General features: G+C 44.7%; 1 protein-coding gene across 9 annotated transcripts; it reads right to left on the bottom strand.

Annotated features, from left to right (window-relative positions):
* Positions 1–467,061: 467,061 nt before the first annotated feature.
* Positions 467,062–1,013,909, bottom strand: SASH1 (SAM and SH3 domain containing 1). 9 transcript variants are annotated; one of them, XM_085611634.1, is made up of 21 exons: positions 1,013,496–1,013,627; positions 753,772–753,900; positions 675,556–675,606; positions 675,271–675,320; positions 653,447–653,487; positions 651,657–651,743; positions 648,453–648,565; positions 638,172–638,246; positions 634,046–634,147; positions 557,458–557,590; positions 548,416–548,762; positions 538,211–538,285; positions 526,168–526,311; positions 507,827–507,962; positions 506,960–507,129; positions 506,231–506,440; positions 500,951–501,101; positions 496,817–496,936; positions 492,058–493,058; positions 486,085–486,216; positions 467,062–468,933 (listed from the first exon to the last, which is right to left on the bottom strand). In XM_085611634.1, the coding sequence occupies exons 2-21, from the start codon at positions 753,814–753,816 to the stop codon at positions 468,673–468,675; spliced, it is 3,444 nt and encodes a 1,147-aa protein (XP_085467760.1). In that variant the 5' UTR covers positions 753,817–753,900; positions 1,013,496–1,013,627; the 3' UTR covers positions 467,062–468,672. The 9 variants fall into 9 exon arrangements, with proteins under 9 accessions (XP_085467760.1, XP_085467755.1, XP_085467756.1 ...); XM_085611629.1 differs by lacking the exon at positions 1,013,496–1,013,627 and adding an exon at positions 794,191–794,891; XM_085611630.1 differs by lacking the exon at positions 1,013,496–1,013,627 and adding an exon at positions 794,191–794,891 and having other exon boundaries at positions 496,823–496,936.
* Positions 1,013,910–1,153,433: the final 139,524 nt, after the last annotated feature.

Raw genomic sequence — 1,153,433 nt, 5'->3', positions numbered from 1 at the left:
AAATCAGGGCATGAGAGCAGTTAATGGGCGAACAAAATCTGATAGGATGGGGAAGATGACATTTGACAATGGCAGATCAGGGAGCCGAATTGACTACATATTAGTCAATTTGGAATTGTGGCCGCTCATAGACGACATGGTGGTAGTAAGTAGAGTCGAGAGCGACCACAATCCCCTTGCATTGTGTATTAAGGATAATAGTTTTGCTGTCTCCCCCACTTTTTCCGATGGCCGTTCCCCTATGGATGTTATCCTTACAAATGATCTTAGAAGGGTGAGATGGCCGCAAATCGCCACTTGTGAAACTTCACGGGCAGCCATCAGAAAATTAATTAATAATACCATGGCCTCACTTAATCAGATGAAGTCTCAAAACCTGATCAAGGACAATATTCGGGATACCCACAATAAGCTCTTCGCCGAACTTAAATCTTTTTTTGTGAAAACTCTTCCTGCCACTGGTAAAGGCAAAGAGTTGAGACCTTGCACGTGGTACAACAAGGACTGTAGATTGGCCCAAAGTGCTCTGAAAGAGTCCATCAAATCTGGCTCTCCTTCTACCATTCAAAAATGTAGACTTGTATACAAAACTGCCCAATCTAAGGCCAAGCAAAACTGGGATGAGGATCGCTGGAGGGATTTATATAAGGCCTGCCACGACCGTAATATGGTCCAATTCTGGCATCTCCTTAAATGGGGCAACTCCCCCTCGGATATACGCCCCTCTAATCAAGTTGAACCACAACAGTGGGTAGCGTATTTCGAGGAACAGTTTAAGGTTGGTGATATGATGGATAAGCACATCTTTCGTCCTTCAGGTGTTGAAAATTTTATAGAATTTTCCCCCTGTGAAGTCAAGTTAGTGTTAAGATCGATTAAGAGTGGTAAAGCCCCGGGATCAGACTGTATCCCTGCTGATTTATTCATTCAGGAGCAAGATGTATGGATCCCGTACCTGACCTTGCTGGCTAACGCCCTTGCGGGTGGTGCTGCTGTCCCTGACTCGTGGCAGAGATATTGCCGATCTATAAGAAAGGCGATCGCTCTGCCCCGGGCAATTATAGACCTATTAGTCTTATTGACGCAGTACAGAAAATTATAGCCCGCCTCGTTCTGGGTCGTATCCAAATCTGGATGACCGATTTTGATGTGTTGTCCCCACTTCAGGCAGGGTTTCGATCACATACTGGGACCCTGGACCAAGTATTCAGGGTAGTACTTCTTTATTGGAAGGTTGTTTTTCTGGGGGGTGGCAAGTTGTATGCGGCATTTGTGGACCTAAGGTCTGCGTTTGACCTTGTGCCGAGGGACAAGTTATGGAAAGTACTCTTGGATATGGGCATGCCAAAAGAATTGGTATCTTTTTTGGTTACCATCCATGAAAATACGTATGCCCGTGTCCGTTGGGGTAAACCTGGGGAGCTGACGGATAGATTTAAAGTGTCTAAAGGTGTTCGACAAGGGTGTGTGCTCGCTCCCACTTTGTTTTCATTATTCATCAATGGGGTCATAAATTATTTTTCAAACAACCCTACTGATGCACCTACCTTGGCTGGAATGAAGATTCCCCTACTCATGTTCGCGGATGACACCCTTTTGATCTCGAAGACGAGACAGGGTTTGCAGCTAGCCCTGTCTCGCTTCGAGACCTTTTGCCGCGAGCATGAGTTGGAGATAAATGTTGGGAAGACCAAGTTTATGGTTTTTCGTGGTCCCCGGCGCATTAAGGCGGAGGTGTGTCTAGGTGGTGTCAACTTATCCCAAACGGCAGTGTTTACTTATCTTGGGGTCACCTTTAGCGAGACTTGCAGCTGGTCTCACCAACTGGATCTTCTCGCTCTCAAACATGCTCAATTGGGAGGAGCTTTGCTGAAAGAGCATAAACACTCCTTAACAAAACCAATAGCTCCACTCATGAAGATCTACGGCTCCAAGATTCTACCTGCCATTTTATATGGTGCTGAGATCTGGGGTTTTAACAACTTGTCTAAGTTGATGACCGCCCAGAATAAATTCCTCCGGGCAGCTATTGGGCTCCCTCAATCCACTCCGCGCATCCCCTTATTGTACGATCTGGGAATCCAGCCTATAGAGGACTGGGCAGGGTATAGACCTTTGGCGTTTTGGCGTCGCCTGTGGACTACTCCTGAACTAACGATCTACGCAAAAGCCCTTTTGGAGATCAAAGGGTTGGAGGGGTCGCACAGGATACCCTGGCTGTCTAGTATCAAAACCCTGTTGATTGATCTCGGGATGCGTGACCTATGGGCTAACTCAGATACAGAGGTCTTCCCGTCAAAAAAGGTCCTCAAGGATGCATACTGGAGTTTTATTAAGAACAGGAGATGTGCTTCCCTCATAGGCACCACGATGACTGTCACCTTCCTAGTTTTTAAGGACGAGTCTACTGGGATACTATTCTGAAGTATTTTGATCGTAAACTGTATCACCAGTTTAGAGTGGGCGCCCTACCACTGCGAGGACTCACCAAAAGTTGGAGTCCTCTTGGTAGTGATAAATGCCCCTTTTGTGCAGACAAGATTGAAACCATTTCCTTTTTTGTTGCCCAATCTACCAACTCCCTCGACGTGTTTGGCTTCCACCGGTCTGCAGACTAATGAGCACCCGTTCTGCACAGGTTGCTAGCAGAATATTGAAAACAGATACATCAAAACCTGTAGTAATAGGTTTTGCCAAATGTATTAGTTGGGCATGGATCCTTAGGGCTAGGAAACTTAAGTTGTGATTTTTGTTGTTAGTTGCTATTAATTAGCATCATATTATGGACTTTGGGTTAACTGGCGTGTCCCTAATTGTATTTTATTGTATTTTTTATCATGTTGCGATTATTTTTAATCCACTGTTTTATGTAATATTTTAAAGGTTTATGAGTCTTATCTTGTATTGTAAAATGAATTGCATTGTATATGAATTGTTTTAATATGTGTAGAATGTCTTTTATGATGTGAATCGAATAAAGACCTATTGACTGACTGACTGATATCCTTTTGCCCCAAAGTCCAGCACTTGTCCCAGTATGGTTAAGTTTGAAGTGGGAATAGTAAACCTGCCCCCCCCAAGACCAACACTTTCCCTAATGAGGTTATGTTTGAAGTGGGAATAGTAACTATGACCCTGCAAAGTCCAAAAATTCCCTCAATGTGGCTAATTTTGGAATGGGAATAGTAAATCTCACTCCCTCAAAGTCCAACTTTTTTTTCCCAATGAGGGTATGTTTGGAGTGGGAATAATACATTTGGCCAACTCCTCCATAACACCAACACTTTTTTAAATGTGGTTAGGTTTGGAAAGGCATTAGAAAATGTGATATTCGCAAATAGTTATAATTTATTTGTATTTTTTTCTTTGTACCTTAAAAAGTTCTAGAAATTTATATTATGAATTATTTGTTATTTACTTATATATTTTTTGCTTAGTATAATTATTAACATTTTATTTTTCCATCAATTTTCTAGACATCTTTTTTTAATATATAGCACTTTTAGTGTATATAATATTACAATATTATACCACGTTTTATGTAATGTCTTATTATACAACAAAAAAATCTTCAAAATATTTAAAAATTACACATATAATATATTTCTGGTGTACATACAATTTTCTTTGTAGGTATACAACTTTTTAAAAACGTATATTCATATTTAACAAATAAATATTTTTTCCACTTATTTATGTTTTTAAACATTAAAAAAAATTAAAATAACTAAGTAAATGTATAAATTGTATAAGTATTTTTTGCATGCAGATTATCTTTTTGAATATTTATTAAACATAAAATTTGTTCTAACATTTTTAACATGTTATCATGTATTTCATAAACATTAATACATATTATACATTTTCTAACTACATTGATTGCTATGGGATGTAAGTTTTTCTTTTGTTTCACTTTTCTGTCTTATTTCAATGTTTTTTAAATATTTAATTCTTTGTCATTTTGAGCTGTTTGTGGAGTTTGCGCTTGTGGTTTCCGGATGCATGTTTGTGTTTCAGGTTAAACTATTTCACACTTATTTTCTGAGGGTTTGGCAGTGAGGGGAAGTATTAATAGTTAGTCCACCTTGCCTTTGTTAGTGAATGATATTTCACTGTGTCATTTGTTAGTGTACTATATGTTAGTCAGTTGAGGGTAATGCGGTAGGCCTAAATGAAAATAAAATATTCATATGTATTTTATATGTGATTTCTATGCATTTATCATTGTTTTAATGATTTTCCATTGTGGTGTGTTTTACACAAGTGTTGTAAATATGTTGTTCTTGAGTATGCTTTTCTTGACAAGTTTTTTTCAGATGTTGAACTTTATTTGTAATATGAATGCATTTTGTTCAAGGAAAAATACTTGGTTATTTTTAAACACAATTATTACTAAATCATTTTTTTCCTGGAGCTTTTATTGTGTTGAATGCAGAATCTGGATTATTAAGGTCGCAATTTGATGTTCTATTGTTGTCTGGATTATTTAGCATTCTATTTTAGGGTCTTTTTATCAATAATGTTTTGGGAATGTATTTTTTGGATCATCCTTTCACTTACCAGGACTTGAGCTATGAAATCGCAAGTGTTATTTTATTTATTTATTGGGTGGGCAATTTTAATTTGTGGATGTTATGTATATTGATTTATTACGTATATCAATTGCTTTTTATTGTTTTGGAATATGTGTATAGGTGAAAGAAAAGTGTCTGGTCATTTCAAATAAGGTAGATTGTTTTAGTTTGCCTATTTATTCATTTTAAAATATTTATTACAGAATATTTTTAAATATCAATCTGATTATTTGTCTGTTGCACTATTTGTTTATTCTGATTGGTATTTTAAAGTTGTTTTGATAATACTTCAAAATAAATATTATTTAAGTGTGTGTTTGGTTTTAAGGAAGGTGAAAAGGTGTTTTTGATTATTAATTTTAAAGTAGGGCTCTTGCTATTGAGTCTAGATATGGAGCCACACCCTCGTTGTTCTGTTCCTTACACAGCTTCCAGTCTTCAGCTGCAGCCATCACCCCAGGTCCTCTGCAGCCAGTGATGGTCCCCTCACAGTGGATCCATTTTCCAGCCCAGAGTCGACTTTGTGCATGCCCAAGAAAACTACGGCAGGCTCCGATTCTGTTTTCAAGTCTGCGCGGTCCCCAGCATACTTGTTTTTGGTTCAGCCAGCGCTATACTCTATACTTTCCACTGAATTCCATCAGGGCCGTCAGCCGCTCCCACTGGACTCAGAAAATATCGATGTTCTGTCAGTGTGGCACGGGATCCCAAGTCGACACAACTAGTCAGTCATGTTATTCAAGCCATGCTCCCGAAATTCTTTAGCTTAATTATGCTTGACATGTTATTAAATCAGCATTATTAGACTTTCAGTCCTCCAAAATCTTCTTATCATTTAGGTGATAAAGCAACGTGGTCCAATCAGCTGGACTCTGCCAGGTCACTTAATTTAACTAAAGCTCCTACGCAACATGCTGTACAATTCCCAAATTCTTGTTTGTATGGCATAATGGAACAGTTACCATTGATTTTCCTATGGCAATATAGTTTTCCTGTTAAGCTTTTGTTTATACAATGATTCAGGTTGTCTCACTTATTGAAGAGATACCTACTCTCTACTAAACCTTTAATTTAAAAAAATATTCTAAGTCATTGGATCTTACTGAAAGATTTATATCTGACCCACTTCAGTTGCCACACAGAATACTTTGTGTTTTTAGATACAGAATTTGCGTGTCATAAATGATTTACACTACTGTTTCTAAGCATGGGTATTCCTCTCTCCCACAGTGAACAACAATTCCCTTATAGTGTTTACTCCCCCTTCAGAAAGAGATTCTTCTCTGGCGAGCACCCCACACTAATGAAGTCTGTGAAATGTGTGGAATTCAAGCATGACGTTTTGATTTTGTGAGTAAGAGTCACAGGTGAATAGATGGTGAGATTAGGAAAGCTACATTGAGAAAGAGTTATACTCTGACCACTATTCAAAAAACACTCAGCCGACCCCAGCTAATTCAAAAATTACCAGCCAATCTACCTGCTCCCATTCCCAGAAAAGGTCCTGGAAAAGAGCATCAACAAGCAACTTATGACACACCTGGAGCAGAACCACCTACTTGATGCCACCCAATCCGGCTTCTGCAGCAATCACAGAACCAAAACTGCCCTGTTTGCAGTCACCGACGACATATGAACCCTCCTTGTCCGAGGACATACAGCAGCTGTGATCCTCCTCAACCTCTTGGCAGCCTTTGACACCATATTCCACCACATGCTGATTGAAAGACTCCACCACATCAGCATTCAAGATGAACAACTGCCTACAGCTGAACAAAGACAAAAAGGAAGTACTGATCTTCAGCAACAGCAGCAACACATGGAATGACTCCTGGTGGCAATTAGACCTAGAACCCGCACCCAATCCCTTCGGCCATGTCAGAAACCTCGGAATCATCATTGACAACAAGATCACCGTTAAATCACAGATCAAAGCTGTCTCCTCCACCTGCTTCCTCACTTTCTGCATGCTATGTAAGATCTTCAAGTGGCTACCCCTGCACATGAGAAGCACTGTGACACAAGCCCTTATCACCAATCGACTGGACTATAGCAACACCCTCCACGTAGGAATCACTGCCCACTTCCTACAGAGACTTCTGACCATGGAGAACACCACAGCCAGACTCGTCCTTGACCTTCTCCAATAAACGGACATCACACCCCACCTCAGGCCATTCCACTGGCTCCCCATAGAGAAGAAATGCCAATTCAAGCTGATGACCCACACGCACAAGGCTCTACACAACTAAGGGCCCGCCGACATTAACCACCGTCTGAACTTTCACCAACCGTCGAGAAGTCTGCACTTTGCCTTCATTTCACTTCCCCATAGTCTCTGCATCTACGGAAGCAAAAGTGGAGGACCCTCCTTCTTCCACATTGCAGCAAAGACCTGGAATAGCCTCCCCACACATGTCAAGACCATTACCTCACTTTCAGAATTCCGAAGGGCCCTCAGGACCTGGCTGTTCAAATGAGCCTCTGTGACCTGCAAGCACCTGGATACCCTATCGTGTTATTAGGCGCGCTTTAAAAATCCTGATTAATTGATTTGTTGACCTCATTCTTTTTAATAAATGAGTGGAAGGAGTGAGTGTGGTAGGACATGCAGTTAAGCCTGTACCTAAAACTTACTTGAGCGTTCTTTGAAAGTTGTGTGAATATAGCTTCTCCTCCATCGTGGAATTGAAATAGATTGATACTGCAATTCTACTTAGCAAACTGTTTTCTTATCTGAGCACTTTGTCAAACCCTGTTTGGCACAGGAGTGATATAGTGTTTAGGACAGTGGGGGCTACTTTGTGCCTTTTGCTCACACTCTAGCGTTATGCCTGCAAGCAGCCTGTATTCAGCCAGGGTGCTGCAGAGGAAATTTGGTGCAATTTTCTGCTAGAGATACCAGCTGTCTGCTATCAGTTGTAACTCTTCCTCCATCTTTGTTTTGGCCAGATAGTGGAAAAATGTGGTTTAGGTAATAAGAAAATCTCAAAGGTAAGCAAATGTGTCCAAGTTCTATTGACAATTGGTGAACCTGGTGTGTCTCCCTTTAATAAAATCTGCTTGGCCTGGTTTCAGCTGTAATGGGAAACAATGTTAAATGCTTCAAACTAAGATTTTATCATTCTGGTTACAATTGACATTGCTTAAAGAAGTCAGGCTGTAATTTATGTGGGATATCTTTCCACATTGATGAGGGCAATCAATGACTAAAATGTCTTCTGTGTGGTTTATTTTATATGTAAAATAAAACATAGAGGGTGGGTTTTCCCTGGATAATGACACCCAGTGGTAAATCATATTATAAAGGTCATCATGGCCCATTTCTTTACCTTTCTTCAAGACAGTTAGATTGAATTGGACTTCATATTCAATACTGTAATTCAATAGATTAGTGCAGTCTGACTTTTGTCTTCTTCTGTGAGGGATGTAGTGAATTAGTTATTAATTATGATATCTTCAGTATGGTAGTCACTCATGAAGAGTTTTTCATTCTGTAAAGTCTCTGGATAACCCTGCTCTCTGACCTGGGGAACATCATTTTTGGTTTTGATTAATGTTATTCTAAATTTCTTCTTCATAACCTTCAGATAACTTGCAAAATAGTTAAGTGATCTCTTACATCAACCTTCATAGTTGCCTTTTATCTACATAGTAACAATGTCACCAGTGAGGGTGCACCTTCTAGTAAAATTAATGTTGAACTTTATCAGTTTGCTGAAGTCCTCATGTTTGATTTCTAGTTCTTCAATCTTAGTAAGAAGGATTTAGTGGTAGCTCAGAAATTCCCTTTATTGGGATATGTTTATCTCTTCACCAAAGAGATCAGGTTTTTAGGTATACTAGATCATTTTTGAGGGAATGTCAGTTCTTGTAAGGTTAGTGAAGAACTCTTTGGAAAATGAGTAATCTGAAGTCTATGCTGTAGAGGGAAGGATCATTCTAGCACCATTGTGAAGATTTGTAACCAACTTGGTTGAGATCAAGTACAATACAAACTGAAGTGCTGTCTGGCAGAAGATCAAATTGTTTTCTGCTGAGACCAGCTTGTCTTCACACATGAACCAATGGTAAATTCTGAAATATGACTGATGAGGAATGAATAAAAAAATATACTTTAGGTTGTCATGGTTGACTGCTTGCAAGAAAAACTCTCTTTTTTAATATTCAGCTGATTGTCGTCATGGCTTTGGATGATACATAGTGAGAGTTGAACGTCTGATCAACAACAGGGTTGAAGTAAGTGTTACACTTCTGATGTAGTTTTTAGGTTTCTTGAGGACTTCCATCAGCACTTTAAATTTGCATCTGAATCAAGACCTTACAAAAGATTAGAGTGCAAGGTTTAGGCTGATGGACATTATAGTCAATCCTCCAGCCTCATCTTTTTTGTGGAGTTGCCCTTAAACCTTTTTTGACATGACCTTGGGGAATTCTGTATCATATGGCAGGCAACATGATATGTAACCATGCAATTCAGGGCGAGCCTCACCTTTTAATCATTCTTCAAGAAACAAAGCTGCCTGATTGGACTGCAGCAGTGTGTGCATAGAAGGTGAAGCTCACTAACATATAATGAATGAAAGCACCATTGTTTCTACAGTGACCTCATGCGGTCTTTGGAGCTCAGAGGTCTTGGTTATTGATGGGCTTTGGGTAAGCACATGTGATTTCCTGTAGTTACTGAAATCACTTGATGATTCAAAATCATGTTGCCCATTTTGGCAAAAACAGTATTAAAAGGAATGTTTTTTATTGAAGTTTATTGAACAAGAAAAAATAAATTTACATCTTAACCAGCAATTACAATTGCATGCTACATCTTTTAATGTATTGGCTAGCTAGACGTTAAAGTAGATAGATTCCCATCTGGCACATTTTTTTTTTATATTTTGGTACTTAGTGGCAGACACTATTACGCTCAGGTTCAACAATAACAGTCTTTCTCCAGCATACCCCCTTCCAGTGTCATTGCGTGGTGAACTTGTCCTTTTGTACTTGGTTGACCATCTACTTGCGCCCTCTGTGTCACTTGATTCTGCTCCTGTTTCCTTACTAGTATTAAAGGGAATTTAATACATCTTGATAGATTTAATAGACAACTAGTACTACCTGTAACATGAATACAAAACCTGTGATCTCTGACTAAGTCATTAAACAAGCATAAGGAACTCTGCCACCCGTAATGCTGCAAACACAAGGAGATGATGGACGGAGCACTGAAACCTTTCAAACACTCAGCCCTCAGTCACATATCTGGTTTTACTCCACCATCATTCTTTAGCTCATTTTGCCACCCCAGTGCAGACCCAGCCATATGCAAATCAGTCTTGACCTTGTTCCTTATGGGACTTACAATCATGGTACCTTCAGAAATAAAAGAATCCCCAACATATGTGCCTGGTGTGACTAGAGATGAGTTTCTGATTGGAGAGCCAGACGTTTTAGTAGCAAACTCAGGAAGCATTAAAACATGCTCTACTCTCATATCCCCCTGGTAAGCCATATTGTCTGATGCTGTATGCTCTGTTTCTATTATCCAAAAGTGCATTAGGCTTCTGAAAGAGAGACATTGATATTCTATCTCTTGCATTGTTGGTGAGATGTGTTCCAATCTTTTGATCTTCTGATTATTGCTGCTTCTTTTATTATTGATGGAAGAAAATCTTTCTCAGCCTTTGCAGTTTCAGCATGGTGGTGGCTATGAAAGGACTTGGGGCTCTAAGCTCCACAATATTGGAGCTTATTTTCTGAGAATCCTGCTGCTTTTTTGACAGTGTATATTTTTTGGACTATCTGAAAATGACGTTTCATTTAGGAGCTAGATATTTTAGCTGACTGCTTGGGACTGCTCTCAATGTTTCATAACTATGCTAGCCAGCCAAAGACCCCAAAGGTGCCAAAGTCAACAATTTCTTCAGACATCAGCGGATTAACAGGGATAAGGGAAAGAAATTTGCCTGAATTGAAGGTTTGTTCATCAATCACTGCAATATAATTATCAATATTGAACCTGTTGCCTTAGAGGCCGTGCAGATGTATAATTATCACTGCTTGCTATTGTCAGATGCACAAATAGTATTTTATTCACAATAAGTTGGGGTTAGTTAATTCTCTACTCTGAAGTACCCACTGAGAGACAGATGTATGACAGTCAGTCATTTGTGGTAAATGGACCCTGTTGCTGATGTAAAGGCACTGTGCAGTCCTAGTAGGTGGAAGCTATTGACTATGAACATAGGGGCATATTATCAAGCACGGCGTTAAAGTTATCGCCGCTTTAGCGGCAGTGGCGATAATGGGCTTGATAATATGCCTTTTAGAATTCCCATAGAAGCCCATGTTAACACCAGAACATGGGCTTCTATTGGAATTCTCAAAGGCATATTATCAAGCCCATTATCGCCGCTTTAGCAGCAGTTTTCTGCCGCTAAAACGGCGATAATTTTAACGCCGTTTCTTGATAATATGCCCCATATTGATTACATATATTTGGTGGGAGCACTGGAGGAGCTTTGACCATCCCGGCATAAATGCGATTGCTGAGGACTGACTGAGAAACTGCCATTGACATGCAAGTTAGTAGTGGAGAGAGTGTAGGTAGGCGACAGTAATGCCAGAACACTTATTTTCCAATTTCATTTAGTGCCCAATGAAGAGTCTTAGAGTATCCATACTGGAGTGCTCAGGAAAAGGCGAGGAGCAGCCACTTAAATCAGTTTGGGAAGAGCAGTCCCAAATTACATCTGCGATCACAGTTTTGGTTTGGAGAAAGAGCTGGAAGTTTTTGATATTTACCGGGGCGAGGCCTTGCTTATCTCCTCTGATTCACCTAAAAAATATAGTGACTGTTCTGCTTATCATGCATATTTAGGTGTCTTGTACCATGGAACAACGGAGCGCAACACCCTACATGCACCCACTGTGTATATGTTAGCATTTCATCAGGACCTAGGTGAATCTGCCCATAAACGCTCAAGTGTCCTGAGCTGCGCATATAGGGCCTCATTTATAAGCCCATTACGCCCGGGTGCATCACCTTTTTTGATGCACTGGTGCCGCAATGGGCTTGCCCATATTTACAAGGCCGCGTAAATTCACCCTGCGTGACTTTAGAAGGCCTTGTAAATATGGGCCCCTTTCACGCATTACTCTGCGTGAAAGGGGCATTCCATGGGTGTTGCTGTGGGTGTTCCCATGCAAAATCCTTGGAACGTAGCACATTTCTAGATTTACAACATTTTGTAAAGCTGGGAATCCGTGAGAATCCTATGCAGCAAGGTGCAACGAGGAGAAATACTTTTATTTCTCCTCGTTTTTTGTCCCTTCCTGCACAAAAACAATCATCCCCGCAACTCAGGCACCCTTGCAAAATGACGCAATGGTGCCTCCGCTGGTGCATGGCAGTCAATTGTGTGCCAGTGCATGGGAAGCACACAGATGCTTCGTATTGTTGTTAATACGACGCATCTGTGTGCTTTGAAAATGGCACAGCAAAATGGCTTGCAGCGCCACACTCCTTCATTTTCTTGTAAATGAGGCCCATAGAACCTTAACCTCTCATGGGGCCATATTATCAAGGACGGCGTTAAAATTATCGCCGCTTTAGCGGCAGGAAAATTGCTGCTAAAGCGGCGATAATGGGCTTGAAAATATGCCCTTGTGAATTCCCATAGAAGCCCATGTTCACACCGGAACGATGGGAGTTCACAAGGGCATATTATCAAGCCCATTATCGCCGCTTTAGCGGCAATTTCCTGCCGCTAAAGCGGCGATAATTTTAACGCCGTCCTTGCTAATATGGCCCATGGTACCTTAATTTGGTGCTTCATGCTGTTTCAAAAAATATGTTTCCAGGAGCCTCGGAGATCACAACGCAGTAAAAATGGCAGGCTCCACTTCAAAATGATGTCCATTAGCTCATCAGCATTGCCTGCTGTTCACACCCATCGGGCGAGTACCTGCAGTCATTTGTGTTTTTCAGCATTGTCCGTTCATTAAGATACTAAACAGTACCCAGCCTGCTTGGAGGTTCGAACCTCGTCCACTGTGTTGCTGTGGTTACAAAATGGCAGACGCGGGCGGGGTAGTCGTGAATGAAAGGCACAGGTAGCATGACAGCATAGCTCTTTTTCAGATCAGGGGGAGGGCAGCATTCTGTAGCTGATGAAATCTGTAATTCAATTGTCTGAGGAGCACGTGCGACTCATGCAGACCTCAGCATTATTGTGGCTTTACTTTGGGCCATGGTAGGGACTTGAGATAGACGCCATCATCTTAGCATGCAATTCATACCTCCTACAGTACACATTTTGTAGAGAGCCATCCGGGCTCTCTCTTACAATGTTGCACTACTCACGCATTCATACACCCCTCGGGCGGGCTCGTCCCGAGGGTATAAATAAATGGGGTCGAAGACCGCTCGGGGTCTTCCGGCCACGAGGCGTGAATGGTGGTCCTGTGTCCGTTATTGCGCGCTGCTGCTGTGAACTGCGACACAGGCCCTGCCGCGCTACATTGGCGACGAGGCCGGTCGCACCCCACGCGTGCCTTCTGGTCCCGAGAGTGTGCGGAGCCCACCCGCTTTGCCTGCTCTCCTGCTACTTGCCTGCTCTTTCATCACCGGAGCTCGCAGAGCCCACCGGCATCGCTCCACCTGGCCACCTGGACTGAGCATCGGACCCGTCTGTCACCTCCAGTGTTTCTGGCCCAATCGTGCTGCACCCTCCCATGCGTCTCCCCTGCCTATGGGAGCGCGTTCAGCTGGCGGCGCATCTGCGCGCGCTGGGTGAAGTGAGTGGAGTGTCCTCACCGGCACTGCAGCGGCTCTGCGAGGGAAGTCCCCGCTCCTGCTCTGCCTGACGCCGGCTCCCCACCTGCATCGACCAGCGTGCTGTGGGGCATCAAACACAACGGCTGCCCCCTCTGCTGCCTGAGTGAATTTAACTCCAAAAAAAGGAAGAAGGTTAACCCAAGGAAAATAAGCATTGGCAGCAGCAAACAGACACTGCATTAAGCATTGGCAGCAGCAAACAGACACTGCATGCCAACAAGCATTGGTAGCCCCAATCCAAAGGGCAGTGTGGTTCATTCGTGGGCAGCAGGCATCACCTACAGGAGTACGCCACGTGGGCATCTCTGACGAGGCGGAAGGACAGGGCACCAACGTAGAGGACTGTGGCATTTAGGCTCTGCTGGCGCACACTCCCCCCCCCACGCGCAGGACTGCGCTGCAACGTCAGCCACGCCCCCGCCTGCAGTCACATGGACCCTGGCACCGTCAGCCCAACAAGGATACAGGCGAGAGCACACGCCCCAGAGCTACACGTTGACGCGCAAGCCACGCCCCTATACTGCCGCGCCCCTGCCTGGCCGCGATGAACACCGCACCTGCCGCAGGCGTGGCTGCCCAGCAAGGCGGAGGGCAAATTCCAGCTGCTGGTGCCCACCCACCACCACCGGTGGTCACCCACACTGCAGTCGCACCGCTACCCCCGTTCAGCAAGGTTTCGGATCCCGCCACTGCTGCGCCAAGATGGAAGGCCTGGGTAGGACGGCTAAATCATTATTTCAAGGGGAGACGTGAAACCGATGGAACCGTAAAACGATCACTTCTTATCTACTATGGAGGAGCAGAGATTTACGACCTGTTTGAGATGCTCCCCAACACAGGGAATGATGACGACTACGATGCGGCAGTCGCCGCGCTCAACAGACACTTCGATCCACAGCTCAACCCCGACTTCGAAAAAGTCAAGTTCCGGAGGGTGTGGCAGACTGAGACCGAATCGGTCGACATGTTCTATGCGCGGCTACGCCGGCTGGCTAGCACGTGCCCCTTCACAGACCAGAGGGAGGAAATCCGGGACCAGATCATCTTAGGCTGCCACTCAAAGCTCCTGTGAAAGCTGATCCTCCGACAGCCCGGAATCTCGCTGGACGAGATCCTGGTCCTGGCTCGTTTTCATGAACTATCGGACGCCCGGGCAGAAGAGATGGAAGCAGCCTTACACACTCCGGTTGCCACGGGGTTGGTTCCTAGGACCCCCCACATCAAAGAAGAAAAGGTGGAGGCTATCCAGAGGCGTCCCGCTGTGACTCGTCAGGCATCCAAACCACCACCAGGTGGGTCGTGTGGGTACTGTGGCGAAGATCCCCCGGCAATAGCTGTCTGCGGGGCGAAAGGAAAAACGTGCTCCCGCTGTGGAAGGCTAAACCACTACGCCAGAGTGTGCCGTGGCGGGCGGTTCCGGCAGCCATCGTCAAGACCAAGGTTCGGGACACAGCAGGTTTGCCAGGTTTCTCTCGTTGATGCGCCGCCAATCTCGGAAGACCAGCCACAGGCACGACACCCGGTATACGAGGACGAAGACGATGATGTGTTCGTGGTGTCGTACGTCAGCCGGACAAGCTCCTGGCGAAGACCACCTCCCATGTGACCGGTTTCAGTCGAGGGCACGCAGGTACAGGCCCTCATAGACACCGGCGCATCTGTCAATGTGATGGACTCTGATCAGTGTGACCGCCTGTCACCGCGGCCCCCCCTTGCACCGTCCACGGCGCGAATATACACATACGGAGGCACTGATACTCTCTCTCTCCGTGGCGTCATTCGTGCCACCATCGCTAGTGGGAGCTACTCTACCGAGGCACAGTTCCACGTCACCGAAGGCAAGAAAGGAACTCTCCTCAGCTGCCACACAGCAGAGGATTTAGGACTTGTCTTTTTCGCCAACCAGGTCCACGACTCACATGTGGAAGCAATACTCCAGGAATTCCCAGCACTCTTCAACGGCCTGGGGAAACTCAAGGGCAAGAGGTTCAAGCTCCACATAGACCCTTCGGTACGGCCGGTAGCTCTCAGACACCGGAGGGTGCCCTTCAACCTACGCCCGCAAGTGGAGGAGGAGCAGCGAAAGCTCGAGGAGCTGGACGTAATTGAGAAGGTCTCGGGCCCCACTCCCTGGGTGTCCCCGCTGGTCGTGGCACCCAAGCCCAAACAACCGGGGGACATTAGATTCTGTGTCAACATGCGACTGCCCAACACCGCGGTGAAGAGGGAACGTCACATCACCCCCACGATGGACGACATCGTGGTGGACCTTAATGGGGCAAAGTGGTTCTCAAAGCTGGACCTGAATGCCGGCTACCACCAGCTGGAACTGGACCCGGGAAGCCAGTACATCACCACTTTTTCAACCCATGTTGGCCTCCGGAGGTACAAAAGGCTCAGCTTCGGAGTATCGTCAGCCGCTGAGGTCTTCCAAAATGCTATCCGCGAAGTACTGTCAGGGCTGCAAGGGGTGATTAACCTTAGTGACGATATCCTTGTGTTCTCCACAACGCTCGAGGAACATCACTCCCACCTCCGGGCCACGCTCAAGAGGCTGGCGGATTGTGGTCTGACTCTACACAAATCCAAGTGCTCCTTTTATCAAGAAAGTGTAGACTTCTTTGGGTACACATTCACTCGTGAAGGACTCATGGTAGACCCGAAGAAGGCTGAAGCGATCAGGGCGGCCAGCACACCTCAAAGTCCCACCGAAGTGAGGAGTTTCCTCGGCATGGCCACTTAATGTGGACGGTTCATCCCCAACCTCGCAGCCATGTCTGACCCGTTACGCGCCCTCACGCGTCACGACCACAAGTGAGAATGGATGCCAGCTGCCAAAAAGGCATTCCAAGACATCAAAACAGGGCTGCTAGACAAGACGGTCATGGCTTATTTCCACCTCAGACGGCGAACAGAACTAGTCGTTGATGCCAGCCCGGTGGGCCTGGGAGCAGTCCTCCTGCAGGAACATGGCCCAAAGTGTGGAAGCCCGTCGCATATGCCAGCAAAGCTCTCACGGATACCGAGACAAGGTATGCCCAAATCGAAAAAAGGGAGGTGCTAGCCATCAAATGGGCCTGCCAACATTTCCACCTGTATCTGTGTGGACAAGAGTTTCATGTCGTGACTGACCACAAACCGTTGCTCCCGCTGTTTGCTAGCTCATCTAGGCTAGCGCCCCTGAGGATCGAAAGATGGGCAGTGCAGTTGCAGGCCTACAACTTCAAAGTAATCTACTGTCCAGGGGCCTAATACGATGGGGCACTGCAGAGAGTGCAGCATTGCGCAGGGGAGAGCTCAAAGGGCTGCGGAAAGTACCAATAGCATTAGAGTGGGATGCCCTATTAGAAGCGTTAAAGTCCGAAGCGGCAGCCAAAAATAACCCGTAGAAGTCATAGCATAATAGGCACCAAGAACTGTGCTCTGAAGACAAGGTATATACAGGAGATATCAAGCTACACAAATACGACTGGGCAGCCAGCGCAGGTCGAAGTCCACACCCACATGATTGTAAGGAAAGTTAGATAGGAGACCGGGGAGGGTGGGGAAAAGGGGAGTTATAGGTAATTAGTATTAAATATTGCAGTGAAATTTTAGCCAACAATGTTGACTTGTTTCTTTTCTGCTTAACTCATTGTTAAACAAATGCACCAGCTGTATTGTGATGTTGCACATACCTGGATGGTGGAGGAGAGCTGCAAAGGATAAATGTATACGGGATTGGATATATTATATGCAACAGATTATGTATATTGTAATGATGCACATAAAACTAAAAAACGCAATAAACTATGTTTAAAAAAATAATAATAATAATCTACTGTTTTGGGGGCCACAACCCGACGGACTATCTGTCCCATCACCCGGGGTTAGCGGTGCCATCTACCCCGTCGGGGGACACCTGCAGCAATGAAGCGTTCGTCAACATGGTGTCGCAAAGGGCGTGTCCCAAAGCCATGACGCTGGCAGAGATTGGCCGAGCAACTCGAGAAGACCCCACTCTCTCTCGCGTTCAAAGAGCACTGGAGAATAATGGATGGGCCCATTTCATGGATGGAGCCCGCGCTCTGCGGCAAGAGGTCAGCCATGCTCGCCAACAATTGTGGCATGTCCGGAGTGAACTCAGCGTGAGGGACGAAGGAGTCATCATGAGGGGACACCTCATAGTGGTTCCGGAAAGCCTGCAGAGAAGAATCCTTGCGCTGGCACACGTGGGCCATCAAGGGATGGCCAAAACCAAAGACAGGCTGCGTGACAAAGTCTGTACCATCACCGGAGGGGACCCTGCGCCAGCCCCAGTAATCACCGAAGAACCGTGCAGGACTCCGTGGACGCATCTCAGCGTGGACTTTGGGAGCTTTCCAGACGGTCGTCACATGCTGGTCATGGTCGACTCGTTCTCGAAGTTCCCTGTCGTGGAAGTGATAGCGTCAACAGTGTTCACTCATGTGAAAAAGGTCCTGGACCGAGTGTTCGCAATGATGGGGCTGCCTGAAGAGGTCAGGTCGGACAATGGACCCCCTTTTCAGGGGCGAGAGTTCCAGGAATACCTTAAATGTCTAGCGGTACGCCACCGGAAGATTACCCCACTATGGCCCCAAGCAAACGGGGAAGTGGAACGGCTAATGAGAACGATTAACCGAGCCCTGCGCATTGCTGTGGAGAACGGAGAAGACCCTGAAGCAGCTCTGGACCAGTTCCTAGGTGCATACCGCCAGACACCTCACAGCACCACCAAGTGTGCTCTGGCTCACCTTCTATTCAAGAGAGCTCCATGAGATAGCATTACGTCAGATCCGATGTGGGTACCTGTTGAGCGGGATGACCCCGCCATCCAAGAAAGGAGGAAAACAACCAATAGGAAGGCCAGCGAGGCCCGCAGGGCCCAAGAGCCGCGGCTGAGAGTGGGAGACCGCGTGGTGATCAAAGGCCGACACCCAGGATGGAAGTTCCGGACTCCCTATGAGCCTGAGGTGTGGGTAGTGGTCAGTGTTCCAGGGACCATGGTCACGGCTAAAAGGGGACAGCAATCCATCACGAGGAACGTATCTAGCTTCAAGAAGATCTCGGAGGCGGATACGAATCGAGATATGTCTGGTTATCAAGAATCACCTTTGAACCTCCCTACCCCTGCGTCGCCCAGAGAGAGGATCACCTCACCGCTCACCCCTTCGCCAGTCAGTCAGGACCATGCTGACAATGTCCGGCCAACCAGCCCGGACACCGCCGCTGAGGTGGACGGGAGTGTCCCGTTGGGCACCTCCCCGGAGCCCTGTGTTCGGAGCCAGAAGTATGGTCTCTGGCCGAATCCAGTCCCGAGTCAGAGGCTGAAGGATTTTGTATATAAGTCTCCATGACTGGGGAGAACTTGATAGTCATGAACTGAAAGAAAGGAGGGATGTAGAGAGCCATCCGGGCTCTCTCTTACAATGTTGCACTACTCACGCATTCATATACCCCTCGGGGCGGGCTCGTATCGAGGGTATAAATAAATGGGGTCGTAGACCGCTCGTGGTCTTCCGGCCACGAGGCGTGAATGGTGGTCCTGTGTCCGTTATTGCGCGCTGCTGCTGTGAACTGCGACACAGGCCCCGCCGCGCTACAACATTGTCAATGAATGATTTTATGACTGAAGCCTTATTCTTGATCGCAGTGCACAAGAAATAGTGCAATAAGATAATAAACACTGCCAAAGGTGTCATCAAAGGGACTAGCGCAAATAATCCTCTTTCCTCCGATAAATGGCATTTGCTCCGAGAAGCAGAACAGTTATTGTGGAACTTGGGACATCTGGCACTTCATTTTAATATTTTCATTAGAAAGTGGGATATTTAAATGGTATTCCCAGTATGTGGTTAGCCCAAAGTGTGCAGTCCCGACCCACACAGCATAACGGGTTTAACAAAATGTTTTGGACAACTGTTTTACTGTGTAATGGTTTTAAGGTCAGCCGCATACTGTGATGTGTTTTTAACACTGCCACAAAAGAAAGGCCAGCTACTGTTATTGAAACCGCCAAGTACAGCGTGCATTTTGACGTCCATTCCATAACATGCATCTTTGTTTTATCCCCTACGCTTTTAGAATCAGCACACCCAGCTTTGATTTCAGTTATTGTTCCCAACAGGATAAGGTCGTTTCACAACGAGGTCTTAGTGTTGCACTGCTCTCAGACCACGCCTCTGCTTTTCCATGCACCAGATGTCTGGAACCAGCACAGGCAAATGAGCTGTGCATAGTGACGTGCACTGCACCCATCTCATAAACATGGTCGAGGTGCTTAGTGTGTGCCTGACTCACCGTGAATCACATAGAAAGGATGAAAATGGGCCTGCAGTGGGCAGCAGAGCTTTTTGTATGTTTCCAGAGTTTTATATAGCGCGAACTTGACCCGAATCCAATCAGGTATCAGAGCGCTTTACATAGCACCAGTTACGTTACATGAGGACACACATTCATTCTTTGTTAGGCACGGGGAGATAGAGGGGCATATTAACAAGGGCTTTATCTCCGCTTCTTTGGCTTTAAAAGCCAAAGAAGCGGGGATAAATAATATCGCCCTAGCAACAACAGGGTGCTAACATGCAAAATTGCATGTTAGCACCCTTTTTCACTACGCTTCCCTTTGCATCTCTAATGAGATGCAAAGTGGGCGTTCCAGAGCAAAATAATAGGAAAAATGTCGCTAAGCGTCATTTCTCCTATTATCAAGCTTCACGCTAACCCTGTTAGAGACAAAAAAAGCAACGCTAACCACAGTTAACGCTGCTTTTTTACGTCTGCTAATTTTCAGATTTAGCCATGTAATCCAATGGGAGGTGGATTACATAGCTAAATCCACCATGGGCTAGAAACAAGGATATCCCTATCCTTGTAGTTTTATCGCTGCATTACCAGCAATAACCTCCCAAAATGCCGCTATCGCTGGATTTTTTATCGCCTAGACAGTTAGCGTTGTTAATAACGCGATAACCAGGCGATATTATCCAGCGATAGCTGGCATTAAAAAAATTAACGGTAAGCGTCCTTAGCGTTAATTTTCCCTGTTCCTTGTTAATATGCCCCTAAGTGATTTGCCCAGAATCACAGGATGTTCAGCGTCAATACCGAGACTCGAACCCAGTTCCCCAGGTCCGAGGTCGAGCGCCCTAGCTGTTTTGCCATGCACCACCTCTGTGGCTGTACCGTTAAAGGATTGGCTTGATAGTGGAGCAGCGCAATCTTAGCTTCACCCTGACACGTCACCGAAACATGATATACTTATGTGCATTTATAATTTATTATGTTCAGTATGTCCTAACGACACTCATGAAAGTGGAGTATTCAACTGTACTTTGGAAATGCTTCATTGTAGAGTGTTTGAGATTTCCAAACATGTGCATATTAATGTTTAGGTTTACAAGGAAAATGTAGTTCTCATATATAGTTTCATCACATATGTAATCATATTTCCTTACTTAAGTTACCTTTATATGATTTCATTGATTCGTGACTGTTTGTGCATACATATATCTAAATGTCGGGTGCACATTTTGTTTTACTAAAGTTAGCTAGACCAAAGGCCTTAAGCTTTTGGGCTTCATTGTTGAAACGTCAATGTAAAAATGTTGCTGCTTTGCATGTTCTGTCCTCTGCAGGTGCAGTTTCAAGGCTTCATTAGTTAGTGAAAGGCATATTGTGCGTTGTAGAGATAGTGAGGTACGGGAGGAAACTTTTGGCAAGAGGAAGGTGTGTTAACGAAGTAGGAGATCGACTCCCATGGCTGAAAGGGACGATCAAGTTAACCCTGATGTTCCAACTAGGTACTGGGAGAAATGAAGGAGGTAGTCAATTTCTACCATGAGAAAGTGAAATTGTACCAGAGACAATTATGTAGATTTTGTTTGTTCATTGGTGTTCGCATTGTTAATTAGGCAGCAGATACCATTTAGACTCTGAGAGGTGCAGACCTCTTACCATATTTCCGATTGTGTGGCTTTATGCTACATTTTTCCTCAAATTGGAGAGTTTTACTGAAGTCTCCACTATGCTGACACCTTTCTTGCTCCCCTAATTTAATTGGGGTTTTCCCAGTCCCTAGTTTAGGATACGATAAATTAGTTAACTTTTAGATATCCTCATGTACCAACAGGTGAATCGAAACCTGCAATCTATTCATCAGATTCTCTTTCTTATCTTTTGTATTGCTGCTACTGAATTTCTTGTATGCTTCATATTATTGAGGCTTAATGTAATCTGACAATTCGGATTTTCATTGATGATTCTGTATTTCTACAATATGTTTCTGAGACTCATTTATATCAGTCTGGCTTTGAGTTTGTAATAAACTCTTTTAATCCTGATTACTAATTTGGACTCTCATTGTGTAGCTGAAAGATTACACTGTAAACCAGAAATTTGATATGATGTTAACTCCCTTTTACCTCTTGGGCAAATACAAAGGTCTCTCAACCAAAGAGTGATGGCAAGAACAGCCCAATCCCTTTTCAGATGGTGAGTGAGGATGGTTAGTTGCTGAAGTAGAGGGAGTTAGAAAATCCTATTCTAGATTAGCCCAGACCCAATCTCAGTCCCTAGTGCCCATGCCTCAACTTGGAGCATTGGCTCAGTTCCAGCAGTTCAGGAGAGTGTTGTAACAGCATAGGATTGAGTTTTAATAAGGCAGTGTGTTGCAGTGGCTTGCATTTAGATTGCTGTGCTTTGCTAAAATGTTTTAGGTTTTGCGCGAATGTGGCACTTAATGCAGAGAAGTTGAACTTGTTGTCGAGTCCAACATGGTCTAAAATCTCAGGATAATTCTGCCTAATTTGATGCCAATTATACTATCGACCTTTGAAGAATTACAGTCTAGGTTGGCTTCACTAGGATTTTACATTATCACTTGTAGACTACAAATGTATGTCTGCAACAATGTTCACAATGCAAAACCACAGACAAACTTAACACCCAGAGCCCTATAACGTGCTGTTCATGGCCTCACACAGAACATCAGCAATGACAATACAAATGTCATTGGCAGTATGATCAGTAACATGCAATAGACATACATCCCTTTACACAAAGATGAAAACTGTAGTTCTGTTTATAGCTAACAGATGTCCTTGTAGCAATTATGCTAAAATAAAACTACAGTTCCAAAGGTATCCAACAGATTTCCTCACAGACATTTAGGTAAAAACCCAGACTGTAATACCGACATGCACCCTCAAAGCACTTGAAAGGTAACACAGGGATCAAAAGGACATCCTCAACAAGATTGTAACGCTACAAAAGGAAATGTTATGCCCCAAAACTACTTTTTCATGCTTTTTCCCAAGAAAGATCATCATATTCCCTGCGAATGGCATCATATACCAACAAAGCAAAGGCATAAACTTGGAGTATACTATTATATGCAGAACAGTGCAACTCAATGTTGCAGCAGTGATGTCACATGTGGTGACTAGTGACTACATTGATAATGTTTAATGTCCCCCCGGGGGGGGGGGGACATTCTGGATGAACACTTGGGGGTCTGTTAGGATGGCGGGAGGACTTTCGTCCGCCCACTACCCTAGTGGTGCTGGGTCCGGCCGCCAGTGGTGCGGCGGTCCCGCACCAGCAATTAGGATGCCACCGTCACGGTGGTGGTGGCATCCCCCATCCACAACATTGTGGTGGGCGGTGCTCACAGCACCGCCCGCCACAATGCTGTGGATGCACCTTGTGCATTTGCATACACAACGTGGCAGGCACCGTGAGGTGCCTGCCACGTTGTGCATGCAAATGCAGGGGGGTACCATAGGTACCCCCCATGTGCACACCCCACCCCCCAACACCCTGGGGGCCCGCAACATGCCCCCACATTCAGGAACCGAATGCCTTTTCATGGCGACTCCGCCTGTATTGTAATATGGATGGCGGTGTCTTGCAGACACCGCCACCATATTCAGCTCCTTTTCCGCCCGGTCGACTCGTCGACTGGCGGAAAACCGGTGGGCGGTCTTTCCGTCTGCCGGGGTCCCCCCGCCATCGTAATATGGTGGGTGGAAAATGTGAGGCAGACGGCAGGGAATGGCAGGCGGATCGCCACCGCCATACGGGCGGTGGCGATCTGCCCGCTATTATAATAGACCCCTTAATCTTAAATGAAGAATTGTTTTCAGATCTCATCTATAATGTATCTTCTACAGAAGTTGTGTGAGGAAATTTCATTTTTTGTTATTTTTATGGGATCTTAAAAGAACCAGAATACCTGTACGCTTTTTCAGTGACTATATGCACACGCATGAACAACCTACACCATTTCCACTCCTATGCCTCACATCCCCCGTCACTTCCCTGCACCCTTACCTCGGTTTGGATATCACAAGCATTTATGACAACCAGACACATCTAGATTACCTAATCTACTACCTGATTAAAATCTCAGAATCTGTTTTATTAATGGTACAATAACATCACTTATTTTATTGATGTAGCCCAAATAATAGGATTTTGATCTGTAATGCTTTATAGAGCAACAAAAGAGGGATAGGAAAAAATGTGGACCAGGGTAGATACATTTAAAGGTTACAGTGAGAAATGATTGGTTTTATGAGACATGAAAAAGCCACAATTTGCACCTAAATTATTACACATTTACAAGGAAAGAGGGGAACATAATTACTAGGACAGAGAGGAATACACTGGATGTGCAATAGACTTGATGGTTTATGTTTACAAGCCATTTTAGATTTAAACGCAGGAAGAGGTGAAGGTATTCCTAGTTGTGGGAGTGAGGTCCAGTGGAGAGGAATGAGTACATTTAAGGATCTGAAATGGGATGAGGTACTTAGCAGGTTAATGTCTATAGAATGAAGAACTTGTAAAGGACATTAACAGACTTGGTCTCAATAGAATGAAGTGAGCGGATGGGTAGAGTAATTGAAGGGATTTCCTGTGGCAACATGGTTTCATTGCTCAATTTTAGATTGGGGTTTCCGGTGAGGGCCACTGGCACTCATGTTTTGGGACTGACCTTTATTTTTCTGCATCAGACATTTACTGAGAGAAAGAAAGAAAAAACACACAAAGCCAGAAAGAAGGACAGAGGGAGTAAGACAGAAGCTGCAAGAGTTAGATGAAGGGGCAGGGAGTGTCTGGTAGTGGAATAAAGAAGCAGAGGGTGGATTTAAGGGAATGCGCTGATCCTTTGTCCACGGCGAGAGAAATGGGAAACAGTAGTGTGAGAAATAATCTGGTCTTATTGGTAATAAAAAGTGATTTGACTAGGCTGCAAACTGAAACACAAAATCGACTAACTGTGTGGTGAATAAATGCAGTCATTAGGGGCTCACATTTGAGAAAAAGATGATAAAATATATATATATGTACATTGCTAACGCTGTCTTTCTATTTAATTTCACTGTATCATGATAAGCAGGCCAGTGCAAGGGAAATGCAATTTTTGAGTTCACTCATGGACACTAAAAATATATAAAAATCAGAGCTATTTTTTAAAATTGGTGTCAGATTTCTGTTGAGCCGTGTCAAGAACTTATCGTCCATGTGTGATGTGAAATGCTTAACATGTGTTCCACTAAATAGCCTGTCTACTCTTTGCCCCTCTACCCGTACTGAGAGAAGGTGTACTGAAAGAGTACCCGGGGTCGATCTTTGTGCATGGTGCTAGTATTACATGGTAAGGCACCCCTGCCTACCACATAATAGCTTCACCTTGCAACACCAAGCCACTGGAATTATGTGATTTTGGGACCTCAATATTTTCTGTATAATTATGGAATTGCTGCATTTCCATTGTAATCAATCATCTGCTGCATAATCTGCAGATGATAAAAATATTGTTTATAGCTGAAATGGATAAAAAATGTGTAAATATTCATTGACATGGCTTGCCGTGCAGTAAAAGGCCCTTCACAATGTTGACTGGTCACAGTCACCTTTGTGTTGCTTATTGATGTATTTGGGTGTTAAACTGGTACCAATGAGTGGGTGACTTTGAAGGAAGTGAGATTACCACAAGATCTAAAAAATCTCAGAGAGATGGTTCGTCAAGGCCGCCTACTGCAATCAATAACAAGCCACCAGCTAAACAGAGTCGAGGAGGTACTCTACAAAAGCATAAAGCCAGGTTGAAGCAGCCAACCTTCAATCTGTGACCACCGGTCTTACGGTTACAGAAAAAGACCGAGGTCCGCTTCCTGCAATCAAGCCCAGTGGTAACTCCTGTATCACAGTGGGCCCTGAAAGTGACACTGACCAACGGAAAAGGCTAGAAACTCTGGTTACAGTTCTGCTGAATCTATTCCTAAGTAAACTATCAATAATTGAGGAACGGTTGTCTTTGATAGAAAGGCCAGGGGCTTGCCATTGTAATTGTAATTGTGAAAATGTAGACCCCAGCCCTGAAGCGGTCTCTGAGAGCTCCGTACCATCAGCAATTAGAGGGCCCCAGTTAGTACAAATTGCAGATGGCCTGAATCTACCGGGGGATGCTTCAGTTGTATCGTCAACCCATGGGAGTAAGGGAGGTAATAATAGCATTAATAGAAGTCATAAACCAAACCCTGGGACAGAGCCCCCAGTCATCTCTGCAGCAGGTATGGTTACGGATATTAGCCATCCTAAGACGGTGTTGGGAATAGAGCCGGGAGCCCTACAGCTAGGTGTGGGCCGACAGCAATCTTACCCCATGGGCTGGTTGTGACATCTACCGGAGGCTTCCTCCCCACTTGTATTGATCTTGGGAAATGTCCCACCTTTGAGGGAGGGGCAGTTGGAGTCTACAACACAGCTAATTAATAAATCCCTACACTGGCTAACTCATCAAGTAAACATAAGAGGGTTTCGGGGGGACACACTGAGCAACCAAATTATAATGGCTAGAAGAGTGGAATGGTTAGGACCAGCCCAAAAATCATTGAGGGGAGATTGTGTGATTCTAAATTTTAATAATCGGGTATCGCCACACTTTCTCATAGATCAATTGTGCTGGATCCCACGTGATTGCAAGATGCTTCATTCGTTGTTGGAGATTAACTCTCGCCCGTAGTTTGATTTGTTGTGCTGACTACCCGTTTCATGATCGGCATTTTGTGCCGCTCGCCTTTTCATGAACTGTTGAACCATTCTTCCCCTTCCGTTTGGGTTCATAATCCCCCTTTTTACAAAGGAACCGTCCATGCCTGCGCCTCGGCAATCATTAATGTCCAGGTCCAAGGCACATTGTGATTTGAATTTGCTTACCCCTCTGCTATAATAAAAGGTCCAAATTGGTTTATCCCTTCACCATAACAAAAGCAGTTTCCAAAGTGGTTTCTATTGACCGTATTCTTGAACAGTGTCTCTTACAGTCTGCGTTACCAGCACTACTTAAGAAAAGTGTAATAAAAGTCCTAATGATGACCATTACTTAGACAAGTCGAAACGCCGTCGACTTAACAGCGTTAATTGTGGCCTTCATAGGGTCATTTGTAACTAATATTGAAATTGTATTTATATTTATTTGAATTGTACATAATTTTGACCCCTTATAGTTTTTTTGTACTTTATTGTTGTTCGCCGTCTCACGCTGTCCACATCACTTGTGTCACTGTGCCGTTCACTGTCACTAACACGACCAGTGCACATTTGGTTATCTTTGGTTACTTCAATATATTTGTAATGTAGTGCTGTTTAACAAACTGCAAATAATATACTGCCTTTTCTAATTTCTCTAGTCTCCCTTGTTTTATTCCTTCCGTGGATTTGATTAAAGCATACTGTTTCATGGTCCTTACAAATGATTACCGGTTGAGACATTGTTGTTCTGATACATTACCTACCCGGTCTCTACTGGGTTAGCAGGTTTACTCCTGTATTTTTGTTTCATGCTCTGAAATCAGAGCATTGCCTTATGCGTTCTTTTTTAAGCCACCACACAGCCAGGGTAGTGGTACTGGTGGGTTAGGCATGCCCATGGGGTGGAATGGACACAAATTTGGTGCTCAAGAAAACTTGGGCGGTATGGGAGTAAGTACAGAAAATAGATTCAAACCCCTCAGTAGGTTGGATTGCTGCGATTGACTAATGTCAGAATCACATGTCAGCACTCGAAAGGATAAAGGGTTAGCAGAACATCAAACCTCACACCCAGATAAGGGGTGCATGATCGATCCAGTATGTACCTAATCTAGTAGCTTGGAACTGTCGTTACCATTATGTCCCGCACTATTATCCTACATTTCCTGGAACATTTCGGGCCTGCAGTCTAAGGTAGAGTCACAAGACTGGCAGGACTTAATAGAGCAGTACGATATCTGCATATTCCAGGAGACGTGGTCAACCAAACCATTACATCGGTTGGGATTCTTAAACATTTTTAAACCGGCTCTCTGGGGAAGAAGGGTAGACCCACAGGTGGACTAACTATTTGGGTAAAGCAGAATCTGGGTTTTATCACAAGTATAGTCCCTATTGATAGTCCTGACATTTTGGCTATACGCTTACAGGCTAACTCAAATATGGAAATACTGATTGTAAATATCTACGCAAGGGGTCTTACTGGGGGAAGACAATCAAGTACAGTTGGCTGCCTAGAAGATTTTCTGGGTGGATTGGCAGGCACCCCCAACATAGTTAAATGCAGGGGATTTTAATACCACCTTCGAACCTCTTGGTAGTGAGGACTCAAAACTGACAGAAGAAGAGGATGCATTATGGAGTGTCCCTAGTTTAGAGATACCCCCCATCAAGAGATGGTCAGAAGCAGCCCTCCAACTTTAGGCATTGTTTTTGGAGGGGGGCTTAGAGCAGTTAATGGTCGCTCATCCTCCGATAAGCATGGAGCCGCCACATTTTATAATGGTGTGAGTACGAGTCGGATCGATCATATACTTTTAAATCTAGATTACTGGTCCGAATTTTGTGATATGGAGGTTTTGGAGCGAGTGGAAAGTGACCATAATCCTCTATCTTTAAAGATGGAACATAAGGGTATTTTACAACCTTCAAATCCACTGTCATAACCTTTTACTAGTGAAGTCCAGCTTTGCAGTAATATGAGGAGGGTAAAATGGGATAAGGTAGTGTCTAGAGAAACAACACTTACTGATATAAGGGCAGCAGACTCAGAGACTCTCGAAGAGATACGAGTAATTACAACACAGTCTGAGATAAATGAGAGAATAACGAAGCTCCATGAGGATCTGTTCAGTAAAATAAGTATCTTCTTTGTAAAACCTGCTAGTAGCTCAACTAAGCGGAAAAGCAAATACATTAGTTGGTACAATAAGGACTGTAGGGTAGCCTATGAGTCATTGGCGGCAGCCATTAAACTGAAGGATTACACTGCAGTCAAGCGTACTCGGCACGAATATAAATCTGCGTTAAATAAAACCAAAAAGGATTGGGATGAACAGAGGTGGGTAGATCTCTACCTGGCTAGCAAGAATAGTAACTCCCAGTCTTTCTGGCATCAGGTAAAATAGGGGAGAGGGGAACAGGCTCCCATGCCCCATAATCATGTAGACCCGGTGAAGTGGGTTTCCCATTTTACAACGCAATTTGCCTCGGAGACAGGAAGCGAAACCGAGGTTGCCCATACCATCTCGTTTTCTGGCACTGCATTAGAATTTGATATAGGGGAAGTCGAAATAGCTTTGAATTCAGTTGCTAATGACAGAGCACCCGGTCCTGATGGCATACCGGACGATTTTTTCAAGAAAGATAAAGTAATCTGGCAACAATATATACTTCTGTTAGTGAATGCTATAGCTAGTGGGGCGGCCATTCCAGATCCATGGAAGGGTGCAGAGATTCTGCCAATATACAAAAAAGGAGATCGCTCGTGCCCAGGCAATTATAGACCAATAAGTCTCATAGATGCCATTCAAAAGATCATGGGTAGAATGGTACTAAACAGAATGCAAGACTGGATTGAAGACAAAAATATATTAACTCCACTACAGGCAGGATTTCGCACTAACATGAGCACAATAGATCAGGTCTTTCGGTTTGTTCTGATTTATTGGCGTGTTGTTGTGCTGGCTTTGTGGACTTAAAATCCGCCTTTGACCTGGTTTTGCAGAGTAAACTTTGGAGGGTATGCAAAGATTTGGGCAACTGCACGTAGGAAATTTTGCCCAAGTACGCTGGAGCACCCAGGGTAATAAAACTGGCCCATTCCCAGTATTGAAAGGAGTGCATCAAGGGTGCGTTCTGGCGCCGACCCTATTTTCATTGTTTATTAATGGTGTTGTAGACTATTTCTCTGCATTTCCAACAGATGCACCATCCCTTGCAGGGGTCGAAATCCCCATACTTATGTTTGCAGACAATACTCTGATTATTTCTAAGACCCAGAGTGGTCTGCAGAGGGCCTTATTAAGATTTGAGGAGTTCTGTAGAGATCGTGGGTTGGTGATCAATGCAGATAAAACAAAGTTTATGGTCCTGCATAAGCACAGAGCAATTAAGGGCTGGGTGCTTCTTAATGGAGAATTATTGGAGCAGACTGATGTTTTTAACTATCTGGGGATCACGTTGGGGAATAGACTCAATTGGAACCCCCAGATAAACACCTTGGCCCTAAAGCATAGTCAGTTAGCTGGTGCTTTGCTGAAGGAATTTAAGACTTCTTATACCCAACCCATGCACCCTCTACTTAAGATATACAACACCAAAGTATTAGCTTCTGTCACCTAGGGTGCAGAACTATGGGGTTTTAGTGATATAAAGCCATTAGTCGTAGCACAGAATACATTTGTGAGATGTGTTAATTGTCTGCCACAGAGCACTGCTTTAAAATCAGTCTTCTACGACCTAGGCTGTAGCAGACTGGAAGAGGTTGATAAGTTTCGTCCAATAGTGTACTAACAGGGACTATAGACAACCCCAGAGTTGTTTCAGTACGCAGCTGCTCTTCAAGATGTATGGGTCCTAGATACTTCATGTAAGATCAAGTGGCTGCAAACCTTAAAAACTACATTGGTCAGTATGAGTCTGTGACACCTGTGGGAAGAGCCACAGAGCCATCAATTACCCCCAAAGATGAGAAGACTATACTGGTCTATGGTGGCAAATAATAATATCACTACTTTAGAGTCCACATCATTGACGGGTAAATATTTAGAGTTTAAGTCCCGCCCACAATATGAGCAGTATTGGGATGTCATCACAAAACCCATGGATAGACGTTTATATTTCCAATTCCGGGTAGGCCCACTACCCCTAAATGTATTTATATGTAAGTGGCACAGCGACAATGACAGTTTGTGTGAGTTGTGTCTGGAACATGACGAAAATTATTCACACATTCTATTTGTCTGTCCGGCATATCAGGTCCCACGGAACAAATGGTTGCGTCCACAATGCAAAAACATGGCGTGAGGAGCAGTGCTATTGCGTAGAGAATATTGCAGACTGACACTGGCGCCCAGTGTGTAGTAGCTGTTGCCAAATTTTTAAGTTGGACATGGTCAATACGGTAAAGAAAAATGGCAAAAATTGGCATGACCACCCCAGTTTATCTAAATCAGAATTTGTAAAGAAAAACGATGCATCAATGGATACGCGGGTATTGTACCGAAAAGTGGTTGTCATAATGATATTAGGTGGCATTCCCACTCATACTGCATCAACACTCTCTTTGTTTCTGATAAACATCATAGCCTTTTTCTAGTGTATCTGCCACTAGTGTCACACAAAGTTATGGGCCCCAAGATTATTTGCCTTGCTTCAAAATGCCTATTGTATTATTGAATCATTTACGTCCTTTTAATACTAATATGAATTTTAGAATAATCTATTTAAACAATTGAAATTTTTAATGTTTGGATTTTTAATATGATTGAACTTTTTATAGCATTTATTATATTTAGATTAGTAGCATTTTATGGACGGTTAAGTGCTTTTTTTACTGTACATTGTCTTTTATGATCTTAATTGATCGAAATAAAGATTGATTGATTAAAGGTGCAAAGGGGAATCCTGCACCTACCCTCAATCCGCAGTAAATGAAGGAGGATCTTTACAACCACCAGATATGCCAGAGAGGTCACGGCGTTGGATGTCTGTCTGCAATTTAAATAGAATTTGCAGTGCAAATGCGTGTAATTAACTCTCAGTAGGAAGTTGGCCGATACATGCTGGGAGTGAAGGCAAATAAGGTGGCAATCTTAAGTAATGGCAAGACAGATTGGAAAGTAAAGCAGTTAATTTCAGAAATCAAGACTTACAGGGGCAAAGTGAGGGGTCAGCTCTATAAAAAAATATACAATTTTTATTATTATTATTATTAATCTTTTAAGGCGCATAGCTACCAAAAAGGTTTCCCAGCGCCTCCATACAGGACAAGTGTGAATACTTTAGTTGTCGTGGACCTACTGATTGAACAGCCAAGCCTTTAGGTGTTTTCGAAAGTAACTGAGAACAGTTTCTTTCCTAAGGAATAAAGGAAGGGATTTCCACAGGAGAGGACCTAGGTAAGCAAAAGACCGACCACCTAGCCGAGAACGTGAGATCCTAGGTACTACAAACTTTGCTTGAGTAGCGGAACGGAGGGACCGCGAAGGAAGATACGGGTGAATGATGGCCTGTAAATATTGAGGGGCACTACCAGATTTCACCTTAAACATATAGTTCAGGGTCTTGAACTTTATGCTGCTCGCGACCCTGAGCCAGTGAAGTTCATGAAGGAAGCTGGAGACAGGAGTCGTGCGTGGAATCTGACATAGCAACCTAGCAGCTGCATTCTGTACAAGTTGAAGCTTACGCTTCACCTCCTTATTGGCTCCCAAGTATAGGATGTTGCCATAGTCCAATCCAGATGTTATAAGTGCTTGGATTACTGTTTTTTGCGTGGGACTAGGCAGCATCCAAAGGATCTTCCTGAGCCATTTCAGGATAGTGAAGCAAACTGAAGCTACTTTTACAACTTGCTGCTTCATTGAAAGCTGGTTATCAATAGTCACACCTAGGTTGCGAACTTGGGTAGCAGGTGTAGGGAGAGTCCCCATTTCAAGAGGCCAATGCTGGGGGCCCCAGAAATCTACATTCTTACCCAGAATGAGAACCTCGGTCTTCTCCCCATTAAGCTTCAATGAATTAGTCGCCATCCACTCTGCAATTTTCCTAAGCCCTGTCTGAAGAAAGGATGAGTCCGAAGATCTGTTTGCCGACAGAGAGAAAATTATTTGATTATCGTCGGCATAGGAAAAAATAGACAACCCTGCTTCTTCTGCAATCACAGCTAGCGGCTTAACATACATATTAAATAATAGCGGACTCAGGATAGAGCTCTGAGGAACACCATAGGGGGATAAATGAGTTTTTGATGCTGCCTCAGATGAAAAAACTTGAAAAGTTCGATTATTCAAAAAATTACTAAGCCATCTGAGTGCTGGGCCAGCTATTCCTAACGAACGTAACGCCATCAGTAACACTGGGTGAGACACCGTGTCAATAGCAACGCTTAAATCAAGTAGAATCAGCGCCACACACTCCCCAGCTTCCAGATGTTCCCGCAATTTCTCTGTAACCCCCAAAAGTGCTGTTTCGATAGAAAAACCTTCCCGAAAACCTGACTGTGAGGGGTGTACGAAATTTTGAGTGGCAACAAATTCCGTTAACTGAATATTAATGTGTTTTTCCAAAATTTTGGAATACACTGGAAGCAGGGAGATAGGGCGGAAGTTGGAGAGCTGCTCTGGATCAGCATTGGCTTTGTTTAAAAGAGGAAGAACCATGGCATGCTTCCACTCAGCAGGTATAATGGACTCGCGAATGGAAGCATTCAGTAGCTCCATGATCACGTTTAAGGCACGGGCATCCAGTTTTTGCATCACTGGAACAGGAAGTGAGTCATTTGGTGAGCCCGATCTAAGACTATTTAGGATCTGCTTAAATGTAATAACATCTAGAAGCGCCCAGTTTTCAAATAAAGATCTAGCATATCCTTGGTTCTCCTTCAACTGTTCCATAAAAGCAGAATCAGATGTCAGAGCGACATTGTTATCAGGCACTAAAGAGGTGACTTGTTTCGTTTTAAAAGTCTCATAAATGTTTTCAATTTTAGTGAGGAAAAAACCAGCCAAGTTCTCACATTGAATTGCAGTGAGAATAGGGGGGGCTGGGAAGATTATCGGTACCAGACAGATTTCTGACAACTCTAAATAAAGTTTTGGAATTGTTCTGTACATTTATTATAGTGTTGTTCACAAATTCCGCTCTGGCAGTGTTACACAGAGAATGATAGGCTCGAATTGCTGTTTTATAGGCAATCTTGGAGTTGTCAGTATAGTCCTTCCTCCAATGCCTTTCAAGGACTTTACATTTACTTTTTTCTAGTTTTAATTTCTCCGTGAACCAGGGGGCAGGAGGACGATGCTTGTTTAACTTTTTTACGGACAGAGGAAGACATGCCTCAATAGATTTCTCAAACCAGTGACGGATATTTTGTGAATCAGGCAAAGATATCTGACTAATATCAGGCATATTTTCCGTCAAAACCTTATTAAGATCCACCTGATTCAGCTTCCCCCAATTTCTACCTTTAGTTTTACCATTTGAGCCAGAGGTCGGTTAATGAAGCAAAGTTTGCTTAAATCTAAAGCCTATTAAATAATGATCTGACCATGTTAGCAGAAGAGCTGGGGTACACTCAATATTTAGGAGATTTGAAAAAATAGGGTCAAGTAAATGTCCTGCTCGGTGTGTAGCACCTGAATTATGAAGTAATACATTCATTGCCATTAAATCTGAAATAAGGTGGAACTAACCCCGCAAGTGGGGTCATCCAAATGCAGATTTAAGTCCCCCAAGATCGAAAAATTTGCAGAATTTAAAAGATAAGGGGTCGTTAAGTCAGGAAGAGCAGCAGCCCATGAACCAGCTGGCCCTGGAGGACGATAAATTAAAAATACCGAAAAACTAAATTGGGGATTAAGATTCAATCTGAATAGCGCGGCTTCACAGCCTGAAAAGGTTAGGTCTTCGAAGTTACAGGTATAAATATTTTAATAAATAATGGCAATGCCACCGCCTAGATTCAATTTCCTATGCTTTCTCATTATTGTATAATTAGCTGGAAGAGCAGTAGCTATGTCGGGTCCGGAGCTATCCTTTAGCCAGGTTTCCGTAAGAAACATGGCGTCTGGCTGCTCATTAAGCAGTAAATCAAAAATCTCCTCTTTATGCTTAGGTAGTGAGCGGCAGAAAAAAATGAAAGGCGGAAGCCCCTACTTTTTCAGAAGTACTCAAACAACTTCATTGTGATATTGATAGTAAGGTAAGAGAGATTAAAAAGTAAAGCAATTACATAAAAAAATCAAGACTTACTGGGGCAAAGTGAGGGGTTACTCCATAAAAAACATATAAAATTGCATTAGTGCTCAAAAGACTTCCTTGTAATATTGATTGGACATAGTGTTCACGAGTATCATGCAGCTAGGGAAAACAATGTTCTAAGTAAATCAGGACATACACATGGGTCCTAGCAATTGGCATCTGTTCAATAAGGCTAAGGGGATCAGTACGGTGGCAGCCATTATCGATTCATTAAGTAGTGGAACTAAATTACCTCAGTTGAAATGTGATGGAAAAGTAATGTATCAACCATCCATATAACACTCCAGTACTCCATATGGGGGTAGTGCATACATTGAGGGCAATGGGTGAAAACAAGGTGGTCAATCTGTTGACATTGTGAACCAACCAATGGGTACATGTTATCATGTAGGACCAGAGTAAAGTCTGTTCACAGTATACAGACGTAAAGTAGCTATCAAGTATTTGTTATAGAAGAGTAGTCCAGTCCTCTGCTCTGTTCAGGCCAGTGTGTAAGCTGTTAATTTGTAGTATCCACTTCAGCTCTTCTTCATTCAATAATGAATTCAGGTCTGCGCCTCTGGGTGGGGGTTTGATCACTGTAATCACTTGCAACCTCAAGTCATTTTCTGTATGGCCTTCAGGTTCGAAGTGTTCCACTAGTGGTACATTGCTCACTTTGCAACGTATGCAGCTCTTGTATTGACAGATTCAAATACACACATTTTATGTTGTTTGCCCTATATAGATCAATTCACTAGTGAAATGGCAGATAATGGCATATATAACATTCATGGTATTGCAGTTAGAAAATTGATTGAATCAATGTTAACATGAATGTGCAAAACGTTTTGTGTTTCAATGGTGAACTGGCAGATGATTCCGTTTCCACATTTGAAATGACCCACCCAGGGGGCCATCCAGCAAATATCTGGTAAGATTGGGGTAAGTTTATTAGTGGGGAGACTCGCCCTGACCAAGTGATCTTTGATACTTCTGTACTTACGGAATGCAAACAATGGTCTGTCCAACTTTAATTCGCCTGCATTCAGCACTGGCCAGTGTTTCAGTATGCAATTCTTTTCCTGAGTGGCAAAGGTGGAGAAAGTGGTTACGCAAACCATGCAGTCATTGTTTTTTATTAGGATTAGATGTTAAAAGTGCTTCCCTATGGTAATACTAAGCCCTTTTCATTGACTTCCTATCCTGTCTGCGTGGATAGACCCTCGATAGTAGTTTGATGCATAGGATTTTGGCTTCTGAGAAGAAATCCGGTTTATAGGAACAATTTCGTCGAAGTTGAAGGAATTTTGAAAAAGGTATAAAATATTCCTAAGGGCCCGGGTGTCATGACTCGTGTAAGCAAGAAGGGTGTTTCTTTCTGTGGGTTTGCAGAACAGTGATTTAAAAAGACCCTCTGGGGATGATCGGAGAAGTAGGTCAAGGAAACCAATTTCTGACTTATTGTGAGAAAGTGAGAATTTAAATCCACAACAATACATATTGAACCAATTGACAAAATCTGAAAGGGTGTTCTCACAGCCATGCCAAATCATAAAGATGTTGCCAATGTAACGGCTAACCCTGGACGTAGTTCGCGAAGTAGCGCTACACGTAGCTACGCAAAGTGCACTTCACACTACGCGAGATACACGTAGCACTTCGCGAACTGCGTAGTACCCTGTTTGCACTGTGCAAGATGCCGTTTCCAATGATTGCACAGTGCGTACAAGCATCCGGCACTGTGCAATCATTGAAAACTGCATCTTGCACAGTGCGAGCTGTAGTTTTCTGCCGCTCGAGTAGATTTTTACTTGAGCGACAGCTTTCTCAACGCAGACTGGTAGTTTGTCATCGCGAGCGGTCGCGAGCATACGCGGCCACTCGCAATGAGAAACCTGACCTCCCCGCGTTGAGAATCACGCCGGGTGGTTTATTTTCCACACTCGTGATCGGCAACTTGATGTTGCTGATCGCAAACGAGGAAAAAGTCTCGCCGGGACGTCATTTTGCTTGCTCGCGGTGCCAACTTGACGTTGCGCTACTTCGCACTACGCGAATTGCACATAGCACAGTGCAAACACGCGTAGTGCAGCGGTCATTTTTTGCTTGCTCGCAGTCCTCAACGTCAAGTTGGCGACCGCGAGCAAGCAAAATGACATCCCAGCGAGACTTTTTCCTCATTCGCGATCAGCAACATCAAGTTGCCGATCGCGAGCGTGGAAAATAAACCACCCGGCGAGATTCTCAACGCGGGGAGGTCAGGTTTCTCATTGCGAGTGGTCGCGTATGCATAGTGCTTTGCCCAGGGTTAGTAAAGACCACAGTGGCTAATTTGTGGGTGATACGGATTGCAATGGGACATAATAACCCCAATTTCTAAGTGGTCCATGAAAAGAATAGTGAAGTAGAGAGCAAAAACTGCTCCCATGGAAGTACTTTTGATCTGTTGGAAAAAGTCCCCATCAAATTGAAAAAAGTTGCTAGTTAAGCAAAGCTCCAAAAGTGTAAGAATAAACCTTGTTGGAATTGCATGTGGGCGTGTCCTTGACTCGAAGATTCTGTCAATGATCCTCAAGCTCACTCCTTGTGGGATATTGGTGTACAAGGACTCAACGTCCAATGTACATAAGATACTTGAATGGGAATCAAAGGGAGAATGTTGTACCTAGTTAATCATGTCCATAGTGTGTTTGATATAGTAGAGTGTTTCATGTACAAACAAACCAACATATCGAAGACTCTACTGAGGTGTCAGAGAATGTCAGAGAATGTGACTAAATTGTTTTGTTTATTATGTCTCCTCAAGTGCGACCATAAGCTAGAGTCTAACTTATTTCAGTTTGCTCAATCGCTGGATGGCAAGTGATTAAATACCACCTTCTACTTTCAACCCCCCACCTAGCTGTATTCCTCCAGAAATATACACCTTTGACAGATTAGTTCTTAATGAGATCTCTAGTTTAGAGAAGAATCACAAATTCATTCTATACAACTTACCCATTACGGAAAAGAATGCATTAACCAGTCTTAAACAGGATAACGCATTAGCCATTAAACCTGCTGACAATGGTGGAGGAGTGGTAATACAGAGCACAGACTCTAATAAAGCAGAGGTTGTTAGAAAACTGTCTAACACAGACCACTATCTCAAAACTTAACATGGATCCCACTAAGGACATACAAAGACTGATTCTGGACATCACACAAAATGGTAAGTCAGAAGGCTTCCTGACTCAGAACGAGTTCACATTTCTGAACAAACAATTCCCAATAACACCAGTCATTTATACGCTTCTCAAAATACATAAAGATATGAATGCACCCATAGGACGCCCCATTAGGTCAGTGTGTGGCTTAATACTACAGCCCCTTGGCCAATACGTTGATTTCTGTATGAACGACTTCGTACCAGAAGCACTCTACCATATCAAAGACACTATGGACATGATTAACAAAGTAGAACATTTGCCCTTTGATTCCCATTCGAGTATCTTATTAAATTGGACATGGGGTTCTTGTACACCAATATCTCACAAGGAGGGGGCTTAAGGATCATTGAGAGAATCCTCGAGTCAAGGAGACGCCCATATACAGTTCCAACAAGGTTTATTCTTACACCGTTGGAGCTTTGCTTAACTCGCAACTTTTTTCAATGTGATGGGGAATTTTTCCAACAGATCAAAGGCACTTCCATCGGAGCAGTTTTTGCCCCAACTTCGCTATACTTTTCATGGACCACTTAGAAACTGAGGTTATTATGTCACATTGCAAACCGTATCACCCACAGATTAGAAACTAAAGTCATTACATTGACGACACCCTCATGATTTGACATGCCTGTGAGAACGCCCTTACAAATTTTGTCAATTGACTCAATTCGCATTGTTGTGGATTGAAATTCTCCCTTTCTCACAGTAGGTTAGAAATTGCTTTCCTTGACCTACTTACCTGATCATCCCCAGAGGGTCTTTATACATCTCTGTTCAGCAAACCCACAGAAAGAAACACCCTTCATGCTTAAACAAGTCATCACCTCCAGGCCCTTAGGGATTATTTACCCTTTTCACAATTCCTCCTACTTTGACGAAATTGTTCACATAAACAGGATTTCTTAGCAGAAGCCAAAATCATATGCACCAAACTACAATCTATGGGCTGTCCATGCAGACTTTTTCGACAGTCAATAAAGAGGGCTTAGTATTGCCCTAGGGAAGCACTCTTGACACCTAAAACTAAGAAAAACAATGACCGGATGGTTTGCGTAACCACCTTCTCCCCCGTTGCCAATCAGGTAAGAAGTGCATGCTGAAACACTGTCCAGTGCTAAACGCAGGTGAATTAAACTTGGACAAACCATTGTTTGCATTCCCAACATTACCAACCTTACCAGAAATTTTGTGGATGACCCACCCCCCCGGGTGGGTCATTTCAAATGTGGGATCTGCATTGTCTGCCCTTAACCATTGAGACAAAAACTTTTCACACAGTGTTAACATTGTATTGAATCAATTTTCTAACTGCAATATCATTAATGTTATATGTTCCATTATCTGCCCTTGTGAATGGATCTATATAGGGCAAACAAATTAAAAAGTGCACATTCAAATCTGTCAACACTGGAGCCGCATCCGTTGTAAAGTGAGAAATGCACCACTGGTGGAGCACTTCGAACTTAAAGGCCATCCGAAAGATTACTTGAGGTTGCAAGTGATTACAGTGATCAGACCCCCACCCAGGGGCACTGACCTGAATTTATTACTGACTAAAGAAGAGATGAAGTGGATACTGCAAATTATCAGCTTACACACTGGCCTGAGCAGAGCAGAGGACTGGACTACTCTTCTTTAACTATACTTGATAGCTACTTTACGTCTGTATAGTGTGAACCGACTTTACTACGGTCCTACATGATAATATGCTCCCATTGGTCGGTTCACAATGTCAACAGATTGACCCAACTTGTTTCTACCCATTGCCCTCAATGTATGTACTACCCCCATATCGCTATGACTGGTGTGTATGTCTTAATTTACTTTGCACATTGGTTTCCCTAGCTGCACGATACTTGTGCACACTATGTGCAATCAATATTACAATGAAGTCGTTTGAGTACTGAGGCAATTGTATATTTTGTATGGAGATAACCCCTCATTTTGCCCCTGTAAGTCTTGATTTCTGAATTTAATTGCTTTACTTTTCAATCTCTCTTGCCTTAAAATCAATATTACAATGATGTTGTTTGAGATCTTATGCAATCGTATGTCTGTTTTTGAGCTAAACCCTCACTTTGTTCCTGTAAGTCTTAATTTTTTAAATTACCTGCTATACTTTCCGATCTCTCTTGCCAATACTAAGATGGCCGCCTTATTTTCCTTCACTCCCAGCATGTATCAGCCAACTTTCAACTGAGAGTTAATTACACGTATGCACACTGCAAACTCTATTTGAACCACAGACGGACATCCAACGCGGTCACCTCATTCGCACATACGGCAGTTGTGAAGATTCTCCTTCATTCACTGTGGATTGAGGGTAGGTGCAGGTTTCCCTCACTCCTTTATTTTCAGAATCACCCCCATTAGGTTTTTTCTTATGTTACATCAATTTCTTTTTTGCAGTTACGTGGTTCTTCCTCCCTAATGGGAACAACACACTCGCGTCTTGGCTCTGTTCCCTATTGGGGATACCATACAAGCTACGGGGCAAATATGCAAAGCCCCCTTTTTGGCAGCCCTTGTTAAAACAATCGATTCCGTAGGTAAGCAGCGAATCAAGCATCACCACCGGGGGCCACATTTTTATGCGCAATTGCACCTTCATGCTCTATTCACCTCCTCTCGTTCAAGATCCGCAGCTGACCGTATTCTCCTGTTTTTTTTAACTTAATCTGAAGTGCCCTAACTTCACCTTGCAGCAGTAAGTTAATGGCAGATTATTACACAAATTCTACTGCCTTGTCTTTTGTAAGTGCTCATTCTTATTGACATTCCATTCTCCTTAGTTTCCTGCGATTGCCTCGGAAACTCATCACCTCAACTTTGGTTGTAAGGTCAGTTTAATTTTTGCTTAAATTATTCCTTGCTATTCACCATTAAGCAATTTTTTCCCCTTTCTAGAACCACTTAGTTCTCACACCCATCACCAGTGCAATGATTTTTCAACACAATTGTAATACAATTCTCGCTAGTATGATGCACGACATCAAAGCATGTACATGCATGGTATGAGAGATCTTTATTTTCCATTTCATTGATCATTATTAAAAGCCTTTATTTTCGACTTCCTTCCCCCATGTTTTCCCTGTCTTCTGGTCACCTGTGCATATTTTCTTTCCCTTTTCCTACATGCATGTTTTAGTCTCAGGCACAAAATTAAGTCCTGATGATGATCCCCATATCTCTAAGTGTGAAATGTCGTTGACGTACAGTACCATAACTATCACAAATGTCTTGGTTCTATAAATTGATAGTATTTGTACTTTTAGCAATTGTGACATAATTATTTTCACAGTCACTACAAAAATGTCTGAGCTGTAAAATAACTTTTCAGTTTTCCTTGTTGTTCCCCACTCACTTCTTTGTTTTTTTGTGTTATATGATTGAATAAATACTTTTCATTTTGAAATTGTGTTGACATAGAACTTATCTTCTATGTTTAATATTTAGTTCTGAAATTATTTGAAGGGACCACTTGTTCCTTTACAATTTCTTGTTATTGCATGGCAGCTCCTGCTCCTACATGTTTCAACTTCAGATGAGATCTCAAGTGTCCACTGCTATCTTTAATTGGCTCCAATATCGAAAACAACTTGAGATTGATGACTAACATCATGCCTCAAACTCAAGCGTGATCTAAAAATGTGCTTCCTAACATTGGTTGTTTATGCAGTTTCCTTTCCTTGGAAACTGCCCTTCCCCCCTCCCCAGGGAATATTTTTTGATTGCATTAAATAGGTTACAATCCCACGTTTGGACCATGACATTTCTTTCCCTTAGTTTGCATCAAGGGTAACTTATAACAAGGTATAACCCCTTGGTAAATAGCACCTCCTCAAAAGGGAGAGGGTTGTACTGCGCCCCCCTAAAAAGGGGGAGTGTTGTGCTGCACCCACCATATTTCAAACGCTGACAGGATAGGTCAGGTGGTTGCAGAGTGGTGTAGAAATGGGGCGTGGCCTCCGATTACCTCTCAGCAATCCCACTGTGTGCGGCATACTGGAGGTAACATGAGGTCTTGTTGGCCCCTAAGGATCCTCAGCAGCCAAGGGAACTTCATCCCCCAACCAGGAGTGTCAACTCGGCAGGACAAAAGCTGAATCTACACTGCTAGGGTTCAGACTAAATGGGTTTAAGCTGAAAATGAACTGAATCCTTAGATCAACACGTCTGCATAGCAAACGTTCAACAATGAGCCATGCTTTCAGCAGCAAAGCTGCCAATAGTGCACCAAGTGCAGCGGCGCCAAGACACAGGGTTATTAGGAGCCCACTGAAGCTACATTACTGCTGTACTTGTATACCCCAGGAATCAGGAGAACTATTTTACTTGGTTTCTTTAGGACCCATGCGACTACCATCTCTTCAGAACATCATGCATCTCAAAGCCAGGTGTGCCAGTACCCTTTGGCATAAGAAGAATGAAATGAGATGAGTTACTGTTACCCAGAAAATTTGATTTTAGTTCAGCATCCAGTTTGACTGCTTCCTTGGAGTTTTGTACACAAAAAAAGATGATAGGCTTCCCTAAATGGCATACGACTTAACTTGGCTGCATTAATGTATCCAACAGACAATAAACCATAAAAAAATGGGTAAAGCCCTAGCAAATGTTAATTTTCAAAGTTGCCTGACCAACCTCCAGGGATTAGCCCATTTGGACACACAAAAGGCTGTGCATAGAATCATGTGTGATGGCTCAGCAGCATAGACTGTTTTCTGTTTGTCTTGATTCCTTGGTCTACCTGACCCTGTAAGGACAGATGCTTGGTAGAGCCAAAATCACCACCGCTATTTCCTTACCGAGATTCATACCAATAATGTCCCAGGCAAAATACAGCTCTAGGAAACTATTCAAGTCATTTCCCACTAGTTTTCCCCAGACTGTATACAAGCCTTCACAACTGCCGTAGGTGATGTGCCTAGATTAACATACTATGGGTATCACTTAGACATCAAAAGATGGAACCCTGTTGACTTGTCAGCATTTGCTCACCAGCTATCAAGGAATAAATACATCGAGCGCTGGATTAGCAGTACTGCCGTGGCTTCGGGAGAGTGAAATATGTTGGCCTCCATCGAAGATCTTCCCCAAACGCACAGATATGCTCATTCCTGTCCTCGCAGTTATGTGTATGCACCATCGGATCCTATTCAGCCCCTCAGTGTTTCCTCTCCACCCACAGAAGTCATACATGAAAGAAAAGAGGAGACAGTCATATACCTATTTTGCAGGAGTGATGCAGCACACCCTCCCCAAACAACTCATCGGCTTAACTAATGCTAATAAGCAACTTGCTAGAGTCCCAAACCATGAATTGCTGGCAAATAGGACAGTAGGGACACGCTTAATTCAGCACATTGCATAATGGTCGGCTTCCTCCAATGGTGCACCCCTTCTCCTTAAGAAGGCTCGATCATCCAAGTGAGGACAAATGTTTATTTCTCGTTAACATCTCTAGGATGGCTTGTGGACATGTGATTGGTTTAAATTGACAATACTAATAGAGTAATAGGAAATGACTCCATGGAGTTATAAGCAGCAAAGAAGTCCAGCAAATATATCACGTAAACCTCCTTAAATCACTCTGAGGTCACTGTAACATGAAACATCATCAAAAGTCTTACTTAATTTGTCACAACTGCAAGTCAATGTGATATTCACAAATGGCAATGCATTCAGCTGTACAATGAAACATGCCTCCCTAATTTATAAAGACGTTTTGCTGCAGAGAATGGTGGGAATGAAAGTATACCTTGCTACTGATAGATTACCTTGAAATGTTCCATGGTACTTCTAAGCACATTGAAATACAGATATCGTATTTAATGCTCTTAGAGATACCTTGAGATGCCCAGTAAACCCAGCATTATATAGGGAACTCATACTGAGTCCCAGACTGCTGTTAAACCTGATATTTTATGCACAGCACCACACATTCCACAATAGAGTGACCTTGAGGCCAAACTGCCAAGTTGACATTGTCTCCTGCAAGCTTTTGATGTGTGAGTTATAATAAAGTAGAAACATATGCTACAGCAATCGGCATGTATAAATCAAGTTTTATATAGTCAAATCAATTTAAATGACTAAGGGTCAGTTTTTGGGCCAAAAAGTTGATGCTTGCACAGTCAATTCTTGAGTCAATTCCCTGTTCATTTGTGGAAAGAGGGGTGTGATAATGCCATTAAGGAATGCACATATATCTTTGTCCCATATGTTGGGCGTTTATATGTAATCTCGGGGGGTACCCAAACCACTTAAAAACGAATGACTCCTCTGACTGATTTCCCACATATACCGCTTTGGAGTGTAGCTGATTTTATTATGCGAAACAAAAATACAAATCACAGTGCAAAAGACTTGGACTCAAGCAAGTGCATTTCTTAGCAATATTGCCATCTATCAAACAATGTACAAAGAGGACCACTGCTTGCACAGACTGGGAAGACAGACAGACAGCATTGCCAAGTCCCAAATTTAAAAGACTAAGAACCAAAAGACTGAGGTTGGCTAAGATGGTGAATTACCTACAACATTTCTTAATGGTAGCTGTTTAAAAAGCCCATTGTACAGCAAGCATGTGATTTAACCAAAGATTGCTGGCCTGAAAATTTGAGCTTGATAGCTTCACAGTCTGGTCATGGAATGTAAGAGCTCAAATGAAGTTGCAAATTTACTTATATTCACTGTCTATTTCTGCACTCTATACATGTATGTTAATTGTATATATTTGTGATGTTCCTTTGTAGACAGTATGTTATATTGTTGTTGTCAAGTTGTATATGTCTTTTTTAACCCCTTCGGTGCTCATGACGGAACGGTTCCGTCATGAGCCACGGTTGAGCTGTGCTCATGACGGAACCGTTCCGTCATGACCACGCCCGCGCAAGAAACCGTCAGCACAGCGGCGGAATTTGCGCAGCATGGAAGGGGTTAAGATTATTAGATGAAAATATATTAATAAAATGAAGTTTTTCACATGAATTCTGTGTACACTGAGTTTGTGATATCATAAGTATGTTGGAATAGGTCTTGGTATTTACTTGTCCAACTGTTGCCCAGGGATGTTATTTTTCAGAATCATAAGGCCATAGAAACCATGTGCTCCCCTTGAAGAACGCAAAAACAACAATTGATGGACAGAATGCAGAACAATGTCATACATTCACCCCAGTACAGAGATCTGGGCCTAAATCCATCGTTTTTTTGCTCACCATGCCATTCCAGTTTGAACCCAGCCATATGCAAATCAGTCTTGACCCTGTGCCCCATGGGAACAGTCCAGCCCGAACTGCCAAGCCAGGTCCTCCCTGGACTGGAAACAAGCATCCTAGGACCGGTTTCAGGCTTTCAGCCCTCGTCAGCCAGGATAGCCTGATTCCAGTGGCATGGAGAGCAAGGGACTCACGTCTGAGCATACCCTTCCCACTCGGGGTGACAAATGCAAAAACAACAATTGATGGACAGAATGCAGAACAATGTCATACATTCACCCCAGTACAGAGATCTGGGCCTAAATCCATCGTTTTTTTGCTCACCATGCCATTCCAGTTTGAACCCAGCCATATGCAAATCAGTCTTGACCCTGTGCCCCATGGGAACAGTCCAGCCCGAACTGCCAAGCCAGGTCCTCCCTGGACTGGAAACAAGCATCCTAGGACCGGTTTCAGGCTTTCAGCCCTCGTCAGCCAGGATAGCCTGATTCCAGTGGCATGGAGAGCAAGGGACTCACGTCTGAGCATACCCTTCCCACTCGGGGTGACAAATGCAAAAACAACAATTGATGGACAGAATGCAGAACAATGTCATACATTCACCCCAGTACAGAGATCTGGGCCTAAATCCATCGTTTTTTTGCTCACCATGCCATTCCAGTTTGAACCCAGCCATATGCAAATCAGTCTTGACCCTGTGCCCCATGGGAACAGTCCAGCCCGAACTGCCAAGCCAGGTCCTCCCTGGACTGGAAACAAGCATCCTAGGACCGGTTTCAGGCTTTCAGCCCTCGTCAGCCAGGATAGCCTGATTCCAGTGGCATGGAGAGCAAGGGACTCACGTCTGAGCATACCCTTCCCACTCGGGGTGACAAATGCAAAAACAACAATTGATGGACAGAATGCAGAACAATGTCATACATTCACCCCAGTACAGAGATCTGGGCCTAAATCCATCGTTTTTTTGCTCACCATGCCATTCCAGTTTGAACCCAGCCATATGCAAATCAGTCTTGACCCTGTGCCCCATGGGAACAGTCCAGCCCGAACTGCCAAGCCAGGTCCTCCCTGGACTGGAAACAAGCATCCTAGGACCGGTTTCAGGCTTTCAGCCCTCGTCAGCCAGGATAGCCTGATTCCAGTGGCATGGAGAGCAAGGGACTCACGTCTGAGCATACCCTTCCCACTCGGGGTGACAAATGCAAAAACAACAATTGATGGACAGAATGCAGAACAATGTCATACATTCACCCCAGTACAGAGATCTGGGCCTAAATCCATCGTTTTTTTGCTCACCATGCCATTCCAGTTTGAACCCAGCCATATGCAAATCAGTCTTGACCCTGTGCCCCATGGGAACAGTCCAGCCCGAACTGCCAAGCCAGGTCCTCCCTGGACTGGAAACAAGCATCCTAGGACCGGTTTCAGGCTTTCAGCCCTCGTCAGCCAGGATAGCCTGATTCCAGTGGCATGGAGAGCAAGGGACTCACGTCTGAGCATACCCTTCCCACTCGGGGTGACAAATGCAAAAACAACAATTGATGGACAGAATGCAGAACAATGTCATACATTCACCCCAGTACAGAGATCTGGGCCTAAATCCATCGTTTTTTTGCTCACCATGCCATTCCAGTTTGAACCCAGCCATATGCAAATCAGTCTTGACCCTGTGCCCCATGGGAACAGTCCAGCCCGAACTGCCAAGCCAGGTCCTCCCTGGACTGGAAACAAGCATCCTAGGACCGGTTTCAGGCTTTCAGCCCTCGTCAGCCAGGATAGCCTGATTCCAGTGGCATGGAGAGCAAGGGACTCACGTCTGAGCATACCCTTCCCACTCGGGGTGACAAATGCAAAAACAACAATTGATGGACAGAATGCAGAACAATGTCATACATTCACCCCAGTACAGAGATCTGGGCCTAAATCCATCGTTTTTTTGCTCACCATGCCATTCCAGTTTGAACCCAGCCATATGCAAATCAGTCTTGACCCTGTGCCCCATGGGAACAGTCCAGCCCGAACTGCCAAGCCAGGTCCTCCCTGGACTGGAAACAAGCATCCTAGGACCGGTTTCAGGCTTTCAGCCCTCGTCAGCCAGGATAGCCTGATTCCAGTGGCATGGAGAGCAAGGGACTCACGTCTGAGCATACCCTTCCCACTCGGGGTGACAAATGCAAAAACAACAATTGATGGACAGAATGCAGAACAATGTCATACATTCACCCCAGTACAGAGATCTGGGCCTAAATCCATCGTTTTTTTGCTCACCATGCCATTCCAGTTTGAACCCAGCCATATGCAAATCAGTCTTGACCCTGTGCCCCATGGGAACAGTCCAGCCCGAACTGCCAAGCCAGGTCCTCCCTGGACTGGAAACAAGCATCCTAGGACCGGTTTCAGGCTTTCAGCCCTCGTCAGCCAGGATAGCCTGATTCCAGTGGCATGGAGAGCAAGGGACTCACGTCTGAGCATACCCTTCCCACTCGGGGTGACAAATGCAAAAACAACAATTGATGGACAGAATGCAGAACAATGTCATACATTCACCCCAGTACAGAGATCTGGGCCTAAATCCATCGTTTTTTTGCTCACCATGCCATTCCAGTTTGAACCCAGCCATATGCAAATCAGTCTTGACCCTGTGCCCCATGGGAACAGTCCAGCCCGAACTGCCAAGCCAGGTCCTCCCTGGACTGGAAACAAGCATCCTAGGACCGGTTTCAGGCTTTCAGCCCTCGTCAGCCAGGATAGCCTGATTCCAGTGGCATGGAGAGCAAGGGACTCACGTCTGAGCATACCCTTCCCACTCGGGGTGACAAATGCAAAAACAACAATTGATGGACAGAATGCAGAACAATGTCATACATTCACCCCAGTACAGAGATCTGGGCCTAAATCCATCGTTTTTTTGCTCACCATGCCATTCCAGTTTGAACCCAGCCATATGCAAATCAGTCTTGACCCTGTGCCCCATGGGAACAGTCCAGCCCGAACTGCCAAGCCAGGTCCTCCCTGGACTGGAAACAAGCATCCTAGGACCGGTTTCAGGCTTTCAGCCCTCGTCAGCCAGGATAGCCTGATTCCAGTGGCATGGAGAGCAAGGGACTCACGTCTGAGCATACCCTTCCCACTCGGGGTGACAAATGCAAAAACAACAATTGATGGACAGAATGCAGAACAATGTCATACATTCACCCCAGTACAGAGATCTGGGCCTAAATCCATCGTTTTTTTGCTCACCATGCCATTCCAGTTTGAACCCAGCCATATGCAAATCAGTCTTGACCCTGTGCCCCATGGGAACAGTCCAGCCCGAACTGCCAAGCCAGGTCCTCCCTGGACTGGAAACAAGCATCCTAGGACCGGTTTCAGGCTTTCAGCCCTCGTCAGCCAGGATAGCCTGATTCCAGTGGCATGGAGAGCAAGGGACTCACGTCTGAGCATACCCTTCCCACTCGGGGTGACAAATGCAAAAACAACAATTGATGGACAGAATGCAGAACAATGTCATACATTCACCCCAGTACAGAGATCTGGGCCTAAATCCATCGTTTTTTTGCTCACCATGCCATTCCAGTTTGAACCCAGCCATATGCAAATCAGTCTTGACCCTGTGCCCCATGGGAACAGTCCAGCCCGAACTGCCAAGCCAGGTCCTCCCTGGACTGGAAACAAGCATCCTAGGACCGGTTTCAGGCTTTCAGCCCTCGTCAGCCAGGATAGCCTGATTCCAGTGGCATGGAGAGCAAGGGACTCACGTCTGAGCATACCCTTCCCACTCGGGGTGACAAATGCAAAAACAACAATTGATGGACAGAATGCAGAACAATGTCATACATTCACCCCAGTACAGAGATCTGGGCCTAAATCCATCGTTTTTTTGCTCACCATGCCATTCCAGTTTGAACCCAGCCATATGCAAATCAGTCTTGACCCTGTGCCCCATGGGAACAGTCCAGCCCGAACTGCCAAGCCAGGTCCTCCCTGGACTGGAAACAAGCATCCTAGGACCGGTTTCAGGCTTTCAGCCCTCGTCAGCCAGGATAGCCTGATTCCAGTGGCATGGAGAGCAAGGGACTCACGTCTGAGCATACCCTTCCCACTCGGGGTGACAAATGCAAAAACAACAATTGATGGACAGAATGCAGAACAATGTCATACATTCACCCCCATCACCACCCTCTTTTGTACTTCCTTGAAGAACAGCATCAATAATGGCAGTGTCAATATCCACCAAGAGCATAACCCATTTTATCAATTGTGCTAAAGTAGGGATAGAAACACATTTTAAGTGTTTTCTGAATTAAACTGGAAGTTGTGAAACAGAGGACCTTCTCAAATGACAAATTTTCTATTAATAAACCTTAAAATGGTTGCCCACATACAGCTTTGGTTGTATACGAAAATCAGGATTAGAAAAATTTACAAAATGTCTTTACATTCTTTCACATATGTTAAAATAAATGTCTACATGAGTACATAGTCTAGTTTAGACAGCAAGTGTTCTTACATCAAGCAAACACATCTTAATTATCTAGACAGGAAATAAACATATTAGAAACTAGCATTAGCATCCCACAATTGACTGTGCTTGGGATTAGGAAGTTTACAAAAACATACACCATTCAATAGATGACGAATCAATGGATTTTCACTAATTAGCTTACCTGTTACAGGTAAATGGTGCATAGAAATCACTGAATTATATGTATTAACCAAATTATAAGTTCTATACATTTTACCTTAACTGTCCAGAGAAGGTAAAACAAATCAAAATCAAGGGCACCTCTTCTAAAATGGGACCGGCAAACTTTCCCAGGCACCAGCTTGACCAAACGGTCCTGGCTGAGTAAAAGGCATTAAAGGTTCCTGGGGCCCAACATTTTCATATGTATTCTGCAGCCTCTGCCAAATTTTCTGGGGGTCTGCATTTGTCCTTGTGAATTGAGGAGAAGATTGGGAAAGGACAGTATGAGGAATGGCCAATCCACTGCTAGCTCTGGTAGGATTGAATATCAATCTTGGGATTCCGAAAAGGTGGCAATAAATATGATTGGTTTCTGGAGTCTGATCTGGGCTAACATCATACTTGTGAGAAATTGGGTTATTGGTTGAGGGGAGTAAAACCCTACTCAAGCAACAACCACAATCCCAGTCAGGGTGAGCCACAAAACCTGTGCTTATCCCTCTGGTAGATTGGCACACAAGCAGTCAGGCTAAACGTAGCGGTGATGTGCAAAGTATTTACGCTGCATACAGACAGTAACAAATTGAAAGCACAACACAAGAAAAATCGCACAACTTAGAAACATAGAGTAAAATATTATGAATTATTTGACATTAAAAGAACAAAAATCCAATCAGTAGAACCAGAGATATGCAATTTTAAAGATGTTAGGTATGTGTAGCGCCTAAAAGCAGAAAGCGCCACTCGTGGTTATCTGGCTGTGCTAGATCCTGTGAAAGTCACAATTTCAGGCCATCTGTGATGGAGTGTGGGCCCAATACAATGACCTGGCTAGTCCAGCTGAAAAAGTTACCTTCTCATGTCCGGCACGAAGAGGCAATTTCGCGGTGGTGGGCATCGTGGATGGTCGTTTGCTGGAGCTTTGAGTTGTATGTCACCGTGAGCTGTCAATGCTGTAGCACGAAAGGAAGATCTCACAAAGCATTTGCTGTAGTGCGAGTAGTCAAATCCCTGACCTTCCCACTGGTGGTCATCGCAAGCAGCAAGATCTTGGCGCAAACAAGCCGGTTCGCAGTCGCGAAGAGCTAACAACCTTCAGGCTTTCTCCTTCTTTGAGGAGGAGTGCACTCTGATGCCAACCAAGGGTCCATGAGCTGGGGTGGTGCCTCTTGGGGATAAGGGACTCACTCTTGCAGAGGCCAGCAGGCAGGTTCTGTTGCAGGTCCAGGCAGGGCTGGCATCAACAGGTCAGCTGGGCAGTTGCGGGCAGCCTCTGGAGCTTGTTGGGTCCCTGTAGCCCAGATAGGACGTCATTCAGCTCACCCTTGGTGTCACTCAGGTAGCCTGGGATGTAGGTAGCAGGCCCAGTCATCCTCTCAGACAGCTGGGCAGGCTATGAGCAGCAGGACAGTCATCCAGCAGAAGGGCAGCTATTCTTCTGCAGTATCCACAGGTCCAAGAGTGTTCTGAGGGTCCAATATTTAAACATGGTGCCAGTTCTCTGAGGTGGGAGAAACTACTAGACTTCCTCCACACAACTGGTTCTGGAATTTTCCTCCTCCCTACCCTGGCTCCAAGGCACCTGGAGTCACATAAGGCTAAAAAGAAGTTTTTGTGTGTGTACTAAGGCGGCTTATTTGCGGGGCAAGTATAGTTGATGACAGCTCCACCCCTGCCATCAGGACAGGTGCCCATCCTTCCAACACCCAGTTCCCCTTTGTGATACTGTAAGGGAGGAGTTGCCGGAGTGCTGGAGATACCTGGAATGCCAATCTACAACCAAATTGAGATTGTCATTGAGTTATTCTGCTAACACTGATAAATTCAGTTGAAGACAAAACTCCCAAAAACTCATTGCTAGTCATGCCAATGGTCTGGACTTTGCAACTCCCCGCACCAATGGTTTATATCTGACCACTCTCAAATAGTATGTGTGGAACAGGGAACAGAATCAAACAACTTACTTTGTCTTTTTCAAAGATTCAATTGGCAAAGAGACAACAAGTATTTCTAGATAATATATGTGCTTGTAAGACTCCTCTATTGGCCATGTGCTCCCAGTTGAGAATTGACCACACTGGATGCCCCATCTTAGATCTGAAGCTAATACTAGATCAAAGGTGGAAGCAAAAATGGCCCATCGGGGAGTCTAGATGGTCTAGCCACAATTGGAGTTCTAATCTAGAGTCTGCATCTACAGCAATTACATTTGAATAAAAAAAAACTTCCAGAGTTGGAAAAATGTTAACCTCTGCAGAGCTTGATAATGCAGAAGTCCTGGAAAAACTCTTTCTGTCGGAGAGGACAAAATTCCCACTGTTCTGGCTGACATGATGAGGGAGGTTAAAGACTTGTGAACAATTGGAGATATCTTGGAATTTAATGCATTGACTTTGATTTGGGAAGTTTATGAATGGACTCATCTGAATTTATCAGGATCCAGAGCAACTCAATCTGTCTCCACCGAGTTAAGTTTCCATTTTCAAAACAAAGTCTAAATCCCGAAGGAGATTGGTTGTATCATTTATCTGTTGACAAATAACAAAATGTGTCTGTGCTTAATCAATGTGATGTCTGTCTAACTGATTAATCATATCTCTTGGGATTTCAGTGATAAAAACACTGGCTTCATAATCTCTATAAAGCCCCAATGACAGACTGAAAGATAGATGGGTGAGCTGATAAGTTTGGTTGCTTCATTGAAACTTTGGAAATTTCCTGCACTTCAGGTAAATTGGGACCATAAGGTAATCATCTTCGAGATCTAGATGAAGAATCCAGTTTCATTGGGATAGGGAATCCCCTAGATGAATGACAGTCCAAGCTTTCAAATGGTGGTAAACGGTGAATTGGTTGGAATGTTTGAGCTTTATCATTAGGTACATTTTGTTCTGAGCAAAACAATTATGCTTGGAAATCCAAAAGGATATATAAAACCTTCCTGAATTGCCCCTTTTTGTAAAAGAGACTGTATTCCTTGAGACCTTAGGCCCGCTAAAATTTGAGGTAAAACTACAGTTTGAAGCAGACATCTTTGAAAAATAGCTGCATAAATCTCTATGAAATAACCCTGGACTGAAGCTTAAACCCAAGGATCCACTGTGATACTTCACCACAATGGAAGGAAGTTTGCTATCCGACCTCTGATGAAGTGATGGCCAGAAATTAAATGTATTGTTCCCTTTATTTTCTCTTTGCACGTGGGCACCATACTGTCTGAACTTCCGGCTTCTTTGATGGAAAAACTGGGGATTTTAATTCTTGGTTGAGGAGTTGCAACATCAGAATGGTTGAGAACTTGAGAATAGGCCAGAAAAGTGGCTCCTACCTATGCCTGCACTGACATAATCACCCTTGCCAAAGACTCTTGTTAAAGACTATTGAGCCTAGTTCAGCAAGAGAAATGTGGTTACATATTTAAATCATTGATGAGTATTAACACAGTGCATTTGCCTCTATACCTGAATCCACAACTGCCATATTTCCCAAACTAGAATCAATTTTCGACAGGAGGGATTTTCAGAGATCGTGTGGCATGACTGGGCTGGCATTTCTTAGTAGGCAAATCGCACTTTGAGCCCATGTAGTTTAACCTCTTTGGTGATGTCCAAAATCTGAATTAGGAGTTTCTGAAAATATTTCTCATTTGGGACAGGGATGACCTGTTATACTAAAGTATATAGAAAAGGCACTTAAATTGTCTTTAAATAATAGATGTGATAGGGTTCAATAGATTTGTCAATAGATTTGTCTACATATACCCATTACCACTAAGCGTTAAACACTGCAGGGAAGAGGAGGTTGCCACCTCCAAGAAAGACAGAATATACTTCCCAAAAGAGCTTGGTGGAGTTTCCTGGTTGTGCTACTCTCAAGTGATGTGCTCATTAAGAGACTGCCAGACAGAAGAGGACTCATTGAGCGCAGCATCAGCAAGAAGGTCTTCACTTTTTTACTGGAGCCGTGCCTTCTAATTGGTTGTGCAGATCAGAAGGCTCAGTATGACTGCCACAAAGGTGATGTAGTGTACAAAAACAATGGGGCGACCCTGTGTCCCTCAGAACCTGGGTATGTATAAAGAGAACTACAAATGGTTCTGTTGGGTAAGAGAATTGCTTTCAAAGATACGAGAATTTAATCATGAAAAGACATTATGAAAACATGAAATAACTTTCTTTACACATTAATTAGGAACACAGAAGACAAACGATTTTGTCAGAGATGTAAATTTCTACTTTTTCTCTAGATCATATATTCAACATAAGGCTGTCAAAGGTTGAGGGACATAAGTGACATGAAATCAAGTGAATAAAGTGACTGAGGGACATAGGTAAATCAACAATACACAAAGATATATACATATATCACTAGGGGGACCCGTCCAATTCCATTATTAATTTAGTGTCTCTGGAGCAAGCAGAACACTTTAATAAATATTCGGACCAGTAGACCTAATGTACTTTGACTAGTGAGGACGTCAATATTTTGACCCTGATGTATGCGTGATTAGAAAAGCGTAATGGTGGGTCTTCTTCAGGACAAGGAAAATAGATGATAGCCACCTTTAACTGGTATTTGAGGATGCCTCTGAGTACTGAATTAATTAACCTGAGGACCAGGGTTGCAAGATCTCATCATCCTTGCAACAGAAAAAGAAGCACACCAGAAAGGTTGCGATCTTGGAAACGACGAATCGAGGTCTGTTTAAGGGGCTGGTTTCAAAGACCATTTTACCATCGGGTAGTGAGGGAGGGCTTTTCACTGATTGCAGCACTCCACAATTATCCCAAGGTCTGCAGTCTCACCGAAGTTTCATCTCAAGATCCTTTCAATATGAGCTGCCAGTTTGCATTGCAGAGTCTCCGCAAGGTGAGGCAAAAAGTTGTGGGAAAACTAAGTATTACTCCCCCCAGCATCAAAGAGGGGACAAAGGAAATGGCGCTGAGCAATGCCCCGACTGTGAAAGACCAACTGCCGGTCACGGGACTGCACCATGCAACCAAAAAGAAAGCAGTTGCCCACTGACAGAAATGATAAGTGTAAGAAATAACAGTCTTTCACAAAGTCAATTACAATCAGTAAGTGCACAAAAAGAAACTAAACGGTAAGAACACTAATCATGCCAAAATGATTACAATACTTATCTTGACTGCAAGAAGCAAGAAAAGAGGAATGCCTGCTGTCAGTCAAGAGTATGTACAGTGTATGTCTTATTAGTTCACTGCATTTTCTTTCTTATTGGCCCATTTCATGTTTGGCGTTAGAGAAGCTGTAGTGTTTTCAGTTTTTCATGACTGCTGATGTGTAATTAAAGCAAAGGACATAAAATCGAATGCGACAACAAATTTATTGCTGCGCTTTGGGTCTTTACAAATACACATAGGTTTGGTTGCATGAAGCCCAAACAGACAAGCAATGAAGGAGCAAGAGATAGCTTGATACTCTGCTTTGGACTGTGATCTCTAAGACTCTGCCCTTTAAGACAATGGCATGCACTCATGCATCAAAGTACAAAAAGGCTATTCTTGCCTGCACATTTTCACCACTTGGGTTGTCTGCAGAAGCGCACACATTAGAATAACACACAGAGTTGAAAGAGACCACTACCATAAGACATTCAAAATAAATATTAAGATTTTTAAAAACCAGCACCATGTAAATCTCCAGGAAGAGGTCAATCTAGTAAAAATGCAGCCACACCAACCAACATGTGTAATCATTATAAAAATGGAGCTGCGTGATTGAAACATTAGCACTGACCCAGATAATTCCAAAATGCAGAACAAACTGATTATTTTAAAAACTAAGAAATTATGGTATACGTCCCTACCTAGATCCTGAAAAAGAGAACCGAGTAAATGAAAGAGAAACCCAATATAGCAACACAAGTATCTGTGGAAAAAGGAAGAAATAATCACATTAAAGAGAAATTATAATCACATGATCATAAAGGCGAAAAGTGGCATAAAGAATCACCAAAGTATCCAGTATTTGGTCCTAACAGTTCCTGCCAATTATTGAACTGTATTAATAATTTGTATACTACAAAAAAGTTCAATAAGGCAGGGAATCATAATCCGCTTAACAGTTGGGAAAAGTACATTATACAATTCTCTGGGACCTATTCACAAAGATAAATTTACACATGATCAAATCTAAAAATGAAAATGTGCGTGTACATATTATAGTAAATGTACTACTTTTGGCTATTTACCAAGTCTTCACCCCCTGAAACAGTGAGTGGAGCCAAATTTACGAGTGTGAAGTTACTACTAGTAAGGTTTTACACATAGGTGGAAGTCTCCAACACCGGGACCGAGCACTCTCTACAGTCAAGTATAGGGATTTTTTTTTTAAAGTTTATTAAACTTCCAAAAAAATAGTACAAGTATTTTGATGGTAAATAATATTGTAAAATGATTTCATATATTTATTTTAAATGTAGACCAAAATGCTAAATAAAATAAAATATTGTTTTAAATATTTAGTTTTGAACAAATCCCACCTTATATATATTTATATCTATTTATGATGCATTACAAATTACTAAAAGGTGTGTAGAGAATTAATTAAATTATTTAAACAGCTACATTTATTTTTAAGTTTAAAAATGTATTATGAATATATAATTTTTAACATTCAATTAAATGATTGTATATTTTAAAAGGTTGAAAGAAATTAATATATTCCAACATTATTCCATTTGGGGATCAATTTTAAGTCCTTGCCTACATTATGTTTTATGAGAGGGTATTGCAGTACCTGTGAGATGCCATGTGTGTTTCCAAATTTACTCCATAGAAGGGCTGAAGTACATTTGCAACTTTTTTGTGGCATTTTGTGCTAAAGACACTTTCGAAGTGTAGTTTGTGAATAGCAATAGACTTATCCTTTTGTGGGTGGCTGTTTGTCTTTGCAAGTCCCTCCCTAAGCCCCTCCTTTCCCCTCTCTAAACTACTCCTTACTCTTCACTAAACTCCTCCCATTTTGTGATAAATAATGCCCATTTTCCCATCACTCCACCTGGTGCGTTTCACATTTACTAATAAGCAGTAGTAGTAATTCATGCGTGGAGATTTCAAAAGATAGAAAACATAGGATAGATAAAAGCCGATATTTACACCTGTATGATTTTGAATAACATTTTATAGTATATGAGTTGTACTACTCACGGATTACAAAGTGCAGTTTGAGACTAGGCCCCTATGTCTCTTTACAACCCCATCCTTTCAATTAATTGAAAACAGACTATTGGGATTGTAGTCCACTGTTTAGAAATTGTCAAGTAATAAATCTATCAAAAGGCAGAAGACTCAACCGCACTCCAGAACTCAAGGGGACTTACAGCCCTATTAAGAGAGAATGTTGAATAATGGGCAAGAGATCTTACTGCATTACTTGATTATTACTTTACCTCTACTGGCATTCCATCTTTCTGGCAGCACTCCATACTGCACCCCATGGAAAGTTTCTCACTATAGACCTCAAGATATCGGTCAATTTCCCTTTTGGATATTGAAGCTTTATATTATGCTTGAGATCGCATTCATTTGGAAAAACTGGGAATTTGGGTGAATCCTCCTTTGATACTGCGAGGCATCCAAACTCTCTAATCCAATTTATAGGTACATATAAGCCTACTTCCAGAGGATTTCCACAAGATTGAGGAGGGATGCGTCCTTCGACCCTCCTTTTCAACCTATATGTGTAAGAGAGGGGTAATGTCCTGCACAGTGTCAACTCTCACCTAACCAGGTTGGTGGGGGGCTGTCAATTTTGCAATATGCTGATGACATCATTATGTTTTGTAGGAAATATATAGGCATCCAAAGAGAGCTGCAAGACTTGGAGGATTAATATAAAGGCAACAAATTAGAGATGGATACAAACAAAACTAGAATTTTCAATGATTGACCACAAGTTAAAAACTCCAGTCATGGAAATATCTCAAACTATGGGTTCCTGAAAGAGGAGGACATCACCGTTGTCTTGTAGCCTTGAAATCTCAAAGTTTATTCCTTAAGACTGCCATCCTTACCCTGGATAAAGAGCTAAGAGGTACTGCGCTGTGACATTTTCTAAAAGTGATTAAAGCCAAATCAATGCTCATTCTATTGGTCCAGCGCTGGACCAACCTCTTACCACTGATTATCCAATAGGTCTTTTATTTATCGATGGAGAGATTAAGGGATTTAGCATTAGCCGAAACACATCTAATTAACAGTGAAACCCAACAGGCTACACAATAAGAACTAGGAATCAGAGAATAAAGTTTAAAGGTTTAATTACAAGTTAACAGTCAGGATAATGTAAATGAATCTCAATACCATGCTGTAGAGATACAGGAGAACAACAGGATAGCAAACCTCCAAAAGAAGTTCAGGCGCATCAGCATGAGGCAAACAAGAAGTTAAGCAACAGCAATACAGAAAATTGACAGTAGAATCCGGTGCTCAAGGAAGAGTCTCCGATCCTCTCTCTTAAACATGAGTGATGTCTAAAGCATTTGATGTGGAGTCTAAACCATCATGGGTAATTAAATCTAAAGGGGTCTCAAAACGTTGGGAAAATGCAGAACAACAGAAGGTATCAATATTGCAGAAACTTGTTCAAGAGTCTTCTAGGGATAAGGAAATAAGTGTTAGCCTAAGCCACACACAGCAATGAATCATTGGAACATTCATAGAGGTCTGTACATCTCAAAGTCCAAAGAAAATTGGCCAACATCAACCTGGGAGAACACCAGTTAATACCACGCAATTCTTCTGGGCAACACTCTTTGTTCACACCATCAGGGGCTCCATTGTTCTTTCCATTCTCCCATTGTGAGCTGCAACATTAGCAGATGCTCCCAGACCAGTCCTGTGAACGATATCTACCTTGATACCTGCAACTGTCAATTAATGCTCTGGCTCTCCATGTTCTTTGTCAACGTTCTCTTCTCTGGCTCTCTATCACTAGTACAGTGTTACATCTATTCTCAACCTAACAAACCATGTGAACGTACCTGCAAGGAAAAAGACACACAATCAGAAATGGAAAAACAGTATTTTATGCAGAAAGAAACACAGGTCTACTCATGTAAAGCTTAAACGTATTATTCAATGGTGCACATTAATATGTGTCATCTGTGCACATGTAACTACAAATAAATGAAAAATGGTAGTACACAAATTCAGAACTAGATTCATGTTGCAGTTTAAGAAAATGTGATGTAACTTTGAATACGAGTAGAAATGTGACTCAGAATTACATATTGCAAGTTCAAATATGAAAACATTAGGGCACACGTCTGCATAAATCGTTCTCGTTTCTGAAGTCAATTCATTTTAGTAGTGTGAGGATGGTTTTATTCAATCTCTAAAGACTACATTTCATTTTAATAAGGTTAAGGCACACAATATATATGATTTTTTAGTTCTACAGTGAATGCACTTCAGTACTGAATTTAAGTGCAACTCTTTACATTACAAACTTTGGGACACACAAAATAAGTAGTGGTAAGTGTGCATATATATTTGGTATTTGTGATGTGTAAGGGTGGAATTCAAATAAACTGCTCCACTATCATTTAATAATCACGTCTACCACAGGAAGCTATCGGAGTGAATAAACACAGAACAGTGCAGTGTTCATAGGAGACTCTTCCAGTTTTCAAATAAAACAATACAAGCAGAAATTAGCTTTTAATTCCAGCGTATTAAACAAATTTACGGCAAGCAGGCAAGTTTTGCAGAAGCTTGGCATTGTATACAGCAGCACTTTAAGTGGTGTCAGATTATTACTGTGGGACAAGTTGCACGCGCCAAACAGTTCACAGGAACACCCCTGAAAAGGCTACCTTTGAAAAGAAATAATCTCACATGCATCGGTTTTAACCAGGATTCGGCCTCGCCTCTAACCACAATCAAAGCTGTGATCAGTGAAAACATTTACATTATTTTTACAATGAATATGAGGCTTGTGCATCAAGGAACATGCATGGTTACTGCTAAGTTCTTATTCATTTGATCATACGAAACAGTACATTGGCATTCGTAGCAGTTTAGCTCAAAGAATACAATTAATTAGAATGCGTATTTCTGTTGGACAAATTTCAATGTAAGAAAATGCCTAATAAATCTATCCTCCAGTGTCGGAACTGTAATGCATACAAAAGACACTATGTCGCATGCTGTGCTGTTGCTTTTCTTTCTAAACGGTTTCCATAATCATGTAATTAGGATAAAATCATATATCAGAACGACCACCCTAAATAGGGCAGATATTCTGACATATATTGACCGATGGCCAGTGGCAGCTCCTCCACTAAGGCGGAGGAAAACCGCCCCACTGAGCAATTCAAAGCGGAAATATAAAATGATAACGCAACGTTACTATCATTTTATTTACCCTTACTGGCTCAGTTGGTTGGGGGAGGTAGGGTGGGGCTGGGCTGTTTAGAGCTGGGAGAGGAGTGGTAGGCACTTCCCAAGTGTGCATGACATTTTTTGGCCAGGCCTCTCAGGCTGGCTAAACAGTCATGCACACCTTGCATGTTCTCCACCCAGGCTGCACTACAGCCTGGGTGGAGAACATGCACAGCTTCACAGCACCTGCCGGAGCGCTGAACTACGGTGTTCAGACCAAGCCCAACGCTGTTGTAAGACAGCATTGTGATGTGACAGGGGAGTCTGGGAGGCTGTGTGGTTCCTGGTTCCTGCTGCCCAGGAAAGAGGACAGAGGAAAGGCGGAGGCTGGCTGTATCCAGCTAAGTGTTTTTTTTTATTCCCTATGCTCCACCCCCGCGTCCCCTGCCCCCTACCCCATTTGGTAGTAGCCTCTACTGCTGATGGCCCTCTTGCAGATAGGCTGTCAGTAAAAGGCTTCCACCATCTTAGCAAGCGGAGGTTCTGCATTTAAAACCCTTGCACTTCCCAGACATACAATATAGCAGGTGAACTGCGAATTTGATAGGGGAGCGCGTTATTTTGACACTGACACTTGGACTTTGGCAGCTTCACCGGCATTACCGGCACCTTAGGGGCATCAGCAGGAGGCACCTGCGTTTTACTGGCAGCAACTTGGGGACTTCAACAACCATCGTCCCTTGCGCTGTGAGAGCGCCAACGCATGCAGCCAGCGCCAGGCGGCACATAAGAGCTGCTGCGGGCTCCTGCGGGGCGGGAGCGCGTTATTTTGACACTGACACTTGGACTTTGGCAGCTTCACTGGCATTACCGGCATCTTTGGGGCATCAGCAGGAGGCACCTGCGGTTCACCGGCGGCGGCTTGGGGACTTCAACAACCATCATCCCTTGCGCTGTGAGAGCGCCAACGCATGCAGCCAACGCCCGGCGGTGCATAAAAGCTGCTGCGGGCTCCCGCAGTGCGGTACGAGCGCGGGCGTGCCCGGGCCGTGCCCGGACAAAGCCTGAGGCAAGGGCGGGCCCATCAGAACCCGAAGGAGGCCGGGCTGGGCCACACCATTTGGTTCGTGTACTGGGCAGGATTCATCCATTACGCGATATTGGCCGTTGCTGTGGAAACCAACATTTTGGCTGAAACTTGCCATATAAGGTATAGGACGATCATAGAATTGTTTTGTGTGTAAAATCAGAAAAAGTAATACCACCTACATTATTATGGCGCAAAAAGATTTAACCAAGAAGAAATCGCTAGTAGGCCAAGGGATGGTAGGCACACTTGATGCTTTTCTTCAGAGGGCTGAATCAGTCCTCATCCATTTTTTTTTTTTAAGTTTAAAGAGGATTTTATTGAAGAATGAAAAAAGTTGCAGTACAATAATAATATACATATATGATAAAAAATACATTATAAATCGGATCAGAGCAATGGAAGAGGTAGAGATAGAAAGAGAAAGAAGAAAAGAGGGAAAGAAAAAGGGATATCATCAAAAACATATTACAGCAATATATTAAATAAGTGGTAGTATAAGGAGCAAATATGATTTCATAATACAGGAATTATTATGTAACAAGAAATAGAGCAAATTGGTAAAGTTACCTATAATAGTACTATCAGAATTATTAACAAGAACAAAAGCATCAAGGGGGTTTAGATACTTCTTCTCTGCAGGGGTTGTGTAAGGGAATGGATTGGGCAGACACACTTAGAAAAGAGGTAACGGGTAGCCATAATAGGTCTCTTTTAATCGCAAGGGAGATAGGATAGACATATGCTCTATCTAGCCTATGGTTATAACAAACCCCATACCACCATGCTTGATAGGAAATAAGGGAAGTATCTTTCCAAGCTTTCGTGATTTGTTGAAATGCCACAGCAAGAAGGAGGTCAACAATGGAGGTATCAGTGTTGGAGGGGGACCATATTTGTGAGAGACTCCCAAGAAAAATATGAGAAAAAGAAAAGGGGAAATTGGTAGAAAAAAATGGAATTAATTTGTCGCCAAACTTTGCCCCAAAAAAGTTGAACAGCAGGGCAAGTAAACAACATGTGGTTAAGATCAGCCACTAAAGCCGAACAGGACCAACAGCTGGACGGGATAGAGGGGTCAATGAGGTGCAGTTTGGATGGGGTAATTAAAAGTCGATTGTATATAAAAAATAGCGTTTGGGTTGTGTTCGCCGCTCTAGATGACTTCCTTATTTTGATCCAAATGTTATCCCAAGTAGTAAGAGGAAAACAATCCCCTAAATCTGATTCCCAGGCACATTCCACAGAAGATTTCGTTCGATTAGCAGACGTATCTCGTAATTTTTTATAGATTTGAGAAGCCGACGGAGAAGAGTGCAAAGATGGTAAGGAAATGAGAGAGGAATTGTGTTGAATGGAAGTATCCGTAAGGGCATCCAAAGTAGCCTGAGCCGCCGATTTTAATAGAATATAATCAGTCCTCATCCATGAGATCGCCCTTACAGAGTGCAGACTCTCTCTCGAGCCACATCAAGTCCAACCGCAACCACCACACTTACAACCCGATATTTCTGGCTGCTTAACTATGGGTGTCCATCTCAATCCCGAACCCTCTGTCAAGCCCCCATCACCCCTATCAACCCTTATTCCGCCCCTTCAGGTTCCTGTGCCAAGTGCTGCCCCTCCCCCTCTCACAAGTGAAATGGTTGTTAGATCTAAAGTACATACCAGAAGCCAAATAGCTAAATCTATACAATGAGGCAGCAGTCTACCTCAGTCCAAAAAACGGAAAGGGCCAGGTCCTAGCAAACAACCATACCCACTACCTAAAAGAGGGCGCAGAGGTGCAGCTAGGGAAGCTGCTGATGAGTCGGAGGACACAGCAGGTTCGACCGCGGCTAACACTCTCTTTCCTCCATCACTCTTACCCTCGCTGTTACCTATTGATGGTGAAGGGTTCTGGGCCAAATTGGGTGATGTTATATCAGTTTTATTGAATCCTCTGATACAGAAGCTGCCTAAATTGGAACAGGAAATCGACAAACTAATTAGTGTTGTTTCCTTAGACACACAGAAACAGTCATACCCTAAGAACACTCATTCTTTACAGTTCACTCAGGATAGATCTATCTACCCTAAGCCTGTTCAACACACTGGGCCCACCCGTAGTTCCAAAAGTGACTCAACTTCTGTTGGGTCAGGCCTAGGTACAGCTATCCGAATGACCGCTCCTAAAAGTAAAGATAACATTAGCGCGGGGGCACCGCAGTCGAGGGTCACAGACTTAACCAAACGCCCAAGCACACAAGAACAGTGCCAAAATACTCCAAATACAACTCTCCCTAACATGCTTAAACATGCCCGTACTGAGGAAACACAGTCTCAAAGGAACTTAGGTACTCTTAAAAAACCAGGAAGAGAACACATAGCATGTGATGTACTTGATCTACCTCCGGAACCTACTCCGTATACGATAATATTAGCCAATGTTCCTAAATTGTCTCCGGGAACATCGGAACACTGGTTTAATTTGAAAAATAAATCCTTATTTGAGCTAAACAGGAGGACAGGGTTAGGTAATCCTCTTGATTCTAACTTCAAAATGGTGAGACGGGTTGGTTGGGTGGGGAACTCCAACAAGTCTAGAGAAGGCGACTGCGTTGTAGTCTCCTTTGGTTCACCTGACCTAGTCCATGCAATTTTAGAAAGGGCAGGTAATTGGTCATTGGCACATTCAGGGATTAGTGTTTTACCCCTTCGATATTTCTACAAGCAGCATTGTGTGACACGGGTACCTTTTGGGGAGCCTTTAATGGGTGGGCGGAGGCAAGTTAGATACAGAATCCCAGTCAATAATCAGTTTGATATTTTTAACCCTTTGGACGAGAACGATTGACTGATTCCTCTGATCCCATCAGATAGTGGTAGATTAGACAATTTAGCCATGGCAAGCGGTAATCTGCCCGTAGTCCATCACAATATCAGTGTAGAATATTCGAGGTTCATTGATTCTGGAGAACCAACAGCGGCCTCAAATGCTAAATCTATAATTGGCAGCCCACACCTGGAGCTTGTATATATCTCTGATCTACACTCTGCAGTGTTAGCCGCAGTCTCTCTGAGTACTGACAGTGTTGTACCTCATGAGTCACAGGATGGTAACTCCTATATTGGACAGGGAGCTAGAAACTTGCCAATTATGACCGTTGATGACGGAATTGTACACACAGCCGATGGTGCAGCAGATGTTGTTCAGGGTGTTCCTGTTGGTGGAAACAGGACAAACAATAGCCTGACCTTATTATCATGGAACTTAGCAGGGTTTCACTCAAAGCTCCTTGACCCCGAATGGTTCATTGGCCTAGGAAATGCTGATATTTATGTTTTCCAAGAAACCTGGGCAGTTGACAAGGTGCATATCAATGGCTACACCTCATACTGTGTGGACGCCCTACCACCGATCATGTCAGGTAGGGCCAGCGGCGGCCTGTTAATTTTGGTTGGAAATACTTTAGCCTGCAGACACAAGCAACTTTTGATAAACTCACTTGACATTACGGGTATCAAGCTTACATTTCCGTCTAGCTTAGTCCTGACTGTGCTAAATGTTTATGCTAGGACAGAACCTTCTAATAACTAATCCATAGTAGTCTCTTTACTAGACGATCTAGTAGAGGCTTTTCAAGTGAATTCCAAAATTATAGTTGCTGGGGATTTCAACGCTGTGTTCGAGCCTTCCGCTCTATTAAATGCTTCTCTCGAAGAGGAGGACGAGTTATGGGGCATCCCTAATGTGGTAGCTGGTAAACATTGTAAACGCTACTCAAATGTTGCATTACAGATTGCTTCCCTAACTGCTCGTAGGAATCTGAGGGCTTGCAATGAAAGAACTCTATCAGACATAGGAAGGAAGGCTACCTTTAAGAGGGGTGCCTATGCAAGTACAATAGATTATATTTTTATTGATGTTCGAATCTGGCCACTAATAGAGGACATGATCATTGAATCAAGGTCAGATAGCGACCATAACTCTTTACTTTTAAAATTAAAGGGCAAGGCTCTGGATCGGGATGTTCATCGCCATATTTCCAAATTAACAGAGCCAACCCCAACTAATAATTGTAGAAGAGTTTCATGGCCAAAAATCCAAGCTGACCAGGACCTTTACGCTAGGATAAACGAGTTCCTAGTGGCCTCTTTAGTTAACTTGTGTGGCCACAGGGATAGCTTTGATCTAATTGACGCTCCGTGTGTTATTTCAGTACACAATTAACTTTTTAAGTTCCTAGAATCAGTTTTCTTAAAACAGAGTTGCATTGGAAGAACTGCCAGTGCAAGGGACTGTAGTTGGTATAACAATGATTGTAAGGAAGCCAAAAAGGTACTACTAAAAGCAATTAGAGAGTGTTCTAGAATGGATATAATTTCAGCTCGTAATAATTATAGATTAGCACTTGGCAAAGCAAAGCGCGAACATGCTGATTCAAACTGGAATTATCTGGTTTTAGCAGCCCAAGCCAGAGATAGCCGCATGTTTTGGCTTATTGTGTCTAAGGGCAATGTGGAAAACCCTATTTCCAATAACCATCACATACAACAGGAAGTTTGGGTGGAACATTTCTCGCGCCTATATTCCGATGATTTGGCCATTCCGGACTTAGACACCGATCAGGTTGCCCCAATTGTAGGCAACTCTGTTTCCGACAAGACTGTTAATAACCCTTTACTAGTTTTTAGCTTAGAGTACACTATGGGGCCGATTCCGATCCGGGTCAGAAGGGCACCGAACGCGATCCGGCCGGAAAAACTACGAGCCGTACACGTGTTTTCCGGCCAACTCGTACAGCTGTACAAGCGAGCAAGTACGATGCGAGCTACATGAAATTCACCGACTGAGTCGTTACCGTGTCCGAACCGCTCCGTACGTCTCGGTCGTAAGCTAACCGTGGCGTGCAATGGATGCGATTCACGACCGAGCCAGTACGATGCAAGCGTCGGACAGCCTGTGCGAGCCGGAGTGTCTGGCTCGCAAATCATCTGGGTGGTTGCCTTTGGGGGTCCGCGTCTGACCCCATGTCACCCACTGCCCTACGACTTGGACACAGGGGGAGACCCATGTGTCTCCCCAACACAGGCATGTACGGTGCAAATGGCACCGACGTGTACCCACTGTAGGGGGTGCACTTGTCCGTGACGTACCCATTCAGTCAATGGGAGCCCATGTACGCGTCATACGCCCGGCTCCTATTGACTTCTGTGGGAGTCCGACCTAACCAAGTCCGGCAGCATACGGCCGCATCGTACTTGCTCGGTCGGACTGCAGGACTCCGGCTCGGTCGGAAAACACTCCGGATCCGGCTCGGTCGGAGTGCTTTCCGACCCAGATCGGAATCGCCCCCTATGTCTGCAATCAGTAAATTAAAAGCAGGTAAAACCCCAGGACCCGACCTGATATCAGGGGATCTTTACAAATTAGAACCAATGATATGGGGACCATACATAAATCTTCTGTCTAACAGTATATTGGCTGGTGGGGATATCCTGGAAACATGGAGGGGAGCAGAGGTAATAACTATCTTTAAAAAGGGCGATCTTGCTATCCCCTCCAATTATAGACCCATCAGTCTAATTGACAATCTTCAGAAGATATTTGCCAGGCAAGTTTTAGATAAACTCCAAGAATGGATGGATGCCAATAAGGTGTTGTCCCCTGTCCAGACGGGCTTCCGTGCTAAAATTAGCACGTGTGACCAAACCTTCAGGTTTTCCCTGTTGGCATGGAAATACGTGCTACTCAGGAAACAGCGGCTCTACGTAGCATTTGTGGACCTGCGAGACGCTTTTGATTTGGTTCTGCGTAATCTATTGTGGAAGACCATGCTTGAACAAGGAGCCCCAGAAAATCTGGTGTCTATAATTGCCAGATTGCACAAGGACAATTATGCCCAGATCAGGTGAGGGAAAAACAGGGAATTGACAGAGAGGATTCGGATCCAACGGGGGGTGCGTCAAGGGTGTGTTCTCGCCCCCACACTGTTTTCCCTGTTTATCAATGATGTGGTTAGTTGTCTAATGGGTTGTAAGAACGATGCTCCTTCAATGAACGATACAAAAGTCCCCATCCTGCTCTTTGCAGATGACTCTTTATTAATATCTACAACTGCCATGGGTCTACAGGCACTACTGGATACATGTCTGAGCTTTTGCAAAGAGAGGAAATTGGAATTGAACACCACTAAAACTAAATTTATGGTGTTCGGAAAAGTACGGGGAGGCATAAGAGAGTTTAAGATTTTACAAGAATCATTGGAGCAGGTAAAAAGTTTTGATTACTTATGCATAGGTTTAAATGAGACACTTAGCTGGGAATATCAGCTGAGGAAGAGTTCACTGATACTATGCCAAAGATCTAAATCAGTACTAAGATTCTTAAAACAATCATATACCCAACCTCTTTCACCGTCCCTTGAAATTTATCGCGCAAAAGCCCAAAGTGGTGCCTTATATGGAGCAGAGTTATGGGGATTTAACTCAGTAAATAAACTAACGATTTGCAAGAACAATTTCGCAAGGGCTCTTATCTCGCTACCTATCACAACACCACTCACCCCACTCTTTTGTGATCTTGGGATAAAAAGAATAGGCGATTTAGCCGCCCTGAGACCATTAACTTATTGGCTGCGCCTTTGGACCACCCCGCAACTAATTGACTACCGTAATTCCTTACGGGAGGCCCTAGCATTAAATGGGGCAAAACAAGTACCGTGGATCAGACATATTGCCCAATGGTGTAAATTACTGAACCTGATGGCCTTCTTGGAGCACCCAGAAACAGCCATCAAACGCGATATTCTGACTCTCAAAGCTACGTACTGGAGTGTAGTAGGGGGGCTATATACTAATAACCAAATTAGTGGACAGTTAACATCTAACTTTTTAAATGTTAAATCAAGTTTCCTGTTTGAACCCTTCCTTGATTTGATTTCACCCCCTCTTGCCAAGAGCCTGTATATTAGATTTAGATATGGCAACCTGCTACTGAAATTTCCGGGGAAAGAGGCGACTGGCCTGGTTTTAGATCTTTGTCCTGCTTGCCGTGAAACCCACGAATCTGAAGAACACATCTTGTTTTTTTGTGTAAAGTATAGGCAGTTGCTCAGGAAATGGGTTAGACCTCTATGTCTCAATCTGGGAGCTAGCAGCACCAGATTGCATTCAGGATCTTAAAATCTGATACATCAGGGCCAATAGTTTTTGCTCTAAGTCGTTTTCTATTTTCCTTCTGGCTGATTCGAAAAAAGTTTTTATTATAATAACAAAGTCATTTTGAATTCTTTTTTCCCTATGTTGTACATGTATCTTAAAAATCAAGTTGGTATACATGGTCCAGTATTCTAAATGATCGGAAGACTGTACAGCACTCTCTTTTTTAGCTTGACTAAGTAGAATGAATTTTTATATGTTGTTTTATCCTGTTTTGGGATGTCATCAGTACTTGTGATACAAACGGTTTAATACTATTTTAATTGTTCATATATTTGTGTTTTATCTTTTGCATACTTTGATGGTGTTTTGTACAAATGACCGAATAAAGTAATATGATGATGATGATAGACATGCCATCCACAGCATCCCGGTGGATTCCCTGCAGCTGCAAAACTGTAAATTAACCCCTATGTTTCCACCTATCTGATTAGTGGGCGCAACTGGGTGCCTCAACCTCCAGGTCTGCTCACTGTAATGACAGTAAATGACAAAAAATGCTCTTATTGGGGGTATATTTATCTTATACATTACTCAATATATTTCTTAAGGTTAACACATTTCTTAATAATCATCCCATTCTGTAACATAATTGCAAATAACTCCACTTTGAATGTGCTACAAGGATTATTATATGATTTAATTATGGGAATAAAAATAGTGAAAGCCTACATTGTCAGACACTTTATTTGCAAGCAACAGTATCCGTTTCTTAGATGAGAATGGCTGACGATAGAGTATTTATAGAAAGTCACCTATTCAAAATGAATATTTACTACATTAAAGAATATTAGTGCACTATGTTTGCAACCCAAAGGTAATGTTCCGCATTAAACTCTCTGAGACCTATTGAGTGTTACTGTGTTGTACATAAGGTACTAATTCTTTATAATACCCGGAAATTCATTTCACAAACCTTCCGCCAATGATCTCGACCTCTGCCGGTCCTAGCTTTTCATATGGCGATTTCCACCCAATGGTGAACATCTTCACACAAGGAGTATAGGATTTAGTGTTATATAAGTGAAGGACAAGAGGTAATAGTAGAAACTGGGGAACAATTTCCACATAGTTGGTATAGTCAAAGGAAACTGAAGAAGAGATTTAGGGAGAGGCATGCTAATAAAAGACACATGCCCACATAGTAGGGGTAGGTGGAACTCATGGAGTTTTACTCCGTGGAGTTCCGCGAAGTTACCCAAAAGCTCTGTGAGACTCTGCGGTTTTCTGCAAGCGACAAAGTTGCGGTACCTTGCACTGCTTATGTATTTTAGCACAAGGAGCATGTCTTGTGGTATAAAATCACTGTGAATGGCACTTTGCAGTGTGCCAGAGAGCGCTGCTTCTTTGTGACACTCAAGTAGATTTTCTACTTGAATGGAGCTTTCTCTATGCGGGCTGTCACGACCTGCTGCGACCACCCACATTGAGAAAACTCACCGTTAGGTGGTCTAGCGCTTGATTTTCTTGCTCGCCAATTTACCATTAGTAGGCTGCATGCTAGAGAAAACTCGGCCACGCAGCAGTTGACAGAGTTTTTCTGAAACTCAACACTCTAAGTGGAGCGGGGAGTGGGCAAAACTCAGCAAGCTCCACCAGAGGAGCAGAGTTTACCACCCAACCCAACCACATATGAGTAAGCCAATTGTGAATCACAAATAAACACACTACTTCAGTGGTGCTACTGCCAAAACAACTCAAAAGTTCTCCAGACCCGCCTTGCAGCAAGTCAAGACCTAGAAATGGCAAAACCACTGGCACAGCAACACACTCATAGAAATTAATGGAGTCAGGCAATAAAACTGGTACATGGAGAAACATAATTAATACATTAAGTTAAATACCTCTTTAAATTAAACGTTATTAAAATTATTTTTAACTTTATTATTAAATATCAAATGAGATATAATACAATTTTAAAAGTTTATATTGTAAATTATTTTTGTTTTAAATCATAAATAAAATAATACATCGTTTTTATCCATAATTGTGACACATTTAACACAAATGATAATGCAAGGGGTGGGGAGGGAAAATCAATGCTTAATTTTATTGAATAAATTATGTAAAAATGCAACAATGTATTATGTTTTAATGCAGATATGTTATTTCTTTATTACTTTGGTACTTTAAGGTGAATAGGAGTTAGGGAAATGTTTTCCTAATTTAAAAAAAAAAAATATTCGGGATGAGATATGCTCATTGAGGTGGAAAGTTACCAAATGAACTTTTGTACTTGCAGGAGTCCCAGGGATGGAGACTAATACATCTATATCTAAGTGTATATCTACATATGGAAATGGCTAATTTCATCTATGAGGAGATTTACACCTACGGGCCAGATTTTCAAAGACTGTGCTTTGGGTTTGCAGTGCAGATGTGACACAAAGTCTACTGGTGGGATTTACAATACACTGCAAATCATGATTTATGTTGGATTGCAACCCAAAGCAATGCATGGCATTTCCATCCAACCACCCATAGGTTTTGATGCAAATCCTTATCCACAAAGTTTTGTAAACAGAGATTTGCGTGAAAATCCTGCACCTCCTGAGATAGGCATAATGAGGAGACATACAAAGAAAATAATGCCTTAAAGCATAGCTTTTGTACAGGAAGGCAACCCTTCCAGTCACAAAAAAATATACAGACCACAACACAGACACCCTTGCACTATGGAGTAAGGGTGCCTGCATTGGAGCATGGCTGTCAAAAGTGCTCTACCGCAGGCAGAGAGAAGAACTATGCCACTACTTACTAGACAAGGTGCAGTTTTGCTCTATCCCCTTCACGCAATGCACCACAACAGCTTTACTTGCTGCGCTGCGTTCTGTCAACTCTTTCTAAATCTGGCCCTAAGTTTATCTGTAGATCAACATGTGAGGAGATCTACATATTCATACATACACATGCAAATTTACCTTTGTGAATATGTGAATATGGCCCAGAGTTTTAGCAATTTCTCCAATCTCACTCCACACCACTATATATAGATCAATAGATGGGTACCTATGAAGGGTTGTTTTTTTAGGTCTCGCGCCTGCGTTGCAGTGCGTAGCACTGCTCACGCAGTGCGAGACCTTTAGTAGTTGAAAAACGGGGTTTTAGCACTGACCTAGGAATCGCACACGCTCGTGCATGTGCTTTTCCTTTTGTGCTACCCCATTGGCCTTTGCGTGCGTCTTTTTATAAAAGACTGCACGCAATTGGCCAAAGGCGGGCGCATTGCTCCGCCCATGGCCTATTGGTGTCTATTACGCGCTAGGTGCGCGTAATAGACACCAATAGGCCATGTGGTTTCAATTATCGTTCCCAGACTCGGGCGCGGTAATTGAAAGCAGGCTCGCAGTGGCGCGCGCACCACTCGCGGGCGTGTTTGTTTTTCAAGCGGAAATGAAAGCGAACGCTTTCCCTGCCGCTTGTTGACTTCGTTACAGAAATTTAAGCAAAGAGATTTTGCCTACATACTTGGACCTATGTTTCACATATGTATTTCCTCATTCCATATAATTTCAACATAGCAAAAAACAATCGGGAAATCAGTTTGATCCGTTTTTGGCCTTATAAAATCATAATGCAACATGGTCCAAGTTCAATTTGGAGCAAAACCTGTTTGTTCCATTCATTACCATGTAAGCGGTAACAATTGTGCAAAATGGATTTTCTCCGTCTCTTCGCACAAATACAACATGTTATATAATATCGGCATGGGAAATGTTGGCCTGCGTAAATGGAGCAAAAGTTGGGCAATGTAACTGTGCACCAACTTTGACACCAAACAACAATTAAAAAGTGAAAACTGGCCCAATCACCTTGTGCAAAAACAATGCTTTGACCGAAGACTCTCGGCAAAAGGGATGTGTTGCTCCAAGTAAGTTGGTGCAAATCTATTTACACTACTCTGCTGCACCGATTTAGTGTTTTCTAATGGGACTCCTGTATGCAGTGCAGCCCCGTCCAGTCTGTCAATGTCTGTGTTCCACCAAACCCCCTGACCTTGAATGGTCTGCAGCTTCCCACGTTATTTTGCCTAAGTATAACCGTGTGTACATCCCTGTTTAAAGCTTCGGCCTTGTTCTTTTTTTTTTTTTATTGCAGCTTTCTACCCCCGCGTGCTTTTCCACCTGTTGTTGCTTTTATTTCTTCTTTAACCAGTAGTTTTCACGAGTGCTGCTCAGGCTCTTCCCAGACTGCAATGCTAACTCCCCCACTTGCTGATGGCCCCGCTTATTTCGTAGTTGGTCTCGCAGGCACGACACACTGTCCCGCTGTGTGCTTATAGTTTCCTCATGACACTGCGCTCTCTTGTAGATTAAAGCTTAATTAATTACATGGTTTTGCAGCCCACATATCTCAGCGCTGTGCATCACTTTTTTTTGTTTCTATTAACTATCCTGTTTTCGAAATGTCAGCTTTTTCCTCTAAGCGTTTACACATTCCTACTGCTAATACACTTGCAGCGTCTGCAGTTGCCTTTCGATTTGTCTTTTTTTTTTTAACTCGTAATTATGAGACTGTGTTTGTTTTTTATTAGGAATGTATGTACGCAAGCAAGACTCGAACACTGTTCCCCTGTTCTACAGGCAGCAGCTTTAATATGTACGCCACTACCTTGCTCTAAATATTCCTGGGCATAGATCAGTGTGTTTGGGTGGGAGTGGCAGTGTTTACCTTATATTTTTAGTTTGTTTCAAATTAAACAAACGATCCGGTCAACAATGTCTGTCCAAAGACAAGATTTGTATCTCCTTTCCAAAGCTCGTACTCTCCCGGACACATCTCTACGTTCTTTGGGTTCCAGCAAGTTCGTAGGAATGACTCCAAGCTCCACACTGCTTCAGCGAGCGCTCCCAATTCATGTTTCTAGCTTCCTGATGATTTGCAGCTCTCCAGATCTTTCAGGTTCTGCTTTCACAGGCTTCCAATGTGCTTCCAAATTCTTCTAATTACATTTCCCATGAACTGTCCTGTCCACTCCCAAGGTCAAGTGTTTACAGTTCACCAATATGTCACCACTTCCGGTTTACACTGTTCAGCTACCTTGCAGCCTTAACAATCCGGATCCTTAGTTCTTAGCTGATTAATTTAGAAAACCTCCATATCTACAGATCTATTTTAGTGCTTGAAGTGATGAGGGCAGACAGTAGCTTGCAAGTACATGTTTATTAGTTATAATGATATCCCCAGCGGAAACGCGTTCTGTAAATTTTTTGTTAAAAATGGTAACCATCGCCTGCATTTGATAACAAGCTCATTGATTCCATAAAATAAATTACTTACGTACATGTTTTTGCATGCTGTTATGAGGCACTGGTCCAGCAGCAGTCAAAACGTGTTTCATTTGAACTGTTATGGGGCTTTTCCATGTTTCCACTTATGCATAATGTTTCTTTACTATTGCCAGATACTTAAACATGGCACACTTCTCAGTGATATTGCTGTGTGTGCAGTCTTTTGGCTTTTAACGCTGTAGTGGCGTATTCTGCTTTTAGCAGATGTTTTGCAATGAATTCATCAAATTTAGATACTTGTAAAGTGATGTGTTCTTTCTTAATTAAGTTGTGTAAAGTTTTTCTCGGATTACTGCATAGCAGTGAACAAATGCATTTGACAGTCTACAAAATGACAGACAAATGTATCGCACCATGTGGCATAATTCCAATCAGCATAATTGCACTCAACGCCACACAATTCCATGCCACATAATTCAACTCCACACATTTCCATTCCATACCACATAATTCCAGACCAAACCACATCATTCAACTTCACAACACAATTCCACAACACATCACACAACCAATCCACACCACACAACCAATCCACCCCACATACCCAATCCACACCACAGAATTCCACATCATGTCGCAAGAGCTGACAGCACACCACATTATTCAACTCCACTACATACCACTCCACAATACCATTCTACATAATTAACTCAAAGACAAACAATTACACTCTACATAATTCCAGTGCACTCAATGCCATATAATCACTGTCCACATAATTCCACTGCACAATCATGCCACATTATTTCACCACACACATTCGCTCTACACCATACATTTACAAACCACACAATTCCACAACTGACAATTCTAATCCAACCCACATAATTCCATTCCACATATGCCCACTCCACCCAATAGCACACCAGTAAAAGACATTGTCATGTACAACACCAATAGCTCTTCTTGCAAATGTGAGACCTATAGGCATTGTACAAAATGAATTCAACTTCGCACATCCCACATAATTCCCCTCACTATATTCCACACAACACCACACAATTTAATGCCACAAAATTCTAGACAATGCAACATAATTATATTCCACATATTACCACTCAGTACTCTATATTTACACTCCACATAATTACACTCTACTCAACACAATATAAATACACCCCACATAAATGCAATCTATGCCAAATACCAGCAGTCAATATAAATGCACTCCACAGTATGAGACTTAATTCCAATAAGCATAATTTCACTCAACGCTACACAGTTCCAGGCCACACAATTCAACTCCACATATTTCCAATACTCACAACATAATTCCACACCAAACAACATATTTCAAATACACAACACAATTCCACAACACATCATATGCCTCCCATTCACACCACAGATCTCCACATCATGCCACAAAATGTAACAGCACACCACATAATTCAACTCCACAACATGCTACTCCGCAACACTAATACCATTCCGCATAAAAAACTCCATAACACATAATCTCACTCTACATAATTCCAGTACTACGTAATCCCATTTAATTACTATTCACATAATTTCACAGCACACCATGCCATATATTTCCACTGCACAACTCCACATCACACCACACAAATCCATGCCACACTGTTCCACAATAAACAATTCCAATACAACCCATCTTCCCCTCGCACTTGTACCAATCAGGTCATCTCTCCCCTACACCCCACCCCTCTAATCTCCCGCTCCCAATGCCACTACCCCTCTCATCTCACAATCTCACTGCCCCCTCTCATCCCTCCCTCTCTCCTCTCTATATTGCCTGCTCACACATGCTACCTTGTTGGGCCTCTCCTGCTGTGCACTGGTCCACCTCTCGCCTCCCCCACCTCTTGCCTACCCCACTCGTCCCTCTCTCTCTCACCCCTCGCTCTCTCACACACTCTTCCCGCCTCTCTCATATGGTTGACTGCAGGTCTTCGAGCATCATTTTTCCATGCCTTTTCAATGTTTGTCCCTCAAACCCACGCTCTCCTCCACTTCATGGGGTGTTTTCTGTGTACCCAGGCGCTCCCTCCCATCTGTTGCCTGCTCTCCCCTTCTTTCTCTTTTTCTCTCACACTCTCTGCTCCTCTTTATGGAGTTTGTCCACCTCTTCATGCACCGTCATTTTCAACGCCAAGAGCTCTAACTCGTGCAAATGCGAGACCTATTGCATTGTAAATGCTTGTCTTTGAGGGGTTCTGAGTGACTTCAAATAGACTTCTGAAAAGGAAGCCTTTGTTATCTTTCATGTCACTCAGAATCTCAGAATCCCATTCATAAAGGTTACCCATGTATAATGTGATGTTATATTTGTCTACACACACCATCTTCACCTCGTGAGATTAACTGCAATGGGGTAAAAGACCCATTGGAAGCAATTAGCAACATGGTTCACCTCCCACAGCCAGGCTATTGAACATTTATATTGAAGATATTGAAAGGTAAAAAATTATCTCTGCCATACGTCCATCACCACCCCCTTTTGTACCGCTTAGACACAATTATATTATCTCAGCCTCACCCACCCAAATAAAAAAAAAAATCATCTTGCAGGCCTGGTCACAAAATGTGTTTTGTCGTATGTTTAGTAGTACTACAATAGTACTAAGTACATACCAGAAAATGCTAATCACAAACCTACATACAAGGTCTCTTCCTCTGCCTTTCCTGTATTTTATGTGCAGAGATCTCTGCCCTGACTGCAGAGTTCTCTGCACATGTACTGTGTTTCAGTAGTAAATGTGAGCAGGGCTGGAATTAGTGGCTTGAAAACGGACGAGATTTATGAGGGCTAAGGAGTGATTAAGGGACAATTAAGGAGGGGTTTAGGGAGACACATGCATTCACCTACTAAGTCTATTGCTACTCTCAAACTGCACTTCTATTGATACTATAGCCAAGAAAGACACATAACAGTCTTAAATGTACAGTCAAGCCCTACAAATTGCCACCCACTGGTACTGCATCCCAATCTAATAGAAAATAACAGAGACACAGACTTAAAATAGAACATGTAGGAAATAATATTAAAATAAAGTAATTTATTTTTACTTTTTAAAAATATATACATTTAATTTAATGTTAAAATAAACTAGAAATTGGAATGTTGGGAGCTCCATTGTAGACAATGGAGTAGATCGAGGCTGGTATAAACCTTCTGCTCCAACTTTCAAATGTTTGTCTTCCTGTTTCTCCCTTTTTAATTTAGAGCATTCCACCCTCAGTGAGCTGACTATTCTAAAAGCCGTATAGCCCTTGGACCTTAGGCTATACTGGTTATTAACGGCCCTCATCTCGTTATAGGGCCTTGTAGTTCTGCTTTCTTCTTTAACTACCAAAAATATTTAAATACCAGGGGGCATATGTACAAGAACCTATCGCCACCACAACGTCACTTTCAGTGATGTTGTGGTGGCGATAGGGGCTGTGCCTTATGTACAAGGCAGCGTTAAGCCACTTAACATGGATTAACGCTGCCTTGTACCTAAGGCCCCTTTCACGCTATGGTTAGCATGAAATCATAGCGTGAAAGGGGTGGGCAGTGGGTGTTGCGGTGGGAGTTCCACCGCAACACCTATTCATTTTGACGCTGCTCCCTATGTACAAGGGTGGCATACACAGGAGGCAGCGCCAAAATTAAGAGCAGATAAATCCTGGTCTCAAGTTGGCGAAACAAGGAGAAATGCATTTTTGCATTTTCTATGTTTGCTCTCTTGTGCAGCACACATGGAAAAAGCAAAATGCCATTGTTTGTTTATGTACAGGAAGGTGCCCCATCCTGTACATAAAGAAACCTTTAACAAAAATGCCATTTTGTCACGTTCATGTGTGCTGCATGAAGCAGCACACATAAAAGTGACAAAGTGGCATTTTAGGATTGTTTATGTGCAGGAAGGGACACTTTCCTACACATAAACATTCCTCCCCTGCACGCAGATACCATTGCACCATGGTGCAAGATTGCCTGCGTTGGCGCTAAGTTGCTAAACTTAGCGCCATCGCAGGGGGAAACGCAAGGTTGCACCACATTCTTGTAAATATGGTGCAGACTTGCGTTTCAGAAGTGGCAGAGCACAACTCCGTCACTTCCTTGTACATATTCCCCCTGGTGTCCTTTCAGGCACTCCCAAGAAAATCAGTATTAGACTCCCCTTCCCAATTCAACTAAAAAAAAAAACATACCTACCACTTGCCACCACTGCCATTGACATCTGCCAGCCCTCATCCAAATATTATTTTTAACAAGCATTGGCATAGCCAATAGGTCTCGCTTTTGGGACCTTATAAGTATTTAGTTATGCAGCACAATATCCTTAGTGCAACAACAAATGTTGCACGGCAAAACACTTATAAGGTCCCAAAGGCAAGACCTATTGGCTATGCCAATGCTTGTTTCTTCAGAGGGCGCCATCAAACACCCTGGCTGCTTTCACGCTTCTGTGCTAAAGCACCAGTAATGGGGATGAAAAGCTCTTGAGCAAGTTGCCAGGAACCTGTTAAAATATCATAGCCAGCCTTGAAAAGCAGGGCTTTTAGTAACACATTTCAAAAATTCTGTCAGTGTTTTGAACTGTTTGCCAAAACAGACTTGCCAGCATCATTCAGGAAGCCTTACAGGTTTTTTTTATTTTAAATGGTTGTCTTGCAACTTATGCGTGAGTAAGGGATATATTGCACTTTACTTAGTTAAAAATAGGGCTTCATAATAGCTATAAAATAATGTGGTTATGGCTTTACTTGGTGTCATTCCTAAGAACCTCATTCATTATAGTTTGTGATTCCAGTGATTAGCATAGCTGCCAAGTGCATCGTGTCACGAGAGAAACCTTCGGCCAGCCCTGGCTTTCAACCAACACCCCGCTGCATTCTGGGACTTATAGTTTTCCTTTTAGACTTTTAAGTATGTGATTGAACTCTTGCTATGCGAAGCACTGTTGGCAACACAACGGGCGTCGCTCCTTGCTGATGATTTGCTGAGGAATAAAGTACACAGATATTCTAAATAAACAGTTTTCCCTTTTTAAAAAGACGTGCTATCTTTTTACCTGAACTGCAATTAGCATAATTTAAAGCCTGTGAGTTACAAAATGTGTAGTTTTCAAGATTCGCAAGACCATTCTTTCGGTTCTGTTTTCGGTTTCGTAATAAAATGTATTTTTAAAAACACTCCGTTTAAGATACTTTGAGTACATCTAATTTTCTTATTAAAAAGATGCACAACTGATAACACAAAATATTACATATCATAACAGCACAACCAAGCAGCTCGCATGAAGTAGAAAGCCCAATATAAAATAGTATCTTGTACAATATGTTTCCACAAAGCATGACATAAACATATTTGAACACAGGGCTAGTAAAAGCTATATAAAGGCAATTACAACACATTACAAGCATTGGCATAGCCAATAGGTCTCGCCTTTGGGACCTTATCAGTGTTTAGTCAAGCAACAGTTGCATAACTAAATACTTATAAGGTCCCAAAAGCGAGACCTATTGGCTATGCCTCGCGGCCGTGGGGCCCCGAAAGTGAAACTGATCGCGATCAAACATCAAAGCGGCCGCAAAAGTGAAAGTAATTGTGGTTAAGCGCGGCGCCTGCGCACATGCACTGTAGCTCTAGGCTGGCCTGGTTGCACTTTTTGGAGCCCTCTACAAAAGTCTCGCCAGACCAGCGCATGCGCTGGGTCAGGCGAGACCTAAAAATCCAATACCTCAAGTCCAGCACCACACATAAACCACCCTCTGAGCATCCCCCTCGATCTCAATCTAAAGCCCAGCTGTCCACTCTGACATCTGGAGAGCAGGGCAAGCACCACCCAAACATAGCTCTGTGAGGACCACTCATCTGAGCAACCTGCATCTCCCCGTAAGTGCAGGCCTACTTAGACCAGTTCTGTTAGGGAAGGCGGTGGCTGGTGGTGCAAGAGAACCTCCACCCTTCCTCCGCATCCCTTGGTCTCTCCAGACGAGGAGGTGCCAGCGGCCTCCTCTGCCTCCCTTGAGACTCTGCCGATCGATTGGAGGCACTGGATGACGTGTAAAACCTACAATGTTTCCTACCCTTTATTCCTGTCCTTGGTTCCTTGAAGCTGCCACTGAACCCTTGTTGAACTAATGAGAAACACATTAAAGCCCAGAGCTCGCGGCACCTTCTTATTCCCAGCAGGAAGTATAAAAGCGAAGAGAGAGACCACAAACGAAATTCCCTATAATTGTAAATGACCAGTGTGTCTCTTCACCACTGCTTCTTTTAAACAAACAAACAGCTGGGGTCATAATGATAAAAGCGTAACCTTAACCCCAGCCGCAGCGGGGCGTATCCAGCAAAGAAAAGCAACTCAAGCACCACTGACGTCACATCGTGCGGGCTGTGTTTGTTCTCAAATGTTTCCACGTGTTTAGCGTCGCTATAAATACCTGCAGATTTTTACCATAACCTTCATTTAGTAAACCCTCTGTGTAGAAACCAAGCCCAAACTTTGACCAGGACGCAGAGCAATGACACCCCACATCTCATCCAGCCCACATACACGACATCTAAGAACGAGACCAGCATGGGCTGCGGGGCGCAGAAGTTTTCCTTTGGAACCTGACAGGAAGTGAAATGCCAGAGACCGGGTGGGCGGGCATTTAGGCGGGGTTTTACCACAAGAAAATTGCAACCATTTGGATCCCGAATTAAACTACAAAAAAAATACAGCTTAACGTATTATGTACATCTGGCCTCATTTTAAAGATTCTCATTTTGTGTGGTGACCCCCATGGAGAACAACATTTGGGGGCATATTATCAAGAAACAGCGTTAAAATTATCGCCGCTTAGCAGCAGAAAACTGCCGCTAAAGCGGCAATAATGGGCTTGATAATGCCCTTGAGAATTCCCATAGAAGCCCATGTTCTGGTGTCAACATGGGCTTCTATTGGAATTCTCTGCGGCATAATTTCAAGCCCATTATCGCCGCTTTAGCAGCAGTTTTCTGCTGCTAAAGCGGCGATAATTTTAACGCCGTGCTTGATAATATGCCCCATAGTGAGGCATATTATCAAGACAGGCGATAAAATTATCGCCGCTTTAGCGGCAGAAAACTGCCGCTAAAACGGCGATAATGGGCTTGATAATATGCTCAATGGAATTCCAATTGAAGCTCAGGTTAGATGTCCTTCACATCTAACATGGCCTTCAATTGGATTTCCATAGAGCATATTATCAAGCCCATTATCGCCGTTTTAGCTGCAGTTTTCTGCCGCTGAAGCGGCGATAATTTTATCGCCTGTCTTGATAATATGCCCCTTAGTTTATAAAGTATATTTTTATTCTCACTTCCAGTGTTCCTCCTTTCCTTTCTGCTCTTCGAAAACCTGATAGGGTTGGGCGTAACTCGTGTAATTCAGTGTAGCATAATCATCTAAGATTACGCATAATTATACCAGAAGAGTAATTCTGCATTTTGTGGTATTTTTTAGTGCAAAAATGCCTTCTCGCCCCAAAGTAGGCGTGAGAATGGATATCACTAAATGCAGCAGAGCACCAGTAGCAAGTTCGAGCAACTGCTCGTAGTCGCTAAATGTACTCTTGTGGTGGGATTTTTTTGTCCCCCAAATTACTCTTAATTGCAGAAGTACTTATGTTGTCAGTAGTTTCACGTCAAAGAGTAACGTGAAATTACTGAATGTATTCTGATTACTCAGACGTAATTGAAATTCTGCCCTGGCGAACTTCTGAGCTGAGAACAGACAAAAGAATTGAACAAGCATTGGCAAAGTCTATCAGTCTTGAGTCTGTCAGTAATTAATTACTGCTCATTCGTAGACAACCTATCAGTGCAACGAGTACACTTGCACATCTGTCATACCCACTCAATTTCTCAGTGCATGCGTCCGAATCCTGGGTTTCCTGATCAGAATATAAAATTGCGCAGGTTTGTTACTCACGCGGCACATCAGAGCACACTTTCATTCCATCGGAGACTGCCAGTGCCCACCTCCTATTCCTTGGATATCTGACAAGAGTGCATTTACACAGCTCTCTTATCAAAGCCTCCTGTTGGTATGCAGCTCTTGTACCCTCACAAGGGGTACGAATATACCTGTGTATATACTAGAACAAAGCAATGCACTACCCAGACAACCTGCCGGCGCCCGAAAGCAGAAAGTGACGGTGCTCAGGCGCCCAGCTCTCCTTTCCAAGCACCATTTGTGTGCCGGTACACATCTTCACAGCTGCTTTACTCGGACAGCCTGTCCCTTTCACACCCTGGTCCCTGACCTGGCAAGAGAGAGCTCATTCACAATGGCATTAAAAGAACGGAAGCGCTGATGGTAAGTAGGCTGGGGGCAGCATAAACGTTATAGTTGGCAGACAATGTGCAATTCACCACAACTTCACACTCCTCCCCACCTCTGCAGTGTGGGTTACAGCTAGTAAGACATCTCAGACTGTAGTTGGTCTTCACAGTGTAGTCTTTATTAATTTTAACATGATACCGCCAATTTCAATATTGGCTCACTCACTGTTAATCTCTTGACCAACTTTATTATTACTTTATTTAATACACCACAGCACGCCAAGAAGATATCAAGGTTATATATTTTACATCTCTACATTTGTATTTACATTTGACTCCCACAGGCCCTTTGCCGGGGGTTGTGCCAGCAGGCCACAACCAAGATACCCTGCTCTCTTTTGTGCTGACCGCCCACTGGCCAACAGAGCCGCAGGTAGTTTCATCACTGCTGATAACTAGTGCCGGCTTCCTGGGTAGGGCCAGAGAGTCCAGGGCCACCAGCAGGTCAGCCACCTCTCCCGCCAGCCCGGAGCACACAATAGACTGCGCACCCTGTTCTGTTGCCAAGCAGCCGCCGCCAACCGGAGTCCCTGTCATGTCTCTTGACCAGGACCCCGCCTAACAAAACTCTGAGCTTAGGGATGGGTGGGTGGGTAACTTCGCGATGCTCCGATGTTGCCGTCCACGCAGCAAGAGGACAAAGAGGGGGTTCTACCTTCCCCCTGGGCTTTTAAACCCTCCGCCAATTTCCTGTTTCCGTGACACATTTCCAGGGGTCCCTGCAGCTCAAACTCTTCCGGGTAACTTGACCCGGAAGAATTCCTAACCGGTTCTGCCCCTTGTTGCCACTAAAGGCACCACGCCCCCTAGGTGGGGTGGTGCTCATCAAAATCAGGTCTCCACCTCGACGCTTGCTGCTTTCAGCTGCGCAGCTCAGTGGAGTCTCTAGAAGTACGTTTTGGGGAGCGGGGGCACACATTGGATCGCAGATAAAAACTGGTGAGGCGCCCCACAAAGGTCATTCGTGAAGACTGCAGGTGTTTTCATTTATGTATCTATATATATGCCTTTGGAGATTCAGATCATAATGGGGGACATTCAACTCCTCATCTTTAAATAGAAATGTTCCTGCCGCACCTCCAGGCGGTTCGCTTGGTTCATGGGATTGCAATAGGGGATGCCAATAGAAAGTTTGGATTCAGTTTTGGTGGGGAACTATAATTGAGGCCCTCAATAGGGAGAGGATGTGGCCTAACGCTAGAGTGGTCGACCTCGAAGCTGAGGAGCCAGGTTCGCATCTCGGCAGAGACATCCTGTGATTCTGGGCAAATCACTTAATCTCCCCATGCCTACCAAACATGAATGTGTCCATCTGTAACGTAACTGGTGATCATATAAAGCGCTCTGATACCTTCGGTCAAGTTCGCTCTATATAAAACTTTAAAAAAAAATACTGATGTGAGGGCAGGTAATGACATAGAGCCAACCCCGTTTCCTCTTAGACTACTCTTGTGGGACATTCAGGGATTAAACAACTGCCGGAAAATAAGGTAAATCTTTGCCGTCACCAGATCACTATATTATATTTGTAGGAAACTCATTTGCACAACAGTGGTACAGCTACAACAGTACTTAAATGGAGGGCGCGCAGATACTTTTCTACATATTCAAAATATGACAGTGGAGTCACTATATTCAGAAAGAAGTGGGTGCCCTTCAAGCATATTCGTACAGAAGCAGATCCAGAGGGCAGATTCTTAATGATACAAAGGCTTTCACGATCTATACAAAATAACATCAATAAATACTTACGGATCGAATCATGACAATCAGACTTTTTCTACCATGTTCTAGCTAGCCCACAGCGGAAAACAACTCTGCGAGCGAATTGGCGAAATTTCCTGACACTGCGTTACCCTGCAAGTGGATGTGAGTGAGATTTGACATCCCCTAGCGCGATTTCCAGTCTTTCTATATGGTCTGTAGTCGCCAGAGGAGGTAAGGTGCGATTCCTGTGTAGAGATAGTTGCCGTAGTACAGTAGGCTCGAGATGAGGGCCTGGATGATGGTGCTTTTTTGAGCTTTTGGGTAGCCATTTGAGTATCTTATGAAGTATGAGGAGGATTGTAGGAAAGTGCCTATTTTTGACATGATCAGAACCACGTTTTGCCTGGTATCTGATGCAATTTTGATTGAAGTGCACTAGGTTCCTGCCAACCAGCCCCAAGTGCAAATTTTCTTTCCCTAAAACAAGGTAACAGTGCAATTGTTCAGTTCTCTAATTGGCAAGACCCAACACACCCCTGTAAGTCCCTAGTATATGGTACCCCTGGTACCTAGGGCATGGGTACTAAAAAGGGTCCCTAAGGGCTGCAGCATGCATTGTGCCACCGTAAGAGACCCGCCACCAAACTTGTGCAAACTCATATTGCAGGCAGTGGGAAATGGTGCAGACAAAACTGAAAACACGACATGGCACACACCCTGTGTGCCACACCCACAGAGACTGCATTCAATATATGTAAGTTACCCCATACAGCAGACCTTCTAGCTCTAAAATGGGGTGCATTATAGTACATGTGAGGACATATCTGCATCATCTATCTAGTTCAATTGCTTGATAGTACAAGAGTACAAGTGAGCAGGAAAGCCATAATAAGTATATGTACTTGGCACTGGTCATTACTACTTTCCCACCTACATGATGGCTTCACTGAAACCCATGGTATTTGGTATCAAACACCTTGTGTTAATAAATCCATGCTAATTCCAGTAGTGGATTTTTTTTAATGTGCACCTAGAGGGCAATTTAGAGTTGCCCCTGAAAACCTACCAGCCTCTTAGTGTGCTGGCTGACAGATATCATCCAGCATGCCACTACAGACAGTTTTCTGATCAACCGGCAGGTGGGAGCCCGTGCTTTCTGAGGCCAGAAACGATGCCTGCTCAGAAGGAAGGTGTTCATACCTCCTCCAGCAGGATGGCTAGTGAATCTGCATATCAAGACCAGGGACTTCAAAGCCTCTACCACCTTTGATATGCAACCTCTGCTTCCCCTAGTCCTGGGAAATACTACCTCCTGCCCTGAGACCCATTTGGCACTAGGACCGGAGGGAAATTAGCTATGCCTGGAGGCGTGGTGCACTACCAGGCCAGTCACACCCCTAAGATGGCTGCCTGATGTGCCTCACGAAAGAAGGGTTCTACCATTTTGATTTTGGCGGAATTAAGGATTATGGGACAGGAATATGCCCACTCCTCAAACGAAGTGGTCATACAGAGGGTGTGGTGACCTCAAGGGTAAGTAGTCCATTGACTACTTCCCTTTAATCCCTTTAACACCCCAAAGTGGAGTATGTAGGTGGTTCACTGGCACTAGGAACCTAGATTTGACTGACTGAAGAAAGAAGAGGACAAAGAAGAGCCAAAGAAGCAAGAACTGCGGCCTGCTGTTGGACTTTGACGCCAGGCCGTGCCTGCCTACCTTCTCCTGTCCCGACATTTGTGAAAACCTGACTCGTCCTGCAGCTCTGTATCCTCCAAAAGCCTTGGAGAGCCTCCAGCACTTGGCCAAGCTGTCAGCATCTCTCTTGAAGTGGAGGAGCCACTTACCTACAGCCTGCAGGTACAAACCGCAATGTCAGGTTTACCGTTCTGCTGTTTACTGGGTCCATCTATGTAGCAGCCACCGAGCAAGAGGTCTCTGCGCTCCAAGGGGTCATATCAATCTCTCCATCTAGTGAGAAGATGCCAAGACCAACTGGATCCTCCCTGCACCAATACTGGTGTACCGTACCCTTTAAAGCTACCAAAGCTTGTTTGAGTCCAGTTCAGTCTTCAACACTGAAAAGACTGAGAAGCCCATGAAGGGAGTCATAAACACAAAGGCCAGCACAGAGAGTGGCCCAGCTGTTTTGTTTTTGTCCTCCTTTACAGGTCTTACAGAGGCCCATTGGTGCCTTTGATGCATGGGCACCAGCCAAATAGTACCCTCTGCACCCAAGCTCCCCGGCCCAGTTCCACAGCACCTGTCAGTGCTCCCCTGCTCCCAGGATCCCCACAAACTGAGCCTCCCATTGGAAGCACTCAGACTTGTCCTCAAGTCACCCTCTGCAGGCTGTTTCTAGGTGTCCCCCTCTTTTCCTACAGTGTAGCGCGCAAGGCTACCATCCCGTCCAGCACCTCTGCAACCGGTCAGTCCAGGGCAGGTAAACTCAAACTGCTAGTGGTACTTTGGACCCTGGCCCCCTAGCACCTTAAGTCCTAAAGGGGACCCCTGAGATCTGTTTGATGTATATGCCTTTTTCTCCATATGAAAGCATTACTGCTTAAAAACGCATTCAAGTGACATTTTTACTTACCTGACAAAATTACTTTTACGAAAAGTGCTCACACATTTACAAAGTTCTTGGTGTTAAAACAAATATAAAGATACTTGTTATTATTCTAAATTGGTCTTGAGTTTCTTCCTGCATGTGTGTTTCATTCACTGTGTGTTATCAATAAATACATTAACCCTACCCTCTGATAAACCTAAACTGTTTTCCCACACTACCATAAAAGACAGCATTTGGGATTATTAATTTAAGCCCTAAAAGTCAATAAGGGTCGTCTGAGCTTTCTACATAGTATACCTTAGCTAATAACGCATTTACCAAGTGAACTGCGATTACCGTGAAGATTCTAGCCAGACATTCTCCTGAATACTGTTTTTAGGTCTCTCCTAGCGACGCAGCGCATGCGCACTGCCCGCCTTGGCGAGATCTATTGTCGTCGGTTTCTTGGCCGAAGGGGGACAAGACATGTGCGCGCCTGGACAGGCGATGTGCACGTGCACGGCTCACGTCGTTTGAGCACAACCCTCCTGCCCCGCGCTTTCACGGCGACAGCTTGTTTGTTTGTGGTCGGGTCGTTAAAAAAATCTTCTTAATGAACTTAACGGTACAAGGTTATTTTACGCATGAATTTTAAATACTGTTAAAAAAATAAATAGTGCATTAAATAACAATCGGAAAAAGTATTCATCTTGTTTCTTTCAATGTGCCTACAAGGCTAAAAGCATGCCCAATCGTGGACTATCTTGTATGATCTATGCCTTGTAAAGGGCGCCCTCTACTGGTAAACATTAAACAACCACAGTTTGCTCAGTAGCTTTGCTTCAAGAATCAAGATCGCTGTAGATTTAAGCTAGGCTGGTATTAGCCAGTAGCGGCCCGTGGTGGGAGTGCTGCTGGGCGCTGACGTGGGGTGGGGGTAGTAAACTACGGATTATGGCTGATTAGAGGTAAGTAAGCATATAAATAAATTAAACAAATTTCGTTGCGCGCGCTGCATCGCCAAATGCGATGCAGCGCACACAACGAACTTCGTTTTATTTATTTATATGTTTACTTACCTCTAATCAGCCATAATCCGTAGTTTACTACCCCCCACCCTGCCCCGCCCCACGTCTTTGCCCAGCAGCACTCCCACCACGGGCCGCTACTGGTATTAGCATTTGGAGCTAGGCTTCCTGACAGTGCGTCAGGTAGTGGACTCTCAAGCCCTTCTAACAGGTGACGGAGTGCTATTGGAGTTATTTTTGTATGCGGGGAAGCTACATGATATGAGCTAGTGCTAGAAAAATGCTGCATTGAGTGTAAGTCCTAAATTCGCTTTTTTCAAGACAAGCAATCCCAGAGATTTTCAGGATCTGCACAGCATCAGTTGCAGCAGAGAAGCTTGCCAGCAGGTCAGTGGTAAAAGAATTGCTAAGGACAAACTGGCTAAAGAGGAAAGAGATAGGTAAGTTACATTTAGGATCCTTTCGCGGTAAGTGATATGCATCTTCATTTACCTTATAAGAGCCTGCACTCCCAGTACAAAGTTGTCGATGATGACTCTGTATATGTGGATGTGGTGCACTAACATTGGAGACACATTTTTTACTTCCTTTAATTTGGTTCAGTGTGACGAATCTGCACAAAAAAAACGCTGCATTTTTTTGACAAGTTTTGTAAAGATTATTGCAGAACAACTGCAAAGCAATCACACCAAGCTTGTCAGAAAGACAGTCTTAAAGTATTTTAAATTGTGTTTTGGGATAAATAATTGTAGTAGTCTGCTATACTCTTGAAGCAAAAATTCCTATGGGATTTTGAATTTAGAAACCACTTTGGGGACCACTGCCCATAACGTCCGCCCTGACCAGTTTTTTTTACTACTTTATATTTCGCAGGCAACATCGTCATGCATGTGAGATTCAACACTTGTATTTTTTTTAATGCATTAAAGCTCCTTCTCTTTTGCTGCACCACCTGTGTAAAATGTCCGGGTTCATCAGTATAGTACAGTTATAATACAAGATCAGTCCTATTCGTCTAGTGTGTTGCAGGAGGGTGTCACTATCACGGTCATTCAGAATTTTGCAATCATTACTCTTGGCAGAGCTCCGGAAGGTGCCGGAAACTCTGTGTGGCCTTTCCATAGAGAATAAGGCAGACAATAATTCTTTACCAGGGCCCTCTATACAGTACAACAGTCCCACAAACTAGAACGTTATTGTAGGAGAAGTGCACCTTTGTGTCTTCACCACTTTGTTGAAGGTGGTGTGTCTCCCCGGCCATTGTGTTCCATTTTGTTCTTCTTATGTTCCACCTCAGTGGTCTCTTTCCTCAGACTGTGCTCTGGTGGCAGACACTCTCCCAGATTTTCCTCAGAACTCTGACCGGAAGACTAAAGTCGATATTTATGGAGTTCATTTTGTGCACTAATGTTGCTCTGGTGCTGTGGATGACTGTCAGAACATCCATGGGGTGGGCTCAGGCTCCACCAACTCCTTTGTCTGGTTGTCCAATTCTGGAACTTTAGAGCCATAAACAAAGCAACCTGATCCCCGGAAGTTAATGTCACCAATTATCAGACATGACACTGGAACCCTTTTGTCATCTATGGGACTGTTACCACGCTATGCCTTTACAAGTGTGCCCCTCTCACCAGATGCTTCCATCATATAGATAGAAATCTATGGTGTCTGCCCCTTCTGTCAGAAAAGGGACCGTTTGTCTTCTTTGTGTCCACCTACCCCTATTGAGCCACAAATCCTGGAGAGACTAATGGGGTGGGGGACTGTCCTCCTATTTTCCCTGGCTGGGCACCGAGTGTGCTGCTAATAGCCTCGGTCGTCATGACGTGCTGGGTGCCATCTTGCAGTAGACACCATCAGGTGTCTGGCTCACCCACCAGCCTCTGTTGACAGTACCAGCTAAGCTTCACCATGGTACTTAAGATGCCAGTCTGTCATAGTTATCAGGTCCATGCCATGTCAGTCTTCATCCACTTCCTCACTGACCCTCTTGAGCGAAGTCCACGTTTGTAATTCCAACGTGGTCGCAGGATGTTGTGTGTGTGTGTGGGAAGATAGGGGTCCGCGGGTATGACAGAAGGAGGAAGAGGTTAAGACCTCTTCCAAATCGAGTCTCTTGTAGAATTGCAGATTTTGCCACTCTTCAGCCAATACTATTCCCGATGTTGCCCTGTCTCAGTTTTACAAGGCACCATCTTGCTGCACGTCCAGTCATGCCTCCTCCCTTTCATGGTTGTCTAAACCTAATGCTTTCCTTACAACCCAGAACGGTTAAAGAGTGAACCCCATCCAGGAAGACTAGTGTAGCTTGTGTATGTTGATAGTCGTAAACATGCTAAATGCATAACTTTTTCTGCCAATCTGTTGTGCCATTCAGAAAAAAAACAAGCATTTGCAATGCAATAGGTCTCACATTTACGCGAGTTTAAGCTATTGGCATTATAAATGACAATGCCTTTTCTTTGTTTTAGAAACAAAACCAAAAATAAAAGGCATAGTTAATTGCAATGTCAATAGCTCAAAACCGCGTAAATGCGAGACCTATTGCATTGTAAATGCTTGTTGGGATGAGATATGGCAGTCCATACAGATATACCTTTACAATAACCCGGTTTCTGTGGACATGTTTCCACACTCTAGGAAGCATTTAAAGTTGTTGTGCAGTGAGAGTGTATTACTAAAGGTGATGGCATATTGAAGTCTATCCCTAGTAGGCTCACCATGCTGGAGACAGAAATACAAACACTCAAAATAAAATAGACAAATATCCATGACCCGAAACTGAGCAAAACTAGATACCTATGCAAATATGTACAATGTAGAAGATATGGGGAGGGAGACTGACTAGAGATATTGGTTGTTCTTGTTCATCCGCAGTCGTTGGCAAATGACATTTTATAGACAGAGGAGGAGGATGGTACGGTAGTACAATAACATAAGGCATTTTGGCAGCATTTATTAACTAGTACACCTCCCTATACTCATCCACAAACCAACCAGACACTACAATGCTCAGCATCTACCTAGATGCAGCCCTGCTGGAATGGCGTGAGGAAGAGAAACAAAGGCCACTCTGTGAATCAATCACACCGAAGAAGTTAAAAGAGGCCATTAGTAATATGCAACAGAGCCCTTCCCCTTTGCAAGTTAGTTACGTTCCTAACTAGAGGGTAGTTAGCTCATCAGTGGTTTGTGAGAGCAAATGCAGTCATAAACTGTGAATAAATTCCTTTCTGAAATGGAAAGGGGAGGTGGGAAATATCTTGCATATTCCTTCCTATTTGCAATTTAGAAATAATTGCAAAAGTACCTTTTACAATCTTAAACAATTTTACAACTCATAAAATATTTTTTAGAAGGTGATAAGCACTTTTGTAGTCACAAACTCTGTAATTAGCAACATGAGGTCCTTAGTACTAAAACTGACTTTGCACCAGCTCATAAGTAGGCCTGGACGAAATTATAATTATGCCAAAGTAATCAGAGTAATCTAGGTAATTCCGCATTACTCTTGTGATATGAAATTACTGAAAATTGCGTGATTATGCCTTTGCGCGTAATGAAGAGTAATTTGGGGAAAAAATTCTACTATGCAAGCATAGGAACAACAAATTTAGGGGCATATCAGTAAGGCGATGCGATAAAATTATCGCCGCTTTAGCGTCCATTTTCGGACAAAAAGCGGCGATAATTTTATCGCCCTATCAGCATGGACACGCTAACGCGTGAATACATGCCTTAGCGCCTGTTTCCTGAACGCCCAGCTGTGCATCTCTAATGAGATGCAAAGTGGGCGTTCCTCCCCAGAATAACTGGAGAAATGTCGCTAACCGACATTTCTCCAATTATCAAGGTGTACGCTAACATGCAGAGCGATAAGAGAAGAAGCGCTAACCGCGGTTATTGCTGCTTTCCTTATGCCTGCTTTTATTCTGACAGCCATGTAATCCAATGGGAGGTGGATTACATGGCTAAATCCACCCTGCCCTATCAGCAAGGTATCGCCGGTCGCAGTGCGATTATCGCTGGATTTCCAGCGATAATCGCACTGTTTTGTGGCTAACGCATGGATTTCTATCGCTTGGGAGATAAGCGTTGCTGATAGCACGCTATCTCTGCGATAGAATCGAGCGTTAGTCTGCGATAATTATCCTTGCACTAAGAGCGCTGAGCGATAATTATCGCAGGCCCTTGTTGATATGCCCCTTAGTGAGTGCAAACAGCTACTGTCTGCTAATGTTCTTGTTCTGTTGGATTTTCTTAGCTCAAAATACATACTTGGGTCCATTTCTGATGCAAGGGTGGATTTTTAGCTTAGAAAATACTGCTAAACTCTGGGTTACACCATTCATAACGCCACATAATTCTGCTGTAATTCTGTGTAATAACACTACAGACAATTATGAAAGTTATGCCCACCCCTACTTCTAGGTCTAAAGGTCCCAAAGTTTGTTATGTTTCCATTTTATTTTTTCTGGTTTGAATCATCCCGATCGTTCTAGTCCTGCCTCTTGTCCTCATGAACCTTTTGGCACTGCACCCAAAGATCTGGTCCTGGTTCTCTTTGTCTGGGTCCTTCTGAGCCTTGTCATTTTGGTTCTGGTCCTCCTGGACATCCAGGTCCAGCCCCCTTAGTCTTCCTAGCTCTGGTCATCCTGATCTTCCTCACTGTTGGAATTGGGTTTCTGGTTGGCAGAGGTATGCGCCCTGTCCAAGCAGGAACCCAGTGACAGTCAAGGTAAGTCACAACACACCCTAAATTATCCTGTGGTCATCCTCTGACAGCTTGGCACAGTGCAGTCACGCTTAACTTAAAAGGCAATGTGTAAAGCATTGGCACAACATTTCAAACAGTAAGACAGTGAAAACACCACAAACAGACCAAAACTACAAACATCCAACAAGTTGAAGTTGAGCTAGGAATTTTTAAAGAATAAATATAAAACAGCGCTTGGAAGCAATAAACTCTTAAATGGGATAACTGGTTGCACCAGACCGGGGTAAAAGCAAAGGTTCAGGCCAACCTTGATGGAGCTCAGGTCGAATACAAGGGCCCACTTAAGCCCACTGAACAACAATACCTCGATCCGGGCGTGTATCGACATTGAAGAAGATGTGAGGTGCAGCGAAAGCAATGTGTCGGTGTCGAGCCATGCAGTGGGTGAGATGTGTCAAGATTCTGAGTGTAAGGCATTGGTTCTGAAGGTTATGCACGGCCACTGCTCGCGCAGCAGGCGATGCATCAATTCTGAAGACAATGTTCTGGTTCCGAGTGTGATGCGCCGGCTCCGTTCCACACTTCGACAAGGTTGCACCGGTTCTGACCCATGCAAAGGAGAAGAAGCATTGGTTCTGATGAGGATTCACTGTTCTGGTTGTAGCAGCGCTTTATGCCCACTTCCAAGGACCCAGGACTGGGTTGACACCACTTGGCTGGGCAATACTTGCAGAAACCAAAGTCCTGGTGACAGTGACGGCCCGTGTAGGGCGTTTTACCTGGGCGGTGATGTGGCGCAGAGGAGGGGCAGGGTGGGGGGTTGCAAAATGAGGCAAACGGCCGATTTCAGGTAAGTTACGAAAAAAATTTACCTGAAATCGGCCGTTTGCCGCATTTTGCAACCCCCCACCCTGCCCCTCCTCTGCGCCACGTCACCGCCCCGGTAAAACGCCCTACACGGGCCGTCACTGCCTGGTGATATACCAGGATGAAGTGAAGCCTTTGATGTCTCTGAGACTTAGAACAGGGGGCCCTTGGAGACACTCTGGGTTCAAGTGCAGCAGGTCCAGTTCTTCTCACCTAGGCAGAAGAACAGCAGGCAGCAGGGTGGCTCAGCAGTTGTAGGCAGCAGGTTTGATAAGATGAATTACGGAGGAGGATTGAAGGCTATAGCCTCCATTATAATTGGAAAGGGTGGAACATTTGACAACTGGTCCGGTCTTTTCCATAGTGTATACTGTAATATAGCGTGTGGGATGGTACCTGCCGGAATCTCCCTGAGTTGGAGACAGTGAATAAACATTGTTTAGCATGTGTGGTTCTGCTAGGTGTCTCAGACCAGTATGCATGCACAGAAAGAAGTGGAGTAGACTCTTCACAGTTCTACCCTGATTTAGAAACCATCAAAAGGTTTTGGGCAGGAGCAGAGCAGGCCTGCAGTGTTTCTTCTACATGGGGCATCCACTTGCTACCAGTTACAAGCCACCACCAAACCCATCCCACCCCAATGAAAATCTGATGCTATCCGTAATGAGTGTCTGATTTAAGGCCTGCCGAGCTTGTACCTGGTAGCCTGGGCCAGTTGTGACAGTATTCACCAATATTACATATGTTTTGTTGTAACTTGCTTTCAACAGATGCCCTGGTTGATACACTACTAGCCTCCTTGCAGCTTCCTCCTTTGAACAAAAGGAGCCAGGGAAACCAATACCGCACCACCTGGAGTAATCACTGTAACAGTGCTCCCACGTTGACCACCTCTAATGGACAGCTGCTCATTGACTATAAAATCCAAAGTTTTTTGCATAAACAAGAGAGGCAACAAACACATCTGAATGTAAATTAACAATCAACATAAATCATAACTCGTAGGTCTTTGGTCAAAGTGGTAGTTTTTTCTTTCTTTATTCATTAAGTTTCTTCCTCCACACTACAAACATGCAAACATGCAACCAATGCGTTTCACCTTACAAAAGCTTCCTCAGGGCAATATTGTAATCCACCGGTTCTCCAAACACTCGTAAACTGCAAAAATCAATGTTGCAGTATAAGTAACTGTAATCCCTTGTTGCAGATTATGAGTATGTTTCAGCCAAAATGTTACTACATGACAACCTGAAATGTCTTGGTGCCGCGAGTCTGCGGTCAGTCCTCGCATTCAGTAACAATTTCACAGATCCCTTGCGTTTCGGATCAAAGTGCCCTTGATTGCCATTACGCACTTTTGAAAACCCGCTTGCAGACATGATATTATGAGTGAATGTGAGGACTGACTTTGGGGAAGCCTTTCTAAGGTGAAACACATTGGCTGCATGTTTATAGTGTGGATGAAGAAACTTAATGAATACAAAAAAGACAAAACTACCAGTTTAACAAGTACCTGCAAGTTAAAATTCATGTTGATTGTTTAATTAATAATCAGCTGTGTTCGTTGCCTCTCTTATTCATTTATAAAGCTTCCTCTTTTGCTGAGGGGGTTGTAAATCTGGTCTTCTCTATTTTTTACTTATAAACCAGCCGCCTACAAACTCTTTGGTTAGCTGCAAGTACTGCTCTAAGGACACTCAGAATCATGCAGTGTATACCACCTGTCCCACTAGCCTAAGCCACACAGGTTTTCCCTGTCTAGGATGGACTCTTTGTCAATTATTGGAATATTGTCCTCCCCATCATCTATTTCTGTCACGCATCCGCAGATGTACAGCAGAGTTACTGTGCTTGTGAATACTACATACATTAATTAGTTCAGCAATTCATCTACTTCCTGTTCCTCTTGAATATGCTTCTTGCCTTCCTCTTTTAACCTTAGAGACTAACCCTGGCATTCCCACCTATCATTGATGCCCTAAAATATGTTTTTTTCTTTTTGCTTCTTGGTTGACTGAAAGTGTTTGTCTTTTGTCTGGCATCTTGCTCATCTAGAGGATTATTACCCCACCTTCGTGCGTCTCCCAGTCATTATACCTTTGGCTCTGCTGATTTGCCTCCATAAATAGACATACTCTGCTTGAAAGCGGTGGTACAATCTGCTTAGTTGCAGTGAGACTTATAAATGAACGGAACTGCATTCGGCTCACCCAAACGCCATACTGGAAACATTGCTTCTCTATTTAATTGAGGGGTTGTGCCAACATTATGTAAGGAGAATGACTTCATTTATTGGGTCACTGTGCTGTCTCCTTGTTGAATCTTGATTGGGTTGGTATAATTGAGCAAATTTACCTTTTGCAGCAACACTGGCAGACCAGGTCAAACGTGCACACCCCACACCTTAGAGTCACTCTGGGTTCTTGTGATGCAGGTCCAGTCCTTCTCACCCAGGCAGAAGAACAGCAGGTAGCAGGGTGGCTCAGAAAGGAAAGACTCTAGCAAAGCAGCAGTCCAGCAGAGAGACAGTCGTTTCAGAAGCACAGCAGTTCTTCTTCCTGGCAGAGTCTTCACAGGTCTAGAAGTGTACTGAAGTTATGGTGTCAGAGGTCCGGTACTTATAACCAGTTGTGCCTTTGAAGTGGGGGAGACTTCAAATGAAGCTTTGAAGTGCATAGAGTTTCTCCTTTCCTGCCCTGGCTCCAGACTCACTACAGTGGGGGTATGCAGCCCTTTGTGTGTGGACAGCACACAACCTATTCAGGTGTAAGTGTGAGGCTGTACTCAGCTCATCTCTTACATCTTCCAGGAAGGCCCTGGGACCACTGTCGGCCCTTAAAAAATATTTGCGCATGCATTCACAAAGGGCAAGGGATCTCCTAGGGACCCCTTCCTGTTTGCGAGTGCTTTACCATCCTTCTGAGAAGGGTGGTAAGCTGCGAGTGTTTTGCAACCGCAATTGCGGTCTCAAAACATTCTTACATAGCTTAAGGAGTCGCTATTAGGAAGGGACGCCCTTGGAACGCCCCTTCCTAATAGCGATTCGCTAATCCTATTTTGCGAGTCGTAAATTGATTTATGACTCGCAAAATAGGATTAGTACATGGGCCACTGTTTTTTTGCTGGCGCAAATGGATCTAAAACCCATTTGCCCCATTAAAAAACCTTTGTACATCTGGCCCTTAGTCCTTTGCCTCAAGGGTCTCCTGTTTCACAGGCTCCAGGTCCAAGACCTTTTCACCTCCCTCACTCTAATTCTCATCCTTCAGTCTCCCTAGTCCTGTTCCCCTAGTATATCTAAGATCCTGGTTTGCCTGTTCCTAATCCTTCTGCTCCTGGTTAGCCTGGTCCGTGTGGTCCTGATCTTAGTTCTGGTTCTCCTTTTTCTCATGTAGCTGGTCTTCTAGAGGTGGTCCCACTGGCTTTGGGTTCCCTAGCTCTCTGGTCCCTCAGCCCGCCTGCTCCATCGCAGTCCTACTAGTCGTTCTGTTATCCTGGTTTTCTTGTTCCACCTTGTTGTTGTCCTTCTGACCCTGATCCCCTCCGTCATGGTCCTCCTAGTGATGATCCTCCTGGGTGTTGTCTTCCTCATCCCTCTGCCACTAGTCCTCTTATGTCCCATGTTGTGGTTCACTCTGGTTCATGTAGTCCTTGTCACTCTGGTTTAGGAGCCCCCTGAGTGTGACCCTCATGGACATTCTGATCCTGGTCCGACTGGGTGTGGACGTCCGGGTCCTTTATATCCCTCCTGGTCATTCTAATCTAGGGTCTCCAGGTCCTGCTACTGCTGGTCATTTCTAGTCGTAGTGTATCCAGGCCTGGTCCATTCGCTTCTGGCTCCTTGGTCCTCCTTGAGCTGATCTCTGTGGTCTTGGCCCACCTTGTCTTTGATCTGTTTTTCCATTTGTCTCCTTGTACTGGTCCTCTTTGGACTGTTTACCTTGGTTTGCATTGCCTCGCCCTAGTCATCCTCATCCCTCTGTCCTGGTCGGTGCACTCAGGACTTCCTAGTCGTTATGGTCCAGAGTCTTCTGTTCCTTCTACCCCTGGTCCTTCTGTTTATTTGGGCTCTTGTCCACTGGGTCCAGATCTCCTGTTCCATATCCTCCTTCTTCTCATTCGGGTCTTGGTATCCCCTAGTCTGCTCCACAATTAATTTAGTCAGGCACAGTCTCCAAGCCTTTCACTCAGATTTTGATTGGCTCCTTGATTTATTTTGCTGAGACAGCACTGTCAAGGTGACAACGTCAAACATCGCTGAATGGGCCACTCATGACATGGGATCAATAAGCATCTATGTCTGAAACCCACCCAGGTATGAAAAAGTGCATTTATTCACAGACAGCTGAGTGAACACCACCTGTAACTTCGCCAGATGCATTACTTCCTTATCTCCTGCTTTCACTCCCCCATGCCACAGCAGCTCTATGACTGAGTCTCACTCAGTTTACCTAAAATATCCCAAAGAACTGTGCCCCAATAACCAATTGTCTACTGTACATGTCCCTTCCTCTGGGGCCCAGTTACCATCTATCTCTCTGCATTCCCAGCTTGCTGCTACTTGTCAACTGCTGCGGTGTTACCAGGCCTGAATTACTAAGCAAGTAAAATCCTCCTTTAAAAGAGGCCTACAGCAAGCTCAAGGCCTTCCACAAGAAGCTCAAAAAGAGCTTAACCCTGAAAAATTATCAAAAAGAGAATTATGAATATAAAAAAACTAAATAATGTGTGCTCATGAGTGAATGAAAAATTAATGGAACATGCTTAAAAACCATATTCATTATTCTTTGCAGATGCTCCTAGACTGCAGTGAAAAGTATCTGTCTGCCATTTCCTTAATCTCCTGAAACAGAACCTTGATTCCAACATTTAATATAACATAAATGTTTAATTCAGAATTGATTTTACTGTTTTTTCATGTGCAAACAGCTTAACTTAATTCATGTACATACCTTTGTACAAACCATTGAACATTTGTATATGCACTTACTTTCAAATGCTTCAGACATGCTGCTTCTCCATTGCTGAAGGCCACCACCCGATCAGAGCTTGGAGTCCCTTTTATCTTCATGACTGGCTATATAAATTTCTCCTTCACACTATTTAGTTGCCCGCTGGTTAAATTGTATATCATCTCTACTATTTAGCCTGTGCCCGGCTAAACTTCAGATATTACATACTATTTTGCCAGCTGCTGGGCAAATAGCCAGCGGAGGCTCCTACTCAATGGCGGAGGAGCAGTGCCCCACTGGCTCAGAGCCAGCAGCTGAAAAAGAAAATTATATTTTCATATTGTTTTATTTTTCAGCTGCTGGCTGAGCCAGCGTGTGTATGGCGGGGCGGGGCTGGGGTCACAGGGAGGAGAGGCTGTGCACTTCTAAGTGTGCATGTATGTCCGGCCAAACAGACATGCGCATTTAGGTTTCTCTAACCCTGCTCTATTCTACAGCCGGGTGGAGAAACGTGCCAGACTCCCTGTGTCTGAGCAGAGAGTCTAAGCAGCCCACTCAGGCCAATCCGGGGCCTACTCTCACAGTATTAGAGCAGTGTCTGGATTGATTGTGCAATCTGTTCTAAGGACTGTCGGGAGCAGCAGGAGAAGTGTGAGGCGGCGCAGGATCCAGCAAGTTTTTATTATATTTTATTCAACCCTTCCCCTAACGTCGCCACTGCTGCTGCCCTGCCGTGCACCTCCGCTGCATATTGGCAACAGCTTTGACTGTAAATAGCAGAGATTATGTACTTTTTGGCCAGCAGCTGGTTAAATAGCCATCTCCTCTGGCTTTAAGCAATACTGCGCTGCTTTTCAGTGAAAGGTAGATGGACAAATGCACGTGGGGCAAAGGTGCAGTGTCTTCTGTTTTGCCTCATGGCGCATTCAACTGCTGAAGTCAGGGCCGTACTGGGAACTGCAATCAGCCCAGGCAAAATTTGGCAGACCAGCCCCCGTCAAATTTAGCAGACCAGCCCCCGTCCAGCGCGTAGCGGGCGAGCGCAGTGAGCCATCCCGACCGCTATTAGGGCGGTTTGGGGGGGTTCTCCCCCCCAAAAATTTTTGAAAAACAACCGACCAAAATTGGGAATTTTACAGCACATTTTTCATTACATATTCAATTGTATCAACTTTCAAACCACAGTAAATAGTAGATGATGACCTTCAAGAGCACCAGGTTACCCACCCAGTCATATGTACCCATAGACATTCTTTCAGAGAGCACCAAAAATAGGCACAAGTAGTAAATCAGAGAGAAGTAAAAGTGAGACCAGCCCCCACATGGTGTGTATCGAGCAAGCGCAGTGAGCAACCATTACTAGGGGTACTATGGTGTATATGGACCTGCTCCTAAAGGGCAAAATGGATCCTTTATCAAGCTTATGAGTGAACAGGACGTCTTTCTTGTTATTTCCTCCAAGTTTCTCCCCCAAATTTCCATTATTTCCCCCTTTCCTTTCCTCCTCTCCAGCATTTCCTGGCTTTAATTGCGTCACTGGGGGATTTCAACATATGACACTGGCCTTGTAACCATGACATACAATTATCTCCTTTATCAGTACAATTTAGTGATCTTGTGCCATGGGGGGGGGGGGGGGTCACAGTGGTGGACATTTAGTGTGGTATGGTAAATCTTGTCCCATTCTCAACAGATCAGTATTACAATTATTCAGAGATAGCAACGAGATTGTTGAGCAGGCAATGCAGTGCAAACTGTAATGGGAATGTTTTGAAAAGTTAGGTAGAAACTTCAATGCGGAAGGCCGGTGTTATTTCTACGAGACTGCTTGATTTCTGCTACTGTACGGTACCTGTGCCAATCAATGCCTCTTAAGTGATGAATGTGATCTGGCCTCAGGCTCTCCTCCTTACTGCAGCATGATGTTCTATTTATATCATTTTGTAGTGGCAGGCCACATGAAGTGAATCAGTGTAAAATTGCTATAGATTTCGCATATTTGTGTGATTACATATTTGATTGCCGGCCTCAGCGAGGTAGCAGTACTTGCGAGATAAAGAACACAGCGCGGAAATAGAAGCCACTGTTTTGGGGGAGGTCGCAGATTATCTTGTTGAATCAATGCGCTGCTTCAGAATGTACAACCGCATAAAAAGCTGCACCGTATAGAAGTGCGCGATCCCGGCTACTTGGAGAAGTGTCCAATAGTAATTGGTTTCATCATGACAAAGAAGTAATACCTTTCCTGGAAAGGTATTACTTCTTTCCTCCCCTTCAACACTGAAGCGACCAATTTCAGCTTTAACTTGCTGGTACAGTCACGCCCCCCCCCCCGCCAAGTGCTAACTCGCTAGCCAGGCGGAACTGATTGGGGCCGTTTCGGTTTCCTCACACAGCAAAAGAGCAGGCCCTAGCAGCAGGAGGCGACTTTCAAAAGAGACACTAGCACTGAACACGCAAGTGCGCATTTTACCAGCGCAAACTCCTTTCTTGTGAAATCCGGCCTGAAATCCGGAAAATTAAACAAAATATAGGTCATGATTCATGAAGCAACTGAGCCAGCGCATAGGGCACGCACCGAGGGCGACCTTCAACAGATGGAACTGATACAAGGGTACAAAGACCCATTAGAGGTCAAAAGTTACATTGAAGAAGATGGTAGCAGCGCTAAGCCCTTTACTCTATAACCTGCACCATAAGATGTTAAATTAGAATCCTATATCAGAATTGCGAATGATCCTGGAGCCCATAAGACACTTCTTGTAGGCTAGCTTCAAATTCTGTTCGCATTAGTTGGTGAAAACTTTATTAATAAGAACGTGCACGAGGGGCACACTTTGGAGTGCTTTAATAAAATGCTGCTCTCCCGAGAGATGTGATTTGTCTAGTACTGTTTTTATTTAATGTATCCCCATAATGGTAGCGAGAGGAGAATGTTGCTGCAAGGGTGTGGCCCTAAAATAAACACCATCTTTAAAGAAAAGCAGCTGCCACCTTTGACTTGCCTATGTCTGTGTTTCAATGCAATGCCCTCTTCTATGTGAGGTCACTCGCCGATATTGTCGATGCGATGCTGAAATTACTGAGATAAGTAAAGGCATGTAAATATTGTGCGCAGCTCATCATCTTGTCGCTGTGTGCCTTGAATACGAAGCACACTTCCTACAGCGAATACAAAATCAGGCACCGTGTTAGCAGCCGGTTAAGATGTGCTGTCTCTCAGCACACTACATCGGTTATTTAGCGTGAATACTGACTGCACAATCACAAAGACATCTAGATACAAGAAAAATCCATGTGCACCACACAATAATTTGACACCGAATTGAAACATCTAACCTAATTCAGGAAACAATGCGGACTACACTACAACAACCACCCTGATGTAAGGATTGAACGCGGCGCCGACCAGGCTGACTGCCACGTGTTGGCAGTATGTTCTGTTAAACTCGGTAATCCACATGGCTCGGACTCCTTCCCAAAAAACAGACTTATCTTTCATGTTCAGGACAAAGCCTTTGTCCTGAACATGAGCTAAAAAAGGCCCCCCACGTTAGCCTAAGCGGCGCAAGTGCCAGAGCCCAGTGGCAACACCAGGCAGTGGCCAGTGGAAAACAAAACAAAAGGACTCAGTCGTGTTAAAAAAAATAATTACATAAATAAACTCTAGAAAGCCCTGTTGTCTGCTTCAAATATATTTTTCAGCACAAGCCCCAAGTTGGGGCTTGTGCTGAAAAATATATTTTAAGCAGACTTGCTGACCCCAACCTTCGCCCCAGTTACAGCCCCCCAAGAGTCAAGCAGCACAACAGTGCCACCATTGGGAGCACAGTCACACATATCCACAGTGCTGCACTAGCATAGCCAGACTCTCGCAGGCACAGGCAGGCACAGGCAGGCAGCCACCCACCCACCACCACCACCTCGCTCCGGCAGCAGTGGACTCCGCCGGTGGAAGGAGGAACCAAAGGGTTGCCTGCAAAAGGGGGGTGTAGGTAGCAGGCCCGGCTCCAGGGATTTTTGTTTGGGTGGGCCAAACGTACATTCGGGTGGGCCACTGCTGGCCCGATTTATCGCTTATATATCTAGCCAGGCCTGCTTCTGGGCCCTACTTTTATCTCTCCTTAGTCTTACAAGGTACAGTAAAACACACTCTTTCTAAATGTTATCACTCTAAAAAAGTGCTTTTCTTCCATGTAATGTCCCTTTGATGGGAAGAGGAGGTTTCTAAGGTGGGAATATCTAGCAAGAGACTCTACTCGGGCTGTAGTGCTGGGGCACAAGGGGGGGGGGGGGTCAGGATAAACAGACCTGGGGCACGAGCCCAATCTGCCCCCCCCCCTCCCGTGACCCCAGTGGCCTCGTTGTTTCACATTGCTGTGCAGAAATGGCTGAACTGGACACGAATGAATCTCAAATTAAGGTGTACTATTCTGCCAGTGATGGCGGTATCAGGCTCATTGACTTGAGCTATGATTTGAAGCCAGTTCTTGAAGGGTTTGTGATTGTTCAAGAGGAGAATGCATACCCTGAAGAATTAGGGAGAGAAAGAATACTCTTCCACGAGAGCAAATCATTTGATTAATCTGCGTTTGCATCGCAGTTGTTTTTCGGGGGACAAGTTAATTGGAATTGCTCCAGTAAAGAGAAAGTACTCTGGTGTCACACACCATACATTTGGGGTCATCTGCAAGTAGAAGGATGGCTTTTGCTAACAAGACATTTTATTCAGTTGGAAGTACTATTTGACCCGTTACAAATAAATTCTAGCTTGAGAAACTGTTTTTGTTTTTTGTTTTTGTTTTTGAACCTGCTAATGTCATGCAATGTGAGTTGCATGACAGTAGTAGTTTCAAAGTGCTGCCAATGAATAATCCTACAGAAAAAGCAGAAATGCAAAGCTCAGTGGGTCAACATATTTTAACTTGAAACCACAAAACATAATAAGATTTTTATTTATTAGGAAGTTAACCCCTTCGCTGCGGCGCGAATTCCGCCCCAGCACTGGGGGGGTGAGGGGCGAGCGCGGCGCCGCCATGCTCATGACGGAACCACGCCGTCATGTGTCACGGGCGAGCTGTGCTCATGACGGCGTGGTTCCATCACGACTCCGCCCACTCTCTAATTCGCCCGCACAGGCGGGGAATTAGAGCCGCGTGGGAGGAGCGGCCGCCAACGGCCGCAGCATGACGGAACCACGCCGTCATGAGCACACGCCGCCCGTGGCTCATGACGGCGTGGTTCCGTCACGAGCGCACAAGGGGTTAATAAGAAATGAGTGTTTACCTTGAAGGCGTTACTGCATTTTAAGTTTGAATCTAGGGATTTCCTCACAGGCACACATGATCTAGCTCTAGTTTCTAGTGAAATGTCTGCTTTTTTAGGTGTTGCGGTACCACGGTACCTAGAAATGGTACAGCGGTACCTGTTACTCACAGTGACATTACCTTTCATTGGCTGGTATGATTGATGTATTTTGAAGGAATTCCCGCCCTCATACTGTTATCAGGAAGCAGCACTTGAGGATATTCTCTGCTCCCTGTCCTCAGTTTTTGCTGTAGATTTAGAATTTTTGTGGCGATTCAAGTAAAGAAGCAGAGAAAATGGCACCTGAAGAAGAGCACAGAGATAATGAAGCACACCAGGAAGATCAGGAGGAGACTAGGATCACTTCCCACTCCATTGTTTGGGAATTATTTCTCATCCCTCTAGAAGGGAAGAAAGTGTCAGTAAAAGTAGTAACATGCAAACTCTGCCATTGAGAATTTTCCAGGGTAAGAAGCTGCCTTTCAGAGCGTATGGAATGAGAAAATACCATAATGTTTGGCACATCACTCAGTACAATGCTGCCAAGAGAAGATGTAACGAAGATGAGGGAGCCTCGGCATCATGTGCTTCACTCCTGACTCTTCAGCCATTTGAATCTCTTCCGGAGGAAAAAGTGCTTAATTTGAGCCGGAGCTTTCCGGTGCTGAGCACCAGCACCTAATTTGTTTCTGGAGCTCGGCACCGGCACCTAATTGTAAACACCACACTTAGGGCAGTCTGCCACAAGGTGGTGCTGCTCATGTAATTTAGAGAGGAGCAGTATTACAAAAATGTACTAATACCTGCCTCCCCAGCCATTCCTTTAGCTTTGGGGACTTGGAATAATCTTTACTGTCGCATTTACATGCGAGAGAGCTGGTTAGTAGTTGTTTTGGCAGCGATGACAAGGGCGATCGGTTGTGCAAGCTGCAGTGGCCACCAGGTCAGAGCTCTGGCACTTAATATTTTACAAATTAAGCTGTTCACACCCTCGCCCAAAACACAAACCCATTATATACTAATATTGCTTTGCATTGCACAAAATTTGCTAAAATAGGCTCCATTGGAGAACAGAGTACAGAAGCTCGAGACTAACTGTTGGATGCTCACAAAGCAAACTGCAAAAAATATATTTTAATTTTTTTATTTTCTGACGATCCACCTTTAGATTTCATGGTTTCTAGTCATTTTTTATTTAATCCCTAAAAAAAGGGCCTTTTTTAGAACCACGTGCTTTGCCTGGAAAATAAAGAATAATTACATGAATATATTTTAATCTGCATATTAAATTTTTTTGGGCACAATACTGTGCAGTGTACAAACATGGCACAGTTTTATCAACACTTTGCGTAGGCTATGAGTTACTATTGTAACACAAACCCAGTGCAATATGTTGCTGTCATTATTATTTTCCAATATACATCACGGTTTAGTTTGGAAAGCTGACCACAGTAATGCAAAGCATCAGTATGTGTAACTTTGTGCAACATTTCTTGAAGGGGGAGTCAATGGGTTGTACATAAGTATTTCTAAGCAATGCCTCAAGCCAGCCTATGTTCCCAACCATTGCAGGCACCCAACCCCGCCACAGGTGCCCAAACCCTATTGCTACAGGCTGTGGCCTTCTGTGGTGCTCAAAGGGAACTTGGCAGCAGGGCCTTGCTTCTGACCACGCCCTATACACAATGCCACCACAGATGCCAAACCCCTCATTGCACGCAGCTTTTAACTCTCTTCAGAAGGAATTGGCCACAGGGCCTGGCCTCTGGCCAACCCTGCATCGAACCCAAAATACAGGCTCCCTCCACCATGCACAGTGGGGGATTAGCTGCAGTGCCTGGCCAAGCACCCAACAACCCTGAAGGTGCCCAACCCCCCCCAACCCCCTCACCCCACCCACTGTGCATGGATTTTGGCTGTGTTCAGCTGGGGTTGGCCCAGGACTTTACCTATGGCGGAGCCCAACACTCTACCCCCAAGGGCACTCTACCCACACTTTTCTTTTTTATATTTTCAAGTACTGTCTTCCTGCTGTAACTTCCTTGCAAGCTTCCATCCCAAGGTACCACAATACAATGGGCGTGAAACCTGAGTGGCAGCTCCCAGAGAGGTATCACAGTACCCCATGGGATGGCCACACAGGGTCCCACTGGAGTACTGTGTTTCCTGTGGCCCATATAAGTTTTACAATTTGGTCTCTTGCGGTGTCCAATGGGTCCCCCCACCCCCACAAGTGCCTGGGGGTCGGATTGTCACTACCCTGACCCCTTATACTCTATGTCAAAAATTATTTCAGGACACAGAAACCTAGTCCCTGATACCTATTATGATAGCTGCAACATTTTCTTCTAAGTTGCAGCCAACAAATCATATCACTCAGTTCTGTGGGACTGGAATCAGCTCCAAGGTACCAAAACTGTCCAATTGAATAAAATGGTCCCTTGTCCAATCAGAGCACCCAATTATTTAAAATGTTCAGTACGGCAAGTCTTCCGTGGGATCAACTGTCAAAATATACATTTTTGCGAGTGTTAACCCCTTTACCCAACTCAAGCTTGTATGTAAATACTAAGGGGCTCATTACGATGGCATAACGATCGCCACCGCCAAGCCGGCGGTGGCGACCGTTACGGCATCGTAACGTGAAAAACCCCGCCATATTACGATGGCGGTGGGTATCGCGGCAGACTGAAAGTCTGTCCGCAGCTTTTCCGCCGGCAGGCAATCGTTACGATTGCCTGCCGGGCGGAGCAGGGACTCCACTATGGTGGAGGTGCCGGATGTTTAAAGGCTTTTCGATGGCGGCACCATGGAAAGGCTGGCGGAGATTGGTTGGGTCCCCGGAGGGGTGCGGGGGTGCACTTGGATGTGCACCGTGTGGTGTCTGCCATGTGGTGCAGTGACATGCCAGGCATGCGATTTTGACATCGCAGCGGGTGATGCTGTAAGCAGCACCCGCCGCAATGTTAAAATGCGGAATGCGACCGCCATGGTGGCAGTCGCATCCTAATTCGCGGTGCGGGACAGCCGCATGTCTGGCGGGCGATCCCAACACCGCGGGGATGGCGGGCTGACTCAAGTCCGCCCGCCATCCTAATAGGCCCCTAATTTCTCAAAAACAGCTAAATGGATTTACACCAAATCACAAAAAGTAAGCTTTATCTGTGAGGTTCTTGTTTTCTGCCAAATTTGGTGTAATTCTGTAGAACTGTTTTTTCTGTATAGGATGGCAAATATTCTTATGGGATTTGAAAGGAGAAAATGTACTTTTTGTACTTTTTTTGGTTTGCATCAGTTCAAACCTTTCCCTAAAGGATCTGAAGTGGATGAACTTTCCTTTTATAGTTTCCTGCAGATTTGTCAAGTGGGCAAAATTATTAAGAAAAAGAAAAGCGCCTCACTTGTGAAAACTCTGACCATACTAAAACTACACAGTAGTGACCGCCATTGTGAAGGGTTTCACACTGGGCTGGCTGAAACAAGGGTCTGCGTTCAGCCATGCTGCACACGGCCAAGTGAGCAGTGGGGGCAGGCAGACTGAGGTAGTTGGGCCTCCCTCTTAAATACTGTATGCTGCTGTGGATGACCGCCCACATGGGATGGGAGTAGGGAACTCTTGGATGTAGTACATGAGTAAAAAATACATTCACTGGAAAAAAAGTTAAAGTGAAGTTAAAGTTAATGCTGGTTACAGCACCACAAGGTATGTTTAAAACAAATCTGAGAAATGTACCTAAATACCCACAGTTAAAGTACAGTTATGCTTACAAATTAAAAATGAAAAACCACTGAAATTCGCAAGTTGTGGTTAGAAGTACAGCTCATAACTCACACAACAGCATACAAACCATATCTCACACACCAAATGCAATGCTTATGCTCGCACAGTATTTATATCTATGTAATTGAACAATAACACATCCTCAAACAAGTTAAGGCTACCTCACTCCTAGCAATACCTGGCAACATGGTAAAGGAAATGCGATATGTATTCTCACCTGTAAGATGACTTACAACTTACATTTGTAATTGCATCTGTTTCATTATGGGTGAGGTCATGAGAATTGCATGTGGTGTGTGATTTATGGTTTGCACGGCTGTCGTGCGATTAACAGATTGTGCTACCATCCTTTTATTGTGAATTTCAGTGTTATTTACCTCTTTTAAGAAACTCTAAGGGGCATATCTACTAAAGAAGTAGCAGAGTATGGTGTTTAGCATCCTTGGCTTAAAGACACGCTCCGCCAATTCGGAAATGAAGGACTGCACCATATTTAACACAATATGGTGCAGCCCTGCGTTTCCACTAGCCCTGACACTAAATTTAGCAACCTAGCGCCAACGCAGGCCCCCTTGCACCATAGTGCAAGGGTGTCTGCGTTGAGGGAAAGATTGTTTATGTGTTTATGTGCAGGAAGTTTCCCTTCCTGCACATAGACAATCTTTAAATGGCATTTTGTAACTTCTATGTGTGCTGCTTAATGCAGCACACATAGAAGTTTACAAAACAACATTTTTTTATTGATTGTGTATGTGCAGGATGGGAGACCTTCCTGCAAATAAAAAATCAATGGCCTTTTGCTGTTTCTATGTATGCTGCACAACGCAGCGCTGCCCCATATTTATGCTGCCCTTATAAATATGGGGCAGCGTCAAAATCAATGGGAGTTGCAGTGGAACGCCAAACGTAACGTCCATTGCCCACCCCTTGCACGCTATGTATAGCATGCAAGGGGGCCTTATTTACAAGTTAGCATTAAGCCACGTTAAGTGGTTAACGCTGCCTTGTAAAAAGGCGAAGCACATATCGCCACAGGAACGTCTCTAAAAGTGACGTTCTTGTGGCGGTAGGGGCTTGTAAATGTGCCCTTAAATGTTCCCAACTGTTTCGATCTTTAAATACCAGCAATCTTGCCAAGATCTTAAGTAGCCTACTCATTAATTTTCACCAAAGTATAAACCTAATCGGTAATTTGGCAATTGTTTGACTGGTAGCGCAACCCGAAATGTCTGACAATCCAACCACAAAATGGAAAGCACATTTTTGCCTTTCTTGAAACTTTCCCCTCTAAAATTATGTTCTGCAAGGGTTGGGATGTATGCCACAACACTAGCTTAGACACATCATCTCATTACTGATTTTTCTCATTTTTAGCCTTCTTTAAATTGCATAATGTTTTCCTTCTCTTAGAGAAGCAAAACAACAAATCTATTTTCTTTAGTTTTAAGTGCATTTGATTGACTGAACGCAAAAATAACCCATTATCGGACAAAAATGAATTTAATTTCCATAGAAATGATTGCAATACTTACTACACGGCTGAAGAAGATTTCTGCCTTCGGTCATTAGAAGGCAGTCACTTAAGGATTTCAGGGCCTCATGTAGGTAGCATACAAGTTACCACTTCTTAAATACCGAACGTTACCGAATCGGTATTTAAGAAGTGGTAACTTGTATGTAGGTAATCATTTGGGAAATATTACCGAATCGGTAAAATTCGGTAATTATCGAATCGGTATTTACCGATTCGGTAATGAGGCATACCTTCCCATTGATGGGAAGGTATGCCTCATTACCGAATCGGTATTTACCGATTCGGTAATGGGGGGAACACATGCAAGGGTGGCAGGGTGTCACATTGACACCCTGTTGCACCCCTGATTCGGCCATGTGTGCACATGTGGCACACATACATGCCCTAAGGGCATGTATGTCTGCCACATTGCACACGTCTAAGCGCTTTAAAATGCTTAAACACATCCATTCATTATTTACCACCAACTATTAGTTGGTGGTAAATACCGACTCATAAAAACACCCACACACTCCCCCTACATCTCATTTCTGTATTCGGAATTTACCGAATCGGTAAAATTACCGATTCGGTAATTTTACCGATTCGGTAAATTACCGAATACAGAAATGAGCCCCCTACATCTCAAAAGCCAAAATAACGGTCGGTAACGGTATAATTACCGAAAATCGGCCGTTACCGACCGGTATTTGGCTTCCTACATGAGGCCCTCAGTGTGAAAAGCATTTAGCAATAGAGGATAAGTGATCATAATAAAATGCATGTGTCATGGTGTAAAACAAGCAGAAAAGGATAATATACCTGGTTCCCTCGCTTGATGATACTGGTCATTGTTTATGGGCAGTGCCTAGTTATGGTTGCCACTGCACATTATTAGCATCAGCCAAACCCCACAGTATTGAGGACACCTCAGCCTTATGCACAAACTGATGTCAGCCAGTGCCATGGACGTGTATTCAGTTAAATGACCGGGGCATCAGTAGTAATGTCCTACACACTTTGACCCCCATCGATATTCACAATCTGACCCCTTGTTCCACCTTCTGCTCCCACCAGGCTCCTAATTGCTACTGAAGGGCCAAGCTGGGTTTGAACATCCTAATTATTGTAAAGTAGTTTTCAGAAACAATGAGTCGCAGTTACATAGTGAACATGCCTTAAATCAATCAGTCTAATTTCCATCACAGATTGAAATATAGGTGCTTATCGCCAACACGTGTTGCACCCAATAAAGAATTATGCTGCAGGCTTTATCAAGGCTACAAGTAAACATATACTTATACATATAGACAGCCAATTGTAAAAAGTTAGAATTATGCTCTTTTGTGAATTACTGCACATCTGAGAATTCAATTTACCCATTAAATAACAATTACAAAAATCACAAAAAGTCATGCACAATACCTTTATAAAGTCTAAAGAAATAATGGCATTGTCTCATGGCTGGCATTTCGATGACTGGCTAACACAACCAGCAACCCTCTCTTCATCCCGCTGAAAATACATATGAGTCCTTATTCATTTATGTGTATTTTGGGTCACTGTTTGAGTTATCGGGCCTGCATTTGGAGGATATGGCAATAGTTAGGAGAGAGACTGATCTTGGTGTGCATGGGGATGTCTTACTGTCAGTAAGTAGATTTTCACAGTTCAAATCATATTGCAATCTACTACTGTTGACACTAATATGCACACTATTTAATCAATTGTACTTTTTATACTATGGGCCTTATTATGAGTTTAATGGTCCGTGGACCACCATACCGGCAGTGGTGGTCCGACCGCTGCGAGCTCGGCGGTCCGACCGTCTTATTACGAGTTGTGTGGATTGAGTTTGCGAAGACCGCTGCCGAACTGCTGACACTGCCGGCCACACCCGACCACCGCGGAGGGAGCCTATGAGGCTGTGGGAGGCTCTGACCACCAGTGAATCCCCCTACCAATTGCGAGTTGCTTTACAGCTGGCATGACTGTGGGTGTCCAACCACCACATCTAAGACGACCAAAAGGTAGAGATCTAAGGCTGAAACTCACCTCTACTTGTTTTCTACCGTCATGGAGCTCATCAGTCACATCCTGCTTCTGTTCTACCTGCTCGATCATGTTCAAAACCCAGTCCATCAAGGATAGAATCGGCGGTATGTCATACAACTACCTGTTGCCATAGACTTCTCTGCAAAACGATGCCCTGCCATGGACCAGGCAAGGGATTTGGGGTCCCTAAGTAATTTGCATGTATACAGGGATCCTGTCTGGTATTGTTTCATAACTATACATCTGTAGGAAGCACTCCAGGTACATTGGTACTGCACAGGCACACTGTACACAAATGGAGATGTGTTTGCAAATTATGTACAGTGATAGTAATGTGTGCTTTTTTTGTGTTCCACAACACCACCTCCTCAAAAATGTCACACCTATTAATCTCTGACACCCATCTTTTGTCCATTCTCACTTGTCTCCCATGTTACTACTGATCTTCACCAGTCATGCAGCTTGCCATTTCTCAAGTTTTGGGAAAGTGACATTGAAGTAAGTACAACTACTGTGAGGCCTTGTCATTCCAACTCTAACCAAGCTGCTAGACTCTTTTTGCACCTTCTCCCTTGTCTGCCATGTCACCACTGAAGTTCACTCATCATGCAGGTTACCATTTGTCAAGAGTTGCTAAAGTGAGATTGAAATGATTAAATATAATATCTGCATGGATGTGTCAGCAAAGTCAAACACACCTTCTCTGCCACAACTCTGCATTGGACTCACACATCACTCACATGAAAATGCAATGTCATTCAATGAAATTACGTAGAATCAGTGTGATAACCATTCTAGGGGCACAATGGAAACACTCTAAACAGGATAGCTATGCCTCTATCAGGGGGAACCTTGAAAGTCTGGGGCACTGGGGCACAGTATATTTTGCACATGTCTGACAAACTCCATGTGCACTGGTCCTGGGAACTGAAGCATATCAGTGGCAACCAATAGTAGAACCAAGTGCCATGTATATGTCGGCAATGGGTAAATGAAAATTATGAAAGCAAACACAGCACTATCAGGATGTGCCACGCATCTAGATGAAGTAGCTGTAAGGTACACACAGCAAAATGGACACATGTCCATGCAGAACTCCACAAAGGTATGACAACTTGACACCCTCCATGTGTGTTTTACACAAATATCTAACTTCAACATCAAAAATATATCCAACCTAAAGGATGTTGACAGTGGCCAGGTCAAGCTGAAATACATACCACATAACATGTCACCCAATCCAATGTCTGCCCCATTTACATGCCATCCCACATAGACATCCATCCAATGTTTCTCCTTGTCCTCTGTAACTCCAGTGTTGGCTCCAAGGGCACATCATACTAACCACTTCAACTGGATCAGAAGTCAGGGCTGAAAAAAACACAACTGTACTCACACATCACTAACTACACAATAACATCGAATAGTTAGAAAAGTAACAGCAGGACCAATGTCTTTCAAATTAGGAAAGTTTTATTCCATGGATGAAAAACAAAGGCCAATGGCCTGTCCAGTTTGTTATTCATGCCACAGCCAGCACAAGGCTGTGACACCAAATTTGACCTTACTGACACTGGTAGGGAACCTCCTCACAAAGGGGCATCCACTGGGTATAGCAGGCACCTCGAAGATGGTACTTGGAAAGGGGGCTTTTGGTTTCGGATTGGGAGGAAGAGGGACTGGAAGTGTGAGATTTGTCTGCTGTCTGTGCTGTGTGCTGTGTTGGTATCTGTTGTGTGTGTGACTGTGAGAGTTTGCATTATTTGGTGGGACTGATGTGGATGCTCTGGGTGTAGTGGAAGGGTATGTAGCTGTTGCTGTGATGTCTGTGGGCATGACTGTGTCTGAGGAGGAGTCAGTGTGTGTTTCTGTGATGTCTGCTGGTATGGTTGTGTCTGTGGAGGGGTCTGTGTGTGTTGCTGTGATATCTGCTGTATGGTTGTGTCTGTAGGGGGCTCTAAATGTGTTGATGTGGTACCTGGGGGTATGCTTGGGGTGGTGAGGGAGGTGACGGTCTGCTGTGTGCATGTATGTTTGAGTTTTTGTGAAGTCTTGCGTTTGTGGGGGGTGCTTGTGTCTGATGTAGTGTGTGCATGTTTAGGTGTGCGTGTGCTTGGAATAGGAATGTGAAATGCGAATGTGGTACTGGGAAGGGGCATGTGGGGAATGGAAGGTTGGGATGGGTGGAGGGCTGCCATGAGGCAGGAGGCCGAAGCCTGAAAAGATCTCTGTAGGGCAGACATGGCAGTGTGAATGCATTCCAGGTAGGCAACCATCAGGGTCAACTGGGTGTTTTGCCCGTGGATGGCATTCAGCCCTGCAGTCTGACACCACAGAGATGCTCTTCAGGATGTCAATAGCCTTCCCAATCAGGGAGCCGGGCTAACAGTGGTAGGGGCTGAGGTGCCTGGAGTGAAGGAGACTGCGAAGAAGGGAGCGGGAACATCCAACTTGTCGGGGGACAAAAGGAAGGGTGGCAATAGAACTGCAGGTGACAGACAAGAAGAAAGCTGGAACTGATCTAGTTGGGTCCGTCACCACTTGGGAGTGTCCACCAGAGGATGACTGAAATGATGATGAGCTTTTGCTGATGCCCTCGGGGCACTCCCCACACCTCCTGGTCACTAGGTCCCTCCATGTCTGATGTCTAGCGTCTAGAACAGCCGTGACAAGCTGTGTCTTCACCGACGTTGGCCCCTTCTCCTCCGCTTGCCCTGGATGTATCAGAAACCACGTTTCAAGTTGAACACCAATGTAGCATCACTAACTGTTGTGGCAGACATCATATCACATTCAAATGCTCATTGCACACTGATGACACTTTGCACTCCAAACTACATCATATGTACACTACCTAAAAAGTCAAATGAAAGCTGGACACATTTAGTTTAGCTATGATTCACATTTAATGAGATAATGTTCCATGAAAATATTGAGGTCCAAAACATTTGGGAGATAGATACTCTGAATTCACACAGCACAACACTCCATATACCAATATGACCATTCCCGATCTTGCTTGGTGCTGGTGATGACACCAGTCAAAGTTTGTATATCCACAAGCCAATACAACTTTGAAGGTTTTAGGTGTCCCTGAACATCTATGACATGAAGATGTGGGATCACTAGAATCCCATTTGGCTGGCACATCACACCACTATGGTATTGTATACTCAGATTGCCTTTCAAGTGTCAGTATAGACACTCACATAGGATCCCCCCAGTTCTACATCTCACTCCCTCATGCATGTCACCAGTCAGTGAATGAGTGTATTGAAACACTATTGCAGATGAACCATCAATCGGCAAATGCACACTGGCTAGCATGTCGGCTCTAATGCTGATGCCTCCAGTGATGTTTGCAATCTCATTTCGCTGAATGACCAGTACTTACAAATGGGAACTGCTGTACAGTTACTGCAAGTAATGTGGACTCTATGTCATGTCACATTCAATAGGGCCACGATCACATGAGAGACAGTAGTCAGGGTACATCACCGCTCACACAAACAATACCAGTTGTGTGTGTGGTACACTTGTCACCAAGATTTACTGAGAACATGAGATGATTACTCACTTCCCTCAACCAGGTGTCTACTCAAAAGGAGAGAATTGGATGAGAACAGGACTCTGCTGTCTTCCAGGTCAGAAAGACAATAGACACAGCAGAGCAGCATGCACCTGCTACCATACTTACACTAACAATGATTCATCTTGTTTGTGGCACATGGGCCACCACCAATATGGTTGGTGAAATGCCTGTCTGTAACACTCAAAGTTGGCAAAAAATGACATGTATGACTCTAGCCAGAACTCACCCCCTTGTTGCTGCTTTTGGACCCTCAACTGCCCATCAAGGTCTGAGTAGGCCACCGCCAGTATGCAGGCCATCACGGGGGTCAGGGCCTGGTGCGTGCTTCTTCTCCCTAGCTGGACCTCCAAGATATTCCAGGTCCAGCACCACAGATCCTCTCACCTCTTCCTGCAGTGGGCACTACGCCGGTTGTAGAGTTCAGGGTCCGCACCTTCCAGGCGACGTATCTCCAAATGGTCTTCTTCTGATGGGCATTGATCTGTATGGATGCAAAAGATGTAGAAACATATTGTAACTGGAAGTTTGACTGTGCCAGCCCACTAGCATCATGTAGGCCATGCGCAACCTACGTAGAATGTGATGTGAGGTACCATGAAACACAACACACCATTTTGACCTGCTGAAGAGTAAGCTACCTGTTCATGACTGTCCAGACACCTTTCCGGCTATGCCCATTGCATTGATGCATATGGTCCATAGAGGTAATTACCACAGTATACACAACATCCTAGGACTAAAGTCACATGTTAAGTGCTAGTATGTGTGACACGGAGAGCTATCTCTATGGGGGCTGTATAGGCAGGTGGACTATTTATCTGAGTATCCTAGTAAGTCAACATAAGTTTGTGTTGTTTGTACAGCTATCACAGGACACCCCTTTTGCCATATGAGGCACTGTAACAGGGATGACAGTCAACATGTATGTGTTGTGTGATAGGGAACATGGTAGCCAAGCAGCCAAGCAGCCAAATCAGTGCTGGCTCCTCCGCTAAGGTGGAGAAGCGTCCCCCCACTGCTTTTTAGCAGTGTAAAAAAGAAAAAAGAAAATGATAATAACACACTGTTATTATCATTTTATTTTAACCTGCTGAAGCAGTTTTGCAGGGCGGGTCTGGGCTGCTCTGCTCACATACCAGGGGAGGAGTGGTGAGTGCACTCTCTCAGTGCGCGTGACAGTTTGCCTGGCCATTTTGGGCCCGCGAAACAGTCATGCGCACTTTGCATGTTCTCGACCGGCTGTAATGCACAGCCTAGGTGGAGAACATGCACAGGCTCCCACTGTCTGTCTGAGCACTGAACCATGGCGCTCAGACTAATCATGACGCTCCGGACAGCAGCATTGTGATTGGCTTAGGGGGAGCCTGTGTGCTTCCTGCTTCTGGTCCGACCAGAAGAGATGCGGAGAGATGACGGAGGAGAGATGCAGTGAAAAGGTAAGTGTATTTTTATTTTTTATTTCTCCCCCGTGCTGACACCCCCATCCGTGCCAGCCACCACTGTACACTGTTCATGTCTCAGATATGCAATAGGCCTGTACAATGGAAGTAACACAATTAGAAAAGTATCAACAGACCTATGTGAGTAAGGGGACAGTTATCAGTGACAGAAACACATTGACACTGTGGGTCAATAGAAAGAAGTATCACGTCAGGAGGTCACCTCAGTCACCATGCCTCATATTAGGCATTTAACAGCTATCAGGGCTACTAGTGGTGCAGATAACTCTTTTTGGGAACATCCATGGATCAGCAGGTCTACAGGAACATTACTCAGTTTTGCAGCCACAGTAGCTCTGGCCCAGGCTGAAATATGGATATTTTGCCCAAATACATAATGGGAGGTCTTTAAATTGATTTTACACAGAAAATTATATCTCTCTCTGTGAAATTCATCAGATGAAAACAAATATAATCTTCATCTGTTTTACAAGCTTCCAAAATATTGGTAGATGTCACTATGGGGAGTCAATACTCCTGATAGCTAGAGATTTACTGAGATGCTGCTGAAGAAGCTCTGAAATATAAATAGCTGAACTGGGGACTATAAACTGCCAGGCATTGTAACAAGAAAATTATTGGGAAAGTATAAAATCAGTAGATACCTTGCACTGAAACCACATACAAATTGTTTTATGGGAATCTCTGCATTGGAGAATTCCATTTTTTTTCAAATGGTATACCATCAAAATCCGGATAACATTATTCGCTGTTCTAGAAAGAAGATACTTTTGTATCTGGAGACAAGTGGGTGCTTATTTAGCACAGATGGATATTACAGCTTCATTGAGATCAGGAAATAGTTAAGGCTGTTAACTATTGTCGGGCTCGGAGAAGCTATTTCTCAGTTAACAAACAAGAAATAGTCCATTGTGCTTAATTTGACCGCAGAAAGATGGAAGCGCTCTACAGTAATTTTTGTAAATGATATAATACTCTAAAACGAAACATGTCGCTTGGATAGAAGAGTGATTTGGCCAATTAAATTATTCAACAAAAACTTTCTAAAGACAATGGCAACTGATATATGATATACAAATAATAATAGTGGCTTCATTTTCAATATTCAGTTTGTATTTACTATTACCATCTTACTATGAATATTTTGCATGAATTAACATTTTAAATCTATTCATTGGGAATCATATCATCAAGATATCATTGTTGCCAGCCTTAATTAGCTCCAAAGAAGAAAAAGACAAATTGCTAATTTTTAGTCTTCCACATATTTTGACCCCATCAGATTATGCACAGCAGACCCAACTAATTTCTAAAGAGGGAAAATGTCTTGACTCTACAAATGAGTCAAAGTATGTGAGTATCCTAGGAGTAAGAACAATGGAAAAAAACATGAAAAGATTGAAACTAGGGACTTGAAGGATGCGGAAGACTGGACAGTGGTGGCAGGAGCTGAAATACAGGAACCACGTCTTCCTGGAAGTCTGAAAGAAGGACCAATTAGAACACCAAATGGACTGTGATAGAGCGCAATGGTGCTCTTTCATTTGTAGGGGTGCATTATAATCATGAGTAGTTCGCACCTACATTTATTCTTTTGTCGTATTAACCTATGATAGTACAATGTGTACAGTAATAATATGAAATGTGAAGTGCTCGGTGTATTTTTCACATAAACATGAAGGAATTAGTCTTGCAGTATATGTGAGTTTAGTTGAAAACTTTAACGTGCAAAATTGTGCTAGATGCTTGCACTTATTAACGCATATGATGTGCACATGTAACGTGTTGATTTAAAAATGCTCAGTAAAAGAGTTGATTTATATGCAAATTCATGAGACCTATGTGCTCTTCTCTTAAGATGGACGATATCTGTAGGCCTGAAATGTATTCTCCCTAACGCTCTCACATTTTCGATTTAATAGTTGAATTTTATGTGCATGTTGGACTTGTTCTTTTCTCACGTTTCTGTTGCAGGTGGAGAAACCCATCTTTGTTAGCTAGAATAACGCCTTTTGTTTTAGGAGTTAGGCTCAGGGGAGGATAAGATACATTCACATAAGAAGTGCGACGGTGTTCTTTCTCACTGGAGAAGGCATGGAAATGAAGGTCAATGAGCCAGGAGCTGGGAGTATTGAAAGTCCATGGAAAATCCCCTATGAGGAGTGCCCAGCTGGATGAGGTGATCAGAAGACGAGCAGTGGGCGTGATTGGAGATATTGGTGTTTGAGTTAGGGACAGTGCCCTTGGGGTTGAGTCAGGAGAGGAGATCGATGAAGAGGAAGGAGCATCTTAGAACGAGCTCCGTAGCCTTTGGCTACTTGACCCATACAATGTGAGTGTACCTCTTAGGAAGTCTTCACACGCTGACACCTTTTCCTTACTTGCCTGGGGAATACTAAGTAGGGATGTCACGTTAGTGGTAGTGTAGGGATAGACTAATGTTTTTTACTTACGAACATTCAATAAAGTCTGATCTGGACGAGGGGGCACTTATTGCCTGTGTCCTGGTCTTGAAATTTGTCATCCTTTTCATGATCCAAAGATTGAGAGTTGCCCGTAGGTTTGGCTTTGTATTAGTCCTGATGTTTTTTTACAACCTCATCTTGAGGTGCTTGTATGTCTAGTTTTTATTGGCTTTGTAATAAATCCACTAAACTTAGACCCTGGAGTCTATGATTCTTCAGAGTCATAAATCATTGTGCTTCCAGGTTTGATGTGAAAAGTTATTTCTAGCCTCTACACTTCCAGGCAGACACCAATGGTCCATCAGCCGAGGGTTCTAGAGTAAGTAGAGAAAGAGAAGCCGGCCCCATTAACTGCATAAAGGACTATTTAAATAGCAAGGTAGCTGGAACAGGTTGCCTCACAACTGTTTGGATGTATGGCTCCTATACTCTCAGTTACACAGTATTTGAGTGCACTGACTTTTGTTTGGAATGAGGGCCTGGTTATGAGTTTGGCAGTCCTCCTTTCGGCCCGCCACCGCCTCTTCACCAGGAGGACCACCAAGCCCGTAGTGCACTACCCTGTCAGATTGTGAGTCTAAACCAAGGCGGGCTGGCGGTGCTGCGGCGGCCTCACAGCAGTGGTCTGCTTGGCTCATAGAAGAGCCTACCATGCAGACCGCCGCTGTGAGAGCGCTGACTACACATTCCTGCATGGTGTGGCATGCGCAGTGTTGTGCATGCACAACGTGTAGGAACAGGGGAGCAATTCCAGGGGGACACAACATATGCCCCCTGCATGTACCCCAGTCCCAGTAGTGGCAGGGGTTCCTGTTAGGGTCCCCTGAGTTGCCTCTCTGCTACCCTTTTCATGGGCTCACCACCATGAAATGGGTAGTGGACAGGCAACTTGTAATATGCTTGGCGGTGCCGTAGCGGCACCACCAGCATTTTACTGCTCCTGATCGCTGTGCTACTGCCATGGGATTCTGAATCCCGGCAGACATGGCTGTCCTATAGCAATCCTACTGCCACACTCAAAATACTGCAGGCAGACCCGCAGTGGTGGTGGTGGTGGTTGGACCACCACCACAAGTACGGTGTTCGACAGAACCACCGTACTCGTAATACGGCTCTAACTCTCCCTCCTGTTTCCTTATTCTTACTTGCTTTGTATTTGCTCCACATTGAATCTTTAACACCTGAACTCAATCCAACATCATACTTTCTCCGACAGCATCTTCTGGTGCAAGATCAGTGAAGATCTCCAAGTACTATATGAGTTTGTTAACAGCTATACCTTTTGGAGGATCAGGTAAGTCGTATAGGGATTGGGCCACTACTTTGTTATCATACGCACCCGTTTATATTCTTAATTGTGCATGTTTTTCATTGTCGCCAGATTCACTGATCCATAGGTGTGTGTGTCACTTCCGCCATTCTGTCATCTATGAGAGAGAGAGAGAGAGTGAGAAAGAGTCTTATACAATACGGAAACTCTGGGAGACAAACCACCAACATCCATTCTGTTTCTCTTTTCCTCCCTATACCAATTTCTACCTCACAAGCACATGTAGACTTGAATTAAATCCCAACTCAGTCCAGTAGTTTTTATTTGGTAGAGAGTGGTAGACATGCTTTGGGGTCCATTATTGTATTTTTTCTACACAACCCTCCCAGGGCATACCAGAAAAGAGGGATCAAAGAGACAAAGCAAGAAAAAATGGATCATATCAAATAAAACCCCACAATCTCCAAAACCACTCAAAGTGTCACAAGCTGAACCTGAGTGAGCATAGATTTCTACAGTCATAAAGATTGTGCATTCAGATTTTCTAGAAAGGCATTGAAAGACTCTAATTGTGAAAAAAATATCATTCTCCTTGTTGTGCCACCCTCAACCTCACCAAGAATCCAACTGATGCTGTCCGCCGTTTGGCTGATATGTCTTTTTAATGGTCAGCAGTATACCATTTTCCTGACACAGGAGCCTGTTCTGTTGAGTTGCACCACTGTCTCATTTAATACTCAAAGTCCACTTCTTCCATTTAACCGACTGTAAGGCAATCCTCACATTGGCATGGTTTTTACCCGTATTTGTACTGTTGCTGCAGTTTTTAGGTGAAGACCTCAACAGTGTTGCTCCCAGACGATCCATCATCACTTGAATCATCTCTGCAGCCAGTGATTCAGTTGTGAACTGTGGCAGTACCCCTAAAACCCTGAGCCCTGAGTTGCATCTCCTCTGCAAAATCTCAAGAAGTTCAAGCTTCACCTCTAGTGACACCATCGATCATCCAGATTTTCTTACAGGTGCTGTCAATCTCTTGATCAGTTTCTGATTTGGGCCCCCAAACGTTTTTGGTCCTGCCCCATAAAATGTACAATGCCAGTAAATCCATCCAAATTATAATCCCCACCATTCACCTATTTTTCTATTTTGTTGGGCTTCAACACCACCTCTTCATGTAGTGTGTTTGGAGCTCGTCGGAGCTTAAGTCATACGTTCATGCAAAATCCACTGAAGCATCTCGCTGTATCTTGTTATGAGTACCACTATGCAATTTAAAAGAGTGTTTCTCAATTTTTCTTCCAATCAGCCATTGTGGGGGTCTGCTAAAGGTTGTGTGAAACAGAATTTAAAAGAAAATCCAACTGACCTTTAAGGCATTGACCTAAAGTCTGGGTCTCTCACACAATATTTTACGCTAACGGGTTCCATGGGATGGGCAGTATTGGACGCCAGTTTGGGACTGCATGACCACTGATGGCATCTCATGTATACCAGTCTTTGTCATTGATGGATCAAACAGGTATCACATTTGGAGACAGATCCTACCTGCTCATCTCCCGGCCACTGTATTGTCCATGCCTCCTCCACCTGAGTCCCCTGAGTTCCAAGCACACTGGTGTTGGCCAAGTCTCTTCACAATAGTGTCTCCACCATTGACACCATGTCCCTCCATGAACTGCATGCACCACACCACACCAAGCAAGGAAGAGGAATGGGGCTACAAATGGTATCCCGTTGGAGAGAATGCCTAAATGCCAGTTGTAGCATCAAGTGGCTGCTGTGTAGGACCAGTTAACGCTAAGCTCCTTGCTGGAGTCGTAGTGAAAAGAGGACTCAAACACCATTTAGGAGCTGCAAGGATGCAAGGCCATCTTGGATTCCGGCCGGTCCAGGCCCCCACTCCCATCGCATGAAATTGATTAGTTACTTCTTGCCTCATCGTAAATGAAAAAAGTGTTTGCTTGCCTGGACTTACAAACCTATAGAACACTCCTCCACTTACATTCCATTACTCATTATCATGGTGGTGAGAACCCCAACGCCGAAATGTTTGTGTCCTGCTAACTTACCTTCTGCTAACTTTCAATTGCTTCCTTTTAATTGATGTGACCTAGCACATATATGTTTTTTAATATGGGTCAAACAAATCACTCTGGGTGTAGATTGTAATTTCGTGTGTATTTTATGGTCTTTATTATTGCTAGAAGAGTACTAGGCATGGCTTGGCGAGATTCCAATACACATACATTCTGATTTGTCATGCACCATGGGGTGCCTCCGGTGTTTCATTTACTAGACCAAATTTACAATTTACATTGCCAATGTATCAACATCTGGAATCAATGTTAGATAATGAGGAGCACCTGAAATGAAAAGCCATGAAAAAAGAAAGTAGAACACAGGAGAAGTAAGGAGAAAATGCACGCAAAATGAGAACAAGCCAACTTCCTAAATGAAAAAATAAAATCTAATTTATTTTTAAAGTAAAAATGCTTCCCAGAACGATGGACTGTACTGAACAATCGCTGCAAATGAATGCGGAATAAGCTAACTATGGGGCATATCAACAACAACCGGCGATAATTATCGCTCAGCGCTCTTAGCGTGAGGATAATTATCGCCGGCTAGCGTGAATTTTTATCGCTGAGATAGCGTGCTATTAGCAACGCTTATCTCAATAGCGATAAAAATCTACACGCTAACAGGCTAACGTGAGATTATCGCTGGAAACCCAGCGATAATCACACGTTACCTTGTTGATAGGGACAGGCAAACTTAGCCATGATATCCTCCTTCCATAGGATATCATGGCTAAGTCTGAAAATTAGCAGACGTAAAAAAGCAGCGTTAACCGCGGTTAGCGCTGCTTTTTTTGTCTCTAACAGGGTTAGCGACATTCTTGATAATAGGAGAAATGTCGCTTAGCGACATTTCTCCTATTATTTTACTCTGGAACGCCCCCTTTGCATCTCATTAGAGATGCAAGGGGAAGCGTAGAGTAAAAGGGTGCTAACATGCAAATTTGCGTGTTAGCACCCTGTTGTTGATAGGGCGCTAGTTTTATCTCTGCTTTTTTGGCTTTTAAAGCCAAAAAAGCAGAGATAAAGCCCTTGTTGATATGCCCCTATATTGTTAAAGCAGTAAATCGGTACTTAATAGCTGTAGAAACAGATGGAATTAGAACATAGGAGTTCTCACTTTGTCTACCTGAGAAGGTTGAAATGGCATTCTAGCCCTACTCAGGGCATGAACCTCATTGTTACAGAATGTTCACTGCAATAGCCCCCCTCAATATCACTTCGACAACACCGTACAGTCTCCCACTCTCCCCTAAACACTGCGTGACCCCCGCTCTAAAAAATATCATGAAACAGCCTTTCTTTCACTGCCACCTCGACGTCCTGGTACAACCGAAGTGGTGCGCAGCCTTTCAACCTAACTACAGAGCAATGCGACCTCCCACAGCTCGCAGAATGACATATTTAACCCACTCATATCTGTCTTGAAGTGCCTCTTGCAAAGCGCTGAAACGTTTACTCCCCTGGGAGCAGATTTACAAACCCCTTGCGCCATTTGTGCGTCACTTGTAACATGGGAAAAGTGACGCAAAAGTGGCGCAAGGGGCTTGTAAATCTGCCCCCTGATGTCCTCAGTACAAAAACGTATACATCCGTGCACACAGGTCTGTACCTGTGATATGAGCAGCACCAGGGATGGACTGTGACCACAATTAGGCCCGAGCAGCCACAAAAAGTGGCCCATATTAGCAGAGCACTACTTGGAAAGCACTGCTTGGTTAGGATCATGGAGCTGATCAGGGAATCAGGGACGGACTGGAAAAAGCAACCATCCCTGGCAAGTCGCTGCTCCACCGGCCCTTGGAGATGAAGGGGGTGTGTGAGCAAGAAGCACCTCTCCCGCTTTTCTTTCAGGGGGCCGAGATTGCAGCACAGCTGCAAAACCGGCTCCCAGTAAGAAAAGCGGCCCCTGTGGGCACAAAACCGGCCCCCACCACTCAGGCCCACCGGGGAAAAGCCTGGTACCCGCTAAGGCCAGTCCAGCCCTGGATCTAACATTGGCAAACATCTGTGGTAAAAAAAATTATATTAAAGCTTATAGGGGCAGTAACTTTCGTCAAGATTGGAAACAAAATTATTCCACTGCAGCACAACCACGGGTTTCCTATTGCTCATCACCAGGGCTATAAATCTTGTTCTCACCCTGAGGTCCATGGATTTGATGCTCAGAGTTGGGCCCTGTAATCTGTGCTCAATTTGTGATTCCTGAAAGTCTTGTCTGCAGGGGCGGCTGGCACAGGTAAGCGCGGTGTGGCTTTGCAGGGCACGGCGCGGGGGGGGGGGGGGCAGTTAGGGAGCCGACAGACGATGGAAAAAAGGTATTATTTATTTATTTAATCATGCCTATTCCGTCGTCTGTCGACTTACTATTCCCATACCCCGCCCGCCCCGCCCTGCTCCACCGCGTTAACCGGTGCCGGCCGCCGCTGCTTGTCTCCCACCAGCCTCTAAGGTTTCTGTTTATCCTTAAATATCCTTACCTCCCAGTGACCAGCAGGTCTCCAGAGGATCATACTCACCCTTTCGTCTTGAAACTTCTGTGCGCCCACAGAGACCAGTGGCCCCTGCCTGTACTAAATCAGCACCAAGAGACCCTTTGGGGTAGTGCGTGAAATCTAAATGCTGTCACTGACTGACGCCTCAAGGCTCTAACTCATCCTCAGTTAGTTCACAAAGCATGCAGTTACACTCAGAACCCTTAAGCTTATTTCCACTGGTGGGTCCAGTTAGTTACTTACTCACACTCGGATCCATGAGGCTCCTGCTCACAGAGAGGTCCCAAGAGCTTACTGCTCTCTTGGGTGCTCTTGGAATACTTCTCACTCTAAGGTCCCCTGATTGCCCTGTTCATCCTTAGGCCTTGTAGATGCTGCTTACTCTGACCTAGACTATTATGGGCCACGTGGTTCCATGAGTCTTTTATTTACCTTCAGCTCTGCTGGTGCTCTGGTCACTCCAATACTCTCAGGAAGCCACTCACCTCTAGATCTTCTAACTTCTGGGTAAACTCCAGGTCCCATGGGCTCCTGCTCCAGCACAAGGTCCCCAGCTAGGGCCATGCTCAATTTAAGTCCTCAAGGCTCTGCTCAAATTCAATTCCTTGAGGCTCATGCTCACCCTCAGTTTCTAGTTTTTCCTGCTCACTCTTAGGCCCCCAGAGCTCGTACTCATATAAGGCCAGAGTTGTGTTTTCAAGACTGAATATCAAGGGTAAAGCTGCCTCTACATCTTAAATTAACCAGATGACTGAGGTGCACTGGTAAGGTTGTGTGTGAACAGAGTACTGCAGGTTAGGAGTGAGGTACATTAGTAGTGCGAGATGTATAGTTTGGGATCGGGTACATTGACTGAGATGAGTGCACATGGGGTACGAGCATGTCATGACTGATTTGTGCTAGTAAAACTGTGTGTACTTGCAGGGCACATTTGAGGTGCAGTAATAGAGCTTTGTGGTGTGCAAATGGTATTTGGAGGTCAGGGTTGAGGCCCATAGGCAGAGCGGTGTGTGCATGATGTACAAGTATGTCAAGGTTAAGTTGCATAGGCAGGGCTGGATGAACACAGGGAATGTGAAAGTCAATGACCACAAGCAGTCATGCCAGAACCTGCCAAGAATGAAGTGGCTGGATAGGGCCATCAATTTGACACAGCATTTTAAGTCATAAAGAAGAGTTGTAGGGGCATATTCTCAAGGATCTATCGCTGAGTTATTGGCACTTTAGTGCAGCCAAAGTTGCCATAAATTTATGGCTCCATTCACAAGCTGGTGCTAACAGCCGATATCACCAGTTTTCCGGCGACCCGCATCCTCAAAAAACATCGCCACGGATGACCTCGGCAACTATCGCTAATGAGATGCAGAGTTGGCGTTCCCTAGCAAAAAGCTGTGACAACACCACTCCACAACATTCTCAACGACCAGCCAGATCAGCGATAAGATCCCAAAACAGGCGATAAGGTGGGTTAGCAGCAGGAAAATAACACCTGCTCTGACCTGGTGTAAAGTCGGACAACAACCAGCAGCATCCAAAGGAGCACAGCCCATAGCCAAACATGAAGAACAACAGATGCCCCCGAGCAACTGAACATGCAGCCCGGAGCCCCAATAGGGCAACAACACCCACCGCCACCACCCCCAGGACCCCACCAACCCCCCCCCCTCCCTTTGGACAAAGAGAATGCACATCAACACCACGAAACCATGAACCAAACAAATCGCCTGAAGTCGCATAATCACAACACCTAACATACAGGTGCGGCCAGAAAAATGGAAATCATACATTCAAATCATATAATCCAAATAATTTTTTTATTACAGAATAAACAAAAAACAACAATCTTAAAGAGGCACGGCGGGTCTTCTCTGGGCATTCTGTAAGTCACAGCCTGCAAGACACAAATACAGATAATAAGGTGTGTCATGCGCCCATTAAAGTACAGAGAGAGACAGAGATAGAGCGAAAGAGAATGAGAGAGAGAGGGAGAGAGAAAGAGAGGGAGAGAGAGAGAGAGAGAAAGAGAGGGAGACAGAGAAACAGAGAGAAAGAGAGTGTGTGTGAGAGAGCGAGAGAGAGAGAGAGAGAGAGAGAGAGAAAGAGAAAAAGAAAGAGGGGGAGAGTGAAAGAGAAAGAGAGGGAGAGGGAGAGTGAGAGGGGGAGGGAGAGAGAGAAAGAGAGGGAGAGAGAAAGAGAGAGAAAGAGAGGGAGCGAGAGAGAGAGAGAGAGAAAGAGAGAGAAAGAGAGGGAGAGAGAGAAAAAGAGAGAAAGAGAGTGTGTGAGAGAGAGAGAGAGAGAAAGAGTGAAAGAGAAAAAGAAAGAGAGGGCGAGAGAAAGAGAAAGAGAAAGAGGGAGAGTGGGAGGGGGGAGAGAGAAAGAGAGGGGGAGAGAGAGAGAGGCCTCACTGCTCACCTGCAGCCACCGGTGTGTCTCCAACCATGTGCCGGTACACACTGCAGTCCCCTAGGTCCCTCATCTGAAACATTTGCCAGAGACATGAATGGTAGAGTCCATACAGTAGCACACGCCATCCGCCCCCGCGCACAGAGGCTGCTGCACCCCAGCCCCTCCCGCCACCCAGCCGAGAGTGCCCGCCCCTGCACAACCAGGCCTCCCTGCTCACTTTCCGCCACCGGCGTGTCTCCAAGAGGGCTCACCACGTGCCAGTGAGAGCCCCAAGCCCAGAGCCCATGACCATGGCACCCTCCATATCATGCAGCCCCGCACCGCGGACCACCAGGTCACACACTTAATTCTGGGTCTTGATTTCGCTATGGCAGAGAACATATCAGTGCACCCGGCCTCATCGCAGGCTGCACTCCCGCTCAGCCCTATAGTTGCAACTAACTCTGTGAAGGCGAGGCGACGCCATGTGGCGGTAGACCCGCACTGCCCGCTGGCTCAGACCTACACTGCGGTCCAGCAGGGCTCACACTAATGCCACCATTCCGGACCGCCTGTATGGCGCATCCTCGCAGGCTGCACACCCGCTCAGCACTTAAGGTGCCCCTACCTCAGTGCACCGAAAGACACTGTCCCGTGGCAGTGTGCCTGTGCCTGCCGCAGTGTATCCGGTGCCACCAAGTCTGTGCACCGCAAGCCATGGACCCTTTATGATTGAGTCCCGTGGTGCGGACGCCATCAGGTTACCCCCGGCACTGGGCAATGTGCTGTGCCCGGGCCCTAGGCCCTCAGGTAGAAATGCTAACCACACGGAGACTCCCAGTTACAGAGTGGAAATGGTGTCTAGCACGTGCGCCAGACCCTTTTTATCGGCAGGGTCACATGTCCTGTGACGCCTGTGACGGATGGGTGTGGTGTGGGTATAAACCAGCCATGAGGGAGTGCTGACAACTAGACCTGTGAGCCGCAGATCCCTACAGGGAAGAGGACCTGAGACATGTAGCGTTGTCGCCCCCCACTGAGAGAGTAAGTGGAGTGGGCTGGCCTGGCGTATGCCAGTCCAGCGTAAGGGTGTGAACAATGACCCCAGGGCTCCGGGCATGGTTCCGTCCATGGCTGGACAAGGAAGTGACTAGTGAGCGTGTCTCCGTTCTAGTGTTGGCGCCACCCGGCACGCAATCGGCAATGTGTCACCCTGTGACCCAAGTCTCACAACTTGAGCAACAAGGACGTGAGGTGATATCATTGACACTACATGCATCCATACCTCCACACTTGCAAGATCATCGACATGACACATCGGTGTGAAAATGAATGTTTAATGCACATTCTGTGGAGTGTTGCAGCTGGAGCACTACAGGGCCATGCAAACCCCACTTAACATTGTTAGCCCATGGAGGGCCAGCCAGAGTCCTTCAGGGAATGACAAGTACACCAGTAGAGGAGGAATTCACTCCGCAGTCTCATAGCTGTTGCATTGGTGACCAAACAGAATATGGCAGTCCATTTCGAGGTCCAAGGTGAGTGTCGCAGAGTGCATCGGGGGACAGGGGTTGGTGATGATGCAGAGAGCAGAACCAAGCAGAAACTGGCCATATGGTAGAGATGAATGCTACTTCGTCCTTCTGACCACGGAGGCAGATTCATCTGCATCTTAGTCCTCTGCTGTTGCATGTGCCTCACATGTGGCTGGTGGTGTTCTGTCTCCAGTACTGTGTGACATTGACACCTCAGGGGCCGAAGGTGGAATGTCCGCCGCACTGTGTGGCACTGACACATCAGGGGCTGAAGATGTGGATGGAGTGGTAGCAGCAGCATGCATCAGCACCAGGCCTTGTGGCAGCAATACCATGAGGAGGGACTTAATGGCATTGAGGGACCCAGCTACCTCTCGCCTGTGTACAGCCGTGTCTGACGCTCTTTCCACCCGCGTCTGCTCCATGTTCTCCATGAGCCTCCGCATGAATCCCAACTCCCGGGCGAGCTCGCTGGAGCCACTCTGACTAGACAGTCGTTCTTGTCGCAGAGTCAGGACTCTGGCAATGTCAGCCATGGTTCGTTGCAGGGCATGGAGTGGACTGTTGGTGCCCGTTATGGGGGCCGTGAGTGGTCCCTGATGGGACTTAGACACCCACGTATTGCGTTTAGTTTGTCTGCCATGCAGTCGAACCCCTCGTGCACCTGTTCAGCCAGCTTCTCCTGGCACCCCAACACACGGCATTGGAAGGCGATGTGTTCATCGTGGGGGTCCTGGGAGGCAGCCGTGGTGGTGGGTGCTGCCTGCTGTGTGTTCTGTGCAGGGAGTGGGTTCTCCTTGTAGCCGCTGGGCTGCCCTGCTCCTGGAAGTGGGCTGCGGAGGCTGTCCACGAGCTGTTGGAGGGCATCGGAGTCGAAGGTGTGGTGGTCCTCTTCGTCATCAGAGAAGAGAGGTTGGGACTGTTCTGCAGGAGGTGTTGAATTTCCCTCTGCAATGTGAAGGGGAGATGCAGTTTAACATTGTGTTCACATGTATTTTGACGCATTGTACATGTTTACATTCAGACTGCATGACAATGTACATTGTGACTGTGGGGAGCTGCCTATTTGATGCGGGACGGTAGACATTTCGACAACATCACGGATGTGTGTTTGTATTTGTACATTGTCAACTCACATTTCCCTGCGATGCCATATGTGATTGGCCAGTTTCTGCCCACAAGCGGCACCAGTTGTGTCCTCTGTTCTGTTATGTACGTGTTGCAGATTGTGCCACATCGTTGTCAATGTTGATCTACTCTGCATGTGATGTGTGAGTGCCGCATTTTGGGGGAGTCGCCCCTGCAGCTCTTTTTTGGCTGCCCCTTATCCCTTACATGCGGTGTGCCACTGACTTCTGGGCTTATACAGTGCTGTGATGTTGCATACTTGGGTGCATTGGTTTCTTGGTGGGAGTTGGGGATCTGGGGCATGGTTTGTCCACAGAAGTGCTATGCTTCCTTATGCATGTGTGCCATTGTGCCCAACTCCCCCCGTCCCCCAGTCCCTGTTCGGTACTCACCCTGTTGCTGTTGTGTCCGGTCATGTTGAGCAGTGTCCGGGCCCCCAACTTCTGCCACCGTCTCCCCACTGATGACTGTGGACAAAATTTCCTCCATCTCGTCCAGCTCCTCCTGTGGCGCTGGGCTCCCACCTCCAGTCTGCATTGCTGCCTTCCGGTTGTTTGGGAGTTTCTGCTTGGTTTTGCGCTTGACATCATTCCAGCACGTCTTGACCTCTTCCATTGTCCTCTTCAGCACTACGACTGCATTCACCTTGTCCATGATGGTCTGCCATATTCCATTTTCAGTTGCCAGTGACACAGTGGAAGTGATGAACAGTAGTTGATGGTTTTCTATCACCTCCGTTATCAGGATCCTGTTTTCCTGCGGACTGAACCTTTTCTTCCTACTCTTCTTGTCCTTGCCCTTCCCTGACCCCGAAGTCGTAGGCTGGTCCTCCGGGGGCTTGTGGGGTTCTGGTTATCCTCTGCACTTGCTCCAGCTGACTCCATTGTGCTTCACTTTTGTATGTGTTTTTTCCCCCAACTTTTAAAGTGCATTTTTCCGTATGTCGCTGTCAAGAATTCCTGTCATGCGAGGGGAGGAAAACGGTAACCAGCGAAAACGGACTACATCTCCCAGGATGCTTAGCGGTTGAGAGGTTATGTAAACAGGAGAGCTGTTACATAACTCAAGGAAAACACGCCCTTATGTAAACAGGAGAGCTGTTACATAACTCAAGGAAAACACGCCCTTATGTAAACAGGAGAGCTGTTACATAACTCAAGGAAAACACGCCCTTATGTAAACAGGAGAGCTGTTACATAACTCAAGGAAAACACGCCCTATAAAGGGAGGAACAGGGAGGTACAACGCTGTCGGATATTGTGTTTACACCGACGTACCTGCTTAGTGAAGAGCAGTGTTCCGGAGTGGTGCTCCAGTAAGGCAAGAACGGAGGTAGGTCGAGTCGTTACTCCCTGGGCCGTGTCTTGCCCCATCGTCACCTGTGAAGGACCCGGAAGCTCTACCGGATAACCATTGAGCTTCGCTTTTTGACTCGGCTGAGTCAAAGCGCAGTGGCGCTTTTGCTGGTTGGAGTCGTAACTCCCAGCCGACCAGAGATACAGGGACTGCCAGCTGTAACGCACACCAGGAGGTGTTTGCCGCGTTACAGACTCGGAAGTCCACAGGATCGATCGAGCGGCTGCTCTCGGTTCAGTCTTCTTTGCTTGTGATTGGGGTATCGGTGACGCATCACCAGGAGGTGACTCCGCGTCCCGGTGCAGTCTGAGGAAGAGGTTGAGCGGCTGCTCCCTTCAGGTAGAGACCCCGGCTGGGTGTTTCCCTGACTCCTCGATTCTCCCCAACACTCTTCGTGCCCCTCACAGCCGATTGGCATTGTCGGCCATTTCATTTCTGCCCTCTGTTGGCATACGCCGGGATCGGCGGATATGCAGAGGACGGTTAGGACCATCCGTGCTGTGGGCTGGTAACGTACTTAGCCTGGAGGATTCCAGTGACTATAACCTTTGTTTATTCCTTGTATTATTTTTGCCTTCATTAAAATAACTAAACCTTCACAAGTGTTTGCGTTCTCATTATCGTGTCTGTTAAACGATCCTGAGACGTTCAGGGCGTTACAGTCGCGTGGAGATGGCAGGCCTGTGGCTGGTTTTTGCTGATTTTTGTATCGCGATTTGCGTCATCGCCACTTTTTTCACGTTGGTGTTTCACATTTTTGCGGCATCGAGTTGATTTTAATGCATTCATTTGACGCGTTGTGGTGGGTCTATCGCATGGTGCCGCCGTGTTGTGAATACCACGTTAACACAGTGTTATTTTACCTCGATAGACTGTGATGTGAAGAGTTGCGGTAAGCTACTTTTGAGGTAGTTATCACACGTTCTTGAGAATATCCCCCGTAGTTTTGCTAAGGACGATTACAAAATACATTGACTTTCTGATTAAATCCTTTTTATTATTGTAACACCCTATATACCTAAACTAAGGGCTCCAAGAATGTACAGAGAGCTAAACATAACCCAATACAATATGCATTATCACCGAGTTCTCCCACTGTATTCCCACTGTGACCCACCTCCAATGGGAAGTGAGTTAAATGAGTGTTGGAAGCGCACGGGAGAGGTTGGGCAGGAAAAAGAAAGCAGACCCTCATCATAACCAGGGATCACACTCAGTCTCAAACTGAAAGCATTCCCTCAACCTCTGCCCCACAGGCATGATACAATTATGCCAATGCCAGTGGCAGATTAGGTATAGTCCAATGTAACAGCACCTGGCTCATATACCTACCAAAGTTATTCATGTTCCTTTTCCTTTTCCTTCGCTTGTGGGAAGGTCTCTGTTGCTTTAATCTGTTTGAAAACTCGGGATTTACCCTCAAGCATTACATCTATTTTGGCAGGGTGCCAAAGAGACGTCTGCAGGCCTAACATACGCAGTTCCTTCTTGATGACCATCAATCTCTGTCTGCTGCTCTCTGTCATCTACCTGTCAATTGTAATCCAGAAAAATCAAAATTGGCTCACCATCTCCTGTGGTTGTATTGCAACTTGATTGCCCTTCTAAAAAAAATGGGACTTTCCATTATAACAGTTCCATTGGATTCCTTGGTACCTCCTTTTTGTGGAGATATGGTATGCCTTCCTTACTATAACTCTAGAGCCCTCCTTTGCAGAATTCAAAATCCTCTTGAATCTAGTATTTATGGCTTCCTCACCTGATGTCTGGCAACTCCCATAAGGTAGACGTTTGATGCACAGACCTGGCTTTCCAGGCATGCACTCTGGGCCTCCATGCAAATTAGAACCGGAAGGGTGCATTCCTTGAATCCCCTGAGCTTCTTGTTGTCATCCTGTAGCACTGCCATGGAGGCGTCCAGCTTCCCAATCCTTATATCTGGTACTGTACCCTCTGTTTAGCACAGCTGCTGGTCAATGAGGCCACTGTTGTTTCTATAGTGGTTGCCTTCTAGATAGCTGATGTGGTTCACTGCAGGTCTCTTAAGGGTGACGGGGTTAGATTCCCATCAGCCTTAATGACCGTGCTGATCATGTCCCTTTCACTGTCCCTCTGCCCCAAAGGCATTGTGGGAGAGAAAAAGTCAAATGAATCTTTCTTGCTTTTAATTTTGTTTCTTTGGGAGGCATGGTAAGTGCAGTTCTACATGCCTCTCTAAGATCAGTTTTCGTCTTGCCAAGCCCTCAGGCCTCCAGGAACAGCTGCCATTCATTCACTCTACCCTGGGATGCCGCTGTCTCTTTTTTCTTTTTTTATTGACACATTTTTTATTGATTTTTCAAGTAAATCTGATGAGCGACATCAAAACAGTACAACAGAAGTGATATATTTTCCCCGACCTCCTTCCCGCCTCCCCTCCCCCAGGCATTACATATAAATGTAAGCACCAGTCATACATTGAAGCGCTGGGCCCATTTATGTTCACGCTTTTTTGTCTATGTAGTGTGAGAGCTTCTCTTTGTGATGCTAATGTTTCTATGATCTGCCCGTGCTCTTCAAACCTTTTCGTATTTCCTGGGGCACCCTCTAGCCTCATAGACTGGTTGTTCTCTGGTCTTTCACTAGTCCCTTCCCTTCTTCCAATACAAGAGCGAGGGTGGGGACTCTGCCTTCCACTGGTGTGTGACATCACACTTCACCACACTGAGACCTGGCCTAAGCAGCGTCAGCTTGTAGTGCTCGATATCAAGATCAATCAGTTTGGAGTTGCGCCGTGTGGGTTGTCCCAGTACCTGATCTAGTCAGGAAAGGACTCACTCCAAGTATATGTGTAGTTTTGTGCACTGCCAGGTGGTGTGTAGGAAGCCCCCCTTTTGTGTCTTGCATCGCAGGCAGAAGGAGGCGATCACCCCATCTGCCTAAGTCGGTGCCTCCTAAGGTAACTTCTGGGACATGTTTTAACTGTAGGAAGTGAAGCTGTTTTGCATCATATCTCAGGGATGCCTTGGCCTCAGCCCAGTCTTTGTCAGCCAGGGTGCCTAGGTCTCATTCTCAGGCACCTCGTAATGCTGGGAAGGTATCTGGCAGAATATGGATCAAGGAATGCTAGATTTGCAATCTCTTGAGGTCTCCTAATTCCCCTACGACCAGTTTGGACTCCAAGAGTATAAACTCTAGAAGATTTTCCAACCCTGCGATGTGTGCAGTGAGAGTGTATTGTAGCTGCAGATATTGGTAGAATTGAGTGTGGTGTAAAGAGTATTCACCCTGTAAAGTCTGGTATGCTTTAAGTGTTTTGCCTGCCATCAGGTCCCCTAAGGTGGAGATGCCAATGGTATCCCATTTGTGAAAACCCTCCAGTGCTACCACCTGGTGTAGGATAGTTTATTCCCATAGTGGTGTCTGTCATGAGAGTCTTCTGTTCCGTTCTATGGCTTTCAGGGCAGTTCTGCATGCCCAGATCACTACCAGTGTGGTCGGGGGAAGGGGGTCTGGAATCGTTCCTTTCCCATAATAATGGTATAGATGTGTCCCTGAGGGCATGGGCTGGGTTTAACCACCCCTCGCTAAAAAAAAACAATTGGGAGGCCCAAAATATTTGTTTAAATGTCAGGGCAATGTGGGGGAGACACAAATTCCATAAAAAGCTATGGCACATGTAGTGGACTTTCTGGAAGAAGGATTTAGGTAGTGTGTGTGGGTAGTTTTTTAACTGATACAGGATGCAGGGGAGTGAGACCATATTAAAGATGTCAAAGCACCCCGTGAGAGAAAGCAGAAGCCTGGACCAGGCTCAATGTCATCCACTAATCTGTCTAGTAGGGGATTTGATGTTCAATGTCCAAGCAAATAAAGCATGTTACAACGCATGCTATAACATCACGTACTATTATAGCGCAGTCGTTACAATGACCTCGTTGTTAGTACGCGAGGCATTAGTTACAACGACTTGCACTAGAGCTGGACTTAGGAATAGTATTAATTACTATTCCTACTCCAGTTTGCGCAACAGTAGCAAAGGTGTTGGAATTTATTTCCAATACCTGAGCGCCCCCTAGTGCAAGTCACTGTAATGACTTGCAATGTAATTGCATCGTGTACTAACAACGCAGTCGTTGTAATGACCGCATTGTAATGGTAGCGCGATGCAATGACAGCGTTGTAAATGCTGTTTCCCGTCCAAGCAGATGTGGTGTCAATTGTAATGTACATCCCTAGTTATGGAAAACATTGTGAAGCTACGGGTATGCCAGATGCCCATTGTGGGATTTGCATGTTGGTAGGGATTGGAAAAATTAAGGATTTGGTCAAATTAACGGATATACCAGATGTGTCTTCAAATAGTCGAAGTATCTAGAGCACCTGAGGACCCGAGGTTTCAGGGTTAGTAAAAAAAGAATGCGTCATCCACATAGCGGGCGATTCTCTCGGAGAGTTCTGGTCCTCATTTAATCCCACCATTTGCGTTCCAATTAGGAGCCATTCTGCCAAGGGTTCTATGGCAATGGCAAACAGCAAGGAGGACAACGGGCACCCCTGCTGTGTGCACCTCTCTATGCAGAATGGGTCAGATGTCACAATGTTTACCCTAACATGTGCTGTCAGGTCGGTGTATAGGAGTTTGACATAAGTAATTAATTTAAGGCCAAAGTTGAGGCTTAGACGGAGGGTAAGTAGGTATGTCCAGCTAACAGAGTCAAAATTAATTTTATGTATGTTAGCAATATTGTCACTTGTCAAATTAGTCTGTCCGCTAGGGCTAAGGCATTGTGTAGTTGTCTAATGTTATGTCGAGTGGCCTGTTTGGGCATGAAGCCTGGTTGATCTAGGTGGATTAGTGAGGGGATAACTCTGCACAATTGATCAGCTAGTGCCTTGGCAATTATCTTGACTTCTGTGTTCAGGAGGGAGCTAGGGCAATTTGAGGAAAATATGTCAGGGGATTTCCCCTAGTATGGGGATCACCACAACTTCTGCCCTCCAGAAGTAATTGGTTATTTTTGACGTCTACTTTAGGACATCACATAGGGGTTCACCTAATTTGTGCAAAAATTCCCCAGGGAACCAGTTGGAGCCTTGCGTTTTGCTGCATTGGAGCAGACCCAAGGCCACCATAGGCTGTCTGCTTGAGAGCTCTGCCTCCAGCGACTGCCTCGTGGAGTCAGAGAGGGTTCAGAGGGGGCGAGTCTGAGGTAAAGCTGTAAATCAATGTCTTTAGTGGAGTGTCACTATGGGCGTATGCACCTGCACAGTATTGTACAAATTTACAGGCGATAGATTTAACCCCAGTAATCATCTGTCCCACTGGATCAAGAAGGTATGGGACTGGGCCGTGGTGGAGCAGAGATAGTGTAGCAGTGTACTGGCTTTGTCCCCCTAGTGATAGATATGTGATTGTGAGGCCAGCCGGACAACTTTGGCTTCCTCAAGTAGTGTGTGTTGTAACTGCATTTGGGCTAGGTTAATGTCATTGTGCAGCCTTTGTTCTGGAGTGTCAATATATTGTATTTCCAAATGCTGAGAAGACAACCCTATTTACAAAGTGACACATCTAGGCAGATGCATCACTTTGTAAAGCCCTACGCTTCATTGTAATAGAGTCAGGTATAATGAATGCAGGGTGTCCGTTCCCCGTAAAAAAAGCCTTGCAGTAGTGGCGCAGTGAAATCTATGAGATTTCACTGTGCCACCCCTACGGCTTGACTCCATCATAATCCTTATGCCTACTTCAAGCAGGCATATGGAGTGATGCAGGGCCTTTTACATTGGACTCGCCCCATGAGTAAAGACACATTACTGGAGTTACGTCAGTTTACCGACACACTCCAGCAATGCGTCATTACTGATCCACCAGATAAGTCAGGATTCCTGATGTATCTGTGCAATTCTTGTGACATGGACCACCTTAGTGTAAATATGGTGCATCCATGGTGTCACAAGGATGGCGCTATGAAAAGTGTTGCAACGTTGTTTTTCCTGTGATGCGATACTTTGCATAAATGAGGCCCTGAGTTACCAGTTGACTGGGGATCGAGCTGTGGTCAAGGCAGAAACCACAGTCCTAGTCAGGGAAAGGAAAAAGCAAACCCCAATTTAGCATGTGCCCAACACCCTCGTAGCTCGGCACAGAGCGTCAGGCCTAACCTAGAGGCAATGTGTGAAATATTTGTGCAACACTTCAAAAAGTAAACACAGTGAAAACACCAGAAAAAAAGATCACATACCAGGTAAGAAAAATAGAGATCTGTTTAATAAATAAAACAAGACCGAAGCCACAAAAATCCAATCAGTAGAACAGAAGTTATGAATTTTCAAATAATAAACTGTATAATGGCACGTAGAAATAAAAAGCGCCAGCTGCAGCAATTTGGTTGCGCTAGACTGGGTCAAAGTCAAAAGTTCACGTCATTCTCGATGGAGCGTGGGTCAGATACAGTCCCAGATCAGTCCCACTGAAGTTTAACTTCTCAAGTTTTTTTGCAAGAGTCCTGTTCACATTAGAAAGGGTTGCCAGGAGCAAGGATTGTGTCATGGGCGTCAATCAGCATGGCGCGAAGAGCAAGCCAGGCTTCGCCGACGGGCAGGCTGTATCTTCGCATTGGCAGTCTCCCGTGGACTGACGATGCTGCTCTGCAAAGAGACGGGCTTGCGGTGGTTCGATCTGATTTTCCATGAGAGCAGTGCTGTTCTAGTGTGAACAGGCCTGTTCATAGTCGCAAAGAGCCAAAAAGCTTGAATTTAAGCCACACCAAGAGTCCAGGACCTGATGGGCACATTTTGGGGGTCAGGAACTCATTGAAGATAGGTCCAGGAGCTGTTGGGCAGCGGGTTATGTCCCTGTGGCTCAGATCAGGAGGCCAGCAGGCTAGCCCTTTGAGTTACTCTGGGGTCCTTGTTCAAGATGAAGTTGCAGGTCCAGTTCTTCTTTCCACCAGGCAAGAGGGCAACTGGCAGCATGGCAGCACAGCAGGGCAGCAGTTACTATAGAGCAGCAGTTCAGCAGAGTGGCAATCCTTGTAGTAACCCAGCAGTCCTTCTTCCTGGCAGAGCATCTACAGGGAGTTCCAGCTGGACTCATCCAATTGGGTACAGAGTGAAGACTGATTTGCATATGGCTGGGTTCAAACTGGAATGGCATGGGTAGCAAAAAAACTATAGATTTAGGCCCAGATCTCTGTACTGGGGTGAATGTATGACATTGTTCTGCATTCTGTCTATCAATTGTTCTTTTTGCAACTTTCTAATAGCGACATTTTCAGAATTGTAATTTAAAATCTAACTTCACCATGAGTTTGGATTTTAAATTAGGATTCCAGATATCCCGCACATGAAACAGTTATCTTTTCTGTAGGTAAGTGTCCCTTCTTGCATGGTTATTCCCTACTTTTTTTCAAGATACCTCATGCCAACTTGACTCAGTGTGTACTGGGAACCTGCTAACCAGGCCCTGGCACCTGTGTTCTTTCCTAAAACTGTGCATTTGTACCCACAATTGGCACGACTCATGGCCACATGTAAGGTCCCTTGAAAAAGGTACCGCTGGTGCCAAGGGCCTTGTGACCAGAGAGGGCCTCTGAGGTCACATGTATTATGCCACCCTCAGAGACCCCTCACCTTAACACCCCCACCCTGCAATGCAGACTGGGTGTTTTGGTGCAGACCAAACTAAAGAGCCGACATGGCATACATCCATGTATGCCATGCCCACCAACACTGCCTGTGGCATGGGCAAGTCACCCCTCTAGCTGGCCTTACAGCCCTAAGAGCAGGGTGCACCATACTCAGGTGAGGGCATAGCTACAGGAGCAATATGCCCCTACAGTGTCTGTGCCATTTACCGACATTGTACGTGCAGTGAAGCCATTCTTGAATTCATGGGCTGGGAGTTTGTCAACACAAAATCCACAGCACCCTGATGGCTTTACTGAAGTCTGGGAAGTTTGGTATCAAACTTCCCCAGCACATTAAACCCACACTAATGCCAGTGTTGGATTAAATGAAAACTACACACTGAGGGCATCTTGAAGATGCCCCATGAAAAAATATCCACTCTGGTGTGGTTTCTGACTGACTCCCAGCCATCTGTCACCACCCAACAGGTTTCGGGACGCATGGGTAGAGAGCCCTCTGCTCTCTGGGTCTGTAAACAAAGCACATCATGGGCAATGTGTCATGCCTCCTCCCCCAGGAGGGGCAGGGTCTTTGAAGAGGGAGCTTCAAAGGTCTGCTACCTTTGTTAGCTGCCCAAGCCTTTTGCTGCTATCAGCAACTGCCTCCCACTGCTTCTGGCCCCCATTATTGTGTGAGAACTGGTGGGAAACCCTAGCCAGGAAGAGAGGTGTGCCCACCTTTGCCAACCCCACCCCTCAGGAGGGGGAGGTGAAGTGAAGGCCAACTCTCTGTCCCAGCCATCTTGAGGATAGGGACCCCGCTAATCAAGAAGAGTGATATGTCCCCTCCCACAGGAGGGTGGCATACTAGGGAGTGTAGACACCCCAGGGGAGGGACCCATTGGTCCCAACCTGTACATCCCTGTAACACCCCTAAATCTAGGGGGCCGCCCTGAACCTTGCCTGTCCTGATTCGACATGACACAAAGAAGGACCAAAGAGCAGTGCTGCAAATGAGTAGGAGGATAACAACTGCTTTGGCCCTAGCCCTCTCGGCCCGTCTCCTGCTCTGAATCCCTGTGAGCTGAAGCCGGTGTGTCCTGCAGCCAGCAGCCTCCAAGAACCCCGGTGACCAGCCCTGCTTTCCTAAAGAACTCTTATCTCCAGTGGTCTCTGGTTTTGTCCAATACCAGCACAAACCAGGACTCGAGATTCGCTAGTCCTCACCACGCTGAACCTGATGCCCACAGCCCGAGATTGAGTGGCCCAACACCCCAGTGAGGTCCCCCCGACGATTCTGACCTGTGTTCCAGCATTGGATGACCTCCACCAACCTTCTTCACGATGCCTGCAGCCTCTTCCTGAAGGTTTCCCCCAACTGCAACTGGAAACAGTGAAAAGAACCCAACATGAAAAGATAACCCTGAACCCGCAACTCCTGAGACCTGAGGTGCCTGACCGATGGTGTCCTGGTAGCCAGCAACTCTTCATCCTCCAGTTCTTGGCTCCTTTCATCCAGTCGTCTGGCTCCAGCCTGTAGTCCTTTTCCACGACTGACATCCTCCCTTGAAAAGCATTGGGCTCCCAACACCTCCTGAGCACCCTGCACCCAGCAGGCCGTGCGCCGCTGGTGGTGTGGACTTGCTGCCAACCTGGGATCCCCTTTGCCCTAACCTTAACCCTAGAAGCTTGGCTCCCGAGACCGACTGGCCTGCCCGTGAGCAGCCCCCAACCGAGGTGCCCCTTGAGAGCCAACATGAACGTTGGGCAACCTTGGTAGTGCCCTCCAAAACTCCAACTCAGAAACTGTTTACTTACCTGAAAACCTAACACCTCATTTTTTCCAATAGGACTGAAAGGGGGGTTTTATCTGACACTTTTTCTGTTTTGTATTGCGACAAAAGTAACACAGTGTCTTCTCCACAGTTAACCAGTTTACCAATGTCCTTTGTTGCACCAATCATGTTAGGAGTGTGTTTCATGCTAAACTAGGAAAGTAATCTTGAAGTAATCTAAAAGTAACCTACCAGTAATCTCAAGAGCTTTTGAAGTGTTTTCTTAACTGCAAAAGAAATTTAAATATTCCCACAAATCCAGTGTTTTCTGTATTTCTAAAAAGTCACATAGTATGAAGAGTTTAACTTACCTGCTACTAAGTAAACCTTGGTTCTAGAAATAAAACAACAAAATAATTATTCAAGCAATTTGTCTGGATTCAGTCTTTGAGTGTGTGACATAATTTCTTGCCTGAGTGAGTACAACAAATGCTTTACACTACCCTCCTGATAAGCCTGACTGTTCAAATACACTACCACAAAAAGGTATTATTTACTTTAACCTCTGCTATACATTTGGGGATCCACTGGACTGTGGGCACACTATACCTCGCTTTGGTATAATATATACAGAGCCAGCTTCCTACACCTGCCCATTTGAAAAATCACAAGTCATAAAATGTAATAAGGCAACTCCACAGTTATCCTATAGGAGAGATAGGCCTTGCAGTAGTGAAAAACAAATTTCAGAGCTAATCACTACCAGGGCATCCAAGACTTAAAAGTACATGTCCAATATTTTAAATACACTCCATCCTGCCACCTGGGCTGTCCAGGGCCTACCCTAGGGGTCACTTATTTCTAATAGAAAGAAGGATTTTGGCCTGGTGGTGAAAGATTTATTTTTGTCAGCTTGAAATGGCACTTTAAAACTGCACACTCAGGCTCTGCAATGGCAGACCTGAGACATGTTTTAATGGATACTGAAGTGGGTGGAACAATCAGTGCTGCGGGCACACAGGTCACATTTAATTTACAGGCCCTGGGTACATGCAGTACTACTTTACTAGGGTCGCATGAGTAAATTAAATTTGCCAATTGGGGATAAACCAATATTACTATCTTTTAAGGAGTGAGCACAAGCACTTTAGCACTGGTTCGCCGTGGTAAAGTGCACAGATTCCTAAAGCCAGCAAAAATGACGTCAGCAAAACAGGAGGGTTGAAGGCAAAAGATTACAGGAGAACCATGCCAAGGATACCAGTTCTAACAGTCACCTATCTCAGAATGACTGAAAAACATTCCAAGGTGGAGACTGTGTGTGTGCATGCATGTGCACGAATTGCACTGCATGGGTTCTTGGGGTGGATATCTTGGAATGGATAAAAACCATTCCAAGAAGCCAACTTGTGCACGAATGCGTGTGCATGCTTCATGAGGAATGCATACAGCTCTGTGACGTCCAGTGGACATTATAGTTTTTTTTCTTTATTACTTTAATATAGCAGATGGCCATTTCACAAAGGTGTAGTAAAAATAAGCACTGGCAAAGTCAAAAGGTCGGCACTTGCTTTTTAAAAATGAGACCTTGTGGCTTTGCCAAAGCTTGTTTGCTTTACATTGCTTTTGTTCACTGCAGCTTCTCTTTGCACTGTCATATGTGACTTTGTAACAGCTAACAAATGTGCAAATGCTTTGCGCATCAGGCTCGATATATGGACCAGGTGAAATTATGTATGTCAATGACAAAACAGTTGTGGTGGATCACAAAACATTTCTGACTGGGGCTATTTCACATCAAAGGTAGTACATTAAGTCATTGCTTGGTGAAAACATCTTTTACCATTCAATGACCTGTAGAATGAAAGCAGGTTTCTGGAGCTGGTAATGTGTGACAAAAATGTGTGTGATATTTGTTGTGTAGCATTTTGTTGTGGTGGTTATCTGTTCTGATGTTATTTGTGCTGTTCTGTTTTTGTACTACATTAGTGCAAAAATATACTGTTGTTTTTTTGAGGTTGTTTGTTATGTTCTGTTTCAATTGTTTTGTTTTGTCCTGTTAAGTTTTAACTCTATTATTGTGTTGCTTTGTTATGTTATTGTAGCGTGTTCTTTTGTTTACTTTAGAGATGTCAGCAAATGCTGCTACCTGTGCATCCAAAAGCAGCACTTACCTTTAAAGGTCTAGTGGCAAGCTGCTATTTACCAATCTCAAAGGTATAAAATAGTGCTGCTGCAGTACTACAACTATTTAAGACACCAATCACAACAGTGCAAAACCAAAGGGGATGATGGACGGAGTGTTGAACATTGCAAGCACTCACCCCCAGTCAACTGATCCAATCACAACAGTGGCAGAGACCACATCCTAAATTAGCACTTGCATTCCTCACTTTGCTTGATATGTCCCAAGGAATCCAATTTATAAGTAGTAATGGAAACAAGCTATTTGAGCTTCTCTAGTTCCAGAGTTAGTTGATCAATGGCACCCAACGTTTTCTAAAGCCCCCACTGGGCCCCTTTGTAAGAATATTTCCATAATCCAGAAAGAGTGGTTCACAAGCTCCTGGACACGATTCGAGACAGGGTGGGTTAGGATCAATCAATTCTCACAACAGAATTAATTGAGTACTGACATGCAAAATAAAAAGAAAGGCAGATTATTTGGCTGCTAGACAACTGATGCAAGTAACATTTTCCAAGGGGTGTTTTTTCCTGACAGATGCCTTCCCAATAACTGAATACCCTTACTGGAAAAGTTTGCAAGGAAGAACAAGCAAATAAGGTATGTTCCAGGTCAGCCTTTTTTATCCATTATGTGAGGCTTCACAAATCTTTCTTGGATCCAGGGTCTTAGCTGTCAAAAGTGTAGCAGGCCGAGGGCTCTTATGGACCGATGCAACCCCACTTTTAGCTGTGTTTTCCTCACAAATGTGACTAAGAGGGCCCATTTTTCACATGTTCATCAGGTGGCGTGCCACTGATATGCCATTGTGCCATTGCTTGGATCCTTTACTTTTGAAGTTTATGAGAGCTAGTTTTTACTCTAAATTGAGGGAAAACATTGCTACAGATATTGCCAGTTTTAAATCTCCAGGAGCATATTTGCAAGAAAATGTCAGAGCGCGGAGCTGCGTCAAATTTGGCAGCACCACACAGGGACATTTTCAAAACGCAGGGATGCGCCTTCACAAGAATACCTTGAACCCCTGTGTTTTCCCTCGAATTTGGCTGTCTATTGCCAATGCAGGCTCCTGCAAGGGTGCCTGTGTTGCAGGGAATGATTGTTTATGTGAAGGAAGGTGTCACTAATCCCTAATGGAGATTTGTTACTTCTATGTGTGCTGTAGCAAATCGTCATTATTTAATGATTGTTTAAAGGCAAGAAGAGCACCTTCCTGCCCATACACAATCATTAATGGCATTTTGCTCTTTCAGCAGCACACATAGAAAATGCAAAGAAACAAGGAGAAATAAAAGTATTTCGCCTTGTTGCGCCATTTTAAAGCCTGCTTTTGCATGGCGATAGTTTTTGGCACTGCCTCAGATTTACACTTCCTTGTGAATCTGGAGCTGCATCAAAAGCAATGGGTGTTGCGGTGGAATGCCCACAGCAACACCTGTTGCACGGCCCTTTCACGCAAAGTGGCTTAACTCTGTTTTGTAAATACGAAGAAGGGCATATCCCCACCAGAACGTTGCCAAAAGTGACTTTCTGGTGGTGATTTCCCCATGTAAAAATGCCCCCAAGCCCTAAGATCTTTTTGTTATGTAAACCCACAGTCATTACTGTGTTGTCCATAACGGTGTTTAAATTTATCCAATACGATAGGACTGTCTGTGGTGCTGATGATTGGCTAGTTTGTTTTTGGGAGCACAGATTTTCCACTATTTGAACTCGAAATACAACTCTTGTATGGACAAGAATCCAATTACCATTTTTAATTAGCAAATATAATGAAATCTCAACACAATTGTTTCCAAGGATGCCATTGGGAAAATGTACACCAATCCACTGCTAGAAGGCATCATAATATAAAAGTGGATGAACACATGAGAACTGCGTCTTCTATAGGTAGAAGCACAAATGCTCAATAAAGAGCAAAAGGATGTCAGGGGAAAAGGGGTGCACAAATTATGTCGATGACAAAAAGCGAAGGTGGTCGCAGTTCCAATGTTTTTTGCAAGATAATTTCGCTGAAAAATAATAAGGAAGGTTGTTGTCTGGTAGAAATATTTTGGGTTTGATTACAAGGATGAGTGGAATAATAAAAAGAGAATAAATAAAGGAGTAATACTAACATGAGTACCATTCACACAAAAGCATAAGATCCTACAGTGATCAACCTGTCAATTAGTATACAATCATCGCACTAACAGGGAATTTGCAGACTAATATCAAAATGTTATCAGGTAAAAAGATTAGTGTAGTGCTTCCCAAACGTTTTAGAACCACAACCTACTTTTTAGTACGACAAACGTTTGCGGCCCATCTACCTTTAGCGGAAATGAGGCGGGTCATTTTTTTATGCAACTAAAGCATCTTGTGGTAGCGCATTGCCATTTACAGATAGCACATTTTCCAATCGGAACGGTCATTAAATTTGCACAGACATACAGTTTTATTGATACAAATATATTGCACGCAGATGATAATGTGTGGAAATTGCGTTTCAGTGATATTTATTATTTGTGCATCACCAAGTAAAGTATCTTGATTTGGTCTGATCCTATTAAAACCTTTGTTTCCATCACACTTCAGAATTATAAAAAGAAATGTGCTTCATTTTTTCTTCCCCAATTGCTGAATGTGTACAGTTCATTTAAAGGTATTTACATTTTGTTGCGAGTTGAGAAAAAAGTTGCACCCTACAGCTTTTCCTTTCACCCTTCATGTATTTCAGCAAGGCCGTCACATATTTACTTTCATTTTTTTGTCTCACTGAAAGTGAGAGGAGTTTGTAAACACCAGTCAGAAGACATGGCCTGAAATGTGGCCTCTGTGTTTGAAGAGCAGCAAGATAACCAGAGAATGTAAAGGCATTTTTATTTATTGTTTTGACTTTCACGAACCACCAGTAGGTCGCACCCACAGTTTGGAAAACACTGGTTCAGTGTAATAGTTGTAGTAATGGCTTTTCTCTGAAGAGGGGAGCCTCAGAAATAAGAGGAATACTTAGTATTTTACAAAACAATTATAGGTAAAGTCTTTGTGAATTGATCTTACAAACACTTTTATTATTCAATTGGTCACATCCCCCTTCTTATCAATGGAGCTGCAGCTGTGCCTTGTATTATGTCTATACAGTGCAATTAAAGAAGGCATAACATGAAATGATTTACAGTACTGCTTTTCCCTACTGAATGTAGAACTGTAGTGTAGACCTGTAGTTGTTTCATATTAGGCAAAGAAGGGCATGGGACAACTATGTCTTGTCAGTTTATAGATTTAAATAATTCAGATATTAGGATATTCATAATATCTTATTGGGAAAAGTTACTAAACCTTTTGATATTAAATGTTCATGGAATATAACTTTGGAGCATTCTTTTGATGCTTCAGATAGTTAGGAACATCTTCCTTACATTCCCAACTGGGTACATTTACAGTAACCAGGCCATTCTTTCTCTATTATTGTCACAGTCAGGAATGACCCCCTTGCACTCCCAGTGGGGTATCTTCCTGGAACAAAGCTGCTAGACTTCATGAATAAAATGTGCTACACTGGAAGCATGCAGAAATTCAAACATTCACAGGTGCATCATTACTTCCTGGTGGAATTATGCTACAGTTCTATGGGTAACACTGTCTATTGGTTTTTAACCTGCTTAGGTTTTAATTATGTTAAAAAGACATTATCCGATTGAGCTGGAAAATTGTCCTTGACTTTGGCTATATCAAAATTTCCTAATATGTGGGTTAATATCCTCTAGGAATCAACAGTTCTCTTAAAAGTCATTTCCAGATTAATGAATCAACACAATAATTATTTTAGGGATAACCTGGCTCCCAAAGATATTTAATCATTTAACTGCTAGACTGTTTTTAGATTCTAAGATTAAATGTTTTAGGACTAATTAAACGAACTGTGCAAGCCCTGCATCAACCCCCTTCATTTGGGGAAACAAAACCTGGAAAGCAGGATCTATGTGGTTATAGGTTTTAGCCTAGTGCCTGTCCTCTAGAAAAAGCAATCCACGAGCCCTCTGTTTTTATCAATAGAACATGGGGGTTATTTATGAGCTCTTGCATCACTTTTGCGCCGCCGGTGCATCACTTTTTGTGACGCACCAGCAGTGTAAAAAATGCTCCATGTTGCGTCATATTCACAAAGTGACACATCTAGGTAGATGTGTCACTATGTAAACCCCTGCGGCATATTATAGCTGCACCAGGGATAATGTATGCATGGTGGGCGTTCCGACACAAGTAAGCCACGTAGAAGTGATGCAGTGAAATCTATAAGATTTCACTGCGCCACTTCTAGGGCGCAAATGCGTCAATATCATACGCCTGCCTCACAGCAGGCATAAGACTGATGCAGGCACATTTGAAATGGGACTTGCCCATGTGAAATGACCAATTGCTGAAGTTGCGTCACTTTTGTGACACACTCCAGCAATGTGTCATTTTTGTGCCCACAGATACATTAGAAATACTGACGTATCTGTAACTCCTTGCGACATTATGCGTCAAACTCTAAATATGACGCATCCAGCATGTCGCAAGGAGGGCGCAATGAAAAGTGACGCATCGCTGTTTTGACGCAGCGATGCGTCACTTCTCATAAATGAGGCCCTATGTTTCTGCAGGGTGAATTTAATCCAGTAAGACTGCCATCTAATTTAATTATATAGTGCCACTGTGCTTCTGTTATATTATAGTCAACAAGCAGGGTCCCTCCTGGACCCACAAATAAGTACCTTTGAGCCACTATTCACATACACCAAAATGTTAATTTTAATATAAATAACCAACAAAACCTCTAAGAGGGGAAAATGTAATTGCTGCCCATTGTCTTTGGAATCTCGGTAACCAAAAACTCTGTTGATGCTATTTCCAGAGATGAACCTTATACTTTTCTTGCTAGCAAAAAATATATTCTTATGTGCCATTTTACGATGCGTTGCCTCTGTAAAAAATGCTTAGATGGCCTTCTAAAACCATTAAGGAAGCACATGTAATTTCTAAAGTTCTTTGATCTCAAATATAAGCACATTTTAATATATCTGTGCTTTTTGTAGCGATTCAAGTTGAATAATATGAGTTCATTTATTTTATTGTAGAATTTCTTGTGTTTACTTTTATGGCAAATGTTCTTTCAAAAGAGAGTCCCTTAAACAATTATGAACATATAGCAATACATATTTGAGCATAATTTAAGTAGGTTGATGTTCCATACTGTAATGCATTAGATAATATTGCACTATTGAATATTGGATTTCATTTTTTACAGTAGCAATAGTTTCCATGCAGTATTTTTATATTTCATTGGTAAGGTGATGGAATGAAAAGAGTTCCTTTTGAATATTGTCAATCACTGCATTGAGTAAGGCCTTCGTTTGATTTGCAAATATACCGTAAAATATTCAGTTTAATATATTAAGGGCCCTGGTGCCATGATCACTGTTTGGTGGTGGATAACCTCTGGACTCTGATCTTTGGGTTGCAGATGCCTATCTGCATTATAGAAGTGTGACAGCGAGGAAGGAAACTGCAATGGCCTAATATGAAGGTTTAGAAAAACAAAACAGAATTTCTACTTGACTTGGAAACAGAGGGGCAGATTTACGTTCCCTGGCGCATCCCTGCAAATCAGCAGGGATGCGCCAGGGAAGATGCGTCACACAAGTTTGCCCTTGCGCCACTGCAGATGCACCGCATTTACAATGCGGTGCATCGTGGCGCAAGGACAAGCAGATGCGTGACGCATTTGCTGGCGTAAGGTTGGCGCAGTGCTGAAGTTGTGTCACAAGCGCGACGCAACTCCAACACTGTTCCAACCTGCCCTATCCCTAACATGGTGAGTCACGCCTTACGTCTGCTTGAAGCAGGCGTAAGGATTTGACGCACCAGCGTCGGAAAAGTGACTGCGTGAAATCTCGTAGATTTCACTGCGTCACTTTCCGAGGCTTTTTCCGCCATAACGCCCATCCTGCATACATTAAACCTGAAGCAGGTTTAATGTGGCGCAGGGCTTTACAACGTGACGCATCTCCCTAGATGCGTCACGTTGTAAATAAGGCGCAGCATGGCGCTAGCTTTGCGCCGCCGCTGCGTCACAAAAGTGATGCAACGGCGGCGCAAATGTGGCGCACAGGGCTTGTAAATCTGCCCCAGAAATTTTTATCAACAATAAGAATCAAGCCCCTGATTCTCTTCATATCTGATATACAATTAGAGAGTTTACGTGGTTAAATGACCTCAGCGCAAAGCTTGACAAGAAAAACAGAAACTAAAAAATAAGTTGAGCGATTTTTAAAAAATTTTTTTTATCAATCTGTTTATTCAACATAAAAGGAAATTGGTCATGTTATACAGGTCCGATTGGTTACCTCACAAGGTATACGTGCATCAGTGTGAACATACATGCATGCGAATCCTGGAAATATGCGCCCACTTCCTCAGATTATTAATTTTGAGGGGTTGAGTTTGCATTCTCTAGCAAGTCAGATGGCCTTGATTTTCCTTTTCACCTAATTAATCAAAATTGCAATCAGAAATCAGGAAATCAGAAATTGCACCTGTAGGAGAATATTGCCTCATTCATACCGTTAGGGTTGGCGTGGAAATCTGGACATTCTTGGCAGGGTCAGCCTGAAAAATTAAATGTACAGCCACACCACATGGGTTTGAGAGTATTCACATATTCTCTTTCAAGTATTTTTCAATTAGGAAACATTTGTAAATATGATGGTCTTGACAAAGACACAAATAAGGGCTTTTTTCTTGAAACGAAATGATGAAAAAAACTGACGACGTACTGAGGGTGTGGGAATGGATGTTTTATAGGGGATATTTTTCCCAGTGGAGAAAGAAAATAGTTAAATGTGCAAATTAATTTCTTGTCAAATGCACGTCTGCCAAATTTGTCACTTTGACTAAATTCCACATGAGTACATTTTGCATGTGCAATGTCTGAAAATCTACAATTGTCATAAATTTCTGCGAGTACTCCTAGTAATGTTTGTAAAATCCATAAATATTGGAAATATGGGAGGAGGAGCCTAGCGCGCAACCAAGATGGCCGCGTAGGTGCGAGGCTCCCGAGGACCTCCGCAACCTCCTACGATTATCCTGAAATTATCCTGCCCTGGATGAGGGGACTATGTTGGTGAACCTGAGCTGAGGTGGCACCCGTTTCCCGCTTCCGAATCGGACCTCGGACACCGGAGTGAGCACCGATTGAGGTTTGCGGCCTTCCCCTCGCCGGACCCCGGATTTGCGCTGTGGGGTGATCCAGTGACAAAGTGAACAACAGCGGCAGGCAGGGCCTGGCGACTCGCGTACCCCGCACTTTCGCTTTCGCTTTCACACCCCCTTGCCGTCTCTGCGAGGTTGGGTCGCGGAGCCCTTGGTGTTGGTGTGGCCTTGCTGGGAGACCCTGCCTGCCTGCAGGCTGTGATCCACCCCGCTGCTCTGAGGTGGCCCCCCCCGGAGCTCGTGGCCCTGCTTTCCTGCCCTACACGACGTGGCTGGTGCGACTGGGAGACTGGTGGCCATGGCCACGAACCAAGATGGAGACCGGGCAAAGACCAAATCGACCCGGCGTGGCGCCGTCCATCAGGCCAACAGTATGGACCGCTATACCCTCCAGAAGGGATCTCCCGATGGACCGCGCAAGTCCCCTGAGAGCCCTCCTGATGCCCCAGACCTGCCCGCAGATCTGACTCTGCGAGATGTCATGGGCGCCATTGCCGAGATGAAGGCCTCGGTGGGCCAGCGGTTCGATACACTGGCGCAGAAGATCGACTCGGTCCTCGTGGATGTTGGCCTGGTGAGGGCCGATCTTTCCAAAACCAACGACCGAGTAGACGGCACGCTGGATCGGAACTGAGGGTTTAATATTGGGCCTCACTCTGGACGAAAATGATGCCACTTTCGATTCTGCGTCAGTCTTTGTAAGTTCCCCTCCTATGGAGGTTGTGTTGGGTCTATTGGGGGTTCTCCCTCCTCCTCTAGGGGGTCTAGTTAGTTTAACTATATATGGGGCGACAGGCACACTGCACGTTGGGGGGGCTGTTCGGGCTCATGCAGGGGTGCAGGGAGGGGGGAGTTCTGTTGGGGTGGGTGGGTAGGGATGGGGTGTTGTTCGTTTTTATCACAAGGCAAACGTATTTTTGTGTTAGTTCTAAAGTGCTCTCCGGGGGACGAATGATGGCTTCTGTGTATGATGGGGGGTAGGAAATTAACTTTGTTGTCTTGGAATGTGAATGGACTGGGGGACAGGATCAAACGAGGTGTGGTCCTGCAGTTTTTGAAGCGAATCTCGCCCGATGTAGTCTTTCTGCAGGAGACACACCTCATTGGCAACTCCTTCTGCGCCATGAATCGGCGTGGCTATCGCCTAGTGGCTCACTCGGGCTTCACGTCTGGCTCAAGGGGTGTGGGCATCATGGTGAAGAACTCGCTCCCATTGGAGATTGATGAGGTGCTCCACGATGACAGGGGACGTTACACGGTCTTGGTGGGAAGACTGGAGGGCAAAGTGGTTGTCTTTGTGTCAGTATACATCCCACCGGGGCTGCAGTCGACCACCTTTGCAGACCTGGGGCGCCTTCTCCTTGGCCTTCCGGGGGGGCTTTTAGTTGTGGGGGGGGATTTCAATGCGGTGGTATCTGGGACTGTGGATCGTCACCCCCCTAGGGACCTCCCCCGGGCACAGGCGTGGCTACCCGGCCTCTTGGATACATTTGGATTAGTGGACTGCTGGCGTTTAAAACACCCCACGCAGCTGCAGTACACTTTCCACTCGGGAGCCCATGAGAGTCTCTCACGACTAGACTATGTCCTTGTCCCGGCGGCCTATGTTGGGAGGGTGGGAGAGGTGCGCCATTTGCCACGGGGTATTTCGGACCACTCCCCGCTCCTACTGCACTTTGATGTCTTTCCGAGGGGTGAGGGTAGGGTGGTCCCAATCAATCCTTGGTACCTGCGCGATCCCACCATTCGCGCTGAATTGATTAAATCCCTTCAGCGATATTTTGATGAGAATGTGGGGTCCGTGCCTTCGGCTGTACCGCTGTGGGAGGCCTTCAAGACAGTACTCCGAGGGGAGGCCCTATCCCTTATTTCCCACGCCCGGAGGCGCGAGCGGGAGGAGGTGACCCGGATGGAGGCTGAAATAGCCGAGTTGGAGGGTAATCTAGAAGGTGGGGTGACGGATGCCGCATTACATGTCCTCCAACTCAAGCAAGCGGCCTATAGGGCCCTCGTCACGGAGGCGGCCAGGGGCCTCAGTAGAGAGCAACAGGGGCGACTGTATGATGTGGGTGATAAGGCTGGTAAACTTATAGCGTGGTTGGACAAAAAAGAGAGAGCGAATCGTGTGGTCCCGCTGATTGAGAAAACGGATGGTGTGTGTGTAACTGAGCCAGAAGAAATCGTCTCCTGTTTCGCGGATTATTTCCGTGGGGTGTATTCCCCGGTGTCTCCCTGCTCGGAAGAGGATTCCCGTGCCCTGCTCAGGGATATCGCGCTGCCGTCCCTTTCCGCGGATGACAGGGTGTCGCTGGACGCCGCTCCCACCTCCGACGAAATCGCCCTCGCCATACGCTCGGTCGCTTCCGGCAAGGCCATGGGTCCGAATGGTCTCCCTATCGAGTTGTACAAGTTGCGACCGGATACGCTGGCACCCCACCTCCGGGCTATGTTCCTGGCGACACACTCGGTGGGCTCCCTCCCGCTGGACCAGCGTCTGGCTACAATCGTGGTCATCCACAAGGAGGGGAGACCTCGGGACGGGTTACATCCTATCGGCCCGTTTCGCTACTGAATGCGAAGCCCAAGATTCTCGCCAAGGTACTGGCCAATCGGCTGGTCGGCGTGGTGGGCGATTTGGTTCATCAGGACCAGTCCGGCTTTATTCCCCATCGCAACACAGCCCTTAATCTGCGGCGTTTGCACGGTGTGCTCGCACGTGTCCCGTTCATACGGGAGCCGGCCATTTTGGCGTCCTTAGACGCCACCATGGCGTTTGACACGCTTGAATGGCCATACATCTGGGCGATGCTTGCGAAGTTTGGATTAGGCCCAGGGTTCATCAGTTGGGTCAAATTGCTGTATTCGGGCCCATTGGCGCAGGTGGTGGTGAACGGAAGAGTATCGGCTCCGTTCGAGCTGGGCCGGGGCACACGGCAGGGCTGCCCCTTATCGCCGCTCCTCTTTGCACTTGCCTTGGAGCCCCTGGCGGAGTGGCTGTGGTGGGAGCCTTCCATCCGTGGTCTCCGCTGGACCCCCGAGTATGAGGACCGCGTATCCCTATACGCTGATGACATCCTCTTGTACCTAGCTTCCCCACGTAAATCACTCATAGTACTGGTTGATGTTTTGCATTCATTCGGTCGTAACTCCGATCTTGTCATCAACTGGGCTAAATCGTGTGTGTATGTTCTCTCCGGGGAGGCTCCTATCCTCCCGCGGGGCTGTCCGATCCAGGTCGCCACGCAGGGATTTAGGTACCTGGGTGTCTTCATTACTCTGGACCCGGAGGCTCGGTATGATCGGAACTTGCTTCCCCCCCTCCAGCGTCTGAAAGAGGATGTCGCGCGCTGGCGGCGTTTGCCGCTTTCGTCGCTCGGCCGGGCGGCATTGTTTAAAATGATGTCGCTGCCACGTTTCCTGTACGCGTTGCAGAACACTATGGACCTCGTCCCAGCGCGCTACTTCCGCGAAGTGGAGAGTTTGCAGCGCCGCCTGTTCTGGGACGGGAGGCCACGTATTGCCCTGGCGAAGCTGACGCTCCCATGGTATGACGGGGGGATTGCCCTCCCGGATATTAAACGGTACTATTGGGCCTCCCAGCTAGCTGCGATTAATCAGGGCCTATATGGGCCCGCCTTAAACCCGGCGTTTGAAATGGATAGGATGCTACTTCCAGGTGGTGACCATAATCAAGCGCTCTACTCTAGCGCGCCCGACGCTCGCCTAACGGGCCCCACGCGTGTCATGGTGCGAGTGTGGCACGCGGCCAATGCAGCTATGGGGTGGAAGGACCGTTTGACCCGGGCGTCACCACTATACGCGTCTGAGCGGTTGGGCTCCTTGTGGACCTCGAAGGGCTTTGAGAAGTGGGACATAATAGGCATTAGCAAAGTGGGGGATCTCTGGACGAGGGGAGGATTTAAAACGTTCGAGATGCTGCAGACGGAATTTCAGTTGCAGGGCAGCGAGTACTTTCGGTATTTGCAGGTCCGTCATGCGCTGGGCTCCGTCTTTCCGGACGTTGCCTCCATCCCTGAGTGTTCCCCCCTGGAGGATAGAGTGCTGGATGGACACGTCCCTGACAGCACGATCTCACTGATCTACAAAAAACTGATCAACGACCGCTCAGACTTGTTGACTGCCCTTCGTGAGGCTTGGGTAGCCGATGGGCTGGAGCTGGACGACGAGGACTGGATCTCCGCGGTGGCCTCCCCGAAAGAGGTGGCCATACCGGCTCGCCTTCGTTTCGTCCAGCTCAAGATACTCCACAGGGTCTACATGACGGGGCCAAAGCTCCTGCGTATGGGCTATGCTGAGGACGGTTTGTGTAAGCGTGGGTGTGGTGCGTTGGGGACTTTTCTGCATATCTTGTGGGAGTGCCCGGAGGTGGAGGGGTTCTGGCGTGGTGTGCATGAGGTGCTGCGAGTGGTTACGCATGTGGCGCTGTTGCCCGAAGCGAGGAGATGCCTGTTGAATGTGTGGGAGCCTACCGATTACTCGGTGCCGCAGACGTGGTGGGTGACTCTGGGGTATATGGTTGCCAAGCGTGATATTGCCCAACTGTGGGGATCCCAGAGGCCCCCGACTGTCTCGGCCTGGAAGGAACATATGGATTGGTGCATGTTTCGGGAAAAGGTGGTGTATGTGGCGAGAGGTAAGCCTGGGACATGGGTGAAAGTATGGGGCCCCTGGAACGCCTACCGCGGGGGAATCTGTGCTCCACCGTTATTGCCTGATCCGTCGCTGGCCCCGTCCCCTTAGCCAACTCATCCCCCCGGTACCTGGGCATTGGGTTTACCCAGCCCTAGTTCTGATCTCTCCCCCCTCTTGAGATTCCTATGGATGGCTAGGATCCCCCCTCTAGGGGAGCACGTGTTGCTATTTCCGATTGAGGATTGCCTTGTGGGTTTGTTTGTATTTGTTGTTCTTTAAGTTTAAAATGGAACCGTATAGTGGGGTCTGGATGGTGTGGCTCGCAACGATGTTAACTCCTGTGCATGCTCAGCCGCAGCACCATGTGTTTTATAAATGTATATCGTATGCTCCTTTCATTGCTAGCGGCCGGCCGGAAGGTTGTAGGCCCATATTTGTATATTTTTGAGTCTTGTAATAAACGGTTTCAGAAAAAAAAAATATATATATTGGAAATATGATCAAACACTTTACAAGCTCCTGTATCTTTGCAAATCTTTCCTTTGGAGTGCTGGAGATGCATCTCAGGTTTAAGCAAAAGGAACGTAAAGTGCATAATGTGCATTACAAAAAGTCTTGGGGGCATATTAGCAAGGGCTTTATCTCCGCTTTTTTGGCTTTAAAAGCCAAAGAAGCGGAGATAAAAATATCGCCCTATCAACAACAGGGTGCTAACATGAAAAATTGCATGTTAGCACCCTTTTTCACTACGCTTCCCTTTGCATCTCTAATGAGATGCAAAGTGGGCGTTCCAGAGCAAAATAATAGGAGAAATGTCGCTAAGCGACAATTCTATTATCAAACTTCACGCTAACCCTGTTAGAGACAAAAAAAGCAGCGCTAACCACGGTTAACGCTGCTTTTTTACGTCTGCTAATTTTTTAGATTTAGCCATGTAATCCAATGGGAGGTGGATTACATGGCTAAATCCACCATGGGCTAGCAACAAGGATAGCCCTATCCTTGTAGTTTTATTGCTGCATTACTAGCGATAACCTCCCAAAATGCCGTTATCGCTGGATTTTTTTATCGCCTAGGCGGTTAGTGTTGTTAATAACGCGATAACCAGGCGATATTATCCAACGATAGCGGGTGTTAAAAAAATTAACACTAAGCATCCTTAGCGCTAACTTTCCCTGTTCCTTGTTAATATGCCCCTTGGTGTGGCACAATACTCAAAACACATTTTCAGATACAGACACATTCACTCAAATTCTAGCATCACACTCATAGTGGATTAGAAATGATACATATCAATTTATTGAGGACCCATTCGAGCCCTGTTTCTATTGTGGCTGGCCTTTAAGAAGGGGGTCTATGAATGCACAGACTTGGTGTGCTCCATTTTGTTCCTCTCTCCTAATGAGAGTGCGGCTTACAGAAAACATTGAGGGCCATATTTAGGACCCCAGTTGCGTCACACTTGCACCACACAATGGGGTACGTGTGCGATGCAACTGAAAAATGAGGTTCATGAAGCCATGCTTGGCCACCTTGTGTGGCACTGAGTGGCTTCATAAATCTTGAGGAAAGCAACGCAGTGCAAATTGCTGCATTGCCTTACTCTGCGCTAGGGAGGCGTTCCATAGGCGTTGCATGGGTGTCCCCATGCAACTCCCATCATTTTTGATGCATTCGTAGATTTATCAGAACTGGTAAACCTGCAAATGTGATAAAAAGATTCTCCTTCCCAGGAGAGGAGTAAAGAGGAGAAATGTTTTTATTTATCCTTGCTACTTGCTCTTTCTATGCGTGCTGCATTCTGCAGCACACATAGATAGAGGAATGTGCCTCTCAGGATTGTGTTTGTGCAGGAAGGTGCCCCTTCCTGCATAACACAATCCTGCATGCTACACAGACACTCTTGCCCCATGGTACAAGTGTACCTGTGTGTGCACTAGGCAGCCAAAATTGCACCTGCACAGGGGAAAAAAGGCAGGGATGCACCTTATTCTTTTAAATATTGCACATTCCTGTCCTTTACCTGTCACATCGTGCACTGCAGCAAGGTGACTTACCGTGCTGCACTGCATGACAATGTCATAAATATGTCCCTGAATGCATATACTTGGAGCAGAGGTGTGGCAAGAGTAAATGCAAGTGGAAATCAGGCAGTCCTCCCCCATGTAAGCAACATTAGTTTACAGTCACAATGAGTTTCCATTGCGTCACAATTTATTACACCATTTCTTTTTGACTTGAAACACACTGAACCAGTTCCTCTTTTTAAAAAATACTATGTATTTATTTGGAAACAAATGAAACCTCTTACTTTATGTTGAATAAATATATAAAAAACTATTAAGTATGAAACATGGATATTTTGTAGTCCTGGAAAGGTGCCAAGGGAGTGGTCGGACTATCTTCTAGTCATCGCTCCTGCCGGCTTGATTTATAAGGTTAGTTTTGTAGATAGAACCTATCTGTTTGTACTGACCGTTCTAACACAGCATGGCTGCAGTGCCGTTAATGGACGCTGCCACTGCATCCCCAGGGGTCTTCTCAGTGTCTAAGGGCGAGTGTTGGCGTCTCATGCTCATAGACTGCTAAAACATAAGGGGCATATTATCAAGAACGGCCGCAGAGAATTCCAATGGAAGCCCATGTTGACGCCAGAACATGGGCTTCTATGGGAATTCTCAAGGGCATATTATCAAGCCCAATATCGCCGCTTTAGCGGCAGTGAACTGCCGCTAAAGCGGCGATTATTTTGACGCTGTTTCTTGATAATATGCCCCTAAGTTTTTTCTGCTTTGGGTCGTGCCCCAATCTGAAGTCAGGAGAGGCCAGGGGGCCTGGGAGGGACACAACCCAGGCGTCGCAACAGTTTTTTTAATGGACTCGGTGAGGAGCCATAGGCCTCAGTAGAGCGTCGATGGGCACCCACTCAATCCTGATAATATGGACAAGTCCAATATTAAGCATATGTTGGCAGTATTCCAGTAAGTTTGGGTCGCAGCCCTGGCACTGCTCCACGTGGCCCCCGAGTGTGGCAGTGAGGATTTGGAGTTGGTGTAACAAAGGGGGCCTCAAACTCATATCTCTACCTTGTCCACTACTACGCTACGGGTCTGTGATGCAGGGGAGGGTAGCTGGAGATAAGTGCTTTATCCTGGCAGTGCACACCCGCTGTAGGCCTCTGGTCGCCGCTCCATGTCTCAGTAGGTCAAACCTCCACAGACAAGCAATCTTGCAACCGGTGGGTGGGGTGGAAAAGCAGGCCCAGCATCCCAGTGGGGATCAGTAGCCCCGTTCTCAGGCTCGCCTGTGGCCCATGTCGCCCGTGCTCTCCATGCCACTGGAGCTAGCCTGGCTGATGAGGGGTGATACCCCGAAACTAGTCCTAGGATGCTTGTTTCCAGTCCAGGGAGGACGTGGCCTGGCAGTTCCGGCTGGACTGGTCCCATGGGGAGCAGGGTCAAGACTTATTTGCATATGGCTGGGTTTAAACTGGAATGGCATTGGGAGCAAAACAACGATGGATTTAAGCCCAGATCTCTGTACTAGGGTGAATTATTTACATTGTTCAGGATTCTATCCATCAATTGTTTGAATGATAAACGGCACCAACGAATTTAGGGACTAAGGGCCTCATGTAGGTAGCCAAATACCGGTCGGTAACGGCCGAAATTCGGTAAAATCCCAGTTACCGACCGGTATTTAGTCAAGTGAGATGTAGGAGGCCAAAAACCTAAAATCGGTAAATATGAAGCGGTAAATACCGATTCATGTTTACCGAGTTCTAAAATACCGATTCATATTTACCGAATACATGTTTACCGATTCGGTAAATATGAAGTGGTAAATATGAAGTGGTAAAACGGAAAAAGAGATGTAGGTAAATTCGGTATTTAAGAAATCGATGAAATTCGGTAAATAAGAGTCGGTAATTAACACAGATTGAAAGCAGGTGGTAATCATAAACAGTGCATAAAAGAAATCCCAAAATGCATCAGCGTGGACAACATGGCCGCTCTGTATGTCATTGCAAGGCGGCTACGTCTACAGGCAGCAGGACTGAGGTTTTGGAGAAGGGAGGAACGAATTTACAGACAGCGCATCACACTTTTCCAACTGACTGAGGATGAGATACATGAAAGGTACAGGCTACACCCCCAAACCATCATGGACCTAATAAGGGACCTGCACCCACTCCTGGAGCAGCCAACACCAAGGGCGCATGCCATACCACCACATGTGCAGGTACTCTGCAGCCTACATCTCCTCGCATCTGGCAGTTACCAGGTGGTGATAGCTGCGGTGGGCGGTGTATCCCAGAGTTGCCTGTCCCGTTTCTTCAGGAAGTTCCTGGATGCCATGATGCAGAGAATGCACCACTACATCAGCTTTCCAAATACACAGGCTGACCTGCAGAAAACTAAAACTGACTTTTATCGCATGGCACAGTTCCCCCATGTAATTGGCTGTATTGATGGCACACACATCCCAATCTGCCCACCAGCTGCCACTGAGCACATCTACAGAAACAGAAAGTCCACCCACTCCATCAATGTGCAGGTCACCTGCGATGCAGGGAACATCATCACTGACATTTGTGCCAAGTTTGCTGGAAGCACCCACGACTCATACATCTTCCAGAACAGTGGGATCTACACACGACTGCTTGCTGGAGAATTTGGAGAGGGATACCTGCTAGGTAAGTAACAGTGACGCACCATGAAACTAGCAAATGTAAGTGAATTGAGGCATGTGACTGATGGTTCCCTTTCACTCACCCAGGCGACAGTGCATATGCCGTGCGCTCATTCATCCTCACTCCCTACCTACACCCATCAACCCAGAGTGAGAGACGATACAACGTGGCACACAAATCAACTCGCAACGTGGTGGAGCGCACGTTTGGACTACTGAAAAGCAGGTTCCGCTGCCTCCACAAGAGCGGAGGCGCACGCCAGTACACACCCATCATCTGTTGCAAGATCATCGCCACTTGTGCAATGCTGCACAACCTTGCCACAAAGAGAGGTACAGCGGTGGAACTCACAGATTTCGAGGACAATGAGGATGATTCAGGACAGCCAGAGCCCAACGCAGATGGAGTGCCAACAGCAACAGATGGGAGAGTGAGACGGGCAGAGATCACATGCAACTATTTCTGAGTAAGTAAGGGGACACAGGCAGGTGTTGGTTGTCATGTAGTAGTTTAATTATGCGCCACTACGCCACGAAACCAAGATAATGCAAATCAGGTAACATTGCCAATTAACAAGTGTGAAGACCAGGGTTAAGTCACCCAATAGTCTATTGCTACGCGGTGCAGCATCAAAGTTTGCGGCCACGCGCAACATTGTGAGATGGCACGGATTCAGCCTCCTCACTGGTGCCAGCCCCATGCCGCCTGCTGCTCCTGCGTGTTTCTGGGACGGGGGGTGTGATGCTGCTCCTGCTGCTGGTGTCAATGCTTTCAGCAGCATCCCCTGCACCACTTGTGGCCGCCTGACTGGTCAAGAGGACCTCCAGGGCACTGGTGACCTGCACCATCCCCCTAGTGACATCGCTGCTGCAGTGGGTCAGGCCCTCCTGCATGTTCACAGAGCGCCGGCAGAGCAGTGATGTTGCATTCGCAATGCGGTTGAGTGCCCTGGTGTGCCTGTCTCCCCTCTGCCGTTCCCGGCGCCTTGCAGCTCTCTCTGCGTCCAACTTGCTGCACAACAGCTGCATGGACTGTGAGACGTCCCGCAGGCCCACTGCCATGTCAGAAATCCCCGCCGCCATAGCGCCAATGTTCCTGTCCATGTGTCTGAATGTTGTTCTGAGTCCCCGCACATGCCGCTGTACTGAAATTACTGCCTTCGTTTGCAGGCGCTGTTGTTTTAACATGCCGGCCTCAAGGCCCCCAAAGACCCCATGGCCGAGATGGATTGGTGGTGGAGTTGTCTCACGCGACCTGCGGCGCTGTCCTGCACCCGTGTCGGCTCCCTGTGAGGTGGAGGGACCAGTGGTATGTCTCCCATCCTGGGGCATAGGATTTGGCTCCGGGCCCCTGCTGTCATCGGAAGATGTGTGCAACACGCGCAGCCTGGCAGCAGCACGCCTCCTCGACCTCACTATTGTGGATGGTGATGTGGCCGGTGACTCCAGCAGGAGTGGTGATGCTGGCTCAGGTACTGGGGATGCAGGCTCAGGTGGTGGGGATGCTGGCTCATGTACTGGGGATGGTGGCAGTGGCAACGCTCTCTGGCCAGAACTTGTGCTGGCCGTAGCTGAACTGGATTGACGGTGTGCCCCCTCTCCCGTGCCATCTGGAGTCCTGCGCGATGTTACGTCTGTGGACAGAAATGCAACATCAGCTCAGTGTATCTGAAGGCATGCATTGCAAGCATGACAATAAATTGTGCTAAGACTCTCACATTGTCCTCTGTGTGCTTTAGGCTAATGTCTGTACCATGCATCATTGTTCTGTGCTATTCTGTTCATGGTGGGGGATCCCTGACTACATCTCCCATAATGCATTGCCTGTCTGCAGTAACACATGGACTGGAGTGGGATACTCATTTCACATTGGGGGATGTGGGATAGGGGTAGGGGGGGCTACATTGCTGTGCATTCCTCTTACCTTGTTGGGTGGCGGCTCTGGCAGAGCTGTCGGCATCCCCAAGGCCCACGACACTCTCAGGCTCGATTGTCGACTGCACCAGCTCCTCCAGTTCAGTGAGGGCAGGTGCCCTGTTAGTTCCACCTCCTGTCCGGCTGGCCTCCTTCTGGATGTCCCCCATCTTCCTCTTAGTCACGATGCGCAGGTCGTACCATCGTTTTTTTAGAACGTCTATGTCCCTGTGGGTCACTCCCACGGCATTTACCTGCGCCTGGATTGCCAGCCAAATGGTGCGCTTCTCACACTCTGCCACTTGCAGGGATTGCCTCCCAAATAGCTTCTGGTGCTGCCTCACCACCTCCTCCACTAGCACCTGGAGTTCCTTGGGGCTAAATTTCACCTTGCGCCTCCTTTCCCCTCCTGTCCTCTGGCTGGACATGGTGTAGTTTGGTCTCAAGATTCAGCCACTGGCTCCCTGCCTCTCCTCTGCACTTCAAGCCTCTCCTGAGTCAGTTGATTGTGTGCACCTGCCTGGGTGTGGCCACTTCCTACTTGGGTGGGGTTTGGTTGCACAGGATTGGCTGTTTCAAACAGTCATGTGATATTTTTTCCGAATCGGTACTTTCCGATTCGGAATTTACCGATTCGGTAAATACCACCTCGGAATATACCGATTCGGTAAATACCACCGCGGTATTTACCGATTCGGTAATTACCAAATCGGAAAATACCGAATGTTACCGAATCGGTAAATTTTACCGACTTGTTACCTACATATAACTTACCGATTCTTAAATACCGATTCGGTACTGTTCGGTATTTAAGAATCGGTAAATATTTTTTACCTACATGAGGCCCATAGTAACTAAGAGAGTCATGTAATGCAACGTTAGGTGAAAATCACCTTAATTGCACAGGACAAAGCATTGCATTGCAATCGATGACATCATTGACCATCAATCTCGAACAATACAATGGTTCTGGATTCTAAATGCAATTTAGCTTTACAGCTATGTTCAATTAAGAGGTGTTGTGGGAATAACTACTCTTTAACGCAATTGTCTTAATGCAAGGGAAAATAGTTACTAACACAGATACATGGCTATTTTATAAACCACTTTCCTTTTAAATAGTACTTGCCTGCTGACATGATAGGAACATTGCACATGTCTCTTTTTTTATATTATGATAAATTATGTGTTTGTAGGAAGAGGAGACTTTAGAGCAACACAACACAAAACGAAGCAGGGAAGCCACATTATTTGTACCACAAACTACCCTGGTTTAATTGTTTCCCTAGTGCATACCCCAAGCATGAAACGTACTGGTAAATTACAGTACGATGAACCAAAAGGTTCAAAAAACAAAAGTTGTTTTGCCCAACTGTATTACTTTTGTAGACCATATATTGAATGTGAACTATGTTATTTTTTTTTTTTTTTTTTTTTTTTTAAACCGTTTATTACAGAATCCAAAAAATATACAAAGATGGGCCTACAACCTTCAGGCCGGCCGCTAGCAAGCAGAAGGAGCATGTGATACAGACAATAGCACGCATGCCGCGGCAGAGGGAAAGTCACAGGAGTTGGAAGAAGCGTTGGCAGCCACACCATCCGGACCCCACATAACGGTTTCTTTTTAATATAAATAACAACAAAAAACAAATCCACAAGTCAACCCACAATCGGAAACAGCAGCATGTGCTCCCCGAGGAGGGGGACCCCACTAGTCCATAGGAGTATCGAGGGGGGGAAAAGGTCAGGACGGGGACTAAGTAGACTCATTGCCCAGAACCGGGAAGACAAACTGGCTAAGGAGACGGGGCCGGTGACGGATCGGGCAATAACGGCGGGGTACAGATTCCCCCACGGTAGGCGTTCCAGGGGCCCCATACTTTCACCCATGTCCCAGGCTTACCTCTCGCAACATACACCACCTTTTCCCGAAACATGCACCAATCCATGTTATCCTTCCACGCCGAGACAGTCGGCGACCTCTGGGAACCCCACAGTTGAGCAATGTCACGTTTGGCCACCATATATCCCAGAGTCACCCACCACGTCTGCGGCACCGAGTAGTCGGTTGGCTCCCACACATTCAGAAGACATCTCCTCGCCTCGGGCAGCAGCGGCACACGCGTAACTACCCGCAAAACCTCATGCACACCACGCCAGAATCGCGCCACATCCGGGCATTCCCACAAAATATGGAGAAAGGTCCCCAAAGAGCCACACCCACGCTTACACAACCCGTCCACAGCATAGCCCATACGCATCAGCCTCGGCCCCGTAACATAGACCCTATGGAGTATCTTGAGCTGGACGAAGCGAAGGCGGGCCGGTATGGCCACCTCTTTCGGGAAGGCCACCGCAGACACCCAGTCCTCGTCATCCAGCTCCAGTCCATCGGCAACCCATGCCTCACGAAGGCTAGTCAGCAGTCCCGAACGGTCATTGATAAGTTTTTTATAAATTAATGAAATCGTGCCGTCCGGTACATGCCCATCCAGCACTCTATCTTCCAGCGGGGAGTACTCCGGGATGGAGGCGACGTCCGGAAAGACGGAGCACAACGCATGACGAATCTGCAGATATCGAAAATACTCCCTGTCCTGCAGCTGGAATTCTGTCTGCAGCACATCGAACGTCTTGAATCCCCCCCTCGTCCAGAGATCGCCCACCCTGCTGATGCCTATCATGTCCCACTTCTCCAAGCCCTTCGAGGTCCACAGGGAGTCCAGCCGCTCAGATGCGTATAGTGGCGTCGCCCGGGTCAAGCGGTCCCTCCACCCCATCGCCACGTTAGCCGCGTGCCACACTCGTACCATGACCCGCGTGGGGCCCTTCAGACGTGTGTCGAGCGAGCTAGAGTAAAGCGCCCGATTATAATCACCACCCGGCAGTAACATCTTATCCATTTCAAAGGCAGGGTTTAGAGTGGGCCCGTACAGGCCGTGATTGATCGCAGCCAGCTGGGAGGCCCAATAATATCGCTTGATATCCGGGAAGGCGACCCCCCCGTCGTACCACGGGAGCGTCAGCTTCGCCAGGGCGATACGCGGTCTACCCTCCCAAAACAGTCGGCGCTGCAGACTCTCCACCTCGCGAAAGTAGCGCGCCGGGACGACGTCCATTGTGTTCTGTAAAGCGTACAGGAAATGTGGCAGCGACATCATCTTAAACAATGCCGCCCGGCCGAGCGGCGAGAGTGGCAAGCGCCTCCAACGCGCGACGTCCTCCTTCAGGCGCTGGAGGGGGGGAAGCAAATTCTGACTATATCGGGCCTCCGCGTCCAGGGTAATGAAGACACCCAGGTACCTAAATCCCCGCGGGGCGATCTGGATAGGACAACCCCGCGGAAGGATAGGATCCTCCCCAGAGAGAACATACACACACGATTTAGCCCAGTTGATGACAAGGCCGGAGTTGAGGCCAAATGAGCGCAATACATCAACCAGTACTATCAGTGATTTACGTGGGGAAGCCAGGTACAGAAGAATATCATCAGCGTATAGAGATACGCGGTCCTCATACTCAGGGGTCCAACGGAGACCACGGATAGAAGGATGCCACCGCAGCCACTCCGCCAGGGGCTCCAAGGCAAGCGCGAAAAGGAGCGGTGATAACGGGCAGCCCTGCCGCGTGCCCCTGCCCAGCTCGAACGGAGCCGACACTCTACCGTTCACAACCACCTGTGCCAGCGGTCCCGAGTACAACAATTTTACCCAACCGATGAATCCTGGGCCAAACCCAAACTTCGCGAGTGTCGCCCAAATATATGGCCACTCAAGTGTGTCAAACGCCATAGTGGCGTCCAAGGACGCCAAAATGGCCGGCTCCCGTATGAACGGGACACGTGCGAGCACCCCATGCAAGCGCCGCAGGTTAAGCGCAGTGTTGCGATGAGGGATAAAGCCGGACTGATCCTGGTGAATCAAGTCGCACACCACGCCAACCAGCCGAGTAGCCAACACCTTGGCGAGAATTTTGGGCTCCCCATTCAACAGCGAGATAGGCCTATAGGATGTGACCCGGTCCCGCGGCCTCCCCTCCTTATGAATAACCACAATAGTAGCCAGACGCTGGTCTAGCGGGAGGGAACCCGCCGAGTGGGCCGCGAGGAACATAGCACGGAGATGCGGCGCCAGCGTATCCGGTCGCAGCTTGTACAACTCGATGGGAAGACCATTAGGACCCATGGCCTTGCCGGAAGCGACCGAACGTATGGCGAGGGCAATTTCCTCAGATGTTGGGGCGGCGTCCAACGACACTCTGTCCTCCTCCGAAAGGGAAGGCAGCGCGATATCTCTGAGCAGGGCATGGGAATCCTCTTCCGAGCGGGAGGACACCGGGGAATACACCCCACGGAAATATTCTGCAAAGCAGTCAACAATTTCTTCCGGTTCAGTGACACACACACCATCCTGTTTCTCAATCGTTGGGACAACTCGACTCGCTCTCTCCTTTTTGTCCAGCCACGCAATCAATTTACCAGCCTTATCACCCACATCATACAGTCTCCCCTGTTGCTCTCTACTGAGGCCCCTGGCCGCCTCCGTGACGAGGGCCTTATAGGCCGCTTGCTTGAGTCGGAGAACATGTAATTTGTCATCCGTCACCCCACATTCTAGATCACCCTCCAACTCCGTTATCTCAGTTTCAATACGGGTCACCTCCTCCCGCTCGCGCCTCCGGGAATGGGAACTAAGGGACAGGGCCTCCCCCCGGAGTACCGTCTTGAACGCCTCCCACAGAGAGACCGCCGATGACACAGACCCCACATTGTCGTCAAAGTATCGCTTAAGGGATTTAACCAACTCTGCGCGAATGGTGGGGTCACGCAGGTACCAAGGATTAATCGGGACCACCCTACCCTCTCCCCTCGGGAGAATATCAAAGTGCAACAAGAGCGGGGAGTGGTCCGAAATACCCCGCGCCAAATGGCACACCTCCCCTATCCTCCCGGCATGCGCCGCCGGCACCAGGACATAATCCAGCCTTGAGAGACTACCATGGGCCCCAGAATGAAAGGTGTACTGTAGCTGCGTGGGATGTTTCAAACGCCAACAATCCACCAGCCCCAAGGTATCCAAGAGGCCAGACAACCACGCTTGGGCACGGGGGAGATCCCTAGGGGGGTGACGATCCTCCGTTCCGGAAACCACAGCGTTAAAATCCCCCCCAACCACTAGAATCCCCTCCGGAAGGCCAAGGAGGAGGCGTCCCACATCCGCAAAGGTGGTCGTCTGCAACCCTGGCGGGACATAGACCGACACAAAAACAACCACTCTGCCCTCCATTCTACCCACCAGAACCGTGTAACGTCCCCTGTCATCATGGAGCACCTCATCAATTTCCAACGGGAGCGAGTTCTTGACCATGATGCCCACACCCCTTGAACCAGACGTGAAGCCCGAATGGGCCACAAGGCGGTAGCCCCGTCGATTCATAGCACGAAAGGAGTTGCCAATGAGGTGTGTCTCCTGCAGAAAAACTTTATCGGGTGAAATTCGTTTCAGGAACTGCAGGACCACACCTCGTTTTATCCTGTCCCCCAGTCCATTAACATTCCAGGACAAAAGACTCAGTCCCCTACCCCCCATCATAAACGAAAGCAATCACTCGTCCCCCAGAGAGCACTTTAGAAATAGCACACCGATACTTTTGCCTTGTGGTGTAAACGAACAACACCCCACCCCAACCCAACCGGCACCAACAAAACTCCCCCCTCCCTGCACCCCTGCATGAGCCCAGACAGCCCCCCCAACTTGCAGTGTGCCTGTCGGCCCTATATAATGAAACTAGCTAGACCCCCTAGAGGAGGAAAGAGTACCCCTTCTAGACCCCGCACCACCTCCAAAGGAGGGAAAAACGAATACAGAAGAACGAAAAACCCTAAGCTTGGCCGAAAGTGGCATCATATCCGTCCAGAGTGAGGCCCAGTATCAACACCTCAGTCCCGGTCCAGTGGGCCGTCTCCTCCCGCCGCCCCCCCCCCACCATCCCGATCACGACCCCCAGACAGAGTATCCAGCCAGTCCCCGGCCACTTCAGGACGATCAAAAAAGTGCGTGCGACCATCCACCTCTATCCGCAGCCTGGCCGGGAAGAGCATGGCGTATTTTAAGTTCATGTCCCGAAGCCGCCGCTTGATGCCCAGGAAACTCAGTCTCTGCTTCTGGACCGCTTGGGTGAAGTCAGGATAAAAGTTCACCTCCATGTTCTCCAGCTTAATCGGCCCTTGCAGTCTGGAGGCTTGCAGAATCGCGTCTCTGTCCCGAAAGTTAAAAATACGGGCAATGAGAGGCCGCGGAGGGGCTCCGACCTTCGGCTTTCCCCCGGGAACTCTATGAGCCCTCTCCACGGCAAAGAATTTACTCAGTCCCCGAAGCTGGAGATGGGTAGTGATCAGGTCCTCCACAAAGAGATCCGCCGCCGTCTCCTCCCGTCCCTCGGGTACTCCGATGATGCGGATGTTATTCCTCCGGGCCCGACTCTCGGAGTCCTCCAGGCGCCGATCCATGAGCGCACTCGCCTGACGAAGTCGGTGCACCTCCGTTTGGAGGGCCGCCACCTCAGTCGTGAGGCCCGACGCGGTGTGGGCCAAAGAATCGACCCGGTCGTTGGTCTTGGAGAGATCAGCCCTCACCAGGTTGACATCAACTAGGACCGCGTCGATTTTATGGGCTAAGGTGTCAAACCGCTGGCCCACCGAGGCCTTCATCTCAGCAATGGCGCCCATGACGTCTTGCAGAGTCAGCTCTGTGGGCAAATCCGGGGCATCCGGGGGGCACTCAGGGGACTTGTGCGGTCCACCGGGAGATCCTTTCGGGAGGGTGTAGCGGTCCATGATGTTGGCCTGATGTGCGGCGCCACGCCGGGTCGACTTGGCCTTTAACCGATCACCATCTTGTTTCGTGGCCATCGTCGCGGGTCTCACACCCTCACCAGCCACGCAGTAAAAGGCAAGCAATCAAGGCCACGGGCTCCGGGGGGTCACCCCAGGACGGCGGAGCGGGCCACAGCAGGCAGGCAGGCTGGGTCAGCCAGCGAGGCCACCCCAACACAAAGAGCGCCGCGATCCCACTTGCAAAGACGGCAAGGGGGCGCGAAAGTGAAAGTGAAAGTGCGGGGTACGCGACTCGCCAGGCCCAGCCCGCCGTTGTTGTTCACTTTGCCACCGGGTCGCCCCCAAACACGAGTCCGGGGTCAGGAGCGAAGCAGGCCGCAAACTTCAATCGGTGCTCACTCCGGCACCCGAGGTCCGATTCGAAAACGGGAAACGGGTACCACCTCGGCTCAGGCTCACCGACACAGTCCCCTCAACCGATGCAGGATGAAGACAGGATAAACGTATGAGGTCGCGGAGGTCCTCGGGAGCCTCGCACCTACGCGGCCATCTTGGTTGCGCGCTAGGCTCCTCCCCCCGTGAACTATGTTATTGACTTGTATCTATGTATGTGTTTATTTATGTGGTAGTGTTATAGTGTAAATCTAGCCAAAAGGCAGTTGAGTGCTGTACAGGGTCAAAGGCAAGCATAAGGACAAGTGATGGGAGAGGTAGCTGGTGTGTAGACTGGTAATGCTCTGTGATGTGCTGTTCTTAAGTTATTCCTTAGCATTAATACATTTATTATCATTACTTGTAAGGCATTATTACTTTAATGAATCATATCATTTTCCATGTGTTAACATTCTGCAATATCTTGTTTACAAATATTTACTAATGTTTATTTTTTATCTCTTTTTTTAAGTTAAACTGGAATAATATATTTCACTGCTGAATTTAGAGGTTTATTGGCCCAGGTCACAGTGAGAGCTGCAGAAAGTAAACAGTGCAAATCCGTGTACTGTTTACCTTCTGTTCTTGGCACTGCCTTTACCATCAATGAGGCGAGGGGTCGCAAATGTAGTGCCAGGGGGCGCACTAAGGAAGCCAAGGGTCACAGATGCCACCCCCGGCGACCCCCAAATGACGTCCATGACGAGACAGTGCCATTTAGCTTTGCACTCACACAGGGTTTCTTCAGTGTGTAAAGGTTGATTTTGTGTTGCGTGTGCGCATGCGTAAATCTTTAGGAAGCCTGGGCCTAAATGCTTGGTGGTCTCAGTGTTTTTGAAGGTAGTCCAATTGAATCTGGTCATTGGGTCCTTTCTTCCTTAGAAACGCAGGTGTTAATCAGAATTTCTGTACAGAAATCGCAACTTTATGTTCACCCAAAACATGCATTTCCGTGAAAAATAAAAAAAACAGGCTTTTATATGTGAAAATTAGGCGTTACATAAGCACACACATAAATTTAATTTCAACAAAACAGCTTCTGGAAACCATTTTTTCTGTGGGTAGTAGGAAAAAAGCGGATGCCTCAATGAGCAGATGTCTCTGATGGTTTTTTAATGTTTTGTTTAATAACGCCAACATAAAAAATATTCTTCCAGCTTCAGAAGGATATTTTCAATGGCAATTTAATTAGAAAGTAAGTTGATGAAGATGCAGCCCACGAATCTGCAAGACTTCAGTACCTGAAATAAATCCCAAAACAATAATACAATTTAAAACAGATCAGTGTTTTTTTTACAAATACCAATGCCATCATTTTTGAAGGAAATATGAGTGATGATACATTAATGACACAGAAATCGACCAAATAATTCAGAAAGTGTATTTATGGATGCAATCAAGTTCTTTCAAAGAAGATGAAAACAGAGGGGGATATTCTCAAGAACGTGTGATAACTATCGCAAAATTTGCTTGACGCAACTTTCCACATCGCAGTCTATTGCGGGAAAATAACGCCAAGTAACGTTGTATTCTCAACCCGGTGGCACCATACGATAGTCTCACCATAACGTGCAAAATGACCGCATTAAAACTAATGCGATGCCGAAAAAACGCAAAACACGAACGCGAAAAAAGTTGAGATGTGGCCAATCACATTACAAAAATCAGCGATAACCAGCGACAGGCCTGCAATTCCCACACGTCATGCGGGAAAATGCAATATAAAAACACCGAAAAACACAAACAAAATAATTCAAACTGCGTTGCACCATGGAGGAAGCTGGAGCAAGTACAGAGGACGACCAGAATCCCACAAGCCCCCAGGAGGACCTGCCTGGGACCTCAGGTTCACAGAAGGGCAAGGAGAAGACGAGGAAGATGAGGTTCAGTCCGCAGGAAAACAGGATCATCATCACAGAGGTGATACAACACCACCAACAACTGTTCGGCACCTACAACGTGCCATTGCAAATAAAAATACAATATGGCATGCCATCCTGGACAAGGTGAATGCAGTCGGAGTGAGGAGGAGGACAATTGGAGAGGTCAAGAGGAGCTGGAATGATGCGAAGTGCAAAACCAAGAAGAAACTCGCTGACAACCATCAGGCAGCAATGCAGACTGGAGGTGGCAGTCCAGCGGAACACCAGGAGCTGGATGAGATGGAGGAAATACTGTCCACTGTCATCAGTGGGGAGATGGTGGCAGGAGTTGGGGGTCCGGACACTGCTTGACATGACCTGACACAACAGCACCAGGGTGAGTACCGAACAGGGACTGGGGGACGGGGTGGAGATGGGCACAAAGGCACACATGCATAATTAAGTAGAGCACACTGCACACCCACAATGACTCTGGAGCATGTCCCTGATCCCCTTGGCACACTGCAGCACACATACAAACAGCAAGTAGGCCCCGTACACTATGGGCATAAAGGTCCCCCCCACAGCACCAATCTCACAACCAACCCATGCACACATGTGAAAACCAGGTAAGCGGCGTGTCTGTGAGCCACACTGACAATGCAATAGACACTGCATGACGAATAGCATGGCTGCAGTCCAATTATCATGATATGCTGCACGCCACAACACAGAGGTTGCTGAGTGTGGAACACATCCGGAAAGGAGCAGGTCACACCCTGATACATCCACGTGCACACACAACCCCTGACGGCAACAACACTTCTGCAGATAAATCATGCCCAAGAGCCAAAATCAGCCAAGTCTGCAACATCTCAGCACTGTAGAAGCACAGAAGTCAAAAGCACAATACCTCAGAGGGTTAAGGGGCAGAAAAATCACAGCTGCAGGGGTGACTCATCCACAATGCAGCACACACACATAGCAACAAAGAGCACATCAACATTGATGACAATGTGGTACGAAGTGCAACACTTTCACTACAGAACAGAGGACAAATCTTGTTCCGCCTGTGCATAGGAACTGGTCAATCACATCTAGCAAAGCAGGAAACTGTGAGATGAGAGTGTACGTGTACAACATCACATCCCTGATGTAGTCCAAATGTCCACTGTCCAGCATGAAATAGTCAGCTCCTCCCAAACAGTCACAATGTACATTGTCATGCAGTGTGTATGTAAACATGTATAATGCGTCAACATACATGTAACACACTGTCAACCAGCTTCTCCCCTTTACATTGCAGAGGGACAATCAACACCTCCTGCAGAGCAGACCAGACATCTCTTCAGTGATGATGAAGAAGACCCCCTGGACATTTGCCCCGACACCCTCCAATGGCTCGTGGACAGTCTCCGTACCCCACCCCCAGGAGCAGTGCAGGCCAGCTGCATCAAGGTGACCCCACCCCCTGCACAGACTACACAGCAGAAGCACCCACTACCACAGCTGGCTCCCAGCACCTCACCCAAGAACACATGGCATTCCAAGGCCAGGTGTTAGACTGCCAGAAGGAGATGGCTGAACATGTGTGGGTGGGGTTCAACAACATGGCAGCCAAACAGGATGACATAAGTGGGTGTCTGAGTGACATCAGGAACCACTTACACTCAGTAATGGATACACACAGTTCGCTCCATGATGTCCAACAATTCATGCCCGACACTGCTGGAGTCATACCTCTGAGAGGAGAACAACTGTCTACTCAGAGTGGCCTCAGCGATGTCAGCCGAGAGTTGGCACAGATGATGAGGATAATGGAGAACATGGAGCATATGCATGCAGAAAGAATGGCTGCCATCGATGCACACCAGCGAAAAGTTGTTGGTATCTTCCATGCCCTGCAGATCCTCATCATGGCATTGCTGCCACTGAGGCAGTCGCATATGAATGCTGCTGGTACTTCCACACAAACATCTCCGGCCCCTTATGTGTCAGTGGCACACAGGACGAGGATGCGGGTGCTTCCACCTGTGTAGTAAGAAGGAGACAGTCGCAATCCTCTCCGCCATATACCCTGTTTCATCTTGGTGCTGCCCTCTGCATCATACCCTGTAACAACACCTCCACTGTCTCCCAAAACACTCCGCGACACTCACCTTGGACCTCAACTTGAACTGCCATATTCTGTTTGCTCAACAATGACACAGCAATCACACTGCGGACTGTCCTTGTAAAAACCCCTAATGTAAGCTCCAAAACGAAGCACAAGGAATTAAGTTCTATGGGCGCTTCAGTCTTGAATAGATTTCAATGGTTGAGTTTGTGGCATGCCCGCATTTCCAAGATGGCCGCGCAGACGCTGGGGTCGGCGGTCTAGTTGCTAACAGATCTAGAGGTTGACAATGTGACGCGCGCACGCCTGAGGTAGTACGCACTTCACCAAGACTTTTCCTCAGAGAAGACGTGTTCGAGAGAGTTCCCAGTTCTGAAGAGAATACCCTGTCAAGAAGTTTTCCAGAGTGACACAAGAGAGTTGTGTCAATACTTACAGAAGAGAACAGGAAAAGCCGCAGAGTCTGTAGAGGCAACTTACTGAGAGAGTTCGGAGTTTTTCCTCGTCGCTCCAGGAGACAAGATACGACTTCTACAGCACCTGAAGAGAAGACAGTAGAAAGCTAAGTGAATTACTGACAGTTTATTTAAGGTCACATTAAAATGATAAGTAGTGTTGGGTAACGCAATAAGTAAAGACTTACCAGAGACAGCAGAGATCTGCATACCGAGTCCTGAAAAGAAAAGAAGTATATTGTAGTTGATACTGAAGAGGTTACTAAGGGAAAAACAAAAAATATAAAAGACAATAAGAACAGTCAACTAGGGAAGTAAGGAAAAACACTTACCAGAGCTATACAGATCGCAGTAACCATAGGAGAGGAAGCAACTGGAGAAGTTAAAGCACAAAAGACTCATCTAGAAGACAACAGTTATTAGTATAGCTAGAAGCAAGAAAAGAAAGAAGAGAAACCACAAGAAGAAAGATTTATGGTAGGTCAAAAGAGAAAGAGTTAAAAGATATTAAGACTACAAGATAAATAGGTTTAATAAAGACGAATATATGTTTTACAGATAATTAGTGACATCAATAACCAGAAAGAAGAAAAGGCAGAGTTGAACAAGAAGAGAGGCACAGAGTTCAGGATACTGGGTAGGTAGAAAACACCATTAGAGAAGAGAATAAAAGAGATAGAATAGAGTAGAGGAGGAATAATAATAATAATGTTGTGTGCTTAGTTACCTCAGGAATCTTCAGTAGCAGAGTGATAGCTGAAGAAGAATTCCAGATAGGAAAACCAGAAGGTCCAGAACCAGTCTCTTCTCTCGTTTGTTATTTTATCCAATTTCCCCCTTCCCCCTTGCTGATCAGTTAGAGCCAAAGACATTTCTTGGGGCTGAGTGATTAGTAGTGGGAGTCGGGAAGCTAGCAGCTTCTGTTCCTGTGCAAGACAACAACAACCAGCGGGAAGCTGAAGGTGAGCCCTGACAGAGTGAAGTGCCTACGTATTAATCTTGCACCCGAACAGAAAAGAAAATGGTTGAGGGAATAAATTTACAGACCTTAGGGTCAGTCCTAGAGGCGATACAAAAGGAATTGGTAGGAGTTAAGGAAGAGAATCAAAGTCTAAGGCAGGAGGTCATGAATTCTAGGAAAGAGACGGCAGAATTAGCACAGAGGATGAGACAACCGTATTCAACTGGAAGGGAGGGTCCCACCACTTCAATGGAAGACACAAATAAGCTAACAACGCAAGTAATACATTCTTTGTCGCCAGTAATACCGTTGGCAGCGCCAGAGAGATTTAGTGGGGACCCACAAAAAGCGCAGGTGTTTATTACACAATGTTCACTTCATTTCTTGTGTCGCCCTTCTATCTTTCCTGATGCGCAGTCGAAAGTAGCCTATTGTCATATTTAAGTGGAGATGCAGCAGCATGGTCGATGCCGATAGTGTCAAGAGATGATCCATTATTGCAGAATTTTGATGAGTTCAAGAAAGAATTTTTGAGAATCTTTGACCGAAGACGGATCTCTCATGCAGTAGATAATGAGCTCTTGGAATTGAAGCAGGGAAATAGAGACTTAGTGGCTTATCTAGCTCAATTCAACAAACTTGTAATGGAAACAGATTGGCCGGAGAACAAGAGGACAGCAATATTTTATCGAGGTCTGCGAGATGAATTGAAAGATGGCTTGGCTCAAATACCAAATCGTCCTACTGAAATTTCTGCCCTGATAGACCTAGTGCTAGAACTGGATTTCCGGCAGGGAGAGAGAAGAGGAGAGAGAAGACGAGAGTACAGAAGTACGGTTCCGCGATTCGACCGAGCTAAGGCTGAAACAGGAAGAAGTACAGAAGGAACCTCAGGATCTGAACCTATGCAAATAGGAACGATTCGAGGACCGCTCACAAAGGAGGAGAAGGAGAAAAGACGAGCCAACAACTTATGTATGTATTGTGGATCTAGTGGACATTTTGTGCGAAATTGTCCAAAAAAGCCAAAGGGTTCATTTAAGCCGAAGGAAAACTCACAGCACCACCTGTAGAAGAAGTTGTGCAGGTGGATGCGAATCAGAAATCAACTCCTCAGGAACATCGGCTGGCGAATACATTACAGTCGTATTCGCCTCATTTGATTTTATCTTTGACAATCCGTTTTCGTGAAAAAATAATGAAAGGAGTGACTGTGATGGTGGACTCAGGAGCCACAGGTAATTTCTGCGATCAGAAATTCGCGACTAAGATTGGGCTGCAAGCAATTGCCAAGGCTGAAAGTGAACCAGTTCGAGCAATCGATGGTACCAATCTATCCTCAGGGCCAATCACGAGTCACACAGAGTTGATAGAGCTGATTCAAGAAGATGGGCATAGAGAAGCTATGCACTTTAACTTAATTGATGCCCCCCAATTTCAACTTATATTGTGGCTTCCTTGGCTCACTGAGCACAATCCTTCAATCAATTGGAGCAACAGAACAATTGAAATGAACTCGGCATATTGTAGAGAGAACTGTTTTGGGGCCCACGAGGCAACGAGTAAACAGAACCCGGCTCATGCCTTATGTTCAGCGGAAGTCTCTGTGTGCGTAATAAATACGCAAACAATTCCACAAGAATATAAAGATTTCGAGGACGTTTTCAACGAACAGGAAGCCGAGCAACTGCCGCCTCATCGTGTTTACGACTGCAAAATAGACTTGGAGCCAGGGGCAAATTTGCCTTGCAGTCGAGTGTACGCCTTGACGGAACAAGAGAATCATCACCTAAAGGAGTATATCGACAAGTATCTGGCCAATGGATTTATACGTCCATCCCAATCGCCGGTGTCCTCGCCACTATTTTTTGTGCCTAAGAAGGAGCAGGGCGAGTTGAGAACGAGCATTGATTATAGAGCCATAAATCGGATAACAAAGAAGAACAGGTATCCTCTTCCCCTTATCTCCGTCTTGTTGGACCAGATCAAAGGAGCACAGATGTTCACGAAGTTGGATTTAAGGGGAGCTTATCACCTTATTCGAGTTAGAGAGGGAGACGAGTGGAAGACAGCCTTCAGAACACGCTTGGGGCTATTTGAATACCAGGTGATGCCCTATCGGTTGTGTAATGCGCCTGCAGCGTTCCAACACTTCATAAATGATGTGCTCAGTGAATTCATTGATCAATACGTAATTGTGTATATTGACGATATACTAATCTACTCAACGAATACGCAGGAGCATCAAACACAGGTTCGAGGAGTTTTGCAGAAACTACGAGAGAACAAACTATTTGTCAAGTTCGAGAAATGTGCTTTTGGAGTTCCACAAGTAGAGTTCTTGGGCTTTGTAATCTCGCCAGCAGGCATTCATATGGACAAACGAAAAATTCAGGCCGTACAAGAATGGAAGTCGCCCACTTGTGTGAAAGAAGTCCAAGCGTTTATTGGGTTCGCAAATTTCTATCGGAGATTTATTGGAGAATTTTCTCGACGAATACTACCTTTGACGCGACTACTGAAGAAGGGAACACGATTCGAATGGTCGGAGGAAGCAGAGCAAGCCTTTAAAGATTTGAAGATAGAGTTCACCACTGCGCCTATCCTCCTTCATGCCGATCCGATGGAGCCCTTTTACGTCGAGACAGATGCTTCGGACCTTGCGATTGGTGGAGTTCTATCTCAAAGGAATAAGGAAACGGGCCAGTTACACCCGGTGGCTTATCGGTCCAGGAAGTTGACACCAGCAGAAATCAATTATACGATTACGGAAAAAGAGTTGGTGGCGATAAAAGACGCCTTCAAGGAGTGAAGACATTATCTAATGGGGGCCCACCACGTGGTAACAGTCTACACGCACCATCGGAACTTAAAATTCCTGAAGTCAGCCAGAACCTTGACACCTCGCCAACTCCGTTGGTCTCTGTATTTTGCCGATTACGATTTTGTGATAACCTATCGGCCGGGGGCACAGAATGGAAAGGTGGATGCTTTGTCTAGGTTGGGAACCGGAGAAGAAAAAAGTCCACTAAGCGCTCAAGTGATCATACCAGATACCAAGATTATAGGCGCCACTGATATATTGAACTTTAAGGAAAAGGTAATCCAGGCTCTAACCCCAGAAGAAATGCAGAGATGGGCGCAACTAGAACCTGGAAGAGAAGTTCGCGATGAATTACCATTTAAGGAAGGTGCATTGTATTTGCCGACTACAGCATTGCAGAAGCAAGCCTTGCAGGAATGCCATGGTCATCTGTTGGCTGGCCACAAGGGAGAGTTCAAGACAGCCGATCTAATTAAAAGAAAATATTGGTGGCCACAGATGAGTAAAGACATTGAACAATATGTAAAGACTTGTGAGATATGCGCTCAGGGAAAATCAGAACGGCACGCTCCACAAGGGCTGTTGCAACCCCTTCCCATTCCTTCTCATCCTTGGCATACAATCACCCTAGACTTAATTACAGACTTACCATCCTGTCAAGGGACAAATACCATACTAGTAATAGTAGATGCATACACAAAAATGACACACTTCTTGGCCTTAAAGGGAATCCCTACAGCAAAACAGTTAGCAAGACACTTTAGTACACAGATTGTCAGATTACATGGAATACCCAAGATCGTAATATCAGACCGGGGAACCCAATTTGTTTCACATTTCTGGAAGGCTTTTATGAAAGGGTTAGGAGTAGAAACTCGTTTTTCCACCAGTTTCCATCCGGAGACGGATGGACAAACGGAAAGGGTGAACCAGGAATTGGAGCAATATTTACGATTGTTCTTGCTGAAACAGGAGGGAGAATGGCCATACTACTTGTGGACAGCAGAATTCGCTCATAATAACGCGAAGAATGTGTCCACTGGATATTCCCCGTTCTACTTAAACTATGGTAGACATCCAAATTCCTCAGTACAAGATGTGGAGCTCACAGTCCCAGCAGCCAAGGATTTGGTAGCTCATTTAAAGTCAGTGCATGAAGAAGCATCAAAGAATCTAGTACAGGCTAAGGAAAAGTATAAGAAATACGCAGATAAGAAAAGAAAGAAACCCCCTCCACTAGAAATAGGAGATAAAGTCTGGTTGAATACAAAAAATTTAAGGCTAAAAGGGAACCGAAAATTTCAGCCACGATTTATCGGCCCTTACCCAATTGCTGAGCAGATCGGTCCAGTGACCTATAAATTGACCTTACCCTCCCAATTCAAAATTCACCCAGTATTTCATGTTTCCCTTTTGAAGAAGGCAGTTTCTGATTTGAGAAAAGAACCAATTCCAAAACCAATTCAGCTAGATACAGGAGTAGAGTTTGAGGTGAAGGAAATTCTGGACTCAAAATTAGTCAGAGGTAAACTGTACTATTTGGTAGATTGGAAAGGCTACGGTCCAGAGGAGCGGTCTTGGGAATCAGATTCAGATGTTCATGCTCCTAGGCTAATAAAACTTTTTTATCAGCGCAATCCAACCAAGCCCAGAGTGGAAGGACCATCCTTGGTGGGGGGTACTGTCAGAACCCCTAATGTAAGCTCCAAAACGAAGCACAAGGAATTAAGTTCTATGGGCGCTTCAGTCTTGAATAGATTTCAATGGTCGAGTTTGTGGCATGCCCGCATTTCCAAGATGGCCGCGCAGACGCTGGGGTCGGCGGTCTAGTTGCTAACAGATCTAGAGGGAGACGATGTGACGCGCACGCGCCTGAGGTAGTGCGCACTTCACCAAGACTTTTCCTCAGAGAAGACGTGTTCGAGAGAGTTCCCAGTTCTGAAGAGAATACCCTGTCAAGAAGTTTTCCAGAGTGACACAAGAGAGTTGTGTCAATACTTACCGAAGAGAACAGGAAAAGCCGCAGAGTCCGTAGAGGCAACTTACTGAGAGAGTTCGGAGTTTTTCCTCGTCGCTCCAGGAGACAAGATACGACTTCTACAGCACCTGAAGAGAAGACAGTAGAAAGCTAAGTGAATTACTGACAGTTTATTTAAGGTCACATTAAAACGATAAGTAGTGTTGGGTGACGCAATAAGTAAAGACTTACCAGAGACAGCAGAGATCTGCATACCGAGTCCTGAAAAGAAAAGAAGTATATTGTAGTTGATACTGAAGAGGTTACTAAGGGAAAAAAAAATATAAAAGACAATAAGAACAGTCAACTAGGGAAGTAAGGAGAAACACTTACCAGAGCTATACAGATCGCAGTAACCATAGGAGAGGAAGCAACTGGAGAAGTTAAAGCACAAAAGACTCATCTAGAAGACAACAGTTATTAGTATAGCTAGAAGCAAGAAAAGAAAGAAGAGAAACCACGAGAAGAAAGATTTATGGTAGGTCAAAAGAGAAAGAGTTAAAAGATATTAAGACTACAAGATAAATAGGTTTAATAAAGACGAATATATGTTTTACAGATAATTAGTGACATCAATAACCAGAAAGAAGAAAAGGCAGAGTTGAACAAGAAGAGAGGCACAGAGTTCAGGATACTGGGTAGGTAGAAAACACCATTAGAGAAGAGAAGAAAAGAGATAGAATAGAGTAGAGGAGGAATAATAATAATAATGTTGTGTGCTTAGTTACCTCAGGAATCTTCAGTAGCAGAGTGATAGCTGAAGAATAATTCCAGATAGGAAAACCAGAAGGTCCAGAACCAGTCTCTTCTCTCGTTTGTTATGTTATCCAATTTCCCCCTTCCCCCTTGCTGATCAGTTAGAGCCAAAGACATTGCTTGGGGCTGAGTGATTAGTAGTGGGAGTCGGGAAGCTAGCAGCTTCTGTTCCTGTGCAAGACAACAGCAACTAGCGGGAAGCTGAAGGTGAGCCCTGACAGTCCTCTACCTCTGCGATGTACTTGTCAACCCCTAAATGACTCTGGTTGGCCCTACCCTGGTCTACAATGTAATGTGGTGTTTGCTTGGCCATGTACTGCTCCAGCTCCGACAACCCCAACGAATGTGATTAAAGAATTCAAATTGACACGGATGGGTCATGTCCATAATCGATCAAGTTTGAAAGTATGGATGAATGTAAGGACATTGATTGAACAAAAAGGTACACCCTGTGAAATGAAAGCAATGCGCATGTGTGACCATGACAAACATAGGCAGTGAGATGACTAGGAATGTGTGCACTAGTTGTGGTCTCAAATCACAGAAACAACACTTGCGCACTTTCACAACTTTGCCCCACGCAATGTTAGGAATAGGGCTGTGTATGTAATGTCTAAGTCGTTGGCAGGCCTAAAGTAGTGTCCCCCATCACATTTGACAACAGAACATCTCTTCCCATACCTACTCACACTCAACTGGGTGGACACAGCCTGTAGTGATGGATCACATTGATACACATAGCAAGAAGTTGGACACCATACTCACATTGCTGAAGACACGTAGGAGCACAGGTCTATCAGCATCTATCCCAACCACAATGTCTGGCTCACAGAGGTGGAGCTGGCAATAAGGACTCACCCCTCAGTGAAATGCTTCCGTAAGTCCCTCACTGTGTACGGACAATGCTCATTGAGGCACACGATTTGTCATTCTAATCAACACTCATCACAATTGAACACTAGTGAAGTTGCGTATACTTAATTTGCATGTGCGTGTCAGTAGGGGCAAGACAAGGGCCACAACATGCAGAACAATGCATCAGACACTAACAGGCAGCACTCGGTCACGGTACAATTCCACGTGATGGCCATTGTGCATGTGCCCGGGATGTTAGGACATTGCGTTGTTGGCTCTCGTATAACCGGCACTCCTCAGGCCTGCAGCAGTTATGTGGATAATATGCCACAGCTCAGAGCAATGAGTCGTATGTGTGTGCAACGTTTGGACGTATGGGTAGTTGTGTACGTAAGGGTCAAGGGCATTACATGCAAGAGTACCTCGAGCCAGGACTGCTGTGTGTGTGGTGTGGATATGTTGCTCTTTCACTTGCACTGTGCATAGTGTGGGAGTTGTCATCATCCGCTATGGTATCCCTCTCAGGGGGTGCCGGCAGCATGCAAGACCAAGGTCGTAGGTGCTGATGTCCTTCCGCATTTTGTATTGGAACAAAGGTGCTTTCATCCCTAATGTTAGTCTGTCAACTACTTGCGTTCCGGAAATGTGATGTGGCTTTCGCGCTGCAAATGAGGCTAGGCCATAGGCTTATGGTGCCCCAATGGTGAAACACACACAACAGTTGGCATGTATGATCCAAGAGCTCGAGCAGTCTAGCGCTCCTTGTACAATCCCTTCGTACGCGGCCGCCCTCTGGGTGCATGCAAAATTGCAACATTGTCAGTTGCGGGCCCTGTGGCGCCGACACTGTGACAGAGACACATGCATCAGTTGGTTTCCTGTCCATCCTAGAAATGAACCATGGCGAGAGCCCAGGGATAATTATTCACACCCCTACGCTGGCCTGGCTTATGCCAACCCAGCCCACTCGGCTTACGTACAAAGGGGGGACGACGTCGCTATGTGTCCCAGTACTTCCCCACTGCCGGAGGTGACATGGCTGCGTCCGCTTGGCATATCATGGGACTCAATCATAAAGGGTTCATGACTTCCGTTGCACAGAGTTGGTGGCACCGGATACACAGCGGCAGGCATGGGCCTACCGCCACGGGACGGTGACATTCGGTGTACTGAGGTAGGGGCACAGTAAGAGCTGAGCCGGTGTGCAGCCTGCGATGATGCGCCATCCTGGCGCTCCGGACTGGTAAGGATATGTGTGAGCCCTGCTGGACCTCAGTGTAGGCCTGAGCCAGGGGGCAGCGCGGGTCTACCGCCACGTGGCATTGCCTCGCAGTTCACAGAGTTAGTGGCACCTAAAGAGCTGGGCGGGTGTGCAGCCTGCGATGATGCCCTTTGCACTGATATGATCTCTGCCATTGTGTAATCAAGATCCAGAATCAGGTGTGTGACCTTGTGGCCCGCGGTGCAGGGCTGCATGATGTGGCGGCTGCCAAGGTGGTGGGACCCGGGCTTGGAGCTTGCACCAGCACATGGTGGGTCCTCTTGGAGACACGCCGGTGGCAGAAGGTGAGCAGTGAGGCCTGGTTGCACAGGGGCGGCCAATCACCACTGGGCGGCAGGAGGGGATGGTGTGCAGCAGACTGTGTGTGCAGGTGCGGGCAGACGCTGATGGCGTGTGCAATGATGTAGACTCTGCCATTCTTGATTCCGAAATCTGTTTCAGATAAGGGACCTGGTGGACTGCGGTGTGTACTGGCACGTGGTTGAAGACACACCGGTGGCAGCAGGTGAACAGTGAGGCCTGGGTCCGCAGTGTCGGTCTCCCTCTCCCCCGTTCGCTGTCTCGCTCTTTCTCTCTCTCTTTCTCGCTCACTTTCTCGCTCTTTCTCTTTCCCGCTGTTTCCTTCTCTCTTTCTCTTTCTCTCGCTCTCTCTTTCTCTCTCTCTTTCATCTTCTCTCTCTCTCTCTCTCTCTCTCTCTCTCACTCTCTCTCTCTCTCTCTCGCCCTCTCTTCCTTTAACTCTATCTTTTCCTTTTATGCTCTCTCTCTTTCTCTCTCTGTCCTTGGATGAGCGCTTGACACGCCTTCTTATCTTTAAATTTTGTCTTTCAGGATGTGACTTACAGATTGTCCAGAGAAGACACGCCATGACTCTTCCACATTGTTGTATTTAGTTTAATTTGAATACATTGTTTTGTTTTGAAATTCAAAGATGAATGACTGATTCTCCTTTTTCTGACCACACATGATTATTGATTGTTGTGATTGTGCGACATCAGGTGAATTGTTTTGTTCAGGATTTCGGACAGTTGATGTGATATCTCCTTGCCCGGGGGTGGGGAGGGGAGGGGTGCCCAGAGGGGGACCGGGGGAAAGGGGGGGGGGGGGGGTCCTGGGCTTGGTTGCGGTGGGTGTAGTGGCCCTCTTGGGGCTCCGAGCTGCATGATCAGTGGCTCCATGGCATCTGTCGTTCTGCAGGTGTGGCTCTGGGCTGGGCTCCCTTTCATGGTGCAGGTCGTTGTCCGACTTAACACCAGGTAAGAGCAGGTGTTAAATCCCTGCTGTTAACGCGCCTTATTGCATGTTTTGTGAACTTATCGCCGATCTGGCTGGTCGTTGAGAATGTTGCGAAGTGGTGTTGTCGTGGATTTTTACACAGGAACGCCTACTCTGCATCTCATTAGCGTTAGTTGCCGGTGTCATCGGTGGTGATGGTTTTTGCGGCTGCTATCGCAGGAAAACTGGTGATATCGGCTGTTAGCACCAGCTTGTGAATGGTGTGATTAATTTATCGCCACTTTGGCAGCGATAAAGTGCCGCTAACTCGCGATAGGTCCTTGAGAATATCCCCCAGAGAGTGTGAGAAAGAGACAGAAAGAACAAGAAAGAGAGCAAGAGAGTGTGTGTGTGTAACAGAGGCAGTTATTTTATTAGTTAAAATATTTCATATTGCAAATATTTTGTAAGAGTGAAATCAATGCTATTCATACCATTTAACATAACATTAATATCAAAGTTTTATAGTATTAGTCTCGCTAAAAACTAAAGGAGAACATTTGGACATGTTTTTGGAATATGAGAACGAATTAAATCGCACCTATTTGTTACATTGTTGGATGACTTTTTAATTAACCTTCCAGCATTTTGATGAAGTCCAAGAAGCTTGAGTCCACTTCCTACACAGTACAAGATGGACTTATTATCCTTTAACCCTCTCACAATACCTTCATGCTCCGTGAGCTCATAGTAATGAAATTCAGTCAGAAATTCCTGGTCCACCTCCTTCTCGGTTATTATGGACGTTATTTCTTTTGCACCCTGGGTTTCGGCTCAGAACATGAGCTTCCCGTCCGTGGCTGGGGGACGCGACTACTGCGACCCCCAGAGGTGAGTGCGCCCTAAACAGCTCTAGTCCCCGCAGGGACGATAGCACACTTTCTATGTGTTCTGAATTATGCAGAACACATAGAAAGAGCAAATCGCCTTTATTGATTGTTTATGTGCAGTAAGATGTCCCTTCCTGCACATAAAAAATTGCTGCTGCAGCACATGCACCCTTCACAACATGGCGGCAGGGTGCCTGCACTGGTGCTAGGCAGCTCTTTTGCGCCAATGGAAACACAGGGGTGTGACTTATTCTTGTGAATAAGGGGCATCCTACATTTAAAAAAATGTCAAAGCGTGGCATTGCCAAATTTGGCGTAGCACAGTGGTCCAACATTGTTTTGTAAACATGTCCCCCAGTCTATACATTGACATCAGTGCCTGACAAGCAATGACCCACATGTTAGAAATGCCAGTAATCTTGTCCAATGGACTTTTCAGGACAGCCACCATGTGTCCTTTGCTGGTCACAACAGGAAATGGCTCAGCGTTGAAGGGAGCATCAGATTTCCATCTTTTAGACTGACAGAAAATCACTTGATCACCTCTAGTAAAAGAAATGTCTTTTGCATGTTGCCACTTGTCTACATAGGCCTTCATTTTCCTTTTATGATCCAAGTCTTTTATATGGGGCTTCTTCGTCAGCACTTGATCTTCTGTTGGACCATTGGAGTAACTTGGTCATCATGGCTCTCCCGAACATCAAGTTGCAGGGCTTTCACCTGTGGTCGAGTGAGGGGGTCAAACGGTAAGCTCAAAGTGTAGAGGCCAAGACAGTTTTAAGGTTGAACTTTTCAATACAGCAGTTCGAACAGCTTTCTTAAGAGTACTCATGAAACGTTCAACAAGGTAATTGGCCTGTGGTCAAAGAGAGGTGCTCTTCTGATTCTTCACATTAAGATGACTGAGAAAGTCTCTGAATTCTCGACTGTTGAAAGGTGAGCCATTGTAAGACTGTAAGATCACAGGAACACCCCACCCAAAGATGCTGTCTAATCTCTCGATGCCTCTTTCTTGAGTGTTAGATGTGAGATCTTCTATCAATGGAAAATGGGAGTATTCATCAATAGTCATCATCAAGTGATGTCCATTGTCAAGAGGACCACAGAGGTCAACTGCAATTATTTCCCATACATGTTTTGGCAACTCTGACATGTTTAAGGTGTGTTGAGTGGTTTTCGGTGAAAGGCAGTTACAGAGATGACAGGCCTCCAATTCTCTTTCAACTCTCTCATCGAGATGAGGTAACCAGACTCAATTTCGGAGTGCTCGTTTTGTGACAAAGATTGCACAATGTCCTTCATAAGCCCCTTCAAGTATCTGGTGTCGCAGACTCTCTGGAATAGCAATTCTTGAATCTCTCAGGATAATGCTTTCATGAGTAATGAACAGTTTATCTTTGACATTTTTAAAGTATTAGTACTCGATGCCAATGGTAAGAGGTCGAGTGTGCTGGTTCCAAGACTGATGCACAATAATGTCTATTAGCTTTAACATGGCACTATCTTGACTCGTGGCAGTGGCAATCTGTTTCAGCGAAGTGGAATCTGGAGTGCTTGATCTTAAAATGAGATTTATGTAGGCTTCAGCCGTCTCTGAAGGGATACCATGGTGCTGTAAAGGCACTCATGAGAAGTAGTCGGCAGGGTTTTGATCTTTTCCTGGAAGGTGTACGCTTGTGTAGTTGAATTCTTGTAATCGTAGATTCAATGCAAGGAGGCATCTTTGCATTTGGAATACCAAAGATGGTCAACAATGCTTGATGAGCTGTCACAAGCGTGAAAGGCTTTCCATATAAAAATATGTGAAAATATTCACAAGCCTACATCAGTGCTTGACTTTCTTTCTCAGGTTGTGAATAAGCACATTCAGTTTGGAACACAATTCTGTTTGCATATGCCACAATATGTCTTTGAGCATTTGGGTGTCAGCTGTGCTGTGCAAGGATAGTGCCTAACCCAATGGGGCTAGTGTCAACAACAATCTCTATATGAAGTTTGAATCAAAGTATGCCATTTCAGTAGCATTCTCAATAGCTTGTTTGACACTCTTGAAGGTTTTCCCACATGCATGTGACCAATGAAACCAAAAATTATTTTTTGTCAAGTCTGGTAATGGCGCACTCACAGCGGCAAAGTCTTGTATATGTCTAAAATATTAGCTGGCCATGCCAAGGAATGAACATAAAATGGAAACATCTCGTGGGGGACTAGCAGTTGGTAGCACTTGCACTTTAGCCGGATAGGGTGTCATGCCCCCATCAGAAAAGATATGGACAAATAATTTTAGCTTTGCCTTATGGAACTCACACTTCTCAGCATTCAAAATTAAACCTGCATCTGCAAGCATACGACACACTTGTGTGAGAGCGTTATCATGCTTCCTCCCTGTAGCTCCAAAAAACATTATGTCATCATTACCCTGAAACTGGTGCCAGGATGCTTGTTTCCGGTCCAGGGAAGACCTGTCTTGGTACTTTGGTCTGGACTGTTCCAAGGAGGAACAGGGTCAAGACTGATTTGCATATGACTGGGTCTGAACTGGGGTGGTGAAGAGAGCTAAAGAACGATGATGGATTCAATCCACATCTGTGACTGGGAGTGAGGGTCTGAAAAGTTTCAGCACTCTGTTCATCATGTCCTTGTGTTTGTTCTGTTCGCTCTAAGTGGAGAGGGTATGCCCAGGGGTCAAGGAAAGGTCAGAAGTTCTCTTTGAGGCTCAGGAAGCATGCTTTTGCAAAACCGATAGGTCTCACCGTAGAAACCCATTGGCACTGCCTGTGTCAATTCTTTGGGCTGTAAAGCATGAAAGCTGGGTGAGAGGCAGCAAAGCTAATGATTATGAAGGGTTGTACAACTTGTTTTTGAAGAAGTACATTCTTGATACCTGTTTTCCAGAGCTGCCCGAACACCTGGTTAATAGCAAGCTTACTGATGACAGGAGGTTTGCTGAGGAGGCAAACCCCTAAGACAGCACTAGAGTGTCCAAAAAGGTATCTGGGGGACTCCCGAAAAAGGTGGTCAAGGTCCCAAACAGAAGAAGGAGGGGGGAGATAAAAATACAGTTCTCTACAGGCCCCAAAACAACTCACAGGGGAAAGGGTATCGTTCACATTCCCAATCTGGCCACCAGAAGAAAACTAACCATGACAAAGGTTAGCATCCCAAACCCATCAAGTACTATGAGTGATACGAGTATGGACACTACAAAGGGGATCCCAAGTATCCAAAGAGGGTACCTCCTCTCACTGGAGGAAAGGTTCCGGCGATGGCAATTATAGTGTTTGGGGAGGGGGTTTGTCCCAGTTAATGATGGGGAGATTTCGGGGGTTACCCTAGAGTTCCTGGGTGACAGTGAGACGGTTCCTAAGATCCATGTGCCATCAAATACTACAATAGGAAATGGATCACCATCAATGAGCAAGGTGTGGAGGATCTAAGGGATGCACGAGCCAGTATGACTATGGTAAGGAGTCAGCTAGTTTCCCTAGCACAGGTCATTCCTAATGCATTCCACAGGGTTGTGTTGGCTGACAACAGAGAGGGTCACTATGCGGTGGCCCTGGTTCTAGTTGAGTGGAGAGGGGTTTCAGGCCTTCTTAAAGTTGCAGTGAGCCCTGCCATGCCTGTGGACTGTTTGTTAGGTAATGAACTGGAGCACACTACCTGGAAGGAAATGGAGCTCACGGCTCATGTGGAGATTGTAGGGTTATGTGAGTAAATCTGTGCCATGACAAGGTCCATGGCTGCCTGAGAAGAGAGTCAAGAAGGGTTGGAGCCTGGAATAATGACTCAGCTAGCCGCTAAGAAGGGGCAAGGCAGAGGACGCGGTAATCCAGCCTCTGAATGTACCTCCAGTGAAATGGATGTGTTATCTGTGGTGGCCACCTCGGAGTCGACTGAGGAGAACATTGCTTCCCTTTGTGACCTGCCTGAGCTTGCTGGATGGCATGTAGAAGGAGGGCCTACCAAGGAGGAGTTCTGTAGGGTATACAGGGAATGCGAAACCCCAGTGGGCATGAGGCAAAAGGTTGAAGCCCAAGCTACAGGTAATGCCTCTGGTAGTCACCACATTTACTGGGAGGACAACCTCCTGTACAGTGATTTTAAGGATCCTGGGCATGGGACATCAAGGGCCCTGGGAGTCCCCACAATGCTACAGGACCTTTCTACTGGAGCTGGTGCCAGAGATTTCTCTGACGGGACACCCATGCCAAGACAAGACCTATGCAAGGCTTGTCCCCCACATCTATTGGCCTAGGATCAAGAATTCCCCAAATGCGTTCTGCAAGACTTGCGTGACCTGCCAGGCCAGCAGGAAGACATGACAGCAGATGTAAGCCCCCTTCATTCCTTGCCTGTCGTTAGTACCCCCTTTGAGAGGGTGGGCATTGACATTGTAGGGCCTATGGATCCCCAGACTGCATCAGGCAACAGGTTCATCCGTGTTCTGGTGGATCATGCCGCTAGGTACCCAGAGGCAATCCCTCTAAGGTCTACTACTGCACCCACAGTGGCAAAGGCCCTGATGGGGATATTTACCAGTGTGGGTTTCCACAAGATAGTTGTGTCTATCTTGCGGCACAAAAATCATGTCTGCTTATATGCAGCCAATGTGAAAGGTTCTCCACCCCTTACTATCCAAAAATCAATGGGCTTGTTGAGAGGTTCAACAAGACTCTGAAAGGCATGATCTGAGCTTGCCTGAGGCCCTGAGGAACAAATGGGATATCTTCTTACCATGCCTGTTGTATGCTTATCGTGAGGTGCCACAGAGAGCAGTGGGTTTTTGCCTCTTTGAGCTGTTGTATGAGGACCTCTGAGTCTGGTGAAAGAAGGGTGGGAGAAAGTTCCCAGGATGGTGCTCCAGGATGTAGTGACCTGCAAGCTTCCGATAACCTTGAAGCCAGCCAGGAAGTCATGTTGGAGTGGTATGACAAAAATTCTACCACTGTAGAATTTCAACCTGGTCAAAAAGTGTGGGTGATGGTGCCGGTAGAGCCCAGGGCCCTCCAGGACCACTGGAATTGGTCATATAAGGTGATTGAAAGGAAGCGTAAGGCCAAATATCAGCTTAACCTCAAAATCCCAAGGCAACCCCACATAGTGAAGTATGTATATTGCCTCAAAACATACTTTGAGAGGTCTGAGCTCACTGTGCTGTTGGTGACTGATGAAGATGAGGAAGAGGAGAGTGAACCTTTCCCTGACCAAGGAAAATCCCAGACAGTATGCCCAGATGACCCCTGAGCATTGACTGATTGGTAGGCACCAAATACAGATTATTAGAGTCTCCCTGGGCATACTATGGAACGAAAAATGAGGGGGGCTCTGGCAGAATGTGAAGAGGGGTCCAAGAGCATACCATGTTTCACAGATGTTGATTGACCTTAACATGAATGGGATCCCACTGAAGGGATGAGGGGGCCCCTGAATAGTGACCCCCATACCACAGGGGCTACAGGGGCTTGCTGAGTTTTGAAGTGCTCTGTTTTGCGTGACAAAATGGTCCAGTGGGTGGGAGCAGGAACGATTTACGATTTATCTTAGTCTAAAATGTGATGCCTGGCCCTTAGCAGGCCATGCCTTACTGGCTCCTTGTCACCAGCCAACCTATTGCCCAGAGACATCATCATGCCTCATGCATGACCTGGTGGAAGCAACACACTGTAGTCCTCAAACCTCCAGTGTTGTCTCACTTCTGGGAATAATGGGATCAAAGTTTGACCTGTTTCTGTATAGTTTTTTGTGGTAGGGCTGCTGGAGGGATTACATGACATGGTTACACCTCATGACTTTGCCCTTTGTGAGAAAAAGGGCGTTTTACCCTTTCATAGGAAAAACAGATTACATCGTACTAGTACCTCATGGTGACAGCATCACATTGCCTCAGCTAATTATGCAGCATAATGGGGCACATCTATGTGATAGTATTACTGCAATATTTTGCCATGTTTACATGTTAACACCAGTGGCAGCTGGCAGGGAAGGGGGTGGCGGGGAGGGGGAATAAAAAAACAAACAACAACAAAAAAAACACTTACCTCTTTGGCCTGCCACGTCTCTCCTCTGCTTCCCTGCCAACGTCCCAGAACGGAAGCAGGAACTGAAAGCATACACAGGCTCCCTCCCCTAAGCCAATCACAATGCTGTAATGCAGCATTGTGATTGGTCTGATCTCCATGGTTCGGCACTCAGACAGGGAATGGGAGCCTGGGCATGTTCCTCACCAGGCTGTGTAATACAGCCTGCAGGGTAAACATACAAAGTGTGCATAACTGTTTGGCTGGCCCAAGATGGCCGGCCAAACAGTCATGCACACTTAGAGTGTGCCCACCAATCCTCCCCCTGTGACACCAGCCCGGTCCCGCCCTAACCCAGCCCGCACTTACCAAAAATAAAATGATAATAACAAAGTTATTATAATTTTATTTTTTATTATAATTTTATTTTTATTTTTTTCACTGCATTGATAGCAGTAGGGCGATGCTCCTCTGCCTTAGCAGAGGAGCCGCCCCTGGTTAACACTTTCTGGAAAAGGGTTTTACCTTGTTGGTGCCGGATTGACCTTTATGTGCGACAATGAGCAATAGAAAGGTGACCAGTCAACCTTTGCCAAGGGACTACCGCTGCGCAGTAGTATGTCGCCATGTTTTTGGTAGCCTTTGATCCATTTGAGCTCAAATTTTTTTTTGTGAAGTTCTACAGATCAAGAGGCTGATGGATTATGTGTCAAATGATGCAAGTCATTAATTGTGTGGAAAACACGGTGGCCTCAAAATCGCATAATATCAGTGGGCCTGAACACAGGTACTAAATAAGCACCTCTCCCTTGCATGAATGCAAACCTTAGAATGTGCTCACCACCCCCCTCCATACTGGAGGCTCCACAATGAGAACTGGTGCAGATCAGGGCTGTAACATCGCAGCCCCCGCTGTGTAGGCCCCCCAGTCTTCTATACATTTAGCCCCCCCCCCCTCGAGAGGGTATTGTCTGGGGCCTCTTCACCATCCCTTGCAGGGGGGTACCATAAGGTTTACTTAAGCCGCTGGTGCAGATACGGAAAGAATGGATGGAGTACAATGGAAACGGTGCAGATTTGGAAGCAGTGGATAGAGTGCCAATAAACCGGTGCAGAGTCAGAAGAAGTGGAGAGTGCAATAGAACCAGTGCAGATCTGGAAGGAGCGGATAAAGTGCAATGGAATCAGGGCAGCTCTGGAAGAAGTGGATAGAGTGCAACATAACCGTTGTCAATCTGGAAGAAGTGACTAGAGTGCAATGGAACCAGTGCTAATCCAGAAGGAGTGGATAAAGTGCAATGGAACCAGTGCAGATCTGGAAGCAGTGGATAGAGTGCAATCAAACTGGTGCAGATTCTGAAGGAGTGTATAGAGCGCAATGAGAACTAGTGCTGATCCGGAAGGAGTGGATAGAGTGCAGCAGAACCAGTGAAGATCCAGAAAGAATAGGTAGAGTGAAATGGAACCTGTGGTGATCTGGAAAGAGTATGTAGGGTGCAATAGAACCAGTGAAGATCTAGAAGAAGTGGATAGAGTGCAAACAAACCAGTTCAGATTCAGAAGGAGTGGATAGAGTACCAGGAAAACCAGCTCAGATCCGGAAGGAGTGGATAGAGTTCAATGGAACCAGTGCTGATTCGGAAGGAGTGGCTAGAGTGCAATGGAACCGGCTCACATCTGGAAGGAGTGGATAGAGTGCAATCAAACTGGTTCAGATTCAGAAGACGTGGATAGAGTTTAATCAAACAGGTTGTGATTCAGGAGTGGATACAGTGCAATGGGAACTGGTGCTGATCCGGATGGAGTGGATAGAGTGCAACAGAACCAGTGCAGATCCAAAAGGTGTGCTAGAGTGCAATGGAACAAGTGCTGATCTGGAAGGAGTGGGTAGAGTTCAATGGAACCAGTGCACGTCTGGAAGAAGTGGATAGAGTTAAATGGAACTGGTGCTGATCTGGAAGAAGTGGATAGAGTGCAATTGAACCGGTTCAGATTCAAAAGGAGTGGATAGATTACCATGAAAACCAGTGAAGACCCGGAAGCAGTAGATAGAGTGGAATAGGACCAGTGCTGATCCAGAAGGAGTGGCTAGAGTGCAGTGGTACAAGTGCAGATCCGGAAGCAGTGGATAGAGTGCAATTGATCTGGTTCAGATTTGAAAGAAGTGGATGGAGTGCTTTTGAACTGGTGTAGATTCAGAAGGAGTAGATAGAATGCAATACAGAACTGGTGCTAATCTGTAAAGAGTGGGTAGAGGGCAATGGAACCAGTGCTAATCTGGAAAGAGTGGAAAGAGTTTAAGGCGACTAGTGCAGATATGTAAGAAGTGGATAGAGTGCAATCAAATGGGTTCAGATGCAGAAGTGGATAGAGTACCATGAAAACCAGTGAGATCCGGAAGCAGTGGATAGAGTGCAATGGAACCAGTACTGATCTGGATTGAATGGCTAGAATGCAGTGGAACCGGTGCAGAACTGGAAGAAGTAGATAGAGTGCAATCAAACTGGTGCAGATTTAGGAGCGAACAGAGTGCAATGAGAACAGGTACTAGTCCAGAAGGAGCGAATAGAATGCAACAGAACCAGTGCAGATCCAGAAGATATGGTAGTGTGCATTGGAACCAGTACAGATCTGGAAGGAGTTGGTATGGTTCTCATTGCAGAGCCTACAACTGGAGGACACACAGACATTGGATAAAGAGGATTGCACCATGTCACCCACTCAACTGGTGCTGAGCTGGGATTAGATATCCTTATCCCCTGTTTTCATTCACAAACAGGACCTCCTCCCTAACCCAGATCAGGCCGGGAAGGAAGCCAAACCTGATAATGCAGATATGTTTTTTCAATGTGGATCTATTGTGTTTGCTCTTATTGAGAATTTACAACAGACCCCAAGCTGCAGAACCAATGTCTCAGGAAAGTAACCCTTTTTGTTTGATGCCAAACGCATGGACTGCTTGACACCCAGTACTACTAGGAATCTCGGAACGGCAGGGCCAGGTCACCACTAGTCACCTGTATGTTCATTCATAATGTTGGGTTTACAAAGGTGTGAAAAACTCACCCATGGAGCATCACACTTCAATAAGTATTTGTGCAAATTAACTAGCAGTGTTCAAGAATTCAATCCCATGGTACCGGGTTCACTGGCAACATTGACAAAAAATTGTCTAAATCATATACAAGTCCCAATTGAATTATGCCAAAATTCAATTAATTTGAATTGAATTCAAGGTGATCAGGCGCGGAAAATGGGGCACATAAAAATATATTGTTTTGCCTAGGATCACATAGTTTGCTCTAGGGATAGCTAGGCATTTACCAGGTTACCTGGTGACAAACTGAATTGTACAACTCAACCACTAGATAGATACCTTCTTCTTTCTCAAATTTAATACCAAAAAAGATTTGTGTTAAATTTCATCTGGAGATTTGCTGTGTTCAATAGAGGAGACTTGCAAACAAGCCTGTCACGTTAAATCAAGTTTACCCTATGCCAGAAGTCTTTCCAGGGGAAGAAAGGTGGTAATCAAGCTCTACTTCATGCAAAAAGTATGTGATTCATTCTCCATACTACAAGTGCAGGTGTAGGTAGGACGCTTTAGTGTGCTGGTAAATATTGTCTTCCCTGATCAAAAGCTAGCACCCAAAACAGAGGCTGTTAATAGCAATACAAAGGCCACTGAGAGCCCCCAGAGTCTGATCTTGGGTTACGTGGTTTGAGAGACACATGAGATGCATGCAGGTCGGCTACAGAGAGACAACTTTTAACTCTGCATTTCCCACATGTAGCTTAATTCCCAGTTATCCCATGGGACAAGAGTCAACCTAGCCTGTCTCACCCACCCAAAAAATGCTCTATGCAAATCCCATTTAAGAATAAAGTACTATTTTATATCAGGAACTAATCCCAAAACAAAAGGATTTCATAAGGCCAGGAGTCTAGCAGACAGCTATCTGGCCAAAGACCTATCAATGCACTCAGTCCATCTCCAGTCTTCCTGGGTCCATATTACAGAAGTGCCCCGGGGGCGCAACGGGCGTTTGCTGCTGCTTTGCACGCCCCCGGGGGACTTTGGTATTACAGAAAGGGCCGCAGACGCTTGTGCATCCCCTTCTTTAATACTGACAGTGCTGGCGGACATAAAACGACAGCGCTATCATCAGAGAGCATTCCCTCATTTGCATGGGGCACGGCCCCATGCCAATAAGGTAATCCCTTTGCGCCTTTGCCATATTACCGTAGCGGGCATCGAGGCAAAGATGCTGTCAGGTGGTGCACTGTCAGTGCGCCCCATTATGGCAGCCATCTGGAGGAGGAATAGGGGGTCCCATGGACCCCCAGACATCCCCTTGCAGGAGGGTGCAGTTGCTCATTGCATCTGCCTGCAAGGAGATCTCTAATCTGCCTTAAAAGTGCAGACGGGTTGCTGTCTGCACTGTGAACCACAGAACGGCTTCAAAGCAGTCACTCCGTATTTCACATGAATGCGTTTGCGTTTGCCCTGTGGGTAGCGCATTCATCCTAATACGGCGCATTTTCATTGTTCACACTGGGCACACCTTTTAAAAAGTGTGTGTGACGCAAACAAGAAAAATGTATTGTGTGTATGATACAGCCACAGGAATGTTGTGTACATGCTGGATTCTCTCCCAGACTGTTCCTGTCATGTACCAGTGACAAACAATACTTGAGTATATTGTGTGGGCAAAGGATTAAACTATGTGAACCATTCGTAGTGTTGAAACGAACAGGAAGCATACTCCAATTTAGGTGACATATAGAACGGAACAATACGTATGAAAGTAAATAAACCAAAAGTACTGTGCGTAAAAGGCTCATGCGGTTTAGAAACTTATAGGTGAGTTTTACATTCTGTAGCTCTTGCAGCTTCTTGCAGGGGTCTGTACGGTGGTTAAAGATTTCCTCTCTCTTGTTTATCCAGTGAAGTTTCTAGACTTAAACTGTTTGTAGATCGGAACTCTCCTCACTGACTCTCAGTTCCACCTTTCTGTGCTAACTAATCTTTCTCGTGCTACTATGGAATACACTTCCTCATTCATTGTGAGTCACAACAGTATGAAACTCATCATAATTTGCTTAAACATGAAAAAATCCAACTGCCCTCTATTTGTGAATGCAGTATTTTGTTTGAATCCATTTTACAAAATGTGTGATATAAAAACACAGAGCTAGGGACTCATGCTGTGGACCAGGGTGCAGTTCAACAGTAACGCGCTCTCCCCTCAACTAGGAAGCATTCCCTCTTTGAGTAAGCTCTGTCTGTGAGGTGGAACACGTTGCTGTTGTTTCGGCCAAGTGCATCTCTGGCATAGTGGCCTTTTGTTTTTTTAAGTGGATTGTACCAAATAGCACATTTACTCAGTGCTTAATTTGTAAAATATGAAGTGCCAGGGCTCTGACCAGGAGGCCACTGCAGCTTGCACCACCCATCGCCCTTGTCATCGCTGCCAAAACAACTAATAACCATCTCTCTCGCATGTAAATGCGACAGTTCAGATTATTCCAGGTCGCCAAAGCAAAAGGAATGGCTGGGGAGGCAGGTCATAAGCAATTTAATGTAGATTGTATTCCTAAACAACCGTTGTTCTGCTCATCTCTAAATTAGATGAGTTGCGCCACCATGTGGTAGACTGTTCTAAGCATGGTGTTGCCAATTAGGTGCCAGTGTCGAGCACTGGAAACCAATTAAGTGCCGGTGCTGAGCACCAGAAAGCACCAGCTCAAATTAAGCACTGCATTGACTATTGTTGCTCTGGCCTCTGTGGGCCCCGGGTCTTCCGCCTACGTGACAGATACACTTTGGGGGATATTCTCAAGAATGTGTGATAACTACCGTAAAAGTAGCTAAACGCAACTCTTCACATCGCAGACTATCGCGGGAAAATAACACTGTGGTAACGTGGTATTCCGAAGACAGCGGAAACATGCGATAGGCCCACGATAACACATCAAATGTCTGCGATAAAGTCAACGCGATACCACAAAACTGTGAAACACGAGCGCCAAAAATGTTGCCATGAGGCCAATCATGATACAAAAACCAGCGAAAACCAGCCACAGGCCTGCAAATCCCAAGCATCATGCTGGAAAATGCACTTTCAAAGCAATGAAAAAAAAAAAGCGGAAAAAAAATGCTTAGCACCATGGATTCACCCGGACCGAGTGCAGAGGCCAACGCAACCCCCACAAGCCCCACAGACCACCAGCAAGGAACAAAGAGGTCGGGGAAGGCCAAGGAGAAGAGTGAGAGGAAGACGGTTGCAGTCTGCAGGAAAACCAGATCAGTATCAATGAGGTGACAAAACGCTACCATCAACAATTAGACCAACGTGAATGCAGTCGGAGTGTCGAGGAAGGCAATGGAGGAGGCCACGAGACGCTGGCATGATGTGAAAAGCCAAACCAAGCACAAACCCGCTGCCAACAGGAAGGCAGCGGTGGCGACATGAGCGTGGGAGTCCTGCGCCACAGGAGGAGCAGGAGGAAACGGGGGCCACAGTCATCAGTGTGGAGACGCTGCAAGGAGGTGGGAGTCCAGACACAGCTCAAGAGGACCTGACACAACATCAACAGGGTGAATAACGACCAGGGACTAGGGGGACAGGGGGAGCTAGGCACAATGGCACACATACACAACAATGTGTAGCACACTGCACACCCACAATAACCCTGGATCAAGTCCCTGATCCCCGTGGCACACTGCAGCACACACACATAGCAATCACAGCACATCCACATTGACGACAATGTTGTACAACATGCAGACCTGACACCGCCAAACAGAGGACACAACTGGCTGCGCTCATGCGCTGTAACAGGCCAACCACATCTAACAGAGCAGGAAACTGTGAGAAGGAAATGTATGCGTACAACCACACATCCGTCATGTAGTCCAAATGTCCAATGTCCTGCATCAAAATCCAGCACCTCCCAAACAGTCACAATGTACATCGTCATACAGTCTGCATGTAAACAAGAACAATGCACCAACATACATGTTAACACAATGTCAACATGCATCTCCCCAGCTCATTGCAGAGGGACAAATAAAACCTCCAGCAGAGCAGACCAGACTACTCATCAGCGATGCCGGAGAGTACCACCACACCACCGACGGCCCACAACAGCTCATTCACATCCCAGGCAACCCACCACCAGGACCAGGGCAGCCAAGCTACATAGAGGAGAACCCAGCCCATGCACAGACCACACAGCAGGAAGCTCCCGCCAGCACGGCTTGCTCCCAACATCTTACCGAGCCACACATGGCATTCCAATGCCAGATGTCAGGATGCCAAACGGAGGTGGCTGAATAGGTGCGGGTGGGGTCCGAACCCATGGATTATGAACTAGATAACATGCGTGGGTGTCTAATTCCCCTCAGGGACCACCTACACCACACAAAGAGACCCACACTTTGACAGAGACACATGTATTTGCACATTTCCAGTACTGAACCATGCCCAGAGGCACGCAATTATCATTCATAAACCTTCGCTGGACCTGCGTACGATGGCCCAGTCCACCCCTCTTATGTATTGAGTGGGTGACGCTAAAGATACATGTCCAAGGTCTAACACGCTGCCTGTGGTGACATGTTGGCGTCCGCTGTACACAACAAAATGTAATGTTGTTGGGCCCCGGGCCCTCATTCATATATTATGACCACACAGACACACTCAGATAGTTCGTGGAACTGGCCACGGGCACGTGCACCCGGCCCCTTTATAAGCAGGGCCACATGTACAGTGACGCCTGTGCTGGATGTGTGTGAGGTGAGTGTAAAACAGCTCCCATGGAGTGGTTGGTGCTGGCAACTAGGCCTGGGCAGTAAATTCCGTTCCGCTCGCGGAATTTGAGTAATTTCGCGTTCTGCGGAGGACGCAGAATTGTCAAAAATGTTGTGATCCGCGGCTTTGTGGCATTTTTTGTTTGTTCGTGCTTTCAAAATGCATGTTCGCGAGATATTTCGCCCCGAGCACGCAAAACAGCATTCGCGAACAGGAAAAAAGCATCGCGAACGGACGGAACAAGCCATTCCGCATGTTCACGGAACTCTGCATGCTCGGAGATTTTTACCGTTTCGCAGAGCTTTGCGTAGTGCGACTACGCAAATTCTGCCCACACCTACTGGCAACAACTTGAACAGTGAACACCATTAAAACGGAAACTGCAAACATCAGCATAACAGAGACAAATGCGGAGCATCATGGAGGTAGCCAGAGCAAGTACAGGGGTCACACAATATGCAAACAGATGTGTCCGTGAGTTGCAGTGCACCGATGTTGGGGCACCTGGAGTGCCGAGCAGGGTATCAGGCTGATGATGGCATCCACCACAGGTGTGAGCAACTCCATTAGCCTGCCAGTCCGACTGTTTCGATTCTTGCAGTTGACGGTTGGAGGTGGCCCTGGCGGCGTGTGCCTCCTGCAGTGATGCGTCGTCCGGGCCGGTCAGGACTCTATTTGATGTGTGAGCCCTGGTGCAACGCAGTTGAGGCCGGAGGCAGTGGACACCGCAGGGCCACATACACATGGCGCTGATGACCCCAAGGCCATCGTCTCAGAGGCCATCCAATATCTCACAAGCCAGGGTCCCTGACTTGAGCTGTACAGAGTTAGTGGCCCTGAATGCACTGCGGCTGGCACAGGCACACTGCCACAGGACGGTGACTTGCGGTGCAGTGAGATGGGCCACTCAAGCTGAGCGGGTCCTCATCGATGTCCGAGGTGAATGTGGCAGAGAGTTACGGGGGACAGTGTAAGGTGTCCTCCAGGGCAAGATGCAGAGGATAGAAGCCGTCCGGAAGCAGCAAATGGAGGAGTGGAATGCTACTGCCTCGTTTTTGCCACCAAGTCAGTATCACCGACATGATGGTGACGACAACCTCCGGTCCATGGACTCAGTCGCCACCAAAGTTCAACCAGAAAGTGTCCATGGATCTCGGGGAACAGACTTAGTGACATAGGAGCTGAAAGGGTATGCAGTCTGCGATGAGGCCAGTACAATGATACCAAGTCTGCCAGAAACAAATCAAGACTGATTTCCAAATGTGTGACCTACTCGACTGCAGTGTAGGCCCGAGGCAGCGGTCAGCACGGGCCAAACGCGGTTCAGCAAGCTCCTCCTGGAACTCTAACACACGACATTGATATGGCATTTGGGTGTTACTTGTGGTTGATGGAGGTAAAAGCACCATAGCTGAGCTGGTGTTCAGTCAGCGATGATGACATGTCCTGCCTGGTACGGACTGGATTGGATTGGCGTGAGGCCCGCTGGACCACAGTGTAGCCTGACGGCGAAGTCATCAGGGGCCCACAGACACATGTGGTTGGGATGCCATGCACAGACTTGGTGTCACCACATCGAAGGGAGTACAGTGATGTGAACGCTGCATTAATGTGTGTACTCGGACAATGTATGATCAAGACTCAGTCCCATAAGTGTGACCTACTCACTCGCAGTGTAGGCCGAAGGCAGCGGTCAGCAGGGGCCCACAGCCTCGTGTCATTGTCTTGCGATGCAGAGAGTTAGTGACACTATGGCAGTTGTCGGTAGGGTTCGATCACCTCCGTAACGATGATCCTTTTTTCCTGCTGACTGACACGCATCATCCTCTAACACCTCTCCTTGCGTGCAATGATATGTACTCTGCCATTGACAAATCAAGACTCAGTCCCACATGTGCGACCGACTTGAGCGCAGCGTGGCCCGAGGGCAGTAGTCCGCTTGGGCCCACGGACACGTGTGGATGGAATGCTATGCACAGACTTGGTGTCACCACATCGAAGGGAGTATAGTGAGATTAAATCAGCCATAATTGATGTTCTCTGCCATAGTGTAATCAAGACTCAGTTCCAAATGTGTGACCTACTTGTCCGCTGTGTATGCCGGTAGAGTACGTCAACGAGAAGGGAGTACTGCGGGCCTGTGTCGCGGAGGCCGTGATGGTCTGAGGAGGCTGCCAGGTTTGCGGCACTTGGGCTTGGGCCCTCTTCGACACACGCCGGTGTCGGCAGGTGTGCATTGAGGCCTGGGTGCGCAGTGCCTGGCAGGACTGATACGGGGACCTGCTGCCTGGGATGCGGCAGGCGCACAGGATCGCAGGCAACACCGCTCATGGCGATGGCGTTTGCCTCATGGCGAGGTGAGGGGCACCACCCTGGCAGAAATATTGGGCATTCCGGAAGGGAACAACGCCCAGGGCCACGTGCATTTTATTCACACCCCTACACTGGCCTGGCCTACGCTGGGCCAGCCCTCTCCGCTCACACTTGCATGGGGGGAAGTAACAAGTTACATTTCCGGGATCTTCCCCACTGGCTGGAGTGACATGGTTGCGTCCACTGTCCACTACACTCCAAACACCAGCGGTGTATGTCGACATGGATATGTGTGTGGTCTGCATACTGCAGTCTGGCCATTGCATCCACGCCACACTTGGCATTGTGACAATCTCATTGATCAGTCACTTGCCTCCTTTGCACATGCCTGGTCCCCACCTCTTCCCACAATCTGCTATCGTGTGGCTGAGGTGCCATGCTGTTGATGGCCTATGTGCATGGCTAGCCCAGGAGGCCACAGTAAGTTGTGCTGTTGTGTCTGGTGGGTGGGCAGGTTGTTTTGCATGTTGTATGTGAGTTTGTGACGTGTGCATTCCCAGTGTTGTGAGTTGCATGATTGTGGAGTTGAGGTGTGTGGTGTGTTAATTTGGTACTTGCCAACGAGCAGTGCATTTCTGTAGGTGCCAGCCTGGAAGCGCTGGTTGATGATGGACTGTCGGAAGATGTAGGACTCATGCAGTCTGCCTGGGTGGTTGGCGTCGAGGTTGGTGTAGATTACCCGGTGGTCCACTATTGCCTGCAAATTGATAGAATACGTGTGCTTTCGGTAGCGGATATTGTGTGCAGTGTTGTCAGGGGGCACAAGTAGGACATGTGTGCAGTCAATTGCCCCCTGACACATGCGGGAATCCAGCTATGGTGTAGACGCCTTGCTTGGTCTCCAGCTGTTCCTGCGCAGTGTGGGTGGAGGATAGGTAGAGTGGTACCAAGCTGATGATGGCATCCAAGACAGTTGTGGGGAACTTGGATTGTGCTGGCTGTGAGACTCCTCCGACTCTGGCAGTTGTTGTTTCGAAGGTATGAGAGGCCAACAAATGCAGACCAACCAGCATCTTGGTCTGAGGTGGAATGTTGGTTGTCTGCTGTGTTGGTACCAAGCCGTACAAAAGGGGGTGGTGATGGACGGAGCATCAGAACCAATCAAACACTCACACCCAGTCAACAGATCTGGGTTTGATCCATCACCGTTCTTTTGCCCAACATTCCACCTCAGACCTAGATGCTGGTTGCTCTGCATTTGTTGGCCTCTGATACCTTCCAAACAACAACTGCCAGAGTCGGAGGAGTCTCACAGCCAGCACAATCCAAGTTCCCCACAACTGTCTTGGATGCCATCATCAGCTTGGTACCACCCTGTGAGTGTTTGATTGGTTCTGATGCTCCGTCCATCACCACCCCCTTTTGTACCGCTTTGTTCGCCATAAGTTGGCAGGGTATGCTCAGACGTGAGTCCCTAGCTCACTTTGCCACTGGATTCAAGCAAGCCTGGCTGAAGACGGCTGAAATGCCAGAAACCGGTCCTAGGAAGCTTGTTTCCGCTCCAGGGAAGGCATGGCTTGGCAGTTCGGGCTGGACTGTTCCCATGAGGCACAGGGTCAGACTGATTTGCATATGGCCATGACTGAACTGGGGTGGCAGAGTGGGCTAAAGAACGGTGATGGATCAAACCCGGATCTGTTGACTGGGTGTGAGTGTTTGATTGGTTCTGATGCTCCGTCCACCACCACCCCCTTTTGTACTGCTGTGTTGGTCTGGATGCGTGGGATGGTTGTCCTTTGGAGCCTGTGGTGGGCACTGACATTCCCTGGTGTTGGGTCTGTGAGGTTGGTGCGTTTTCATGAGGTCGCTGTCTTTGTCTGCGCTGCCTCAGTGTTTGTCCGGGAGGGGGGAGTCCGGGGGGGGGTCCTAGGGGTGGTTATCGAGGGTATAGTGGCCTTGTTGGGGGTCCAAGCTGCTTGATCAGTGGATCCATGGCATCTGTTGTTCTTCAGGTGTGGCTGTGGTCTGGGCTCACTTTTCTGGTGCGGGTTATAGTCCGACTTTGCACCAGGTCAGAGCAGGTGTTAATTTCCTGCTGCTAACGTGCCTTATCACCTGTTTTGTGGTATTATCGCAGATCAGGCTGGTTGTTTAAAATGTTGAGGTGTGGTGTTGTCGCGGCTTTTTGTTCGGGAACACCTACTCTGCATCTCATTAGCAATAGTTGCCCGGATCATCCGTGGCGATGTTTTTTGAGGATGCTATCGCCGGAAAACTGGTGGTAACGGCTGTTAGCACCAGCTTGTGAATGGGGTGGTATTTTTATCGCGACTTTGGCTGCGATAAAGTGCTGATAAGTCGGCAATAGCTCCTTGAGAATATGCCCCTTTGTGGTTTAATGTTTTAGTTGATTATCTCTTCAAGAAGAGAGAGTGACTGGTGGCAATAAACGAAAAGGTGTGAGGGCTTGAGAGGTGCTTTTGGAAGGAGAATCTGAGAATAAAGATTTTAATATTAGCAATATTGAAAGAAGTGACCGAGAGTCATGTCAAGCTACCTTCTGTCCCTCCTCGGAACTCTTTCATCCCCCACCTCAAGTCCTGTGAGGACATCGCTCTCTCTTTCACATTTAGTATTTGGGAATACGTTATGGAGAGTGTGGATGTAGGCGGCTGCCTGGGATCTCTTCTCATTTCTCAAATGGCTGGCAGGGGTGGTCTGGATGCAGTAGGGATTTGGGGTTTGAGACAAAGCTCTGGTATGCTCAAGTGCTGGGATTTTCCCCTCTGTTTTGAGATACAGTGGGAAATTGTGCACATAGACCCTTCATCCTCTCTCTCCTTTTCTTGGTCCTTAACCTACCTGATACACTAGACTTTGTGCATCATCCCTTTTAGTGGCTGGTTCAGAAATGTGAACACAAAACAAAAGGGGGGGTGGCTGGGAGCCAATAAAGGTCCAGTACCCAGGCTCTGAAGGCAATTGTAATGTCAACCACGAAAGTACTCTTCCTAAAGAAAGGTTAAAGAAAGAGCGAGATAGATGTCCGATATCGCAAAATGATAGCTCAATGAGCATGAGGGGGAATCCCTCAGATTATTTCTTTTTGCCCTCACACACCCCTAGTGATGTCATGCTTCATCATTGGGCATTGCTCCTCATCGGACCGGTGCTGCAATGCCCTATGGGCCACACGAAGGGTCACTTTGGTGGAGATCTTTTTTAAATTTTTTCCGTATGATGTAATGGATGATGTGCGAGGGTATAATGGGTGTATAGGGTGGTCAAAGGTGGTAAAAATAAAGAATAAAACTGTCTAGGAGATGCTAAAAAACTGTTTCAATGTGGAGGTTCTCCTGGCAGGATTTATGGGAGCAGTAGTAAAAATACCTGAAGTTAAAGAAAAGAGGTTATGAACGTTCACCCTATGCGAAAATCATCAATATCCCCATTTGTTGATGCAGAGGTCAGTGCACTGCTGCCGATTATGGCGGTGCGTGGAAAGCCCTCAATCCACCCTCCTCCACTCGCCAGGATAGAGGCGAGTGGAGGAGGTTAGGTTGCAGGCTTTCCACGCTCTGACCTCTGCATCGACTATTGCTGAATACCTACATCACATCATAGGTGTGGGGTAGGCTTATCACTCACCTTTGTTCTGACAAAGCACCGTGGATCCATTGGGGGCCAAAAAGGCACGCAACATGTTGACCTAATCACATTTTTTCGCACTTAGAGCTACTAGGTAACATTACACTAGCCAGTAGCTTTAACCATTTTTTTGTTCTTTTAATCCTGTCAAGAGAACCTCCACATTAAAAAAAGTTTTGGGACATCTCCTAGACAGTTTTATTCTTTATTGTTCCTACCTTTGACCACCCTACACACCCTTTACTTCCTGACACATAAGCCCTTCCATCATAAGGCAGAAAAAAAAGATCTCTCCCAATGTGACCATTCGTGAGGCCTGTCGGACATTGCAGCACTGGCCCGACAAGGAACAATGCCCAATGATGAAGCATGACATCCCCAGAGGCAAGAAGAAATAATCTGTAGGATTCCCCTCATGCTCATTGAGCATTCATTTTTGCAATCTCATCCATCTATCTCACTTTTTCTTTAACCTTTCCTTTCTTTAGGAACAGTACCTTCGTGGTTGACATCAGAAATGTGAAGACCAGATGGCCAGCGAGCCTGATGGTTCTGATTCAGAGATCTGTGAATGTTGTTATTGTAGCATTTCTGTACTCATTTCTTACCCTTGATGGGGCTCCAAAGTGCTTTATGTATGGGTAAGTAACTAATTAATTTGCTGTATATGCTTGGAAGCAGTACTTAATTTGTAAAATAAATAAGTGTTGGGGCCCAAGGTTTGTTCAGAAGCCTGCAGTCAGTGCTATCAAAAGTAGAGGTGCCAATACCCCTGCCTCTTTTTCTCGCTTTTCAGGTTCTTTTTCATCCCTGCTTGTTTCCTTGGACACAGTTTTTCAATTTTCCTCTTCCTTCTTATTGTCCCATTAAGTGCTGGTCCCCAAAAAAGAGTGCCTGCGGGAACCATCTGCAACTACTGGCTCAAATTAAGCACAGCTTGGAACAAGGTGTTTGTTGAGGAGTCACCCATGAGTGGAGTCTTCTGATGTCATGCATGAGGCCTGGAGATATGCTCCAGTTATGATGCAGCAACATCTGTCGCCACCTTAAATATGGAGCAGCATGCCAAAAGGGAGTGAGGGATAGTTTTGCATGCTGTGTATACAAACTATCTGCTTTGTAGTCTCTAATATTGTTGAATCAAGATTTAGAACAGCCAGGTTGTTAATGACTTTTTGAATTCGTGGTGGCTGCAGATGGTCATTGTCTTTTTAGGAGCTTTAGCCAGAGCTTGCACGTCTGAAGAGAGAAGGTACTTCTTTTAGTGCTTGCTTTTTCAAAGGGGAGAAAGATCAAGAGTGAAGTCATTTTGGAACTGAGGTTTCTGCTTTGCCAGTACGATTTGAGTTTCGACTGTGAGAAGATTGATTCTGCCTCATCGATTGGCTGGTCTGCAAAGGGCGTTGTAGAAGAATCTTCTTGCTAATAATAACCAGTGTATGGATTCGAAGAAGGTAGGAGTAATGTGTCCCACCAGCTCAAGTTTAGGAGGTGTTTAACTGCCACGGTCTAAATTAATTGCAGCATTCAATTTATTGTAAGCATGATATATAGTTCATTCTCCTTATCACAATAGCATTTGATGCTCCAAACCTGTGTGATAGGGCGAAGTAAAGGAAGATATGCCAGGGCATTCTCATTGTTAAGAAAGCACTCCTGTGTACTGTGTTAACCAGTTTCGAGTGAGAGTTTGGAGTGCTTGCTCACACCAGTGTTTTGAATCTTCTTTGACGTGGTGGTGGTAGTCCAGGTTCTGATGACTGTGCAGAGAGAGGGTTGTAATGCTACTGTGACCTTCACATGAGATTTTTATCATCTATTAGTTTACTGCCAGAAATGTAATCCCCTAGGCCAGAGGTCTGATTGTTTTTCAAGTTTTAAGATGATCTGAGTCTCATTGACATAGTTAAAGCAGGTGCAATTGAAGGAGTTGATTAGGACAGGGAGTGGTGACAGGAAAATATTAACGAGGACGAAGGAGTTATTGACTCCTGAGCATCACCAATATTAGATGTGAATGATGCTGAGCAGAAAGGTGTAAATGTGAGATATCACTTTTTTTTTTTTTAGTTCAGAAAAGTTTTATTAATAGAAACAGGGGTGTCAATACAAAGTTCACAATATTAAGTGCATATCACATAAGAGAAAGCACTTAAGAAAATTACTTCAATAAAATTGTATGAATCAGGCACAAAAGTCAAAATAAAAATAGTAAATGTTATATACAATCATGGAAAATAATGGGATACCAAATATTTGAAGAATTTTTAGAGGGTTCAAGGGGGTTTTGAGACTTCTTGTTGAGTTGGCTGCAAATGAAAAGATCGAAAGGCACTTATGTCAAGATACATTGTAACAGGTAGCCATAAATCCAGTTGTTTCGGTGCCATGTGTATAAGGTGTACAAAAGAGGTGTTCAACCTGTGATTATGACAAACATTGTACCAACATGCTCTATAAGAGATTTTAGAAAAGTCTTTCCAATTAGCTGTAATTTGCTGAAACGCGACTGCTAATAACAAATCAATCATTTTAAGATTAAGCATAACATTTTCCCAACAAGATCAGAGACTTCCTAAAAAAACATGAGTATAAGAGAAAAAAAGTTTAGTTCCAAAAATTGAATTGATTTGGGACCATACTTGTTTCCAGAAATTATGTACAGTAGGACAAGCAAATAACATATGAAATAAATCTGCATTTGGAGAGGAACATGTCCAACAAGCATCTGGTACTGTCCCGAATGTTGCTTAAATGGCTCGGTGTCAAAAAAAGGTCTGTTATAAACAAAAAACAGGGTCTGCGTTATATTAGCTGCTCTGGACAACTTGCGAATTTTAATCCATATGTTATTCCATAAGGACACTGGCCAGGATAATGCAAAGTCCCTTTCCCACGTCTCTTCTATTTTGGATTTCTGCCTAATAGTACCAGTACTATGTAGAAAACTGTCAGTGGTAGAAGCTTTGGGTGTAGTTTTTAAGGTGAGAAGTTGTGAAGCGGATGTAGGAACAGTGGAAGAAGTAGGTGTGGCAGACAACTGGGTGTATGTATCCATCACAGCCTTCTTAACCCCTTCAGTGCCCATGACGAGATAGTCTCGTCATGGAGCGCGGTTGCGCTGTGCCCATGACGAGACTATCTCGTCATGAATCCCGCCCGCTAATGAAACGCCCGGCACAGGGCGTGGAAAGGGCAGGGCACTGAAGAGGTTAAACAGAAGGTATTTGTGAGTGAATGAAGTAGGTAAACTGAATGATTGACTGAGTAAGGAGAAAGGCATAAAATCCGACTGTGAGAATAACTGATGTATCCAAATTAATCCTCTCTGACGCCACGTCTTCCAATAGAATGGTTTATTTCTAATAAGTAGGTTTTTGTTGGGCCAAATTGTAGAGTTAAGGAAGGAATCTACGGTGCTATGAGGAAAGGGGTAGAAGATAGCAGGAGTTTAGATGTTAGTTTGATTATGGGAGTGGATAAAGCTTGTGGTTTACGTGAAAAGGAAAGGTATTTATCAAGGGAAAAGGGGGACAGAAAAAGACGTTCAATTGTGGTCCATAAAGGACAATCATCCTTGGGATCATGCAACCAAAGGGAGGCTTGACGTAAAAGGAATGCTTTCTGATACGCCGGAAAATCGGGGGTAGTTAACTCCACCTTCTGTCTTGGGGCGTATTAATTTGAGTAGAGACATTCAAGATTTTTTGTTATTCCATAACAAAGAGTTAACTCAGTTTCAATCGTGGTCCAATAACTCTCCAGGCGGGAACAAGACCATACCATGTGGAAGAAGTCTGCCGGATCTACCCCACAGTGAGCACATGAGGCGTCCAGGCGGAGGCCTGCATGATATAAGCGGTCCGGAGTCAGATAAGCGGCGTGGAGGTAGTAAAGTTGGATGAGCCGCAGCCTAGCCTAGCGGAAGTGGTAAGCGATCTGGGTGCCATAAGGGCGTCCCTCCAGTCAGCATCATCCAGGGAACCCACCCAGGTCTCCCATCGCTGTTTTAGTCCACTCCAATCTACCGGGGTATTGTTGATCAGGGATTTATAGATGCAGGATATTCCCCCCTTCCCCAGACACCCCAACATCACCTGAGCCTCGGGCGGGCTATGGGCAGGCAATCCAGAGGGACATGGGCTTGGACCGCATGACGCAGCTGAAGATACTTATAAAATTGCGAAGACTGTAAAGAGAAGCGGGTCTGAAGCTCCTGGAAGGAACACATGTGGCTCCCCCGCCAGACATCACCCAAGCTGGAGATCCCAAGAAGATCCCACTGTCGAAATCCTTCGAGTCCCGCCACCTCCCGCAGCCAGGTCCCGTTCCAAAGTGGTGTGAGCAATGTCTTCGTTCCCGACCAGCGGGTATGCCGCAAGGCGGCGCACCACGCCAGAAAGGGGGCCCGCACAACATCTGGGAGCGACCGCAAAACCGTCGCCCCATATAGCATGTTCTGGATAGAGGAGAACCCGGTAAGTTGCACCTCGAGTCTATATGCCGGATCGTCCCACCCGGTCGAGAACCAGTCATGAATCACCAACAGCTGGGTGGCCAAATAATACAGATAAAGATCAGTCATGCTCAGGCCTCCGTCGTATGAAGGGACCCGGCAGCGATCTAAGGCCAACCGGGGCCTGCCGCCGCCCCAAAGAAATTTAGTCGCCATCTTATCCAGTTCCCGGAACCACGGGCGTGGGAAGGGGCACGGAGTATTTTGTAACATGAATAGGAACTTGGGGAGGATCATCATCTTATAGAGGGCGACCCTCCCCAACGGGTTCAACGGGAGCGACTGCCATCTAATCATATCTGATCTGGTCTTGTTGACCACAGGGGCCACGTTGAGGGCCCAACAGAGTTCCGGCAGGAGGGTGACCCAGATCTCCAGGTATTTAAATGAGAGCCTCCGGAGGGGAATGTCAGATTGCCAGTCGAAACACTCCCTCGACGGGTGCAGCGGGACCAGCACGGATTTCTTAGGGTTCAGATGAAGACCCAACGCTTGGCCAAACCGGCGGAGAATCCGGCGGACCCGGGGCCCCGAGATCGCCGGATCAGAAAGATAGAGAAGGACGTCGTCCGCGTATAGGGCAATTTTGTCAGGGATCATACCTGGCCAATCCCACCCGCGGAGAGTGGGATCCGACCGGATCAGCACAGCCAGGGGCTCCATGGCCAGAGCGAACAGGAGGGGCGAGAGCGGACAGCCCTGTCGCGTCCCCCGACCTATGGGAAACGGGTGGGATAGAGCCCCATTGACCAACACACGGGCACGTGGGCTCGCATACAGGACACCGACCATAGCGCGGACCATGGACCGAAGCCCATTCGCTCCAAGATATCACCCAAGTAGGCCCACCCCACTGAGTCGAAAGCTTTTTCAAAGTCGACCAGCAGAAGGGCCAGATAGGGGGAAAGGCGCCCTCGGTGTGCCAGGGCAAGGTGCAAGCGCCACAGGCAGTGTCTGGTCCCCCGGTCCGGCATAAATCCATCTTGGTCCGGGTGGACCAGGGAGGTAAGAGACGGGCGTAACCGCTGCATGAGAACCGTGGCATAGATCTTGAGCTCGGTATTAATAAGGGATATCGGCCGGTAGTCGGAGCAGGACTGTGATGGGGGTTGCGTCTTGGGAAGGACAACTATGGTAGCTGTGTCTGTTTCAGGCAGGAACGAGCCCCTCTCCACCACTTCTGCAAACAGGTCCCGAAGCCTCGGGCCAGGGTTTCACGATAGTGAGCATAGTATTCCTGTGGGAACCCATTTGGTCCCGGGGTCTTCCCGGGCGCCAGGCGGCTAATCGCCTCCTCAATTTCCTGCAGCGTAATGGGCAAGTCGAGGCTCTCACATACGTCCTGTCCCAGCCGCCCGAGCACCACCCCATTCGCCCCCAGCAACTCGGCGAGGGAGATCTCGGACGCCTGGGTTTGGTATAACTGGGAATAATAATCAGCAAAAGTTTGGGCCATTGCCACCGAGGCCATATGGGTCCCGCCTGCGGAATCTTTGATGGCAGGAATGATCCTGCCCGCTCGGGGGTAAGTGGCCAGCCGGTGGAGGAGTGTACCATTCTTATCTCCCCATCCGTAGACCCGAGCCACCGAGGAGCGCCACAGAGTCTTCGCCGCCTCCAGAGAGTGTAGGCGGATCTCTTCCCGTAGAAAGGCCAGGCGGCGCGCCCGCGTGGTGTCTCCCAACGCCCCCTGGTTTCGCTCTAGCTCCAAAGCTTGAGCTTCGCAAGCCGCGAGTTGCTGGGTTTGTCTACGTGTCTGCTGTTGCACATGCCCCTTTGCAGCCCCCCTAATAGTCACCTTGCCGGCCTCCGAAAGGATGGCAGAGGAGGAGACGGAGCCCGCATTGTGAGAATAATAATCAGCTATCTCGCCACCGACCACTTTCCGAAAAGCTTTGTCGTGAAGGAACCAAGCGTTCAGACGCCACATCGGGCGGCCAGAAAGGGGAGGTGGGCCAAGAGCAAGGAGTACCGGGGAGTGGTCCTAGAGGCCTCTCGGGAGGATGTGTGCATCCTGCACCCCCGCGCATTCGGTAGACGGAACGAAGATGAGATCGATCTGGGCGTGGGAGTGGTGCGCCGCCGACGTGTGGGTGTACTGGCGAGCCTGTGGGTGCCAAATCCTCCAGACATCACACAGGCCTTGTGATGCAGCCCAGTTCGACAGCTGCTTCGCGCGAGCGGCTCGGGCAAGGGAGATCGGTCCTGTCGAGTCCAGATGGGGCGCGTAAACAGCATTAAAGTCTCCTCCTAGAACGAGTGAGCCCACCGGAAGCGTCGGGAGGAGCCCGCGGTGTAAGAAAGGGCCGACGGTAAGAGGGATGGTGCCGCCTAAAGGGACAGACGAAGGGAAAGGACCTGCGGAGCAAGATAGCCACCCCCCGGGATACCCTCGCAAAACCTGAGTGCCACACCCTATCATAGACGTAACGGGTGAGAAAGGGACATTTATTGCCAAGAAGATGGGTCTCCTGGAGGAGGAGCACATCAATCTCCGCACGTTTTGCATATTTAAGGACCGCCATGCGTTTAAAGCGATCTAAAAGACCATTAACATTCCAACACAATACGCGCATGGCGGCCTTAGGAACGGGCGGGTCAGCCATGGTCATGGACAGAAGAAGGGGTCAATGGAGGTGCGGCTGCGCGAGCTCCCAGAGAGGAAGGACAGCGGGACAGCGAGCAGGAGAGCAGGTCAAAGGTTACATGATGCCTTGGAACAACAACAAAGAGGGAGTCACCCCCCACCAACAAAACCCTCCCTAGGAGGAATAAACAACCCCAAACCAACCCCAATCCCCCACCCTATACTTCGAAAACAGAAGCATCTGTCGCCCTAACGAAATGGAACAACCACCAAGCTAAAACGCTCGGGCTTGAGCACTAGTGGACCCCTGATACAGCAGAAAACAAGCCTGATTCACCTGCCCTGGCCGAGAGCAACAAACACAGTGGAGCACTCCGGCCCAGTCCCGAGTACCAGCAATCTGGCGGGGAGACCCCCCCCCTCCTCCCGACTAAACACAGACAGCAGAAGAATGTCAAATGGTAGGGCTGCGAGAAAGGTCCGAGGTGTCCATAGGCACGGCAGGCCGGGCCGTGGAATCCGCCAGCCGGGGTGACACGGCCCGCCGCCCGACAGACGCGAGACTGGCGGGTGCAGCCGAGGAGGCAGAAGAGGTCCTCGACCCCCAGCGCGGCCGCCCCTGGAGCGTGTGATGACCGCCTCTCCCGCTGTGCGCTCCCGGTGCAGCGTGCGGTGCCGCCGGCGGGGCATCGATGACCGGGGCATCCCCCGCCCCCCCGCCCGCCCACAGGTGATCCGTGTCCAGAGCGGTGCAGGGAGTGCTCTTCCGTTAACCAGGACCAGGCCGCTCATGGCGTGTCAAAAAATAGTGTCTTGTGCTGGAAGATGAGCCGAAGGCGGGCCGGGAACTGAAGCTGGTATTGAAGGCCCAGGGAGCGCATCTTCTGTTTCACCTCAGTATAGGATCGTCGCAGTTCCTGGACTTCTCGAGTGTAGTCCGGGAACACCATGATCGTGTGATTTTGGTATTTGAGGGTGTCCGTGCGCCGGGCCTCGCGAAGAATGGCATCCCTGTCCCGGAAATTAAGGATCTTGAGGATGAAGGGCCGGGGGGGCGCTCCGGGGGGCCTGGGGGCCAGGGAGCGATGGGCCCTCTCCACCACGAACGAGGCAGACAGGCTGTCCGCCGGCATCCAGGATTTGAACCAGCGCTCCATAAAGTCATCCGCACGGCCCGATTCGACCCCCTCTGGGAATCCCACCAGGTGCAGGTTACTGCGCCGTGCTCGGTTTTCTGCATCTTCGACCCGGTGGTGTAGTTCCTTGGAGTGGGTGGTCAGTTCTCGGACTTGGTCCTGCAGGTGACTGATATCATCCTCAGCGGTGGATATTCTGGATTCGGCTTCCGAGATGCGGGCGGTAGCCTTCCGCAAGTCCTGCCGGAGAAGAGCGACATCTACCTTGACCTCTCCCACCATGCCCTCCAGGGAGGCGCGAGACGAATTTATGGAATGCAGGATCGCAGCAAGGTCTGTGGCGGGGTCCAGGGCGGCTCGCCGGTAGGGCCTGACCCCCTCTCGGAGGTTGTGAATTGCTCCATCCTGGTTTGGGTGGCCACAGGCGTCTGCTTGGCTGTCTTGTCTTTACCCATGGTGAGGACACCCTGGGCGTGGAGGTCGGCGAGGCCGGACAACGGGCGGGGGATGCACCTCTAGGACGTCCACGGATGCCGACGAGGCGAAGTGTAGGCAGAAGGAGGCACGGTCCGGGCACCCCGCGTAGGGAAAAGGCCAGGCACCGCCAGACCCACAGTTCGATCCCCGGCGAGCCTCCCAGCAGGACAGCCGGTCACCTCCTGGAGCTCGTCGCCACGGCAGCGCCCGCAATCTTCCACGGGCAAGGCGAGGCTCCGCAACTCAGTTCAGGGCCCCGGGCCGATACAACACCCACCGACTCCCTCGCAGGCGACAGGCCTCCAAGGCACCGACGAATGCGTGTCCGCGCGCAAATGACCCCTCTCAGGGAGCCTCTCACCAGCACGGTCATCGTCCAACTCCAAAGGGGGGCGTCGACACAGTTCGGACCTCTCCCCCAGGGGTCCCGAGCACTGCGCCCCCAGCAAGGCCAACCTCGGAGCAGTGGGAGGGAGGGGGGGAGGCCACACACCCCCTGACTGCCGGTCCGCGGCCCGAACCCAGAAGGGGACCCCATGTTGCCCGGATCACCCCAGGTAGCCTCAGCAAGACGGGTCCAGCGCCAGCACCGCAGACCGGAGGAGGAGTGGGGGGGGACCCGGCCCCCGGACGCCGACACCCGGCCCGATGGGGGGTCTCCCCACCGCACCCGGCCCCCACAGCAGCTCCGGCAGGCTCCGGCGATGTCTCCCCTGCAGCCGCACTCACCACCTGCTCCACCGTACCATCCTGCCTCCGGGGGTCAGCCGCACGTCTCCTGGGCCCCCACGGGCTGCCACCAGACGGGAGCCCTGCTTCTCCGTCCGTGTCGGGGCCCGCGGTGGCCGCGCGTCCGTCTTCTCCCTTCCGCCGGCAGGATCGGGCCAACACCCCTCGTGGGCGCCGCGGGCTCAGGTTGTAGCCTGCCCGCGCCGCAGCTCCAAGGACGCTGCCGTCCACCGACGGTCCGGTTCCGAGGCTTCTAGACAGGCCCCGCAGGGACAACGGCACTCCAGGTCCGGGCCCGGGACAGCTCCGCACGTCGCAGCGCCCGGAGCGGGCCGGCCAGGGCAGTCCAGAGCGGAGCCAGAAGGACTTGTGGGGTCCGGCGCCGGGAGCCTCACTGAAAGGCGGCCATGCCGGTCAGGCGCCACCTAGCGCTCAGGCCTATAATTTTTACAGTGTTTAGAGTCTTTACCTTCTTTTGGTATAAGGCATATATGTGCTTCTGAGAAGGAACCCGAGGAACCGCCTAATGTATTAAAAGAATCTATGAGGGAGTGCAATTTGGGCAATACAAGTTTAGAAAAATGAAGATAAAATTTGATTGTAAAACCATCAGGTCCTGGTGCTTTGTTCTTTTTAAGGTGTTGGAGGGCTTTGAACAATTCTAACTGTGTTAAGTCTAATTCCAGGGAAGAAAGGTCTGGAGGAGAATGTTGGGGTTTTTGGATACTAGAGAAAAAGTGCAATAGGAGGTGATCAGTAGGTTGTGTTTCAGAAGCATATAATGTGTTGTAAAAAAGAGAAAATTCATTCAAAATATCAGCATCCTTGTATTTTAAATCTGAGTTTGTATCATAAATAGATTCAATATTTAGTTTATTCTGTCTAACTTTTAAGTAATTGGCCAGAATTTTCCCAGCTTTATTTTTAACCCCATAACATTTTGCGCTAGATTTTAACAAATATAAAGAGGCATCTTCTGTGGATTTCTTGTTAGATTGCATCTTGGCATTAATGAGGGCTGTTAAACAGTCTTTCGAATGCAAGGTGTAGTTAGAGTGCTCCAGTCTCTTAATATCTTGAAGGAGATCCTTAGTCAATTTACGGGCATTTTTTCATTTTTTTGCAACAAATCCAATGAGAAATCTCTAGCAGAGGCTTTGAATGTGTCCCATAAAGTGGAAAAGGGCATGGATTGAGTTTGATTCATCTCAAAGAACTCATCAAAAAAGGTAGTAAAAGAAGCAGTAAACTTTTGATCTAAAAGAAGAGCATTATTAAAATGTCGTCTTCTAGGACCTGTAACTTTAGGTAAGATGTCAATGCTCATTGAGACAGGGACCTGATCTGACAATAAAATGGGACCAATCTCTGCATTAGTAAGAGTTTGCGCAACATTATGAGAGACAAATATATAATCAATCCTTGATTGAGAATGATGAGATGGAGAGTAAAAAGTAAATTCTCTAGTGGTCGGATTGCAAAGACGCCAGGCGTCAAGGAGTTTGTGCTGTGTGATAGGTTGAACAAAAGACTTATGGGGTTTTTTAGGAACTTAGGTGACTTTAGAGTTCCTATCGATGAATGGATCGAAAGTCTGATTGCAATCACCCGCTAGGATGAAGTTATCGTCTATATAATGAGTGATTTGATTGGCCAACGTGGGCCAAAAGGAGGGTACGTCACATGTAGGGGCATAAACATTTAAAAAAGAGACTGGAACACCCTTTAGAGACAGCTTAATGTTTAACCATCTACCATTAGTATCCGATTCTTGAGCCAGAAATGAGTACAAGAGGGATTTACGACACAGTATCATTACTCCGTTACGTTTGCCATCTCCTGGGGAAAAGAAAACTTCACCTACCCAACCTATTTTTAGTTTTAATGATTCAGTATCCGAAAGGTGAGTTTCTTGCAGGAATGCGATATCAGCATCTAATTTGGCTAGGTGAGACAGGATTCTTTGTTTCTTAATGGGGGAATTCAAACCCTTAACGTTCCAAGTAATACATTTTAATGACATAAGTTATTAGAAGTAAATTGATCTAGAAATATGAAATAAAAACCCAATTCAATATAACAATGGTGAAAAATGTGAGGTAAGAAGAGAAGAGAAGTAGTAATAAAATCAATGTCACAATAAAGAAAAGTGTGGAAATTAGATAAAATAACAAAGTAAAAGAGACCATAGGAGAGTAGGAAGAGAACGACACCCAGAGAAAAAATAAGAAGAGTGTTTAGGGGAGGGAATAGGACACCATTTAGGAACAAAAATAGGATGAAAATACAAAAAGAAAACATACCTACATAAAGAAAGGTCAGGGGAACACATGCAGGAAAAACACGAGGAGGAGGGTGGAACCACATGAAGTAGACAACACATCCAGGGTCAGCCAAACGGCAGCATTTTTTTTTTTACATAACTTTCAGCCATTTGCAACATAGCTAAAAAACACTAGCAAACCCAGTAAATCGCACATAGGCAAGCCCTAATGGCTTTGCCAATGTTTGTTTTTAGGATGGGTTTAATGCAAGGCTACTGGAATTGTGCAGTTCTGCAGCTGCTCCGTTTTCTGTACAGTTGTGGATTTCATGCACTGGCCACTTAAGCCATTGTCTTCTGCATAATTTGTAGATTTTTTAAAGGAAGGTTTCTGGCCAGGAAACATCAAAGGTTGCTGGAGCTCTGCCATTTGTGCTTCTGTGCGGTGGCAGACCTTTCTTTTACAGTGGCAGGTCACCTTTTAGTTGCTGGTTGATGTGTTTAGGTGATAAGGTGACACCGGTGAGGAGAATCCTTTGCCTATTCAGTTTTTACATGTATAGGCAAGCATGGGCAAAGCCAATAGGTCTCACCTATGGAAGAGATATTGGCTTTGCCAATGTGTTTGAACCATGTTGTACACCACTGTAGCTGCTGTTCAGCATGGCTAAAGGTTAGTGGCATAGAGGAAAATCGTGTGGGTTGGAGTTTCTTACAGTGGAATGGCGTTGAGAGTTGTGGAGTGGTGTAGAGCAGAGTGTAGGGTTGTGGAGTGTCATAGAGTGTAGTGCTGTGGAGTACAGTGTAGTATTGTGGATTGGAGTGTCATAGAGTGGAGTGCCATAAAGTGGAGTAGAGTGGAGTGCTATAGAGTTGAGTGGAGAGGTGTAGAGTGTCGCAGACTGGAGAAACTCCATTTCACCACACATATTACCTCTTGCCAGTATCCAATCTAACACAAACACTTATAACTCTTGTACAACCCCTCTCACACACCACTTACAGTCTTGTCCAACACACATTACATCACCACCCTTTTTACCATTCAACTCCCACACGCTAACAGCACTTTTCATCAAAATCCTTCACAGAAACCCACTACATCAACATCTTATCTCACTACTCCACAAAAAGAACGCATACCACACACCAGCACATCAAAATCTCTCACACACACAGTTTCATACTAAATTCAACAAAACAAAATTAAAACCAAACACCCCCTCCCACCATCATGACTACACAACACATACATATCCTAAACCATCTTTACTCTAACATTTCCTATCTTCACCATCACCTACCACAAAAACCCCAACACAGCAATTCTTATTCCCCCTTTTTCTCATCCATAGCATAATTTAGAGCCTTAAAACATAAACCACATATTGCACCACCACCCCTAACCCATACACCTTCCACCCTAAAAAGATGCAAACAAAATAAAGAATGCGCCACTCTTCACAACTTTGCATCTCCTTGTCTATTACACAACAAAACGACTCTACAGAATCAACACAGCTAATCAATTCCCTCTCAACAACCATCTCCACCACCTGCACACGCAGGCCCAACAAATCCCTTCTAAGCATGCTGCACGAGGTTTACAAAATAGACAAATAACACTCTTGCTGTCCTCAAACACTTAATGCCCGCACAAATAACACACCTGCTACAAGTTCAAAGAATACTACTCACTTTTCTAAAAAATCAAAGCCACACCTTCACCAAAACACAATCTCTAGACTACCTACTAACAAGTGCTCTAAACCTCTCTAAAAGCAAGTGCCACATCTATGACCTACTCACTGACACACAACCCGACTTACTCTTCATAATGAAATCATGGTTGGGAGATGAAATGGCTCCAGTTTTGCTTGAAGCCGTTCCTCCAGGATATCAAACTGTCAATCAAAATCATATAGGCAAAACTAGCTGTTATATTCAAGGAAACAATAAATCTCACCAAAGCTGGAGACAATTCCATACAAGATTATGAGGCCCTTGCCACTGTTCATTGAAGATAACTTCATACTTTCCAACTCCCAAACAGGAATCCATCTAGGAAGAGGCATAGAATCTACCCTCATCCCCATCTGGGGTAACCTTAAAAACACAGTATACTGGAACTGAGTCGCTGCACTACTTTTCTTGGACCTCTCAGCTTCTTTTGACACAGTTGACCATAATACTTTAATCGAAAGACTCTACAAACTGGGTCACATCCTACCTTCAAAACAGAACAAATGTCATCCATACTCCGCCTTTCTCATCTCAATCGTACTTCACAACTGCAGGGGTCCCTCAAGGCACTAGCAATTCAACCATGCTTTTCAACATCTACATGAAGTCATTACCGGCAATGTTCAATGAATTTTCAGCTCACATGCTACAACCATGCAGATGACACACAAATACTTCTTAAACAGGAAAGCCTCGAAGACCCTGGGACATCAAAAATCTTCAGTTGCCTCACAGCCGTTGATTAGTGGATGACATCTCAAACTGAATGCTTCCAAAACTGAAGAATTCACTTGTGGAAATTAGAAAAATTATGAGCCACTCTGCACCAGGCCTGACGATCTGGGGCCACATCCTAAAGCATCAAAGGAAGTAAGAAACAATGGAATTACAATGGACTCCCAGCTATCAAGGAATGCCCAAGTGGAAACATTTGCAAGATCAAGCTTCATTACTATGAAACCTCCAAGACACATCTTACCCCACCTAGAATTTCCACACAAGTTTCAGGCTACTATCTCTCTTGTTCTGTCTAAACTTGATAACGCCAGTGACCTCTACCATGGATAATCTTTATCAACTATGGAAAGCCTTTCATCTGCCCTGCCTTGAGGGCCCTATATTGGTTACAGGTTGCTGTAAATTTTACCTTCAAACTGCTGTGTAATACCTTCAAAGCAATACATCGAACAGGGCCACTTTTCATCAGGAATAAAATCACCAAATACATACTGCTAAGGAACCTCCAGTCCAGATTGGCACTGTGTCTCAAAACCCCAGCATACAAGAATAAAACATGGGTGGGACATCTTTCACTGTTCAAGCAGCCAAACTATGGAATTCCTTACCCCCCAAACATAGGATCCATGGATAAATATCCCAGCTTCAGAAGACTACTCAAGAGTTGGTTCTTTCCTACATAACCAACATACTCAAAAACATATGTACAGCATTTGCGCGTGTATGTAAACATTTATAATTTGATTATATGTATGCATTTAGATATGTGCATTGATTTGTACAACTATAAAACATGCCTATATAGGTCATGCCATAATTTCCATATAAGTTATTTGATTGGATGCTTATGGATCTATGTTTTAATTTATTTGATCTATTACAATATGTAAATATGATCATAACAATTGTATCTATAAGCACATCACCATAGAATTATTGAGGAAAATATAAAACTAAAATAAATTCAAAAATATATATATTAAAAAAATACACAAATAATTTAGTTTCATGTACAACAGCACTTGAAAGTGTGAGTTTCTAACTATCTATTCACTTATGCTCATGTGGGACAATACAAATTTATATATCGATATATTATTTTCCTTATACATGTATACCCTTTCTCGGTAGTTATCTATCGATATATTTATTGTTTGTACTTCTACTGTAGAAAAATAATAAAAAATGCCTTTGACTTGCTTCAATGCAGTACTCTATTTCTCATCCTATGTCTCTCTCAATATATCCTCTACCTTCAATATTTGACTCATGCCAGTCATCATTCTACTACTATTATCTCCGAAATAACGCTTTCTAGACTCTTCCCTCCTTGGCTCAACCCAAACCTAATTTTACTACTATGAGCTTTCAAATAACGCTTTTTAGACTTGTCTCTCATGTATCCCTCCTTTGACTCATCCTAAAACACATGGTACGACTATGATCTCTCCAATCCATTTATAGACTCTTCCCTCCTCTGTCCCTCCTTTGATTCATACCAAACCTCATCTTACTACTATGATCTCCCAAATAACACTTTCTAGACTCTTCCTTCCTCTATCCCTCCATTATCCTATTCAATCAAACTAACAGAATCACATGTTCACCACTCAAATTACCACTTATATCTCCTTATATTAATCCACCACTAATCCTTTTTGGGTTCCGGAGTGGTGTGCTGCTGGCCGAAAAAGCGCTGAAACGCCTCATCAGAGGCAGTAGCGCTATATAAATACAATTTAAATTACACAGTTACAATTTCCATTCTCTAACTTTCATGTGATCAGCTGGGGCTGTATTAGACAAGGTGCCCCGGGGGTGCAACAGCTTTGCGCGCCCGCAGGGCACTTTGGTATTACAGAAGGGGCTGCAGACACTTGTGCGGCCCCTTCTGTAATACTGAAAGTAATGGCGCACATACAACACTAGCGCTTTCTCCAGAGGGTGTTCCCTCACTTGTAAGGGGGCATGGCCCCATGCAAATGAGCAAATCCCTTGGCCTCTGCGGCTGCGCCATAATATAGAAGCAGGAGCTGAGGCAAAGACGTTTTCAGGGGGCGCATTGACAGTGCGCCACCTCAAAGGTGGCGCGCTGTCAGAGCGTCCATGATGGCAGTTCTCTAGAGGGGGTAAAGTGGGTTCTATTGACCCCCCCCAGACATCCCCTTGCAGGTGGGTGCCGTCACTCACCATAACCGCCTGCAAGGTGATCTATAATCCCCCTTAAAAGTGCAGGCGGGTTGCCGCCTGCACAGAGAAACCAGAGCGGCTGCTTCAAAACCACTTTTTACCTGAATGAAGACTTTGCAGCTGCCCTGGGGGCAGCGCATTCTACGTAATAGGGCACAGGTTCCCTGTTTACGCCAGGCATTCCTGTTTTAATTATACATAATAGGGCCCCAAAGGATTCTGGATGACGTACTCTTGTGTTGATTTCATTGAAATAACTGGACAAATATATTCCTGAAAATTATCATTTGTATGTGGAAAGGTTTGAACTGGAGACATGGCACGCAAAGATATGGAGTAAAGTGGTCACTCTAATCAAAAAATGGAATTCAATACAAGTCTTCACGTGTGACCTTTTGCTATCACCTATTCATTGTGCAAATATTTGTTAGAGCAAGGGAAAGTAGTTCATTTTGCACTTGGAAATTTTTATTTTTAATTATTTACTACGCAATAACTTTTACAACGCAGGGCTTTACACCGCAAAAATGTTACAACGCATTCCTCAAATTAACACCCCTCTGGAGTTAGATTCAGTGGCGGCTGGTGACTTTTGAAAGTGGTGAGGCGTAAAAGTTAGTGATGAGTGGGATTCTCCCCCTGAGAAAAGAATGGGTAAATTATGCATTTTCACGCATATTTGAGAAAGCAAGAAGGTTAATTAAGCAATTATGAAAGTGTGATTATGACATCAATAATGCTCACTAACATTACTGCAAATAATCTGTGATGCCCTGCCATTTCTCATACGTGAAATCCTGTTTTGATCTAAAAGAACACTTTTTTATGGTTTTTACATGAAACAAACACAACATTTCTCTGCAACATATCTAGAATAGACTCTCACACATCACCTACATTAAAAATAAATTAAAGGAAAACGTATTTAAATCAATTTGTTTAAGAAGAATTCAATGTCACCAGGGCAAGAATCTCTGCAGAAAAGAGCTGGCTCTATAAGGAGGCCCCTGAAATTCTGGGGTGCTGGGCCAGAGCTGAGCCCACTTTGTTCATGCCTTAAAACGTCTCTGAGTCCAGGCCCTGTGATTTTGTTTGTCCGGACAATTGCATTTGGAAGCCCGAGCTTTCATCAAACCACTTTATATACGCTGCAAGCCATTTGTTAGGCCATAAACGAACACTGCACACATGCATTAATATGTGTCGTCATCACACTCACAGAGCTGAAGTGGGACAGCCACAGAAGAGAATCCTAAGCATGGGAGCTACAGTTCGTGTCGTTTTCAGAGTGTAACACAGTAATAGCATTACCAATGGCCTGTGTTCTCAGGCATTAATTATTAATCAACACATAATTAGCCTTAATGACGTCCATTCTGAGTTCATGTGCTTGAAGGTGGCATATAATCTGTACGGATGGGATTTGTTTGCGCACTTTACCGGCCCTTGACGTGTGAAGCACGGCAGGACTTCACCAGGCACCTGCACAATGCATAGATTGAAAAAAGGCCGTTCGATCGTAGTACAGTTTACCAGTTTGTGACATTTTTTTGGCAGCTGTGTTACAGATAATTTAACAAAAGTAAGCACTAATTTGAATGAATGCAAAACGTTTGTTCAATTTTCTCAGTTGCACACAACTTCATGAAAAGCAGATTATTTCATTAAAAAAAATTAATGTGTACATTTGTGCTATTGGGAAGGTGGGCATGTGACCAAACAGATGACCCGGAGTCAGCGTAGTACACAGGAACTGCCAGTTGTGTGTGCCTGGAAGACAGGAGGAACGGGAACTGTGTTCATTTACAGGGGGTGGGTAGCGGAGTAGTGTGAAGGAACAGGGGACTATGTAGGTGTTGTTGTACAGCTTCGGCTTATAGCACAGAAGGTGAGAGCACAGATATGTGTGAGGCCGCATGTCCCTTTCTGACAACTAACAAAGGCCATTTGTGCATTCTTAGCTGTGTGTTCCAGGCAGGTTGAAAGTGCTCTGCAGGAGAACAGGTAAGTGTGTGGGGGTGTTTGTTGAGTGAGCAGCAGGCATTGTAATGTAGGGACCGGGAGCAGGGAAGGACAATGTGGAAGAAACACTAAGGGAAAACATGGCGAGAACTGGCACTGAAAGGGCAATTTTTTCATGTAATTCCACGAAAACATGGAAAACCCGGTAACCCCCCAGGAAACACTGAGGCCTCCTCTATCAGTAATTCCTGGGGATGCGAAACCTTTAACTTTCCAATCGCCGTGAGGGGAACGGCTGCTTACCTCCATTTGCCGCCTGCATTGCATTTTCATTTGCCTGCCGTGAGGGGAACGGCATTGAAACTTCCGCAATTCCGCTGGCCCGGACTCCAAATCCCAGACGCCATCAGAGGGCGCAGGAAGCCCTCATAAGCTGCGAGCGCCTCCCGCAGCCTGGGACGCGTGCGGGCTCGCCCGGGCCAAGGGCGGGCCCGTCCTTGCCCGTCACTGACAGGAACAGGCAGGGCTGGGCCACCCCCTCAACGCTGACATTCAGCTTGTGCTTATAAGGTACTGTTGTGCTCTCTAGCTCCTAGGGCCAATGTAACTGTGTACTACCTGTGTCGTATTGATACTGGGTCTTCCCTCCTGACGATAGAGCAGGATATTGTGTAGCTCGCTTTGTATCCCTGTTTCCCTGCATCTTTGCTATCGCCTGGTGTGCTTTCTACGAGATGACAGGGAAAGGGAAGCGCACAGGAGGGGGAGGGACAGTATCTGGTACCTTGGACCAATTCATAACCAGAGCCGTTTCGGTTTTAGACCACGAAATTGCTATTACTGAGAGGCGTCTTTCTACTGAACCTATGTATGCTAGACGCTCATCTATTGGGTCACTGGCATTAGTAAAATCCCCTATTAGGTTTAGTAGGGCAGGGTACTAGTGATTTGGCTCAGCAGGGGGACGTTGTGGGTAGCCCTATTGCTATACAGGACAGTGGTAAGATCATGGAGGCCCTCGGTGAAGTTGTCTCTATAACTGACGGTTCTCCAAAGCCTGATGCAGCCTAGCCCCAGACAAGGGCCAGTAAAAAAGTTATAAGATCTTCCAACTTGAAGAGGAAAAGAGACGGGGTTGCTCAAGGGGGGGAGGCAGTCCAAAATTCCCAATGTTTCGAAAAATGTATCCAGCATGTTGGGTGATATACCGGTTGATGATCGTTTGTTTCTGGGCGAGACAAACAAACGCCCCTTTGACCAGTACCAAATAGGAGAAGTGATCCCCCAAATAGAGCAAGTGGTGCGATCATTAATACTCCCCCTTTTAGGAAGGGTAAAACTGGTTAATGAAAGGGTCGAACGCCTTGAACAAACGATCCTTGATAATTTTTGCTCATTAAAAAACGTGATCAAACTAGCCACCAAAGACAGAGCAAAGCCTAACCCCATGCCCTCTGGTGCACCCATCATTCCTATATCTATCCCTTCTGTTGATCCTGTTGTGATAACCAAGGTGATTTCAGGAACTGTCCCTCACAAGGCTCCGGTCAATGATAATTACAACAATCTAGGGGCAGTTCAGAAAAGCAACGATTCTGGGGGCAACATTAACACTAACAACGTAAGTAAGGGTGTGAGTAAAGGCGAAAACCAAGAGACTAGTGACAAATCTATTAAATCTCCTATGGCTCACATCCATCTCCCACCGGACTCCATTCCTTATGTTGTCGTATTGACTGGTGTCCCCGAACTAAAAGGTGGTAAACCCGAATCTTACCAAGAACTAAAAAACAAAGTAACATTCTGGTTAGAACAGACCCATCCCTAATTACATGAATGGGAAGATCCTCTTTGCCAGAAGGGTTAGCTGGGTGGGACCTAGATTAAAAGACGTCCCGGGTGACTCCATCATCGTTAATTTTGAAGACAGGCGCATAGTGCACTTCATCTGTGATCATCCATCCCTTGGGGACTGGTCGGGGATTGGGGTGCACGACCTAAGGTATTTCTATAACCCAGCACCTAATCCAGCTGGAAGTACTAGACAGGATTGGGTAAGAAGTGGAACAAAACCTGGGTTTATCATTCCCCCCTTTGATTACTACAATGGTATGTGTAATTCAGTAGATCTGGCCTGACCGGTGACAGAGGGGTCGATCCTAATAGTGTCTAGTAATGGAATTACCGCTGGAGATGCGCCCATGGGTGGAGTAGATGTAGTCCATTATGTATCTCCCAGGACGCCTAACTTAAAAGGGGCACAAAACTTAAGTCCGGGCAGGGAGTACCTGAGGGAATATGAAACTAGTCCTGATATTTCCCTAAAAGGTTCGGATCGGGAGCGGGTTCAATGATTTCTTGGAATGTTGCTGGCCTGAAGGCAAAAATGGATTCTCCTGAATGGGTCGAATTCATTGGTAGTTTTGATGTATGAATTTTTCAGGAGACTTGGTCCTGCGAGCCCCAGCTTATGCAGGGATATCTGAATTTCTATGATCCAGCAATCAAGGGACCCAAAGGGCACCCTATAGGTGGCCTGACAATTTGGGTCCGTCAAGATTTTTTTCTGACGGTTATCGAAGTACCAACTGGGTCCCTTGATATCCAACTAGTTAGGCTATCATTGGGCCCCCTGGGTGATTTGGACATTTATAACCTGTATATGAGAGGGACCAATGGGTCTGGATCACGGGTCCTGGTTAGTTTGGATTCCCTTATAGACCAGCACTCGAGTGAGAGGGGAGTGCTTGTCGCTGGGGACTTGAATGTTACTTTTGAACCTCTCCTGGATCCAGACCTTGGGTGGGGTGTTGATTCTTAGGAAGACCAATTTTGGGGAAAACCTGAGCTTGACCTCAAACCAATTAAAAGGTGGACTGAGGCCGTAGTCCAGGTCACTGCTCTTTGTTACAAGCAAGGACTGAAGGCGTTGAATGGTAGGACGCCAGGTGATAAATCAGGGGCCAATACATTTCACAATGGTCGTCATTCAAGTAGGATTGATTATGTCCTTTGTAGTTTGAAGCTATGGCGATCCATAAAGGACATGGTGGTCGAATGAAGAGTTGAGAGCGACCACAATCCTATTTGCGTAACTCACTGGTGGTGGAAGAGTAGCCATTCAGCAGTTGAGGTGATGGAACCTAAGCCACCTGAAGTTGTCCCCTCAAATGACATGCGCAGACTTAAGTGGCGCGAGGTCAAGATCAACGACAAGGCCATTGCTGATATTGATAATAAATTAGCTAGTGCTACACTGGATCTTGAGGGTGCCTCGGCAATCAAGACAGGTAGTGCTCTAGTTACTGGATTCCATGAAACATTGTTTGAGGGAATAAGTTTATACTTTATGAAACCAGTAAGAAAATCCAATAAGGCCCTACCCAAGCGGCTACAATGGTATGATGGTGATTGTAGGAGATCCAGGGCTGATCTGGCTGCAGCCCTTTTTAGTGGACATAATGATCGTGTCCGAAAGGCCAGACAAATATATACAAAATCTGTAAGACAGGCCAAAAAGAATTGGGACGAGCTCCACTTGCTTGATTTGAAGGGAATGTGCAATGCTAGGGACACCCGACTATTTTGGAACATTATTAAGTGGGATAGAGGAGGGCTGCCTGATAGACCCTCAAACCATGTCTCTCAAGAGGAATGGTTAAAATATTTAAAACCACTATATGCTTGCAATCCTAAATTCAATTTCATTTGGGCTACAACCTATGTTTTTTATTCCCCAGGCCCTTTCAGCAGGAAAGATGCTCTAATGGCCCTGGGATCTGTTGCAAGCGGGCGCACTCCGGGACCAGATGGGGTTCCACCTGACGTCTTTCTCCACAATAAAGTTTGTTGGAGCAAGTACATTACTTTATTGGCAAATGCTGTGGCTGAAGGTGTGCCAGTCCCTAAGTCATGGGTGGGGGGGCAGTTATAATCCCCATGTTCAAGAAGGGAGACAAGGCACTCCCAGGTAACTCCATCCAGAAAGTTATAGGGAGGATGGTTTTGAACCAGATATTGGAGTGGATTGAAGACAACAAGATTCTGTCCCCCTTTCAAGCGTGTTTCCGTAAGCTAACCAGTACAGTGGACCAGGTTTTTCGTTTTGTCCAGCTCCACTGGAAGGTAGTTACTGTGGGAAAAGGCAGCCTCTATGCCGCTTTCGTGTATTTGAGAGCTGCCTTCGATCTTGTGCCTCGCCTACGGTTGTGGGCAGTACTAGAAAAACTAGGTCTCCCCATAGAAATTTTGACCCTGGTAATGAGGTTACACAAGTCTAATTTTGCTAGGATCCAGTGGGGTGGGCCTGGTGATGTCACTCCTGAGTTTTCGGTAGAGCGTGGTGTGCGCCAAGGTTGCACCATGGCACCCACGCTCTTTTCACTGTATATTAACGGGATAGTTGACCATATGCTCTGTGCTAGCACTGACGCTCCAAGGTTGGCTGGAGTCACGATCCCAATACTGATGTTTGCGGATGACACGCTTATTGTATCCAAAACCCCGAGTGGCTTGCAAAGAGCTTTGCTTGTGTTTGACGATTTTTGTCTTGGCCATGGTCTAGAGGTAAATGTGGCTAAAACGAAATTCATGGTTTTTAATCCACATCCAAGTTATGGAGGGAAAAAGCTATTTATGAATGGACAACCATTAGAGATGGTTAACAACTTTATGTACCTAAGCATTCACATAGCAAATGATAATAAATGGAGTAAGCACATAGAGATGGCCGCCCTGAAACTTAGGCAACTATTGGGAGCCCTAAGCAGGGAGCACAAAAAATCTTTTACAAAACCAATAAATCCTGTGCTCAAAGTTTATAAGTTCTGCGCTTTACGGGGCAGAGCTATGGGGGTTCGACCAGCTGGCTTCTTTAACCAGAGTTGAAAATAGATTTTTTCTAAATATAACCGGCCTTCCCCAGAACACTCCTTTGGTACCTGTAAGATATGAATTAGGTAGGAAGGCCATTTCGGATATAGCAAAACTTCGGCCGGTTTTATACTGGCGCAGACTTTGGACCACTCCTGAGCTTTCCCATTATGCTAAAGGTCTCATGGACATCATTAAATTAGATGTGTTTCACAAGATCGGATGGCTGAAGAACCTTCATGAGACCCTGAATGATATGGGTATGGAGGGGTTATGGAGTGACCCGGTGGCTGTTCTGTTCCCCTCAAAGAGATCCCTTAAAATGGCATACTGGGAAAGAGTTGAATATCAGGTATGGAGTAGAGCAAACCCTTTGGGGATGTCTGGCCGTTATCTGGAGGCAAAAACTATACCTGCTCTAGAACCGTATTGGGACTTGGTTGCCAAACCTGGAGACAGGAAACTTTATTTCCAGTTTAGAGCTGGTTCTTTACCACTCAGGTCTCTGACAGGAAGGTGGTCCAGTGCATGTGAGGAAACATGTCCTGCCTGTGGGTTGCAAGTAGAAACAATCGCCCACTTCCTGTTTGTCTGCCCTGCATTTGCTACTTCAAGACGAGTTTGGTTGTCCCCAATGTGCAAGACTTTAGGTACCAGGAGTAGTGTTGTGGCATTAAGAAGTTTGCGTACAAGTACCTTTCCAATCATTTCTATAGCATTAGCCAAATTTTTACGGAACAAAGCCATCAAGCAAACCCTTGAAGTCCTCTAACAAAAAACTGGGGCTCGGGTTTCTCCTCTTGCATTATGATATGTTGTTTTAATTAATGCAGTAATTTATACATTGCAGTAGATTCTGTTGTAATTTTTAACTATGTATTTCTACTGTCCAGTCTTCTGACTTGTTTAATGCTTTTTTAAACTTTTCTAAGTATTTATTGATGTTTTTTTTTTATATAACTTTTTTTGGGCACAAGATGTAAAGTTTTGCTTTATGTTTGTGTCTTTTATGATCTTTTTAAAATCGAATAAAGACTGATGATTATGATGATTAGTAATTCCTGGTCGACTTACCAGGTGACCTTTCGTGCCACTCCTGAGAGTGTTTTTGAAAATACAAATAATGGTTTCGCTGCCTTTCCAACATCACTGGGTGTAAGTGGTTTCAATAATTGCTGGTCATCGTGTTTCATTGACTTGTTGCAGGTGTGCCAAACAGGTACCCAGAAATAGTACCTAGTAATCCCTTTGCTTGTAGAAGGTGTGCCAACATTGCAGCCGATGCAATAGCAGGATAAATTATTCACACAGCTTGCTAAGTATGACAAAGCATTTATTTTACAGACCCGCCGCATCCATTATGACAAAGCATCTTTCTGTGCATTAGGAAGTATAAAGAGTTCATGTAATGAGAATTGTGGAACGTTAATAATATACATCAAGGAGGAAGTTGAGCTTGGAAATGTTTCTGCAGACTGTAAACAATATCGTTTTGTTTATGACATGATTATGAACATTACTAAATTGGTTTTCTTGATTTTTTTTATGATTATGATTGCAAGACGGTTTCAAACTATTAGCAGGTATGAAATGTCTACATAACTGATGTTGGAACAAAAAAAAACAAAAAAATGTATACAAACATAATAAAAACAATTCGTAATCTTTTCTTATGACAAAAATAATAATTTTAAACATTTTATATTTGACTGCGTGCCTAAAAAAGACAACACTTTATAAATAATACAATACCGATGTGGTATTTAAGGGCTTGTATAGTACGACACATGCACGTTGAGAAACCAGTGTTTAACGTGCACTCGTCTGAAATGTACTCTGGTTGAAAAGACTAACAGCACGGACATGTTTCTTTAAACATTTTACATACGTGTTGGAGAAAGGGCTGCTGTTTATCTGGAACGTTCTACAAAGCCAAACCTATGCCATAAAATGAACACACAATGTAAGTCCTGCCGCACCAAGCAGTCGCGGCTCGCGGGGGTGGGGGGGGGGGGGGGGTCGCGCGGAGATTTAAATATTAAAGAAAAGCCGGTCCCGGGTCCACGCCACCTCTCAGACCTCTGCTCCCGTGGGCGCGTTCACGAACGGCACTGGAGGGGCCTGCCAACCCCTCTCAGCCAATCCTGGCGCTGCCATTCAGCGCCAGGATTGGCTGAGGGCACAGCTTACGCTACGCCCGCCGCCTGCCCATTAGGAGACCGAGGGGCTCCTAATGGGCATGCGCAAGCCAGTGCGAACACAAGTGCGCATGACTGGGCACGGGTGAAAATTCGCTCACCTTCCCAACTCATGCGCACTTGTGCTGCTGCCTGTTGCCCCTGGTCTGACAATCATGTCAGTCAACATGACGCCGGACTGCCCACCCCCTTCAGACTCTGAAGGGGGTGGGCGGTCCGACGTCATGCTGACTGACATGGTTGTCAGTTGGTTCTCCCTCGGTGTCTTTGAACTTAAGTAAACTGATTCAGTTTACTTACGTTTAGAGACGCCGAGGGAGCTGCGGGGGGGCTACTCCCCAACGCCCCCAATGGATGCACTGCCACTGGTTAGATTAGTAATTGCGTTGGAATGGGGAATGCGTTGCAACAAATTGCGTTGTAAAGCCCTGTGTTGTAAAAGTTATTGCGGAGTAAAAAATGTGGGGTAAAGCCATGCAAAGTAAAAAATGCGGGGTAAAGTGTCCTATTCGTGGTCAGGTAGCCTGGTGTAAAAATGTAGGTGAAGTTTTAAGTATGATAGAGACTTGAAAGCAGCTTCACAATCCTTTGTGTTTCTTCATTCCTCTGTTCTCTGGGCTTTGGGACAATCCTTTATAATCGTCTGCCCCAATGAGCAGACCTTGACTGCAGGAGAGGTAAATAGTTGCTCCCTAGTTTTTCCCCACTCGTGATATATGTGAATGAAACTATGACCAGGGCCAATGAACCTATACTATAATTCAGCGGTGGCTTTCTTCTAATAATTATCACTTTGCCGCATTTGCTACATAATCCATCACCTGCTGCATAATCTGCAGATTGAACAAAAAAAATCTTTTTAGCTCAAACTGATCAAACATTACTAAAAGCATAACGACCCACACAGTGTAAAGCCCTTCGCAACTTTAAACTGCTTATTACTGTCTGTTAAATCGGTAGTAACAAGGTGAAACCTTTGCTCCGAAACTGTTACCATGTGTAGAAATGACGAAATATTGAAGTAATGCTACCACAAAATGTGCTGCATTATGCAAAATAAACTGCCTTTTTTTGCAGCATAATTTAGTCAATCCTGGCACATACTTTTGTCCTTCCATGCTGCATAGTTTGAGTAGCCCAGATTAGGACCCTTAGAACAAATGTAAAAGAGGAAAAGGTTAGAGGATCATGAACGGTTAGTGGTGATTGAATACCTTCAGATGCCATCCCCTCTAAATACTGGCTACAGAAACTCTTGTCTAGTTGCTCTATGTAGACTACTGTGTTAAGTTCTAGAGTTCTTGTTTTGATTTTGATGTCTAGATCTGAAGGCCTCCGCTAAATTATTTTGTCAGCTTCATAAGGATATATTTAGAATACCTTGGGACCTACATATTGTCACAAAATTGAATTGCACCATGGTGTTAGTTAATGTGTAGCATGTTGCATGATTTAAGCATGCAGGTGGTTTGACATAACTTCACCATGCACAAAATTAAGCAGTGCCAAGAGCCAAATTGAACTACACCAATGATAACAGATAACACTGCCTTGTGAGTATAGCTGATCTCCAGTACCATTAACCAGCATTTGAGCCGGAAAGGAGCATCTTTTAGGGATAAATGGCGACTACCCACATATTACTGCCATTTTCCCTAAGCCGGTGCGGAGTTTGCGGAATTCAGCTACGCGGAGCTCTGCGAGCAGCGGAGTGTGTTAGATAAATGTTGTTCGCTGTGATTTTCAGTGCCAGGTGCTTGTCCGCACTGTGTAATCATCGCAAATGGCACCATGCAAAGCGCAAGCGGGCGCTGCTTCCTTTCTGCCACTCGAGCAGATTGTTACTCGAGCGACAGCTTTTCCAACGTGAATGGAAAGTTTTTCAACGTGGGCGGTCACGAACATACGCGAACACTCGTAATGAGAAATCTGACCGTCTGCGTTGAGAAGTCTCGCAGGGAGGTTGATTTTCTATGCTCACGCTCGCCAACTTGATGTTGATGATTGCGAACAAGGAAAAATCTAGCCAGAAGGTGGAGTTTCCTCACCAGCGCTCACCAACTTGACGTTGACAAGCACGAGTAACTCCGCTACGCAAAGCAGTTTTTCAGGACTCTGCGTGCTCCGCATAACACAGAGTGCAGTAAACTCCGCAAACTCCATGAGCGGAGCAGAGCTCACCACCCAGACTTACATTCTACTTTATTTGCACTCTATATGGCGGCTGCATCCTAGTTTAGTGTGACAGCAGTCAGGTGTTTTATTTTCTGGCAAAGAAATTCTGGTGGGAGTTTGATTGACAATGGAAGAGGAATGGGCTAAAAGACTTCGTCAAATTGAAAAATGTGTGGTTTGTCTAGTATACGATTCCCGAAGAGCACATTTTATTTAGAAACAGTGTATCCAGCATGAATTTTACCGTAGCATAAACTCCCATTTGCCATGAATCCAGTGTTTGTTCTGAACACAAATTCCATCATGGGCCCTAAATATATTTGCTGCTGCAAAGGAAGGACTAATGGAAACCTTTGATGTGAGTGACCTTCAAGTGTTGGATTACTTTAAAGGGTCTCCTGCAAAAGCAGTGGTGGCTCCTCTGCTAAGGCGGAGGAGCGATGCCCCACTGCCTCGCAACAGTGAAGTAGAGGTAACACAAAATGGTAATAACTCTTGCTATTATCATTTTATGTTTCCTTCTGCTGCAGCTTTGCGTTTGGGGCAGGGCTGCTCTGATGACAGGGGAGCAGGGGAGGAGTGGTTTGCCCACTTCTAAGTGCACATGACTGTCTGGCCGGCCCTCTTGGGACGGCCAAACATTCATGCACACTTCGCATCTTCTCTATGCAGGTTGCATTACAGCCTGTGTTGAGAACAATCCCAGGCCGGTCCATGGCGCTCATACCATTCACAACGCTGCAGTGCAGCGTTGTGATTGACTATCGGGAGGCTGGGAACCGGGTGCTTCCTGCTGCTTCCTGCATCCTGCTGCGGGACCGGAGTCAGAAAGAAGAGGACAGGAGAGGCAGCAGCCATCCAGCTGTCATAGTTAAGTTGGGTTTTTTTCTACTTTTTTTTGCCCCCGCCTCACTCCCGGTGTTGGGTAGCAGCCGCTACTGTGTAAAACCAAGTCTAAAACCATTCTTTTTTCAATAATTATAGTTTGAAATATATGTTCTGAAATGCAGTGCAAACCATTAAAAAAAATATCTTGTAGAAAATGACTCCCAATTACCCTCAGTAACTCCTTGCAATACATGGCTGTTTTTAATTATGTTTTTCCCAGGAATGCTTTTGGCTCCCCCTCTGGATCTATATAAAACCACCCACTCAACGTCTCAGACTATATTTCCTTATACATTCTTGAGTGTGAATACAATGAAAATATAAGAAAAACCCCACAAGTGACAGCATTGAAGACAAGTGGCCTGATTTATTTGTTGGGGGAAGGGTAACCATCATAATGCCTCATTTACAGTCGGGTGGACCTTCAGTGTGTAGATGACAGAAGCTGCCTTCACAGACCTCCGATGGTTCGACGGAGTAAGGCCCATCAGAGGTTTCGCCATGTGTCCTCCTGCTCTATTTAGAGTCTGCAGCCACAGCACCAGTTTTCACTGCCCATCACCGCCAGGAAAAATATGGTGGTAAGGGGCAATGAAAACCTTTAAATGAACCACCCCACGCCATGGAAAAATGCTATCGTACTGAGGGTATCATTGTTATATTCATTTTCAAAAAGAAAATCCTGCTTTGTGGGGGAAGGGGGGTTGAAAGAAAAAATTGTAAGTATGTTGGATGGCTCCCTCATGTTGGCAGAGCCATCCATCAAACTTATAATGCATTTCAAGGAGCTGCCATGACAATGCTTCCTGGAAATGCAAGAGATGTCCACAGGGGCAGCAGACATCCCTAAATACATGGGCAGAGTACCCTCGCCAAAGTACTCTGCCATGGTGATGGTAGTTACTCGTCTGCAAAAGTTCAAAGCAGACCTAAAATGAGTTAGGCTTTCATGAGAAATGTTTCGTTTTGGAGCAGTTAGAGTCTTATTTTGACAGGAAAACTGTAACATTGTTTCTCCAGCCAAACTGCATAGAAGCATGGGTGATATAGAGGGGATAAGAGGATAGAAATATACAAGAATCGTAGAAAGAAAAAAATGGTCTTTGGGAGGAGAGTAAATGCAAATAACATTGCTCTATTTATCGGTTGTTTTGGTCGTGTTTATTGATTACTATTGCCTCTGTTTTTTGCATAAACCCTTGCTTTGTGACATCATTGCTTTCTGTTTTGGTTTATCAGATGAATGGTCATACATAGGGCAATTTTTAACTTGAAAATATCAAATGGTTTGTTTTTATGTATCTGTATGTGTTAAATATGTTATATAATAAGTGATTGTGTTGTCCTTATGCATTTAACCATGTTGCATATGTTCGCTTAAATGTGGTATGTATGTATGTTTGTACTTATATATGTTTTTACATGTAGTTTTTTATATGTGTTTTAATTTTACAGCCCTGAAGAAGTTCTGTTTACAGAAAAAAACGCGTTGGCTGTGGTTCATTTAAAAAGAAGAATAAAAAAACAATAAAGAAGGAAATTTAATCATCAGATGCACTTTATATGGACTAATTGATTATATGCAATTGCAAAGTGGTGCAACTTTAATATAATTGATACATAACATTGCTCTAGTTCACAAAGGTTTTGCTGAAATACACTAACACATAAATATGCGACATTCCTCATACACAAGATGTGCATCATGCTTAAAGCCAGATATGTCAGATGTAATCAAACATACCTGATTACCACACTTGCATTTTGGTATTTAATGTTCTCCTAATATACACCACACCGTGGTGTACATCAGTATGCATGTATCACTGTGTAAGACACACTATTGTAGATTGTGCAAAAGTGGGTGCTGCCATTTGTGTAGCCCAGATGAAAAAGTGTTTGTTGAAGAAGGTTTACTAAAGACTATCAATGCCAATTAGTGTCAACCCCAGCAAAAACATTAATTTAAAGAGATTCACACATATTTATGAATTCCTGTGCTACACCTGGAGTCACTAAGGGGCATATTTACAAGACCCTATCGCCACAGGAATGTCACTTTTTCCAACATTCCTGTGGCGATACAGGCTTCGCTTATTTACGAAGCATTGTGTGGCTGAAGGCAGTCTTGTAAATAAGGCCCCCTTTCATGCTATACTTAGCGTGAAAGAAGTGGGCAATAGGTGTTGTGATGGTCGTTCTGCCACACACCTATTGGTTTTAACACTACCCCATATTTACAAGGGTGGCGTAAATATGGCAACGCCAAAATTAAGACCAAAAAAAACCTGATCTTAACATGGCGCAACAAGGAGAAATGCTTTATTTCTAGTCATCTTTGCTGTTTCTATGTGTGCTGCATTGTTTAGCACAAATAAAAATAGCAAAACGCCATGCATGATTGTTTCATTTTAAAAATTATGATTTGCAACTTCTATGTGTGCTGCATAAAGCAGCGAACAAAGAAGTTACAAATTGTCATTTAAGATTGTTTTTGTGCAGGAAGTGACACCTTTCTGCACATAAACAATCATTTCCACAATGCACGCAGTCTTGCACTATGGTGTAAGGGTGCCTGCATTGGCGCTAGGGGGAAACTCAAGGCTGCACCGTATTGTTGTAAATTTGGTGCAGCCCTTCGTTTCAAAAGTGGCAGAGCGCGGCTTTAAGCCAAGAAGGCTAACGCCGCGCTCCGTCACTTTTCTTGTAAATATGCCCATAAGAGCTCAATATCCCTGGATAAATAGTGCAAAAAGATGGTAAAATCATCAATATAGCTAGCAGTTTTTGTAATTTGTGTTGCATGGAAGGCCATGTATGGTGAAATATGGTTTCAGAGCAAAAAATATGAAACTGTATTCAATGTTGGTTTTTATAATGTTCTAATGCTTGGTAGACACATTATGTATGGCTAGGGTAGGGAAATAGGTATGTATGCATATTACCTATGAATGCAATGAATTTATGCATGTACATGTTTCATGATGTGGGTAGAAATGTATGTGAATGAGAAAAAAACTGAAATTACATATATGTGGAATTGAAATGTGCATTACCTAACTTACAACTTGTTTTTCCAAAATCTTTGTCACATGTCACCATTAATCTGTGGAATCAGGGAGTAGAAAACCCAAAAGAACAGAGAACTTCAGAGGACTTTCATTACATTCAGATTTGTACGTTCTTTATTATTCTTCACATGATTAAAACTACTAACAGTACTTCATTTGCCCAGCAGACATTGGCCAACATCATATACGTTTCTACACCTTGATGTCCAATTCCGCCATGTCATCAGGAGACATATTTACAAAGGGTTATTGCCACCAGAACATCACTTTGTTTGGCGTTCTGGTGGCTATAATCCCTTGGCCTTATTTACAAGGCGGCATACCGGCTTGTAAATACTGCCCCTATTCACGCAGCACTTAGCGTGAAAGGGGCGGGCAATGGGTGTTGCAGTGGGCGTTCCACCGCAACACCCATTGCTTTTTGATCCTGCCCCCTATTTACAACGATGGATTTAGGCCCAGATCTCTGTACTGTGGTGAATGTATGACATTGTTCTGCATTCTGTCCATCGACTGTTGTTTTTGCATTTGTCTCCCCTATTTACAAGGCTGGCGTAAATATGGGGCAGCACCAAAAATAAGGCCAGGGAAAACCTGGTCTTAAACTGGCACAACATGGATAAATTATTAATTTCTCCTTGTTTTTCCTGTTTCTATGTGTGCGGCATTCTGCAGCACACATAGGAAGAGCACATCGCCATTAGCGATTGTTTATGTGTAGGAAGGTGTCCCTTCCAGCACATACAATCATGAAATAAGCAGAAGTTGCATCTTCCATATGTGCTGCATTCTACAGCACACATAGAAGTTACAAATCGCCATTAGTGATTGTTCATGTGCAGGAAGGAACACCGTCCTGCACATCAGGGCTGTTTCTAGGTGTTTTGCCGCCCTAGGCGAGAATTGAAAAATGCCGCCCCCTCCCTATTACTACCATCACTTTCTCCCCCTGTCATCCAGGCTAGAAGAATTAATGCATTAGATATTCCCAAACTTATGTTTTATGCCGCCCTCCCCCTTTTGTCGCCCTAGGCGGCCGCCTAGTCTTGCCTAATGGTAGAAACGGCCCTGCTGCACATGAACAATCATTCCCTGCAACGCAGGCCCTCTTGCACTGTGGTGCAAGGGGGCCTGCGTTGCCGCTAGGCAGCGAAATTTAGCACCAGCTTTAGGGGAAACGCAGGGGTGTACTGTATCATTGTACATATGGAGCATCCCTGCGTTTGCAAAATGTCAGAGTGCAGCTTTACCAATTTCGGTGGAACACCGCACTCCCCTGTTCTGTTGTGAATATGACCCTGGGATTGTTGCATTTCTGAGCAACAAGAAAGCACAGTAAGAACCTTTTTGAGTATAACATAACACAAAACAATAATTCACAGAATTAAAGGAATTAAAATAGGAAGTCGATGTTCCTTTGTGCTTCAGCAGAAAATCACGTGCGACTAGGTTACTCTTTGTTTTGATCTGTAATATGTCAGGAAATATTGTCAGTGAGTTCATTTTCCAACTGAATCTATCCCCCATGTTTGGAATAAATATGAAATCTATCTTTGTCAAATTAGGACATTGGCATTTTCCTATGCAAGTGCCTAGATCTGTACTGAAATTGTAATTACTCTATTTGTATTCTATTCCTGCTTTTAGTTCTCTGTACGACCACTAGGGGGCTGGAATTGACTGCTTGAGTGAGTATGGCTATCTAGAAGTGAAATACATCTTTGAATTAAAAAGCTCCACAGGGTAAAAACGCAGAAATGAGGTTGATGGGCCTGTTGCTGATCTATTTTCATATTCTTTCCATTTTCAGCTTGGCTGCCTCAGTGGGAACAAATGCATCTCACTGCAGATGGAAGCAATATCTGTATCAATTGAGCTTTCAGCCAGGAAGCATAACACTGTCTGGTTCTGACCTCTTCCAAGTAGCGCTCGTTTGTTTTTTCTCATTTCTGAGAGTCACGCAGGCAGAACCGCTCTTTTACTCTTGCATTCAGGGAGAAGCGCAGTTAACAGTTTTATGTCTTAACACTTAGCTTGTTGTACCAGCACAGAAAAGAACAGGGCCCTATATTTCCAGACATTCATTTCAAAGCAAATACTTTCAGTGCATTTTAATGTGAGGCTGGAGGCATTACTGCTTGTCAGACTTTAGCTCTCAGTCCAAGCGTTTGAAGTCTCTGGGGCCAATCTTGATATAATGCAGACTATTATGCATATTTATTACTAATTCAGAGCAGAGTTAAACTGTGTTTCATTAGCAGCTATTTTGTGCAACAAAAAAACACTCATTACCAGTGATTAGCGTAAAAGACCATTTATTAGGACATGGTTGCACATATTAACTTTATTAAACAATCAAATTTGTAACTATCCCCCATACATCACACAGCCACTCACATCTCACACCAGCTTCCATTCCCCCAAACGTCATACCTCATTCCATCCTTCCCCGATCCAATCCTTATGTTCTTGCCATCGCCCCAGGCTCTCTTTCTTTTACCTCCCAAACACTCTCTCCTCACTCGACAAGGTACCGCACAGTGAATTTTCACCTGTGCTCCATTCTTCCTCCCCCAAGGTTGTGGAAGAGCCCGCATGTGACTCTCCACTGCCCAAGACTCCCTCCTACGACCCCTGCAACCTGTCTTAAATTTGGCAAACAACGCTGTTACACCAGAACAAGCCCTTTGGTCCCGGAACCCACCTCAGATTGTAGGGTGGGTGGGTGAACAACATTTTATTAAGCTCTACCACTGCCGCCGGTGATGCGTAGAGTTCAGAAGAGGCAGATCACGCCTCTTCGGACCCTTATATGCTCCCCTTGAACCCGCCCTTTACCCCCCCAACTACCTATCCCCACCCATGTCCTTTTTTGTGCACAAACTCCACCGGGGAAAGACCAGTCTGCGGCGTGTTTTTCCCTGGGGCCATCATCGTGCAACAACAAAACACTCATGAGCCGTGATTAGCGCAAAAGGCAATTTATTAGGACATGGTTGCACATATTAGCTTTATTAAACAATACCATCACATTTGTAACTAAGGCATGATCCCCATTCTTCAGGCAGCCACTCACATCTCACACCAACTTCCATTCCTCCATACATGAAACCTTGTTTCATCCCTCCCTGATCCAATCCTTACGTTCTTGCCGTCTCCCCAGCCTCTCTTTTTTTATCTTCCAAACACTCTCCCCTGAACTCTCTCCTCACTCGACAAAGTACCTCACAGTGAGTTTTCACCTGTGCTCTGTTCTCCTTCCCCCAAGACTCCCACCACTCAGAATAAACCCCTACGCGCAACCAGCGCACCACTCAAAGGTGATCTCTACTGCACCATATGTTCCCAAGCCACAAGCGACTCACTGTTTCAAGCAGCTCCATCATGTAGTAAGCATTCCCCATGCATGACAAGTGCACACCATCGTCCCGAAACAGACATGCTTCCTTCTCCCGAATGCCCCCATGAGTGTTCACCGTAATTCCCCTCCCCATGCAGAAAACTCTCATCGCTCTGTTAAGCTTATGATGAGCTTTGTCGATCCTGCATGCCATACCACCCCCGCCAGCTACATTGCTGTACAAATTCAGTCCACACAATGCAAGTCCTAGCGAAATTCAAGATTGCTTCAAGATCCTGTTGCACATGTTATAAGAGTGCCAAACCAGATAACTGTACCAGATAATTTTCCACTAAATGAATCAAAAGGATGTCCGGACAACCCCTCTGCGGAGCCAGCTTTGTTAACCAGGGCATCAAATTTCCCCATCACATTACACTTTTTCCTCACCTTATCACTTCATTCCAGATGTTGTGTAAGACCAAGTTCCTGCCACATATTTGTTGGTCTGCATACTTGGCTGCCTAATGTGCAAAGGAATGTCCCATAATCCAGGTCATCATCTTGGACCCTGAACCATTCACACAGCCTGCATTGAAAGAGAAAAAACATTAGATCTGGCATCCGCACAGACCCCCTGCAATAACTCCCATTCCCCTCCTGACAGGTCGCTTCGCAAGCGCATTTATTTTCTGACATAGCACTCAAAACAACACGACCTCCACCTGCGGATCCTACATATACTATCCCAGTCCCACTCCAAATTTGCAGCTGCCCTCACTGCCCCTATCTGAAAAGAGTGCGACTCAACCCCATACACTGTGCCACCAAGAGTTGAGAAGCAGACATCGGTCTACCACCGTGATGACAGAAAACTGCCTCGTAACGCCACCCTGGCCAGGCCTGAAAACGCTGCCACTCTTGCTTTGGGCACACAACTTCACACTTCACTCCCCTTCACACAACTAAACCCATCTTTCCCTACCTTGCTGATCGTTTCTTGATCAGCGCAACCATATTCCCAGCGACCCTGGATCAGCGCGCACTTCCGCATGCAATAAACCCCCTAACCTAGTTGAGCCGAACAACTCTGAAAGGCCCCAAAAAACATCCACATCATACAAAGCCGAAAAAGTGCTTGGACTCATTGTAACAACAGGCAGGTAGAACCGCCAACAGTTCCTCCAACAATTCGAATGTGATGCCTTCCCTTGGTTCCACCCTCCCCCATCCCTTTGTCTGCCCCAACCTTTCAACATTCGGCCTAAAATCTCATCCCCGGCAGGATCAAAACCCCAATGCAGCTTGCCGTAGAATGAAACCCCAGCCAACTTGCCCCCAATGGAGGTAGGCGATAAATCCTTGACAATACAAAAAGGACAAAACGTAACACACTCCTTTTGACCTCATCCTGATCCTGGTCTCGGCCCTGAGGCACATTTCCTAAAAGTGCGGCGTGCGTGTGAGACTTGGGTCAGGTGTGGCACATCCGATCCCAGGACCCAGCCACGGACGCTACTATGCTGAGAAGGACCATCCTGTCCCGACCATAATAATAATTTTAAATTATTACTAGCCCCTGGCCTGCCTGGCTAGCCTTGCCCTCCTGCCAGTGCCTTCTCTGCTGCTGTGCCCGGCCCGCTCTGAAGAGTGAAGCTGCAGCCTGCAGGCCAGACCCGCCCAGCCCTCAGGTCAGGAGGCCTGCTGTCCTCAAAGATGCTGAAAAGTTTACTGTTCTGGTGAAAAATAACATCTGGTATCCCAAGTCTGATTTTACCAAGACACTCCACCATGTGTGTCCTTGATCAGCCGGCAACTGTTGAGACATAACCCTTTAATGACTAGATTGTCCTCTATACCGGTGGGTAAATGTTTTTTCCCGAGGTCTCTTCATGTGATAGGTAGGTGATGCCACCTGATCACAATGTGTAGATAGTATTCACTATGCTCCTGAAGAATTGCCACTGATCCCCCTGACAATTAGGCATGAAACATGTTGACCTTGATAGTAAGAGTAGGGCGCTAATATATTTTTTGATCCACTATGGTCACATAGCTGCCACACACTCTCTATTTTTAATCAGGCAGGGAGCCCAATACAAAAAACTGGTTCACACTGGACTTCCTGACCTGTTTTAAACTTTGCACTCACTAACACATCACATCTACACGTTATAGGTCCCTCACCCCCACGACACCATACGGCATGGAACAAAAGATCTCCGCCAAAGAGCCCCTCATTGGGTGCCCGTCGGGTATTGCAGCGCCGACCCGACGAGGAGCAGGCCCAATGATGAAGCATGACACCTGCCGGCTGGGTGTGTGAGGGCCTTAGTTCCAAAGGAAACAATTTTCCTGCATTATTAAATCAGCAGGATTACCTGTATTTATAGTGGGCCTTGTACATAGCACTCTGTTCCCCATCTGTTCTATGACCCTGTTTAGGAACAACGTACCTTCTTTTGTAACAGACCATTTGGGGCACGTACGTTGGACCTATCAAGCCCTGTGAACTCTCCCCCCCCCTTTTTTGATATAGCACATTTCCTTTGAACACCCAGAACTCACTCCATGTCAGCCTTTAGCTCTTCGTGATGGATGTGGCCAATGATCCCTCAACCAGACTGACGACCCTCATTCGCCCATCTCCCAAACATCTTTTGTTAGTGGTGTTGCGACAGCATCCACCCCAGGTGCCAGTGTTCAGAAGCGCTGCCACTGCAAACAAGATAAAGCCTCTGCAATGTCATTCTGCATTCCAGGTACATGGGAAGCTTTGAAAACAATGTTCAAACGCAGGCACATTAGCATAAAACGTCTCAACAACCGCAACACCCACAGGTCCCTGGCCATCTGTCTGCCAACTAACTCCACCACTGTCATGTTGTCAACATAGAAAAGCACTGTTGTGTTCGCCATCTCTCTGCCCCACACTTGCAGCGCAACCAGCAAAGGAAACAATTCTGAAAAGGCAACCCTTCGCCCCTGAGGCATCCAATGTTCTGACCAGCACTCAGAACACCAACAACCATCCAAAAAAAGCTCGAAACTGTGTGCCCCAGCGGCATCAGAAAATATCTGAATTCGCCAGACTTAGTTCTCATCCCAAAAATTCGGACCTCGTTGGCAAGGGACTACTGCAAGAAACAGGGGGACACTACACGACCAGGTGCTCGAGAAGGTCTGTAGATTAGTCGGTATTAACAGATGCCGGTCATGAACTGTTGCTTGTCCAGTTCTTTCCGGAATACGGAACAAAAGAAAAATAGGGGAGAGCAAACAAAAAAAGGGGGACCTGCTCTGTATTTATTGATATAGTAGAGGAATTCATCGACTGTTGAATTAACAGGAGAATCTCATGAGGTTGTAATTTAACATTAAAGGTCCATTCTTGGAATCACAAAAATTGATTGCACACAGGATTTCCCACAAGTTGGATTAGTGCCCTGAAGAAGTCCCATGAGAACAGGGACGAAACGTGTAGGCTGTTCCCAATGTGCAGTTGTCTTTTTGTATTATTATACATTTTGAGAAAATAAAGAAGATGAAATACAATCAGATTTTTGGAGTATTATGAAATTTGAACATATTTTCCTGCTGTCATTTAACTGAGTGAAAAGTAAGGCACTTGCTGTCATTGTGCTTGCATGCAAGCATCACACAATTTTGGATGTATCTTTGATTTACTCTGGACTCTTGGTGGAATGTAAAATTTGTATACAGTGCTCCTCTAAATTGTGGATTTACACCATTGAATTCCTCTGAAAATGTCAATCACACCCCCAAGTCAGCCCTGACTGTCATGGAGATCCTGTGGTGCAGCAAAGTCGCTCCGGACATGGCCATGCCCAGCCGCCTACAAAAGGATTGCATTGTTCGCACCAGGTGACATGCAAGGTTCAAAAACCCAAGCAGCTCCTGTACTTTCCGGAGCTTAAACCTGCGGTCACCCATCACTTCCATCAAGAGACCTGGATCCCCCTCACCTTGGCCTGTGGCAACATTGCCGCCATCAAAACAGTGTCCAACTCAATGAACAGGAATGTCAACACCACCAGTAGACCCTCCGTGTTCTCAGGTGCCAGAGGAACCCCAGAAGCCTTCAGGAATGTTGCAATGCCCTCTGGCACTTGCCCGAATCCTTTCGTCGCAGAAACAAAAAATCATCTAGGTAGTGAGACACCTCCCTAGGGTCACTATATTTTGTGAAAAGGTACTAAAGTCTTCAAACAGTGCACAAGAGATAGCACAACCCATTGTCAAAACCTTGTCCACATAGAGAAACCCTCTAAACTGCATGCCCAGCAATTGAAAATCCTCAGGGTGTATGAAGATTAAATGAAATGCCAACTTGATGTCACACGTCTCCAACTCAGCCCCATGACCACAGGTCCACTTTATCATCTACTGACGCGTACAGCACCCTGGAATCCTCCTCGGCGATGTAGTCATTCACTGATGCTCCTTCCGGCCATTACAAATGATGAATGAGTCGGAATTCCCCGTCCTCTTTCTTCGGCACCACCCCCAGGGGAGGCACAATCAAGTCCGCCATGTGCAGCTTAGTATAAGGTCCTGCTATTCTGCATTCTGCTACCTTCTTTGCCAGTTTAGTTGCCACAATCCATGGACAATCCTTGGCTAACCGCAAATTGTCAGCCCACCTGCGTCTCCTAGGACCTTGATACCCAATCTGAAAACCCTAAGTGAAATCCCATTCAAGCGGCAAAGCTTCCCCCCTCGCTCGGATAAATCACCAGCCAAGGCCGCATGGCTTCGACTTTAATGGGAGTAATTGCCTTTTGTTCCAGGGTGCCCCTGCTGGCCCCTCCTCTGGGACCCCTTCCATTGTTTGGCTTGCATGGCCAGGGTAAAACATTGGGTAATGGGGTGTCTGCCCCTACATTTGGAACTCTCATGTTTAAACTTGCATGGGAGATGCGAATAGGAACCCTTGTTATAATTCCATCACGCCCCAACATTGGTTCCTGTTGGTTTTCGGAATGTAACTCAAGGCGGGCTTGGGCTGAAAAGGCTGATATGTGATAGGCAATCTGCTAGCAGTGTGTGTGGAAGCGGCTGACTGAGTGAACGACATCCACTGCATCCAGAATTCAAATCAAACCCTCCCCAGGGCTTGTCCGGGTTCAGGCTCACCCTTGCCCAGAACTCTTCATCATAGATAAGCCATGCAAAACCCTCAAAATGCATTTGGGCCTTCCTTATTAAGTCCATATATTTGAACAATGCGATTGCTTTGTTCCCATGCTTCTCACAATAAATACTTTCCTAAATCAGAAAAGAAGATGTCCAATTTTCCATGTTAATCGGCACTCTGGGCCACCTCATGAGCTCCCATTACTCTTCTTTAGAACCCTCCTGTGCCTGGATATCCCTGTGCAGGAGTTTACAAACGTCTACATATGCGTGCTTCCATATTCTGTTCTTAGTCGTGTCAGACATGTGAGCCCAAAGCAGCCTTGCCAGCCCCACATAAGGGAGTTTCTTCTTATATTTCCCATCCTCCCTTCTGCGACTCCCCAGAGCACCACACGGACCACCAGTCCCTGTGCCTGAAGGCAATGGTTCCACTCTTCATCCTTCCTTCCATCGGTCACCCTTGCTGCTCTTCACCTTGTCCTTGATGGCTCTCTGGTCCGCACTTGACTGCTGTAAGACATAAATTGAGGTACAGGTAGCCCGCCCTTCACTGGCTCCGAAAGTCACCGGCAGGACCACATCCTTGTCCTCACGCAACTCCCTTCCTCCCACTCATCACTCTCATATTCCAAAACCAGAGTATCCTCACTTTCACTCACATCATGCATGCCTATCTTGATCTTTTTGCTCTGGCTTGCTCACATACATCCATCAATGAAAAACCCTTGGCCTGACTAAGTGGAGGTGTGCGATCCCTCGGAGTAGGGTTGGCCGCTGCAGACCCCCCACATCTTCTGGCCAATGTCTTGAGGCCCTTGTGTGCCCCCCTGGCATTGCACCCCTCTGTCAGCCTCAGTTGCTGACCTTGTTACTACCCCCCACCCAGCTGCAGCAACCAAGAGGGTCGTTTGAATCACCGGGCCCCAGAGCCATAAAAACTGGCTGCCCGTCCTCCCTCGGGCCCCTTCTGCCGGAACCCATATCCAGTGCCCGCCCCAACACCTCTGGCACCGGTCACATCAGCACCCCCCCTCACCAGGCTTGCCCACCTGTGCCCGCTCCATGGCCAAATCTTCATCTTTGTGCGCCCTACACATCTCTGCCCAGCTTGCCTCGGTCTCCTGGACCAAGTGGCGCTGTTCCCTAATCTGTGCCTCTATGTCTACTGATGCCCATCTGTTGTTCTGAGCCCTTGACCCCACAGGCACCTTGTCCCCTTGGGCTAATACATCCCAGGTGTTGGCTGCCTCTGCCTTGCTCCCTTCCCTTTCCTGTGTGGCACCCCCAGTGATCTTCAATTTCTTACGGGTGGGGCCCTTGGCCCTGTGTCACCCCCATTGTCTCAAAAGTGGTAGAGAGGCAGGGAGTGGCATCATACTCTGACCCCTCCCTTCTGTCACACCTTCATTGGAGGCCCGGCCGGCTCACAGCCTCGCTGTGCCAGGCCTCCGAGGCGTCCCTGAAGCCTTCCATGTACTGAGGCCCCACCCCGCTCGAGGCGTCCTCAGCAACCTCAGGGCCGGCTGTGCTGAATCCTGCAGCCCTGTGAGGCTACCGTGCCTCCCACCCATGCTCAGTTCTGTGCTCTTGCACCTCCCCCTCCTCCCCTGCCCCCGCTGGCTGGCTTTGCTTTTGCCTCACCCAGAATCTGGGAGGCATGCCGCCAGCCGCAGACCGTCTGGGACAGGCTAGGTCTACCCACACTTCCTCCAGGACAACCACCTGCAGCGCAGCCCCCAACTCTTGAGCGGAGGTTAACAAAATGTCCCCCACGCCTCAGATGCTGAATGGATTGGCCTGAACCACAGGCCCCTACCTGCTGCCCCTGCTCTGAATGGAGCCGAACGGATCGCCCCATGTCACAGTCAGGTAACGACAGGCACTAACAACATTTTATAATACTCTACCACTCCCCCCTAGTGATGCACAGAGTCCAGAAGAGGCAGATCATGCATCTCAGGACCCTTATATGCATTCCTTGAGCCCGCCCATTTCCCCCTAACTACCTATCCTCATCCATGTCCTGTCTTGTGCACAAACTCCCTCGGGGAGAGACTAGTCTGTGACATGCTTTTCCCCAGGGGGCATCATTTTCACCAAATGAATGATTTATACAGTGGGAACCCTGCTACAAACAGAGGAGCACTGTGGACCTCCATCCACATAGTATTGTATGTGGAGGTCCTCGTTGTCAATTTACTGTAACAAATTCTTTAACTGAAAAATGTGGAAATTGAAAACAATAAAGCTGTTCTCTTCTTCATTTGGAGTACTAGAGAAGCGTTGCAACACAATGGTGAGTTTGGATACGTCTTTGACATGCATGCTTTGTACGTGGTACGTCCATGTAACGATTAATGCTGGTGGCCATTTTGGGTGTGGATGCATATTGGAATGAAAATGCCATCATGCTTATGCACCTGGTGGGGAAAGCCCAGCACTGGAAAATCCCAGCCTGTCTTCTCTCGCTGGACGCGGAGAAGGCGTTCGATCAAGTGGACTGGGGCTTCATTCGAGCGGTACTCCAGAAGATCGGAATGGGTGGGAATATGATCTCTATGATCATGGCACCTTACCTTTCCACGCAAGCTCGAGTTCGAGTCAATGGGCAGCTTACAGATCCCTTCTCGATCTCTAGAGGTACACGACAGGGCTGTCCCTTGTCACCTCTGCTGTTTGCCCTGGTGGTAGAGCCCTTAGCGGAGATGATTCGACAGCACCCGGACATACATGGGATGTCCCTTGGGGGCCGGCAAAATAAGGTGGCACTCTTCGCAGATGATCTTATCCTTACTTTGCCGCGCCCGCACACGTCTCTCCAGACGCTCCATACCCTGCTGCAGTCCTTTGAGCGCGTCTAGGGCCTCAAAATAAACCATGGCAAGTCCTGGGCTCTGAATCTCACGATTCCGCCAGAAGAAGTGCCGGTCCTGAAAACGCTTGCTCCCTAGCAATGGGCCACGGAGCATATTCGATATCTTGGCCTCCAACTGACCCCCACCCTAGACACGTGGACCCAGGTAAACTGGCGGGAGTGCAGGAGGACTGTTCTGGAAGATATGCAGGGGTGGAAAAACCTCACGATCTCTTGGTTGGGTAGGCTTAATGCCGTAAAAATGTCAATACTCCCTAAAATCTTATACTTATTTCAATGCCTCCCCACCCCCATACCGCAGCGTCAAATCCAGGGCCTCCAACGTGATATCACTTGCCTTATCTGGGGTGGCCGCAGGCCGCGATTCTCCCACAGGACCCTCATGTCGCCGCGCGACAGAGAGGGTCTTGAGTGCCCTAACCTCTTGGACTATTATTGGGCCTCACACCTTCGCTTTGTGTCGGAATGGATAGCGGACGAGAGCGAGAAGGTGTGGTTTCATATGGATAGGACGGTAACCGGGCGTTCCATTTGGGACCTCACCTGGCATTCTCGCACGGCGCGCTCGCGGAGCGCCTATATGGCAGTCCCTACCAAAACGGTATTGGATATATGGGACGTGGTTGCAGTACGTAAGGGTTTAACGACATTTCCCTCCCCTCATACACCTATCTCGGGCAACCCAGCCTTCCCACCGGCCCTTCATTCGCCAGCCTTTGTGGATTGGTTGCAGGGGGGATGTAGGGTGATTGGTGATCTGTACGAGGGGGGAATACTTAAGACGTTTGCCAGGTGTCGGGAGGACTTTGATCTCCTGGTGACTGCGGGTTTACAGTATGCGCAGCTGCAGCACTGGGTGTCCTCCCCAGAAATGCATAGGGCCGCTACCCGTCCATTCACCCCGTTTGAATGGCTGGTCCTTTCCTTTGATGAGTCAAAGGGCCTGATCTCTCGCACATATCAGATTTTACAACATCCCCCGGTCCTATCTCTGCATCTCAACCAGCGCCAGTGGCAGGCGCTTTCTCCCACGGAAATCACCTCAGCGCAGTGGCATCGTGCCTGGCGGGATATCTCTGGGGTTTATCGCAGTGTTCCGCAGAAGGAAAACGCGTATAAAATCATGACGCAGGTATTATACGCCTACTCGCCTGCACAAATTGTTCCCCAACGCGTCTTCATTGTGTTGGAAATGCCTGAAGACTCCTGGAGATTTCATGCACATCTGGTGGGCGTGCCCACTCCTGACCCTATTCTGGAAAGAAGTACTTAGCCAGATCAAGGGGGTGTTGGGGTTTCCACTGCCTGACTCCGTCACAGTAGTTCTCTTGGGCCTTAAGCCTGTCAGTCTGAAAGCCCTTACCCGCAGCGATTGGACAATAGCACTCCATATGCTAGGGGCAGCCAGACAGGCTATAGCATTGTACTGGAAAAAATGGACACTCTCCCAATAGCGGCTTGGTATATGCGTTTATAGCATGTGCTAACTATGGAATTGCTTACAGCGAGATTACCATCGCGTGACACACGCTTCACTGCTGTCTGGCGGCCCCTAGTCCAGTACCTTTGTAAAACAGAACATGCACATGACATTACCTACCCTCCAAGCTCAGAGCGCTGCACCTTTTTGACGATGCCCTTCTACCGTCAGATCCCAGTAGACTCCTCGTATGAACAGGTCGGTCATCAGGGACACCCCCTATGATTCGCCTCAAAGCAAACACGTCTAATGCTATGCGCTGTTGCGTACACATTCCCGTCCGTCTGCCTGGCCACTATGGCTGCTGTCCTGCTCTTCTCTTCTTTCTCTTCTTTCCGTCTGGCTTTCCTCTACCTAGTTTCCTCTATCAGCTTTTGATGGGCCCCTTGCCCGTGTTTTTGTTGTTTTTGCACTGCAAAGGTCCCCGACGCTACATATAACGCCCCTACCTCGCCATGTGTTTTGATACGCGGCCGGCCCCACAGCGGTTGTAGGCGACATGCTGTGTTTAAATTGTTTTATACTGCCTCCATAGAATCCTTCTGAGGAGCTTTGACTGAAACGCGGCCGGCCCGAACTGGGTTGTAGGCTTAACGCAGTGTCATTGGGGACCTTAGTTAAGTAAAAGGAAAATAAAAACACAAGTTTAAAATACAAACTACTGAAATTCACTGAAAACAAACATATGTAACGTGAAGTCATGGTTACTAAACAAAACCACTGAAAATAATTAGTTATAATTAGCCAGTGTGAAAATAACTTCCCTCTGTCACCTGCTGCTCATGACATCAATGATTACTTCTCAAATTACATCACTGATTATATCACCCAAGGGTATTACTTTGTTCACTTTGCATTAGGAAATATGTTAAGTAAATATTTGACATGTATGTTACCTTTGTGTAACCACTACTGCGGAAATGCATCTCTGCTTCATACATTAATGCACCTACAATCATACCAAAAACAAACTTCATACTAAAAGACCTGCTGCTTTATTCAATCACACAACGGTTATAAAAGACTAATCAATGCAGTTAAATGCAGGAAATTTAAAATTAAACTTCCATAGCATATTCCTAAAGGAAGTTCAAAATTCACTGAAGCACAGTAGCGTCCCGTGGAGGGAGTGCCGCGGGGCGGTGGGGCGGGCGGGGGAGGGTTTGGGTGTGAGGTAGTAAACTCCGGCTCACAGGAGACCGGAGTAAATAATAAAACGAATATCATTGCGCGCGCTTAAACGCATTTGGCATTTCAGCACGCGCAATTAAATTCGTTTTATTTATTTATTTACTTACATTACTTCAGTCGGCAGTGAGACGGAGTTTACTACGCCCACCCCACACCGCGGCACTCTCTCCACGGGCCGCTACTGCTAAAGCAGGAAAGGTTATGAAAGTTGAAAAGACTTCAGTGTTACCAATAATGGTTGAGGTGGAGTTGTTCCAAATTGGCAAGAGACAATATTGATTTGTTTTCCAGTATGGATGATTTAAGAAGTCATTTGAGTAGAATGTTGTTCCTTCTGGTTCTAGCACAGTAATTCATCTTAACATTTCAAATGGCAATTTGACAGTTTTGTCTGGTTTAAGTTTTTGATTGACACCCTCATTGAACTCTTCCCAAATGAAGCAAGAACAAAAACAAAAAGTTCAAGGAGTGTTAAAATGCCAAAAAATTATGATTTCATAATGTACTATTATTGTTTTTGTATTGATGGTACCAATTGTGTTTTTTGTTTCTGACATGTTGTTTTGTTATGTATAAGGAAGAAAGTGTGTACAAATGTACAAGTAAGCCTTTTCTTAGTTAAAGTACCTGTATAGCATAGTTGTATCCTGTCAGGATTTGTTTTTTATGCATTTGTTATTTAAACAGCATCCTATGTTTTAACTATGTGAGGAGCAGTTGCCAGCTTTGCTCGGTAGTGTGTGGGTGCTTTTAATTATAGCCCTTCTAATTACTTACAACATGATTTTTTTTTACCAAACACAGATGCTGAGTGTATGTTTTTTCTGTGCACTGCATTCCTTTCCCTTGCCACCAGGCCCACTGTGTAACACTCATTATTACATGGTCTGTAAATGGTTTGCAAACTCCATTGATCAAGAACATTATTTGTGGCACTGTGGTGCAATCAAGCTAGTATGTTAGTCCTAGGAGGGATGAAGCTACACTCAAAGATAGAAAATGTTAACATTCCCCTTATAAACTGCACTAGAAATCACTACTGTTGTGTAGTTCCTATAAATCTATAAATCTATACAGGATCTGCATGTTTTAGTCAACATAAAATGTGGGATTAGTGTCCAGACTGATTCCAGACACCCCCACTGGATATGTTCGCCAGTATACCAGCTAGCTCACAGTGCCACTATAAACTTATCTTACTAAGGAGAGAAGAGTTCTTGGCAACTATCGAACATGACAACTCTGTCCCATCAGGGATCATGGAAACAGTACAGTACTTTGTACTTAGTTTGTCTCATAGAGATACACATAATAAACAGTGGGGATGTTTTCAATAAGCCTTTATTGAACCAGCGTCATTCTAGTGAAAAATAGGTCTGCTGAAACAACCATAAGACAGAAACAGCTATAAAGGATATTAAGCACTAACAGAGTAAATGGATGGTAGATTTCTAACATAGTGCTAAAACAATGAAATATATGCAAGCATATAAGTACATGACAGTAATAATGCGTACTCCTACGATGCAACCCAATCTAGATGTACCTAAGTGTACCTAGCATGTATGTAGCTGTATAGCCAAGAATCCGCCTTGGATGAGGCCAGCCCCATTACCTGGTGCATCAGAACACTGCGTGATGGAGTGTCTGCGTACAGGAACCTCAGTGTCTCAAGTCAGTGTGTCAGCATGGAAGTCTTTCTCCTCTGCCTGCCCCTGCCAAGATGTGGTGTATATATACCCAAAAAGTACCTTCAGGGGATTCAACCTTGCTGTGTCATGTCAGCCGAGGATTATGGAAGGGATAACCCTTAAACATAGGTATTATGCAGAAGATGGGGATCCTGCTGTGATTCTGAGAATCCTCATGCATAATTAATGAGGCTAATGTTCGGGGGAAACCACACGAAATTTATGCAGCGCTTAACTAGATAAAAGGTCAATACCAAAACCCGTTATGTAGTGTAATGGTACGGTAAATGCAGGTGAAGGGTTAGGTGACTACTAAAGCCTATATTGGGGTACCCTTGGGGTACCCAACAAAACATAACTCTACTTGCCCTACAGACTGTTTATTTAAAAATTAATGATTGTAATCACTAGACCTGGGTAAAATTCCTCATAATCCCCTCTTGTCTGTGGACCACAAATTGGGTCGATAGACCTACGACAAAATTAGATTAATTTCTATTATCAATAATTCATGAAACACATAATATGTTTTTCAGACCTTTTGGAATAATGCGGTGGGCATTGTATATTCAAGAATTTTCAAGAAATGTAAAACACTAAAATAATTGGGAAAAAACCACACACATACATTAACCCCTTCCCTGCTCATGACGGAACCGTTCCGTCATGAGCCACGGTTGGCGTGTGCTCATGACGGAACGGTTCCGTCATGACAATCCTGTTGGCGGCCGCTCCGCCTGCGCGGCGCTGTTTCCCCGCCTGTGCGAGGGGACAACGCAAATGGGCGGAGTCATGACGGAACCGTTCCGTCATGAGCACAGCTCAACTGTGGCTCATGACGGAGCGGCTCCGTCATGAGCACAGGCCCGCCGCGCTGCCCCCCTGCCCCCCCCAGCGCTGCAGCGGAATGTCCGCAGCAGCGAAGGGGTTAAGGGACGTTATATTGGATACATAAAAATTCAATGGAAATGACTATGTAATGTTTAGCAACAATATCATTACTTTACCCCAAATGGAATGTTTATGACCTCATACATAATGAAATTGATGAAAGTACATATGACATCACATGTCACTTTCATGTCACTTTCCCTTTGGTAAGGCTCTGCACCCAGCCCCCCAGTGTGCATAATGCATATCATAAGGGTGTGCTCATTGGGGGCTCAGCGCAGGGCATGGCCTTTAGTCACGTCCTGCGCCTAGTCACAGTGTGGATATACTGTATTGAGCCTTTAGCTGTGCACAGCAATGGTAGGGCTCCGGGTTTGACCATCATTGAGGTATTGTGCCCACCCCAGGTATAGATCTAACCCACTAGACACAGCTCTCATCAGTGCTCAGCAGGGGTTGAGCAAAGGGCCTGGCCTTTGTTGAGGCCCTACAGCCAGCCATTGGATCGAACCATGCCCCCAGTCAGATATTAGCAAAATAGCCTTTTTTTTTTAAAAAAAAACAGATTTTTATTGTCAGTTGCACAATATACGCAGGGCTCTGTACCCCAGAGGCCACTGCTGCATCAAGTTATACATTGGCATGACCGCAATTGACTTTTTTATAAACAAAACAAACACAATCTTTGACCTTGAAGGTCGTCCCGGATATCTACCCCACTCACCCCAACTCCACCCCCACGAGTTGCGCAATTCCCACTGATGACCGCCCACCCGCCAATAACCTAGGACCAAAAAAGGAAAGAAACAGACAAACTACCCGAACTGATGAAAGACCATCCCACTCTGAGCACACACACACCCCAGGCAAACCCCCACCCCCCAGGTATCAGACCCAACCACCCTATCTCTACCCTCATCCCACTAGGAGATCCTCTGTTGCAGTCGGAGGCTCCAGCCACAGGCCTCTATAGTCCGCCCACCGCTTCCATATTTTATAATGCTTACACGGACAGCCCGGGCCACAAAGATGGGCTGTACCAGCCCCATGCAGAAGTCCAGGCCATTTTTCCAAGCGGCCACCGAGGGAGCCCGCGTGTCCTTCCACATCTGGCAACATCACGGTTCATGAACGTAAGGCCCAGCTGCATAAGATGCCGTTTATAGATATTGACCCCGATACCATCCATTACATACAGCAGGGCGAGCTGTGACGTGCGTGGGAGCAACCACCCCAGGACCTCAGACAGGCAAGAGAAGACTCCCCTCCAGAAACAATCCAGCGACGAGCATTGCCAGACCGTATGTAGGAATGTGCCCTCCGCCCCACCACACCTGAGGCATTCCGGGGAGGCAACCAGGCCCGCCCGATACAGTCGAACCCGAGTATAGTAAACCCGGTGGAGGTCCTTGAATTGGATGAGGCGGAGGCACATTGCTATGGCCACTCCCCGAGGGGCTGCCAGGGCCTCCCTCCAATCTTCTTCCTCCAACGTACCCACGTCCTCCTCTCACACCTTCCGTAACTGTCCAATGTAGGCACACTGTGGGTGACCAGGGACTGATATATCCGCGAGATCTTTTTGGTTACAAGATCACCCATGAAGACCTTTGCCTCCAACGGGCTAAACTCGGGGATGGAGGCAAGACCCTCCAGGCTGGGGGAAAGCGCATGACGGAGCTGGAGGTACCGGTAGAACTGTGTCCGAGGCATGCAAAATTCTTCCTGCAGATCGCGGAACGATTTAAGGGACCCAGTCCGCACAACGTCACCCAGGGTGGAAATGCCGATGGCGTCTCATCCGCTAAAACCTTGTAGGGCCGCCAGATCTGGCAGGCGTCCGTTGTGCCACAGAGGAGTTTCCCCCGTTAGTGTATTCCACCACCCCATTCTTCTTTGAGGCTGCTGCCAAATCTGGAAGACTACCTTTGACACCGGCGGCAGCGCACTCCGCAGCGTCGCCGAGTAGAGGATTGTGTGGAGAGTGTAACGCCCCATTAGGTGCCGCTCCAACACATAAGCCGGGTCCCCCTGGTCCCCATACCACCACTCATTGAGGACTAACAGGTGTGAGGCCTGGTAGTATGAAAGCATATCTGAGGTCGCCAGACCTCCACAGTAGGTGGAGAGAAAGCACGTGCGCAACGCCACGCGCACCACCCCTTGGCCCCAAAGGAACCTGCCTAGCACCGAATTCACCAGTCGGAACGTCGGAGAGTCAAAGAAGTGGGTGCGGGATTGAAAGACCACTCGCAAGCGGGTAGGGAATAGGAGAGCATACGGGATATTAAGGTCTCTCAGTCTGGGCTTCGCCGCCATGAACGATTGGCGTTGCTGCTGCACGAGTCGTGTATAATCCGGGAACACAAGGATAAATTGATTGTTATAGAGCAAAGGTTCTTTGGCGTGGGCCTGCTTCAGCACAGTGTCTCGGTCAAGGTAATTCAACAGTCTCGCAATCACCGGTCTTGGACGAGCCCCCACCGGGGGTTTCTGTAGAAGCGCTCTGTGAGCCTGCTCCACGACGAAGCACCGGGACAGCGCATCAGGCGGAAGCCAACTCTCCAACTACTGCGTAAGGAAACGCTCCATGTTGCCATTCTCACACCCCTCCGGGAAGCCAACAAAACACAGGTTGTTCCTCCGGGCCCGCCCCTCCGCATCCTCGACCCGGTGCAACAAACCCTTCTGGATGCTCTCCAATCCCGCCACCTTCTGCTTGAGAACGCCGACGTCATCTTCCACCCCTGAAATGCGGGTTTCTGCCTCCGTGATGCGGGACACCGCGTTCCAAAGATCTTGGCGCAGTAACATAACGTCCGCTCCCACTGCACCAATTTTTGCATCAAGCATATCCCGGGATTGGGTGATCGCCGCCAACAGGGCCGCGTTGTCTGGTACGGCATCTTGAGAAGCCCCGGCGGCCCCACCCGTCGCCCCCAGGCCAGTGAACTTGTCTATAGGCCCATGCTTCATGGATCCACCACCACCCTTATCTCTCGTCATGACAGCTTTCAGCGGACTCTCCGCACCTTCAGGCCAAGGTGGACAGGACGCCGGCACCAGAGCCTCCCCTGTGCAGGCACACCGCAGGTAGATACGTCGCCCGGCCCGCGCCCAAGGAAAGGAAGGAAGGAAGGGAGAGAGGTGGGAAAGCACCCCCGGCCCGGGGCCCGCAATCTACCGGTGTGAGCCTCAGTCCACAAACTGACTCCGCACCAACCTGCCCGTTGAAGTCGGTCCCAAGGAGTGCGACCCGGCGCAAATCCCGATCACAGGCCCCGCCGCCACAGTCAAGGCAGATGAACTTACACCAATGCAGGCCAACCAACCTGCATTCACGCCCAGGGCTCACACATCAGCGAAGTTCCGTCAATATCCGCCGTCCTCTCCCTGCGACCGCGCTGTCCCTCCTGGTCTTGCTCTTGCCACTGGCCTGTCACGGGGCGCCCCCGATGGAACACACTCCCGGCCCGGCAAATCTCTGCAGCAGCCCAGGGCTCCCCCAAGGCCGAGGTACCACAGGGCCTGATCACCGACCTCACCCCGAGACCCCGAGGAGCAAGGAGCGACCAGGTAGCTCCCGTGGGGCCTCCCTAGCCCTGCCGCCGTGGCCCGATGCAGCCACTGATCCCCCAGCACAAGTCTCAGTCCGAGAGGGGGGGAGGGCACCCACTGGGCCGTCTGAACCGCAAGCTGCCGCCGCAGACTCACAGGGGCCGCCTCGCGGCTCGCGTTGCCTCCAGAGTGCACCAGAATCGACTCCCCGGCTCTGCCTCCAAACACCAGGCCGCACCTCGCGAGTGCGTCGGCTTCAGCGCTCCGCCACCCCGGTCACCGCCGCCGCTCACCAACTGCCCTCTCCGGTGACTGGTGCCGCAATGCTCCCTCCAGGACTTATCGAGGGTCCGAGGGAGCCAGGATGAACGTCGGATTTACGTTGGGCTGGACGGAGCTAGCTAGCACACTTTACATTCCTCCTTCCCCAATAGCAAGTTGAAAAACACATTTTGCATTCTTTGTCTATTGGTTGTCTAAATAATGATTTTTAGTTTCATAACTGTTCCACTTTCAGTGTCGAGCCAGCTTATATTCAAATTAGCCATGCTCAAAGATGTGTTTAATATCAAAGTTTTGTTTTGTTGGTCAGGAGTTACACTGTCCTTGACATCCATAATGATATTGTTAATATTGGAAATGGTGAGGTGACATTCTGTAAATAATTATGTGATTTGTCATGTCACCTACGGCATCATGTGTGCAGTCATAAACAGTGCATTGGGGGGACAGAACATGGTTGTCATACTCATATCCTGTAAACTTCAGTGTTCTTTAGGGTTTAAGCCATTAAATAAATGTTCCTTCAAGTGACATTTTAAACGCATTTTTAAAAAATATATATTTTGCCTTTTTCTTGGGGGAGAGCACACTACCAGACTACTTTGCCCTGCCTTGCCTCGCCTGGGAGCAGGAACTACAGCTCCCAGGCTCCTTAGCGGCGAGGACGCTGCCACCGACGGCCTCACTTAGCGCCAGGAGACACTTTTAAGCAATACAGGGCTCACGCAGTACAAAGCCCGGGCCAAGGGCAGGCCCATCTGCTCCTGTCAGAGGCCGAAGGAGGCCGGGCAGGGCCACGTTATTAATATTTATTGCTTCCGGACACAACCAGTCATGACTCTCAAAGGTACTGTGATATTAATATAGTTGATATTGCGCTTAGGGGGCACAAAAATGAGCAGGCCTAAATCTGGAAATGAGCAGGGAGTAGTGGGGATATTGGACGCATTTTTGGGCTGAGTCGGCCCTCATTCATGAAATCGAACTCACACAGCGCAGACTGTCCCTGGAGCCCCAAAACTTCCACAACAGATCTGCCCCTATTGTCCCTGTGTTACAATCGAACCCGGAAGTCAATTCATCGCAAATTAGCATATTGCATTCTACGGCCTCGGGCCCTGAACTTATCAATGCCTCTGATATAATTGATAAATCTGATAAATCAATCAGGCCAAATGTATTTACACTGGGTCAAAAAGCAAAAGGTAATCACAGGAATAGCCTTGCACCACCATCAAGGAAAAGGAAGGGGCAGGCCCCAAATAAACAAATTACCTTTTGCCTAAACCTTTAGGACGTAGGAGTAAACCAGTTGATAAAGAGTATAATCAGTGGCCTACTCAAGCTTTAAGTGATGTGGTATTAATGGGATCACTGCCAATTCAGGAGAGGGAAGATTTCTGGAAAAAACTGGAGTTAACGGTTTCAGTTCTTTTAGACCATACCAATTTGCATTTACCATCAGAAGCAACCCCATATACTGGGGTGCTGGCCAATGTTTCTCCATTGTTGCCCGGTGACTCGGAGCACTGGTCAACACTGAGGTACAAATCATTACAATTTCTGAGTGCAAGGACAGGGATTAATAATTTGGTGTTCTCAGAATTTAAGATGGCGCGCCGGATTGGTTTCGGTGGGAAAATCCACCAAGTCATTTACTGGAGACTGCTTGGTATTAACATTTAGCTCCCCAGGCTTGGTTAAGACAATATTAGATAGGATGGACAGCTGGCCCGCAAGTATGAGGGAGATAACCATCTTGCCCTTGGGATTCTTTATCAGCCACCTAGACCTCCATGGCATATTGTAGAGGAGGAGAGATTCACACGGGCAAATCAGCACTTCCTGCATCCACCTTTGTTTCATTCAAATCACTTTGAGGTATTAAGTGGTCTTGCAGGCATAGACTGACTAGCCCCAACCTCTAGAAACTCAGGGAAAATGGACACCTTAAATAGATCCAGAGAAAGTCCCGAATATAGTAGATAGTATAGCTGCCTCTTTTCATATACATGATCATGAGAATAGCCCACACCTCTCTTCACTCTCGCATATAGGATGTGTAGGGCTGGTTGTAAATACCCCGCCTGCAGTACCGGCGGCTATTAATATTGGCGGAGAAGTCACGGTGGCATACGATCATAACACCCGCCCTCTTAGACTTATCTCCTGGAACATTGCGGGCATTTGCAAAAAACTATCAGATGAGGCCTGGTTACAATATGTCAAGACATTTGACATTATATGATATTGACGTGGACGAATACTGTTCATTCAACGTCCAGGCAACACCATCGCCTGCAGGGAGGGCAAAGGGGGGATTGGTGACATTGATTTCTGTTAAAAGGGGGTCAATAGAGATAGAGAATATAATTGATTCCCCCTGGTACCAGCTCATTTTGATCTCTAACTTGATTGATGCAACAATATTACTGATCCACTGGTACTATAACATTTTCGATCAATTTAACTGTGGGCTTATTAACACCCTATAAGAGGAAATTGAAAAGGTTGCAGGGAAATATTATCCTTTGTGTATAATTTGGATGGGTGATTTTAATTGTACCTTATGCCAGCATAGTTTGCACAAAGCATGTGGGGTCTTGGACACTGAGAACCAACTCTTGTCACATTTTAAGCATACTCCACAGGGTGAAGCATTAAATGCCATTGTTGTCGTAAATGATCTATGTTTCATTGATACCTTGGTTAGTACTCCACCCATACAGTATCCAACCTATTTGGGTGGAGGCAGGGCAAGCACAATTGATTGTATGCTGATATCTAGAAAATATGCATGCCTTGTAGATAGCTTTGCGGTTGAACCCAACTTCGCTAGTGACCACAACCCCCTTACTGTTTCCTTGCACGTAATGGCACAGGTGGGTAAGGGTGACACCAACTTAAGTATAATCACAATCAGGGGGTGGGATTAAAATGGAGTGAAATTAAACCCTCACAATTTGAGGAGAACATTGTTAAAGCTAATCTAAGCCAAGATATGACATGCTTATCCCATGACTCTCCCCCAAATGTGGTCATACAGGGCTTTGAATTAATTTGTAAAGATGTTGCCAAAAACCTGTCAAAATCAGTGAGAAGAGAACCATACGAAATAACATGGTCTAATGCTGAGCTGTCCGGGGAACAAAAAGTTCTTAAGAAAGCTTTGCATGCAATCCTCCGTGACAAACTTTTAATTAAAAGTGCGCGACAGACATACAAACGTGTAATTGGGCACAGGAAGGAAGAACTGAGAAGACTAGCCTGGGAAGATCTCGAAAGAGCTAGTATTCTTAAGGACTCCAAGAGTTTTTGGGAAGTCATAAATCGCCCCCTTTTCTCAAATGATGTAAGGAGTATGGATTCGACAATACAGGGGGAAGTTTGGGAATCCCATTTCTTAAACATATTCAGCCCAAATGGTGTCTTACCAAAAGAGCAGTGAGATAAAATAGTAATTAACTTACAAACTGCATTCCGACTTGGCTCTTCTCTGACTTTATGTGAGGTTGAGGATGCTTTGGTAAAGGGTATTTCTGCGAAAGCCCCAGGCCCTGATGGGGTGCCCTTGGACTTATTTAAAAACAATCCTCAATTATGAGCACCCATGATGATTAATGTTTTTATAGCAGTAATAGTGGGTTGTATTCCTTCATCATGGAAAGAGGCAGCAGTGGTACCGATATACAAAAAAGGCAACAGGAATGACCCTGTATGCTACAGGCCTATTTCTTTAATCGACGCCACATGCAAAGTCCTAGGGAGGGTAATTCTTGTACGCCTGGAGTCATGGGCTAATGCCGCTGGACTCATATATAATACACAATATGGCTTCAGGAGGGGGGTGGGAACAAATGAACAGTGCCTCAACTTGTCCCTGATTATGGGTAAGTACATATAGGCCGGGGGGTCAATCCACCTGGCCTACATGGACTTATCCAGTGCTTTTGATACAGTAAATCAGGGAAAGTTGTGGACACTAATGGAAAAAATGGGCTTTGAGGAAGCTCTTATTACATTGCTGTGCAGTTTGCATGCGTCACCACTGTTGCCATCCCCTACGGCCCTGGGGGAGAGAGACTAGGCCCATTGTTTCTACAGAGGGGGTGCGCCAGGGCTATATCCTGGACCCTTTTTTATTCCTCTTATATACAAATGGTTTGGAGTCATTTTTGTTAGAGCAGCAATTAGATTTTCCAATCATAGGAGGAAAACCAGTTCCCTTGTTGTCACATGCTGATGACACTGTCTTGATGGCTTTAACGGCCAATAGCCTCCAAAAAGCCCTGAAAGCTTTTACTTACTTTATGATGACATTGGACCTAAAAGTAAATTTTAGTAAATCTTTTATCATGGTATGTGGTCCTAACCAAACAAAAACAAGAACATTTGTTGTGAAGGAAAAGATCATTGATAAGTTGCCCAATTTTACTTATTTAGTGAATGTTTTTAATAACAAACTGAATTGGGACCATCTGATTGTGGCTATGATCCAACACACTAGTAAATTGAGAGGGGCTGTTCTGCTTCGCTTGCAAGCTGGGACATAAGCCGGTAGCGGAAATGTTAACCCTATATAAATCAAAATGCCTGTCAGTAGCTAGCTATGGGGCTGGAGCATGGGGACATCATAAAAGTAGTCAAATACAAATTCTGGAAAATAAATTTTTAAAAAGATTTTTGATGATTCCCATCGGTTCTCCTACACATTTTTGGCACTCGGAAGTGGGGCTGAATTTTGTGGAAGATAGAATAAATATCTTTATATTTGGACCTCAGAGGACTTACTATTCTCTAGGAGTATTCTCAGAGACTGTATGCACCTTGAAAAGGCTCTGGCTATCCCCTGGCTTTGTTACGTTAAAGATACTTTCAACAAGATTGGCTTGGGGCACTATTATGATAAGCCCGATTGTATTCAACCGAACATGAAATTGATTATAAAAAATGCATATTATGTTGAATTTATTACGTCTTATCAGGATCGTGGAATACTAAATAGTGTAGATGCATCTCCAAGCCATCAGCAATTTTACCTGTCTTTTACTATGCAAGTACAATCGCGTTTCCTCATGACAAGATTTCGCCTTTGCACGTTTCACTTTCTTGTGGCTTTTCCCAAACAGGCAAGTTGGTGTGAGAGACTGACTCCCTGTCCTTGTAATAATTCAGTCCAACAAAGCACTATGCACTTTATGTTGTTTTCTACACTTTACGAAGATCAGAGGGCACGTTTTATTAAGCCTGTTTTGAAGGAAGTCCGTCCCTGTTCCTACCAGGATGGATTTAGTTACTTACAATCATTATTATCTGCTGCTGTTTGCAGTGCTGTGCTTAACTTCATTAGAGCTGCTTTATCAATTAGGAAACGGTATGAATTGTAAAAGAAAATCAAGTTTTAAGTGATTTTCCAACATATTTGATATTATTATGCTGGAGAATGATAGGATGGTCTTAAACAAAAAATTACATTTTTAACATAGAACTTGTGCTGGGGGAGCAAGAGCCATGGAGGAGGAGGTGCTTTTTTAAGTTAGGCAAATTGTACCTTGTTTTAAAATGTTAAACCTTGAGTCAAGATATGTATTCTGTGTTTAATCTTTGCACAAGTCGTCTTATGAATGCTTAATTTTTATATGTATGTATGTTAAACTTTTATGATCCGAATGAATAGAATAAAGTTATTTGACTTGACTTTGAATGCCAGTGTATTAAAAACCAGCAGGGCATACTAGAGAGATACATAGTATATATCTGTTTTAACCCAGAGTTTGCAAAGAATGCTGGTTATCCAAGACCTCTGCTCTTACTTTGAACAATCATGTCCCTTCCCTCAATGAACGGATGTCAACACCATTATCATCCAGAGACTCACTTCAACCAAATGTCATTCCACCTAGTCCAATTCCTAACAGGTCACAAGTAAAGATGTGGACCTCACTCCACGTACGAAGAACTGGACATCTTCTATGAGGCGTAACTCTTTTGCAAATATTCCCATAGCTTCAAAACAACCAACATGCACCAAAAATTGTAATTGCCTCTCAGCACAAATTTCTCTCAAATTTCCAAATAAAACTTAATTGGGACCCAAAAGAACATCAAAACCTAAGACAAGCACTTGTCAAAAACTGGATGCTGTCAAGGTCTCTCAGGTTCTCCTCTTTACTATACAAGGAAGGGTGGCTCCTCTCGGTAGTCATGGTGCCATTGTGCACTTAATATACAAGTTGAAAGTACTACACGTCCCCTTCAGAGGTTCCCAGTTAGAAAAAAAAAGTCACAAAGAGTGAAAAACCTACATGGCAGTTTGGATAATTCTTGATTGAAGAAGATGAATTATACAGCAGTTGAAAGGTGAGGCGTCCATTCCTCCTTTGATTAAGGTTTGATGAAGAGTCTAAAATAAACCTGGCAAAAATAGATTTTCCAGGCAGAAATCCAGCTAAAAAGTAAAGCAAGAATTAGGGACAGAGAAATGAACAAGTGAGTGATGAACGTAACAAAAATATGCATTGACAAGCCAATAGGTCTCGCCTAGGAGAGCTATTTGCTTTGGCAATGCTTTGTAGCCATGCTGTACAGCAGTGTGCATGCCCTGCAGTGTGGCTAACACTAATTTAAAAAGGGTTATGATGCAGTCAGGGCTAATGTGCTGTTTATCTTAAAACTACATTAGCGCTGGATGCACCACAGCAAGCAATTTTTGAAATTATTATTTGTAGCTATGCTGCACAACAGCCATGCTGCTACACAGTATGGCTACAAATCATAGCTAATAGTCTCAAAGGACATACTTTGTTAGGTCTCAGCACAACAAGCATGTGATTCTGAGGAAATCAGTTAATCTCCCCATGCGTGAAAAAGAAAAAATATGGCATTTGGCAATAAATCTTATCATATAAAGAAAGTAAGTGTGCCCATGTGCACGTCATAGAGAAAATACATTTGGAAGCAGATAACATCTGTTGTCACAATAAACATCTATTTCAAAGGAGAAAATGGCTTCTTTGAAGTGCATGTGGCATAGTAAAACATAGCTACAAATGGCTAGAGGTTCAACAAGGATGAGAGGGAAGAAAAAAATAAAAGTAGTCCCTTAATCACAGCTCGATTATCGGAAGGACAATCGAGCTGAAGTAATCAGTCCTTCATCCATGCTCCAGCCTAAAGAACAATAAATGAAGCCAGTATTAGCTAGCCAATTGGAAGGCAGCAAATAAGACTGACAATGAAGCCAAGGGATATTAAACAATGGGCGGGCTCATAGCCACATGTTGTATACAAAATCTTTCACAAGCAAGAGCGCATGCAGTGCTTTCGCAGTTGAGACCTAAAAATGGAAAAGGAAACATATGTTTTTTGATGACATTACAGGAAAAAGGTTAGCAGCATCTTAGTTTGGGAACTTTAGACCACAAACACTTGGAAGGCAACTATCCTGGACCGAAGTAAACCCGAGCCTTGCAATTTCTACCACTGAGGAATGGTGTCTTTCAAGCATATGAAAAAAGACCTATGTTTGAAAACCTTCTTATCCTTCTTTGCTTCAATGCACTGCCTGCAGGCCTCTTAGGGCCAAAACTCCTAGGAAATCGCAGACCACCTCTCTCAGACAACATACCACTCTGTTAAATTGGCATTTCCACATAAATGTCAAATCAACAGCAGTGTCACACAGGAAGACATCTCATCGCACTCTGAGTGTGAAAACCAGCACATTCTTTCTGTTCCAGCGACATAAAGCCCAGCAAATACCTTACTACTTCCAGAAAGTTTTCTTTCCAGATGTAACTATCTAAATTCCTTACCTGAGTGAGATTATAAAAGAAAGGATACTGACTAGGGGTGTGCAAAGTTGCCTAATTGTGTGATTTTGAGCAAATATTACTTGCGATTACACATAATAGTGCAAAATGCAAATCAGTCATTTTTTGCTACATTTTAGCACAAAATGTGTCCCTGTGTTAATTTTTTGACTTAAAGATGCATTTCATGCAAAAAATCGAATGCCCCACGAACATCCACTCGAGGTCTGTTATTCCTGTGTTCCCTGTGTGTTTGTGGTATATTTGTACCATTAATCACATTATTTGCATTAGATGTATACCCATAAATGGTGCGTTATTAGTTGAAGGTGGCATGTTGGCAGAATTTCTAGAATTTCGCTTAACAAGTATATTGTGAAATTACCGAAATTACGCTGGCATAATTACAATTTTACCAAGGCCTAATACTAACACAACTTCTTGATTACATCTTTACAAATAACGTACTCTGCTTGTACAAGGTCTTTTCACCACAGATCAGCCATGACATTGTAGTTCTTCAAATCTGGGGTAAAGCATTGCTTTTACTAGATAAGGGTGGTTACGAACTAGTAATATTATTGCTTTTGATACCTTTGAACATAGGGTAGTACCAGGCTCTCTGTCATATGGAAACAAATGGCATTGTATTGAATTTGGTTGCCTCGCTTCTACCAATTAGAAGGCTGATTGTGCATATTAGCTCCCCAGATGCCTTATTTTGCTCAGGATTTGTGGAGTGCCTCAGTTCCTAGCACTATCATTGTTGGACCTGGCCCTTCTTGCAGGGTTATCCCCAAACTTTTTGCCTTTCTCTTCCTATTTTTCTGGCCCTCTTTCTGTTGGCTTTAGGACTCTGGGCACTTTACAAATGCTAATCAGTGGTAAGGTGCATGTGCTCTCTCCTTTAAACATGATATGATTGGTTTACACCTGTTTGGCATATACCTTGTAAAGTGGTATCCCATATACTCAGGGCCTGTAAATGAAATACTACTAGTGGGTCTGCAGCACTGCTTGTGCCATTCACAGAAGTATCCTTTCAAACCTGTCTCAGAGCTGCCACTGCAGGGCCTGCGTGTGCAGTTTACAGCCATATTGACTTGCATTTAATACTACTTGCCAAGCATTAAACTCCCCTTTTACTACATATAGGCTACCCCTAAGGCAGACCCTAGGTAGCCCTATGGGCAGGATGCTGTGTTAGCCACACAATAAAAAAAATGTGCCTTTATTGTGTGGCTTGTCCTGATAGTGACAAACAGCCTATTTGGTGTCTCACTGCTGTGAGGCCTGCTCCTTTTATAGGTTTGCATTGGGAATTCTCTGATTCATTTTTTCAGTGGTAATTTCTGATCGAAAAGGAGTAGTGTTGCCATGTTTGATATGTTTAGAATGGTAGTAAAAAATCATGATTACTGTGAAGGTGGATTTTTTATTCCTATTTTAGAAATCCCACTTTTTAGAAAGTGTGCATTGCTGTGTGCTTATAACTCTTTGTGCTTTACAGCCTGACTCTAATCCATGTCTAGGGTAGAGTGACAGCTGGGCTTGTGCATACTTTCCAGACAGCCATCACACAGGAGGGGCTGGGTGCATCGGTATACTGATGGTCTTCCTGGTCTGGGAGAGAGGGAGAAAAGGGCGCAATTACACTTGTATAGTCTGTGTCCTGCCCTGACACAAAGAGCATGTTTACCCCCTACTGATGTTTGGATCCAAAGCAGGGGAGGAGGGAAACTCCTGGAATTTCACAGGCCTTGCTAGAAACTTCTCCTACCTTCTAGAAGCAAGGCACCAGGTTATAAGCACAGGGGCTCTGACTCCACATTTGTAGAGCACTTTTGGAACTGGGACTGAACCTTTGTCAAAAGGATCGCTGCCCTCACGATGGACTCATCTGGACTGTTCTGTTGTTGCCTTGCCGCCTGCTAATAGTTGGGTGCCCAAAGGACTCACTGGATTGCTTTTCTGCTTGTTGACCTGCTGCCAACTACTGTGGTGCTGAAAGGAGAGATCACCCTGTTTTTTGTTGTGCTGGCCTGCCTGCCCCACTGTCTGCTTGAGTGCCCCATGATTCCTTCTCTCCAGCATCTGAGGAGCTCTGCCCACCCCTTCTCGTGAAGCCACTAGAGTATGGGAAGCACCGTTATTTGTCCCCTCATTGGTTCAGCTGAGTGCATGGTGAGCACTTTGGGCTCGCTGTGAGTGCCTCAACCGTGATGCTGATAACAGCAGAGGTGTGAGTGCTTTTATATTTCATCCCAGGGTGACCGCTTTATTGTGTTCTGCCTGCCCTGAGGAAAAGTCTGTCTTCAGAATCCCACAGGCCCAGGTCCTGAGGCCCGCCAACATTGTGGGTGGTCAGAGAAGCCAAGAGGCACTTCACAAGCGATCCTTGGGGCAGAGTCACCCGCTGTGACAAGAGGCGGCCTTGGAAGAAGGAGTCTGCTGCCTGAGGGGGTAGCAGAATCCTGTATAACCACCTGCTCCGACCAGGGAGGTCTATCACCACTTCTCTTGCCAGAAGGAAGTCCCCAGAGAGATGAGTTCCAGCTGACACGAAAGATATTGCTCCCCTGCAGCTGTGCCGCAAACTTGCGGGCAGCTGAGTCCGAGCACCAGGATTCTTACAGACACCCTATGTGTCTACAGCGCTTTGAGTATCTATGGCAGTTCAGACATCCCATGCTGCAGAGAGGACATGGGTGGTTTAATTTCTGGGCAACTCATCTCCTTTGCCACATTCAGACCTGCTTGTGCAGGTCATTTTGAGCTACCTTATAACGTCTAGCAGGTGCACAGGCCCTCCTGTGCCAGGGCTTGATTTGAGCCATCAGGGCCCCTCAAAATGTACCGTCATCCCGCAGATAGGTGTGCAGGGGCCGGTACCTAAGTACACTAAGGGGCATATTTACAAGGAGTTAACGCCACAGGAACGTCACTTTTTCCAAGGTTCTGTGGCATTAAGTCCTTCGCCTTATTTACAAGGTGGCGGTAAGCCATTTAATGTGGCTTAAATCCACCTTGTAAATAATGCCCCTATTCATGCGCACTTACCGTGAAAGGAATGTGCAATGGGTGTTGCTGTGGGCATTCCATCGCAGCACCCCTTGCTGTTTGATGCCTCCCCATATTTACAAGGTATGGGGCAGCCCCAAAAATAAGACCAGAAATAACTGGTCTTAAACAGACAGTACGAGGAGAAATGTTTTATTTCTCCTCGTATATTGCTCTTTCCACATGTGCTGCATTCTACAGCACACATGGATTGAGCAAATTGCCTGTTAAGATTGTTTATGTGCAGGAAGGTGTTCCTTAGCTCACATTTTTAAGCTAACATAATTCTTCACTAAACTGAAATTGTCGATGTCCATCATCTATCTGAAGTGCAATCTGACCAACTTGCTGGGAACAAAACCCTCTAACATACCATCTTAGATGGATCCGTTTAAGAGTGGAAATATTTCTAGTGTGGTCCCCGCAATTAGATCCTTGACTTTTATTATAGACTCTTGTATCAGTCTACAAAATGATATGTCAAACCTTCTGAACAGTAGAACAAATACAGAAACATTGTTACTATCATACCTAGACAGAGGAATAGAATTCTGGTACCCTTATGCAAACAAGCACTAGCTTTACTTTATTCCTTATTACATAGAGCAGCTTGACTTGTCATCGGAGCTAAGAAATATACAAATATCCCTTCTCACTTGATGAACTTGCACTAGCTCCCTTTATGAGTCAGATTTGTAACCTCAGAATCTGATGTATCAATGACAAAGCAGAAATTCTTACTAAACTGCTTTTTTCTTTGAAAAACTAGGGTTGACAAGCCTAACAGCAGAATCAAATTAACAAAACTCTTGGAAATGGCAAAAGTGAAAGAAATGTCAACAGCAGAAAGCCACAGCTTCTCTTATTTTACCAGAAAACTTGGAGTTCTTCACTGGAACCTATGAGGATCTCCCAAATAAACCCTCCGTTCCCCAGAACATGCTATACCCTGTTTTGAGAAGACCTTCCTCAGACAGAAATAACAGATTAACTTCATCGCATTGAAGACTCAGTCCAGTGTCTGGCCATGTTGTATGCTGTATCAAACATGCTTTCGTTGTGTAAATACTCTGATGCCTCTTGGCCAAGTTCACACGGGTAACAAAAAATAAATAAAAATGAATAAATATGTTTGTTCATATTTAAATCATCCCTATCTTATCAGACTATTTTATACATGTGCCTTTACTCACACAGTAACACAGACATGAAAAAACAAGGTAAGCATAGAGTCCAGTGGTTTCATTTCCTTTCCTACCACAGTCTCACCCCTCTATGGGTCTCATTAGGAGTTCTCATTGTTTATCCCAATATATTCACCCTCCAGATTTACCAACACCAGGGTCAATAGAACTCCAACAATGATTATGAGATGTACCCTGAGGGCATGCTCGGAAAAGAGCAGCAGTGTTGGAAATACTGCACCTCACGCCCTCATTAATACCTCATTTCCCCTCTGGGCTTCACCCAGATCTTTTGGTTGCTTTCAGCAGCTCAAATGTCCAGATCTTCCGTGTTCCTGTGTCCCACATAATTCGCCACGGCCAAGTAGTTTATCTTCCTGAACCTATTTGAATTACATGGGTACACATACTGAGACGCTAACAACCAGATATGCTAATCTTTCACACGACAATGCAAGGGAACTTGCTGCGCTACATTGCCTGAAAGGGAGAGAGCAGAAAATGCCATATTTATTAGGATATGGCATATTTCTGGTCTCTCCTTGCATTGCCACACATGTGACAGCCTAGCATTCATCGTAGGCACTCTTGCACCATGGTGCAAAGCGGCTTGCATTGTGGTGGGATTCTTTTTGCACAAAAACAATCTTTAGAGGCATATTCCTCTGTACAATGCGCAACACACACGCCGCACTGAGAACAAGGAGAAGCCAGCCCGCACTCGGGAGGTACAAGTCAGACATGACTATAACCGAAAAAGCTTAGAAGATGCCACGATAGGGAGAGGTTGGTTAAAGCTCTAATAAGCGACTATTTGTTGTATAGGAGATAGAGACATACTGCATAAGAACGAAGATTTTGGCAGACAGCCCTGAGGAAGTCGTAGGCTGACCCACCCAAGGACGAAACACGTGTTGGATGGTGCAGGTTGGAGACAACCAATCAAAGACAAGACTGGTTGAACTTGAAGACCACTGGAGTACTTTTTTTCGGACTATAAATACGCATGTGCTCGGAGTTTTGTTTTAATGCATATTCCTCTTTGTGCTGTGCTGAGGAATGGGAAGATGGGAAGATGGGAAGCTGAGAAAGGAAAAAATCCTGAAAACGCTGGCCAGACATCTCACACCTACATCCAAGGTCAACAGTGCTATGATTCGTGATGCTTCATACCATTAGGTATTATTTGGCTCCATGTCCAGCTCTACAATAAATCCTGTAAAATGGCATCTGCCATATAAATTGCACGAGCCATAAAAACACACCAGCACACTAATGTATTGCATTATTCCCAGGGACTCTAGTTAAGAAAATACTGTATGACAATTATTGAGATTTTTTAAACACTTTTGTTTTACTTTGATATCTTCAACACTTCTATTTCCATTACTTTAACTGTAATGCGTTCATCGGTGAGCCTAGACAGATGTAACTGAAAGCACAACTCCACTGCACGTAGGAAACCGACCAGCCATCTCCTAGCTGCATGTGATCACTCATGAGTTGTTCTGGATTGGAAATGACAGAACTAAGACGAAAATGTGTTCTTTTGCAGTCATCATATAGGTATTAGGGTTGTGTAGTATGTTCTGTGATATTTGTTATGCTAAGTTATGTTCAAGACGAAGCGAAGCACTCGTGATTTAACCTCAGGTATGTTGAGATAAAATGTTTATATTTGTTTTTGCTTTAAATTCCACGTGTCATTATTAATGGGACAGCCTTGGTGCAGTGTCCAAGCCCTTTTAAGTCAATTGCCCTTCTGGTGGGTACGATTACCTTGATTCCCCTGAATTGAAACAAGACTAGCAAATCTAAAGATGTGTGCAATATTTGTGGACAAAATGTAAGGGTGACTCGTGGATCCTACCTGTTGCCTCTTTTATTCACTGTTCATTCGTGCTCTCTATTCGAGTCCGTCTGCTCTTTCACTTCCGGGTGTATGTAGATGCTAACACCCTATAGGATGAAGGTGAAGATGGAAATCAAGTAAATATCACAGACTGTGTGGAAAAGGTACAGTCCCTGTGAAGCAGACTTTCCATTTCCTTACACTAGACAGAAATTCTTATTCTTCTCATCGTGAGCGAACCATGCAATGCCATACTCTTGACATGGACATCATAAAAGTGACATTAACCAGCACTAAATATTTTTACCTAATTCACTATCCAGTGCAAAACTTTTTTTGCGCTGGAAAGTACCCTGAAAGTAACGCAAAGCAGCACGAAGCACTGATTTGTGTCACTGGGCTCCCAAGGGGGCGTGACATGGGTGGTACAAGGGAGTTGCCATGCTTCCACCCATCCCTTTAAATGCAAAACCCTATCTACAAACAATAGTAGGCAGGATTTAGCGCCAATAGTTAATGCTATTTCAAAGGAGGCGTTGAGAGGAAAACATTTTTATTTCTCCTTTCTTTTCCAACTTCGCCATGGGTCCTGCACTGAGCAGCATATATGCACAGAAGGAAACATTTTAATGTTTGTCTATGTATAGTCTTTTGTACAGGAAAAATCTATGCTAGACTCAGGCACGCACCTTACCACTATGGCGCTAAGGTGTGTGCCTGGCGCACGCAGCTGTAATCAGCACTGGTTAGTAGTGGCTGCTATCGGGCAGAAGTGGGAGGGTGGGAGGCTTAAAAAAAAAAAGATAAAAAATCACTTACCTCACCAACGGCCGCCTATCCTCTGTCCTCATCCTCTTCGGTCCACGAAACAGGAAGTACCCAGGCTCCCAACTGCCCGACCAATCACAATGCTGCCTTACAGCAGCATTGTGATATGTCTGACCGCCGTGGTTCGGTACTCAGAGAGGGACTGGGAGGCTGCGGATGTTTTCCACTGGGCTGTACATCACAGCCCGGTGGAGAACATGCCAAGTGCGCACTTAGGAGGGTGCCACCACTCCCCTTCCTGCTCTGCGTGCAGCGCAGCCCCACCCCACCTGTACCTTTACATAGACAATAATGAAAAATAAAATAATAAATCATTGTTATTATCATTTCATTTTTCTTGTGGGGCGATGCTCCTCCAGTTTTAGCGGAGGAGCCGTCTCTTGAACTGGTGCTGGGGAGAGGGGAAGAGAGAGCCATATCTTTGTAGATATGGCGCTGCCCTGCTCCTCAATGTCACGCAATGCAGTCTGGCATTTTTGGCTGCTGCGCTGCGTTTTGTGACTTTTTCGTAAGTCTGGGCCTGTGTATCTTTCTGTCACTCTGTCTGTCCTTCTGTCCATCCATCAAATCCAAAAACTAGAGAGATTGTAGGATGCGATGGCCCAGATGCATTTGGTCTTGAAAAGCATGCCATGACTTTCAGGGTTCAAAGTATAAAGGCCCGTGCCCTTTGCACAATGTCGTCTATGCTGGAGTCTTAGGTCATATCCAGAAAGTTGAGCCAGGCCATGCAGAAACCAGAACCTGAGATTAGGCACATCATATATTCAGTCGAGAATTACATGATGGGGGTGACCCTAAATTTTCAAGAGCTGCTGCTTTGGAGCAACTTTGACCAGTGTATGTGACAACAACCACTGTTGCTCTGGGAAAAGTTCAAAACTGCCCTATGCAAACAATCTTTTGGTTGCTGTATTGCAACAATCGCCATCCAAGCACTGCCAGCTACAGGGTTTATTAGGAATTTCCACCCACTTCAGCAGGTGTGCCTGCTTTGCTGCCTTTCTTGCCATTAGGTGGGACCCTTTCCACTGCCAGATAACTTGTTCAACCTAAAAATGGATGCATCTTTTGAGGGTAACCATTATCATCCAACAAATGCCTAAGTTTGCTTTTTCTCTCAAGTGACCCCGCAAGGACCATTTTAACGAAGCAAAAAAGACTCATTAAAAAAATAAAGCCAGTAGTGAGTGTCAACACGTTGAAACCGACTGCAATTTGGAAATCCTAGCGAATACCAAGGTAGGGATTTGAGAGATGTTGCTTTGCTTTACTCACATGCTCTGTGCATCACATTTTTGGAACATGTGAGACCTTGCATTTCGTGCTGAATGAAAATTCCTGAAGAAAATTGGCACTCTGAAGCTTCTCTATGGGTCTTGGGTCCCGAAGTCGCTCCCCTGTGAAGTCGGATTGGAATAAAATGTAGGCAGAGAGCTAGTCGTTGGATACGATGGGGTGGTGTGCTCAAGCAACAGACACCACCCTGGCACAAACATACTTGGCACGCACAGCACAATTAGCAGGTTTTAGGTCACAGAACCATATTTGGACTTCGCAGGCAAATTAAGGGCGGGAAACTGGACGAGGCCTTTTGCAGCCCTATTAAAGGAACACAATCTTCACAAATCACAATTCCAACTGAGACACGCATTAGAAGCTCACCAACCCCAGTTGTCACAACATCTGGAATTATGTCGTCTTGATGTACATTTAACCATGGAAAAGATTAATGAGGTGGAATCTCGAAATTTTAATATTTCCTTACTGCTAGCTCACCAACCGTTCTGTTGGCCCCGAGATCACATTGGAAGGACTATATGGGCTAGCTAGATCTGTCAGAAGACGCATTACACGCCCCTGAGAGTTGGCAATATCAGGTGGGTTGAGACTGGTACATTGACATTTTTACATTAGGTTTATTTCACCTTCAAGCTGGTCTGGAAAATGGGACAGGTACAATTCTTGAATTTCACAAAATGCCACGAGGCAATGGGTGACTTTTTTCATATGAAATGGACATATCCACTAATCAAAGCTTACTGGCAAAAAAATATATTCATATATTGTCCACTGTGCTGATGAGACCAATTGATTTTTCACCTAAAGATGATTGTGTTGGGAATCATGGAGAAGATTGGTGCCCAGAGGAGAAAAAAGACTTTGGTGGGGCAGGCACATTGCTTGAAAAGCGATATATACCAGATACTGGAAGTCCGAGACAGACCTTATGCCTGTGACGTAGGTAATGTGCATGGACTGGTGCTCGGAAATTGAGGAGCCTGGGACTTATTTATGAGGCCTTGCAACACCTTTGCACCGCCATAGCATCACTTTTTCTGACGCATTGACAGCGTAAAAAATGCACCATGTTGCGCCCTATGTACAAAGTGACTCATCCATGCATCATTTTGCAAACCCCTGCGCCACATTATACCTCTGCCAGGTATAATGTATGCAGAGTGGGCGTTACCCCGCAAAAAGCCTCATAGAAGTGGCGCATTGAAATCCATAAGATTTCAGCACGCCACTTCTAGGACGCTACTGCATCAATATCTTACGCCTGCCTCACAGCAGGCGTAAGACTGATGCAGGCCCTTTCACATGGGGCTTTCCCCATGGAAAAGGACACATTGCTGGAGTTGCGTCTGTTTTCAGACACACCCCAGCAATGCACCACTTTTGCGCCTACAGATACGTCAGTAAAACTGACGTATCTGTAACTCCTTGCGAAATGGAACACCGTTAGTTAAATACAGAGCATCCATCCTGTCGCAAGGACGCAGTGAAAACTGTTGCATCGCTGCGACAGTTTTCAGAAATGAGGCCCCCTGTTTCTTGTTCTAAGGATGATCGGATAAACACGAAAACTATTGGGCCTTGTAGACCATTTTCAACAGAAATTATTATGAGAGATGGCTAAGTATGTTGCAGTTCCTTTAAATGACAATGCTACATGAACGGAAAGACAATAGTAGTATTGTATTTGAGAAACCTATGCCAATCATATCTGTCACAGGGGAAGCTTTCTGTTTCTGTTTATTTCTTTTCTTGTTACTGTACAAAAGTCATTTTAAAAACCCTCATAAAAACACATCTTTATTTAATTAATCCGCTGCAAATTCTTAAAGTGAGTGCTTAATTTGAGGCCAAACGCCAACATAATTCCATGTGGAGTCATGCAATGTTAGTCTTGTAGATATCCTTCATCAACTTTGGCATACGAACACCTAAATATTTATCTCACTGGCAACAGTTTATCCATCAGAATTAGTACTAATTCAAGACATTGCCTCTGTTTAGCCCATGTTAAAGAGATAGCAAAAATCTACACTGATTCTTGGAAAATATTTGAAGTCTCTGGAGTAGCTAGTTGCAGAGAGTATATTTAGAAAATAGGACAACTACCTTTATAGCAGTGGTCTTCAAACTTTTTAAGGACCCCCCCTCCTGCTTGGGAAAAATAAAATAATTCGGGCCCTCCCTAAAAAAAAATCTGAATTATTCTATTAAACTGGCAATGTTTAAATATGCCTAGACTTATTTAAATATTGCATTTAAGTTTTGTACTGTTTTAAAAATGCAATCAAATACATGATTTCCAAACAAACTATTCTGTCAGGCAGGTTAAAGTGTAAACATATCCACAGTGTGATTATTTTAAAATGGGGGTGGGGGTTTGAAGAATATTTGGAGTCCCTTCCCTTTTGACACCTTCTCCCAGCCAGGATATAAATGACAAAAGATGTTAGTGATGGCCCATTACAGAGCAGCGAATGTTTTCCCCACTGAAAACAAAGCACTGTTATCAGCATAATGCTGCTTTTGGCCAGAGCCTGGCTCCCACCCTGGGATCACTTGAGGTCCCCCTTGCGGGCCTGCTCCCGCCAGTTTGAAGACCACTGCTACAACCCTCATAACGTCGTTTTTTGCGACCGCTGTTCCTAAAATACAATATTGTTACACATGAGGAGGCCCGAAATTGTCTTTTTGCCCTCCCCCCCCCACCCCGGAACCAGTTTGCTTAAAAAAAAATTGTCTTTTGAAACAATTTTTCAATATATTTTAGAGAAGGATTATGTTGTTCTGCTTAGCTGTAGTTGGTTGAACAGGGCTCCCTCTGGGTAAAATCCAATGCATTTTATAAGTAGAATTTTTTGTTATTTTATCATACAGCTGAGATTGTGAGAGTATTTAATGGTATGATATGTTTTGTACTGACTAATTTATGAGTGGTGCCTTAAAGGGTTTATAAAATTGGTACTGTAATTACACTCTTGCACTTTCAACACCTTGTATGCTGCTATGAATTCTGTCACGTACAATCGAATATGTATTAGTCAAGGAAATATGTATCTTTTAGGCCTTTTTTATGTAATCTGAAAAATGATCATTTAGGGCCAAATGTACTCCTCGCTATTATTAGAATTTCTTAAGCATTTTTGAATATGTTATCATGCTTGAGCACTTGCACTTTCGTCATCTTTTATGCTGCTATTTACCATGTACTGTACAACGAAAAATAGAATTGTTAAACCTCTTTGTAACTTAACCATCGTTGAGCAAAATGCGTCAAAGAATCTAATGGCACAACTCGTTTTGCACTGGCCTAGTTAGTTTTGTACTCTAAAGGACCTATGAAATTGATTTTGCGATCACAATCTGGATTTTCTACTCTCTTATGCAACTATGAATTCTGTATTGTCATATGAAAACTGTAATTGTGATGTCTTTTGTCTTATTTTAGCTTATTTTAAAGTGCTAGTCGATTTGGTATAATGGAGTTGTCCGTGTATATTTTTATGTGGAACTCATTGGAGCTCCCAAATCATAATAAATACATTAAAATTGAATTGAAGACACCTGCTTTATAGAGACTGTAAAAGCAGAAGGACACACCTTTTGATCAATAGATCCTAGACGTCACTCTTTCTAAAGTGACTGAGTGATTTTCAAAAAGCAACCTCTAAAGGCTACGAGCCAAACGACACCCTGAGAAAGTCATTGCTGAGAGGGCCAGTAGTTCTAACTAGATCAGAGGGCAATATTCAAAGCAGAAATTACTTCATTTTGGTTTAGCACGTAAGATAAAAACAGCTTCATAAAATCTGCTGATCAGAGTTTTTCAGCTACAAAAGACGTGCGTTCATCCTGTTTGCTAATTCATTCAAAAGATTTATTTAGTAGGGAATTAAAAAGAGTGAGATGCCAGAAATAAGTACAAAGTAAAATTGGGTCACTGATTGAGGGTGGTGAAAGCCTACTCAAGCAGAAACCATAATCTTTGTCAAGGTGAAGTCACAAGCAAACCCCAAATTAACCTGTGCTCAACCTTCTGGCAGCTTGACACAGAGCAGTCAGACTTAATTTAGAGGCAATGTGTAAAGTATTTGCGCAATTCTTCAAACAGTAATACTGTGAAACCCAAACAGAAGAATCCCACACCACATTAGAAAAACAGTGTGAGTTCTAATAAATAATTCAAGACCAAGCAAAAAAAATCCAAACAGTAGAACTGGAAAAATGCAAGTTTAGAGATTTCAATAAAAATAGCACCAAAAACACAAAAACGCCAACTGTAATATTCTGGTCGTACTAGACTGGGACAAAGTCACATGTTCAGGCTGAACACAATGGAGCATGGGCTGCCTACAGGTACCCACTTAGACTCGCTGAACACAGTACCTTAATCTTGGTTGCGGAGAGATGCGAAGTTCTGCGTTGAGGATGCATTGTACAGCAGAGGTGATGTGAGATCTGGGCAAGGAGAAGAGTCACGCAGCGGTGGGTCCGGGGAGCTGCACAGTGTGATGTCCTTGACTGGAGCTGCGTCGTGCAGCAGCAGTTCTGATGGGCTGAGTTGAGCTAGGCGATGTCCTTGCGTGGAAATAGATAGAAATTGCACAGCAGTGGTTCCAATGGGCAGAGCTGAGCAATGCGAAGTCCTTGCATTGAGGACGTCTGCACAGCAGGGGTGATGTGTTGAGCCTGAGGACGATTTGTGAGCAGCAGAGGAGATGTGCCGGTTCTTCAGGAGATGCGCCGAGCTGTGGAGGAGATGCGTCGGCTATGCTAAATCCACAGATGGGCTTTCAGAGCACCTTCAGGCCCACTTCCAATGGTCCAGGACTAGGATGGCACCACTTGGGACGGCAGAGTCCAGGTGCTGGGCTCAAGGTTGTTGGAAGCATGTTCTGTCTCTGATGCTTCTGATCAGGAGGCCAGCCAACTCGCCCTTTCAGTCACTCTGGGTCCCTGGGTTTAGAGATGAAGGTCCAGTCCTTCTCGCCCAGGAAAAAGGGCAGCAGAGCAGCAGGTTAGCACAGCAGGGCAGTAGTCCTTTAGGGCAGCAGTCATACAGAGTGGCAGTTCTTTCAGCAGTATATCTTAATCAATGTGGAGGGAAAGAGAAGCTCTGATCCATTCGGCTTCCAATGGTTAGTACAAAATCAGAGAGGGGGGGAAATGGATCACTTGTCCTGTGTAACCAGGGTCTTTGCTCATCTGGGAACCTTCGTAAAAAACCCTCATATACGTACACAGGCGTTGGGCGGTATATCTTGGTTCTCCACCTCAGTGTACTGTAGCAGCATTATCATCGGGTCTTTGTTTTCGAAAATATGCTGTACGTTCGCCTGGAGGAAGACCAGCTGGCTTGCCAGTAGTGTCCAGAAATGAAAAAACAAGAGGACGTATGCGTGCTCTAGTGCAGTGAGTTAAAATTCCCTACATCACTTTATGGCTAGTATTTATTGAAAAGAATCGTGATGTGGGAAATTAAAAAAGAGAGGTGGTGCGCGTGTGGATCAAGCTACTAATCCACCGCACTGGTGTTGGTCAACATGTTTCAGCCTCGTGCTTAATTCTAGAGGCTTTCGTCAGGACTGGGGTGTATGTAGGAGCACCTTGTGGCCCCTTATTAAGTGGTAAACTTACCACTCATGCGTGGAGAGGTCAGACCAGTTGTATCTGTACCTATGGACAGGGAGAGAAATATACAGTGGTATGTTTTCTTCATCGTTACCCATTCCTGCTTTTTTGTGCATGGGAAATGCTGGAACAGTAATGTTTAACTCAATTCTCCAATTTGGCATGATTTTATAATGCATCGTGTTCGCATAATAGGTGAATACACAGCAATTAGACTAGATAAGATTAAAATAGGTGCTTCAGGTGACCAAAGGAATAACATTGGAATAAGGTGCTCAGGTTCTATCTTATCAGGTCAATCAATGTCAATAAATATATTAGTACACTCGTGTTTTAATGTCTGCGCTCCGGTGTTAATAAGCGCTAGCTGTTAATGTGCTTAAAGTCATGTGGTAGATATTTGATCAGAAGTGACAGAATGCTGTTTCTAGCATGCGTTTCATGTGGCTATGAATGAGGATGTATGAATAAGTACTAATCGTTACTGTGCTCGATTTTCAGGTATTTACCATCAAAGGCGGCAACACGTAAAGTAAAGGCGGCAAAGCGTAAAACACATCATGCGTAGATTGTGGCCCTGAAAGAAATGCGATAGTAGTGAATAATATCATTACCTCTTATTAGTTGTAATGGGCTTCCTCAGGATGCCGTGGAGCAAATAGAAACCACATTCTGTGGAAATAATCAAAGGTTAGTTACATCTTACTTGCGGTGTGTTCTGCATATGTCAGCGATCCTCGTGGCCGCTCACCGGTTTCATCAAGTCACTTGCTTGTTCTAGCTCTGCATACGGTCTCCTGGGTGACGCGGGCCCGTATTGAGCTTCTATATACCTACGAAGGTTGATGAAAATGGAAGAAGGACTGTCCCATGTGTGTTGGTTGGCAGCAATGGTTGGCATTTAACGGAAAGTCAAACATTAGAAAGACTTCCATTGCAAAGTGCCGGTTATATTAGTTTAGCATTTATGTTGCTATGTGGTGTTTTACGGTTAACTCAGGGGATGGTTCTATAAGTGATGTTAAAAGTAGTTCACTATAGGGAAAGCCTCTTAAGTGTTTATGGTTGGCACTGATGGTTGGCATCGGTGGTGATTAATATAGTGGAAAGACTTCCACAAGAGTGTGCTGTTTTTGTTAGTTTAATATCCTTGTTGTTATCAACATAATGGATTTGTATCATGCTGTAGGGGGGGTCTTTCTCAAACCCAAAGAGGTGTTAGTGGGTATCCATTTGGATGTTGAGCAAAGTTGTGGGAGCTGGTGAGTTGAATGCATGATACCACCTCCAGACGAGATGATTGGTATTAAATCTTATTTAGTACTGTTCCAGCATTTCCGATGCACAAAGAAAAGCAGGAATGGGTAACGATGAAGAAAACATACCACTGTATATTTCTCTCCCTGTCCATAGGTACAGATACAACTGGTCTGACCTCTCCACGCATGAGTGGTAAGTTTACCATTTAATAAGGTGCCACAAGGCGCTCCTACATACACCCCAGTCCTGACAAAAGCCTCTAGAATTAAGCACGAGGCTGAAACATGTTGACCAACACCAGTGCGGTGGATTAGCAGCTGGATCCACACACGCACCACCTCTCTTTTTTAATTTCCCACATCACGATTCTTTTCAATAAATACTAGCCATAAAGTGATGTAGGGAATTTTAACTCACTGCACTAGAGCACACATACGTCCTCTTGTTTTTTCATTTCTGGACACTACTGGCAAGCCATCCGGTCTTCCTCTAGGCGGAGGTACAGCATATTTATGAAAACAAAGACCCGATGATAATGCTGCTACAGTACACTGAGGCGGAGAACCAAGATATACCGCCCAACACCTGTGTACGTATATGAGGGTTTTTTACAAAGGTTCCCAGATTAGCAAAGACCCTGGTTACACAGGACAAGGGATCCATCCCCCCCCTCTCTGATTTTGTACTAGTTATTTCAGCAGCACAGCAGTCCTTCTTCCTTGAAGAGTACACAGGTTCATAAGTGTACTTAAGATTTGGGTCTAATGGACCAATATTTATGCCTGGTGCCCACTTTGAAGTAGAGGAAGCTTCTAGAAGTTTTCAACCCCCTGAGGTGTCAGGCAGCTCCTTTCTCCCTATTTTGCCCCCAGCTTGTCAGGGGTCACAAAAGACCAGTGTCAAACCCGTTGTGAGAGTTCTAAGGCAGATCCTGTGCTATGTGCAAGTGTGGCAGGTGACAGCTCCTCCCCCTTGATAACTTAGAGTAACTCATCCTGCCAATACCTAGCTTCACTTTGTCTCACTGTCTAGGTGCAATCTACAATGACCAGCTGCCAAGTACACATAGTCATGTGACCCAGGATCAGGCTCCAGGTACCAAATGGTTAAGACAAGAAAATGCCAACTTTCTAAAAGTAACATTTTCAGAATTGTGCCTAAAATCTGAATTTACCATTAAAGAGGATTTTTAATACAATTTTATAGACGCTAAACTCAACTTCTCTACCTGCTCCCAATTGGAAGTTACACTTCAGTAAATGTAATAAGGTAACTCAAATGTTGTCCTATTTGAGAGGTAGGCCTTGCAGTAGTGAAAAATGAAATTAAGAGTTTCTATCTATCAAAACATGTAAAACGTAAACGTTTTTAAATACACGGCAACCTGCGCTCTAGGTTGTTCAGGGCCTACCCTAAGGGTGACAAGTATTAAAAATGAAGGCTTGGGCCTGGGAAAACTTCTATTTTGCCAGGTCAAGATGGCAGTTTAAAAGCTACACACACAGGGTGCAATAGCAGACCTGAGGCAAGTTTAAAGGGCTACTTAATTGGGTTCCACCATCAGTGCTGCAGGCCCAATAGTAGCATTTAATTTACAAACCCTGGGTACATGTAGTACCACTTTGCTAGGGACTTACAAGTAAATTAAATCAACATGTCTCCTTATAACGCATGTGAAAAACATCATATGCCATTACAACGCGGTTGTTACAACGACCGCATTGTTACAATGCAAACCAGTACATCGCAAGTCATTACAACGACTTGCTGTAGGGGGCGCACTGGACTTAGGAATAGTATTATTTACTATTCCTACTCCAGTTTGTGCAAGAGCAGGGAAGGTGTTGGATTGTAAGTCCAACACCAGCACGCCCCGACAGCAATTCGTTAAAACGACTTGCGATGTAATGGTATGCCTGGTAACAACACGGTGGTTGTAACGACCGCGTTGTAAAGGTACCGCGTTATGGAGACAGCGTTGTAAAATGCTGTTTCCCAAATTAAATATGCCAATTTGGTGTAAGCCATTTATACCATGTTTACAGAAGAGAGCACAAGCACTGTAGCACTGGTTAACATTGTTAAAGTGCGCAGTCTTAAAGCCAGCAAAAACCGTCAGCAAAACCGGCTTTGTACATGCCATTACATATTATCAAATAACTAAATCAAAAAAAATAATTTAAAATGCACTCTCAAATTCAAAGCCTTAGGAAAAGGTACTTAGCAATTCAGTGTGTTTTCAACATTACCCTGTTCCTATATTTCATAGGATGCTGGCATCTACTGTTAAGTGTCATAAAGTCTCATAAGCTTCCACTAGTAGTTGAAGAAATGAACGTCTTCATATGACAGAATGTTGATTGAGTGAGTACTCACCTTCCAAGTGAGTGTTATAAACACCATCTGAATGCTCAAAATGAGTGGTGGTGCTTATCTGCAGCAGTAACTCTTGTTCCTTAGCATTTTAGCTCAGAGGGCACAGAGGAAAACTGATAGTTTAGATGATGTATCATGATTAGGCTGTCCTGTTTTTGTTTAAACCTATACTAACTGATAAAACCCCACCAGAAAGGAAATAACCCTCACCAGTGTAAACATATAAACACTGAAGAAACCCCAGCACAACTGCAAACGAAAAGCCATTCAAAGAAAGGTACCGGAGAGTGACAGAGTCATTTTTATTTCTTCCTGAAGGGGCCAATACAATGTAACTTTGTTATATAAGGTAGAAGTAAGAAAGACTGGGCTAACATTATCCTGCTTCAGTTTTGTTGTTTAGGGATGTCACTAAAATATTGTTTCTTCTTCCTTTTGCTTTTTTCAGTTTTGTGGCCTTTGGGCTAAAGATACAAGCGTTAGAAGCATGTTTTAGGTCTTGTTTAATTATTTTGTAAACTGTAGAGAATCAGGAAATATCACAATCTGATTTTTTTGGCTACGTTTGAGTCTTTCACTGATAGGAAAAATGGCTGGTTTCATAAGAATGTTTATCAATATGTACCATCACATTTACCCACAGTGAATGGGTACAAACTCTTGATACATCAGCCCCCTTTTCTAGTGAGTCAGTATTGATAATAGGTGAATTGCCAAACACCCCAGGCTTTAAACATTCAATGCAAGGTTTAGTGACAGGTATATGTGAAAAGAGTGCTGTCATTAAGCATCTGGGATACTGGTGAAAACATGACACCAGACTTTTGGTAAACATGGAATGCAGTGTCACTTGCAATGCTGCTGAAAAACGCTCTTACAAAGTTCAACAAAAATTGGAGTGATATTGTTTGCATTTGCAGTGATTCAGCTACGTATATGAAAAAGTTGTGTGATGACCTGTCAAAATCGATACCTGAGCTGAAGTGCTTCCCTGTAAGAGATCCTTGCCACTTGCTTGATGGTATGCTGAAAGCATGTTTACAATCTTCAGAGTTACTGAAGAATGCTATTGACGTTTTAGTCCATTCTGGTGCACTGTTTTGTTATGCACAGCAACTAAAACGCAAATGTTTCTCATTTTGTGCTTTGTGTGGCATCAAAGAAAGAGTCATCCCAACTGGGTCACTTAGCTGGTGGTTCTCAGTCCAACAGGCCATGAATGCTATATTATCCATGTGGCAACCGTTTACAGAATTTAAGCCGAGTGATGATGCAAAAGGCAAGAAATGTGAGGATCTTTGGTCGCATATTGATAGTGATTTGAAATAAATTACACTCTACTGCATTCTTAGATTTTTACTGGAAAATATGACTGCTGTAGTGGGCAGAACAAAAAAATAGAGTCTGAAAACACCCTTGTCTACCAAATGTTAAGCATAATTGGTGTAGATTTGAAACATCTCCTTGAGAGTAGACTGGGAGACACTTTTAGTGACTTTGGCACTGCAACATGTTCCATGTTAGAGTGCTTGCCACATGGTAAGCAAATAAATGTTGAGGCGCAATTCAGGAACTTTCATTTTGCAATGTATGAGAAATAGCCCTTCATCAACCATGGCATTTGAAGTCAATGAAGCCTCACTGTGTTACTCTGCACAAGTTATAGATCCCTTCCGTAAAGGGACGTTTTCTCCGTAGTTTCAAAAGTGATGCTTCATTTTTGACCACTTCAATAACTCTGAGGGCATATGCATCCACTTCAACACATATGTTGAAGAACCTCTCGCAGACAATCGCAATCTTCGGGTGCACCAGTATTGGCATGGAAAGCTATGTCAGTGGCCAGAGTTAGCAAATTGTGTACTGGCTTTTTAAGCCTTTCCCGTCTCAAGTGTCAATGATGAGAGGGCCTTTTCACAGGATAAAAGTTTATATGGAAAGGAAAGAGTGAGCATGCATGACCAAAGACTCAATGAAGAAATATTTGATGGTGTACTACAATAAGTTTGATTTGTACAAATGTATTTAGACCTCATACACACTCTATGTACACTGTCTAAATACCATGCACTATAAGTGTAGAGAGCAAGCAATAATAAAAGCAAAACATTCCATAAACATCGGAAAAACACTGTTTCTGTTGTTTTTAATGGTGTAAAAATGTGTAATTACTGACAACCACTGTTTTTTAAGGTATTGAACTCACTTGAAAACACTGAACTTACCAAAAATAGAAATTGAAAACAGGAAAGCCTAGTCCTGATATAGGACTTCTGTGAGCAAAATTTGTTTCTGGTTCAATAATCAATTGTTCATGTGATTGGTGCTTCACGGTGAATGATCTGTATGTTACAATCTTTTTAACTCCTTGGTTGCTGGGGCTCTTCCCATTGGCCCCAGTGTAAAGCATTTTTTTATGTTTGAGGTGCTTCGTGTTTAAGCCTTCATTACTTTTTTTCACAAAAGGAATACAGCCCAAATGTATCTCCTTTTTACCACATCTTGAGAATTCTGAAAGGTACCCAGCTTTTATGGATTTCCCTGGAGAGAAACAAGAAAAGAGCCAAAATATAGCAAACGTGTTGGGAGATTTAAAAAAATAGTATCAACAGAAGGTTTGCTATGCTAAGATTACGGTCTATCCAGATTTCCGGAAAAGGCAGAGATGAAAAAAACTTTGGGGCATATTATCAAGCACGGCGTTAAAATTATCGCAGTTTTAGCGGCAGAAAACTGCCGCTAAAGCGGCAATAATGGGCTTGAGAATATGCCGCAGAGAATTCCAATAGAAGCCCATGCTGAAACCAGAACATGGGCTTCTATGGGAATTCTCAAGGGCATATTATCAAGCCCATTATCGCCGCTTTAGCGGCAGTTTTCTGCCGCTAAAGCGGCGATAATTTTAACGCAGTTTCTTGATAATATACCCCTTTATTTTTTACCAGAGTGGTAGTATTTTTTTCCTATTTTTGTGATTTCTACCTACTTGCAGTTTGTGGTTGAAACAGGTGTGAAACCCCCATGGGTGAATCCAGAAAGCAATACATTTCTGAAAAGTTCACCGAATTCCAAATTCATCCAGGGGTCATTTATGGAGATTGCTCATGACTTTCCAAAGAAACTGAGAAATTTAAAAAATGTCCTATAAAAATTAGTCACTACTAATGATGATCTGCCTTGGGCTTCAAACATAAAACATGCAATTTAAAATGACACGCAGATATTTGGTGTTGAAAACACAAGGCTTTCATATTCAATGTCAGGTATAACTAGACATTTTCCCTTTAATGAATAAATGCTTTAGGAAATACTGATTCATGCACAAATATATTAAATGTGACTGCCTTAAGAATTTGTCCTACTTGCAGAAATGTGCTTTTTATTAAACTTAAAAGTAAAACATGTATGCAGAATTAATGTATAGATTGTATTAAATTAACACAACATTTAGAAGTGCAGAATACACAATGACAGCTTACTAAAATAATGGCTAGAGAAAATGCAAGGACTTGCGCGTTTCAAAAAGCTGACCACAGCTTAATCTTCAAGATAACATAGGAATGTGGCCTTTCGTTTGCTGACACAGAGCACAATTCACAATTGACTACTTGCTGAGAAAACACACATATTAAACAAACTGCATCTTTTAACAATTTATATATAAAATGAATGAATTTCCTGCTTATTAATCTTTTTTGCAGCTAGTGCAATGTTTTTACACAGATTAATTGTTTAGTTAAAATTATTTTTTGCTTTATTAGAACGTTAGAGAAGTGAAGCCATTTTAAATAAAGACTCAAGTTAAGGAAAGAACCATGGTGATTTATTGTTGCAACAAAGAAGATAGTCAGCTTGGATGACGTATGATGTGTGGAAACTGAGGAGAGAAATTTGCCTTTGGAGAATGGTGAATCCTCTTCCGATGGAGACGAGAACAGGCCACAGGTTTTTGCAACATAAAATACTGTCCTTAAAAGCCAGTTTAGGAGTTCAGATTCAGAGGAGTCAAGATTAGATGGGCTCACAGAGCAGAGACCAGCTGGGATGAGATCAGATGGGTTCGCAGAGCATAGGAATAGCTGGGCAGCAGAGGAGACGGGAGGCAGATAGAGACAGGCTGAGTACTTTTGTAATTGCCCAAGCCTTATGCTTACCTAACTAATTGGCATTTGCCAAAGCTTATTTGTTTTATGCTTTATTTCTCTTTATGGGAAATTGTGCAATTATTAATTATTGATTTTTAGCTTCATGCTAATATCACTCTTGCCTTTACTTTTGAACTTTTCATGGGTTCTGACTGACATTATTTGTGCCTCCTTTCTTAGAATAGGGTATTCATTCCTTTATGGAACACGCTGAATGCATTATTATAAAAATTATTTCTTCTAACCATAATTTTCTATTATCAATTCTGTAACCTGATTGATATTTGACTATTGAATAAATACTCAGAATTCCTAAACTTCAATTAGAAAATAACACCCTCTAAACAACTCAGAACTCTCATTATTGACTGAAATGTAGAATTGCATTTAAAATTGCTTTTGATGAAGAAGTAGCCCTTTTGATCAAAATACAGTGGCAAAGATTCACCACCTAGGAGAGTGGATGTTGGCATGGAAAAGGGTCCTGATCCTTTGAGTGATGGTAATTGAAAGATTGTCCCACATTTATAAATTGTTTTGAGATTTCCACGCTAGCGAAACAATTTGTTGAAATAATTTTTTTTTAAAAATAAGTAGAAAAAAAGAATTGGTGATAATATTTGCATCTATCAATTTTTTACTTGATACCCCGTTTCCAAAAGTAATGTACCAGTATGTCTATTAAACTCTTCTTTTTACAGGCATATTAAGGCCAAGATTACACCGTTGCGAACGGGAACCGACCGACCTCAGGTTGGCGGTTCCGACCGTATCATTTGGAGGCGACCACTCACATTGCAGTCTTAAACATCCATTTTTCTATGGGAGCTTGATCTTGTAGGGTGGATGGAAAACGCCCACAGCATAAGCTCTCATTTAAACATGTATGTTTCTAAACATCCCTGTACCGCGTGGCAGGCACCGTGAGGTGAAGATATGTATAGGGGGGTACCATATGAGGCCTTTCTGACTGGCATGCGACAAAGGAATAAAAATCCCTTTGTTAATGTATATATAGCATCCTGCATGCAAAAGATAGGTTGTACCCAGCAATTTGAAAATCCCACGGGCCCCCCTTCCATTAACAAAAAACAATTGCAGGCCCGTTGGTATAAATTTGTGCAGGCAGAGAGAATGATAAGGGAACTCAAAAAACCTACAGCTATAGACTACCTGGGTCTCAACCAAGAATGGAATGTCTCTCCCCAAAGTTATTTGATTAATTCTACGCACCATTAGGAATGAAGCTTGTTGTTCCGCTTCCCGGAAGGATCAATCAAATTTTTATTAAACATCCCATTAGGCTTTCAAGCTAATCTAGACACCTGCCCCTGTCCATGTAACGCAAACACAGGACAATTCTTATTTCTTATTGACTTCTACTTAAAATATACTAAATGTATCTTGGTACCATCAATTAAGAAATTGCATATCAGCAACTATAGAGAAGCCTACAAGACATTATTTCAACTGAATAATGAGGACATTTCAAACTGTGTTGGGTTGTTCCTGAAAGTTGCTGTGCATGCACGGAAGTCCATGTCTGTTTTAGAATTTTTACATATTTTTAATTATACTTGCTTCTTTTTGTAGTACTTTTTATGCTGTGGATTAATATTTATGATGAGATATTTACAACCAATACTCGCATGATCCACCGCGCTGTTTCTTATTATGTACTTTTATTGTTTAAATATATGTACCGAATAAAGAATTAAGTAGTAAGTAAGACTGGCTGACCATATTGGATTTCCCGGCCGGTTTAAACTGCAACCACCATCATCATAATACGGTGGTCAGACTTTAAACCTACAATGTAGGTCAGAAAGCCTCCGACCAGATGTTGGAGGTTTTCCGACTGACACTGTAATTGGGCCCTTAGCGTTTGTGATGCGCAAAGTCAACCAATGAGTTTTAGCTTATAATGGTTTCTCATTGTGTGTAAACCAGGCAGAAATCGATCCGATAGAAGCTAATGAATGAAAGACAGGTATGAAGAAAACCTATACATTTGTAAATGTGCCCAAGTTACTGAGTTTAGAAACAGTGGTTCTTTGTACAAATATGTATTTTTGGCTACCCATACAAACCTAGATGTTTTGAAATCTAGACACACAGAGGAGTGCAGTGTTTTGTGGCTTGTGTGGATCAGGGTACATTTTTAAAACCTCAAACGTTGGCTACAATCTCACATTTTCCTCTCATTTCTGTGAGGACAAGATTGGAGAATGTGGGGTTCTGCAAACTTTTTACCTCCTGGCATTCCCACACATTTGCCATTGAAAAGGGCACCCCAATTGTGTGACTGGGACTATCACCCGCAACAGGAAAGACCCTAAATGCAATAAGGAGACATTAAATTGTCACCATGAGAAACGAAAAATGACTAATTTTGGCAATGTGGGAAGCTGTGGAATTTGGGCCTGGGCTGGGCCTCCACCCAGGGAATCATACCAAACCAAAAATAATTCTTAAAACAAGATAGCAAGGGAAGTTCAGGTAGTGTGACTTGTGTTGATCCCACAAACTTTTCTGCCCCATATTGCCCAACAAGCCTCAAACTTTGGCTAAAATCACTAATTTTCCTCACGTTTCTGTCAGGGAAAGTTCTGTACCTGTGGGGATCTACAAACTTCATACCACCTAGTATTACCAATCGTCTTCCAATAAATATATTACCCTACTTGTGTGGCAATTTGGAAGGTTCATGCAGCTAGTAAAGTAATTTTTCCACTCAGAGGCCTTTAAAATCATATAAGATGATTCTGACTGCTTATCTTCAGTCTTATTCCCAGAAATTCACTTTCGTATGGTACAAAGTGAAGCAAGTTGGAAACACACAAGCCTGGCTGAGATGGACAGTGGGGGTGGTAGACAGATTCTCCCCTCTCTATCCTTGCCAATTTCAAATTATCTTGACGATAAGGCTGACATCTTTCTCTGCTGCAGGAATGCATTTGTCAAAGTGCCAGTCCTGCAGCCTTCCATCATCCTCCACAATAGATTACTTTCGCCTGGGAACAGTGAGGGTTGGCCACAGGCCCGACTCCCAACCCACTGTAGGTGGCCAATACCTGCTGGCCACAGCTTTTAGAAGTGTGCAACAGAGGTTGGGAGCAGAGCATGCCATTTTGCTAGGAACTCTACCTAGCCCACCATGGATTCCCAATCCCTGCTGCACAAGACCTTTGACTGTGCATAGAAGGAGCAGATAGCAGGGCCTAGTGTTCTGCCAGTCTATACACTTAACCCATCACAGGTGCCCAAACCCACTGCGCATGGACTATGACTGTGCTGAGCAGGAGTTGGCCTCCCAGGCTGGCTTATTGTCCGGCCTAGCACCCAACCCACCCAGATAAGCCAACGCATGCTGCAACCTGCTGAAGGCCAAGGGCAATGGAGGTTTTCGAAGCACAGACGTAGTGCAGCAAACTCTTTTTTTTTCAAATGTATTTTTCTGGATTGGTGAATCATGTGTTGGATTTTGCAAATCCTGAGACCCCAGGAAGGTGTTCAGGGCGTAGAGAAGGATAAAAGTTTGAAGATATGGCACAAGATTCACGAATCCTGAGATAAAAATATTGGGGCAGATGTACAAAAGAATGACGGAGCCTGGCGTTAAGCTAAACTTGCTGTAACACCATGCTCCGCCATTCTGAAAACGCAGGGATGCACCGTATTTACAAAGATATGGTGCCTCCCTGTGTTTCCCCTAGCGCTGGCGCTAAATTAAGCTGCCTAGCTCCAACGCAGGCACCCTTGCACCATAGTGGGGGGAATGATTGTTTATGTGCAAGAAGGTGTCCCTTCCTGCACATAAACAATCACAAGTGGAGATTTGTAACTCCCATCTGTGCTGGATTGTGCAAATTGTCCTTTTTGTAATGATTGTTTATGTGCAGGATGAGACACATTCCTGCAAATAAACAATTGTTCATGGCATTTTGCTGTTTCTATGTATGCTGCTCTATGTATGCTGCACAATGCAGCACACATTGACACAGCAAAACAAAGAGAAATTAAGCATACCCCCTCGTTTCGCCCTGTTGAGACCAGGTTTTCCCTGGTCTTAATTTTGGCACTGCCCCATATTTATGACACCCTTGTAAATATGGGACAACGTCAAAATCAATGGGTGATGAAATGGAGCGCCCACCACAACACCGATTGCCTACCCCTTTCACGCTAAGTATAGTGTGAAAGGGTGCCTTATTTACAAGGCGGCGTTAAGCCACGTTAAGTGGCTGAACTCTGCCTTGTAAATAAGGTGAAGCCCCTATCACCACAGGAACATCGTAAAAAGTGACACTCTTGTGGCGATAGGGGCTTGTGAATATGCTGCATAGTTTTCTTGTTAGTTTAATGCCATGGTATTATTTCACACACACACACATCCCCATCCCAACATGAGCCTGGAGTTCAGGTTAAGCTCACTGTTCCCTCTTATGCCCTTTTTTCTTGTCCCAACATGGTGCTGAGTTGGATAACGGCAAAATTTTTCTGTTGGCCAGCCAATCAGAGCACAGTGGATTTGTGAAGCCACACAAATTTCATGTGGGTGACTGGAAAATAAAGATCCATAGTCCAATGATGAGCTTTTATTTTTTAATTGAATTTGTGCATCCTCTGTGGATCTGTGGATCCACGGAGGTGTAGCCTCCTCCCAAACGCATGTAAATAAACTATGCCACATAGGTAACTCGATATTACACCTCTTTATTCTCTAAAGTATAACTATTAACTGACATTAACTGCATCATGAATTTATTAACCACACCCAATCACTTACATCACTAGATTACAGAGTCTATTAGGGACTCTGGGGGTCCCACACTCTATAATTCACAGGACATTACATCTCCCCATTTGTCAAACAAATAGTGCAAACAAATAAAAAATAATCTATACATCATTGTTCCTCAATGAATCGTCAAGGTGCTCGAACCACTCTTCCAGATCTCGTGATGTGAGGCTGAGGAAAGACAAGAGAAACAACCACAGCAGGCACTGGTGATATCAACACTGATGCAGCTCTGAGGCTCTCCTGGCCCTCTGATGACAAAGTCTCACTCCGGATGTCTGGAGCCGACAGACTACAAGACAGGTGCTTGAAATTTGAGGAATCCCTCATATTGGACTTTCCAGGATGGTGAGCCGTCACTGTATGTCCTTTACTAGTCACAACTTGAGATGGATCAGCCTCAAATGGAGTATCAGATTTGCATTCCCACCTCTGTTTGACAAGGACATGGTCTCCTTTCTGAAACGTAATGTCCCAACCACATCAGCACTTGTCTACATAAGTCTTCATTCTAGACTTGTGAGATGAATCAGTGAGTTGAACTTTCTGAGCATAAATTGTTCTTTCAGTGGTCCACTGGAGCAGCTTGGTACCATGGCTCACCCGAACATCAGGGTGGCCGGGCTTTTGTCATTGTCGAATGAAGGTTAGATCTGTGGACATGAAGAGTAGAAAGAAGAACTGACTTGAGCTCAAGTGCTTCTAGCACAGCTTGCTGGACAGCCTTCTATAGAGTGCTCATAAAACGTTCAACATCGCCATTAGCCTGTGTCCATAGAGGTGTACTTTTCTGAGGCTTGGTATTCAAGAGAGTAAGAAAGTCTTTGAATTCCCAGCGATTGAATGGTGGGCCATTGTCAGATTTTAGAACTGAAGGAAAACCCATAGTTGCAAATATGCCTTCTGGTCTTTCAATTACTCGATCATGAGTGATTGAGAGAGGTCTTCCACCAGAGGTAACCAGCACTACTCATCTACAATTAGCATGAGGTAATAGTCATTTTCAAGGGGCCCTAAGAGGTCAATTGCAATGTTATCCAAGACGTGTCTTGGAAGATCCAACTTGTCAAAGGATGCTGTGTTGTTTTTGAGGGATAAAAAGTTGCACAAATGACGAGGCTGGAGCTCTCTCTCAATTCGCTCAACAAGATGAGGGAACTAAAGAAAGTCTTGGATGGCTCGATTTGTTGTATAATAATGTCTTTGAGAATGAGCATATTCCTGTCTGCATAGGTAGCAGCACTTATTTGTTCCATGTACACAGCTGCAGGAGTGCTAGATCTCACAATAAAATTAAGGCAGGCCTCGGCCATTTTGGAAGGGGTACCCTGGCAACAGCAAGGGCACTCGAGAAAAATAGTCGGCAGGGTTTTGATCTTTTCCCTGCCATTGCACAATGGTGTAGTCATACTCTTACAGTCTCAGCTCCCACCTCTCAATGCAAGGAGTCATATTGGTGTTCAGATTGCTAAAGATAGCAAGCACTGCTTGATCAGTAACAAAAGACACACAGATATTGGACAGAATGCAAAACAAATCAAACATTCTCTCCCAGTCAATAGATCCTGGTTAAATCCATTGTTCTTTTGTTCACCATGCCACCCCAGTTTAGATCCAGCCATATGTAAATCAGTCTTGACCCTGTGCCACAACAATCTCTGTACGCAATTTTGGATCAAAGTAAGCCATCACAGTAGCATGTTCAACTGTATGCTTAATCGTCTTGAAACTTTGATCACACTCCCGTGACCACTGAAATGAACCATTCTGTTTCGATAACTCTCTCAATGAGGCACTCACAGTGGCAAATCATGGATGTACCTGGAAAAGTAGCTGGCCATGCCAAGAAAAAAATGCAGTATGGTTCAATCTTGTGGAGGAGAGGTGGGTGACAAACCCTGAACCTTGGCTGGAACTGGAGTCATCCCTCCTTTTGAGAAAATTTGGCCAAAGAAGTTTTGCTTTGTTTTGTGAAATTTTCAATTTTCATAATTGAAGGTAAGACCTGCATCAGCAAGTAACTGGCACACTGGCACACTTGTGTAAGAGCTCTATCATGTTCCTTTTGTGTGGCCCCCAATATTAGTATATCATCACTGTAATTGAAAGCATGCATGACAGGCTGTATAATGCATCAAATGATATTTTGGAAAATGTCAGCAGCTAAAGACACTCCAAAACCCAATCTTTCGTATCTGAAAAAAACCAACATGAGTTCAAAAGGTAGTAATGTACCTGCAATTGTCTTCCAATTGGAGCTGATGATGTCCTTTTTTCAGATCAAGGTGCGAAAAGACTTTGGCACCATTCAACCGGGTAATCATATCAGCAATCTGCAACCCTGGGTGTCGTTCTCTTTTTTAACTTCTTTTCCAACAGCCTCTTGTAGAAGAAAGGCAATTCGATGATGTCATTGAGCAACAGGATGAATGTACTCATTAATGTGGAGCTGCACTTTCATTCTCTAAAGTTTTCTTAATCCATGAAACAATGACGCAAACTGATTCACTAAGTGGTGATGAACATTGACATTGTAATTGACAGAATTTAGTCCCACGTCTGCAGCACTGCTGAAGCTGAGCAAATATGCACTCAAGTGAGTGCTCTGAAGGACATGGATTGGGGCTTGTGCCTTCATCTATTTATGTTTCATAGTCACCATAAACGGACCTTGACTTTGAGGTGGTGTTAAGGCTGCCCATGTGTATACTTTGTTTTCGATAGTGTGAGACCGGGAACTGGAGACAGTTCATGGTACTTTTCAGCTGGCATGATATTTATCGACGCACCACTGTCTATGATAAAGGGTATGTAAAAACCATTAACCTCCGATTTGGTTTTGGGACAATGTCCAAATGAATGTCGTGATTTCACTAGTTTATTATTATCTGACTTGTATTCTTTATTGCAAGAAACCAGACATACATGCGCACCTCTTTCTGTAGTCAGCATCGACATCGCACACCCCTCTTCTTCACTGTCGCTCGACAGTGATCTCCAAGAACCTTTCAACGAGGAATTAGATGACAATAGGTCTCTTTACATTTCTAATTGCCTCAACTGATGTTTCCGTTTACTTTGGTGGGCATGACTGGAATTCCTCTGGAACTTTGTGGCAGCCAATTTATATTTCGACGTGACGAACTGGCAGCAATTTTGTCTTCGCAACGGGACTCACTCACTTTTTCTCTTACTTTGTAAGCTGTAACAAAATGATTCTTGTTACCACAGCCTTTACATATCTGCCCAATGGCAGGACATTTACCTTCATGTGGAAAAGAAAATCCACATCTGAAACACAGCTTCTTCTTCTTCAGTGATATCACTCTGTGGCATTCTACCCTATGTTTTTTCTTGCTTTTCATACTCAATGCTGATTCCCTCTGGGCTCCTCTGTCCTCCATGTCAGAGGCTTGTTTGTAGGCACGTTCTTCAGCTCTGGCAAGCATGAGCACATGCTCGAAACTTAGTGTTTAACCCCTTGAGTGCCCCGCCCTTTCCACGCCCTGTGCCGGGCGTTTCATTAGCGGGCGGGACTCATGACGAGATAGTCTCGTCATGGGCACAGCGCAACCGCGGCCCATGACGAGACCATCTCGTCATGGGCATTCAAGAGGTTAACTGAGCATTTAGCATCTGAAGGAATCAGACAGGCAACGATCTATGACTCTTAGACGAATAGCTTCTTCGTCATTTAATTAATTGAACTTACAGTGTTTGATAAGCATTTCAAATATTTCAACAAATTCATCCATTGTTTCACCATCTCTCTGTTTCTCCTGACTGAATACGTACCTTTCATAGTCAATGTTTGGCATCGGATTGAACTTGACGTTCAGTACCACCATGCTATCCTGGTAAGATAGTCTGTCCATCTGTGGTATCTTCTTTATCACTTCCTTTACTCCTTCTCCTCCTAAGTTCTTAAGACATTTTATAATCTTTTTTGTCATTGGTTATTTTTAGCGCATCAATGAAATCAACAAAGGTTTCGATCCAAGCATTCCATCAGGTGCGAAGACTGCTTTCTGGCGGTATCAAATGAAGACGGCGACTTTAAAAAAACTTCGGCATCACACTTTGTGCTGGTTCTTTCAGCTGCTGCCAGGATTATATGCTGTTCTGGCCGCACTTGACCTACAGTGTCTTCGGGTCCGGTGTAATCTCTGCAAGCATCAGCCCACTGACTAGTGCCCATCCGGAGCTGGTGAGGCACCATCTTCTTCTTTGAAGGTGAGTAGTGGTTTTGTCTCTTGCTTTTGGTATTCACTACTCTCAACCTTCTGCATTGTAGCTAGTTTTCTCTGACTTTAGCCTTCCTTTACGTTAATAAACTTTCCCTCACAGTGTTCTCATGCATTTGACTGCCAACACTTGTTGCACTTTCTGTACCTGGTTGATACTGCCTTTGATGTTTTCTAGCTGTATGAATGATGATTCTGTGTTATGTTGTGGCTTCGCTCTTTTTGTTTCAGTCATATTAGCAATTTCTTACTGACAATAAAGGAAACTTTCTGTGAGGCCTACACTTTCTTTAAAGGTCTTGTACTGGCTAGAGTTGTGCTTGAACTCCACATATGCCAATTATCGATTCTTCACTGCAACTGAGGCACACGTGGCACACACAAGCAGTTTGCTGGACCTCAGCAAACTCTCTGGGAGAGCACACTCAACTCTTCGGGTTCCGGGGTTTATGTATCCACTATCTCGTCACCAGACGTAGTGTACTCCCCAGCCTGGTAGCATGTAACTTAATTTCTCCAGACACAGAGCTTGGTATTACACCTCTTGATTCTCTAGAGTGTAACTGTTATCTGACACGAACTGCACCATTAATTTATTAACCACACTCAATTACTTACGCCACTAGAATATGGAGTCTGTTAGGGACCATAGGGGTGCCACGCTCTATAATACATAAGACACTGCAGGATGGATCTGCAGATTTACAGTTCAGAATAAAATGTAAACTCTTAATGCCAAGACGGGAACACTTTTTAAACATTAATTTCTCATAAACTACTAAACAGATTTACATCAAGGTACTTCCCAGAATAAAGTTGTACTTACTTATACTTTGGTCTATTGCATTGAGCTGTTTCTTTCTGTATCAAGGGGGAAAGAATTATATGGGAGTTACAATGTTGAATGTCACCCCCGATTGATGAATCTGTCTGAATCTTGCCATGTAAAACCCATTGTAGATTGTATGGTCAAATGTTTTATACGAATTTGGTGAACAGAGATAAAGTAATTAGCAAAAAACGTTTTTCCAGTGGAAAGTCTTTCCTATCCATAACAAGAATTACACAGGTGCTATTACTATCTGTCTATATATACGTTATGGTTAGGGTCTGCTTTCACGTGTTCACTTGTACAAAAACAGTGAAATTTGGCACTTATAGTTACCTAAGCTAACTATAACTTACGACCCTACAATGCACTGCTTATGACCTCATATTTTACATCACTCATTACATGGTCAATGATATCACTGATGACATCACTGATGACGCCTTCCAGTGAGTGTAGGAATGTTGTAAGAGTTTTTGATTGTTAAAAATATATCCTAATGTACTGTAAAACTTAAAGTGATGTACTAGGTGTACTACTAATGAGTGATACTACTTTTAATATATATCATGTGAGTGGCTGTGTGACTGTATGTATTCTTGAATAAATGGGTGTGTGAGTGTCTGTATAAGTGGTTGTGTAAGTAGCTGAAGGTGAGGGAGATGCTTTGTGAGTGGCTGTATTGGTGAGTGAGTAGGTGTCAGTGTCTCTATCAGTGTGTAAGTGGGTGTGTAGTGACTGTATGGGTGAGTGAGTGGATGTCTGAATGGCTGTATGAGTAGGTGACTGGGTGTGTAAGTGGCTGTTTGAGTAGGTATTTCATTTATTGACCTTGTGTGTGAGTGACAGTATTGGACAGTGAGCATCTGGGTGAATGGCTATATTTGTGAGTACAGGAATGTGTGAGTGCTTGTATGGATGTGTCAATGGGAATGTAAGTGGTTGCGTGAGTGATTGTATGAGTGCTCCTATGAGTGAGTGAGTGAGTGGCTGTGTTGAGAGACCGATTAGGTGAGTGAGTGGGTGTGTGAGTCTGTAGGCAAATATGTGGGTGTGTGAGTATCTCTATAGGTGAGTGAGTAGTTATGTGGCTGGCTGTATAGGTGAGTAACTGGTTGTATGAGTGGCTGTATGGGTGAGTGAATGGTTGTATGAGTGGTTGTACGAGTGAGTGAGTGGGTGTGTGAGTGGCTCTATGGAGGAGTGAGTGGGTGTGTAAGTACTGGTATAGGTCTGTGAATGGGTATGTCAGTTGTTGTATGGGTGTGTGAGTGGGCATAAAAGAGGTTGTATGGGGGTGTGAGTAGGTGTGGGAGTGGATCTGTAGATGATGAAATCAGTGATGTCATTTGAGATGTCATCAGTGATGTCACTGACCATGTCATGAGCGATGTAATATGCGAGGTCATAAGCAGTGCATTACAGCGGCGTATGTTACAGTTAGCTTAAGTAACTATAACTGCCAAATTTCACTGGTTTTGTACAAGCGAAATCTGACCCTAACTATAACGTCCTGTAACCTTTGGTTTTTACAGAAAATTTCAAGGTTTTTTTAAATTCTATTTCGTTACTATAACTTCCCTAAAACCTTTGTTTTTTTCAGTGAATATATATATGCGCTGTGAATCCTGTAGCCAATATCGAATCCGATGCCAGTTCCCTCACCTCACTCCAAAACCCAATCTTTTGTATCTGAAAAAACCAACATGAGTTGAAAAGGTGGTAATGTACCTGCAATTGTCTTCCAATTGGAGCTGATGATGTCCTTTTTTCAGATCAAGGTGCGAAAAGACTTTGGCACCATTCAACTGGGTAATCATATCAGCAATCTGCAACCCTGGGTGTCGTTCTCTTTTTTGACTTCTTTTTCAACAGCCTCTTGTAGAAGAAAGGCAATTCGATGATGTCATTGAGCAACAGGATGAATGTACTCATTAATGTGGAGCTGCACTTTCATTCTCTTAAGTTTTCTTAATCCATGAAACAATGACACAAACTGATTCACTAAGTGGTGATGAACATTGACATTGTAATTGACAGAATTTAGTCCCACGTCTGCAGCACTGCTGAAGCTGAGCGAATATGCACTCAACCAAGTGCTCTGAAGGACATGGATTGGGGCTTGTGCCTTCGTCTATTTATGTTTCATAGTCACCATAAATGGACCTTAACTTTGAGGTGGTGTTGAGGCTGCCCATGTGTATGCTGTGTTTTCGATAGTGTGAGACCGGGAACTGGAGACAGTTCATGGTACTTTTCAGCTGGCATGATATTTATCGACGCACCACTGTCTATGATAAAGAGTATATAAAAACCATTAACCTCCGATTTGGTTTTGGGACAATGTCCAAATGAATGTCGTGATTTCACTAGTTTATTATTATCTGACTTGTATTCTTTATTGCAAGAAACCAGACATGCATGCGCACATCTTTCTGTAGTCAGCATCAACATCGCACACCCCTCTTCTTCACTGTCGCTCGACAGTGATCTCCAAGAACCTTTCAACGAGGAATTAGATGACAATAGGTCTCTTTCCATTTCTAATTGCCTCAACTGATGTTTCCGTTTACTTTGGTGGGCATGACTGGAATTCCTCTGGAACTTTGTGGCCGCCAATTTACATTTCGACGTGACGAACTGGCAGCAATTTTGTCTTCGCAAAGTGACTCACTTACTTTTTCTCTTACTTTGTAAGCTGTAACAAAATGATTCTTGTTACCACAGCCTTTACATATCTGCCCAATGGCAGGACATTTACCTTCATGTGGAAAAGAAAATCCACATCTGAAACACAGCTTCTTCTTCTTCAGAGATATCACTCTGTGGCCTTCTACCCTATGTTTTTTCTTGCTTTTCATACTCAATGCTGATTCCCTCTGGGCTCCTCTGTCCTCCATGTCAGAGACTTGTTTGTAAGCACGTTCTTCAGCTCTGGCAACCATGAGCACATGCTCTAAACTGAGTGTTTAACTGAGCATTTAGCATCTGAAGGAATCAGACAGGCAACGATCTATGACTCTTAGAGGAATAGCTTCTTCATCATTTAATTAATTGAACTTACAGTGTTTGATAAGCATTTCAAATATTTCAACAAATTCATCCATTGTTTCACCATCTCTCTGTTTCTCCTGACTGAATGTGTACCTTTCATAGTCAATGTTTGGCATCGGATTGAACTTGACGTTCAGTACCACCATGCCATCCTGGTAAGATAGTCTGTCCATCTGTGGCATCTTCTTTATCACATCCTTTACTCCTTCTCCTCCTAAGTTCTTAAGACATTTTATGATCTTTTTTGTCATTGGTTATTTTTAGCGCATCAATGAAATCAACAAAAGTTTCGATCCAAGCATTCCATCAGGTGCCAAGACTCTGCTTTCTGGCGGTATCAAATGAAGACGGCGACTTTAAAAAAACTTCGGCATCACACTTTGTGCTGGTTCTTTCAGCTGCTGCCAGGATTATATGCTGTTCTGGCCGCACTTGACCTACAGTGTCTTTGGGTCCGGTGTAATCTCTGCAAGCATCAGCCCACTGACTAGTGCCCATCCGGAGGTGGTGAGGCGCCATCTTCTTCTTTGAAGGTGAGTAGTGGTTTTGTCTCTTGCTTTTGGTATTCACTACTGTCAATCTTCTGCATTGTAGCTAGTTTTCTCTGACTTTAGCCTTCCTTTACGTTTATAAACTTTCCCTCACAGTGTTCTCATGCATTTGACTGCCAACACTTGTTGCACTTTCTGTACCTGGTTGATACTGCCTTTGACGTTTTCTAGCTGTATGAATGATGATTCTGTGTTATGTTGTGGCTTCGCTCTTTTTGTTTCAGTCATGGTAGCAATTTCTGACTGACAATAAATGAAACTTTCTGTGAGGCCTACACTTTCTTTAAAGGTCTTGTACTGGCTAGAGTTGTGCTTGAACTCCACATATGTCGATTCTTCACTGCAACTGAGGCACACGTGGCACACACAAGCAGTTTGCTGGACCTCAGCAAACTCTCTGGGAGAGCACACTCAACTCTTCGGGTTCCGGGGTTTATGTATCCACTATCTCGTCACCAGACGTAGTGTCCTCCCCAGCCTGGTAGCATGTAACTTAATTCCTTCAGACACAGAGCTTGGTATTACACCTCTTGATTCTCTAGAGTGTAAGTGTTAACTGACACGAACTGCACCATTAATTTATTAACCACACTCAATTACTTACGCCACTAGAATATGGAGTCCGTTAGGGACCATAGGGGTGCCACGCTCTATAATACATAAGACACTGCAGGATGGATCTGCAGATTTACAGTTCAGAATAAAATGTAAACTCTTAATGCCAAGACGGGAACACTTTTTAAACATTAATTTCTCATAAACTACTAAACAGATTTACATCAAGGTACTTCCCAGAATAAAGTTGTACTTACTTATACTTTGGTCTATTGCATAGAGCTGTTTTTTTCTGTATCAAGGGGGAAAGAATTATACGGGAGTTGCAATGTTGAATGTCACCCCCGATTGATGAATCTGTCTGAATCTTGCCATGTAAAACCCATTGTAGATTGTTTGGTCAAATGTTTTAAACGAATTTGGTGAACAGAGATAAAGTCATTAGCAAAAAACGTTTTTCCAGTGGAAAGTCTTTCCTATCCATAACAAGAATTACACAGGTGCTATTACTATCTGTCTATATATACGTTATGGTTAGGGTCTGCTTTCACTTGTTCACTTGTACAAAAACAGTGAAATTTGGCACTTATAGTTACCTAAGCTAACTATAACTTACGACCCTACAATGCACTGCTTATGACCTCACATTTTACATCACTCATTACATGGTCAATGATATCACTGATGACGCCTTCCAGTGAGTGTAGGAATGTTGTAAGAGTTTTTAATTGTTAAACATATATCCTAATGTACTGTAAAACTTAAAGTGGTGTACTAGGTGTACTACTAATGAGTGATACTACTTTTAATATATATCATGTGAGTGGCTGTGTGACTGTATGTATTCTTGAATAAATGGGTGTGTGAGTGTCTGTATAAGTGGTTGTGTAAGTAGATGAAGGTGAGGGAGATGCTTTGTGAGTAGCTGTATTGGTGAGTGAGTAGGTGTCAGTGTCTCTATCAGTGTGTAAGTGGGTGTGTAGTGACTGTATGGGTGAGTGAGTGGATGTCTGAATGGCTGTATGAGTAGGTGACTGGGTGTGTAAGTGGCTGTTTGAGTAGGTATTTCATTTATTGACCTTGTGTGTGAGTGACAGTATTGGACAGTGAGCATCTGGGTGAATGGCTATATTTGTGAGTACAGGAATGTGTGAGTGCTTGTATGGATGTGTCAATGGGAATGTAAGTGGTTGCGTGAGTGATTGTATGAGTGCTCCTATGAGTGAGTGAGTGAGTGGCTGTGTTGAGAGACCGATTAGGTGAGTGAGTGGGTGTGTGAGTCTGTAGGCAAATATGTGGGTGTGTGAGTATCTCTATAGGTGAGTGAGTGGTTATGTGGCTGGCTGTATAGGTGAGTAACTGGTTGTATGAGTGGCTGTATGGATGAGTGAATGGTTGTATGAGTGGTTGTACGAGTGAGTGAGTGGGTGTGTGAGTGGCTCTATGGAGGAGTGAGTGGGTGTGTAAGTACTGGTATAGGTCTGTGAATGGGTATGTCAGTTGGTGTATGGGTGTGTGAGTGGGCAATAAAGAGGTTGTATGGGGGTGTGAGTAGGTGTGGGAGTGGTTCTGTAGATGATGACATCAGTGATGTCATTTGAGATGTCATCAGTGATGTCACTGACCATGTCATGAGCGATGTAATATGTGAGGTCATAAGCAGTGCATTGCAGGGGCGTATGTTACAGTTAGCTTAAGTAACTATAACTGCCAAATTTCACTGGTTTTGTACAAGCGAAATCTGACCCTAACTAGAACGTCCCTGTAACCTTTGGTTTTTACAGTAAATTTCAAGGTTTTTTAAATTCTATTTTGTTACTATAACTTCCCTAAAACCTTTGTTTTTTTCAGTGAATACATATATGCGCTGTGAATCCTGTAGCCAATATTGAATCCGATGCCAGTTCCCTCACCTCGAATAGGCAGTCTGATGACGGTGGACCAAGTACATCAGGAGTACCAACAACAGGTGATACAAATCTTACTCCAGCAGAGGAACTGAATTTTCTTCGGCAGGACAGGAGGCAGACCTTGCGCCCCCGCAATCTTCCAAGGAGAAGTAGCAATCAACGCAGGAGGGAGAGGAGGTGCAGGCATCAGCACCAATACCAACAGAGGGAATGCAAACAAAAAATGGAGACGGTAGTCCAAACAGTCCTTAATACAGTCATCAATCTCACAGAGTCAGTACTCACTTTAGCCGAAACACAACTTTTATCTTAAGGCTTAACATACTTTCCTGTGAGTAATTTTTCATATAATCAATCAGGAATTGATGTTTTTAAGTTTATTAGAAAATTGAAGTTAATCAAATATTTTCAATTGAATACATTTTCAACTACCTCCAGTGATACCTCCTCGGCAAATAATTCAGATACCAACTTACAAGTCAAGGTCATTCCAACTTTACAGTTGTTGCAATCCATGTCCAATGAGAATAGCACCCCACGTAAATCAACATAGCAAGTGATGTCTATAATGGGCATTAATACCAGTACACCAGCAACTAGCCCCTTTCGCCCACCATCAACATTTTTACCACTCATGCCGAAAGATGCTGTTGACGCTTTTAGTGACCGAGTAGCGGAGGAATTAAAACATCTTAATTGTACAATGAATCGAGAGCAACAACATAGAAAATTCAAACAAGTTCAGTGCCATGCCTTAATCCAGAAATTAAAAAACAATCACAACATCATTGTGAATAAATCTGATAATGGCGGAAACATCGTTTTATGATCAAAGAATCAGTACCTGTAAGAGGCTAACAGACACCTATCAGATCCTTTGTGTTATAGAAAAGCCTCCAAACAAGAGATACGTACTATCCAGGACAAAGTGTCACAACCTTTATCCCAATGGAAGAGGCAGGGACTGTTAACTAAGGAGGAATTGAATTTTCTAGAAGTTGAATATTCTGTTACACCCGTCCTCTATTTCATTCCGAAAGTACATCAAAAAGTGGTCCCAATTCCAGGAAGACCAATCATTTCAGCCAGGAAGAGCATGATGGAAATGATATCCAAATATGTAGACTACTTTCTACAGCCTCGTGTCATCGGGTTGCCATCATTTGTGAAAGACACATCAGACTTCCTCAGAAAAATCAAGAACGTTAAATGGCAATCCAACTTTTTGCTTGTAGTAATGGATATTGAATCCTAATATATATGAGTATTCATCATTCAGATGGATTATCTGCAGTAAAGCATTATTTGGACAATAGACCTATCCATTTACAGGAGCATAAATGCATGTTAATCAAAATGATTGAGCTATGCCTGTTTAACAATTACTTCTTGTTCAATAAGTAGGCATAGCAACAGCTGAGAGGTGCCGCTATGCTTCTCCCCCAGCTATTCATGTCTTCATATTGGCTGGTGGGAGGAGCATGTCCTCAGAATACAACATTTGACACATTGGGAGACTCATGTAAAACACTATTGGCAGTACATTGATGACAGTTGTATGATTTGCGAAGGTAGTAGAAAGGAGGCTATGAAATTTGTAACAGCGATCAATATCAACTCGCAAAATCTAAGATTCACTGCTTCTGCAAGTGACACGAGTGTAGAATTCTTGGACGTGCTCATATACATCAATGAGGGGCAGATTCAGACTAAGTTGCACTGCAAAAAAAACGTGGGTAACTCCATTTTGCATCCGGAGAGTTCACATCCCCGTCACTTAATACAGAGCATACCATACGGGGAGTTCTTACAAATTCGCCGTATTTGTAGCTTGAATACCGACTTAAATGAGTGTCAGCAGGATGCTTTTGAACGTTTTTTAAGTCGAGGGTACAAAAGGTCTATGTTAGTTCGAGCCCTGAGCAAAGCAAATGAAAATTCCAGGGAAGAAATACTAATACCCAAAATTGAACGCCAGGCAGCTGAAGTTCCCTCAATTGATGACACTACATTTAGCAAGCAAGAACGTAAAATCCGTCCGATGATCTATTCCCAATGGCCCATAGTATTAACTGATTTGACCCTCAAACCAATCTTGCCACCCTTACCGGCCATTACATTCAGGAGGGCTCCCTCAATGAGGGATGCCTTAGTTAAGAGTAGCCCTGAATTGACATCTAAGACTACTTGGCTAGCTAACAATGAAAAGAAACTCCCTTTGTGACCTATATTTTTTTCAAAGATCAAAAATCACATACAACATGGGCTAACCAACTATATCATACCACCAGTGTGCTTCAAAAAGAGGAAACACTTGTATAATTTAACACTATAGTCATTGTTTATTTGACCTCATTTTTATATTTTACAAATATATACATTTTTCTTAGCTTATTTTCTCCTTTTTTTTAGTACAAAAATATTATTTGCAACATGTACATACAGATAAACACAATTTTAATATACAAAATAGAATACAATACAATCTACCAAAATAATCCCCTGAGTGAAAGATCATATACAGAATTCATACATACTGCAACATAAGCATGCACTCTCATATCAAGTCATACAACATACACTAATACGGTTATCTGGGAAGTAGGAGACCAAGATTACACTATCTCCACTACCAGTTATAATGACTGCATACAGCAGGATCTGAACATTATTGGTTGGCGTGCGTTTCGGTGGTAAAAAGGATGATCACACCACTTTCCTCAGGACCTTAGCCAGATGCCAAAACCCCAAAACACCCTGGGTATACTTATATTCTAAATAAAACATAGGCTCAGCAAAGAAGGACAATGCCTATTAAAGTCTGCTTGTGCAGTGTCTAGTAGCTGATAATTCACATTCTAAATGACCTCGCGTATGGTGTGCAATTGATTAAAAAAACATCTATGGTGTATGTCCGCCGTGAAGGTTCCCTCATAGTGTAGCCAAATGCCAATCAAAATCGATCATGCGATAATTTGATGATATACTGCACCGTTTTGTATATGTTCCAAATTTTATTTATGAATTCATCATGGCCAGTTCTGATAAGGTTCAAGATAAGGGGCAACACAGGTGTAGGTTGGTTAATAGTGAAGGGGCCCAAAAGTGGCCCTGCGAGATGGGTCCGGCCATTACATTCAGGAGAGCTCCCTCAATGAGCGATGCCTTAGTTAAGAGTAGCCCTGTATTGACATCTAAGACTACTTGGCTAGCTAAACCAGAGTTTTACAAGTGGAACTCGTGCCGTGCGTGTACGTTTGGCACAAATTTAACAGATTATCTGACAGCGTTCAGTACGAAATCGATCCCTATAAAGAATTATTTGACCTGTCGTACTGCCATATACGTATTACGTTGCACCTGTGTGCTTCAGTACATAGGGAGCACTGAGCTCCCTGTGCATAAACGGATTTTACAACACATAAGGGCAATTGTAATTTCGGACCCCAATTACCATGTTGCCAGACATTTCAAGCTGGTGCACCAGAATAAGCTCAAGTATTTGGAATATTCTGTGTTAGGGGCTGTACCCATACCCGGACGGGGTGGGAATCGTGAAAAGAGCCTTCGCCAACTTAAAACTCATTTTATTCTGGCACTTGATACTAAGATGCCAAATGGCTTAAATACAAGTAAGGATATGCACAACTTCCTCTAGGCCATTCGAGCACATAAGCATCTCAGTCGGGATGTCATTATTTTACATCATGATATGCTATGAGGACAACAACATTCTTGATGTTTTTAGTCCCAAGATGAATTTCTCAATAATCATAGTTATTCAGTCTAAGTTTTGTACAAAATTAGGGAGAGAATATATCTGTTCCCATGTATATCAAGGTTCACTTTGTTATAGGTATTTATGAAAGTAGCACTTGCCCTTTATTAATGTTTAGCTTTAGATTGCAATTCATGGCTTGGCCGCTAAGTTATATTCATAGTATTTGCACAGTATGTTTGCACTAGGCAGTTGGCCTTTTTTGCACATGAGCACAGCACTTTAAGTATAGAACAGACGGTATATACATAAGATTGGTTGGCCGACAAACTTTCAACGTGCCTGTTCACTGAAGTAGTTACTAATCGAAGTTCAATTTTGTTGAGTGTAATGGGACTGACTATTTCCTATTTCTCTTCTTTTTTATCTCTATTTTGTATATTTTTTATAACAAATAATGTTCTAGTCAGATGGAAGGATTGAGGCAGGCTGCGAGCACTAGCACTTTAACATTACTATTGAACCTGGAAAAAGCAACTATAGAATGTCCTAGTATTTTAGAAATATTGAGGCTTTATATCAGCGCTAGCACCTCAAACCTATCATTGAACTCCAAAAATAATAGTTATAATATATGTAGAGATACTGTAAGATTCAGTTTATAACTACGAGTATGTTTTGCACGTTTAGTTTAAGGCTTGAAATTTGCAACCTGAATATGGTCTTTTATATGTCGTTTTATAATATAGTTTTTGCTTGATCTATTTATTGTATGTATACACAGATATAGACATGGAAAAGATTACGATATTTGGGAGTAAAGTAACAGTCTGTTATCTTTTTTCACTAACTTGGCTTAAATGTTTAATAGTCAATAGTGCACATATTCTATTTATTTTGTTCCCTGTCATGTGGTGGTTCATGTGATCAAGATCGCGTTACAAGATCGAAACACGTGATGGCAGGCACCATGCCTGAGCATCATTGGAGTTTCTAATCTAAGCAAACTAAAGCAAAGCACTGCGGAAAGGAATTGTTGGAGTCGTGCATTACTTCACCGTGAAAGACGGGCCGGGAGTTGTCGTTACATTTGATATATATATATATCCTTTCACTTCTTCAGAAACGCTGGGACACATAAAGCGTCGGTGCATCATAGGGACCGAGGTTGCCCAATAATTCACATCATTCTCACCATGCTCTGCTGCACGTGTGGACTCCATCCAGAATTAATCACCAACTTCATGATCAATCGAAGGAGATTTATTTAAATAGCATAAAGCCAGAAAGATCAACCTACGCGCTTCGGTAATTAGTTGTAGAAACAAAAATACATATAAACAAACATCAAAAGTAACGTGCATAAACACAGACAGTAGACTTAAGCTTCAAAGTGAAAACGGCGGCCATCTTATAATGGTTACCTACAACAAATAAAGTTTCATTGTCCTTGTGCCCCAAAAGATCATATAAGATTACAGTTAAAACGTGCAGCCATGGCCCAATTAATTCAGACACGTTGTTGTAATCACAACGAAATAAGTTCCAATCATTCGGCTTTATCTTTGTTTCGTCAGTGTTATAATTATTTAGTCAATGTTGGAATTTATTAACTTAATCAGTCCGCCCCTCAATAAGGCTGAACCTTCAATGCCATGCACAATAACTCAATAGCTTAATAATTTCTGCCCCCTTCACCAGAATGGTTCCATAATATCTCGTACTTGCATAATTAGGAAAAAATTGGTGAAAAGGCCTATGACTGAGCATATTAAATCTTGTGCTTTCATCGGGAATTACTACATTGTATATTCTTCACAATGCATATATAGCTACATGTATACAGTCCCCAGTGGGTTGATACACCATTGAATCTATGTAAAATATATCATGCTATACAAAATAGACATACAATACTCATTATTAATACAGGAGACTGTAGTAAATGAGGAAATTAGGAAACTTCATAACAAATAAGTCTCCCAAGATGGCCACCAGAGAGAAAAGAGCCCAAATGTAGCACAAATATTACCCAGATGTAGCCCAAGTATAGCCCAATGACAGAATGTCCCAGAGTGTTCTAAAGAACAACTAGAGCGCTAACAGTCTTACTTATGACAAAAGGATGGCACACCTGAAGCCATCTTGATTGGAATAAAGTGTTAACACTTAAAACATTTAATTTGAAAAGGAACAAAATGAGGGGGTTTATTTTCGCATAGAAATTATGATTAGTGCTGCAGAAAAAAAAATTAGGGCACATTTTGACTTCTCAAATCCTCTTCTATTTCATTAAAAGATTCTGACATGCAGACTGAAACATGCACTTTGAATACCAGCAGCAGACTTCCCTGGTGAGCAGTAGCTTTATTACAGTGATCTAATGAGCAACTAGAGTGCTACCATTCAGAATTTATGGCAAATGTGTGACACATCTGAATGCCTTCTTGATGGAACCAAAGTAAACAAGCATTGAAAATACAATAGGTCTCGCCCTCGTTTAATTTACAGCAATTCTGTTTGTAATTAGGTGGCTTTTTAGCTTTGCTTGTATTAGTGTTTTTCAAACTTTCATGTACATTACATGCATATGTATGCATATATGTATATGTATGCATGCATTTATATTTTTATTTATATAGATATGCAGATTATATATCTGTTTATATATGTATGTGAATATATATATGTACATACATATATATAAATGCATGTGCATATGTGTGTGTGTAGAGAGAGGTAGAGAGGTAGATGGGTAGAGGTAGAGTTGTAGAGGTAGAGGTGTAGAGGTAGAGTAGTAGTGAGTGAGTAGTAGAGAGTATTAGAGAGTGAGTATTAGAGAGTGAGTAGTAGAGAGTGAATAGTAGAGAGCAGTAGAGAGTAGTAGAGAGTGAGTAGTAGAGAGTAGTAGAGAGTGAGTAGTAGAGAGTGAGTAGTAGAGACTAGTAGAGAGTGAGTAGCAGAGAGAGAGTATTAAAGAGTAGTAGAGAGTGAGAAGTAGAGAGTAGTAGAGAGTGAGTAGTAGAGAGTGAGTAGTAGAGTGAGTAGTAGAGTGAGTAGTAGAGAGTGAGTAGTAGAGAGAGAGTAGTTGGGAGTGAGGAGTAGAGAGTAGTAGAGAGTAGTAGAGAGTGAGTAGTAGAGAGTGAGTAGTAGTTAGAGAGTAGTAGAGAGTGAGTAGTACAGAGTAGTAGAGAGTGAGTAGTAGAGAGTGAGTTGTAGAGAGAGAGTAGTAGAGAGTAGTAGAGTAGTAGAGAGTGAGTAGTAGAGAGTAGTGGAGTAGTAGAGAGTGAGTAGTAGAGAGTAGTAGAGAGTGAGTAGTAGAGTGAGTACTAGAGAGTAGTAGAGAGTGAGTAGTAGAGAACAAGTAGTAGAGTGTCTAGTAGAGAGTGAGTAGTAGAGATTAGTAGAGAGTGAGTAGTAGAGAGAGTAGTAGAGAGTGAGAAGCAGAGAGAGTAAAAGAGAGTAGTAGAGAGTGAGTAGTAGAGTGAGTAGTAGAGAGTAGTTGAGAGCGAGTAGTAGAGAGTAGTAGAGTGAGTAGTAGAGAGTTAGTATTAGAAGTATTAGAGAGAGAGTAGTAGAGAGTGAGTAGTAGACTAGTAGAGAGTGAGTGGTAGAGAGTAGTAGAGTGAGTAGTAGAGAATAGTAGAGAGTGAGTAGTAGAGCGAGTAGTAGAGAGTAGTAGAGTAGTAGAGAGTGAGTAGTAGAGAGTGAGTAGTAGAGAGTAGTAGAGTAGTAGAGAGTGAGTAGTAGAGAGTGAGTATTAGAGAGAGAGTAGTAGAGAGTGAGTAGTAGAGAGTGAGTAGTGGAGAGTGAGTAGTAGAGAGTGAGTAGTAGAGAGAGAGTACTAGAGAGTGAGTAGTAGAGTAGTAGAGAGTGAGTGGTAGAGAGTAGTAGAGAGTAGTAGAGAGAGTAGTAGAGAGTAGTAGAGTAGTAGAGAGTGAGTAGTAAAGAGTGAGTAGTAGAGAGAGTAGTAGAGATTAATAGAGTAGTAGAGAGTGAGTAGTAGAGAGTGAGTAGTAGAGAGCGAGAAGTAGAGAGTGAGTAGTGGAGAGTGAGTAGTAGAGAGCGAGTAGTAGAGAGTGAGTAGTGGAGAGTGAGTAGTAGAGAGTGAATAGTAGAGAGTGAGTAGTAGAGTGAGAGTAGTAAAGAGTGAGTAGTAGAGAGTAGTAGAGTAGGTAGTAGATGTCCTTCACATCTAACATGGGCTTCAATTAGAATTCCATAGAGCATATTATCAAGCCCATTATCTCCGTTTTAGCGGCAGTTTTCTGCCGCTAAAGCGGCGATAATTTTATCGCCTGGCTTGATAATAAGCCCCCTGGTTCACTGGCTCTAGAGCAGTTCTGCTGACCTAGTTCTTAGGCTCTAGAGCAGCTCTGCTGACCTGGTTCTCTGCCTCTACAACAGCTCTGCTGACCTGGTTCTCTGGCTCTAAAGCAGCTCTGCTGACCCGGTTTTATGGCGCTAAAGCAGTTCTGCTGACCTGGTTCTCTGGCTCTAGAGCAGCTCTGCTGTCCTTGTCCCTTGGCTCTAAAGCAGCTCTACTGACCTGGTTTCTCTGGCTCTACAGCAGCTCTGCTGACCTGGTTCTCTGGCTCTAGAGCAGCTCTGCTGACCAGGTTCTTAGGCTCTAGAGTAGCTCTGCTGACCTGGTTCTCTGGCTCTAAAGCAGCTCTGCTGACCTGGTTCTATGGCTCTAAAGCAGCTCTGCTGACCTGGTTCTCTGGCTCTAAAGCAGCTCTGCAGACCTGGTTCTCTGGCTCTAGAGCAGCTCTGCTGACCTGGTTCTCTGGCTCTAAAGCAGCTCTGCTGACCTGGTTCTCTCCCTCTAAAGAGCTCTGCTGACCTGGTTCTCTGGCTCTAAAGCAGTTCTGCTGACCTGGTTCTCTGCCTCTAGAGCATCTCTGCTGACCTGGTTTCTCTGGCTCTACAGCAGCTCTGCTGACCCAGTTCTCGGCCTCTAGAGCAGCTCTGCTGACCTGGGTCTCTGGCTCTAGAGCACCCCTGCTGACCTGGTCTCTGGTTCTAGAGCAGCTCTGCTGACCTGCTTCTTAGGCTCTAGAGCAGCTCTGCTGACCTGGTTCTCTGGCTCTACAACAGCTCTGGTGACCTGGTTTCTCTGGCTCTACAGCAGCTCTGCTGACCTGGTTCTCTGCACTCACAATGCACGCACCCGACTTTGCGAAAATATATTTAAAAATAATATACGTTTATTATAAGTACAAATATATTATTTTTATGAATATCTTAGATAATCTCTTGCCCTAATATGTATATTAAAGACACATACATATCATTTTGGAACATCAATTTTATTTGTGGGAGTCGTGCACCCAGCGCGCCCCAGCATGTATATAACGTCACGCGGGACCCGCAACCACGCAAGCATCTCATACCATAATGCGCATGTGTTGCGAATGCGCGGGAGCAGGAGTGGCGGACTGGTCGCATACCAATCGCGCACATCACGTAATATTAAATGTATATGATGTAACTGAAAAACACGCAGCCGTCGCACACCGTATGCGGATCCTTCACGACTTTTCTAAAATGGCGGCAAGAATGCACGCACCCACCGTGATGTGTACGCTTTAAATGCGCGATTGGAATTTTATTTTTTTAAAGAAAATTATATAAATATATTAAAATAAAAAATGAAAACAAGAAAATTAATCAATATTTCTGTTTGAATTTTTTTGTACATTTTGTTTGCAATTTTCAGAAAAATAGATAATTTTATTTAATGAATAAAATATTTATAAATAAGCAGTTAAAAAACAGTAGAAAATCAGTACAAAAAATAGGTATTACTACTATCACACTTAAAAATTAGCATTTAAAAAACCTTTGAAATTCACTGAAAAAAACATAGGTTTCAGAGACGTTATAGTTAGAAATTAGCATTTAAAAAAGCTTTGAAATTCACTGAAAAAACCATAGGTTTCAGAGACGTTATAGTTAGATATTAGCATTTAAAAAACCTTAGAAATTCACAGAAAAAACCATAAGTTTCAGGGGTGTTATAGTTAGCTGGCTATTTCCCTCGTACAAAACCATAGAAATTCCTCAGTTATAGTTAGTTCTGCTAACTATAACTCACGTGCCCGCAATGCACTGCTGATGATGTCACATATTCCACGTGACAATCTGATACACCTCATCATACACTAGTATAACCTTTCATCACTCACTGTAAAATACAGAGTACCATATTTGAAACCATTGACACACCAATACCAGTTACTACATACCAACTCACTGATTCCTAAGTCTACACACACAACTACCCATTCAACAACAGAATAATTTATACATGCAGTCACTAATTAATAGAACACTATCAAATGCACTTATACACATATATAGACATTGACACATCAGCAGTCATCTTAGTCGGTTATGCAGTCATCCTACTCACTCATGAAAAAAATTAATCAGACTTACATTTACTTACTTACACAATTATCCAACAACACCTCATTTATTCAAACACATAGTAGCTCATAGTTAATATGTTAAAAAATCACCATTACAATTATACACTCATTCATATAGTTACTCTCACAATCACTGGCTCTTACACATACTTATTTATATACACCAACTCTCACATACAATGCCTTTTATTTTTTTACTTTGTTGAAGATGTACAACTAAAACATATATTCGCTCACCAACACACAAATAAATACACTCAGTCACCCAAACAACTGTTTCCACATGCACTCTTAAACCTATACACCTAGTCAATCAACCATTCACACATCTATGCATAGAGTTACACACACCCCATCCAACCACACACAAACTCAGTGTCCCATACAAATACTCACCCAACTAATCAATAACTAATATACACACTAATGTAGTTAGTGACCAATAGATGCAGCATGTTATACAACAACAGACAGTGCTGCACACATTCACATAGTTTAGTTACTAATCCATGTATTAAGTGAGACACTTTTAATTACTCACTTAAACAGACAGTCAGACAGCTATTAAATCCTCCATCCAGGCAGTTATATATCCACTCAATCTTCAATACAGATTGGTATATATATAATGCATATTTAAATTTCAAACTAAACCACATTCACTGGATGATGTCATCAGTGATGTCATCAGGGATGTCATTTGAGATGTCATCAGTGATGGCATCAGTGATGTCACTGACCATGTCATGAATGATGCAATATGTGACATCATCAGCAGTGCATTGCGGGCACGCAAGTTATAGTTAGCAGAACTAACTATAACAGAGGAATTTCTATGGTTTTGTACTAGTGAAATGGCCAGCTAACTATAACACCCCTGAAACCTATGTTTTTTTCTGTGAAAATATATAGATAGATAGATAGATAGATAGATAGATAGATAGATAGATAGATAGATAGATAGATAGATAGATAGATAGATAGATAGATAGATTCACTGAAAAATCCATAGGTTTTACAGACGTTATAGTTAGGAATTAGCATTTAAAAAAACCTTTGAAATTCACTAAAAAACCATAGGTTTCAGGAACGTGATAGTTAGTTGGACATTTTACTCATATAAAACCAGAGAAATTTGCCTGTTATAGTTAGTTGAGCTAACTATAACTCGCGCGCCCGCAATGCACTGGTGATGACATCTCATATTACAGCACTCATGACATGGTCAGTGACATCACTGATGACATCTCAAATGACATCACTGATGACATCATCCACGTGATAATCTGATGCACATACTGATGCCCTAATATAAACTTTGATACACTCACTCTAAAATACAGACTACTATTTTTGAAACCATATGCACAACAATGCCAGACACTACATACCACCAACAGTTTCCTAGGTCTACACACACATCCAGTCACTTATACATGCAGTTACTCATCAATACAGTACTATAATATGCACTCATACACCTATACATACAGCCAGACTCCGCCACTCATCCATAGAGTTGCTCGCACATGTAGTCAGTCATGCAAAGAATCAATCACATATCCATTTACTCATGTATATAGTTATACACATCAACTCCGTTATTTATACAAATACCACATCACTTATTTATGAAGATACTAACACATACTTACTTTGTTATACAATAACTGATACAAGAAGACACTCATTTATATACCCACTCTTCAAATAACTTACTCTCACGTATAGTCATTCATATACTCCAACACTCACATATACTGCCTTAAAACATATGTAGTTACTCATACATATACCACCGAGACATTCATTCACTCACCAACACACCCATACACACATTAACTCACCCATACAGCCCTTCCCAGATGCACTTTTGAATCCATACAACCAGTGAATCACCCACTCAGACATCTATGCACAGAGTCACACACACCCCCACCCACCCACACAGACACTCAGGTGGCCATACAGATACTCAGACAATAAATCAATAACCCATATAGACACTCATGTAGCTACTCACCAACCCATGCAGCCGCTTACACACCAACTGAGAGACTAATACAGACTTTCACATAGTTTAGTCACTAACTCATGCATTCAGTAAGATACGTTCAATCACTCACTTTTACAGTCAGTCATGCACCTATTAAATAATCCATTCAGGCACTTGTAAATCCACTCATTCTTCAATACACCTTGGCATAGGTATATATGAAAAATATTTAAACTTTACAGAAACACACATTCACTGGATGATGTAATTTGAGATGTCATCAGTGATGTCACTGACCATATCATGAGTGATGTAATATGTGACGTCATCACCAGTGCATTGCGGGCGCACGAGTTATAGTTAGCTGCACTAACTATAACAGTCAAATGTCCAACTAACTATAACTTCCCTGAAACTTATGGTTTTTTAGTGAAAAAAACCCAAATTATATATATATATATATATATATATATATATACATATATATATATATATATATATGTATATGTGTGTTAAACAATTTATCCCCAGTTCGAAGAGCACTCTAGAACCTAGAACAGACGAATTCCATTAATTCAAATGCAGGCAAACAGCATTCTTTAATCAGAAAAATTGCAAGCCTTACGCATTTTGGAGTAAGAACGCCTTGTTCACAGGCATTTCATGAGGCTGCGCAGTGTTAATGAAAAAGGTATTTTCCCTGCATGTCTTTTTTTTCAGGGACCCTCCAAAGGGCCTCGCCGGTGAGTATAACATACATTGCATGCTGGGATGTGTAGTACATTCTTCTTTTTCTCCAGTGGAATCAGTAATGCCTTTTTACATTGTTCCCTTTCATGGCGTCTGCTCTTCCACAAGCAAACAATTTATATTTTCATTGCCCTTCGGTGGGCCGCTGAAAGAAGAAATGTTGGTAATTATGCCTTTCTGTTCTCCCACAAACAGACTCGAGACGGTTCTGTGTCCTTGTGAGCCCTGCTTCATTTTCAAGGGTGGTGCAGTCTTCACGGCTGGACTGCCGTAAGTTCAATATTAAACAATTTATCTCCAGTTCGAAGAGCACTCTAGAGCAGACGAATTCCATGAATTCAAGTATAGGCAACCAGCATTCTTTAATCAGAAAAATTGCAAGCCTTACACGTTTCGGAGTAGGAACTCCTTGTTCACAGGCATTTCATGAGGCTGTGCAGTGTTAATGAAAAAGGCATTTTCCCTGCATGTCTTTTATGTCAGTTACCCCCAGTGGGCCTTGCAGGTGAGTGTAACATACATTGCATGCTGGAATGTGTAGTACATTTTTCTCCAGTGAAATCAGAAATGCCTTTTTAAATTGTTCCCCTTCGTGGTTTCTGTGCTTCCACAATCAATTTATTTTTTCCTTGTCCTCAAGATGGTGGACCAAGGACAAGAGTGACAACAGGAGACGGTCCCAAAATTGCGGAGCGCACACAGTCGAAAAGTTAGGAGGGCCAAGTCCGAAGAAAACCAGGGAGCCGACCCAACGGAGGAGGAACAAGAAGGGGAAAGGAGCCAGACAGTCAAAATGGGGGGGGGGGTCAGGCGGTCTCCGAAGCACAGCCGTGCCATTCATGTGCACAGGACCCGGGTAGTGGGGGCAACAATGGTTGACAACTATATTCCAAACAGCATCACATGAGAGAATAATGTATAATCTTCAAAATCAAACTGGCATATTTCTTCGTGTTTAGTGACCTTTACTGAACCTGAATAGTGGCATGGATATTGATGATAACACTCCAGGAGTGGATACTAAGATCATTTCTAGCGAACAGAGAACAAACTGTAGTGATGGGAACACATAAATCACATCCTTACACCCTACCATGCGGAGTACCCCAGGGATCTTTGATATCCCCAAACTTGTTTATTGTCTACGTCACCGCACTGGCTAAACTCATCCGCTCTCATGGCTTTACTGCTATCTGTTATGGGGACGACACGCAAAATAGTGGTATCTTTAACATCAAAGCTGGATGACGTGGCAATAAAATGTAGCAACTGTTGAGCCACATTATCAGGTGGATGCGAGACAACTGTTTAAAGTGGAATACCGACAAAACTGAGGTGCTACTATTCGGTAAAACACTACATTCTGGAACACAGCTTGGTGGCCAGAAGTGGCCGGATCCTGCCCAACTCCAGTAAGGAAGGTAAAAAGTCTGGGTGTCACTCTAGACGATTAATTATCCTTATCAGACCAGGTCAATCTTATCACATCGTCCTATTTTACACCTTGAAGACCTTGAAAAAAATTGTACCTTTGATTCCGATGGATCTAAGGAAAACAGTAATTGCAGCCCTGGTGTTGTCAAAGATTGATTACTGTAGCACCCTTTATCTGGGTGCAAACAAGAGGACCATATGTAACTTCAATCACTTCAAAATGCGGCAGCATGATTACTAACTAAGATGCAAACATTTTGTCAGGTGTTCTAGGGGATTCGTGATCTGCATTGGCTGCCGGTCCAGGCGAGGGTCCAATTCAAGTCCTTGTGCATTGTTCACAAGACCCTTAATGGGGCAGGACCAGCATATTTCTGTAATCATATTAGCTGGCACATCCCACAACGCAATCCCAGGTCATCGACTGCCTCTTTGCTGTTCGTTCCCAGCGTGAAGATCGTAAAATGGGGCGGCAGAAGCTTCCTTTATCTGGCCCCTACACTTAGGAACACTCTGCCTTTTACAGTGGGCCAATAGACGCTCCACCTCAGGCCACAACCAGGGGTTAACGCCTCACGTGCTACCCTCAAGCGTTATTCTCAAGTGCTAGCTCCCTCCTGCCTCCAACACCAAATAAGCCCTTAACCTCCCAGATAAAATGCCTGGAGACGCGCACACACAGCTTGCTGTGCATCTATCTTTCCCAGCTACCTGTGAAGGCTGGACACAGTGGTGGCATGCTGCACTCCTAGAGGAGGGGCAGAAAAGAAACGGGCAAAAGCAGAAGCAGGACACAGGAGTGGAAGGGTGGGGGGCCTTGTTCAGGGTCCCAGGCCTGGGAGCTATGTAAACCCTGCTCCCAGCTCTCTTCCAGCACTGCAAACTGCAGGGGCAGGCACGAGCATGACAGACAGCGTCTGGCATCAGCGTCGGCATCAGGAGAGGGGGAATGTTCGAGTCGGGTCTCCGGATTCAATGGGCCCCGTTGCTACTGCACCAGCTACACTAATGGTAGCTACGCTCCAGGTTCTGCCCCCTCTCTCCAGAGGCGTTCAACCCTATTCACCTGCTTTACCTTCTTCTGTCCCCTAGTCCCTCCTCCCCTATATGAGTGTTCATTGCTCCGCATAAAAAAGCGAGCAATGACCGGATCTGAGAACTACAAGCCTAGGCAGAGATGCCTTGACTTGTGTATATAGTATTAGCATGAGCAAGTACACATGCCTTGAGCATTATCCTTCCAAGGCTGAAACAAAGCATGCAATTTAGTTGGGCAATAAAAACACCTAGGGGTCATTTCACAAAAGCATTTCCGAGTGTGGGAAGTAGTACTGCAGGAGTACTCTTCTCTTTTGTGCCTTTTTTTTTTAAATTTCCAAAAACGTCTAAGTCCCTCTTAGTAAATGGTGCAAATAGTCGCTAAGCAACATTTCTCCAATTATCAATGGGCACGCTAACCTGCAGAGCGACAAGCAAAGTAGCGATAACCTCTGTTATCGCTACTTTCCTTATGCCTGCTTCACGACTGACTGAGCCATGATATCCTATGTAAGGTGGATATCGTGGCTAAGTATGCCTTGCCCTATCATCAAGCTATCGCCAAACTTTGTGAGACTATCACTGGATTTCCAGCGATAATCTCACATTTGGCAGTTAGCGCTTGGAATTGTATCGCTTTTGAGATAAGCGTTGCTAATAGCACGCTATCTCAGCGATAAAATTCCACGTTACCCGGCGATAATTATCCTAGCGCTAAGTGCGGTAAGTTCACTTAGCGATAATTATCGCCGGTCCTTGATGATATGCTTCTGTGTCCTTTGAAATGTGAGTGATAATAGAGAGTTCATTCTGTAGTGTGCATTACAATAATGATCGCTATGGGGCTTATTTACAAGCCCCTTGAGCTGCTGGTACGTCACTTTTTCCCATATTAAAAGTGATGCAGCCGTGACACAATGAGCTCATAAATAAGCCCCTATAGGTTTAGAACAGCCATTTCCTGACTACCTTCAGAAAATCTTTTTGCAACTTTGCCCACCAATCCTTCCTCCATCCAGTTCCCTGAACTCCCATCACAAACGTATCCTGGGATCTGTACCCATAATGATGTATGAGTACCCTCCAGTTTATGTCCATGGAAATTCTTTTCTAATGTGCTTCATGAGGGCTCCATGGGCATGTGTGGAACAAAACAAATAAGCAACTGAGTGGTTGGATGCAGCTGCTGTAGACACACATGTGCACCTTGTAGTGTCATACCCTGAGTCAGATAGAACTACCAAGTTGGTATTATTCATTATAAGATGCGGCAGACATGTTTTCAAACAGCATTAGGGTTCCAACAGCATTGGCGTCCTTCCACCTTTTCTTGATATTATAGTCATTCATGATAAAACATACAATTTAAATAATGCTCATACTGTGTTTTTAAAGTAATGCTTGCAAAATCAGTATTTGTAATTTAATAGCGCCATTAAAAAAATTCAGGCAGTCACGTAGGATATTTAAAAGCAGTGCTTTAAGTGAGCAGGGGCCGTTGGGTACTGAGTACCTGCACTTCCTTATTTGGAAAGGGAGAGCACAACCACGTCTCCATACTGATAGAATTCTTTTAACGGCAGAATATTGGTACTTCTCTGGTGCAAACAGGTACTTTTGAATACTTTTGAATAGGGAGTACTTGCACCTCTATATTTTGATGTAAAGCACTCAATATAAGCCCTAACTTACTGCATGTTTGAAATGGAATTATGCATTTATCTGATATCAACTGCAATCTCCAATATAAGGTTATTCATAGTTCCGCTGAACAAATCGTTCTCATAAAATCGGTTCTGTGCATGGAACCAGAAGCCTCTACTTGCAGTTCACCAAACTTCACAAACATACTAGACAGGCACAAGAAGAGCAGTATCTGCCGGGTTTGAAAAACGTTATTGTTGGGGAAAGCTGCCACAGTCCTCATCAATAATATTGAAATAAACACTGTCTAAAAGCAAAAATATTTTTGTCTCAAAAAGCCCACATTGCCATTGTAGTCCCTGGGACTCAAAGGAAGTACTTTGGGCCACATTCTCAAGGAGCTATCGCCGAGGTAACGGCACTTTATCACAGCCAAAGTTGCGATAAATGTAGCTCCCCTCTTACAAGCTGGTGTTAACAGCTGATACTACCAGTTTTCCTGCGAAAGCATCCGCAAAAAACATCGTCACAGATGACCCTGGCAACTATCGCTAATGAGATGCAGAGTAGGCATTCCCGAGCAAAAAGCCACGACAACACCACTCCACAACATTCTCAACGACCAGCCACATCATTAATAAGAACACAAAACATGCGATAAGGCGCGTTAGCACCAGGAAACTAACCCCTGCTCTGACCTGGTGCAAAGTCAGACTACAACCTGCACCACAAAAGGGAGCCCAGCCCAGAGCCACACCTGAAGAACAACAGATGACATGGAGCCACTGAAAATTCAGCTTGGAGCCCCAAGAGGGCCACAACACCCACCGCCACCACCCCCAGGACCACACCCCCTCGCTCGGACCTAGACACTGCACATCAACGGCACGAAAACATGAACAAAAGCACCCGCCTGATGTCGCACAATTGCAACAATCAACCTACATGTGAGTACTGAAATCCTGATTCATACATTCACCATTGAAAGACCAAACCAAATGTCACATCCTAATTTGTCACTAAACAACTATTTTGAAGAGTCATGGCGGGGCATCCCTGTACAATCTGTGACTCACAGCCTGTAAGACAATATCCAAGATAAGAAGGTGTGTCGGGCACTCATCAAAGGACAGGGAGAGACAGAAAGAGAGCGAGAGAGAGAGAAAGAAAGTGAGAGAAAGTGAGAGACTGAATAAGGAGCGCAAGGCCAATCGGGCCATTGGCTCATGCAAACATGCCAACAGCTGCGTGTGTCTCGAAATCTGTGCACCCCAAATCACAGGCTTGGCATCAAAGTCAGCGTGAAGTCCACATTACATTCTAGAAATGCATGCAGTAGTCAGACTGATATCAGGAATGAAAGCCCCTTTGTCTTAACACACAAGGCTGAAGGCCAACCCAACCCCCGACCTTGGTCCTGTATGCGGCTAGCACACTCTGCGTGAGATACCATACCAGCCTCCGACGACTCCCACACCACGAACTGTGCTAATGAAACACCAACGTGCCCACACCCCACACACATTTGTCCCTGCACAACCTACACCTGCAAGGGATGCCCTTGACGCATAAGTCAAAAATTACCCATATGTCCAAACGTCGCACACACATATGACTCATTGCCCAGAGCTGTGGCATATTGTCCACTGAACTTCCGGCGGTCTGAGGAGTGCCGGTGCCACGAGCCCAACAAACGCAATGGCAGGCATTCCCGGGCACATGCACAACCCCTGTCACGTAGAATTGTACCTTGCACGAATGCTGCATCTGTTGGGATCCCTGCCAATGGCAGTGTTGCGAATCAGTTACCGTCTGAGTTTCCGTCTTGCCTACGTCACCTGCGTCCAGCCCTGGTTCCACTGTCGATCATGCACATTCAAGTGGCCCATGGAGATCTGCCTATCCAACGCAACGGTAGCTGAATTGGATTATGACCTGACAGCGCCTCCTGTTGGCCCACGAACAGAAGTGTCACTGGGATAGCCGTGCATGGGATGCACTGATCTTTGGCGTTTGTGCTGGCAGTTGCACATGAGAGATTGCACAACTCCTCGTGTGCAGTGACCACATCGAGACACTCCCCTATTGGGCAGTGTTACGGATTGGGGAAACAGCATGGACTGAGCACCTCTGCCCGGACCAGTTAATGCATTGGCTCACACTGGTGTTCCTTGAACCCGACAACGATGTACTATTGGAACACATTGCACATGAAGCTGCGCTGGCATTCATGGACGAGTAACAACGTCCCTGCAGCCACATCGGATTGTCACCCACAGCACAGGTCCCAACACCTTGTTGCATCATGGGGAATGCTCACATATCCCACCACAACAGAGGACATGTCTGACTTTGTCTGGACTCTGAATGTATGTGCGTGGAACTATGCGTGTATACACACACCTGTGCAAGGTGATGCAGTTCCATGGTCGGGGTAGCACAGCGTTGTTTGGCAACATTGCCAATTCGAACACACTGCTGGGGGGAGGGTACACACATGGCAATGCAGCACGACAGGTGACCTTGTTGGACCCTTTCACCTGATCACTGACAGCAGAGCAGACAGTCGGCGCAGTCCGGTGGCAGAGCACTATGCAGACCCCATGGGGCAATGGGCAGACGCCAAACAACACATGACTGCCCAGCAAGGCAAGGTAGGCTGAGACTGTTGCCATCTGTAATGCCTCTCCATTTCCTGCACCTCGAAAGGTTTCCATGCTGCGTGCAAGTGTCTGAAGCATTTCCCTGCGATTGTGGCCCTTGCCTTGTCCGTACTGACACGCACATGCCAATAAAGTCTACGCAATTTCACTGGTGTCTCACCATGATGAGTGTTGATTAGATTCACCACTCGTGTGCCACAATGAGCATCGTAGGGAGGGTCTGACTGACGCATGTATAATGGGGGTGGGTACCTTTTGACAGCTCCACCTCTGTGAGCCAGACATTGTTTTGGGATAGTTGCTGGCAGACCTGTGCACTAATGTGTCTTCAGCAATGTGAGTATGGTGTCCAACCTCTTACCATGTGGAGCAATGTCATAAATCATAACAAAATGTGTCCACACAGATGTGTGTGAGTAGGTATGCGACTTGAAGTTCTTTTGGCACATGTGATGTAGGACACCACTCCTGACCTGCTACCGATATGGTCATTCCTACACGCAGCCCTATTCAATACATGGACATGTGCCTACATTGGGGGGTTGTGAGATTGCTGTTAATGTGCAATGGGGGCACAGCTAGTACTCACCTTCACAGTCATCCAATTGGCCATGTGGCTCAGGGATGACCATGCACATTGATGTCATTCACCAGAGTGTACATTCTTGTGCAATCATTGTCCCTACATCCAGCCATACTATCATACATGAGTGAACATATTCATGACACATCTGTGTGATTTCAAATGCTTTATTCACATTCTGGTGAATGACGGAGCTGAAGCTGTACTTGACCATCCAAGCACACATAACATGGAAGCCCAGTGGTGGGCCAACCAGAGTCCTTTGTGGATTGAAAAGTGATTGGGAAGAGGGAGAGTGCAGTCCAAATCAGGATTGCTGTGTAATTGTCAAGCAGTGAAGATGTGGCGGTCCATGTCAGGGTCCGGGTGGATGTCGCAGAGTATTCCGGGGGACAGTGGGAGGTGTTGTCCCAGGGCATGATGCATAGTGCTGAACCAGGCAGGAACAGGCCATCTGGCGGTGATGGATGCTACTACCTCCTTCCTCACACAGTAATTACCATCCACATCTTACTCCTCTGATACTTCTTCTGTGTCCGGTGTGTCCGGGGTGTGTGGCGGTGTAATGACTGCATCACTGGGTGCCACTGACACATCAGGGTGCGAAGGTGATAGGGCTGCATCACTAGGTGCCACTGACACATCAGGGTGCGAAAGGTGATGGGGCTGCATCTCTCTGTGCCACTGACACATCAGGGGTCAGAGATGTGTGTGTCGAAGTTCCCGCTGCAGTTATCTGGGACTGGCTCAGTGGCAGCAATGGCAAGATGATGAACTGCCGGGCATGGAAGATCCCAGATACATCTCACTGGTGTTCAGCCGTGGCAGCCCTCCTTCCAACCTGCATCTGCTCCATGGTCTCAATTGCCCTCCGCATCTGTGCCAACTCTGTGCTGTCATCGCTGGTGCCTGTCTGACTGGACAGTTCCTGCATCCGAGTAATGGCCCTAGCGAGGTCAGCCAAGGATTGTCGGTGAGCATGGTGTGGACAGGGGGTGTCCGTAAGGGACTATCCGTGGTCCCTGATGGGACTCAGACACCCACGTATTGCCTCGAGTTTGGCTGCCATGAGCTCAATACCCACCCACAGCTGATCCGCCAACTCCACCTGGCAACCCAACAGACGGCGTTGAAATTCCATGTATTGTTCGTGGGGGTCCTGGGAGACAGCTGTGGTGGTGTGTGTTTCCTGCTGTGAGTAAGTAAGTAAATATTTATTTGTACATGATTAATTAAAATCTTTACAAGTCGAATAAAAAACATTAAAAGGACAATTAAAAGTTGCAAAGACAATTAACCAAAGGATATTTAAAAGTTCTCTCTGTCCTGTGAGTTTGCCAAGTTGATTCAGATTAAAGTGTTGCATTGTTAAAATCAACAGTCCTCAAGCTCTCATGTATCTGACTCCGGCCAGTTCAAAGAATTTTATGACCTGACAGTTTAGTTTTGTTTTGCTGGGATTGAAGCAAAGTTTGACTGCCTGTCTGCATGTCCGTATACCATAAGATTTGAAGGAGTCTCGCAGGAATTTGCATCTCAGATCTTTCAGTTTGGGGCAGATGCACACTGCGTGGACAAGGTCTTCCTTTCCTGCTTTACACAGACGGCATTGTGGATCAAGATTTTTCCTTATCCAGGGCGGTAGGTGAGGATATACCGGGATTACGCCCAGACGCATTTTTAAAAATTTCTCTTTCATTGTTAAGTTCATGCCCACGTTGAGGTAAGCCTGTGGTTGCATTGGACCATAATCATTAAGGATTACCCAACCGTGTGCTTTTTTTGTCAGGGCCTCCTTGTCTTCAGTTGTAGAGATAAGTCTAACTACTTTTTTGGCTGTTTTTTTAAACGTCACGTGGTCTGTTGGAATGTCCCATAAGTTGTATAGGCCCAGCACTTCAAGAGAGTCAATTAAATACTTCCTCGCTGATGATTTTTGATGCTGAAGAGTCTCATCCCAGATGTTAGAATTTAGGGATTCATTGTTGGCGTTACGTATCTTGTGCCAGGCAGTGACGTATGCACACCGTCTTTCTAAGGTTTGTTTCGCGATGCCAAATTCCAGTCGTATTTGTGCTGAGGAGACTTGTTTTGGCAAGTTAAAGATGAGCCTGTAAGAGTTTGATATGATTGTGTCCAGAAGAGTGGCGTCTTTTCCTTGAAGGGGTTCGCTCCCGTAGGTGAGTGTTGGTTGCAGTTTTGCGTGAAGTACTTGGAGAAGTGGATAGAAGGTCAGATCTGGGAGTTTAGTTTTTAAGGATTTTAGGGCAAGGGAGGTTGCCATTCCCTTGCCTCGCAGGGAGTCCAGCTGGGGTTTAAAAGTGATCTTCGAGTCCAGTATTATGCCCAAGTATTTGTAGGTTGTTACGTTTTCCAATCGTTCTCCATTTATGTGCCAATTATATTCCCTTTTCTTTTTGTAGTTTACTGCCATAACCTTAGATTTATTGAAATTTATCTGCAGTGCATTTTTATTTGAAAAATCGTAGGTGGTGTTTAGTAGGTGCTGAAGACCAATGGGTGTCTGGCTGAGGAGCACCAGGTCGTCTGCATACAGCAGGTTGGATAGTGTGGTCTTCCCTAGCTTTGGTGCGTGGCAGAATTTTTTTTTGTCTAGTTCGCCGGGCAGGTCGGCTAGGAAGAGGTTGAATAGCATTGGAGCTAGGACACAGCCTTGTTTGAGGCCCTTTGTTGTTTTTATTGGTTTTGAAAGATGTGTGCCTGCACCAAGTTTCACTTTAATCCAGGTGTCAGAGTGTAGTGCTATCAGTACGTTTAAGAGATGAACAGGTATGCCCCATTTGGTCAGTTTTTGCCATAACATGTTGCGGTCTACATGATCGAACGCTGCAGTATAGTCGATGAAGGAGAGATATAAAGATTTATTGTTATCTCTTGCTGATTCCATCAGTAGAGTCAGGGCCGTGATGTTTGTAATTGTTCCTTGGCCCTGACGGAATCCGGTTTGGGTGTTCGGGATTACCGAGTTTGCGGCGGCCCATGAGGTTAATTCCTCTAGTATGTTCCCTGCGAAGTATTTAGCTTCTACGTCAATTAGCGCTATCAGACGGTAATTTTTTGGGTCTTTTTTGCTCGAATGTTTATGGATTGGACTGATTATTGAACCATGCCATGACTCTGGTAGTGTCTGAGTAATTTTTGCGTAGTTGAATAAAGATGTTAACGCGGCGCTCCAGAACTCTAAGTCGTTTTTGTAAAGCATTGATGGTAAGCCATTGGGTCCAGGGGCTCCTGTTGGTCTTCCTTTCGCTATTTGTCTTCTGATGTCTTCAGTCCCAATCGTCGATGGCTGTGGATCTGAGACTGTTGAGGTGTCAGCGTCATTCTTTGAATCGTTCGCTTTCAAGATGAAAGTGCTGCGTTTGTTGTTTGCTTCTCTTTGGTGGTATCCTGGTACTACCTCCACGTCATCCGTGCTCAACCTCTTTAGCAGTTCCTCTTTAGTTGTAGCCTCGCTATTAAAGTGACTGGCTAGATGGTTTGTCCATGCTTCTTCTGTGATGTTTGAATCTATGCCACCATGGTCAGGATTTTTTATTTCCTTAATCATTCTCCAGAATTTAGAGCTGTTTTTTTGTTTCGCTTCGTGGAATAGTTTTGCCCACAGTTGATCGTTTTTATTTTTCTGTTTCTCCCATTTCTTCTATTTTAGTGTTTTTTTAGCTTCCCTCAAGGTTGCCTGCATATCTTTATTGTCCGGGTCTTGCCGTATCTTTCTCAGGGTGTGGTTTATTATTCGTTTTTGGATCTTCATGCCTGGAGAGAGTGATGTTTTATTTAGGTGTCCCTTACCGTTTGGAGGCTTCTTTAATGGACCCTTAGATAATTTGTCTGCAACTTTTTGGGTGAAGTTTTGCCATTCTTTTGATGGTGTGTTCAGGCACTTTACTGTTTGAATGTATAAAGATTTTACGTCGAGACTTATTGTAGTGATGTTGTTGGAATTACATCGGAGTCGCCTTAGGTTTGATGTTGTGTCTATCTTTGGGCCGGTATATGGTTCTACGTTTAGTAGTGCTCTTGCTTTTATACAGATTTCCTGGGGGAGGTGGTCACTAAGGTCGTTGACCCCTATCCTAAATGTTGTTATCATTGGGAACATATTTAAGGATGTAAAGGTGTAGTCGAGATGGGAGGTGTGATTATTAGAATGAAATGTTGGGGCCGGTGGATTGTCGCCAGCAAATTGCCCGTTCAGTGCCCTTAGGTTGAGGTCTTCTAGCTGTCTCAATAGTTTTTTTGAGTTGGTTGTTGATTTATCTGTTTTAGCCATGCTTTGTCTTGGTACGCCCCACGCGGAGCTGAGTTCTTGCTGAATGTTTTTATCGTGGTCTGTGTTGATAAGGAACATGTTGAAGTCACCACCGACTATGATCTGGTCGGACTGGTCTCCTTCGGAGATTTTTTGCAATACTTTTATCAGTTCATTTGCTGCTTTTCGTTTTTGTGTTGGATGAATATAAGTATTTATTATTATAACCTCTTGAGTATGTTGTTGTAGTGTTAGCTGGATTTTTACCGTCAAGATTCCGCTTGGGGGGGATATATAAAACTCTGTGGGTCTTATTGTTCCTATTGTGGCTATGGATGCCAAGATGGCAAGACCTCCTGATCTGCGTCCAAAGATAGAATTTTTGCTGGCAGGGAGAAAGCATGATGTAAACCCTTGAATTTCGAATGGTTCTTCCTCCCAAGTTTCTTGGAGAAGCAGGAGGTCGAATTGGTTTAGGTACTGCAGGAATTCAGGGTCGTGTCTTTTGCTTGCCAGACCGTTGATATTCCAAATACAAATTTTTATTTGTTTGACTTTTTCTGTAGCGCTCTCAGTGTTCAGACCCCTTTGTCAGTTTGGAATAGCTGTATTAATAGTTCGCTGGATCAATGGCAGCTTTTGGGTGAAGATTGGTAGGTTTTGGTCATTTTGTATGAGTTCCTGACCATTAACCGTTGTTGCCCCAGGTTTGGAATGTGCTGTCGGCGAGAAACTCCTTGCTCCTTTTAGCACTGAATTGGTCTTTTTTCGCGCCGGTGATCTGGGCGGAAGTAAAAAAGGTGCCGGGTATCGAGGTTGTTCTACAAGTCGTAAGTCGATCCCCCAATTTTTAAAGATTATTTTTTTTTCCATTATCTTTTTCGCTGTCTCGGGAGTATTCCACGTTGTTTTTGTCATTTCTTGGTGGATGATGTCGTTACTGGGGATGAATTCAATTTGGAGCAGGTCTGAAGAGTAAATGTTCTCTAGGGTTGTTATTGAGTGAAGGAGTTTAAGAATGTTACCCCTGTTTAATATGTCGTGCCTGCCAAGAGACGTGTATTCTGGTGCAAAGAGAATGACAGTAGAATTTGCTTGGTTGGTGATGTTTTTAGAGTTTGGTTGGAGACTCGCGTGGCTGTTTTGACTGGAGTGGGGTTGCCGGCTTAGGCTGCTCACAGTTGGGCTGTTTATTTGGGTTCTTAATGTGTACTCGACTCTTGTTTCGGTTATATTGCTGTTAGTTGTGCTGTTTGATGGTTGAGTGAATTCTGTATTATTAATGAGCTTTGTTATAGACGTGGTTTTTTGTGTTGAATTAAACTTGACTGTGGGGTCGTCGATCTTTCTTGGTTCACAATTTTTTTGGTCAAGTAATTGGTTGTTTGTTTCCAGATGAAATTTCTTGGCTGGGCTTCTAGTTGTCTTTTGGGCTGTGGCGTGAGGAGAGTTAATTAACTGCTCTTGTATTTTATCTTGATCCTCTTGTTGTGGTGTATGTGGGCATGGCTCCGTGTCCGTTGCGTCTGAAGAGCTTTTGCTGTCTTCTTGCTGTGGGTTGGACTGTTTTTTGGTGAAAAAGTTGACGTTTGATATGAGCTTTTTCCTCCCTTTCCTTTTTTTCCTTCGAATTTTGTTCTGTGCTTTGTTGTTCTTTGGTGTCGGATTAGTGGGGGTTGCTATTTGGATTACTGGTTCGACGCCTGGGACCTTTAGCTGGGTAGAAGTCGATTCCCTGCTCTCTGCAGTTGGATTGGTGGCTGCTCCCGGGACCACTGTTGGCTTGGGGTCCTGCGGTTTTTGTTTTGGAATTGATGCTGCACTACAATCTTGCGTTAGAGGAATTAATGATTTTATTTCTCGCATCAGGTCCCCTAGCATTGATGGCATTGTGGCTAGTTTGTCTAATATCAATTCACAGGAGCATGGTTGGGAGGGTGACTTGATCGTGTAGGTCGCTTCTTGGCCCCTTTTTATGAGACCGTTTAGTTCAGATATCTTCCCCTCAATGCCTAGTATAGAAGTAGCTATTGATTGTAAGACAGTTAGCTGGGTGTCCATTTTTAGCGCTTGGAACTCTAGTGCTTTGGCTGTTGTTTGCAAAGTATTTATGATTATAGGCCATGGGCTTTCAGCTAGTGGATTTAACGTGCTATTGCTGTTCCCCTGGCTTAATAAGGTGTTTGGTTCTTCGAATAAAGTATTGGACTCTGGCCTCAGGTTGTAAGAGGCGATAAGATCTTCCCATTCCTGCGTGGCCATGAATGTCATATCATTTTCCGCGGAGCAGGTCGTGGAGTTGAGGTCGCTGTAATGAGATAGAGAGCGACGCGTTTTTGAATTGGACTCGATTGTCCCGCTCTGGGCGCTTGTATGCCCCCCATGGTCTATTTTTGTTCTTATTGGGGACTCTGTTTGCGTAGTGGTTATGTTAATCAGTTGGAGTTGTTGGTATTGTTCTTTTAGTAATGTTTCTTGCTTGGTGCTCAGGCTGTCCCGGTTTGTAAAGTTGGTTTGTTGCTCCGTTGGGGAATTTCTGTTTGTTTGTCGGGGTAACGCGTCTTGGATGTTCCAACTGTTTCCGTCCTTGCTGTCTACTGTCATAGATGGGCTTTGCAGTTTCTTGTCCTGGTTCTCCTGGCTGTCCCAACTTTCCTGATGCGGTTTGTTGGTTTCAGTTGAGTGGAGTTCCTCCCTTGAGATGGTATTTGGGGAGTTGGCTGTCACGGCGGGTCCGCCCGTTTCTGGTGTGGTCTCTCTTGTGCGGTCGTCCGTGTCCTTGTCACGTGTGTTAGCCAAGCGTTGGTAGTTTCTTCTGATTGCTCCTTGGTCTACCTTTGGCGGTGACGTTGTCGGACTCCTCAGAACTGGCGATGTTTTTGAGACTGGTGGATCGTCTAGTATGGTGCTACTGCTCCCCTCTGTAGGCAGTAGGGCGTCGTTTGTGTGACTATCAGAACAAGTATAAGTGACTGCCTCGGGTAGGAGAGGAGTTTGCAGACCCTCTATGCATCCAGTCTTAGAGTAGATTGCTAAACCTGGATCTTTCAAGAAGGAAAATTTTGTGTATATCTTGGGTTGTTTAGTACATTTTCTTTTTGTTTCTGGTGTTTCTAGTGGTCTCTCTATAGAAATGAGCTCCTTTGATTCGCTAAGAGTTTTTAAAAATGACTTAGTCCTGATGATTGGGGGTTGCGATGTTGAGAGTGATGGGCCTAGTGCGGCGGCTGTTGGTAGTTCCGGGTCCGATTGTTGTTGGTGGGCCGTGACAGAACTCAGGTTGATGAAGCTGGCCTTTAATGATATGTTGTCCTGTTCTGTCCTTTTGCCGTCTCCATTTGTGGATGAGGCTGGGGTTGGTGAGGCCGTTAGAACGCTCCTATCTGTCTTGACTGAGGTGTTTTGGGTGACCTCTTCAAACCCTTGAAGACCTTCTTGAAGCGGTTTGATGTGCAGATCAAGTGCTCTCTTTATCTTCTTGGACTTTGAGGGAGGATTCAGGTGGGGGTTGGGTAGCAATTCCCTGACTCTGCCAGATCTCATCTTTGTTGTCTTGAAGGCCTGTTATCTCGGAGGCCTAGTTTAGAGTAGTTAAGTAGATTGGAATGAAATGGATAAAGCTGGGTGGATGTGTAGATAGTTATATGGTTATATTGAATCGTTTGAGGTTTAGTGCTGAAGTAAGTATTTTTTTGTTTGTTTTTTTTTCGGTCTAATTGAGCAGTTGGAGCCTTTTTCCCGCCCCCTGCCGCTCTATGCAATGGGGGGGACGATGCAAGATGGGGCGTGCTGAGGAAGGCGAAGGGCGGAAGGCAGAAAATGTGCAGAAGGGGTGCACACGATCAGACCCTCAAACCCCAGACCCCCAGGTACGTGTCCAGGGTTTTTGCTGCTTCCGGAAAGCAAGGTCATATGTGCTCTTGGACAGATTTTGTGGCCTTGTGCATTGTTCGTCTGCTGCGTGTATTGGAAGGCATGGGTTGTGGGTGCATATGGATATGTTAGAGAGTGACCTGCTCCTTTATGGATGTGATCCGCACTGGGCCACCTCCATGTTGAAACGTGCACCATGTCATGTATTTTGGCTGCTGCCATGCTATCGGTCATGCAGTGGGTGAGCAGTCAAAATATCGAAAATTAAATATCGACCTACACTAATATCGAGTTGACAATATCGAAGGGACAGAATATCGATGTTAAGAATATCTATGGACAGAATATCAACCCTAAGGTAAGTAATATCGTTTTTTTTTATATCGATGTTAGTAATATCGAGGTTAGTAATATCGAAATCAAATATATTGATGTTACTAATATCGATATTTATATTATTGTTATGTATTTTAATATGTATTTAATATGTATGTGTTATATGTTGTTTGTTGTGTTCTACTGGTTTTAAAATATATGTATGCAATTTTTATAAGTTAATAATGGTTTTTTAAGTCAATTTTGTGTTTTAGTACTGTAGCGGGTTGTGGATTTATAGGGGAATAGGGTGGGAAGTATTTTAATTATATGGAATTAATTACAAATTTTTAGGAATTATTAAATAATTTTAATTAATTTTTACGTTTAAGTTCTGTAGCGGGTTGTGGGTTTATAGGGGAATAGGGTGGGAAGTAATTTAATTGTAATTAAGTAATAATTTATTTTCATTTATTGGTATTGATAATTATGTTATTGTTAATTAATTATTAATTGGTAATTAATTTGTATTAATTGGTGATTAGTTTTTATTAATTGATTAATTGGTAATTATGTTAAGTGTATTATTTTATTATTGGAGTGTGTCGTGCATTTATAGGGGAATAGTGTTGGAAGTAATTGAAATCTAATTAAGTAATTATTAAATTTGTTGTTGGGTATTGATAATTAATTTATTGGACATTAATTATTAATTGGTAAATATTTTAAATTATAATATGTTGGTTATGAAAAATAATGTATTGCTTATTCATCATTAATTGGTAATTAAATATGATTAAATATGATTTATTGAAATGTCTAATTAATATATTAATAAGTAATTATTAATGGGTAATTAATGTTTAATAATTAATGTTTTTGGGTATAAAAATATTTATTTGTTCAATACTTTTTAATTGGTAATTAATGTTTAATAATTATTATTTTCGGGTATAACAAATATTTAATTGTTCAATATATTTTAATTGGTAATTACTTTTTAATAATTAATATGTTTTTTTATGAAAAATATTTTATTGTTCAATATTTATGTTGTAGTTAATGTTTATTAATGATTATTTATTGGTATTTATTATTAATGTATTGCTAATTAATTATTCATTGGTAGTTGTGTTTGTAAGAATTATTTATTGTTATTTGTAAATAATTTAGAGTTATTCAATCATTAAATCAATAATTATTTTAAATAATTATTTTATTTATAAGTATGTTATTTTTAACTTCTACGCTATCCAACACTTTCCCTACTGTTGCACTCGCTGGAGTTGGAATATAATTTTTACCCCTACGCTATCCAACACTTTCCCTACTGTTGCACTCTCTGGAGTTGGAATAGTAATTTTGACCCTTACGCTATCCAACACTTTCCCTACTGTTGCTCTCTCTGGAGTTGGAATAGTAATTTTTACCCCTACGCTATCCAACACTTTCCCTACTGTTGCACTCTCTTGCGTGGGAATAGTAATTTTTATCCCTACGCTATCCAACACTTTCCCTACTGTTGCACTCTCTGGAGTTGGAATGGTAATTTTTACCCCTACGCTATCCAACACTTTCCCTACTGTTGCACTCTCTGGAGTGGGAATAGTAATTTTTACCCCTACGCTATCCAACACGTTCTCTACTGTTGCACTCTCTGGAGTTGGAATAGTAATTTTTACCCCTACGCTATCCAACAGTTTCCCTACTGTTGCACTGTCTGGAGTGGGAATAGTCATTTTTACCCCTACGCTATCCAACACTTTCCCTACTGTTGCACACTCTGGAGTGGGAATAGTAATGTTTACCCTTACGCTATCCAACACTTTCCCTACTGTTGCACTCTCTGGAGTTGGAATAGTAATTTTTACCCCTACGTATCCAACACTTTCCCTACTGTTGCACTCTCTGGAGTTGGAATAGTCATTTTTACCCCTACGCTATCCAACACTTTCCCTACTGTTGCACTTATTGGAGTTGGAATAGTCATTTATACCCCTACGCTATCCAACACTTTCCCTACTGTTACACTCCTTGGAGTGGAAATAGTAATTTTTAGCCCTACACTATCCAACATTTTCCTTACTGTTGTTTTTGTTGGAATTGGAGTATTAGTTTTATTCTCTCTGATATTTAATATTTTTTGTATTATTTTAGCTAATGTAATATATAATTAATAATTAAAAATATTCAAATTAAATGTAATGTTTTTAATTTGTTATACGTAATTATTTAATTTTTATTCATGTTATTGTTTTATGTGTATAGATGTATTGGTAATTTATAATATTTTTTAATAATTTATAAGTTATTAAAATAATTATTAAAACTAATTATTGAGGGGCCCATTCTAATCCTGGACTTTTATTTTACATACAAATCGGATCCGTATTTTTTTCCATACAAATCGTACAAGTCCCTTCCAACCCGTGTAGTACGATTCGTACGGGAAAAATACATACAGATCGGCCCGATCCTTACAAATCGGATCGCGAAAAGCTGTACGACACGGACTTGTCAAAAAGACCATACAATTTGTAAAAAGGCTGTACAACCCATCAAGTACGATTCGTACCGGGTTGTCAGCATGAGATTTGTATGGAAATGGCCTGTATACGGGGAACGACTCGTACCGGGCTACGAAGCGAACCCCTATACGCCTCGTACCCTGGTATGACTCATTCTGGGGGTACGACTCGTACCGGGGTACAGGTCGTATAGGGGTATGAGGCGTACAGGGGTCCCCCCACATGCGAGGCGTGTGTATGGAGCGTACCCCAACATCGAGCATGTACGCACGATTTCGGGGTCCGCACCGCACATACGCACTTTTGGGGTACGGTGCGTACACAAGCAATTTTGGGGTACGGTGCTTGTACGGTGCGTACACGACCAGTACCCCTTCAGCGCGTATATAGGCACCGTACCCCACTTTCCGTGTCATCGGTACGCACCGTACATACGCACCGTACCCCTGTATTCATGGGGTGTACGACGCGTACATGGGGGGGTCCGTCTCGTACTGTTTTCGGGGCGTACAATGTTTTCCCGGCACTTTTTGGCTCCTGTAAAAAAAGAGCCGTACGGAGTGCCGTTTGTACGAATCGTACTTGCCGGGTTGTAAACTGCTGCCGGGAACACATGTGAACGTCGCGTACAGGGCAATCCAAATCGGAATCGCTTGTATATACGAGTTGTATGGTCTTTTTTACAATTTGTATGGAGAGCTTTTATTTTCTCGGATCGTACTTCCTAGGTTGTAGGGGAATCCTTACAAGTACGAGTTGTATGGGGAAAACGCTCCATACCACAATTTGTACAGCGGAGAAGTGTGGCTCAATGATTAGAGCGGCAGACCCTGATGCAGAGGTCTAGCCCGGGACCAGGGTTCAATTCCCCGCCTCGGCGGGTCTTGGGCTCAAAAATTCCACAGACCTGATAATTCTCGCCTCGGTGCCTATTCCAATCATGGAGTCCCACTCTGCAACTCTGGGCAATAGCTTGCTTAATCTCTGCAACGGCCCCCACAACGCTAAGGATGCCTGGCCTCCACCTTGGGGGTGCCCAGGAGTGGACGCCTCACAGGGAAAGCCAGGATGGGTTCCACAGCGTTATTCGTACAAGCGCCTTGAGACCCTTGCGGGTGAGTAATGCACTATACAAGTATCAAATTTACATTTACAGCGTTTTTCCAGGATCGGAATCGGCCCCAAGTATAAATATTATATATTATATGTATATGTTTAATTAATGTTTTATTAAATTATATATATTAATTATCAATTTTAAACATTATAAAGGTGCCGATTCCGATCCTGTAAAACCCGGGTACAAATGGTCGTACGGAGCGTTTTCTCCGTCCGACTCGTACCCGGGAAAAACACCTTACAAACTCGCAAGTACAATTCGCACAGAAATACCATTTCCGTACGAGTTGTACAAAACACCGTCCGGCAAAAAAATACATACAAATCTGATTCGGGACAGCGCATACGCGACGTCCGGATGGAGTCAGGCAGCATTTTACGGACCAACAAGTACGATTCGTACCTACGTCACTCCGCACGTAACATTTTTTACGGGAGCCAAAAACTGCCGGGAAATTGAGGACGAAGCGAACAAGGAGCACCGGTACGCGACGGACAGCGATGGACCCCAACCTACGCGTCATCCCTGCCCTCATAGCCTACGACCTCGTGTTCAGAAACCGACGCAGACGCCGCAGAAGGTCAGAACAACCCACAGGGGCAAAGTGGGGGTGGAGGGTGCAAGGGGCATGAAACATAACCCACACCCCACAAAAAACAAATATATCCTGCACATAAATTACCTCCATGGTCTGGTCACTTCGGGGGGGCGTGTCCACCAATCCCACGTTCCGCCACAACGGAAGTGGACGTGGACGCGTACCCGTCACCACCACAATGGTGGTACGGGACGTACCCACGCCCCTCAGAGCGTGGGTACGGTCCGTACCACCATTGCAGTGGTGATGTAGGGGTACGCGTGTACGGACCGTACCCACGCCCCCAGAGCGTGGGTACGGTCCGTACACGCGTACCCCTACATCACCACTACAATGGTGGTACGGACCGTACCCACGCCCCCCCCAGAGCGTGGGTACAGGCCGTACCACGTGTACCCCTACGTCACCGCCACAATGGTGGTACGGACCATACCCAGGCCCCCTTAGAGCATGGGTACGGGCCGTACCACGCGTACCCCTACGTCACCGCCACAATGGTGGTATGGCCCGTACCCACGCCCCCCAGAGCGTGGGTACGGGCCATACCACGCGTACCCCTACGTCACCGCCACAATGGTGGTACGGCCCATACCCACGCTCCCCAGAGCTTGGGTACGGGCCGTACCACGCGTACCCCTACGTCACCGCCACAATGGTGGTACGGCCTGTACCCACGCTCTGGGGGGCGTGGGTACGGCCCGTACCCACGCTCCCCAGAGCGTGGGTAGGGGCCGTACCACGCGTACCCCTACATCACCGCCACAATGGTGGTACGGCCCGTACCCATGCTCCCCAGAGCGTGGGTACGGGCCGTACCACGCGTACCCCTACGTCAGCGCCACAATGATGGTACGGCCCGTACCCACGCTCTGGGGGGCGTGGGTACGGCCCGTACCACGCGTACCCCTACGTCACCGCCACAATGGTTGTACGGCCCGTACCCACGCCCCCAGAGCATGGGTACGGGCCGTACCACGCGTACCCCTACAGCCCCATTACATGATGGATACAAGGTGTTCCCCCCCCCACGGATGTAGGTGTACGGCTTGGTGAAGCACATCAGCTGTAAATTGGGGGTGGTGTATGCCCAGGACAGCAGTATACCACACCAAGGGCGCAAGTGGGTGGGTGGGTGGGTGCAGAGGACTCCCAGCAGTGGACAGAGACATGGGGGTGGGTGCAGAGGACTCCCAGCAGTGGACAGAGACATGGGGGTGGGTGCAGAGGAATACCAGCAGTGGACAGGGACATGTGAGGGGTGGGTTCCCATCACTCCCAGCAGTGGACAGAGACATGGGGGGGGGTGCAGAGGACTCCCATCAGTGGACAGAGACATGGGGGTGGGTGCAGAGGAATACCAGCAGTGGACAGGGACATGTGAGGGGTGGGTGCCCATCACTCCCAGCAGTGGACAGAGACATGGGGGTGGGTGCAGAGGAATACCAGCTGTGGACAGAGACATGGGGGTGGGTGCAGAGGACTCCCAGCAGTGGACAGGGACATATGAGGGGTGGGTGCCCATCACTCCCAGCAGTGGACAGAGACATGGGGGTGGGTGCAGAGGACTCCCAGCAGTGGACAGAGACATGGGGGTGGGTGCAGAGGAATACCAGCAGTGGACAGGGACATGTGAGGGGTGGGTGCCCATCACTCCCAGCAGTGGACAGAGACATGGGGGTGGGTGCAGAGGACTCCCAGCAGTGGACAGAGACATGGGGGTGGGTGCAGAGGAATACCAGCAGTGGAGAGGGACATGTGAGGGGTGGGTGCCCATCACTCCCAGCAGTGGACAGAGATATGGGGGTGGGTGCAGAGGACTCCCAGCAGTGGACAGAGACATGCGAAATACCTCTTTTCCATGTGGGTAACAAGAAAACATTTAGTACTGTAATGCCTTTTCTTCTTACATTTTAAGTCGTGTTCACTTTTACTTGTGCTAAACATCTTATATTTTTTTTACGAATACTTAATGAACTTAATTACTGTTTTATGAGAGGTTTTAAAGATTATTGAGTGTATATGTAGAATTTTTTTTTAAATGTGATGTCTGCACTTTTATGGTATTTTTACCGAAATAAAGTTTTCTGACTGACTGACTGACAGAGACTTGGGGGTGGGTGCAGAGGAATACCAGCAGTGGACAAAGACATGGGGGGTGTACATCATTATCAAATGACCACAACTCCATGGGCGTATGTACGTATCCCTAACTTTGGACAATGATGATAGTGCCATAACAACACATCACTGACAGCAGTGTCCCACTCCCAGGAGGATGGATGTCTTTCCCCCACTGCATGACACACCACATGTGGGTGTGAGGACAAATAACACATGCATACCCACCCCTGGCAGATGCAGCACAATACACACACTGAGATCATGCCACAAGACTGTATAGTCATGTCACTGCCTAATAAACTAAGAGAGCCAACGAGAACACACACTGTCACGCACATCCCAGGACTGATAGGAATGTTCAGGTGCTGGGCCAGCCACCAAGATGTTGTCTGTCATGGAAGGAATAGGGTGGAGTTCCCACAGATACAATGGCCACAAATTGTGAGTCAGGTGTTCAAATACCCAGCAGAACAAGTACCATATGTGTACTAGGGTGGGATTACACACATGCATTGTGCGGAAAAGGGACAATTTCTCCATGAAGGCATGGCAAAAGACTCTATACACAGACATTGCTGAGCAGGCATGGCCAGAGTTGAAGGGATCCATCACCAACAAAGGAAATGTAGACACAGGGCAACACAACAATTGTGCAACTCTCTGCAAGGGAGATGTCAGGTGCCACAGAGGTAGGAACACTCCTTGGGACAATGTCTCCAAACACAATGAGCATACACGACAAAGAATCTTCGCAGAGACCTTGTGATGGCACGCAGATACCAGGTTCCACCCCATGAGCAGCAGACTACAACATTTCCCTGTAACATAACTGTAACGCCCTGAACGTCTCAGGATCGTTTAACAGACACGACAATGAGGACGCAACCACTAGTGAAGGGTTAGTTGTTTTAATGAAGGCAAATATAATACAAAGAATAAACAAAAGTTATAGTCACTGGAATCCTCCAGGCTAAGTACGTTACCAGCCCACAGCACGGATGGTCCTAACCGTCCTCTGCATATACGCCGGTCCCGGCGTATGCCAACAGAGGGTAGAAATGAAATGGCCGACAATGCCAATCGGTAGGCTGTGAGGGGCACGAAGAGTGTTGGGGAGAATCGAGGAGTCAGGGAAACACCCAGCCGGGGTCTCTACCTGAAGGGAGCAGCCGCTCAACCTCTTCCTCAGACTGCACCGGGACGCGGAGTCACCTCCTGGTGATGCGTCACCGATACCCCAATCACAAGCAAGAAGACTGAACCGAGAGCAGCCGCTCGATCGATCCTGTGGACTTCCGAGTCTGTAACGCGGCAAACACCTCCTGGTGTGCGTTACAGCTGGCAGTCCCTGTGTCTCTGGTCGGGCTGGGAGTTACGACTCCAACCAGCAAAAGCGCCACTGCGCTTGGACTCAGCCGAGTCAAAAAGCGAAGCTCAATGGTTGACCGGTAGAGCTTCCGGGTCCTTCACAGGTGACGATGGGGCAAGACACGGCCCAGGGAGTAACGACTCGACCTACCTCCGTTCTTGCCTTACTGGAGCACCACTCCGGAACACTGCTCTTCACGAAGCAGGTACGTCGGTGTGAACACAATATCCGACAGCGTTGTACCTCCCGGTTCCTCCCTTTATAGGGCGTGTTTTCCTTGAGTTATGTAACAGCTCTCCTGTTTACATAAGGGCGTGTTTCCTTGAGTTATGTAACAGCTCTCCTGTTTACATAAGGGCGTGTTTCCCTTGAGTTATGTAACAGCTCTCCTGTTTACATAAGGGCGTGTTTCCTTGAGTTATGTAACAGCTCTCCTGTTTACATAAGGGCGTGTTTTCCTTGAGTTATGTAACAGCTCACCTGTTTACATAACCTCTCAACCGCTAAGCATCCTGGGAGATGTAGTCCGTTTTCGCTGGTTACCGTTTTCCTCCCCTCGTATGACAGGAATTCTTGACAGTACATCCTCCCTCTCAGCGGCTCCCCACGGGTCCAGCGCTGGCAGGAAAACGCCGATGGAACAAGGAGACCAAGCGCGGAGCATGAACCCCTTCAGCCGGTTCCCATGAATGCTCCTCCGGGCCATAGCCTTTCCACGCAACCAGGTACCACAGCTTCCCCCTGCGCCATTTGGACGCCCGTATGCCCGACACTTCATACTCCACCTCCGACTCCACGCATACCGGCCGAGGTGTCCCAGACGGCTTGGAGGGTGCTGGTTTGAGCAATGATACATGAAAGACAGGGTGTATCCGCAATGACTGGGGCAAGCACACCTTCACGTTCACGGGACCCATACACTTGGTAATTCGATAGGGGCCCATGTACTTGGGATGGAACACACTGTTCTTTCGAAACCTCATGTTTCTTGTGGATATCCAGACGTAGTCTCCAGTGCGGTACAGTGGCCCGGGCCTTCTCTTCCTATCTGCCGCAGCCTTGTATCTTCTCTTGGCCTCTATTAGGACAGCCCTTGAGCGCATCAATGTGTCTTTTATGTGTGCCACCCTGTCCGCTGTGGCGGGAATCCTGTCCTCTCTGAACGGATGTAGAAATGGCAAGAACCTGGGATGTTGGCCATAGTTGCTATAGAACGGAGATGACTGTGTGGAGCTGTGAGTGGCGTTGTTATAGGCTATCTCTGCAACCCATAGCAAGTCGACCCATTCTTCCCTGCCCTGGTCCACAAAACATCGCAGATACTGTTTGAGCGTTTGGTTCAGGCGCTCGGTTTGGCCGTCCGTTTGAGGGTGGTAGCTGGTGGACAGGGCGGTCTTAACATGCAGCGCAGTGCACCAAGTCTTCCAGAATTGCGCAGTAAACTGCGACCCCCGGTCCGACACGATCACCCCAGGTAATCCATGCAGTCGTACCACATTCTTTAGGAGTAGTGACGCCAATTCCCCGGCCGTAGGGACTCTCTTGCAGGGGATGAAGTGCCCCATTTTCGTCAAGTAATCCACCACCACCAGTATTGCCGTCATCCCCTGGTCTACCGGTAGGCCCACCACGAAGTCCAGTGATATGCTATCCCATGGTCTATCCGGGGTCGGAAGTGGATGTAAGAGCCCTTGGGTTCGGCCATGGTCGGCCTTCATGGTAGCACACGTAGGACACTCCTGTCCCCACCTCCTGACATCCACTCTCATGGTTGGCCACCAGAAATGCCGTCCCATGCTAGCCACCGTTTTTTCAAAGCCCAAATGACCTGCGCATGGAGAGTCATGGCACCAGATGAATGCTTGTTTCCTTAGCCTAGGCGTGGGTATCAATAGGCACCTGCCCTTCAGGGGTATCCCGTCCTTCAGCTGCCATTCTCTGTGACTGAGGAGCCACCTCCGCCATGCGAATGACCTGATCCCTCTCTTTATTCCCCTCAGGAAAGTATCCGGTTGGATAACCCCCAATACCATCCTCGGGGAAATGATGGAACGCTCGGTCGCAGGCAATGGTTCCTTAACTGCAGATTGACGGGACAGGGCGTCCGCCTTTCGGTTTTCCGTCCCCGGCCGATATGTGATGCGGAAGTTGAACCCCGCAAAGAAGATCATCCACCGCAGCTGCCTGGGAGAAAGGTGTCTAGTGGCCGTCATGAACTGTAGGTTCCGATGGTCCGTGTACACCGATACCACATGTCTTGCCCCCATCAACCAATGCCTCCATTCGGTGAAGGCGTCCTTGATTGCGAGAAGCTCCTTCTCCGCAATATGGTAGTTGCGTTCGGCGTCGTTGAGTTTGCGGGACATGTACGCAACGGGATGAAGCACCCCTGTGTCGTGGTTGCGTTGGGACAAGATAGCCCCCAGCGCCACATCCGACGCGTCCGCTTCCACCACGTAGGGGAGATCCGGATCGGGGTGAGCCAACACCGGCGCCTTACCAAAGGCGCTTTTCAGGGCCTCAAAGGCTTTGTTCGCTTCAGGGGACCAGACAAACTCCTTGGACTTCCTCAGTAGCTGTGTGATTGGGGCCACCACTCCTGAAAATCCATCTATGAACCGCCTGTAAAAGTTGGCGAAGCCAATGAAGCTTTGGACGTCCTTCACGCTTTGGGGCACCGGCCATTCTTTCACCGCCTTGATCTTTCGTTCTGCCATCTCCTGTCCCTCTGGACTCAGCATCACTCCGAGGAATTCCACAGATGTGACGTGGAAGTCACACTTGCTGAGTTTACAAAACAGCATGTTTTCCCTCAGCTTTTGGAGCACAGCTTTGACGTGGTGTACGTGCTCCTCCACACTGGACGAATAGATGAGGATGTCGTCGATATATACGACCACGTAGATATCCAACTCCTCTCTGAATACCTCATTCAAAAAGTACTGAAAGGCTGCCGGGGCGTTGCACAGACCGAACGGCATGACGAGGTACTCAAAAAGGCCGAACCTGGTCTTAAAGGCGGTCTTCCACTCGTCTCCGTCCCTCATGCGCACCAGATGGTATGCCCCTTTCAAATCCAACTTGGTGTAGATACGAGCTTTCTTGACCTGTTCCAGAAGTACACTGATGAGAGGCAAGGGGTACCGATTTTTTATGGTTATCGCATTCAATGCCCTAAAGTCCACACAGGCTCTCAGCTCCCCATTAGCCTTCGGGATGAAGAAGAGTGGCGAGGCGGCCGGAGACTTGGACGGGCGGATGAATCCTAGCTTGAGGAGTTTATCCAGGTACCCCCGGAGATGCACGTTTTCAGGCTCCGTCAGGGCATACAGCCTGCCGCTGGGAACGCTGGCCCCTGGCACCAGGTCGATCTGGCAGTCAAACTGTCTATGTGGTGGTAGCACTTCCGCCTTCACCTCATCAAATACATCCTCAAAACTGTGATAAGCCTGGGGGAGAGCCACATCTTTTTCTGCCGCTGTAGCCACCGTCTGACTCCCGCTCTCATCTGCGTCAAGGGATTCCGTTCTTATTCCACAATGCAGGATGCAATACGGTGACGTCATTTCGATGCGATGTGTTGGCCAATCCACAAAGGGGTTGTGTTTCTGTAGCCACGGCAATCCCAATATGACGCCATATTGGGGCGCTCGGATGATGTTAAAATCGATTTGTTCCAAATGGTTCCACCCATATCTCATCGGAAGGACCCCCGTGTGCTGCCCGATGGGCCCCGTCACCAATCGCCTTCCGTCTACAGCATAGACGTCTTCGGGTACAGCTTTGGGAAGAAGCACTAGCCCTAGCCTGCATGCCTCGTTGTGGTCCATAAACATGCCAGTGGCTCCTGAATCCACCATGGCCACAACGGGTATCCACTGGTCATGCACTCCCACGTGCACCGTGATAAACAGGTGTCGTTGTCCCTTAGTGACCGAGTTGGAAAGTGAAGGGATGGATGAGTGACTCCGAGATGCCCCTTCTCTGGTCATGGAGTCCTCTAGTTTTCCGCCGGTATGTCCACCACGGCTGTTACCGACCGGTTGGCCCGATAACGTGACGTCTTCGGTTTGGCAGGGCATTCACGTACGTAGTGGCCTTTTTTGCCACAATATAGGCACAATCCTTGTTTACGGCGTGACTCTTTCTCCGTGGCTGTGAGGCTCGCTCGTATTGCGCCGATGTCCATGGGTTCTCCCTTGGATGCGGTGGAAGTTTCAGGACTTCCCACCGTCCCATAGGATGGAAGGGATTTTCCTTTTCTCCCATGATCCCCCTTTCTTTCACTTAGCCTATGTTCCAGCCGTAATACCAGGTTGATAAGGCCCTCACATGTCTTGGGTTGAGGGTCAATATGAGCCACGGCGTCCTTGAGCTCATCGCACAGCCCTTGATGGAAGAGCGCCGTCTGTTTAGCAACAGGCCACTTGGTTTCCGCAACCAGCCTTCGGAACGCGTTGAGATACTGCACCAGGTCGTTGGATCCCTGTCTCAACTCAAGCATTTCACGGTCCGCCGTGTACGAGTCAGCCCTTCTGTCGAATACCTTCAGGAATTCCTCGCGAAAAGCACCCCAATCACATAAGAGGGGGTCGTCCCTGCTCACCAGAGGTACGGCCCATTGTGCCGCGTTTCCCGCCAAATAGGATATAAGGAAAGCCACACGAGCCTGACTCGTGGGGAACGCCTTTGGTTTGCACGATAAATGTAGCGCCACTTGTGTGAGGAATACCTGCACTGTGTTAGGATCCCCACTGTACCTCTCTGGTGTCGCCAAGGGGATGGCTACCGGCAATTCCACTACTACCGCAGGGGTCTGATTCGTGAGGGAGGTGCTGGGCGTGAGCGGGTCCAATTGGATAGCATCCAGTCTGGCTTTTACATCGGCTGTTTCTTGCCTAGAGGCAGCCACTTCAACTTGCATGGCCGCTAAAGCAGCCAGCACATCATCAAGTGTTGCCATGTCTGTTATCGACCGGGAGACAGTTAGTGTTATTAAGGTCGGATATTTTGTAACGCCCTGAACGTCTCAGGATCGTTTAACAGACACGACAATGAGGACGCAACCACTAGTGAAGGGTTAGTTGTTTTAATGAAGGCAAATATAATACAAAGAATAAACAAAAGTTATAGTCACTGGAATCCTCCAGGCTAAGTACGTTACCAGCCCACAGCACGGATGGTCCTAACCGTCCTCTGCATATACGCCGGTCCCGGCGTATGCCAACAGAGGGCAGAAATGAAATGGCCGACAATGCCAATCGGTAGGCTGTGAGGGGCACGAAGAGTGTTGGGGAGAATCGAGGAGTCAGGGAAACACCCAGCCGGGGTCTCTACCTGAAGGGAGCAGCCGCTCAACCTCTTCCTCAGACTGCACCGGGACGCGGAGTCACCTCCTGGTGATGCGTCACCGATACCCCAATCACAAGCAAGAAGACTGAACCGAGAGCAGCCGCTCGATCGATCCTGTGGACTTCCGAGTCTGTAACGCGGCAAACACCTCCTGGTGTGCGTTACAGCTGGCAGTCCCTGTGTCTCCGGTCGGGCTGGGAGTTACGACTCCAACCAGCAAAAGCGCCACTGCGCTTGGACTCAGCCGAGTCAAAAAGCGAAGCTCAATGGTTGACCGGTAGAGCTTCCGGGTCCTTCACAGGTGACGATGGGGCAAGACACGGCCCAGGGAGTAACGACTCAACCTACCTCCGTTCTTGCCTTACTGGAGCACCACTCCGGAACACTGCTCTTCACGAAGCAGGTACGTCGGTGTGAACACAATATCCGACAGCGTTGTACCTCCCGGTTCCTCCCTTTATAGGGCGTGTTTTCCTTGAGTTATGTAACAGCTCTCCTGTTTACATAAGGGCGTGTTTCCTTGAGTTATGTAACAGCTCTCCTGTTTACATAAGGGCGTGTTTCCCTTGAGTTATGTAACAGCTCTCCTGTTTACATAAGGGCGTGTTTCCTTGAGTTATGTAACAGCTCTCCTGTTTACATAAGGGGGTGTTTTCCTTGAGTTATGTAACAGCTCACCTGTTTACATAACCTCTCAACCGCTAAGCATCCTGGGAGATGTAGTCCGTTTTCGCTGGTTACCGTTTTCCTCCCCTCGTATGACAGGAATTCTTGACAATAACACATGCCAACAACCCCAACTCCTGTAGCATCAGCATCAACATCAATACCTGAAATGCAAGAATTTTCAAACGAAAAAGAAAATGCTTTATTCAGCATGAAAATAATAATGTGTAAATGAGACTATTCACAAAGGCCAATGGCCAGTCCATATCATCAGTCCTTGGAGGGGGGACACATGGCCATGCGTCTCCCCTAGCTTGCCTGCACATCACCAGACTGTGTCCTCGACTGGGGGGGGGGGGCATCATGTGGGGAAGGACCAGGCACCGCAGGGACAGGAGGGGGAAGGGTAGGTGTGGTGGGTGCAGGGACGGACGACTCCACCACAGGGGGTGGGGCAGCGCCAAAGGTGGAGGTGAGCTCAGCGCTGCACACTTCTGCCAGTTCTTCAAGCGTCTCCCCTGCACCCGGAGAAACAACAGGCCCCAAGGAGGGGGGGGGGGTCGGCGGGATGGGTTGCAACGCTACTGGGGGAGGTGGTGGACAGGCTGGGGGACTTAACTCCCCTACCCGTGGAGTGCCTTGACCGTTTCCGGCCAGGTGAACTAGTGGGGCTGGGTCCAGCCCAGCAAAGTAGGCCTCCTTTTCCGAATCTGGGGCAGGGGAGCCAAGGGGAGTGACATCGGACGGACTGGGGAGTGAGTCATGTGGACGAGGACTGTGGCTGCGTGCCTGCCTGTGTGCCCCAGACGGTGTACCTGCTTCCCCCTGAGTGTGCGTGTCAGGAGGTGTGCGCTTGCCCTTACGTGGTGGTGTGCTGCTTGTGTCTTGTGGGGTGCGTGTGTGTGGATGTCTTGGTGTGCTTGGGACAGGCATGGGTGTGGGACTTGTGGATGGGGCAGGGGTGGGGGGGGAGGCAGCGCTGCAGGTGACTCACTACTGCCGTCAGTGGCGGGTCCAGGGACCTCAGCAACATCCGTTGGTTAGACATCGCTGATGACATGCCCTCCATGTACGACACCATCTGGGTCAGCAGTCTGGTGTGGCCATGGAGGACAGTCAGGATCGATATCTGCCCAACTTGCAACTGCCGCTGAATGTCCACAGACTCGGCAGTGAGGGCAGCAGGGGGGACAGGGGCAGGGGGTGCGGTGCCTGGCACGAAGGAGACACGGTGTGGCCTAGCACGGACAGAAGGGACCCGAGCAAGTGGGAGGGCAGTGATGGGAATGGAGGGGGCGGCGAGAGATGTACTGCTGCTTTCAGCTGTGGGAGCAGCCTCCGCCCCCTCTGGGAGCTCAGCCTCGGACCCGTCTGCCTCGTAGTCAGTGTTGGTACTGGGCAGGTCCTCCGCCTCACTCTCCTCGCCCTCCGTGCCACTAGATTCCACCGACTCCTCAGCAGTGGTGGCACCACTGCTCGATCCCTCCTCCACGTCCGTGCCAGTGTCTCCCTCGGTGTCCTCCGATGATGCTGTGGGCAAGGTGAAGAGACAGGAAAAAATCAGTCACCTGTATACATCTGACACGAGTCCAAACAAAATAGGCAACAGTGCATATCAGGAAAGGCATCATGAGTAACATCTAGGATACTCCCCACATATGTAAGCCCTGCACTCCCCAGTTGGTTGACCCACCATGCCACTTGGAAACAATGAAAATTAGGACACAACAGCAAATAACTTGAAATCACAAGATCATGAGAAGCTAGTGTCTGGGATCAGTTGAGCACAGCAAGACTATGAAGGCATGCCACCTCTTGTTCACTGTGAACCAAACAGTATTGTCGCACCCAAGGCCATATACCACATGCCAATGCAGAAGGTGTCCCCACACTCAGAGACCTGTGAGTACTTTTGACACCCCAAAGAAATACATTGTGACTCCTGGAGAATCACAACCCTTTACATAATGGACATGTCTAGCATGTGTGAATGTGGCACTCTGTGAACACAACACACATGTGTCTGTATAGCAGAAGTCACACAAGGAGGTGCACACCAAACTACATGTACACAGTCATTGTCTGAGCTGCCAGACTCATTCAAATCAGCCACTGATAGGCAGAAATGGCGTATCAGTAAGTACATATACATGGCACCACGGTGGTCTGGATGACTTGACACTCGTAAGTTGGTATCAGCAACAACCAAGGACTAACCCAAATGCTACCGCACTGTGGGAACATGTATATGTATGAACTCCAAACAAGTTTTGTTCAAACTGTGCCTTACTTTAAAATGTGCCAGCGTGTCCCTGGAAAGTGTAAAGGTGGTGTCTTGTGCACTTCCTTGGGGGACATCTGTCATGCAGGCACATCATTGTCCTTCACAACAAAACAAGAAGGTCAAGCATATGAAACATTGAGACATGTTGACAGGTGTAGTGTGTGCCAATGGACATTTTCTCTGAGTAACAACTTGAATAATGTAATTTGTCACATGGCTATCCGTCACCTCATCACACAGTTGGCTACACATATGACCTACTGACTGTCATCTGGAGTGGCACACATGTCCACACCCAGGACAATGCATAAGCTAATGGGCCTGCGATTGTTTAGCAAAAAAGCCTAGCTGTACTGTGGGTTCCCCCTCATGGCATGCCAGAATGTACCCACAGATGTCAGCACACAAAGTCACAACTGTGTAGCATCTGAACCACACACAGGTGCCACAAATGTACAAGCAGGATACATGATTGTCAAAAACTGACACAGGCAATGAAGCACGAACATTAAGCACTGGCCTACATCACGGGGGCACTGCACGATGACTTTCTGTACTGCGAATCATCACACACAAGTCAAAACTGGCAATAAAACATCAGGGTTGAACATGTACGCCCCTCCCGCACACACCCACCCATACCTGAGTCAATGTGACTAATACCGATCAAGAAGTGACACCTCTTATTCAGGGTTACAATAACTGTGCTTGAAAACTAGCTTCATTAACACGAAATCACCTTGTAGGGCTGCCAAAACATATTGGTCATAAACAAACATCAACAGATTGTTGTGAATAGCCACACAGGCACTTCCCAGTGTGAGTATGCACAAGCAAACTGGTGTATCCCTGTCCAGTGGGCAAATATATCACACATGTGAAAACTACTACCTAGGCCAGGGAACAATGCCACAGAGGCAGAGCCATGCTGAAACCACAGTGTTGGATGACACACATGAGTAGGAGGGCAGGCTGTGTCAGGGGACTGTAGTGGGCACACTGCTCCATGGTCCTGGAATGAGCTGACTGTTACAGGAGCAACCGTCCCGGCACTATGCATAAATCCCACTCATGCACATCATGTCTGAGGCCACAACATTGTTAATGCATGCTGCAAGTCTGTTCATTTGAACCCTCACACACCTATGTTGGGACTCAGCATCAGTGCCAACAATTATACACCCCCAAATGACTGAACAGGACAGGGCACAGGCAGACCACCCCCACACATGATGCTGAAAGCAGTGTGCACCTTGATAAACTGGCAGCCTAGATGACCATGTGCAATAGTGATAACACACAGACCAGGTAACACATGTCAAGGAGGGGAAGGGAGGAAGAACAGCACAGGTTTACTTGGGGGAACAGGATATGCACTGCACATATATAGCCTGGCAGTGTATCCAGGCGACTGAGCAGCTACAAAAGCTGGTGACACACAACAAACACACATGTACCTACCCCCTTCCTGCTGCTGTAACTCCTGTATCCGCCTATCCAGGTCAGGGAAGACCACCGCCAGGACACGCTTCATCTGGTGGGTCAGGCGCCGGCACCCGCCATGCTTGCGAGGAGCCTCCTCCTTCAGCATGACCCGGGCGATCCTCCGGGTCCAGCACCGGATGTCCTGCCATCTCTTCCTCACTTGTGGCAGGCGCCGACTGCGACCCTCCACCGATTGCACGGCCTTGACGGCATCCTTCCAGATCTTCCCCTTCTGGTAGGCGGTTACCTGTGTGGATGACAAAGTGGGACAACATCACTACACCTGCACCATGTCTTAGAGACACACATTTGAACATCTTAGATGTGTTGAACAGGGCATAGTATGCTGGCAAGTAATAGCACCGTAGTCATAGGGACCTTTTCCACTGGGGACGCACCAATGCACTACATGGCATAGTAAGTACACAGGTGGCTAGAGGGGTGCGAAACAATCCCTGATCATAGCACACACTGTGCATCCCAAGCATCACAAGGCTGATGGACAGCACCGCAAAGCAGTCACATGCTCCAGGCCACTGACGAAACCTCAGCAGAGTACACAGACACACACAGGCACACATCAATCACCTGCCATTGGCAACAGCGGATGCAAACCTCACTCTGCACATGTGCCACTTGCCAGGGGGAGGGGTCACAGGTGTGGGGCTAGCTCAGCAAGTCAGACACACAGCACGGCTTACTTCACACATCAGATGGATTGAGCAGTTGCCTCCTCCATGCAGCTGTGGTGCAACACTCCACATAGACACTCACCCACATGACAAGAAACATTCACACACATCAATGTCCAGGGGGCGTACACATCATTTGGACACTCTCACCACTCTCACCACAGCTCCACTCAACTCTCACACACATCTGTGGGTGCAGTCACCTGTCACACCGGGGTGACCACTGACTCACCGCAGGACAATAGAACAAGAATGCCCGAGAGGATTAGGCTGGCTGAATGTGCCATGCACTATGCAGTGAATGTCACAGTAAGCACAATGCAAGTGAGGAGTGCACACATGAACTACATCAAGCCCTGCAAGAGAGACATAAGCCATCCACCCCCCCCCCCCCTGGGACCCACTCCAACCAAAATTGCATGTCTGGCACACCTGGACACAATGCCAGAAGTGACAGACAGAATAAAGGTGCACAGGCAAAGGTAGTGGAGTCAGCACTCACCTGCTCCCCTGGTCGACCATACAGCATGGGGTACCGTGGAAGGATCACATCCAGCAGGGCCTCGTTCTCCTCCTGAGTGAAAGGCTGGGCCCTCTCCACAGTCCTTGACATGGTGCCAGAGGGAGACAATACAGCAGCAGTGGTATCGACTGACATGTTGTGCAGGCAAGTGCCCTCTCATGGGTTCTGCCTGCCTTATATCTGCCTTGCTGGCCTATTTCATTTACAGGAGTACAGAGTGATTGGTCAGACTCATTTGCATCCTACATTTCCTCCAATCCCTTTAAACATACACCAGTGACAGCCTTCGCATCTTTCGATTTTGCAGCATCATGTCAAGTCAACAACCACTTTGCAACAATGTATAATGTGGCCAACTGCTTTTTCCAGACCACATGATGTTAAATTTTGAACTTGAAACTCGGTATCCATGACAACCAGCATGCATTTAGGCCCTAATACTTGTCCCTCATGTGTCCCCATTGTAATTCTTAAATCCCCACACAGGTACGGCGTGTTTCACACGTACCCCTAGGGCACCATCACTACAGTGATACGGGCCGTACTCACGCGTGTACGGCCCGTACACGCGTGAGTACGTGCCTATCACTATAGTTGTGTTACCGTAGGTCCTAGTGATACGGGCCGTACACGCGTGAGTACGTGCCGATCACTATAGTTGGGGGTACCGTAGGGCCTAGTGATACGGCACGTACTCACGCGTGTACGGGCCGTACACGTGTGAGTACGTGCCGATCACTATAGTTGTGTTACCGTAGGCCCTAGTGATACGGCACGTACTCACGTGTGTACGGGCCGTACACGCGTGAGTACGTGCCGATCACTATAGTTGGGGGTACCGTAGGGCCTAGTGATATGGCACGTACTCACGCATGTACGGCCCGTACACGCGTGAGTATGTGCCGATCACTATAGTTGGGGGTACCGTAGGGCCTAGTGATACAGCACGTACTCACGCGTGTACGGGCCGTACACGCGTGAGTACGTGCCGATCACTATAGTTGTGTTACCGTAGGCCCTAGTGATACGGCACGTACTCATGCATGTACGGGCCGTACACGCGTGAGTACGTGCAGTGTCACTCGGGCCTACAGTAACACAACTATAGTGATAGGCACATACTCACGCGTGTACGGCTGGTACTCACGCGTGAGTACGGGCCGTACACACGCCCTCAGAGCGTGTGTACTGCGTTTCACAGCTTACACTGGTGATAGGAGGCGCACACGAAAGGAATGGAGGTGTCAGACTCGCGCAAGGCTGTGCATCAAGTCATTGTCAGTGCAGTCCTTCATGTGCAGGGCCTAGGTGTGTCAGGCAGTGATGTGGCACATGTCTCCTCATGTTGTGGCACAATAGATGTGCGATGAGCTGTTTACACATGTCATGTGTGATGGGGCACTACGTGGCACACTTCCCCTTCACACTTTGCACATGTGTGCATGTACGACACACGTGTCAAGCACTGCATCACTGGTATGGCACAGTCAGCAACACCCGCAACTGTCCCCTGATGCCAGGTACACGGATAATTACACCTGACATGTGACTACCAGCGTGCCACGATGTGACTATGTCATGTGTGTGTCATGTGTTCCCATGAGCTTTCCGTTGTTGTTCCGTCAACTCCATCTGCTGTTGCAGCATCCAACATGTGTCGGTGTGCATATGTGCATGACACACATATACGCACATAATGCCACATGTGGACTCACACGTTACATGTGTCATGATGGTCCGAAGATGAATTCCTGACATGAGGCAACATCTGCGTTCTCTCAATGTCTGTGTCATCAGTTTTTGACATGTACCCCTTCATGGAAATGTGTGTTATCTGTCCTTTTTCTGATGACATGTGACCTGTGCGTCTAGATTCCCGCCAGCTGTCTGTATGAGATGACATCCTTCAAATGTTGATATGTGGATGTTTGTCACTCATGTAATGTGTCTGGCTTGTCACTTACACTGGCCCACAGCTATATTAATGGCATGTCACGTCAACATTGCCATGCAACTATTGTGGCTGGCTCTTCGTAGGAGTATCACCTGGCTGGCCTACATGTCCTGGATGTATTGCACAGCACAGACTCTGTATTAAGCAGATGTGTATTAGCTGTTGAACATGTGCTCACCTCAGTGACATTGGTGTGGTAATGTACTCACTCTTCGTTATTCCTTCCAAATCTCTGCAGGGCACCGCCTCTCCCCAGATGAATGCCAGACCTGGATGCCATGCGTGAACATGACTGCATATGCAGATACCGCTTCTCGCAAGAGTTGATAGAGGACTTGACCCGCCGGCTTGCACCACACCTCCAACCACAACACAGGTATCCTACAGCTCTGACCCCCAAGATGAAGGTGATGGCAGCCCTACATTTTTTTGCCACCGGCACGTTTCATTTGACCATAGCTGATGTCGGTGGCATGTCCCAGACTATGTTCAGCCGTGTCCTGCATGATGTTTTAGAAGCCATGTTGGTGCACCTGGATGAATTCATCCATTTTCCCACTCGTGAGCAGTTGACAGGTGTCAAGGGTGAGTTCTATGCCCTGGGAGGGATGCCTCATGTAATTGGGGCCATTGATGGGACACATGTGGCTTTGGTACCACCACAGGCACAGGAGGTAGCCTATAGAAACAGAAAACATTACCACTCCATTAATGCCCTTGTGGTGTGTCTTGCTAACATGCTGATTTCCCATGTCTGTTCCCATTTTCCAGGGTCCGCACATGATGCATACATCATGAGGCGTAGCAGGGTGCCAGAAATGATGCTGCAGCTGCACGTGGAACGAGCATGTCTTGTTGGTGGGTATACTCTGTTAGTCCTGTGTTTAGCGCTATCTTTGTATCTTACGGCATCTCCTGACCCACTTCTTCACATTATGTTTCCATGTAGGGGACTCTGGCTATCCCAACATGCCATGGCTGATGACGCCTCTCCGCAACCCCAGAACAGCCGCAGAACACCGGTACAACGACACACATGAGCAGACGAGGCGCGTGATTGAGAGGACGTTTGGACTCCTGAAGAGCAGATTCCGGTGCCTCCACAAGACCGGCGGCGCCCTCCCATATGCCCCGGTGAAGGTCTGCAAAATCTTCATTGTGTGCTGCATGCTGCACAACATGGCAGTGGAGAAGGCCGTGCCACTCATCCTTGATCCGGATGAGCAGGATCATCCACCCATGGAGGATGAAGGGCTCGGGCACGGAGCAAGTGAGGATGAGGATGAGGATGAGGACATCCGGAGTCAGCTTATCCGCAACTTCTTCTCATGATGGTCCCTGTGTCTGAGTGTGCACGCTTTGAGCCTTGTGTGGCATGTGTTGCAAGGTGTGTGTCGAGCTGACTTGGAGGTGTGTTCTGATGTGTCATTCAAGTGATGATGTCATTCCACAATTTTTAGCTGGGACAAAAAATGTATTAAGGGCATGGTGACAACATCATTCCTGTAGAGTACATGTACATGTCTGCGGATTACTAGCTCTTCGCTGACTTGTTGTGTGTCTGTCCTCCCCAGGTTCTTGCGGCTGTCGTCTGCTCATGTCATCATTGCCCTCCTGCTATTCCTCATGAGTATTGCAACGTGTGCTGGATCAGAGTTACATGCACAGACATGGTGAAAAGTCATTTGGGGTAAGGAGTGCAGCAAGGCATTTTGTGGGTGGTACGTGTTTGTGATATGTGGGGACTGCTCCTGTGCATGTTGTGTTACCATGCATACATGTCGACTCACCATGGGGCACATGACGTGTTGCATGGCTCCCATGAATTGATAGTCACCCTTCCTGACAGTCATCTGTAATGGTTTGTGGATTCTGATGAAGGCATCAATGTGTGTATAACGTTCCTCCGGAACATACGGGATGCTAATGGTGGACATAGTGTGGGACATCCCCATATGAGGCTCAATGGGGAATTGCAGACTCTCCGTGTGCAGCAAGGGGTGTTAGGCTCAACCCCTTCACTTGTGTGCCAGCTCAGTAGGATTTACCACATCTGTGTGTTGAAGGGGGTGTCCAGTGTAGGTCACACATGGTCAATCAAATGACCTGTGAGTCTGTTGCAATTGATGCATTTCCCTTAGTGTGAGGCTGAGTAATAAAGGTGTTGGTAACACTCCAAGGTGCCTCATCTCTGTCAATGCAGGTCTCTTGCCACTTTGCATGCGGCATATCTGGCATAGTTGTGGAAGATTATGCATAGGAGTCCATGTGTCGTTTAGCAACATGCATGCAGTTGCTCATGGATTAGGCTCCCTTTTGGGCATGAAGTACATGGTCGTGTATATTTTTGGGCATGTTGGTCCACACAATGGGCCATCAACAGCTGCTGAGGGTGTGTCTCCTGTGCGCAGGTCGGCCTTCAGTTTCCTGATCCGGTGTCATGCTTCTTTGGTGATTGTGCATGCATTGTCTCTGGGTGTGCCATGTGACACTGGACACTCCTTACTTTACACATGCGCCTGTTGCAGTTGTCCTTTTGATATCCTAGTCTTTGTGTGCCAATTCTGGCATTTTGAAAGGAGATGCCGCCTGCTGCTGCGGCCCCTGCAGCAAGGGCCCACAGAGTATCCAGATTTGGCTACACACACGCCTCCAAGATGCTCCTCACTTCCTCCCTCCACCCATTCATTTGGCTGTCCTCAGCTTGTCTATGCCACTGTTGCCGCCACGCGGTGCCAAAGGCTGGACCATCAGCACATGCAAGGTGCACATTGCACCACCATCCTGTCCTTGCATAACCCACATCACACTACAGTCTGTTGTAGCAGCCACACTCGGAGCTATGTCCATCCGCACATCTAACGCCTGCTGTCAGACATACCCTGGGCACACACACAACACCTTTGCATGCTGAGTGTGCAACTCCAACTGCCTACACTGCGCTGCCCCACCTTCCAGGCCCTGTCACACCAACCAGGTCACGTCCCTAATACTCCCCACCGGCTCTGTAGCCCAGCAAGGGCATGGGAGTGGGACTCAAGGCTTCAGCATGTAGCATGGTGTCATCGTCTGGGACATGGCACAGGTATCATCTCTCAGCATGTCAATCTACAGAGTGTCCAGGACCCCCCTCTCCACCATCACATGCGCACAGCACCTCATCATCAGCTCGTATGCCATTGACAGCCAGGTGCTCCTCACCCTCAACAAAGACACAGACATTGGCAGTTCCATCATTCAAGTATGCATGAGATCCATTGATGAATGGCTGAACACGAGCCACCTGAGGCTGGACTTGTACAGGACTGATGTGATCATCTGAGGATTGTCCCCTTCCAGCTGGGTCAAGTGCTTGTGTCCCACCCGCAAGAGCCCTGCACAAGCACCCTGTGGCCACACACACAAGATGGTGTGCATCATGTTTGGCTCGATCACATTTGCCATGCTAGTCCACAGCATCTGTACCTCATGCTGCAACGCCCTCTGCATTATGCACATGATCCACAGATAGATCCACTCCAAGAAAAGACAGACCATCCCCCAGGTCCATGACAACATCCGTGTCAAATACTGCCCTGCCCTCTACGGAGCAAGTACATCCAAACTCCCAGGAAACTTGTCCACATCCAGGGTGCATCTGCACACCTCAGCTTCAATACCCTGCGCCCCAGCCACCTCACCGTCCACCATAGATAGCTGCAATAGAACACTGTCTGCTGCAGGATGACCTCCACACTCCCCACCCACACTCAGGAGGCAGTCCACCACCCCGACCCCAAACCAACCTTGTACGTCTGTCATCCTAGATCCCGTTGGGCCATCTCCGTGCATCCAACCTTGCCCTGGCCACCGTACTTCACATCCACCGTACTCCAGCATACAGGACATTGTTCTCCCACCTGGCCACACATACCTGGGACTCCCTCCCCGGGAACCTCCACATGAGCCATGTCCTCTACGCCTTGATGATAATCTCCCAAATAGGTCTGTCCGCACAGTTTAGCAAGCACCCCCTCAGCAGCCGGAGGCCATCACAGGTGAGTGTTGTGCTCCATGCCTACATTGAATGATACCTTGTAACCCATGTGTGTCCTGTACCAGATTCTGATCCCAGGGTATGGATCGTTGGAGTTAGTTCAACACTCAGGCATATTTTGACATTTCCACACACATATGTGGTTGAATAATGCAAAATGACAGGAACGTCTCATGACCAAAGTAATATATTTATTTGTGGTGGGGTACGTGTATTGGTAGATGAAATTAGGTGCTCTACCGGGGAAATAGAATCCAAAGTTCACAGGGGGAGTTGGTATCCTTGCCATTGGAAGTCATCAGAGTCCAGGGCACAGTGTTGGTCATCAATGGTCAGACTGTGACCAGCAAGTCCATGTGGCAGAGAATGTCATTGGATGAGGTGCTGCTGTTGCGCCAGAGGGCCAGGTGCCAGGCCAGGTGACCTGGGAGATGTTGATGGTCCGCTGACTCGCACGTTCTTTTCCGTGGACGACCCACCTTCCTCCGGGGACCCTCAGATGCAGGCCTTGACGATGTTTGGGACGCTCCGTCAGACGAATCCTCCTCCTCCCTCCCTGTGTCTGGTGCTGGTCTACGCCTGGTGGCACAGGGAGGGTTGCCCATGCTTTGGGCGATCTAACGGAGTGATTGGCTCATGTCCCTGTGCACCGCCAGGAGCTCAGCCAGTCTTGCCTCCATCCGTCCTTGGTGTTGTTGATGACTGGCATGATGCTCGACCTGCAGGTTCTTTATCTTATCGAGGGTCCCCTGCATCTCTGAGAGTCTTGACATGACCTGGTTGATGCTTCTGGTGTCACGCCGGTATGAGTCCAGGATGTTGCGTATGTGTGACATACCAGTGTGCTGAGCTGGCTGGTCAGGTTCACGCCTCCGCCTGCATCCACTCCCACCACCCCTGCCCACTTGAGCCTGGCCTGCCCTTGTGGGCACATCGGGTCTACGGGACCCCTGAGGGATGGCATTTGCAGAGTTGCCTGCCTCCTCCTGGGTGCCCGGAGAACCTTGTCCCTCCTGGTCAGACTGGCTCTGTTGTTCAGCGCGAGCAGGGCTCCTGGGTGTGTCCTGGGATGTGGCAGGAATGGGGGTGGTGGTTGGCACAGATGTACCTAATGCAGGTGCTGCAGGGGCTTGGGCACCAGAGGGTCCAGGTTGGTCGGGGTCATCCACGGAGTGGTGAGAGTCGTCGCTGCCGGTGGGATCATCTTCACGCGGAGCCTCGGACTGTGATTCTTCCCCCTCAGTGTTGGGGGGAGATCGTCGACGATGCCCTGTGTGTGAGAGAGAGACAATATTAATGGTGTTTCATGCGACATCTATGTTTCATACATATTCAAGTTGACACAGTTCCTCCAGGTAGTTGGATGTGCCTAGCATTCCTCTCAATGTCCACTTGGGGATGGGTATGTTGCGGGGGACAGATTGGGATGTTCTCCTGAGTGTTTGACCTGTAGATTGTTGGCTCTGATGCTTATTTGGCTATGGATTGGTCTTGTTGTGTCACATGTCCATTGTGGGAGTGTGTAAATCCGTTGCCTGCCCCAGGGGTGTGTGCTTGTGTTGGGGGGGGGGGTTGTGACCGGGCCTGCTGTTGTGTGTAGTGTGAGTTGTCATTGGGTCTCCCAGGTGATGTGTCTGTCCCCTCATGGTGCATGCTGGCATGACAGTGAGTGTGAGTTCCTGTGCTAGATACCTGTGCTTGTGGAGTTGGTGTTTGAGTGTACAGTGGTCCCAGGAGTTCCTTGTGCTGCATACAGCAGGGCCAAGTGTCAGCTACCTTGTCAATACTTTGCCAGTCCCTGTGCATTGTGCATGGGTATGTACCTATGCCATATGGGCTGAGGGCATTGGTGTCTGCGTCTCATTTTCACAATGTGTTGTGTGGGGCCCACCCTCCCAGCCTCCCGGACATCCAGTCTTGTCTTTGTGGTTGTCGTAGCCTTGGACATGGCCTTGCCTTGATTTGTGAAGTGTGCATGGAGACGTTAGTGGCATGAGCGTGATTTTTGAGTGTGGTTGTGTGCGGTGCTTGGGGTAAGTTGCGTGCATTTGGTGTATATGTGGGGTGGACCCCATTGCCCCCATGTTCCGTAAGTTGTTTGTGTACTAACCAGGCTCTGCGACTCCTTCGACTCCGTGTACTCCCACCGGTAGTAGCAGGGCCATCACCTTCTCCTCCCAGGGATGGTAGTGTACGGGTCTGCGGGGCAGCCCACCTCCAGTGATGTTACTCTGGGCATATTCTTCGTTCATTTTCCTCTTGACCGCCCTGCGCAGATCGTACCACCTGGCTTGGCATTCATGCCTGGTCCTTCGGATGGGCGCAACAGCATTCACCTTATCGACAATCCTCTGCCACATGGCAGATTTTTCAGCTATGCTGGTCTGTCTGACCAATGTTCCAAACAGCTGTGGCTCGACTCTGATGACTTCGTTGACAAGGAGGTCCAGCTCCGCCGTTGTGAACTTTGGATTCTTGTCTGTGGGCATGGTGTGGGGTGTGGGTGTGGATGGTTGTGGGTGTGTGGGTGTGAATGTGACGGTGTGTGTGTGAATGTGAAGAGGGGGATGTTTGTGGAGGGGGTTGTGTGAAGGTGTGTGAGTGAAGGTGTAGTGAAGGTATGAGTAATGTGGAGTTGTTTCTCTGTGGGGTCTGGCAGCAGTGGGTCTGTTGCAAAGGCTCATGGGTTGTGTGTGTGGGCCCTTTTTATTGGTCCATTTTTGGGTGTGGCTGTGTTTGAATTTTGGTGGGTGTGTTATAAGAGGTGGTTGTGATTTGGGGCCTCTGTTTGCCTGTTTGGATGTGCCAGGTCAGTCATTGAGATGTATTTTGTCATGTTGACGTGTATTGTGGTGTTGTGCGAGTCGAATTGCCCCATCCTTGTGCTGTTTTACAGTGTCCAGGTTCTGTAAGAGTCTTTTTCGCGTAGGTACTGTCCGTACATACGCGATGCTGGGTGAGGGTGCTGGGGTACGGTGTTGGAGTGCGGCGCGTACATGCGGTGGGGGTACGGTGCGTACACGTGCGGCCCTGGGGTACGGCGCGTACATGCGGAGGTACGGCACGTACATGGGGGGTTTAGGCGCGTACATGCAGTGGGGGTACGGTGCGTACACGTGCGGGCCTGGGGTACGGCGCGTACATGCGGAGGTACGGCGCGTACATGGGGGGGTAAGACGCGTACATGGGGGGGAGGGCGCATACATGCGGTGGGGGTACGGTGCGTACACGTGCAGCCCTGGGGTACGGCGCATACATGCGGAGGTACAGCGCGTACATGCGGGGGTATGGCGCGTACATGGGGGGAATGCGCGTACATGGGGGGACGGCGCGTACAGGTGCGGGGCTGGGGTACAGTGCGGTTAGGGGGGTAAGACGCGTACATGGGGGGTACGGCGCGTACAGGGGGGGTACGGCGCGTACAGTTGCGGGTCTGGGGTACAGTGCGGACAGGGTGGTGTACGGTGCTGACATATTTGGGGGTGGGGGGCTGTACGGCTCGTACACGGGCATGAGTTTACCCGTGTACATGTGTGCTACTGCGTTGGCTCCGTACGGGCCTTTTTACGTGCGATTGTGTATTCGGACGGACGGTCGGGATCGTACTTGCGTGCTCGGACTTGTGTTTTACGGTTTGCACGTAAAAATGTCCGGCTCACTCTCGTACACTTTTCCCGACGATATTCGGATGTAAAAACTTTCCGACGCACTCTCGTAGACTTTTCCCGATGCTATTCGTAGTTATTTTTCACGTACGAATCGTACTTGGCCGTTTGTGCGGTACTTGTAAAAAAATACGGATACGGGTCGTATGCAAATTATTTTTAACGGATCGGAATCGGCACCAAAATATATTTAATTATGTTTATTTTATTTATAAGTATTATTTAGTTTATTTTACATATTTTTTTAAACTAAAGAAAAAACGATATTTGTTAATAACGATATTTTTGACATCGATATTTTATTTTCGATATTTTTGTACTTATCATGTTGTAGATAGGATGTCGATATTCTTGACATCGATATTTTTGCTCCGATATTTTTGTAGGTCGATTTTTTGACCTTCGATATTTTGTCAGTGATCCATGCAGTGTCACTTGCATAGTCAGTGTGGCTCACACAGCTGCTGCTTTTCTGCATTCATCACATGTGCATGGCTTGATTGTGTCGTTGGTGATTTGGAGGGGGCCCATATGTGCACATAGTGGGGATGGGCATACTTGGTGTTCCTATGTGTGCTGCAGTGTGCCAAGGGTGTCAGAGACATGTTCCACAATTGTTGTGTGTTTGCAGTGTGCTACACATAATTGTGCATGTGTGTCATTGTGCCCATCTCCCCCTGTCCCCGCAGTCCCTGGTGGTTACTCACCCTGTTGCTGTTGGGTCAGGTAATTTCGAGCTGTGTCCAGACCCCCAATTCCATGCACCGTCTCAGCAGTGATGACTGTGGCCACCATTTGCTCCAGCACATCCAGTTCCTCCTGTGGCACAGGAGGCCCACCTCCAGTCACCCTCGCTGCCTTTCTGTTGGCGGAGAGTTTCTCCTTGGTTCGGCTGTGCACTTCATGCCAGCGCCTCTTGACCTCCTCGACACTCCGACTGCATTGACTTTGGTGTCGATGGACTGCCATATTTCCGTTTGGAGGTGACGAACAGTTGGTGGTGGTGTTCTGTCACCTCCGTGATGATGATCCGGTCTTCCTGGGCATTGAACCCCGTCTTCCTCTTCCTCGTCTCCTTGCCCTTCCCTGAAGATGGGGTTCCTGGCTGGTCTTCCGTGGGGCTTCTGGAGTTCGGCTTGTCCTCTGCACTCGGTCCGGGTGCATCCATGGTGCTATGCAGTTTGAATAGGTTTTGGTGGGGTTTATTTTGCTTTATAGTGCATTTTCCCACATGACGCGTGGGAATTGCAGGCCTGTCGCTGGTTTTCGCTGATTTTGGTATCGCGCTTTGTGTCATCGCAGCTTTTTGGGCGTTCGTGTTTTACAGTTTTTGTTTGTCGCGTTGGTTTTTACGCGGTCATTTGGCACGTTATCCTGCTGCTATCACATGGTGCCGCCGGGTTGGGAATTGGACGTTAAAAAGGTGTTATTTTCTCGCGATGGACTACGATATGCAAAGTTGCGTTAAGCTAAATTTGCGATGGTTATCACACGTTCCTGAGAATATGCCCCTTTGTGTGTGAATGTACTCCTTGTAAAAAGGCAGAATGCCATTATTCACAGTGAAGGTGGCTGACACTTTGCCCCATGCTCTATGCTGTAGAGGGCGGAAGAAAAAATGTGAATGGCATAATAACATACTAGTGGATGAAGGGGGCTGGATAGAAACCAGGGCTGGACTGGCCGTAGCGGGTACCAGGCGTTTCCCCGGTGGCCCGCCAGGGTGGGGGCCGTTTTTGTTACTGGGCCGTTTTTGCAGCATAGCTGCAATTTCGCCCCCTGTAACAAAAATGGCAGAAACCGGCCCTGGCAAACAGCTCAGTCACATACCCAAACCCCCGGGAGGCTGGCCTAGCACTTTGGCAGGGCTGGTTTTGATTCCCAGTCCGGCCTAGATGGAAACCCTATTACTAAGTAAACTGTAGAAATAATTTTAGTAAAATCAAAGGGTCTTGGCAAACACTACACCTAAAAATCACCAAGGTCTGTGTAAAGTACTCTTCTTTTAATGAAGCACCAGCCCAGGTAAGGTTAATCATAATTTTATTGGCAACGCATCTATAGAGAGCCATCAACACCGCTCCTCCACCTCGAAGCCTCCTTCCTGGAATCTTCCCTACATTCCATGACATGGATGTATTCCATAGCACACAACACATCTCCCACTTTATCAAACAATTGAAAGGTGATAACCACCCACAATAAATACATTCATATCTATAACAGAATTCAAGCATCTTAAAATTTGAACACATTTGGTCAGGAATGCACCTTTCAGTACATCACATAATTGTTGACCCACTTAGGCGCTTTTCCAGAACTTCCTCAACTTAGTTCACTTGGGGAAGAAAGAGAACTTTTCACAACCCTTCAAGAATTCTGGACGAGCTCATTGGTGAGACACTGTGCCATCTTAACAACCTTCTTAAGGTTCCACACATTTCCGTCACTCAGCAGCACAGTGTATGGGTTAGCCTTCTTCACCAGCAAAGCATCAGAGAACTTCAACAGCCCCTTCCTTCCCTTGTGTCCACTTCATACCAACACCCAATCACCAACTGCTATTTCCAACGCACCTGCATCTTCCATCTCACCCATCCAAACATCACCTCTGCACCAGTTTAGATAATAACATCTGGATGTCATCTTGGAAGTAAGCCACATTAGGCATATTATGGAACAGATGATGCACTACCCTCTGGAAAACTGATGACGTCGATGAAAAACCATAAGTGAAAATATCTGGGGCGAGTGTGGCTATGGGGAACTAGATGCAGACATCTCCTAAAGTGGTTTTAGCATGTCACTCAGAGTATCTCCTCAGCAAAATATGAGTCACACTGGAAACATTAGATGCAAGTCAACGATATCTGAAGCGAAACTGTGTGCATAACGCACTGTGGGCCATATTATCAAGGAATGGAAATAACATTATCGCCGCTAAAGCGGCGATAATGGGCTTGATAATATGCCCTTGTGAATTCCCATAGAAGCCCAGGTTCTGGTGTCAACCAACTCACTAAAAGTCCCATTGTTTTATTTATTCATCACGTCAGCTTCCACCCAGGAAATATAATTCAAGCCACTATCAAAATGTTCTCTTCCTTCATGTCGGTTATGCAGCAAACTTTGTATCATTTGTGCCACTCGTGCCTTTCCAGAGAAAGCGTTTCCTCTGCTTGATGAATCAAATAGGCTTTTCATGCAAACTTCTTGGCAGGCACTCAGGATTCTTGAAGGACAAATCCTTGTCCACCCTCCTCTTTGCTTTCAAACTTTTCATTTCAAATATTTATTCTTCTATTCTATTAACTCCATAACTTCATGCAGAGTAGAAAACCATGCTTCTATGGAAAACAAACACAGGCATTATTATTAACTTTTAATGCTTTTTCACTACGCACCAACCCCATTCTTCATCTATCCATGTGCAACTCATGTTAAATATTATTTTCCTAGCAAACATTAATAACGTGCATAAAAACAGCATTAGTCTTTTTATTTTTGTTTTGTCAAAAAGCATTTGCGGTCTACTTCAGTACTTTAGTAGTCGCTTGCGCAGTAGCATCTTCCCTCACGTTAGTCTCTTTTACTGCATAATTTTCACTGCACACCGTTAGTAAATGTTACTGAGGGTTCAATCCGAGAAGGTTTTATTTCACGAAAACCCTGCTCCATCACTGCCAAATGTCAATATCAACGGAATGGACTCACTACTATGACTTTTTTAGTGCAAGTTGTGAAATTACTAAACTGAGGTTTTCTGCTGAAAATAGGCAGACAGTGCCACCATGTGGTAGGCTGTCTTTAAAAGAAGTGTGTTGAGAATTAAATGCTGGTATTGAGCAGCGGCAAACATCGGTACAAAGTAAGCAATGCTTCTGTCTTAACCTGCACTTGTCTGTGGGTTGCTCACTTTTTCTGTCCTGGTCATTTATTTTGATATTCATGTGCGTTTTGGAAGGTGAGCTCCTGCTGCCAAGGCTTGGCACCTCACTGATAAAGAAAGTAAATTGAAGCTCCCCCAGAAATAATAAAACCGTAAATGCAAGTGGTCCTTGAAGCTGAGAGTTCCTGCCACTCCAAAGTCAACATCATAAACAAAATACAAGCACAATCTGGTCTGACCCACAGTCAGCAACATATGTGGCTCTGTAAGCTGAGTCCCTACTGCTCCAAAGTTAACTCTGCATCTCAAATTCAAGGAGTTGCAAACTACTTTGGATTGCCCTGCTACTTCAACCTGAAACAAAAATGATTGCTGCACTTGGCCCTCTCTGAAGGGTCATCCCCAAATGTTTTGCCTTAACCCTCCTGTGTTCTGAACCTGCTTATTTTGGCCTTAGAACACTGCACACTTTAGCACTGCTGACCAGTGTTAAAGTGCTTGTATTCCCTCCTTTAAACATGGTGAATTTGGCTTACATCCATTTGGAATATTTAATGTACTAGTAAATCTCTGGTAAAAGGGTATTACAGGTACCCATGGCCTACAAATTAAATGCTACTAGTAGGACCGGAGAACTGATTGTGCCACCCTCTTAAGTAGCCTTTTAAAACATGCCCCAGGCCTGCCATTGTAGAATGTGTGTGCAGTTTTAAACTCCTATTTTATTCTGGCAAAATAACATTTTTGCCAGGTCTAAACCTCCCGTTTTAATACATATAAAGTCACTCGCAGGGTAGGCCCTAAACAGCTTATAGGGCAGGGTTTACTGTTCTTAAAAGGTTGGGCATGTAATTATAAGTTTTACATGTCCTGGTAGTGAAAAACGCCTATATTCTTTTTTTCACTACTGTGAGGCTATCCATTTCCATAGGATAACATTGGTTTACCTCATTAGATTTAATATGTGCTAACATATGATTAGGAGCAGGTAGGAAAGTCATGTTTGGTGTCTGAGGAATTGTAATTTGAAACACTCTTTAATGCTAAAGTCAGATTTTAAGTCACAATTTTGAAAGTGCCACTTTTAGAAAATTGGCATGTTCTTGTCTTAACCATTTGGAGCCTGAAGCCTGTTCCTAGGTCATATGACTAGCTGCAGTTGGCCCTAGACAGTATCACAAAGGAATGTCTGGATATTAGCAGGATGGGCCATTTCTGACTTGTTAGGGAGGTGGAGCTGTCAACTACCATACTTGCACTTCAAAGGCACTGGTCAGCTCACACACAAAGGACTTCACACTAGCCTATTATACCCCCAAACATACTAGGACCAAGGCAGAGAGGCAGGAAATTTCAGGCACCTCTGTATGGGGAACTCAAGAAGCTTCTCTCACCTCTAAGTGTGCAACCGGGCTAAAAAGGAGACCCTCAATCTACTCTTCAATAAACTCCTGGACTTGTGGATACTACAGGACACCCTGCTACACTGCTGTTTGAGGCCTGTTCTGCTTGCTTAGAAGGAAGTCTGACCTGTGCTCTTTGTCCCAGGCTGAAGTGACTCCAAGGGTCAGCTGACTGACCTCTGTTCTGAGCCACAAGGACTTAACAAGCTCCTGAGGCCTTCCTAGCATCTGCCCAGCTGACCTGCTCCCTGGACCTACAACTGCGACTGGCTGAGCCCTGCTGGCCTTTGCTAAAGTGAGTTCATGATTCCCAAGATATGCCTCCAGGTCCTGGACCCCTGGGTTTAGCATTAGTTAAGAATCTCCTTTAAGAAAGCAAGAAATCCAGAAGTTTTGGGCTCTTTGTAACCGCAAATGGACCCGTTCACACCAAGATTTTGCTGCCCACGCTTACTGCTAACACAAAGCTGTGGTGAATCTGACTCTCTGTGCTACAGCGGCCAGTGACGAACAGCAACGCAAGATGTTCACTTGGCACTACTGCATTGGCAGCCCGCAGTGACTGCTAATGCAAATCTCAAGCAACATCTGTTTGTGGCACCAAACAGGATTTTCACGCTATAGCGAAGACTGTCCACAATACCCAGCATGTTCTTTGCACTACAGCAACGACGATCCTCTCCCTGCTTCTCACAGACTCCTCCACCACAAACTGGACTCTTTGTGCTAGACTTTAGAACGCAATTCTTTCAGCAGGACTAACATGGTCCCTATTTCCATGTCACACTCTATCACCACTGGCAGGCAATTGTGAGTTTCACCCGGTCTCACATTACCAGATAACCATGAGTGGTGTTTTGTGGCGCTATGCTTGTGCCATACTTATCTTCAATGTAAAAATTTGCATAGCTCCGGTTCTACTGATTGGATTTTGGTTATTTTGAACTAAACTAATTTATATAATTTTACTCACTTTTTCTAAATTGGTGAGGGATTTTCTTGTGTTATGTTTTTGCTTTATTGTTACTTTTGTACTGCAGAAGCATTTTGCACATTGCCTCTGGGTTAAGCCTAACTGCTTTTGTGCCAATCAACCAAAGGGTTAGGCACAGGTTTATATAGTGACTTTTTGTGCTTCACCCAGACAAGGATTGCAGTTGTTGTTTGAGTAAGGTTCCCCCCTCACTCTACCACCAACCCAATTTCTGACACTGACAAACTAGCAACTAAATCCAGGGCTCTATCCCCCTTCTATCCCCCTTCATTCTCCTCAGCACCACCCAATACGCTTAAGACCTTCAACGAAAGTTTAACTTCAGTAACAAACTATAAACTTTGAATCATGTCATGATCCAAGCAAAATATATCTGGATTGAGATTGAGTGACAGTTTTAAAAAGAGCATTGCTACTCCAGTCAGAGTGACCTGGTACTGTGTTCAAAAATCTCAATTTTCATGGATCCTACTCCGCTTCAATGAGAAACTATTTCCCACCTACTTTGTCTTGTATTTCTTGCCTTAATATCCTTCTCCACGTCTTACCCTATCTAAACCTACCTCCTATTTCCCTCATCTACTCTTTCTGTCTTTGCTTCACCACTAACTCCTCTCCATCCACACCCGTACTATACTCCAAACTCTTCTACATCTTTCCCTTTACACACCACTCATTGTGTTTTTCTGAAACCTCTCATCTTCCAATATTCTGCTTTCTCACCAGCCGGCATCCCACTGACCACGTCCCCTTTTTATGAGGTCGAGCCTGGGTAGCGCATGCGCTGCTCTGCGAGGCATGCTGTATTGAAGTAGGGACTTGAAGCTCCGCCCACATTTTTCATTGGCTTGTGTCATTGTCCACTGTAAACTGTGGCTGTTCATTGGTCAAAAGGCTTAGTAGTCCCTCCTTAGTACCGCCTTGTCTCATTTTGTAACCTCCGATAGCGACACCCTCTGTCACGTGTTTTGTTGCTCAATAGGCTTTAATTACAGCCTCTGAGCACTATTTTCTCAAAGCGCTTTGTCCTGCCTGCTGATGTAGGCAGGACACATTCTCTCATAACGCTTTTGTAAAAAAATGTATAGAATGTATTTGCAATGAAATAGGTCTCACATTTGCGAGAGTTTAAGCTATTGGCATTGTAAATGGCAATGCCTTTTATTTATCTGTTTTAAAAACAACACATAAATAAAAGGCATTGTCATTTACAATGCCAATAGCTCCAACTCTCAAAAATGCAAGACCTAATGCAATGCAAATGCTGGTTACTATCTTCTTATCCTTACCACATTCACTACATTCTTGCCTGAAGATCCGCCTTTCCTTCTTGATTTCATGCTTCCTAATGATGGCATGGTGTGACTGTGACATATTGTGTGCATTCTTGGTGTACTCCTGTTAATCCTTCGGTATAATACTGGTCTTGTTGAACGATTGCATTTCTTGGCATAATGTGAGCATCCACGGCACAATGAAACCACTCTTGATATTGTGTGACCAGAGAATATTTGTGATAATTCTTGGCAGGTTGGGCACTTCTTGGGCATGAAGGTGTCAACCCATATTATAATGCTGGCCAAAGCATAATAGCAGTAACTCTTGGAATGATGGTGCCCGCCCTTGGTATATTGCTCACCCTGGCATAATTGTTGTAGTTCTCGTGGTAATCCACTTGGGATTGTGAGGTTCAAAACACTTTGCATTTTTCCAACCTGTCCCCTCTCATGAGATTGTCAGTAAGAGACTGGGAACCTTCTAGAAATTGATTTTATCAATGAAAGTAAGTGAAATGATGAAGCTGAATATTTGTTTAGTAAAAGATACAAAGGTACTTGAATAAAAAAAACATGGGCAAATTAACATACCACATTTAAATTGAGTGTCAGTAGACAGATTTAATTTTTTTAAAACACAAAAACTGGCAAAATAGGCCAATGATGTTAATTTTTCTCACACACAGTTTTCCATGTCACTGACAACTGAGTCTTTCTCTGAATTTATTTTCTTTTTGCCGCATTTCTGCTGTAATAATTTAGTTTATTTAATATAAGTTTTTCAAGGCTAAGGACAAGCGAAATAAATTGTACACCATTAAAATAAACAATTTACAGTTTGAAAAAAAACAGCAGTGTGCATTAGTACATCTAAAATTATTGATTTACATTTAGAATTCACTTTTGAAAAAACAGAAGTACTTGCAGAAACTAGGTCAGACTATGGGGCCGATTACGATGCTACCCATTACGGCTCTGACCGTCGGTTTACTTTCCCACCGCCTCATTATGATGGAGGTGGTCAGAAAGTAAAAACAGCCGGTCATCCCTGCTGGCTTCCGACAGGCTCGGTGACCGGCCAGTAATCTCAAGGGCGGGCCTTTACGCACTTTAGATTACAATGCACGGTTTCTAACATGGTTTCCATGCCGGCCGGTCCGACATGTAAACCATGTCGGACAGCGTGTTTGGGGGCCAGCTGGGCCCCCTGTGTGTGACTGGCCTCCAGTTCGAGTCTGATGGAGCACCTATGGTGCTCCCTGTTGATCCCTGCACCCCCTGGCGGGCACTTTGAGTTGACTGCCACGGGGTGCTGGGATGAACGTGGGGCACACCACACCCCCTATTTCTCTATGGGAGCATGCATTATGGACGGTTTACGGCAGTAATGCATGCTCCTATAGTGCAATATAGTAATGCGACTGAACAGTTTTCGATCGCATCCTAATTAGGCGGTCGGTATCGCCAACTGGAGGTTGGTCGGTCCCAGGATCGAGACGACATCGTAATAAGGCCCAAAGTGTCCACCACAATGTCATGAGTGTTTGTAAGGTACTATAAACAAGCAATTTATGGTTCAAATTATCAATTTGAGGAATTACACAGCCTGCAGGTCCTGTGGTCATATGAGACATGGGGGCATATTATCAAGCACGGCGTTAAAATTATCGCCGATTTACCGGCAGAAAACTGCCGCTAAAGTGGCGATAATGGGTTTGATAATAAGCCCTGGAGAGAATTCCAATAGAAGCCCATGTTGACACCAGAACATGGGCTTCTATGGGAATTCTCTGCGGCATATTATCAAGCCCATTATCGCCGCTTTAGCGGCAGTTTTCTGCCGCTAAAGCGGCGATAATCTTAACGCCGTTTCTTGATAATATGCCCCTGTGTCACTGGATCAAAATAATGGAAGAGCCAAAAGAGACATCTGTGTGACAGAGACTCCAACCACTTACAAATGCCCCTGTTCGGTTTATTCAGGTAACGCTCGTAATACATTGCACGTATAGGTTTAGTACATGCTAATACCATATTTACCTACTTATCTTTAGTATTGCTTGTTTTTTTTCAGAAGATGTTTAGATGTCTTAACTTAATATTTCTTATTTCTAGATCAGCCAACGCTGTATCTAGCTGTGGGTGGCTTAACCATTCCCACCAGAATTTTATATCATTTTGATATCTGCTGTCCTTAATGTTCTGTAATCTCACCCATATACAAAAAGACACAATAAGTATAGAAAATCAAGTAATGAGAAGAGTTGAAATCCGGACCCAGCTTGAAGGAATATGCAGAACTATTCTAAATAAACTGAGCTCGATTAGTTCACATTGCAGTCACCTTTTGCCATTTTTGGTAATTATCAAATCTGTCAGCAGCCCAGAAAGTGATGTTAGATATTGAAGCCGTGCACTTCTGAGAAATTGTGAAGCTTTACCCAGCCTGAACTTTTGATATTTTCTTGCCGTTTATACAAAACTATAGGCCCTGTGAACTTGCATTTGCTAGTACACTGATGGCTTTTCATGAATGTTTTTGCGGACAGTCAGGTTCTAAAAATGTCAGATTTGCCAATATGTTCTTGGATCCTTGGGCTTGGTTTGGCTTGTTTAGTGCACCATTAAAGTACTGAATGAGACATTTTATGAGTGTTTCTCCGGACTAGTGGCTTTCAGCAATTTTATGCTAAATTTTGCTGTAAAATGCACTGTTTTAACCCACTGTTTCCCATACGTTCCTCACAAGGGGCTCTTAATCTCACAATCTCATAAAGAGGAAGTCAGAGAGTCTCACCTTTCTCCTTTTGTGCAATTTACGGTGAATACTTAAACTACATCACTTTTGTCAGTCACAAAAAAACATATGTCAGCACTCGAATAAATACCAAAGTGCTTGTCAAGTATTCAGTTTGAGATAGATTTGAATAATAGTTTTTATAAGTACAAGGACTAGTACCTAAACAATATGAAAAAAATACTTTCATAAACATATGTTCAATATGTTGTTATTTTATTTTCTCTGGCACATCTTCTCTAATAGAAACATGAAAACAACAAAGAGGGACAACGTAGTGTCACATCTTAAAATGCAGTTTGCTGAACTACAGTGATTTTTTGGCTGCATCAGAATTCATTTGAACTATTCCTCTTCCTCTAGTCAATATTTGAATTTAGTCAAATATCTCAATTCGTACTTGAACCTGAACTTCGGTTCAAGACTTCAGAAGAAAAGAAGAGCATTTCTCCCTTTGTAATTTGCTGCCACCTAATGTTTAACTAAGGGAATGTCACTTACACACAATTTATTCATAGACGTGTGAAGGACATGTAGCCCGGGCATTTATTTCTCTATCTTTTTTGCATAAGGATCCAGCTGTTTCTTGATTAGAACTAAAAATCAATGTAACATCTGAAGCAGATTTATTCAATTATAGTGCAACGTAGCGCAGCAACAAAAGTTGCTGTGCTGGTTACGCTACTGGGAAAAAGCAGCCCAAAGCCGTACTACCTTCATGTGGCCTGTTGCTCCCCCTTTCCCCTGTGCTGACGCACAAACAGGTTGCCAAATAGCATACACACAATTCTGCACCACAGTGCAAAGGTGTGTGATGTCTAGCATTCATTTTATACTGGATGCATATTCTTACGATACAAAATGCTTTGCAATAATTTACTATTTTTCACGCAATTCAGCACAGCAACCAAAGTTACTATACTGCATTGTGCGAAAGGGAGACAGAAAGACAGCGCCGTATCTACTAGGATGTGGGTCTACTGCAGTCATCTCCTGTGCTGGCTCACTCCACACTACTATGCACCATGCAATCACAAGGGTCTCAGCGTGATGACTACCATAGGTTTAGTACTGGAAAGTTACCATTCCAGTGTAAAGAACTATGCTTGGACATAGTTTAATACTTTTGTATCTTTGCATGTGGATTGTACACATAGACCTCCACGAGGTAAGCATAGTGTTTTAGAAAAGATTTATTTTCCTATCAGTTTTGAGAAAACAAATCTTTTCTTAAACATTATGCCTGCATCGAGGAGGTATACATTTTTGGCGTGAAGCAACATCTACCTTTATTTAACTAGATTTCAGTAGATAGGGCTTTGCATCAAAGTCCATGGGGAAGCTCATTGGAACATTCATGTACTACCCATAAGACACCAGTTTGACACAAAGCAAGGGGCATATTATCAAGCCAGGCGATAAAATTATCGCCGCTTTAGCGGCAGAAAACTGCCGCTAAAACGGCGATAATGGGCTTGATAATAAGCTCTATGGAATTCCAATAGAAGCCCATGTTAAATGTGAAGGACATCTAAGATGGGCTTCATTTGGAATTCCATAGAGCATATTATCAAGCCTATTATCGCCGTTTTAGCGGCAGTTTTCTGCCGCTAAAGCAGCGATAATTTTATCGCCTGGCTTGATAATATGCCCCTAAGTTTCTACTTTGCATTACTTTAAGGCACCTTTCTCGCTCAAATCAAGATTTGTGCTATAATGTGATCTCATTTAAAAACTTTTGCGAGACACTGCAAAGCCTTGATAAATCTGCCCTCCCAATACATAGCCAAGTTTTTTAAACTTTAGCAGATTTACACATTTTTGGCACAAAGCAGTGCAGCAACAAAGTTGATGTGATGCATCGCATGATTTTGAAAGACAAAAACAGCACCATATCATCCCTTACAGATTAAAGTGTTGCAGGGTACATGTTGCGAAGTGATGCCTGATAACCAAATTGTGCATGTACTTTCCAGTAGTTTCACTATGTACTTATCAGTCCAAACTTTGCGTTCTATTTCAGCTGCTTTGCCTAAAAAGGTACAATATGTGATACAAATGAGAACAGTCCAGCCCGAACTCCCAAGCCAGGTCTTCCCTGGACCGGAAACAAGCAGGAACAGGATCAAGACTGATTTACATATGGATGGGTCTGAATTGGGGTGGCAAAGTGAGCTAAAGAATGATAATGTATTCAACCCAGGTCTGTGACTGGGGGTGAGTGTCTGAAATGTTTCAGCGCTCTGACAATCATCTCCTTGTGTTTGATTTGTTCACACTAAGTTGGCAGGATGTGCCCAGACGTGGATCCCTTGCTCGCTTTGCCACTGCATCAAACTAGCCTGTCTGATGAGGGGTGTTACCCTGAAACCAATCCTAGGATGCTTGTTTCCAGCCCAGGGAAGGTCTGACTTGGCAGTTTGGGCTGGACTGTTCCCATAAGGAACACAGTCAAGACTGATTTGCATTTGGCTGGGTCTGAAGTGGGGTGGGAACTGTGACTGGGGGTAAGCATCTTATAAGTTTCAGTGCTCTGTCCATCATATCCCTGTGATTGCTTTGTTTGCCCTAAGTTGGCAGGGTATGCCCAGATGTGGGTCCCTTCTCACTTTGCCACTGGATTCAAGCTAGACTGGCTGATGAGGGGTGTTACCCCTAAACCGGTCCCAGGATGCTTGTTTCCGGTTCAGGGAAGACCTGGCTTGGCAGGTCGGGCTGGACTGTTCCCATACAGAACAGGGTCAAGACTGATTTGTATATGGCTGGGTCTGAACTGGGGTGGCAAAGTGAGCTAAAGAACGATGATGGACTCAACCCAGATCTGTGACTGGGGGAGAGTGTCTGAAAAGTTTCAGCCCTCCGTCCATCATCTCCTTGTGTTTGCTAGGAATAACATGTCAATGTTTTTGAATTGATAGCATTTTAAACCTAATTGAGAGACACTTAGTTCGTCAAGTGGAAGCTCTAAACAGAAGTTATTGCACTAGTCAAGGCAAAGAGACTTACAATGTTGAAGTAATACACGAATTTCAGAAAGGGAAGAAACTGTGCTGGGTTTCTAAACTAAAGGCGGTGGTATTGGCATCTCTGCAGCAATTTGCGCCCTTTGCCCTCTAGCACCAAAGTTAAAATACAGAGCAAGTGTAGTGTTAGGGACCAGGTGAGACCAGGTCACAGAAATCAGGATGTGGTGGGCAGGACATGGAAACATGTTACTGAGATAGAACTAGACAAAAGTACATTAGACATATTTGCATTACATATATTTACAATTTTAATCAACCAGAGATAACTTGATTTGTCCACAATCACTCATTTCGGAAATATGCTGAAGCAGTTAATACGGGCCCCAGCATTTGAAGTTTAGGCACAGAAACAAGGAGAAGGCAGCATGTAATCAATACATCATCTCATCAAGGGTCAGATTTGTGAATGTTGAAGAATGAATTTTGTATTCATAAGCATTGGTTCCATGGTACCACTTCTTACTCCTAAAAATGTTTCTGAAACTATTCATGTTTTAAGCACATTCTGTTTCCCTTTAAGGAAAAAGAGCTGCATTTAAAACAAAATGATGATTGCATTATTTAAAAGCAATCACAGACATGGTGGTCTGCTGGTCCCAGCAGGTTACCATATCTGTGATGGCAACAAATCATAGTGGGTCCCATTTTGCGACCTATCTCATTAATATTAATGAGGTAGGTCAAATAGTGACCCACTATGATGTGGTATTTTGTGAACCGATCTTTTATCACATGAATTGGTTTGCAAAATACCAAAGCATTTGGTGCATACTTTGCAACCACATCAACAGAATACATTACATTAGGTAAAAAAAGAACTCAGAAATAATTCACAGAAAAAACGCACCAAATGCAATAATCATGCCCTCATCCTGGATGTGGTATATGGAAATACAAATGTTATAAATAATCTTACAGATTAAATTAAATGTCATACTACTCTTAACACTGCAGAGCAGACAACTATGAATGTATTATTTATTGGTTTGAGAAAGTGATATTAATTAGTTTTGTTTTTACTTATTGGAATATATGAATATATGATATATGATATATATATATATATATATATATATATATATATATATATATATATATATATATATATATATATATATTACCTACTGGCGGTCGCCAGAAGGTAGTTATAGTTAGGACCCCTTTTCCATAGGAAATTCGCAACATTCTATTTTGAATAACTTTGGCGCCGGTCGACGAATCCTCGCGAATTTCTCAAAATAGGTGGGGCGCTACGCTCCGCTCCTACCCTGAAAGTCTCGGGGGGATTCGTCAAGCGGGGGCTGAGATAAAAGGGGGGTCCCAAAACGCGTTTTTCCCATGCATTTTTCCATAGGACCTTTAGACAGGGCTACAGCCCGAACGGCTGAACAGAATTACTAGAAATTTGGCAGAGAGGTAGTCCCTAGGTCAAGGAAGTGCCTTTTGTAGGTTTGGTGTAAATCTGTTCAGTAGATTCTGAGAAAATAGCCTTTAAATCAATATATATATCTGAGCCAGCTTACGGTACGCTTACCGTAAGCTTACCGTACGCGTACGGTGGCGTGCGCGAGCGCGATTCTGATTGGCTGTTAGATCTTAGTAAACATTCGAATCGGCCGAAACCAGGAAGCGGCGGCCGCCATTTTGTGTGTTTCACTCAGAAAAAAAGAGTGAAAACAAGAAAAGGGGGCAAGGAGGAGAGTTACAGACCCCCTTACATTTGTGAGGGGGTCAAAGAAGGACATAAAAGTACAAAGAAAACATTTATTGATTTTTAAAAAAAATCACGGGGTACGCGTACGGTAAGCTTACGGTAAGCGTACGGAAGAAAAAAAAAATTAAAAAAGAAATGAAATGCAGATTTAAGAGTTTAGATATTAGGGGGCTCTAAAAAGAGCCGTTGTGTTTATGAAGTGATTTTTTAAGTGGTACCTACAAGTAAGTACCGATGCAGAGTCTAAGGTTCAAGAGGAAGACTCTGTTCCCTTCATCATTGAAGTGCACACCATCTCCTCTATAAATGTCTTGCATGTCATAACGCAAGTTGTTGTGGTAAATGGCACCCATACCATAGTCACGGAGGAAAGCAGAAACAGATTTGTTGACGTGCTTTCTTGCTTTGTCAATTTGCGGACAGAAATGATTGGACCAGTTCCATTTTTGCCTTTGGCATATGTTGGAAAACACAAAGGCAGTTTTAGGGAAAAGTGAAAACAGTTGTGCAAAGGTGTCCTTCATAAGCATTTCCAGACCTACCCCAGTCAAAGTGCCTAGGTCATTGCCACCACAGTGCACTATTATGAGGTCAGGGTGTTGGATTTGCATGAAGGATTTCACCAATGGCATCAATTGGTGCCACTTTAACCCTCTCTGACCAATCCATTTAATGTCTACATTTGGCAAAGCAAGGTCTCTCACCATACCTGTTTTCTCTGCAAACTTTTCACTCCTGAAGACATAGCTGTGCCCTACAATCCACACTGTGAACATCTTCAAAGGAGAACTGGATGCACTCAGGAGGTGTCTTTCAGTAGAATGGCAATATGAAAAGAAAGACAGTTTGGAAATGGAGGCATAAATATTTTTTTCAAAACAAAAAGAACTGATTGGCTGTTTCATACCATTCTAGAATAAAAACTAGGCTGTATGTGTAAATTAATAGAAGCATGTTTTGTATTGGTACAAAAAAATGTGTTACCAAAGAACAGTACTATGGATTTGCTGTTAGGTTTGAAAAGTCAAGCACTCTTGCTCTGTGGAATTGAAACATTGCGTGGCGAACTTCTGACCTAACTCCACACAGCAGTGTTCCATGAGCTGTTGCTATGGTAGCAGGCAGAAGTCAAGTTGGGGGAAGGGTACTAGGCAGAAGTCAAGTTGGGGGCAGGGTACTTTTGGAAAAGGGTTGGTTTTCAACCAATAGAAATGTGTGATTACATTTGAAAAAAAGGGGGAAGCACTGAGATTTGAAACTTACATGTATATGTGTGGAAAAATAGAGGGAAAGTTTGCCATTATCTGGTTCTGCTGAGAGGAGAGAGGTGTAGAGAACAGAGATCCTGGCACTGATAATCTGCTGTTTGAGTGCCACATTTCTTTCACAACTAACTAATTTTAAAGGTGAGTTTAGAGTTTGAGAGGGGATGTATATGGTAAATTAAGAAATGAATAATAGAATTGGAATTCCTTTTGTAGAAGTTGTGTTTATTATTTTCTGTTTTGGGAGAAATTTAAATGTGAGGAACATGTAAAATAATATGGACTATTTTTTCATGATAAATTAAGGTGTACTGGTAAAAATAAGGAATACTTTAAGGGTTTGAGGTTGCAGTCAGTAATGCAAATACATTCAGCATCACTAAGGCTGGTTGCCCTTGCTGGAGTGTAGGCAGTCACTGAGGATACACATGGTGGTGGTCTGAAAAAGCAGTTTGGACATGGGCTTTTTAAAAAAATCTAAAAAGTGGATTCATAATGTGTCAGTCTGTAAAAGTGATTTTCACTTGCCAAAAAAAAAGAGCAGTAAGTGTGCATTTAAATTGGCAAAGAAATTTCGTTTTGTGACTAATGTGAAAACATGACTCTGTGTGCAAATAGGAATTACAGGCAGAGATTTATTGCGTTTTGCTCTGGTGATTTCACAGTTGCATTAGTAGGAAAAAGGGGGAGCGATTTTTTGGGGGAAGAAGCAGACTCTTAGCACACACCCAGCTCCTTTCCATGTATAATCATGCACAGTATTTAGAAGCGAGTGGGGTTTTGAGGTTTCAGTCAGTAATGCAAATACATTCAGCATCACTAAGGCTGGTTGCCCTTGCTGGAGTGTAGGCAGTCACCGAGGATACACATGGTGGTGGTCTGAAAAAGCAGTTTGGACATGGGCTTTTTAAAAAAATCTAAAAAGTGGATTTATAATGTGTCAGTCTGTAAAAGTGATTTTCACTTGCCAAAAAAAAAGTGCAGTAAGTGTGCATTTAAATTGGCAAAGAAATTTCGTTTTGTGACTAATGTGAAAACATGACTCTGTGTGCAAATAGGAATTACAGGCAGAGATTTATTGCGTTTTGCTCTGGTGATTTCACAGTTGCATTAGTAGGAAAAAGGGGGAGCGATTTTTTTGGGGAAGAAGCAGACTCTTAGCACACACCCAGCTCCTTTCCATGTATAATCATGCACAGTATTTAGAAGCGAGTGGGGTTTTGAGGTTTCAGTCTGTAATGCAAATACATTCAGCATCACTAAGGCTGGTTGCCCTTGCTGGAGTGTAGGCAGTCACCGAGGATACACATGGTGGTGGTCTGCAAAAGCAGTCTGGACATGTGCAATTAAAAAAATCTAAAAAGTGGATTCATAATGTGTCAGTCTGTAAAAGTGATTTTCACTTGCCAAAAAAAAAGAGCAGTAAGTGTGCATTTAAATTGGCAAAGAAATTTCGTTTTGGGACTAATGTGAAAACATGACTCTGTGTGCAAATAGGAATTACAGGCAGAGATTTATTGCGTTTTGCTCTGGTGATTTCACAGTTGCATTAGTAGGAAAAAGGGGGAGCGATTTTTTGGGGGAAGAAGCAGACTCTTAGCACACACCCAGCTCCTTTCCATGTATAATCATGCACAGTATTTACAAGCGAGTGGGGTTTTGAGGTTTCAGTCTGTAATGCAAATACATTCAGCATCACTAAGGCTGGTTGCCCTTGCTGGAGTGTAGGCAGTCACCGAGGATACACATGGTGGTGGTCTGAAAAAGCAGTCTGGACATGTGCAATTTAAAAAATCTAAAAAGTGGATTCATAATGTGTCAGTCTGTAAAAGTGATTTTCACTTGCCAAAAAAAAAGAGCAGTAAGTGTGCATTTAAATTGGCAAAGAAATTTCGTTTTGGGACTAATGTGAAAACATGACTCTGTGTGCAAATAGGAATTACAGGCAGAGATTTATTGCGTTTTGCTCTGGTGATTTCACAGTTGCATTAGTAGGAAAAAGGGGGAGCGATTTTTTGGGGGAAGAAGCAGACTCTTAGCACACACCCAGCTGCTTGCCATGTGGAATCATGCACAGTATTTAGAAGCGAGTGGGGTTTTGAGGTTTCAGTCTGTAATGCAAATACATTCAGCATCACTAAGGCTGGTTGCCCTTGCTGGAGTGAAGGCAGTCACCGAGGATACACATGGTGGTGGTCTGAAAAAGCAGTCTGGACATGGGCTTTTTTAAAAAAATCTGAAAAGTGGTTTCATAATGTGTCAGTCTGTAAAAGTGATTTTCACTTGCCAAAAAAAAAAGAGCAGTAAGTGTGCATTCAAATTGGCAAAGAAATTTCGTTTTGGGACTAATGTGAAAACATGACTCTGTGTGCAAATAGGAATTACAGGCAGAGATTTATTGCGTTTTGCTCTGGTGATTTCACAGTTGCATTAGTGGGAAAAAGGGGGAGCGATTTTTTGGGGGAAGAAGCAGACTCTTAGCACACACCCAGCTGCTTGCCATGTGGAATCATGCACAGTATTTAGAAGCGAGTGGGGTTTTGAGGTTTCAGTCTGTAATGCAAATACATTCAGCATCACTAAGGCTGGTTGCCCTTGCTGGAGTGAAGGCAGTCACCGAGGATACACATGGTGGTGGTCTGAAAAAGCAGTCTGGACATGGGCTTTTTTTAAAAAATCTGAAAAGTGGTTTCATAATGTGTCAGTCTGTAAAAGTGATTTTCACTTGCCAAAAAAAAAGAGCAGTAAGTGTGCATTTAAATTGGCAAAGAAATTTCGTTTTGGGACTAATGTGAAAACATGACTCTGTGTGCAAAAAGGAATTATAGGCAGAGATTTATTGCGTTTTGCTCTGGTGATTTCACAGTTGCATTAGTAGGAAAAAGGGGGAGCGATTTTTTGGGGGAAGAAGCAGACTCTTAGCACACACTCAGCTGCTTACCATGTGGAATCATGCACAGTATTTAGAAGCGAGTGGGGTTTTGAGGTTTCAGTCTGTAATGCAAATACATTCAGCATCACTAAGGCTGGTTGCCCTTGCTGGAGTGTAGGCAGTCACCGAGGATACACATGGTGGTGGTCTGAAAAAGCAGTCTGGACATGGGCTTTTTAAAAAAATATAAAAAGTGGATTCATAATGTGTCAGTCTGTAAAAGTGATTTTCACTTGCCAAAAAAAAAGAGCAGTAAGTGTGCATTCAAATTGGCAAAGAAATTTCGTTTTGTGACTAATGTGAAAACATGACTCTGTGTGCAAATAGGAATTACAGGCAGAGATTTATTGCGTTTTGCTCTGGTGATTTCACAGTTGCATTAGTAGGAAAAAGGGGGAACGATTTTTTGGGGGAAGAAGCAGACTCTTAGCACACACCCAGCTCCTTTCCATGTATAATCATGCACAGTATTTACAAGCGAGTGGGGTTTTCAGGTTTCAGTCTGTAATGCAAATACATTCAGCATCACTAAGGCTGGTTGCCCTTGCTGGAGTGTAGGCAGTCACCGAGGATACACATGGTGGTGGTCTGAAAAAGCAGTCTGGACATGGGCTTTTTAAAAAAAATCTGAAAAGTGGTTTCATAATGTGTCAGTCTGTAAAAGTGATTTTCACTTGCCAAAAAAAAAGAGCAGTAAGTGTGCATTCAAATTGGCAAAGAAATTTCGTTTTGGGACTAATGTGAAAACATGACTCTGTGTGGAAATAGGAATTACAGGCAGAGATTTATTGCGTTTTGCTCTGGTGATTTCACAGTTGCATTAGTAGGAAAAAGGGGGAGCGATTTTTTGGGGGAAGAAGCAGACTCTTAGCACACACCCAGCTCCTTTCCATGTATAATCATGCACAGTATTTACAAGCGAGTGGGGTTTTGAGGTTTCAGTCTGTAATGCAAATACATTCAGCATCACTAAGGCTGGTTGCCCTTGCTGGAGTGTAGGCAGTCACCGAGGATACACATGGTGGTGGTCTGAAAAAGCAGTCTGGACATGGGCTTTTTAAAAAAACTGAAAAGTGGTTTCATAATGTGTCAGTCTGTAAAAGTGATTTTAACTTGCCAAAAAAAAAGAGCAGTAAGTGTGCATTCAAATTGGCAAAGAAATTAAGTTTTGTGACTATTGTGAAAAGAAATGTAGTAATATATTTAAATAAAATAAAGGATTTTTTTTTTAGTTTTTTTCAGGTATTGCTGAAGAGCAGTGGACAAAATTTAAGATGCCTACAAAATCCAGAGTTCAAAAAACGCACAAAAAAAACCTATATTTGAAGACAACTAGAGGACCAAAGTTAGTAGAAGATGCTCATGTTGGGAAAAAGAAAAAATCTTCTGGTAAGCAAAAAAAACAATTTCTAAAAAATATATTCAAAAGAATGAAAAATGTACAAAATTTCTGTACTCGAAAGGATGTTTTCAAAAAAAAAGGAGAGGAAAAAATTGACAATTTAGTTAATGCAAATATACCTTCAGCAACTGAAAAGATTTATATAAATAGAAAAACAGCGTTTAAAGAGATACGTAGAAAAATGTTTCAGAGAAGAGTTATGTCCAATTTGATGAAGGATGTGAAGAAATATAAGAAAAAGACAAAGTTTTATAAAAGAAAAAAAGAAATAGAAGCCATTGCAGCAAAGGCATTAGAATTAAAAAGGAAACTATTCATATTAATTTTGAATAGGATGCGTACATTAGACAAAATGGTTAATGTACTGAAATCACATAGCAAAAGGAAAAGAGTAGTGAACAGAACAAACTTTTGTAAAGTGTTTTTAGGAAAGTGGATGCATAGTTCAAGTAGTGAACCTTTTTTTAATGAAGAGAGCTATTTTCAAAGTAATAGTTTGCTGCATGCAGTTGACACCAGAGGTCGTTCTTACGAAGTAAAAAATGGTTGCATAATGGAGAAGGAGATAATGGTTCCAAGAGATGAGGTACAAGTGATGGCAGATGAGGCTATGGGGAGACGTCCTAAAGCCCCAGTGTACACTTGGAATTGTAGTAGTATTTGCACTGTGCGTCAGGAATCTATTGACAAATTTCGAGAGTTTCTAAGAGAATATAGTAAAAAAAGTATAAAACAGAAGATTAAGGTGCTTCAAAGTCTGGATCCATGCAGAGTGAGAGAGAATACTGGTTTGCAGGGTCATTCTCTGGCTTGTCTATCTAGAAAAGTGTGCAATAGTGTTTTCCATCATTTTAGGATGCTGGCTGTTCATCATACTGAAATGAGAAAGTTTGTGAGACGGTTGAATTTTGCCAAAAGTCCAGCAATAAAGTTAAATGAATTGAATAGGGCTCTGTTCCGAGGAACGGTATCAGATGTAGAGAAGGTTGTTGATGAAATTCAGTTTTGTTACTTTGGTCCTGAACAAAACAGTGCAGAGAAGGACACAGTAAATGAGGAAGAAGTGGAAGAGAATGTAGAACCCTCTGTAAGTAACACATTTAATGATCACATAACAAAATTTGCAATAGTCCCTAATGAAAGACCAAATTTTACTTGTATTTGTTGCCGCAGAACTCATTATAGAAAACAAACTAGGAATGTTGATCTCTACAGAAAGAGTGAAAATGAAGATAATTATAAGTGGAAGGATTTTGCCACATATATATTTCTAGAAAATTGTTTTGATTTGGGTGAAGATCAGCGTATTTGTAAATACTGTTACAACAAGTTAGAGGAAAATAGAATGCCGACCAGAGCTGTACATAATAATTTAGAATTGGATGCTATTCCTGCTGAACTTTCTGAATTAAATACATATGAGTCTATACTCATTCAATGTGTTCATCCGTTCCAGACCATAGTACGTATGGAGCCCAAAACTGGTAAATTACCTCCTTCTGATTTACTGAGAGGTTTAAAAGGAAGAGTGGTGTATTTGCCCTTGGATTTGAAAAAAAATATGGAAACTATTGATGCGGATACTTTGGAATCTGAACCATTAGTTATTCTGGTTAATGGTGTACCTACAAAGAATAAGAAGATTTGGCAGGAGCTGGTAGATGTGCGGAAAGTACAAAGAGCAAATTTGTATTTGAAAAGGAATAACAAATGGTATGAATCAATTTATATAGAAGAAGAAGAAGAAGAAGATTTACAAGAAGACACAGAAACACCAACTGGACAAATAGAAAAAGTGGACAAGTCAAAGGAAGAAGAAATTTATGAACATTTTAGCATACATCCTCTTCATTCAAAAGAAGTTATGGGAGATAATATTGATCTCTTTCAGATGAAGAAAGCAAAAGGAACTCCCGTGAGTGTATGGGAGGAGAGCTTGGAAGCTCGATGTTTTCCCCAGCTGTTTCCTAAAGGAAAAGGAGGACGATACGATGAACGTCCAGAACAGATTCCAGCTTCTGAGTATCGGACTACAAGACTATATGCTGAAGATCCCAGATTTCGACAAAGTATTCCTTATTTGTTCCATCTTTTATTTGAAAGCGACTTGTCTGCACTGTCTTATGCAGTAAATCACATTTTAAAAAGTGGAATACATTTACAAAATGTGTCTGCTAAGGATTTTATGGAGAAAGTGCAGCACCGAGATGATCATTTGGAAACACAACTGATCAATCTGATGGCTTGTCAGCGTGGGACAAATGAATATTGGTACCAACGCCATGGTGAATTAAAATGCATGTTACGGAATTTAGGAACACCAACATGGTTCGTTACCCTAAGCTGTGCGGAGTACGCTTGGGATGATTTACTGGATTTTCTACGAGAGGCAAATTCAAACATTAAAAACATCGAATACAAGACAGCAGGAGAACTGTGCTCATTGGATCCGGTTAATGTTTGCAGATATTTCAATCATAGATTTGAGGCTATGATGTCCTTCATCTGCAATAAAAAAAATCCACCTCTAGGAGAAGTAGTGGATTTCTTTTGGAGAAAAGAGTACCAGGCAAGAGGTGCTCCTCATATTCATATGCTGTTGTGGATCAAGGATGCCCCAAAGTTTGGAACAGATACTGATGAAGCAGTGTTATCTTTCATTGAAGAATATGCAACATGTGCTATACCAAAAAGCACAGAAGAGAAAAAGTTAAAGGAGCAAGTTTTACGTTTCCAAAGTCATCGGTGTGGAAAATACTGTCGACGGAAATACAAGAGCAAAGATAAATACTACACTAAATGTCGATTTGGATTTCCTAGACCTGTTCTTTCAAATGGAAGAGTCAACAGTTTTATGTCAGCTGTGAGACACACTATCACAAGAAAATCACCTAAGAATACCTACAACCTAAAAAGAAAAGAAGAATCAAAAAATATAAATGACTACAACCCAGTCATTTTATCCATGTGGAACGCTAACATGGATATACAGTATGTAGCTGACAATTCCATTGCTGTTGCTCGATATGTAACGTCTTACATTACGAAATCAGAAAAAACAGAATTGAAGGAAATGTGGGAAGAGATTTCTCACGAGAAGACTGTCAGTAAGAAGCTGTACAGTTTCAGTTTGAAGATGTTATCGCATCGAGAAATTGGATCCTACGAATGTTCAGATAGGTTATCTTCTGCAAGTCTCTACTCGAAGTCAAGAAGAATAATTTGGGCAAGTTTAGGCCTTGCAGCAATGAGAAATCGGGTACTGAAATCTGTTGGAGAAATTGAATATTTGGCCGAGAATGACCCAGAAAGTACAGATATTTTGAAATCAAACATGTTGGACACATATTATCCCAAGAGAAGTCAACATCTGGAGAACATGTGTCTCTATGAAGTGCTGCAGAACTACATTTATTCACGGAAAGCCGCAGAAGACATCAACAATGGAAAATATAAAGTCGTTGGTGAGGAAGGATGTTTGGTGAAGCAAACAAAAGGAAGTTTGATAAATCACAGGAAGCTGAGTTGCGACACTACTGACAAGAAGGAATTTTACTACTTGGCTCTTTTACAGTTGTTTAAACCATGGCGTACAGAGGATGAACTACTGGGAGAATTTCAAAGCTATGAAGATTCTTTTAATGCTTGCAAAGACAGCATACAATGCAGTACATTCTCAAGTTATCTGCAAATGTTAAATGAAGAAATTGAACAGGAAACTACAATTGCAGCAGAAATAGCTAGAGACAGTTCTCAGGACAGCCAAAGTTCAGGAACACTCAGTCAAGATCCCCTAGGACAACCAATCGTTGAAAATGAAGCATCAATAGCCATGAATGAAGTGGAAACGGCTATGAATCAAGCTCAAGAAGAATTTATAGACTTAGAAAATTTGGAAAGACAACTGAATCAAGAGCAGCAACAAATTTATGAAGAGATCAGAAACAAAATTGATCACGGATTTCTACATGAAAAAAAAGAGTGCTCATGCACATCATTTCATCCAATCAGGATGTATGTAAGCGGACAAGCTGGAACTGGAAAAAGTTTCCTTATAAAAGTCATCAGAAGCTACCTACAGCAAAAAACAGATTCTACTTTGTCTTGTGTGGTTACTGCTCCAACTGGGTTAGCAGCATATAACATAAAAGGAATCACTTTACATCGTTTGCTAATGTTACCAGTGGAGCATGAGAACAAAATACAATACAACAAGCTAACTGGAGAAGCATCCTTGGAAGTTTCAAGAGTATTGAAGAAGATGCAAGTTCTCATTATTGATGAGGTGAGCATGGTATCAAACTTAATGCTTGCCTTTGTGCATTTAAGAATGCAGCAAATTTTGAAGACAGACTATGACATGTTATTTGGTGGAAAACACGTCATAGTTTTTGGAGATCTTTTGCAACTTACTCCTGTTAAAGGACAACCAGTGTTTAATACTGTCACACATGAAGACACGAAGAAGTCATTGGGAAGCATCGGAAATACAAATATTTGGTCCTTCTTTGAGTACAAGGAACTTACTACTAATATGAGGCAAGCAAGCGATGAAGAATATGGAAGTATTCTGAAAGATATCAGAATTGGACTACTCACAGAAGTTGGCAAAAAAGCATTACAGAGTCGGCTGCTACATAATTTATTTCCAAAGGAAGAAATAGTTGCAGAGAAAATATACAAGAACATTGCAGAAAACAAAAGTGTCATCTGCTTAATGCCAACTCTACGTGACTGCTCAATATTTAATGAGGAGCTTTTGAAATTGGAAAAGGAAGAGATCAGGAAATTGGAAGCAGTGGACAAAATTGAGGATGGAAGAATTACTGTCACAGTGTGGAAATATGAATTTTTATGGTCAATTGTGTCCCCTATCTTGGACCCCAACGGCTCCATGTACATGCTATAAGTACATGTATGTTCCCTCTAGTTCCAGCTATAAAGACGCAAATACATGTGCGTCCAACGTCAACATGCCCTCTTTCAGATCCGCCATGAATGGGTCGAATATTCCATTCCTAAGTATGAAAGGCCACCGACTTTATGTGGTTCACTTTTCTAGTTTTATAGTTCAGGCGAGTAGGCCCTGAATTCTGCCATCAAGCCTTTTTCTCATCTGCCTCTGAAATGCTCCAGCTTGGACCTGCATCCGTGTCCATGAACTTTGTCTTACTCCCTGCGCGGCTAACGGTGCCTGACGCGGCCTGTTGCCTGCCAAAAACTGTATTCAGCCTTCAAGTTATCTGCTCCGCTCCTCATCCAATGCATTCCTGTCTAGTAGTTTAGGTAAACATTCTTCCAGCTACCGAGCAAAGGGCCAGGCCTCACTGTCCTCATGCAAGTAATTCATAGCCCCTGTTACCATGGAAGATTCCTGCCCCCTCGCATCTCATGTAGACACTTAGACGCTTGTACACGCACTAACAGTCAGTATAGAATAGATTCCGTCCAAGAGACCTTTCCTTCTGGATAATACAGTTCTTTAAACATAAGACATTAGATATGATTTGGGATTAGGTTGACCTGACCCCCCAGACTTCTGTCTCCACATGTAGAGCTAAATGTCAATTCCCCTTCACCCTCTAGTTGCACGTCAATCACACGTCATGCGGCTGCGCGCGCATCTCTGCCAAATATTTCTACTGACACTGCAGGATTCTCTTATGGATCCACCCACTTGTGACATCATTTTAAATGTCGTTTCTAGTATACGCCTGTATTACGCCTATTTTTCATTACGTATGTGTATTCTTATCTGTATTATCAGCTGTTACGCCTCCTGCATCTGTCTTAATGCAATGCTTTTCATATAAATGTTGTTACTTGTCAATAATGTATAGCTGATCCCTTCCTGAACCTTCGGGGTGATGGAATAAGATTGCCTAGTTCGAACTATAATTCCTTTGTAAGGAATAAAGCCCTTTTCAGAACCTCTAATACCACGAATTCTGCCTCTTATTTTGACTGAGTTATTCTTACTAGACTTTACCGCATAAAAAATAGTACAGGTAATTTAAATATTTACCACATAAATTGGCGCCCGAACAGGGACACTTTCTCATCTCACGCGCCGGAGGTGCGTTGCAGGCCCGGTCCCCTGCCACAGCTGAACGGACAAAAACGCGTACCCGCAGGATTTCCTGTATCTCCCTCCGGCCAAGCGGGGGTGACTGAGGCTGCGATCAACACCCAGACGAGGCGGTGAGAAGTGCGAAGTATCCCGACCAGAGCCTAGCTGAGAGAGCAAGATCCAAGGTATACAGAGGCCCACCAGGTTCCGAAGTTCCGAGTCCAGTCGAGTCCAGTCCGGTCCAGTTCAGTTCAGTTCCGAGGCCTTCCGTTCCGTGCTACCCGGTGAGTACCGTTGCTGGGGAGGCAGTTAGACGTGCACATTAATTTGTGCCGGTCCTGACGGGTTTGGGTACACAGATCCGGTCTGCACTGTTTTAGCAGTGTATCTGTACTGTTTAGCAGTATATCCAGTATGTTCATGTATATAATTCAATATTATCCAGTATTAGTATTATGTCAGTAACTAGTTTTCTTCTAAATTATCATTGTTCGTTAAATAGTTAAATGTTAAATGTTAAATGTTTACTGTGTTCAAAAATTGTGGTATGAATGAGTGTTCATTATTGTGTTTATCGTATTAATTGTGTTCAAGTCCAGTTCGAGTAAGAACCAAGTAACAAGGTTTAAAGATGCCGTTCTTTTCAAAATTAAGACAGATCAAAACTAGAAAAGGAGTACTCGAAGAAGCCGTTCCCATTCCACCTAGGGACACTCCAGGGTATTTTATGTATCATAAACATGGTCTAGATGCCGTATTATATCTTGACTTATGGGTGGACTACACCAAGGATCTGGCAGAAAGTCAGAGGTGGCCCGCAGCTGGGACATGGGATGCAGACTGCATCATGAGAGTAGAAGAAGAATTATGGAAAAAGAAAGCCAGACAGTCACAGAAAGATGCCATTGAGTTATCGCGTAAAGAATCGCATAGGCGCACAGAGAAAGCGCTCAGACTGGAAGAGAAAAGTAGGGAGAACTCAAATAGAGCCCGAGAAAACGTATTAGTTGAGGAAGGTATTCGAGTAAAAACAGAACAAGTAGACAGACAACGAAACACTCTTATGAATGGTATGTATCCTCTTTTGGCCGAAGGTTTACCTAAGGCCACCCCGGAAATACCGAAAGATTTGCCACCCCCATTACTCCCGACTAAAGCACATCCCAAGACCGCAAAAGATATTTTCCTTTCCTCCTATTTAGACGATGTAGCTCCCGAATATGTTAATGATCCACCACACACGCCACCTGTCGATGGTGCTCAACCTCGAGATCATCTACCCCCACCTCCGCAACCACAAACTCCTCCGCACAATCCAACAGGTTCATCTGTTTCCACCGCTTTTCCTGCATCCACAGTCTCTACCTTACATCCCACGAATCCTTTCATGCCTAGCACCTCAGAAGGTGCGACAGCAATTTTTGCCACACCACCATCAAGAAGCAAATCGTCTCTTAGAGATTTAGCCAACCAACGTACACCCCAAATAGCAACGTCCGACATGTTTAAGGAACATCTTGTAGATTGTAGATATGATCCAGTGCCCGGTAAAAATGATAGAATGCTGCTATCATCACTACGTATACGACGAGCTTCACTATATTTAACGACGCTACCAGGAGTGATTAAATATTTAGACAATATATATCGCTTTGTCCAAACAGGGCAAGGCCCTGAAAGTATTGACGAAGCCATGGAATACCAGAAAGCGGATATACAGAGACAACTGTTACGTTTCTTCATAAACTGCTTGATCAGAGACAGAGATAGGTCCGAGGTAGACCAGGATGAAATGCAAGTACTTACCCGATGGGGTCAGAATATATCAGAGGGAAAACATGATAAACAGACATGTATAGTAGTTATGTGCCGAAAGATCCGCAAGGAAGTAGAACGAATACATAAGGCCAGATTAGAGGCAGACAAAACTGAATCAGAGGGAGAGGAGGAGGAAGAATCAGAAATGCCCACAGGACAATTAGAAACGATAGCTTATGTAGGTAGGGGAAGACCTTGTAACAATACCAGATACTTTAATGACCCGATACGCCCGATACGTCCAGAATATAACAGACATTTTCAAGCCCCTATGTTAAATCCGAAGTCCCCTGAACACTTATTCCAGGCCGCTGATAAATTACTCCGAGACCGAAGGGGGTATCATATGCTCGATTCTATGGATGAACAAGAATTAGCCAGGTCAGCAGTACAATGGGCTGACAGTTCTGAAAAATACAGTGATGATGCGTTGGCACACACGTTTTTGAATCTTACCCCAGACGAACAGCGTTTAGCTGGTATATACATGATACAACACCTCGTTATATTATATAGAAGCCAACACTCCGATCCTGGTCCCCTGCCTGATATATTGATAGAATTACTCACGAATAAATGGAGAGGTTCAGGTACTGATTTAATTAAAGAAATTCTGGAATATCGACACCAGTACATTGTCTTCATATGCCCAGAACATGTTTCAGTTCCCCCCAAGGAAAGAAAAACGTATCACATAGACAGACAGAATCCCTTACGCGAAGTGCACCCAGTCAGAGGTGAGGACAATATTTTTAAACGCGTGTTTGTGTACGCGCCCATAACTAAAATTGAATTATTAGAGATGAAGAAAGTAGTACCTAGCCATGACAAAGACCCAGCAGGTTTCCACCGTGAGATAAAAGACATGTTACTCATGGGAGAGTATACTTACCCGGACATTATGAAAATATTAAAAGTCCTATTACCCGCCGGTATTTACGAGAAACTCAAAGAAAAGGAATGGGAGGTGGGAGACCAAAAGATAGATTGGACAGTATTAGAAAACGAAGAAAAGGCCCGAGCTGCAGGTTCAGGGCTTGGGGAAAGGACTACAGCATTACCAGGATTATTAGTGCAGGTACTACCACGTTTATTAACTACGAAAAAGGAAGACTGGGGTGCAATCTCAGCCTGTAAACAAAAACAAGATGAAGACACTAGTGATTTCTATTCCCGATTTGAAAAATGTTTTGGTATTAATAGTGGCATAAAAGCAAGTAGTGAATCGTATCCACATCTGTTTGTGACAAAATTAGTTGAGAATTCCCTGCCCCAAGTTAAGAGTAGAGTATTAAAATTCGAGAGTACTTGGCAAGGTAACACACCGTCACAGATGTTACAAATGTTACAATATCATCACAATACAATCAGAGAAGAACAAGAACATGAACAAAGACGTATGAAAGACACGAAAATGAAAATGCTAGTGGCTCAGTCAGTTCCAGCTGACGGTCATAAAAAGGGTACGACACAATCCAATGATTCAACGGGTCCCGTTAGAGGGACATGCAACTATTGTAAACAGCCAGGTCATTATATACACGATTGCGCAGTTCTAAAACATAATATCTCTACGGGTATAACGAAAGAGAGACCACGTCCGCCTAGACAGGATCAGATCCAACAACAAGTACCTCAGAATATACAGCCTATGCCAGCTGTACAACAGACCGCACCACAACCACAACAACAACAACAACAACAGCCACAGCCTATTGCTGCAACACAAAACACGACACAACAGATGTACCAGTATGCACAAGATGACTACCCAGAGTATCAGCGCTACACATGAAATAGCCTAGAGAGGGAAGTTGGCTTACCCCTTATTGAGGTTCCAGTAGATCAAGAAGGTCCTTATGTACAGACTCAGTTATTAGGGAAAGACAGAAAGTTTCTACTCGATACAGGGGCAAGCAGAACCACTATCCGTCACAGCGAAGTCCCAGGGGTACCCCTCTCAGGCTCACAAAATATTTCCCTTGGTTTTTCAGGAAAACCCACTATTAACGAAGTATCACAACCACTGGCATTTACAGTTGGTCCATTGACACGAACCACAGATCTATTGCTTACGAAATCATGTCCAGAAAACTTGTTAGGTATAAAAACATTGAAGGCTCTAGGAGCTGTAATATGTTGTTCTCCGGAAGGAGTACGACTATTTTTGCGTGACTTTAAAGGTCACTACGTGTCTAGAGACATGGATCACCGGTTACAGAATCTACCTGCACATTTATGGGCACAAGGCCCCACTGATGTAGGTTGTATGCACATTACACCATATCGAGTCACAATCAAAACAGGAGTGGTACTACCACGAATACGACAATACAAGTTACCCCCAGATGCTGTAGTGGCTTTACTGCAAATCATTGACGAGCTCATTGCGCAAGGAGTGGTTGTGGAAACCGACTCCAATGTATGTAATTCCCCGATAATTCCGATTCTTAAACGAACTGATCCAAAAGCACCACCAGTATATCGATTAGTTATTGATCTGCGAGAATTAAACAAATGTATTGTACCACAATACCCCGTGGTCCCAGATATCTCTTCATTGCTAACAGCCATAGATTCAGAAGCAACGTTCTTTACTGTAATTGATCTCAAGAACGCTTTCTTTAGCGTCCCAATCGATCCGGAAAGCCAATATTTGTTCGGATTCAGTTTAAATGGACGAAGTTTTAAATTCACACGCGCACCTCAAGGATTCACAGAAAGCCCCAGCATCTATAGCCAAGCACTAAAAAGAGAACTTGACAGTATCCACATGCCAGCTAACACTGCCCTGCTTCAATATGTCGATGATCTGCTGATCACCGCCCGAAGCGAACCTGAATGTGAAAAAGCATCACTGACGATTTTACATTTCTTAGCCGACAAGGGGCACAAAGTGTCCCCTTCAAAGCTGCAATTCTGTGTCCAGCAAGTTGTGTACCTTGGGCACTTGCTGTCCAAGGGGGGAAGACAGCTTACACCCGACCGTATCCAGTTAATTGTTAACATGCCGCCACCTAAGACACAAAAGGAGGTACGGGCATTCATAGGCCTCACTTCGTACTGTAGGCAGTGGATCCCTCAATATGCATTTCTAGCGAAACCACTCATTCAATTGACAACACAGGAGGCAGCGACACCGACTGTCCTCCCTTGGACTCAGGAACACACACAAGCTTTTGAACAGCTTAAAGAAAGCTTTATGCCAAGCACCTGTTTTAGCAACGCCATGTTACAGTAAACGTTTTACACTTTTCGTTACAGAACGTGAAGGTACTGCTTTGTCAGTACTCACGCAGGAACAAGCAGGATCACACAAGCCATGTGCTTATTTTTCTAGTACATTAGATCCCGTAGCTCAGGCTCTTCCTGCGTGCCTGAAATCAGTCGCAGCAACAGCTTTAGCAATCAGACAAAGCGATGCCATAGTATTAGGACATCAATTGACAGTACAAGTACCACACGCAGTAGAGGTTCTCTTGAACCGGACCCAAACACAACACTTGACTATAGCAAGACTGACGGGTTATGAATTAACATTGTTCCAGCCACACATAGAAATCCGACGTTGTAGTACATTAAATCCTGCCACACTTTTGCCATTAAGTGGAACAGACCCATTGGCACATGATTGTATTGAAGTTATTACTATTACGACGAAACCCAGACAAGACTTGACAGATATTCCATTATCAGATCCAGACCTGACACTGTATGTAGATGGTTCATGTATGAGAACAAGTACAGGAGAGTTAGTGGCCGCTTATGCAGTCACAACAGACACTGAAATTATTGAAACAAATTGTATCGATACCTTGTCAGCTCAAGCAGCAGAGCTCATCGCTCTGACACAAGCCTGTATTCAAGCCAAAAATAAGAAAGTCAACATATACACAGATTCACGTTATGCATTCGGAGTCGTCCATGACTTCGGCGTGCTGTGGCGAGAGAGAGGTTATTTAACTTCTCACGGTGCCCACATCCAGCACGGTCCCCTTATTCAAGCCCTGTTAGATGCAATACACCTGCCGACTGCAATATCGATTATGAAGTGTAAAGCCCATACAAAAGTGACTGACATTATTTCTCAGGGTAACGACCTAGCTGACAGAATAGCTAAACAGACTGCTCAGAATCAGACTCATCCAACTGACACGACAAAGACAATAGTTCCGACACCAACACACTGCATGACAGTTAAGGATCCCGCCCTTGATGTAATTGACATAGAGACACATGCTACACCAGAAGAAATAAAGAGATGGACTGAATTAGGAGGGATCCAAACGGATCAAGGATGGATGACGAAGGGAAAATCTATATGGTTTCTCCCCGACTCAATGGTTCAGGTCATCATTAACACAATACATAGTCCAGTGCACCTAGGAGAGAAAGCTATGCTAGACAGTATTCAACACATTTGGTTCAATAAACACTTACGAGCAGCAGCTAAACAGAAAGTACGTACCTGTATGATTTGTTGTCAGTTCAATCCAGGAAAAGGCATACCTGTAGAACAGGGTGGATTTCAACCCCCCGATCACCCTTTTGAAGTCCTCCAGATGGATTATATCCAGATGGAACGTTGTCGAGGATTCAAATATGTCCTCGTAGTTGTATGCGCTCTTTCCCGGTGGACAGAGGCGTATCCCGTCTCAGATTACACTGCCCCGACTACTGCCAAACAGTTAGTTCGAGAATTCTTCCCACGGTATGGTTTGCCCCGTATCGTGTACTCAGATAATGGCCAGCCGTTCTCATCCGAGCTAATGAAACATGTTTCACTTCTGTTAGGCTACCAATGGAAATTCCACTGTGTCCGACATCCCGAGGCAGCAGGTCTCGTGGAGCGGCATAATCAAACTCTGAAAATTAGACTGTCCAAAGTATGTAGAGAAAAAGGTGTCGACTGGATAGTAGCCTTACCAGTTGCGCTCTTTTACATGAGAATGGTAGCACATTCTCGAACAGGGCTATCCCCGTATGAGGTGATCTTCGGTAGACCACCAAATATGTGGGGGACGCCTATACCTCGTAAAATCACTGATGTTGACTGTAATATGCTGACAGATTACCTGGCTTCCTTGATGTCTGCACTACAATCTTGTCGTTCACAGGTAGCTGCAGCTTTTCCCGACAACACTGAGGTGAAGCCCCACGACGTGGTTCCGGGGGACCTCGTGTTTGTGAGGAATTTTGACAGGAGGAGCCAGCTGGAGCCTCGGTGGCAGTCGCCGAAGCTCGTCTTATTGACCACAAGGACAGCCGTGAAGATTGAGGGACGTAAAGGGTGGTTGCACTCGAGCCACATCAAAAAATTTTATGGACTACCGTCCGACGTGAACCCTCAGCCCTGCATTCCCTCACAGACTGATTCAAAACTACCCCTGGTTGAAAAGACCGAGAGTGAAAACTATAAACTAAAACTAAGGTCTAGCAAGTCAGACAATTTGATTGTTTAAGTCCTCTCCAAGGTGAATCGGTTGAATTTGTCTCTGACATGTATCCTCTAGACCGAAATAGAGAGAGAAATAGACAGGAACAGCTCAAGAAACAGGCGTACTGTAAATCACTTCGTAGTCACTGCATAGTGACATTATTGATTATGTTTTTTCTAAGTCTTCTGATTATTAGTGTCAGTATATTTTTACACATGTATTACCCTATCTCCAAGCGTGCTTTCAATGCTACTGCCGAACATTCTTTTAGCGATTTACCCCCACATGAGTTGTCCTATAGATTTGCGCTGCGCAACAACACATTTATTAGTATGTTACATCATTCTCATCAGACCAGCAATGCTACAAATTGTTGGATATGTGGCCGACTCCCTCCCTATCAGAAATACAAGGGAGTTCTGCCTCTCTTTCCGTATCCGTTCACACACAATGGCTCCTGTGGAGCATGGTTTAGTTTGATTAATTCCCTAGATTCAAATTCAGTAGTTTATCAAGACAACTGGGTTTGGGGAAACCTGAACCTAGTTTTACTTAAAGTCTGCTACCCTAACAAGGAGGGACTTCCCAAAAGAACAGGAACTGATCTAGAAAATGAAGTATATGGACTAGGTAACTTTACACTTAATCTCATGATCCTGAATGTTGAATCCGAAGCTACACCAATCTTGCCCGCTATGTCAGTATTTCCAGTTAGAGGCGAATTATGTGTAAGAAAGAATGGTTCAATACACATGGGCCATAGTAAATGTACCACTGTAATAGAATTCAGTGATAAAGGCAAGTCTACATTTAGAGCTTCTCGTCACTCCTACTTCATTTGTGGTCACACCGCATACATACGCCTACCCCTAGATTGGGATGGTACCTGTTACATTGCATTCCTTCTGCCACCTGTTTTCCTAGCCCCGCCTGATTACCATAGGAATACCCATTTAGTACACAATAGACAGCAGAGAGATCTCCCGATTGTCGACTACACTGAAACAGCATGGGAGCAATACACAGATTTCAATAAAGGTTTCTTTCCCTACATAGGTACAGTCACTAATAGTAAGCTGATACGTAGATTAACTAGAACCCTTGAAGCAGTAGTGAATGAAACTACTTCCGCCTTAGGCAACTTAACAGAGGAGCAGTCTGCGATGCGGATTGTTGTTCTTCAAAATCGTCTTGTCCTTGACGTCATTCTGGCTGATAGGGGCGGAGCTTGTAGGGTCATCGGATCAAGTTGCTGTGTTTTCATACCAGAAAACGCGCCGTCAGTATATAAAGCCATAATTCGACTTCATAAAATCGTAAGCCAGATACACCAGAATCCAGGCACCTGGACTTGGTCCGGTTGGTTCTGGAGCGTATTGTCAGCCTGGGGATGGAGGATCCTATCCTTCCTAGGTATTGGCTTTCTCATACTATTCAGTTGCTGCTTGTGTCTACAATGTGGGCCAGCGATTTGTGGTCTATGTGCCACATCGTGTATCCCGCCTTCAAATTTTCATTCGAGATCCCGGAAGAAGAAAGAAGAACAAATGATGCTATATGAACAGATTGATGGATTGATGAAGATGGATATTTCATGAGGGTCCGTAGGGGACAAGGAGGGAATGTGGAAATATGAATTTTTATGGTCAATTGTGTCCCCTATCTTGGACCCCAACGGCTCCATGTACATGCTATAAGTACATGTATGTTCCCTCTAGTTCCAGCTATAAAGACGCAAATACATGTGCGTCCAACGTCAACATGCCCTCTTTCAGATCCGCCATGAATGGGTCGAATATTCCATTCCTAAGTATGAAAGGCCACCGACTTTATGTGGTTCACTTTTCTAGTTTTATAGTTCAGGCGAGTAGGCCCTGAATTCTGCCATCAAGCCTTTTTCTCATCTGCCTCTGAAATGCTCCAGCTTGGACCTGCATCCGTGTCCATGAACTTTGTCTTACTCCCTGCGCGGCTAACGGTGCCTGACGCGGCCTGATGCCTGCCAAAAACTGTATTCAGCCTTCAAGTTATCTGCTCCGCTCCTCATCCAATGCATTCCTGTCTAGTAGTTTAGGTAAACATTCTTCCAGCTACCGAGCAAAGGGCCAGGCCTCACTGTCCTCATGCAAGTAATTCATAGCCCCTGTTACCATGAAAGATTCCTGCCCCCTCGCATCTCATGTAGACACTTAGACGCTTGTACACGCACTAACAGTCAGTATAGAATAGATTCCGTCCGAGAGACCTTTCCTTCTGGATAATACAGTTCTTTAAACATAAGACATTAGATATGATTTGGGATTAGGTTGACCTGACCCCCCAGACTTCTGTCTCCACATGTAGAGCTAAATGTCAATTCCCCTTCACCCTCTAGTTGCACGTCAATCACACGTCATGCGGCTGCGCGCGCATCTCTGCCAAATATTTCTACTGACACTGCAGGATTCTCTTATGGATCCACCCACTTGTGACATCATTTTAAATGTTGTTTCTAGTATACGCCTGTATTACGCCTATTTTTCATTACGTATGTGTATTCTTATCTGTATTATCAGCTGTTACGCCTCCTGCATCTGTCTTAATGCAATGCTTTTCATATAAATGTTGTTACTTGTCAATAATGTATTGCTGATCCCTTCCTGAACCTTCGGGGTGATGGAATAAGATTGCCTAGTTCGAACTATAATTCCTTTGTAAGGAATAAAGCCCTTTTCAGACCCTCTAATACCACGGATTCTGCCTCTTATTTTGACTGAGTTATTCTTACTAGACTTTACCGCATAAAAAATAGTACAGGTAATTTAAATATTTACCACAACAGTAACAGCCAAACTGAAAAATAAATTGGATTCACTAGAGAAGAACATCTCCAAAACAGCTGGATTAGAAAAAAATCTATATGTTTGCATGAACTGTAGAGTATTTTTAAGAAGAAATTTGGATGTTGAAAAAGGTTTAGTTAATGGAGCTATGGGAAGAGTTGTGGGTTTTATTAATTATCAGAAAAAAGATGGAATTGAATGTTTAAAAATAAAATTTGATCAGATAGAAGAAGTTAAAGATATTTGTCGTTGTACAGTTCGTTTCATGCTTGTGAAAGACTTATATGTACGTAGGAAGCAGTTTCCGTTTTCTCTAGCATATGCTGTAACTATTCACAAGTCTCAAGGATTGACTGTAGATTGTGCATTTGTGAACATTGGTTCAACTGTGTTCAAAGAAGGTATGGCATATGTTGCTTTGTCACGAGTGAAAACATTATCTGGTTTATTCATGATAGACTTTGATGATTCAAAAGTTAGTGCTGATACAAACTGTGTAAAGGAGTATAATAGATTAAGAAGAAGCTATGCTCCTCATTTAGGTCAGTATCCTGTGTTGGAGAAACGTGTAGTTTCTCGTAAAAGAAAAAATGAGAATATCTGTAATGAAGATGTAGAGAAGAGGAAAAAAAAGAGGAGTGATGTAATTGCAAGCAAAAAGAAAAAGGAAAATGAAGAACAGGTTGTAGGATGTCATTTTGAAAATAGCTCTGGTGTCAACTGCTACGCAAATGTAGTGCTGAATGTTGCATTTTATCTGGAAAGTTTGCAAGAGCAGATAATAGTAAATCAGGGAAAAAGATTCTGTTCTGAGCTGAGTCTCCTTTTTCAAAAGCTGAGTACAGATAAAACTCAAATAGAAAGTGCTACTGAAATTAGAAAACTTTTAGATATATGTTCAGGACGAACACAGTTTTCTCAAAATGAACAGCAAGATGCACACGAATTTTTGATGTATTTTCTTCAAGTACTGGAAGAAGAAGGGGTTCCCATTGAAAATGTATTTGGTCTCTCTTATAAATGGGAACATAGTTGTGAAAACTGTTATAATATATGTGGCTCTAATGTTGATAATGAAAGGTTTATTTATTTGACATTGCCAGAGAGCAAAACAGTCACTTTTGCAAAATTAGTTAAAGATGCTAATCATAGCATGAAATGCGGTGAGTGTAAATCTGACATGTTTTCAACATTAATTTTAAAGGAATACGGACAGTATGTAATTTTAATGATGCAACGATGTAGAGCTGATGGTTCAAAATTGGATACTTTAATAAAGAAGTTTACAGGACAGCAATTATCAATTTCAGGAAAAACTTTTGTAACTGTTGCAATAATTTTCCATGATGGACCTACTGTTACTTCTGGACATTACACAGTTTATCTTAAATGTGAAAAAGGCTGGACACTGTGTAATGATTCCCAATTGATTTTCAAACAACGTTTGCCTTTTGATTTAGCAAATTCCTATCTAATCTTCCTGAAACCTAAATTTTAGAGAGACTTGGCAAGATCTGGACAAAATAATTTTACCATTTTACTGGATTACCATTGGAATTTTCAAAAAAAAAGATTTTTTAAATTATCATTTGGCCTAATGGAAAGATAACCAATTGTAATGTGGACTTTTTTAATTTTTAATAAAACTTTCAAAAACCAATAATTTAGAGAAAATCGGTAACATCTGCACAATTAAAATTTTGGAATGTTATTGGAGTGCCATTGGAAATTTTTTCAAAAAAGATTTTAAAAATTACTATTTGGCCATGCGGAAAAGTAACCAATTCTATTGTGGACTTAATAAATTATTTAAAAAAAATTCGGGAACCAAAATGTTACAGAGAATCGGTGAGATCTGGACAAATTAAACTTTAGAATTTTATTGGATTACCATTGGAAATTTAATCCCAAAAAAATTTTAAAATTACTATTTAGCCTAAAGGAAATGGAATCAGATGTATTGTGGAGTTATTTGAGATATAATATTGTGATTATACTTCTGAAACAAACATATCAGACGGTATTTTAAAGAAATAAGTATTGTTTTTTGATGATATTTTTTTAGAATATTATGCATTTCTGTAATGTTAAGTTTAAGTGAGAAGAGATTCTGGGCTTTTTTAATACAATCTTTGAGATTGTTATTTTTTTTTTTGCCCGCTGTTAAATGATGAATGCAATTGCTTTCACAATTTAAAGTGAAATGCAATATATTCTGAAAACAGCAAAAATAAGGCAAAAATATTTTTTGGTAAATATGTAAATACGTGTACTGTATTTTAAAATGTTTAAAAAATATTAATACTTTTTTCTTTTTTTTCAGATTGATATAGAAAATTTTCGAAAACTAGAACCATTTTTAAAGCAACTTTTTTAAAAAAAAACAAATTAATAAATATTTTTTTGAGTGGGTATGGTAAGTCAATAATAATAATTGTAGTGTTTCAAAGTCCTTGTAATGTGATTATTGATTTTTAGTGTTTTTAAAAAAAAAAAAAAAAATTACGCGCACCGTACGCGTACGGTAAAAAAAAAATAAAAAAAGTTTTTAAAAACATCTATAAAAAAAAGATGAAAGATAAGGTTGGCTCTTAAAAGAGCCGTTGTGTTCATGCAGGGAGAGAGGAAAGAAAGAATGGGAAAATTAGTCTCTGTGACAAGTGTGCTGATCTATTTTGAGGTTCACTAGGGAAACACTGGTCTCCCTATGACAAATTAGATCATGACAAGAGGCACATCGAATATCAACCCTCAGAAATCGAGGGTTAATTTCCAGAGGGCCAGCAAAAGGAGATGCTCCCCCCACAGATGAAGGGCTCACCTGACCTGCAGAAGAAGGAGTCAGCCCTGCAGATGATGGTCCAGGCTGAGCTGCTGTGGATGTGCTTGGTTGACTTTCTGAAGGGTTACCTCCAAAAAGTCGAGCATGTGTCCTTTTGTGTACATCCTTGAGGTGCCTCATCATGGTATGATTCCCAAAGGAATACTTCCTGTCAGGATTACCTCTTGAAAGTACACGCTGACACAGCTTGCAAGTCACTAAGGGTGCATTTACCTTTAGCTGGCCTTCAGGAAAAGTAAAATAATCCCATACATAAGAGGTCTTTTGTTTCCTCGCTCTCTGCCTCAAGGTAGTGCTGCTAGTGCTAGCCTCACTCTCAGAAGGGCTCTGCTGTTCTGCCATCGTATCACAAAGACAACCCAGCACCTTCTCCTAAGGGATCACAAGCAGAAATGAGGGGAATGGGTGTGGTGTAGGAGAGTTCTAGAACTGAAAGTAGTTTCAACCAATCAAAAGTTGTGTTTCATGATCACATGACCTACCGTACGCTTACGGTACGCTTACGGTACGCTTACGGCAAAAGTGCGCATGCGCGTAAAAAAGACACGCGCTTGCGCGCATGCGCATAACAGTCACTGCCCGACACTTCCGCGTAACGTGCGCGTGTAGCGTACACGCGTACGCGTCCCACGCGGAGTACGCGCGGCTACGCAAATTGCGTAACTATACGCAAACAGCGTAGATAAATTACGGGCGTTGCGTAAACCGTACGCTTACCGTAAGCTTACGGTACGCGTACTAAAAAAAAGGAAAAAATGTACTGCAAAAAATTATAACATGTTTATTTTATGAAATATATTTAAAAAAAATATTAAAGAATTTTAAAAATTTAACCATAGTCTTTATAAAAGGTTAGAACATTAAATTAAAAATATGTTTAAAAAAATAGAAGAAAAAAAAAAAATTGCATTTAAAAAACCTTGCAAATTCACTGAAAAAACCGTGGGTTTCACACACGTTATAGTTAGGAATTAGCATTTAAAAAACCTTGCTAATTCAATGAAAAAACCATAGGTTTCACACACGTTATAGTTAGGAATTAGCATTTAAAAAACCATAGAAATTCAATGAAAAAACCAAAGGTTTCACACACGTTATAGTTAGCTGGACATTTTACTCGTAAAAAACCATTGAAATTCCCCCGTTATAGTTAGTTAAGCTAACTATAACTCGCGCGCCCGCAATGCACTGCTGATGACGTCACATATTACATCACTCATGACATGGTTAGTGACATCACTCATGACATCACTGATGACATCTCAAATGACATCACTGATGACATCACTGATGACATCATCCCGTGAATGTGTGTTTTTCTGAAAATTAAATATGTTTTATATATGTATATCTCAAGGTCGATGGAAGAATAAATGGGTATATAAGTGTCTAAATGGATGATTTGTTTTTGAAAAATTGATTGTGTAACTGACTGATTAGGTGTATCATAGTGAATACATGGCTTAGTGAGTAATGTTTAAATATGTATATATCTGTATCAGTCTTTCACTTTGTGTATAAGTGGCTGCATGGGTTGGTGAGCAGCTACATGAGTGTTTATATGGGTTATTAGTTGTTTTTTTGAGTATCAGTCTGAGTGTCTGTATGGTTCGGTGGGGGGTATTACGTAGTGCATAGGTGCATGAATGAGTGACTCACTGTTTGTATGTGTTGAAGATAGTATGTATGCAGGACTGCATGGGTGGATGAGTGTGTGTATGGGTGTGTTAGGGAGTGAATGACTGTCTCTACAGTGTCTTTATGAGTAACTACATATGTTTTAAACTAGTATATGTGACTATTGGTGTATATAAGTGAGTATATGTGAGAGTGAGAGATTGAAAGAGTTCCTGTATGAATAAGTATGTGTTTCTATAAGTGATTGTTTAAAAGACTAAGTATGTGTAAGTTTTTGTAGAAGTAAGTGTGGTGGTGTGTGTATAACTATATGCAAGTAAATGGATGTTTTATTCTTTATTAGCATGAGTGACTATGTGTGTGAGTAACTCTACGGATGAGTGGCATTGTGTAACAGGATGTATAGGTGTATGAGTACATATGATGAGTGAGTACATGTATGAGTGACTGTATAGGACTGTTGGTGAATGAGTGGATGTGTATGTGGATCTTAGAATTACTGAAGAGGTTGTTGTAACTGGTATTGGTATGTCCATTGTTTTGAAAAGTTTAGTCTCTATTTATAAATGTGTGTATCAAAGGTTATATTAGGGTGAGAGGAGGTCTGCCACTCTATCACAAGGATGATGTCATCAGTGATGTCATCAGTGATGTCATTTGAGATGTCATCAGTGATGTCATGAGTGATGTCACTGACCATGTCATGAGTGATGTAATATGTGACGTCATCAGCAGTGCATTGCGGGCGCGCGAGTTATAGTTAGCTGAACTAACTATAACGGGGGAATTTCAATGGTTTTGTACAAGTGAAAAGTCCAGCTAACTATAACACCCCTGAAACCTGTGGTTTTTTCAGTGAATTTATGAGGTTTTTTAAATGCTAATTCCTAACTATAACGTGCCTGAAACCTATGGTTTTTTCTGTGAATATATATATATATATATCGCAAAATTCCTTTCGCTACTCCCTCGGTCTCGCAGAGGTCTTCGCAGGTAAGGATCACAGCACCACGAACGACGTTCAAAGTAATATTTATTCTTTTCAAGTTGAGAATAAGGCGTCACACACAAAAAATGACGGTCTAGGCGTTTCGGCACTCGGCCTTCGACTGGACCATATATATATATATATATATATATGAATCCAGCTCGCCGCTAACACTGCCTTGCTCAGACAAAGTGACGAAGAGCGGACCCAGGTAAATAATGCCAATCAAAGTGCTTTATTTAATCACCCAGCCAGACCGCCATTACGCGTTTCGACCCCCACTCGGGTCTTGATCACATGACGCATTGCTACCGGAAAAATTGGCATTTAAGGTACTTTACAGGAAATGGCATCAAAATGTTGCGACATTGGCATGAACAGAAAAGAATTACTAAAAATAATCATCGTAAGTACTATGCATTGCCTCATGTGTCGATACATCATAAAAACATATAAATATATAAATACATACAAAGATATAAATAAATTTAAATATCCATACCAGTTTTAAAAAAATGTTGTTTGTCTTTAAACACACATGCACGATAATGAATTAGGCTGTTACGACATAGGTGAATTTTTAAATGTAGGATTTCTGAATAGAATTTCCTGGATTCATCGCATTATTTTTAGCAAGTGCTGAGTCAAAATTTTACCAACAATGTTAAAAATGATATAGTAATGCTTATTCATCAATAATTCTCATATTCAAGTCCACAATAGTGCCCAAGTGGGCCTTTGTTTTAGCCAATATCCTCAAAATTAGACCTTAAAATTTGACCACTTCAAAGATTATGTGCAAAACAGCGCAAAATTATATTAAAATATAGGAAAAACTTAAAATTTAAATAGCTCGAGGGTATGCCAGATATTATCTCAATTGGTCATTTTAAAACATACAGTGGTATGTGGGATTTTTATTTATTTATTATTTTTTATTTATTTATTATTTTCTTACTCTATTTTCACTTCTCCCATCCATTACCATTTTATATACAAAGCTGTCCTGTATCTTATATCAGTCATAATGTGAGCCCACATCGATTGAAATCTAGAGGGCTATAAACAGGTAAAGAAATCTTCGCTAGCATTCAATCCAGCCGGATTCTTAGTATTGAGCTCTAAAATATAGCGGGTCTCCAAAAGGCGTGATTTCCCTTCACGATTACCACCACGTTTCATTGGTGGGACCGTGTCTATCACAAAATAGTGGGGAAAATTTGGATTACTATTGTGTGTCTGCTCAAAATGCCTAGCGACAGGATAAGCCTGATCCTTACCTATAATAGCCCTGATGTGCTGGAGTATCCTCTTGTGGGCCGGTAACCTGGTGCTACCAACATACCTCAGCCCACATGGACACTCCAGCACATACACAGCAAAATCTGTCTTGCATGTCAATCTTTTCTTTATCAGGACGGGTTCAGATTTAAAGGGACTAATGTAATGGGTTTTACTACACCCAAATTTGCACGCCTTACAAGTAAAACACTTCTTAAATCCCTTAATTTGTGCCATCCAAGTTGTTGGAATGGCCATCTCCGGGCTATTACTCACCAAGCTGTTGCTCATAGATGGTGATTTTCTAAAAGTTAATGTTGGTTTGTTAGCGACTAAGTCGCCAATAACTGGATCTCCCTGCACTAAGTTCCAGTTACGATCGTAGATTTTCCTGAGCTCCTGATGTTGCCTGCTATAGGTTAGAATAATCCTGGATTGGATATTTGAAGTAGTATTGCTAGATAAACATCGCTTAGCTTTGGGAACCAACAATTCACCCCTAGGTAAATTCCTTGTTTTCCTAATAGCGCTGTCTATCACATTCAGTGAATAGCCCCTTGCCAAAAAACGAAGCTTACTAGCTTCCTGTGCAATTTCACAATCTGCATCTAAATTACATATACGCCCGATACGCAGCATCTCACCATACGGGATGCTGCGTATTAGGTGATGCGGATGGTGGCTAGAGGCGTGGAGAATTGTGTTGCCTGTAGTGGGTTTTCTGTATAATCTTGTTGCCAGCGAATTGTTATCCACATAAACCTCCACATCTAAAAAATATACCGATCTTTTGCTAATCATAGATGTGAAGTGCAAATTCAAACAGTTAATGTTCAGCCTCTCCACAAATACATGCGCACTTTGTTCTGTGCCATACCAGATAAAGAACAAATCGTCTATGTACCTTAGATAAAAAATAGCATGTTCCAACATAATTTCCATGACTTCTCGCATCAGGACCTGCTCCTCCCACAGTCCCATATGTAAACATTAGTAACTAGGGGAGAAGCAGGCCCCCATACCAACGCCCCTAATTTGATGGTAAATCTGATTGTTAAAGAGGAAGAAATTTTGCTCAAGACATGCAGATACCATTGACATCAGCATTCTATTATGGGACACACAATTCATTGGTTGCAGATTTAAAAAGTGTTCCACTGCCTTTAAACCACCACAATGTCTTATTGAAGTGTAGAGAGATGTCACATCGAGAGTCATTAATAACATGTCTGCATTCCACGTTACATGTTCAATTTTACGCAAGAAGTCCGACGTGTCTTGTACATGAGATGTTAATCCCCTAACCCAATCCTGAAGGAAAAAGTCAACATATTTGGAAGTGTTCTCCATAGCGCTATTGATGGCAGAACTAATCAGTCTGCCAGGTGGTTTAACAATATTTTTGTGCACCTTAGGTATTAGATAGAACGTGGGGATAACTGGATGTTCTTTCTTTAAGAACCGGTACTCTTCGTTTGTTATCAGTCCCCCACTTTTCCAAGCAAGAATTTTCAGGATAGGAGCGGACCGGAGCTGGCCAAAAGTTTGGAAAATTTAGCGAAGATTCATCAATCGACGCCAACGTTATTCCAAATAGAATGTTGCGGATTTCCTATGGAAAATAGGTCCTATAACTACCTAGTAGGTAATGTATGTATATATATATATATATATATATATATATATATAAAATATGTATATATATATATATATATATATATATATTCTGCTCCAAAGGTTGTCCACCTGGTGAGTAGCACTCGATCAGCAGCTTTATTTATGATAGGCAGGGATGAGGATCCGCTTGTAGAAGCCGCTCCGTAATGGAATTGCCTGATGCGTTTCGAAGCTCCATATGCTTCTCTCCAGAGGCTTGAACGGAGACGGTGTGTGCAAACGCTGAACCCACTTCGCCATTTTCATATTGCACACCCATCACTGAGAAGCTCAAATGAGACTGTGCATTGTGGGAAATGTGGTCTGGATAGCACACAAATCTTGTCCTGTATGGACCCTCCAAGTGGACTCGTCCTCAATCCTGTTTGCCGCTGCTGGCCCACATTGCTGACATGATAGTTACCATGTCGGGGGGCCCCCATAACATTACGGGGTGGTGCACACTCCGCGACAGGACGGCCGCGTATTACATTCTGCTCCAAAGGTTGTCCACCTGGTGAGTAGCACTCGATCAGCAGCTTTATTTATCATAGGCAGGGACGAGGATCCGCTTGTAGAAGCCGCTCCGTAATGGAATTGCCTGACGCGTTTAGAAGCTCCATGTGCTTCTCTTCAGAGGCTTGAACGGAGACGGTGTGTGCAAACGCTGAACCCACTTCGCCATTTTCATATTGCACACCCATCAATGAGAAGCTCGAATGAGACTGTGCATTGTGGGAAATTTGGTCCGGATAGCACACAAATCTTGTCCTGTATGGACCCTCCAAGTGGACTCGTCCTCAATCCTGTTTGCCGCTGCTGGCCCACATTGCTGACATGATAGTTACCATGTCGGGGGCCCCCATAACATTACGGGGTGGTGCACACTCCGCGGCAGGACGGCCGCGTATTACATTCTGCTCCAAAGGTTGTCCACCTGGTGAGTAGCACTCGATCAGCAGCTTTATTTATCATAGGCAGGGACGAGGATCCGCTTGTAGAAGCCGCTCCGTAATGGAATTGCCTGACGCGTTTAGAAGCTCCATATGCTTCTCTTCAGAGGCTTGAACGGAGACGGTGTGTGCAAACGCTGAACCCACTTCGCCATTTTCATATTGCACACCCACCAATGGGAAGCTCGAATGAGACTGTGCATTGTGGGAAATGTGGTCCGGATAGCACACAAATGTTGTCCTGTATGGACCCTGCAAGTGGACTCGTCCTCAATCCTGTTTGCCGCTGCTGGCCCACATTGCTGACATGATAGTTACCATATATATATATTCTCACAATGCTTTGTTGACGCCGCCGTGGCAGCAAAGAAGCCCACACGCCAGGTATAGTCCAAAGTAGTTTATTACTGCTGACGCATTTCGACCTTACGGTCTTTTTCTAAGCTGGAGAAAAACATTGTGGCAGTGTTCCCTATAAAGTCAGGGAGACACTGTTGCATAATTCATGAACATAGGTAAAAGACTTAAGGCACTGTTACACAACCAGTGCCACTCAGTTTTAGAAAAAGGACTCAACAGTCTAAAAAAGAAAATATATAATACAAAGTAAATAAATGTTTCTTACCTGAAATTAAAAGAATAACATTACACATCATGTAACATATAAGTGTAAATGTTAAAAAACAAATGATACTGACCAAACCTGGCCAAACAGAAGAAAAAACACAAATGGAACTGTAAAAACAGTGATATCTCAAACATGCAAGTGCATGTATATCGTGGTGCAGCAGTCAATCCAAAAAGTGTGCCCAAATGGGTGTATGCCATGGCGGAGTACCGGTCAATTGACCTGGGGAACACAAGGAGACTCCTACATTCAGTGTGCGTGGGAGTGGGTGGACCTTCCAAAAGAGAGGAGGATGGACCTGGTAAGGTCAGATAAGGGGAAGAGAGAGGGAGGGGTTGGATGGGAAAAAGGGGGGAGGGAGTTGAGAGAGGGGGGTCAGAATGCAGGGTAGAGGGTAAAAACCAAAGGAGAAGGGTGCATCAGGATGATGTAGAGTTTGTTGACAGTCCATGTATGTTTTATTTGTAGTGAACTATCCCAAATGTACATGAAGTTCCTCATCCTGGTTGAGGCCAGTCGGGGTCTTGCTGCATAGGTCCATTATGTACCGGGATTCCATTCTTCTCAGTGCCCGTTCCCTGTCTCCACCTCTGATGTTGGTAGGAACTCTGTCAATTCCAAAAAATGAGATTTTTTAGATCCTCAGCTTGAGTGGAGCTATGTGAAAAGTTAAAGTGTCTGGCCATGGGGTATGTTCTGTCATTGTTACGAATTGCACTAAGGTGTTCTAGGAGGCTTTTTTTGACCGGAAAAATAGTGCTCCCCACGTACCTGATGCCGTACACACACACAAGTACATAAACAACAAAATCGCTATTACAGTTGATAAAAGTCTTGATTTTGTGTTCTTTGCCACTAGATAATATAACCGACTTCACATTGGTACTGTGTGTGCAAGCCTTGCACTTGCCGCATTTATAGAAACCTGGTAGTTCCTTCAACCAGGTGTTGCTTTGTGGCTTGCCAGATTCCATCACTGTGTGCACCAACACGTCCTTCAGAGATTTTCTCCTGTGGTATGTGATTTGTGGGTGGGGGCTTATCAGTTTGCTATGATTTGGTCCAGCTTAACCAAATGCCAGTGTTTTTTCACTGTGGCCTGGACCTCATTACAGCTGGAATTGTAGATCGTTATGAGTCTGATCTTGGGTTTAGTCAGTGTGAGTGGCTTAGATTTAAGTAAAGCAATTCTGTTCACACCCCTAACTTTGCATTTGGCATCATATAGAACTTTGTGTGTGTACCCCCTTTGAGGAATCTTTTAGTCATCTCCCCTTCCTCCAAATCATAGGCTTCCTGGGTGCTACAGTTTCTTCTAGCTCTAAGGAGTTCCCCATAGGGGATGCTGCATTTGAGCTTGGGAGGGTGGTGACTCCTAGCATGTAAAATGCTGTTTCCAGCAGTTTCGTTTCTGTGTAAATTTGTTTGAATGATCCCCTCCTGAACTATGACTTCCAAATCCAAAAAATCTATTTTATCTACACTGGTTTTGTTGATGAATCTCAGGTTAAGGTCATTGATGGAGATGGTTTCAAGGAACTCATTCAGGGTGGTTTGGTGGCCCACCCAGATGAGAAAAATGTCATCTATCTACCTGGTCCAATGACCCAGATGCTTCATGTGCTTGTCATAAGTCTCTGACCATACATACTCTGACTCCCACCACCCTATGAACATACAGGCATAGCTGGGGAAAAAAGCAACTTCCCATCGCAGTTCCTGTTAGTTGCCTGTACCACTGTTTACCAAATAGGAAGAAATTATTTTCCATGCAAAATTGGAGAATCTCAACCAACAGATTGGAATGGTCAAAGGTGGCAATAGGTCTATCCTTAAAGAAATGTTTACATGGTTGGTACCCCAGTTCGTGTTGTATGCATGTGTAAAGTGAGACCACATCGGTGGTACAGAGAATGTAACTTGCGTGCCATGGTATGTCCGTAATCTTGGATATAAAATCCATACTGTCCCGACAGTAGGAGGGTAGGCTGCAGACATAGGGAAATAGGAAATGATCCAAGTATATCGAGGCGTTCTCCAAAAGGCTATCATTGGCAGAGATTATGGGCCTACTCGGTGGGTTAGTGCTGTGTTTATGGACCTTGGGCAGCATATACAAACTGGGGCTGACAGGTTTTTTGACAGTTAAAAACAACAATTCTTCTTGATTAAGAAGCCCCATAGTGTGCCATTTAGAAAGCATTTCATGGAAACAACCAATGGTAGCAAAATATTGACCAACATTCTCTTTATGCCAGAAAAATCAAGCTGTCTCTTTGCCTCACTCATGTATTTTTATACGTCCCACAGAACAACATTCCACCCTTTGATCAGAAAGGAGGTAGCTTCCTTTAAAGATATAAGTGCTGCTTGTTGGCCCTTAGTCAAATTCATTGCCACTTGATCACGTCTCTTCAAACCCAATTTGCAAATGTCACGTACCACTGCTTCATGAAAAGAGTCAATGTTATCATGTAGAGTATTAGGGTTAAATCTTGATTTGGGTTTGAAACCACTGCAACACCTCCTGTCCGTCTCCAGATCCAAGAGACTGAGGAGTTCACTCTCAGTGGACCAATCCCTGTCGCCCAAGTCCAACTCCCTCAGGGAAGCTAGGTCAGTGATATCCCCAATGGAGAGGAGACTTGAGGCGGTGTTGGGATTACTGATATCCCGCCCCACCCCTGTGGCATCCACTTGGGTTCTCATCTTTTTCAGGGTGTGGATCTTGAGTAGCTTAAGTTTTGGGGCAAAGAGAAACATGTCAATACGTGTACGGGGGTAGTCAAAATCATTTGTCAGACAAAAAGAGAGACCCAGTTCCAGTTGGGTCTGTTCATCATGAGTGAGAGTATGAGAAGACAGATTAATGAACGTAAGAGTTGGCTTACCCATCATTTGATTCTATTGCTCTGCCGTATACCTCTCCCACTCGGCTTCTCTGTTTGATCTTCCTACTCTGCTCCTCCTTGTTTTCCTTTGATGTTGTTTCCTTCTTTTTCCTTTTCTTTTGGCGGTTATATATAAATATATATATATATATTATCTACTGGCGGTCGCCAGTAGATAGTTTTAGTTAGGACCGAGTTCCCTTCGGAAATCTGAAAATTCTATTTTGAATAACTTTGGCGCCGGTTGACTTATCTTCGTGAAATTTTCAAAACTAATGGGGCGCTCCGCTCAGCTCCTACCCTGAAAGTCTCGGGGTGATTTGTCAAGCGGGGGCTGAGAAAAAAGGGGGGTCCCAAAACGCATTTTCCCCATGCATTTTCCCATAGGACCTTTAGTCGAAGGTACAGCCCGAAGTGCTGAACGGAATTACACCAAATTTGGCATAGAGGTAGTCCTCAGTTCAGACTCGTGCCTTTTGCTTAAATGGTGTAAATCCGTTCAGTAGTTCCTGAGAAAATCAAAAGTAAAATCACATATATATCTGGGCAGAGCCTAACCACACATCTCATCGTGAGATCTGATTGGCTGTCAGCACTTCATCCAAGAAGTGTTGGCAGCCATCTTGGGACCAATATACATGATAGCACCTCATTAAAAAGCATTGCAGTTAATAGAAGGTTTTAAGACTTTAGTTACATTATAAATCATTTGTTGATGGTACCATACTCATTTTAGGAATTGTGGTGTGTTCTAAGGTGATTTTACCATGTGAAAAAGCCTTCTGCTGTGATATCATGAATCATGTTTGAGAGAAAACTATTTTCTCATGCTTTTCCCACAGAAGTTTGGAAGGTGATCTATAAGCTAAACTGAGAGCATATTTTCTGCAAATTCACATTATCTTTCTCAGTCATGTGAGAATGAAGTCTGACATTCTCAGTAAAACATGTACATCCAACAAGGGTGGAGACTGTCAGTTGATTCCTTTGTGTTCTACTGCAGCTTCCCAGAGTGTTCTAACGAACAACTAGAGCGCTAACAGTCTTACTTATGACAAAAGTATGGCACACCTGAATCCATCTTGATTGGAATAAAGTGGTAACACTTAAAACATTTAATTTACAAAGGAACAAAATGAGGGGGTTCATTTTGCCATAGAAATTATGATTAGTGCTGCAGAAAGAAAAATTAGCGCACATTTTGACTTCTCAAATCCTCTTCTATTTCATAAAAAAATTCTGACATGCAGACTGAAACATGCACTTTGAATACCAGCAGCAGACTTTCCTGGTGAGCAGTACCTTTACTACAGTGATCTAATGAGCAACTAGAGTGCTAACATTCAGAATTTATGGCAAATGTGTGACACATCTGAATGCCTTCTTGATGGAAGCAAAGTAAAAAACTGAAAGTATTTCCTACTGAGGAGACTGCAGTAAATGAGGAAATTAGGAAACTTCATAACAAATAAATCTCCCAAGATGGCCACCAGAGACAAAAGAGCCCAAATGTAGCCCAAATATCACCCAGATGTAGCCCAAGTATAGCCCAATGACAGAATGCCCCAGAGTGTTCTAACGAACAACTAGAGCGCTAACAGTCTTACTTATGACAAAAGTATGGCACACCTGAAGCCATCTTGATTGGAATAAAGTGGTAACACTTAAAACTTTTAATTTACAAAGGAACAAAATGAGGGGGTTCATTTTGCCATAGAAATTATGATTAGTGCTGCAGAAAGAAAAATTTGCGCACATTTTGACTTCTCAAATCCTCTTCTATTTCATAAAAAAATTCTGACATGCAGACTGAAACATGCACTTTGAATACCAGCAGCAGACTTTCCTGGTGAGCAGTACCTTTACTACAGTGATCTAATGAGCAACTAGAGTGCTAACATTCAGAATTTATGGCAAATGTGTGACACATCTGAATTCCTTCTTGATGGAACCAAAGTAAAAAACTGAAAGTATTTCCTACTGAGGAGACTGCAGTAAATGAGGAAATTAGGAAACTTCATAACAAATAAATCTCCCAAGATGGCCACCAGAGACAAAAGAGCCCAAATGTAGCCCAAATATCACCCAGATGTAGCCCAAGTATAGCCCAATGACAGAATGCCCCAGAGTGTTCTAACGAACAACTAGAGCGCTAACAGTCTTACTTATGACAAAAGTATGGCACACCTGAAGCCATCTTGATTGGAATAAAGTGGTAACACTTAAAACTTTTAATTTACAAAGGAACAAAATGAGGGGGTTCATTTTGCCATAGAAATTATGATTAGTGCTGCAGAAAGAAAAATTAGGGCACATTTTGACTTCTCAAATCCTCTTCTATCTCATAAAAAGATTCTGACATGCAAACTGAAACATGCACTTTGAATACCAGCAGCAGACTTCCCTGGTGAGCAGTAGCTTTACTACAGTGATCTAATGAGCAACCAGAGTGCTAACATTCAGAATTTATGGCAAATGTGTGACACATCTGAATGCCTTCTTGATGAAACCAAAATAAAAAACTGAAAGTATTTCCTACTGAGGAGACTGCAGTAAATGAGGAAATTAGGAAACTTCATAACAAATAAATCTCCCAAGATGGCCACCAGAGACAAAAGAGCCCAAATGTAGCCCAAATATCACCCAGATGTAGCCCAAGTATAGCCCAATGACAGAATGTCCCAGAGTGTTCTTAAGAACAACTAGAGCGCTTACTGTCTTACTTATGACAAAAGTATGGCACACCTGAAGCCATCTTGATTGGAATAAACTGGTAACACTTAAAACATTTAATTTAAAAAGGAACACAATGAGGGGGTTCATTTTGCCATAGAAATTATGATTAGTGCTGAAGAAAGAAAAATTAGGGCACATTTTGAGTGACCTCTCAAATCCTCTTCTATTTCATTAAAAAATTCTGATATGCAGACTGAAACATGCACTTTTAATACCAGCAGCAGACTTCCGTGGTGAGCAGTAGTTTTACTACAGTGATCTAATGAGCAACTAGAGTGCTAACATTCAGAATTCATGGCAAATGTGTGACATATCTGAATACCTTCTTGATGGGGGGCGCTAGAGAGCCCGCGCAAGATGGCCGCCTGTTAGTGTTGCTCTGCTGGCTGAGTTTTTCATCCGCCCAATATCCTGGTTCCTACCTGCCATCCATGCACTCCCGGTGTGGATCTGCCCTCCCCGGCGCTCCTGCATCCCGGTGATTTCTTCTGGTGCTTAATGCTGGCCTGCTACGGTTGATTTCCCTGATTCTTCCTCCCGGCCTGGTGGGAAGTGGCGACGTCTCGTGGCATGCAGTGACCGCTCCCTGTGCTGCTGTTGCACGCTCCTGGTTGCTGGCTGCCTCCGTCTGCTGCTCGGGGGCCCTGAGGCGCTGTGGGGACGCTCCGTCTCTACGATGCTGCTGGCGGACCCGGAGTGAGACGCGCCTGGAGCGTGGACGATCTGGCGGTGGAGCAGGCTCTGTTTGCCCGCCTCTTGCGGGGCTGACGGTCCCGTGCTCCCTGGGGACTGTACCTCCAGCGTTGGCGGAGCATATCGGCGGCGCCTGCTGCTTTTGGGATCGAGGAGCGGCGGCGGAGAGCGGCTAACGGTGTGAACTGCCTGGGGCCATTGTGCTGATCTGCGCTCTGCAGGTAAGGCAGACCCGCGACGCCGGCTTTGTTGCAGCGGGGGGCCGGCTTGGTGGCGCTGCAGGGCCGGGTGAGGCCATAGGCTCTGTGTGGCATGGCTTGCCGGTCCTGAGTACCGCGACGGGCGGCTGAGCTCTGCGCGGCGTTGGCGCCTTACTGCCGCTGCCCCGGGGTCCTTGGGGTGACGAGCTCCCTGAGCTCCTCGGGTGGGGCCCCCCGCCTCGGCGCCTGCATATCGCGGCCGGGACTGGGGGGCCTACTGTTGCCTCGCGGGTGCCTGGGCTGCTGGTGGGGGGACTAATGCTGGCCTGCCAGGTCTCCTCCTGCCCCTGATTTGGCGCACAGGCGGCGTTCATCATCCGAAGTCCTGCTGTGGATGCCCTCTTGGACGGGCTGGGGGTGGATAGGCCAGTGGTGGCCCGCTTCCTCTTGTGAGCTCCACGGGACCCCCCTCGCCGGCTCTCCTGCATAACAGTGGGACCGGCGTTCAGTCTAGACGATTCTGCGTTCCCTCGCCCTGATCCTACAAAGGTCCTTGTGTGGCTGGCTCCCTAGACTCTGTGGGGCACTTTATTGGCGCATATCTGCCTGGCACGTGAGAGGCCTATAGTAACTTACCATGGGGCGTGCAGACAAGCAGCAGGGCAAGCTCTCCTTCACCACTAAACCGCCCCCGAAGCCCCTGTCACTGGCTGCTTCCGACGCTAACCTCGGCGCGGAGGGAGGGACTGGGGCCAGGTTAGAAGGCATGTTGGTTGCCATGCAGCAGAGCCTACACACTATCGACGCAAAAATTGACAATTTAAATTTGCGAATGGACAATATGGCCTCCAGGCTAGATAAGCACGGTGAGCAGCTGTCTGAGGCTGAACAGTGTATTTCTCAGGCGGAGGACAGAGTGGAGGCAGTCGGTACCTCCTGTGCCAGTATGGAAAAGATTATGGAAGTTATTAGGGCCAAGAATGAGGACATTGAGGCTCGGTCTAAACGGAATAACCTGCGCATTACAGGAATTGCAGAATCGACCAATACAGGGCCTATGGAACTGTTCGTTGAGGCCCTACTCACATCGCTATTTGGAGTGGAACACTTTTCGAAGGTTCTTATTGTTGAGCGAGCGCACTGCTCCTTAGCTGCTCGGCCCATCCCTGGAGCGCCTCCCCGCCCCATTATAGCTCGTTTGCTGAATTATCGTGACAGGGACACTGCGTTGCGCCTAGCCCGGGAGAAAGGCAGCTTGAGCTATCAGGGAATGAAGGTGGAACTATTTCCTGACTTTACAGTTGCGGTGCAGCAGGCGCGTAGGGAATACCAAACTGTGAAGAAAAAATTGCAACTGCTTAATATTGCATATGCCATGCTGTATCCGGCGCGCTTGCGCATTCATCATGACGGAAAATTCCGCATCTTCTCTACCCCTAAGGAGGCGCTTCAATTTCTCCGGCACCTGGAGCATTGCTCGCCGCGGCGATTGCCGCCACATGAGAATATGGGTGAATCGAACTCTGTCGGTTGACTGATGCTGACTGGCCTCTTCGAATGTATTGCTGTTCATTTCTGTCCTGCCCGTTGGCGAACTGAGTGTCTCCATACGTCAGCCTTTGCTGTCTAACCTCTCCACCGATTGCATTAATGATGTTATTTTTTCTTGCTGTCTAGATATGTTTGCCTGAGTGCTTTGCTCTGTGTGGCCTTGGAGGAATGCAATATATTGTTCCTGTAATTGCTGGATGTGTTGGGGAGGGACGATATTGTTCTGGTAATGGGCCTTGGCGGTTGGCGTCCTCTGTTGCCAGATGCGGGTAGCTCCTCTCCCTTAATCTCGGCCCACCCTGTACATCTCAGGGTGTTAGTGGCCTATGGTGCTTCCCCACATGGGAATTTCCCGCAAAGTTGCATTTTCAGTTTTGGATTCTGGCCTGGTCGCTCTATTTCCTCTCTGTAGTTCCTCTATATGTGCTTTGACTATTGTGCGACATGTTTTGGCATTTTTTCTTTTTGCTGGTTACTGGGCTGTCACGGCAGGTTTTTTTTCTGCTGGAGTGGGTGGGGGTATGTTAAGGGTTGTAATGTTATGAATGGTACACTGACTGTGCATGATGGGTATGGTGGGATGGGTTGGGAGCTGACTATCCATATTATAATGTTGGTATGCGTTCTCGAGCCGTAACATAGCTACCCCTACTGATGGGGAGATATCGTGGCTCAGCTGGAACATACGAGGCCTTAATAACCCACGCAAGGTCCGCCAGGTGATCTCCTATCTTGACCGTCATAATGTTCGCATCGCTCTCCTGCAAGAGACGCATCTTACTAAGCAGGCGGTCACGTCGGTTGCCGCTAGATGGGCAGGGGTTCGATTTGCGGCTTGGTACTCCTCCTATGCTCGGGGGGTTACGATCTTGATTAAAAAAGGCACCCCCTTTGTTCTACTTGTTATTGATGAAGATGAGGGTGGGCGCTACATCATAGTACAGGGTACACTCCACAATCGGTCCTTAGTTATAGTCAATGTATATGGACCTAACTTTGACGACCTTTCCTTTTACGATGACTTGTGGGGGAAACTATGTAAGTTGCCTCCTTGCACTCTTATCTGTGGGGGTGATTTTAATGTAGCCCTGGACCCGGACATGGACAGAGTCTCCACTGTTGACAGACCTCCCAAGCGCGCGGCGGCGGCTATGCGAGATGGTATGACGCTGCTGGAGCTGGTGGATGTGTGGCGTATGCGGCACCCTGATGAACGGGAAGGAACCTGTCACTCTTATGCTCGCTCTGTCTGGTCTCGAAAAGACTTCTGGTTGCTGACCCGGGATGCTAATGATTGGGTGACGCGGGTTGCACACTTGCCTCAGACGCTTTCGGACCACTCCCCGGTACTTCTTCGTTTGGCTTTGCCGACCTATGCCACCCCTCCTTTCCAGTGGCGGCTCCAGCCGTCTGCATTGTTAGACACTGTATTTTGTGAAGGTGTTCGGGAAGCCATTGCGGACTACTTTGAGAGAAACACCGGCTCGGTGGAGACGGTGGGAACGCTCTGGGAAGCCTTTAAGGTGACCATATGTGGGGTCTGCATTGGCCTTCAGGCGGGGGTGCTTCGTTCACTCAGGGGTACGATGTCTGCATTGGAGCATGAGTTGTCGGGTTTGGAGCGGCGGTATGAGTCGGAGTCTGATCCTGCTGTTCTTGCGCTCATTAGGACTAAGGTGGCGGAATACAATGCGGTGGCAGACCAGGAGATCTGTCATTTATCCCGCCGGAGTGCAGCCAGGTACTACGGTGAGGGCGGCAGACCGAGCAGAGCACTGACGGCCCGAATCAGGGACCCGCAGAGTCGTACTTACACCATCCATTCGATTGCTGACGAGGCTGGCACCTATTACGATACCCCTAATATTCTGGAAGCCTTTGCTGATTTCTATCAGGGCCTGTACGCTCACCGCCTGGCAGCTGATGAGGCTGAGTTACGGCAATATTTGGACGATGTAGCTCTGGTCTGGATCTCTCGTAGGCAGCAAGAATTTCTGATGCACCCTCTCACCCTTGCCGAAACCCGGGATGCCATAACCGCTCTCCCCACGGGTAAATCTGCTGGTGCTGATGGGCTACCAGCGGAGTTTTATAAAACCTATATTGATATTTTGGCTCCCTGCTTGCTTCAGGTATATGAGGAAGCCTATGAGGCTCAATGCCTGCCTCCTACGCTGCGAGAAGCGCTGATGATCGCCCTTCTTAAACCAGGCAAACCGGCGGATCGGTGTGCCTCCTATAGGCCACTCTCTTTAATTAACACTGACGTAAAAATTTTGGCCAAGGTCTTGGCCACACGCCTGCAGCTGCTCCTGCCGGTAATGGTCCTGCCGGACCAATCTGGTTTCGTGCCCTCCCGATCCACCTCCCACAATCTTGGAACCCTATTTGCTGTAATGCATGTCCTTAAGCCCACATTACCTGCAGTGGCGTTGCTCCTCGACGCCGCGCAGGCCTTTGATTCCATCTCATGGTCGTATATGATCTCGATTTTGCACCGTATGGGGGTGCCTTTCGTATTCACTAACTGGATCAAGCTGCTCTACACCTGTCCGTCCGCCAGAGTGAGGGTTAATGGACACGTTTCGCGGCCAATCTCCATTCACCGTGGTACGCGCCAAGGCTGTCCGCTTTCGCCGCTTCTATTCACGCTTATGCTTGAACCTCTGGCTTGTATCCTAAGACAGCGACACTCTCGGGCAGCGCTGCGATTTCTCCAGCGCCCTCTGGCTGTGTCTATGTACGCAGATGATATGGTGCTATATGTCCGTGAGCCGGCCCTCCACCTGTCCTCACTCCTGCGAGAGTATGTTCGCTTTGAACGATTCTCTGGGCTTGGTATAAACTGGTCCAAGTGCTTGATTCTGCCCCTTACAGTCAGCACGTCTCCGTTTGATTTAGAATTCCCCCTGGTTTGGAGTTCTGATGCGGTGAAATATTTGGGGGTATGGGTCCATCGTGACCCCCAGGAGGTGATACGCGCCAACTATGGCGTCGCTGTCGGGCGCCTTGAGGAGCAGGTGGCTAGATGGATAAAGTTGCCTCTCTCTTTTGCGGACCGACTATCTTTAATAAAAATGGTGATACTCCCCCGTTTCTTATATTTATTTTTGCACATACCGACAACTCTGTCCCGTTCCTTCTTCGCTTCCCTTCGCTCACTGTTAACCACATTGGCGTGGGGGGGGAAAAAATCTCGCCTCAACTGGGAAACACTTACGCTACCTTACGCACAGGGGGGCTTTGCGGCTCCTGATTTCCAGCTGTATTATCTGTGTGCGCAGGCCCACTATGCGTATTATTGGCAGCATGACCCGGCATATATTCCCCATGTGGCGTTGGAGGCTGGGGCGGTGCATCCTCTACCGCTTAAAGCCCTGCTTGTTAATACTCATACGGTGTTCGAGAAAGGGGAATTTGACACGGTACAGACCACTGTTGGAGCATGGAGGGAGTTGGGCAGGCGTGCGCGGAAGCTGCCGCTTTATGCTCCTGATATACCCCTGCTTCACCATTCTTCCCTTTCGGTTACTACTGAGGTGGGCGCACTGCGGACACTCGGCAGCCTGAAACTGATGACAATGAAAGATGTGTATCCGGGGGGTCGATTTGTTACGGCTGCCTCGCTGGCTGCTGACGGCCCTCTTACCGCCATGCAACTTTTTGTATACACTAGGCTGCGGTCGGCTGAGCGGGACCTGTATCCGCAGTTTCCTGCGGAGCCTCCTGCGCTGGAGGCCTTGCAGCTCCTCTATCTTACCTCCTCTAGAAGGAAATTGGTCACCAAACTGTATCGTGTCTCCCAGGGAGAAGCCCCTCCTATGGTTCAGCCGGCGCGGCTGCGATGGAATGCTCTATTGTCATGCGAGTTGACAGATGAAGAATGGGAGGGCTGTTGTAGTCTCACTGGGCGGCTGACATCGAATGGAAATCTGCGCTTGGTGCACTATAAATATGTACATCAGCTATACTGTACGCCTGCCCAGCTGCATCGGTATGGTTTGCGTGAATCCTCTGCCTGTAAACGGTGTGGTGCCCCAGAGGCTGATTTTTATCATTTGGCGTGGGCTTGTCCTAGAGTGTATTCATATTGGGAGGCTGTAGTACAGACTATACATAACATGACGGGGACTCCCCTGGATTGCACCCCGCTACTTTGTCTCCTTGGTCATGTTGCTGTCGTTAAAGTTTCATGTAGAAGATTTGTGGCTATAGCGTTGCTGATGGCTAAGCGGAGGGTCTCCATGTGCTGGGAGAGTAGGGTGGCCCCCACCACTAAGCTGTGGCTGCAAGATTTGACTTATTGTCGGGATCAGTTATGCTGTTATGCTGAGGAATTGCCAATGACCTCCTGACCCCGTGATATTTGGTCGCCTCTCACGACCTATTTACTGTCTGTGCCCAACATCTAGCGTGCTGTTCCTTTGGCTGATGATCTGTACATGTCCATGTATTAACATGTCTGCTCCTGTTGGCTCGGGTTGCTTGCTATTTCATATTTTTGCTGGCTCCTCAACTGACTCCAATGAACTTTGCAGTATGCTATTCTGAATTGATGCCTCAATTGCACTGTCTGATGTACCACCTTGTATTATTTGGTTGTTGTTTATGATTTTTAAAACTCAATAAACAAACAAAAAAAAAACTTTAAAAAAAAGAATACCTTCTTGATGGAATCAAAGTAAAAAACTGAAAGCATTCCCTACTGTGGAGACTGCAGTAAATGAGGAAATTAGGAAACTTCATAACAAATAAATCTCCCAAGATGGCCACCAGAGACAAAAGAGCCCAAATGCAGCACAAATATCACCCAGATGTAGCCCACATGTAGCCCAATAACAGAAGTGTGCAAAACAATTATTTTTTGTGTATTTGCAGTTTTATATAGTGCAGACTTGTCAGGTATTGGAGTGCTTTACATGAGCATTGGTTACATCACACAAGATCAAATTCATGTTGGTTGCAGACATGGGGAGATTAAGTGATTTGACCAGAATCACAGAATGTTGAGCTGAAGCAGAAACTCCAACCTGGTTCCCCAGTTGCAAAGTCTGCAGCTCTGGAAGTAATACCACATCCTAGGTGCAACATTTAATCAAGTGGTCAACTGGATAAAAAAACATAAAGATTACAAATAATTTAAAAGTTCTTTGTCGCTATTTGAAAACTCAGAAAATATGTCCTCATTTTAGTTTTTTAGAGCACTAACCATAATTTTGATGCAAATAAGACCCTCTCATATATGTAATTTCTAAAGGAAATGCTCTAGGTCTTATAGTTTTGATTACATCAAGATGACGTCAGGCGTTCCACACTTTTGTAATAAATATAGAATGTTAGCAATCTAGTTGTTCATTGGGATACTGTTGAGAGGCAGAGGCCAGGGGCACGGACTCTGAAAATTGAAGGCAGGTAGGAGAGTGCAGAGGCAACAATTTGACCACACTGGGCAGGCAGGAAGGGCAGTGGCACCACAACAGACTATGGAGGGCAGTGGAAAGGGGGGCAGGGGCAACAAACCAACAATACAGGACTGGCAAGAGAGGCTGTGGCAATATAATAGACCATTGTGGGCAGAAGGCAGAGGCAGGGGTAGTACAACCCTACATGCCAACAGACCCGTTTCAGCCAGGAAACGTCCAATGTTTTTAAGCTCAAATGGGCTTTATTTGATCTGTCTCCTGTCTACAATCTCTTCTTTTTCAATGTAACTCAAAAGGGAAAATCAATACCCCAGTTTTTTTTTCAAAATCTCCCTCTTACCAAGTTCAAAAGCTCGCAAGTATGGTACATTGGATCATGGCAGGCAGGAGGAATTGGGGTAGGGACATAGACTCGGATAACAGAGGACAGGAGGGACATGGAGAGGTGCACCAAACTTACCCTACAGGGCAGGCATCAGGGTTTGCAGCAGCAGCACAATACACCACACAGGGCATGCGGGACGGGGGTGCAGCACAACAATCCATAGAAAGCAATAGGGAGGGGACAGGACCATGCACATGGACAACAGAGAACAGAGGGGAAAGAGGCAATGGTAGCTAGCTGAGCATAATGGACAGACAGGAGAGAAAGCTGCAGCATAACAGACCATAAAGGGCAGGAGGGACGGATCAGGGGCATTACAATGGAACAGACAAGCCAGGAGGGAGGGAATAGGGGTCTGCACAAGGAAACAGAGGGCTGAGGGCAAGGGGGCAGGGCAGGAGCAGCAAGATGACCATGGAGGTCAGGCAGGATGGGCACTAGAAACAAGACACACCATGAAGAGCAACAATGAGTCTATGATGGCATACACACAGACCATGGAGGGAAGGTGGGTGGGGGTCAGGGGCAGCTAGCTGACCACACAGGGAAGGTGGGAGGGGCCATGGCAGCACAGAAGACCATGCATGGCAAGCGGGAGGGTTAGTGGCAGCACAATGGCTATGATGGGGCAAGAAGGAGGGTGCAGGAGCGTGCACAAAGGACCATGGAGGATAGAAGGGAGGGTCAGGACCTGGGCACAGACAAGAGAGTTCAGGGGAAGGGGCTCACAACAGACCGCGCAGGGCAGGCAGGAGGAGCAGTTGCAGCACAACAGACCAGGGAGGGCAGAAGGGTGTGGCAGTAAAACGGACCATGGAGGACAGGAGGAAGGGGATAGAGGCACGGCATGTGGACAGGCAGGGTGGAGGTGGCAGGGACAGGTTACAGTCATCTGACAATGCTAGGCAGGTGGGAGGGGAGTGGCAGCTCAACAGAACACTCAGAGTAGATAGGAGTGGCAGGTCTATGGAACACAGTGGGCAAAAAGGATGGAGCAGGGGCATGCACAAAGACATCGGAGGCCAGGGGGAAGGAGAATAGGGGCAGCAAGCTAAGCACAGAGGCTAAGCAGGAGGTCAATGATGGGCCATAGAATTGGGCAATGGAGGGCAGGAGGAGTGGACTGGTACATCATGCTAAATGGAGGGCAGTGGCAGCACATCAGACCATACATGGCAGGAGGGAGGAGGCTAGTCCATGGATTCAGACAACAGAGGATAGGGAGGAGGTGGATGGGGCAGCAAGCTAACTGTTCAGAGAAGGTGGGTATTAGGAACTTTATTGTTTTTAAAATGTGTGTCTCTGCGAACTACTTAAAATATGAAAAAGTATGCAGCATAATCTCACTTTTATTCAGGAAGAAGTGGACGTTTGTGACTGTGACTCTGGGCTCACTTGGCAGAAACACCCCCTGACCCTCAACCCCCCATCGCAAAATGTAATGCCCGTGAAAAAGGTAGGTGGACACAGTGTTATATAGAACATAGTCCTGAGAGCACAATTGAAAATGAAAACTAGATATAGTATATGGTATAAACTATGCACCAAAAAGTGTGATATAAGATGAACAGGGGCGTGAAATATAATATGCAATACATTGTGCGCAATGACAGATTCATTGGAGAGCGTGAGATAGCACAGGCACTAGCGCGTAATGAATATCACGCAAATCGTCATGGTGATAGGTACATAAGGTTTGTCCAGCATGTCCTAGGTGTTTCTATCAATATACCTTTTTTTAAAACAAAAAAAAACAAAGGCCAGCCCCGGGGGATGGGGTTCCCGGGGCCATAAGTGGCCTGAGGAGGGGGGCAACGCAGCCCCCCTCCTAAAGAATTGAAGGAAAAAAAAGGCCATGACCCGGGGGTTGGGGTCCCCGGGGCCGATTAAGGCCTTGGGAGGGCCAAATTAATTTTTTTCAACAAAAAAAATTAGGGTGCAGGCCCTGGGGGATGGGGTCCCCAGGGCCAATAAATTAGAAAAAGAAGGGGGGCCACACAGCCCTCCTTCTTAAAAAAATAAAATAAATAAAAGACCGGCATCACGCCGGAGGCCACGCCCCTTCCTTGCAGCACTCTGCAAACGCGCCCCCTGGCCAGTTGTAAGTTGGGGAATTAATTCCCCTTCAATACTGAGGGTCCCTAAGGGCCAACTAGCCCAACAGGTATCTCCAGTATGCGCCAGGGAGCTGCGTTGCAGACAGGTGTTCTGAGGCCACGCCACTTTTTACACCTCTATGCAACGCAGCTCTGTGGCGCTTACTGGAGGTACCTAGTGGGCTAGTTTGACCCTAGGGACCCTTAGGATTCAAGGGGACTTAATCTCTCAACTTAGAACGGCCACAGGGCGCGTTTGCACAGTGGTGAAGGGAGGGGACGGGGCCTGAGGTGACGTGTGCAAACACACCCTGTGGCACGTTTTAAGTTGGGGAAATAATTCCCTTTCAATCCTGAGGGACCCTGGGGGCCAACTAGCCCACCAGGTGCTTCCAGTAAGCGCCACTGCTCTGCATTGCAGAGAGGTGGTGCAGGCCGTGCCCCTTTTTACACCTCTCTGCAACGCAGCCCTGTGACGCTTACTGGAGGTACCTAGAGGTCTAGTTGGACCCTAGGGACCCTCAGGATTCAAGGGGATTTAATCTACCAACTTAAAACGGCCAAAGGGCGTGTTTACACCGTGGGGAAGGGAGGGGACAGGGCCTGAGGTGACGTGTGCAAACACGCCCTGTGGCGCGTTTTAAGAGGTAGTTTTAATCCCCTGCCCTATTATATACTAAGGGCTTACAGAGGAGGTCATGCTAATCACAGGGGGACCCCAACGCATAGTGTTCCCTAGTGTATGTAGGTGTTTTCACTGTATTCTGAGTGTCTTTTAACATAGCACTGGCTCTAGGACTAGTTAGTCAGACTCAGTTACCACCAGTATCCGTCTGAAAAAGTTGAGGGTACAGGATGATTTTGCAACAAGGCTTCTTTCTGCTCTTCTGTTTGTTCTTTCTGCACGTTATCCTTCTTCCTGCACTTTTCTTCGTCTTTGAGGACTGTTGCTTGTTTCTTCATTTCTTTTTTTTCTTTCTGGGCGTTTTTTCTTCTTTCTTCACATGTCCTATCTCTGTAGGAATAGTTAGAAATTAGCATTTAAAAAACCTTTGAAATTCACTGAAAAAACCATAGGTTTCAGGGGCGTTATAGTTAGCTGGACCTTTCACTCGTACAAAACCATTGAAATTCCCCCGTTACAGTTAGTTCGGCTAACTATAACTCGCGCGCCCGCAATGCACAGCTGATGACGTCACATATTACATCACTCATGACATGGTCAGTGACATCACTCATGACATCACTCATGACATCTCAAATGACATCACTGATGGCATCATCCTTGTGATAGAGTGGCAGACCTCCTCTCTCCCTAATATAACCTTTGATACACACATTCAAAAATAGAAACTAACATTTTCAAAACAATGGACATACCAATACCAGTTACAACAACCTATTCAGTAATTCTAAGATCCACATACACATCCACTCATTCACCAACAGTCCTATACAGTCACTCATACATGTACTCACTCATCATATGTACTCATACACCTATACATCCTGTTACACAACGCCACTCATCCATAGAGTTACTCACACACATAGTCACTCATGCTAATAAAGAATCAAACATCCATTTACTTGCATATACAGTTATACACACACCACCACACTTACTTCTTCAGAAACTTACACATACTTAGTCTTTTAAACAATCACTTATAGAAACACATACTTATTCATACAGGAACTCTTTCAATCTCTCACTCTCACATATACTCACTTATATACACCAATAGTCACATATACTAGTTTAAAACATATGTAGTTACTCATAAAGACACTATTGAGACAGTCATTCACTCACTAACACACCCATGCACACACTCATCCACCCATACAGTCCTGCACACATGCTGTCTTCAACACATACAAACAGTGAGTCACTCATTCATGTACCTATGCACTACGTAATACTCCCCACCGAACCATACAGACACTCAGACACTCATACTGATACTCAAAAACCAACTAATAACCTATATAGATACTCATGTAGCTACTCACCAACCCATGCAGCCACTTACACACAAAGTGAGAGACTGATACAGATATTTACATATTTAAACATTACTTACTAAGCCATGTATTCACTAAGATACACTTAATCAGTCAGTTATACAATCAATTTTTCAAAAACAAATAATCTATTTAGACACTTATATACCCATTTATTCTTCCATCGACCTTGAGATATACATATATAAAACATATGTAATTTTCAGAAAAACACACATTCACTGGATGATGTCATCTGTGATGTCATCAGTGATGTCTTTTGAGATGTCATCAGTGATGTCATGAGTGATGTCACTGACCATGTCATGAGTAATGTAATATGTGACGTCATCAGCAATGCATTGCGGGCGCGCGAGTTATAGTTAGTTGAACTACCTATAACGGGGGAATTTCAATGGTTTTGTAAGAGTGAAAGGTCCAGCTAACTATAACGCCCCTGAAACCTATGGTTTTTTCAGTGAATATATATATATATAAGTATATGCTTACAAACAGTTCCATTTACTGGGGGCCCGGACCCTGCAGGGCGGGCTCTAAGGACAGGAATGGAGATCCTGTCAATGTGATACCTCACCGAAGAACAGCAACAGAGCCCAACTTCGAATTATGGAAAAGCTGACCTTTATTTCTCGTCTGAGCTGCAGCATACACCACACTCTTCAAGTCCTTACGCGTTTCAGCACATCTCTGCCTTGTTCACAGGTGAGTGTGTTTATTAGCTCCGAGTGGTCATGTACCCATAGCCCATTTCTATGACTGCAGGCCCTAGAATGCACCAGGTAGATATCCTTACATGTGCACTGGTGTTAATTCCTTTCTGCTTCAATGGCGTTTTCAGTCCCAATGTCACAATTGTATCCGCCTTCCAAAACGTTGCAAACTTAAAATCCTTGCTGCAAAGTGCCTCCAAATGCTGCAATGTTTCTTTTCTGTGCTTGTTCCACGAATATATATATACACACACACACCCCCACACATATTACCTACTATAGATAGCCAGTAGGTAGTTATAGTTGCAATCTAGTTTTCATAGGAAGAGCATCTTTGTTTTGCCAATAACTATGGCGCTGCTTTCCAAATCTTCATGAAATTTTCAAAACATATATTTTAGTCGGTTCAGCTGCCTTGTTATAATTTTTTAGATGATCCGTCAAGTGATTGCCGAAATAAAAGAGGGGGGGTCCCAAAACATGTTTTCCCTATTTGTTTTCCTTTAGGTATTTTGAACATGACTACAGCCCGTACCAGTGAACGGAATTACACCAAATGAACTAGAAAGCTAAATATTGGTCAAGAAAGCGTGCTTTTTGTCATTTGGTGTAAATCCGTTTCAAAGTTTACAATATATTCAACGTCAAAAAAATATAGATATCTAGGGACGCGGGTCCATTTAATTGGACTCGTGGATCCACAGTCCCCACTGCAGTTAGCTCAGTAACTGCTGAATTTCAATGGTTGTGTATTAATCTGATTATAACTATAACGTCTCTATAACCTTTGGTGCATTTGTTTGAAATAAACAGAGTACCTAATATTGCTTGACCGACATTTGCTTGTTTTCGTGCCATAACATCTACACAGTAATGTTTTGTAAAGGTATGTGGTGTATTCCATGCAGCTAATTAACATATGTCAGCTAATGGAATATTTCCTATAAATGCCATAGAAGCCCCATTTTGATGCAGAGTGGGCTCTTGGTGGAATATGGAGTGTTCTTTTGGCTTTAAGATAACATGTTTGGATCCATTTTACTAGCCAACGCTCAACGCGCAACGTAAAAGCGAAACCTGCATTTTGTAAATAAATGAAGCATGTTACATATATGTTTTGAGGTAATGCTTGTATGGGAATAATGTCTTTTGAATGGCAGTAATGAATAAAGCGTTTCCACTGTCCTGCCTAGCATGCTCTTGGTGTGGGTCTTACCTCTTTTAGGATATCCATACAGTATTTTGGTAAATTTAGATATCTAAATTCTAAGACCTCGGGATTCAAGCTAGCACGGCTGATGAAGGGTAATACCCAGAAACAGGTCCCAGGATGCTTGTTTCCGGCCCAGGGAGGACCTGGCTTGGCAGTTCGGTCTGGACTGTTCCCATGAGGCACAGGGTCAAAACCGATTTGCATATGGCTGGGTCTAAATTGGAGTGGCATGGTGAGCAAAAGAACAATGGATTTAATCCAGATCTCTTGACTGGGGGTGAATGTTTTATTTATTCAGCAATCTGTCCATCATTTGTTTGCGTAGCAACCCAATGGGGGTGGTAGATAGAAGAGTACCTTTTGTGGATTATAATTTATTTCTATGAAGTCTAACAGTTCCACAATAATTTTACTCTAACTGACCATACGGTGGTCATTATTAGTACATGTAGATGGACTAGTATGATGAACAGGGGAACTTATAACTTCACCACTAGGTGAGCAAGGAAGCAATTCCTTTTGATTTAGGTACCCTCACACACCCTAGTGGTGTCATGCTTCATCATCGGGTCACCCCGACGCTTAAAAGTCGGGGTGGGCTCAACCACAGTGTTGGGAGCGCTTTGAAGAGTTTGCAGACCAGGGAGGCTATAAGATAAAAAACCTCAGGCAGATCCCCAGTTTCCCTTTATTATTGGGTCTGTCTGGGTTGATTAAAAATAATAAGAGTAGGGGTAAATATAGGAGTATTATGGTCCTATGACCCTAGTGCCAACATGTTTCAGTCCACAGTGGCCATAAAGGTCCAGGACTTTCTTCAGGGCAAATTAGGCCACCCTGGGATACAGAAGGGGGAGTTCCCTATTCTGTTTTATTATGGACAAGGGTAGAGTAGCTACTCCTTGTGTGAAAGACTGATTTATTAATCTGTCTTGCGTTGTGAATCCATCTGAAAGAAAAAACACAAAGAAACACATATCCAACTTATACAAATCGGTTTGCATCATGGTATTTCCAAAGTGACGTGTTTCGTAATCGTGTTTGGAATCAGGAGCCACACCTATATGTGCCAGGTGGTCATAATGGCATAATAGTGTGCAGCTATATCCACATATGTGTCACTCAAGACTTGTATCTGAGTACAGTTAATCGGCGTGTCAGATATATTGTGCGGTGGCGATTATGCTCGCATTCTATCCGAGTCCAGACGCCAAAACGTGGATACTATCAATGAAAAAACCCTCTCATAAAATCATCCCACACACGTATCATTCACACCATATCTGTGATTCAACACCGTATTAAAAACCATGCGTGACTCGTAAAACCTATGGGTAATTGTGCAAGTATCTTTCACTCCTGCATTCTTGCTTACCCGGACTTCGAATGGTAGTCGTTTCTCAGGGGATGGAAGGGCTAATGGAGTAGCTCTGTAGTCAAACCCTAACGTTTGCCCCAGGGGAAATATGAAGAGGTAATGTTTGAAAAATATCACGATAAGGAATCCAGGATCAAACGTAAATAACGATGATACCTTCTCTGGTGGGGGACCCAATGCTAAGCTAATCTTCCTGGAGTAACAAACTTACTTCATCAAGAGTCCTGCTCCGCTTCGCCACCTATTTGGACCCGATCCCCGGCGTTTCGCGCCGTGTTACGGTGATCGGGAAGTTTATACTTCCGTATTGTTTGAGGCGGAAGATTGGATTGGTCTGCGCAAACACGTGATCGGAAATGTATCCCGAACAGGATTGGTTAGTCATGACCTGTGACCCAAGTTGTCAGCCAATAGAAAAGTGGTAAAGCACGAACAACGCCGAAATAAACATAGTGGATTTAATCTGTTTATTATTATTGGCGTCCTTGTTAAAACAAACTCGTGAAATGTAATGTGTTTTGTCAGAGGCTCGTATTTTTGATTAGTGTATATTTACCTACGGATACGGCATAACATAGTGTGTATGCTTTACTCGTGCAGATTAGACGGCGATCTTAATAGCCAGTTCTCACGGCCGATGGGAGATGTCGTTTATGTGTCCACTGAGGTAGTAGAGTGTTACCCAGTGAAATACATATCCAGCATTATTCATAATACTTCATCCCATCAAATGTTGAATATATTTAAATTTAAGAGTGACATGAATGTCGCCAGAGGTAATACCCTAGTATAGTATTTACATATATTTGGGCATTCCACAATTGTCAGATGGTTGTTATTTTAACGGAATCTAGTTTACATGAATCTCAAGGTCTATGTGCGATGATATTGGAACCCAATCTCCTAATAGGGGGGATAGTAACATATGGAAGATTCTCATAAGATTATAGATTATCCCTTGAAAGTACTAAAGTACTCACGATGAGGAATTTCCTACCTCTACTTGTTCAATTGGTTCCAGGGTATACAATCGTTAAGCCCCTTCTCATGGGTCTTTAAACGGTAGACCCATCGTTGTTCACGCTCTAGGAGTTTTTGCTGTAAGTTGTTACCAATCGTTGTGACCTTTTCTAGTACTGTCCACTTCAGCTCTGTGTCCTTATGTTTTTTCTCTTGGTAATGGGCAGTGAGTCTAGTTGCTGTGATTGATCTACGTATAGTGCTTCTATGTTCGCTGATGCGAACTTTGATCTTCCGGCTCGTCATACCAATATACATCAATCCACAGGGGCATTTTATCATATAGATCACGGATTCGGAGTTGCAATTTGTGTGTGACCTCTGTTCCCATGGATAATTTAAACCCAAATCCAATGTTTTGGTGTGTTCTGTAAAGGGACAGGCCACACATGACCCACACGGGTAGTGTCCTACAACTGGTGATAAACCCCATAATGTCTGCTGATCAGTTGGTTTAGGAGTAAAGGAGTTGGTATGTACCAGGGCATTTCTCAAGTTAGAATTTTTTCTAAAAGAGAACATGGGTTTCTCAAAGGATAACCTGTTTGATGTCAATATTGACCATTTTTTATTTATTATTTTTTTCAGGTCATTGGATGAAGAGTTATATGTGGTCACACATATAAGTTGGTCTGGTTGCTCTTTTGTGTATGTTTCTAACAGTGCTTCCCTAGGTGTGTTGCGAGCTCTTTTGTTTGCTCTTTGTATGATCTTATTAGGGTACATCTTCTGTTGGAGTTTGTTACCAAGAATAGCTGCCTCTTTTTTGTATGTTTGGATGTTAGAACAGTTTCTACGGATCCTCAAGAATTGGCCCACTGGTAAATTCTCTCTTAAGGATCGTGGGTGGGCACTATCAAATCTCAATAAACTGTTCCTGTCCGTGGGTTTTGTATATAACGAACTCTCAAGAGTGCCATCTTTAGCTGTGAAAGTGACATCCAAAAATGAGATGCTTTCTTTATTCACATTCATAGTGAAATGAAGGTGAGGGTTCAGTGAATTGATCCATGTTTTAAAATTCTCAAGACTAGTTAGATCACCTCTCCAGATCATCAGGACATCGTCGATGTACCTGTACCATTCGCAGATGTGCCTACTGAAAGGATTTTGAGTCCATATATGTAGGTCCTCAAAATAGCTGACGTACAGGCAGGCCAGACTAGGGGCGAATGTACTCCCCATCGATGTCCCATGTATTTGTAGGTATAATTGATCTTCAAAGGTGAAAAAGTTTTCTGTCAATGCCAAGTGTATGAGGGTGATTACCCACTCAATAGGTGCAGCCCACAACCAATCTTCCTTTCTGAGGATCTCTTGGATTACTCTGATACTTTCCGCCTGAGGTATGTTTGTGTACAAGGCCTCTACGTCCAAACATACCAAGAAGTTATCCGTTGGATTGTATTCAACTTGTGTCAAAAGATTGAAGAGGTGTTTCGTATCTTGAACATATGATTTAATCTTCTTGACCAAGGGGCGTAAGAACCAGTCGGTATATTTAGACAGTGGTTCCAGAATAGAACCTATCCCTGAGACAATTGGTCTCCCAGGGGGAGGGGTCTTCCCTTTGTGTATTTTAGGGATGGTATAGAACAAAGGAATTCTGGGGTTCTCCTGATTCAGAAATTCATATTCTTTCTTCATAATCCAATCTTTTGTCAGGGCCTCTGTTGTTAAAGTCCTGATAGTAGTTTTTATCCGTTGTGTAGGATCCCTATTGATCTTTTTGTAGTATTTTGTGTCTGCCAGTAGATTTAGACATGCTGTTCTGTAAGCATTGGTACTCTGTATCACGGTCGCTCATATAGATCACGGATTCGGAGTTGCAATTTGTGTGTGACCTCTTTTTAGGTCAGGGCGGAAGAAGAGGGAGACGAGGAAGAAGGGGGAAACGAATTCAGTGGGAAGAAGAACGGAGCTCAGTGAACACCAGGAGCAACACCAGGGAACAACAGCCGAGCACAAGCAGTACGAGGGATTAGTTGTAAACCTCACAGATGCCATCCTTACCACAGACGAACTAACAATTCTGGATAAAGGTTTGGAGTTCGTCCCTACTACCTATCTGGACAAATTCCGCCTCCGATGTGAGTTAGGCGAATTCTTCAGAAAAATACGATTAAAAACTTTTTTTCAGGACAAAGAGAGACCCGTTGAAGATAACACCTACACGGGGTTGAGACCAAAATCCTCTTTTCTCCCCCCTACCAACATGATGCCTCCAGAAGTATTATCTTTTGAAGAAGCAGTTAGCAAGGAAGTCGAACTACTTCAACCCAAGAGAAACGGGTTTCACAATTTAAGCAAGAAAGAACGTGCGGCTTTAACCACCCTACAGTCCAGAACGGATATAATTATTAAACCAGCGGATAAAGGTGGAGCGACCGTGATACAGAGTACCAATGCTTACAGAACAGCATGTCTAAATCTACTGGCAGACACAAAATACTACAAAAAGATCAATAGGGATCCTACACAACGGATAAAAACTACTATCAGGACTTTAACAACAGAGGCCCTGACAAAAGATTGGATTACGAAGAAAGAATATGAATTTCTGAATCAGGAGAACCCCAGAATTCCTTTGTTCTATACCATCCCTAAAATACACAAAGGGAAGACCCCTCCCCCTGGGAGACCAATTGTCTCAGGGATAGGTTCTATTCTGGAACCACTGTCTAAATATACCGACTGGTTCTTACGCCCCTTGGTCAAGAAGATTAAATCATATGTTCAAGATACGAAACACCTCTTCAATCTTTTGACACAAGTTGAATACAATCCAACGGATAACTTCTTGGTATGTTTGGACGTAGAGGCCTTGTACACAAACATACCTCAGGCGGAAAGTATCAGAGTAATCCAAGAGATCCTCAGAAAGGAAGATTGGTTGTGGGCTGCACCTATTGAGTGGGTAATCACCCTCATACACTTGGCATTGACAGAAAACTTTTTCACCTTTGAAGATCAATTATACCTACAAATACATGGGACATCGATGGGGAGTACATTCGCCCCTAGTCTGGCCTGCCTGTACGTCAGCTATTTTGAGGACCTACATATATGGACTCAAAATCCTTTCAGTAGGCACATCTGCGAATGGTACAGGTACATCGACGATGTCCTGATGATCTGGAGAGGTGATCTAACTAGTCTTGAGAATTTTAAAACATGGATAAATTCACTGAACCCTCACCTTCATTTCACTATGAATGTGAATAAAGAAAGCATCTCATTTTTGGATGTCACTTTCACAGCTAAAGATGGCACTCTTGAGAGTTCGTTATATACAAAACCCACGGACAGGAACAGTTTATTGAGATTTGATAGTGCCCACCCACGATCCTTAAGAGAGAATTTACCAGTGGGCCAATTCTTGAGGATCCGTAGAAACTGTTCTAACATCCAAACATACAAAAAAGAGGCAGCTATTCTTGGTAACAAACTCCAACAGAAGATGTACCCTAATAAGATCATACAAAGAGCAAACAAAAGAGCTCGCAACACACCTAGGGAAGCGCTGTTAGAAACATACACAAAAGAGCAACCAGACCAACTTATAAGTGTGACCACATATAACTCTTCATCCAATGACCTGAAAAAAATAATAAATAAAAAATGGTCAATATTGACATCAAACAGGTTATCCTTTGAGAAACCCATGTTCTCTTTTAGAAAAAATTCTAACTTGAGAAATGCCCTGGTACATACCAACTCCTTTACTCCTAAACCAACTGATCAGCAGACATTATGGGGTTTATCACCAGTTGTAGGACACTACCCGTGTGGGTCATGTGTGGCCTGTCCCTTTACAGAACACACCAAAACATTGGATTTGGGTTTAAATTATCCATGGGAACAGAGGTCACACACAAATTGCAACTCCGAATCCGTGATCTATATGATAAAATGCCCCTGTGGATTGATGTATATTGGTATGACGAGCCGGAAGATCAAAGTTCGCATCAGCGAACATAGAAGCACTATACGTAGATCAATCACAGCAACTAGACTCACTGCCCATTACCAAGAGAAAAAACATAAGGACACAGAGCTGAAGTGGACAGTACTAGAAAAGGTCACAACGATTGGTAACAACTTACAGCAAAAACTCCTAGAGCGTGAACAACGATGGGTCTACCGTTTAAAGACCCATGAGAAGGGGCTTAACGATTGTATACCCTGGAACCAATTGAACAAGTAGAGGTAGGAAATTCCTCATCGTGAGTACTTTAGTACTTTCAAGGGATAATCTATAATCTTATGAGAATCTTCCATATGTTACTATCCCCCCTATTAGGAGATTGGGTTCCAATATCATCGCACATAGACCTTGAGATTCATGTAAACTAGATTCCGTTAAAATAACAACCATCTGACAATTGTGGAATGCCCAAATATATGTAAATACTATACTAGGGTATTACCTCTGGCGACATTCATGTCACTCTTAAATTTAAATATATTCAACATTTGATGGGATGAAGTATTATGAATAATGCTGGATATGTATTTCACTGGGTAACACTCTACTACCTCAGTGGACACATAAACTACATCTCCCATCGGCCGTGAGAACTGGCTATTAAGATCGCCGTCTAATCTGCACGAGTAAAGCATACACACTATGTTATGCCGTATCCGTAGGTAAATATACACTAATCAAAAATACGAGCCTCTGACAAAACACATTACATTTCACGAGTTTGTTTTAACAAGGACGCCAATAATAATAAACAGATTAAATCCACTATGTTTATTTCGGCGTTGTTCGTGCTTTACCACTTTTCTATTGGCTGACAACTTGGGTCACAGGTCATGACTAACCAATCCTGTTCGGGATACATTTCCGATCACGTGTTTGCGCAGACCAATCCAATCTTCCGCCTCAAACAATACGGAAGTATAAACTTCCCGATCACCGTAACACGGCGCGAAACGCCGGGGATCGGGTCCAAATAGGTGGCGAAGCGGAGCAGGACTCTTGACGAAGTAAGTTTGTTACTCCAGGAAGATTAGCTTAGCATTGGGTCCCCCACCAGAGAAGGTATCATCGTTATTTACGTTTGATCCTGGATTCCTTATCGTGATATTTTTCAAACATTACCTCTTCATATTTCCCCTGGGGCAAACGTTAGGGTTTGACTACAGAGCTACTCCATTAGCCCTTCCATCCCCTGAGAAACGACTACCATTCGAAGTCCGGGTAAGCAAGAATGCAGGAGTGAAAGATACTTGCACAATTACCCATAGGTTTTACGAGTCACGCATGGTTTTTAATACGGTGTTGAATCACAGATATGGTGTGAATGATACGTGTGTGGGATGATTTTATGAGAGGGTTTTTTCATTGATAGTATCCACGTTTTGGCGTCTGGACTCGGATAGAATGCGAGCATAATCGCCACCGCACAATATATCTGACACGCCGATTAACTGTACTCAGATACAAGTCTTGAGTGACACATATGTGGATATAGCTGCACACTATTATGCCATTATGACCACCTGGCACATATAGGTGTGGCTCCTGATTCCAAACACGATTACGAAACACGTCACTTTGGAAATACCATGATGCAAACCGATTTGTATAAGTTGGATATGTGTTTCTTTGTGTTTTTTCTTTCAGATGGATTCACAACGCAAGACAGATTAATAAATCAGTCTTTCACACAAGGAGTAGCTACTCTACCCTTGTCCATAATAAAACAGAATAGGGAACTCCCCCTTCTGTATCCCAGGGTGGCCTAATTTGCCCTGAAGAAAGTCCTGGACCTTTATGGCCACTGTGGACTGAAACATGTTGGCACTAGGGTCATAGGACCATAATACTCCTATATTTACCCCTACTCTTATTATTTTTAATCAACCCAGACAGACCCAATAATAAAGGGAAACTGGGGATCTGCCTGAGGTTTTTTATCTTATAGCCTCCCTGGTCTGCAAACTCTTCAAAGCGCTCCCAACACTGTGGTTGAGCCCACCCCGACTTTTAGGCGTCGGGGTGACCCGATGATGAAGCATGACACCACTAGGGTGTGTGAGGGTACCTAAATCAAAAGGAATTGCTTCCTTGCTCACCTAGTGGTGAAGTTATAAGTTCCCCTGTTCATCATACTAGTCCATCTACATGTACTAATAATGACCACCGTATGGTCAGTTAGAGTAAAATTATTGTGGAACTATTGATATCGGGAGGTGTTACTCTGACCTATATCCTCTCTACCCTTTGGGCACGAGAATTCAACTTTTTCTCAACAGCCTTTGTGTAATAAAAAATATGAAGTCTAACAGCCTTGTGGTGTTCACTCAGGAGAGTTTGTTGTTTTGCAAACTCGACCCAAAGGTATTGGTGGGTATTACATGTGCACCCTTGCTACATAACACAAGCTCAGAGGTTTGTAAGCACCACGAGGCTAAGAGATTTGCCCAGAATCACAGGAGCTATTAGAGCCGGCGCTGAGACTCGAACAGCACTTAGTGCTTTTTCTTGAGCCTCTGTTTCACATTGTGTCATGTGCTACATGTATACATATTTCTTCTTCTTCTTCTTCTTTAAGCTTTATTGCGGTTTGATTTACCATAAAAGCACATAAAAAAACAATTCTATACAATATGTTAATTAATCAATACAACTCATGCGTATATCACAATTGTATAACTAGGTTGGTGAACATATCCTTTAAAACTATAAAATTTAAATATTGTCTAGAGCCCTAAAATTGATAAAAACAATGGTTATTATGCTGATAAAATACTATCTGTTCTCTCATGGTCCATTAGACTTAGTGCAGATGTGTAGCAATATTAATTGTCAAGTTCCTTCAAATTGACCACATTGAAAACAAATATTTGGCTACTGCAGACACAATCACTGCATTGGTGTCAGTTTTTAAGATCCTGAAAAAAACCAAATATTGCTTTACACCCAGATTTTTACACAACTGAATTATCCATTTCCTCCTGATGTTAACATATGCTGGACAGAAAAGGATAACATGTACAGGAGTTTCTTCCTCAGTTCGGCAACCTGGGCAAGGACGTGCCAGGCCCCCTGTCCACCAATCAATGTTGGAATAAAGAGGGAAAGTGCCATATCTGAATTGCAGGTAGAGCTTCTTCGCCAAAGTGGGTTGTATTGCATCAATCTCTGGCTCAAAACTATAAAAAGATTTAACATCCAGGAACATGTCAGTTAAACTTGAAATTTTTGCTGAGCGGAAGAGATTCCTTAAATTAAAATCTTTTACAACACATGTCATGGTTTTTTTAAAAATGGCTGGGTAAGAGACCTCAGGGTTTAACCAGAGATCCTCGAGCCCAATCGATGTGAGTGATCGTCTTACAAATGATAGCCAAGGGATCCTACCAGATCCTGGTAAAGCCATGACCACTTTAAGTTCCTCCTTATAATCCACCAGCTTAGGAGTGCTCCACAGCCGCCTCCAATAAAGTAGGGGCCGAACAGCAATAGCGTTTGCGATTGGGCGAATGTTCAAGTCCAATCTGAGCGGGCCCAAGGTAGTACTTCTTGGCAAATCCAGTAGTTGCCTTAAGAAATTATTTTCTGTTATGGATAAGTCACTTGCTGATATATGTCCCCAGAGTTCCGCCCCATAAAGGGATGATGCCCTGGCTTGAACTCTAAAAATTTCAAGGGGGGCGCTTATTATTTTGTGGGAACAATTCTTCTGTACTTTTAAGATACCCCCAGCAGCCTGAGTTAATCTTAAATTGGCCTTGGCCAATTGAGGACCCCACCCCATTTTATCGTTCAAGGTTAAACCCAGGTAATCAAAAATTGGGACCCTTTCGAGGGGTCTGCCTTCCATCATAGGATGGGGGCAGTTGGTGGTACTAGCATTAAAAACCATGTACTTGGTCTTATTGATGTTGACCACCAGGTTCCTTTTATTACAGAATTTGACAAATTGATTCAACACCCGCTGCATACCCATTGGAGACTTTGAAAGCAACAGAGTGTCGTCCGCAAACATTAATGCGGGAAATCTTTGGGCGGTCAGTTTGGGGGAGTCAATGTCGTTTATGGCAAGAAGATCTTCTATAAGCCCGTTGAGGAAGAGGTAAAACAGTTACGGGGCCAGCACACAACCCTGTCTAACGCCTTTCTCAATCGGAAATGGTCCAGTTAACTGGCCTTGCTTGCCAAAACGAACTCTGGCAAAAGTGCCTTCGTGTAAGATCTTAAATTGGTGACATAAATATGGCGGAACCCCCATTGATAATAAAATGGTCCATAACTGGTTCCGATCCACCATGTCAAATGCGGACTTTAGGTCCACAAATGTAAGATATAGCCTATCCCCATCCAAGACCACATGCTTCCAGTGAAGGACCTGCAGCCGGAATAATTGGTCAATTGTTGCTGTTTTAGCCCTAAATCCCGCCTGGAGCGGAGTCAAAGTGTTATTGTCATTAGTCCAGGCCTGTAGACGTTGTAGAAGGAGCCTGGCATACATTTTTTGGGTCACATCGATAAGGCTAATAGGCCTATAATTAGAGGGTTGGAGCGGAGAGCCCTTCTTGTAAATGGGAATTATCTCCGCCCCCAGCCAAGTACTTGGAAGTGGTAAGCCCTGCAATATCGCATTAAATAGTACTAAAAGGTATGGGGCCCAAACTGTCGGTTCTTCTCTATATAGATCACCTGGGATCCTATCCAATCCCAGTGCTTTATTCTATTGGATACTTGAAATGGCCGATTGAACTTCAACCATCGTGAAAGGTTGTATCGACCACGTGGGGTTCGGGGCCAATAGGCTCGGTGGGGGCTCACTTATAAATGTAGAGGGGAGAGAGTAAAGGTCTTTAAAATAAGAAGACCATGCTTCTTCAGAGATGTTTGGGTCAATTGTAGTCCTGCCCTCTGATTTTCCAGTATGGACAAGATTCCAAAATGACCTTAGGTCCTTTGCCGCAAGTGCGGATGTGATAGCAGACCAACGATCTGCTTCCCATTCTGATTTTGCGTTACTGAGCATCTTCTTGTATGCCTGCCTGGCTTCTGTAACACAAAGTTTGTTACCTTGCCTTAGGGCCAGCAATAGTGCCTCTTTCGCGTCCCTACAGCACCTATTAAACCATGGATTCCCATCATCACAAAGTTTAGGCTTGGTGAGACCTGTCTTATAAAAGGTGTCCTTCAATGTTAAAACCATTTCCCTATGGATGCCTGTAAGGTCACCCATATCATTATCCAAGGGATTAATAATGCTGGAGTTTACCCTTTCAAGCAGGGGGATTACATCTCGATACATTTTCGCCATATTTTCAGTGGACAATTTCACAGCTGCCCATCGGATTCTTCTCCCACCTTGCACTATTCTCAAGTCACTACTTGGGGTAATCATGATTGCACTATCCTCACTGGTCAGTTGAAAGTCCATCTCAATTATCAGGGGATTATGATCACTTTCAATGCGAGGAGGGACACTAAAGTCTATAATTTGAGGCCACAGGACCAAGCTGGCCATAAAATAGTCTATTACAGATGCATGCCCCAAGCCACTATAAGTTAGCTGAGCTGGAGTGTCACTCTGAAATCGGCCATTACAAGCTCTAATGGAAAACGTGTAAGTGAGGGAAGTCAACTGGAGGGCAAGAGCTGTCCAATTTCCCACAGGGTAGGCGTTGGGGGGCGGAACTGACCAGGTTTCGTCTTCTTCAGTTGTGATCGGAGGGACCCCTTGTAATGGTTCGAAATGACAGTTGAAGTCTCCTCCGAGCAACAAGGCAACGTCACCCCCAAGCGAATGCAATAGGGTGGTCAGTTTGTCTAAGGTGTTAGAAGTTCCCCCCAATCGCACTGGCTGTGAGTATATATTAATGAGTGCCAATTTTGGTGTTTCCTTGTTTGACATCAGGATACACGTCAGATCAGGACTATTTGTTTCTAGCCTTTTCAGTGTGAATCCAAGATGGACGCCCACGTATACATATTTATGTACAGACTATAGCTCCATACAGTGAAAATATGTATACATGTAGCACACGAGGCGAACTGGAGGTTCATAAAAAAAAAAAGCAGTGAGCGTTGTTTGAGTCTCGGCCTCGCTCTCTGTTCATTGATTAATTGAAAGTCTTACAGACAAAATGTGCTTAAGCTGGCAACGTCTTTATTTCATATTTTTCATAACAATTTGGAAGGAATGTAGAGGTCACTGAAATTCAATAGTAATCTCTCGAAACTCGAACAATGTTTCTTCAGTGCCTGGACTGTGTGTATGTGACAGGACTGCACCATCTTCTGCGAGGGATAAAAGAGCTCTACATATGGTGCGCGGACAGCATAAATATTGAAGGCTACAGAGTCTTGGGAGAGATTTCATTGTATGAATGCTTGGGAAGGTGCTTGGCATTTGTCCAAACCGGTAAACCCTTGATTGTCGCAACCAAAAACTCTATAAATTGCTGGTTTTATTGTTGGGAAGTCATAAATTGTGAGCTGCATGGGTTTGTCCCTGGTGATTGCCGCCTGCTGGAGTGTGTAGAGTGAAAATAAAGAAGGGAAAGGCGAAAGCTGGTCTGAGGTGACATTCACATTTAGAGCAATTAAGTTGCTTTTTGTGAGCTTTTAATTGCTAGTTGGTGATCTGACAGTCAAAGTGTTTATTTACAGCTGCCAAGTCTTCAGATTGCTTACGTGCAAGAGTATCGGTGTACTTTTGTCCACTTGTACAAATGGCTCACTACAGAAACTGTTGAATGTTTTTAATGCAGTAAGATATGTTTAAATATTTTAACACCACACGTTCACAATTGCTATATAAATATTCTTCCATTCTCAAATTGGCTTTCAAATGTACCATTTGCCACTGTTTTCTTCAAACATTTCTCTGGGGAAGAACCCCCCAAACACCCTTTCTGTTGGTTGGGCTTCAGCGCTTCGCACACTTGGGACATAACACTTATAGCCAGCTTTTACGCCTCACCACTTTCAAATGTAACCAGCCGCCACTGCTGCTCCCAGCCGCCACTGCTTTTATAATTTATGTGTGGGGGCTCCTGCCCCCATGCTGCCCCAGGGAACACCACCTCCCTTGGGCTTCATTAAAATGTGGGCGGGGGGCCTCATGGGCCCCCAAGCCCCGGGGACTACCACCTCTCCAGGGCTTCATTAAAATATGTGGGGGGCCTCACGGGCCCCCCCAAGCCGGGGACTGCCACCTCCCTGAGGCTTTAACAATCAATTAGTGTGGGGGGCTCGAGCCCCCCACACACTGCCCCAGGGACCACCACCTCCCCAGGACACTTTGTAAGCAAATACGGGGGTCTGTTGCGGCCCCTGGCCCCGGGGATCACCATGTCCTCGGGGCAATTTGCCCCCTCCTGGAACCCTCGATGGCCCTGGAGACCGCCACCCCCCCCAGAGCCGGCTCCTGCAATGTCCCAGGGTGCCCACCCCCAGGACATTGCAGTTTGCAATGGCAGGGCGGGAGCTTCTGCTTCACTTCATGGAAGCGAGAGCAGGAAACCTGGGGAGATGCATGTCAGCAGCTCCCCTTGTCCAAAAGCAATGCCGGATCCAGCAGGATGCGGGGAGCCGGCTGGGGCTGCGGAGGGATTGGGGCTCCCCTCTGGTTTCCAACTTGAGGGCTGGCCCCGGGGGATGGGGTCCCCGGGACCAGAAGTGGCCCAGGAAAGGGGGGCCATGCTGCTCCCCTCCCAATAAATACATTTTTAAAAAAAAGAGGCAATGGCCCAGGGGATGGGATCCCCGAGGCTGAAATCGGCCACGGCAGGGGAGCCGCATGGCCCACCTCCCGGTTTTTTGTTTACATTTTTTTAAAATGTGGCAGGCCCTGGGGGATGGGGTCCCCAGGGCCCCAAAAACATTTAATGAAGGGGGGCCACACCACCCTCCTTCTAACAACAATATTTATATTTTAAAAAGCCGGCATCTCACTGAGGCCTGGCCCCTCCCTGCACCAATGTGCAAACGTGACCAGTGATGTCATCAGTGATGTCATTTGAGAGGTCATTATTGATGTCACTGACCATGTCATGAGTGATGTTATATGGAACGTCATCAGCAAAGCATTGCGGAGGCGGGAGTTTTGAACGAGTGAAATGTCCAACTTACTAGAACGTCCCTGAAATCTAGGGTTTTTTCCAGTGAATTTATATATATATATATATATATATATATACAAACATATACATACACACAGACACACACACATGTATACATACGCAGTGGCAGTAGCCACTGTGTTGTTATAGTTAGAGTATCCAATAGGTCTGGTCCAGCCTCTCGTCTCCCACTTGCACTGATGCATGGAGGTAAGAGTGTTTTGTTCCTGCTCTTATCTGCAGTCAGCGTGGGTGGAAAAAATAAAGCATGCTGGCACCTAAGCGGAGAGCTGTGAGGAGCGGTTGGAGTTTGAGGCTTCCCCCAGTAGCTCCCCAAAAAATTAACGATGCACTGCCACTGAGGGGCTTTGATCAGCATATCTGTCAAGTCACTTACATTTGGTGGATGTTACCCTCTTTCACTGGGATCCAGTCACCTAACAAACAAAATGTCTCAGTATACTTTAATAGGATGTCCCTCTTTTTAAGCCTTGAATACCCTCCAAATAAGAGTTTGTACTCGTATCACCTTAACAGGATCAAACTCTAAAGTATTTCAAATACTTGAATGCAGGAGTGACTCAAACAAACTGGTAAGTGTGAAGGGGTGCTAAAATTACTTGAACAGGTACTGGAGCACTGCCTTTAAGATCATGGATGTTATTTTTTACTGTATATTGTTACGGTTAAGGGAGGACCCGACTATCAGTTTGGGCTGAACTGTACCCATCCATCACATTTATTTGTATACTTCAGTGCAATGCCCTAAGTGGGACGGTTATGCCCAGACATAAGTCCCATGCACACTGTGCAATTGGGAGCAAGCTACACCCGACTGATGTATCCTAATAAGGATTAAAATGGTCTCAGGGGGGCGTGGCTTGGGCAAGATGGCCGATCGGACGTAATCCGAGTCGGCTCCCGTGCCACCCTAGTGTTTCCCCGGTTGCTGAGCTGTCCCAGGGCCCCCAGGCGGCACTCCCATCCACCGGGTGCCATTCCTGAAGACCGGGCACACGCCGGCATGATCCAGACCGGCCTTCGGACCGTCTGAAGCTCCCGCTGCCCGATAAGCACAGCCGCGGCCGAGTCCCGCTAAATGGCGGCCCCCAGAGATGGGACCGTGATGACGGCCTGACGTTCCGGCGGAGAAGAGAACAAGTCAAGTGGCCCTACCTTCCATCGGGTATCTCTACGGCAGACCGGGCACAAGCAGGCACGATCCGGATTGACCGTCTGCCCGCCTGAGGCTCCGCCGACCGCCGAGTGGAGTCGCGGCTGAGATCCGCAAGATGGCGGCCCCCAGTGCCACGGCCGCTCTGCCGGCCTGACGATGCAGTATCGGCGAAGGGCGGAAGGAGAATCCCTAGCTGCGATTACCAGCCATCGTTGGACCCCCGCGCGACCCATAGACGGCGCGGTGGCTTGGCGGCGGCGCCCCGGCTCAGGGTGAGTGAAGCGACCTCCCCTAATGAGAAGGACATCACCTGTGCACACGCGGGCTCCCCACACTGCGTGACATCCCCCGGGAGTGTCACGGAGGCCCGTGGCGGGGGGCGCGCATTTTCCGGCGCTGGAGCTGAGGAGGCCAGATTCATCGGAGGGGGCGACAGTCATGACCTGCGGACGCGCTCTCCTCGTGGGCCGCCCTGGGTCGCTCCAGGGACCACACAGTAGCGGCTTAAACTGGGATGCGGGGATCGGCAGCGGGCGGCCCGCGACAACGGAGCGGCCGCGGGGCCGGGACGATGCTGGGGACCCGACGGTGAACACCACACTCCCTGCGGTGGAGGCCCTATCGCTGCTATGCCCACCTACACCGACCGGTGAGACACCGCGCGATCTGCGCGCCCCCACCGGACACCAGCCTCTTTCACTGGGTGAGCGGGGTGCCCGGACGGGAGAAGCCTTATGCCTGGAAAGAGGGGACAGGTCAAATGGAACACCACGGTGACCACCTTCTTCGCCCCCACGGACAAGAGAACTTCCGGGGCGCCGGGCGATACAGCCACTACAAAGGCGCTGACCAAGGAGGACCTCCTGTCCTCTCTGAGAGACTTCAAGGCCGAATTACGGGCGGAGATCAGCCGGGATGTACAGCACACCATCGATCAGCTGCGCTCAGATCTCCAAGACAAACTGTCCGGCCTCCGGCAGGATGTCGATGCGGTGGGCACGTGGGTGATGGATCTGGAGGCTCAACACCGAGACCTGAGCGGCAGGTCATCGGATCACTCGCGACAGATCCAGGCCCTCCAAGAACAACTAACACAGACGCAGCTCAAAGCCGAAGACCTAGAAAACCGTGCCCGACGCGATAACATCCATGTGCGCCACCTTGAGGAACAGGCGGAGGGCCCCGATCTCGAGGCCTTCTTGGAGGGCCTCTTCGCAGAGGTGGTGAAGCCGCAGACTCTAAAAATCAAGCTCGACCGTGCACACAGGGTCGGCTTCCTTACACCAGGTGACAGAAGGTGGCCGAGGGACATCCTGGCTAAATTCCACTCGTCCCCAGAGGTCTCGTTTCAAGGCTTCACCTGTTCATTATTTCAAGACCTGTCTCCGGCTACATTGGCGAGAAGACAATCCTTTAAGCCACTGACAGCCAAATTGCGAGCCGAGCGCATCAGATACAGATGGACCTTCCCTTTTGGCCTTTCTTTCGAATATCAAAACAAGTGGCGGACTGTGGTGGATCTCTCGGCCGGCCGGGCCTTGTTGGGACTGTCCCCCTCGGATGACGTGCAGGAGGATCCGGGAGACACAGCAGCCAACCGCTCTGGGGTGCCGGCCGGGGGATGGGCCACTGTGGGCCGTTCTCCTCCTCGCTGACTCCACGAGGGAAGCCTCCTTGAGGTGGACTTTAATACGGGGGGGGAGACCCTGTCTGGCGGGTGCAGACCCTGATGGCTCCGCGTGGCGGATGCCCTGCCGGGGGTTGGCACCGGTGCTGGCGGAGTGGTCACTCAGGTTATCTGCCCACATAATCCAGCATTGTTTGGGTCCTGGGATCAGCACTTTTGGATGATTCCTTTCTGTTTTTTCTTTCAGGTTTATGCAACCGGGGTGGGGGTGGGCGGGTTGTTACGGCCCTCCGAGTCCTCTGCCTCCAGATGGTATGTGATTTTGGGGTTCTTCGGGTATTTCTTTCTCTCTTTTCTTTCTATTCTGTCTATCTTTCTCTCTTTTTGTCTCGGAGAGTGGGGAGATCTCCACGGCGGGTGGGACGGGATGGGGGGAGCGGGGAGCGGGTCGTGAGAATTGCTTACGACAGAGAATTGTTACCCGTCCCGCGATGGTTTTGTCCATAGGTTCATGGAATGTGCAGGGGCTTAATTCTCCCCAGAAACGGCCAGATGGTGCTGAAATACATTTCCGACCACCACTTGGATATCGTCGCACTCCAAGAAACACACCTAAGCAAGGGCGATGAACACAGGTTGCGACACAGGACATACCCACTCATTTACAGCTCCTCAGTCACCACCAAGCATCGGGGAGTAGCGTTGATGTTTCATAGCGGGGTGAAGTTCCAGCCCTTAGATGTGCGCTCGGACAGGGAGGAGAGATGGGTGATGGTGAAGGGGATTATCAGGGGTCAGATATGTACTTTTACCTCACTATATGCACCAAACACGGGCCAGGCGGGGTTTCTGTCCACCATCTGCACAAAATTGGAGCAGTTTGCGGAAGGTTCAGTCGTCCTGTTAGGGGACTTTAATCTTATTTGGCAAGCGGACCTTGATAGTTCTCGCGCGCAGAGGGTGGAGTCGGGTTCATTTTCCCCAGCCACCAGGCAGCGCTTTTCGGACCTTGGCCTGTGCGATGCATGGCGCACACTGCACCCTTCCACAAAAGATTATACCCACTTTTCACACGTGCATCAATCCTACTCCCGTCTCGACTACATTTTCATTATTCGCTTTCTATCGGGATCTCTGAGGGACGCTCAGATTCTCCCCCTTTCCGTCTCCGACCATAGTCTAGTCATGGTCACCCTCCATTGGGACGGCCCACGGGATCGCCAACCTAAGTGGTACTTTCCCGCCTCTCTCACTAGGGACATAATGCTGCGTAAATCGTTACGGGAGGCCATTGAAGAATTCTTTACCCTTAATGACGCCGAGGCGACCTCGGAGCTGATCCGGTGGGACGCCTTCAAGGCGGTACTTAGGGGCAAATGCATCGCACTTAATTCTGCGCTCAACCGTCAGAGAGCAGCAGAGCGTGAATGCCTGGAAGCGGAGCTTGTGGCTGCGGAGCAGGCCCACAAGGCCAAACCCTCCCGCATTACCTTGCGTCCCCTTACATCTCTTAGGGGAAAATTGGAGGCGATATACACAAACAGGGCCGAACTCACCCTTCTGCGCCTGCACCATACTTCATATGCCCAGGGGAATAAAATTGGGAGACATCTAGCCCGGCAGCTCCGCGTTAAAAGGGACAAAGAATATATAGAGGGGATACGCGACGATACAGATACGGTTATACACTCCGATAAAGGAAAGGCAGAATGTTTTCGATCTTTCTACAATAAGCTGTATACCTCTGACTCTCTTGAGGCCCACGTACAGAATAAATACTTGCATGGTCTTTCACTGCCCAAGGTCGCCGCCTCTACTAATGCAGAGCTATGTGCCCCTATCTCGCTCGAAGAGGTCACCAAAGCCATTATGGTGCTCAAGCTCGGCAAAGCACCGGGGCCAGACGGCCTCACAGCCCTCTTTTATCGCACTTTTGCGCCGGACTTGGCCCCGCACTTGCAGTCCTTTTTTAACGCCATAGTCGCCCAGGGTGCAGTTTCGCCCTCCATGGCGGAGGCTGTAATTACGGTCATCCTGAAGCTGGGGAAGCGCAAAGATCACTGCTCTTCTTACCGCCCTATTGCTCTGCTTAACTTGGACGCCAAACTGTACTTCGCTATCCTGGCCGCCAGGCTCAATCCCCTTATGGCAGCATTGGTACACCCCGATCAATCGGGCTTTATTCCGGGCAGGCAAACCCACGACAACACGCGCCGTATTGTGCACCTGATGGAAAAAGCCTCCAAAATGCGTATGCCGGCTCTACTAATCGGTCTGGATGCAGAAAAAGCATTCGACCGGGTGGATTGGGGGTTCTTATTCTCCACCATGAGGCAGATGGGCTTTGCAGATTCATTCATTGCCATGATTCAGGCCAACTATCGGACTCCCACCTCGCGTGTCCAAGTCAACGGGACATATTCAGCTCCTTTTGCCCTTTCTAGAGGCACGAGGCAGGGTTGCCCCCTTTTGTTTGCCTTGAGCATAGAACCCTTTGCGCTGGCCGTACGTCACAACCCACAGATATCGGGCATACCCTTTATGGGGGAAGAACACAAGATATCCCTTTTTGCGGATGACATTCTCCTCTCCCTCACTCGACCATCTACTTCACGCCCGACTCTCCATGCAGAGTTGCAGCGCTTCGAGCGGGCAGCGGGGTTCAAGATAAATTTAGACAAATCCTATATTCTAAACCTCACGATACCCAAGGAAGAGCTCCCGAGGCTGCAACGGAGCACGACTTTCCAATGGGCGACTAACTCACTCCAATACCTGGGAGTATAGCTTACTCCACTAGTGGAGGATTTGTACAAGGCCAATTTCCCCCCCCTTCTTGCTCAAATTAAGGCTGACCTAGCACGTTGGAAACCGCTATTTATCTCTTGGCTGGGGCGCATACACTCGCTTAAAATGACGATATTGCCGAAACTACTGCATGTCTTTCAGGCCCTCCCCATTGAGGTCCCCCTTTCCTTCTTCTCGACCATTCGCCCTCTCTGTTCCCGTTATATCTGGCAGGGGGGGAGAGCCCGCCTGTCCTATTCCATGTTGCGGAGGCCCCGCTCTGCGGGCGGAGCGGGCCTTCCCGACTTCCACCTCTACTTTAAGGCGGCACAGCTACGAGTCTTGGTTGAATGGTCTTAAAGAGAGTCCGATAAACATTGGTTACACACGGATAGGTCGGTTACGGGACGGACAATCTGGGACCTGGTATGGCGCACCAAACAAGATAGACCGATAACACGTACATCAGTACGCCCACCAGAACGACACTGCGGGTCTGGGATGCTATCTCCCATGATGATAGTTGGACCACTTGCCCTTCCCCTCACACACCCATCCACGGGCATGCAGCTTTTCCACCAGCGCTCGCCAGAGGGCCCTTCAACGCCTGGGAAGAGGGGGGGTGCTTAATGATTGGGCATTTACTTAGGGGCACCAGGATGATGACGTTCTCAGAATGCAGGTCTGACTTTCACCTTCCGCAAGCTGAACACTACAGATATCTCCAATTGCGACACTGGCTCCAGTCGTCTGCAGTGCAGGTGGCGATCAGCAGGCCCTTGACCCCGTTTGAAAAATTCATACGATCCAACACTACCATGAAGGGGGCAATTTCTTTCTTATACAGTCATCTTCTGGCCACTGCAGTCTCCCCGAACCCACGCTTCAAAGTTAAATGGGAAGAGGTGGTGGATAGACCTATTGAGGAGCAGGAGTGGGAGGCCCTACGGTCCGACATCACACAACACAACCACTCGATAGAACTAAGGGAAGCACACATGAAAGTGATGGTGGATTGGTACCTATACCCAGCTAAACTGAGGCGCATTTTGCCGGGCACCTCAGACCGCTGCTGGAGAGGGTGCGTGTTGCTGGGTGACTTTCAGCATATCTGGTGGACTTGTCCGACTATACGCCCATTTTGGGAGGAGATACTAGCACAAATCAAGACTATGCTGGGCTACCCGATCCCCACCTCCATTGATACCGCACTATTGGGCCTTAGAGATCCCTCCCTGAGCTACCAAACCCGGACAGATAAGGCCATTATGTGGCTTTGTCTAGGGGCGGCGAAAGTTGCTCTAGCTGCCAACTGGAAGAAAAAAAAAGAGGCATTCCCGACTCTGGAGGCTTCTGAGTTTGGAGAGATTGTCGGATATTTTTAGAGATGACTACGCTGCGTTCGAGCTCAAATGGGGACCGCTAGTGACGTTCCTTTCTCGGGGCCTGCCGGCGGCTGTTTGCCCGCCCCATATTAGGGGGTTGCAGCTGTTCCAATTGTAGCCCGCTGAGGCCGCCGCTGGTGGGGCCGCCTGGAAATCCATCCCGCAGTTAATACGCCGCCTGGGTGAGGCATTGCCCTGGCACCGCTCTTGGAGGGCCCGTTTCCAGTCCTGGTCCTCCGGGTTCACTCCCCGCGACTCTCCTCTTTCTATCTTTCTCCCATTCTCGCTTTCCTTTCTTTCTCTCTCTTTTTCTCAACTGGGTACGTGGGGTGGGAGGGGGTGGGACTTTGGGGAGTTGGGTTTCCTATAAAACGAGTTTGATGCTCCATGGCGCGGAGGCTGCTTGAATCGACAATTCCTCTCTCAATGAACTGTAGACACCGGACTATTAGATTCAATGTCTTGCTCATTGGGGATCTCCAGGGCATGGTTTTCGGGCTCGCTTCGCCCCCTTTTTCGCACTACTGTACCCCTACATTGGCGTCCGTTGTTATTGGTGAAGCTTGCCCCTTCCACTTCCGTGTCTGGGGGGAAGAGTTCTTTGTTCACTACTTGCCAGTCCATTCCGTTGTATCAAAGACGTCATGGCTTGTTCTTTCTTTCTGTTGCTAATAAATACAATTTTGACAAACAAAAAAACTGGTCTCAGGTTAATTGTGTTCTGGTTCAGGGAGGACCAGTCCTGGCAGTTTGGGCTGGACTGTTCCTGCTGCTGTAGGGTCAAAACTGATTTGCATATGGCTGGGTCCAATCTGAGGTTGGACAGCATGTAAAATAATGGTGGACTGGAATGCGGCCCTTAGTATTGACCAATGGGTAAGATTACTTCAAGCTCTCAACCACTCACTTTTTCCATACTTCACTGCACATCCAGGCAATAATCTTTCACAAACAAGTGAAGCATGTGTAGGTCATTGTATTGGATAGGCCCAAAACTTGCACCACCATCCTTTCTATTCATTTCACAATAACCATCCTCATGACTCTTATCAGCCTTTTTACAGAGGAACATAAAGCTGAATGTAATCTAAAGAGAGATACCCTGTATTCAGTATCCATGTTCCTTGGAACCCTGTTTGAAAGAGACACATTTTTGGTCCATCTTTCTCAAGAGGTTGGTCCTGATGAACACGTTACTTACCTTCTGTAAAGCTCTTTCTGGTAGAAATTATCAAACTACAGATTCCTTTAGAATCCCTCCAGGCACCAGACTGGATACAAAGAATTTTTCCAGGAATGGCTTTGCGGTGACTCCATAAAAGCCCGGTAGAGAGGGCATCAGAGTCGCGTTTGCACCACCCCTGTGCACAGATATCAGTTTCTCGTGTGCTTCTCTTTCTGTGCCCTGCACCCTCAGATGCAGAGCGTACCACAAATTGTCTGAGACAGCATGCTGATTCCTAAGAGGCCACTCAAAAGAATGGGTGGTGTGGGGCAGCGAGAGTATCCAACAGAAAGATAATTACCTAAAGTAAGAAACTTCTTCTGATAGATACTTCTAACCGAAAATCACTTATTTTAAGAAGAGACACCACTGAAAGGTGGTGGTTGGGGTGGGGGGTCTCTGACGAGTGGACTCAAGATTAAAAAAAGGCATGTACAACTGAGTGGCCAAAGTGGTCTTCCCACCTGACTGGACTGCCAAGGCACAAGTGTGTTTAATGAAATGCCCATGTCACAGCCTGACAGATGTTTAGACCTGGCACCCTTCAAGCTAAAACCATTGTACCGACTTTGATCTTGGTTGAATGATCCCACGTCCTCAGGGAGCTGCTTTTGGCCATTTCGCAGCAGATTTTAATACGGAGGACTTGACAGGAACCTCTTTCGCACAGCCTTCTCTTTTTCACGGCCAGTGAGAAAAGTATTTGAATGTAACTATGTTAAAAATTGCCTGAAGAATGGAATCCTCAGCATGGGGCTCAGGAAGCGCATTGGTTTGTTGATGTTAATTCATAACACTTTCAATAGGTCAGCCATCACTTAGAGTTTTCCCACTACCGACTGTGGCGCACGCACATTCTGCAACCACTCAATGAGGTAGAGGAAGTCTTGCAACAACAGAAGGTTGACTTGCTGCATCGGAATAGAGGAGTTCTCTTCCCAGAGTCCTTCCGGAAAATATGAAATGTGGGTTGAGGAACAGAGAAGTGTAAGGGCATAACCCCTTTGTACAATCTCTAGGACTAACTTGACAGATGAGAGGGATTTCCAGCTGGGGAGGAAATTCTGTATTCTGCCTCCTACTAGCAAAGCATGAACATGTGAGGGAAAGCTAACATGGCTGTGAAGATGCTGTGACAACACTGGAAGAAATTGAGGGGTGCTTCTCCTGCTGGTTTCCACGTCTATTGTGGTCATGGCCACAGCCTGAAAAGGACTGGGTCGGCTGTTGCAATATATCTTGGGAGGGCTGACAATGTCTCTAAGCTAGCCTTTGAATGTTCTGTATTGGTGGGCAAATTGCTTAGCTGGTGTCAATATCCCCGGACTACATGCTGAGGCGTGACTGTCATTGAAGGGCAAATCCATTAGGGGTGCATGCATGTCTTCAGAAGATCTGGTTGATCTCATCCAGGAAAGCCTTCTAAGCACAACACAAGTTCAAATAGCTCTGTTGATGGCCTCTGTAGTATCCAGGCCACCCCAGAGAAAATACCTTGAGGCATCCTGAACATCATGCATTGTTTGTTCTAACAGGCCCAGTGATCTTTTCAGGATGGCCGGCAAAAGGTTGCTGACCACACCCCTTAAGCCATGGGTGTTCCTTTTTAACTCCTTATCTGAAGGATTGATCTGGAAAATATTTGGATTTACTTTACTTGGAACTTGAACAATCAGGCTCTCCAGTGTAGGGTTCCGAGTCAGAAAGTCGGGGTGATCGCGAGGCAGTCTATGCCACCCAACCACAGGTCAAATGACAGGCAGACATGAATAAGGCTCAAATGAGGTAGCCAGAAAGGCACCAGTAAGGGCTTCATTAAACAGCAATAATGGCTAAGGTTAAGCTGGTCCTTGTTGAAGAATTTCAGTTAACACATTTGTTTTAGTCTCAGTAGTGGGCAACTACAATTCTAGTGTTTCAGCTGCTCTTCAAACCAACATTGCAAATGGAGTACTTTTCCACCTTGGTGGCCTAAGTGGAGAGTCAAGATCTGTTTCAAGAGATGTGTCTAGCCCACTGGCATTTTATAAGTCTAGATACAATGCAATGTCCGTATGAGGAGGAGGCAGCAATATGTCCCGTTTATCACTATCATCAGTGTCCTGAGGGACATTAGCTTTCTGCACTGAGTCCAAACAAGAGCCAGAAAGAGAATGAAACCACTTCTGATACTGATGTTGAGGCAAAGATCTGGAACTGGAATCCGGTTTTATAAGGACCAGTTGCACTTTCAAGATTTCATAACCTGACACGGGCCTGGAGTGGGCCGACTTTGGTTTGTGGGTGAAGAAAGTTGCCTTCATTGGAACACCAACCATTGCCGGCAGAGTCTGTATCAGCATCAATATGGATGAACCAAAGTGGACCTTAGTGCCAGATTAGAACAGTACCAGAGTTAGTATAGGCCCAGTCGTGAGTCTCCAGGGGACAGACTGCAACTCTGCATCTGCGATGAACTTACTGACAGAAGTCGGACTAGAGACTCCTTGGGCCACAGGGGGACCAAGGCACCCATGATGGAGCTGGAAAAGCACCATAAGTCTGCACCATGGCCTCTTGCAAGGTACGGGGTTGCCAATAGCCTGGGAAACTCGGGCACACAAGGATCAATTGAAGGACCTGTTCAAAGCCAGGGGAGTGCAATGATTATCATGATGCCCTCAGACCTTCTCGCTTAGAGTGGTTAGACCTGTTTGACCGTCTTACATTTGTGCCTAGACTTTGAATTCAACTTAACAGAAGACTTTGAGCAGCAAGTGGACTTTTCATGGGAGCGGGCTCCTTAAAATGCTCTCAATTCAGAAAGGTAAAGGGAAGGAATATGCTACTTACCAGTATGCATCTGTTCTTGGCATGTAGAGCTGCAGATCTACACACTTTTGCATAGATCGCCATCTGGTGTTGGGCCCGGATGTTTGCCGTTTGTTTTTCCTCTTGGAAAGTCTTTGGAAGTCACACGGTCGGTGACTCCTCCTTTGGATCGTATTGCGCATGGGCTTCGGCTCCATCCTCAGATTGTTTTTCGCCAGCAGGGAAAGATGGAGCGTAGTAACAACACTGAAGAAACCTATGTGTGTTGTATCTAAATAAGATAGACTGGAACAGATCCAGGTAGCCGGGGAGGCGGGTGGGCATGTGTAGATCTGCAGCTCTACATGCCAAGAACAGATGCATACTGGTAAATAGCATATTCCGTTCGAGGCATATGAGCTGCAGATTACACACTTTTGCATAGACTATATAGCAGTTCCCAACCTTAGCGGCGACCACCGGTATCTGTTGCAGTGGTTTGAAATAGTGTTTTTAGTACAGCCTGGCCCACACTAGCTTGTTGCTTGGTTTACACATCTACACAGTAGTGTTTAGTGAAAGTGTGCGGTGTTGACCATGTAGCTGCTTTGCAGATATCATCTAATGGGATGTTCCCTAGAAAAGCCATAGAAGCCCCTATCTTTCGTGTAGAATGGGCTTTAGGGGGAACGGATAGCGTTCGTTTTGCTTTGTGGTAGCAAATCTGGATGCATTTTACAATCCACCTAGCTATCCCTGATTTTGAGATGGGGTTGCCCTTGTGTGATGGAGAGAAAGAGACAAACAGTTGTTTGGTCTTTCTGAAAGGTTGTGTTCTTTGGATATAGTAAAGTAAGGCTCGTTTGACATCTAGCGTGTGTAGAGCCCTTTCTGCAACAGTTTGAGGTTGCGAGAAAAATACCGGTAATTCTACAGATTGGTTTAGGTGAAAAGGGGAAATGACTTTAGGTAGGAATTTTGGGTTGGTACGGAGAAGAACCTTGTTCTGGTGCATTTGAAGAAAATGTTCTTGTATGGTAAGTGCTTGTATCTCACTGACTCTTCTAAGGGAAGAGATGGCTACAACAAAAGCTGTTTTCCATGTGAGAAATTGCAGTTCGCATTTATGCAAAGGTTCGAAGGGCGGCCCCATTAGCCTTGTGAGAACGATATTTAAGTTCCCCACAGGTGAGGGTGGTACTCTGGGGGGAATTATTCGTTTTAGGCCTTCCATGAAGGCTTTAATGGCAGGTACTCTGAAAAGTGATAGGTGCTGCCTGTTTTGTAGGTAAGCTGCAATTGCTGCGAGGTGTAGCCGAATGGAGGTATATGCTAGGTTACACCTTTGGAGATGGAGTAAGTAGCATATGATGTGTTGTATAGACACGTCTAGAGGATTGATTGTGTTGTTATGGCAATAAACAACAAATCTTTTCCACTTGGCAGCGTAGCAGGCTCTAGTGGTAGGGCGTCTAGCTTCTCTGATGACGTTCATATAGACAGGGGGAAGGTTTAGGTATCCGAATTCTAGGATTTCAGGAGCCAGATCGCAAGGTTGAGCTGAGCTGGGTCCGGGTGCCTGATCTCTCCATGGTTCTGGGTTAGGAGGCATGGTGAGAGGTGTAGCTTTTGGTGTGGTACTACCGAGAGTTCCAGCAGCGTGGTGTACCACGGTTGTCTGGCCCATGTTGGAGCTACTAGGATCAGTGTGAGGGAATGCTGTTGTAGCTTTCGCACCACTAATGGAATTAGTGGGACAGGTGGAAAAGCGTACGCAAATTTGTCTGACCAGTTCATCCATATCGCATTGCCTTTGGACAATGGGTGTGGATATCTGGCGGCAAAGCTTGGGCATTTTTTGTTTTTGTGGGTGGCGAAGAGGTCTATCTGCGGATGCCCCCACATTTGAAAGAACGGGTGAAGAACCTGCGGGTGAAGTTCCCACTCGTGGATCTGCTGCGTCTGTCTGCTGAGCAGATCTGCCATGGTGTTTTGGACTCCTGGGACATGTTGGGCTAGGAGAAAAAATTTGTGTGGAATTGCCCATCTCCATATGCTCTGTGCTAGTTGAGAGAGCTGTGGAGAGTGTGTGCCGCCTTGTTTTTGAATGTAATACATGGCCGTCATGTGGTCTGTTCGAATGAGGACTGCCTTGCCTAAAATCTGCCTCTGGAAGGATTTTAGGGCTAGAGAGATTGCTAGTAACTCCAGATTGTTGATATGGAGTAACTTTTGTTGCGGCGTCCATGTGCCCTGCACTGTGAGGTGTAATAGATGAGCTCCCCAGCCGGAGAGCGATGCGTCTGTTGTTAGTATTATTTGTGGAACCGGGTCCAGGAACGGTCGACCTTTGGAAAGGTTTGTGGTGTTCCACCACTGCAGAGAGCGTTGGGTGCGACCGTCTACCAACACCAGATCTGTCAGTTGCCCCTGGGCCTGGTTCCATTGGCGTGCTAAGCACTCTTGGAGTGGACGCATCTGGAGTCTTGCGTGGGGCACTATGAAAATGCAAGAGGCCATCATCCCTATCAGTTGCATAAACACTCTTGCTGGAAGGGAGTGTTGAAGTATGAATCTTTGACGTAAAGCCTGAATGCTTGCAATCCTTGCCGGATTGGGATAGGCTATGGCTTTTGAGGTGTCTATGGTGGCACCGAGGTATTGCTTTATGTGGGATGGTGTTAGCTGGGACTTTTGGTGGTTCACCGTGAAGCCTAGTTGGTGAAGTAGTTGGATTGTAGTGGCGGTGTGGTGTACACATTGGTTGTAGGACGTGGCTTTTATCAGCCAGTTGTCCAAGTATGGGAAGACATGAATGTGCTGTATTCTGAGATGTGCCGCCACTACCGCTAGGCACTTGGTGAATACCCTTGGTGCTGTTGTGACTCCGAATGGGAGCACCTTGAACTTGTAGTGTTGTCAGTCCACTACAAATCTGAGGTACTTTCTGTGAGCATGGTGTACCGGAATGTGAAAGGATGTGTCTTTCAAGTCCAGTGTGGTGAGGAAGTCGTTCTGGGAGAGGAGCGGAAGCACCTGCTGAAGCGTTACCATGTGAAAATGGTCTGAATGTATGTATGTGTTTAGGGGCCGGAGATCTAGAATAGGTCCTAGAGTCTCGTCCCTTTTTGGTATTAGAAAATATAGTAGACCACTAAATTTTGCTGACTGGCGGGAACTTGTTCTATTGCCTGTTTTTGTAGGAGGGAGATTACCTCCTGTTTTAGTAATTTGGAATGTTCTTGTGACATTGGGCGTTGCCTGGGTGGAATGTTTGGGGGGGTAGATGTTAATTCCAGGCAGTATCCTGACCGAATAATTTGGGTCACCCATTTGTCTGAGGTGATGGTCTCCCAGACCTGAATGAAATTTTGTAGTCTGCCCCCGACCGGAGTGGGATGGTCTGGAGGGAGCGGGGGGAAGTCATTGGGTAGGCGGTGTGGCAGAGCGGGCAATATTTGTTTTGCCTCTGCCTTTATTGTTATTGCCCCTATACCCGCCTCTTTGATAACCCCTTGTGAAGGTGGACTGAGTGGGGGATTTGTAGGAAGTGGACGCGCTATCTGAGGAGTAGCCTCTAGATGTACTCCGAAAGGAAGAGCGGCGAAAGGAGCGCCTAGGAGGGTGTGACTGCAGGGCTCCCATAGATTTCGCCGTATCAGTGTCCTTCTTCATTTTGTACGGGGGGGTCTTCTACCTTTGGGCCGAATAGGTGTTCTTGGTCAAAGGGATGATTTAGGATGGCCTGTACCTCTGGTTTGAAACCTGATATTCTCAGCCAAGCTTGGCAACGGAGGACGCTAGTATTAATGGCCCTGGAGGCTGTGTCTGCTGCATCTAAGGCACAGCGTATGGAGGTGTTAGTTATTGTCTTACCCTCTTGAATTAATTCACTGGCCCTATTTTTGTATCTTTCCGGGAGGTGGTGCATTATGGTTTCTAATTCATCATAATGTGCCCTATCGTTTCTGGCCAATAGCGCTTGGGTGTTGGCGATACGCCATATATTGGCTGCCTGTGATGCAGTGCGCTTTCCTGACGCGTACAGTAGCTTTGACTCTTTGTCAGGTGGTGGTGCTTCGCCTGACGCCTGGGAATTTGACCTCTTTAGTGCAGTGGAAACCACTAGGGAATCTAGTGGCGCTGGCCCTTTGATATAGGCAGGATCTGTGGGGGCAGCTTTGTACTTTTTCTCTATGCGTGGGTTAATGACCCTGACGGGGACCTTAAACACCTCTGGCGCATGTTTTACCACCCCCTTGAGCATAGGTAGTATGGAGGTGGACCTATGTGCGGTATCAAATGTGTCGAGGAGGAAATCCTCCTCCACTGGGTCAGTGTGTAACTCTACCCCGTGATAATGTGCCGCCCTCTGAAGTAGGTGGTGGAAACCTAATGAGTCTTCTGGTGGAGATGGCCTGGAAGGGTAAAGGTCATCTTGTGGGACGTCTGGAATATCTGGGTTATTGTAGTTGTCCCATGGGTCTGGGGATCCTGTAGGGGTGGGGTCTTGGGGCACATCCCCTGGATCGTGATATGGATCCCCCTGATCATCATCGTCTGGAGACGGGGTTGGAGAGCGATGAGGTGGGGGTGGAGAAGGCGGAGGGGGCGGAGGTGGAGAGGGTGGAGGAGGTGGGGAAGGTATTCTGAAAGGGGAGGTAGCAGAGTCCTTCCTCTTTGAAGGTGGAGGCGGAGCCAGTTTGTCCAAATGTCTCTTTTTGGAAGAGAGTGCCAAATGTCCAGTTTTTGGATCCTTGGTAAGAGTTTTTTGTAAGGGATCCGGTGTAAACAGTTCCTGTGACAATGTTTGTTCCGTCGGCGCAGAAGTCTTCGGGCCGATGACTTTTTAGGCTTGTCCGTGCCATGCTTAGCACTGGGCTTGGGAACCTCCGATTTCTTGGTCGGTGCCGAGGTGGGCTTCGGCGTGGAAGTGTCAGTGCCGAGGGCCTTATGGGGTTTGGTCGGTACTGAAGATGGCGTCGGTACGGAAGCGCTGGGTTTCGACACGGAGGACTTCGGTGCGGAGCTCGGTGTCGAGGTAGAGGCCGGTTTCTTTTTCGGTGGAAGGCTGGCTCGAGCCCGAGCCGCCGGAAGGCTTATTTGGCTTCTTCACCGGGCCCGAAGGTGGGGTGTGTGAAGCAGTGTCTCTGGTCTTGCCTAGGCCTGGAGGCGAAGGCGTGACTGAAGCCTTTTTGGGTGTCGGCACGGGTGTGGGGGGGGGGGGGGTATATAACTCACGACCCTCTGCGCCGGGGTGATGTCCTCTACATCTGAGTCGTCGGCTTCGGAAGCACTGACGAGGGCCTCTTCGGTGCACTGCTGTCCCGGATCTTCGACGTCGTCTCCAAAGATGTCGACTGGAACGGAGGTCGAGGAGTGTGCCATGTTTTGTCTGGCTCTTCAGTCCCGAATAGTCTTTTTCGATCTGAAAGACTTACAGGCTGGACAGTCTCGAGCCTCGTGTTCAGGGGAGAGGCAGAGGTTGCACACCTCATGAAGATCGGTGTGGGGGAATTTGGTCCCACATCGAGGGCACTTCTTGAATGGAGTTCTTTCCATCAGCCGGGACCGGAGCTTTGGTAGGCCCGAAGGTTGCCGTCGACGACTGGAACCGAAGAATTGTCGATGAGAAGGTGATTGAGGAGATCGCGATCGAAACAATACCGCGATGTGAGTGAGGATTCCGCTTCGATCGTCGAACTGGAAATGTTCGGAACCAGAGCGCGAAGATTACATCCGAGCCCGATGGCGGAAAAAAACAATCTGAGGATGGAGCCGAAGCCCATGCGCAATACGATCCAAAGGAGGAGTCACCAACCTCGTGGCTTCCAAAGACTTTCCAAGAGGAAAAACAAACTGCAAACATCCGGGCCCAACACCAGATGGCGATCTATGCAAAAGTGTGTAATCTGCAGCTCATATGCCTCGAACCTATGCTTTGCTGTTTCCTTCTTCTTCTGTTTGTTGACATACAGTTAGCTTCTCAGTCGTAAATTTCCTTAAGAGTGTAGGGCTGCACACTGCCACACGTCTTTGAGTTGTGGCCTGACCTCAAGCACTATAGGCATACATTGTGCAGGTTAATGTTAATGTTAAAAAGTACTTCTAAAGCGCAAACAATCATCCTGGGTAGAATATCACGGTGCTATAGGAGCAGTGATGAAATGAAAGGTAAGTAACAAGATAATTATTTTAGTCAAGCTTGGGGAAGAGAAATGTTTTCAGTTGCTTCCTGAAGGACAGGTAGATGTCTGCCAATCTAAGATTCACACGCAGCTCGTTCCAACTGGTTGCCGCCAGGTGGGAGAAGGCTCGCCTTCCCATCCTTGCTGTTTTCACACGTGTGATTCTTGCTCTAGCTGTGGTTTGGGAGCGTAGATTCCTAGATAGGACATAGAATTTGATTTTGTTTTTTAGAATACAAGGGCCTATATTGTGCAGTGTTTTATACGTTATGCACAGTAGCTTAAAGATAGCTCTTTGTCTCATTGGCACCCAGTGCAGTTCTCTCATACAGCTCTTGGCTGGGTCATATTTTCTTTTGTTGCAGATTGCCTTGGCTGCAGCGTTTTGTGCGACCTGTAGTTTGGAAAAGAGATAGTCAGCCATTCCTACAAACAAGGAGTTTCCATAGTCCAGCCTACTCATTAGTAGAGACTGGACCAAGATTTTTTTACAGTCAGTAGGAATCCATGGAAAGACTCTTCTGAGCATTTTCAGAAGTGCAAAGCCTTTACCACAGATTATTGATAAGTGGGTTTTCATACTTGAGTAGCGACATCCCACCCCTAGATTCTTAGCCGTCAGTGTCGGGCTTGGGGGGGTGCCTAATGTTGTGGGCCACCAGCTGCTGTCCCATAGTTGTGTATGTCTGCCAAACAACAGTATTTCGGATTTGTCTGCATTTAGCTTAAGACGGTGACTATACATCCAATTGGCTAGTTCTTTAAGGCAGTTTAGTAATCTATCTTTTGGACTATCCTCCTCGTCCAGTGGGATCATCAATTGGGTGTCGTCTGCATAGGAACATATATCGACACCCCATTTTCGTCCTATTTTGGCCAATGAAGAGACAAACACATTGAACAGAGTTGGGCTTAATGATGCCCCCTGTGGGACCCCATACTTGATGTTCCGGGGAGGGGATGAGAAGTCGCCCATCCGTACTGATTGTGTCCTATCTTGCATGAAAGACTGTAGCCACCCTAGGGCATTTTCCCGGATTCCTTTTGCTGCAAGAATTTCCAGTAACCGATTGTGTGGTACGGTATCAAATGCCGCCGAGAGGTCCAATAATATCAGGGCGACTGTTTTTCCCCTGATCCACCTGGGTTCTGATGTTATCCATCACTGCTAAAAGTGTTGTCTCCGTACTGTTGTTGGTCCGGAACCCTGTCTGAGATATATCCAGTAGATCATTGGCTTCCAAGAAGTTGGACAACTGCCTGTTGACTAGTTTTTCTAATACCACAGATAAGTAGGGTAACTGTGATATAGGCCGATAGTTTGCCGGGTTGTTAACATCAGAACCCGCTTTTTTATTAGAGGGGTGACTATGGCGTTTTTCCAGATTTTTGGAAATTCAGCGGAGTTTAGAGAAAGGTTAAATGCTTTTGTTACGGCCGGACATATTATTGGAGTTAATTGCGAAAAAATGTGGTGTGGACATGGATCTGATGAGGAGCCTGATTTTACCTCTAACATAACTTTACTCACCTCCTCCTCTGAGAAGGAGCCGAACCTAGGACAGTTAGCCCGAATTGTGGATGGTACATGAGGTTCTGTATGTTTCTGTTCGATATTGGAAAAAGAGGCATATATTGTGTCTATTTTCTCACAGAAATATTCATTTAATTTGTTGCAGTTTTCTTGCGAAGGAGTGAGGTCAATTGAAAGACTCGTAGGGCCACATAGTTCTTTAACTATTTTAAATAGTTCTTTTGAAGAGTTTTTATTTTCTGTTATTCTACGTGAGAAATATTCTTTCTTCGCCTTCCTGATGGCTTTATTGTAAAGTGTAAGTTCTTTTTTGTATGTGGCTCTAGTTTCTTGGGTTTTGTTGAGTCTCCATTTATGTTCATATAATGTGCATTTCCTTTTCATTAACTTTAGTTCTGATCCGTACCATTTCTCTGATATAGTGGATCTATTTTTGTGTTTAGAGTATGAAACTGAACAGTGTTCCAGTGCACTCCTGATGTTGTTCTGGAGTAGTTCTATTTCATCGTTCGTGTTAGTAGTTCTTGTGTTTAAGTGTGTAAAATGTTGCTGGAATTTTTCTACCGAAAATCTTTTCCAGCTCCTTGTTGTTACTGATGCCAAGGCCGGTGATTTAAGGTGTTTTAAAAATAGGTTGATGGAAAATACAATCAAAAAGTGGTCTGTCCATGTCATTGGTTTTATCTCATTGATGTCAATGGTTCCTATATTAGAGAATATCAAATCTAATGTGTGTCCTGCTATGTGTGTAGGCTGATCAATTCTCTGAGTCCGTTGTAGGATTTCCATATCCTCTAATAGCTGTTTAGTAAGGGCATTATTGCCATTGTCGAGGTGTATGTTGAAATCCCCTATCAGCAGGATATTTTTATTTTTGAGACAGACTGGCATGATTTGTGCAAGAAGCTGGACACTAAAATCCATCGTACTGCCTGGGGGATTATAAATTATCACTCCGCCTAATAGAATATTAGTATTTATAGACACTGAGAAGGCCATAGCTTTGTGGCTGTTGGCCTGTGTGATCACCTCTTGTCTGCAAGAGAGGGAGTCCATAGCAGAGCTACCCCTCCGCCTCTTTTCTTCACTCGATTTAAATGAAGTATTTTATAGTCAGTTGGAAGGGCTATTGCAATATCAGGGGTGCTAGGATAGTCAAGCCAGTTCTCTGTTATAAAGGCTAAATCGGGTTTGAGATCAGTCAAAATGTCCCATATCTCCGTAGCGTGTTTGGGTAGGGATCTGGCGTTGAGATAGATGCACTTGAGGGCAAGATTTGGGGTACTTATTGGAATGGGATCATGCCAGCTGACACTCTCCCATCTGCAGTTATTGCAGCAGAAAGGGCCCATGGTGTTTAATGGTCCCATTCGTGCACATAGTGCTGGTTTGCCTGCCTTTATACTATTGAGACTCCTAAGCTCATCACTAGAGTAGTGAGTGTGGCAGCTCGTTTTTCCTGGGATGTCGCTACTCATTTGGGTAGGGGATGTGGCCCCTGGTCCCGGCCGGTCGCGGACGGGCGCAGACGGGCTTGCCTTCGGCGCGCCCGCTGCGCACGTCCGCTGCGCGTTGCGCTTGGCATCTGGCTTTCACTATCTTTGCCAGCAGCTGATTGGAGGATTGGACCGAAGTGCCGGCCCCTTCCTGTTGCACGGGAATCCCTCCACACAATCCGAAGAATCGGTGGTGGACCGGGGATTGTGTGCTTCTAAGGCGGTGAGTATGCGGCGCAAATATATGTTTAAAATAGAGTGGATCGGTGCACTTTTAAAAAGAATATGCCGTTTAAAACAGTAGGTAAATTGTATACCAACATAGTTAGGAACCCTTTGCCAGGCGCTCCTTAAAGTCAGGTTATACAATAGCACGAAGGGGCCCTTTACCAGGCGCTCCCCTAGCGTAATACAGTCACTCTCGCTCTCACCTTTCAGCATTCAGCGTGTCAGGTCCGTGATCAACATTAGTTTCCAACATGGCTGGAATCCCATCATATTCAGTTGCGACTTCATTTCCTAGCACACTGTGAAAAGCTTTTGGGAGTCATTAGAAGATCGAAATGTTGGGGCCATGGCTTCAGATCTATGACGAAGGAAGTTAAAAGAAAGAAGCTGACGTCAATGCGCAGGGATGGCACTTTCATGTGACTTCTATCTGTCACTTACGGGGCAGCATAGAATCACCATATAGCCAAATCTTTTCACCTACCAGCATGTGGGAGCATTGCTGGACAATACTTCTAATCCAGTCTGGTGCCTCAGGATATGTGATAGTGAAAAATCAGTGGTTAGAAGAATCCATCACAACAGATTTGACTGCTTTTCCCAATGAAGAATACACATTAAAATGGACTTGGACTCTATATTCCCTGAGTCCAGAAATTTGACATCAGTGTGCATCCAAATGCTCCTGGACATGTCTAATTTGTGATTTGCACTCAGGCACCACAGGTAAAGATGATGACACTACCACAAGAGAGACTTGTATGTCTGCATCAAACATGTGAAATGTTTTCAAAGGATGCTGGCTGGCATGAACAGTCTGGTGGAGATAGGAGAAACAGTTAGTCAAGAGGCAGGGAAGGAGGAGAGGATATTATGAGCTACATAGTTGGGAACATTTTTCGTATCTAATGCCTTCTGGTAATGGATTCCATAGGGAAGGGGTCACAGGCTTTGTAGACCTATACAATTTTCCATACACAACTGAGCTGAACATTTATCATGAAAATGTTGGTACAGTTTAAGAATGGAATTTATAACTGTTTTAAGTCATTTGGTCGACATTTTAGGAGGAGATTTCTGCACATCATCATCATCAAAGCAACCTAAAATTTGGAAAAAAATGTCGGCAAAGGGATCTCTTGGCTTGCCTGAAAACATATTTAGATTGCCTCTCTCATTTACAGCTGTATGTGTTCATCAATTGCATCTTTAACTGCAGTGTCAACCAATAAAGTTCTTTCTCTTTTTTCATTCACTATGGCATTAAGGAAACGACATGATGCCCCCATCAAACGCTCTCTTCGACTTAGCAACTCATTCAGTCTTGTGGCTGGTTGCTTACATTCATTGTTTGCCTCTTTCCTGCATTTACCTTCCCACTCACATTGTCATTGAATTTGCTGCCTCAACTCAACTTTTTGATTTGGCAGCCTCTTTCTTCTATCACAATATATCCCTCAGTCCTTATGAGCGAAGAAGCTTGCATGATGAAAATGGCTAGTAGTTTTACGAAGCCAGACACGGCTACTCATATTAGCTAAAACTGCCTCGGAGAGCAGCTCTAATGGCTTTCAATCTGTGCTGTGACACATTTTTAGGTCTGTCTTGTTTATTGAAATGTTACAAAATGGCAAGGCCTTTTTTTACAGGAAGATAAAGAGACATGCAGGAGACGAAGGAATTTTATTAACTCTTATCTTATGAACAGTATGACATAATTATAGACATGTTTTGATACACAGGAAACCCCTTTAGTTGGCCATTTCTTTACTGGATAAAACAGTACAATAATCTTTACACATTCATATATATATATTTTTTTTACAATAAACAGCTTTCTTGGGCTAATGCAGACTGCGAAGACACATGGTTACTGATATATTACAGTTACAGCAAATGGAGAAAAATAAGTTATTTAAATATTGATTTCATATACAGAAAGTGCAACATGGGTAGTAGTTACATAACTTGTTTGAAGAGTTGTATTTATATATTTTTCTCCAACAGTGACAGTTAAGCATGGAAGTATTCTGGACCCAAAGTATTATCGCATGACTATTACAGTACATCTTTAAAGCACTGATGTGTTACCACAGAAGTGGGTTGTACAGAACAGAATTGGTGACTGACCTTGGTGTGTTTGTGGGTAATGGCCTGTCTTTATTTTGTATATACATCCTTGAACACATGCCAATAATGAACACACGTGACCTCGTACAGATGGTGGACTGCAGCTCCGTGGTATAAGGCTACAAACTAGCAGACACTGCGTAAAGGCCAGTGGGAAATTGAAATAAAAGCTAATTATGTTACAGGAATTGATTAATGAAAGCGTTTGTTAAAGCATGGTAAGATGTGAAGTCACCAACTTTCTGGCTTTAGGCAAGGACATTCAGTGACCACTATGATACTTCGGGGTGTGCAACATTATTTTCAGGTCAATTCCTGTGAAACATTCAAACCAATATGCGTTATGAGCAGACAGGACAGGCCACTAAGTCAACAATATAATCACAAAACAGACCTTTAAAACAGAATAAACTAGGGGTAAAATTCTTTTTTGTTGGCTAGATGTTTCTTTTCTCATGTTTCGCACCAGTTCCCATTCATAATAAAATAAGAAAATCCTATTTGGTTGATAGTTTCCAAGAAGTATGTGAATGTGCTTTACAATGGAGAGAGAACTGCTAAGTCGAAGCGGTTTAGAGAACTTGTCACCTGATTTCAAGTGAGTTGTGAAAGATGGCACTCACCCACCGTCACAAAAAAGTTAACATAACATATCGAGCTCTTGAACTGTGACGCCTTACAATGTCCAACCACCCTGCTTTCTAGCCAACCTAGATTTTTCACTCACCTGTACAGGCCCTACTGAATTTTTACCCCTAAACAATCTATCCATAAACACTCTTTGTAGAAACAATTCGAAAAGCCAAGCTATGCAAAATAATTTGTTAATTTAAAGATGAGATATAAAAATCGCACTCCACTAACACTGCTTAGCTCAGGTTTTGAAATGGTTTGCACAATGAATGTGTGTCAATAACATTTGCGTACCTTGTTTTAGTGACTAGTATTTTACCAAATTCAATTGCTTGACCAAATTCTGTGACTGTAGCTTAACTCTTACTGTATTCTTTGTGGCACTAACCCTCGAGTATATTAAAACTATACTCAATCACAGAAGTAAAGACCTTATTTTTGTGTTCATGGCAACCCATGGGGATCCACAGCTCATATGTGGGCAACAATCCCTGACCACGGCTTGTGTAATAATTTTGACCACACCATTGCCCAGGAGTCGGCCACATTAAGACACATGGTTTCTGCAACATTTAACAAGTTACATTCAACCTTGCTTCACAAGAATTTCTTTCACACAACATCGCACAGTCCACCGGTCTCCTTTTAAGCTGAATCTCAAATATGGAAGCTTAAGGCTTTTTGTACAATCAATATGCAAAAAACATGGCTAGACAGATACAATGGATGTGTACATGACATAGGTGCATAAAACATTTACAGATATATACAATTGGGGAGGCAGCTGTACAAAGGGTACTTACTGGGCTGCATTTTTAAGTTGTACAAATGGACAGGTTTAATGCATACATTCAGTTAACCAAATGTTTGGCACCTAGAAAAGATTTTTTCTTAAATCACAGTTCTTTCAATCTCTGTTGTTACTAAATCTTTCATTTTTAAAACATTTCTGTACAAATAAAACAAGTTTCTATTTATTTCCCGAATTGACTCATCTAAGAATGGACAATATTTCAAGCAATCAATCTCAACTTGGCCATTTCTTTCCTGTAAGCCAAACTTTACCTTTGAAATATCTTTGCAGATACATCAGATTACTATATTACATTAACTATTAAGTTTCGTCAGACGTTGAAATTTCCACTATCTACCAACTTGGATTTAAACAAAACCTTTATGGATTTGGCCAAATACTTTTTCATATTTCTTGATACCGCTCTCCCTAAACTGTAGTTTTTATCCCTGGGTGATATTCAGGGCACTTAGTAGCTGAGCCTTGTTTCATTAGTGATAGGTTCTAAACAACCATCAAAGCTAAGGACTGGGGTAATAGGATAACACAGTGCTATGGATATGATATACATGCTGGGCAAACCTGGAAACAGACCAGTGCTAACAGACTATTCCTAGTTTTACATATTATTAATGGGGAAACACCTGCTTGCTACTTCCTGTGTGCAGGCTATTGGACTTTTGCCATACGAACTATATGCAATTGGGTTTTTTAAAAGATTTGTTCATAGACCCTGCTTCTGAAAGTCACTTAGCATAAAATATAATCGGGCTCTGTGCCATCTTAGATGAGCCAATTACTTGATGAAGACCACTCGCCGGCTGGGAAGATGTGAAACAGTATCTCAAGGCACTTGCTCAAAATGTCCATACCACTGGACAGTTTCGTAGTAAAGAAATTACTTTAGGAGAGGCTAAAAGATGTGAGAGGGGAGCACAAACTTAAAAAATAGTTTTAGAAGGGACACCTTAACCAGAATTTACAGTAGGAGCACAACAAAGTTAACACAGGAAAAAAAAGTACTTCCAAGAAACAATTTATATTTGGCAGTCTATGCTCAATGTTTTCAAAGATGAAACGTTCTAGAAAGAGCATGAAGGGGGCTGGGGCTCGTACTCATCAACTATTTTTGATCTGCACTTGAGATATTGGTTGCCTTCTTAGGCAGTGATTGAGCCTCATGACACTGAGCTATAAGAACTGCTTATTTGTCACTGTAACGATCTTCAACAAATTAAAGCTAAAAGGGCCTTAAGTTTGTACAGTGCATTTGATAAAAGCAATTTGTGCACCGACTTTTACCAAATTCATTGTTTTTTTGCAAACCAACATATGTTTGAACATGTTGGTTCACAAAATTCCGATTCGTAGGGGGGTTTGCAAATTGAACTACCTCACAAATATGCGTTAAGGTAGGTCATAAATTGCGACCCACTATGAATTGTTGCCATCACATGGATGGTGGTCTGCTCTAGTCAGCAGACTACTATTTTGGTGATTGCTTTTAAATAAAGCAATCTTTTTTTTTTTTTTTTTTAAACAAAAAACAGCCTGTTTTCCTTAAAGGAGAACAGGATGCATTTTAAAAAAGAAATTGAAAAGTTCCCAAAGCGTTTTTTTTATGGGTAAGCAGTGGTCCCAGGGGCCACTGCCTACTCCTAAAAAATGTTTTTTACAAACTGACAAAGGGGAAGTGGTCAATAAAAGACCGATTCCTGGTTGCGCATGGTTATCACCTCCTTTGGGGTGTCAGTAACCTGTCAATGATTTGCAACTATAATTGTGGTCGCAAACCTTTGATGCATACCATAAAGAATCGCAAATTGGAAGGGACACCAGAAACATGCCCCTTTCAATTTGTGATTAGGCCTGTAGTCGCAAACCTAAAGAGTTACTGAATCGCAGTTTGGGTTTTGAACATACCCAAATGCAATTTTGCAGTAGCAAATGCTCTGATTTTGCGATTCAGAGCCTTTGCAACCGCAAAATAGCTCTGAATACAAGGCCCTAAATTAGGAACTACAGTGAAGCAATAAAATTCACACTACTCCTTAAAAATCATTACACACAGGGGCATACATCTTTGTCATTTAGGAATCTGTATAGTTTAGGGGATGTTTTAACAGAACCTGTAATCAAACAGTAGTTTTAGAGGAAAGATTCACTGGAAAGTCACTTTTCCTGTGTCCCATGCGAGGAGTGGATTTGGAACTTTTTAAAGTTATTTTTCAAATGAGGTTTCTGAAAATGAGTGGATCCTCGATTGCATTACCATTATAGAAGGAATGAAAACAACCCAAGCCAAGCATCTTAAAACTAAGAAGCACAATGAAGAATGTACTTCACATATTTATAGTAATGAAATCTTAAAATATAGCATTATTATCTGCGAACCGATGAATATATAAAGACAACAATTCTGGATATGTGGAAGCCATTATGAATAGCAGAGAAGATTTGCTATGGTTACCAGACTGAATGAAATATATGCTGGATATGTATACATCTTGCCCCCAGACCATTAAAAGAAGCATAATGCAAATCACACATTACTTAGTCCAGCACCCTCTCTTAGGTTGTATATTAGTGCCGGCTGCACACTTTGTTGTCAGGCTCATCCGGAGTTTTGCTCTGTTTCTCTTTCATAACTTAAATAGGCTAGTGCCTCCCCGCCCTTTAAGAAATGCTATAGTCTAGACTTAGATCACTAGTGTTGTATCTTATAAGCTCTTCTTGAATTTAGTTTTCAAAAACTGTTCTAGACCTGGCTCATGTTGCTTTGACTTATTTTAGAAAACATGACTCTACAAGTTGGCAGAAGTGCTGAATGACACAGCAGAAGAAGTACTCACTACCTACTAGTTCATGAGGGCTTTATAGTAGGGGCACATAGGAATTTACCACAGGGATGTGACAGCTGTGTAGGATAAAAAATCGTGAACCTCCTACATAGATGCTTGATTCTTAAACATCCTGAAATTAATGTGGGCAAATATTCTGAGGCGTTGAATACTGAATTACATTGGCATTGAAAGATAACTTTATATGAATTTTAGAACAAAGTAATACATCTATTTACTTTGCATTGCTAACCTTCAAACAGGTTACAACTCCTTTAAAAAGGAATAGTGGGAATATTCAACAAACTTATGGTGTCTCTCTCCCAGTAGCGCCAACATGGCTACATAGAAGGAATTTTCCGTACTGGGACAAGCGTAATAGATGTAAGGTATAGTTTTGGCCTAGAATAGGGAATCAAATGCATGTCTCAGAATTACTGGTGCAATTACCACTTGCAACTTCCGAACTCCATGGCCATTTCTAATCACACTTTCTACCTACCTTCAAAGGTGGAAAATGTGAGTAGAAAAGCATTTTGTTTTTCGGGGTCAGAACTCGTATATGTGCGATTGTATATTGTAATGACTCCACCAGCATTATCACCCCAAGCGACTTGGAATGAGGGCCTAGCAGTGTAAATAAAGAAGTTTAGAACTGGTCACCCAAGTCTCATTTAATGACATTTCCAAAGTGTGTAACTTCCCCAGAGTATGCCTGTTTTCCTAACGCCTAAATGTAAGGTGCCTCTTCATTGCAGACAAGACTCAAGCGTATGATTAAGGGAATTACTGAATTATACAAATTTCTTTCGGGTTACTTCTCACTTTACATGGACCGTGGAATTTTCCACACATTCTGCACCACTTAAGCCTAAACAATACGGTGTATGATAAGTATGGGAAAGGAATTGCAAATGTTTTTGAGAAATATAAAGTTATGACTGCAGGAGGTTGCTGCTTTTGCATTACCCACTTATCTGACACTGCCCAGTAAAAGCCGCCACTTCTCTATGCATCACTAATAAAAGTCGAGAAATCTCCATAGTTGGTGACATTTCCCTACTCTTAGGTGATACTGTCCAGCGCAAAACAGGATTTGTGAATCACCTGCTTAGTGAGGGCCGGACAGAAGAAGGGAGCAGGCTGGTTTGTGCAGTTTTACAAGGGCTGCTTTTGGTTCCTCAATCGGACACTGCTGGCAATTTTGATGTGGTATTTCCCATTTTCTTCAGCCGTAAACTTGACTTTCACACAGAGAAGCTTCTAACAGCAGTCCTGTGGTAAACAAAGATGGACGTTCGAATGACGCAACTTGGGGGACATTGGATTTGAGTAGGTAAAACGGAGAGATCAATTCTTTGAGAAAGCAAAAAGTTGTGCACTGAAAGCACAGGACAAACAAGTCAGATACCGTGAGAATTTCTTGCACTAAGGTGGCACGTGCCAGACAGTGCGGAACTATTTTGTATTGCGCATTTCATCTTCTTGTTAAAAAGGAATGAGAATGCCAGGTAAGAAAACAATTTTAAGATAATATGTGGCTCACCCTTTGTTTGACTACTGAGAAAAAGGTCTATAATGTGTGTCCCTATAACCAACGCCGAAAACCATTTGAAGCTTTATTGTGACGGTATCTGGACCAAAATAATGGAATAGGAATGCGACAATACATGAACTTTAACTTATTTTTGTATGAGATGCCTACTGGGGCAAAACAGTTTCCCGCAACAACAGAGTTTTGTATCTGTGAAAAAAGAACTGCAAACCTTTACTGTTTTTAACTTTTATTTTCTTAAGGATATTTGTTCCCAAAATAACATCCATGCTAGGTCTTTTCTGTTTAATTCCTGTTTTTCGACATCCACCGGAAGTGCTCTACGCACTTCTCGTGGTTACCCAACGGTAAACTGGAGGATTATACACAGAATGTTTGCTTGTAACACTGCCATTCTTAGAGCCTCGGCGCTATTCTTGGGCCTTATATTTCCTGGGCTAACCCAAAACAAACATGTGAGCCATTAAACCAAGTTAGACCTGCAATAAAGCAGGCCCTGTCACAGAAAAAAGTTAAAAATACATATTTAAAACTGTCAAATACATATGTACAAGTCAGGAAGTTTTTGCAATGATACGCCGAAAGAGTAGTTATGTTTGTAGAAGGGAGCTGCTGCTGAGAACGACTACTTGGTTGCACTTGCTATAAAATATTAGTTAATTAGGGTGAACTGCCACTTTGGGTCCATCTGGAAGAAGTTGGCACACTTGGAGAAAAGCTTCAAGGACCTCTCCAATGAGGTCCAGCGTTTACACCGAGGTTTAAACAACATCTGTAATAGACAGTCGTTGACATACCAGCATTATCTCGAGTGTTGTGCAGTGTGTAAACAAAAGCTTAACTGTAGAATAATGCATTTTTCTCTTTGACATCTTTAGATGGTGGTGCAGTGGTGACTCCTGGGATTTGTCTTACAATGATGGGGTTTATGAGAGATTTATCTACTCATATTTTATAGGGGCTATAGCAGTAGTGGGCCAATGCTGTAATCAGCTTCTATCGAAAAAAGACAGTAGCTGGGAGGTACAGACCCCTTGTTGACTACAGGATATTTTTAAAGAACACAAAAATGTGGACTGCGATGAAAAATTATAACTGGTTCCGAATGAAGTCATCCACTGGAAAGCACGTGCATAAAAAGCGAAGAATATGAACAGTAAATCTAAAACCCAGGATACTTTTAAATCTGAAATAACAAACATTTCGAACAAAGGCACAGAAGACATTCAACCATGTGACTACTAGTGAAGGCAAGTGAGATGGATGGTCGTTCACAAAAAGCATATCTTGTTAAGGCAAAATGACCTGAATGCTAGCTAAAGCAGCTATATAAAAATGACCCCATTCATTACAAAAATGAGATTGCAAGCACAATGTGGTTCATTGTTCCATCAGCAGCAGGAATGACCAACTCTTTTAAGCCTAACTCAGATTAAAGTACTTTGGCTTAACTAATGACGACTGGGCCCCCGAAGCAATCTAACAGTTGAGTAGATGAAGACACTAAATGACCGGGCTCTTGGGTAACCCAAACAAAACCAGCTTGAAAGCCTTTACTTGAATGGCACCTTGTTTCTCACTTCCATAGAAAGTTGTAAAACATCCATGATGCCGTCATCTCAAAGGGCTTTAAAGGCGAACTGCTCTGCGCGATCACTCGGTTTGCACCTTTCCTGGTGGAGGAGCACAGAGGAAGAAGGGCCACCAGTTATTGTTGCCAGAGCACCCATTCATTGCCGGAATCCGTGTGCCCAGGCCTCACATTGTCTACTACAAGAGCACACGATTCCACAATGGAAGGCAGCATCCCACATCCTCACACGTTAATCGTCATCTGGTGTCAGGATATTAAGGTGGGTTGCGGCTGCCAGCAGCTTGCTTATGTGTCTCTCTTCCGTAATCCCAGCTTCCTGCAAGTGGGCTCGCGACAGAGAAGGCACTTTTCGCAGTGTGCTGAATCCCAGGTCTCCTAGAGGGGCAGTATACATAGGTAGTCCTACTGAAATCAGCCAGTCCGATACCGAGACAATGTGTCCAGGCGATAAAGGCTTTCGGCAGATTTCGGTTAGGCCTCCGCTTGGAATCTGAAAAAACAGAAAAAAAGAGATATCATGAAATGTGTGCAAAAACGAAAACTTACATCAACAGATGAAAAACACAATATAAAAAGGATTTTATTTTGAAGATGGTGTGAAACCAAAGCAGACGTCACTGTGAGTCAAATATGAACTACAGAAGGAAGGGGAGGCTCGGAAAAATGCATCTCCAGGTGACCTGTAAGTTAATTCCAGGTAATACTGTAACTTCCAAAATCTGTTTCTCCTCCCGGAGACTGAAAACTGGCAACAAAAGCCTCAAGGACGGAGGTTAAATCATAGTTCTTTTGTAAAGTAGATGCCATCTTTTTTTTATTATTATTTATTTTAGGTTAAGCACAAGAGAAAATAAATGGAGTAATCTGGCCGTTATTTCAATGGCCAGAAGTGTCTTTAAAAAATGCATATGTGCTTTTTTTTGCAATATGTTATGGAATGTTGTTGCCAGAATCTGAATTGCCTTTCAGAATTAACTTACAAAAGGGAAGTATTTTCGAAATTCGATCAACAGTCCAGTAGAGATTATGTTGGTTGAATTATATCTGTGCATTCATAGAGGCGTGTCGTTGTAAGGCATGAGTAAAGTGAGCTACTGCCCAGGGCCCCCACCTCCCAACGCATTCTTGGTGAAGTGATCTTTCTCCCACCCTATCTCACCTTTATCAATGTTCCTATCAGAACTTCTCTCTGCCTATCTCTACCTCCGAGTTTGTTCTCTCTGCGTCATTTTGAAGGTTTTTGGGCCCCTGGGCAAGATATATTGCTGCTGTTTTAATAGGAAAGTTTATGTATAACTGAAACATAATTCGAGCCCACAATGTAAAACTGGTAAACTATACTGATGATACCAAGATTATTCTGTCCTTAGATGGAACTCAAGCAAACGCCTTGGAGAATTTTCCCGCCTGCATGCATGCCACGGCGCAGTGGCTTCGTAACAACTTCCTACAATTTAATTCAGACAAAACTGAAATTATACACTGCACAGTCGGGAAGATTCCTTTGCCCCTTCCTCTAAATTTTTGGCCCTTTACATCTTCCTCTCCTCCATTTCCTACCAAAACAGCGCGCAATTTAGGAGTTATGTTCTGTGCCAATCTGTCACTGGAGACGCAAGTGAACAAAACTTGCACTCACCTGCACCGAGCACTTCGCGCTTTCACGAGCCCTCTGACAGCTGAGATACAAGCTTCCATTGGCGAGGGTTTGTTTTGGTTTCCCTGCCGCCATTGCCCAGGACATAGGCCACGCCCACCCGGTCAGGCCACGCCCACCCCTACCTTCCCGCGCTATATAGAGAGCGCTGACTACAAGCGCTGCATCTTAAAAAACGGAACCTCCTGAGGCTTGAGCCGGGAGTAGAGCGATTTTGCATATTTTAAATAGAAAGTGACAGAATTTCTTTGGTCTTTTAAAAACTTGCACTCACCTGCACCGAGCACTTCGCGCTTTCACGAGCCCTCTGACAGCTGAGATACAAGCTTCCATTGGCGAGGGTTTGTTTTGGTTTCCCTGCCGCCATTGCCCAGGACATAGGCCACGCCCACCCGGTCAGGCCACGCCCACATCTCATCCCCCCTGCCAGCTATAAATCATGTGCCTATACAGGAAGCGCAGCGGACGAGCGCAGCGGGCGCGACGAATGCGCGCCGAAGGCGCGCATAAGGAAAGCTCGTCTGCGCTCGTCCGCGAGCGTCCGGGACCAGGGGCCAAGGACCCTGCGAGCCACTACACTTATACTTCTGCTGAACAACAGGTATGGCGCCCAACCGCCACGACGTGTCCACCTGTCCCTTATCACGCAGCTAAACGCATTTCTCACTTAGGTATAGGCAACTCTGCCTCCCTCACGAACGCCCCTGCTCCTGAGTACTCTATGCGCACGACCACACCCTGCTCCACCTACACGTTCAGGTGTATTTATCTTAACACCCGCTCCATGATTAAGCACCAATCTGATATATTTCTGCTACTCATGGACAAACAACCTGACATGCTGCTACTGACGGAGACCTGGCTCACTCCGGACTCACTACCGGATATTTTAGCTGCCCTACCTGCAGACTACTATATTTTATCAGCACTCCGCCCAGGCGGAAAAACTGGGGGAGGAGCAGCAATAATCGTCAATAAAAAGTTCCAACTCAGACAGCTCCCCTCTCTGCCTTTACCTAATACTGAAAATATAGTCGCCAAAATAGACACTCCCAATGGCTCACTTATATTGGTCCTATTCTATCGCCCTCCCCAAACCATGGCTACATTCCCTTCTGTTCTAGCCCAGCTACTGGCACCATTGGTTACTAACCATCCTAAACTACTCCTGGTTGGAGATCTAAATTTCTGGTTCGACAATCTATCGTTGGACCCCCAAGCTGCAGAGATGAGCGAACTCTTCTGTGATCTTAACCTGACACAACACATCCACACCGAGACCCACCAGAAGGGCCACAGCCTCGACCAAATCTGGTCTCTGAACCTGCCCCTATCTGTACTAGACATAAAACCCTGTTGCTGGTCCGATCACCACAGCATAAGTTTCTCTTTCCAGCTAGATAAGACAACCCACTTTAAACTACAATCCAGTAAAACCATCAGGAAATGGTCCTCCATGGATATGCCAGCCTTTCTAAACTTCTTGGGTAACTCCCCCCCCCTCGACAGCAACAATGTGGATGAGGCCGATAGCCGGCTCAATGAATGGCTCACTGAAGCGATTAACATCTATGCTCCCCTCACGCATCTCAGCTGCTCAAGGAGCCCGGATGCACATAAATGGTTTACACCCGAACTAAAAACACTGAAATTAGAAGTGAGGCAAAAGGAAAGAACCTGGCGCTCCCAGTACTGTCCACTGGCCAAAGCCGCATACTGCTCAGCCAGGAAGACATACCAAAAAACTCTACAGAACCATAAAACAACCTACTATTCATCTAAAGTCCTCAACTCTACCAACAAGTCAAAAGAAATTTTCAGGATTGTGAACGACCTTTGCAACGACGATAGAACTTCCCCCCCGGTAGTTCCCTCACAAGCGTTATGCAACTCCCTGAACGACTTTTTCCGTGATAAGATCTTAACGATTAAGCAGAACATCTCCACACTCCCATCATCCGCCCCAGTGGATGACATCTATTTCAATCCCTCAACTTTACATTCCTATCCCCTTATTGATTTGAAAACTTTCTTGACATTATTGTCTAGAGTCAAATCAGGATCCCCTATGGATGTCTGTCCCCCCCATATCATGAAAGAAATTGGTCGAGCTATGCCCAACAGCATGATATCCCTACTCAACGACTCTCTCACGTCAGGGACAGTACCTAGCAGCTTCAAACAGGCCTTACTGATTCCCCTCACCAAGAAGCCTGGCATCGACCCGCTCGACCTTACGAACTATCGGCCCATATCTTTGCTACCTTCTCTATCGAAAATGCTGGAGGCGCACGTCACTAACTGCCTCTCTAACTTCGTGGAGGAAACAGAATATCTCCAACCCAACCAAGCAGGCTTCCGACCTGGTCACTCCACTGAGGCAGTAATATTGGCAGTCCAGAACACCTTGAGGTCCAACGCTGATAACAACCTTCATCAAGCCTTAGTACTTCTCGACTTGTCCGCGGCATTCGACACGGTTGACTATTCCATTCTGGTCAACCGTGTCGAACAGGCGGGTCTCAGAGACTCTGCCCTAGCCTGGTTAAAATCGTTCATCTCCGAACGCACCCAATCGGTTCGCTTAGGCTCCTTTTCTGCCGCCAAGGTCAAGTCTTTCTGTGGGGTGCCCCAGGGCTCCTCACTATCCCCCTTGTTGTTCAACCTGTACATGCGGCCCCTCCTCTTTGCCCTGAGTAAGCACAAAGTCACTGTATATAACTATGCAGATGACTTACAGCTTATCTTTGTTCTCAATTCCCCTAACGCGGTGGAGGACTTCCAAGCCACCATGACCCTAATCCAGAGCTGGATGTCCTCAAATCACCTCAAGTTAAACCCAGGGAAAACTGAGTTGATTCTGCCCGGCAAGAGCGAAATCAGTTGGAGCCCTAACTTCTGGCCGTCGGACATGGGTCTTCCCCCTAAGAAATCTTCCACTGTAAAAAGCCTGGGGATAACCATCAACGGGGACCTCTCGCTAAAATCCCAAATTGGTACCGTGGTCTCCTCTGGATTTTTCCAACTAAGGAAAATCGGGAAAATCGCCCATTTCCTCACTCCCTCCGCCTTAATCCAGGTAGTCATGGCCTTAGTCCTCTCCCACATTGACTTTTCTAATAGCCTATACCTAGGCCTACCTGCAGGACAACTCAAAAGACTACAGTACCTGCAGAATCAGGCCGCTAGGCTGATCTGCAAAGTACCCAAATGGGAACCTATCAAACCAGGCCTGGAGAGTTTGCACTGGCTACCTGTGGCTCAAAGAGCCGAATTCAAAGCCGGGTGCATTATCTTTAAGGCTCTGCAAGGCAAGGGACCCCTATTTATCAGACAGCTGATCGGTAGATATGTCCCCTCACGGAACCTAAGATCTGCCCACATAGACCTTTTAGAAGTTCCTCGTTTCAAGAAAAAACGACAAGGCGGCAGCAGCTTCCACTTCCTGGCAGCCACCCTATGGAACTCTTTACCACTAGCCCTCAGACAGAGTAAAGACCTCCTTGCCTTTAGAAAGGCTTTTAAAACTCACCTTTTCACAAAAGCTTATCCGAAATAACTCTTCCGGCAGACTCACCTCTTGTTATGTTTTTTATCTTACCAGCGCCAAGAAGCCCTTGGGCGTACGCGCGCTTTATAAATTTTTAATAACATAACATAACATAACATGCAGTTTTGGCTTGATCAGAGCACTGAGAAAGATCCTGCTGTTACTTCCAAACTCGGCCAGAGCCCCAATAGTGCAATGAGTTATTCTAAGCAGACTCGACTACTGTAACGCCCTACTGCTGGAGTCACCTAAATATCTGAGTCAGCGATTGCAGCGAGTTCAAAATATGGCAGCCAAATTAGTTCTGTCCAGACCACGAGATTCTTCTGCTTCACTGTGTTTAGCTGAGTTACACTGGCTACCAGTGTTGCAAAGAATATACTTTAAGTCACTTTGTATAGTATTTAGGGCCCTGCATGGACTTGGCGCTAGGCCCCTACAAAAGAAACTGGTCTGGTATACTCCCTCTCGGAGCCTTCATTCTTCATCCGCCTGCTTGGCGAAAGTTTCAAAGTTCAAGAAGGTTAGAATGGGAGGGAGGGCTTTTAGTATTGTTGCCGCAAAACTATGGAATGAATTACCACTTGAAATTAGACATTGTAACACTCTGTCTTTGTTCAGAAAAAGGATTAAAACATGGTTGTTTTCTAGAAACCGATCACTCCCCTGGCTGTGTTGTCAATGCGAGTCTACTTTCTCAGTTTTATGACGGTTTGCGTCACGTCTATAGCGCCAGGGTACCCGTAGGGTGTCTGCTGCGCTTTACAAATGCCCAATACAATACAATACAACTGAATACTGTTTAGCATCATGCAGACTTGAATTAGTAGAAAATATGTAATACAGTTCAAAGTTGTTCTGAACGGGGGCCCCAAAAATGTGTTGCCTTCGGACCCAGAAATCCTTAAGATGGCACTAAGTCTCAAGTCCCAAAGCATGGTCCACCTTAAAGTGTAACTACGGTGTTCAAAAGATAGCCTTTTGCAAATGCTAATTCCATGTGCTGTATACCTTTACATTTCTAAACTGCAATTAGGAATGCAGAAAATCGACCAGCATGGCAGATATGCTGCATTCAAACGTTTAGGGACAGACACATGATTGTGAGTGTTTCGGAGTTCCCCCTCCCCCTGCAACCCCTCAAGTAAGTAGGTCAACACAAACTCATATGGGGATTTTCACATACCTATTGCTAGTAGTTTCCTGCTCTGGAGATGCAAACACACTTGGGGCCTTATTTCGATGTAGATACTGTTGCGGATACGGGTCCGACCGACCTCTAGCCGGCTGGACCGACCTCTAGCCAGCTGACCCGACCACTGAATTTTGATGCGACCGCACATGGTGCAGTCGCATCATTCCTTTTCTGTATGGGGAGCTGGTACTGTGGTCGGAAACCGACAACAGTACAAGCTACCATACAGAAAAGGGAGTTTGTGTCCATCCCTGCACCGCGTGGCAGCCACCTCATGGTGCCTACCACACAGTGCAGGGATGAACAGGAGGGCACCATAGGTGCCCCCTCGGTCCTCAACTGGAGGCCGCTGGTTGTAGAGGGCCCTGCTAGGGGGCCACAAAGTTGCTTTCCTACAGGCTTTCCATGTCGGAAATACTGGCATGGAAACCCTGCCGGAAACAGACATCGTAATCCGGATGGCGCAAAACACCTCAATTAGGATTACGTGACGTTTCCGACTGGCAGACGGGCTCCTTGAGCTCATCGGAAGCCAGCTGGAATGTCAGGCCTGTTTCAAAACTGACAGCCTTCATTGTAATGAGGCGGTCAGTTTTGAAGCCGCAATGAGGCTCGGAAAGCCTCTGAACTGTGTTTGGAGGGTTTCCGAGCCTCATCGCAATGAGGCCCTTAGTCTTGCTCCTGGAAGAAGGAGGCGCCTTTCCAGGTTGGAAGAGGGAACACCCCCATATTCATTAAGGAAGTAGGCATGGTTTTTCAACTAGAGAAAATATTTTCTCTGTGAAGAAATAAATACGTTAAGTGAACTAACACGCATTTACATTTGCAGAATTTCACACCTGGTTACAATTCTGCATCAAGACATGTACTGGAGTCAGCCAGGAACTTTACAACACTTGAACATTTCCTCATTTACTCCTTGGATTCTGTATGAACACTCTTTTTTAACTGGAACGCAATTTGGCATCCGTGTTGCACGATGACGTCCATAAGTAAGGAAAGACTATGTCCCCAGCAAGTCCTCTATATACAAAGCAAAGGAGGACAACAGTAATTCATGGTAGTGAAGAGGACAAAGTTCCCTCGTTCCATCCCTCTAGTCCAGTAACAGTGGATCAAAGGGTTAATAGACTTACATTGAGTCACCATATTTAGGGACTCGGTTGTATCTTGTGGAACCGCTATAAATGGGAGTCCACAGTTGAAATACTAGTATTAATATACAGGTCCCATCGAGGAACCCTACTTCTCGCCACAGGATGGTTTTTAAGAAAAAAGCAAATTGTGTATTTTTTTTAATGGAAATCTTATTTGTTGTCTTGGAAAAGTAGGTAAAAATCACCGAAAACCACCGAAATGCACGGATGAGGTAAAAAAAAAACAATTTTAAAAAAGACGTTGATTTTTAAGTTTAAGTATCATGTATAATGTTAATACAGAGCAGTAATAGAAAGCAGACCATTTAGTGTTGTCTTGTTTTTCTCCCTGATATAGAAAATGGACGACCCAATAAACCCTTGAGGGCTTGGGTAATGTAACATGAACTGGTAAAGGGATGCCTTCAAGGGATTAATTTGGATACTTAGTTGTATATTTTGGCAATTATTTGATATAGGATAATTATTTTCCTATAAAACTGAATTCCATCAGTATTCACGTATTTCTAAATTGTATCTTATACATCAGTCATATAGATCAATAAATGAAGAAAGAAAACAAAATTCATTGAGAATCAATCAAACTAGAAAAAGCAGAAAAAGCAAAGGGTGTGTAAAAACGAAACTTTATATCAATCAATGAAGTCAATGAAATCAAGGGTACTGAAAGTGGACAGTTATACAGATAGTGGAAGGAAATGGTACAATCAATTGTTCCTTCACATGAACTTAATCAAACACTTTTTCACAATAATAGTAAATAATTATAAAGAAAAAAGTGTGACAGTCGACGTTTCGGTCTTTTAAATATCCATTCATAAGACCATCTTCAGGACAAGTCGATTAAAAGGTGACCCCTTATTCTTTGGGGGATTATCTCCCAAACAAGAAACCTGATGAAATTGGAGAGTATCGAAGTCTGGTGATATTTAGATCTCACTTTTGTGAAGCGCGTGTCTTCAATTTAATACTACTGGCAATTCACAGTAGTTATGGCCAAATCCAAACATCAAGTTTACACGGGCGGCATGCAAACAGGTAGCTACCTGATTGCATGCCGCCCGTGTAACCGCTGGTGAACCGCGAGTTTTAATCGACTGAGGACACGTGCCGGTTGAAGTGAGATTCAATTCTCCTTCTATTTGAATTAAGCCACTTGATGTTTGGATTTGGCCATAACTACTGTGAATTGCCAGTAGTATTAAATTGAAGACACGCGCTTCACAAAAGTGAGATCTAAATATCACCAGACTTCGATACTCTCCAATACTCTCCAATTTCATCAGGTTTCTTGTTTGGGAGATAATCCCCCAAAGAATAAGGGGTCACCTTTTAATCGACTTGTCCTGAAGATGGTCTTATGAATGGATATTTAAAAGACCGAAACGTCGACTGTCACACTTTTTTCTTTATAATTATTTACTATTATTGTGAAAAAGTGTTTGATTAAGTTCATGTGAAGGAACAATTGATTGTACCATTTCCTTCCACTATCTGTATAACTGTCCACTTTCAGTACCCTTGATTTCATTGACTTCATTGATTGATATAAAGTTTCGTTTTTACACACCCTTTGCTTTTTCTGCTTTTTCTAGTTTGATTGATTCTCAATGAATTTTGTTTTCTTTCTTCATTTATTGATCTATATGACTGATGTATAAGATACAATTTAGAAATACGTGAATACTGATGGAATTCAGTTTTATAGGAAAATAATTATCCTATATCAAATAATTGCCAAAATATACAACTAAGTATCCAAATTAATCCCTTGAAGGCATCCCTTTACCAGTTCTTGTTTTTCTCCCAGCATTACACACTTGCTTGCATGATTTATGGATTACATTTATTCATGTTGCATTGTAATATGGAAAGAATGTATGAGCTTTTTCAATTGAAACACCATACAAGTGGGAATTGTTTTTAACATTGCAAAGTTAGGTTGTTTTATTGTATGAATTGGTATGCATTTGCTATAGCATGTTCACCAATCAATCAATCAATCAATCAATCAGGATTTGTAAAGCGCGCCTGCTTCACCTGTAAGGGTCTCGAGGTGGAGTGGGGTTCAAGCTGCTGGATCATGCTGCCTGTGCTTATTGGTAGAACATCCAGGTTTTGAAGTCCTTCATGAACAGCTGGAGCGATGGCAAGGTTCAGGGGGAGGGTGTTCTAGGTCTTCGCCGCCAGGTGGGAGCTGGAGCGGCCTCCATTGTTTGATCGTCGGATGCAATGGCTGGCTGCTAGGGAGAGGGATCCGGAATGGAGTTTCCTGGTAGGTTGGTGGAAATTCGCTTGTTTGTTGAGGTACGTCGTTCCTTCGTTGAAAAGTGCCTTGTAGGCGTGGGGGAGCATCTTCAAACTGGCTTATCTTTGCGACTGGTAGCCAATGGAGTTTCCTTAGGTAAGGGGTGATGTGTGTCTGTCTGGGGAGGTCAAGGATTAGTCTGGCCGCTGTGTTCTGGATGGTCTGGAGTTTCCTTATGAGTTGGGTGATGATTCCTATGTAGAGGGAGTTGTCATAGTTGAGTCTGTTGGTGACAAGGGCTTGTGTGAAAGTTCCCCTGGTGTTAGATATGAGCCATCTGAAGACTTTCCTAAACATTAGGGGGGTGAAAAAACAAGCAGAGGAGATGGCGCTGACCTGCTTTGTCATGGATAGCTGGCTTTCGAGGATGATGCCGAGGTTGCAGGAGTGTTCGTTTGTTTGGGGGTAGGGCCCAGCTCAGTTGCAGCCACCATTCGTTGTTCCGTAGGGTATCCGTACCTTTCCCGAAGATGTGTACTTCTGTCTTATCTGGGTTGAGTTTGAAACAGTGGTTGTTCATCCAGACAGCCACGTCCTTCATGCATTTTTAGAACTCATCTTTGATGGTTGTTGGGTTGTTTTTCAGAGGATGAGTTGTGTGTCATCGGCGAAGGAGATGATTAGAAAAATGATGGAATGGTGTACCTGTGGCAGTAGTGTATTTACTATCAATCAATCAATCAATCAGTGACACTTGTAAAGCGCGCTACATACCCGTAGGGTCTCAAGGCGCTGGGGGGGGGGGGGGGGCGCTACTGCTCAAACAGCCAGGTCTTCAGCTTCTTCCTGAAGGAGAGGTGGTCTTGGGTCAGGCGCAGGTCGGTCGGGAGGGAGTTCCAGGTCTTGGCGGCCAGGTAGGAGAAGGACCTTCCTCCTGTAGTCGCTCTTCGGATGCGGGGGACGGCGGCGAGGGCGTGGTTGGCTGATCGGAGGTGGCGTTTGGGCGCGTGGAAGTTGACTCGGCTGTTGAGGTAGCTCGGGCCTTGGTCGTGTAGGGCTTTGTGTGCGTGGGTGAGGAGGCGGAAGGTGATTCTTTTGTTGACGGGGAGCCAGTGAAGGTCTCTCAGATGTCCGGAGATGTGGCTGGTTCGTGGGATGTCGAGGATGAGTCTGGCTGAGGCGTTCTGGATCCGCTGGAGTCTCTTCTGGAGCTTGGCGGTGGTACCGGCGTAGAGGGCGTTGCCGTAGTCCAGTCGGCTGGTGACGAGGGCCTGGGTGACGGTCTTCCTGGTCTCGGTGGGGATCCACCAGAAGATCTTCCGTAGCATGCGTAGGATGTTGAAGCACGCCGAGGAGACGTTGTTGACTTGCCTGGTCATGGAGAGGGAGGAGTCCAGGAGGAAGCCCAGGTTGCGTGCATGGTCTGTCGGTTTGGGTGCGGTGCCCAGGGCGGGAGGCCACCAGGAGTCGTCCCAGGCGGAGGGTGAGGAGCCCAGGATGAGGACCTCCGTCTTGTCCGAGTTCAGTTTCAGGCGGCTGGTCGTCATCCACTCGGCTACCTCTTTCATCCCTTCGTGCAGGTTGGATCTGGCGGCGGCGGGGTCGTTGGTCAGGGAGAGGATCAGTTGGGTGTCGTCGGCGTAGGAGATTATGCTGAGGTTGTGTTTGCGTACGATGGCCACGAGGGGGCTCATGTAGACGTTGAAGAGGGTGGGGCTCAGAGATGATCCTTGAGGGACGCCGCAGGTGACTTCGGAGGCCTCTGACTTGTACGGTGGTAGGCGGACTCTCTGTGTTCTTCCGTCGAGGAAGGAGATGATCCAGTCCAGCGCCTTGTCCTGGATTCCGATGTTGCTGAGGCGCCGTACTAGGGTGCGGTGGCAGACCGTGTCGAATGCCGCAGAGAGGTCTAGGAGGATGAGGGCCGCTGTTTCTCCATTGTCCATCAGGGCTCGGATGTCATCGGTGGCGGCGATGAGGGCGGTCTCGGTGCTGTGATTGGCTCGGAAGCCGGACTGTGAGGGGTCGAGGGATCCGTTTGTCTCGAGGAAGGCGGCCATCTGCTTGTTGACGGTCTTCTCGATGACTTTGGCTGGAAACGGGAGGAGCGAGATGGGGCGGTAATTCTTGAGGTCGGTGGGGTCCGCTGTAGGTTTCTTTAGTAGGGCGCTGAGTTCGGCGTGCTTCCAGCTCTCAGGGAAGATGGTGGTGTCGAAGGAAGTGTTGATGATGTCTCGCAGGTGGGGTGCGATGACAGCGTCGGCCTTGTTGAAGACGTGGTGAGGGCAGGGGTCGGTCGGTGATCCGGAGTGGATGGAGTTCATCGTGCGGATGGTGTCTTCGGTGCTGATCGGGGTCCAGGCGTGGAGGGTGGTGGTGGGGGGTGGTTGTTCGGTCATGGTGTGCGTTGGTTGGTTGTTGAAGCTGTTATGTATGTCCGCGATCTTGTTGTGGAAGTATGAAGCGAGGGAGTTGCAGAGGTCTTGCGATGGGGTGATGTCGTTGTTTCCTGCGCTGGGGTTGGAAAGCTCTTTCACGATGTTGAAGAGTTCCTTGCAGTTGTGTGCGTTGTTGTCCAACCGGTCTTTGAATGCTGTTTTCTTGGCGGCGCGGATCAGCTGGTGGTGTTTCCGGGTGGCAAGTTTGAAGGAGGTCCTGTTGTCTGGTGTCGGTTCCCTTCTCCAGACTTTCTCGAGGGCTCGGCAGTTCTTCTTGGAGCTCTTGAGTTCGTCGGTGAACCATGGGGCCTTCTTGCTGCCGGGTCTGCTAGGCGGGGTCCTCAGTGGGGCGAGTTCGTCCGCGCAGTTGCTGATCCACTTCGTGAGGTTGTCGGCGGCTTGGCTGGGGTTCGCTGAGCTGGCAGGAGGGTGCTGGTTCAGGGAGGTGGCGAGCTGGTCTGCTGTGATCTTGTTCCAGCTTCTGCGGGCTGCCTGTTGCTGGTGTTGGTGGGTCGTCGTTCTCTTGAAGGTGAAGTGGACGCAGCTGTGGTCCGTCCATTGAAGCTCTGTGGCGTGGCTGAAGGCGATGTCTGTGCTGGATGAGAAGACTGCGTCGAGTGTGTGTCCGGCGAGGTGGGTGGGGGTGGACACCAGTTGCTTGAGTCCCAGGTTGGCGAGGTTGTCGAGCAGGGTGCTGGTGTTGCGGTCGTTGTTGTTCTCCAGATGGAAGTTGAGGTCTCCCAGGAGGATGTAGTCGGCGGAGGGGAGGGCATGCGGGCTGACGAAGTCGGCGATGTCCTCGCTGAATTGTGTGCGTGGTCCAGGGGGTCGGTAGATCAGGGTGCCTCTGAGGGTGGTGTTCGGGTTGGTGTGGATCTGGAAATGCAGGTGTTCGGCGCTGGTCAGGGTGTTGTCGGTGCTGGTCGTGAGACGGATGGTGTTCCTGTGGATGATGGCGATGCCTCCTCCCATCTGGTTGGCGTTTCGGTCCCTCCGGACGACCTTGTAGCCCTCTGGGATAGCGATGGCGATGTCGGGAGCTGAAGAGGCGTTCATCCAGGTCTCCGTGAGGAAGGCGACGTCAGGGGCTGTGGCGTCTAGAAGGTTCCAGAGTTCGATGGCGTGTCTGTGGACGGAGCGGGTGTTGAGCAGGATGCACTTGAGGTGGGTGCTGCTGGTGTTCGACTTGGTGGGTGCTGGTGCGTGGCTGGTCCGGATGCAGGTGAACTTGCAGGCGTGGCAGCTGAAAGGTCCGTGGGTACGTCGTGGAGTGGCTTGATGGCATTCTGGGAGTCGGCCGGTGTTGAGTGCGGTGAGGGTGGCGGCGGAGTACGTCAGGCGGGTCGGTCGGGATCTTCGTTGGCCAGGGGTCCTGGCGCTGGGCGCGGTCCGGTCGCGGACGGGCGCAGACGGGCTTACCTTTGGCGCGCCTTCGGCGCACAATCGGCGCGCCCGCTGCGCGTGACCGCTGCGCGTTCGCACGGTCGCCATATAAGGCGAAGTGCGCGGGTGGGCGGGGCCGCTGGGAGGCGGGAGCGGGGAGGGAACAGAAAGGAAAAAGGGGCGTGGTCAGCGGTGGTGGCGGGAAGCGGGGAGCGGGGAGGGAAGGCGGAGGGCGGCGAGGTAGGCAGGCAGACAGGCAGGAGAACGCAAAGGGCTGAAACTGACTAGAAAAAAATACAGGCACAAAAGTCAGACAAAAGCTGCTAACACGGGAGGAAAATGCAGTTCAAACAAGCACAAATGCTAGACAAAACAAGCACAAAAGTCAGACAAAAGCTGCTAACACGGGAGGAAAATGCAGAAACTGACTAGAAAAAATACAGGCACAAAAGTCAGACAAAAGCTGCTAACACGGGAGGAAAATGCAGTTCAAACAAGCACAAATGCTAGACAAAACAAGCAAAAACAGACGCCAGCGGCGTCAGCCGGCAGCGAGGCAGGCAGCGAGGCAGAGGGCAAGGCGAGGGGGCACACACAGCAGCTGGTGGCCGTGCGGCGCGGGGGTGTCCCACAAGTGGGTCACACTCACCTGCGTCGCACGGTCGCCATATAAGGCCAAGTGCGCGGGTGGGCGGGGCAGCTGGGAGGCGGGAGCGGGGAGGGAACAGAAAGGAAAAAGGGGCGTGGTCAGCGGTGGTGGCGGGAAGCGGGGAGCGGGGAGGGAAGGCGGAGGGCGGCGAGGTAGGCGGGCAGACAGGCAGGAGAACGCAAAGGGCTGAAACTGACTAGAAAAAAATACAGGCACAAAAGTCAGACAAAAGCTGCTAACACGGGAGGAAAATGCAGTTCAAACAAGCACAAATGCTAGACAAAACAAGCACAAAAGTCAGACAAAAGCTGCTAACACGGGAGGAAAATGCAGAAACTGACTAGAAAAAATACAGGCACAAAAGTCAGACAAAAGCTGCTAACACGGGAGGAAAATGCAGTTCAAACAAGCACAAATGCTAGACAAAACAAGCAAAAACAGACGCCAGCGGCGTCAGCCGGCAGCGAGGCAGGCAGCGAGGCAGAGGGCAAGGCGAGGGGGCACACACAGCAGCTGGTGGCCGTGCGGCGCCGGGGTGTCCCACAAGTGGGTCGTCAAATGAATGAGTCCGGAAAGTTCTCCAATTTTGTCACCAGTTTTATTAGAGTACAAAAAAGCATCATCCAGTTTCGTTCAAATTGATTGCTTGAACTTCATGAAGGCAAAATTTCCTTGATCCAAAATGTAAGTTTAATCAACGCGTGTCATAGGTCTCATATTGAAGAAAACCAAGCGTCCAAGACCTACGGTAAAGTCATGCTGCAACCAGAGACGTAATTGCAGAAATTAATCGCAAGTGACCATCTGATAATGCCACAAGTAAGATGACCCAAGTAAGATGGCCCAGATATAGTATTCCAGTAGTCCGTGTGGAAAACTGGTGCCACAAAATGATACGGAGTCTGTGGCTCCTGACTATGTTGGCTAGGGGTGTCCTGTATACGTTGAAGAGGGTTGGGCTGAGGGATCAGCCTTGAAGTATACCGCAGGTGATGTTCTTAGGAAGTCAGGAGTAGGGAGGGAGGAGTAGGGTGGGAGGATGATCTTCTGCATTCTTCCTGAGAGGTAGGATGCGATCCACTTAAGAGGCACTCCTTGGATTCCGACCTGGTGTAGTCTGCTGATAAGTGTGTGGCAGGATAAGATGTCAAAGGCTGCTGAGAGGTCGAGGAGGATGAGGTCTGCAGTTTCTCTAAGGTCTAGCAGCTTTCTGATGTCGTCTGTGGCTGCGACTAGAGCTGTCTCAGTGCTGTGGTTTGCTCTGAAGCCATTGTGGGAGGTGTCCCGAAGGTTGTGGTTCTCCAGATGTCTGGTTAGCTTGATAGCTTTTTCGATGACCTTTGCTGGGAAGGGGAGCAGGGAGATGGGTCGGTAGTACTTGGGATCTCCTGGATCAGCAGATGGTTTCTTCAGCAGTGGCTTCACATCGGCATGTTTCCATCTCTGGGGGAAGTAGGCCATGGTGATTGAGGAGTTGAGGACCTTGGTGAGTTCTTTGCTGATGGGTTGATTGCGGAGGTTGAATTTGTAGTGAGGGCAGGAGTCAGCTGGGGCTCCAGAGTAGAGGGATCTCATAATGGACGCAGTTTCTTTCTCGGTGAGGGTGTACCACAAGGTGAGCTGGTGTGGGTAGGTGTCGGATGGCGTGAGGAGGTTGATTTTGTTCTCAGTGGGGTACTGGGGTGCAAAGTCTTGATAGATGGAGCGGATTTTGTTGTGAAAGAAGTCCAAGAGGGTGATGGATGGCGTGAGGAGGTTGATTTTGTCCTCAGTGGGGTCTGGGCTGCAAAGTCTTGGTAGATGGTGCCGATTTTGCTGTGAAAGAAGTCCAAGAGGGTGTCACAGAGAGCTTGTGAGGGTGTGATGATATTGCCAGTTGACGAGGGGTAGGCAAACTCCTTGACTATGTTGAACAGTTCCTTGCTGTTGTTGGAGCTCATCGATGCGGGGGGCTAGGGCAGTCTTCTTGATGTTCTTCAGGAGATGGTGTATCAGTTGAGAGCATCTTTGAATCATTTTCAATCCTCGAGGGTCTTACTGGCGCGCCATCTTCTATCCTTCTGTCTGAAGTCATGTTTCAGGATTTTCAGTTCTGCAGTGAACCAGTTGGGGTGTTGTGTTTCTTGGGGTTGGTCGGTTTCCTTGGTGTGACTTCATCAGCACTTGCTGTGATCCAGTTTGTGAGGTTTTCCGCCGCTTGTTCTGTGTATTCGATGGTGGTGGGTAGGCGGGTGTTGGTCCATCGTTGCTCTGATAACTTTGATCAGCTGCACCTTATTTCGCTGGCAGTGGAGACAGGCGGGTTCAGAGATGACAAAATTAATGCAGTGGTTATCGGTCCAGGTGAGCTCCTCCGTGTGGGTGTAATTTACTCTGTTGCTGGCTGAGAAAATGTAGTCGAGCGTGTGTCCTGTGGTGTGGGTGGGGTCAGTGACAAGCTGCCTGAGTGCGAGGTTAGCCATGCTTTCTAGGAGGTCGGCCGTGTTGGTGTGTCTGGTGTTCTCAAGGTGAAAGTTGTGGAAGGTTAAAATCATGGAAGAGTTTTAATAGAAAAAATAAATCTTTGTGACCTAGCGTCTTTTCAATACTGCAGTGGTACTGAAGTTTCATATATAGAACACATACTTGACAAGTTCTGGCTGGGTGAGGGATTGAAGCTGTATGCATTTGTGGTACTCCAAGTGGAAATCTAATTTTTACCGAATTCCTAAAAACACAAAAACGTGCTTCAAATGTGGAAGTAACACAGAGAGCAGATTCCAAATATTTTCTTTTTGAGAATTTATTCCAAAATACTACGTATGCAAGGTGTTCAATGCTTATAGTATACCTTTTATTATGGAGAGTCCAATTCTTATTTCGTATGTGTGGGAGACCTCTTAATAAAGCTAAGCTTACGTGCCTGAAGTTGTATACCTGATAGCAGGTGCCAACTTTGATAAATGGTTTTGCAGTACCTGAAATTTCACCATAGTTACTCAATGTGGGCGTTTCCCATGGAGTAAATTCAGAGGTATATACTTACAACTGCTACTGTAGGTTTCACTTTACTGAACAAGGCTGACAATGATGCATAAGGATATATTGATGGACCATGGCCATGCAACATGAAGGTGAATTGTTTTTTTTGCCAATTCTATTTAGAGACGCCCAAAATTTGAACAGAGTATGCCATGAGCTTTATGCTGACTAATAACTTTACTGATTCAACTATTGAATATGGACACAGTATGATTAAATTTCAGGCATTACAGAAAATACGTATGTGCTGCGGGCAGAATTTATTCTTCTCCTCTGTTGGTCTGGCATTTTAGAAACAACTGATTTTGAGCAAAAACACCCAGCAATACACAGAGAGACTCACCGCCATACGCTGCTGTTTCCTCAGATGCTTAACACGAATTTGGTCCAAAATGGGTGCCAGTTCTTTTACGGGTTGTCCTAAATCTTCAGCGTATCTCTCGATGAGAGCTTCAGGTATCCCGCAACGTCCATGCTGTCATTGTTAAAAAAAGAAATGAAAGCAAATGAAAAGATATGCTTTAAAATATCAGCTGTGTTTATAATGTAACTCAATGTAAGGGAATATACATTTTTATCAAAATCTTTTTTATAGACACATGCTATTGAGTTTTGTAGGGTACACTGTAATGTAACATGGAAGGTGAACTGTAAACATTAAAAAAGAAAAACCAGGGTGCAAAACCGATAGGCCCTCACTTCCCCCTTTCATGCCAACATATGCAGCAAAACTCTGATCAAGTCCCATCCCACGACCCCCCATCCCTCACCTTCAAGCCGCACTCTGTCTATTTCTGATTTTCTGAATCAAGTATACCTGCACTGGTAGGTCATGGAAAAAGAACAATCTCTCTGTATTGTGTCCAACACTCCCATTCTGGGGGCAGCTTTTGGCCGCATAAACCGGTCTTTCCATGTTCATACTGTGATCAAGCCCACTCTTCCAGTCCCCGACTACCATAGGGGGCACCTACCTCCATTTGTGTGTAATATCTCTTAGGGCCAATGTTAGCCCTAGACTAAGCAGTGTGAGTGTGTTCCTACTGGCATCTAGCTCTGAATTCATATGTAGTAAGACCAACTTGGTGTCTAATAGAATCGCCCATCCCAAAGTGGACCGCAGGCAGGAAAGCACCTGCATCCAGTAGTGTGTTAGGCGTGGACAGCTCAAAGTTGTGTGTAGGAGGTCACCCCTGAGCTCAGCGTACCAAAGACAGGCCGGGCAGTCTATAACCCCCATCCTCCATCATCTATGCCTGGTAAGATAGGATCTCCAGAGAAGTTTCATTTGTATTAAGCTCAATCTGGAGGATATTGCCAAGTGTCGCGGGCAGTCCTGGCCTCAGTCCACTCTTTGTCCATAAGCGAACCCAGATTTTGCTCCCTTTGTCATCTGGTGATCTCCCAATTCCCCCAGGAGTAACTTTGCCTCAAGCGGGTTAAACTCTGGGAGATCCTCCAATTTGGCGATGTACAGGGACAAGGCATGCCTAAGCTAAAAGTACTGAAATAATTTGCTGTGATGCAGCCCGAAATCCTTTTATAGGGTCTGGTAGGATTAGAGAATCATCCCCTCCATCACATCCCCCCGTGTTGAGATACCTATGGTGTCCCATTTCTTAAACCCTTGTAAGTTAGCCAACTGGCTAAGTTACATGCCTTTCCAAAGCGGAGTTTGATCTGTCAACTCTTCTGCCAACCTAGTTGTCTCAGGGTGGTACTTCACAGATTCAGCACCACCTTAGTTGCCAGCAGGAGGATGGAATGTACTCTCCCTGGATCTAGAAAGTGTCGGATTGGTACTCCTCCGACATCCTATTTGTCAGAAGCTAATGCAGGGTTGCTCCACGGCGTTGCACCACCATTCGGTCATTATCATTAAGTAAAAAGCCTTTACAACGCGACTCCATGACTGCAGCTGCTACTCCACCTTCGAATAAAATTTTGAAGCACTTGGTCAGAGATATATGAGGGAGCCTCTCATTCCACAAGAAACTATTCTGTAGAGAATTGATTTTGCTGAAGAATGAAGGTGGGACATCAAAAGGATAATTCTGAGGCTGCAACATCATTTTTATAATAGCCAACCTGCCAAGGAGTAATATGGGGAGCAACATCCAGGCACGTTAATCAGTTGTGAGCAGCTCCATTAACGGCACAATGTTCCAAAGCCAGTTTGGCATCTGAGTGATGAAGACTCCCAGGTATCCGAATCCCCTTGTGTCTATCTGTAAGTTGCAAGCCCACGCCAGGTGTTGTGGGTAGATGTTGGCTTGGAATAGAATGGACCTGGACATATTTATGTGAAGACCACGTCCCCCCAAAGATCTGCAGGAGCCAGAATGCCCATGGGCTAGACTCTTCCAGGTTTGTTAAGATGAGGACATTGCTCATATATGTAGCGATCTGGTCGGAGACTCCCTCTGCCCACTCGAACCCCCTGATCTGAGCGTCAATGTGGAACCATTTGATAGAGGCTCTATAGCTGTAGTAAAGAGTATTTGGAACAGTGGGCATCCATGTCTGGTTCCCCTGTGGATCTGAAAGGGCTCAGATACCGTCCGTCCCATTTGGACTTGGGTGGAGATAGGCCTGTTTACAAATGCTGGACATATTTTGAGAATTTTAGACCGAAACTAAGGCGCTGAAATAGGAGCAACAAATAATCCCACTCAATTGAGTCGAAAGCTTTTTCAATATCTGCCAGCAGTACTGCCGCAGGCTGATGTAATGTGTATCAAGGCTAGCGCAATGTATAGACAACGGATGTTGTGCCTTGTGTTCCTGTGGCATAAACCCATGTGATCTGGATGGATCACTGTGGGTACCACCACTACCAGGTACTCCACCAGAGCCTTCACAATAATGTTGACCTCCATATTAAGGAGGGAAATGAGGCACTAAGAGGGACAACAGTCTGGAAAGTGCCCCAGCTTAAGATCACAATAATCTCCGCCTCTCACAAATAGGGGGGCAGGCTCGCAATCGCTACTACCTACGCCAGAATTCACTTAAGAGGATCTCCCAGATGTTTCATGTAAAGCTCTTAAAATTACGGTTAGAAGCCGCTGAGTCCCGGAGCTTTACCAGAATTCAGTTTGCTTAGACTTACAGAAAGCTCCCGAGCCATTCGGTCGTTTTCTAGGGATAACCTCTCAAAATTCGTGGGACCCACATAGGGGAAGTTAGTTGAAAAATTTCTCCATCAACCTGTGTGAGATACAGTGCCGCTTGGCGTATAGATTTAAGAAGTTAAAGAGCAGATTGATTTTTTTCACTATTTTTATATTACAGAACACAGATAAGCCTTGTTCTTTAACCAGGTGATTTTAGTGTGCTCTCTGTGGACCCACCTGCAGGAGATGCTATGAAGCCCTGTGAGCAATAAAGAACATATTATGGCCCTGTTGCCAAGAAGGAGGTGCAATGAGTCAAATTTCCTGTGAATTGCAGAAAACCTTGCATCTGCCTTGTACATATGAGAGGATCCTATCCTTGGATCTTCCTTGTACATAAGAGGATAGAAACTAAAAGCAATATGACCCAACAGTAGTTAAATCACAGGAGAGGCTGATATAATGCCATGAATGGGTAAGAAAGGTTTAATAACGAGCACAAAATTTTCTTTACAAGATGTGTGAGCACAAAAAGAATATTGATTTAGCACTGTTTATAACATTTTACGTTGCTATTAACTCTCCCTCAAATAAACATATTAGACCCTGTTCAGGGCTACTCTACAACTTTACAAACTAAGTTATTACATTCATTACAAAAAAATGAGGAACTCTTATTTCAGTGGCGTTTCAAATCAGGGGAAGTTATTTCCATTTATTAAAAAAGTAAAGTATGGGGTTCGACAAACCTTGCAGTGGAATCAGTGCTTCATGCTGCTTGTGCCCATGGGGAAACAGTCATTACAATGCACCTGTTACTTCGCATAACCATTACAACGCGGCATTTACATAAATATATAGCTGCCTTCCTACCAAAACTTCAGAGGCGATCCCTTACTCTCTTCGCTCCAGGGGTCTGGCCCTCTCGCTTTGTTTCTGTGGCCTCGGCTGCCCCATCCCAGCTGCAATGTGACCAGCAATTAACAGATGCAGAGTTCCTCCCCACTCCTTTTATTATTGATGTGATGAATTGAGTATGCTGGCTTTGGCATACAGACCCCAATCACATGTACATGAAGATCTCTGCTGTTCACAGGCTAGACCAAATCTTATTCTGTCTCATTAGGATGTCATGCCAGGCGCAAATAAACTGCATATGCAGCAATGTCGCCAAGACCCCTGGGTTAAGCACTGCTTCCTCTCTACATGTAACTCTTGTACCCAGCGGGGAGCCCTGGTAATACATTAGACAACTTAAAGATCTTTAGGCTCTAGAATGCAGCACTTCAGAATACGCCTACAGCTATGGCAGATCTTACGGTTTCTAACTGTAGTAGTCCCAAATAAATAAATGCTGAACAGAGAACTGAAGCTATTTATAGTACAAGCCCCCAGGCATTACGAATCGTCACTCTTGCATTTCCAATATTCTTCAGGGGAATAGCACTCGTTACAACGTGTACCAATACAACGCGTACCATCACAACGCGGGTATTAGTACGCGTTGTCAATTACGAGTTAACTTTACAAAGCAAACTTTTACAACGACTATGCCTTTATCACGCATGCCATTACTATGCAAAAACATGCGTGGTAAAGGTATAGTCGTGGTAAAAGTTTCTAAGGTAAGTGACAGTCCTCTCACTACATTTACACTACCCAGCACGACCCCCTAAACTACACATACACCACTACACTACCCTAAACCCTTAAACACTTGCGTGGTAAATGACCATGCGTTCTAAAAAAAAATGTGTAGTAATTTACTTCGCGATGTACAATGCATGCGTGGTAATGCATGTGTTGCAATGGTATCGCAAAGTAAAAAACTCTCAATAATGGCTGTTTACCTCTTCAAGGTGTTCACTGGGGCATCTTTGCCTTGCATCCTCTTTTTCATCCCTCAGAGAGGGGACTCTCACTCTCCTCAGAGGCATGGCACACGAGAACACACCTCCTGGCTTGTTCTCGGCAAACGGCCTTTGAGAAGTTGCTTCCAGGGAAATGGGATAAGGGGACTACGTGACAAAATATGACTAAAACAGGGTCAGACCTATTTGATCTCAATTCACAGTTCACAAGGACAAAATACAAAGCAGCTGGGGTTTGAAAACTGAGCAAACAGAAAACCAATGAATGTATTGTTTGGGTCTTTTTTTAACAGAATGTGGTTAGTTATGGACTAGTGCAAATGCTTCACTAATATGACAATTTTTCATACAATAACACTTCTGGGATCCAACCACTAGATGGCAGAATTAGGCACAGAATATAAATCTAAAAGACGCTTCACACGGTAAAAGTACAATATACAATCCAGCCGAAGCCGAATCTGCCAAAGCTGCTAGAAACCTACACTTTTCATATGAAGTACCAATTGTATAGTTCTGTACACCAGGGGAAAGTCACTGTGAAAGCTCATATAGCATCACGTGGTGCATAATCTATGGCGTTCTTCAAAAATTGATCATGAGTCTTAAAATATGTTCAATTGACTCCTACCTAGAGTAACTCTTTAGCCGGAGATAAAAACCATTAATTTACATGTTAATACACCCCCCCCCCCCCAACATACACATCTTGTTTCACTTCTACTGTTGAGTGACTGTTTTTTTGTTTGACCACACATATTCGGAGCATATTTTCCAATTCTGGCTTAACTTTGTTACAAATGACATCATGAAGTTATTTTCACGTAATGGATCTGAAAGGCCAGTTCCAATACGCTTTTCAGAAGTAATACATTTTGCTAACTTACTCTGTAATTAATATTAATGTATCAGTTCCCTTCACTGCCCATGGTCTTAGAGCCTGTGGTAAAAGTGCAGCATGTTGGGCAAATAATCTATGTAATCCATTCATCAACTTAAAAATAACAAATCTGTCTCAATCTCAATATGGCAGCATTTGACATAAAATGTGAAACTTAACTCCTGTGGTAAAGCATTTTAAATAAAATATTGGGGATAATGCATTCCTCCTAAGGATCTAAACCACAGGGGCCCAATTTTTAAAGTGTGTGTTTGGGCAGGGCACAGCTGTGCATCTGCTCTTATGCAACTGTAGTTTCTTAAGTGCATACATTTAACTGAGAAAAGTGAGCACACCTCTGCAGACATCACAGCTCGGAAGCATTAAATCACAGAAAGTACAGTATTTACCAACTTTTAGAAGTTCTGATAGATAGGGAGATTTCATACCTTATCGGAGTACGGCTCCTCTGTGAGATCAATTCCTTCGGTCTGCAATTTGCTTTCTAGGGTGTTTTCCTGGTCCATCTCCCTTGAACACAATATCTTTCTTGCAGAAACGGGGCCAAGTTTCACCACATGGTGGGGCGCTCCAATTGTCTCTGACTGGTCTGACAGCCAAGGCGGCTGAGAGTTCGGCGAAATGCAGGGCTCCTGGTCGGAGGAAGGGCTGTAGGTGGGCACAAAGCGGCAGTCTCTAGGGCTCACCAGACTGTTCCTTTTGATGGGCAAGGCTGGCGCCTCTGCGCTGGAGGGGATGTGAATTGAAAGAAGATGTAGCCCATTTGCATGGAACTCCCTGCTCTTCTTAGCTGGGACTGGTGGGGGCTGGGAGGGATTTCTGGGCTGCATTTTGTCCTCAGTCTTTCCAACACCTCTGCAGTCCTGTGGGTTTTTTCCATGACCTTCGATAGCTGTCCTTGCAGAGGGAGCCTGGGACTCACAGTAATTAGTCAGGGACTGAGTATTGAACTCTTCAACAAAACTGTCCTTAACACCAACCTCAGCAGGGCGCTGCTCAACAAGATGCTTTTCTAGCAGGTGGCCACCAGGAGGAGCTATTGTACTCGCCTTTTTCGTTCTCTTCTGGGGATTATAGTGCTGCTTCATGCTGAACTCCTTCCGGTCCATACCGGATGCAGCTCGCAAGTCTTCCAGGGAGTAGGATCGAGGCCAATTTGCCTTAGCCTTGGTGCCAGACAGGCACTCGCAGCTCCGACATGCAGCTAAAGGAAGGCTTCTGCATCTCATCTTTAACTCCATAATACTCAATGGGCTGAAGAATACCTTGGGGCCCGGGTGATTTTTTAACCTTTTTTCATTTTCTGCTTGCTGCAATGTTTCTACCGACTTGGTCAGAGGCAAAGTTGGATAATTTGCCCCTTGATTTGGGTTGAAGTCTTGGTCCGTGGATGATTTTGAAGGCGGGCCACAGTTCCTACGAGTTTTACCTAAATGATAAAAAAAACTTTTAATTAGAAAAAAATCTCATCATACTCATGTTGATAATTTTCTTTGTGTAATAAGTCTTGCAATAAAGGGTATACATGTTTAGTCACAATCATGGCATTGCTTTGTGCATCTGTTTATCAAACCTGATTAAATCTAACAGCAATGATGATTGATTCTTTATTCTAGATGCCCCCATACCTACCTCTATTGAAGCAGCTCGGGATACTTTTTACCGCATAATGACAATTTGTTTTAGTGAAATTAGTTGAGAAACACATACCCATATTTTTTAGTAAAGGAGTGTCCGAGACTGTGCACATTCCAAAATGATGTCTTTGAATTTCCTAGAAGATCCCAAGCTTCGATAACTCGTAACTTATTGTCTGAGGAGATATGTTTTAAAAAAACTCTAACTGCTAGCATTTAGCTGAAACTCCCCTTTATGTCAAGTAAACAAACATGGTTTATACAAAGCAACGTGCACTATATGATTTATTGGTGCTTTTGAGAGACAACTCCAAAATGTGCAAAGCGTAGAATTGGCAAACAGAAAACGTGACTTGCGGATCCAGAGGGCGTTTTCAGTTAGGCGAAACACAAATGAGAGACAGAACCAGTTGGAAAAAGTGAAACCTGCCAAGGATCATTTTCCTGTCCGTTTCCTCCTGTACCTCGGAAGCTTCAATAGAGTCAGAGAGGTAGGGCCTTCCGGTAGAGGGAGGTTTATTGTTGCTTGCATCCTTTTTTCTGTAGCGTGAGCCCGCGCGTTGAGTCTAGTCTTGCGCCCAGGAATGTCTTTTCTCTTTCTGGCTTTGTGGAGGATTGCTTGCGATTTATTTCAGAAGCCTAGTCTTTGTAGCGTGTGGATTGCTGTTTCAATGTGGCTGAGACATTTTTGTATGTGTTTGCCTTTATAAGCCAGTCGTCCAGGTAGGGGTAGATGTGCATTCCATCTTTTCGCAGGTGTGCCGCACTGTGGCTAGGCACTTAGTGAAGGCACGCGGTTCTGATTTTATTCTGAAACGGAGTACCTTGAACTGCTAGTGTGTTCCTTTGTGTAGGAACCAGAGATATTTTCGGTGGTTTTTGTTCTTGGGGATGTGTAAATAGGCGTCTTTGAGGTCTACTGTTGCCATTTAATCTCCTTTTTGAATTTGTGGGATTATCTCTTGGAGAGTAGTCATTTTGAAATGTTGTGTTAAAATGAACTTGTTTATGAACCTTAGGTCCAGGATTGGTCTTAGTGATAAGTCCTGTTTGGGGACCAGGAAGTACAGTGAATAGTTTCCTTTGAAAAGGTCTTGTGTTGGTACCAATTTTATTGCTTGTTTCTGAAGAAGGTCCTTGATTTCTGAACTGTTTGAGTTCTGATTTGAGGAACCTCCTTTCTTGGGTGGGTTTGCAGGTGGCGTTTTTGTTAGTTCTATGCAATACTCGTATTTTACCAAATTTAATATCCAATTGTCTGTGGTGATTTTTCGCCACTGTTGTAGGTATTGTGATATTCTGCCCCCCACTGGTGTTGTGTGTGGGTCTTTCTCTGTGTAGGAGTCAATTAGAGCCATTTCCTCTTCCTCTAGAGGGCTGGCCGCCTCCTCTTCATCGAAAGGACTGCTTTGGCTGCTGCTGCCAACCTTGGTATCCTGTTTGTTGGTTTGCTTGTTGGCCATTCCCTAAGCCTTGTTGTTGGTGTGCCATTTGCTGTCCTTGAACAAATTCCTCATCCTATGGCTTTTCTGCTGTTAAAACCACCTCTTTGCTGCAGGGCTCCCATCACTCTTACAGTTTTGTTATCTTTTTTTATCTGTTGAAGAGATTCGTCCACCTCCTTTCCATATAGTGCCTCCCCTGACGAAGCCTGTTAATAATGGAGGTTTAAACCTCCTGCTTGAACCCTGAAATTCTAAGCCAGGCATGCCTTCTTAGGGTGGTGCCTGTGCACATTTGTCTGCTGGCAGTGTCTGCTGTATCTAGTGCTAATTTAAGGCTGGTTTTTGCGATGTTTTTGCCTTCATGGACCATAGATTTAGCTCTTTACTTGTCCTCCTCTGGGAACTTGTTGATGAGCTCTTCGATGACATCCCATTGCTGGTATCCGTACCGGTTCAGCAGGGCATTAGAGTTTGCGGTGCACCACTGTGTCGCTGCCTCTTTTTCCATCTTCCTCCCCATCGTATCCATCTGTTTGCTTTCTTTCTCTGGGGGTGGTCCACTGTTAGAGGGCATTTGCTCTCCTCCTGGCCGCGGTGACTATGATAGAGTCAGGCACCGTGTTCCCCTGAATATACCTAGGTTTCTTGGAAGAGGGTTTGTACTTCTTCTCGAGCCTTGGTTTTACCCCTTTGCTTGAGGCTGGTTCCTTAAAGGCTTCTTTGACTTAGTCTAGGATGCTTGGTAGCATTAGCAGGTATTGTGTCCACTTGCTGGCTGGGGCTAGTGTTTCTAAAGGGAAACATGCGTCTCCCTTTTCCTCTTCGAGAGGGACTCCGAAAGTGTCTGCCACCCTTTTAACTAGGCTGTTGTAGAAGACTATATCATCTGGTGGGGATGCCTTCGAGGGATAGCAGCATATCTCCTCCTCTGGGCTTTTGGTGTCACAGTCATTCCATGTGTCCTAAAACATTTCTGAGGTTTCCTCCTCTTCTGGAACGTCTATGTAGGCCTCGAGATCTTCATCGCGAGGTAAAGGGGTTAGAAGTGACTCGAGAATCTCCTCTTCTTCCCCTTTGGTGTCCTCAGCCCCTTCGTCATCAGCCGCTTCGGCGACTGGGATCTTCGGAATTCAGAAGTCCATTAGTGAGGCATTTACTGCAAAAATATATATGTAGTATTGGGCACTAATTCAATACTAAGTCAAGTTAGATAATTGGGTCAATGCACGTATTGCAGCTATTGTGTAAATTATGTCACAGGTTTCAATCTTAGTGAGAGAGCACACTACCAGCCGCACAATGTGAGTGATGTATCAAGAGAGACCCGAGTTTAAACTGACAGAGTAAAGAAACAAACATTTAATTCTAATTTGAACACCCAAGACCACCTAAAACTCCGACCACACCAAGCCTGCCCGTACACTACTCTAGCCTCCACATACATGGCCCTCTGTGGCTCTTGCTAGGGTGACTCTTTGTCTGAAATCTACCTGCCCCTGAGCACTACTTGATGACATCTGCCTATTTAGTTACTTGAAAGACTACCGAAAACAAAAAGCAAAACATGCCCATGGAACGCATTTCTGATTTAATTTTCTTTCTTGATTTGAGGAATATAAGAGGACACTACAGAAAATGGACGAGGCAAAATCTCAGGTTTCCAATCAACATGCCACTGTGCAAAATGCTATTGGTTTGTTATACCTACATGGAGAACCTGATGTATGGCTTGGTATTTAGTATAGACTCACATAATCTGCCATATACTGACATCTAGTAGCTCGATGTAAAATTCTAAGAATTATTGTACAAAACTTCATTATTTTCATAACCAAGATGCAAGCCCTTTGAAGCAGCATAGCAAACAATGGGGACAAAAAGAGCACAGAATGATAATGCATTTTTTGTGTCTTTCCGATGAAAGATGCAAGTCCTTTATACACAGTAAAAATTCAAAGCAGGATTCCAATAGGGCCCTGGCCATGCAAATGGAAGAGGGCACCAAGGAAGCACAGTGTTGAAAACCCAGCAACACAAGAGAATACACCGAACATCCCGGTACCACTTCACTAGGCATGTGCGGCAGTAGAAAAGGTTACACACACCATTACCGTTCTCTTGGTTGTCACTGCTTTCGTAGCAGCCTGAATCCCGCGGGGAGCGTCCACTTGAGCCCTGGCCGTCTTGTAGCAGCTTCTCCTGAGATCCAGTCTGGTCACTGTTACCTGAGGGCGGAATAAAGTAAGTCAGGAAATCGAAGGAATTTTTTTGCAGATAAATATTCACATTGTTTTAAAAGACGCTCAACGCAATGTTCCTTTATTGTAGTGAAATCCAATGACATCTGCGCATGTATTTTCTGTAGCCTGAAACTGCATTGAAATTGTAAAGGGATTGAGAACACGTTACTGATAATTGAGAAGACGGGGGAAACCACCTTTACAAATCTCTAATTTGTGTAAAACAAATGGGGTGTTTCGTGTTTCTGATCACTCCTGAAAATAGGATGAATCATGCACGTGAGCAGGGTTCAGATTGTGTCTGCATTTCATTTATAAAAGCTCCTTAACCAGCAGCAACAAAAGGTTCAACAACTAATAGGGTGAAACATAACCAATGACAGCACCACCACTGAAATGCAAAGAAATAAAACTTATATAGCGCACTAGACCCACAGGTTTCACGGCGCCGGCGATACTGCACTGCAAAATACATTCTCTTTTACTGCTGTCCTATTTGTAAATATTCTGTTATTATTAATGCAGCAGTCAGTGAAAGAGCCATTATGTCCTTTTTTGCTTATTAGCCTTTGTATAGAGCTTGAATTTTAGCTTTTTTGGTCTCTATTAAGGCCAGTGCTGTTGTGCCTTAGTCATTCGTTAGGCTGTTTTAGTTTATTTTGGCTGCAGGCGTGCATGCAAGCGTTTTATCTTGTGGGTGGCTCATGACTAGTGTTCTTTGGTGTTCATGAGTTCCAGTGTCCGCTTTTGGCAGGGAGAGTTCCAAGCCACTTCAGAGAGTAACAAGTCTGCACATGAACATCTTGGAAAAGAGTGGAATGCAGAGCTCTAACCCAGTGAGATCATTAGAAGTGATGGGCGTATAGAAAGGACTGGTAATATGTGGACAAACAGTTATTATAGCCAGTGTGGGAGCACAGTGATCTAAGGTGCCTACTGCAGAAACATGTGAGCAAACTGCAGGTCACTGGCAGAAATATGAGAGGGCCGTCTGGGACTTTTATCCTTTTAAGATCGAATAATGAGTGCAAATGAACGAAGAAATATTAAGAGCTGATGTTAAGAAACAATCACTAGTTGACATTAAACCTGCGTGGTCTTCTTAACATGAGGGCATGGGTGACTTAGCATCAAATGCAAAATGGGAGAAGGGACAATTCACGTTGCCCAATTGGCTCAGGCAACGGTATATTTTAATACGGACTGTTGCTATATAACGTGGATGTTTACTTTTATTCTCAGAAATACAAATGGTTAGTAAAGACACACAATCATTACACATGCAAAATAAATGATTATATAAAACAAAAAGTGTCAAGTCGTCCAGGAACATAAAATCTATAACTTCTGAGAATGATGACTGAACAAAGCTTCAGAGCACTGTGTGGCGGTAACACAACCATGAGTGAGCCATAAGTCTGGTGTGGAAGAGCTGCAGAGACACTCGCCTGCCGTGCCCAAGTCTATAAATAGATTTTCATGAAGTGGTTCTTTATGGTAGATCAGGGTCTGTACAAAGTGGGGGCCACTATGGGTAAAACTCTCAGACCAGTCAGAAGGGCCTGGGGGGTCTTACAGGGTCTGTGTACATCGCTGTCCTCTAATTGTGTTGTATTAACTGGCTGCATTGTTCATTAGCCAGCAAATTCTCCAGGGATGACTAAATGTCCCCCACTTGCACATCAGCAGCCAGTGTGAGAAGTGTATTCAACAAGACTTCAGTAGTTCTATTCTTTATGTGTGAGTAACATATTATTTCGTCAATTTGCTGGCATTTTCTTCCACCAAGAAGACAATTTGGAGTACCAAACTACAACATACGGATCCCCTTTATTTTGACCTGCAATTGGTGGTGGCTTTGGTCTGAATTTGGAATTACCATTCAGCTCTTAAGACATCAATCAGCTTCTGTAACTATGAATGTATGATCTTGCTATGCAACACAGGCCACTGAAACAGAGAATTAGATCAAAGTTGCAGGGACCATACTTATAGGGCAATGGTAAATAGGATTACTGATTACGGTGAAAAAAAAAAACCACAGAGACACGTGCTTGCCATGTCTCTGGCTCAATGTGCTTTGGAATTAGGCAACTTGTTAAAAATATGTTTGGAAACTATTTAGCTTTCAAAACATTTAGTTTGACAAATAAAATTTGAGTTTCTATTTTTGACCTTTTCCCACTTTACCACAAAACTTTGATCTATTGCCCAAGTAAGAGCTGTGTAATAAGCAATGTCAAATTAATCCAGGAAAGGTTGTACAAAAAGTAGTTTTACCATCTTTTTATTTCTTTTTTAACTAAATGTTTTCAAATGAAATGTATGACTATAGATACTTAACCATTTGTAAATAGATCATTTTCAATAAAAAGCTGTTTTCCCAAAATGATTCCCCTAATGAACATCTATGTCCAACTATTAAGCCTCCAGTCTGAATAAGGCGAAGCAACTTCATTCTTTTGCTCAGTCGCATGTTTTATAAGCCTAATGTGGAGTCTCTAGACATGATGGAATACGGAGCACTAAAAAAACGTCTTTAGAAAATCGCCTGCCCACCAGCAAAGAGTAGGTCTAGATATAGTTTCCTGCTGTATCCAAACTTGATGCATTAACTGTAATCAAAGATGTTCCAACAACTGTCTATTTGTTTGGATATGGAACAAAGTCTACAAAAATGTGTTTGAATATCTTAACACTGAACCAATACTAGTGGTAGCCCAACTCACTGAGGCACCGAATGACTAGTTTCTCAATACCATCCTCCAAGCCTCTTGCACAAATGTATCTTCAGTGTAGCGGTCCCATGGAAGATAAAAGGTGAGTTGGTCCATTAATAATTGGCCCATGTTGGAGCACACATTATGATTATATTAAACTACGGAGCTATCGAACGGGCAAACTATAGCGTCAAATCAGATTAATTAAAAGGTTTGGCTGAGTTGCTCCGGCAGTAACATATCGATGGTGACGGTTAAACCAGGAGTTCTTGTTTCCTCTTGTTACCTTATGCCCAGCTTTAAGAAAGCTGTGTATCAGCTGTTTATTGATTGTATAACTGTTTAGGAGGTGAGAACAAAAGAATGCTTTAAAGAACAATAATATTTCTGAGGGAGGCAATAAAACACCTGCTATATGGGATAAAATATGAAAGTTGATACATTTTGATAATTTCAATAAGTCAGTGATTTCCAACTTTTACTTTCTGTGATAACAGGAGTCACCCAATAACGTCAAAGCTCTTTTTGGCGTAACAGCATTACTTTCATTATTAATATTTGGGTGTTGACATATGGTTTTTGGATCCATAAATTATATCATAAGTATGACTGCTGGTTTTAAAGAGGTTTTTAAAATATTCCCTGAGGAGTAAGTGATATACTAAAAAGAGCTGATAAATTTGGCCTAATTTGAGTCTATGGTTGTCACCTCCAGAAGGCTCACTGAAGGTCTCAGTGAGATAAAGGAGAAACAGAAGGGTTACCAAGTGGTGGGCATGGTATAGAAGCCACCTGGAGAATGACCAGGGCAGCCGAAATGGTCTAGACGATGCCAGTTATTACTCCCTCAACCACCGCCTGTACACTGGGCACCCAACATTCAGAAAATGATTGCTGCAATTTGAAAGTCCTTTACAGGCAGAGGACATATACCAACCCGCCTATGGCGACAGAAAGGGACTTTTTTCAGGCATTCACTATTCCTTTTTTATCATAAGATTATTATATATTTTTAACCATCTTTATTGATCTTTAATTTTCACACACAAAGAAGAGGGAACTCAGGAGATACCACACTTTTTTCACACGTAACTGGGTATATACTAATTTGTAAGAATGACTACTGTATTGATCATTCCATTGCTGTAAACATACCTTGCTTAAAAATAAGCGTTTGATGCCACTTCCCAAAAAGTCAAAAGGCTCGGCGTCATCAAAGCATTGACATGTGCAAGATGCCCTCAATACCTCCTTGGAGTGAGTTTTGCCACAAACTTACTGTCATACTCCTGTAACAGCTCCACTGCAGTCAGAAGCACTGCTCTGTGCCGTGGGTCCTGGATGTTCAATTCATCCAGGTCTTCCTCTTCCAGCAGCTTGAAGGTGTCGAGGTCCTCATAACCGTTGAAGAGGAAGGTGGGCATGTGTTCCTGTGTGAGAAGAAAAGGAACCGAGAGATGCATTAAAAACAAAACATCAGTAGGCCTTAAATTTGCAAAGATCACTCTGCAATTCTTTCCCGGAATTAAACTAAATGCTAGCCATACAGAATACTTAAAACTTGCTGAAGATGATCAATGTTTCTCTATAGCTAGAAATGCTCTGATTATCACTTAGAAATTGCTCCCTGTGCAATAGGTTTAGTAACAACAAAGAAAAGTGAATACAGGCAATTGAATAACTGACAAATGGAAAACAGTAGTTGGGTCTCGATTAGAAGCATGATCCCATGTTGTGTTCTCAAATCACTTAAATGCACTATTGAGATGTATCAGAGCTTAATACATTTCAATTGTCCATCAGTTCATGGATAACTGAGCTTTTATGTTTGATGTAGAGAAGCAGATCACTACTATGTAATGACTTTCCAAATTACAGTGTTGAAAATCAGGCAATTCAGAGTTGACCAGGTTGGGTTCTGCAGTCTATGAAATTACTACAGAAAGGCATCTATGAATGTGTTAACTAGTACTACAGAAGTACTAATTCATGTACTCAAAAATGTCTTTGGGAATTGCTACCAAAATGTCCGACCCTCTACCAATAAACCTGCAAAGAGGGCACACAGTCTGTTCTATTTCTGCTAATTCTAACTGAATATTTCCATTTTAGAAGTTTGGGGTTCAATTCACAAAGACTTGAAGTAGGAATGCAGGAATGCTATTTCACATACTCACAAATGCCTTTGTAAATTGGTCCCTATCTGTTTTAACTTATATCTATTAATTCTGAAGTTTAATTCAACTGTTCTGCACAGTGTGTGAAGGAATGCATGTCTTGGGTCCCGTGTTTCTGAAATAAAGCCTTTAGACCCTCTTACAAGTGACCCATAAGTTCAGTTTAGCCAAAAATCCTCTTTTTCCAATGAAACAAGAAAGGTGGCCTAGAAGACCAAGTTACTTACGTTCGGTCATGCCTTATCTGGTAGAGACTAATTGGCAGCGGTAGTCTGTGCAAGTAAGCGCGGTGGGGCGGGTCAGGAGGTGGGTAAGTCGACAGACAAAGGAATAGAGAAAATTAAATAAATAGATAATTCCTATTCTGTCATCTGTCGACATGCCCCTACCCCGTCCCACCCCACCACGCTTACCTGCACGGACCGCTGCGGCAATCTAGCCACAGAATGCCAACCTTAGGATATTCTCCAGGCATCAGATTGGATCTGGAAAATCCAGAGCAGTACCTCTGGGTGCCGGTATGTTTCACTGATCGGCTCCGTGTCAGCATCGCATAGCCGATATTGACATGTGTAGTGCTTATATCGGCGCAAATCCAGCACAATTACATCAGTTTCTTTTTTGGACAAGCTAACACTGGTCACAGGCTTGGCTCCTGTGGATTTAACCTGCAAACCATCAGGGTGTTGATGTTTAGCAATTGGGTAGCATATCTTAAAGCAGAGCACAATGTATCTGAAGATGGTCCGTGTCTGCACAACATGCCCTTTCTTTGTTCTTGCAAACCGATCTAAGAGTTGGGAGGTAATCACTCGCCAGTCGGGGCAGGCCTTGGATTCGTGGACCGGCTCTAGGCACCAGAGGCCAACCAGGTGGGGGTCTCTCACAGCCATCTGCTTGTGACAGGAATCACAGGGTTTAAAAAAATAAAGTCAAAAAAATTGACTGAAGTAGCTCTCTCAGGATCTGTGCAGATGGCATGGAAAGAAAAGAACTGATGTCAGGACGCTGGGTGGCACTTATATAGGCACTGCGCATGTCACTTCTGTCGCACCCGACGCAGAGCCAATCAATGCCACCTAACGGGATGCAGAGGTACTAATCGAGACATTCAGGATCCAGTTCATACTCTGGGGAATAAGGCAAGGAATATGCAGATAACGTTTCCCAGATTTTCTAGGCAGTGTAAGAAGCAAGTGGAAATTTAGCTGGAATATGGGCCAGAATGTAGGCATCAGTGGGAATAAGTGCAGTCACATTGATTTTGCTATGTTATTCACTGTTCCAGGTGTTAAAACTAATAAAGGCTTGGGAAGAGAGCAACAATACTGCCCAGTTAAAGTAAGACTATAAATGGCATAAGCATGCCTTGCTACTGGGCCAACTGTAATGTGGCCCGATGTGTCTTTCATCATAATAATAGAATCTGGGCTCACTTTGATCAGGCATCTGGGATTGCACACGGACCATGGCATACTGTAATCTTCTGTTCAGTACAGAATGAGTCTGTGCCAGAAGTTACACAACTTCTTGTCTGCATTGGAAGAAATGAAAACTCTAGGACTTGTCCTTTCAATAATTACCATCCTTAATCAAATGCTATCCTTTCTTACCGTGAAGAGGGCCTTGATGATCGAAAAATAGCAGGCTCACTTGAGGCCTTGGACTCTCTAGGCCCCCCCTACTGAGAGAATTCATCTACAATTATCCCCCTACTGGTGAAGCGATCCTTATGACTCGCATCTCCAAACTCAGTAACTACAGGTCCCCAGATCTCCTAGTTATGCATTTTGACATACCCTAGGAGCTTAAATTTTGTTTTCACTTAGATTATAAGCACTGCGTTGATGTGATATATTCTGCCAGTCATAATACATTAAGCAGTCATAATAAATCTAAAGCAAAGGCAGAACATCTCTCTCCCACCCCTTAAGTTGTTGTTTATTCAAGAGCTATAAAGATTAATCGCCTTCCAGTTATGATGTGCTGCAACTTGCTCCTCCTTTAAGTACCTATTCGTGAAAAAAGGGAAGGTACGGGTATATATTTACACTTCCACTTGAGCATACATCCACATTTTACTAGTCACAAACATTCACAATGGTACTTCAGGAGAGCCGCACCAGTTATAGGTTTTCAGGAGCACTTGTCAAGGGAGTTTTATTGAAGGCTCCATCTTCCCCTTGTGTGGCTTTCTAAGTAGAGGATACCTCACCGGGAGCAGGCAGCCTCCAGTGCAAAATGCACTTTACACCTCAACAAATCTGCACATGAGCCATTCCTCTTCCCATGATAGAAGGGGAGTTACTCCAGACCTTGGCTGGAATACATCTCTGAATATTTGCAGGGTGAAAAAAGGCCAGAGAAAAAGTTTTGGGAATATTCACACATATATACATTTGAGGACTTTCCTAAACTTCCAAAGCAAACTACGCCTTGGAACTCCCACTTCCCAAGCCTTGCATGGCATTTATGAGTGCAGATTTCTAAGCACTTATTGTGGATAAATTCACGCTTATAACCGTGTGTCCCTATGTGAATTCCTGGCAGTCCTAAAAAAAGTATATTCAGTTGCAAACTTACATTAAAAAAATTTACCTTGGTGAATCGGGCCATGATTTCAGCTTTTCACAAAAAAAATCAGAATAACTGAAATCTAATGCATCAAAAGGGGAGGAAGCTGCGGTGTTGGTTGCCAAACAAATCCAAACATTACGGACATTAATAACTTTCACTTTTAAATAAAAAAAGAATTGAAAAAAGAATTGCTATGCTGGTAGAATGGTGGGATTCTAGGAGCCCATAAGTGCGACGGTGCAACTGCACAACACATGCGTATGACTCCAATGGAGAGTGCAATTGTATAGCAAGTTAAAATTAGGAGAAAGACATCTTCATCATGTACTGGTATTGATGTATATTTGTTACACATAGTTTATTAGCGCCAATTAGTAGATCAGTTTTTGGTAACTAGTGTTCCTCTTTCGCCCCAAAATATTTTCGTGGTCTCAGATTGGAAGAGACTTCCAATGAAGGATAGAATATTAGATGCAGTCTTTACAATTGCATTCCAACAGAGTACAACAAATTGGAAGAAACCTAAAAAAAATGATTATAAAGTATGGTGGAATGGCATATGTTATAACCCATAGTGTGAATTTGGCTAAATTAAATTTTCCAAATTTAAATATTTATAGGAGTTTAATATGGCAACCCCTTACCCTATATTTATCCAGATCTAGACCAGCAAGGATATGGACCTTAATGGCTACTTGGATTACATAATTTGATGGACGTCTTTAAAAATTCTCTTAATTATCTGTCTTGCTGTATTTAATGTGTAGCATTATTTGATGGACGTGATGTGTTTTTCTATACATAAAATATTACATTACTCACATCCTCTTGAACATTGCTCCATATAGCCATATACTTATTTATTGACACTCAGATCTTCCCTTTCCCCTCCCTTTTTCATTTCCAATTGACTTAAATAAAATGTTACAATGCCGCTATTATTAAAAGGCATCTAAATTATCTTCAGTGATATTGGTTTAGTCTAATGTTGAGCTATATAAATTGAATGCACTTATTTAACTGTGTTAATAATTTAATTCCATTTTAAATATATTTTGAAAATGTGCTATGTTATTAATGTAACATTAAATAAAGCATTCTAAAATTACAAAGAGGGATCCATCAAATGTGCTGCAGAATCCAACCTCTCCATCAGTGTTCCAAGAATGGAACGATGTGAAACAACAACTATGCACTGCATTTGGGATGGGAGCAGCATAACTCCAGTCAAATTTGGTATACATGAGAAACCATGTGATTGTAAAGGAAATATCATGGTATTATAATGGAAGGCCTTGAAACGCACCACCTTTACTTTATTGAATAATTGTATGAGGCTCTGAACAAACACCATAAAACTAACAAAAAATTAAGCATGTGCGTAAATGGATTGCAAAATGTATTAAAATAATTTTACAATTTATCATAATTGAAAAATAAATTGCAACAATTCTATTTATCCTCCCAATTTCAGACAATCATAAAAAAAAAATACTATTATTGATGGGAAAGTAGACTTCGCCCCTTCCAAATCATGTCTTTATGCTGACAAATATGAAATACAATTGTAGTTTCGAAATCTAATCTAAAAGGTTCACAAGGTTGTTGCTCTCTCTCCAATCCTACCCATGTGTCACTACATTCTAAGAAAGAGAGAGGAGGCCTCTACGTAACAAGTAAACCCTAACCCAGGGCTGACAATATCAACAATTAAGGTAAGTCTAATTGGCTGAGTCTTCTCAATAAATGAGCAAGATGATATATTCCAAAGGTTTGAAATGTCTTGTTGAGAAGACTAAACTAACCTTCAAATTGATCCGCTCCAGAAGGTCTTCAACAGACTGGGGCTTTGGAGGTCTTCCTTTCCGTCTCCGTCTAGTGGGTCGTTTGGGCTTCTCTTCCACTTCATTTATGACATCCACATAGATGAACTTGAAGGTGCCAACTTTGTTGTTCAGCAGGCCCATCCACGTGCCCATGGGGGGTTTGCTGATGATATCGATTATGTCTCCTTTCTGCAGCATAAAGAATGTTTATCTCACAACACCCTTCAAAGAATCTCTATGGCAGACAAAGCAAATGCAAGAAACAGACAATTCATAAAGAAAAAGACCAGCCCAATCCTCTTGAGAAGCCTGTTCTGCTTTTCAAGTGACTGATTTCTAGGACTGTGAAGATGAAAATGGGCATCGGACATGTGCAGTACAAAAAGAAGTACGTCTTTGTAAAGTGTTGGCAAAAAAAAATATTGCCTCCATGGTGATGCAAAAGAACACACAGCACAAGAAACTCCCTGCATATACCCACGTCAGGCAAGGGTCGTCTGGCTGTATTTCTGACTCTCCTGAGCAGAAGGGCCAGGTGGAGGTGCCTTCAAGCAAGACATGAATGTTATGCCTGCCTATTTTCAGTGCAAAAGCAAGAGCATTAAAATATATATATATTCATATAAACATATGCTAACACTTAAAACATCAAGACCGAGCAAAATATCTTCACTTCAAAGCACACAAAGTTTTTCAAATCTTAATTACCTTGAGCTTTAAGGAATCTGTGTCATATGGGCTTGGTATGAAATCCGTGTGCACCCTGGCTCTCCCACAAAAAGGGCCTCTGTATGGAGGTTCCTCATCGTCACCATCTTCTGACTTGACACTCTCCCGGTTGCTAGCTGAGGAATCCGTGGTGCTCACCGTCTGACCACCTGAACACACCCAGAATGTTCGAGAGGTAAACGAAGATGAAGAGGGTCATTGATAAAAAGTAAAGAAGGGCATGGCACAAAAGAGGAAGACAGCATGAAAAGATGAATCTGTAAACATTTTCTTTTCACCCTCCCAAGCAATGTACACCTTGCACAAAGGCCTGCATTGAGCACAGCCACCATCCACACTTCAAAAGATTAATATTAAGATATAGGTATCTGGTAATGACACTTGCTGGCAAGATCAAAATAGCAAGTCTCTGATGTCATTGTTATGCCTGTTTGGTAGTCAAAGGGTCTTCCATCTTACCTCAAAGGTCTACATCAACAAGCATCACTTTAAAGCTCTATTTTGTCCCTTGAAGCTGGCACATAACTGATTTTTAACTGTCACTATTTAAATAAACTCCCACTGGTTTGAACTGGACTGTAAACATGAAGTTATTTATTGTTCTCTTGAGGTTTTCACACATTCATACAATCAGACTATTTTCTTTATCTGCTGGTTCTATGCATTAGCATGCTTCCCACCTGTCTAAGGAGAAAATTGGTGAAGAGGGGTGTTCTCTTCAGCCATATCAGCCAAGACGCATGTTACGTCTTAAAACACTGTGGCTATAGATGATGTGATGCACAGATCTTGCGTACCCAATGGTTTACATTACAACTGTGCTTTTATTGTTTGAGTTGAACTTACTCATCGAACTCTGGCCACTTAAAGAGCTCCGGAGGCTCTCCACCGAGCCACCAGCTTTGAGTTTGGGCTTGTCAAGAGAATTTGTGTCCGGCTTTGGAGTCAGTGGGTAGCTTGGCATCACATCTGGGCTGGAATCCTGCAACACATTTTTCAAAAAAACCTTCTTCATTCATGTTTAAGGTCCAACAATATATAAGCTACCACAATGCACAAGAAAGGACTATGTGGTCCATGATTTTTTCTGATAATGATCATCAAAAAGTGTCATTGAAATTTTAGTTTAATTACACCTTAACATCAAAACTCATCCTGCTGAATGGAACTGCTGATATAGTATGTTATATCCATAAACAGTATTTCATTTTAGTCGTTCAAAAATCAATTGTCTTTAGAAGGGCAGTACTGTTATACTCTTAAACATTTGATGAATTTCAGCTTTTTTGTCATACATCGCTGCCCTGAGTAAGTTAGCCTTCTAATGCATCGAATCAAAATACACATTCTGACACTTAACCTGAAACTGTTAGGAACGCTGACATATTTCGTACTAAAAAAAAAGGGTATTGGTTTAATGTAAACATTGGTGTTGGTTTGAAGTTTGCTGCACATATCCAGGCCCTGCACTGTACGTGACCTGTCTATTGGATGATGGAAATGGAACATTCTGCTTTAACTCTGCTGCCAACGGCCACCCTAGTAAAAAGGCTCACAATGGATTTGGTCCTCAAAGATGAACAAATCTCCAGAAAACCTTCTCATTTGCTAGATTTTATGTCAAGCAAGACAAAAGAGCCAAACAGTGTTGCATCCAGAAGCAGCCCATATCAGACTCTGAGCCACTTTACCTAAGGTCATAATAGGATATTCTCTGAGCAGCTCAGTCAAATGACTCATTTACCAATTGATAGGCCTTGTGAGCACTGAGAGATAATTTCCCTCTGCTATGGGCCATAACAGGAATCAGAACAGTGGAATTTTGAGAGCTCTACTGAACACAATGAAGTGGCTTAGGGTCAATAATGGCTAGCATAGACTTCTTCTCTAATGCTCCAATGTTTGATTTTGTGTTGCTCTCTTATTAATTTAGAACATTATATCTTCAAAGGGTGGAATGTTTTAATAGAATCATAGCTCTTCTGCCTTGGGCTGTATGGGTTGATAAAGGTTCTCTCCCTCGCTTTAGGCCCTCACCTGCAGCTAAGGCCTATAACTCTAGTTCAGGGCCTATACCAACCTGTAAAACCTTTAACTGCGGGACATAATGCTACAGAATGTGATACATTCTTATTTGTGTTGTAGGGATGTTCTTCGGTAGAACCAAGTCAGAACAGAGAACATCAGGATTGTAGAGTGTGTAATCAAATAGTCCTTTCTTGAAAAGAAGCAGCCATGACGGTCAACTGGACATCTGATCATAATCTCCGAGCATGAATCTGTCCAGCCGCTAAGTTAGACTAATTTCAAATTGCATTAATTTTTACCATGCCCAATATCGACTACAAAAATAACATGGTAGCTCTAACTTTCATTTGTGAAAACTGAAGCTAGAGCAGTAAATACAGCCTTGCAGGTATCTGAGTGGTTTGTACTGAGAACCTTTTTAGATGACATCATGTCACTGTAAAATGTTGAGATAAGTGCATGTCAAACTCTTAAGTGGTGTATATGGGTTGGAGGGGGTCTAGGACTTTCTTCTGTTCTGATGGAAGCATTCATCTCCAAAGTTAAACACAAGCAATTCAGAATTTATGTTTGTGCTATTCAGACACAGCTGTATCAAGGTTCTCTACTTTGTGCTGGGTTCTTGTGTCCTCATACACAAACACATTATCGCAGACAAGCCGAACACTGCATGGGAAGAGCAAGTGAGTAGATTTGTCTTAACACAACACTGCAAACAGACTCCATGTAAGCTTACGCAAACTGAACAGAAAGGTTCAGTGTTTTGATACAGCAATTGGTGCTTGTTTTCCTCTGGCTTTTAAGCGCTCACAATTATGGTCATTTAGGAACTTTGGTCCTTAGAGTTTGGCGGATAGAGTGTAAAAAGCTGGCTCTTTATATAGTGGACCAAAATGAGGTACACTCTGAAAAGAGTCCAGGCAAACCCCAGTTGGTTCATAGAGGCACAAATGATCACTTAAATGCTCTCTTTTGTGGTAGTGTTGGCGAGCAGTTAGGCCTATCAGAGGGTATTGCTAAGCATTTATTGCACACACAAAGGCAGTAAGTGAGATTCACACTCAAAGAAACTCAACACCAATTTATAATAATAACAAATTTGTATATGAATTTAGATACCAAGATCATTGGAATAAGGTAAGTACTTTTGGAGTTAAGACTTTTTACAGGTTTCAAAAGTTCACTTCTGGAGCGGTAATGTTATCCTATGGGGAAAAACATATACTGCATTCTGGCACTTAACAGCGACTTATGGGACCCTTCTCCAGGACTTCAGGTGAATTTGGGGCAAAGTCCAGGGCAGCACCAATAGGTCACCTCAGGCGGCACTGGGGCAGCTGGATGCAGTGGTGTGTTTTAGCATCGGGTGCCCCTTTCACTTCAATAGGTAATGCTCCAATTGAAAAGAGGCTGCCAGCTGGGACTGGGGGATCAGTCCAGGTAAACCTACAGGGGGGCTCGGTCCTTGAGATGCTCCGGCACGTAGGGACACCATTGGTCCACTTCTCCTTGGGCAGTCAGGCTCAGGTGCAGTGGCGCTTTTAGGCATCGGGTTCATGCTGCAGAGACACTTGCAGTTGAGGGTGCCTGCACAAAGGGGCTGCAGGCGGAGACTGCAAGTCCAGTCTGGGAAAAAACAAGGGTGAGCTTTGCCTTTGAGGGTCTCAGGACACCGCTGGCACCATCACCGGCCTCAGACTCAGGCTGTGGGGCGCAGGTGCAGATGTACTTTGAGGTGAGGGGGGAGGGGGGGTTGGCTCATTCTTGTTTCCATTGTGCAGAAAAGGGGCAATCAGGGCAGCTTGGCCAATCTTGATATGGGTCTCCCTGCCCATTACGTTCGCCGACATACAGGTCTCTCCTCCTCTGTGTTGGTTTCCAGTCTGGACACAACAAGCCTTGGTTGTTGCAAGGGGTCTTGCACCCCAGGCATTAGTGCTATGCGGCTTTGGTTGGTCCTGGCATCCCCACACTGGGAGGGAGGACAGATCTGACCTGTGGGAGCACAGTAACCTCATCCTGGGGGCTGCAGCAACGGTAGTTCTGATAAGCGGCAGGAGGGTGAATAGGACCTCGCTTCTTTGGTGCCTGCAGCTGCAGGGGAGTAGCTCATCCGCTCCAAGGGAGTTCTCTTGAAATTTGCGAAGCACTGGCAGCCCTCTGGGTTTCTTGGAATCTGCACAGTGGCAGGATGGGTCTGTTTCTCCACAAGGGTTGGGTGCAACAGGCAGGCCGGTAGAGTTGGCACCAAGTTAGTCACTGCTTCTCTGTTCTTGTATCAGCAATCTTCTTTGTCCGCTGCTTCTTTGTGTCTATTGAATCTGAGGTCCTTACACCAGGGGTGCCACCTAAATACTGTATTTAGGGATGTTACAGGGAGTGTCTGGTAGTATCCACTGGGCTACCTACCTTCAGGGCGACTATACCCTCTATATAACCACTTCCTGTGGGAATTGGGCATAACCCTGACCCAGTTGTGTTCACTTCAGGTAGCCCACCTTAGGGGTGATACTATCCAGAGGGTGAATACACCACCTGACTAGCTAATTTTCCTGCCTGTCGTGGTGTCAGATGGGTCCCCGGCAGGGGGTGGTGTTCCCCCTGTCTGGGGGAAGCCAGAGTTGCATTTCAAAGGCGGTGGAGGCCTATGAAGCCGTCTCCCTTGATATGCGGATTACCATTCATCTTGCTTGGAGGAGTAGACAATACCTAGTGGCAGAGCAGGCATTGTTTTCGACCTCAGAGAGCGTGGGCTCTCACCTACATGGGGTCAGAAATGCATCTGTGGTGGAACGCTGGACAGGACCAGTCAGCCAGTACACAAGAGGCCAGTAGGTTCTCAAGGGGTACCGCTACGGTACCCTCTGGGTGCATGCATTAATAAATCCATCACTGGAATCAGTTTAGGTTTATTAATATGAGGTGTACGATACCAAACACCAAAGGTTTCAGTGAAGCCATTATGTAGCTGGGAAACTTGTTTTGACCAGTGCCCATTACATATCTTAAGATGGGTTCCCTGTTCACTTGTACTGTCAGTAATTAAACTGGCCAGCACGGGGGCATATCGGCCCATGCAGATATGTCCTCACATGTAATATAAAGCACCCTGTCTTAGAGCTGTAAGGCTTGCTGAAGGGGTGACTTACAAATATTACATGCAGTGTTAGATGGCATGGCACGCAGTGTGCGCCATGTCGTATTTTCACTTTTTAGAGCACCTTGTCACGCACCCTGCAGTGGCAGTCTGCCCAAGTATGGTGCTGGGTCCCTTCGAGTGCCACAAGATATGCTGCAGCTCTTAGGGACCCACTTTAGTACCTATGCCCTAGCTACCAGTGGTACCACTTACTAGGGACTTATAGAGGTGCTAAAAGCCTGGACAATTTGGGATCAATTGACCAGTTACCTTGTTTTGGGGAAAGAATACGGACACTGGGGACCTGGTTAGCAGGAACCCAGTGCACTCCAGTCAAAGTTGATTCGAATACCAGGCAAAAAGTGTGGGTCAGCTGCAACAAAAACCCAGTTTACTACACAGGGTACTCCACAAAGAAAGGTAAACTCCCAGGTCACCCCCTTTATTTACAGTCAGGCTAACCGTAATGTCTCCACCAGTGGAGCCTCCTCTTACTCCGCCACCAAAACCTTACACTGATGGTCCCATAATACATGGAGCCACCAATCCAAGTACCTCAGACTGTGCACCTTAGCTAGAGCAGGTGTCTTGATATAATTTTTTCTTCCTATTCTGGACCACTGGGAAAAGCCTTCAGTGGAGTCCTCAAGATGGCAGCTCCTCGGATAGCCAGAGATTGCTGCCACAAAGACAGAATCTCTACCTATGGCGAGCTGTAGTCCACTGCAGCGGAGAACATCCTAAATGCTCTGGAAGAGTGCAGTACAGGCCACCTTGGTTTACATAAGGCCCTCAGTGACATTATTGCCTAGAATCTGACAGTTTGTAGGAAATGAAGAAGCCACAAATTAGGACTTTGTTTGTGCTTAGCTTGCACACAAAAAAAATAACTTTGTGCCCATGCCTCCCTCCACGATACACTCTATCCCGGCTGACTCTCATCACTAATTTTGTATTTTTATCTTCCTTCCTCTTTCTCCCTTTTCTGACTGGAGAACGAATGACGCTGAGATCTAGTGGAGGAAGAAGACTCCAATTTAGGTCACCCTTGTAGAGGCAAGTATGCACTATGGCGGGTCAGCACTGTAGTCTGGAAAACTACTTGCGTTGGATCGATCAGCAAGCCCTCATTTTGGAATGTACCAACTTCAGGACTATTGTGTTCCTGTGTGTGAGCCGTGCAAGCCTGGTTGCAGATGGCATTAATTAGTACAACAGGCTATGGATGGTGCCCATAAAAAGCAAACTGAAAAATGATATTTCTTTGAGAATCGGAAGGAAGATTGAAATTTGCTATGCAGCAAAGAACTAAGTGGCTAACTTACAAGCCCCTTGCGCTGCAAGTGCGTCACTTATTATATCGGAAAAAGTGGCGCAACAATGGCGCAGGGGGCTGGTAAACAAGCCCCCAAGTACGTTATTGTGTGCCAGTAACAACAATACTCTAGACAAAAGTGATGTAGTGGTGTCTATGCTGATGAGGCCTAGGGCTCAGTTTAACTACACCCGTTTGAATGTATTAAGCTAAAAGCACATCTTTTACACCTTCATCTGGATTTGTCATGAGCAACATAATCCTACTGAACCTGCTCTCAATACATTTCTTACATGTAAGTTTCTTAATTGTCCAGTTACAGTTCTCTCTCTCGAATGCTCAGCTCATCAAATGTACAACGCAATTAATCAGGTTTCCTTTAAAGTGTGCTAATGCACTCTGAACAGCAGCACTGTAGTCAATATTTTATTTTTTTAATTAAAGATTATGAATTGAGCCATTATCTTCCATTTAATGATACGGGTCATTCGATCCAAAAACAAATGGCTTGATAATTAATGGGAATATCAGAGCTAATGGACCTTAATTGGACTACCCCAGCCTTATGCGAGACAGATCATTATAGATATGCAAGAACAGCAGCACAAGGTTCAGCATGCACAAATAATACGCCAAACATAACAAGAATTTGCAATGCAATAGGTCTCGCAATTGCGTGATTTTGAGCTATTGGCATTGTAAATGGCAATGCCTTTTATTTATGTATTTTAAAAAAACTGGAATATTAAAAGGCATTGTCAGTTACAATAGCAATAGGTCAAAGTTTCTAAAATGCGAGACCTATTGCATTGCAAATGTGTGTGTTCTTAGAGGCCCCTGATTCAGTCTTTTCTGTGATCCTTACCACAAGGTCCCCCATTTGGATGATTGCTGTGGTTTATAAACTCCTAGATTAGGCGAGATTACTCAAAAATAAAAAATACACCGCCCTACATAGAACTTTAAAGGAAGAGCTCTACGAGTAATATCTCCTTTATGCTGTACCGCGATTTTTAATTAAAAACTTGCACCATGTTAAATTAAACTAACGAATAGTTTCTTACCTGTCGGTGTAGTTTTGCAGCTTGATGACTTTCTGGATTCACTATGCTGTGCATTATTCCGCGGTCTAGTGGTTGGGTCCGGAATCGTAGTGTTTTTTCTCTTTTTTTGGAGGGGGGCCCAGGTGGGCGTCGACGTCCCACTATTTGGTGTCCTCCCGGGCGCCATCTTCGGATTCTTTTTTTCTTGTCTTGTGCTATTCTTGTTTTTCCTCTTCTTTTTTCAAAGTCTTTTTCCATTTTTAATACCTATCCTCCTGTCTCATCTTGCTGGCGGAGGTGGTTGGGTTCGCTAGTGAATCCAGAAAGTTTTCCAGCTGCAAAACTACACCGACAGGTAAGAAACTATTCGTTTTGCAGCATGAATCTTTCTGGATTCACTATGCTGTGCATAGACTTTGTAGCTGTTTGCTATGTTTGTGGCGGCTGGGAGGAAGATGAGCGTTGGTTGTTGAATATATGTTGAAGCACTTTTTTTCCTACTTGTGCTTCCATCTGTATATCCACGCAGTAGTGCTTAGTGAACGTGTGCACTGAAGCCCATGTTGCCGCCAGGCAAATGTCTTGGATGGGTGTGTTTGCCAGGAAAGCTATTGTTGCTCCCTTTTTTCTGGTATAGTGAGCTTGTGTTGCTCCTTGTAGTTCTTGGCCTGCCTGCTTGTGGCAGAATTGGATTGTCTGTGCGGTCCATCGTGCGATGGTGTTTTTAGTTACCGGTCTTCCCGAGAAACTGCTTGCGAAAGACACAAAGAATTGCTTTGTTTTCCTACAACCTTTAGTCCTTTCAATGTAATGCAGCACTGCTCTACTAGCGTCCAGATTGTGCAGTTCCCTCTCTGCGCTTGTGGATGGTTTTTGGAAGAAACTTGGTATCTGTATTGTCTGGCTTATGTGGAACTTTGACACCACCTTTGGCATGAAATGTGGGTCTGTTCTCATTACCAACCTGTCATTGTGAATTTGATTTTAGGGTTCTTGTAGTGTTCGCGCTTGCAATTCGCTCACCCTCTGTAGCGAGGTGATTGCCACCAGAAAGGCTGGCTTTAGGTGCGCAAACTCTAAGTCTTCAGGAGCCAAGCTGTTAGGGTGAGGCTCTCTGGTTCTGGGTGGAGCACCCTTCCGTTTTGCATCGAGAGCAGATCTCTTCCTTTTGGGAATGTGTGTGGTGGCCCCTGTGCCATTTCCACTATTTGTGAGAACCAGGACTGCCTGGCCCACTGTGGTGCTACCAGAATCAGCGTAATTTTGCTGGTTCTGCACTTGCTGAGCACCTTGTGCATCAGCGGTATTGGGGGAAAAGCGTAGGCAAATGTCTTCGACCAGCTTATCCATAGGGCATTTCCTTGGGATTGCTGACCTGGCTGTCTGGATGCGAAGTATTGGCATTTTGCATTCTGGTGTGTTGCAAACAGGTCTATTTGTGGGGTCCCCCACTTCTTGAATAGCTTTTGTGTTTCCTGTGGATTGAGCTCCCACTTGTGGGATGCTGATGTCTGTCTGCTGAGTCTGTCTGCTTCCACATTGTCCTTCCCTGGTAGATGTATCGCCAGGAGGTCTATTTGTAGTGGGATGGTCCATCTCCATAGCTCCTGCGCTAGCCTTGATAGCGCCACTGATTTTGTTTCTCCCTGCTTGTTGATGTAGAACATCGTTGTGGTTTTGTCTGTTTGTATTAACACCCTTTGCCCGTACAGATGTTTCTGGAAGGCTTTTAGGGCAAGGAACACGGTCTTTAGTTTTAGGTAGTTGATGTGTTTGATCGCATCCGTTTGTGTTCACAAACCCCTCACTTTGAGCAGGTTCATGTGCGGCCCCACCCCATTTGGGATGCGTCTGTTATGATGGTCACTGTTGGAGTTGGTGGTGTTAATGGCTTCCCCCTTGATATGTTCTCTTTGTTCCACCACGCTATCTCCTCTTGCACTGCGTCCGTTACAACCACTAGATCTTCCCTACTCCCTGTTGCCTGCGACCATTGTTGTTGGAGCCATTCCTGGAATGGTCTCATGTGGAGTCAAATATTGGGGACTAGGTGTATGCAGGACGCCATCATCCCCATGAGCTTGCTCACTGTCCTCACTGTCAGAGCTTGCCCCTTTCGGTATTGACGGGTCTCCTTTAGCAGGGCGAAGGTTCTCTTCTCGCTGGGGAACACCCTGCCCTGAATGGTGTTGATCTGTGCGCCCAGAAAGATCTTCACCTGTTCTGGTTCTATCGAGGACTTTCCCCAATGTATCGAAAACCCTAGTTCTGTCAGCGTGTGCGTGACCCGCTGAGCATGTACTTTGCATTGGTTGTAGGAGTTTGCCTTTACCAGGGAGTCGTCGAGGTAGGGATATACATGTATTCCCTGCCTTCGTAGGTGCGCCGCTACCGCTGTTAGGCATTATGTGAAGACCCTTGGTGCGGATTTCAGTACAAAGGCTAGGGCCGTGAACTGGTAGTGCGCTTTGTTGATGGCGAACCTCAGTAGATGTTTGTGTTTTTGGTTCATGGGAATGTGTAGGTAGGCATCCTTGAGGTCTATAGTGGACATAAAATCCCCGTCCCTTATTTGTGGTATACCTTCCTGTAGGGACGTCATTTTGAATTTTTGTGTTTTTTATGTATTTGTTTAGGAACCGTAGGTCTAGGATGGGTCTTAACGTTTCGTCCACTTTTGGTACGAGGAAGCAGTTGGGAGTACACCCCCTTGTTTCTTTCCTTGTGCGGCACTGTTTCTATTGCCTCCTTGTGGAGGAGTTTTTGTGCCTCCTGCAACCTGAGATCCTCAGCCAGGCATGCCTCCTCTCCGTTACTCCGATCATCATAAGCCTGCTGGATGTGTCTGCCGCATCCAGGGCCGACTGTAGGCAGGTGTAGGCCATGTTTTTGCCTTCCTCCACCAGGTGTGTTGCCCTCTGCTGGTATTGTTCTGGGAGATGTTTGAGCAGCTGCCCGACCTACTCCCAATATTGGTACGCGTGCCTGTTTATTAGGGCATTGGAGTTCGCAATGCGCCAGTGAATCGCCGCATTCCTCTCTACTTTCCTCCCCATGAGGTCTATTCTCTTACTCTCCTTGTCTGGAGGTGGCCCTGAGTTTGTGGGAATGTTGGCCCTCTCCCTGGCTGTTGACGTTATAATGGAGTCAGCTGGTACGGATCCCTGGATATATGCCGGGTCCTTCGAGGAATGCTTGTATTTTCTCTCTGCTCTAGGGTGACAGATCTGCAGGCTGCTGGCTCCTTGAAAGCTTCCCTGCCCTGGTCCAGCACACTTGGGAGCATGGGTAGGAATTGGCTCCTAGTTTGAGTGGGGAGCAGAGTCTCCAAGAGGAAGCAAGCTTTTGGTTTCTCTTCTTCTAATTTAACCCCATACATTGCTGCAGCATTCTTGATGACTATGTTGTAGATGCCAATGTCGTCTGGCGGTGAAGGCCTCGACGGATATGACTCTACGCCCTCCTCCAGGCTTTCGGCATCTAGGGCCTGCCATTCCAGGTCCTGCGTCTCCGAGGATGTCGAGCCAAAGTATGTTCGCTGATAGTCCTCGCCTTCTCCTTCGTAATAATACAGGCCCTCTTCGTCCTGTTGCTTTGCTGGTTCAGGAGTTTTCAGTGGGTCGGCGGCGCCGAACTCCTCTTCGACTTCTGTTTCGACTACCGTTGAGGGCTTCGTAGGGATGGTGTATCTGCTCATCCGTTCGTCGAAGTCCTTGTTCCTCTGGAGGATACGGTCCATTTCGGCCTCGAGCCTTCTCTTCTTCCTCTCCATTTCGGCCGCATGTTCGGCGTTGAGAGTTTCGGCGCTTCTTTTCGAGGTCAATATTGACGTCGAAGTCGTCTTCAGCTCTTTTTCCTTCGGCATCGAGCGCGGCTTTTCGGGACCGTGCTTCGATGACCTAGGCTTTTCTAAAGCTTTCGCCAGCTGGGAGTCCTTTTCAAAGGATCCGCTGGGCTGTCTGTCCGTGGACGCAGCTGTGGCCGTCGAGTGCTTCGACGCCAGTGCGCCTTTTGAGGACTTTGGCTCAGTTTTTGAGAGTCTGTCGGGGCTTTAAGGGTCGACGTCTCTCTTACCTCCTTTGTCAACTTCTTATCGGTCTCTGCGACCGTGTAGTCCTCTGGTCCCTCGGCGATATTGTCCTCTTCTCCGCTGGAGAGGCCCAAGTCCCGGAGCGAAGGGGGTTGTCCTTGCCCCTGCATGGTGTAGTTCGCTATCCTCTGTCTTTCCCTCACTCCGAGGGTCTTGGGGGTGAATGCCGTGCAGGCGTTGCAATCCTTGCTTTCGCGGTCGATTGGCAGGCAGAGGTTACAGACTGGGTGTTGGTCCTTCTGCGCGTACTTGTGGTGGCAATTACGGCAAAATTTGAATGGGGTTTTGTCCATTCCTGTGCTTAGGTGGCCCCCTGTGTGCACATTCTCCGTTGGACTTCGAAGTTCTTTATCTTTCTCACCCTCTTCGTCGTTCCGGCTTTGTGCTCCTGGTCGTGTGTTGAAAAACTCCAACTTTTGGCGTTTTCTGCTTGATTTTCCTATTCTCTTTTCCTAAAAACTCTGGAACTCCTCGGTGACGATCCAGACCCAACGGCATAAAAAAGAATCTGAAGATGGCGCCCAAAGGTGGGAGCTTCCGGAGGAAGAGAGATGACGTCACGGGAGGACACCAAATGGTGGGACATAGACGCCCACCTGGGCCACAAAAAAAAAAAAAAGAGAAAAAAATACTACGATTCCAGAACCAACCACTACATCACGGAATAATGCACAGCATAGTGAATCCAGAAAGAGTCACCCTGCAAAACTTCATTTTTCAGAGATTACCTTTATACCTGTATGATACAAATTGCTCAGGGTTTGAGCAGCCGGGAATGTAAAGGCCCACTTTGAGCAGGAGCTGCAAGTCTTGGGTGTCAACAGACTCGTCTCTGTAAAGGAAAGTGCAGCTGCCAAACCGATGAAAGCATGCCACAGAAGATGCTGTGAAATCAGCTGCTTGCTGTCAGTGTTACGATGTGTGTGTTGAATCAGGAAGTTATATAGCACCTAAAACAGCCGGGTAGACACTTCTATGCGCTTTTCTAACCATGTAGTGAGCTTCCTTGCGTGCCTGTAATTACGTCTCTGATAACGGACAGCCCAAGTTCCCTGCGCGGTATGATACAACCACTGCATTGAAAGAAGGGTTATAACCCACGCCTGGTCAATTACCCATCCCATAATGCATGTTTTCAATCTCAGCAGTTTGCGGTGGAAGCCCCTTATCCCCCATTCCCAACAGCATGGGATTAGCAAACCTCTAGTTGCCAGTATCACCACAAACCTTTTACACAGGCTACCCTCCCCTCTTACCAACCCCCAGCTTGGCCTACTATGTCCCTTAAACACACATTAGGGGTCCGGAGAGTCTCTGGGATTCAGGAAGACTGGAGCTGCTGGTAGCTTTAGTGCAGCGTGTCCACAGATGTACCGAGGAATCGTGTAAAACAAGGTGCAGAACCGGGGGCGGAGTGCGCGGCTGCCTGTGCTTCGGTACATGTTGGAGTACGCTGCTCTCTCTCTGGTAAAATTAAAATGCCAATCTCTACACCATGGCACTGGAGAGCCTGGGACATGCAGCCCCAACATTATGTACAAAAGATGCCAGGCTGAGATGGGGGGAGGCCATATGTTTCCCCAACCCCCTACGTCCCCCCCACTCCTGAAAGATTTAGAAAGAATACCCAAATCTGCCTAAAAATTCAGCAGACTGATGGGTGAAGCGTCGGAAAAGCACAAGTGTAAAACTGAAAGTGCACGTCCTGCAACGAATAGGTGCAAAAACGCATTCTAAAGAGAGAGCACGGTAGGTTGATGCACCTGCTACATATATGCGTACTGCTCACAATGCACAATAATGGCGTTAGACTTGTCACAAAGGTCTGCCTGATACTCCGAAGCAAACCTTACTCTGTGACCTTGGGGTTCTTAGAGGGACCTTACAGGTCTGCCGCGTTACCGTAGCTGTCAGTGTTTTTCCGTCAGCGAGATTTGCATGTGAGCGCGGGCTCCTATCCTGGATTTCTGCTGGCTCATTCTCCCAGCCTGTGTGCCAGGCTGCTGTGCATCCACTCGTAACGGGTTTATATGTAGCGCTCTTAGTCAGAGTCGGCCTTCGCTACAATAGCGCCTCGGGCACAAATAAATATGTCGACCCCGCTAGTGCCAGTGAATTATACAATCTGCCGCCATTACCAAAGCTGTTGTTCCGGTTTTCTTTGCTCCTTGTCTGTTAGCTGGCAATGGCAGTCACTTGTTTGTATTTGCAGCGATAAAGGATAAAGCGCAGCACTCCTGAAACGGGCAAAGCGCTGAATGAAATTATGTTAAAGTTCCTTTTTGCGCATGCGTATAATGTAAGGTAGCACGCGCATGTTAATGCGCGCTATTTTAAAAAAAGACAATTACGCTGTGTAAGCGTAACAATACTGTAGTTAGGCAGTGCTGCTTCCGGAATAACCGGAAGTTACCTATCGGATGAAGCCAATAATAAGCCCACTAACAAAGAAAATGCCAAAGTTAACTAATGGCAAGCGGCGAGTAATTACCAAGCGATAGGCGGAGTTTCACCACACATACAGATTACTAGATGTCTTGGAGAGACCTAAAAAGTAGCTAGCACACAAAAATCGCTTTATGTTCAGCAGTCATCAGCTTTTCACTGAAAATGGTGCAAACCTGCCAATTAAACAGTAGATGGCGCAAACGAACCAAAAAATACAGCGAACACTCAGTTTGTTTCTCAGTCGCTAGTATTGCTGATTTGATTTCTGAAGGGAGTCTCTGGAACAAGTCATGGGGAAAGAAGGATTAATTAAAGTATGCAAAGGGAGATCTCATTTTCCTTTGGGAGGGGAGAGGCTGTAAAATCCGCTGTATCCAACTACTCAAATCAGCCTTTGACAACATTTCCTGTTAACGAGAAAGCATCGTCAGATAGAGTCATGTTCTCTGGAATCCCAGGTCACGGGATTTTGCATATTGGCCTAACTATTCAAAATGCAGAGGACGCAAGCGTTGAGCGCCACAAGCCACACCACAGCGTCTCCTTCCACATGGCCATTCACAAAGTTGCCAAGGTTCCAGATTTCAATGTGTGAAACTTTCACAATATCAGTGTAATTATGAGTGACATTTCAACGACTATGAGTGACACTTTCTTGCGAGCAAAATCAAGCAATAAAAGTGTCTCAGACTAGCTCCAGCTCCGGCCGCAAACTGCACTGGACATTATGCAAGCCTCAAGACAGGGAGGCTGAGGCACACGTAGTTGTTCTTAAATTAAAAGTGTGTGTGCTCATGATCATAAAGTCTATTGCACGTTATTTTGTGTAAATAATAAAAGCTGCACTCTGTGCAGACGCGTGGTACACTGGAATGAACTGGTTTTGTTAGAATCGAGTTGAAAAGTGAAGTCACCGCTTCCTCCGACCACCGCTCCTTTCATCATTCATGCAGAGTGCTTAATAAAAGGCGCTTTCAGGCTCCGACCGAATACATTTTGCAGATGATCATTCAGAATTTCATTCGCGTACACACCGGCCACCTGACTCGCCTCTCTGCTCGCTCGGGCCGGCTCTCAGCTGCAGGGGCCCCGGTCAAGACCATCATGGCACCGCAAGCTCATGTCATGATGCAGCCTTCTGAACTGCCACCCACTCGCGCCATGGGAGGGTGGCAGCCTTCTGACCTCACTCATGTCTCGGAGGCACGCATTGGCAGGCACTGACGTGACGTCAGTCAAATATGCTCCGCTGCTGCAGTGATGAAATGTAAATCCAGTGTTACATTCTAGCGAGGAGATTTCAGCCCAGCACTGCCCCCCCCCCTCCCACCCCCAAGAAGTCTGCCGAAGAGCGCACACAGTGTGCTGCCTGCCTGTGCCACTGACTCTGTGTTGTAATAATAACAGCCATCGCACTGGCCGGTAGCGCTTCAGTCAGGTACAGGCGCCAATATGCGTGAATTCGCATTTCAGCGGGGTGATGTGGATCACCACAATGAAATGCATTAGTCTAACGCCGGATAAGTGGTACTTGGCAGGGCTGAATTCAGGGGGAAAATTATATCAAACGGTGATAGTAAAGGTGAGCTGGAACCCCAGCACAGAGCGCACGGCCGGTCTAGAAACCCAAATGACCCTGTCGACTTTTGTTATACCAGTCCCCCTACGGTGAGCAGCAAGCGAGCCTGACCGCTACAAATGGGGACTTTGGTGGTTCTCCCCCCAAGAAAATTTGGGGAAAATTGGTGCATTCCACAACATTTGTCATCATATATTCAATTGTATTCGCTTTTAAAGCATAGTAAATGATGACCTTACAGTGCACCAGGATAAGGCAATCTTTATTGGGGCTCTTTAATGATTCCCTCACTTTCACCCTCCAACAGTACCTCTCAACTCTCCATAGTCCCTCCCTCACATGTATTTCATTTGTTTTATAGCGCCTCTCATACCAGCATAGGGTGTCGGAGCATTTCACATCACACACATACACAGACAATAAAACATACATGTGTTTATGGTTTTTATCAACCGAATAAAGTGGTTTTGAGAAAATGTTACATATGCCAAGGGAACTACAAAGTGGAGGATTCACATGTCATCCATACTATTTACATTTTTTTTTTATTTAGAGTGCTTGGTCTGGAGATGCACAAACTCAAGATTCAGAACAAAACATAGAGGTTAGGGTTGACTTTTATAATAAGAATTAATTTCTACTCAAACAAACCGTTTTAGCCACATCAGGATCATGAAAGACTGGGGGGAAAAACATAACTTTCTGACCTGTACAATGCAGTTTGCATGCAGCTGTATGAAGGCAGTTCATAGCTCACTGTGCTAGATTACGACTGTAACTTATGAACTGCACAGTAACAAAAGAATCTCGGGGTAGTATTCAGGGCTGAAGGAGTCGGACGTTTGTGGGCTCAGGGCAGGGGACAGGTGTGGGGGGTAGTTTGGGTAGGGGGTAGTTTTTGGGGGTCAGGCCTTTTCAGGCTGAGGGGCGTTTTCAGGGCTGGGGGGGGTTGGAGTTTTAGGGCTCAGGGCAGGGGACAGGGGTGGGGGTAGTCCGGGGTAGTTTTGGGGGCGGGGGGGTCGGGAGTTTTAGGGCTCAGGGCAGGGAGTAGGAAAGGGACAGTTTATAGGCTAAGTGGGAAGTTGTGTTGAGGCAGGAAGTAGGTGTAGTAGATTTTAGGGGGTGGGGTTGGTTTTGGGGGGCTAAGTTTTAGGGCTCAGGGCAGGGGACAGGAAAGGGACAGTTTTCAGGTCGAGGGGGCAGTGGGCTGGGGGAAGTGGGGGTAGGTTTTAGGAGGTGGGGGCTGGTTTTAGTCCTCAGGGAGGGGGGCTGTGGTCGTAGTAGTTTTTAGAGGCTGAGGATCGAGCATTAAGGTTCAGGATAAGGAGTCGGAGACGTTTATAGGGCGGGGCAGGTAGAATAGACCTCAGGAGGGCCAAATTTTAGGGCTCAGGGCAGAGGGGCAGGAGTGTGATCTTTATCACACAAGTCCCTTTACCAATCATGTCTTTACTATGAAATTGAGTGGTAAAGGCATGCGTGGTAAAGGCATGCGTGGTAATGACGCGGTCGTGGTTAAGACTGCGTGGTTCAGGCATGCGTTGTTCCATCACTCAACCAAACCCAAGTATTCCCCGATCTGACAGCAAAGCAACAAATTGCCTGGCTGTGAAGCCCAACTCTCACCGATTTGGTCTGTTGTCTTCCCTGGGTCTTGAGAGATTCAAGAGCAGCAGAGAAATGATGAGCGTCGTTAGACTACCTAGAATCTCTCATGTTAGTCTTGGGTCTACGCAGATGCATGCACACAAGCATGATCAGCTGCATCAGTCCTATGCTTTAAAGAAAGCGGAGAGACGGCTTCAAAGATGGAGAGGAAGGGAATGCACCGAGGGTGGTGCAGGAAGGTGACAGAACGCCAAAAAGAGGTGTTTTGTGTGGGGAACAGTGAGAAAAGAGAACATTTAGGTGGTGTTAAGGGTGCATTTGGATGGTGGCAGGATGTCAGATGGTTGTTCTTATAATTGAGCAGAGGGGTTTCTAACACCAAGTGTGGTGGTCTTGTGTGGCTGATCCCCAGGTTGGGCAGTACTTGCCTATTACTTGCCACCTCTGTGCTGCTCATCTCATTATGGGAAGAAGGTATGATAGAATGGGTCCATACATAAAATTCTACATGGGTGACTGTGAATAAAGGAGATATTTTTCACCCCGAGGTTCCGAGTGACTATGTAGACAATTCAAGCTTCACTCTAGCTGTCTATGTGATGTCACTCAGAATCTGTTGGTGAAAAACACCCTCATTATTCACACTTACCAAACTTACATTCTATATTATTACTCAAAAGGGAAAACGTTGTCAGTGGAGATAAACCTTCCCTTAAATCCCCCGAAAACGTCCTAGAGACGTCTGAGGAACTCTTCCACCCTTTCAAGATACGTAATAATTTTGGGATTCATTTTCAGCTCTCTCTAGCGACATTATGGGACTTTGAGCAAAATAAATAAATATTAGCTAAACAAGGCAGAAAACTGCAGTTCAAATGTTAACAATTACTGGCCAATTTGCAGTTGTCTGAATGTTTACAACATTGTCAGGGGGTCTTCCGTTCATACTCCTATATACTCCCCCTGCCACTAAACCTATGATGACAGAAAAGCTTTCATACTGGCCAAAATCCAATACGAAGTTAAACAATTCCAAATCTTGATTCTGTTATATTTGTTTGTATGCCAAAATAGCTGTTAGCTGTGCGAGTAGCTCATCAATCTAGCCCTTTCAACATAATGCTCGAAGGAGCAGAATATGTCTCATCAGTGTCACAGTACACCGGTCTCTTTTTTGTGACATCATGTTTTGTCATTGTATGCCCATGTATCAACAAAGGAGCAGACTGACCAGTGGGTTAAAATGAGGTAGTAGAAGAGGCTGAGAGGGGGGTTCTTCATAGCAGGTGAAATATTTAATGCCTCGCAGCTCAACAGGAGTACAAGTGAAACAATTCAAAGTGACTAGGAAGACAGAATTGTAGTGAAAAGAGGCATGCTTAAACTGTAAAAATAAAGTGTCAGATCTGTGAAAAATGTTCTAAAGTTGAATGGAATCATTTAAGAGTACTACTAAAAGTAGTGAAAATCATTTCTTTTGAACATTGGAATGTTGAGCGCTCCATTGAAGACAAAGGAGTGCTCCAGACTTCTAATGTCGGATAGTAGCCCAGAGCATCAACATTCCAATGTTTAACAAAGGTTCCACTGAGTCCGAGGGGATTTCAACCCCCTCAGGCTTCGTGAGGTCTTTTTTTTTTTTGTTTACAAATTAGAACATTTCGCCCTCTACGGATGGAATGTTCGAATATCCTTAGAACCCTCCGTAGTGAGCTCTACCAGCCATTAAAGGACCGCTCACTTGTTAAATGCCCTTGCACGCTGGAGCGGGTCTTTAATGTCCGATAGAGCCTGCTCTGGCAGGCCCTAAATCTATAATAGTTCCTGCTCACTTCAATGTCTGTTCTATTGCACATTACCATATTTATTTCAGCCACAAAGTCCTTGAATCCTGATGGGAATATTTGCTATAACTGAATCCGCTTATTCAGGCTTACCTGTTCTGCCAAGGTGCTGCTGTATTTTTTGGACATCCTTTTCCTCATGGTTTCTTTCACAGACTTCACCTTTTTGCCAAGCGACATGCGGGAGGTAGAGGGCGACTTGATGACTTCTTTGTAAATAACTTCCCCTTCATTGCCCTAGAAGTAAAAAAATGAAGTTGAGTGCCCTTTCTGCTGGCATAACCACTACTTCTGTTAATAGTAAAACTTTGCAAATTCTTTCGGCCCTCCAAATGCTGTAAATCCAAGGTGCTACCAAAAAGTAAACCAAATGCAGAGCAGCAAAAATCATCTGAAACAGAAGCAATGCAGGGACAGATAGCTGAAGCCGAACCATGTGCTGGAAGCACCAACCCATCAGACTGCTAAAGAGACTGACTTTGTCCAAGAGCACGTGTCAAGTATATAATAACATACATTCTTCAAATTGCATAGACTTTCCGAGATGACTATTTCATGTCTTTCCTGTTCTATATAGATCTCCCCTTCCTTTTTTCCTACAAAAATTAAAAGATTACAAAATGTTTATAAAAATAAACAGCGTTGGCAATGCCAAGGAGTCTGGATTATGAAAGTGAATTGTTATGTTATGGAAACGCTGCAACTCACCCGAGGGGGCATCTCGGCGCTATGGTAACAGATCACAGACCACTGCGCTAGGGTAACAGACCACTGTGTGCCTCTGATGGGTTTAGTCACTTTATAAACCATTATATATGCACTGTAACTCACCTTTGCAGTCAAGCATCAATCCATTCATCCATCCATCCACTAACATATTCTTACATTCACCCTCTGACACAACCACAATAAAACACATACAAACTCAACAACATATGTTAGATACATACCTGTCAACTCACACGGTGCCACCATGTGTCACACGATTTTGGCTCTCTTCACACGGTGACCAAGTGAGGAGCCAAAATCACATGGTGGCACAGAAAACAAGCTGAAAACCACTATAAACCGTGTATTCCCAGCTCGTTTTCAGAGGCTGTAAGGAGCAGATGTCCATTAAAAGGTGTAAAAACACCCCAGGACATTGGCAAAATTGGTTATTTTGGGGAGGGATGGGGGCTTGGTGAGAGGCTGAGTGTCTCTTCGATAGCTCTCAGCACCAGGCCCATCCCCTCCTCACATGGTGAAGTGAGTTTGTAAGTTGGCGGCATGAAGATGAATTAAAAGAATAAAAGTGGAATAAGAAAATATGCTGTCTAAATACGGTGGACATATGACTGCAATAACGATCCTAAACAAAGCAGCGGCTGTCCGTCTTGTAGTGGGATTGTACAGTTTATTGTTGTTTTGAAGGTCCAGTACGGTTCCCATGTTTAAAACCAACATATTTGCCAGCTGGAATGGTAAAACAATGACACACTACAGACAGCATTCCATAATGGTCGCCTGGTTTAGAGGAAGTGAACACGCAGGATGCAGCTTACTGCAGATTAAATGAGAGCGGCATTCAAGTGATCAGTTAGCCCTGCTCCGAGAGCTGCTGTTGTCCTCTTGAGAAAAATTAACAGAGAAGCAAAGAAACGAAAGGGGAACTATAAAATGAGAAAATTGAAAACTAAAGGACTGTCCAAACAGCCCTGACACTAAAGCGCACTCATTTTGAGGTGGATGTGCACATGGGATCAGAAAATGCCACCAATAACAGGGCAAGCGACAAGAGAGACAATGGCTGGTGTGAACTGAACCATCACCCCATGCACTATGCTGTCAAGGATGGAGGTCAACTGCAAATGACACTCTGACAGACCAATGGCAGAAGAGATTCAATGCAGGAAAATACCTGCCTATTGGCTTTAGCACAGTGTTATAACAACCCATCCTTAAATACCTACCACATTTAACGCACGCTATTCACAATAAGTAAGTCTGGTCTACTGGCTCTGCAATAAAGTTTCATAATAAACAGATTGTACCTATGGTATCTGGCATAACCTTTCCCAATGAACAGATAGGGCCTATACCATTGGCTTGACATGACAGCCAACATAGGCTATCCCACTGTAAGCTTTGTACTCTGTGTGTTAGTGAGCCCTCACTAGGCAGCTATACTGATCCGGGCTCAGGCAGCTGGGTAAACAAACAAAATAATCACAGCTGTGTGGAGAGGAAGCACTTTTTCTGTGGAAGAACACAACTACTCCCCAATCAAACATTAACTCCTGTCCATAAACATGTGGTGAGACCCCAAGCGTCTCTCTGCAGTTCTCCGAAAAGCTCTTTTTTAGATTGAGCACATACGCTCAGGCAACAGCTGCACTTTCAAGCCAGACCTTATAAGAGGTTATAACTGTTGTGGCGGATGTCAATTTAGGGTGCCACTAACATTATATAGTTTACCAGTGTTCTTTTTTCAGTATACAACACCTAATATTTCTCTGTTAATGATGGGAATAATTCAAAAAATGGTCAAAAGAAAACAAAATGGTTTGTCATGGGTAAGATACACACGGGCTGTCTTTGAACATGACTATTAATGCCTTTAACTGTCCTCTATTAAACAGCTGTGCAGTAATGCTTCAAAATCACTTTAATGCATTCCACTGACTTACACACGACGAGAGAGAAACTTGTCAATTGCCTTTAAACATAGTTTTATGTTGACGTCATTATAGATTCACATACTATGCATAATATTGCCCTCTGATGGCTGTGTTTTGGAATAACAGTTTTTGTACAAAACCCAGATAATGTTATCAAACATCTCTCCATTTTATCCCATTTCCTGGGTACAAATAAGGCAAAAGTAACAGTGCCATAAAAGGGCTCCTATGTTTTCTTACACATTTCGGTCAGCTCTCGCAAACGTTTTCAAAGGGAATCTACATACACCATTTTGAGGCATCCACATAAACATAAAAAGCTTCTGTGACTTGCCTCATTCTATTCGGTCTTTCACAAAATGTGAAATGAACTACATATGGCATCCATTCCATCATCTACTTGACCCATTACTTGTCCTTATATACAATGATAACAAATATTCAAGTGAAATTCCATAAATAAAGACCACAGAAATTACTTGCAACTCATCTTATTATTCCATCAGAATGGTAGTCTTAAAATCTGCAATGGATCCCTAAAATGCACATCTTATTTTTTCATTACCAAGGATTATTGATGACCTCAGCTGTGCAGCATGGCTAAATATGAAAAAGGTCTATGACGTGGCTGGCTGCGTAATTTTTTAGGTACATGCTGGACACATGTGCGTGCCTACAATACGAAGCAGCACATTTCTTTCTTTGTATTTACACATCTAAGTTTGAAAGGTAAACAAAAAGAGAAAATAGGGAGAAAGTGATTTAAAGGGAACGGGGGGATGGAGAAGTAAGACAAAGGGTGGGGATGAGGGGAAATAACATGGAACTGCGGGGCCAGAAGCAACACAGTGGGCGCTGGTGGGGAAAGCAACAGGGAAAGAGCCGGGTGGGGAGCAGATAAGCCCACAGGCGAGAGAAAGCAAAGTGGAGCTGGGTGGGACAGCCACATGTACTACAAAGCAAAACGGGGGGAGGAGAGACTCAAGTGGGCGTCATGGTGGTCAGCGGGAGAAGCACTTGGGCGAGTGAGAGAAACACAGCGCTGCGGAGTGGGCAGGAGAAATAGACGAGGAAGACAGCTGGAAACCATATAAACTCTCATGGTGTGCTTAAACAAAACTAAAAAAAGTAGTTCTTGGAATGTTAGCAGTGGAAGGACACAAGTAATAAGGAAATGCTCTGGTTCAGGGGAATGGGGGCGGGGGTAAACACAAGAAGAAAAGGAAGGAAAGCACACACATGAAGAAGAAACAAAAGCAAGCGAATGAGAGAGACAGTAAAGCCAACCAACGGAATGCAATGGGAGCGGTTCTAAGACCATTGTAAGCTGATAATACATCATATCACCAACAGACTGCTTGCACTGTCTGGTAGGCGCAACCTACTAGACAGAGGTCCTGCATAAGGAAGGGCGGGGTGGCGGAGTTGGAGGTGAAGAGGCCCCGCTTAAGGGAGTTGGAAAACTGAGATTGTGTGAGTTAGTAGAATGAATTAAGTACATGTGGTACGTTCTGAGTGAAGAGCTGCAAGTTGTGGACACTAAGTAAGTTTACATAAGTCTATAAAGAGCCAGCGATTCTGAAAAGGGCAGAATTAAAGATGTCTGATTAAACCCTCAGCTCTGAGTGACGTCTAACGACTGAGAGTGAAAACTAAAGGTAATCTAGGAGAAATATTTTAAATCTTTGGTCACCATCTTCGGATTCTTTTTTTTTTTTTTTCTTCTAAAGTCTTCCTCCTGTTTTTAATAGTTTCCCTCCTGTTTCATCTTTCTGGCGGAGGAGGGTGGGATCGTTAGTGAATCCAGAAAGTCTTCAAGATGCAAAACTACACCGACAGGTAAGAAAACTTCGTTTTGCAGGGTGAATATTTCTGGATTCACTATGCAGTGCATAGACTTGTAGCGGTTTGCTAGGTTTGTGGTGACTGGGTGGAACATGAGCGTTGGTTACTGAATATGTGTTGTAAGACCTTCTGTCCCACTTGTGCTTTATTGTTCATCTGAATATCTATGCAGTAGTGCTTAGTGAACGTGTGCACTGAGCACCATGTTGCTGCTGGGCAAATGTCTTGAATAGGCGTATTTGCTGGAAACGCAATTGTTGCTCCTTTATTCCTTGTTGAGTGAGCATATGTAGCTCCTTGTAATTCTTGCCTTGCCTGTTTGAGGCAGAATTGTATGGTCTATGCGATCCATCGTGCAATGGTATTCTTGGTAACTGGTCGTCCCAGAAAACTGCTGGCAAAAGACACAAAGAATTGCTTTGTTTTCCTGCATTCTTTTGTCCTTTCTATATAGTGCATTACTGCCCTCCTGGCATCCAGTGTGTGTAATGCCCTTTCTGTGCGTGTGGTTGGTTTTTGGAAAAAAACTTGGTATTAGTATTGTCTGGTTTATGTGGAACCTTGTCACCACCTCTGGCATGAAATGTTGATCAGTTCTCATTACGATCCTGTCATTGTGTATTTGTAGGTAGGGCTCTTGCAGTGTTAGCGCTTGTAATTCGCTTACTCTTCGTAGTGATGTGATGTGAAAGCCACTAGGAAGGCGGTCTTTAGCGTGAGCGTATGCAGTGTTGCTTTATGCATAGGTTTGAATGGTGTCTTCATCAATTGAGTAAGCACTACATTGAGGTTCCATGCTGGAGGTGGCATTCCGTTTGGTGATGCGATCCTTTTTCTCCCTTCTAGAAACCTCTTTCCCACTTGGAAAGTAAAGAAACTCTTCCCTGTTTTTCCTCTTGTGTAAGCCACTATTGCCGCTAAGTGCACCCTTAGTGATGTGTAGCTTAGTTTATTTTGTAGTAGATGTGCCAAGTACTTCAGTAAAGTTGATTCTTTGGTAATCATTTTCTGTAGTTTTTCCCTAATGCACCATGTGAAGAATATTTTCCATTTTGCTACGTAGCACTTCCTTGTGGTAAGCCTCCTTGCCTCTCTTAGCACCGCCATTGTGCTTGCTGGTAGTTTGAGGTGTGCAAACTCTAAGTCTTCAGGAGCCATGCTGCTAGGCTGAGGCTCTCTGGCTCTGGGTGTAGCACCCTTCCGTTTTGCATCGTTAACAGGTCCTTTCTTGTGCGGAGCCTGTGTGCAGGTGCTTGTGCCATCTCCATAATCTGTGAGAACCAGGTTTGTCTGGCCCACTGAGGTGCTCTCAGTATTAGTGTCATGTTGCTGGTTCTGCATTTGTTTAGTACCCTGTGTAGCAGTGGTATCGGTGGAAACGCGTAGGCAAATGTCCCTGACCAGCTAATCCACAGCGCATTCCCCAGGGACCGTTTGCATGGTTGTCTGGTTACGAAGCTTTGGCATTTTGGTGTGTTGCAAATAGGTCTATTTGCGGAGTTCCCCATTTCTCGAATATCTTGTGGATTTCCTGTTGATTGATTTCCCATTCGTGGGATACTGACATCTGCCTGCTGACCCGGTCTGCTTTCACATTGTCCTTTCCTGGTACGTGTATTGGTAACAAGTCTATTTGCCTTGGAATTGCCCACCTCCATATCTCCTGTGCTAGCACTGATAGTGTCAATGATTGTGGTGCTCCTTGTTTGTTGATGCAGAACATGGTGGTTGTGTTGTCTGTTTGGATAATTACTGTGCCCGTACAGTTGTCTCTGATAGGCTTTTAAGGCTAGGTACACGGTCTTCAGCTCTAGGTAGTTGATGTGTTTTATCGCATCCTGTTGTGACCACAATCACCTTACCTTGAGGGTGTTTGTGTGTGCTCCCCATCCCAGCTGGGAGGCATCTGTTGTGATGGTCACTGTAGGAGCTGGTTGTGAGAATGGTTTCCCTTGTGTTATGTTCTTCTTGTTCCACCACGCTATTGCTTGCTGTACTGCTTGCATGACAACCACTAGATCTTCCCAACTCCCTGTTGCCTGTGACCATTGTTGTTGGATCCATTCTTGGAATGGTCTCATGTGAAGGCGGATATTTGGGACCAAATGTATGGATGACGCCATCATTCCCATCATTTTGACCACTGTCCTCACTGTCAGAGCTTGCCCGTTTCGATAAAGACGTGTCTCCTTCAATATTGCCAAAGTTCTCTTTGTGCTCGGAAACACCTTGCCCTGTATGGTGTTGATCTCTGCTCCTAAGAATTTCTTCACCTGTTCTGGTTCTATTGATGACTTTGCCCAATGGATTGAAAACCCTAGTTGGACTAGTGTTTGTATGACCTCTTGCATGTGTCGCTTGCATTGGTTGTATGAGCTTGCTTTTACCAGCCAGTCGTGGAGGTATGGGTATTCCTTGCCTCCTTAAGTGTGCTGCTACTGCTGCCAGGCACTTTGTGAAAACCCTTGGTGCGGATTTGAGTCCGAATGCCAGCACTGTGAACTGGTAGTGAGTCTTGTTGATCATAAACCTTAGTAGATGTTTGTGTTTGGTGGAAGTAAGCGTCCTTTAAGTCGATAGTTGCCATGTAATCCCCTTCCTGTATTTGGGGTAGTACTTCTTGAAGAGATGTCATTTTGAATCTTTGAGTTTTTACGAACTTGTTTAAGAACCTTAGATCCAGAATTGATCGTAACGTTTCATCCACCTTTGGTATGAGGAAGTAGGTGGAGTAGACACCCTTGTTCCGTTCTTTGTATGGTACTATTTCTATGGGCCTTTTGTTTAGAAGTTTGTGTGCTTCTTGTAGCAAATGAGAACGCTCCTTTGCTGAGTGTACTCTGCTGTTTGGTCTCTTGTTTGGAGGTGGTTTTTCTAGTTCTATACACTAACCGTATTGTATGAGGTTTAGTATCCATTTGTCTGATGTGATCTTCCTCCACTCCTGGAAGAATTCTTTTATCCTAACTCCTACTGCTGTTACATGCTGGAGGAAGTGTTGTTGGTCTTGAATTAGTTCTGGTCTTTGTCTTATCTTTCGCTGCACCCGTAGAATTGTTGAGTGGGTGCTCGTTGGTGTTACAGCGGAGTCACTTGGATGCGGGTTGTTGACCCCATCTCTGTCCGTTTCCTCTTCCTCGTGCGCGCCCTCGAAAGGATTGTCCTCGGGGCTGGTACTGCCAGTTTTGCTGCAGCTGAGCCTGCTGTTGGCCCTGGTTATCTCCTTGATAACCCTGTTGGAAGGTTTGGTGTGGTGCCACAGGTTGGTGACTCCCCCTACCCGCTGGTCTTCTTGAAGGTGTTCCTCGTCGCATTCCTCTGAATGCTCCCATGGACCTAGCTGTCTCATTGTCCTTCATGAGTTGATTGAGTTTCTTGTCAACTGGAGCACTGAAAAGCTGTTCCCTGTTGAAGGATGTGTTGAGGATGTTGTTTTGTACCTCAGCCTTGAAGCCTGAAATTCTTAGCCAGGCATGCCTTCTCACAGTTACCCCCAACATCATCTGCCGGCTTGATGTCTCCGGTGCATCCAGGACCGACTTCAGACATGTATTAGCCATGTTCTTTCCTTCCTCTACCAGGTGGCTCAACCTTCCCTAGTATTGCTCTGGCAGACGTTTTAGGAGTTCTCCCACTTCCTCCCAGTGCTGGTATGTGTGCCTGTTGATGAGCGCATTCGAATTGGCGATGCGCCATTGGATCGCCGCACTCCTTTCCATTTTCCTCCCCATTAGGTCCATTCTCCTGCTTTCCTTGTCTGGAGGTGGTCCTGTGTTTGTGGGTATATTTGCCCTCTTCCTCGCAGTGGGTGATATGATTGAATCCGCTGGTACTGATCCCCTAATATATGTGTCATAATAGGGGTTCCCCTGAATGAATTTCCTAAATCAGGGTTAAATTACTGTGCTGACGCAGGGGACAGTAATTTTATTCCCCTTCTGACCAATGGGCGTCAAAGCAGATTCCATTTATTACTGTACACAAGATAAGTGATGTATTATTGACTTTAATGCAATTATTCACCAATTGGATTCTACATTGTACTATGTAACTTGTTGACAACTAAAATGGCAATAAACAGATTTCATAATAATCAGGGTTAAATTACTGTGTGTGAAAAAAAACATTTAGGAAATAGATAAAAAGTGGACCTACGATAATACAGAAACAGTGTATGACCAGAGAAGAGAAAGTGTCAAAAATATAATTTTTATTATTTTTATATTTAGGAGTCAAAATTTGATAGGATTTTTTTTTTTTTAGATATTAAATCTTTTTAAACAATAAGGTAACACACAATGTTAATGACAATTTAGGTACATATGCAATTCCAATTCTGGCCTATGTAATACGTGCAAAATGATTATATAGTTATTGATGCTATTCATAAACACTTAACCATTCATACATGGCCTAATTGGATAATTCAATACATATCAAACATGATATTGTTGATAACAGACATGGATTTGTTTGAAAATAACAAAGGAACAAAAATATTGAACACATGTAGTTTTAAGACATTAAGAGATGTGATCATGGCTAACATAATTCATGTCATGACATGTATTGTTATTTTCAAACAAATTTTGGTACACAAATCCATGTCTATTATCAACAATATCATGTTTGATATGTTTCATAATTATCTAAGGCCATGTATGAATGGTTACGTATGTATGAATAGCATCAATAACAACTATATAATCATTTTGCACGTATTACATAGTCCAGAATTGGAATTGTATATGTACCTAAATTGTCATTAACATTGTGTGTTACCTTATTGTTTAAAAAGATTTAAATCTATAAAAAAAAATATTTATCAAATTTTGACTTATAAATATAAAAATAATAAAAATTATATTTGACACTTTCTCTTCTCTGGTCATACACTCTTTCTGTATTATCGTAGGTCCACTTTTTATCTATTTTCGAAATGGTTTTATTTTACACACTGATCCCCTAATATACATAGAGTCCTTGGAAGAGTTTTTGTATTTCTTCTCAGTCCTTGGAGTTACTGCTTTACATAGAACAGGTTCCTTGAAGACCTCCTTCCCCTGGTCCTGCACACTTGGGAGCATGGGTAGGAACTGGCTTCTTGTCTGGGATGGTAACAATGTCTCCAACAGGAAGCAAGATTGAGGTTTATCCTCCTCTAGCTTCACTCCATATGTGTCTGCAGCCTTCTTAATGACCTGGTTATATACTCCTATGTCGTCCGGCGGCGAAGGCCTCGAAGGATAGGATTCTACTCCCTCTTCCGGGGATTCGGCGTCGAGATCCTGCCACTGCAAGTCTTGCGCCTCCGAGGATGTCGAGGCCTGGTAAGTCAGTTCGTCTTCCTCACCTTCGGCATCGCCGTAATACAGGTCTTCCTCCTCCTGTTCCTCGACTGTTTCTGGTGTAGTCGGTGTTTGAAGGTCCTCGACGCACCCTAGGGGCTCGGCTGTGGGCTTCGGCGGAGTAGTGAACTGCCTCATCTTCTCGTCGAAGTCCCTCTTGCATTGCAAGATGCTCGCCATTTCGGCCTCGAGTCTTTTCTTTTTCTTCTCCATCTCGGACGCGAGTTTGACGTTGAGGGTTTCGCCCTTTCTCTTCGCGGTTGTCTACGTCGTCGCTGCTTTTAACCCTTCATTTTTCGAAGTCAAAGGGTCCCTTTCTTGACTGCTCTTGGACGCCTTTGCCTTATTTTGGGTGTTTGCCATCTGAGTCCTTGTCAAAGGAACCGACGGGCTGTTTGTCCCTGGATGCAGTTGCGCACGTCGGGTGTTTCGACAGCAATGCTCCTTTCGAGGACTTGGGCTCACTCTTTCGAGTTTCAGTGGAGTGCCTGGTGTTCGACAACTCTTACCTCCTTCGGCGATGTTGTCCTCTTCTCCACTGGAGAGGCCCAAATCTCAGAGAGATGGAGGTGCTCCCTGCATGTTGTAGTTTGCCCTTCTTTGCCTTTCTCTTACTCTGGGGGTCTTTGAAGTGAATGCCCCGCAGGCGTTGCAGTCCTAGCTTTGATGGTCGAGCGGCAGGCAGAGATTGCAAACTGGGTGTTAGTCCTTCTGCGCGCACTTGTGGTGACAGTTGGTGCAGAATTTAAAGGGTGTTTTGTCCATTACAGCGCCCAGGGAGCCCCCTGAGTATGCATTCTCTGTAGGAATGTCGAAGTTCTGAATGTTTTTCACCTCTTTCGTCGTCCCCGCTACGTGACTCGTAGTTCAGAATGTTCTAAGGTGATTTTCCTGTTTTCTCGTGGATTCTTCTCTCCAAGTTGTGGAGCTCCTTCACTGACGATCCAGACCCAACGACGGAAAAAAAGAACCTGAAGATGTCAACCAAAGGTGGTAGCTTCCAGAGGAAGCGCGTAGACGTCACGAAGAGGCACCAAATGGTGGTATGTCGACGCCCATCTGGGACACGAAAAAAAAAAAAAAGAGAGAAGAAATACAACAATTCCGGACCCAACCACCCAACCACTAGATGGCGGAATAATGCACCGCATAGCAAATCCAGAAAGCTTCACGCTGCAAAATCAGTGCTTCTGTGCTGTTTCTCCTATGATCGGTCCTATTTTCAACCAAATATTCATTCAGACATTTTGATTACTTCCAGTACAGAATGTGCCTGAATTCTAAAACACTCCCAACATGCAGTGTTCCCTTGAGACTTGTCATCCCACTGGTGATGTTATTTCCGGTACCAGCCCTATCAGGGTTAAACGGCCATTTGTAATGAGGGCCTCAGAAATCTGAATTGTGAAGCCATAGAGTTGGACCTGAATTCCAACCGGGTCCGCATTATGGATGCAGCGCAATTTCCCTTGTTCTGCCTGTGCGCACTTTTCAAAATGTGTGCTGAGCATAAAGAGGGACAGTGCGCCATATTACAAAGAAGTGAGTTTACGGCTGCCCTGGACGCAGCCCATTTAAGTGAAATACAGAGAAGCCGTTTAAAAGCTGCCCCGTATTACAAAGTGCGGGTGGCAACCTGCCTGCACTTTCAAGAGAGGAGAGAGATCCTGTTGCAGTCAGGTGCAGGGAGTGACTGCACCTGCCTGAAGTAGGATGTATAGGGGTTTCATGGGACACCCTTTCTCCCCTACAGAGGGGTTACCTTTAGGAGGTAAACTGAAAGGGTGCCACCTTTCTGTAGAGCACTTTCAGTGCACCTCCTAAAGGCATATTTGCCTCTGCGCCCACATCCATAATACGGCGCAGACCTAGCAGCAAAGTGATTTCCTCATTTGTGTAGGACCACGCTCCATGCAAATGAGGGAACACCCTCTTATGATTGTGCTGGCACAACACGTGCACCAGCACTATAAGTATTACAGAAGGGGACGCACAAGCATCTGAGGCCCTCTCTGTAATACCATTGTGCCACAGGGGCACACAAAGTTGGCGCACACACCCATTGTGCCCTTGCACCACTATGTATAATACGGCTCCAGGTACATACCTTCATAAATGTTGTATTTTGTTTTGGATACCTGCCATCCAGTGTACCACAGCCCCTTGTGTTCATTCTCTAAACTAGCTGTATGACACCCTTGTTGATGCCAGCTGCAGTAAAGCCACAAAACAGTACAACGGATTTCTGAAACGTTTTGAGCTGCCATCTTTATCTAAACTCACCATCTGGTCCGTGTTGTTGCCCCCAACATGCAAGGATCGATTTGTCAAATCAAACCCACCAAAGCTGCAGGTTCTCTGTAGAGAAGAGAAATAGTGTGAGTAGGGGAAGGAGTTAAACATGCAAAAAAAACAAAAAAAAAAACACAATCTTCAACTGCAATGCTACATTAATGGCATATGAGCATTCAAGATGGAAAAGTACAAACTAATAAAACTGAACAAAATATGTCTTTCTAGACCCAGTGATTTATGAAGGTGATGGAGCCAGACGAAAATAAATTGTGCTATGGGCGTGCCCTATCTACTTCTTGTATCAATCAGCCTACACCTCTGCCAAGTTTTTCTAAACTCTGATCTCCAAATTAGGCTCAGGCAAGTGTGTGAGCCTAAGCTCTGTCCCTCCCCACCTCCCCAGACTAATGGTTCTAGGCCACATGCCCACAGTTTCTCTACTATCGAAAGAAAATCCATCCTATTTTGCAGATTGCGCATATTTTTCATCACCTGCATCTAATCACTTATTACAAAACCCTTCTTCCTGTACAGCGTTAGCAATTCCAAGAAATTCCAGGCATGAGTATGCAATTTTTACAGGGAACACCCATATGTTTCTTTCCAGCCCACTTCATTGCTACAGTCCCCAGTGTGAGGCACTTCTGGATAAATACAACTCTGAAGACAAAAAGGAGAAACAGCTTCCATTCCAGTGCTAACGCTATAGGCAGGGGCCTAGCTTCAGGGGGGTGTCTGAGGTGTTATACTCCCCTAATAAATGTAAATTGTTGTAAATAGTTGGGTACATGTGATTTCAGTCGGGTTTGGTGAGGTGTCTGTCGAATTTTAACATACACACAGAAACAAGCATCTGCAATGCAATAGGTCTAGCATTTACGCGAGTTTGGGCTATTGGCTTTGTAAATGACAATGCCTTTTATTTATGTTTTGGTATTTAAAACATAAATAAAAGGCATTGTCATTTACAATGACAATAGCTTAAACTCTTGCAAATGCGAGTCCTATTGCTTGAAGGCATCGCTGAGTTGCACACTTCTGTATCCCAATGCCCCTGAAGAGCTTCTGTTTGCTACGAGTTAAATAAATAAGCCGGTGGTCGCAACTGCGCACAAGAGACCCTCCTGCAGTAAGAGAAACTCATTAATGAAAATAGTGCTTACAGACTAAAGAAGAAAAGGGCCAGTCTTCATGGGAGGTTACAAATGAAGACAAGGCGGTACTAAGGAGGGACTAACCACCTTAACAACAAATAAGAAGGCAGCATTTACGAAGGACAATGACACAAGCCAATGACAAACATGGGCAGAGAGTGGGCAGGACTTCAAGTACATACTCCAACACGGTATGGCATGAGTTGCCCAGGCTCTGCTTAAAAACGCACACACACTCCCCCTCTCTCTGTTTTGAAAGTGTTCACAAATGTTATTTTGCAAAATATTGTGTTTTCGCTCACTTAATACTCCTACCAAACCGCATTCCTCTCCCTTTCCATTGCCTTTTAATCCCTTCTCATGCGCCCTGCTTGTTGCATAATGTATTTTAACATTATATGGCTACCCGATTGTTCGAAAATCTGAGTCTCACTCCCGCCTCCCCCAATCTTATTGACCAAGCTACACCCATGGCTATAGGCAACCTGCCACTGCATTTAATGGCAACATCCGCAAGACCAGAAAAAGCTATTAAAAATGCATATAAGAATCTCAGGACGTTCAGTTGCATGAGCTTTACTCGGCTGCCCATGCAGCTGCATTTGAAGTCCACGGCTGCTTTGATAAGCGAGTTCGTTTTCAAAGCATAGCACCTCGGGTGAGACAGTATGGAGGCACAGATTGGCCTGCAGTTTCATTTGGTGATGAGAAACATATTTATTTATGTTTTGCGGTAAGTATCATGTGCAACACGTCCTTTTGCGGTTGCTTGGTTGTAACAGGGGTGATTCTTTAATATCTGATTTACGTTACTGGTTCTCATGGATGGGGAAACGGCTCAGAGATCAGCTATAATAAGCTTGCTAAACTAGTTGGAGGCAAATTGGTGTGTACACAACAGGTTCCTTAAAGATTAACCAGTAGCTAGGACATGAGGGTCCCTGATAGGTGTTTGTTGACTGCTGGAGCTTGGTCCCTGGGTTGGGGAAAGAGGGTCCTGTTCAGGCAATGGTGTACCAAATGAATACATCAGAATCTCTTATATAGTTCCCTTCAAAAGACTACAATATGTTAACACCACCAAGATGCCACTAAATTAGCTATAGGGCACATACAATTCTAAGTTAATGGAAGGGAATGTAGAGTGTGGTTATTACCACCTCAAACATAGTCCTCTCCTGAGATAATGGAAGAAAATGACAAGTTACTTAGGTACAGCTTCCTGACCCAGCCTCTAGATTGCAGAATATTGCACAGCATGTGAATCCAGAAGAGGTTTCCACTACTAAAGCGGAAATAAGACGGACAACCCTGAAAAGTGAAACTGGCAATGAAAAAAATAGGCTTTAATTCATTTTCCACCAGCTATTAAGATGGAGTTCACTTTTGCAGGAAATATTACACACTTAAGTAGCTTAAATGGAGGTGGCTTTTGCTCGATCGGCAACAGGGTAAGCATAAGGCTTCCCTTCAAAAGGTCCTTATGAATAAAATGGATAGAACCTCCAAACAACTTTGGGACATAGAGTGTTAAAGCTCACACATGACTTTATAGAAGATGGTTTATGGTCTGTTGGGATGGACAGCCATTGCCCCTTCTACTCGAACCAAAAAGTAAGCAGGATATCAAGTTCTCCACTACATGCAACTTCTCAATAGAATACTAGGACACTCCAATGAGTAGTGCAAGCTGGTATAGCACCCGACAGGATTATGTTGACAATCCATGAAAACATTTTTACAAGATTCAGAAAGGAAAGACACTTGGGGAAGGCACACATTGAAAGTTACACTTTTGATGATTGTCTGAGCTTCAAAATAGCGATTATCATAATCCATAGGTATGTTAACTTTAGCATTAGGCAAGGCGACAGAAAGATACTGGCCATTGAGAATGCATTACCTGAGGAGCCTGCCTGCTGTATAACCTCTGCATATGTGCAAGGTTCCATCCAAATAGCATACTACAGTAGCATGACTGCACACTGTACTGACATAAACATGGCCAGCATTTGGACTGAAAGGGACTTCAGTGTCCAGAACATACAAGCAAAATATATGACATGCTTCCTTGGAGCATCACCAAGGGTACATACCACAATAGTAAACATTCTTAAGAAAGGTTTTTGACGCTTAGAAAAAAAACGTCTAATCAGAATTAAAATGTGGCAGTCAGACCAGTCTACAAAGTACATTTTTTGGGGGGGTGAGACTAAACACACGCCAAAGTTACTTGGTTGAAGTGAACCAACAGAACTCCAAGATCTCCCTTGACATTGACATCAGGAAAACAGCCAATGTACTGAAAATCATCCAAATATGTGAATATCCATTTAGGAAGGAAGCAACAGTGAAGGATTTTCCTTCTACAAGTAGTGTAGCACAGGGCCAAATGTTTAAACAATAGACCTGAGAACTAGTGAATTTAATTAAAAGAACCATATAAGAAAACTGTTTTTTTAAATTGGTTCTGATTGAATTATCTAAAAGTCTTTGAAATCTTTGTGATTAATTGTACATTTATACGCTAGATTTTATTTAACCCAAAGGGGATAATTTATGATGATTACGTTTGTATTTGATTATAATTCTTGTTCCTTTAAATAGACATGAATCACTTAATTATGTTTGCGGCAGAATGGGCTTTTTCGGTATAAATCCCACTGTTTGATTCTTAAATGCAGTATTGGAGACTTCCATTTATTTGCATTTCCAGTAAATAAGACATCTGTAAATTAAAGAATAAATCCTATGGGTTCTACACACTGACTCTGGCAAACAATGTCAGTGCCTCACCAGTGGCACGACAGGCGTTGCACTGTGTAATACACGTTTACTTTCACAATGGGTCGATGCTTCTTAAAACGTGTGACTTTTGGCCATGCTAGGCTTTCCCGAAGGACAACGCAGATTTGCAACCACACCCCTGCCAAAGGTTTCATTTGCCAGAAAGTAGACACCCTCTTCATACAAATAATACCCATAGCAACAAAAAACAGGGCTGTTTCTTAACAGAAAAATTGCTCTTTCGTTCCAAATCTCAGCTGTGTTGGAGGGATGGATTCTTCCAGACTCTTGAGGAAGCTCAGCTTTCAGTTTCTTGGATCAGAAATAAAGCTGATGCAGTCAGGAGTGACATTACGTCAACAATACAGTGCACCGCCAAGCCTCTGCAACATAAAAAACTGCAAGAGGCACTCCAAGACTGGTGTGGTGGATCAAACAAGCAGGACAGTTACAGGTTTATTGTGGGTGAATCGAAAGGAGTGTCAGCAATATTCAACAAGGATTTGCAATGCAATAGGGCTCGCATTTGCAAGAGATTAAGCTATTGGCATTGTAAATGATAATGCCTTTTATTGATCTATTTTGATAATTAACACGTAAATAAAAGGCACTGTCTTTTACAATACCAATAGCGCAAACTCTTGTAAATGCAAGACCTATTTCACTTCAAAGAAGCGTCCGCCATTGTCCTGGCTGCTTGGAAAGTGAAAGTGTGCAAGGAGCGCTGAATGTTGCAGGAAAGTATGTCGTGCCTGCAGTAGGAGAAACTCATTAAAGAAAATAGTGCTTACAGACTAAATAAGACATACAGTGTAACAGAAGTAAAAGGCCCAGTCCTTGTGAGAGGTTACAAATGAAGAAAAGGCGATGCTAAGGAGGAACTAACAAGCCTATTAACGGATCAGAAGCAAGCATTTATGAAGGACAATGACACAGGCCAATAAAAATATGGGCAGAGAGTGTGCGGAGCTTCAAGTTCATAATCTAATACAGCATGCCTCACAGAGCACCAAATGCACTGCCCAGGCTCGACCTAAAAAGTTACGTTTTCAGTACAGAGCTTCAGTCAATGAGTTTTTGGTATGAGCTGATGGCTGGTCATGAGTAATTTATTCCAGTCCTCACTTCCACTCCACACAACCTGTCTCATATTTAGTAGAAGTGTAAGAAATCTGTATCACTTGCTTTCACGTGATTACGTGAAATTACATAAAAATGATACATAAGTAGGAAAAATGCAAATCCATAATTTTATCCCAGATTTCACTGCAAAATGCATCCTCAAGTCAGTTTTTGACTGGAGATACATTTAAACAAGAGCATTGTGAAAAACAGCCACTCGCATTCAGTTGTTCCTGTGTGTTGAATTACTGTGGATTGTGCCATTGACTGTACATTTTTACCATGAATGGCTAATATTTAAGTGAAGTGGTGTAATTCTGGAAAATCTTGAAGTTTCTCGAATTACTCCAGCGTAATTTAAATATCGCCCAGGACTAATATTTAGCCTTGAACCAATGTGGTGAGCGACAAGCGAAGCCTGATGGAATATCCTTCGACCTCTCCTTGCATTTTGCATGGTTCTTAGCGCCTCAAAAGCAAATTGAAAACGTAACCTACCCCTCATTACACTCACAGATCAGATCTTTTAGCCCAATGCCCGATATAACTGGAATCACAGTATTGCCTTAATTCACCTACTAATGTATGCAAATAGAGATTGTTTACCAAAAGTAACAACAACCTTAACCCTGAAGCAAGCAGAAACCAAAAGTGGGTTTTCAGACAGAAAAACTGATTTACGCCATGATACATCAAATTTACTTCTCACTACTGCCATTGTACAAGCCACTTTGCAACAAACATGACTTGGGGCTTGACTTAAGAGTTTTGGTGTACGGGTGACTCCATCACAAACCTGACAAATATCCAGGCCACCTTTTATTACAACTCCATTATATCCTATAGAACTTGCAATAAGGGTGACATGATAGCCATAATTTTGTGACGTAGTAACCCTCTGTCAAACTCAAGTCCTAAGCGTCAGTAGTCTACATATACCAGAAAAAGGGCAACATAGTGCTTACTGTGGTGGCTATGACCAGAATGCGTTATGCTCCCAGACGCTGCTATTTCAACTCAACTACATGCGGTCTTCAACTCATTCACCAGTGAACCATATAGCAAAAAGTGATCAATATTCAGAGTGAAATAGAAGCTGAAAATTGTTAAACGTTAATCACAGCCTGTATACTTATAACACAGAAGTTCAGTGTTAGGTAAATGTTTAACATTAAGGAATAAGACAAAGTGTCTCTCTCACAGGCAACGGGCTATCTTGCCTAACTGTCCTGCATATACTGTGCTCAAACAACTGCGAGAATGCATCACCCAACTTGTACGCCACTGTGTCTTATCAAGTTGGACAACTGAAATCACATTAATCCTGTGCAACACATGGAAATAACCATTTATTTGAATGAAACGTAAAATTAGGAGCGAATACCCAGCAGTAGTATTTTCGCTGCTACTAGGTATCTTACCCCTGGATTTTGTTCAGGACTCTAAATGAACATTCTAGTATTAGCAGAAATCATTGGGAAATATGTATGTACATAAAACAATCAACTGGTAAATTTGAGACACCTGTATATGACTGAGTACGGTGTCTCCTGCTTGGTTATCGAAACAGGTTCACAAAGTTTCCCCAGAATTTAAATAACTATATCCCATTTCGCTTTACCTCTAGTATAATCGGTTGCATGAAGATACGATTGGATGGAATAGCCATGCAACAAAAATAAATAAAACCACATTCGAAATCAATGTAAAAGAAATATGATTTTTTTTTAAAGTCTTGCATACTAGACTTTTCACTGAAACACCAAACCAATGGCAATGCATGGCAAGATGACCATTTGTGGTGAATACAAAGGCATTGCTTTTCCCTTGAGATTGCAGCAAGACAATACTTCCACTTCAGGACGTGGGGAGGGGAGAATATTTGTCTAACTGGATCAGAGGCTGTCCAACAAAAGTAAATTGAGAACTTTACGTCATCTTTAGAAAATGAATATTTTGAATGCATTTCAAATTCTTCTCTCTTCATTTAACTCTCTTCATTTTTCTGTGAAGCCCAGGGGCCAAAGATTTGCTGTTTTGTTTAATGGTGGATCTAAATCAGTTGGTATGTGCTTGAAACACGCATCATCTGCTCTACTATGCAGCAAATGGACGGATTCCAAGAAAGTGACAGTGAACAGTGCGTTTTTGTTTCTCTCACTGAGGCTTGTATATCAAGTATTTCTTGCACACCGAGTGTTCTCTAGAAAAAAATCTCAATTAAAACGCATTTTTTTACCCAGGTCATCTAGGAATACAATGGTAGGAAATAACTAAATATTATTTGAGGTCCAGCATCCTTTTGTACAAAGAACCAAAAAAATGAAAAAACTGTAACCACACAACTTGTCCATTTTAGGCAATTACTATACCTTAAAGCACCCTGGAATGTCTAGTGCTCCACAGAAGAACATATACCATGCGCCTTGACTCCACTGCTCTTGGGTGTCTTTTACCTAGGTAACAGTTGCTACTGGGCATCTCATGTCCCCTAAATCTGCACCTAGTCACGGGTTTCCCCCAATAGCCTCCATCGACAAAGGATCCACAAAAGAATGATCAGAATAGATCATCTAAATTCTGCAATGGCTTACAAGAAATTCACATGGGTTACAACAAGCTAGTACTGTACAACTCTGAAAATGACACTATTCTTATTTCACTGCAAAAGCTGACAACCATGCCTCTATATTTTCACTACAACCAACAAACTAGGTGTCCTGAAAGATCCTCTTCTTTTTACTGATTTTAAGAATGCCACCATGGTGTTTCTCAGTGAACATATGCGCATAAGAAAAAACTTTGAATCTAAGCATAAGGGTTAAAATCAACCCTAGCATTGCCCTGTGTGAGTGAATGCCCTGAGTGATACTCCTTTGGCTCTGGCAGGAAAGGCAAATGTGGAGAGGGTTTCCATACCCAAAACAACACTTAAAAAAATTAATACATAAGGTGCACAATTTGGCACAATGTTTCAAATATGGTGGCTAAGAGCTCACAGGTCTTAAAATAGGCATATCCATTCAACATTAAAATCAGTCTCAAAGTTGCAACTCAATGAGAAGTGCCAGAATGCTCATATGGCGAGCCTGGTACTGCTACCGATATCAGCTACCAGCATCGAGCCAAACAAAGTACCACGGTAACACCCCACCCGGCAAAATGGTCTTCCCCGAGAACTGTTATTGGGGTGTCTATAACACAGGCACAAATAATGCCTATGTCAGAATCACAAAACATTACACGCCTCCTTCCCGAATTGATGACAAGAATAGGAAATAAAAAATAATCCATAACTATACTTCTTTTTATTTTGAACAGCACCTCAACACTGTACAATGCAGTTGAAATTATGCTCATACCTCGCTAAAAATGAAAATAAATTCTTGGCAATAGATCTAGCAGTGAGTAGCTCTTCCTTTCTTTCAAAGCTTCCAAACTGTCAGACGGTCAAAATTAATTTATTTTTACATATACAAAAAATTGAAACCTATAAAAACAATATACATTTGACAATTTAGAAAACAAACTATCATAGGAACAAATAATAGTCTGGATTTTTAAAATGGAGTTAAGTTTAATGTTTTCAAATGTAGCTGTAGCTACATCTGTAGCAGGACGATGAATTTGTTTTAAAAACAAAAAAAGGGATTGACAGAAATCCTCCAAAGAGTGACTCTTTGGACAATATACTGATATTAGAAGTGTAGGTATTGAGAATATTGTCCACTTTTCTCAATAATCTTTCCAATTCAGATACCACCCTAACATGAACCTCATCCACTATCTCAGACCTCATGCCTTACGGTCCAATACACATCAACAAAAGACCAGATGACACACATATCTTTGCCCTAGACCAAAGCCAGCAAAGTGAAAAAAATGAATTAACCCTTTTCAGTGGAGCCACAGCACATGCAAAAGGCGGACATCAGAAACCCAAGCAGCACCCCAGGACATTTCTAATCCTGCAGAGCTCTTTTTGTGACTGCAAGGTCATCCATGAACAATGTGTGTAAGTAACAACCCACATAAGAGCAGGCTCAATGGATAAAACACAGGAGGCTATTTTCTGAATAGTTATAAAAGCTCTGCTGCTTTCACTTTGACACTTACTCAGTGATAAGCCAACTGGAACAGCATGAATCTGTAAGGTGAAATGTGATAGAAAGAGTCTTGCCTGAATCCTTCCAACAAAATCTAGGACAGTTGGGAGGTGTTTAATGTTGTTTGAGTCTCCATGTTAATGACTGAATGATGTGCATGATATTTAATACAAATTGTGTGTCCTTATAAAAATAAAGGACTTTAGCTTTCCAGGGACTCTTAATAATGTCAAGCAATGGTGATCATTCTCTAGGCTTGTGTGATTTTTTTTCATGACTTAAGATTGTTTCGTCTCCCATATCTTTTGTCTGCTCAAATTCGGAATACGGATATATGACAGAGGTATATCAACGATTTACTCAAAATTGTTGCCATTTTGGTTTACAAGAGACACAAGATAAGAAAAAAAATCTAATTCATGGGAAAAATGCACAAAACCCACAGTGCCGGGGGAGGGCAGGACAGAAAGAAGTATTACCTTGTCTGCAACCCCATGGGGAAATGAAAGGCCACTCTCACAACACCTGATTGACTCACAGACTTTTGATGGATTCTCAAGAGAACCCTTTTAGTACAGCGGTCCACTGTGGCAGCCCACTTCCGCTCCGCTGCCTGATCTTCCTCCAGCAGGCATCGTCTCAGGTCTTGTTTTTCGGCCTTGTTGAGGGTCCTGTCCGTAACCGGGCGCACCAGATGGGATAGGTTGAGGTGACTATAGAGGCTTTTCTCCACCACGTAGGTGATGTTGAACTCACTGACTGAAGAGCGCGGCCTTGGCCTTCTATTAGGAAAGCTGTAGCCTGCCCATTTGGCCTTCTGCCGAAGAAGCTGCTGCTCGCATGTACTTGTTGATGATCCTTTCCTGCTGGGACGCTGGCAGAAAAAAGCTCTGGTACAGGAGTAATTAGAATCCATTTTCTTGAGCCTGATCTGCTTCCTGACACTCTGAACCTCCTCCAAAGACACAAGAACGTGGTGCTTATGCCTGTTGCTGTCATAAAAGCAAACACTCTCTGTACTTACCCCGTGGTTTATAGCACCCAGGCCCTTTTTCACTTCGCCTTCTGTAAGCGAACGTGAAACCTTCTGGGCTTTGTCTTCATCAGGGAAGGAGAAAACGGAGCCTGACTTCTTGGCTGGCTTAATAAGATTACGGCCATCTGCTTTGCCAAGTGACTTGACCAGCTTCTTGTTAACACTCCACATATCCAAGCTGCCAGAAGAAGGGGATGGGGCGAGGGAGTCTGAGTCTTCTTCCGGATGCTTGTCAGGTGAATCCTCAAAGTGGACCGGCTTCTTGTGCACCCCGGAGTAAAGGGCAGATTTATCATCAGCAATGGGAGTGCTGATCCCCGTGTGTTCTTCTACACCTGCAAGATGAACAAAAGCAGAAATTTACAATTTGTAGAGCATCACAATTGTGACTTTACACTTGAAACCACCACCAAACGTCTGTCAATGGTGGTCTTTAATTTTATTATTTGCAATAAATCACTAGTCACTAAACCAATTACAATAATTCTAACCAGAAGTGGTAAATGCTGACATTAACTTATATCTTTCTATGCTATAAAAGATCAAATAAATCAAATATTAATTATTTTATAATGTTATTATCACCCCCTCCATCCCAAGATCTCTTTCAGTAGGAAATAATGAACCTCTCAAGTCAATGCTGATGGAGCGCCACCAAACATATTGTAGATTTTGGGGGCTCTGTATTACCATAAGCCATTACAACTCAAATAAACCAGCCTCCCACTAAGTCAAGCCATTCACAAATTAAGGAGACGGAATTTATCTTCACATCATTTGACGACTACATCGCAAACTTCAGATTAGAAAACCAAGTGATGCCTGGAATACTTTTTAACACAGGGACTTCTTTCAGACAGTGCTCTGACAGCAAGGGTTTAAGTCTAGGTGCATATGAAGATGACCTGTTTCTTGGGACATGTATTCAATTAATGTCAATAGTTTAAGCTTCAAACATAGCCTCATGTTTCACATTTGAAAAACGTCGCACAATTAGTACTGCCCATTGTTTAATCTTTAAACAGCAAAAATGTCCACAAACATAGGTGTTCCATGTCTTTTTAATTTTAATGAGACCATGAATGCGTAAAATGAATAGTGAGGAGGCGCGGAAGGTGGGTGATGGTAGAGTAGAGACACCGCAAAATCCTATTTGTCAGGTTTTCCTGCTGATAAGGATTTGTTCTTCCTGTGATTCGGATCTATTGTAACTTCCCTGGGGCATAATATATTTAGCAAGGCAAGGGAGAGATTGGACTAACGAGTGCAGTTATCAATTTTTCATATTTTAAGTTCTGATGGGGTGAGCAGGCCACCAAAGGAAATGCCTTTTTAGGTCGAGCATTCAAGACATCTTGTATATACTTTAGTATATACTTATATGTGTATGTACTTTGTGGGCTCTGGAGATCAGCCCTAGGACTTGTCTACTTCCGCTTAGGGTCTTTTTTTTCTATTCAACTGCCTCTATTTAACTGACTTGATAGAAAAAGACCAGCAGAGGTCAGTAAAATACCAGAATTGCTTTCTAATGAGGGACTTTATTTTCAGAATAACGTTAGCATTCTCTAGATCCCAGTCCATAGAAATTGTCTTTCATGAGCACCCGTAGACAATAATATTTTTTTCAAATTTTGTATTTTCAGTGATATGGCCACCGAAGGCCCTGCTTTTATAATAAAACCAGAGCTTTGGATTATACCATTTCCTACGGAAAGGCAATATTTCTCTCCATGTGTTCCCATACCTGGCGTGTCACGCAGTTTGGTGCTTACTTTCCCTCCATGTCAAAGAACAGTAGAGGTTTCAGCACCCAGGTTAATGTGCTGCATAGCTAAATACATATAAGGTCTCAAACGCGAGATCGATCGCATTGCAAATGCTTTTTTTTAAGTGGTATACAATTTGCTGCATTCAGCATCTGAAAGATTAAGACACAGAAGATTGTCCCATTTGTAACTAAATAAAACAGTTGAAGCTAAAATGAAAGACACACTGCACTGCTGGACGTTCTCACACAGCTTATGAAAAAAAGTGACACTGCTCTGTGGGATGTGTCCTCGTCTGCAGGGCTTCAAACTAAATGACACAGTCCACAAGTTAGGGTTTACCATATCCCATTAAGGATTTCAAGGCCACTGAGTGGAGCTAGTTGACCTGTGGATTCCAGCTTCCCTTCTTTTACAGAAGCAATTTCCGTTCCAATATTTCTACAAATTCACCAGCACATATACTTAAACTGAGATGTGCATGCAACATGTAAGCCAAAAGGTTCAAGACATGGTGTTTAGAAATCATTGCTAGCATACCCTGACAACAATGTAATCTAGTCTATGACTATTATACTGGTGACATATTTTGGGTCCAATGTTGAAATCCCCAAGGGTCGACTCTGCCATTCAATTCTGCAAGATCAGCAGAATGATTCGTATTAAGTTAGGCAATAGCATAACACACAATACGAAAAATATAACTTACCTGTAACAATCACTGATTTGGCTCCAAAGCAGTTGTCAGTCATAGGGCAGAAGCACCAAGACCGCAAAGGTGGGAGTTATCTGTCCGATATCTTAATATCAAAGTACTTGAGTTTCTCAGCTTCTGTAGCGCAATGGTCCCAAAAACTCTAAGCTACATCTGAACCCAATGGCGGAAAAAATCAAAATCTATAGGAAAAGACATTTTTTCTAGCAACGAGTTATACAACAGTAGTCTCTCTGAAACCTGTGGAGACGCTATGATTACCAGTGGTGCTGCTATATTCTAACTCTTTGGGAAGGAGCTGAAGCCCCTGGTTAGAAGGGCAATACACAAAAGCTGTAATGTGCCGGAAGGAAAAATAATTTTTAATAGACAAAGACAATGCTGAATAATGCATCTTTAGCTAGCCAATTCACAAAGATTTGTAGAAAACCCAAAAATCTATGCAATGGAGATTTATGCCTATAAATTGCACAGGCTTCTGTCATTTCCAGAAGTCACAAACACCTCCTGGAATGTGCGATTATCCACAAGGCAGAGATCTGGAGGACGCAAAGCGAAATATACCTTTGAAAAAGTATTTTTTGGTTGACTTTTATTTTCAGTAAAAATATTTTTCCTTTGAGCGTACGGCTTTTTCCCTAGAAAACAATGGAATATTGGTGTGCTCCCCTATCCTATCTTCGAATGCGCTTAGCATTGGTTGTATAGAAGTATTACACACCTTTCGATGTATGGGGACAATCTGCACAATGTTTTTGAATATCCACTAATGTTTGTGGGGGAGTACGGCATTATGAATTGTCAACCCACATGTAGCCAAAGTAATTATTTACCAGTGCTAAGGAAGTTTCAATTTGATGCTTTTAAACTTCAAGGAACGCTCCTGATAATCGCCCTGTAATCCCCTACCGTAAATTAAAAAACATATGTTGCTAGAGTTCACCTTTTATTTCATTCAAATTAAATAAAAATCAGTTACAAACTTTCTGAAAAGCTATAGAGTCTCTATGCACTTCGGGCAACATAGGCCCTTCTACAGGGGAAAAAAATGCAAAGTCCTTCAGATGCCCAGTTCAACAACCTGTGGGTATCAGTTCACACCACAGAGACAATCTGGCATCCTTTGTTGCCCTATAGATAAACTTAGTACTAAGGACAATCCGCCACACATTACTGAATGTCATTAACGAAAAAAAGTATCCTCAGATCTGATTGTCACTTAGGACCGGATAATTAATGCCCACAATTCTTTTGTTTTCACATTTACGTTTTATTTAGTTGTACAAAATGTTTGTGACTGAGGTTAAGTGTCCTTTATGCTGGCATAGAGAGCGATGCCTGCATTGCTAGCAATCCTGGTGCACAAAAAATTAATATGCAACCAATATGCAATTAGTACCTTGTTAAGTAACAGTCAAAATATAAAAAGAAATGAAAACGAGTGTTGCTGCCTGAACCTCTGGTTCCTGCCACTGACAGAGCCATGGCATCACTGCAGGCACACTGTGGGCAGTGGTGCCCAGGACTGTCTGGAAAGAAGAAAGTCTTACAGCAAAGACATGTTTTCCCATTTAAAACGCTAAGTCCTAGTTTATATTTTAGCTTTATTTGGACAAGCCGTTGCAAATAAAAATTCAGGTCATCGGTGGCTAGCGGGATGGATACCTTTAGATCTCAATCTGTTAATTTTGGTTAGGTACTGAATGAGAGTGGGTATTCAGCGGAAAAAGGTTTCAAAAACATTCCTAAGGAGTCGCGACATTCGATGCACCCCATATTGCTCTCAACGATTTCGTAGAAGAACAAGACTACAGCAAAACTGCAGATTCATAACATATGGCATGGCTGGAGTCATTTTAGGGAAAATATGAGATAATCCGTCTCCAAGGAAAAATGTGAAATATCTTGCTAGTAAGCAAAAAAGAATCTAGATTCCGACATTTTAACACTTAGCACATTTTTGAAAGAAAACTATCTGTATGAGCGCTCAGTTATTGTTGAAAAGAAAACAAACTTTACATGCATTTCAAGCCAAAGAGGCTGCTTCATGAGGGGTTAGGAGGTTACTTAGAAATCCATCAATATCGCCAACTAACATGCACCAAGGGCATCTTCCTTTCTCACGGGGCTCTGTCTTTTGTCGTCGGATCTATCACTTTGTTCCTCTGAAATATTCTTTTTGTAAGCAACCACTGTGCTTTAAATTCATAATAATAAACGGAGACAAACAAAAGATGGAGCCACGAGATGCTTGAGACTAAAATCTATATTTCCGTGAACAAACAGCAGGGCTTTCAAGATCTTGTACATGGAATTAGTCTAATGGCAGGCGGAAGAAAAAGGGAGCGAAAGTGAGAGAGCGGTGAAGTGTTCGAGAGAGACCATGTGGTATGCAAAAAAGAGAGAAGAGGACAGAGCAAGAGGCAGCAGTAGAGTACAAGAGGCAGTGAGCGAGAATGAGGGTAAGTAAGAGAGAGAACACACAGTAGAAAGAGTGTAAGGGAGAACAAAAGGGGAATAAGGGAAACCTTGTGCACATGTTTTTGTACTTCCAGACTGCTGCTGAGGCTTCTTCATGACAATCTTAGACTGAAGAAGAACTGTGATGCTGGAACTGAACTTAATTTGGAGCACAGACGAGTTTAGCAAAGTGCCCCTTGTTGACAGTCATCCCCACTTTTTGCCCGATATTTGATGTGATTTTGACTGGAAGTACACTGTGTTCCTGCTAACCAGGTCCCCAGTGCCAGATCTCTTTCCCAAAACTGCAATTGTACCCCAATTGTTAATACCTTTATCGCCCTGCGTATGTCCCCAGTAAATGGTACCCCAGGTAGCTAAGGACTGATGTACTAATGAGGGCCCCTAAGGGCTGCAGCACCTACTGTGCACCCTAAGAGACCCCTCATCAAGCACAGCCAGACTGCCATTGCAGGATGCGTGTCTTTATGCAGACAAAAGTGAAAACACAACATGACACACATCCCTGTGGGCCATGTCCCCAAACACTACATGTAATATTTGTAAGCCACCCCTAGAGAAGGCCTTACGGCCCTAAGGCAGGGTGTATGGCAGGGTGTACTATATTACATGTGAGGACCCCTGCACGAGCAGATATGCCCCTGTGCAGGTTAGTTCCATTGATGCCAGTACAAGTGACCAGGGAAGCCATTTTAAGAACATATGCTGGACACTGGTAAAAAAAATAGTTCCCCAGCTACATGATGGCTTCACTAAAAATAGAGATGTTTGATATCAAACATCTTGTATTAATAAACCTACACTGATTCTAGTGTTTGATGTGTTAATACATGCACCCAGAGGGCACTTTAGAGGTGCCCCCTGAAAACCTACTGGTGTGCTAGCTGACTGGTCTTAGCCAGCCTGCCACCAGATAGGAGTTTCTCACCCCAACTGTGAGGGTTTATTCTCTCAGGAGGTCAGAAACAAAGCACCCCCAACAGGATGACCTGCGAATCAGCATTCCAAGGCAGGCAGCTTTAATGAGCGCACCGCCTTTGTAATGCAAATCTGGCTTCTCTCACAGGAGAGGATGCCGACACCCCCTCCCCCGTCCAGGGAATATTTGGCACCTGGACAGGGAAGAAAATTAGTAGTCAGATTAGCATGTTCACCTTCAGGCTAATACCACCCCTCCTAAGGTGGGATACCTGAAATAAACACGACTTTTCAGAGTCTGCCATCTTTGTGATGGTAAACTTAGGAACTCTGGGACGGGGTTATGCCCACTTTCCCCAGGAAGTGGTCATAAAAGGGGTGTAAGGACCCAAGGGCTAAGTAGCCTATTGGCTACCACACTACACTCCACCAGACACCCCTAAATCTAGTATTTAGGGGTTCCCCTGGCACCAGGAAATAAGATCCTGCCAACCTAAAAGAAGAAGACTGACATGAAGAGTCACAAGAAGCAAGAACAGAAGAACCAACATCTGACTTGGCACCAACCCTGCCAGGCCAGTAAGCGGACTTCGACAATTGCGCCAAAAGAGGACTTGTCCTGCAGCTGCTGTGTATCCAAAGCCTAGGAGAACTGCCAGCACTTTGCCCAAGAACCAGGGTCTCCAGAGGAACAGCAGAGCTGCTCCCCTACATCCTGCAGGTATCAAAAAGTGAGCTGTGAGGCTCCAAGACCGCGAAAACCTGATGACAGAAAGCACCTGAGCCACCTTGCCCGAGCTCAGGTGAACCAATGGTGCCAAAGTGGTCCTCAGACCCTCCAGACTCGAAGCCCACCTTGGGTTTCCCCGCTGTGGACTTCTCGACATTACCTGCTGCCCCTCTTTGCAGGACTTATCTACCGTGACCACTCCCGGTGATGAAAACCCGACGCCTAGAGACACCTCTGCACCCTTCGCCCCTGCTGGCCCAAGGAGGAAAGGACCAGAGGTGTCCCCATGTCCCTGAGCATTGTGAGACCTGAGCCCCCATTTTGGTTCATCCCGACTGGCCTCCCAGTCCAAACCTGCAGTCTCTTTTCACAAAGACCGTCCCATAGACTAACAATGGGCACCTGATGCTGTATTACACCACTTCACCCGGCCGCGCTAGTGCCGCTGGTGGTGACTTGGACCTTGCCCCATACCTACCTTTGGTTCAGGAGATTGATCCTATTAAGACCTGTATGCCGTATTTGGTTTTCCTCCCATAGGATAACATTGCAGTCTCTAAAAAATCTGTTGACTTTTGAAAACCTATAGTATTTCCATCTCGAAATGTACTTACCTAATCGTATTGATTCTGGTGCCTAAATATATCTATATATATATAAAGAGGTGTTATTTTCATAAATTGGTGTAAATCTCCTTACTGGGTCTTGTGCATCATTTATTGACTGTGTGTGTATTTTACAGATGTCGAACACTCCTCTATGACAAGCCGAAGACTGCTCGACCGCACTACCCCCTAGATGAACACCTTGGGATTGCTACAGCAAGCCCCTGTCGACTCATAAAGGAATACCTGGACTCTTACCACGGTATACCTCTTTTTGGTATACCACATAAAGAGCCAGGAACCTACAGCGACAAGCCTCAAGTCATATTCAATGGTACATCAAAAGCTATGGAGAAGGTTGTAAGGTGGGGGTGGAGGCAGCTGATCCTTTAATTTGTTATCTGAGCCCAGGTGGGTGTTAACATTGTGAAGGGACTAATTTGGAGAACATTACATGCTGCCTGAATGAGGAACCTCTGCTGAGTTGTTCGAGTTTCAAGATGATGTGATGAGGCATGAAAGAAACCATGGGTGGCTGATGAGTCTTCTTACTTTATTTTTCAGTCCTGGTATAATGTACTTATGACTATGTTCATAGATGCGAGGACAGCCCTCATTTTTTTCTAAGTCATGTAGAACACTCATAACCAGCAGAACCTATCTTCCCTTGGTTATGGTTTAGTGGAAGGCTAAAAAAAAGACTGTCTTTTGTATAAAAAGGTGAAATGTATGTCAAGAATTGAAGGTAATGTGTGTGTACTATGAAAGACGTACCTTTCTTTAGTTGCTTAAATAATCCAAAATGCTTGAAGAATACTGTGTGGAAAGCCGGTTTGTGTCTTTATGAAGAATAATACATCTAGTTGCTACATTTACTGCACTACACATAACCAAGACAACAAAATAGAGACACTTTTTTGTTTTTATACTCTCTGTAAGAGAAGGTCTGGAGAAAGTGGCAATTGGAGTTAGATGTAGACAGTAAAGAATTCAGAGCATTGGATACATGAGTGCTGAAGAAAGAAGACATAACTTGTTTAGAGGAGAAGCATCTCATAAACTAAAGATAATGGGGGATCGTCTGGCAAAATTGTAGGCATAGATCGGTGACCACATCTGTGTTTTCATTAAAAATGAGATGGAGTGTGGTTTGTCCGACTGCCCTTATCTGACCTTTTCACTGTGTTGGGCTACCCCTACTTGACCAAGATATCATCTACAGTTCACACTGCCTGGGCCACTGCCTCCCACAATGTTACCTCTCCTATTAACAACTGCAAATTATTTTAGCATTTCATGCTACACCACAGCTTACTCATTCCCCCATTTTTTATTTTCATTAAGAGAAAATGGAATAGATTTAAAGACGATTGGCCTGCAATCAAATTTTTGCACACTTGCTTTCTGCAGATTGCAAACTACACAGAGCTACTAATAAACTAAAAACAGTGGAAATGTGTTAATTACATAGTTTGGCAGAGTAGAATACCTTATGAATTTATTTCCATTATTGACGGATATCCTTTGAGTTTCTCTGTACATTATTTTGTGGTCTATTCTATGTAGCAAACGTGGATTTCTGAAATATTTAGTACAACATTGGGTAATTGCTGGTCTTTCATACTGTTGAGACCCAATTGACAAAGTGCGTGCATTTAACATCAATAAGTAAAATGCATAGGTAACAATGGTATACTAAGGAACTATAAACCAAAGGAGAATCAGCACTAAGTAAAGTACAGCCAAGCTTATAATGCAGAGAACTCATTTCCATTCTGTTTTTTAAAGCAGACACTTCCAAATCGTGCTTACCTTCTGTGCTGGGCTTTTTCATGTCCTCCACTCGAATAAGTTTCTTGCGGACTCTGCGAGTCGAGTTCACCAGTTTGTGAAGCCTCTTAAACTTCACTGACTCTTCAGTTTCATCATCTGATTGTTCTCTGGACTAGACCACATGAAAAATGGAAGAGATACTTAATGACCGACTATTAATAATTAGCTTAGCACAGTAGTTGTTTTCCTGAGAGAATTTGCAGTTCATTTTGTCAATATTGTGCCACCAAAACATCAGCAACTTTGGTATAGATTTCGTAACATGTTAAATAGGAACTATTTCGGTTACATGGAAAACAAATGTCCCATCAGCACAGCACTTTTGCCATGTTATGTTTAATAACTGAAAAAGCGTTAACATCTTCCACAGCGTTGGCATCAAATTAGTACAACAAATGCATGAAATAGGTGTAAAAACAAGGCTATCTAGCCACACTTCAGTATCCTCAGGAGGCTCCTCTCCCACCTTTCAATTGACCAAAGCGGAAGCCATTATGTTGATGAATTTACTCCACATTTACAGGCTCGCCAGAGGGCCTATTACAACAAGTGTATTCAGATGGAAGAGTAATTCCCATTTCAGGCATCATGGCTAAGATAATGCTGGTGTGCGCTTTAATATTATCATAAACATTAAGAGAGTTATGGGAAAAATTGTCTCCGAGGCCGGCCAGGAGAGATTCCACCACTATACATACTAGCCCCGTCCTTTACTACTGGTGCAACAATTGGCAGTGCACAACAGATACAACTGATACCACATTATGAAACATTTCAAGGCTAGAAACTTTTTAGATTAGACAAAAGCCTCTAAGATAACAGCTAAAGTCCTTGATTTTCCATGTTCTCAACACACACTCTCTTTCTTCGAGAACTTCACTTACAACTTTGTTCCTCAATTTGTTCCTAGTTGCGAGAACAGGCTCCATGTGCCTCAGGGCAGTGGAAGCAGAATGTCAAAAGCAGGATTTATTTCTACTATTAGACAAAAGACCCCAAAAAATGTAAAACGAAAACACAGACGTTTAGTGAGGGAAACAAATGTCACCATTGTTTTTTGAGATCTGCAGCCCCAGAAAACTTTTGCTACAGTACATAATGGTACAATGGGAATGTGTAGACATCTACACAATAAACTTCACCAGTGGCTCCAAAGTCTACATGACACCGGGCTTCCCACTGAAAAAGCACCTTTACAGTTTCCTACAATTTGGAACTTTCACGTTTCAGATCAGCAATGGGGCAACTGGCAGTATATGAAAACAAATTTGGGGGAAATTCCACCATACTGAGGATCAGAATGTGAATTCTGAATTTTTTACTTGGTATAGATTTAGAATCATTATTTGTATTGTGCGTTTTTGTTTTTTTAAGAGGATAGTAGCAGATTGGGCCAACGGACCCATTTTGATGTCTGTAAATACTATGCTAATACTCATCAGTAGTAGTGTCATCACCATGATGCGTTACTGCTAAACGTAGAGGTTTGTTGATAAATATGAGCAATACCAAGATGCAGCAACATTACTACTGGTAAATATCTTATCCATACAGGGGTATTTTACATCATCCTTTAGCATGGCCAGTAACTACTGCGAGGTGCCATGGTAGATACCGTCAATATTTAAATATAATGGAGAAGTAAAGCTGTACAGCCTTACAGTTGCCTGGCATTTTCACCACTTAAATGTATGCTTTATTGAAAAAACACAAATAGGCATCTATGCAATGAGCATATTTTGAGAAGATCAAATAATGTAATGTTGGTAGGTTGCTCCACTAGGACATCTTTGGTCAGAATTGGTCCCACTTAAGAAGGCTTATTAAATCGATCTGATCTGCCTCAAGCCCTACTGGGGGACTCTTGACAACCTATCCTCTGGCACTGGTACAATAGTGATTTACCAGATTCATTTTGTATCATTTTCATCAGTAGTTATGGCTGTTTCGGTAGCACTGCAAGCTCAGGCCGTTCTAAGGGCTCAGGCAGATCCCGCTACCGGAGACCAATGGCACTAAGATACTTGCCTGGAAGAGGCAGGGTCAGACACATTCTAGTCACTTCTGAAAGGCAAGCAGAGCTGAAGCAAAGTAAATTGAACGCCAGGCTCTTTATCAAAGGCCCTTAGAGATGCAGAAGTGTTAAGTACAGGTCAAGAGTTTGACTCCAAAACATATCAGGGATCGATATTCTAAAAACCTGAAAGAGGAAGTGAAGAAAAGAAGCACAGTGGGTGAAAAGAGCGAAGAAAGATGGGGTACTGGCAGGGTAACACTGAGGAAAAAGGAAAAGGCAGTAAACAGCAGAGATGAAGCCTGACAGAGAGTGAAGAGGATAAAACATGGGGAAACAGCAGGGGGAAGTGCAGGAAAATGAGAGGAGAGATGAGAGGAGAGGCGAGGGACAGCGATCCGGAAACTCATAATGCGGTGGAAGAAAAGAGGGAAGTTGAAGCGAGAGATGGGAGGCCAGGAAAGGAATTGTTTCAACAGAGAAGATTAAGTGTGCAGTGAAGCAGGAAGGGGTGTGTATTGAGTTTCTTCTGGAACTGGAGGAAGCCCACAATAATCCAAGTTCATCCGACAGCCGGTTCCACAGGGCAAGTGATATACCGGGGAAAGACTGCTTAGCACTGAAATGGGTGTCTGGATTTTTGGGGCACTAGATAGTGGCTCTCTATGCATCTGCCAGAAATGTTCAGGGAGTTGTCGAAATATTATTTTTGTTGTCAGTGAAGATCTTTGAAGATTATGCAAGATGACACTGAATTCGTTTTAAAGAGTTAGGGAGAGCCTAGCTCGATTTAAACCATTTCAGCCCCTTACGTGAAAAATTACTTCTATAACGGCACAAAAAATCTTTAAATTCTCGAAGATGAAATAACTTGAGATTTTCTACTCAAAATATGTAAACAAGTCAGTGCCAAATGTATATAATAAACCAGCTAGAACAGCTAAAGGTCCAACATGCATCCTTCCTTTAAGGTTGAAACTGTAACAATGTTTACCAGGAGGATTAGCAGCAATCACTTTTTGGGAAACAATAGAGAATTAACGCAAAACACACTGCCACATACAATGAAGCAATAAACAAGCTAAAACATACTTATACCGCTTGCATTAAAAACCAAGACTGTTTAGGTTTTGTGCCAATGCAAAATTGTGGAAATTTTAACCCAGAAAGTGTATTTTGAACATTACAAACATGATTATTAGTGGCTTATAATATAAATAAAGAAATATCAGAAAATTATGCATTCTATTTTACAAAAACAATGGTCTCTACTGGTAATGAGTAGATCGTGCTATAAAATAATGGAACTGTGATAGACAGACACTAAGGATGTGGCCATATCCATTTGGGATTCCTCCTCCGACAAATAAAGTCTCTAGCCAATAAACATTTGTTTGCATTATGTTATGATTAGGCCTGGGTGATATTTATTACACCAATGTAATATGCGGGATTTTGCATTATGCTTGTTACACGAAATTACGCCATTATGCAGCATCACATAATTACAAGCCATTCATAGTAAAAATTTACTGCGAACGCACAAGACCAGCTGAAAGCAAGCGGCTCTTGTTCGCAGTGCTATTGTTTTTGCACTTTCTTTGTTCAAAATGTGTTCTCACTACAAAAATTAACACGAAGACACATATTGCATGAAAATACAGCACTATATGACGGATATGCATTTTGCATAATTACACATAGTATTGTGTATCTTTGTTGAAATTTCACATAATTACATGAATCTCGCACACCCCTTACTTGGATCAGATGTTTAAGTCTTTAGGTCATTTGGTGGTAATTAATGTAAATGTAAAGGCAATGATTTCTTTCTAGGTGTTCAGTGATGTTCCAGTAGAAGCCTTACACTGACCACAACCACACATCAAGTCAGTCACACAGCACAGTCCTAGAAATTAAAAACATTATGCTGTGACTTAATATTTTTTTGTTCCTGGCTTGCTTCTCAATTACAGGAGAAAGCCAAATGGAAGCGATACTACAAGCGCAGATCAGAACTACTCAGATGCAAACTGCTAGTGATTCGACCCATGAGTGCAGTAAATTGCAGACCTTAGGCAGCATCAATAAACATTGGAATGGTATGGATGTATTAGAACTCATTTATGTAGGTACGTTCACATTTCTTACCTATACACTCTATGTTGGAAAAAAATATATATATAAATATATATATATATATATATATATATATATATATATATATATATATATATATATATATATATATATATATACACACACACACACACTCACATACATATATGCTGCAAAGAAAATCAAAGGTTAAAGGGATGTTATAGTTAAGTGAAAATTTCAGTGCCAAAACAACGTTTTGAACTTAAAAAACTACAGAAGTTCACCCATTATAGTTAGCAGAGCTGACTTATAACTTGTGCCCCCTGCCATGCACTGCTTCTGACCTGACATTGTATATGACTGACATTCTATGACATCATTTATGACAGCACTGATGACATCATCCAAGCTGTACACATTACTCTATAAAGGAGTATGGCATTAGAGGTTTGAAAGTAAGTACCAAATAGCTCAGAACAGTATAAAGAATCAATAATGCCATCATACATGCAACCCCCTTAGGTGAAGCAAGTTTGCGTTATGTCCAACATTGACCCTATACCATACACTTCATGGGTAGCCGAGTTCATATTAACAATCAACCACACGGTGATGCCTAACCCCTACTGCTCACAGTGTTAAAACTGTATACAACTGTTCAAAGAAAATAAAGTTTATCCAGATACTCAATTTCTGTTGCATAACTAATACCCTACTTTGGACAGCCTTTAACCATATCAAACCCTTCACCGTCACTGAACCTACAGTGAGAAATGAAGTGGATATGAGTAGCAAAGTTGGTGCTATAAACAGTCTTTAATCTATGTAGAGAGTATACTCTGTGCCACAATGTTTGCAGGCAGTGAAGCTCTCATGAGAAATACACCACAGAGTATCTTTCTATGCAAAACTTGCCCAAAGAGAGACTATTCACTTAAAATACCAAAGGTCTCACCGTGCTAAAGGTCATGCAATCTGCTGTGTTCATACTGTGGTGAAAACTTTAAAGACAGCCTATCTTCTGAACGTAACCAAGCACATCAACATAGTTTACTACTGGTGAACATAGTGTTCTATTTTATGTAGAAATGTTCCTACTGAGACGATTCTGTCAAAATACTCAAGGTTTCTCACAATATAAAGTATCTACTATGTAGAATCTTTGCCCTGCTAGAAACTTTTGGCAGAACCAAAAAAACTTGTGTCAAACATACTGGACACAAGTCGTCAACTGTCACTAGCAAAAATAATTACTCCTGAATACAAAGATTTATAGCATGTTCAATAACTCCACACACCTAAGATGCATTCACAGTGCATATTGTTTGCAAACACTTACACCCATTAGCTGGACACAGGCAGCATAAAATTAGGTAGACAGGTAATATGGTACTTACCCGCCATTATGTAATCTATAAAACAAACTAACACACTCATTGGTTAATATCATCAATGATGTACTTGAGATATCATCAGTGATGTCATAAATGATGTCATAGAACGACATGAGTGATGTGAGGTCATAAGCAGTACATGGCAGTGGTGCAAGTTATAGTTAGCTCTGCTAATTATAACTGGTGAATTTCTGTGTTTTTTTAGTTGAAAAAGTCATGTTGGCACTGAAATGTTCACCTAATTATAACACCACCTTACCTATTGATTTATTCAGTGAATTTTGAAGATTTTTTTAATATGAAGTCATTTTTTTTACCATATGTAAAGCCACCCCCTCGAAGTCAAGGAACCCCCATGCCACAGAAGGCCTTTGGATGATTGGGGCGTGGGGGTGGCTTTTTTAGAAAGGGGATGGAGTATGCACAGCTGTCCACCCAAGCCCTGGGGCCAAAAAATAGATTATTAGGAGTGGGAGACATGTGTCCCCATCCCCAAACCTTAAGACACCCTGACCATCCACAGGGGCCAAATACATTAACATTAGGGGAGGGCTGCAGATGGCCCCCCTCTTCAAGCCCAAATGGGCTCGAGGACCCCTTTCCCCGGGGCCATATTTGAATTATATGGGAGGAGGGTGTGTAGCCCCCCCCCCCTGAGTCTTTTTAGGTCCCGGGCTGAATGCAATACAAAAGGGGTGGGGGCCATGTTCAACCCCCCACTCCCTGATACTATTAGGCCACAGAGACCACATCCCCCCAAGCAATAAAACAAAGTGAGAGGCCCCCTGTTTAAGGTATTTTATGGCCCCGGGGGAATGGGGGCCCAAGGGCCTTTTTAGGCTTGGAGAGGGAGGCCCCCCTCTTCCTCTTTTTTATGATTTCAGCCACTGAGGATGGGGTCACTGGAGCCTAACAAGGCTTGGAGAGAGAGGCTGCACACCCCTTCCCATTATTTAATGCATTGGGCCCCTTGGGATGGGTTCCCTGGGGCTTCAAAAGGCTTGGGCTGGGGGGCCATGTGCCCCATCCCCTTACTTAAGGTACTCTGCCCCGGGGGAGGGGGTCCCCGGGGCCCGAAATGGGGTAGGGGTGCCAAACTCTCACCCCCCCACCCACTTATGTATATATTTTTTCTAAATGGCAGGACGACAATTTTCTTTTTTGTTTTGCTGCGAAACTCACCAATATTTTTTTGTTTTGATCCCAGATGGGGTCCCTCTGGGACTCCCCCACAAGGCCTGGGAAGGAGTGTCGGGCAGCATATCCCTACCCTACTCCCTTACATTATTTTAATTTTTAAACTTCAGAACAAGGGACTAAGTCCGGAAGTCCTGTAATGACTTCCAGCAACAGTTTTCTCATGTTCCAGGCAGCCAGCCAGAGCGATGATCTTCCTAGAGTCTGACTTCCGCGGAAGTGAATTAGCCCAAGGGGAAAAAAACTCCCCTGGGCCTTAAGCCTTTTTTTTTTTTTTACTGAGTTCTAACCGTCCAGCTATACACATACTTTCTAGACTTAATATCTCAAAAACTACTAAATCGATTTACATCAAATCACAAAAAAGCACGCTTTCTGGACCAAGATGTAGCTTCCTGCCAAATCTGGGATAATACAGTTCAGCAGTTTTTGCGGTAGTGCTTCTTAAAAAAAGTCTATGGAAAATGCATGGGGATTTTGCGTTTTGGGACCCACACTTTTTTCTTGCCCCAGCTTGACAGATCTCCCTGAAACTTTCCAGGAGGAAAAGGAGCTGACGTGGAGGACCTTTTTATTTGGAAAGTTGTGTGAAGATTCGTCAAACATAGCCCAGGTTATTAGCAAACAAAAAGGCACTCTATGGAAAAGCATACCTAACTATACATACATATCTGTGTGTATTTATGTATGTATATATATATATATATATATTCACTGAAAAAACCATGGGTTTCACACACGTTATAGTTAGGAATTAGCATTTAAAAAACCTTAGAAATTCAGTGAAAAAACCATAGGTTTCACACACGTTATAGTTAGGAATTAGCATTTAAAAAACCTTAGAAATTCAGTGAAAAAACCATAGGTTTCACACATGTTATAGTTAGCTGGACATTTTACTCGTAAAAAACCAATGAAATTCCCCCGTTATAGTTAGTTCAGCTAACTATAACTCGCGCGCCCGCAATGAACTGCTGATGACGTCACATATTACATCACTCATGACATGGTCAGTGACATCACTCATGACATCACTGATGACATCTCAAATGACATCACTGATGACCTCACTGATGACCTCACTGATGACATCATCCAGTGAATGTGTGTTTTTCTGAAAATCAAATATGTTTTATATATGTATATCTCAAGGTTGATGGAAGAATAAATGGGTATATTACTGTCTAAATGGATGATTTCTTTTTGAAAAATTGATTATGTAACTGACTGATTAAGTGTATCATAGTGAATACATGGCTTAGTGAGTAATGTTTAAATATATAAATATCTGTATCATTTTTTCACTTTGTGTATAAGTGGCTGCATGGGTTGGTGAGTAGCTACATGGGTGTCTATATAGGTTATTAGTTGGTTTTTTGAGTATCAGTCTGAGTGTCTGCATGGTTCGGTGGGGGGTATGACGTAGTGCATAGGTGCATGAATGAGTGACTCACTGTTTGTATGTGTTGAACAGAGCATGTGTGCAGGACTGCATGGGTGGATGAGTGTGTGTATGGGTGTGTTAGTGAGTGAATGACTGTCTCAATAGTGTCTTTATGAGTAACTACATATGTTTAAAACTAGCATATGTGACTATTGGTTTATATATGTGAGTATATGTGAGAGTGAGAGATTGAAAGAGTTCCTGTATGAATAAGTATGTGTTTCTATAAGTGATTGTTTAAAAGACTAAGTATGTGTAAGTTTCCGTAGAAGTAAGTGTGGTGGTGTGTGTATAACTGTATATGCAAGTAAATGTATGTTTGATTCTTTATTAGCATGAGTGACTATGTGTGTGAGTAGCTCTATGGATGAGTGGCATTGTGTAACAGGATGTATAGGTGTATGAGTACATATGATAAGTGAGTACATGTATGAGTGACTGTATTGGACTGTTGGTGAATGAGTGGATGTGTATGTGGATCTTAGAATTACTGAAGAGGTTGTTGTAACTGTTATTGGTATGTCCATTGTTTTGTAAATTTTAGTCTCTATTTTTGAATGTGTGTATCAAAGGTTTTATTAGGGGAAGAGGAGGTCTGCCACTCTATCACAAGGATGATGTCATCAGTGATGTCATCAGTGATGTCATTTGAGATGTCATCAGTGATGTCATGAGTGATGTCACTGACCATGTCATGAGTGATGTAATATGTGACGTCATCAGCAGTTCATTGCGGGCGCGCGAGTTATAGTTAGCTGAACTAACTATAACGGGGGAATTTCATTGGTTTTTTACGAGTAAAATGTCCAGCTAACTATAACATGTGTGAAACCTATGGTTTTTTCACTGAATTTCTAAGGTTTTTTAAATGCTAATTCCTAACTATAACGTGTGTGAAACCTATGGTTTTTTCACTGAATTTCTAAGGTTTTTTAAATGCTAATTCCTAACTATAACGTGTGTGAAACCCATGGTTTTTTCAGTGAATTTGCAAGGTTTTTTAAATGCTAATTCCTAACTATAACGTGTGTGAAACCCATGGTTTTTTCAGTGAATTTGCAAGGTTTTTTAAATGCTAATTTTTTTTTTCTTCTATTTTTTCTAACATATTTTTATTTTAATTTTCTTACCTTTTATAAAGACTATGATTAAATTTTTAAAATTCTTTAATATGTTTTTTTATATATTTTTTAAAATAAACATGTAAAATTTATTTGCAGTACTTTTTTTTCTATTTTTTTTTTTATTTTTTTAGTACGCGTACCGTAAGCTCACGGTAAGCGTACGGTTTACGCAACGTCCGTAATTTTCCTACGCTGCTTGCGTATAGTTACGCAATTTGCGTAGCCGCGCGTACTCCGCGTGGGACGCGTACGCGTGTACGCTACACGCGCACGTTACGCGGAAGTGCCGGGAGTGACTGTTATGCGCATGCGCGCAAGCGTGTGTCTTTTTTACGCGCATGCGCACTTTTGCCGTAAGCGTACCGTAAGCGTACCGTAAGCGTACGGTAGGTCATGTGATCATGAAACACAACTTTTGATTGGTTGAAACTACTTTCAGTTCTAGAACTCTCCTACACCACACCCATTCCCCTCATTTCTGCTTGTGATCCCTTGGGAGAAGGAGCTGGTTTGTCTTTGGGATACGATGGCAGAACAGCAGAGCTCTTCTGAGAGTGAGGCTAGCACTAGCAGCACTGTCTTGAGGCAGAGATCGAGGAAACAAAAGCCCTCTTATGTATGGGATTATTTTACTTTTCCTGAAGGCCAGCAAAAGGTAAATGCACCCTTAGTGACTTGTAAGCTGTGTAAGCGTGTACTTTCTAGAGGTAATCCTAACAGGAAGTATTCCTTTGGGAATCACACCATGAAGAGACACCTCCAGGATGTACACAGAAGGACACATGGTCATCTTTTTGGAGGTAACTCTTCAGAAAGACAAGCCAGTACATCCACAGCAGCTCAGCCTGAACCATCATCTGCAGGGCTGACTCCTTCTTCTGCAGGTCAGGTGAGCCCTTCATCTGTGGGGGGAGAATCTCCTTTTGCTGGCCCTCTGGAAATCAACCCTCGATTTCGGAAGGTTGATATTCGATGCACATTTTGTCAAGATCTAATTTGCTATAGGGAGACAAGTGTTTCCCTAGTGAACAACAAAATAGATCAACACATTTGTCGCTTTGAATAATTTTCCCATGCTTCCTTTCCTCTGTCCCTGCATGAACACAACGGTTCTTTTAAGAGCCAACCTTATCTTTCATCTTTTTTTTACATATGTTTTTAAAAAAAAAAAATTATTTTTTTTTACCGTACGTGTACGGTGCGCGTACTTTTTTTTTTTTTTTTTTAAAAACACTAAAAATCAATAAACACATTACAAGGTCCTTGAGAGACTACAATTATTATTATTGACTTACCATATTCACTGAAAAAATATTTATTCATTTGTTTTTTTTAAAAATAGTTTTAAAAAAGTTTGTAGTTTTCGAAAATTTTCTATATCTATCTGGAAAAAAAGAAAAAAGTATTAATATTTTTAAAACATTTTATAATACAGTACACATATTTACATTTTTTTCCATAAAATATTTTTGCCTTATTTTTGCTGTTTTCAGAATATATTGCATTTCACTATAAATTGTGAAAGCAATTGCATTCATCATTTTACAGCGGGCAAAAAAAAATAACAATCACAAAGACTGTATTAAAAAAGCCCTGATTCTTTTTTTACTTAAACTTAACATTATAGAAATGCATAATATTCTAAAAAAATATCATCTAATACCAATACTTATTTCTTTAAAATACCGTCTGATATGTTTGTTTCAGAAGTATAATCACAATATTATATCTCAAATAACTCCAAAATACATCTGATTTCATTTCCTTTAGACCAAATAGTAATTTTAAAATTCTTTTTTGATTAAATTTCCAATGGTAATCCAATAAAATTCTAAAGTTTTATTTGTACAGATCTCACCGATTCTCTGTAACAATTCCTTTATTGTATTTAAATATATTACTACATTTCTTTTCACAATAGTCACAAAACAAAATTTCTATGCCAATTTGAATGCACACTAACTGCTCTTTTTTTTGGGCAAGTGAAAATCACTTTTACAAACTGTCACATTATGAATCCACTTTTCAGATTTTTTAAAAAGCCCATGTCCAGACTGCTACACTACAGCAAGGGCAACCAGCCTTAGTGATGCTGAATGTATTTGCATTACAGACTGAAACCTGAAAACCCCACTCGCTTGTAAATACTGTGCATGACTATACATGGCAAGCACATGGGTGTGTGCTAAGACTCTGCTTCTTCCCCCAAAAATTCGCTCCCCCTTTCCATCTAATGCAACTGTGAAATCACCAGAGCAAGACGCAATAAATCTCTGCCTATAATTCCTCTCTGCACACAGAGTCATGTTTTCACATTAGTCCCAAAACGAAATTTCTTTGCCAATTTGAAAGCACACTTACTGCTCTTTTTTTTTTCGGGGCAAGTGAAAATCACTTTTACAGACTGACACATTATGAAACCACCATGTGTAACTACAACAAAAACAATTTCCATTTCTATTATTCATTTCTTAAGTTACCACATACATCCCCTCTCAAACTGTAAACTCACCTTTAAAATTAGTTAGTTGTGAAAGAAATGTGACACTCAAACAGCAGATTATCAGAGCCAGGATCTCTGTTGTGTTCACCTCTCTCCTCTCAGCAGAACCAGATAATGGCAAACTTTCCCTCTATTTTTCCACACATATACTTGTAAGTTTCAAATCTCAGTGCTTGCCCCTTTTTTCAAATGTAATCACACATTTCTATTGGTTGAAAACCAACCCTTTTCCAAAAGTACCCTTCCCCCAACTTGACTTCTGCCTAGTACCCTTCCCCCAACTTGACTTCTGCCTGCTACCATAGCAACAGCTCATGGAACACTGCTGTGTTGAGTTAGGTCAGAAGTTCGCCAAACAATGTTTCAATTCCACAGAGCAAGAGTGCTTGACTTTTCAAACCTAACAGCAAATCCATAGTACTGTTCTTTGGTTACACATTTTTTTTTACCAATACAAAACATGCTTCTATTAATTTACACATACAGCCTAGTTTTTATTCTAGAATGGTATGAAACAGCCAATCAGTTCTTTTTGTTTTGAAAAAAATATGTATGCCTCCATTTCCAAACTGTCTTTCTTTTCATATTGCCATTCTACTGAAAGACACCTCCTGAGTGCATCCAGTTCTCATTTGAAGATGTTCACAGTGTGGATTGTAGGGCACAGCTATGTCTTCTGGAGTGAAAAGTTTGCAGAGAAAACAGGTATGGTGAGAGACCTTGCTTTGCCAAATGTAGACATTAAATGGATTGGTCAGAGAGGGTTAAAGTGGCACCAATTGATGCCATTGGTGAAATCCTTCATTCAAATCCAACACCCTGACCTCATAATAGTGCACTGTGGTGGCAATGACCTAGGCACTTTGACTGGGGTAGGTCTGGAAATGCTTATGAAGGACACCTTTGCACAACTGTTTACACTTTTCCCTAAAACTGCCTTTGTGTTTTCCAACATATGCCAAAGGCAAAAATGGAACTGGTCCAATCATTTCTGTCCACAGATTGACAAAGCAAGAAAGCACGTCAACAAATCTGTTTCTGCTTTCCTCCGTGACTATGGTATGGGTGCCATTTACCACAACAACTTGCGTTATGACATGCAAGACATTTATAGAGGAGATGGTGTGCACTTCAATGATGAAGGGAACAGAGTCTTCCTCTTGAACCTTAGACTCTGCATTGGTACTTACTTGTAGGTACCACTAAAAAAATGAATAAATAAACACAACAGCTCTTTTTAGAGCTCCCTAATATCTAAACTCTTAAATCTGCTTTTCATTTATTTATTTTTATTTTTTTTTACCGTACGCTTACCGTAAGCTTACCGTACGCGTACCCCGTGATTTTTTTTAAAATCAATAAATGTTTTTTTTGTACTTTTCTGTCCTTCTTTGACCCCCTTACAAATGTTAGGGGGTCTGTAACTCTCCTCATTGCCCCCTTTCCTTGTTTTCACTCTTTTTTTTCAGAGTGAAATACACAAAATGGCGGCCGCCGCTTCCTGGTTTCGGCCGATTCGAATGTTTACTAAGATCTAAGAGCCAATCAGAATCGCGCTCGCGCACGCCACCGTACGCTTACCGTAAGCGTACGGTAAGCGTACCGTAAGCGGGCTCAGATATATATATTGATTTAAAGGCTATTTTCTCAGAATCTACTGAACAGATTTACACCAAACCTACAAAAGGCACTTCCTTGACCTAGGGACTACCTCTCTGCCAAATTTTGAGTAATTCTGTTCAGCCGTTCGGGCTGTAGCTCGTTCTAAAGGTCCTATGGAAAAATGCATGGGAAAAACGCGTTTTGGGACCCCCCTTTTATCTCAGCCCCCGCTTGACGGATCCCCCCGAGACTTTCAGGGTAGGAGCGGAGCGTAGCGCCCCACCTATTTTGAGAAATTCGCGAGGATTCGTCGACCGGCGCCAAAGTTATTCAAAATAGAATGTTGAGGTTTTCCTATGGAAACGTGGTCCTAACTATAACTACCTACTGGCGACCGCCAGTAGGTAATATATATATATATATATATATATAATATTCCAAATGCCACAAATACTGCCGAACTCCTTGTAGCGGGTACCTAGGTGCGTGGAGTGGCCCCACATCAGTACATTATCCACCAAAAATCCAACAGGACAACGGAGCACTCAAGGGTAACTTCCATTTTATTAGCAGACGCGTTTCGTCATAAATTGCCTTTCTCAACGCTATTAATGCATATGTAACACCACGCGCTGGATTTAAATGTTTCACGACCGTCTCATTTGCTGATCCATCCGCGACAGAAAGGCGCTGGACGAATTCAACATAACAGCACAATTGAAATTGGATAAAATCGAAGAGGAAATTACCGGCAAAAAGCAGAGGAAATTCATAAGAGACTTTAAGGATTATCAATCTGGCAGAACTCTGACCTTTCATAAAAAATATGATCATTTATTCCAAGAGAGTGGCATCATAAAACGCAGTACAATCTCTGAAGCATCATCTAGAGGTGGAACAACAGAGGAAAGTGACGTCTCAGACAGCAATGTCTCTGATCTATCGGCAGAAACTTTAGGCCAACCGATACCAACTAGCAATGTGGGCCAAAGCAACTTCCTAAAACAGTTCCAGATGATAACACGAGCAAAACAAAATCAGCCACAAGGGAATCAGGATTTTCGTCGTGGTCGAGGACGAGGATCACGAGGGAAAATGAGAGGACGCGGAGGAATCGCAGGAACAAAGAAGCCAGAACAAGGCGAAGAAAAAGGAGAAGCAAGCAAATCAGTGGCCTGGTCAACCCGTGCCAAGAGGGGAGCAAAATGACTGTCGTAAATCTATCGGAACGTAAGTTATCTCCCCTTGATATCAAATTGCTATCTCTGGGCCTTTCCTTTTGCCCCTCAAGACATTTTGATTATGTGCAAACCCGCATTGACGTTTTCTGCTTTTTGAGAAAACTTAAGCTAAAGAAGTGGTTTTCAACCAAATCACCATTAATCCCTGAGATCAGTGGTACACCGGGTTCTCAATCACTTTGTATTTCTGATGTGGATGTATTACACACTTTGACTGAACTTAAAGATAACTTAACATATCAAGATGATGATGTCATGGATTTGGACAGATTGCAAGTACCATTGCATTTGCGGGAGTCAAGTAAATTTAAACCTAAATCTACTTTCACACCGTATATTCATTGTGATGCAATTGAGGTTTTTGAAAGAAATGTAACTCAAGATCTCAAGAAATTGAGCTATGAGATGGTGGGCAGAGCTCGTAAAAATCTGAGTGTTCACCACTTCAAAGCCGTACAAGAACTTAAAAATGATCAATCTATTGTTATTAGATGCTCAGACAAGGGTGGAAATGTTGTAGTTTGGAGCAAAAAGGACTACCTTAGTGAAGGAATATGCCAACTTAATGACCCATTGTGTTACAGTTTAAGTAGCTATTCAGAGGTTTTGCAATCACACTCTACCTATAATGAAATGCTGGTAAACTGGAAAGATCAAGGGTTACTCGAATGGGATGAATTTCAAGCACTATATTGCAAACATCCTAAATTGCCTATCTTGTATTTGCTCCCCAAGCTGCACAAAAATAGCAAGAAACCTCCCGGTAGACCAATTGTTTCCTCAATGGGTTCACAACTAGAAACAACCTCTAAATTTATTGATCATTATCTAAGACCCTTTGTTATGGCATTACCTGCTTACATTAAGGACACCACTCACTTTTTAACATTAATTGATGGGATGGTATGGGAAGCAGATATGTTACTGGTTACACTAGATGTAACCAGTCTTTATACGAGTATTCCCCACAACCTGGGGCTCCAGGCTATGAGACATTTCTTAAGAGCAAGACACATCTCGCTACTAATGCATACACAAATGGTGATTGAAATGACGCAATACTGCCTGACTAACAACTTTTTTCTCTTCAACGATAACATCTATAAACAAATCCAAGGGACTGCGATGGGCACCTGCTTCGCCCCCAGCTATGCGAATTTATTCATGGGCTGGTGGGAGGAGCAGGTGTCCCAGGAGTGGGACTTGAAAGGAGACAACATTATAACATGGGCCAGATTTATCGATGATATCTTCCTAATTTGGAAAGGCGATATACCATCTGCCAATCAATTTATTGAGACGCTTAATGACAATGAACTGAATCTAAAATTTACATCACACATCAGCAAAACACATATTGTATTTCTGGATGTGGAAATTCAGGTCAAAGATTTAACTTTTGTCACCAAATTACATCGAAAAGCCACTGCTGGCAATAGTCTCCTGTACGCTCATAGTGCCCACCCATCCAGTTTGATCCAAAGCATCCCTTATGGAGAACTTATACGTGCCAAACGTAATTGTAGCACAGAGGTTGAATATGAAAGAGAGAAGTTGGTCATGTACAATCGCTTCCGTGAACGCGGGTACAGTCACAAATTGATTAAACAAGCTGAAAATAAGGCTGATTTGCTTATAAGAGCTGAACTCTTGAGACCCAAACCGTTAGTAGAAGAACAGAATGAGTCTGTTAGATTTATTACCACCTTTTCTAACAGTGCTTTTAAAATCAGGATGTTATTTAATCATAACTGGCACATTTTATTAAGTGATGCGACCTTGAAAAAATGTCTCAATGTTACCCCACAGATAACATTTCGTAGAAATAAATCTCTGCGAGATGAATTATGTAAAAATGCCATTTCCTCCATCAATGTGGTCAGCAGTATGAATTTTGCTGGTTTTACAACGTGTAAACACTGTAAGGCTTGCGCCAATAGTAGAGACTGTAAATCCTTAATTCTCCTTAACAACAACAGAGATTATCAAATTAGAGGTAACTTCTCCTGTGAAACAGACTATTGTATCTACTGTTTACGCTGCCCTTGTGGCAAAATGTACATTGGGAGTTCCATCCATCGCGCAAAGAAAAGAATTCTGGAACATCTACGTGCTATAAAGAAGAATGACGTGCAATATCCAGTAGCACGACATTTCTTTAAAGAGCACAACCAGAATGCTAAATTGTTGTCCTTTGTAGTATTCTATACTATTCCAAGAGCTGTAAGAGGGGGTGACAGGCAGCGTGAACTAAGAAGGATGGAATCAAGATTCATAATTGACTTTGAGACACTTATACCTATTGGATTAAATTCAAGTGAAGAGTTGTCTGTACACTTGTGAAGTAATGGATATCTTTATGTATTTTCCATTGAGTTTGCTTACGTTTTTAAGATTGTTTTAGATGTAGATTTATGAGAGATTTTAACAGAGATAGGGACATACTGATACTAAGTTGAGGAATTGAACAACCCAGTAATGTGTTTTTCTTTTCTCTCCCTTTTCTATATTTCTTCTCTCCCCTATTTCTTTTTCAGTTGCTTCCCTCCACTTCCCTTCCTTTCTTTCGTTCTCTTCTATGCAGCATTCTCTGAAATTACATCAAGTTGGGAGTTGACTGTACGTGATGGAACGGCATGAAACTTTGTATATTATTTCTTTTCAAAGTTCAGCATAGGATTTGCAATGGGATTTGCCCACTTGGGCTAAATTTGATGACTACTATAATATGGTATATTTCCAACCCAATGAATGTATGCAAACTATGGGATTTGCCCACTGGGGCTCAATTGATGGACATAATTGCATTCTTCAATGTGTTTTCTATATTCATGTTTGCAAACCCATTGACATGTTTAAAATTTAAGCACTAGAATAGCCCACTGGGGCTATTTATTACGTTGTATTTTACCAATCGTAAATTTCTTGTGCATTTAATTTTGGCCCACTGGGGTATTTACACCGTGCTTTTTTATAGACCGTTCCTTTGCAATAACACGGCAGAGTCTACCGTGTTATACAGATATTAAATACATGGATCGTCACTAAATGGGTATTTTTAAACCATTACAAAATGGCGCCCATACTTTCCGTAGCATACTTTTGATCAGTCCCATCTCTATGTCATTGAATACGCATATGTAAAGAGAACGTGTTTGTATTGTAACCACACCGTGAACAAGCTTAGTGCGAAACGCGTTGGTGAAGGCTATCACTTGCCTGGATTAAAAACTTGGTGAACAGCATTCCTGGGTGTCCTGGATTTCTTTTCGTGACTTTCGGAAAGTTGTGCTTGGAATGTTTGGGGCTACCGGAGCCCATTCAGGACCGCCGTAACTGAAGCTCCGCACTTCCGGGATTTGTGTTTGTATATATATGTATATATATATATATATATATATATTATATTCCAAATGCCACAAATACTGCCGAACTCCTTGTAGCGGGTACCTAGGTGCGTGGAGTGGCCCCACATCAGTACATTATCCACCAAAAATCCAACAGGACAACGGAGCACTCACGGGTAACTTCCATTTTATTAGCAGACGCGTTTCGTCATAAATTGCCTTTCTCAACGCTATTAATGCATATGTAACACCACGCGCTGGATTTAAATGTTTCACGACCGTCTCATTTGCTGATCCATCCGCGACAAAAAGGATGGACTGTTTCCTTTTTACTTTCCACAAACAACAAGCCGCCATCACAGCTTGCGTTATATATATATATATATATATATATATATATATATTATCTACTGGGGGTCGCCAGTAGATAGTTATAGTTAGGACCGTGTTTCCATAGGAAATCTCAAAATTCTATTTTGAATAACGTTGGCGCCGGTTGACGAATCCTCGCGAAATTTTCAAAACTAATGGGGCGCTCCGTTCAGCTCCTACCCTGAAAGTCTCGGGGTGATTCGTCAAGTGGGGGCCGAGAAAAAAGGGGGTTCCCAAAACGCGTTTTCCCCATGCATTTTTCCATAGGACGTTTAGACACAGCTTCAGCCCGAACGGCTGAACACAATTACTTGAAATTTGGCAGAGAGGTAGCCATAAGGTCAAGGAAGTGCCTTTCGCAGGTTTGGTGTAAATCTGTTCAGTATTTCCTGAGAAATTAGCATTTAAAAGCATATCAATATCTATACGCGCGCACCCTGCCATGCGCGAGCACAATTCTGATTGGTTGTTAGTTGTTAGTTGTCGGTAAACATTCAAATCGGTCGAAACCAGGAAGTGTCGGCCGCCATTTTGTCTCTCGCAGTCTGAGGGGGCAAAATCAAAGGTGGAGAACATGAAAATGGGGCAGAGTGGACACTTCCTGACCCCCTAGCCTTGGTCAGGGGGTCACAGAAGGACCACCAAGGGAAAAAAAAAATATATATTTTTTTATTTAAATCGCTAGGTGCGTGCACCCTGTGCGCACTGCGAACCGTAGGCGCTCGGTGCGCGCACGGTTCGCAGTGCGCGCTGCGTGCGCGCACCTCACGATTAAAAAAAAAAAAAAAAATGTTTTTTTCCCCTTGGGGGACGGTGTAAAAACCTGAAAAAAAAATAAAAAAAATAAGAAACATAACTTAGCATTTAAAAAAACCGTACAAATTCACTTAAAAAACCATAGGTTTCACACACGTTATAGTTAGGAATTAGCATTTAAAAAACCTTGCAAATTCACTTCAAAAACCATAGGTTTCACACAGGTTATAGTTAGGTGGACATTTCACTCGTAAAAAAACCAATGAAATTCCCCCGTTATAGTTAGTGCAGGCAACTATAACTCACGCGACCGCAATCCTCTGCTGATGACGTCAGAAATTACATCACTGATGACATATGTGTATTTCTGAAAAATAAATATATGTAATATATGTATAGCTAAAGATTAATGGAAGAAGACATGGGTAAATAAGTGTCTAAATACAGTGATGTAATATCTGACGTCATCAGCAGAGGATTGCGGTCGCGTGAGTTATAGTTGCCTGCACTAACTATAACGGGGGAATTTCATTGTTTTTTTACGAGTGAAATGTCCACCTAACTATAACCTGTGTGAAACCTATGGTTTCTTAAGTGAATTTGCACGGTTTTTTAAATGCTAATTCCTAACTATAACCTGTGTGAAACCTATGGTTTTTTAAGTGAATTATATATATATATATATTTATAAACACACACATATAGATCAGTGGTTCCCAAACTGTGCGCCGTGGCTCCCTGAGGAGCCGTCAAACCTAGCCAGGGGAGCCACACACCAAGCACTTTAATGCATTTAATGTTGATGGGTCTGTTGGCTTCAGTTAAACTAATTAGACTTAAATGCATGATGTCGATGATTTGTAAGTGACATGCCGAAAGCTGTAAACGTAGTGCTTAATTGATGGCATGTTGAGGGAGATGAACTCCATATTTCTATGGATCCCCACGTTCCTACACTCCCAAAGTAAGCGGAAGATGCCTGATTTATTTAGTTAGACTTGTTAATAGTTTTGTTTTCCCCAAATGCATTTTACACCAGTGCAAGTTATCAGGAGAGTACAGTTGTCCTGTCTATTAAACACACTGAGTATTATTAAGTACTGACATTTGTACTTGAACCATAGGTACTTCCAGTACACATTTCTTTCAGTTCACACACATTTCCAGACAGGCCTGCTCTCTACTTGAGCACAGGGAAGTAAAACACCATATATGGCAAAATGCCAACATTTGGAAGCAAGAAAGAAGGGCGCTAAAAAAAAAAAAAAGGAAATCAGGAATTTATTTTCCTTGCTTTGATTTGGAGGCAATTTTAGGGAAGACACAGCAAAAAAAAAAAGCTGTATGTGGTTTAAAGAAATCGGGAGTCACCCTGCTCAGACAGGTATGTTGGCATGGGTAGAAATGGAAGTGCATGCAAATATTCTTCAAAAGTAGAAACACTTTGGCAATGGGACCTACATGCATAGGGGTGCTATCTAGCACTGTAAGTGGGATAGAAAAGTTTGACAGGATACTCTAAAAAGGCATGCGCTTATAGGAATATAATACGAAACACCCTGCATATATGAGTATAATACCTTCATCAGCTTCATCCCAATTATTTTCAGGGAGAAAAATTCAAGTACTCCCGAGCCCAAGCTTACATCCCTGTTTTCTCCAAAGAAGTAACAGTGGGGAGCCACGAGCAATGTCCAATGGGTCAAGGGTCAAAAAATTTGGGAACCACTGAGAGAGATGGATGGACAGATAGATAGATAGACAGATAGATAGACAGATAGATAGACAGATAGATAGACAGATAGATAGACAGATAGATAGACAGATAGACAGACAGACAGACAGACAGACAGATCTGGGTTAACTTATGGATGAAATTAAATCACAGTCTTGATCGGTCATGGTGGATCCTCTGTTGAGGCACATGCTAATCAACAAATCTGGCAGTACCACACATGGCATTCCTACGGACTTCCAACATGTAAACTTAAGAATCCCTTTTCCCATAAATAACACTGAGCTCTTTCAAATATTATACAGCACAGATTCCGTAACATTCCTTCTGCATATGTTCTGTACAGCTCGGGTCATGTTCACTCCCAGCTGTTTCCCCAGCAGTCTCCAATCCTTTTGAAAAAAGAAAAAAAAAAACATCTCCCGTTCCAGCAGCAATGACACCAGCTGGAACAATCCCTGCATTGTGGAAGGAGATCAGGCTCTGCTTTGGAGCCAGCCCTCATATTCAATATGCGACTTCTCTGTTTCAGCTTCTTGAACTGCAGAACATAAAAATGTATACATCTGTGTGCAGACATTGCCAACCAGCCCTAACAAGACTGCACTCCCACGCACAACTAACACCCACACACTGGCCCCGGCCAGTGCAGATTCCACCAATAATACAGCAGAATTAAGTCTCCTGTACTTGTGTGCAGCCAGGCTACCAGGAGAAGTTTAGAAAAGAGCACTTGGTCAATTTCCTGTTTATCACATCTTCATCACTAGAGCATCTAGGATCAGTCTCAAGCAATATGCAAAGAGTCTGTCTGACTTTCTATTTACTCGTTCAGTAATAGCTGAAGACTTGAGAGGAAGCCGTATGGCCTAACATTTGTGGGAGTGGAACATCACAAGTACTTCACTGAGAGACAACAAAAACACCATACAGCACCAGATTATTTTCGAATAAGCTAATGTCCAACCCACGGAGACCAGGCATCTATCACAAACTAAACGAAATCAACAAAATACTTTTTTGCGTACTATAACTTATGGCAGGATTATTTAGGTTTTTTTAATTGAGAGGTACCATAGATCCATAAATGAGGAATTGATGATTACCCTTAACCAACTGCACTTCTTGATTCTACCAGACACTAAACTATTTTCTGTTTAAGCATCTGTAGAGTAGAGTTGGTTAGTATTATATTCTGTGTTTATGTTTGGTTATTGGTATGTTGTTGTTTGCTGCCATTAGCTTGAGATATTCATAAATGTGAGTATGTTCCATCAGATGTATTGGCATGTGCATTACCTTGTTTGAGCTATGTGCTTAAAGTAAATGAGACAATGGTGTCTTGTTAGTGAGCACAGTATCCCTTTAAATCAGCCTAATTGTGAGGTGGTGAGTAGGAGTTGGTTCAGTGTAGCATTGGAGAAGTACATTGCTTTATGAAAAGTGGAGTGCGATTGTGAGCTCAGTGAGGTCCAACTATATGGTGCCTCCGAACTGTGTGAGATCAACTGACTAATGTGTTTTGCTGGTGGTTTGTTACAGTTTACTACTATTGTGGGTACTGCTGTGTGCTTTGTGATAACCAGCTGTATCAATTATATGAGATGTATTGTATCTAAGCTCAGTATTTTCTTTAGTGTGTTATTTTGAATGTTGCCTCATACACAGTGCAACACACTGTGGGTTGCACAAAACTATTAAGTAGCTACTGCTTCCACGTGGCGCTAAATTCCCAAGTGAAGCTCTGGAGGAGTGCACAGTTGTGTGCATCATTTATTTATTTGTCCATCACCACGCCCAGGGAGCCCCCTGTGTGCACAGTCTTCGTAGAACGTTGATGTTCTTCGATGTTTTCCTCCTCTTTCGTCATCCCTGTTACCCGACTTGTAGTCCGGTATGTTGTAAGGTGATTTTCGGCGTTTTCCTGCTGTTTTCCGTGGATTCTCTTCTCCAAAGTTCTGGAGCTCCTTCACTGATGATCCAGACTCAACGGCGGAAAAAAAGAATCTGAAGATGGCGACCAAAGGTGGGAGCTTCCGGAGGAAGCGCGTCAACGTCACGAAGGACACCAAATGGTGGTATGTCAACGCCCACCTGGGCCACAAAAAAAAAAAAGGAAGAAATACAACAATTTCGGACCCAACCACTAGATGGCGGAATAATGCACAGCATAGTGAATCCAGAAAGATTCACGCTGCAAACTAATTTGTGCTGGAAGAGTCTGCAGGCTCTTGACTAATTGTTGAAGATCAGTGTTTGATTGTTATTGCTTGGAATGCCCACCTGTAGAGTCTATCTGAAATGTGTTGGATGTGTGGTAGGATTTCTGTGTAATGTTTACTGTTGGATACAGGGGGTCGGTGTATATATGATCCGTCTATCCTTCTATACTTACTTAGGTGGTTGTCACATTTAGGTCGAACACTTCCCCTTCTCCTGGTTGTTACAGCAGCTTCATTGTTTCATTCTAGTTGGAGCAGCACTCTTTTCTTTTGACTGTCACTATTCACTCTACTTCCACCCACTGAAAAACTCTACTCAAGGGTCATCAGACTCACATTCACTCCTTAAACACTCCATTTTGCAGTGCAACTAAGGATTTTGAGTCCACCCTGAAACCCCATTCTTCAAGAAAGAGATCTAAACGATACCATTCAGGGAGGATTTTTCCCCAACTGTCAAACATCAGCAGCAATCACCAGCAAGCACAGACCACCATACACGCAAAGGACCACACAAACCCATACAGAGGAAACATATCATGGTGCTTCCAAGCAAGAGCAGAAAGCAGCATTGGAGAATTTTCATCTTGAAATTGTTGAAGTCTATCTCATCCAACAGAAGTATACCCCCAAGAGTATTGTTGGGCTGGGACACAATCCTTACACAGTCTCTCAAGATAGAACACCATCTGGGTTTCATTGGTATACATCCAGAACTCCAGATTAGGTACCTGATGACCCACCACAAGTAAGATAATTCAAGGGCTGAAGAGAAGGTGAGACAAGTATGATCCTTGCAGGCTCCCATATTTATAACAACGTTGCCTATTGTGACTTTCGCCTAGGGGAGTGGGCAAACCAGGTTCACAGTCACCAACAGGCCCATCCTCTCCTCCAGCTTGTTCAATAGACATAGATAATCCAACATATCAAAGGGAGATGACAATTTAAAAACAATAGTCATCACAACAGTTGCCCTGGACATCTATCTCAATGGAGTATGCCTTTTATTTCTACAAGAATGTCCTCAATTTTGTTTGATAGAGGAACTACTACTGCTTGACATCTGACAACCTTTTGTCACCCAGTTGGTCATGCAACTGATCCTAAACAAAGCACCCTACAACTTTATCAAAAATGGGTAAATGGGACAATAGTCAGATGTTTTATATGACCTCTTGTAGATACATGTTCATAAAATCAAATCTGCAGAGGTCCTGCTGGTACTTGACGTTTAACTACAAAACACCAGGCAAGGCTACACCAGGCAGGATGTATCAAGAATTGACGTCCAACAGTGGAGTTTTTCATAGCCCTGGCCCTTGAATTAAGGGAGACTGGGACTCATTTCTCTATGTTAATCTGAAATAAATTTGCCTGTGTATGTACTAGCCTGACTGGGGGAACCCTCTTGTTCCTAAATATGCCTGGTGAGTGATTCTGCCTAATAAATGAGTGTGTTAAGTGACTTTCTTGAGCCCAACAAATCACCTTATTGGGTTCCCTTTGTGCTCATCTGCAAGACGCTTTGTCGTTGGGAACCCTAATTTTGTGCCACTACTTTTCTCTGTGCCTTCATACCTTAGGTTCTCCCATCTTTGATGAAAACCACAGGTTGGACGGAGGAAGTAATCGGATCAGCTAGCAATACTAAGAGCTTAAAGACATTTTCCAGTGTTAAATAAAATGCAGCCAGCATAACTTCAAACTGCTTGGACTCTACCTGGTTATCCCCTCAAGCCTGAACATAACCATGAAACATCTTTGGTTGACGTGGGCAATTCCCACATGTTGTACCATGTTAACTTTTGACTCGTACAGAAGGTACATGGTGTAGTTGATCGGGACACTCCCAAGAGTCATGGTTTGACAAAGATATCTTGTTGTAAGAAAGTGGCAGTGGTTTTAGTTATGCATCTTTTGTGGCAGGGAGTGAAAGGGACAGGCAGGATGAAGTGCAGATCCTCTGTAATTTCCCTGGCTTCTTTTTCCAAGATGATCATCACATATTTTTTTCCAGTCCATGAAGACAATGGGACTACTGATGTACCGATCAGTTATTTCAGGGAAACATGAATTTGCTCAACTGACTCCTTGTAAAGATAAACTACTCCAAGTTGCAACAAAAGCAACTCATGCACACCTGACAGAAAAGCTTTAAACTTTCCTTAAAAAAGACAAGTTTTAAGCATTATCTTTCAGGAAACAACTATTGGCCTAATTCTTCTCTATCCTCTTCTTGCAGATCACTATCGTCAATCGCAAGCACAACTCCACCATCACACAACAATTCAATGCATAGGTATCTTTAAAGGGAAGTGTATATAACTCGATGCAGGTATACGGTCTCTTACATAATGTACAGCACAGTGACACAATCCAAATGGTCAAAACCATAGATATGAATAAATAGAAAAACAATTAAACCTTCAACAAGCGTCTTCATATGTACTGGGATTTTGTGGTACCTTTCTATTGATGTTCTCCACGTACGTGTAAGGGAGTGCACCCATGTTTTAGTCGAAAACAAATTAATGTGAAAGAAAGGTGGAGAAATGGGTAGCAATACAGCATGTGGCTGTGAATGCTGAACACATGAAGTGCACACTCCTCTGTGAGCACATGTAGACGTAAGGTTATACAAGCATTGAATGATTCAAAAAGACCTAAACAGCCCCATCAATATCAAGGACTTTTTTTTAGATCTTAGTGGCAACAGGAAGTCCTCTAACAGCTGAAAAGTGTTTAAGCTGTAGGAAACTATGGAGGTGAAATTTCTCCCACCATGCTATAGTAAATTCAACCATTGCAGTATCGCCCTATTTCATCAGAAAAAGTTTATCTTAAATTCACTATCCTGCCAGAGGAATGCCTAGTCACCATGTCAACTGGAGTCAAGACCAGTGAAACTGTTCACATGTGAAGTCAGCATTGCTGCTAACTAAAAGTATGCAGACAAGTGCAGCATATTACAAATGTGTACGAGAGGCAGCATCAGCATCACATGAGCACCAGCCAGCATTACTCCATGAACCTGGCATTAACAGTCAACATCATTACATCAGGGCCAATATCCTGATGCAGGCTTGAGTAAGCCATCAGACTTAAAGAGGGAGGAGGAAGCAGAGTCAAAGAAAAGTGTGACGTTGTATCATAAACAATGTGTCAATGAGTGCTCTTTTGCAATGTTAAGAGTGGGAAATAATCATAACCTACTGAAGTTTGTAGAACACATGCCCTTCCATTCCACTCACTTCATTTTAAAGAGAAAAATAATTTCATGTATTATAGGAGAATCTACGCCAATACTTTGTTAAACTGGGTCCTATTCCATCTGTTTAAGCTCAGTCTTGTCAGGACGATTAAGTAAGAGGAGCTAATTTTTGTTTTATTTTTTTCTCTAGTATGCAGCTGGCCACAAGTGTGTTAATTATTCTTTCAACATAAGAATATAAACATTTCGAAACATAGGACAATTGTGCATATGGAAGGCAAATGTTGAATTACGTCCAAGCTGTGCTGTTCCAAAATGCAGTCACTGATTTGAATGTATCGCTAAATGGTGCTGAATTAATAAGTACCTACAAGCTGCCCCTATATATGAGAGACATTGTTGATGTTCACATCTACAAAATCGTCATACTTTATTTTACTTCTATATCCCATCTAAACTCTATTCTGCCAGACTCTTGGGTACTCTCTAACCTCTACCTCAGATTTAACACTTAGATCTCAGTGGGCTTTTGGGCAATTGTCTTGGCACCTCATATACTGTACAAAATCTTGCTCTCTATTCTACTAATGATTTGTATGCAAATAGTATCTCACAACAGGGGTCTCTTCCATATATTTTGTCACTCTAGTCAGGGAAATCAGTAGACACTACACGCAAAGTCATAAGATGGCCCATGGTGACATTTTTCCAATTCTGTCCTTATCTCTTTACCAATTCAGTTGAGCAGCTTGCTGTCCCTTGCAGGAAATGTAGGGTCATGCTTAACTCTCTCAAGCTGTTGATATTTTCTATGGCATCATTATGCCCCTTCTGGTTTAGAAAATAACCTGTACTTCTCTTGTAGCTCTAGCAAATTCGTTGTGTACTCCTATCCAGTCTGGAGAATGGTAAACCAGTACCACAATCTCACAAGATTATAAAGGAAGGCAAACTTTCAAATGTCAAAGAAATAATCCAAAATATCGCCCCCTCTTACTGGCAACTGAGTAACTAACATTTGCTATCATGTTGCTCTCTTCTGCAAAGGTGTCCCTTCTCTAGGTTTTCTCTTGATCACCCAGTGTCAAGCAGCTCTGCACACTTCAGACTCCCTCCATCGGAATTCCATATTTCTTTAATACATGATGCAGCATAAGATCTTCTCTTGGTCCAGTTCTGTGGCTACTGTTATGTTGCATAGGGTACCCCAATATAGGCTTCAGTAGTCTCCTAACCCTTCACCTACATTTCCTGTACCATTAAACTACATAACAGGTTTTTGGTATTGACCTTGAACCTAGTTGAGCACTGCATAAAATGTGTGGCTTTCCCTGAAAACTAGCCTTGTTAATTATGCATGAGGATTCTCAGAATCACAGCAGAATTACCATCTTCTGCATAATAACTATGTATAAGTGTCATTCATCCCTTCTGTCATCCTCGGCCGACATGACACAGCAAGGTAGAATCTCATGAGGGTAACTTTTGGGTATATCTTTGCCGGGACAGGCAGAGGAGAAAGACTTCCATGCTGACACACTGAAGAGAGAAGCTGAGGTTCCTGCACGCAGACACTCCAGCACGCAGTAGTCCGACATCCCTCGCGGGGTGTCCATCTCGAGACCAAGATGGGGTCCCACAGTCTCTCACTTCAGGTAATGGGGTTGGCTTCAGCCTAGAGGATTCTTGGCTCTACACCTACATACATGCTAGGTACACTTATGTACATTTAATTAGGGTTGCATCTTGGGAGTACGCATTATTACTGTCATGTATTAATATGCTTGCATATATTTATTGTTTTAGCACAATGGTAGAAATTTACCATCCATTTACTCTGTTGGTACATATAATCGTTAATAGCTGTTTCTGTCTTATGGTTGTTTCAGCACACCTATTTTACACTAGAATGAGGCTGGCTGAATAAATACTTATTGAAAACTTCCCACCGTTTATTCTGTGTATCTCTCTGAGACAAAGGGAGCATGAGTGACTGAGCAAAAGGTACTGTACTGTTTCTATGATCCCTGATGGGACAGAGATGTCATGTACGATAGTTGCCAAGAACTATTGTCTCCTTGTTAAGAGGACTTTATAGTGGCACTGAGAGCTAGCTGGTATACAGGAGAACATACACAGTGGGGGTGTCTGGAATCAGTCTGGACACCAATCCCACAGTCTATACTGTCTAAACATGCAGATCCTATATAGGTTTATAGAAACTACAAGACATGGCACCACCAAGGTTGGTTTGGTTCTTATTTAATGGTCAAATCTGAGTAGTTCAGTCGTGCTTTTCTCAAGAGACTCCTACTCACATCTATCCAGAGACGTCTGGAGTGGGAAGGGAAAAATCCGCCACAGCTGAGTAGGCATATCCTATGTATTGGCTGTAGGTTTATTTAAGCTTGAAGGACAAATAGTTCTTATTGTGCATAAAACCTTATCGCTGTTTCCTTGAAGCTCTTTCAATAAAGACTGAAGAAGTCGACGCTGCAGAGTTATTATGTATGAATGCAGCGAGGGAGGAAGAGCAGGAAGGAGCGATAAACATTTCAGAAAATGTTAGAACTGCCCTTACTTTAAAACTAGCAGACTGTGGAGTCACATCTAGAGGTGGGACAGTAACGTTTGTGATTGAGGCACACGAGTCCTACCGAACAGAGGTATTCTATTCACGGGTAAAATTCCCATCAGCAGATGCACGCACACTCACATTTCACTGCTATACTGAAGACGAAGTAATAGAGGAATACTGTCCATATGAGGACTTTGAAATTCCGCTCACCTACCAGGAGCACAAAAACTGGTTTCAAGGCGCTCTCCCACACACAACAGAACAAGTAAGACTCGGTCCACTGGGTAGAGACGGAGCAACTTCTCCAGACCTAGTGGCTTACACACTGCATCCAGACATTGACACAATGCCAGTAGCAGACTTACGTCCGCTACACAAAGAAATAATAAAACTTTACAGAAACCTGACACAGTTTGTGATGATAACACTAACATTTCAGCCAACAAAAGCTACACCAGCAGGACATATTCAGGGGGTCTACAACTGAAATAACTCCACAAACGCTACACGCAGTCATGGGTAAAACGCCCACTAAGTGTGAACAAATGCCATTCTGGATAGCTCAGAAAATAACACAAGCCCTAAAAAAAAAAAACACAGAATGTTAACAATCTGCTTGCCAATGGGGACAGCTGCCCAGATAGAGGATTGTACCTCTTGGGGTACAGTTTTTTCTGCCATATACACCAGAACATATGGTATTCACTCAATAGCAGTAATACCAGATGTATTGAGACAAATACAGAATGGAGTACGGAGCAGAACCTGCTCTGAATTTAGGGATGAAATTGTTAGGAAATTTCGCCCAGGTCTCAACAATTATATTAGCAAATAAAAAAGTGGAGGCAGCAGCAGTGGCAATACGCCAGCGCCTGAGGGACTTCACTCCTTTACAACAGGAGGGGGAGTTACCTAAAATTATCGAAGATACATATGCTGAACTAGGATAATTTGGGAGCTAGAGAGACAAAACTTCAACTCATGGGTAGTCCTGAAAAAGATAATACCAAGCAAGAACCTGATTCTTCCAAAAAGAAATGGAATAATAAACAACAAAAGAATAGAGAGAATAGGTCACAGTCCAGTGGTGGGTCTCCTCAACAGGAGCCCTCCAAAAGGAGGTACAACCTTAGGAATCATAACATTTAAAAAAAAAAAGGACAGGTATCAGGATACTGATAAACGTTCCTCTCATTCCTTTCAGGGTTCATCAAAAAACTCAGAGGGGGAAGGAAGGTCAGAACACAGACAAGAAGAACGAAGGAAGTCCAGAGACACACAGCATTCTTCGGACTATAAAATCAAAAAAGAAAATAGACCCAAATCAAAACCTCAATTTAAAAAGAAGAAGGCAGCAGGTCTCAAAGTTAAATATACCCTGAATTCTGAGGACTCAACTCCTGAACCGGAAATGGGCTCGGACGATGCTAGACAGCGCAGCAGAAGTAACAATAGCTCGCCAGAACCTGATGGAATTTCTGGTGACAGCGGCGTTGAATGAGCACATCACGGTGGAAACACTGATACCAGGGGAATTATCCCACACCCATTATATGAAATAACACTCAAATGGAGGGAGACAAACCAAAAAAAATTAAGGGTCTCTTGGGAGAACCTGACTTATGGGTATGACATCCTTTTGGCTGAAAAAGATTGGCCGCCTGAAATTGTTATGAAGTACCCTAAGGGAGAGACAGTAATTTTACGGGCCTTTTCCGACATCATTCGAATATACTTAAAACATACATATGCGCAGGAGTGGGCGATAGCGCTTGTTACAGCATTATATCGCAACCATGCTGGATGGGATGCCGAGTCACCTCACCATGTAATCCCTGTAAAAACGTATCGTTTCTTACCTGTCGGTGTAGTTTTGCAGCTTGAAGACTTTCTGGATTCACAATGCAGTGCATTGGTACGCCATCTAGTGGTTGGGTCCGGAATTGTTGCATTTCTTCCTTTTTTTTTTTCGTGGCCCAGGTGGGTGTCGACATACCACCATTTTGTGTCCTTCGTGACGTTGACATGATTTCTCCGGAAGCTCCCACCCTTGTCGCCATCTTCGGATTCTTTGTTCTTCTCTCTAATAGTTTTTCTCCTGTTTTAACAGTCTTCCTCCTGTCTTATCTTTCTGGCAGAGGAGGGTGGAATCGCTAGTGAACCCAGGAAATCTTCAAGCTGCAAAACTACACCAACAGGTAATAAACTATACGTTTTGCAGCGTGAATCTTTCTGGATTCACTATGCTTTGTAGCGGTTTGTTAGGTTAGTGGTGGCTGGGTGGAAGAGGACTGCTGGTAACTGAATATGTGTTGTAAGACCTTCTGTCCCCCTTGTGCTTCCTTGTTCATTTTAATATCTACGCAGTAGTGCTTCGTGAACATGTGCACTGAGGACCATGTTGCTGTTTGGCAAATGTCTTGAATAGGTGTATTGGCTAGAAACAAAATTGTTGCTCCTTTCTTCCTTGTTGAGTGAGCATGTGCTGCTCCTTGTAATTGTTGCCCAGCTTGTTTGTGGCAGAATTGTATGGTTTGTGCAATCCATCGTGCAATGGTATTTTTGGTAAAAGGTCGTCCCAAAAAACTGCTTGGAAAAGACACAAAATTGCTTTGTTTTCCTGCACTCTTTTATCCTTTCTATATAGTGCATTACTACTCTCCTGGCGTCCAGTGAGTGTAATGCCCTTTCTGTGCTTGTGGATGCTTTTTGGAACAAACTTGGTATTTGTACTGTCTGATTGATGTGGAACCGTGACACCACCTTTGGCATGAAATGTGGGTCCCTGCTCATGACGATCCCGTCCTTGTGTATTTGTAGGTAGGGCTCTTGTAATTCGCTCACTCTTTGTAGCGATGTAATAGCTACTAAGAAGGCTGTCTTTTGCGTGAGCATATGCAGTGTTGCTTTATGAATAGGCTAAAATGGTGCCTTCATTAATTGGGTTAGCACTACGTTGAGGTTCCATGCTGGAGGTGGCATTCTGTTTGGCGGTGCGATTCTTTTTGCCCCTTCTAGAAATCGCTATACTACTTGGGAGGTAAAGAAACTCTTCCCTGTTTCTCCTCTTGTGTAAGCCACTATCGCTGCTAAGTGCACCCTTAGAGATGTGTAGCTTAGTTTATTTTGTAGTAGATGTGTTAAGTATTTTAGTACTGTTGATTCCTTGGTAATTCTTCTTTGTAGTTTCTCCTTAATGCGCCATTCGAAAAATATTTTCCACTTTGCTACGTAGCACTTTTTTGTGGTAGGTCTCTTTGCCTCCCTGAGCACCACCATTGTGCTTGCTGGTAGTTTGAGGTGTGCAAACTCTAGGTCTTCAGGAGCCATGCTGCCAGGCTGAGGTTCTCTGGCTCTGGGTGTAGCACCCTTCCGTTTTGCATTGTTAACAGGTCCTTTCTTGTGGGGAACCTGTGTGTGGGCGCTTGTGCCCTCTCCATAATCTGTGAGAACCAGGTTTGTCTGGCCCACTGAGGTGCTATCAATATTAGCATCATGTTGCAGAATCTGCATTTGTTTAGTACTCTGTGTAGCAGTGGTATCGGTGTGAAAGCGTAGGCAAATGGCCCTGACCAGCTTATCCATAGCGCATGCCCTAGGGACCGTTTGCACGGTTGTCTGGATGCGAAGTTTTGGCATTTTGGTGTGTTGCAAATAGGTCTATTTGTGGAGTTCCCCATTTGTGGAATATCTTTTGGATTTCTTGTTGATTGATTTTCCATTCGTGGCATGCTGACTTCTGTCTGCTGAGTCTGTCTCCTTCCACATTGTCCTTCCCTGGTAGATGTATTGCTAGCAAGTCTATTTGTCTTGGAATTGCCCATCTCCATATTTCCTGTGCCAGCACTGATAGTGTCACTGATTGTGTCCCTCCTTGCTTGTTGATGTAGAACATTGTGGTTGTATTGTCCGTTTGGATGAGTACCCTGTGTCCTTACAGTTGTTTCTGAAAGGCTTTTAAGGCTAGGAACACTGTCTTTAGCTCTAGGTAGTTGATGTGCTTTATCGCATCCTGTTGTGACCACAATCCCCTTACTTTGAGGGTGTTTGTGTGTGCTCCCCACCCCATCTGGGAGGCATCCGTTGTGATGCGTCACTGTTGAAATTGGTTGTGTGAAAGCCTTCCCTTGTGTTATGTTCTTGTTCCACCAAGCTATTTCGTGCTGTATTATTTGCGTGACAACCACTAGATTTTCCCAACTCCCTGTTGCCTGTGACCATTGTTGATGGATCCATTCTTGGAATGGCCTCATGTGTAGGTGGATATTTGGGACCAAACGTATGATTGACACCATCATTCCCATCAGTTTTCTCACTGTCCTCACTGTCAGAGCTTGCCCCTTGTGGTAAAGACGTGTCTCCTTCAATATTGCCAACGTTCTCTTTGCACTTGGAAACACCTTACTCTGTATGGTGTTGATCTTCGCACTTAAGAATATCTTCACTTGTTCTGGCTCTATTGATGATTTTCCCCAATGGATTGAAAACCCTAGTTAGGCTAGTGTTTGTATGACTTCTTCCATGTGTTATATATTCACTTTAAAGGTAAAATAGAAAAACACTTTTTTTCATTACCTGGAGGGGTAGAGAGGATATCAAGTTAGAGTAACTCCTCCTATGATATAATCACTTAGTCACTTAAATTACTCTAACGGATCAACCGCAGTTGATATGGGTACGCTTCAGTGGGGAGAGATGTGAAGGATCTAAATAGAGTAAATACCTACGTCTTCACCAACAGGTGAGCAAGGAAAAGTCTTCCTTTTTGTTTATAGGACCATAAGATTCCTTATAAGACCCAACATTTGTTTTTTAGTTCCCCAAACAGACCCAAGAATAAAGGGAAACCGGGGATCTGTTTGAGGTATTTTAACTTATTCAGCCCCCCAGGTCAACAACTTCTTTCAAGAGCTCCCAATACTGTGGTTGAGCCCACCCCGACTTTTAGGCGTCGGGGTGACCCGATGATGAAGCATGACACCACTAGGGTGTGTGAGGGTAAATAAACAAAAAGGAAGACTTTTCCTTGCTCACCTGTTGGTGAAGACGTAGGTATTTACTCTATTTAGATCCTTCACATCTCTCCCCACTGAAGCGTACCCATATCAACTGCGGTTGATCCGTTAGAGTAATTTAAGTGACTAAGTTCTTCCATGTGTTGCCTGCACTTGTTGTATGAGTTTGCTTTCACCAGCCAGTCGTCGAGGTACGGTTATACATGTATCCCTTGCCTCCTTAAGTGTGCTGCTACTGCTGCCAGGCATTTTGTAAAAACCCTTGGTGTGGATTTGAGTCCGAATGCCAGCACTGTGAACTGGTAGTGAGTCTTGTTGATCATAAACCTTAGTAGATGTTTGTGTTTACTGTTGATGGGGATGTGTAAGTAAGCGTCCTTTAAGTCGATAGTTGCCATGTAATCCCCTTCCTGTAACTGGGGTATTACCTCTTGGAGTGTTGTCATTTTGAATCTTTGAGTTTTTATGAACCTGTTTAAGAACCTTGGATCCAGAATTGGCCATAAGGTTTCATCCACCTTTGGTATGAGGAAGTAGGCGGAGTAGACCCTCTAGTTCCGTTCCTTGTATGGTAATTTTTCTATTGCCCTCTTCTTTAGAAGTTCTTGTGCTTCTTGTAGCAAATGAGAACGCTCCTTTGCTGAGTGTACTCTGCCTTTTGGCCTTTTTTTTGGAGGTGGTTTGTCTAGCTCTATACAGTAACCGTATTGTATGAGGTTTAGTATCCATTTGTCTGATGTGATCTTCCTCCACTCCTGGAGGAAGTGTTTGTCCTGCCTCCTACTGGTGGTGTGTGCTGGAGGAACTGTTGTTGGTCTTGAGTTAGTCTTTGTCTTTGTGTTGTCTCGTGCTGCACCCCTAGAGATGTAAACTGGGTATGTGTTGGTCCTACTGAGTCACTTGGATGTGGGTTGTTGAGCCCCTCTGTCCATTTCCTCTTCCTCGTGCGCACCCTCAAAAGGATTGTCCTCGGGCTGGTACTGCCAGTTTTGCTGCTGCTGTCCCTGCTGTTGTCCCTTGTTACCTCCTTGATAACCCTGTTGGAAGGTTTGGTGTGGTGCCATAGGTTGGTGGGTTCCCCTATCTGTAGGTCTCCTTGAAGATGTTCCCCTTCTCATTCCTCTGAACTGCAGTGCCACCCATGAACCTAGCTGTCTCGTTGTCCTTTTGGAGTTGATTCAGTTTCTCATCAACTGGTCGAAAAGTTGTTCCCCGTTGAAGGGTGTGTTGAGTACGTTATTTTGTATTTCATTCTTGAAGCCCGAAATCCTCAGCCAGGCATGGCTCCACTCTGTTATTCCCAGCATCATCTGCCTGCTTGATGTGTCTGCTGCGTCTAAGGCCGACTTCATGCATGTATTTGCCATGTTCTTTCCCTCTTTTACCAGGTGGCTCGGCTTTCTCTGGTATTGCTAAAGTACGTGTTGTAGGAGTTCGCCAACTTCTTCCCAGTGCTGGTATGCATGCCTGTTGATGAGCACATTGGAATTGGCGATGCGCCATTGAATCGCCGCACTGCTTTCCATCTTCCTCCCCATTAGGTCCATTCCCCTGCTCTCCTTATCTGGAGGTGGTCCTGCGTTTGTGGGTATATTTGCCCTCTTCCTAGCAGTGGATGTTATAATAGAATCCGCTGGTACTGATCCCTTAATATACATAGGGTTTTTAGAAGAGTGCTTATATTTTTTCTCAGTCCTTGGGGTGATGGCTTTACACATAGCAGGTTCCTTGAAGGCCTCCTTTCCCTGGTCCAGCACACTTGGGAGCATGGGTAGGAACTGGCTTCTTGTCTGTGATGGCAACAATGTCTCCAAGAGGAAGCAAGATTCGGGGTTCTCCTCTTCTAGCTGCACTCCATATGTGTCTGCAGCTCTTTTGATGACCTGGTTATAGATCCCAATGTAGTCCGGCGGGGAAAGCCTAGAAGGATAGGATTCTACCCCTTCTTCCGGTGATTTGGCATTGAGATCCTGCCACTGCAAGTCCTGGGCCTCCGAGATGTCGAGCCCTGGTAAGTTTGCTTGTCTTCCTCACCTTCTGCATCGCCGTAGTACAGCTCTTCCTCCTCCTGTTCCTCACCAGGTTCTGGTGTGGTAGGTGGTTGAATTTCCTCGACGCACCCTTTGGCTTCGAGAGTGGGTTTCGGCGGTATAGTGAACAGTTTCATCGTCTCATCGAAGTCCATCTTGCATTGCAAGATGCTTGTCATCTCGGCCTCGAGCCTTTTCTTTTTCTTCTCCATCTCGGCGGTGAGTTCAGCGTCGAGGGTTTTGGCTTTTCTCTTCGCAGTTGTTGGCATCGAAGTCGTAGCCGCTTTCAGCCCTTCATTTTTCGACGTCGAAGCGTCCTTTTCATGACTGCTCTTCGACGGCTTTCCCTTTTCTTGGGTTTTCGCAGTCTGCGAGTCCTTTTCGATGGAACCGACAGACTGTTTGTCCTTGGATGCAGTTGCGGACTTCAAGTGTTTCGACGGCAATGCTCCTTTCGAGGACTTTGACTCACTTTTGCGAGTATCAGTGGAGTGCCTGCGGTTCGACGACTTTCTTACCTCCTTCTGCGTTTTCTTTTCGACCTCGACTATGGCGTCCTCCGGTCCTTCGGCGATGTCGTCTTCTTCTCCACTGGAGAGTCCTAAATCTCGGAGCGATGGAGGTGCCTGCTGCCCCTGCATGCTGTAGTTTGTTCTTCTGTGCCTCTCCCTTACTCTGAGGGTCTTCGGAGTGAATGCCGGGCAGGCGTTCTAGTCCTCGCTTTGATGGTGTTGGTCCCTTTGCGCATACTTGTGGTGGTGGTTGGTCCCTTTGCGCATACTTGTGGTGGTGGTTGGCGCAGAATTTAAAGGGAGTTTTGTCCATCACCGCGCACATGGAGCCCCCTGTGTCCGCATTCTCCGTAGAAACGTTGAAGTTTTCGATGTTCTTTCTCCTCTTTCGTCGTCCCCTTTACGTGACTTGTTATTCGGTATGTTCTCTGGTGATTTCTCGATTTTCCGGTAGATTTTTGTGGATTCTTCTCTCCAAAGTTGTGGAACTCCTTCACTGATGATCCAGACCCAACAGCGGAAAAAAGAATCTGAAGATGGCGACCAAGAGTGGGAGCTTCCGGAGGAAGCGCGTCGAAGTCACGAAGGACACCAAATGGTGGTATGTCGACGCCCACCTGGGCCACAAAAAAAAAGAAGAAATACAACAATTCCAGACCCAACAACTAGATGCCAGAATAATGCACAGCATAGTGAATCCAGAAAGATTCACGCTGCAAAACTACTCCAAATCCACAGAAACAGTACCCGATAAAACAAGAAGCGAAGAAACAAGTCAGGGAGATCTTAGATCAACTTGAGTACCAGGGTGTAATTGAGAAGTGCACCTCTTCAATAAATAATACTTTGTTTCCCATGATGAAACCCGATAATTCATACCATTTAGTTTTAGACTAGAGACATCTGAACACTTGAAAAAGACATTGGCAGTACAGAACGGAAACAGTGCTGCACTAATGTATAACATTGTGCGGAAAAATGCAAAATAACACTAGACATCTCAAATGGATTTTTCAGCCATAATATAGCACCTGATAGCAGATATTTGACAGAATTCTCAGACCTTGGCTCTCAGCATCAATTCTGTCGACTTTCCCAAAGGTATAGGAATAGCCCCGGGTTGTTCTCAGCTAGGGTAACAGAGTTACTTCAAAATTTTGATGAAGAGGCATTGTCCTATGTAGATGACATTTACCTGACGGATGATGATTTAATGGGTCATTTGAAAAGGGTGAGCAACATAATTTTGGGGTTCGCCTCTGAGGGCTGTAAATTCAACTTTAACAAATCTAAAATAGCCAGCCTCAATGTACTATTTTTGGGATATGAGTTATCAAGTGAAGGGAAAAGCCTAGCTGCTAATGTTTTTTAGAAAAATGTTTTATTAGGAAAATGAGTGCTGCTGCAACCTCCAAAAAACTCTGAAAAACTTACAATTCATATTGAAACTCATTGTGAAATAGACCAATATTTCCAGCTACTACTTAGGTTATGCAGCCCGTACATAGCCAACAGGTTATGCCTATTTAACGTGTTTATGGACTCATACAGCTGTGGTGATTATAACTAAGGCGCCCTGTTTTCCGTTTTTACTGATTTTTACAGATAAATACAGACAGAAAACATTTTCTTGCCTGTATTTATTTTTATATGTGGATAAACACGGAAGTTGGGTTGCTTTTTGAGTAATTCTAAATACTGTCTGCCATGACTGTGAGGCCAATAGCTGTGTAGATTGATAGGTAAGGGGGTTAAAAAAGAAAGAAATTTTAGTTAAGAGGCTTTAACGCCAATAGTTATGCACAAGGTTAAAACTGAAATGTGCAGATATTCATATAGGTGCATTAATTTATTATCTTCTGCTGGTGTTCACAGCATTAAATATAGATAAATACAGACAAAATTAACAAAAAATAAATACCATAAAACCGGGAGCCCCAATTATGACTAATATGCCGGCTTTAAATGAATAAGTTACTTACCTTCGTAACGCCTTATCTGGTAGAAACTGAAACCAGCCACAAATTCCTTACCTTTGAATTATACCCAGGCACCAGACTGGCTCTGGAAAATTTTCTACAGCAGTACCTCCGCGCATTGGTAGAGGGAGTTGAGGGACTCCCCAGAGACGTTGTCCGCTAGATGTGACATAGACAGAGTCCATAAAAGCCCTCCTCTGAGAGTTTCTTCCATGACTAATTAATTATTGGCCTAAAAATGCAGAGCCACCTATAGAAACTGCTTATGGAAACAGTGTGCTCAAAAGAATCTTCTTTTTGTAAAATGTTTTCTTTTTCAAAAACCTAATGAATGGCACAAGAGTGCTCAGAAAGGGATCTGGTAGACCTAAGGAAAAACCAGCTCGAAGAGTGGGGCGGATGGGTGAGTCGGTAAGGAATCTGCAGCTAGATCCTGTCGCTACCAGATAAAGCATTACTTAAAGCAAGTAACTTATTCATCTGATTAGGACATCTAGTTGCAGATTACTTACCACTGAATTAGATACCCAAGCAATACCATCCCCGGAGCAGGGTCTGTAAACTGATCCATGATTAGGACTAGCTGGTCTATTGTAAGAGGGAGAGAGAGTGACCGGCTGCCAGGAGGGATGTGAGGATGGAAGGCGTCCCACCAGAAATACTGTGGCAATCCCATACGGAACACAAGTTCATAACTATGGAAAAATATGGGAAGGACAAGGACAAGAGGTGTTGGAAAGAACACTTTATATAATCATAATACTAATACTACATAGCTCCCCCAATAGTAACCGGACCATTAGGGGGTGGTGCTGAAGGTAAAGGACAATAGCTAAAACCACTGAGTCAAAGCTCCTTGCCATAGAAACAAGCAATGTAGAGAGCACCAATCAAAGCTTTAAGAAAAGAGTGGGCATGTGCTGGGACTGGAGTTGGAATTGTCGGGCTTATGCTCATTGCTGGTTAGATTTGGTGCGGTGTGGTCGGGGGGGGGGATCCGGGATGTGTGGGGGGAGGGGGGTGTTGGGGGGTTGGTTTTTCAACTGAAATGCATTTTCAAATATCCTCCTTTGGTAAAATGTCAACGTCATCATGGGAGCAATGCTTGGGCCGGAACTCCTGGATCTTCAGGGGCCGGTAATTTGTGTTTGTTGACGAATAAAAACAATTAAAAAAAAAAAAAAAAGCTTTAAGAAAAGCAGGACGAACAATAACAACATTATGGGCCTAGAGCACTCATGATCAGAGAAAACACTTCGAGAGAGTAGTGAGCCCTCTGGGACCAACGTAGAACCCACAGAGCAGGCAGGGTTAGAAATTGCAAAGGAACGAACAAGTGAAGATCCCTCTAGGAAATTAGGAAAAGTGCAGCAACATAAGCAAAAATGCACTCCGTCCAAAGACAGGCAGCATAACATGACTGTTTATAAAGATACCTATATGAAAGGATGAATACAATATATATAAAGGCATGAATATATATACATACACATATATATATAGATAAATAGATACACACATATACGCTGTATATTCAAATATTCTCCAGAAAGGTACACAAACCTTCACAACATCGATCATAGACTGAAGATGTGACCATGGCAAGCTGGCAAACAGCCACATGGTACCGTATAAAAGAATAAAGGAAGTGGAAGGTATCACACACCTCAGAAAAATAAATGCACTCAGACATAAAACAACACTACCGACAGAATGGTTACAATCAGGTGGCTGAGAGAGAACTGAAAACAAAAACAGCAGGTGAAAAACAACCACGCTAGAATAGAGAAATGAAGACCAGTATCTGGGACTGTAAAAAGATCAAGGTGAACAAAGTCTAACACAGGGAAGGCCTATTCAGATAACTAGTCTACATCTTAAAGAAAGAATATCAGACAGAAAAAGGAACCAGGCTGAAGCAGCGGATAAAAGATACAGCTGTGGAAAACCAAACACCACAAGATCTGTATAAAGAACTGAAATATCCGCTGAAGTGGCAGAGCATACAGCATAACAAGTGTGGAGGCCACATAAGAAACATCTTTATAGGAGACAAGAGCCATAAAATGGCTGGTAGGTACAATCTAAACACAGCAAGAAACCTTTAGCACACCCAGACTATGGAGGAGAAAGAACACTACCTCTTCCAAAGGAAAAGAAGAGAGAGAGGGAGAGAGAGAGAAATCACATATTCACATGTACCGCTATCCGGATGAATGTATTCTGCCTCGGATGCCCATCTATTAATATCTAAAGTCATGGATGCCATTCATGTTGAACGAATTATCACCATTAAACCAACAATACTGGAAAGTGCCTCAGAGATCAGCAATTGTTTTGCTTCCTTTTTAATTTTTACTTGCTCCCATTGGTTTAACGCATGTATGCCTATTGGGTCAGGTGCATCTCCTACACTGATGAAGCACGCTGATTTTTAGGTCTCAAATATAATAGCTCCATCAGCTCAAATGGAATCACCTCAGTATTATCAGACTCAAGCAACCAGCAGCACTTAAGGCACTGAGCAGCAAAACTTTCTAATGGATCAACTAATCTATTCGAACTTGATATGCTTTAATTTTTCTAATTCATTTATGTGGTAGCTCCAATTACATTTCAGTGTTTGATACAGTAAAGAAAATAATCATAGATCGTTTGCGTTTCAATGTGTAATTCCTGTGAAAAGGCTGGACAATATACATTATACATTTGGTTGGTCTTGTATTTCAAGAGACTTATTCCACACAAAATACAAACACAGAAAGAATGGTGCAACCAGCACCTGTGTGCAATAAAAAAGGAGACAACCTGGGATCTATATCTCAAAATGGTTTTCACCTGGTTCAAAATTGCGCAAACTAGCAAAATCTTAGTTTATGTGGTGCTTGTGTTCGGAACCCAAAGACAGGTATACAAGTTAAGAAAGCATATAATGAGGAGGAGCCTAGCGCGCAACCAAGATGGCCGCGTAGGTGCGAGGCTCCCGAGGACCTCCGCGACCTCCTGCATTAATCCTGACTATATCCTGTCCTAGATGAGGGGACTGTGTTTGTGAGCCCGAGCTGAGGTGACACCCGTTTTCCGTTTCCAAATCGGACCTCGGCGGGAGCACCGATTGAGGTTTGCGGCCTTCTCCACGCCGGCCCCCCGGATTGGAGTAGTGGGGCGATCCGGAGACAAAGTGAACAACAGCGGCGGGCAAGGCTGGGCGACTCGCGTACCCCGCACTTTCACTTTCGCTTTTGCGCCCTCCTTGCTGACGGGCGAGGTAGGGTTGCGGGGCGGTGTGCGGTGGTGTGGCCTTGCCCGGGTGCCCGGCCGACCCGCTGTCTGTGATTCGGCCTGCGGACCTGTAGTCGCCCCCCCCCCCCCCCGGAGCCCGTGAACTGGTTTGTCGGACCTTTCGAGGAGATTGGCACGATTTGGGGACTGCAACCATGTCCACAAAGCAAGATGGCGACCGGGCAAAGGTGAAATCGACCCGCCGTGGCACGGCCCATCAGTCCAACAACATGGACCGCTACACCCTCCAGAAGGGATCTCCTGAGGCACCGAGTACGTCCCCTGCGGGCCCGACTGATGCTCCTGCCCTGCCCGCGGATCTGACCCTCCGAGACGTCATGGGCGCCATCGCCGAGATGAAGGCCTCGGTGGACCAGCGCTTTGACACTCTGGCGCAGAAGATAGACTGTCGACTGGAGGATTCCGAGGGTCGGGCCCGGAGGAACAATGTCCGCATTCTTGGGGTGCCGGAGGGACGAGAGGAGGAGGCGGCGGATCTGTTTGTGGAGGACTTGATTCTCACCCATCTCCAGCCCCGGGAGCTTTGTAAACTCTTTGCGGTGGAACGTGCCCACAGGGTCCCCGGGGGAAGACCTAAGGTCGGAGCCCCGCCGAGGCCTCTCATTGCCCGGATTTTCAATTTTCGGGACAGGGACGCTATCCTGCAGACTTCTAGGCTACAAGGACCGGTCAGACTCGACAACATGGACGTCAATTTCTACCCTGATTTTACTCCGGCGGTCCAAAAGCAGAGACTGAGTTTTCTCGGAGTTAAACGTCGCTTACGGGACCTGAACCTTAAGTACGCAATGCTTTTTCCAGCTAAGCTGAGGGTAGAGGTGGATGGCCGCACGCACTTTTTTGATCGTCCCGAGGCGGCCGGGGACTGGTTGGACACTTTGCCCGGGGATCGGGGTCAGGGGGGTGGGGGGGGTGCGGTTGGTGGGGAGAGCCCGCCGGATCAGGACTGAGGGACAAATAGTAGGCCTTGCTCGGGACAATATTATCGTTATCATTGACTGCTCGTGTATGTTCCCCTCCTGTGGAGGTCGTGCGGGGTTCCTTGGGGGCTTTCCCTCCTCCTCTGGGGGACTAGTTAGTTTTTTCATCTATGGGGCGACAGGCACACTGCACTTTGGGGGGGCTGTCTGGGCTCATGCAGGGGTGCAGGGAGGGGGGAGTTCTGTTGGGACGGGTGGGTTGGGGTGGGGTGTTGTTCGTTTTTACCGCAAGGCAAACCCTTTACTGTGTTGGTGTTTTTGAGGTGCTCTTGGGGGGACAAATGATGGCTTCTGTTTGTGATGGGGGGTAGGGACTTGACTCTGTTGTCGTGGAACGTTAATGGACTGGGGGATAGGATTAAGCGAGGTGTGGTCCTGCAGTATCTGAAACGACTTTTTCCAGATGTGGTCTTTCTGCAGGAGACACACCTTATTGGTAATTCCTTTTATGCCATGAATCGGCGGGGCTATCGCTTGGTGGCCCACTCGGGCTTCACGTCAGGCTCGCGGGGGGTGGGCATCATGGTTAAGAACTCGCTCCCGCTGGAAATAGATGAGGTGCGCCATGATGAGAGGGGACGCTACACGGTCTTGGTGGGGAGAATGGAGGGCAAAGTAGTCGTTTTTGTATCAGTGTACGTCCCACCGGGGTTACAATCTACCACTTTTGCGGACCTGGGGCGCCTCCTCCTTGACCTCCCGGGGGGGCTTCTGGTGGTTGGGGGAGACTTCAATGCGGTGGCTTCTGGGACTATGGATCGTTACCCCCCTAGGGACCTCCCCCGGGCACAGGCGTGGCTGCCCGGCCTCTTAGATACATTGGGATTGGTAGACTGCTGGCGACTAAAACATCCCGCGCAGCTGCAGTACACCTTTCATTCGGGTGCCCATGGTAGCCTCTCGCGGCTTGATCATGTCCTTGTCCCTGCGGCCTATGCTGGGAGAGTGGGAGAGGTGCGCCATCTGGCTCGGGGTATTTCAGATCACTCCCCGCTCCGGTTGCATTTTGATGTCTTCCCGAGGGGGGAGGGTAGGGTAGCAATGCATGGTACCTGCGCGACCCCACTATTCGTACCGACTTGATTAAATCCTTGCAGCGGTACTTTGAGGAGAATGTGGGGTCTGTCCCCTCGGCTATCTCCCTGTGGGAGGCCTTCAAGACAGTTCTTAGAGGGGAGGCCCTCTCCTCTATCTCCCATGCCCGGAGGCGCGAACAGGAGGAGGTGACCCGGGTGGAAGCCGAAATTACTGAACTAGAGGGTGACCTGGGGAGTGGGGTGACGGATGCCACACTACATGTTCTACACCTTAAGCAGGCGGCCTATAGGGCCCTCGTCACGGAGGCGGCCAGGGGCCTCAGCAGACAGCAACAGGGGCGACTGTATGATGTGGGTGATAAGGCTGGTAAATTGATTGCGTGGTTGGATAAAAAGGAGAGAGCGAATCGTGTGGTCCCGCTGATCGAGAGAATGGATGGTGTACGTGTCACCGAGCCAGAAGACATTGTCTCTTGCTTCGCGGATTATTTCCGCGAGGTGTATTCCCCGGTTTCTCCCTGCTCGGAGGAGGATTCCCATGCCCTGCTTCGGGACATCGCGCTGCCCTCCCTTTCGGTGGAGGACAGGGAGTCGTTGGAGGCTGCTCCCACCTCGGATGAAATTGCCCTCGCCATACGCTCGGTCGCATCTGGCAAGGCCATGGGCCCAAATGGCATCCCTATCGAGCTGTATAAGCTGCGACCGGATGTGCTGGCACCCCACCTTCGCGCGATGTTCCTGGCGGCCCACTCGCGGGGCTCCCTCCCGCCGGACCAGCGTCTGGCTACAATCGTAGTGATCCACAAGGAGGGGAGACCCCGAGAACGGGTCACATCCTATAGGCCTATCTCGCTCTTGAATGCGGAGCCCAAAATCCTCGCCAAGGTGCTCGCCAACCGGCTGGTCGGTGTGGTGGGCGATCTGGTCCACCAAGACCAGTCCGGCTTTATACCCCATCGCAACACGGCCCTTAATCTGCGGCGCCTGCACGGGGTGCTCGCGCGTGTTCCGTTTGTGCGGGAGCCGGCCATCTTGGCGTCCCTAGACGCCACCATGGCGTTTGATACACTCGAGTGGCCATACATTTGGGCGATGCTGGCGAAATTTGGATTTGGACCGGGATTCATCAGCTGGGTCAAATTGTTGTATTCGGGCCCATTGGCGCAGGTGGTGGTGAATGGGCGAGTCTCGGCCCCATTCGCGCTGGGACGAGGTACGCGACAGGGTTGCCCCTTGTCGCCTCTCCTGTTTGCACTGGCCTTGGAACCCCTGGCGGAGTGGCTGCGGTGGCACCCTTCCATCCGTGGTCTCCGTTGGACCCCCGAGTATGAGGACCGCGTGTCCCTATACGCTGACGATATCCTTTTGTACCTCGCCTCCCCGCGTAAATCACTGATCGTCCTGGTTGATGTTTTGCGTTCATTCGGTCGCAACTCAGGCCTTGTCATCAACTGGGCTAAATCATGTGTGTATGTGCTTTCCGGGGAGGCTCCTGTCCTCCCGCGGGACTGTCCGATCCAGATTGCATCTCAGGGGTTCCGGTACCTGGGTATCTATATCACTCTGGACCCGGAGGCCCGCTACGAGCGGAATTTGCTTCCCCCCCTCCAGCGCTTGAAGGAGGACGTCGCGCGTTGGCGGCGCCTGCCGCTTTCGCCGCTTGGCCGGGCGGCATTGTTTAAGATGATGTCGCTGCCACGCTTCCTGTACGCTCTCCAGAACACTATGGACTTGGTCCCGGCGCGCTACTTCCGTGAGGTGGAGAGTCTACAGCGTCGCTTGTTCTGGGACGGGAGGCCGCGTATTGCCTTGGCAAAGTTGACGCTCCCGTGGTACGACGGGGGGGTTGCCCTCCCGGATATTAAACGGTATTACTGGGCCTCCCAGCTAGCTGCAATTAATCATGGCCTTTACGGGCCCGCCTTGAACCCGGCATTTGAAATGGACAAGATGCTCCTGCCTGGTGGCGACTACAATCGAGCGCTCTACTCTGGCGCGCCCGACCCCCGCCTGACGGGACCTACGCGTGTCATGGTGCGAGTATGGCACGCGGCTAACGCAGCTATGGGGTGGAAGGACCGTTTGACCCGGGCGTCACCGCTGTATGCGTCCGAGAGGTTGGGCTCCCTGTGGACCTCGAAGGGCTTCGAGAAGTGGGACACGATCGGCATCAGTACAGTGGGGGACCTCTGGACGAGGGGGGGATTTAAAACATTCGAGATGCTACAGACGGAGTTTCAGCTGCAGGGCAGCGAATACTATCGGTACCTGCAGGTCCGCCACGCACTGGGCTCCGTCTTCCCAGACGTCGCCTCCATTCCGGAGTCATCCCCCCTGGAGGATAGAGTGCTGGATGGCCATGTTCCGGACAGCACGATCTCCCTCATATATAAAAAACTGATTAATGATCGCTCGGGCTTGCTGACTGGCCTCCGCGAGGCCTGGGTTGCCGATGGGCTGGAGTTGGACGACGAGGACTGGATTTCCGCGGTGGCCTCTCCGAAGGAGGTGGCCATACCGGCTCGCCTTCGCTTCGTCCAGCTAAAGATCCTCCACCGGGTTTACATGACGGGGCCAAGGCTTCTGCGTATGGGCTATGCCGAGGATGGGCTGTGTAAGCGTGGGTGTGGTGCTTTGGCGACTTTTTTGCATATTCTGTGGGAGTGCCCGAAGGTGGAGCGATTCTGGCGTGGTGTGCATGAGGTCCTGCGAGTGGTTACGCGTGTCGCGCTGTTGCCTGAAGCGAGGAGATGCTTGCTGAATGTGTGGGAACCAACTGACTACTCGGTTCCGCAGACACGATGGGTGACTCTGGGATATATGGTAGCTAAGCGTGACATCGCGCAGCTGTGGGGGTCCCAGAGGCCCCCGGCGGTGTCGGCCTGGAAAGAGCACATGGATTGGTGCATGTTCCGAGAAAAGGTGGTGTACGTGGCGAGAGGTAATTCTGGGGCGTGGGTGAAAGTTTGGGGCCCCTGGAACGCCTACCGCGGGGGTATTTGTGAGCCGCCGCTGCTGCCGGCTGCCTCGCCAGCTCCGTCCCCCTAGTTGACCCCCTCCCCCGGCCCCGGGCACAGGGTCCCCCAGTCCCTGCTCTCTTCCCGTTCCCCTCTTTAGATTCTTGTGGATGGTTGGGGTCCCCCACTTACGGAGCACGTGCTGTCACTTCGGATTGCGGGTTGCCTTGCGGGTGTGGTTTTTGTGTGTTGTTGTGTTCTTATAAAATGAAACCGTATTGCGGGCTCGGAGTTATGTGGCCCACGTCGTTGATACCTCCTGATCTACCTCTCTGCAACGCCAAGAGCCTTTTTTTGTATGTATGTCATATTCTCCTGTCACTATAGCGGCCGGCCGGAAGGTTGTAGGCCCATACTTGTATATATTTGAAGACTGCAATAAACGGTTTAAAAAAAAAAAAAAAAAAAAAAAAAGAAAGCATATAATATTTACATTTGGGTGAATTAGGGTCAAACAAACAATGCAGAAGGAAAAGTCACTGGTATGATAAAACCAGAAAAATACATGAACTAGAAAAAAAAACAGAACAATTTGGACGGGAATAAAAATGATGAGCAAATTTAAAGATTTGAGGCAGTTAATAACCAAATGTTTGTTTCTCCATCAGAAAATTATAATTTTCCGGTACGAACTTAACATTGCAAACGGAGGAGCGCTTCGCCGCTTCGTCAGGGGTAGTAAGCGCTATACAAATGCAATTACAATACAATACAATAACATTGGTCTTTGGCTCTCACCTTTGACGGGTGAAAGCTGCAAGCAAAGAGATTATTGCTGGAGTTACTGTCTTGCTCCCAGGTCAGTAAAGGAATTCGCACATGGCCAGTTCTGTTGCCACTCACTCGTCCCTGCCTCTTGATGTGAGATTTGAAGTTTGGGACATATAAGAGAGCTTGCTGAAAGAATGCAGAACAACCGGATCAGCAATTCCCTCATAAAATTCTGCTAAATGTGCTGAAAATAATTAAAAGCTTTCCAAACCAGAATTCCTGCACGCAGCTCTCTGTGAGGCAAGAAAGAGACGAGTGGGTCTTTTGGAAAGCAACATAGCTGTTTTGCGTGATATCTGGTCATTGCTCTGTGACATGACACGCAAGCTTACTTCTGAACAGGGGCTGGCGTGCTACGCTGCGGAAGTGACCCATCTCCCATTCACCCATCCAGCATTCCATACTGAATAGGCGTTCAGGAAAAAAAGCAAAGGCTTAAATGGAGAGCTTGATGCCATCATGTCGCGAGAAGCTTTTCATCAACAGGACCCTACGGCCAAGCTGTTAAACACATTTTGGCAGCTCCCATATGTGGTAATGCACTGGTGGCGAGGCCTACATCTTTCATTTCTGGTTTCCACAGCAACATTGGAGCAGACTGCACACAGCTGGCTCCACAGATTATGTCCATGACACATCAACTGGGGCCAGCACACTAAATAAGGGCTTCCTGTGCAGGGTCGAGCACAGCGTTTAGCTGACAGTGGACTAGAGCAAGACTTTTGGGGGCCGTTGGCATTTCTCCCAGGGTGTAGGCTCTTTCTCTGCTTCTCTTGGAACAAGTGTATCCTTGACACATCTGCAATGTTCTCATAGTCCTGTGCAGAGCCAGCTTTGGAGAACTCTTATTAAAACAACTGCTTGAAGGGCCCCGGGGAATATAAAGTTAAATCAACAGCATCTGTAAATATTGGGCTTTCCGCTCTACAGCCGGCACATATATATGGTTACGTCCCCGCAACATACTGTGGTCCTTCTTTGCTTTTGCATTTGTGTTCCTTTAATGAAAAGCAGGGATCACTCATCAACACAAGGCATCTTTTGCTAGATTGAAAGTCCTGAGGCAGAAAACATTAAGAGTCACACGCATTCAATGCAAACGTCATTACTTCACTGCACCTAGGGATTGGGCCTTGCACAAATGTTACAGCTGGTTACTATAGCATTCCGTTAAGGAATAATTGCACCGCAGGGAAACAAGCAATCCACAGCACACGATCCTAAAAACTGAGCATTTCATATCGTAAAGAACTTCCTACTCTGTGATTTCTACAAAACAGTCGCCCATTGTCCACCATTTTGGAATGAGCGGCATTAGAGTGCTGCTTCCTGAGTACGATGGGACATAAGTAGAGATGTTGTGATCTGGACACATCCGCTTCCATGGGTGGAAAAACAAATATTGCTTGAAAAACAGCATTATGAAGAAAGAACAAAAGAGATGGCTTGGCTTCTCCATCCACGCCATGAGAACAGAGTTAAGGAAGTAGTGACAAAAGAATAAGGATTTATTACTGTGTGTGGCTGAGGTTTCCGCTCTCAGCTCCAAAAGAAAGGATTCATCTGCTGCACATGTGGCACTCCTCAAGGCCTACCAGCTGCTCACACTGTAGAAACACAGTGACATGGACGGACTGTAGCAAAACTGCCTGACACACAACAGACCAAAAATCCAAACAGTCACAGTCCTCCCCTCCGAGGATGGTCCATCTGCGTCCAATCCACCAGACTAAAGATGCTTTCCATGGCGAGTGGCGACTCTCCGCACATTTTAACCATTTTTACCCTAGTATTACTTTGTGAAACGAAAATCACTCTAATAACTATTGACATTTGCCTGGTGGATACCAGCAGCTTTAGAAGCCGAGAGGAATATCTGGTAAAGGAGTACCAGCCATGCCATTACAGAAAGCCTCTTAAAAAAGTAATTTCTAAAGTACTTGGAAACAGAGCAAAAGAGGGTCAAAATAAAAAAAGTGCACAAATTGAAAAAATGTATATAATTCAAAACAGGATTAACTTTTGGCAGTTTTAAATATTTGATACTGCGTCTTACAACGGGCTTATCAAATAAAGAACATCAAAACTTGATTTTAAATAACCTTAGGGACTTTACATCTTGGCTCCCCATGGAATGGAAAACATGGTGGAGAGGCTCATCACAGAATGCTGCACGATGTGCAAAGGAGGATTAGTTTAGAAAGACTAAGCTGTTTTTCGACAGAGATCCACACACATCTTCTGTCACCTAGTCCTCCCAAAACAGCACACTTTAATATAAAGAGATAATGACTTCTGCAAAGTTAACTAGGCAATGTGGAACAAAACACACAACACTAAAAGGATTCGTTTTAGGAAAGCAACTACAAAAACAAGGCAAAAAACTGAAAACCAAGAAAGATAGATGAATCAGATTGGACAAAGGTGTATGTGATAAATCCTAGAGTCCCACCCCTCACTCAAACCCATCCAAACAGTGAAGGGTAATATCTCTTTAAAAAACATAAGCAGTGTAAACTTCTATTAAAAAAACGAAAAGTTCTGCAGCAGTGCTTCAGTTCTCCCCCAAGCCCACTCACCGCCCTCCTGTACTTACCGGCTTAGGCATTTAGCGGGCCGGGAGGGGTCAGCCTGTACGGGGGTCCCACGCTCTGCACTTCTCTTGCAGCTTTGCGCCGTGGTAAGCTCATGCACTTCCCCAGCGTGGGGTCTGGCTGCACCCACGCGCGCGCGACATCCTTCCGCCGTCGCCGCGCGTTACCAGGCGCGTGACTGGCTTCGGTGACAGAATCAGTGCGCGGGGGGCGCTGGACCGAGCTGCTCTCCGCGCCCCGGCCGACTCCCCAGCTCCCCGCCAGCCGCGACGCTCGCAAGAAAGACACAAGTCATCAGCTTCAAGCCAATCTCCTATTCAGAGGGGAAAAAAGGGAGTGTTGTATATGGCAAACAATCCGCGTTTTCACTGACGGAGGCGCGCTGACCTCTCGCTGCCCCCCCGCTTCTTTAATTACTGTCTATGGCATTCCAGCCAGAAGAGGGGAAGGAAAGACACGGGCCCTGCGAGCTCTGCTCCTAGAGCTCAGCTCATGTCGCACGCCATTCCCCGAACAGGAAAACGAAAACTTGAGCCGGCTTCCTTTAAAAAATCTAAACATCGCATAACGGCCCGGCCTCCCTGGGAGAGGCTCCAAGAGGAATTACCCGATGCAGCCACCACCGGCGTGGTTTTCGTGACGTAGTTCGGCTGACGGAGCAGGACCACGAGGACTGTCGGGAAAGCAAGGGAAGTGGTTAGAGGATGCTAGACGATGGGCCCCAGAGTCCCATGCTACTCATACCCACAGGGCGCACAGATCGGGACCAGCAATGTCAAATTAATACCAATTAAGGCACATATAGCGCATTCTGACATTTGTCTTGTCTCCTGAAACTGATAACACATACTAATTATTATAATTATTACCCGCACTCAATCTGATTGATTTAATGTACCTCAGAAGTATGAACGGTTGAGTGCCCCCGCCCCCCTCCGGAAGTAATAAATGTGACTTTTCACTTACACTCAAATCCCTACAATGGGAGCACGAGTCTACTGAGTTATCTTACCGGCATATGTATGCAACCTACAGATAAGGGAAGTCTGCTTGGCTTGAGTTGCAATATCTCCATACATCTCCAGCAGTGATTAGCCTTACATTATTGCAGTGCTTAATTTGAGCCGGTTGGGGGGCGCACAGACACTCAGTTTTGGGGACCGGCACTTATGTTTTTTATCGTGAGATATTTTCCCGATACCTAGAGAGGGAAAAACACACAAATCGCAAAGGAGGAGGAGAAAGACATAAAACTACCTTAAAGGAAGAAAGCGGAAACCTGCAAGGAATAGATGAAGGAGCAGGGAGTATCTGGCAACGGATTAAAAAGCCCTGGTGTGGATTCAAGATTGAGCAGCCTTGGTATTCGGCATGCTGACAATTAATAACACCGGCTGCGGGCATCTGAGCAGAGCCTTGGTCACCGGCACTCATTCTTTTACAAACTAAGCATTGCCTCCCCAAGCTTAAATGTGTGCTGAGGGGAGCAGAACTAAGGCCTTATCACGAAACAGCCAACCAGCTGTCGATAAACAACACATTAGTGATGGGCTCCAAATTTATCAACATTTGAAGCTCGCTTCGAAGACATTTTCAACACAAGTAAGTGCCAATCCATTGAGAAAAAATCACTTTGTGAAAGTAAAAGTTCTACAACCTGACAGATGGAATGACAGGATTTGTGGATTCCTATGTTGGAGTTGCACTTACAAATGTTTAAGATCAGTGTGGCAGAATCGCCACACTAACAAGCTTAGGGTTAAGAGTGGGTTTTAGAATGTTTTTGGTGGGGCACCCTGCTGAAATGGATGAACACCCACAAACTCTTAATTTTGTTGGTACACACATCTCTTTCAAGTAGCTTCCCCCTGTAGAAATGGAGGTAAATTTGCTCTTTGGATGGTACTTAGTGCCTTTCCGTGTTGCAAAGGGGGGTGAAACATCTCCAAATTTAACGTGGGTGTAGTAGGTTAAGCCTTAAACATGCTCCACATGCTCCCTATGTGAGGATACTCGTGCTAATCCACATTTATTGCTTGTAGAAATCCACGTGTCAGTGTTACACCCAGCAAAATGCAGGGAATTATACAACCACATAGATTAACTAAAGTTTTACTGGGATTCTTCGAGTCCTTAAAATACTGGATATCTATTCCAAACATGGGAGTAACCTTGCCAGGGCTAATTTCTGATTTTTTCAGCAGGAATTTTGTGAATTCGGCCCTTATTACTGACTGAAATTTCACCTTTCCTGAACTCGCTAATTAAGCGTTAGCACCCTAGGGAGAGGCCATTACAACAAAATAATGGTCTTCACCTCCTGTGTCCAAATCCCCCAAGGACCTCAATTGAGTTATCCAGAGAGCAGGGACATTTAACAATGGAGGACAGAACATTATTGAGGCTTCATCGTGAGGTGATAATCCTATTATGAGATGGTTATGGGTAGCAGACCGACTTGAAAGTTTTACGTTTGCGGGAGCCAGGTGAAGTCTTTCACTACTCACTAGTGGATCTTTCACAGTAGATACTACAGTGACCATTTTTATAAGAAACTTATATGCCCATATTATCCATAGGATTTTTTTTTGTTTGATATTGCTCTTTTTTACCTCCGATGGCTTCAGCGTGAGATATTTTACCGAAACCACCTTGCAATTACATACCGTGACCATGTGCCCCGTATGCATGGCCTGCTTTACTGCTAATGGAACTATAACTGTTACCAACAATGAGATGGTTCAGTTTGAAATATAAAAATGGCCTTGCTTCTTTTAAATAGTGCTCTGGCTATAAATCACCAAACTTTAAGTCGGAGTTGCCAATATTCTTAATTGGAAAGTCAAGTCCTTTTTTTTTTTTTTTTTACGTAGTCACTACACAGTATCAAAGTCAGACTCAAAGCAACCTTATTAATCCTCATCTGCTATGCACAGTGAGCGAGCAACACCAGGGTGGCAAGAAAACCATCAGGTCAATGGAAGCCTTTCCTTACGTGGACCTGAAATGGAGCACATGAAGGACTCCTGAAAATACCTTTGAGGATATATGTTTTGCAAACCATAACATAAAAATCTCTCTTAATTTCACGAACACTGCATATTTTTTTAGTGGGGAAGAACTGAATGTGTATTTGGCTGTCTCCAGCAAATGTGCTAAAAATGACCTAGCCTTGGGAGCCTCCCACATATCAGGCCTTTGCTATCTTGGAAGTGGACATGCGCAACTTGCAGCAGAGAGCAGCTACCAGACACTACAGTCTGAGGATACCATCATGCAGTTTAAAGTAAATGCTTTATGGGGAGAACGTTTTCTCTTGGAAACGGTCAGTGGTCGCCTTGATGGTTCAAGAAGTCAGAGGACTGGATCTTCTTTACAATGCACAGCCAAGCTTCACTATCTTGGAGTTAATTTGGGGTGTGGTGGGGATGAAGTACAGCGTCTGTCGGGGAGTATTACATCTTCCATGTTTTGTTACTGAGCAAGAGAAAGCTGGTAATATCATCTCGCCGGAATGTTGAAGCAAATTGAAGCTGGAAATCCAATTCCCAGGACATAAGGAAACCGGGAATACCTGTTAGGAAATCTGTGATCACTATGAATAGATCTTTCAGAACAAATGAGAAATTCACAATATCTCCTTTACTTATGTGATGTGGAAAATACATTCATTCTTATAGTGGAACATGCTGCTCAAGAAAAGATGTGGGTACACCTGTCTGAGCTGGCTAAATATGAAACGGTAAGATGGAGGGGGATACATAGACGGGGGCACGCATGTCTGCATTTCCTTATATTTGTAAACTCAGAATAGAGTCTTTGCCCAAAGAAACTGTGAATAGTCTTACTTATCCCCCATTTGCTTAGGTAGGGCAGAGAGACAAGGGGCTGATGGATAGAAAGATACAAGGGATGGGTGGCATAGGGACAAAGAATCATGTGGGACAAAGAATCATGTGGAATGTGTTTTCACGCCGCAGGCTTTTTGATATTGATGTTTGTATCTACATCAGAGTAATTAAGATAAAGGATCCAAGTAAGACTGGCACAGAAACGAATGACTTTTTAAAAAGGATATATGTAAAGTTTTGCTAAATAGATGCAAAAGGTCCTACAGGTCTCTTAATGTACCTTTTCAGGCTGGATTTGCAAACATTAATGACAAGCTAAGTGCATGTAAGCGTTAAGGACTATATAAAATGTACTCTTTCCTAGAAAAGATAGGCCTGTTCACAAACTTGAGGAAGGTGATCACCGATAGCTTGTTTCTACATAAGTGGTCACCGACACCACCCGAGTGCGGCCATTTTACATTAATTACATGTATTGCCCCATAATTCAGAATTGAAATATGAAGTTGTGATACATAGTTTGGACCATCCATAAAGCATACATTTTCTGCCTGACAGACTGAGCATCCCAACTCTGGTCTGCATCCATACAGCAGTGTTTTAAGAAGTTATGCGTATAGGTTGTTCATGGACAAAATCCTACATCTTATGCATACCAATGAACGCTATCCCAGGAGGAGGCCTGGGACATGGAGGATGAAAGAGAGAGATTCTGATATGAGACTATCAAAACAGACTACATGGAGAGGGGTGTCTATGGTGCCTATGCCTGACGGTGGCATTTAATGGACACTGGATGAAGAAGGGCAAGGAACAGCCTCAGAAGGAACACATAATACAATTGCGAGCCTTGCTGTGGAACAGGCCTTGGGGGGGAGGAGGGGTGTCATTTCTCTCTTACATGCCATAGGGCTCTAAGAAGGACTGGCTCACAGCCAGTTTACTCAATAGACCCCAAAAGGTAATACCCATTTTTTGGATCTGAAAACTGTGACTGTGCCACTAACAAGGTAGGTACTCCTTCTGATATGCCACGCAACTATTTTTGCATCTCTTTACCACCCTAACAGGTTTCCGTGTATGGAAGATACAATGTGAAAAAAAGAACAACCACTAAGAGTTCTTAAGAAGAATCTGTCCCAATGCGCAATGTGACGGAACTAAGCTCACATTTACTGTAACTTCATTTTTGGTTTTTGTTCACAGGGGACGCATTTTCTTTACAAACATTCTTCTAAACGCAGCTGTTTGGCATTTGGACCCACAGCATTTTCAGCAGCTGGATGTAAAGGTTTATTTACAAAAAAAGATGCATTTTGTTTAAAACCTCTGTTATTTTGTCAGGGTTCAGTTTGTTAAGGAATTACATTGGTTGACGTGTAGGAAACACAATACATTTCCCCCATCGTGGTGATAATGATGAAGTATTAGCACAAGTTATAAAAACTGTTTTAAAGGCACAGAGCATTCAGATCATCAAATTATGAAGGAGTGGCTAATGCTGCCCAAGATACTAACACCAAAAAGATAGAGAGGGAACATTATGTGAAAAGTCTATTTGCAAATGTCTCCACACCTCGCCTAACATTGCTTCTTATTCTCCAGGGGCCTAACTACACCCTAGGGAATTAAAAATTGTGCTTGAACTTTCCTACGATCACACAGCACGTCAGGAGGGTAAACAAAACCAGATTACATCGCAACTGCATTAAAACCAGAGGCTTTATAGCAAAGAGACAACAGCAACTTTCTCATCACAGATGATGTGGTCCTGCCATGGAATAAGGAACGTTACTTTCCTGTGACATCAAGTTTGCAGCTTGTCAGCTATTATAAATTGACTTGCTGTACAAAATCATGCTATCTATTTGGTGGATGCAGAATTAAATGTATTATTCTGTAAAAACTTAAACAAATCATAGGCTTCTGTAAATTCACATCCCGAGCACGTCAAATGAGACTCGAGAGATCCACAGTCCTTATGTCAATATAACTAAACACACTTTAAAAGAAAGTTTTGATGGTTAATATTTTTAACCACACTTTTCAGGAGTTTCCGTCACACAGGACATAGTGGGCATGCCACCGTTGTAAGCTGGAAGAAAGCACTGGTTTTTTAGGTCTAGCCTGACTCAGCGCATGCGCTGGTCTGGCGAGACTTATTGAGAGGGCTCCAAAAAGTGCTACCAGGCCAGCCTAGAGCTACAGTGCATGTGCGCGGGCGCCGTGATTACTTTCACTTTCGGCCGCTTTGCATAGCCAATAGGTCTCGCTTTTGGAACTTTATAAGTATTTAGTTATGCAACTGTTGCATAGCTAAACACTTATAAGGTCCAAAAGGCGAGACCTATTGGCTATGCCAATGCTTGTTTAAATATATCTGTAGTGTTAGCCAGGGCCGGTTCTAGGATTTTTCGGCCCGGGCAAAAGGGAATGTGCGAGTCCCCTCTAATTTACATAAGTGACACCTTCAGGGCTCCGGAAGCTGCTTTGTGCAGATACCTCCTGGGCCGCAGCTCCTCCTCTCAGTCACATACAAGCACCTCTTTCACAGCTCATATCGGGCTGAAGGTGCGAGAATAGCTTGGGGGCTGAGAGTTAAAACAGTGCAGACTGTAAAGTGCTGACAATGGATGTCCTGCAGTGTCTCTCAATGAGCAACCAGGCAGGAGGCCTAATTGCAGGACACACCTGCAAAATGCGTCTCCTTGCAACTGGCACAAGATGGAGTATTCCCTAGTCCTCCCCACACCATCCGTGAGAGGCCAAGGGAGAGGGCCCTCCTCCAGTAAGCCCAATTCCAAACAGATGACACCTTTCTTCAATGGGATCGGCAGTGGCACAAGAGGTTTGGTGGTGTGTTGCACTGGTGCGGGGCCCCATGCTGGTGGGCTGATAGCTTGACCCTGGGCAGCTGCCCACACTGCCCATGGCTGCACCGGCCCTGGTGTTAGCCTTGTTGTGCCGCTGTTGTTTCGGTGCTTAATTTGAGCCAGATAGTTTCTGGTGCTCAGCAACCGCACTTAATTGTCAACACTGCACTAATGACAGTCTGCCACATGGTGACATTTGTGAGAAGTTGGCCTGGTATATGCTTTCCACTAGTTATAGTGGGCACCTTGCACCAGTCCAAGCAACCGTTATTGATGATTAGGTTTAAGACTACCTTTATTGAAAGCTATCCTAGTGGTAGTGAAGGAGTGTAAAGCAGCTTGGTTTACCAGTTTATAACCTCTTGAATAACTAAATGAAAGGAGAACCACACATGGTATAGATATATAAAATGTATATATTTATTTCTAAACACTCTCTACTAACCTCTTTATGAGATTAGAGAGCAAGGCACAAAATAATACAGTTCTAAAACAACAGTAAATATCACAATATACAATGGGGCCCAGGAGGAGACCAAACCATATATTAAGAAAGTGGTATAAGAACCACGACTTGACTAGACACAGTGCCTAGAGCACATAGAATCGCTGGGACCCCAAGGAACCACCCAAGGTAGTGACACAGGGGACCCACAAGGGACGCGTGAGAACACAGCCGCGATCTCCATACAATCCTATGGGAAAGTCGTGGTTGGAATTTTAGCGTTTAAGGATACTTAGGAGAGGACTTAGAGCAAACCCTTTCAGACTTAGAAGGTTCTAATGCCAGCACCCATGTGAGCACCGGAGTACTCGTGTTACCTAACCCAGGGAAGCCGGATGCATAGGTGTCACATGGTGTCGGGAATCTTCAATGTCATCAATGGAGAGTTGTTGCAAAGTGCTGCTGCCGAGTGCTGGGGAGGGGGGGTCGGTGTCCGGAATGGAGACCAACAAGCCTTGACAACGGCAACCCATGCAGTGAGAGTAAAATGGCTTCGGTGTGGACCAGCAAGCGGTGGAGAGTCAGGGCACGTCTGGAGCAACTAGGTAAGCCCATTGAAAGTCAAAAGGCCTACATCAGATTGTCCAAGGTGTGGTAGAACAGCAGCTAATTTAATACACATGTTATATGAATGTGATAAATTAACGACGTTGCGTGCAATGATTGCTGATTTTGGCAGGAAGTGTTTGGGCACCCTGTAGCGGAATCACCTACATTATATATTTTGGGTAAAGATAACACACTCAACCATACTAAAGCAGAAGAAATCTCTCTTTTCCTCGGTACATCAGTGTATAGAATAATAATCACTACCCGCTGGAAAGATATCGACCCTCCTAATTTTCAGATCTGGCTCTCTAGGCTTTTAGGGATGTGTAACCAGGAAATGGCGATTTTTGCCTGTAAAGGTATTAAAGCAAAAATACGTGGTACTGAAATTTGGAAACCTATTGAGGATTGGAAAAATCGATAATACAAATTGTATATACATAAGTCTAAATTGGATGTAGCTAAGTCTTTATGTGCTTTCTTTAAATACCAGTATTATATTGTATATTATATGTACTGAATTATTTTTATTTTTTTTTGGTTACTGTATTATGTTTCTGCAACTGTGATTCCCAAATGTAATACAATAAAAAAAAAAAAGAAAGTCAAAATACCCTTCTCAGGGACCCACAAGTCGACGGACAAGGGATCGCGAAGGGACCTTGAGAGGAATCACTGGATACCAGCCAACAGGTCACTCAAGGAGTGTAGGCCAGCAATCTTCGGTGGAATAACTGCTCGGGGTCTGGACTACAAGTAGCCCAAAGCACAGCCTCAGGGATCGCCATGAAGCATATGCTGCTGCAAATGTGCACGGTGTCCAGGGGTTCGGGTTGCACGGTCCCCATGAGGGCTTTGGATCTCAGGGTTGCTGAGAGCACGGATCAGCCTCGGGGAAGGTTGGAAACCCACCTCCTGTGTTGCAAAATCTTCGGAGTCCTTCAGGAGCTGCGTAGTTGCAAACAGGACAGATGCGTCTTTGGTGCCTGCCTTGCAGGGGAGTAACTCCTTTACTCCAAGGGAGATTCTTCGGTCATCCAACGTTGTGTAGATAGTAGAAGTTCTGGGATTCTGTAGCAGAGTTTCGTCCAGGTAAATCTAAAGTCCTGTATTCAGGGGTTCCTACTTTATACCCAAGGAAGGGGTGGGACAAACTCTGGGGACCCACCTATGGGAGGGTCAGGACAGAGGCGTGGCTACACCCATGTCCTTTGTCCAGTTTCGCACCAGAGCAGGGGCTGAGTGCCCCTGCAACCAGTTTGAGTTGGACTATGCACAGGGACACCAAATGTGCCCCCAGTGCAGACATCAAAGCACTCTTGGAGTGCACCCACCCAGCCCCAATACACTAAAGCCTGTCTGGGAGGTGGTGTGACAGGAAACCTATTGTCCAGGCCTCCCCTGCTGGAGTTTCATCCAGCAGCAGGAGGGCAGACTATGGCTGGCAGCATCCATTTTGTGATGCCAGGGTCTGTGAAGCTGGTACCGGGTGTACCGGTGTAGTCATGGTTCTCCCTCTAGTAGGGTGGAATCATACCTCCCCCGCCAGATTACAAGGTATTTGACACCAAACACGACATGTTTCTGTGCAGCCGTTTTAAAGTTAGCATTTACCGCGAGGTTATAATGCACTTAAGAGTATATGGTATGGCTGCATCACAGACAACCCCGGAGAATAGATTCCGAGAGCTGCAGAGGGGCTCTGCTCATGCATGGGTACCCTCTCTCATAAAACCCAGCACCCTGCCTTCAGGATTGTCAAGGCCTGCCATAGGGGTGACTGATCGGTTTATATGTGTAGTGATCAGAAGAGATATATGTAACCTATATCCCAGGAAGGGGTGCATACACCACCTTACCCAGGCTGCACTAGCAGACCTGTGGTGTCATTTTGGATGGCTTCCCAGGGGTAGCATAATATATGCTGCAGCCCCTGGTAGGCCTCTGGGGTACCTATGCCCTGGGTACATAGTATACCATATTCTAGGAACTTATAAGGGTACCCCAGAATCCAATCTGGAGTGTACCTAAAGTACATGCAATCAATTTATAGGGGAAAGCAGATAGGCTGGGGTCCTGAATAGCATGATCCCAGCCAAACTAAGTCGAAAACCAGCAAAACACCAGAAAAAAAAAGTGGGGGCAACCAAGCAGTCAGATTCTACCTTCCTACAGCAATGCTCATCTAGTTTAGAGGTGAAAAGAACAACGTTTTTTCATGAAAACAATATGCATTACAAATTACTAATACCTGCCTCCCCAGCAATTCCTTTAGCTTTGAGAACCTGGAACAATCTGACTGTCGCACTGCAGGCGAGAGAGATGGTTAATAGTTGTTTTGGCCTCCTGGTCAGGGACCTGGCACTTACTATATTACAAATTAAGCACCATTAACACTCACGCTTGTCTTGCTGTAGTTAACATTTTTGTCCAGTGCTGTCAAATGCACGATATCCCAGCAAAACCTGTACAATGGACACAGTGATCTACCAAAAATATCACTAGCTGCCACTTTACAGGAAACAGAAACGTTTTCTTCCAACTGCTTCATGATCTTGATCAACACCTGCTTCTAGACACCACCTCTGTCCGAGGCCTGACCACCATCACTAGTCTCCCATTGTAACGCCAACTCTGTTGCTTGAGACTACAGGATACGTTTTGGTGACAGAATAGTTATGCAGACATATGCATGACAGTGGCATTCCCGTCACTCTGATGTTCTATCTCTGCCTGGTCTGCATGCATGACAGTGCAGGTAAATCCCAAAACACAATGGAAATCAAGTGATTTACTTTTTATGAGGTGTGACTTGGGGTAAGTCATGGAATTAACATTGTGTATGTGGGGGTGGGGGTGTTGAGAGCCATGTCTCCCTCTCAGAAGCTCAGCTAATCCCTAGAGACTTCCTGAAACTTTAAGCGGAAAAAAACACTCTGTGAATGTGGACCATACCTCAATATTTACAAACCGCAAATTAAGGAAAAACTGGATCTTGCATAGGCCCACTTGATCCTTACATGGCTGGATTTGGGCATGCTGGTCGTTGACGCCATTCATGCCTCTGCCACGTTGTAATTACGGCCTGGGAGACAAAAGTTAGATGGAAGGAGACCACCACTTGCCCAAAATACTCTGTAAGATCCCTCTCCCCACCCTCTGAATTGTCCAATCAAAATACAGTTCTGAGGGACTGTATCTTGATTGGCCATCTACTGGTGCAGCTCAGAGTGAACACGTTTGACTGGCCAGCTCTAGCAGGTGAAGTGGGCAAACCATGCTCCACGTCTTGGGTGGAGTTCTTTACTCCTCATTGAGCATTCACTGGAGACATGGCATGGTGGTAGTGCCTGCCAGGTCGGAGGCGTTTCACCTCTTCGACCTCCATTTTCACACTCCTGGAAGATGGATACCGCAGTCAGTGCTACAGGATACCTGAAGGCAGTATCACACCGCATCAGTGAACAGTGGCACGTTGTGGCAAAATACCAGCAAACACATAAATACATATTATCTACAAACACTGTTCTGCAGCCTAAGAAGATACAGAGGGAGAGGCACCTTTTTAGCCAGAAAGAAGACATATTTATCTTAAAATAAATGAGAGTGCACAGAAAGATCTACTCAAGAGGACAGTGGAGCAGGTATATTTTGAACGATGTCTTTTCACAAGTTAACGAAATTATCGAACAACTTCTGCCACAGAGCTTCTGCATGCTTTTCGGAGATCTGACAATTAAACAAGAAGCACATTTATGCCTTGCTTAATTCCCCCCGTTTTGTGATCCTGGGCAAGTCAGTCCATAGGCAGTGCTTGAGATCTTTTGTCTGACTGACTATTCTTTAATTGGTTAAATTCAGCTGCAGCATTAAGTGACTTATCAATTTGTTGACGTCTCTGACCGTTTAAAAAATAGTTCGCAAATTAAATATTTTTGAATTGGAAGTAGTCGTAGTCAGTACCCTATTGATCTTACACCACATTTTCTGACATTTAAATTTCACATCCTACGGATTTGCTCTATTAATTAAAGCTGTTACCTTCCCTCGCCAGTGGTTGCTGATGACGAACCACGCTTACTCAAAAACACAAATCTAAAAAAAAACAACAAAGGAGAAGTTTGAAATTTCATGGTCTGCATGCCACGCAATTGCCAGAAAGTCAGGCCTCAATTTTGGGAATCAAAAAATAAATTGTCTGCCTCCAACCTTAATGACAAAGCAACCACATACTGGGAGAAACAACTTGGCTCCACTCTCAGCGAGAAAGAAAGCCACCTCCTCTGGTCCTCCCCCGCCCATAACAAGATCTCCCCGGTGCTAGCTCAGACCAAATTCTGGCTCCTTCACAAAACTTACTGGACCCCGGCGCGCCTGGCATCCGTAGGGCTGAGGGAAAACGATCATTGCTGGAACTGCGACAAGGAAAAGGGGGACCTGGCACACCTTATCTACCACTGCCCCATGGTTAAAAAATATTGGGGTAGAATTTTCACCTTAATAAACAAAACACTAGGATGCGCACTCACACAGGACTTTGCCACACTGACCACCACATTTATTACAACAGAGCTAGATTCACAACAGTATAGAGACCTACTGGACCTCCTGCTGACGGCAGCGGTTAAAATTGTACTCACCAATTGGAAGGATACTTCCAAAGCAACCTTCAAATGCTGGCTCAACTGGGTGACATTCCTCAGAGGAGCGGTCAACACGGCGTTACGTAGCACACCATGGAGACAGCCACACAGGGGCATGTGGACGTCCGTAGCCAAGATACTGGACCCATACAAGCCACCATGAACAGCCACAACAAAAGATAGACAAGAGGTTCACAGCCTCACTCCCCACTAGTTTCACAACTCCTCCGAGAGACTATCATTCTCCAGGTGTGCTTCCCTCTTTCCTTCCCATCTTGATCCCCCACTTTTCCCCCCTCTCACTCCCTCCTTCTCCTTTCTCTAGGACAGCAGATAGGGGGGCAACCTTACAGAAATTGTGTTAACCAACTATACCAGCAACATAACCAGGTGGGGCTGCTACCCTGTACCGAGAAAGCGATGATTGATCATATGTTTTATGTTTGTACGTATAAAAATACCAATAAAAACATTTGCAAATAAATAGTCTTTTTATATGTTTCTGCCCTGGTTTTTTTGTTCCTCATAAAGAATTGCACAACTGGATGCCTAAGCTTGCGGGAAACAATCTTTACAACGCAGTCATTACATCGCAACATCCTTTACAGCGCGTCACTACAACGCAGCCATTACATTGCATGTCACTACAACGCAGGCATTACATCGCATGTCATTACAACGCAAACCATTACAACGCATAGTACCCCTACACTAACCAACATTTACCCTACTGTTGCACCCCCTGGAGTTAGAATAGTAATTTTTACCTCTACACTATCCAACACTTACCCTACTGTTGCACCCCCTGGAGTTAGAATAGTAATTTTGCAGCATGAATCTTTCTGGATTCACTATGTTGTGCATTATTCGGCGATCTGGTGGTTGGAAAGATCTTCAAGCTGCAAAACTACACCGACAGGTAAGAAACTATTCGTTTTTACCCCTACACTATCCAACACTTACCTTAAATGCAATGTAATGGTATGCGTTGTAAAGGTATGATGTGATGTAATGGAATGCGTTGTAAGTGTAGTTTTAAAAAATTCATTGTAGTGGCATGCAATGTAAGTGTGTGCGTTGTAAAGGATGTTGCGATGTAAAAACTGTGTTGTAAATGTATGTGTTGTAACGTCATTCATTCTAAGCTTGCATAGCTCCGACAACGACGAGTCAATTTCATGTATCATAGGTTAAGAAAGACCATTATAAGTAGAGGCTTGAAACTCCCAGCATGCAAATGCTGTTGGCTAGTAAGTCTGTAAACTATCATATCCGACATAAAGCTACTTGTTCACTATGTAATGTATTGGTCTGGACTTGTTCTATGGATGACGGAAGCTTGGCCAGCGGCGGCCCTGGTGTGTAAAGGGCACTACTATCGTTGCTGCCCATGTTGTACCTGTTCTATAAGTGATGGAAACACTTAAACTGCTTTGCCTCTCTTCTACTTATTTTGTGGGAATGAGAGATGCCTGCGGTGCTGCTGGCCATATTGCACCTGTTTTGAATGGGGCAGAGAGAGAGAACACACCCAGCATTCATTAATGTTTCTTTTACTGTTCCTGAAACCAGTGTGTTTTGGTGAAGTTTGAAGAAACAAATCCAATTTTCCCTACCCCAATGTCCAAACTATTGGCCTGTTTTAGTTGTCCTTAACCAACTGGTACGTTTTCTTATAACTAGTTGCTCAGGGCATCCTACAAAAGCGTGCTAAGGAATAGAAGACCGGTCTAGCTACACACAGACTCCTACTAAATAAACGCAGATGGATAAAGGAAACCTCACTCGCCCACCTGTTAGCAGTGATGTTTCCAAGACAGGGTCAATACAACACGTGTATGAAGATATATTGAACTTAAGGAATCGTTGCTTTCACAAACCCTCCTCCTACGAATTTTGCTCTGCTCACATTATACAGGCCCGCAAACTGAGGGCCAAGGCAAAGCATGAGGTAGTGTCTGTCAGCAAAGCGCTGGCACCATGCACGAACGAAGCCAAAGACATTCGCCATCCAACGCACTGCTCTCAAGGGGGCTTTCATTTGGGAAATGAGATCAGAATTTCCAAAATTGCTTGGTTAATTTTACACTCACTAACTCGTTATGAGCATCACACCAGAGCAGAACTCCTGCACAAACACAGCAGAAGATCACCCACTGCCAGGGTAGATCTCTGTGCAATAACCAATCACCAATGAGGCTCGCAACAAGACTCCAAATGTTCTAGAGCAGGCATTCCCTAGTTTTCACACATGTAGCCATTCGTGTTTTAGAGGTATTCTTAAGTTGCTTAAAAAGTATATTTCCAGTTGCACTTTTTCAATTTACATAGCATGAACGCTGCAAGCTTCATCTATTCTTTTCTTCCTCCGGCTGTTAGACAACATTTTGGGTTTCAGGGCTTCTATCCCTTTGTAAACTACTCGATAAAACATAAAGCCATTACAGTGTTGGGTGTCAGTTAGTCCTGTAAGTACTGCCCAAATCTTCACCTTATTTGCATTTTGCCTCTGCAGGCAGATGCTGCAACAGGCCAGCCATATTGATGCTTCACTCTAGAATGGCCACTGTTCAACTTAATTGATCAACGTTGTTTTTCCATTAGTTCAATGTCGATTAAATTGAAATTGCATTCATATAGCACTTACTACCCAGATGAGGTGTTGAAGCTTTTTACGACGAGTAGCAAGCTGCCGGGGAGCCCAAAGTTAATGGTCAATCCATTGGCTATTGGGGTTAGTATTGTGCATTTAAATAAATTATTCCATACATTTACATCAGTTTCTTCGTGGTACATTAATAACTTATGTGTGATCATTGGAGGGGATTATGTGAGTAGCAAATAGTTAATGGATCAAATGCATATTGTTAGGTTGTAGGGATATCGTTTCAAAGAAAGACAGATAAAGATAGGCAAACGATGTATAGGGCTCTCTATGTACAGGCGGCGATGTGGAAGGTAGAAAGGAATGAGAGGGGCGGTCAGGGTTTTAGGATTATAGCAGGGAGATTCTTTTGTGATAGTATGCAATCTGTGGATGTAAACCTGTAGAAAGGAACACATATTAAATTGTCCTCTAAAGGAATATTTTGCATCTACCAGTCTTTCTAGAGACTCTTTAAATTTCAAGAGATGGATCATACTTGCCTTAAAAAGCAACTCAGTTCTTGTTGAGACCCCTTCACGGGCAATCGTCAGCTAGTGGCATTTAAGAATATCCCAGTACTCGCGATTACCATTTGACTTTGACAACACCATTGAGAAATCTCTTGTGCACATCACCCCATTGTAGATGCAATATAAATACTTGCATACCCAGAAAGGACGGCTTGTGTACCTACTTCAGCATAACTTTGAATACCATGAAATAGTAATACAGTTATGCATGAAAATCATGTTACACCATACAAACTATAAACTATAAACATGTTATGTGAACACCTACCAACTTAATATAGAACAAGGTTGTTGATAAACATGTTGCAGCAATCATCATTAGTAAATCCGGTCCTCCGTTTATAGGACCCATTCATTACCTTCTTTGGAAGGGCATGGGAAAGTGCTGGTCCCTGCCTCTTAACCGGAAGAGCACCGGGCCCCATAGACCAAGAATGAATGTGTCTTGGTGGTCACCATCACTCCAGCATTCACCTTTGAAGTAGCATGCCTATGTGCTATATACTCACTCCAAAATATCAATAAAGCTGTCAAGGACTGGAAGAGACCAAGGATAGACCACATTGGTCCATAAAAGCCAGAAATATGCCAGTTGTTTACGATGAACACCGACTATGTAAATAACAGACATTTAACCTAACTATATGTAAGGGCAATCCATGTAGATGCTCGGAAAATCTGGCATCGACTCGACCTCCCTTGCCCAACCCTAGCTTACACACTGCAGGCCGTCTGTGAGCTAATGCATGCTCCTCTGGGCTGCTAACTGGGCATCCTGAACATCTCTCTTCGGAAGCGGAGGTGAAATGGTTAGGAAAGTAGAGTATTGTTTTATTTAAATATAAACAAAACAAGTTTTATCCCAAAAATTAGTTTAGAGGCGTTATTAAAAATGCTTGGAGTAATTGAACTACATTTTGCTGTACACATCCAAGTGATTCTTTACGGTGTGCGCTCAACACTCTGTACTTGAACACCCCAAGCTCCGATAAAGATCTTTGTTTTCCTCACCTAAAATAACGGCAATCAGTTGCTTCCATCGACTTAGACTGGGCACAAGCATCAGGAAGCATCACATCTCAGCCCATTATTAATACACACACAGACCATTCACTTACCTATCACCCACTCACCAGCAACTAAAAAGGAAGAAGCAGCATCACACAGACAAGCAATAATCACAGATCTATATGAGCAAACTACAGACAACCAGCTGACGCCAGGTACAAACCCTTCACTTGCAATTATACAGGTAACAAAAGACACCAGAGCACACCAAATGGTAAAGCTACTTTGATAACAGTATGACAGGTGTTTCTGTCATCCTTATGATACCACTATCTTGCTGCTCAAAAAAGACACAACACACTCTTGAACATTGCAAAATAATCCTTGGTGCGTTCATCTGGCTTATTGTCCCTAAACCATAAAGGAAACAGTTACCAATACACCATTCTGCAAATTTTGGATGTAGAAATGGTCTATCAGTTTAATCTATCCCAGGTGCACAATACCTCTAGCCATAACTGCTGAAGTTCCATCCTCCAACATCCATGACCACACAGATGAGGCCAGTGTACAGTGAAAAACAGAACATCTGAAGGCAGAGTTTTGGTCATATTCAAATATAGGTGCTTCAAGACATCAATCTTTGCAAATTAGGCAGGTAAGACCAGCGTAACTCAACTGTGGGAGACTGTGGGAATCACGCTCATCACTGCGGAGAAGAGCTCTGTGAAGGATATGTAGAATAAAATCATAGCATATATCAGACCTTTGTAAGTCAATTGTAGAATATGTGCTCAGGATCATGCCACCAACCACTTAATTTGAGAATGGCATTGCAGGATAACTACATGGAAAAAAAGAATATTAGTTGGAAGTAGGCTAAGAATAGGCTGCAGGTGAGCGTCTCTCATTACGAAGAGTGTAATATAGAGAACTCGCTGGTGAAGGTTTAAGTGGGTCATTTATTAGAGAGCATCCCATCCGGAGTCATGAAGCTTCCAAGATAAGCTTCAACTGAACTCTGAATCACATAGCTTGACATCACTAGAATGGAACAACCTTACATTCAACATTCTCCTACTAGTAACAGAGCGTACCTAGAAACCCACAACATTTACAGATACCACACACCTCTTTCCTATACAATTTAACATAAAATTGCATAGAAGAAAATCCCAAAAGCAAATCAATAGAAAAGAAAGGAACACAAGAAAAAAATGAATTTATACAAATGTATTCACAGTACAATGGTCTAGGAGACAATAGACTCGTTGCACTGAATCATTTTTCTCATACTTTACAGATTCCATCTTCCACCCTAACCGCTTTGTGGAGAAGTTTGACAAATCTCTGAGGAACCAACAACTTGAACTCATCCTTCAATTACACATTTTTTGAAATAAAAACCAGATCACCTACAGACATCCAAATCTGTAACCCGTTACGAATGCCAAAATTGAGCTTATGCTTTTCCACACACAAACTTTCTTTCTCACTACCATCTTTGAATGGCTTCCAATGCACACTGTCACCTTTTCCCCAATGCAGCCAACCAGGGGACAAAACAGTATATGCGCCTTCCTCCCTCTGAATAATTAAAAAGGGACCACTCCTGTGGTGGTGTGTGGTGAGAACCTATAAGCAAGTACACATTTCTTCAACCCTCCCTTCCAACATCATCCTGCATTCACCTCCAATTGAATACATTCTTTAATTACCCTATTGAATTTCTCAACGGTACCATTCGCACTGACACAAACCGGGGACCATTATCAGTGAGAACAGCATTAGGTAAACCCTCGCGGTTGAAATTCTCACTCAGAAATTCAGTAATTTTCCAAGTATTAATACCAATAACAATCCCAATGACTGCACAATGAGGGCATTTCTCAATAAGTACTAGCAAGTAGTTAGAGGTTCCATTTGAGTGCAACAGTCACACAAAGTCTACAGCCAAAACTCCCCATGGCTTGGATGTAAAATCCCTACACTCATGGGGAATGTCCTGACCTTATAAACCATATCACTAGTCCTGCAATCAGGACAATCTTGACCAATCTCTCCATCATCAAATCCATTTCAGTCCACCAGTAATTAAGGAGTACTCTCGCCTTGGTCTTGCCCATTCCTTGATGTCCTTCAAGTCCCAAACTCAATCTTTTCTCTCAATATCGTGGGCACTACAAGTCTCAAACCATGTAAAAGAACACCACCATCAAATTACAATGTATCCTTCACTTCCCAAAAACTTCTTAACACTGGATACTTCTTTATTTCTCACGTCTACCCATTTCATAAGGCATAAGCAATCTGTTGCGGGGCAAAATCACCAGCAACAACACTAATCTACCCTTCCTGTGCACACATTCACTTGCTCACTCTCCTCCTGATCAACCTTTTGACCAACATAACTGAATCTTGAAAGATGATCAGCAACCTTGTTCCTTGGTCCTGCAACATAACATACCTCCAAACAGAACTCCTGGAGCCCTACTGCCCATTTGCAAATGTGAATGGAAATCATGTCCAACCAGTTTTTGGTGAACACCTCAATTAACTGTTTGTAGCTGAATAAATGATGAATTGCCTCCCCAACACAAAATTTCTGAACTTCTTCACTGATTCAATACTCAACCAAGGCTTCTCTTTCTGTAGTGGATTACTTTACCTCCGCACCTCGCAATGCCCTGGATACATATGCTATAGGTGTAAGTTCTCCTTCTTCAGCGTCACTTTGCATTAGAACAGCACCAAGACCCTTCGTGCTTGCATCAGTCATTATAAAACATTCTCTGGTGTGATCAAAACAATTTAAACTACTTGCATCCACAAGCTCCCTCTTGATCTTCCCAAACTCCTTCTCACATTCATCATTTCGCACAAACTCCGCTCCTTTTTTCAGTAACTTCCTCATGCCCAAAGTTTTGGAGGTGAAATTTGGTCTAAACTTAGCATAAAACTCAGCCATACCTAAGAACGACAACAGCTCCTCATTTTTCTCTGGACTATGCAAACTCACATTATTGCCAATCAAATCTTTTTGGGGATAAACTCCCTCAGCATTCACACCATGACCCAAATATTCGATATCCGCCCTACCAAATGCACATGTACTCAGTTTGAGTGTCAATTCATTATCCTTCAGAACGCTCAACACATCCCTGAATCTACCATCATGAGCTTCCTTGGGGCTACCTCAAATCAAGATATCACCCCAGAAGCATTTGACACCCTGCACATCCCCAAAAAGACAGTACATCACCCTTTGGAAAACAGCAGCAGCTGATATCAAGCCAAAAGACATGCACACAAAGCGGTAGGTTCCATATGGTTTTATGAAAGTGGTGTAGTCCTTAGAATCAGGGTGTAGCCTTATCTGGTGGCACGCCGCCGTCAAATCTAAGGTGGTAAAGTACTTGGCACCATGTAGCAAAGAAACCACCTTCATGATGTTGGGTAGGAAAATGGTCACTAATTACATATGTTTAGAGTTCTCAAGTCCACACACAAACGGATGTCCCCTGAATGTTTCCGAGCTACTACAATGGGCGCAGCCCATTCAGAGCCATCAACACGTTCAATTATTCGTCCCTCACACAACCTCTTGATTTCACTTTCAACTGCATCTCTCATGGAGATGGGGCTCGAGCTCAACCATGCAGCCATAGGTATCACTCCTTGTTTAAACTTTATCTGAGGCACATAACCTATTAGGTATCCCATTTTCTCATTGAAAACCTCAGGAAATTCTTCTCAAAAACTTGTGGCATCATCATTTTGTTGAACCTTGAGTTCCTGTACAGAGCACAGTTGCAGCTCCCTAATGTAACCCTCTTTGAATCTGACAGGAGTAAAAGAGTTGGGATCAAGAATCACCCCTAGATCTCTCTGATGCGTCCAACTGAAAACTGTTTCTCCTTTCACAGGAAAATACACTTTTCCATGGATAGTGCTTGCTATGAACTTGATCTCAGATTCAATATACCCTCTAAGACCAATACTTTTCCTCCCATAATCTCCTGGAATAACATCTGGATCATTCAGTTGGTCACAGTGAATGAGTTCCTTATATAAGAGGTCATTAGATATCAAAATCAGCAATGCCCCAGAATCAAACAAAGCTTCTACATTCAAATGCCCAATCATAACCTGATCTTTGGGATACTTTTTCAACCCATCCTTGGTATGCACTACAAAATGCAATAATCAATTAGCTTCACTGATTCAGAAGATATGCTTTTGGATGTATGACGACATTTTGCAAAATGCCCCTTTTTAGTGCAATTCTTCCATAAGGTATTCTATGCAAGACACTTTTTAAAGTAGCAAAGTGCCCTGGGTTACCACAACGACAACACACTCTTGAATTACCCTTGTTGAAGTTGCACTTTGTGTTTAGGTTCTTCCTTGCCTTTGCTTTCATCCTCCTTCACCTCTACTTTGCTTACAGCATTCTTTTGCCTTCATTAAGTTCCTCTACACAAGCTAAAGTGTGTTCTATGCTTTTCGCCACACTAATAACCTCATGTAATGGTGGATGATCCTTTACCCACAACTCGCGTCTGATTTTGTCACTGCGACATCTCAGCATAAACTGATCCCTGATGCATTCTTGTAATACAGCACCAAACTTGCAAAGTAGATGCTAGTTTTCTTAAACACGTCACATACTCCACACTAACCTTAACTTTCAGCTGCCTCATGCCAAAATGGTACCTGTTTTAGAATAGTGCTGACTTTCGGAAAATAGAGTAAATCAAATGTTTTTATACATATATCAAACTCACTCAGTTCCCTATCCTCATCCCCCAAATCTGGAAGGTTTTCAAACACTTCTTACACTTCACACCCCAAACAGTGTACTAACAGGGTGGTTTTCCTTACACTGGAGAGATTTTCTCCACAAACTTTGGAGTAGTGTAGAAAAGCTTTTTTTCCTTTGGGACCACACAACCAGTTGTTCACCAGGGGCAGCATGTAAAAATAGTGGAGGAATAACATTTTGCATGATAAAATGCACAACATGATGAACACGGAGTAAAAATTATACAAAAATCCACTCACTGTAATAACAATAATGCCACTACTGTATCAAATGTAACCAGAAATTAAAGGCGAGCCACAGTGCTGTGAAAGAGACTGGAGATACCAGATAATATCAGTGTATAGTAAGTAAACAGTGCCCTGAGTATAAATGGCCAAACAGAAACAAGGCGTGCCTATCACTTGGCAAATATGGTGCAGACACAGTTTGAGGCAATAAAGCACACACTAAAACAGCCTGGTACTCATGCAATACTGGAAAATAAAGTCACTAAACACAGGTGCAATGTGGCATCACCTATCTCAGGTCACTGTGTTATTGAGAGAACTGATTTGGTTGTTGGTTTGAAAGGCGTGCCTATCACCGTAGGAGAAACAGGCACCAGCGTAGAACAACTGATTGCAAATGCTGACTTGGAAGGCATGCCTATCACCGTGAAAGAACAGGCACGAAAGCAGAAACAAATGATTGCAGATGCAAGGCGTGTCTATCGCTGTGAGAGGAAACAGGCACTAACTCCAATGATGCGTGCCAGTTGCTGTGATAGGAAACAAGCATCAACACCAGTAAGGCGTGCCTACCATCACAAAAGAACAGGCACAGAAATAACTGGTGGCCTATGAGTGGCGTGCTGATTTGCATGAAAGGAACCCAGTACCTCAGTGCGACTTGCTGATATTGCCGTGCGTGCAATATGCAACACAGAAGTCTCCCGGATGAAAGATGGCCGCCAAATATGCAGTGCATCATTTCTTTAGGAAATAAAGATTGACCCAGTAGCAAGGAAAGACGCCAATTTCTAGAGGAGCTAGGGCGCAGTTGAAAGGAACGTTGATATGCCACAAAGAATGATGAGGCTCTGTGGATTGGCAACGAGCTTCACAAAGTGACGCACATCGGTATTATTCAAATAAAGAGCATGCTGGCCCCGTTTAAAAAAAAATGCACATACCGGTGAATACAGGTAAGCGAGTAGACAAGGCTGTGATCGTTAAAATTGCTAGTTGTAGCTGCAGGTTTGCTTGCCCTTTCCCCTTTAGAAGATATGCTCCTCTGGTACATCGCAATCCACAATATATTACTGGTAGATTGTCCACAGGTGGCCACAGTCTCACAAGTTGTAGAAAAGTGCAGAAAGAAGGTTGAAAGAGATCTCAACAGTCCAGTCTTGTCCAGTTTCCCCTAGGAAATCAGGAAGTCCAAAAGAATCATAGGCATGATCGCATGAACTACTCATGAAGTGAAAAAATCCAAAAGTATAAAACAGAATAAAGTTTTTAAAAAATTAATTCCTGGAATTGAAGTCTGTAGCTGTTAGGATGCTCTCTTTTCCGCCTATCGCCAATGTACTAAAGAGAAATCACTGGTATAGGTTTAAGTATGTCATTAGTTAGAGAGCATCCCATCCAGAGTCACGCAGCTTTCAAGATCAGCTTCAACTAATGTCATAGAATCACTTAGCTGACAAAAGAGAACTGTTCTGTTGGATATTTTAGTTACTTATTGTGCAGAAAACTAACAGTTCCAAGAAGCTACTTGCAGAACTCAGCACTGAACATTTGAGCTTGGCTTTATATGATCTGATTACAGACAAAACTTGTGTTGCCCGAGAAATAGAGGTAAAATTGTTATGTGCTGATCGAGCAAAACAACACCCAAATAATAACGCTCCATCACTGACATAACTAGAATGGAACAACATAACATTCTACATTCTCCTACTAGTAACACAGCTTACCTAGAAACCCACAACATTTACTAGATACCTTAGAGATACAGCAGCCCTTGAATGTATGTATTATGGATGAAGAGGAACTAGTACTGTCTGGTTTTTATTGCATTAGACTTCTTTTAAACCACTGCTTATTTCCGGCGATATTTGTGTGTGTCCAAAAGTGAAGAATTTCTTTGTACACACCAAGTTCTGCTCTTCATCACATTTTCCACCCCCAGTTCCCATAATCCCTTTGCCTTCTGAGCAGTTCTATTCTGTGTGGTCTCAGAAAAGCAGTTGCATATGATTTTAATTTCTTCAAAAGTAAATGTTAGTCTCTTATGAGGTGTAAAATATTCCACCCTCTTCCTAACTGTTTCTCTCCAGCCCACTATGTTTCTGGCCAGTCAGGGGCCTGCCTGGCTTCTATTTAGCTAGCAGAAAGCAAACAATGGCAAGTAGGCGAGTGTGTAATGACGAAGAGACAGCAGGCAATACATGAGTGTGGTTAAGCTGGTGAAAAAGACACTATTACTGTTGCCTGCATTTAGAAATAGGTTGCATTGCACTCAACCCACTCTTCTTCCATCTCTTGTCCTAGCATAAACAGTCATCCTTTTTCAACATTGACAGTATCATGCAACTATTTGAAGTGATCGAGTAAAAGCCAAGAATGGAGCATCAGTGCCTCTGTCTCCCTTTTCCCCTTCAAATCCTAGTTTTGCTTCTGTTCCTCCACGCCACCAGCCTTTCCCCCCAGTCATATTCAGCAATGCCTTCTATTCTGAATAGGGAAAGCTATGAGTGACATGCATATGAATATATGAACCTGAGAAGTATCAGCCTATGAGTGAGGTTTAATTGGTCAACATGAACTATTGGTCAACATGACATTTTGTTGTCTTGCTCTAACAAAGCCAAATTTGCCATTTGGAGAATATTTTGTTTGTGGCAGTAAAAAGCAATTATTGTGCACAGATTCTTCTCTCCCTGGTGCGCCTCACGCAAACTCAACCTCTCAGTTTCTGAATGCACTCCTGTGTCCTGTTGCTCAGCTGAATCACATTACAGTTCCTTCTCACAGCCAGGATCCTCTGGGCTCCAACACTCAGTTATCCAAGAAAAGGTCTAAATACGCTAAAACTCACTTTTTGTGTGAAACTTTAGGCCCTTTGAGGACACAAGTTCTAAACTTCTGGACCCCTGCCCCCATCTCGTCCGTTTCCACTGAACTCCATCCTCTGGCTGCACTGCACCCCGCGACTAACAGGACTGAGCAGCTGAACAGCAGAAGGGCAGTGCTGTAGGGTGCCATGGCACAGAAGGGTGGTCCCACCCATTGTGTTTTTTGTCTGCTGTGTCATCTGAGTGCACTGTTGTAATTGAGGGGATTAGGAGAAAATGCAGTGACAGGAGACATACTGACACAGAGTCACAACATTTCAACACAACACCTACTGATCAATGAATTCACTCCTCAACATTTCACACCACTCTACATCACAACATCCAATACTAGATTACACTATTTCACAATACATAACACCATTGCAATACACCCGCATAACATCAAACATAATTCCTTGCCACCGTACAACACAGCATACTGCACTATTTGACAATGCAAAACCTCCAAAACTGCACGATGCTAACTCTGGCAACTTGATTCAGCACTAAACGTCCACACATCACACCCTGTCCACACAACTCATCTTTCCACATCACACAGTACCAATTTACCCTACCTAACACTACTCTTTTCTGCTCAAAAACAAACTGCAGCCTTCAGTAGCAATTCAAACTGCACCAACCACTGCCACATAACAAACCACCGGACATATAACATCACACCATTCAACTGCATATTCTACTGCTTCATGCCACAAGTCACCATAAACCACATCAGTGTCAGCCTGTACCTTCACACACAACACCATATGCATGCAATGTCCCAAATATCACCAAGAAATGTGCCCTAAAAGCTCAATATGACAAATCCACTAACAACTCAAAAAATATTGGGAAAAAAAAGCAAATAAATTCCCCAAAACTCCTTGAAATTTCTCAAAATTTGTTTCAGTATACGTTCCAAGATTTCTTTGGGATTCCAAATAAAATGGATATATCACCCGTGCTTAGCCCTGCACAAGATTTCTCACACCCAAATGTGACCTTTAAATGTGGTCCCTGTACCCTCATTCAATGTCCCATCCCTCAAGAGTTAAATTAAATGCTTTGCACAATGTAATTACATATTCTAAAAGTAACATCAGAACAACCCGCGCTAATCCAATGAAATCTAAGTATTAAATATAATGTAGAATTCTTGATGAAATACATTCCAGATATGAAAATCAAATTGTTTCCAAATACCCTCAGCATATCAGCATACTTTTCCTATGGTCATAAAGCATTATTATTAGACATTTATGCAAAATGTCAGGAAATTCCCTGACAATATCAGCAGTAAATATTTTCTTCAATGCATTATGAAATTACCCCACAATAACAGCATTGTCTTCAACTATTCAGACAATACACCCAACACTGAGTTTCATAGCACCAGTTTTCAATCTTGCAGAATTAAATACTCAACTTCCCATCACCATTTCACAACCAGTTTCTACCTAGGCGAAGTTTGCTCATTTATTTTAAGTTTAAAAATCATGTTTGTATGTTTACTGCCTTAACCATTAGGGCCATAGTTTCATCTTAAAAACAACTGCTTACAAACTACAAGATATATGCCCACCATCTTAAGATACTGATTTGTATGCATGCCACATATAATTTAGAGTGAACTTAATTTTTTCAAATATACATTTGACCTCCTGCTGCTTCACAGGCAAAAGGGCCTATAGGAACCCAAGTTGTCATAGATACAACCAAAGTTGTCATTGATACAAAAAAGTTCGAACTGTACAAATGTCCTTTGCTTTATCATCAACCATTTGATTAGTAAATGATGAACATAGGAGCAGGAAGTACACAGTCGGATTTTATGTCTCAACCCACATTCAATGAGAAGCACATGGAAAGTTAAGTTTTTGGACATTGGTACAACAACGAGACATAAGCATCTGCAGGGCAGACTGCTACAATAGAAAGTGCAAGACACTCACGTTGCAGTTAGATGATCCATCAAATGTTGGATAAGAACCGTCCACCCATTCTGGAGAGTCCAAGCTGCCCGGTGGCCTATGTTGGGCCTCATATTCCTTGAGCTAAAATTAAAAGATCATACAGGCATTTGTCATGCATTGCCAGCCAACATGCTCTAATTATGCACAGGCATTTACTAAGTTATACATTGAACCTAAGCAAAAATTAAAATCTCTTCAGATATACTCATGCAATTTTAATTGCAAGAAAAAATCCAATTGTCTATATTGCGGGGAACATTTTTACTCGATTCATTTTTTAATTAACACACTTTGGGGCCGATTCCGATCCGGGTCGGAAAACACTCTGACTGAGCCGGATCCGGAGTGTTTTCCGACCGAGCCGGAGTCCTGCAGTCCAACCGAGCAAGTACGATGCGGCCGTATGCTGTCGGACTCGGTTCGGTCGGACTCCCATAGAAGTCAATGGGTGCCGGTCGTACGACGCGTACATGGGCTCCAATTGACTGAATGGGTACGTCGCGGACAAGTGCGCCCCCTACAGTGAGTACACGTCGATGCCATCCACACCGTACATGCCTGTGTTGGGGAGACCCATGGGTCTCCCCCTGTGTCCGAGTCATAGGGCTCCGGGTGACGGGGGGGTCTGACGCGGACCCCCAAAGGCAACCACCCTGACGATTTGCGAGCCGGACACTCCGGCTCACACAGGCTGTCCGACGCATGCATCGTACTGGCTCGGTCGTGAATCACATCCATTGCACGCCACGGTTAGCTTACGACCGAGACGTACGGAGCGGTTCGGACCCGGAAACGAGTCGGTGAATTTCATGTAGCTCGCATCGTACTTGCTCGCTCGTACAGCTGTACGAGTCGGGCTGAAAACACGCGTACGGCGCGTAGTTTTTCTGTCCGGATCACGTTCGGTGCCCTTCCGACCCGGATCGGAATCGGCCCCTTTGTCTACAGTAATGGGAAACAGGTATTATTCCTTGCGCTGCAAGTGGGGTTCTTATACAAATATTTTTAAGCAGAGAATCAAAAGGATATAGAAATTGCAGCATGGCTCACTCCAATTGAATCCAAGGCTTTTTTGAACTGATGACCAATCACCGTTTCATAGTTTTAGTAATTGTATTGAAACACTGGAATTTTCCTGTTTTATTAACCAGGTATTCTTATTTTTATGTCTGTGGGCACTATTTCAAGATATCCTCCACTCTTCCCAGCTCTTACTGCTTACTTTAAAGCTGAAAGAGATTTACAATAGATTTTGTATACAACTTAGTCACAAATCAGCATTGTATTTTACATCCTCGTCTGCACAAGTTACATCCTGGTATGGGAGGTCGGCTTTGAACACGGGAATAAGATGCATGGAGGGTAGCCAGAGTTACAGAAAGAGTATTAGCTAACATCCACTCCTTTTTTCACAACACAGCTACCAGGATGCCTTTACACCTTTAGAAATGTGTTTACATTTCTTGTTATCTCAGATAATGCACTGAGTCCCAGACAAATAAAAGTTACAGCTTTCACAAGTTCTCCAGTCAGCCGGTGATTTCATTTATCAAGTGGCTGGATTCCCTTGACAGAGTTAGAGTAGGCTCTTTCTGTCAACCTTCATAACAGATCTGAGCACTCCGATTCCCCTACAATGCAGACAAGGGTTAAACCCAATTAATTATCAAAGACCTTATTAACATGTTTGTATACCAACTAGATGATGTACCATTCTCTGTTCCGAAAAAGAGTTAGCAAGCACTTTCAGGTGAATGCAAGTTAATGGGCATCACATTTAACACGTGACAGCAGAGTTCAATGTTTACCCCGTGGAATCTAAGATGAGCAAATAACGTAGCCCCTGAATAGTCCACATTTGGGACTTGGACCTTCTTTTATATGTTTCTTCACATACACCTAAGACATGGAGGAACTGCAATTCCTCCTTGAACACTGATACTGCTGCAGTCTTTCTCCAACTCTCAGAAGATCCCTACGATTGAATGGTCTGACAGTCTATCTTTAATTAATCAAGATGAAAACGGGTACAAGCCCAGGAGCATGCTTTTGGAGATGCTGTCCCCAACATGGTAACAGGTTAGAAGAATGCACAGACGCCTGTAAACTCAGTTTAACATAAATATAAAGAGCTTGTTATTTCTACCCCCTTTGCACATGATTGGACATCTTGGACGGCTTCAGGAACGGAGAGTAGATCAATTACTGATTCTTGTAATGGATGGCGGTCCTATAAATACAAGAGGCCAATTTGCTAATCTTGGATGCCTCACGCACATCTTGCAATTGAACTGATCGCTCTTCCTTTTTAAAGAGATCTGTCTTTTTGAACTGGATCTCAGTCAAGATTACCAAACCCTAAAGCTCTTCATGTCCATTCAATAATATCCCAGCAGAAGAGGCCGAATACCTGTTAGAATATTGAATCCGCCAGAAAATTAATTTCAAGCTTGATTGTCTCAGCCACAAAACTCTCTATGGCACGAGCCCCAGCTAGCTGGCAGATAAATTCAAAGTCTATTGCCCGAATCGTCATCTTAGATCGGAAGGGAAAAGGCTGTTAGTGGTTCCCCGGTTTAAGAAGCTTAGGACAGGCGGCAAAACTGTTGTTCATCTGGCCTCGAAACTTTGGAACATCCTACCTGTGGACCTACGCAAATGCTCCAATCTTTTGCGCTTTAGGAAACTCCTGAACAATTATTCAGAGTGTAATTTCTATCTGAACATGTTCGTCTGACTTTCCCGTTACGATAACGCGGAGATACCCCTCCGGGGGTGATTCCTGCGCTTTATGAATCTGATACATACATAATATGACTCCCAAGCATAATAGCAAACAAAGGTCCAATAACAAAAGCTTGGATATGCCCAGGAACTAGCAAGCTAAGCCACAGGAACTATTTCCATTCAATTTGTTTTGTGTTTCATTTCCCTAAGTCAGAGGGGGCTCTCATAAGTGAAAATCCGTACTCACTGTGCCTCAGGACAACTCATCAAGCCAAAAGAGCTGAACTATCTCTGGGGCTGTATGTTTGCCTGTGCTGGGTAGATGTGGACTTACAATGATGGAAGCGTTGGATTCCTTTGAATATGGTAGAATAGATCTAAACAAATCAACCTGCCACTCAGACCACAGGTGTAGTCACAAGCACTTTGAACGGTGAAGACACCTATTGCATATGTGGTAAGCAGAAGATATGCATTAGCCCTGGCACACAGTTCCTGACTGAGAAACAGGGCACCCCATCTAGGCATCTAGTTATTGGGGGGACAAATACTTAGGTTTGTGAATGATGCATATTGATGCACTTTGGATATAATTAACATTTTCTTGAAAGTCCTTCCAGATATTTCTTCACATAGCTAAGGACAATGGCCACCTGGAGACCACATGCTTCTGGTAGTAGTAGATGCATTGATGGTTTTAGTGGTGCATAGGTGTTTTTAAAGTGGTGCATGTGTGGTTTTCATTTTTTTTATTGATACACTTAGAATTACACAATTCAACCACAGTATGCTTCTAGGCACTTGGAACCACAATACAGGATTATAACAAAGCTTTGAAGAGAGCTACATTAATGGACGTACACCAGATATCCGGTATAAATTTGACAATTTGGCACACCATCCCATAACCTCCCTATATCAGCCTTCCCAAGCATTGTAGATGTCAGAAGGTGCTATAGTGGTACTACCCGATTCTCTTTGTCTTTGATTGAGTTCACATCCTCGTCTATGGTTATTAAGTGTGAAACCACTGTTTAGAAATGTAACCACCAGGAGGATTTCTCTTTGGGGTCCAAAAATACACAAATGATTCATATGAGCAGGAACATAGTGGAAACTACAATGAATTCCTAACATTAAAGTAGGGAGACACTTTGAGGCCTCCCATTCCTGTTCTTTAGCAACCTGGACCCATAAATTGGTGTGTATATTAGAAACAAATTACTCTCAGAGGTGTAGAAAAGGGAAATGGCTTTCCTTAAATGTTAGGTGGAGAGACATTAAATGGTGGCCGTGTATACTGGAACCTCTGTTAAATTGTTAATGTAGATTTAGACATATTAAAGGCCACTGGAAGAGAACCTCCTAAGACACTTGCCAGAGTTGGGGAGAGGAGCAGAGGTCCTGATTCCAAGCACCATGCTTTAATAGAAGGCCTGACTTCTCCGTCTCCCTATAACAGGAAAGAAATAAAGATAGTACTGAATCTCTCAGGATATCTCCAACCGAGTTTCAACAGTAGAAAATGGCCCAATAAGTTAAGAAGCAAGCAGAGAAATGCCTGCAAATGTAGCTAGGAAATGCAAAGAAAACTGACACATAAGGAGTGCCCATACTATAACAGGGAAAGAAAGGACCCAGTAGTAAATGTAAATCGATGCAAGCTTTTAATGTTTATACTCCTATGCTGTCAACGCGAGTGAGACTTTTGCAAGAACATATTTAAAATAGACTGATAAATAAACAAGGGCCCAATTAAAATTAATTGGAACTCCCCCAGGACGGTCAGGCCAAGGTACAAATGTATTACCCACTGGTATAACTTGTGAATGCACCAATCCTCTCTGGTCGGTGTCCCCCAGCCACTATCTTTTGACAGGTGGGTCCAAAATGAATCCTCTTTGTTAGAGCAAGACAGTTCTTTGACGAGAGAGGACATTTCATAAAAAAGGAGTCCTTTTGTATTCGTCAATTCCGTTTGATTGATACGGCTTATAAGGCAATCTGGATCTTGTCCAAGTGATAGATGGCATGAGTATATTTATTTATTCATTTGTAGCTTTTGTATTGTAGAGGCCTGACACTTGGAGATGAAATATAGGTGGAGACAATGTCCATATTTCTCTTTCAAGTGATACAGAGACCTGAGAAGACTCTGAGCAGCATTTCCAGCACTCCCAAAAGAATGTGTTCCTCTCTATTAAAGAAGGACAACTATTCTGAAACATGTGTCCAGAGATACACGGCACTGGAAGCATCAATAAGGGTGAAAAACTAAGACTGTCACTGAAGTAAGTGTTACCATGCACTGCATTTACCATGATGCATGACAGAATAAGTAGAGTTGCATTTCAACCCATTTGATATTTAGAAGAGCACAGACAGAAAACTATGAGGCCCTCTGTTGACATGTGGTCATAATCAGACAACAAAATTATCATGGGCTGTATTATACAATGCAGCCCATATTCCTTGTTGGCTCCAGGGACACCTTTTGGAAGGTGCGCTTGGTGCGAACACGGACAGTGCGTGTATTAGACTGGATGTGCTCCCCCTAGGGACGCCACAAGCTCATGCTGCCCTGGGGGCAGCACATTCATGTGAAATACGGAAAGGCTTGGAAGCAGCTGCTCTGTGTTTCACTGTGCAGGCGGCAACCCGCCTGCACTTTTAAGAGGGGTGAGGGCTCCCCTTGCAGGCGGGTGCAGTGAGTGACTGCACCCGCCTGCAAGAGAATGTCTAGGGGGTCCATAGGACCCTGTTCAGCCCCTCCATGGGGCTGCCATCAGGGGGCGCACTGACAGTGCGCCACCTTTTAGCTGGCACACTGTCAGCATGCCTGACAGCTTCTTTACCTTTGCGCCCGCGTCTATAATACGGTGCGGGTGCAGAGGCAAAGAGATTCCCTCATTTGCATGGGGCCATGCCCATATGCAAATGAGGGAACACCCTCTGATGATAGCGCTGGCTATATATGTGCGCCAGTGCTATCTGCATCACAAAAGGGGCTGCACAAGCATGGCCCCTTCTGTAATACCAAAGTGCCCCCAGGGCGCGCAAAGCGGGCGCAAATGCCCCAGGAAGTTTACTTTGTTAAAATGTACATTGTGAGATGCAGTTTATTAACAGGAATACCACACTCAGTACACGGAAACACTTAGGGCCCGATTCACAGAACTAACTTAAGGCAAACTCCTAAACTTACTACCATTTTGGTATTCACAGAAGGCAATTACTCATTTTGGTATTCACAGAAGGCACTTACTCATTTCGGTATTCACAGAAGTTAGGAGTCCTAACTTTAGGACTCCTAAATGCCTTCTGTGAATACTGAAAGTCTTAAAATTAGGATTTTTCTCAGTTTAGGAGTAGTATAGTTGGAACTCCTAACTTTAGGACTCCTAAATGCCTTCTGTGAATACCGAAAGTCTTAAAATTAGGATTTTTCTCAATTTAGTAGTCCTAAATCTAAATTTAGGACTACTAAATTGAGAAAAATCCTAATTTTAAGACATTCGGTATTCACAGAAGGCATTTAGGAGTCCTAAAGTTAGGAGTCCTAACTATACTACTACTACTAAACTGAGAAAAATCCTAATTTTAAGGCTTTCGGTATTCACAGAAGGCATTTAGGAGTCCTAAAGTTAGGAGTCCTAAATTTAGGACTACTAAATTGAGAAAAAATCCTAATTTTAAGACTATCGGTATTCCCAGAAGGCATTTAGGAGTCCTAAAGTTAGGAGTCCTAAAGTTAGGAGTCCTAACTATACTACTACTAAACTGAGAAAAATCCTAATTTTAAGGCTTTCGGTATTCACAGAAGGCATTTAGGAGTCCTAAAGTTAGGACTCCTAACTTCTGTGAATACCGAAATGAGTAAGTGCCTTCTGTGAATACCAAAATGAGTAAGTGCCTTCTGTGAATACCAAAATGGTAGTAAGTTTAGGATTTTGTCTTAAGTTAGTTCTGTGAATCGGGCCCTTAGCTAGTCTAGGTTATGGTGGACAAAAGCGACACACACTGTTAACAAGGATACCATGGGGTTAACTCTCAACAGGAAGACCAGATTGCACATTATGTGATCAGGAAAAGCATAAGGCAGGTTCTGCTGACCAAGAACAACATCTGCAACATGTTGCCAACAAGAATACTGCATTGCACACCCTGCTAAGTACATTAAGGCTTTCATTCTGCTACAAAAAACACCATGGGGCACACTGTGTAAGGAGAGTACAACTAGGAGAAATTGTGTTAACAAGAATATAATAGGGAAATATTAACAGAGGGACCAGAGATTACAGTCTTAACAAGAAGAACAAACATACAATATTTGGAGATTTTGTTAACAAGCTAATAATGGGACACATTGTTTGCAACAATGCGAAGTGGTACAAGCATACCATAATGCGCACACTGTTAACAAAACCTCCAAGGGTCATGCCGTAGTTTTAAAAAAAACACGAGATCCTCCGCTAACAAGGGCACCATGGGCAAATCATACTGTACCACTGAAGACAAAGTGTAACTATTAACAAGGACATCATGGGGGAATTCAGTGAACAAAAACTGTATGGAACACTAAGCAAAATGGTATAATATTCTGAAAAGAACATCATTGAACGCTATGGTAACAAAATCTGAGTTAACAAGGCCACTGTGAAGCAATAAGCTAACAATAACACATCCATGTGTTACAATTACTCCTATACGATTTTTTAACGGTGCACGGTTAGTTGCTGCACCAACCGGGTACATATTTAACTTTACGACAGCATACACCACTATAACATATGAAATCGGGTAGTGTTGGCAATGTGATACTCCCATCTTTTAAAAATACCTTTTCCCTGGAAGCAATCGTGGGTACTAAGCCACTACATCATTTTCCCTAACAAAATTATTTATTTTTTTGTATTATCCCAGATTTCAGGTTTGCCTGCCTTGAATGCACCACAATCAACAGGAGGGCAGCCGGTGTCATTTCACTTGCCAGTTCAGTGTTTGTGGACGTCCAGAGCTTTTCCAAGTGAGCGATATGGGCACTACGCTTCTGTGGCTGTGGGGGTTGTGTTGCCTTTACTTCTGCTTTCCAACAAAAGCACAACCCTACATACAGTGGAACTTCATAGACAGTGCACAGCACTTGCACATCATGCACATAAAATGGCTCCAAGTTGGCGGACCACTTTTCCACCTTCAAGGCACATTAAAACTGGGCTAGACTTGCACACTGCCTGACAACAACAGTTGACATTAGACACAACTCCTGGTGCTATCATGTGCACATAATAGCTACCAGTCAACTACTTGATCAAGCCCTCTGACCTCCTGGTTAGGGAACTCTGCTCTCCCCCTCACGTAGCTCCGTTGTTGCACCACTGTCCCCAACCTCTCTGCTTGCAGGTAGGTATTTGAGGCCCTCCTCCACCCACAGGCTCCTGCCTGCACCTAATCCCTGGTGGTCCAGCGGGACAGCCTTGCTCTTCTGCAGGTTTGCTCGGCCAGCCTTCTCTGTCTTTCAGTTTTTTTGTCTGTCTTTTCTGTCTGTCCTTTTATTGTGCCTGTTTATCTCTCTATCTGTTTTTAATCTTTGTTGCTTTTACTGTGCCTTGCTGTGTCCTCTGTTCGTATTGTGCCACTTTTCTCTGCCCTTTTCCTGCCACAACAGCGTCCCCGCCAGTTCCCGCTCCCGCCTCCCAACTGCGCTCCCACCCCCGTCCCCTACTTAATGTTGGCCGCTGTGCTAACAGGTTGAGCAGGCCCTCTGACCTCCTGGTCAGGGAACTCTCCTCTCCCCCTAACGCAGCTCCGTTGCTGTGCCGCTGACCCTAGCACCTCTCAGGTTGCAGGTAGGTGTTCGAGGCCCTCCTCCACCCGCAGGCTCCTGCCTGCGCCTCATCCCTGGTTGTCCAGTGGGAGAACCTTGCTTGCTTGCTGGTCCGCTCGGCCAGCCTTCACTGTCTTTCTGTTTTTTTGTCTGTCTTTTCTGTCTGTCCTTTTTTAGGTCTCGCCTACACAGTGCGCATGCACTGCATAGGATGACCTTTAGCCGTCGTTCAGCTGTTTTTCGAAGCACACACTCATGCTTGTGGTGGCATACAGCTTGCGGGAGTGCGCAGCGGCGCGCCACAAGCACAAGTATGTGCTTTTTGAAAAACAGTAGAATGTGCGCGCACAAGTACTTGTTAATTAACTTTCGCGGCCGCGCTTGTGTTTCAGCGCTTGTTTTTCCTCGACTTCCACACTCCTATTTTCCACCGCTGTCACTTACAAATCTAAGTGGCACAATGACCTCACAATTTTACGCTTTTCCAGTAAGTTCCCACAATGCGCAGGCTGCAATATTTTTGGACGATACCGTCCCGGCCACTTAGTCCGTCCACTTTAGCACACTTTTCTGCCCATAGGAATATATTGGGCATTACACTCCCCGCCATTTACCCATGGTCCTACTTTCACGTATTTGCTTCTTTCCCGGATTTGTTCCAATTGCTGCCCACCTACATTAACGTGATCGCTGCCCAATTAAACTGTTTTTTCTCAACGAGATCACGCTCCTTCACTTTCTACCCATACTGGTGACTGGCTGTTATTAGCAAGTTTATTTTCCGCTTACACACTGATCTCTGACCTTTACAGATTGGACTGCCATATTTTTGGACGATACCGTCCCGGCCACTTAGTCCGTCAACTTTAGCACACTTTTCTGCCCATAGGAGTATATCGGGCATTACGCTCCCCGCCATTTACCCATGGTCCTACTTTCGCGTATTTGCTTCTTTCCTGGATTTATTCCAATTGCTACCCACCTACATTAATGCGATCGCTGCCCACTTAAACCGTTTTTCTCAACGCGATCACGCTCCCTCACTTTCTACCCATACTGGTGACTGGCTGTTCTCGGCGAGTTTATTTTCCGCTTACACACTGACCTCTGACCTTTACAGATTGGAATACAACCTAAAACATACAATATCCTGGTAAGTTGAACTCGACTGGCCTAAACTATAAAATGCTTCCGTTTCAGAATCTTTTGTTCAGTTGTTCAAAAATTAAGCGTAACCAGACTTCGCATTTGTCAAATTATGGATGAATGTATACATAACGGGAGTCATTGTAAATCATTCCTTTGCTCAATTTATAATCCCTGTTCCCGGATTCTCTGCACGCGCTGCAAAATGTCTTTATCCAGGCTGGGAATTTGCTCTACGAAGCTTGTGTGGCCTATTTCTCCCATGTTATGCTGAAAACTAGACTATTCGTCATACTATGTATATTGTCTAACTTGTCTATGCATTGAGTTGATTTACCTCTGTGGGTGCTTCACCACCCTTATGTGAAAGATGAATGATGATAATCTCAATTATGACTACTACCACATCTTATGTATATATCTGTTCAGCTTGGGGCCATTAAACAGTATGAGTGCAATTTTCGCAACTGTAATCATACAGCAGTTTTACCTTTATTCACTTATACTTGTGTTTGAACCCCTCCTTCTCTCCCTACTAATCCCACTTTCACACATGTGATGTATCGGGTGTTATTTACTTTTATATTTTTGTTTTTCACCTACTTTTCACCTACCATTTTTCAATGTTATACTCTCCCTACCTTCTCTCTACCTCCTCCTTACTTTCTTTCTCCCAGTTCGTCATCGGTACCCATCTGTTGATATGTCCACCCTATGCAATCTCCCTTTTATTTCATCTTTACAGTCAGCCTTGAGAAAGCCCTGGCCTGCTGGCCCCGGAGCGAAACACGTGTCGGCTGTCCTTTACTTCTGCACATGTCTTCAAATAAAGAAGACAAGCATTGGCATAGCCAATAGGTCTCACCTTTGGGACCTTATAAGTGTTTAGCCATGCAACAGTTGATGTTGTTGCACCAAGGATATTGTGCTGCATAACTAAATACTTATAAGGTCCCAAAAGCGAGACCTAGTGGCTATGCCAATGCTTGTTAATCTTTGTTGCTTTTACTGTGCCTTGTTGTGGCCTCTGTTCATATTGTGCCTGTTTTCTCTGCCCTTTTCCTGCTGAGGCTGCCCCCGTGGCCCCTCCTGTACTGCAGTGTCCCATTCTATTTCATGACCTATGTCATTGCAAAAAATATCTTTTACAGGATATGCTAGAAGAATATCGTAAAGAAATACCATACTGCAAACATATTGTGGCAAAAATAGTAAGTACCAAAATATAAGTACAGGTTGACTATACTTAACTCCACTCCACATATTAGAAAACAACACAGGCAATGTAGACTCGAAATGACGTGCTGGTGTGTGATTTTATTAGGGTTCTGTTTCCTCCAATGCTCTACTTTTGTAACTTCACTGCCAAGGAGCCACCCAAAGACAAGGTCAGAACAAAAATTGAAAAGGAACGCAATGGAATCCATCGCCTTTGGCAAGTGGCCCAATGAAGGAACACTCCACATAGCATCCGTTCACAAAACAGGAAAAAAAAAATGCTATGGATCGCGTCAGTTGCCAGTCTATACTAACCAATCACTGGTTAGCTAACTACTCAATCTCATTTGCTTGTTTCTTATACAATGCCTTTCCAGCCGCTACCTGTGTCTGCCAGTCCGCTGGCTCACAGCTTGTATCCTTCCATAGTTTACATTCAGAAAACAGTTATGGTTGGCTAGTATAGACTGGCAACTGATGCGATCCAGAGCAATTATTTATTTGTTTCTGGTATTGTGACTGGATGCTATGTGGAGTGTTCCTTCATTGGGCCACTCGACAAAGGCGATGGATTCCATTGTGTTGCTGGTAGATGAGGCAACCTGATGCTCTTGCGTGCGAGTGGAGGTTGAGTTCTGTGTACTCTGGATCAGCGATACAATCATTAGTCACACACAGATTTGTCCCTTTGGATACTTTGGAACTGGAGTGGAATGGAAAGTTTGTTCCATTCCGGCCTGACGACTTGGTGATTGGTTGGACACACTGATGAGTTGCGCGAACCGAATCAATAATATATTTATTTCCGGTCATGTGACCGGATGTCCCGCGAAGTTAGACTTTGTTGGGCCACTCTTCAGAGGCATTGGAGTTTTATGCCTTACTTTTGGATGAGAGCAACTGATTGGAGGTAGACAGAATTCCTATACAACATAGAGTTTCCATTCTGGTCCGGCTTGTCCGTGATTGGCCGGAATGATGGTGATTTTTTTGTAAGATAAGATAGAGGAACTCAAATTTGAGTGAGCGTGTTTTAAATTGAATTCTAATAGTACATATTTTTATAGTGATTTTTTTCACCGCTAACACCAGAAGAAAAGGGAAGCCATCAGGCATTGAAGGGTTCACCACGGATTAGTTACTTTTTCTTGGTTATCTGTACAATGGGTTTTTGAGACTCATTAATTTATGCACAGATAGCGGCTCAGAGTGGACTAGTGTTCTGATTAGTGCAGGGAGATTGGACCAGAAAGGAAACGGGTACTGATGTGGCATACCACAATTGGTTGACAATTAGGTATACATAGTGATGCACAGAATACCTAATGGTTAGGCATCAATACGATGGACTTTTGGGCCGAGGAACTGGAGTGATGAAGGTCAGTACGTGAAGAAGAATGGGACGAGTGTGCTTTTTTGGGGTGCTGGCTGGAAGACAGTTGAGTGCTTGTTCTCAACCTAGGGATTTGGGAATAGAAGATATAGTATTTTATTTGCGTTTTAAGAATTGTATTTAATAATTCATTTTCTTTAACTATACTGGAATAATTTGTGTTTTTTTTATAATAGTGTTTGAAGTGTAAATAAGTTCGACAAGTTGGGCATAGTCTTTGACAGCAAATATTTTTTACAAGAGGAGACTGAACCAATATTTTTCATTGTAGAAAATATGGAAATACTATACGCCGTCTAGTGGTACAAAATTGTATCTATGAAGCATTCTTTAAATAGTAACAGGATATGAATTTGAGTGGAATGTAACACTGAAATATTGATCAAGTGAGTGGACTTATTGTTTGGTCAGGGAGTTATACCCAGGAGAAAGGAGGGCGGAAAGGGATGATTGCTACCCTTTAACTTATGATAATGTGACATCTAGAAATATGTTTTGGTATGGTTTGATATCCAATGGGGAATATGCTTTCACCTCATCTTTACATAGATGGGAAATGTCCGTCAATAATGGTACTTTGTCCTTGTGCTCTGGGAAGGTCAGGGGGGCTATTCGGCCACTGATGTAACAATGTTATTAATTTTAAAATCAAATCAGTTCATGAATTTATTAACTGCGATTTATTACTGACCATTAATTAATTTGCCATTGTATTAACACTTAGTAGGTATATAGGTAGGGAGTCTTGATGGGGTGGGGTTTGAGGGTCATTCTGTAAGCAGGTGAATGACAGGTTTAGATGTGACTATACAATATTATGTTTATATTAGACACCTTTTGTAGTTTGTATGTTTTAATTTTCAGCCCTGATGAAGTCCCAAATGGGACAAAACGCGTTGGCTGGGCTGAATGGACTGCTTCTCTCAATATGAATTTATTGAATTAAATTGAACTCTAATAAACCCGCAAGACTCCTGAATAAATACTGTATACCCAATCATGATTATTTGTTCTCTTACTGGAGAAGATATTTATTTGCGATTTCTGAATAAAAATCTTTTATATAATTTGACACTCCTTATCAATTTTTGTTCCACTTCACATATAAACTAACATGTCCACCACTCAAATTAATTTTGTATTTCACTATAGTAATTCACCACTAACTCTCTATGGGTTCCAGAGTAGCGTGCTACTCGACGAAAAAGCAGTTTAACACCCCATCAGGGGTAGCAAGCGCTATATAAATGCAAACCTTTTTCCCTTATCTATCCCTCCACTATCGTTCTCAATGCAAATAACTAACATATCCACCACTCAAATTACTTCCATATTTTCACTATACTAATTCACCACTAATTTATGGGTTTCGGAGTAGTGTGCTACTTGCCGAAAAAGCACTTTGATGCCTCGTCAGGGGTATTAAGCGCTATATAAATGCAATTACAATACAATATATCTCCAAAGTATTTGGATGTGGAGTTAATAACACAAAATCTTTACTTTCCTGTATATGCTTACCTTCTCAATATTTTGGTTCTTAATATTTAGGCAAAGATATTTTTATAGCTAGATACTTCTCTATTCTGACATACAACCCTTTTTTTCAAGGAAATTCTTTTCCCCAAAAAATCACAACTAAGAACTTTCAACAACAAAATGTGTAATCAATATTGAAGGAGAATCCTAAAATGTAAACTGCTTCAAGCACCCACGTTTACGAAAAGAATACAATTATCCAATCTCCTCTAAGCATGTTTTAGACCTCAATTGAAGGCTTACGTTCGCCCTAATCCCAGAAGGGATGCTAACCCTACCTAAATCAAATATGAGCCCCAACATTAACTGTTGCTCATACCATAGCCCCATCACTAAACCTAATACTTGCTTTAGCCTTTGTCATCACTCAAACCTTTTCCTTTATACAACACATTACCCTAACCCCTTAGAACAAGTTTAACCCTTTTATTAAGCTTTTTAATTTAGCTGATCTATAAATAAAAACAGAAGTGCAGGATTAATGGATACCCAGCCTTCAGAACTGCAACTAATGCAAGACGCGAGTGCGGTCATACCCTGGCCAGTGCTTCCTCGATAGTAATCATCTTCTCCTTCACCATCATCATCAGCTGGATCCTTTCCTCGTCACTCATGGTGATCTCGCTGGCCACGTAGCCAACATCTTCACCTAGAAAACATGATAGACGGAGAAGATGGCATTAGCGATACACGTGGTAACAACAAGCATGGACATCCAGGTCAAGAAAAGGCGGTGTTGCCATGATTGAAAGAACAGAAATGCTATTGAATTTTTAAGGACAGTCCCCTGTAAGAGAATTTAGAACAGCCATTGCAGATTTCTTTATTTTGTTGCTCTAAAAGACATAACAGCACATAATGATTTAAGGATGGAGTTTCACCAGATCACAAAATTCACCATTCAGTGGCCCTCATTACAACAACATCCAGTGGCAACTCGGTGGGCCCTACAAAACTTCTGGTCCTTCAACGTGGCTTCATATATCCTGCCCTATAAGTGAGCCATGAAACATTCTAGCAATATCCATTTTTCTCTCTCGTGCTACTCTTATGAGGCATGTCCGAATCCTTCGGTTGTGTTTTTTTGCAGATGGCTCCCACAAACACACTGCTGAGACTTCACTTTCCCATTGATTGTTCACTCACATGCTGACAATCATGGGGCCGCCAGCTTAGAAATGCATGCAAACAAATACAGCTCCCTTGCTCATTTTTAAGAATCGAGTCTTGTTTTGTGTGTTAATAAACTGGAGTTAGGAGACTAATAAAAGAGCTATGCTTTCAGTATCGCACTGGTCACTAGATGGTCCAGCTTTACAGTAAAGAAGATGTTTTCTATGTAGACCCTCTGAATCATAGCAAATGTTTGGGCCCCTATTAAACCATTAAAAGATTAACTTAATTAGAATAAAGCGTTTAACATCTTATCTCTGTATGGGTGGATACCTATTTTATGCCATTTAGAATTTAAGAAGTGTACCCTTAGAAAGGGTGCAGGGAAACCAGGGAAAAAAGGACGAAAACTCTCAAAGATAAAGAGGGAAAGATTTTGGAACAAAAATTACTAAATAATTCAGCACACCTAATGGCCATGGCCATGATTTAAATGTACCCTTCAGGATGTATCGTGTCATCATCGGGCTGCTCCTACGTCGAGTCGGCTGGTGCAATACCCGACGGGCTCTTTTTAGGGAGCACTCTTGTGGAGATCTTTTTATCCGGTACAGCTGTTGGGTGAGGTGGGAGTGTGGGGCTGTTTTTTTTTGTAATGTAGATGAAAGAAAATAATTAAAATTAAAATAGGGTTCGGAGTGCTTGTCTCAAAATATTTATTTAGCAAGCCTCCTTGCCTAATTAAAACTGTGAGGTGAAGTGTTGGTAACTTAGAATGATGAACTAGGTTATGTACACTGCCTCATTGGGGTCGACATGTTTCTCGCTCAAATAGAGAAATTCTCTGGCGATTCTTCAGGACCAAAGTTGTTCTATCTACATGTGAATTTACACTGATAATCCTAAGTAACAGTGAGCATTCTCAGTATTATTTAACCAGTAGTTTACCTGCAGCTCGGTCTACCCTAAGTTTTCCATAGGATAATCCTCTGCAGTTCCTGGTAGGCTAAGCAAGGAGTTCCTTGCGTTTGACACGCCGAGTCCGTGTCTCCAATGCACCTACCCCGCTCTACCAGGTCTGGGTGGTAGATAATACTGAGAATGCTCACTGTTACTTAGGATTATCAGTGTAAATTCACATGTAGATAGAACAACTTTGGTCCTGAAGAATCGCCAGAGAATTTCTCTATTTGAGCGAGAAACATGTCGACCCCAATGAGGCAGTGTACATAACCTAGTTCATCATTCTAAGTTACCAACACTTCACCTCACAGTTTTAATTAGGCAAGGAGGCTTCCTAAATAAATATTTTGAGACAAGCACTCCGAACCCTATTTTAATTTTAATTATTTTCTTTCATCTACATTACAAAAAAAACCAGCCCCACACTCCCACCTCACCCAACGGCTGTACCGGATAAAAAGATCTCCACAAGAGTGCTCCCTAAAAAGAGCCCGTCGGGTATTGCACCAACCGACTCGACGTAGGAGCAGCCCGATGATGACACGATACATCCTGAAGGGTAGGTGATTCACGACATCCTGATGGTTGTGTGAGGGCCACATTATCCAATGAATCTAAATCCTTTGCACACTACATGGTTTGTCTCATCCCCTTTGTAAAGGAACAGCTTTGTAATTAATTTTCTGTACACTTTAGGGCATACTTAGCTGGACCTCCTTTTAAAAAAGCCCGTTACGCCCCCCCCTTCGTTCTTGATACATGATTTAAATGTATAATATTTCAGCCACTGATTTTCTCAGGCAATCAATCAGCCATTCCGCCCTGCAACTCCTGGAAGCTCGATAGATATATATTGCTAGATTCCTGCAGTGATCCTACTAATGGTACACTTCATTGTTCACATATAGGTTTCAAATATGGCCTATATTTTAGATTTAGCATTACTTGTGAGAAGTACTAGATGAAACTTACATTTACAGGCTGCGTAAGTACAGAAACATGGGCAACTTACAGACAGTGATGTCAATTGTCAATGGAGGTTAGTGAGAGGCCTTCGCTACCTTGCACAGCCCTTGCCTTTGAGTCCCTGATACAAAGGGACCAGAGAAATGAGGGCTAATTCACATCACAAAGATTATGACATAAATGGAAAAGTGTAAAAAAAGAGCCAAACTGAGGTGTTTGAGTATATGTGCGCATTAGCCCACTCAACCTCATTTTACATAGTCCACCAAACAACCACCAGATGGTTGAGGCCACCATCAGTGGTGCCCAGATGCCACACATGCAGAGACATCATTTGACCTGCTGAGTCAAACAGCAAGTTGTGTACGTTTTCACTTAATGTTGCTCACTGTTTAACACACTCAATCTGCTGCAAGCTTGCTTTGGGAGATGAGGCAGGGGAATATATTAGCTTACAGATGAAGGGGGAAGCTGTATTCGAACTCACTGATTCCAAAGTGCATATTTTATAGAAGTAATCTAAACCGAGCTATTCACTCCCTTCTAACAACCACTTCAACGTAATCAGAATTTGTAAATCCCCTCATCTGCCTATTTAGGGCAGCCTTACATGAAGCCCTCAGTAGTGAGTGTGCTTTTCACCAACTTTACCTAATGTGAGAAAGTGCCTTTTGTGTAATTCTGAATCCGAAAATTACCTTTCGAAGTCTGCCTCATGATTCCTTTCTGGTTCTTCCGAAAATTCTGCCAGAAGTACTTGTTTTTCTTTTTCCACTCAGCTTTGCCTAGAATCCAAACAGCCAAAAAAGAAAGAAAGAAAAAGGTATTGTTAGGATGACTGGAGCCATGCTTGGCACTCAAAGTTGATTCGATTTATTTCAAATTGATTTATTTTAACGGGAAAAGGGGTGTTCTAATTTAGTTCAGAAAAAGTATACGTTCATGCATATGCTGCATAACATTTATTCTTTTATGAGAGTCTGGGAAAAAAAATAACACTGAAAACAAGCTTGGGTACATGCCATGCATGCAGAGCGAATATATGTTCGAGTATATTTTGGTTGATGGTGACAAAAAGAAAATTATGGGTAGGAAGAGGCGCAGTTTTGTTAATCTATAAAGAGGTAAGCAGACAACATTGTGGTGCTTTGACAGATGCGGTGGAGAAGTGTAGCTCACTGGTTAGAGGAGGCATACCCTGAAGCAGAGGTCAGACCCGGGACCAGGGTTCGAATCCCGACGCGGCAGGGTCTGGAGCCCAATTGTCCACGGACTCGATAATTCTCGCTTCGGTGCCTACTCTAAGCACGAGTTCACACTATGCAGCTCTGGGCAACAAGCTTGCTTAATCTCCACAACGGCCCCCCGCGGCGGGATGCCTGGCTTTCACCTTGGGGATGCCCAGTACGGGTTATATCACAGGGAAAAACCAGGACGGGTTCCCAATGCAAGCGCCGAGATGCCCAAGGGTAATTTGAGCGCTATATAAGACCGCACATACATACATACATACATACATACATACAGATGTACGGCAGCATTATTGCTATCACCGTTTACGCTTCATATTCATTACTACGTGACCAGCGATACACAAGTTATCTCTGGATTATTTTATTGCAGTAAAAAGCCAACTGTCCAAGTAGAGGTAAAGTTGACTGAAGGATCTTCTCAATCAGTGCATCTATCTTGCAGGATCTGTACAGATGGTCCATTAGAGCATCAACAGTACTATCTCCTGGGGTTTGGGGTGCACATTTTCGTTAGAGCAGGCTGTTTTACTAACCACGAGTACTTTTACCATAGAAAATAAAATGTCATTTATTTATGAAACCTGTAGTGCATGATAATACTTGGAGGCATCCTGTTGCTAAGACTGGTAAAAATAAAAAAAATCAGTGCCAGCCAGGCTACAGCTGGAAGAACCAAGTTTTCCCAGCATGCAGCTAGACATAAGCTGAAGATTGACAGGCAGGAGTTCCAATGGGAGGAAACTTGGAAAGGAAGGCTCGACCAGCAAGGCTCGACTGCCTGATCTTGGGAATGCTCAGTAAGGAGGCATGAACAGTACTCGGGAAAGATGGCGCTTTCTTTTCCTTACTTGTCGGTTTCAACACAGAGCAGGCGTACGCATGATTGCAATAACTGTGCGAGGCGGCCTGCTCGAGATCAACATTTTGGTGAATCAATAATGTTTATAAGGAAATTAAAGATGTATTTTGTGGGGAGTCGCATGCTTATTGCTACTCCAGAGACAGCAAAGGAAATGTCCTAAGAGCATGATCTGTGGTTTGGGAAGGGCTCTCAAAAACAGTTGTGACAAGCAGAGAAAAATAGGTTTAGCCTGCGCGATTGAGTGGAAACTTTAACATATATCACAAGGTATTGAATTAAGGGGATACATATGCAAGGAGCCTGATCTGGCTATATGTTATTCCAATATACCAGCTAAACATAGTCCCAAAACATGAGACGGGATCATACTGACCTAGTGAGCCATCTTCGGAGCTTGACTTGTGGAGCGAAAGCCTGCAAGAAAGAAAGCAGAATAACTAATTTTAGACGTATTTCCTGGCAGCGAGACATTTTATCATAATATTTTGCTGTATGCAAGCGTAGACGAACAAGCAGTTCATTGCTTTCTTATATTGTTTCTGCACATCGAGAGCTTGTGGTTCACTTTCATTTAGCAGCAATACATTTCCCATATGGCTGCACATTAAAATAAAAAAAACAGACCCAATGTGTATCAGACCAAAACAGAAACATTTGGCATCCCAGGTTCTCACTGTTGCAGTGGGGATATTACCACAACCTAGACTTAGCAAGGTAAATGAGGTTTAAGCTCAACAGGAAACACGCACTGTGTACAGAACATGGCTAACACTACTTGAAATGGACTCTACAACTGTTCATAGGAAAAAGAGTAGCTGGGGTTATTGCTTCACTTTGAAGGATACCTCAATGGAGTGGCGGCCAGCATGGATCTGGAGTGGTAGGCGGGGGAAAGGTGGTAAGGAGGTATAGTTGTAAAAAAAAAAAAAAAAAGAAAGAAAAATACACTTACCTCCTCACTCCTCTGCCCCACATCGTCTCTCTTCCGCCGAACAGAAAGCAGCCAGGCTTCCCTGAGACTATCACAACGCTGCAAAGCAGCATTGTGATTGGTCTGAGCACCGTGGTTCAGTGCTCAAACGGGGACTGGGGGCCTGAGCATGTTCTCCATGCAGGCTGTAATGCAGCTTGCATGGAGAACATGCTAAAGTGTGCATGACTTTTTGGCCAGCCCGAGAGGGCCGATCAAAGCATCATGCACACTTTAGTGTTACCACCACTCCTCCCCTACTCTGTCAGCAGAGCAGCCCCGCCCTCATGCTGCCAGAGCAGGGAAGAAAACTATTTTAATAACATTCCCTTATTATCATTGTATTTTTCCTTTCTTTTACTGCTGCACAGTAGCAGTGGGGCGACGCTCCTCTGCCTCAGCGGAGGAGCCATGTCACAAAACCTTTGGGCCAAACCGATCCCTAAGTAAGCATGGGAACTCTACACAAATTATCTCTGATGAGGAAAAACTGTGTTGAAATCCATGACAAGGCCTCACAGAGACACCAACTATTCAATGTTCTTCCTACAGGTCCATTGCCTATCTTGGATCAAGAATTCAGGTGCACAAAATAAAGGTGAGTGTTATCTGTCGACCTATTCTGCCAGCACTGCAGTCCACCAAATCCTTAAACTCAAAAGCACGCCTGATGCCACTACAAAGTCTGTGTGTGCTACGAGCCGAATGGCAGTGCGTTCCACAAGCAAATGAAGTCCCACCAAACGTACCGTTGACCAAGTTACATCAAACGTGGCTTACAGACTGAGAAACTAAACGAGAATTGGTGGATTGCCTGAATTAATCTCAGCCACTTATGTTTTACACCGGCCCACATTCCAGTCAATCATTTATTTGTTTGCCCACAATGCCTCTTTCTGATTGGGAGGCACTCATACATGTTTTATGCTGGTTACTGACTAGAGGATCGGTGTGGCTGAGTTCCACCAGCGAGTCTGCATCACTCTGTGGTCCTGGCAAAACTGCTTTTGAAACTGCAGAAAACAGAGGCCTGCAGGAAAATATACTATAACTTTCTAATTTTGTTTTAGTTCTTCACATGTAATACAAAGAAGATGAGATTAGAAAATGAACGCTCTATTGGTGTGTTCACCTTATTAAACTCATTGTGTCCTTTTATTTTAGCAGGTTTTTTACTTGTATTATAGTTTAACACGACCGCATACAGGCAGCGGGATAGTACCTGCTCACAGCAACGCACAATAGCAGAAGGCAGCTGATTGAAGTTACTGATGATTGACCCTAGGTTTACATCATGCATAGAAATCAGTCCTCCCACATCCACCCAGGGAAGGGGAAGAGCAGTAAACAGCACCTCACTCTCTCTGGATTCTAATTCTTCAAAGACATCCAGAGAATCATTGCATTGTGTTTTATTCAACCATTTCAAACGCCAGATAAATTTGGCGAAATTCCTTTGTTCTCTCTATTTGTAACAAACGTGTTTTTGACATCAAAGGTGCGTCATTTCCCACATGACAGCCGTTGCACTAAATGTTATTACAGTTTAATTCAGCTACAAGCCATTCACACTTAAGTTCCAAGTGAATCTCGGACTTGACTTTTTCCAAAATTCTACCCCAAAAACATTGTAGGTTAATGTTGTGACTGATATCCAGTTCAAATAATAATTCAATGCTACTCACACTATTTGCTTATTAAGACTATTTATTTTACACAGCGCTCGAGCAGAATTGGGGTTGCTTTGGGGATAAAGGGGCGGGTGAGTTCAGGCTGGTCCAAGAACTAGGGATTCCACTGACAGGTTGATGATCCTGACAGTGGGACTTTGTGTACTCGCTAGTGGAAATGTTTGACGTAATCCACGGACGTCACAATAAAAAGCAAAGCCAAATGCTAGAAAGTCAAACATCGAATCCAAGGTGCCTGCCTGAGGGAAGGGTTGTAGCATACAGACCTCCGAAAAGCACCGGTGGCGCAATTTTCTCCATAAGGGACATTTCCACCTGAGGGCTATTCACCAGATTTACAACCACAATTACTCCGGTGCACTGCTTTTGAGGTGATTATTTAACACATTACAACTTTCTGTCGAAAACAAGAAGAAAAAGAAGAACAACCATTGGCAAGGTCAATAGATGTGGGGTTAGCGGACAGCCTTGTGGCTTTGTCAATGCTTGTTTTGGTGTGTGCTTGTTTTGGTTTGTCAGGGGTTTTGCAAAATTCTATAGTTGGGGAAACTTCCCGCCCTCATCAATCTAAAAAAAAAAATACTGGCTATATTAAAAATATTTTTGGTCAACAAAAACACACTAATTACCACAGTAAGTCTCTCATATTTAAGGAGACTACCGTGTGTGAATGTACTCCTTGTGAAAGGGAAGAATGCCACCATCATTGTGAAGTTAGCCATTGGCCAAGTGAGCATATTACACATATAATTTTAGTAAAATCGAACATTCTCGACTTAAGTAAAACAAATCGGGCTCTATGTTAGTGACATAGACTGCTGCATTCTCTTGAATAGACAGTAGATGGCACTGCAGGGTTGTAATCCGTTTCATTGGAAGAAATTAGAACTGTGAATGCTCGTACCGGCAGTTCACATCTATGTGAATAAAAGTTAAACCCTCCACGATTGCAGCAAGTGTCTTTGTTTGTGAATCCTGTGGTACACCAACAATAAAGTACGGATATTAAGGGTCCTGTGTTTCTAGCGTGTCCAACTTTACGTGCCCTCACTACCTCGTTACATTCGGAATGAAGATCATTTGTACATGTATGGAGTAATTTTAAGAATATTTGTCTACAAAGCGCTCCAAAGGTCCAAAGAGAAATCATTGTACAGATAGACATCGTCTGATAAATCCACGAGAGGTAATTGACAAAACATTGTCCACCCGAAACCGACGCGAGCCAAGCGTGTTCAGCCATTGAATGCATCGGTTCTACTTCTGTGCACATTCGGTAAGAACCGGCGCGAACCTTTTGGGACATCACATGAGGTAAACGGAGAACCCAGACTCGTTGTTATCATGCACTGCTGACATAGTAATGCTTCCCCTCTATGCTCTGAAGCGTTTGTAGAGAAGAGAGCGTTTTACGACCAGTCTATATGTCTGCCACCCACAGGGCAAGCGATGAGGCCCCTCCTGTCACAGGCAGGCTCAAACCCCTGAATGAGTGGACTGCACTGATCATGTCTACCTCAGATCGCTTTAAGAACCTCACTTGGACATTGAACATTGGTGCAAACACCACACTGATCTGGGGGCAACTGTCTCAGTGGAAGCGGACCCCTGCCCTCAGCACGGAGTCCAGAAGGATAAAGGCTTCGTTGTCACATAAAGGGTACAGCAGCCCTCCAGGCAAACACAGGACAGAGGGAGTTAAAAGAGCATTGCCTGGCACACCCAGTGCACACACAGGAAGAGCCATGCCGCCATCAGCAGGCACATTCATCAAAAAGCTGAGGCCATTTACAAATGGTGAACTTGAGCCCTTGGTCAACAGTGTCCTCAAATAATGCTTCGGACACCACCACTGGGCACGCAGGAGTGATACTGACCAAAAGGAGCCCCAGCAACAGATGGTTTGACATGAGAGGTGATCCCACAAAACTCCATGAAATCTGTGTGAGGTGCACATGCCAACTTTAGTGGCGTAGGAAAGACTTGGAGCGAGCGCCTACAAAATGACAGAGCCAGTCGCGTCATAGGGTTTTTCTTCTCCTTTTTTAAAAGCCAAGCTGCACAGATTTGAGTATGCCGTACAGCACGACTAGAACCATTGGGAAAGCCAATAAATCCCAAAGGCTAGACCAAATGCCTTTGCCAATGGTTGTTTATTTTGCTCTGACTAAACAATCAACAATGTTGTGTCTTGCTGATGCCATTTGGCCAGAAATTCAATGGATGACCAGGAATAACATCCAGTGCCCTAGGAGGTGTAAGGTCACCGCATATCTCCCAGTCAGGTGGAGAGTGATGTATGGCGACCAGCAGTGATGAGCGCGCAGGAGTCTCGTGTTTGTCACATGTGATGGCCACCAGTCAGGCCGTGAGCAGGATGTCCCACGACAATGCACTAATTCACAGAAACATTTCACGACACGCCACTGCACAACAAAGTGACCGGAAGACTCCAGTTACCATCTCGCTAGTTGAACTACTGTTTTTTGTATTACGTGGCCTATATTTACTGCATGCCACTGTCACTATTTCAAAGAAGTCTGTGGTTTTAGATCCTCTGTAATTTGAGTCTTCTGCTCCATTGCAAACTAGAGTCAAACCTGCAATTTCCACACTTTCTTTGCTTTGCTGCTGGAGACAATGCAGCCACGTTGCTTCCCAGACGCTGCTTGCAATCTGTCGGAGGATTTTAGAAATAGTTCCATGCTCGATTGAAAATCTAGGAAATGTCCTAAAATGTAAATTTCCAGCTCATATTTTTGCATTGCAAAACAATGTAAACTGTGTCGCTCTTCATGTGGCCAAAACAAAAGCTTGCGGTAAACAGAGCTAGGCCCCGAATCAACTATGAAAATAGTCAACAGTGAAAACAATTTATCCTGAATCCTATTTACATCGAGGGCATGCGGGAAAGCAGTGACAGGAAAAATGGGTTTAGCACCTACAGATAGTGAAAATGACATGCATATATATATATCTATTCATAGCCCAGATCTGATGGTCAAATGAAGCGGGAAGCAAGGAGTGTAAAATATACACGAAGTGCATCAGGCTTGACTAAGTCAGTTGCTTTCGGGGAGAAGTCGCATTAAACAGCAGACTCAAAGATCGTGTGGAAAATGGTGAATTAAAAGTCTGAAATGTCAGCATTTAGAAACCATGCCGTGCCTGGTCATTTCACCTAATGAAAGCTAGGATGGCCCACCTCTGTTCACCACCCACTTGGGCTACCCATCATCTTTGGACCCTACTATTCCCACTCTACTGCCTGTCCTACTTGTCTGGCCTACCAGAGAGGGGGTGTGGAGAGGTAGTGTACCAGAAGAATGGTGCGGAACATTGAGAGGGTATGTACCGAGAGAGAGGGGCTGGGTAGAGGTAGTGGGAGATGGGAGGTACAAACAGAAATGAGATGTAAAACGGTGTAGTAGCTAGTGGGGAGACAAAGAGGGGACTGCAAAAGAGACAGAGAGAGGTAAGATACGAGAGAGGGCCAGAGATGGCACGATGAGGTAAGCAGATAGCTTATTTTGGGAGAAAGTTGAAGTAGATGGAAGAGAGATACAGAGAGGGGGAAGTAGAAACACTGCAGGGAAGGCGCACAACACCCATTGGACTCAAAGGCCCCCCCCCCCCCCGTCGTGTGTGTGCCCGGGATGAGACAGCTTCCCGGGCACCCACAGAGCCGCACCCGAGCACTTCACAGGTCTTTAAAAGACCATTTGCATGTAATGAGGCCTTGCTGTTGTTTCACTCCTTCTAAGAGCCCCTGCAGCTCCACTCTGCCTATTGCTTAAAGATTCAGCCCCCCCCCCGAAAAAATTCTTAGCCGCCCCCCCCCCCCCGCCCCCTTCCCCCCGAAATTTGGCTCTAGTTGCGCCTCTGCTGCAGGGAGACAGAGTGAGTGGGGTGAAGTTGAGAGGTAGACACACAGAGTGGAAGTGAGGGACAGGCAGGATCATGAAAGAGAGGAGGAGTAGAGAGGGAATATATAGAGAAAGGTCATAGTTGGGGTAGAGAGAGTTGAGATCGAGAGGGTGAAGCCGTAGAGGGGTGCAGCAATAGGTAAAGAGAGACGGAAGACAAAGAGGTGTGCGGAACTAAGGAGACTGACATGGCAAAAAGATTCATTTCTAATTCCAACTGCCTCAGAGTATGAGTGCCAAGGTCAGGCAGGCCAGGCATCGATTCTAACTATCTGTCAAGAATTCCTCAACTGTCGCATTAAAATAGAATCTGTTTTTTTCCACAACACCAACATAATGTCGTCCATTTACCTGTCCCAATAGGTTTTCCGAGAGCGGGGGAGGCCCTGGGCAACTGTCCACTTGCCCATGCCTTAAAACGTCTCTGTCTTAGAGTATAACAGAAACCAAAAGTATGGCTCAGCTCTTAGAGCCAATGAACAAGCAAAGCAGCGCCTTGAAAATGTTTGCTTTGTAAATCACACAGCAAACCAGTCAAATAAAATAAAGTCTATACAGAAGTAAAAAAAAATGCATTCCTTTAACATGTGGAACCTTTGACATTAATATGTCACATTACTGCACTGCACTGAGAAATACTTATTAAAAGTGATAGTTTTTAAACATAAATCATGAGTGAACTAAGAGGCAAGACAGTTGTCATGTAAACCCTGTAATTGATGTTTTTATACTGCAATGATTTTCAGTAACTATGCAAATGTAATAAATTCAAATTGGTCCCTGTACGTGGCCCAGATTATTAGTGAGGAACATTATAGTCTATTAACCCCTTCAGCGCGGCGCGGATTACCGCGCCGTGCTGAAGGTTCCGTGCGGGGGCGGGGCCGTGACGGAGAGGTTCCGTCATGCGCACAGCGCAACCGACGCGCATGACGGAACCGCTCCGTCACTCGCATCGAAGGGGTTAAAGCAACCAAAACTGTTTTTTGTACAACTGGTATTGTGAACTCACATATTTGAAAGAGCTTTCATACAGGATAATAAAGAAAATGAATTTTGGTGAAATAAATTATTTGCTTAAGATCACACAATTTAAGTGGGGAAGCCGCAATTAATCCAGGTTTTCTGGTTCACTTTGTACAAACCAATCACTACAAGTGGCAAAGATCAGCGCCAAACTGTCTGTTAGCTCACACATTCACTTGCTAATTTACAAATTTGACAATGCGGAGTCAATTGTGTTCTCCCAATCACAAAATTGATGAGTTATTGTATTGTAAGAGCGCAAACTTATTCATTACTACTAAACAAATGCATCCACGTTGGAAGCCTGATCACGTCATGCACCATGCTCGGCTTCTTATTAGGCGAACGTTTTGTCATCTGCCAGGCTCTATTCCGATATTGGATCAGGACGTCTTTCCATGCTATAGCAAGTCTGACTTGAAGGCCTAATTGGTGTTTTGTGAAATCAGAGGGGTGCATCTTTTATTTGTCTCCTGGCACTGGCAGACTTTACGTTAGCGGAATAGCCTTTCAGAGCCATCGGCATGTGTCTTTACTGGTCAGTCCATACCTGCATATGTGGGTCATCGATTTGTATTTCCTTTTTTAATGTTACCTCTTTGATTTTACCTCCTTGTGCAGTTTTTACATCGCGTGAACTGGACCCAAAGGTATTTGTTTTATGCACGCACCAGTTACATTACAATTTTTATAGGCACAGAGAGAGTAAGTGATTTGTCTAGAGTCACAGGATGTTGAGCCAATGTTGAGACTCGAACCTTGATCCCCCAGTTCCAAAGACTGCAACTCTGGTCATTAGGCCACATCCTGGGGAGCGGGAGGGTGGCAGGTGGGAGCCACTTTAAAGCTCGGCTTGTTTTGGACTCGGGATTCCAAAAGGACCTTGAGCAGAGGGAGGCTTTAGGCTCGAGCCTGGCTCGAGCTTCCAGCGGCTCACCCACTGAGAGAGCGGCAGCAGGAGCTACAGATCTAAGGGGGTTGAGGTTACTCACCAGTCTAGAGACATGTAGGTGAGTAGAAGAGTTGCTATAGATAGGTATAAAGTAAAAGACTCTTCTGCCACGGAATTAAATATCAGCATTGAAGAGCATGTCCAGATTTTTAATCTTCTGTGTTGAAGGTAGGTCACAAAATCTACTGTATTTTAAGATTAAGCAGTATATCATAATTGTGAACTGCGGGGTTCTACGGTCTTGTATATGCTGAACAGTTTTATGAAGAAAGAAGACCGTGGAGCTACTCTACAGTCAAATATAATATAGCCCTATAGTCCGCTGTGGTGGACTCTAAGGCCATTAAAAGCCCGCTCCAGCGTTAAAGGTCCGAGCCAAAGGCGAGGGCCTTTGACATGGAGGGCTCTAAGGCTATTAGAACATTCTGCCCCTAGAAAGCAGAATGTTGTAATTAGTAAAACAAAGGCCTCAGGAAGCCTGAGGGGGTTGAAATTCCTTGGTGCTTCATGAGGCCTTTCTTCACAGCAACAGTTGTGAAAAAGAAACCACCTTGGAATGTTGATACTCCAGGCTTCTACCGGCCAATAGAAGCCCAGAGCACTCTATTGTCTTCAATGGAGCTGCCAACATTCCAAAGTTCTAATAGATTTTCGAAATGGGGCACGTTTTACATATTTGGTGTGGCTGATCAGAAAGAACATTAGCACAACATTCAAACTGTGATTTTCTTGATCTAAGATTACAATCAGTTCATGACGATTTTTTGCGACTTGTGTCCAAGAGCTTGGATGTCTCTAAGTGGCAGGGCTGTGTGCAGACAAGGGATGCAAGCATGCTGTTCCAAAAAACTGACAATGCATGCCAACAATGATGCTCAAACGGGCCAAAACAAATACGGGGTTTCTTGTTTTCACATGCAAAGGTGATGTGTCCAAGTACTCTGGTTTGGAAAACTCGTTTTGAGTAGAATCAAGACCGATTGTCATGCGATGGGCCTCCTTCTTCAGTACTGTATTGTATTCCCGACACACAGCAGAAAATATGAACTGTAACACTATTCTGAGGAATTCCTAAAGCTCAAATGTTTCAATTTATCACAACCATACATACATTCGTTCATTGAGTTGACTGCTTCCAGTTCAAGGGCATACCCATCTCACGATTCCGATTTGTTTTTGTACCGGCTAGCTCATCAGAAATGCCATCCATGACATATGTGTACTTCAACAAAACCTTTGCCTGAATACCTTATGCCCTTTGCGTACAGGTGCTGCTGACAAATCTTTATACAAGTGGGCTGGTTGACTTCCATGTTCTTTGGGGTCTGGCTGTAGTCTGATCAGGAGAAGGCACTCCGGAACAGATGAATGGCTAACCTACTCACAGGCATTACTTTTCACCAAGATAGGTGCACACATCGGACAGACTCAAGTTGCTACTATCTCTCTGTTCTCTAGGCTTGGTTGACCCATTTTGATTTGAGTAGAAGAGCCCAAAAGCAAGGTGTGCCTTTAATTGACTACATGCCGTATAAATTATGCTGGACGTGCAGACCTAGGGTACAGCACGGCCCCGTACTGCTTTTTGGTTCTAAATATTTTGGGGAGGCTTCCTAAGAGTGAAGATGGAGAACCACCTTCACAGTTCTTGAATTCCACAAGAAACTGAAAATCTGGCTCTTCACCAAGCTCCGGCCCAGAACGAATAAAGCAGAGAATAACAATAACGCTTTACCTCCCTTATCAAATCAACAACTACAGCTCCTGCTTCAACATAACATAAAATAGAACCACATAAAATAACATATGCATTCAAGGCAATGGCTCGACGGAGACTGGTTATCTCAGGGGAACTATCGTTACATAGTAAAGACTTTCTTTACTCTAAATGCCAGACAAATGGCAAACAGTATTTTAAATTTGTTCCAAATTCATATAAACGAAACAAATAGTAAAACATTCAAATGTTAAATTCACACATGTTGGTGCAAACTGTTTAGCGAAAGCACAGCGTTCCCAAGAGTCCTAAAGGAACTAACAATTGCAACTTGCTGGTCAATGCTGTATTTTTCCCACTAGGACAGCTTTCAAGTTTGTGTTTCCATTTGTCGTTTATAAGGTCTTTTGAGAGAGGCCATGGTGAGCCACTTGGCGGCCTGCATGCAATATTGAGGACTTGGTCACATAATTGCTCTGAAAGCAGTGGCTGCTATAAACGTTTCAGAGTGAATGTGGGTCCATTTATTTATTTAACAGAGAGGGGGGCAAAGCAGTCAGGAAAATGGGCCTTTATTATTCTTATCACATTTGCATGAACCATAAGGGAAAATAAGGCTGCTAGGGCTCTGACCTTGCATAAAAGAAATGGGAGGCACAGGCGGCCCATTCAATTATCTCTTCGCGGGGTTGCCATGGTAATGGCTCTTCGTGCAGGTCACAACTTTCTCAGTGGTGGTAAACACTGAGCTGTTTCATTGGCGCCACTGTGGAGGTAGCCATATTGGACCTGCTCGCTCACAATGAGCAGGAGGGGTTGGACACGTAGACGTGGCCAGGTTCAACCATTCTGTGGCTTATACGTATGAGATGCAGCGGAACTGGCTCGTCCAATTACATCTGTGCTTCCATGTCACAGAAGTGTCGCTGAGCTCATGAAAGAAAATAGCTCTACAGTAAAGAGAAGGAAAATGAGGGCCTAATAGCAACAACAACAGCATCTGCAACAAGTTCGTTTTTTTTCTAGGCTGTCCTCCCTGTCCCGCAGCACGCTGCCAAGTACACACACCAAGCCAGCGGTACGTGACATGCTGGCCCTGCTCATTATGGCTCTTTGGCCGTGTTTAGTTCTCTCTCGTTCCATTGTGTGGGCCACTGTGTGGGAGTTTCTTGAACCGCTTCCCCCAGAGAGGATGTTGGCAGAGAGCAGAGTTTGGCTCCATGCAAGAAGGACTGAGTCCAGAGCCGTGCACATTCTAGCGGGCTCCTCTGGTCTTTGCAAACACCGCATGCAAATTGCTTCCTTCAATCGTCAGCAGACTATGCATGTAAACAAAGACAGTGTAATCCTCCTGTCCCCTGCATCATCAATGTTCCCACAAATACCTGGCTCACCATGGAAGGCACACAAAAAATTCCCTGTGAAAGGAATTATGAAAAAATGTCCATTCACAGAAACTCTAATTCTTGAAGGGGTTATCCAGTGGCTAGCTTTAAGGTATTTGGGGCCTGTGAGTATGTCCAGTAGTAGAACGTATCCTGTCATGATGTGGCCGCTTTGCTCGATCCCCTTTCCCCCCAAACCCTTCCACGATAAATACCAACCAGTGCGGTGCACAGAGGACAGGACTGAGATGTGCTGTCATGAAGTAATAATTCTGCAACTATAATCACAGAAAAGCATCTTTGGGGCTCCCACCCACCATATACTCACACACCGCTTCCTGAGGGTGGGGGCAGAGGAATAACCGACATAAGGCGAGTGAAGACAGTGGCACTTATCGACCTAGCATAATAAGAGAACGTGATTGGACAGTTTCATTTTAGATTTTAATCAAAATTTCAATTATTGATTGGTGAGCGCACTCAAATATGAGGATGCATGAGGGAGTCTTGGTAGCACAGAAAGGTGAGTAATGTCCTCTTGCCCTTTACATAACATGTTTTGGCCTCACCTAGGAATTAATAGGTGTGTGAAATCGAATAGTTTTTATCATAACGGTCTGTGAAAAGTAAGCGAAAGGTGCAAAATGTGCTTTGCTAGTATCTCACAACTTATTTTTCTCTTGAGCGCAAATTTTATGCAAACCAGTTTCTGGCAAGAGACTGGTTGGAGCAGAAAATGTCTTTCAATAAAATGTTTTCTGCTTGAACCAGTACACGCTGCAAGCAAAAAACAACATGAAATTCTATAATGGAAAACTCTGCAATTTTCACATGGCATGACATTTGCAAATTATGCAAGCATAATTGAAATTTCACCTGGGTCTACTCAGCATATGCAAGACAATGAATGCTTAGGTATAATTTTATCTTAATTGAAATGATGGTTTTGAATGTGCTCCCAGGCTGTGCTTTCTTGGTCATGAGCCATGAGCAATTCTGCTATGATTCATGCCCTGTAACAGAAGAAGCTAGCCTTAAATGAGCATATGTAATTGTGATGCCAAGAAATGTGTGATGCCTCTCTCGCACGTTTTTCTTGCCATGCAGCTGCTCGAGCGCTGGCAGCAGACAGCTGCTGATAACAGCACATGTTACCCACACAAGCAGGCTGGAATGTGGAACCAACGCACAAAACATAACATGTCCCTCACCATCTGAATTCCTTTCAGTACCATCTGAGATGAAAACAGACAAGATGGACATGTTTGACCTGGGAAGTTATTTCCATCATTTATCTGCAGTCACCGGCCAGGCATGGCGAAACTATCCAAGATGGCCGAAGTGCATGTGTCCACATTGCCAACTAGGGTCACGCGTGAGGTGTGCAGTATGATATGTAAATGGTGGGCTGCTGGCCACCTTTTAGATACATTATTGTTTAGCAATGCAGTTTTAGATAGAGGGAACAAGACCATGAATATACTGGCACAAAGAACAACTAAAATAGAACGCAACTCATTAAATAGAGTCCAGTCGGCCTTCACATGTGACATAGAGGTGTCATCACAGTAATGCTGCCAAAGGGAGCCTGAACAAGGAAAAAAACACTAAGACAGGGTGAGTATTTAGTGTTAATCACCTGCTTCTCAAAGGGCTGTAATAACAGGCGCAAGTATTACTCAGTAATACTCATTTCGTAGACCTTTTAGGGTTCAGGTAAGAGTCGACCCCACGGGACTCGAATGTGTGTTTCACAGCTTCTATAGAGATTGTGAAAAAACCTGCAATATCCGAATGTATTTTATTGACGGTAGATCTAGTTCACGGGTAATTTTCCCAGCTGTGGATGGTGGGTCAACAGAAAGTTGGCCTTAAGCCATATACACCACGTAGCGATAGATGTGTTATGGTTGCAGTTCAATACAGAGCAATACTTCCCATGGTGCAACCTGAGCCAGCCGATCCTTGGTCATGAAATGTTCACTGTAGAGACTTGGGAGGTTTCTGTAAGAGAATGAGGGACATCACAATGCGTGGTCCAAGATGGCCGAACATTTACATCCCTGGCGCACATCTCACGATCAATGCTACAACTTCTTTTTGTATTTCCTATGGAATAACACCAAATTGAGGCCTTCAGATGCAATGCTGACCATAGGAGAGGATCACTGAACAGTGCAGTGCCCTTAACTGGTTCATGGTTTTAGAAAATTATAGCAGAAGCTTAGTTCTGGAGGAGAAATACCTGCGTTTCCAAACAGTGTGAAATTTAGGGCGTATCCAGTGGAAAGTGGATAACCTGGACTCTGCAGAGGAGGCGGAGGAATCTCAAGTGTCGGCTCCACCTTAAAAAAAATGCAGGGCTCATCTCATGCCCAACTCCGGAGAATCTCTATCTCTTCCGCATGGAGGCCATGAGAAAGGTATGTGAAGCACAACCTCTTGGTCAAGCTCGAAATGCAGGTGCGCATTTGAAAGGTATGTTGCACCAGTGCATCTGTGTGGAATCTGACTAAGGTTTCAGAAGTGGAGCAAACTGGGAACTGCTGATACCTGAAGTAATAGTAAATGAGAAGACAACCAATGAAGTGAAGTAAGAGCTTCCTCTCAAATTAACCCACTGGCTCAAGTGGGTGCTTCCCAAGTGCAGCACAACAATGCTAGGATCAAACTGGAAATTGTTTTTGTAACAGGAAAAAAATCTGATATATTAACGTATGTGTGAAAAACATCCTCAAAATGGCGTCTAATTTAATATATAGATTATTGCAACTGGAGTAAGTGTAAGTAGCAACTTCCTCCGTAAGCTAATCATAAAGGTATATTTTAAACCCGATTCACCACCACCAAAGCAGGATGTGAGGGAATGATGTTAAGTGTTCACTGGAGGAAATAAGAAATGCAATTCAGCTTCTACTTATGTGTGGCTTGGTGGAGTTAGCGCAGACCTTATCCCCCATATTTTAGGATTTTCCCACATACACCAAGATGAGGAGATGTTGCGACTTTCATCTAATTCTGACATCTCGTTGACCAGCTGGGACCAGGAGTAGATATAAATTCCACCCCGCTTGTCGGTAAAGAAGGAATCTGTGGGGTTGGTGACGAACCAGAATCCTTGGTGATTGGCACGTGGCCTAGGAGGAGGGCCTTCAATGGTAATAAAATGGTGTCCAGCGGTGAAGGTTCATATGTCGCCTCTTTTCTTCCTGCTAGAACCGTGACTCTTCGAAGCACAGGTTTGCAGTGGGGAAATCAGGGCAAGGACGACTGAAGGCAAAACGTAGCAGATGGATCTGCAGCTACCCTTGGGCCACCAAATGACCTCAATCAGTTGTACCTTCTGGGTAAAAATGTCTGTGAATTGGTTGCCCAATGACGCAGTTCTGGACTTCCTATTTGTTCAACCATATCTTCAATTATCTTTACCTGTTGGATTCCTGCAGGTCCCACAGTCCTTGGACATGCTCTCTTCCCAGTTAATAACCAACGTTTACAGGGCATCAAACGCAGTATAGTAACGCATGCTTATGGCGACCCGTGTGTGCCTCGCCGCCTTGAATCGCAAACAAAGGTGCACTCTCGAGTGGGAGGGTAAATCCCTCCACCAGGGGTATTATCAGTGCCATTGAAGACTGATTAAAGAAAACACGCTCCTTCGAAGAGTACTTATCAAGCAGAGTGACGATAACTGTGTTTGAAATAAATGTTATCATTCTTCTCATACTCGTCCTCGTCCAATATTTCTGGCTGGAATTGGCGGCATCTGATTGGACAGTTTTCTGCATGGTTAGCTTTTTCCCCAGATATTTGGCAGAGATGTAGATCCTGATATCAAAAACATCAGAGAGGCACATTCTTCTGCCAGAGTGTTCTTCTGAAATATTTCAAGTAAACATGGAATGGATAATGGCAGGTGTGGAGCACAGAAGATTTCTTGTTTACGCTGCCAAGAGGGCTGTCTGGATAGGCACAAAGAGGTCTCTCCGGGGATGGCTTACACCGTACATCAGAAAGCCACTGGGCAAATTACAGGTACGTACAAGGGCCCTGAATAAATTTAGCTCTTTCTACACAATACAATATTAGATTAAGTTGCTCAGTACACCTACTATCAAAGCATATATATATATATATATATATATATATTTTTTACATTGATTTAAACACTGAAATGAATAATCCACACTTCTAAAATTACTCTTTCGTTACTGCTGGTCCAATTATGGTCCAATTCGCCGACGTGTATGAAATTTGAACTATTCATTTAATTTTGCATCCTTGTCCAGACAGACATAAAAAGGCTCCAGCAAATTATTGATAATAGGAGTTCCTTGAAGCACATCATCATCTTGCCAGGCGCTAGCGCTCATGTTTCCCTGGTCAGGCTTTGCGTTACTGCAACAACAGATCTTCAGAGCTCGTATTAAGGTGAGTGCATCTCCCATCCATAGGATACACTAACCGTTGGGACAGATTATAGTTAGAGAGTTTGAGAACAGTTTTACAGAAAAGTTCTCTAACCCACATGAACAATTAGCTGTGTGTACTATGAACAGGATTCCCCTTAATTTTAAAGTCTCTTGTTCATTTGCTAATCAATAGGCTAAAAACGGTGAAAATTCAAGGTAGTTTGTACGTGTTTGGAAAAGTATGAGGAGACCGGTTACACAATTAGTAACTGGGAACAAAAATAGCTTTTTCCACTGAACCAGAGAGGATTTTTCTTCACATCTATTTTGTAGCCAATTTTAAGGATGACCTCTATGCTGCAAGAGGGTTGGTATATTTTGTTTCCTTTATTAGAACTAAGGCATTTAAGCAGTTGCGCATTGCAAAATCTAGGGACTGTTATGCAAAATGTGCTCAGTGGCCCCTGAGAGTCTCCCACCCTCCTTGGCATACATGCTTACCAATAAGAGTGCCACCCTAAAAAACCTCAACCACTCAGATTTAATGTTTCATTACAGTGTAGATTTAACTTGTTGCATCACTCATGACCAAATGTTACTGATAACGTTTTATTTTTACTCTATCATAGTTTCCAATATCCTGACTAACGGAGGTGATAATCATCTCTTTACTCTGGCATAATGCAACATTTAAAGTACACTCTTTACATCTGGTCTTAGAGAAGACCTTTTGAATTACAATCAAATATTTTTAAAAGCCATACATATACATGCATGCATACATAAATACATACAGGGGGTTTCAGCCTGCCCTCTTTATCCATTGGTCTGTGTAGTTTCATTCAGTTTCTGCTTCCACCTATCACAGGATACTGCGTGAGGAAATGGGTCAGCCCACTTAAGCTATTGGATCTCCTCCCTCTATCCCCTCTGATTGACAGCATTTTACCGGTGCACAATGTGCAGATCAGCATCACAGGTAGCCCCTTTCAGTGCCAGAGATTTGTGGGTAATGTGTCCAATTTTCCAAACACATTATTTTCCTATATCACATTTTTTTGTGCCGGAGCCCAAAAGGTCCCTAGACACTACTTCAGAGCCCTCACTCCCACTCGCAGTGTGCCAAATCCCACAATGGCACTGGAAGCAACAGCCATTTCTAAATGGGCCTTAAAACCATTTAAACATGGCCGCCCAGGAGAGACCATATGCACATACACAGATGACCATCTGTGAATGGCTTTTACTAAAGTATAACAATAAAAATTACTATCTTACAATGGTTTGTGACAAAGCATACAAAAAACAATTAAAGATGGCTTCCTATTACTCTCACATGCATCTGGAAGCATGAATGACCATTTATTAATGTTTTTGATATATTTCACCAAAAATCATTCAAAAGAACTAAGCACTGGCAAACACAGTAGCTCAGCAGCCAACATCAGATGTATGCTTGTTGGTTCTTGTAGCTTCGCATTAGTCACACCACAAAGGAGATACCTTAGTGGTTGCTCTGTGCAGAAAGAGTGGTGCATACAAGTAGGAGGGAGCACTAATATAGAAAGGGGGAAGGGGTTTCTCCAAAGGGAAAAATAAAATGTGCTTGTCCAAATGTGCACTTCTGCACAATTTATATACATATGGTTACAATCCCAAAAGCATACTTTTTTCAACTGGAATGAATTCTAAAAATGTCAGAAATCTAATCCAAATGTAGGAGTGACACTTGAGGAGCAGACTTTCAATTTTGCAGCACAAACTTTATAAATCTGGCGCTGAATGTTAAAGAATTACCTGAAAAAACGTCCTTTAAGTAATGATTCTTAATGAGGCAGGGTCACCAATTTATACATTTATTAAAAACACCCACAAGAAACCCTTTTGAACCTACTCAAAGGTATTCATGTACCTTGTGAATACGCCGGTAAACGAACGTGCGACCTTCGATACTGCTCTTAGAACACTGAGATGAGAAAAAATCTTCTAAGCACTAGACTATATTTGGGGATTTCTTCCACAACTTCACTGGCATTTGCAGCTTGATTTAGAATTTGGTGGTTGGAATACATTTGAGAAGGAGTAACCTGTCCACCTAATGCTAAATCAGGTCCTTAATAAAGGGCTTATAGGTGTCAGTGATCATGTTCATGACCTAAAAGTACCTCATTTTTATTGTTGTTTTTTTATAGCTCATTTATTGTTTTTGGTAGGCCACTGCAAATAGCTTTGCAAGGAGGGGAAGGAGAATTGAAGGAAGCAAGGTGGGAGCAAAGTATCCTTGGAGGAATCATATTTAGTCTATAGTTCCTTGCGATAGGAGCAGAGAACTTTGCTCTAATTCGCATCCGTCTGAAAAGATGTGTTTTCAGGGCCTTCCCAAGTCTTGGAAATTCAGCTCCAAATTGGAGTGGTAGGGAGGGACATGTTTCATAGGAAGGAGCTCTCAATGCATACCACTCTGCCCCTAGACGCTTGTATTTCTCTGGATGGACGACGAGTCAATTTGGGTACCTGACTAGGCATTTGGTTGACTGGTAAAGTATCTGCAAGTTGGATGTCGTTCCACAGAGAGCCTTATGCACAAGGCATAGTGTTTTGATTTCAGCCTCAGGTTGGTTGGAAGCCAGTGGAGATCTATCACAGCAGGTGAGACATTGTCTGTGCCCTTCAGGCCAAGGTGGAGGTGGGTAACAATGTTGAGCACTGTTGACAAAATGCTGCCAAATATTCTTTACTAATACGTTTTATCATGATTTTCCTTTATGTAGGATTTCTTCTTTTCTTTTTTCATATTTATCTAATTGATAATGAATTAATCTGGTTAATTGATTTCCACTGCTTGTTACATACATTGACAATTGTTACAGGATTGGGGGAGGGGGGACACTGGGAATTTAAGCTACTTACATTGTAATCTATTGTATGGGGGGAAAAAAAAGTTTTAGTTTAAGAAACAAAACGTTCTTAAAACCTTTCCGTCCAAAATAATACTGTATATATATTTGAAAACTACACATAAAATTTCTTAGACAAAATCTTCTTACTTAAAAAAGATGAAGGTCTAGCTCAATTTCAAACATCCAAGTGGCGCATTTAATAAACGTGACAATGCAGCTGACCGGGACAGACTCCATACTTTAAAAATAGAGCTTTAAAATCATACGGCACAAGGATAAAAACACAAAACAGTCCATCACATTATGAACACGTTTGTTTTAAATAGAAGACACACACACATTTGCTTTAATTTGTTATGAAAGGAGTCAACCCTGCAATTAATAAGGAATTCAAATGTAGTCTAAATGTAAATATCTTAGCCCTCATCCTAAGGTCACATTGGTATTTCAGATATGGGAAGGTACTGGGATCACCCAAAGAACTTTTAGCTAGAGCGACTGGGGTTTTGTCGCTAAACGCTCACATTCTTTTCCATTTGAGGCGCTTTAATACTAGCTTAGACACAACTGAATACGGTTGCAGAGAACCACCATAACCAATGTGTGAGTTTTCATAAAGAAATGTTAGTCATTTTATATGTAGTTTAAGATATTTCTGTCACAAAATGCTTCCAGAGTTTGTTTTAATAAACACCTTTTACACCAAAATGTAAACAAATAAATTTGGAAGCATAAGACATAAAAGTGAGTCCCTTGAAATGAATGAAACAAAAATATGCCCTCTGCCTTTTTAATGCCTCATTCAGGTTGCTTCGCAAATGCACTAGATATGACGCTGGTTGTACAGTGAAGAAGACAGCTAAGTGTATACGCACATCTGCTGAACGAATTTCAGACAGCAAGGAAACTCGGCAACCATAGGGCAATTACATGAGTACATTATGTGATAATAAATCATATTTATTAAAAACTACACACACCTATTTTAGGAATATGCATTAACTATCAGCCAGGGAATTCTCTTCAACTGATTCTTGAGGGGAGCTAAAAACCTTATCAAACATAGGAAGTAACGCAGGACATGAACTCATATCCCGCCAACTCCAGCTCATATCCGGGAAATGATCTGCTCCACTGATGAGTGTGTACTATCATTATTTGTCAGTGAACAGGTAATAGCACATGCCAGGAATGATGGCTCTTGGAGGTGACAATCAGCCACTGACATCCTATATGATCTACAGGTCACAAGTTTGCATCCCAATAGGGTAGACTCAGCCTTAGTCATAGTAATAGTAACACCTGTTATTTAGAGCACTTAAAAATCGCAAACGTGCAGAATTAAGTCATCATAATGGTGCCCATATGTAGGATATTTAAGATGGCCTCCACCTGGCAGATCTAATTTCCAACTAAAGGAGACACCAACCAGGATTGCGAAAAGGAGGGATTGGTAACATCCTGCTACAAACTGGAGAGGGATCAGCCATAATCTGACACTTCCACGTAGACATTAGCCCAGAAAAAAAGGCTCCTTGATCGAAGCCAGATCAGACACTCATTTCTGGTGGCCAAAGCCATCATGTATACACCTTTGCTCATCAATCTCATGGGCAAATAGGAATCTCAAAGACCAGATCCTGTGCATGCGTCAGGAAAGCCAGAAAGTGCCCTAATGCGGTGGATTTTGCCAGGGTAAAGATTCCAACATAGAGCAGAGAGTAAAGCATGTGTAGCTAAAGTCATGAATATCATCACGGATGTTACTTTTTGCACAATTATTGGCACGAACAACATGAACATTGCTGGTGTTTTGCTAGAGCCTGATGCTCATAACTCCCTCGTGTAACCTTTCTTGTTTGTGACCAACAGCAGAAGTTGAACAACACTTCCAAACTAGACCTTTTGATACTGCAGTATTTTCAACCCCTGCAGCCTTGTTCACTGGATCTCAAGACCTTCTCTATGAATCCCATATGGTCCTCATAAGGCCTGAACTATTGTTTTGGAGTACACTCCAGGGTAGGAATGTGGGCACTGGGCTACACTGGCAGTGCATTTGGTGTACCACCTATGGCAACCAATACTTGCCTCCTAAGGTTAATGAATAAAGGAGTATTTGTTGCTTGCTCTTGCTATATGGGTTTTATCTTCAAAAAGAAAGTAAAGTGAGAATGTCAGGGAGGAATCAGGATGTGTTCTTCCTAGAGACCTATGTACCCATTATTTGTTTTGTGCATTCTCGAAAGAGACAGCTGTCTTCTGCTATGAGAACATTCAGAAATTGAGAGTTAAAACACCACAGTTTGGTAAGCGGCTCGGTGTATAAATATCCTGCTATTCATTTGATTATGTGCGTCTTTATAGAAGGACACACCCAACTTTCTCCGACACGCTCATTTTACTCCATTGAGTGAGGGGTTCACAAATGCTTGTGGTGGTTCTCTGGACCGTTTCAAAATAAGACATACTATTGCATTTTTAGGACATTAACTCAAGTGTCATATGATAACTGTCCTGATGATGACCGCGGTATTTGCTACCAGAACAGGTTGAAACATCAACTTTTCTTAACATCTTGACTGTGTTTTAATGAATTCAGATCTACATCAGACAGGATTACTCAACTCTGCACCTTTTATACACAAGTATTATGGAGCTAAACTATTTTTTATGTAAATTCACCACATTCTCATAGTTTTTGAGCACTGTGTTACCATTAGTATCAATTTATAAGACCCACGCTCACCTGATGACTTGTTAAAAATAACTAGTTAATAATGGGTTGGTCCTTCCTGAATTATATTGTAGTTTATAAAATTACTATTTGTGTAATGTAAATCTAGTTTTCATACTCCTGTAAAACACTTCAAAAAAAAAAAAAAACAATAGTTCCTCATTGATTTTACTTACTTTAAACAATTCGATAGGAACCATTGACCACTAACACTTTGCATCTACTAAGGTTTTGAGAAATACAAGGTTGTCCATTTTCCTCTACATGGGCAGTGACATGCCAGAAGTACTGACATTCAAAAAAGGAATTATTTGCATTCTTGGGATTTGCAAGTGTTAGCATGGGCTTCTTCACTACCCAGACAGCACTTCTGCAGCCTCCCACGACCAATCCAAGCTTAAAGCACCATAAAATCGACAAGTACCCTAATCAGATTAAATAGACCAATGATCTTGTGCTTAAATCGAAAACCAAAACTTACTTCCGCTCGGTCTCCGGAGTAGATACCGCACTGCTGAAACCAAGGGATTCCTGGAAGAGAAGAGGTGTTGCCACTTACTACTTCAATTAAAAGGCATAATGTGGGGAAAAGCATTCATTCAGTTACTTTGTATTTACGCATGCTTTGACGTAAAGTTGTAGAGCACTGGAGAAGAGGGCAAGGAGAGAGGAAAACTGATTGATGGGCAAAAGAGCTCTTAAAGGAGGTTTGATACTCTGGCATAAGCCTGGATAAGAAGGGGTGAATGATGCAGTCCACACTTACCTCAAGCTGGGATCGCAGCTGGAGTGACGTGGGACTAATATCAGGTTTTTCCTAAAAGAAAGAGGAAAAAGTTAGGACAGTGAAGTACAACGCAGAGGTGACACATTACATAAGGCAAAAAACCAAGCAGAGAAAATATGTACAATTCTGGTATGTTAACACATAGGGGCACCTATACAATAACAGCATAAGCTATTGAGAACAATATACACAGTTGCACCAAAAATTGAGAGTATGAAACAGGCAGAGAGAACAAGATTATTATTGAGACAACGTATTATAATAAATCGGTTTACACTGCTCTTTAGTGCTATGGAGACACTTGAGCATGCCCGAAACCTTATGCACTGGTTGACTGCACAGGGCCACATTCATTTCCACACACTGCGGATGAGCAGCGTTGCCCACTCAATGCTACACGCCGCAAGCCTCAGCCCCCTCATTCCCAGCACTTAAATATATGTTTCCAAAGTGGTTTTGGTGCATATAATCTGGGAGTCTGTACATTTTGTGAGACTAGACGTAACAATTTAAACTGCACACGAGCACTGAAATGACTAATGGTCCTTAAATATTCCATGAAAATATTGCTCATCTCCGAAAGAGGACTCCAAATTGAAAAAAACAGATAAAATGTGACTGGAAGAATTTGAAGGATTTGCGACTTTTAGGCGTATAATTGGCCAAGGGATCAATGCACAACCTAAAGCAATCCATGTACCACAAAGGTCCGATGTAAGATTCTGGACAGGGTCAGCTCCGCCTTTCATCCTACTGGGAATGAGCACCACGAGTTGGAGGAGAGTAAACATTGATTAGTTACAGCACTGAGTAATGGCACAAATCTCCAGTAGGAAGCATATTAGAAAATGTTGTTGTTATTGTTTTTCGTTTTTTTTTTTAAAGATAACTATAATGGATTTTTTTTTAACCCAGAGATGCTGCAGGACCTCACTAAACACATTTCAAATGAAAGGTACACATAAAGCCCTTGGAACCGGAGAAGTCCAAGGGATCAGGAAGGATGCCAGTAATCTCAAGAAATGACTAAAAAAAGGCAGCTGAATTAATGACAGAATTAAATAAGCATCTCATGAAAAACTAACAAGAAGTATCTGAAAAGATGATCCTCAAAAAAAGAAATTGCCTGAAAGAATACCAAAAGGAGGCATCAGACAGAATAACTGTGACGAACAAGCATCTTGTGAAACGACCATAACAAGGATGCACCTCCTGGAATTACTGTCACAAAGAAACATCTTAAGAAATGACAGCCACAAACAAAACTCTGAAGAAATGACCACCAAACAGAAGCACCCCATGAAATCATCATCACAGAGAAACACACATGAAAACCACAAAGTAGAATCAGATACATTGACTAACACGAAGACGCACTGATAGAAACACAGCCTAAAAGCAGCATCTGTAATGAATAACAAAAGGCATCTGAAGAAATGACAACCAAAAAGAAGGATCAGACTTAAAGACCACCAAAAAAGCAGCATTTGATGGAATGGAATGACTGCTAGAAGGAGGCACCTCCGGGCAGGAGAACCGCAAATATACATCTAATGCAGTGGTTCCCAAACTGTGGTCCGGGGACCCCAGGGGCTCCGCCAAGCCTCCTCGGGGGTCCATGACCACTTAGATCATAACATAATAGTAACAGATTAATAAAGTGTATAGAAATAAAGAAGCTAAATGTACCATCGAAAATGTTAATATGTATGCATAATGTAAAGGAATTTGAAATTGGAGGCTAAAAATTACATTAGAATCTCAGATTGATTTGTGGGAGGAGTGCAAGTGCATCAAACAGAATATAATATGGACGATGAGTGGCCTCAAACTAATTTAGAAAAGCTCCAATCTTTCTATTGATATTACATTCTTTTAATTTTATTTATTTATGTTAGTAAATTAAATAAAATGTGTCATCATTTGTGCATTTGTCTCATGAAAGCTTTTTTCTGTATTTTTTGTGTATTGGTTTCCGGTTCAAATCATCGACAATCATTAAGTCCCTGGCATCCGGTAATCACTCGTGGGAGATTGGGGGGATGGGAGGGTTCCCGGATTCCAGTAATGATTCAGTGGGGGTCATTGGGTACCAGTAATGAATGATTAAGTGGGGGTCCCCAGAAGTCAAAAGTTTGAGAACCTCATAAAATTACGAATTCCGCGCAGCGTTGGGGGTGTTTTAAGTGTGCGCGACGCCGCCATGCTCATGACGGAACCACGCCGTCATGAGTCACGGGCGAGCTGTGCTCATGACGGAGTGGTTCCGTCACGGCGCCGCCCACTTACGTTAGACGCCCGCACAGGCGGGGAAAAGGCGCCGCGTGGGCGGAGCGGCAGCCAACGGCCGCGGCATGACGGAACCACTCCGTCATGAGCACAGCGCGACCGTGGCTCATGACGGAGTGGTTCCGTCATGAGCAGGGAAGGGGTTAAGAAGCATCTGACGTGACCACAAAGAAGCATCTGATGAAATGACGGTCACTAAGACACACTGACTGGATGCCTGCCACACAGAAGCATCGATAGAAGGACGGCCAAAGATGAGGAACTGATGGACTGACAGCCACAAAGCAGCATCAGGTGAAATGAGAGCCGAATAGAAGCATCTGCTGAAATAAATGTCAGAAAGAAGCAAATCATTGAACAGTGGCGCCAATCCAGTACAAGCGGACAAAATGTCCCATACTGGCTCCCTTCCGAACTGTGTACCTGTTGTCGAATCATCCCACCGTCCTTTCTGTACAGCTATTCTTCACACAACTCTGAACCACCAGGCACACAAAGTGCGGTCACAGTCTCTGCGCTCGCCTTGGAGTTTTTCACAATGTATTGCTAAAAAGGTTCTACCTCGAATAATTTGCATTTCTCGTTTACATGCAATATTCGTGTGTCACTTTGTTTTATCACAGGACGGGGCAGACTCATCCGCAAGGGGTGGAAGGGGCTTCCTTTCAGGCGCACCAGCCGTGACTGGAAGCCTGGGCCTGGGTGGCAAGGTTCAAGGAGAAGGACAGCGCATTTCCAGCAAACGCCAGATGCATCCTGTGTTAAAAACAAAAAAACACCGGGGGGGTGCCTGGTCTGGCCAGCGGTACCGGGGCTACATATGAATGAACACCATAGAGGGCTTAGCGGAAGCTGTTTGCTACTGGTTATAACAGCATAAAGACGTTGGAGAGTGGTGTTTGAGCTCAGAATACAAAAACATTATTTCAGTAGTAACTTCCCAAGTACTGTGCTCTCACAGGAGAGTGGGTGATAAGGACTGAAAGACAGTCAAATGCAACTAACTGCTCCGGGGACCAGTTTAGGGGTATCACCCCTCATCAGCCAGGCTAACTTGAATTCAGTGGCACAGTGAGCACGGGACACACGTCTGGGCTTACCCGGCGCACTTCGGGTGAAAAAGCAAAAGATACACAAATGATGGACGGAATGCAGAACAAATCATACATTCACCCCCAGTCAAGAGATCTCGGTTAAATCCATCATTCTTTAGCACACTTCACCACCTCAGTTTAGACCCAGCCATATGCAAATCAGTCTTGACCCTGTGCCTCATGGGAACAGTCCAGCCCTAACTGCCAAGCCAGGTTCTCCCTGGACCAGACACAAGCATACTGGGACCAGTTTCGGGGTGTCACCCCTCATCAACAAGGCTAGCTTGAATCCAGTGGCACAGTGAGCACGGGACACACGTCTGGGCATACCCAGCGCACTTAGGGCGAGAAAGCTAAAAATAAGTCACCTCTTGGTCTCCAGCAATTACAGAGCTTCACTAGGCGAGGCTCTTCACTGGTGAGCCGCACGCCGCAGGGATAGGTGTGTGCCCTTCCACAATGCTTCAATATGGCCATCACCTTGCCTGTGGGTCTTTTAATTTGCTTTTCAAAGTTTTCCTATCTTGGATTTGGGCGTGGGAATACTTTTTAAAGTGCCAGAATATGGGTAGTTTTCATGTGATAATCAAGCACATGGCAAAGCAAGCTTCTTACTAGTGATCTGGATTCCAAGTGAAAGTAAGGAGAATGGTTCTTGAGGAGAATGCATCCAGACCTATTCACGATAACCTTACGTCTTTTGTATCATGTGTGGTCCAATGGTTCGTCGGTGGAGCGCAATGGGATATCAAATGTGAATACAGATTACACAGATGTTGGTTATTGGAATCCAGCCATAATGGTGCTGGTGCATTGATTGGAAGTAAACCACAAGACCAAACATCTCATTACACTAGGTGATGCAAGTTCCACACATTTTCGTTTGTGCACTGTATAGTTTAAATCAGTAAAACTGTATGCTTGTGCAAATGTAATGGGCATCTCAAATTGAAAATGTGCCATTCCACACCACTGCACTCTACTCTGCACCACTCCACAATACACCACTCCACGCCACTGCACTCTGCACCACTCCACGCCACTGCACTCTATGCCACTTCACTCTACCCTGTACCACTCTACTCTATGACAATACGCTGTTCGCCACTCTACTCTACACAACTGCACTCTTTGTCACTGCTTTATGCACCATTCCAGTCTAGGCCACATCAATCTACTCTGCACAACTCCACTGTACGCCAAGCTACTCTGCAACACTGCACTCTATGTCAATACACTCTATGCTGATGCACTTTACTCTGTAACACTCAACTCTATGCCCCTGCACCCTACGCCACTCTACACCACTGCACTCTATTCCACTAGAAGCTACTCTGTGCAACTGCCCTCTGCATCACTCAATGTTATGCACATCACTCACTCGAAGCCACTCTACTCTGCGCCACTCCACTCTACCATGCACCACTCTAACCTACCTATGCTGCATTGTTTGCTGCTGTTCAATGCCACTGCACTCTATGTCACTATACTCTGCAACACTCAAAGCCAATGCACTCTACACCAGTACACCTTACTCTACGCCACTCCAGTGTATGCCAATCTACAAAACTCTATGCCACTCTTCGCCATCCCACTCTACGACACTTCATGCAAGTCTCCCCTATGCCATTAACTTTTAGCCCTGCTGAACGGTAGCCATGCTGGTGTACGACCTGCCTAAAGCACATTGGCAAAGCCAATAGTTCTTGCATATGCGAAACCTATTAGATTTGCCACTGCTTGTTCCATGAAGTAATCACAAATGCTCTAACCCCCCACCCCACCATGAGGAGTGGTCACACTTTGGATTGGTGCACTGGTTAAACCTAAAGGGCACCGGCATGCAGGAGAAATAACCCGGGCAGTGAAAGGATGTGTGCTTTTCTCTGGCCAACACCGACGCAGCTGTGCACGCGCCTGTCACCACCCTTCAGTCGAGACATAGATGTGCGTCTTTGGTGACGGAAAAACAAACACACCCGTTCAGGCTTCTGGATTTAATGAAGAGATCTCTCAAAATTGCCCTCGCCCACTTCAATTAGCAACCATTTACTTGGCTTGGAAACCATGAAATATGTTGTTTTCTCTGCTCACTCCAGACCAGTTTGTGGCTTTGCCATGGAAAATGAGAACCTCTGGCCAAAACCTGAAGTGAATGGAGACGCAGGCCGAAAGGAACGCTGGCACGAGCGGCTGTGTCTGATCGGCTGTGATACATCTCCCAGGGCTAGTTTCAGTTCCCAGGTTCAGCCCAAAGCTGGATAGTGTGGAGGCAGCTTTTCACAATCGATTACCGAGTGACTTAGCAAAGTGGCGATTGAAAGAAAACAGGCGAAATATCTTGAGTGCCACCGCGCGCAGAAGTTGTACCGACCATTAGATGATGTTGTGCAGCACGATCAAAAGGAACAAAAAACAAGCATTAGCATAGCCAATAGGTCTCGCCTTTGGGACCTTATAAGTGTTTGGTTATCCACCACAATATCCTTGGTGCAACAACATCAACTGTTGCATGGCTAAACACTTATAAGGTCCCAAAGACGAGACCTATTGGCTATGCCAATGCTTGTCTGAATTGGTGTCGAATTTCTTTTGAATTGTGTCAACTACTTATTGTCTATGTTGGTACTCTGAAATTCTTAACACCTGCTCTTCTAGTAAAGCCTGACTGCTCTGTGTCACACTAACCGGACTGAGCTATAGATTTTTTAGTGTGAATTCAAAGGACCTATTTGAGGTGGCGTGAAGGTATTGCATAGTGAAGCCTACCCAGCTTCACTGCATAATACCCCACTTTCCTACACTGCTGTACGTGGTGTGTATGTGACTGTGTGTAGGAAAAGTTTGCACTGTGTCTCCCCATGTACTTACTGTGTATTAGGGAAGCTTGCCCGTGAAGGATGCTTGCACTGTTGCTGCCTTGGCTGTACCTGGTGTGCATGTGTGATAGAACTTTGAACCACCATGTATCTAAGTGAAGCTTGCACTGCATCACCTCATGCTGTACCTGCTGTTTGTGAGGGAAGCTTGTGCATGAAGGACGCTTGAACTTTTGCTACATGTACTGTAGTGTGTGTGTGTGTGTGTGTGTGTGTGTGTGTGTGTGTGTGTGTGTGTGTGTGTGAGTGTGAGAGTGTGAGAGTGTGAGAGTGTGAGAGAGTGAGAGAGTGAGAGAGTGAGAGAGTGAGAGAGTAAGAGAGTAAGAGAGTAAGAGAGTAAGAGAGAGAGAGAGAGAGAGAGAGAGAGAGAGAGAGAGATGGAAGCTTGCTCTGCGTCTCCTCATGTTGTTTCTGGTGTGTACGAGGGAAGCTTGTGCTTGAAGGATGCTTGCACTGTTGGTGCCTGTGCTGTATCTGGTGTGTGTGTGTGTGTGATTGTGTGTAATAGAAGCTTGCACTGAGTCTCCTCATGTAACAGCTGTGTGCGAAAGAAGCTTATGCATGGAAGATGCTTGTACTGTTGCTGCCTGTGCTGTATCTAGTGTGTGTTGTGTATGGGAGAAGCTTGAACTGCGTCTCCCCATGTTGTACTTGCTGTGTATTAGGGAAGCTTGTGCATGAAGTAAGCTCGGTGTGTGTGTGCATGTGTCTGTTCTGCCTTGCTGCCGGTCGCATGAACCTTCTGTGTGTACGAGTGAAAGTGAAGCGTGTACTTCCGGTGCCCAGGCCTTCTCCACTGTACTGCAGCTGACAGCTTTGTATTTGTTCTGCATGAAGGGAAGTTTATGCAGTGGCAGCTGGTGACATTTGAAAGCTTTGGGGCGAATCTCGGGACTCATGGCTAACTCATGCATGTCAATAGAGAACAGACCCGATTCAGGCGGGAGACTCCGAAATTTTTAATTTTAAACGGCTTTGTTTTAGGAACAGACACAATCTCATCTGCTGGGTTCATAGAAGGCCGGCGTTTGTCTGTTGTTGGGCCTTGGCAGTAACACCTACCTGCATGTTGTCGGTAGTCCAGAGTGCCCTTCTCTATGAAACCTCAGGTGTGCCTACGGTTTGCAGTTGTAGGCATGCCTCTATGTCTGCAATGAAAAGGAGGCCCTGTCAGGCGCTGGGAGTGCAGGAGTGCCCCAGTGCCTGGCTGTGTTTTATGTGTAGGCAGTTGATGTGTGCGAGGTTGGCATGGCATCGTGCTATGCATGCTGGGAAACGAAGTCCCTGGCCTGTGCGTGATCCAAATTCAGCACTATTGTATGAGGCACGATTATGGGCATTGGTGGGGTGTAAGCCCCGGCAGACAGGCGTCTCCCTGGACAGAGTCTGATGCAGTCTTACTGTGGCCCAGCACGGTCGCCACTGAACATCACAAAATCAAAGAACTTTCAAAATGCAGAGCAATGCCAGCAGGGGGCACCCCTAAAATCATGACAATATAAAACGATTCAAATCTAAGAGCAATATAGAAACATTTGGAAGAGCACATTTAAGCAAAAAGGCTGGCGCATGTTTACGTCCAAGATTTCAAGATGCACGGTGTTAGGCTTTCAGTATCTTTCCCAGTCCTGCTGATATATTTTCATTTTTGACTAAGCATCGTTGAGCGCGAAATCAAAACTACATGTCCCAGAATGCAAAGAACAAAGGCAGAAATGGAATTTGAGAACGCTTCTGATTCGATCTTCCCCGCTTTACTACCTTGTGTTGTGCGTAAAACACTTGTGTGTGTCCCCTATCCGGGGACGGCGGTGCGGAATGACTATACACACGTGCAGGCAATGCTACAACACGGCCCGGCCATGGCATGGGCACAGCCCGGGAGAGAGGCGCTTTCAGGTGCGTGGAGTTTGCGACTGATGGGTTATAAAAAACTGTGGAGGGAGCGATATTGATTTTGTTTTTTGCAGATCTGACGGAGCTCAGTATATACATCATCCTTGACAGGGCTCACGCTTCATCACCGTTGCTCTAGCTGAAGTTTTTTTTAGGGGATATATAATTAACAGGTGCCCTTTAGGCTGCCGCTTCAAGGGTGCCTATAACTGTGGACGCTGCTGGTGCTTGCATCAACGAGGCTCCCATGGCGGTGCTTCAAACCTGCAGTGCTGGCCTTCGAGGCGCTGGGTAATGAGAACTTCGGCATTCCCTGTTTAAAACCAGTCAGGAGACCTCGTTCTCACTGAGACAAGGGCATTTGCACTTGAAATGGATTATGTGCCCTCTCACATCTTCGAGAACCCTAAACAAGCACAACGCGGTCCTGAAAGTGAAAGAGGACCTCTTGTCTTTATGGGGCCATGTGTTTAAACACATGGCCCCATAAAGATAAGAATCCTTTACGACGCAAGGAAGGCAGACGAGCCCGTCCAAATGGGACGGCTCAAAAAGTCAAACGAAAACGTCACGAACAGCTCTTTTCCAATGGCTGGCCACCGTCGCCAGCCAATGGAAAAGAGGGGCGGGGCTTAATGCCCTTTACGGAAAGTACCCAAAATCATTAAATCTCGCCAGCGAGACTGCGCATGTGCGCAGCCCACGCCAGGCGAGACCTAAAAAGCACACACAAAATAAGATGGCGGCATCATTTTCTATGGTTTCGCATGCCTGATGATGTGCCTGCATACATATGTGATTTTGCATCTGCACCTTCAAAATGATGCAGGCCCATTTTTTTTCTATTTACCAAACCAAGATGGAATGGCAAAATAAAAATGAGGTAGCCTGATCGCATTTTATTAACACACAAAAAGTGATGTGAAGAGATTTGAAATAAATCTAACAACTGGCAATCGCTCGGGGTAGCATTAAAAACGACCTCAAATTAGACCCAGCTTTATGCAAATTAGTTTTGACCCTCCTCCAATAGGAAGAATCCAGCCCAAATCGCCACTCCAGGTCTTCTCTGAATCAGAAGACGAGCAACCCAATACCACTTTTACCCTGGTTGGGGCCCTTCAGTAGTGTTCCTGTTCAGGAAAGACCGGGCCTGGTAGCTCGGGTAAGACTGTACCCACTGGAGATGGTTCAAGAATGAATCCTATGTGCCTGGGTCCAAACTGAGGTGGCATGGTGGGCAAAAAACAAAAAATTTGGAAACCGTGAGCAGCGGGTAATGGGGGAAGCAATGGGAAGTAGGCATGGGGAGGAGACACAGGTCGAGGGAGAGCAACACAGCGCTTGCGGGAGAAGCAGACAAACTGAAAAGTAACATGAAGAATGGGAGAGAGAGGGAGTTTGGCTGGAGGAGAAACATAAGAGCGCTAGCAATATGAGGGCGACAGCAACAGAGAGCACGGAGTGGGTATTTGGAGGGAAAGCAGCGCACAAGGGTGAGAGTTGGAGAAGACAAGCACTCTTATTGAGTGCTTAAGCAAAAAGAAAAAAATCAGTTCCCTAAAAATGAGTAGTGGAAGGATTTAAGTCAGTCAGTGATAGATACAGTGAAGAAGCTATGCTCCAGGAGAGGGACAAACACAAAACTGACAAGCTAGGACGTGGAAAGCAATTGAAAGAGAAGCAAGCAAGTTATGTTATGTTATGTTATGTTATAACGACTTGTGGAAAGCGCACGGCTGCCCCAGCAAAGGGGCATCCAGGCACTGAAAACAGAAAACTGCACAGCTTGAACAAAAAGACAGCTTACAACGGAGGGAAGAGGAATGTTTTAACAGCTTTATGGAAAGGAAGGTAGGTCTTTATACTACAGATGGAAGTGTGAGCGCATTCCAGAGTTTTGAAGCCAGCAAACAGAAGGAGCGCCCTCCAGCACAGACCCTCCTCACCCTAGGGACAGCCACAAGATTCTGTCCCATGAATCGAAGTTGGTGAGAGGGGATGTAAAAAGTATGCAGATTGGCCAGAATACATGGAGATGAAAAATTCTGAATTTTAAAAGTAATGCAGAGGGCCTTGAACTCTAAGCGTTTAGTCACAGGCAGCCAATGGAGGCGACGAATGGCATAAGAAGTAGTGCACCTCCTAGGCAGGCCAAGGAGAGCTCGAGCCACCGCATTCTGGACCCTTTGTAGTCTGACAATTTCGGACTGGTTGGCCCCAAATAAAGGGAACTGGCATAGTTCAATTTTGACAGGATCAGAGCCTGAACGATAATCTGCCTGACTGGGGGATCGAAAAAACCAACAGAGGTTTGAGCCCCCGCAATAACCCAAAACAAGTCCCTGCCACCTTCTTGGTTTGGGTTTGAAAGCTAAGGGCGGTATCAATCCAAACCCCCAGGTTTTTTGCCACCTGTTTAGGGGCAGGTGCCGGCCCCAACGTGGGAAGGCCACCAGTGCTCACACCACAGCTCAGAGTCTCTCCCCACCAGCAGTACCTCAGACTTGCTGGCGTTGAGCTGGAGACAGTTGGCAGTCATCCACTCCGCGACGGCCTCAAGATTGTTCCAGAACTTACAATCGCGTCCCGAGTGATGTCGTCGGAGAGTGTAACTACCAACTGAATTTCGTCTGCATACAATACTACCGTGAGCCCTCTGTTCTTAGCCACCGTTGCAGGTGGTTGAACATACAGGTTAAAAAGGGTAGGGCTCAAGGCTGAGCCCTGCGGTACCCCCTGCTTGGTGGCATAAACTCAGGAGTCAAAGGGAAGAGCGGCTACCTGGAAGGACCTCGTGGAAAGAAAGGAGGCAAACTCCCAATAAAAATAATTTTAAAAAACAACAACAATGATGGTAGTCATGCTACTATTAATAACAATAATAAAAGTAATAATAAATAATATCAAACATCAGAAATAATATTAATCATACGGTATTATACTACTGATAATAATAATGTGTTTTAACCCCTTCAGCGCGGCGTGGATTTCCGCGCCACGCTGAAGGTTCTGAGCGCGGGCGGGGCCATGACGGAACGGTTCCGTCATAAGCACAGCCCAACCGACGTGCATGACGGAACCGTTCCGTCATGCGCGTCGAAGGGGTTAATAAAGACTTTGACACCACAGATTTTGTCATTTTGCAACTCTGCAATATCAGTGTGCCATTGTTACTCAGCCAGCTCTTAAGTCAATTAGAAGTTAGCAAACTAAAAAAGAGAAAGCTCAAGTCACCTTCCGGGATCCAAATCCTTTGCTTCTATACGGTAATTGTCAGCAGCGGGTGCACTTGCTCACTAGTTAATGTCTTTTAGTTCCCTAGGTATATTTTTTTCATGCATCCCAAATTTTCTGTCAGAATTCACCTTTGTCTGCAGCCAGACACACAGAACAATTGTACATGGTTAGCACACATAAAATAAACAGCTGCTACAAAAAGATATATTTTATCTAAAGAGAGACAGATTGACACACTGAGGTAGGAAAGGGTTATTTATCGCTTTCCAGACACAGATTTTGGCCAAAGCTTGGTTCCTTGTGCCAACTCTCCTTGGCGGATCACAATACAGGAATACAGCTTTGAAAAGCTAGAACGCTGCTTGTTTGCTACACAGGGGTGCTTTACCTCACATTTTGCCTATGATTGCCACAACATGTTACTTTCTTTTTCCTTGGCCATCTCCGGTTTTAAACAGAGGTCAATTTGTAACCGCCGGCTGGGTCATTCCTTTTACATTAAATGGGACCTTTTATTCCATAGTCCCATTTTACGCAGTTTTCCATTTCCCCTCATGGTGCCTTCCATTATGACTTGTCCATGTTGGATGGAGCAATTACCATACATTACACCGTGGGAATTGGCAGGGTCTCAAAGGGCAGCGCCTGCATATTGCATCGAAACCACCTGCATCTCAGCAGGACATTGTTATCCATTGCCCCTCTGAAAGCCATAAATCTAGTTTTCAAATCAAATTGTACAAGCACACTCCCCGCCACTGAAGGACTGTTAGCATACCACCTTATCGAGACTAGGTCAACTTTCTCCCCACTCTGAAACTGATGCCGGACTGTGCTTCAGTTTCACATGAATAACATGTCTTCTGTTCTTACTTTTTTCTCAGTCAACAATACGGCCAACGACAGCAAGAAAGATTGGGTGTTAGCCACGCCAATTTTATTCTGCAAATATTTCAGCCATTGCTGGCTTGCATCATGACGTATATGGTGTGAGAATCAGCCCTTGTCATTCAGTGTTTTTTTCCACCATCATCACATTTTACGCCCACCCACAACATCATGCAACATAGGGGCAGCCTAATTTAACCACTGGCTGTCTTTCACTGTCTGTGACTGCAATTTGGCTGACCACATATGCACATACGCCAAAAAGGAGTGCCCATCAGTGCATGGCTGATGGGCAATACATTACTTTGCCAATTCTTTTTTGGCCAATATTTACCCCTATTTTAGTCATCTTGGAGTCTTCTGGTTACAGTAGTTCAAAATCAATAGTACATTTTCTGTGCACAAATCATATTTTCTTGTTATGTATATTAAATATAAAAAGATCTCTATACCTCTTCTAATCAGCCCTGCCTGCTAGGAAACACTGTTGCTTTAAAATTGTATATATTTTTTTGCAAGTATATTTTGGGCACATTTAGGTAGTGGCATATGTTGTTTTTGAAATCTTTTTGTGGTTATATGCCTGTCATTTTGATTTACGTTAACCACTGCATCAGCTTGCATAGGATAGATCTATGTTTTGCCAATGCTTGTTTTGAGTAGCGAGGAGGTACACAAAACTAATAGGATATAAGCGCTGATATCAGCATTAATAAATAAACGAGGGGCCAAATAAGTCTCTCACCCATGAGTGTCAAAATGTCACCTGGCTTAAAAGGACACAGTACACACTCTAAGGCTCCCTTGTTGGAAGCCTTGTTTGTCGCTGTAGTGCTAGACAAAATCAAGAATGCTATAAAAAAAAACAGCAAACACTAAAAGGCGGAGTCACAAAGCCTTCCTACGTTTTCTTTTTAGATTTTCATCCTTTCGCACAAAAATCAAAAACAGCCCTGGAGCTCTACTACAGGCGTAGATTTCTAGGAGTATTCTTAAGAGTCGTGTGTGTGAATAGTCTATGGAAAAATATTTTTTTTCCCAGAGGAAAAATATGATTTGTTTTCTTTTGCTTTGGAGTTTGCGTGATATTTGGGGTCGTTCTCTACTCACTGCCACCCTAAAAGAGTTACTGGGATATTACAGAGTACTCAGAAAAAATCTTTGAGAATCCACGCAAATTTACTAGCGTTCCATAACGTCTGAATGGTAAGGCTGCCCTGACACTCAACCATTTCCAGGTCCACCACTTAACTTATGGTTGCTGATAGTTCGCCATACTATTAGAGTCTCTACTGCCATAAGTTCAATTCACAGTTCTAAAATCTTCCTAATGTGACCTGATTCTGCAAATCTGCATGTGGACTTCAGAAATGTAAATGCTGCATTTTGTGTGCCTAAGTTACAGACAAATATTTCAGTGAATATGACCAACAGTAGGTATTTTTTTTAAACTACTTCCTCTTTTGGGAGTAACATGGTCGTGATAAGTAATTCTGGAAAGCATCAGAGGGCCTTCTTTGGAGTTTGGCGGATGTGGAATATTCACAAAAAAGTGACTGATTTCTTAATTTCCTTTGAGTGAACGGGGACTGGGACCTCCACTGCTTACTGGCATCCATCCTGCATCCATAACGCTTGAACTAAGGCCCAAGTATTCAACAACATGTCAAATGTTACTTAAACCAGACCTAAGTAGCTGTGACGTCAAGAGGTGCTCGAGGTATGTGGTGTGTGGAGTGGAGTGTAGCACCCTATAGCTTAGCGTCTCCTCCTGAACTGAACTTGACTTCATACTAACCAGCTCACAGCCAGCTCAGGAGAGAGGTGGCCAAACAGGGCATAGGGGTAAGTAGACATTATGTGGACTCAGATTATAACAAAGTCTCTTGTCAGTAATAGTCTTATGCTTCCATTAATCAGGACACATAGTATGCTAAAAGGGTATGTCTGAGCTAGAGGTGCGGTCTGCCCTTCTAAAAAATCCAGCGCACCGCCACAACTCATGGCTGCACATACACCAAAAACAAATATGTATGGTGCTGTTGACATAGACATTAACCATACAATCATAGCATTTACATAAGTAGAACCATGCAGTAAAAGTGTGTATGATTCCACTCCCCTAACGCGAGTAAAAATTAAAAGGCAATGATCTAGACAGTGGAGGGTGGAAACCAATATATATCCAGATGGTGTAAAACAAGCCACAGCCTCGATCTAAGAGACTATGGGAAACAATTTGTTGACAGAAAACAAGAAACTGTAACTGTCATTTAAAACCGCCAGTGGTACCACCAATGAAGACCATGAATGGCACAATTAGAACTCCAGTTGCTGTTTTTGTGTTGTGTATCTATGGGGTGTAGGATACCGACTAGACTTCTTCGTCCAAGCTGACCACTAGTCAGAGAATATACATTTGATTATCTTTAAATCAACTGTAGTCAGAAAAAATTGTCATTCCACTATGAACGAGTGCAGAGAGCTTCACAGACTACTGGAAAAAATCTGGTGCATTAGAACTTGACACTATTATCCTTGCATCGACTTTTCCACAGCCTCAATTCACTGATAATGGGAGAACGTGGTCAAAGCAGAAGAGTTTGGGTACACCAATCGGGTCATTTAAGATACTTATAGAATAACACAAAGAAACTAGGATACAAAAAAAACAGAAGTTGGTGTAGGCAAATAAGTAAGCATTATAATATCCCCAAATATGCCAGAACAATTAAAAGAAAACCTGGTGTAGGGAAAATAGCAGGTTCAACTTCCAGGACTTTGACTCAGATTAGCGCACGATTTTTGTGATATGTGATGATTTAATCAGCAATTTAATCCCATTAAGATTACAAAACTCGAGGAAAGCGTGTAACATTATAGAAAGGGAAATTGTACGAAGACTACTGTGTTCAAATTAAAAGCTATGATTTTCAATAAATTAAACATAACAGCATATCACAAAGAATTTCTCTTAAACAGAAAATGAGATGGAAAAAATGTATAATGATCTAGTCTGTGATTTATCCATAAATTAAAATGCTAAACCCTGCGAGACTATATGATTACCAGGGCTTCATTTAAATACTGCTGCAGGTGGAAGACGTATTGATAATAGAATATAGCACAAGGCTAAATGTATATTGATTATATGATGTCAGCCCCCAAAAAAGTCTTAATGCTGGAATTCAGCCTCATTAGAGTCATATTGAAAGGATACAGGACACTGCTGCATTATGGACTGTAATTTAAAGCATCAAAAGGGTACCCTGCCAGCAATTTTTAAATGTAAATTTTCAAGATATCACATTTGGTGCAATAAAATACTTGTAAAACATTTTTGTATGAAGTACTAGATCTAACAGTGACTGTGGATTTTGTACCGGGAAAGATAGTGCCGCTTAGGCAAAAAGTTATGAAATGCAACAATATTTGCAAAGAAGTCTGGACCTTTAAGGAGATTTAGAAAGGGCCTATATTCAAACATGGTGATAGAGGGAGGATGGTCTAAAATTACCCCTAAGGAGAAGCCCTGGCCCTATGTGGACTTGTCATCAAGAGTATTGTGCATATAGATTTATTAGGCCTTTTGAATAAAAAGTTTTTTTTTTTATCCAATACATTTTTTTCCAAACTGTGGTCACAGAGCTCATGCTGAACCACATGTTTAGTTTAACACCGAGACTACTTTGTGACCTTCACAAAAATAAATGTTAAAGATTTTTAGATCAAATACAACCATACAATTTTTTTTTTAATCTGATGCATCTGCATGCCCTTAGCTAGAGGACTCATAAATTATTAATAAGATAGGAATTGAAGCAAAATAAAAAAAAATGTCAGTCAGAGTTGAATGCTAACAGCTGAAAAACGCAGTGGTCTACGGGTGATGAGTTTGATCACCGGCAGGGCCAACTCAGAGTTACATTCCTCCGATTTGGGTACATTAAGTATTTTTAAATAGCAACATACTAACACCTGCTTCGTACAGTGCACAGGAATGCTATACCTGCAGTACAAAGTGCTATATGAAAACAAGTTAACAATATTATCATTATCAGCCATCAATGCCATTATCAATCAGAGTAATCAGACTAATATCTCCTAAGATCATTTTGCTCAGTTAATTCTGAGGCCTAGCAGTGGGACAGCAATTGGCGTATCACAATTTTTTGCTCTCCTATCTGGAAGGAATTGAGGACCTTGCCTCCACATATGGTTATGGATTTCCATGCAGCACCTAGGAAGAAACATACAAAATATATGCACAAGTTGAATAATGCAATCTGAAAAAAGAGGAATAAATGCCAGGGTTTACTTGTTCACTCTTTCCAGTTTGTTTTCTAGTGATGTTATCTTAGATCACTTTTCACAAATTCAATTTTACTTAGTCTGCCAGGATGAGGAGGTGTCATCTTGATAAGTATATTCGCCAGGACTATAACATTCTACTTTCTAACGCTTTTCTTCCTGCCTTTTTCTAAAATATTTTCTAGTGGATTTTGATGTGTCCAGTGTGAGGAAATGAACCACAGAAGAAACCTCACATGCTTATCTTCCGTTAAGAGTAAAACAGGGCAATGGAAAAAAAGCAAATTTTATTATTTTAAACACAAGATATTGTGCGAAACTGGGGTCATGCTTCACAGCACAGACCTATTTGCAACCTGCTGGTCAAGGTCGCACATTTTTGAGGGGCCGCCTCCGCCCTTCATCCAGTCGGTGTTGAAAGAACGAGCTATAAATCATCCACATCTATAGAAAAATTAGTTATTCTGATAGCTGTGCAAACGTATTTTTAAGGTTGCTGTTATAATAATATAAATAATAATAATCCGTATTTGTAAAGCGCGAACTACTCACCCTTACGGGTCTCAAGGCGCTGGGGGCCGTCGTGGAAATTAAGTGAGCTATTGCCCAGAGTCACATGGTGCTGCGCTGAGCTGCCGCGGGAGCCGGGAATCGAACCGTGAACCCTGTGCTCTGAAGTCAGCTGCCCTGGCCGCTGCACCACACCTCTCCAGCTGTTAGCTGCTGTTCTGGAGCACGGAAAGCTTCTTCTCAGGCAAGTTCTGTTTTACCCCCTTCTGATATCAGGCCCAACAATTATCCAGCAATGGCAGTTTAGAGGGCCTTTGCTTAGTGGCGTACTGTAGGGTTTATAGGGCATAGAGCTGCTGGCAAAGTAAACCATTCTTTAAATTAAGTTCAGGATCTTCCACACTGCCTGAACAGAGAGGATGTGCTCCGAGCCCTGAGCCCACCCAAGAGAATCGGCGACACCCCAGGAGTATCCCATGAAAAGAGCCGTACTTCAAGGCAGGGTAAGCCCCACATGGGGGATTCCTCACTACCTGGGCAGGAAACATCCATATGTACCCGCCTGGCCTTCAGCCAACCACCCCCACAACGTCCATCAGGGCTTCCTTGGGGGGGTGCCGTCATGGTATGGGATGGCTCACTCAGGGTTGGCTGAGGCGTAAGTGATGCCAACCTAGGAAGGGGTGCAATGACACCCCAAAGGCCTGCAATGGCAGGCCTGATACATGGTAGGGAGGCTGTCCAGTGGGTGGCACACTCAGTGCTACGTCCCAGTACAAGCCAGTGCCATACCCATACCGGGCGTACCCGTTTACGCAGAGCACAGAAGTACCATATCTAAACCTATCTTGTATGCACCCCTTGCAATGCGGGCGAGGCGGGCACTCTTACTTCCTTCTGTAGTACAGGGGGAAGGTGCCCAAATTCCTATGGTCAAGCAGAGACAGCCGGCAAAAATTAAGAGGAAAAAGTGAAACATTTTGGGGGTACCTTCCCCTAAGAAGGGCTGTGTCCAACAGTCAGATTCAAAGCTAACACTCCTAGAATATCTAAGAAATCACTGCTGTTTCAGATGAGGAGAGAAAGGGATCCAAACACGCCCAGACACTCCTCTACGTTGAAGATTTGCAGCGGGCCGCCATCTTGACGCTTACCCAGTGCTTGCTAAACATGGAGACGTGCTGACACTTGCGTGCCCTTCAAATGATTGGTATGTGCCTGCCTTACATAACAGCCTACTAATCACTAATCCTTGCCTATTTGGACTCATGCTTTGCAAGCCATTAAGCAGGTTAGTCGCAATCACCTCAGCGCAGGGCGGGGACAGCGCCTGGAGCATGAACAACTGAAGTTTTGCATGAAACACTTGTTCTGGCATTCCTGTGGCTTCGCAACACAAACCTACCCTAAACACAAATATAGCCTTAAAGCGCGATAGTATGCTCAATTTAAAGAAGAGAGGAGGGGGAAGTAAACATGGGGGACTTTTCCACAGGCCCTTCAAATAAGTCTGGATCTTCTAACAAGACTCTATCTTCTCCAATCATGCAAAAAAGCTCTATAGATGATTCAACCTGATGGATATTCAGGGTTTTGGGGCTGCCCGGTGTTTCAAATATATCCCCTTTGTTGAGTAAAATGGCTATCAAAAGTGTGGAATAGCTTACTTATAGGCCTGATGCATATAGGATACTTGACAGAAAGAGGACACAGCTGTGCTGAATTTGGTTAAAAAACTAACAGGTGCACAGGACCAAGGTTTTCCCTAGGAGCCCCCTACCAACACTGCTGAGGTTTTGGAATACCAAGGCTACCTCATGCCTTTTTCTTGCATCACTGCATACTTTCAATCTCCCTACCTCACTTTCGCATGTTCTTTTACATCCCAGATTCCTCCCTTTGTCACTATTTTGCGGTCTTTCTCTTCCTCCCCATTTCTTCCTTCAACTCTTTCTCTCTTGCTCGGGGACAAAGTGTGATGATAAAAAACGAGACTAGGTCCCCTGATGAGTTTCGGTGCCCATCACATGCAACCACCGGCATAAATTAAGCACCACTCTTTTCTTAAGACATTTACAAGAACAGAAACTGTAGTAGCAAATGTTAATAATGTGCATCATTAAATATCCAGTGATATAATCTTAATCTGCCAAAAAACAAAGGACAACAAGTTGCGCGATGCTGCTTAAAGAGGTCAGACTTTCTTCTGCACTAGGCATGTGGGAAGATTGTGCGATGACAGCCTTCATTGCTGAAAAACTGCGTTTAAAGGGAACAACCCCAGTTACCCTCCTCATGAAATTAATAAAGGCCGGAGGCAGACATCATGCCCAAAATAATAATGCACTTTCGGACAGAATTTACGAGACCTGGCTGCTTACTGCGAGTGTACACAAGCAAACACAAGACTGTTCTTTGACATAGATGTTGATTCACAAAATGACCAGGGACATAGGAAGTGAGGTCATGTACCCTTTGATCCTCAGTGACAGCAGGGTGTTGGCCGGTTGTACTATCCTTTGTCTCTGAACAGTCTTCTGATTTCTGCTTCAGGGTTGGAGGATTAGAAAGGAGTGAAAACTACAGGCAGTACAATGCCATCAAGCTTACTTGTATTACAGGCTGTAGCCCCACTGACTGCTTCACATAAACAGATAAATCAACCACGGGTCAAGGAGTTTTGCCTGCATCCTGTGAAAGATGAATGAGGTCCAGAGAACCGAAATGTGATGGAGATAACACAAAGGTCCTCCTTCTATGCAAGACTCCCTTGGAGCTAAGGCTCTATTTAGCCAGACATAAAAAAAAGAGGTTCCATAAGTGTCCAAACATAGATACAGATGTGAACAAGTGCTGGCAAAGCCAACAAGTCTGGGTTTCTTATGATTACGTGAAAGCTTACACACATTAAAGCCAGGAAGGAAATAAAAGGTGGATTGTATTGAAGGCTGTCTGGTTGTAAAGTTATAATCCCTCATGCAGTTCAGTGCAATTCAGTGGAGGTGGAAGGATACACCCAAAGGTCCAGCAGCATTTGAGGAGAGAGCAAAACTCCACTGGGCAAAGCCAAGAAGTCATTGACAGACTCTCAAGACAATGGCTGAAAGAGATTGGAGATTGGTTAAAGAAAGATAGTGATTGAAAGGCACAGACACAAAGACCACACTAGGAATATTGTAAGCAATAGGTTTGCTTGACAGCTGTCCTATTAAAACTCAGACCTAAGAAGGTATCCTTCAAGCAGGCCATCAGATGGCCACCAGTGCAATGATAGGCTCCATTCACAAGGGTATGAGAGGCAATACGTTATAAGTTTCACAGTGTATATACAAAGTACAATTAATTAGAGAGTCCACGCTGAAGCTTGTATTCTTAGTCTGTCTTTAATCTTGAGATGCTCAGAGTTCGATACAGCCAATGCGTTTCGCCCAAGCATGGGCTTCTTCAGGGCTGTTTAAAATCATACAATGAGTAGGAGCTATAGAATTTGTAAATCTATAAATTTGTGAGAATTTTGTTTATCGTATTAGTGAAGTGCAAAGGAAAAGCATTTGTGTTGTGCTAAGTGACCTGCACCACTGCCTGGCCACCAGTAGAAAGAGTTATGAACAAAAAAAAGCGGCTTGTGTTAAATTCTGCATGATCTCGTGTGAGAATGAAGGATTTCATTTGTTCATTAATTCAAACAACTGGGATGGTGATGGTCTGTTTCATCTCAGCTGTAGCCATCACCGTTTCGCAAGCTATCACTATCCCTGTGGCTGAAATTACCCACCAGGTTTTTAAACATTTTTCGGAGTCTCCCTATTCCAAGAACCGATGACTCTACACATTCATTTTGTTCTTTTTTCTCCAGAAGGATGTTTTTTCTTTTTTTTACTGTGGAGCTTAACTTCCCTTACTATTCTATGCTATTTGGGATTGCTGCCTACTACAAAGTCTCACTATTTATTGAGGGACCAAGATGGGAGTAATGATGAAAAAGATGCATAAATACTTTACAAAACTAAAAGTGATACATGAATTGTGTGCGGTCACCTCGTGCTGACACTCCATCTTTCTGGACAAAACAATAAACCTATGGGGAAGCATCCCACTGAGTGTAAATGAGGCATTTGATACTTTCACCGGTGGTGGTACAGCTCTTCAAAGCTCAAAGTTATATGAGAGGGAGAGGAATTCGAAGCTACAAAAGCCATTTTTAGGTCTCGCCTGACCCAGCGCATGCGCTGGTCTGGCGAGACTTATTGAGAGGGCTCCAAAAAGTGCTACCAGGCCAGCCTAGAGCTACAGTGCATGTGCGCGGGCACGCGTGCCGTGCTTTACCGCGATTACTTTCATTTTTGTGGCCGCACGGCCGCTTGGATGTTTGATCGTGATCGCGATCACTTTCGCTGCCCACGGCCGCTTTGCATGGCCAATAGGTCTCGCTTTTGGGACCTTATAAGTATTTAGTTATGCAACTGTTGCATGGCTAAACACTTATAAGGTCCCAAAGGCGAGACCTATTGGCTATGCCAATGCTTGTTGGTAATCATGGCTGCCCTGGGTAAAAACCTGAGAGCCGAGCTTGCGTCTATAAAGCTCCTAAAGCTATGGTTGCCTTCTGGAGACCAGAGTGGAGCTCCACAGACTCCTAGGAAGGGGAAGAGGCCAGGAGTCAAACTGTAGAGATACGGGTAGGGGCAGGAAGGCAGTATATGAGGTTTTTTTAGGTTTACATTGAATCACTGAATTAAGCTGTCCGTGATGCGCAAAGCACACACAGGTTTGTTACAGTAGATGCTGTTGAAATCTACCAACAACCAGATGGAAAACTTATCGCCGTACACTTTTCCAGCAGAAATCGGTCACTATCTTTACTTTTGAATTAGAAACATGTCAAGAAAGAGGCTATATCGGTACTACACTAAACACTATAACAGATGTTTCTCCTGTTCATTTCCGTCCCACCGACTCCTTTTAAACCAACACCGAGAGAGTAAATGGCAAACACCACATTAAGGCTGAAAATAAGGATATGCTTCTTTTCACTGAGAAACAACATTTTGCTTTAATGACTCCAAGGGAAAGTTCAGAACGGTACAATTATCTAAAGCCTTAACACTGTAATATGGAATTTTTGAGCCAAAAACAGGGAAGTCACAAACGTGGTAAAGAATCACAAGATCAGACCTAATCAAATACGGCAAATTTAGAGTTGCAAATAAATAATTTGCCCCCAGGAGGGTCAAATTGTTAATAAAGAGGGTAGTGAGTAAAATGGTTCTCCTATGAATAAACAGCGATAAGTTAGGAGTCCATATCTATGACTGCACCTATTGGTCAGTATTATACATATACATTGTGCATATAGATACATACATACACATCTATTATCTATTATATATATATATATATATATATATATATATATATATGACGAGGCATCGCAGCACTTTTTCGGCCAGTAGCACGCTACTCAGGAACACACACGCACATATACATATATATATATATATATATATATATATATATATATATATATATATATACATATACACACATATACATATATCCACACATGCAGGAAACCCAATCGAAATGAGGCCACCCGAAGAGACTTAGCTTCACATGATTTATTGGCAGCTTGCCAGCAGGCTCCCAGTCCAAAGTGTCAAACGAAATGATTAAAAAACGCCAGACGCGTTTCGGGAAATGAAAATCCCTTCCTCAGCGGCGTTGGTTTACAGAGACAAAAAAAAGCACCTTTTCTAGCGCACTTAATTTAAACAGTTCCCGCCCCAATGGGCGTGGCCACCACTGTGGCCTTCTGGAATCCGCACTGCCTAAATTACTATCCCAAGTGGGTGCGCTATCCATGCTCATAGTTGTACCAAATTAATACCAAGTGGATTGAAGTACACATCAGGCGGGTGCCTACTCTGCTTTGCAGCTGACAATTGAAGCGTCACTGGAACCCCCCTGCAGGGGGCCAGATCGTTTGTTCCGTTGTTGAACCCTCTTGGTGTCAGCATGGACCTGCTACAGCAGTGGGCCTCTTTTCATGACCGGGCCGGCCGTTAAAACATCCACACATGCAGGAAACCCATTCGAAATGAGGCCACCCGAAGAGACTTAGCTTCACATGATTTTTTGGCAGCTTGCCAGCAGGCTCCCAGTCCAAAGTGTCAACAAAATGATTAAAAATATAATATATACACACACACACACACATATATATATATATATATATACACACACACATATACATACATACATACATATTCACACATACATACATATATATATATCTCCTCCCTCCTTCCCAAAAATTAGTTTGTGGCTTCCTCAGTGTGCACCTAAACGCTGGTGGTGCATGGTAGTGCGCCACCACTGATGCCTTTGAAATGAACTTTTTTGTCATACTAACAAAAGAAAAATCAAATAATAACAAGGGGACAGAGAGGGAAAATGAAGGAGTCACTCTTGATCCCCCAATGAATATCAAAAAACAACAGAAGAGTGAGGCCAAACAATGGACAGGGAAGGAAAGCCAACACGAGGAAACACTCTTTTTTAAAAAGAACCCTCACTCACCAACCTAGTTGGTGACATGCTTCTAAGGGTTGGCGCAGTGCTCCACTCCGCTCGCGGAGTATGCGTAGTACTGCCCACTTCGCGCTTCGCAAAGTAGGCGTAGCAGGGGCAGACTACGCACACCCCGCGGCGGAGCAGAGTTGCCCGCCGCCCGCCTCCCGCCCTCATTTTACAATTACTTATAAACATTACATAAAGAAAATTACTTACCTGAGCTGTCGCGTCCCAGGGCTCTATCTTGCTGCTTCCTGGATAGCTTCTTCCTCACGAATGCACATGCACGGGTGGCGCGTAGTGAGGCTACGCGAAGGGTGTGGGTGGGCGTAGATTTGCCCCCACTCCATAATGCTTCACGTAGCCTCACTACGCCCACTACGCCCACTACGCCCAGGGCTGCATGCTTCATCACTGGGTCACCAGATGAGGTTTTTAGCAGTATGTACCACGTTATGGAGAGCACAACGATAACAGCATGATGCACCAAGACAATGAAGTTGCTCAAACACATGAGCAATGAAATACTCTCTGTGAATTGTTGTTTTTGTTTTCATGTCTGATTATTTTTACAGATCCTAAACGGCTTTCGGAAATCCTGAAGGTTCGATCGTCAGGAGAGTTGCAATCCAATCAAACGTGTTAGGTTCTCCTATCACCACCGCATAGCTAATGCTAAATGGGGCCCACTCAAATTCCAGCTCCCTCACTTGACCGAACTGTGTGATACGGATACGCCCTTCTACTTCACTTTTTTTTGTTTTTAAATAATTCTCATTTGTCTTTTTTGCTTAATAATCATGGTGCCTTAACACAGAATACATATAATGAGAAAAATTACAGTTAAGAAAATGTTGCTTAATGTGCAGCACAGTTGGGTATCAGGACAGGATCAGGCTTTTAATGGAAATAAACTCTTTTGCATCATTGCAACATGGGTTGCAAAGTATTGCAACAGGAATGGGCAACAATAAAAGAATACCCTAGTAATTCTAGGCGCAAGCCACCACCCTCTCTCAACAGCCCTAAGTAGGGTGTGCCAACAGCCCAGCTAAAACACAATGTACAAGTGGAGAGTCAATGGTGATGATTGGGGGATCCTACGGGCCCAGTAGTGGACGAGGAGTTATTCAACAGTACAAGAGGCAAAGTAGAAAGAATGGGGATCTCCCATCTTATTTCACTATCTGTGTATATGTGTGAGAGCAAAATCAACTACAGGATCTGCGCTCTGCAAAAACCTTAGTGATATGCGCTTATTATCAAATAATCCTGCTTCGTTTTCAATAAAATAATACCTAAATAGAGAAGATGACAAAATGGCACATTTTAGGTAACGTGTAGCCACGGCTCCAGGGCATGGGGTTATTCAAGAATGTTTCACGGTTACATTACCTCTATGGAGAGAAGGGTGCGTTCCGACTATTGCCAGCGATCCAGGTGACCCTGTCAGCATGGGAGAGGGCGACTAAGATCATGGGATGGTCTGGAAAGATCACAAAATGTACACCGCTCTGGGAGGAAGCTCGGTTTCGGGAGCTACGCAGGCTTAAGGGGTTTGAGACCTGGGATATCCTGGGGATCACTACAGTGGGGGATATCCTTGAACAAGGAAACTCAAAACATGGGCAAAAATCAAGCAAGAATACGACATGCACAACTCACAATTTCTTAAATATGCACAACTGCGCTATGCTTGGCGGGCAGAGGAGCTCCCCAACGAAAAACACCCAATATATGCACCCCTGGAAGGCAGACTCTTGCAAGAAGAGTTGACACATAAAGCGATATCCTTCACATACAAGACCATTAATAATATTATCCCTGATGGCTTGGTGGGACACAGGACACGGTGGGAGAGGGAAGTAGGGCTCATGGAAGACATAGACTGGGAGGCGGCGTTCATGCACCCCAGAGAGGTCGCCATAAAAGCGAGGCTTCGCCTTATCCAACTCAAGATCCTACACCAAATGTATTATGACCGGGACAGGCTGCACAAGATGGGTAGGGCGGAGTCTGCTTTCTGTTTGAATTGCATAACGACCAGAGATGACTTTTTCCATACAATATGGTCTTGTCCCGAGATACAGTTGTATTGGACACAGGTATTCGACGCTGGGGGTGACACTGCCAATGGACCCCAAGTTTGCGATACTTGGGATATCAAGTGAGGTAGACATCACCATAACACAGCTACTTTTCATCTCCTTGGGAATGGTGGTCGCCAAGAGAGATATAGCCAGGAGGTGGGGGGTTGTCGACACGCCGACCATTCAGGAATGGACGAGGGGGATGGACATATATATGACAGCTGAACAGACCACATATCGTAGCAGAGGATGCCCAAAAAAATTCTATAAAATCTGGGGCCCATGGAGAAGACACTTTGGACTTGACATTGGCGACGACACACAACCACCCATCACACAGAACACGCAAGGGACGTTGACGAACGGCCAAGTAAACACTACCCAGGCGGCCTTCAGGGGACTTAATTACCACTTCTTCTGGGGTCCAAATGATATTCCATGAACAGAACGATATAAAACACTGATGGTGCACTTTAACTTGCATACACCAAGGGGGTGTGGGGGGGAAGGCCTCGATGTTGAAGATAATGTTTATACTGTTTTGCGACTGATTCCTCCATCGGTACCGTGTAACAACTGTACTGCGCTAAGTGTTCAGTTAAAAAATAAAATACATTTAAAAACTTTAAAAAAAGAATGTTTCACGGTTAAAAAAAATATATTACTTTCGATAAAAGTCACAAAATGTGGGGGATATGATCATATCTATTTAATTAAAACACTTAGAAGAGTTGGATTTCAAGGCAGACCACTGGTTCGGCACACCCCCAAGGCAGTCCATGTCCCCACAGAAATGGAGTGTTTCCTACGCCCTTGCCTGTGTGTGTGGGGGCAGCACAGCACTGAAATGGCATAACGCTCAGGGTGACAAAAACCCGAGCATCAGCGGTTCTTGGCAGACCCTGAAGTCACGTATTCATGCTTTCTCTGAAATAATAGTTTCAGATTTATATTCGGGGTTTAATTAAATCTGAGCTGGTAAAAACGTCTGCTCGACAGAATAGCTTTATGGACGGTTATTTCAGGCCATTTGAATCGAATACGCCTACTTTATAACTTCCGCTCGAGTGCCAAATCACAGAGCGCGGCTTTTACGCGATATAGAAGTCCCCTTGAGGGAGTTAGGGGCGACATTAAATCACTCCAAGCTGCTGCCAAGACCATTTTTAAATGAACATTAAGCACATATTGGAGCAGAAGACGACATCAAGAGCTGTGGGTGTGCAAAAGCCACCATGCCAAGTAGGCCGGAACCGGTCTTGGGTTTCTTGCGCTCTGGTTCGTCCGTCTACTTCAGCCCTTCAGTCAGTCACAGACCTATCACCCTCCGGTATTCATTCACCTGTGCATCCATGTATCAATCCGAACAAGAGTCCATGCTTCCACCCGCTCAGTATTTACACCCACCTCGCCGTCTAATTCACCCATTTATTAATCAATTCATGCACTGTGCTGTCACTACAATTCAGTCCACCTTGCTATTTTATTTATTTTTATTTTCAAAGTTTTATATAGCGCTAGCTTAACCCGTAAGTATCGGAGCGCTTTACATACACATACTGTAAAGTAAAACAGACGGAAATTGCATTACATACTAGGCAGGCAGTAAGGAAGCAAAACTAGGGATAAAAAAATAAATAAAAAAAATACAGCATGGAAGATATGGTGGTTAACACAGTCCAGTCAATCATCCATAAAGTCCACCATTACTGTTCCTTTGTTTGCAGCAACAGTGCAAGTAGTGTCTCTGTTATTATCACTGATCTTTGTGAATTTGCCTAAATGTTATAATTGTTTGCACCCCAAATAATTCACATTTGCCTCATCTTTAGGCGGAGGTGGGGGCGTTGTGGAGGGGAGGGGGCCGGGAAGAGCCCCCTTCCCAGCCCATCCCCACTTGGAAGAGTCCGGACGCTGGCTACCAGGCAGTCTTCTGCACCCTACGAAAACTTACTAAAACCACAGGGTTTTAACACCTGTTGAATAGCTAGTGTAAAAAAACAACCAGTTGATTTGTAAATAACCCAGTGTTTGCTATTTTAAACTCGATGCCTTCTTTCAGGTAATGACTTGCGGGCAAGAGCGGTTCCTGGTCATTGTGTCAAAACTAATGGTCCTTTTGTTTGTGTGCCGGGGCAGCTCAAGTCAGAAAACACACAAACAAAACAGGTCCTCACCAGTCTCCTCCATCAACGCTTCTTCCGTGGAGCTGGGCATCTCTCAGGTCAGGTGATGCAGAGTGCCCGAGTCTCAGACAGAGGAGGGGAGGCCTCGGTCTGCTTTCATTCACTGAGAATCCGACTCCCCTATGTGTTAAATAAACGCCTGGGACAGGAAACCTGGTGGACCAGTGGCATTAAACAGTATAAACCAACCTCCATCAACATCACACTTTTTAAAGGATCAGTTATGATCAATGAGTCAAAAACCAAGCCTGTTCTGGAAAAATGGATTCTGAAGATGTGTGTTATATTTTATTGGATCGATGCAAATTAGCGGTGCAAAAAAGGGAAAATAAAATGATAACACGTTGTCGTTTTATTTTTCCATGCTGAAGCCAGTTTTGGGGCGGGGCTTACCAGCCAGCAGGGGGAGGAGAGGTTGATGCACTTGTGTGCACATGACAGTTTGGCTAGCCGTCTTGGGCCAGCCAAATCGCCATGCTCATTTTGCATGTTCCCCACCAGGCTGTAATACACAGCCTGGGTGGAGCACATGCACAGGCTCCTATTCTCTGTCTGAGCGCTGAACCACGGCGTTCAGACCAATCACAAAGCATGCTTGTGACAGCAGATTTGTGATTGGCTTAGGGAAGCCTGTGTGCTTCCTGGAACAGAAGTGGAGGAGAGACGACAGAGGAGAGACGGCGACCTTGCAGAGGTAAGCGCAATTTTTTTTTACCCCCGCCACCCCAACACCCCCGTACCAGCCGCCACTGATCATTATTTACTATCTGTCGCAGTAGGTGTAAGGTGGGTAATAGTTGGATGTGGGTATACGTGCCTCCTCTATATAGGATGTGTTAGAATATCAAAAGAAGACATCCTGCCCACCACTTTATTTCTTGGTCGCGATTCCTTGATTCTAAACCTGAATCTGTGATCCCTAGGTAAGCTCAGCTCTTGCCTACCCAAGAAACAGAAAGGGCCTTCTTCTTGGACCGCAGATCCCTTTCAACATCGGCAGATTTTAGGAAGGCCCATTTAAAAAATAAAAAGGAGGAAGCCTGCAGCAGACCACCCAGGAAGCACATTCTGCTCTTATAGCCTGCTGTGCATGGCTATGCATAGCTTTTCGCTCAGGGCTTACCCTAGGCCACAGGCAGGGTACAGCTGCTTCAGGGAACGCATTGTCTGGGTGCACTTGAGCTTTGGTCTTCCCCTGCCTCCTTTCCTGGGTGCGCAGGGCTGAAGGCTGGGTGCAGCAGGTTTTTGGACCTCTGCAGCTGCGCACAAGCCATGGACATGGTCATTCCCTGCAGCTAGACTAGTTACACACAGAAAGGGCCATGTACAAAATGTTGAGATGCTGGGGACAGGCAGTGTCAGAGCATGGACAGCATAAGGCCCTGGACAATGGTTTCTGGGGGTGTAGGACCTGCGCACAGTCTAGGTCTTTACCTAAATATGCTTTCAGCTTGCTCAGCACTTTCTTGCTTTGGCCAGCGGCTTAAGTATGTCATTCCAAAAACTACAAAATTCCAATGGAAGTTATGACTCTCTAACCAGCGGTAAAAATAAAAAAAAATGGTGACCCCCAAATATTTAAATCTGAAAAAAATATTCAGTTGAAGGGATATTATAGTTATGATATAAATCCAAAGCCTGAAATTAGCCAGTTGTGGTCAACAGCTCAACTACAGCGCACAACCAAAGGCCCTCCGCTGAAGGCAAGGCCCTTGGTCCAGAGGGCAATCATCTTCGTGCAAGGGTGTTCAGCACATGGTTTGATTAAATTATCTGTGCTGTGTTGATAAGATTTTGGTACCAGCGACTAGAGATCCTGCCTCCTCAACCATTGCACTTTACTCAACAGGTCATGACCAGTGCTTGGGGGGGTGGGGGGGGCAATATTGGTGCATTGCTCATCATGACAGTGTATAAGCAAGTATTTTTATGTAAGAAAAAATGTGTTTGCAGCCAATAATGTCCTTGCTGACCATCTTCAGATCAGGTGGAAATAGCAGCTGATCTGTGTGGTGGTGCTGTGATCACTACCTCATCCTTTACCAGACCTTCTAATCAATTGGCATGATTCTGCTAAGGTAATCAGTCTCGTGAACCCCCCTTAGCCAGTATCAAGCCTTTCCACACAGAGGGACAATGACGATTTCTTCACAAATATCATGTTTGTTGAACAATTTCTCACCTGTTCTTATCCATACTGCCCTGCCCTTCTTCCTTCATTTAATAAATGTCCAGGCCAAACACATTTATTTTTGTTTCGGTATGAACTAGGATGCATGTGTGCATCATTTCTCACGCTTTGACCTTCACGTTCATTTTATGCCCTTGAGTATTTTTGTCTACCTTTATGTTAACATTTTCAGCTTTAGCACATCAGCATTAAAGTGGGAGCAGTGCCAGGGGACGGCCTGAAAACGAGAACTCCTTTTACCTCCCAGTTGTGTGTAATGAGGCTGCGGTATGACATTCATTTTGCATTAATCTTAACTGTTGGTGGGAGTGTTTATTTGCTTTGATGTTTGATGTGTGCCTGAGGCGCTGCTTAAGTTTATGTTTTTTTGCTGCTGAAAATTTGTTTGAGTCTTTCAGAGGAACATAGGCTATGTATTTTTCTGACGTATAGGAATGTGATACACAGAAGTAGGAACCCCTCGAGGGGGGAACCTGCCACAATCAGCCCACGAACATAAGCTCAACGATAGAAACAGTAAATCTAAGAATAAACATCACAACTCCGGCGTCATCATGCACCCTCAGAAGTTTTTGTTCTTAATTCTAGAACTTGAGAAATCGGTGCACCCAACGGCATCCGGAATCCGTTGGCCAACACATAAGGAGATTGCATTGAGTATTACATGTTCTCGTCTACGTAGTGTGGAAGAAGTTTCTTTGCGGCTGGACTCCTCAACATGGCCATATCGCCTGCCCCGTTTTCCATGACACATCTGGACTAGACATAAGGAAGTGCACAATGCCTGTTGGTGGCACCAAGCTCGGCTTCATCCCCCATTCTGGTGATCCAATCTCTAAACTTCCTCCAGTCTCCACAGAAGTCTCCTGCATGGTTGAGATGGACTTGCACTACACAGAAAAGGGTGGGCTTGCAGCTTCCACCTATAGATCATATACTGTCGCCGGGGAGTGAAGCCATGGCACCACCTAAGCTGTCGTACCTGGTAGTCTTCCAATGGCGTGGTGTGATTTTCCAGCTTCTATCAGCAAAGGAGGCTTGTGGTACCCGGGGCTGTAAATGCCCTGCACATCCACCCCACTGCCACGGATAGCTCAGTTCTGAAGCGGTCATACGAAGTGGACCATCTCTTAATAACACCATCTCTCATGTGTAACATGCATATGATCAGGGCTTTAAGTGGGCCGGGTCCTGGTGGTGCTCAGCACAGACAATTCTAAAAACCAGGTGCCTGAGATGGGTCCCTATTGTTACCGTCACTCTCAGGGTGGAAAAACAAATATGAACTATGGCCGTGCTACCATTCACAGCCTTTATGGTAACTTCAAATACACTATAGTTATTTCACAGTCTCATCATTTCGAAACTGAAGCATTTTCAATATTCTATGCAACGAAGACATAGTTGCTGCTCATTTACCTTATACAGCTACCAACCATTGACACAGCAAATAGTCCTGGCTTGTAGTTGGTACAATGTTACTTGCTGTATTATATATCTGGAGGCAGTGATAAAAGCAGCAAAATTCCAGACAGGCGGCACACTATGCTAAGCACAGATTTTTCGCTTATGTGTTTTTAAGATAAGCCCAGAATTACATCGGTCATGCCCCTTTGAGAGACACCCGTTTTTTCATGCCACGTATAGCCCTTCTGATTGCAATAAAATTATTTATTTCTAAGGCGATTTGAATGAGTTTAAGATTACAGGTCTCACGCGGTCTACTTCCGAGTCAAGTGCTGACGCGACTGCCATCACGATTGACTGGCTTCCTGGATAAACCTTGTTTGACCCACAGCCACCTGCGTGTCCAAGGCCCAATTCCTCACGGGTGTTTGGAGGCGAAGAGTTGGCATTCTCTTCTCCACACAACACAAACAAGTGCTTGCTTGTGTCTCAGTGAGGACTCGGAGACGAATCTAGCGGGGCTCATAAATATGCATGTGGTTCAGCTGCTCTGCTCATAGGCGTCGAGGAGTGAATGCAGGATTGGGAGAACGGTGAAGAGTGCCACTATGGAATCTAATGGAGAGCCGCAGGAAGAAAGACTCAATCAAATTCCCAATGTCCCTCCCAGTTTTCCACATCAATGTGTGTGTATATATATATAGAAAAAAACATAGGTTTTACAGACGTTATAGTTAGGAATTGGCATTTAAAAAGCCTTTGAAATTCACTGAAAAAACCATAGGTTTTACAGACGTTATAGTTAAAAATTAGCATTTAAAAAGCCTTTAAAATTCACTGAAAAAACCATAGGTTTTACAGACGTTATAGTCAGCTGGGCATTTCACTCATACAAAACCATAGAAATTCCACCGTTATGGTTAGTTTAGCTAACTATAACTCACGCCCCCGCAATGCACTGCTCATGACGTCACATATTACATCATTCATGGCATGGTCAGTGACATCACTGATGACATCTCAAATGACATCACTGATGATGATGATATACACCATCGATACAGTAGACTCCTCAGGCATAATCTGAAAGATCCTAATTTTGTACACATGAAGGGGTGACTGATTTAATTGGCAACATTTTAAAGTAGTCAAAGTTTTTTTCTTTTGTTGAAAATTGGTGCATTGCCAGGATGTATTTAGACATTTTGCAACGGTGGTGTAATACAGCACACACAATTCTTCAAATTGTCGACGCTGAAGAGGGGTACTGAATTTTTAAGTCCTAAAAAGGTGATTTTGCCACTATGGAACAGAAACGAAGGCCAACGTTCTCATCGGAAGAACGCAAATGTAGAATAATTAGGAAAAATAATCTGGGTAGTCAATTGAGCACAACAATCTGGGTTGGCAGTACCAGCACTGGAAAGGAAGTGGTGTAGCAATGAGACATTAAGACATCTGGGAGAGGTGTGGCACCGCAGCCAGGGTGACTGACACTGGACGCTGGGGATCACGGTTCGATCCCTGGCTCCGGCGGCAGGGGTCTGCCCAGCACCATGCGACTCTGGGCAATAGCTCGCTTAATCTTCCCAACGCCCCCCAGTGCCGAGATACCCCTTCGGGGGTGATTCGGGCACTATACAAGTACTGGATTTTTTACATTTACATCAGGCGCATGTTTGATTAGAAGCACCTGTATAGCACCTAAGCATTTTCTAAATCAAGGAACCCTTTCTAGTGCGCTATTGGTATACAACATCTGAGAAATGTCTGAGACAGGCTGATGTTTTTCATTTCCAACTGTCTTACAGCCCGTGACTTTTTGGTAAATATAAATTTGTTAAAGCAAGTAATCCTTATAACCACACAAATTAATTTCTTATTTCCCTATACTAATTTGCCACTAATCCTCTTATTGAGTTCCGGAGTAATGCCCTACTTGCCGAAAAGTGCTTTAACACCTAATCATGGGTAGCAAGCACTATGACTATATAAATGCAAACCCTTCCCTTTTCTATCCTTTTCAATCCAAATAACAGATTAACATGTCCACCGCTCACATAAATGTCATATTTCCCTATACTAATTCACCACTAACCCTTTTTGGGTTCCGGAGTAGTGTGCTACTCGCTGGAAGAAAAAAACGTTTCAACACCTCGTTAGGGGTAGTAAGTGCTATATAAATGCAATTACAATTTCTGCAGCATAATTATCATATGAGGTGGAATGAGGATTAGCAGTTGGATCTGGGGATGCAGTGTGGCTTCTTCAGGCAGTCCTTCGGTGGCGGCTTCGGTGGCGGGTGCGGAGAGGGCTCTATAGCTTCAGCCTCTCTCATTCTTTACGGCAGTCGCAGGATCGCTGAGGTGATTTGCCTTCACTCAGGGGCTTCAGAGGGGGTTCGCTTCTCTATAAGAGCTTTAACTGGCGGATAATAAAGGCAACCACAATTAGAAGCAGTATCCAAGGGGATGGGAGATTGGAATTCACTACTAAAAGGCCCCTCACCCTCCCACCTCGGAGCACTAGAAGCAGATTGGATGGGGAAGGGGCATGGCACCGCTTGTTTATGTTGTCGGTAACTTTACAATAAGAGACGGGCTTATAAAATCCTCCCAAAAATATGTTATGACCGACAAATACTGGAAAAATGCTGAGAAACCCATTTTCGAACATAGAAACACAACTACCCTTCATGCCTGCCCCTGTTCCTATTCTAGAGGTTGGTGGTGTGCCCCGGCCACGTCTCCGGGTTATTTGCCCTCTCAAAAGAGCCTCACATTCCTTTGCAACCTACAACTGAGCTCCTGCATGTGGGGAGAATGAGCGATTAAGAGAAAAGATAGGCCACAGCAACTCTCTGTGTTTTCCACGAGTCTATATTTTTATGTTTTGCGTTTTTTTAAGCCTTTATCTTTTCCTTTGATTTTTATTCACTACCACCATTATTATTTAACAGCGTCTGATACCATAAATGTCTTCACCAGGTAGCTCTTTAATGACAGACCTTGCTACTACTGTTGTAAAAAATACACATATTTTATTCATCTGGTGAGGATAAAGCCAACGATCGCATTAACTCACTTGCCTGTGAATCAGATTGCACAAAAGGACTCCAGCATTCATACACATCGGTGACCCACACCGAAGGCTCCGCTGCCACCTTCATTTGACTGCATGCCCTACCAAGCAGACCCTGCGTAAAGGCTTGGATATTAGGGTACTAGGTAGTAAAATACTGGTAAACTGGTGACTGTGTGACAAATGTACAGCATGGATACGCCTTGCAGATGAAAGTACACATGTGCCCTACAAATATCTATCTATCTATCTATCTATCTATCTATCTATCTATCTATCTATCTATCAATCTGTCAATCTGTCAATCTATCAATCTGTCAATCTGTCAATCTGTCAATCTATCAATCTGTCAATCTATCTATCTGTCAATCTATCTATCTGTCAATCTATCTATCTATCTATCTATCTATCTATCTATCTATCACTCTGTATATGCTCCACAGTTCCATATAATCAGCCGAGTCATCTTTGTCGAGTTTCCTGTAGGTGTTTATTCTGGGTGTGCATTTGAAGTTGTGTATAGCATAGAAGGACACTCGTGAAAGGTATACACCTTCAGTTACACTTGCTTCATTTCATCCAGCCCTATTTTCTGCCCATGGCTCGGCGCCAAATGCCTTTGTCTCATCCTGAGTACTGGGCAAATGCTTGTTGTCATTTCATTTACTTAACGTCAACAACTTTATGTACCACATTTATGTACGCATCAAGCAACTGTTGGGTGTTTTATTCACATTTTTTCTTCTCCTTCCTTATTTCTTCTGTATTGCTTTTTATTACTAAAAAAGCAATTAAGCGTCTTCATCAAAAATGTACTGAATAAAAACACCACATTCTGCACGTCCTAATTCATGATATACATTTCGCAAATGATGCAGCCTTGATGCAGATCGGCAGGAGCACATTTTTCGGGAAGGGGGGGGGCTTTACAGAAGTGCAACACCAACCTCTCCGAATCACAAAAGGGATGCCATTATTGCCTCACACACCCTTGGCTTCCCTATGTCAATTTACCTGGCTAGGAAGAAGGTGCAATGCTGCACATACGTGAAAACATCTTTCCAGTGTCCTTGGTACGGCCTCATGCGAACATATTCAGCTCTCTGTATAACAGATGCAACCCCGCCCCTACATTAGAAGTAGAAAGTGTTTTTGCACTCCAAGCCCAGGAATATGTTCCATCTGGGTCACGTGGATGCATGGGCTTGGTGGCGCCAGCAGGCCCCTATCCCTCCACCCACCTTCCACCTTGCCCTACCCAGTATCAGAGATGGTCTGAAACTTGCACATGCAAGTTGAAGTCTGAACAGCACCCGTGCAGCAAGACCAGCCGCCCTCCGGTGTGAGGTAACTGTCAGGGAAGGCAACCCTTGTTGTGGGAGGCCCTTGACCATAACGAACCCAAAACGAAGTAAGAACAAGCATTGGCATAGCCAATAGGTCTCGCCTTTGGGACCTTATAAGTGTTTAGTTATGCAACTGTTGCATGGCTAAACACTTATAAGGTCCCAAAAGCGAGACCTATTGGCTATGCCAATGCTTGTTTTAACTGCTGCAATCTATTGAAGCCTCACGGAGAACATCAAAGCGGCCCTGCGGCCGCGAAAGTGATCGTGATCAAACATCAAAGCGAAAGTGAAAGTAATCGCGGTAAAGCGCGACGCGCGCACCCGCGCACATGTACTGTAGGTCTAGGCTGGCCTGGTAGCACTTTTTGGAGCCCTCACAAAATGTCTCGCCAGACCAGCGCATGCGCTGGGTCAGGCGAGACCTAAAAAATAAGATAACCAGAAAACATTTTGCACAGTGCAAAGTAACTTCAAAGGCTAAATTGACCTAAGGGAAATGTAAGATCTAATCTTGATGTCAGACGTCTAGGCAACTCTGTCAGAAGGTTTATAAAAGTCCAGTTCCTCGAAGTGGCTAACATCTACCAAGGCCACGAATTAGAAACAAGTAATAACGTTTAAAAACATGTATTTACAAACACAGTAGCAAGCACAAAAATTGAAAAATTCTTGGTGATTACTAAACCCCATGCTACCCATTTCGCCTTACCCACAATATCATCCTCGCCTCACATTTTCACTTATCCCTAGCTCTAAAGAGGAAAGGGGGAATTTTCTTAAGAAAGCAACCTCCTCAAACTATGTTAAGATGGAATGAAAACTGTCCCCGTTTCCAAATCAATTCTACCATAGAATCCCAATGCTGATACATTTGTCTTTACAATAGAATCATGTATCTGCCTCGGTAAGAAGAAACAGTCACTATCCCCTACTAAATATAAAATCTAAAAATGGAGAATTGTGGCAATTACCGCCCCACTGCAAGTCTTCGTGTATTGAAGGAGGGTCTGTTAAAATGGTCCCTACACCACTGCAAACTTCTCTCAAACAGTACTCCTTGTTTGAAGGTTGCAACCAGGAATCTGACATTTTTAACTTACTGAAAACAGCACTATTAAATTTAACAGACAATAACAATCGGTTGAACCGGGCATTTATCTCTGATGATATTGCTGGATCTTTTCGTGGCATTCAATGCAGCAGGCCACCAAGTGAAATAACAAAGTCTAAAACCAGTGCAATTGGGGTCTAACCAAATAAACAACAACTGTTAAATTGGGGGCAATCTTTTTTAAGCACTTACAGAATTGACTTCTGTTGTCCCACCGGATCTCTTACGTATTCATATATTTTTAACAGCTGTGTGTATCTGCAGTTATCTATTACTTCGGGTTGGAACCTATGTTTGGGTCGAGCTTGGGCAGCGCATGCGCTGGTCTGCAAGGCATGCTGTATTAAGGTATGGACTTTAAGCTCCGCCCATATTTTTCATTGGCTTGTGTTTTTGTCCTTTGGAAACTGTGGCTTTTCAGTGGTCAATAGGCTTAGTAGTCCCTCCTTAGTACCGCATTGTCTCAATTTGTAACCTCCCCTGATGACACTCGCTGTTGCATGTGTTGTTACTCGGTAGGTTTAATTACAGCCTCCGAGAACTATTTTGCTAAATGCTTGCCAAGCTTTTTCGCAAAACACTTTAATTAATTATTTTTTTTATTTTTAAATGGCGGCTGCACCCTTTTCTTTAGCCACAGCTCGTGTAAAGAACATGAAGCGGCTGACATTATCGTGAAAGCGCGTCATAGGGACATTTCTTTGTTAACTTGAGAAGCAAATGTTTTTTTTCTGCAGCCATTTAAAAAGGGAACCAGTTTGGGAGCCCGCAGAAAGGAAAGAAAACAAAAGGAAAACTTTATTGAGGCTCTCCCGGCTCAACAGGGGAGCCGATACTATAATATTCACTGCCCTATGGAAACTCGCCCTATAATGATATGCGGGCCCTATATTCAAAACACATTTTTGCCTATAACTCAACCTGTGGTGGTCCTAGTACGATGGGACCACCAAAAACTCATTCCGCACGGCATGCTTTTCCTGTCCAGCTCACCATCTGGGTCCTCCCCTTAAGTTGGGGAGGAACCCAAAATAATCACCTTACCACTATGAGATGAACTTTAAATCCACTGTCCCTTAGTTGAAGTGAATAGTTTACAGCCGGGAGGATGTGTTTAAGTTAACGTTTTTGAAGTCTTACAAGGCCTAATGGAAGTGTAAAGCCTTCTTAGTGAGATGTTGTTTCCTAAGGGGTGATTGTATGGTAATGGAGTTTTGCTTTTTTATGCTGGCAAAATAAAATGAATGTGTTCAGTTGCTGTAGCATATTCACCTACATTGCCATTTACAATGCCAATTGCCTTAAAACGCAAATAAATGCAAGACCGTTTGCATTTCCAATGCTTGTTTTTAGTCTTGTGCCAATGACATCCAAATCATAGCCAGAATGCATGGTGCCCTATCAAGAAGAGGGTCTGGTGACCCGCCTTGAGGAAATTAAATCCCGGAAGAACAAGAGAGGGTTGTAGCTTAATCTGAACAAAATGAACACAATCGTTTTCAGGACAAAGGGGCAACTGCAGAATCCACAACAGGGGGGAGGGAGGGGGGGGGGGCTGAATTACTTTTTGTCAAAACATTGCATTTCCATTTAGAGTTTCTCATGCAAACTGACCACCTCATTTTTAAATGCAACATTTTAAAAACATGTTTCTAAAGTTCAAAATAGTTTTATTAAAAGAAGAAGAGTGTCAGAATACAATATATAAGATTAAATACAAATCGTTACATAAAATAATCTCTCCTACATAAATATGTGAATTGGATTAATGCATGAAAACAATGTAAAGACAATAACAAAAAGAATATTAAAAATATGTTTCTAAAAATATATTTTTCCTCTTTTTCAAATCAAGGAAACGTTTGTCACCTTCTCTGTACCCACTGACACAATGTTGCAGCTAATAAAAGACTTTTCAAAATCCCTTCTGAACATTCCAAGTGGTGGAAGGAGGAGGGGGGGGGCTGAGAACGAGAGGGAGAGACCATACCAGGTACGTGGAAATACCATAATACAAGCTTAGTCAAGTCAGGGAATTATAACACCTTCCCTGTTGTCTCACAAGCACAGGTAGCAAACTCTTTTTCAGCTTGGGCTTTCAAACGTGGAACCTGTGTCTAGAATGTTCTCTTCTCCAAATGTAATTCTGCCTTTAAGACCTACAGGTTTTTAAAAGACTCCCTTCACAGCCTTCTGATTATGTTGAACATAATAGGGTGTCTACTGCCATATTATGTGTTATCATATCACAGAATTCTAATGATCGTTATCCTGCGTAGCAAGTGGGCAGGTGGCGGACCGCCCCAGGCGGCACGAGATTTGGGGGCAGCAGCCGACCACCCCCTCCCCACTCTTACATTCAGCCATGGGTGGCATACGCAGGCGCCACCACTGGCGCATAAGGCCTAGCTACGCCACTGGCTCCTCATCATCTTCATCCTCTTCATGTGTCTATTTACAAGGTATGCCTGGAACACCATGTATATGGCGCAAGCCTTCCACACTTGCCTCTGATCTTTTACTTGTGAGCCCACTCATGAAGGGCCAAGGAGAGAAGCTGGACATTTTCCTCTCACGGGGCTACTTCCACATGGCCAGCAAATTTCTGACTTCCACGGGGTTTCAAAACACTCGCAGGCCAAGAAACTTACACCAGCCATGGATTACAAGCGGCACTCACAAACGTAAAATGTACGAAGGCGGAATTTTCACTAGGGGGAAACTTCTTCAAGTGTAATTTTGAGGAAAATGTGTACTTGTATTTCATGTTTGCTTTTCATGAAGGAATATAATTTTTCCTGTGGAAAAACACATTTTCTAGCCCTTTGTGAGGTATGGGTAGGTTCTCTCCATATTCTCACCCAGCAAATGCACATACCACTGTCCTTAATATAAGTGATGAGTACACTTTAAAGGAAAGAGTTATCACCTACAAGAGGTATATGAATGTCCATAAACGTACAATTTTGTTGTCGTTCTCCCACCTGACACTGTGGAAAACCCCCCAAAAGTGCATAAACTGAAGCCTAACCCTAGTATGCAGAAATTCCACTTTGCTGGCAGCGGCTCAAAATTCGGGAGTGCCATTCTGCACATGCAAAATTCTGCAAATTCTGATTCAGTGGTCTGGAATCTGCATGTGCAACAATGGACATTTTGCACACCAAAGTTCCATTTCGATGCAAAAAGTCTCTGTGACTCGGGCCTAAAATGAGGGTCAGTGCTTCTGCAACATGTAACCCGCAAGCACCAAGAAACGTCAAGAAGCATCACACAAAGGCCTTACTGCTCAAGCATTAAGTGTCCGCTCAAACAATGCTGGGCGTTTGATCTGGATTTGGCCGCAATGAGCAAATTCTGAAGGTGCAATAGTATACACAGTGTAATAGATGTGCTAAGGTCTGTACTTGGAGAAATGTTACCTGTTGTCCCACTGCTGGAGCAATTTAGGCCATAGCTGAATTTTCACCAAAACAAATCTATTAGAAAAAGGTTCTGTGAAAGTACAGAGCGCAGCACGAATTAAATGTTACTTTTTGAGGCTGTAATTCAAGTTATAAGACATCAATATTTCATCTGAAGAATATTCCAAAGGCAGCTATGAGCTTCGCTGGCAGAGACAATATAAAATATTGAGGAGTTTAATCTTTTAGAGAAGTCCCAAAATCTTTAGAATGCTTTCAGGAATTCCACTTAAGCTCCCAAAGGGAGTGGAGGGGTCCCTCCTAAAATGTATCAGTGCTATATATATAATGGGCATGCATTGAAATGGCTGAGTGTATTTAAAGGCATCATCCTAGGAAAGTAGTGTGCAGATGGAAAACCCCTTTTTAGGTCGAGCCTGGTCAGCGCATGCGCTGCTCTGAAAGGTATGCTGTATTGAGGTAGGGACTTGAAGCCTTGCCCACTCTCCACCCATATTTTTCATTGGCGTATGTCATTGTCTACTGTGAACTGTGGCTGTTCATTGGTCAAAAGGATTAGTAGTCCCTCCTTAGTACGGCCTTGTCTCATTTTGTAACCTCCCACGGCTACAGCCTCAATTACGTGTGTTGTTGCTCGGTAGGCTGCAATTACAGCCTTCCGAGTACTATTTTCTCAAGTATCATTGTCCTGCCTGCAACTTTCCTAATGCTTTTTAAAACTTTTGTAGCACGCACTTAAAAACAACACATAAATAAAAGGCATTCTCATTTACAATGCAAATAGCTCCAACTCACATAAATGCAAGACCTATTGCATTGCAAATGCTTGTTCTAGTTGTAAGTGCACCTTTCAACTGCAGATCACCCTTCCAAACATAACAACATATGTAAGACAACTTTTCGAATTACTGTTGGATGCCATTTGTTGAAAACAGTGTAGCTGCACATTGCACACTAGTAAGTTCTGCACTATGATCTGCAAAGCAGATCATCTTTTTGTCTGTATGCATCCAGAATATCGAGACATCCAAATAGCAAGGGAAAAATATAGAATACAAAATATTAGAAGGTAAATATAGCTTTTCTATAGCCAACTGCACATATATGTACTTTGGTGATATTTAGATCTTCAAAGTACGTAGATGTGGAGATAGGAAAAGTACATCTGTACTTCCCTGTAAGCATTCCCCTTTCAAAATGTTGTCTCTGTTTTTTGGGAAGTTTTATATAGCGCAAACTTGACACAAAGGTATCTGAGTGCTTTATATAAGCACCAGTTGCGTTACAGACAGACAAGTTAATTTTTGTTAGGCACGGACAGACTGAGTGATTTGCCCAGAATCACAGAATTTTGAACGTCGTTGCAGAGACTCAACCCGGTTCCCCAGATTTGAGATCAACCACCCTCGCCATAAGGCCACATCCTAGTATTTCAATATTCTTGGGTTTCATATTCAGTAGTACAACCATTTTTGTCACATCTGGGATCCAGAGAAGGTTACGAACTGGAAACAAATGTAGCATTTAAGAGAGTCTTATTATGTTTTCCACGGTAATCTTGCATATTAGTCGTGTAATTGGGGATGTTTCTGCAACCCAAGGGGTTGCAGGGGGATGTGGGGATACCAGGCAGCAATCTGCCACACTCACACTACAGCCCTGAGTTGTATGGGTTTAAAGTCTAGACAAGGCCTTCACGTCCCTGTGTGATTAATAAGTTGGCAATAGCCGCCATTTTGTCTCTAGAGATTGGGCGGAGAATATTCGTACATTTTTTACTGTAATGCATGGAGATACGATCTAGAGTTTTAACTGTTAGTTACAAATCACTTCATCTTTTAGTGATTAATTGCCCTGACTAATAATATTGGAGGTGCTTGAAACCAGGCCGAACATCAGTATAAGAACTAACCTAAAACTGACATTTTTCATTACATTCGACACAACATTACTAAGTAAGCGCGTCAGATTCCAAATCCCTATTGAAATACATTTAGGGGAATTGATTGTAAGAAGAAGAAAAAAACTGAATAACTTCAAAAATTCTCTAAGAGAAATAGTGATAATACCTTGTAAAGTGATACACTTCAAAAGTTTGGCACTACCATATGGCTACAATTCATTTTAAGTGATTAAGAATGATTTATTTTGTGAAAACATGCTGATAAGCAGCATTTTGGTATTTTGTGAAAACATGCTGATAAGCAGCCTTTTGCTATAAGAACGCATCAGATGTGTGGCACAGCCTCACACATAAAAGAAACAATATTTTATATTTAGTTACCTTGGTGGTACTTTTTCTAGGGGAGCTTGTCTCCACCCATACTGCTCAAGGGTCGCTCAGTGTGCCTTTTGTCGCATCATTTCCTGTCCTTTCTTCTACACAGGAAGCAGTGTTCATTGTCCATGAAGGTAGGTTGAAGTCCCCAAGGTCCTGCTGCCTTCTTGGTTATCCAAAAGACATAACAATGGGAAGAAGGGAAGCTGAGTGAGACTTCATGTTCACGGGTAAGCACAAATCAGCAATGCGGTGAAGAGGTTTGAAGAAGGGCGGGGCAGCAAGACAGAGAGGGTAAGTACAAGCTGGAGTCAGCTTGCAGCTGTGCTCGCCATCTTCAGTGGAAGATGCATCTCTGAACAGTCCCAAAACAAAGGGCAGGATTAGGAAAACCTGCCCTTAGAACTCAGGGACATAAATTCTCGCAAGTGTGATGTCACTCGCCAATGGTACAAATGGATTTGGGAGTGGAGGCCCTGGTGAAGAGCCATAAATCTAGCATCTCTGTTTAGGCTATTGTTTTTTCTCCAGTTCAGGAGTCCTGTGCATCTTTGTTGTGAGGGCTTCCTTCCTTCTGTCTCTTTTCCCACACTCATTTTAAGAGCAGAAGACGCCTGAGAAGGAGAGAAACGAGAGCGGGTGCGGGCATGGGCTGAGAAAGGCATTGTCCTATTGCTTTTGCAATTTTGTGTTAGAAGAACGTAAAATCATGAATAATATAAACATACCAATTATGTGAGAAACTTGACTTAATTTAATTTGTACTTAGAATTAAATGAATGGAAATTAATTTGACTTTCTTCTTGCTTTTATCTTATTTTTGTAATTCCACCATTGGTGAACACATAATTAGTTTCACAAAGACTGGCTATGCAAACTCTGGGATAACAGCAGGGCCCATTTAACAGACATAAGATTAGAGTTTTTGTTTTTCTAACAAATGTTTCCCTGTATGTTGCTGCATGCAGCATCTCCCTGTATGTGAAGGTCTTGGTGTTTATGTGGCAGGTGCCTTAGAAGTAAGCAGGCATGGGGTCAATGGCTGGAATACCTAGTAAGGGATAGTCATTCGCTGACATGAGAATCAGGGACAAGTCTAAAAGGGAGCCCTTTGGATGGGAACTGGAGAAGGAAAGAGAGAGTGACCCTAAACTGGTGCAAAAACATGATGTAGATAAGGACAGTAACAGTGAATCTACCTAAAAGAAAGACAATTTAACATTACCGCTGCTGGAGAGAGATGTGCAAATGGCAGATATCACACACTAAATGTATTCTGTCAAAGTCTGGATGTGGTCACTTCAAACAAAAATGATGGTCTTTCATCCGCCCGATCTAGACTGGCTGATCAAACAGCATGACTGGCAGAGTTCCATCTCAGACAAATCACCAGAGAAAGGATAGCAACACTGCACCAAAAGTAAGCTGACTTCAGTGTGTCTAATATGCTTGAAAACATCCACAGTATTTTTTTAGTAAACTGGATATGTTGACTTTGGGGTAGCTTGCAGGCTCCCATGCAGATCGGCATAACATCTGCCACGGATGCGGACACTGGTCAATTCACACCAGACTTTTCTTTGCCAGTGGCCTGTTCCAACAGCAGATTCAAACATACGAATGGAGAAACCTTCACTGTCCTAGCTGAGAACTTCAAATATAGTGGATTCTCCTGAGTCACTTTGAAGGAGTAGGAAAATATGTTAAAGTGCTGGGTGAATTTATCATGGCAGGAACTCTAAATAAGGGAAAAGATATTTGCTTTGAAACTGCAGACACAGCTTTCCAGTCAGCCCCTTCTGTTTTGCCAAATTCTGGCATAATCTCAGGCACTGTTACGGACCCTGTGCTAAACACCGGGCCATTTTTTTTGCTGATTGAGACACTACAGACAGGGCTCAACCATCAACAAACCAGTCGTGGACCCCCTGAACAAATCTAACACATTGAAGCATTCTGTCCATTTCTTTCTGCTCTGCTCAGCGAGTAACCTGAAGTGGAAATGCCAGGCCCCTAGGAAGGTCCATCATCTCACTGTGCCCTGAGACGCAAGCAGCACATCATTGATTTGGACAAACAAGGTAGCAGCTTGCATGGGGTTGCTTCTCGTCCAATAAAGAGGGGCCTTAGTCTAACAGTTCCGGCTGGACTGTCCCTTTTGGGGCAGAGCCAAGTCCGATTTGTATCTGTTGGTTCCCACCAAACATTACAGCATAAAAACAGTGGACTGGGATTGAGCAGAGCGGTTACCAATGGCAGAGGCCAATTTAAGCATTCCACCAATTGTTTTGTTTTTTGAGATGGGGAACAGAAAAAAGGCACAGTATAAGACACAAAGAAGATGGAGAGGCCGAGGTTATGTAGGAAGTCAAATTGGAGGGGTGGGGGGTGCTGATGAGACAGAACGGGAAGGAGTGGTACAGGGTACAGGTACATCTTCTGTAGAAGCATCAAACCAATCAGAGTGTCAAATCACCAAAACCACCATTCATGACTGAGAACTTACCGATGCATTTATCATGTGCTCATTGATGCTTATTTCACACCAAGGAGGCATGGCAAGACTGAGAAAAAGCCACGGGAACAAGGAATAACCAATTCTGATCAGAACAGGGCACTGTAGCAATTCCCATAGTCTGGGGTACTTTCCGTCTACATTTACCACCGGCGCCGAGCAGGTGGTAATGTCAGCGGGCAGGCCACAATCGGCATGGCATGCTCAGTTACTACAGCGGGGAGTGTGCCATGCTCCCATGGTGCTGTTGGGGGAGGGAGTTTATAAGCTGTGCTCCAGGCCTCTGCCCAACTCCCTCTCTTCCCCACAACCAGTGAAATCAAACCCAGTGTTCCTGCACCCAGTAATTCTAGGTGCAGGAAAATGAGGCCACTCAGAATCAGTCGTGGTGGGAACCCCCTGTGTGGCAGAGGATACTGCTCCAGCCAAGTCATAATGGACACTAGAAGTTTATTTTACAACTGAGCAGACTCCAACGTAGTCATACAAACCAGAAGACAACAGCAGGCAGGCACTTTTGGTTGAGAATAACACCACCTCTGAGCTTTCGGTTTGGTTAGTGTTGTGTGTTTTGCTCAATTCTCGACAATGTTATTCCCCATTGTTGGTGAATGTGTTTTCTATCTTTGGGCTCTGTGTTAGTGGATTACCCAATGTTGAAGGCAGACATTGAAACAGCAGGACAAGCTGTTGAATTGGTTAATTTAACTTCAAATGCTCAGTGCCTGGAATGGGAGCTGAACCGAGCACCTCTTTCTGTTTTTATGAGTCACTTTAAGTTGTCATGTGTTGTGGTTTCAATATGTCGATTCACTCAGCACCAGGCAGTCGCGTCAACTGCTTTGCCAGCACTGCGAGGATGGGAATCCCAGCTGGACCACGCACAGCAGCGCAATGGAGCGTCGGAGTCTGCATTTGCAAGTCTTTATTCTATTCCAAGTTAGGTTTCTGAGCTGCAGTTTCACCTTCACAGACCTTACATCTGTGAATTCTCTTTCAGTGAAGCCAAGCATACGCTGCTATATCCACTGGTGCCAAGCGGTGGGTGGGCGACCCTGCCAAGGAAGGAACAACCCTGACCCCGGACATTACAGAGCACATCCGACTGCACATCTGAAGCTTATTTTCAGCTAACCAAAGAGCAGGTCTCAGGAGCTGAAAACAGGATGTGTAACAGAGCTGAAGGATGTCCCTAATCAAGGTCATCTAATTGAAAAGTATTCTGTGTACTGACGACACACACATGTAAGAGCACAAACACTGCTGTGTGTGTAGAGGCTCCAACAAAAAACAGCAGAGAAATCAAAAACAGTCACTTGCTGATTGACAGGTTGGACAGAAGTCTATAAGAGAACCGTTGCACTCTTCTTCACACAGACCTGTCAACTTCCCAAAACATTCACCATAGGACAGGACGGAACTTGGAAGGGGAGAGGTCTGTGAAGGGGGCAGGCCTTGAATCCATACTCTCTCTAGCCAGGAGAGTGCTTCTGAGCGGGAGGGGCCATGGAGAGGGGCGGGGCTTGCACATATGGCTGCAGACAGACACACTCACCCCTAAAAAACAGAAGCTTCAAAGGCTGCAGCTGATGTCTTGTGGAGTTTTTTTTCTTTGCAGATTTATAAAGCGTGAACTCGACCCGAAGGTATTGGAGCGCGTCACATGAGCACCAGTTATGTTACACAAGGACACATTCATTTTTGGTAGGCACGGGGAGATTAAGTGATTTGCCCAGAATCACAGGATGCTGAGCCGACGCAGAGGCTCGAACCTGGTTCCCCTGCTCCAAAGTCGGCAGCTCTAACCCCAAGGCTACCTCCTTTCCCCAAAAAGGTTGCAAACCCCCATTGTACATTTCCACACAATAAGCTGCAAACCCACTGCTTCAAATTCGAACTCATGTGGTCTGCCACTATGTCCTATCAGGTCCTCAGAAGGTGACCATGTGAAAGGAGTCGCTACTGAGTGACACATGGTGGTACCATGCGAGTTGGCAGGTCTGTTCACATTTTAGTTTGAGCCTGCTGTGCAGATGAACTGGCTTGTCACTAGAGATCTGTATACTCTCATTAACCTGGGCTGGGTTGCCTTTGCAGTTTTTCCCACACAGATACTCATCTGCCTTGCTTGCTAAGAAACTGCGGGTTGCAAGAGTTTCTCAATACGTGAAGAACAAACTGTTGGCATTTTCAGGTACCTTGTTTGCTAAAAAGGTAAAAATGGCAAGTTAGGCATTACCAAAAATGGTTAGGGCCCTCCTAAAATGCAACACAGCCCAGCTCAAGTGAAACTAGTTTGTACATGTTGCTTGCAAAGTTGTCTTCATGCACAGGTTGCAGTTACGTGCCTCCACAAAAAGACCAACACGGAGCTCAACCCCGCACACCACAAGAGCGCACCATTCATAGCTGACTAACATCCAACACATTTTCTTCATTCATGCACTGGAAGAACGGGATCTACAAAATAACTCACTTGCAGATCAATCCGGGACCTCGACAAGAGGAGGGAAAGATCTACAGAACCGCTACAATAACAATAGAACATAGAACTTCCCGCACTTAATCTTAGGCTTTCTAGTAAACTGTGTGACTAGTGTCTATATGAGGATAGTTGCACATGCTTCAGTTCAATATTTATCACAGAACAACTTACATTCTCTGGCTTTTTCTTGCTATTTTATGTTGTATATCACACAAAGTATGCAAAGCCATCTATGACTCTCTATTTGTATGTTGTCACCTTCGCTTAGTGTTTTAATTCTCAGACACAATAACATGTGTGTCTCAGAAGGTCCTTGGTAGACCCTCAGTAGACAGAAGCTTCAGATGTCCCTTGTTTGTAGAAAAGGAGCTCTGGATGCGTAGCCATGCCACACGGCACACGGTAGACCACATCATCTGGTCCTAAAAGACATCAACTACTCTGCATCATCAGACTACACTGATCAGTTCACAGCTCTTCTTCCATCGACACCTGCTTTATGAAGGAAAGAGTGGTACAGGGGTATCTTCCTGTACAAGATGGAGGAAAGCCTCAAAGCAATCACAGCATCAATTCACCAAAAACACCATGCCTTTAATCAGGAAAACTGAGTGTTTGCTAGATCCTTGACCTTTCTGCTGCAGAATTATTGATCTATTACAGCATAGACAACAACAAGAGGTATCAAGGCCATGTCAGTGACTCCTGCCCCTACCTGTGACTGCCAAGCACCAGCACCAACAGGGCATTCTGTCAGACTGCTGCACCCCATTGCATTTTTAACCTAGAATATCATAACATAATAAGGTCCACTGGGCAATCATTTTGCAATCGAGGTAAGGATTAAATTGTCAATATTCATAAAGCGGCAATGCAATTAAATGTTTTATCAGCCATACCCGAATTTAAATGTTTCATAACTAAAATGATAGTGGGTTAATCACTTTCCTGTTCCCTATTTTGATATAATTTTTCATCCAAACTATCGTCAAGGCAATAAGCGTCCTGGTTTCAATCGCACTGGCTGGTAGGGCAATGTGTCTCCATTCAGCTTTTACTGGTGCTTGGAACCTCCTTGCTTGGAATTATGCATGCTACACTAGTCAACAAGCACTGACAAAGCCAATAGGTCTGGGTTAAACGTGCAAACACATGCATCTTTAGCACTTTAGAGAGACACACACAAGAGGGACTCGGCAGATGCAGACAGAGGGGGCTATTGTTGTAAAGTAGTCCATCAAGTATTTCATCACAAACATTGGAGTGGAGATGGAAAGATGTACTCAAACTGCCTACAGCATTAGGTAAGAGATAGATACTCCACTGGGATGAACCAAAATGTGATTGATACAATCTAATACCAATGGTGAAAAGAGTCTGGTCCAAGAGAGACAGTGGTTGAAAGGGCAGGCCCAAGGCACTCTATATGCATATTGTTAGCTATGCTATGTTGACGGCTGTGCTTCCAAAACCTAGACCTAAAAGCTAGGAGGAATATTGATTGCACAATATAGTTAAAGCTGTCGCCCACACAAATCCCAAATGGCAAAACTAGAGTGAGACAGCAAAAACGATGCAGCAGCGAGAGGTGGTTTTTCCTACCGTTTATGAGGACAAAACTGATCATCAGCAGAACCTTTTAATTTGTCACACAAAATATATGCACTGTAAAATAATTTGAGTAATATAAAGAGTTACAGATTAGCGTGCAAGCGCGGGTGGGATATAGCAAAGGAAAAATCTCAAATGTATGCTCCGTTTCTTTCACAAAGTAAAATTGGAAATACAGTGATTAAGGGGGCTACAATGCCTTGGAGTACTGGGGCACAGGCGTCTTTATTCCAAGAACTGTATTTCTGCTAAATCATAGTCCATGTTCAAGGTAACAACTGCTATTAATATTTCGACAGAGAATACAGGAAAGCTATTGGTTGGTGTTTTTTAATTTTGTTATGCTGAGAAAAAGTCTAGGTTGGAAGGAATCTGGATAAGTAAAAAGCGCAACAACCACCTAAGACGTTCAAAGTGTGCTTCAGCCACACAACATAAAATGTGCATTTGTAAAGCACACACTCTGGACGCTGAATAATAGATGCATATTGTTATCAAACTAAATTGTACTGATTTTACAGACCTGGGAAGGATGATTGGCTGAATGGACCTGCTGGGATTCGAACCTGGACCATGAGGTCAAACACAGATTCCTGCAATAGATGCATGGGCCCATTGAGTCACCGGACTCATCTGATATCTTCTACTTGTTTAATTACTGGGATTTCTCTTTTCTCCTCATCGCACCTCTCATGGATACATTTTCCTCATCTGCAAATGCTGCTTCTTCCACTTAGAGGACACCTGGCCACATTCTGATTTCTTAAGAGCAAGTTTTACACCTCCTGTCTCTGGACAGAAACTCCAAAAAAGAAACATTTTGATGGCAAAAGATACCCCGGCTACACAAGGAGATGGTTCGCAGTCCTAGTGTTGTCAGGTCCTCGCTATGGACTCCTCAGGCTCTGCTAGGTCGAACATGTGCATCTGTTCAAGTGTTATCTGAGGAGAAGTTCTGGACAATGCTCTTGCATCAACCCGTGGTGCCCATTGTGCTTAAAAAAGGGCACCAAATTGGAACGGCTACTTAACTGGCAGTCAAAGGACTGCCGTTAGCAGAGGTGAGATGTGATCAGTTCCTCATAGGCCCCAGATGAGGTGGGCAGCAACGTCTCGTGCTTTTGAACCTTGCTTAATATTTTCACATCCACACACCCATAGACTCCACTGCAGTTGTTTATGTGAGAGGGCCATGGACCAAAGGCAGTCCAGTGGCGACACACCAGTGACTTAAGGATCCTTTGGAGGATGCAAGGGCAGCAGAACACCTTCTTGGTCACACTGTGGTGGGATGAGCCGCAGTTTGGAGTCACAGATGACCTCCTTTTGGTTTTCGAACATGCTTGAGGGCACCGTGGACGAGCAGGAGCAAAGATGGATTCCCACAGTCTAGTAACCTAATCTGTGTTCATGATCCTTAGAAGTAGAGACAGCTATGACCAATCCAATCTTCGACATGAGGGAGGCATTCGATGGAAATCAATGGTTGCAAATATCAGTTACACAACCTAATATGGATGTGGGTATCCAGGCTGTTCATGTGATAGCCGATGCTATGACCGATGAGGTTGCCTGACAGTGTTGTTACGTGCGTGTTGAAGAGGACCGGGGATAATGATGATCGCTGGTGCATGCCTTTGGTTACTTTGGTGGTTTCTGAGGATAAGGGATCCAGTTTCACCTGCTTACTGAATTAAATAAGAAGGAGCAGAACAGCTGAGCTAGGTCACTTTTGTGCGAGCATTTCCACATGTAATTAATCACAGTTGATATCTACCTGAAAATGAGCATTTTTTTGATAAATATTTAAAGTTAGGACTTGAAAGAGATACATATAAAATGCAATAGGTCATTACCATCAAGCAGAATGTGGTGACAGGACCCATGAAAGTTTGCAAGTTTGCGTAATATGATGATACAATGGGTCCACATGTTGACTTGTATCAACCTACTTTTGCATGTTGACACCTTTAACTTTAGAGTGATTTCTAACGTGTTGTGAAAAGGACTTCATTTGAAGGCCAAGCAAAGTTAAAAGATGCATATTTAATGATCCGACATTCACCCTTTGCCAAAGAGCTATACAGAGATTGTTTAAAGGGTAGGGGGTTTACCATTTTATCAACACCCCGTCCACTAGATTTGGTGAACCAAAGACAAATGGCTATGGTACAATGTCACCAGTGGAGGGTATGCTATTTTGATGTGAACAGAGAGTGGATTGACATGCATAATGTACACTTGCTGCCCGGTACACGAGATGTAAAAAAATACATTAAAGAGATCATGTGCCTTCTTCTGCTTTAAACACTTCTTTTTCAGTGAGAAATAGATCTTGTCTATGTCTAGTGCTGCAGGCAAGCGTTTACACTTTCTAAGAAAAGTACAATGGTGCCTTTCAAACAAATTCTTGTGTGATTGAATATATAGATTTTCAGCCCAAGCTTCTGCCAGCAATATGGTGGGTATTTGCCTTCAAGGGAATGAACTAACTGAATCCACATGCTCACGTTTCACTGAGTCATGTCTGAAATCCCACAACGTTGCTGTTAATGCTTTTTATGCTTGGTACGTAGAAGGACAAATGGAGGTGGTCTCTTGTTCCCAGCCTTATGCACAAGGGTGCTAAAAAACCCTTAATCGATCTTGCTTCACAATGCCGCAATGACACGCTATTTGTCCTTATGCAGATTGAGAGCACATCCTAAAATACTGTGACGTCACATCTGCCACCAACAGGAACCACAAAAATACTCCCAAGTTTTCTTCATCAGCTTTATACGACTAGCTCAAATCCTGGCAATAATCATAAAAACCATAAAAGAGCATAATTGTCCAGTTCAAAGATCAATGTCCGTACGAAGCAGTAATCTTTCATTGCTAGGGCTCACCTTAGCAAAGGCTTTGGGTCTAACAAATAGACATCCCCGCAATCACACTAGTCGGAGAAATAATACGAAAAATAAGAGTACTCCTTCTGGTCCGCTTTAGCCTCTGCTTAGGAAAGTGACAGCAAGTCCCATGTACACAAATCGAAGAACGGCTGCTTAGACATATATGTCACACAGGCTCGGAATCCAAATGATCAAACATAAGAGTTAAACACTGAATTGCTAGTAGATGGGGGAAAGTAAAATCGAAAAAGAATTCCCACAGACACAAAGACACCATGCAGATGTCTCACAAATTAGAATTCTGTCCTGAAGATTGAACCATAAAATTACCCAAGGCAAACAATGGAGATAAGCGTAGTGCAATTCCAACTGAACCCCCACAGCACGTTATATGGGAACACGGGTTACAAAATTTTGGGAGGAAAAAACATACACACATGCAGAAACTGAGGTGCAGTGAACAACCCATTCTGGGACCAAGGCTGGGCTTTTCTTCTCAGGGGCAATAGACACTGGTATGTGGTAAGACCTTCACAGACATTTAAAATAAAGTATTTGATAGGACACATCGTCCAAGTCTGACCCCTTACCACACAGTTGTTGAGAATCTCCGCGAAACATTAGTATAGTATGTATGGACATTTCACCTTATGTTATTTTGTCTGTCGTTGCATGCAACGCCTTGTACCTTTGATATCGTGCACGTAATAAACACCAGTTGACTTGAATTTGGTGCAACTGTTCTTACAAGAAAATCTATTTCCAAATATATTTAAGCTGCTAACAGTTTCAGTGTTCCCTGAACGTTTTCCTTTGTACTATTCAGCTCTTAATTTTCGGTAGTAGAGTCAATTAGCAAATGTCTGGGCAAAAACGAGTGGTATCTCTCGATATCTACTTGTAAAATTTCAATGTGGACAAGTAATCACTTGATGGACTTCTGGAAGACTGTGGCTTGGGCTCTCAAGGCTATAGAAAGGACTTTTAGTTACACTTTCCAATTGTTGAGATTTCAGGTATTGAACCATGTGCAGCAAATCAATATTTTCAGATGGTTGAAACATAAATAGATCAGAACCAGTTGGTTTTAAAGTCGACCAACGCAAAGCTCATATTAATATCCTCAAAATCTCAGATTAATAAATTGAAGCAACAGACACCTGAAAATAAGAAAGAGAAATACTTCAATTAATAAAAGAATCAAAACCCTAGATGTTTATTATAGCCTTATAGCCTGCTGCCGAGGGCTATACAGCGAGCTGCAGGAGAGGGACTATAACAAGGGAGAGGGCATTTAACATCTGGTAAAGCTTGAGGCATGAGGGCTATTAGGCTATCAGAACCTTCCACTCACTAAAGGTAGAATTTGCTAAATTAAAAAGGTAGAAATAGAAAGAAAATCATTGGAATGCTGGAGTTCAAGGCTTATGCCAGCCATTATAAGCCTGGAGCTACTCCACTGACTTCAATGGGGCTCTCAACATTCCAATGTTCTAATATAGCCTTATAGCCCACAGCAGCGTGCTATACCAGGCGTTGAAGGCACACTCCAGTGTTAAAGGCCCAAAGCAAGGGCCTTTAGAAAGGGAGTGGGCCTTTAATGGGCAGTATAGCCTGCTATGGAGGGCTATAAACTAGAGGGCAGCATGTTCAAATTCGTAAAGCAAAGGCCTCACAGAGACCGAGGCCTTTGTTCACAGCAACAGCTATGAAAGGAAAAAAATGGAACGTTGGAGCCCTGGGCTTATACCAGCCATTATAAGCCCGGAGCTACTCCATTGTATTCAATGACACAAGACTGTAGTCATTAAATTATAGAATTTTAAAGCTCAATTCCATCTTGAAAAAGAGACAGAAGCGAATTGGCAATAAACCATAAGATCCGTAATCAACCAATGTCAAAAGCTTTATATTGATGCATAATATAACCGAATCTGCTGCACCCAGAAAACCAAGAACCATCCAGGTAGAGTGGTAGGATGGCATCACCAGAATTAGCCACTTAATGCTATTCGAAAATCAACAAAAGTGTTTTAAAATGTCTCACTTGTTGATTTAAATGGAGTCTCCTAGTTCAAAGGGCATACAGAAATGTAGGGTGGCTGTCCAAACTGTTCACTAGCTATAAATTATTGTGGATGTATAATGTACGATAACTACACTTGTCTGTATTGTGGAATCTGTTTTTATTCCTAGTCTAAAGAGCATGGATATCATTTTGATTTAGATGCTAACCAAACAATATAGTATACAGAAAACAGGAAAATATAAATTTACCTTACACATGTGGGTGTTGGACACAAGGAGGTGACAATCACAGAGAAAGTGGACAGTAAACCTCCGAAAGGACCCACCATTGGGACCCCTCAGCCTCTCCTGGCAGCTGCACAAACAAACAATGTGAGAGTGGCCACACTTCCCCAGTCTCTCTCAAGCAAAGGAGGCCAGGGGAACAGATGCAATACCTTCTGCTTTTACCCTTCCCCACTTTCCATGGTGAGTTAGATGCCAGGACAAGGCCCATGACACACTCTCTGGATACATTCTGGGGCACCATATTTGTAAGGACAGTCCCAATGTTTGAACATATAACATACCTAGCACAATCTCCAGTTTTCACAGAAAACACAAAGGGAGCCAATTCTTCACGTGTGCCAGTGCAAGATTAGTTAGCAGATCTCACCAGAAAGCAATTTAAGTAAAAACAGATGATACTCTGTTTAGAAGTTGCATTTAATTCCCTCTTAGTGCCCCACTGTCTAATGCTTGTTATGTTGACAAGTGTTGTCAGTTAGTTCATTCTGTGCTCCACAGTCGTGAGAAAATTGTAGTCCTACTTTTATTTTTGTAGTTCGTCTTTTTTCCCCCTTTTCAAAATCTGAACACGCAAATACCTTCGGATTGTTATATGCCAAAAAGTCACCATGGTATCCATGTTGCCTTGCAAAAAAAATCAAGCACATGGCATTTTGTGTACTCTGTGGTCCCGTTAGCTGTCCGGAAGACTTCGAGCATATGATAAACTCAAATTTAAAAAGTATATAAAAAATGACATATCTATCAATCGGGGCTTCAGCTTTCTCTCCAAAAAGTACAATTTCAAATTAGCTGGTTAGTATATTAAAGGATCACACAAAAATATGCACATGTAAACGACAGCAAAATGTGAACATGTTTACATGTGGGGCTAATGGATGAGGATTTGCTCAGTCGAGCGCAAGCAAATTGTAGTTTGGCCAGTCAGTGAGACATTTTGCGTTACATTCTCCATTTTGCAATTGCACCTTACACGCGCACTTGTTATGTCATGTAAACGACAGCAAAATGTGAACATGTTTACATGTGGGGCTAATGGATGAGGAATTGCTCAGTCAGCGCAAGCAAAATGTAGTTTGGCCAATCAGTGAGACATTTTGCGTTACATTCTCCATTTTGCAATTGCACCGTCCACGCGCACTTGTTATGTAAGAATGCAAAGCATGCATGAGACGAGCGAGACTGTTATATCGGTCAGGTAATGGAGGGGTTGGCTAACCTTTGGGTAATCCTATCTGCAGGGGTGTAAAGCAATCAGGAGGCCTGGTGCCTCGTTAAACCCACGGAGGTGGAATAACCCGAGGGCAGTCCCGTCCCTTCAGTGATTTACAGGCTGCCAGACCGAGAGCAGAGATAATGCATGGGTTCGATTGAGTCCATTTTAGTGCAGGGCAAAGCACACGAACACTTGCGGTGTTTTCCCAAAAAGATATGTAGGGCTCTGGACCACTGGAGGGGTTCCATTCTTCTCTGTCTCATCCTACCTGTACGAATGCTATAGTATCAAAATAAAGGAATGCAGCAATTAAATGTGAGTTACAAAAAGATAGCAACTTGCTTTCCCATGAACGATTGTTCCTTTTGTTTGATAACTGTATTCTTCAAGCTAAAAATTCTACACTATGCCAGTGCTTCTATGACTGTTTAGAGCAATAGTTAGCACATTATTTTGCCTAACGGTGGACGCCATGTCATCTTTAGGGTTATCAAAGTGGGTCCGTGTTAGAAATTGGCTTGGTGGTTGGCAGAGGTATGCACCCTGTCCAAGCAGGAACTACAATCCTAGTCAGGTTAAGTGTAGTACACACTAAACGTTTACCTGTGCTCACCCCCTGGTAGCTAGGCACAGAGCAGTCAGGATAAACTAAAGAGGCAATGTTTATAGTATTTGTCCACCTACACACAGTAACACAGTGAAAACACCACAAAAGTACTCTACACCAGTTTAGAAAAATAGGCATTAACTGAGTAAAGCAAGACCGACACAATAAAAATCCAACATACACAAGTCAAGATATCAACTTTGCAAGATTAAATCAAAAGGCAGTGCTTAGACATCAATAGCTCAAACTGGGGCTATCTGCTCGCGCTTGACCAAGTCAAATAAAAAAGTTCAGTCTCATCACAATGGAGCACGGGCCGGATACAGGAGTCACGCAAACCCGCTGGCAGTGCCTTGGATGGGTTGAAGCTCGGTAGCGATGCATTGAGCAAAAGAAGGTATGTGTCGCTGTCAAAGGCGAGGCATAGTTTCCCGAATTCGGGCAAAGCAGTTGATGCATTAATGTCAAGAGAGCTGTGCGTCGGGTCAATGCGTTGATGTCAAACCACTGGGCTGTAGGCGAAGCGCTGGCGTGAAGCCACGCAGAGCCAGAGTGTGTCAGGGACAGTGCACTGCAGATGTCAGCGATGCGGTGTCCAGCACTCGTGAAGCAGCGGTGATGCGGAGGTACTGCATCTGCAAAGTTGGCGCTGCATTGTAGATTGAGGCGTTGCGCAGTTAGCGCCCGGTGTCTAAGGCTTCGGTGCAGGCGATATTGCAGTGAAATGCACGGGTTCTGATCGACACAATGCATTGGTTATTTCGGTTGCAGCACCAAACGCTCACTTCCACAGGCCTAGGACTGGAGTTAGCACCACTTGGCAGAGCAGGACCCACAGCAGCAAAATGCAGGTGAAGTCTTTGATATCCCTGTTCAGTCCTCTCATTCCCAGGCAAGAAGCAGCAGACCAACACAGCAAAGCAAGCAGCAAAATGGCAGTCCCTCCTGGCAGCACAAGAGCTCTTCTTCCTTGTAGGATGTTCTCAGTTCTAGAAGTGCTCCGAGTATATGGTGTCAGAGGTCCAGTACTTATAACCATTTAAGCCTTTGAAGTTGGGAGACTTCAAAGAAAGGTCTTTGTATTTCACAAGAGACTGCACCCGCTTGCCCTGGCTCCAGACACAGTACAGGGAGGTATGCAACTCTGTGTGACGACAGGCACAGTCTTATTCAGGTGTGAGTATCAGGGCCATCAGGATATGCAGGACACAACTTAGCTCCCTTTGTGTGTGACTGTCCAGTGAGAGGGCACACAGCCTAGCTGTCACCCAACCCAGACTTGTATTTCAGAGATAGGTAGAGGCACAGAATGGTTAAAGTTAGAAAAGGCCAACTTTCAAAACGTGGTATTTTCAGACCTGCAACTTAAAAACCAACTTCAGTAAAAGATGGGTTTTTAAATTGTGAGTTCAGAGACATCAAATTTACTTTTCCTGTCTTTTCCCAATTGGAAGTTACACTTGTAAAGTGATGCAAGGCAGCTCCAATGCTAGCCTATGGGAGAGATAGACCTCGCTGCAGCGAAAAACTAATTTAGCAGTTTTTCACTACCAGGACATGTAAAACTCAAAGTACATGTCCTACCTTTTAAATACCCTGCACCCTGCCCATGGGACTAACTAGGGCCTATCTTAGGGTGACATATATGTAATAAAAGGGAAGGTTTGGGCCTGGCAGGTAGGTAAACTTACCAGGTCGAAATGGCTATTTAGAAATGCACATACAGAGTCTGCAGTAGCCGGTCTGAGACATGTTTTAAAGAGCTACTCATGTGGGTGGCACAGTCAGTACTGCACAGCCACTAGTAGCATTACATTTACAGGTCCTTGGCACATATGGTAGGCTACTGTGGTAGGGTCCTATAAGTAAATCAAATATGCCAATCATGGAGAAACCAAATGTCAATATATTTTAGACAAAGAGCACATCCACTTTAGCACGGTCAGCAGTGAAAAAGAGCAGAGTCCTAAAGCCAGCAAAAGAGAAGTTCAGCACACAACCAGAAAACTGGGGATCAGAAGGCAAACAGTCAGGGGTACCCACGCTAAATGATACCAGGTCTAACAGTCAGCCATTAATTTTTCCCAGCTGCCGCCATTGGAAAATGGCTAAAGTATCACTTCTGTGGCCACTACAACATGGCCACCCCAAGCAAAGAAGTATAATAGAAAAAACAGATGAGAAGTACACCTGATTTGGCAGAATGTTAGATTTTTACTCAGAAAGTATGCTTTTTGTGATTTTGTGTAAACCCGTTCAGACAGAGAAATGAAGGCTTAAACGTTAGTGATATGTGGACAGTTGGCCCAGCTAGAATCCTGCCATCCTCTAGCAGCACCACAAATTAAAACAATTAAGCGATCCAACCCCATGCAGTGCACGGCCAAAGGCTAAACCTTGATGGGATTACCTACTTAAATACATCATATGATCATCATTTTAAGTCAAGTTGTTGACGGGTATACATTTTCCACTGTAAAGACACTCCTTTCCAGTCCCTGTGGACTACAATACGTAGTTTAGTACGATACACCGCACACGTTCCTGAGATGGGGACAATGGCACACAACCTGAGAGCCACAAAGTTACAAAACCAAAGAGAGATTAAGCACTTCTAAACATTATTCAGCAATCTCCAATGCCTCAAAATCTACAGCGAAGTTCAGGAAATAATTATTCTCACTTTGTAAATGTCCACGCTACATAGAATTTGTCTATAGCACTATATTACAAATGATTTAATATGGGCATGTGACCACATATCAACTGGTAGATTAGCTATTGTGAACAGAATGTTTGGCTAAACTCATAGATTTTTTGGAACAGGCTTTTGGCTTTAAGCCTAAAACTACTTTCAAACATAGCTCTACAACCTACATTTGGGGTGCCAAGTCTTTATCTTGTTTAAGTGAAGGGAATACCTGCACCCCACACTTTAGTGATGTGTAAACGATGCAGAATATATCTTTCAACACGTACAATCCTGTTTAAGACCATGGGTTAGTCTGTTTCCATGCTATGGATCCACACATTTACGCTCTGTAACTCTATGCTGCATATGACAATGGTGTTATGAGTGAAACCATCAATAATGTCATTTGAGATGTCCTGAGTGGTGTAGTATGTGAGGTCATAGGCAGTGCATGGTGGGGACACAAGTTATTGCTAGGGAACTGAAGAATGACTTTAATTTAAGTGTTTTTTTTAAAAAAAAAGAAAGATTTTATATTAATACAAGGCCTAACTTCTATGTTTGTGCATATATTACTCAGTGACAACTGCCACTGGGTGGTTATAGTTAGGTCAGCATTTCCATAGGAAATGTTTTTTTTGTGTTGCTAATAACTTTGGCATCGTTTAACGAATCTCCACGAAATGTTCCCAAAAGGTGGTACTTGACTAGTTTGTGCATGGAAAGTTTTGGGGTGATCCGTCAACCGGAGGCTATGAAAAAATCAAGGTCCCAAAATGCAAAATCCCCATGCATTTTCCATAGACTTCTTTAGACAGAGCTACAACAATAACTGCTGGACGGATTTCCACCATACTTGGCAGGAACCTACAACTTGGTACACATATTGAGCTTTTTTGTGATTTGGTGTAAATCCGTTCAGTAGTTTTTGAGAAATTAAGTTTTAAAAATATTTGTATATCTGGAGAGTTGGGTTTGAGGGTCTCTCATGAGAGTCCCTCGAACCCAATTTGCAGGGAGTTTTTAGCTACGGTAAAAAAAATTTTTACAAAAAAACAGGACTGGTCAAAGGCATCTTTGGTAATATCACTCGTCATTTGGAGTGACTCAGTTTTTCGGTGTCATATTCACATAAGCAGCTTTATTTATTTAGGATACTTTTTATAGAGCACTACTCTATATTGAGGGGTATCAGTGCTCTTTACAGTTAATGGTAACCATAAGACCTTATTGTAAAAAAAAAACATTTAAACAGACAAAGCATCATAACAATATGTACACTTTGAAAGTATCAATACAACATGAGTGGGAAGAGAGGAGGGAGGATAGTGCAAGGAATAGAGGAAAGGAGGGAAGATGGCCACATCACCTCTTTCATACTTTCCATTGGGAAGACAACACCCAACCACTCTTCTATGTCTGTTATTGGTCAGCATCAGCATGGTGCCCCCCGCCCCCAAGGTCCATCTGCAGAACATGTGCCAGGAACACCTTTAAGGATGTATTGAACACTTCTCTGAGGTTTTCTATTTCCTACATCAGATGTTTACGATCAGGGTCGATTGTAGGCCTTTAAGCATTGAGAAGCGCCTACTACTGAAAGTGGATAGCAAAAGGAGGGAAGCGCATAGCGGACTGCCGCTATGTGGATCAAATTTTAGGGGTTTGGGAGGGATAAGAAGTGACAAAAATCCACTCCAGCCACCTCGGAAGATTCCATTTTACCAGCCCTGTTAAAAAATCTCTGCAAGAACAGTACTTCATATGTGAAAAGAAAGAAAAAGGGCCGGGACCCTCGTCAGGAGGCCACTGCAGCTTGCACCACCCACTGCCCCCACTGCCAGCACCCCCAATGACAGTACTAACACAACTACTACCATCACATACCTACAAGTGTGACACTGAAGACTATTCCAGCCCCTCAAAGCTATAAGAATGGCTTAGAGGGCAGATAGAAGTTATTTTTTAATGTATAGTGAATTAATGAACAACTATTGTTGTGCTAATCTCTAAATCACCATGTGGCAGACTGTCATAAGTGCAGGTGTTGACAATTAAGTGCAGAGCACCAGAAACCACCGGCACAAATTAAGCACTGAAAGAAGTGACTAACAAAAAAAGCTGTGGCTATGTCGTTTGAACATGTAGTACAGGTCAACTGCGAACCCTTTGGGACCCTAGAGCCCTCGATGCTCCGCGTCATCCCCTGTTACTTTCACAGCTCAGCTTTATTAAGGCAGCTATCAAAGTTGCATTCTTTTCATCTGCACCAAATGGGGCGTTGTCGCGCAAAGTGTCATTTTTGTGTGACATCGCCGCCTATTCTATTTTCTGTGTCTCTTGTGTTCGGTTTCAGCTGCTCTAAAGGCGGCACTGTTGCAAAACCTGTTGGTTATTAAATCTGCCGAAGACTGGTGTTTGTGGTATTGTCTGGGATATGTAATATGTTCCTCCCTTGAGGGTATGCAGCCTAATTGACTGCGGCACAGTGTCTTTCTCACACCTTTCAATTACAATTTTTGCTTCTGGCACACGCATCTGTGCATCCCACATACAACAAAATACAGACAGAAACTGCGGCTGAGCGCATACACCTGTCCATTTTCCCTCTGGTTTCTTTTTAAGAATTGAATCTGACCAGGTCGACTGGACTATTAATAATCAATTTACTGCACTTGCCTCATAATTCAGCGGCTGCTGTATAATTTCCACATTTCAACAAAAAATTCTGGCAGAAACAGATCAAATGTTACCTAAAAATCACAACAAGCTGTGCTGCACAGTGGCAGACAGACCCTTCGGGATGATTAACTGGCCAGCATTCAGATGCTGGCTGACGAATTACGGCGTTATTTAAACTGGTGCTAACAAAGTGAAACACTTGCCCAAACTTTAATATTTTGTATTGAAATGACAAAAATATCATATACTGCCATATAATCAGGTGCATTGTGTCACACAATTTGCCTATTCTGGCCACATAATCTAGTTAAACATACTAAAATCGTATTTGTCATTTGTACAGAACCCTCAGCACCGGTATATATTGATTGGATTTCGTTTTAGTTATATCCATCGAATGTTTGGTTTCACGGCTAATACTTACTTGGTGAATGACCTATCGTCATGTCCCTGTGACGGGAAAGCAGTGCAATCAACTTTACATATTTTATTTTTCTGTAGATTTTATGGTCCTCAAAGGAAAACCTTTTTTGTCCCGATGCTTCGAAAACACAAATTTGGCCAATATAGACCGACACTGCACTTTATTCAACAGCTGCCAGATCCCTTTGCTGTAGCCTTCTTTTTATGGGCGGTGGCAAAGTGCAGATGGTCATTGCCTGCCTTAGATGTTCCAACACTTGTGTTACTTTGATTGTCATTTTAAACATATAAATGTAAAATTAACTTCTTTTAAAATGATGGTTTTTTTTTTAGGAATTTTAATGGAATAACCTATTTTAATTTATGACTGTACTTTTATGCATTGAAATAATGCGAAATAAAGTAAAGAAAGAAAGAAAGAAAAAGATCTAGTTCACTGCCAGATAATTCCACTGAACCTGCATATGGTCTTGTCCCTTTTGACAAACCTTTCCAATAAGTAGTGGAGATGGGTGTGAATTTGACCCTGGTAGATTAAGAGTTCCACGGGTCCGAAATGTGTGACTTAATTTAAATCGATAGAGCTGCCCAGCACAGTAGCCAGAACCTGAAGCAGACAGGGGATATTCAAACTTCATTCTTTGTATCCTTCTAGATTGAAACTCTGCCTCTTTATTAATTACTTTTATTATTATTTTTATTACTACCAATTAATCAAGTTGTTGTCTTCAAATTTATAACACTGACTGGAGGAATAGGACACTTTACCCCGCACACTTTTACAACGCGTGCCATTACCCCTAATTTTTTACTCCGCAAAATCTTTTACAGCATAGGGCTTTACAACGCAATGCATTATAACACATTCCCCATTACACTGCAACTTACTATCCTAACTCTACCAGGGCATTACTTTGGGGAATGTGCTGTAATGGTTTGCGGTCTAAAGTACTGCGTTGTAAAACATGTTGGGGAGTAAAAAATGTTGTAACGCATGCGTCGTAAAGGATTTTTACCGACTGGAGATTGAGATTATCATGTGGCATTGACTACGTCAGACTATATCTGCATTTCTAACCCTCCTCTAGACTGAACCATTGCCAGTCCCATCAACAGATTAAACAAACCTGCCAACCTAGAAACCTTTTTCACTCTGTGAGGGTGCAGAGCTTGGAGAGGGGGCGGAAATGTTGACTTGTTTTGCCTTAAAAGCTGTACAGGCAATGGAAGGGGCAGGCCAATGTGGGGGGCGCCTTAGGTTCCATCATGTCCTTCTACTCTCTCCTACCCTCTTGAAAAACAAAAATAAGAAAGGCCTCTGAACCTGCCTTTGGAGCACTAGGCTGGAGATTAAACACATAATGCACTCAAATTTTGCAGAGCCTTCAACGCACATGCTAGAAACCGGCTCTTTGTCTCGGTTTCCAGCCTACAGTGTGCTACCTATCAGCTCTACCCTGGGTAGCCTTGTCAAGAGAGCTCATTTTGTGTTATCCGCGTGGGCGCTGTGTGAGCTAGTTGGTATAATTAAGCAATGACTGCTCAAATTCGCTACACCTGCAGAGCCAAGTATACAAAGTGGTTAACTTGGTTATCCAAGTGGAGTGCAGTAGTATTGGTGGGCTACGGACACCCACGTAAATAACATTGACCACGTAGAATTGTAACTGTATTTATATATTGCTTATGAGGCATCGAATCGCTTTTCGGCGAGAAGCACGCTACTCCGGAAACCAGAAAAGATTAATGGTGGATTAGTATAGGGAAGTTTGAGCTGTGAACATGTGAGTTGGACCGAAAAGGATAATGGGGATAGTAGAGGGAAGAGTCTAGAAAGTGTTTATTGGGAGATCAATGTAGTAAGATGAGGTTTGGGATGAATATAATTTTAATTGCATTTATATAGCGCTTACTACCCTTGACAAGGCGTCAAAATGCTTTTTCGGCGAGTAGCGCGCTACTCCAGAACCCATAAAGGATTAGTGGTAGATTAGTATAGCGAAAATCTGAAAGTGATTTGAGTGGTGGATATGTTAGTCAGTTATTTGGATTGAGAAGGTTAGTATAAGGAGAGATGAAGGAGGGAAGAATCTCTAGAAACAGATTAGGGAGATCATAGTAGTAATATGAGTTTTGGGATGTTACTGCTTAGTAGCTACTGGCTGCCCCAGGACCCGTAAAGTTAGCAAAAAAGACCTCTTTAATGAAAGCACATACACACACACATATACACACATCTGACATTGGTTTTTGACCACAAGCAATTGTTTTTAAACAAATGATTGACTGGAATCGTGTAAGAAAACCCTTGATTTTTTTTCTCCATAGTTTTAAATTACTTCTTTTGAGTGTAGGTTTATGTTGTCAGTCATGAGTGCCAAGCCCAAAGCTATGCTTATGGACAGCACAGAGTTAAAGAAAAGGTATGAGATGTCCTAATGAAGCAAATACAGCTGCAGAAGCAGACGTGCTAGTACTGCAATGCTATTCTCACGTGAGTGTATTCTTCTATTACTTATAGCTCCTTTATTCTCTAAAATCCTTAAGTCGTCAAAGCGCAAGTGCATATTTAAATATATGTGTATATTTGCTAGTTGCTTAGTTGTTCACTGACCAATGTATGAATGAATATGAGTACATCAATAAGAAAATTAAAACGTATGCATACATAAAAGTAAGAGAAAAATTATTTATAAAGTAATTCGTATGACCCATCATACTTCACACTACAAGAAATAGGTTTTTTAAACTGAAGCCTCCAAAGTCTGCGAAGAATCAACGCAAGTGGTAAAATACTAATGGACACTTTAGTAAGTGACCAGATGTGCAGTGGCCATCAGTTAGTGTGCCACAATACCCTACAAAGTAGAAGAAGAGGAGTACATTGTGATGATTCTCTACTACATTTGACTGAGTTGAGTAGTGTAAAGCAGGATACACGGTAAAACATAAAAATAAAAGAACTGGGTCAATCATGTTGTGAGACTGAGGACCTGTCTAGTTAAGGAAGTCACACCGAGAGCTGTTGTCATGTGTTGACTAAAAATATTGGGAACTCCCACCCCCCCTTTACAAAGTACCAGTTGTTACAATGTGACTAAAGGTCCGCACTTCGTTCATCCAGGCAGTGAGAACAAAATACAATTAAAGACATTTTCTACCTGCGGAACAAAATGAGTAATTTATGCTCTTAGAGGACCTCATCGGAAACTGTATGTTGGACAATCTTCAAGTAAGATCAGAATACAAATAAACAAAAACTGGCCATGAGGAAAAAAAGTATGGGACCAGGGGATCATGTAATATTTAATTGAGTCTGGCCATATAAGCTCCTAACTTGTACCAAAAATATATTACATAGCTATCACTTTGAGGAGAGATGGTCATATTGCTTAGTTTTTACTTTATTAGAAATGCTGGTGGATTAACTTCTTGAATGCACTAAGCCTGGATGGTTTAAATGACTCACATGATTATTCTCGTTTTCTGCATGATGAATAATTTAATTTAGGTTAAGATACCCAACTGATGTAGCAGGCTCGTAAACAATGAGGAAAGACTGAAAGGAGGGGAGGTAGATTTAGGAGATTAGCATTCTATAAACCGAAGGCAAGCATTTTTTCAAGATTTTTACGCACCATTGCCAACAGTGTCCATTTGAAACATGCAACTTTGAGTATCAAGTTCTAGCTGGCTTTAAGGTATTAGTAGTAGAAGCAATTTTATTATCGGATATGAAAGTGTTTTTAATGTGGAAAATGTTAAATCCGTGCAGTACAGTCTTTGATATGTTTATGGCAATTCTTTTTAAAGTCAATGATAATACTACTGATGAAGGAAGGGGGCACAGCCCGGAAATGCGCTGAGGAAAATGTGAAGAAGAATTAGTATTTTGTTGAAGATTGTCTTCAGAAATAATAAAAAATTATATTTAAAAACAACATGGATTTCTTTCCTTTGTGAGTGCTCCCCATAGTCGTGGCAAGTGCCACAAAATTTGAGTTATTTTTTTCTGACCATTACACAGTCATTGGGACAGCAGTGAGGCCAGGACAAAACAGCGGCGTAAATGCAATCACCTTTGTGCAGGACAGGGGCGTTCCTGCGGCAAGCATACTTCAGGAATATGTGGATAGTACAAATATTGAGAAATCCCTTATCTCACTCTTGTCTTGTAAGAAATCTTTTTATTGGATTTTCTTGAAGAGAGAACGTTGAGCAAACATAACAATACCATGGCACAGTACGCATCTATTGGAGAAGCATAAGGGAGTTCCGGAAAAAGCCGGGACGGTACCACATCTTTGGAACGCAACACATGACAATTCCCCCAGATCAATCTTTTACTCAACCTCCAAAGTGTCCTCGTCTAGATCACTCCCTACCCCTCTCCGAGCTCCCCAGGAGGCCCACACTTTGTCCATCTCGCTCTTGTCTTAATCTCTGTGAGAGCTAATAAATAATAAGCCGGCAAGCGTGAGAAAACGATTAATGAGAAAGGGAGTTATCCAGTGTTCTTGGAAACTGAATTGCCTCTAGGTGCAAGTAGAATTTTGGGTGTGGATCTGGTGCAAGTGAAACTTCACAAAGGTGAGTTTCCTATTCTGCTTATGAGTGTGCATCTTGAGAGCTCAATAGTGTTGGGAAGGGGTAGATAAAGAACTGCAACTACACTGCCCCCCAGAGGCTGAGAGTTGTAGATGAACAATACTGCTAGGTCTGCACAAACCTTCCAGACACATCCACTTGCTCTGGCTCCTACATGCACAAATGTCACACATACGGACAACCGCCTACATTGCTCCTAAAGACTGGAACTACCTCCCCCTACACATAAAAGACTCCTCCACACTTTTTGAATTCCGCAAGAAACTGAAGAGCTGGCTTTTCGAGTAGTCCCACTGCGCTCTAGCTCCAGGATACAGTGTGCTTCACAGACCGGCATGACTTGACACACGGGGCCTAAGGATATTCTGTGTACCCTTCTGATCTCACTAACTCCTCCCCTACAAGAGAACAGTCGTAGCTCTCCTGCAGTGTTGGGGCCATCCTACAAACTTGTGACGGCATAGAGATGCCCCACCGTCCTACCCTGGAACTCCCAAGCAATGACTATCATATAAAAATACACTGGCAACCGCAGTTTTGTGTTGGTGGGTAGCAATGGCACTGTTCTGTCAGTAAGTACAAGACAGCTGGCTTGTCAAAAAGAAGAAAGAAAGCTGAAAAGTTAATAGATCCCGCGTGACATGCTGTTCGACCACATAACTAGACAAGACTCAAAACTAAGCTTTTTCACAGAAGTGATCTCCAGCAAGCTTCAACGAGGCGGAACGAAATACGTAAAGCACTTCTGCCCCCTGTCTTACATTTATGAGGTATAGATTTATGAGGGCCCTTTATCTTCCATAAAATATTGCATTCCAACGCTCCAAACATCTGCTTGATTTGACACAGAAAACTGCTATGCCCCTCTGTGCACAGCGCCCCCGAAGAATGGTTGCGTAAAAATCTAAATTACGCCATTGCTCTAATATGTGGTAAAGAAAATGTACAAGCCGATAGGTGGTTTGATTTTGAATGTAACATTTACTCAAAAGCTTTATTATTTCCGGGGTGGAAGCTTTGTCCCCAGTGGGCGCCAGCTTATCACTAGCTCATCTCATCCCAGAGTGCACAGTGGAATGGAAGAGTCCTTTTATATAAATATGTGAAATAAATGTCAATACTACCACATGTGGGCACAGTTTTTCCTTAGTATAGAATTGATCCATTGAAGGAGAAGTAAAAGGTCCAAACCCTTCCTAAAGAACTGAGCCCCTCCTGGAAAAAGGATCACCCGGGATTTCAAATTAGCACCCCTACCCCCTTCCCTCCCCCCCCTGTCCCCATTTGCTTAACTATCATCAGCCAGGCCTTTCTACTTTCAAGAATCCAATAATCCTGTGGCTTAACTGATGCTCGCGAACATATTGCAAACTAAAATCAAGTTTACAAGTTGTGATATTTGTTTCTCTATGAAAGCTAGATGGGACATGTGATTTCAAAATTTGATGTAGCAATCTCACAATAACTCTGAAATAACTACCTGATGCAGACCAAAATATTCAAAGTGGGGCCTTTAGTGAAAATAAGCCTGAGTGTGTGAAGGAAAATAAGTGCACAGAGCAAGAATCCACGCCACAAAGAAACTGGACCTGAGGGAAAGAGGAAGGCCCCCCGGCTTTGACTTTACAAGTGGGCGTGCCCTTTAACACCATGCGCATGGTTCCCTTTATATGTAGGTACAACCTGGGCACCATGCTGCACAACCGGCTGAAGCTCACTGGAAATCTACAGCTCGCAAGACGAAACACAACGAATGCAGAGGATGAGAAGAACATTTTTCAAATGAATGGAAGAGAAGGAAGAAGATTGGAAACATGGTGTGGGGATAATCAAGGTATGGAAGGGTAGAGGATATCAAACCTACGGAGCGAGCAGGACGAAAGAGGAGCACAACAGAGACCCGCACTGGCTGGGGACTACGAACATTAAGCCATCTTTGCATACCATCAGTTCTGGAGTGTTTGGGGGTGAAATACTCCTGCGCTCGGAGCTAGACTCCCACTTTTTTTTCCCTTGCTGCCTCATCCCCCAGAGACTATAACACATGCGAGCAATATGGCCTCCAAGTCTGTATAGCGTTGACCATCACTTATAAGGAAGATGATGAGGAGCCGGAGTTCCTTCTTTCTGGGCAGTAGTGGTCAACAAGAGGAATGGAAGAGTAGATCAGACATGTAGCGCAAGCAAAAGGAAATTGTGAATCGTTAAAGGGATCAGGTAGGAAATCCAATATTGTAGCGGAATGATGGTACTGAGGGTCATGGCAGTCATTAAGGCAGGAGGTGCTTGATGGCTCAGTGAGCACCCAGGTGAGAAGACCATAGCAATGGGGTACAAAGCAAAAGCGTTGGATGTTTTAGTTTGCTTTGTGGGCGCACCCACATTTGTGCTGTGACTCCATACAGCCTAAAGAGCAACTTTGAATACTTTTATGTGAGTTTTTATTTTGGTGGGACAATTTGCCCTAGAAACAATCTCCCAAGCTGCCTTGTAACCGAGGCAAAGGAAATTATACAGCCGATGGCGAAGAAAAAAAGAGGCCGATGGGCAGAATGGCTCTCCGCAAGTATTTGCTATTGCTACCCGCTCACGTTTTCTTCAGTGAGTGGTCCAAGGTCTGCTTCTCTGCGCATATATCTGTTAAACCAGACAGAATGCGGAAACCCAACGTATCGGAACTCAAATCAGAATTTGTCTATTTAAATTCAGACTTGGGGTTTTTAATTGATGTTGAAATGTTGACACGTATTTACTGTGTATTTTAAGCATTTTTTGTAGGCAAAGACATTTTTGTCATAAATTACCTTCACATGTTTACTCTTTGTTTCTAAAAAAAAAAAAAAAAAAACTTCAACATGTGTTTATTACAAATACGGTTCTCTTATTTGCAAATGTACTTCATCCTTTATCTAGAAAATGATCGATGGACTTGGTGTTATTCACATTTAAAAACTAATTAATGCCAGATATCTTCACATATATGTCTTAAGATTTGCTGTCTCTGGTGATGTTGGGCACATGATTTGTTCTTATTAATTGTGGAGGAGAATGTTCCTGGATTGGTGCCCACAATGAATGATAAAAGTTAGATGCCTCGTTTTCAATGGCAAACAAGATCTGAGAGTTGCCGTGGCTGCTTCCTTAAATGCTGTGGGCGTACCAAAGATTCCAGGCTCTGAAAGCCAGTCAGGCACATTTAATTGAAAGAAAATAGTTATTTCTTAAAGGCACAGTCCTGTTTCCTTCTAAAAGTAGAAGCCCCATCCTCCTGTCTCCCTCAGAAAGGGAACATGTCTTATTTGACAAGCATCAACGTTCCACTTCTCATTTGCAGACACGCGGAATTCTAAAGCGCCAATCAGTGTGACACTAATCGGTGAAAGATGGCACTATAAGTGACACAAGTACACAGATAGCCCACCCAGGCTGCTCTCCAGCTACACAGTATTGTTTGCGGCGAGCCCAGCTCAGCGTACTGCTGTTTGCTCCTCGGACAGTTAAAACCAGGGCTGGGCTGGAAACCAACATCAACCCTGGCAAGCATGCTCAAACCAGACCCACACTGCAGGAGTATGCACCTAGAACGAGGGCATGGGCGGCTCATGGAAGATCACCCTGCCCTGAAAGCGGCCCTGTAGCCTGGATCTCACCAGCAAAATGCTTGAGTGGCAGAAGGTCTTCTGCTACTTCAACACAATGGTCAATTCAGTGAAGCAGGACATTCTTTAAGAATCAGGGGCCCAGAAGGAAGCATAAACTCTGGTGACCACACACAGTATGTGCCACCATTACTAGAGAAATGGAAAGGGTCTTCTAACAAAGCCAGGAATGTTTGAACTGTCCATTCGCTCCATAAAAATGAGTGATCGCTGCACGAGGAGAACCGAAATAGAAACTCATTGTGGCAAATATTCTTTTTTTTAATTTTGCCGGGATGTTTAACTCACTTGGCGTGGATCTCTGCGCATGGGAGAAAAAGTCTTCCATAACCTCAAGGAAACATCACTTTTTTCTTGTGGGTTGACCCACGGCTCCCTTGCATCACCGGCTCGCACTTTGGCAGACCTCCTTCCATCCTAGCCTCAGCATCATAATTCAATTTTTTTTTACATCTGCACATTTATTCAGTTAGCTTAGCTTCTCAGAGCCTTGATCTGGAATAAATTAAAAGAGAGCTCCACACAGAATTAGAAACACATCATGCTCACCGTACCTACATAGAATTGGTCACAGTAGGTTGTACGCATCTTCATGGTCATGTATATTCCGCCAAGGTCATTGGACCAATTCCCTCATAATTCACTGTAAACTGCATTACTGCTTCAGATACAAATTCACATAGAGAATTCCCAAAGCGAAAAGTGCTCGTCTGCATAATGTGCCAAATGAGAGATTGAAAAAACATGTTTGAGCTTAAATTTCTTTACCTCAATATGCGGTGTTGGGACATTAGGGTGAGCCGAACTGTTGAGAGCCCGTGTGGACACGTGCACTTGTGTAATTTAGAAACTGGAAAAATACTTAGTTGATGTTTTAATATTTATTGATTGACTTGCAATCATGACCAAAAAGGATAATGGCACTTAGCAGAGGTTCACTGTTACATCATACAATGAAACAGCGGTGGCAAAAATAGGAAACAGCTTGTGAAAGTAAGGTACAAACACCTCAACAATAAAATAATGCACTCGTAGGGAGGAACCCATGTTAGTATACCTAAAATGTGCACATATAAAATTTAGCCTCAAAGAGTCATCAAAGTACTGGACAGGGAGATGTGGCGTGATCTCACAAGTACCCTCACTTGAGAGAGTGGTAAACAAGAATGATTATTCAGATGTATATGTTATATACATTGTTAGCTCTAGCGTTAGGCAAGACCTTTAGGTTTTACTAAATTTATATGCATAATATATGTAATTACAGTGATTTTAGCCAGCTCGCTTCCTCCACAAGTCTGTTATTGTGCCATTCACTTTTCTCTTCCCTACACTAAGGGATTGAGCATGGGTCAGTCCATTTTAGCCTTTGGCTAACATCACTGTCAGTAATGGCATTCAGCCCTTTCACAAGGAGCACATCGACACACAAAGTAGTATCCTGGGTTCCTTGTGCCAGATACTACTATGGAATTATGTGCTTTTTGATGCAAAAAATATATTTTTGCTATTAACGTTTTTTTTTTCAAAATGATGAGAGCCTAGCAGCTCCCCAAAGTTTTGCAAAAACTGACAAAGTAAAACAAGCAAGGATAAATCAAAAGGCTTGTGGACAACACCAGCCCTAATGGCAGCTCAAATGTACAAATTTAGAAATATTTAAAAAGTTTTAAAGATTCGGGCAAATAAAAACCATCACTGTTGACTACATACAGACAACTTGTGTGTTGAGACAGATGTGTTCCCTTGATTGAGTGTGACTACCTGGCAAATGGATTCTGGCAACAGCATGGCCCCACAGAGGAAAGAGGGAGGATAATAGTTTTACACTTCTCAAGAGGAGTGGGGTTAGTACAGAAGAATATGTGGTGAAATGTGGCCTGGGTTTGGTGGAACCTGTTGGTCGGAAAAGAACAGCTCCATCTCAAGCGACTTTCTTTCATCATCAAGTTCCAATTGATTTCTTTGTTTCGACGTCAAAGGTGAGGAACTTTTCGATGTCGAGATCGGGTGCCTTGGAGTTTCAACAGCTTTCGGTGTCAATGCTGATTGGCTTTTCGGTGCCACTGTGGTCCTGGTCTTCGCGGACGGCATCAAGCTGGCTTTCCTCGTCTCTCTCCCATGCCTTTGACCCTCTCTCAAAGGTGTAAGCAGGTTTTGAGGGTTTGCATCTTTAGGTATCTTTTGTTTTGGAACTGTGTGGTTCCATGGGATTCACTCTGCCCTCCGGCGTCAACAATATCAACACCATTGCCGGTTTCTTCGAGTCCGAGGTCTTCCCCTTGACTGTGACTTGGCCTCGAGGATTTACCTTTTGCTTGTGTTGCACCTACTGTTCTTTTATTGTGGCTCTTGCCAGTCAGGCCCTTAACGATCTCCTTGAGGCTTGGTACTTTTCCTTGGGCCTCCTCCAGCTCCAAGATGTCCTATTCATCACTAGACAGGCCCAGGTCTTTTAAGGACTCCTAGTTCCTCTGTGGGGACATCACCAAATGGTGTGCCCACCTCCGTTTCTGTCCTGCCCTGATTGTCTTGGACAAGAACTCTGCGCACATCGTGCAGTCATCTGCGCTGTGGCCCTTAGGGAGGTAGAAGTTACAGACCGTGTGCATGTCCTACTGGGTGTACTTGTGGTGGCACTTAGGGCAGAACCTACGGGGGTGGGCTCCATGTCCATTCTCATTCTCTGACCACGCGGTCTCTTTGCATCAGTCTTCTCACCTTGATGTTACTCGGTAATTGTCAGCATTTTTTGGTGTCGTACGTCCAATCAGTCATTGCCAATCCTCTTCCCTTAACAGTGATTCTCGCTGGAAAAAAAGTTTTTCTTTTTTCATAATTCCTTCCTACTTGACTCTCGAGATCTCTAGAATGAATGGCGGGAAAAAGAACCTGAAGATAGCGACTACGTCGAGGGATTTCTGGGGCATACATCTGATGTAACACAACAAGGGGTTAAAACCTAAGTGTTTGACAATGCTCATGGACAAAGAAAAAAAAGAAAGAGAAAAACGGAGAAAAGTCTTCAAGGAAACCATTCTGGACCGAACCAGTAGATGTCAGAGTAATGTACAGCATATGGATTCAGAAAAAAATTCACGCTGCAAAAACTATTTAGAGAATACCATGCTCTTATTCTCTGATGACTGTCAAAAGGAAGAAAAGGGAACACGTAAAAAAAAAAAAAAAATGACTAAAAAACAAGACAATGCATCGCAAAAATTACTTCCCAGGCAAAGTTCATCACAGACAGAGAATGTATGCACCGGAAGGGGTGGAGAATAGCAGGATTAGAATTGAGTGCTGGTGCACAGTCTTGAAGTGTACCTGCACTTGTGCGGCCCTACCCTCATACCTCAAACAAGGGAGTATGTGCGAGCATTGCATTTCTGACCCAGCTACATTGTGGTTGGCTAAGATGTCTGCCTGCACACTCTTTCTCAGATCAAGACACTCAGCTCATTCCTGCTTATCCAAAGGTACACAAATGCGGTCGACCTTTGATTGCGGGTCCACAGGCCACTGCTTGAGTAAGCATGCGACAAAAAAGGGTGCAAAGGTTGATTTTGGTCAGTAATGTTAGCCCAGTCATTACCAAAAGAAACCTAAGCAGAGTGGGATTGTTGATGCCTCTGTGACAGGAGACATGCTTGCACATAAGGATCGGTGACAGCGGTCTTTACACCAAGAATGGTCAGGTTCTCCACAAGAAAGAACACCTTGCTGGATAGGAGTAACCACAGGTGTAAGTCAACAGCTGAGGCTTCAGCTTCATTTGCAGCTATGTCAATGCATGGGGACTTCAACTTGTAGAACTATTAGTCTGCCCGATTTACAGTGTGTGAAGTGTGCATCTCACCGCACACCTTCGATCGTATAAAAATTATTTTAAATGATTGAAATTCTGGCGATGACAACAAAGCGGAGCACTTTTTTGGGACAGAGTTGAGTAAAGTAGCTGAAAAGCGTGTTTCATAGTGGAGAGGACCCAATAGGGTCTACACATTAGTATCCCTAAGATGATATAGCGCGTTAGTAATGGCACTCGCCGCACAGACTTGATAGTAAAGGTACAACCATTGAAAGGGATTTTACCCATTCAGATTCTAGCTTTCCTTTTGTGAGTGTTCAAATTTTGTCAAAACTAGCACCTGGAAATAAGTTGAACATATAGGCAAAGCCAATAGGTCTGGTCGGTTTAATTTGCTTATATAGGCACCATTAACACAATAGAGCAAAACACACTGGAAGGAACCAGCAGGGAGGGATGTAGGTGTAAAGTAGTCTCCCATGTACTTCAATGAAAGCATTCCAGTGGAGGCGGAAGGCTACACACAAACAGCCATTAGCATTAAGTGCGAGATGAATGAGCCAAGAAGTAATTGACAGAGTCTAAACCAAATGTCTTAAAGAATCTGGTTCAATAAAATCAATGGTTTAAAGGGGGGGATCCAAAAGCTGCTCTATATTTATTGTTAGCAAAAGGTCTGTTATGCAGCTGTGCAGCGAAACCCAGACCTAAAAAAATGTGTGCCATCATATGGCAGGACTTCAAAGATAGAAAACCTTCCAAAGTTTTCGGTGCAAATCAGAGCTCTGACACAGGGCCTGGCAATTTTAATAAAACAATTGAAAAAGTCTGAAGCTCCACTCTTGACTCTCCCATCTCCTAGTTGCCCATTCTGCCTACTTCCCCATTCCATCCCCACCATACTATCCTCCGACAAATAGCTGGTACCCATTGATTAGTGACTGTCAGGGTAAGCTGACATTACTGTAGAGTGCCATCGGATCAGCATTCTAGTGTACCATCAAAGTAAGGCTGCCATGGTGAAGACAAATGTGGCCACCGGGCTCTATACAGTTAACTGACTTGGCTGTTCCCAAAAAGTGGGTTGGACTTCCAGACCAGAGGAGGAAGCTGAGCCTCTATAGAGACCAAACAACCCTCAAACCTCTAACTCTGTGCTGCTCTTTATGACTATGATTATTCACAAAAAAATGCATTTTACCGTTGACTCCGGTCTTTTTCCAAATTGATCATCTTCAGAAAGTAGCTCATTGCAGACAAGAATATCATTAGTTTTAATCTTACATATTGAATACGTTATGCTGTAGGCATTTTTGTAGAGCACAGTCTGCCATATGTGTGATCTCACTGCACTGTTGGCTTCTTTCCATCACATACCAGAGGCCGAACCTTAAACCAATGATATGCCCTTGGTATTGTCTTCTGGTCATTATCAATCTGAATAGAAGGGTCATATTGAATGAGGTGTGGGTGTGTAATTTTGGTATCAGAGAAGATTCCCTATACTGTGTGGTCAATGAATTCGTGGTTTTTGGCATAACATGTTCTAAGAGAAGAAAGATTACAGATGAGGCATTTTCTTAATTTACAAGGACACTGAGGACGGGGGGGGTGGGGGGGGCGGCTCTATCAGATCAATGCCGCCCACCTGTAACCTGATTTAGGGTCTCTGTGAGAGTCTCCGTTAATCTTGTTTAGGCCAGAAATGGGAGCTGAAGCCCAGCAGTATTTAGGAGATCAGTGGTAACTTCGTCTTTCCCCTGGACACTTTGGCTGCATAAAACACTAAAAATGGCAGGATGACACTCTGTGGGAAAACTGTTGACAAATTCCTGATTACCCATATAACTCCTCAGGGTAAACCTTGTTGTTATACTCCATATGGGTACCTTATATAGGCATAGGTAAACATCACAACCTTTCACCTATATTCGTCCCTACATTACATACATAACGGTTCTTAGGGACTGACCTTTTATCTAGATACGACACTGCATTCAGAACGCGGGTTTTTCCCTGGTTCGATACTCATACATTATGCCTGAGGCTTCTTTGAAGCACAGCAGGACTGACATCAGGACAAACATGTCCTATATAATATCTATGTTAAAGTTCAAACCCAACGTCATCCTTTAGGCCAACACAGTAAGACACCAAGCTAGGACCGCAGGGAAGACCTATGGGTATATATACATCACGTCTTGCTTAGAGAGACAGAGGAGATCGTGACTTCCCGGCTGACACACTGACCAGAGACGCTCAGGTTCCTGCATGCAGACGCTCCAGCTAGCAGTTGTCTTAAATCCCTTGCGGGGAGTCCATCTCGAGACCAGGACAGGGTCCCACATTCTCTAATTCTCAGGTAATGGGGTGGACTCGATTGTGGGGGGATTCTTGGCATAACACCTACACAGATGGTAGGTACATTTAGGTACATCTAGTTAGGGAGACATCGTAGGAGTACACACTTATTATCATGTATTCTATGTACTTGTATATATTCATGATTACTGCAAAGTGGTAGAACTGTGCCATCCTTTTACTTTCGTAGTACTGCTAATCATATATCTCTGCTACTGTCTAATGGTTGTTGAGCTCATATCTTCTACACTAGAATAAGAACTGCTCAATAAATACTTATTGAAACGCCCAGACTGTTTATTCTGTGTATCTCTGAGACAAACTAAGTGAGCACGAGTGACTGAGCGAAAAGTAGTACTTTGTTTCCCCGATCCTGGGGGATAAGGGTTGTCATGTTCTGAGGTTGTCAGAAACTATTGTCTCCCCGATAAGAGGAGATTCTAGTGGCACTGTGAGCTAGCTAATGCAAACATGCCAACGTATCCCGTGGGGGTGCACGGAATCAGTCTGCCACCAAACCCACCGTTCATGTTATCCGAAGCGCGCAGATCCTGTATAGGTAATATAGGAACTACATGACATTGTAATCCCCAGTAATTCCATGACAAGGAAAAAACAATACCTAAGCACTTACAATGACAACCTGATCTTCTGTCCTGGGTTTGCCCTCACTGTGATTGCCCTGCACCATCTCGGACTCAAGAGCTGTTTAAGATCAAACAGAGAAGCTAATAATATTTCGGCTTAGCTGCAATCAACAGCTGAAGAGGAGGACTAAAAACATGAACAGGTATGAGCTGATAACTATGGACTCAACTTGAAGATTACGCAAAACATGAATGATAAACAGGAAGACCAAAAAGTCACATATGAAGGTGGAAAATCAGGACGAAAGGATCCAGGGTAGGGAACCGCTCACTCCACATTCACTTTCAACAGATTGTCCTCAGTACAGTTGAGTACAACACTGTGTCTGTGCTTTCCCTAAATTACATCCCCACACACTTCCAACTCATACTTCGACTTCTTTCATTCTCTTCCCTCACATATGTTTCCTTCCACCCACTTCATCTTTAATCCTCGCTCTTTAAAATATTTTAGGTGCCAAAAATACAATATGAAGATGATGCTATGGACACTGCCGGCAACGATAGGATCATTTTATAAATTAGTCTTACCTGGTAATTGAAAATGAAATTGTGAAATGAGAGTGCAATCACGGCAGCACAAATGACTCAAATACCGAGTGCTGGCTGTGTTTCTGCACCCAAGTTAGAGAGCACGACTAAAATGAGGAAGTACACATGCAAAGACAATTGTTTTGTGGTACATCATCAGCCCTGGCATACTAGTCGCATCTAGTGGTGATAGGCCATGCAAAAATCAACAGAGAATAATTTGTGGTCACCACCTCATAGGTGCTAGTGTAAAAATCTTGTTAATCTCTTAGGCAATACGACTACGGTGTGAGCATGGAAATAAAGAAGTAAGACGCTCTGCCTTAAAGTGTCACTCACCACATCAAGGTCTTGTGAAACACGGCGCTTGCGCAGTTCCTCCATCCTCTCGCACACGTCGCTGAAGCAGGTATTGTAGTAATCCGCGTACTGCTGGGCCAGGTCATCAATGTTTCCCAGTGAACCATCCTAAAAGGAACATAAGTAGGTACTGTTAGCATGGGAGGGGGAGAGACAGACCGTGATATGTGTTTTTTCAAGTCAAGACAGGCTGTCACACCGACACATTACACCTAGTGAACCGTATTCTCAGGGCCAGATGGAAAAACACAGGTCGCAAATTGCGATCAGTATTTTTGCGACCAGTGTGGAATGTTGCAAGCCAACCTATGTTTTTATAGGTAGGTTCACAAAATTTTCAAATCGGTGTTGGTCACAGTTCTACAGGAACCAACAGAGAGGTAACGTTCCTCTTTGATCGGCACCAGCGGGGAGCATTATTGACATTGCACAATCTCATCCGGGAGCCTAATGGAGGGCTTTAAATGAATCCTGAAATGTCATGCAAGAACGGAACCCACTTGAGGGGAGTGAAATGGCCCAAAACTACATATCCCAGCAGGCACTGGTGAAAATTGAACTCTATTTGAAGAGAAGACCAATGGTGGTCGTGAAAAAGCATGCTGGGAAGATGTGGCACAAACGAACTGTCTTGCGTGAGGCCTCTGATGAGAAGCGAATGGGCTTCGAAACGCGCGTCAGGCCAAAGGATTAAACACTGTGATGGGAAACTGCAATGAGCTATACAAAGGCTTTGTGAGCCGCCTGCGGGTGAGTTGCGGCCTCAAATCTGAGCAAGTTTTGGGTTAATATATCTATATCTATATCTATATATATATATATATATATCTATATATATATATATATATATATTTTTTTTTTTTTTTTTTTTTTTTAATGCAGCCCGATTTCCTTAAAGAAAATGGGGCTTCATTTACAAAAACGATTTAACCATTTTAAACGTTTGTTTGAGAGAAGACAGTGGTCCCCGGACAAAAACTGAATATTACTAACTGGAGCGACCTCTCCGAGGAGGTCCCATTAATAACTACTGACACTCTAAGAGCCCTCTCTACGGTTTTCCCACTTCACATCTTCTTATACCATAGGCCCAAATTAAAATGCAAACAGATTACAAAAGACTTTAAGTAAGAACAAGATTAATGTAATTGTCCAAAATACACAAGAGACTTATAACTGCACTGTATCGGGAGATGCATGAGACAATGCCTGTACACAAAGTTCCTGCCAGAGAGAGTTGAGATGCAGAACGAGACACACTGCTCACAGATGAAATGTGGGAACACTGCTGCTCTCAAATGGGCGACTCCTGTCTAGCCACAGACTGTAGTGAACACATTTAATGTGTATCCATTGGATACACTACACCCCATCTTTATTGCGTAAGTGGAGCCTGCAATCTGAGTCAAGATGCGAACGCTTCTGCGTTGAAGAAGCAAAGTTCCTGCATCTGGTATGGAAGTGTCCTCCGATCCAGGAGTTTTGGGATCACATTACAGGCACATTACAAACAAGCATTTGCAATGCATTTGCGAGAGTTTGAGCTATTGGCATTGTAAAGGACAATGCATTTTATTTATGTGTTTTGAAAACCTGCAAGTGGTGGGTAAACATGCACTTTGTACTTATAGTCCTTGCTTACGAGAAGCAAGGCTGCAAGTAAAAGAGGCGCAGTCATTGCAAGCCTTGCTTCTCGTAAGCAACGACGATAAGTACAAAGTGTTTGTTTACGCACCGCTTGAAGGTTTCGAAACACATAAATAAAAGGCACTGTCTTCTACAATGCCAATAACTCAAACTCTTACAACTGCGAGACCTATTGCATTTCAAATGTTTGTTGAGTTCTGAGACAGAGGCGGCAGCAGCCATGGAAAGGCAGGGACCCTGACGCCAGGTTGTGCATTTCGAAAGCAGGCAGGAGGAGGAGGCAGTTGCAGCCAAAACAGACCTCGGTTTTTGAATGTACAGCAAATGTGGCAAGACAACGGTAAACCACGAGCACTGGTCTCAGGTGCTCCAGCTTGAAGAATGAAATAGTGCTCACAAGCTCTGAGTATCAACACGTAACAAGGGCAGTCCTTGAAAATGGGCGGAGCTTTCAAAGCCCATATCCTGAATACAGCATGTCTTGCAGAGACATCGCAAGCGCTGCCTAGGCGAGACCTAAAAATAACTGAGTCAGCAGTGCAGCTATCACCAGAAGCTGCATTTGTGGCACGGCTTTAAAAACACATACTGCACACACAAATTGCCAATGCCCAGACATACACAGGAACTGTAATGGACAACAGAGTGGTTGGATCCCAGAGAGATGTGTCTGAATTGTTGCTGTATGTCAGTACAGCTGCCTGATGGGTGTACCCAAAAGACAGTCTAACAAACAGCATTCTACATAGTATTTCATAATTTACATGCCGATATGACAGAAGCACTTTGTAACACTCTAGCCAACATCTTACTAGTGACTAAGCACTTTATAGTTCTAAATGTATGCATTTGGCTACTGCTACATTGTTTAGGCTTTCCCTGCATATATTGATGTTTTAATTTAATTTTAATGCATTTGCCTGCTCCTGATCATATGTATTTGCTCCTTTACAGTTTGCCCATTGCAAAGATTTTAATTAAGCATACATGCCACTTGCACTCTATCCGCTAGACGCATGGTCCAACATTGAAGCCTCTCATCATCTTACTAATAACCAAGCACTCTATAGCTTTGCCTGTATGTGATTCGTCTTTGCTACATTTTTTTTTTCAGGTTGTATTCGCACATATTGATGTTTTATCCTATTTTAATGAATTTGTCTGCTCGTGATCATATATATTCGTTCCTTCATGATCCGAACATTGTAAAGATTTTCATTAATCACACAATAAACTTCAACAACATGCCGATATGTGAAGGGCCGGACTGGCGGTAGTGGGCACCGGGCGTTTTCCCGGTGGGCCGCTAAGTTGGGGGCCGATTTTGGGCCCCTGGGGGCCGTTTTTGTTACTGGGCCGTTTTTGCAGCATAGCTGCAAAATCGGCCCCTGTAACAAATTCGGCCGAAACCGGCCCTGGCAAACAGCTCGACCGCTTACAGTGGGGCCAGCCGAGCTCATTGCCAGGGCCGGTTTGGGTTCCCAGTCCGGCCCTGGATATGTGTTACAAGAAAATGCATACATCTTGTGATATGCTGATTGTTTACATGTTAAAACCCAAATATAAACAGTAGGGTAAAGAAAAAATACTGCATGCCAAACATACATTGAGAGCCCTTGCATTGCTTCTGGCCCAAGGATTAGTAGCGCAACACAAGGGGACATGGAGTGCCTTTGAGAAAAGTATGGCTGCTTCAACTAACATACTGTAGAAAACAATTAGTACTATACAAGAAACTAATTGGGGAGAGGATGTATCCTTAGGGCTACAGCGTCGACCTCGAAGCTAGAGAACCGGGTTCGAGTCTGGGCAACAACGCTCAACATCCTGTGATTTTGGGTAAATCACTTAATCTCCCCGTGCCTAACAAAAATGAATGTGTCCTTCTGTAACGAAATTGGTGCTCATGAGAAAAGCGCTCGGATACCTGATATCCTCGGGTCTAGTTAGCGCTATATAAAAAACTCTAAAAAAAAAATCCTAAAAAAATCAGAAGCCTCACCCAAAAGATAGTCGGGAAGAATTCGGACAATTCCTGCTCTCAAGTACCAATACTAGCTGACATCCGAGTGAACTGACAGAATAATATCTGCATGTCGTACAAAGTGAGTAGATGATCACTGCTGACGCACGAGATAAGGAAATAAGGAATCCACGCAGTAAGTAGGAACACTGTAATTCATACATGGAATACTGATCAAACTGTTGTAATATGTTACTGTTTCTGAATAAAAAATATGCCACTGCCTCAAACTTTTTTTTACATTCACACAGGAGAGTCCAAGGGGACGGACCCCTTTCTTTTTTGTGAATGGGTCTATAACTTTTCAATGGTTTACGACCGCTATTTCTGACATTATCCATTGACACATATGGATAAGAATCGCTATTTGGAAAGGACGCGTATAACATGGACCTTCCAACTGAGTGTTCCTTATCCATCTCTAAGCCATTTTCTTAAGTGCTAAAAAGTTACACACTCCTAAAATGGGTTTAGTACATTTTTGCAAAATACACTGAGGTCACAAACTCCAAAGCAGATCGTTTGTGGCCACGAAAATGCTTTGAACATCTGGCCCACGGCTCTACCAGCTGACAGGTTAAAGCGTTTTTGATTCTGCTGGTTTTACTTTGAAAGAGAAAATGACCTAGATTGGTCCAATGGTCGCTGACCTTGCACCAGGAAGCCCAGCGCCTACAGCAGTGGTCAGATTTCCAATGCCCAAATCAGGTGCGTTTTTACACAATGAATCTAAATAGAACTCACTTACATGTTTTCTTTCAAATGTTGTACATATCACTTAGCCTTCAAGACAACATTACACACCGATGAGGCCCTAGGAGATTGAATTCAATGCTGATGTCCAAGTTAGAATGTTAATGGTATAAAAAAAAGTGTGTTACATCCTGCAGGCTACTTTTAGAGCTAGAGTAGGACTGCCACACAACCCTTCCCGGCACACAAAACCTTGACAAGGGCCGCTGTGTGTCATTTGCTACATAATAAGTGATTCCTTCACCCCCTGGCACAATAAAGGCCTTGGCTCATTAACGATTGTACTCCATCATGGGCAGAACAGGTGAGGGGTAAACTGGCTAATCTACATCCCTGCAGGAGAGATGGCGGTCCTTTGTGTGTGTACCAATGTCACACAACCAGATACAGCCCTACAGCCATTTCTGTTCCTTGCTGAAACATGTTCAGCACAGTGAGAAAAATAATAGTATCCCAGGTCTGTGTCACTTTTGTAATATCCCAGAGCAGTATGGCGGAATGTTTACTGCCGTTGCTAGTGAGTCAGGCAGACACCTTGGAGCCAGCTTATTGTGCTGGAGGAGGCGAGGATGTGTCCTTGATTGCAAAAGACCCTCCCGCGGGAATTGATGTTGAAAAAACACACAGAGAACAACCGATTGAACGATTAGAATCTTCTTTAATTTCAGAATCTTTTTAACTGAGTTGTTTAAAAGAAAAAGTACAGGCATAGTATCGAAGAGGAGCAATCGCATAGTGGGGTATAATCAGGGCTCGAGTCGGGGTCCCACGCGGGGGGACGGCGTCCACCCACTTATTTTACCTGGAGTTCGATAAGTGGAGCAAATGGAATAAAAACATTCTCTCTTTGGCCTCTCTGGGGCTAGCTCGGAGCTCATTGAGAACGCTGCTCACGCGCTGGCTTCTCTGATGCAATCGCATCTAAGGGGTGAGCGAGGGGAGGCAGTGAGTCTGATGGTGCAAGCCAGCTTTCGTGACGTCACTTCCTGTTGTGACGTCAGCGTCCCCCACTTCTTTTTTAGCACTTGTGCCCTGGGTATAATGACTGTGAGACGGAAGCATGCTTTGCTATCAAGTTGTAGAGTCAAGGTACCATCATGACGTAACATAACAGAGCAACATTGAATCATAGAATCCTAGGTCATAGGTGCTTGAGACGAGTAAGGAGCTATAAACCTGCTGGCGAGTGATGAAGCGACTAGAATTCTTTAAGCGGCAACCTCACCTATCAGTAGTGAACAGCAATGTAGATCAGACTTTTTGTGCAGTGGCGAGCGTTACCATTACCTAATTTCTAAGGGTGTGCAATATATCGACCTTGGAAGGATGAAAGGGTGAGCTTGCCTAGGCATGATTTAAATGTAGGTAGGACCCGCAGGTTAAAACCGATGTCAGCAGTGAGAATCTGATTTACTGATACATCTTGCCAGTAACGCATAAACGACATCTTCTGGTCTATGACGTATTCCATGACTAGAGGATGAAATGCGTTTTGAACAGGGCCGTTTCTAGGTGTTTTGCCACCCTAGGCGAGAATTGAAAAATGCCGCCCCCTCCCTTTTACTACCATCACTCTCTCCCCCTGTCATTCAGGCTAGAAGAATTAATACATTAGATACAAAAATGTTTGCTGCCCTACCCTTTTGCCACCCTAGGCGGCCGCCTAGTCTTGCCTAATGGTAGAAACGGCCCTGGTTTTGAAGCAGTACGCTCGAACTCTGAGAGCATGGCCATGCCTGCCCTAGAGGCATGACACTTTAACACCGTGAAATTCAAACAACTGTAGACCGTGAAAAACGTCATCCATCACAAACATGCGAAAGAGTGTGTGAAGGGGGGTGAGAGAGTGTGTGTGAAGGGAGGGATGGGAGAGAGACAGAGCGACAGACGGGGGGGGAGAGAGAGAGAGAGACAGAGGGGGGGGAGGGAGAGAGAGAGACAGACGGGGGGTGGAAGAGAGAGAGAGAGATGCAGACGACCTTCACGTGTGGCGCTTGCACCTGCTGAAGCCAGGGACCTCTAACATTAATGTTCCCTAGAAAAGGCTGGCCTCAGCGTGTGGACGACAGTGACACACTCGGCGATAACTGGCCTAAGTTTTACACTTTATGCCACTCGCACTCACTCCATTGACACAGCTTTGCCCAAGTACACTAAATGGAAAGGGACAGAATTACATTTTTTAAGCAGAAGTCCCTATGTTTCTGTACTCTCGGGCGTTATTCCTGAGATCTATAGTCTCCTAACGGATATGGATCGACACACTTTATAAAACCCTTGATTAAAATCTCAATATTCAAATCAAGAATCCAGGACGTGGTGATGGGGACTAATCAGCCCTCCAAAAGGATATATGTCCAGAAATTGACTACGATATCAGGAACGTATCCTTTAATTATGGTGAGTCTCAATCGATCACAGGCCTGGCGTTCCACATAATGGATAAGTTCCTGATATGGTAGTCATTTTCTGGACATATACCCGTTTGGAGGGCTGGTTAGTCCCCATCACCGCGTCCTGTATTCTTGATTTGTGTATTGAAATTTCAATCAAGGCTTTTATTATGCATTTCGACCCATATCCGTTAGAAGACTATAGATCTCAGGAATAACGTCCGGGAGTACAGGAACATAGGGACTTCTGCTTAAAAAAACCTTTCTTGAACATACTACGGACTTCAGGAAGGTTCAGTCTCTTGTATCCATGGAAGCAACCAGTTAAATAAGAGTTTCATGTGTTTTTGACCAGATCTGTGACGGTCAACAGTGTCACTCACCCCCAAAGCAACACCATAGAATTTTGGTGAACACTGCATAATCAGTCAGAGAGATATTTATATTGTTGTCCTGAAGAAGGTGGTTTTATATTGTTCTTCCACCGAAACGCGTTGATTCCTCCGTGGTTTTTGTTATATTTGAGAACCAATGAATATTCTGTGATATTTTGGCACTTTTGCCATATTGATTTCTTCAAATTAACAGTTTCTTAAATGACAAATGTATAGGTCTGGAATGCGGTCTCTCATTTGTGATTTTATAATTAGTATGTAAATAGTTTTTTAGGATATTACTTGGAGCATTTTTAACTACATGAATTTTACTTATTGTACCATCCTTTTAAACCCTATGCTTCATTAAACAGATTTTATTTAAATTGCCATTTGGGTCCTTTCAAGACTGTGAGTGAGTAAACTCTGATAGATGATACAGTGGAGTGTGATTGGTTTGATTGCTGATTCCTCCAAGAGATCCTTCTCTTTTGTTATACTGTAAGAAAAGAACAAAAACAAAAATATTGCTCCTGCCGGGCAAGATATGTCTTCACTCTGGTAGGAGGCCAGAAAAGTCTACGCATGCAATAGAACAGAATTTGCCTCAAGTTAGCCCCGTATAAAGATAAAGTCTATCTTCCAAAGGTATTATCAATCACATCTTCTCTGGCCGTAAATAAAATATCACACTGGGTCCGAATTAACACGCTTCATTCAGTATCGTCTATGTTTTTATAAATAAACCCCGAGGTCCTGCACACAGTGGAGGACACATCCAGGGTTTTTGCCTCCCCATTTCTGAGGCTGTTGTCCCCAAAAATTCTAAGAAGCCATCGCTTACCCAGTGCAAATCAAATTCCGCTACAAATCAGCAAAATATTTAAATACAGCATCCTCAAACAACTGTCCCAAAAAAAAATTATTGCTTGGGCCATGGAGAAACACACCCTTGCAAGAGTTCCCTCAGCGGTTCTGGATTAAATCATAAGGGAGAAAGATAATGGCAGCACAGGACTCCTCAACGTTTTTCAAGCCAGCCAAACTTTGCAATGCAGTACAATTATCTTAAATTGTATTTTCTTAAACCAACCTAACATATCTGTATCAGTAATATAATATACTAATTCAGCACTCCTTACTGCCCATCTAAACATCTATTTTTAGGCCTGGCTTTACACAAAATGTCTGCTATGCCTATTGCTACCAATTCTTTAAAATATACAAAGAGTCGGTTCTGGTTCCATCCAGAGGAGTATTTTTGTTCAACTTCACATTATTGGGTATTTGGTGTCTCATTTCTCCTTCTATGGAGTGACTGATATGAAAAGCATAGGGGCTATTTTACATCACAAAAATAATCTGACTCATCATACACTCGAGTGTTTATCTCATCGACGCCTATTTTATTCCGAAAGCAATCACTTGCTGTATTTTCTTTTCAGCGCAGCAGATACTGTTAATGTTTTAATCAGAACTCAAATTATAAGCCAGACCAGTCAGTGTTGCCAATGCTTGTTTAATTAGTGACTTTCAGTCATCACCGGCTCTTCCACCAAGTCCCACCGTTGAAGCATAGCAAGCTAGCCTTGTAGAGATGGGTGCAAGCAGAGTGGACAGGCAACCGTCAGAGTGAAAACCAAGCCACAAACATTCTTCCTACATAGGCCATAATATAAACCCAAACTTTACCAAAAAAAGTAAAATAAGCCATGAACCCTCTTACTCATCCAAATGTATGAGTTTAAAGGCATCATAAAGGTTATTAGGCACTATAGAAGTGCTGCAACACAATACATCTTGTCATCTTAGGTGAACTCTGCCAGAAGGAAAGTTACCTCAGTTTGCCCGAATGTGTTGCATCTGCAAGAGAAATAAAAAAAAACAGCTTCTAAATTGGTATGGAAGCCCACTGTTGCAGTGCCCACCTGGACGTGATTTTCACAGATAAAAAAAGGCAGCTTGCCCAACCCTTTTCAAATGAATTAGAAACGTGTAAGAAAACAAACACTGTTCCAAGCATTGTTATGAACTTGATTCCTCATCTGCACATGCCAAAACCCGATGAGCTGTCACTCATAAAACGAAACATGTGGAAAAGCCTTTCAGAAGCTATCTTGTTTACTGACGCACTCCAGTCTTGCCCCTCCCTATTTTCCTTGTTAAAGAAGGAATTCTGTAAACTATTTCCAAAAAACATGGCACTTTGATGCCTTTTGGCCTAATGCGCTTTTGAAATGATGCAAATACTTCCCAGCAAAGGTAGTCAGCCGTCTCCCTGCTTCATCTGCAACCATTTACTGAGTACCTTTCTAATGCTTTACTTGCACGACTGACTTCAAGCTATTTCTGGGCCACTGCCTGGATCATGGGAAATACGTCTAAATTCGGAAATCAGAAAAGATCTTTCCAAGTAGAGCGTGTGCCTGCCTATCTGATAAGAATACGTGTGCATGGAAGCAATCATCACGTTTCCATGTACCCTTCCAGTAGTCAACGTGTGCTAACACGTCACACATGCTGTCAGGTCAATTAACCACAAACTCTACGAACAGTGTGGTCTACACAACGCCATAGGCTGCCAAAAAGCAGCACTGGCATGAGATAAGATGGCCGTCACTGCATCATTGTTTTTTAGGTTTCGCTTGTTTTGTTTATAAACTTAAAAGGGACTTACATCCCGCTTCCTCTCTGTCTGGCTTCTCATTGGTTCCTGTGCGTGCCACTTACCTTTCCTCCATTTCTATTGGTTGTAGCATATTTTCCTTCATTTACCAATGCTTGTTCCTCGACTGCTACTTATCAGTTTGCCGCCACCGAAATACTGTTAAGATCCACATGCCTTTTACTATTGCCACATATTTATATAACAATTTACCATCTGGAGAGATTAAGTGATTTGCATAGAATCACAGGATGTTGTGCGGCGCCGCCAAGACTCGAATCGGGATCCCGAGCTCTCGAGTCAGAAGCTCTCCCCACTGCACCACATCCTCTCCACTCCTGTGTTATCTGTCAGGGAGCTCTTTCCTCCTCCTGGACGATGATTGATGAAAACTGCTCTTTATTCATTACATAAGGCGAAACTGATGCATCACCAATGCTTGTTACTTTGAGTGTACCAGGCATTTGCGCCACACTATCTTGCAGCAAACTAAACTTTCAAATGGTTCTGGCTGGTTCGGCTACATTGCATGGGGAGTCAGATGGAAGCATATGCTGCCCTCTCTCAGGTTGACATGAAAAATGCAGAGGACATGGTGCCTCATTTTGGCACCATTACGGAGGTACAAAAGCTCCATTTTAGTTGCATCCATCATTAAGGGAGAGGCAACAACATTCTCTTGACAGATGCTGCAAATCTTACCTTCTCACCATGCAGGAGAAAACAATGCAGTAAGAGCCTCCACCTTGCTTGCAGTATGTGCAACCCCACAGTAGGGTGGCTGAGGTGAATTGGAAAAGCTGTAAACTATCTAATGGCTTTCTGTGTTGGGCTCAAGTAAAACATGATCAAAGCAATGTAGATGTCAAACACGTGGTTTATTTCGGGTTCTCTATGCCCCACTGAAGAACAAGTCAAATTCAGTACAACTGAAACCCATCACCAAGTTGGGAACATTAGGTGGGCTTAGGAGGACTCCGAGTCAACTCTTATACCGCTTTTATGTGCCTCAGATACCCAGTGCTATTATTTGCACCCACTAAATACTAATACTAATACTATGGGGTTCGGAATTCAATGGATGTGATAAAGAGGAGCTAAGAATTCATCATTATTATTTTTGAGTTTTATATAGCGCTAGCTAGACCCGAAGGTATCAGACCACTTTGCATGTTATGTGATAACGTTTACAAGAGGTACATGAGGGGATTCATAAGAGTCATAGCTGAACAATACAGTGTTAATTGGTTATAAAGTCATACAAGTAGAAAAAAGTACACTATAGACACTTCTACATATCTTGTATTGACTAAATAGGCACTAGAATTCACTGAGATGCCCTGTGCAATAGTAAATACAAAGATCAGAAATGAATCAGATCCTCCTCAGCAGTTAACAACGTGTCATTTTGGGCCATATGTAGGTAGCTAAATACCGGTCGGTAACGGCCGAAATTCGGTAAATATCCCGTTACCGACCGGTATTTAGGCATTTGAGATGTAGGAGGCATGATTTAAGGATTCAGTGATTTACCGAATCGGTAAGGGAACGGTAAAATACCGAATCGGTAAAATACAGATTCGGTAAATTACCGAATCCTTAAATCATATGTAGGGAGCACTCAAGTGAGTGAATTTCAGTAGTAAGGATTCGGTATTTAACACCAACTACAGGTTGATGTTAAATAAGGAATACCTTTCAAAAAGCTAAATTTGGCTGCTTTAAAAGTGCCATGTGGCAGGCATGTATGTGCGCCACATGTGCACACATGCACGAATCAGGGGTGCAACAGGGTGTCAATGTGACACCCTGCCACCCATGATTATGCTTCCCCTATTACCGATTCGGTATTTACAGAACCGGTAATAGTAAATGGTTTCCCATTCATTCCTATGGGCCTCCAGGCCCATAGGAATGAATGGGAAGGGATGCAATATTACCGATTCGGTAAATACCTATTCATAAATACCGATATTTACCGAATCGGTAATAATTACCGATTGTTTACCTACATACTATTTACAGATTCATAAATACCGAATAGGTAAAATTCGGTATTTATGAATCGGTAAATGTAATTTATTTACATATGGCCCATAGTATCCTATATGTGGCTAGATTTGTATTATACATTAGACCGTAGAGGTCGAAACACGTCAAAGTAAAAAAAACGTTGTTTCATGAGATCCTGGACAGCGGTTCATTCTTTACGGCAGGGCGAGACGGCAAAAACAACACACACACACACACACATAGTGAGCAAAAGTTTAGTATATTATATCAAACAAAAGTGGTTTTTGTACAACAAACATGCTGAACTCGCGTATTTGAAGGTCCTCTCATTTGTGATAAAGAAGAATATTTCGGCTCAGTAAATTAAAATATTTTCCCAGGATCACGAAGTGAAACCAGTTTATGGTTCAAGAGCAGTATAACTAGGTCGAGTATATTAGTGAAGTCACTAGACCTGCAGGTCTAGTAATATTTTTAGGATTTTTCGAGGCCTGAGGTGTACCGGTACCACGAATCAAGCTAAGGATACCAATTTAAATTTTAGCTTTCAGATTCTAGGTGTTGCGGATCCCGGGTGAAGAACTACTGGTCTAATGTCTTTCCCGACCGTTTACTTACCAATTGATGTTGATGCTCAGCTAGCTTTTCCCTACTTATAAACTGGTGTGTTGTCATTAGTTGTACGTAAACACAGTCATATTTACATCCTTTGTATTTTTTATGTTTGATTCTGGAATGGGAACATTAGTGTACACATTCATTGCCCTTGTGCAACCATTCGAGGCCGGTGTGGTGGATGGGGGAAAGCCGTTTTAACGATGCACTACTGCAATGGGGAATAACCAGAATTTTGGTGCGCAAAGCACCAAAATCCACAGGTTCTGGAATTTACCAGGCCCTTTCACACTATAAATATCTGCAAGTTTGGCCGGTCTGGGAAAAACTCCAACGACTCTGAAAACTTTTACACATTGAAACACTTGTGCAAAGAGGTGTTTGCAAGGGTCCCGCAAAAAGTATATAACTCATAATCGAGGCATTATTCCATTGCAGAGTCATGATACTGCCACATTTCTGCTATGCCTGGCATCATGCATGGTTGGAAAGGCAGACTGCACGCCTTCTGTGCCCTGCTGTGCCTTACTAGAAGAAAACAGCATGCTCTCTTCAGAGCCAAGGCCAAACTTCCAAGTCACAAATAAGTAATAACATTCCTACTCCCACCTCCTCAGAGAGCGCCCTGGGATCCTTTACTCAAATTGTCAGTCACAGGGATCACTTCTACCAATGCCTCGTAAAGAGCCATCTCAGAAAAATCCAAACCTTCTGCCTCCTGGGGTGAAGCAGGTGTTTTGGCTGCTGGGTTTGTGCTCCACTGGATAAGATGGGAGCCCACAGACACTGGGAACGCACACACTGGCTGCTCCATAGAAGCAAATCACTCAAATAGGATCATCTCTGATGGTTACCTTTGGAGAGCTCTACTTTAAACACACAGAGTCCGATTAACAAAGAGAAATGTAAAAGTAAGGGCAGAGTTCTGTGAGCAGACTTTTACACTTGTTTATTTCACAAAAGAAGCTCAAAATTATCCCTGGAAAGTCAAGTTTCCAGGTGTACTATTGCACCTGTCATTCAACTTTTTTTTTTAAGGTTGCCTATCCCTCCTGTGCGGAGATGTACATAGCATACAACCTCCCCACTCGCCCCCCCCCCCCGCCCCCACGTGCGTAGAGCATCGTACTGTTTCTAACATATTGTTTTCCGCGGTGAAAAGTGTTTTCCAGTTCAAGAAGCCCTCCTAGAACCTCACAAAATCTAGGAGTCATCTGTTTCCCTTCTCATCCAGGAAGGGGAGGGCATTTTCTGACTATTTCCACGGCAGGAAGAGGGCAGGAGGTCAGAGTGTGACTGTCCACAAGTATCCATGTGTTTGGGAAATCAAACGCTTTCAAGGCTAACCACGCCTTGTAACGCCCACTCGCTACCCCCTGCGTGGGATTTACTACTGCGGGTTTCTCCACATTCGTGGCAGAGAAATCTGCAGTGATTACTATTAACGCCTGCCAGGAATCCCGCCGGGACTTCCTGGCAAACATAAATGGAGTTATTTTTGGCCGGAAAAAGTACCTTGGTGAATCGGCAACAAAATGTCTACCACACACAAATAAACAGTTTCTTCACCTTACCCAGCGACGATTCTCTCTACACCTAATAACACAGTCCAGGGCTTTAAGTGGGATGAAAAAACTAGGGGGGGGGTCTCTCAAAGGGGCGTGGTCAATGTAATTAAGGGCGTGGCTTAAAACAAGTAAGCTAAAAATCTGTGTTTCGCACAGTGTGCCCGCCCGACTTGTATTTTGCTGTTCCTGTTATTGCCTCTAGATATATGATTCAACAAGTCACATCATACCTACAAGTCAATGTAGACTATTGGCTTTGTCAATGGTTGCGAGTTGCATAAGACAAATAAGCAGCAACTATGGCTTGTATATAATATTGAAAACACTTCCACTTAAAGCCGTGGTGGTGACACCGCGACAATGTTGCTGCTCCTGAGTTTAAAAAGACAAGGGAAATCCAGAGAGAAAATGACTCTCAAAGGATTTCCCTTCCCCCCACAACGCTCACCGCGCGCACATCGATGTGCCTGCTGTCACTGCAGTCCGGAAGAAATAAAAATTGACTGCCTGTGCCAGGGCACAAAACAGAGCAGGATTGAGACCCGTTTCGAGGCCCCCTTAAAAAAAGCTGCCGGTGCTCAGACCCGGTGAGTCCCGGCCCACTTTAAGCCCTGACACAGTCCACATTGGCCTTTAGGCTGAAGGGAGTAGAATATTTTTCTCTGGTTCAGTCTGTTTCCGTTTCCGGCCCAATACCAACCTACCCAACAGACATAGCACACCTCTCCTGTCATGTTAGCTGGCTCACAACCAGTGCCTTGTACTTATGACGTGATGCGCTTTCACTTTCCCACAAATTTTCAATAAAAATGGCCTAATTTTTCAAGGCGGAGGCGCAGGAACGGACCAGGGAAGACCATCGCCCAGGAGATAAGAAGCAAGGACAGGGCCATGTACTTTGAGCCAGGGTTGAAGGTCTCCACTCAACAGGCTTAGAAGACAAAATGAGATAACTGCGCGGAGCAGCATGGGGGTGTGGTGCAGTGGCAAGGCAAGGGTTGACCCGCCCACAGCAAATACGCCAGGGTGAAGTTTTTGTTAGAGGACTGTAATCTTGTGTGATTTCCAGTTACAGGGTATTGTTTATTTCACATGTATTACAGCTCTAACACCTTTTCCTGCAATGGTCTATTTGAATAGAGGATGTCTCGCAAGAACTGCGAGACAAATAAGTGCCCTGACCGCAAGACATTTTATGCATAAACCACTTGTCAGTGCATCTGTAATTTGGTGCGGGCGCAGAGGCAAAGATTCCCTCATTTGCATGGGGCATGCCCCCATGCACATTTGGGAACGCCCCTTGAAGATAGTTCTGGCGCTTTTTGTGCGCCAGCGCTATCGGTAATACAGAAGAGGATGCACAAGCATCTGTGGCCCCTCTGCAATACCAAAGTGCCCCGGGGGCCCGCAGAGTGGGCGCAAACACCCATTACGCACCGGGGCACTTTAAGTAATACGGCACCATATTTTAAGATTACCAGCAGTGATCATCACATTTCATCAGGCAAGGTTCCAAGCAGTAATGTGAAAAATGCGTTATGTATTTGGAATGCCTCTCAGTGGTTAATACATGCAGCCATAACTGCAATGCCCCTGGCACCAATGCAATAATATTAGTAAAAGGTCTCCCCTGTGACGCATGATTGAATAAGCAAATCTCACCTTTTCCATGGGATACAGGCAGTAATTTAACCAAGCAAAAGCTTGTAATTTAGGAGGCTGGGATGAACACTGTAGATCGACTTACAAGAAGCTGGAGAGCTGCCAGGAGCTCACAAGCTACTTTTTGGACAGGCCCAGTTAAAATAGTAAGTTTGCTTTCCTATGTCAACAAAACCTACTGCTTTCCTGAGAGAGCAATTGAAGGACAATGCTCACGTGGAAGGAGAGGAGACTACTGTATCTGATACCTGTGTGTGAGAAGCTTGCAGAGATGAGTATGATGTAAGCGTCAAGCAGGGTCAGGCGGCTCGATGGACTAATGCATCCACTGCAAGGATCTGTGTTTGACCACATGGTCACAGGTCGAACCCCAGTTGGTCCACTCAACACAGCCTTTCAACCCTCTGAGGCTGATAAGACGAGTACCAATGAGGTGGGCAATAACATTGTTTATTTCAGTGCCAAGATACCCTTCTGAATGCGCATGTGCTTTACAAATGCATATTTTATGATCTTTGCTGTTAGACACTTCAGAGAATCTTTACAGGATACAAGATGTTTATATATAAACTACAAAACCCACAGTTGATGGACTGAATGCAGAACAATGTCATACATTCACCCCAGTACAGAGATCTGGGCCTAAATGCATCGGTTTTTTTTGCTCACCATGCCATTCCAGTTTGAACCCAGCCATATGCAAATCAGTCTTGACCCTGTGCCTCATGGGAACAGTCCAGCCCGAACTGCCAAGCCAGGTCCTCCCTGGACTGGAAACAAGCATCTTAGGACCGGTTTCAGGGTTTCACCCCTCTTCAGCCAGGATAGCTGGATTCCAGTGGCATGGAGAGCACGGGACTCACGTCTGAGCATACCCGTCCCACTCGGGGTGGTGGTGGTGGGGGGGGGGGGGGGGGGGAACTACATCAATAATTAGGCTACAGTGAATATTTGTTTTAGGATTCTGTATTCAGACCACAATATCCAAGCTATTTTATGTGTTTCTATTATTATATGTATTGTATGACTTTTAGCTAAACAAAATAAGAAAAGAAAAAAAAACACCATCCCCAACATACAAGTTTTTGGTGTACCAAATTCGATAGTGTTTGCTGAGTCATTCTTTTAGATTTTATTTCATGTCTTTATCACATAGCCACATCAGTCCCTAACAGCATTCCATATGTTTCAGGGACTCTAGTCTCTTGTATTTACTTGATGTATATTTTATACAGCACTCGGTAGCTCTGACAATGACAGGGTCTAATCCGTCGGCTAGTACACTATGGTGCCGCACCGGCAGTATAAAGAACTTTACACATTGAACTACAAAACAATAAAGTAAAGCCAGAAATAAAGCCGATATAACTAAGCTGGTTGTCAGTGAAACCACTGTGGGGTGTTTGTTACCTCCTCATGTGGCAGGATCATGTACCACATTTGCACCAAATTCATTTAGCAAGTACTGAATTGTGCTTAGTGTTTCAAGTACATATTAAAGGAAAATATTTTCTGTGCAGGTGAATAAATGCCTGGTCACTCACTACTGACTAACTCTGGATAACACTGCAAATGTTAGGGATGCATTTTTATAAAACAAACAAAAACATGTCATAAACTGTTTCAAGAAATCTTAACATTTGCAACTGTGTACATAACTCGAGGACAGCTATTGATATTTAAAAAACGAGCCCATCAAGATTCTTCGTGGACTGTGGCCTCATCTGCGTTACAGGTATGGGAGCTTATGGGCGTATCCTCTTACAGAACCCGGCAGGTAGCACTCTGAACCACTTCAAGGGCAGAATCGGTGCTTCACCTTTCCGAAGTTGATACACAAAGTTTGGCACTAAGAGCTGCTATTACATATACCATATAAACAAAAATTTTCTTATAGCAAGGCATAAAAGAAGGGGCATCACTCAGGTCAGGTGTGGTGCATCACTGACTCACCAACCACACTATTCAGAGGGGGACACATTTTCAATCCGGGTCTACATATCGCAGTGAAAGAAAACAGGCGCGAAAATACCTTCAGACAACTCTCAAACTAAGATAAAACGGCGGGAAGCTTCGACCCTAAATCTATTGGGGTGTCTTCACGTGTTTTACGCGTCTCGGCCATCAATAACGACGTCATCCATACATGAGCCATTTATAGTCAGTTCAATAAAGCAGAAGAGTCTTGTTGTAAACCTATTCGGGGAAGGCCTTTTGAGTGGCAGCACCAGCATGCAGAGCCTGGTAGCTCGTCTGGGCCCCAGTGACGCACTTTTTAAAGATACCTCGTTCTCTGTCACAGTGCGCTGAACAGAATCAAGGATTCAAATGGAACTGTCCAAATAGAGACAGTGGAGTACACAACTATTGCCATAGCACTCACACGTCTTCGCACTTACTTTCTACCTGTGCAGTCGCCAAGGAGCGTGAAGCCATAAGTCTGGGCGGGTGATGGCATTGAAGTCAGCAGCCAGCCATTTTAGAATGGGTGACACTGGTTTCATAGGAGAATGTTCCTAAGACAGTCAATGGAGGTCATACATTTTATGGAGGGTGGAACTAATTAATAAGAATGACTACACAGAAACCACTGAAGTTGACTACTTTTGAGCGATTGGTCAAGCTCTCTCAGAGGCCCGCGCTGTCTCGAGTAAGAAGCCGTTTCCTACCAAGGGTTCGTCCTCTATGCCCACCGCCAACCACTGCTGTTCCTTTATTTAAAGCCGTGCTGGTGGGCTGTCTATGAGGCGAGGCGCTACCAGGGCTCGGAGGAAAATCACAACCGACACCCCAATGAGGAGAGTTTTGATAAAGGGAACCTGTGCACAAGCCTTAAATATTTAAGTCTGTATGGTCCTCTCCGAATGCCTACTGCATCAGCAGACAGTCAAAGTAGTGCTAGACTGATTGTAGGATTGCATCTGATGGGGAGCCTGCACTCCCCGGCAACCAGCCTGATTTTGAGGCAGTCTCTATGGGGGTTTATAGTGTACACCAAAGTAGACACTCTAAGTAGAGCAGACAGGACCTCGTCAAATGTTTCTGCTCTTCCAAAATGTAAATAACCCTCTAAGGCTAATTTTCCAGCCTAAGAGCACAATAGGGAAGTTTCCCTTTCATCCTTGAGCACTGGAATGTGTGCCTTTATGTATTTATTTACCAGATTAAGCAATACCAGTTATAACAGAAATTGGTGATGGCTTAACATCCTAATACATTTATATTGCAAAAAAGTTCCCTATGACCGGTTTTCCCAGAGATATCCTAATTCCCCTCCAGCAATCACTCCCCAAAACATAACCTTTTGACCACATTAGAGACAGAATTGTCTCTCAAATGAGCTTGGTTTTCACATCACAACCTCTGAGTACCTGCTGGGTTACTGAGTTCTGGCCAGTACTGGCTACGGCCCAGCAAGAAACACCGCATGAATCCAGGACTGCAAGAGTAACATGGAAGAATCCTCGGACATATTATTGTATGCACGCAGCGGGGTTGGCTGCACATGGAGAGTTAGGTGCAGGGGCTGGCAACAGGGCAGTCCTCCGTCCAACCATCTGGCATCAGCCAACCCCGCAGCGCATGGCCATCGGTCATTTGCAGCAGGCATTGGGCCTGGCATGTGCAAACTCCTGTTGCACGCGGCCTTTGGCTATGTGTAGTTGGGATTTGTCACATGCACTAGCCTTCAGCCAGGCTGTCCACTCAACCCTTTAGTATCAGCCGACCCATGCTGTGCACAGCTTTTAGCCAAGCACAGTGGGGGTTTGCCACAGGGCCTGGCTGCAGACCTGCTCCCTGTCTTCAGTTAACCCTTGGCTGTGCGCAGTCGAGGTGGAGTGCAGTCAAATCTTTTTCCCCCTGCATGTATCTGAACGAAAAATGTTGCACCTGTCATTAGCTGACCAAGATAGTGATTTGCCAAATTTTTAAAATTCATCAATGAAGTCAGAAGTTATAAGCAGATTAAAAAGTGCCTTTTCAATGGAAAGTGTGATTTTTTTGGGTAAGTGTGAAGCTGGCAAAGCTGTCTCTTGGGCAGACCTAAAAATGAAGGGGAAATAACCCTTAGAATAGCCACTTTCCAAACAGTACACGTTTTTCAAGCAAAAAGTTATTTATTTGAATAAAGGGTACATCTGGAAATTTCGGTTTGTGTTTTAATGGTTTAGTCATAAAAATATATGTATCTGATTTTTAGTATGCGCGAGTTTCATTTATGATGCACTAGCACTCTAAAGTGCCCCGTTCCTTGTTTCGCTCATGCGAGTAATTACACTATTTAGCGCATCCTGCAAGAAAATTGCAGAACAATAAATCTATTCAGCGTTATACTAGAGAAACTGACCTGCATGGGTCCGGGGATGTTGTAAACAAACAAAAAAGACATTTTCTTTTATTTCGACTGGGAATTTGTAAAAATGGAAATTAATAATAATAAACAATCATCGCATGGTCTTAAAGATTCCTTAGGAGTCTGCCGCTAGTGGAGAAGAATGCTTGAGTTGCTGAATACCAAGGCTGTCTAGTCTTGATTCCAGCTCATACCGCCTTCTTCCGCCACCAATTGCAAGCACCTGCATAAACTGAGCACTGTATGCAAACGATTATGTATATAGACATATTTACTAAAGGAGATGTGGTTAAGTAGAGACGGACAGAATTTTAAATCCAACACCTTCCCTACTGTCCGCACAGACTGGAGTTGGAATAATAAATTATACTATTCCAACATCCAGCGCCACCCCTCCGCAAGTCGTTGTTACGACTTGCGGAGTAATGGTATGCGGCATCACAACACGGTCGTTGTAACAATCGCGTTGTGATTCCCTGCGGACAAAAAGAGTGCGGGATAACGACACACATTCATGCCAGAGATACATCCATTCTAGAAGCAAGTAGGGATTGTCTCTAGTGACAGGCTGGCCCACCTCTTGCGGGCCACAGCACTCTTTGAGCCTGATTCAGAGATGGGTGGTAGGGAACAGTCTTTCCATTCCTGAATGAACCATAATATCTAGGGTAAACTCCAACAGTGCAAATCTTTCGCACATACTATTTATTCCCAGGACTGAATGCAAATAAACCAGCACATTCTGCTTCCGATGTTATACGTCCACCATTTCCATTGCCATCCAACTCTTACTGCAGTATGGCTTCAAAACCTGTCTCTGTTCTCACACAGTGATTACTACCCACCTCCCCACAAAGCCTGCTTCAATTCTGTAACAGACATTGCCTGCTTCACTCTAGAAACAACCACAATTTATGTGACTTGTTTCCATTGTTCATACTGCATACCACATTAAGTTGTTGACCAGGAAGAAATTACCTCCTCTCTTCAGAAGGATTCATACAACTCAAGTAATGGCTTTTGGTTTTGCCAATGTTTGTCTGTATTGTTTAAAAGAAAAAAAGAAACATTAAAAAAATCCAAATTTTGGGGGGAAAGATAACACATGGTATCTCAAAACTGTACAATGATTTCACTGTTTCCATCCTTATAAATGGCATGGTTAATTTTTCAAATACTTCATACTCCGGAAACTCCAAAGAGAATTTGAAAAGAATACTTTCAGAACGTAAAGGGATACATATGCCAAGGCATAATTTACTTTCCGAAAGATCCAGCCATTTGATCCTCTGCAATAGCCTACGGAGCAGATTATGAGCTTCCAGGAGAAGTATCATGCTATGTACACCTTCTGGCTCGGACACCAGCCAAGTCAAGTGACTGAAGCTTTGTGTGACAAAGCTTGTGTTTCTTGCAATATTTGGAATTCAGGAGATAAAACAAACAAAAAAAACTGCAAGCTTCCTCTTCAGTCATACCATAACAAACATATCCCTGTTGCTGGGCTTTTACAGCCAGGCTTGGATGGTTGAGGAGCAACACATCATGGGGCGGCAAGTATTTGAGGGGGTGAAGCACTACATGAGGGAGAGAGCTAGAAAACACATGCACTCTTATGGAGTGCTCAATGAAAAAGTAGTTCCCTAAATGTAAGCAGTGGAACAGTACCTGCCAGCTGAACAAAATGATCATAAATATACTATTCTCCAGTGGAGGGACAAACACAATAAAAGCACCGCAAGCCATTGAATAAGAAGCAAGCAAACGAAAGTGACAATCAAACCAGACAATAATAAGCAATATACAAACTTGGAAGTCACTAAGTTCACTAAAGGTCTTTCATAACTATAGAGCAGACCTAAGCACAGTGGGCAAGGCCTTAATTTACTAACCAATTACCCAAGAAGCTTTGCCCCATAAGAGTCCTGCTACTTTTACAATTACACGAGCTCTTTTGCCCAAGCTTTTTAATGGCATGCTCTGTCAAATTCAATATCAACAAATGGTTCTTGCAGCATTGATTCAAGTTTCCGCAATCTAGACAGTTTTGGATGACTGTAAGATACATTTGAAGAGTCAGACCCGGACAGAGAAAAGGGTGTAAATGCAGGAACGAATAAGATAATAAATAAACAATCTACAGAGCTTTGTTGTAAAGGACTCCGAGGGGGTCATGAGTGCATGAAAGTAAGCACCCAGTTTGACAAAGGCAAACGAGATCAGGTTAAAAGCTAATTTAGAAGGGGTAAGATAAGAAAAAATGTCAAATAACATTTGGTTACAGAAGCCACTGGAACCGTTTAACACAGAGAACAACAAAAAAAAGATTCCCATCCACCATGCACAATCCCTAATCTCTTCTGCAGGCTACTTCTCCGCTCTGTCCATTTAACAGAACATGCACCAGGATGCTCTGGGAGGTAATGGGGGGAAGGGGGCTAGTATAAACTTGCTTAGGCTAAGGAGATGGGTCAGGGTAATCAGGCAGTGCTCGTGCCTCACAGATTTGTGTGTGGGCCTTTTTTAGCAGTTTGCGGGCCTAATTTATGGCCAGGCTGAGTTGGTTTTTGCTTTTGATTTCTCCTAATATATAACCATAAACATTGCCTCCAAGAGACACGAATGCATGCAGTCTCCCACACCTTGCCAAATACTCCTACAGCGTTTCTTTACAAGTTCAAAACTGGCGCGATTTGCAAATATGGACCACGAGCTATCTGGTTCGCTAATGGGGGTCCACTTTTATTTTGGTGTCCGGGCCTGTTTTTGTTGTTCCCAGTCCGACCCTATTATGTGCGTTCTTCTGAGCAGAGATTATGCAAATGATCTGAAAAGTCAGACAGAAAATGCCTTCAAAGGCCAGTCTAAGAATGAGTAGGAATGAGGTGGTCTGCCGACAGGTCATGCTAACAATAATCGTTTTTGAGGAGAGTCGCAGAACAGAGATGTGGCCATCACCGGTGCAGCCAAAGCAGTGTCACACGTGACCAGGACTTTGACGGGCCCACTGGATTCCAAGCATGGTGGTCTTTCACTAACCATCAGAGGGTGGTGGTCACTATCCTTGCCTTATGGCACCTGATATACCTCTGAGAAATATCCAACCGGAGACCTCACAGGGCATGGAGCTGATTACTGCCTTTCATGCGTATGGTTTGGTTCTGATATGTTCAACTCCTATTTTCCTCCAGAAAACACCCCTCCTAGTTTCTGTGTCTTTCTCAAGTAACCCCTGGACGTACTGCACAGCACTGAGAAGTTTCAGCAACAAATATATCGCATATCACATTTTTTCACACCATCTGTACTAGTACTCAATGTAAACTTTATTTACAGCAGTAATTTGGAATTACATGTTCGTCACACATTTTAGTGATGCGTTTGGATGAACTGTTGGTATGTGTTGTTGACTACTACATTTCCAATTGCTGGGCAGGTATTGCAAGCAGTCCTGCCAAGTACCATGCATCAGGAGTTAGACTAACGCATTTCAGTGTAGTGATCCGCATCACCGCACTGAAATGCAAAGTCACGCATAATAGGTATAGCTTCTGCCTTAGCTGTCAAGCTGTAGCGCAGCTATGCTGACTGTAAAACTAGTAGCTGGAGTGGCGCTGTGACGAGCTCACTGCTCCTGGCAGGCTTCTGGGGCTGGCTGAAGCGGAGCTTGGTTACAATGTTTCGATATTCACCTTAGGTGCGGCATGACCTCATGACACTGATCTGTGTCAGGAGAGGCTGTGTCCAATGGCTATTTCCACTGCACAGTACGTACCATCCCGCTGCTGCCTCCTGCGGCTGCGCAAGTGGGTGAGTAAAGTGTTGGAACTCAGGCCGGTCACCTGACACTGCATTGAATCCCTCTGAGCTCCGCTGGAGCTCAGGCACACATAAAAGGGCTGCAGCTGCTTCGGAGCCTTGAATGCAGCCAGGACAGGGGACTCCAGTGGTTTATTGTGGCCTGGAGGACTCTCTGAGGGGGCGGGCGGCCAGTCCTTAAACCGCATTTCCCGGCCGCTGCTCGCCTCGCAGTTTAAGTTTATTCAAATGGTACTGTCACAGTGAGCCTCTGGAGCGTGGTAATGCAGGCAAAATTTGCTTTATATTATAGCGCGGCTTGCTGCAAGGTACTTTACATCATACAGTGCCCTGGCTCACTCAGCTGCCGCGCTGTGTGTGCGCACGCCTTCCAGCCTCTTCCCCCAATGAATGCCCGGACCGCTGCTCTTTGCCACGGCGGTTGTTGGGGGGCGACTACTAAGTGTCTTGGCTTATTAAGGCAACTATCTGGACCGCAAGCTACGCCAATGCTTGGCATGTAGCGGCACGCCAACCGGGTCGCGGACCACTTGCTTTGGGGTAAGAGTTTATTGGGGCCTCTCACAATTTGTTAGGGCAGCCCGTCGTGAAGGGCACTACGCTATTGCCCTTTCTTTCTGGTGCTTCACAGCAGCTGACTTAAGAGTTTCTCATTGCTCAGATGGGTGTTATTTCTGATATTTATGTTTTCCTCCTTTTCATTCTTTGATTTTGCTTTTAAGAAGTGTCACTCATATTTGTAGAAATGTCACTCATAATTACATTGAAAATATGAAAATGTCACACATAGCAATCTGAAACCTTGGCAGCTATGCGCAAGGAGTTTAATTTATAAAAATAAAAAAAACACACCAGGCCCAGAATCCAACGTGTCACGCACATCGAGTGAAAGGCGACTTCACTCCCGTTCCTCGTCACATTTCCTACAGCTTAAACCTTTAAATAGAAATGGAAATGACATCTGCAACAGTGTTTGTTTTCCCGCAGCCTTTTGTAGCCCCTTCCTGTAATCCCAACACGCCCAGGTACACTGAGGCAACGTGACATTGTTATATTTCTATGCGCGAGCGTGCAGGCAGAGCACACGCAGTTGGTTCAACTTCCCGCCATAACCTGCCTTCATTATGTAGCGCTTCCTGCGGAAATCCGTACTGGGACCAAAAACTGGGCGTTTCAGGTTGAAGGATGTGAGCTCCAGTGTTGTGATTTCTTGTCAGGTCTCAGCAGTTCAAAACCTAGGCTTTCAAAAAAAGAGAAAAAAGCAGGGTGGACCCCGGCCTGGTGTGCAATGATCCCTTTAGACCCTGTCTTGTTGAAGAGGCAGTATAGTAGGGGCCACTGGAATTAAGTGAGTCACTCACATCACGCTAAGAATGCGACACTCGTAGTAAGCGCTATATAAATGCAATTACAATACAATACATTATGCCGCATAATTTGACTTTCCAATTTGGTCTTCTACTGCCCCATATCTCCAGTGGCCTTCAGTATACCTCCTGAAGCAACATGCAACAACTATCCAGCAAAAAGATTTAAGACAAAATGTACGCTAGCCAGTATTGCTTCCTATGGTAACATTTGTCCTTCTACTTTAAGGGTTTGCGGAAGCTTCAACTGCGACGGGCTTCCCTATGAACAGTCTTCATAGACCCCAGAGCAGCAAAGACTGGGGTTTGCTCTTCGGGTACCCCAGAGTCATTACCTGATTTCAAAGCCTATGCTCTCTCAGCCAAATGCAATGGCCCTCCAAAATTAAGAGAGAATCATTCTTATGGAAGGAACTACCAGGAACCAGACAGCTTAGGGGACATTTCTCTTCAGACTTCACCCGTCCCAGTTCTGTGCCTAAGAGCTAGTTTCAACTCCAAACTGATCCAGAGGACAAATCCGGATATCGTGGACTCCATGTCCTAAGGCAAGCGATTATCCCATTGCCTGAGGCAGATTGAAAGGTAGTTTCAGCGTTGGTTTTTGACGGACATGAAATGTTACAGTGGCAAGCCTAGACATAATGTTTGTGCCTCCTTGTTACATATATTTGCTCAACATTTGGCAGTTAGATCATTTATTTGTGTGAAGGAACATTTCAACGTACAGCCCCCGAGGAGTCAATCCTAGGTAGGGAAATGAAGGCTTCAGAGGGAGGATTGTGGGTTCAGAGGGAGGATTGTGGGAAGTCGAGTACCCTTTCAAGTTTGCTCAGTGAATCCTTTTCTGTTTCGAGCTGCAGAGCACAGTGATTCCAGATAGATTTGGGGGATCTGTTCCTCCTGGGTAGAACGTCACAAGCTGTGTCTTTTTACCAATCTAAAAAATATCTTTTGCTGTAACTTTTACCAAACACTTCTCAATGTGTCAATTTAACTACTGATTTGTGTTGTAATAAACCTATGGATGTGAATCAATTCAGGATCTGCAGTGCCTCATTGTGCAGTAGAAACTTGTTAACATTTCCCTGCTGGTAAGGGAAACAACAAGGAACAGCCCAGATTTTTTAACAGGAAAAAGATTTCTTGGTTGCCAACAGGCGTTGGGGATTCTGTAGATTCCACAAAGATTTCTACCTCTACCTGAGTTAGTAGCCAGACAACGTTTAGAAGACCACAAGGGAAAAAAAGACTATCTGGGGCCAAGGAGGTGGATCTGACAGTAACATATACTAGCAACACTGCAGGATTGGAGTCACCATTTGTTTTAATAGCAGCTCAGCTGAGATATGGCTTGACATTAGATCCTTACGTAATGAGTCTTTGTAGGAAAGATGACCAGCCCAAGTCACGAACCTCAGTGGGGCTTTTTGCCCATGCCGAGAGGTGAATGCAGAAAGCGCCTGTGTATAGTTAGGGGGCAACTTACAAAATGGGGACAGGGAAAAAGTGAGTGAGGGTGCAGATAGTGCTACAAGATGTGAGCCAGGGGCGAGATGTGAAGGAGGAGCCTGTGACGTGAAGCACAGCAGAGCGTAACTGAAGAAAAATAGGCACCACTGCGCAAGATACTCTCAGACCTGCTAACTCACACGGTGCCAACATGTGTGACATAATATTGGCTGCCTTCGCGTGATCACCTGGTAAAGCGCCAACATCAAACGGTGTGCACAAAGTGAGACGGAAACCCCTGCATAGAGTGGGTTTCCAGCTCATTGTGTGGCGACTCTGCGCAGCCAACATCCAGCAGTGACTTACAACCACCGTCGGACATCAGCGGCCATCTTAGAAATCCTTGCAATTCTTTTTTTCTATTTTTTTTTTTTTCGGGGGCAGGGGGCTGTTGCTGGACAGTGAAAGGCTCTGAGCCCCATCCATTTGCATCATCCCTCAGTACCTCCACAGAGGCCCATGGGTTCAAAGTCCTGCCCCATTTCCAGAACCTGCTCCATCGATGCCCCCCCCCTTCCTCACACAGTAGAATTGATATCAAAGTTTGCAGGTATGGACTCTACGTATTTCAATAAGCTTGCTTTCCATACATATACAAGCGCTGAATATAAAAATACTGAGTGAAGCCTGGTGTACCTTTTTCTTGGATTAGAGGAACATTACTATAATTGTCCACGTTTGTTTCCACTGACTTCTTAGGTGTCCCCCTCAGACTTTACATACTTTTCCTGCAGAAAGTTGAAAATATTTCTGCCGCTATCCTCATATTTTAGGTGAATGTTGTGAAGGAAACGGAATTACCAATGTATTACCCAACCCAACGGATCCTGGTGGAAATTTCCATTCAAGGAAAACACGCCTCAGTCAACATTAATCCTCATGGGCAACGGAAACTCACCCACTTGAGGAATATCAGTTCTGGTTGCCTTAGAAGTGGGTTTCTGGAGTATATATGATGTAAACCACGAGGACAAGCCCCCTTAGCTGACCCCCACAGTTGTCAACATTTTCTTCGTAACTTCCCCTTGCTGCCTAATCCATAGAGTTAATTTATAGTCTGTGTTTTCTTACATGTACGGTTCTTACATGTCCCTTGCATCTAGCGCAGACTATACAATATTGAGGTCTACTTAGTATTTCCAACATGGAATTTTCATGGAAACACCTGAAACACTTTAAAAGATAAGATGTAATGCTTCTGACGTTAAATGATGTTGTTCACAGGTTTATTTAATTAAGTTCCCTTTTTAAATCACTTTAGGGCCCATCTTATCTTTGAGAAAAGGGCCATTTATCAATAATAATTTCAGTGCTTTCAAGCCCTCTTGTACATCACCTATTTCTCGGCACATTTTGGGCATCAATTGGGGGTTCACCTCGTGTTGATGTACAGGGAATTCCTGGCTTCAATAAGCCTGTTTGGAAATAACTCAAACCATTTTCTAAGCTCTTCTAAAATCCTTGTTTGATCTCCGGCTGTGGTAGATGTCACTTCCGCTTGGAACAAAGAATCTCTTTGACTTTCGATGCTTTGCATTTTTACCGGCTTAAAATGTTGAAAATTTGAGCTGGAGAATTGAGTGAACTTATATATAGCATACCTGGAGCCAGATGCAAGGGGGTGCACAACAGTATCCTGAAGAAAAACAGATTTAGCTGCTTGGATATATTGAGTGCGTAGTCTTGGAGCACTGTGTTGATGCACCCCGAGGATTATCAAAATAACTTACACTGCGGATATGTCAATCTTGATGAGAGTACAAGAATTCAGAAAAAAACAGAACAGACTATTCTGGAATGCACAAGCAATGTGTTCCTCAGCCTCACTCGCAGTCCGCACCCATCCAATGGAAGCAAGATTGGACACCTGACCAGGATACATTGCTTAATTTGTGAAACTTTTTCATAGGACTTACTATTTCATGCCTTGGTTGTTAAATGCAAAGGCTGCACAGTCTAGATTCTACCTCATGCTTCTTTCTTCCACCGCCTATAATCCTTCTTTGTCGTACTCTTCCAGGTTCTTTTTCATCCCTGCTTTCTTCTTTTGACATGGTTTTCCTTCTTTCACTTCATCTTGCTTTGATCATTTTTCTACATCTCTCTCTCTCTCTCTTGATCTGAATTAGTGTCTGAAGGTGAAAAATAAGTCCCGGTCCCCAAAAATAAGTGCTGGTGCTGACCACCTGCAACCATCCGCACAAATTAAGCACTGTCTGCACGGCTGTATAAACAAGGGCCTCGCTACCTTTCCAACATATTTATGAAGGATTAAGTGGCGTGCAAAGATTTAAAATACTCTCATTGAGGTTGGTTTGGGGTCTGCTTGCGTTGAGGACAGCATATTATTTCCCTAAGTCCACCCCTGCATGTAAAGAGGAACTTCCTAGTTTGTCAGCTGAAAGGTCTATGAGGCCACAGCTGAGCTATAGTAGAATGTGCGCTAGACAAATGATAAAATAGCATGTGTGAAAAACCCTTTGGGTCCTAATAAGGCTAAACAGTACCCAGCACATTAAAAACAAGCATTTGCAATGCAATAGGTCTTGCATTTACGAAAGTTTGAGCTATTGGCATTGTAAATGACAATGCCTTTTATTTATGTCTTGTTTTTAACACAGATAAATAAAAGACATTGTCATTTACAATGCCAATAGCTTAAACTCTCGTAAATGCAAGACCTATTGCATTGCAAATGCATTTGCCGTCCATGCTATAAAAATGTTTTTTAAAAAGCGTTAGGAGAAAGCGTGTCCTACAAAGCTATTTGAGAAAATAGTGCACGAAGGCTGTAATTAAAGCCTACCAAGTAACAACAAGCGTAACCGGGGATGTCGCCATGGGATTTTACAAAATGAGACAAGGCGGTACTAAGGAGGGACTGCTAAGCCTATTGACCAATGAACAGCCAGTTTACAGTGGACAATGACACAAGCCAATGAAAAATATGGGCGGAGAGTGGGCGGAACTTCAAGTCCCTACGTGAATACAGCGTGCCTCGCAGAGCAGCGCATGCGCTGCCCAGGCTCGACTTAAATCCGGTTCGTGTTATGAGTGGACGCGAGGTGAGAACGTAATCTTATGGTTTACTGTCAAGCTAAGAGTAATTCTTTGACTGAGAGACATCTGTGTTATGGTTTATATCGTGCCAAAAACATCCAATCTCAATGTTATTTCTTGGCTCAGACTTCGCTTTTGAAGGGATTAATACTGAAAAGCATAGAGTTACAAGAAAGAATATTTGAGATCAGCTAGGTGCATGAAAGCACATAAAGCAGCGACCACAAGCCACTGATGTTCAGTCTACTCTCAGTTCAACACTACAACAAAAAGAAATACTTTGAGAACTGCATAAAACCGCTCCCATTCTGAACCTGAGCTTCATATCTCCATTAACTCCCACCAGTCCCAGGAACCTGCACGTCACTTAACAAACATGCACACAGAAATAGGAGTTGGTCTCATCAGCGAGGTGCAGCTTCAGTGCTGAGCAAGAGGCCCACGTCTGGGCACACCCGTCACACTTTGGGCACACCCGGCACACTTTGGGCATACCCGGCACACTTTGGGCATAGCCCCGATGAAAACACAAAGGTGATCAGTTGAATGCTGGGAAAAGTCACAGCCACTGTTGATCACTTGGGGTCGGAATCCAGTGCACTGTGTTTTTCACCAGTATGCCACTTCCTAAAGGTACCACTTTATGCAAATCAGACGTGGTCCTGCTCCAGTAGGTACAGTGCAACCCAAACTGACAGGTCAGACTCCCTCTGAAGAGAAACACAAGGAACTTCAAGAAGGTTTTAGCCCAGTTGGACCGAATTAGAGAGAAAAATCAGTAATTCACTTACATAAAAAAATAGCAATCCATAAACCCGGCAGAAATGTGCTCGGTCCACTTGATCACATGGTCACAGATAACTGACCCTATTTCAGTTTTCCCCACATGCTCAAGCCTCAGCACTTGGATTACAATAATTCTAGGAATGCGTAAAACAGAGGGAGCTGGGGCAGGCTCGGATAGCCCCAGTCCACGTACCGACTGTTTTCACCCTCAAAGTGCTGCATTCTGGCACTATTATCCGTTAATCTGGTAAGGGGGTTTCATTAGCAGTATTGAAGGTGCCCGCCTAGCAGTGGAAAGAAGCATTTTCAAGGCGCTGGTTCAGACAAGTAAGTTCAAAGTCCTAGGCCTGGCACAGCTCTAAGCAATCTTATCACTTGAAAGAGCAAACAATGCACTTTACAGCATGCTATCAGCTCCCAGAATGACCCTTCTACTGTCAGTAAGGGAAGGGCAAGTTTCAGAAAGACTTTCAGCCACTTCCTGAGATGGACTAAAACGTGTTAAAATGGGGTCAATCATCTTCATTTTGCACCCAGTAGAGGATTCGTGCAAATTGAGCTCAGTCCCGAAATCATGCAGCTGACTTCAGATGCTACCTGGAGGAAAGTGTGAAAGATAGGAGTAAGATGGAGATAAAACTGTGCAGAAAAACAGTTCCATAAACCGCTTTTTGCACATTATTCACAATGAGTCACCCCAAAAAGTTAATACTTGTGAGCAAAACAACTCAATACTGCTTGCAAACTGTATGTTTGTGGGCCAATTTCTAGCACCCTAGTTAGAATGAGGCCTTCCGACAACTTTTGCCAAAATGGTGGTTTGCTGATCACTACCCGGGTTAATTGTTTGATGACGTGAATGTTTACTCGAGGAAAGCATGTTACATGTGTTGCAACAAGGCATTTAATAGATTTATCTTACATACATTAAATTAAGCCAGTCTAAGGGGCTGATTATTATGTGGATCACATGTCCATACGCATTTACAGTATCCTATATATTGATGAGGAATTCTTGGAACGCGTTATTTCCTAGCTGGAGTACAACTATAATGTATCAGTTTTGAAGACCTGATGAAGCAAGGCCATGATTGAAGAGGACTCCGAAACGTTGACCATGTTCCACTTGGGAACATATCTGATGTTACAACAATACAGTTAGAGATTTTGATCAATCTAAATAGGAGAACTAGTCCAGTACATACTGTGTCACAAAACGTCTTTACGAAACACCGTCTTATCCAGTGAGCAAGGGTTGGATAATTCCAAAAGGCAATCCACATGCCCCATTACTGTGGCTTTCCAGGGTCCAGCTCAAAGGCGCAGACAGCATTCCCAACCCTCCCATTGCTTTGGAGTCATCAGACTGCTGGGAACTACCTCTTGTCCAGGCTACTCTTGCGACAGACACAACAGTTCCCAGCAGAGACACTACCCTCACCACAAACCACCAAGGCGACTGTGGGATTTTGTGGTCAAAGGACGCCCTTTCCTCTTTGTGATCTGGATTCTTATGGTCCACCATTTATTTTGGGGAGGATGCTGTGTCTGAGGAGTGTGATGGTTTAGCCCAGGTATTCGCCCCTCTGTCACTGTGCATCCATGTGCTCTCAGAAAAAACGATGGATTTAGGCCCAGATTTCTGTACTGAGGTGAATGTATGACATTGTTCTGCATTCTGTCCACCAACTGTTGTTTTTGCATTTGTCACCTCGAGTGGAACGGGTATGCCCAGACGTGGGTCCCGTGCTCTCCATGCCACTGGAATCAAGCTATCCTGGCTGAAGAGGGGTGAAACCCCGAAACCGGTCCTAGGGTGCTTGTTTCCAGTCCAGGGAGGACCTGGCTTGGCAGTTGGGGCTGGACTGTTCCCATGAGGCACAGGGTCAAGACTGATTTGCATATGGCTGGGTTCAAACTGGAATGGCATGGTGAGCAAAAAAACGATGGATTTAGGCCCAGATCTCTGTACTGGGGTGAATGCATGACATTGTTCTGCATTCTGTCCATCAACTATTATTTTTGAATTCACAAACATCCAAGGCGGCGTCCACATTTAAGAACCGAAGCGTGTTCGTGTGTCACGCTGTGAAGGTGATTGCTCCCGTCACTCCCACCTCTTGTGATAAACTCATAAAAATAAGAGTAGCGTCCTCTAACCAATTAACGTGATTGCTGGGAAACAAAAAAATGTTATCACTGTCAACCGATAATCTCTCTATTGTTTAAAACAGATCTCTTTGTAATGGCTAGAATTCAAGATTTATTTTTTATTAAAGTAATGCAACCGACCTCTGACCCTCAGACCAAGGTTATGGGCAGCCATATTGTATGAAGGCGAAACATGGTATGACAAGGCAGTAGAAGTATGCAATTTCACCACTTACACGTGGGCCATATTACAGGCACTGGGACCAAGATCAGACACTTTTCGTTGGAGTGTTGTGATAATTTCTTAGCACGCGTGGAGACACCCGTACGCGCGTTCCCTTTCCAGAACAACCCTCCTTCCCCTCTTCCCTGTGTCGGTAAAGGTATTAAACTTCATTGCGAGAACCATGAAAGGCAACTTCACGGTTTATGCTTAATTTGCACTGCCAGCGCGCGCGCGGGAGGGAAGGGCGGAGGCCGTCAGTCTCTTCCTTTGAAGTGAGCTCAGTCTGGGCTGGGAGTAGCCTCTGTATGTAGCCACGGCACTGTAAGTAATGATGTGGTACCACAGACGCTCGGAGCCAGGGAAGAGAGCTCCTGGCAGAGACGTGGAGTCAAGGAATAAGAAACTGTGCCCACATTACTGCAAAGCAGGCCGGGCCACGTGAAACCGACGGGCCCCAGGGCCAGCTGGAAACGCCGTCCGTCCCTTTTACATGAAAAGCTGAGCTTCAACCCCTTAAAATAAGGGGAAATGAAAGTACCTTAGGAAACGCAACAGTATACAGGACAGCGTTCAAGCACGTTCTTTGACCAAGGAAGGAACAGATGACTGGAAACTCATACTGGTAGTTGGGAAAGAAGAAGTCCAATGTGGAGACGCTCGCAGCAGAACCCAGAGTGAGACATGGTATCACGTCACTTCCTCTTTACGGAAGTGGCGTGGCCCTCTGGATGATGTGCAGGCTGTAGAAATAGGGAGTCAGGTCTCTAATCCTGGCTCAACCACTGTGTGAATCTACGTAGCTCACGTTTTCACCTGTGCCTCATAACCCCACCGCCACACGAGTGCTTAGAAACAGGCTAGCTCCCAGTATTGTTGTAATCGTAAAGTGTATTTATATAGTGCTTACTATCCCTGAGGAAGCAATGAAGTGCTTTGCAGCAAGTAGCAAGATACTCCTTAACCCAAGGTTAGAGGTAAAAGGTAGTAGATTAATACAAAATAAAAAAAAGTTTCTTTTTTTGTGTTATTTTGATTCCTGGTGGATTAGTTGTGGTGATTGTGTTAAGTATTAGGTGCTCTATTTAAAAAATAAAAAATAAAAAGTCAGCATTCACCATCTTTTGACCTGAACTCTCATGGTCGATTCGCAAAGGGAAAATGCTAGATGTGTAGATGCAATACAAACATTTCATCCACGTGTGCGTGACATATTGGGCTTTGAATTCGGTATACTCCATTGTTACTCATGCATAAATGGTGTATGTTGTGATCTGAAAGCCTTTTTATAAGAATCACGTACATTAAATGAGTTATGACGTGCACAAATTAAGTGTGGAAAGTGCATGTGCATATTTTTGAGTACATTAAAACTGGGTTCGACAAAGTGAGACTCCTTTCCCTAAACACACTGTTGTGGATGGCTAATTTTAAGGGTGTGGTTTTCATAAGGGGGCCTAGGTCTTGTGACATTCGCGGCCTAATTTGACTACGTTTTGAGTGTTTAATGGGTTGTCGCATACAAAAAGAACAAATGATGGACGGAATGCTGAACAATGTCAAACATTCACCCCCAGTACAGAGATCTGGGCCGAAGTCCATCCTTTTTTTTCCCCTCACAACGCCATTCCAGCTTGGACCCAGCCATATGCAAAACCGTCTTGACCCTGCGCCCCATGGCGAATCCAGCACGAACAGCCTGGCCAGGTCCTCCACGGACACGAGAAACAAGCATCCTAACGGGGGCTTGGGTCTCAAAATCCTCTATTTAAACCGTGCCAGCTACTGTTTGCCTACAGAAGTTGGTCCTGGTGGATTGTGACATTACAATGATGCCATAAGCCATGTTGCAAGCAAAGAAACAAAGCCCCTGTCCACTGGATGAGTGCTAAAATGCAGACATCATTGGAGTTCAGTAGACTCTTAAAGCCCTTGGGCCCCAGTGCAAATAAACCTTCTGCTCTACTGACAGCGGATCCCCTTTTGATTGGCCTTTTGAGGGAAACGAGGTGTGAACTCGAGTAACAGTGAGTGTGTTGGTGGGGTGATAGATCCCACTGCAGTGGTTTAACCAGCCGTCCCAATCAGAGAAGTAGCGTTCCCTAATGTCAAGATTAAGGTGCAGATATTTCAATGGTTGTTTTGAGTACCTAGCGTCTGAGTAAAAATTACTTTCAGGACTTCCACTGAGGACCTATGTGTATGGAAGGTGTTACTACTGCACACCACTGGTTGGGTTCTGTCCATTTAACATTGGTTCTTGTGTTTCCACGCAGGGCTGGACTCGCAGCAGCAGGAATCGGCGTTTCTCCAGGAGGCTGGAAGGGTGACGGCCGGTTTTGCAGCAGTGGAGAACATTTTTAGGTCTCGCCTGGCGAAAAGCAGCGCATGCGTTGCTCGCCATGGAGAGCACCTTTTGTAATCAATTCAGCCAAAGCTGAATGCACGTGCTTACCAATGGACAGAAATGGCTGCTCTCGCCATTCACAATGGTAAACATGCAAGCGTAGGGACAAAAAAATGCACGCGCATGTGGACAGCACAACGCCATTTTTGTGCACACGCGCGCTGATTTTTTTTGTCCCTACGCGTGCATGTCGGCGTGCGTGCGTGCGCAGCCACCGCTCAACTCTAGGAGCTGGCGCGAGGCTTCCCTGCTTGGCACTCACTGAAGGCGTCTCCTCCGCGCCCCTGCATGACTCTCACCCCGGGGGTCTTCTTTCCACTCATGCCCGGTTCTCACTGAGGGTGCCACCTGTTCAGTCGTGCACGAGGGCTCGTTGTAGGTGCCCCTCTCCAGCCCTGCAGGGTGCCCCCCTGCCCCTGCAGCCCCGCTACCTCTCTGCCAGCTCACACGGTCAGCAGCGGAGTGCCAGCCAGTGCCCCATCGCCCCTGGATTGGCAGCAGGCAGTCAGCTGACGCGCCTCATGAATGAGCCGCAGCGCCTGCAGCCTGGCAAGGGGAGGGTGGGCACTGGAGCTGACGGACGGCTTCGCGGACATGCGTGTCTGGCACCAGTGTCTGCAGTGATTGGGAAGGGTGTACGTGCCGCAGACATCGCATCAGACCCTGCAGACAATGCACGGGTGGCGGTCACTATCAGAGCGCCTTAACTCGGGAGTATTCTTTCAAGCGCTAGGAAGCTCTGCCCCCCAACAATCGTATGACTTCTCTTTAATGACAAAGGTGCATGGAAGCACATAGCTGTGACCACCCAATGGCAAGACCTGGGCATACTTGGACATTAGGTATTAGTCACTTTTAATGTATATTGAACTAATAAACGATGAATGTTGTGTTTATCTTGAAAGTAGACAAACAGTGCCGCCACGTGGCAGACTGTTATAAGTGCCGTTGCTGACAATTAATTGCTGGTACCAAGCACTGGAAACCACAGGCTCAAATTAAGCACTGCATCTGGTTACCTTGAGATTTACTATTCTTAGCTCCGCATCTACAAAATACCTTTGTGATAAAGCGCTAGCTGATATTCTGAATGGGACTTTTTTGTAGTTGGGTATCACACAACAATATTGTGATTCCTGCCAAACAAAACAAGCATTTGGAATGCAATAGGTTTCACATTTGCAAGAGTTTAAGCTATTAGCATTGTAAATGACAATGCCTCTTATCTATGTAAATAAAAGGCAATGACATTTACAATGCCAATAGCTCAAACTAGCGTAAATGCGAGACCTATTGCATTGCAAATGCTTATTGTTATATCGGACCCCAGTTAAAAAAGCAGCAGGGGGGCTGGTCTGTCAAAATTGCCACGGCTGGTTTGGGATCCCAATTCGGCCCGGTTTCCACGTTCCGGTATTTCCTTTCACAGACGATCCACAGTGCGGGAGCAGAAAAGGCGTAAGTGAGGTGAAACACCTACCCTCTAGAAAATTTTATTTTTATCATACGGCATACTATAGTTGTTCTGTATCGCGGGGTATTCATATTTTGCTTACGGTATTCCCATATATGTTAGATTTGCGTGTATGGAGAGATTACAGCTTCATCCTTGCGTAATTATGATTTACGCCACCTAATACAAAATTTTGGAATCGGACACCAAGCTTTGACTACATATTCTGCTGTACATGTGGGACCTCCACTCACAACCCTGGTCTCTCTACAGTCACCTCCTGCCCTCACAGTCAAACCAAGGAAACAGGCCATCAGACAGCAGGCGGAAAAACAGACTCTCGCCACAAAGGCCAAACTGTCTAATCCCAAAAATCTGGCAGGAACAGGACAGGGCCCCTCTCCCATGCCAGCTTTCAGTGTCTGCTTTACATTTTCAGTCATTAATTGGGGCAAGGAACAGCGGCAGCACTGGCGTGAATGTTACCAACATTAGCATAACAACGGTCTTCTCAGAGCAAAAACACGGCGCCATGTTTTTTACTGGCAGGTGAAGTATTTGCAGGGAGCAAACAGTGTGCTCCCTTTAACATCATGCTGTCCGAAGATTTTAGGAGGAATCTGCGTGACAATTAGCGAGGTCAAACAAAATACTAAACTGGGGGTTACCACAGAGTTACGTTGGGTGTTTTAAAGACCCAGCGCTGTGCAAGTAAAACGATGGTAAAATGCGAGTAAAAAAAATGTATTTCTGTACGACATGGTACGAAATGATCCCTGGTGGGCCCATATTGTGAGTGTGCAGAAACAAAATCTGGCCCACCCCGAGTAGAGAGCCAATAAACAAACACAGGGCAATGCCTTCCAGAATCAGAGGCCTGGGCCGTAGGCTTCTCTGACGGACCTCTGTGCTGGGGCCCGGGGTAAAGCTGGGATGCTGTGAAGTAATTAAATGCACTGTCTGGGACTGCGAACCATGGAGGGGTGTGGAGTTTTGTGGGGGTCGGAGGTCGCTCTCTCGCTGCAGGTGGCCCGGCCTATTGAAAGGAAGGTGGCGGCAGCACACAATGTGTTTTGACTTACTGCATGCATGGCTGAGAATGTCAATGCTTGGAGTCACAGCCTTCCCTGGTCAATAATTCCAAGGTCAGTTATAGCTGTTAATTGCCCGTTTCATCATTTCACAGCCTAGCTTTCAGCTTGGCCCACAAAGGCACAGTGAGCATTTAACAGCTGTCAATGACCTCAGCAAAGGGCTTAAATAAAGACGATAAAAGCAGGTATGAGGTCTGTCCATTATCACTGGAGCATTCTGTGAACACCAATGTGTCCTCCTATTTTCTTAGATGCACCTTCAGATGTAGAAGGATTAAACAGTTTATTTATTTTTCTAGGGCTTCGATTTAAAAGATGTGGTGGGTAACGAGGAAAGATTGCACGCCTGTTTTCTATCACCTAAATTGTGGTTAGCGTACTTTTTCTGCTTGCTTCGGGACTGGTGCAACAAATGACTTTACACACAGCACAGAAACACACAACGACAAAAGTTACCACACAAGTAACACTTATGACTGACAGGGAGGTCAATGGCGTGGCCGCAAGCTTAGTATTCTGTGGTACGACCATGAAATCGGAGTCCTAACTCGGTTGTATCGTCAGTGACGTAGCCAATTTATCATGGGCTCGAGTGCAAGGTAGCAAATGGGCCACTTGCCCACTGTTTACAATCTGAAATTCAGCAATAACGCGGGTTCAGTGGGCCCCGGTGCCACTGCACCTGCTAACAATATGGTAGTTACACCCCTGTGGAAATCATTGCGTATGCTGTTGAAATCAATTAACAATACGTGCTCCCTAAAACTGTCCACAAAACCTTCAGGGGTGCGCGTGTGCACTGTCAGTTTTACAATGTGTGCCAGGAAAAGCTAAACTGTGAATCCCAAATGCAGTTCGAGTACACGTGGAAACTTGAACCCTGCATCTAAACTCGTTCCATGGACATGTTTCAGCAGCCAGGCCTGGGAAATGTACCTGGAGCTGAAAAACAAGCTTAGCCAATTTCCCTGAAGAAAATTTTAAAGACACATTAAAGATATGATATAGATGATCTCAGTGCGCCAAGGTAACATGATTCACTAAAGACGACGACACTGGTAAAATCTGATGCTACCCACCGAGTTCTCAAAACTTCAAAAAGTCCGTGCATGTCAAACTCCTCACACAAGTTTTTTACTTTGCATTCTGGGATTTGCAGTCCTGTTGGCCCCGTGTTTAGCTCAGGGCTGCAAGTTCCAGAATAGAAAAAACATAACTGCATCAGCTGTTCATGCAAACAAATGGAAAAGCTCAGAGCTCTCTGCGGATACAATGAAAAGTTTGCATTTGGCACCTTAAAAGAATCAGATTTTCGCTCCACAAAGAGGAATTCTATGTATGTATGTAATCTCCCGGGTGCCTTCAGGCAGCAGAGATAACGTCATCATCAGCAAGTGTTTGCACTACAACTGGGTGCACAGCCGAGGCGCGCGCACTAGCAGCACTTAAGAAGTCTGGCAGGATAAGTATTTCTGGGTCATACACTTTCTCCCTCGCTCTAAGGGGAACCCAGACTCGGCCAACAAAGTCATGCACGACAACTAAGACCAGTCCAAAACAAAACAAACCCGCGAAACACATTTCGAGGAACTAAACAAATGTACAAAAACATGTTAAAAGTAAAACAATGACGAATCGTTGCCTTCAAAGTGCCTCAGAATATTTCCGTCACATTTCATAGGACGACATTGATTTGAAAACACAGTTCAGTGCATTTTGTCATGTTCAGTGAATGCATGCCTTTTGGTGTGGAACGCTTTTGTTTTGGCAAGTGATGGTATGTTTTGAGCTCCCTGTCACACTTATTGTGCCGCAATCGCAGGTCAGGTTGCTCTGGTAAATAACTTCTGTGACGTATGTACAGATCACTGTGTAAAATGCTATATGTGTTGAAGTAAATACAAACAAAACCGTCTCAGCTGTTTGAAGTGAGCATGAGAGCAGCCTGGTCAATTAGTAGCCTGAAAATAGAGTTCCAGTCTGATCAAGGCTCGCGCATCCATTCATCCTTCCGAGGTCGGAAAAATTAGTACCAGTTTTTATGGGTGGCAACTACTGTGCCACCGTAAATCACATAGACACCTATGACAAGGTATGAAGCGCTACAGAAGTAAAAGCCAACAAAGCAATAAAGAACAGTAAGATGTTGCATCATGTCAGGAGTGTGCAGGGAGGGCTCTCTGTCCTTTTTGACACCTCCCGGTACTTATAGATTTACTTTCTTCACTGCATAAGCAGGACTACATTTCCCAGTATGCACCTCCACAAATATGACTGGATGATCTCTTCACGCCTGCAAGGGGACATCTTGGGATCACGAATGCATTACCGATGTAATGAAAGTTCTCGGGTCCAAACAGGTATGATTCAGGTCTGCTGGGTCGTCAGTTATTTGTCCCCTAGCCCCCAAGCGCACTCCCCTCCCCCAACCCTCTCACCGGCTGCACACAAAAACTCACCAGCATCCCCATCACATCGGTCCAGAGCCTGGAAATGCCATCGGACACGTCCGTCTCCTCCTGGGGCTCTGGACAGGCCGCTTGGTCCTCCTCCTCCATGGCTGCTCCCCCGCCTCAGCAGTGCGTCGGCCCGGCTGGGTCAACAACCCTTTGCCCCGGGCAGTACCTTGGGGGGCTGCGTTTTTGTAAATACTTCTCCGCGGTCCCGGGGCAGCTTCACCATGCTCTTGAATCTCTGATTAATCCACCTCAAAGGGGAGCCTCTGAATTGTCCCTTGGGACGGTGGGTATTGGGCAGGCCGGGTCCCGTCCCCTCATCGCGAATGCCCCCGGGGTCTCCAGGTTCCTGCCGGCTGCCGAGCGCTGGACGCTGGAGTTGATGACATTCCTTCGAAAACTTTTCATAGCTAGACGAGCCTGCTACAGGCACACTCCAGCTGAAGCCTGGACTGCACCACAGAGGGACGCACCAGGGGAGTCATTAATGTTGCACACATGACTCATTCTCCTGGAAGGCTTTGCAGAACGCAACACCCACGACTAAATATAGATTTCACAACAGTCAGTTTTGCACAAGGAGTGCTGGCGAGATGAAAGCTAAGAGGTAGCAGGAAGCACGGAGGATCACTTCTAGACTCCCCTTTCTCCTGAATGGACTCTCCCGACTTCACATGACTGCTCTCACTGTCTGTCCACCAGCTAAGGCTTTCAGCAACAAAAGGTGCTGTGATGTCAGTCAGGCTCTGCGCGTGGAAATGCGCTGCAGACTAGGGGGGTGACATGCCTGCTGGAAGGGGGGACACCGGCTGACACATGCTTTCAATCGTAGAGAACTGTCTACTGCAGAAACCGAGCTGAGAGAACAGGATGAAAGGGATCTCCTGAGGACATGTAATAGTTGCCCATGTCAGGTGCTGGTTGTTCGTTCACCCTCTCATGCTATTTTGATTGCATTTTGCATCTTTCTCGTTTTGGTCGTTTTATTCACAATGCACGAATACAAGTGCGGAACCCAAAAGTAAAATAAATAAATAGTAAAGGCCAGAATGAGTTACTCCAACCTGATATGATATTATCTAAAGTTATCATGGCCCCACAGGCAGAGGCGCAACTAGATCCAAATTTCGGGGGTAAGAAAACATTTCGGGGGGCTGAATCTTTAAGCAATAGGCAGAGTGGGGCTGCGGGGGCTCTTAGAAGGGGTGAAACAACAGCAAGGCCTCATTAACATGCAAATGGTCTTTTAAAGACCTGTGAAGTGCTCGGGTGCGGCTGTGTGAGTCCCCGGTAAGCTGGGGGGGGGGGGGGGGGTGTTGCGCTCCTGCCCACAGGGTTAATTTCTTTAAAACATTTTTATATAGCAGTTTATTCCGCCATTATTACCGTTTCAGGCTGCTATCGACATCGTTAGTCGCAGGATAGGATGACGTTTACAACAGGACGAGGGGCGGCGGTGGACGAAAATCATAACTATTTGAAATAGTGCCGCTTTTGTGTGACATGGAAATAGTCTATTTCCATGTCACACAAAAGCGGCACTCTTTTTATAACCTTAGAAATATTAAAGTTTCAGTTGGCCCAGCCTGGTTTAAAAGTTTCAAATCATAGACACATCTAAGCCGCAGGTGCGTCAGTCACTGGACCACCTTACCGCCAATATAAGTGTCTATGTGAAAAAGGTTTTGGGGAAACACAAACGTACTTTATTTATCCGGTTCTCCCATCGCTGTACATAATAGATTCATACTTAATTCCTAAACAACCGAAAATAGATGGTTTTACCTTTATCAGTCTTGCCAGGCCTAAACCCTGCAATCTTGATGTTTGCATGGATGCGAGAGCTGATGGCTGTATGTCCGGATGCTTTCGGTGAATGAAAAACAAAATTCCCCTCCAAAGCAGAGAATTCCCTTGCCGCAGCATAAGGGGCTTTTCACCCCGCCCCCTCCGCCTCACTGCATGGGACAAATGCTGATCCGCATCACCAAGGAGAAAGGCTTGTTGCCTGAAGTGACCAGGGTCCCAGAATCCGCTCCATCACCCTCCCGTCGCCATTGTGTTCCCCTCTAGCTGCTGCCTCGCAGACATGCTCTCGCATGGGAGAGCGGGGAGACATGGCAAGGGGTCCATGCATAGGCAAATACCGACGCAGTAACCGGGCGAGGTCCCGCAATCGGAAGGGAGGGGGGAGATTAGGGGTGAAGGAGTGACGGACACATAGTACGCGAAAAGAGATGGATTTGAACTTTTATTGAAATCTGAAATCCAAGTTCCAATTGGAATATTTCTAGCCTGCAAAATAAGCCGGCGACGGTATCAACAGCTGGGGTATTTTTCACGGCCTGGTTCCAAGTGACGTCATATTTAATAACAGTAAAGTTTGAGTTGTCTTTCCTGCCAGTCGGAAACCTATGATATCAAAACCGGTCTGTTGAGATCTACCTGCATGCAATATAAGGTTATGAATAGGCCTGGGCGTTAGCAGAACTCTGCGAAGTGAACAAAAAACTCAGACACATTAAGCGGACTTCCGCAAGCGGCAGAGTGCGTTAGGTCGCGCCATTCGCACTGATGTTTAAGGGCCGGGTGTTTGTCCCACAACTTTCCAGCGCAAACGGCACCATGCCCAGCACAAGAGGGCGCTGCTTCTTTCTGCCGCTCGAGCAGATTTTCTACTCAAGCGGCAGTTTTCTCAACACAAACGGATAGCTTCTCTACATGAGCAGTTGCGAATATCCGTGACCGCCCAGGTTGAGAAATCTCACTGAAAGGTGGTCCTAGCATTGGAATTTCCTCACTCGCCAACTTAACCTTGGCGAGCGTGGAAAAAACTGCACACCGCTTTGCGGAACAGAGTTTTTCGGAACGCCGCGTGCTCCACGGAGTGCGAAAACCCGTCAAACTCCACGAACAGAGTTCACCGCCCAGGGCTAGTTATAAATGCCCCATTTCGCCCATCCCCCATATTAAGCTTATCTAATGGGCCGGAGTGCTTGCAGCAATAGGGTATTCATGCCAAATATGCCAAAGATGTGTCCTTCTAGTGTTCTTCAGGTGATGTCTCTGTCCCAACTCTCCACCACCACTCAATATAAAACAAACCATACCTGCCAATCCGCTTCTCCCACTCCCAGGTCTGTCTTCTGTCATTCACTAGACATTTTTTTAAAAGATACCCGAGTAGTATTCTGGCTCCCTTTCCCTTCTTCCACCTTACCCTTAGTGTATATTTAAAAATATAGCTGGCATCCTGCTAACATCTTCACCACCCTTTGCCCTCACTTCCTCTGTATATGAAATGTACCTGGTGTTATGTTATCCTCCCTTCGCCTTCCTCTATATCTCCCTTCCCTTCCAACTGAAATATACTTTGGCGTCCTGCAACCCTCCCATACCTCCCAATGTCTGATCTTACCATTCCCATACATATAAAAAACTGTGCATTCTGCCACCCTCTCTCAGTTCCTTCTGGTCTTTCATTCCCATTCCCTCCACCTTCCCCATCCCCCTTGTGATAAGTATAAATGTTGTCCTGCCACTCAGCCCTCCCCAGCTTTCCCTCGCTTAGTGTCCCAGCATGCCATGCACCAGTTCCCCATGACATAGTGGGGAGCAGCCACCATTCTCAGCAGCAGCCCTGTCACACAGGTGCTGACCATTAGGGATCCGCTGTCAACCGTTGGACTGGGCAGACTTGTGGCAGGCAGGAGTGATGGTGAGTGGTGATGCTACATCATCACCCGTCACTCCACCTCACTTGGTTCGGCGGAAAGTGAGAGGACACCGGGAAAGACAGCAGATTATCATTCACTCTTTTACTCAGGGATCGGTCACATGCTGCTGGCCAATGGAGGATTTTAATTTAGATCACCATTGCGTGTCCCAACTAGCCATATGCTGCTGGTCAATGGAGGATTTTAATTTAGTTCACCATTGCGTGTCTCAACTAGCCACATGCTGCTGGCCAATAGAGGATTTTAATTTAGTTCACCATTGCGTGTCCCAACTAGCCATATGCTGCAGGTCAATGGAGAATTTTTATTTAGTTCACCATTGCGTGTCTCAACCAGCCACATGCTGCTGGTCAATGGAGGATTTTAATTTAGTTCACCATTGCGTGTCTCAACTAGCCACATGCTGCTGGCCAATGGAGGATTTTAATTTAGTTCACCATTGCGTGTCCCAACTAGCCATATGCTGCTGGTCAATAGAGAATTGTAATTTAGTTCACCATTGCGTGTCTCAACTAGCCACATGCTGCTGGCCAATGGAGGATTTTAATTTAGTTCACCATTGCGTGTCCCAACTAGCCATATGCTGCTGGTCAATAGAGAATTGTAATTTAGTTCACCATTGCGTGTCTCAACTAGCCACATGCTGCTGGTCAATGGAGAATTTTAATTTAGTTCACCATTGCGTGTCTCAACTAGCCACATGCTGCTGGTCAATGGAGGATTTTAATTTAGTTCACCATTGCGGGTCCCAACTAGCCACATGCTGCTGGCCAATGGAGGATTTTAATTTAGTTCACCATTGCGGGTCCCAACTAGCCACATGCTGCTGGCCAATGGAGGATTTTAATTAAGTTCACCATTGCGGGTCCCAACTAGCCACATGCTGCTGGCCAATGGAGGATTTTAATTTAGCTCACCATTGCGGGTCCCAACTAGCCACATGCTAAAACGGCCTTTTGCCATCTGAAAACGACAGTCAGATATGAGATGATAGTAACAACGTCCATCCCAGCAGATCTCTGATCTTTGACTTCTTTCAACATATGCCTCCTGAGGACCATACATTTAAACAAAATATCTCAGATTGGGCACCACTGTGGAGTAACCAGCTAAGTGAACTATGAATTCAAGAAATACCACAATGAGACCTGCAGAGCTGCTAGCTTACTGAAAATCATAAATTGGCCACCTCTCCCAAATTGCTTTATGCATCACATTGCTAAGCTCTGCATCTCATAACATGATCTCGGTGGTCTTAATGCACGACATGGAAAGACTTCCCACACAGGATAAAAAAAAGACAACACCCATCAAGCCACATACACTACTACTCTGTAGCATGTTATCCATGTAGGCAAGTACTACGCACTCCACAAATAGGGGTGGTAAGCACTATATGTTACAATGCAAAACAATACAATACAATACTTCTCTCTTCTCTGAAGACCTAGCAGTTTGGAAGAAGACAGGGCAGGGAGCCCGTATATAAGTTCTAGTGGTGGGACATCACAGGAGTGAAAACACAGGATATAATTCCCATATTCAGTTTACATTATAACATAGGAGTCATTTCCCTGTATTACACATCCCCAAACAGTGGACATGAGAAGAGAGGAGGTTCATTTAAGAGGCACTGCTAGTACAGTGGTCAGGTCCCTCGTGCCCACAGGGCACTGAAAAAGTAATGCGCATGCACTTCATTCCACAAGCTTTTCCAAACCTTACTTTGTGCTTCTGCACTACTGAAGCACTTGGTGGACAGGAGAGCTCTTGATCCATACATGTCTTGTTGGTTGCCTCCTAAATAAACCAAATGGACTACCATCACTTGCAGTCCGTTACTTGCGGTTAAAAGGAACGCCGATAAACTGTGAACCAACCATTCTATTTTGATCTCTAACATCCCAGTCTCCACATATTCATTTCTGTTTTCTCCTTGAATGATTTGTGTTTTTTACCCAGACAGAGAGGGACAGAATAGTTGACCGTCTTCTAAATAGCTATGTTACTGCAATTTCACAGACCAAGACCATTCCTGCTTACACTCTTACATCACAAAGCCCTGCGATTCAACAGGTAACACAAGCTGAAGATAAACAGGTTCCCTAAACATGGAAGGAAACATTCCTCCAGCCCCTCGTGAGTAAATGGTGTCGTGCTGCCAGTCAAAGATACAACTGGAATGCCATAGACATGAAACAATTATGCTTGATAACACTCAGAAGGCTTTCTTGACAGCCCCTATGAAGAATAAGTGGTTGCCAGATTTTGCCTAATTCTTCCTCCCTGTGACACCTGCTCCTAGGAGGACACACTCCCTCTCATACGTTATCACAGGCCTGCCCATCCTATCCGTCCATAGCGGCACATCAGAAGCTAGTTGACGGATATGGCTCCTGAAAACTGTTCAACTAAACAATGACCAATGAATGTAATCATGGAACTCACCACCAATTCTCTGACTCTTTCATTGACCTACACAAATTAAGCGTTCTCTGGCTCTTTCATTGGCCTACACAAAGTAAGCGTTCTCTGGCTCTTTCATTGGCCTACATAAAGTAAGCGTTCTCCGACTCTTTCATGGCCCAACATAAAGTAAGCGTTCACCGGCTCTTTCATGGGCCAACATAAAGTAAGCGTTCTCCGACTCTTTAATGGGCCAACATAAAGTAAGCGTTCTCTGGCTCTTTCATGGGCCAACATAAAGTAAGCGTTCTCCGACTCTTTCATGGGCCAACATAAAGTAAGCGTTCTCCGACTCTTTAATGGGCCAACATAAAGTAAGCGTTCTCTGGCTCATTCATGGGCCAACATAAAGTAAGCGTTCTCTGGCTCATTCATGGGCCAACATAAAGTAAGCGTTCTCTGGCTCATTCATGGGCCAACATAAAGTAAGCGTTCTCCGACTCTTTCATGGGCCAACATAAAGTAAGCGTTGAAGAACAGAGAAAAGGCCAGACTCGCAATTACTGCTACTACACTGCCTTGCAAATTGAACACTATAGTGAATGAGGAAACCCCTGATCTGAACTTTCTGCTCCACAGTAGTGGATAGCACCCATACGTCACAAGCTAGTACGAGCTACAACTGCATGCAAGCAAAAAAAGACTAAGAGCAGACTACAAATTATCACATTTCCATTAATGAGTGTCTAGCCATTTCATGTTCTACCTTAGGTCACTAACACACATCTTGGTGTTTATTGCCCATGCCTTACACAGGCATGTTCAATTTTAGCAACCAAGTTTGCAGGTAATATCTTTGTGTTATTTGCTTTTGGTGCCAGTAGCTGAAAGTAATTCTACCTATAAAAAGAAAGAAAAAAACAGCCATCTTGCTTTAACCAAATACACTTGCCTTGCAGTAAAGTTTACGGTCAGGAATAAACATGTGACACAATTCCTTACAGAAGTCCAAAAACTAGAAAGCTAAGGGTTGTGTGCCTTGTCACTACATGAACAATCCCACAGATCCTAGACCAGTGGTCTAAACATTTTACTGCTGCACTCTTGTAAAAAATATTTCTTCTGGCTCCCCAGAATAACAGCACTTTTTGCACATTATTCACAAAAATTGGTAGTTTCAAACATATTTAATAGTTCTCGCACTGCAGTTATGGTAACGCATCCTTTTTAAATATGCGATCAAATTAATAATTGGCAAAATGGCATGAGCAGACTGGTCTCCCAAAAGTCCCCACCTCATGCTACCAAGGCCTGAATAAGGAAGATTTTCAAATGGCTCCCAATCAGCACCCGAAAAACTATTACACAAGCTCTTGTCATAAGCGAGCTGGACCACAGGTACACCCTCTATGCCAGGATCAACAAAAAGTTCGCCAGAAGGCAGCAGACCATTCAGAACTCGGCGGCCAGAATCATTCTTAACCTCCTACGCCACACTCATATCACACCGCACCTGAAGGAGCGCCACTGGCTCCCTATACACAAACTAGCACAATTCAAAATCCTCACACACACTTTCAAGGCACTACACTACACTGGCCCAGCATACCTCAACAGTTGCATCCTCTTTCACATATCTTCCAGACACCTCCGCTTGTCAGGACTCCTACTTGCACACAAACAGCGCATACACAAAACCTGATCCGGCAGTCAAGCCTTTTCCTACATCGTGCAAAAAAAGCGTAGACGACCCGCAGCTACACATATGAGCCTCATTTTCCGATCTTGAATTCAGTAAGAAGCTGAAGACCTGTTTTTTCGAGCAGTACCACTAGGCCCTACGATTGGCTAGACTCACCTTCTCAGCGCCGGGATACTCTCCTGGGTAGTAGTGTGCTCTGCAAATCTGCATAGCATAACAAAATGCAAAAGAATCCAGAAAGTGAACCTTTATCAGAAATGGAGGGTAATGAGTTTGATAGTTATTTGGACCACCCACCACAGTCTCTTTGACAGCTACTTAAAACCAGGACATGAGTGACAAAATATGCTATGGTGCCTCACTACAGAGAGACTCAATGACACTCTGTTTTGTTCACTAAAAACAAAACCCTGTGAATACAGCCAGATGCTCCTTTTGGCCAGTGCCTGGGTCTCTCCTGCAACTAATTCGGGCTACACCAGGTAGCCCCCCCCTCAGTTTAAAAAGCTCTGTTTTAGCGTAAAACACGATTTGCCTATATGCCATCCTACTACAATTCAGCTAAAAAATCTTGATAGTGGAAAGCAAGTACCTTAATATTCCTCACAAACCACTACTAAGTTCAAGGAACTGCACACCACCTTGTTTCAAGACCAACCCTTTAGTCAAAGCTGTCTCCACCACAGTGAAAGCTCTAGTTTAGCATTACAGGTCACCTTTGACGCATGTATATGTCCATGTTAAAGATGGCATAGATATGCTAGATTCAAAATGGATCCTATGTGCTTTCGATAGCCAGGAGTAACAGAGATGGTCTCAGACAAACTTGTGCAAACCAACAGTGGGAAAAGACTTAACAGCAAAATGAATGACCTACTGTAAATGGGGGGACTGCTTTTTCACCCTTTCCTTGAAAAAAGCACCTTCTGGTGCGTAGATATACAAACTTTTATTGATGCTGAATAAGTTAGTGGCATAAGTACTGGTGTGAGTTGTCCGGATTGGCTGTAGTGGGCACCTGGTGTATTCCCAGTGGGCCGGAGTGGTAGAGGCCGTTTTTGGTACAGTGGGGCGGTTTTGCAGCATTGCTGCATTATCGGCCCCCTGTACCAAAGGCAGCAGCAGTGTTTCCCACCAGGCCCACAACCCCCACCCCCACGGTCAGTCAGACTTAATTGCCAGGACCAGTTTGCGTTCTCCGTCCGGCCCTGCTTGTCAATCGTTGGGTCACCAAGGGCCTAGTGACTGAGGGTAAAAATTACCAATGGGTTGACCTTGTTGTTTCCAGTAAGCACCTTGCCATGCAATGAAACTTTTAGGCCTCATCACAGTGGCATAACAAATCTTGCAGGCCCCCCTGCAAAGTGCATGGAGGGGGGCCCCCATGCTCTGGACCCAGTCAGGAGCTCTCAGGCCTGCCCATGCACAGTGCCAGAGGGGGCCCACTGGAGCTCGGTTCCCCCCCGCAATGCAGGGAGGGGGTGCAAGAGCTGTAATTATGCAAACCTCATCAAATGCACAATCATATTTTTCAGAACTAGTAAGAGTATCCGTTCAGGTTACCAGCACTGTTCCAGACCCCTAGTAAAGGTGTGGCTCTATAGGGCACTTTCATTGTCTCCGAAAGAAAAGCAGCAGGCCTTGCCTCGGATACTGATTTCAAAGAAATCATTGTCCCAGTGATCTTCCAAATATTCGGACAGGTAAAAACAAATCTTGAGCAATCTGCTTCACCGGCGGCTATGCAAAGGCATTAAGACAAGCCATGCATGAAGACGGTATTACGAAAACAATGCCACATAGGAAAATCTATCAGGAGATGTGGATTTACAATGAAAAACAAAAGCACTATTGAAGTTTCATTAGTAAGCAGGGTTCCTTGACAAGAAAATGACTGCAAGGCCAGGCTTGCTCTCAGAGCTGTCAGTGGCACAATAAAAATAACCACTGGAAAATCCAATAGTTCTGGCATACCTTTATTTAAAACAGCCTCCAGTGGTGAAAAAAATATTATACACAAGGCATCTATGAGATAAAGACTGTAATGTGTGATGATTCAGTGCACTTTCAAGATATAAAATAAGTCCATCATGCATTACAATGCAAGCACTCCACAGGAGGCAGATTAATAGTTCTCCAGGGGGTGCACTCAAAACCCACAATATGTCTTTGCAGACAACGGTGCTGTCAACCTATTTCTAAAACAAGTATTGGCAAAGCTAGTAGGTTTTGCCTAGAGGAGATCTATTGGCTTTGTCAAATTTTTTTTAGACGTTGCACAGCAGCACAAACTGCTGTGCAATATAAATCAAATCAGGGACATTTATTCAGCGCACAAATCACTCGAAAGTCTCATGGCGCTTGCGGACAGCTCTGAAAAGCCGGCTTGTTTAGTTGTGAAAACAACATCTGGTATCTGCTTAAGCTCGACTCATTTCTTCTGTCCAAGGTCTTGTTTATTAATGAAGCTTTTTGCCATCAGAAAGCAATATCCTGAGAAACATAATTTTTACTTGTAACAAAAGCACCAAACATTTCTAAAAAGGTCACTGAAAGAACATGCCTGTAGTAATTAACATGCACATTACAACACACATACTTTTTAAAATTATTGTCTTGGAAACAAACCACAAATATGTGTTTCATGCACCCAATTACTCCCCAGAACCCTGTGGCCTGCCTTGACGATCTCAATATGGGCAGAAACAAAAGCGCTGTGGGTCAAGCTAAATTGGACCAATATACAGCACCAATAGGGGGACCAAAGGGGGTTCGGATGCAGCCCCGGAACCGAGAGTCTAACACAAGCAATAACGCCTCTCTTACCCTACAAGCCATCCATGACTCCAAGACCCTTCTGGAAATGAAAATAGGTGAAGTGAAGATTGACGTGAACCTACTACACCAAGACCTTCACCAAACTCTCAGAGGTTGAAGAGACGATCTCAATCCTAGAGGGTACTTTGAAGCTTCTCTTCTTGGAACTCTCTTGGCTATCCACAGACACTAAATCCCTCCAGGACTGGGCTGAGGATGCCGAAAACAGGGCCCTCTGAAAATAACCTTAGCTTCATCGGCTTTCCCAAGGCTCGGAGGGCCAGACTTCTGACGGATTCCTTGACCAATGGATTAGATCCTGGTTCGACCCCAAACATCTCTCTTCTTTCTTCATCATCGAGAGAGCGCACCACTCACTGGCCCAGAAACCCCCTTGGAGCACCACTCAGACCGATGATAGTACAATTCCTACACTATAAAGTAAAAGAATGCGAGTCTACAGTGCGCCTGAATCAAAAAGGATGTTTTATTACAATACGGGCATGTTCTAGTCTTCCCTGACTATACCCACTGGGAAAAAATGCTGTGTAAATCTTTTGACCAAGTCAAACTTAAACTGCGTGCCATGTTTGTACCCTACATGCTCCTTTATCCTGCGGCTCATTCATCAGGAAAAAACCATCTTCTTTGTCCACTCACAACTAATCCGCCAGTAATATGGGGATCATCTGAGGCCTCCACTATGTCAGACCGTAGCCCTGGCGGGTCATGTGGCAGGTGCACAACGGAAGCGGTCACATCGCCCATGAGTGGGAGGACAGGAACCGGATTTAACCAGGAACTCAGAGGGAGAAAGGAGCCAACAGTCAACAGGCGCGACATTCCATGTCATTATTGTCCCTGACAATAATGACATGTAATGTCTACAGTCCTTGAGCACATTAAAGGGGGGGCGATATTCCTCTTTTTACAACACCACATTCTGATGATAGTCCTTTTACAGGAAACCCACATACGGGAACAGAACTGCCACTTCCTGGCCCGTAGGGGGATATGATAGAATAAACCATGCAATGCATGATGGGGGATCACCGGGTGGCTATTCTCCACCATAAGTCCTTACTGCTGGCCATCACCAAAGTCACACATAGTCCCTTAGGACGTTATATAATACTTGAATGCACATTGGGGGTTTGGCATCCAGATGCCTTGGAATACACTCATGTTTCCGCAGACCATGGTTCCAGGTCCCGCATTGATTATTTGTTCCGTCCTGCAGAAGATATTCTACACTACCCCGGGACAAATGTTTTACCCCAGTGAAGGTGAGATCACGCTCAAGTCCTCCTTCATTTTGACCGTACCTACACTGATATACGTCCAATATGACGAGTTAATGCCTGGATTCTTCAAGAAGAATAGTTTGTGGCTCACCAGCAAATGGAATTTTAAGCCTATCTTGGCAGAGAGCGTAGGGGTCCGAATTCCCTGTCCACCCTGGAACAATGCCAACTAGAGCTGGACAAAGCCTCCCTTTGCCAACTTTGTTTAGATACTGCTCGCCAATGCTGGATGGCATCCCAGCAAAGGGTATATGAGTTGGGAGATAAGTCCAGCAAACTACTGCACTGGCTCGCCAGACGCCAATTTCGAATCCAGGGTCATATCCCGGCTGCCGAACGGATCGGGGGTGGATTGAGTATTCCCTGGGGATCGCGGCTTCATTTGCCCGGTATTAAGAGACTCTCTATGCCCGGGAGAACAGACCAGAATGCAGGTCGATATCCCCTTTAGTGTCGAACATTCCCTGCTCCACTTGACGGGCTCACACTTGGCTGCCCTTGATCAGGACGTCTCACCAGTGGACATCGGAAAAGTCCTATCGGACTTGAACTCTGGCAAAACGTCAGGCCCAAACAGCTTTCCAGTCGAGCTATATCGTAAGCTTTGCCCTACCATTATTCCGCTTCTGTTCAACTGTATTCGTAGGCCATTGCCAAAGGCCGCTTCCTCACCAATATACATCACACCACAATTGTAACCCTGCCCAAACCGGGCAGCTCACCAGTGGCATGTGCCTCATTTCGACCCATCTCCCTAATAAACAGCGAGGTTAAGCTGTACGCCAAACTACTGGCCAATCGCTTATTCATGGATATTCCTACCTAGTTCACCCAGACCAGTGTGGATTTATCCCACACCATGGCACTAGGCATTGTATCCAGAGTCCAGGTGGCCCATATCTTGCATAAAAGCTCCAGGATGTCTGGCTACCCTCCTAGTAATTGACTTCAAAAATGCCTTCCATATGGTCGACTGAACCTACATTGAGGAAATCGTGGTAAAATTGGGTTTTGGGGCTCAATTTTGTGCATGTGTGAAGGTCCTATATGCCGGACCTTAGGCTTGGGTATGGGTTAACGGCATTCTCTCCCGCGGATTCTCTATACGGAGGGGCACCAGACAAGGCTATCCCCTCTTCCCATTATTATTCCTGCTGGCCATTGAGCCCTTAGTTGCCTGAATCAGGTGTGATGCCGAGGTATGGGGCTTTGACTGGGGTCTTGCTATGGAGGACTGTGTAGCTCTCTATGCTGACAGTGTTTTCCTGTTTATGTCTTGTCCGGCTGAAACTGAGCCCAGACTCCTCCAGATACTGGGGTTGTTCGTGGAGGCCTCTGGATTATGGGTTAATTGAGATATGTCCATATTGGTCCCATTAAGAGGTGATCGCTGAGACAAGATCTGGCAGTCCTAGATCCCAATATGGCGGGTCAGCTGCTTATATTTTGGGGTGTATATCTCCTGGGAGCCAGACTTCAAGTGGAGTTTAAAACTCTGTCCTGTCACACGCAGGTCATGGGAGGATCTGGTGGGCTGGAATAATCTCCCTCTTACCATCATGGGCCGCATCACCCTGTTTAAAATGATGATTCTCCCCAGACGACTATAAGTCTTACAACATTATCCATTTCATATTCCACGTACGTGTTTGGATGCAATGCAGGTCATGGGAAGCAAATTTATCTGGGCAGGTAGGATTCCCAGAGTGGTTTGGGGGAAATGTACTTGTGTGACGTACAAAGGGGGTTGGCAATGACGGGCGTGCAACTGTACTACTGCACAACGTCTTCCCATCAATGACTTGCTACATGGAAGATGGTATGACCCAGCCCAAAGAGGCGAACTGGCCCTGCTGGGCCTAGAGACGGTCTTGGGCTTTATGTATGGAACCCTATCCCTTCCTCTCTACCTGAGGAAATCCAAGTAGATCTTCGACTGTGGACAGACGTGATTTGTTGGACAGAGTGAGATAGCAAATTTACATTAGAAACTCCACTATGCGAGGGTAGGTAGTTAACCCAGGTATCGTCCCTGAAGAGCTTCCAAGGATGGGACTCTGTAGGAATCTGAAGATTAAGTGATGTCTGGGACAAGGATCATATGCAATCCGCCCAAGATCTTAGATGCCAGCTTCCCATTTCTTTCGATACCTCCAGCTTCATCATGCCCTCTCCCCCTACCAAGCAGAATGAAAGAACATCCCTAAATGCAGCCCTCTTAAATGCAGGATACTTATGGGACATCTAGGAATGGGAGGGATATCGCAAATCCACAAATCATTGGTCATTCACTCCCCTACAACGCTAGGCAATCTGAGGGCTAAATGGGAAAGCTGTGTTGGGGAGTCTACTGGAGTGATACATGTATGTCCCCTCGGATCCAGATGATATCCTCTAGACTTTGTCTCATACAATGGCGATATCTTCACCAATCCTATTTATCTCCCTATCACTTAAGGAAGGCTGGTATTCATAACTCCCTCACCTGCCCCAGATGTCATGACCTTAAAGGTGACATCTTTCATTTGGTTTGGAAATGCCCAGTGATTCACACCTACTGGGATACCACTCTCTGTGTCAGTGGTGGGGGCCCGCATCAAATCAAATCCACGCATTACAATGTTGGGAATTCTGGAGGATGTTGGGGGACCTGAGGGGAATAGATCTTTGGTTGGTCTGGTCACAATCACAGCAAAACATGATATAGCCTACCACTGGACATCCTCCGCAGCGCCGGCTTTGGAAGCCTGGACGTGAGGCAAGGACAGGTGTGGCAAACTGGAGGAAATGACATATGAGGGGAGAGGTTGCCTGCAGAAATATAACAAGATATGAAGGAAATGGTGGGACTACCATGGACTGGACCGTTAATGTAATGCCCAGGCACCTCATTGTATATTTGGGGACTTGTGGGGGTCAGATGGCAACGGGAAAGTGATAGTATATTGGATAATTATACATCTGTATGTATGATGAACAGTCATTGTTTATGATAACCTATTGTGGAATAAAAAAGTATAAAAAAAATTGTGACCCACCATGAATCACAGCCATCACAGGGATGGCGGCCTCCTGAAGTCAGCAAACCATCATGTCTGTAATTGCTTTAAAAAAAAAATGTAATCCTTTTTCTTTGAAGGAGAGCTGGATGCATTTTAAAAAATGAAAATTTGAACTACACTTTTTAAGTGTAGGGCAGGCAGTGATCCCTGGAATGACTGCCTACCTGTAAAAATCATTATTATTCAACTTTCTCAAAGGGGAAGGGCTCCCCTGGGGACCCCTTCCTGTTTCCGAATGGCTTTCCATGACACTTGTGTAGTCTGTAAAGCAGTAATGTTTTGCGACTGGATTGTGGTTGTAAAACATCAATACAACCCATTCCCAATCGGTATTTGAGAAGGTTGCCTCAAACCCACCCCTTCCAAATACCAATTCGGTATGTCGTCGCAAACAGAAATTGCAATTCGGTAACGCGTTACCGAAAGGCAATCTGTGTTTGTGACACATCAAAAAGTCTTTTTGTGGTCGATCAGTCCTGATTATGTAAATCAGAAATTCTGAGGTGCAAACAACGCTTCTTACATCCGGCCAACATCCTCCAAATTACATAATGTCAGGCAACATAATTGGCAATCCTCTCTGCTGCTGGGATGGAATAAAGCAGCAACCAGGCGAAGGTAGGTGGTCAAGTGCCATACAGGTTTGTGAAGAGGTTGGTCTGTAGGTACCCTATGCATATGGTAGACCCATGCTATTAACAGACTCTGCAACAACCCCCCTTTCACACTTCTGAAGCAGGTGGAATGAAAGTCTGGCAAAGATGACAAAAAATAGAGAAGCAGTAATCAATCCCTCGGACACCCACCATCTTGTGTTCTCCAGGCTTTGGGAAGGCGCGTGCCCTTCATGGGCTCTGGTGATGTGGCGCTCTGCGAACCAAGCGCCCACCTGTGCTGCGCATGTCAGTCAAGGAGCCAAGAGCACCTGTCAGGGGAGCAGCGCGTTGTGCCATCGCAGAGGGTATTTCAGGAGAACAAACCCCTGCTTGTTCTAAGAGCTTGCACTGCGGAATATTATGGACTATTTTCAGGATTGAGTGTCTGGAGGGGGTGAAGCCCTCGCGTGGCCTGGCTTCTTGTGACGGGTGCGGTCACAGCTTACAGAACTGGAGCAGGGGCGTTCATTAAGGGATGACCTGCAGGCGGCATCAGATGGCCGGTCCCCGTTGTCTGGCCCTTGTCGTCCATCAATCCAGGACCCTTAATACTCCCTGACTGACAGGGTGAGGGAAGGGCCTCACTGATATGGCCGCCGCGGTGCTGCGAGGCACCGCAATTTGCGTCATGAGCCGCTTTTAAGAGAAAAAAAAAAGGGCCACGTTTTCTGTAGAAACTTTTACAGCTCTTAGAATAAAGTGCCAGACGTAAAAAAAATGTGAAACATAGGACTGTTAAGGATTAGTGGAAGAAAATCTAAATATGTTGCCTATTTGGTACCCTTATGTTATTCTAATTTTTCATTTAGAGTTTTCAAATGAACCTTAAATTGATAATTAAAAAAGTGTCGCTTTATAAACATATGAAACACACGTAATGATAATTAGACCCATGACAAAAAAGAAAGAGCGAAGAACTAAAAGAAGACGATTAATTAAGCATGAATAATATATATTTAGGAACCTCTGATATTAATTATTAATTCCCAGGCAGTACTCCTGTGTGTTAGACTGTTATAATAAACTCGTTGCATACTCTAATTGGCACAACCTCTGTATCCTTTGTAAAAAAAAAAAAGTATTGGCAAAGCCAATAAATCTCGCCTATGCAAGAGGTGCTGGCTGTGCCAATGACTTTTGGCCATATTGTACAGCAGCATGGCAGCTGTTCAATATGGCTAAAAGTTAGTGATGTGGCATACAGGAGAGTGGCTTAGAATAGCAGAGAGTGGAGTTGATTAGAGTACATTGAGTGGAGTGACTTGCAGTGGCATAAAGTGGCATGATATGGAGAGGCATGGGGTAGAGTGGAGTGGCATGGAGTAGAGTGGCGTAGAGGGGTAGAGTGGGGAGGAGAAGAACGCATTACAGTAGAGTGACATGAATTTCTGTGTAGTGGCGTAAAGCAGAGTGACAGAGTAAGATATAGTAGTGTGGCATGGTATAGAGTGGAGTAGCGTACAGTGGCATACAGCAGAGTGGAGCAAAGTGGTGTGGCATAGAGTAGAGTGTAGTGGATTGGCATAGAGTGGAGTCTCATAGATTGATGTGGAGTAGAGTGGCGTAGAGAAGAGTGGCGTAAAGCAGTGTACAGTGGAATGAAGTGGCATTGAATGGAGAGGTGTAGAGTGGACGGGCATATGGTGGCATAGAGGAAGAATCTGGCATGCACATACAAGGAAGTAATGTTAATAAAAAATTAAGGGCAATGTGGAAAAAGATCAACTTTAGGACATGAGCAACTGTAAAAGAAAAAGCATACATTCGCAAGGGCAGTTTAAAGAATCTGGCGTGTAGATAATAGTAATAATCTCATAATCTCAAACTTGTGTATAACAATACTAAAGTGGCTAGTTTTGAGTTTAAGTTTTCCCCAAAGTCAAGGATAAAGAATTAAAAGTGTACTTTTCCAAATTCCAGATTCTTTTTAGGAACTTCTGTTGTGGTGGTATAGTCTGGATGCTCAGAGGCTTACTTCATCATATGTTGCGTCCGCAGGCTTGCTGGGATTGCCAGACGCCAGTGAGATCCTGGACTCCCTAAAAGTGTATCAGTATCCCACGTGTGACCTTTTATCAGAAATGGGGGCTTTGAGGGTTATTTGGATCCCTCCACATCCCTTGCACCGCTCACTCTGGCAACTACTTCCAGCTAGACAATTAGTGAAAAAATATACATTACTGAAGGCCCATTACAGAGAGGCTGACTGCTACGGATTTCTTTCAGTAAAACAGCACTGTTTCAACCATGATGAATGTCTGTGATCCCTAGGGGCATAGTAAATGCTTCTATTGGCCAGAGCCTAGAACCCCTCTTCAGATCAATTCAGACCCCCTCAAACCAGCTCACCCCCAGTTTGAAGACCTCCGCTCTAAAGCAAGAAGAGAATCGGCAACAAGCAGGGCAGGACTTGCCATTAATTCAGTTCGGCATTTCCCCAGTAGAGAGGTTGGTGGGTCTGAGCCAATGGTGATGAGAGGAGTTGGCCCAACGGATATGGCGGTCATCCTCAAATCTGGGGACCTGGATACGAGTCTTGGCATGGACGCGCAAAATCCTGTGATTCTGGGCAATTCACTTAATCTCCCCGTACCTAACAAAAATGAATGTGTCCCCATGTAACGCACTCTGATACCTGGTACCTTCGGGTCAAGTTTGAGCTATATAAAGCTCAGTAAAAAAAAATGGAGGGTGATTTTTGAAGGTCAATGGCCACTGCCAGGTCTCCAGCTCTCAGAGTTTATGGTAGCTGGCACAGATGAGAGAGGTGAGAGAGAGATGACAGAGAGAGAGCGAGCAAGAGCGAGAGAGCGAGAGAGAGAGAGTATTCCTATTCTGTTTTTAGCTCCCATTCCAGCCTGGGCAACAAGCCGACCACACAGTACACTGTCTGTACGTAAACTGTGTTGACCCTGTTTGTTATCAGTATTACACACCTGGTGTTCCACTTTTAACCCCACTTTCCTATCCAATTTGTGGCAGGACAGCAGCTCTCCCATGCACCTGCTAAACGGTGTCTAATGCTGCAAAGCATGGTAGGCAGTAGACATGATGAAGCTGACCGAGCATGGTAGGACAGGAAATGAAGATCTCACCTAGCACAAATGCTCAAACTCGTCTACACAGCTGGAGGCTGCAACCAGAATGGGAGCATGAAGGCAAGGTTGGGTAATCTCGGCCCATGCTGCTCTCATAGCAGCCCCCATAACAGTGACCAACCAGGAAAATGCCATGGCCTGCCCGGCTCCGAGTCCTGGTGCTATACATTCTGCACCTCGAATAATCCCTGGAAAAGGGTGTGTCCATCCTATCAGGACCGGCTTTAGGCTTGGGCGAGCTTGGACCAGGCCCAGTGCGCCTAGTTTCAGAGGGGAGCAATGGGCTTGTCTCGAAAAGTGCTTTTATTATTTATTTATTTTACCTCCAAGTCGTCCAGACACATACTCTTTCTTTCTAGGTGCTGCACAAATGTTCCATCCCCTTAATCTCCCTCTGCTTGCCTATTCAGCCTTCCATACCTCACCTTCACATCCTCTTCCCTCCACACATGCTTGATGTCTAACCTCTAATTTAGCATCTGAGTAGGTGATTCAGGTGAGGGGGGAGCGGACGTGATCAGTGGACACAGAAGCCCCTGCCTACCCCTACTTCCCACTAACATCACAAGCAGAAGGGAGGAGGCGGATTAGGTCAGTGGTAGACTTTCCACAACTCTCATCCACCAACTTCATCGCCCTGTAAACATCCCCCATCCACCATTAGACGGCAATGTGAGCGGTGTATCTTATTTATGCATTTTTATATAGCGCTATTTTACCCAGAGGTGTCAGAGCGCTTTACAATAGAGCTAAGTAAATTACATAAGGAATGAGAGTAGCATGGAAGTAGGTCAAACTACTTATAGGTTCTCGTGGTGAAAGTTAGATATTAACAAGTTACTGATGCATTCAAGATTATAAAATATAGGAAAAGGAGGCGCAATTCAGGTAATAAGAGTACAGAATGGGTGCTGGTTTATCCTATGTAGACATAGGAAGTACAGATGTGTCATGGAGCTGACAAAGCTTCTCTAATTCAAGCTGAAAAGGTGCAGCACAGCACTATCAACACGCATAACAGTAACTCCTCTGCATCCTATAGTCTGGACTACCTCATGCGATAACATAACCACACATGAAACTGTCCGGATAGAATATATACACCGTACTTCAGATAACCCCCGGAAGCGGAAGTTCTGCCGCCTTTAATTGCTGAAGAATGCTAAAAACCATGCACCAATCTGGAACTCATCATGCGCTGATTGAAGTGTTTTGGGGGAATGTGTCAGGCGCCGCGTGCTGCTAAAGAGTTTCTGGTTGAGAGGTGCCAATTAGGCGTGACTACGGCATGGGGTCATCAAAGAGCCTTTGGCAACACCACGCCCCCTTCTGGAGTTTATCTTTCAGGAAAACCGACATCAAACGCCTGAAATGAGCTCTCCCTATCCCGAATGTCAGCTTGCCGAGGTAGCGTGCTGGCCCTGGTATGCTGTTTGTAAGTCATCTGCATGTCAATCGAGGGCGGTTGAAGGCAGACAACTGACCTGAAAACTGATAACAACCCACATAGGCAGATAACTGACATACAAGCAGATAACTTGATGAAAGGTCACATAAAAAAGTGGCCTGCCAGGCAGAGATCATCTTTATGACGTGCCGGTTTCTGGTGATCAGTGATGGTGGTGTTAGTGCACTCTATCAGCGTGTATAACAACAGACGTTACCTGCTTTAGCATTCTTTCTGGTACTTAAGCATTTGTGCACGTAATTTATGTATTTTTTACCTCCTACTACTTTTTTGTGATGTGATAAAGCATATATGTTTGGTGGCTGGGAAAGACGGCGCACACAACCACAGTAATCGCAATTAAACACAATTAGGTCGTTTTTTTGAAAATGTCCATATGTTTCTGGTTCTCTAGGAGGAGGAAGAGAAACCACCAAGTCTTCCTCTGCTTGATTCCAAAGGTCAAAAAAGTGGTTCTCTAAGCACTCAAGAATCTATTGTTGAGGTTGTGGTTTCAACACGTGCTTTATTAGACATCTATGAGTCCATTTTGCCCTCACGAACACGTTTCGTCTAATGCTGACAATGTTTCAGGAGACTTCATCAGGGTTAGTTTTCTGTTGTTGTATACACACAGTAAAAGAAGTTGAAGGGTCCATTAGTTTAATGTTGTATTTAGCCCCACTAACTTGTGTAAAGTATAGGGCCCTGTATGTTGTCATACCATTCTGTCTGAGGGGGGTGTACTCCTGTGTAAACATTTGCAGTCAGCATTCCCCTTCTTTCACTTTACTGTGATGGTACTAGATCAAAGCTCATACGATATCACTTCCTATGAGGTCATCAAAATTAAGGGTCATATTGCATTGCTTAGAATTATGTTGTGGAGGTCTATGATGAGGTACTGCTTCCTGTGACGTCAGTGAGATTCAAAGTTTGTGCCATGTCAGGTATGCTATGTTGAGAGTTTTGTTGACTTGACTTTTATTACTGGAGCAAACTTTTATGAAAGTTTTTCAATGTTTCTTTCACTTTTGCTTCAACTCTTACATTTGCAATAATGATTTTACCGATATTTCCAATACGAAGCATGGTGACATTTCCATTTATTTATAATTTGTTGTAAGCCATTAGCAGAACAGCACAGTCGAACCCTCTTCAGTCATTGCTCTGATGACAGAACAGCAAAAAGGATTCCGAATTTCACTTTTCTGATGTCAGAGCAGTCATGAACTGTTTGAATCCATTGGTCGATGATATGCTGAATCACTTCTTCACTCTGGTTGTGAGAGAGCAGAGGGAGGTGGTGGAACGAAGGCTGATTTCCCACTGTCTCATCTGCCTTCTCTTGCCTCTCTCAGGGCACCACAGACCTGAAGGAGACGGTGAACACAGGCAGCATTCTTGTGCTGCCGACCGCCATTGGTGATTGCCAAGGCACAGGGTATTTGTGCTTTAACATATTGGGAATGGGTGGTGAGAGGGTGCTACTGAAAGAGATATTTTTTTAATTTTATTTTATTTTAGTTTTATACAGCATGAACTCGACCCGAAGGTATTGGAGCACTTTACATGAGCACCGGTTACATTACACAAGGTCATGTTCAGAATCACAGGATGTTGAACCAACGAAGAGACCCAATGCTTGTTCACCATTTCCAATGCTGGCAGTTCTGGCCCTAGCGCCACATCCTCTCCCCGGAGGATGAGGATGGATGTGAGGTCACCAGATAATTTTTTTAAAATGTTTTGAGGGCAGGAGTGTACTACTGTTTGGGGATAGGAGGGAGGGTGGCTGGACGGCAAGTATTTAAAAAATATATTTTGATGAAAGGCAAACACGCCCAGGGGTGGTGGTTGTGGTGGCAATCCACCAGTATTTCTAAAGGGAAACTAATAGAAGGGAATGGTTGATGACATGTTGGACATGACTATCGGACGCTGAGCGAGGGTTTGGAGGATCACACTTAAGATAGAATTGTAGATGTGTATCAGTCAAGGTTCTGAGTGACATCAAAGACTAATTTCACTCTTATTGTGTATTTTATGGAACACCTTGGAGAAAAAGAACCCAACCATTCCCAGCTACCTATTAGAAAAAAATATTATAAATCCTCGAAAAGAAATACATAAGGGAGATTAGATCATACACGTCCATAGGGACACAAAGTCAGTCATGAATTTATTGTAAAACTCTGCAGTGAATTTCTACACAATTGGAGATATGATAATTGTATAAACATGTTGCAACGCCTCAAGTGTGGAGTGCTTGCCAAAACCCCAGTTCAGGTACAGTTACAAACTGGCCTTAAGAGGACTCTCTAGCCCAGATTTCCAGCCATCACTTCATTGATCCAAGTACAGGAACAAACCAGACTCACAAGCAACTCATGGTGCCAAGGTAAGCAAAATATAAACCAAGGGATCTGCGTCCACTCCCTGAGCTAGTGGTGTGGACTTGGGAGAAACAGAAAAGGGAAATCCAACACTTTTTGCCCGCTGGCCGTTCAGCCTTGGCAGGGACTGCAGTCGGGCATGTGTGACTTGTTATAGAAGGGCCAAGCAATACTAGATGGTGGTCTTAAAAACTACAGCAAGGGTGCCTAGACTGACTCTAGAAGTAACAGATATCACCCAATATTAAGGAAATAGCATTGGGACTAGTGGCGTGATAATGCACGCCCAGTGTGTGGGGTTACCAGATGAATCTATGTAGCTGGGGATAACATTCCAGGGCTTTCTTCTTACAGACAATTTGGGCTTGAATGATTCAACTGAAGAGAGCCCAGACTCCAACTATGAGATTGCATTAGTATGTTAACCCCTTCGACGCGCATGACGGAGCGGTTCCGTCATGCACGCCGGTTGCGCTGTGCGCATGACGGACCCGCTCCGTCATGGCCCCGCCAGCGCACGGAACCTTCAGCGTGGCGCGGAAATCCGCGCCGCTCTGAAGGGGTTAAATGGCTATAGCAACACAATATAAAGTTTTAAATATTATGCTACAAAAACATCACAGTCAAAATATCGAAGACCAAATTTACGTGATGGTAAGTACAAATAGGAAGGTATAAAATTACCATTCTTAACTCCACATATATGTAGCTTGAGGACATATATCTCTTCATGAGAGCGGGAGAACCATAAAATACAAATGAAATTGGGTCAAACTCAGTACAACAAAGACAGGAGAATGAGAAAAATGGGAACAGGGTGACGGGCCAGGCAAAATACTGTTTGGAACCCATGTAAGAACCTAGTGCACTACCCAAGCTAGACAATACACCGGTTCATTTATCTAAATAAAGCAGTACCCACACTAAAATGCCAGGTCTAAGCTCAGGCAAAGAACAACTGAGGAAGGGCTGATGACCGCTTGCAGCAACCCAGGACCTAGGAAAAGCGATAACTATTCTGTGCAGTACGGCGTTTGGTGAGATCCCCAACAACGGGTTACTCTTTCATAGTTGACTTATGTTATGCAGAGAGTCAGAATACCCACACTCCCGCTGTGATAACCCTTTGCAGGGAGAACCCAAAGATTCTCAGGGCCACGTGAGCTAGGGCAGCAGGTTGCAAGCTCCACCTTCCACTACAGACCTCATCCACGTTCTTTCTACTCCACACTTACTCCTAGAGCTGGAGTATGTCCAGTGGCATCCATCCACCCACAGAGCCAGCCCAGGTCTAACCCGCTAACGCAGACATGGTCTACACCAAAGTGTTATGGGGCCAAATAGTTGAAGAACATGTGATACACAAAAAAGGTGTTACGTTATATTACAGTAGGAGCATCAGTAGTAACAGTAATAGTGAGAGTAGTAGTAGTTACTGCAGCACATTAAGTAGTAGCACTAGCAGTGGTGGTAGTAGAGATTGCATTAGGATTAACATTAGTAGTAACGCTAGCAGTAGTGGTATTAGTTGCCGTAAAAGTGGTAGTAGGGTTAGCAGTAGCAGTAGCATCAGGAAAAGAGATTGTAGTAGTGACCGCAGTAGCATTATAGTAATAATAGCAGCAGCAGAAATAGTAGCGGCAACAGCAACAGCAGCAGAAGTAGCTGGAGCAGTATAAGGCAGGTTAGTAGCCCGGCTGACAGTAGAAGCACTAGCACTAGTGGTGGTCGCAGAAGTAGTAGTTACTGTGAAGCGAGAAGGTATTTCAGACGGAATTTATTATCCCGGTCACCTATTTGAGATCCGTTTTTCCCTGATTGCAGCCCTACCGGGGGAATATTATCAAGAAACGGCGTTCAAATTATTGCCGCTTTAGCAGCAGAAAACTGCTGCTAAAGCCGTGATAAGGGGCTTGATAATATGCCCTGGAGAATTCCCATAGAAGCCCATGTTCTGGTGTTAGCATGGGCTTCTATTGGAATTCTCTGCGGCATATTATCAAGCCCATTATCGCCGCCGCTAAAGCGGCGATACTTTTTACGCCGTCCTTGATAATATGCCCCAAGTTTCCCGGGAGCCAGTATGATGTGCTGCTCGAGTCTGGGGTTTTTTTCTTTGAATTCCGCAACTTCTCGTCTGCTTAATTCCATTTTAAAAACAGAAATACAAGTTCCAGAATTCAAAGGAAAAAAACTCGGACTGGAGAAACACACCACGCATGGACCTGGGAAACTTGCCAGCTATGGTTCTGGTATGTTTTTGCTTTCGCCTCACATCAGCCTGTTGCACGCTGGAAACACTTCCTGGTGCCTACCACCAGTCAAAACAACTTTTCAGACCTTGAGCTGTCGAAAAGTTTTTTTTTCCTGTGTTCCCAACGCCTTGGCTGCATCTTGCACGCACAGCAAATTGCATTGGTTTCGCTGGTTTAGGGCGAGAATTCAAAACTGTGCCCTGTAAATGTAACAAACAGGGACTGTTCTCACACATTCAATATATCTCAAGGGTCCTGAGAAGAGCGCGTCTCAGTGAAGTGCATTTTGTATTCTGGTAATTGTAGCACCGAAATGAATGTTACACAGGCAGGAACACAAGTCCGAAATAAGAAGGAAAAAAGTCAACAAAACTAAATAAACTAGTATTTCACAAGGGACAACTTGTGATCTCTGCACATGGAGGGTTTAATAATACTTTGGAACCCATCATTTGGATCTATTTTGTCTATAAACATTGCAGTTTTTACGAATTCGAAGGCACTTCAATGTTTTGCCTATTGATTTTTTCCCCCTAACTAGTCGCCAAATGGCCATGCGATGCAAATACTGTGAAAACGAAATCGACGCCAAGGGGGGGTCACGCTGGCTGGCTCGAGGCGCTGCGAGGGGCCACGCTGACTGGCTCGAGGCGCTGCGAGAGGCCACGCTGGCTGGCTCGAGGCGCTGCGTTGTATTGCCATGGGATAAATCACGGGACCCAATCCCCTCCTGCCACTAACACTTCGTCATGTTGCCGAAAATAAAAGAGAAAAGTCACAAGCAGCAGAGAGAAATTACTCCTCAGATGAGCAGCCTCGGGGCTGGGCTGCCCTCCTGCAGGGAGAGGCTACCCAGGCAGGAAGGCACAATTAACAATTAACCGAGACGATGAAGGGACTTGAAAGGAGAGGCCCTTCCGGGCAAACGAGATGGAATCCAGTAAGCGGCCAACAGTAGCGTGCCCAGGCTGTGGCCACATTTTGTCTGCTTTCATGGGCAGTGCGGTTACAGAGCTTGTTTGTGTAAGACAAACGTCACGCATTTTTTGTGTGTGCTTTTTTTATCGTCATTTGTTGAAGCGATCTTTTTTTAGTGTTCAAGTTGGAGATAAACCGAGCTCTGATGCCAAGTTATACAGTTCGCCACATTCTGTGACTCTGGGGTAATCACCATCAGCCCGATTCACCAAAAAAACAAGGTTTGAAAAAAGCCTATTGGTTAAGGGTAATTAGCACATACTTTTTTCACTCTTTTCTACACTTGGAAAACTTATTTTTTCATTTGGAGAAATAACTTTGTCTTTGACCCCATTATTAGAAATTGGATATTTGGGACACTTTGACATGCACTTTGACATGCACATTTACTTCACCCTCTCTGGGAGCTTCTGCACTTATGCTTTTAAGGTGGAAATGCCATTTGAAATGTCTGTTCATTTGTGGTTGTTTACAGCATTTCCGGACACCCCTCCCTCAGAAGCCTACCCAGGGATAAACCATTGAGGTCAGTGCACCACTCCGAAGAACGTGGAAGCCACTGCCAGCCACAGTTGGCGGGAAACTTTCGAGTCCCTCCCCCCCCCCCCACTCCCTCCGTGGTAGGATCTAAAAACCAACACAGCTTCCACCATACCCCGCAAGGTCTGACTTACCTAGATTCTACCCAATCGTATATGCCAAAAATCTTAACTGGCAGTTCGGGCTGGACTGTTCCAATGGGGAGCAGGGTCAAGACTAATTTGCATATGGCTAGGTCCAAATTGGGATGGCGTGTCGAGCAAAAAAACTATGGATTTAACGCAGATCTGTGATTGGGGGTGAATGTTTGATTTGTTCAGTATTCCACACATCAACTGTTCTTTTTGCAGCAATCTTAATTTAGGTGGGAGACAACTGATTCTTTAAGATAAGAAAAACTTATTTTAGCTTTCTATTGATCATTATACCTTTTAGGCATCTATCCACATGCGTCATGTCAGAGAAGTTGGAAGGGGTGGCTAGGTCATAGACATACATAGACATGTCTCAGACCTAGCTACCCCCGCCGACTGCTCTGACATGAACATCTGTGGCTAGGCGCTTAAAAGATATCCATTTTGTTTGAACAAAGAGGTAGGTTTTTAACAAATTTCTCAATCTGAGAAAGTAATTTTCCAGTCCTAAATGTATTGAAAAGTAGTTTCATAGAGAAGAGCCTTGCCCATTATGGACTCTGGACTCTTCTTTCGGATTTCCAGCAGGAGAGTGGTCTAATGTATAGTACGTTAAGGTTTGAAGAGCCTAGTCTTCTTGGTGAAAGGTAAGGTATGCATGATGGACTGTCCCTGTCCTGGCATTTTTCATTGAATCCTGGGACTAATAGTCTAGGTTTTAAAATGAAATCGAAAAGCTTTATTAAAAAAAAATACTTGTACAGGGGCAGTTAGCCACGCGTGGATCTTGGAACCTTGGCATGGCTGTGAATGAACAACTTAGCCAACTAGTTTGTTGATCATCCATATAACACTTTGTGGACAAAACAAAGGGATTTGAAGTTTGCTCTTCCCTTTACTTGGGAGACAGCGGAGGGCCCCAGAACAGGCGTGGTATGGCAGCTGTAAAGAAGCCAAGGAGCCTGGCTCTGGACTCTGAGGACTGGAGATTGATTGTTTGGGTAGGCCAACACTCGGGCTATTATAGTAATCTAGGTGGAAAATCATCACAAGAACTAAAGCAATCTCCCGAGAGAGGAATTGGAGTCTTAGTGTATGTAAATAGTGGAAAGTCGATTTGGAGATACAATGCACCAAGGTTGTGGGTCTCTTCCTATAGTTTGTGGGGGAGCACAGGGACTTAGGCCAGATGGGCTGAATTAATTCACAAAGAAGCATGTTTTATCTATATCTTTGTTTGAGTTGGCTATTGATGTAACATTTGACATTAATAAATATGGAGTGGAAATGTTACAGGAATGTAGACATTCCCTGCAGTCACAAAGGGAAAAAAAACTTCCAGCATGCTACGACGTTTGCTTCAGATTGCTCTGTTGATATCTAGTGAACACTCAACAACGGCTTTAAGCACAGCGCTGCTGCCACATGAGAAGTTCTGGCAAACAGTAGCTTGTCCGTCCCACTTGATCTCAATCGGGTCCTGTTAAAGGCTTTGTAATCACCTACTGCCATCACACCCACACCGCAACGACCTGCCACTCCCACAACAAACACCACATTTTCTTTCCGCTCAGGGTGCTGTCCCGGTCAATCCAATTTAGGGCTGGCCCTGGGTATACTGCAGGTTCGGACACATTCATTGTGGATGAATCTGAGGGTATAGAGTGGTGCACTTTGGTGGGGAAGGAATCGCCTCAAGGCAGCATTTTTCAAGGGTGCAGATTGGGGACATGTAGAAGACGTCACGGGAGGGTTGCCTTCATCACAGATCAGTTGCGCTATATCTGGGAGGTGTGGGATTCAGTTGCACAGGTGAGCTCCAAAGCTCCAGTATGGTCTGAAGATGAATACGGAGCGCAAAAATAATGAGACGATTAATGAATAACGGGAAAGGGACATTACGACAGTTAGATGACCACTGGTGGGGTGAAAAGGTGGTTGGAGCTTTAGGGATTCCCGAGAGGAGTAATTATATATGGAAAGGTTAAGCATGGGTTGGTTGTAAGGTATGTGCTGTATTAGTGAGGTGGGTGAGACCAAGTGGTAAGACATGACCAGGGATTGTTATTGTTAGTACAAACCTGCCTACTTTTTCATATCACACCGAGGACACCAAACTGTACCACCACCACCACAATGAGTATTATTCTTTTTCAGTTCTAGATGATTTCGCCATTATAATTTTACATGCGCTCAGTGCTTAATTTGTGCCGGTGGGGGCCGCTGACACTAATTTTGGGGGACTCCTCTTCAGATATTGACCACGAGAGAAAAAAACACACAAACAGGAGAGAAGGGGGAAGAGAAAGATAGAAAACGGGCTTGAAGGGAGAAAGCAGGAACCGGCTAGCGTACAATAAAGGGGCAGCAGTGTGTGGTAATGGATTAGGGAGACCTGAGGTGAATTCAAGATTACGCAGCCGCTGGCATCCCACAATTGATTCCTAGTAGGTCCACTTCAATGAAAAGTGGTTCTTTTTGTTAAAACCTGGCTTCAGTGCGCAGCTGCTGGAAGACATATGGCTACCAATACTTTGAAATACATATAGAATGGGCTTTGACTCCGCCCAGAGGAGTGCTTCTCTCTGTGCACATGCTGTTGGCTGTTTGTGTATCACTCCTCCTCCTAGGGAATGTTTGTACTGCAAGAAGAGGGGAGCTACTATATATCTGAAAAGTAAAAGCAAAGTTGGAGTGGTGCACTACTCCAAAAAAGTAATTTCAATAAGTCATGTAGGCTTGTTGTATTGTATAGGGCTGGAACTTTTTACGGCCGGATGACTTTGAAAATAAAGGATTTATTGATACAATACAGCAAGCCTACATGACTTATTGAAATTACTTCTTTGGAGTAGTGCACCACTCCAACTTTGATTTTGTTCTTCCTCTGCCTAGCAGTTGGCACCCAACGACGGCAGGTGCAGGAGTTGCGTGTGCGCACTTTTTTGGATATACTGTTGATATAATTACAAAGGAAACCAAGCATTGGCATAGCCAATAGGTCTCACCTTTGGGACCTTTTAAGTGTTTAGCCATGCAACAGTTGCATAACTAAATACTTATAAGGTCCCAAAAGCGAGACCTATTGGCTATGCAAAGCGGCCATGCGGCCGCGAAAGTGAAAGTAATCGCGGTAAAGCGCGACGCGCGCGCCCATGCACTGTAGCTCTAGGCTGGCCTGGTAGCACTTTTTGGAGCCCTCTCAATAAGTCTCGCCAGTCCAGCGCATGCACTGGGTCAGGCGAGACCTAAACACAGCAGGAAAGTGCGGTTACCGTGTCCGCCGTTGTCCGCCATTGTTTTCAGCATATCTGAAAAGTACTCTGAATCAAAACACCTTCAATTATTTATCTCATAGATGCATTATATAAAGAAAGCAATCCTTTTAGCTTGTTTTGTTCAATGCATCAGTTTTTTTTACTATAGCTGAACCAGGTCTCAAAATGCAAGCCAGACCTATTGGCTTTGCCAATGTTTGTTCTTCCATACTGCTAAGAACAAAGCCATATACATTCACATGAAAGTGGCTAATGTTCATAAAACAATGGATGTATTTTCCAGGTGTTCACAAAGTTACAACGCCCATTAGCACAGGCGTAGTTTATATTAGTGCAGGAGGTGCTGGGGCACCAGGGCCCAGAAGCCAGAGGGCCCCACTGAACCCCGATTGTTGATATATTTCAAAGTTCACACTGCAGCCAGAGGGCCCATTTCCTTCCTTGCACTAACTAGTCTTGGATACACTGACAAACTCACTGCCCATTCGCTGCTCTTTAAAAGACAAGTAATTCCAGCTCGTGTAGTTCCTTCCTGTCGGTAAACGAGTCACCCTCGAGGTAGAGATAATAGCAATGAAACGACACAAATTATGTTAAATCCGACCTAAAACATTATATAAAACTCATAATCTGCACCTCATTGCATGCTATGGGAATGAACACAACCTGATCAGAAGTATCATTACTTTGGCATATAGTTAATAATGACGAAGATACAAGGGGAACATTACACATCCTACAACACAGTAAACCTTCACAAAACGCAGCACAGCATAGCATAAAGCGCCACGGTGTTGAATTATACCGCGTAGCACTGTATCACATAACACAGCATAGTTTAGCAAGAAGTAAAACATAGTTCAGTGCAACATTTCACAGCAGAGCATACCACAGCACGATGTGATACAGCAAGTAAACACATTAAGAATGCTCCCCGAATCCTTCCTGCAGACGTTTGAACAGACGGCAATAAACAGCAATTCCTCTTTAAAGGGTGTCATTGTAACATATTCCCATAACATGCAACCCAGCGTCTGCAGGGCCCTGCCGATATATACTATAATAAACCATGGGTGTCCAACTTGGTCCAGGAGGGCTGGATACTTCCAAAGATTTCCACATAACATGCATCTGTATACATTACATCTAAATTTAATTTGTTAACATATTGGTTAGCCTGAAAACCTGGCAGGGATCCGTCTCTCCTGGGCGTACACGGAACACAAACAAACCCAGATTACATTACACATAAAACTAGGCATGCTGCAGGTACGATTGTACAGAAAAGGTACTTCATTGGGCAATTTAGCCGTGGGCGGTGGGGTAGAAAGAGTGCCATGGGCCCTAAGACAAGTAACTAATAATTAGCCCCCGCCCTGCCCCCAATTAGATAGTGAAAAGCAGCACCGATGGGGTGCAGAGGGCCTCTCATACTCCTGGGCTCCGGTGCCACTCCACTGGCAGGGAGAGGATGTGGTCCGTCGGCTTAAACTGCCGACTTTGGTGTTGGAAGCCAGAGTTCAAGCCTCCAGGTCACGTCCACATCCTGTGATTCTGGGCAAATCACTTGGGCATATTATCAAGGACGGCGTTAAAAATTATCGCCGGTTTAGCGGCAGAAAACTGCCGCAAAACCGGCGATAATGGGCTTGTTAATATGCTCTATGGAATTCCAATAGAAGCCCATGTTCACACCAGAACATGGGCTTCTATGGGAATTCTCCAGAGCATATTATCAAGCCCATTTTTGCCGGTTTAGCGGCAGTTTTCTGCCGCTAAACCGGCGATAATTTTTAACGCCGTCCTTGATAATATGCCCCCTAATCTCCCTGTGCCTGAATGTGTAATGTAAATACGGCGCTCATGTAAAGCGCTGCAATACCTTCGGGTCGAGTGCGCGCTATATAAATATGCAAAAAAAACTGGCTGCACTATAGATACCTAACCCTCTGCGCAAAAATGCTGTCCACTTCCTAACATTGAAAAAGCTAGCTTTATCATCTAAATGTTATCGAAATCTTTCTGCAATCTTTGTTTTCACGAGTATCCCTCTTATTCTTTACTATTCTACCTCTTTTTAGAAGTCTTTAAAACCACTTCCCTTCGCCCCTCTCCTGCTCCAACCCCTCGCCTTCTTCCTGCCGTGACCTTTAATCCCGGAAACGGCTGCGTGCTGTAAAATGCAGCTGTAGCGAGTTCCCGGGATGAAGCCGCTTACCCGTCACGCAGCAGCAACGAGGCACGTGCTACTAAAACCCGACTCACGGACGAGTCACCGCGCCCCAGTTCACTTCCAGGTCGCCCACCGTCAACCCGTGACGCACCCCCACTACTCACCATGCCGCGCGGAGACGCTTGCCCAGGAACAACCCTGCCTCCACACGCCGACTCCAAGAACGAGCAGACAGCGCAAAAACATGACCCCCACGCTTCAAGAAGTGACGGGTAACAAACGTGGCCGTCGTCCACAGCACACCTCGACTGTATCGTCGCCCACGATCACACAAGTCCAAAAAGCCTTCTACTTCTGTTCCTCCGCATATAATAAGAATAAAATAGTCAACCCTCGGTCTGAGGACTAGCCTGTGCTTTGAAGCACCTTTCGCGTTCCCAAACCGTGCTCTTCAGCTAGACTCAGTCGGTGTACAGAGGGTCATAGGACATCCTCGAACGACCCCCCCACCTTCCTTCCATTAATCACCACCCACAGTGCAGTCTCTCACTGTGAATGCCTCCTCACACCTCCCCCGACCCCACCGCTCCCATTCGACATCCTGGCCCTGCCCCCATCCAGCCAGGCCGAAGGCGAGCTGATAAGATTGGCTACGCAAACTTTGCGGGCACTAATGAGCAAACAGCAAATGGTATCTAAACTGGGGGACTGTGGAAAACGTTTGTAGGATGCATTACTGCACTAAAGCTGCATAAACACACACATAAGTTAGTGAGAGTCCCCTTTACTGGACACGGTTTTATTAAATTGCCGTTTAATTGGAAGAAACTCTCCTCCGCGCAATGCGTAGAGACTGGCCGAAAACTTTCCCGCGAAAAAGCGTACGAATTCTGCCTACGTGGCCATTGCTCGCGTGGGACACATTCACCAAGTCTTTCTCTAATGTCTTTCACTTTGCAGATTTCGCTGTTTGCGAAATGGAAGAACACGTGAACCGGTAGCAAATGCTTCTCTTTCGCTGGGGATTTTGCTGGGAGTTTCACATCTGCGAAAATACAGGAACAAGCAAATCCGCATCCTGTTTCGTTTTTGCTCTGTACAAAAATAAGAATTTTCCAGACCTAGTTAAGCATATATATTAACATGCAGGTAGAGAGATGAACAAATACAACTCCTAAATGTAGGAGGAAACAACAATTTAGTGTCCTGGTCAAGAAACCATTGTAATGTCAGTGGCTCAATAGCAAAACCACCTCCAGACTTCCCGTATATGAAACCAGTCAAATACTCATACTCAAGTAAAGCTTCGAATAAAAGACTGCCGGGTGTAGTACATTCTGGAGAAATGGCTTTGGCCCCACTGCAACCTAAAATATTTTCCCAATTTCCTGTGTTGTCACTTGAAAATATCGATGTGCTCCAGTTTATTTAATTACAAATTGACAAAACCAGCTTTATTCCGGTGGAAAGCAATGCTTGTCACAGTATAAAACAAGCATTGGCATAGCCAATAGGTCTCGCCTTTGGGACCTTATAAGTGTTTAGCCATGCAACAGTTGCATAACTAAATACTTATAAGGTCCCAAAAGCGAGACCTATTGGCTATGCCAAGCGGCATTGCGGCCGCGAAAGTGATCGGCCGCGAAAGTGAAAGTAATCGCGGTAAAAGCGGCGCCCGCGCACATGCACTGTAGCTCTAGGCTGGCCTGGTAGCACTTTTTGGAGCCCTCTCAATAAGTCTCGCCAGACCAGCGCATGCGCTGTATCAGGCGAAACCTAAAAAGGCCTGGGCGGAGCAAAGTGACCAAAAAGCTCTGCCACGCTACGCGGAGTTCCGTAAGTAGTGGAGTGCTTTAGGTTGTACAGTTCGCGCCTATTTTATGCACCAGGTGTTTGTCCCACACTGGAAAATCAGCTTGAATTGCACCTTGCGCAGCGCAAGAGGGGGGTGCTTCTTTCTGCTGCTCTAGTGGATTTTCTACACAAGCGGCAGCTTCCTCAATGGAAAGGATGGCTTCTCAGTGCGAGCAGTCGTGACCATCCGCAACCGCCCGCGTTGAGGAATCTCGCTGGGAGGAAGTCTAGCATTGAATTTTCCTCGCTCGCACTCACCAACTTAACATTGGCAAGCAAGGAAGTGGAGCGGGGTTTTTTGGAACGCTGCATGCTCAGCGGAGTGCGGAAAACTCCGCAAAATGAGTGGAGTTCACCCCCCATGCCTAATATAAACAAGGTAAAATGTTTGTTTAATTGAGCAGTGGACTCAGAAACTATTGGTTGAAACTAGATGCTTTGGAAAATATTGCTTATGAACATATGATATTTAATCTGAGGTCCACTTGGAGCAATTGATGTTTACTTTTTATTTATGTAATGTCAAGGGGCATTTCAACATGGAATTACATGCACGATTTACAGAAAGGAACTCATAAGGAAATGGACACATTGTGCAAAACCTTGACAGGCTCAACTGAAAAATAAGATGCAAAATAGTTCCTGGTATGACAGGGAGGTACATTATAAATTTTTAACGACATCAAAACAGCTGACTACAGCAAATCCTATTACTGTGGGAGTGGTAAGTGTACAAAGGGTGCTTTCTCCTCATTTACAAAAACAACAGTTGATGGACAGAATTCAGAACATTGTCATACATTCACCCCAGTACAGAGATCTGGGCCTAAATCCATCATTTTTTTGCTCACCATGCCATTCCAGTTTGAACCCCGCCATATGTTAATTAGTTTTGACCCTGTGCCTCATGGGAACAGTCCTGCCCGAAATGCCAAGCCAGGTCCTCCCTGGACTGGAAACAAGCATCCTAGGACCGGTTTCGGGGTTTCACCCCTCTTCAGCCAGGATAGCTTGATTCCAGTGGCATGGAGAGCACAGGACCCACGTCTGGGCATACCCGTCCCACTCAGGGTGACAAATGCAAAAACAACAGTTGATGGACAGAATGCAGAACAATGTCATACATTCACCCCAGTACAGAGATTTGGGCCTAAATCCATCGTTTTTTTGCTCACCATGCCATTCCAGTTTGAACCTAGGCATATGCAAATCAGTCTTGACCCTGTGCCTCATGGGAACAGTCCAGCCCGAACTGCCAAGCCAGGTCCTCCCTGGACTGGAAACAAGCATCCTAGGACTGGTTTCGGGGTTTCACCCCTCTTCAGCCAGGATAGCTTGACTCCAGTGGCATGGAGAGCACGGGACCCACGTCTGGGCATACCCGTCCCACTCGGGGTGACAAATGCAAAAACAACAGTTGATGGACATCATTTCCCTTCCCCACAGCTGCTACCCGTGGCCAGAAATAAACACAAATTTATCCCAAAATGTCACTAAAATTCGTCTATGTTTTGAAAAATTGCAGAATATACTCCAAACTATTGTTTCTGAAACAAGCAACAAAACATTTGATGCTGCTTCCAAAAGGTCTTCTCTATCTTCAACCACAGCAGCAAAATAACTATTGTAAGATCGAAGCACACCCATCACTTTGCTGCTCTTTTTAGACAATCTTTGAGTGGCGCTGCAAATAAATGCCTTAGTAGGTAACCTCATTATTCTCGGCCCTATCATTTGTTAGGTCTGGACTGTAGACAATGGCGGCTGGCATGTTGGTTGGAGTTGGGTTTACTAATAATTAATTATAGTTATCCAAAAACACTCCATTTATCAACCCTAGAATAATGAAAGATTAGAGAAAAACAATAAAGCTGTAAACCCATGCCTTACAGTTTCCATGCTGCTATTTGACTTTGGTTCATAGCTCACTGTGCTATATTAAGATGGTATGTAGTTTATGAATGCAATATACAAAAGGTTGCATGTGACAAAAACATTAACCCACTGAGCTGTCTACATAAAATAAAATCTTGTATCTGCATGTTACACATTGTGCTTCGCTGGAGGCACGCTAGCTGCACTACTTTATGATGAGTCAAAATTTAGGCAAGACAAAACTCAGATCTCTCAAACGGATACATTAATCACCAGAGTTTTTAGCCTATCAATTGCAGGCACACAAGGGATCTGAAGTCTGTGCATTTAACCCTGGAACAAGTGCAGAAATGCACCCCCCACCGCCCCATAGGTTGCCCCCTGGTGAGGTGACAACAGCCCCTGAACAAAAGCAGAAAGACATGCCCATGGCTGGGACAGGAGGAGGCCCAGTAAATGCTGTACCTGCACAGAGAGGCCCATTATCATTCTGTATGTAATAATCACCGGCAATCAGAATGAGATACCAGTCTGTGCATTCAAGGTCAGCCTCTAGTAGCGAATGCCACTCCATCCTGTGATGTGTTGCATTTATTTCTACCCAGAATGTTGCGATTCTTCAGGTGTCCCTCATTGTTAGGTCGTGATGAGACTCCCACTAACAGTGAGGTCGAAACATCGTCGACATACATAAAAAGCAAACCATTTCCAGCTTTTATAAAATAACAAAACTGTTGAATCATTACAGTTTATTTATAATGGTCATTTCCTTGTATTAAGAAACCACGTTGTATGTCATTTTTTTTCATTCAAAGTGTTGGTTTGATTTTCACTTGGGACACTGAGCACTTCTTTTACATGTTTTTTCAAAATACAGATATGATTTTGTGCTAACAGTATTTGCTTTCATGAGTGCATTTTTGTATGAGCGTCTCTCTTTTAACATCCTTTACTTGTATTGTAAGCCATTGAACCTAATTATTATCACATATTTTTGTATTTCCCACAAGAACCATTGTTTTTTCTATATATATGATATCATCCAGTACAGCTTGCAGCGTGAACTCCATGCTATTGTTAACACGAAAACCGCTCTGAGGGGGATCCAAAAATTATTGTTTTCTAAAAAAGAGTTAGTTGGCAGTTCACTAGTCTTTCCATAATTTTTGACATGTACAGAAGGAGAGATACAGGGCGATAGTTGGAAAGAACAGACACATCCATACAAGTATCGCTTCTTTCTAAATCTCTCGATAAGTTGCCTCTGGATATGTGTAAGCTTTTGTTATTTAATTCATTTTTTAATGTGATCCCATAAGGCTGGTAAGACCTGTCTGTGGGCCAGACCTAAAAATTACACAGAAAACTAGCGCTGCAGTAAAGTGCCTTGGAGTTTTTAAATATAAAACGTTTTTTACATTTTTTATCAGCTGGGTCGGATGGCTCAGCGGACTAATCCATCTTCTCCAGGTTTCTGTGTTTGAACTCATTGTCACAGGTTCAATTTCTGGCAGCTCTACTCAGCTTTTCCTCCTTCAGAGGTTAATAAAATGATTAGCATTGAGATGGGTAACAATAAACATTTGTTATCTGTCAGTAGTGCCTAGAGACTCCTCAGGAGTGAACACGTACTCTACAAATATGCTGTTTTTTTTGATGCAGCCACCAAAGAATGCTGCATTTCACTGGGCAAAAAGACAGACTAAAACAACGATTCTTAACCTATTGACTTCTGTGGACCCTCACTGAATCATTACTGGGATCCGGGAACCCCCAGTGGGTCATTATTGAAAGCCGGGGACCTCCCGCCCTAAGCAAATTCTATTATTTAAACCTCAAAGCAATACATAAGCATTGGCATAGCCAATAGGTCTCGCCTTTGGGACCTTATAAGTGTTTAGCCATGCAACAGTTGCATAACTAAATACTTATAAGGTCCCAAAAGCGAGACCTATTGGCTATGCCAAGTGGCCGTGCAGCCGCGAAAGTGATCGCAATCAAACATCAAAGCGGCTCTGCAGCCGCAAAAGTGAAAGTAATCGCGGATAAGCGCGGCGCGCGCGCCCGCGCTCATGCACTGTAGCTCTAGGCTGGCCTGGTAGCACTTTTTGGAGCCCTCTCAAAAAGTCTCACCAGACCAGCGCATGCGCTGGGTCAGGCGAGACCTAAAAAAACATAGTATACATCAAACACATGCTCAAATGTTGATATATTTTTAATCAAATCTAGAAAGAGTATTAACAATTACATTTTTGCTTCTTTAGTCGTGTATAATTTTTATTTATTAATTTTAATATTATTTACTTGTGTAAAATAGTTGTGGACTCTCTGAGTAGGCCCAGTGGATCTCCAGGGTTCCTTGTACAACAGGTTAAGAGCCACTGGTCTAGACATTTGCTGAGGATGCGATCCATGTCAAACTTCTTAATGCTGTCAAAAGCATACAACTAAGTGGCGTAGTGCAGTAGTCCCTTTTGTGCTCCCCTTACATCATCAACTCATCACGTATTGCTAGTAGTCTTCAAACTTGAGCAAGAATTTCCCAAAGCCAGGCATTAGGGCAACAGTTTGAGATTGATCAGTACAGCGCATAGTGGAGGGACTTTGTGAGAAGAAGTGCTAGAAAGCACAACAGAAGTGTCAATAGTTGTGTTCACACCCTATAGATTTGCAGTTCACTTACTGGGGCAAAAACCATCAAAAGGAAGCATTTAAAAAAGAACAACCCAGAACACACAGATTAAAGACATGCATAGGTCTGGCACGGCTGCCAGCATTTGGCTTTGTAAATGCTTCTTTTGTTTTACCGTAGTCTTTGTAAAACAGTATTATTGGGAAGCTGCAGGGCCTTTGCCAGTATTAAGAAAAAACAAAGCAATTGGCTAAAAGCAAAAATATGTTTTATTCTGAAAAAGTACACATTGCCATAGTAGCCCATGGCAGATTTGGTCTTTGTGAAGCAGCGAAATGCCATCATCATTGTGAAGTTAGCCAGTGGCTGAGGAGGACTTCCCCGTTGTCCCATGCCGTGTGCTATATAGGCAGAAGAAAATTGTGAATGGCACAACAACAGACCAATGGATGAAGAAGGCTGGTTGAAAGTCCCTACTATAACTAAATACATATATAAATTTAGATAATACAATCAAAGGTCTTGGCTAATGCCAGACTTTTAAAGGTTTAAAGTGTATTGTGAAGTTCCAGCAATAAGCAGCAAGTTCAGAAGATTGTAACTCAGGTCCTTCTTAATCAGGGTACAAAGGGGCATATTATCAAGGACGGCGTTAAAATTATCGCCGGCTTAGCGGCAGAAAACTGCTGCTAAAGCAGCGATAATGGGCTTGATAATATGCCCTGGAGAATTCCAATAGAAGCCCATGTTCACACCAGAACCTGGGCTTCTATTGGAATTCTCAACGGCATATTATCAAGCACATTATCGCCACTTTAGCGGCAGTTTTCTGCCGCTAAACCGGCGATAATGTTTGACGCCATCCTTGATAATATGCCCCAAACTTCTTCAGTTTGACAGATATGAGCGTGGGTACCAATGTATGCCAGAATGTGGGCACATGAGGACCGAATCAGTTTCTATGTTTCCCAAAATGCAAACAAAAGGTAAGTAAAAGCAACACTAAATAGGTCATACTATGTTTTCACTGCAGCTGCAGAGACACGTTTTCCTTACGTTACTGCTGCTAGTGATTGCGCTCATGATCTCGTCTCCTCCCACCCGTTCATGGGTGGTTGCCCTTAAACAATCTTCTCAATGTTAGTGAAATAGATATTACTGTCGCAAAGTCTCTCTAGTGCGCTGCAGTCTGAAGTGCAACATACCATACCATAGTGATGCGGAGGCTCCCTCAAGGGTCCTTACTGAGAATGTGACGTCAAAGCTCCAGCACCATGCAGAGCCACTTGTACTTGTAATGTTTATAAGAGCCTCCAAAAATCACTCTGGCGAGGTGGAAGGGAGCTTTAATACAAATAGAGTCATGCAAATAAAGACTTCAGACGTCTCTCTTTTTGAAAACTGGAACGTATGATAAACGTAGGCCAGTTGCCAAGCAGCATTCCCTACCTTAAAAGCGTACACATCATCAGGGTAGTAACAGAGACCCACGCCGACCCTGCAGTGCGGGGGAGAAGGGCAGGGATCCATGTTTTGGAGGGAGTCATCTCACCTCCCAAACTCATGCCATTGCATGGCTTGTCGAATGAACTAAGAAATAGGTAAACACTTGGGAAAGTCACTCTGCTTTCCCGAGCAGGCCAGATGGAGCATAAGGTGGCCCCAACCCTTCAGTGGGACCCCATTGAGCCCCAAAAAATATTTATCTATGCGATCTGGGAGACGATGGGGCCCCTCTTCACATTTTGCAGGGGAGCCCCATCATTTTGTGTTACACCACTGCACGTCATCCATCAGTGGGCCAATTCCATGTTCATTTTGCCAAAGGTGGAGATAGGGCTCAAGCCCAGGGACCTTTTCTTCAAAGGTTCAGATGATGTCTGTAGATTCTCTCCTATATATCCTGGAAAGCTTAGGTGTAATGTTGTTAGTGCACATACAAACAGAAACTAACACCCCAAAGCCTGGTTTGATAGAGCTCTACAAATCAAGGTGGACATTTAACAAAGATTTATTCACTACCGTTACAGCCACTGGAATAATGCGGCGGGGGAGGAACAAATTATGCAGCAAGAAAAGGCAAATTATGCTGCATAATGTGGCTTATTTTGTGAAATTGTTAAGTCAATATTTTGTCAATTTTAGGTCTCACCTAGGGATCTATCTTCGAGACATGATGTATCCATTCTATGGGGTTAGACCACGCCCATCGCTTTCTGTTTGTTCCTTTGTGTGCCCTTTCGAAAATCCTGGCTTTTTTGTGGTTAATCGCATATATTTGTGCTTCCTCTTGGGGTTTTGCTCATGCCCATGGCTACTGGTCAATTACTTGTGGGCTTTCACTTTTGGCTATTTATGTTAGTTTCTGCGCACAATTTCTTTTTGTTTGCTGCGGCTTGTGTGTTGGCTTTGCAAACAAAACGCACTCAGCCGATGGCTGTAAATCATGTCATTAACTTGTTTCTTTTCCCGCCCCCCAAAGACCGTCCTCCCACTTGTTGTTCTGTTATGTCCTTGCAATGGTAGACGGCTAGTTGTTTATTTCACTCTCTCTGTATGGAACAGTCCTTTGCTGCCTGTGCAACACACCCTTGTGCTCTGTGCATGACATCTTTACTTCCTACTTAAAAAGGAACTCTAATTTCTCGTCTTCCTGAGGCATTTTTTTTTAAAGTCTGGTCCAGGTATGCCTCTAATTTCAACATTGCTCAGTATTATCTGTCCTAAAATTGTTTGTTTTAATGTCTGTTCTTTTATTTTGAACCACCATTCTTTTGTTCTTGCCATATTTATAGAGCCTCTGAAATTGTGCAGGAAAGAACAAATTATTGGCCAAGATGTATAACGTATCTGATCAAAAAGGCAACGTTGCACGTCAAGTAAATGCAAACTATGCAAGATAGCTAATTACTCTGCACATTCTGCAACACTATTATATGGCTATTTTGGGGTTTTCAACAACACACATTGATATAAAATTAATAACAACATTACAGAAAATAACATTTCAAGTAGAAAACACCTAAATCAGATCTTATTCCAAATGTTGTTCACCAAGATTTAATAAATGTGTCCTACATGGAAATGTAGAAAGGGCATTTATCAACATTCCTTTTCACCTCCCTGTGTAAAATGGTGTAAAACATACAATATTACACTCAACAAAAAGCATGCCTATGCATGTACACTTTTTTTATAAACTCAGTGTCTCATTAATTTTTCACATCCCAGCTTTTTTCTTTTAATCTGTTTTGGGATATCTTGTGTTCATACTAAATGGCTTTTTGGGACATTTGAGCTTACTCAAGGTTATCCCCATTTTTCAGGTTAGACAAATCTGTAACATGAGAAGATGGTGCATTCTTATACACTGTAACAGGGCCTCTACCTTCCATAATGCCCACATATGAGGCCAAAACAGACATGCAGGTGGTGAACATGAAAGCCCTCCCATCTGAGCCTTACAGACAAAGACCTAGCCTCCCCGAAAGCATCAGCATAGTAAGGGCACCATGGGCCTTAATGCAAGTAACTAGAACAAAATGGTCCTCCTTGCTCCCCAACTTGGTAAATCAAAGCCTCAGATAGTCCCTCACATCCATGTGCCCCAGTGCCGCGGCTCCTGCTGCAGTAATTATAGCTATACCCCTGACTGAAGGTCACATGGAACTAATGGACTGCCCCAGACCCACATGCGTTAGGCAAAGGTTTGACTGCAGAATATGTCCCGTTCCACTGGTGGCATTCACTGAGAGATTGCCTCAGCTAAGCGATGAGGTGTATAATAGTAACAACCCATCTGGGCCTCACAGAACCAGGTGCTTTGACTCACCCTCGAGGGAGCTAACAAATAATCCTGGCCAGTGAAGACACAAGATCCTACAATGACATCAAGGCATGTCCTACCATTTACAAATATGGCGACACCTGCAGAAATGTGGCTGCTCTGATAAATCAATATCTGTGACGTGATTATATAAATATATCACAGTTGCGTTCAAGAACTCCCCAAGAACATGGGGCTTGGAGCTCCAAGACCAGGCTGACGGTGGGGCCAGCCCCAGCATCACTGGAAGTCTGTGGTTGTTGCATTGGAGGTGCATTCATCATTCCCCACTCTCTCTCTAAACATAATTTCCACAATCATGTCTGTAATTCAGGTGTGGAAATCTAAAAGCATGTCATCGAGGTGGTACAGGGGTGTGAGGCCTGCTAAGACGCAATACACCCTTGGGTGTTCAGAGGGTTCTTCCTCTTTTGTCCCTTAGATGCTTCCTGCCCAGGACCTCCTTCTGCTCTTGTTAAGTCTGCAGCATAATAGGTTCAGGTTTATGTGTGTTTAGGCTACCACTGTGTAGGGCCTTTGCTTTCAAAAGTGGATTTGAGCTCTTCACGGTTAAGAAATTGATACTCCACATTGTAAGCATGGATGTGTGCGTGAATTTTGCCTTGAGGGTTATTCCCTTGGGTCATCAATGCTCCGGATCCATAGCACTATAAATGTCTCTTTAAAAGCTAAACATCGAAGGACATGACTGTCAACATAGGATCATGAAGATTTAGGTTAAATTCCTGTAAACCATTAACAAGACAGTGCTCTGCCACACACCTACCAATCCTAATTCTCAGTTAAGTTTGCCCACAGATAGGCCCAGCTGCGCTAATTGTTATGCAATTTGTTATGCTGAGACTATCTCCTGGACAATGAAGCATTCAAATTTTCTGTGCTGTGTTGCACCAGGGTGCAGAATGCGTGGATGAGGGGGAGGGTGGGGCTGAGCTCCAGGGGCCCCCCACCAGCACTGTGCATGGGCGAGCCTGAGAGCTCCTGATCGGGTCTGGAAGGTGGGGGAAAGGCTCCTTGCACTTTGCAGGGGGGCTCCTCAAGTCTTGTTACGCCACTGGGAAAACAGACATGCAAGTCCAGTGGCTCAACATTGTGTGCCCTTACCTCTGCTACTATAGAAGACATCAGGAATGTAATTCATAGCACAAGCTCATGCATTCAGATGTGGTCATTATGCGTGTAGGTGGTAACAATATGGTGGGCTTATCTAGCGAGGATGTACTACATTCTGAAGCAAAGTGGGACTCTCCTATATCTTTTTCTATAGTCGGTCCTTGATTGGTTGCAAACGATTCAGAGAAAGCATTGGGGAAGCCATGTGCTCTAACGGGCTTTAAATATTAGGCGTTAAAAGGCCCGTTCTGCCACAATGGCAAGAGCTCTTTTTCAAAGGGTGTTGCAGGGAAGAGCATGTTCCACAGATATGGAGTGCACCTATTGGATCTGGGGTGAAAGTTATCGTTCATGCATAACTTGTATTTGCTTGAATGGTGGATTTTAAATGGAAGGGCAGGCAATGATGGTGGACACTGTGGCTCTTGGGGCAAGGCTAGTTCAGGGCGACCGGCTTTTTTAATGATCTTGAAGAACTTTTCACTCAAAGTGATCAGGCCTTGGGTGAAACATGTTTTGCTGCCAGGGAGTACCACATGCAAAGGTTGGTAGATTTTGGACACAGGACGGGGGCTTTGGGGTCTGGGCTCATACTTCCCACTACAGGAGGTGTATAGTGTTTGAAGGTGGCTGACACAATGGTTACTCAAGGCAGACTCGAAGCGGGGTTGTTTGAGGGAGGCGTGGGCTGTCATGCAGAATAATAATTATTTCATCATAAAACATTTTTGACGTTCATGCAAGTGGAGGCCAGCTATCAAGTAATTATGCCTGTTGTAACACATTTGAGATGTTATTCTATACAGATGTAAATGCTGGCCTCCCAACTTTTGCAAACATTTGTTGCACCTATAAATAGAACTTTTTGAATGTTTTTTTAGAATGCAATTTAGATTTAAATGTCAGGAATATTTTGCATTATGGTGATCTTAATTTTTTTTTTTTTTAACTATCTTGTTTGTACAGTAAAACTTTACCCAGGGTTTTTGGAACAGCGTTTATGGGCTGTGCGTTGTTTTCTCGGGAACGCATGAGGGCCTCTGCAAAACGGTCCACTGCCTTTGAAGCAGACATGTGGTGACAAAAACATATGAGGAAAACTTGATAAGACACAGATTGGGGGAGAAACAGGAAGATTGGCCACAGAGATGCACCGAGAGACTGAGACACCAGGAAACAAGGGAAAGCACAGACAAAGAGAAACACATATATGGGAAGACACTGAAAGAAACAGACACACAAAAACACGCACAAGAGATCCATTGAGTAAATCATACCACAAAGGCTCTGGGAGACTGAGGAAAGAAATTCTTCAGGATGTCTACAGCATGATGAGACTAACCACTGGCAGAAGTGAGCTATAGAACTGGAAGATAACATGAATTAATTGATAATAATAATTAGTGCACTTATAAAGTGTGCACGTCCAATTGTATTTTATATCAAAACTGATAATTGGGTTGGCCAGTCTCTTCAGGATCTGGGAGCCATTACCTAGAATTATACTCCCATCACATGGAATTCGATTCCAGTTGAATTCTGCTCACTACCATACTGTTGTGTTATTAACTTTTTAGTAGAATTTAAAAAGCTTCTAATTCCACTTTGGTCAGCAGTATCTTTTAGCGCCAAGAAACTCCACTCATGGTGGCAGGGCGCTATTACAAAATTCCCAAATAAATACATTAAATAAAGGTGCACTGTTGAAAATCTCGTTTTACTTGAAGGGATTTTTAAACTTCCTGTGTAAAACGATCTTTAAATTCTTTGCTACCAATATTTCAGGAAACATTCTGTTTGAGATGAGCTTTGTAAGTTCCTTTATTAACTTCTTGTTGCAGGGTATTGAATATGTACAAATGTCCATCAGCCTGGTGTTCCTTATTCTCCAGCCCCACCAGGAGCAGCTTGCCTGCTGCTCAGCCCATCTTCCAACTGACACCACTCATCCACACAGGCACCCAGGCATTCCAAGCATCACAGTCACGCCAACGTTCCACTGTCAACACTCACACTGGCTGAGCAGCAGGGAGATAGCTAAGCTGGGAAACATTTACTAAATAATCAGAATATAACATATCCCCCGCCTTTTAAATGAAAAATGAAAAGAACAATATAACATGAGAAGAACTATAAACAAGCATATACATAAACAGAGACAAAGTTCAAGACTCAGGAAGCAAGCTAAAATACAACTTTGCAAGAGTCCTAACACTGCGTGAGCTGAAAGAACAGGTAAATATTGACGAGCAACAATAAAACATTGACAAGCAATATAACCCATCCCTCCCAACAAACAGTTTTTTTTAAAATGCGGAAAATGTAGCAAAGGGTGAGCCACACCCATGACACAACCATCGAAAGGGTGACACAATGTGAATGAGACCAGACCTATGAGACCTACCCTGTGTGAGGGTGTAAAGCCAAAGTACACGTGTAACACCAGGTAACTTACACACCAGATGTATGGAACGTGAAGCGCGAGGTGACTTGCATACCAACAACAATATGTGAGGTGCAAGGCGGCTTACACACTAGACAAACAAGAGGTGAAGCACATTACAACTTACACACCGACAAGACGAGACATGTAACACATGGCGACTTACGCAACAAACTGACCAGACTTGTAGCGCATGGCGACTTACACACAAAACAGACCAAACGTGCAGCGCATGACGACTTACACACAGTAAACTCCACACAAAATGTATGTAGTGTGAATCCAACACATTGACCCAGAAAGAAACCAAAACCACCCTCAGGTAAGGGAGTGTAATGTGACTACCCCCCACTTAAAGTCAAGAGCCACCCTTGTGTACGGAGAAATAAACTGTGGCATCACTAAACCAGTATGCTACAGAAGAACTTTAAAACTTAAGTCAAACAACATCTTTTCCTTTGCCAACTGTATATTTTTTAGCTGTAACCTATCACCGGTGAGCAACCCCTCACTTGAGGATTGCTAGACTGGAACCTCCCTTGAGTAAGGGTACCTATACACTTTTCCTTTGACTTTTCTTCCTAACCACACCGTAACCAATATTTTACGAAGCAAGTCCTCTTGTGAGCGATGTCTCACAAATTTGCTAAGGCAGACACTTTACTTTCACAAGAAAACTTTACTCTTCTGTTCATCAGTGTCTAGAAGCTAATCCGTGGAATTTGACATGCAAGCATAGAGATGATGCTGACTCAGAACATAGTGAACCAGCAGTAGAGAAAGAAACTTTACTGAAGACCGGAGACAATCAAAAATGTACCTTTTCTTTTTTAGGGAATTCTTCTGCCAATCCGGCTGGTGAAATACCATAGCTGCAGGGCCCCCAACCAGGCGCAACAGGAATATGCACAAATACGACACCCAAACCACAGTGTCTGCCATGCACTATGATTACGCTACAGATCAAAAAGACAAAGTGACCTCAACACAGCTCACAGTCCTGAGCCCTCCCGTGCCGAACTAGAACTCACATTGATGCTGCTTGTCATTACCCAAAAAGATCAGATTGTAGAAGGTGTCCTCCAACGCAGCTGAACAGAGCTGCCAAGTGAAACCGGCATTCATACACACGTGAGGCTTAGACAGGACAGCTAGTGCCCCGACACCCCCTCCTCTCAGGGCTGCCGAGAAAAACTGCCAAGTTCACCATTGCTGAGACGCAAGCAGACAACTGGTGTGCTGACTCCCGTCTGCATAAGCGGTGCCACAACTACCCAAAATGGCGGCACACAAAGACACTAGCGCTGGAAGGCTTCAGGCGTGTGCGTGCGCTAAAAAGTGCCCCGCAGCAAAATAATACTTGGTGGAGGGGTGCCCCGTCCCAGAGGATCCACGAGGAGCTGCGTGCGTCTTCATACAGGTAAGATTTCACACGCTGTACAAGAATAGTAGCTCCATTGTAAAAGAATGCACATGCTCCAAACGGCCCACACACTAGACCAGCCTCAACGGGAAAAAAAATCACATACTGTCGTTGCTAACGGTAACCATACGAAAGCTGCAGCCCGTACATAGATGAAATAACTTGCCTGCTAGCACACAACCACATCGCTCCTGTGTGGCCCCACTAGTGTCCACGCCATGAGACAGAGTGTATCAGGCCCCAAAGTATTGTGAAATGCATCCATATTTTGCCGCTGTGTAGCCACTCGTCTCTTAAAACTCCATGGTCCATAGAAACAAGCTGTACAACAAAGCTGACATCCCAAAGAAGTAAGCGTTCATCAAATTGTGCAGAAGAAGTAAAACAGAGCAACACGCATAGACTTTGGCAGTCCGATGTGGAATGACACTGTAGGAGCTCAGTACAGTCATCCACCTGCACAAAAAACAATATTTGAATTCCAATTAAGTATGTATGTCGAGACTGTGGCTGTCCGCTTTAAAAACTTGTAAGATGGAAAACCTCTCCGTACCAGTTGAACCATCCCAATGTAGTAAATGTCCAAATCTGTGATGTGGAAGTAGTGAGGAACACACCACTTACCCACTTGGATAATAGTCATTTTAAGAAGTAGAATGAAGCATGTCTTTATTTGAAATCCAATGAAGCATAACCAGGCTGGGACTGTCCGCTGTCAAGGACACTGGTGGGGCTGGCTTGCCTGGAGCCCCATTCTTCACGCTTTACTCTTAGTTTCTCATGGTTTCTTTAGTTTCTCCTTGTCCAAATCATAAACAGTTCCTTTAAGTCCAGAAATACGCTTGAGTCCAGGTCGTCGCCAAAAATATGTTGTATCTTACCACGGGTAGCCGAGATGAGTTTTGTAAGTTCTTTTATTAACTTCTTGTTGCAGGCTATTGAATAGGTACAAATGTCCATTAGCCTGGTGTTCCTTATTCTCCAGCCCCACCAGGAGCGGCCTGCCTGCTCCTCAGCCCATCTTCCAACTGTCACCACTCATCCACACAGGCACCCAGGCATTCCAAGCATCACAGTCTCACCAACATTCCACTGTCAACACTTACACTGGCTGAGCAGCAGGGAGATAGCTAAGCTGGGAAACATATACTAAATAATCAGCATATAACACATTTGTTTAAATTGCACATACTGGATTCCTGTTGAATTAACTCTGCCTTCGGACACTGCCCAAGAATGGTCTAGATGTAACCAATTAACCAAGACAACTGTCCTTTCAGAATGCACTTTTTGGTTCAAATTCTGCAAATATGTTGACAGAAATTCTTCTAAGCCCCTCCCCCAGAAGGCATTCTGGTTCTGATTTTGAGTTTGGCAGAAGGGTGCTCTGTCACAAATGTGACAGGTATAGCGTCCGGCATGTTACAAGTGCGCTTGTAATATGTCAGACTGGACATCTACTGCATGCGTGATGTAGCATCCCATTTGCCAATAGCTAAATAAGGCCCTCTGTTTTTCCCCTGTTTTTCATAGCTCTCCATTTTTTGTGGAATTAGAGCACCATCGCCGAGAAAAACGCGGATAAAAACCGGAATGTGTTGTGACCTCTTAACGGTAACAAAGTAATATTCTAATTATAAATACGGAGTAGTTTCTTACTCACCAGTCAGGAAATCCCTTTAGGACTTGCAAGGGGAATGGAAAGTTCTATGTCAATACCAATAAAATACCCTCTAACTCCCCCACCACACACATCGTAGGAAAGTTGGAATGTTTGTGCATATATTGGACAGGTGCTCACTCGGCCATTTTAAGAGACGCAGAGGATGATTGGCTGCGCGGATATATGCAAACACACAATCACAACATATGAATATCCCAGAAAACACGTGCAGCTAATTTGGAAACGCTAGTGACATCACCCAGCTCCGCGTTCCTGAAACCCTTTCAGCATGCCCAGACTGCGCCTCGTGCCAGCTCCCTTCCCACAAACGCTCTGTCTGGTAAATAGCAGCTGCGGCGGAAGGGCGGCAGTGCCAGGGCGCGCTGCGGTGACCCTTCCAGCTCAGTAGTCCACTGTGTCCCGAGCCAGAAACGGCACCGATAGAAAATGGTGGCCTTGTTCAGAGGATTCGGTGACGGAAACCGAAATGTAGGCCTTTGCTTTCATTGCTAACACAATTTAAAAAATACCAAGGAGATGTAAAAACACTCACGGGCGGAGGGGCTGATTTATATTTTTATGGGTTTCTTTTAAATTTGTAATAGGAAATACCTTTGCATTATCGAAAATGAAGGTTGCCACAATCAAAAGGCCCGCTGAATTAATCAGGCAGAATTTTTCGTGGCCTCATTATTTATAGCACAGGGTTTATATCCTGTCAGTAAAATACCAAAGTGGTTCCAAATGCTAAAATTAACTCGTGCGATCAGTTGTTGCATACCTTTTAGGTGCACAGTCACTACCAATGACGGGATGCATTTTTCAAAAGTATTGTGCTGTTTTTTGTGAACGAGACATAACATCATATATAGAACTACAGGGTTTAAGCAATGTGTACACTCAACACAATGGTGTACTTGAAATGAAGGAAACCAGCCGCGGCCTGTGCAGGTAAGAGCGGTGGGGACGGGTGGGGGGATTTTGACAAAGAGGGAAAAAACATTATTTATTTAATTTCCTTTGTGGTCGTCTGTCGAACCCACAACCTGGCCCCGCCACTCTGCATGGGACGCGGCTGAAGGAAACTGCCCCTAAGGCGGCGATAATGGGCTTGATAATATGCCGCAGAGAATTCCAATAGAAGCCCATGTTGACACCAGAACATGGGCTTGTGTGGGAATTCCCAAGAGCATATTATCAAGCCCATTATCGCCGCTTTAGCGGCAGTTTTCTGCCGCTAAAGCGGCGATAATTTTAACGCCGTTTCTTGATAATATGCCCCTGCATTTTTAAACCACAACCTAGGTACCTCGCCCTCCCCATCTGGAATCGTTAGTGCTGGGGTAAAGGTCACCCTGCCTACTACTACTATCATTACCATCACCAAATAGTTGTATCTCAGCCTACCTAAATGAAAGTGTCTGCCTACACCTGGTCCAAAATGTCACACCTGTACTGGTGATTGCAAATAAGCACCCAAGACATCATCCTAACCTAAAGTCACTGCCTGTCAATGTCCCGTTGACCTCCAAAATCTTTAGAGTAAGTGTCTTCAGTGACTTCAAAAATGGAGAATGAGGCGATATCAAAATCAATAACATCGGCCTACAAAACATATTGCATCAGCTACCTCACTTACCATCATGTTCTCATGGGAAGAATATATTTCCTAGTCTTAACTCCACATCTTTTGTAGACTTATCATGCAATGTGGTGGTTAGATTGATGTAGTGGTTGCAATATTTTCGTCATGCAATATCATGCATCTGCTATAGTGACCCTGAACCATAAAAATACTTCACTAACGCAATTATCTAAGAAAATCCTACTCCAGAACCACAGAATAAAATGCAGCCTGGAAGGAGGCTGTCCCTTTGCAGTAGAAGGGCTCAACTATTTAACCCACTCCCAGGGAACAACCAGATTGACACTAGCCCTCTGACTCCCTTAAAAAAGCTGAAATCCAATTTTTCTGAATTGAACTCCGCAACCACTCCTCCACATGAGAAGCACTCTGAGGTGATTATGATTATTGAGCGGAATAGTACAAGGCTTTCATTCATTCATTTGATCAAAAATACTCACACACATGCTCATTTTCGCTGAATCAGGTAAGCAGTCTATAGTGAATTACTAATACGCTCCATTTGGTTTTACGCAGCAGACAGCTACTTGATTAGGAGCTTGATAGAGTAATGAATGCATTTGTGGGGTGAAGGTCGCCACTACGCAAGGACCGCAGTGGGCCCAGTTTACCCTCTGAGCTCCAACTCAGCACATCAAGAGGTTTTTCCATCACTTCAAGTCAGTCGTGGCCGGCATGACTCGCGGTTGGAGGGGGGTGCGCAAGGAGGGGGGTAATTTACATTTTTTTTAAATAAGAAAAAAAAATTGTCTCAGGTCCCGGACTACCGCGTCGCGTCTCCTGCTCAGTGCTCACAGGAAGCAGAAGCAGGCAGCCTCCCTAAGCCAATCACAATGCTGCAATGGCAGCATTGTGATTGGCTAGGACTCCGCCCGTACATGCGTCTATGGGGAGGCCGTTTTTGCCATGCAGGCTGCGCAGCAGCCTACATGGAGAAAACGGAGAGTGCTATGACTGGTTTGGTTAGCCCTGGGGCTGACTAAACAGTGAGCGCCCATAACATTGGGCTAGCCAGTCCTATCTGACCCGCCTCCAACCAGGCATCCCCTTCTTCTGCTTTCTCGCAGCACGAGAAGCAGAAACATAAAATGGAATTAGACCATTTTATGTTTCTGCTTCTCGCACTGCGAGAAAGCAGTTGGGTGACGCTTCGATGCCCACATGGAGGAGGCGCCCCTGCTTCAAGTGCTCGTCAGACTACAGTTTAACTTGACAACAAAATGTGATTAGATATCCCTAAATTCTTCATTAATTCTGTACTTTAAAAGTGATCAATGCAGATTTCCATTGCTCGTCTTGTGATATGAGATCGCCATAAACTGGCTATGTATAGTCCTCTGGGGGTCCGTATTATGAGTTGGGTGGAACAGTATCTCCAGGGGAATACCATCCTCTTCAATTTCATGTGGCCTGGTATTAGAGCCTCTGAGAATACCATGTGCAGGAGCACCGGACCAGATTTTACCATTTGTGAAAATGTACCAGCTAAAACCACCAGGCACAGCACCAGGGTCAGAAATGCTCAACCTAGTTGCCACCAGACCCCTTCAACAGCACTGGAATGCAAGAAACACTCTCCACAGAAATCCTGAAACCTGCTTTGATTTAGACCTCCTCCTGACCTCCCCCACCATCTACACAGATGTTGACTGTTGCCTCCCTCTCACATTTTCCACCTGCTCAGAGCAAGTGGTAATTCTGAATAGACTGTCTCCCCAAATGGCAAAATCTGCAGAAATTTTAAGTCCTTTCAGTTTTTCTACATTATGGGGAGTTAATCTCTTCGGCAGGGAGATACTGGTAAGAGTGAAAAAATCCAGTCTCTCTATCTACCTTCCTTAAATCTGCCCAACTCAGGATGAGGCGGGGGGGGATTATCAGGGGATCAGGAATATTGCACGCAATTCCCACTGTTACTCCCTATATTTCCTAGAATTTCACAGGGGTATTCCTCCTGCCTGGCCCCATCAGAATTGCAGCGGTTCAGGTAAGGAGGCCCATGTGGATAGCCCTGAGCTACCAAGGGGTATAGCTACAAGGCGGCGCAAAAAAATTATCGCTGCTTTTGCGGACGTTTTCGGCCGAAAAGCGGCGATAATTTTATCGCTATATCAGCAAGGTCACGCTATCACGTGAATCCTTGCCTTAGCGTCTGTTTTCTGAACGCCCAGCTTTGCATCTCCAATGAGATGCAAAGTGGGCGTTCCTTCCTGAAATAACTGGCGAAATGTCGCTAACAGACATTTCTCCAATTATCAAGGGAATCGCTAACAAGCATAGCGATAAGAAAAGTAGCGCTAACCTTGGTTATCGCTACTTTCCTTAGGCCTGCTTTTGGTTTGACTTAGCCATGATATCCAATGGAAGGTGGATATCATGGATAAGTATGCCCTGCCCTATCAACAAGCTATCGCCAAATGTTGTGCGATTATTGCTGGATTTCCAGCGATAATCGCACATTTGGCAGCTTGCACCAGGAATTTTATCGCTTTTGAGTTAAGCGTTGCTAATGGCACGCTATCTCAGCGATAAAATTCGGCGATAGCTGGCGATAATGATCCTAGCGCTAAGTGGGCTTAGCGATAATTATCGCCGGTTGTTGCTGATATGCCCCCAAATACTTTCCGAAAAACGTTTCAAGCAGCCTCCTGTACGCTGGGAAGTCCTGGCCATGCCGTATCGAGATGTCTCTTGTTTAACGACAAAGCAGAAAATTGTGACTGACAAAGTAGAGGGCAGTTTGACTCCGAATTTCGCTGGTGATAAAAAAAAAAAATTATGGTCCACTGTCTCCTTTACCAGAAAAAAATAGTTCTGTCTCACGATTTGAACCTGTGCAGAGTATTCTGGCTAACATTTAGCTGAAGAAACTTCTTGCTTTCATCACTATCCCTTGGAAACACATTTAATGGGAGAACTGATGCCAAGTGACTTTGGACCTTGTAAGATATCCCCCTGTACTCGAGAAATGACCCAGGTGACAGGATACAGTAGCAGCCGGAATGTGAGACAAGCAGCAGGCATGCCTAATGTCAAGTCCTGGTGCTTTCATTCCACTCTGCTCATTACTGCATACTGTCATGGCGGAAGTGCTGGAAGGAACCATGCCGCGTGCTTCCTAATATGACCCTACAGCCACACAGCTATGCATAGGTTTACATTCCAAGAGACTGAACAGACATTGGCAGTGTAGCCTTCATGACGTCGTTAGCTTCAGTTTGTCCTAACAAGCGGCTTGATATGGTCCTGCTTGCAAGAACAGACATTTTTGGGGGCCATAAAATTGTCTTGAATATACTGACAGCAACCATATAGAGAACGCATGTCGGTACATTTAGCAGCATTGACTTCCAGTTGTGATGGCTGGAAAAATGGCAAACAAATATGGCGAAGGGGAAATTAATACTTTCTTTTAAAGGTTGGCAACCTCTGACTTGATTGTCATCACAGCAAAAACAACTTAGTTCTTGCTCCTTCCGTAGTCAATAGGAAGAGTATTCCTGAGGTACGCTGTTATAACATTTACTGTTAGATAATTCAGAGTTTGTTGAGTTTGATCTATATATAATGAACATTATTATGTTTTAAAGGGTTTTAGTTCAATGCAGGTGTGTTTCCAGTCTCATTGCATCGGTTGGATCCCAGGAGGAGTTGTAAATTCTCAAAGTAGTCTCGGATGCTACATTGTGCAGTTATATAGCTATGTGTTTAATTTTTGGTCTACCTCGAAAACAGCCGGGGGTGCTTCAAAGTGCGCAAAGCTTAAACAAGGAGGCAGTAGGCTTGTAATGTGGCAAGCCATATGCTTGTGGGAGAGCTGTGTCTTCAGGAGTTTTTGAAATCTTTTCATAGATATGAGTAGCTGTCAGCAATGCGTCACCCATGGCCGGACTGGAAACCGAAACAGCTCGGCTGGCCCCTGGGGGGGAGGGGTGCGCTAGTTGGAAGCACCACTCCTGTCTCACCGCTGCAGTTTTTGTTACAGTGGGACGATATTGCGGCTAACCGCCTCCAGTAACAAAAACGGCCTACTAGGAGTCCAAAAAAGGCCCACTACCGTGGCGGCCCACCGGGGAAACGCTCGGTGCCTGCTACAGTCAGGCCGCCCTGGCATCACCATATTTAGTTGGTCTAGATTTGACACTTTGGCCACAGTATGACCATGTCTCCTAACGCTTCAAAACTAATAGCGAGATATATCTAAAGCCACCATAAGCTATATCATTCATTAGCACTTATGCTCACAATTAGAAAATTCAAACCCTGAAAGCCAAAGTGATAGACCGAAGTACTCACGTGTTTTTTGAAGCCTTTAACAGTGCACAGATGTTCCCTACACATGTCTCGTGCATGCCCATAGGTGCAACCTCAGTCCAAAAAACTGTAGGTGTTTATCAGAAAGTAATGTGTGTACTACTGTAGAGACTGGTGCTGGAAACATTTTTGGGCCTAGCCAGAAACCACATTATCTGTCTAACAGAGGACATGTTACGCAGACATAATAAAGAATGAGCCAAAAATAATCCTGAGAGTCAGAAAATTAACTTCTGCTTAGCATCAAATAGAATCACAGAGCTAAGAATCAGGAAGCGTGTTACTGAAAGAAACCCCACTGACTTCCTCAACTAACATAATTTATTTTCTGATTCTTTTCTGTGTTTACTGTATTGCGCTGTATTGTGAGCTGTTGCTAAACATTAATACATGCAACAGTTGCTGATATGAACGATATCAGTCCAGGATGCATCACTCCATATGAGATGAAAAAATCATCGTACCCAATGTTTAGTCGATAATCCATAGTTTTATTGATTGTAAAACTGAGATTGTAGAACGAGGAAATTTCAATATTCAAATGCGTGCATAATGCCCAATCGCCTTTAGTGCAGCATGTCGAGATACCCAGTTCCGTAAACAATAGTGAAAAGTATAATCCAATGCATTTCGGGCCGTGACGGCACTTCGTCAGGGATTCTTTTCTGAAAAAATATTAATCAAGCAAATTGACATTAGTATTCTGTAAGCTAATTACAACGATCAACATTGTACACCTTTTGTGAATGTTAAATAAATTGTACAATAAATGACGCTTTCCCTCTAAAGTGTAAATTAACGCTTTTAACAAATGCTACCAAGTAACTTGTTCTACACCCTCATTGTGGGAAGTTCAAGAAAAGAGTCACCGCCCAATAAAACTCTACTATTCCTCAGGGATTAAACAAACTGGTGTCTCGTACCTTCGTATTCTGATCGAATATACACATAGCACTTCCTGCTTTGCTCTACTGATGGTAACTCTTTCACCCTCATGAGTAACAGAACTTATATTAACGACGTGACCACTCCCACATTGTTGCCCAAATCCTCGAACAGGCCTATGAAAACTACAACTCCCATAAACCTCCAATATCGTCTGTGAAACTCTGGCCGTGCTAGTGTAAATGTTAATAATAACAAGCCTCCTTGGTAACTCAAAATGCCCCACCCTTCCCTAGAATGTATGAAACTGCATCAATTGAATAACCGTTATAAAAACATCAAACAGTGTCAAAACTTAATTTGCAATGATTAACAACAGATGTTACGATACTCTGTCTATAGCGAAAGTTTTTAACATGGTAAAGTCCATATGTAATCTCATCTTTTTGTAGTACATTTCTTTTTGGTTGCTGGGTCCAATTTGGACGTGAATATCAATTATATAAGAACAGATCTTACATTACCATGTATAAAACACAACCATTCACCAGCTAGGGGTGTAATAGGCCCATGATTCCCATTCTAAGATATATTGACCATGACCTTACACGTGACGTTCAAAAGGACATTGTCAATTATATCACTGATATTATATTTTGACATGCACACACTTGAATGATGTCATGTGACATCACTGATTTAAGTGAAGCTGTAACTTATGATATTATATCTGATGCCATGCTTGAGATCATAAATAGAAGATGGTGGACGAAGGAGTCATGGTTGCCTACTACTCCCTGCGTGATGAATTGTAGGAGGATCTTTAAATCTATCTATCTATCTATCTATCTATCTATCTATCTATCTATCTATCTATCTATCTATCTATCTATCTCCCTGTCTGTGTATATATATATATATATATACATATATATATATATATATATATATATATACGTCATGTGATCAAGGCTCAAGCGAGCCGAAACGCGTAATGGCGACTGGTGAGGAGCAATAAATTATCATGTCTGCACCAATTTTGGGTCCGTGTCCGTCTTTGGAGATAATCCTGCAACGCACGGAAGAGTGTGATATATATATATACGTAGAGAGAGAGCTTTATACCAATGCATTTTCGGCAATAAAAGCACCCTAACACGTAATACATGTATCAAAACCAGCTCGGATTGGTAAGCAAACAAGAGTCATGCTACTGTAATACCCCTATTGCTACCATTAGAGAGACAAGGACTTAAAAAGAATGTACCCTGTTTTTTTTTCTTTTTTACTTTAACAGAGCTCAATTTGGTTGAGGGGCTACACACCATCTAAGTGGGAACGCTTTAATGGAATCTCTACTATGACCTTAATGTGTTTTTATCTTCTTTAAAATTCACTGTTGTGATGCAGTTGACATGTATTTGAGAGATAATGCCAATCACGCCAGCTCCCCAAAAATATCTGCTTCATCAAACAGTTCTCTATCAAATAGGACAAGATGGGGCTGTGATTGTTTTTTAAAGATATTTCATTCACTAACAAAGTAATGGATAATGTGAAAATATTATTAGATCATAAGATTAACCTAAGCAAAACACCCACAAATGGTTTCATAGGGGACATTATCTAAACCATAGCTTCTCCTGTTTAGATGAGAATTTCCTCTACTTCAGGGTCGGTTTCAACTACATAATGAAATTCCAAGTTTATATTGTGTCCTTCCTTTTGTGTTTAGAGATTTTTTTAAACTCCCAAATGCTAAAGTTAACTTGTGATCAGATGTTACATACTTTTTAGGTGCATAGACACTACCTGCCTGATTAGATGTTGCCTTTCCTATACTATCGCCAGTACTCAAAAGAAGGATGATGCAATGCATGTTTAAATAAAGGGTTATGTGTGTGAATGTGTGCATGAACTTACCAAGGCATGTGTCTATGTATGAACTGAGACTACAAAAAATGAGCTGGCGCATTTAAAAAACAAACAAATGAGCAAGAAGATGCTAAAGCTGACTTAAGGAAAGCCATTAGAAGCCCACACAGCAATAACACACGTCATGCGTTTCATATTGTTCCTTCACAAGCCTCATACAGTTATATATTATACTTCTTACAGTATAATAAACATCCAATCAAGTGCTGTCAAGGGACGGAATCAAGATCTGGTGTAGTTTTTTATTTTTAATAACATATTTTATTGACTTTAACAATACATAGCGGGTGGTGCCTGAAGCATATATTTCAGATACAGTTTATATAAGATTATACCAATTATATTCAAACAACAATTTTGCCTGTGAACATACATGCCCAATAACTAAACTGGCACAGGTTACTACATGTTTCGCTATAAGTAAAATGTCCAGGTGTATACATGTAGATGACAGAGCGACTCATCTTACTTAAATATGGTCCAGTTTGATTTAATTGCCTGTTTTGGGGAGGGTCTGAGCGCGGCAGGGGAGGCAGGTTTATGCCGGGGTATGTTGCCCAGCGAGACCATATTTTCCTATGTTTTTGTGGACAACCACGCGCCTGGGGCACTGCAATTTCAGCCCCCATGCATCTGCCCATGGCCTTTCTCCGCCCGCCATTATTTGACGCGTTTTTAATCAAGCACATGTAGCCGGGACTGGGCCCCACTTGCAGTGCTTAATTTTTAAATAGTAAGAGCTGCTCCCAAACGTTTTTTTTCAGCTGCCGCTGATGAATGTCGAGAGTGGCAAATACCAAGGGCTGCATAATGTTAAATCTCACCTCGTGTCTCTTTCTTTAACCAGAAGACACTCTCTTACCCTGTATTTCACTTTGCGTGTTCATACCTGCTTTCTTCATTTGACATAGTTTTTCCTTCATTCTCTTCCTCCTCGTTTCCCCCATTTGTGTCTTTCTCTCTCTTGGTCTGGGACAAAGTCTAATAAGAAAAAATAAGCGCCAATCTGCAACCATGAGTGCTGGTGGGCCCCACTAGCAACCACTGGCTCAAAGTAAGCACTGCCCCTTTGAATGTTTAATCACTGTTGAGGACAGAAAGGTTGACAGAGAGCTCTGGTCACCACAGCCAGTACAATGGGCTGCTATCCCTTTGAAAGGACCCTTTGCACATAATCTAAGTCATGAATTATGAACTGTGACTTACTGCAGCCACGAACAACTAGTCCCATGGATTATGTGCACCAAGTACATTACTATACCTCCATTTTATGACAATAACATCCTTTTCCTCCTTTAGTCACCATTTTGTCAGTCTCTTGAGGGAACTTGAAGGGAACTCAAGGGAAGAAGTGACCAGGGCTTTACTTCCTGTTGGTAGTCAAGGAAGGATAAAATGGCTGTCCCCAACACCCTCCATTTACCCTGGAAATCTCGACCTAAAGTAAGCAACAACATTGTGGACCTTATTTTCATCCCCTGACCCAATGCTAATTCCATCAGTGGGAGTTCTTCTGACTCTTACCATGAGTCCATTCAATCTGGTAACATGGTGAGATGGGAATTTTGCAAGTCTAAGTTCATGTCTTGCGTTAGTTCAAGATGTGGGTCCTTTTTGGAGCCAAGAAGGAAGGAGCAAAACCTATCCAGCCCTTTAAAAGCACAACCTAACTTTCCTCCGCTGTTCAAAGTTACTTTGACACTTGCTGATCACAGTTAGTTCATCTGATGATGACCACAGCGTCCTCAACCCTAATACACCCACCTGTCTCTCAATTTCCACAGCATTGGCTTTACTCAGAGAACTTATCCTCGAAGCTTGCAGTGCAATGCACTCGTTTGACCCATGTCATCTAGTTCCTTTTCTAAGTCATATCTTTTTGGCCCGCAAAAGCAACAGATGTTTTTGCTCCTTGTGGAATACTGTCTCATGGTCCCACCTCTCACCTGCAACTTCCCCACTGCCAAAGTCCACATAACAGTTCAGTCAAAGAAACCTACAAAGGTACCAGTGGACGTTTTATTTTCCCTAAAATATACTGCAGCTCATAGATATATATTGGTGTATGCTTAACTACATGCCAAGGCCTGGTTGATGTTTGGTTGAAAGGAACGGCGCACCATTCACGGGTGCGGAACGCAAAATTGCAAAAAAAAGGATATTCTTACAGTAATGTGAACTATACAAGGTGTGCTTCAGGACATTCTCTGTCAGGCCTGGTTGATGACATAACTTGTTTTACTTCATTCCCACATTTTAAGACCATTACTGCAAATCCGCCTCCACCCATAACTGTTATACTGGGCTTGCCATTTCAGTTTGGCCAGTAAGAAGAATGCAGCAAAGAGTTTTGTAACAGGGGAATTCTTCAGTAGAAAGTGGGACATCTTTCACCCTTCTTAAATGACGGTCAAGGGATACCATCTTTGGGGCTACCGTAGGACCTTCCAGCTCCTTCCTGTGCAAGGAAGTAGTGAGGGTAGAATGTGGGGGGATTTGTTGTCCACTTGCTACCTCAGCCACACGATATTGGTTCCTTTCACACAAACTGGATACTATTGCAAAGAGTGGATTTCCAGGTCGTCTTTCAAGGCTTTGGATAGGTGAAGTCCATTAAAGGGTGTGAAAATACCCTAGGAAATGGGCACCAACCTAAGCACATTTTTACTTTAAAAGGAAAGGGTTTGGTGTGGGGGGGGGTGCCTCTCAGTTACTTCTCAGAGTGAGGCCCTGCCCACTCCTCACACTGTGATTTTTTACATTTTTATTTCCAGGTATGCTACCTGGTTCATGGTAATTCCATGTAAAGGCTCATTAGAGAACAGGTCTGCTAACAATATTCAATCTTACCGGCCAACTCTGCTCTTAATGGATGGCATCAACATTTTGAGTAAGTCAGAGGATATAATGAACTAGGAATCATGCTACACCCGAGGAAAGGCAATGTGACAAAAAGATGGATGCAGCCAGTCAATCACCTCAATCTCTTAATAAAGCCCTGGCTTTCCTCAAGATGGCCTGATAGTCTTGCAGGCTATCTAGCTGGTGCTCAGGGGCCAGGATAACTTTCAATGTTTTAAGCCTCCCCAGTGGTGAGGTTCATTGTAGATCATATGATTGTCCCAACAACCTTATTATATACCTCATTGGCAGATGCTGGGAGATAATATTTAATTTCAACAAGCAAGCAGCTGTGCAGAGGCTTGTGTAAAACTCTACCATGGCAAACGTATCATGCGTTAGCGGCAAAGGCACCACTGCACTATGCCTCAATTATTAACCAGTGACCCTAACAGTCTCTAGTAAGTAAAACAAGCAGTATGTTTTGCATTATCGAAGTGGGAGGAGTTATTATTAGGAAATCGAACATGTCAGCTACACTTCCTGTCATAGTTTATGGCCAAAGTAAGCAGCTGGGCTCTGGATTTAAAGTATAACCCACACAACCTGATTGTCACTTAGAAGATCTGGAGAGCCCTAGGTTTGTCTAAATACAATCCTATATCCCTCTGACAAGACGTGGTAGTGGACAATGTGGCTAAAAAGTTTACTGTTGGTGGATCCAGGCAAGGAAATAACTGAACTATGCATATTCACAATCTTACTCTACGTAAACAAACTGAAAATGTTTTTATTGCATTTGTCTATCTTATGTAAGTGTAATTCAGTGCTTAATTTGAGCCGGTGCTTTCTGGCTGAGTTTGCGTACCTTTCTTTCAAAAGCAGTAACCATTTGGTAGGTCGTGTGGCAATTTAAACATTCAGCCCTTTTTATTGCCCCGTGTCAAGAATTCCTGTCATACAAGGGAAACACGCCCTTCTGTAAACAGGAGAGCTGTTACATAACTCAAGGGAAACACGCCCTTATGTAAACAGGAGAGCTGTTACATAACTCAAGGAAAACACGCCCTATAAAGGGAGGAACCGGGAGGTACAAGGCTGTCGGATATTGTGTTTACACCGACGTACCTGCTTCGTGAAGAGCAGTGTTCCGGAGTGGTGCTCCAGTAAGGCAAGACGGAGGTAGGTCGAGTCGTTACTCCCTGGGCCGTGTCTTGCCCCATCGTCACCTGTGAAGTACCCGGAAGCTCTACCGGTCAACCCTTGAGCTTCGCTTTTTGACTCGGCTGAGTCCAAGCGCAGTGGCGCTTTTGCTGGTTGGAGTCGTAACTCCCAGCCCGACCAGAGACACAGGGACTGCCAGCTGTAACGCACACCAGGAGGTGTTTGCCGCGTTACAGACTCGGAAGTCCACAGGATCGATCGAGCGGCTGCTCTCGGTTCAGTCTTCTTGCTTGTGATTGGGGTATCGGTGACGCATCACCAGGAGGTGACTCCGCGTCCCGGTGCAGTCTGAGGAAGAGGTTGAGCGGCTGCTCCCTTCAGGTAGAGACCCCGGCTGGGTGTTTCCCTGACTCCTCAATTCTCCCCAACACTCTTCGTGCCCCTCACAGCCTACCGATTGGCATTGTCGGCCATTTCATTTCTGCCCTCTGTTGGCATACACCGGGATCGGCGTATATGCAGAGGACGGTTAGGACCATCCGTGCTGTGGGCTGGTAACGTACTTAGCCTGGAGGATTCCAGTGACTATAACTTTTGTTTGTTCTTTGTATTTTATTTGCCTTCATTAAAAGAACTAACCCTTCACAAGTGGTTGCGTCCTCATTGTCGTGTCTGTTAAACGATCCTGAGACGTTCAGGGCGTTACAAAATATCCGACCTTAAGAACACTAACTGTCTCCCGGTCGATAACAGACATGGCAACACTTGATGATGTGCTGGCTGCTTTAGCGGCCATGCAAGTTGAAGTGGCTGCCTCTAGGCAAGAAACAGCCGATGTAAAAGCCATACTGGATGCTATCCAATTGGACCCGCTCACGCCCAGCACCTCCCTCACGAACCAGACCCCTGCGGTAGTAGTGGAAATGCCGGTAGCCATCCCCTTGGCAACACCAGAGAGGTACAGTGGGGATCCTAACACAGTGCAGGTATTCCTCACACAAGTGGCGCTACATTTATCGTGCAAACCAAAGGCGTTCCCCACGAGTCAGGCTCGTGTGGCTTTCCTTATATCCTATTTGGCTGGAAACGCGGCACAATGGGCCGTACCTCTGGTGAGCAGGGACGACCCCCTCTTATGTGATTGGGGTGCTTTTCGCGAGGAATTCCTGAAGGTATTCGACAGAAGGGCTGACTCGTACACGGCGGACCGTGAAATGCTTGAGTTGAGACAGGGATCCAACGACCTGGTGCAGTATCTCAACGCGTTCCGAAGGCTGGTTGCGGAAACCAAGTGGCCTGTTGCTAAACAGACGGCGCTCTTCCATCAAGGGCTGTGCGATGAGCTCAAGGACGCCGTGGCTCATATTGACCCTCAACCCAAGACATGTGAGGGCCTTATCAACCTGGTATTACGGCTGGAACATAGGCTAAGTGAAAGAAAGGGGGATCATGGGAGAAAAGGAAAATCCCTTCCATCCTATGTGACGGTGGGAAGTCCTGAAACTTCCACCGCATCCAAGGGAGAACCCATGGACATCAGCGCAATACGAGCGAGCCTCACAGCCACGGAGAAAGAGTCACGCCGTAAACAAGGATTGTGCCTATATTGTGGCAAAAAAGGCCACTACGTACGTGAATGCCCTGCCAAACCGAAGACGTCACGTTATCGGGCCAACCGGTCGGTAACAGCCGTGGTGGACATACCGGCGGAAAACTAGAGGACTCCAAGACCAGAGAAGGGGCATCTCGGAGTCACTCATCCATCCCTTCACTTTCCAACTCGGTCACTAAGGGACAACGACACCTGTTTATCACGGTGCACGTGGGAGTGCATGACCAGTGGATACCCGTTGTGGCCATGGTGGATTCAGGGGCCACTGGCATGTTTATGGACCACAACGAGGCATGCAGGCTAGGGCTAGTGCTTCTTCCCAAAGCAGTACCCGAAGACGTCTATGCGGTAGACGGAAGGCGATTGGTGACGGGGCCCATCGGACAGCACACGGGGGTCCTTCCGATGAGATATGGGAGGAACCATTTGGAACAAATAGATTTTAACATCATCCGAGCGCCCCAATATGGCGTCATATTGGGATTGCCGTGGCTACAGAAACACAACCCCTTTGTGGATTGGCCAACACATCGCATCGAAATGACGTCACCGTATTGCATCCTGCATTGTGGAATAAGAAAGGAATCCCTTGACGCAGATGAGAGCGGGAGTCAGACGGTGGCTACAGCGGCAGAAAAAGATGTGGCTCTCCCCCAGGCTTATCACAGTTTTGAGGATGTATTTGATGAGGTGAAGGCGGAAGTGCTACCACCACATAGACAGTTTGACTGCCAGATCGACCTGGTGCCAGGGGCCAGCGTTCCCAGCGGCAGGCTGTATGCCCTGACGGAGCCTGAAAACGTGCATCTCCGGGGGTACCTGGATAAACTCCTCAAGCTAGGATTCATCCGCCCGTCCAAGTCTCCGGCCGCCTCGCCACTCTTCTTCATCCCGAAGGCTAATGGGGAGCTGAGAGCCTGTGTGGACTTTAGGGCATTGAATGCGATAACCATAAAAAATCGGTACCCCTTGCCTCTCATCAGTGTACTTCTGGAACAGGTCAAGAAAGCTCGTATCTACACCAAGTTGGATTTGAAAGGGGCATACCATCTGGTGCGCATGAGGGACGGAGACGAGTGGAAGACCGCCTTTAAGACCAGGTTCGGCCTTTTTGAGTACCTCGTCATGCCGTTCGGTCTGTGCAACGCCCCGGCAGCCTTTCAGTACTTTTTGAATGAGGTATTCAGAGAGGAGTTGGATATCTACGTGGTCGTATATATCGACGACATCCTCATCTATTCGTCCAGTGTGGAGGAGCACGTACACCACGTCAAAGCTGTGCTCCAAAAGCTGAGGGAAAACATGCTGTTTTGTAAACTCAGCAAGTGTGACTTCCACGTCACATCCGTGGAATTCCTCGGAGAGATGCTGAGTCCAGAGGGACAGGAGATGGCAGAACGAAAGATCAAGGCGGTGAAAGAATGGCCGGTGCCCCAAAGCGTGAAGGACGTCCAAAGTTTCATTGGCTTCGCCAACTTTTACAGGCGGTTTATAGATGGATTTTCAGGAGTGGTGGCCCCAATCACACAGCTACTGAGGAAGTCCAAGGAGTTTGTCTGGTCCCCTGAAGCGAACAAAGCCTTTGAGGCCCTGAAAAGCGCCTTTGGTAAGGCGCCGGTGTTGGCTCACCCCGATCCGGATCTCCCCTACGTGGTGGAAGCGGACGCGTCGGATGTGGCGCTGGGGGCTATCTTGTCCCAACGCAACCACGACACAGGGGTGCTTCATCCCGTTGCGTACATGTCCCGCAAACTCAACGACGCCGAACGCAACTACCATATTGCGGAGAAGGAGCTTCTCGCAATCAAGGACGCCTTCACCGAATGGAGGCATTGGTTGATGGGGGCAAGACATGTGGTATCGGTGTACACGGACCATCGGAACCTACAGTTCATGACGGCCACTAGACACCTTTCTCCCAGGCAGCTGCGGTGGATGATCTTCTTTGCGGGGTTCAACTTCCGCATCACATATCGGCCGGGGACGGAAAACCGGAAGGCGGACGCCCTGTCCCGTCAATCTGCAGTTAAGGAACCATTGCCTGCAACCGAGCGTTCCATCATTTCCCCGAGGATGGTATTGGGGGTTATCCAACCGGATACTTTCCTGAGGGGAATAAAGAGAGGGATCAGGTCATTCGCATGGCGGAGGTGGCTCCTCAGTCACAGAGAATGGCAGCTGAAGGACGGGATACCCCTGAAGGGCAGGTGCCTATTGATACCCACGCCTAGGCTAAGGAAACAAGCATTCATCTGGTGCCATGACTCTCCATGCGCAGGTCATTTGGGCTTTGAAAAAACGGTGGCTAGCATGGGACGGCATTTCTGGTGGCCAACCATGAGAGTGGATGTCAGGAGGTGGGGACAGGAGTGTCCTACGTGTGCTACCATGAAGGCCGACCATGGCCGAACCCAAGGGCTCTTACATCCACTTCCGACCCCGGATAGACCATGGGATAGCATATCACTGGACTTCGTGGTGGGCCTACCGGTAGACCAGGGGATGACGGCAATACTGGTGGTGGTGGATTACTTGACGAAAATGGGGCACTTCATCCCCTGCAAGAGAGTCCCTACGGCCGGGGAATCGGCGTCACTACTCCTAAAGAATGTGGTACGACTGCATGGATTACCTGGGGTGATCGTGTCGGACCGGGGGTCGCAGTTTACTGCGCAATTCTGGAAGACTTGGTGCACTGCGCTGCATGTTAAGACCGCCCTGTCCACCAGCTACCACCCTCAAACGGACGGCCAAACCGAGCGCCTGAACCAAACGCTCAAACAGTATCTGCGATGTTTTGTGGACCAGGGCAGGGAAGAATGGGTCGACTTGCTATGGGTTGCAGAGATAGCCTATAACAATGCCACTCACAGCTCCACACAGGCATCTCCGTTCTATAGCAACTATGGCCAACATCCCAGGTTCTTGCCATTTCTACATCCGTTCAGAGAGGACAGGATTCCCGCCACAGCGGACAGGGTGGCACACATAAAAGACACGTTGATGCGCTCAAGGGCTGTCCTAATAGAGGCCAAGAGAAGATACAAGGCTGCGGCAGATAGGAAGAGAAGGCCCGGGCCACTGTACCGCACTGGAGACTACGTCTGGATATCCACAAGAAACATGAGGTTTCGAAAGAACAGTGTGTTCCATCCCAAGTACATGGGCCCCTATCGAATTACCAAGTGTATGGGTCCCGTGAACGTGAAGGTGTGCTTGCCCCAGTCATTGCGGATACACCCTGTCTTTCATGTATCATTGCTCAAACCAGCACCCTCCAAGCCGTCTGGGACACCTAGGCCGGTATGCGTGGAGTCGGAGGTGGAGTATGAAGTGTCGGGCATACGGGCGTCCAAATGGCGCCGGGGGAAGCTGTGGTACCTGGTTGCGTGGAAAGGCTATGGCCCGGAGGAGCATTCATGGGAACCGGCTGAAGGGGTTCATGCTCCGCGCTTGGTCTCCTTGTTCCATCGGCGTTTTCCTGCCAGCGCTGGACCCGTGGGGAGCCGCTGAGAGGGAGGATGTACTGTCAAGAATTCCTGTCATACAAGGGAAACACGCCCTTCTGTAAACAGGAGAGCTGTTACATAACTCAAGGGAAACACGCCCTTATGTAAACAGGAGAGCTGTTACATAACTCAAGGAAAACACGCCCTATAAAGGGAGGAACCGGGAGGTACAAGGCTGTCGGATATTGTGTTTACACCGACGTACCTGCTTCGTGAAGAGCAGTGTTCCGGAGTGGTGCTCCAGTAAGGCAAGACGGAGGTAGGTCGAGTCGTTACTCCCTGGGCCGTGTCTTGCCCCATCGTCACCTGTGAAGGACCCGGAAGCTCTACCGGTCAACCATTGAGCTTCGCTTTTTGACTCGGCTGAGTCCAAGCGCAGTGGCGCTTTTGCTGGTTGGAGTCGTAACTCCCAGCCCGACCAGAGACACAGGGACTGCCAGCTGTAACGCACACCAGGAGGTGTTTGCCGCGTTACAGACTCGGAAGTCCACAGGATCGATCGAGCGGCTGCTCTCGGTTCAGTCTTCTTGCTTGTGATTGGGGTATCGGTGACGCATCACCAGGAGGTGACTCCGCGTCCCGGTGCAGTCTGAGGAAGAGGTTGAGCGGCTGCTCCCTTCAGGTAGAGACCCCGGCTGGGTGTTTCCCTGACTCCTCAATTCTCCCCAACACTCTTCGTGCCCCTCACAGCCTACCGATTGGCATTGTCGGCCATTTCATTTCTGCCCTCTGTTGGCATACGCCGGGATCGGCGTATATGCAGAGGACGGTTAGGACCATCCGTGCTGTGGGCTGGTAACGTACTTAGCCTGGAGGATTCCAGTGACTATAACTTTTGTTTGTTCTTTGTATTTTATTTGCCTTCATTAAAAGAACTAACCCTTCACAAGTGGTTGCGTCCTCATTGTCGTGTCTGTTAAACGATCCTGAGACGTTCAGGGCGTTACACCCCGTGGGGTTGCCTCCACCCTTCTGCATTAAAATATGCTCGTCCCTTTTGGACGGGGAACAACCTTTACAACGCAACTGTTACAACGCACTACACTTACAACGCATTTTTTACAACGCATAATCCATTACAACGCACTACACTTACAACGCATGACACTACAACGCATTTTTAAAAAATACCTTTACAACGCCTACCATTACAACGCATAATATTACACTACACTATCCAACACTTACCCTACTGTTGCACCCCCTGGAGTTAGAATAGTAATTTTTACCCCTATACTATCCAACACTTACCCTACTGTTGCACCCCCTGGAGTTAGAATAGTAATTTTTACCCCTATACTATCCAACACTTACCCTACTGTTGCACCCCCTGGAGTTAGAATAGTCATTTTTACCCCTATACTATCCAACACTTACCCTACTGTTGCACCCCCTGGAGTTAGAATAGTAATTTTTACCCCTATACTATCCAACACTTACCCTACTGTTGCACCCCCTGGAGTTAGAAAAGTAATTTTTACCCCTATACTATCCAACACTTACCCTACTGTTGCACCCCCTGGAGTTAGAATAGTAATTTTTACCCCTATACTATCCAACACTTACCCTACTGTTGCACCCCCTGGAGTTAGAATAGCAATTTTTACCCCTATACTATCCAACACTTACCCTACTGTTGCACCCCCTGGAGTTAGAATAGCAATTTTTACCTCTATACTATCCAACACTTACCCTACTGTTGCACACCCTGGAGTTAGAATAGTAATTTTTACCCCTATACTATCCAACACTTACCCTACTGTTGCACCCCCTGGAGTTAGAATAGTAATTTTTACCCCTATACTATCCAACACTTACCCTACTGTTGCACCCCCTGGAGTTAGAATAGTAATTTTTACCCCTATACTATCCAACACTTACCCTACTGTTGCACCCCCTGGAGTTAGAAAAGTAATTTTTACCCCTATACTATCTAATACTTACCTTAAATGCAATTAAATATTATGCGTTGTAATGGTATGCGTTGTAATGGTAGTTTTTTCAAATGCGTTGTAGTGTCATGCGTTGTAAGTGTAGTGCGTTGTAATGGATTATGCGTTGTAAAAATGCGTTGTAAGTGCATGCGTTGTAAAAGTGTGCGTTGTAACGTCATACATCCCTTTTGGACACGTCACGAAGCATAAAATGATAATAACTTGAAGTTATTATCATTTTATATTTCTCTTCTTCACACTGCTTAAAAGCAGTGGGGCGACACTCCCCTGCCATAGCGGAGGAGTCATCCCTGGGCGTAGAGTGGCATAGAATGAAGGGTGTAGAGTGTTGCAGAGTGTCATGGAGGAAGTAGAGCGTCATAGAGTGGAAGGGTGTAGAGTGGAGTAGAGTGGCATAGAGTTAAGTAGAGTGCAATAGAGTACAGTGCTGAGGAGCAGAGTGGCATAGAGTATTGTGGAGTGGTGTAGAGCACAGTGGAGTGGCATAGAGGGTGTTGCGAAGAGTGGAGTAGAGTGTTGTACAGCAGAGTGACGTAGAGCAGAGAAGATTGTAGTAGAGTGAAGTGGCACAGAGTGGAGTAGTGTAGGAGAGTGGAATAGCATAGAGTTGTAGAGTTGATTGGCATTGGGTGGAGTGGCGTAGAGTGGAGCAGTGGAGTGGAGTACACTGGAATATTATGTTGTAGAACAGTGTAGAGTAAAGTGAAATGGAGTGGGGTAAAGGGAGCTGCATGGAGCATCATATAGTGGAGTAGTGTTGTAGAGCTGCATAGAGTGAAGTAGAGTGTTATGGAGTGGCAAAGAGTGAAGTAGAGTTTTATAGAGTGGAGTGGAGTGAACTATAGTGGAGCAGCATAAAGTATAGTGGTACAGAGTAAACTGAAATAGAGTGCAATGGTTTTGAGTAAAGTGGTGTAGAGTCCATTGGTATAGAGTGCAATGGCGTAGAGTGGGGTGGCACAGAATTGAGTTGAGTGGCATAAAGTGCAGTGGTATAGACTAGATTGCTACAGAGTCGAGTGAAGTGTCATATAGTGGAGTGGTGCAGGGTAGAGCGTGATAGTTTAGAGTGTAGTGGCACATAGTACAGTGGTACAGAGTAGAGTGGCATTGAGTTCAGTGGCATAGGGTACAGTGGCATTGAGTTCAGTTGTAAAGAGTACAGCTGTGCAGTGGCGAAGAGTGCAGTGGGGTATAGTAGAGTGTGGTAGAGTGCACTGGCATAGAGTAGAGTGGTGTAGAGTAGAGGGGCATAGAGTAGAGAAGCGTAGAGTGAAGCAACATAGAGTGCAGTGGTGCATAGTAGATTAGAGAGGTGTAGAGTGGATTGGCGTAGAGTGTAGTGGCATAGAGTGCACTGGTGTGGATTGTAGTCGAGTGGCATTGACTAAAATGGTGCAAAGTATATTGCAGTGGCATACAGTGCAGTGGCAGAGTGTATTGCCATAGAGTAGAGTGGTGCAGAGTACAGTGGTGCAGTGACAAAGAGTGCAGTGGTGGATAGTAGAGTGGGGTAGAGTGCACTGGCATTGAGTAGAGTGATGCAGAGTGGAGTAAAGAGGTGTAGAGTGATGTGGTGTAAGGTGCAGCATCATGGAGTGCAGTGGTGCACAAGATATTAGAGTGGTGTAGAGTGCATTGCTGTAGAGTGAATTGGCAAAGAGTAAATAGAGCTGTGTAGAGTGATGCTGAGTAGAGTGCAGTGGCAATGATCAAAGTGGCATTGATCTCAGTAGAGTGGCATAGAGAGTGTTGCGAAGAGTGGAGTACAATGTTGTACAGTAGAGTGACGTAGAGCAGAGTAGATTGTTGTTGAGTGAAATGCCATAGAGTGGAGTAGTGTAGGAGAGTGGAAAGGCATAGAGTGTTGTAGCCTTGTGTGGCATTGAGTGGAGTGGTAGAGTGGTAGCATGGAGTGGCATAGAGTGGAGTGGCATAGAGTGGAATAGTCTGTTGTAAAATAGAGTTAAGTAAAGTGACATTGAGTGGCGTAAAGGGAGCTGCATTGAGCATCATCGAGTGGAGTAGTGTTGTAGAGCCGCATAGAGTGGAGTAGATTATTGTGGAGTGGCATAGAGTGGAGTAGAGTTTAATGGAGTAGACTGTTGTGGAGTGGAGTGTCGCAGAGTGGAGTAGAGTGGACTAGAGTGAAGTGGCATAAAGTACAGTAGTGCAGAGTAGAATGAAAGAGTGCATTGGTTTTGAGTAAAGGGGTGTAGAGTCCATTGGCATAGAGTACATAGATTGGAGTGGTTCAGAATTGAGTTGAGTGTCGTAGAGTGCAGTGGCAGAGAGTAGATTTTTACAGAGTAGAGTGAAGTGGCATATAGTGGAGAGGTGAAGACTAGAGTGGAGTGGTGCAGGGTAGAGAGCAGAAGTGTAGAGTGCAGTGGCATGAAGTACAGTGGTGCAGAGCACTTTGGTGCCTTTGTGAAGAGTGCAGTGGGGCATAGCAGAGTGTGCTTAAGTGCACTGGCATAGAGTAGAGCGGTGCAGAGTAAAGAGACATAGAGTAGAGAAGCATAGAGTGAAGTGGCCCAGATTGCAGTGGTGCAGTAGATTAGAGTGGATTGGCGTAGAGTGTAGTGGCGTAGAGTGCACTGGCATATAGTGCAGTCCAGTGGCATAGACTAAAATGGGGCAGAGTGTATTGCAGTGGCATAGTGCATTGCCATAGAGTAGTGTGGTGCATAGTAGAGTGGTGCAGTGACAAAGAGTGCAGTAGTGCATAGTAGAGTGGGGGTGGGGTGCACAGGCATAGAGTAGAGTGATGAAGAGTACAGTAGAGAGGCTTAGAGTGAAGTGGCATAGAGTGCAGTGGTGCACAGTAGATAAGTGTGGTGTAGAGTGCAATGGTGTAAAGTAGATTGGCATAGAGTGCAGTAGAGTGGTATAGAGTACTACAGAGTAGAGTGCAGTGGCATAGAGTGCAGTGGTACAGATCAAAGTGGCATCGAGCTCAGTGGCAGAGAGTGCAGTGTTGCAGAATAGAGTGGTGTAGAGTGCATTAGTAGAAAGTGCAGTGGTGTGGAGTGGTGCATGGTAAAGTGACGTAGAGGGTTGTAGAGTAGAGTGGCGTAGAGTGCAATGGCAAAGAGGGCATTGGTTTTGATTAAAGTGATCTATAGTGCAACAGCATAGAACAGAGTTGCATAGAGTGCAGTGGGGTAGAGTCAAGTGGAGTGGCACAGGGTAGACTGCAAAGGTGTATAGAGGAGTGGTGTAGAGTGTAATAGAGTGGCATAGAGTGCAATGGCTAGAGTAGATTGTTTCAGAGTAGAGTAGATTGGTGTAGATTGGTGTAGAGTGCAGTGGTTAAGACGGCAGTGGTTCTTAGTAAGTAGTGTGGGGTGAAGTGCATTGGCAATGAGAAGAGTGGTGTAGAGTACAGAGTCGTGAAGTGGAGTAAAGTGGTGCAGAGTAGAGTGCTATGACAGTGTGGAGTGGCGTGGAGTGGCATAGTGTGAAGTGGTGCAGAGTACAGTGCTGTGGCGTGTTGTGGTGCAGAATAGAGTGGAGTGGGGTAAAGTGGAGTATGCATGATGTGGGAACGCACTGCCATTATCGACATACAGTTTTACTGATACAAGTATGCAGCGCACAAATGATAATGTGTGAAAATGTCATCACCTGGTGTAGTGAGCTGGTTTGATGGTATTAAAATATTTCTTTCCTTCACTCTTCAGAATTACCAAAAAATGTGCTTCATTTATGCTTTCCACATTCTGAAATACCTGCACAGTTCATTTACGACACTTACATTTTGTTTTGTGCTGGGGAAAAAATAACACGGTAGAGCAAACCCCCGAGTAGCCAGCATGAGTGTCATATAAATCCTCTCACTTTAAAGTCAGGGAAAGAAAAGTAAACACAAAGCTCCCTGGGAGACAGAGCCTGACTTTTGACCTTTGTCTCTGAATGCACAGCAAATGTGACAAGATAAGAGCAAGATTTAAAGGCCTGCTTTCAGAAATTCAGGACTGGTGGAAGAATACAGTAATTAGGATTTGGGGTAAGGGAATAAGCCGGACAGCCTAAAACAAATAAAGCCAGCAAATAGAAAGAAAGCAAATGTGAGTTACAAACCACAAAGCCAATTGTAAGGAATAGGTGAAATGCAACCCCAGGTAAAAATTTCTGACTGTCCCTAAGATGTCGTAATCAAACCAGAGAAGTGCACTCTCTGGTAGGCTTCAACCTATGTGGCCTAACGGCTAGAGTAGTCAATCTCGGAGCGGGGGAACCAGGTTCGAGTCTAGGCAGGGACGCTCAACATCTGTGATTGTGGGCAAATCACGTAATCTCCCCGTGCCTAACAAAAAGGAATGTGTGCATCTGTAACGCAACTGGTGCTCATGTAAAGCGCTGTGATACCTTAGGGTCTAATTCGCACTTTATAAAACTGAAAAAAACTAAAAAATAAAACTGGGAAGTTTATTCCAATGTCAGCTGGCTGGAGGGACGCTTACATGAGTGGGTCAGAGTGAAAATGCTAGTAACAGGATGATGACAATGCGTCCTGCTGTGACTAAGCCTGGGCGACATTCAAATCATTTCTTTTTGTGGAAACTACATGAAATGCCCCCAAAATTATGCAAAAATACAAAAAATTGGAGAAAAAAAAAATCCTATCTGACGTTTACCTCCATTTTGGACCCACAGACAAATGTGCAAAAAAAAAAAAAACGTACATGAAGTTAACAACAACCACTCATGCTCTGTTTCGTAAACTAAATTAAACCCCAGGCCCAGTTGTTAAAATACACCTTCCCCCCCCCATCACCACCCACAACTTAGTTGCCCTGCCCGGTGACACTTTCAAGCAGCTTCACAGGAAATATTCACATGGGATTAATGATACTCAGGAAGGGCCTCTCTCCTTCTGTATCAGCACGGCCTGCATTCTCGCTAAAAAAACACACGCATCATGCAGTAAATAAGGAAATGTGACCTTTTTCCGCAAGGGACGCATATATTTAAGGGGTTTAGTCTCCCGCTGGACCGGGTCATTCCAATCACTCAAAAGCCAGCCGTGACTTCCACCCCTCATTGAACCAGCCCTGTCTTAAGTACTAACAACAGACGCTGCTAATTTAAATTCATTTAACAGACTTATGTTGTGCCAGATGATGTGACCGTAAAACAGCTGCCAGTGCACAGTCTATGGTGGATCAAAAAGGAAGCCCGGGAAGGCTGCGAGGCTTCGACCAAGATCACGGCGTGTGGTGACTCCGAGCCGAGGTTTGTTGCATCCACTTCCGGTGCCTTTATACAGACTGACCCTTGACCTTCTGCGTTTCTCCTCTAACAATATGGCCCTTGGCAAGTACAGGAAACGGTATCACTCTGCACATTGAGCATCCAAAATATAATAAGTGATCCATCAGCATCGCATGCAGGCCTTGCACATACACTCCCAAACACGAACTCCTCATTCCGCTACAGATAATGTGCCTTCAGACTCTGAAGCACACTTACAAAACAGTTGAACAGTACGGTTGCACTAGTTTTCTCCCACAATACATTTTGATGTCCTAAACGTCATGTTGTTGAAGCGCACCCTCAGCCAGTCGAATGAGCATGATAGGTTGATTGGGCTCACTGTGGCCTATACGGCCGGAGTGGCTGTAGCAGCACCGGGTGTTTTCCTGGTGGGCCGGAAGGATGGGGGCCGGATTTCGACCGATAGGGGCCGTTTTTTGACCGATGGGGGTCTGTTTTGCACAGAGGCGTAGCAAGAGCTTGTGGTGCCCGGGGCTATCCCTCAGATTGCCGCCCCTGGGGGGAGGGGTGCTGGGGAAAAAGGACGGCAAGCACTTGAAAGAGGTCCGAGAGACGCATAGTAATCACTGCTAATAGTTACCTCGATCATGCAAGTTACATGCACATACATGACACGGTCCAAAGCTACACAGTTGAATACACCAGTGACCGGCAGTACAAAGGAGAACACACACACTGCTTGATTTATCTGGGGACTCAGAAAAACTACATGCGACATCCATCAGAGAGCTGCGTGAACAATTACAACACGAAAGGACTGCATACCCCATATCACCTCTACATGAAGTTAGAATTTTTGAAATCCTGTTTTATGCTGCTAAAGTTTTGAGAAATTTCAATTTTATGCTGTCTGAAAAATTTTCCAAGGTAAGTTTGTCTTTACCTTCCTTACGAGTTTTCATTAAATTCTGCTATGTGCGGTAACTCCTGGAACCACACTTATTGGACTTATGAGTTTTGGAATGAGAATCATGTTCCCTTGATAAATGCTTTCAGGCCAAATCTACTGATATCTATCAGGAGAAAAGCAGAAGATGGCATTTAGGTGCAGTAAGCAGCAAGATCTGAATGTTAGTCCTTATTACTGGGGGAATAACCACTCGTAATGAAGGGTATAGCAACAACAAAACAACAAAAAATTCAAAATCCTTCCCTTCTATCCCTCCACTACACTTTTTCAATCCAAATAAAAGACTAACATGTCCACTACTCAAATAAATGTCCTATTTCACTATACTAATTCGCCACTAATCCTTTATGGGTTTCGGAGTAGCGTGCTACTCGCCGAAAAAGCACATTAACACCTCAACAGGGGTAGCAAGCGCTATATAAATGCAAACCTTTTTACCTCTTCTACCCCTTCGGTATCCTTCTTAATCCAAATAATTGACTAACATACCTACCACTCAAATTATTAAAAATGACTTGCATATTTCACTATACTACTTCACCACTAACACTGTACAGGTTCCAGAGTAGTGTGCTACTCGCCGAAAAACGCTTCAACCCCCCCATCAGAGGTAGCAAGTTCTAGATAAATCCAAACCTTTTTTCCCTTCTCCATATCTCCACTATCCTTCTCAATCCACATAATCTGACTAACATATCCACCACTCAAATTACTTTCAAATTTTCACTATACTAATTCACCACTAATCATTTATGGGTTCCGGAGTAGCGTGCCACTCGCTGAAAAAGCGCTTCGATGCCTCCTTATGGGTAGTGAGTGCTATATAAATGCAATTACAATACAATACAAAAAATAATTGCAAAAGTGCCATCAACACCCTCAAGCAACCAGGCAAAGGGAAACTATGCAACCAAATTTAAACCCATTCTTCCAAACTCCCGACCTCCACAAAGAACGTTGGTCCATATCAGTGTGTCAAAGGCAATATTGAAGCTACATGAAATCAACCACATCTGGCCCAAATTCTGGGTTAAGCTAGACTTTAGGTTAAAGTTGTTAGATATATGAGGTGCTGCACCTCGGCCTCCTCTTAGATATGTTGCAGCTTTGTTCCAAACCACAGAGAGCAAATGCTGATTATGCCAGAAAACAGAAGCCAAGGGGTTCACAGGAGGAGCCCAAAAAAATTGAAAGGATACTAGCAAATAAAAGCAAAAATCCTCTTGTGTGCATGGGAAGCAGTTAGAAACACACGGGAAAATGACTTAAACCCCATCATTACTCACAGAACAATATGGACCTCACAGACCTCCCCAGTGCCCAGTTGGCAATGTCCTTCTGTGTTGTAGTGTGACGTATCTCAGGCTGAGGCGGGCTAGACTAAGGTAAGAAGCCATGGCAGGAGTAGAGTTTTGGCTTCTCGTGGGGGCTGGGCTTCTCAGTAAGACTGGGTGGGGGCCCAATTCGGTTAAAACTGAGTAGAGACCAATGCCCCTATGCCCAGACCTAGGCTAAACCTTTTTTTCCTTGAATTGTTCTTGAAATCACTGCAGAGATGCAGGCTTCAAAACCGGTGACGGATCATACTACTTACTAGTGGTACAGTTTAAGAGCAACAAAGCATTATGGGGAAGGAGGGACGCAGTACTTCACATCTTCAAGTGACCCTTTGACATCAGTGACACCTTCATCAAGTCCTGCTTTTGTGACAAACAGAACTTTGCTTTCTGCTGTTCTAGGATCCACAGAAGCAAAATGGTCTTGGCTAAAAAGCCAAGAATGGATGAAGGTGTCACTTATGACAATGGGCGGTTAACACGCTTACTACTTTCATAGGATTAGCAAGATAGGGTACCATCTTACAGATTCTTCCACTGATAGCAGGCACCTGATCACATAAAAAGATCCCGAGACGGAAGCACCGTTTCTGCTCCACTGCACCACTTACCACAGACTTAATTAAGATCATTGCGAATTCATGATGTGATTGTGAACCCAGACCAAAGGGTACCCCCCCCCCACCCAAGCTCTCTTCAAACGGAATACAACTGCATGGGCAAGTTCTCTGGCTGGGATTTGTAACTTTTTTTAATCTTGAAATACGCCATTGGCTTTTCTAACTGGGATATTTTTTTAGCCTGAAATGCAATGTCATTCTTGCACAGCTTTTTAAATTTTGTAAATATGTTAGATGCGCGCTTTTTACATGTTTATGCTTTTAATTAACTAATACTGTTCATAGATATGACTGGATAACATGGATGCGCTGTCCTTGGGCTCTGGAAAAAAACACACATATACACACACGCACACCACACATACGCACAGAGACACACACACACCATACAGACAGCACACACACACAGACACACACCACACACACATAGACACACACCACACACAGACACGCACAAAACAGACACACACACACATACACACAAACACACAAACACACACCGAGGTTAGTAGCCCTATTGTGCAGGGTTTCTAATAACATTGCACTGAACTAATGTTATACATGAGTAAGACATCTTAGAATGATGATTTCGCGTTTCCTGCTGCAATCATTTGAAGGGAGGAGACAGCACAATGCTACACCATCCAGAACGACAGTAGACATCACCACCGAAGCAAAATGTCACACAACAAACATGCACAGAAATATTCTTGCCACACATTAACACCTCCAGAATCATGCTTTCGTGATACAGTGGAAAAAGTCTTTGCATCAAGAATTGCTTTAAGTTCCCCCAAGGACATACGGACAGTCAAAAATGTTCTGTGATGCAACCCCTGGGGCCTCGTCACTTGAAGGGAGCTCTAGGGCTGGATCAGTAAACATTATTATCTGGCATTATTCGTGTGCCCGGTGGTAAGTTAATGCAGTGCTTAATATGAGCAACTGTTTTCATCGTAATATCTATGAAAGTGGATTTGTGGCGGAGCCTAGGTGATGATTCCACCCCTCTGAAAACGTTCAGCTAGCTCCTGCTGCTCTCCTCTTTCTTACCTCACTCACTTCAGGGTCTCACACTATGGCAGGCAGGGATTGGTTCGAACTTCTTTCACTTCTGCTGCACTGCAGCAGCCAGCAAAGCAAAATCGCCCAGCAGCAGCACTGCCACTGCCCCAGGCCAGAATTGACTCCTCACGAGAGCGCGTAGTGGTGAAGCGTGTGACGTGTCACTGCTACGTTCTCATCGCAAGGGCTGGCCAAAATGTAGCCCAGGGCCCTCATTGGTAGCGCTCGCGCGCTACCAATGACGGCCCTGGGACGGACCAACAGTCAAGCAAGTTTTCGCACAAACAACGCGGGACGTCGCGGCGGCAATTTTGGCAACACTGCAGGCGCACTGACTGACTGGCGCAGCAGTTACAACAAAAGCAAGCAGGTCAGGACAGGTGCGCGCTGCTTGCACTTTCAAACTTTAACAGCCTGGGCCGTGCGCGCGGCACTGGTGGTCCGTTGCGGCTGCCTTTAAAATTTATTTGGAGACACTGACGCTACAATGACTGATAGTAGTGTCAGTGAGTGTCCCCAAATAAATTATAAAGGCCGCCGCAACAGGCCACCTATGCCGCGCGTCTGCCCCCAAAATAGTGCCGCCTGGGGCGGACCGCCCCCCCCCCTAGCTACGCCACTGACAATATACCCAACATCTCCCATGGAGGCCGAACGGCAACCTACACCCTTCAACCATGCTGTCTGAAAGGGCCCCAGGAAGTCGATGTGAACTAAAGATCTTCAGAGCCTCATCGGCGATATAAAGTGCTATATTCATTCATCAATGCAGTACAATACAGTACCTACATACCCTTCCTAAAACTATCCCCTGAAATGTGCTCGCATTCCCTGCTCTAAGGTGCTGAATCACTAAGAATCTTGCCAAAAAAAGCATCTCTGTGCCCTCTTTCCTCTCCCCCCACCCTCTGACGGTTTATTATATTCAATATTTCGATTTTTATATCCTTCAATATATGAAGGGTACTGCACTGCCTCAGCAACGGGCATGAAGTGTAAAATGAACTATATATTCAAGCACCAGGGATAGAGAGAACCTGTTGTTTTTTTTCAAATAAACATTCCACTCGCAAGTTAGAAAGTTCTAGAGGAATCAATAGTAGATAGTGTTATGAGCTATTTCTCATTATGCTTTGTCTGGGAATGGAAAGTTCCATGCCAGCTTAGTGTGAAAACGCCCACCAAAAACGCTGTCCGCGATTAGCTGCGGTCTGTGATACATTGAGGGATGTCAGAGCCCTCTTTTTCAGACCCCACCTGCTCTAGGTCCACATACAATAGTCATATTTAAACATACAGAGAATCTCAAAGAATTAATATAGTCGGACACACGCAAGCACCTGATTCTTCATATAACATAGCACACGCTGACTGGAAATGTTTGTAGGGCAATACAAAACAGAAACTACGTTTGATTTACTAAAAATACAGATTGGTAGCGAAAAGGCCACCTATGAAACTTCTCTGTCCGGAAGTACCCCTCGTTGCACCAATTAATGGGTACGTACATCTTGTAATGACTATGCTTAAGTGACAAACGTGTATTCAGTGGAAAACCAATAACAATTATTCAACTAAATAAAGAAAATTATTTTTTTTAATCACCCGAAACTAATTCCTTTTCAATGGCACACTGTTTCATTGTCTACCACAATAGGCACATTTCAGCTTCCGGTATAGTCACGACCAGGCGCGCAACACCCATTGGACTCACAGGGCTTCAGACCCCCCCCCCCGTCGTGTGTGGCAGCCCGGGATGAGACACCTTCACGGGCAAAAAAAGCAGCCGCACCCGAGCACTTTACAGGTCTTTAAAAGACCATTTGAATGTTAATGAGGCCTTGCTGTTGTGTCACCCCTTCTAAGAGCCCCTGCAGCTCCACTCTGCCTATTGCTTAAAGTTCAGCCCCCCCCGAAATTTTTGCTCAGCCCCCCCCGAAATTTGGCTCTAGTTGCGCCTCTGGTCACGACTCACCTGAAGTATTCTGAATCAAAAATCATCCTGATGGCTGCACCAATATCCCTGTGCTGCCTGTGCCGGAAAAGAGGCGAGCGCGTGGTAGTGGAGCGTGTGACATCACTGCCGCTCTACTTTTTTTTACCGCAACGCAAGGGTTGACTAAACATTATGCCCAGGGCCGTCATTTGTAGCGCTTTCGCGCGCTACCAGATTGACGGCCCTGGGATGGGACCCACCACATACAAGGTACGTCACGCACGCATGCTGCACTGCAGGCAGCACAATTTACAATCAGGTGTGCTTGCTCTTCCGCGCGAGGGCCCCAGTGGCGGCGACCTTTATAATTTATTTGGGGACACTGACACTACTGTGAGTGTCCCCAAATAAATTATAAAGGCCGCCGCCCCCAAAATAGTGCTGCCTGGGGCGGACCGCCCCCACCGCCCCTCCCTAGCTACGCCAGTGGTTTTGCAGCAGTGCTGCAATATCGGCCCCCTGAAACAAAAGCAGCAGCAGTGTTTCCCACCAGAACCCCTTTTTCCCTAGTGGTGGACCACGACAAAAATAGACAACAAACACAACAAGCATTGGCATAGCCAATAGGTCTCGCCTTTGGGACCTTATAACTGCTTAGTTATCCAGCACAATATCCTTGATGCAACAACATCAACTGTTGCATGGCTAAACACTTATAAGGTCCCAAAGGCGAGATTTATTGGCTATGCCAATGCTTGTTTAATAAATATTTCGGAAAGTGTACATAAATGTGGAAATAGGTGGTGTAAAGAGAAGATGACTGTGTAATTTATACATAACACTAACAATGGAAATAGGCAACAATTTAACAATAATTCAATATGACCAATATGTTCTTGAAGCGAAGCTGTAAGCCTGATGTGGAGTGATCAACAAGATGTAAGCCTGATTTAGGGTGATTACTAAGATGCTCATGTAAAGTGTTAATTCGCCACGGCAAAATTAATTGTGTTGGTGGATTAGAGACTTCTGGGATTGGGCAGGACCACACATTGTTGGATACTAATTGTTGGATGCCCTAATGTTGGTGGCAGCTACTGTGAGGCTTGGAGTTGGTCCATCAGGGTATAAAATTGATGAGAAGTTAAGTGTTACAGCCTTTCCCCTTCATATGACTGTACTGGAGTGTTTTTATCCTGTTGGTCTGTAGGTGTATTAGTACAAGCTGTTCCAAGCAGGGCTACTCCTGCATAGACAACATATCAGTAAGTCATGTTACTCCTACGTGTTGCATGTTCCTTCAGTCCATTGAAAGAGACTTGGCAGTCCATCTCAGCCGCTTCAGATAGCAAAGTGCTAGAATGCTCTCCCCCCTGCTCAATGTCTCCTGCCTCACTATGGCCAATTTTGAAGGCAGAGGAAGGACGCTGTAGATGCTTGAACTAAGAGCCAGGGTTGGTTTCCTGTTCATTTCAAGCATTTATATATTTGCTACCACCTGAAAACGCTTTGTGGTAAGAGTTTACCATATACAAATTCCAAAACTCAAACAACATTGACAATACTCCTCCACATTTCTAGGGGGTACTATTTTAGCAGTGAACTCCATTTATGTGGCTAGGAAAGAGGTTTATTTTACTCAGCCTGGTTTCAGTTATTTTCGTTATTGCAGCCTTTTAGTATTATTTTGGAAGCATTTCTGAACGTCACTTGGGTGTTTTTATATGTCACTTTTTTTTTTACAGAGTTTTATTTAGCGCAAACTTGACCCGAATCGGGTATCAGAGCGCATAACATAGCACCAGCTGCATTACATGAGGACACATTCATTTTTTTTTGTTAGGCACGGGGAGATTAAGTGATTTGCCCAGAATCACAGGATGCTCAGCGTCATTACCCCAGATTCGAGGTCGGACGCCATAGCCGTTAGGCCAACTGCACTCCCCACTTGTTTTGGGACTTCAGGCAGCTGCACAGTTTAACCTTTCAATAAAATTAATAATTTCATCTTGTGAGAGGTGGTAGTTGGGGGATGAGGGATGGCATGGTCACCACTGGACGACTAAATCTTACACAACCTTGGGTGGTGGGACCTTTCAGCTGGTTGCGGTACTAGTTTGAAAAGGTGAGGCTCCACTGATGAATCAAAGAAAGCAGGTGGGGCAGTCACTGCAGAGAAATACTTATTGATGCTATCAAAGACAAAGATGACTGAAAAGAGCAAGTTGACAAACACTTTCTGAGAGCTGAAAAATTTCGGGTTTCAATTGTTTGTGAATTTGGGCCTAGTTAGACAATAGAGTTTCAAGGCTGGTGCAAACTCAATGGTAAAAAAAAGACTCACCACACAGACCCTAGGTGCTGAACACATGCCCCCCCCGCCTATAAACCTCAGGCTCAGGAGCCATCGATCAGATCACGCCTGGGAGGGTGCACTGACAAGCCTGGCGGAAGTGGTATTTCAATATATGTGGACGCACGGCAGGCTAAGAGCGGACCTTCCCCGCGCCTGCTCAACAAATTGGAGGTGCAAGGCGAATGGGTGAAGGGAAGCAAACGCGAGCAGCTCACAGATAAATCCACATGAATAAAATGCGAATACTTTCATCAGTGATGGAGACCGTCAGTCTGCCTTGAAGGCTCGCGTCGTGGTACCTCGCATGCGTATCCCCCTGAGCAGGCTCTGCGTAGAACCGCTCCAGATCTCGTTTCAGCTCGAGGAACGCAGCCAAAAAGGTCATATTCACAAGATAGCAGTGGCGTAGTATTTGTAGCTTGTATTACATCATCTCATGAGTAAAGGATAGACGTTTAACTTTAGGGCGTAATGTAAGAAAAGTTTTATCTTCACTCTGGCTGCTTAAGGAAGAGCTGTTTATGCAGAAAAAGCCGGAGGCTAACCTCTCCGTGCGTCGTGATCAATCACACACGTGGGACTGCCTAATGGCCGAATAATTGCTGTTTGCAAGCCTCCTTCATAATGTGATATTAAACCAGTCACACGTCACTCGGGCTGGTCAAGAAGGCTAGCTACAGGTGATTTGTAACCAGCAACACATGGAATGCAGCGTCCCGCGAGTGGTGCGCGCAAGAGCGAGCACCAGGTCATATGTTTTGAATTATCGCGCCCGTGTCTGGGCCCGATAATTCAAAACATATGGCGCCGTGCGGGTAACCGCAAGCAATAGGCCACACACGCACGAGTGTGTGTGTGGTGAGCTTTTTGAAGCCCTTACAATAAGTCTCACAGAGCAGCGCATGCGCGCTGCTAGGCGAGACCTAAAAACGGTCCACATTCACAAATCTCAGTTTAGAACATATTGCAGTAATCAGATTGTGTAATACCTGAATGCCGTAACCATTTTGGGGGTTCTGGGGCATGCAGTGGTTACTGGGCAACAACAGAGTTGATTGAGGCCTTTCACAACTGATGCCCTGGGACCTAACCTACTGTGGTTACTGAAAACTAATCACCATGGACACCATTCCAGTACGTTACAGAGGTAATTTGGAGGTACAGCCTAAGAACTCAACATACACACAATAGAACACAATAATGACACTCCAGGCAAGTGCTTTGAGCTTTATGAAAAGAAATTACTTTATTGCACCACAAATTAATTGTGCAAGGCAGCCCAGGTTTGTCACGAGGTGCAACACCAATAGGCCATAGCAATCTAGGAAGTCAAAATATAGGTGCAGGCTCACAGTGGAAAGGGCGAGCAGGTCTATGTCTCACAAGTCAGTCTCTTAATGGTTCAGGGTTTCTCGGTAACAGTTAGTAATTAGGCCCACAATCTCAGTTAAAAGAACCACATGTCTCTAGGGTGGTGGTGGTCAGAAACAGTTTATCTTTTCTGGTACAATGGGACCTCAGCATAAGGTCCTCCCTGTATGAACAGCATGTGTGTGGCCCCACCTTCAGTCTCAGTGCTGCCAGTGGAGATGAAGAAGCCAAAGATGTGCAGTTGAGGCAACAGCAATCTTTGGTGGTTCAATATATGCCCACCCCAAGAAACAGTATTGCGAGTCCACCACAGGATACTGGGGAGCCAGTTGGGAGCCGGGTCAAAGATGATGGGTGACACCAACAGGCACCATGATTCTCAGGGGTAAAGCATGAGGAAGATTTCTGGAAGTGGTCATGGTTCTCTACACCAGGTTCACTATAGAGAAGCAAGGAGATTGGCTGTAAGCAACTCCAGGCCTGGACCTCAAGAGTTTCCTGGCATTTTAACAAGTTTCCCCATCTTTGATTAGTGAGAAATCCTAGAACCATTTGGGGAAGTTTCAAGCTTTGTGTTATAGTATTTTTCCAGGAACGGAACGTTGATTTCACTGCCTCCATTTTGGAACTGGTTTGAGGTGGTGCACTCAGTTTGTGTATCCCCCCTCCAGAAAAGACAACGTCTTTGCCTTCAGTTTATGGACCCACAGCAGGGAACGGTAATGGACATCTCCAGGTACAGCACTCAAAACAAGAACATAATGATGAGTGAAATCCTCACACCTGATAACCATCAGGCTTTTGGAGTACCCCCTCTGGGAGAAACAAAAGGGAGGCCCTGGCAGAATGGGTCATCCTCTATCTCCACCTCACCACACCTTCCATGTATTCTAATGGGAGTGATCGGGAAGGAACAATAAGGTAAGCTGCCGCTGGAATGCCACTGCTACTTATCTGGAGGGAGTGCCATCTCCATTATCTTCCCTCACCTTAACATCTTGTGCTTCACAAAAGCTTCAGGAACACCAGCCATTCACTTTGTTTTGTAGGTGGCTACCAAGCCCCAGTTAGTGCCGGGCTAAACAAGGGATGTCCAAAATGGATTCCACTGGTCTTATAACTTCACACTCGCAGGCCATACAGATTCATAATGCCACTTATTTGATATTCCTTGCACACATGCCATACACTCTGGATATTGGCCCAGCACTGGAACCTTAGCGGAACATCCTGGATCAAATGCAATAGGTTTCTTGATTGCTAACAGGGAGGAGAAAAAGGCCTAGCTGTTTCTAGAGATTCAAAAATAGTATGGTGTCACTACCGCTAAGCATCTATGAACTAATCCATCAACAGTAATCCCAAGTAAAAGGGAAGCTACACTTGGTGTACCCCTCCAAACCACAGAGTCCTGCTCTAGGCCCTCAGTACCTTTTCATAAACAAGCCCTGAGCGCCCATGAATGGTTTTCACGCACAGGCCACTAAGATTAAAAAATATTGTGCCTACCTGCTATTGGGTTACTCGGGGTATGGGATAACACTAAGAAAACCACCCAGTGGACATTCCTGCCCCAACAATGAGCAATGTACTTTTGTGAAAATATTTGTTAGCTAATCTTTTTTGAAGTGCATTGGATCCATAACATCGAGCAAACAAGCATTGAAAATGCAACAGGCCTCGCCTTTTATTAAGTTAAAGCCATTTGCTTTGCTAATGGTATTATATAGCAAAGCAAATGGCTTTAACTTAATAAAAGGCGAGGCCTATTGCATTTTCAATGCTTGTTTCTGCTGGTGTTATGAACCAGTACCAGATCACGAAAGCACCACATTTGAACATAATCGTGGTATAAAAGGGTCAACATTGGGTAATTTTTTTCTCAGTTAAGAATGCCAAAGATTATCCCTCCTTGAACATTCCCAAAGACAAGAAGGATGTTGGCTGGGTGTCAGAAATACTCCTTGGACAACTGATTCAATTGTATATTGCTGCATACACTATTTGCTCAGCGGAATGTTGGTGGAGGACAAACAGGAGACGCCATAATACTTTAGATGGACCAGTAAAGGGACACTTCAAGACTTGCTTATTTTGAGAAAGTGTTTGCCATGGCTTATGTTGGTGCTGTGTATTTAGTTCTGTGGAAAGCACATAAGAATGCTTAGCCATTAAATTTAATAATACAAGTGCGTCCAGGCCATTCTATGAATTGTCCAAATTGTTAAACTTGAAGGAGTGCCATGATTACTAGTTGTGTTGGTCAGGAATTCGGCAGCACTGGCAGGGATAATGGGTAGTGCAATCTACAGTAACCTCCTGAGAAATGCCTTAGGCTTTGGCGCTTCATTTTTTTAATACAAATTAAGCAGTGCCTCCAAGCCGACCTGAGGGCTAAGGTACACACTGTATAACGGCGTCCATCTCCTACGTGTGATCTGGAATCTTGTCTGTTTCTTTTTGGTCGCATGATTTGCTGACATTGTTGACTACACTTTGGTAGCACCGGCCATCACTCACTCATGAGCATGGGTGGAGTGGCACAGTGAGGAGTGGAAACCATTACTCGACGACCCCTCTTCCGTTCTGCAAGCCCGTCCTTGTTCCAGCTGCTCTGTACCAGTGCGCGTGCTCTACTGGGAATCCCGTCCCTACCGACATTGCTGACTATGGAGTAAGTTTGGCAATCTATTTAATGCTAGAAATAGATGGCAGACAGACGATTTTGCTTTTTACTGTGACTTAAAATATTTCCGCTCCTGCTTGAATGAGATTTAGAAGTGACCTCTCACCCCAGCCCGTTTTGTCAAATGAAACTGAGCACTGTGCAGATGTCGCTCAGATGTTCATTTAGATATCGGTTGCGGGTGGCATCTTTCCGGCCCCTTTTTTGGCGTGTGCTCCAAGAAAACAAAGAAGCCGATTGATTGTTGGTGCCCAGTGTTCTCTGCTGCCTGCCCTGTTTCACAAATGCAGTCTCAATTTCGCAACTTCTTGTGGTCTCTGAAATAAATTAAGGTTTACCTGTACAGTCTATCATTGAGGTTAAGCACGTTTACCGGATTCATTTCAAAAGTGGAGTAAGGCTGACTTGCAGCATGAATTCTGTTTCTGATGTTTACATAAACTTCCTTAGTTACCTGGCCCGCCCTTCGTCACCACCCATTGCTAAGGACATAGTGGAGCTTGCGCAGTGCTTCATCCGGGAGGGACGTCACTTTTTTTGCATCTTTTATATAGCGCTAACTCGACCCGAAGGTATTGGAGCGCTGTACATGAGCACCGTATTTACATTACATATTCAGGCACGGGGAGATTAAGTGATTTGCCCAGAATCACAGGATGTGGACGCGACCTCGAGGCTCGAACCCTCGTTTCCTGCACCAAAGTCGGCAGCAGAGCCGACGTGGCCTTACCGGTACCAAAAAGCAGCGGAGCTTGAAAGAGCAGTCTCTTTCCTGTCCGGAGCCCTCCTACAGAGCTCCATGCAGCCTCGGCACTGCACCTTCCCGTCCCACCTCCCTCTCTGAAACCCACAGCTCCCCCAACCTCCAGCCATGGCAGAGGTAGAGCCTCCCCCGTCGCTGATCAACGACTCGGACTCCACAGCTTCCAACGCATCTGCCCGGCTGCCGGCCTCCCCCGAGGGGACGGCGCTAGCCTACGGGAGCCTGATGATCATGGCGCTGCTGCCCATCTTCTATGGAGCCCTGCGGAGCATGACCTGCACCAAGAGCAAGGCATGGAGCTTAGAGGGGTATGGTGTATGTAGGAAGAGAGTGAATTGGCCATGTGTGTGCAGGAGAAAAATGAAGGGATAGTCTTTTTCTCTTTTAGAGCCATCCCAGTTGGACTGGCTCGCGAGCCGTCCCAGTTGGACTGACTCGCATGACTGGTTTCTTATCTTTATGGGGCCATGTGTTTGGCCCCATAAAGATAAGAAAACCTTTTACACCAGCAGTAAGTCGGGGCAGCCAGTCCATCTGGGCCGGCTCTAAAAGAGAAAAGTGTACGTCACTAGATGCTCTTTTCCAATGGCTGGCCACCGTTTAGCATAAACGGTGACGCCAGCCAATGGAAAAGAGGGGCAGGGCTTAAAGCCCACTAGAGAAATCTCCTAAAGCCATTAAATCTCGCCAGCGATACTGCTCATGTCTGCGCAGTCTTACGCCAGACGAGACCTAAAAAGGGATTTTAAGCCTCCTCACAGGCTAATGTTTTATTGGGGGATTACCCACTGAAGAAATTTGGGGGTGAATTGTAACAAGCTGTTAATTTGAAAGCCCTTGTGAGTGTCACATCGCTCCTTGCCTATACGCAAGCCCAGTCAAAACATCTCATTGTGTCTTCTACCTGAGGACATGTACCTGTCCTTCCATGAAATCCTTCCTACCCGTGGTCACAAAACTAGCCCATAAGGACACTAAAAACCAGCACACACTGACCTTTTTGCCAGCCCTTCTGGATCTGCCCTGTGCTCGATGGGCCAGTCAGACCTAATGTTTTCCGTCAAAGGCAGTACATTCCCCATCACACCATTATGCATGGAATCAGTTTGCAAGATGTCCAACAGAATCAAGGACATCTTTTATGAGAACATTTTTAAAAATCCTGCTTAATAAAGTCCTGTGAAAGGCCATTTATTAAGTGTCACTGAGCTACTCTCCGAAAAAGCACTTTGACCCCTCGTCAAGGGCAGTAAGCGCTACATAAATGTAATTACAATACAATACAATAGATAAGGAGTTTATGTTTGTGCCATGTGTGCAGTCCATGGCAGGCACATTGAAAGATCTATGAAAGGCAGGAAAAAAGTCAGGCCCTGATTAAAAGCACTGGGGGAAAATGTAATCCTGGCCTGAACAGGAGTTTGCGTAGGGATCGAATTCAGTGTTGCATTAACTATTGGATGAAAAGTGCTCAGAATAGGCGTGCGTTCAACTCAAATCTGGAGTAGATGGTAGGGCTGGGTTGATTGCTTTGTAGTTCAAATGCTATGCTTTTTGCTGCTAACGTGAAGACTCTTGAGAAACCTTAGTAAAAGGTATCGCCCTAAGGAGGAAGCAAGTGTGAATGAAGTTGAACAGATCCATGGACGATGTGAGCTGAGTTAAGGCCTCTTTATGTTTGTATATATTTAATATTTATGTTTGTTTTTTATATTACATCAGGCGTGAGACACAGCTGTTTATAGGCTAGCCTTAAAATGATGCACGAGCTGTCTAGGAAGAAAACATGCATCTGCCAATAAAGTGAAACATGTAGGGGTATGGAGAAAATGCGCACTGGATACGACAAAAAAAGAAGGAACAAAGGCAAAATAGTACTCCTTCCAGATGGTAATCAGGCCAGCTCTTTAATCAATGCAGTAAAAAACATAACTGCACCATAAACGAAACTGAAAAGAGGAATACAGCTTTAGTGTTCTTAGAGACGATTTCGGAGAAAATGTTTCGCAGCAGTGGCTGAAATGGGTGGGAGCATGTTTTTTTCAAATTTTGCACTGACAAGTCCCATACTTCTTGTCGCTTTGTCCCCCAAATTCGATGAACCCACCCCTAACAGTTCCCATAGTTTTTACGCACTTCAACCTCTGTGTTGCTGACGTGCAACTTTCTTAATCCATGTTTTAAATTTCCTCAACAGTGGCAGAGAGAAGGCTTAGTTTCCTGTACACAATACACATTTGGTTGCAAGTCGCTTTAACGAGGTGGGCCGGAAGTGTGAGCCTTCTGTCATTCGCCTTTGACACTTCCGTCGAGCATTCTGCCCTTACCTGCCATGCGACTGCGGATTAAAGCAAGCTGTCGAGCCATTAGCTGCCGAGCTTCAAACTATCAAATTCACACCGTTTGTAACAAATGCCCCACTGACACACCACGCCAGCAGCTGCACCTCACACTCTCCGTGCGAAGAGGAAGAGACCAATGAAATAGTGCCCTCAGTTTCCCAGACACGTGAACGTGTCTCATCCAGAGTGGCTGAAAGATGGTATCACTTCCCTAGACCGGCTTCTTCCCAGACTTGTTTTATTTTATACCTTCTTGTTCCTCGAGTAAGAGAGTTCACGCCATCAAATATATGTGCAGTTGACTCGTATTTAGAGTGACCAGATCGTGAGAAACCAAAAACCGGGACATTTTAGGAAAATAAAAGAAAGACTACAATTTTTCGGCCACGGAATGGCGCAGAATGACAGCTCTCATCAACATAGGATCACAGATGCATTAAGAAAATAAATAAAATATAATTTCTACAACCAGCATCATGCCTATTAATTAAATTGCTTACTTATAACAGCCGCTTACTAGCACAGCTTTTGAACACCCAAAAAAGTGCCTCTTGCTGTTTTCAGTCAAACCCCTCTAAAAACTGGGAAATGAGCCAAAATTGACGAAATCTGCCAGGACAGTTGGTGTAAAAAAACGGCACTGTCCAGGCAAATCTGGGACGTCTGGTCACCCTACTCATATTGCACCGCTAGTCATCAAATAAATACTGCAATCAAACATGCAGTAAATACACTCTGACTGTATCAGGAAGGTACCATTCTAACCATGGTTGAGGGGAGCAAACTGGATCGCATGTACCACAGTCAAAGCACCGTTCTCATGAATGTACCTCAGGTAAAAAACAGTGGTGGCTTGTATTTAACAGCGGTGGGGTGGAAGGTCGCGGGGGGATAAAAAAACAAAAAATGTAAAACACTTACCTGTTGCCGTTGTTGCCTCTCCTTCCTCTTCGCCCGGCCCCAAGGCAGGAAGCTCCCAGGCTCCCCATAGCCAATCACAACACTGCAATGCAGCATTGTGATTGGTCTAAGCACCGTGGTTCGGCGCTCAGCCAGGGAATGGGAGGCTGGGCATGTTTTGCACCCAGGCTGTAATGCAGCCTGATGCAGGACATGCAAAGTGCGGATGACGGTTCGGCCAGCCCGAGACTGACAGCCAAAGAGTCTTGCGCACTTGGAGTGGGCAAACCACTCCTGCCCTGCTCTATGAGCAGAGCAGCCCCACCCCAATCCAACCCAGCTGAGCAGGGACAGAAAATAAAACAGTAATAACAATGAGTCATTATCATTTTATTTTTTCCCTGTTGGCCTGCTCAGTGGGGCGATGCTCCTGCATCTTAGCAGAGGAGCCGCCACTGGTAAAGAAGGGTAGAATCGGTCACGTGGTTTACTTCACGTGCTGGGATAGCTTCCGGTAGCAGAACTCGAGCACTTACTCGAACTGCTCAGGTCCGATCAGGACTCTATCAACATTGGCTGCCTTGGCAATAGTCGCTCTGACTGCCAACATAGTCATATTTAGAGGATTTAGTTACATTCCTGATTCATGTCAGATAGCCATCTTGCAATCTTAAGTTGCTAGAATCATTGGCCTAGTGGTGTGCGGTATCACCATCATACATAAAGGTCATTTCTGCCATAGCTGTAATGTAGCAGAGCAGAAAAATGTTGGTAGTTTGCTTGTCAGACATTTTTTTAATGTTCTGCCTCATTACAGATAGGTTCTAAATGACGTGTTGAAGGATTCAGAGCATCCGGGTTCTTTCCATTCCTCCCTAGAACCAGGGCTTTAAGTGAGTTATAAAAAACTGTGGGGGTCGCTTAAAGGATGGTGTAATTGAGGGCGTGGCTTAAATACACGTAAGCTAAAAATCTATGCTTAGCATAGTGTGTTGCTCGACTGGTATTTTGCTGCTTCTGTCATTGCATCCAGATATATAGTACAACAAGTAATATTACACATACAACAAGCCAGGTCTATTGACTTTGTCAATCGCTGTAAGTTGCATAAGATAACTAAGCAACAACTATTGCTTCGTTGTATAGAATATTGAAAATACTTCAGTTCTGAAATGATGAGACTGTGAAAGAACTACAAAGAGTCTCTTTGAAGTTACATCAAAGGCAGTGAAGGGTGGTACTGTCGCCAAGTTAAGATATTTTTTTCACCCTAAAGGTGAGGGCAAAAATGGAGAGCCCGATAGGAGCCCGTCTCAGCAGCTGCTTTTAAGAACTGCAGGTGCTGAGCACTGGCAGGACCCAGCCCACTTAAAGCCCTGACTAGAACCATCAATACCCGGACAAGTAAGTAAGTACGTAAATAAGTAAAATGTTTATTGTACAGTTAATTAAAACCATTACAAAGAATGAAAAAAAAAAAAAGAGAAAAAATTGACCATCTCTTATTAACATGATAAGAAAAAAGGAAAGGAAAAAGGAAAGATAAACAGCTAATAAAAAACACACATTTAAAATCGCACAGAATATCCACTCCCCCTACATTGGTAGCCCATAATCTTATTTCTTCATTTCTATTGGAAATATTAGCAGCAATTTGTTAGGTAAAATTACCCCCCTAAACAGAGTCTTAACTGCAAAATGATATCAGGCCATGGTGTGCAAGTTTAAAATACATGTTTAAAGTACATAGTGCCGCCATAAGGGAGAAAGATGGCCATTTAATTAACCTTTTGATGGTATTCTTAGGGCACTTACTTGTACCGGAATACCAGATTGGAGCTTGCAGGGTATTTTAATAGCATAAGTTATTTTGATTTTCCTAAAAGGGAAACTGGCACACTTTAGCGTAATTCTGTATTTTGTCCAAAATGCAAAACAACCTTCTTCTGCCTAACATTTTTGCTGCCAAATATTAGTTACCTATAATGACGTGTTTTTATATAATGCTTGGTGTTCAGTTTTTGCCATTTCATAGCTTGGTAAACAAGTGTTAATATTGCCCAACATTTTGTGACTGATTTGCCACCTAAATAACAAACCCATTTCTATGCTCCAAACCTATTCACCAAGTTATGCAGGTCAGAGCAACAAATGCTATACTCACTGATCTCTGTTAAAGGATCAAAAACAAAACACATTTATTTGCAACAATAAGATCTACTACCCCCCAAAAAAGGATAACAAATTATTATGTATTACTTGACAAAGAGATTTATTTAAAAATAGATTTGTCGAATACAATGATATTGATCTGTGATTGGAAGATTTGAACCTGGTTAAAAAAATAAAGTTTAGAAGGGAATCCATAATTTATCTTTGTGAATATATGCATACATTTCCTTCTACCAAAAGACACGTAGCTTGTCTGTCACCTTGTCTTAAATGAGCGGCATGGGCTTTTTCAAGGGAGATTTGACGGATTAGTGAACATTACATAATGACATGGAACATCTATCGACAAATGCAGGCTTCAGCACACTTATCAGCGAAGAATGAATATTTATGAAAGAAAAGAAGGACAATATGTATTGGTATTACTGATTGCCATTGCTGTAGCGCCTACATTGATATTGATACGATCATGCAGAGATGTACCTACAAGGCACGTTTGAACCCCACCCCGCCCAGAAACCCCACTCAACGCTTGCTGAAGCTGATGCCGATGTCCTGGGGTGTTTTCACACCCCTTAGTGGACGTCAGCAGTTCAAGGCCTCGGAAAACGAACTAGGAAAAACACTATTTACTGTGGTTTTCAGCTTGTTTTCCCTGCCATTGTGTGATATTGGCTCCTCACTGAGAGACCCTTTGTTAGGAGACGATATCGTGTGTCACACGGTGGCACCGTGTGAGTTGCCAGGTATGCTTTCATGAATGTTGAAGTTTTGGAATGCTGCCAGAAAGTTCACATAGTTTGGACTCCACTGAAACTATTCTAAGGGGGCCCCTGCCTAGAAAGGTATACTGTATAGGTGACTAGTGCGCACTCAGAGAATATTTTTGCTCTCACAGGGATCTACTCAGAAGGCAGGACAGGATGGCTGGTGGAGTAAAGGCCATAATGCGAATTACTTCCCATTGATGCTTTCTCATCTGACTTGCATTCTGTAAATATGAAATTTTATAGGACGAACAAACACTAAATGACACCATGGAGGCCATTTGGGGGTAGTCGGGGCCCAGGGGTCGCAGCTGCGACCTCTAGCTTGCTACATGCATGAATGGCGCTATTTTCTTATTTATCACAACATGGAACGCTTCTCCACCGTTTCAGTCAAAACAAACACATGGCCATGAAGTGCTGCCCTCTAGTGGCAGAACACTGGGATTGCAACTGCTAGCGTCTCAAGCACATCGCATAGGTTGAATCGTTGGGACTAATACTTCTAAATTTTGCAACCAACAAAGACTTCCTTTCCTGAATTCTGACCGATTGAAAGAAAACACATTTGGAAAACAGCTACTAAGAAAGTGTCCAAGAGCTGCTGCTTTTGCAGCTTCGTGAACTAATATTTCAAAATGGGAAGTAAAAGAAAACGTGCATAGAACGATTTGCAAAATGTATGCAATTTACTCATTACACATAGCTTTCCACATATTCTTATGTTTTTTCGATTCGTTTGCCCTGTCAATAGACATATCCAGATATGGACTTCTGATTTGCAGATATACGAGGTCGGACTGCAATGCTAGGACACAGGGCCGGCTTTAGCGCTGGTGGCGCCCTGTGCGACAATGTTTGTTGGCGCCCCCCCCAATGTCCACCTCCCCCACGGAGTCTCTCACTAGCACCCTTTAATAGTCTCCATAACCACACACTCTCAGATACATTGAATTAGTTATATAGCGCCAGTCGCCACTCATACCAGTGTAGGGTGTCAGAGCACTTTGCATCACACACACATTACACAGAGACAATCAATCATACGTGTTTTAAATCAGAGTATAGGAAATGTTTACATAAGCCAAAGGACTAAAAGTGTAGGAGTCACATGTCATCCATACTGGTAGGCAGTATAGTTTAAGAGTGCTTGGTGTGGAGAAGCAAGCACTCACTCGAAAAAGAAACAGCATAGTTGGGAGTTTTCTTTAATAATAAGAATCGATTTCTAGTCAAATTAACCCTTTATGCAACATGAATCAATGTTCTAATGGATACTTTGCAGTGTGTATGCAGTTCTGTGATGAAAGTTAATAGCTCACTGTTGAATATTAGGACTTTAAGTTATAAATTGAATGTAACAAAAGGATGTCTCTTTTAAAAACAGTAACCTGCTGATGTGTTGACATTATATGCACTCTGAAATCAACCTGGTACACTTTCTTTGCAGCAGGTATATTAACCCTCTGCACTAACTTCACATAAGTCAAAATCTCAACTATACAAAACACTGATCTCTCTCCAGGAAGATAATTAATCACACGAGTTATCTTGACATTTTTGTGAGGCCTGGTAAAGAGGAAAGAAAGGCTGCAGCAGGTGCTTCAAAAACATAATAAACTTGCAAACAGGGCACCCCCAGGAAGCCAGCACCCGGTCGCACCGCCCTAAAGCCGGCCCGCTAGGACATGTTTTCCGGCGACATACGTCCTGGACGGACCACCCTCTTCAATAATATATTGAGCTGTAAGCAGCGCCACAAACTCTCTTTAATCTAAATACGCACTATGGGGCATATTATCAAGCAAGGCATTAAAATGATCGCCGCTTTAGCGGCAGAAAACTGCCGCTAAAGCGGCGATAATGGGCTTGATAATATGCCCTTGATTATTCCAATAGAAGCCCATGTTGACACCAGAACATGGGCTTCTATGGGAATTCTCAAGGGCATATTATCAAGCCCATTATCGCCGCCTTAGTGGCAGTTTTCTGCTGCTAAAGCGGCGATACTTTTGACGCCATTTCTTGATAATATGCCCCTACATCTTTAAAAAGGGTGGTAGGTGCTTTCTTGATGCAGAAGTCCTCTGTAACTGTTAACGGTCTGCGTGTCTCACACCATTGCTTCATTCGAACCCCAATGCTGGTACACAGCTTGTTGACGCAGCCCTCTGAGAAGGAGCACATCGCACGTGGCACTGTCTCTCTGATCACAAAAGCGACTGCTTGGTTCACAGTGAGAGAGAAATGGGGTTCAGTGCTGCACACAGGGCCAGGCCTCTCCCACCCATAGGATGCAGGAAGCGTTAAGATTGTCAGGGGGGGGTTCACAGAACTGGCCCAGCTCATCACACTAGGATTAAACTCTGTTCAACTGATATCAATGTCTTTCACCATGCATTTATGATGCTCTGACTGGGTTACAAGGACGACTTAAAAACTGGCCCGATTATTCGAAAGAAGAACTCATCCGCTAATGCCAAGAAGGAACATAGAGTTCTTCAGTGCGGGAAGACTTCAGAAGGAGATGTGTCAAGAATGGTCTTTTAGTATGTGGCCGGCAGACGGTACAAGCTATTATGAACAGAAATCAGATCAGGTCAAATACATAGTACATGGTAAATGGTCATGGACGTCAATTCACCAAAATGCCAGGGCTAGTGGAAGTGACTTCACATGCCCTTTGACCTTCACTTTCACTCACACATACACATGCGTACACATGCACACACATACACACTCTCTCTTACATAAACACACTCAAAACAGCAAGCATGCACAACATACATACATTTACACCCATTATTTTCTTACCACAGCTGCTAGGGAATGTCATATTTGAGCTATTTGTACTCCATTTTTTTATTTAACGAATAGCAACTAATGTAATATTATTCACTATTAGTATAATAAAAAAATTGACAAAAACAAGGAGAGTGAAGCCCCCACCGACGTCCATAAGGACGAGCTGCTTCTGTTGCTGGCACTGATTTTGCCAAGGTGAGGCTAGGGGATGCAAAGGCTGTGCCAGGGGTCACAAGGGGCATGCGAGGGGTTGCAGCAGTGACCCTTCGCGACCCCTAAATAACGTCCATGCACCTGGCCCTCAGAAATATTTGAACGCCAGGTTGTTAAGCCCACAGAGCACAACCACTGTAGATGAATGTCAACGCCTTAGGGATATTACACACAATGCCACTAGACAGACCTCTATCATGTATGACAAAGGCATTGAAAATGAGTCCTAAGGCCATTACAGTCCAATTTGGTGACGCTTGTAGATTCATGCAGTTTAACGCTGCTCACAAATGTTCCTTTTATTATATAACAGAAGAACTCCAGGGAAACTATCTTCCTGCTCTAGACCTCATAGTTTTATTGCAATGTTTGACCTCCTTGGAGGCTTAACCACATCTAGGGAATGCCATTTGTGTGCACTGTGAAACTGCTGAATCGAGTGAAAACTTTTGAGTGAGACATGCCAAAGCTCCTTAATCTAGACTCTAAAATGTTAGTAATACCAGACACCATTCCTCACCGATAGAGCAGCACCCACAAAAGTAACATTTCGAGGTAACGATTACTACCTCTTTGGCATCAAAGTTGTAAAGCAAGCTTTAGCAAAGACAAAAGTTCTCTCCTATAAGATCTATTGGCTGTGACAATGTTTTTTTTCGTGATATAAAGAAGTTGGTCCTTGACTGACTTTTGAAGAGAACAAATAAATGCGAGAATGAGTATAATCTGGGGGTTGCCAGAAGAGTCAACCTCTCGAAATTAATGCAGTTCACTGTGAATACACACCCTGACCAAGGATTCCTCAGAATACAATTTCTCAAGAAACGAGTGTAATTCAAGTATATAGACTACACTCACACATTATTACGTATAGTACTTTCATTTTATGCATACATATTTTTTCTTAATTATAAACATAAATCAACAAATAATACAATTACCACACAAGTAAATTAAAAGGTTGCACAAGGAAAGAGAAAGTAGTGCTCGTGCTGGTGAAGGGAGGGAGTGAGAATCAGAGGATCTGGAAATTCTACACTGTTCATTAATTCGGAGAGCGGTGTTGGTCTGAGAGAGCAAGTATCATGTGCCTGTCCAAAAATTATTGATCAAGAATCTTTACATTTATTCATTTGAGTGCAAGGATGCACCAGCAGCAGGTGACAGATAATATTGATGGTACAGGTCCTTCTTGGGGGGATGCTTCGACGTTTCGACCCGACTTATGCGTGAAGGGTGGTTCGTAACCTCCGCTTGCGGGTCTTCTTCAGGACTGGGGGGGGCAACCTATGAATTAAGAGATGTAATTAACAGGGTGTGGATTAAAGGTTAATTTAAATTGTAAAGGCGGGGTCTAGGTACTGATCTAATGAGAGTGCCAATGAGGCGAAGACCATGCGCCAAGGAAAGCAGCTATTTATGATAGGTTGATGCTGAGGCTGTTGATCAACAAGGCTAAAAAAACAACAAAAAACAATAAAAAAAGATGTAATGATGTGGCCACAATGTCATTTTGTCGCATGCATGCATTCAACACATAAGCATGCGCTTGCACAAGGGCACCACTTTTTTTCCCTATTAATTGATCTGGGATGGACAAAAACATTTAAAAAAGTACCATAAAAGGGCTCTATTTTTTAAAAACGAAACATTAATGGATCAACAGGTTGTGTAATGGTGGGGGTGGGTGAAGCAACAGGATAGGGAAAAGCAGCACAGCGGGAAGAGAGAACATGGGGAGAGCAATGTGAAGCGTAGGCGAGAAGCACATGGCGAGTGAGAGCAACAGAAGTTGTAGGTAGGGGAGAGAAGCACATAGGTAAGAGAGAGCCCAACATGGGAGGGGAGAAAACCACATGAGGGAGACAGCTGGAAAATACATGCATGCACTCTCAAACGTAATATGTAGTGCCCTAGAAGGGAGCAGAGTAAACGTAGAAGCCAGCCAATCAAAGAGATGAGATTGACAAAAAGGCCATCAAATAAGCAGCCAAATGAGAGTGGCAGAAAAGCTAATCAATGGTAAGCAGTGCGTGAGCTTCAAGCCCCTGTGCATTGTAGGTAAGCCCACAATATATCTTTCACAACAAGACAGCAAGGGCTGTCTGGTAGGATTGACCTAAACAGCTGAGGGAAGCAGGCAGCATCCAACTGAGACTGAAGAGAAAGACGTAGCTCACTGGCACTGACCTTTGCGGGAGCTAAGGCAGCAGGGTCGAACTGGTCTGTAGGTAAACCAGGCAGTGCCTAATGGACTGATCTGACAGATCAGTGTGCGGACCATTTTTGTGTCAAAGCCGTCTAATTTGCTAATGACATCTTGGGGATATTCGGAAAGCATCCCTGGAAATGCATTCTGCTCAATGCTTCCCATTGGATTTGCGGTTTGTAACTCACATTTGCTTGCTTTCAATTTGCGGCCTCTATTTGTTTTAGGTTGTCCAGCTTGAGTTTGACCCGTCTGTTACCCAAATCTGATTTTCTGTATTCTGCCACCAGTGCTTGATTTCTGTAAACGGGCCTTTAAATCATGTTCTTATCTTGTCATATTTGATGTGCCTTCAAAGAGAGAGATCAAATCTGTCTTCTGGGGAACTTGATGTTTACTTTTCTTTCTCTGGCTTCAAAATGAGAGAATTTATGTGACAATCATGCTGGCTACTCTGGGTGTGCTTGAGGAAGGCTGTATGATGTTAATATTTATTTAGCTCACAACAAAATGTAAATTTCTGTAAATGAACTGTGCAGATATTTTAGAATATATCAGAATTAGAAAAGCACAAAGGAAGCACTTTATTTTGATAATTCTGAAGTGTGGTACAAACAAATATTTTGATACAATCAAAACAAATCAATACACTAGGTGATGACATTTCCACACATTATTGTTTGTGCAGTGTATACTGTTATCTGTAAAATTGAATGTCTATGCAAATGTAATGGTAATTTCAATTGAAGATGTGTGGTCTATAACAGCAGTATGCTAACACAACATGCATGCTTCACTTTACTCCACTCTACTCTGCACCACTCTGCACCACTGCAGTCTACTCTGCACCACCCCACCCCACACTAAACCAATCCACTCCACTCCATTCCACTTCACACCACTCCAGACTGCACCACTGCACTGTACTTTCCACCACTCCACTCTATGCTACATCACTCTATGCCTCTCTACTGACCAACAACCTATGAAAAATGCACTCTACCCCCACTACTCTACTAAGCACCACTGCACTCTTTTCCACTGCCCTCTACCCTGCACCACTCCACTCTACTGTGCACCACTCCACTCTACTCTACAACACTGCACTCTCTGCCAGTAATCTGTAGGCCACTTTTCTCTGCATCAATGCACTCTTTGCCACTGCACCCTAAACTGCAACACTCTATCTATGTCACTCTACTGCACTCTATGCCAATGCACTGTATGCCACTACACTCTACGTCACTCTACTCCGCATCACTCCACCCTACGCCACTGCACTCTACGCCAATCCACAGTAAAATACTTTAACCTACTGTGCACCATTGCACTCTACAACACTGCACTCTATGCCACTGCACTCTACTCTGAAATGATCTACTGTATTCCACTGCACTCTACACCACTCTATTTCATTCTGCGCCATTTGACTCTATGCCACTCCACTCTACGCCCCTGCAATCTACCCTGTGCCAGTCCACTCCACCCCACGCCACTCTATTATATGCCGCTGTACTCTTCGCCACTACACTCAATGCCAATGCACTCTACACCACTTTACTCAAATCCAATACACTCTACGTCAGTGCACTGTACTTCAGTCTGCTCTGCACCACTGCACTGTACGCCACTACACTGTACTATGCAATACTCTACTCTACGACACTGTACTATACACCTTTGCACTCTACATCACTTTACTCTGCACCACTATACGTCACTATACCCTACACCAATGCACTCTACGCCACTCTACTCTACACCACTGCATTCTACAACACTCTATTCTGCAACACTGAACTCTCCACCACTGAACTCTATATCACTCTACTCTGCAGCACTGTACTTTGTGCAACTGCACTCTATAACATTGCACTCTACTCTGCACCACTCTGCCACTCTACTGCACTCTACATCAATGCACTCAATGCCGCTACACTCTATGCCACTACACTCTACGCCACTCTAATCTACTGTACACAACTGCACTCTGACACTGCACTTCAATGCCATTTCACTCTACGCCTCTCTACTCTACTCTGAGCTCTACCGCACTCTACTATGCAGCACTGCACTCTTCGCCACTGCCCTCTACAAACCTCCAGTCTAGGCCACTCAACTCTGATCTGTACAACTGCACTCCACCCTGTGCCAATCTACACTTTCAACACTGCACTCTATGCCACTCCACTCTACCCTGCACCGACCAATCCACTCTACCATGCACCATTTCCACTCTACCCTGCACCAATCCACTCAATGCCACTTCAATCCACTCTGAAACAATCTACTCTCCTCCAGTGCACTCTATGCCACTCAACTCCACTCTGCAACACTCCAGGCTATGCCACTCTATCTACACCACTCTACTCTCTGCTATTGTGTTCTATGACACTACTCTATGCCGCAGCACTCTAACTTTCACCACTCCACTCTACCCTGCACCACTGCACTCTATGCCACTCTAATCCACTCTGCACCACTGCACTCTAGGCCACTGTACTCTACCCTGAGACACTCTACGCCACTGCACTCTATGCCAGTCTACTCTAAACCACTGCACTCCCCGCCATTGCACTCAACACCACTTTTCTCAAAACCTACGCCAACTACTCTGCACCAGTGAGCTCTATGCCACTATGTTCCTACTATGCAACACTTTACACCACTGAACTCTTCACCACTGCATGCTATGCCACTCTACTCCATTGCACTCTAAGTCACTGCACACTACACCACTCTATTCTACTCTGCACCACTGTACTCTGTGCCACTGCACCATGACACTCTTCTCTGAAAGACTGCACTCTCCACCACTGCATGCTACACAACTCTAGACTATTGCACTCTGACACTCTATGCCACTCCACTCTACTCTACGTCACTTCACTCTGCAACTGTCTACTATGCTCAATACATTCCACTCTCCTAGACTATTCCACTCAGTGCCACTACACACTTCAACACTCTACTCTACTCTACACTACTCTACACCACTCTACGCAACACCCTCTATGCGACCCCACTCTGCTCTACACCAATCAATAACACTCTATGCCACTACACTCTGCCCCACTCTGACACTCTACTCAACTCTACTCCATTCTATGCCCTTCCACTCTATGACACTTTACTCCCTCCGTGACACTCTACAACACTCTACACCACTCCCCCACTCCATGACACTCCACTCCACGCCACGCCACCCCACACCACTTAACTCTACTCTGCACCACTCTATGCCACTCCATAACACTCCACTCTACTTTATGACACTCCACTCCACACCACTCTCCTGTACCTTGCTAACTTTTAGCCATGCTGAACAGCAGCCACGGTGGTGTATAACATGGCTAAAACATACATGCAAAGCCAATAGCTCTTCCACAGGCTAAAACAATTGGCTTTGATAATGCTTGTTTTAGGAATTTGTGGACCCATTTTATGATCAGGTGGACTGTTTTTTACTGTTGATTTCCCTTATTTTACCACAAACATTGCTTATAACAGACACAAATATATCCAGTCTCCCATAACTTGCAAACTACCCATACCACTGCCTTTACAAGTTAAAAACCGGCCCAATTTGCAAATGTGGGCCACTTTTTTAGATATCTAGGGGCATATCAACAACAACCGGCGATAATTATCGCAAAGTGCACTTAGCGCTAGGATAATTATCTCCGGCTAGCGTGGATTTTTATCGCTGAGATAGCGTACTATTAGCAACGCTTATCTCAATAGCGATAAAAATCCTCACGCTAACTGGCTAACGTGAGATTATCGCTGGAAACCCAGAGATAATCTCACGTTAGCTTGTTGATAGGGACTCACAAACTTAGCCATGATATCCCCCTTCCATAGGATATCATGGCTAAGTCAGTCCTGAAGCAGGTGTTAGGAAAGTAGCGATAACAGGTGTTATCGCTACTTTTCCTGACGCTATGCTTCATAGCGTGAGGCTTGATGATAGGAGAAATGTCGCTTAGCGACATTTCTCCTGTCATGTCAGGAACGCCCACTTTGCATCTCATTAGAGATGCAAAGCTGGGCGTTAGGCATCCCCATGCTAAAGCAAGGTTTTACGCGTTAGCGTGACCTTCCTAATATAGCGATAAAATTATCGCTGCTTTTCGGTTGAAAACGGCCACTAAAGCGGCGATAATTTTTTATCGCCTCGTTGTAAATATGCCCCCTGGTTCACTAATGGGAGCCATTTTTATAATTGTGCCCCGGACCATTTTTTGTCCCAGTCTGACCTTGCAAGGCAGTGGCATTCACACAAACTCAGACATCATGCAGGAGTGGAAGCTGGAGAAAAATCAACTGTTTGTCTTAAACGTGGTACCCGAAATAGCGCTCCTATAACCAACTGAGACTATTTAACCAATCTCTATGCTGAATCCCCTTCCAATGACGCTCTCTGCAAATACTTGTCCCTATGCTTCCTGGGTAAGGTGCTTAAACTCGGATGTCCCATTCCTCTCGTAAGCCCTAATCTGTTACTTTATTGATGTGATCAGCAACTTGCAACTGGAAGTCCCCTTTCTCTCTTTCCTTCTGGCTCTGTATGCATCTCTAACAGGCGCGGCTCCTCCGCAATGGAGGAGGAGCGTCACCCCACTGGCTCAGAGCCAGCAGATGAAAAATAAAACGATATACTATAATCGTTTCATTTTCATTTGCAGGCTCCGAGCCAGCGTGTGCAGGGAGGGGCGGGGCTGGGGCCATGGGAGGGGGAGGAAGACTTGTTTGTGCACTTATAAGTGCACATATCTGTTTGGCCCCCCCGTCTTAGGCCAGCCAAACACACATGCACACTTAGGTTTCTCAACCGGGCTGTATTTAATAGCCAGGTTGGAAAAACAGCACAGACTCCCTGTCCTGAGCGGAGCGTCAAACCAGCCCGCTCAGGCTAACCTCTGCGCTGCGCTGCTAGCATGAGAGCAGCGTGGGGATTGCACAAGGAGTCCCTGCTGCTGTCCCAGTGTCTGCCTGCTGGGACCAGGAAGCAGAAGAACACTGAGGTGTGATGACAATGTGGCTTGCAGCTTCAGGTAAGTGTTTCTATAAAAAATTATTAACCCCCCGCGGTCCTCCTCCCGTGCTCCCCCACTTCCCCCGCTCCATTACCTATTCATTGTGTCGTCTGCCACTGATCTCTAATCTTTCGAGGTGGACAGATACATTAAGGAGAGGGAGCTGTAAAGACTTGCTACTCAGCCCGGCCATTACAAGTCCATGGCACTCAGGACCCACGCCTGTTAAAAAATATGTTCAATTGATAAAAAAAGCAGATCTGATCTGTTCCTAACCGGATGCAGCTAATGCACCACAGGATGTTTATTCTTTGCCCAGAGAACCCTTTTTTCTAATGACGAGGTGGTCCTTTCATTAATTTACAACCCAGAGAGGGGTCCCGCACATGTTTTGTTCCTGACCACACAAAATATGCTGACAGGCACATTCCTTAAACCTTCTTAGGCACAGCCACAGAAATAACTATAAAAAAAAATACAGTGACACTGAGATAAAGAATACAAACTGTGACAGGGAACGCCTGACAAGCACACCTCAGCTAAACCTCAGGATCTACAGGTCATCTTACATGAATTTATTGGAAGGTCACAAGACCCAGCCGCTCCAAAGCCTCTGCCATTAGACCCCATACCAGAAACCACTGGTCTACACACTGAGACAACTGTTGCCAAGAGCTCATGGAAATAATAAATGATGGGGTATGCAGAAATCAGGCGACATAACATAACATATGTACCATACACTGTAACCCTTCATCGCATGTAGACTTGTTGAGAAGCACCAAGAAACCTGCCCATTTCAGAACTCTATGGGCCAGTTCTTAGTTTGTAAAAGAATAAGTGACAGGGCCCTTGTCAGGAGGCTACTGCAGCTTGCCCCACACATTGCCACTGCCAGTGCTGTCAATGACAGTACCTACTATCCATTGATACAGATCAGGGTGTACAAAATATCCCCACTTCCACGGATAGAGTAATTTCACAGTTACACGCACATACACTCATCATACACTAGGGCCCATTTCACTAACATACGCTCAAATACTCTACCAGCACTGAACCTGTGGAAAGAAAACTCCTAAACACCCTGCATCTACATCGAGGTCGATAAGACCTGGTTATTGTAACTGTCCTGAAACATGATCTAAACAATCTATACAACAATAATCAAAATAGAGTACTCAATAATTGACAAGAAATAATAACCAACACCGTATTCAAAGTATGGTACTTTATTTAAAATTAGTCAAAGTAAATCAATCAGAGTAAATCATCATTCTCATAATTACCTATTCTAGCTAAATGTCAGAATGGGTCAGGACAAGTCTCTCGGTAAAAGTCTCCCGAATCGCCGTCCTCACAGCATCGATCCTCACCAACGCAGGTTTGGGAAGAAAATGGCAAAGTGGCAAAGACCCTCTCTAGGCTAACAATTTTTATAGTATTTTAAACAAAAGAAAGCAACAAAAAGTATTCTTTACGTCCGCTGAACCGCTGAGCAGAGCGAGCAGGAAAGGATGTAGCATCGCTACATTTGGAAAATCTCCGCTCAGGAAAATCACAAAAATAAAAAGACAGAACAGGAACCAAAAATAAAAAGTATCTTTTAGCAACCACATTTCCTCGGCGATGACACAATGAGCTCAGAGTTCTTTCTTTAAGGCTCCTTTGTCTTCCAAGGCTGTTCCGATACATCTGGAAACTCGCCCAGAACTGCTGCTGTCCTCACGGAAAGTTTTAACCAGGCAAGGACTGTGGTCAGATGTCCCGCGACCATTTTCAGCAAGGCCCTCTCATCACAAGTCACTCACTCGAGGCCAGGCTGCAAACGGCAGCCATTTTTCGTTAGGCCAAAATAGACCATCTTAATTGAAAGAGACAAAAACAACGTTACCACAGCATAGTGATTAAACAGTGTTAACCCCACTAATACCCTTATGTGTATGTAATTATCTAGCCTTTGCAACACAGAAAAGCATTAATTCAAAAGCGTTTTGTGCTTTAAAATAAACAGCACTCAGCAACATTTAAACGTGCACATTATTATTAATAAGCATCACATACGCGTTCCCACTTGTAGTTCTCTCTTGTTAATACGTACATGTTGATAAGTATAAAAACACTTACACAAAACAAATAATTAATAATTAATGATTAGTAATTTTAACTATGACAAATAGACAAACCGGAGCTTAAAAAAACCAATAGATTTTCAACAGAAAATTCTGCTCCAGCAATCCCCCCTTTGGTGATTTTATCACCAAATAACCCCAAAACAAACAAAAAAAATTAGCGAAATTTTAGTCCCATTTTAGGAGAAATTGGAAATGTCTTTTTCTCCTTACACAACACTACACACCAGACACTCTTTCATCATCTCTTTTTGTCTCCAAATAAACACTCTCCCTTAATTCTTCTAATTCTATTTCCTGTGGTTCTCTTTTCAACCTTTTATTTCTCTTTTCATTATTTCTCTTTATTAATTTCTTTTTCCCTCCCCTGTTTTTACAACACAAACACACTAATCTAAGTATCAATAAAGCAACAATTATACAAGTTAAAGGAAACAATATCTTACCTATAATAGTACTACCTATTTTTGCAATAAAACTTTTAACAGCCATCACCTTATTAGCTAATTTAGTCCAGATACTTTCAGCTTCAAGTGGTACTAATTCTTCATGCAAATCAGTAATATTTTTGATATAGACCTTCAGGTCTCTGCTTTCGTCAGGAATGTAAGTGCAACAATGTTGAACTTTCAGCATTCCACAAACTCCACCCTCCTTGGCTAATAGAATATCAAGGGCAAGTCGATTTTGCATTGACATGGCACGTACGGCAATCAATTCCGTATTCACCAAAAGAAACCCTCCAGCGGTATTTGTCGATAAGCGATCCACCACTGTTGACAGTTTCCGAATTCCATAAGCATTCAAAGAAATTCCCACTGCTGGAATTAAAGCTCCAAAAATGTCACCTACTATTTCAGACCAAGTTTCTCTCTTAAAACGCGTTAGTAAATTAATATGTTCTACATCTTCTATTCTATCTATATGAAAGATCTTTGGAAAGACCAGGCCCACATAACACGTGCCATACCAATGGTCAGGCAACTTGTAATAAGCCTTGTTCCCACAAACATAATACACTCCTGGAAAAATTGTATCTTCTCCACCCTTGAAACCCCATCCTGTTGCAATGAAGTATGTATCATGACATTCACTAGTCCCAACAAAATATGTATCATATTGGGATTTCTTTCTTGTAATGCACAGCTTACCCTTCTGTGGTGCATCTAGAGCTAAAGTTGGACTAGCCCCATTTCTCAATTCTTTTCCCATCTCAATGTCCCAAATTGTCTCACTCATTTTATATTTTCCTGCTTTCTCATGCATGCTCAATCTCCTTTCCTCCACCATATTTAGGAAAGCTTTCTCCTCTTCTTTCAGACTGCAAGTTAAATTATTCTTAAAAATGTAATCTAATGTTAATTCTTCTTTTTCAATAAAAACCTCACCAAAAATGTTAGCTTCCTTAGCTGGATTCAGCTTTTTGTTCATTGGCAATTGCCCAAAAATGTTATCTTTGTTAGACATCTCATAATCTATTTTCCCTAACAAATAAAAAACACTACTTAATACACTACAAGAAATTCCATACGTAGCTGGTAAATGGTGATAAGTAACACCCTCTGAAACGGATGCAGGTAATTGCATACAGACGTAGCAATCCCTAACTTCCATTGTCTTCACATATTCGTATAACAGCTTTGAGAAAACATTACTAGAAAAATCATTAATCGACCTATCTTTATGTACGTAAGTATTACTAATTCTAGTCGAAACTATTTTTTGTGAACTCTTCTCTGCAAAAGTCACATTCTCAGTGTGTATTCCTAAAGTGTCTAATGTAACCCTAAAGGTAACTAATAAAGCTAAAACACCCCATAATAGCATTAATAATCCAGTACAGCAACAGCACATTTTACACCATCTTCTTAAGAAGTCACATCTACTTTGGTTGTTCTCTGTGTTAGCCATTCTACTACTTTGACCGTGTCTTTTGACTTAGCCTCTACTACTCCACTACTTGAGACTCTAAAATTCTGGATTACTTCAAACAATCAATTTCAGTTTCTTCTTCTTTTTTTTTTTCAAGTGATTTCTTCTGTTCACTCAATTTGGATATTCATCACTCTTTACTTCATTTTCTTCAACATCAAATTGTATTAGATCTCCAACGATATCCTCAGTATCCGACTTTTCATCAATGTCAGTCAAGATTACTTTCAGGATTTCACCTGTATCTTCCTCAACCACTTCTCGTACGGTCTCCTCTGGATTTCCTTGACTTTCTGCCTCTTCACCTTCAGACAGCGCCACGTACGTCCATTCCGGCGACCTATACTTCTGGTTAGGTTTTCTTATTCTCGTGATCCCTTCTGGTTCTTGTTCTTTTGACTCTTTTCTCTTTTCACCTTTTACTGGATTCTGACTCGATACTTCATTCACTTGTTCAGCTTTCGAAGTATTTGCTCTTACCAGTCTATATCTCAGCCTCTTTATTCTGTTGTTAGGCCAAAGATCTCCTCTCACAACCTTTTTCGGTCTTGTTTCTGTATTATTTCTCTCTCCAATCCAAGTTCTCTTTCTCAGAACTCGACCCTCTGATTTCTCATTCTCACTTTCATCCGATTCTGTTTCAAATGCCTCTTGTTCTTCAGCAGCTTTCTTTCGCTCCACAGTCTTTTTCACCACTGTTTGAGACTCCCTAACTCTTTCCCTCCTCGGATCTCCGACACGCAATCTTCTTGCTGTCTACTTGTCCCTTTACCTAGCTTATCAGGAATGTTCCCTACACCTCCTCGGGGGTCTTCCGCAATCTGTCCCTCTCTATCTTCTTCTGACCCTGCTTTTTCAGGTACAATCTCAAGTGGTTCTTCAATCTCCTCCTCTGATTCAGGAGTCTCTGTGGAATTGCTCTTTTCTCTTCTTTTTTCTTCACTGCTTTTCGGAACTTCAGGCTCTTTCACAGAATCTGATCTTTTTCCCAAGACTTTCAATGGTTCTCTTGAAGTCTTCTCTGACTCTTTTACTGGTTCTGTTTCTTCATCATCACTGGAATCCGACTCTTCAAAATACTCCTTACCAGTTCCGTCCTTCGGGTTTGGAACTCTCAGAGTATGACTCGCATGCACCCAGTTTTTCACACCAGCACACTTTACTGCAGTTGTCGTAGTTAGAATAACTTGTCTCGGCCTTCCCCACCTTGGAACCAAGCAATTTCTTCTTCTGTGCACTTTAATCCTCACCCAGTCCCCTGGACTCAGATCATGAGCTTGCTTCTTCTCAAGTGTGGTAGCTTCTTCTCCAACCTGGTGAAACACAGAATGAACTGCGTCAGCCAGGCCTTTACAGTAATCCAAAATCATGTCATCAGTTATTGTCATCAACTTATTTGCAGGTACATATGCATGTCGCATTGCACGTCCCATTATGATTTCGTGCGGACTTAAACCAGTAGTTCTATCTGGAGTAGATCTAATAGTCATTAGCACTAGAGGCAAGACATCGGGCCATTTCATACCAGTGGCTAAACACATCTTACCAATCCTGTTCTTGATTGTGCCGTTTATCTGCTCAACAACACCAGAAGCCTCTGGCCTGTATGCACAATGTAGCTTCTGCTGTATGCCTAATGCTTCACAAATCAAACTCATGAGTTCATTATAGAAGTGTCCACCTCTATCAGACTCAATCGTTACTGGAAATCCGTACCTAGGAATCAACTCTCTCAACAGTAACTTCGCCACTGTTATTCCATCATTTCTCCTAGTCGGATAGGCCTCCACCCATCTTGAAAACAAGCAGACTACCACTAGAACATACCTCAGTCTGTTCACTTGGGGCATTTCAATAAAATCAATCTGCATTCTTGTAAAAGGACCTCCTTCTCTGCCTATTGTTCCTAGACTCGCCACTGTCTTTTTCCCAGTGTTAAATTGCTGACAAATCAAACATCTTTGACAGATGCTCTCTGCAATTGTCCTGAACTTTGCATTGTACCAGGTTTGCTTAAAAGACCTGATCATCGCATCCCTTCCCAAATGTCCCTGGCCATGATACATCCTTGCCATTGACGACAGTATGGAGTTCGGCATGACTGGTCTGCCATCTCTATAGACCCAAACGTGGTCTGTTTCTCTTGGGGCACAACCTGCCTTAATCCAGTCTTTCTTCTCTTCCTTTCCTGCCTCATCCTGCAACTGTTTCACTCCATCCCACGTCTCTAAGACATTAGTAAACATCACAGAACAAAAAGACATTTCACCTTCTCGTTCCCGATTAATGGACTGATTGTTTTTGGCGCAATATTGAGCAATGTCATTGGCATATCGATTGCCAACTGTCACAAAATCATCTCCTTGTCCATGAGCAGCACACTTCACAACTGCTAACTCTTTAGGCAACTGTATCGCCTCAAGTAATTTCCCAATCACTTCAGCATTCTTTATTGGAGTCCCACTCGACGTCAAGAAACCTCTTTGTAGCCAAAGCTGGCCGAAATCATGCACAACTCCAAATCCATACTGACTATCAGTCATCACAGTCGTTCTCAAATCTTTCCCAATTTCACAAGCTTTTGTCAATGCCACTAATTCAGCAACTTGTGCAGATTTCATTCCTTTCAATGGTGATGCTTCCATAACCTCTGAAACTTTGCACACTGCATATGCTGCACATAACACACCCTCATCATTCCTCAGACATGATCCATCCACAAACAACACATGATCACTCTCATGCAAGGGAAGATCCCTTATGTCTGGTCTCGGTTTTGTACAGTAATCAAGCACATCCAAACAATTGTGATCATCTTCTGTCTTCACACCCACATTTTCCATATCCGGCAACAATGTCGCTGGATTCACATTCACACATCTCTCAAGAGTCACATTTGATGCTCCCAAAATGACTTTCTCATATTTAGTCAGCCGACTATGTGACATGTACTGGGTTCTGCTTCTTGTCAAAAGAATTGCCACATTATGAGGTACGAATACCCTTACAGGATATCCCATTATGATTCCCTCACTCTGTTCCAGGCTTCTGCATGTTGCAGCCACAGATTTCAAACAACCTGGTAAACCTACAGCTACAGGGTCAAGTGTCGATGAGAAGTACGCAATAGGCCTTCTCAGCAATCCATGCTTCTGAATTAACACTGAAAGTGCACATCCATTCCTCTCACTACAGTACAATTCAAACTCCTTTTCATAGTCAGGCATACCCAAAGCAGGGGCTTCACACATTCTGCTCTTTAGTTCTTCAAATGCTGCCATTTGTTCTCCATCTAGTTCCAATGGGTCTGTCATCTCACTTTTTGTCAGCTTAATCAGTGGCTTTCCTATCAGAGAAAAATTAATTATCCACTGACGACAATAACCCACCATACCCAGGAACATTCTCACTTCCCTCTGGGTCTTTGGGGCCTTCATTCTCCTGATGATTTTGATCCTGTCATCAGTCACCTTTCTCAGACCTTTTTCAATATTGTGTCCAAGATAATGCACCTCTTTCTTACAGAATTGCAATTTGGCTGGAGATACCTTTAACCCTCCATCTGCCAGATGATTCAGTAAAGCTATGGTATCTACTTCACAAGCTTCACGTGTCTTTGATGCCACAAGCAGGTCATCAATATACTGCACTAGTACTGAGTTTTCAGGCATGATCAAACTCTCCAAAGACTTTTTCAATAGCTGATTGAATATCGAAGGACTCTCTGTATACCCCTGTGGGATACGACACCATGCTAAAATACGCTGGCCAAATCTAAATGCAAAAATCGGCTGGCTGTCATGATGCAATGGAATTGAAAAGAAAGCATGACACAAATCAATCACTGTATACCACTCTGCATCATGTGGAATCTGATACAAAATCACCGACGGATTTGGCACAATAGGACAACATGCCACCACAATTTGGTTAATTTTTCTCAAATCTTGTACAATCCTGAACTTCCCATTAGGTTTCTTTAGCCCCATTATCGGTGAATTACACGGGCTACTCAGTAGTTCTCTCAGAACTCCCTGCTGAATCATTTTCTCAATTATAGGAGTTATTCCTTCAATTATTTCTGGTGTCATTTTGTACTGAGGAATGTTAGGATAAGTAATTCCCTCTTTCACTAAAATTTTCACAGGATCTACATTATTCATCAATCCCACATCCTCTCCAGTAAAATCCCAAACTGCCCTTTTCACTGTGTCTCTCAGCTCTCGAGGCAAATCCTCCGGATCAAACACAGCAAATGCACCAACCATTTCACTCTCTCTATTTCCTAGAGTCATTCGGTACAAAACATCCTCATCTGGTGTTTCAAAAGCTATTCCATCCGGTGTACAGAAAATTGTGCAATTCATCTTACACAATAGATCCCTACCTAACAGGTTCACTGGACTAGTGTCACAGACGATAAATCTGTGCATGTCTGAAAATTTCCCTATTTGTACTCTTACTGGTTCTGTAAGACGTGTCCTGATTTGTGTATTGGCTACACCAACTACTTGGATTGCTTCATCCGAGAGAGGAAGATTTCTAATATCTGTTGACCTGACAGTTGATCTCGTTGCACCTGTGTCTACTAAAAAAGTAACACTTTCTTCATTTATTTTCCCATCTACAAATGGTCCTGCCTGGTCTATTTCTAGAGTTGCACCAAGTATGCACTCTTCCTCCTCTCTTCGGCACCGTCAATATTCACCCTCAGACTCACTCCCTTCATTCTTTAACAAGTACTGTTGTACCTGGTTAGAACGCCTTGGTTTGTTTACCTGTTCATCATTGTAGAATCCTGAATCCTGATTATACTTTTGTGACCCTCTATTCTGCGGCAAGGGCGGTTTTGGCTCTTGACTCTGCTGTCTCACAACTTTCTGTTGTTGCTGCTGTTGATTATTCCCTTCATTCTGCACCTGTTGATTCAAGGGTTTTCCTTCATTATTCACTAATGGTGGATTGGTACACTCAGATCTCCAATGTCCCAGTTGGCCACAGTTGTGACATGGGAACTTCTTTTTGGCTTCCTCAAGATTCCCCTTTCCTTTCCCCACATACCTGGGTCTATTCCCTGCATTATTTCCTGCACTATTCGCCTGTTCCACCAACTGTGCTTCCTGTCTTTCCGCAACTTTCACTTGTGCCCACATTGCTTTTTCTTTCAGCTTTCTCTGTTTTGCTTCAATTTCATCACTGAAGTATTTTGCATGTCTCAGAATCTCATCTATTTTCTTACTCTGCCAGTCCACTGTGTGCTCACGAATTCTCTCACTAATCTCAGGTCTCAGGCCATATACAAATCTGTATACAAAATGACTCAAATCTTTGTCACCCAGGTGTTCATCTCCACTGAATTGTTTAAAAGCCAGTATCAGCCTCTCGTAAAAAGCATGAACTGATTCTTTTGCTTCCTGTTGTGTTCGATCTATTTTAACCCAGTCTGTTTCTTTTGGAGGTACCTTACTCTTCAGGTATACCATCACCTGTGTATTAGTACATATATCAACATCAATCAATAATCAATAAGCTAATGTACAAGCAATCTAATCAGATCAAGACAATCATCAATAACCATCCTAACTCTGCTACCAGGAAATTGATACAGATCAGGGTGTACAAAATATCCCCACTTCCACGGATAGAGTAATTTCACAGTTACACGCACATACACTCATCATACACTAGGGCCCATTTCACTAACATACGCTCAAATACTCTACCAGCACTGAACCTGTGGAAAGAAAACTCCTAAACACCCTGCATCTACATCGAGGTCGATAAGACCTGGTTATTGTAACTGTCCTGAAACATGATCTAAACAATCTATACAACAATAATCAAAATAGAGTACTCAATAATTGACAAGAAATAATAACCAACACCGTATTCAAAGTATGGTACTTTATCTAAAATTAGTCAAAGTAAATCAATCAGAGTAAATCATCATTCTCATAATTACCTATTCTAGCTAAATGTCAGAATGGGTCAGGACAGGTCTCTCGGTAACAGTCTCCCGAATCGCCGTCCTCACAGCATCGATCCTCACCAACGCAGGTTTGGGAAGAAAATGGCAAAGTGGCAAAGACCCTCTCTAGGCTAACAATTTTTATAGTATTTTAAACAAAAGAAAGCAACAAAAAGTATTCTTTACGTCCGCTGAACCGCTGAGCAGAGCGAGCAGGAAAGGATGTAGCATCGCTACATTTGGAAAATCTCCGCTCAGGAAAATCACAAAAATAAAAAGACAGAACAGGAACCAAAAATAAAAAGTATCTTTTAGCAACCACATTTCCTCGGCGATGACACAATGAGCTCAGAGTTCTTTCTTTAAGGCTCCTTTGTCTTCCAAGGCTGTTCCGATACATCTGGAAACTCGCCCAGAACTGCTGCTGTCCTCACGGAAAGTTTTAACCAGGCAAGGACTGTGGTCAGATGTCCCGCGACCATTTTCAGCAAGGCCCTCTCATCACAAGTCACTCACTCGAGGCCAGGCTGCAAACGGCAGCCATTTTTCGTTAGGCCAAAATAGACCATCTTAATTGAAAGAGACAAAAACAACGTTACCACAGCATAGTGATTAAACAGTGTTAACCCCACTAATACCCTTATGTGTATGTAATTATCTAGCCTTTGCAACACAGAAAAGCATTAATTCAAAAGCGTTTTGTGCTTTAAAATAAACAGCACTCAGCAACATTTAAACGTGCACATTATTATTAATAAGCATCACATACGCGTTCCCACGTGTAGTTCTCTCTTGTTAATACGTACATGTTGATAAGTATAAAAACACTTACACAAAACAAATAATTAATATTAATGATTAGTAATTTTAACTATGACAAATAGACAAACCGGAGCTTAAAAAAACCAATAGATTTTCAACAGAAAATTCTGCTCCAGCACCATCACACTGCTAAAAGTGTGACAAATTAGACTGCTTGAGCCTCCTAAAGCTATGAGAATTACTTGGGTGGCAGGTATTACTTATTTTTAATGCATATTGAATAATAAACAAGTATCGATGTTATGATCTCTAAATTACACAAACAGCGCCGCCATGTGGCTGCTGTCATAAGTGCCAGTATTGACAACTAAGTGCTGGTGCCGTGCACTGGAAACCACTGGCTCAAATTAAGCACTGCTCTGGGCTCTCTTCTCCAAAGAAACCAATAAAGAACGGGCAAAGGCTTGCACCTCTGCCTGAGTGTACATTTCTATTTGTCTTCAGTTCCCAAACATGCCCACACATATGCTTGAAAAGGTTTGTCAGGAACCCGTTTCCAAGCGTACCTTTGGGAATATCACGTGACTGACTAATTTATTGTGTGTCTTCGCTATAGTTAAAAGCATTGAGGCAGGTGTTTTGATAGGATAAAGTGTTCTTAAACACTAAAGTGTATCGATATGTTTCAGCGCCTCATGGTTAGGCCATTCAATTAAGTCTTGTTTCAAGGATGTTTTATCCCTATGAGTTGCGGATTCGTAGGGCTAGGACAACCTTAAAGCAAAATTAGACTAAACGGGGTATCCACATAGGTCCTTCCGTAAGCCCCAGAACCTGAACGGCCTAACCAGGAGGGCTGGAGCATGTCTACACACATTAGGGAGTAAGAACACTTTATCCTCTTAACACACCCATATTGCTTTTAACTATTCTGAAGACACTGAATATTAAAGGGATACTGTGGTGCCCTTCATAGGTTTTTATCTCTCGCTAGAATACCTCGTCCGATAAATAACACAAGTGCTCTCTGGACTGTGGTTGAGTCCATCCTCTTTTATAGGGACCAGGATGAGACATGACACTAATATAGTACATAGGGTTGCAAAGAAACACCACTGAGATATTTTCTTTGAAGTCTGAGTTTACCTTGACAGAGATCTGGTACTAAGTGTTAGAGAGCACCTTTAAGTGACATAAAAATGAGGGAGACAGTATCCTGTATTCCCTAAATTTTCTCTCAATCCCTCCCAGAAAAAGAACGAAAAACTCTGTCAGATTAGTAAAAGATATGTAAAACTAGCCAAGTGCTAGAAGGGCCTCCTGATTCTAATGAGAGTTTTTTTTAATGCTAAGAGGGCTCTTCAAGGCTTTGTGTAGCAGCGACATGAAAAGCATGAAGCCTGCTGCTTGTTTATGAATGGTAAAGGTTCTGATGGTGACAGAGTTTATACTTTTGGAGAACAGTTCTACAAAGTGTTTCCCTTGCTTTCTCTCCTTTTACTGGTATTTCCATTGTTCTTTTCCTTCTTTTTTTCACTTTGCCTGTTTTTCCCTCTCTTGCTATCGGCCAATATCTGATAGGAAAAATAGGTGCTAGTCTTCAACCATTAGTGCAACCGGGCACCCAACCAGGTCAAATTAAGCACTGCCTACAGTAAACAATAAAGAAACATATTTTCTCGATTTTTTTTCTTTTAAAATACCTGAAAGAAATGTGCATGTTCTTGCAATTTGGTGACAATTCAGGACAATTTTTAGCACATCTCAGATACAAAGTGTTTTTTTTTTTTTTTTAGAAAGGATGTGGCGTCACTGAGTCCTTGGATATACCAGGATTTTTTGTAGTCATTGGTCTTATCTTGTTATAGTGCTGCAGTTGTCTTTTGTAGGGAAGTTTGTCCGGTAAATTGCAAAGTAGACTACTAGCGCTCTGATGAGAACTTGTTAAAGTGTTAGTGCCTGACTAGGAGTGTGGCGGATACCATACGCGGTCACAAACAAGAGAAATGTCCCAACCGCTGTATTACAAGGGCCATGGGATATAATGCACTTGGAATGCAATATCCGTCAGTAACCCAGCTGCCAAACTCTCAATCAGGCACTAAATTTGTCCATTATCACAATAAATCAGGCATATTTTGAGTGGTTCTGTTAGTGGAAGAGTTTTGTCAACAGATCGCATCTATGGACCTGTTGCTCCTAAACCTTGGGTACAATAAGGTTACTGAGGCTTTAAAAGTTGACACGCTGCTGTAGAAAAGGGAGTGCTCAAATGGGAATACTTCATTTTGCCTTTGACTCCATCAAACATTCCACTGGTGCTGTGGGCCCCGCATTGTAGCTGATGGTTCGGAATCAGCCTGGGGTTCAAATGGGCAGTGTCCTGATTTCCCCAATTTAAGTACACGTTCCAAATCCACTACTGAATGTCGACATGATCAGTCTTATAATACATGTCCCTTTTTAGCTTTACATTTCTGATATAGCCCTCCAGCTGTGTACACAGGAAAATGATGACCTATGTGAAATATCTTATTTAAGTTAGGACAACTTGCAGCATTTCTTTTAAAACTAAATTCTGATTTCACAACTGTCAGTAGCCAAGAAGCCGGGTTATGATTTGTAAATAAAGTACCAGCCTGCTGAATGTCCTGGCACAAATAGCTGTGGCAGCCGCCCACTCAACCCACACACAAGGCCTCGCTTGTTGGCCGCCTGACGAGAACCTGGAAAGGGAAAACAAGTCAGATGGACAACATTCCACATGAGTTGTCCCCAAAATACGCTTACGGGATACGTATTGCGCAGTCTAAAATAGCATGTGTTTTCTGCCAAGCAAGTCCGTTGGGTGTTTTCGCGGGCGGTCAACAGAATTTACCTCTGTGGTCGGTTTAAGATTCTCGCTCAGTGCAATACACAGGTAGTGTTGTTGCCCAATAAATTTTGTTGACAGGACTTGTCAGGGGCTGATGGGTCATCCGTAGCATTGCTAAGCAAAATGGAGGCATCCGCCTAGCCCTAGCGAGTAGCTGTGGTCATGTGTGGTGGTCAGTATTCCCTCAAGTTACCAGTTACAGTAAAGTCTCCTCTGTGGTGCTTAGTTCCAGACAAAATGATGAGGTGAAAGAAGCAGTAAAACAATCTAGGCATCAGCAAATGAGTGGTCTTGTGATTTGAAAGCTTCCCCTCAGGAGGAAAAGTAGCCGTCCATGTAGGCGCACCAGGGGTCGTATTACATAAAGTGCCCCGGGGGCAAAATGGGTGTTTGCGCCCGATTTGAGTGCCCCTGGAGCACTTTAATATTACAGAAGGGGCCGCAGATATTATTTCGGACCTTTCTGTAATACCAATAGCACCGACGCACATAAAGCGCCAGCGCAATCTTTAAAGGGGTATCCCTCATTTGCCTCTGGGCCCGCGCCGTATTACTGAAGCGGGCGCAGAGGCAAAGAAGCCCTCAGGAGGCACACTGTCAGTGCGCCTCCTGAGAGCAGCCCTCTGTAGAGGGCAAAGGGGGTCCCATGGAACCCCCCCCGACATCCCCTTGCAGGCTGATGCAGTCACTGACTGCACCCGCATGCAAGGGGATCGCTATTCCCCATTAAAAGTGCAGGCGGGTTGCTGCCTGCACACTGAAACACGGAGCGGCTGTATTTGACGTGAATGCGCAGCCCCCAGGGCAGCACGAGTTCACGGCTGCCCTGGGGGCAGCACATGCTCATAATGCAGCGCACTTTCCTTCATTGGGCCAGGTGCACCTATTCTGGCGCAATGAAGGAAAGTGCGCCGCATGTGTAATGCGTCCCCAGATACTTGCCCAGGTTACCAGGTTAAGTTGAGGCCAAATTCGATCCCCCCAAAAAAATCAATCATAAAAGATTAAAATGGGAAAACATGTGAGATGCTGATTGCATGATTCGCCTAGGGTGCCAACCTTTGGCAACAAAACTAGCTCTACCCCAGCCAATGTGTAAGTTAAGTCACCAAAAAGTGTGCTGCTTTAGCACTGTGGCAGTCTTACTTCATTAATCCATTAATCACAGACCTGTAACATTTGTAGACTGTAAAGTTTAAGAGAAAAGCACAACATTAAGCAGGTGGCTGGTCTCCTAAGGGAAATGGCGCAACTACAACAAGAGTAAAATTGCTACGTAACATATACATTACATGTGATGTACTGGCTATGTAAAATGATCTATGTAGACTTTTTGTTGTTTTTGTTGATATCTTCATTAACTCCACCAAATATTCACCAATTAATATTTTGATGTGAAGCACCCCACCAGCGTATGGCTTTGTCTTAGAACTATCCATATACATAATTATATAAATAAACCTAAGGAACATTATTAGCACACAAGTACAGGGACCTGCAGCCACTGCTGTCTAAGCCCTCCGTTTACCCCTTTGACCACTATCTAATTTTTATTCCGAAGACAGTGCATTCAGTGAGAGGCTGTATGACAAGTTGTCGCTGTACAATGAGCGCTTTCATCAGGGTAATCGAATTTGTTAAAGCACAAATAGACCTGGCTCATCACACCAAACATGATTTTCTGGGTTTCAGCCTAAACAGAAACCTATCTGCTGGAGCACTCCCCATACACTTAGAACTATTTGTCTGGCCTTCGGCAGTAATTTCACCCCGCCACTATGCAACACCAAAAGGCTGCTGTCTCAGTTCACCTTATGGAAGATCCCACCCTACCATGCTTACCTCTTTTGGCTTTCAGTCTTCCTTGTGGAAGCAGGTGAGCACTGTCCCTGTACAGTGTTCATTATAAATATGCAGATGGACCATTGCGTAATTTGAGCCGGTGGTTTCCGGTGCTCGGAACCGGCACATAATTGTCAACACCGGTGCTAGTGACAGTCTGCCAAAAGGCGGCGATGTATGCCTAATTTAGAAATAACTACAACAACTGTTAATTAGTATTTCAATATACATTAAAAATGACTATCACCTGCCGCCCAATCCATTCTTATAGCTTTGGAGACCTGAAATAGTCCGAAATGTCACACGTGTAGGTGTGTGATGGTTAGTAGTTGTGTTGTTACTATCACTGGCAGAATGGCAGGGGCAATGTGTGGTGCAGGCTGCAGTGGCCACCTGACAAGAGCCTGGCGCTTAGTTTTTTTTTTTTACAAATTAAGCACTGAGATGGACCCAGTTCGCAGCTGGGCACAGCTCTTGCATGAGCAGCCACATTAGTGGCAAGCTGCAAACAGGCTTTTCAGAAGCCATTGTGGAACCCAGGTCACACCCTATAAAAGCTCTTTTCTGTGGAAACATTTAGGTGCTGCTCCGTAATGCTGGGCCAACCAGCGTCTGCTGCCATTAACTGCCCTATGTGAATGCATTCCAGATGCAAGCCTTCTGCAGCAGCTGGGTGGGGTCATGGAAAGAGTGGGCCTGAGACAAATGGCCCCGGCTGTCCCCCGTTTGTGACGGCCCTGAGGTCGAGTCCTTCCTCTAAAGTCTAAGGGTAGGAGGTGGTAAACTCTGCATCGCTCCCTTCCTTTATTTTAGTGACACGCAAGAGGATTGGGTGTTGGCAGAACAAGGCCCTTTTTAAGCGCCATCCTGTTGAGAGCATACCTGTTTTCTAGAACAATGATGCTCCTGGGCATAGTTATCCTATGGCTGGTATGCAACTAAACTACCAGGGAGTCAAGCAATGGGCAATTTATGACCGATGTGCCATTATTTTAAGCTGTACATTGTATAGACAACTTCTTCAAGCATGGCGTTCAATATGACAATAAGTAACAAGGGAGGTGTAAGGACTCTTTCAATATGATACAGACCCCCCCTTCCCAATCTGAATCACTTAAATGAAGGGGGGGCTTTTGGTGTCTTTTAAAGGAGGAGATATGACCTAGTGACTAGAGCTGCTGGGAAAACAGTCTTTACAACGAGGTTGTGACTTAACTACGCATTTTTAAGCACGCATGTTTTTACAATGTGTATGATTTTTACAACGGATGCCTTTACCACGCCTTTAAGGTAAGTTGTGGGGTGTGGGGGGGGGGGTCTCTCCCCACAAATACATTGTTTTGAAATAAATAAACAATACATGGTAATGGCACCCGCTGTAAAAACATACACATTGTAAAAAAATGTGTGGTAAAAGATGCGTGATTAAGGCTTGCAACATATTTCCCCGCTTTGTTCCGTGTACAACCGAGCTGCTGACCATGGAACTCAGGAACCAGGCTCGAGTCCTGGCTTTGGCTCAACAGCCTGTGATTCTAGGCAAATCACTTAAACTCCTGAAGCCTAAACATGTGTAACTTATCCAGATTTTCTTTTATAGAGCCCTAATGCCCCCAGGCCAGGTTTGTGGCATGCGAAGCAGTTATAGCTCCTTTTTGGCATTAAGAATTGGGCTTTAGTTATGCAACTGTTGCATGGATAAACACTTATAAGGTCCCAAAGGCGAGACCTATTGGCTATGCCAATGCGTGTTTTCTGATTGCCATTCGATTCCCTGTGAGTGTGCGGTATTGACAGAGGAGAGAAGTGATTTCTTTGAAATCACATTCTTACACTGTGGCTCATGGGCCAGACGGCATGGTGGGCTTATATCATTTTTTAATAATGGCTACTAATAGCACCACAGGCACATGGCAGGCATGCCAAGCTGTGCACAGCTGCTTTCATCCCAAACCATAATGTTTGCTATTACAGCATTAGCGAAGCACAGCTGTGCACTCTCTCTGGACTCAAGGTGGTGCTTATTCATGTGACCGCTTATTTAGAGGGACCCTGCCTGCCCGCATCAATATCCAGTTCAATAGAAGCAAACAAGTCTCCCAACGACAAAGTATTTATGGCAAGAAACACCTTACGAATCGAGGGCAGGTGGGCTCCGCGTTTACTATGAGTATAACAGGCACACCAAGGTACGAACAGGGTCTTTGCTTACACTATCCACATCTTCCCTTTCACAATGAATCTTGTGTGTGATGTAAGTTAATTAAAAACTGACATCTTCAAAACCAATTGCATCATTTACAAAGCCATCACAACCAGCAACCCTGCTTATCTTGCAGGCAAGCTCCCCATGTCTGACTGCTTTCAGCACAAACACTCTCAGAACACCCTCTGACGGCAAGATAAGAAGATTAAAAAAGAAAAGAAAAAGGCAGGAGGCCTTTCTATCTATGCACCCAGGATCTGAAACAACATCCCTGTATCCATTAGGACTGCCTCAGTGCTACTCCAATTTAGAAAAGAGTTGAAGACGCACTTTTGTTTAAAGAACACTACATCACAGTGTATTAACCATCCACAAACCAGCTACCTCTCGTACCACTCGTCAACTTTATGCTTGTCTTTGAGCCTGTACAGCACTCTGCTGTCTTTTGGCTTGGTTTGCACTATAGAAATAGCACATAAACAAATTTGAAGAGACATTGCAGTCAGGCCTGTCATGCCACCAGCTTTTTTACTGAAAGTTCTCTATGTCAGCAGAAACCAATTTGGCAAAATGTTTCTGTTTGGGGGAAGGAGATAAGGCTAAATAAGGCAGGAGAATCACTGCTGGAGAATCCAGCCCACCAGTATACATGACCCTCACAATCTCTTTTCTGTGTGGCACCTGATCACTACAAATGCTTCTCCATCACTTGTTCTTCTCTTGGCCCAATGGACTATATTTCTCCTATTAGTGGGTAAGAACCCAAAGTGAGTCTTATATATAGGCCCTGTTCTATTTCAATTTCATTGTTAAGTTGTTTGTCTCTAAGTTAGCAATTGTGATGTCAATTTTACATAAAAGAAAGGACTAGCTGGTGTAGGAGCAATATTTATTTTTGATTTACCATTTCTTGCTTTCTCCTAGGATCTGCCTTCCAACAAGTGTGGTGGTAAACATAGAAAACAGATTGCTGTAACTTTTTCTTGGTCTCCCTGATCTCTCTTTCCTTCCCATTATTTAAATTGTTACATTATTTGGTTTTAATTTGAATTACTTAGGTAAGTAGAATTTTTTTGTTTTCATTCCCCAACCTGTGGACTCAGATTTAATACCAGGCTGGATGTTTAGAAGGACTATGTGAACTTTGTCAAATTAGTTATTCTACAAAAAGGGCGATTTGTCAGATTGCATTTTCCATCTTGGAAATAACCAATTTCAAGAGCCATCTTGAAGAGAGAGTATCGTATTGGACCAGATATCACTTGACCTTTGGGAAGCAGCGGCGATGAACTGCACCTCTACTGGCTCACTGTTTAGTGTTATAGTAGGATTGAGGTAGAAGTGTGTGTTCGTAGCAGTGCTTCGAAATATTTGAGATTGAAAGGGTGTAGACAGTGCTCTTTTATAGTTCTGTGCGCAAACTTTATTGGTAGATGGCGAGTAGGAAGTGCTGCCTTTCTGATGCACATGAGGACCAACTTATTGAGGTGGTCACATTATCTTCTGCCCAGCAGAGATTTCCAGTGAAGGATTTGGTAAAGAAAATGGGTTAAAAGCGTTTGAGTGGCATAATTTCTTTCTGACTCTATTCTTGGATTGGACAACGGTGTACATTTTGGGCCAGCATGATTGCATTTCACAATATGAGGCCCTGCATCCTGAACATGCAGGCACACATGACGTCAGTATTTGGGAAAGAGAGAAATATTTTGTCCTTACGCAAATTTCAGATTCTGCTGGACTTTACTAATTCCATACATGAATCAAATCCATGGGGAGCCACAAATGCTATCAACCCTGACATAATGGTCCAGACCCTACAAGGACTGCCCTCTGACTTTCCTGAACCGTGGTGAACAATTCAGGAAATGCGATCGGCACCACTGTAACAAATCAGATTGGCATAAAAGAGGCTAATCTATATGGTCACTGCACAGCTAATACAATTTTTTTAACTTCCTGTGGTCTTCACTTTCTGCTATTGAACAACGACATGTATTGCGCATCAAGTGGAGCTACTCTTCCACATGAGAGACTGAGATCCTAATGAAGAAATACATTGCATGGAATAATATAGAAGTTTATTGTATTAATCCAGAGATTACAATAAAAACAGTGTATCACAATCACCACAAATATAAAAATAGAAAGTAATGATCAAAAAGCACTGGACATGTGTATGTTAAAAAAAAAAAGTTGCAGTTAAAAATGACTAAACACAGGAGGCTAACACTTTATACGCATCATCTACAAATTGGGTTAGTCATGTTAGGCACCATTATCTTCAATTCTAAAGCAATATCCAACAGCCTCTAGGTGGATCTTATTTTGTCTTGTTAAAAATCGGTTGCAAGTAAAATTTTCTAAAATACAACAGTTTAGGGCAAATTCATAGCATGTGCATAAGAGCTTCAGCTGTAAGTCCACAGAGTTGACAAGCAGACTTTCCTTTAAGAGCTTGATTCTATTTTCCCTCAAATTCATAAATGGGAATAGAGGCCCATCTAAATCTTGGTATTTCAATTTGATGTCACCTGGCACATTTGACCCAAGATAATCTTGGTCCGAGGTATTCTTTATTCGAGGGGAAGTAAGGGTTTCAAAAACTAACTCCATGCGTTTATATTGCTGTAGCATGGCCAGATCATTCTCCCTTTGTGTGCTGAGTAGTATCCTTCATAGCAAACATTTTTAAGTCACTCGATTTAGCCAGCGTCTCCAAGTCAGGTAGACTATGTGTTTCTAGAGCCATTTTTGATGATGCTATGTTCAGCTCCATGTCCGTGTATGATGTTTTCTCATGTTCCAGCTAAGTGAGGCTAGGCTTGCAAATGAGGGACTGGGATCTTAATGAACAAATACATTGCATTGATTAGGTTATTTATCTGGTCTTTAAGAAACGCATTGGTCTACCCTTAAAATACAATTAAAAATATCAGATGGGTGTGGAATGCGTAGGGACAGCAGGGGCGTAACACAGAAACGTGCATCACAGGCAGCCCCCAAAGTTTCAAGGGGCTCAAACCTCCAGGGAGATCCCATTCAGCCCAAGGCCAATATATTTTTCTGAAAATGGGATACTCAGGGATCCTCATCACATTCTGAAAGGGTGCCCCATCATTTTGTGGTACACCACAGAAAGATAGCAATCCACCAGGACTGGGCTGGGGGTCTACTGGAATCCCCCTCGGTCTCTGGGGTATATCAGTATATCAGTTTAGGGACAAGCCTGTTTTGAAGGTCTATGGGGTTTGTGTTTTAAATAGTATCATATGCTGATGATACCCAAATTATTGTGTCTATGACAAGTAACGTACAGGAGGTAGCAAATAGGTTCTATAACTGTTTGACAGAAATTGGATGAAAAACAATTGCCTAAAACTTAACGATGGAAAAACTGAAGTCCTTCTGTTTGGCAATGATACATCTTTCTGGATCCCCCTCTTGGTGGCTGCAGAATTTTGGCACCCTTCCGTCCCCTTCCAGAAAGGTAAAGAATCTAGGAGTGCTTTTTGATGATATATTTACCTTTTTAGGCCAAATCAATCAGGTTACTTCTTAAATTTGTTTACATCTTAAGAATGTTGAAGAAAGTCTTTTCTTGCATTCCATCTGATTTTTACAAAATAGTAGCTTTGCAATAGTAGCTCTGGTAGTATCACAAATCGATAACTGCAATGTGCTCTTCCTTAGCAATTTGTGAATAAGCTACCAGCCCTTCAAAACAAAGCTGCTCGTATGCTTCTTTTTATTCCAAAATTCCAATCAATATCCCAGGCAGTACAAAAGCTGCTCTGGTTTCCTGTAACAAAATGTATTGCTGTTAAGGCTCTCTGCACAGCCCATAAGGCCCTATATGCGTATTCAAAATCTGAATTCAATCTGTGGGTATGCCCAGGCGTGGCACCCTGGCTCACTGCATCACCGGATTCAAACTGGCCTGGCTGATGAGGGGTGATGCCCCAAAACCGGTTCCAGGATGCTTGTTTCTGGTCCAGACAGGTCCTGGATTGGCAGATCGGGCTGGACTGTTCCCATGAGGCACAGGGTCAAGACTGACTTGCATATGGCTGGGTCTAAACTGGGGTAGCATGGTGAGCAAAAGACAATGGATTTAACCCAGATCTATTGACTGGGGGTGAATTTTTGATTTGCTCTGCATTCCGTCCGTCATCGGTGTGTTTTTTGTTTTCTCACCCTAAGTGTACTGGGTGTGCCCAGACGTGACTCCTGTGCTCACTGTGTCACTGGATTCAAATTGGCCTCCCTGATGAGGGGCGATGCACCAAAACTGGTCCCAGGATGCCTGTTTCTGGTCCAGGGAGGTCCTGGCTTGGCAGTTCGGGCTAGACTGTTCCCATAACGCACAGGGCAAAGACTGATTTCCATATGGCTGGGTCTAAAACGATGGCTTTAACTCAGATCTATTTACTGGGAGTAAATGTTTGATTTGCTCTGCATTCCGTCCATCATCTGTGTGTCTTTTGTGTTCAGTGAATGAGGCACCTTGTGCGACTAGACCAGAAGATGGTGCCAAACACCATGTTTTCTCATTCCCTAATGGACATTTTTGTAATACTAAGAAACAAATACTGCTTATCACACCTGGCCAAAAAGGAAGGCAGCATTCAGAGAGCCCCGCATTAAGATTTGGGCCCTGGCCTTGCAATATATATACTGACAAACCTCAATTTAGCTAGCATCATTCAGTACTTCAGGGACAATGAGAACAACCTGAAGCGTAGAATACCAGCTTTTAGCCAAACAACTAATTAATTCCAGAGCAATTCCATTTCGGTAATCTATTTTAAGACTTGCTGCTAAAGCTTTAACAAATATTATATGTTTACAGCCACTTGGTACCACATGCCAAATGCACATCAATTATGGTTAACCTTGTACTGCAGCTGATACACCTCGCTTGCCCTTTGGTACTCCTTCATTGCCCTTGCTGCTTCTCATCATGGGGCAAAATGGCGGCAAGAGTAATAGAACGTAAGCATGGCTCTAAAATCCTTGTTTACTATCAGTTTCCACCCCTACCTCTCTACAGAAGCAACTAACAGCAAAAAAACAGACTTTCGAAGGGTAAGGTTGTAAACAGGGTTGACCCTATGATGTCACCAGAGTCAAATGGCTTATGATGTCACTTCTGCCACCGCCGCCATTTTGGCAATTCGAAGTCTGTGGTCCACACCAACCCTCACTGTTTATAGATAGGTCAACTATAGCACACCTGTTTGTCGTGATATGGAATGACACATAGGCTCCAAGTGATGGAAACAAATAAGGAAACGAGACTGGATTTTTGCAGGCAGCTGAGAAAATATATAAATACACCCTTTTCACCATATCGAGCAACATTCTGCATAATGCAATGCGAGAAAATCTAATTGCTATCAAGAAACAAACATCCGAGGAGGAGCCTAGCGCGCAACCAAGATGGCCGCGTAGGCTTGTGGCTCCCGAGGGCCTCCGCAACCTCCCACGTCTATCCTGTCATAATCCTGATTTTTTCGATGGGCTTTTGTTTATGATCTTGCGCTAAGGTGCCACTCGTTTTCCAAATCGAAATTGGACTCCGGGAACGTGTTTTTTGGCGATCTGAAGTTTGCGGCCTTCTCCGGCCTTGGTGCCGAACTCGGGTTGGTGAGGTGTCCGGCTGCGAATTGAACAACAGCGGCATGCCAGGCTGGGCCTGCCCCGGACCCCGTGCTTTCACTTTCGGTTTCGAGTTGAGCTACCGAGACTGATGCGTGGGACATTGGGAGAGCTGCGCGGAGTACGGAGTGCAAGGCCTAGTCTTGAACTGTAAACGGGCCTCTTTCAGTTAGCGGCCCGGATCTCCTGGCCTTCCTCCGGGTGCTGGAGGGTGCTGACCTTGCTGATCGCTGACGATGACGACGAGAGTGGACGGCGACAAACTGAAACCCAAATCTACCTGGAGGGGAGCCTATTCCCAGGCCAACAATATGGACCGCTATGCACAGCCAAAGGGATCCCCTAGTGGATCGCGTAAATCGCCTGAGCCGCCCAGGGAGGCCTCGGGCGCATCATCCGAATTGACCCTATTGGATGTCATGGGGGCCATTGAGGAGATGAAGGTGACTGTGAACCAGCAATTGGATACTCTGGCTAACAAATTGGACTCGGTGCTGATTGATGTCACCTTGGTCAGAGCGGACCTGTCGAAAACCAACGACCGGGTCGACTCATTGACCCAAGCAGCGTTGAGCCTAACGGTAGATGTGGCCGCCTTGCAGACGACGGTGCGGAGGTTGCAGCTCGCCAGTGACCTGACCGAGCGTCGCCTTGAGGACTCCGAAGGCAGGGCCAGACGGAATAACGTCCGCATTATCGGCGTGCCCGAACGGTCGGAGGAGTCTGCTGTGGATCTTTTTGTGGAGGATCTAGTGGTGACTCATCTAGCACCCAAAGGGCTGAGCAAGTTCTTCGCTGTGGAACGGGCCCACAGGATTCCGGGGGGTGCGCCCAAGGTGGGTGCCCCCCCGCGGCCTATCATTGCCCGACTTTTTAATTTTCGGGATAGAGACGCTATCCTGCAGGCGTCGAGGGTGGCTGGGCCATTACGATTTGAGAACTCTAATGTTAGCTTTTACCCAGACTTTACACAAGCGGTTCAAAAGCAACGGATGGGATTCTCGGCCATCAAACGGCGCTTGAGAGACATGGAATTCAAGTATGCGATGCTGTTCCCGGCTAGGCTGCGGGTCGAGTTGGATGGTCGCTCCCACTTCTTCGACCGGCCGGAGGCGGTGGGAGAGTGGCTGGATGCCCTGCCCAAGAGTCGGGATCGGGAGGGTGGGATCCCGGAGAGCGGAGAGGGTTTGACGGAGTAGGAATGGAACTGTGATCCTGGTGATGGACTGTATTGGTAACGTTTTGCACCTGTGGCTGCACTGGACTCCAATTTGTAACGCTTTGCCCCTTGGTATTTGGAGGTTGCGGGGGGCTTGCTGGGGCCCTTTCCTCCTTCTGGGGTTTTTTCTTGTCCTTTCTTCATATTGGGGCGACAGGCACACTGCATGTTGGGGGGGCTGTTTGGGCTCACGCAGGGGTGCAGGGAGGGGGGAGTTTTGTTGGGGTTGATGGGGGGGGTTGGGGTTTGTTTGTTTGTTTCACAAGGCGGGGTAATATGTTTTGCTGTGCTATTATGATTGTGCTCCCCGGGAGGGGGATATTTTGTGCTGGGAGGGATGGGGGGTAGGGGACTGAGACTTCTTTCCTGGAATGTGAATGGGCTGGGGGACAGGATAAAGCGGGGGGTAGTCCTGCAGTTCTTGAAACGTATTTCGCCTGACATTGTGTTCTTGCAGGAAACGCACCTCATAGGGAACTCTTTTCATGCCATGAACAGACGAGGATATCGCCTCCTGGCCCATTCTGGTTTCACCTCTGGCTCGAGGGGAGTGGGCATCTTAGTCAGGACCTCTCTCCCGCTGGTGGTGGATGAGGTGCTCCACGACGACAGAGGGCGCTACACTGCGCTGGTGGGGAGGTGGGAGGGTAGATTGATTTCGCTGGTCGCGGTCTACGTGCCGCCGGGCCTGCAGACGGCCACCTACGCTGATTTGGGGCGCCTGCTGCTTAGGCTCCCGGGGGGGGGTGTTGGTACTGGGGGGGGTACTTTAATGCGGTGGTTTCCGGTGTTGAGGATCGATACCCCCTAGGGACCTCCCTCGGGCCCAGAACTGGCTGGGGGGTTTTCTGGATACCCTAGGACTGATAGATTGCTGGCGGTTGAAACACCCTGGACAAGCGCAATATACCTTCCACTCCGGGGCCCACGGTAGTCTTTCGAGGCTTGACTATATGCTAGTGCCTGCGGCCCAGGCGGGGATGATCGGAGAGGTGCGACACTTGGCGCGCGGTATATCTGATCACTCCCCCTTTTGCTGCACCTAGATATCGCCCTGGGGGCTGAGGGGAGAGTGGCTCCGATCAACCCCTGGTACCTCCGGAACCCCACGATTCGTGCAGACCTGGTTAAGTCTTTGGAACACTATTTTAATGATAACGTGGGGTCGGTGTCGTCCGCCGTCTCCCTTTGGGAGGCCTTTAAGACGGTGCTCCGGGGCCAGGCCCTATCTCTCATTTCCCACACCAAAAAATGAGAGGCGCAGGAGGTTGTTCGGCTAGAAAATGAGATCACCGAGTTGGAGAGTGATTTGGAGCAAGGTGTTACGGATGACAGATTGCATGTGCTGGAGCTTAAGCAGGCCGACTATAAGGCGCTGGTTACTGAATCTGCTAGGAGTATGAGCAGGGAGCAACAGGGGCGATTGTACGATATGGGTGATAAGGCAGGGAAGTTGATTGCCTGGTTGGATAAGAAGGAGAGAGCGAGTCGAGTGGTGCCGGAGATTGAGAGGGTGGATGGTGTGCGTGTGACGGACCCCGGTGACATTGTTGATTGCTTTGCGGAGTATTTTCACGGGGTCTACTCTCCGGTCTCAGAGCGATCGGAGGAAGACTCTCGACTGCTGCTTCGAGACATTACTCTGCCTTCCCTATCTGATGAGGATAAAGTATTGATGGATGCGGCCCTATCGCCAGATGAGATTGCTTTGGCCATTCGCTCCATTGCCTCGGGTAAGGCCATGGGTCCTAATGGACTTCCCATCGAATTGTATAAGCTGCGCCCAGATGCGATTGCCCCGTATCTCCGGGACATGTTCCTTGAGGCTCAGGCGGCGGGCTCCCTCCCTTCTGACCAACGGCTTGCTACTATTGTTGTTATCCATAAGGAAGGGAAGCCGCGGGATCGGTGTACTTCTTACAGGCCTATCTCTTTGTTAAACGCGGAGCCCAAAATCCTCGCCAAGGTACTGGCCAATCATCTGATCCGGGTTGTGGGCGACCTGATTCATCAGGATCAATCCGGTTTTATACCCCATCGCAATACCGCTTTGAACCTGCGGCGACTGCATGGCGTCCTTGCTCGCGCCCCGTTCATTCGTGAGCCGGCCATCTTGGCGTCCTTGGACGCTACCATGGCGTTCGACACCTTGGAATGGCCATACATCTGGGCGGCGTTGGCGAAGTTTGGGTTTGGCCCGGGGTTTATCGGTTGGGTGAAATTGCTTTATGACAACCCACTGGCACAGGTAGTGGTCAACGGACGGGTGTCGGCTCCCTTTGTTTTGGGTAGGGGCACCCGACAGGGATGTCCACTGTCGCCTCTTCTCTTTGCGCTTTGCTTGGAGCCCCTTGCGGAATGGTTGCGGTGGCACCCCTCGATACGTGGCCTTAGATGGACGCCGGAATACGAGGATCGTGTTTCCCTGTATGCGGACGATATCCTCTTGTATCTTGCATCTCCGCGTAAATCGCTCATTGTATTGGTGGACGTGTTGAGCTCCTTTGGTCGCAATCCGGATTGGTAATTAACTGGGCTAAGTCTTGTGTATACGTTCTCTCCGGGGAGGCCCCCCCCCCCTTCCGCGGGGGTGCCCTATCCAGATTGCGGAGTCGGGGTTCACGTATTTGGGTATCTTTATAACCCTGGATCCGGTGGCCCGGTATGAACGGAATCTTCTCCCCCCCCTTCAGCGCCTAAGGGCGGATGTGGCGGGTTGGCGGCGGCTGCCGCTCTCGCCGCTCGGCCGGGCAGCATTGTTCAAAATGATGTCGCTACCACGCTTTTTGTACGCCCTGCAGAACACTATGGACGTAGTGCCGGCCCGTTATTTTCGGGAGGTGGAGTGTCTCCAGCGTCGATTGTTTTGGGATGGGCGGCCGCGGATTGCTCTTGCCAAACTGACCCTACCGTGGTATGACGGGGGGATCGCCCTCCCTGACATTAAGCGATATTACTGGGCTTCCCAGTTGGCTGCCGTCAATCACGGGATGTATGGCCCTGCTTTGAACCCGGCTTTTGACATGGACAAATTGCTACTGCCAGGCGGAGACTATAATCGAGCACTATACTCGGGGTCCCTTGATGCGCGGTTGACGGGCCCGACGCGGGTCGCGGTGCAGGTGTGGCATGCAGCAAATGCGGCGATGGGGTGGAGGGATCGCTTGACTCGGGCTACGCCATTGTACGCGTCCCAGCGTTTGGGTTGTCTGTATACTACGAAAGGCTTCGAGAAGTGGGATACGATTGGTATCAGCACGGTAGGGGATCTCTGGACGAAAGGGAAATTTAAGACGTTCGACATGCTGAAAACGGAATACCAGTTGAATGATAGGGAATACTATCGGTATGTTCAAGTTCATCATGCCTTGTGTTCCGTGTATTCAGACGTGGCGGCTATTCCGGTGCATTCCCCGTTGGAAGACAGAGTATTGGACGGCTATGTGCCGGATAGCACCATTTCGTTGATTCATAAAAAGCTTATCAATGATCGAATGGGTTTGCTGGCCTCATTGCGGGAGACATGGATTGCAGACGGTATAGAACTGGACGACGAGGATTGGGTGTCAGCGGTGGCCTCCCCGAAAGAGGTGGCTATCCCGGCCCGATTGCGGTTCGTCCAGCTTAAGATACTGCATAGAGTGTACGTCACGGGGCCTGGCCTGATGCGTATGGGGTATTCGGTGGATGGTTTGTGTAAGCGAGGCTGTGGGCTACTGGGGACTTTTCTCCATATCTTGTGGGAGTGTCCGGGGGTGACTCGGTTTTGGTGCAGAGTGCATGCGGTGTTAGAAGAAGTCCCGCATGTTGCCTTGTTGCCGGAGGCACGTAGATGCTTGCTGAATGTCTGGGAGCCGACTGATTACAATGTGACGCAGACGCAATGGGTGACTCTAGGCTATATGATAGCGAAGCGTGACATCGCACAATTGTGGGGCTCCCAGAGGCCGCCAACGGTCTCCGAGTGGAAGGAACACATGGACTGGTGTATGTTTAGAGAGAAAACGGTGTATGTGGCGAGAGGCAAGCCTGGGAAGTGGATTAAGGTGTGGGGTCCCTGGAACTCCTATCGTGGAGGTATTTGCGCCCCGCCCCAGACGCGCGAGATGGATGCCGCTCTGTCTCCCTAGCCCCCGCATTCCTGTATGCTCCTGCGACATGCGACTTTGTCGCTTCTGCCTTGCCCCCCTCCCCCCCCCCCTCTGTCTACCCGGGTTGGTTTACTCCCTCGATACGAGGAGCACATGTTTCTGCCATTAACCTCCTCTGCCTTGTGAGTTTGATGTTTTCTGTTTTTCAAAAATATGAAACCTTTCCTGCTTGTTTTGGGACTGCGGCTGTGGCTGACTGCTATGATTAGCACTTTAGTAACTCTTTTGCTGCTTCATTGATGTGCATGTTAAGTCGTGCCTAGGTTTACACTGCGTTTAGCGGCCGGCCTGTTGGTTGTAGGCCCATACTTGTATCTTTTCGAAATTGTAATAAAGGTTTTAAAAAAAAAAAAAAAAAAAGGAAACAAACATCCGCTCCTCACTCAGGTTGTCATGAAAATCCAAAGGCTCAGTTTTACAGTGATGGGCCTATCCAGAGACCTCTAAAGGTACATTTTAGGTCCAGGTGCAAAGGTGACTATAGCAGCAGTTAATTTGTAAAAAAAGAAGTTCCGAGGCTCTTATCAGGAGACAGCTTGCACCAGCCCATTTCTCCTGTTCATGCCACCTAAAACAGAACAAAATACTAAGGATGTGGCGTAACGCCAGAGCTTCCAACTTTGGAGCAAGGGAACCAGGTTCGTGTCTCGGGGTCGGTTCAATATCCTGTAATTCTGGGAACATCCTGTAATCTCCCCGTGCCTACCATAAATGAATGTGTACTTAACTGGTGCTCATGAAAAGTGCTGATGTTGATGATTAAGTCCCGGTGTTGAGCACCGGAAACCATCGGCTCAGATTAAGCACTGGACTATAGACGTTAATGTTATTAGAACAGTTTTGCCACAAGGCGACTATGAGCTGAATACTAATTGTGTATTTGCTAAGATTCCATAGTTAGAGTTACTACTAGCTTTAAATTGGCAGTAAAACAAAAGCTGTTTAATGTGGTGCATCTTTTGTTCCCATTTTTTAGTGCCAAACCATAAATCGGATACAAAAAATTCAAAAATAACCAGGACCAAGCATTATTTGCACCAGGTAGTTTTTTCACCTGAATGTAGCCCCAATATCTAAAAGATCTGCTTGCAGTTTACGGTGGCACTGGCATCAGTGGCCAATAGCCAGTTCCAGGTTTGTGGCATAAGAATACTTTACTGGTATAAGAGAGGCATGCGAGGAAATAGCAAGGCTCCACAAGCATCCCTGAACACCAGGGGCCATATTAGTCATAGGGGTCTTACGCCCATGTAATTGGTGGAATTTTGGTCACTCAGTATTACTCTTTAACAAGGGGTTCCAGACAAATTCCGCCAATCACTATGTGACAGCCTTTTTCTCCTGCGAGGCACCAGAAAATGCAATCTGGCGAGCACGAGTGTTGGAATCTTTTAGTGTTATTTTCTAACTTGGACGATCGCGGGTAGTCGCGGTCATAGGGCTGCCTCTTGAATCTTCTGCTACCGCCCGAGTAGATTTTGTACTTGAGCTGCAGCAAAATCAACTTGAATGGCCACGCTCTCTTGCACAACGGATGGTTCCATTTGCGCTGATTTGTCAGCGCTGCTCGCACCACCGTCTCTGAATTGCGGTGCAAGAACAGTAAGATGCATATTTTCTGCCTGCTGGTGGAACTCCGTAGAATCTCACAGTGTTTTATGTAACTCTGGGGAATTCCATGGAGTGTAACTCTGTGAGTTTTGTTCACCCCTGATTAGTCGTAGAATGCATCGCCCCTGTTTTTTGAAGAAACAACACATTTTTTTCTTATGTGATTATATTCTGGGAGTGTATGTGCTGGACATTCATTACTCCCAGTCCCTCTATATCTGTTATTGGGACCATTATCTGGACGCACTGGGTGCAGACTGATGCCCCCTCTTTCAACAAATGTGCTGTTACCACTGCAAGCATGAACTCACATCTGGCCTGTGGATAGCATATTGGTAAAAGATGGACAGGTTCACTTTTCAATGGGGGCGGTGACCCAGCCTCAATTTGAAATGGGGCCCCTTCAGGAATGTGCTGTGAGTGACATGCCTAAAGGAGGATGATGGGTGTTCCTGGGACCCCTGTCCTCTCACAAGAAGTGCATATCACAGGCTCACTGACTGCGCAAACCTCTATGTGGCGCACAGTCATTAAGCCTCCAGACAAATTATTTTCCTTTGTATATGGATCTGTAATATGGCATGGGCACAAATGCAAAGGATTCTTTCATTTGAATGTGGCACGCTTCCATGCAAATGAAGGGATTCTCCTTGGTATCACACTGACACACAATTTGTTTTATTCTCCAATTTGTCTGCTGGAAAGGGACTCGGACCAAAACACCAATTCTCACATGTTATTATCCAAAAATATGTAATGGGGAGTAATTTTGTCCCCACCAGAGTCACCAACGCCTATGGTATCAGTAATTCCAGGGTGGGTGGGTATAGGATTATTGGGCCCTTTTCTGGCCCATTCGCAATGGATCCCTGATCACAAGATTTGCTTCCGGTCGAACTGAGTTGAGCTGTCCAGAAGAAAAAAACTTCTGCCTCCCCGTGCCCCCTACTTCGCAAACCACAGGCGGAGATCCCTCCACAATTCACACTGGAGTGTGTCCACTCATCTGAAGAACTAGACAAGCCCACCTATTGAATTAAACTTTAGTCATATAACTCATAAGATCAATACTTGAGAACACCTCAAAGGTTAAAGAAGCAAACAGTAAGAATTGATCACCCTGTGCCATGCCAAAACCAAGATACTGAACACTGAAGTTACCATTGTAAAATCCGAAAATTATCCTACATTCGTTTTTGCATTCCCACCCTTCCATTCTGCTCAGTACAGTGACAACTAGGCCTAAGTGATATTAAAATCACTCTGGCATAATTCGTATAATTTCGGCAACTATGCGAAATTCCCATAATTACGGTAAAATGCCACTTTGCTTAATGAAACACAATTTGCAGTTAAAAGTTACTGCGAACGCTCCATTTGCGATAAAAATGTCTTTCGAATGCACAATAACAAAAACTCATGAGCAGATGTTGTTCGAGGGGTTTTGTGCACTTTTAAAAAAAACACAAAATGACAGATTTGCACTTCACATAATTACAAGTATTTTTGCTGAAATGTAATTATATGAAAGCAAATTACCTGCATTTTGCACACCTCCTAGGGTCAACCTTGTGGCTAGGAATGATATCAAAGGTACTGACAATCCTCCATCCAAAACTGAGTTTCCTTTCATCAGGTGAGACCCTAACAATTAGGGGTACAAAATTCCATTTAAAACGCCCCTTTCGCTGGAACTGACTTCCCTTCCCTCTTTGCACTAAAGACTATTTTCGGAGGTTCAGGACATTCCTGAAAACACACCTACTCCAACAGGCCTTCAGAGGCACCTATAACGTCTCGCCTTGTTATATATAATTAATTTCAGTACTGATGGCAATTTTTCAACTTTAAAAGGACACCCTCCTCAAAAAAAGTCGTGCAACCACCAATGATCTACATTAGTGCTACATAAAAATAATACATTTATTTATTCAGAAGTTTTCTATAGATCGTCATCACTCGAGAGCATATGAGTGCTGCACAAGTTAACAGCTATTATATGGAACAGAAGAGAGTTTTCAATCTTCAGTGACTAAAACAAAAGAGCGCTATGAGTAGAAGCAAACATAAAAAAATGATATTCAGGTAAAACATCAACAACCAAGAACAGGATAACATATCAGTATCTCTGTAGTTCAGTAATGTAGTGATCGGTATCCGGGGACCTGAGGGTGACAGTACCAGACAGAAGACAAGAAGAGCCGTAGTGTCGCGAAAAAACAACAGTGTACTCTGTGATGACAGGCTGTTTCACAGATTGCATCAGTCAGCGAACTCGACCTTGATGGATGTCTGACTTCGACAATCTGTCTGCAAGTGACAGCCAATACCAGGCCAGACTTGATCAATGTTATGGTTTCTTCTTCCTTGAACCACAGCTTGTAAAGACAGGCACATTGTATAGATCAGCCTGGACAGTTGCACCAGAACTCATTAGTGTGAGACAACCTCTGCTTCACCTTTGTTGTTTTTGCACTTTTATATAGCACGACCTCAACCCAAAGGTATTGGGGTGCTTTACATTTGTTTTTTTAAGCACGGGGAGATTACGTGATTTGTCTGCTGGGGTCCCATTTTGTTTGCTTGTATTGGGACTCATTATACCCTTTCTACACCAGGGTATGAGTTACACAACCTTTGACATTGAAGGACACTCTTTCAGTTATCATATTTTAATGAGTGCCTCGTTCACCTGGGTCCATGAAATGATGGGCTGTGCTGGTTCAATGCAGAGCTGACCAAGAGTGACCCGTGCAGGTAAGAGCAGTGGGGCAGGGTTGGGGGGATTCGACAGACGACCATAAGGGAAAATTAAATGAATAATTTTCCTTCGTCGTCTGTCGAAATCCCCCCCAAACCGGTCCCACCGTCCAACCACTCTTACCTGCACGGGCCGCTGCTGGAGCTGACACCTATTCTATTTCAGCACCATGGCCGAACGGCCTCCCTAATGCCTTATTTAAAAAACGATCCCTCATTTTGGACGAACCACTTAACACCATTGTTCAACCATTTATACTCAACAAACTCCATTCCGGACTTTGGGCGTGGCAGCATACTCCACCCAATTTACAAATCAGGCGTTCACTCAAATCCTGCAAACTACAGACCAATTGACTTAGAGGCAAAACTTTGCACCTCAAACCGGCTCTTAGATCTGGAGGCCTTGGCCAACCAGACAGACATCATTCCAAAAATACAGACTGGCTTTAGAGCAGCTATGATCACTACGAAACATCTGCTGGCAGTCACGCTCCTCGCAGAAAAGGTCAAGGCAAATCCCACAAGCTCTTTACCTGCTTTAATGATCTGAAGTCAGACTTCAATAAAGTCCAGAGGGAATGGCTGTGGGAAAAACTGGGGGCTGCAGCCAAAGCTGTTGGATGCGATCACCAAGCTATATACCCACACACAGGTACAAATCAAGGTCGGAGATGGTCAAAGAACCACACGTAAGATCAGTACAAATACAGGTCTGAAACAGGGGTGTGTCGAAGCACCCTGATTATTTAACATCTATATGGCCGACCTTGACAGCCGTCTGGCCCAAGTGGTGTGTGACCCCCCCACTCCCTCTCACCAAGCTAGCCCTGGAGCAAGTAAGATGCCTCCAATATGCAGACGACATCCTCCTGCTCAGCCAAACGCAGATAGGTTTGCATCGCCTAATTGACCAACTGAGTGGTTACATTCAAAGCCTGCTCTAGGACTTCAACTACAGTAAAACCAAGATGGTCTGTTTTTTTAGTTCTTCTGCCAAACTAAAGCCAACATTCTTATGGCGGGCAAATAGCTGTGTTTTAGAATCCGTCATTATCATGCAAGTACCTTGGTGCTAATGTGGACTCCCATTTACCATTAAAAGAACATCTCACCCCCTTAAGCCCAACAGCATCTAAACTCCTGTTTGCATTCATAACAATACACTCAAAGGCATGCAACACGTTGACCCACTACCTACTTCAGGTCATCAACGCAAAGTTGATGCCCTCGATCACCTATGGCTCAGAACTGCTGAAGGGGAAAGACGCTGTAACCTTAAACCGGTTACAGTCGAACCTATTCAAAAAGTTGTTTTGGAGACCACAGGATGTCTCGCAAGCCCAAGTCAGGCTAGAGTTTAGTCTCCTTCACCAGGGCCCAGCAAGGAATGGGGCCCAAGTGAAATTATGCTGGAGGCTGCGATCTGCTTAATCCGAAACAATGCCCAGCCAGTGTTGGCAGGAAATGGGAAAACAGCCGCATAGTGAGGCTTTGTGGTTCTCTGTTTTACAACACTCGATCAAAGCCTTAAAACTGGTGGATGCCTGGGACACACCAATGGAATATGCTGCCTTTAAGTGGATCACCAACAAAGCTTCTTAAGCTCTCATCACAAATTCTTGACAAGGCAGATTTTGTCGTGATTGGGCAGTTCTCTCACCATATGCTGCCTGGGGGCCACAGCCATACCTGACTCAGTGGCCTTGAAATATGCTCTGCTGCACATTCATCTTGGTGTTCATCCATCAAAGGACTCGGTCCTCACTTGGAAACAGTCTTCGTCCAATAATGACTGTCGCCTATGCGGATATAAACTGGAAACCTTACTGCATCTGGTCTGTGTGTGTACGGCCCTACTAGTCCAAAGGCGAACAATTCTACCGCTGGCTTTAACAGCCCTAGGAAATTGGGACATGCCACTCAGCAGTGATTGCTCTTCTGAATGGGTCCTCAGTCCAGTTGTCCTGTAAGGTAGTGAGGTTTCTCGCCTATGCATCTAGATGGCTCGAAGAACACTGACACCATTCATCTGGGTGAGGGGCAGGCCACTTACTGGGACTGGCTTGGAGAAAGGGGGCTCAGTCGTTATTCAACATTCATGCACTAGCGCTTTCATGCCTTGGTTGGTCTGTTGGTATCTAACTCACGTCTAGAAGATTTCCATACGTTGATTTTAACATCTTTATCTTACGAACATTTTCCTGACTATGGCCTAATGGGGTGGCTAGCAGCTCGTTGCACTCTGGCAAGAGGAAGGAAGCCCCCTAGTGGGCTATTTTGCTATGCAATAGCACATTCTTCTCCAGCCCAAAAAACCACCCGCATAGACGGAGTCTGATGTCCAACTCCCCATGAGCAATCACGGGGGCATATTATCAAGCACGGCGTTAAAATTATCGCCGATTTAGCGGCAGAAAACTGCTGCTAAAGCGGCGCTAATGGGCTTGATAATATGCCCTTGAGAATTCCAATAGAAGCCCATGTTGACACCAGAACATGGGCTTCTATGGGAATTCTCAAGGGCATATTATCAAGCCCATTATCGCCGCTTTAGCTGCAGTTTTCTGCCGCCAAAGCGGCGATAATTTTAATGTCGTTTCTTGATAATATGCCCCATGGTTCTTTCATACTGTAAGGCAAAAGCAAGAAGAACACTTGTATGTATGAGTCCTAAATGAAGAAATATCATGTGGGAAAATTGTATCCATCAATACTTAGTAGTCAAATAGAGTTACAAAAACATTGTGACACAGGAACTAGACATCAAACAACATTGGACTCCTTCTGAGAATTCATCCTTTATTTTCTTTTTTCTTGCACTTTTTAAAAGCAGGGACAAGGACACAGCCAACGCATGTAGGGGCATATTAGCAAGACCAGCGTTAAAATTATCGCCCTTTTAGCGGCAGGAAACTGCCGCTAAAACTGCAAAAATGGGCTTGCTAATATGCGTTATAGAATTCCAAGAGAAGCCCAGGTTAGATGTGCAGGACATCTAACCTGGGCTTCTATAGGAATTCTATAACGCATAGTAGCAAGGCCATTATCGCCCTTTTAGCGATAATGTTATCGCCGGTCTTGCTAATATGTCCCTTCGTCGCTAAACATAGAGATGTCTTCACTATGGAGCAAAGGAATGTGGGTAACAAAAGGCAGCCTGAAAGAGCACCAGCGCTGGGGAAGAGAGCAGCAGCGCCATACTTTAGTAGATATGGCGCCGCCCTGCTGCCTTCTCCTAGCACAATGCAGCAACCAAAGTTGCTGCCCAGCGCTATAAATCAGTAACTCTCCCCCTGAGTTTTCTGTCATGACACAGTAAGATGACAGTAATTAAATATATACAACACCCTGTTGCATCCTGCTTTTGCGTCTGATAACGAAGAAGTGAATGGGTGGGGGTGAAGAGGGAAAAGAATCGCATAAATAAGAGAGCAACTCTGGGGCAGTAGCAGAAACACACATAGAAGTGCACACAAGAGAGTGAGAAGAACATGAAAATTACATTAAGAAAAGGAACGAGAGAGAAACACATGAGGGTGAGAACAACACAGAGGACATAGGTTGTCGGTGGGAGAAGTACATGAGAGTGAAACATGGAGCACAGGGGTGGACATTTTAAGAAAATACAATGCACTATTAACAGTCCTTAATTTGTAACATAATAAGTGACAGGGTAATTGCCAGGAGACCACTGCAGCTTGCACCACCTATTGCCTTATCCAGCAATGCCAATGACCGCACCAACTCAACTACTAAGCATCACACTCCTATAAGAGTGACAATTCAGACTATTCCAGGCCCCCAAAGCTATGAGAATGGCTTTGGTGGCAGGTATTAGTCATATTTAAGTGTGCCTTAAATTAATAAACAGCTGTTGTTGTGCTTATATCTAAACTAGACAAACAGAGCCACCATGTGGCACACTGTCATAGGTGCCAGTGTTGACAATTAATTGCTGGTGCCCAGCACCGGAAACCAAAAAATGCTCAAATTAAGCACTGCTGTTATATAGTGCTTAACCAAAAAGGGAAAAAATCCCTAAAAGTGAACAGTAGAGAACTAGAAGCCCACCAGTCAGAGGGATAGTAAGTAAGCTATGCTCCAGGTGAGGACAAACACAAGCTGGAAAATGTTTGAATAAGTAAGCAAATAAGACTCACAATAAAGCCAACCAAAGCTAAGCAATGGGTAAATCTTAAATGTTTACCCTGTAAATCACTGTAAATCTTGGTTAGCCCCCAAAAGGTCTTTTTTGGTAGGCTCGACCCAAAAATTGTAACTTCTTATTAGCACCATTTTCCCCCAGATGGTTTAATGGTACCTCTAATGGTTGCTCCTCTATCTCTCCTGGGTAGACACCACATACCATTCCCTAATGGCATAACTATGCCACTCATGGGTCACTCCTCTGATGGCCATGGTGGGCACATCAAAATATTCTCTGATAGTTTAACTGTGCATTTAGTGGATTGTTCCTCCATCTATCCTCGCTAGGCACCATATAATACTTGTAGGTGGGTGAAAAGTACCTTCGGCAACTTGGATTTTCTGATGCTACTGGGTGAGCTCCAGATGCCATTAAGGACTGTACACATGCATATCAATGACAGCTTTCTACGTAGGATACTGCCCACCCAAAAAGATGCACGCACGGCTGTGTCTACTCTCACACTGCCTGCGACCTGTGCTTATGCATAGACAGAGGCGCAACTAGAGCCAAATTTCGGGGGGGGGGGGCTAAGAAAAATTTCAGGGCGGCTAATTCTTCCAGCAATAGGCCGAGTGGAGATGCAAGGGCTCTAGGAAGGTGTGAAAAACACAACAAAGCCTCATTAATAAGCAAATGGTCTTTTAAAGACCTGTGAAGTACTCGGGTGCGGCTCTGTGTGTGTCCAGGAAGCTGTCTCAGCCCAGGCTGACCCACACAATGGGGGGGGGGCAGGCTGAAGCCCTTTGAGATCAATGGGCGTTGCGCGCCTGTGTATAGTGGTAGCAACACTGGGACGTACCTTGGGCTCACCATGTCCTCGTGTCTGGTGTAGGCAAAATCACAATCAACAATTTTTCAACCATGCACTCAAAAGTGCGCCAAAGAATGAAATGCAATGTGGAGCCCTTCATAGCCTCACCTGTGGTTAGAAATGCTATATATGTAATGCAACTACACCACCCAGGACAGCTCTTTTAGCCTTGCAATTGGAATGGAAAGTGCTGTATAAATGTCAACACATAATAGACACCTCTCCAAGCCCGTGTGTGATATAGGATTGAACCCCGCCCGCACACATTACACTCACTCATTCTGAACTGCATCTTACGGCCACAGATCCTGTGGGCCAGCAGTGACTGGCACAAAGACCATGTCTCAGAGTAAGCTGATGTATATTTCTCCTGTATTCTTCAGGGTCCATGCTCAGTTGCATTTTTAACAGTAAAAGCAGCACTTCAAAAGATTGGAAAAGCACAGGTTTATCTAAGCCACTCTCACAGGACAGCCAATTGTAAGATGAGCCCGGCCTTCACAGAACCCTCCCCTAAGGCTGCTCGCTGAACTTGACACCCAGGAGACACTGGGTCATGGCATTTACTCCCTTACGCTTCTCAGATTGGACATCATCCTCATCTGGATGCACCCTTAGTCTTGTGTAGTTGATGTATGTATAGAACCTGGCATTTGCAGCTGTTTGGGGGTCACCAGAAGCAGTGGCACTGCCACCGAGTAGCACGGGTAGAGCGGCGACACGGGGATTGGGGATAGAATCATTTTTTTTTTAAATACATACCTAGCTGCCGGACCGCTGCCTCACCTCTTCTCTTCCTGCTTGAAGCAGGAAGCACAAGCAGGCTCCCATAGCCAATCACAACGATGCAATGCAGTGTTGTGATTGGCCGGAATGCCCTGGTTCGATTCTCAGGCAGGCAGTGGGAGCCTGTGCATGTTCCTCACCCAGCTGTGTATAACAGCTTGATGGGGAGCATGCAAAGTGTGCATGACTGTTTAGCCGGTCCAAGACGGCAAGCCAAACAAAACTTACGCACTTAGGTGCCAACCACTCCTCCCTTTGCTGGATGTGACACAGCCAAGCCCCGCCCCATAAACTGGAAAAATAAAAAGCTAATAACATAGTGTTATTATCATTTTATTTTTCCTTTATCCACTGCTCAAAATGCAGTGGGGTGACGCTCCTCTGCCGAGCCGCTGATCAGAAGAGATTCAGGGGTTCACAGAAAGAAACTATACCACCCAGTGTCAACCCTTAATGCACAATGGCCACTCTGTTCATAGTGACTTTCTGATAAAGAAACAACTATGTACAGAGTGTGCAGGTGCTTTTTTTATTATAAACATGAGTATCACTTCTACAAAAATTTGAATTCCAGATTATATTTTAAATGTAAGTTCAAAATAATAGCACTGATGCATTTCATGTAATATTTCATACTTAATACCTATTTATTGTGATTTGTTGATATGTGTCATTGTCACCGCCTCTTGTTTGTACCTCCAAATATAAAAATAAAATTAAAAAAAGTGACTCCCTGGATAAAAGCTTAGTTTCGGCATACCTGTGAGCCAATTTCTCAAGCGCTATGAAGTATCTATAATGCTTCACATAGGCGCTTTAAAACTACCGATGCAAACAATCTTGCTCCCCTCTGGAGGTGATATGGAACCATGAATGTTTATAACGGTTGTCCCCCTTGCAACTTCAGTTCAGAAACCCATAAGGTTGATTCTAGCATTACTAGCAACATCTGGCAAAAACAGAAACCTGTGATTCTTGGCTTCTCCCGCGGCACGTGCGTCACATGTCACCACTACTAGTTGCGTGCCTGCAGGAAGTCTTTGCGAATACAGTTACCTCATACATAGACAAGGAACAGTACAACATTTTGACTGGAACTTGGATGAGAAAGGGGTACATAGTGGAATGAAATGCCAGAAATTCCATATATCGAATTCTTCCTGGGCACACAAAAGATGGGTTTGTGTCGTCCATATTTTGTGGTTGTCCAACTATTATGTAAGCTATTGCGCAAAGCATTGTAGGTAACACTGTTTCTTTATCTGAAAGTGTTTATGTTGCGCAGGAGATGGAACACGTCCCTTTCTTCCCCTCCCACACTGGATATCTACCGTGCAGCCTCGCCAGCAGAATTCCTCACATTTCCTCAGGCATTCTCAGCTGTCTCTCCAGGGACTGGCCGCGGAACGTATAGTGAATGTGGGGTCGGCCTTGGAACGCGGCCTCCAGCGAAGAATGCCAGGGCACAGTGCGCACGCGCAGAGCAGGCTGTCCTCCGCCGTCTTCTTCCATCTGAGGTCACATATGAGCGCGCGCAGAACCGCGAGGTGCCACATCTGCATTCCCACAGCGAGGCCCACTGGCACTACTGCTAACACTTCTGTTAGCCGCGGGCCCCCTTCAGGCCTCTTTGCAGGCCTCTTTGCAGCACGCCGCTTGCAAAGAGGCCTTCGAGGAAACCTCCATTGGCAATCAGGCCCGGTTCTAGAGGGTGGGCAGGGTGGGCCAGGCCCACCCAAACATGAGCCTTGGCCCTCGCAGGGAATCTGCCACCGATGTACAACAATAAAAACTGTTCAGATAACTTGTGATTTACGATCCTGCTGCAGAGCAACCATTTGTCTGTTGGTGGTTTTTAAATGCAAATAAACTGAATTTTATGGGAATAGCTCAGTGGGTTACTACCTCTGTCACAGATATCCTTGTGTTACTTGCAGTTCAGAAGTTACTATCCTAACATAGGACAGTGACCTATGAACTGTCATCAAAGAGCTGCAAACAAACTTCGCTTTTTTTTGTGTTGTGATATAGTTAGAACTCCTCCATTCTTTCATTATTCTAATGTTACTAAAAAAGAGTTTATTTGGGCAGTTATACATTTTTATCAGTTACAGCCAACCCCCACCCACTGGAGTACTCCAGAGTTTGTGCTTCTCCAGACCAAACCCCGTAAAATATATTGCCCACCAGTATGGATGAAGTGATTTCTACACCTTGTAATCCTCATTAGCTTATGTGACATTCCCCGTAAACTGATTTATTGTCTCTGTATAATGTGTGCTGTTATGTAAAGTACTGTGACACCCTACACTCATATGAGTAGCGCAATACAACAAATGGAATGGATATGAGAGAGGGGCAACGGAGAGATAAGGGGCACTAGTGGAGGGTGGCAGTGAGGGAATCCCAGGAAGAGGTCATGGGGTGGGGGGAGCTACAGATAGATGAAGGGTGCGGGTGGCAGTGAGGGAGTCAGAGGAGGAGGTCACGGGGTGGGGGGAACTGCAGAGAGATGAGGGGCACTGGTGGAGGATGGCACTTTTGCACCAGCACTAAAGCCAGCCCTGTCATGACCTTTCTGTTTTTGTTTATTTAATTAACAGTCAGGTGATTAGGACAACTGTGGAGCATACTTTAACATGCATGCTAATTACATTTACTGCTGTATTCAATGTTTCAAGTTTGAAGGTGATTTTACTATTGTTTTTTAATGGGAATAATGAAAGTGGAACTGAATGGTGGCTGATATGGGGCTGGGTCCCAAGGTCAGCTGTGAGATAAGGTGTAATGGAGAGGGGTGGTAGAAAAGTGGATAATCAGACCTGGAAGGGAGTGCGCTGCAGAGTTAGGGGTCAGGTGGAGGTAGTAATGAAGAGGGTTTCTCCCTGAAGGCTCGCACAGAGGGAGCACGAGTAGAGTCACTTGCTAGATACTCCCACCCTAGAAACCTCCTCTTCCCATCAAAGGGACATTACATGGAAAAAAGCACTTTTTGAGAGTGATAACATTTAGAAAGAGACTTGGAAAAGAGTGTGTTTTACTATACCTTGTAAGACTAAGGTGAGATAAAAGGAGGGCCCAGAAGCAGGCCTGGCTAGATATATAAGCGATAAATCGGGCCAGCAGTGGCCCACCCGAACAAAAATTTCTGGAGCCGGGCTTGTTGGCAATGCTGTCACTGATGACCGCAGCGTCACATGACTGCCAGTTGGAAAAAATCAAGCACTGGCAAAGCCACTAGATCTGGCCTGTAAATGAAAGTGCCTTGGTCATTTATTAGGTCTCGTCTGTGTTGCAGCGCAAGCTGCTCACTTGCGAGATCTATAGTTGTTGGTTTTCTGTCGGGCTTCTTTGGAAGTGGGGTTGGTACACGCCCTGTCTCCCTTAGGCCCCACCCACCCATTGTCTATTGCTCGTCAAGGCGTTTTGTGTCCTTGCCTCACACTCGTTGTTCAGGCTTGGCTTGGAGATGTCTGGCTACACACTCGGAGACAATTGGGCGGTTGCGGCTATGTGAAAGTGAGATCCACCGACACACACCAGCCAACCAGCAGAAAATAAAATATGTCCAAAGCACTTGGAAAGTTCACAAGCACACATTGCTCGGTGTACTGGATTGCAGGTTTCACTCACCAATAACAGGGTGCTTGCAGGGCCATTATCCGCCGAAGTGGCAGCCTTCTGACTGAACGGCTCTCCGCAGTTTTATGAAGAAGTGATTCAGCATGTACTATTTTCACCAGGACAGGACATGCTTTATTTAGGTTCAGCGCCGTGCCGCCTCGCTTTTACTTTCCAAGCAGCCGGGACAATGGGGGGGCGTTTTGTCTCTAGAGGAGGAAGGAACAGCCGTGAGGCGGAATCAATAAACCATGCATCCTTTGTAGGCGACCACTCCCGTATTCGATAGTGCGGTTGCTGAAAAAGGCTCTGCACGCACGCATTTATTTTCACAAGTCGCTCGCAAAGTGGTTTGAAAAGAAGATGCCGTCGCTTTATTCTTAAGAGTTGGGCTCCGGGCGCCATGTTATCTCATTTGTGTTTTTTTTCTCTTGTTGGAAACCAGGGACTTGAAGGGAGGGTTGGATTACGTAAATCACAACTGACAGAGAGGATGTTTAAGGACCTGTTGGGAAAGTGTAGCCGCATTTCTGAGACTTCAGTTGCACCATCCGGTTTGCCGCGGGGAGGGTGGTCAGCTGTGGTGAATTCTTGCGTACAGGAAGGAACTGGTGCTTTGTGGTGGCGAGAGAGGGAGGTGGGAGCGTCAGTCCATGATAAGGTGTCCTGGGAGCGGCCGCTCGCATTTACTGGGTGTGTTGTGGACAGGCTGGTCTGCCGCTCTCGCTTTTCCTAAATTGCCTGGGTACTTCTGTTTTTGCAGGCACCGGCGGGGCTCTTGACTACTGGTATTTAATCTGCGTCCTGGATACTGCCGCTCATCAGTTTTATAATTGCTGGCCCGGTCGATTCTTTTGTTTCTTGCTTTTTACCTCCTGACTGCTTGTTATTGTCTCCATTCGTAAATTATTTTTGATTTGTGTCACTTTAATATATCACTTTTTAACAACAACTTTAAGTTTGACAATACAAAAAACATGAATCTACATTAATGTTAGCAAGAATGTATCCACTGAAACTGTCACTGCTACCAGCCGAAAATCATAAGGGAGGTTCGGATTTACAATATAAAGAATCTCTAAAATGAAATAGAGCGCACATTCAAAGGCCCAGAGACCTTCAGTGACTTTTTATCAAATCGAAAATATGGTCGATGGTCCTTTGCCTGATGCCTTAAGTTCTGCAAGTTTAGATACTCTTTAATTTCAGGTTAGAATAAAGAATAACCGATGACAGAACGACTAATGACAAACTTGCCAAATGTGACAAATGCCACACGTAGATAGATGGTGAAGGACGCTTTGCTGCTCAGCCCCCCTTCTGCTGAAAGACTGACATCTCTTCAGTTCAAGAGAATCTCAAGTTTAAGTCGAAATTTAACAAAACTTGCTAAGATCATTTCTTAATTTTGTGGGCTATTACATTTTGCCATTTATGCCAAACATGACAAACTAAAAATGAAGCTCTACTTAGAGCAGATGCATGAAATTCAGTTCTGATCTTTCCCTGAAATTGACATTTTAAGGTCCCAACTGGTAGCAGCAGTTCAGGTTCCTGACCCTGCTGGCATTTCCACTACATTCCCCACGCTTTGTGGCATTTCTGTGAACATCCCCTTGTCCCGTAGATGCATTCCTCTGCCTTAGTACAATAATAAATACCACAGGTGCATTTTTCGAATGGGGGGCGCCCAAGCAGACAACTACTGATGGCGATGTCCCTCTTTGCAATTAGCAGACCTACTGGCACCAAAAGTATTGTGCTCTACTCATCCTTCAGAGCCAGTAATGCCATCTTACAATCGAGTATGACTAGTCTACCCACAATTTGAATTAGTGTATTGTATATTGTAGACCAATATAGTTGTATGACTGGGCACTCTCATATCGTATAAAAAATAATAATTAGCCAACCCCGCCCCACAGTAGTGGGGATGGATCATCCATCCCTTTATCCTGCTAAGTCTAGGGGCGCTGGATTAAACCTGATGTATATTTTCATTTGGATGAATCTCAGCCACATAGACAGTGAGGATCCTAGGGGACATCTTTGCCTAATTCCATTCTTCATCCTCTATGGGGCCCACATATTGCTCCCATCTTTCACATAGATGTGTTAAGGGACCAGGGTGTTGGACACCGACAATGAATACAACCTGAAAATACCCTTCGTCCTCAGCTCTGACGTTGTAATCTTCGACTCCAAGGGGCTGAATTTGGGAGGTGCAACTAGGCTACTCCTGTGAGTTTCCCAAGCATGCTGCAGCTGTAGGTATTGATAGAATTGCGATGTATGCCTCCACCAGCTGTGCAGATGATCTGATATGATCACCATCTCAGATGTCGCCTAACTTATAGATGCCTATAAGATTCCAGGGGTGCAAGCCCTCCAGACCCACCCTGTGTCTAATCCATGTTCCACACCACAGGTGGTGCAGCTTAGAGCAGTCTTGAACAGCAATAGTGGTACATAAAGTGTACATAGTATAACATGACATTTGGTTGTGGACCTCTTCTCCATGGTTCACTTCCTGAGCAATAGGTCGACAGATCTCCTACCCATTCCCTTCGTAGGGGTCTTATTATAGGCCTGGTGTCCTCCTGTAAGGAGGTCTTGGTCAGTTCCTTCCATTGATGCTGGTAGACCTGGTTTTAACCCTTAAAATGATTTGTACCACTATTCTGGTTGCTAACAAGGTAAAGTTTTTCAACAAACTTCCATATCCACTAATCTCCATATAATCATTTACAATCGCTCAGTTGAATTCCTGGAATTGTACAAAACTGGCCTCCAGATTAAACAAGCATTTGAAATGCAATAGGTCTCACATTTGCGAGAGTTGGAGCTATTGGCATTGTAAATGACAATGCCTTTCATTTAGGCGCTTGAAAACCTGCACGCGGTGCGTAAACAAGCACTTTGTACGTATAGTCCTTGCTTACTAGAAGCAAGGCTGGCAGTAAAAGAGACTGCCAGTCTTGCTTCTCATTAGCAAGGACTATAAGTACAAAGTGCTTGTTTACGCACAGCTTGCAGGTTTTCATACGCCTAAATAAAAGGCATTGTCATTTACAATGCGAATAGCTCAAACTCTCGCAAAGGCGAGACCTATTGCATTGCAAATGCTTGTTCTTTTAGGCACTCAAAAGTCATTGTACTCTGTCTCTGATCCTTGCGCTCATGCATTCATTCATTCCGCACTGATTCATTCTTATATTTACCCACTTACAAAATCACAATAAAACACAGAGACAAACTAAACATATGTAAGATACCTTAAAAGAATGATAGTAGAAACAAGCATTGGCACAGCCAATAGGTCTCTCCTTTGAGACTTTTTGTGTTTAGCTAGAGATATTGGTTTTGCCAATGTTTGTTAGCTATGTTGGGATGTTGAAACCTCTCAGAGAGAATATAGCATGCCTCGCAGAGCAGTGCATGTGCGCTGGCTGTAGGCTCGACCTAAACATGCCCCTGGCTAGGGGACCCTGCTCCTTCCTTTAATCCCTGCCAGCTCAGCTCACTGATGTGTCTATGGAATCTCTCAAGATTATCGGTCTCACTCTAATACCACATTATGCTGAACCAAAACAAAACATTTTTAAAATAGGAAAACACATACAAAGAAAGTTTTTCTGCAAACTGCAACAGCAAGCATTTGGTAAGGGCATCCCTTGTCCAAGCAGTCTTCTGTCACATGATCAGAGATCTATATGACTGCAGAAACTACAGATTGAAAATACTCATGTTTTAAATTAAGCCCAGGGAGAGATCGCCACAAAACAAATTGCGCATTTTAAAAGAAGATTAAAGCAATTTAGATACACTTACCCGACAGCCAGCAGTCCATGGGTGCAGGGATATCAGAACACCTCCCTGGCAGGTCTGTATGGTGCATCCCTACAGACGTGTCTGTGAGTTTGTGGACATGTTTGTGAGCACACATGTGCCTGTGTGTTGTTTATTTTTGCCACAAGGGCAGCAGAGACAGGAATGTTCATCTTTTATGAGTTCAGCAGGTCTGAATATGAGAAGAGATTCACCGTACCTAGCAGTGAAGGCAGTAAAAAATGGGGTGTAATACGTGCATAAAAAGTTTCCTACATTTACATGAGGAGACGTGATTGTGTTCAGCAAGTTGCCTGTTTCTTCCCCTTAGGCTGCAGCTGTTTTGCAATTCATAGTGCTGGTAATTTGCCATTAGGGGCAAAATGTGAAGAGAGAAACAATCAGAGAATTCGGGGGAAGGGGAAGAAATTTGGGCAACTGCTCGGCTAATTGACTAAAAGGAGAAATTTAAAATGCAATCACAGCACTCATGCTTTTAGCCGTAAATATCTCAAGCTAAAGCGTGGGTGCAGCGATTGCTTCAAAGTATAGAAATAGAAAAAACTTTTTTTCTACTTCTTTACTGTTGTAGCAATCGCGGATCCCACGCTTTAGCTTAAGATGTTTACAGCTAAAGCGTGGGTGCCGCGATTGTAACAAAAGTAAAGAAATAGAAACAAATGGCAGCTGCATGCTTTTTTCTATTTATTTATTTTTGTTATAATGGCGGCCCCCACGCTTTCACTTTAAACATCTTAAGCCAAAGCACAGGTGCTGCGGGTGGTTCAAAAGTAAATGATTTCCAATTTTTTACTTTTGAAGCAGTTGCAGCACCAGCGCCTTAGTTTAGGATGTTTAAAGCTAAAGAGCGAGTGCCATGATTGTAACTAAAGTAAATAAAGAGAAAAAAAGGCACAAGGCTGCTTTGGCAATGAAAGGCATGGCCACTATTATTTCAGCCAAGGCGTGCCGCACTGGTGAAATAAAAAAAAATCATTGCAGCAGAGCTTGTCCTGCCTTCATCAGCAAGCAGCACAAAGGTATTTAAGAAAATAGTGCTCAAAGGCTGTAATGAAAACTATCAAGTAACAACACATTTAACAGGGGTTTCCTTATGGAAGGCCGCAAAAAGAGAAAAAGTGGTGGGACTACTAAGTCTATTGACCAATGAAAAGCCACCATTTAGAAAAGACAGTGACAGAAGCTAATTAAAAAGATGGGGGGAAAGTGGGTGGGGCTTCATGCCCATATCCTGATTTTGATAATAAACATATCCTGAATACAGCATGTCTCGAAGACACAGCGCAAGCGCTGCCTAGGCAAGACCTAAATAGGAACATGCTCCCACCAAAAAGTGGTGGGCCTATGTTTGCAATATAAATGAAATTACAGATAGCAGTGGTGGCGTGTTAGCAACAGTATTGTACATATTTTATCATTGTTTTAAAGTTCTAGCCTACTCACCACATTTAGAACCAACATCATGGAACAGTATAACAGTGATGCTCTATGGACAATATCCTTTCATTATGCTTGCCTGGTTTAGAGACAGTGGCCACATGGGCTGTGACATACTGCAGCTGAAATGAGTGCCAAGCAAGCAGCCATTAACACAGTCAGAGGAACTTTAGTATTCACTAAAAAGGGAAAGAAAAGGAAAAGGAAAGAAATAAAAGGGGGCCTATATAAGCTAGAAATGGAAAGCTATCGGCTGGTCCACCATCTCTGGCACTAAAGCATGAGTATTTTCAGGTGGATTTGCACATGTGATGAGACAAATGCCGTAACTTACACGACACAAGAGCACATGGATGAAATAGGTTGACCTATTTCTCAAGGCGGTATACTACAATGGATGGAAGCAGAATGTAAATTACACTTATACTGACCAGTGGCAGCAGCGGGCTGACACAAAGCTCCTCCATGTATATGTATTAATTTAAATACACATATGTATGCATTTGTATAATTTTTAATTACAAATTCCTGGCAAATAATTAAGCCTGTCAGGTCTTCTACAGTGATTCTAACAATAATTAATACAGTGAAAATCTTCCCCACCTAGGGTTTGTCATATGGATAATTGGCTCCAAAATCCTTACCTACAAAGGTAATCTGTGAGATATTATGTAACTATATGCATCTCGTCAGAGCAATACGAATCCACCCTTAACTAACTATTCACATTTACTTAGGTTTTTCTCAATAAATATGCCTGGCCTACTCCCTTTATGATAGTCTTTCATACTAAACAGATCAGCCTATAGCCATGATGATTGACTTGCCACTACAATCAACTCAATTGAGCATAAGCTTTCCCACAAGGCAAAACGTGCACTAGAAGCACTCTTTTTCAGTGGAAGAACACAACTTCTGTAGCAATCAAATGCTGTACTCAATGGGTAACCAACGTGTGGGTGTGGCCTAAGCCCTTCTCTGAATAGTTCTTCTATATGCCCTTTTTCAGTTGATCACAAAAGGTCTGGTGGCCGCTGAGCTGCCAAGTGAGACTAAAAAATAATCAACACCAGGATGGTCAAAGAACTGAGTAGGTTTGTGCCACTGTTATGTTGACAGTCAGCCGTCTGCACATGGTCATACTGGAAAGGAACAAACAGCAGTGGCTCCTCTGCTATAGCGGAGGAGCGTCGCCCACCCCCTGCCAGCAGCTTCAAAAGTTGAAAAATAAAACAATAACAAAACAAGTTTATTACCATTTTATTTTTCAACTTCTCCGTGCTGTGTCCTGGGGGTGGGGCCATCGTGGATGAAGTCAGGAGAGGGAGTGGTGGGCAGCACTTCTATCAGTGCCCATGTGGCTTTGGCTGGTCGTCTTATGTCAGCCAAACCAACATGCGCACTAAACTATCTCTGACAGGATTCTATTTGCCGGTAAAACACTATCTGCCCTTCTGAGGTAAAACCGGCAATCGAGGAACCACGTCGGAACTACGATTACTGGCGTGCAACGCGAGTCACGTATCACGTGACTCGGAAGCAACGCCGGAGACAAGGATGAAGACGCCGGAAACCAGATCATACCGCCGATTATTCGACCTGGATCGTGGACGCTGGATTCCTCAGTCAGCTTGCTCCATTGGGCGGTAAGAGTGCGCTAAGCACACATTTTCCGAACCGCCATTTCCTCAGGAGACGGTGACGGCTCACCGTTTCTGTCAGACTCCTCTGTTGGGCGAGACGCGCGATTCCGCGGTCTCTTGCAGAGGAGTTTAGGTGCCCGTAGAGGCGCTTGGGCTGCACTCTCCCTGTTGGAGAATCCATAGGACGAACCCGGTTTCATGCAGGGAGACGAAAGCGCCCACGATATCTTTCGGCTGTTGTGGCTATTACTGTCGGATTATCGGATGTGATTACTTGTTTCCGTTGGTACATATGGGGGAGTCTCAACCCAGTACTCGGGTCATTACCAGGCTGGGTGGATTGTAATACCACCCATATCGAGACTGTTTTCTGTGTCTAGATCTGTTGCAGGGGCAATGTGAATAATAACATTTCCTCGCATTTTATGGATCAGGATTAGACATTACTTGTTCCAGACTTTTAAGAAAGTCTTCTTGCACGTTTCTTTTTTGGTTGTTCCTTTTATTTCCATCACAGGAGAGAGGTCGCTTAGAGAGGGTAACTGAATGCACAACCAGGCCAAACATGACATACATGACAAGTATCCCTGGTAGGTGATTCCCAGAAGGGGCTTTAGTGAAGATCAGGGAGGGGGGCAACAAGGAGCACTATCTCATGTCTTCTTTCTTGTTTTGTGTTTTCTCGATAGAGTTTTGTTCTGACTGTGCCACCACCCTCTGCTCTCTTCTGATGTTTTTTGCTTCACCTTTCTTTGTTTCAGGTAGGAGTTGTAATATTAAGGAGCATTAGGTGTAAGATAAATGCCAGTGTCAGACGGGAGAAGTGATAGCTAAATACTCATGGTGTTTTCTTGTATTCTTCACAGATCTCCCTCCCCGCAGTTCCTACCCTTTCCTTCCCCCGCTCAATTGCCCCAAAAGTCTGTGTATGTATACCTCTTCCAGACTTGGGTCGATTCAGAGGTATGCTCCCTTTGGCACAACCCAGAGGATTCGGAATTGAGGAGCCTGACAATCTCCATCCCAGGTGCCTTGCTGGGTTGGAGAGAGCAGACAGAGACTCCCAGTCACCCTGGGAGTGCAAATCATAGGCGCTAAGGCCAATCTTGAAGCTGCTCTCATGCATGGGAGCAGCTTCAGGATTGTCTGCAGTGGAACCACGAGAGGAGAAGAAGACTGGCGATGCGGAGGGCTGCGGGGATGTTCATTGTTTTTTCCTTCTCCCCCCTCCCCCCCCGCCCCTGTCAGCCTGAAGGATGCCCTGTAAGGTGGCTACTGTAGAGTTAGGAATGCCGTAAAGTAATCAGTAGCCACTGTGTAGGCGTAGAGGATCTGATCTTAACCCCTTCAGCGCGGCGCGGATTTCCGCGCTGTGCTGAAGGTTCGGTGCGCGGGCGGGGCCACGACGGAGCGGTTCAGTCATGCGCACAGCGCAACCGACGCGCATGACGGAACCGCTCCGTCATGCGCATCGAAGTGGTTAAACTATGTGTTTTAGGTCAGGAAAGTTTTATTTCTTAGAGAAATGGTAGCTGAGACCATGGTCCTTGGTTTTTCTGTCTGTCTTTAAAGAGAGCTTGTTCTTTATAGGGAAGCAGAGAACATTGCAGAATTGACTACGTGTGGGTAACCAGGACAGCGCAGGAATAGAGACAGCAGAACCCAGAATGAATATTTATTAAGAAGATAAATACAGCCGCACACCTGAATTTGAAGACAAAACCCAGAAAAGTCTTCTGAAATGAGCTAAATTCCTCTGAGAAAGGTTTGTCATGTGTGTGCAGTGTAGTCATGCAACCGCCCTATCAATGCTGCATTTGTGCACCAAGGCGCGGGCAGTAGGAATGGGGAAATGATCTCTGATTGAAAAACCACGGATAACCATTCAGAATCAACGTACATTATAGAAATCAAGGACCAAATAGCAAATGGAGATTCTGTGGCCATTTGGAAGTATTGTTACAATAAACAACTGCATCACATACTGCTGGCATGAAACTAGAGCAGAGTGTGTGCATTAACAGGGACTTCTGAAACTCAGAAGAATATTAAGCAAAAGTTGCTAGGCACTAATCAATTGTAGCCATGTAAGAATGCCCAAATGTACTCAGCACTGGAACATTGCAAATGCCCTTTAGTCAGGCCATGCCAAGTGCACATGGGACACATTTAAATTTTTTTATACAGAATTAAAAGAAAGTAATTTACTATATCCATGTGTTTATTCTGTTGACGTGTGTTGAGCCACATATTCTGCCCTATGGCTACTTCAGGGAATTTTATGACAATTGAATCAGAAATACATGAGGTAAGAGTGGAAGGTGGACTCCTACAAATATGGATTATGTCTGGTATTATGCAAATTTTTTTTTTTTGCAGAGTTTTATATAGCGCAAACTTGACCCGAATCCAATCAGGTATCAGAGCGCTTTACATAGCATCAGTTACGTACATGAGGACACACATTCATTTATTGTTAGGGACGGGGAGATTAAGTGATTTGCCCAGAATCACAGGATGTTCAGCGTCATTACCAAGACTCGAACTCAGGTCCCCAGGTCGAGCGCCCTAGCCATTAGGTCAACTCCTCTGTGTAGCATAGGCCTTTTTGTATATTTATAACTTACTGCATATGCCACATAGCCCACCTTTTGCTTAACAATTTGTAGATTTCAAATATACACGTTTCTAGTTCAAATGGATCAGAAGTTACAAAGAAAAGCACTGTATGTGGTGCCACATGGTGGCAGACCCACTGCAAGGGTTAACTGATTACCTGATGTATTCTGGTGTTAAACTGGTAGCAATGGTTAGAAAGCATTAAAATGTGTTATAATGACAAGCTAGCAAAATAATAACACCTCCCTTCTTCTTCCTCAGTTTGTCCTTTGTTGTTGAATAATCTAGTTTTTCTTGGCACATAATGTTGTTCTCCATTGCTGTATAATTCCATTGGGCCTGACTACGAGAGAGTTCAGTTTGTTGTAGAGCATCGGTGCGGCTCTCAGAATGATGTGGTTGAGAGAACGTAGGCTGCTCTCTCTTTCAGGCTGTTCATGAGGTATTTCTGCAGAATCAGACATTGCCCTACAAGGTCTCACTTCTTTTTCTCTTCTCTACTTTCTTTGACTTATTTGTCAATCTTACAATATGTTCCCATTTTGACAATTTGCTGGTTTGTCTCCTTTGTTTTATTTATTTTCATCTCTACTCGAGATCTCAACTCTTGTCACATTTTCCCTCTTACTCCCACCTTTCATTCTTGTACCACTAGTGTTATCCATATACTCTCATTCTCTCCTCCCTTACTCTTCTTCGTACTCTCTATGTACCAACCTATCATTCTCTCTTCTTCATTTTCTACTCAGGTTTGGGCTGGCCATGGGAAGAGCGTGCTTTTGTCTGAACTTTATGGCCATAGGGGCAAATTTACCATCCCCTATCACCACAGGAATATCACTTTTGTGAAGTTCCTGTGGCAATCCACCCTTTGCCTTATTTACAAGGCAGCATTAAGCCGCTTTACATGGCTTAACGCCGCCTTGTAAATAAGTTCCCCCTTCACGCTGCATTTAGGGTGAAAGGGGCGTGCAATGGGTATTGTGGTGGGCGTTCCGCTGCAACATCCATTGATTATGATGCTGTCCCCTATTTACAAGGGTGGCATAAATATGGGGCAGCGCCAAAATTAAGACCAGGGAAAACCTGTCTTAACATGGTGAAACAAGGTTAATGCTTTATTTCTCCTCGTTTTTGTTGTTTCTATGTGTGTTGCATTGTGCAACACACAAAGAAACAGCAAAACGCCATACTTGATTGTTTATGTGCAGAAAGTTGTCCATTCCTGCACATAAACAATCATTTACAAAATGACGATTTGCAACTTATATGTGTGCTACCCAATGCAGCACACATAATAGTTACAAATCACCATTCTGGATTGTTTATGTGCAGGAAGGGACACCTTCCTGCACATAAACAATCATTCCCTCAACGCAGGCACCCTTGCACTGTGATGAAAGGGCGCTTGGTGCTAGGCAGCTGAATTTAGCACCAGTGCAGGGTGAAATGCAGGAGTGCACCGTATTATTGTGAATACGGTGCATCCCTGCATTTCTAAAGTGACAGAGCTCCGCGTTAGCAATTTTGGAGCTAACCCGCACTCTGCCACTTTCTTATACATATACCCCATAGTTTCCCCCTGAACTTGTTCTCTCACAATTACAACATCAGAAGGTATTCTTAAAAGGTGTGACCCCTAAAAGTTGTAATAACACCCTCCAGGGAGCCTGGTTGAGGTTTTCAACTGACTGAAGTATCTATTGGTGAGAATGGGCCTAAATTGTAACCGAAATACATTTTTTTCCTCGGTGGTTTGGCAGAATCTTTCTTTGCCAATCTCCCGCTGTCCTCAGCTGCAGCTCTTGCTTTGTAAATTTGGAACCTGCATAGATCTTCAAGTGTCACTCTGAGAAAGGAGCAAGCATGTGACTTACATGATCCATGGCTATGCCTTATAAACCATGATTTTCTGGTATCTCAGCATGTGTTTCTTTCTCGGATTTCTTCCGCTCCATTCTGCATTCAGCTTCTCTCTTTCAAGGGATTGACTTCTATGTTGCAGGCCATCCATATGTTTTGGGCACAATTTTATGGCAACTCGTCCACCGATGTGGTTTAGATCCGGTCATCTTCCATTCTCAACTGGAGAGCTCGGGCTGTGGGAGTGCCTTCCTTGTGCTCTTTCTCTTCTTATCTGATCCTGGCGAATGAGTTGCAGGTCACTTGTCAGTGCAGAGGCTATGTCGTGTAGTTCCTACAAATCTATATAGGTTCTGCGCGATTAGACAACATAAACTAAGGCTTCGGTGTCCAGACTGATTCCAGACACCCTCAGAGGATATTAGTCTGTAGACCAGCCAGCTCACAGTGCCACTATAAGCCCCACAACCTTACCAAGGAGCGAATAGTTTCTTGCAACTATCGAGCAATGCAACCCTGACCCCTCAGGGATCGTGGAAACAGTACAGTACTTTTCATTCAGTAACCCGTGCTCACTTTGTCTCAGAGAGATACACAGAATAAACAGTGGGGACGTTTTCAATAAGCATTTATTGAACCCTCTTCATTCTAGAATAAAATAAGTGTGCTGCAACAACTCTTAGACAGAAACAGATATATACAAGTATAAGCACCAAGAGTGTAAATAAAAGGTAGAATTCTGCCATGGTGCTAATAAAACAGTGAATATATGCAGGCATATAGATACATGGCAGTAATCATGAGTACTCCTAAGATGCAAACCCTAACTAAGGGTACCTAAGTGTACCTAGCATGTATGTAGGTGTAAAGCCAAGAATCCCCCTAGGAAAGAGCCAACCCCATCAGGGGAGTGAATGAAGGACCCCGTCTTGGTCTCGAGTTGGACACCCCGCGAGGGATGTCAGACCGCTGCATGCTGTAGTGTCTGCGTACAGGGACTTCAGCGTCTCATGTCAGCATGGAAGCTTCTCCTCTGGTTTGCACAGCAAAGATGTGGTACTTATATACCTGAAGTTGTGGTACTTATTTACCTGAAGTTGTGGTACTTATATACCTCATGGGGTTCTACTACCTAGATGTGTCAAGGTAATGTGGGCCTGTCGGCCAAAGATGACGATAGTGGTGACTTTTGTACAGAGTTATTATGCAGACGATGGTAATCCTGCTGTGATACTAAAAATCCTCATGCGTAATAAATGAGGCTAGTTTTCAAAGAAAACCACACAACATTTATTCGGCACCTACCTAGGTAAAAGGTCAGCACCAGAGCTGTTATGTAGAGCAAGGTAGGAAAAATGTAGGTAAAAGGTCGTGCAACTGCCTAGGCCTATATTGGGGTGCATTGGGGTTCATAACAGCTACTGTGACGTGAAAAGCATATACCACCACCATAAAATAGTATTAAACCAAAAACATTGTTTTTCTGGAATTGTGCCATATATTACAAGGCTAAATACTCTATACATAAAGTCCGTGAGATACTAACGTTTTAGAGACGACCAATCCATCTACAAGGCTCCTTTATCTTGTCCCCTCATTGTCTCTCTGTTGACCCTTATTTTCCATCTCTCTCCCCCTCCTCCAACTCTTTATTGTAACATTAGCATGTGGAAAAGTACTGTAAACCTAACAAACAAAGCAAAATAAAGGTAATCTTGTTGAAAATTCCTACCAACAGACTGCTTTAGCTGTCTGCTGTTGAAGACCTATTGTCTACTAAACGATATACAATGTGGAGTATTGGCTCTGGGATGTGAGGCAGTGCAGTCCTACCCCCCATACTGTTTTAAAAGGCTACCGTGACCCTAAAGCTTCAGAGCTCCTGTGTGCCCAGAGTGTTATTGACCTGAGGAAATTTGTGGCAGCATGTCCAGCAATCCCAGAATAATTCTCTACTGATGATAGAATAATCCGGAAACACGTGTCTAGAGATACGGCAATAACTGCACCAGCTTTGGTGAAAATTATGATGAACTTTGATGCAAGTGCAAATTCCTGTACTACACTAACCAGGATGCAACGGGCAAATGGCGCTGGGATGTGAGACAGTGTGCTGCTACCCCCTTACTATCTTTGTTCCCTGCAACTTTTTTAATGGTTTTCCTTACTTTTCTTGTGTTTGACCCGCACCTGGAGTACAGTTTTTTAATATCAATTTCGATTGGAAGACTTTTATCTTTCCACTGCTGCCATGTCAGACCTACTTTTTCAGTTCTCTTTCAGAAACCAATGAGAGTGCCTCACTTTAGTCTCTCTAGCTTTCCCATCCACTCGCTAACATATCCGGCCCTCCCTCACATCCACTGCTCCCTTTCCCAGCACCTGCTCATTATTTTTACATATATAAACTTTGCATTAAAGGGCTGTAAACCATAAGTGTACATGTGTATACCTGCATGTTTATGTGCTGAAACTGGGGCACACATACTCTTCAATCTTGGCCTCTTATGCCTCTGCTTTTCCACCACTGAAAGCAACAGAGATCCTGCCAGTGACCGTTAAGACACAACATGCATCACCAACTCCTACTATTGCAGTGCTGAGAGCAACACACAACTCTGCCAAAGCACCTCAGTTTTCCCCTGCAGTCCTGTCTACTATTATCCAATCCTATCCAATCTAATCCAAACCAAACCAAACCAATCCAATCCAATCCAATCCAAACCAAACCAAGCCAATCCAATCACATCCAATAAACTTAAACACAATAGGTTCAGGAGCAAATCTTTTCTAAGGTGTCCACTGCAGGTGCTGCTGTATGCCAGTGTTGCCGAATACGGATGTTAGCTAGTCCAGATTTCATCGTATGCCTTTTTGTTCCATCGCTCAACACTTTTTGTCTCTCTATCTCATTTCTGCAGGTTTGAAAAAATATTTTTGAAAAAATATTTTTATCATTCACTTCCTCTATTTTTCTCTGTTTTAATCCTTTCTTTTTCTTGCCCTTGCCCAAAGTCTGATCATTAAAAATAAGTCCCACTCCCCAAAATAAAGTGAAAGTGACCACATGTCAGCACAAATTAAGCGCAGCATACCATTATACGTGCATTCACTCACAGCCATCCTTCTGAGCGCTAACTTGTGTGCAGCGGGTATAACATGAAGCAGACAAGTAACATGGCCATACATTCACTTCTCCAGATTCAGTCTACCTTCAACAATAAGCCCTGACTCCCAGGGCTTAATTTGAGCCGGTAGTTGCCGGTGGAGAGTACCCGCACTTAATTTTGGGGGCCGCCACTTTTTTTCTGCATCAGGCAATTACTGCAAGCAAAATACACATTTGAGAAGGACACAGGAAGAGAAAGACGGATAAGTGTCACAAAGGGAGAAAGTAGAAAACTGCAAGAGTGAGCTGAAGGGACAGGGAGTGGCTGTTAATGGATTAAAGAGGCCCAAAATGGCTTTAGGATTACACTGTCTCCTTATTCTGTGCTTGCACATTTAATTGCAGCAGTAGCGTGTTTTAGAGGAGAGCTTTCGGCACCGGCACGCTTTAATTTACAAATTAAGCATTGCCCACGCTATGTTTGGGCTACCGTATTCCAGCAGAACAGCCACAATATTAAAGATGACATTTAGTGCCTAATTTCATTAATGCTCAGTTGCCATTAATATCAATGTAGAATTAATACGTCCTTCCAGAGTTCATAAATTAATTTAACTAGGAACTTCCAACAGCTTTCTATTGGATTTCTCCTCGTTAATTCGGTGCCACGGGCTCATACATGCATCATTAATAGGAATAATGCATGAGCTCCAGCGAGGCCCTCTATCACGGTGAAGTGTCAGAATGTCACCCGTGATTACAGTCACAAAGTCATTTAAAGAATGGCAGTCAGAGATGCGAGCTCACTTACATTCACAAGATGGCTGACACCATTCCCGCCGTAAACACACCTGAAGAGCGATTGCATGGCTGCATGACAACCAGGTGACCCCGGAGAACGCAGCCAGATGGAGGCTGACTTCCAGTCATTTAACAGGCTCATTCAGCTCTGTGATAAAAAAAAACAAGCACTGGCAATGCTAATAGGTCTGTGTTGGAAAACAGCCTTTTGGCTTTGCCAATGCCCGTTTGGTTTCAGCATTGATTTTGTAAACTTTACTGTTGGAGGAGCTACTTGCTCCTCACCAACATGAAAAAAAAATCCTGAAAAGCAAAACTATTTTTTGTATCAAAAAGTAAGCATTGCATAAAAGTGTCTAGTATTGGAGGACTTACTTTATGTGTGGATGTGCTCCTAGTGATAGAGCATTATGCCATCACTCAAGTTCAAGTTAGCCAGTTGCTTAAAAGCTGTGATCCACCAACAGTTTTTTAAATAACTGAAAAACGTGGGTTTTCATTTTATCCTCAGTTCATTTCAGGGGGAAATATATTTCTTGTGTTCCTTTTACAGGCTGTAATATTTTCGCACATTCATTTGTGAGCTGTATCAGTGCTTAATTTGAGCCAGTGGTTTTCAGTGCTCAGCACCTGCACTTAATTGGTTTACGGTGCTCGGAACCCGCACTTATTTGTCAACACCGCACTTAGGACAGTCTGCCACATGGTGGCGCTGCTCATCTAATTTAGAGAGGAGCAGAACAACAGTTGTTTATGAATACAAAATACAATAAAAATTAATAATACCTGCCTCCCCAGCCATTCCTTTAGCTTTGGGGACCTGGAATAATCGGAACTGTCGGACTTGCAGGTGAGAGAGATGATTAGTAGTCGTTTTGGCAGTGATGACAGGGGCGATGGGCAGGGACAGACTGAGACCTGAAAACATCCCTGGCAATTTCTTGGACCAGCACCTGGGGAAGCACTGCCTGGTTGGAAATGCTTGCTTGCTGCTTTTGTTACTGGGGGCCGATATTGCAGCACTGCTGTAAAACCTAACCCCTGTAACAAAACCTGTCCCACCTCCGCAAAACTGCCCCCCACCCTTCCAGCCTCCTGGGGAAACACCCAATTCTCAATACAGCCAGTCCGGCCCTGGCAATGGGTGGTGCAAGCTGCAGTGGTCTCCTGGTCAGGGCCCTGGCACTTATTATTTTACAAATTAAGCACTGCTACATTCATGTGCAGTTAGACTGTGCTGGACAACTTTCACATTTCAGATGGTCACATCAAGACCTTTCCATGATTTTTAGAGAGAATTATGGTTTTCATATGGTGTCGGTGGGTAGCACTGGTGGAGTGGCTTGTGGGCCACGTCAACTTGCTACTTCCCTAACTGGAAGCTTTCTTATAGACACTCCTTTTCTCCTCTACCTAAGGCCTGGGTCCCACCATGAAGACAAACATATTGGCCCTATTTTGCTCTATTACAGAAACACAAACCACAGCTTTTTTTGTGGTCATCTGCCTTTAGGCAAAAAAAGAGTTCATACGGAGTGTCCAGACCACTTCCATCTGAAACTCATCATAAATGTTCATGTCATTTTTATTTGATATGATCTCACGCTCCAAGCTAAGAGTGACCTAACTCAGGACATCCTGCAAGCTACTCTGATCAGTTACTTTAAAGTCAGAGGTCCCTGGCACAGTACTCCAGTGCTGTGCTGCTCCTAATTGCAGTTTACTGATCAATACAGAATCTTCTCTGGGAACCAGATATCATGATGTTGTCATGGGGTACACTTTAGGTTTTGATGTTCCTCTCCAACAAAAAAGTGGGCTGTGGTGTTAGTGACAGCGGTGACAGTTGATTGTTAAAAATAAAAAATTGAAAGAAAATGGATACCACCCATTTTACCTGCAAATACGCAGCACAGACCTCATAATTGGAACTACTCACTTTCAACACATGCAGTATACATATGAATGCACATATATGTCTTCATGAGGCCATGGTTTAGGCCTTTCAACATATGTGTATCCTTGTAAAACATAGACATAGACAGGGCCGGACTGGCCGTAGCAGACACCGGGCATTTCCCTGGTAGGCCGCCAGGGCTGGGGGCAGTTTTAGTCCCCTGGGGGTCTTTTTTGTTTTAGGGTATGGCAATATCAGCACCCTGTAACAAAATCGTCCGAAACTGTCCCTAGCAAACAGCTCGATCGCAACCCCCTCCCCAGGTGGACCGACCAAGCAGTTTGCCAGAGCCGGTTTCGGTTACCAGTCCGGCCCTGGACATAGAAAATAAGGTTGCGTTATGTTGTAACTGGTAATGTTGCTTTCCATCCTTTCCCTCAGCTATCTGTTCCCTGCTGCTCAGCCAGCATGAATGTGATGTGTGTGGAATGCTGAAATGCTTGATGAGGTAGTGGAATGCTGCAGTGCCTTGTGTGGTGGAGAGAGAGACAGTTGGAGTGGGTGGTCTGAGCCGCAAGGATGCTGCTCCTGGTGGGGCTGAACCCTTTATCCTACTTACCATCCTGTAACTAAGCTTAATAAACATCTTACCTACAACATACGTCATGGCTACCTATGAACTTCTTTTGGATTACATCATGTTCACTCTTATAGTCAATAAAGGGTAAACGAAGAATTATTTGTGGTTTATGCAATGTCATCGATTATGTCATCTGTGACGTGCTATAGGCCTTCACCAGCCACCTCATCGTTGACGTTTTGGTGTACATGAATTGAGCACTTCCTCCGTACCTGAGACATTTATATATTACGAAACAAAGTCTGAGCCTTGCAAAGCAGTGACTTCTTCCCGTACCTTTTTGGAGCTGTAAGTAGACACATATATTTTGCACAAGATCAATCTGCTCGGTAGGCGCTTAAGAAAGGATAAGCTAATAATATTCTCTGCTTACAATTCGGATGAGAAACGTCAATAGGAAAAATAGTTGCAAGTTATTTCGAAAAATATGTCTTTCAGAGGGACAGAGCCGAGAGAGCTGACTGAGCTATTTCCAACGTCATTACCAAAACCGCCTTTCACTCAGAAGAGAAGAAAACAGCAGGGCAGTGTGTGTCTCGGGCTCTCGACTAGCTCGGAACTTGATTACCTATGCCTTTGGTGCTGCGCCATTATCATCATCATTCGGCACTGATTATAATTGGAGGAAGCACGTGTTTATTTCTACACTTGAGGAAAGGGGGCTGAAATGTAGTGGTCTAAGAGAGTCTGACTCATTGTGTCATAAGACACTGCAGACAGTTATTTATAGGCCTGTTATTATAGACTAGGAAAAGTGCTGAGTGGCTGAGCAGCCGTCGTTCAGATAATACAGAACAATGTAGCCCTCATAGCTGTGGAACTTATTTACAAGCCCCTTGCGCCACTTTTGTGTCACTTTTCCCATGTTAAAAGGGACGCACCGGTGGCGCAAGGGGCTTGTAAATAAGCCCCAGTGTTTTTTTTTTTTGCTGCCGCAGAAAAATCAAAATCAAGCACTGGCAAAACCAATAGGTCTGGTATTGGATGCCAACTGTTGGCGTTACCAATGGTTGTGAATGTTTTTTGGAAAACTGTTCATGGAAACTACTTTTTGTGTGTAAGTGCACATTGTGCAAGTATATAATGCTGTCACACTCAGAAAGACAGGTGAAAGGTTGAAGTGGGCAGATTCTGCGCCCCGTGCTCTATGTTGTGTAGGGTGGAATGTAAATGACACATTGACACACCAATGGATAAAGACAGCTGTCTGAAAGCTTCTAAATTCTAACGTGTGTGTGTGTGTGTGTGCGTGCGCGTGCGTGCGTGTGTGTGTGTGTGTGTGTTTTTCTTGGCTAACACCAGAACTAAATAGATTTAAAATAAAGATTTACCGTCATTTTTGTTCAAGTTAAATTAACTGCATGAATGCATGATGAGACATGGTGGACTATTGAAAAATTCTGGTTCAGCTAGTAAAAATATCATTGTTGATCAAGAATCACTGACAGATTATCGAAGGTCAAAATATCGGCAACAAAAATATTGCATCATGAATATCGAAGTCAAGAATATCGACATCCTATCTACATTATGGTAAGTACAAAAATATCGGGGAAAAATATCGATGTCAAAAATATCGTTGTTAAAAATAATGTTTTTTTTAAAGTTAAACAATTAAGGTAAAATAAAGTAAATAATACATATAATTAAAATAAACATAGTTAAAATATTTTAAAATGTTTAAAAAGTATAAGTAATATAAATAATTTAAAAATACATCAAACATATACATATAATATATAATATATATATTTACTTATTATTAATTATTTTAATACCATACATTGTTCAAAAAATCTTATAAGTTATAAATACAACTATACACACAAAACAATATTATAAATAAAAATGAAATAAATATATGTAACAAATTAAAAATATTAACATTATTTTAAATCTTTTTAAAATTAATGATATACTACATTAGCTAAAATAATACAAAAAATATTTGATAGCAGAGGGAATAAAATTACTATTCCAACTCCAAACAGTGCAACATTAGGGAAAATGTTGGATAGCGTAGGGGTAAAAATTACTATTCCCACTCCAGTGAGTGCAACAGTAGGGAAAGTGTTGGATAGCGTGGGGTTAAAATTACTATTCCCACTCCAGTGAGTGCAACAGTAGGGAAAGCGTTGGATAGTGTAGGGATTAAAATTACTATTCCCACTCCAGTGAGTGCAACAGTAGGGAAAGTGTTGGATAGCGGAGGGGTAAAAATTACTATTCCCACTCCAGTGAGTGCAACAGTAGAGAAAGTGTTGTATAGCCTAGGGGTTAACATTACTATTCCAACTCCAGTGAGTGTAACAGTGGGTAAAGTGTTGGATAGCGGAGGGGTAACATTTACTATTCCCACTCCAGTGAGTGCAACAGTAGAGAAAGTGTTGGATAGCGTAGGGGTTAAAATTACTATTCCAACTCCAGTGAGTGTAACAGTGTGGCAAATGTAGGGTAGCGTAGGGGTTAAATTAACATACTTATGAATTAAATAATTGTTATACAATAAATGACATATTAATAATTAATTAACAAAATAATTACTAATAAATACCAATAAAATGTAATTAATAATTACTCAAATAACATTAAATTACTTCCCACACTATTCCCCCATAAACACACAACACGCTACACATAAAAAAACACAATTAATTTAATTACCAATCAACCAGTTAATAAAAATTAATTAGCAATAACAAATTAATTAACAATAAATTAATAATCAATAACAATAAATGAAAACATATTCATCAATTAATTATAATTAAATTACTTCCAACCCTATTCCCCTATAAACCCACAACCTGCCACACATAAAAACACATAATTAATTAAATTATCAATGAATCAATTAATAATAATTAATTACCAATTATTAATGAATTAACAATAAATTAATTAACAATAACAAATAAAATGTAATAATAAATTAATTATAAGTGATATAATTATAAATGAACCAATTAATAAAAAATATTTACCAATTAATAATTCATTAAAATTAATTAATAGTCAATGACAATAAATAAAAACATATTAATTAATTAATTATAATTAAATTACTTCCCACCCTATTCCCCTATAAACCCACAACCCGCTCTGATACTAAGACGCTAAATTTACTTAAAAAAATTACTAATTTCTAAACATTTAATACATATATTTAAAAATAATGAAAATACATTAAAAAAATGTTCAACATACATATAAAATACATACTAAAATACATAACATAAAAATATCGATATTATTGACAACGTTATTTTTGCTAACAATATTACTTACTTCAATATTGCTTACTTAGATATTAAAAAAAACAATATTACTTACCTTAAGGTCGATATTCTGGTCAACGATATTCTTGACTTCGATATTCTGCCCCTACGATATTAAAAACTCGATATTAAGGTAGGTCGATATTAAAAAATCGATATTTTGACTGCGCACCGTTGAGCAAACAACCTACTGCCAAGGGCAACTGCGTAGTTTGGTAATCCACAACAACCAATGAGGCAGGGTTGGATGGCCAAGGTGGGCAGTCTGTCATTGCCCGAGGGTCCAATGGCGAAGGCAAACTTTTGGCCATTTTTCCTACTTTGTGCGGTGTGAGGGCCTCCTATGGGCACTCACTCCTAAGGCTTCTGCTGTCCAAAGAGCAGACTGTCAGGCCAGCTCATAGTCATTCACAGAATGGCAAATGGGTGGGTCTGGGTGGGCAGAGCATGAAGTGTGGCACGCGCTGGTTGCCTGCTTTCTTCCAGGATGTCCTCTTAGTATAAGTGAGGCTTCTGAGGAGGCGGAGCTGTGTCTTTAGAGCAGCACAAATAGGCCTCTAAGAGTGACCTGCCAGTAGAGGGGCTGAGAGGCCTATCATGAGGGGTGGTTGTAATGTTTCACTCCCAGTTCCACCACCTGCTTCAGGGGGTATGGTAGCAGAATGTCATTGTCAGATTATTACAAACACAAGAAGATGATGAAATAGCGCTGAAACTTCTCAATCACCCCCAGTCACAGATTTGGGTTGAATCCATCATTGATTTTTTGCTCACTAAGCCACCCCAGTTCAGACCCAGCTATATGCAAATCAGTCTTGACCCTGTGCCTCATGGGAACAGTCCAGCCCGAACTGCCAGGACAGGTCCTCCCTGGACCGGAAACAAGCATCCTGGGACTGGTTTCAGAGTATCACCCCATATCAGCCAGGCTAGCTTGAAACAGTGGCAAAGTGAGCAAGAATGTCGTCTGACATATATTTTGTGCCCTAAATATAGCCTACGAAAATCTCACCTCATTTAGATAATGCTAGAAATCTGCTTTCAATGGGGCTATATATTTTACATTAATTTTAGGGCACAATGCCTAAGTCAGACAAAATTTGTGCACGTAATATTTTGACATACAATCCCCAAAGAACTATGGTCTTGCCTCCATTCACAGCCAGCAAGAAGAGGCATGCAGAAGAGTAAGCCTTGTGGGGTTTCTGGGGGTATGAGGAGATGAATTGCCTATGTCGGGGTGCAGGCAGCACTAGGGTTCCCAAATCTATTTGTTAATCTGGGACATAGACTGCTGAAACTATTCTGCTGCCTGCCGTGCAAACTGTCCCTTCTACTGGCTTCTTTAAGCACTCATCTCTACTGATTTGTTTTAGTATTAGGGTAATTCTGTGAATTGTTTGTGTTTGTCACTAGAAGGCTGAATCTGACTCGAAAGCCACTTTCTCTGTCGCTTTTTTTGAAGTACGTACTAGCTGCGGCATTGTAGAGTGAGGTTGCCAGATGATTCCATGCTAAGCGGAGGTGGAGCTTCATTCAAGGCCCTGTCCTTGAGAAATATTTTTCTGGTGTTTAAGTTCATTTGTGTTCATTGGACTGAACCAGGACGAAAACTCCCGTATTATTTAGATTGTTGAGGGCCACTGGAAGTATGCGGCAGGAGAGGGCCAAATTATGTGGTATGGTTAAGTAAATTATGCGACAAGAAACGGCAAATTATGCAGCACACTGCGGCACACTTTGTAGTTGTATTACTTCATTATTTTGTCGTTTTTAAACTTGGCAAAACTGTCTGGGCATTGGTTGCACCTTATTTGTACCGGTTTAACCAGTGGCGGCCGCTCCATTGGAGCGGAGGAACACTGCCCCCCGCCCCTGGCAGCAGCAGCAAATAAAACAATAATAAAATGAGTTTAAGACCTGTTTTATTTGAATCCCCTGGACCTGCCCCCAGGACTCTGACGAGTCTTCTTGGGGGCGGGTTCAGGGAATGACCCTGCTAGTGGGGGAGTGATGGGCACTCCCTTCGCTGGGCATGAGGTTTTGGCCAGCTCTCTTAGGCCAACCAACCCCTCATGCGCAGTGACGCTCTCTCTAGCCCCAGCTGTGTTGCTGGGGCTGGAGAGAACAGGCTCCCAGTCTGCCTGGGAGCGCAATTTCCTCGCGCTCAGGCCAATACTGATGCGTTAGGATTAGCCGCAGTGCAGTCTGGGAGCCTGTTACAGACAAAGAAGCCTGCAGGAGTGCGATGCGGTGGGCGGCGTTCAGGTACGTTTTTTGGGTGATTTTTTTACACCACACCCACCCCCGTGGCCCTGATTGTGGGGCATTGGTTAACTTGCCCAATTGGCCATTCTGACACTCTGGCATCATCTGTAACCTGAAGCAGGGAAGCCATGGGTTAGAATGTGAGAAAGTGGCTCTGTATATACTGTTCCCTAATAGGTACAGGGTGTACAGAGTCCACAGTCCCCCAGAGGCTGATAGAGGTCAAAGTTAGGTATGACCTTACTCTCAAAAGTGGTAGCTTGGTCGAGCAGTAAGGCAGTACCAGAGGACAGTGTAAAGCATTTATTGTACACACTCAGTCAGCAAATGGTTTCACACACTCAATAACTGAACTCTAGGCCAATGATTTGTATATATAAAATATATGCTTGTTTTATTTTTAGAACCACAAGGGGGTAAAAATATACTTTCTCAGAATGAGAGGTTGAATATAAATACTTTTGTTTCAAGCAATAAATTTGTGTTAAACAGTCACAGTTGGTTGCAATAAACAATCCTATTTCCTAAACATAACAATGCATTGAGCTCAATGGTAAATTCAGGTTATTTGTAATAAATTACTTTTCAGATTACTTTTGGAATTCCAGGTCTGGATCCTAGAACCAGCCTGGGGTCAGTATTCAGAATCAAGTGATGAAAGTCGACTTAATAACTGTAATGATTTTTAAATAATATTTAGCTATTTCAAAAGTTAGCACTTAGAAAATATTTAACAGAAAACATTCTATGGATCTCTATGGCAAGAAATTCAAATTGCAGGTAGAGTACTTTATCGTTACTTTAGTAATCCAGGACTGGGTGCCTAGACCCAGGACTGGGGTCCTTATCAAAAGCAGGTAAGTAATTTCGTTTGCAGAAATGGTACGATTTTAAAAGAATATTTCAAATTTGCAAAAGTAGACACTTAGAAGAAATTTCACAGAAAAGCAGACAATGGTTTCCTATGGGAGAAAAATGAGTTAGAAGTAAGTATAGTTGCGAACACTTTTCAGAGTCAGGGCTGGGCACCAAGATCCAGCACTGGGAGCTCACCTAGGAGCAGGTGAGTAAATTCGTTTTTGTCACTTGGCTGATTTTTGGTGAATTTTTGCAGTTTTGAAAAGTTCACACTTAGAAGATTTTTGAAGAAAAAAGCCAGTCAATGTTACCCTATGAGGAAAATGGAGTTAGCGGTTTAAGGGTAAGTACTCGACTGGTAGTGTTGAAATTCCGGGCATGGACTCAGGGGTCCCCCAGTGTCAGGTAGGTACAGTTGGTTCACCCTCAGCGGTTTCAGGACGGCCGGGTGCAGAGAGAGTTGGGCCCAATGTTATCCTATGAGGGATAGGGGGGCCTTGGTTGGTGGCTGCTGTCTGGCAAGCCACGCGGCTGTGGGAGCTGGGCTCCTGGTCACTTACTCAGGGCAAGTGGGGAAGTAGGTTAGTGTAGAGAGGGCACTGCCAGGGCCACTCGGGCGGCTGGGTGCAGGGTGCTTTTGAGCCTTAGGGCGCTCAATGGAAATCAATGGGAATGTTCCGGTTTGGAAAGAGGCTGCAGGCTCGGGGACGAGGATGTTTCAGGTGCCACCACCACTTCGAGAGGTAAGTTGGGTAGTTGTAGGTTAGGTGGGTACCCCGGGATTGGGCACAGGGGGTCGCAGGGCGCCGGGTGCAGGGGTGCCTTTTGACGTCGGGAATCTTACCCTCTGGTTGATCGCGGCTGGGGTGGCACTTGGTTCTGAGGCTGCAGGCTTCTTCCGGGATGTCGAGGGGGGTCCTTGGGTGCCGGACTCTGGGTCACAGTCGCCGTGGGGTCGTCCTCTGGGTCTTTGTCCACTCCGGCACTGGCCAGGCTTGGCTGGTGCAGAGTGTGTTGGGTCCGCGGTCCCGGGCTGGTGCCAGGGATAGCAAGTAGGTTTCTTGAGTAGAGCCTCTACTCGTGGGAGCCCCAGGGGCTTAGAGCTAAAAGGTAGCCAGGTCCTCCGGGGTTGGTGAGGTTGCTGGCCACGTGGGATGCCGCGCTGGTGCAGGTTCGAGAGTCGACAGGCCGGTAGGGCTGGGGCCAAAGCAGTTGGTGTCTTCTTCTCTTTTTAGCAGCTGCAGGGCAGGTCTTTGTTCTTCTTGCTCTTCTTGTCGTTTTTCTATCCGGAATCTGAGGAAGGAAGGTTCAGGGGGCCCCTAAATACTAGATTTAGGGGCGTTACAGGTAGGTGAAGGCCAGGGACCAATGGGTCCTTGTCCTGGGGTGGGTACACCCCCTATCCTGCCTCTCTCCTGTGGGAGGGGGGCAGTAGCCTGATCCTGATAGGGTAGGGCCTCCCATCTTCAAGATGGCGAGAGCCCGGAGATGTGCTTCACCTCGCCTCCCCCACCTGAGGGGTGGGGTGGGCAGGCTGGCACATCCCCTGTCCTTGTATGGGGTTTCCGGCCAAGCTTCCCGCCAGAGTATGGGGTTGCAGTGGCCTGGGGAAACTCCAACTGGCGGCATGCCTTTGAAGCTTCCCTTTGCTCATCCTGGGGGAGGAGATTTCTCACCTCACCCAGGATGTGCATTTTTGCAGGCCCGGGAGAGCAGGGGCTCTCCCACCCAGGGGTCCAGCAACGTGTCTGCTGCGTGGCAGCCTGGGCAGCCTCAGAGCAGACGTGGATTGCAAGTTAGCTGTAAGGGGGCATCTTCTAAGATGCCCTCTGGGGTGCTTAGTACATTAAATCCTACACTGGCATCAGTGTGGGTTCAATGTGCTGAGAAGTTTGATACCAAACTTCCCAGGCTTCAGTGTTGCCAATATGGTGCTGTGGAGCTCGTGTTTGACAAGCTCTCAGCACCATGTATTCTTAAATGACAGCACTGCACTTACAGTGCCCAGGAATGGACCTGGGTACTGTAGGGGCACAGGGCTCCTGCTCCTGTGCCCACACCATAGGCGTAATGCACCCAGCTAGAGGGGTGGCTGACATATGCCTTGGCAGTGTAGGTGATGGGCATGGTACACAGTGATGTGTGCCATGTCGACTCTTTGTTTTGTACTGCACCCAGACACTCAGCCTGCAAGGGCAGTGTGTGTGTGTAAGGGTACAGGGCCTCTGAGGGTGGCACAATGAGTGCTGCAGCCCTTAGAGGCCTTCCCTGGTCACAAGGCCCTGGGTACCTAGGGTACCATTTACTAGGGGCTGACATGTGGCTAGGGTTTGCCAATTTGGGGTTTGTGTGGTTTAAGGAAGGAACATAGGCCCTGGGCACCTGATTGGCAGGAACCCAGGGTACACTCAATCGAAGTACATTCAGCAATTTAGCAAAAAGTGGGGGCATACCATGCAAGAAAGATGGCACTTTCTCACACAACCCCCCCCCCAAACGAAAGGTGATGAGACTAACCTTGTCCTATGGAGTCTTCATTGTCTAAGTGGAAGAACCTGGAAAGTCCATCTGCATTGGCATGGGCAGTCCCTGGTCTGTGTTCCACTTCAAAGTCCATTCCCTGTAGGGAGATGGACCACCTCAGTAGTTTTGGATTTTCCCCTTTCATCTGCATTAGCCATCTGAGAGGTCTGTGGTCAGTTTGAACTAGGAAGTGAGTGCCAAACAAGTATGGCCTCAGCTTCTTCAGGGACCAAACCACAGCAAAGGCCTCCCTCTCAATGGCACTCCAACGCTGCTATCTAGGGAGTAGTCTTCTGCTTATAAAAGCAACAGGTTGGTCTTGGCCTTCATCATTGGTCTGGGATAGGACCGCTCCTATCCCTAGCTCAGAGGCATCAGTCTGCACTATGAACTGCTTGGCATAATCTGGAGCTTTTAGAATTGGTGCTGAGCACATTGCTTCTTTTAGGGTGTCAAAAGCCTTTTGACAACTAACTGTCCAGTTAACTTTCTTGGGCATTTTCTTGGAGGTGAGTTCTGTGAGGGGGGTCACAATGGACCCATACCCCTTCACAAACCTCCTGTAGTACCCAGTCAAGCCAAGGAATGCCCTGACTTGGGTCTGGGTTGTTGGAGCTATCCAGTCCATGATGGCCTGGATTTTGGGTTGTAAGGGCTGTACCTGGCCTCCACCTACAAGGTGGCCCAAGTACACCACAGTGCCTTGCCCTATCTGGCATTTGGATGCCTTGATAGTGAGACCTGCGCTCTGCAGAGCCTCTAAAACCTTCCCAAGGTGGATCAGGTGATCCTGCCAGGTGGAGCTAAAGACAGCAATATCATCAAGATAAGCTGCACTAAAGGACTCCAACCCAGCCAGGACATGGTTCACCAACCTCTGGAAGGTGGCAGGGGCATTCTTTAACCCAAAGGGCATCACAGTAAACTGATAATGCCCATCAGGGGTGGAGAATGCTGTTTTTTCTTTTGCTCCTGGGGCCATGCCAATCTGCCAGTACCCTGCAGTTAAGTCAAAGGTACTGAGAAATTTGGCAGCCCCCAATTTGTCTATCAGTTCATCTGCTCTTGGGATAGGGTGAGCATCTGTCTTGGTGACAGAGTTGAGCCCTCTATAGTCCACACAGAACCTCATCTCTCTCTTTTCACCCTGTTGATGAGGTTTGGGGACCAGAACCACTGGGCTAGCCCAGGGGCTCTCTGAAGGCTCAATGACCCCTAACTCCAGCATCTTGCTGACCTCAGCTTTGATGCTTTCCTTGACTTGATCTGACTGTCGATAGATTTTGTTCTTGACAGGTGCACTGTCACCAGTGTCCACATCATGGGTACACCAGCTTGTCAGACCAGGGGTCAGGGAAAAGAGGCTAGCATATTGTTGCAAGACTTGCTTGCAGTCAGTCTGCTGTTGGGCAGAGAGGGTGTCTGAGAAAATCACACCATCTACTGACCCATCTTTTGGGCTGTAGGATAGGAGGTCAGGGAGTGGCTCACTCTCTGCTTCCTGTTCTTCATCAGTCACCATCAGCATGGTGATGTCAGCCCTATCATTGTAGAGTTTAAGGCGGTTCACATGGATGACCCTTTTGGGTGTCCTGCTAGTGCCCAGGTCAACTAGATAGGTGACCTCACTCTTTCTCTCTAGGATAGGGTAAGGGCCACTCCATTTGTCTTGGAGAGCCCTTGGTGCCACTGGCTCCAAACCCCACACCTGTTGCCCTGGTTGAAATTCAACCAGTGCAGCTTTTTGGTCATACCAGTGCTTCTGGAGCTCCTGGCTGGCCTCAAGGTTCTTGGATGCCTTTTCCATATACTCAGCCATTCTGGACCTTAGGCCAAGCACATAGTCCACTATGTCTTGTTTGGGTTCCTGAAGAGGCCTCTCCCAGCCCTCTTTTACAAGACATAGTGGTCCCCTTACAGGATGACCAAACAGAAGTTCAAAGGGTGAGAAACCTACTCCCTTCTGTGGCACTTCCCTGTAAGCGAAAAGCAAGCATGGTAACAGGACATCCCACCTCCTTTTGAGTTTCTCAGGGAGTCCCATGATCATACCCTTCAATGTCTTGTTGAACCTCTCAACAAGGCCATTGGTTTGTGGGTGGTAGGGCGTAGTAAACTTGTACTGCACTCCACACTCTTTCCACATGTGTGTTAGGTAAGCAGACATGAAGTTGGAACCTCTGTCTGAAACCACCTCCTTAGGAAAACCCACCCTGGTGAAGACACCCAGGAGGGCCTTGGCTACTGCAGGAGCTGTAGTAGTCCTAAGTGGAATCGCTTCAGGGTACCCAGTAGCATGATCCACTACTACTAGAATGAATTTGTTCCCTGAGGCTGTGGGAGGTTCAAGTGGACCCACAATGTCCACACCTACCCTTTCAAAGGGGACCCCCACCACTGGTAGTGGAATGAGGGGGGCCTTTGGGTGGCCACCTGTCTTGCCACTGGCCTGACAGGTAACACAGGAGCTGACAAACTCCTTCACCTTTTGGTGCATCTGGGGCCAGTAAAAGTGACTCACTAACCTTTCCCAAGTTTTGGATTGCCCCAGATGTCCAGCTAGGGGGATGTCATGAGCCAAAGTTAGGAGGAACTCCCTGTACTTCTGTGGCACTACCACCCTCCTGGTGGCTCCAGGAGTGGGGTCTCTTGCCTCAGCATACAGTAATCCCTCTTCCCAATAAGCTCTGTGGGTACCACTGACATCTCCCCTGGCTTCTGAAGCAGCTTGTTGTCTCAGGCTTTCAAGAGTGGGACAGTCTCGCTGGCCCTGGCACAGCTCTTCCCTAGAGGGTCCCCCTGGGCCCAAGAGTTCAACCTGGTAAGGGTCAAGCTCCATGGACTCAGTTCCCTCAGGGGTATCTACATCCTCTCCAGGGGGAGAGGGGTTCTGAGTGTTTGACTGTACAGAAGCTGGTCCCCCAGTCTCCTTGCCCTTCCTCTTGGTTGGTTGGGCCATTATTCCAGGCTCCAAACCTACTTTTTCACCCTTCCTCTTGCTCTGTGCTCTGGTTTGCACACACACCAATTCAGGGATGCCCAGCATGGCTGCATGGGCCTTTAACTCAACTTCAGCCCAGGCTGAGGTTTCCAGATCATTTCCAAGCAGGCATGCAGCTGGCAACTTTGGAGAGACCACTACCTGTTTCAGGCCAGTAACCCCCCCCCCAGCCTAATGTTACCATGGCCATGGGATGACTAGTGGTGACACTGTCAGCGTTGGTGACTGGGTAAGACTTCCCAATCAAGTATTGCTCAGGGGAAACCAGTGTGTCTTTCACCATAGTGACACTGGCACCTGTATCCCTCAGAGCTTCTACCCTAGTTCCATTTACCCAGGGGTACTGTAAGTATTTCTTTAAGTTGGGGGGCCACACAGCCACAGTGGCAAACTCCACTTCTCCCAAGGAGACTAAACTTGCTTCAGTGTGTTCCCAGATTTGCTCAGGGTACACCTCTGATCCCATTTGTATACTTGCTGCCCCAGGAGTGGCTGTACTGGGTGCCTTAGGGGCTTTGTTTTGGGGGCAAGATACAGTTAGGTGTCCCTGCTTCTTACAGGTATTACACCAGGCCTTTAAGGGATCAAAGTTCTTCCCCCTATATGGTTGGGGCACATAGGGAGTAGTTTGGGTCCCACCCACCTGAACAGGTTTTTGGGGCCCTTTGGAAGACTCAGACTTTTTATCTTGGGGATTCTCACCACCTTTCCCCTGGGGAGGTTTTGTGACCACCTTCTTTTGGTCACCCCCAGTGGTTGTCTTGGTCACCCTAGTCTTGACCCAGTGGTCTGCCTTCTTTCCCAATTCTTGGGGAGAAATTAGACCTAGGTCTACCAAATGCTGATGCAACTTTTCATTTGTGCAGTTACTCAAAATATGTTCCTTCATGAATAAATTGTACAATCCAGTAAAATCCTGCACACCATGTCCAGCTAACCAACCATCCAGTGTCTTCACTGAGAAATCTACAAAATCAATCCAGGACTGGGTCTGGGTTTTGTGAGCCCCCCTGAATCTAATTCTATACTCCTCAGTGGTGAATCCGAATCCCTCAATCAGAGCTTTCTTCATGAGGTCATAGGATCCTGCTTCTGGCCCAGAGAGAGTCAGAAGCCTGTCCCTGCAGTTACCAGAGAACAGTTCCCACAGGAGTGCCCCCCAGAGAGGTTTCTTTACTTTCCTGATATCACAAGCCCTCTCAAAGGCTGTGAACCATTTGGTGATATCATCACCTTCCTCAAATTTAGGGACAATCCCTTTGGGGATTTTAAGGTCAGAAGGTTCCTCCCTATCCTTGTTTTTATTATTGCTGCCACCATTGATGGGTGCTAAACCCATCTCTCTCCTTTCCTTTTCTAGAGCCAGGAGCCTGGACTCTAGATCTATTCTTTTGGCCAGCCTCACAAGGCTGTCCTCTTCACTGGGGGGTCCCCCAGTGTTGTCTCTGGGACCAGAGCCACCTGTGTGGTCTCTAGGTGCCCAGATGCTATGTCTTGAGTTGGAGGGTATGGGTGCCATCTCCTCCCTAGGGAATAGTATGGGGAGGTTGCTGTCCTCCTCCCCTGTTTCCCTTTCCTCATCTGACTGGCCATCACCATGTTCAGATGGGTGGTCTTTAGCATACTCAGCCAGGAGCTCCTGGAGCCCTTGTTTGGATGGATGCTGACCCATTTGTAAATTTTTGAGTTTACATAAGGACCTCAATTCCTTGAAAGACAAGTGTAAGTAAGGTGTGAGGTCGAGCTCCTCCACCAGGTCCATGTTATTATTATCACTAATAGCTGGGTTTGTTTGAGACATTCTAACCTGACAGTTCTAACCCTCTACCCTGACTATAGTGACTTTTATTTTTCTAAAATTCTAATGGGACTTAAGCAAGGCCCTAGCAAGACTTTTAGTAATTTTGGAAAAACCAATCAGAATTCTAAAGGCAATTTTTAAGAGTTCTGTCGTGTGATCAGATGGTAACCAAGTAGTCCAACAAATGCAAGTTTGTATCCCACCGCTGATCCACCAATGTGAGAAAGTGGCTCTGTATATACTGTTCCCTAATAGGTACAGGGTGTACAGAGTCCACAGTCCCCCAGAGGCTGATAGAGGTCAAAGTTAGGTATGACCTTACTCTCAAAAGTGGTAGCTTGGTCGAGCAGTAAGGCAGTACCAGAGGACAGTGTAAAGCATTTATTGTACACACTCAGTCAGCAAATGGTTTCACACACTCAATAACTGAACTCTAGGCCAATGATTTGTATATATAAAATATATGCTTGTTTTATTTTTAGAACCACAAGGGGGTAAAAATATACTTTCTCAGAATGAGAGGTTGAATATAAATACTTTTGTTTCAAGCAATAAATTTGTGTTAAACAGTCACAGTTGGTTGCAATAAACAATCCTATTTCCTAAACATAACAATGCATTGAGCTCAATGGTAAATTCAGGTTATTTGTAATAAATTACTTTTCAGATTACTTTTGGAATTCCAGGTCTGGATCCTAGAACCAGCCTGGGGTCAGTATTCAGAATCAAGTGATGAAAGTCGACTTAATAACTGTAATGATTTTTAAATAATATTTAGCTATTTCAAAAGTTAGCACTTAGAAAATATTTCACAGAAAACATTCAATGGATCTCTATGGCAAGAAATTCAAATTGCAGGTAGAGTACTTTATCGTTACTTTAGTAATCCAGGACTGGGTGCCTAGACCCAGGACTGGGGTCCTTATCAAAAGCAGGTAAGTAATTTCGTTTGCAGAAATGGTACGATTTTAAAAGAATATTTCAAATTTGCAAAAGTAGACACTTAGAAGAAATTTCACAGAAAAGCAGACAATGGTTTCCTATGGGAGAAAAATGAGTTAGAAGTAAGTATAGTTGCGAACACTTTTCAGAGTCAGGGCTGGGCACCAAGATCCAGCACTGGGAGCTCACCTAGGAGCAGGTGAGTAAATTCGTTTTTGTCACTTGGCTGATTTTTGGTGAATTTTTGCAGTTTTGAAAAGTTCACACTTAGAAGATTTTTGAAGAAAAAAGCCAGTCAATGTTACCCTATGAGGAAAATGGAGTTAGCGGTTTAAGGGTAAGTACTCGACTGGTAGTGTTGAAATTCCGGGCATGGACTCAGGGGTCCCCCAGTGTCAGGTAGGTACAGTTGGTTCACCCTCAGCGGTTTCAGGACGGCCGGGTGCAGAGAGAGTTGGGCCCAATGTTATCCTATGAGGGATAGGGGGGCCTTGGTTGGTGGCTGCTGTCTGGCAAGCCACGCGGCTGTGGGAGCTGGGCTCCTGGTCACTTACTCAGGGCAAGTGGGGAAGTAGGTTAGTGTAGAGAGGGCACTGCCAGGGCCACTCGGGCGGCTGGGTGCAGGGTGCTTTTGAGCCTTAGGGCGCTCAATGGAAATCAATGGGAATGTTCCGGTTTGGAAAGAGGCTGCAGGCTCGGGGACGAGGATGTTTCAGGTGCCACCACCACTTCGAGAGGTAAGTTGGGTAGTTGTAGGTTAGGTGGGTACCCCGGGATTGGGCACAGGGGGTCGCAGGGCGCCGGGTGCAGGGGTGCCTTTTGACGTCGGGAATCTTACCCTCTGGTTGATCGCGGCTGGGGTGGCACTTGGTTCTGAGGCTGCAGGCTTCTTCCGGGATGTCGAGGGGGGTCCTTGGGTGCCGGACTCTGGGTCACAGTCGCCGTGGGGTCGTCCTCTGGGTCTTTGTCCACTCCGGCACTGGCCAGGCTTGGCTGGTGCAGAGTGTGTTGGGTCCGCGGTCCCGGGCTGGTGCCAGGGATAGCAAGTAGGTTTCTTGAGTAGAGCCTCTACTCGTGGGAGTCCCAGGGGCTTAGAGCTAAAAGGTAGCCAGGTCCTCCGGGGTTGGTGAGGTTGCTGGCCACGTGGGATGCCGCGCTGGTGCAGGTTCGAGAGTCGACAGGCCGGTAGGGCTGGGGCCAAAGCAGTTGGTGTCTTCTTCTCTTTTTAGCAGCTGCAGGGCAGGTCTTTGTTCTTCTTGCTCTTCTTGTCGTTTTTCTATCCGGAATCTGAGGAAGGAAGGTTCAGGGGGCCCCTAAATACTAGATTTAGGGGCGTTACAGGTAGGTGAAGGCCAGGGACCAATGGGTCCTTGTCCTGGGGTGGGTACACCCCCTATCCTGCCTCTCTCCTGTGGGAGGGGGCAGTAGCCTGATCCTGATAGGGTAGGGCCTCCCATCTTCAAGATGGCGAGAGCCCGGAGATGTGCTTCACCTCGCCTCCCCCACCTGAGGGGTGGGGTGGGCAGGCTGGCACATCCCCTGTCCTTGTATGGGGTTTCCGGCCAAGCTTCCCGCCAGAGTGGGGGGTTGCAGTGGCCTGGGGAAACTCCAACTGGCGGCATGCCTTTGAAGCTTCCCTTTGCTCATCCTGGGGGAGGAGATTTCTCACCTCACCCAGGATGTGCATTGTTGCAGGCCCGGGAGAGCAGGGGCTCTCCCACCCAGGGGTCCAGCAACGTGTCTGCTGCGTGGCAGCCTGGGCAGCCTCAGAGCAGACGTGGATTGCAAGTTAGCTGTAAGGGGGCATCTTCTAAGATGCCCTCTGGGGTGCTTAGTACATTAAATCCTACACTGGCATCAGTGTGGGTTCAATGTGCTGAGAAGTTTGATACCAAACTTCCCAGGCTTCAGTGTTGCCAATATGGTGCTGTGGAGCTCGTGTTTGACAAGCTCTCAGCACCATGTATTCTTAAATGACAGCACTGCACTTACAGTGCCCAGGAATGGACCTGGGTACTGTAGGGGCACAGGGCTCCTGCTCCTGTGCCCACACCATAGGCGTAATGCACCCAGCTAGAGGGGTGGCTGACATATGCCTTGGCAGTGTAGGTGATGGGCATGGTACACAGTGATGTGTGCCATGTCGACTCTTTGTTTTGTACTGCACCCAGACACTCAGCCTGCAAGGGCAGTGTGTGTGTGTAAGGGTACAGGGCCTCTGAGGGTGGCACAATGAGTGCTGCAGCCCTTAGAGGCCTTCCCTGGTCACAAGGCCCTGGGTACCTAGGGTACCATTTACTAGGGGCTGACATGTGGCTAGGGTTTGCCAATTTGGGGTTTGTGTGGTTTAAGGAAGGAACATAGGCCCTGGGCACCTGATTGGCAGGAACCCAGGGTACACTCAATCGAAGTACATTCAGCAATTTAGCAAAAAGTGGGGGCATACCATGCAAGAAAGATGGCACTTTCTCACACCCTGCTAGTGGGGGAGTGATGGGCACTCCCTTCGCTGGGCATGAGGTTTTGGCCAGCTCTCTTAGGCCAACCAACCCCTCATGCGCAGTGACGCTCTCTCTAGCCCCAGCTGTGTTGCTGGGGCTGGAGAGAACAGGCTCCCAGTCTGCCTGGGAGCGCAATTTCCTCGCGCTCAGGCCAATACTGATGCGTTAGGATTAGCCGCAGTGCAGTCTGGGAGCCTGTTACAGACAAAGAAGCCTGCAGGAGTGCGATGCGGTGGGCGGCGTTCAGGTACGTTTTTTGGGTGATTTTTTTACACCACACCCACCCCCGTGGCCCTGATTGTGGGGCATTGGTTAACTTGCCCAATTGGCCATTCTGACACTCTGGCATCATCTGTAACCTGAAGCAGGGAAGCCATGGGTTACCCAGTTAGGGATTCAGAGGCACAAAGTGAGCTGAAGGTGCAGAAAGCTCAGGTATGATCAGTGTGGAAGGGTAGCTGGTCCTGACCATTCCTCTCACTCCTGGCTGTACTGTGGTAGGGACCAGTTATATTTGAGGAGCAGGTTATGGGTGTTGGCAGGGCTTTAAGTGGGATGAAAAAACTGGGGGGTTCTCTAAAAGGCATGTGGCCGATGTAATTAAGGGCGTGGCTTAACAACACAGTAAGCTTAATATCTGTGCTTATCATGGTGTGCCGAAAGGTATTTTGCTGCTTCTGTCACCGCATCCGTATATAATACAGCAGTTAACGTTGCACCTACAACAAGCCAGGACTGTTGGCTTGGTCAGTGGATGTTGGTTGCATAAAATAAATAAGCAACAGCTATGGCTTCATTGTATATATTATTGAAAATGCTTCCATTCTGAAATGATGAGACCGAAAGAACTATAACCAGACTCTTTGAAGCTACATCAAAGGCAGTGAAGGGTGGTACACCTACAGAGTTAAGATTTGTTTTCATGCTGAAGGTGAAGCAGAAATTGAGAGGCCTGGAGCGACTTCTCTCAGCACCTGCTTTTTAGAACTGCCGGTGCTGAACACCGGTAGGACCCGACCCACATAAAGCCCTGGGAGCTGGAGAGTAGAACCAGATGAAACAATCAGTATTTGCGTGAAATAAAGTAAACGTTATGCCTCATCCGAAGAAGTGGGGAGAAGAGCTGAGAAGAAAAAACAAGGATAATGTCTGAGAAGAGGAAATGAGATGGGGAGATTTGGGTACAACAGCTAGAGGGAGGTAAAAGAGAGAAAGTCTGAGGGAAGAATAAGATGGGGGAAAGCATGAATGGTAGACAAGACGGAAGAAGATGAAATTGAAAGAAAGGCAGAGAACAAGGCATAAGTAGTAAAGGAAGATAATAGGACAGACGAGAGTAAAATTAGGAATACAATGTGTGAGAAAATGTAGTGGTAAGAGGTAAGTAGTCAACATGGGGAGAAAGGCTAAGTAGGAGAAATTATTTTTGAAGGCCTCAGAGGAGAAAAATGAGGTATGAGAGATGGAAACTAGGAAAGAGCTTGGGAGAAACAGAATGTTGTGAACCTGTGGGGAGAGGAAGAACTGAGAATAAGAAAACCAGAACGTGAAGAATCTGTGAGGAGGGAAAGAAATGAGAAGGGCAAAGAGTAGTGAAAGGACTGGCTGGAAGAGAGGAGAGAGAGGGTACACATGTTGGACAAGAGGAAAGGGAGAGATATCAGTTGAGCGGAGTCGGGAACAAACTAAGGGGCATATCATCAAGAGGGGGCGATAATTATCGCTAAGCGCACTTAGCGCTAGGATAATTATCGCCTGCTATCGCTGTATTTTATCGCTGAGATAGCGCGCTATCAGCGACGCTTATCTCAAAAGCGATAAAAATACCAGCGATAGCCACACAATGTGCTATCATGGCTGGAAAACCAGTGATAATCGCACAAAAAACAGGCGATACCTTGCTGATAGGGCAGGGTGGACTTGGCCATTATAACCACCTTCCATTGGAAATAATGGCTAAGTCAACCTGAGAGCAGGCGAAAGGAAAGTAGCGATAACCAAGGTTAGCGCTACTTTTCTTATCGCTCTGCATGTTAGCGTGCAGCTTGATAATTGGAGAAATGTCGGTTAGCGACATTTTTCCAGTTATTTTGGGAGGAACGCCCACTTTGCATCTCATTAGAGATGCAAAGCTGGGTGTTAAGGAAAAGGGCGATGAAGCATGGAAACACGCGTTAGCGTGTCCATGCTGATAGGGCGATACAATTTTCACCGCTTTCCGGCCGAAAACGGCTGATAAATCGGCGATAATTGTCTTGATGATATGCCCCTAAGAAGGGCTGAGATACTGAAAAGGCATTACTGCTTCCACCTTTCACAGAGCTATAATGCCAGTAATGCATTTGGCTGGCTGGCTGCTGTACAATATGTTGTCGGATACCCTTATTTTAATAACGTCCAACTGTTCAGTTATTACTAATATAGAATATCTCAGAAACATTTTTTTCCTCGTTTAAAATGTGAAAAACTGTTTATATGTTGTATTTTTGCAGAGAAACGCTGCGTTTGCAAACTTTATTTTAGTGATATGATAGGCAGGGAAATATAAATCGAGGTGTTTCTTGTGCTATTACCTTTGAATAAATACATGTGTTGAGGAGATATTTAATGGTACCTTGTTGACTCTGCCAGGAAATTGTTGCTCCGAGTAGCTAACTGGAAGATGTTGTGAACTTTGTTGGTGAAAGGAAGGTGAGGTGTAATCATGCTGTTTTTAGATTCATTTCGAAAGGTTGAACTAAGAATTGGACATGGAAACGTCTTGTGCTATAAGAATAATGTGTGACTGTGAGGACTTGGGTACATTATATGGTATGGTCGTGCGACCTTACAGTGTAATACACTCACAAAAACTGTCTTCGGTCCAGTTAGGCTCATTTGTAAAACCTTTTAGCTCAACTCTGGGGAGCTGTGGCTTCAAGCAGCAAGGCTTCAACAAAGGAACTAGTGTAGAGCATTTAGAAGCACCAAACAACAAAGTAAGGAAGTCACACAACACGAAAGAAATCAAACAACAATATATAAAAATAGATTATATTTGTGTTCATTTTTTAGAGACTAAGATGAGCGAATTCCATGAGAGGGATCCGGAGATATAGATTTTTAAAGAAATTCAACCACAAACAAGCAGCGATAACTGTAAAGTCTGTACACTTTTGAAAAGTTTGTTTGACTCCTTCATCTAATTTGGGAAAAGCAGGGAAAAGATTGGGGGGGCAATGGGTATTTGGACAGTTACCTGGCCACCAAAGCATTCTCCAGTCCAGTTCTAAACTTTACAGCACAGCCACCATAGACTTCAGTGGAGTGGTCCTGATGCTGAATATGCACGAGATGGAGGATGCTCAAGGATGCTCTGGATGCTGTGTGGTCATTCAGGGTGTCCTTGCAGTTATTCCTTGGTCCATGGATGAGGTGGGGCAATTTTAGCCACAGAGGTCGGGGTCCCTCAGATTCCTCTTAGAGCCAGTAGAAGGCCAGGTGCTGCTGGGCTACTAGTCTCCGCACACAGCAGCTCCAATGGTGTCCTTTGATGGAGGCTAGTGTCCCTCTTGAGTGACCAATCTGGACTCAGACAACACTTCCAGGTCCGTCAGACTCAGGCGCAACTTTTGGTCATTGAGGGTCGGTCTTATGGGGCGCGCAGCAGGGGTCAGCAGCGATTCTTCGGTAATGACTGCTAAGTTGGGCTACTTCAGCTTTGATGGCCTTGGTACTGGTTCCAGCAGGTGAGCTGACTGACACTTGGAGTCACTTCTTTGGTCTTGGGCTTGGGAGCCACCTTTCCTCAAGCCAGGAGCCACAGGCATAGTCCTCTCTTTGCTAGCCCTAGGTGTGAGAGGTTCATCCAGCTGACGATGCAGTCTCTCTTTGCTGGGTCCTGGGGTCAGCAGTACAGTCCTTCTACGGTCCTCCTCCACCACCATCGTGATCTGAGGTTCAGGGTGCCAGGGGTGCCATATCTATGCCAAGAAAGTGCCATGGGGGAATTATGCGGTCACTAGCCAACAGGCTACCAGGATCCCTCCTGCCCTGTGATGACCTACGAATATGTGTGGTATCTTGCAATCCCAGATTGCACTGTTCGGCCCACTCCTAAGATATCTGAACCCTTCTTTTGTTATTAGAAGCTCAATTACACACTCTTGAAGTGTGGCTACCTGTGGGCTACAAACCCACCGGAAAACTGGTTTGGACACTGCTCTCCTCTCTCTGTTCCCGCCACCAGGCCATCTACCTGAACAAAGGGGCAACCCCTCAGGAGTGTGATTGACCAACAAAGGCAGCTTTGTCTTTGAAGCCTGCCTTTTGAGCCAACACCCTGAGTGTCTTCCTGAGAGAGGGAGGGAATACCTTCATCTGTGGCAGGTTAACATTGTTCCGAAGCCTGGGAGTCATGCACACTACTCCCCAGGAAGGCCGAAAGCTGTTGATTGCCACCAACTGTGTAATGACACACACTGAACAAACTGGCCTACAGAGTGGCAATTACTAAAACTAGCATTTCCTTAAAAGTGACATTAAATTCGACTTGGGCATCATGTCAAGTTTAATGCCACGATTATTTGATTCCTTGAATTACCTATTTTAGTAGTCCCATTCCGAAAGTTGCTGGGCTAAGTGGTCAGCCGGTTACTCTGTGTTAGCAAACGGGGCTACTAGTAGCGGTCCGTGGAGGGAGTTCGGTGGGGCAGTGAGGCAGGGCGGGGGAGGGGCAGAGTGGGGAAATGTAAACACCGGAATATGGATGAACGGAGGTAAGTACACATTTAAATAAATAAAACAAATTCCTTTGCGTGCGCTGCATCGCAAAATGCGATGCAGCGCGCACAACGAAATTCGTTTTATTTATTTAAATGTGTACTTACCTCCGTTCATCCATATTCCGGTGTTTACATTTCCCCACTCTGCCCCTCCCCCGCCCTGCCTCACTGCCCCACCGAACTCCCTCCACGGACCGCTACTGGGGGCTACTAACCTTTTCAAGGCAAAATACCAATTTGGAGGTGTTGCTGTTATGACAGATTAAAAGCATATGTCCTTCTTAGTAACATATAGCTCCCTGCTTGAGGGCTCTATAGGGCTCTATAGGGGAGACTTACATATATTGTTAAGGGAAGTGGGGGCTTTGCCATTGGTTTAAATGGCAAAGTTGAACTAGCAGCCATTTTGTACTCTGGCACATGCAGAACAGCACAGTCAGTGCTGCAGCCCCTGGGGAAACACTGTTTTACATGCCCTGGGTCCCCAGGGTACCATATACTAAGGACTTATAAGTAAGTTAGCTTATGCCAATTGGGGGTAGCCAATTCAACATATACTTTGTGAGGAGTTAGAACACTGGCACTGGGGTCTGGCTAGCAGGCCTCAGTGCACTCTCGGAGTCAAAAAACAAGCACTATCAGTCCAAAACTTTGGAGTGATCATTGAAGAGGCATTTTCTTACAGTGAAATGTAATAAATATTCTACTCATACAACGTCCTTTAGTATTGGGAAAGATACAGGGTGATTAAAAGAGCAGCATACTTTTTAGGTTTAGCAGTAGTAGTGAGCAGTAACATCAATGAGAAACATTGTGGGAGGTGTTTTTCCCAAAAATTACTCTGATTTGAGTTGTTGCTAAAGACAACAAACTCAGATTGTCATGCTTTGCCAAAAAATATTCACTTACCAGCAATGCATCACCAACGACACAATCCTTCAGCAGCTATACACACGCTGATGGTCACCTGGGATACAGGAGAGGAAGCCTGCGTATACTGCCACATCACTGATTCAAATGTGTCACAGCCAATTAGCGACAAATGAGGACCGTAGGGTAATCTAGCAATGGCTAACTGTTGTGCAGTGGGCATGTTCGTACGTAACCCGCTTCCCCATATGTCTGCAATGACCTCCCCGGGCCACGGCTTCTGATCCTCTGTTCCCCTGGTGACACTTGCATGCCTTCCTTCCAAGTTAATGTGACATGAGTTCTTGGGTTAGACTCCTTGCCCATACAGCAGCTGGGAGCAGGGATCTCCTCAGATGGAGGTGAGGACAGAAAGAGTGGCAGGTGCTGAGGCCATGGGAGGAGCCCGACTGCTGAGGGCCAACCTCCCTACAGGCCCTGTGGCAATCCACTAAGAAGCCACATCAGAACCTGCTGTAAGTCTTTGTGTGTAAGTCAGGAAGGTGGCCCTGAAAGACCCACCCTTTGCGCTGCAGAACTTTCCCACCCTAAAACATTGTCCCTGTTCAAACTACACCCCCTGTACTCTGCGTCCAAATAGACAGCCCTTTCACTGATACTAAGTCAGCCCTTTTGGAGGGCTTTCCCGGACAGATTATATGCCTCCTTATATCAGTTTGCCCCAGAGATTAATATATATTATTTTCCATCGTGTCACTGTGTTTGACACCAACCCTTTCTCTGAAGCCCAGGATTGATACATCTTTGCAGATGCTCAGGTTTGGAGCGAGGGTTTGGAAAAGTCAATCCTATTTCATCTGTAAACGGTTTTTTCACTGGGGCACTCTATTGTCTGTGAGTACATTACGACCTTTGTTGACAACTGCCTTATGGTCCCACCACAAATGGCCACAGGAGGTGCTAAATTACAACACCTGGCCTAAAACAGTCTTGTTGTGATGGAAAAGGGAGCAGCTAAAGAGAAAAATACATATTTTTCAGGGCTTGCAAAATAATTGCCTGTGTTCACAATAGTTTTTTCTATGTTAAGATTGAGAGGACAGTTTGTGTTATCCAATGTTTCCTATCTAGTGGGTTTTATACATTTTGCTTGGATTGCCTTGATGTTTGATTGATATATATTTGTTTTAGCTATCAAATAAACCCTGCCATAGAGACTGGCTGTTGGTGCATCACATCACATAAGAGTTTATTACGCCTGTGAATGTCACCGAACATTGCCCTGTTTTTCTCTACTGCCCTGCACAAGGCCTACATCTTATCTATTGGACTCCCTTATTGCTTTGTTGTTTTCTTATTGTAGGGATTCAGATCAATGAACTGCTGTTTATTTTTTCAAGTCAGTGCCGACTTTGGTGCTGGGGGAGCTAGATGAGACAGTCTTTTTAAACACCCCCCCATGACCTCTTTCTCCATTAATTTCCTCACTTTTGCCACCCAGAGTGCCCCTCATATCTCCATTGCCCCTCTCTGGCATTCATTTATTTTAATGTGCAAATCATAGTTCACTCACACTCAGTTCTGTGATCTGCATGGTACACGTTCTTTGCAGGAGGCACTTTTACCCTCAGCTCTACTTTATGAGGAGCCAAAACTGCCACTAGACAAAACTCTGATCTCTCACCAGCAGGGACATTAATCATCACAGTGATATTGACATGTTTTATTGTTGCCTGAAAAATGTTGGACATGCAAGGAAATCTGCAGCATATGCTTTTATCCCATCAGTTCTTTTTGAACACAGCGACCCCCACCAACGTCAGCGGCTACATCGTTCGCCCCGCCCTAAAGTTGGCCCTGGTTCAAGCTTACTTCCCAGCAGCACAACAGGCGAGGGCGTCTTCAGGGGCTTCCTATGCATATTCCACTGCTCCTTATAATCAGGGCCACTGGAATTATGCGATTGTGCGGCTGCGGCGATCTTCGCATAACTATAGATATGCCGCCTTTGCCATATAATCCCTCATATGCTGCACAATCTGCAGATTTTAACAGCAAAAAAAATGTTTCTAGCTCAAACGGTTCAAATGTTACTAAAAATGCAGCAAAACGCGTTTCAGCGCAGTGGAAAGCCCTTTGCCATGGTTTACTACTTACATTTTTGTTGCTTATTGCAATATTTGGGTGTTAAAATGGTACTAATGAGGTGCAACCAATGCCCAGACAATGTTAACAAGTTTGAACAAGCATTGGCATAACCAATAGGTCTCGCTTTTGGGACCTTATAAGTATTTAGTTATGCAACTGTTGCATGGCTAAACACTTATAAGGTCCCAAAAGCGAGACCTATTGGCTATGCCAATGCTTGTTTTGCTTTGGAGTTGGGTAGTTATGATTGTTCAGATAATGCTACAGATCCACTGCACTGTCTACTCTCTGTGGCCCCGTTGCCTCCTAGGCACCACCTCTTCCTTCTCTGTACCATCACACAGTAGAAGTTATTCCAGGGTCGGCAGGTCTGAAGAGGTGAACCACAAGTGTGCATCGGGCATGGGTACCATGGTGGTGAAGGGTAGAGTCTAGTGAGACAACGGTTACACTACTGATGGGTTGGTGACCGTTGTTGTGTCTCTCAGATGGACATGGCTCGAAACCCAAATAGGTTGGAGCAATCTAATGGTGGGTAGGACATGTGGGAAAAAAGGGTTTACCTCAGCAAGGTTGGGGACGCTGTCTTCATATTGTATGTTAAGAGGTGTGAAAAGGCGTGGTGCAGATGAACAACGTGGGAGGAGGTACAGAGGATGGGATGTTGCCTGGTAGCATTCGAAGTTTACAAAGTCAAATATTTTACTACTTTGCTTGGAAAGATTTCAACATTTTAGGTGTAGCATCTTTAAAGCGCACAATAAAAAAACTGAAATAATTATTCCTTTCTTCACTCTCACCAAGAAACCTCTTTCCTGTTGGGCGGAACCGCTGTTGTTTTCTGTTCCATTAAGAGACATTTTCTTTACAGTCCTCCTTGTTATCCTGTGTGGCCTTAGAATGCGTCAACAATCCATGGACTGTGTCTACAGCCATTCCAGTGTTTACGTTCACCTACAACTGCTTTAACCCCTTGCATGCCCGCCCCTTTCCCCGCCCAGTGCCGCGCTTTGTATTAGCGGGCGGAGTTCATGACGAGCTGGACTCGTCATGGGCACAGCGCCACCGCAGCCCATGACGAGTCCAGCTCGTCATGGGCACTGAAGGGGTTAATGGCCCTTACACAAGTATGAGTAAATGACGAGCACATGTGTTACTGAAGTTCAATGCACAGCATTTAGAACAGGGTCGCTTTAGGACAAATGATTAAAACTCCTGAGAAGCAGTAAGCCCGGAACACACGCAGCTCTATCCGATATGGATCGGTCACCTCTCCAGTCGCACTGCCTGCATAATGTGCTTAAAGTGTTAATTAGATAGTGTAGTTCGTGGATAAGCAGCACACGCATTACACTGAAGTAGGATGTCTGGACTCATTCCAGAGACTGGCTCTGTGCTTCGAGGACGGTAGTGACGGTGAGCGGAAATCCTGCCGGTACAAAGCCCAGTCATTGGCTGTGACCGGGAATGGCTGTATGAGTGTTAGAACGCCTATTTCATATGCAGAGCAGCATACTGCTATTGCTATTAGCAATGTTAGAATGTTTTCCACACAGACGAGGATTTCACATATACAACGTTGTATGTAAAACGACATATACACACATTAATGTACACACACAGACAAGCCCATTTAAATACTCAAACCCAATGAAACACAAACATGCACTCACTCCAGTTCTACATTCACACAAACACGTGCATTCAGGCACAACAGAACTGCGCATGCACCACATACACTGACATAAAAACACGACACACACTTACAGCCACCAAAACATTCAAACACACAAAAAGACAACTTGCCTGACAATGTTGTGTTGAGTAATGTTTCCCAACTTCGTTTCGCTCTGCAAAATGCCCGTTTGCTGCAGGATGTAACATTTATTATACCTGGGACTTTGATCTGTAAATCGAGGTAATTACCATTACTACGCATGGCTGTTAATCGCGCACAACACCTTTTGCGCCCTGAGAGGTGTTTAACGACACCCAGGCCAAATGCAGCTTAATTTGTTCCATGTCTGTGAAAAACGTAAATGAGACTTGACTAAATAGTAGAATCAAGCGGCCGTGCGGCCGCGAAAGTGATCGCGATCAAATATCAAAGCGGCCGTGCGACCGCGAAAGTGAAAGCAAGCGCGGCGCGCGCGCCCCGGGCACATGCACTGTAGCTCTAGGCTGGCCTGGTAGCACTCTTTGGAGCCCTCTCAAAAAGTCTCGCCAGACCAACGCATGCGCTGGATCAGGCGAGACCTAAAAACTCACAAAATAATTAAGTAATACTATCATACTATCACAAAATGTGGCACATTATGCCGCATAATATGCCTTTTCTTGCTGCATAATTTACTCAACCCCCACTGCATAAATTGGCCCTCCTCTGCCGTATAATTATAGAGGCCCTGCTTATAATGCCTGAGTTAAAGACAGTGTCTTTTACTCCCAGGCGTAAAAGCATGTCAGATGTTTTTGCGGAGCCAGAGTTAATACTTCACCTGTTTCCGCATCCCTCAGCCTAAGTAGTTCTTTTTATCCCGTTAGCTCCTGTGTCTGACGGTAATCAGTGGTGGGGGTGGTCGCCGTTAGCAGCCTCATTATAAATTAACTGCCCTGCCCGGGCTAGCTTTTACATTACATAAATACATTTAATGCAGAAGTGTAGGGCTCTGAAAAGCGAGGGTCCAAGTCCAAGAGTCTGCTCTGCCCCTCACTTGTTACAGCCCTACCTAGAAGTGTACGCTGATGCCACCTCTACTCTTCGGCACTGCTCAGTGCACAATGCTCTTGGAAATGCACTTACTTCCAGCACCTACATTTCCCTTCAAGCAGTCTTAAGCAACCTAAGTCACCATGACTGGGGCTGTGAGTAGCCATATTAATAAGCTCCTGCTGAATAATTCAGCGGGTCTCTCACTAACCCCCCCCCCCCCCCCCCCCCCCCCGCCTCCCCCTCCCCTCCTCCTCACAGGCCAGCGGTTTTAAAATTAATGAAGGCGTTCTGTCTCCTGAAAGAACGACCCCCTGGGCTGGAGTCTGCTCCATTGCTTGTTAAACGTGCAAATGAGTGACGTTTAGTGGCGGAGTGAGATCACGTGACCAGCGTCGTGCCGAGACTTGCGTCAACGTAGCTAAGGGAAAGATAATATTTAGAAAGAGAAAGGATGAAGCAATATAAAAAACAGAAAAGCCAACATGCTGCACTTTAAAGTGAATCATGTTTGGGTGATTCATAGTGGATTATATAACGTGTATTATGTTTATTTCGCAAGTGGAAGCTTATATATTATGTAAAATGCGGTAGGTGTGCCAGTGACATGGCGAGCCGTAGTCTGCTGTTGTCAGTGCTTAATTTGGGTAAAACATGAAGTGCCAGGGCCCTCATCAGGAGGCCACCGCAGCCTACACCACCTATTGCCCCTGCTAGTGCTACCAATGACAGCACCTCCACAGACTACTAACCATCACACCCCTACAAGTGTGACAGTTCAGACTATTCGGGCCTACAATCTGTAAGATTAGCAAGGGCAAGAGGTATTAGTCATATTTAACGTATACTGAATTAGTAAACTACTGTTGTGCTCACTTTAAATCAGGCAACTCTAAATCGGGCAAACAGACCATCATGTGGCAGACTGTCATAAGTGCCGGTGCTGCCAAAAAAAGTGTGGTGACGAGCACCGGAAACCACCGGCTCAAATTAAGCACTGGCTGTTGTACAGTGAGGGTACTTCTTGCGAGGGATGTGGTGAGGGGTATGTTCGGTATTTGGGTAAGATAGATTTGCGATCATGCGGATTTTGAAGACAGGGTAGGATTGGCACCAAAATAAAAGTGGGTCTAATTAGCAAATCAGATTTCTGAGGAAGTGGCCCACATTTGCAAATCGGAGCAATTTTGAACTTGTAAACACTCACTGTTGAGTTGTTTAGCAAGCTATGGGAAATTACACGCATTTGTGCATGCTACAGGCAATGTTTGCGGTAATATCAGATAAATCAATTGTAAAAAGCGGCACAGAAACAGACAAAACAATAATTTGCAATGCAATATGTCTTGCATTTATGAGAGTTTGAGCTATTGGCACTGTAAATGACAATAGCTTAAATTCTCTCAAATGCGAGGCCTATTGCATTGCAAATCTTTTTTGTTTACAAGTGCCCCATGCCGCGCTTTCACGTTAATAGAGGCCACGTCCCTTTCTTTAGATGAGCCGTGCCTAAAGAAAGGTCTGCGACCGATGCTAAAGTTAAAGCGCAGAATGGGGCGCTTTTACCCAAAAAATAATTTGTTTGTCTCTATTCTTTTTCTTGTAGTACCTTTGACTGTTTCAATCTATACCTAGCGTTTTTTCACACAGTTTAGTGCTGTGGACACATGGGCAGGTAGATTCCACTGTCCCTTGAGGAAAACCCCCTCCCCAAACCCCCCTGCGCCGCCTCCACACCTCTTATAAGAGAGCATGAATACAAAATCGGGGGGCATATTATCAACAAACGGCGTTAAAATTATCGCCGCTTTAGCGGCAGAAAACTGCCGCTAAAGCGGCGATAATGGGCTTGATAATATGTCCTGGAGAATTCCTATAGAAGCCCATGCTCTGTGTCAACATGGGCTTCTATGGGAATTCTCTGCAGCATATTATCAAGCCCATTATCGCCGCTTTAGCGGCAGTTTTCTGCGCTAAAGTGGCGATAATTTTAACGTAGTGCTTGATAATATGCCCCCAAGTTCTTTAGCTTTGCTCTCTAATTACTCTGACAGTTTAGGGCTGTGGACAACAGCTGGAGGTTACTCTGCCCCTGTTCTGCTCTGTGTATGTTGAGGAAGCTTGCACTGCCGCACCTGTTCTTGATGTGTGAGGCATTCTTATGATACTATTTCCATACTGCACTACACCTCATTTCTGTCAAGTGAACAACTGCATCTTATCTGTATGTGAGGGAAGCTTGCCATGCTTCTGCCCATGGCCTCCCCTAGTACGCAGCACCTACAGAATTTAGCTTGGCTTGACACAACTGATTCCAAGTGGTGCTTGTGAAGAGAGGGAGAGAGAGTGCGCGCGCGCGTGGGTGTGTGCGTGCGTGCGTGTGTGAGACAGTGAGCGCTCTGCTGTGCACGGCGGTTGGCTGTATTTTATCTGTTCTGCGTGGTTAGTGCCGCTTAAACGAGCACCAACAAGGCGTTGTCAAAGCTTGTTTTTCCATAGCGTCGCTGCCACACCTCTGCTTTTATCCCTTCCTGCTGCCTCGTGCAGGTGCTAGCAGAGAACATGCGCGAGACGGCCTCAAAGGAAGGGCAACCCTCAGCTCGCTTTCCCAGGGTGTCATGTAACCCACAATCCCAGTGTTACTGAAATTAGAGGAGTGGATTCATCTTGGTACTTGAGGTGTGTGATTGCTGGTTTACATTTTGTTATTCAAAGTCTTAATTTCAGGGTCCTCACTGTGAAAATAGTGCCACCATCAATGAAACAAAAAAGGCAGCACTGATTAAACGTGCGGATATCTGGACGTTTGCCGAAAAACATCGTATGTCCTCCAATGAACTGGGTCACTTGGCAGAAATGGAACGGAACAAAACACGACGCTAAACAGAGAAAAGGGACAACAAATGTTTTCTTTTTGTTATGGTAGGAAAATGAACGGCGGATGCAACAGATATGCTGGGTTCTTCAGAGATGCACAGACGCTTAAGAAGACATCAATAGATTATTAACACCGCTGGTGGAACAATTGTTTTAAAGCAAATGTTATGCTCCATGCTCTGGAGATGGGAGGGGGCGCTGCACTTAGCACCATAGGTTAAATCAAGCTGTCTGCCTTCTGCTCAATTAGTCCCCATCAATAGTGGCTTTTGTGCGTTATTAGCGGCTGCTGGAGGCATTGGCGCAGACAGAGGAGGCTATTGTTAAGTGGCTCAAGCAGAGGGGAACAAAACAAAAAAAAAACATAAAGGCGCATTCTTCGTTGTTTTTGTGGGAATCACGTGCTCTTCTACTGGCAAACCAGTGCTACTGATTGCACAATATTTCACATCTTCATAAAAATTAAATAAAATCAATTTAGGCGCACAGAGTCCACTTTAGGAAGTTCTTTGTGGTCACCCCGGAAGCATTAGGAGATCTGAGATGGTAAATGTTTCCTTCCTGCTCACTGACCTGGGCGTTTCAGGTGGTGGCGGGTGTTTTCTTGCAGAAAGGCAGCTAAAGGCAGTTCTTAGCCAAGAGGAAACTTAGTAGCCACTGTAGCCACTGAATGACATGCATGTTCTCACAAAGAAATATATTTTGATCTTAGATATGTGACCTAACCGCAGTGAGGCATTGCACTTCCAACAAATGGCCAAAGCGCTGACTTAGCGCACATGAAATGAGATATCCGGCAGTGGCTTCAACTCCCAAACTATTACCAGTCCAAGTGAAGATGAGGCAACCAGATACAGGTTTCAACTAATCCTTCCTGAGAGAATGAACCCTATTGAGACAGCTCTGCAAAGGTCTCGACTATCCCTTTGCAGGCCCTGGTGATATCCCATCTGGATTATTGCAATGCAGTATACATTGGGGCCTCTCTGGGCAGATTGCAAAAGCTGCAGAGAGTACAAAACGTGGCGGCACGTCTATTGTTACATTTTCCCAGACGTGCACCTTCAGGCCTGGCGTTGGCCAAGTTTCACTAGCTCCCTTTGAGCAAAAGAGTTGCCTTCAAAGATTTGTGCCTCTGTCACAAAAGGTTTAAGGCATGGGTACTCACAAACTTTCTCTCGGGGGCCAAATTTACAGTGTGGTTTGTGGCCAAGGGCCGCACCGGTGGAGGCGGGGTCAGAGGGGGAGGGGCGGGGCTAAAGCAAAAAAAAATTGTGACCATGAGGTTGAACACAGGTCCCTGCAGCAGATGCCTTCTTCCACTGAGCCACCAGACCCGGCATACACACATCTCTCTCTCTCTCTCTCTCTCTCCCCCTCCCTCCCCATGCCCCTCCCTCCATATCTCCCCCTCCCTCCCTCTCCCTCCCCCTCTCCCACCCTCTCTCCCCCTCCCCCTCCCTCTCCCTCTCTCCCCCTCCCTCTCCCTCCCTCCGCCTCCCTCGTCTCTCTCCCCCTGTCTCTCTCCCCTGTCTCTCTTCCTCCGTCGCCCTCCCTCCGTTGCCCTCCTCTGTCTCCCTCTCCCCACTGTCTCCCTCCTCCCTCTGTCTCCCTCTCTGTCTCCCTCTCTGTCTCCCCCTCTGTTGCCCTCCTCCCTCTCTGTCTCCCTCCCTCTGTCTCCCTCCCTCCGTCTCCCTCCGTCTCCCTCCATCTGTCTCCCTCCCTCTGTCTCCCTCCCTCCGTCTCCCTCCCTCTGTCTCCCTCCCTGTCTCTCTCCCTCTGCCTCCCTCCCTCTCCCTCCATCTCCCTGTCTCCGTCTCCCTCCCTGTCTTCGTCTCCCTCCCTGTCTCTCTCCCTCCCCCTGTCTCCCTCCCTCCCTCTGTCTCCCCAGACTGCACCTCTCTTTCTCCCTCTCTCTGTCACCCTCTGTCAACCTCTGTCTCCCTCCCTCTCCCTCTGTCTCCCTCCCCTCCCACCGTCACCCTCTGTCATCTCACCCCGTGTGTGTGTCAGCCCTCAGCCCAGGCTGAGACAGCTTCGCAGCGCGCGCACACAGCCGCACTGAGACAGCTTCCCAGCGTGCACACACAGCCGCACCCGAGTACTTCACAGGTCTTTAAAAGACCATTTTGCATGTTAATAAAGCTTTGTTGTATTTCACCTCTTAGGCCCCTGCATCTCCACTTTGACAATCACTGGAATCCCCCGGCCCCCACAGAGCAGTCTCAGAGTCCGGGCTGCTGTACCCAGCAGTGTTTGCTAACACTATTTAATTTTTCTTTTAAAAACACAGGTAGGATGTCTGCAAGGTCCGCGGGCCGCCAAGGAAGGCTTGCCGGGCCGCTGGCGGCCCGCGGGCCATACTATGAGTAACCGTGGTTTAAGGGCACCGATCCCCACTACCTGTCCTCTATGATAAAACCATACCAGTCTGGCTGAAGTCTCAGGTCAGCCAGTGCCAGGCTGGTGGAGATACCCATGGGGGGCTGCTCCTTTGGGGTTCGAGCCTCTAGATTATGGAACTTGTCAGTTTAATATGAACAGCATTGGTTGCTGCCCACCCGCTAACGTGAGGCTTAGACTGTACTGCAAGTCGCTCCTTTCTTATCAGGTATGCATGGCAGAGCCTCTCCAGGACATTCTCTAGCGTGGGGACGCTCCAGTTGGAGCAACCAAGCATTCTCAACTATTACTATTATTATTGTTGATGTTGTTACTTTGGAATATGAATTATGAATCTAACGCACCAAAGTCCAACACTGTTCCTGCTTTTGCTTATGTTGGAATAGAAATAGTAAACCTAAGCCCTTCAAAGCTCAACACAGTCCCTACTTTTGCTTTGTTGTAGTGGGAATAGTCAGTAAATTAGGTTACATGTGTTTTGATTATTTACATTTTCACTTTAAGTTATTTGTTAATATTTATAATTTAATGTTTTGTAATGATTGTTTAGTTATTGGTTTTAGATTTTTCTATATAGAATTCCACTACTTATTAAAACACTTTTTTCTAATTATATTATTATTTTGTAGATGAATATTTGACAAAAATACTTACAATACTATATATAATCATAGTTGTATATACTTACCTTTTTAGATGATATTCTGTTCCAAAACATTTTTTACAGAATACTTTGGTAGTTTATATACAAAGGGGCAGATTTAAAAGCCCCTTGCGCCTCTTTTACGCTGCCGTTGCGTCACTTTTGAGACTCAGCGGTGGCGCAAAGCCAGCGCCATGGTGCGGGGTACTTACAAAGTGACGCATCTGGGAGATGCGTCATGTTGTAAAGCCCTGCGCCACATGTAGGCGTTCCGGCGCAGGGAGGGGTGTTCCGGCGCAGGAACGCCTCCTAAAAGTGGCTGAGTGAAATCTACAAGATTTCACTCAGCCACTTTTAAGGCCATGCTGTGTCAAAACCCTGCGCCTGCTTGAAGCAGACGTCAGGATTGACGCAGCATTTTAAAGATAGGGCACCCCCAAGCCTTGCTGGAGCTGCGTCGCGCTTGCGACGCAACTCCAGCAATGCGCCGCCTTTACGGCAGCAGATGCGTCACGCATCTGTCCATTTTTGCCGCATGGTGCGCCGCATTGTAAATGCGGCGCATCCATGGTGGCGGAGCCGTGATGCACAATAACTGACGCATCCCTGCTGATATGCAGGGATGCGCCAGTTATTGTAAATCTGCCCCAAAATATGTAAACTGCCATATAGAACAGTAGTGGAGTAGCACCATAGAAAGTGAGGGTTAGCGCCTCTGAATCTGTGGCCTGAGAGCACCTTGGGAGCTTGGTGCCCCGATTTAGAAAAACGGATTTCAAACTAGAGATGGACAAGTACACATTTTCAGTTCGAAGTAGTTCTGACCTCGAAAATGAAAGAAGATCCCTTGCTGAGCGCTTCTGCACATTTCGTGTTTCAGATCCAGGTGAAAAGACAGAGGGGCTTATTTACAAGGCCCTCGCGTCATTTTTAACATGGGAAAAGTGACGCAAAAGTGGCGCAAAGGGCTTGTAAATCTGCCCCAGAATTTAGAGAGGCTCTCTTCCCGAGAATACATATACTAAGCAGGTTAATGAATGTCTCTTTATGCAGTGCTTGAAGTGCTATTGAGTTTAGAATTTCTTAATAGCACAGCAGACTAGAAGGGAACATCCTGTCTGTACACTGTTGCACTTACTGTTGTGCAATGCTGGCAATCTTAGAAGCAGCAACATTTGAGAACTGCGATGTTTGCTGCCTTTCTGTTTTTTGTGGGAGCGGGAGTTTTTTGGGTCAAGTAACAAATATTTTACTAATCAACATGTTTTTCAAAGGGGGAAGTTGTGGTCAGGCCAAATGCTTATCTAATTGAAATTTAGGTCTGTGGAAATGAGAAGCACAGATTATGACTGGAATTTCATGAAGTTAAGATGTCATTAAGTTCACTAAGAGCTGCTTGATGTGATCTTGCTTATGTTAAGACTCTGGTCCAGGAAGAAACCCTGGCAACCCGCAGGAGACACACCAGTAATCATGGATGGGCTACTGATTTGACATTGGTGGTACCACTTTTAATGGTCTTTTTCTTTTTGAAAAGGCACATTCTAATTGTAGGAGAGTGGAATCTGACTAATGGTTGCCCCCAACTTTTTGCCTGGCATTTAAGTGGTTTTTGACTAGTCTGGCTGGGATCCTGCTATCCAGGACCCCAGCCTATCTGCTTTCTCCCTAAAACTTGTGTGAGTACTCTAGGTACAAACCTAATTGGATGCTGGGCATGCCCTACCAGTCCCTTGTAGATGGTACCCTAGGTACCCAGGGCATGGGTCCCCCAGTAGGCCTACCAGGGCTGCAGCACTTATTGTGCCACCCTGGGACAGCCACCCAAAATGACACCACCAGGCCACTACTGTAGCCTGGGTAAGGTGGTGCTAGCACCCCTTACAGGGACGTAGGTACCCTATGTCCCATACCATACAACACATATACTCTCATAGATCACCCCTATGGCAGGCCCTGGTAATCCTACAGGGCTGGGTGCTGAGGTATGTGTGAGGGGGGACCCCTACGTGAGTAGGACCTCTCTGCAACCTTCGTAAAATCGTTACTGGGTTGTTTGTAGTGTAGCCATACCATATACTCTTAACCGCATTATAAGTTATTGCGTCATCGCTGTAACTTAGGAATGGCTACACAGAACCATATCGTGTTTGGTGTCAAACATGAAGGAATCATACCCCCAGTCCAGCCATGGGCATGGGGGCACGATTCCCCCTTGCTAGGAGGGTGATATGGGAAAAGCGGTAGAATTTGGACACCAATTTAAAAGTGCACATGTACCACAAAATGGCTACTGTTCGCCACCTACACGACTCTGGCTGGCTGTTGCTGGGGAAAACCCCAGCCTCGCCATCTGGACAATAGGGCTCCTGTGGCAGGGAGGTGCCAGCACCTCCCCAGACAGGATATGTGGATTGGAACAGGGTGGGTGCACCAAATGTCCTTTCAGAGTTGCACGTAGGCAGCTGCAGAGCCCCAATTCTGCATACACCGCCTGGAACCGGTTCAGGGGCGTCCTGCCCCTCGCCCAGGCGGGAAACACACAAAGGGGAGTGGGTGTAGCCACCCTTTCCCGCCTCTACTCTGATTGGTAGGCTCTCTTTTGGACCATCCCCTAATCTTGGGGATATATGGGAATAACTTTGCCCTAGAGCCTTAGATTCGTACAGGACTTCACAGAACTGACCTTCGACGAGCTGCTGCCCAGCTGACTGAAGAAATCTCCCTTGGGATAAAGGAGTTATCCCCCTGCTTGGCAGGCACCTAAAAGACTACAAGATACCCGGTTGGAACTTCGTTGCTCTCACGACCTTCGACGCCTTCCAGCAACCTCGAGGTGGGTCTCCAGTGCATCCCAGCGTTCTGTGAGTGTGCCCAGCAAGTCTGAACACCCTGGACCACGTGGGTGTCGAGATCCCCGCATACCCCGAGACACCGGCCACCTCTTGTCCAGCACACGACCCCGACCAGTGGGGAAGTTGTGCTTTGGCCCATTCTTGAGCCAACCTTCAAGCAGCATTTGTGCCGACTCTCAGCTCCCTGGCCCGCTCCGGTGGCCCGTGGGAGCCCTTTTACGCACTCCATTTTGCTGCCTTCCGCGGTCCCTTGTCTCTCGACTTGTGGGCCCTGACGGAGGACAATCTTCTTTTCTAAGAGTTCCCCTGGTTGCTCCAGGCCTGCTCTACGCTCCCTGCAAAGGAGAGCACCCTCAGACCTCGTGGGTCTGCACCAGCAGCTGCTTTGTTCATCTTGCGTGGGTTGCGGTTGCCAATGCTTAGTGGATCCAATCGGGACACTAACACCGCAGCGACCCTCAGCCGACGTGGGACAGTCGCCCTCCAGAAGCTGGCCTTCCTTGAAGCCTCCCGGAGCCCGTGACTGCAGAGCCCAGCTGTACCTTCCACACCTGAAGCACCCGACATCCACGAGCTCCTTCCTGTGAGCTCCCTGGTCACTGTGCTGTGACCCAGACTCTGTCCCCTCTGCTTTCAGGTTCATCTTTGTCTTTTCTTCAGCTCTAATCTTCACGACTTCAACGACACTTCCAGCTAGCAGCAGTTTGGACTCCTTTTCCATAGAAAATCAGCCCGCGACCCGACACCAGAATCGACCTATGCACCCGGCTTCCCTGGGGCAGGTAACAGTGGTACTTCGGTACTTCCGTGGTGGTGGGCTCTCCAAAGCCTTAAGTCTCAAGCCTTAACTTTGTACTGTTGTTAGAAGTGTCCTTAAACCTTAATTATTCAACCGCGACATTCTCCATAGGCTAACATTGCGATCCCGATAGCAACTTCTCGCACTGCACACGCCTCCCGTGGGTCCCCTTCCTCTTAACTGTGGGTGGATTCGTAAGGGGCCAGCGATCCTGAATGCCCTAGGCATTGCCTGTAGAATTGTCGTGGTTCTTATACCACTATTTTAGTATATGGTTTGGTCCCCCCCTGGGGCCCATTGATTTCTGTGCTATTTATTGTGTTTATAAATGCTTGTTTGAAGTGTAACTTTGCCACTAGCCACATAAAGTGACTGTGGGATTCTGTCTAGAATAAATACATATATTTTATATATATACCTGTGTGGGCTACTCTTTCATTTGGTTATTCAAGAGGTTATTATGGTAAAACAATAAGCTTAACACTCCTTCAAGACTTAGCCTGAAGGCTGCTCTCCACAGCTACCACTAGGATAGCTTTCTTTAAAGGTTGTCTTAAACCTATCATCAATAGGAGTCGAATTGGACTGGTGCAAGGTGTCCCTATAACTAGGAACAGCATATGCCAGGCCAACTTCTCACATTGGTGTGCAGCGGTTGGATTCAAGCTTGCCATTGTTTTACCAGATAACAAATTGAATTTCTAAAGTGAAAGCCACAAGGTACCAAAGGTACATATAAATTCAAGCTAGAATACAATAAGTTCTACTGAACTTGGAGTTGTGTGTAGAGGGTTTAGCACACCTTGACTACAACTCAAGAGAGGGTTCAGTAGGCCACACTTAGTGTAGGTAGATACATCACTACACTAAACATGTCTTCAGGTGGCACTAAGGCTATGGAAGGACCCCAGAGGGTCCCAGTAGATAAGTATGATCATTTCACCTTTGCAGAGCTCAGGGAAATGTGCACCCTTAGAAAACTGAAGACAAACAAAGGTGCCAACACAAAACGTCTCAGGGAAATCCTGCTCATAGCAGACTTTATGGAGTCCATAGGGTCCAGAGGGACGGACAGAGTGGGTGGGCATCCTTCAGAAGAGGACACTCCCAGAGTGGACTCTGATGAGGAACAGGAAGAGGATGAAAATCCTGACCTGGAAGAAACAGACCACTCACAGCATGGAGGTGATGGCTCAAGAGGCACTCCCTCCACCCTTAAAAGGAGAGTGGTGGATCCAAGGAGGAACAGATCCCCCTCAGTGGGATCCAACCATTCTAGGAGATCCAAAGGGTCCTCTGCCTCTTCTCAGAGAAGAGAATCCTCTCATGAGAGGAAATGCAGACTGATCAAATTTGAGCAGGCTAAGCTTGAGCTTAAAAGAGAACAGTTAGCATTGGACAGGGAAACCCTGGAGCTTCAGAAAGCTTCAAAGAAGTGGGGTCTAGAGATCCCTGGTGGCAGTGATGAAACCCCTAGAGTTAGAGAGAAAGTCCCTGACAATAGGAACCTCCACAAGATTGTGCCCCCCTATCAGAATGGGGATGATATCCACAAATGGATATCTGCTCTTGAAAGGGCCTGTAGAGTACAGAGGGTCCCTGTAGAGCAGTGGGCAGCAATCCTGTGGCTCTCCTTTTCAGATAAAGGTAGAGACAAGCTCCTCTCTGTAAGAGAAGAGGATGCTGATGATTATTATATCCTGAAAGCTGCTTTAATAGATGGGTTTGGCTTAACCACTGATCAATACAGACTTAAGTTCAGAGACACCCAGAAAGCACAGAATCAGGATTGGGTAGACTTTGTGGATTGTGCAACCAAGGCACTGGAAGGTTGGTTAAATGGCAGTAAAGTTAATGATTATCAAGGATTGTATAATCTCATTATGAGGGAGCAGATTCTTAATAATTGTCAGAACCAACTTTTACACCAGCACCTGGTGGACTCTGATCTGACCTCTCCCCAAGAATTGGGAAAGAAGGCAGACAAATGGGTCAGAACCAGGATTAGGCCTAAGAACCAAGTTGGTGACCAGAAGAAGGATTCCACTAAGCCCAAAGAGAAAGGTGGGGATGATAAACAAGAAAAGTCCTCTGAAGGGCCCCAACAACCCAGTGCTGGGGGTGGGTCCCAAAATACTTCCTCTAATAACAAGAAACCATATTGCCATGTGTGTAAGAAACCTGGCCACTGGAAAACTGACTCCAGCTGTCCAAAGAATGGCAATAAAGAGAATGTTCCTCCAAAACCTGCTCCAACACCTCCTGTTGCTACTAGTAGTAATCCCCCAGGTGGTGGGAGTGCACCCAAAAACTTAGTTGGGTTCTCTTTGGGGACACCAGTGGACTCTGGCCTAGCCAGGTCCCCTGCATTAGCAACTATGGTCTGTGATGGTGGCATGGGGTTTGCCAACTTTACCATGAGTCCCAGTATTCTGGGCAGGTACAGACAAGAACCAATAATCAATGGTCAGAAGGCTGTGGCCTATAAGGACACAGGGGCCAGTGTCACCATGGTGACCAAGAGGCTAGTGCCCCTAGATCAGCTTTTACCTGGGTTTAGCTACCAGGTGACCAACATAGATGGAATCAGGACAGATCATCCCATGGCAGTGATAAATCTCAGCTGGGGAGGGGTCACTGGCCCCAAGAGAGTGGCAGTGTCCCCAAACTTGCCTGTAGATTGTCTACTGGGGAATGATCTAGAGATCTCAGCCTGGGCTGAGGTTGACCACAAGGCCCATTTGAAAATGGTAGGAATCCCTGAGAGAGTGGATGAGACCCTGAGGGCCTCACCTCCACCCCAGGAGAAAATAGAAAGAGTGAAGCCTGAAACTATGGATCACTCTACCCAAACAGAGAGCATAGGGGAAGAGGAACAGTCCTCCCCCCACCAGACTACAGGTAAGGGTCAAGCTTCTCAGGGAACTGATCCTGCCCCTTGGGAAGTAACTGCCCCAGAAGTGGACAGGCCTGACCTGCCCACCTCTCTGATGGCAGGGGATCCTTCCAAGGTGGTACCCAGTCTGGAGCAGGTATCCTGCCCCTCTCTACCCTGCCTCAGTCAGCCCAGGGCTCCAGAGGTCAGGGAGGTCAGTGGACCCTTATTGGGCCCCTGCCCAGAGGAACCCCCTCATCAACAGATTAGGGACATCCAGCAGAGTAGTTTCAGCCAGGTGAATATTCCTCTACAAACTGAGGGATCCCCCTTACCCCTAGGTATAGGCACCCCTCAAATGGATGTTGTTGAGCACAGGGAAACCTGGGGCCTAGCTGCCCCAAACCTTCCAGTGCCCTCCACTATTCCAGCCAAAGGGATCCAACCCCCAGCTGTAGCAGCCAGAGGTTGACCCTTAGGGCCAGATATGACACAGTCATGGGTAGAAAGGCTTCCATAGTGGCCAGTGATCTGAGGAGGTTGAGACCAACCCAAGTAGGGTCTCACTTCCAGACTCAGACACCCCACCAGCCCACCTCTGACCCAAAAACCAATACAGGTAATTTCCCTAGACTTTGGAGAAACTCTAGAACCCCTTGGGGTAGGATTTCCCAAGTGGACCATGACACAGGGAGCAACCATGTTAGTACAGGTTCTTCCTTATATGGCCACTCGGGAAATAAAGGCTTATCTGGACAAGGTTAGCCTTATCTCCTTTCGTTGGGGGGGGGGGGGGGGGTTATGTAGGAGAGTGGAATCTGACTAATGGTTGCCCCCAACTTTTTGCCTGGCATTTAAGTGGTTTTTGACTAGTCTGACTGGGATCCTGCTATCCAGGACCCCAGCCTATCTGCTTTCTCCCTAAAACTTGTGTGAGTACTCTAGGTACAAACCTAATTGGATGCTGGGCATGCCCTACCAGTCCCTTGTAGATGGTACCCTAGGTACCCAGGGCATGGGTCCCCCAGTAGGCCTACCAGGGCTGCAGCACTTATTGTGCCACCCTGGGACAGCCACCCAAAATGACACCACCAGGCCACTACTGTAGCCTGGGTAAGGTGGTGCTAGCACCCCTTACAGGGACGTAGGTACCCTATGTCCCATACCATACAACACATATACTCTCATAGGTCACCCCTATGGCAGGCCCTGGTAATCCTACAGGGCTGGGTGCTGAGGTATGTGTGAGGGGGGACCCCTACGTGAGTAGGACCTCTCTGCAACCTTCGTAAAATCGTTACTGGGTTGTTTGTAGTGTAGCCATACCATATACTCTTAACCGCATTATAAGTTATTGCGTCATCGCTGTAACTTAGGAATGGCTACACAGAACCATATCGTGTTTGGTGTCAAACATGAAGGAATCATACCCCCAGTCCAGCCATGGGCATGGGGGCACGATTCCCCCTTGCTAGGAGGGTGATATGGGAAAAGCGGTAGAATTTGGACACCAATTTAAAAGTGCACATGTACCACAAAATGGCTACTGTTCGCCACCTACACGACTCTGGCTGGCTGTTGCTGGGGAAAACCCCAGCCTCGCCATCTGGACAATAGGGCTCCTGTGGCAGGGAGGTGCCAGCACCTCCCCAGACAGGATATGTGGATTGGAACAGGGTGGGTGCACCAAATGTCCTTTCAGAGTTGCACGTAGGCAGCTGCAGAGCCCCAATTCTGCATACACCGCCTGGAACCGGTTCAGGGGCGTCCTGCCCCTCGCCCAGGCGGGAAACACACAAAGGGGAGTGGGTGTAGCCACCCTTTCCCGCCTCTACTCTGATTGGTAGGCTCTCTTTTGGACCATCCCCTAATCTTGGGGATATATGGGAATAACTTTGCCCTAGAGCCTTAGATTCGTACAGGACTTCACAGAACTGACCTTCGACGAGCTGCTGCCCAGCTGACTGAAGAAATCTCCCTTGGGATAAAGGAGTTATCCCCCTGCTTGGCAGGCACCTAAAAGACTACAAGATACCCGGTTGGAACTTCGTTGCTCTCACGACCTTCGACGCCTTCCAGCAACCTCGAGGTGGGTCTCCAGTGCATCCCAGCGTCCTGTGAGTGTGCCCAGCAAGTCTGAACACCCTGGACCACGTGGGTGTCGAGATCCCCGCATACCCCGAGACACCGGCCACCTCTTGTCCAGCACACGACCCCGACCAGTGGGGAAGTTGTGCTTTGGCCCATTCTTGAGCCAACCTTCAAGCAGCATTTGTGCCGACTCTCAGCTCCCTGGCCCGCTCCGGTGGCCCGTGGGAGCCCTTTTACGCACTCCATTTTGCTGCCTTCCGCGGTCCCTTGTCTCTCGACTTGTGGGCCCTGACGGAGGACAATCTTCTTTTCTAAGAGTTCCCCTGGTTGCTCCAGGCCTGCTCTACGCTCCCTGCAAAGGAGAGTACCCTCAGACCTCGTGGGTCTGCACCAGCAGCTGCTTTGTTCATCTTGCGTGGGTTGCGGTTGCCAATGCTTAGTGGATCCAATCGGGACACTAACACCGCAGCGACCCTCAGCCGACGTGGGACAGTCGCCCTCCAGAAGCTGGCCTTCCTTGAAGCCTCCCGGAGCCCGTGACTGCAGAGCCCAGCTGTACCTTCCACACCTGAAGCACCCGACATCCACGAGCTCCTTCCTGTGAGCTCCCTGGTCACTGTGCTGTGACCCAGACTCTGTCCCCTCTGCTTTCAGGTTCATCTTTGTCTTTTCTTCAACTCTAATCTTCACGACTTCAACGACACTTCCAGCTAGCAGCAGTTTGGACTCCTTTTCCATAGAAAATCAGCCCGCGACCCGACACCAGAATCGACCTATGCACCCGGCTTCCCTGGGGCAGGTAACAGTGGTACTTCGGTACTTCCGTGGTGGTGGGCTCTCCAAAGCCTTAAGTCTCAAGCCTTAACTTTGTACTGTTGTTAGAAGTGTCCTTAAACCTTAATTATTCAACCGCGACATTCTCCATAGGCTAACATTGCGATCCCGATAGCAACTTCTCGCACTGCACACGCCTCCCGTGGGTCCCCTTCCTCTTAACTGTGGGTGGATTCGTAAGGGGCCAGCGATCCTGAATGCCCTAGGCATTGCCTGTAGAATTGTCGTGGTTCTTATACCACTATTTTAGTATATGGTTTGGTCCCCCCCTGGGGCCCATTGATTTCTGTGCTATTTATTGTGTTTATAAATGCTTGTTTGAAGTGTAACTTTGCCACTAGCCACATAAAGTGACTGTGGGATTCTGTCTAGAATAAATACATATATTTTATATATATACCTGTGTGGGCTACTCTTTCATTTGGTTATTCAAGAGGTTATTATGGTAAAACAATAAGCTTAACACTCCTTCAAGACTTAGCCTGAAGGCTGCTCTCCACAGCTACCACTAGGATAGCTTTCTTTAAAGGTTGTCTTAAACCTATCATCAATAGGAGTCGAATTGGACTGGTGCAAGGTGTCCCTATAACTAGGAACAGCATATGCCAGGCCAACTTCTCACACTAATGAACTGGCACCACTCACTGAGACACAAAGTTCCAGAGGTCCACTCAGGACACAGATTCATACAAACTAATTTTCACTTTTTAAAAACGCCACCAGCCGAAATCCCTATTAGATCTTAGCGGGACCTTTCTTTCCTGTGGTTGTGTGACCTGATTATTGACACCAGAATATTGATGGTACACAATATCGAGGACAAAATATTAAAAAGAAAATATCAACAGATTTTCTATACCCAACTCTACAAATGTAGGGAGAGGTGTGGCGCAGCGGCCAGAGAAAGTGACTCCGTAGCACGGGGCTCACGGTTCGATCGCCGGCGGCAGCTCTGCTCTGCACCATGTGACTCTGTGCAATAGCTCACTTAATGTCCCCAACGGTCCACAGCGCCTTGAGACCCTTAGGGGGATTAGTTTGCGCTTGACAAATACTGGATTTATTTATTTATTTACCATGGCAATATATATATATCTTATAGGTATGTAGATGTGCAGTTAGGAATAACAAATCTATACTTCCCTATATACACTTACCTTCAATATTTTGGGGCAGATTTACAAGAAAGTGACACATCTGTAGAGATGCGTCACTTTCCCTGCGCCAACATGCAAAACCCTAGCATCACCATGGATGCGCCGCATTTACAATACGGCGCACCATGGCACAAGGATTGACAGATGCGTCAGAAATTCTGACGCATCTGTTGATGGAAAAGTCACGCATTGCTGGAGTTGTGTCGCAAGCACAATGCAACTCCAGCAATGGTCAGGGGAGCCCTATGCCTAACATGCTGCGTCACTCCTTACGCCTGCTTCAAGCAGGCGCAGGGTTTTGACGCAGCATGGACGTAAAAGTGACTTAGTGAAATGTTGTAGATTTACTGAGTCACTTTTATGGGGCTTCCTGCAACGGAATGCCCACCCTGCATACATTAAACCTGACGCAGGTTTAATGTGGCGCAGGGCTTCACAACGTGACGCATCTCCCTAGATGCGTTACATTGTAAATGGGCCGCAACTTTTACGCTGCCGCTGCGTCACAAAAGTGACGCAACAACGGTGCGAAAGTGACGCAAGTAGCTTGTAAATCTGCCCCTTTGTCTCTTGATATTCAGACCCCTGTATTCTTGTACCACAATATTCCGGGGGTCGATATTCAGTAGTACAGCCTGTAGGACCTTTTACTGAACTAGATTCTAGAATCCCAATGGACTCTGCATGGATCTGACTAATTTCTTTTGCTGACAACTGTAATAGTTGTAGACTTATGGCACCTAGAGACAAGTCCCTTTTTAATAGCGTAAATCAGTAGACTCAAATAATCTGTTGAGCGTGACTTTATTCAGTTATCCTCATTTCTATCAATTGTCTGGCCTTCATATTGGACAAACGGTACACTGGAAAGATGTGGATGTCTGAGTGAGAGACTGCATGGCTAATATAAGAAGCATAGACCTGTTGGCTTTGTCAGGGTGTTTCAGCTATGTTGTACAACAGCATGGCTAAAAGTAAGTGGCATAGAGAAGAGTGGAGTAGAGTGAATTGTCATAGAGTGGAATGGCGAAGGGTGGAGTATAGTGGCGAAGAGTGGATTGTTGTGGCGAAAAGTACAGTGTCATATATTGGAGTAGAGTGGAGTGGGATGTATTGGAGTGGAGGGTGTAGAGTGTAGGGGCTTAGAGTGGAATAAAGTGTTGTAGAATGGAGTAGAGCCAAAGAGTGGAGTGGTGTAGAGTGGAGCGGAGAGTCGTGGACTGTAGTATCATGGAGTGGAGTGGCGTAGAGTGGAGGGGCAAAGTGTGAAGGGGCATAGAGTGGAGGGGATGGAGTTAAGGGAGTAGAGTGTAGGGTGCAGAGTGGCGTAGAGTAGAGCAGAGTCATAGAGTGGAGTGGCTTAGAGTGAAGTGGCATAGAGTGGAGTGGCAAAGAGTGGGTTAGAGTATCTTGGAGTACAGTGCCATAGGGTTTTGTAGAGTGGAGTGGTATAGAGTGCTGTAGCGTGGAGTGCTGTGGAGTAGAGTGAAATAAAGAAGAATGTCGGAGAGTGGAGGGATGTAGAGTGGAGGAGCATAGACTAGAGTGGCATAGAGTAGAGTGGCGTGGCGAGGAGTGTCATAGAATGGCCTAGAGTGAAGTGGCATAGAGGGGAGTGGTGTATAGTAACATAGAGTAAAGTAGAGTGCCATAGAGTGTAGTGTAGTAGAGTGCAATAGAGTGTTGTAGAGTGGAGTGTAATAGAGTGAAGGGGCATAGAGTGTTGTAGAGTGGAGTGGCATAGAGTGGAGTGGTGTAGAGTGGTAAATGGTCTAGTAAAGTAAAGTGTCAGAGTGGAGTGTCATAGAGAGGAGTAATTTGTTATAGGGTGGAGTGCCGTAGAGTAGAATGGAGTGTTGTCGAGTGGAGTGGCATAGCTATGATTACAGTAAAGTGTCATAGAGTGGAGTGTCATAACGTGGAGAGGCATAGAGTGGAGTAAAGTGGCACAGAATGTCTTGGAGTGTTGTAAAGTGGAGTGTCATAGAGTGGAGTGTCGTAGATTGCAGGAGTATCGTAGAGTGGAGTGTCGTGATGTGGAGTAGAGTGGCCTAGAGTGATGTGGCATATAGTGGCGTAGAGTGGAGTGGAATGTGGTGGAGTGGAATGGAGCATTGTGTTGTTGAGTGGAGTGCCATAGAGTGGAGTATAGTATCGCAAAGTGGAATGTTGTACAGTGGAGGTGCACATAATGGAGTAGAGTGTTGTAGAGTGGAGTGCTTTAGAGTGGAGTGGTGTAGTGTGGAGTATGCATGCTGTAGTAATTCACTGCCATTACAGACATCAAATCAATTGGAATAAACATTACATTTGGACATACAGTTTTACTGATAAAACTATACAGCGCACAAACGATAATGTGTGGAAATGGCATCACCTTGTGTACTTATTTCTTTTGATCGTATTAAAATATTGTTTTCCACCACACTTTCCTTAATTTTAAACAACTGTTTTATTTATGCTTTCCTAATTCTGATATATTGTGAAATATTTCCACAGTTTATTTAAAGACATTTAAATGTTTTTGAGTGCAAGAAAAAAAACATTTTTCCCAGTACCTGGCAAGATTGTCACATAAATCCTCTCACTTTGAAGTCATAGAAAGAAAAGTAAACACCAAACTCCCTTGGAAGACAGAGCCTGACACTTGACCTCTGTCTTTTAACACCACAGCAAATCTGACAAAATAAGAAACAAGCATTTGCAATGCAATCGGTCTCATCTTTGGGACCTTCTATGTATTTAGCTATGCAGTATATTAGCCTGGGTGCTGAAACATCTACTGTTGTTTAACATGAAAGGAAAGTAAGCACCAAACCGCATGACAGGCCAAGTATGAGACCACATGGAGAGAAATATTGCCCGTCAGCAGGAAATGGTATAGTCCAAAGCTCTGTTTTTAATACAAAACCAAGGCCTAGGGAGGTCATATCACTGAAAATACAAGATTTGAAAAAAATATTATTGTCTACGGGTGCTCGTGGAAGACAATATCTATGGGCTGGAATCTAGAGAATCCTTAAGTGATTCTGATATTTTACTCTGCTTGATGTTTTCTATCAAGAAAGTTAAATAGAGGCAGTTGCCAGAAAAATGAAAAAAGAAAGTCCCTCAGCAGAAAGCAATTCTGGTATTATACTGACATGTACTGGCCGTTTTCTATCAAGACAGTTAAATAGAGACAGTTGAACAAGCAGAAAGCAGTTCTGGTATTTTACTGACCTCTACTGATCGTTTACTATCAAGACAGTTAAATAGAGGCAGTTGAACAGAAAAAAGTCCCTAAGCGGAAGCAGACAGGTCCTAGGTATGATCTCCAGAGCCCACAAAGTCCATACACATATAAGTATATACTAAGGTATATACAAGGGGTCTTGAATGCTCGACCTAAAAACGTAAAGCCTGTTACAGAAAGGGAGGACTTGTGGATCAATAGTGAACAAGCTTAGCTCCACAGAAGGGACAAATACACGCTGGACAGCCTAAAACAAATAAAGCCAGCAAATAAAAAGCCAGAAAATGTGAGTTACAAACCACAAAGACAATGGTAAGCAATGAGCAGAATACATTACCAGGAAAGCTTTCAAAATGTCCACAAGAAGTCTTTTTGCAACCAGAGAGCTGCACTGTCCGGTAGGCTTCAACCTAAAAGGTAGAGTGTGTTGGGGCGAGCAATGGTCCTAAAGAACAGTGTACATGAAGGGGATAGAGTCAGAAATATGAATATGTGCAAGAATTCAAATATAGGAGTAAGAAGAAGCATCAGAACGGGGCTAAAGACAGTGATAGATATTGTGTGCAGACTTGGGTAAATTCTCTTTAGGCCATGGCGACAACAAAGATAGTGTATGAGGCATTTTGTTATTCTGAAGATCTCATAGGCTTCGTTGACTAAACTATAAAGGGGAATGGCATCACAGTAGGGGTTTATAGTGTGATATCAGAATTTCTCTTGACAGGCATGTTATGTTATATGTATTGAACATTTATCGCACAAGCCATTACCGACAAAGTGGGCACACACTCCAACCTGCTCATAATTATTTGTGGGAAAACTGTCCATAGAGATACAGCACTTTCACCATCATTATGAGTGACCAGATTCCCAATCGAACACTACTGCTCCATGGTGTTTCACCTAGAGACTCCAACTACTGCAAGCAGGCAAAGTCACTGACGCAATACCGGGGAAAAATATGAGGAAATCAGCAAAGTAAGTTCAAATTATACATGTCATTCCAAACTCATACTTTCCGTTATTTCCCTATCCCTAGAATTTTCCAGGATCCCTAGTAGCGGTAATTCCGGGATGGGGAAATATTGGGAATGGGAATTCTAGGAGCCAATCATAATGAGAGACCGTGTGGTTTTTTCCCTCGGGCCGTTTGCATTTTTGATTCAGAGTTCTGCAGCCTGGAACCCGGGATAACATGGAATACAAGGTTTAATCTATGGTCAAACTTCATGTTGTCCCTTTTTCAGAACCTCAAAACTCAGAGGGGCAGATTTATAACGGACTTGCGCCACTTTTACGCCGCCGTTGCGTCACTTTTGTGACGCAGCGGCGGCGTAAACCCTGCGCCATGTTGCGCCCCATTTACAACGTGACGCATCTAGGGAGATGCGTCACGTTGTAAGGCTTGCGCCACATGTGGGCGTACTTGCACAGGCGGGGGGCGTTCCGGCGCAGGAACGCCTCCTAAAAGTGGCTGAGTGAAATCTACAAGATTTCACTCAGTCACTTTTCCGGCCATGCAGCGTCAAAACCCTGCGCCTGCTTGAAGCAGGCGTAAGGATTGACGCAGCATTGTAACAATAGGGCACCCCCGAGCCTTGCTGGAGCTGCGTCGCGCTTGCAACGCAACTCCAGCAATGCGTCAACCTTCCGCCATCAGATGCGTCACGCATCTGTTTATCCTTGCACCATGATGCGCTGCATTGTAAATGCGGCGCATCTATTGTGGCGCAAGGGTAAACTTTCGTGACGCATCTTCCCTGGCGCATCCATGCTGGTTTGCAGGGATGCGCGAGGGAACATAAATCTGCCCCAGAATTGGGATCTTGTTTTCCCTTGAACATGTCACCGTGTATTACCTGAAGAAATGTGTTCATAGAAAAATTCTGGGTCCAGGTGCAATTTTTGCTGGACTCAGACCTTTTGTGCCCAATCTTAGAATTTCTTTGGGACTATGAATGAGCTCCATAGTCAAACTGGGTCGTATAACAATAGCCGCTGAGGTCGTTGCCATATTCTAACTGGCTTTCCATACCATGACTTACAGGGTGCGCAAAGTGGCAGGATACAAGCGCTCTGCATTGCGACCTGACTTTTTATGTAACAAAGATTGATCATGATTTTGCCCTTTAATCCAAGGTCAAATGTGTCCCTCGGTTAACTGAGATCATTTGCTGTGCATTTCTGACATGTTAAGCTAATTAAAAAACACAGTGTTGACAGTCGCGGTCCGTGCAGTCAACAGTGGTGAGGCGGTGAGGCCACGTAAGGGGGAATTTCGAGGGACGATGCTGCGGAAAAATTAATTATTTATTTAATTTCCCCTCTGCATCGTCCCTCGAAATCCCCCCTTACCTGGCCCCACCGCCCCACCGCTGTTACCTGCACTGACCACGGCCGAGTGTTTATGGGACCAAGATCATTTGGTTTGGGACCATTTTATGTTTGTTGTGGTGGTGGTGGTGGAGGGGGGGTTTGAGCAGATTCATGAATAAAGAAATCAGTGCTTAGAAACCCTCGCTATATGAAATGATGGCCTTGCTCTGTGCCGAGGACAGGAAGCTCCTTATTAAACTGTACAAGGAGAGTGCATTTAGGACAATTCTGACACCATGAGCCTTATTATGAGGTCCCCAGAAGCGCAGTGCTTAATTTGTAAAACAATAAGTGCCAGGGCCCTCGTCAGAAGGCCACTGCAGTTTGCACCAACCATTGCCACTGACAGCGCTGCCAGTGAGAATACCTACACAACTACTAATCATCACACTGCTACCAGTGTAGCAATTCAGACTGTTTGAGGCCCTCAAAGCTATACGAGTGGCTTTGGCGGCTGGTATTAACTACCTTTAATGTATATTGCATTAATAAATAACTGTTGTCCTGCTCATTGATTAATTACTCAAACAGCGCTACCATGTGGCAGCTGTCATATGTGCCGGTTTTGACAATTAAGTGCCGGTACCGGAAACCACCAGCACAAATTAAGCACTGCAAACACAGGGGTGTTAATTCCACATCCCTAAAGTTAGGGTAATTGACAGGGTTGAAACCTCAGACTTTCCTGAGTGAAGAAGAATTAGCAGGGAAATTGGTAATTCCTGGTCCGATTACACTGGTAATTGCTATCCTCCCCATGATTTTCATCAGAGATGTTTGCCTCTTTTAGTAGACGTTTTGGATAAAACAGGACAGGTCCGCGGTATGTTGATGGCTCTCATAATTCTTGATGGTACAGACAGTAACAAGGTTACCAGCTCCAGCAGGAATTGCAGGTCTCATGTAATAAGGTGTTCTGGTTAATGGGCTTCGCAAGTAATACAGTAAATCAGATTTACATAACGGGGAACACCCAGTCGAGGAAAACATATTCCAGAGGTGCTGAAGGCTGAACCATATGCCCTCGCCAATTGAGCAAAATGTCTTCATACAAATGATGAAACAAAAGAATCGGGTCAGAGGAGGGGAAGGAGGTACCAACAGCAAGATACTAGATCAAAACACTTCTGTAATAGTAGCATTATCCAGACAAACTCTGTAGGAAAAACAGGGCTGGCTTGCATTTGAAATGCTCATTAAACATCTGCAGCGAAAAAACAAAACAAAAATGATCGTCTTCTGCATTCAATGTATCTCTAAGATAAAAAATAATTTTAAAGTTTGATGACACATTGTACTTTTAAGATTTAAAATAGTTCCTCGTGCACTGCAGTGAAAGCACTCCACTAGAGGCAGAATGGTACACCAAACAGCTAATAGCAGGAGATGAAAGAGAAATGCTTCTCTGGGCGGGGCTAACCCCCAATCTGTACATTTTACTGCATTAGTAACAATAGGTAGGCTGACAGCTGTGCTCTCAAGACAGACCTAAAAACAGCTAAAAACATCTGATATTAATGCTGAACAAAAGCTTGTGTCTTAAATAGGGCCGGACTGGCCGTACAGGGCATCGGGCGTTTCACTGGGAGGGTGGGGGCCGGTTTTGAGATGGTGGGAGCCTCGTTTTTTTGTTTTTTTTACTGGGGTCGGTTTTGCAGCAGTGCTGCCATATCTGCATCCAGTATCAAAAGCAGCAGTTCTTCACACTTGCAGCCCCATCAAACCCTCCCCCCTCAATCCCTCCCCGGTGGCTGGCCTGACAAATTTCCCAGGGCTGCTTAGTGTTACCAGTCCGGCCTGGTCTTAAAGCAGTGTTGGGATTCTTCAATGAGTTATATTAAGGACTGTGTCGTAGAGGCACATTTCACTACTTTTGTGGGATATCACCCTTCAAGCTGGACTTCACTAATGTAACACAGTGTTCCATGGTTTGGGGTTAGCCTGAAGAGTGGACAGAGTAAATGGACAGACAGGTTTTTGCTTTCACCACTAAGGGGCAGATTTACAAGAAAGTGACGCATCTGTACAGATGCGTCACTTTCCCTTTGCCATCCTTAGAAACCCTTGCGCCACCATAGATGCGCCATATTTACAATATGGCGCACTATGGTGCAAAGATTGACAGATACGTCAGAAATTCTGACGCATCTGTTGGCGGAAAAGTCACGCATTTGCTGGAGTCGTGTCGCAAGCACGACACAACTCCAGCAATGCTTGTTGAGGCCTATTCCCACTACATTGCGTCACTACTTACGCCTGCTTGAAGCAGGCGTAAGGTTTTGACGCAGTGGCGTCCTAAAAGTGGCGCAGTGAAATCTTGTAGATTTCACTGAGTCACTTTTACGAGGCCTTCCTGCATGGGAACGCCCACCCTGCATATATTATACCTGACGCAGGTATAATGTGACGCAGGGCTTTACAACGTGACGCATCTCCCTAGATGCGTCACGTTGTAAATAGGCCGCATTGTTTGCGCCGCTGTTGCGTCAAAAAAGTGATGCAACTGCAGCGCAAAAGTCACGCAAGGGGCTTGTAAATCTGCCCCTAAGTTTCTATATTTGCGAAATTTGGAAACCGCCTTGATTCAGAAGTTTTCATTAGTGCAAGGTGTACCCCTCTCCATTGCGCAAGTTGATGACGTAAAAACACGTGTACAAAAATGCAGGGAGAGGAGAACGTTGAGCACCTTATTTAGGTAAGAGTGCATCTTCTAAAATGTAGCCCAAACTTCTATCCCAAACATAGGGCTTGGTTCATAAAGGAACGTTTAAGCCAGAAGTAATCCAGAAGCAACCATGGCTTACTCAAGGAATTGAGGAGAAATATTAGACTAAGTCACAGCCAATTCTGTGTAAATTGGCAGGACTTTGGAAACACATGCAGCACTGACAAAAATACTCAAATTACCTGTGTTTCCTTCATCTTCTTGAGCACTTTCTCTTCCCATCCATCCATTTTTTTTCTCCTTCTCTCTTCTACCTTATTTGATCGCTTTCACTACACTTTCCCTGTCCCTCCCTCTCTATCTCCTGAAGCCTTGCCATGCCTACTTCAATTAACCTTGAGGAGCTGGGGAATGTGACAAAGGCATCAGCCTCAGCCTGGGCTTTCAAAACTGGCCTTCAAGGGCTCAAGCCCATCGGGAAAATGCCGAGTGGAATAGAAGGCTTGTCCAAACCTGGCCCAAAATATATATCCACCATTATCATGGAAAGTTCTGAATTGCGTTGTGAATCATTTACTAAGAGAGTAGGACAAAAGAAGCGTGGATTGGGTGACTTGTGAGCATCAATTTACATAAACTAAAACAGGATACACTGTGCATAATTTGAGCCCGTGCTTTCCGGTGCTCGGCACCGGCACTTAATTGTCAACACCAGTACTTATAATAGTCTGCCACGTGGTGGCGCTATTTGTCAAATTTAAAGTAGAGCACAAACTGTTATTAATTCAATACACATTAAAAATGACAAATACCTGCCCTTCTTATAGCTTTGGGGGCCTTGAATAGTTTGAATTGTCACACCTTTAGGATTGTGAGAGTTAGTAGTTGTTTTGGTACTGTCATGGCAGCGCTGGCAGGGATATGGATGGTGCAAGCAGTTGTGGCCACCTGACGAGGACCCTAACATTTATGATTTCACAAATTAAGAACTGATGATATATGGATATAAAATGACTGTAAAAACAAATTTGTCATCTCTTGCATGGAAGGAGCAGCACCACAGCAACACACAAAATACACCGTGCCTGAGTGTAGATTCCACTACACTGTAATGACTATACGCAACTGACTGCCTACTATGCATGCCCCCCAGCAGGATAGGGGACAATAAGGATTAGCCTACCTCATTCCAAACTACTAGTTTGATATCTTTGCCGTTACTTTATCCTGAGTGAGTGATTGCAAGTGTTGGTAACTAGGGGAGTGAGTGATTGCACTAAGGCAGTGATACTAAAAGTACGGCTCAGGGTCAGCTTGCAGCTCTCCTGACCTTTGCATGCGGCCCCTTGGTGAACTGCAACACTGGTCTACTGTTTTCTAGACTCAGCACTAACATTCAGAATAGCAGTAACTAAGGCGTCCTGCCCCACTTTTTTAAAAGACTTTTGTTATGAACATCTTACAACAAATGTGTAAAAATATAATAAATTCTCATAAAAATTCAAAAACGTGTATTTCATTGACATGTAGAACTTTTTCACCGTATTACATCCAATGGTATCACTGTATTGAGAGTTTTTTAAAAAAAAATTATGATATTTTTCAAACATGAATTTAGAAACATTTTTGCTTCCATGGACCCTGACAACAATGCCAATAATGAACTAAGAGGCAAGTCAGTTGACATGTGATGCTATTATAAATGGACATCATAGTTTATTAAATCAAACACAAAAGAAAAAGGAAGCAAAGTGAAAAAAAATGCCTAGGATCACACAATTTGGTCAAGTGGGGAAGTAGGGATTGATCCCAGGTTTTCTGGTTTCGCATTGTGCACTTCACCCACTAAATGTACATGCTTCACTTCCCCTACATCCACTTTACAAACTCCAAACCGCCCAACCGCCAAGCTGCTGGCAACGGCGTGGCCCTCGGTCACACCACAGACCATACTTTGTGGCCCCCGGTAAAATGTTTGCGAGTACCCATGCTCTAAGGTTCCCTGTACAGTGTTTACACCACACCTTGACACACCTCCTTGTCTACGGGTTCATTTTCATTTTCAGCCAGTTACCTAGCTCAGTCAGACAGGCTAGTTCCCGCCACACCTGTAATTACAGCGATTGCGATACAGGTCTGTGTCAGAATCTAAGACAGGCAAGGTTGAGGCAGGGCAGCAGGTGTGGGAACTGGGAACGGTGCAATACCCTTCAAGCCTGCGTCATCACTCCCTCAGGGAAGGAACCCTCTGCAGGTTCAAGAGGGTCATCTCTGAGCTTCAAGTGATTAATACTTATTGGGCCCCGAGGATCTAAGGGTCCAAGAGATCGACTCTTTCGAAGCACCACTCGTCAATTTCAGAAAAAACACAGAAGACGTTTCTATTTTCTAAACAATACATACGCTGACTCCCTTTCACAGACCAAAAGGCCTTTGGGTAGAAGTGTGCTTCACTGCTTTGTAAAATTCAATTAACGTACCATAAAACACCACAAATAGCAAAACACACAAATTTGGCACTAAACTGCCACAATCCTCAAAAGAACGTTTATGTGTCGAAAAAGAGAGGTAGAAAAGAAAATATCATAAGTACTATTTGTTAATGCGTTTGAACAATAATAGAACAATTCCCAAAATGTAAATGGTGCGCTGAATTTCGTGCGAGCTGTACCTTAACCAGTATATGTACCCAAATTTCCCTTCCACACCAGACTGAACAAAAGGATGAAACAATTGTTAAAAAAAACATTCACATTTTTAGACAAAGATGACATTGTAGCTTTCTTTTTTTGGGCAGGTTTTGGAGGAGTGTCTCTTCTTTTCCGCCTTTAGAAGTAATCATAGCTTGCACTTCCATGGTTACAAAAAAAGAAAAACAGCAATTGTAGTCATCTTTAAATACGTGCAGGATTTCCTGGTTGGAGATTAAATGCATATATAAATAGAGGGCTTACGCTTACCACCGTTAGCAGGGGTCCCACTGTCTGTCATCAGTGGATCAACAAGTCCCGACAGTGTTGGATGCAACCTTGAATCCCAGCATTGTGCCATCACAGACGGCCGCCATTTTCTTGTCAGCATGCAGACTGTTGTACTGTGTCACCAAAGTGTACCTCAGAGCAGCGACGCGACACCTCAAGCATATCTCTGTCTAATTCCACAAATGTCCAACAGGTCCCAATGAACACCGAGGAATACCACGTAGGAGGGGCTTACGTCCCCGTGGAAGAGCGCTACATTCTCATTTTCAAAGGCAGAGCCCGAGAGCCCAGCCTGCGAACCAGTTGAACAGGTCGGACACAGCGCGTCTTTCATTCGGAGCCATCCAGCTCACAAAGCTCTGTGGCCGGATTGTCGCACACACCAACCTCGACAGGCCTCGACCTGCGCGTGCATGTAATAAGGGCTTGGCTCTCGTGTTTAAGGGCGGGAACTCTGTCGCTTTTATTTCCTGACATCACTTGGCTGGCCCTACCTGCTGTGGTGCATGAACGTTGTGACTGAACAGCTAGTCACATACGGTGATTTAGTCAGGTGTTGGAGACTCTGTTACTTTAACAGAAATGCTTCTGGTTGGTTGAAACAACATTTTAAAGGAACTGTCAAGAAGCAAAAATCAACTTTGAAAACTGCTAAACTCAGAATGTATGCGCCTTTTTAGTTGAATGTCAGAATTTTTAGCACAAATATTATCAGTGAGAAATATCTTGTCCTAAATATCGTTTACAAAATATTGTTCCACTTAGTATGGATTTGTATTATGATGTATAATGAAGCAACATTGTTATAAAGTAGGGTGGCCAACCGTGCGTAAATTTCATGGACCGTCCTTAATTTGGATCTCACGTCCGTTGTTCGTGATGATACCTTTTACGGACGCCTTTTGTCCGTCGTTTTGGGTAACATCACTGTTCCCCTGCCAGAAGCGTCAGCTCCCTGATGGGGCCGCCTCGCACTCATCCTCTGAGCTCAAGAGCAGCCCCATCTGCAGTGCTTAATTTGTAAAATATTATGTGCCCGGGTTCTGACCAGGAGCGGAGGCCACTGCAGCTTGCACCACCCATCGCCCTTGTCATCGCTGCCAAAATAACTATTAACCATCTCTCTTGCCTGCAGTGCGACAGTTCAGATTATTCCAGGTCTTCAAAGCTAAAGGAATGGCTGGGGAGGCAGGTATGAGCAAATTTAATGTATATTGTATTCCTAAACTACCCTTGTTCTGTTCACTTCTTATTTATATGTGCAGCGCCACCATGTGGTGGACTGTTCTAAGTATGGTGTGACAATTAGGTGCCAGTGCGAGCACCGGAAACCAATTAAGTGTCGGTGCTTAGCACCGGAAAACCCCAGCTCAAATTAAGCCCTGCCCATCTGCCCATTGTCATTCTGTATGGGGCAGATTGCCACATACAGAATGACAAAGGGCCAGTCTGTGTTCTTAATCAATCAATCTTGTAGAGCGTGCTAATCAACCCGTGAGGGTCTCAAGGCGCTGAGCGGGGGGTGGGGGTGCAGCTACTGCTCGAACAGCCAGGTTTTGAGAAGTCTCCTGAAGGTCAGCAGGTTTTGGTTCTGTCGCATCTGTGTGGGGAGGGTGTTCCATGTAAATGTAAAATGTAAATCCAGTACTTGTATAGTGCACAAATCACCCCCGAAGGGGTTATCGGCGCTGGGGGCCATTGGGAAGATTAAGCAAGCTACTGCCCAGAGTCGCATGGTGCTGGGCAGACCCCTGCCGCTGGAGCCAGGGATCGAACGTCATCCCCAGTGTCCAGTGTCAGTCGCCCTAGTCGCGGCGCCACACCTCCCCCCTATGTCTTGGCAGCGAGGTAGGAGAAGGATCTGCCACCGGTGGAGGTACTGTGGATGCGTTGGACGGCGGCGAGGGCGAGATTGGCGGAACGAAGCTGACGGTTCGGGGTGTAGAAGGTGAGACGCTTGTTGAGGTATTCTGGTCCGGCGTTGTGTAGTGCTTTGTGGGCGTGGGTGAGGAGCTTGAAGGTGATCCTCTTCTTGACTGGGAGCCAGTGCAGGTCTTTCAGGTGGGCAGTGATGTGGGTGTGGAGAGGAATGTTGAGGATGAGGCGTGCGGAGGCGTTTTGTATGCGTTGGAGCCTCTTCTGGAGTTTGATCATGGTCCCTGCGTACAGGGAGTTGCCGTAGTCTAGTCTGCTGCTGACGAGGGCCTGTGTGACCGTCTTTCTGGTTCCAGTGGGGATCCATCTGTAGATCTTACAGAGCATGCAGAAGGTGTTGAAGCAGGAGGAGGAGACGGCGTTGACTTGCTGGGACATTGAGAGCGATGAGTCCAGGATGAACCCCAGGTTGCGTGCATGGTCGGTGGGTGTGGCTCCCAGGGCGGCCGGCCACCAAGAGTCGTCCCAGGTGGAGGGTGTGGATCCGAGGATGAGGACCTCTGTCTTGTCTGAGTTGAGTTTCAGGCGGCTTATCTGCATCCAGCTGGCGACGGCTCTCATTCCTTCGTGGTGGTTGGTTTTGGTGATGGCGGGGTTTTTGGTGAGTGAGAGGATCAGTTGAGTGCTGTCAGCGTAGGAGACAATGTTGAGGTTGTGCGAGCAGACGATGTTGGCGAGGGGTGCCATATAGACGTTGAAAAGGATGGGGCTGAGGGATGATCCTTGGGGCATGCCGCAGATGATCTTGGTGGCTTTAGAGCGGAAAGGGGGAAGGCAGACCCTCTCGGTTCTGTCGGTGAGGAAGGGGGTGATCCAGTCCATGGCTTTGTCCCGTATTCCTGCGTCGTGTAGGAGTGTGCATAGGATATGGTAGCAGACGGTGTCGAAGGCAGCCGAGAGGTCCAGGAGGATGAGGGCCGCGGTTTCGCCGTTGTCCAGTAGGGTCCTGATGTCGTCTGTGGCAGCGATGAGGGCGGTTTTGGTGCTGTGATTGCTGTGGAATCCGGATTGGGACTGGTCCAGGATGTTGTTTCCTGGAGGAAGTGGGTCAGTTGCCTGTTGACGATCTTTTCGATGACTTTCACTGGGAACGGAAGAAGGGAGATGGGCCGGAAGATCTTGAGGTCCTTTGGGTCTGCTGTGGGTTTCTTGAGTAGGGCGTTGAGCTCGGCGTGCTTCCAGCTTTCCGGGAAGTTGGCAGTCTCGAAGGAGCTGTTGATGATCCTCCGAAGTTGGGGTGCGATGATGCGGTCTGCTTTGTTGAAGATGTGGTGAGGGCAGGGGTCGGATGGTGAGCCGGAGTGGATGGTGTTCATGGTCTTGATGGTGTCATTGTCGTTAACGTGGGTCCAGGAGAGCAGGTGGTTGTGAGGCTGGGGGGCGGTGAGTCTGCAGTGTTGGTGGCTGTAGGGAGGGTCTGGGTGCTGAAGCTGTTGTGGATGTCGGCGATCTTGCTCTTACTGCATGTGGTAGGCCTCCTGCATCCTCGGTCTAGGGCAGGGCATTCAGTCAGGTGGAAGAAACGAACAAAAACGCCCATGCTGCTAGGTGAGAATCCAGTTCATGAAAAGGCGGTAAAACAAGTAAAAAAAAAAGGGTTGTGGGTCTTTCACTGTCTCATCATTTTATAACTGATGCATTTTCAATGTTATATTTAACAAAGCCATGGTTGCTGATTTTTTTATTTTATGCAACTAGCAACCATTGACAAAGCAAATAGTTCTTGCTTGTAGGTGTAACACTATTTGTTGTGTTATATATCTGGATGTAGTGACAGAAGCAGCAAATTACCAGTTGGGCGGCACACTATGCTAAGCAGATATTTTTAGCGTAGGTGTTTTAACTCATGCCCTTAATTTCATCGAACACCCACTTTGGAGAGACCCCCCAGTTTTTTCATCCCACTTAAAGCCCAACAACACGTCACAGTGGCACTGTGCATCTTGCATGGCTCATGACTTCCACTTTTTCGGATTGCCTTTGTAGAGGAGCATAGTGAGACCTCCCTCGTCCCACCCCTTGCTTTAGAAACTACTCCTTGGTGGGCCTCTTCTGTCTGCAACTCAGCAGACAAAGGCTCAGCTCATAATTAATGTCAAAAGGTGTGTAAGTGAAGGGATGGGTGGATGGCTGGATGGATTAGTAAAAGGGTGAATGGGTTCATGAAAGGGTGAATGGATGGATAACGGGAGAAAGGATGGACGGATGAGTGAGTGAAAGGATGGATGAGAGAAAAGGTAAATAGATGGATGTCTGGATGGAAGGGTTGATGGACGGGTAAAAGGATGGATGGATGAGTGAATGGATGGATGAGCGAATGGGTGGATGACAGGTGTGTGAATGGGTGGATGGATGAGTGAACTGATGGATGGATTGATGAAGTGATAAGTGAAAGGGTGAATGGATGGATAGATGAGTGAAAGGGAGGGTGGATGGACAGAAGGGTGGATAGATGAGTGAAGGAGTGAAAGGGTGGATGGATGAGAGAAAGGATGGATGGATGAATGAAGGAGTAAAAGGGTGGATGGAAGGGAGAAAGGATGGATGGATGAATGAATGAGTGAAAGGGTGGATGGATGAGAGAAAAGATGGATGGATGAGTGAAAGGATGGATGAGCGATAGGGTCAATGGATGGATTCATGAATGGATGAGTAGATGGATGGGTGGATGGAAGAATGGATGGCTAAATGAAAGAGGGATGGAGAGAGAAAGGGAGGATGGATGGATGGATGACTGAAAGGGTGAATGGGAAGGGTGAGTGACTGAGTGGATGAATGAGTAAGTAAAAGGATGGCTGCATGGGTGAAAGGGTAGATGGCTGGATGGATGAGTGAATGAATGGATGAGTGGAAGAGTGGATGGATGAGTGTACAGATGGATATGGTGGAAGGATGAATGGAGGGATGGATGAGTGAAAGGGTGGATGGAGGGATGGATGAGTGGAATGATGAATGTATGGAAGGATAGATGATGGATAGGTTTGCAAATAGTTGAATATTCATATGGATGGACACACAGATGGAAGGACAGAATGAATGGTGAAAGACTGAATGATGGATGAAAGAATGATTACACCTTGTAACCCCATTATCTGAAGTACATTTCCTATAGATTGACTTTCACATTTATATGAGTCATTGTCTCTATACAATATGTGTTTGATGTATCGCATGCCAACACCCTGTCCTACTTTCTTTGGATGAGTAGCACTATAAAAGAAATTAAATACACATGAGGGAGGGTCGATGTGAAGAGGACGGTTACCATTGGAGGGTGGTAGCAAGGCCGGACTGGCCGGACCAGGCATAGGGCGTTTCCCTGTGAGGCTGGAAACGTCGGGGGGGGGGGGGGAGGGGGCGGTGGTTTTGTTACCACAAAAAGACCTGCCAAATTGCTCAAAGCTGCACGCATACTGAAAAACCATGAAGTGCGCAATAGTCTGAACCTAATATAAACTTCTTTTCATTTGTACTTATGTGGTTGTCTATTTACTTACTTATATACTATTGCGCAACCTCTTCTGATGTGTCTGTAAAAGTTACAGTTTGTCCTGAATTCTGACCTCCTGTCCTGAAGTTTTGTCCTGAATTTTTACCGTTTGTCCTGAATTTTTACACTCACAGTCCTGAATTTGCACACATGCTAGTTGGTCACCGTATTATAAAGGATGTTTAGGACACAATGGGTCATATTTACAGGGGAAGTAGTGGAGTGAGGCACTAGCCTTCATGGCTTAACGCCTCACTCCGCCACTTCAGATATGCAGGGCTGTACCATACTTACAAGAATATGGTGCAGTCCTGTGTTTCACCCTGCGCTATCACTACACCTAGCAGACTAGCGCCAACGCAGGCACCCTTGCACCATAGTGCAAGGGTGTCTGCGTGCAGGGGAAGATTGTTAATGTGCAGGAAAGTCCCCCTTTCTGCACATAAACAATCTTTAGATGCCATCTTGTAACTTCTGTACATGCTGCTTATTGCAGCACACACGGAAGTAGCAAAACGGCATTAAAAAAAAAAGATTGTTTATGTGCAGGAAGGGGGACCTTCCTGTACATAAACAATCATTGGCCTCTTGCTGTTTTCATGTGTGCTGCACAACGCAGCGCACATGATAACAGCAAAAACGAGGAGAAATGAAACATTTCTCCGAGTTGTGCTAGAGTAAGACCATTTTCCCTGGTCTTAATTCTGGCGCTGCCTCCTATTTACTCCTCCTTGTAAATAGGGTGCAGCGTCAGAATCAATGGGTGCTGCGGTGGAACTCCCACAGCAACACCCATTGCCCTCCCCTTTCACGCTAAGCATAGCGTGAAAAGGGGCCTAATTTACAAGGCAGCGTTAAGCCACGTTAAGTGGCTTAATGCTGCCTTGTAAATAAGGCGAAGCCCCTATCGCAACAGGAAAGTCCTAAAAAGTGATGTTCCCATAGCAATAGGGGCTTGTAAATATGCCCCCATATTTCTCCAAGTTGATCATTTGTTAACGCTTTTCTGGTTTCATGCCGTCTTTTGAATGTGTTTGTTGATTATGCAATCATGACATTTTGTGGCGTGGCATTTTCCACATAATTATGGATTTGATACATTTGACACATAATCTATCATCTGCTGCAGGGCTGTACTGGCTGTAGCATGCATCGAACGTTTGCCCGGGAGGCTGGAGCGGTTTTGGAGTGGTAGAGGCCGGTTTTGTTACTGGAGGCCGGTTTTGCAGCAGTGCTGCAATATCCTCCCCCAGTAACAAAAGCAGAAGTGCTGGGAGCCGGGTTAGTTAAGCAGCAGTGCTTCACACTTGCAACCTCGCCCACCTCCAGGGGCCGGTCCGATTAAATTGCCAGGGCTGATATGTATTCTCAGTTCAGCCCTGATCTGCTGCATTATCTGGAGTTTCAAAATAATATTTCTAGCTCAAACAGATATAAAGTTACTAAAAATGTCTTACCATGTGCTCCACCACAGTGGAAGACTCTTCACAAAAAGTTCACTGGTCGTCTTTATGTTGCTTATTGCAGTATTTGGTTGCTAAGGCGGCACTAATGAGGCAAAATCTTTACCCAGACAGTGTTACATGAGTAAAAATTTCAAAATAAGGAAGTACTACAGTCACAAAATGTGCTGCATTACGACGCATAATTCGCTTTTTCGTGCCACATAATTTTGTCAACCCTTCTGCATAATTTGGTTGTCCCACTCACATAATTCCAGTTGCCCGGAGTATAGTCAATCAACAGATTGGCCATTGTGGATACAGGAAGTAAAAAAAGGACAGAGCTTACTATGTTTTGCACTGATCACCTGAGCAACAGGAAACAGGTCACTGAATTGTGATTACCACTCTGGTAAAAACTTGGGGGCATATTAACAACGGCCAGCGATAATTATTGCTGGCCGTGCTTAGCGATAATTATATTATCGCAGGCTGGTGTTCCAGCGATGTTCCCTGCAAAAGGGCGATAACCTTGCTGATATGACCCACAGGGTCGTATCAGCATAATCCACCCCCTATGTTAGGAATGGCTAAGTCAGGATTTTAGCAGACGTTAGGTTTTGGCGAAAACGGTAGTTTTCGCCAAAATCTAATGTGTACTAAAATCATGTGGGCTGCCTTGTAAATATCGCGATGTAAACATCAGCGATATTTGCAAGGTAGTCCATTTTGGGTACGCCCAGTAACGCCCACTTTGCATCTCACTGGAGATGCAAAGTGAGGCGTTGGGAAAAAGGGTGCTAACATGTGATTATGCATGTTAGCACCCTCTTGTAAATTGGGCGCTGGTTTTATCTCCGCTTTTTTGGCTTTGTAAGCCAAAAAAGCGGAGATAAAGCCCTTGTAAATATGTCCCTTGGAGTTTTCTTCGGATGAAGGAAAAGCACCCGAACTACAGGTATTAACTCTGGGAAAATTCTCCTGCCTAAAGTGATGGGATAGAGCGGTTTGAATTTCCTTTTTAAATCAGCTATGGGGGGGGGGGGGGCAGATCCATTTTATGGGAGTAAGTTTTTTGTATAGCTCAGACTACAAGGTGAATTATTCGTAGGCACATCTATGTTGCGCTCCCGAAAGATGCTAGAAAGGAAAGCACCGTAATCTCTAGTTATTATGGTTTCCTGGAGCTGTACTCCTGTGTTAAAAAATGAGAGACAATTGTTCAGACTCCCTGCTCCCTCCAGTCATTGTCCTGTGTGGAAAGTGCTCATATTTGTGCTTTGCCTACTAATATTGAAGGCAGGTCCTGTTTGACGCGGCGCCTATGCTCTGAGTAATAGAATGAGTTCACCACAGTATTTCTGCAAGACCTGCAGAAGTCACCGGAGAACCATTCATACGTATCATCACCAAGTTCAGTTGACTTACACGCAATATTTTATTTTGTAAAAAAAATAAAAAATGCAGGGGCCTAAAGTTTTTCTAGGGTGCCTAGTGCTACTTATTGCTAAGGTTACAGAAGAGCGAAGCTATGTCCTCTTGATTCCACCTCTTGCCTCTTACTTTCACTTTCACTCTACTTGGAAACTTTGAAGCTAAAGGTTGGCGGTGAAAATGTGTCTATGCACACAATCCTGGATAAGGGTATTGTGCCCTATTAAAAGGGTGCTGGGTGTCTGTACAGCTTATACATTAAAAAGTGAATATATAATTTACACGCATTGATATAGAATGATTTCCTCCAAAGTCTTCACCTTCCATATCCTAGAAGCTGTTTGGCGCGTTGTTTTGACAGGGGATACGGGCGTGGACTGTTGATGCATCCCTTGGAGGAGCCATGACTTGGAGTGTGTCACCCAGGAATTCTAAAAGCTGAGAAAAAGTGTGCGGTATGATGATGGCCCAGGGACGCTCATGCCTCTGCCAAGTCAGTAGAAGTTTCTTATTATTCCATTTGGCAGTCTAGGGTTAGCGAGACAACCAGCCAGAATGGGATTATGCAAACTGAAGATGAAGGGGTATTACTCCCTTGTGCACCCTCGGTATTTTCAAGCTCTGTTCTTCCATTCTGCTTCAAATGGATTCCAATTTCGGGTAGGGTGCCTTACCCCATACTTCTTTGCACGTCCCAAACATCCCCAAATCTGGACAGGTTCCTCCTGAACAATCCCCTTGCCAGGATTCTGTCCATGTCCCAAGTGAGCAAGTTAAATATGGTTGTGATTCTAAGCTGCATTAATTTTGCTTTTACATGAGACCTGTTAGGCAAGTTCCATCTAGAACCCACAATAATATTCATACTGCCCAAAGCAATTAAAACGTAAATGTAACCTGGGTTAATCTCGCAGACATTACTGTATTGATGAAAGACTACCTTTTGAGGACAGTGCGCATCCTCATCTTTTTGAATTCCTTCTGTATGGTCCTCAGTGGACTTTAGATTGTGGAGCATGCAGGTGGTACTCCATGTTGCTTTTGTTGCTCATTCATCTGAGTCCAGATGTTTGGTGGCTGGTGAGATAGTGCTCCCAAGGTAATCATTTGCCTATAGGGGATGGTGGCTACCGCCACCGTCACCATCTATGAAGAGCAAATCAGTCCGCGGTCGCTGATTTTACTGTGCAATTGTTTCTGCCTCTTTTCATCTGTACTGATGTCTAAAAAAACATACATTCAGAAATGTGACTCCTTCATGCCACCTACAGGAATATGGAGGGTCACAACGTGTAGCATGTAAGTTATTTCTTTGTTGCACAGCTGTTTGTACATGCGTTGTGTCAATGGTGTTCTCCCGGATGTGTGGATAGTTACATCCACAAAGACACAGTGATATTTTTTCTTTATTGTTGCCTGAAATGATGTGGCAACCCTGATGTTTCTTTCCCTCTGACACACCTGCAGCTTACATGGCAGGGGTGGGCACATTCACATATGCACCATGTGAGGCCAGAGCACTGCTAAAGAACAAAGGATTGAAGAGAGCTGGTGTTTGGTCCGTTAGGCAGTATCTCCTCCAGATCTGTGGGATAACAGGTTATCTCAGATTGGGATGAATGCAATGTGCCTTGTTGAATATACATCCCTTTGACCCTTTTTGCTAATCTAGAAGCTGTCACAAAATTAAAGAAACCCCACTGTTAGACTTGGCATCTTTTGGTGTGTTTCCCTTGAGTTCTTTTGCTTTCTGACCTCCCGGTTCTGACTCTGTTTGTGCTGGCTTAGTGTTTCTGCGCACTTTTCTCACTGCTAATCAGTGGTAAAGTGCAAGTGCTCCTGTGGTAAAATGTGTTATGGATTGGTGTTTCCATGATTGGCCTGTTTGATTTATGTATCAGTCCCTAGTAAAGTGCACGGCCAGGGCCTGTGAATCAAATGCCGTTGGTGGGCTGCAGCACGGGATTGTGCCACCCACATAAACGGCCCGTGAAAGGTAACTCAGAGCCGCCATTGCGGAGTCTGCGCGCAGTTTGTAACTAATATGTCGACTTGGCCAGTGCACACACTTGCCAGTCCCTCACCTTCCCTTTTCTTACATGTCAGGCACCCCTAAGGTAGGCCCAAGGTACCCCTGTGGGCCGGGTGCAGTGTATGTGAAAGGTAGGACATGCCCTGGTGTGTGTGGCATGTCCTGATAGTGAACTACGGCCAATTTCGTTTTTCGCTTTTGCAAGGATACCTGGTCCCCATAGGACAGAATGGGGAGTTTGTTTATAACATCTTATAAACATAAGTGGCCCGGGGAATTAGATAGGAAAATTAAGTTTAGTATGCCTGAACTCAGAATCTAAAGATGCATCTTTTAGTAAGGGTGATTTTTACATTCTGTATTTGAAAATACCACTTTTAGAAAGTAGGTATTTTCTTGCTCAGTCATCCCATGTGCCTCTGCTGGAATGTGGAATGCATGTCTGGGTTTTGGATGACAGAAGGCTGGGGAGCAGGAGTGGCTCCAGATAGTCTAGGTGAGTCAGGAAAGGGCTGAATAGACCTGGTCTGCAATTGGGGAAGGGGGGGAGATTTCCTTGCACCTCAAAGGCCCTGGTCTGCCACTGACCATGCCGTCTCCACCTCCTGCTAGGAAGACACACCAGAGAAGGCAGAACTGGTTCTGGCTGGGCACAGACACTCTCTGCCTAAGAGATCAAAGGATTTGGGGATATAAATATAGGGGCCTAGATCTCTGACTTTTAGAACTATTTTGGACCAAGAAGACTGCCAAGAAGAAGAGCTGGAGAAGCTGTGAGGAGGAACTACCACTTTGATGTGTGCTTTGTTGTGTTGGCCTGCAGTGGCTGCTTCTATCTTGGGCAGTGAAAGGACTGGACTGAACTTTCTGCAATCTTCTTTTGTGAGTTTCTCCAAGGACTTGAGGTAGAGCTTGCCCCCTGTTCAAGAAGTCTCAGGAACAGCAAAGACTTCAAGCTCTTCTGCCCTCAGCACTGGGAACTGTGTGTTTTGTGCTGCAACAGAGGAAAAAGCAACCCGACACCGTCTGCAACTCCGCTGCTGACTCCGTGTCCTGAAGGCACCACAGACGGCATTGCCGCACCGCAAGCCTGGTCTCACCGACGACACCTGCTGATGCTGCCACCAAGCCTCTGCTCGCAACGTGACCTGTGGGCACCGCCCTCCAAAATCTACCCCCGCTGCTTGCACTGTGGTTCGAGGGCACCGCTTGTAAAGTTACACTACGCACCGCCATCATGTCGCACCGCAGCCTGGGCCTACCGACTCCGACACCATCGACTCCAATTCATCAGCAGATGACAGCACTTCAGCCACGACGACGCCGCTGCTTGCACCGTGACCTGCCAGCCCCGCGACGAGCACCGCCTTTACCTCGCACTGTGACCCTGGTCTCATCGTCGATGCCACCTGATGCCACCACCGAGCCGCTGCTTGCATCTGGACCTGAGGGCACCTCACGTCGCACAGCTGCACTTCGCAATGCAGCACCCGACGCCTGCCGACGTCAGCGCTCCTGACTTCAAAAGAGGAGAGTTCGACCTGAAATGCGTGTGACTTCAAGGGCCCCGAAGACTCCTGCACAGACCTCCGGAATCGACGCCTGCAGATGCCGTGCTTTCGGAAGCTCAACGAGAGGTCGCTAATGCCCTGCATTTCTAAAAGGTACTGTTTGCGGGTCTTCCTGACACCGTAGCTGGCCCGCGACACCGCGGTCAGCCAGAACTGTTTGGATTTGGAAAGGGAGCCGGAAGCAAGCTGGCGGTTCAGCCAGTAACTATGGCGGTGAACGAGAGGCTCAGTCAATGACGGACCGCGATTCAGTCTCGGTGAAAGAAGTTGGTGTTGCTGAATAAATCAGAACGTGCGGGAGTATTGATGCACTGCCAATTGGAAAGCGGAATTAAGAGATACGGCATGAATACAAGTACGGCTGTCCATAGAACGCCCGTACTCTGAGTGGTGTTCCGAAGTGTCTTGGTTGGATCGCCACAGGATCGCTGCATCCGCGGGGATCCTGGATCCCGCGTCTGTCGCGGTCAGGGAGCTGTAATACACTGGTGTGCCGCTGAGGCACCGCCGAGCATATTACAAGTTGCCTCTCTAACGCCCTGTTCATGGCTGAGAGCCCGCCACGTAAAGGGTTGCAGTGTGGCAACAAAGGGGGCCCTAACAGGGCACCTTGCTGCTCCTGGGCCTGGGGGTGCATGCGGGGGCACATATAGTGTCCCCCCCTGGATATGCAACCTCAGTTCCCGCATAGTGTGGCATGTATGCTACACTGTACTGGAGGGTGAAGTCGGCGCTCTGACAGCAGCGGGCCTGGATGTTACGCTCTTCTATGAGCCTAACAGCATCTGCTGTCAGACCGCCGCTGCACCGCCCATCAGACCAGGATTGAACTCCTAAATCTGGTGGGCGCGCGCAGAAAGGCTTGGGCACTCCAAACCTACAGCGGACGGTGGCTTGGCGGCGGCACTGTAAGACCGCCAAAGTCGAAATCAGTCCCATAGTGTTTAGTCATGTGTCCACAAATAATGCCCATGATGTTATCCGGGGCATTTATTCCCATTATTTCTAAGCTACAGTCAAACTATTACCATCACATCAATTACATTAAGTGTTCTACTGACCTAACGATGCAAGAACAGAGTGCATCCGTACCTGCCTTAGCAAACCAACACGATTGCGCAACAAGTGATCTAAAATAAAGGTTGGTACATCTAGCATTAACACTGAGATATTATTAAAGGTAACTTGAAAAAGGGTGATTGATAATAATACCACTGTTGGCAATTTAGGAGAATGATAAAACCATTAACACTGACTGCTAAATAAAATTCAGCCGAACGAGCAGTACTCTAAAGATATGTATTACCGGAGAATCAAGAGGTGCTCAGATTGTTTGGCAGGGAGAGGGAAAAACATAAAGATGATGATTTTAGTAAAGTAGTCAAATTCCAGAAACAGACCAACTGGTATTAGCTGAGTCAGGAAGAGCTTACGCTTAGGATGAACATCATACCGGCTGTTTTGTGTGACATATTCAGGTGAACGGGACACTAATAATAACTGATAACTCCCCCCATCCAGAACCCACAAAGCCATACGTCTTAATCAATATTATTTTTTTTACCATACAAAATCTTGTTTATAAGACTTCATGTCCTAAAAGGATTTTGTTTTAAACTCTACAGTTAAAGCATATAGTTAAAACACAACCAACTATGAAATAGAATTTGCCTAAAAACAGAATCACAATTAATGTCATCATTGTGTTAAAACTAAAAGCACAGCAATTACAAGTGGCTCAGTTCCCAAATCAAGCAAATATTCAAATGGCTTTTGCACAGTTCTTATTTCAATTTTGTAAAACAAAAAGCATCTGAATCCACACGTTTTACTGTAACAAGGACGTCATCGATAGTGGGCGTTTTTCCTGAATGTCTGATCACCACCATAACCATCAAACTCAAGAAAAACGTGTAACTGCTAAGCACTGCTTTAAATGGAAATATAGAATCACAGGTACTCACTATACAGATTACCTGTTTGGTCCTGAGAAGTGCAGGGAGTTTTCTATTAAATGTTGTATTGCAGCAATGCTGAGAGGGCAGGTACTCTCCGATTCAAATTAAAGAAGCACAGGCACTCTCCCTTTCAAAGTAAAGAAGTGTAGGTACTTCCCCTTTCAAATTAAAGAAGCACAGACACTCTCCCATTCAAAATAAAGAAGTGCCGGTACTCTCCCTTTCAAATTCAAGTGCAGGTACTCTCGCTTTCAAATTACTGAAGTACAGGTACTCTGGTACTCTCCCATTCAAAATAAAGAAGTGCAGGTACTCTCCCTTTCAAATTAAAGTGCAGATACTCTCCCTTACAAATTGATGAAGTACAGGTACTCGGGTACTCCCCCTTTCAAAATAAAGAAGTGCAGGTACTCTCCCTTTCAAATTAAAGAAGCACAAGCACGCTCCCTTTAAAAATAAAGAAGTGCAGGTACTCTACCTTTCAAATTAAAGAAGTGTTTGTAGTCTCCCTTACAAATTAAAGTGCAGGTACCCTCCCTTTCAAATTAATGAAGTACAGGTACTCTGGTACTCTCCCTTTCAAATGTATGAAGTGCAGGTAGTCTGGTACTCTCCCTTTTAAAATATAGAAGTGCAAGTACTCTCCCTTTCAAACTAAAGAAGTGCAGGTACGCTCCCTTTCAAATTAATGAAGTGCAGGCCCCCACCCTTTCAAAATAAAGAAGTACAAGCACTCTCCCTTTCAAATTAAAGAAATGAAGGCAGTCTAGTACACTCACTTTAAAAATAAAGAAGTGCAAATGCTCTCCCTTTCAAACTAAAGAAGTGCAGGTACTCTCCCTTTCAAATTAAAACGTGTAGGTACTATCCCTTTCAAAATAAAGAAGTGCAAGTACTCTCCCTTTCAAACTAAAAAAGTGCAGGTAGTCTGGCACTCTCCCTTTCAAACTAAAGAAGTGCAGGTACTCTCCCTTTCAAATTAAAAAAGTGCAGGTAGTCTGGTACTCTCCCTTTAAACTAAAGTGTAGGTACTCTCCCTTTCAAAGTAAAGAAGTGCAAGTACTCTCCCTTTCAAAATAAAGAAGTGCAGGTACTCTCCCTTTCAAATTAAAAAAGTGCAGTTAAAGCATATAGTTAAAACACAACCAACTATGAAATAGAATTTGCCTAAAAACAGAATCACAATTAATGTCATCATTGTGTTAAAACTAAAAGCACAGCAATTACAAGTGGCTCAGTTCCCAAATCAAGCAAATATTCAAATGGCTTTTGCACAGTTCTTATTTCAATTTTGTAAAACAAAAAGCATCTGAATCCACACGTTTTACTGTAACAAGGATGCCATCGATAGTGGGCGTTTTTCCTGAATGTCTGATCACCACCATAACCATCAAACTCAAGAAAAACGTGTAACTGCTAAGCACTGCTTTAAATGGAAATATAGAATCACAGGTACTCACTATACAGAGTACCTGTTTGGTCCTGAGAAGTGCAGGGAGTTTTCTATTAAATGTTGTATTGCAGCAATGCTGAGAGGGCAGGTACTCTCCGATTCAAATTAAAGAAGCACAGACACTCTCCCATTCAAAATAAAGAAGTGCCGGTACTCTCCCTTTCAAATTAAAGTGCAGGTACTCTCGCTTTCAAATTACTGAAGTACAGGTACTCTGGTACTCTCCCATTCAAAATAAAGAAGTGCAGGTACTCTCCCTTTCAAATTAAAGTGTAGATACTCTCCCTTACAAATTAATGAAGTACAGGTACTCGGGTACTCCCCCTTTCAAAATAAAGAAGTGCAGGTACTCTCCCTTTCAAATTAAAGAAGCACAAGCACGCTCCCTTTAAAAATAAAGAAGTGCAGGTACTCTACCTTTCAAATTAAAGAAGTGTTTGTAGTCTCCCTTACAAATTAAAGTGCAGGTACCCTCCCTTTCAAATTAATGAAGTACAGGTACTCTCCCTTTCAAAATAAAGAAGTACAAGCACTCTCCCTTTCAAATGTATGAAGTGCAGGTAGTCTGGTACTCTCCCTTTTAAAATAAAGAAGTGCAAGTGCTCTCCCTTTCAAACTAAAGAAGTGCAGGCACGCTCCCTTTCAAATTAATGAAGTGCAGGCCCCCACCCTTTCAAAATAAAGAAGTACAAGCACTCTCCCTTTCAAATGTATGAAGTGCAGGCAGTCTAGTACACTCACTTTAAAAATAAAGAAGTGCAAATGCTCTCCCTTTCAAACTAAAGAAGTGCAGGCACTCTCCCTTTCAAATTAAAACGTGTAGGTACTATCCCTTTCAAAATAAAGAAGTGCAAGTACTCTCCCTTTCAAACTAAAAAAGTGCAGGTAGTCTGGCACTCTCCCTTTCAAACTAAAGAAGTGCAGGTACTCTCCCTTTCAATTTAAAAAAGTGCAGGTAGTCTGGTACTCTCCCTTTAAACTAAAGTGTAGGTACTCTCCCTTTCAAAGTAAAGAAGTGCAAGTACTCTCCCTTTCAAAATAAAGAAGTGCAGGTACTCTCCCTTTCAAATTAAAAAAGTGCAGGTAGTCTGGTACCCTCCTTTTCAAACTAAAGTGTAGGTACTCTCCCTTTCAAAATAAAGAAGTGCAAGTACTCTCCCTTTCAAAATAAAGAAGTGATTAAAGAAGTGTTTGTAGTCTCCCTTACAAATTAAAGTGCAGGTACCCTCCCTTTCAAATTATTGAAGTACAGGTACTCTGGTACTCTCCCTTTCAAACAAAAGAAGTGCAGGTACTCTCCCTTTCAAATTAAAATGTGTAGGTACTATCCCTTTCAAAATAAAGAAGTGCAAGTACTCTCCCTTTCAAACTAAAAAAGTGCAGGTAGTCTGGCACTCTCCCTTTCAAACTAAAGAAGTGCAGGTACTCTCCCTTTCAAATTAAAAAAGTGCAGGTAGTCTGGTACTCTCCCTTTAAACTAAAGTTTAGGTACTCTCCCTTTCAAAGTAAAGAAGTGCAAGTACTCTCCCTTTCAAAATAAAGAAGTGCAGGTACTCTCCCTTTCAAATTAAAAAAGTGCAGGCAGTCTGGCACCCTCCTTTTCAAACTAAAGTGTAGGTACTCTCCCTTTCAAAATAAAGAAGTGCAAGTACTCTCCCTTTCAAAATAAAGAAGTGATTAAAGAAGTGTTTGTAGTCTCCCTTACAAATTAAAGTGCAGGTACCCTCCCTTTCAAATTAATGAAGTACAGGTACTCTGGTACTCTCCCTTTCAAAATAAAGAAGTACAAGCACTCTCCCTTTCAAATGTATGAAGTGCAGGTAGTCTGGTACTCTCCCTTTTAAAATTAAGAAGTGCAAGTACTCTCCCTTTCAAACTAAAGAAGTGCAGGTACGCTCCCTTTTAAATTAATGAAGTGCAGGCTCCCACCCTTTCAAAATAAAGAAGTACAAGCACTCTCCCTTTCAAATTAAAGAAATGCAGGCAGTCTAGTACTCTCACTTTCAAAATAAAGAAGTGCAAATACTCTCCCTTTCAAACTATAGAAGTGCAGATACTCTTCCTTTCAAATTAAAAAAGTGTAGGTACTATCCCTTTCAAAATAAAGAAGTGCAAGTACTCTCCCTTTCAAACTAAAAAAGTGCAGGTAGTCTGGCACTCTCCCTTTCAAACTAAAGAAGTGCAGGTACTCTCTCTTTCAAATTAAAAAAAGTGCAGGTAGTCTGGTACTCTCCCTTTCAAACTAAAGTGTAGGTACTCTCCCTTTCAAAATAAAGAAGTGCAAGTACTCTCCCTTTCAAAAAAAGAAGTGCAGGTACACTGCCTTTCAAATTAAAAAAATGTGCTGGTAGTCTGATACTCTCCCTTTCAAACTAAAGTGTAGGAACTTTCCCATTCAAAATAAACAAGTGCAAGCACTCTCCCTTTCAAATTATAAAAGTGAAGGTAGTCTGGTATTCTCCCTTTCAAAATAAAGAAGTGCAAGTACTCTCCCTTTCAAAATAAAGAATTGAATAAAGAAGTGCAAGTGCTCTCCATTTCAAAATAAAGAATTGAATAAAGAAGTGCAAGTGCTCTCCATTTCAAAATAAAGAAGCGCAAGTACTCTCCCTTTCAAAATAAAGACGTTCAGGTACTCTCCCTTTCAAATTACAGAAGTGCAGGTACTCAGTAACAGACGGTGCCTGCCCATTTAAAGCACTGTTGCTAAGGCGTAAAAGATTGACACAACCAGCTAGAGACAAGAAAATCACACAAAATGCTGCTTACTGCGCTGAGATTGCAGGGGGTTTGCCGTCTGCTCTGCTGCACGGAGAACCAATGGCACCACGACCTCCCAGATGGGCCCACAAAGCCAAGGGCAACGGGAGAGTCAGCACATTGGGCTTATTCAGCTATTTTCAGGATGTGGATTTACTGCATAGTTTAGGATAAAGAGGGCCCATTATCAGGAAATAAATCCGATCGTCCTGCACAAAGCACTGCCACTTTCTGCCGCAACAAATCCCCCATTATGCGGCGCCTTTCAGTGGCGGAGGCCGGGGCTTTCTTTGTTTTCCTTTGCTGTGTTTTTTTGGTTTGTTGTGTGCCTCGGTCTCAGTTACATTTCTGGGGGTGGGGAGTTCACATCTGTGCATTTTTGTAAATGTGCATGTTTGTAAAGGCGACTCTGCCAAGGATCTGCCCCAGTGGCAAGAATAATTTTGGGGCCCCTATTTGGAACTCATTTGAATTTTATTACACATGTTCTCCTAATTCAAGTCTATTTTACCACACATAATTCAATTATACATTAAAGATTGACATACATAAGTACGTATGGGTGATCTAGAGGGAAAAATTCAATTTAACAGGCGGCCCTTGGAAAGCTGGGGCCCTGGGCAATTGCCCACTTTGCTCGAGACTGAAAATGTCTCTGCTCCTCATTCTAGCTTTCTAGGGTGGGTCGGATATTGAAACACCCACTGATTGCGTCCTTTTCTTTGCCCAGGTAACTCTGAATGCAGGCCCTGCCCTTCAGATGGGCCTGCTCTCAGCCCCACCAGCCCCAAAAGTGACTGCTGTTAATTCAACGATGGTGTAAATATTTATGCAATTTGTGGTGTCACCTGTGATTTTTTTATTTAATGTATTTGATTGATGTTCATATTTAACAAGAGAAACCTGCAACATGTATTTTTGTTCAATTCACATTGCGGTATTTGGGTGCAACATTTTTCACGCAGTGGTCTCTTAGTTCAGCTAATAAAAGTGATATCTCATGCAGGGATCTTGTATTAACTATATTTCCCCCGCCTGCATTGCCCACCAGCTAGGTAGTTAATTACTCTTGATGTACTTGCCAATATGTTTGTCAATTTCTCACACTGCCCACTGTTTACCCCAGGTGCTTCCGGTTGCCTACAGTATCAATAGCGGAGAGCTATAGCATTAGAAATTCACGTGCAAAATCATTAATAGTGTCATTTATAATGTCATCTGTGACGTCATATGTGATGTCATGCTACATGGCTGCGGTGGGAGTTATGGTTACGCAGGAGCTTTAAGTGATGATTTGCAAGGAATGTTAGTGTTTGTGTTATAGACACTGACTCACAATAACTGGTTAGTTTGGTTAGGTCATCCGATGGCTTACTTAGGTGGGATTTCATTAACCATATATGACTGCATAAAAATCTTCATTAAAGGGTTGATGCTGCAACACATTAGTTACTAGTGGTAGATTAACAGGTAGAAACACCAATATGCACAAACTACCAATAGTAGTAGGCAGGCTTAGATTTAGTTCTATATTTTCACAATGTAAAGCCAGCCAGCATGAGCCATTCCATCAAGGTAGGAGTTAATATCAGTTGAATCTCCTTTTATGTGTGGTCAGCTCCAGTCACTGCATTTCCACAAAGGGCTTTATCTCAAGGCTCCTGTTAAACCCCACTGGGATGATAAAAGTAGATACCAGCCAAACTGGCATGACTAGGTTTGAAGTATCCCTTTGAGTCAGTGGTGTGTCACTGGGTGACTCCACTGGCTGAAAACAGGTGGAATCAAGACCTCATTGATCGATTCTTCTGTAGTTCTTCATTTCCAAAGGAACCGTCCAGGGCTAATTTGTAATTCCCGCCAATTCTACCCCCTGAGTTACTGATTGACCCAATATCTGTAATTCTGTCTAGCAGAGTTACAGAGGATCATAACTGTGGTCTCATAATGAGGCCTATGATGGCCCTTTGTTCTGTTCACACCTCAGGAGCTGATACATATCTTAGTTGGCACTCTGTGGCAAATGACCTCTAGAACAGAGGTCTTCTGAGTCCAAATATCTTCAGAGAATTAAAATCTGTGGGCATCAGAGAAGCAGCCCAGCTGATTTCCCCAGTCTAAGAGTCCCAGCTCGCAGACATTGAGGTTTATTTTTATTTATTTGGAGGGTTTTATATATGACGAACAAGACCCTTGCGAGTATCAGAGCGCTTTACAAGTCAAATGTAGAAAACAAGATGTCGCAAACAAAGATATAGGTGAAACAGCTATACATAGTTTATACATGTACACATCAGCTATCGTGAAAGACAAAATGACAGCTATTGAGCACAAAGACATAGATAGTTATAATATACAGTAAAGCTAGCAACAGGCCAGAGTTCACGTGAAACTCTGGTTGCTCTGCAGTACACAAAGTAGGAATAGTTGATCCCTCATTGTGCACAAAGAAAGCCCCTGCACAATGAACACTTACAACTCTCCAGGACTGAGATAGTTAATCTGGCACGAGAAGTAATCCTTGAGGATTTGATTAAGAAAACAAAGTGAATGTTTTCTACTGAATTACTTCAGGTCTGAAAGGGCGGTATGGGAGCAAAATGAGCCAAGCCGCTGTCTTGGTGGCCCACCGCTGGCGCTGGATAGAGGCGGTGGAGTGGAATGCTTCGGTTTATTAGGTTAAATTACATGTATGTTGAAGAATTGTGATGCTGGAAATTGATATGTTTGTGTCCTGCTGCTGATGTTCACTATGTCTTATGGACATTATTAATCGGTCCTCTTTGTCACTTAAAACAAGATGAAAAATAAAGATTTTTAAAAAAATGCTTAGTTTCAATAAATTCTAACAAGCCTCATGCAACTCTGTGTAAGTTTGGGCAAACTGTTGTTGTTCCCACATGCCTCGGAGTGCATGGCTTTTGGCATTGGTTGAAGGGTTTATGGGGCATATTATCAAGACCGGCGATAAAATTATCGCCGCTTTGGCGGCAGAAAACTGCCGCTAAAACGGCGATAATGGGCTTGATAATATGCCACAGAGAATTCCAATAGAAGCCCATGTTAGATGTGAAGGACATCTAACATGGGCTTCAATTGGAATTCCATAGAGCATATTATCAAGCCCATTATCGCAGTTTTCTGCCGCTAAAGCAGCGATAATTTTATCGCCGGTCTTGATAATATGCCCCATAGTTCTCTCCTTAGAATCTGACCCTGAGCAAGAGAGAAAATGGCGAAAGAAAAAAAAAGCAAAAGATAGGAAAACAGTGACAATCGATGAAAGCAGGGATAACAGGAACGTGTATGAGTGTGATAAAGAGATAGGGAGTCGAAAGACAGAGGCAAAAGGTGGAACCATGAGTAAGCATCTGTTGTATTTGGCAACCAGGGCATGCCTCCGCGAAAATAGCAGTCTCCTAAGAAAAACATTGGATTCCTGCACTTATGTGTTTTTTTAATACATTGTTACTGGAAAGGGGGCTTATTTTGAGTTTAGCAGAGTGGGAGAACCTTTGTAAATTGGCAGTGATCTGCACTGCTTAACGTGTGGTCCTTCACTCTACTTATAGTTTAGAGGAGTACAGTGTTTAAACTAGCTGAGCCTTCATTGGCTCAGCCAGTGTAAGCCATTAACCTGGTGACCATTCCGCTAAAGGACCACCAAATCACAGTGATTGTTGTTTCTCCCTGCTGAGAGTGTGCAGAGGATCACTCATTTACCCTGCTCATGTTCACTATGGGCCTTATTATGAATTTGGCGGTGCGGACCGCCATGCCAGCGCCCCGCACCACCAAAACCATAATTAGGCCACCTGTCGGGTTCCGACTGGATTCCAGGTCCGGCGGTCCTCAGGTGGCTGGCACGCGGCGGTGCCTGTTTAAAGGCTCATAGGAGAGCCATAACAGGCCCGAAACCGGTCCCAGGATGCTTGTTTCCGGTCCAGGGAAGACATGGCTTGGCAGTTCGGTCTGGACTGTTCCCAGGAGGCACAGGGTCAAGACTGATTTGCATATAGCTGTGTCTGAACTGGGGTGGCACAGTGAGCTAAAGAATGATGATGGATTCAACCCAAATCTGTGACTGGGGGTGAGTGCTTGCAATGTTCAACACTCCGTCCATCATTTCCTTTGGTTTTTGCTTTGTTCGCCATAAGTTGGCAGGGTATGCTCAGACGTGAGTCCCTTGCTTACTTTGCCACTGGATTCAAGCAAGCCTGGCTGAAGACGGCTGAAATGCCAGAAACCGGTCCTAGGAAGCTTGTTTCCGGTCCAGGGAAGACATGGCTTGGCAGTTCGGGCTGGACTGTTCCCATGAGGCACAGGGTCAGACTGATTTGCATATGGCCATGTCTGAACTGGGGTGGCAGAGTGGGCTAAAGAATGGTGATGGATTAAACCCAGATCAGTTGACTGGGGGTGAGTGCTTGCAATGTTCAACACTCCGTCCATCATTTCCTTTGGTTTTTGCTTTGTTCGCCGTAAGTTGGCAGGGTATGCTCAGACGTGAGTCCCTTGCTCACTTTGCCACTGGATTCAAGCAAGCCTGGCTGAAGACGGCTGAAATGCCAGAAACCGGTCCTAGGAAGCTTGTTTCCGGTCCAAGGAAGACATGGCTTGGCAGTTTGGGCTGGACTGTTCCCATGAGGCACAGGGTCAGACTGATTTGCATATGGCAATGTCTGAACTGGGGTGGCAGAGTGGGCTAAAGAACGGTGATGGATTAAACCCAGATCAGTTGACTGGGGGTGAGTGCTTGCAATGTTCAACACTCCGTCCATCATTTCCTTTGGTTTTTGCGTAGTACACAATGAAACAAGTGTTCTAGTGAAATATATACAACATTGCAACAGAAAAGGTTGGAGGTTGATTATAGTATCAGTTGAGGAGTACAGAGAGATAACTATTTACAAACCCCTTCTTTTTTACTGCAAGTCCAACATCTATATTCAACACTTAAAAATGTCATAAAAGTATACATTTATGGAATCTGTGCATACATAGGACAAATCCAGTAACATGTAAAAATAATTTAAAACTACATCTCATTAAAATCGTTAAAAATTAAGCAATAGAGTCTGACGGATAAAGTTAAAAGGATATGTTTTAAAGCATTAGCTGTTCATAATGGTTTCTTATTTTTAAGGCGTCCTTAATAAAATTCAATATTTCAGTACATATTTCGATACAGAATAGCCTTTGTAAAAATTCCATAGAGGGTAAATAATTTTTAAAACCAGCTAGGCGCAGTAAAGATTTTAAGAAAACCAATTTAGGGCTTGCCCACGGGGGACAAAACAGGAGAATGTGAAGTACGCATTGTCTAGATACATGATTGCAATGACATGGGTGCAAATCGAGGCTGCAGGTGTATTGAGTGAAGCAGGCCACTTTAAAAATGTATAAGATTAGTCTAAAAAGGGTTAGAAGCAAACAATTAAAATGTTTTTTAATTCAGCACAAGTATGGCTCCAGACTTTTATCTGTCCCAATGGCGATATAAGCTTCCACCGTCTTCATAGTCAACATCTTACATAGACTTTCATTGACACAAAATTTCTGAAAGCTCGACTTCAATGTGTCTTTTGCATGGGCGTTAATTAGTGATGGTACAATGAACATTTCATGGAGGCTTAGATTAGTAAATCATGTTTTTACATATGTACGAGCCAAGGTATCTGGGACATGTTTGAAGAGACAAACAATCAGATATAAATTGTCTTGTCAAACTTGCCTCAGAATTTAGCCAACATTTTAACCAGAGCAAAAATGGCGGCAGTTTCAATTGGTCCTCTAAAAATTATAGGCCCACTTCCTCATGACAGATGAAATTTTGCAAAATGTTTGGGGCAGCCAGCAGCCTAGCGACAAAGCCATTTACAACATGCTGGACCGTGTCTGGATTATAATACCCCCATAAACCCACCTCGTAAATAGCCGCTGAGAGGCATTTTGTTTTAAATAAAGTAATCATCTCTGGCAATGGTTTTTGTTATTATCCGTGAAAAACTGAAAATTGCTTATGTGTTTCTTCCCATTAGTTGGGTTTTCATTTGAATATGTGCCATCCAGCTTACGTTAGATCATTTTAGTCAATAGTAGTCCAGTCCTGTCAGTAATAATTGAGCTTCGAGTCTGAATGGGAAAAAACGTCACTGGGTTTTATAAGGACATGGCACGTCAGACTACTGTGTCATAAGCAAGAGGAACCAGGAGCTATATTTAAGCAGGTCCTGCACACGTGCTCCAACAGAGTAATGTGAAAGACGAAGGGTGTGCAGTGCCTAAGGGAGGGGAGGGAAAAGAAAAGAAAATCTTTGGGGCCCAGATAGGACTGAAGCTAGTTGTGCTGCCTCCCGGCCATCAGAGCAACGACGTGCTTTGTTTTCCCCGCCAGTTTGTTACCTAAATTGTTACGGGTCTCACGCCCTGGTAGGATCTCACCTGGGGTGCCCGACAGCTACTGGTCTACAGTAACAAATAACTGAACCAGACCTGCGGTAGTGCTCTAAATACAGCTCACACTCCTGGTCTTGATGAAGTGCCACCAGACCTGTTAGGGGCTATCCTGGCACAAAACATGTCAACCCACAGCTCCACACCTGCCCTATAGGAACATTATATCCAATACTTTTTAATTAGGTTAGCGCTACCTGATAATAAAACACATTAGTTGAACTGCCCTAGACCTGTTTGAACCCACTCTCTCACCGCACTACCCAGTCTACACACCCACACTCACCCAACTTGAATTATCATATCTGTAGTGTTAAACCAAAAAGTGTCTGGCTGGTAGGTGCAATCCAGAGAGGTCATGCAAATCTGGTAAAAATACAAAAAAAGATATTGTACATCTCCAGTCAATCTGAACATGATGAAAATGTGCAGGACTCAATGCTCAAGAATTCATGTTTTGTTTAGGAGCAAGATGAGTCTGCAGAGTGGCAGGTTTTGTGTCATTCTCCATATAATCCAAGAGAGGTCTGAGCGTCAAGCACACTGAATAAACGGGCATGGATGCCCAAATATGGAAGCCAAGCAAAGCATCACTAAAAATAGAATATAACACAACCAGCACTGTCCACTGTGTGTGAAAGTAGTAAGTTGTCTTTGTCAAATCACAGACTGTGTGGTACTTTGCATGTTGGCACTGTTGTGTATGACTAACAACATAATAAAAGACATAATGGCAAATGTGGGAGATATTCAATTCATCTGCATTTCATTTCTTGCCTTTGCCCCACCCGCTCCTCTGTTACTTCCATGCCCCTTTTTAATTTGAAACTTTCTGATGTTTACCTTTTAGGGGGTTCCGACAGCTGCGTTTTACTGTCACGCCGCTACTTTGACCATAGTACGCTTTCAGGCAACTTTTATGTTTCTTAAATTACCACTCCAGGATGGTTGTCCACCATCATGGAACATACGTTTTTTTTAAAAATGGCGTATGCATGTATCTTTTGTAATACTTACACATGTTTGTATCATCATGTGTAAGCCATCTCTTTCTCTTTTTGTTGATGCTGTTCATCATAGCAATGCATTGGAAAAGCCAAAAGGGTTGGCAATGTCTTTCAAAGCAAAGGCCTATTGGTTTTGCAACTGCTTGTTAATGTTGAGCATTAAATATGATTCTTTGAATAAAATTCCGAATGGATGACATCTCCAATTTTTCAGTTGATGGCATCCCACGTTGATGCCTGTGTAAACAATGATCAACCTTTTCACATCGATATTCAATTTTTAAGAAATATTTGAGTATGAGAATAACACAGTATCTATCTTATCACTGAATGCCTCCTCTAGCTTTTCCATTGATGCAGAACTTGCTTTTCAGAGAGAAGTACTAAGGTCCCTCCTACTTTTTCGATTTACAGTGGACTTCACCACAATTAAATTGCAGATGTGTGTCACTGTCAAGGGGGTTAGTTTAGATAACCATGTTGGGGTCGATATGTTCTGTGTCATTGTGGATTATCCCATAATGTTTCTATCTACAAAAATAAATAATAATTGTTCTTCGTAATGTTTGCCACTTTATTTATTTAAGTATAGATTCTGATAGGTTGTGCTTGGGTATCTGAACAGTGGTCACCCATTTCTTTCATCCTAAAAGGACTAAGGGGCATATTATCAAGCATGGAGTTAAAACTATCGCCGCTTTAGCGGCAGAAAACTGCTGCTAAAGCGGCGACAATGGGCTTGATAATATGCCGTGGAGAATTCCCATAGAAGCCCATATTGTCACCAAAACATGTGCTTCTAATGGAATTCTCAAGGGCATTTTATCAAGCCCATTATCGCCGCTTTAGCTGCAGTTTTCTGCCGCTAAACCGGCGATAATTTTAACTCTGTTTCTTGATAATATGCCCCTAATTTTGGTAAGATGATAGGTGCAGTTGTTAAGATGTTTGATGTTTATCATTTGATATGCAGAAGTATTATTTGTGTTTGCATGAAATTACATTACTGAGTTTAAATACTATTGCCTTATCGAAAACTAAGTTTTTTTATTATTTTTTTATGTAGTCACATTTGGAAAATAGTAAAAGTCACATTTTACATGCATTGTTGTGTCCAAAATACAACATCCAAATTGCAAATTAATGTTATCTATTTTTATATCTCTATTCTTTTTAGGAAGCGGATGATTGATATTAGTTGTTTAATCCATTCACATCTTTGAATTACATTTTTCGATGGTTTGCTCATTGCACATCCTTAACAACTCGATAGAGCTCACACCCAAGATGTAAGGTTCCCACCTCATGTAAAATTGGGGAAATGGCTACGTTTCCAATGGTAGAGTTTCAGCTGACTCTGACATTGGAAACCCATGACCCTCCAGCACATCTGCCACAGGACCCCAGGTCAGTACATGGGAACGCTCAACCAGTGGCGTAACGATAATTGAGGGCGTCCCCCCTGCAAGGTACGTGGAGGGGCCCCCTCCGGACTCTATCAGGAGACCCCCAGCCGAAGTGCAGTGCTGAGGGGGCCCCCTGGAGCTTGGGGGCCCCCCGCATTGCAGGGGATGCGGGGGCTTGTGTTACGCTCCTGCGCTCAACCGGTTTAAGGCTGGTCTTTTGGTAGCATTGTTTCTACCGGCACCATGAAGCAGGCCAAGAAATCAATGCCCCTAAGTTCAGGGAAAAAACTACTTCATCAGGGTCACTGAATGTTTGCTTCTTGTAAAACAAACCCCCGCTTTAGTTTTTTTTAGGTCTCTCCTGACCCAGCACTTGCGCTGGTCTGGCGAGACTTTAAGTAAGAGCTTCAAAAAATGCTACCGCCGGCCACAGCTTGCAGTGCATGTGCGCTGGGGCGCGCTTGAGCAGAGACGCCATATGGTGTGATTACTGCTGCGCGCGCACCACTCGCGCACATGCACTGCAAGCTGTGGCCGGCGGTAGCATTTTTCCCCCGCGATCACTTTCACGTTGGCCCCGCGGTTCACGTTGGTGGCACACGGTCATTTCTCGAAGCGGGCGCTTGCTTTTTTTTCTGTTTATTACTTCTATGTAGTAATGGCGGCACCCGTGCTTTAGCTTAAACAACTTAGGCTAAAGTCGGGTGCTGAGATTGCTTCAAAAGTAAAGAAATAGACAATTCTTTACTTTTGAAACAATCTCGACACCCGACTTTAGCTTAAGATGTTTAAACTAAAGCACGGGTGCCGCCATTACTACAGTGCAGTAATAGACATAAACAAGCATTGGAAACTTATAAGTATTTAGTTATGCAACTGTTGCATGTCTAAACACTTATAAGGTCCCAAAGGCGAGACCTATTGGCTATGCCAATGCTTGTTCTTTCTAGAAATAAGCAAATGGCCAATAACACATGGCAACCAACCACTTTCATCAAATGTACCTCCCCTTGTGTCAGCTGGATCATTTTGGGTGAAAATGCTCTGATGTACTGACGGACCACCTTGACTAGGGCAGGCAGTTAGTTTCCCCACCAGCCCACTGCTTATGGACTGCCCACTTGGGTGTAAATTGCCTTGTAATTTCCCCCTGGAGACCATTTGTGTTACCATAAGGATAGCCAGACTATCACCAAGATTGAGCATGATATGTCAAGTATGGGCTACTATTAAACCAGGAATAGCCAGAATTCCACAAATAATGCCCATAATATCAGAGGTATGAACCTTTATGATAACAGGGATAGTATGAGTTGCTACGAATGCCCACAATATACCAGTGTAAAGTCATTATTATGCAAGCATAGGTATATTATCACCAAGAATACCCACAAAAGTTCAAGATAAGCTACTGTTATTGCAGGGATAGCCATAATGGCAACACGGATGACCATAGTATATCAAAATAGATATCGTTTTAGCTAGGGATAATCTGACTGTGGTAAGGAATAAGCCTGGGCAAAGCACTACGCTACGCTCGCGTAGTTTGCGAAGTTTGCGCTACTTCTCACTACGCGAATCGCACGTAGCACAGTGCAAACATGCGTAGCGTAGCGTTGCGTAGTGCAACGGTAATTTTTTGCTTGCTCGCGGTCCTCAACATCAAGTTGGCGACCGCGAGCAAGCAAAATTACATCCCGGCGAGACTTTTTCCTTGTTCGCGATCAGCAACATCAAGTTGCCGATCGCGAGCATGTGAAATAAACATCCCGGCAAGATTCTCAATGCGGGGAGGTCAGGTTTCTCATTGCGAGTGGTCGCGAATGCTCGCGACCGCTCGCGATGAGAAACTACCAGTCCGCGTTGAGATAGCTGCCGCTCGAGTAAAAATCTACTTGAGCGGCAGAAAACTACAGCTCGCACTGTGCAAGATGCCGTTTTCAATGATTGCACAGTGCCGGATGCTTGTCCGCACTGTGCAATCATTGAAAACGGCATCTTGCACAGTGCGAACAGGGTACTACGCAGTTCGCGAAGTGCTACGCGTAGTTCGCGTAGTGTGATGTGCACTTTGCGTAGCTTCGCGTAGTGCTTCTTCGCGAACTACGCCCAGGGTTAGTAAGGAATGGCAAGAATAAGTTTTTGATGGCTCTCTGTTCTGCAATGGATATCTAGAGAATACACAAAATTGCCCAAAATTGTCTTGGGTGGACCTACATCCAGGGTTAGCCACAAAGTCTCTGAGAATGCCCACACTACAGCAATATTAGGCCACTTTTATACTTGGTATAGCCAAAATGTCACCAATAATGCCCACTATATGGGAAATTTGGTCCAGTATAATGAAGAGGGCTGAAGGAATGCTTCAAAACATGCCACCAATATATGATAACATGGCAACAAATAAGCAGAAATGGTCATAATGCCATCAAGAATGTGTTCACTTAGGGCCAGATGTACGACCATGTCATTTTGAGAGTCGCAAATTGCGCTCAATTGCGAGTCGCAACTTGCGCTCAATTGCGAGTCGCAACTTGCGCTCAATTGCGAGTCGCAATTTGCGAGTCGCAAAATGACATGCACAACAGTGTCAGAGACACTGTTGGTGATTCTCAATGGGGTCGCAAATTGCATGCCTCATCAATATTCATGAGGCACTCGTAAATTGCGACCCCATTGAGAATGGCTGGTCCTTACAGGTATGGTGTTTGCTGGGCTCAGCAGACCTTCATATCTGGGACTGCTTTTAAATAAAGCCGTTTTAAAAAAGAAATGTAGCCCGTTTTCCTTAAAGGAAAACGGGATGCATTGAAAAAAAAGAAAAATTAAACGTTCTCGTTTCATTTTTTAAGGGCAGGTAGTGGTCCCTGGGACCACTGCCTGCCCATAAAAAATATTTTCCCCTGCATTTGCAAAGGGGAAGGGGTCTCCTGGAGACCCCTTCCCTTTTGCGATCGCATTACCACTCTCTTTGAAGAGGGCGGTAAATTGCGAGTGTTTTGAAAACATTCTTACATGGCTTGTGGGGTCGCTATTAGGAAGGGAACGCTCCTTCCTAATAGCGAGTCACAAAACACTATTTTGCGAGCCGCAAATTATTTGCGACTCGCAAATTAATGTTAGTACATGGCCCAGAGGATTTTTGCATGCACAAACGGGTCGCAAACCCGTTTGCGCATGCAATTTTCCGTCGTACCTCTGGCCCTAGGTCAAGTATAGGCACCAATAGAACAGGTTGAGCGCCATCCTTCTGACCATATCACCACCACCTCAAACCTCCCCACAACCACACACAAGGTCACTGAAATCCTTCCTGCACACACAAACACACAGAGACATTCATACTCTCTCACACACACACATGTGCACACACTTCATCGATTCCCATTGCAATTTACAGATGTGGCAGAACTGCGGGTGATTCACCAGTACTCCTTCAGTCTGCTAAGGGCCTGTAGCAGCAGGAACAGAGCAGCTACATGGACAGACCGAAGCAGTCATGATTGAATACTTCTATTTGGCACATGCCTGCCTGCTCAGCCAATAAGCGATGCGGCGAGATATGGGGAGGTTCTTTCCTTAGCAAGACCGGTGCTTTGACCAACACTCACTTATGCAAAGCTGTTTGCTGTTTTTTACAAGTGCACTGCATATGAACAGAAGGCTAAATGTACATGCAGTGGATATGTGCATATGAGTCTTTAGTAACTTAGGGACCAAAATTCAATCTCTCAGCTTAGTTTCTCATGCCTTGAGTGCTGCTGAAATGTACAGGGATTAGCACCTCCTCCCTCCAATTCCACTCACACTTTAAATAAGGTAGGTATCTACCCTTTGCAGAACAATCCATAAAAAAGTAGCTTGGAAGAATATTTGGCTGCATACTTAAAGAATCAAGACCATGCAACCTTTGCATAAATTGGATTTGCAAAGAAAGATGGCGCAACATCCTAGTGAGAAATACCACAACAACGTTCTATTTTGATCCCAAAGTGTATATTTGGTTAGGGAGGGACTTAAATCAAAAACATAGTTGAAAGCTTAGCAAGTTGTAATTTCCTCTGTTGTCTTTAAAACCTGCCTTTCCATCTACAGTGAGGTTTGGAACTGAAATGACATGAACTTGGCAAAGACATTTCCATCAACATATGTTTAGAAATAACATACATTCTGTTTCTATAAAAACACCACTATTGTTTAAGGGCTATGGGATAGTTAAGTATATTCTATTTACAGAACTCACAATAAATATCTCTTCAGTGGTGCTCGATAATAAACATTTGCAGCCTTTACCCAGTGGAAGTAACAACAAATATTCCTTTTGGGGCATAACCGTGGAATTTGAATTTACTAGGACATGAATAACTTTTAGCAAATTAGAAACATATAATACAATATGGAAGGATTCCAAAAAGACATATTGGAGACAGGATTGTTTGGATAAAGTTCCAGAATGTGTCTGCGTTTACATCTTCAGGGAGTCATGGATCATGCTAAAATCCAATGAGAACTCACCCAGAAAAATTATCATCCAATAAAGACTTCCTAGCAGAGGCGTGTGCATTGCTGGCACCTGGTAAGTGTGGCCTCATGGGGAGGTGAGCCTGGGCTTTTCTCTAGAATTCACTCTATGCCTTTCTGGTGTTTATTTAGGCTGCCTGCGTGACATATGTCAAATAGAATAGTATGTGCGCAGAGCAAAGTAACCTTATGGTGGACTAGAGTGCTATTCAGAAACACAATATAAGCAGTACTTAATTTGAGCCGGAGCTTTCCGGTGCTGAGCACCGACACTTAATTGGTTTCCGGTGCTCGGCACCGGGACTTAATTGTCAACACTACACTTACGGCAGTCTGCACAAGGTGGCACTGCTCATGGAATTTAGAGAGCAGCAGATTAACAGTTGTTTAAGAAAACAATATACATAAACAAATTACTAATACCTGCTTCACCAGCTATTCCTTTAGCTTTGGGGACCTAGAATAATCTGAACCATCGCATTTACATGGGAGTGAGATGGTTAGTGGTTGTTTTGGCAGAGATGACAGTGGTCATGGGTGGTGCAAGCTGCAGTGGCCTCCTGGTCAGAGCCCTGGCACTTAATATTTTACAAATTAAGCACTGAATATAAGGTATCATCAGTTACCACAGACTATGCACCCTTGGTCCATTCCACATACTTAGCATATTTACATCATTTTACGGAACCAGGAACAATACACTTCCCCATGGTAAGAGAGCTCTAAAAATCAGCCTCAAGACAATTTCACAGGATCAACACACATGCTTTATACATATACCCAGAACCCTCCACCCAGTCCATAGCACCACAACTATTACACCTTTCCCAAAACAACAGCGATCACATAGAACCAAACGAGTTTATTAGCAAAGAGTGTTCCCAACGTATCCATAAACGAGGGCGTTTTGGTACTGTTGTGTTCCTTAGATTGTTCCAACACTCTTACACTAACCCTTTAGGACTAGTGCCCCTAAAGTAATCCCAAACAACCAGATCTCTCACACCTTATTCTTTGATCCCTTCCACCAGGGATATAGTGCCTCCTCACCTGTACCTGCTATCTTCCCTTAGCAGTGCTGCCTTCATAGGTATTAGGTGGTCCCCTCATCTCACACGCTGCTCTGTTATCTATTCACCTTAACATTACACTCCTTTAAAGGGAAACACTTCAGCCAAGCCCAAAGTACTGTAGCTGTCTCTTTTTGCACTTGCAATCTTGTGAGCTCAACATTACCAATTTCTTCTATTCAGAGTTTTTTGTGTCTACTTGTATACCATCAGGGTCCCATGATCAAGCCTCAAGTTACTGAAAGTAGTTTCATGACCATATAAAGGAACTTTCCGCTATATAGTCACAGAACACCTCGGTGAATTGCAATATCCTTATAATGTACGGCAGGGAGTCCGTTATACAATATATCACTTTATTACAACATATACGCACTCTGGCAAGACTTGTCTGACATGTCATGCCATTGCTGTATTTTGCATTGAAAAATTAAGTTCACCCACTTTGCTCCTAGCTTTGCGGGCCTCTTTTGCCATATGCCCACTGGTACATATATCTTTTAACGAGAGACCATTTAAATAATCCGAGTATAGAAATGCTACTGTCTACCAGGGTTCCTGTCACATCAATGCTAGTGTCCACTAAACAGTGTGATAGTATTTCAAAATATCTGTCCTTTCCTGTTCGTACCTGCTCAGCATGCTTCTCAGCTCCTGCTCCATTACCTATTCTCTTTCTTCTGGTGTTACAGAGATTCCTAAGGTCAGCTCTACCCATAGTGCACTATTCCTCCCTCTAGAAAATTAAACAACTTTTATTGAAGGTCGCTCCTTCTGTCATGATATGAGCCTGGTGGCGCCTGCCTGAACTTCAGAATTACAGGACTGCAACTCCCAGAAGTCAGGGCGATAGGATGAGGAGGAGTTGTGTATATAAATCGCCCGTGCACACCGGCTGGTGTGCGCAATTCTTCTTTCGTACCGGATGCCCACTCTGCGGGTTCCTCGTAGGGCTACTCCTTTCTTTGTTGCCTTGCCGTTTGGTTTTCGTTCTCCTGGGTAGGAACACCGGTGTTCCTGATCGGGCGGAGGACAGCTGTCTACTCCAGTCCCAGGATGTTTGTTTCTGGTCCAGGGAAGACATGGCTTGGCAGTTCGGGCTGGACTGTTCCCATGAGGCACAGGGTCAGACTGATTTGCATATGGCCATGTCTGAACTGGGGTGGTGGAGTGAGCTAAAGTATGATGATGGATTAAACCCAGATCAGTTGACTGGTGGAGAGTGCTTGCAAAGTTCAAAACTCCGTCCATCATCCCCTTTGGTTTTGCCCTACTCCGCCATTACTCCACGGATCGTTTATGGAAATCGGAGCTGCTTAGCGGGAGTGCTGTGGATTCATCAGCTTCCACCTCACAGCCTCTTTGAAAGGTTTCCCGTTTGTTTTCTTCTCTTTAAAACTGGCAAACAGAGGTGATTTTGGGGAGGCGGTTATTATCCCAGTCTGTCTTCAAGCATTTAGCAGTGATAAGAAGTATTATCCCTTCAGGTGCTCTGCTCTGGACTGCCATATCTTTCTCTGACTTCTCCGGAACTATTTTACTTTCAGGTAGGAGTGAGGATTAGATTCTTTATTAAAGGATCGTGCTGCTTACCATTAAGCTACAGTAGTCTGTGGCCTGTTTGGGTTATGGACATACCCTAACTGACTAAGCTGTGCTGTGATTGATGATCTCTGATGATTTTTACTTTGGATTATTAACCCTTGGAAATCCAGCGGAAATATAACTTTGTTACTATCTCGACTTTTGGATTATGAGGAGAGACAATGGTGTAATTGCTCTGTGCTTCTTTATTTGATTTTCTTGGATTGGCTACTATTTTTGGTTTCCTTGTATTTTTCCAAACGGTATGTTTGAATGTGTTTTGTTAGAGGAAGTAGTATGAAGGGGCGATAGGAAGAAAGAACATTTATAATATGTCTTTTACTATCATAGGCGTATGCCAAGAGTAGTGTGAGTACCCGTTACTATCAAAGTTGTGAGAAATTATACAACTGCATGATTCAGGTACGGATCAGTCGTAGCGAGATCATATGAGTGTTGGTTTATTCTGAATTGTGTTTCCTGGTCTTCTTTCTCTCCTACAGGACTCCCATTCCCAGCTGCTCCTTCCCTATTACCTACCCTCGCTTGATCGTCCTAATACTCTGTGTGTACTATCTGAGTTGGGGATGTCAAGAGGTGGATATCTTACTGCATCACCCGGATTCTGAGGAGTGCTCCATGGGGTTCCGGAAACCTTGACACCTTCCACCTCGCACTTTGCTCATTGACCTACAATGCTGCTTCTACAGATAGCTGACTGGGACCATCCCCAATAAAAAGGCATCACTTTATAATACTATATTCTAACATTACTCTCTGTTTCCATAGAGGAAACTTGGAAAGAAGGGACACAGGAAATGTGGATACAAATCTTCTTTATTCAGTCACAAGAAATGGCCCCGGGTCAGTCCCTGATCGTAAGCAACTGTGTCTTCCCGGCTTCCTAGAATCCACACAACAGATTCAAGAAGTTGAAGGACACTGGTTGTCCAGGAACAGCAACACTGTTGCCAGGACACATAAACGTTAGAAGATACAACACATCCCCCTTTCTTAACTAAAACTCCCCCAAGTGCAAATAAATACTAGAGAGATAACTCACAATAATTTATCTCTTAGGAACATATATAACCCCTTTGCCATATAGGCTTAGCCTTGCTCCGCGTGCTAGAATCCCTTTTGCATAGCTTTTCATCCATGCCATTGCGCTCTTCTGCTCTAGCACATTCACTGCATTTCTTTGCCCATTCTTGCCCATCCGTATCACTGCAGGCGGTCACCCTCCTAACATTCCACCACTTGCCATCGGACAGTATCAGAGAGCTGCCCTTCAATTCCAACACTTTCTTTGAACGGGATAACTTGGAGCACCCCTTCCTTGCAAAGTTTCCCAGAAATACTCTAACAAACATTCCTTGTACAAATGTCTTGCACCATTTCTTTATTTTTTGGTTGTGCCTTTGTCGATACGCAGCTTGATATTTTCTAACCCTTTCGCACAACCTAGAATAGTGAATCCTCCACTGTCCAGACCTAGCCATCCTCGCTGGCCCCCTTACAGTACACGGTACCCTGCCTTTCAATAGACAAAATGGCGTTTCTCCTATTACCAAGTGTGGAGTGTTTCTGTAGTTCCACAACATGTCCTTGACTTGCCTCTTCCAACAAACACTACTTTCTCCCAACACGTGGTTAAAGCACTCAATCAAACCATCACCCCTGGGATGATAAACTAGGGTTTTAAGATGCATGATTCCCCATTTCTTAAGAAAAGCCTTGAATTCATCTGATACGAATTTGGATCCATTATCTGTTAGAATTTCTGCAGGACATCCTTCCCTACAAAAAATGTCCTTACAAAAGGCAATCACACTCTTTGATTTGACTTCCTTTGCAAATGCCACCTGGGCCATTTTGAGAAATAGTCCATCATTACCATGGCATATTTCTCACTCATGTTCAATCCTTGAAATGGACCGCAAATATCAATACCTATCCTTTCCCATGGATGTTTTGGCATTGTTACTGGATGTATGGGGTCTCCTGAATAACATGCAATTTGTCGATACATGCACATGGAATAAAACCTCTCAATTTGCATTTCCATGCCCGTCCACCAGAAATCAACTCATGCTTTTCTCTTCACTGCTATCATTCCACCATGACCCTAATGGAGAAAATTTCAGTAATCTCTCTCTCAGATTTCCAGGAACCGCCAGTCTTTTACCTCTTCTAAAAAGTTCCATCCAGTACAGATAACTATACCAATACCTGTTGAAACAATTTCAAAACGCGATCTAATTTCCCATTTTGAGCCTTTGGCAACGCCTCCATCAATCTCACACAAACTGGATCATCCGAGATAGCTTCTTTCCACTCACCTTCTCATATTGCAATGAAGACATCTGATAGCTCTACTACCATTCATTCATCTTCCTCACTCGCTCTTTCGTCCTCCAAAGGCAGTCTGGATAAACAATCTGAGTTAATATTCTTGATGCCACGCACATACTTTACAGAAAACACATACTTGTGAAGACAGTACAACCACTTTGCTATGCGGGGTGTAACCTTTCCATCCCTGCCGTAGTAAAAAGGTCTACCAATAGATTGTGATCCGTGCGAAGCTCAAATTTCACTCACCACACACAAATTAGAAAATGTTGCACACCCTACCTGCATGCCAATGCCTCCTTTTTGATGGTGGAGTACATGCTTTCAGCACCCTTTAAAGTACGTGATGCAAAAGCCACCACTCGTTCTTGTAGCACATGCACTTGCATCATAACTGCACCCAGTCCATAAATGCTGGCATCTGTCACAATTATCATCTCATCCTGAGGATCAAAAGGCTTCAAGGTAACTGCCTTAGAAATGGACTCCTTCACAGCATCAAATGCTTGCTGGCATTCCTCTGACCACTCAAACTTCACATTTTTTTTCATAAGACAATGCAAGGCAAGAACTTTATCAGTAAAGTGGATGTACAAACCTCACGTAGTACCCCGCAAGATCAAGAAATGATTTTAACTGGTCCTTATCTCGTGGAGAGGGATCCTTCTCCAAAGCTTCCACTGAACTGAGTTTAGGTTTTACCCCTTCCTGAGTAAGAGAATACCTCAGGTATAAAACTTTATCCATGCTAAACTTACATTTTTCTAAACTTATTTGAGTCCCACTATTTCCGGTTTTTGCAACACTTCCTTCAAGATCTTGTCATGCTGGTCTTTACATTCGTTCCATACCAACACATCATCCTGGAACACTAGCACATTTGACATACCCTCCAATACACCTTGCATCACCCTTTGAAAGACTGCTGACGCAGAGGCCAAACCGAAGGGCATGCGGATAAACTGGTATGCTCCTTCAGGTGAAATGAATGAAGTCAACTGTTTGGATTCCTCCTGCAGACGCATCTGATGATAAGTACTGGATAAGCCAAAGGTGGTAAAACACCTCCCACCTTTCACACTTGCCAGCATCTCATTTATGCAGGGAAGGGGATGACAATCAACCCAAATGCACTCCTTTAGATCCCTGGGATCGACACACATGCAAATATTTCGGTTGGATTTCCAATCGAACATAACCATTCCGATACTTCTATCGGTTCAATCACCCCTTCCTTACACAGCTTCTGTAGTTCCTCCTTCAGCAATCCTCTTAAAGCAAGCAGGACATTTCTCACTTTGTGAATCTTTGGCACCACACTTTCTTTAAGCACAATGTGGTGCTCAGATCTTCTCAAACACCTCAAATATTTTCTGAATAACTTTGGAAACATTCTCTCCTGGCAATTCCGTTAACAATACAGGTGATTGAGGTTTAGAATCATACCCAAAGCACGCTGCTCCTTCCACCCCAATAATAACAAACCCTTTTCCACTACATCCACCTTTCCTCCTGTCTCCTGTCCTGGAACCCCAACTCTGCCATAAAATAACCTTTAATCAGCAACTTATTGCCACAATACCCTTCTGGTAATATATCTGCTGGACTTAATTCACCCGCCTCCTAACTTTCCCAAGTTGGCCTATATAAGAGTAAACGGGGAACAGGAATCCGCCCAAACGTTCACATTTCTTCCATTCACTTTTACTACATGCTTTGGTGGATGATAAGTATAATTTGCTTCCATGGACCACCCACCTAATGATGATTAAATCCCACACAACACCAAAACCAGTGGCGTAACACAGGCCCCCACAGTGCGGGGGGCTCCAGGGGGCCCCCTCAGCACAATACTCTGACTAGAGAGCTCCTGATTGAATCTGGAGGGGACTCCTCCACATACCTTGCAGGGGGGCCCTCTCAAGTTTTGTTACGCCAATGACCAAAACTTCTACATCATCTTCTTCACTTTCACACAGTATCCCATCATCATACGCCATATCGTTTTTGCACACTAGGTTGTCTGACTTCTTGTACTTTGAAGTTTCAGACATTTTATATAAAACCCTTGAGAAATGACCAACGTTCTTACATTTGAAACATTTACTCCTGACAGCAGGATAGTTGTATGCATCAGCTGTGTGCCTTATACTCCCACACCTATAACAGGTCTTTACTTTCCCAACCTCTAAAATCTTCCCACTCTCTTTGTTCTTCTCACTCATGTTTCGTGCGATGTTTTTTACCACATTCACGTCGTTAATTTTTTCCAGATCACTATCTCCTTTGGCTGTGGCTACCCCCCCCTCCCCCCCCCAACTTCTTCACGTAATGAGAGGTATTTTCCATGAGAAAGAAAGTAATCTGATCTGGTTCAATCCACGGTGCAAAATGCGCCCCCCAGTTTTTTTGAATCCCTTTGTTTGTTTCCTCTCTCTAGACAATTGAGTGTTTTTTTTCTATTTGGGCTTTTTCATGGTTTGAGTTATATATGTCAAGGGACCCAGGTGTTCACGTCTGCTCGCGTGACCATACCCAAATTATTTTTTTGGGTGCACTTTAGGTTATCGCTTCTAGACCAAGCTAGTGTGGCTTGTGGAAATTCTGTGAATTTCTTAGCATACTCTGGTGTCCAGGGCTAGATTAAACCTGTCTTTGTACACTGCCAATGGATTCAGTTCCCTAACCAGTAGCTATTATGGACTTTTTCTCTGTAATGTATCACAACCCTATCATGGGGTCGGCCATACTTATTCACGATGAGTCGTAACTCAGCAAGAGGACTCACCTAAATAAGTATGTACTGCGGCATGGCAGACGTCAGGGGAGTATGTAATAGGGCCTTTTCACCGTGCACTAGCTTGACAGTCTAGACACCTCACAAACACCCTTCTCTTAGTCCTTCGGAGAAAACTTTTATCCCAGAATCAAGGTACATATCCATTAACACGTTTATTACCTTAAAAAATATAATTCATCCTTGTATTGATTGAATGGCAATATTTTAAACGATTATATCTGTATATGGTTAAGGTCAGTTTAGGGACCAATGAAATTGCAGATCCCTAGAAGCTTTATTCTAATTAGGTACACTGTTATTAATTTTCATTTCTAGGAGTAGTGGCGGCGGGCAAAATGACTGTGTTTGACAGTGCTATGTAAATAAACGTTCACATAAACTTGTGATGAATATGTTCGGTCTATTTATCACACCTGGTTACTTTCTACTGCAGGAGTCATTTAATTAATAAACTGCTAGATCTGCAAAATGAAGAACTGGCAACCTTTAGGCTACAAGTAATGATCCATGAACCTTTTGCATTAGCAGAAATATGCTGATTTCTCAAATCTTTACTGGACTCTTTTCACTCAGACATATTCAGCTCCCACTGCGGATTTACACAAACCAATTCAACAGTAGTAATAGCACAAATAACTCATTCCTCGAAAGCAAGAAAGAAAAGAAAAGACTTGGAAAGGCGCTCTCTGCTTTTCCTATGTAAGAGAATTAGCTTGTAATAAATGATGTGAACTGTGCATAAAAAAAGAATACAATACAGCTTATCACAACAGTAGATTACAAAACAGATTCTAAGTGCGGAATTAATCAAGCATTAGTATATAAAATGGAAATTGTTTTATACAAGTGCTCCACTGCACATCCACTGTTAGATTAGGCAGAGGTAGAACAGCAGCCAAGGCTCTCAGTCTTTATTTTCTCTTTCCTCTAAATCTGGTGGGGCACTGCCACTAACGCCCTATTGATGGGCCGTCGGTCCCGGGAGCAGTACTTTTGGCCATGTACGAAAAGTGCCAGCATAGCCCAAAGATCTTGGCCACCAGGGTTGCTAGATTGGACATAATCTCACAAAAATGGGTGACATTTTCCAAGCATGTGCGAGAGAAATCTTGTGCTTTCAAATTACGAAAACTATGGGTAAAAGCTATTCTGTGTGAGTACTACTCGTGAAATTGTGCTATGCTCCCCTAAATGGCCTCCCTATGACTCCTCTCTGTGCCTGGGGCTGAGACTTGACAGCCCAGCCAGCAGCACTGACTAGTTCTATCGTTTCACTAACCTAAATCTTTCCTCTTAGCCCTCCCTGTCATCAGTGGAAGTCTTTCCTCAGTTTTGTCACCTCCATTATTTCTCATCAGAGAGAGACTTTGAGCTGCCAAGCGACTCATCTGTGAAAAAGTTGTGTTTCATAGTTTTGTTTGTAGTTTGAATATTCCCTATTGAAATGTAAAAAATCTAGTACATTTGCACGTTTATGGTCATTTGACCGAAATAAAATATTTTGATGACAATAAATCCAGTGCTTGAATAGTGGAGTATCCATCCTCATCCTGGATTCAGCAGCTACTACTGAACCTGATCCGGTCCGGTCTGACTGTATCAGAAAACAGTTTTGAACGTGTCCCTGTCCAACTTGCAGAGGCTGAGACACAACAGCCACACCCACACTTTGTGTGATGTTTGCATCCAGAGCAGCAACCCACAGATGTTGAGGGAGGCCTGATATTTTCAGTTCCGGCTGCCACCAACACAAATACCTCACTTAAAAAGCCATCAGCACTCCTTTTTCTGAGCCTATTTATACTTGCGCCGAGGTAGCAGGAGCTTGGAGACAAAGACAATCAGCTGTTTCACATCAAATACTCTTAAGTGTTAGACTATGATTTGGAGGCATGTTTTGACTTTCTCAAGCTATATGTTTAGGAGATGTGCATGCAAAGTATAATTGATATATATATATATATATATATTCACTGAAAAAACCATAGGTTTCACACACGTTATAGTTAGGAATTAGCATTTAAAAAACCTCGCAAATTCACTGAAAAAAATATAGGTTTCACACATGTTATAGTTAGCTGGACATTTTACTGATAAAAAACCAATGAAATTCCCCCGTTATAGTTAGTGTAGGCAACTATAACTCACGCGACCGTAATCCTCTGCTGATGCTAATACTGTATTTAGACACTTATTTGCCCATGTCTTCTTCCATTAAATTTTAGCTATACATATATTACAAATATTTTTTTTTCATAAAGACACATGTCATCAGCAGAGGATTACGGTCGCGTGAGTTATAGTTGCCTACAGTAACTATAACGGGGGAATTTCATTGGTTTTTTATCAGTAAAATGTCCAGCTAACTATAACATGTGTGAAACCTATATTTTTTTCAGTGAATTTGCGAGGTTTTTTAAATGCTAATTCCTAACTATAACGTGTGTGAAACCTACGGTTTTTTCAGTGAATTTGTACGGTTTTTTAAATGCTAAGTTACTTTACGCCATTTGTGGCGTGCGCGCCCACTTAACGCAGTTCGTTCCGTGCGCGCACGGTGCGCTTCGCGCACCGTGCACGCACAGTGAGCACGCGGTGCGCTTCGCGCACCACGTGCCCACGTTACGCTAGATGGGCCATGAACGCACGATGCGCTTCGCGCACCGTGCGCACATGGAGGACATATGATGAGCATCGTTGTGACAGGTAAAATATATGTTTTGTTTTGCTGTAATAAGCCATGCACAAATGAAAAAAAAATATTTGCACACGGGGTGGGGAGAATGTGGATTTTTTTTTTTTTTTTTTTATTATTTATTACCGTACGCGTACGGTAAGCGTAATCGGCGAAATTTTCGAAAAAATTAAAATTGCCTTTTTTCACTTGGGGGATCGTTGGGGACTCCCTCGACATGGCTAGGTGCTTGGGAGCTGTCTAAACAGCCCCTTTACATGTTTTTGCCCTTTGTTTTTCAACCCCCTGTCAGAGTGCGAGAGAGAAAATGGTGGCCGCCGCTTCCTGGTTTCGACCGATTCGAATGTTTACTAAGATCTAACGGCCAATCAGAATCGCGCTCGCGCACGTCACCGTTCGCGTACGGTAAGCGCACCGTAAGCGCACCGTAAGCTGGCTCAGATATATATATTGATTTAAAGGCTATTTTCTCAGAATCTACTGAACAGATTTACACCAAACCTACAAAAGGCACTTCCTTGACCTGAGGACTACCTCTCTGCCAAATTTCATTAAATTCTGTTCAGCCGTTCGGGCTGTAGCTCTGTCTAAAGGTCCTATGGAAAAATGCATGGGAAAAACGTGTTTTGGGACCCCCCTTTTATCTCAGCCCCCGCTTGACGAATCCCCCCGAGACTTTCAGGGTAGGAGCGGAGCGTAGTGCCCCACCTATTTTGAAAATTTCGCGAGGATTCGTCGACCGGCGCCAAAGTTATTCAAAATAGAATGTTGCGGTTTTCCTATGGAAACAGGGTCCTAACTATAACTACCTACTGGCGACCGCCAGTAGGTAATATATATATATATATATATATATATATATATATATATATATATATATATATATATCTGCCAACTTGAGTATTTACAGTACAAACAATTTGAATAGCACTAAGTAATAAAAATGTATTACTACCAAAAGGAACCTTAAATTAACAAAAGATTGAGGAAAACGATGTAAGATAACAGATGTATAGCGTGCAGTTTCCAGGCAGCTCCTTGATCCCAGTTCATAATTCACTTAGCTCGCTAAGCTATATTACAAAGGAATGTAACTGGTTACCTGCAGGCAACACATGGACCTCTGTAACAAATGCAATTACCAGCTGAGCTAGCTACAAATAATGCAATCTGTGACAGGCATGTTATATGTTGTGCTTTGCAGCAGCCACATTAACTCTCTGTGTTGTTTTATGATGGATCAAACCTGTGACCGAACTGAAAAGAGATATCTCCGAAGAGGGCTTTCAGTGCTTTAACCACCACCAGGTTCTTACTCCTAGTATACCTTAGAACTAACTACGCTAAGGATGCCTGGCCTCCACCTCGGGGGTACCCAGCAGTGGACGCCTCACAGGGAAAGCCAGGATGGGTTCCACAGCGGTATTCGTACAAGCGCCTTGAGACCCTTGCGGGTGAGTAGTGCGCTATACAAGTATCAAATTTAACTTGCTGGGCCCACAAAGATCTCTGCAGCAGGTGCCTTATTTTGAAATGCAGTCTGGGATTTATTAAGCAAGCAAAAGAGAATATTTTGTCCTTGTGGTCAATCTCTATGTGGACGGGTCAATAAAGAGACAGTTTAGTTTAGTTTGGTTGAGTTGTATCCAACAAGGATGCCCTTTAGATATGTAGTTCTTTTTTCTGTGTTTGCTGTTCTACGCAGTTCAATGACGTGTGACGCTGGGACAAAGAATGATCGGGGCAGGTGGAAAGTCAAAGAGGACAGGTTTGAAGTGAAATCATTCGGTGCCATGGTGTTAAGTGTTCATGGCTGTGATCCCTGTCTCCGGTCATAGATGGTTGTGGCACAGTCTGTAAACTCCACCCTAGGACCATGCTTACTTTAGTAGCCGTTATCCTAGTTTTTTTCCTACTTTTTTTGAAGGTCGCTGCACTCATGGGGGCAGATTTACAACCCCCTTGAGACACTTTTGCGTCGCCGTTGCGTCACTTTTGTGACGCAGCGGCAGCGTAAAAAATGCAGCAAATTTACAACATCTAGGGAGGTGTGTCACATTGTAAATCCCTGCGTCACATTAAACCTGTGTCAGGTATAATGTATGCAGGGTGGGCGTTCCCACGCAGGAAAGCCTCGTAAAAGTGACGCAGTGAAATCTCTCACTTCTAGGACGCCACCGCGTCAAAACCTTACGCCTGCTTGAAGCAGGAGTAAGGAGTGACACAGTGTAGTGGGAATAGGCTTCAAAATGCATTGCTGGAGTTGCGTCGTGCTTTCGACACAACTCCATCAATGTGGGACTTTTGCCCCAACAGATGCGTAAGAATTTCTGACGCATCTGTCAATCCTTGCGCCATGGTGTGCTGTATTGTAAATACGGCGCCTCCATAGTGGTGCAAGGGGTTCTCAGGGTGACGCAGGGAAAGTGACGCATCTCTACAGATGCGTCACGTTCTTGTAAATCTGCCCCATGGTCTTTATTCATTTGGTCTGAGTTTTATCAAATTATATTATTAGAAATTATATAATCTTATGATCTTAATTGTATTTTAATATATTCCTGGAATACTATGAATGTGTTAATGGAGTGACAATATTGAGCTACATTGGCACTGGCATTTGGTTAGATTTCCACCTTCTGGAAACTCTGTTAAAGACAGACAGCCAATCCATTTCCGTGTTTTGGGCTTCATCTGGGAATTTTTCACTTTTTTTTATATCTGTGCTAAACAGTGTTATGCAGTTTCCCAGATAGATATTAACTTTTACCCTTGCCAAAAACGGAGGTGTCAAAACAGCGGAACAGGGTGACACGAAAATGCACTGTAGCCCGGAAAAGACTGACAAACCTGTGGCACCACTAAAAGACAGAACATGTGCATCATTCAAAAGCGGTTAAAAACTAAGGGGCAGATTTACTACTTCCGGCGCATCTCTGCTAATCAGCAGGGATGCGCCAGAAGAGTTGCGACGCATCTGCCCACCCGTGCGCCACCACTGATGTGCCGCATTTACAATGCGGCGCACAGTGGCGCACGGAAGGGCAGATGCTTGTCGCATCCCCCGCGCGGAAAGGCGGCGCATTGCTGGAGTTGCGTCGCAAGCACGACAAAGCTCCAGCAAGGCTCGGAGTGCCCCTATCCCTAAAATGCTGCGTCAATCCTTACGCCTGCTTCAAACAGGCGCAGGGTTTTGACTCAGCATGGCCGTAAAAGTGACTGAGTGAAATCTTGTAGATTTCCCTCAGCCACTTTTCGGAGGCGTTTCTGCGCTGGAACCACCCCCCCCCCCCAAGTGCAGGAACGCCAGCATGTGGCGCAGGGCTTTACAACGTGACGCATAGATGCGTCACGTTGTAAATAGCCCGCAGCATGGCGCTGGCTTTGCGCCGCCGCTGCGTCACAAAAGTGACGCAACGGCGGCGCAAATCTGGCGTAAGGGGCTTGTAAATTTGCCCCGTAATTTGAGTCTATTGCTGAATTGTGCAATGTTCTACAAAAACATATGTAACATTTAAAAATATATAATTATCAATACATTTGTAATTAATACGTTAGAAACTATACTTCCGATGCAAGGAGGTATTTACTCGTAGTTGCACTCAGCGATATAAATCCTAATTTTGAAAAGGTTGCGGTTCTGGTATGAAAAAAGGCGGGAACACAAACTATTCCCCGGAATAAAGGCAGAGCTCGAAAGATATTCTCCTAAAAGGGGTCTGGAAGTGGCGCGGGAATAAATAACATGTCAGCTCAGGAAGCTGTCCTGTGGCTGCGACTGAAGCGTTCTCGGTCAGCGAGCTCAAGCAGGATATCACCCCATTGTACTCCCGCCGGTGAGGACGGAGGTGAGTGACAGTGACGGATTGTCCAATTGGAGCGCAGATAAGGGAAGCTGTTGTCTCGGAGACCTTACAATGTGCGGCCCGAGGAAGACGAATCACCCAAGGGAATGGACACTAATGTGTCTGGAAATTAGTAACACCGGCACGTGAGAGATAAGGTACAACAAGCACCAAATGTATCAACATTTTAGATCCCGGGAGGTGATACTGCAGTGGACGTCACAGGCTTAAACCAGCGCCATTTTAAGGCAGAAGTACAGCGAGCTTTGAAACTAGTGCGTTGTGTACAGTCATACATGCAAACATTTTAGGACAGGGACATGGGAGATTTAAAAGAAAAATAGGGAGAATGAAAATTCCCCATCGACTTCTATTGTAGAAAATGCAATTTCAGGCGGGAGACAGCTAAAATATAGATAGCCATTTTTGGCTTGAAAAATCATTAGTCTCCCGCCTGAATCGGGTCTGTTGGCATGTATGTGTACAGTCACCATGCATTTGAATGCCCGGAAGCCAGCAATTGATATTTTCGGGATTATCAGGGGTGTAATTTGGTAGTGAGAAAGGGAAGCTGGGTTGATAAAGTGAGTCTGAGATTTTCCGACAACCTTTGTGTTGTCCAGTGCTTTAAATGGGCCGGTACTCACCAGTACTGAGTACCGGCACTTCCGAATTTTTTTGCCGTCAGTACCAGCACTTCTCTGTAGCCAGGGAGAGTACCGGTACCCTGATCCACGGCACGGCAGTCTTGGTTTCTCTGCTCCAGTGCAGGGCAGAGGCCGCTCTGCCTCCGAGGAGCTTGTAATTAACTTGGCCGAAGTATCCATTTACAGAGTTGCTGGTGAAGATTCCAGCAGCACCCATTTCATTGTCCCCAAACTGCAGGGGGGTGAGAGGGTTTGTGTCACGCTGTGATTAACAGGGCAGGGTCTCTAGACAGACCCTGCACTGTCAATCAGGTGCGCAGCGACCATTCGGGAGAAAGTGCCATCATGACTTTCATTTTGTATTGAGTTAATCTGTGTTTTTTGACATAAACACATTTGTCATGTGTTTTAATATGTGCTGCAACTGGTACAGAAGTCTCTATGTATGATGTTATTTTGCCCTTAGCCCCGCCCCTGCCCCGCCCACTTGCCACACTTCTATTTTAATGAGTACCTGCACTTATTTGTCCCCATTTAAAGCACTGTATCCAACTAAATCAGGCGGTGCTTTAATTAGCGTTGGGAGCGGTACTAGGAGGATTGTAGTGTACAAGAGGGTCTGTGATAGGGTAGAACTTATTCTTAACAGTAATCAATGTTCCTAAAACCCTTTAGATGTATTCAACTATTGAGGACTCACTGTGGTGCATCGGTGCCACCCCTACTGATTTAGGGGGTAGGCTACAACTTTCCATGCAACCCTGTCATCAATTTCAGGGTGAGAACCTACAGGCGTTTTGCCACCCTGCATGGTGCCAATTCAAGCCCATGGGTCCCCTGCAAAGATATCAACAGCAAAGTGCCTACTGTCTCCGTTTGACACAGCATGTGGCAAAAAATAAAGCCGGCGTCAAGGTTATTCAGAGCACTTCACAGCCAAAGCTTTTTAGTTGGCACATAAAGCATTGAGCACCCAATGCATTGCAGTTTTATGGCCCAGGCCATTCACAGCATTTCAGAGGTGAAGCTTTTCAGTTTGCAGTTAACACAAACATAATGCAAGGAGCAAGACAATCTAGTGCAGGGAAGTAGGGAGAGATGTGGTGAGCGGCAGGGAGATACAGAGAGAGAGGCAGTAGAGAGTGAAATAGCAAGAGAAAGAAAGAGAACGATGGAGAAGATAAAGTCAGAGACAGATAGAGGCAATGGAAATGAAATGGAAACTTAAGATGACTGTAGTCCCTTCAAAAGCGGGGGTGTTAAAAATACACACTGCAGCCCACATGTGACAATTAACACCCATTCTACTGGTGCAATTTTGGCACCATCTACCATAGGCTTGCGGAAAAGTTACATGGACCCATTTGGTGAAACCATTCCGAACAGTATAGTTTTCAGACCAGATCACACATGTCAATGCAATACTAGATCAGAACCGCACCACCTTTCCTGACACATATGCAAGAAAACTTAAGTGTCCATATTAATCCAATAAAGTAAAATTGATGCGAGAGAATTCACTTGTCCCGACAGATGATTTATATTTTCACTTATTTTCAATCAAAAAAACCTTCAGCCAACGCGTTTTGTCCTACTCTGCTAGGACTTCTTCAGGGCAATTGTATTGTTCGTACGAGGGAATTCAAACTGGGCTCGACTGTCCGGCGTCAAATAACCAATAATCTCCGAAAACTGATAATTCTCAGCTATTTCATATGTCAGCATATTTAGAGTAATCCATAATAAAAAACAACAAGGGTGGCTTCTTTCCAGTCCCAAGACAATCCGGTATGGTAGCCAGAAGCAACAAAGTAGTGTTACGTGTAACAAAATAATCTTTTGATGCACGTGTTGATGGATATTCTCCACCCCAAAAGATAAGGTCCTGTGATCGTGGCACACCGCAACGTCGCCCGGGTCTGAAGAAAGTCAATAACACATCATGCTACTGAATAGTATTGTCACAGTACACAGAGCCCTAATAACACCCAAAGTAGGATCCAGAAAAAGGTGAAAATCAGGGGTGACCATTCAGAAAAAGCAGATATCTTCTACATTGCTACACTAGCTATCTGTCTGTGCTTATTTTTTTTTTTTATCTATCTCTATTTCTGTCTCTTTGGATCTCTATCTCTCTGTATGTCTCACTCTGTACCTTTGTCCCATTCTTTATCTGTGTCTCCACCCTCTCTCTGTCTCTCTCCCCTTCCTCTGTCCTACTCATTCTGTCTCTCTTAGAATAAGTCCACTTAAAACATAATCTCCAGCATCTGTAGCGACAAAAATAAGTTCTGATCACACTGTGACCCCTGATCTACAGCAATAGAATGGCTTTTTGTGCACAATGGGACTCTAAATCGGCTGGAACATAAGTGCCTACTGATCCCAAATCTGTGGAGTAAAGTTTCTGCCTATTATAAATAACATGCCCTTTCCAGCCATGTCCAACATGATATCCACAGAACTGGGCTTATGCCTGATTAAAAGAGATCCTTTCACAGTTCTAAGGAAGCTATTGAGAAATTGTGCACAGGGCTCGTGCTGTGGACAGTAAAGTCACAGGCAATGGCGGTCTCTACATCTCTATTTGAGACCACCCAAACCAAATTGGTTCTTATAACGAAGCAGTCATTTAGCAATGGTCACCCAGCAGAATTAGCTCCCTTTTCGATGGGAACATTTTATCACTCACCCCAATAGCGAGTGGTAATATTTGAAAGTAATGGGGTGCAATACGTTCCCACAAATTCCATAGAGTGAGCAAAGTGTTCAAACCTGACTCCTTCTGGCAGGTTTGGAGTAATTCTTACTGGGAAAATAGTTTGAAGAAAACAATAGGGGGCAGATTTACAAGCCCCGTGCGCCACTTTTGCGCCGCCGTTGCGTCACTTTTGTGACGCAGCGGCGGCGCAAAGACAGCGCCATGCTGCGACAGATTTACAACGTGACGCATCTAGGTAGATGCGTCACGTTGTAAAGCCCTGCGCCTCATTAAACCCACGTCAGGTTTAATGTATGCAGGGTGGGCGTTATGTCGGAAAAAGCCTCGGAAAAGTGACGCAGTGAAATCTACAAGATTTCACGCAGTCACTTTTCCGACGCTGGTGCGTCAAATACTTACGCCTGCTTCAAGCAGGCGTAAGGCGTGACGCACCATGTTAAGGATAGGGCAGGTTGGAACAGTGCTGGAGTTGCGTCGCACTTGCGACACAACTGCAGCACTGCGCTAACCTTACGCCGGCAGATGCGTCACGCATCTGCTTGTCCTTGCGCCACGATGCACCACATTGTAAATGCGGCGCATCTGCGGTGGCGCAAGGGCAAACCTGCGTGACGCATCTTGCCTGGCGCATCCCTGCTGATTTGCAGGGATGCGCCAGGGAACGTAAATCTGCCCCTAGGTTCCAACATTGCATTCTGAGGAACAAATTCCACATAACTTTGTTAAAAAAACATAGGCTCTGAAAGGGAACTTACATATTAAAAATATGTTTATGGTGTACCAAGCCAATGAAGCCTAACCGTCAGCAAAAATTGACCCATTTCTTATCAGAATGTGCAGTGGGTGCCCCCTGTACATCAATTATTACCTCCATTGTACCAGGGAGAGCATTTTGTGATAGGCACCCCTCCACCCCTATGAAATGAGTATCTCCTTATGTGAAGACATACAGACAAAATGCAAGTTCCAGAATTTTGCCATTGATACCATCCATATAACATGGGAGACCTACATGTAATAAATTAATTTTAGAATTTCAGGGCCAGTATTTTGTCATGGTTCCTTGCTCCCGATGCCCCTTATTCCATGGTTGTCCTCCCAAATGCCAAGAATTTTGTTCCAGTACGGAAGTGCCAGCATTTTGCCATGGGTATCTCATATGCCAAGAATCATCTTTAGTATAACAGTGCCAGATTTTTTCCAGCGGTACCCCTTACGACAAGATTGACCTCTAATGTGTCTATGCCAGAATTTTGCAGGTAGGTGTCCTTTTCTGCACATTAACAATCTTAAATGGTGTTTTGAAACTTCTATGTGTGGTGCGTAATGCAGCACACATAGAAGTTGCAAAAAGTCATTTTTTAAAATGATTGTTTATGTGCAGGAATGGATACCTTCCTGCACATAAACAATCAATGGTGTTTTGCTGTTTCTATGTGTGCTGCACCACGCAGCACACATGGAAACAGCAAAAACAAAGAGAAATTAAACATTTCACTTGGCCAAATGACCCATCTTCACTAGTAAGACTGGAACTCGATCTACTCAAAGGCCATGTAGAACACGGTCAGCATAATGAAATGCAAGCAATGATAGAAAGACGACAAAAATACTGGACTATATTATAAAAAATGTACTAGGGCACACACAATGGCTATGGGCACTGGTTGTTTGCACCTTTGGGAACTTTGGTATTAGCAAAGGGGTTGTAGACACCTTTGTTAATGTGAATCTCGATAGCACAAGATGTATGCCAGCTCCATGAAAAGGTGGTGTTCCTCCATTTGCATAGGGGTGTGGTCCCATGCAAATTAAAGAACCCTTTGTCATTGCATCCATGCTGTATTACAGATGTGTGTAACATAGAACAGTGGCTCTAAGGGTGTTAATTAAAAGTCAATTTTATCAGGAGCACAACTAATTGCTAGGAGCACTGGGGGTGAACCAGGGAGACAAATGATTCAGAAAGACAACGCAAGTTAGTTGTATATATTTCTTCATATATTTAAGAAACATGAAAAGCACTGTGTTACATTTAATGGCATGTAACCTGTATAATACTGTGCAGAAGTGCTTGTGAAATACTGAACGACGCAAGTGACACATGAAGAAGCATGTACAGCGAAAAGGGGGGGGGGGGGCGCAAAAACAAAACAAATAATATACAAAATTTTAGGGTAGAGATACCTATACAATAAATGCAAGTAAATACAGAGACATTTAGATGGGTATTCTCGAAAGATGAGTGCTGTAAATTTCGCAGTAAAAGTCGATGGACTTTCGGCCTGTAGGAATGTTAGGCCATCATCAGGACCAGGTTACATGACAGTAATGGATTGTGATGAAGTGCAACAGCTCGGGCTGTCAGGCACTAGACACGTGGAGCGAATCCGGTGGGGGTGACCAGAGCGAGTCTGGTGTAGTTACTGCAGTGCAAGACATTGCTGGCTGGAGTCCCTCTTTGTTAATCTCCCAGCACCAGCACTTTACAAAAAATTAAAACGCTTCCGCCATTTTGTGGGCGCACTCATGCATCATGCGCATGCCTACAAAATGATGCAACTAAGCCATCATAGCACCTTTTAAAAGTTTATTTCCTTTAGCCATGCTGCTTACCACTGAGGATACAGTACAACATGGCTAAAACCCATTGGTAAAGCCAAAAGGTCCCAATGGTGGGATTTATTGGCTTTGTTTTGTGGCCGTTACCACCAGGCAAAACTTAGTAGCATTTGCACATGCAAACTCCAGAGTAAGGAATTTTCGCACTCACTTCCACCTGCATATGGGTGATAAAAATCAGGATCAAGCAGTTTTTTTAATTGACCCTATTATTCACAAACGTAATCTGGCTTGATTCCATTTCTTAGGCTTCCAGATGAGATGCAGACTTCAAAACATGTGCCTCTCAACTGCTTCTTCTTCTGGTACCATCTCAGATGCAGTGTGCATTTCTCCTACTTCCTCTTGTTTCTAGAGAGTGTGTAGGCATCAGTGACCAGTAATTGCACCAATGCTTCTGGAATGCATCATAATGTAATAAGGCCAGACCGACCAGGCTGTGTTCCATGGCCTCGTCCTTAAGGTTTGATTTAAACGCTTGTATTAGGCTATCCACTGCTGATATTCTGCTCATCCCTAGAAGCATGATTAACAAAACCTGTCAATTACAAAGTGAGGACAGCCCACATGTACCTAGAATCCGCCCATGCCTGGAGGCCTACCAGATATGATAGGGATTATGTCTCGCCCTTCCCTCCTCAGTCATTGTTTCCAGGACCGGACTGGCCGTAGCGGGCACCGGGCAATCCCCCCGTGGGCCGCACGGGTGGGGGACGGTTTTGGGCCCCTGGGGGCCGTTATTGTTAAGGGACCGTTTTTGCAACATACCTGCAAAATCGGCCCTGTAACAAAATCGGCCGAAAACCGGCCCTGGCAAAGAGCTCGGTGGCACCCCCAAGCCCCGGGGGGGGGGGGGGTTCAGCCGAGCACTTTGCCAGGACCGGTTTTGGTTCCCAGTCCAGCCCTGATTGTTTCCTATACTTCTAGTTTTAGGTCCATACTGAAAGTGATATACCTAATAAAAGAGTCTATCTGTCAGAGGCTGGTGCTGTGGGACCTCCTCTCATTGTCACTAAAAAAAAGGCACAGCCCAGAGACGGCAAGCGAACAGACGAGGTAATTTGTAAATGTTTTGTGAGAAACACCTTTTACAGTTCAAAGTCACAACATAGTGAATATTTGTATTCCCCTTTCACTCAGTTTTTACTTTGCAGCCTCGGGACAGGAGAAAAAAATACACAAAAGGGCGTCCATGTGCAAAACGTTTGTATGTGATTTCATTGAAAAACGATTTTATAGACTACCATTACTGAGGAACCATTTTATTTAAACTGTTTAATTGGCATTTTTCACAATGAATGCCATTACCTTTTCATAGTATGTTTTTTTGGTCACAATGGCTTTTCAATGCTTATTTTTTAGATATAAATGTAATCATTGTAGCTCTTACTTTCAGAAACAGTTTTGTCAGAGATATTTATTCATTGCTTTACTTCAGGGGACATTTTTCATATTTATATATTTTACATTGTCAAACAATTACTTTGGATGTTTTTAATTTACTGATCCATCACCACTGTAAACACCATCCATTGCTGACCCCTCACAATCCCTAAACACCATCAATTCCTGCCTCCTCGAACACCTCACCACACCACACCTAAACTAAACTCACCCATGAACCCTAAAAACCCTTTCTACCTGCCAAAAAAATCTGCCTACCCCTAACCATAAAATCACTCACTACCCCTAACTCCACCCATTCCCGAACCATAAAAAACCCTTTCTATGCCTAAACCCCACCCATCCCATACCCCTTTAAACACCTCAGCACATCCCAACTCCACCCATCACAGAACCCTAAAAAACAGACACCAGCTATTCATGACCCATAAGAACTTCTCCTTAACGTAAACTACTCATCTCTGAACCCTTAAAACTCCTTTTCTACATCGAAACTCCTCCCTTCCCTGAACCCTTAAAACCCCGCACCATCCTAAACTCCACCCCATCCTGAACCCTAAAATATCTTATCCACCCCAGCCGTTATCCCATAATTAAACCTTGAAAACCTTAACCAGCCTTAAACTCCACCCGTCCATGAACCCTAAAACCCCTCAACACCCTTACACTCCACCTATCCCTGAAACCTAATAACATCTCTCACACCTAAACAACACTAATCCGTGAGCCCTAAAAATCCCGCACCACCACTACACTCCAGCCATCTCTGAAACTTAAAAACCCATTTCTATGCCCGAACTCCAGTTATTCCTGACCCCTAGAAAATCTTGATCACCCTAAATATTACCCTTCCCTGAACCCAAAAACATAGTAGTTCTACATTTCACCCAAGTAATGTAATTTTGGATTTTCCCTTAAAATTATCGTTTCTTTAATATGATTCCTTTAATTTTCGATATTTTTTGTATTTCCTTAACATGATCTTACATTAAAATTGGTTTTCCATTATTTGGTTTCCTCCAATGTGGTTTCTCAGTTTTCTTTTTCTATTAATTCACACACGTCAGTACAAAAGGTGTTTAGGAATCTGCCAGCATTCCTTGTGGAAACAAAGGAATGTGGGGGGGGGGGGGGGGGGGGGGTGGTGGGATGGCGGTGGGGGGAGGTGGAAATTGTTTACTTTGGCACATGTTGTTTCTACTGTGAGGTAATTCATTTATATACAGCTCTTGATAATGTGGACAGTTTATTAGAATAAGCTAAACTGAGGGAAATAGTTGCTGAGCACAGCAGCTTCAAAAGTGGCCAAAATGATGCATTTGAGCACTGAAGTGGAAATTGTGCCAAGGTTCCTAATGCAAGCCAGTAAAAATGTGCGCCTTCCCCTGGTTCAGTTGTAGAAGGTAAACATATGTGAGGTATAACTGACCCCTTACATTTCCAGGCCCAGGTGCCACTGCTGCACTATTGATAGCTAGGACCTGACTCTAGATATTTAGGTTTTATTAGTTGAGATTACTTAGTGTCTGTGGAAGCAGCTCCCCCTAGTGGTGTGCTGATGCGTTCTAAAATTTCTAACATTAGCTCTGAAACACTTTAATGATGCTCATTTGTGAACAGTTGGCAGGCTGAACGTCTGCATTTGCTTCACTGTCCAAAGGCTGTCTCCCAGAATTGGGAGGAGTGATGTTATGGAGGGCATGGCAGGGCCGGGCATGGCAAGGTTTTCCCCTTGAGTGTCCTTAGCACTGCAGGGAGATCTTATGGCTGCTGGAGGTGGTGGTGGGCATAGACTCTGGCCACCGCGGTCAAGCGGTTTTGGCAAAGTAGGGCTCAGACCTATTGTTCCTGCCCTCCTTGCCATGATCAGCACCTCCTCCGTGTGCTGCGAGACCTGCAATGTTTTAGAAGTGGCTGCCGGCCAGAAATCTTTTTTCACCACCCACCCATTCCTTTTATTGGAATAATCATCGACAGCGAACTCAACATGCCCGCACAAGTCAATGCCATCACTTCATCTTGCTTCCACAACTTGATGATGCTAATGAAGATCTTTAAATGGCTCTCAAGCAACACTAGAAAAATTGTCATTCACACTCTAGTAACCAGCGAGTTGGACTATGGGAACATCCTGGACTCCAGGATCACCAAGCAATTCACTAGAAGACTATGAACCATCCAGAACTCGGCAGCCAGACTCCTCCTCAAGCTCCCACACACAATTCACATCACTCCACACCTGAGAGAACACTGGCACCCGATACACAAACACACTCAATTCAAACTCCTCACACACACATTCACAGCACTACACATCTCAGACCTCACCCACCTACCTGAACAGTTGCATCTACTTCTACCTACCATCCAGATACCTCCGCTCTGCAGTACTACTATTTGTATACATTCCACGCATATACACAAACAGATCAGAAGGACGGGTCTTCTCTTACATCGCGCCTAAAACGTGGAATGATCTCTTACTCCACATCAGAGCCGCCTTTCTTCTTCAATTCTACAAGAAGCTGAAGAGTTGGCTTTTCAATTAACCAACCTACCATAGGCAGGGCTAGGCACACACATCTGCTCAGCACCAGTATAACCTCGCGAGCGATAGTGCACTTTACAAATACACACAACATAACAGCTCTTACAGCATCTGAGGATGCCACTGTTCATTCTGTACTCAAGATTTGGAGTCCTATGATCTGTCTATATAAGTTTAATGAATGCACCTAAACCTATCTTTCCTGGCCACTCATCTTGTATACTGAACAGCATTGTTTTACTACGCACCCCGTAGATCTCTATCCTGACCTAGCTTATGTGTATTCAAACTTCTGGAGCACAAACCTAGCAAGAAAGAGAATGCTGTACATTACATAGGGGGATTGGTAGACAATCTACAAGATCATGTACATGAAGTGGAGATTAAGCAAAACATTTAACACTTTTAGGCAAGGGAGATTAAGGGATTTGCTCAAGAATCACACAATATGGAGCCAAGTACAGAGGACGAGATTCAAACCTGGGACCCTAGGCTCCAAAGCTAGCTCTAGACACCAAGCCATGTATCTTTCTTATTTTACTTTCAAGTTCAGACTCATAATTAAAGATGTAAGAGACTGATATAACAGAACAATCATTTTTCCCATCCCTTGTTCAGATATTGTAACAGGATGTTGTTCCCTTCAGATGATTCCAAAGCAATTTTCATTTATCCCTAGGTGCTCCTGGCATACAGCTGTAACTGAAAAAGTTCTCTCTAAAATCCATGAATTACTGATGATCCATTTTTTGTAAATAAATCTCGCACTGCATCAAATCCAGTGCTGTTTCATTTAGAGATGTCAATTTAGGTAGCTGCCATTAGGAAGTGAGAGCTATTCAGTAGAAGGTCAATGTTAGTATGGTGCCCTCAAATCAGGTCTGTAGCTGGTGGGGACCCAACATTTCATGATTACCTCAACCACCCTAGGGGCCCCTGGTGTCTTACCACTGCATCATAGTGAGCAGTCTTCCAAAGCAGACAGCACATCTTACTTCAGAACATTCCCTTCTTTGTATTACTGTGTTTAAACTTATGTTCTTCTGTATGGTTATTCCCGCACCATACCTATTGTTCCCCACTCTAGTCTGGCCACGGCTGTAGTGATTTAGATTGAAGAAGTGGAGAAATCTTGGCAGGAAAGTACTTTTCTTAGTACCTCCCTCCCCATTAACAAAAGGGGGTGTCTCAACAAGAATGATAGACAGTTATTGTTTTAAATATAATTGTAATGGTTTTATAAACATGTAGTGATATCTGAATAAGTGGTTTTCTGCTACTGTAATTTGCTTGTCATAACAAGTGGATCCCCACCGAAACTAGAAGGACGGTCACCCAGGCCCTCGTCAGCAGTAGACTGGACTACGGTAACGCACTCTACGCAGGAGCCCCGGCCAAACTCCTGAAACGTCTCCAATGCATCCAGAACGCCTCCGCATGCATGATCCTCGACATCCCTCGCCGCAGCCACATCACACCCCACCTGAGAGACCTGCACTGGCTCCCCATCAACAAGAGGATAACCTTCAAGCTGCTCACCCACGCACACAACGCACTCCACGATACCGGACCAGCATACCTCAACAACCGACTCAGCCTCTACACCCCCACCCGCCAGCTCCGCTCCGCAAACCGCGCCATCGCCACCGTCCCCCGCATCCGAAGAGTGACTGCCGGCGGCAGATCACTCTCCCACCTCGCCGCCAAGACGTGGAACACCCTCCCCATCCGCCTACGGCAGACCGAAGATCTTCTAACCTTTAGGAGACTCCTCAAAACCTGGCTCTTCTAACAGTAGCAGCATCCCCACCTCCCCCCCCCCCAGCGCCTTGAGATCCTCACAGGTATGTAGTGCGCTTTACAAATGCTATGATTGATTGATTGATTGATAACAGCAATGAGTGCAAACCTAAGGTATGTCATACTGCTTCAACAAGTTTTCAAGCAAACATATGTAATAATTAGAAATCAACTATCTCCAGCACCTATTCCCCGCCTTAGGATAAATTCTGCAGAGTTCTTAGTTGATGTCTTCACCTTGAGTGTGCTGTGTTCACGTAGGTCTGCCTCTCAGTGACGTATGCACCTCTAGAGATCAAAACTCACTTGTAGACCACTATAGTGGTAAGTTGGGCAACGTTATCTAAATGTATCCCTCTATCAGTATCCACAAGGGCAAAAAATCAAGGTCTCACTCAATTGACCTTAAGTTGCATGATAAGGAGACATCTTTCCGCAATTGCGCCTCGGTTAGATCTCATTGGCTACAATACTACCACAGTTCATAGGCCAGAGCTGTGACAAACATATGGGGTATGGGGATATGGAGTTCTTATTTCTAGTGAGTAGTATAGAGTTGCAGTTGGTAGTATAGTGTTATATGTTGTCCTCTCCACAAAAGACATTCCAGCTGTCCTCCAATTGAGGAAAAAAGAGAAAAAAAGGCAATCTAGTCTTGTACACCGCATTACTTCCCTTACTTCCAAGTGCCTTGGTAATTTCAATGGAGCATGCAATGGGTACAGGATTATGGGGTCCACTGTAAATCCACCCATCTGTGATATTTAACCCAAAGACTCCCCCCGCAAGATCAAAATGAAACTCTCCTGGTGAATCACTAGGCAACAATGAGAAATTATTGAAGGGGAATCACAACTGGAATTACTGATTCCACTGGCAATTTATCATTTTGAAGTGGAAACTTAGGTTGCCACTTGTAATGCCTGTTAATTCCACCCCATTCCCCGGTGTTATCAATGCCCCTCCATGGCAGGGGTACTGGGTAATAAACTAGGCCTTTTGTACTGAGTCTCTTCTTGTCTATACCAATAGGCTTATTTTAGAGCAGCTGGATTCAATACACAAACTCAGGTCAAAAATTCATTTTGTCTAAAACTTAAAAAGGTAACCCAAAACTAAAAATGTAAATGCCTTTTCACCATTCACTTGGCTACTGTTGGATAAAAGTCACCACCTACGGCATAATCATTGACAAGAAACAACTGTCTTTGCTTGTGTTGAGGTCCGCCCAAGAATACATCTGAATTTGTCCTCTCTCCAAGGTTACCAACTATAATCCAAACTATAGAAACAATTATTTACTCAACATTTTAAATCTAAGGTCAGCAGCCATAACACTTATAATGTACATCTGAGCGATCCTTGCCGTGGCTGCAACTACTCAATTTAATGACTCCTAGTGTGTTGAAAAAGTATATTACCTTTATCGGTCTGGCCACGAGAACGCTTTAGCTGTTTCTTCAACATCATATTTTCCTTTCATTATAGAATCATATACATATATAGATCCATACATTTGCGATTCGTCAGCCATCTTCATCCATTGGCCTAGTTACCTGCCATTCACATTTTGTGTCTGCCCACCAGAGCATACAGCTGGAGACGAAGTGTCAGCCTCTCACCGATTGGCTGGTTTGAGTATTGGAGTTTTGTCTGATCACATGTGCACTGCTGCCTCAAAAGGAGAGTAATTCAGTATTTTTGCCCTTTTTTGTACATTATTCATGCATGTAAAAAATAAGACAAAATAAAAAATGCACGCTTGCCGAGGCCAGACCTATTGGCTTTGACAATGCTTGTTTCTGAGGTGGTTGACGGTAGAGAGAAGCTGCCCATGTGACAAAGTGTCCTGGACTTGTGTAAGGGACCAGGCCGCCCCACTGAGGAAGTCGAGCTGGAGCTTGGGCAGACACGTGGTCAGGGTAGTGCATTCTGACATCTACCAAGCTCTCATTTTTATAGACTCGTCCTTACACGTTGAGCACTGGAAACAACTACACTCTCACGTTTTCAATAGACGATAATTGAGTGCTATAATTTAATACAGAGGAATCCAATGTAGGTCCAGGAGAGTCGGATCCATGCCAGAATTCAGGATGCCCGTAAAATTTATACTGACATACAATTAAGTAAAATAGAATTCAATCACATATTTAGAGACAATCCTGAAAATGTGGAATGGATCTAGGGCAACTGGACCAAAAATGGACACCCCCACGCTAGTTCTTTTTCTAGACCATAAAAGGGAATCACTCCTATCTGAAATAAGACCATTCAATGAAGCAAGTTGATTCCATGGTATGCATATTTTTTTTGCTATTCTTGGCTTTTTTGTTTGGAAAACTAAAACTGAACAAATCTTGCTATATTTTAGTTTTCACAAATAACCGTTGGTGACAGCGATAGTCATTAGTGATGCTCCAACATATGTAAAATGGCGGCACTTCCGCTGGCAGCCATTTTCCTTTGTATGGTCTTTCTCTTAGCTTCCTCTTCATCAGACCCGGACGAGGTACCGTAAATGTCACAGAACGGAGCAGAGGGTCGTCTCTTCTGTTCTCTGTGGGACTTCTGCTTCTTGTAAGGAGCCCTCTGTGGTTCTCCGCTTCAACCCTCCCATAAACCCCGGAATGAAGGGAGGGAACCGAGAGAGTGTGATGCTATTTTAATAGCACCCAGTCTCACAGAGAGCAGATGGAAATGTTTACCTTACGAATACTAATAAGCCATATGGCTTAGCAAAAGGAATTGCAGATATTCAGAGAGAGGCAAATATTAGTATTCCAAGGCATAAACATACCACAGCGTGAGCTATTGTTCTCCTGAGAAAGAGACGTCTTTCCTATCTGCAGATACAGAGACCTTGAACATTGGCTGCGCGTGAAACCAGCCCTTTCTTGAAAAACAGTCTGGCCATCAAAAATGGTTCCTACTGGGAATGCTGATGCAAAGTGTTGTAACTGCCAGGGGTGATGCGGCTGTGCACGTAGCACACAGAAACGTATTTAGTAAAATGGAATATTTCTTAAAGGGGATAATTTTCCAAATGTTGCCGCCAATGAAAATAATTCTAAAAGTCGATAATGCGATTCGGTCTCTAGAACACTTACGAAAGTAAAGTTATTTTGGGAGAAAGTAAGAATTTATTTTACATATAAAGACTATGGGGCATATTTACAAGCCACTATCGCCAGAGGAACGTCACTTTTTGCGACCTTCTTGTGTGCGATAGGGACTTCGCCTTATTTACAAGGTGGCTTTAAGTCATTTAACGTTGCTTAAAGCGGCTTTGTAAATAAGGCCCCCTTTCAAGGTAGACTATGTGTGGAAGGGGCGGGCAATGGGTGTTGAGCAGGGCATTCCACCGGAACTAACTCGCACTCTGTCAATTTCTTATAAATATGCCCCGAATTTGACAAAGTAGTGGGAAACTATTACTTTCATGTCAATCATATTAATGAGTGCTAGATATTGAGCACCCTTCACACACCCGTACCGGTTCCACCCCAGCCCAGACCCTGTCCACTCTGCCCACAGATCTGCACTGTTAACCAACCGTCCCCCCAAATCTAACTATACAGCCACTGGCTGTGGGCTAATTGCATAGTACTATTGCTGTGCCAGTCAGCAACACTGATAATACATCATAAAACATGCCAAACCTGACTGAAACACTGTTGAAAGTAGTAAAGATGAAGTAAAACAAAGTTGACAAAAAGTCAACTAAACTATTTTACTAATCCCCCACGCCCAAGTCACCAAAGGAATAGGTAGGTGGTTGGCTAATAGAAAGCTGAGCACAGCAAAAACATGTGGCATGTGAACATGGCAGCAAAGAAGCTGATTTGTCTCATGTACTTAGCTTAAGAGCCCCAACAGTCAAGCTGAACCAGAAGACCAGTGTCATACTGAGACAGGGAGAAGGCCCTGACAGCAAATTAAAAGTGCCCTCCAACAGATAGCTAAAAAATGGACTCACATTTTCAAATCAGGACAATTTTAGATTTGTAATGGCAAGCTGTATACTGTTTTTTAGTGTGCCGGAGACTCTGCATTTGTGCATGCTGCCGGACATGTTTGTGGTAATATAAAAGAAATCCACAGTAAAACCTGGCACACCAGACCAGAAAACAGTGCCAAACCAGCCAGAATACCAGCCCACACACTGAATTGTCACACCAACTCTTTGACCACTGCCTGATTGCTCTGTAAGGTAGTCCGACTGCATAAGAACCACTTGAAAGGAGTGCTTAATTTGAGCCGGTGGTTTCTGGTGCTCGGCACCAGCACTTAAATGTCTGCACCGGCACTTATCACGGCCTCCACCTGGTGGTGCTGTTTGTCAAATTTGGAGATGAACAGAACAGCAATTGTTTATTAATTCAGTATGCATTAAAAACAACTAATAGGTGCCATCCAAGCCATTTTTAGAGCTTTGGGGGCCTGGATTAGGCTAAATTGTCAGACTTGTAGCAGTGTGCTGGTTAGTAGTTCTGTAGGTACTGTCATTGGCAACGGTAGCAGTGGCAATGGGTAGCGCAAGCTGCAGAGGCATCCTGACTAGAGCCCTGGCACTTATTTGTTTAACAAATTAAGCACTGCTTGCACGTCTACATCCTGGGGCAAGTTGGTTACTAGCCATGAAAGAAACCTGCACTTGATACATTGGAGACGTTTTGTTTGCTACACGCTCTGCTAACTACTAGACTGGGTGTTTGAAAGTAGCCTTTATTGGGCTTCCTCTTTCTTAACAATCTGGTTTTTAACCTCTTCAGCGCTGCACGGATTCCCGCGCAGTGCTGAAAGATCTGAGCGCGGGCGGGGCCATGACGGAACGGTTCCGTCATAAGCACAGCCCAACCGGCGTGCATGACGGAACCGTTCCGTCATCGGCATCGAAGAGGTTAAACAAATAAAGAATGGTGCACACACCTCAGAAAAAGACACAGCGCCACGTGGTATTAACTCTCGGAAATGTGTATCTCGAACTGCTGAGCTCACTGTTCAAGGGGTCGGGAGTCTCCAAGCATCAAAATGCTGATGTTGGAGGAGGAGCCTAGCGCGCAACCAAGATGGCCGCGTAGGTGCGAGGCTCCCGAGGACCACCACGACCTCCTGAATTAATCCTGGCTATATCCTGTCCTTGTTGAGGGGACTGCATCGGTGAACCCGAGCTGAGGCGCCATCCGTTTTTCTGTTTCGAATCGGACCCCGGACACCGGTGGGAGCACCGATTGAAGGTTGCGGCCTTCTCCGCGCTGGCCCCCCGGATTGGAGTAGTGGGGCGATCCGGGGACGAAGCGAACAACAGCGGCGGGCAGGGCTGGGCGACTCGCGTATCCCGTGCTTTCACTTTCGCTTTTGCGCTCTCCTTGCCCTCAAGCGAGGTAGGGTTGCGGAGCGGGGTGCGGTGGTGTGGCCTTGTCCAGGTGCCCGGCTGACCCGCCGGCCGTGAGTCGTCCTGCGGCCCAGTGGTCGCCCTCCCCCCCCCCCGGAACCCGTGAACTGGTTTATCGGCCCTTTCGAGGAGATTGGCACGACGGTGGGAGAGCAGGCATGTCCACCAAACAAGATGGCGACCGGGCGAAGGTGAAGACGACCCGCCGCGGCCCGGCGCCTCAATCCAACAGTATGGACCGCTACACCCTCCAGAAGGGATCTCCGGAGACATCGCGCACATCCCCGGCGGGCCCGACGGAGGCATCTGCTCAACCGGTGGATCTGACCCTCCGGGACGTCATGGGCGCCATCGCAGAGATGAAGGCCTCGGTGGACCAGCGCTTCGACACCCTAGCGCAAAAGATAGACTCGGTCCTGGTGGATGTTAGCCTTGTGAGGGCTGACTTGTCCAAAACCAACGACCGGGTCGATTCCCTGGCCCACACCACAATGAGCCTCACGACGGACGTGGTGGCCCTCCAAAAGGAGGTGCGCCGGCTTGGCCAGGCGAGCGCCCTGATGGACCGGCGACTGGAGGATTCCGAGGGTCGGGCCCGGAGGAATAACGTTCGCATTGTGGGAGTGCCGGAGGGACGAGAGGCGGAGGCGGCAGATCTTTTTGTGGAAGAATTGATCCTTACCCATCTCCAGCCCCGGGGGCTGAGTAAGCTTTTTGCGGTGGAACGTGCTCACCGGGTCCCTGGGGGCAGACCTAAGGCCGGTGCCCCGCCGCGGCCTCTCATTGCCCGGATTTTTAATTTTCGGGACAGAGACGCTATCCTGCAGACCTCCAGGCAACAGGGACCGGTCAAGCTTGATAACATGGATGTGCATTTCTACCCAGACTTTACTCCGGCGGTCCAAAAACTGAGATTGAGTTTTCTCGGAGTTAAACGTCGCCTACGGGACCTGAACCTTAAGTACTCAATGCTTTTTCCAGCTAAGTTAAGGGTGGAGGTGGATGGGCGCACGCACTTTTTTGACCGACCCGAGGCGGCTGGGGACTGGTTGGACACTCTGCCTGGAGATCGGGGCCGAGGGGGTGGGGGGGGTGCGGTTGGCGGGGAGGGCCCGCCGGATCAGAACTGAGGGGTGAAGAATAGGCCTTGCTCTGGACAACATTCCTTTACCATTTACTGATCGTTTATGTTCCCCTCCGATGGAGGTCGTGTGGGGTCTGTTGGGGGCTTCCCTCCTCCTCTGGGGGACTAGTTAGTTTTTCATCTATGGGGCGACAGGCACACTGCACTTTGGGGGGGCTGTCTGGGCTCATGCAGGGGTGCAGGGAGGGGGGAGTTCTGTTGGGAAGGGGGGGTGGGGGGGGTGTGTTGTTTGTTTGCACCGCAAGGCAAGCCCTTTACTGTATTGTTGCTCTCGAGATGCTCTGTGGGGGACGACTGATTGCTTCTACGTATGATGGGGGGTAGGGATTTGACTGTGTTGTCATGGAATGTTAACGGCCTGGGGGACAGGATTAAGCGTGGTGTGGTCCTGCAGTACCTGAAACGTATCTCACCAGATGTTATCTTCCTGCAGGAGACACACCTTATAGGTAACTCCTTTCATGCCATGAATCGGCGAGGCTATCGTTTGGTGGCCCACTCGTGCTTCACCTCGGGCTCGCGGGGGGTGGGTATCATGATTAAGAACTCGCTCCCGTTGGAGATTGATGAGGTGCGCCATGATGAGAGGGGACGCTACACTGTTCTGGTGGGTAGAATGGAGGGTAGAGTGTTTGTTTTTATATCAGTGTACGTCCCGCCTGGGTTACAATCTACTACATTTGCGGATTTGGGGCGCCTCCTCCTGGACCTCCCGGGTGGCCTGCTGGTGGTCGGGGGGGACTTTAATGCGGTAGTTTCTGGGTCTATGGATCGCTATCCCCCTAGGGACCTCCCCCGGGCACAGGCCTGGCTGTCCGGCCTTTTAGATACTCTGGGCCTGGTGGATTGCTGGCGACTAAAGCATCCCGCACAGCGGCAATACACCTTCCACTCGGGTACCCATGGTAGCCTCTCGCGGCTTGATTACATCCTTGTCCCGGCGGCCTATGCTGGGAGGGTGGGAGAGGTGTGCCATCTGGCGCGGGGCATTTCAGATCACTCCCCAGTACTGTTACATTTCGATGTCTTCCCTAGGGGGGAGGGCAGGGTGCTCCAATCAATGCTTGGTACTTGCGTGACCCCACTATTCGTGCCGACTTGATCAAATCCTTACAGCGATACTTTGATGAGAATGTGGGGTCTGTCCCTTCGGCCATCTCCCTGTGGGAGGCTTTTAAGGTAGTTCTCAGAGGGGAGGCCCTCTCCTTTATCTCCCATGCCCGGAGGCGCGAGCGGGAGGAGGTAACCCGGGTGGAGGCCGAAATTGCGGAACTAGAGGGTGACCTGGGGAGCGGGGTAACAGACGCCAAGTTGCATGTTCTGCACCTCAAGCAGGCGGCCTATAGGGCCCTCGTCACGGAGGCGGCCAGGGGCCTCAGTAGAGAGCAACAGGGGCGACTGTATGATGTGGGTGATAAGGCTGGTAAATTGATTGCGTGGTTGGACAAGAGGGAGAGAGCGAGTCGTGTGGTTCCTTTGATTGAGGGGATGGATGGTGTGCCTGTCACCGAGCCGGAAGCCATTGTCTCCTGCTTCGCGGATTACTTCCGCGAGGTGTACTCCCCGGTTTCTCCCTGCTCGGAGGAAGATTCCCATGCCCTGCTTCGGGACATCGCGCTGCCCTCCCTTACGGTGGAGGACAGGGATTTGCTGGACGCTCCTCCCACCTCGGACGAAATTGCCCTGGCTATTCGCTCGGTCGCATCCGGCAAGGCCATGGGCCCCAATGGTATCCCCATCGAGCTTTACAAGCTGCGACCGGATGTACTGGCGCCCCACCTGCGCGCCATGTTCCTGGCGGCCCACTCGCAGGGTTCCCTCCCGCCGGACCAGCGTCTGGCCACAATCGTGGTGATCCACAAGGAGGGGAGACCCCGTGAGCGGGTTACATCCTATAGGCCTATCTCGCTCTTGAACGCGGAGCCCAAAATCCTCGCCAAGGTACTGGCCAACCGGCTGGTTGGCGTGGTGGGCGATTTGGTCCACCAAGACCAATCTGGCTTTATACCCCATCGCAACACGGCTCTTAATCTGCGACGCTTGCATGGGGTGCTCGCGCGTGTCCCGTTTGTGCGGGAGCCGGCCATCTTGGCGTCCTTAGACGCCACCATGGCGTTTGACACGCTTGAATGGCCATACATCTGGGCGATGCTGGCGAAATTTGGATTTGGACCGGGATTCATTAGCTGGGTCAAATTGTTGTATTCGGGCCCATTGGCGCAGGTGGTGGTGAATGGGCGAGTCTCGGCCCCCTTCGCGCTGGGGCGGGGCACGCGTCAGGGTTGCCCCTTGTCACCGCTCCTGTTTGCATTGGCCTTGGAGCCCTTGGCGGAGTGGCTGCGGTGGCACCCCTCTATCCGTGGTCTCCGCTGGACCCCAGGGCATGAGGACCGCGTGTCCCTCTACGCCGATGATATCCTTTTGTATCTCGCCTCCCCGCGTAACTCGCTGATTGTCCTGGTTGATGTTTTGCGCTCCTTCGGTCGTAACTCAGGCCTTGTCATCAACTGGGCGAAATCCTGCGTGTATGTGCTCTCCGGGGAGGCTCCGGCCCTACCACGGGACTGCCCGATCCAGATTGCCTCCCAGGGGTTCCGGTACCTGGGTATATATATTACTCTAGACCCGGAGGCCCGCTACGAGCGGAACTTGCTACCCCCCCTCCAGCGCTTGCGGGAGGACGTTGCGCGCTGGCGGCGTCTTCCGCTTTCGCCGCTTGGCCGAGCGGCCTTGTTTAAGATGATGTCCTTGCCGCGCTTTCTGTATGCGCTTCAGAACACTATGGACTTGGTTCCGGCGCGCTACTTCCGTGAGGTGGAGAGCCTGCAGCGGCGCCTGTTCTGGGACGGGAGGCCGCGTATTGCTCTGGCTAAATTGACGCTCCCGTGGTACGATGGGGGGGTTGCCCTCCCGGACATTAAACGGTATTACTGGGCCTCCCAGCTAGCTGCGATTAATCATGGCCTTTACGGGCCCGCCCTGAACCCGGCATTTGAAATGGACAAGATGCTCCTGCCCGGTGGCGACTACAATCGAGCGCTCTACTCTGGCGCGCCCGACTCCCGTCTGACGGGACCGACACGTGTCATGGTGCGTGTCTGGCACGCGGCTAATGCAGCGATGGGGTGGAAGGACCGTTTGACCCGGGCGACACCGCTATATGCGTCTGAGAGGTTGGGCTCCCTGTGGACATCGAAGGGCTTCGAGAAGTGGGACATGATCGGAATCAGCACAGTGGGAGACCTCTGGACAAGGGGTGGATTCAAAACTTTTGAGACGCTGCGGACGGAATTTCAGCTGCAAGGCAGTGAGTACTTTCGGTACTTACAAGTCCGCCACGCGCTGGGCTCCGTCTTCCCTGATGTCGCGTCCATTCCGGAGTCTTCCCCCCTGGAGGACAGAGTGCTGGATGGCCATGTCCCAGACAGCACGATCTCCCTTATATATAAAAAACTGATCAATGACAGATCGTGCCTGCTGACTAGTCTCCGCGAGGCCTGGGTTGCCGACGGGCTGGAACTGGACGACGAGGACTGGATTTCCGCGGTGGCCTCTCCGAAGGAGGTGGCCATCCCGGCTCGCCTTCGCTTCGTCCAGCTTAAGATCCTCCACCGGGTTTACGTGACGGGGCCAAGGCTTCTACGTATGGGCTTTGTTGGTGACGGATTGTGTAAGCGTGGCTGTGGTGCCTTGGCAACTTTCATGCATATTCTGTGGGAATGCCCACAGGTGGAGCGATTCTGGCGTGGTGTGCATGAGGTCCTGCGTGTGGTGACGCGTGTTGCGCTGTTGCCTGAAGCGAGGAGATGCTTGCTGAATGTGTGGGAACCAAATGACTATTCGGTCCCGCAGACGCGGTGGGTGACTCTGGGATACATGATAGCTAAGCGCGACATTGCTCAATTGTGGGGATCCCAGTGGCCCCCAGCGGTGTTGGCCTGGAAAGAACATATGGATTGGTGTATGTTTCGTGAAAAGGTAGTGTATGTGGCGAGGGGTAAGCCTGGGGCGTGGGTGAAAATCTGGGGCCCCTGGAACGCCTATCGCGGGGGTATTTGTGAGCCGCCACTGCTACCGGCCGCCTCACCAGCTCCGTCCCCCTAGCCGACCCCCTCCCCCAGCCACGGGCATGTGGTTCCCCTGTCCCTGATCTATTCCCATTCCCCTCTTCAGAGTTTGGCTGCTGGTTGGGATCCCCCACTTAAGGAGCACGTGCCGTCACTTTGGATGGCGGGTTGCCTTGCGGGTGTGGTTTTTTGTGTTGTTCTGTTTTGAAAAAAGGAAACCGTATTGTGGGCTTGGAGTTATGTGGCCTGCGCTATTGATATCTCCTGATTTACCGATCTGCACCGCCAAGAGACTCTTACTGTAGGTATGTCATATGCTTCTGCCACTCTAGCGGCCGGCCGGATGGTTGTAGGCCCATACTTGTAACCTTTTTTAACATGTAATAAACGGTTTCAAAAAAAAAAAAAAAAAATGCTGATGTTACTCAATTGTACCTGAAAATATAATTTTTTACTGAAATCCTAACTCTTTGCTCATGCTTATCTAAACTACAACAGTGTGTGGTCTGTAGATCTTGAAACTTGAGCTCATATGGTTTCCAAGTACTGTCAATGCGGGCAGGTGAGGGAAGTGAGACAGAAGATATAAAGCAATTTTTCCAGGGACACATACTTTGCTCCAGTGTGAACACTGGATTAGGTTCTTGAATCATATGGTTTTATGATTTATAAGTAAGACAGCATCACCTAACTAACATAACAGAAATATAATATTTCCATTACTTATTCTCATATGCACATCTAGAATAACTTTCAAGCTGAGTTTTTCATGTGTGAATGGGTCGTCCAAAGAAAGACCAATCAATTTCACAACAATTGTGGTCACAAAAGAAAAGTAGGGTGAGAAGCGAAAGCTGGAAAACATGAAATCTATGCCAGAGAAGCAGAGATTAATTTCTTAGGGGGCCCGGCTGAATGCCGTGCTTGCTAAGTACCAAGGCTGCCTAGTCTTGATTCCAGCTCATGCCTCTTTCCTCCACCACCCTACACTTTTTAACTCACTCCTGTATGCTATTTTGCACCCAAGGTCTGTTCCTTTGTTACTGTTTTCCTGTCTTTCTCTTCCTTCTCCCTTTTCTGTTGTTCTTTTTCTTGTTCTCGGCCAATGTCTGGTGATGAAGTTTCCAAAAATTAACACCACATGCAGTCACCGGCACAAAAGTAGCTCTGCTTGAATTTGTTTATTAAATGGTTTCACCTATTCTTACCTCACAGAACTGACTTGCCTCAATGAAAGACAAATGTTCCTGGCAACCAAAAGCAATACTTTACCTTCAGATGAAAGATTGTACAAATTTATCCCATGTGCATGTGTGCCCGACAAAATGAGAGATGTTGCGCATGTCTTACCAGTGTGGCCCCATATGCTTAGAAAAATAAACCTAAAGCAACTAATGAGAGATTTAGGCAAGTGCTGAATAAATTATGTTTTTGCTTTTAGAAGACAGGACTAGGAGGTCATCAGAAGGATGGTGGACTTCCTGCATGAAGCTTACGGGTGGTAAGCAACCTCATGGCAAAAGACGTATGCCTTATGGAACTATTTACGAGGTGGCAACTGTGGAAAGGCTCTCTATAGCTCACATGCCTTGAACTTGTGAGTAAAGCGTAGCAGCCCTTCTTTAATCATTAATCCAATGTTACTAACTTTCCAAACCATGGACAGATATGATCCTTGCGAACAGGACCTGCACTTCTATAAGACGGCGTAAGGTCTTGTGTTGTCACCTAATGGCGGGACCATATTACTGTTGTAAGCCTGGAAAATTGTCTTTTCAGTAGGGTTGGGCGGAATTTGAGGAGTTTCACTCCACGAAATTTCATGGAGCTGCAGAAAAACTCTGCGAGATTCTGCAGAACTTCGCCAACGGGCGGAAAATTTGCAGCTTGCGCTGCAATCCAGCATTGGTAGTGCAAGCAGCCATTCGAGTTGATTTGCTGCCACTCGAGTAGAAAATCCAATAGAGCGGCAGCAAATCTACTTCAACGGAAGCCCTCTTACCCCAACCACTCGTGAACGCCGGCGACTGTCATTAGAAAATCGCACTAGGGAATGCCTTATCTCGCTCGCCCTCGCCAGCTCCCATATTCTGGAGCCTTTTGGAAGAAAATGTTTGCCACACGGCGATTGGTGGAATTTCACCAGATCTCCAGGTTGAAGAGTAACATGGAGTGGCCAAAATTCCACCAGTTCTGTGTGCGGAACAGAACATTCTGCCCACCCCCGCCTTTCAGGTCTTGCCTCTAAACCACTTTAGCTGCTACACCAGCAGCCACGGTCCATGCAGATAACAGCGGAGGGGCCGCGTGGGGGGGATTTCGAGGGACGACGCTAAGGGAAAAATAATTCTTTATTTAATTTTCCCTCTGCATCGTCCCTCGAAATCCCCCCCACACTGCCCCACCGCTGTTACCTGCATGGACTGCGGATGCTCGCCAGTCTCCTTTTCCCCAAAAAATCATGATAAAAGTACATATTTATATATACATATGTTCCGTGACTATTTGCTGACTAGTCTGTTCAAATGTCATTTACAATTTGCTTCGGCTCACTACAGCATAAAGCATGGCCCAGCGGATCAGACCACATCAAGCATTAGCTGTCATGCACTGTGAGTGACTGCTTTTTGCCTGATCACATGTGCACAGCTTCTTGAAAAGGAGTGCACTTTAGTGCCAGGTCGCCTGTTTCCGGGTTGTTCAGCCACTCCTTTGCTTTCATATGTTTTAATATTGTTCTCAAAATGTTTTTGAATATTTGATATATCTATAAACTATTAAATCAAAAAAGAAATGCACGTTTGACAAGGCGATACCTATGAGCTTTGTCAACGCTTGATTAACCGTATGGGAGAGTTCCTGCAAGCACGATTCTTTGCTCATGATGTTTTCACTGTTCCTTCTTAGGATAGACTGTAAAACAAGATCCTAGTAATCAGCGAAATGAGCCATCCTTTTATTTCAGTGATTTTCCACGGAGTGGCCATGTTCTAGAACATTCTCAGTTCCTTCCTTGCTCCCAATTACTGGACGCATTAACCCAATGTTATTTATACACAAGTAATGGACCCATTTAATCAATCAATCAATCATAGGCATTTGTATAGCGCACTGCTCACCCGGAGGGTCTCAAGGCGCTGGGGGGGGGGGGGGGGACGCTACTGCTCGAACAGCCAGGTCTTGAGTTGCTTCCTGAAGGCGAGATGGTCTTGCGTTGTCCGGAGGTGGATGGGGAGGGAGTTCCATGTTTTGGCTGCCAGGTAGGAGAAGGATCTTCCTCCGGCGGTGGCTCTGCGGATGCGGGGGACGGTGGCGAGAGCGAGGCTGGCGGAGCGGAGCTGGCGGGTGGGCTTGTGGAAGGTCAGGCGGCTGTTGAGGAACTTGGGGCCCAGGTCGTGGAGGGCCTTGTGTGCGTGGGTGAGAAGTCGGAACGTGATTCTTTTGTTGACGGGGAGCCAGTGCAGGTCTCTCAGGTGTCCGGAGATGTGGCTGTGTCGGGGGATGTCCAGGATGAGTCGTGCTGAGGCGTTCTGGATCCGTTGGAGTTTCTTCTGGAGTTTGGCGGCGGTGCCGGCGTAGAGGGCGTTCCCGTAGTCCAGCCGACTGGTGACGAGGGCCTGGGTGACCGTCTTCCTGGTCTCGGTGGGGATCCACCGGAAGATCTTTCGAAGCATGCGCAGGGTGTTGAAGCATGAAGACGAGACGGCGTTGACTTGTCTGGTCATCGAGAGGGAGGAGTCCAGGATGAAGCCTAGGTTGCGTGCGTGGTCCGTTGGCTTGGGGGTGGCTCCCAGGGCGGGGGGCCACCAGGAGTCGTCCCAGGCGGAGGGTGATGATCCCAGGATGAGGACCTCCGTCTTGTCTGAGTTCAGTTTCAGGCGGCTGTTCTTCATCCATTCGGCAACGTCTTTCATCCCTTCGTGTAGGCTGGCTCTGGCGGCGTCCGGGTCGCTGGTGAGGGAGAGGATCAGCTGGGTGTCGTCGGCGTAGGTGATGATCTTGAGGTTGTGTTGACGTGCGATGGTTGCGAGGGGGCTCATGTAGACGTTGAAGAGGGTGGGGCTGAGCGATGACCCTTGTGGAACGCCGCAGATGACTTCGGTGGCCGCTGACCGGAACGGGGGGAGGCGGACTCTCTGGGTTCTTCCGGCGAGGAATGAGGTTATTATTATTATTATTATTATTATTTGGAGTTTTGTACCGCGCACGGTTACCCTTGGGCATCCCAGCGCTGTCAGTAGATCGGAGCATCGCCCAGCGCATATCATCTCAAACCGGAAACAGGTGAGTTTTTAAAAGTTTACGGAAACGCAGAGTATCGGTTTCTGCCCGGAGTCTGAGTGGCGGGGAGTTCCAGGCGGAGGCCGTATTCACTGAGAACCGTCTCCCACCAGTGCGGGCTCGTCTTACTCTATAAGACTGGAGAAGAAATTTATGATCAGAGCGAAGAGCCCTTGCTGCTTTGTAAGGTTGGATCATATTTCTCAGGATCGCTGGGCCCTTCCCCTGCAGACTCTTCTGCGCCATGCAGAGAGCCTTGAAGGTTACTCTTTCCCGTATCGGGAGCCAATGCAGTGCCCTCAATGCTGGTTTAGCAGACTGCCTTCTGGGGACATTAGTTAGCAGTCTAGCTGCTGCATTTTGCACCTGCTGCAACTTCTTGAACGTGGATTCCGGAGCGCCCAAGAAGAGAGCATTGCTGTAATCCAGCCTGGAGATGATGAGCCCCTGTATAAGCAACTTGCGAGAGGTCTCAGGGAGGAGTGACAGAATCTTACGGGCTGACCGGAGCATACCAAAGCAGACGCCCGCGGTCTTTTTGGCGTGTGTGCTAAACGTCAGGTCTTGCTCCAGCCACACTCCCAAGCTCTTAATCTCCTTCTTTGGGCTGGGAGGAGCTCCCATGCAGTCAGGCCAACAGCTGGGAGAAAGGGAGAAGGAAGACTGGCCTAAGATCATGAGCTCGGTCTTAGAGCCATTCAGTTTCAGGGATGAGTGACACATCCACCCGAATACTGCCTCCAGGCAGGAATGGAGCGCCGCTGGGTGCTTTTCTACCTGAGAGAGCCCCACCACCAGCTGCGTGTCGTCCGCATAGCTGATGATGTTAAAGCCGAACGGAGACACCACGTCCTCCAGGGGGGCCATATATACATTAAATAGTGTAGGGCTCAGTGATGAGCCCTGAGGAACCCCCCACTGGAGGGCGAAAGGGGGGGACTTCTCGTTTCCTTCCCAAACTTCAAATGACCGTCCACCTAAAAAGGAGGCCAGCCATCCCAGAGCCTTCCCTGTGACACCCAGCCCTTCCAGTCGCTGGAGTAATACCTGATGATTCACGGTATCAAAGGCCGCACTCAGGTCCAGGAGGATCACTGCCACTGACCCCCCTGAATCCAGAATGCATCTGGCCTCCTCCACCACGGCCAGAAGGGCGGTGTCTGTACCCTGTCCAGGCCTGAATCCTGTCTGGGAGTCCCGTAGCCGGCCATTAGACTCCAGGAAGTTCGAAAGTTGGTGGTTAACCAGCCTTTCAGCCACCTTACTCTTCCCAGGGAGCAGGGAAATCGGCCGAAAGTTAGCCAAGTCAGTGGGATCAAGGCTCGGCTTCTTCAAAAGAGCTTTTACAACTGCTTCTTTCCATCCAGGTGGCACCACCCCCTGTGAAAGCGACAGGTTGATCAACTCAGTCACTGGGGCCGCAATTGTCGACGCGACTTGTTTAAGATATCGCATCGGGACAGGGTCTTTGGGAGAACCACTCTTCAATTTCCCGAGCACACTCAGCACTTCCTCCGTAGTCACGGGGCCAAAAAAGTCCAGCTCAGCGGCTCCTACCCTTTGCTGAGCAATTGGCTCTGCTACTGCAGTTAGCTGAGGGAGTGAGCGTAGGATGGTCTCGATTTTTGAGTTAAAGTAAGTAGCCAACTCCCGGCATTTTCCCTGGGGATTGTTGTGTATAACCGGTGGGTCGGGAGTTTTTATTAGCTCTTTCATTACTTTAAAAGATTCTCTTGAGGAACAGGTGGCTTTGCAGATTCTTTCATTGAAGTGTTGGATCTTAGCTTGCCTTATCGCGTTCTTATATGTCCTCATTGCTGAGCGGTAGTTGTTCCTACTAACTGTCCCCCAGTCCTTCCTCCACTCCCGTTCCAGCCTTTTACAGCTCTTTCTCAGAGCCCTCAGTTCAGGAGAGTACCATGGGGCCGAGCCCACTCTCTTATCCCTGATGAGCATCTTTTTCATAGGGAGAATGGCATCTAAGGAGCTACTCAGCCAGGTCTCTAGGCTGGCGTCCGCCGCCACCGGGTCAGAGTCCCCATGGGGGCATGTTGATTCCAAGAGAGTCGCCCATTTATCCATAGGGAGCCTCGACCAGGCTCTATCCGTCCTGAACGTCCTAAGTGGGGGAGAATCCCAGATCCCAGGGGCCCAACTGAATAAGACCAGGGAGTGGTCTGTCCATGGGAGGGCAAGGGGAGGTGGGGCAGTCAGGTACTCCATGTTGGAAAAAATAGGGTCGAGCAAATGACCCTTTACATGGGTCGCCCCTGAGTTGATTCGTCTCAATTGCATAGCATTCAGGTCGCATTGTAGGTTAGTGGCCGACACGTCCATTAAATCGTCGAAATGGAGATTCAGATCTCCTAGTAGGATAAAATTCGTCGAAGAGGAGGCTATACAGGTGACGGATTCCATTAATGAGTCAATGAAACCGGCCACTGCCCCCGGGGGGCGGTAAACCAAGAGGCCTGAAATAGCGACCGTGGGGGAGAGCCGCAGGGAAAATTGACAGCTTTCGCAGTCCTTAACCCCGGCTTCCTGCGTTTTACACGTGAACATATCACGGTACAGAATGGCCATACCCCCTCCCCGTCCCATGGGCTTGTCAAGGTGCAAAATAACAAATCCCGGTGGAAGGGCACGGACCATATCTGGGCCTGATGTGGGCGTAGTCCATGTCTCTGTTAGAAATAACACTGTTGATCCACTCCAGGGCCTTCTCCTGGATGCCGGTGTTGTTCAGGCGCTGTACCAGGGTGCGGTGGCAGACAGTGTCGAACGCTGCGGAGAGGTCCAGGAGGATGAGGGCCGCAGTTTCCCCGTTGTCCATTAGGGATCTGATGTCGTCTGTGGCTGCGATGAGGGCGGTCTCCGTGCTGTGGTTGGCTCGGAAGCCGGATTGCGAGTGGTCGAGGGATCCGTTGGTCTCGAAGAAGGCGGCTAGCTGTCTGTTGACGGTCTTCTCGATGACTTTGGCAGGAAACGGGAGGAGCGAGATGGGGCGGTAGTTCTTGAGGTCGGAGAGGTCTGCAGTTGGTTTCTTCAGCAGGGCACTGATCTCGGCGTGTTTCCAGCACTCCGGGAAGGTGCCGGTGTTGAAGGAGGCGTTGATGATGTTGCGGAGGTGGGGTGCGATGATGTGGTCGGCCGTGTTGAAGATGTGGTGTGGGCAGGGGTCCGTAGGGGATCCGGAATGGATGGTGTTCATTGTGCGTGTTGTGTCTTCGGTGCTGACTGGGGTCCAGGTGCGGAGGGTGGCGGTGGGGGGCATCGGTTCGGTGGTGGGGTTCGTGGTTGGTGGGCCGAAGCTGTTGTGAATGTTGGAGATCTTGTCGTGGAAAAAGGCTGCGAGGGAGTCGCAGAGGTCTTGCGAGGGAGTGATGTAATTGTTCCCGGCGTCGGGGTTGGAGAGCTCTTTGACGATGCTGAAGAGTTCCTTGCTGTTGTGGGTGTTGTTGTCCAGTCGTTCCTTGAAGGCTGTCTTCTTTGTGGCGCGGATCAGTTGGTGGTGTTTGCGGGTGGCGTGTTTGAGGGCCGTCATGTTGTCTGTGGTCTGGTTGGTGCGCCAGGTGTTCTCCAGGGAGCGGCAGTTCTTCTTGGAGGTGATGAGCTTGTCGGTGAACCAGGAGGCTTTCTTGCTGCCGCGTCTGCTGGGGGGGTTCTTCTTCAGTGGTGCGAGGGCGTCTGCGCAGTTGGTGATCCACTGTGTGAGGTTGTTGGCGGCTTCGTTGGGGTCCGTTGAGCTGATGGGGGGGTTCTGGCTGAGGAAGGTGGTGAGCTGGTCACCAGTGATCTTGTTCCAGCTCCTGCGGGGGGCTTGTTGAGGGTGGTGGTGGGTCGTCGTTTTACTGAAGCTGAAGTGGACGCAGCTGTGGTCAGTCCACTGGAGATTGGTGGAGTGGCTGAAGGTGACGTATTTGCTGGATGAGAAGACTGGGTCAAGCGTGTGGCCGGCGTAGTGGGTGGGGGTGGTTACTAGTTGCTTGAGTCCGAGGTTGTCCAGGTTGTCCAGCAGAGCAGTGGTGTTGCGGTCCTTGTTGTCCTCCAGGTGGAAGTTGAGGTCCCCCAGGAGGATGTAGTCGGTGGAATTGATGGCGTGCGGGCTGACGAAGTCTGTGATGTCTTCGCTGAACTGTGTGCGTGGTCCCGGTGGTCTGTAGACGAGGGTGCCTCTGAGCGTGGTCTTGGGGTCGGTGTGTATCTGGAAGTGGAGGTGTTCGGCGGAGGTGAAGGTGTCATCGGAGTTGGTCGTGATGCGGATGGTGTTCTTGTGGATGATGGCGATGCCTCCTCCTGTCTGGTTGACGCGGTCCTTCCTGGTTATTTTGTAGCCTTCTGGGACGGCGATGGCGACGTCGGGCGCTGAGGAGGCGTTCATCCAGGTTTCCGTCAGGAAGGCGATGTCTGGTGCTGTCGAGTCGAGGAGGTTCCAGAGTTCGACGGCATGCCTGTGAATGGAGCAGGTGTTGAGCAGGATGCACATCAGGTGTTTGTTGCTGGGGCTCGGTTTAGCAGGTGCGGTGTTGGGTCGGAGGCCGGTGAAGTGGCAGGTCAGGCAGGTGAAGGGCCCGTGGGTGCGTCTCGGGGTGGCTCGGTAGCAGGCGGTGTTTTGGCTTGCATTGAGTGCGTGGAGGGTTTTGGCGTCGTAGATGTGCAGGGTGTGCTGGCGAGGGCGAGGACCAGGGGGTCTGGCGCTGGGCGCAGACGGGCTTACCTTTGGCGCACCTTCGGCGCTCAATCGGCGCTCCCGCTGCGCGCGTCCGCTGCGCGGTCGCTCTGGGGGCGTCATAAGTAAGGAGCCGGGAGGGAGGAGCAGCTGGGTGGCGGGAGCGGGGCGGCGAATGGAATCACAGGGGTGCGGGGCCGCAGGGAGGCAGCGGCGGGAAATTCCAAGAAGCAGCGGGCAGCGGGAAATTCCCAGGAGCAGCGGGAAATTCCCAGGAGCAGCGGGCAGCGAGCGAAGGAATCTGCAGGCAGGAGGCAGCAAAGGCAGGCAGGAGCGGCAGCAGTGAGTGGGGCGACCAAGCCCTGTGGAGGGCCGAGCGGTCACACTCTGTGGTCCCCTACGGTCCCCTTAAGTAAGGAGCCGGGAGGGAGGAGCAGCTGGGTGGCGGGAGCGGGGCGGCGAATGGAATCACAGGGGGGCGGGGCCGCAGGGAGGCAGCGGCGGGAAATTCCAAGAAGCAGCAGGCAGCGGAAAATTCCCAGGAGCAGCGGGAAATTCCCAGGAGCAGCGGGCAGCGAGCGAAGGAATCTGCAGGCAGGAGGCGGCAAAGGCAGGCAGGAGCGGCAGCAGTGAGTGGGGCGACCAAGCCCTGTGGAGGGCTGAGCGGTCACCGCTTACCGCTTCCACTAGGCCTATTTTTATGTGAATGATTTTTAAGCAAATCATATTTATTTCTTTATGCATTTTCTGGTACAGTTTAACTGAAACTTAACTTGCTACATAGATGGTCTAGAGTTTTGTCCAATGTAGCTTGTGTGAAATCAGCCGAAGCTTCTAAATCCACGCTCTCCTGCTGATGGATAGTGTGATCTTGAGCAAGTAACAGCCTATTTACTTCTCAATGGCAGCACTTGGAGCAGCTCTATGCTTTCATAGTAAAGCATGCTGTGGTGCTTTTTTAAAGGTGTGGGTACTTACTTATAAAGACACATGAGATTACTACTGGCAAATGAGTGCTTTTTAGAAAGTCAGATTGTAATCTGAGGGTGCAACAAAATCAGTAGAAAACAGATTAATTGTGTCAAGGGCAGGATAGAGCGCTTCTTAATTTGTAACCATTAAATAATGCAACTCCTGCCTGCAGGAAAATCCTGCGCTTGGTTGCTTATTTACAGAACAATGTAAGGAAAAAATGACCATGCACAGAAGTGATGAAGAATATACATTGGCTACAATACACTAACTTTAAATCACATTGTTGGGCACACCAAGGAATTCCTAGTAAGTGATTGGCATACCCAGCCCTAGATCTACTTATATTCGTGCTGGCGCTCGTGCAAGGCATGGTGGCGGTTTGTGACGGATACGCAGTGCTCATCAACTTTCGCGTGCAAAAACATTTTTATGTGAAAGGTTACTCATATGGTGGACCAAACTGTGGGGCATATTATCAAGCACAGCGTTAAAATTATCGCCGCTTTAGCGGCAGAAAACTGCCACTAAAGCGGCGATAATGGGCTTGATAATATGCTGCAGTGAATTCCCATAGAAGCCCATGTTGACACCAGAATATGGGCTTCAATGGGAATTCTCAAGGGCATATTATCAAGCCCATTATCGCCGCTTTAGTGGCAGTTTTCTGCCGTTAAAGCGGCGATAATTTTAACGCCGTTTCTTGATAATATGCCCCTCTGTTTCTACCCCTAAGCATCGGCCCCCACCATAAATTACCCGAAGGGGGCGTAACGGAGGAGGAACAGTGCAAAGAGCCATAGGCTTTCACATAAAGCCAGCTCAACTAAAATAGAGAGATTTGACTTTACTTGAAATCCTAAGGACAAAGGAAACCAGGCACAAACAAAGCAAGCGGAACATTGTATGATATTCAGTAGGCACGTTGTGTTATTGCTTCAGAATTACACATCTAATGCAACTTACTCTTGGCAGTTGACCGCGCATAGAAATCTATACTGGAGGGTATACTTTGACCAGATGCCCTGACCATAGTGCAATGCTTACGCAGGGGTGGCTCCTCCATTGGAGCGGAGGAGCATTGCCCCACTTATGTGCCCCCCAAAGCCCCAGAGATAAAAAATAAAATGGTAATTCATTAGCATTTTATTTTTTAGCGCCCCGTCCTGAAGCGAGCGTCAGGACAGGGCGGGGCCTTCTCAGTGAGCAGGGAGGAGTGGTGGACAGAGGGCTGCCTTATGCACTTGTTTAAAGTGCGCATGTGTCTTGAGACGGCCAGCCACACACGCGCACTTTAAACCTCTCAACCCAGCTGTCTTAAGACAGCTAGGTTGGGAGCAAGTGCAGGCTTCCAGTACTCTCGGGAGCGGCGACAGAGGCTGCTCACACCAATCAGGGCACTGCTCACATGCTCAGCCGCGGTCGGTAGTAGGAGTAGCTGCAGGGCGGTGATGTGGGGAGGGGGGTAGTAAACTATGGATTACGGAGGTTTGCAGGTAAGTTAACATATAAATTAATAAAACGAATTTCGTTGCGCGCACTGCATCGCATTTGGGGATGCAGTGCACGCAACGAAATTCGTTTTCATTAATTTATATGTTAACTTACCTGTAAACCTCCGTAATCCATATTTTACTACCCCCCTCCCCACGTCACCGCCCTGCAGCTACTTCTACTACCGACCGCAGCTGCACATGCTGGTTAACAGCACTGGAGCAGTCCTGGATTGGTCCAGGGAGTTTGCTGGGACCTTCACAGCAGTCCCAGCAGCAGGATCGGTAAGTGTAATTTTTTTTTCTTTTTTCTTCTTTTGTTTGTCCACCCACCCCCACCCTCAATAGATTCCAGCCCCCACTGGCTTAGTGAGGCCTTAGTCATTGCTGCATGACTGTCGTGCAGCTCATTTGCAAAACATGGCACTGCAGTTTTTCACATTGTGTGAACAACACTAATATAGTCCCTCGTCATTATACTGCAATGAAACATTGAGGCTTTCATTGTAAGTTGTGTAGAAGTACTGGGATCGGTGACATTCATTGATCCGCTTTTCCAAGATGTGCGCTAATTTTGGGCTCCTGAGATTTTTTTGCTGTAGATTTGCTTGGGAAAAGCGATTGGAACGAGGGAACAGTTCTGTAACACTGGTCCCGTAACTCCAAATCATTATGATCTCCACACTGGGAATCAAAATGCTCCGGAAAAAACAGCAAAGTGTTGTATTGGCATTACAGTAAGGTGATTCCTCAAAACTAAGAAGCATTGGCAAAGCCAATAGGTCTTGCTTATGCAAGAGCTATTTGTTTTGGCAAGGTGTTTTGGCCATGTTGTACACAATTGTGGCTGCTGTTCAGTATGGCTAAATGTTGGTGACATTGCGAGGAGTGGAGTAGATTGGCGCAGAGTGGAGTGGGGGTAGAATCAGTGGCGTAACGAAACTTGAGGAACCCACCTGCAAAGTACATGGAGGGGTGCCCCACTGGACTCACTTAGGAACTCTTAAGTCAGGTGCAGTGATGAAGGCACCACTGGAGCTCAAGCCCCCGCACTGCAGGGGCTGCGGGAGGCTTTGTTATGCCACTAGATAGAATGGAATAGAATGGAATGGGGTGTGCTTGGGTAGATTGGGGTGGGGTGGAGTGGAGTACATTGTGGTAGACTGGAGTGAGGTAGATTGCAGTGGGGTAGACTGGAGTGGGTAGATTGGAGTGGGTCTGTTGGGTAGATTAGCGGAGTAGATTGGAGTGGGGTAGATTGAATCGGGTAGATTGAGGTGGCGTGGGGTACACTGGAGTGGAGCAGATTGGGATAGATTAGAGTGGGGTTATTGGGGTAGGGTATATTGGGGTAAATGTAGTAGGGTAGAACATGGTAGACTGGGGTAGAGTGGAGAGGGATATATTTGAGTAGATTGGAGATGGGTAGATTGGGGAAGAGTGGAGTGGATTGGGGTTGTTTGGAGTGGAGAGAGGTAGATTGTAGTGGAGTGGGGTAGATTGGAGTGGGTTAGATTGGAGTAGGGTAGATTGGGGTGGAGTGGGGTGGTGGAGAGTGGGGTGGATTGGGCAGAGTGGGTTAGGTTGGACTGGATTGGGGCACATTTGAGTGGCATGTAGTAGATTAGAGTGAAGTGGATTGGGGTAGATTGGTAGAATGGAATGGAGTGTGGTAGATTGGGGTAGATGAGAGTGGGCAGACTGGGGTAGAGTGGAGCCAGGTTGGTTAGACTGGAGTTGAGTCGAGGGTGGAGTGATATAGATTGAGGAAGAGTGGGGTAGATTGGAGTGAAGTGTGGTAGATTAGGGTGGAGTGGGGTAGATTGAGTGGTTTAGAGTTGACTAGATTGGAATGGTGTAGATTGAAGAGGGATATAGGAGTGTGGTAGCTTGGAGTGTGGTAGATTGAAGTGTAGGGGGGTAGATTGCAGTGGGGTAAATTGCAGTGGGATGGATTGGGGTGATTGGAGTACATTGGAGTGGTGTAGATTGGAGTGGAGTAGAAGGGGGTAGATTGAAGTGGGGTAGGTTTGGGAGGGGTAGACTGGTGTTGGGTAGATTGGGGTGGACTGGGTTGGGGTAGGTTAGATTGGAGGGGAGTGGGGTACACTGGAGTGGGGTCCATTGTGATGGATTGGGGTTAGATTAGAGTTGAGAGGAGTTGGCTAGATTGCAATTGAGTTTGAAATGGAGTTGGGAACACTTGACTGGGGTAGATTGGAGCGGAGTAGAGTGGAGTGGGGTCATTTGGAGTGGAGTCAGATAGATTGGAGTGGGTTGTATTTGGGTACATTGGAGTGGGGTGGATTGGGGTTGATTGGAGTGGGAGTAGACTAGGTAGATTGGAGCAGAGTGGGGTAGCTTTTAGTGTATCGCGGTATATTGGGGTGGAGTGGGGTAGACTGGATTGGGGTGGGGTTGATTCGGTTAGATTGAGTGGAGTGGGGTGGGGTGGGGAGGATTGGAGCAGGGTGGAGTTCATGAATTGACTCAGTACAGAACCATAACTGTTACAGTTGTCAGGCCTTCTTCTCTATAACAGTGCTGGTCCTTCATACAATTGTGCTAGAAATGTGCCACTTTAACCAAGCCTTCAGCAATTTACCACTTATCCTTTCTCTGACCACATTACAAAGATTGCACCAGTGCTATTTCATATCAGCATTCTTAACTCTTCTATATTTCATTGGTCCCTGAGCAATTCTTCACCAACATTCTGACCAGTGCAATGAGGTGATTTTCTACAAGTCAGGGTGGAACCTTTTCCCATAAGAACTTGTCAGGTAATATACATGTGGTGAAATAACGGACAGAAAACTGTGCAATCTATGCAATCTGAAAATGTTGGTGCAGATTTTTCCTGTCACTTCCACAATCTATGTTATCCAGTGCCAGGTCTTGCATTGTATTGCCTTGATGACAGACATTCCAATCTCAGCTCTTCTCCTTTTGTTTTAATTCAGAAATGTTAAGGAATGAGCAAAAGCCAATTTAACCCTGTGCTAGGTGGTGAAAATAAATTGAACAATTTAATCTGATTTTAAATAGTGTATTAGCACTAGTTCACAAGTATGTGGCGATTCACTTTGCCTCACAGTAAGTGACTCAGCACTTATAAAAGTGCTAAAATCTTATGGAAATACTGCCGTAGTCAGTGACAACCCACGTAAAGGTAAATTTGTTATAACACATTACAAAATTTGTGGTATCACAGTTTTGGATTTTCTACATCATTGCAAATTTATCGGAAACAAACATTTAAAGATTTATATTTTTCTATCAAAGCAACAACCCATATTATGGAATTAAGTTTTTTTATTCAAGTAAAGAATAATGGTAAATGTGAGAAAACGTGGGGCGAGAGAAGGCAAGAAGGGAAAATTGTAAAAGCTTGTAGCAAGACGAGAGAAGGGAGATACTCTGCAATTGTAGAAATACAACAATAAAGAGACAGCGAATGAGTGGCAAAAATAAAGAAAGAAGAAAAGCAAAGAGGTTAAAAAAAAGAAGAAATAGAAATCAGAGAATGATTTATTAACAATATCAATCAATGAATATGCATACAGCATGCATACATACATATATACATACATACATATTTATATACATATGGTAAATGAAAGTTATAGCTAGAAACTCGGAAGACAAATGCGATTTGTTTAAAGAGACAACATACAGATTCTGCTAAAACATCAGTTGTAGTGCTGTTATGACACAAAACCTAAAAAATACTGATATTCTCTTATTAACTTGCCATTAATTATCAATAGCTTCATTATGCCTGCAGCAAATTTTTATCCCACCCATGCTACATCAAGTCTTAATTAGTACCTCGGGGACTTCAAAATAACTGAGTTTGAGGTGTGTGTCTAAAAATCTTGCTTCCTTCTAATGATGACAGATAATTGGCTTGGGCCAGGTTGACAATCAATGACGCACAAAGGGGGAGATGCTCTGTATTGGCTAAATTCTCAATTGAATTATCTGAACCATGTCCTATTCTTGGCTTCCCAATTGACTAAATCTGTGTGGTCCTGGGCAAATTAGTATATCTCATTGCACGTTCATTTTCCAAAGTAGTAAGAAATAGGCAAGCATTATGGTAAAAGATGGGATATTCTGCTGATCAGCTTGGTTTTGAATAGTGCCAATTAAGTTTCCATTTGCTACGAAAAATGTAAGCAATAGGTTGTATTCGTAATGCAAAAATCCCACTGCATTATTTTATTGGTACAGTACACAACCACACACCAAATCTATAAGAAATAATGCAATAGTAAAGATTCAGACATTCATATTGCGAAAAGTTCAATTCTAGAAATAAATGTGTTCGTGAGTCATGGTGCTGCAAATGGGGTTCACCTAGTCGCCTGTAGAAAAAATCTACATCATTGGTGCTTAACCTTTTGACTTCTGAGGACCCCCACTTAATCATTACTGGAACCCAGAAACCCCTACTGAATCATTATTGGAATCCAGGGACCTTCCCAATACGTCTTTACTGGAAACTGGCGACCGCGGTCTAAACATTTTCTATTATTCGAACCATAAAGCAATACCCAGAAAATACAGAAACAATCAGTCAAACAAATACATTAATGATTAAATATTTTCTTGAATTCACAAACAAATATAAAAAAACTAATATTTTAATTATAATTGGAAGGTTGGAGCATTTCTACATTAAACTGAGGCCACTTATCTTCCATATTATATTCTGGCAGAAGCACTTTCACTGCTCCCACAAATAATTCTGAGGATGCTAACTTAACTTTTAACCTCCCATTTCAAATTCCTTCACATTTACAGAATGTTTTAAAATGTTCAGTTGCACACTTTGCTTCCTTATTTATGCATATTTTATTCATCTGTTAATATTGTTTAATTTTCTAAGCAGTCGCAGACTCCCTGAGTAAGCTTTGTGGACCCCCTGGGGTCCTCAGACCACATGTTAAAAAACGCTGCTCTACATCATAGACCAAAAGATACAATTGCACAAAAGACTCCCAGGGAAGAGATATCAAGTGACCTAGGTGCTGCCAAAAGAATCCTACTCACCATCGCGTTACTATCAGTCCAGCTTTGTAGGAGAGGTTAAAGCTCTTCTCGGCAAGGATGAAGAGCTGCTCCGGCACACAGCCTTGTCGCTTGAGCCTCGCCTAGGCCCAGGAGAACCAGCTGGACACGAAACCAAATCAGCCCTGGTAAAAATGTTCAAACCATCTCCACACTGTAGGAGGCTGTGGAGAGACCAGGGTTAGGAGGTCATCTATGATGGGCCCATTTGGTCCCACCCACAAGCCTGCAGCCTACCAGGGAAATGCTAGGTGGGAGAATGACGAGTCTAACCCTGTAGGGCTGCCCAGAAGCCACTCACGAAGAGTGTGAGAAATCATTTGCCGTGTCACTGGACTTCTTCGTATCCAGACATTCAATGTGACGTAATTTGGCACCAGCCTGGGCGGCGGCTGTAGGCCTGCCAAGTTCGGTGGAATATGTAATAATGGAACGCCTGAGATGCCGGTTTAAGCATTCTTCGCAGGAAGGCCGTAACTCAAGTTACCCTGTTTAGCTTCACCACACCTCAAGTGGAGGCACTGTAATCTGTGGCCAGCTTTCCAACGCGTTGTATCTCAGCGTATCCAAGGAAGTTAAGCTCATGAAGCTACATTTGTAATCCAGAACCCAATAATTACCTAGTTCCGCAATTGTTATTTTTGGAAGCTCAGCTGGAAAATGCAGAATCGTGGCAGTGTGAGAATGTATTTCTGTATTTTTTTTTTATAAACGACAGAATAAAACTTTCAAAAAAACTGCTGCCCTATATAATTTATATGTCAAAATCAAAATAACTTACTGAGGTGGAGTAAATCAAGTAATTTGTAGGTGGCTGCTTCGAAACTGGAGCTTTTTCCCCCAGTGAATTTTGTCTGCATTCCATATTCAGGGCTGTTTCAGTTATGGCTGGAGCTGAAATGATTTATACTTTTGGGACAACCTAAAACAGATCTTCATCGGTATCCCGGAAGCGGAACTTGAGCAGACTACTGACCATCAAAATGGACCCCTAAATATCGTTGAAGTCCAGCTTGAATGTTTGATACTTACGAGAATTGGAAGGCCATCAGTGTAAGTACACATTATACCTGTGTTTTCTAATGTATACATTTATGCTTAAGAACATTTTATTTTGCATTATCTTTCAAACAATATCCATATATATGAACAGAATACTGAAAGCAGTGAGAAGTTTATCAGCAATGTATGCGCCTATATGCACTCCACTTCACCTTCTTCACTCAGGTATCCATGTACGGCTACCAAACCATGGGGCATATCTACAAGGGGATATAGCCACCAGAACGTCATTTTTAGCGCTATACACGTCTCCATATTTACAACTTAATGCCACCTCGTAAATAAGGCCACTTTACATGCATCACTTAACGTGAAAGGGGCGTGCAATGGGTGTTACTGTGGACGTTCCACCAAAACACCCACTGCTTTTGAAGCTGCCCCAGATTTAGAAGGAGTAAATTTGAGGCAGCGCCAAAAACCAATGCTATGCAAGAGCAGGCGTTAGAATGGCGAGAAATAAAAGTATTTCTCCCATCATTTTTATGCCATTAATAATTGTGTATGTGCAGGAAGTTGTTCCTTCTTGCACATACACAATCATTAAATAATGACAATTCGCAAGTTCAGTGTGTGCTGCATTCTGCTTTCTTGTTAATGTGCAGAAAGGTGTCCCTTCCTTCCCGTGAACAATCACCCCTGCAGTGCAGGCACTCTTGCAACATGGCGCAAAGGTGCCTGCGCTGGTGTTAGGCAGCTTCTGTAGTGCTAGGGGAAATGCAGGGGTGCGCCGCTGACGGAGTGCCGCATTACCAATTTTGGCATAACAGTAGCTGGTAATTATGCCCCATAGAGTCATAGGGTAATACTGCATTCTGTGTTAAGACGTGAAAATACCACATGTGATACTGGGGATATAGTGCTGTGTATAGGTAATATAAAGAGCAGTACAGTAATATACCCCTTAACCGGGGCCATTCGGATTACAGGTCTTGGAGAGGAACTACTCGATTACGAGTCAAAGTGAACTTTTAAACTAGTTCAGTATACTTTATTACACAAAGACTGCCATTGTGCATCCCTTGCTATTAGATATTCTCAATAGAGTATTGTCTGCCTCCCAGGCGTCATGAGCACTGGGTCAGGCAATACCTCATTTGGCACACATTCCTGTACCAGACCAATCTCCCACAACTATGAAGATTCATTTACTGGACCAGAGCTCAAAATCTTTTTATTTTTGCCTCATAGACATCTTTGTTGGATTTTTAGCTTTCGGCTGATCCGTGTTACCACAAGAGTGTATTTGAAAGATCAACAGGCGCTTCACAAAAAAGTCCAACAGCATAAGATAAAATAATGTAAAATACCATAATACAATGCAGTGCACCGTAGCAAAATGCAGTCTAACTTAACGTAACATAATGTAATATGAATAATATGATGTCGGAGACTGGCCATACGATTGAATATCATAGAGCGAATGAATGCCCCGCCAAACCAACCTCACCACTGCTTTTTAGTGAGGATGTGTTTGTAACATTATCTAACAAGAAATATTGTATCTTTTTACCTTGTAGCCAGGAGTCTGCCCAAATCTCTGACGAACCTGGGGCCAAATGTATCAAAAAAGAGTTTTGCGATTTTTAGCGAATCGCAATTAGAGAATCGCAAAATGCAATGTATGTAGAATTTGCAAAAAATGTTGCGAGTCCTATATATTCTTTATTTGCAAATCACAAATTGAGATTTGCAAATAAGGAATAGCTTCCAATTCATTCCTATGGGCTAGGAGGCCCATAGGAATGAATGGGAAGACATTCTCAATTTGCGATTACCAATTAGAGAATCACAAATTGAGAATGCAATTTCAAGGTTGCAGGGGTGCCAAAAGGACACCCTGTTGCACCCCTGAAATATGCATGTGTGCACATTTTGCGCACATACATGCCCTAAGGGCATGTATGTGCGAAAAATGGCACTTTGAAAAAAGCAAAAAAGTGCTTTTATCTAGAAAACCGCAAATTACCACCAACTTGAAGTTGGTGGTAATTTGCGATTCCTTATGGCCAAATAGCAAATTTCTGGTGCTTCCAGAATTGCATTTTAGGAATCGCAATTTGCAATTCCTTAATTGTATTTGCAAAATAGAGAATTGCAAATTTTGCGATGGCCTTTTGGGATGATGCATCCCAAAAGGCTTTTTCCCATTCGCAAACGGGCAGATTCTGAGAATCGGGCCGTTTACAAACGGGAAAAAGGCTTGATACATATGGCCCCTGGTTCTGTAGAACCAAGGGATTTTTAAGAGGGCACTTGAGCACCATCTAGTGGCTGCTACATGTCAATGCACACTGATAGTGAATGTGTAATTTGGTAGAAGATAATGCGTGGCATTGCTGGTGAAAAAAACACATGTGAAATGCCTGCAGATGGGTTTGACCTTCTTATTTTTTTTTAATTTTCAAAACCTTTATTGACACATGACATGGTACATCAGAATAAGCATGGCAACATAATGTGGACTGAGGCACCGCCCACCTCCGGCGTCCCTCCACGCACCCTAGTACAAATAAGTCATCCGCCCCCCCTCCCGCCTTAACATAATGACGATACAGCCACATAAGTTCGTCAATGAGTCCAAACAGGCATAGTACTCAGTATTGTCCTTCGCCGCCCTCCATCCCCCAATCCCGAGGTGTCAGTCTCAAAGGCCCCAGAAGTCTCGGCCATCTCGGCAAGGGCCCACCCCCCCTCCACACCTCTGGACAGCCCGGCATGGCCCTCCCCAGCCTCGATAGCCCCGCGCCATTGCTCAGCATTAAGAGTACATCCGGGCAGCTATGTCATCCTCAGCGTGGGCGCCCTGCTAGATCGCTTGTGCACTGGCCTGTAGCCCCTACCCATCTCCCCCCCCCAGTGGAACATCCGTGTACGTACTCTCACGCCCCTCCTCTTGTGCCAACAGGTACGTGGTTAAAGGGCCCCATATATCTCTCGGTCGCGACTTTAACGGAAGAAGATCCGCATAGTCGTGTAGCTGTTCCTGCCATGTAACCATTGGGGTGATCCACTCCTTAAACTTAGGGGCCCTCCCTCTGCCCCATCTGCACGCCACTTGCCTCCTAGCTAAGAGCAGCCCCATCGCCAGGAATTTCTTATATTCAGTATTGACGGTGATAATCAGCCCCAACAACGCAAGCATGGGGCATGGCTGCACCTGTACCCCAATCATTTTGGAAAGACCAGCGAATGTCAACTCCCAAAACTCAGCCACCGCAGGACAACTCCAGTCCAGACCTTCTTGTTTTACCATTTGAGGATGATGCATTTGTGTAAGGCTGAGGTAATTCTAAGTTTGATTTGTGGAGTGACTGCCTGTTCTAGGCTTGGGTTCTCTATGTAAATGCTGGATATGTGAGTTAGCAGATGGTTCTTGGTCGTTTCTGAGGAGAAAGGATGCTCTCTGATTCTGACACTGTCTATGGGATGATCTCTGGAAGCCTTGTTTCATACTGGGTGACTGTGTTAAAGCTATTCCCTTTGTTATTCAGTCTAGGATAAGCAGATGTTGAAAGCCAAAATCCCAAAAATTCCACAAGCGTGGAAGTAGGACTCCAATTTTTGAATGACAATGGGCCATAGAATTACTGAATAGACAACGCTCACCAACACAGACAACGAGGCACTACACTGAGTTAAATGCAACACATTATAATCTGTATTTTAAAGAAAGGGATCGTATGGCAAGATCACCCCTCCCCCAATTCTTCGGACCAATGCTGCTGGTTTTTCAACACTGTAGTGCGCTGGGTCCTCCTGACCCGTCCCCTGTTCTTGTATTGTGACCTTTCAGAGTGAATGCGCTATTGGCTAATCCCCGATTGGCATATTTAACTTATCTATATATCCCTAGTATATGGTACAAACTGTTCCCGTTTCTAGGAAGTTAAATGTCACCAGTGGACTGCAGCCGATATTGTGCCACCACTGTTGCGATAGAGTGAAAACATGGCTCTAGGTCTGCCATTGCAGCCTTGTCGGGCAGCCTGTAAACTACCAAATCTACAGGGCAAAAGAACCAGTTTGCCATGTCCAGACTTTCTTTTTTAATATTTGTAAGTAACACTTAAGGCAGGCCTTAGTAGAACATAAGGGAGGGTGCCAGATATTAAAAGGAAAGGCATGACCTAATCATTAAAACTTGAAATTGTCATTTTTGTGTGTACCAAGACGGGTGGCTCCCATGGCTAACATGGACTTTCACTAGCCCACACCTGAACTGCTAACATCTAGATGGAACCACTAAACCCAGTTATCTACTGTATCAAAGTAATTGTTACATTAAGCCCGGCTTACTGCTGAAGTTAGATTTAAGGTAACTTCTGAAACTAGAGTGAATTTAGAAAGTCACCATTTTCTTGCCCCAGAGTTCTAATAGCCACCTCTGTTAACTGCAGCAGTGCCACCAAAGACAGTCTGTTGCCCTCCTTGATATGAAGTGTGCAGCATTCCCAGGAAGGGGAGCAAAGGATCTGCTGGAGAAGGAGGTGTGACATCCCCCTCCCAAGATGGTCCAAGCAAGTGGGAACAGATGGCCCAGCTTCAAAGGGCTACTGCCCCTGGGAGGCAAATGAGAGTCACCCCTTAGCTAGTCCAGACTTTTGTGTTGGTAGGCAAGCCCCAGAAGGGGGGAGATGGGGATCTTTTTTCTGAACCGGTTTTCCAGAAGCGCTAACTCATTATGCTGTATAAACCTCATGGCTCTGTACCAGGGAAGAAGGGTTCCAACATTTTTGATTTGAGCACAGCGATGCACTGTGAGATTGTCTAGTGCCAAGACCACAAGAAGTGATATAAAAGTAGGTATGGTTGCCCTGTGAGACTTGTAGCCCCATTGAATACTGCGTACAACCCACCCACAAACCCAAAATTGGCATAAATAAGTCATCCCTGGCTTTCATCCTCAGAACACCATTGGACTTAGGAAGAACAAAAGAAGGACTGCACCTGTTGAACTTATGGGACTGAGAAAGGAAGGCATCACCATAGAAGTCTGCACCTGATGCACCTTCTGAGCCAAGACAGCACTTCAGAAAGAGGGAGGGCTATTACTGCAGTTGAATCCATGGAGTGAGACCCCAAAGGCTTGACCTACTCTCACTCGTGCCAAGGATAAGTTAGTGGACTCCAAGAGCTAGCTGGCTAGGACACCAAAGCTAAAGAAGCCCTGCACCTACAAAATGTCCAGTTAACCAGTTTGCCCTGGAGCTGCCCTGGACTCAGCTGGTGCAGCCGAGAGATTGAGTTCTAGTCCCCAAGAGGTGCCTCTCAGGTCCTGGAACCTTGGCTAGTGTTGAAATAGATTCTTTGTTGCCAGAGGAATGCAAGCTGTTAGCCAGAATCAAAGATAAAGTTTTCTGAACCTAGAGTCAGTGGCTCATAGGCTACCATTACTTTGTAGTTTAAGTTAGTCTTGAATGCAGCTGAGAACCAAAGCTTTACCTGTACCACTGGACTGCACCGATCCATCTACCTCAATCTCAAGGCCAGCACCAGCTACAGATGACCCAGCCGACAAGAAAAACCCCATAAACGTTTCTAAGTGCATAGGTAAAATCTTCACCGGGACCAGGTGAAGGTGGATACCTTTCATTGCACTTGGCCTGAAACGATGACTTTGTCCCAGACCCTTGCATTCGAGGCTCATAGACTACCATTGAGAGTGAAAAACAGTGTTTTACCAACTTTTAAAAACTTTTCCAAACTTTTTGGAGTGAAAATGAGTGATTTATGAATAGCTTGCACAAACCATTACTCCGGTTCCCTTCATCTTTGTTGTTTTGGTGTCTAATAAATATAACAATATATTCTATTGTTATGAATTGGAGTGGGATTTTTATTGTATTGTGTTTCTTGCTTATTGACTTGTTCTAGTAAATGTTTTACATGTGTTAGCCCCTGCTACACAGTACTGAGCTAAGGTATGATTTAAAGAAACCTAACTGGACCTGATACGGGTTAGAGACATTAGGCCTGATTCACAGAACTAACTTAAGACAAAATTCTATACTTACTACTTTTGGTATTCACAGAAGGCATTTATTTAGTAGTAGTAAAGTTAGGATTTTGTCTTAAGTCTGTCTTAAGTCTGTCTTAAGTCTGTCCTAAGTTTGTCTTAAGTCAAATTTAAGACAAAATCCTAACTTTACTACTACTAAATGCCTTCTGTGAATACCAAAAGTAGTAGGACAGACTTAAGACAAACTTAAGACAGACTTAAGACAGACTTAAGACAAACTTAAGACAGACTTAAGACAGACTTAATACAAACTTAAGACAAACTTAGGACAGACTTAAGACAGACTTAAGAAAGACTTTAGACAAAATCCTAAATGTACTACTACTAAATGCCTTCTACGAATACAAAAGTAGTAAGCTTAGGATTTTGTCTTAAGTTAGTTCTGTGAATCGGGCCCATTATTGCTTGATTATGTCTCACTACCGCCCCAACTAAGACACTTTTCTCACATGTGTTAAATAAATTGTTTTCTGTTTGGGCTACTGTTTAATTCTGTCCTGAAACACACAAAAAATCTGTGTTTTACATCCCTCTATTAAAAATGGGCTGTGCTTATTTGACTGCAATTTACCAGGATGTAGAGTGAAAAAATGTGACTGTCCCTGAAAATCCAGGATGATTGGCCCCCTAATTCAGATACGTATTGAATAGACAAAGGTCTTGCATTATATAGGTTTGTCTCGCTTCTCGCAGTTTGAGAGATCTGCATCAGGCTCAGTGGTGTAATGCTAAATGTTTAGGCTGCCCTGCAGATGAGGGGCACATGAGTTTCACAAAAATCACAGATATTCTTTGGCCTTGGGCTTGCTGGGCTGCACTTGAAGGGATAGGCTCCCTTTGATGGTGTTGGGGTTTTCGTGGTCCTCAGACACTGCATGGGCCTTTGTTAAGGGTGTGCCCCCTGAATATTGACGGGGAAGAATATCAAGGACAAAATAGCAAAGCAAATATTGGAAGGTAAGTCTAGATTTTCAATACCTAGTTTCATATACATGTACCTGCACAATACATATATCTTCGAGGTAGCTGGATGTGGGATAAGGAATAGTAAATCTATGCTTCCCTATATGCACCTTTCCAGATTTTGTCCCACGAAATTCTGTCCTCTATATTTTTGGATGATGATATTCTGGGGGTCGATATTTAATAGTATAAGTTTTTACGCCCCTGATCGGCTTTGTTTCCCTACGCTTATCTGTTGCCTTCCAGGAGATAAATATGCAGAAGGTGGGTATTCCTTCATAAGCTACTGGGTGGTTAAACCTGCTCTGTGCCTGGTCTGGTTAGAGTTTGACCCAGTATAAGAGACATCAAGAACGTCGGAGGAAGAGAAAGATAGGAAACTAGTGCTGGAGCGGGAGTCAGGTTAAATTAATTATAATGGTTTAAAAAAATCATCCAAGCTAACCCTCGCTCTGCTAGACAGATGGACTTTGACTGTTGAAGCAAGACGAGAAACGTAATTACTAATCATTTTAACACCATCAGCAATAATCAATCTTAGGTGTGAGACAAAGAAGAGCATTTTAAAAATTTTAAAGTTTTTATTATTTCATCTATATATCTTTAGTAGCTCAATTTTATGAAATCAGAGTTATTCATCAATCAATAATTTAAATCAGATTAGTATCAATACAGTGCATAAATCATCAATAAGCACATTCCATGAAGGAAAGTATTCCTATACTAATAATACATGAGAAAAGAGTCAATTAGAACCCATAAAGTGTTTTCTTTCGAGAGAGTGGGAGCAAGCATAAAGCTTCAATAAATTCAGTTCAATAATATAAGAAGAGCAAAAACAGAATGGCCCTTAAAGAGAAGTTCAAGAAACTCAGTAAAGTCTCAGCGCAATATAACACAGGGTCTGGGATAAAAGGGAAAGGTTCTCAATCAAAGCTCTGCGGACCAAAGTCTGCGAATGTGAGCCCGCATGAGAGGTTAGCCAAGTGGCAAGGAGAACTAAATGCAAGTAGAGTCCGAGTCTGAGTCTCACAAAGAATGGAGTGAGGGTGTAGGAGAGTGTGGTGTGTCCTAATCTAGGAACCCACACTTATATAAACAACACATTTTGTTAGTATCAGCATCTGTTGCATCTTCTGTCATCTTCAGTCCAATCACCGTTCTGGGTTTTCCTGGGAACCGAATTACTCCTCTCCTTATCTTCAAGAAACAATGAACTAACAATTTTTTAAACTAATTTTATTGCAACTAATATCGAACAAGGTTTAGCTCCTCTTACAGCTTAGCTTTCCCACAAATATTTATAGTAGACTATGCTTCCAACGAAAGTAAGTTATGTAAAAATTTAAACATCTGCTAGGAAAACTATAAACATTTTCCAATGACATAAGCTGAAAAGGAAAAAACTAATTAGTTCAAGTGTTCAGCATTCAGGACTTTGCTGCTGATTCTTCATATAAGGTTGCACAGTTTCCATTTTAAAGCTATATCCTAATCAGTTCTACCAATGAGCTTTTACCAAACAACAACATTTCTAAAAATTATTTGAATCATGTTATAAACTGTTAATCTTTTAATGAAAAAGAATCCTTTAGCGAGGGTCAAAAGTACACATTTTTGTTATATCTTCATAGTACATGGACTAATTTTCACAATTGGAATTTGTATACTTATCATTTTTAAATGAACGACTTTTAACATTACAACAGAACAGTTTGAGGCCTAGGGTGTGTAATTATGACAGCTGTGTGCATTTTCATTTGTTTTAAGCATTTTCTTCTATTTATGCTCACATGATAATTTTTTAGACATTTATTTAAAATCTAAACTATTGCATTTTTATTCATCGCTCTTTTAGTAGCATCAGCAACATTCAGAAGCAACGGGCTCTTAAGAAAATCTTTGGGACCCTGCAACTATTTTATCTTTTTGTCACAAATTGGGCACTGTTTATACACAAAAGTCATAAAGGGTGAATGCTAATGACTCAATTAAATTTGATTTTATAGTAACTCATCTCTTGGTGGTAATGAGCTTGAGAGATAGCTAGAGTTCCTGGAGGATGATCTTGCGTTCGCATTCCCTTCGAAGAATGCACATAGATTCATCACAGCTATGAAAGCTTGGAAGCGACTGGTGCTTTTCAGGCCAGCCCATTGTATGCTCAGATTATTAGAGATTCTGTTCCATGTTTTCTGGTTTTTTTTGGCTCAAAATGTGTGCCAGATATCCTCTCCACTAGATGGAAGCATCTCAATATATTTCTCAATATAGTGAAAGCAGCCCATGAAGGAGTCACTGTACTTCCATACTTGTTAAAGACAACAGTGAAGGTGGAATCATTGTCCAAAAATAATTGCCAGCAAGGTCTTCCCAGAACCAAACCATTCATTTAGAAAGTGATCATGAAAGATCACAATGATGAGTCGGGCAACGGGGGAAAACTTGTGCAGAAATGCCACCCACTAATCAAACGGCAGTGCCAATTTCCTTGAGGGTCCTTTAGACACTCGGGGACAGAAGTACGACCACTCCATTTTGTGAGTCGCAAACTGCGATGTTTTGCGAATTGCAATTTGCGACTTGCAAAATGGAATCTACGACAGTGTCTGAGACACTGTTTGAGATTCTCAAATGGGTTGCAAGGGACCTGCCTCATTAATATTCACGAAGGCAGGTCACAATTTGCAACCCATTCAGAATGGCCTGCAAACACAGGGATAGTGGCCTGCTGGGGACAGCAGACCCCCATGTCTGTGTTTGGTTTCAATAAAGCAACTTTTTTTTTACCAAATGCAACCCATTTTCCTTAAAGGAAAACAGGATGCCTTTTTAAAAAAAAAATGAAAACATTTCTATTCATTTTTTAAGGGCAGGGAGTGGCCCCTGGGACCACTGCCTGCCCTTAAAAAACATTTTCGCACCCATTCACAAAGGGGAAGGGTCTGGGGACCCCTTCTCATTTGCGAGTGGCTTACCACCTACTTGAAGTAAGAGGTCAACTGCGAGTGTTTTGCGGCCAAAAAACAATGGTATATACCATTCTGACTCACAATTAGGAAGGGACACCCTTGGCACTAACTCGCAAAATAGCATTTGTACATACCACCACCTCTTTTTGCATTCGCAAACGGCCCGATTTCCCATTTGCTACCGCAAATAACGGTCGTACATCTGGCCCCAAAACTCAAAGCTAGATTTCCACCTATATTAAGCAATTCTTCCTTGTGGGTGTATTTTCATGCACTTAGCAGTCCAGCTGGTTGAACAAGTCCTCTCACCAAAGTTTTTATTTCAAAACTACAACAAAACCAGTCAGGTTTGTTTTGCATCTGCAAAAAATCCAGTTAAATGTAAACTTGTTTGGAAAATATCAAATAAAGAGAGTTCTGCTGTGATTCCTATTGATACGAATACACTAAGTAAATATGGCAGTGCCACATCGGGTCCCCCAATGGTCAGTTATATGTTTTCGTTCTCTCTGATCCCAACTGCTCTGTATGACATTATGTACATATGATGAACAGATCTGCCAACTAACATGGCATCTCTGTGTGTCACACAATATCGGCCCTCATCACACGGTCACTCAGTTAATAGTTGATATATACCACAGCAAGCACAAGGCGAGCTGTAAAACCCTACACAGAATGGGTTTACATCATATGTGTGTAGGGCATTAGAGCTCATAGCCCCTGTTTCCTCTCCACGTGCCTGCTTCCTCTCCAAGCCCCGGATCCTTTCGCTGCAGGCTCACATGATGAAAATGTTTTCAGGTTTGCAGGTCTGGATGAACACAAGACATTTGCCATGTTTTCATCAAGCTTAAAGACAGGGTAGTGTAAGCAATAAGGGACTAAACATCAATGGCATACTCATTTCCTGGAATTGGTGCAGCCTCTACTTGCTTCTATGAATCCTTCACTTCTTTTCTTGCAATCGTTCATGCACTGCAATGCAACCTTATTATCTGCTTCCAGAGGTGTTCGCCTTTTAGAATCCTGTATGGATGGTCCAAAGAAGCCAGCAGACAGGCACGGCCTGACTGTTTTTTTCCAGTGGGCATTTCCCAAGTGGGCTGGAGGCTTTGGAGGCCGGTTTCTAGGGCAGGGAACCACTGTGGGCTCCTCTGTCACTTTTCCAGAATTCCCAGGTAATTACAGCAGGCACGGTGGTCTTCAGAAAAGACTGAGAGGAAAGAGCGAGGGGGAATGGAGCAGGGCTGGTTTGAACATATGTGCCAGGGCTACTTTTGTTTCCCAGTCTTTCTCTGGCACAGATCTCCAGGATTATAGGGGATCTAACTAAATGGAATTAAACTCCCAGCCCTCTTCTTCCAGACCCAACATATTCTCCATGCAGGGTGAGGTTGAAAGGGTGAAAAAAGGTCTAGGTGGGGCAGACCGCCTTTAACCCTGTTTTGGTGATTCTGGCAATTGCACTGTTGTCACTCAGCATATGATATGAAGGTGTTATAAGTGTGGGAGCATATTTGAATTGTGTACTAGTTTTTGGAGTTTTCAATATATTTAAAATATTGTAGGGTAATGCAGTCTTGTAAATGTATAACACATATTATTGGAACACTGGGCCACTAATGCCCTCCCAGCAAATGAAATCATTTTGGGGGAAATTTAGGTCTAATGTTTGAAGGAAGTGGTATATAGGGCAAAATACAGCACTTGAAAGGTAAAGAGAACAACAAAAGCAAGAGCCCAATCTTACAATATATAATATTTCTAAAGAAGCACATTGACTTCAGATAGCTTGGTATTAGTCATGTTCGACAATCAACGCATGTCTACATTAGGTTGACTGTCATTGCTAAATATCTTTAATCAATGCTTGTCTTTGACTGATGAAGTTTTTTTTACAGTGGTCCTGCATTTAGATGTTGTTATTATGCTGAATTTTCTCTAGGAATCACTGGAGCTAACAAACAGTGGCAAAGCCAATAAGTCTCACCTATTGGAGATATTGGCTTTGCCAAAGCAATTTGCAAAGCAAAATGCTTTTTGTTGATGCTGTAATGCATCGGCACAAAAATAGAATAAGGAAGGAAATAGGGGGCATATTAACAAGCCAGGCGATAAAATTATCGCCGCTTTAGCGGCAGAAAACTGCCGCTAAAACGGCGATAATGGGCTTGATAATATGCTCTATGGAGTTCCAATTGAAGCCCATGTTAAATGTGAAGGACATCTAATAATAATAATTTTATCGCCTGGCTTGTTAATATGCCCCTTGGTGCCTTGCCATGACTGCTGTTGTCAGTCTCATCATTTTGTAGATGCTGGAATGCTTCACCACTACAGAATGACATGGGCACCATTTTCCTTTTTCTTATTTACACATCCAACATAGCAGACACCACTTAGATTGGTAAATAAATATATATATATTTTTAGTATGAAAGTGCAAAATAAAAAGTACTGCGGATGGTAACGGGGTGAGGTTGTGCGGTGAGTGGGTGGTGGGAGTAGGGGAAAAGCAAGACAAGAGGGGAAAGCAGCAGAGGCACAAGGGGGAGATGCACACAATGGAGAGCAAAACACAGCATGTATGGATTTGGAGGCTAGAAATGCATAAGAGAGAGTGAGCAACACATGAAGGAGAAAGCAACACAGACGTAGGAGATGTGCCCAAGAGGGAGAGTGCAGAATGGAGCGCTGGGGTGGGCATTTGGTGGTGGGAGAACCACATGAGGGAAAGAGATAGAAAACACATGCATTCTCATACTCTCATGGAGTGCTTAACCAAAAAGAAAAAATACATTTCCAAAAGTGAGAAGTGGAAGGGTAAACCAAAAGGGTGGTGAAGAGGATATGCTCCTCGGGAGGGACAAACACTAGAAGAGGAAGGCAAGCCATTGATTAAGAAGCAAGCAAATGAGAGTGACAAGAAACTGAACCAATGGTAAGTAATTGGTGGGTTCTAAGCCACTGTACGTTCACAATAGCTCTTTCCCACCCGGACAGCTTGCGTTATCTGGTAGGCTCGAACTAAAAAGGAAGTGTACATTCCTCGTCAAAAATGCAGATCAAATAAAGACCTGTTCTTTTTTTTAAAGAAAGAAGGGTAAAAAGAAGATTAACACTACCACAGCTTCTTCCTGTGCTTTATTGCCTTATTAGAGTTTGTATGGTGTGTAAATTACTATAAATCATTTTTTATCAATTCTACTGCAACGTATGTAATAATTGGCACTACATTTGCTGACACTTGCCACCAATACAAGCAAAAGCACGCCGCCAGATGTATTAATTTTTCTATACAAAAAAGCACGACAAAATTTGCTACACTACTTTTCTTGTGCAAGAGTAACAAGCATTGGCATAGCCAATAGGTCTCGCCTTTGGGACCTTATAAGTGTTTAGCCATGCAACAGTTGCATAACTAAATACTTATAAGGTCCCAAAAGCGAGACCTATGCTATGCCAAGCGGCCGCAAAAGTGAAAAAGATCGCGATCACGATCAAACATCAAAGCGGCCATGCGGCCGCAAAAGTGAAAGTAATCGCGGTAAAGCGCGGCGCGCGCGCCCGCGCACATGAACTGTAGCTCTAGGCTGGCCTGGTAGCACTTTTTGGAGCCCTCTCAATAAGTCTCGCCAGACCAGCGCATTCGCTGGGTCAGGCGAGACCTAAAAACACACCACAGACTTCTATCTACAAAGATTGGCCTGCTGCTGCTGTCATCCCATCCACTGGTGCACAAACATGCCGCTCCTGTGGTGCAGCGGAAAGCATATGCTGCCTAGAATAGGACTTGTATTGGAAGCATACCCTCTCAGTACAGATTCCTGTGCTTGGGCGATTACAGAAGGATCCCATACACTGGATATGTGCTGTGCACTTCAGTACACATGCAATATGTGTTTTAAAAAAAAAAATTAAAACATTTTTCCCCTTTGCTAACACTTGCTTCAAGGAGACATACGTTTTTGATAGAAAGCCTAGTCTGGCTATCTTAGTAGATAGGGCGTTGGCCAAAACATATAGGTATTTGCACTGATCTGCCCAATCCAGTAATGCCCCCTTGACTGAAAGCGATACAAAGTGTTTTTTAGCAGAGAAATTGTCTCCTTTCCAGCACAAAATACATTTTGCACCGCAAAATAAATAACAATGCACCACTTTGCAACAGCGCAAAACTTAAGTAAATGTGAGCAACAGAGACAAAGTGTAGCAGACTCCAAATAAACCAAGTAAGGGCATGTCACCAGAAAATCATTTTCTGTAATAATATTAATTGTTATCGGTGACCAAAAGGGGGGAAATTATTACAGCATCAGAGAGCTCATTCACCCCCATCAAGAAAGTTAGTATAAATCTAAGGAGAATGGAAAATGATATTCTCTGCATAAAAGAGTCGCCGTGTCTACCCACCAGTAAAAGAGTTGCCTGGACGAGTCACTAGATCATTTAATGACCTTTGTTACAAGGTCACAAGTCTAATCTTACAAGATCTCTTCCATGAGATCCTGGAGTGGAGGTTCATTCCGTTCTCTCTCTCCTTCATTGATATGAGTCTTTATCAAAAGTAAGAGTACGGGCCCGATTCACAGAACTAACTTAAGACAAAATCCTAAACGTACTACCATTTTGGTATTCACAGAAGGCACTTACTCATTTTGGTATTCACAGAAGGCACTTACTCATTTCGGTATTCACAGAAGTTAGGAGTCCTAACTTTAGGACTCCTAAATGCCTTCTGTGAATACCGAAAGTCTTAAAATTAGGATTTTTTTGAAAAATCCTAATTTTAAGACTTTCGGTATTCACAGAAGGCATTTAGGAGTCCTAAAGTTAGGAGTCCTAACTATACTACTACTAAACTGAGAAAAATCCTAATTTTAAGACTTTCGGTATTCACAGAAGGCATTTAGGAGTCCTAAAGTTAGGACTCCTAACTTCTGTGAATACCGAAATGAGTAAGTGCCTTCTGTGAATACCAAAATGAGTAAGTGCCTTCTGTGAATACCAAAATGGTAGTACGTTTAGGATTTTGTCTTAAGTTAGTTCTGTGAATCGGGCCCTACATCTTTAAACTACACATATGGACACTAGCCTTCTCAGAATAAAACATAACAAATGCAAGCAAAACCTGCATATATTGCAATGACTCAGGGTGCCCATTGCACATAAGAATGTACCTTTACTATATCAAATTGCTGCCTGTAGACACCTTTTTTATTTCAAACCTTGTAAAATAATCATAAAAAGTGGGTGCACATTCCCCATAATATGCTGTTTTTTCATGCCAGTCCTACGCCTTGGAAGATATGAACCTTGGTATTATGAAGCTACTTATTGTAAGTATGACATTTCATAACAGCTAACATTACCTTGATAAGTGTCTCTGTGAAGATTTATTGTGAGCTGTGATCAGTTTCACATGGAATTTCCCCTAATCGAATCAATTAGGGTCCTGAAGAAGGCATAATAAAAGAGGATATTGCTGAATCAATAGTTGAGCCATTTCTAGAGATTGTGTCTCGAGAATGTATGCCCTTTTTTGGCCTTGTTTATCTACATTGTGATTTCACCCAAAAACAATTTTTCTTCTGATATTGATGCACAAGTCTAATGTTGATATTCTTAGGTACATTTTTCAAGATTATATGTAAAAGAAACAAAATCTTTTTTACTATGTACAAATAACTGTTATGAAACATGTTACCAGTGTAACCAGCATAGCAAACTGAGTTATAACAGCTACTATCTAGCAATATCTAATAGAACAGCAAGAAAGTAAATTGAATTTTTTTCATCCACACTACAAAGATCTTTACACTTTTTATGAGATAAATACTTTGGGACTACAATGTACCCCTGTTACTAAAGTAGGGTACTGGCCTGTGCCATGGTAAATCACCTTATAAACCATTATCCAGTTTCTGACAGATATTTTAAAGATGTGACATACTTTCTTTTGATGTAACCTATGGAATTCAAAATGTTCAGTTATTATTAAATAATTTTCATCGTGGAAATAATTACCATGTCTTACTCAGCACACAACAGTCATCAGTGATGGCATTGTGTTTTGTTTTTATGGTGAAGATGCCAGCGTAGGAAGTCACAAAATACTGCTGTCCCTGTACAATGGCGTATGTTGTATGTGTGTGTGTGGATGGTGCAATGTTATTTTAAAATTAAAAATACATCATTGCTGGTTAAAAGCATTAACCTCAAACACAAAGTGTAGCTTTGAAAAGAAAACAAATGTATTTTGGTCTCTTACATTAGTTAAATAAACCAACTAATGAACGTCCTTGCATGTTATACAATCACGGTAATGCAAACAACTACACAAACCCCAACCCATATCACTACCCTTAACTTTCCCACAGGATTTCTAATTGCTAGGCCCCCCCTATTGATAATCGTCCCAAAGCTGGGCCTCTTTGAACTTAAAAGTAATATGTACTTCACTGGCCCGTAAATCAGCAGGACTGTTTGTGAGCAAAAATCGTCAATCTAGATAGGCTCTGAAACATTCTAGACTGCATTGTCCCAAAAATTCTCGATGCTTCATGTTCCCAAAAATCCCAAAGGTCACTCAAATCCAAAAAGGCAAACCTCATGGTGGGGGTGCGTGTTTGAAAAGTTTCAGAGCTCCGTTCATCTTCTCTTTTGTTTGCTTTGTTCGCCCCAAGTTGGCAGGGTATGCCCAGACATGGGTCCCTTGCTCACTTTGCAACTGGATTCAAATTAGCCTGGCTGATGAGGGGTGTTATCCCGAAACCGGTCCCAGTGTAGAAGTACAGACTAAAAACAGATGTATGGACAGTTAGATTCTTCTGCACATGTGCAGGGTAGCAGAGTCTAAGTATAGCCAGTCCTTTAAACAGAGCACAAGGGTAAACAACAGTGAAGAAGGAAACAGCCCTTGGTGAGCACATGGCAGACAAAATGGCTGCCAGAAATACAAAATGGATTCCACAAAATTGACAAGATAGCCTCTAAATACCAGATGGATTCCGCTAATGCTAATCCAATCGCCGCCAATTTACAACACCAGGATGCTTGTCTCTGGTACAGCGAAGACATGGCTTGGCAGTTCGGGCTGGACTGTTCCCACGAGGCACAGGGTCAAGACTGATTTGCATATGGCTGGGTCTAAACTGGGGTGGCAAAGTGAGCTAAAGAATGATGATGGATTTATCCCAGATCCGTGACTGCGGGTGAGTGTCTGAAAAGTTTCAGCGCTCCGTCCATCATCTCCTTGTGTACCCAAAAATCTTCATACATTCAATATCCCATGGATCAGACTTTCTTCAGCAGGAATTCAAAGAAACATCTAAACTTTGGACCTCATTTAGAGGTTTGCAGATGTCTGGCATCTGTCTAAAAGTGGAGATATCCCATCCACAAAACTCGTGTTTCCCCACTCTATTTAGAGTTCAGAAGGTTCATGTTTCCAACAGGGGAGCATCTGCTGGTGCCACTGGCAGAATCGTTTTAACAAATGCCCTGTCGGCCAATGTGTGACCGATTGTCTGCCCTACTGAGGGTGGGTGTTCAGTAGTAAATGTTTCCTGCTTGGGACAACCAGGGTAAGCTTGATGGCCCTGAACAGGAAAACCCCCAGTGAGTCAGGGAGATCAACAAAATGAGAGTTGATGGCAAGTAAAGGCTTAAATACCCATTATGTTGACCAGTTCTGAACCATGTACTAACCCATTGATCTAGTAAGTGTCCATCTGACTTTGACCGTACACATACCTTTTTCCAAAAATGTGTCAAATTCACTTATTGATTTGGCCGTCATTTCCATGAACATCTACTGCCAGTTAGAAATACTGAATAAAAAGAACACAAGGGCAAACAAAGGTTATGTGGCAATAGATTGTAGAGATAGATGCAGACACTCAGACGGGGAGTCCCATATAATGGCAAATTATGACCAAGCAACCATAGACTGGAGACAGAAATAGGCAAAAAGAGATAGCAGGGGTTCCACATATAAGAATCATTAAAAAAGGGGTGAATGATGTCCAATATTCTAGAGAACGAGACAGTCAGAAATATACCACAATGGAAACTCATGTCTTCATTGTCCGGCTTGGTCTCAAGAACATGCAGCCACAGGGGACACTGAACTGTCCTAGGCCTTCATTATGAGTTTAGCTGAAACAGTAGTTTTCGGGGGGATTGAAAATTCCAGCCCTTTACAGCATGATCACATCTTCGCCTCAATTTTCTAGAGATATGGAAAAATCATTTGGAAATTGGGCAGGGAAAAAAGATTTCCAATATGTCTGTTAAATTCCAGTCTAGTATTACCACTCCAATTTAGAGGCCAGCTTGCAATGAGGAACCCAATGAATGCTAGTAACAAGGGTTTAAGATACTGAGTCCAGAACAGAAAGCTGGTGTCAGCTAAGCTTCCATGACAGTGTAGAAGTATGTAAGCAGCTTAAGACAAGGCTCACTACACCTCAAAAGAGATGTAGAAGTGAATCCATGTACAATACAACACTATTATCACACAATAAAATGTGAATATCCAGACAATGTTGAGTTACAGAATAGTTTTAATAAAATCTCATATATCTTAAGTACCCCAACAGTTTAAAAAGGTACCTGAAAAATAGAAAGCACACAACATACAGTACAACAATGCAAAAATTAAAATTACAATGAACTGGCAATCTCACAAGGGAAACTAAACCGGTAACCAGCAAACGCAAATGATAAAACTCCGTGCAACAATGGAACCAGTGCCATTGGCGTTAGAATTCTACAAATCTCTAATGTTAACAAAGCTCTAATGTTTGCAAACTTGGTAAAACTTTGGCTTGTACAATCCCAGGACCACTGAAATGCAGTACGGACAGGACATAACACAGATCTCAGAAGGCTAATGTTCACGCAGCTTTAAATGCACACTTTAGCCAGAGGCAAAGATAGCAGTTTTCCTTCCAAAACGATTGACTTTCTATCTTGTCAGTGTTCATTTAGGTTCATATCCCTAATGGTTTTGCAAATATCAAAATTTTGCAAAGCAAACACAGGGGGAACTACAGTGCTGATGGTACAGGCCAAAAAAGCAACAGTGTCTCAGATTTCATGTGTGTCTGTGGAGCTTATGGTCACCTATAAGGTAACCTAACCGTGTGGTGTTTTGATGAACATGCGGCTACCAGCCCACAAGTACATGGGGCTCAGAAGAAGAAACCACGAGGCATCTTTAGATCAAGCTAGCTGGCTAACCAAACAAGTGCTGGGCCACCACACTCAGCAAGTTCAAGGGAGCAACGAAATTGATATAATAATCTATACTAGGAAGGGTGTATTAGCCCGGTGACTCACCATCCATCTCCTGTACACATGTTATAGTCAATTTGTTGTTCACCTCTATCTCTGATGAGGGCTTTGAGGAGGTTAACAAATGAACACTGGCAGACACTGAGGTCATTTCTCCACCAGTAGGTCTCAGGGGTCTTGGTCAGTAAAATAGCAGGCTTCAAGTTGCTGGATTGGTTCTCTGCTTTCCTTGGGCTGGTTGAGAGCTTCCAAACAGGAATAGCAGTAACAGCAACAGGGCAGTTCAACAGAATTACAGTTCTAAACAATTCTTCATCAAGAATTGTGAACAATGTTGGCTACTCGTCATAGATGCCAAAACAAATGATTTGTATCATATAAGGAAAGTGTTAGATATAGGAAAATTACTTTATTTAACTAAAAACTGCTTCTTTGTCCTGCTGGTGGTTTTTTGTCTGTTGGATTATTCTTTCAGAAATAAGTTACTGTTTTTCCGCGAAGGGATCATTTTGTGGCTTTTTGGCATCTATGTTGAGTGGCCGACATTGTTCACAATTCTTAATCGAGAATTGTTTCACCTGATAGAACTCTTTGTAGTTTATAACTGTATACCCAGGTTCTAAGCGACACAGGGCAACCCCATTATATGTAATGGTTTGAAAGATTTACAGCATGGCCTTCAGGCCTAGCCCTCACCAGCAGGATTTTGACAACCTGCGGCACCACATTCTGAATACACTTGCAGCACAGATCTATGCAAGCCCAATGCCAAAGAGGTTCAACTAACTATATAGCAGCTCAGACCTTTATTTCCAAAGCCAGGGAGTTGGGCAAAATGCCCCTGCCAAGTACTGTCTAGTGCATCTCACAGTTTCTAAGGGTCAGCTAATTAGGCTGAGGCGTGGTTGTCCTTCACATGGAGATTTCTTTTATAGCTCTTATCCCAGAATCCTACACACAGCAACCGGAGATTAAGAAGTGAGGGATTGGTTTCTCCTACGTGAGCATCACTGATTCCCCATCTTGCAAGCTCTAGTCGCATTACAGTGTAGGTACAGTTACTAGTATCCCTAATGAAAGCTGTGTCTAACATTACCGAAGCACTTTACTACGGCTCACTCATTCGAATCTTCAGTAAGGTCTCATATAAGGCACAGACATTCCAAGAGACATCCCTGCTGTCTACATACCGAATGCAACAGTATAAAGCACTCACAGTCAACACATCCAAAATAATCTGACACTGGTCTGGCATGAAAGCCCTAACCTTGTATTTGAACCCTACACAATAAGACAATGTGCCACTCTTGCTCTGGGTTTAGACCGCATCTCATTAAAATATGAAAGAAAAAATATGTTCAACCAAGCTTTGTCGGTCCCTGTATTGAGGGGCAGTTCAATGATTCTGTCTTTTATGGCATTAGTAAATACATGTAGGTAGGTTTATGCTCCGCAAGTCCACATTGCGGTACCTCAGGGATTTATGTGACATCACTGTGACTGAGGTGCATGTGCTGGATATTCAAGGGACATTACCACAAGTTACTATGCAGCTCACCGAGGAGCTAGGCACCAGTAAGTAGGTAACTGGCTGAAGTACTACACACAGGATCTGAAAGGTTTTTTACTTTGCAGTTAAATATGGGAAACAACGTTTACATTGCATGCGCTACAATGCGATACAACGTGGTCGTTACAATGACCGCGTTGTTACAACACAAGCCATTACATCGCAAGTCGTTTCTACGACTTCCTGTAGCGGGTGCTCTAAAGTAAGGAATAGTATAATTTACTATTCCAAAACCTTCCCTACTGTTGCACACGCTGGAGTTGGAATAGTAAATTATACTATTCCTAAGTCCAGCGTACCCCCTACAGAAAGTCGTAGAAACGACTTGCGATGTAATGGCTTGCGTTGTAACAACGCTGTCATTGTAACAACAGCGTTGTAATCACATGTGTTGTAGTGCATGCGATGTAACATCGCATATTCTTTTATATAGTGTGAACTCAGCCCAAAGGCGCTGGAGTGCTTTAAGTGAGCACCAGTTATATTACAAAAGGTCACATTCATATTTTGTAAGGCAAGGGGAGATTAACAGATTTTCACTGAATCACCAGATGTTGAGCTGACGCCATGACCCAAACATGGTTCCCAGCCTTGGATTGGCAAGCAATCGGCCATTGGCCGATGGGCATCTGGCTGAGGCTAGCTGGTGGGCCGTTTTTTGTTCTACTAAGGACTCCATCCCTGGTGCACACTGTGAAAGACTGTTGGTATAGCCTTAAAAAACATATACTGAGCATGACCCCATGCACATGAATTGAAGGCTAGTGCACTAATGTCAGAGGCAGAATGACAACAGGGTGCTCCATTTGTCACAGCACAAGGAGTGCCTGCCCTCTGGCTCCCTCCAGGTGAGACAGAGGAAACAAGGACTTACTGATGATGAAGCCATTAGCATTTGTTTTGTAGGGGACTGCGGGAGGGGAGAGGACTGGAAGGATGGCGAGGAGTTGGTGAGGGCTAATTGGGGATCTCCTCTGTTCTTTTGTCCCCCTCCACTCCATGTGACAGGCACAGATAAATCAGTCTCTGCTCTTCTCCTTTTCCTGTCAGATATCAGTTACTGCAGTCAACATGGACAGGTCTGGCCTTAGTTAACTTTGAAACTGGAAACCAGTTTTAAGTCCCAGCACCAGCTCAACACCCTGTGATTCTGAGCAAATCATTTAATCCACATGAACCAAAACAAATGATATGACACTCTGTAATGTTATCTGATGCTCATGTAAAGCGATATAGTGCCTCTGGGCCGAGTTTGTGCTATATAAAACTGCATGTAAGGAAACAACACTTGTTTCTTTTCTTGTACATTTACACACTGGCATCATTCTCTTTCTCACAACGTACATGTGATGCTTGCAGCAAGTAAAACAAAAAAACAGATGCACCTTTCACCAATCTCTGAGCATTGGAGGGCCTCCGTTATGTACTGGAAAAAATAACATGAATATCAAAAAAGCCCAGGGTGAGTGTAAAAGGCAATCTACGTCAATGCCATGTCATATTTCCCAGCGAACATTGATCAAAACACCCACCGCAAAGGTATGGATGCAAAAGCAATTAAAAGTGAGTTCTTAGTATTTTTGATAATATCTATACTTAAAAGTATATGTTTTCCATTGTAATGTTAATTTCCTATTTAAGTACTGGTCCTATAAGCTTTAAAATACTTTTATTACCTCAAATGTTTGCCAACATTTGTTTCCATGATCCCAATCAAGTAGTGCATTTCTAAAGATTGTGATCTGCGAATGTGGGACGCGTTTTTTTTGGCTGCCCTGGCCTACTTGTGGCCCCAATCCAGCCCTGCTGGTTCCCTTGTTCCCAAGTCGGCAGCCCTGGCTGTAGCGCCATATCTTGCTCAGTTTTCCATCCTATGTCAGGAGGAGCCAAAGGAGGGAGAGGGAGTCGCCTTGCCTTCACTAGAAGGCCCTAGAAGGCATGTTAGGCAGCACAGTTGTAATTAGGGCTCCCGGTTTTATGGTATTTATATTTTTGTCATTTCTGTCTGTATTTATCCATATTTATTTTTTACTAATTTTACCTGTATTTATCCATATTTATTTTAGGTTTTGTGAAAAAATGAAGCTGAAATGTGTATATTTCTGCACTTATTTAACCAGTTAATGTGCACTTGTGCCTGGACACCTGACTGGTTTCAATTATATATACACATTCAGATGGTAAAATATGCACTTTCTTTGAGCCCGTGCCCTCTTCTGATGATGAGAGCCGGCCCTGCATCATGACTGCCACCGCTCTCTCTTTTTCAGTCTGTGATGGACTCAGTTTCTTTGAGCTCCCACGCCGCTGATGTCTCCGTAATCTCTTTCCGGGTTGTCGATCTCCAGACTGAGCCACCCTTGCCGGTGTCCCAGGCAAACCTCCCATTTTATAGGGTTCCAGCCACTCCCAGGCTGCCCTGGGATTGTCGCAAAAGTGGGTCTTCCCGTCCCGCACTATCCGCAGTCGAGCCGGGAACATTAAGGAGTATTGGGCTCCTTTGTCGCGTAAAGCCCTTTTGACTTCAAGGAAGGAGGTGCTGAGCTTCTGGACCTCCAACGTGTAATCAGGGAACAAGGACACTTTGGTATTGTCAACCACATACAGTCCCTCCTTGCGTGCCTTCTGTAGTAGAGCATCTCTATCCTTGAAGTGGAGCAGCCTGGCCCCCACCGGGTGTGGAGGCCTCCCAGGGGCTGGCGGCCTGACTGGGACTCGGTGCGCTCTCTCTAGTGTGTAAAACCGTGACAAGCCCTCTGGCGCGACCACCTCAAGGAGTCAGCACTGCAAGTACTCGATCATGATGTCGCCCTCCACTCCCTCCAGAAAACCCAGGACTCTCACATTGTTTCTACGGTTTCGTCCCTCCGCGTCCTCTGCCCTCTTCTCCAATAGAGCAACTCTATTGGTTAAGTCCCCCATCTGACTAGTCAAGGACTGTTGCGCCAGAGTAATGACTGCCAGAGAGGATTCAGTCTGCTTGACCCTATCTGCCAATTTTGCATCCTCAGGAGACCCAGGCCCACTGCCACGGTACTGATGTCCTAGTGTAGTGTTGCCTTAGTATCGACAATGGCTTCTAGTATTTTATCCAATTGCTGTTGGACAGGGACGTCAGATGGGTCACTCTCCTGTGCCTTGTGTACTTGGTCTTACGCCGTGTCCTCGTGATCTGGGGGAGGCCCCATTTGTTTCCCTCTGGGTTTTCCCATCACCAGCGGGGTAGAACGGCCAATGGATGATCTGGTGCGCCCCTCTGTAGGTGGTCGGGGAGCAGCCGCCAGAGTGTCAGCCACCTACCCCTCCAGTGCGGTATCACAGAAATCCTATAGTATGGGTGCTCTGGTACTGCACCTCGTGCCTCACAAAGGCACCCTCCTCTGCTTAAAAGCCCGGGAATCGTCTGGTCCTCTACGCTTATGTACTGCTCCCCTGTTCTACACTCATGGCGTGGGAGCCTAAACCCCAGAGCAAAGTTCGATTAGTAAAGGTTAAGATACGTGGCTAGGTCAGTGGGGCTCCCACGCCTCTACCGTACCTCTTTAGGGCTCTGCGCTAGGGCCATGTCCCGTAATGTCAGCAAGCTTGATCACTTCTTCCCAGCATTTATGAGCCTGCACAAGTATGCACACAGGGTCCTCAGGCAGGACAAAACCTCACCACACTTCCCCATTCCAGCCACAGATTCCCAACAGCGTGTGCACAGGTCCAGCTCTATGTTGTAGGCCTCCCGGCCTCCAGGGACACTAGCAGCCCACTCAGTCCTACCAGACTGTTAGGCAAAACTACGGCTGCCACAGCTTCCCTCCGAGTGGAGTCCGCCCCAAGTCTGTACCACAGCACCGCCGCTCCCTTCTGTTACGACTCATCGAAGCTCTGCACTCCGTCGTCTCGCTCAGATTGTCGTGGCGTCGTAGGCGTCCTCACCACTCCCTTCTGGTCAGGGGGTGTCAGTAGCCGCGGGACAGCAGACGCTGGGGAGCCCCCCACTGTATGCAGATTCACTCCGCTGCAGCACACAGGCGTGTACAGGGTGCAGTTCAGGGAGGCCCGGCCAGCTCAAATCCACCGCACCTTGGGGCCTCACACCAAGCCCCAAGCTGCCAAGATCGTACCAGGGACTGCAATCCACCAATGGCAGAGCACGCCAACTTCTATGCTCCTGCCGAGCTCAGCTCTACTCTGTGGGGTCCGACGGGATCTTAGGCCACCATCTCGCTCAGGCCTCAGCCGCCAGTCTCTACGCTCCACGCGGTGTCTCCGCCCCACACCCCCAACTAAATAATCACCTTGAGGGGGGGGAGGCACATTTACCGCCACTCTGCCCAGCACGTCGGCCTCCTCAGGTATCGCATCCACACTCCTCTGTCCCCCAGGCAAGGGGTGGCAGCTCGGCTCTCCCCAGTGTGTTCTGCCCACCGCCTCTCCGTTGGTGCACGCACCGAAGCACGGTGCACAGGGAACCTGGTCAGGACTGCAGTGCACCCCTGCAATCAGTCGGCAACAGCCCCCTACGGGGTCATGAGTTGGCAGTAGTGCACCGCGCTCCGGAGTCCACCGTCGAGCCGCCTCGTAGTCCCCAAACTCTGTCCTCCGCTCCGCACCTCCTCCACCGCGACAAGGTCGCCTCAAGCCGCCATGTTGTCTCAGCTTCAGCAACCCTGCACGCCGTCCCAGCGCCAATCACCACCAACCCTCAGACCTTCAAAGGGCAAGATTAGGGCCGCAGCTATCTCTGGCGGATCGGGCACCCATAGCGTGCCCCCGGGCTCCGGCAGATACCACATTCCACAGGAGAATCGGCTTGGCTGGCGCGGAGCTCTTGACTCACGCGTCCGCCATCATTGGCTCCTAGTCTCTGCCACTTACTGTTGAGCGGAGCAACCTCTTGGGTTCTTCATTGTACAAGCAACAGGTAAAAGTGGTCTTGCAAACACAATGGCGTAACACCGGCCCCCGCAGCCCCTGTGGTGTGGGGGGCCCCCAAGCTCCAGGGAGCCCCCTCAGACCAGTACTCTGGTCGGAGGGCTCCTGATTGAGTCTGGAGAGGGCTGACCCCCATGGAGCGTGGTCTGGATGTATGGACCAGGTTAGTCCAGCTGAAAGAGTTACCTTCAAAAGTCCAGCATGAAAAGTTTCCTTTGTGGTGGTGGGGCCCCTGAAGGAGACGGTGGAGAGTTGCGGAAGGTCGTCGCTGTAGCGTGAAGAGCAAGGCTAGGTGTCGTGGACAGTCGTTACTGTAGCGCAAAGATCAGGCTTTGTGAACGGTCATTGCTGGAGCTTTGTGCTGGCGGTCACCCTAGGCTGTTGATGCTGTAGTGGGAAGTGCTTGCATTTCTCAAGTTCTACTGATCATATTTTTGTTGTTTTGATCTCAATTAATTTATCACATTTTACTCTATTTTTCTCAGTTGTTATGGAATTTTTCCTGTGCGGGGTATGCACTTTATTACTGTTTAAAGTACTACATAAATACTTTACACATTGCACAGATGACCTACTACCTGGACCTGCAACTGAAACTGCCAGAGCTCTGCTGGCCTCTGATGGGGGAGCTCTTGTCAGAGTGAGACACAAGCCAGCCCTAAGTTAACCTGTGCTCAACCCTCTGTTAGTTGGCATACAGGCAGGCAGGCTCAGCTTAGAGGCAATATGTAAATAAAATATTTGAGACCAAAACATCAAAAATACAATCAGCAGAACCGGAGATATGCAATTTTTAAAACTCTATTGCCCATAGAGTCCCATTACATTCCCTCTTTATTTGTTGGCGCTGTGTAAGCAGAAGACACACAATTGATGGACAGATTGCAGAACAAACCAAAACATTCACCCCAAGTCAAGAGATCTGGGTTAAATCCATCATTCTTTTGCTCACCATGCCACCCCAGTTTAGACCTGGCCATATGCAAATCGGTCTTGACCCTGTGCCTCATGGGAACAGTCCAGCCTGAACTGCCAAGCCAGGTCCTCCCTGGACTGGAAACCAGCATCCTAGGACCGGTTTCGGGGTTTCACCCCTCTTCAGCCAGGATAGCTTGATTATAGTGCCACAGTGAGCCCAGGACCCACGTCTGGGCATACCTGGCGCACTTAGGGCGAGAAAGCAAAAGACACACAATTGATGGACGGAATGCAGAACAAATCAAAACATTCATCCCCAATCAAGAGATCTGAGTTAAATCCATCATTCTTTTGCTCACCATGCCACCCCAGTTTAGACCTGGCCATATGCAAATCAGTCTTGACCCAGTGCCTCATGTTATGTTATGTTATGTTATTGAGTTTTGTATAGCGCGGCAAATACCCGGAGGTGTCCTGGCGCTGTCATGAAAACTGGGAGGACTTGTGATGGGAGTAACAATACGGATACCCGGGCCTATTCATTCCGGAACAGCCAGGTCTTTAGTTCCCTTCTGAATAATAGGAGATCCGTCGTAGTCCTAAGATACGGCGGAAGTTCGTTCCAGGCTTTAGCAGCCCCGTAGATGAAGCTCCTGCCTCCCCAACGCGCTTTCCTAATGCGTGGGACATGTGCCAGGTTGGCTGATTTTGGACGAAGACATCTCCCTGGCACATACCAGTTTTGTTACGCCAGTGTGCGTACCCCTTCTTCATTTAGTGGATAATATAGGCGTGTCACGTGCAGGAAGAGTGGGAGGGTGGGGAGAGAGGGGCAGTCGACATACGACCACAAGGGAAACTTAAATAAGAAAAAAGAAAAACATGTTTTTTTTGGTTTGTTTAAGTTTATCTCGTTGTCGTATGTCGACTCACCCCCATCCCAGCCCGACCCAAACGCACTCTTACCTGCACGGGCCATGCCTGGTATAATGAAAGGTATCAATGCTAATGCTTCATGTACAACACTTCACACCATCCCATCATGTAACCTCTTTCTCAAACCTTAGAGTTTTAACAGACAAAATTGCTGGAGCTCTAGTAGAGGAAGTGATAGGTCAGTATCACACGAGCTACACAGATTTATGCTCCCTTACCGGCAGTGCTTAATTTGTAAAAATATAATACCCTGGGCCCAAGGTGTTTTCTAAGGAGTCCACTGAAGCTGACACCACTCATATGTCCTGTCACTGCTGCCAAATGTGAGTGCAAGCATTACGTGCTAACCCTCACACTTAATCAAGAAAAACATTTTCGACCATTTCAGATCACTTCAAGCTATGGTGGAGCTTATTTTGCCATTTTTAAACGTACAAGTGAATGGTTAAACACTTTAATGCTCAAACATAAGCAGACAGCAACACCATGTGGAGGACATAATTATGTGTTGGTGTCGAGCACCCCCAAACACCGTCGCAAATTAAGTACTACTTACCACTTTTTGATACAGCTGATAATAAAGGAGGTTAAGTGACTCATTGAAATTTAAGTTTCACCCTGGGGCTTTGGGGGCTGCTGAAATATTTGCATTGAACTCTGGGGGTAGAATGAGGAATTACTGGCTTAATTGAGAGCAATAATCCAGCTCCCATGGTAATTCTTCATTTCTCCTTAGAACCTCTTGGTTACACTCCTAATAACCTGTATCTCCATAGACCCGGCCTGGGCGTAACAAAACTTGATGCTCTCCCCACCCCTCCCCTGCCAAAGCAGAGGCCCAATTTTGAGTCAAATTTCGGGGGGGGGGGGGGGGGAGGGGGGACTAAGATTTTTTTTTGGGGGGGGGGGGGCAATTCTTTCAGCAAAAAGGCAGAGTGGAGATGCAGGGCCTCTAAGAAGGGGTGAAAAACATTAACAAGCAAATTGTCTTTTAAAGACCAGTGAAGTGCTCAGGTGCGGCTGTGTGTGTGCCCGGGAAGCTATCTCAGCCAGGCTGCCAAACACGACGAGGGCTGAAGCCCTTTGAGCCCAATGTGCGTTGCGCGCCTGCTGCAAAGTATATGCAGCACTCCCCCTCCCCCGCTCCAGACCCAGTCTTGAACTCTGGCCTGGGACCTGCCAGTGCTTATTGGGAGGGCGGGGGGGGGGGGGGGAGTTTGGGGGGGGGGGGCCGCCCCCTCAGCACTGCGTGGACTTATATAACACCACTGACCACCGGAATCAATCGTAACCCGGTATTAGTCACTTTGGGGCGGAGTTGCCTTGGGTTGGGCACGTGGGATGTTTCCCTTAGTGCCAGTTTGACATCTTAACCACAATGTCCCATCTTCTCCCCCATGCATGAGGCCTTTTTTTCAGTGTCTACTTAACGAAAAGTGATGTAGAAAACGGAGCATTGTAATCTTTCTTTGTTATACCCGCATCAATCACGCAGAAACGAGGACACAGAACAGGGGCATTAGCAGTTCATGGCTCCGAAATGATACAGACAAATTAAACAAGGCGCTTGAGATAATTAGAATGACACATTCTGCCACTATCTTGCCTCGCTAATGAGTCCTTCCATCCAGCTAATAGTGCAGAATGGACAGTGCTCATACTCCGTACGGAGGGCTGAAAATAAAACCCATTTTACCTCGAGTTCTAGGAAAGTCCGCCAGTTATGTACAATGTGCCCACTAGATGGCAGTAAATGATTGGTTAAATGTCCCAGTACGAAACAAGCCACAAGAGAAGAATGTTTCTGGTGGAGCATCAGTCACGTGAACCGGAACCAATTAATGACAGTGATTACATGCATCTGCTTAAAGTCACATTAAGCAGGACTATTTTTTCTGAAACTTGCCAGCGCTATAACTCATAGCAAGAAGGCCATTTACCGGTGTATGTGAAGGATTACAGCAAGAAGGGAATGCACATTAGAACCTCATTTTTAAGTGGGCCGTTACTTGGAATGTAATATTGCACCCGGTAAATACGTTACTGTTCGGAGTTCAGCGCCTCGCACTGTGGGATAACATGAAAATGATGCATTTCATGTTTGTCACATGACATGTTGGCTTTCTATCACTTCTATGGGTTTAAGACAATAACATCTAAATATAGAGGAGAACACAAGGAAAGTGTAATACCACATAAAGGTACTGACGCACTATGGGGCATAACACAAGGAAATGGTGCAGCGCGGCACTGCAGAAACTTTTGCAGCACTGCGCTGCTTCATTTCCAAAACAAAGGGATGTGACGTATTTACAAGAAAACTGCACACCCCTGTGTTTTCCCTAGTTCTGGTGCTAAAAACAGCTGCCGAGCGCCAACACAGACACCCTTGTGCCATTATGCAAGGGTGCCTGCTTTGCAGGGATGATTGTTTACGTGCAGGAAGGTGCCCCTTCCTGCACATAAACAATCAATAGCGATGATTTGCTACTTTTATGACTGCTGCAGAATGCAGCAAATATAGAAAAGCAAAACCAAGAATAAATACAAATATTTAACCTCGTTGCACCAATCTAACTCCTGCTTTTGCATGGCATTAGTTTTGGGCGCTGCCTCAGATTTACAGATCCATGTAAATCTGGGGCAACGTCAAAAAGCAATGGGTGTTGCTGTGGAATGTCCACAGCAACACCCATTGTACATCCCCTTTTTTTTTCCTTTGGCGTTTTATATAGCGCAAACTTGACCCAAAGGTTTCAGAGCACTTTACATGAGCACCAGCTGTGTTACACAAGGATACATTCATTTTTATTAGGCACGGGAGAAGAAGTGATTTGCAAAGAATCACAGGATGTTGAGCGTCACTGCCAAGACTCCATACCAGTTCCCCAGATTTGAGATTGACCGCCCTAGTCGTTAGGCCACATCCTCCCCCCTTTCATACAGATACCTCTGTGAAAAGGTACCATATTTACAAAGTAGCGTTAAGCAATGCAAAGTGACTTAACACCACTTTATATATATGGTGCAGGGCATTGCGCCACCAGAACGTCAAAAAAAGTGACATTCCGGTGGCTCAATCCCATTGTACTGATGCCCCTATATTGCATGTAGTACAGTGCACAAAAAAAATATTGCATTCACTACATGAACCTAACCCTGCCCTGCAGTGGCGGCTGGCAATTTTAGGAGGTGGGGGCAGAAGGGACACACACACATGCACACATACACACTCACAGCAAAGCATTCACGCAGGCGCACACACACACACACACACACAGAGACATCCATTCACAACACTCATTACCAAATATTCATACATATATGCACACATGCACTAAACATGAATTTAAAAAGAAATCACACTTACCTGCAGCTCTCCCTCGGAGGTCCCCGGAGACTTGGGACTGCTTCCTTCTTTGGTCAGCCAATGAGGAAGACAGCAGCAGCAGTCCCAACAGCATCAGAGTGGGATGACGGGGAAACTGCTGACCCCACTCTGTGATGAAGTGTCACTGATTGACACTCGACACTGGGCGCTGTGCTTCAGGGCTGAAAATTGAAGTGCCAAGGTGCGAGACAATGAGTGACGCTACTGCTTGGCACTGAGGGGGAGGGCCTTGAGGTACTTTGCTGAGCTGAGGAGACCACGCCCACAGGAGTTGTGACATTCTCAGCCCAGTAAAGTTCTGCTCAGGCAGCCAGGATCCAGTGTATTTAGTGCATGTCCAGCTCCTGGCTGCCTGACCTGAAAATGAACAGATGGCGTAGTTGGTTGAAGTCTTGCCTATGTGAATAAAGTGGGATTAATAAACCAAGGCACAATACTACAATACTTATTTCTGGTTTTTGTTATTTGTTCAAGTGGATTACAGATCGTTAGAAATCGACTGTTATTTGTCCAGTCTAATTCCACTGAGTGCTGCCTATAACTACCAGAAAGATTAGCATGGCTTCTAATTACATTTGAAACATATGTGTCTTGTGCATAACCCTGTCTTCAAATGTTAGTGACTGCTAAAAGTTGGTCTTTGTTGCATTGCTGTCAACGGGGTGGAAAATGTCCTTCTCCCGTTGTGGCACGGACTGAGACCGTAACTGTATCTGGGCTGTGAAGGTGAAGCCACTGCCCCAGCTGAGTCATTGATACATGGAGAGGTGGAACGCGGCCTGCCGGGCTCCAGGTTTACGCATCCAGTGGCGGCTGCTCCCGGGAAGCAGCAGTGGGCGGGGAGGGGGGAAGATGGGTAGGAGGAGGGGGTAAAAAATAAATAAATCTCTTACCTGCCGGCCACCCGCCTCCTCTCTTACGCCCTCCGCCCTCTACCTCGCATCTGCTCAGAAAACAGAAAGCACCCAGGCTCCTCATTGCCAATGACAATGCTGCAATGCAGCGTTGTGATTGGCCTGAGCGCCCTGGTTCGGCGCTCAGCCAGGGAATTAGAGCCTGGGCATGTTCTCCACCCAGGGTATAATGCGGCCTGGGTGGAGAACATGCAAAGTGTGAATGAATGTTTGGCCGGCCCTCTCATTCAAGCGCACTTACATAGTGCCCACCACTCCTCCCCCTGTTCTGAGAGCAGAGCCGATCCGCCCGCCCCGCCAAGACGCCGCAGCAGGAACAAATGAAATGATAATAACGTTGAGGTATTATCTTTTCATTTTTCCTTTTATTTCACTAGCTCCTCCTCCTTAGCAGTGGAGCCGCCACTGACGCATCAATAGTGCTTGGTTTGTATCAAGCCCCTTCAGTGGCCTAAGGCTCAGTGGTGACCCAGAGAGTGGAGCAGTCGGCCTTGATGTCTGAGTTTCTTTACTCCAGTGTCGTAGAAGTCGGGAGACTAACAGGTGGTTGTGGGAGAGAGTGTCTCCCCTAAGGCAGGAAGGAACTGGGGAAAGCCTGTCAAATAGGCTGTAAGTACAACTTATCGGCGACATCACTGGGAAAGCCTAGGCAGAGTACAACACTTTTTGTGGCAGGTAGCCATCGTAAATACTTTGGGGCAGGTAGCCATCGTAAATACTTTGTGGCAGGTAGCCATCGTAAATACTTTGGGGCAGGTAGCCATCGTAAATACTTTGGGGCAGATTAACAAGCCCCTTGCGTCACTTTTAACATGGGAAAAGTGGCACAAAAGTGGCGCAAGGGGCTTGTAAATCTGCCCCTATACATTTACTGACAGAAAAAGACTCCTCTCTCAGCAATGCACGGATGCTGTAAAATGCGACCAGAGTGGGGAAGCCTGTCAAAATCATTCTGTAAAAATGTATGCGGGGTCCACTCCTGTGTCCCTAAAAAGCGCACCTCACTTTAGGGTGAATGCATGTTTTCCGGAGAAAGAGTTTGACATTAGCAGGCAGTTTCAACCTTTAGCGCCCCCTGGTGGGCCCGGGGAAATGGCTCCTGCCTTCTATCCTATGAGAGTGGCCGGGACGAAACCTGAAGAAAAGCCTTATGTTTGTGTCTCGGGACATGCTAGAGGAAATGCATGCTGTTTGTATTAATACAAATAAACACAGTTACATGAATCATAATAAACACCATTGGATTCGACATATTTATTGTACCAAGATTTTCCCTCTGCACAATGCTTAACCAGCCAATCCTTGTGAACTACTCTGCAGTTCCAAGTCGTGGCAGCTCGGTGACCCATGCACATACCTTGTGTCTGTGTGTCAGAGGCGCAATAGAGCGCGCCACGTGTTTCTCGTACGATTTTTGCTAGCACGAGCTGGCGGAGTGACTTTGAAACCCCGCCCTGTCCCAGGGGCGCGCGCTTCGCGTCCTCACAGAAGTTGCAGAGAAGCGCATTCCTCGCCGTATGATGCCGGTGATATACGACACCCCGGCCCGGGCCCAGGCCTGTCATTGCGGGCGGAGCTGCGTTCTGATGAGCTTGCTGAAAGGCCGCATTAGAAAAATTGCTTTCCGGTGGGCTTTTCACGGTGCATTCGATTTCCTGCACTTCATTTCGCTTACGACCCACAAGGTGAAGCAGCCAGTGATAGCGCCTCGGTTGCCTGTAAACAAGTCTAGCGCTTGTGGTTGGTGCTGTCTCCAATGTGTGACTATTGGCATAGATAACATGTACAGAGTGCTGATAATGACATGTTTAATAGAGAACTTCTGCACATAGGGCACAAGTCCTGAAAAAACAGAAGTGTGGGATAAACCAAGTTAGCCAGTATGCAAGTGACATTATGGGGTGTGCCATCACAATGCATGACCTCACAACGCGTGACATCGCACATAGCATCACAGGAAGTGACCTCACTGGAAGTAACATCACAAGAAATTCTATGTCAGGACCGGAGGCTCCGATTATGCTTCTCATTTCTTTGAATTTATTACACAGCAACCAATAAAAACACTTTTTTATTCGTAAACTACAAATCCCATGAGCACTAGGTGCCCCATAACCATAGAGAGTACCCTATATAAGGTCTCACAGAGGTAGTCATTTCTTCTTTCTTTGCTGCTCCGCAGCCAGTTAAGTGCCTCTTCCCTTTCTATTCTCTTTTATGTGGTAGTGTATGGGTTTGGGGTCATAGCTATCAGATTGAGTGTTTACGCTTATGCTTATCCCTGCTTACTGTATTTAACGTGGTTGAACTGTTGTGTTTCACCAACACAGGCTTGCAGTTATTGGTCACCTTTTGTGGTAGCTTTACTGTTTTAGCGCGGCGATCCCCAGCTCATGGTGTTGCTTGTAGCGCTCGTTCCACAATATCGTTGGGAGCGCATTGGCCTTCCCTGCTGGGCGCTTCGTGCCCGAGGCAGCTTCAGGTGGAGTGGGAGTGCGGGGCGATTACCGCGCATGCGCGGTGGCCATTTTAACTCTTTCCCCGATAGAAACTGAACGATATTGCTGGAGCGGGATACTTCTCCCGATTTGAAAATAACTTTTGGTCCGTCAGTTGCCCCAGTGACGCCCGATGCTAATGAGAGGCGGAGGGCAGTATAATGCCGCACAGGCACTGCCTAGAGAGGTCTGCCAAGCCCTCCCTCCACCACAAAATACGTCTTGATCGCCTGGCTTGCCTGGGGTTTTTCCTCTCCCCCTGATTCCTCCATAATATTTGAGACACTCGGTTGGGTGTAATAATAATAGTACCTTATCACTGCGGCTCATACACAATAGCCAAATTCTTCTCTGAGGACGATTATTTGGAGGAGGAGCCGTCCGGCTCTCTGGAACATGACCTCGTAGAGGCCCTAGATCAGAGGTCTTCAAACTTTCTGATGCCGAGACCCCCCTGTCAAAAAACTTTTAGGCGTAAGGACCCTCTCCTGACAAAAATCTCCAGAACTTGAGCCTCCTCATTATTGCTAACTATCGACAACCATAAACGCCTCTAATTACCACAGCAAATCATTTATACATTGGGGAAATAAATTAAACTGTATTTATCAAACCAAAGGTCAGTGGTTGGGGGCGTGGTCAAAGGTGTGGCTAAAAACAAAGGCCCTCATTTATGAGGCACTGGTGTAGGGCAGGAATGCACCTTATTTATGACATTTTTCCCCTATGTTGGCACACAAATTGCTGCCTAGCGCCAACATGGGCTGGATGGTTTTTGTGCAGGAAGGGGCACCTTGCTGCACAAAAACAATCCTGAGAGGGGTTTTCCTCTTTCCATGTGTGCTGCAGAATGCAGCACACATGGAAAGAGGAAAAAACGAGGAGAAATGAAAACATTTACTCTTGTTACGCCTACTGTGGGAAGGCGTAAGGATTGGTACTGCCCCAGGTTTACATGGTTTTGTAAATCTGGGGCAGCGTCAAAAATCCATGGGCGTTGTGTGGGAACACCCAACGCAACTCCTATGGAATGCCTACTTGACATAGAGTAAGGCAACGCAGCGACTTGCGCTGTTTTGTCTTACTCCATATCTATGAGGTCATGCAAAGCCACGCAGGGTGACTTTGCCTCACCTCATAGATATGATTTAGATGCTTGTGCCGCCGAAACTAAAAAAATTGACGCTTCAGTGGCGCAAACCTCTCATAAATCAGCCCTACAATATTTTGTTCCTTTGTAGGTCTTTCACCATCAGGTAGCTACATATAAAATAATGGGTAGCTTAAAAGAAAAATAAATGTAAAAAGTTGTTATTCAGTGGGAAATGCACTATACAGTACATTATATAACCTCTATTATTTAATGCACTGCATAGGTCTGTGTGTAACCAGAGAGCCACAGAATTAAAATTGGTTGGTGCAGTGGAAAATAGTGACTTGGGTATTTTTAGTGCTTTGAGGTCACAGCCTGTGACAGAAAGCACTGTGAATGTGTAAGTCATTATTTTATACTTGCTTCCAAAATGTAGATTAGTGTAATATCAGACTGTAAGTAATGCATTTATTTTTGCATAACTGTCCCTTCAGCACCTTTTCAGGGGTACTAAGCGCTGTGTAAATTCAGTTATCATTAAAAGCACACACTTCACCGCCCAGTTGCTAACCGCCACACAAAAAAAACACATTTTTGCCATCACAATGCTTGAAGTGATTCAAGCAATTAAAGTCAGAACCACTCCCAAGCATCCTTTACCTTTGCAGATTGACTCCTAGGGTCCATTTGCACTTCATTGCACTTCATTCAGGCACACAGGCACCCTGGCATGAAGGCGTGTTTGAAGGATTGTTTTACCTTTCTGCTAGGCCTCTTAGTTTACAGCACATGAGACTCAATTCACATCAGCTGAAGCATTTTAACAAGCGCAGTTGTGTTTGTCCAAAAGCACGTTTTGCATTCCAGGCAGAAGTTAGGCCTGGAAATGCGTGACCCCCTTCCCAAGACTCCAGGCCCCCCCCGGGGGTCGCGCCCCACAGATTGAAGACCTCTGCCCTAGATGCTGGGGTGCAACATTCTGTAAACACAGCCCTAATAAGGGCGATTGCACCCCTCAAGCACCATTTAAATAAATACGCACACCAGCAGGGGTGGATCCCTGCAACAAGCGCTCGACCACCAGCCTGTAGCAAAAAAGGTTCTAACTCTCACACAGAGGATTTTGCTCGGCTCTCCAGGGCTTTGGCGAATGACCATCCGTATACTGCGCCAAAAGAGTCTACTGACTCCATTCAGGGAGAGAAGGGAGACTCCTCATCAGACAAGGATTCAGAGGAGGATGAAGCACCCAGACCAGCGAAGAAGTCTAGGAAGAAGCACCACCTTGAGGTTCCCAGACAGCCTAAGCTCCTTACGTTTGAACCTGCGGACATTGTCCACCCTAATTCCATCACGTGGCTCCCGTCGCAGCAGGTGGCGGATTAAGTGCAATCGCACCTCCGACGTCCCTTTGACAAGGACGTCAGGGCCCGACTGCGGTCAGAGTGCCTGAGGCCTGATTTAGCGGCACGAGTTGCGGAGACACCCGAGGTGGATCCTACAATGATCACATATTTGAAGAAATATGCAAAAGACCCCAAGAAAGGTATAGACCGCACCTGGCGGTCATGCCAGGATAAATTATTAGATCTATCAGGACCGCTCACCAAAATACTTGAAATGGGATTTCAGGCCAAGGAGTCCGGATCTCCGATAGATCCACATGACCTGATCGAATGGGCACAGCGGGCAGTGTGCCAGTTGGGCAACGCCAACTGCGCCATGTCGAGTGAGAGGAGTCGATCTATCCTCCTCAAGTTGGATCCTAAGCTAGCAGAGTTGTCCTCCTCGGAGGCGGGACCCGTGGCCCAGGGTCTCCTCTTGGGTCAGCCATTCCTGAAAGAACTGACCAAGTTCGTGGCCACCTTCAGTGGTCTGGATAAGGTGCAGGAATCACTCAAGAGCGACTTTCGCCCGGTTTTCACCAGGGCCGGATGAAATCGAGGGCGGTCGTTCGGCCATGGGTACAATCAAGGTGCCCCACATGGACAACAGCATCAAAGAGGAGGCTACCAGGATCATAACTCCGGCAACACCTCCTTCTATCCCTCTCAAAGAGGTCAAAACTGTTTCCGAAAAGGCAGATTTGGTGGCAACCAGGGAAACCACCAAGATACCGGAGTTACAGGTGAGGCTCATTCTGTGTTCAGAAGTAGTTCTGGGGGGTCGAATTTAATCTTTCCTACAGGTCTGGCAAACGATCTCACAAGATGCTTGGGTCTTGGAGACGGTTCAGTGGTACAAACTGGAATTGTACAATACTCCCTCCCAGGGTTCCCTTCCTCCTCCCATACATTTTTCCCATCAAGATCAGGATTTCATTACAGACGAAATCCTCGCCCTTCTCAAGAAGGGAGATATCGTTGCCACTGAGCCCCACCCTTGAGGTTTCATCAGCACGGTTTTCTTAGTCCAGAAAAAAAGGGGGCGGATCCAGATTGGTTCTGAATCTGAAGGAGTTCAACGGGTGGATCATTTACCGACACTTCACAATGGAGGGCATCCATTTGTTACGGGACCTTCTACAGGAAGGGGATTGGATGGTCCGGCTAGACCTGAAAGATGCATATCTTTCAGTGCCCATCTACGCTCCGCATCAGCGGTTTCTTCAATTTCGCTGGCAGGGCGTCTGCTACGAGTACAAAGTCCTTCCCTTCGGACGTTCATCAGCACCTTGGTGCTTCACAAAACTCCTGCGCCCGGTCATGGAGTAGTTGCGAGCCCGGGGAGTTTGCTTGATCGTCTATCTAGACAACATCATTATCATGGCCCGTTGCCCTCGCCTAGTACTCAGGCACCTAGGGTGGGCCATCGATTTGCTTCAGAACCTGGGCTTCGTGGTGAATCCTCAGAAGTCCATTCTGTACCCCACGCAATCTATAGAATTCCTGGGTTTTCAGGTCGACTCTCGGAACTGCCAGCTTCTCCTTCCCGCGCTAAAGATCAGAGCAATCAAGAAAGAATTGAGATTGATTGTGAACAAGCGGATTGTATTCTTGAGGTCGGTGGCCCGAGTGGTGGGCCTCTTAGCCTCTTTGATCCAGGCTATATTTCCGGGACCTCTGCATTATCGAGCACTCCAGCGATTGAAGATCCAACATCTCCGCAAAGGCCTCGGATATGCAGAACGGGTTCCTCTGTCTGAGGAAGTGAGGTGGGAAATGTTGTGGTGGTTAGACCACATGGAGTTGTGGAATGGCAGAGCCATATTCGGATCCAGTCCCGAGATAGTGATCGAATCGGATGCCAGCCGCTGGGGCTGGGGAGCCTGCTGTGGTCCGATTTTGACAGGGGGTCGGTGCTCTCCGGAGGAGCTTTTCCTACACATCAATTGTCTGGAGCTGCTGGCAGACTCTTTTGCAATTCGCAGTCTCTCGCCCCAGAAGACAAATTGCTGTATTCTTTTACGGATGGACAACGTATCGGCATTCCGATACATGAACAAGCTGGGCGGAATGAGGTCTCGGATTCTTGCAGAAATCGGCAAGGATTTTTGGCACTATTGTCTGCAACACAAAATTTCAGTTGTGGCAGAGTATCTCCTAGGGCGCAACAAAGAGGTGGTGGATTGGCACTCTCGGTAGCTACGCGAGTACAGCAATTGGAGGCTTCATCCTCAAATTTTTCGCTGCCTGAATCAAACATGGGGTCCTTGTCAATTAGACTTGTTCGCATCTCACCTGAACAAGCAACTCCCAACATTTTTCAGTTGGCGCCCAGATCTGGAGGCGATCGCCTCGGACGCGTTTCTGCAGGTCTGGCCTCCCGGCCTTTGCTATGCCTTCCCGCCGTTTGTAATGATACCCAGAGTCCTGGCGCAGGCCAGGCATCAGCAGACGGAGCTTCTTCGAGTCACTCCGTTGTGGATAGCACAAGCTTGGTTCCCAGTTGTACTGGAAACGTCTTGTGTTGTACCAATGTTACTTACACAGACATGGAACCTATTGCTGGACCCTAATAAGCAACCTCATCCCTTGGTAATAGCAGGGCAACTCCCTCTGGTAGCATGGCGAGTTTCAGGGATAGATGGGAGATCCCTGGCCTTTCGAGAGATGCTATCGCCTTCATTAAACATGCATGGTCCGATAATAGCCACAAGCGGTATTGATCAGCATGGAACAAATGGTGTAGCTGGTGTGCTCAACGGGATATCGATCCCACTACAGCAAATGTCTCCATGGTCATGAATTATCTGGCTTCCCTGGCATCATCAGGTATCGCGTACAGAACAGTTAATACCTTTCGGTCTGCGATATCGGCAGGACATATTCAGCTGGATGGCAAACCCGTCGGAGAGCATCTCTTGGTTTGCAAATTACTAAGGGGAATTAGGATGGTCAAACCCCCATGTCCAAAATACTCGTTCCTATGGGTCGTCGCAGTGGTTCTACGGTTTTTAGAAACCTGGCCTGCTAACAAAAATCTATCACGCATGCAGATCCCAGCCAAATTGGCCATGTTGTTATGTTTGGTCTCTTGCAAGAGAGTGTCTGATACCAGAGCTTTGGATTTGGCTGGTCGCCGTTTCTCCCCTGAAGAGGTCACTTTTAATATCTCCAGGCGTACCAAGTGTAATACCTCTGTTTCATATCCTAGTTTTCCGGATAATCCAAAATTATGTGTGGTACAATATCTTAAAGCGTACGAGGTAAGTACAGCTGAGCTTCGTTCTAACATGCAAGGTCAACTGTTTATTGCTTTACAAAAACCGTTTCGCCCGGTGACCCCAGCCACTTTAGCTCGCTGGGTGCATTGGCTCATGAGCAAAGCAGGTATTGATGTTTCTAAGTTTGGGGCTCACTCTGTTCGAGGGGAAATGGCCTCTAAATCACATGCTTTGGGAGTAATGCTTGCCAATATAATGACGGCAGCTGACTGGTTGACAGAGTCCACCTTTAAGTCTTTTTTATTATAAACTGATTGTGGATGTAGCATCAGAAGTGGTGGCTAAGCTTTGAACAAGCATAATTGGAGCCTCCAGTCCTGACATAGAATTACAAATTTGCAAACAAGTTGTGACAAGAATTTTCAATTCTGTTAAGGTAACGGAGGCGAGGATTATCCCACCCAAGATTATGTGTTATACTGAATCATATGTCATGAATTGCAGTGTTCACTGTCAATGTTCTTTGATTGTACTTTGACTTATTTCCCACCCTGGTTAAATGATTTGGTGTATACGATAGGTTCTAGAGTGTCCGTTATTATGGGATTTTTCTCTTTGTTTTCAGATACAAATGGCAAGTAAGGAATTCTGCCTTCTTCTTCAATGGTTCGTTGGAGTGTTCTTCCTCCTTTGAAGTGCGGCAGTCGTTCGCCGATCTCAAGCCGCGGAGTTTTCCTCCTCGAGAAATGAAGTGTTCCGGTTGGACTTCAGAATGTTTGGTTACCGTAATGGATTGTCTGGTTAAAGACAGTGTTCGAGATTGTATGGTTATCTCAAAGACGTTGGACTTAATGGTTTTCAAATGGGTCACGCAAAGAAAGAGGAAGTGACTACCTCTGTGAGACCTTATATAGGGTTTTCTCTATGGCTATGGGGCACCTAGTGCTCATGGGATTTGTAGTTTACGAATAAAAAAGTTTTTTTATTGGCAAGTGTGTAATAAATGCAAAGAAATGAGAAGCATAATCCTCGTCGCCGTGTCCTTAATGATGAAAATTCTTGTCACGACTTGTTCACAAATTTTTAATTACATCACAGGAAGTCACATCAGATATTAAGACCTCACACGTTTATCAGTTGTATCATATGTACATATAAGCGCAGTATGAGATTTTACAAATGAGACTTTGCATCGGGGTTGAGCTAAAAAAGTGCCCTCCCATGCAAAATCTGGGCCTCAACGAATGAATTTTTTTAAGAAACCCTGCCACAAAGAAATGGGCATCAAGGAGAAGCACAGAAGAAGATCTGTTCTGCTTAATTGGTTGCAAAGTCTGCATTTTAAAATATTTATATGGGGCTAAGGTGTCTGTGGTGGAGGTGTCCAGTAAATCCAAGGAATAATAGGTATAAAAATTAAAATATCTTCCCACCAAAATATCATGCCCCAAATATTGTGATATGGAAATATCATCTGCAAGAATATCGTTGTCAAGAATATCGACTTTCAGGAAAGTAATATAGATTTTTAAAACATCGAAGTCATTAATATCATTTACAAAAAATATAGCTGTTTATATTATCATTTAAAAAAAATATTGTTATGTATTTGAGTATACATTTTAAATATATAAGATGATGTACATTTTGTTTATAATTATTGTTTATGTTTTTACTATAGTTGTTAAATTTTTAGAAGTTATTACATTTAATGTAATTAATTTTTGTGAGTTTTAGTACCATAGCGGGCTGTAGGTTTATAGGGGTACAGGATGGGAAGTAATTTAATTATTATAAATTAATAATGAGTTTTTTATTAATTATATTTATGTAATTGATAATGAATTATGTTAATTGTTTTGTCATTTTTTATTTTATTTAAAATTTAGGTGCAGGGTATGGGATTTATAGGGGTACACGGTGGGATGGTAATTTAAGTTTAGTTAATAATTAGTTTTTAATTAATATTATTTATTTAATTGAAAATAATTATTTTAATGGTAAAATATTGTTCTTAAAATTTTGAGTGTGGGTCGTTGGGTTTATAGGGGTAAAGGATAGGAAGTAAATTAATAACATTTGTTAATTAATAGCATTTATTTAATTGATAATTAATTATGTTAATTGTGTATTGATTTTTTTTTCGGTGCAAGTTGTGGAGTTTGTAGGGGTACAGGATGGGAAGTAAATTAATTCCAATTAATTAATAATTTGTTGTTATTTAATAGTATTTATTTAATTGATAATTAATTATGTTAATTGCGCATTGCACATTGATTCTATTTTTTTATTTTAGGTGCAGGTTGTGGAGTTTGTAGTGGTACAGGATGGGAAGTAAATTAATTCTAATTAATTAATAATTAGTTACTGTTTTATATTAATTTTTGCATGTGCAGGTGCTGTGTTGACTGGCTAGGACTGCTGGCTCCAGTGGAACTTCCTTGTATCCGCACTGAGTGAACTGTACAGTTAAAGGGTTAGGGGTGGCAAGTGTACCGAGTGTCGTCCCATCCCATGACTCAGGTAAACTGTGGGATTTTGATGTGACGCTTCTTTGTTCCCCATTGCCAATACCACACCTCTGCTCCACTTCCCTCTTGTCCTCAATTTGCCTAAAATTATATACAAACTATTGCTATTGGATGATAATAATAATAATAATCTTATTTGTAAAGTGCAAACATATCACCCCTTAAGGTTTCAAGGCGCTGGGGAGCCTTTGGGGAGACTAAGTGAGCTATTGCCCAGAGTCACATGATGGTGAGCTGAGCTGCCGCTGGAGATCGAAGCCTGAGCCCCGCGTTCTGGAGTCAGCTGCTCTGGCCGCTGTGCCACACCTCTCCCAGGGGCCTCATTTGAGCCTATTATTATTATTATTAATATTAAGAAAATTTTAGAGTGCACAGCTACCCCCAACGGAGGTGTCCCGGTGCTAAGGTAGTCGACTGATACAGGTACACAGGGTTTAGGAGCTGTTGAAGAACCAGGTTTTTAGAGCTCGCCAGAAAGCCGGTTCTGATTCAGTCAGGTGGAGAGGGAGTTTTAGAGTTTCATGGTCCTGACCGCGAATGCTCTGCCACCTGTCCTCGCCTTGCGTAAGCGGGGAATGGCGAGGAGCCGCAGGTGGTTGGATCTCAAGGCTCGGTCATGATGGTAATATTGGGGTCTGACTCTCAGCTAAGCCAAGCCTCGCCCCCGGTGGTTCTGTGCTCCAGGGTGAGTGCCTTGAATTCTATGCTCCTGATGACGGGCAGCCAATGAAGGTTTCTCAGGTGGGGAGTGATGGAGTGGCGGTAAGGTATTTGCATCCTGCAGGTCAGATAAGCGGGGAGTCCCAGATAGAGACCGTTAGCATAGTATAAGTGAGAGGTAATTAGGGCGTGGGCCACTGTCATTCTGCAGTCCAATGGGAGGAATTTAAGGAAATTTCGTAGCTTCCCAAAACAGGAGGAGGAGACTTGCCTAATCTGAGATTTACAAGAGAGCTCATTTTCAAATCTGAACCCCAGGTTTCTCACAGAGTCAACTGGCTCAGGAGGGGGATTCATTTCTTGTGGCCACCAGAGCGCAGCGGGTGGCGGGCCTGCTGGTTCAAGAAGAGCACCTCGGTTTTATCCGAGTTCAGCTTGAGACAATTTTGGGTCATTCACGCAGAGATGTTACTCAGACACCTTCTAAAGTTGGCAAATGCGGCCTCTGACTGTTCCTTAAAGGAGAACACCAGTTGGGTGTCATCTGCATAGGAGATCACCTTCACCGCGCTGCGAGCGGCGAGAAGTAGGCATTGAAAAGGAGAGGACTCAAGGCGGTTCCCTGGGGAACCCCACATACCAGGGGTTTCTGGGAGGAGATGAAGGGATGGAGAAAAACTTGTTAAGACCGGTTCTCCAGGAGGGACGGGATCCAGGACAGGGCCCTGCCCTCAATTCCCAGGCACTTTATTCTCTGCAGGAGAATCGAGTGGGCCACCATGTCAATGGCCGCGGACAGGTCCAGTAGCACAAGCATAGCTGCATTGCCCTGATCAATAGTCTCGCTTATGGAGAACAGAACGTGTTTTCAAGAAAAGGGCTGTACATAATTACATGGTTGTACAATATAATTATGTTTAGATTGGGGCTACATATAGAAATGGTGGACAGAGCATGGTTCAGGACAAGTGAGACCATGAGTGCGACAGGGCAATACATATGGAAAACATTACAAAATATTTATGGTGCTGGGGCTAGCAGAAGCCTTGTGGCCCCTTTGTACTCAAGACACAAATATATTGCTATATTGGTGATCCTCAAACATTTGTGTGTTTGTCTTCGTAGAAAGGAGCAGGTCTGCTTGCTTCTGCTCAATACTTTTTTAATGGTACACCTATTTATCAACTGACTATTGGTCATAAATATTTATGGTCATGATATCTGCTCAGGTTAATTTTTTTTCTCTGCATGATGCTTCTGACTAGCCAAGCAAGGTGGTCCAAAAAGTGCGAGGTGGAGCCAAACAGCCAAAATAAATTAATGCATTGAAGAAAAACAATAGGATGGAATACCCACAAAGAACTTGATGTACCCTTCTTATATGTGCCGGACAAAATCTGTAGAGGCCCAGAACCTGAATCACAGCGACTTGAAATATGACTGAGCTCGAACACGCAAAGAGAGTATGTGGCCCAACGGACAGAGCTGCGACTTAGGAGCTCGGGAACCAGTTTCGAGCCTCGGATTCTGGGCAAATCACTTCATCTTCCCATCTCTACCAAAAAATGAATGTGTCCTTGTGTAATGTAATTGATGTGCATGTAAAGCTCTCCAATACCCTCTGGTCGAGTTTGTGCTGTATAAAACTGCAAAAAAAACAAGCATTGGCACAGCCAATAGGTCTCGCTTTTGAGACCTTATAAGTATTTATTTATGCAGCACAATATCCTTGGTGCAACAACATCAACTGTTGCATGGCTAAGCACTTATAAGGTCCCAAAGGTGAGACCTATTGGCTATGCCGATGCTTGTTGATAATCTGGGTTGGGTAGTTCCGATTTTCAAGCTCCGATGATAATTCTGTTTCCTGAATCTTGTAGTGTGCCAGATTGGTGCAATTTTGCCTTAGGCATACAAACTGAATGTAACGTAGGCTCTCTTCAAAGATCGTGGATGGAAACTATTAAAAAGTAATAAACTGTTCTTGTCTGTGGGGGTTTGAAAAGTTTTAGTTTCCAATTTCATATTCTTACTTGAAATTACAACGTCAAGAAATGCGAGTGATGTTTTACTGATTGTACTCGAAAATTTCAGAAACTCATCTTGTATGTTCAGCCAATTAAAGAATTCTACTATCATTTGTTCACCTCCTTCCCAAATAATGAAAACGGCATCAATACAATACATCAAGAAACTGATCCTTTGTTGGATAGGACGGGATGGTTGCTGTCAGTGCTGACGCGTCCTCCCCAGTGGGCTGCTCTGTGAACGAGCTGAAAACTCAAAGGACTCCACATATGAAGCTAGTTGCAGATCTCACTGCTCGCCACATTCCGCGCTAATGCAGCTTGCTTCCTTTCCTGGGTATAGGGTTGGATGGGAGAAAGGGGTGACGCTATCTTCCGGAAGCGGCCCTGAGCTCGTTGATCACCTCCAGATCCTAGACTCTGCATGAGCGCACAGGGTCTAGAGATCCACTATTTCACTAAAGCGCCTTGAAACAGAGTGCAGCGCCTTATGCAGCAGACTGTAAAGACATTATATTACACAAAGGTAACGCAAACAAAAACAAGCGTGTTCCTCGCGCTAAAAGGAGGCAGCAGTGGGAGGGGTGAGAGGAGGGGGCGAGTGCTGGATACAAATAGTTAAAGCGTTTCATTTGCGAGAGCGAGCAGCGCCAGGAGCGATAATTGCTACCATATGGCGCCGCGCGCTCCCGCATGTGAATCGCCACACGTGCACGCATTGCCATTGAAGGCTGAAAAGACAAAGCGATCGCTAAAGGTCTTTTTGCCTTGCAGCGCGTGATTGCAGCGTAGGCGACATCTAAAAAAGCAGCCAAACGCCACAAACAGGCTCCGAAATACTGAACAGCAATTCAACAGTCTGAAAAAGAAAATTGAGTCCCTCATGCACAAGCCTTGGAAGGAGACTGTTTTTGGGGGGTAAATCTGCTTGAATTGCCAGTTCTTTCAAGGATTGCAAGCAGACCAACGTTAATTCGACAAGAAAATACGGCGATAAATCTGCGTTCTCAGCAATCAGTTGCAAAACTTGGAAGAAGATCTTTGAGGTTAATACGGCAGAGCTGCAACATTCAGAAACCCTACCAAAACACCTTAAAGAACAAAAACTCGGCACCATAGAACCTGCTGAACACAAATAAGCTCAAAGTCATAACAAATGACATTTATGGCTTGTAATGATGACAAATGTGGTCCGTAAATCCTATAACTTTCTTCTGCTCAAATTTTCAAAGTACAAGACAAAACTACTTTTGAAAACCTTGAAAGAAGCTGTCTTAAGATACTATAAAGACTTGACGCTGCCCTTGCTCAGTGGCTAATGCGCATCAAACAAGCATTGGCAAAGCCAGTAGGTTTGTTTCTCACAGACAAAAGCAATTAGAAATAACAGCTGCAGTTTAAAACAATTAAAAAAAGATTGCTTTGTTTATGCAAGGCCTGGATGATTTAGACAAATGTGATGACAGAGTACAGTTTTCATATATCAATAGCTCCCAATGCATTCCAAACAAGGCGGAACGACACCCTGAATTGCCAAGAGAAAGTAAATGAGACCCTGGGGCATATCAACAAGGCGGTGCTATAAAATTATTGCCGCTTTTGCGTCCGTTTTCAGATGAAAAGCGGCGATAATTTTATCGCTTTATCAGCAACGTCCCGCTATCGCGTGAATCCTTGCCTTAGCGCCCTTTCCCGTAACGTCCACCTTTGCATCTCTAATGAGATGCAAAGTGAGATGCAAAGTGGGCGTTCTGCCCCAAAAGAACTGGAGAAATGTCGCTAACCGACATTTCTCAAATTATCAATGGGCACGCTAACAAGCATCGCGATAAGAAAAGTAGCGCTAACCTTGGTTATCGCTACTTTCCTTACGCCTGCTTTTCCTTTGACTAAATAATGTTAGCCAATGGGTGGAGGATTATAGGGCTGAGACCACCCAGCCTTATCAACAAGGATATCGCCGTTTTCCAGCGAGGATAGCGATGTTCCATGGAAAACATCGCTATCACAGGAATAATTATCGCCATTGTGCAATGCGTTGGTAATACAGCGCTAGAATGGCGATAATTATCTGCGATAGCCGGCGATAAAATTCCTCATGCTAAGGGCAGCCAACGATAATTATCGTTGCCGCTTGTTGATATGCCCCTAAATTACTTGTGTTGATTCAAGATGTTATTGCTAATACCTCAAGGCTTGAGGTTCCTCCAAATAAGCCAATTGCTGAAAGAGGTTGATCAAAATCCCCTTAAAATATGTGGAGAATACGGTATGTTTGCCATGAATGGTGCAGGTGCTATTACATGTCAATCAAGACAGTCACAAAAGTGGGTGCGGGGGGGGAAGGCAGTGCTCCAGCCGTGCTCTTTTCTGGGCCCCTCGCTTAACGCACGCTTGCTTTTTTTCTAAATCATAATGACCAGTGGCATAAGGACACTTGAAGGGGCCTCGCTCCAAAATGTGTTGCAGGGGCCACCAAGATCCCCATATCTCACAGATTCTCTTAGCTTTTGGGTTGAAAGTAGGCAACTTGAAGGATATGCCCCCCCCCCCAATGCACCGCCTGCATTACGCCCTTGATAATGACAGAGCTTTCATGCCATGCCACTAGATGGCAACGGATGCCATAGCCATCATGCCTTTTCTTTGAAGGACCTTTTTTTGTACTTTGAATTAAGTGCTCAGTGCACCTCGCATAACCAAAAGAATTGTGGAGTGGGCCCCATCGCAAAACCATATATGACAGACCTATGTCGAACTTAAAAGAAGATCATCCTGAAAGTAGCCCTTAAGGAAAGAATGGACACATTTAGGAGAGCTGGGGGAAAACCAATAAAGACATAATGGCCAGGCTGCTGGAGTATTACCTTTCTCCAAACCCAGGCTGAAGTAGATGACTCAAAGTCTGTCTGTGCCTATGCAGAAACAGCCACCGAATCCTAATGAGCTGTTTGTCATCTCTGTACTTTCACAATCACCCCACAGCAGATATGTCTCTGCAGCATGATGGGACCTGGCAACTTTGACATCTTTGGCTCTAATATTTCCTGTCTGTTAACTGGCAGCTTGCTAGTTTTTTTTCTTCCTTTCCGCAACAATCCTATTTCTATTTCCTTTATATGTGTAATCCTCAACACCCTGAATGTTTCACTCTTTTTAATTTTCATGTCTATGGGTGTTTATTTAATGCGAGACACCAATGGCTGAACTGCTGATCCAAGCCATGAAACCTTGACTTCCCTTCTAAGGGAACAGCAAAGACCAAGCTGAGCTGGAGACAAAGCTGAGGTGCTGTATTGCAGCTCACAGGGAAATGGCCTGGTGGCCTGGTAGCCACTGTCAGCTGCCAACAACTGTTTCCTGACAAATCCACACTTGAGGGCGAAGGCCACTTAATAATAGTTCAGACAGGTGAAATACTACTGGCCATTCAAAATGATTCCAAAAACGTTAATTACAATTTACCTTGGATCAACTCTGAAGACGTTTCAATGACACATGGAATGTTTTGCTAAAAAATATTCATAGAGCGCACGTACACCATATAGTTTCTTGGCGCTAGATATAGGGAATAGCCTGCAGCTTGTTGATTCATTCATATGCTTAGGAGAACAGCCAAGTTTTTAGGAGACTCCTAAATTGAAGATAACACGTGGAAGATCTGATGTTAGAAGAGAGTGAGTTCCAAAAACGAGGGGCCAGAACAAAGAATCTAGATCCGCCTAAAAGGTGGGATGATCTCAAGTTCCGAGCAGGGATGTAAGTCTGGGTGAGGGAAGAAACAAATTCAGGGCAGAGGTGGTATAAGGATTTAAAGATAAGGCGTACAATCTTAAATGCACTGCATTGTGTTACTGGTAGCCAGTGCAGAATCCTCATTAGGGGAGTGATGTGGCAACGTCTCGACTGAGGATAGATCAGTCTAGCTGCCTGGTTTTGTACCAACTGCAGTCTTCTTGTCAAGTGCACCAGGAGGATGAAATAGAGTGAGTTTGCGTAATTAATGAGGGAGATGACCAAAGAAAGGACAACCTCAACAAGAGCTTCAAAAGTGAGGAATATGCTGATTTTCCGAAGCTGGAAAAAACTGGTGGAAACTACAGAGATCACTATCAATTATGACTCCGAGGTTCTTTGCTGAGGGAGGACGTGGTGTTCCTAGTTCAGCAGGCCAACAATTCGAGTTCCAAGGATTTCGAGAGCCACCGACTAAAACCAGCTCTGTTTTGTCTGGATTTAGTTTTAGGTGGTTGCTATTCATCCAGTTACGAATATGTAACATAATTGTCTGGAAGTTCAAAATAGAATCATAAGTATTGTCGATAGTAAAAATATCATTAGCGTAGGTAAAGGTGTGCACATTCATTTCCCACAGAGACTGAACTAATGGAGGAAAGTACAGATTGAACAGGTGCCGGGACAGAGATTATCCCTCTGGTACGCCGCAGGTCAGTTTCACTTTGGGAACTATGAATTGGGAGAGTCGAACCACTTGGGAGCGATCATTTAAGAAGGATGTGAGCCATTAAAGGGCAGATCCCTGGACCCCTGCATCCCTGACACGGTCCACCAAGAGTTAATGGTCCTCCATGTCAAAAGTCGCAGATAGGTCCAGGAGCACCAGTGCCTGAGTAATGCCCTTGTCTGCTTCTTTTATTTCGTCTAGTACGGTCAGTACTACTGCCTCAGCGGAATGGGAAGGGCGGAAGCCAGCCTGATAGGAGTCAAGGAATTGTGACTGTTCAACGAAAGAACAGAGACAAATAGCAACGTGGGCTTCCAGTACATTAGCCAAAAAGGGAAGCAATGAGATGGGCCGGTAGTTAGTGAGGACAAGTAAATCTGCACCTATTTTCTTGATTAATGCAGCTACTATTGCTTCTTTGAAGGCTCTGGGAACAGAGCCCTGGATTAATGAGTCATTCAGTAGAGAAAGGGCAGGATCAGGACATGGGGCGGTCAGCTGTCAGAAGAAGATCCAGATTTAACTTTAGCCAACAGATCAAGAAAGAGTTTTCTAGTAATTATGGGGAACTGGCACAGAGAATGAGAGTTCCTAAAGGCAGCTGGTTGAATGCCGGAGAAATAATTAAGGGGTATGCTGACTTTGATGGTAGGGATTTTGTCAGTGAAAAAGGTGTTCAGAGCATTACATAATTATTGAGTTGGGGTCAGTTTTGCTGTAACTCTATCCGGGTTAGATAACTCTGAGACAATCTCAAATATGTCTTTGGATTTATTTGTAGAGTTCACGATCTTATTAGAAAAGTAGGTGGCCTTAGTTTGTAGGATGGCATTTTTATATTGCTTAACTTGGTCTTGATAGATAACTTTTTTCTCAGGAGAGTAGTTCCATCTCCTGGTACGTTCGGTGCAGCGCGGGGCTAACTTTTAGGTCCTCTGAAAACCATTTCTGAGCATTGTGGTGCCTGGCTGTTGTAACTTTCCTGATAGGGGCATGAATATTGCTGGCAGCCGCTACCCACAGTTTAATATTTTCTTTGTTTTGGTTAATAGTGGGATGTTTCATAGGCATAGTGGTCGCCAATGAATTACAGAGGGCGTTGATGTTAATATGGGACCAATTCCTGGCCCTTAGACCCCCCCAGATGTGGGTTTAAGGATAGTCAAGTCATTAAGAGTAAACTTTATTAACAGATGATCAGACCAGGTACGTGGGGAAATGGTCAGGGTGGACACCATGAGGTTGAGGTCCAGCCTTGATCTAGGAAATGTCCTTTTATATGAGTGGAATACACACATATACATCTGCTACTGGTGATAAAGTTGTTCCTGTCAGGTAAGAGTAGCAATCCTTTGAGACATGGGCTTAGTGTAAATGTAAGTTCTCACAGTCGCTTGAGAGGTATTTACGTCAGGTTTGTGCTACTTTTTTAATACAGACTCTTCCTGCACAATGGCATTTTGCTCTTTCTATGTGTGCTAAAACAGGATACATAGAAAAAGCACAAATTAGGAGAAATAAAAGTATTTCTCCTTGTTGCGCCATTCTAAAGCCTGCTATTACATAGCGTACGTTTTTGGTGCTGCCTCAGATTTACAGATACTTGTAAATCTGGGGCAGCATCAAAAGGAATTGGTGCTGCAGTGGAATGCCCACAGCAACACCCATTGTACACCCTTTTACGCAGATACCTTGCGCCACAGGAACGTCGGTAAAAGTGATATTCAGGTATTGCAATCCCCTTGTAAATATCCCCCTTGGTGTCACCTTAACCATTAAAATAGCATGAGTGTGCCTGATAATGTCATTTGTGCACTTTTCTTGCTAGATCTACTAATCTGCATTTTTTTCCCATTGTCGATCCACAGCCTTGCAGATTTTCATTCAGTGCTGTGCTGCAATAGTGTTAGTTCATCTGGGCAAGTTTATTTTCTTTGCATTTTGGATCATGTCTTTTTTATTTCTATTATCCATGTAGGACTACAAGTACCATAATGCACCAATAAAAAACCTACATCACTCATTAGCTGATATGTGGTAGTTTAAGATATCAGACAGCTCGATGGCTACCAACATACAAAAACACAGCTGTCCTACAGAACAAAAAATACATTTATATACTCTTTTGAGGTGTTCAAATAAACCACATACATGCCCAGGAGCAGATCTTTGTGCCAGAAAAGGAACCATGTCCATGTGAAATATATATGTCAAAGCATGTCAGGATAAGCAAGGTGACACAATTTGTTGTTAATTGTAATGTAATTATGTTTCATGTAGTGAGCAGCCAAAAAGATTGTGTACAAGAGTACGGGATACCCATGAAAATGGGAGAAAATATGGCACCAATGGGGGGCCTATAGGGATCTTGGAGGTTCAGAGGGGAAGGGAGGGAAGTTACTGAGACAGAAAACAGGGGGGAAAAGAGGGTTCCCGATGATCAAACGTGTTACGGTGATGAGATCCAGAATAACTGTTATACTATTGGATTATTGATTTGGACATGTATGCTTCTTTGTTCACGTCTCCAAATCGCCTGTCAATGATATACTGTACACTACAACGGACGTAAGTTTATTAAAAAGGTTTTTTTTTAAATTATGTTTCAGGTACATTTAATAACAGCAAAATAAATAAACGTGTTTAAGTGATCAAGTGTGCCCTGAGAAAACACACATCAAATACTTGTCTATCATTATAAACTGGAATGGCGTGGCGAGCAAAATTACGATGGATTAAACCCAGATCTGTGACTGTGGAAAATGCTTGACAATGTTCAACATTTCGTCCATCATCTTTTTGTGCTGTATTTTCACCCTAAGTGGGAAGGATATGCCAAGACGTGGGTCCAGTGCTTGCTACGCCACCGGTTTCTAGCTATCCTTGCTGATGAGGGGTGATGCCCCGAAACCGGTTCCAGGATGCTTGTTTTCCTGTCCAGGGTGGACCTGGCCTGGTATTTCAAGATGGATTGTTCCCCTGGGTAATAGTGTCAAGGCTGATTTGCATATGGCTGGGTCCAAACTGGAATGGCATGGCGAGACAAAATAACGATGGATTAAACCCAGATCTGTGACTGGGGAGGTGAATGTTTGACAATGTTCAACATTCCTTCCATCATCTTTTTGTGTTGCATGTGCATATACTGGAGGCCATCTTCAAATGGTCAAAAATAATTTTAAGATAACTACCTGCGCATAGTGTGACGTGCAGCAATAAGTTTAAGAAAAGATGTTAAATAAAAGAGGATTCAGGGAAGCAAGACGTCTCTGAGTGAGGAGGAGAGAAGGAGGGTTAGGTTAGGATGGTTAGGGAGGTGGCAGAGCAGTGAAAAAATAGTCCAACCCCAACCCTTGCAAGGTCTGACATCATCAGTGTAAGGACTCACAATTCAGTTAGAGAACTGTGGGACACACATCCTCCTGTGGGGGGCAAACACATTAATAGTACGGAGAGAAATCAAATAAAGAGCAGGGAAGTGGGATAAACAACAAAGCCATCCCATCAAGAGGAAGGAGCTGAACAAAACCCTCTCCAAGAATATGGAAGAATGTGTTGAGGACAAGAGGTCTTGCCGACAGACGGACAAATCTGTCTGTAGCCAAGATCTGAAAAGGAGGTTTTGTGTTCCCTAAATATGCTCTTGTATTTTAGTTAGCATCATATTTGCCCTGGTCTTTGTCAAATGATATTATTTTGCCGAGTGCGATAATAATTCCCTTTTTACTATGCTTTTTCTGTTTTAAATCAGTATCCATTAGACTTGACTCAAACGTGTTTTAAAGGTAGCCGTCAAGGCCTCTAAAGAGCTGCTGGATTCGTCTGGGGACATTGTGGATTCGAGACTCGTCACACAACCTGCGTGTGTCACTGTATGTCAGAGAGCTAATTTACTCTAATCCTATCAAGTGCATAGCCCTGCGGATACATTCTCTTGTGGGCATGCTCAGGACTGATCAGCAGGCAATTACAGCCAGGGCCTTTTGAGGTGAAGGGAATGTGGGATAGCTTGACATACCAATTAAACACAGTCAGTGCTTGAAATGGAAAACAGAGAAGGGCAGGGAGTCAACAACCAGGTGAGAAAAATAAAATCTACTCGAAAAAGTATTTTTGCAACCAGTGCATGTGCAATTGTTTTTTTGGATTCCAAGGGATAATATAACATTTTTTATACTTGCCCTGAGAGGAGAGTGATCTGAAATGTCTAGATTACCCCTGTACTCTTTGTTTTGCTCTGAGTCCCTCCTTTATGCGAGTCTTACACATCCATATTCTGTAGGTTTGTCTTTTACACTTTCTATTTGTTTCTCTTATCTTTCAATGGGATTTTCTACTCTATCCCTTTCTGTAGATATCCTTTTGTGATTTCTTTTTCTCATGATATATTTTGCAATTTCTGTGAA

Source organism: Triturus cristatus, chromosome 6 (genome assembly GCF_964204655.1).
Source record: "Triturus cristatus chromosome 6, aTriCri1.1, whole genome shotgun sequence".
Taxonomy (NCBI): Eukaryota; Metazoa; Chordata; class Amphibia; order Caudata; family Salamandridae; genus Triturus; species Triturus cristatus.
This window is presented reverse-complemented; position numbering and strand designations above follow the sequence as displayed.

Bases quoted from the DNA above. Each gene is read 5' to 3' on its own strand.
- SASH1 (XM_085611629.1), bottom strand. From the start codon at position 794,289: ATGGAGGAGGAGGACCAAGCGGCCTGTCCAGAGCCCCAGGAGGAGACG. The intron at 548,763-557,457 runs GTAAGCACGATT...TTCATCTTGCAG, and splicing joins GAAAAAGCCCAGCACAGAAG to GTGTAGAAGAACACACGGGG. The intron at 468,934-486,084 runs GTGAGTCTCTCT...CTGTTTTTTCAG, and splicing joins GGAAACAGCAGCGTATGGCG to ATTCCAAGCGGAGGCCTAAC.